The 988,142-nt window shown below is 44.2% G+C and overlaps 1 protein-coding gene across 1 annotated transcript; it reads right to left on the bottom strand.

The window, feature by feature from the left end:
* Positions 1–174,032: 174,032 nt before the first annotated feature.
* Positions 174,033–698,821, bottom strand: LOC147706983 (cytochrome P450 2K4-like). Its single transcript, XM_086926211.1, has 9 exons — positions 698,539–698,821; positions 666,351–666,513; positions 507,038–507,187; positions 487,069–487,229; positions 463,821–463,994; positions 361,772–361,913; positions 318,330–318,514; positions 220,915–221,056; positions 174,033–175,534 (listed from the first exon to the last, which is right to left on the bottom strand). Exons 1-9 carry the CDS (start codon positions 698,716–698,718, stop codon positions 175,353–175,355), a joined length of 1,479 nt encoding a protein of 492 aa, XP_086782337.1. The 5' UTR covers positions 698,719–698,821; the 3' UTR covers positions 174,033–175,352.
* Positions 698,822–988,142: the final 289,321 nt, after the last annotated feature.

The raw sequence follows: 988,142 nt of genomic DNA, 5'->3' as shown, positions 1-988,142 counted from the left end.
AACTGAAAGTAGTGGGTCCAGAAACACTAGGCCGGGGGACATATTATCAAGAACAGGCGATAAAATTATCGCCGCTTTATCGGCAGGAAACCACCGCTAAAGCGGCGATAATGGGCTTGATAATATGCCCTTGTGAATTCCCATAGCACCAGAACCTGGGCTGCTATGGGGATTCACAAGGGCCTAATATCAAGCCCATTATCGTCGCTTTAGCGGCAGTTTCCTGCCGATAAAGCAGTGATAATTTTATTGCCTGTTCTTGATATGCCCCCTAGTTTTACTAGGTGCAGATGCAGACCCTGTAAATCCACGGGTGGATTGATACAGTAGCTGTGGGCAGAGACACAGCCCAACCACATCTATAGCCGCCCCTTCACCAAAATGGAAGCTGATAATGATTGCCCTAGAGAAGCCACAGACGAAGATTCCTTGGCAACATGAAAGCCTCACTTACCTGAAAACCTGCCTCCTGAGAAGACTTTCAAATCACTCCAGGAAGGCTGCACAGAGCAGTCGAAAGACAGTACACAGATAAGAATGATGCAGGAATTGTGAGGATATGGACCGGCTAACGCAGTAGTTATTGTTGTGTCTTGAGCACTGTTCTGCAAAGTCCAGCATTTATGATGCTTTGCCACCTATAGAAACTGCAGGAATTTTGGTCAGGACTCTTGTTCATTTAGCACTCAGGACAATGTTTTACTCACCCCTCATGAGCACTGACAACACTGCCATTTTCAGCCGTACATGATTGCACTCATCTGGTCTTACACAGATACACTATGTTTGTGAGCTTGATGTGAAATTGAAGGTGTCTAACCCTTGCATATACAGTCCCAAAATAACAAAATGTTTATGCCACGTTGCAACCAAGCTTGCTGTGCTTCATTGCACATGGGTGAAAACGCAACTCAGAGCCATACCTAATAAGGTTGGCCTTCTTTCATCTCCCAAATTGAAATTCTAACAAGATTACTTTACACAGCACACAACCTTACACCATGATGTAGAGGCGAGTGTATGATATCAAGCATAGAATTTGCATGTGTGTTAATGTTCATAGCCCACACCAACTGTGTGGGATAATATTGAGTTTGTCAAGGTATAGGATTATTTCAATGACGATGTGTATATATGTGTATATATATATATATATATTCACAGAAAAAACCAGAGGTTTCACACCAGTTATAGTTAGGAATTAGCATTTAAAAAACCTATTAAATTCACTGAAAAAAACAGAGGTTTCACACCAGTTATAGTTAGCTGGAAATTTTACTGACATAAAACCATTGAAATTCCCACGTTATAGTTAGTCGGACTCACTATAACTTGCGCATGCAATGCACTGCTGATGACATCACATATTACATCACTCATGACATGGTCAGTGACATCACTCATGACATCACTGATGACACCATCCAGTGAATGTGTGACTTTATGAAAAATAAATATGTTTTATATATGTATTTGTAAAGGTCGATGGAACAATACATTTTTGAAAAAGTGTCTTAATGGATGTTTTTTTTTAAAAAAAAATGATTGGTTAACTGGCTTATTAAGTGTATTTTAGTGAATACATATATTAGGGAGTAATGTTTAAAAATTAAAAAATATGTATCAGTCTTTCACTTTGTGCATAAGTGGCTGCATGGGTTGGTGAGTAACTACATGTGTGTGTGTATGGGTTATTAGATGTTTTTTTAGTATCAGTATGAGTGTCTGTTTTGTTTAGTGTGGGAATTACTTACTACACTGACTCTTTTTTGTATGTATTTTAAAGACTGCATATGTGCAGGACTGCATGGTTGAATAGTGTGGATAAGTGTATGTTAGTGAGTAAATGACTGTCTCACTAGTGTTTTTAACAGTAATTACATATGTTTTAATATAGAATATGTGAATATTGATGCATATAAGTGAGTATATGTGAGAGTAAGAGATTGTAAGAGTTCCTATTTAAATAAGTATGTGTTTCGAAAAGTGATTGTTTAAGAGAATAAATATTTGTAATTTTCATTAGAAGTAAGGTGGTAGTGTGTGTATTGCTCTATATGTAAATAAATGGATGATCAATAGTTTATTTGCATGTGTGAGTATGTGTGTGAGTAACCTTTGGATGACTGTCGGTGTGTAACAGGATGTATAGGTGTATCACTTCATATGATGGGTGAGTATATGTATGAGTGACTACAGAGAACTGTTGGTGAATGAGTGGATGTGTATATAGATGGTGGAATTACTGAATTGGGTGTTGTAACTGAAATGGGTAAAATTACAGTGAAAGGAGATCTGTCACTCTGTCACAAGGATGGTGTCATCAGCGATGTCATGAGTGATGTCACTGACCATGTCATGAGTGATGTAATATGTGATGTCATCAGCAGTGCATTGCATGCGCAAGTTATAGTGAGTCCGACTAACTATAACGTGGGAATTTCAATGGTTTTATGTCAGTAAAATTTCCAGCTAACTATAACTGGTGTGAAACCTCTGGTTTTTTCAGTGAATTTAATAGGTTTTTTAAATGCTAATTCCTAACTATAACTGGTGTGAAACCTCTGTTTTTTTCTGTGAATTTCAAAGGTTTTTTAAATGCTAATTCCTAACTATAACTGGTGTGAAACCTCTGTTTTTTTCTGTGAATTTCAAAGGTTTTTTAAATGCTAATTCCTAACTATAACTGGTGTGAAACCTCTGGTTTTTTTCAGTGAATTTCAAAGTTTTTTTTAATGCTAATTTTTAACTTTTTATAGGGCTTCATACCTATGTACTTTTTAGTAAATTTCTAAGCTTATTTTTTCAAAAATGTCTATAGCTGAGAAAGGTATGTTTTTATAAAAATGAACACTATAATGTATATTATAATATTAGTTTTTGTTTTAAAATAGTTTTTTTTTTATATTTTCATCTTTGGTGCGCGCACCGTTGAATGCCCCGGTGCGCGTACCAGTGCGCGTCCCGTCTGCGCACCAACCAAAAAAAAGAAAAAAAAAAGTATGAAGCTAAAAGGAATGGGGACAGAGAGAGTGCTGTTAAGAGAAAGAGAGCTAGAGGGAAGAACACAAAGGGACTGTGTAATAGATAGTAAGACAGAGAAAAAGTGTAAGAGGAAGTAACTGAGAAAAAGAAAAAGAATAAGGGAGCAAAAGAAGAGAAAAAATAGGAAGAAGACTAAAGCAGAGGTTCTGGGAGAATGTGAATGGATGATGAAAGTAAAAGGAAGGACAGTTAAGTATGGGGAATGACAGATAGTGACGGAACCAAAGGAAAGGAACAGTGGTGACGGAGGGAATGAAAATAGCAGTGAGTGTAAGTAAGGAGGAGTGAAAGAGGGTATATATAAGTGAATAAGGGTAAGACATGGGGAGTAACAGAGAGAAAGAGGAGAGAGAGTAACAGAAGGAGTGTCACAAAGGAACTACGTGAACCAGTAAAAAAGGTAAGTGAAGGAGTGTGGATAAGCAGAGGTACTGAAAGAAGTTGAATGTGGTAGGAAGTAAACATGGAGGATAAGAATAAGTGAGGGAAGCAAAGTAAAGAAACAGGGGTGAGGTAGGGTGAGAGAAAAATAGTGAAAATAAAACAAAAGGTGATAACAGAAAACATTTTTTAAACACACTTACCATATAATTAATGAAAACTTGTATCTGTGAAAGATAAAAGAAAAAACACGTTATAATTACTTAAAAATATATAATAAAATAGAATAAACAGTTCATGAGGTTTAAAAACTCCACAAAAGTTTACTAAGAAATGAAGCAATAGTGAAGGATACAAAAACAGAAAGAAAGTAATGTAGTTTGAGAAAAAAGAAGGACAAAGAAATAGAAAGAGAACAAATTCCTAAAGGTAAGTAAGATACTAAAAGAATGTAAGATATCAAAACAAAATCAGTAAAGATAAGAAAGTAAAAGGAAAATGAGTGAAAAGGAGAGGAGTCTGAATGAAAAACTATTAATAAAAAAGAGGAATAGAAGATGACTGAGAGTGAGTGAAGTGAAGTCACAGAGTGAAGGGATGAAAGGAATGAGGTTATTATAGAACGATGGATAAAACAGGAGTGAGAGAGTAAGTACACAGAAAAAGAAAAGGACGGACTGAGTGAACTACAGTACAATGAGTGCGAAAGAAAAAAAAAAGGAGAAAAAGAAAGAGAGGGTAAGTAAACTAAAGCAGTGGTACTGAGAAAATAGGAAAAAGATAAAAAGTGGTGAAAGGAAGAGAGAAATGCAGACAGTTCCAATTAGATTGAGAAGTTGTGAATGAAGTGCATTAAAGAAACAGCGATGAAAAAAGAGTGTAAATTAGTAAAGAGAGGTAAATAAGGGTGAAAAAGGAAAATGAATGTGAGACAATGTGAACACAAAATAAATTACACAATGTAAACTACACAATAACTTCTACAATATGTTACATTATTTATTTTTGCTGTTCTCAGAATATATTGAATTTCACTTAAATTAGTGAGTTCAAAGTCTTCATCATTTAACAGCGGGGAAAAAAAACACAATCTAAAAGATTGTGTTTAAAAAAAAACATTCAAACATACATCTCATAAATGTACACACTAATCTTTGATTCACTTACTTTTCCGTGAGGCCAAATAGAAGATAGTGAAGGTCCTTTTGGTGGAAAAAAAGTCTGCTGTGCTCTATAACTTCCATTTCATCAACTTCCTATGAAAAAAGATCTAAGAACATCATACCTTACACTTTCCTCACAGCCAATTTGTGTCAGATATATCAGTATTTTTTACTTTGAGATCCACTTAAAGTATGTACATGAGATAAATAATTTAAAATATTTGATTAACTAACTAACTAACTAACTTTTAATATCTATTCCCGACTTCAAAGGCCAATTCCCTTTACTAAAACTTTGGTTTTAAAAACACTAGATAAGAATATGTAGAGTCATAAGGCAAACGTTGTTTATAAGTTAAATGAGAATCATTGCAGTAACTCCATCTTTTTTCAGATTTTAAGTAGCATGTATAATGTCCTGAGGTTGTCAAAGAACCGTCATAATAAATAATAGCTTCAGTTGTAAAGGTTCTTCCTGAAATTGGTAACGGAGAAGCCACAAAATTTTTAATAGAAGTTGTCAATTTAGTTCCATCAGGTCTACATCGTTGTAAAACTAAAATGATATACTGTCCATAACTTTGTATAAATAATGTGGACAGCATTGTACAGTTACATTGGGTACACACCATATTATGATCTGCTGCTTTAACTAGATTTTTAAATGACACTGATTTACAGTCAGGTAAAGTCAAATATATAAATCTTTCAGTGTCTATTGTAGTAGTACTTGATAAACTACAATTGTGGCAGTCATGCTGCCATTGATAAGAAAGGCTGAAAAGATTATCTACATCTACACCTTCATCTTCCAAAACACCAAACATATACATTAAAAATTCCTGACAATCCTGCTGAATGTTCTGTGAAAATTTATCTTGACCAGAACACATATCTAAAATATTTCGAATTTCTGTTACACTTTCTATTTCTGCTGTATCACTGCTACATTTCTCAAACACAGAATTCAATAAACCGCACAATCTTTTATCCCGATTTTTAACAATCTGTTCTTGTAAACTTTTAAGGAAAAAAACAACATTAACCACTACATTAGCATAGCAGTTGACACCAGAACTATTTTCAAACTGAAATCCAACATTTTCTTCACAATTCTTTTTCTTCCTGTTTTCAATTACATTTTTTTCTACTTTTTGTCTTTTTGTAACTACCTCACTGCAATTATCCTCATTTCTTCTTTTTCGGCCTACCACACGTTTTTCAAACAGAGGATATTGAGGCAAATGTGGAGCATATTCTCTTCTTAACCTATTGTATTCTTTAACACAATCTAGATCTGCACAAATTTTTGTCTCATCACACTCAATCAAGTACAATCCTGATAAAGTTCTGACTCGGGATAATGCCACATATGCCATACCCTCTTTAAACACAGATCTTCCAATGTTCACCAAAGCATTATCTACACTTAAACCTTGAGATTTATGAATTGTTACTGCATATGCCAAACATACAGGAAACTGTTTTCGGCAAACATATAAGTCTTTTACAAGTAAAAATCTAACAGAACCACAACTTATTTGTTGTACTTGTTCAATGCCATCAAATTTTATTTTTAAAAATTCAATTCCATCTCTATTTCTGTAATTCACAAAATCAACAACATAACCCATTGCTCCATTTACCAGACCTCTTTCAACATTTAAATTCCTTCTCAAAATGATACGACAATTTAAACACACATTCAGAGTCTTTTCAAAACCAGCTGTTTTAGAAATACTTTTCTCTAATTAATCCAATTTAGTTTTCTAATTTTCAGACAAAACAATTGTTGCACCCATGTGCTCTATTTTATCTATTGCTTCCAGTTTCACAATCTCTTCATTTTCTAACTCTAACATTTTGTTGTTGAAGATGGAACATTCTTGCAGAGTTGGCATCAAACATATCCCAGATTTCTTCTCAGTCATTTTTTTAAAAATATTCTCTGGAAGAATGTTTTCATTTGGATACAAATTTGAAATTAATCGATCTTGTAAAGCTTTTTTCCCAAGATCGCTTACTTTTCCAATTCTTACATCTTGTAGAATATTTTTCTAATCTTCATCCTTTGCCTGTCGCATATTTTGAAGCAGTTCAGCATATTTAAAATGTAACCATATATTAACGTTTCCAATGCTTCCAAGGGACTTCCTGGTATCTTCATGTGTGAGCATTTTAAACACTGGTTGTCCTTTTACTGGAGTCAACTGCAATACATCTCCAAAAACAATAATGTGTTTTCCTCCAAATAACACATCATACTCTGTTCTAAGAATTTCTTGCATTCTCAAATGCACAAAAGCAAGCATTAGATTTGAGACCATGCTTACTTCATCAATGATAAGAAGTTTCATTTTCTTCAAGACTCTTGAAACTTCAGAACAAGCATCTCCAGATAACTTGTTGTAATGCAATTTATTATCATGCTCAACTGGCAGCATCAGTAAACGATGTAGAGTAATCCCTTTAATATTATGTGCAGCCAAACCAGTTGGAGCAGTTACAACACAAGACAGCGGTGAATCAGTCTTTTTCTGTAGATAACTTGCAATGGCTTTAATTAGAAAACTTTTTCCTGTCCCTGCTTCTCCACTTACGTACAGTCGGACAGGGTCAAATGATGTGCATGAACACTCTTTTTTCTCATGTCTGAATCCATGTTCAATTTGCTTTGTGACTTCGTCATATATCTTTTTCTGCTCAACGTTTAGTTGCTTTACCAAATCTTCTAAGTTCACTCCATCCTCTTGAGCTTGTTCCATAGCTCTTTCCACCTCATCTATGGCAGTGGCAGCTTCATTTTGGATCATAGGTCCTCCTAGTGGATCCTGAGACAATGAAGTAGAACTCTGACTATCTTGAGAACTGTCTCTAGCTATCTCTTCAGCAATTGTGGTTTCTTGCTCCATTTCTTCATTCAGCATTTGCAGATAATTTAGAAAAATAGGACATACTATGGTATCCTTAGTTGCATTAAAAGAGTCTTCATAACAGAGAAAATCTCCAAGTAGCTCCTCTTCTGTACGCCATGGCTTAAAGAGTTGCAAAAGAGCTAAATAGTAAAATTCTCTTTTGTCTGGAGCTTCACAACTCAATTTTCGATGATTAATCAAATGGCCTTTTTTCTGCTTCACTAGACATCCTTCATAGCCAATGGCGGCATATTTTCCATTATTAATATCTTCTGTGATGTTCCTCGTATAACTGTAGTTTTGCAGAACTTCATACAAACAAGTGTTCTCAAGGTGAGTACTTCTATTTGGATAGTATGTATCCAACATATTTGTCTTCAAAATATCTGTACTGTTTGGTTCTTTTTCCGCCAAATATTCAATTTCTTGTACAGATTTCAAAACTCGGTTTCGTGTTGCAGCAAGACCTAGACTCACCCAAATGATTGTTCTTGATTTGGCATAGAGATTTGCTGATGATAACCGATCAGAACATTCATATGCTCCAATTTCTCGATGCGACAACATCTTCAGACTGAAACTGTATAATTTCTTGCTTAGACTCTTTTAATGTGAAATGTCCTCCCACATTTCCTTCAGTTCTGTCTTTTCTTTTTTGGTGATGTAAGATGTCACATATCGAGCCACAGCAATAGAGTTGTCAGCAACGAACTGAATATCCATGTTAGCATTCCACATGGACAAAATCACTGGGTTGTAATCGTTGATGTACTTAGATTCTTCATTTCTTTTCAAATTGTATGTATTTTTGGGAGATTTCCTCGTCACAGTATGTCGTAGAGATGAAATCAAATTATTTACTCTTCCCTTAGAAATCACTGGTCGTGGAAATGCAAAACGACATTTCGTGTAGTACTTTTCCTTGTTTTTAAATTTTTGACGACAGTACTTTCCACAACGATGAGATTGAAAAGGTAAAACTTGTTGCCTTAAACTGTTTTCTACAGTAGATTTTGGAACAGCACATGTTGAATACTCTTCAATGAAACTCATCACTGTTTCATCTGAATCTGATCCAAATTTAGGGGCATCTTTAATCCACAACAACATATGTATATGAGGAGCACCTCTTGCTTGATATTCCTTCCTCCAAAAGAAATCCAAAACCTCTCCAAGGGGAGGATTTTTTTTGTTGGTAATAAAAGACATCATAGCTTCAAATCTATGATTAAAATATCTACAAACATTCACTGGATCCAAAGAGCACAGTTCTCCAGGTGTTTTTAATTCTATATTTGGTATGTTTTCATTTGCCTCTCGTAGAAATTCAAGTAAGTCGTCCCATGCATACTCAGCACAGCTAAGAGTGAGGAACCATGTAGGAATTCCTAAGTTTCTTAGCATACATTTCAATTCTCCATGACGACGGAACCAATACTCATTGGTTCCACGTTGACATGCCATGAGATTGATTAACTGAGATTCCAAATACTATCTTGCAGATTAACTTTCTCCATAAAGTCCCTTGCAGAAACATTTTGCAAATGAGCTCCACTTTTTAGTATATGATTAACTGCATAAGAAAGCCCAGACAAATCACTTTCAAACAGTAGATCAAACAAATATGGAATGCATTGAGGAAACCTTGGATCTTCAGCATATAATCTTAAAGTCCGGTATTCAGCTGCAGGAATTTGAACTGGTCGATCATCATATCGTCCACCACGACCTGTTGGAAATAATTGTGGAAAACAACGAGCTTCCAAACTTTCTTCCCATACACTAATGGGACTTCCTTTTGCTGCTTTCATTTGAAAGAAGTCAATTGCATTTCCCATTACTTCTTTGGAATGCAAAGGATGAACAGTATAATGTTCATATATTTCTTCACTTCTGGACACATCAACTTTTTCAATTTGACCAACTGAACAATCACTGTCTTCTTCTGTAGCTGTTTCCTCTGCTCCAACACTTACATCTTTGTAGTACTCATTGTTTTTGACCAAATACAACGTTGCCTTTTTGACTTTTCTAACATCCACTAAATCTTGCCAGATTTTCTTACTCTTTGTCGGAAGCCCATTAACTAGAATAACTAGAGGATCCTCTTCTACTCTTTCTACACCAATTGTATCAATATTTTTCTTTACATCTAGAGGCAAATAAACAACTCTTCCCTTTAATCCTCTCTGTAAATCTGATGGAGGCAATTTCCCTGTCTTAGGCTCCATGCGTACAATAGCCTGAAAAGGATGGACACATTGAATCAAAATAGATTCATAAGTATTTAGATCGATCAATTCAGAAGGAATATCTATCAACTGAAGATTATTATGAACTGCTCTAGCAGGCATTCTATTTTCATTTAATTTTTTTAAACAATAATTACAAATACACTGATCAAAACTCAAATCAAAAGAATTTTCCACCAACAAATAACTTACAAAATCCTTCCATTCACTATTATTTTCCAATTCACTTTTTGCATATAAATCAACTAACCTAGTCTGAATCTTATAATGAGTCCGTCGACAACACACACAAGTTAAATTAGGCCTTTCACTTGAATTCACCTTAAACTTGGTAATTTCCTCGTCAAACTTTTCTATACTTGAAATCTGTCCATTATCTTCCACATTATCATCCATTACTATATCTATTTCTACACTGTCCTCTTTGTTCCCAAAATAACAAAACTCAATTTCTTCACAAATAGTCTTCACATCCACTTCAGATCCATGCAAAAGAGCACTGTTTAACTGTTTAAGCTTAAGTGCTGGACTTTTTGCATAATACAACTTTCTCACTAATTTCCTCACCTTATTATGATGCACTGCTAACATCCTAAAATGATGAAAAACACTCTGACATACTTTTCTAGAAAGACAAGCTAGTGAATGCCCATGCAAACCTGTGCTTTCTCTCACTCTGCAAGGATCTAATTCTTGCAAGATCTTCATTTTTTGTTTGAGACTTTTCTTACTATATGTACGTAAGAAATTTCGAAGCAAATCGATTGAATCCTGTCGCACACTACAAATACTACTGCACTTCCATGTGTACACTGGACCCTTAGTACGTCTCCCTAAAACTTCATCAGTTAACACCTCTTCTGCATCTCAAGATACAAGTTTCTCTTTTTCCATCACACAACCATCTTTCACCTCATATGCTCGACCACTGTTGTCAACTGCATGCACCAAATCATTTTCCTGAAAGTAACTCTCCTCATTGAAAAACGGCTCAGAACTTGAACTATGCATCCATTCACCAGAAAATACTTCACAAAATTACTCCGATTAATAATTCTTTTCCATCTACTGTTCGATTTGAAAACATCAATTGCCTTATTAAGTATCCTAATTCTATTGATAATTAAAATAAATAATTTTTTCTTAACTTCAAAAGCCTGATCAACAATCTTTTCTACACTTTCCTTTTTCTTGTAAAAAGCAGCTCTCAGTTTACTTTTCTTATCATTTTTTAGCAAATTTAAAACTACCCTATTGCGAAACATTCGCCTACGAATGTCCCAAAAAAGATTTACCCTTCTATTGCTATCCATTCTCTTCTCTCCTGCTCCAATCGAGACATTTTTTGTGGGCCTCTCCTTCCTTTTTAGATTTGTTGACTTTTTCTGAATATTCACATTAGCAATATCATTTCTTTTTCTACGACATATGTTGCGAAGAAAAGACTTAATTGGCTTACCAGAAGCTTTTCTGGTGTTTTTTGAAGTAGTTGTTGTAGAGGATTCCATAAATTCTGTTGTTGATGTTCTCCTTTTCCGTATGGTATTTTTGATAATTCTTTGCCTTGAAGGCATTTTTGCTTGCTTTTCAGAAGTTGATTTGAATCTGTTGTTCTGTAAAAAAAAAAACATGAAAGATCACTATTAGCAAACAACAAAGTAATGTCAAAAAGCAAACAATATAAACAATAAATTGCAACATATTTAAGTTTATACAATAGCAACTCAGGGCTTTATTTATAAAGGCCTTGCGCCACCAGTGCGTCACTTATTACCCATGTTTAAAGTGATGCATCAGCTGCACAAGGCAATCATAAAAATGGGCCAAATGCAAATACCAATCAATTGCACCCAAAAATCGTTTTTTGAATAACATGTAAGAAACACTGAGCAGAACCTATGTACAACCACTCAATATCAGCAAACAAAGTCAGGGCCTTATTTATGAAGGTCTTGCGCCACAAGAGTGTCCCTTATTTCCCATGTATAAAGTGATGCACCAGTTGCATAAGGCAATCATAAATAAGGGCCAAATGAAAATACCATTCATTTACACCCAAAATCGTTTTTTGAATAACATTTAAAAAACACTGCGCAGAACCTATGTACAAGCACAGAATATCACTTTTGAAACGTCACTGTTTCCCCAAATACAAATCCTCTATCTTTCAAATGTTGATATCAAGCATTATCAAAAATCCAAAAACAAATCAACAGCAAACAAAGTCAGGGCCTTATTTATGAAGGCCTTGCGCCACCAGTGCGTCACTTATTACCCATGTTTAAAGTGATGCATCAACTGCACAAGGCAATCATAAAAAAGGGCCAAATGCAAATACCAATCAATTGCACCCAAAAAATCGTTTTTTGAATAAGATGTAAGAAACACTGCGCAGAACCTATGTACAACCACTCAATATCAACAAACAAAGTCAGGGCCTTATTTATGAAGGTCTTGCGCCACAAGAGCGTCACTTATTTCCCATGTATAAAGTGATGCACCAGTTGCATAAGGCAATCATAAATAAGGGCCAAATGAAAATACCATTCATTTGCACCCAAAATCGTTTTTTGAATAACATTTAAAAAACACTGTGCAGAACCTATGTTCAAGCACAGAATATCACTTTTGAAACGTCACTGTTTCCCCAAATACAAATCCTCTATCTTTCAAATGTTGATATCAAGCATTATCAAAAATCCAAAAACAAATCAACAGCAAACAAAGTCAGGGCCTTATTTATGAAGGCCTTGCGCCACCAGTGCGTCACTTATTACCCATGTTTAAAGTGATGCATCAGCTGCACAAGGCAATCATAAAAAAGGGCCAAATGCAAATACCAATCAATTGCACCCAAAAATCGTTTTTTGAATAACATGTAAGAAACACTGCGCAGAACCTATGTACAACCACTCAATATCAGCAAACAAAGTCAGGGCCTTATTTATGAAGGTCTTGCGCCACAAGAGTGTCCCTTATTTCCCATGTATAAAGTGATGCACCAGTTGCATAAGGCAATCATAAATAAGGGCCAAATGAAAATACCATTCATTTACACCCAAAATCGTTTTTTGAATAACATTTAAAAAACACTGCGCAGAACCTATGTACAAGCACAGAATATCACTTTTGAAACGTCACTGTTTCCCCAAATACAAATCCTCTATCTTTCAAATGTTGATATCAAGCATTATCAAAAATCCAAAAACAAATCAACAGCAAACAAAGTCAGGGCCTTATTTATGAAGGCCTTGCGCCACCAGTGCGTCACTTATTACCCATGTTTAAAGTGATGCATCAACTGCACAAGGCAATCATAAAAAAGGGCCAAATGCAAATACCAATCAATTGCACCCAAAAAATCGTTTTTTGAATAAGATGTAAGAAACACTGCGCAGAACCTATGTACAACCACTCAATATCAACAAACAAAGTCAGGGCCTTATTTATGAAGGTCTTGCGCCACAAGAGCGTCACTTATTTCCCATGTATAAAGTGATGCACCAGTTGCATAAGGCAATCATAAATAAGGGCCAAATGAAAATACCATTCATTTGCACCCAAAATCGTTTTTTGAATAACATTTAAAAAACACTGTGCAGAACCTATGTTCAAGCACAGAATATCACTTTTGAAACGTCACTGTTTCCCCAAATACAAATCCTCTATCTTTCAAATGTTGATATCAAGCATTATCAAAAATCCAAAAACAAATCAACAGCAAACAAAGTCAGGGCCTTATTTATGAAGGCCTTGCGCCACCAGTGCGTCACTTATTACCCATGTTTAAAGTGATGCATCAGCTGCACAAGGCAATCATAAAAAAGGGCCAAATGCAAATACCAATCAATTGCACCCAAAAATCGTTTTTTGAATAACATGTAAGAAACACTGCGCAGAACCTATGTACAACCACTCAATATCAGCAAACAAAGTCAGGGCCTTATTTATGAAGGTCTTGCGCCACAAGAGTGTCCCTTATTTCCCATGTATAAAGTGATGCACCAGTTGCATAAGGCAATCATAAATAAGGGCCAAATGAAAATACCATTCATTTACACCCAAAATCGTTTTTTGAATAACATTTAAAAAACACTGCGCAGAACCTATGTACAAGCACAGAATATCACTTTTGAAACGTCACTGTTTCCCCAAATACAAATCCTCTATCTTTCAAATGTTGATATCAAGCATTATCAAAAATCCAAAAACAAATCAACAGCAAACAAAGTCAGGGCCTTATTTATGAAGGCCTTGCGCCACCAGTGCGTCACTTATTACCCATGTTTAAAGTGATGCATCAACTGCACAAGGCAATCATAAAAAAGGGCCAAATGCAAATACCAATCAATTGCACCCAAAAAATCGTTTTTTGAATAAGATGTAAGAAACACTGCGCAGAACCTATGTACAACCACTCAATATCAACAAACAAAGTCAGGGCCTTATTTATGAAGGTCTTGCGCCACAAGAGCGTCACTTATTTCCCATGTATAAAGTGATGCACCAGTTGCATAAGGCAATCATAAATAAGGGCCAAATGAAAATACCATTCATTTGCACCCAAAATCGTTTTTTGAATAACATTTAAAAAACACTGTGCAGAACCTATGTTCAAGCACAGAATATCACTTTTGAAACGTCACTGTTTCCCCAAATACAAATCCTCTATCTTTCAAATGTTGATATCAAGCATTATCAAAAATCCAAAAACAAATCAACAGCAAACAAAGTCAGGGTCTTATTTATGAAGGCCTTGCGCCACCAGTGCGTCACTTATTACCCATGTTTAAAGTGATGCATCAGCTGCACAAGGCAATCATAAAAAAGGGCCAAATGCAAATACCAATCAATTGCACCCAAAAAATCGTTTTTTGAATAAGATGTAAGAAACACTGCGCAGAACCTATGTACAACCACTCAATATCAACAAACAAAGTCAGGGCCTTATTTATGAAGGTCTTGCGCCACAAGAGCGTCACTTATTTCCCATGTATAAAGTGATGCACCAGTTGCATAAGGCAATCATAAATAAGGGCCAAATGAAAATACCATTCATTTGCACCCAAAATCGTTTTTTGAATAACATTTAAAAAACACTGTGCAGAACCTATGTTCAAGCACAGAATATCACTTTTGAAACGTCACTGTTTCCCCAAATACAAATCCTCTATCTTTCAAATGTTGATATCAAGCATTATCAAAAATCCAAAAACAAATCAACAGCAAACAAAGTCAGGACCTTATTTATGAAGGCCTTGCGCCACAAGAGCGTCACTTATTTCCCATATACAAAGTGATGCACCAGTAGCATAAGGCAATCATAAAAAAGGACCAAATGAAAATACCATTCATTTGCACCCAAAATCGTTTTTTGTATAACATTTTAGAAACACAACACAGGACTTATATACTAGCATACAATTTGACTTCTGAAACATAACTATCTGCTTCCAAATATTCTCCATAAAGCAAACAAGTCTCTATCTAAATTAAATAAATCATTACTTACCTTTACAAATGCTTTGGGAGATTGAAAACAGTGTCAGACACACACACCAATTTCTCTTTAGCAGAGCAAAAAGTGTGCACTCAATACACTGAGACCAAGACTGGCATAGAAAATCTCTAACTTTGTACACATATGCCTTAATTCAACCAATCAAAAGTCTTCCCTCACTATTTTCAAACCAACACCCTTCCCCCTCTCAGATCTTTCTATCTGTTACCATAGCAACTCCCTCCTAACTGAACTCTCAGGTTCAAAAGTTTATTGTACAATGTTGCAAATTAACTCAGCAAGGATGTTTGACCTCTCAATACACCAGCCTATCCAGGGTATTTTAGCTTTTAGTGACTTTTTTTTAGCCATTCAAATTGCTTCTTTCACACAACACAACCATGCACCCTAACTTTCAGTTTTCAACTATCTGAATCCACCAATCATTGGTTGGGATTCAAGAGCAGTGAAACTCCACAATAATTTTTTTGTAAACTCCTACTGTTCCAACTGCCATTTCATTCCTACACTTCATCTGACTGCACCAGAACCTTCTCACATCATGTATTCTGTATGGATTATAGGACATAGCTACATCCACTGGGCTCAAAGGTATGCAACAAGCAGAAATTATCACAACCTTGATTTATCAAATGTGGAAATCAAGTGGATTGGCCAGAGAGGATTAAATATTTGATACCATTGGTGAAAACCTTTTTGCATCTGCCAAGCCCAGACCTCTTAATAGTGCATTGTGGTGGAAATGATTTGGGCACTATGACTGGGGTTGGTCTGGAAATGCTCTTAAAGGACACCTTTCATCAATTTCATTACAAGACCGGAGGCTACATTATGCATTTATCCTTTAATAGCAACTCACACAGCCGCACTACATCACAAAGGATAAAGTTCTAGAGTCATAACAAAGGATGTATCTAGGAGATGATCTGCCTCTTTTAAAAGCGGCTCGCCAGCAGATAAGTCACTACTATTACTTGCTCCTTGTTTTTAAGCCTAGACTTGTATTTTGTTTTACTCTATATCTCTATGTCGCTTTATTTTCATTGTATTGTACTACCCTTTCAACCCAGGTACTTTTATGCCTATTTGAACCTATTTTCAGCGTTTTAAACCTGTTTTCAGCGTTTTTCTGGCAACCTCGACATGTTTTTCCTTTAACTCCGTGTCTCAGCACAGATCTTAATGGTGGTGGGTGGCGCAGGCTTCCCCCCTCCCATCCCACCCTCCCTACTAATGGACTTCCAATTTATGGTTGTCCACCCCCCTTCTTCCCTATAAAACGCGCGACCGCGCTTCCCTTCATACCGTCTTTCTGACCGTCCTTCTCTCTTTCCGCCGCCTTAAACGCGGATCTCCGCTTCATTCAGCAGAGGCGCGCCTGCGATTTCACTCCATTTCCTACCTTTTGGATTAGAGGAAAGCACGCTCGCGACACCCGCGTTGCGTGCCTTCCCTGCCAAGCCACTTTCCTTTCCTCCGGCGGCTGAGCTCGAGCACGACTGATTTAGCTTGTCAGTTGCTCTGCTTCAGCCGCCGGGGACCTACGACCACTGCGCTCGTCTCCCTGACTCATCTAGGAATATTTCTAAACACGCTTTCCTTATATACTTAATAAATACTTCCCTTCATTTCATCAATACTCTGCTGTAGCCTTAAACTTTAACTTCTCCCATTACTTCATTTTGATTATCCTGTTCACCATAATTATACCCCTTTACCTATAAAATAATTACCTTTTAATTAAAAAAAAAAAAAAAAAAAGGAGTAAAAGGGGGATTTGATTATTATCTTACCTGTTAATAGTCTTTCATCACCACACCATGTCTGACGTGGATTCTGATGACGCCACTGCTAGCTCACCTGCCCCCATTGACGATTCGCTTAAAAAATTTCTGCAACAAGAAATTAAGTCTTGCATGATGTCCTCCCTCAGAGATGTCATGCTCTCTAAAAGACCGGGTGACCCCCAGGATCTCCCCTTACACGGTAAGAGACCCAAAAAGACCAAACATTGCGAAAGCACTACAGGCCCTAGCGCCTTTCAAAACATAGGAGGTCCTAGCACCTCACTTTGGATGGGAGGCCACCGCGCCCCACTTGAACCTGATGTCCCTCGGGACACTCTTTTGACCGGTGCCCATGGCGGCACAAATGTGTACGGTGCCCCTCGCGGCACACTTTGGAATAGTGCTAATCAAACAAATAGAAATGTTGGTCTTGACTCCTCTCCCTCCTCCTTGGATGACAACTCCTCCAAAGACCCCTCAGACGAGTTCGTCTTTGACCTGGATGAGGTCCAACATGATCTCAACTCCCATTTCGATCCGGAACCTACTCCAAAGAATATTATTTTAAACCCTATTGGGGAGGAAATGTTTTCCCCCCTAAACATTTCTCACCCCAACAGCTCTAAATGGTTCCCGCAGGATCATGTTTCCAAATTTGTTGCACGCTGGTTGAGAAACCTTCTGGATAGAAACACCAGAAACACAATGAGGTCTGAATCCCCCAGACCTACCATTGATGACAGAGTCTGTCAAACTCCAAACCTAGACCCTAGCCTCATTAAATTCCTATTTAAATTAGGACGTGACCCCAGAAAAGGTTTGGAGAGGGCCCTCAAGGGCTGCCAAGACCGACTCTTAGACGTCCTAGGACCCTTGGTTAGAATCCTAGATATGGCGGAACAGTCCCACCTCTCCTCTACCCCCTTGAACGTCGACCTCGTTCGAGGTTGGAGCCAAAGGGCTATCGTCCTCCTTGGCAACGCCAATTCTAGTTTGAACATTGAGAGGAGGAGATCTATCCTGAACAAAATCAACCCCAAATTAGGTGACATGGCGGAGAAAGAACCCTCCCAGAACCCCAAAGGCCTCCTTTTCGGAGAGGACATAATCAAAGAAATTGGCAAATACGTATCCACCTTTACTGCCCTTGACAGAGCCCAGAACAACCTGAGACGGGTCTTCAACACCAACCTTTTTGGCCAGGCCGGCAGAAGGGGTCGCTCTTCCGGCCGAGGCAACCAACGACCCTACTCATCCTTCAGAGGAACAGGAAGGGGCTTCTACCCCCCTAGACAACCCTTCTTCCCCCAAAGAGGAAGAGGCCCGAGAAACCGTGGTTCAAGAGGCCGAGGCGCTCCCAACACCTCCAACTCTACAAGTAAGTACTACTCCTCCTTCTTCTATCCCTCCCATAGTAGGGGGCAGGCTAAAACAGTTTTATCATGTTTGGGATTCAATTACCCAAGACCCATGGGTTTTAGAAACCGTCATGGGCTTCAAGATAGACTTCTTACAGATTCCCCTCCAGTCACACCCACCCCACCCCTTTGTCCTCTCAGAAGATCAAGAAAAGATCGTGGAAGAAGAAATCGCTTCCATGCTCAAAAAAGACGCAATAGTGGAGGTTCCCTGGTCCGATGCAAGGTTCATAAGCACTCTGTTTCTCGTTCAAAAAAAGGACAAGGGTTGGAGACCCGTAATAAACCTTCGAGAAGTCAACAAATTCCTAGTTTATCGCCATTTCAAAATGGAGGGTATCCACCTCCTGAGGCATCTCCTTCTGGAAGGGGACTGGATGGCCAAGTTAGACCTGAAGGACGCTTACTTCACGATTCCCATGTACAAGGAACATCAACCCTTCCTTCAATTTGCTTGGAAGGAACATCTCTACCAGTTCCAAGCTCTTCCCTTCGGCCTCTCTTCTGCCCCTTGGTGCTTTACCAAGATCATGAAGTGTGTCGTTACAATTCTAAGAGAGAGGGGTATCCGCCTCATCATTTACTTGGACGATATTCTTATCATGTCCCAATCCCGTTCAGACCTCCTAAGAGACCTAGAAACCTCCATGAACCTGATAGAGAGCCTTGGGTTCATCATCAACAGAGACAAATCCATGCTCTCTCCCTGCAGAACTATAGAATTCCTCGGCTTCACTCTAGACACCATGAGATGTCTCCTCCTTCTTCCGGCCAAGAAGATTGCCAAGATCCGGAAGGAGATTAGATCTGTTCTGAAACAAGAGTCTTTAACTCTCCGCAAACTAGCCAGACTACTTGGGCTCCTTTCCTCGTCCATCCAGGCCATTTTTCCCGGCCCTCTGAACTACCGCGCACTTCAGAGAATAAAAAGGAAAGCCCTCAATTCAGGTCTGTGGTATGGGGACCTTGTCTCTCTAGATCCGGATGCAAGAACAGAGCTTTTTTGGTGGCTAGAGAACTTAGATGCCTGGAACGGCAAAGCTATCTTTGGCTCATCCCCGGATTTTGTCCTAGAATCAGACGCCAGTCTTCATGGCTGGGGTGCTCGTTTTGGAGACCAGGACACCGGTGGGGTTTGGACCCTATCGGAATCCTCCCGACACATAAATTTTCTGGAGTTGACGGCTGGCTTATACGCTCTTATGAGCTTCAAACACTCCATCCAAGGGAGGTCCGTTGTTCTGAAGATGGACAACGTCTCCGCTGTGGCCTATATCAATCGCCTTGGAGGGACGAGATCTGCGGATCTCTCCAACCTTGCCAGGAGACTTTGGATGTTCTGTCTGGAACACAAAATCTCCCTCAGGGCGGAATATCTCCCCGGGAAATCGAACATTTCAGCAGACTGGAATTCGAGATTCCTTATAGACTTCTCGGACTGGAAACTCGACGTGAACGTCATCAGTGATGTCACTGACCATGTCATGAATGATGTAATATGTGACATCATCAGCAGTGGATTGCGGGTGCGCGATATATAGTTAGTGCAACTAACTATATATGGAATTTCAATGGTTTTGTGTGAGTAAAATAAGGTTTTGTAAATGCGAATTCCTAACTATATATGGTCTATAACCTATGTTTTTTTCAGTGAATTTTCAAGGTTTTGTAAATGCTAATTCCTAACTATATATGGTCTATAACCTATGGTTTTTTCAGTGAATTTTCAAGGTTTTGTAAATGCTAATTCCAAACTATATATGGTCTATAACCTATGGTTTTTTCAGTGAATATATATATATACATACATATATAAACATATATCATCTGTATATCTATATCTATATAAATACAAACATAAATGCATGCATACATATACGTATATGCATACAGATGCATGTTATTTACATGAAAGTTGAAAAAACACTAATAAAAGCAAAGCTAAAAAGCCACCTCATTACAAACAGAATGGTTTTAACTTAAACGAGGGCGAGATCTATTGCATTTTCAATGCTTGTTTACTTTGGTTCCATCAAGAAGGCATTCAGATGTGTCACACATTTGCCATAAATTCTGAATGTTAGCACTCTAGTTGCACATTAGATCACTGTAGTAAAGCTACTGCTCACCAGGGACGTCTGCTGCTGGTATTCAAAGTGCATGTTTCAGTCTGCATGTCAGAATTTTTTTAATGAAATAGAAGAGGATTTGAGAAGTCACTCAAAATGATCCCTAATTTTTCTTTCTGAAGCACTAATCATACTTTCTATGGCAAAATTAACCCCCTCATGTTGTTCCTTTATAAATTGAGTGTTTTCAGACTTACCACTTCATTCCAATCAAGATGGCTTCTGGTGTGCCATAATTTTGTCATAAGTAAGACTGTTAGCGCTCTAGTTGTTCTTTAGAACACTCTGGGACATTCTGTCATTGGGCTATACTTGGGGTACATCTGGGTGATATTTGGGCTACATTTAGGCTCTTTTGTCTCTGGTGGCAATCTTGGGAGACTGTATGTCAGAATTTTTTAATGAAATTGAAGAGGGTTTGAGAAGTCACTCAAAATGTGCCCTAATTTTTCTTTCTGCAGCACTAATCATAATTCATATGGCAAAATATACCCCCTCATTTTGTTCCTTTTTAAATAAATGTTTTAAGAGTTACCACTTTATTCCAATCAAGATGGCTTCAGGTGTGCCATACCTTTGTAATAAGTAGGACTGTTAGCGCTCTAGTTGTTCTTTAGAACACTCTGGGACATTCTGTCATTGGGCTATACTTGGGCTACATCTGGGTGATATTTGGGCTACATTTGGGCTCTTTCGTCTCTGGTGGCCATTTTGGGAGACTGCATGTCAGAATTTTTTAATGAAATAGAAGAGGATTTGAAAATTCACTCAAAATGTGCCCTAATTTTTCGTTCTGCAGCACTAATAATACCTTCTATTGCATAATATACCCCCTCATTTTGTTCCTTTTTAAATTAAATGTTTTAAGAGTTACCACTTTATTCCCATCACGATGGCTCCAGGTGTGCTATACCTTTGTAATAAGTAGGACTGTTAGCGCTCTAGTTGTTCTTTAGAACACTCTGGGACATTCTGTCATTGGGCTATACTTGGGCTACATCTGGGTGATATTTGGGCTACATTTGGGCTCTTTTGTCTCTGGTGGCCATTTTGGGAGACTGCATGTCAGAATGTTTTAATGAAATAGAAAAGGATTTGAGAAGTCACTCAAAATGTGCCCTAATTTTTCATTCTGCAGCACTGATCATACTTTCTATGGCAAAATATACCCCCTCATGTTGTTTCTTTTTAAATTAAATGTTTTAAGAGTTACCACTTTATTCCAATCAAGATGGCTTCAGGTGTGCCATAACTTTGTAAAAGTAGGACTGTTAGCGCTCTAGTTGTTCTTTAGAACACTCTAGGAGGCTGCAGTAGAACACAAAGGAATCAACTGACAGTCTCTGTCCTTGTTGGATGTACATGTTTTACTGAGAATGTCAGACTTCATTTTCACATGACTGAGAAAGATAATGTGAATTTACAGAAAATATGCTTTCAGTTTAGCTTATAGATCCCCTTCCAAACCACTGTGGAAAATCATGAGATATTAGTTTTCTTTCAAACAATATTCATGATATCACAGCAGAAGGTTTTTTCACATGGTAAAATCACCTTAGAACCCACCACAATTCCTAAAACGAGTATGGTACCATCAACAAATGATTTATAATGTAACTAAAGTCCTAAAACCCTCTATTAACTACAATGCTTTTTAATGAGGTGCTATCATGTATATTGGTCCCAAGATGGCTGCCAACACTTCTTGGATGAAGTGCTGACAGCCAATCAGATCAGATGTGTGGTTAGGCTCCGCCCAGATATATATCTTTTTTTTAACCTAAATTACTCAAAATCCACTGGAGCACATATATTGAGACCTAGCAAAGGCACATCGGGCTAACAGTCCCTACAATTTTGCCAAGTTTCGTGCAAATCCATTCAGCCGTTCGAGCTAAAAGTGAGGCCAGGGGGGGCGTGGCTTCGAGGGCGAAGATGGCGGACGCGGCTCTGTAGAGCTCCTGCCGGCCCGATCTTTATCCGCTAACTTATCCTGGCCCTACCTCCTCTTCCCCCATCTCATCTAGTGCAGGAGTTTGCTGGAGTCCGGCGGATCCCAGTGGTGTGCTTCTTGAGCTCCGGACGCCCGCTGGCGTGACCATCGAGGGCCGTCCATCCTGGGCCTACTTGCCGCGTGGCGAGCCGGGGCCTCGATTTCTTGCCTGCCCGCTGGGGCGCCCTGAGGCCGGCCGGGCATCATCCATCTTAGCCCGCGCCGTCGGGGCAGAGTCACTGGAGCTGAGGACTGGGGCTCGTGACCGTGCACTGTGGAGTGGGGTCCTGGCACGTCGATGGTGTGGGCCAGAAGTGTACCCTGATCAACCCGCCCTGACTCTCTCGTGGGGCTGCGGCGTGTCCGGAGACGGAGGACCGGGTGGCGCCGGTCCAGCGATCCAGCGTTGAGCCCTCGCCTGGTGGTCCCGGCGCCTTGGTGGTAAAGGGGCCCCCCACTCCAGGATCTGCACCATCTCCCGGCGAAGTGGGGCAAGCTACACCCGCGTTCATCCCACCTGCTGCTTGCTTCTGTGAGGTGACCCATAGCGGATACTTTCCACCGGACTGCCCCACCGGCGGCCATGACGAGAGGCAGAGGCGGCCTCACCGCGGCCACAACGGGGCCCATCGACAAGTTCACCGGCCCAGGGAATGGTGCTAGGGCAGCCGGAGGGAGTCAGACGACAGGCCCGGACAATGCAGCGCTGCTCAGGGCCATCACACAATCCCGTGACATGTTGGACGCGAAGATCGGCGCGGTGGGCGCCGACGTGATGTTGCTGCGCCAAGACCTCCGCAATGCAGTTGCTCGCATCACAGAGACAGAATCCAGGGTCACGACGGTGGAGGGCGATGTAGATGCCCTGAAGAAGAGAGTCGCCGACCTGGAACAGACGCAGCGGGGCCTAGCACACCGGGTGGAGGACGCTGAAGGGCGGGCACGGCGAAATACCCTACGCTTTGTGGGCTTTCCGGAGGGATGCCAGAAGGGGCCTATGGACGTGTTCCTTTCCCGGTGGCTGGAGAGCTGGCTGCCCCCGGACGTCCTGTCTAGCTGTTTTGTGGTGGAACGAGCCCACCGGGCCCTGACACAGAAGCCTCCGGCGGGGGAGCGGCCTCGCCCGATCATAGCCCGGATCCTGAACTACCACGATAGAGATGTCATCCTTCGGGAGGCGAGGCTCAAGGACACCCTACTGTTCGATAATTGCAAAATTATGATCTTCCCGGACTATACAAAGTTGGTTCAACAGCAGCGGTACTCCTTTCTGGCGGCCATGGCTAGGCTCCGGGGCCTCAAACTCCAATACTCGTTGCTGTATCCGGCCCGCCTCCGTGTCATCTATAACTCGAGGACCCACTTCTTCGACACCCCGGAGGCTGTCTTTGCCTGGACTGACGAGGCGGTTCGGCTTCGCCCACATGTTCAGCCGGGGCTCCACTCCGGCTCTTCCCGCAGTTCATCTCAGGAGCGGGGCGATCAACGGGCCAAGGGGAAGCGGCACCGCAAGTCCCGATCGAGGCGGAGATCCCTGTCTTGGGACCCTCTTTTGGGGGACACACAGCCAGAGACGGATCATTCTGGCGGGGGGTTGTGACTCCTCTCCATTGTCCCTTGACATCCACATCTCTGTTGGGGCCACCTGCAGCGACGGCGGATTGCTGCACGACGGTCCGGTCCGGGTCTGGTGCAGTATTACCTGGCCTTTACAGGCTTAGCTGGGACTCCTGTGGACAAATGCATTGTATTTTGCGATGTTATTGCTGGTGCTTATTGATGGGGGGGAGGGGGGGGCACGTGTTGTGGGCTGCCTCCTCCTGTTGGGGAGGTTTTTGGGTGTGTGCTCGGTGGGTACTGAGGGGTTAAGTGGGATCCATTGGCATGCCTAGCTTCTGGTGCTCTGTTTTGTGCCTGGACTACCGTATGCCGCGACAGGTACTTCATTGTTTCTTGAGGTATTGGGGTGGGGGTGGGGGGCCTGGGATGGTTTGGTGGCGTGTTGGGGGGGTTGGCATTGTGGGGGATAGGGGTATTGGGGTACTGTTCGTTGGGGTGCACGTGATCTTTCTGACCTATGCTACTGTGGGGTTTGGGGCCTGGGCCGGGGGCCGGGGAGTGTGGGGTTGGATGAGTCGTGATAATGGCTGACGTCCCTCGCTTGGCGCCTACTGGCGCCTCTATGCATATTCTTAGCTGGAATGTCCGGGGTCTCTTGGATAAGATAAAACGGGGGGCTGTACTTCGCTGGGCCAAAAGGGATCTTGCTGATGTGCTCATGCTCCAGGAAACACACATGCTAGGTACAAGGCCCTCAGTCTCCAGCGCTTTGGCTTCCACCAGGTGTTCCATGCCGGGTTTGCCAGGGGTTCCAGGGGGGTGGCCATTCTTATCCATAGGCGCCTGGCGTACACTCACGAACGTCAATGGCTCGACCCCCAGGGGCGCTTTGTGTTTCTCCAAGGGAAGGTTGGTGCGGAGCCTGTGGTGTTTGGGTGTGTGTATGCTCCCCCCCCCCCCTGCAATGGGCCTTGGCTGAGCGTTTATTTGCTTTATGGGCTGAACTCCCTGATTCCTTGGCGGTGATTGGCGGCGATTGGAACGATGTTGTGAATGTGGCTGTGGACCGGCAGCGGAGGCCTGGGGTGGCACCTGTCCCCCCTCCTACGCGGTTGGGCGCTATGTTGGATGTGCTGGGGTGGGCAGATGTATGGAGGCATTTACATGCAGAGCGCCGCGAGTACACATACGTCTCTGCGGTTCATGGCTCCCTTTCGCGCCTAGACTATGTCTTCGTCCCGAGGGCCTACCTTGCCAGAGTGAAGGGGGCGGCAATACGGCCTCGCGGGCTCTCCGACCATTCCCCGGTGGCGGTCCAGATAGACCTGCATAGACCGCGCCAACCCTTCCGGTGGCGGATGTCCACGTGGCATCTGCAGCGACCTGACTATTCCCAGCATCTTCGTGGCGCTATTGGCAGGATAATCTCGATGTGGGGGTGGACGCGGTGACTGTCTGGGAAGCCATGAAACCGACACTGCGGGGTATTGATCTGGCTTGGTGCGCGTCGGCTCGCCGGGCTCGGCTGGAGGGCATAGCCGCGGCGGCGGAGCGGGTGGAAGACCTGGAGGCTCGCCACAGAAATGCGGCGGATGACACCACCCTGCGACAGCTCCTGCAGGCGCAGCAAACACACTCGTCGATCTTGTTAAATGAAGCTCGTCAGGCGTGGCTGGCCACCTGTAGCCGGGTATATCAGTGGGGCGACAAATCGTGTAAGATGCTCCATCGGCTCTGTCAACAAACCCTGCAGCCCCTTACGCTCCCAGGCCTCGTGGATGCTGCAGGTGTGGCTATTACGGACCCGGCCACCCTTGCTGCGAGCTTTGCGCACTATTATAGGTGTCAATATGCCTCCCGGGAAACTCTTGCCCCTGCTGCCATCGCAGACTATCTTGCATCGGTCCCCCTGGCTGCTGTGTCTGATGAGGTGCGTGATGCTCTCGATCTCCCCCTGACAGCTGAGGAACTTGGAGACGCGCTGGGTCAGTTGAATGTGGGCAAAGCACCTGGACCAAGCGGCTTCCCTATTGAATTCTATAGAAAATTCCATCTGCAGCTCGGGCCGCATTACCTGCGCGCATTGGAGATGGCGCGCGAGCAGGGCCGCCTCCCACCGGACTGGCGGCATGCCGAGATCGTTGTGTTCCAGAAGCCGGGAAGGCCCCCAGACCGTCATGACTCCTACCGGCCTATCTCCCTTATTAACTTTGAGGCCAAGCTTTTGGCCAAAGCGCTCGCGAATCGCCTACTTCCCCACGTCACTGCTCTTGTTCATCCTGATCAGGCTGGCTTTATGCCACGCCGGGCGACGCGGCACAACATACGGCGGGCACAGGCAGCGATTGATGCTATCGGTGCTTCAGAGGTTCAGGCGGCATTGTTGCTGGCCGACATTGACAGCGCCTTCGATTCAGTCAGCTGGACCTTCCTCTTCACCCTTCTGCCGCTGCTGAACCTCGGCCCGGTCTTCGTCTCATACGTTCGCTTGCTCTACACGGAGGTTACTGCCTCGGTGCGGATCTCGGGGGCGGCCTCGGCACGATTCCCGGTGACCCGGGGCACCAGTCAGGGGTGCCCGCTTTCCCCCTATCTGTTTGCGCTGGCCATGGAGCCGCTGGCTGCCAGGGTCCGCGCTGATGCGCTGTATCGGGGCTTCGTCTGGAGCGTGGACCGCACGGACCGCATCGCCTTATATGCGGACGATGTGCTGTTCTTTATGACAGACCTTCGAAATACGGGCCCTCGAGTTCTGGAGTTGATGCAGGGCTTTGGCCAAGCGTCGGGACTCTTTCTTAACCCGCGCAAGTCGACTCTTTGGGTGCTGGGCGGTGGTGTGGTGGACTTTCCATGGGCTGCGTCCCTCCGGATAGCAGTGGAGGGAGTGAAATACCTGGGAGTTTTCCTCTCTGCCTCGCCCGCGGAGGCGTGGGGCCGGAACATTCAGCCGGTCTGGGACCGGGTCCAGCTGGACATCAAAACGTGGACGCGTATGCCTCTTAACATTTACGGTCGGTCGGCTATTTTCAAAATGGTGGCCTTACCCCGTCTCCTTTGCCAGCTGCAGAATCACCCCTACTCGATTGATCCGCAGTGGTTTCGCAGTGTTGATTCGGTGGTGGGTATGGTTCTTGTGGGCTGGAGGTGCCTTCAGAGTGGCGCTCCGTACCTGCTTCCTCTCTACTTACTGCGGCGGATTGGCTACCGCGGATATGCTGTCCTACTATCAGGCCTCCCATCTCCTGGTGCTCAATGAATGGTGGTATGGGGACCGCTGTGACCCGGCCTATGCCCTGGAGCACTATCTGATGGGCGACGCCTCCCTTCACACACTGCTGTATTCGGCCAAGAGGAGACGGTTGCTCCCGCGTGTTACCCAGACAGTGTTTGCTGTCTGGCGGAGGGCCCTGCACCGCATGGGATGGTGGGGTAAACTTACGGCGGAGACTCCGCTGTGGCATAATGGCCTGCTGCCGGCGCTGGCGTCGCTGCAGGGCTTCGACGGCTGGGACGCAATAGGGGTTTCATCCTTGGGGCATGTCCTCTCCGGCACCACTCTTAAATCCTTTCAGGAACTCAGCACTGAGTTTGGCATGCCCAGGTCCCAGTTCTTTCGCTACCTCCAATTTCGCCACGCTCTTACTCCTAGCCTGGTAGGGCTGGAGCAGCTCCCGGACTTCAGTCCAATAGAGGCAAAGCTGTTTATGGGTGACTTGGGTGACAAAAAAGTCTCCCAGATCTACCGCTCCTTGGTTACACACTGCTCCCCCTCGCTCGCAACACTGAAGGCCTTATGGGAGGCCGATGTCGGCCCCTTGGACGACGATGACTGGCGCGAGGCCCTTGAATCCCCCCGGGGTACTGCCATTGCAGTCCGCCTCCGCTTTATTCAATTCAAATATCTGCATCGTGCCTATTTCACGAGGGAGCGTCTGTGGCGGGCGGGTTTGATTGCATCCCCGGAATGCCTGAGGTGTGGTTCGGAGAGAGGCACCCTCCTTCATACTGTGTGGTCTTGTGAGCGGTTGACTCGGTTTTGGGCCGGGGTTTGGGATTGCTTGTCCGAGGTGCTGGGGTGGGATCTGCCCCGTACGCCTAGGTTGGGCCTTCTGCACGTTTTAGAAAATATTGGGGGCAACATCTACAAGCGCCACCTGTTACTGCTGGGGCTGGTGGTGGCAAAGAGGGACCTGGCGCAGGCCTGGAAGAGCGAGCGAGCCCCTCCTCTCAGTGCCTGGAAGGCGGGCCTGGACTTCATCATGGGACTGGAGCAGCCTGTTTTCGAGGCTCGGGGATGTCCCCGCAAGCATTTCAAAATATGGAAACGGTGGGCGGACTATAGGGGCTTGCCCCTCGACCCTCCTATGGACATGGACGATGCATTGCCTCAAGATGTGGACCCTGCACCCTAGGCCGTTGGCCGGCTCCACCTATGTACATCTTCTCTTATGGTTGACCTACGATCACGTGCACAGGGTTAGGGTGGGATAAGGGGTGGGCGGTAGATGGGATTGGGGGGAGATTTTGGGGTAGTTGGGTGGGATTGTTTCCTTTGTTTCTTCTTTTTGGAATTTCGCTACATACGTGGGGGTTCGATGCTATGCCATTAATGTGCCTTTCATGCTCACTGTTGACAGTCTCCTCCTGATTGTGGAGGACTGTGCTTACACTTGATTGAACCTCTAATAAAAATGGTTTTCAAAAAAAAAAAGTGAGGCCAACCGCCCTATGGAAATTAACATGGGAAAAACGCGTTTTGGGATCCCCCTTTTTTCTCGGCCCCCCCTTGATGAAACCCCCCCAAATTGTCAGGGGCTGCTCAGAAACAAAATGTTCCATTTTCCTGAAAATTTCAGCCAATTCCGTCCACAAACGCCAAAGTTATTAGACATAGAATTTTCAAAAATCCCATAGAGATAAAATCCTAACTATATATACCTACTGGCGACCGCCAGTAGGTAATATATATACATATATATATATATATATATATATATATATATATATATATATATATATATATATATATATATATATATATACACAGCACAGCGCTCAATATGCAAAATAAGTCTGTGTGTCAGCTCCGTCACCTACTACAGGATGTAAATATGCTTTTACTCAAACCACTCGATGAAATTACTAAAATGAACACGCCATGCTCACATGAGGGACTTCAGGACCCACAAGGCATTGAAATAACTCCGATGAGTAAACGCCCACTGGGGGCAGCAATTGAAATAAATAAAGCCGGAAATTAAGGTCATGCAAGCCGTCATTGTTGTGGTTAAGCAGCCCATGAAGAAGGGGATGGCATCCCTGAAACGCGTTGGCAAATTGAATGACGAATGGAGCACAAAGACAGGCTGCACTTCAAATGCCTGTGGCAGAGCGATGTCGAGTACCTCTCACTGCTTTCGGGCACTTTGGGAAACAAAACATGGACACCGCGGCAACGACCGTGGAAAAGAGCACCATCATTATGGATTGAAAGCTTTGATGTTGAACTGTGCAACATCGTTTCAGCACAGCGCGCGATATGCAAACTAAGTCTGTGTGTCAGCTCCGTCACCTACTACAGGATGTAAATATGCTTTTACTCAAACCACTCGATGAAATTACTAAAATGAACACCTCATGCTCACATGAGGGACTTCAGGACCCACAAGGCATTGAAATAACTGCGATGAGTAAACGCCCACTGGGGGCAGCAATTGAAATAAATAAAGCCGAAAATTAAGGTCATGCGAGCCGTCATTGTTGTAGTTAAGCAGCCCATGAAGAAGGGGATGGCATCCCTGAAACGCGTTGGCAAATTGAATGACGAATGGAGCACAAAGACAGGCTGCACTTCAAATGGCTGTGGCAGAGCGATGTCGAGTGCCTCTTACTGCTTTTGGGCACTTTGGGAAACACAATATATATATATTTTCAATGAGGATGTGTATATATATTTATATATATACACACCTTCATTGAAATAATCCTATACCTTGACAAACTCAATATTATCCCACACAGTTGTTGTGGGCTATGAACATCAACACACATGCAATTTGTAATTATTTGAGGAAATATCAATCCATTATTCGAGTTTATTAAAGCATGGCAAATCGCCTGAGAGGGTCTCAAGTCAATGAAGTTGCTAGCTGTTTCACGGAGACAGCAGTGAAAAACATGGCAAAAGCAGGATAAAGCACTTCGAAAAAAGGGGTAGAGGAAGGCAAAAGGAGTTTTAAAAAAGACAAAAGCAGAGAAAAGTACTCAAAAAAAGGAGGAGAGGACGGAAGAAGCAGTAAAACAAGGCTAAAGCAAGAGAAATCACTCAGAAAAATTAGTGGAGAGGAAGGAAAAAGCAGTAAAATATGAGGCAAAAGCAGGAGAAAGCACTCGGAAAAACGGGGAGGAAGCATTGTGGTGCAGCAGCATGGGAGAGCTAGGCCTGAGGCCTGCTCAATGAGGTCACCATGCAGCTGCCATTAAGTAGGTCCTGGAGGAGGGAGGGGTGCTGGTAGGCGAGACTAGGCAGGTGGTGGGAAAATAGGCGGGATTGGCAAATGAGGGAAAAAACTAGGAGAAGCAGTGAAAAACAAGTAAAAGCAGGAGAAAGAACTTTGAAAGACCAGGGGAAATGAGAAAGCAGGAAAAAACTAGGCAAAGATAGGAAAAGCACTCAGAAATATGTGGAGAATGCTGCTGCCCGCATCCCACGCAGGGGGACATTGGAAGGGCAGCCTCCTTAGTGGCCACTAGTCGGAGCCCCCCCCTTTGTCCAGGGCTTCGAGGAGAGGCTCGGCGAGCCTCGCCTGCCCCTCACCGGGGTTACCATGACGCGCAGCCAGGGGAGGGCTTACCTGTGGGGGCGTGCCGGGTACTTAAGCTCTGGCCGCCCCTGGCTCTGCCTCTGTTCCTGCTCCTGTTCCGCCCGTCTGAGCGCTACACCCACCCTATCCTCGTACCCAGCGACTGGACAGGCGGCGAGGATATGTTGAATGTTTTAATGCTTTTTCTTGTGTTGCAGGCGGAGTTACAGGGCGATCTGGAGGCAGACGGGTACAGTAAGGGTACCTCTGCCTGGCACAGTAAGGGTGCCAGAGCCAAAGACCTGGAGCCGCAGGAGGTTCCGGGAAACCACAACAGCGCCCCGTTAGTCCTTCGGGCGGTTGGGGGGCCTGAACCAACCGGGGGTGTGCCATACCGCTCCGCCCTGAAAGGGGCGGGAGTATAAGATAAGGATCTACAAGGTGCTGCACTGTCCGGGCGTCGACCCACCGTGCTGGCTGGCTCATTAGGCGGGTGGGGCAGTGAGGGGTTGCCCGCCCTGGATCGCCAGTAAGATACGCAAACGTAAAAACCACAAATGCCACGAAAGGAGGAAATGCCGCAGGGAGAGGTTTCGCAAAAAGAGGCAGGGGCAAGAAATAGTAGAAACAGAAAATACCATCACCATGACTACTGATCGTGAAACCAGTAATATTGATAACATAAATGTGAATACATCCACAACTGACTTTGATAACACGGTCATTAATCTTTCTGAAGCAGACCTTTCCAAGGCAGAAATCCAACTGTTATCTTTAGGCCTTTCCTTCTGCCCAAAAAACTCTTACAACTATGTGCAAACTAGAATACACGTCTTCAAGTTTATTCGAAAGTTAAAGTTAAAAAAACACTTCAAACTTGCTAATACACAGGAAAAAGCAACCTCTATCAGCAGTTCTTTACAACCATCTTCTGTGTTTCAGGTGGCAGACATGGGGGCATTGCAAACAGCTCATGAATTAGCTTTAGAGGAAAGTTTTGCCAGCAGTTCCACTCAAGACAAATGCGACAGAATGGGGATCAGTATTAATGCATCAAGTGAAACACCATTTAAACCAAGATCAACATTCATGCCATTGATGCCGAAAGATGCTATAGATACTTTCAACGACATGATCATGGAGGACCTAAAGGAATTGCAAATTAAAACATCCAGAAAAATTAAAAGACACAAGTACATGGAGAAACAATACTTCAACTTGATGAAAAAACTAAGAAACAATTCCAATCTGATAATAAAAAAGGCCGATAAAGGAGGTAATATCGTGATCTGGCCCAAGGACCTCTATATGGAAGAAGCACATCGGCACCTTTCTGATATCTCCTGTTACAGGAAGGGCAATTTTTGTGAAATCCGTAATCTCAAGGACCGCATTCACAAAGAACTGCACCAGTGGAAGAGGGAAGGCCTCTTAACTAAGCAAGAACTTGGGTATTTGAAAATTGACAATCCGCTGACACCTACCCTGTATCTCATACCCAAAATTCATAAACTGGTTTCTCCTGTTCCAGGTCGACCGATTATTTCGGCCCAGGGAAGCCTTATGGAGTCTATGTCGAAATATGTTGATTTCTTTTTGCAGAATTTTGTTGTGGGTCTACCTTCTTACATTAAGGACACGGGGCATTTCCTTACTAAGTTGAGAGAGGTGGAATGGAGAGATGGGTATATTCTGGTGGCTCTTGACATTTGCTCCCTGTACACCAGTATAGAACACACGGATGGCCTCAATGCTGTAAAATATTATTTGAATCAACGTAACCTCAGGTTTAAAAACCATAATGACATGGTAATATCTATGATCAGGTTATGTTTAATGAACAATTATTTCTTGTTCAACAAGGATATTTACCAGCAGTTAAGAGGGGTTGCCATGGGGGCATGTTTCTCTCCCACCTACGCGTGTCTCCACGTAGGGTGGTGGGAGGAGCATGTCCTCAGGCATATCCCTGGTTATTCCAGCAATAACATCCATTACTGGAGATTTATCGACGACATTTGTCTGATTTGGAAGGGAGATGAAAGATCTGCTAAAGACTTTGTTGAAGCCATGAATGTTAATAACCTTAATCTTTCCTTCACCTGTCAGATCAGTAAAACTAATATCCAATTCTTGGATGTTGATATCTATGTCCAAAACAACGCCCTAGCCACTAGACTTCACAGAAAGAGCACGGCTGGAAATTCAATCCTGCACGCCTCCAGTGCGCATCCAAAACACCTTATAAAGAGTATCCCCTATGGGGAATTCATACGGATGCGCAGAATATGTAGCTCTGAGTCTGATCTTATCATCTGCCAGAATGAGGCCATTCAAAGATTTTTAAAACGCGGCTATCTTATTGATGATCTTTTGGTAGCTAAAGACAAGGCCAACAGCACAAATAGAGATGAATTTTTAGACAGATCTAGTGAAATTGTGAGCACAGAGGCAGAAAGTCCCCCTAGATATGACATCAATACCGTCAGTTTAATTACCACCTTCAATACTGAGGAGAGGAAGATAAGGGGCATTCTTAAAAAACATTGGCCCATACTCCACACTGACATTAATTTGTCACCACTACTGCCGACAGAACCTTCTATTATTTTCAGGAGAGGACCCTCTATGAGAGATTCTCTAGTTAGAACTAGTCCTGAAGTGAACAACAGTAAAGTGTGGGTTTCTAATAAAAAAGGCTTCCACAAGTGTATTTCATGCAGGGCATGCAAGTTCGGGGTTAACACTGTTGAATTTTTATCTCCATTCAACCCCATCCCTACACCCATCAGAGAGCTATATACCTGCCGTACAGATCATGCTGTATATGCATTAGAATGCTCATGTAAGTTGAAGTATGTGGGTAGTACTAAGTTACAGGTATTCAATAGAATATTACAGCACCTCAGGGCAATAGTCAATTCTGATGCTAATTATCCTGTTGCCCGTCATTTTGAACTTGTGCATGCCAAGAATTTGAATCATCTCACTTACTTTGTCATCGATTCCGTACCTAAAAACATCTGTGGTGGGGATCGAGAGAAGCTTTTGAGACAACTTGAGAGTAAATACATTGTACTCTTGAACACCAGAATACCCAATGGGCTGAATAGGGGGGAAGATTTACAAGTCTTCCTGTAGACCCTGATTAGAGTATACTGTCAAGAAGTCACCTGGGCAGGACACCGTTAATGCCTCCCTTTCCCCTGAATTGTGAAAATCTCACTTACTAAGTTTCTTTTCTCCAGAGTACATTGCACATTAAGACTGTGATTATCATTTTTATGTTTGTCTGAGTCTTTTTGATACAATATCTTCCCATAATGAATCTAATTGATGTTATTTAGTCACTATGGCTATAGTTGATTCACAGCATCAGCAGTAATGCTTAGCATGTTTTTTAACTGTGTTTAGTTATAAGCACCAGCGCAGGTACAACGACTTGAGAATGTGACATTGATCGGTCATTATATTTGAAATACTATAAGTATGTACATACTGCGAGTATATTACGCACTTTCAAGCACTTTAGCACTGTTTTTTGAATAACATCCTAAGGGTCTGTCTCATAAATTTGGGGACATGGTATCATGAATTTTAACATACCAAAAAACAAACTTTTTCTGCACAGGGTTTATTATTCACCTCATGTACAAACTCCAATATTAACATTGTAAAATCAATTATGGAACTTAATCATGCACTTGCACTTTATGATAATTGGTACATAGAACCAATTGCAATTTTAAGAAACGATGTTTATCAAACATGAACTCAATGAGAATGATAAATTGTCTACATCATTGTTTCAAATAAGTTCCTGTATATACTGAATATTTTTACATTTGTTTGTACTTGGTGTATATCTGTAGATTAGTATTTTCTTTATGTTTCTTACCCATGTGATCGGATGTTATCTTTGTTGAGCACAGTATATAAACACCCCCATTGGTCATTTGAAGCCATGTGATCAAGGCCGTTTTTTGACGGCCGAAACGCGTCATGCCGATGGCGAGGGAAAAATAAAGCCACTTTGATACAATCATCTGGTGTTGAGAGATCTGTACCTGAGGAACGTGTGGGGAGCCACCTTGCAGGACTTTGCTTTTATATATATATATATATATATATATATATATATATATATATATATATATATATATATATATATATATATCTATATATATATATACACAGCACAGCGCTCAATATGCAAAATAAGTCTGTTGTGTGCCAGCTCCGTCACCTACTACAGGATGTAAATATGCTTTTACTCAAACCACTCGATGAAATTACTAAAATGAACACGCCATGCTCACATGAGGGACTTCAGGACCCACAAGGCATTAAAATAACTCAGATGAGTAAACGCCCACTGGGGGCAGCAATTGAAATAAATAAAGCCGGAAATTAAGGTCATGCGAGCCGTCATTGTTGTGGTTAAGCAGCCCATGAAGAAGGGGATGGCATCCCTGAAACGCGTTGGCAAATTGAATGACGAATGGAGCACAAAGACAGGCTGCACTTCAAATGGCTGTGGCAGAGCGATGTCGAGTGCCTCTCACTGCTTTTGAGCACTTTGGGAAACACAATATATATATATTTTCAATGAGGATGTGTATATATATTTATATATATACACACCTTCATTGAAATAATCCTATACCTTGACAAACTCAATATTATCCCACACAGTTGCTGTGGGCTATGAACATCAACACACATGCAATGTGTAATTATTTGAGGAAATATCAATCCATTATTCAAGTTTATTAAAGCATGGCAAATCGCCTGAGAGGGTCTCAAGTCAATGAAGTTGCTAGCTGTTTCACGGAGACAGCAGTGAAAAACATGGCAAAAGCAGGATAAAGCACTTCGAAAAAAGGGGTAGAGGAAGGCAAAAGGAGTTTTAAAAAAGACAAAAGCAGAGAAAAGTACTCAAAAAAGGAGGAGATGACGGAAGAAGCAGTAAAACAAGGCTAAAGCAAGAGAAATCACTCAGAAAAATTAGTGGAGAGGAAGGAAAAAGCAGTAAAATATGAGGTAAAAGCAGGAGAAAGCACTCGGAAAAACGGGGAGGAAGCATTGTGGTGCAGCAGCATGGGAGAGCTAGGCCTGAGGCCTGCTCAATGAGGTCACCATGCAGCTGCCATTAAGTGGGTCCTGGAGGAGGGAGGGGTGCTGGTAGGTGAGACTAGGCAGGTGGTGGGAAAATAGGCGGGGTGGCAAATGAGGGAAAAAACTAGGAGAAGCAGTGAAAAACAAGTAAAAGCAGGAGAAAGAACTTTGAAAGACCAGGGGAAATGAGAAAGCAGGAAAAAACTAGGCAAAGATAGGAAAAGCACTCAGAAACATGTGGAGAATGCTGCTGCCCGCGTCCCACGCAGGGGGACATTGGAAGGGCAGCCTCCTTAGTGGCCACTAGTCGGTGCCCCCCCCTTTGTCCAGGGCTTCGAGGAGAGGCTCGGCGAGCCTCGCTTGCCCCTCACCGGGGTTACCATGACGCGCAGCCAGGTGAGGGCTTACCTGTGGGGGCGTACTGGGTACTTAAGCTCTGGCCGCCCCTGGCTCTGCCTCTGTTCCTGCTCCTGTTCCGCCCGCCTGAGCGCTACACCCACCCTATCCTCGTACCCAGCGACTGGACATGCGGCGCGGATATGTTGAATGTTTTAATGCTTTTTCTTGTGTTGCAGGCGGAGTTACAGGGCGATCTGGAGGCAGACGGGTACAGTAAGGGTACCTCTGCCTGGCATAGTAAGGGTGCCAGAGCCAAAGACCTGGAGCCGCAGGAGGTTCCGGGAAACCACAACAGCGCCCCGTTAGTCCTTCGGGCGGTTGGGGGGCCTGAACCAACCAGGGGTGTGCGATACCGCTCTGCCCTGAAAGGGGCGGAAGTATAAGATAAGGATCTACAAGGTGCTGCACTGTCCGGGCGTCGACCCACCGTGCTGGCTGGCTCATTAGGCGGGAGGGGCAGCGAGGGGTTGCCCGCCCTGGATCGCCAGTAAGATAACCCTCTAACGGCATACTCTTGTTGTACGAAAATAAACCTGCAGCAGTTCTTTACCCATAAACAATGTGTCTAGTGTAATCATTGTAAGGACAAAATGTGCATGATGTTGGGAATGAGCGGATGACGGTGTGGGCACTAAGGAGACGAAAGCAGGAAAAAATTAGGCAAAATCAAGAAAAGCACTCAGAATTACAGGGAGGAAGCAGGGCCGTGAAGAAGAATGAGAGAACTAGGCCTGGGGCCTGCTCAATGGGGTCACGCTGCTGCTCCCATTAAGTAAGTCCTGGGAGGAGGGATAGTTGCCGGGAGTCAGTGGGCGGGGCTAGTTGAGTAGCTGGAAAACAGGAAAGAGCAGTAAATGAGGGAGAAAACAAGGAGAAGCAGCGAAAAATGAGGGAAAAGCAGGAAAAAGCACTTGGAAAAACAAGCAGAAAGAATGGAGAAAGACGAAAAAAGGAGGCAATGTAGGAAAAGCACTCAGATAAACGGTGGAAGAAAGGAGAAAGTAAAAACAAGGCAAAAGCAGGGAAAAGGAAGGATAAAGGAGTAAAAAATTAGCAAACGCACGAAAAGCCCTCGAAAAAGAAGGGAAAGGAAGGAGAAGCAGTAAAAAATGAGGCAAAGCAGACAAAGCACTCAGAAAAAAAAGGGGGAAAGGAAGGTGAAAGCAGTATAAAACAACACATATCAGGAAAAGCACTCAGAAACACATGTGGAAAGGAAGGCAAAAGCAGTAAAAAACTAGGCAATAGCAGGAATAGCACTCAGAAAAATAGTGAAAGCAGCAACAACTAGCTAAAAGCAGGAAAAGAACTAGGAGAGACGGGGAAGTAGGGAAAAAAGTGAAAAAAGAGAGGTGAAAGCAGAGTGGTGAGGCAGAACATGAGAGCTAGGTCATAGGAGCATAGGAACACATTTGCTTTTACTCCAGTTTCTACTTCAACTAGGCTTTAGTGTTTTTAACACAAAATCCAGTATTGGCTGCTTCAATAGATTGAGTTTTGCTTCAAAACCTAGGGGTGTTAGTGCTGATGTGCCCCCAGTAGAGCCCCATTGACAATAAACAATTCTAAGTGAAGGAAAACAGCTTTTACAATGAAATAAGGGCCCCTTCTCAGTACACAGGAGTTAGAGTTGGATAGTAGATACCTTGTGCTGCTTTGCACTGGTCCAAAGCATGTGTATGTTTGTGTGTCTCCTATAGTCCAGTCAGCCAATCTCCTCCGCCCTCTTTGGCTGGTGAGGCTCAGCCCCAAGCAACTCAGTGGGGTTGGATCCTGTGTGCTCCTGCACGGATTTTATTTATAGCCAAATTATCACAAACTTTCTTTCACTGCATGTCTACTGAAGGATTCTCAAACAACTTCCATTAATGTGCGAGTGTTAGTCTGGGAGTCATGTTGGATGATCAATTAACTTTTACGGGCCAGGTCAATTATATTACAACATTTTGCTTCCATACTTTGAAGATTCCAAAAAAAGTCTTCCCATTCATCCTAAAGGATCTACAGAAAATATTAATCTTAGCCATGATATCATCAAGGATAGATTACTGTAACGCCCTCTACCTGGGAGCAAAAAATGAACTACACAGAAGCTACAGTCACTTCAAAATGCAGCAGCACGTTTACTGGCTGCCGGTACAAGAGAGGGTTCAATTCAAGTCTCCATAGATTGAATACAAAGCCCTCCATGACGTCGGCCCTGCTCACTTTACCAAATTCATCAGATGGTACATCACACAACGTAATCTTAGACCATCCTCTGCTTTCCTCGTGGACATTCCTAGGGCACAGACTGGGGGGTAAAAGCTTCTTTTATCTTGCCTGTAAATTATGGAACACGTTACCTTTTACTGACTCACAATCCTATGCACACGCATAAAATTACATTACATTCTTATTTCAGTAATTGCACATACAAAAAAGAGGAGTAGAATGTGATATTCCGTCTTTGTCTTTTAAGTCTTTACGCCAATCTAACACTTTTTTCGTTGTAAGGGGGTTACCTGGCGACTTCTTCAGGGCTACAGAAACATGATATCAAAATCAACAACATATTGTACTTATATACTTTAAAACATGGTGAAGACACATTTCACCACTGTGTTACCCCCATCTTGGAGGAGATATCCTGCTTGTGGAGAAGACCATAACTCCTACATACTGTGGAAACACATGCATTGTGTGGAATCCTGCGACACTTGCCCTATGATGTGCTACGATCTACTGATCGTCTAGTGCCCGTGAAGTCCAATCTATCAAGTAAACCTATTTGTGCAGACTACGATCTGAATCATTTTCAAGACTCATTATGCTAACATGCAGTGCTCAACTATGGTCAGACACGACCATGTGGTTAGGAAGTGATCCATCCCTTTATTGTCGAATCTTCAAACATACCTTTCATTGTGGTGCCTATGATCTGAATAACTTTCCAGACCCATCATGCTTATATGCCTTGTTTAACTATGAAATATCACAACCATGTGATTAGGAGGTGACCCCTCCCTTCATTGTCAGATCTTCTAACATACCTGTCTGGCTTGTCCAGTATTTTGGTTCTTATCTCCTAAAATATATGGAAAAGCAATTTGCAACAGACATCACCAAATAATCTCTTATGTGCTTTACGAGTCCTATCTAATTTTGGGGTAACCCAACTGTACCGTCCTGAAACCCTCAATGGTATCTCTGTCTTCTTACCTCTCTGCCGGTTGTACTTCCGACCCCGCTGATCAAGTGTTAGTATATCCACCTTTATGTCTGCCTGTGGCTTCCAATGTAGCTATTTCCTGGTAATGTAGAGCCACAACCTTATTTTTTGCTCAGCCATACCTTCTAAAAATTGTCACTGTATATCTTGTGCAGACATCGCAGTGTTGTCACAATGTTGCTATTCCCTGTTAATGCAGAGCCACAATCATTATTTATTGCTCAGTCATGCCCCCCAAAAAGCCACTGTAGATCTACGGCACCCATCATTATGTTATCTCAGTCCTAACTGAACCAATACTGCCTTTCGTTTAATCAAAATAGACGTAGTATGTATCCCATCTTCTACGTTGTTTCCTGCCCATTAAGCAAACCCTGATTGCATAATCATGCAAACGTGGTAGTCCCATCACATCTCCTAACCTCCAACCTTATCCCGCGAGCATCGTTAGATATTGTATCACTGCCTGGGGTCAAATGATTGCCAAAATAGTTTTGCTTCTGCTTACTTTACAATATATATATATTTTTTTTTCAATATAAGGAGTTAGGTCCTGGCACGTGCAGTTGGATGGACCATCATTAAATACTTATACAAAGAATTCCCAGCTGCACATTTCTTTCATGTCACACATTTAAGAACTACAAACCAATATCAATTGGAGTTTGTAAGGTATACTTTGTTCATACCTATTTTATTTCATTATTTTTTAAATGTTTCTGTATTGTTTCAACTAAGAAAAAACACTATACATACATATTTACAATTTGTACAAAACAACATATATATTCTTCAACATTAAACAATATATAGAGATAGATTTCAGGTCAGAGAGACAATTTCATCAACAGACGTCAATTATTGTGGGGTGCCCTATCTTGACACCAAGTTCATTTACTATCCATAACAGCTTAATGCAAGGGAAAAAGTAAAAAATACTCTATGCAACAAATAGCTCTATAAGACCACACATGAATTAATTAGTCTAAAGGACTTCCAAGTCAATTGCTTCTCAATGTGCCGACGCGTTTCGAACCCTCTCACGTCAATTTTTGGGTTCTCATCAGGGCTCTGTTCTTAACTTGTCTGTAGGATGTATATAAAGATAACATTGTTTTAATTAACTACGCTTCCTAATGGTGTCCCATATGGATGTACCATGTTACAACGCATACCATTACAACTACCTACCATTACAACGCGACCATTACAACGCATACCATTACAACGCATAGCGCTTAGAGGTGCTGGATAGTGGTAAGTATAATTTACTATTCCAACTCCAGTCCCCGTGGACACTAGGGAAGGTGTTGGATAGTAAATTATACTTATTCCCTATCCTAGAGCGCCCCCCAGCGCAATGCGTTGTAATGGTATGCGTTGTAAAAGTTGCGTTGTAATAGTAGGTAGTTGTAAAAGTTGCGTTGTAACAGGTGTATACCGTCCCATATCTATGCTTAGCTCTTTATGGTTATACCTGTTTTCCAGCAGCAGTCGATCCACAGATTCGCTTTCTTTTCTATGAGGGAAGGGTGTCCTTCTATTCTGATACCTACAATGAAAGTGTGAGGTATCGTCACTCTATGTAGGGGCTAGCAGGTAGGCGAAACAGATGCCAATGCATTTTCTTGGACGTACCTGCCTTTGGTGTCTCTTACACAGGCAGTCCTCTTCTTGCGTGTGCTCGCACCTTTTATTTTCTTTTTCTGGGGTTGTTTTTCTTATCCTGTAATTAACAAGTTCTTTGTTGAGTGTCTTCACAAAATTTTGCATTCCTAGCACAATTACACTGGTAAAAGCATACCTGTACATTCTTTAGCTGAGTGCTCACTAATCATTTCCTGGTTATTCAGCCTGTTTTAGGTATTCCTTACAACATTGGGCCGCCGGTTTTGCCAACATCTAAATTTGAAAACAATGCAGGATCGTTTTAAGGAAAATAATCCTATTTTTAAAAAAGCTGATTCTGTCATGTGCCCTGACCACGGTACATACCTGGCGGTGGATTCGCGGAAACCGCTGATACTTCGTGTTAATTGACGCGCAATTGTCAGCGTCTTTTTCATGGGGCCATTATCTGTAAAAAGGATATTATTTTAAGATAAAGCGGGTCTACGCTCTAAGTTTTTAGGTAAAGGGAGGCAGGTCTGGCAGCAGCTTACCTGTTTTCACAGCTTCTCAGGGCTCTCTGACTCTATCTCTGGGCGCGGCGGTCATCTTTTAGTGTCTATTTATACATACAGATTTTCTGTCAAGTGTGTCGGCCATCTTTGAACGTGGTTCTTTGTGTTAAATTTCTACCGGGAATGACCACGTTCAAAGTTGGCCTCCCTTTACCTAAAAACTTAGAGCATAGAGTTTTTCCTAATTGGTCTTACCAGAGCCTTTTTCCACCCCCTGGGGACCTCACCTTCAGTCAAGGAGAGATTTACAAGTCTGTGGATCCCAGGACCTAAGGCCCGATGTAGGTCGGTCGGTAACGGCCGAAAATCGGTATTTTTGGCCGTTACCGATCGGTAAATAGGTGATTGGTATGTAGGGGGCATTATTTTACAGAATCGGTAAAATTACCGATTCGGTAATTTTACCGATTCGGTAAAATAAAAAATCGGTAAATTTACCGAATCTGAGCCACCCATATGTAGGTGGGACTCTTCAGAGTCCCAGGAGCCTTACCGAATCGGTATTTTACCATCAAATCCAATTTGATGGTAACATACCGATTCCGGTGTGCATGCACATGTGTGCATGCACACCTATGCCATGTGACAGGCAGACCTGCCCTTAGGGCATGTATGCCTGCCACATGGCACCCGAGCCTGTTTTGGGGGTGCCAGAGGGTGTCAAAGTGACACCCCCTGCACCCTTGTGAAAATCGGTATTTACCGATCCGGTAAATACCGAATCGGTAATGCCCATTCATTCCTATGGTCCAATGTATGTCCTGCCTGATGTGTCGGACCACTATTCGCTTGTATTAGGCCCAATAAGGACAGATCCGTCAGTAAGGACTGTGCCTCTTTGCACTCCTTTAGTTCACTATGAACATTGAAGTCCCCCAAAAGTAGGAAATCGCTGTCTTTATTCACATAGGGGGCCAATGCTTCCACTAGTGAGATGGAGAAGTTGGCACAGGGCCCAGGAGGGCGATAACCAATGCCCCTTTCCGGCTACCTTTGGATGCGACGTTCATTTTGAAAATCAGTAGTTCTAGTTCTGGGGTACAGAATTCGTCTAAGATAGAGATATCTATTTCCTGTTTGTAAACAATTGCTATCCCTCCACCTGTCTTGGTGGGGCGATCTAGTCGGACTATTTTATACGAAATGGGGTTTCAGCCATGTTTCTGTTACAAAACATAGATCAGGTTCTGCAGATGAAATGAGTTCCCATACCTCAGTAGAGTGCTTTGATAGCGATCTAATGTTACAGAGCAGGTTCTTGCTCCCCAGGAATACATTAGCGCCCACCCCTATTGTTGGTATTTGATGACAACCAGCAAGATCAATGTCATCAAATTGAGTCCGAAACTGGGTCTGGCAATAGCGGTAGGAGAAAGGGCCCTCTAGACTAGTATCCGCCACCCTTATGCATCCCAACTGAGGGGTAGTACGTAATCCTAAAAGTACCTGTGAGGTGTAAATCACCCGGGTGGCGGGACGATATCCTATGCCACCAATGCAATACCTATTGATCTGTTGACTTAACAGGAAAGATCCAAGCATGATACATAAAAAAAGTTCATCCAAGGCAAGACCCTCGCCAGCCGTACATTTTTGGTGCCTGATTTCTATCTTCGAACATATTCACTTTTATGGAGCTCGGATTCCTCTAGCATGACAAGGATGCAAGTTGTAGACGAACAGGGCTCAATGAGGCCGGATACCTTCTCTGCGACAACATGCTTAAACAAATTTGCTGCTGCGGAAAAGCTTCAAGGAAGAGCAACCTGAATCTTTGGCCCAGCGGCAACACACCTTTGTCAGATGGACTTGGCGAGCTTGTCCCGGTCTTCTGTTGGTTCTCTAGGCAAAAGTACATGAAGAAGTGTTTAATATCTAGGTCTTAGGTCTAGGCAGGAGAAGTATACTCTGACACTTATCTAAGGGCCCAAGCACCTTAGGGACTACCCACTTAGGGGTCAAGACTCACTCTACTAGAAGCCGACAGCATGGTCCAGGGGAGGTCCAGTTGAACTGGTCAACTGGGCACCTTAGGAAAATGGACCTTTTGCAGCTCTTGTGCCCCTGTAGCTTAACAAGAGGTCAGCCAACTGACCATTTGTGTCCACTTCTCAGTACGGAGTGCAAGTTGCAGAATGTGCAGCTCCTATGGGTCTCCTCACAGGTCAAAGCAGCCAGTTCAGTTCTTCTGTCTTCCAAAGGTCCAGAGGTTTTCTGAAGAGGGTACTAGTGTTGCCAAATATATACCGAATGGCAGCCTTTAAGTGAGGAAGATTTCTAGCCACTCCCTAGCCAATAGGGTATAAGTTTCCAGGAGTGACCCTAACCACTTTTTCAGCAATTCCTGTGTGTTTTACTGAAAACTATACTACAAAGCGCTCTCTCTACCTAAAACCAAAATGGCAGAACTTACCAAAACAATTTCGGGGGCAGCTCCTCTCCCACTGGGATTAGTCGCTGGCTGGCTAGCAGGACACTGAGGAGGGAGGTCAATGTGTGAGCTACATCTACATGTGGGCAAGTGAAGTTAATTAAGTTCCCAGGCACAGCCCAGCTGGGTAATCCTCTCTCTGCATCCCACTTTGTCATTTGCTGGGAGCAATACACATCTCACCACAGGTGAACCATTAAGGCACATTAGGATTTGTCTGGAAAACGTCAATGTTCTAAAAGTGCAATTTTCAAAATAGTAGTAAACAATCTGACCTGGTTTTACCTGGTTTTTAATTTCTAGTAAAATGAGTCCTTGAAGAATTTGTTTGTTATTTCCAAACTGGAAGTATGCATTATAAAGTGTTATACTGTAACCCAGTACTTTTCTTTAGAAGAGCCAGCCTTTTGACAGTGAAAAACAAATGTGGAGACTTTTTTTACTGCCAGAACATGTAAAACTTAAGTACACATGCTCGCCCCCCTGCATGCTAAGCCTTTTTTGGCTATTTGGGTTGTTAACAACCAGGCCTTTGTACCTTTTCGTCCACATAAGGTACCCACACCAAATTTGTATCCTTTTCTTCCAACATTTGGAGGATTCTAAATGTGTCCAGGGTTTGTGGATTCCCCTGGAGGGGACCGAGCAACTGGTCACAATGCAGCAAATTTTTTTTTTTAAATGCTACAGAAGAAAACATCTGTTTTATTCCCTGCAAAATGTATCAACAAATGATTTGTGGTTCTAAAATCACCATCTTCTATACAGGTTTGGCATTTTACTGGGACATAGCCTATTTTTTTACATTTTTAGTGCTTCAAACTCCTTCCAGTTAAAGGTAGAAATGGCTGTAAAAAGCTATAATGGATCCCAGAAAACAATACATTTCTGAAAAGTAAACAGAATTTAGCAAGGGGTCATTTGTGTAGATCCATCAAGGTTTTACTATCGAAACTAACAATTGAAATACAAAAATATTGAAATTGAGTTGAAAAGCACATCCATTTGTGCCAAAGTATTCACCTGTTACTTCTTCTAAGTATGGCAGATTTTTTTAATTTAAATGCCATTACGTCTGCTGGACTCTCAAATTGCAGGGATATATAGAACTACTAGGTTCACCAAGAACCTGTGGTACCAGGAGCCAATAACATACCTGCGTCTTGCAATGGCTTTTCATTGGTTACGGGATTGTTGTAAATAGAAGCCTGGCGCCTGGTGTAATTTAGGTTGTTTTATTCAAGATAGATTTCAGGTCTTGTCATCAAGATGGTAATAATAAAAGACCCACCAGGAGTTACCTGCTTGTCACTCAGCCCGCCTAGTTCCAACTGCCAGTTGTCACCAGGCTAAGCCCCTGTAGCGACAGGGTAATTTTAGTCTATTTTCAGACTGGTGGTGACTATAATCTACTAGTATTTCAGTCCTAGTTGTATTTGCGTTCATTTGTAGGGCTTAACTATGCGCTTTGACAGGGTTTAGTGCCTTTTTCCGTTTTCCTGGGCCTACAGGCCCGAAAGCTAGAGAGAAGCCATTTTGTATTTCTGCCTCGACTGTCCGAAGCGCTTGCCGGGTAAAGGTAGTGTTTAGAATTCATCCTGTTGTTCGCTAGAGAGGAACCGGTCAAGACTGGCCCTTATCGAAGGAATGTGTTTGTCTCCCCGGCTCTAGACGCAATACACAGGTGGCCACTGTGGAAGGCGAAGGGAGACGGGGACTGGTACAGGAATTGGGTGGGAGTCGGCCTAATACCGAAATTTTCCATAAAGAAAGTGAGCTCTATATTATGAAGGACCAAGTAGAGAGGAGAGAGAGAGCAGCGTGTGGAGTAGACAGAAGAAGTTGGTCCAAAGGCTGGTGCATAGAGATTGATACCATCAGCTAATCGAAATCCTGAAACGAAGAGAGAGAGTGATTGAGAATCCTGTAGTGACATCATAGAGGAGTGGCAGAGACTAAGTCCAGAAGAAGGTTCGAGTATCCTGGAACCATGGCAGCGTAGATGAGGCGTAGCGGTGCAGACGTGTATTCGTGAGCCATAGAGGGAGTGGAGAACCGCAGCCTTAAGGCCCGGCGGCGCAGGGTACGCCTGAAATCCCCGAGATTCACCTGCCTTGTCAAAAACAGAGACACGGACTCTTCTTCTGGAGTAGAAGATGGTATTTATTAGCTGCAGCTAGTACAGTGGTCTTAGAAGTCATCAGTACAACGAGGTTCAAAAGAGACTGCCACTTAACTCCGTAGCGCACAGGTTTATATACGATACAATACAATGCAAAATGCAATCACACAAGAGCATGAGCTATAGGCAAACGTTATAGACAATGTTTTAAGACCAAAGCAACTCAAGTTCCCGGTTCTGTTTGTCACTCGACCCCTTAAGTAAATCACAAATGAAACCACACAATTCAATTTACAAGCAGAGAAAACACAGCTGTGTGTTGTAGAAGGACAGTCGTGAAACAAGAGAATGCATGAGACATGTAGCGAAGGACAGCAGGTAAGATAACTTAAAGGAAACAATGGTGTGAAACGACATGTAGTCCGGACGGGGATTAATCAGCTCAGACAGGAATTAGTGTACTCGGCCAGACCGCGACACTCGTTAGTAAACATAGGCGAGGAAGCCACCTGACACGCAAAGCAGAAACAACAAAAACATCACGTTCGCCGAGCTGCCTGAGTGAGGGCAACATAAAATGTCGGCGATCACAAAATGGGGTCTGAGCATGAACGAATTCGTAATTTACAGAACCTCAGCCCCTCCTTTTGCCATTACTCAGGCAAAAACAAACCAACTCATGTTAATCTGAGTCGGAATCAACACTGATGTTCATAAGATCCTCAAGCTGTTGCTGCACCATCATTCTAATATTCTCTGTCTTCTGAGTAGCAGATTGTCGAACACATAAAGGCCACAGACTGCAGGACCACACTGAACGCATAGGCAACAAGAGAATATGATGGCTAAAATTGCAACAACGAACGTTAAGATCTTCCATCCCCAAGTTGACAATATTCCCCAAACCCATCCCATAAAAGACCAATCTCCTTCATCCTGATGAATCGACTTGGATACAATGTGCAATTTGGAAATGGCTTGGTATACTGCTGGAGCGTCATCTGGAACATAAATGCAGCAACTAGATCCGATCAATCTACAAACACCTCCTGGGTCTGCCAAGATCACATCTAGCGCAATTCGATTTTGCAACGTCATAAGACGGTCAGCTTGAAGTTCTGCTGTACCTATCGCACCTGCAGTAATATTAGTAGTGGTCTCAACCACTCGAACCAGTTGCCTGATGTGTCTGCTGTTGACCATCGGGCCCCAAAAGGGAAGGAATCCTTTAAGGAAATCTCCTCCCTCTTGTTCTGCCGTGTCTTTGGCATCAAATACACCTCTGCTATGTCTAACTCTGTGATGGTCTGACAAAGCCGTATATGTAGGGAGAAGGAGAAAAGCTATATAACAATTTCCAGAAAAGTTGGAAGGTAGCCAAGTATAAGCTCGATCGTTACAAACAAAATATGTTCTCTGAGACGGAACTAACGAAGAAAATCAAGGGACGAGGAAATATATGTGTATGTACATTTCTGATTGACGTCAGCTTTCTTGCTGTTTATTTGGAGACAAAAATTACCTTGATGGGGCACAGTCCACACTGGGGAAGACTCACCCTTTCTAGTTTTGCCACCAAGAATAGAGACATAGTGGGTTACATTCCATCTATCATAAGCTCTCTTCTCATCTAATGGAATCTTAATCTTCTCTATTGTAGGAAGGTGGATATCTGACTATGGTTACCCCCAAACTTTTTGCCTGGTGTTTAGCTGGTTTTTGACTTAGTTGGCCTGGGATCCTGCTATTCAGGGCCCCAGGCTGATTGCTCTCTCCTTAAAATGGACTCCATGTACCTTAGGTGCATAACACAATTGGAATTGGTTCACCTTATAGGCCCCTGTAACAGTGTACCATAGGTACCCAGGGCATAGGTGTAGCCAAGGCCTACCAGGGGCTGCAGCATGTATTGTGCCACCCCTGGCCTGGCCTCCATATTTGGCACAACTGGCTGATCACTCAGCTGGGGTAAGTTGGTGTAATCACCTCTTACTTAGGTACAGTATGCCTGTGCCTAACCCTAAACTGGACACATGTGTTCCTATCAGCCACTCCTATGGAAGGCCTCATCAATCCTGGAGGCAGAGTGCTTGGAAATATGTGAGATGGTGCTCTAGCATGAGCTGAGCCTGTCTGCAGCTGTCGGGAACCACTCCCTAAGCCGTTCCGGGATATTGCCATACCATATACTCTTAAGTGCATTATAATCCTCGCGGTTAAATGCTATCTTTGGTTTGGCTTTATCAAAACATGTCGAGTAAGGTGTCATACGAATTGGAATACTATCCCCTCGCCAATTCTGGCGACGGGGATAGCATTCCACCCTTCTAGAGGGACACGACATGTGCGTAGCCTTAACCCCGGTTAAAGTTAAACAGAGCCTCAGCTTCACAAAATGGACGCTGCCACCACAGACACAAGTCTGGCCTCCTGCTGCTGACCGAAACTCGGCAGATGGTGGCCTGGACAAAGGGTTTCCTGCCTTGGGAGGTGCGAGCACCACCCCAGACAGGATTTTGTGTATTAGGTAGGACAGGGCTGAAAAGAATCAGACATGCCCGGGGCACACAAGGTGTCCCCGTGCATAGGCCAGCCCAAACCGGTTCTGGGGCCTTCCAGCCCCAGTCCTGGCGCGGAGCTGGACAAAGGAAAGGGGGTGTAACCGCCCCCCTTCCTGGTTCCTCCCAGAGGAGGGACCTAGTAGGTGATCCACCCCCAGTTTGGGAATAAGAGGGGGAGCAGTGCCATTGCACAGCAGATCATCCCGAAATCAACTTAAAACTAAGAAGAAGACTGGACTTCGACATTCTGCTGCACAGAAGACTGAAGAAGAATCTCCCTTGTGGCCAAGGAGTGACCACCCTGTGAACACAGGTACCAACCAGCAACTCGACGTCTGCTTTGCCGCCGCCTCCCGCCGGAGACCGAGCCCAGAGCCCGACAAGAACCAGACTCCCAGACCTCTCAGAGCCCGATCCACAGTCCCTGCGAAGAAGGGACCCGTGGAGGCACCGAGTGACGTGGGACCGGACCTCTTGGAAGACACTCGTAAAGCTGACTGCGCAGCTTCTGAGGCATCCTCGACGTTGTGCTTTGGGGATTGAGAACCCCCACCACCGAGCAGCCCTTGCACCAAAGATCAGCCCCCCAGCATCTCCACGATCTGCGTGGGGCCCTTTAGCACCGTGCCACTCGACGCGCCATCCCGGCCACTAGCCACGTGGTCAGCGGCCATCTTGGCGACGAACCCGAAGATTTAAACAGCAGGTCTGGTTGCTCCAGACCTACCCAAGCTCCTGTGAAAAGGAGCCCTCGCTCTGACCTTGCTGGTCCGAGTGAACAGCATCTTTCAACTTCTGCGTGGCTTGCATTTGCCAAGGCCTGTTTGCTCCGATCAGGTCGCCGACACCGCCAACAGCGAGAAGCCTACGTGGGACAGCTCGTGACCGACTCCTGGACGTCCTCGACCCCGGGTATCCACGTGGCTGCAGAAAGAAGCTACCCGACAACGCCTGTTTGCACCCGACATCGCCTGGTTCCACTCTGGTTCCAGGGCAGTCACTGGCTAGTGACTTTGAACACTGTCCCCTCTGCTTTCAGGTCTTCAACTCTTCTGATCCACCCTTGGATCCACCGGAACTCTTCTCATCGAGCCGCCTGCAGCATCCTCAGCTCCAAGCACCATCGACCAGCGTGACGAAACCCGACACATCTTCGACCCTGTGCACCCGCTTCCTGTGGGTGAGGTAACTCAGCTCCGCCGGTGCTCCTGCACTGGTACACATCCCAAGGGCCTGTGTTTTAAGTTTCAGCTCCGTAGGTCACTCGGAAGGTTCCTAACTTTCTAACTTTGTGCTTTTTACGCACCATAGACTTTGTATTGAGAAGTGCGTGCACTTTGAACACTGCACCCGAGTCCCGTGGGCCTTTCCCGACTTAGTTAACTCCAGTCTCGAATAGCTCCAGCGATTCCCAAGGCCCTAGGCCTCTTCACTTTCCTTTAGGTATCTCTTATACCACTTATTTAGTATATGGTTTAGGTGGCCCCTAGGGCTCATCCATATTGTGCAACTTTTGTGTATTTTAAACTGTCTTGTGATTTAACGCTTGTGCTTCTGTGCTCATAAAGAGTCCAGGGGATTTTAATAGTTAATAAATCAATATATATTTTCAATATATATCTGTGTGGTGTCCCTTTCATTTGGTATTCAAGGGGGTTGTGTATGGTATAACAGCTGGCTTCACATGCCTTTCAGAGTTTAGCCTAAGACTGCTTTGTCCACGTTACCACTAGGATAACTGGTCTACAAGGTTGAATTACAACCATCATCATAAGGGTTGCTTGGCATGGTACAAAGTGATCACTAGAATTAGTGAGCATTATATACCAGGCCAACTTCTCACATTGGTGAGCAGCGGATTGGGATCTGAGCTTGCTGTTGTTTTACCATTACAATCTTTGAGATTATCATTTGAAAGATCATACAGGTACCTGCTAGGTACATATAAAACAAGACTAGTATACATAAGTTCTACTGAACTTAGTTGTTGTAGAGCAAAGGGAGTAGCACACCCTAGCTACAACTACTAGATAGGTTTAGTAGGTAAACACCAGTGTAGGTAGATTGCAACACATCCACCCACACTAGAGCAATGTCTGGAACAGAGGGGTCCAGTGGACTTACTCATGTTGAGAGTGACCCTCCAAGGGCACCATCCCAGTTTGCTATTTTTCCCTTTAAGGAATTAAGACAGCTTTGTGTCTTAAGGGGTCTGAAGACAGGGCCTTCCCCTACTACAGACCACCTAAGAGAGCTCTTGGATCAGTCTGAGGCTCTAAAGACCTCTAAAGCAAACCCCACAGGGGATGCTGAAGGAGGCCATCCTTCAGAGGATGACACTGTAGACACCCCTGCCCCTATCATCCTGGTAGATGAGGAAGCCTCCACCACTGGAGCTCCTCAAGTAGATGTAGAGGAAGAAGAAGAGGAGGAGGAGGTGGAAAGCAGTGAGTCAGATGATGACAGAAATAGTCAGGTGCTGGTCAGTAGACTGAACCAGGCTAACTTAAGTCAACTTGGGAATGAATCAGGTAACAACCCATTCAGACCCCCAGGTGGACTTAACCAGGGCCATAGGAGGAGAAGGCATCACTCAGGTGAATCCAATACCTCCCATGTCTCTAGAGGCTCTCATGGTCACTCCAGAAAGGAGATGACTAGCCCTCAGAGAAGGGAACATGAGGCCAAGATGAGAGAGGCTGAGCTTAGGATCCAGAGGCAAGAGTTAGAGGTTGCCCTGGCCAAGGAGAAACTTGCTAGAGCAAGACAGCCTAGAGAGAGTGGATTAGGATCCACTGGTGGCAGCAATATCCAGAAGGATAAAGACAGGTCCTTTGATACAAGAAACCTGAGTAAGATTGTGCCCCCCTACAAAGCTGGGGATGATATCCACAAATGGATGACTGCACTTGAGAGAGCCTGCATGGTACAGCAGATCCCTCAGGAGCAGTGGGCAGCAATTTTGTGGCTCTCCTTTGAAGGTAGAGGCAGAGACAGACTCCTCACAGTTAGTGATGAGGATTCTAGAAACTACATGGTCCTGAAGAGTGCTCTGATTGATGGGTTGGGCTTAACCACTGAACAGTACAGGTTAATGTTCAGAGACACCCAGAAGACACAGACTCAGGACTGGTCTGAATTTGTTGAGTGTGCCACTAAGGCTCTGGAGGGCTGGTTGCTGGGAAGTAACGTTACTGACTATACAGGATTGTATAATTTAATTATGAGAGAGCAAATCTTAAGTAATTGTCAAAATCAGCTTCTACATCAGCACCTGGTTGACTCTGATCTGACCTCCCCACAAGAATTGGATAGGAGGGCAGACAAATGGGTCAGAACCAGGATCAGGCCTAAGAACCAGGGTGGTGACCAAAAGAAAGAGACTACCAAGCCTCAAGAGAAGGGTGGGGATAAAAGTAAGGAAAAGACTTCCCCAGGGCCCCAAAACTCCAAGAATGGGGGTGGGTCCCAAGACACTTCTACATCCCAGAAAAAGCCTTATTGTCATACCTGTAAACAGGTGGGGCATTACAAAACAGATAGCTGTTGTCCCAAGAATGGCAATAAGGAGAATATACCTCCAGGTAAGGCTCCAACACCTCCTGTCACTGTTAGCAGTGGTCCCCCAGGTGGTGGGAGCACCCCCAAGAATTTGGGTGGGTTTACTTTTGGAGGACAGGTGGACTCTGGCCTATCCAGGTCCCCTAACTCAGATACTCTTGTCTATGAGACTGGCATGGGGTTTGCCAATTTCACAGCTTGCCCAAACACTTTGAGCAAGTATAGACAGGAGCCCCTCATCAATGGCTTGAAAGTTGAGGCCTTCAGAGACACAGGGGCTAGCATCACCATGGTGGCTGAATGTCTAGTCCCCTCAAGGCAACTTTTACCTGATGCCAAATATCAGGTGACAAACATTGATGGCATAGAATCCAATCATCCCATGGCAGTAGTCAATCTTAGCTGGGGAGGTGTCACTGGCCCAAAGAGAGTGGCAGTGTCAGCAAACTTGCCTGTAGATTGCCTACTGGGTAATGATTTGGAAATCTCAGCCTGGGCTGAGGTTGAACAGCAAACCCATTCTAGAATGGTAAATCTCCATGGAAAGGTTAGTGGGGCTGTAATGGCTACAGCCCCAATTCAAGATGTCCTTCCTGAAAAGGTTGGGAGGGCTGAGCCAACCTCAGCCCCATCTTTAGATAACTTCCCTCCTGGAAAGAGTAGCAGGGCTGTACTAGTAACAGCCCATACCCAAACTGAGTCTCCTCCTGAAAAGGTTGGTGGGGCTGTGATGGCCACAGCCCAAACTCAAACTGATACATGGGTAGTGAAGCCTGAAATGATGGATCACTCCACCCAAACAGAGAGCATTGAGGAGGAAGAGAAATCTCCCTCCCACCAGACTTTAGGAAAGGATCAGCCTCCTCAGGGAACTGATCTTACCCCTGATGAAGGAACTGTCCCAGAGGTTGTTAGGCCTGGCCTGACAGAACCTCTGATGGCAGTGGACCCTTCTCAGGAGGGACCCAGTCTGGAGCAGGTAACCTGCCCCTCTCTACCTTGCCTTACTCAGCCCAGGGCTGCAGAGGACAAGAAGGACAGTGAGACCCAAAGGGCCCCCTGTCAAATAAAGCACCCCCATCAACAGATTAGGGGCACCGAAACTAGTAGCCCTAGTGAGGTGAAAACTTTAAAAACTCCTGAGGGATCCCCCTTAAAAGTAGTTAGGGACCTCCCCCAGATGGATATTGTTGGGCACAGCCAAACCTGGGACCAAAAGGCCCCAAACCTGACCTGTCCCTCCAGTAAGCCAAACAGAGGGACCCAGCCTCCAGCTTTAGGTAGCCAGAGGTTGACCCTGAGAGCACAGTGCAACTCAGTCAGAGAAAGAAAGGCACACATGGTGGAGAGTGATTGGAGGAAGCTGAGCCCTACAGAGGAAACTCACTTCAGTACTCCATCCCAACACCAGCCTTTGACTTTGCAAAGACACACCACAGGTAGAGATTCCCTATGGTGGAGACCCTCAGATGCCCTTAGGGTGAGGGATTGCTTAGTGGACCATGAGACAGGGGGTTACCAAGCCAGAGCTGGTACTTCCTTATATGGCCACTTAGGCAATATAGGCTTACCTGGTCAAGGATAGCCTTATCTCCTTTCGTTTGGGGGGGGGTTATGTAGGAAGGTGGATATCTGACTATGGTTACCCCCAAACTTTTTGCCTGGTGTTTAGCTGGTTTTTGACTTAGTTGGCCTGGGATCCTGCTATTCAGGGCCCCAGGCTGATTGCTCTCTCCTTAAAATGGACTCCATGTACCTTAGGTGCATAACACAATTGGAATTGGTTCACCTTATAGGCCCCTGTAACAGTGTACCATAGGTACCCAGGGCATAGGTGTAGCCAAGGCCTACCAGGGGCTGCAGCATGTATTGTGCCACCCCTGGCCTGGCCTCCATATTTGGCACAACTGGCTGATCACTCAGCTGGGGTAAGTTGGTGTAATCACCTCTTACTTAGGTACAGTATGCCTGTGCCTAACCCTAAACTGGACACATGTGTTCCTATCAGCCACTCCTATGGAAGGCCTCATCAATCCTGGAGGCAGAGTGCTTGGAAATATGTGAGATGGTGCTCTAGCATGAGCTGAGCCTGTCTGCAGCTGTCGGGAACCACTCCCTAAGCCGTTCCGGGATATTGCCATACCATATACTCTTAAGTGCATTATAATCCTCGCGGTTAAATGCTATCTTTGGTTTGGCTTTATCAAAACATGTCGAGTAAGGTGTCATACGAATTGGAATACTATCCCCTCGCCAATTCTGGCGACGGGGATAGCATTCCACCCTTCTAGAGGGACACGACATGTGCGTAGCCTTAACCCCGGTTAAAGTTAAACAGAGCCTCAGCTTCACAAAATGGACGCTGCCACCACAGACACAAGTCTGGCCTCCTGCTGCTGACCGAAACTCGGCAGATGGTGGCCTGGACAAAGGGTTTCCTGCCTTGGGAGGTGCGAGCACCACCCCAGACAGGATTTTGTGTATTAGGTAGGACAGGGCTGAAAAGAATCAGACATGCCCGGGGCACACAAGGTGTCCCCGTGCATAGGCCAGCCCAAACCGGTTCTGGGGCCTTCCAGCCCCAGTCCTGGCGCGGAGCTGGACAAAGGAAAGGGGGTGTAACCGCCCCCCTTCCTGGTTCCTCCCAGAGGAGGGACCTAGTAGGTGATCCACCCCCAGTTTGGGAATAAGAGGGGGAGCAGTGCCATTGCACAGCAGATCATCCCGAAATCAACTTAAAACTAAGAAGAAGACTGGACTTCGACATTCTGCTGCACAGAAGACTGAAGAAGAATCTCCCTTGTGGCCAAGGAGTGACCACCCTGTGAACACAGGTACCAACCAGCAACTCGACGTCTGCTTTGCCGCCGCCTCCCGCCGGAGACCGAGCCCAGAGCCCGACAAGAACCAGACTCCCAGACCTCTCAGAGCCCGATCCACAGTCCCTGCGAAGAAGGGACCCGTGGAGGCACCGAGTGACGTGGGACCGGACCTCTTGGAAGACACTCGTAAAGCTGACTGCGCAGCTTCTGAGGCATCCTCGACGTTGTGCTTTGGGGATTGAGAACCCCCACCACCGAGCAGCCCTTGCACCAAAGATCAGCCCCCCAGCATCTCCACGATCTGCGTGGGGCCCTTTTGCACCGTGCCACTCGACGCGCCATCCCGGCCACTAGCCACGTGGTCAGCGGCCATCTTGGCGACAAACCCGAAGATTTAAACAGCAGGTCTGGTTGCTCCAGACCTACCCAAGCTCCTGTGAAAAGGAGCCCTCGCTCTGACCTTGCTGGTCCGAGTGAACAGCATCTTTCAACTTCTGCGTGGCTTGCATTTGCCAAGGCCTGTTTGCTCCGATCAGGTCGCCGACACCGCCAACAGCGAGAAGCCTACGTGGGACAGCTCGTGACCGACTCCTGGACGTCCTCGACCCCGGGTATCCACGTGGCTGCAGAAAGAAGCTACCCGACAACGCCTGTTTGCACCCGACATCGCCTGGTTCCACTCTGGTTCCAGGGCAGTCACTGGCTAGTGACTTTGAACACTGTCCCCTCTGCTTTCAGGTCTTCAACTCTTCTGATCCACCCTTGGATCCACCGGAACTCTTCTCATCGAGCCGCCTGCAGCATCCTCAGCTCCAAGCACCATCGACCAGCGTGACGAAACCCGACACATCTTCGACCCTGTGCACCCGCTTCCTGTGGGTGAGGTAACTCAGCTCCGCCGGTGCTCCTGCACTGGTACACATCCCAAGGGCCTGTGTTTTAAGTTTCAGCTCCGTAGGTCACTCGGAAGGTTCCTAACTTTCTAACTTTGTGCTTTTTACGCACCATAGACTTTGTATTGAGAAGTGCGTGCACTTTGAACACTGCACCCGAGTCCCGTGGGCCTTTCCCGACTTAGTTAACTCCAGTCTCGAATAGCTCCAGCGATTCCCAAGGCCCTAGGCCTCTTCACTTTCCTTTAGGTATCTCTTATACCACTTATTTAGTATATGGTTTAGGTGGCCCCTAGGGCTCATCCATATTGTGCAACTTTTGTGTATTTTAAACTGTCTTGTGATTTAACGCTTGTGCTTCTGTGCTCATAAAGAGTCCAGGGGATTTTAATAGTTAATAAATCAATATATATTTTCAATATATATCTGTGTGGTGTCCCTTTCATTTGGTATTCAAGGGGGTTGTGTATGGTATAACAGCTGGCTTCACATGCCTTTCAGAGTTTAGCCTAAGACTGCTTTGTCCACGTTACCACTAGGATAACTGGTCTACAAGGTTGAATTACAACCATCATCATAAGGGTTGCTTGGCATGGTACAAAGTGATCACTAGAATTAGTGAGCATTATATACCAGGCCAACTTCTCACATCTATAATCTTGGCCATTACCACTATACCTTTAATCAAGGAGCTGTGACTAAAATCTACTCCATTCCCAGAAGTTCTCACAGGGCTTCTAAGTCTGTTGTGGTATGCGGCTGAAAACATTGTCAAATAGGCCCAAGCTGAACCTTCGTATGAGAAAGGAAGAACCAAATATGGCATTCCCTTTTGTGTATTATGTGGCATGAGCCCGCACACCCAACAATCAGTCATATTAATGGCCAACTGATGTTGGTGCAACAACTGAATAAAGGTATTATTCATATATTCGGCTCTCCTTATCTTTTCATGAGGGGGTAGAGTATGCATTTTGTGTGAAAAGACAGAAAGACAAGAAGGCAAAGAAGTTGTTGAATTAGCAACATTTCTTGATTGCAAAACATGGACCATCCAACCTGTGCAAGCTAATAAAATACACAAAAACATAAGAACACACAAAGTTACACCAAATCGACTACGCAATAATTTACAATACTTTGATCTCATTTCCTGCTTCCTATTTTCCCTACCTACAATTGTTGTACCATCCATCTTTATCTAAAAAAAAATGTCGCTCACGGCACTCTTCCCTAATCACTTAGCTAGTCACTTCTGTATATCCTGAGGCACTAGCCACTTACTAAAAGAACAAAATCAGGTTACAGTCTAAGTCTCCTACCGTGACCCTGCGACGGAGACAGATGGCACATCTAATACTAATATCACACTAAAAAAAAAGAAAAAGGACCCAAAAAGGAATGTCTTTACATAATAAAAAGAAGTGTTCAAGAAAAATAATTCAGTTCTCCTTGTTGGCTCTTGGTCTTAAGTTGTAGCGGGTTTTGCTCGGCATGGTCTGATCCTTGAACAATGTTTCTGGATTTGTAGTGTCTATTCGACGATGCACAGGCGCAGCAGCTTGAAGAATATCATCATCTGCTTTTTCAGACTGAGTTCCATAAATCTGAGCATCACTGAAAGGAACAAAACAAGGAACCGCTGCAGCGTCCGAAACCCTTACACCACTGCGAATCCACTGGTCGAATAGTAATGGAAGTGGCACCTTTTTACAGTGCACTCCATGCACCCAGTTACGCGTGCCAACCACTTTCACAGCCGTGCGAGTGACGAGCAAAACTTGCGTAGGCGGAGACCAGCGAGGCTCCAAATTCTTAGTCCGTTGAACATTTTTGACGCAGACCCAGTCACCGGGCAAGATGGTGTGACCTGGGTCTGTGGAGGCCTCCGGCAAAGCACTTTGTATCTGTTGGCGAATAACACCTAATTTAGTAGTCAAATCATGCAAATAGTCAATTAACAGAGGGTATGGTATGTCTGAGTATCTTTTGGGGTGGGGGACACCACAATCATTAGCTGGGCGTCCAAATACTACCTCATATGGGCTAAGTTCCATGCGAGAGTGCACAGTAGTTCTGGTTGACAAAAGAGCTAGGGGCAACGCATCAGGCCAAGCAAGACCTGTACTGGCTTGAATCTTCGCCAGCTTAAGCTTGAGTGTACCATTGTAACACTCAACCTAACCCGCTGACTGTGGATGGTTTGCCACATGGAATTTTGTTCTAAAACCAAGACCAGAACACACTTTCTGCATAATCTGGCCCACAAATTCACTTCCATTGTCACTCCAGACAATACGCGGCAAACCAAGTCTAGGAAAGAATTCCTTAATCAATACTTTAGCAGTTGACAGAGCAGTGTTATCTTTCAAGGGGTAGGCCTCTATCCAACGGGAAAAGGCACATATCACCACCAGAACATACTTGAGGTTGTTGCAGCGATCCATGTGAATGTAATCGATCTGCAACACTTCAAAGTGATATGACGGGGGAGCAAAATGACCTGCTGGGGTTGGGGTACCCTTTCCTGGGTTATGCATTAAACAAACAATGCAATGCTTAACCACATTTTCTGCACATTTCGAGATTCCTTCATTCTGCCATACCAGAGCCAAGAGCTTACATATGCCTTTTGTAGTAATGTGAGCCATAGTCATGACCAGCAACACATAAGCGTCCGGTAACAACCATCGCTGATGTTCCGACAACTCTGTCCAACAACCCGTTGAATCTAACATTCCCGTCCTTTCTTTCCACGTACTCAATTCTTTCTCATTAGCCTCTCCCTGAATCATTTTCACACTCTCAATCGTGTCTTCACACATTCCAATTTCCCTCACCCAGTTTGCACGACCTGCCACATACATTCGACTGGTGGTGTTTCTAGCTGTAGTTTTCGCTACTTCGTCTGCAAACGCATTTCTACAACCCACATCATCTGTTACTTTCTTATGTGCACTGCACTTTATGATCGCTATCTGTGCAGGTAAGGTAAGTGACTCAAAAGATCAGTCACTAACTGACCATGCTGAATCTTTGTCCCGTGGGAGGTAAAGAATCCTCTCTCCCTCCACAGCTTTCTGAAACTATGTGCAACCCCGAAAGCGTACTGACTATCTGTGTACACATTCACTCTCTTTCCCTTCGAAAGCACACACGCTCTAGTCAAAGCTATCAATTCAGCTGCTTGTGCTGAATTATGTCCAATACGTGCCGTCTCAACAATTGTGCATAAGGTGGTGACAGCATAGGCAGAAGTGGTTTCTCCATTTGGAAGCTTAAAACAAGAACCGTCCACCCATAGGATCCCGTCCGGGTCCTTGAGCAGAGTGTCCTTTAAATCAATCCTACCCTTCGTTTCTTCTTCTGTTCGAAGAAAACAATAATGCTTTTCCTGATCGTCTTTCTCATCTGGAAGTGGGAACAGTGTAGCTGGATTTAACGTGTTACATCTTTTGATATGTATATGGCTCGCTAGAAGTGTCAGCTCGTAACCAGACAAACGAGCACTCGTGAGATGCTGCGTCTTGGTTAGCAAAGTATCCACTGCATGTGGAACCATAACAATAAGTGTGTTATCCAATACTAATCCGGCAGACTGTCTAATAGAAATTGCGGCCGCTGCCGTAGCTCTGAGACAACTGGGCAAAGCTTTAGCTACTGGGTCTAATGTAGCGGAGAAATAGGCACATGGCCTCTGCTTATCTCCGAATTGCTGTGTCAAGACTGACAACGCGCAACCTTCTCTCTCGTGAACGTACAATGTAAAGGATTTACTATAATCTGGGGTACCCAACACTGGAGCAGAACACAGGGCAGTACGTAAGTCAACAAAACTTTTCTGACATTCATCCGTCCAAGGGAGCGGATGAGGCGTATCTTTCAGCGTTAGTGCCACCAATGGTTTCGCCAGAAGTGAAAAATTGGGAATCCATTGTCTACAGTAGGAAGTGATACCCAAAAAGGCACATACTTCTCTCTGTGTGGTAGGTACAGACATCTGTGAAATAGCATGAATACGTTCTGGGGTCAATCACCTTCCCTCCTTCGACAAGAGATGACCTAAATAGATCACTTCTTGTCGGACATACTGCAACTTGGAGGGCGATACTTTATGATTCAAAACAGCCAAATGATGCAACAACGCAACAGTCACATTCCTACACACATCTTCCGTATCAGCAGCCACCAGTAAATCATCCACATACTGAACAAGCGTAGCACCTGGAGGCAAAGAGAAAGTATCAAGTTGACATTTAAGAGCTTTGCTATAGATAGAGGGACTTTCACAATAGCCTGAGGAGCTCTTTTAAATCGGAAACTTCGGCCACCCAAAGAGAAACCAAAGATATCCCTACTTTCTTCAGCAAAAGGAATGCTAAAGAAAGCGTTCTTAAGGTCTATCACCGAAAACCAAGCCGCTGAATCAGGAATCATTGTCAATAAAGCTGTAATGTCCGGAACAACAGGGAACTGTGGTACCACTATTTTATTGACTTCCCTTAGGTCAATAACGAATCTATAGACAGGAGGCTGTGAAGGATCCGTCCTCTTAAGGATCGGAAGAACAGGACTGTTACAAACATTGCCTCTGGTCTCTTCGACCACACCTTTCTGAATAAAATCATCAACAATAGCCAACAATACTCTCTCTCCATCATTAGAAATACAATATTGAGGAATGCGTGGCATTCTAACATTATCTTTAACTGTGACAACATACGGTGGGATCGCAAGATGACCCACGTCATTCGGGCCCATGGCCCAAAGGCTTTCCGGGAGAGAAAGTAACTCAGGCGGAAACTAGTCCCGGGACAAATTCATGGGGGACATCAATCTCTTCCCCAACGTAAGATGCACACCAGAAGGGGAACAATACAACGTCGCATGCAGCCTTTTCAACAGTTCCAAACCCAGCAAATTCTCACCACAACCAGTTGTTAGGATAAGTGGAGCTTCCAAATCATAAGGACCAATCGAAACAGGCAAGGGGCAAGAAACCGGATTACGGACTGGAGCACCAGAAAATCCCACAAAGGTATTTATTAAGCCAGACAAAGGTGCCCCAGGGAGTTTAGAATGAATGATAGAACTTCTCATCGCACCAGTATCCAAAAGAAACGGTTCTGAAACCATTGTATTGACAGTGACATACGGACCATTTAGATCTACTGGAATCGACACAACTCCCTCACTTCGTCCATGGCTGTCCTATTCAGTCTGAAAATTGTCAGCCCTCTCTTCAACGTAGTAATCATCATTGTAATACTGCGTAGACGATACTGTCTGCTGATCAAGTGTGGCTCACTGGTTAGAGGAGGCTGACCCGGACGCTGAGATCAGACCCAGGACCATGGTTCAATTCCCGCCGCGGCAGGGTCTTGAGCCCAAAATCTCCATGGACTCGGTAATTCTCGCTTCGGTGCCTACTCGAATCACAGGTTCACACTCTGCAACTCTGGGCAATAGCTTGCTTAATCTCCACTACGGCCCACCGCGGCGGGATGCCTGGCTTTCACCTTGGGGATACCCAGTAGGGGCTATCTCACAGGGAAAAACCAGGACGGGTTCCCAATGTAAAGCGCTTTGAGACCTGGCTGTAATATTGCGCTATATAAAAACCCATCTATCCATCCATCCATCCATCCATCCATCCATCCATCAAAGTAATTCGAAGTAGATGGGGGAAAAGAACGCTGCTCCTGAGAGGACGCACCTCGTCCTCTACCTCTAGATCCTGTCTGAAAATTACCACGACCTCGGGAAGCAGACATCCCATGATTACGCTGTAATAAAACCGGACAACTATTCTTGAAATGTATTTCTTCCCTACAATATGCACATTGATTAGGACCTAATGAAGGTCGCGGCGTGAAATACTCGGGCTTCTGTAACAATCTCTGAAACTGTGGAGGCTGCTGAAACTGAGAGTTTTGCTGATGCTGATTCGAGCGAGGTGGATACGCCTGCTATAAAAGAACTTTTGTCTTCAAATCTTTATTTTTCTTCTCTTGCTTCTCCTTCTCCTCCTTATCCCTATTCTCATAATACTGTGCAGTAGCCAATATTTGAGCAGGAGAAGAGACAGCCCATGCACTTTCAGAACTCTTTAGTTTATTCGATAACTCAGGAAGCAAAATTATATACAAACTTGTCCACAAACAACCGCTGCCCACCCTCTACACTCAAATCCTGACCGCTGTGGTCTATAAACGTTTCTTCAAAGCGAGTGAAGAAATCCGAGACGCTTTCATCTTTCTTTTGCTTGCATGCGGCCAGCTTATCTCAATTTACCTGCACCGCAGGCATCATTGTCTTCATCAATTCAATTATTCTACCTGGAAGAGCCGTAATCAAATCCTTGGGTTTTGCACCACCCACCTGATTCACGTCCGCAGCTCTAATGGCAGCCCAATCACCACCCAATCCAGCCACATGATTTTCCCTACGAATCCGTGCCCAGATACCTTGCGGAACAATATTTCTTAAATAACATATCAAGGTCGGCCAAATTCATAATACAAGCGTCAACCGTTTGGGACAATTCTTTGTAATATCCAGCAGGATTTTTACGAGGGTCGGGAAGAGTTTGCTTAAGTGCCAATAATTCAGACCGTTTCCAGGGTTCGTGGACCAATATGCGCTGGAAATGAGCAGGGACAGCAGGTGGACCAAGCAGCGCTTCTCTCCATACGGGAAGAAATTCACGCATCGGATAATTCTTGCTACCTTGTTTATTAGCGGGATCAGCCTCGGAAAAGGATAGGGACAAAAACATTGTTCGAAACGCAATGAGTCTATTCACTGCCTCTTCAACGCAATGTCCTACCATAAAACCCTTATCAAAATCAGCTTGTAATTTCAGTAGTTCCCAAGGAACTATATCTAACTCCATATCTTCCCAACTTCTAAAAAGAGTTTGACACATAATGCTGAAAACCTATCTCTGCGTGGGCTCCCCCCATTGATGAAAGCAACTCATGATATCTTCAGTACTATATTCTGGTCCATGCTAAATCCATTTACGAGTGAGAGAACCCAAAACTACTTTCTCGTCCGCAAGAGGAAGTTACAACGAGATTGTCGTTTAGAGAAAGCTGGAGACATTTTTAGAGACCTAACAAAAGGAGAAAAGAAACTTGAAAAAGCATCTGCTATCCTCCTCTGTGAAATAGGAGAATCCCTTGAGAGGATGGGAGGTATTACAGATGTAGAAGGCAACGGAAACTGAAACGTAGCAGACTGAAGATTAGGAGCGGGAGAAGGTGGAGGCTGAATTACAGACTGTGAGGGCGGAGCAGAAGCAGGCAAAGAAGCATTAAGAGGCTGAGCTGGTTGCTGGACAATAGGTAATTGAGCAACCACTTGTTGAGCGACGGGATGGAGTTAACGGAGGTGCATTAGCATTCTGGACATAGGGCTGAGGTGAATTCAATAAACAAGACATTAGGGAATCTTATTCTAATTCCTTACTTTTATCTGAAGAGGAAGTAGGCAACATCGGATAGCATCTATCTATCGCCATACAATGTTGTCTCTCTAATACCTTCTTCGCATCATCTACTTTGTTGTCTTTAAACTGCTTGGCAGCCTGTAGAATTGACATATCTTCTGCTTTCTTATCCTTTTTTGCTTGTTTGATTTCTTTCTGCCGGGCTTTTCTTTTAAACAGAATCGTTTCCAAATTATCTAGTATAGCAAGATCAAAGCTACCATTCTGGGTCCATCTCAAAACTCCACTATTTTTCGTGTATCGGACCCATGTCTCGTTAAAGGTAATGGGACCAATACCATGTTTCGAATGGAGCTCATAAGTGGGAGTTTCAACTGGAGGAGTCGGACATGATTCCTCCAACTGGGAATCCCTCGTACAACCCAAACAACAAAATCTTTTGAACTTACTCAGCCCAGGCATCGTCACTTCTCTGGACTGATCACAAACAACAAGGGGTATAGATCAGTGAAACAGTACAATCGTACTTACCCCTTGGCTTCAGCTATTGCAATGCTGAATAAAAACCCCAAAACAAAACAAAACAAAGGTCTGTGGGAGAGACTAACCAAACACTTAACTAAGAATCGTTCTGCACCAGCGAAGGTCCGTCTATTGTCTCGCTCTATCAAAAATCATCAGAAGGGTCCAAGGCAGGGCGACAGTCAGGGCAGCAGTCGTCAGCAGCCGTCGGAGAGGAGTAGCCGCGCCGTCAAAGACCTTCGGTCCACTTCCGACATACAGGGGTCGATCACGTGGTGTGCTTCCTCCGGAGTTTTCTTGCGGGCTCCTCACGACCCTCGGGCTCAAGACGCCCCATGTTGGGCGCCAGTTGGAGAACCGCAGCCTTAAGGCCCGGTGGCGCAGGGTACGCCTGAAATCCCCGGGATTCACCTGCCTTGTCAAAAACAGAGACACAGACTCTTCATCTGGCGTAGAAGATGGTATTTATTAGCTGCAGCTAGTACAGTGGTCTTAGAAGTCGTCAGTACAACAAGGTTCAAAAGAGACTGCCACTTAACTCCGTGGCGCACAGGTTTATATACGATACAATACAATGCAAAATGCAATCACACAAGAGCATGAGCTATAGGCAAACGTTATGGACAATGTTTTAAGACCAAGGCAACTCAAGTTCCCGGTACTGTTTGTCACTCGACCCCTTAAGTAAATCACAAATTAATCCATACAATTCGATTTACAAGCAGAGAAAACACAGCTGCGTGTTGTAGAAGGACAGTCGTGAAACAAGAGAATGCATGAGACATGTAGCGAAGGACAGCAGATAAGATAACTTAAAGGAAACAATGGTGTGAAACGACATGTAGTCCGAACGGGGATTAATCAGCTCAGACAGGAATTAGTGTACTCGGCCAGACCCTGACACTCGTTAGTAAACATAGGCGAGGAAGCCACCTGACATGCAAAGCAGAAACTACAAAAAAATCGCGTTCGCCGAGCTGCCTGAGTGAGGCGGCGATCACAAAATGGTGGCTGAGCACGAACGAATTCGTCATTTACAGAACCTCAGGAGAGCAGAGTCCCGAGCACATTGAAGACAAAGCGAGAGAGAGAGGGATCTGCTCCGCTGCTCAAATGGAAAGACACAGGTGAGGAGTTCTGAGCTTAGTGTAGAATACATCTAACTATTCATTTTTATCCCCTTTTAGGTTATAGGTAGCGACTAACTTAATTCATGTGTCTTTTGCTCATTCTGTCATGCTTGATTGTAGAATAAAGATTCAATGATAAATATCTTTGAATGTTGTTTTTATGAATGAGATTAACCTTTCCTTTTAACCAGGTGCTGACATACAGAAGGATGGGATATGCCCTTCTGCAAAGGTAACTGATGATGAGGGGAGAGTGTGAACTTCATTTGGGAAATAACTCTTAAAGGTGAATCCCCATTAGTATCCCCATTAGTGTATATCGTCGGCTGACGTTAAAGACATCGTCGGGTGACATTAAAGATATTGTCGGGTGACGTTAAAGATAAGAGCCTTACGGGACTATAAATATAGCGTTAAAGATATCGTCGGGAGACGTTAAAGAATATAAGATGAAGTAATTATAGGATAAGATATGGAATCCATTAGGTGTTAGTGGTATATTTGACTATACAGGCTTGTAAATAGCTTCTTTTCACTTTCTCAGGTGAGTATTCTAGATATCTTGTAAATAGTGGCCTGAGAAGAGTGTTGTTACGTGACTACTGGGTTAGCCACGGTTGGTGAGCTGCCTGTCCTAAGAATCCGGTTGTTACATTTGGCATCACAAACTGTTTTCGATTGATGGGTGCGGGTATGCCTTCGTGATTCCATATGGGGGTCCGTTGGTTCTCGCCGTGAACAATTTTGCATATATTTGTTTGATTGTACAGTTTTTTGTTTGATATTATTTTTTTTTTCTTCATTTGTTCTTGTTTGTTTGTTACGATTATATGATGTTTTCGAGAAAATCGTAACCGTCTTTTCAGTTGCCTGTGGGGATTCCTGGTTGGGAGTCAACTGCTTATGAAGCGCTTGCTCATGAATGGGCTGATTCTACTGGTTTGAGTGAGAACTGGAATTCATGTTTGGAAGATGCTGAGCCAGCTCAGGTGGTTGCGTGCCTGCAGAAAGTTCCGGTAGTGAAAGACGATGATCTTCCTATATTGAGACGTAGAGGTTGGATTTTATTGAATGCGTACAGGCTTGTACATGAGAAATGTTCTCAATTACAACGAAGAGAATAAAACTTTTGAGGAACAGATTGTTCAGGTTCAAAATGATGTTACTCTTTTATGATGTCAGAATAAATAGCTTGCTGACAAGTTAGAAACGTATCAGGCTGTAGCCGAGAGGGCTGCTGTGCGCATTGCAAAATACAAGTATCGACACAGACGTGGTAGAGTTAACACCAGGAAAGTGCGTATGGTTGTTGCGAAAGCAGGGCTCGATTGGAACCCTGATGAATGGAATGGTGACATTTTGAATTTGTCTGATTTGTTTTGTTCAGCTGAAGAGAATGCTGCTCGTGCGCCTTCTCGCACTAGACATCATTGTCACTCTAAAGATCGTACTGAGATTTCTGCTCAACCGATTTATCGACGTAAATTACAGGGCAATCCTAATGCTCCCCAGGGAATTCCTCTTGACAGCTTGGAGGATTAAACTCAACAAGAATTAAGCAACATTTTGGATAGGTTCCGGCAGAAGTCGGGTGAATCCTTGCTTACTTGGATGGTTCATCTTTTTGATTTAGGTGCTTCAGGTATCTCGTTGGATAAAGGCGATGCTGTGAAATGTTGTACTTTGAGTTCTGATCCTACGGTTCAGGAATGTTTTCGTAATTACAATAGCGATGATCAGACTAATCTGTTGCAGTTAGCCGTACAAGGTTGTAATCACAAGTACCCTACTGAATCTGATTGGCCTATTAATGAGAAGCCGTGGTATACTTTGAGAGATGCTTCTCAGCGATTGAAGGAGGAGGTTATGAAGACCGCTATCTTTTTAGGTACAGCGAATAGGTTAATGGATGGTTTGCTTAATGCCTCTGTGAGGAACAGAATCATTCGTACTTCTCCTCCTGCGTACAAACAGGTGATGATGACTTTATTAATTAATCAGACTGGTAATTCTTTGTCTGAAGTGATTGAGGCTGTGCGTGAACTTGATGAGTTGGGTGAGTGGATTAAGCCTGAACGACAGTCTCGACCGGAAGGTTGCACTAATGATTTTAGATTCTCTAGACGTGACATGTTTCAAGCTCTGATAAAGGATGGTGTAAAAGCTGATGACATTCATGATTTACCAAATAATGTGTTATGGACTATATTTCGCAAGCGTGGCCTGGACAGGAAGGAAGGAGCTAGAAAGGTCCGTAAACAGGACTTTGATGTTAATCGTTCTGTTGGCAGTGGGGATGATGCTACGCCGCGTCGAGAGAGAGGCAGAGAGAGTGGGAGAGAGAGAGAGTGGAGTAGGACACGAGATGAATCGTCCCATTCCAGAAGAGAGCGAGAGAGAGACAGAGAGGAGAAAAGAGATCAGTCCGTACACAGAGATGGAAGAGAGATAGATCAATCCCCAGAGGTGAGATTGAGAGACAAAAGATCACAATCCCTTGAATGGAGATCACAATATTTTTCAAATGACAAAAATCCTCTTCTTGAAGAGAAAGGGTATGAACGAGAGGTGACATTACCTAAACGAAATGAGAGGCTTTATCCTGATTTGACTTGGGCGACAGAACACAGTAAACGAGACTAGGAAGTGGGTCAAGCTCGAGTCCAAAATTGGGCTCATAAAGATTACAGGCCTTATGTAGACGTTGGAATTTATTGGAGACATCGAAATTATACAGAGGGCCCGAGCATCGGTGGATACTGGAGCGGAGGCCACTCTAATTACTGAAAATCCCAAAAAGTTTAAAGGACAAGGCTACACGATTACTGGATTAGGTGGTAAAGAAACCCCCGCAGTACAAACTAAACTCGAATTGAGAATAGGTAGGAACCCCTGAAAAGAGTATCATGTATTGGTGGTACCTCTTGATCAATATATAATTGGAATTGAGATTTTGAAAGGTATGACATTGTATTTAGATGACGGATGTTACAAATTTGGACACACGCATTATATATCAACAAAATCTGTGAGAGTCGGACGCTTAAAAATGCCTCCGATTAAAAATTCCCCAAGCCACGAAGGTGGTTTCAATGAAACAATACCGTATTCCCGGTGGGTACGATGAGATCAGTGCTACCATTCAAGACTTGATGGATGCAGGAGTTTTAATTCCCATTACTTCGGCCTGGAACAATCCTGTTGGGCCGGTACGCAAAAGTGATAATTCTTGGCGCATGACTGTTGATTATCGAGAATTGAACAAACATACACCTTCTCTGACTGTTGCAGTCCCTGATGTTATTACTTTAATTGAAAGAATCCAGGGGCCTCATTTATGAAAAGTGACGCATCGCTGCGTGAAAACAGCGATGCGTCACTTTTCACTGCGCACTCCTTGCGACACCAATGATGCGTCATATTTAATGTATGACGCATCATGTCGCAAGGACTTAAAGATACGTCAGTATTACTAACGTATCTGTAAGTGCAAAAGTGACGCATTGCTGGAGTGTGTCACAAAAGTGACGCAACTCCAGCAATGCGTCCTTTCACATGGGGAAAGCCCCATGTGAAAGGGCTTGCGTCAGTCTTACGCCTGCTGTGAGGCAGGCGCAAGATTTTGACGCAACAGCATCCTAAAAGTGACGCAGTGAAATCTCATAGATTTCACTGCGTCATTATTACGAGGCTTTTTGCGGGGGAACGCCCCCTCTGCATACATTATACCTGACGCAGGTATAATGTGACGCAGGGGTTTAAAAAGTGACGCATCTACCTAGATGCGTCACTTTTTAAATATGGCGCAACAAGGCGCATTTTTTACGCCGCTGGTGCGTCATAAAAAGTGACGCACCGGCGGTGCAAAACTGACGCAAGGCCTCATAAATAAGGGCCCAGAAACATTCAGGTACTTGGTATGCAACCAATGACATTGCTAATGCTTTCTTTTCTATTCCCATTGCTCCTCAATGTCAAGAACAATTCAGTTTTACCTGGAGTGGTCGTCAAATGACGTTTAGAAGTCTTCCCCAAGGCTATGTACATAGTCTGACAATCTGTCACAGGATAGTAGCAGAGCATTTAGATGAGGTGATTGTAGACCCAAATATTCAGGGGTGTCATTATATAGATGATATACTAATTCAAGGTGAGACACAAGATCAGGTGCAGCTTAAACTCCAGTGCAAACGGGCTGAGCGTGCTTGGAGAAAGCAGTACCTCGAATCAGATAGAGCTCTTTTTAAACAGGTACTGGCGATCTATAAAGCCCAGATTAGATGTGCCAAGGCCAGATTCTTAGAGGAATCGTTATTGTCAGCCGCGAATAAGTCTCAGGCCCTATTCAAGATCGTCAAAGACTTGGCGCGTCCTGCCTGCATTGCAAATGATATTCCTGACTCTCAATCTTTACGTGACTCGTTGGCACAGCCTTTGAGGACAAGATTGCTACTATCCTGAACAATCGTGCTACACCGCCAGGCCCTGACTCTCAGTCCTTGCCTAATTTCACTTCGACTTCTATTACAGAGAAAGATGCTAGGCCAGTCTGGCTGAACAGTTTTCCCCTGCCGTCCTTTGAGGATTTTTGTGCACTTGCAAACGGTGTCTCTTCAGGCTCACCGTTTGATCCACTTCCACATGAATTTAGGAAACTATTCAGTGAAGAGCTTTTTCCCTCTCTTTTTTCCATCTGTTGTCAGTCCCTCAGGTCTGCACGGGTCCCGGATTGCTGGAAGCTGGCGGTTGTCTCTCCACTCCTGAAGAAGGAAACTTTGGATCCCACCTGCCCAGCAAATTATAGGCCTATTTCTTTACTTCCATTTCCAATTAAAATTCTGTAGAAATTGGCCACAAACCATCTTTCCAGCTTCTTAGAGACCAATGCTTGCTTGGACGTGGCTCAATTCGGTTTTAGACCAGCCCATGGGACGGAGTCAGCATTGGTAACGGCTTTGAATGATCTTCGGACGCGCGTTGACCAAGGTCGAGCAGCCTTTTTAGTACTGCTCGACATGTCGGCCGCGTTCTACACGGTCAGCCACACGATCTTGATCGGGAGACTGGAGGAAGTGGGGGTGTCTGGTTAGTGTCTTACCTTGGTAATAGGCACCAGGTGGTGGCACTGCCACCCTTTAAATCTAACATCCGAAGGGTTGGGCAGGGCGTGCCTCAGGAGTCGGCCATCAGCCCGTTTTTATTCAATCTTTACCTCCGTCCCCTGATCAAGTTGATAAAATCTTTCGGCATAGCAGTCACCAATTACGCTGACGACACCCAACTTATCTTCTCGTTTGATTGAAAGGAGGCTGTGTCACAAGAGATCTTTCACCGTTGCATGACTACTACGGCGGAATGGTTGAGCCAAAACTCCTTGCAATTTAACAGCTCCAAAACCGAGGTGTTGCATTGTTCAATGGATCGCACCCCTAGGCCTCTTCCACAGGATTTCTGGCCTCCTTCTTTTCAGGGCACTAGTTTACCGGCTGAATCCGTTCGGAACCTGGGGGTGAGGTTCGGTTCCAGCCTGCAGCTGGACGTGTCCGTGAATAAAACGGTGGCCATTTGTATGGCACTGCTTCGTACGCTGCGGAAGATACTACCCCTGCTCCTTGTGCAGGTCAGGCCAGAGGTAGTGCAGAGTATTATCTTAAGTAGGCTTGACTACTGTAATGCACTACTTCTGGGGGCGCCTACAACCCTGGTGGGAAAACTGCAGCGTGTACAGAACTTTGCTGCCAAATTGGCCCTTTCGCGCCGACATTCTGACTCATCTACTATGGCACTTAGGGATCTTCGCTGGTTGCCAGTCCTTCAGCGGATTGATTTCAAAGCCCTTTGTCTGGTATTTAGGGCCCTTCATGGACAGGGCCCGTCTCCACTGCAGGACTTGTTCTCCTAGTACACCCCGTCTAGATCTCTCCGCTCGGCCTCAGCTTGTTTGTTAGTAGTTCCCAAGATTCTGAGGACCCGGATGGGAGGTCGGTCCTTCAGGTTCACCGCAGCGAGACTGTGGAACTCCCTACCGTTGTGCTTGAGAAGTATGGGAGATCTCCCTTCTTTCAAGAAAGCTCTAAAAATACACCTTTTTCCTAGAACAATGTAGGCTGGGCAGTAGCTGGAAACACTGTGTATGGATTACAAAAGTCTAAAGCGCCAGGATACCCGTTGGGTGACAGCCTTTGCGCTATACAAGTACATACATACATGATATACTAATTCAAGGTGAGACACAAGATCAGGTGCGAATACAGTTAGAACGAATTGTTGCACATTTACAAAGCAAAGGCTGGGAAATTAATCCTGATAAATTGCAGGGTCCAGCGCAACATGTGAAGTTCTTGGGTATTCATTGGCATGAAGGGAATCGAGAAGTGATTCTACAAGTAAAACAGAAAATTGCAGAATTTGCAGTCAATAAAAACAGAAAAGAAGCCCGTCAACACATTTCACATTTGAGTCAGATTCTGGCTCCTTTGTACAAAGTTACACGTAAAAAGAATGCGTTGGAATGGAACAGAGCACAACAAGATGCGTTTGATTTGGCGAAAGAAGCAATTCAGCATGCTTTGGATTTGTGGCCAGTGCGTGATGGTGATGTGGATCTGAATGTATCCGTACAAGATATGTATGCAAACTGGAGCCTCTGGCAAAAGCAGGGTAAAACTAGAGTACCCCTAGGTTTTGGGACTAAAAAGTTACCTGGCGCTGGTGAGCGTTATACACCTTTTGAGAAGCAGTTGCTTGCATGCTATTGGGCTCTGGTGGATACCGAGCAATTAACATTAGGACATGATGTGATTTTGAGACCAGAAATTGCAATAATGCAGTGGGTTTTGAGTTCGCCGAAAACTCATAGAATTGGCCATGCTCAGGAGGTGAGCATTATAAAGTGGAAGTGGTATATACAAGATCGGGCTTGTGTGTGCCCAAAAGGAGTTGCAATGTTGCATGAGAAAGTGGCGCAGATGCCGATGGAAGAGAGAGAGAAAGAGTTCTCCGTACCTATAGTACAGGAATCTCCTGTTAAGTGGGGTATGCCGTTCGATGATCTGTCCGTGGAGGATAGAAAACATGTATGGTTTACGGATGGTTCAGCCAGGTACATAGGAGAAAAGAAACATTGGAAAGCAGTCTCGTATAATCCAACGAATCAGAAATTGTTGAGTACTACCGGTGAAGGTCGAAGTAGTCAGTTTACGGAATTGTATGCTGTGTACCAAGTTTTAAAACAAGAGTTGCCAGGAACATATCAAATTTTTATTCTGATTTATGGTCGACTGCGAATGGATTGGTAGTTTGGTTATCTACTTGGCAGTCTCATAATTGGATGGGTCACAATAAAACGATCTGGGGTAAAGAATTGTGGCAGGAGATTTATGAATTACTTCCTCAAAGCAATGTGACAGTTTTTCATGTTGATGCTCATATGCCTATTGACTCACTTGACAAGTTATTTAATAACATTGCAGATGAGAAATCTAAAATTTCTGAGGTAGTGGTGGACCGACAAAATTCTGATTTGGCGGGATTGGCGAAATGGGCCCACCAAAAAGCAGGACATTTTGGAGAGAAAATTACTAGCCGGTGGGCTACTGATAGAGGCATTCATATTCCTCTTGATTTGATTAAAACAGCAATACTTCAATGCCCTATATGTCAACATTCCCGACAAAGAGAGGTGCCTAGAATAGTGAAAGGGGCAGCTACATCGAGGTAAATCCCCGCACAAATTTGTCAGATCGATTATATTGGTCCTCTGCCCATGAGTAAAAATTGCCAATATGTCTGTACAGTTGTTGACACTTATAGCGGTTTTCTAATCGCTTTTCCATGCAAGAGAGCTACCCAGATAAACACCATGAAGACATTGGATTTGAGTACATTATATTATGGTACTTCACTTCAGGTGCAGTCTGACAATGCCTCGCATTTTAAAGGACGATTGGTACAAAATTATTTTGCAGAAAACAATATTGATTGGGTGTTCCACATTCCTTATTACCCGCAGGCTGCGGGTTTGATTGAAAGAATGAATGGATTATTAAAAGACCAGTTGTGCAAATTGTCAGACGGTACCCTAAAGAACTGGAGAGACCATTTATCAGATGCTTTATTGATTTTGAATAACAGACCTTATTTGCATGCAAATTCTCCTTTAATGCGTTTGTTTCCTCCCCACATTGATGTTCAACCTAATTCCATTAAAAGCACAATTTCTTATTGGGAAATCACCCCCGGAGATTTGGCTCCACATAGAGCTACCCCTGGATCCGCAGGCTTAGACCTACATTCTTTGAAAATGACCGTTCTAAAAATCAACAGTATTGTGATAATTGAAACAGGAATTGGTGTTCAAATACCAGCAGAACATGTTGGATTGATTGCCCCGAGATCTGGATTAGCTTTAAAAGGCATCCAGGTGCTTGGTGGGGTAATTGACAGTGATTATCAAAGAGAAATAAAAGTCATCCTGTTAAACAGTGGCGATTCTGAAATCATAATCCAGAAAAGTGTTCGAATCGCTCAATTGATCCTTATGCCTGTTTTCAGTGGCGCGATTCAAAAGGGCACTGCTCCAACTCTGTTAACAATACGTGGAACCGGTGGATTCGGTTCAACTGATAATCCTGGAGCTAGAGTGTGGATGCAGTCACCGAATAATCCCCCTGAATAGGCCGAAATTTTAGCAACAGGATCTGACAATATGATACTAGTGATGAGGCCAGGGCAGGAAAGCTGGGATGTAGTCCTGGCTGATAAATGTTATCTGCGAGAATGAGTAATGCTTGTTCTTTTGTTGCAGATCATTGCATGGATTGCTGCTGCCGGATGTGTCGTCGTTGGACTCCCTTTGGTCTGCTGCGTCGAGAGTCAAGAGAGAGCGAAGGACCGGACTAATGACAGAGAACGTCGTTCCGTTGCTTCGTGGGACATCACTACTAACTTTTGGACGCATCTAGCCAGGACCATTATAAATTCTACACACTTTTGTCTAGCATCTATGAGGTCTGTTAAAGACCTCCTCACAACGTGCCTTGTGGCTGTATCAATCTCAACAGCCTCCCTTCTACATTTCTTCAATGTATCTGAAGTTTATCCTACATTTATCCATTCTGATTTTTCAGCATACGATTACTGTATCTCCTATACTGTTCTGAGTGAAACGGAAACCCCATTGACTTTTCAAATTTCGACATATAATATCACGGAAAGTGATACTTGTTATAATATGACCTGCGACCCTAGATATATAGGCAAATGTGCTCAATTACGATTGGAACATTCCAACCCATTTTCCCCCCATGAAAAAATGTTATGTGTTACCAGGACTCCTGCCACGTGTACTTCAGTCCAAAATCATATGAGTTGCAAACGTCTTATAGTGACTGCAAGCCATTATTATCATGTGTTATTACCGCCTGGATGGCTATTTTCCTGTGGCAATATGTCCTGGTCCTATATTCCTACAAATATTTCTGGAGGCCCATGTGCTTTAACATGACTAAGTCTTTTGATGTTTTCTTCTGATGAAACTGCGTCATCCCGCATAGTGCGTGATGCACCTCCACTTTCAAGAGGCTGTGATTCTTTCTTGCATTTGTTTTCTAAAACTGAATATCTTAGTTTAGCCGCCTCTATTGTTGGTGTTCCCGCGTTGTCTGTATATAATGCCAAGACTATAAGCAAACTTGCTTGCTGGATGGTGAAATCCCTGAATAATACTTCTGCTATTTTAACCGAATTATTATCAGACACTCAAGGCGAGCGCCGTGCTATTTTACAGAATAGAGCTGCGCTAGATTATTTACTACTAAAACATGACCATGGCTGTTCAGATTTTGAAGGTCTATGTTGCTTTAATTTATCAGATCATTCTAAATCCATTAGATCTCATCTTAATAAGTTACATGAGCTGACACAAGAAGTTAGGGAACATTTAGATGTAGGGTGGTTTGATTGGCTTTTTAATTGGCTGCCAGATTTCCATTCTTTACGCCAGATATTAGGTGGCATTTTCTTAGCAATTAGTTTTTTAATTATTATTTGTTGCTGTATTCAGTGTATACCATCCTTTTTTTCGCATGTTCCGTCCACGAGTTATGGCTAGATCCTTTAGTATTGTTTCCTACTATTCTTCAACTGATATACGTCCTGTATGAGTTCCCCTTTTGTTTTATTTTTACCTTTCAATGTTAGTACATTTAGTCAGGAGTGGAATGTAGCGACAGGGTAATTTTAGTCTATTTTCAGACTGGTGGTGACTGTAATCTACTACCATTTCAGTCCTAGTTGCATTTGCGTTCATTTGTAGGGCTTAATTATGCGCTTTGACAGGGTTTAGTGCCTTTTTCCGTTTTCCTGGGCCTATAGGCCCGAAAGCTAGAAAGAAGCCATTTTGTATTTCTGCCTCGACTGTCCGAGGCACTTGCAGGGTAAAGGTAGTGTTGAGAATTCATCCTGTTGTTCGCTAGAGAGGAACCGGTCAAGACTGGCCCTTATCGAAGGAATGTGTTTGTCTCCCTGGCACTAGACGCAATACGCAGGTGGCCACTGTGGAAGGCGAAGGGAACTGGGGACTGGTACAAGAATTCGGTGTGAGTCGGCCTAATACCGGAATTTTCCATAGAGAAAGTGAGCTCTATATTATCAAGGAGCAAGTAAAGAGGAGAGAGAGAGCAGCGTGTGGAGTAGACAGAGGAAGTTGGTCCAAAGGCTGGTGCATAGAGATTGATACCATCTGCTAATCGAAATCCTGAAATGAAGAGAGAGAGAGTGATTGATTGAGAATCCTGTAGTGACATCATACAGGAGTGGCAGAGATTAAGTCCAGAAGAGGGTTTGGGTATCCTTGAACCATGGCAGCGTAGATGAGGCGTAGCTGTGCAGACGTGTATTCGTGAGCCATAGAGGGAGAACAGAGTCCAGAGCACATTGAAGACAAAGCGAGAGAGAGAGGGATCAGCTCCGCTGCTTAGATGGAAAGACACACGTCTAAGGTGAGGCGTTCTGAGCTTAGTGTAGAATACATCTAACTATTCATTTTTATCCCCTTTTAGGTTATAGGTAGCGACTAACTTAATTCATGTGTCTTTTGCTCATTCTGGCATGCTTGATTGTAGAATAAAGATTCAATGATAAATATCTTTGAATCTTGTTTTTATGAATTAGATTAACCTTTCCTTTTAACCAGGTGCTGACTTACAGAAGGATGGGATATGCCCTTCTGCAAAGGTAACTGATGATGAGGGGAGAGTGTGAACTTCATTCGGGAAATAACTGTTAAAGGTGAATCCCCATTAGTATCCCCATTAGTGTATATCGTCGGGTGACGTTAAAGACATCGTCGGGTGACATTAAAGATATCGTCGGGTGACGTTAAAGATAAGAGTCTTACGGGACTATAAATATAGCGTTAAAGATATCGTCGGGTGACGTTAAAGATAAGAGTCTTACGGGACTATAAATATAGCGTTAAAGATATCGTCGGGTGACGTTAAAGATAAGAGTCTTATGGGACTATAAACATAGCGTTAAAGATATCGTCGGGAGACGTTAAAGAATATAAGATGAGGTAATTATAGGATAAGATATGGAATCCATTAGGTGTTAGTGGTATCTTTGACTATACAGGCTTGTAAATAGCTTCTTTTCACTTTCTCAGGTGAGTATTCTAGATATCTTGTAAATAGTGGCCTGAGAAGAGTGTCGTTACGTGACGACTGGGTTAGCCACGGTTGGTGAGCTGCCTGTCCTAAGAATCCGGTTGTTACAGCCCCCAACACTCCATGATGTCACCAAACCGGTAAAATTACTGAATCAGTAAAAATACTGAATCTGTATTTTTTAGAAGACAGGGCTTTAAGGATTCGTTATTTACCACCAACTGTTAGTTGGTGGTGAATAACGAATACCTGTGTATATGAAAATCTGTGCATGTACACCTGTGCCATGTGGCACACATACATGCCCTAAGGGCACATGTATGTGTGCCACATGGGTGTACACACAAGCCCTAATCAGGGGTGCAAGAGGGTGTCAAAGTGACACCCTGCCACCCTTGAATTTTTCGGTATTTACCGAATAGGTAATTACCTATTTGGTAATTGGCATTCATTCATATGGGCCTACAGGGCCATAGGAATCAATGGCAAATACCGAATCGGTAAATACCGATTCTGTAAATACCGAATCCTACCGATTCGGTATTTTTTACTGAATTATTACCTACATTGGATTTACCGATTCATAAATACCGAATCGGTAAAATTCTGTATTTATGAATCGGTAAATCCAAATTACTTACATCTAGCCCTATTAACTTTGTGTGTGTCTACTAACAAGGCAGTTGGGCTCAGTAATTTGGTTTTGAATGGTGTGCTCAAAAGGTGCCTGAATGATTAAGTGAAAACATTAAAAAATTAAGTTCTAATTCAAATTGTAATGTTAATACAGTACAATCATGACATGGTTGAAAGTTTAACAAGCAGCTTCAATCTTTAAAATTTAAATGCAGTTTATCATTTGACCCATGGCATTAAGTCCAAGACAGCATGCATCTAGTCTAACACAAATTACTTGTTTAATCTGGTTCTCCATGCCCACGTTATGAATATAGAAACAGCAAACACAATCCCCTCCTTTTCATTGTGTCTTAATATTCTATACTTCCCACTAATGGGAAGTGTCCAATAGATAGATCCCATAGAGGGATAATCCATCTTTTCTGGGGGAGAGTAGACCAGAAAAATAGAAAATCAAAAATCATCCACATTTTCTTCAAGCTGCAGGCAGAAAGGGCAAAGGGATGTTAACAAGGGTTTTTTGTTCCATCTGGAAGTGAAAGAGTTCAGCTACAAAGTGCTGACTCTGAACTTTAGGTACAAGCTTTTAGCTTGAGCGAGGCATATCATGTCCAGATATAGTTTGAAAAGTTTGAAAAGAAGTATTTATGGGTCAGAAATTTCCCAATAATGCTCCCACTTTCCAAATTTGTTCTAATATAAGATCCCAATAAGCTTTTTTTAATTTTTGTGAGGATACCTTCGATGTCGAGGCAGAGGTGAGCCAGAGCTCATTCCTTTTAATGAGCTCACACAGGGTTTTTATTTTCCTAAGCCACGGAATGCGGACACCTATGTCAATGGCAATTGTCTCCACCAAAGCTTTCCTGAAGATCTCAATTTCTGGTGTCGTACAAAGACACACCCAGTACGTCAAGAGTGTTAATGGGATCACCTGGTCAATCCTCTTTAGCGCTAAGTCTAATCGGACTAGTGTGCTAGCTGGGAGGTTGAACAGCATCCTAATAAATAGTTTTTCTGTCTGAGTAGGGGCACATCAGCACATCCCCAGAGTTCTGCCCCTTATCTTGCCCCGGAAAGGGCTGTGGCAATGTATTCTTCAAGGGCAGGAGAAACTGCTCTACTGGAGGTGGGGTTGTATTTCTTTACTAGGGCCGATGTCCTTTGGAGCATGATGGTTCTAATTTTCCAGAACCGTGGGTCCCAGGACATGTTGTCAGCCTTTCTGATACCCAGGTAATCAAAACTTTTTACTTGCTCAAAGGACATCCCATCAATACTTCTGCCTCTTGAGGAGCAATGGGGTTTGTTGCCATACATTCTAACTTTGAGGGATTTATCTCTAGGCCCTTTGCAAGACAAAAGGATGACAAGCTGTCCATCAAAGCATGCAGCCCATGCGGGGTCCGGGATATAAAAAGCATGTCGTCAGCAAACACAGGGATTGGCTGTTGATGTCTGCAGACTTAAGGGCATCTTGGTTGCAATTTGTCAGCCATTCAACTGCTCCATTAATGTATGAGCTACAGAGCATGGGGGAGCACATATCCTTGCCTAGGAATTTCCACAAATTATGGGTATACTATGTGTAAAGCCCCCTCCCAATTTCCACCTGACCTAGGCATATATTTCGGAGTACAAACTTTTCAAGAATCCTTATTAATTATACGGTATGCCATGTGACTCCAATACAATCCATAGGTTTTCCCTCTGGACCTGCACAAATGCCACCTTCAGGTTCTTTATGGCAACATAAAGGTGGTCCCGCCTTAGGGTGACATATTTCCAACAGATCGCTTTGAAGCGGAACACCTGAACTAAGGTACTGACCATAGCCCTAAACCCTGCTTGACTATCTGGAAGAACATGATGATCTGTTGCCCAAATTAAAAGTCTGGTTAATATTTGTCTTGTGAAGATGAATGGCTGAAATCAATCAGACTAATGGGTCTGTAGTTGGCCGGTACATCCTTCCTCCCTTCTTATAAATAGGGACAATGATGGCTCCAGGCCAGACGGGGGGAATATCCCTGACACAGTGGATAGCATTGTCAAGGGCATGTAAATAGGGGACAACAATTTCTGGTTCAGACAAAAATCGATCACTCGTTATGCCATTGGGCCCAGTGCCTTCTCCTCTTTAGGTTTCGCCTGCACAGCACTTGCGCTGTGCTTGTAAAATCCATTGTATTTAATATGAATCTTAAAAGGGGGTACAACCCGCCCTTGCTTTTTAATGGCTTCTGTGCTTACCACTTACTTTTTCTCTGTTTCTATTGGCTGTAGCATAGTATTCTTGTTGTTCCTTGTGTGTTTCTCTCATCAGTAACCCATGGTCCAAGTACGGTTTTCATCCACTTTGGTGTAACCTCTTTTAAGGATCTCTGCGTGCTTTGTGGGAAGCCAAACTTAATGTGCACTCACCAGTCCCCCCGGGGCCAGAGCAGGGACCCACTCTAGTGCACCCATTTGTATGCAAACAGTCAGGTCTTTAACTGCTTTCAGCTCATCGTTTCTCCAACACTGGACAGCCATCAGGAGCTCCACCTCACAGGCCCACGCTTGTTTATTATTATGCGTTTCCTGCCTCAGTGAGTGCAGATACTACTGACTGTGTTCCAACTAACAAAACGCTATATCATTTGCTTTCCTATTAGAAAAAAGAAAGGAATCATGTTGTTCTTGGCACATAACTTAAACGTCTGTCTTAGTGCCCAGAGAGGACAAGCTACTACATCATGCAATAAAAGCTGTGTTATTTACTGTAAATTCCAGAGGGCTGACCTCACCACACCACAGCTGACCATGAAGGTGATATTTACCATTTAAAGTTCAATACAGAAGGCAATTAATTAATAAATATGCATAATAAATCATATATAGAGAATTAGTATAAGCTCAGTCTAATGCAGCAGAAGGTATGATATAGAGTTAAGTCTCAGAGAAAATAGTGCAAGTCCTAAGCAAGAGAAAGACTGGCAAGGGACGGTTCTCCAAGAGTCAGGGCAAACCCAACGGGTTCACCTCCAGAATAATCTCTTTTTATAAAAACAAACACAGCAAAAGTCAGGTAATCTTACTAAAATGAACTAAATGTTTCATAGGCTGAAATATTAACAATACACCAATATGCGACAATATCAAACTAAATACATAATAATACAAAGAAAAACGCTTCAGCATTAAAGACTGTAGGAGGGTGGATACCTGACTATGGTTGCCCCCAACTTTTGCCTAGTGTTTTGCTGGTTTTCCGACTTAGTTGACCTGGGACCCTGCTATTCAGGGCCCCAGGCCTACTGCTCTCTCTGTAAAATGGATTCCATGTACCTTAGGTACATATCTAATTGGTACTGGGCTACCTTATCAGACCCTGTAATTCAGGGCATAGGTGTACCCAGGGCCTACCAGGGGCTGCAGCATGTATTATGCCACCCCTGGCTGGCCATCTAAATCTGACACAACTGGCTGCACGACAGCTGGGGCAAGGTGGTGTAATCACCCTTTGCTTTAGATACAGTATACCTATATCTAACCCTAAAATGGACACATAGATTCCTATCAGTCACTCCTATGGCAGGCCTTAACAATCCTGAAGGCAGAGTGCTTGGAATCATGTGAGATGGTGCTCTGGCATGAGCTGAGCCCATTTGCAGCTTGCGGAACCAAGTCCTAATAGCTGTTCCATGATAACGCATACCATATACTCTTAAGTGCATTATAATCCTCGCGGTTATATGCCAACTCTGGTATCGCTTTATCAAAACATGTCGAGTAAGGTGTCATACGAATTGGAATACTAACCCCTCGCCAATTCTGGTGACGGGGTTAGCATTCCACCCTTCTAGAGTGACACGACATGTATGTAACTGTGAACCCCGGTTAAAGTTAACTCGAGCCTCAGCATCACAAAATGGAGGCTGCCACCACAGACACAAGTCTGACCTCCTGCTGCTGGGAGTCCTTCCAGCGAGGAGAGCTTGGACAAAGGGTTTCCTGTCAGGGGCAGTGCTAGCACCGACCCAGACAGGGTTTTGTGTACCCTAGGTAGGCAGGGCTGAATAGGAAGGTGACTGCAAGTGGCACCCCGGTGCTCACTATGCATCTGCCAGTCTGAACCGGTTCCAGGGGCACACCAGCCCCTGAGCTGGGGAAAGTCCGGCATGGGAGAGGGATGTTACCACCCCCCTTCCTGGTCCCACCCATGGGCAGGACCTAGTCCCGTACCAGCCCCTTTCTTTAGTATAAAGGTGGGAGCGGGGACCCCTTCCAAATTAGATAATTCCGAATCTTGATGACTTTCCACAAAAGAACTCTTGACCCTTTCAGAAGACTCTCCCTTGTGGCTAAGGAGTAGCCACCCTGACCCGCAGGCGCCATCCAAGCATCGCGGTTTGCTGTAAGTCTCTCCTCCGGATAAAGACTGCCCAGCTCGACGAGAACCGGCTTCCCTGGCACCTCTGACCTCTACCTGCATCATCAGCCCAGCTGAGATTCGTGGGTGCGACAAGACCTCGAGGGACCGGCCATCTTCAGAACTGCACGACGCTTGCCCAGCACGACCGCCGAGGGATCCTCGAGTGAGTGCTTTGGGGTGTGAGAAGCCCTAACCCTGAGCAGCTCCAGCACCGAAGTCCAGCCCCCCAGCATCCACGAGATCTGCGTGGGGCCCTTCTGCTCTTTGCTGCTCACCGCATTGTCTGGCTACTTGCCTGCTGGCTTGTGGTGTTCCTGACGACGAACAACGACATTTCCAATGCTGGTCTGGTTGCTCCAGACTGGCCCTGGCTCCCCTCCAACAGAGGAGCACCCCGGTCCCTCCTGGTCCACTCCAGACGCCATTTTAAGTCCACCGCGTGGGCTTGCATTTGCCAAGACTTGTTGCCCCAATCCTGGGTCCAGCGACGTCGACAGCAGATATCATCGTGGGACAGCTCGCACCTCCATCCTGGTTGCCGACAACGCCTCCTGGTCCGTGAGACTGCAGAGCCCAGCGTCACCCACTCACCTGGTCGAGGTGACTCCATCCGGTGCCATCCTGGTGCCCATCTAATCACTGGCTAGTGATTCAGAACTTGGTCCCCTCCGCTTACAGGTGTCTTCCATCTTCGATCCAGGCTTGGATCACTTCGAACTTCATCAATGGTCGCCTGCCAGCAACTTCTGCTTTCAGGCTCCATAGACTGCAACGAGGATTCCCGACGTCTTTTCAGACCTATGCATCCGCAGCCCCTGGGCTAGGTAAACTCAGCACTTCGGTGCTCCAGCATAGCTTAACTATCCAAAGGTCCAGATCCTTTTTCGTTTCAGCTCTACCTAGTCGGATTCGTCCGATAACACTAACTTTACGAAATCTAGCATCCATAGACTTTGTCCCGCATCCCGCGTGAGAGTGCACACTCTGCACCCGATCTCCCTAGGCCTCCTGCTAGTAATCTGAAGGTTCAGTAGTCAAGTCCTAGCGATCCTAAAGCCTATTAGAGTAGTACTTACCTGCTAGCAATTTTGCATTCCACTTTTAGAGTATATGGTTTTTCGTGCCCCTCGGGCATTTGTGTAAATTGTGCAACTTTCAGTATTTTCCAAAGAGCTTTGTATTGTGCTTAGCGCCCTGTCCTCATAAAGAGTCCAGGGCTGTTGTGTTCTAAATAAATATACTTTATTTTCATAACAACTTGTGTGGTGTCCTTTCACTTGGTGTTCAAGGGGTATATGTGATGGTATAACAGCTGGCTTAACACGCCCTCTAGAGTTTAGCCTAAAGACTGCTCTTGTCCATGCTACTAGGATAGCTGGTCTAACGGTTGACTTACAACCAATCATCAATAAGGGTCGTTTGGAATGATACACAGTGATCACTAGAATAGTGAGCACTACATATCAGGCCAACTTCTCACAAAGACATCCAGCTTCATGGAGGTCTGTTCAGTTACAGCTTCCAGCATACCCAGTAGAATTGTTTTGAGAAAGAAAAACGTAAGTAAATAGGTAAAGAAGGAGCTTCAGATTATTATCTTCCATACCCTTGTGTGAATGTAGGTGTTTGAGATTATTGGTGAAGTGGTAGTTTGTGATGACAGCAAAAGTTGCATGTTTTGTAACTGGTAAGACCTTTTCTTTTCTTTACCATTTCACCTCATAACTGTAAGTCAAAATATTTGTCAGTTAAAAAAATCAAGCTGGTTGTTGATTTTGTTTAATTCGATATATTGTTCAGTTACAGTTTCCAGAATGGCCGAGTTAGAAGATTTTGAGAAATAAAAACTTAATAAATGTAAGTAAGCCTGAACATAATGCTTTGGCCGGGTACAAGGCAGAAAATCTACCCCAACAGCAAAGCACTTTTAGTGGATACTAAATCCTGCAATGTCCTGCTCATAGATTTATGTACCAACACAGAAGGCTTCTGCAGGAGATCAACAACAACGTATCTGACTTTGAGAGACCAACACCAGCATCCACTTTTTTCTCTGCCCTACTTCAGAAATTATTCTAATTCAGTTCAACAAATTTGATTTTACACAATTGTGGGGTCTCATTGCTTATAATGTTTTTTAGGTCGAGCCCTGAGCCAGCGCGCAAGCGCTGCTCTGGGGTTGATCTCCTTTCTAAATGCTGCCTTCCGATTGGTTTAAAGCTTGTTAGTCCCTCCTTATGATGTTCATGTCGTAATTTGTATCCTTCCATGGCTAACGGACCCTTTACTTCGAGTGTTGCGTGGTATGTGTTATTTAGATTGTGAGCACTATTTTCTCCCCCTCCTTCCCCCCCTCCCGCAGTCCATGCCTTCTCATCCCCGCACTCCCCTTGTTCATGCCTTCTCACCCTCCTGCCCTCCCGCTGACCTGCACTCCCATTTTCAATGCAAATGTCTCACTGTCTGGGAGCAATACACAAAGATCCAACTGCCAGCTATGACTAGTAATATGACCCAGGATACAGGCTGCAGACACCAAGATGATGGATACTTACCATATCACTAGATTCAAGCTAGCCAGGCTGATGAGGGGTGATACCCGGAAAGAGATCCCAGAATGCTTTATTCCAAACAAAGGAGGACCTGGCCTGGCAATTCTGGCTGGACTATTCCCCTGAGGAGCAGGGTCAAGACTGATTTGCATATGGCTCAGTCCAAACTGTGGTGGCATAGTGAGCAAAATAACAATGGCTTAACAATGGCTTAAACCCAGATCTCTTGACTGGGGATGAGTAGTTGAAACGTTTCAGCACTCTGTCAATCATCTTGGTGTGTTTGCCCTAAGTGGTCAACAGTATGCCCAGATGTGGGTCCCTTGCTCGCTGTGCCACTACATTCAAGCCAGCCCAGCTGATGAGGGGTTATACCCCAAAACCAGTCCCAGGATGCATCTCCTCGGCACTATACTTCGGAACTGCCTCAGTTCAATGCATCCCCATGGCTGGACTTCTCATTGCATCTCTTAATCTGAACCACCGCAGCACAATGCATCCCGCATGCCGGTCTTTGCATCGCAACCTACAGCCTCCTCGGAACCACCGCTGTGTGATGCATCCTCAATGCAGGCTTACCCATAGCAAGCTCCTCGTCTACAGTATCCTTGAAGACAACACAAGACTTATTATCACAACCCAAAAGCTTCTTCTGCACCACTGGTACTATGTTCAGCCGGTATCTGGCCCATTGTTACATCACAGTTGTCCTGAACTTGTGACTTTTTCCTGGTCCGGCGCACTCAGATAACCACAGATGGCACTTTGTGCTTCTATGCACTATTTTCACTTAATTCTCTAAAATGTCCTATCTCCGGTTCTACTGATTGGACTTTTGTCATTTTGATTGCAAACAATTTATACAAATGTTTCTTAAGTAGTGTGGGATTTTTCTTGTGTTGTGTTTTCACTAAGTGCTGCATAAAGTCTGACTGCTTTTGTGCCACCTTACCAGAGGGTTAAGCACAGGTTAATCTGGGGTTTGCTTGTGTTTCACACTGAAATGGGTTGTGGATGCTGCATGAGTAGGAATTCACCCCCTCAATTAGCAACCCAATGTACAACACAGCGTGTACCATACTTAGGCTGTGGCACATTTTTATGTAGCAAACATGATGTGCAATATGGCTTAATTGTCAATTGAATTTCAGGACCAGAGACAGTGAAATGCTCAAGGGATTAAGCAGTGACCTTGCAACCTTTAGGCCTTATTCACAAAGGTAAATTTATATTTTTCTGTAAGTTTGTTTGTTTGCTATTCACAAATGTATTTTATGAGTAATATCTTTACAACTGTGAAATCTCCACTCATAAAAAGACAGGGCGGTTGTTTTACATGTCATCCTTAGGGTGGACTTCTCTAGTGGTGAAAGTGATGGGGCGTAAGACCAATGTATGAATTATAGTGTTAAGGAGCAAATCAATCAAGCCTGATTTTATGAGGAGGGCCTGGGTAGCGGTTCTCCCATGGATAAAATGTTAACACATTTGGTGTATTTTGGTGCAGTTTTCAGCACTATTTCTGTGATAAATGTACCAACAATATGGTTCTTACACTGGATTCAGACGGCCACCACCACTCTACCAAGGGTGCTGCGATACAACCAGACCTGCCAACTGTGGAACTGAGGAACTAGGTTCAACTCTGGGCATTGGCTCAAAGTAAATCAGTTAGTCTCTCCTGTGCCTAAAATAATGTATGTGACCTTGTATAATGTAATTGGCACAAATGTAAAGCTCATTATACTTTCAGGTTGCGCTTGCGCTATATAAAAACTGCGAAAAGTGGGTAAAAAAACAGCCATAATAATGAAAGAGAAATAAATATCATTTTAGTGGCTGATTTGTACAAAGTGAAACCAGAAAATATGGATAAATCATGGCTTCCCCACTTAAATTATGTAGTCTTATAGAAATATTTTATTTCACGAACACTCAATTTTCTACATTATCAAGTATTAAAGCACTTTTTAAAATGTGATTTGAGAATGCCAGCTGTATAAAAACCTATTGTGTTTGTTTTAATTTACTATAATGTTCCTCTGTGATAATATGGGCCACGTACAGGGTTTAGATGTCTGAAAACGATCACTATTGAAAAGCATTTCTCAGTGAGGTGCTATAATGTGAGGTATTAATGACAAAGCTTTCACATGCTAAAGAAATGCAGATTTTTGAATTTTGAGGAGACATCATAATATTTTATACAATGTTTGCTTTAGGATTTAAGTGCTCTGTTCACAAAGGGCACTAGAAGCCCGAGCCAGACCCTTGGCGCAGCTTAATTTGTTGGCTCATCCTTATGCCATATCTACTTCCAAATGAGTGGTTTGCTGGTGTTCCCAGCACCTCAGGATGGAGAGCTGTGGCGTTAAGGCTGCAGTAGGTGCACGTTTTTTCACAGTGCCTGCCAGTGGGTAAAAGACTGTTTGACTACATTGTGATCCTTTGTCTTTGTCTTGGCCTCTCAGTACAGCGTACACGGCAGTGATGATGGAAAGTTCTGCCAGATTTAGAAGCAACCAAGACCATGCTATTAAAAAGTGGTGGTTCATCCAGTACATACGTTTTGTGCATAGAAAGGAAGTTGCCTAATTAAATTCGAAACTTTCTTACATACTTCCGGGATAAATGAACACACTTCAAAAAATACTTAAATTCTATGTCTAGAAAGCAAGTTGTGTAATTTAATTAAGTAACTTGCTTTGTAGACACAGAACGCACATCCGGGATAAATTACTTTAAGAAGCATTCTCAGCAGTGGTGACCGGCACAGGTAAGAGTGGTGGGGTACGGCTGGGCGGGGCTCGGGAAGTCGACAGTAAACGTAGATAAAAGAATTAATCGGCGAGCACAAGGTAAGTTGTTTTATATATTTATTTTTTTAACTTTACTTATGCCATTGCCTGTCGACTTCCTCGACCCCTGTCCACCTACCCTACCACCACACCGCTCTTTCCTGTGCCAGCCGCCACTGATTCTCAGCCAGGCAGAATTTAGAATGCTTATGCTGCCAAAGGCCCGGCAAGTGCCTAATTTATTATTGAATTGAATTACTTTATTCGATATATTGCATATCATAAAAGTACATACATTCCGAACATAAAATCACTTTTAAAATAGTATATCCAATTCACAAATATAAAAGACAATAAAAGTTCTATGTACAATTTAAAAAAACCTGATGACAGGAATTAAAATGCAAAGCAATAGTATACATATGGACTTTCTATGCAGGCAAGTTCTCGGCTTTGTTTGTATTTATCGACATAGTACGTGTGAGCCAGGCACTTGATAGATACTTTGCAACTCCACATACAATGAACAGAGAGGTTGTGTCTGATGAGAGGATGCGTAGGGCGACCCTATAGTCACTAACTCCCAGCTCCCTGCATACTGGTTTTAACCATCTTGATCTAGCTCTTTGGTATGCTTTACAGGCAAACAGAAAGTGAGGTGAGGATTCAGTCACACACGAGCAGCTTGGGCAGGTAGAATGTGGAACTCGCGTTCCTTTCCAGCCCTCCGTGAACTTGTTAAGAGGGAGTGTCCCATACCTCATTTTCAGAATAAGTGATCTGTCTTTTGGAACTTGGATGAAGTCTAAGAATGGTTCAAGCTTCCTAGTGGGCTTATGCTCCAGAAATTGGGTAGTTAGTGCTCCCCATTTAGTGCTCTTCAGTTATTCGGCATGAACCCACTCCCAATAGATTTTCTTAACAGCTTGCTTGGGAGGTGGGGACTGGGAGATCCAAAATTCAGCCAATCCCAGATTCATAACCAGCTGCCTCAGTTTGTTAAGCCACTGTATCTTATTCGCACTATTCAGGATGATCAGTTCATCCAACACCAAGGCATAATTTGTCCTTCTCAGGCGCACCCAGAACAGCAAAGGGGGGAGGCGAACTATATCTGAAAGCGAGCGTTTGCCCATGTCATGAAAGAGGGGCTTCAGTGGAGTCGAGGTAGGGAGGGAAACTTAGGGGCATATTATCAAGGGGGTTTACCTCCACTTTTTTGGCTTTAAAAGCCAAGAAAGTGGAGATAAAATTATCTCCCTATTACCTAGCTGTCGCTAACACCAGTTAGCGACAGCTAGTAGGAGATAGCGACCATCTTGGGCCCCACTTTGCATGTCAGTGATATTTATCATGATATGCTAAGCGCGAATATCTCTAAAAGCTAACACTTGCCCTGAGCAGTTCTTAGCCATGTCATCCAATGGGAGGTGGATAACATGGCTAAGAGCATTAGCTCGGTAATGCATGAATATCGCTGACTTTTCAGCGATATTCATGCTTTGCGGCGATTTTTATCACATTTGCATTAAACCTTGGTAATACCAAGGTTTATTTGCGGTAAAAATCGCCGCAGCTCAGCTGTAGATTTTTGTTTCTAACCAAGCAATAGCGATAATTATCGCTATTGCTTGGTAATATGCCCCTTAGTCCCTCCAAAACTTATTCTCGGTTCTAACCAAATCAACTGTGTTCTCGCAGCAACATAATTCTGAGCCGTAAACTGCAGAGGCTAATGCCTTCCCTTCATAAACAGCAAGAGCCGGGGCTATAGACCTGCTGACGGACATTCGCTGGTTCCTCAGAATTACTCCAGATACTCTTTTAAGGTTTAGGAGCATTTTGGCGACATGAGAGTCCCATTTCATTCTGTTATTAATCCTGACTCCCAGGTAGTCAAATGCCTCCACCACCTCTAGCGGTGACCCATCAGCTTTGTTTTAGTGGTATTGATGGTCAGTCCACGTTCGTCGCAAAACAGACTAAATCTGTCCAACAATTTCTGGAGTCCCGAGGGAGTTTTGGACATCAGGAGGGTGTTGTCTGCGAAGAGGAGGCCTAATTTATAACCTTCTGCACTATTTGCTCTCCATGTATTTCTCTTCATAATCCGCACTGCTGCTGCTACTAGAGATAAAGTAAAAAGCAAGAAAAGGAGAAGAGAGTGACGTGACAGGGACAGAGAGAAAAAATAATGAAGGGGAATGAAGAGATGAAGGAAGAAAGAGGGGAAAGGAGGCCTGAACCCAAACATTACAAAAAGTCAAAACCAAATCTACAGACTTTTCTGTTGTCTGGTTGATTTTGAGCAGCACCGGACATATTACACACCAACAGTCTGTGGCTGTTCTTCTTCACGAAGTCCACCCTTTGTTGGAATGCTGTAAACAGCACATGAGGTGCAGAAACAATATCGGTTTACAGCAGGTGTCCTGGCTGCTGTTAGTCCCGCTTCCAAAGACTGCAATCCATCCCCTTCCCAACTGGTCACCCTGTGACAACTTTAGCAAGAGAGGGGTGGTCAGAGGCAGCTATAAATAACTGACAAGCAGCCTCAGGAGTACAGGCCTGAAACTGTACACATCTGCGCTGCTTCAGAATTTGATGCTCTACTGTATCATTATTGTGAGGCCCCTGGAGAACCCAAGCATTGCACATCTGGGCTGGCAGCATGTTAATATTCACTGCTACCACCAGATAACAGGCACATTCACACTAGTGCAGGCGCCTAATAAAAACTGCCTCACGTCCGTTTCGGAAAACGGACTAGCCTAGTCTAAATAGGTGAGGGCAGTGGATGCACACAATATAAATTAAACTGCATGGTAATTGCTTTGTGCAATTACCATCCATTACCTATGTAATTAGAAGGGTGTGGCCCCTCTGCCTATGCTCAGAAACCGTCGCTGGTTCTCTCCCAAACCTTTTGCCTTCTTCCTCCATTTTTGCTGATCTTGTTTTCATTGGCACTTTACCACTGCTACCCTGTTATAAAGTGCATGAGCTCACTACTTAGAACATGGTAAAATTGGCTTAAACCCAATTTGTATATTTAATTTACAAATAAGTTCCTAGTAAAGGGGTCCTATACTACCCAGAGCTTGTAAATGAAATGCTATTAGTGGGCCTGCAGCACTTGTTGTGTCACCCCCTTAAGTAGCCTGGCAAGCCTGTCTGGGGGCTGCCATTGCTGCCCATGTGCAGTTTTAAACTGCCATTTTGACCTTTTGCCAGGTTCAAACCTCCCATTTTAATACAAATAACTCACCCCTATGATATGCCCTAGACAACCCACAGTGCAAGGTGCAATGTATTTCAATAGTAGGACATGTTTTGGTATTTAAAAATTCATCTTGTATTGCTGCAAAGCCTAGCTCTCCTACAGGACCTTTTCAGGATCAGCAACTCACTTCAGCAGGGACCAGCAGGGCTCAAGCAGGTGTAGTTGCAGATCCAGGCAAGTCCAGTTGCAGGTCTAGGCAGGGTCATTTTCAGAAGGTCAGCTAGGCAGTTGCATGGGACCTGTAGCTTGTTGTGTCCCTGTAGCTAAGAACAGGAAGTCAGGCAACTGACCCTTGAAACCACTCAGGTTAGCCTGGGATGAAGGGAGAAGGTCCAGTCTTCCTTCTCAGGGAGCAAGGCAGGCCTCAAGAAGTAGGGCCGTCCTCTAGGGAACAAGGCAGGCCTCAAGCAGCAAGACCGAGCTCTTGTAGCAGCAGGACAGTTCTCTGAAGAACAATGCCGTCCTTAAGCATAAAGGCATTTCTCTAGGAAGCAAGGCAGTGCTTCCTCTGCAATGTCCACAGGTCCAGGAGTGTACTGATGAGTGGCTGGGGAGCTGCAGTACCCCGTGCCAACTTTTGAATTGGAGGAAACTTATAATCCATTCCCAGATAATGTTAGGAAAGTTCCTTCCGAAACTTCAAGAGGTCTAGGGTGGGAAAAATGCTGGTGTCAAGTTATTAAAAGTGGCATTTTAAAAATTGTAATCTAAAATTTCACATTATCAACATAGAGGGTTTTAAATTTCAATTTGTTTGAGTCCGAACATGATATTCCTGCCTACTCTCAACTAAACGTTAGCACGTATTAAATGTAATATGGTAACCCAATGTTATCCAATGGGAGAGGTAGGCCTAGCAGGATTAAAAAAGGAATTTAGGAGTTTTTTACTACTAGGACATGTAAAACCTAAACTCACACGTCCCATTCTTTAGATACAATGCACCCTGCCCTTATTAATTAATTAATAATTTACCTTCGGTGTTCATTCAATATCATTTGAGATTACAGATGAAGTTTTATGTTTTCAATTATTTATTTAAAGTCTTTAGGAGTCACACACAGGTACACCCATGTGTATTCCTCTTTCAAAGAGATCTATATTTTACATGAATCATAACCACATGCTATATACCTTGTATACTCATGCAATAAAGCTTATCCATTCCAGTTTCAGTTTATATCTGAGGGCGATGGGGCTCTCTCTCTCCCCTCCACATTTGCTCCCATCTGTTTTATGTCTGTCATGTGTCTGTGTAACAAATACTGCTAATTACCAGGTTACGGTAGATGTCATTGAAAGGGCCTAGCTACCTGACTATCACTTCAAGTAAGAGGGGGAGAATTTACAGGTCACCTTAATACCAAGTCTTTTTAGCACCTCCTTTTAATTTGCACCTCTTTACCGCGTCAAAGTTCAGCCGCCCAGCTCTCATCTGTACCTGTATCCCTTTAACAAAGGCACCTTCCATGAAAACTATCCTTAGCGTGGGCCCGATTGGGGAACTAGAAGCAGACCTGGCAAAGATGCTTAATCCAGCCCCACTTCATCTGTCTCCTTGTGAAATCTCTCTGTTTGTTTCCATCCATTCATTTAATCTCTCTCTCTCTGATCACTTTCTCTGGCTACCCACTCTCCCCCCTCCCTCTATTTTTCTCTTTCTCTTGAAGCTTTCTTCTACCTGTTGCCATTAACTGCCAGGAGCTGGAGAAAGTGGCAGATGCACCAGGAGTGACACTGGGCTTTCAAAGGTGACCTCCACAGGCTCGAGTCCACATGGGAAATGCCCGGTGGAATTAGAGGACTGTCCACCCCTGTCCCCAGCGAATGTTCTCTTGCTCTGTCCTCATCTCCAGAGAAAGATAACATCATACTCACAACAACCATGCGCCGGTCTCACTCACCCTTAACGAGCCTCTGGGGAAAGTGGAACCTGCCTGCACGCAGAGCTATCTGTAGGGCTGGGGTTGAGTCAGTCACAAAAACTCTTTACCCACAATGAGAGGGTGGGGGCGAAGTTCCAAGGGGTCCCAGTACAAGGGAGCGCCCACTGAGGCACATTCTAGCCCACGGCTTACAAAACCGGACCAGTCTCGGCTCTGCATTGCTAATGTTTTGAAAACCAGTCTTAAGTGTGCGGAAGGAGCTGAACCCCATTCTATTTGAGAGTGTGCGCTATACAAATGTAATTGTCAACAATCCTAGGCCCTTATTTATGAGGCCTTGCGTCAGTTTTGCGCCGCTGGTGCGTCACTTTTTGTGACGCACCAGCGGCGTAAAATATGCGCCTTGTTGCGCCATATTTAAAAAGTGACGCATCTAGGTAGATGCGTCACTTTTTAAACCCCTGCGCCACATTATACCTGCGTCAGGTATAATGTATGCAGAGGGGGCGTTCCCCCGCAAAAAGCCTCGTAATAGTGACGCAGTGAAATCTATGAGATTTCAATGCGTCACTTTTAGGATGCTGTTGCGTCAAAATCTTGCGCCTGCCTCACAGCAGGCGTAAGACTGACACAGGCCCTTTCACATGGGGCTTTCCCCATGTGAAAGGATGCATTGCTGGAGTTGCGTCACTTTTGTGACACACTCCAGCAATGCGTCACTTTTGCACTTACAGATTGGTCAGAAATACTGACGTATCTGTAAGTCCTTGCGACATGATGCGTCATACATTAAATATGACGCATCATTGGTGTTGCAAGGAGTGCAATTGCTGTTTTCACGCAGCGATGAGTCACTTTTCATAAATGAGGCCCCTAGAGCGCGCACCACACGTTGCAACCCGTCCGGGTTATCACCTGTTGGGCAAATACCAGGGGCCTTATTTATGAAGGCTTTGCGCCACTGGTGCGTCACTTTTTCCCATGTTAAAAGTGACGCACCGGTGGCGCAATGCCTTCATAAATAAGGCCCCAGATGTACATTGCTGGATTTCAGCGAGCCTTTTCGCGCCAAAGCTAAGCAGTAATTAATGTCAGAAGACAAGTGCAGTGAAACGGAACACACTTCAGCGGCGAGTCTTGGCAGGCCATCACTAATGTCTCTGCATGTTTTTAAGAAACGTGACCCAGAAGGCCGCAGGGTGAGTTACAGTAAGTGTCTGTCAAAATACTCCCTGTCCACCAGCCCCCCCTTGTTATATCCAATGTGGGTGGATTCCAGTTTTTCAATCACTGTCAAAAGTGCGAAGGGTTTCTTAACTTCCGTGCGGACACCAGAAGGGGAGGCAGCCGCGATTACTTGCCGCAAGATCTGTTACATTCTGTCTTCTGAGCAGGCAGAGAAATTCATTTGACAATTCACGGAAATGTAACGTGATTCTTCAGTTCACAGTACAGTACCACGTGAATGCAGATGTTTCAGTATTAATAGGGCAATAATGGCCATTTACAAAGCACAACGCACAAGCGGATTTAGATTTGTTGCCTGCACTTAATAGGTGAGACTCACTACAAAAGTCAATAGCACTAAAAAATGTCACCCCAGGAGTCATAAAGCTTGAAACTCCGTAGAACGAAGACAGGCAACAGGGAGCGTGAGGAAAAGCCCGAGAAGCTAAAGTGGTCGAGAGGTACTTTGGATCCGGCGGCGTGTTTGTAGCGGACCCAGCGGACTTCACCCACCTCTCGCCGCACCCGCTCCGCGGGTGCCGCGTCGCGCAGTTGTAAGTGGCAGCTGACGGTGAGGACTTCCAAGGCGGTTCTGGGTGAGAGGCTCGGCGGGGCTGCGAGCATGCGGGGACTCCGATAACCAGGAGTCCCTGCGAGACCGGGAAACAGCATCCGGTCCGCTCTCCCTGCTGGCCCGCCCCCCGCCCATTGCAGGTCATTAAAGACACTCTCCACCTTTCCTCCCTGGGACACCTGTTCTTCTTTTGCACAGAGGCACTTTGGATCCGGCGGCGTGTTTGTAGCGGACCCAGCGGACTTCACCCACCTCTCGCCGCACCCGCTCCGCGGGTGCCGCGTCGCGCAGTTGTAAGTGGCAGCTGACGGTGAGGACTTCCAAGGCGGTTCTGGGTGAGAGGCTCGGCGGGGCTGCGAGCATGCGGGGACTCCGATAACCATGAGTCCCAGCGAGACCGGGAAACAGCATCCGGTCCGCTCTCCCTGCTGGCCCGCCCCCCGCCCAACACACCCCCTATATCACAGTTCCAAACTCCCGCAGCACGGGACGCAGCTCGGGGCGAAGACCGGGCAAAGACAGGGCCGTTTCAGGCCGTTCCAGACCGAGTAAGACCGGACCGGGCCATCTCCCTTGGCTGTATTTGTTACGGTATCCTGTTCAATTGTGCCTCAATTACCCCTATTTACTCACTAAATGATGTCTGTGCGTGAAACCCGGAGTAGGGCCACAAAGCCTGTGAAAAAGGTTACAGGGACCCTGGATGACTTTATTACAAGGACTAGCTTATCCATTGACAATGAGATCACAAAACTTCAGCATAGAGTGTCCCTGGAGTTGGAGACAGCCAGAAGGCTGTCCACAGATATAGCATTAAGAAAAAAATCTTCATTAGGTAGCATTGCCTCTTCAAAAACTCCTGAGCGCACTACCGGCCCCATACCAATTATTACCTTGGCCGAAGTACATCCTATTCCCGAGGAAGCAGCTCCCTCTGCCAACCTCGACTTAGACCCCTCGCAGTTATCCGTCAGCGGTGTATCTGAAAACATTACGATTTCGGATCCACTGGCAGAGGACGTTGAGGGGGAGAAGGCGCTGGGGAAAGTAGCTTCTAAAAACAACCAGGGAGTCATTAAGGCAATACCCAAACAAAAGAGAAAACGAAAAAATGTGTCTGTGTACGCCAGGAAAAAGGCAAAGGTAGCCTCAAGCCAGTGATTTACAGGGGGGGCCTCACAATTAACCACTGCAACCAGTAGGCCCGACCAGACGCTTCTAACTGTACAAACCAGTAATGACAACATAGAGGCGTTAAATTCGGATTTAATGGTTGACCATCCCATTGATGAGGGCGAGAAAACTTCCATATCCATGGTTGAGCCAGAGAGGGATAGGGAAGAGTTTCTGAAACTTGTATGGGAAACTCTTAAAAAACTTCTCAGGCCGTTAGAAGTTAGGTTAACCGGTATTGAGAATCAGCTACTTGAGGTAGAAAAAAGTATTATCACCTTATCTAGTTTAAGCCTTAATGGTAGTGATGTACCTGCAACTCCCACACCGGCTCTAACCATGGCCCCTGTGTTATCCACAAATACAAATCCATCTAGCACAAAGCATCAAAAAAAGGGTGTAGTAAAAAATATAAGTACAAACCCGACAACGAGTACTGTAACAAAACCTAATGCCACACCCTTGAACCTGCCATCTGTTAACACCACTAGCAAACCTTCTTTGAAGGGTCCTGTACAAAGCAAGAAGTCACAGATAGCAAATGTTGTTGTCACTCATTCCCCTGCCCCCAAGACTCCCGTTACACAGAAGTCTTCTGCTGACATACCTCCCCCCACACACACTACTTTGGGTCTAAATAAATCCCTGGCTGATAGATCTTCTGCCAACAGAACGAACAAACTTTACCACCAAACAACCCATGCTTATGACAACTTTAAGGGAGGATATATAGATCTGCCCCCTGATGCCAGTCCCTATGTAGTTGTCCTTACTGGGGTGCCTGAATTGGAAAACCAATTTGAAGAGAACTTCTTATCCCTAAAAAATAAGGGGATCTATTGGTTAAATTCAAACAAACCTGTTCCAAACCATATGAAAAGTAGAATCCTTATGGTCCGCAGGGTACCATGGGTTGGTCCTATAGCTAAATCAATTCCGGGTGACTGTATAGTTATTTCATTCGAGGAACCCCATAGTGCCCATCAGATATGCACATGGAAATCATATGGAGACACTTCATCTATTGAAGCCAGGCTCTTATCTTTTTTCTATCCCCCACCTAGGCCCCCAAACTATGGGTCCAATTCGAATACTGCTAAACAATACTACGGTTATGCACCCAATCTGGCTAGACAGGTTGACCGAAATGTGTGGAATGGAATTCCCACTTTCAACAGGTTCAGTTGCTTAGATGCAGTGGACTGACTTGAGACCTCGCCAAATTGCATTCCTAAGTCACATGGCACCTACTGTTTACCCGGTGATGTGAATATCTACCCCAGAAGTAGAAATAGCGAGAAACCACTGAATGAGGGAGTGGGAGTTAAAAACTATTGCAAAACGTGGGATTCCCAGAATACGGAAAGTTTTGCAGTAGCGAACCCACAATGTCACGACGTGGATGAGGGTTGTCTTGGTGATGGAATTAGCATTGTAGCAGGGGTTTCGATCACCGAAGCAGAGAACCAAATTGCTGACTCACAGCTAGATAGTGTATATCTTCTGTGGGTACCAGTGCTGTCCATTGATGACTCCACCCGTCCTGGTAGTGGGTCAACCCCAAAGTTGCTTATTTTGTCATGGAATATTGCTGGAGTCAGCAAGAATATGATAGACCCAGACTGGGCTGATTATGTTGACTCCAGTGATTTCTGTCTATTGCAAGAAACATGGGTGATGGATATTCCGCATAGGATAGGATACAAAACCTTTGGTATTGAGGCGGTCCAGTCTGCCAGGGGGAGGCCGTCTGGGGGATTGATCATATGGCTCAAAGTTACATTAAAAATAAGGGTCGAAGCAATAGACACAGGAACCCCTGACATTCTGGCACTAAAACTTGTAAATTTGGATGGGGATGAATGTTACATTGTCAATGTTTATAATAGACCCCTTGGTAATTCCAAGGTTTCTCCTACTTTGGAAGCCTTGGATGCCTTCCTGAAAAGGGTGGTTGGTGATGTCCCTGTGATTCTGGGAGGTAACTTAAATTGCAACTTTGAACCGGTTCTTGGGATCACTGATGTCTTTGATGATGAAGATCAAGCACATAAAATCCCCCAGCTTAAGACTTCAAACTGCGTTAAATGCTCTACTCTGGCCGTCCAACTAACGAGGCTAACTGCAGATCATGGTCTCAGAGCATGCAACGGCCGTCTCCCATCTGACTTAACAAAACAGCCAACTTTCGCGAAGTCCAAAAGTAATTTAGACTTCATACTTGTCTCATTAAGCATTTGGCATTTCATGGTTGATTTTAAGGTGGCAAACAGGGATGAGAGTGATCACTATCCCCTTGAACTTTATATCGACGCACACATGTTTAGTTACAGCTCTGCTTCAACATCGACTGAGATTGCCAACCGTAAAATGTGTGAGCAGGTACATGTTAATAATAACAGACGTGCACTAAAATGGCCGTACATTCTAGCCAAGGGTAAGGCCTTAGCTTCGGTCTATTCACTTTTTGGGACGATGTTCGGGCCTATAGCTGGTCAACCCTTCTTACCCGACCATTATGATCATTTTGTTGAGTTACACAAGATTTTTTTCAATGAGTTAAAAACCTGTTTGTCCAAAATGCCAAAGAAAAAGCAACAAAATGTACGAGTGGGATGCCATGGCAAACTATGGTATGACCATTCATGCAGGTTGGCTAAGAGGGAGCTCCTGTTTGCTATTAAAAATAAATCAAAGGAAGATGTCAGACTTGCAAGGGAAGAGTACAAGCATGTCCAAAAAACAACAAAAAAATCATGGGAAGAGTCGATCTGGGCTGACATGCTGGTTGCTGCCAAATCTAATGACAATGTTGGCTTCTGGAGGCTGGTTGCAAACGAGGGTCACGCAGGTAGAGTTGTGAAGGACACGTTTTTAGATGAAATAACTTGGGTGACACACTTCACATCTCTTTATAAACAATATGATAGTGGTGTTGATGAGACTCCATGGCTGCCTCCACCTATTGAATGTCTTGACTTTACACTAGATGAAACAAAAAGGGCGATCAACGAACTAAAAAACAGTAAAGCTCCTGGCCCTGATAAAATACCGGGAGACTTGTATAAACACGAAATTGAAGTATGGGCTCCATATATAAATTGCTTGTTCAATGTTCTGTCTAAAAATTGTCAATTTCCTGATAGCTGGCACGCAGCAGAAGTTGTTTTAATTTTCAAAAAGGGAAATAGATCTGTACCTTCAAATTATAGACCAATTAGTTTAATGGACACCCTGCAAAAACTCTATGCCAAACATTTATTATTTCGGATAAATGATTGGCTGGAGGAAAAAACAATAATTTCCAACTTCCAAGCAGGCTTTAGGAGCAAGACCAGTACCATAGACCAGGTCTTCAGATTTTGTTGTATATATTGGAAATATGTGCACATTAGGAAAGGTCATTTGTATGTAGCTTTCGTAGATCTGAGAGCGGCATTTGACCTTGTCCCTCGCAACCTGCTCTGGAGATCCCTAAGCGAAGCCGGTCTGCCAGGGTGTATTTTGGTCCAAATAGTCGAGCTACATGCTAGGAATCATGCCAACATTAGGTGGGGTCCAAATGGTGAACTGACGCGTAACATTCCAATTGAGCGTAGTGTCCGGCAAGGATGCGTCCTGGCCCCCACCTTATTTTCTTTATTTGTCAATGATGTTCCTGATCACTTGAATGGCTGTACCAATGACTCACCTCAGCTTAATGGAGAAAGGGTGCCTGCGTTGCTCTTCGCGGATGACACCATTTTAAGGGCCTCCAGGCACTCCTAAACTCATTTAGTAGCTATTGTGTGATGAAAGGATTAGAAATAAACGTTGACAAAACCAAGTAAACCAGATAGAGGGATTTTGACTTTAAATGGTCAAACTTTAGGAACTGTGGATAACTTTTCCTATCTGGGGGTTGTACTCGACTCAAATTTAACATGGAAGGCGCCGAGACGCCTGCGGGCATTTGTTCGCGCTTAAGAAATGCCAAAAAATAAATAAATAAATAAATCGAGAAAAGTAAGGTGTCGTATGCCCATAATGTCAAACCAATCATTAGCAATCTTAATGCTAGTACAAGTAAGAGCGTGACCCCTGTGCTTGAACTTTTTAAATTTAAAATCCAATCTGCCGCCCTGTATGGGGCTGAGATATGGGGACCTTGGGCAAGGGATAGCTTCTATGGTTTGGATAATAAATTTATGAGAACAATTGTAAGGGTTCCTGCTAGTACACCATTAATCCCTCTCCAATTTGATTTGAATTTTAAAAGAACTGATTATTTTACTACCATTAGACCATTAATGTTCTGGATAAGGATATGGTCTACCCCAGAACTTTCCAAATATAGGAACGGCCTATGAGAGATATTGGACCTAGATTCTTATCACACCATTCTATGGCTTAGACATATTAAAAAATGGTTCTCGATTCTGGGCTTGTCCCAGCTTCGGGAGAATCCAGATAATTTACCACCATTCGCCAAGTCCATAGTAAAGCGAGCCTTCTGGTCCTACATGACTTATAGGCTAGTGTATGAAAATAGAACTGGGTCCTTAATCCAAGAATTTTTAATTTTTAAAGATGAACCCTCCTTTGAAATTTTCTTGGACGAAATAGAGCCGCCCGTTGCGAAGTCTCTATTTTTGAAATTTAGGTATGGGAACCTCATGCTGAACTCCAATATAGAACGTTGGTCCAAGAGAAAACTGGAATGTCCAAATGCTACAAGTGGGAAATGTTCCATGTGCTTAGATTCTTGTACGGAGAATGAGGTCCACATGTTGTTTATATGAAAAGCATATTCGAAAGCACGAAAGAGATGGCTAAAACCCATGTGCACTCTCCTAGGAACAAGATCTTGTATCACGGCATATAGGATTATAAAAACTAATACTTCCCAGTTTATTGTATTCAGTATTAGTAGGTTTCTTCACTCTGTGTATATCGTTCGCAGGAAGTTTGGTCAAATGCTTTGAGTAGTAATCTTGTATATGCTTATATTCCAGCTGCTAAATGAAATGGAGCACCTTGTGCTAAAAAGAGGATGCCGGAAATTTATCTTGTACTGTATTTTAAAAGACAGCTGTTTTTAAAGTATTTGTGTATGTACATTGTTATGACCCTCTGTTTTATGCATGTATATATGTGTGTCTTTTATTGCCAACTGGCCGAAATAAAGACTAATAATAATAATAATAATAATAAAGTTGATATATTAGACTTGCAAGGATTGAACTATATATCCTGCTAGTTACAAAAGTGTGACTGGATAATGCAATATTCTAGTGCGCAGTGTATTAGGATTTCAAGTTTCAACATGTGAACCATAGGTCATATATGTACTCTGCTGTAGATATGATAGGCCTGTCAGATATGTTATGATGATTCAAACCTGTGACCAGTTCTTTACACACACATTTTTATAGCGCTAACAGGTGCATTACCTTTCTGAGCTATCTTGCCATTTTAAAGGCTTGACTGTCGAATATACAGGCCCCTGGATAAGGCGCCGCCAGCCGCAGTCCGCTAAACTATTTAACTCCAGATCCACTTCTCCATCAGATATAGCTAGAAAGGTAGTTTGGTGATTAATGGACATAAAATGGTAAACCGCGCGCAACCTGAAGATCACGGGCTCAAATCTTGTATGGGCCTGCTGAGCCTTCGTTCTTGAATGTATGACTAAACTTAACCAATGAGTAACAACTGTAAAATACAGGTACAGTCGATTTTGTGTGTACATGTGCACACCTACAGATGTGCAGCCAAGGGAGTTAACTATTCAGCAAAACTAGCCATTGCGAGAGTAATGGACCCTTTGTCCAATAGGTTAAAGTTGAAAAAGGCCCAATAAACAGCATGCCAAACAGGCCTCTCAGATGTGGACGCTTCTGTTACACTGATTCGAAACAGCATGGGTGTTTAAAAGGTCCTGAGGCATTACAGGCCATGTAATTGTGGTGGGCGGGGTTTTAGACACATGGCAGGGGAATTTCCAGTCAGTAGGGGAGTTTTTTCACATTCTCCGAATTATTCCCATATTGTCTGCAGGTTGAGGTGTTGACACCAGTCCTCTCAAAGGCAGCAGGAGAAGTATATGTTTGGAAGCCCTTGTGAAAGGGAGCATGCTCTTTCAGCCTGTTTTTGGTTAATTTTGCCACCATAAGCAAAACAAAAGTGCATTCTTTTTTTTATTGCTGGTAATGAGCTACACGTTACAGAAGACTGGATTCCAGGGCTGATGTCCGGGTCTTGATCCTGATCCTCTGTTTCACCCTCATCCTCTTGCTCCTCTGTGGCTGCCATCAACTGGTGGACCTCAATCTAGGTCCTCAGAGCTTTCTGAAGCTCCATCCTTATGGGGACCTTCTTCATTCTTAGCCCACTTTGCTGGTAGAATTGTTTAAGCGCAACCACTGTATAGCTTTCCAGGTGGGCCCGCTCAAACTCCATTGCTTGCAGGTGTGATCTCAGATAGTCCAGTAGTAAGAGTGAGGGTAGGTTTGGAAAAACTAAAAAAAGCCAATCCAGGAAAACTGAAAAAACAAACTGGTCTAAAAGTGTTCATGTGGGGGTGGTAACGTAACACAAAATCACTTTATATCACTGACCAAATACAAGTCCTATCCTCAATGCTGAACACCAGTGTATAAAATTGGGTTGTTGGTTGACTGGGTTGTAAGCCCTTTTCAAGCAGCAACCACAATCCTCGTCAAGGTAAGGCACAAGCAAACCCCAAATTAGCCTGTGCTCACCCCCTTAGTAGCTTTGCACAGAGCAGTCACGTTTACCTCAGAGGCAATGTGTAAAGTTTTTAGGCAACAATTCAAACAGTGAAAACATACCAAAAAGGGAGCCTACAACAGATTTAGAATATAGAGTAGTGTATCAAAACAATACAAATCCAATTACTAGAACTGGAGATGTTGTATTTTAAAATTGTAAGTGAAAACAGCGCCAAAATGCACAAAGCGCTAATGGGGATGCCTGGCTGCATTGTACAAAGTTACAATTTCAAGGCCACCACAATGGATTGCCGACTGGCTTCCAGTCAAAGCAATGGGACAGGTCCAGAATACAGTGAGACTGCAGTGTGAAGTCCTGTTAAGTCATTGTCGAGGATCCCATCAATGGGGCTTTCTATGCAACTAACGGAAATAGGGATGCGACACACAGCAAAATATACGTCGGTTCCAAGGAGCTGTGAGGCTTCGATGTGTGTGGAGACATGACACAGCTTATTAAGTTGTAAGTGAGGCTGTGCCGAGCACCTCCCTCCCATCCTGCCATTGAAGGCCCATTCAGTCACACCTAGCTTCCTATTGTGCACCACTGTCTAGGAGGAATGCACAAAGCCCAACTGCCAACTGCACCCTTTCATGTGACCAGAGACAGTCTGCATGCACCAAATAGCTAAGGTAAGAAAATGGCATCTTTCTAAAAGTGGCATTTTCAGAATAACTTAGGATTTTAAATTAGGAATCCAGAGACATCAAACTTGAGCTAGTCACATATTCACATTTGGATATTACACTTATAAAATGTAATAAGGTAATTCCAATAGAATCCTATAGGATATAAAGGCTTTGCAGTAGAGAAAAAAAAAATCTTTGACTAGGACAAGTACAATTTAAAAGTACATGCTCTGCTTTTTTAAATACATTGCACCCTGACCTCTGTGCTGTCCAAGGCCTACCCTAGGGGTGACCTACATGAATTAAAAAGGAATGTTTTGGCCCTTCACAGGCAGGACTGAGACATGCCTAAAGGGGCTACTTAAGTGGGTGGCACGGTCAATGCTGCAGACCCACTAGTAGCATTTGATTTACAGGCCCTGGGCACTTACAGTACAACCTTACTAGGGACTTATAAGTAAATTAAATATGCCAATTTAGTATGAGCTAATATCACAATGTTTAGAGTAGAGAGCACATGCACTTTAGCACTAGTTAGCAGTGGTAAAGTGCTCAGAGTCCTAAGGCCAGAAAACATGAGGTTAGAAAAATGGAGGAGGAAGGCAAACATTTTGGGGAAAGACCAGCCTAAGTCTGACAGGTCTAACATGTGTCCTCCCCAGCTGAAAGAGGGGAGAACTGCCCAACCCCCTTGGGGGAGTTCTCATCACTATGACGGAAGAACCTGCATAGACCATAAGAATTTGTGTGCTCTGACCCAGGAGACGGACTACCTCAACAATTTGGGATTTTTACCTCTCATTTGCATGAGCCATATTAAGGGTCTGTGGTCTGTCTGACCTGTAAGTAAGTCCCAAGGAGGTCTGGTCTCAGCTTCATTGCCTGGACCACAGGAAAGTCCTCCCTGTCGTGCCTGCAAAAATGGAAAAAAAGGCAAAAGGTTTGGGTGTGGGGACACCCTAAAAACGAGAGGTATAAAAACAATGTATTTGCTTGTCGATTTCTTTTAATAAAATGTCAAATAAATATAGATATCTTAAAATACTAAAACATATGCAAATCATTTTTACTGTTCGTTTTAATATATTAAAGTGTATAAAAGATAAACGCAATGTAAAACAAATAATTCTATGTTAAAAATCACTGTAAAATATTCATATATATATAAATATAGTATCACCAGTTGAATTCCTGCTAGGATTGGTCCCGTTGTGGGGTGGTGCACCCCCCGACTGGAACCAAACGCCGGTAATTTCAATTCCACAAATGTTCACAATTATTATGCACACTCGGAGGTGGAGAGTTCTCATCAAAGTTTTATTTACTGCAAACCGCTACGCAGTGAATAAAACTTTGATGAGAACTCTCAACCTCCAAATATGCATCGTAATTGAGAACATTTGTGGAATATATATAAAAATATATACAAATGAAATGTATGTATACTAAAATTGTATCAGATATTAAATGTTAGTCAGTTTGCACTGATCAATCTTTGCATTATAAAAATATATTAGAATAAATTAAAATTATTGAAAAATTTGAAAATATTGTGGAAGGAAAAAAAGCCTACTTAGAGCGCAGAATCGAAGCAGCGGAAAATACGAGCAAAGAAATCTTTCGAATTGTAAAAGAGTTTATTTTCCCTTCCTCGAGTACGCCCATTCATTCTCACACTGAAGCTTGGATTAGCCAGCTCAGCGAGTTCTTTATTAATAAAATTAAATGTATGCAGGGCTCTTTTTCTGATGTGGGCTGTATTCCAGTTGCCGGTCATTTGACCACTGTGCCATCATTCCTGAAGGAGAAAGGCCCTTTTCTTTCGGTTTTCCCTCCCATTTCTCCTGCTTCCTCCCTTGACTTTCTGTCACGGCTTCAATCAGGTTCGCCGCTCGACCCTCGTCCAGCGAAGTGCCTAGGAAGAGTGGCGCCGGCTGTTAACATCTTGCTTAACCCACTGCTTAATTCTTCCTTGACAACGGGAGAGGTTCCTATGGCTTGGAAGCACGCCTTGATTCTGCCGCTGCTTGAAAAACTATCTCTTGATCCCCTTGTTCACGCCAATTACAGACCAATCTCCCTCCTTCCCTCTCTGGCTAAGGTGATTGAGAAGCATGTGCACCTCTCCATTTCCAGCTTTATTGAGAGCAATAATATCTTGCACGACTCTCAATCGGGCTTCCGTGCGAATTTTAGCACGGAGACAGCTCTTCTTGAGATCACAGATGCCATAAGAGAGACTTTGGATGGTGGGGGTAAAGCCATCTTGGTCATGTTGGATTTGTCAGCGGCTTTCGACACCGTTCCCCACGACGGTCTCCTTTTAAGACTCTGGGAGATCGGTTTTCGTGGGACGGTGTGGAAATGGTTTAAGTCTTTTCTTACCAACCGCCGACAAGTGGTCTGGGCACCCCCGTTTTCCGCCGAAATGCCGCTGCTGGAGGTTGGGGTTCCTCAAGGGTTTATTCTGAGCCCCACCCTTTTCAACATCTATATGGCCCATCTAGCGGCGGTGGCGGAATTTTTTGGTGCCCGGATCATATCCTATGCTGATGACACCCAGCTCCTTTTTACGTGCAAAAAGGGTGAGAACTTTGACGGCGGCTGGATTAAGGAATGTTGGGCGCTGTATTTGACTGGTTTCAGAGGCACAGTCTGAAGTGCAATTCCGATAAATCAGAGCTGCTTTTCTTCGGATGCCCGCCAGATCTCTGTTGGAAGACATGGTGGCCCCGCTATATGTTCCCGCCTGATGCTGCCTTGTCAAAAGCCAAAAATCTGTGTGTCTTGTGTGATGATGTTCTCTCCTCTAGACCCCAGATCTTAGGGCTGACAGGGAAAGGTTTTGGTATCCTGAAAATGTGGCGGAAATTTCTTCCACTGTTGTCTTGCAAGATAAAAAAATCACTGTCCAGGCCTTGATAGGCTCGCGTCTCGATTACGCGAACGTTCTCTTCCTTGGCCTTCCCAAATACCTGATGGCACGCCTGCAGGTTGTGCAGAATTCGGCTGCCAGAGCCATCTTTGGATTACAACGGAGAGCAGGAGCTTCAGAATTACTCAAGAGACTGCATTGGCTCCCAGTCTCAAAGAGAATCACTTTAAAGGTCATGACCCTCGCCTTTAAGGCCCTCCATTCTATTGGCCCAACATATCTTGGGAGGCGTATGACCTTCTATGCCCTTAGGAGGACTTTAAGGTCTGCTATGCTGGCTAAAGCCGCTGTCCCTACCATCAAACGTGCTCGCATCGGAGGTCGTTCTTTCCGGTACCTGGCACCTCGTTGCTGGAATGAGCTTCCTTTTTCTTTGAGAAGAGCCAACAGTCTGCTTTCCTTTAGAAAGGAACTGAAGACCTGGTTTTTCTCCCAGTAATTTTCTGGCGGCCCGTGGTGGTGTTGTGTTGTGCATTTCTCCTTTTAGTTCTCTTTGCCAAAGCGCCGGGACACTCCTTGGAGTAGCCGTGCACTATAGAAGAGACCTTTGTAACGTAACATAACATAACATAAATGAACACTTTATAGATAAAAATTATTATAAGTATTTTAACTTCAAAGCGCGAATAAAAACGAATGGTAACATTTTATGGAGGAAGAAAATTGGGGCTCCTACGCTGGTTATGAATAGAGCTCCTGGGTGGGCCAGTCCTGTGCATTTTTGTTTAAAAAGGAGTGGGGGCACGTAGACTCCCACACCTAACTTCTTTGAGCCCCAACAACCACCTCCTCCTCAGGGCTTTACTTTTAAAAAAGGGGGGCGCATGGTGGCCCCCTTCTGAGGCTGTATAAGTCCTGAGGAGGACCACCACCACCCTGGGGCTAAATAACACCTACTGGAGACCCAAGAATCCCTAGCCCTTGGAACCATCACCTTCCTGGGGCCAAATATCTTTAAAAACAATGGGAGGGGCCGCACAGCCCTCAGCTCCAGACCTGAAAAGTAAAAGAGAGGGTCAGTGCAGACCCCCTCCTGGAGCATACATGGCCCTGGGGACCACCACCCCTAAGGGCTCCTACTATGCCCTGGGGTGCCCATCACCAGGACATAACTGCTTGCTGTTACTTGGCGGGTACTGTGAGAGCTACCACCAAGAAAAACCAAGCAATCCAGTTCCAGCAGATGGGAGCAGTGAAAGTGCTCCCTCCGCTGGAAGCAGAGGTTTCAACTCTTTTCCTACCCACAAGCATGCGGGCAGCGAAAGAGATTAAACGTTTGCTCTTGCAGACAGAAAACTGCCTTTCAAGCAGCTCCATGTAAGTAACAGCAATACCGCATCCTGCAGGAGACCGGAGGCTGGCTGGCACCGCGGGGGCCTTGGGGCTTTCTTCACGGTTCCAATGCTAGATATTGGGTTCATTGGATTAGCTCCAGGGCACCCAGAAGACATGGCCGGGCCCTAGGGGTGGAGTCCCTAGGTCCAAAATCAGCCTGCGCAGCCCCCTCCCCTTTTGATTCTCTATGTCTTAAGGTCAGGCCCCAGATTATGGAGTCCCACGGCCAAAATCGGCCAGGGTAGGGGGCAACACAATCCCATCACATTTTAGCCAGGCCCCAGTGATGGGCTCCCTGGGGCCCAAATCATCCCAGGGAAAGGGCCATGTGACCCCCTCTCTTTTGGTGAGCATTTCAATGAAATTAAACCTCAACGTGAAGAACTTACAAAAAAAACATAGCAGGTACCCCAGTGGAAGCTCCACTTCAGTAAAGCACAGCCGATTCTTACTACTTGGGCTTGGTGAAAACAAAGCAAGTGTGACTCCTCTCATATTTCACGATGAAAAGCGATCTGAAATCTTTGAGATGACTGTATTGTTGATCTTTTGGATTGCAATGTTATCTGGGATGACTATGATGAGGGATTTCTTTCTCATTGTCTCCTGGTGAGAGCAGAGTGCATGATTCTCCCTTTTAAATACCCTAAGAATGCAAATGCCTAAAATGCATAGCATCACTCATACACCCACTCAAAGATATACACAGGTACTCACACTTACAGACCCAAACAGACACTCACATTTCCACTCAGAGCCACACAGGCACACACCTACCCATCCAGACACGCAAAGGCACTCACAAACCCACACAGGGTCTCACACCCCCACTAAGACACTCACACAGGTACTCACACACCTACTCACAGACCCACAGAGGGACTCACACACCCACTAACAGACCCACTCACACAGACACTCAAAGACGCACTCACAAGTATTTTTTTACTTAGAAATTTACTGCAAAAATTTAAGGTTAGAGGGATGTTATAGTTAAGAAATAGAATTCTTTTTTTTAGAAATTCACTGAAAAAACAAGGCTTACATGGATGTCATAGCTGGGAAATGGAATTACAAAAATAGAAATTTAGTGAAAAAAACAAAGGTTACAGGGATGTCATAGTTAGGAAATAGAAATGAAAAACCTTAAAAAACTCACTGAAAAAAACAAAGGTTACAAAGACGTTATAGTTAGGCTCAGATTTCACTCGTACAAAACCAGTAAATTTCAGCAGGTATAGCTAACAATAGCTTACTCCCCTGCAATGCACCACTTATGACCTTACATATTACATCACTCTTAACATAGTCAGTGCCATCACTAATAACAGCTCAAATGACATCACTGATGACAACATTCACAGAACTATTCGCATGACCACTCACATACCCAGACACAGACCTATACAGGTACATCACACAACCACTCACTCATCCATAGATCCACTCAAACCCACTTAGCCAATCTTAGAGCCACTCACACAACAACTCACTCACCCATGCAACTACTCATACAAGCAGTCACTTACATCTAACTATAACATCCTTGTGATTTTTTTGGGTGAATATATATATATATATATATATATATTTATATATTTATATATATATCTGACCTGAACAGCAAGTTCCCATCCTGGTCCATCCTCTGGTATTCTGGTTTGGAAGTCTACTATGTATTTAGAGTCCTTCTTTCTGAGCTTCAAGATTCTGTCTCCCCCTCTAAGATCATTTGTGATCTGTTTAATGACACAGTAAAACAGCCGAGATGCATCAGAGAAATGTCTGTCCTGAAAGTGTTGGGCTACTGGATACTGAGGGTCCCTGTTGGTAACGCCCCTCATGTGCTCCAGTATTCTCTTTTTGGCCATTAGAGTGGTGCTCCCTATGTACCACAATTTACAAAGGCACTCAATGATGTAGATGATAATGGCGTGTTACACATTAGGAACTGAGAAATCAGTCTACTGATTGGCCCTCGTGCTACCTCTTTGCGCATCAGACTGTTTCTGAACGCTTTACAATGGCCACATGGAAAAAAGACCTAGAGGTTATATTTGTTCCTGTATGGTGATTCCGTAATGTCACTGTGGACCAGCATGTCTCTCAGGCTACGTACCCTCCTGTAAGTATTGCGGGGTCTGTCATCAATGTTGCTGCCAATGATGTTATCGCACTTGAGTATGTTCTAGTTCTTCACCAAGATCTTCTTGACATCGCCAACTTCGCCGCTGTATGTCAAAATTCTCCCGGTGCTGTCCTAAATCTGTTTTGTCTCATTTTCTACCTTGTCAGAGAGTGTCTCCTGTCTGCTGATGCCGTCAGTTCTGCCACTAGCCTTATTAAGAACCCAGATCAGGTATCCCCTCTCCCTGAATCTATCAAGCATGATCCTGCTCTTGTGTTGGTATGCTTATTTAGTGTTATCGTTCCGGTTGGCCCTTAATAGCTCCCCAAAAAGGATGCTCCATTTGAGGGTCTCTGGGTGTCCACTGAGAGCATGTAAGAGGCTGTTGCCAGCTGTGCTCTTATGGAAAAGTTTTGTGTGAATTTAGTTCTGCTTGATCTCTATCTTGACATCCAATATGTACGCGACCACTCGCAATGAGAAACCTGACCTTCCCGCATTGAGAATCTCACCGGGAGGTTTATTTTCCACGCTCGCGATCGGCAACTTGATGTTGCTGATCGCGAACGAGGAAAAAGTCTCTCCGGGATGATGATTTTGCTCCCTCGCGGTCGCCAACTTGACGTTATGGACTGCGAGCGAGCAAAAAAGCCTGATATGCTACACATTTTTGCACTGTGCTACGTGCAATTCGCGTAGCTTGTAGTTTCACAAACTACGCACACTCCGCTAGTGTAGTGTTCCGCCCGGGGTTTGTTAGTGGTCAATATTCATGCACAGGGAGTTAACATCTAGTGTAATTAGGCGGAAATCTTTCTCCCAATCAATGTCCTGTAGTTTACCCAAAACGTCTTTAGTGTCCGTAATGTATGAGGCTAGCTTGGCAACGTGGTCCCAGAGAAATTTAGACACATGTTCCAAAACACTACCTCTTGAAGACACTATGGGGTGCCCAGTGGGACAAGGGAATCCTTGTGCATCTTAGGAAGTAAATATAAGACTGGGAGTTTGAGATGATCTTTTTAATGAAAGCAATACTCACTCTCTAGGATCCCTTTGTCCTTCCACTCACTCAATTTGTCCCAGATCGTGGTAATGCTCCAAGTGTGCTCGTCCCTGGAGATGGAGGTGTAAAACCTAGTATTGTTAAGTTGCCTCTTAGCCTCAGTTATGTACATATCATGGTATAGCAAAACTATGTTCCCACCCTTGTCTGCGGGGCGTATCACAACATCCTTGTCCTCAGCTAGAGAGATAAGGGCCTGCTTTTGCTCAAAGGTGAGGTTTGCAGGTGCCCTGTTCCTGTGTTGTGATTTACGCCAGTATTCCATGAGAGATTTGGTGACCACCTCATGGAATGTGTCGATGCTGTCATGAGGAAGAGTGGGAACCATAGCTTAAAGCTAGTACTGGCCGTCGCATCATGGATGATACGTAACTTATTTAGTACAGATGTCTCAGTGATATTAGACCCCAGCTGATTGGGCTCCTGTGGTTATGGTAATAACATGACTAGAATATCCATGTCACCAATGCCTTGATCAATCTCAATGCCCTGTGTCTTGGGTACCACTGTTTTGCCATGGCCCACTGACCTTAGTTTGTGCCATTTCTTAAGTTTAAGTTTAGGAATATATTTCTATAGATGAATTCTGGTATCAGTGTAATTAAAAAAGAAGAAGAACAGAAAGAGACACCAGACCACAGGGTTGCTACTCAATGTCACTTAAAGGGCTTTTTGATAAGTTGATAATAGTAATATTAACCATTTCAGGATAAATCAGTGTGACTTTGTAGAGGCTGTGATGCTTGTTCCCATGCACCCTGTCCTCTGCCTCTTCCGCCATCTTTGTTGGATCCGGAGTCTTTTTTTTCGGCTCCTCCTTGACTTTTTCCTCTACCCCGTCCTCTCTGTCCCCTGGGTTTTGAGGCTGGGGTGTCCCTCATTGTTTGCCTGCCCCGGTGTAGCAGCCGGTACTCGTCCCAAAAAGTCACTGTCTGGTACCCCTCTCTTTTCCCGAGGTGCTGCTTCCCGATGCCTCAGAATAGATATTGCTGGCAGTTGATTGCTCTGACTATGAGCTTCCTACTGTTGCCACCGGTGGGTCGTAAGCCGATGGGAAGTGGTCTTACTTTTTGCTGAAAGTGAGAATCCTCTCACTTTTGTAATCTCCATAGTCGCTGTGCAACTTCAGCTGTTGTGGGCTTTGATTTCATCCTCATGATTCTTGAGGCAATCCTTCATTGCCTCCATTAGTCAAATCTAATAAAATCAAAAATATATTTATTCGGTTGCAAGAACCATAAATGTTCACAAATACATTTTGCTAAAATAAATGTTTATTTCATGGTTACAGAGGCATGACTAAAAACAAACGATAAAAACAATATGGGATTCAAGCCAGTTCGAGAAGAAACATCGAGTATCCCATTCCGGCATCTCTAGTGTCACCCGTTCTATTTCATCCTTAGCAGAGGTTTTAATTAAGTCACAGAAGCTCATAGTGTTTTCTTATGGACATCGCAACTCTAATAAAATTCGAGACAGCAATGCAAATTTTTGAAGTAGACATTGACTGTAAGAAATTAAAACCATCAATATAGGTGCATGGCTGTATTTCTCCTAATATTGGGGTTACAAATGTTCCCCATGACTCTTTATAAAGAGGACAGAACAAAATAAAGTGCAATGTGCTCTGAGTTGACAAATTGTCACACCGACAAGGTGGTAAACTGTGGACCCAACCCAATTGTTTAGGGAATGCCATTAAAAAGTGCAACATGCTTAATCGGAACCTAGTTAGATTAAATCGTGTTAGAACATTATTGGTAAAAGTGAAATAAAATTTCTGTTCACCAGGGAGTAAACATAAGGGGCCTGGTGCTATCATTTGTACATGATTCAGATGAGACCCAGCATAAAATGCCTCTTTTATAACATATTTCGCATTATTATCTATACTTGAGGGATTTTCCCCAATCCTAGTTCATGTAATTTACCCTTTACAAAACAGAGCCAGGGGATGGACAGTGCACTATCTAAGTTGGCACAATCTTTGATAATGTCCCTTGAGAATGTTAAGTCCTCTGATAACCAGATAACATAGGAGCAATGGGGCTATAACAATTCGATCTTTAAGATAGGCCAACCCAAGCTCCTGGTGACAAAAGACTGTGGGGGCACTATTTGGGACCAACAACAATCTATTAGTAAATTGTTTTTCCAAAGCCTGTAGGTGACGGGTATTATGGTGGCCCCAAACCCTCGCCCCGTAGGATGCCACAGAAAGACATTTGGCTTTGTAAAGGCTAACAAGTTCTGTCACTGGTTTATGGCCTGCCTTACGGGCAAAATGAAATAATCCCTCCACCGCCGACTCGTATGTTGTACCCTAGCTGTAATGAGGTGGTCCCAATTCAGAGTATCATTAACCCCTTGAAAGCTCATGACGAGCTGAGCTCGTGATGAGCCACGGCGCTCCGGTGCTCATGACGAGCCGTGGAACGCTCGCTTGCGGGGATAATTCCCCTGCTGTGCTGAGCGTTCCGCGGGAACGGGTGTGGCCGTGACGAGCTGAGCTCGTCATGAGCACAGGAGCGCCGTGCCTCATGACGAGCTCAGCTCGTCATGAGCATGTGAGCGCTGTGCGCGCCCCCCCTTATCCCCCGCAGCGAAGGGGTTAGAAATGTTCCCTAAATATGTTAAAAAAAATGAACTTGTCAATGGTCTTACCCCTAACCTCAAATGTGCTCGTTTTCATGACTTTAGAGCCTCACACCCTAAGATAAGATTTAATAAAATTTACTTTTAAATCCAAACCATTCATAAAATCAGTAAAATCATTCAATGACTTTTGGAGGCTATTGACTGTCAATGCCATTAGAACTGAATGTTCCGCATAAGATAGCATTGAAATTGCTGTGCCTCCAATTTTTGGGAAATCAAGTTCTTTTTCCATTAAAAAGGCCTCTAGATAGTTTTTGGGAATGTCTGAGTGAAGGAACTTGCCACTTGATGCATCACAATTGAAGTCATTGAATCTTCCCAATAAGAGACACAGGTGCCAGAGAAGTTGGTGGGTTGGGGTGGGGGTGGGGGGAGAAAAACATAAAAGTTTTACTGTACTAATATTTGTCTAAGAACGGAAACATAACTCTTGTACAATTGCTGATTGCGGATCTCACACCTAGTTAACGTGGACTCAAGATCACAGTCTTCATATTGTCGCATACTACCTGACTAAGAAGCCGGCCTGTGACGGGTTGTAGGCGTGCAACTATGTACACTGTTTCTATTGTGCATGGAAAAATAAATAAATAATAAAAAAAGGCCTCTAGACAATTTGTGTACAATAAAAACAAGAATGGAGCTAAGATGCAACTCTGCCGAACACCTTCTGTGGAGATAATGGGCCCGTCTTTTCCCCCCTAAGACCATATCATATGGCAACCATTGTAGAGGTGTGGAGTCTATGCAGGAGGGATACAAGAGCTTCTTAAAAACCCATTTGCTCCATTTATGCCCACAACTTGTTATGTTAATGTTAATGTTAAAATGGGTTTTATATAGCGCTCAGCTACTCCGAGGAGTGTCCCGGCGCTTCAAAACCCAACGCAGAAAACAGGAACCGACCAAAACAAGTGATAAACCTATTGAACAAACAGCCAGGACTTTAGATCCCTCCTGAAAGCTAACAGAGTAACATTTCTTCTCAAGAGAACTGGCAAGGCGTTCCACTTGTCCTGTTAAACCGTGTCAAAATCACTGGACAAGTCCATGAATGCCAGATGGATAGAGTCCCTCCTGGCCTTCATGTACATGCCATGATGAGGGACAAGTTGAGCACTGTTCTGTGTTACCCATCCCTCGTCTAAAACCATATCACAATCTAGACACAATACCTGTGATATTTGCCCAAGTTTTAAGACGCGCGAGGATGACCCTGCCCAATACATTACCAGTAGCATCAATTAATGAAATTGGCCAATAACAGGCAGGGTCACTCCTTCTGCCTTTCTTAAATACTGGGACCACAATTGCCTCCTTCCAAGATGATGGTATGGGGCCAATCGCTACAGCTTTAAAAACATTTTTGAGAAAGGGCGCCCATAGTTTGGGGTTTCTTTTAAACAAATCCTAATGGACCCCATCATTGTGATGCGTTAAACCATCACACCTCCTGTGATTCCCCTCTTTGAAATGACCTGGTCAGATCTTTTGCCACATCTGCACAGAGCAGTTCAAAGTCGTGGACCACCAGTTCAGAAAGAGAATCCGCTTGGAGGCAACTCAAGAATTGGTTCAAATTTGTCATAACAGTTTTTGCTTCAAATTGGGTGGGTTCAACTTTATCCCAGCTTAGTCTAATTTCTTTATTTTGATTAACATCAATGGGGTGACCATCACCTTTCCCAACCCTAGTTATTATATGGAGGAGAACAGTTAAAGGGTTATGATCACTTGCTATGTTTGGTACCACCTCAAAATCACCAGCAAGCGATTGTGCTTTCTATACTACCTCCGACATAGGTAGGACACTGGGGCAAACTGTATATAATAGCACACAAACTCCACTGTCACTAAGGGACCAAATTGTGCAATTAAAATCCCCCACCCAAAGGATGTAAAAAGGCTGCCAGTTCCCCGCAATATTATTAATCTGCGCCTGTAAATACTCAATCACCTTACTGCTATTCTAGTCAAAAATATTGTAATACCAGTTTACTAGCAGTATTTTAGCTCGACGTAAGTTGGAGATGAGGATTAACTGGTACCAGGGCGAGGTCTTTACAACACGAATTTGTATGTGCCCATATTTAACTGAGAATATGGTCACAAGCCCTCCTTTTGTCCTCCCAGTCGGTGAAGGTATCGCGTGAATGGTAAAAGAACAACAACTGTGCAACGCAATATCAACCTGGTACCATGTTTCTTGAAGGCATATATCAAAGCCCCTCATATAATCCACCCAGTCCTCATTAGTTCATTTCATAGGTATTCCTGCGATATTCCATTAGATAAATTAGCATGGGAGTGACATATGCGTGGTTCACCAAGCCCCCCTTTGTTGGTTAAATGGCAGGCATGGAGAGCAGAGTTGCTGTGCCAGACTCTCCACCCCCTCCCCCACCCCACCAAGTCTGCAGTAAAGACCGCAATTTGGTCCTGGGTGGTGGTTTTGAAATTCGCTGTGTCATTACTAGGGTTGCTGATGTTTAACAGGTTGGAACCAGATAAAGCTATTGGGTGCCTATTCCCAACGCCCTCTGTAGTCCCCCTAAAATGGGTCACCGTGGGCAGGTCCTTTCAAAATCACCTAAACTGTCTTTCTGAACTGGCAGTCTATAAATGTCTGTGAGGCCAGAGGGAGCGTCAACGCGGTTAGGGTGGGTAAATGGAGGGGGCCGGGGAGGAAATATCTTTTTGGGCCTGTCATACAAGATGTTGGCTATTACAAATCCCCTGGCAACGAGGGTAGAGATAGCCCAGGGGACATGCCTTAATCAGATCTTTAGGTGAATCTCTGATGTGATTTTGACAAAAGGCACGCAGCTTGCGGTGTTAAAATTAAGTACAACACAGTCCCCTTCTAGACTTTTGGTTGTAGGACCTAAAAAACCCACCCTCCTTGCCATAATAATGTGTTCTAGCCTGTTTTTGTTTGATGGAATTTTCCTCGGGCACCAATGTACTGCCTTGTTAATAAGGCGTGAGCAGCTTTCTTGTTGCCCTGGGAGAAGGGGAGGGACACCTATTAGAATCACTGCATAAGGAGTACAATCGAGGGGTAAGTTTAAGATATTTACTACCCCCTGCCCAGCCAAACCTCCGTTCACTGGGTCCAGGTCACTTTTCAATTCTTTTGATTCTCCCCCCCCCCCCACACATACCCGGTCCTTGTCGCTCTCTCCCGTTCTGTCCCCTCCCATGGCTATCCCCGTTAACTGTTGTAGCCATCCCAGTTTCCCTTATTCTCGTTTTTTATTAACTTATCTCTAGTAACAGGCGAAATAGCCCAGTTATCAATGGTAGATAGTCCATCTGATTCTTCCAAAGTCACCAGAGGTGCACTAATAAGTTCTCTGATTACATTTTTTTTTGTGTCATGATGAAGAGTCCGTCACATTATGCTCTTTAGATGCAATATGAACCCTTTGATCATAAAGTTGCGCTAAACGCTCTTCAATACTACACAGGCAAGATAAAATGGTCTCCATAGCGTCTTTGACAACTTTACTGTTTTTTCAGACAATGTGTCCAGGTTAACGTGCAGTATTTCCTCCGCCTTTGTGGGTTCTACATGCAGTACCTAGAGGGTCTGATTGTTTCGTGCGCTTAAACTTAGGTGAGTGGCCCTTCGCTTTTGAGTCTGCCCCAGCTAATTCAGTTTGCTTTCTGTTCCCTCCTATCACACTCAGGGACCCATATTTCTTTGTAGTTAGCAGAAAAACAATTTCATCTCTCTAAGACGTGGCACATCGGTTTCCCTGGCTTAAAACAGTGATAGAGGGTCAAAAGTTGGAGTTGTGGGCTAAGGCCAGGATGTATTTCAATATCCGCCGTATGAGGGTTCTCAGTGGCGGTGGCTGGTAGGTCAGATGGGTCAGGAAGGAGCGCTAAAGATAGTCTCTTCTCTGCCAACTGTATCTCCTTGTTGAGTGCCCCCACCACTGTTTGCAGAAAACTATCTAGTGTGGAATCAGTTGTTTTGTGAGCAAGGCCAGCTTTCTGTTTCCCCATATTTGATTGAGCTTACAAATACAATGTAATTGGGATGGAACCAATTTAAGGGGACAAAAGGGGAAGAAAAACTAGTCCCTTGACACTGCTTTCACAAGGTTGAACTTGAAGGCTTGATGGCGGGATCCGATTATAAGAAACCCAGGGAACCAAGAGGATGGGCCCTGCCCAGCCTCATCTGGGCTCGGAAGGCCACAGATGTGCTTGCTCTTGGCCAGGATGTTGCCTTGGCGTGGCCTGAGCACGGCCACGCTTGTCTCGTGCTGTGGGAGCCCAAGCCTGCCTTTATGCCCCTCCGGCGCTTTGGAAATGATGTGTGCTCCTTCTGGTGCTATGGAGGGTGGGGGTATGCAGTCCGCGGCTGCCCCCATGCTGCTGAGTGCTGGCGCTGCTCCGTGAATCGGGCTCCCGCAGCACAGGAATCCAACTTGCCAGGACACAATCAAGGCAGTGTAACCACAGCAGTGTAACAAGGATTTGCGGTACCCCGGATTCTCGCTCTGTTTTCGGCACGGGCATTTGATATCGCTGCACTCTGGAGCTGGATTGCTCACCAGAGCAGAGTAACCTGTGCTCCTTTGTATATGTTGTCCTGATTGTGCCACGAGAACTGTCACTAGCAATCATTGCTCACTTTTGTACACAGCAGGAAGAACCTCTCATTCAAGATGGGGTCAGCACATCTATACCTTTATTTGCGAAGGGGCAAACTGTAATTGCATTAAGGAGTAAGAGGTGGAGAGAAGAGCAGCAGCTCTTACACTATTTGCATGAACACCAGGAATGGGGACAACGAGGGCCGACACACCTAATCAGGTTCATCCCCTAGAGGATAAGTTGAGGAAGTGGAGAAACTGAAGAAGACAGAAATCTCCAAAAGGTGGGAAGCCATATCATTACAATACTACATCGACAACAAGATGGTTCCCTGGGGATTCGAGAATTTTTACTACTCCATCCTATGACTCACCCAACCCTAAAATGCTGGAGGAATAGTCTGAAAATTCCTCTTCTATCTCCAGACGCATGCTTGAGATACTGGTTAAGTATGCTTCGATAGATTGCGATGTACTACTGGCTAAAATAAAGGTGATACAAAAAGACCTTGATGCCAGTATGGAACCTGACACCCTGAAAATACTAATGGAGGCAATGAAGGATTGCCTCAAGAATCATGCAGATGACATCAAAGCCAGCAAACAGTGGATGTTGCACAAGGACTATGGGGATAACAAAAGTGGGAGGAGTCTCACTTTCAACACAAAGTACAAAGGCAAACCATTGGCTTATGATCCACCAGTGGTAACAGTAGAAAGCTATTGACAGAGCAATCAACTGCCCGCAACATCGATTCTGAGACATTGAAAGCAGCACCTCGGGAAATGAGAGGGGCACCAGACAGGTGACTTTTTTGGACGAGTACCGCCTGCTACGCCAGGGCAGGCAAGCGACAAAGGACACCCCAGTCCCCAAACCCATGGGACATGGAGGAAAAGGCAGAAGAAAAGGTCAAAGAGTAGCCAAAAAAGAAAACTCTGGATCCAGCAATGATGGCGGAAGAGGCAGAGGACAGGGGCGCATGGGAGCAAGCACCACAGGCTCCGGAAAAGTCACACTGATGGATCCTAAAATGGTTAATAAGACTATTATCAACTTATAAAGAGACGTTTAAGTGGGATCGAAAAGCAAACCTTGTGTTTTAGTTTCTATTTATGTCCCTCTTCGTCTTTTAATTACACTGATACCAGAATTGATCTATGCAAATATATTCCTAAACTTAAACTCAAGTAGAGGCACAACCTAAGGTCAGTGGGCCATGGCAAAACAGTGGTATCCGAGAAACAGAGCAATGAGATTGATCTAGACATTGGGGACATGGATACTCTAGTCACACTATGGCAATTACAATAGGAGCCCAATCAGATGGGGTCTTATATCAGTGAGACATCTGTACTAGATGAGTTACGTATCATCCATGATGCGGTGGCCAGTACTAGCTTTAAGCCATGGTTCCCACTCTTCCTCATGACAGCATCGACACATTCCATGAGGTGGTCACCAAATATCTCATGGAATACTGGTGTTAATCACAGCACAGGAACAGGGCACCTGGTAACCTCACCTTTGAGCAAAAGCAGGCCCTTATCTCTCTAGCTGAGGACAAGGATGTTTTGATACGCCCCGCAGCAAGGGTGGGAATGTAGTTTTGCTAGACCATGATATGTACATAACTGAGGCTAAGAGTAAGTCAACGATACTAGGTTTTACACCTCCATCTCCAGGGATGAGCACACTAGGAGCATTACCACGATCTGGGACCAATTGAGCGAGTGGAAGGACAAAGGGATCCTAGAGTGGGAGTATTGTTTTCATAAAAAAGATCATCTCAAACTCCCAGTCTTATATTTACTTCCTAAGATACACAAGGATTTACTTGTCCCACTGGGCACCCCATAGTGTCTTCAAGAGTTAGTGTTTTGGAGTATGTGTCTAAATATGAGGACCACTTTTTCGGGGACTGCGTTGCCAAGCTAGCCTCATACATTAGGGACACCAAAGACTTTTTGGGTAAACTACAGGACATTGATTGGGAGGAAGATTTCCTCCTTATTACACTAGATGTTAACTCCCAGTACACGAATATTGACCACAAACAAGGATTGTAAGCATGTAGACATTTTCTACGCAAAAGACAGGTCAGATTCAGGTACCATACCATGATGATTTTGGACATGATAGAGCATTGTCTCAGTAAAAACATCTTTTTGTTTGACGGGGCCATCTAAAGACAAACTACTGGGACTGCCATTGGTTCGTGCTTCACGCCCAGCTTTGCTAATCTGTTCATCGGCCTATGGGAGGAGGAGGTCTGTGGCAGTTCAGAGCTGGCTCCGGATGTTAGGCTGGTCCTGGTGTGGCTTCGGCACATTGAGCACCTGTTTATAATCTGGAGGGGCTCGGAGAGCCTAGCTATTGATCTCATCAGGAAACTTAACACCAACAACCACAATACACTCCTGAACAGGAATATCAGCAAAACACCACAGTAGAATATTTGGATGTCAAGATAGAGTTCAGGCAGAACAGATTTCCCACAACATTTAGGTAAGAGCACAGCTTGCAGCAGCCTTTTATATGCCCTCAGTGGACACCCAGAGACCCTCAGATAGAGCATCCCTTTAGGGGAGCTACTAATCACCAAACACACTGTAACACTGAGGAAGCATACCAACACGTGCGTAGGATCATGATTGACAAATTGAGGGAGAGAGGATACCCAGTCTAGGTTCTCAATGTAGGGTTCAGCAGACAGGAGACACTCTCTGACAAGGTGGTCAATGAAACAGAACAGACTGAGGATAGCACCAGGATAATTTTGACATACAACGGAGATGCCACAATGTCAAGAACATCTGGTGAAGAACTGGAACATACTCAAGTGCGACAACATTATTGGTTGCAACATTAATGACACACACATCATTACTTACAGGAGGGGGCACAGCCTCAGGGACATGCTGGTCCACAGTAACATCACAGAATGACCAGGCAGGAATATACATAAACTCCAGGGCTTTTTTCCATGTGGCCATTGTAAAACGTTCAGAAACAGTCTGATGCACAAAGAGGTAGCACTAGGGACATCCAGTAGAGTAATTTCCCTATTCCTCACATGTTAGACCACCTTTGTCATCTACATCATTGAGTGCCCCTATAAATTGTGGTACATAGTCAGCACCACCCTAATGGCCAAGAAGAGAATACTGGAGCACATAAGGGCCGTTACCAACAGGGACCCTCGGTATCCATTAGCCCAACACTTTCAAGACAGACATTTCTCTGATGCATCTCAGCTGTCTTTCTGTGCCATCGAACAGATCATGAATGATCTCAAAAGGGGAGAACAGAATACTCAAGCTCAGGAAGAAGGAGTCTAAATACATAATAGACTTCCAAACCAGAATCCCAGGGGGGTTGAACCAGGATGAGGAACTTCTTTTCACCTCAGAGGGAAATTGTTTTTTGCCCCTGTTTCTGGTCTTCTTGTGGATGCACTAGAGATACAATTTTTCATGTTGAATGTCATTATACATATTATAGGTATCACATTGTTTTTAAGTTGTATTTTTCTTGAGATTGATATCTTTTCTTTTGTGTTTCGTTTTTACAGGAAGAAAGGAAGGGACCCATCATCAACTCACTCACTAACGAGCACGGGTTCCTTACTCTTTTCTACGTCATCACTCCTGGGATGTCGTCACATATTAGATAAACCATGGATGATTTAATTATCATTTGAGGATCTATGTGCACCATGCCTTTACCATGGTGAAACTATGCCAGGGCACATGCCCAGCTCCAGTCATGTTGCTCCACCAATCACTCCCTTCAGCCCAGGCAGTATACTATTTAGTTACACAGTATTGTACAGGCATTATGCCTTTAGTTGTATGATCCGCCTGTGTAACACTGTAATCATGTACAGGCTCTGACACAATGTCATCACTGCCCCTTTCCGCATTACCTCACAACTGGGTGTGCGACAATTTTGGTGTTACAAAACACAAGTGGAGTCTGGTGGTCATCTCAAAGGACTAGACAAATGAGAAAAGGAAAGATCAAATGCAATTACTGAGAGACACAACTTCACTGTAAAGGGTATCCCATCCACAAAAATACAGTTAGATAAATCTTGTTGTCACATAGGAAAGTGGCTTATGGATTTCCATCACCTGCCCTTCGTGGCCAGTGTCATCATCTGGAATTCCATCTTTCCTGTCTCAGCACCTCATAGGCACAGGAGGTGACTCTGTGCAGAGTGCAGTAGAGTGTCCAGATAACATGAAGCAAAAGATAACATATGCCTACCAACCTATGTACAAGGGCTAACATGAAGTGCAGTGCAAAAGAATAATGAAGTGAAAGTTCAAAAGGATATGCACTGGACTTTATGTTAGCCCTTGTACATAGGTTGGTAGGCATATGTTATCTTTTGATTCCTGTTTTCCCTATACGGAGAGAATACACAGCACTTTGAAGGATAAAGTGTTCCTAATCACGACAATAGACTTATCGAATCGTCTATGTCATCGAGACCATAGGGGTAACAAGATACCACCGTTATCAGAAGGTGATCCTATAGATACTAAAAAAGAATGATAAGGTGTTTTTAAAGAGACTAGAAAGGTGAAGACCAGTATACCCAACAAAGATGAACCAGTATATAAACAAATGGAACGAGCAGAAAAAGAAATAAATATTCTGCTCTAAGGTTAAACATCCTGAGAGATCTACAGATAGGAATATCAGAATATCCTATACATATCAGAGTGTATTGAAGATATTAGCAACAACTGATGATACTGATCTTGTTTTTAATAATTACATGAAGAAAAGTGACTGATGTTTAACAGGTTGGAACCAGATAAAGCTATTGGGTGCCTATTCCCAACGCCCTCTGTAGACCTCCTAAAATGGGGCACCGTGGGCAGGTCCTTTCAAAATCACCTAAACTGTCTTTCTGGACTGGCAGTCTATCAATGTCTGTGAGGCCAGAGGGAGTGTCAACACGGTTAGGGTGGGTAAATGGAGGGGGCCGGGGAGGAAATATCTTTTTGGGCCTGTCATACAAGATGTTGGCTATTACAAATCCCCTGGCAACGAGGGTAGAGATAGCCCAGGGGACATGCCTTAATCAGATCTTTAGGTGAATCTCTGATGTGATTTTGACAAAAGGCACGCAGCTTGCGGCGTTAAAATTAAATACAATGCAGTCCCCTTCTAGACTTTTGGTTGTAGGACCTAAAAAACCCACCCTCCTTGCCATAATAATGTGTTCTAGCCAGTTTTTGTTGGATGGAATTTTCCTCGGGCACCAATGTACAGCCTTGTTAATAAGGCGTGAGCAGCTTTCTTGTTGCCCTGGGAGAAGGGGGGGGGGGACACCTATTAGAATCACTGCATAAGGAGTACAATCGAGGGGTAAGTTTAGGATATTTTCTACCCCCTGCCCAGCCAAACCTCCGTTCACTGGGTCCAGGTCACTTTTCAATTCTCTTGATTCTCTCCCCCCCAAGCATACCCGGTCCTTGTCGCTCTCTCTCATTCTGTCCCCTCCCATGGCTATCCCTGTTAACTGTTGTAGCCATCCCATTTCCCCTTATTCTCGTTTTTTATTAACGTATCTCAAGTAACAGGCGAAATAGCCCAGTTATCAATGGTAGATAGTCCATCTGATTCTTCCAAAGTCACCAGAGGTGCACTAATAAGTTCTCTGATTACATTTTTTTTTGTTTCATGATGAAGAGTCCGTCACATTATGCTCTTTAGATGCAATATGAACCCTTTGATTATAAAGTTGCGCTAAACGCTCTTCAATACTACACAGGCAAGATAAAATGGTCTACATAGCGTCTTTGACAAGTTTACTGTTTTTTCAGACAATGTGTCCAGGTTAACATGTGCAGTATTTCCTCCGCCTTTGTGGGTTCTACATGCAGTACCTAGAGGGTCTGATTGTTTCATGCGCTTAAACTTAGGTGAGTGGCCCTTCGCTTTTGAGTCTGCCCCAGCTAATTCAGTTTGCTTTCTCTTCCCTTCTATTACACTCAGGGACCCAGATTTTTTTGTAGTTAGCTGCAAGACAATTTCATCTCTCTAAGACGTGTCACATCGGTTTCCCTGGCTTAAAACAGTGATAGAGGGCAAAAGTTGGAGTTGTGGGCTAGGGCCAGGATGTATTTCAATATCCGCCGTATGAGGGTTCTCAGTGGCGGTGGCTGGTAGGTCAGATAGGTCAGGAAGGAGCGCTAAAGATAGTCTCTTCTCTGCCAACTGTATCTCCTTGTTGAGTGCCCCCACCACTGTTTGCAGAAAACCATCTAGTGTGGAATCAGTTGTTTTGTGAGCAAGGCCAGCTTTCTGTTTCTGTAAACAACAGGGAGGGACATGAGCGGGACAATATTTAAAGGGGTCCAGTGTGCATGTCCCATCAGACACTATTCAAAGAAGTTGCACACAGTTCCCCTGGGATGTAATACAAACATGGAAAGTGATATTCCTTCCTCTCTCCAGGTGTGGTTGTTTTTCAGGGAACAAGGGCAGATGTCCCTTGTCGGAACTAGGGATGCCTCACACAATAGGTTGGTTCCACGGCTACTGTCATATCACCAGCCAATTGCCTCGTGTCATCATCGGCTTCCTGCTCCTACGTCAAGCCGGCGCTGCAATGCCTGACGGGTAGCACTGGGTGCTACACTTTTACGGAGATCTTTTGTTCCAGGCCGTTTAAATGAGTGGGTGTGAGGGGTCCCAGTTGTGAAGAAGTGAGCGTGAAGTGGGGTGTATTAAAAAAGGTTAGTATAGTCTACTCAAGTCCCTTTATTCATGTAGCTATCTACCTTAATTAAAATTGAGAGGGGTAGGGGGACTCAGCCAAACTATGGGTGGGAGACCCGTTCAACCCTCATTAGTGCTAAGGTCAACATCGTTCATGCCTTGGTGGCAATTCGTCAGGACCTAAAGATTGCTCATAAACTTGAAAAAGAGCCCAGGTTGGGCTGCGAAGAGTAGCAGATACTACCTGAAGGGTCAGAGACTGGAACAGGAAGAGTTCCTGTGGTGCAATCCGCCCTACGGTAAAATAAGAGAAAGACACAAATTAATGACTCTTCTCTAAGGGATCTCGCAATCAATCCCAAGATCCAGGTGAAAAGCGCTAGTTAACGTACACCCAGAAAGTGTTGTGCCCAAAAACGTGGAGAGAAGTGGGAGAATTATCAACAACTCGAGTGAGTTGTAATTGTGTCTCATATTTCATGTTGGGTTTCCAACAGCCATATGTTGAATCAACATTGTGATCAGATATGTTACTATTAGGAAATTATGAGGAGATTAGTGAGGACATTAATGCCGAAGGGCATACCCATTAAATGTACAGTGCGGCGACCCTTCAGGTAGTATCTGCTACTCTTCGCAGCCCAACCTGGGCTCTTTTTCCACTGAAACGCGTTGGCCAAGTCCTTGTAAAATCTCATCAAAGTGGTTCCATACTGGACAACAGATGGAACAATAATAGAGTGTGTCATGAATATGAATAGATGAAGTTGTGAATGTGGATGAGTGTGAGAGAGTGTTGTGTTTGGGTGGTTCTCGACCTGTTGATAAGGCTATTCATATATTGTTATAGAACTTATGATTTTTTGTATTGTGATTTAAGATGGAAATAACGTTATTTGAAATGAAGAAAAATCCTTTTTTTTAAACTGAGAATAATGATGCAAAAAAAAGAATTGAATGAAAAAATAATTTAAATAATAACAAAATGAGAACATAAAAAGATTGTGTTACTGTAATGTGTTTATGCCCATGATGATCAGAGGTTGTACCCTGAAAAAATAGTGTATAGGTCACGAGGGAGCTTTTATTCTACTGTATTCATTGTTTTCTCCTCTTCTCCCCGACCTAAAAGTAAACTTTAGAGGGGTTCCCAGAAACTTTACTTAGATTAAACAAGGTGTAAATTGCCACTCCTCCTTATGTCCTACCTTTGCACTTGCATTTTTCTGCTAGATTGGTGATTTTGGAATATCAGATCAGTGGGTTCAATGTCAAACAGGTTTGCCAGGCTGTTTTAAGAAATTACATCTACATCATTTATCATGGACCCTAATTCTTCCACATTTAATGAGCATATTTGCAAAGAAGTTTTAAAAGGCAAAAGTCTTTGTTTGGTTGTCAATATTTTCATGAAGAGGGTGGTTAAGACTGTTGGTAGCCACGACCAATCAAGGTTAATGTTACTTTGCCATTTCTACCCCTCCATAAGGCTGGGATGTGGGAATACCTTTCTGTGATCAGTAAAATAGCAGCTGTTGTTTTCAATATTCTCACACATTACAGTAAGTCCATTTCCATGTTTCTCCCCCTGGACTCAATGACATAGAGAGAACGCTGATAAGAAGTAGATAAAATCCATGTAACACTAAGGGCCCGATTCACAAATGTAAGCTTAGACCAAAAATTTAAGTTTACACCAGAAGTCAAAGTTTAAACCTAAAGTCTAACTTTAATATTAGTAAAGCTAGACATTTGGTATACATTTAGACCAAAATTCTAACTTAGACCAAAAGTCTAATTTTACTACTAGTAAAGTTAGACTTTTGGTCTACGTTTAGACCAAAAGTCTAACTTTAGTAGTAGTAAAGTTAGACTTTTGGTCTAAGTTAGACTTTTGGTCTAAACTTAGACTAAAAGTCTAACTTTAGTAGTAGTAAAGTTAGACTTAAGACTTTGTGTTTAGTTTAACTTTGTGTATCAGGCCCTAAAACTCTGTATGAGTTTGTGTCAAGGGCTAGATGCTGAGAATATCTGTTAAGTCTTCTTACTAATTGTTCAAGGAAAGGGTGACTCATCCAAGTTAAAACGGTGTCAGCTTGCTCTAAATAGTACAAGAGAAGGGTCTCAAGTGGCTTCTGAAGAGGGTCCTAGTTAAGAGGGAAAAACCACAAAAGGTAAAAAAACATCTTGGCGTTTTAGTAGCCCTTGATTTGAAGATGAAGATGAATGCAGAAGTCATAAGCAAGGCACCAAACACCTCTTAACATAATGAAAGAGGAATTGCCATGCTAGAATATTCAGAAGAAGATCCAGTAGAAGTTCCTTCTGCAAGATGCACAATTCAGGGCTAAATACTGAAACACAAGTGCAACACTTTACTTTATCTTGGATTCAGAACCTCAAAGACAATAATGTAGGCAGACTGCCATCTTGGAGAGGGCGGTGTACAAGGCTTGTCCAGATCATATTCCTAAAATCCACAGTGTCAATTTAGCACAAGAAGAAGAAGCCCAAATGTAACATCCTTTGACCAGCTCTTAACTCCATCATACCACCACCACCCACTCACCCAAGGCAGCGTGTGAAACACCCCTTCAGGTGAGCATGAATACACCAGTGCAGTCTAAGTGGCAAGTATGTTTAACCATGCTCTGAGTGCACTGTGTTCAGCAACATGCTTCCTGACTGTCCGAGGAGCTCAGTATCCTGCCATGAACACTTGCAATCTCTGATAAGCTCTCAGCATAGAGAGAACAGGTTCCTGCTGCTCATGTCATTTCTTCCGGTCACCACACTCTTCTACCTGGTGCCTGTACCTACAATTACTCCTAGTACCAATAATCACAAGAGGCACACTCTAGGCCCTTAAAACACTGCTTACCTTATTGAGAAGAACACTTACAGCAGAATGTTGGTCGGTCGGTTACCAGTACCACAGTTATAAATGAGGGCCTGATATGGCACAGACTACAGATAGTCCATCTGAGCCCATATCATGCGTCAGCACTGCAAAAAACAAAGACTCACTCAGTTCGACTTGGTGGTCTATCAACCCAAGTACTACCATAGCATTGTGCAAACCAATAAGTCAACTGAACACCCACATGGTGTTGGGTTATTGTTTTATTTTATTTCATGATATAAGTGGACTTTGGGCTGGGCACTTGGAACATGGAGATCAATCTTATACCATACCCCATCGTTTACCCTCATTTCTTCATTGTCAACCGGGCTCATGTTCCTCACAGGTTCGACTGACCACTGACACTCCTGGGTTCTGGCTCTCCACTACCATGTCAGAGGGACTGATCTAATAAGTCCCTCTGTACCTGATATCATTGTGTTCAGTGGGTCTCCTGAAGGGCCACGTCGTACATCTCCAAAAAAAAAGGGTGGACAGGTGTCATCACACAGTTACACTGTTGAAAATTGGCTATTAGCTACAGTAAGTCCCATATAGTCTGCTACACCTAATTGAAAACCGTAGCCATCCCCCAAGCTCTGCCATTACACTGCGTAAGGCTCTGCTGATGTCAACAAATTTAAAATTGTTCAAATACCATCTTTGCAAGCCCCAAATTGGTGCTTATGTGTACCATAGTGAAAGATGTAAATTTAATCCATGACATTTGAAGGTAAAGCAAAAAGATTGATCCTCTTAAATTTGACAGGGGAAGCCGTCTTCAAACTAAAACACACCTTAGCAGAGGCTGGACTGCCATTCACATACAACACAGACGTTTTTGCCCTCAACATTGACTTGGCACCAATCATCAACTTTGATTGCAAATGTTTTGTGCTACAACAAGCAAAGCAAGCCTCAGAAGAGCATGTTTACAATGTCCCTGTAAGCCTAAATTGTCTGGCATGCACATGTTTTATATATTTATTTATTTTGAGGGTTTTATATAGTGCGAACAAGGCTCTTAAGAGTATCAGAGGGCTTTACAAGTCAAAAGTAAGAAGAAAACAAGAAATAGGTGAAACAGCCATACATACCTTATACATGTACAAATCAGCTATCTTGAAAGACAAAATGACAGCTGATGAGCATAGAGACATAGATAGGTATAATATACAGACAAACTAGCAAAAGTTCACATGAATTGAGCTATGAGGATCGCTTTCACTTCTGTTTTGAAGGAGGCAGAGGACGGGTTTGTTCTTGTTTCAGCTGGCAAAGCGTTCCAAATCCTAGGAGCCATACCTGAGAATGGAAAGGGGCGACCACTCGGTCCCCCCGAACGTATGGCTGGGTGCCCGGATCCCCCCGGGAAACCATTTTGGGCGGAGGGCGTGTCTCGGCTGGTATGCCCGAAGCGGCGTAGCCGGGGCGCGCCTTTTCCCGCCCAAGAGGGGGTTGTCCTAGACACCTACACCGTTGGTCACGCCCCGTAGGCGTACCAGAGGAGGGTACACGCCCTCCCGAAGAGGAATAAAAGGAGCAACAATCCGGAGAAGCATCCTCTTGTTCCTGTGCTTGGAAGCTGCACCCTCTCGTTGCACGTGAGCCCTAGACGGAACAAGGAGCAATTTTGAGAACTTGTAATGTTTGTGTTTCTCTTTCAGGAGCCTTCTCTCCCAGTATCTGCGGACCTCTGGAGCTAGGACCTCGTCGAGCAACTAAGCAGCAAGGGTCTAGTCTCGGACGACGATGCCTGGCAAGAAGGTCAGAAAGAAGCCAGGAATGGAGCAGATGCTCCGCATGCTGGTGAAGGACGTGGCGAACATGAAAAAGAAAATGGCGGCAATGGATAATAAGGGCAGACCGAAGAAGGTTATCGGACCAGCATTGCCGGGAGTAGTACCTGCAGGGAGAGGTAAAAGGGCCAGGAATAGGGCGACAGGGGGGGAGTCTCCAGTTCCCGAGTCACCCCCGGTAAGCCCAGTTAGGCCAGTCGAGGCCCCGGTACCTGTACCGATCCCGGATGCGGGTCAGCCAATTCCGGTAGTAGTTACGCCCACTAGCGAGGAGGAAATGCCTCCGGAGTTGGCCGCCCAGTTGGCCGCATGGCTTGGTAAGAATACCGAGGGTGCAGCAGCGCCCGGAGACACGGCCAAAGAGGCTAGGTTGTTAATAAAGCAGTTGCGGCAATCGCGAGATGCCGCGAAGGCGAATGTCCCTTTTGTTCCCCCACAGATTCCCTCGGAAGAATCATCGGCGAGCGGTGGAAAGTTGGCAGGACCGGCTGTGGAGTCTGGTAAGCAGCCATTGCCAATGGCAAATGGGGGGTCTTTGCCCTCAAGAAGGGAGAATGTAGTTCAGCATATTCCTCTAGCCACGAAAGAGATGATTTGGGCTGATAAATATGTCAATATGTTTTCGCTCTTGACTGATCACCACGAGATTGAGTATGTTAAGGCCCAGAAAGATTTGTTGCATCCGAGTGTATGGCGCGCAAAAATGGCGGGCTTCAGGGTGGATGAAACGATTTCGAATTGGGCCAAGGCCTTTGGGATGTTTACTGCTATTATGGGTGAGCGTAAACCAGAGATTATGACTGAATTAGCCTGTTATCAGACTCGTATAATGGATTTCTATGAAACATATGAGGGCGATCTATGGAGGGGTTACGATAGTAAGTTTCGTAAGACCAAGGAGCACGATTCGTCTCTGACGTGGGACTGTCTCGACTCCGTCTCTTGGCAGAAGCAGCTCTTGCCGGGCACGACGAAGTCGTCCTCGCTCGGCGAGTATGGGTCGGCGCCTTCCCACCATCAATCGGCGGCGCCCTTTCGATCAAACCCCCCAGGTGATCACCAACCCAGGAGTAGTGGGAATGGAGGTAGAAAGGGGGTTTGTTGGAATTTTAACAGAGGCAAGTGCACGAGGCCACAAGGGTCATGCAAGTTCAGGCATGAGTGTGCAGGGTGCGGACATTCTTCACACCCGGAGAGTTCGTGCAGAGCCAAGAATGGGGATACCGGGGGTAGAGGAGGTACCAAACAGGTCTAATACCGGCCGAGGGGTACCACTACCTACCCCCGTAGATATCATGGCGATGATCCCCTGGCTAAACGAATACCCTGATCATGTCTCCGCTGGGGTGTTGCGAGACGGCTTTTCATATGGCTTCCGCATCCTGGTGGGGGATTTTCGGGGGGACTCAATGTGCAGAAATCAACTGTCCGTTCAGCAGCACCCGATGGTGGTGGAAAACAAGATTGCGAAGGAAGTTGTCTTGGGCCGGGTTGCCGGCCAATATAGGCACCCGCCTGTCCCTAATTTCATTTTTTCACCGTTGGGAGTAGTCCCCAAGAAGGACCCAGGTGAGTTTAGGTTAATTCATAACTTGTCGGCTCCTAGGGGTCGTTCGGTGAACGATGCGATTGATCCTGGAGTCTGTTCGGTGCGGTACGCATCCTTTGATGAGGCCGTCGCCATGTTGAATCGCCTGGGGCCCGGAGCGCTGATGGCTAAATCAGATATCGAGTCAGCATTCAGGTTGCTCCCGGTACATACTCAAGATCAGCGCCTGTTAGGTTTTGTGTTTCAAGGACGCTATTACATGGACAGATGTATGCCTATGGGCTGCTCCATCTCTTGTGCTTATTTTGAAAAGTTCAGCTGTTTCTTGCAATGGGCGTTCACAAAGGCTACGGGCTATACACAGGTTATGCACCACCTAGATGATTTTTTGTTCTTGGGACCCGCCGGCGACACGAAATGTGCGCACGCTTTACTGGAATTTTGCAATCTCATGAGACGGTTTGGGGTGCCATTGGCACCGGGGAAAACGGTGGGGCCATCTACTTCACTCGAGTTTCTTGGAATTGAGCTCGATTCAGTGGAGGGATGCTTCCGTTTGCCCAGGGACAAGGTAATGAAATTCAGGGCCTCGCTGGAATTGTGCATTAGCAAAGAGAAGGTAACTCTCCATCAGTTGCAGCCCGCCCCTTTTCCCGCTCTATTGCACAAGCCATGGTCGGTCTCAAAGAAGGACACCATCGCACGAGATTGTCTGCAGAGGTTCGCCAGGATATGCGCATATGGTTGGCATTTCTGGCGGATTTCAACGGTCGAGTGGTATGGAACAAACCACCAGCATCCTCGGAAGAGCTGGGTTTGTGGACCGACTCGGCAGGGAGCGTGGGATTTGGCGCCATCTTTGGTAATCGATGGTCGGCGCAAACATGGCCGACGTGGTGGCACACCAGTGGGCTAACAGGTAACATTGGGTTTCTTGAATTGTTCCCCATTTTGGTGGCCCTGAAGGCATGGCCGGACAATTTCCGTGATCGCTCAGTGGTATTTTGGTCCGATAACATGACCGTTGTTGAATGCATAAATAACCAGGCAGCACGCTGCAAGTTGATTTTGAGGTTGCTAAAAGAAATTGTCCTACTGTGCATGAGACTGAACGTTCAATTTAGGGCGAGGCATGTGCCGGGTGTATTGAACCAGGCGGCTGATGCACTCTCTCGTTCCCACATGCAGGCCTTCAGGGGTTATCTACCTTCTGCGGATCTAGTGGCGGCACCGTTTCCCGAAGCACTATGGCTAATCGGTGCCCCGGATTACAGGACCTCGTGGGAGCCAGCCTAGCCCCCAGGACATGGAAGGCATACGAGGTAGCGTTTCGTTCCTACTGTGCATTTTTGGGTCCAACAGGAGGGGAGAAATGGGGACAGGAGGAGTATGTATTGAAATTTCTGGTAGCACTTAGAGATTTGTTAAGGTTAGCCAATAAACGTGACTGCAGTAAAATGTATAAAGGAAAAATTGTACATGATATGAAACTGTTATTTTAATGTTTTAATTTTGTTTCATATTTTAATAAATACGGCCGGGAGGGTGACTCCCTCCCGCCTTCCAAAAGTTCAGAACTGTGTCCGTCTTCCCATCCTTGGGATTGTGTTGGGAGGGGGTGATAGGCATCCCGGCCATATGAACGTATATAGTTTTTTTTCTTAGAAAATTGTTGTGGCTTTAGAAGAAGTGTCTTGGCACTCCTGGAGGCTCTGCTGCCAGCAGAGAGCTCCCGTTTCTGAGCTAGGTAGTGCGGGAATTGTGGTGAAGGGCCTTGTGAATCATACAAGCGATTTTAAGATGAATTCTAGCTTCAAATGGTAGCCAATTGAGGGCTCGGAGCTCAAGGGATATGTGAGAGTTTCTCTTTGAACCTGTGAGGAGTATCGCAGCTTAGTTGATAGAGGCTCTTAGTGGAGCTGTCGATGACCTTGGAAGGCCGCTTAGGGTTACCGTCCCATATCCACCCTAAGTATTACTATGGCTTGAACTGCTGGTTTGAAATCGAAAGCTGGCAGTAAGGCTTTCAGTTTTCTCAGGGTCTTCAGGTGGAAGTTGGCTCCTTTTGTGGAAGCGCTGATATGCTTCTGAATGATGAGGTAGATAAGATTCAGACTCCAATCATCCAAGGTTACTTATCTTTCCGGCTGAGAAGCTTTATTCTCAGAAATCCAGGAGTCTCACTCTTGAAACATTCTCACACTAAGCCTTTGTCTAGAACTGTTCAACACTAGACGCTCTCACACTAAAATAGTACGCCAAGACACCCGGGTAAATATTTAACCTGTACACTGAATCTCTGTCTAACCAACCCATCTGTCCTTCAAGATGTTTGCTTGCCGTCATAGAGGTGGCACCTACTATCACTCCAAAGGGTGCCCAGCACATGGGCTAAAGTATTCAGCATGATGAAAGATGAATCACCACATATAAGATTATAGTTTTGCAACTCAGATGGTCTGAGCTGTTATTATACGCAGTCACTGCCAGATATAGTACACCAGGAGGAGGATGAAAAGTTGAAGGAAGGCGTTGTACAAACAGTGGATGTTATGAATGTGTGAAACCCACTGAAGAAACTAGCAACTTTGTTTGTTGCAAATCTGAGAACACAATATGCACATCAATCAATCTGATGTCAAAAATACATAATATCCTACTTAACCAACATATATCTATTCGTACACCTTTTGCTATTCTGCAGGTTATTTACTACTGATATTGCTTGCATCCAATTTTCCTGTTTGAGGTCTTGGAAGCGAAGTACCATTTTCGGTGACTTTTTGGAATTGTTCAGGGAATCATGCTGCCTGAACTGTGACTACATCTTACAGCCACTAGCATTGGTGTCTTGAATTTTACTTGTGTTCTAAAGAGAAACGGAATTAATGTGACTAGAAGAAGCCAGCATTATCAAAAATGCCCAATGTCACCTAAAACGTACTGTCAATGATATGGTTGCCAAAAACAAATGAGCCTTCTGGCTATCAAAAATGGACTTCGACTTGGGGTATTAGAAATGACTCATTGGCTTCAAGGTTTTCAGACTTAAATAATGTTGAACTTTGGCCCCTGGTACTGAGGTTTTTCGCACTTGTTTTAGAGAGGCCATTTCCTGGCTGAATAGGGGCACCAATGTCAGCAAAAACATTTGGTCCATGGTAAAGCCACCGAAGAACAGACTGAGGCCTCATTCTAAAGTGTGAATTTGTTAAATACTAATTAGACCTTTTCACTTAACACTTTTTAGCAGTTGCATTAGTACCAGTCCCCTCCAAAACACAAGGTATCAAATCTGCAGCTCCAAAGACCTCCATAATATAAGAAAGTAGTTTAATGACCTTCCATATTGAGTTTAGTCAGAGCCTATATCATGGATCTCATTCATTCTCTCACCAAACTACTTCCAATGCTTCTGAAATCAGCATAAACCCAGGAGTTGATGAGTGAGCACCAACATCCTCAGCCCAAATTTAACACAGAAAACAAGACTACAGAAGAAACAGAGAAATATCAACCTGGTGGTAGAAAGGTCAAGACTGTTACCAACATTACTGTTTAACATTGAAGTAGCTGTCAGACTAAAGACCACCTTCAGTTGGTAACTTAAGCAATCCCATATTGCCTCTTGGCATAGTGGATACCTATCATATTTTGACATTGTTGCATCATGTCGGAGACAAATTATCAGTAATCTCTGGTGAACTGCTTGACTGGCAAATGTCTTCGAATCTTATCAGCTGCCACCAACTGTTTTCTCCAGTTAGCTCTTGATGTTGACCGGGGAAAGTAAAAAAAACACAAATCCACATAGAGGAATAAAGTCTTGTTCCCCCAACTAAATGGTACTGCGTATTTTACGAAAATACGCTGGATGCAAGCAAGAACAGATTTTGGTTGCCTTTTGATTAGGATTTTCTCCATAACGTACATATGCTTTTGAAGGAGGAATGAATCAATGGAGTGATTTGTAGAGCATTAACAGCTACCCTAGGGGCAGCCCGGCTCTAGCCAATAAACGGTTAAGAAGCCCATTTCACAGTTATTGAGGTGATGCAAATAACAAAGTGCTCAGTAGTATCCAAAACAAGTTTTGCTTTGTGATGGAGCAAGGTGAAAGCTTGTTCTAGGCTGCTACTATTGAGGAGGAAAAACATCTTCCTCCCTTACTTTACACATTGAGTGAAGGAATTCAAACTAACAGGTCCTTCCTTAATCTGAGTCTGATTAGAGTGTGAGGCTGGAGCCTCTCACTGAGGTATTTTGGGCCAATACAATAGTAAGCTCGGTGAACCATCCCTAGTGTTTTAAAGTGGACGCGCGTATGAAATGGAAGCCACCGCAGCAGTCTAGGATAATGAGAAATGGAACAGTGACAAGAAAATCTGAGAACCAGCTGGGATGCCACTTTTTTTACGTCACCTGCAGCCGATTAAACTGAATTTTAGGGATACTATTATACTCTAATCTGATTGTAATTAATGCAAACACTACTATTTATAAGTCCAAGAATGTTTTAATGACCTTAAAATTAAGAAATACAGGCCTGTTAGAGCAAAAACTTGGTGAACAAAGGAAAGCTCATTGTCAAATGTAATTCCAAGGTTTCTTGCATTTACTGCTTTGCGAAGAGAGGACAGCACAAATCATTGTCAGGAAAATTATTACTGGGTTCTAAGACAAGGCTCTCAGTCTCAGGCTATGATACATCAATTCAATAATTTAAGTAGACATAGTTTGAAAGAAGCTACGGGGTACTCCCAGATTGGTCAATCAAAAGGATAGCCTGTGTGTCATAAGCATTGGACACTACCTGGATTCCAAAATATTCTATTAATGTCACAAGGGGGGTACTTAGGCAATAAATAAGGTAGGCTCAGTGATTACCTTTGGGGCACAACAAGTTTGATCCTTTTATTTCCTTATGAGAAATTGACCATAGTTACTGTTTGTTGCCCATCGGTTAGAGAGCACTGGAGCCCTTTAAGAGCCAAGCCACAGTTGGTCATTTCTGACATGATCTTACAAGTCTGAAACAGCCTCACTAGACAACGCTTGCCTTAAAGATAATAAGGAAAAATCATTTCAAACAGTATACCTAAAAACAGATAACACTATAGATGAAATCCACGTGCCAGCTTGGTGGTCTGGTAACCCTCTTAGGTTTGAGATCTGGATATGTTCATTTTGGTACTTTAACCTCTTCCTTTTGGCAACCTTGATTTGAAGAAATGTTCATTGCTCTTAAAAATCTGTCCACTGCCCGTTCCTGACCATTGTCTGATTCCTCCACATTTAGGCCTGCTCTTTTAATCTTCAGTGGCCCAGTATTCTTTCCAACATGTCGCAGGCCATACCTGTCATTATTTTTTTCATAGTACTCAGGTACATTATATAATAACGATTCCCTAACTCCATGCACAATTAAGTTATTTTACAACAAGGATGGTGGCAATTCAGCACACAGTTGAAATACTTTTAAGGAGACAGAGGGACAGTCCTTGTAGACGACAGGTCGTACAATATGCCCTTACCATTTTGTGAAAAGATATTTTACCAATTATATAATTTCCCTGAGCCATCCTATTGGTCCTTGTGACCATTGCATTAACTTTGGGCAATATAGTGTTTTAGGTGTTGGACTCCCAATACTTCTCGTCGTATATCAATTGAACCCCATTATCAGTTACCAGAACTTCAGGTGCCCTTTTCATCATGGATGTGTAGAGAGCCCTTTCACTGTTCTTGTGATGTTTTGGTTCACTTCTCACATCACCACCCACTTGGTATACCAGTCCAGTAAAAGAAAGACATACATTCTATCCATCAACATTCATGAGCAGGATTCACAATCTTATCTTGAAGACATCCGGGGACCGACTTTGTTTTGATTGTGCAGTCTCATATTAACGAGACTTCATTATTGCTAACTTCAAAACTCTTTAAAGTCCTCCTCATTCGAACCTTTCTTTTGACAGCTATTTCTAGCCATCTCTCTAAACTTTGCACATATATGGTTCTTTTTGTTACAGTCCTCCAAGGATTATATGCTGCCCATTCCATAATGTCAACATTGGTTAGTTTGTGGCACACATAATCTGAATACTAGAGAGAAAGCTGACAGATGTTTGCACTAATGTTAAGCAGTGGAGCATTTCGAATTGCAAGATGAGTAGTTTTCCAACTCAATTTTGTGTCAGGCTTGTAGACGAATAGCACAAATAAAGTATTATAATTCAGCAGGATCACCAAGTAGAAGAGGAACAAAGTAATCTCATAAAAGCTCGCTTCATAGCTCTTGAGCCTGATTGACCTGTGTTAGGCAGTCACTTCAGTAGGGATGATCTTGTAGCTACTTTATGCTCAGCTTTCCACCTCCTCGTCACCAGACAAATAACTCCAGAGTCCAAGAATAGGTTCAGGTAAGGAGGTTGTTAGTCAGAAGGAAACAACACCATTACATCCTCACCGGATGAGCCTTGGGTCGGAGATTCCATAGGTGAGAGCGGACAATTGTAACATACTATTGTAAAACAACATTACAGTACACCCCTCGAAAGCATCTGATCCAATGGGACCATGAGATGCTGCCCCACCGCAGAGTGGTCATTTAAAAAAGCAATTCTGACCATGTCTTGCTGAGTCGACTGGAGAGGTGGCATCTTTAAAGAGGTGGACGAGAAGTCTGTTGTCATATATTTTTAATTATCATGAAGGGAAAACAGATTGCTAAAGTCTAAATGTGCATTATGCAGCATTACAATCAGATCTGAAAACACACAGAAACATAAAATGACATAATCACAATTGATAAAATAAAGCACTGGCATAAACAAGAGCATGAGTAGGAAAAGAAAGGATAAAGTGCCAAAGCTTCAAAACTAAATGTACAGCAGAGATCAATCAATCAAATAAAGGTTTCAAATCTTTAATAAAATACGAACATTGTTGAAGCAAGTTTAACAGAGGGAAGTAGAGGGGGGGGGGGGTCAGAGTTGTCCAGAGCCTGGTTGAGGCAAGTGAAAAACGCTCGACTAGCTTTGCAAGGTTTTTTTGAGTGGGAATATCCAGTTGGGCAGTGAGTACCCTATGGTTAATACACAGCCCACTGGATGGGACCACCTGTCACTGAACCTCCACTGCCACTCCTAATCCTTTAAGGCATACCCTCTCCAGTCCCCAAACTGGTCAACTTTCATGCATCTACAATTTGCTGACACAACTTCCCTGACTCTACCAGCAAAGCCACTTTCCTGGATGGCTGGAAACATGCCACAGTGCTCTCTCTCCTAAACAGTCCATCAACGAGCCCTAAAACACTAGCCAAGTACGGGCCCATTTCCCTGCTACCCTTCACAGTGAAAGCCTTGGAGACAGTCTCTCTCAGTCTCATGCAGTGCAGCACTCCCACACCCCACTAATCCAGCATCATTCACAGCCTCAGAATTAAAGTTATATCCTACACAAATGACTCCCAACTCTTCCTCTTCCTCTCTGACAAAACATTGAACACACAAACCATCCTCTTTGCCTGCATACCCATAAAGTGTGACATTCTACACTACACCCATCATTCCCTGAGCATTCAAGTTCATCAATTCAATGTCCAACTGGAGTTATATTTAAAGTCTTCTTCATCACACCTGCCAGTCTTCAGTTCTAGCCAACTCGTTTTTTGTCACAAGCCAAATTCTTAGCGCCATTAGATTTCTCAAATGTTACTAATTTATCACAGTCCCACTGTTGTTATCATGTCACAAATCAAGATAGTGGCACTCAGTTTATATACATGTATAGTTTATGCTAATCCAGATCTCTGGCTGAGTATGGCTGTGTGTCTGTCAATTGCTCAGTCAGTGATGCTCTACTTTTAATTGCAGAGGGTATTTAAATGTAAGTGTGGTTGGACATTTGATTGGTAAACTGTAGTGCTGCTCAAAGAACTTAAGTCGTGGATCACTGACATAATATCGACTACAAAAATATAGGCATTTAAAATATCGACTACAAAATATCGACTACAAAAATATCGAAGTCCTATCTACAAACAGGTAAGTACAAAAATATCGAATCAAAAATATCGTTTAAAAATATGTACTTTATAAAAATATCGAATTTATGAAAATTAACGTAAAATTAAATAAATATTAAAAATAACTAAGAATTATTAAATAATTAATTTAAGTTATAAACAAATAATACAATTTGATTTGTTAAAACATATATATATATATTAACATATTATTATTCAAAAATATACAATATTATTACCGTAGCATAGCAAGAAAATACTATTCCCACTCCAATAAGTGCAACAGTAGGGAAAGCGTTGGATAGCGTAGGGGTAAAAATTACTATTCCCACTCCAAAGAGTGCAACAGTAGGGAAAGCGTTGGATAGCCTAGGGGTAAAAATTACTATTCCCACTCCAGCGAGTGCAACAGTAGGGAAAGCGTTGGGTAGCGTAGGGGTAAAAATTACTATTTCCACTCCAAAGAGTGCCAAAGTATGGAAAGCGTTTGATAGCGTAGGGGTAAAAATTACTATTCCCACTCCAGTGAGTGCATCAGTAGGGAAAGCATTGGATAGCGTAGGGGTTAAAATTACTATTCCCACTCCAAAGAGTGCAACAGTAGGGAAAGCGTTGGATAGCGTAGGGGTAAAAATTACTATTCCCACCCCAGTGGGTGCAACAGTAGGGAAAGCGTTGGATAGCGTAGGGGTAAAAGTTACTATTCCCACTCCAGTGAGTGCAACAGTAGGGAAAGCGTTGGATAGCGTAGAGGTAAAAATTACTATTCCCACTTCAGTGGGTGCAACAGTAGGGAAAGCGTTGGATAGCATAGGGGTAAAAATTACTATTCCCACTCCAGTGAGTGCAACAGTAGGGAAAGCGTTGGATAGCGTAGGGGTAAAAATTACTATTCCCACTCCAAAGAGTGCAACAGTAGGGAAAGCATTGGATAGCGTAGGGGTTAAATTTACTATTCCCACTCCAAAGAGTGCAACAGTAGGGAAAGCGTTGGATAGCGTAGGGGTAAAAATTACTATTTCCACTCCAGAGTGCAACAGTAGGGAAAGTAAATACTTCATATATTATTTAATAAAAATTTAATTAATATCTATAAAAAATTAATTAAAAGTAATTACCAATTTAATATAATATAATAATTATTCAATTAAAATTACAAATTAAATTTAAATATTACAATTAGTTACCGATTAATACAAATTAATTACAAATTAACAATTAATTAATTAACAATTAAAAATCATTTAACAATTAATTCAAATGAAATACAATTAAATAAATTGAATTGTTTAATTAACTATAAATAAATTACTTCCCACCCTATTCCCTTATAAACCCACAACCCACCACAGTAAATAAATTAGTAAAATTAACATAATTAGCATTTAATCAATTAAATAAAATTAATTGGCAATTAAAATGTAAATAATTACCCATAAAACATTAATGAACAATTAATTCTAAATAAATACCAGTAAATAACTTTACATATTTAATTAATTATAAATCAATTACTTCCCACCCAATTCTCCTATAAACCCACAACCCGCTACAGAAAATAAATTAGTGAAATTAACATTAAGCAATTAATCAATAAATTAAAATTAATTACCAATTAAAACTTAATTACGTACCAAATATAAATTAACAATTAATTGAAAATGAATACCAATAAACAATTTTACATATTTAATTAATTATAATTAAATTACTTCCCACCCAATTCCCCTATAAATCCACAACCCGCTACAGAAAATAAATTAGTAAAATAACATAATTAGCAATTAATCAATTAATTAAAATTAATTGCCAATTAAAATGTAATTAATTACAAAACATAATTTAACAATTAAAAATGAACACCAATAAACAATTTTAAATATTTAATTAATTATAATTAAATTACTTCCCACCCTATTCCCCTATAAACCCACAACCCGCTACAGAATAAATTACGCAAAAATTAAAAAAAACTAATTCATTAATTAAAATAAATCTATATTACTATTATAAAGAGAGAAGTGTGTCCTTTGAGCCAGGTAAACTCAAAAACTTCACCACCAATCCAAACACCCAATACATATTTGAAAACGTCAGGGCAAGCAGATGGACATAGGCTATATTAAAAAAACAAGTATACGTTATTTAAAACATTTAATATAAAAAAAAGTAGTCCCTTGGAAGGAGCGCCGGCCGCGACATGCGTGCTGACATCAGGAGCGCGGGGAGGAGCGGCGTACACTCTAGCGGTCTCTTTCTTACTTCAGCAATAGTGGCTACAGAACAGTTTAAAGAATTCCTTTTTCCCTCGGGTAGCCTGTTCCAGGGTCCTTGTATGCACCTTAAATAGGCTCATGAAGGTAGGCGTGCACGATTGCAATTAATCTATGCTCAGTGGGTGTGTCAATAACAGGCATTTCTTTACAGAACAAGGTTTTTTAGGATTGTGAACTTTGAACACGAGCGTGTGATTTGCAGGGTAATGACGTCCCCGACCCATATTTCAAGTCCAAACAGACGTCACCACAGGAGCATGCTGATTGCCCATTGTCGATGTTTGTTAGCCATGCAGACCTGAGGAAAGAGACCCATCTCTGTTCCTCAGACGGCCCCCTGAATGGAGGGTTAATTAGACAGGGCATTTCCCAGAGCAAGGGGTGTTACCCTGAGAAAGAGGCATTGTCTCAGATGTCATGAAAGACGCTTTTCCCATATGGAGGCGCATCGCTGTGGGGTGATGACGGCGCGCGGGGATTTCCCAGTGAAGGGTAAATTCCTGAAAAAGGGGCTTTGTGCAGAATATCACAGATTAGCTAAGGCATGCCGAGACTCTTTTTTTTCACAACAGCAACCGGCAGCCAGACATCTCCATGCCAGGCCTGAGTGAGTTTGTTCACTTTGATTGCTCGAAAATCCAGGACAGGAGAACAGCGTCCTTGGTGCAATGAATAATAATAATACAAATTGGTATTTGTAAAGTGCCTACATCTTACCCCTCAATGGTTTCAAGGCGCTGGGAACTGTGGGGGAGATTACGTGAGCTTGGCAACCGAAAAGCATAAGCAGCCTTAACGTCAGGGCGGGCGGGGGCCCAGAAGCAGCCTTTTGCTCCCGGACAACGTTGGGACGGGCTGCTAGTTATACCATAAATACACACTTTACACATACAATAACATAAAAAACACTTTAAAAAATTCGATATTATTAAAAATACGATAATTTTAATAACCTAAATTATATACTTCGATATTTTAACTATCTATATTTTTAACATTCGATATTATAATTCTTACCTCAAAAACGATATTTTTTATGTCTATATTCTGTCCATTAGATATTTTGTCCATTCTATATTTTAAATTCGATATTATGTCCATTCGATATTTTTTACTCGATATTTTGACTGTTTACCGTTGTGGATAGCATGTACCAACTGTCGTTAAATAATGAGGATGAGTGTTTCTGTGCATTCCTAGTCACCATCTTTTTTTAGACTGTTTTTATTGGGCTTTTCATATAAGAATGAATACAGTGTTACAAGACCTTTATAATATTCAGAAACAATATACAACCACATCACAGAGAATTGCAAAGCAAGAACATGTGCACTGGGCAAGGGAGTAAGCGAGGCAGCCGCCTTGGCATCTCAGTGATGGGGAACAGGTAAAGAGGCACTGTGTGTCTGCCTAACAGCCTTTCTGATGAACTGGGAGGTTAGCCCTGAACCGAGGGAGGGAGGGAGGGAGGGAGGGAGTGATTCAGACCAAGAGGTAGGTTAGACAATATCTACCAAGGGCACTGAGCACTGAGGCAGATCCAGGGCTGGGCTCCTGCTGTTGTGCAGATGGAAGTCGGAGCTGGGCTGGGGATTGGGCCCAACATGCAAAGCTGCCTAGCTGGCAGGCTGAGCGACAGTAGGACGGCAGTAGATCAAGGAAGCCTCCAAGGGCACCACTGGTCCCAATCAGAGGTATTTAAAGTGTATAGCGGGTACTGACCCTTAGTCTCCTGGAGAAAGGGGGTCATAAAACACAGAAGGTAGTGAGAGGGCTTGTGTGCATGCAACTGTTGGCTCTATCAGGTTCGTGAGGGGACGACTTCATTGTGGGTTCTTGTAGCCAGCAAGAGGGCCACCCAGGCGAAGCGTGCATGCACCCTATATTGCCTCTAATGGTTAATACTGAGGATGCAGCCCTCCCATGTTTCGAGGTCAGTGAGCTTGGTGTCCTGTATAAATGCATCATACACAGAGAGCCAATAAGAAGGAAGGGCGGGGCAGGACCACAACATATGCTGCAGATAAACTGATGCTGAAAGGCAACGTGGGCAGCGTAGATATGCAGTGAGGAAGTAACGGTTACATTGCTAAGTTGTAAGATATGCCCGGGCAGGATATAGAACTGATTATGTTTGAAACAGACATTTCTAGATATTCATTGGGGAAATTCCAGAGCGTGTTCCCATTCGAGGTCATGCAATACCTGGCTGATATGGTCCTCCTATTTGCCCCTCAAGATGATAAGTGGAATCCCAGTGTACTCCTGCAGGGGCCTATAGATTCACCTTAATAGGTGGCGTTGTTCCCCCATGTGTAGAAGAGGAGTCTGTTTAATGCTTGCGGTTCCTCATTGCATGTAGGCCAGAGGACGCTTCACATATGGCACAGCTGCCTGTGTGTGAAAATTCACTCTCGGGGTATAGTGTGGTCAGAAATAAGGTGGTCAAAGGTGAGTAGGTGGCCTTCTGTAAAGAGGTCGCCGACTGTGGTCAACAATTGCTTGTGCCAGCTTCACATGTCAAAAGCTGAGTAGGAAGCTGTGTATTTTAACTGTGGCATAATTTTTGATGAGGAATTCATTTTTTAACTGCCACTTTGTTAACTGACACACATGCACCCTTACCACATTTAGGGCTTAGTGGTCCCTGGCCCACTGCGGTCTTTGTGGGCCGTTTGAGTGGAGGGACATAGCTCCTACCCTTTGCTTGCGTCACTTCCGGAGGGGCATAGGCATAAAAAGCAGATGACTTGCTGAACGCGACGAGATAACATCGCGTAGCAGAGTACGGAAGCTGTGTATTTGAACTGAGGCATAATTTTTGATGAGGAATTCAATTTTTAACTGGCACTTTGTTTATTGACATGCACGCACCCTTACCGCATTTAGGGCTTAGTGGTCTTGGTCCACTGCTGTCTTTGTGGGCCGTTTGAGTGGAGGGACATAGCTCCTCCCCTTTGCTTGCATCACTTTCGCAGGGCATAGGCATAAAAAACAGATGATTTGCCGGCCGTGCACGGACCGGGCCAGGTAAGCCAGAAATAATATGCTACTCCAGAGATACCCTTATGAGTCTTAAACCTTTGAAGCGGGAGGCAACCTGCCCATGAGCTCTGCCTAGTATTCAATCCAAGACGGGTGCAGGCCCCTGCCTAAAATGTTTGTCACCTTTACCTCATATTACCTCTCACTATAGTAAATTACTGCCATCAGATGGCTTGCTAAACCATATGCCGCTAGACAACACGACAGGGCCGGTAGATAGGGGGGACCTGCAAAACCCTATCCGCCCGATAATTTGTTAGAGTCAGCACCCGAATTATGGAGAAAGGGTGGCCTAAGCTGTGGCCTGCTTAATGTTAGATCACTTCCCAGACACTCAAACTAGATACAGTTATTGATAGAGACTAACAACCTTGATGCTCTGTTTCCCACAGAAACATGGACTGCAGCAGGGATGGAGCTAGAGCTGGAACCAGCTTGCCCGGTGGGATATAATGTCCAGCACAAACCTAGATCTAGGGGAGGTAGAACTGGAATCATCTTCAAGGAAGAGCTGAATATAATCACGCTGGACATAGATGTAGTCTCCTGTGCGGAGTTTCTAGGTTTCTCGATTAAGGATGAGACAGGTCATTCCTTATCGGACATGATCTGCTATAGACCACCGGGGATAATTAATGCACACCAACAACAGGAACTGATCGATGTAATTAATAACATGGCACTTACACACACTAGATTATTAGTCCTAGGGGATTTTCATTTGTGGGCCAACGGAAGAATGGATACAGCTTTTTATAACATCACTCAGTCCTGTGCTAATTTGAGCCTGAAGCAATGGGTGACTGAACCGACACACAGAGAAGGTCAGATCTTAAATCGGATCTTTGCAGAGGAATACCTTATTGTAATGGGGAAAATCCTGACGGTGGTGTGGACGGATCACCACCTAATCACTTTTAGTGTCCCAAGCCTGAATAAAATGAGCCCTGTGGATAGACAAGTCAGGACTTTCCTTGGCCAAGACTGGAAAGGGCTTCTGAGAAAGGCAAAAGCGGGTGGCTCCCTGTTTCATACAGAGGCTCTGTTAAACCCTGAGAAAAAGGTCACAGAGAATTACACCACCTTCAGTGAACATTTAACTAGGAAACTTGACCAGCTTGCTCCCCATAAAGTCATTAGGAAAAGAGGAAGTCCGTCAGCACCATGGTACACAGAGAACTTGAGGAATCTCAAGCTCTCCTGTAAAATGGCTGAAAGACAGTGGAGGAGGGAACATCTGGAAAAAGATAGAATAAGCTGGAGGCTCACAATAATAAAATATAAAAAAAGAGGTAATCATTGCCAAAGCAGAGCACTTTGAATCTACCATACTAAAAAGTTCCAATAAATCTAGGGACATCTTCAGGATAGTGAGAGGCATGACCCATCCTGACTGCACTAACAGCAAAATCAAACCTTCCCAGGCGTTGCGTGATGTGTTGGCACTCTTCTTCTAAGATAAAATAAATAAAATAGTGGAAAGAATGGAAGATATACCTCCACCCACCCGGCCAGATCAGAAAAAAGGGGCAAGAAGTTTAAACGAAGAAGGTGCTGCCGAGTTGGACGCACCTGGGGTTTCCCTGGATAATTTTCCGATTCCCTCAGAAGAGGAGTTTATTCGAGTGGCCCTAGGAATCTCCTATGGTTCACCATTGGATCCTCTGCCCCACAAGCTAATGAAGGAACTTGGGTCAGAGATATTTCCCCATCCTACGACGGCTATGCTGTCAGTCCCTTAACACAGGCACTGTGCCGCCCAATTGGAGGGAGGCTGTTATTACACCACTCCTGAAAAAACCCACCCTTGATCCATGTTGTCACAAGAACTACCAACCAATTCCCCTCCTGCCCTACCCGATCAAGATTGTGGAATGTTTGGTCAGTAGGACACTGGCCCTCTTTTTGGAGATAAACAACATACTGGAGGAGGAACAGTTTGGGTTCAGACCGGGTCATGGGACAGAATCAGCCTTGGTGGTGGTGCTGGGCAGCCTTCGAATGCGGGCGGACAGGGGTCAGTCTGCAATTTTAATCTTACCAGAACTGTCTGCCGCTTTTGATATGGTGAACCATGACATTTTTCTTTCAAGGCTGGAAACCTCTGGGGTGAAAGGGGTAGCGCTTAGTTGGTTGCAATCCTATCTGTCTCATAGATGGCAGGCAGTGGCACTCCCTTCGTACCAAATAAATAATTCAGAATTTGTGAAAGTCTTACATGGGGTACCGCAGGGATCATCTATCAGTCCCATTTTGTTTAATGTTTATATGCAACCCTTGCTGGGAATTATTAAAGCTCATAACATTAGCGTGATTAACTACGCTGATGACACGCAGCTTTTGATATCCCTGGATGGTGCTCAGGCTTCACTGGATAGCGTTCATGCTTGTATGCGTGAAATGGCGAAATGTTTGAAGGAAAATTTGCTTCAATTTAACAGTAGGAAAACGGAGATCCTACAGTCTAAGGTGGGGGTGATCACCCGAAGTCTGCCAGCAGACTTCTGGCCTCTAACATCAGATGGCACATTGACACCGGGGGGCTCTTTTGGAATGCTTCGCACCGCCGTTTTTGGCCGCCATATTGGGTTGGGCATCGAGGGGGTGAGCATTCCAAGGCGCCATCTTGGGTGAGGGGCCAGCGGCTTGCCCTCACAGGAATCTCGTGCTCGAAGGAGGAGCCTACTTAAGCAGGTACTCTTCAACCAGCCAGGTAGACTTACTGACTGGCTGCGCGCTGCGTGACCTGTTACTGTTTTCCTGTTTTGGCTTGATTTTAAACTTTTAAAAATACAACTAGCATTTAGAAACATCGCGCTGCGCGAGTACAGGACGCAGGTGCCTTAGCTTCTCAGTTTCATTGGGGAACATTAGGCAGAGCTTACCTGCACTCTAATTGTTTTGCACCCGCATTTTGCGGTACAGAGGGACATCGGGAGGCTCTTTTGGAACGCTTCGCGCCGCCGTTTTTGGCCACCATATTGGGTTGGGCATCGAGGGGGTGAGCATTCCTAGGTGCCATCTTGGGTGAGGGGCCAGCGGCTTGCCCTCACAAGACTCTCGCGCTCGAAGGAGGAGCCTACTTAAGCAGGTACTCTTCCACCAGCCAGGTAGACTTACTTACTGGCTGCACGCTGCGTGACCCACTACTGCTTTCCTGTTTTGGCTTGATTTTAAACTTTTAAAAATACAACTTGCATTTAGAAACATCGCGCTGCGCGAGTACAGGACGCAGGTGCCTTAGCTTCGTAGTTTCATTGGGGAACATTAGGCAGAGCTTACCTGCACTCTAATTGTTTTGCACTCGCATTTTGCGGGACAGAGGGACATCGGGGGCTCTTTTGGAACTCTTCGCGCCGCCGTTTTTGGCCGCCATATTGGGTTGGGCATCGAGGTGGTGAGCATTCCTAGGCGCCATCTTGGGTGAAGGGCCAGCGGCTTGCCCTCACAGGACTCTCGCGATCTACCGTACTTAAGATGGACGCCGCCCAAGCGCGCAGCATTGGCGCGCAGCGGGCACGTCGTAGGTGCGCCAGAGGTACGCCAGAGGTAAGCCTGTTTGCGGCCGTTGGCGCACAGGTCGCGCCGGGCACCGGGACTGCTGCCTCTCGTACCTACCATCGCTCTGTCTATTCTAGTCTAGAACTCAGGCAGCTCAGGCCGGACCAATCGCTTCGTGGACAGCAGGACATTGCTGTCCGCAGGTCGGAGGTGCTTGCCTGCGGTCTACTTAACGTGTGGTCCCTTTGTAAGCATCATACTGAGATAGTCTTTCTTATCGAGTCTCTTGGGCTGGACATGCTCTTTCTTACGGAGACATGAACGCGGACAGATAGTAATGTAGAACTGGGATTGGCATGCCCATCGGGCTAACAATTAGGCACACTCCTCACCTGAAGAATAGAGGTGGAGGAATAGGTTTTATTTTTAGGGAGACCTTAGCCCTCACTCAGTTGGAGAATAAGGAGGTGCAGGGTTTTGAATTGATAGGCTTCTCCTTTAAAGCACAGAAAGGAGTACTACAATCTGGGGTGCTTTGTTACAGACCTCCGGGTAAAGCAGTATCTACTCTGTCTGAACTGATCAATCTCATTTATGATCTCTCTAACTCTCATACTAGGTTATTAATCTTGGGAGATTTTAATCTGTGGCCAAATGGCCCTCTACATACTGCCTATAGTGATCTATGCCAGGCCTGCAGCAATATTCAGCTGCAACAGCTGGTACTTTCCACAACTCATCTGAGGGGCCATATTTTGGACTTAGTCTTTGCGGATACCATGCAGGTGTCGATGAAGGACATAATCCCCCAGTGTTGGACGGACCATGCACTGGTCTCCTTTTCTCTTTATCTTTCGGTGGACTCTTCAAATGTTACAGGGTCGAAGCCTACCAAAGTGGGCAGACCATGGTCTAAACTTTTAAAAACCCTGGCTCTGCCTATTTTACTTCCTGGCGAGTACTTGTTGGGGGCTAACGCGGAAGAAAGCTTTGCCAGTCTGTGTCAGCAAATCTCGAACTCTCTGGACAAGGTGGCTCCTTTCCGTAGGTCAAGAGATAGACAGAGACAAGCCAAGCATTGGTATTCGAACGATCTCCGGCAGTTGAAGCAGCGATGCAAGCGGGCTGAAAGGGCCTGGAGGAAGCATTATTTAGACTCAGCAAAAACCACCTTTAAGCTCGCTTTGACAGAATATAAAACACAGATTAAGTGTGCGAAGGCTATCTATCTTGAGGAAACACTGAATCAAGCGACTAACAAGTCACAGACTTTGTTTAGGATTGTTAGTGACCTCTCCCGGCCTGCATGTGCCACAAATAACATCCTGGCCTCTCAGGCTTTATGCGACTCTTTAGCAGTCGCTTTTGAAGACAAGATAGCTACCATCTTGAGCGGTCTTACCATGTCTGACTCTCAGCCCTTGGTGCCCCTAGCTGTTCCATCTATTCAGGGTGACCCGGAAGACCTACCTGACTGACCTCGGCTGAGCTGCTTCTCTGTCCCGCATTTCGATGATTTTTGTAGACTGGCACAGGCTGTGTCCTCGGGCTCCCCTATGGACCCCCTCCCTCATAAGTTCTGGAAACTTTTCCATGGGGAACTCTTTCGCCCAGTGTATTCCATCTGTCTCCAGTCCATTGAAACCGCTATGGTTCCCGAGTGCTGGAAGTTAGCAGTGGTGTCCCCCATTCAGAAGAAGCCCACATTAGTCCCCACTTGCCCGGCGAACTACAGGCCTATTTAACTGCTCCCTTTCCCGATTAAAATCATGGGGAAGTTGGTTACCCAGTCTCTGTCCAAATACCTGGAAGATAACATTTGTCTGGACGTGGCCCAGTTCGGTTTCCGGCCAACGCATGGCACAGAGTCGGCACTGGTGGTCGTGTTGGACAAACTTCATTCGCGAGTCAACACCGGTCGAGCAGCCTTTCTAGTGCTGCTCGACATGTCGGCCGCGTTCGACACGGTCAGCCACTCAACTCTCATCAGGAAACTGGAGGAGGCTGGAGTAACGGGGCTATCACAGGACTGGCTAGTCTCGTACCTTCACAATAGGCAGCAGGTGGTGGCATTGCCGCCTTTTAGATCAGGTGTGCAGAAGGTAGGGCAGGGGGTACCCCAGGGCTCAGCCATCAGCCCAATACTATTCAACCCGTATCTCTGCCCCCTAATTCAATTGATAAGTTCCTTTGGTATCTCAGTATTTAATTATGCAGACAATACTCAATTTTCTCTCTTCCACCGCTGCATGACAGCTACAGCGGACTGGCTGTGTTCCAACTCACTCCAGTTTAATAGGTCTAAAACGGAGGTGCTGTACTGCTCCAATGACAGTGTCCCACGTTCCCTGCCAGAAGATTTCTGGCCCTCCTCCTTCTCGGGCAGTGACGGCAGCAGAGTCTGTCCTCAATTTGGGGGTTATGTTTTGCCCAAATTTACAACTGGACGCCTTCGCCAATAAGACCATTGCGACATGTATGATGTTGCTTCGTATGTCACTCAAAGTCCTTCCAATGCTCCCAGCACAGGCTAGACCTGAAGTCGTGCGGGGGAATATTTTAAGCAGGTTGGACTATTGCTACTGAAAGTGGAGTGTGAGTTTTAACGTCCTGAGGCGGAAAGCCGGGACCTTTATTGCAGCTATTTTGCACATTGCACGAGCGCTTTTTAACTTTGCTAAATCGTTTTTACCTGTTTAAAATTGTTTGCTGATTAATAGTGAGACAATCCTGTGTGCCCAAATTAGCGTTGCCACTTACTGCCTCTCACCAGGATGTGCCCCTGATCTTCCTCAGTGCAGCCGAGTAAGCGCTGCCGGGGTCCCCGCCATCTTGGGTGAGGGCAGGAGCAGGGCGAGCAGGCCACCCTCCCGCCCCTCGCCAGTATAAAAGACCCAGCACACATTCCCTCAGCGATTGCTACTGAAAGTGGAGTGTGAGTTTTAACGTCCTGAGGCGGAAAGCCGGGACCTTTATTGCAGCTATTTTGCACATTGCACGAGCGCTTTTTAACTTTGCTAAATCATTTTTACCTGTTTAAAATTGTTTGCTGATTAATAGTGAGACAATCCAGTGTGCCCAAATTAGCGTTGCCACTTACTGCCTCTCACCAGGATGTGCCCCTGATCTTCCTCAGTGCAGGCGAGTAAGCGCTGCCGGGGTCCCCGCCATCTTGGGTGAGGGCAGGAGCAGGGCGAGCAGGCGAGTGCTCAGCCCCTCCCACCCTCCCGCCCCTCGCCAGTACAAAAGATCCAGCGCACATTCCCTCAGCGATTGCTACTGAAAGTGGAGTGTGAGTTTTAACGTCCTGAGGCGGAAAGCCGGGACCTTTATTGCAGCTATTTTGCACATTGCACGAGCGCTTTTTAACTTTGCTAAATCGTTTTTACCTGTTTAAAATTGTTTGCTGATTAATAGTGAGACAATCCTGTGTGCCCAAATTAGCGTTGCCACTTACTGCCTCTCACCAGGATGTGCCCCTGATCTTCCTCAGTGCAGCCGAGTAAGCGCTGCCGGGGTCCCCGCCATCTTGGGTGAGGGCAGGAGAAGGGCGAGCAGGCGAGTGCTCAGCCCCTCCCACCCTCCCGCCCCTCGCCAGTACAAAATGGAGCCACCACGCCGGAAGCGCAGCGGACGGGCACAGCGGGCGCGCCTAAGGCAAGCCCGTCTGCGCCCGTCCGCGACAGGCCGGGACCCGGGGCCATAATCCCTGCCCCTCCCTCCAGCCATCCAGGGCCTCTGAGCAAATGCCCCATCACCTACTCAGGAAGCGAGCTAAGAAAACTCAACACCGCTTACCGTCAGAACCAAGCATCATGTGCACAACTGGAACCCTTAAGCACCTCGGTACCAGTTAGCTGCAGGAACTGCCACTGGCTGAGCAACCCCTGGCACTGCCCCACCAATCTCGCTTCCCAAGAAGTAACTCTAAAATGTATCTATCTTAACGCAAGGTCCCTCCCCAAACATGCAATCGAGGTATGGGACATTCTAGAAAATGATCAACCAGACCTAGCCTTCATCACGGAGACTTGGTTAGATACCCATAATACCCCGGATATTGCCACGGCCCTCCCAGACAATTACAAAATTCTCAACTTGAATAGGAGGAAAAAGAAGGGGGTGGGGTAGCACTGCTGTTTAAAGAGGCACTTACTTGTAGACAAGAAGTGATCACTCAGGTCAATACCCACGAAGTTATGGCTTTTTCCTTATCCACTAACACCACCATCCTATTTGGGGGAGCTGTCATCTACAACCCTCCGGGCTGCACCTCAGAATTCAATACTCATCTCCTGGCACAAGTTATGCCAATCTGCCTTCAGAACAAAAATATATTACTCCTAGGGGATTTTAATATCCATTATGAGGATAGTAATAACCCCCTCACTAAACAACTAACTGAAAATATGGAGATACTACAGCTGTCTCAGAGAATTAGGCAACCAACCCACCGGGCCGGACATACCCTCGACCTGATTTTCTCCAATATTAACCCATCACAGGGATAAGACCATTACCGTGGACGGACCACTCAATGGTTGAATTTGATATTCACCTACCGGTCAAGAACGTTAGGCCCTCTTATCAGACAGAAACCCACAAAAGAAGTTATGCAAACTTCAGGGTTGAAACTTTTAGGAAACCTTTTGTACATCCCCCTACCGGAGAAATAAGTGTTGATGAAGCAACAGATAGACTTCAGGACCACATCGCAACAGCTCTTGAGCACTGCACTCGAAAGTGTCGATATTCCAAATCCAGGCGCACCATGTCAGAAAAGTGGTACAGCCAGGAACTGAAGTCACTAAAAAGGAAATGCACCATGCTCGAACACAAATGGAGGTTAACAAGATCCCAAGAGACTAGGTCAAATTACAAAAAAGAACTGTCGCAATATACCAAAGCCATTAGGAAGGCGAAAAGGGACTACTTTTCTAACAGAATTATAATGAATAAAGACTCCTCTAAAGAGCTCTTTAAAATAGTTAATGAGCTTTGTAGCCCGCCCAGTTTATTATCTAATTTGATTCCCTCGCAAATCAGTTGCGACAATATGAACAACTTCTTTTGTGAAAAGATAGACACGATCTATTCTTCCTTCCCCAATCCCGAGACGGGCTTCCCGGAGGACCCCGAACCACACACCCCCCTTGCCCACTGTTCTAGCTTCGGCCCATTCTCTGAAGAGGAAGTGGGCAAAGCAATGCTCGAAATTAAATCTGGCTCCCCCCTGGACCGGTGCCCCCACCATATCTTCCGGCAACTCATTCCTTTTATTTGCCCGGCTGTTACTCTAGTGCTGAACCACTCACTAGAAACGGCAGAATTTCCATCCAACTGGAAGAACGCCACAGTCACCCCTCTTCTAAAAAAAGCAGGTCTTGATATCAACAACCCGGCCAACTATAGACCCATTTCCCAACTCCCCTATTTGTCGAAAGTCTTAGAGAAACTGGTCAACAGGCAACTGGTCAGTTTTCTCGAAACTAATAACCTCCTAGACATCACTCAAACAGGCTTTAGGGCCAACAACAGTACAGAAACAACTCTCCTGGCCGTGCTTGACAACATCAGAATGCATGTGGACCAGGGGAAAACAGTTGCCCTAATCCTGTTGGACCTCTCGGCGGCATTCGACACTGTCCCACACAATCTGCTCCTGGAAACCCTAGCATCCAAGGGCATTAAGGACAGAGCTCTGGGATGACTGCGGTCTTTCCTATCGGAAAGATCACAATCGGTGCACTTGGGCAAGTTCTCATCTCCTCGCCGGGTGATCAAATACGGGGTCCCGCAGGGGGCCTCGCTAAGCCCCACCCTGTTCAACATTTTCGTGTCTTCCCTTAATGGAATTTGCAGAAAATGGTGGGTTGAAATCTGCTCCTACGCTGATGATACCCAACTCACTGTAATCCTGGACGAGGAGGATAACCCCAAGGACAGGCTTCTAAACTGTCTCTCTGATTTGGCTGATTGGATGCACAAGCACTACCTTAACCTAAATGCAGACAAATCAGAGATACTACTGTTCGGAGGCCACACTCAACTATGGAATGACACCTGGTGGCCTGAAGCCCTGGGTATCCCTCCTGCCCTGACACCTACTGCAAGGAACCTTGGAATAACTATTGACACCTCCCTCTCCATGAAAACTCACGTAGCCACTATATGCGGCAAAGGCTTTGCAACCCTGAAAATGCTTAAAGAGTCTTTCCATGGATTCCAATAGAATGCAGACGGATCCTAGTCCAGTCTCTCTTGATGAGTAGGCTGGACTATGGAAACTCCCTGTTCGTTGGCATGGCAGAGTACTTATTCACTAAACTCCAATTGGTGCAGAATGCAGCAGCCAAGGCCATTTGCATGAAAAGAGAATATGACTCGGCCTCTAACTGTCTGCGTGATCTACACTGGCTGCCAATGAAGCAAAGAGCAACTTTTAAAATGTTATGTATCACTCACAGAGCGCTGCACAAGACAGGCCCTCTCATACTGAGAAACAGGATCCACTTCTACACTCCCACCAGAAATCTCCGCTCACAAATCTCGGCTCAAGCGAGCATCCCCCGGGTTAGGAGAGCCAGGATGGGTGAACGAGCCTTCTCCCATGTCGCTGCAAGGAAGTGGAACGAACTGCCTGTGGCCCTCCGACGCACAGAATGCCACCTGGCATTTAGGAAGCAACTAAAAACCTTTCTTTTCCCCCACTCCGACTAAACTCTACGATGCCCACTGCACCCGCACTATAGCAATCTCAACGCCGTGATATCCCCTTGGGATGAGTGTTAGCGCTCTACAAGAAACCTAAATAAATAAATAAATAAATAAGTAATGCACTGCTTCTGGGAGCACCTAAAACCTTGGTTGGTAAGCTTCAGCGTATACAAAACATGGCAGCCAAGTTGGCTCTCTCGCGTCCGCGCACTGCCTCCTCCATTTCAGCGCTGCTTGATCTCCATTGGCTGCCTGTCCAGCAACTGATTCTTTTCAATGCATCATGTTTGGTTTTTAAAGCTTTGCATGGACAGGGACCTGTTCTGCTGCAGAATTATTTTCCTGGTATGTTACTCCTCGAACCTTGCGCTCTTCTTCTGCATGCCTGGTAACGGTTCCCAGGTTTCAGAGGTCAAGAATGGGAGGTCGCTCTTTTAGCTTTTCCGCTGCTAGGCTCTGGAATTCTCTTCCACTTCCATTGAGGAGCCAAGGCGTATTTCCATCTTTTAAGAGAAATTTGAAAAAGCACTTATTTCCAAGAGTAGTGTGATCTCTGTGAGTGTGTGCCAGCTATGTTTCGCCAAAGCGCCAGGATACCCTTTTGGTGATAGTGTTGCGCTATATAAGATTGCAATACATACATACATACATACACCAGTGAACAGGATGTGCAATCTGGGGGTCAGTTTTAATGAGAATCTAAATCCAGAGACCCCTGTTTATAAACTGGTGGAAAGTTGCTTTACTTTAATTCAAGGTCTTTGGAAGGTGCTGCCTCTGCTATCGGTACAGGCAAGAACAACGGTAGTCAGGAGTATCATACTTAGCCGCCTGGACTACTGTAATGCCTTGCTTCTGGAATCCCCGGGTAACCTACTTGCCAGATTGCAGAGTATCCAGGCAGCAGCAGCTAAGTTAGCACTCTCCCGAACTCGTTGGTCATCAAAAACACAAGCCCTGCGGAGCTACACTGGCTCCCAGTAGCTCAAAGGATCTTGTTCAAGTCACTGTGCATTGTGTTTAGAGCACTTCATGGACAGGGTCCTAAGCCGCTCCAAGGCTAGTTTCAGTGGTAGGAGCATACCCGGTCCCTTTGCTCCTCTTCCACCAATCTTGTCAGAATCCCCAGGGTAAGGAAAGCAACCCTGGGAGGAAGAGCCTTTAGCGTGGCAGAAGCCCACCTTTGGAATGGACTCCCCCTAGAAATCTGGAGAATACAAAGTGTGCTGCTGTTCTGCAAAAACAACAAGACCTGGCTGTTTCCTAGGGTATAATCTCCAGGGTTATCAGTGGACTTCTCTTGATGGTATGTCTTTTTTCTTCTCACAGCTGACAGTCTCTTTTCCTGTTTATCTCTTAGCGCCAGGATGCCTGCAGGTTTACAGTGCGCTCTACAAATACCTAATAATAATAATAATAATAATAACCAGGAAACCATGGGAGGCCCTGCAAGGGCTGTGCGGGAGCATACGGTGGGACATGGCGTGTTAGATAAGAGGCCATGGCCAAACACCAGTGGGCAATCATGACTTGCGATGACCATGTGGACTGGGGCGTGATTGTGGATGGCCATAGGGGACCGGATCCATTGCATGTCTCCCCCATGTTTTGAGCTCTAACCACTGGTAGACCTACTACAACTGTGCTGCCAGGTAGTAAGCTTCAAACTATGGGGCTTAGTGCCCTCCTCTGCCCACTGGTAGCTGCAGGTGAGTTCTCACATCAAAGTATCCAAATCCCAGAAAAACAGCCTCGAGGAGTAAGGCAAATGTTCACAAAATAATAAACGAGCCTTTGTAAAATGATCATTTTGGACAGGGTTATTTTCCCAGTCGTATCTAAAGGTAGGGGCTTCCAGAACTGCACCTGAGATTTCAGGGCAGGGAGGGCTTTTATCGGCTGCCCATATACATGTCAACTGGGGAGTGGTAAAAGTGAACGCCAAGATAGTGACCTCCTTCCATGTCAGAAGGGTGCCTCCGAGTTGCACTTCGTGGGGCGATGCATCTTGGCTGAGTGGATACATGCAGGATTTGGCCTAGTTGACCTGGAGGCCCGCTGCCTGGGCAATCGTGTGAAGCGTGCTATGTAGGTGGGAGAGGTCTGTGTGGACATCACAGAGGTATAAAAGCAGGTTTTATAGGTGTATAGAGACACCACATGGGTCACATCGCCTAAGGGGAGCCTCCAAGCCCCCCCCCAGCGAGGCAGGATGACTAGGGTCTTTGTAGCAATTGCAAATAGGAGAGGAGAAATGGGGCAGCTCTGCCTAGTGCCCCTGCCCATGGAAAAGGCTGCTGAGACACGCAGACCCAGGTAGATTCAAGAGTTTGGGTTAGTGTATAGCAATTTAGTGTGACCCAAGATGTGGTTACCCTCCACCATCCAGGCCAACACTTGGAAGAGATAATCCCAGGTAAGGGTGTCAAATGCTTTTTTTCAGATCCAGTATTAGACAGGCTGCATGTGGGAACCTCTGGGGGTAAGGTCCATGATGTGGTCCAGGCGGTGGATGTTCTTATAGTCTGTGCTAAGGATGGAGATTCACCTATAAAGGAGAGATGCAAGGGGTATCTATCGGGCTTCAGAAGGGACATCAGGGGAGACTCCCCAAAAGATCGGGGGTAGAGCCCTCAGTTGGAGGGCTTTGTTAAACCTTTCCGCCAGTCGGAGTGAAAGGCCTGTAACAAAGGTGCTGCAATATTCAATTGGCAACCAGTTGAGGACCGGGGATTTGTTCCTAGCCAGGTTCCGGATGTCCTACTAATTCTTTGGTGGCAGTGGGGATGCAAAGGAGAGTGCGACCACCAGAAAAGTGCTGATTATATTTACATTCGAGGGAGGAGGTGCCTCGTATACAGAGGAGTAAAATGCGTGAAATGCATTCAGGATATCACACTGTGCGATGTCAGTGGGTGAGGATATTGCTAGGATTGGACCTAGACGAGTGTCCTGTATAGCCAGACATGCAAGAAGGCGACCAGACACATTTCCCTCCTGATGTATTTTTGCCACATAGGTGTTAAAGTTGAAGCAGCAGAGCTGCTTAAGAAGACGAGCGTGATGAGCCTTGGCCTCAGCCAGCTCAGGACCTCCAAAGGAGTCATGGATCACAGCTCAAACTAGGAATACATTTTTCTGCCTCCTGGAATTCCCCCTTGCACTCTTTGGATTCCTGCCACCTCTTGCAGAGACGCCCCCACAACTACCTAAAAAGTGTCATATTCTTGTACCCTAGTCGATGCTGTAGCTTGATTCTCTGTGAAATGCTGTTGGATATGCAATTTCTGAGACTCACAGACTCTGTGTCTTCTAGGTAGTCCCAGAGAAGACACCACATGGGTGCAGGAGGGACCAGGGTGTTCCACGCCATATCAACTAAATGTGTACCTTGGTCAGAGATAACGCCCCCTAGATAGTCTGTTTGTTTGTCCGTGTCTAGAGCTGTCCTACATCATAAAATACTATCAAGGAAAATGTACAGGTTGTGTGGTGCAGAATGGAATGAATAGTTGCGGAATTGGGGGGTCTAATGTTCTCTAGGCATCCGCACGCTTCTACAGATGGACTCATCCTGAGAAGCCCCCAACTGTGTATGCCAACAACCAAAGAAAAGGCCAGTACTGCTAATTATTTTTAATAATTCTAATTCAAAAGATGTGCAGACCAACCATCAGATCATCATTAAGCTCATTACTAGCTTTTATTTAAAAATCCCACATTTTTAAGGATTTATCTTCAAGCAAAAATAATTTTTCAATGTGGACAATACACAGACACTGTACAAAAACATATAATAAACAGAACTAAATAAATTGTACTTCTAGTCAACAATTCTCACCATTCTCACCATTCTCACCACACCACTTACTCTACATCCATACCATTCACATTCTTCAAGAAATACTACACAAACATACTTCTAAGTCTAATACCAAACAATATTGCTAGTAATTACAAATCTTTTTTAGAAAAAGTATCCTATACAATTTTTTACAAGTTTCTAAATGTGATGTACCAGTCTCATTAAATGGATCCAATACATATTGAACGAAAACAGCATTCCTATCCAATATTAATACTACTATGGAATCAGTTGCAACCGAAAGTACATTCACGGTCCTAGGTGACCTGAACTTTCATCTGGACCAAGGTCATCTAACAGATACTGCTACTCTAATTTCCGACATGGAAACGCTGGGACTAAAACAATGGGTTACTTCCCGCACCCATTCGGCCGGCCATACCTTGGATGCCATATTTTCGAAGGTCTACAAATAACCAATATCCTACCCATGCCGTGGACAGACCATCACGGAATTCTGGCTAAACTTACCTTTAACACCCTTCCTAATAAAAAATCTACCTCAACATCTCAAAAACATTTTAAAGACTGGAAAAATATCAATCAGGACGACCTTCGATCAAATCTGGACCGTACCAGCCCAATGTTGTCTACCAAACCCAATTCTGCTCTACTTCAATTTCAGACCTGGTTGGGCCATGCTACGAATCAACTAGCTCCTACTAAAGTATTATCTAGAAACAGAGCTAAACCCACTGCCCCATGGTACACCGAGGAACTAAGGCTACAAAAACAAAGTAACCGGAACAAGGAAAGGCACTGGAGGAAAACCTACGACACAGCTAGCAAAATGAGCTATAAGGAATCATTGGCACTCTATAAAACTATGATTACAAAGGCGAAAAAAGCATTTTATTCCGATTAAATCCAAAAAGCTAAAAATTTAAGTAGACGACTGTACCAAATTACCAAATCATTGTCAGGCAATACCCCGGATCTCACTCCCCCCCCCTTCACAAGCACTATGTGACTCTCTAGCCTCCTTTTTCTTCACCAAAGTTGATGACATTTATCAAGCCTTCTCGGCCAAATCACCCCCAAGGAAAGCTAATTCCCCCACGCCACCTCCAGCAAACACGTTTTCCAGCTTTCAACCAGTCACAACCGACCACATAAGAAAGATTGTGTCAACAATCAAAACAGGATCGGCCCTGGACCCTTGTCCTTTTTCAGTCCTCCCGCCTGTAATGGAGTCGATTATTCCAGTAATCACTCAAGTCTGTAACTCCATCCTACTCTCAGGCACATATCCAGACCCGTTAAAAAAAACCTATTAAAACCCCTGTTCAAAAAACCTTCCCTCGACAAAAACGAATTGAAAAACTACAGGCCCATTGCGAGTCTCCCATTCGTAGCTAAAGTAATTGAAAAAGCTATGAATACTCAGATATCCGATTACATTGAAAAACATCACCTTTTGGATGACACGCAATTTGGGTTTCGGAAATACCACAGGACTGAAACAGCCTTAATTAAGGCCGCTGACGATATCAGGACAATCAGGGATCAGCGGGGGAGAGCGATCCTGGTAATGCTGGATCTATCCGCGGCCTTCGACACGGTGGACTACACCATTCTGGTCGACCGTGTCGAGGAGCTAGGTATCTGTCACTCTGCTAGAGACCTACTTGCCTCTTTTCTGGCCAGAAGAACGCAGGCGGTCACCCTAGGACCTTTTCAATCGGCACCACTTTCATCACCATGTGGAGTTCCCCAAGGCTCATCCCTTAGTCCGACACTATTTAACATCTATGTGTCGGACCTTGCTAACACCATCAAAGCACACGGGATGAGCCTAACCTCCTATGCTGACGATACCCAGCTGGTATTAGCCATTAAAGGCAACAGAGATCAAGTGGCAGAAAAATTCAAAAAGGGATTGCTAGCTATAGGAGAATGGATGGCCACTAATTGTCTGAAATTGAACTCAGAAAAAACTGAGGTAGTCATCTTTGGACCTCTTCTCCCAGCCTGGCCATCATGCTGGTGGCCAGAAGCTTTTGGCACCCCCCCCCCCAAGCCCGACAGCTAAAGTCAGGAATTTGAGAATAATTTTCGATGAAGGTCTAAACTTCATGGACCATGCTAATAAAACAGTATCCACTGCCCATCTTAAACTGAAGATGATTAGGAAGATCCGCCCCTTTCTCCCGGAGTCAGCCATCAAAACTTTGGTCAGCTCCTTAGTAATGTCATCTCTGGATTACTGCAATGGCCTTTTCCTTAATGCACAATTCAGAGTCATAAGCAAACTACAATCTATTCAGAACGCGGCAGCACGTCTGCTCTCAGGAAAAACAAAACATGAGCCTATATCAAAAACTATAAAGGAATACCACTGGCTCACTATCCGTAACAGAATACACTTTAAGTCCTTATGTATAGTCTACAAGGCACTTAAAAATCAAGGACCACACTTTCTGAAAGAGCAGCTGCAACTGTAAAAACCAAGTAGATTGTTACGATCAGCTACCCTCAACCAACTAGTTATCCCACGCGCTAAAACAGTGTCTTGGGGCGATCGTCGCTTCTTAGTAGCAGCCCCGAAACTGTGGAACACTCTTCCCCAAAACATTAGGTTGAGTCCTTCCCTCCTTCACTTCCAGAAACTTCTAAAAACATGGCTGTTTAATCAATGATTCCCCGTCACTCTCACCATCTTCCTTTTTCACAAGTAACTGTTTTTTTCAGCGCCGAGACGCCTGAGGGTATTTGTCACGCTTAACACCTTGGCTGCTACTTGAATTTTTCCCCTGTGCTGGACATTCCAGAACAGGGTGTGGTCGTGACGGAACCATTCCGTCATCAGCACAGCTCAGCCGTGACTGATGACGGAATGGTTCCGTCACCAGAATCGAAGGGGTTAAGAAATGTCAAAAATAAATAAATAAATAAATATCTAATGTACATACAATTTACAAAAAGCAAATGTTTGGTAATTCCAGGGCCTACTCGTTCTCCCCTTTGTTTTTGGGGTTCTCATCAGGACCAATCCTCACTGCAAGAAAACGAAAAACAACAATAAAGCCAGCCTTAATGCCTGACTTTAACACCGCACCACCAGTCTTCACATCAACACCAGCTTACCTCAATTATATGTACCCAAACATCTAGGCCCAGATGTAGGTAAATCTAGTTTACCGACTCTAGAATACCGAATTTTACTTATTCAGTATTCTAGATTCGGTAAATCAGATGTAGGTAAAAATTCGGTAATTTTTACCGAATCTGTATGATTCGGCAATTACAGAATCGGTATTTACCGATTCGGTAATTGCCATTGATTCCTATGGGCGGCCCATAGGAATCAATGTCAATTACTGAATTGGTAAATACCGATTCGGTAAAATTACCGATTTTGCAAGGGTGACAGGGTGTCACTTTGACACCCTGTTGTACCCCTGGTTTTGCCTTGTGTGCCATGTGAGACACATACATGCCCTTAGGGCATGTCTGTGTGCCACATGGCACAGGTGTACACGCACAGATGTGCATGTACACTGGAATTTGTTATTTACCATGTAATAGTATTACATGGTAAATAACGAATCGGTAATGGCCTGTGGCACTGTTTTCAGTGCCACCTACATCTGTATTTACCAATTCGGTATTTTACAGAATCGGTAAATTTACTGATTCTGTAAATTAAGCCTACCTACATGTCAGATCCCAAATACCGGTCGGTAACGGCCAAAATCGGCCGTTACCGACCGGTAATTGGCGACCTACATCGGGCCCCTGGTCCCTCCAATAGTTCATTGGGGAATGGTGAATCTATTCCACAACACAGAAAAGAGAGAAACAAACAAAATAACCATCCCATCTTTGGAGCTATACATCAAAGAATTCTGCATGCTGGACCAATATAATGGGACTTCCTTGTAGGTTATTTAGAAAAAAGTATTATTGTTCTGTGGTAGTCATAGTCCACCGACGATAGTGTAGAGTCCACAGTGTCCTATGCCAAAAATCTGTGCAAAAAATCAATCAATGGCTGCTTTTAGACAAATTTGTTATCAAGAGTGTGGTAAATAAATCAGGAGAACTTCCGTATATTAATTTTGAAAGTTTATTCCATAAGTAAAACTCCACCCAGTCACGGAGCGTCCGGTCAGTGGCAAGCCAACGGTTACAATGGCAAACCGTAGACCAGGCGTCCATGCACGGGAGACAGGACATTCATACAATAACATGTTTATGCAGGTTTAAGCACGAGAAGTGGCTCGCGTAAATCACGAGCTGAGACCGGTCATACGCCGCGTGAAACATCACGTGGTGTATGACACACAACTATACATTACACCACCTTCCCCCTTATACAGCGAACAATAAATAAAATAAAATAACATTCAGAATCTTACAAATTCATTATACCTTTCAGGTGCTTTGATACGTCTGCCAAAAGAAGAAAAAGTTTGGTTAATGGCAGTATTCTGAGGGCTTACAAAATCCCTGATGGAAAGCTGGTCACATTTAGGGACAGAAGGAAAGGAGTTACTAGGTACATGAGGAACACTTAGCCAAAAACTCCAGTCCAGATTATCAGAACTACCCCCACGGACTTTACCTTTGATAATTTCAGCTTGGTGATCTGTTACTTTTACTAATTGGCGTTTATTCCACCAACCCTTCTTGCCAAGGAAAGCGGCTCCCTTGCTAACTTTCATTACTTGAACGGGTGCAAAAAATTTTGAACGACCTTTAGGCACTCTTCCAGGATTCTTAATCAACACCCATTCACCTACCAGAATATCCACAAAATTACTACCGTCGAAATGTAACTTCATTTAATTTTGCTTCTCTTGAACAGCCTTCTTAACAGAATGAAAATCATTACTTTTCCTAACAACACCCTTTTGCAACCAAGAAGGAAACAAAACAGAACGATTCTCTCTCCCTCTCAAAAGAGAAAAAGGAGACACTCCTGTTACACAATGAGGGGACGTATTATAGTGCCAGACCTTTTGATTAACAAACTCCCCTACCTTGTAGCCACAAGACACAGCAGTCTGTATACCTTCTTTAATTACCTTATTGCCCCTCTCTACAAGACCGTTTGAAGATGGAGAATATGCCACCTTCAGTTGCTTGATGTCCAATTCCTTCAAAAACTTACACATTTTATCAGACACAAAAGGTGTCCCATTATCCGTGACGATAGACTTTGGGGACCCTTCTAAATCAAAAACTTTCTTGAGGAAAGTTATGGTAGAATCTGAGTCTGCTGATTTAACAAAATCAAAATACATCCATTTAGAGAAATAATCGACTAATAGGATTACATACTTATTTTCCTGTTGTAGAATGGAATATGGACCTGAAAAACTATCCCAACTTTTTCCCAGGAAGAGTCAAGAAACTCAGTGGGATGTAAAGGTACTTTTAAAGTACGCCAATGCTTGTCAGACAAAAAACATTCAGGGCAAGAATCAATCAAATTCTTGACCTGAATATCCATAGACGGCCACCAATAATGTTGTTTAATTCGCATAGTTGTCTTAGTCACTCCTAAATGACCTTGATGAGCCTTATTAGTAATGGATTCTCTCAGTTTAAAAGGAGGAATACATTTCTCCCCTCTCCGAACTATGCCGTTCTCGACAGAAAGTTCCTCCGCAACTTGAGCAAAACTACGTAGATCCCCACTCAAACCCCTAGGTTCAGGCCAACAATGAGTAGTAAATTCCACAACTTTCAACAAGACGTTGTCAAGTGCTGTGGCTTCCTTCCAATCACTTTCTGAAATAACGTCACTAATCTCATTTACAGCATCCACTAGAGTAACACACTCCGCATCTTCCACTAGGAAATCTTCTTCATCATATTTAATCATAGCCATCCTGGACAGACAATCAGCCCGAAAATTCTTACCTCCCACAATATGTTTAACTGTAAAGTTAAACTCTTGTAACTTTGAAACTAGTCTCATAAGTCGTGCTGACATGGAAGCAGAGTTGGACTTGTTAAAGATATAAATTAGGGGGTGTGGTCGGTAACCAACTCAAATCTCCTCCCCTAAATATACATTTTGAATTTGTGAACCGCCCAGGCACAAGCTAGAGCTTCTCTCTCAATTGTACTATACCTTTGTTCAAAATCTTTAAGAGCTCTAGAAGCAAACGCAACTGTTTGCTCCTGCCCATTGACTTTTTGAGTGAGAACCGCCCCTAGTCCAGACATACTCGCGTCTACTGTGATAACAGACACAGCGTCTTCGCTAAAAACATGTATGGCCTTTGCTGAAATAATCATTTTCTTGACTTCACAAAAAACTTTATCTAACTCATCGGTCCAAATAAAGTTGGACCCTTTCCTTAAAAGAAATCTCAAGGGCTCACTCAACTAGTTGTGAATATGATTGCACAAACCTAGCATAATATTCCGCTAAGCCGAGAAAGGATCGCAAAGCGTCTTTATCCGAAGGGGGTTCCGCATCCTCAATGGCCCTGATAACTGAGAATTTGGAAGTAATACCTTGGTCTGAGACAGTATGACCCAAGTAACCAATTTTGTTCACCGCAAATTTGCATTTATCGCTGCGAACTGTCATGTTTCTGGACATCAAAATTGACAGAACATTTCTAAGAATTTTATTATGCTCATCTAAAGTTTTGGCAAAGATCAAAATATCATCAAGATATGCTTGTACACCTGCTATACCCTGAAATAACACATCCATCAACTTCTGGAAAACACTACCTGCAGACGCTAAACCAAAAGGAAGGCGTAGGAATTTGAAAGCCCCAAAGGGAGTGATAAAGTATGTAAGTTCTTGGGATTCCTTGGACAATGAAACTTGATGGTACGCTGACCTAAGATCGATCAGCAAAAACGATTTTGCTTCCCCAATGTTTGCCAGAAGTTCATGGATCCTCGGGAGTGGATGACAGTCGACGATAATATTTTTATTTAAGGAGCGTAGGTCCGCACATAGCCTTAACTCTCCTGTTTTTTTTCGAGCAACTACAATTGGTGCGATCCATTGTGAGGAATTAACAGGTGTAATAATACCTTGTTTGCATAGATCATTTAACATATCCTTTAATTCAGATCTAACACTCAATGGAACCGCTCTAACTTTATGTGCTACAGGCTGAGCTCCGGGTATTCATTTCATTTTGTGTTCGAATCCTTTCACGCTCCCAACCATTTCCTTAGAAACAGGTTTAAATTCTGACACAATGTCCTGAACATTCACATTAGGACTTTCTACAATAGCAATAGGAAGATCATTTGAAACAGTTTTGAACTTACGTAAATCCCCTACTTTGATGGGATTATCGTCCCCTAGAACTAAATAAAGTCCCATCCTGGCCAGATCTTTCTAACCCACAATGTTTTTACCTTTTTCGGCTACATAGATCTTAGTAACTGTTTCCCTCCTAAGGCACTGGACCAATCCTTCAAAATAACCCAACATGTTAATATCTTTCTCATCAAATGTTCTTGGATTAACATCAGACTCAATTAGTTCAACTCTTCTGTCCCATTTCTCATAAAAAGTTAAATCTCTGAGAATTGTAAATGGCGAACCCGAATCTGCCATGACTTGTAAATGTACATTATCAATAATAGCGGCACATATAGGCCCTTTAATAGAGTCCACATCACCATTGAAATCTAAAGTAATGACAATGTTTTTGAAAGAATTTGAACAAGAATCTATATCAATAGAATTTACATTAGGAGGTTTCTTTGCAAATCTACAAACACCTTGAAAATGGCCAATTTTCTTACAAATAGAGCAACGTTTCTTGAGTGCTGGACAGTTTGGAGCATTTCCTATGTGGTCTTTTGAACCGCATCTGTAACAGAAAAAATTATTTTGCTTCTGAAAAGGTTTATAATTGGATTGAATTTTGTTTTTAGGATTAATTTAACAAACAGCCCCTTCTTGATCAGAATCAGAGTAATCCAGAACATTAATACCTTGTTTGGCTGGTTCCATAACAACCTTACTAGTCAAAGTAGAGCGCTCAATACTTAGAGCAAGATCAATGACTTCAGTCAAGGATGGATTTTTACATCCAAGGATCCTTTGTTTGATTTTTCTAGAGACGCAGTTGAACACAAATTGGTCTCTTATAAAATTGTCAGGTGAAGGTTCAGAATTACATGTGATAGATAGCAAGCACTCTAAGAGCAGCGATGTATTCCTCTACCTTTTCTATTTCCTTGTGTTTCCTGGAGTAAAAATTGTGACGTCAAGCATGATATTAGGTTCATCACAAAATTGCTTTTTAAGTCTAGCAACGGCTTCAATATATACGTTCCAAGGATTATCTCCGCTTCCGTCTTGAGAAATAGGAGGAGCTATAGGAACAATACTTTTAAAAATCTTCTTACCGGCCTGACCCAAACAACCAAAAAGGATAGCAAATTTTCTTTGTGAAGATTAGTCAGCAGCATCAATAGCAATCAAATGATTCTCGAATAAACCAAACCACTCCGACCACATAATGTCAGGACTACCTGGTTTACTCAAGAAAGGTGGTGGTTGAGTGATTTGATGCCATTGACTATTAGCCATAGTTAATAATTAAAGAGAACCAGATAATAGAAATCATTAAAAATGCATTAGTTCCAGAAAATATATTAAATACATATAAACAATATGTATATACATTAATATATATTAAGGACTTGTAATCACAAAAAGTGAATATAATGCAAATACTGTTGAATATGTAAATTTGATCCCAAGCGTTCTAAAATAAAAGAACTGTAATCATATTCCTAATAAATGAGTAAATAATCCAAAATGTTATATAAATATAAAGACTTGAAATAGCGCGCGTATCGCTGAAACAACAAATAGACATCAAAGTTCAAATGTAATAGAGTGTGCGTATCGCTGAAGTGACACGCAGTAGTAGAAACACAAATTTAATAGAGCGTGCGTATCGCTGAAGTGACACGCAGTAAAAAGAACATAGATTTAATGGAGCGTGCGTATCGCTGAAGCAACACACAAAAATAAATAAACAGTTTAAACAAAGCGTGTGTATCGCTGAAGCCAAGAAAGAGCGTGCATATTGCTGTGACGATACGCGGTAATAAATGAGTAAATCAGGTAAGCGTGTGAGTCTAATGAAAGGAGGGCATTCAAGTCTTTAAATAAACGTGGCATAAACATGTGTATCGTTGCAGATACGCTACACGAAGGACAAATACATTTAGTCAACAGTACCTTGAGCTGGAGAAACGTCGACTTTTTCGTTTTTCTTCGCACTAAACCTTGAAGAGTGTGAATGGTAAAACGGAAATCCAATAGTAATGAGTGTTTCACCCAGATGATTGAAACTGTCCAATAGGGGAGGCTCGTTCTAGGAAGAAAGAAAGATTAACCAATAAAGTGAAAGAACGCCTCTTAAATCTTCAATAACCTATTGGGGTTGGTGTCTTGCCGAAGGTCTTGTTCCGAATAAACAGGAAATACTTGACGAAGAAGCCGATGCTGGTATCGAAGGAAATCCAGAATTGTAGAAGTAAGATGAAATTCAAATATTTTGCGTTGGAAATGGTGGAGTTTGTTCCCCAATCGTCGCCAAATGTGGTAAATGAATCAGGAGAACTTCTGTATATTAATTTGGAAAGTGTATTCCATAAGTAAAACTCCACCCAGTCACGGAGTATCCGGTCAGTGGCAAGCCAACGGTTACAATGGCAAACCGTAGACCAGGCGTCCATGCACGGGAGACAGGACATTCATACAATAACATGTTTATGCAGGTTTAAGCACGAGAAGTGGCTCGCGTAAATCACGAGCTGAGACCGGTCATACGCCGCGTGAAACATCATGCGGTGTATGACACACAACTATACATTACAAAGAGGAGTGAATAGACTCTTATCCCTGCTCTAATATGGGGAGGGTCCTTACCTTTAGCGCCGTAGTTTCTAACCGGACTGATTTTTTTAGCTTGGTTAATTCGCATGTCACATCCATGAATGCTGTAGAAAACAGGGAAGCTATTAGTGCCTCAGTCATATAGCATCATCATGGGTTCATTGCAAGAAAGCGGCATGGTATAGTAACGGCATATGCCGAGTTCCTCAACTTGCGGTCTCGCGAATCTCCTTACTTCCGGGCAATCATCCCAAACAATGGCTGCGCTTACTGCAGCCCATGTTTCCGTACTTGAGGCTGGCCGCTCGTGCATTCAAGTCTGGGACTCGTAGTTTCTCCGCAATTTTGCCGTGTATCACCATCGCACCTCAGGCAGGGTGGTCCTTACGCTTGAGTCTGGGGTTTGTGGTTTCTCAATTGTTTAAAGGTCTAAAGCATACCACCACCACCAGCTACAATATGCCATATCTTTATTTGCACAATAGATAAGCCAATCTATAAGTTCATACTTGTTTTACAGGGTGTTACCTGAAGATTGGTGTCACTTATTACCGAAAGGACATAAAATGGGGAGTTACAACTTGTATAATTCCGAAAATGTATTCAGTCTTGACACTGTTGTGTCAAATTTGACAATCAATAGGGCTTCTTTTTTTGATAATTTCTGTTCTTGGTCTCCCCCACGGGGGTCTCTTTCAACTTTTGAAATTATTGTCCAGCGGAGATCTCCTTCCGTGTGCGATTCTTTCACCCAATGATTCACTAGTGGTGCTGTTTCAACATTTTTTCTGATTCAGGATTTATGTTGACAGATCCTCTGTCGTATTTCCTGGTTAGTTTTTCCAATGTATAGCAGCCCACAGGGGCATGTTATACCATATACTACACATTTTGTTTTACAATTGGAGAATGTTTCATGCTTCCAGTGTATGACTCTATGGGACTTCCACTGACCCTTCCACTGTTGTGTCACAGCAGGCACATGTGCCACATTTATGGTGACCCATAACAGGTGCCAGTCCCATTAGTTGTCTCAATGTGGGTTTTGGTTTCTTTTTAACTGCTGTTCTAACAATGTAGTTTGATATACTGATCTCTTTCGTGAAAGCAAAAAGAGGACCTGCCGCAAAATCCTTGTCCAGTTTTTTAAGGAGGTGCCAATTTTGGATGATCACTTTTTTTAGCTTATTAGAATCTGGACAGAAGGTAGTCACAAATACTTGATGCTGCATCAGTGGCTTTTTCCTTCTTTCCAGGAGAGTCTCTCTAGGGGTTCACCAGGCACGTTTCATAGCTGCCGTAACCAATTTTCTTGCTTACCCTCGATCTCTCAGTTTGCTTACCAAGTTATTGGCGTGTAATACATATTCATCTTTATAGGAACAATTGCGGGGGATTCCCATGACCTGTCCATATGGCAGATTTTCTCTTAGACTCCAGGGATGGTTGCTGAAGAATAAGAGTGCTTTATTTCTGTCTGTTGGTTTTAAAAAAGGGTGGTTACCAAGCCCTCTGCATCCGCATAGACCTCTACATCTAGGAAGGCTATTCTATGGCCTAAATGAGATATACTGAACTGTATATCTACCGTCCTGGAATTAAGCCAATTGTAAAAATAAATACGTTGCTCTTGTCCTCCCGTCCATATCATGAAAATGTCGTCAATGAAACGAAGCCAGGTGTAACATACTCTGAAAATGGGTTGTTATTGTGTATGAAAGTATCTTTGTACATTGACATGAAGAGCACCGCTAGCTCTGGGGCAAAAAGGCAACCCATTGCCACATCTTTTGTCTGGTAACTGTGTATGTGGCAGGTAGCGGGGATGCGGATAATGGAAGCGGTCTAGCCACATATCTAGTATTTAATCATAGTCCCCGCCTAGTACCCACAGTGTTTGGGTCTGAGCACTTATGTCCCTGAGAGTGCAGCCCAATAGACCCCCTGATCAGTGTTTGGGGTGAATAAGCTTCCTCTGAGTATACAGGAGCCATCAAATTGTCCGTTGACCAGCACATAGCACCCCTCCCTATCTATATCGGTGTCTAGCACATGGAATGGGACACAAGGCCGTGTCCAAATTATTGTGCCGTGAGCGAATGCAGAATAGATGATGGCAAATATGGACTCTCTCTATCACTTTTGCAGACACTGCAGTCACACAACCATGGGGGAGTTTCTTGATGGAATATGATGTGCGCAGTCTGCTGTTTCAGGTAGGAGAAGACAGGGTTGCATTTTCTAGCCATGTGCATGTCACTTACATTCAGGGTAAGGAACTTTCTCCTAACAGAGGGGACCATTGCATTGGAAGTCGAGTGTGTTTGGTGTCGACTGTGGGCACGCCTCAACGAGCCCTCCCAGTTCCAAAGGTGTAACAGCTCATCTTCTGTGTACCATATTTCGTGTGTCTACCTGGTCTAGTCGTTGGGGTATGAAATGTGTGAACATAGGGTTAGAGGAAAAACACATGTGGGGCCTGCTGACAACAGCAGCAAATCCAAACTGAGTAGGGTGTTGAACCATATGACGAAGTGAGGTCGCTTGGAAGCGATGATAAGTAGTGTATCAGTCTAGTGTAGCCCTGAATGTCAATATCTTATTTGACCAGTTCCCAGCCTAGGCATGGCGTGGATGCCATACTAAACCCTGCACACCACAATTTTTCCTGATTAAGGTCCTGGAGCGGGGCCCGCCTCCGCGGTATTGTAAGGCAGAGTACAATGCGGTAAAATGCGTCTGCGCCCCAGGGGTACACCCCAGTTTCTGGACTATAGCAGGCCATCTGTCATTTGCAGCATCACCAGTGGCTGAGTTTGCGAGCCTCACCCGAAAGCCCTCCATCATAGTGGAATCATCCTTTGACAAGAAAATGTGTGGGCCGTTCACCCCCTCTATTCACCAATGTCACTGCTGCCTGTAAGGGGTCTGCCAGGCCTGTTTCTCTTTCACTGCCTTTTCAGCAAGAGGCAGGGGGAACTCCCTGTGACTGTCGCAGGTCTTTGTGATGGCTGTTAGCTCTTCCCATGCATCCATGATATCAGTGAAAAAGAGGGATTTTCCTTCTATCAATAATGTGAGGTGGGCTGGAAACAACAGAATGTATTTGATGCCTAGCTGTTGGATCCACTTCAATACTGACATGAAGTCCGGGAACAACATGACAGTGGTTTTGTCAAGCTTTAGCCATCTAGCTAGTCTGGCAGCTTTCAGGATAGCATCTCAGTCCCTGAAGTGGAGGAGTTTGGGCAGCATCGGGCATGACAGCACCACCGGGAACAGGCTGACCTACCGGCACCATGTGGACCCTTTCCAGTGAGAAACATGGCATGAGGTCAGAGGCAAAGACAAAAGACTTAAACCAGGGCCCTTTATCCCTTGCGGCAATCCCAGAATTCGGATGTTTCTTCTGCAAGAGCACCCCTTGCCATCTTCCGCCCACCCCTCAAGCTCCCTCACTATGTCCTGATGGTCCTGAATAGAAATTGGATTGGCCATAGAATGCAATTGCTGTTTGGCCAGCACATTTGTCCCCTTTGTGACTCTGTCTGTAAGCTTGCAGTGATCATCACAGAGGAAACCTAGTTCCGCCACTAAGGAGCCAAGCTTGTTCTCCATGGAGATCCCAGAAGTTTCGATGGCCACAAGTACCATGTCTGACTTATTGTCCATGGGTGCTGAGGAGTGCTGCGAGGCAATGGGTATGGGGGTTTGAGGTACTAATGTTGATGGATCAGTCACTGGGGGGCCCTGGGAAGCTGCGGCTGGTCTCAGTTCATCCATCCCAGGAGGAACAGTAGCTCCAACTGTGGCAAAAGGAAAGTAGACTTGCGAGTGTCAGGGACGCTGTGTTGGGGAAAGGTAGGATTATAACCTAGCTCTGCCACCACAAGTCCCACAGTCCCAACAATCCATAGTCGGCGTGTCCCCTAGTGACCATGTCCTTTAGTGGCAGTGCAGTGCGGCAGGGAGGTGGATATCAGCTCTAAGGGACGTCTAGTGTCATTTCCTAGTGAGCCCTGGCAGTAGAGACTGAGCACAGATCGCGACTCCTTCCAAGGACTCTCAATCTCCGCTGGTCGTTTCCAATCCCAGGAGGCTCGCAGAAGAGAAACCCTAGGCACCAGTCCTCGCACCAAAGCTGATGACCAGCTCCTCACCCCAGTCAGGATCCCTGTCGGCCCCTGTCGGGCAAGTGCGCCCTCCACAGTATCAGTGGAGTGCTAGTGAAGAAGAGATTTCAGGCCCCACCCAGACAATTCAAGCGCAGAGGTGCCAAAGGCAATGCTTGAACTCGCAGAACAGGTAAGCAGTGGGCCCCAGGAGTCTGTGGAAGTGGGATGGACAATGGGGGTCTCCTCCCCCTGAGGCAGTCACCCTGGGCCCTCAACCTGGTCTTGTATGAGTAGTGCAGGGCAACTACCTGCCAAACTGAGAGTCTTAACTGTGCTCCTACCTGCCCCGGCTCCCTGGCAGGAATTCTGCCTGTCAGAAGCCTACGTTGCAAGCGGTGGGCCTGGCACATCAGGCCTCCCCTGCTGTCTCCTTGCCCCCCCCAAGCTCTGTACCACTTTGCATTGGGTGGGTTTGAGTGGGGGGTAATGTAGTGGGCCTGCTTCATCTCCGTGTTTATTGCTCTCCCTATCCTGTGGCCAGCACCCACCATGGGTGCCGAACCAACAGGCCTTGAGTGGCCTAGTGCCCTGCAGTGTCCAGCTGCCCACACCTGCGGTGGGGTCCATTACCCCTTGCCGGTTCTGCTGCTCCATTGTCAGCCCTCTCTACCCCCAGGGTCACAGGCCCAGGGTCATGGGGTAGGTGAAAAAAAATCCCAACGGTGCCTCTGATCACCTCCCCCTGCCAAGGAGTGTCAGGCACTGGCAAGCCAGGCAGTCCTGCGCTCATTCTCTCCAGACCAGGAACCTCAGCGTAGGCCACAACAGCGCTGGCCCCAGCAATATCAGGAGTGCTCCACAAATGGTGCTGGGGGACAGGTGTTTAGCATCCTGCCATCAAGGGTGCCGCCACCACACAGCCTCCGCCGTCAATGCCAGACTCCTTCATTTAATTGAGGCGGATGGTAAGGCTGAAGGTGTGGAACTCTAACAAAGAGCCACAGCCATGTTGGTTTGCTAAGCCCCTTAGCCACCATCTTTAAACCATTTTACACCTGCATGTCTGAAGCTGTCAGATGCTCGAAAAGCAACTGCCTCAAGCTCAACACAGAGAAGCTGGAAGTAGTCATATTGGGTAAAGATACCCTGCTCCGGGACTCCACCTTGTGCCCTGTTGATCTCAGACCCAGACCCACCCAACTACCAATGAGAAGAACCGTGGAATAATATCCGATGGCCAGCTTGCATTGACAGGCCAAGCGAATACAGTCTCCGCCTCCTATTTCCAACACACATTCTAGATGCTCATGAAGATTTTCAACTTGCTTCCCTTCAACACTCATAGAACCATCACCGGAGGCTCTCATCCCCAGCAAGTTAAACTACGGTAACACACTCTCCATAGAAATCATGTACAACCGACCAAAAGAATCCAGCCTGGAATTCAGCTGCCAAACTCACACTCAGACTTCCCCCACACCTACATCACCATGCACCTCAAAGATGTCCACTGGCTCTGCATCCACAAAAAGGCACTCTTTAAACTCCTCATACATACATACAAATCCCAGCACAACATCGGCCCCACCTACCTCAACAATCATATCAACTTTCACATACATACTTGAAACCTCATCCCTCGCATATTCTGAACCAGATCCATCAACCGGGCCTTTTCCTACTTCTCTTCCAAAGCCTGGAATGACCTACCCCCGCACATCAAAATCACCTCTTCAGTTCTTGAATTTCGCAAGAAACTGAAGACATAACTCTTCCTGTAGTCTCTGCACCAGATTTAGCCTGGTCACTCCTGCTTTTCAGCACCAGGATACCCTTCTGGGTGTGCCGTGTGATCTACAAATTCCAATAACCCATTCAACTCTTCTTGATAGTGAACTAGTCTTGTCAAAATGAAAGCAGCAAAATAGCAGGAATTTATTCAGTCAGATGTGTGGGAACATTTTATGAAAACCCATGAAAATATCAACCTTGGTCTGATGAACATCTTATCTCTTCTGGCCACCATCCCACGCATCTACAAGACCAGAACGGGTGGAATGTCCTTCTCCTACTTCACAGCCAAGATCTGGAACGACCTCCCCCTTCACCTCCGGCAAATCTCTACATCGCTCCAATTCAGGAAGGACCTCAAGACATGGGTCTTCAGATGACCCCAGCACCCAATGGAGCGCACCCCCAACCCCCTCCCCAAAGCGCCTTGAGACCCTGGTTGGTGGGTAGCTGCACTTTACAAACCCCTGATTGATTAGTACTCCTGACAAATGTATTTAAAATTATACCATTTAGTGTCACCCACATGTTGCACTGAACTGAAGTTGTCGAAACTTTGAAACACACATTTATTATTCTTAGGTTCCCATTGTGTTCAATTATGTTGACCCTAATTATGAGTCGTTCAGAAAGAAATTCCCGTGTGGAATTCAGCTGTGCCTGATCATGACTGACCCAGTGTTTCATTACACGTTATTCTGGTTTTTGCAACACCAGATATGATTTTACAAACCTGAACTAATGGCTAGTAAAGTTGCTTTAGGTTTTAGGCTACAACAGCAGTCAGTCCTTGTTCCTCTGCCCTGACTAACGTCATACGGCAAGGAGGGAGCATGCAATGTTTCTCAGTCATGATACTTCTTCCTTTTCCCCTCCTACTCACCCTTTCCACCTACTTCGCCTATGACCTACCTGAGAAGGTACATGTGTGTGTTAAACCCCATGGGAGACATAATAACTTTTGGAATATCATCAGATCTGCGGAGCTGTTCACCATTCATATGAGTGCAACTTGTAATTGTTAGAATTCCATGCTGAGATTCTTTCAGATAAAGGTATTTGGTGCAATGGTGTTTGATTGAAATTCATGAGTCAAACCCCTTCTAAATTGACATTGTAAAATCGAGTAGGAGTAGCTCACCTCTATCTAAATGTACTTCCAAAAATCAGAATGTTATGGGAATAAAAGCCATGCCTTTTAACTGGAAACATGCACTGTTGAGCTTCCCGTATGTACTGTAGACTTTTGCGACAAATGTCAGGTGTTGTATCACCAGATCAGTCCTCAAATGTCTCTACGGACCTGTCAATCTCAGTATTTAAAAGCATGACTAAAATCCTACCATATATTGAAAAGTAATGACTGCAAACAAATGACAAAAGGTACATAAAACTCTCCCAAAATGAAACATTTCTTCTGATTGTACGTAGGTGGGTTCTGCTTAGGAACGTGCGATTGCACAAATCATATGAGGCATTGGTGGGGTAGTGAATCCCTCTGCTGGATTGAGGTCCACATCCGTTACCCCAGGAGGAAGGCGGAAGGTGAACTTCTGCAGCAGGCTTGTGAAGAAGATGAAGAGCTCCATCCTAGCAAGATTCTCACCAGCACAGACCCGCCGACCTGGGGAAAAACAAATTACTATCATGTATATGTGTTAAACCAGCAATTCAGCTATAGTAAATACATTCAAAGTATGTATATAAGTGAAAAGCAGTGCTTAATTTGAGCCAGCGGTTGCATGTGGGGCCCACACACACTCATTTTTGGGGACGGGAACTTATTTTTCCTCATTACACTTTGACACAGAGCAAGACAGAGAAAAATGCACTGAGGGGAAAGATTGAGGTTGGGAAAGAAGGAAAAAAGCATAACAGCAGAAGAGAGTAGAGATGAAAAAAGAACCTATAAAGTGACATAAAGGGGCAGGGATTATCTGGTGGTGTATTATAGAGGCATCAGGTTGAATCAATAATACCTAGCCATAATACTTAGTCAGGGTAGATTCACATAGTTTTCACGTGCCCCTTGTGTCACTCAAGGCGACGTTGGGCAACTTAAAAAATTACTTGTGATTTACAAAGCCATTCAAGGTCTGATTTGCATGGATTTCTATAGAAATAATGCAATGCAGCAGCTTGTGTTGCATTACATTTCTTGGTGTTAGGCATGCCATGGGTGGAGCATGGGCGTTCTCATGCATTCATCCTTGGCTTTGATGCAACTGCTTGTAAAGCTGTAATTGCATGAAACTGGTATGCTCACTTCAGAGAAATGTGACAAATAAAAAAATAAATCTTTTTTTCCCCTCGTTATTTTCTCTTTTTATGCCTGATGCAGGAAAATATTTTTTTGTACAGGAAGGAACTCCTTCTTGCCCAAAATCAATCCTGCCCGTAATGCAGGCACCGTTGCACCTTGTGCGCAGTTTTAGGTGTGCCAGTGCAGGGAGTGAGCCAAAGAGCAGCATATCTTGGTCGTGTTAAGCTCTATCCGATTCATGCTATGCTGTGCAGCAACTTGCCTTGCTGCACCACGCTGCGTGAATTCTTAATAAATCTTCCCCTTAACCATTTTACAAGTTAGGCACTGGTGAAATGCAGTTTTGTTTCGTTGGATTTAACAGACTTTCTCAGTTAACTGCCCTGTGCTCAGACACTAAGGTCTTTTTTATCGAATGTTGGCGCTGCTCGACGCCAAAGTGAAAGGGCAAGAATGCACTGTATTTATGTAATACTGTGCATTCCCATCCTCTCTAACAGGGAAGCTGCCAATTTGGCTGCCTAGCGCCAACCATGGTGCAAGGGTGCCTGTGTTGTCAGCATGATTGTTTTTGAGCATCAAGGGGCACCTTCCTGCACAACACCAATTCTATGAGGCATTTCCTCTTTCTATGAGTGCTGCATCCTGCTGCACACATAGAAAGTGGAAATAATGAGGAGAAATAAAGAAATTTCCATCATTATGTCTCATCTCGGGAGGCGTAAGGATTTGGCACTTATGGGTTTACATGCGCTTGTAAATATGGGGCAGTGTGAAAATCCATGGGTGTTGCATGGAAAAACCCACCGCAGTGCCCATGAAACAACTCCAGAGCGCAGAGTAAGGCAACCAGGGGCGGCTCCTCCGCTATAGCGGAGAAGCATCGCCCCACTGCGTTTACGCAGTGCACTGCAAAGTAAAGGAAACCTACAATGATAATAACGTTGAGTCATTAGCAATTTAGGTTTCCATTGTGGGTTGCTGCTCTGCTCTTGGGGCAAGGGAGGAGAGGTTTACCACCCCTAAGTGCACAATTACTATTTGGTTGGCCCTCTTGGACTGCCCAAACCAGTCATGCGAACTTTCCATGTTCTCCATGCAGGCTGCTTTACAGCCTATATGGAGAATATGACCAGGCTCCCATTCCTTTCAGCGTCGAACCAGGACACTCAAAACCAATTGCGTTGTAATTGGTCAGGGAAGCTTGGGTGCAGACCAATCACAACACTGCCTTGCAGCATTGTGATTGGTCAGGGGAGCCTGGCTATGCTTCCTATGCCTCAGTCCAATGAGGAGAGCAGGAGCAGAGATGCGGGACCCAGAGCTCAAGGTAAGTGTTTGTTTTATTATTATTTTTTTCACATTGCTTACTGTTTCCCAAACCCCTCCCCCTCACCCGCACCCGCCCACCACCTGCAAATGTTATGTTATGTTAAGGGGAGTTTTGTAGAGCGCTCAGCTACTCGAGTGTCCCGGCGCTATCAGACCTGTAAGGCAGAAACCAAAAATCGCAGAAGGCTATTGTCCAAACAACCATGAGCCTCATTATGATTGAGGTGAATCCGCATACTCCGGGCCCGGAGGAAGCCACCGCCGGCCCGGAGTATGCGGATTCACCACAGCGGACACACAAATGACCCCCAGCCAGATTAGGATGGCTGGGGGGTCATTTTTACGTCCGCCGCTTTTCCGCTCTAACATGGCTGGCGGTGTCTATCAGACACCGCCAGCCATATTACGATTTGAATTTTGTAAAGCCTTTCCGTGGCGGCAATGCCACCACGAAACGGCATACAGACTTTTCTTTGAGGGCCCGTTGCGGGCCCCCCGGGTGAAGGGGGGGTGGGGGTGCACATGGGGGGTACCTAAGGTACCCCCCTGCATTTGCATGCACAAAGCGGCAGGCACCGCGCAGTGCCTGCCGCTTTGTACATGCAAATGCACTGATTGCATTTTTAACATTGCAGCGGTCGCTGCTTCAAGCTGCACCTGCCGCAATGTTAAACATACAGGATGTGACCGCCTGAGTGGCGGTCACATCCTAATTTGTACGGAGGGACCGCCGCTGCCCCTGCGGACGGTCCCTCCTCCTCTGGGGTGGCGGTTGGATGCAGGTCCGTCCGCCATCCTAATAGGGCCCCATGTTTTAAGCTCCCTCCTAAAAGAGAGCAGGTTGTCTAGCTTCCGGAGGGATAATAAAAATTTGTTCCACAATTGGGGTGCCAGACGTTTATAAGAGCGACCCCCAATGCGAGCTTGTTTAATTGCCGTAACAGTGGCCAACGCTAGAGAGGTGGATCGAAGGGATCTGGAAGGATGGTAGAAGCAAATTATTTTCCTTAAATAGAAGGAGCCAGTGCCAAGGAGTGTTTAAAATGCCATGGTGAGAGTTTTGAAAAGAATGCGTTTGCGCACTGGCAGCCAATGGAGCGAGTTTAAGAGAGCAGAAGTCTTGGACCTACGACTGAGGCCAAAGATTGCTCGTGCGGCCAAGTTTTGGACAGTTTGTAGACGGATGAGGAGATACTCAGGGAGGCCCAGATAGAGTACATTGGCATAATCCACTCGTAAACCAATCAAGGCCTGTACTGTGATCCTCCTATGGGCATGAGACAGAAAGGGAAGAAATTTCCTCAGAGTTTTTAAAAGGCAGAAACATTGTCCCACTAGACCGAGAATCTGCGGTTTTATAGTCAGCCCATTGTCAACTTTCACACCCAGGTTTTTTGCCATAGGGGTAGCAGCTGATGGAGCAAACATATCAGCAGGCCACTAGGATTTCCAGTGGGCTTCAGGGAGGCAACCAAAAAAGGGAACCTCTGATTTGTCAGAGTTACATTTTAATTGATTTAATTGGAACCAGGAGAAGACGGCCTCAAGGCAGCTCTTGATGTTGTCGCCGTTGAAGTCGGTATTCTTCTTACAGGTAAAAAGAAGCTGCGTGCCGTCGGCATAAGATACAATCTGGGCTCCATACAGTTCAGCCAATGCCGCCAAGGGGGACATGTATATGTTAAAGAGAGTAGGGCTCAGGATAGATCCCTGAGGAACTCCTAACCCCAACGGTGGAACTGGGGCTTAAAATGGAGGGGCCCAGATTGCTTGTTGGCGGTCAGATAGAAAAGACACGAACCAATTAAAAACCGTCCCTCTCAAACCAATCTCCTGGAGTCTTAAAAGAAGATGGTTGTGAGGGACGGTATCAAAGGCCACTGACAAGTCAAGCAGCACCAACATCGCCTTCCCTCCGTTGTCCAAAACCTCCTTAATAGATTCAGTGACCTCCAACAGCGCTGTTTCCATGCTCACATTAGAGCAGAACCCGGACTGGGTGTGATGGAGGATTTCATGAGCCTCCAGAAAATTAGAGAGGGAGGAATGGACATGCTTTTCCACTACCTTCGCAAAGGCCGAAATTAATAAAATGGGTCTATAGTTGGCATGGGTGAGGGGGTCAAGGTTGTTTTTTTTTAATAGTGGGAGGATATGAGCCTTTTTCCAGGAGCTAGGAACAATACCAGTACTGAGAGAGTGATTAAGCACCGGATTAATTATAGGGTTAATGACATGCGCTAACTTGGCAAGGAGCTTTGCAGGGCAAGGATCCGACGGAGACCCAGATTTTAATTTAGATAGAAATTCCAGTGAGACTTGTGGGGTAAGGGTGGGGAAAATTTGTGAACAAATAGCGCTCGGAAATCGAGGAAGGGGTGTGGAAGATGGAGCTAGGATCACTGACTGGGCATGCCAGCATAAATGAAGCCTGGATGTTTTTAATTATACTAGCAAAGAAATTGGCCATTTGTTTAATCCAAAGTTCAGGAGAGAATTTGGATATTGACGTTGAAGGGGACGTAAATTCCCTGACTATGGTAAAAATTTCCTTGCTAGTGTTAGCCGCTGCTTCGATTCGTTTAGCAAATTAGGCTTTTTTCTCCAGGATGATATCTTTGTGGTAGATTTTAATGCACTCCTTATAGGCCTCCTTGAGTGGCACATCATAATTTCTGCGCCTCGATCTCTCAGCTTTCTTGCAGATCCGCCTACTTTCATGTAGCGCCGGAGTGAACCAAGGGGCCGAAGCACAAATAATGCCGGTAGCCACTGAAGGCGATTTCCGCTGCCCTGCCGTACTCCATATCTATGAGGCCATTCAAAGCCACACGCAATAGCTTTTTGTGGCCTTATAGATAATAATAATAATAATAATTCCTTTATTGCATGATTAATTAAAACCTTCGCAAAGTAGTAAAACATGAATTCACAGAATATAGCTTCACCATTAAATAATGCTAAAAGATTACAAAATATGTTGTAATTCTTTAAAATTGCAGGGGAATAAAAACTGATAGGCAAAGTAGTTCTTCATAGTTAGTAAAATAGTTCGTCATAAGGCTTGTTCTCGTGGATGGAAGCACCCCGTAAAGTGATGTTTATGGAAAGTACAAAGTTCAATGAACGCGAAGCCGGCACATGAAGACTGCGGACAGCCTAGCACCTGCAAATCATGCCGGTAGTCACTGAAGGCGATTTCTGATGCCCTGCCGTACTCCATATCTATGAGGCCATTCAAAGCCACGCGCAAATGCTTTTTGTGGCCTCATAGATATGAATTTGTAATCTGCGCCGCTGGAGCGTCACGAAAAGAGATGCTTTGGTGGCGCAGGGGGCTTGTAAATAAGCCCCTACAGGCACGATTTATATTATTTTGCCAGATGAGTAATCTCCTTTGGCCAGGCAGAGAACTTCTTGTCTGCCAGACCAAGATTACTCTGCCTGCCAAATTTAAAAATGACTGCCAATGCTGTTTACAGTTTGGTGTACAACTCCATCAACATGCCCCAAACTAGGTTTTCTTTTTGAAAATTGAAAAGAAAATGTTCCTCTCACTGTGGGACTCCTCTCCCATGGCAAGGGGAGCATTTAGCAGTTTTTACTGCCTCATCCCTCCAGGATTTTCTTGACTGTGATAAGCAGTGAAAACGAACTTCTAATTCCACCCATTTAACTTAGATGGGCTTATTTGGAGGTCTGCTTCCAATGACCATAACGCCTCAAGGCCATTGAAGGGGTTTAATCACTGCAGGGATGAAATAGTATCCTCCATGATTTACCCTAAGATCTGCCCACTCTAAATTTAGCGGGTGGATCATTATCTTGGTGGAATGTTTGCTCCGTTGCGACCAAGTATATACCGCTAAGATATAAACAGGGCCCTAAAAAACTGTAGCTTTCTGAAAAGTTTTTGGGAAAAAATTGAACCCTTCTTAATATGAAACATTTACAACATACCTAAGCTGGGCAGAAAATCCATGCAAGGATGGCCAACAAAAAAAGATGGACTATTCATTTTAGTTCTTACTTGCCTATTTCAACCTGCCGGTTCAATAGGGCACCGGATAGAAATTCTACATCCTGGGGACCCATATAGGTCCCTGAAGAACATGGGAGTCTCACCAGTCCGCCTACAAACACCAACTGGTACAAGACTAGTAAAAAACTAGTCATTCGATAGGTAATGATTCCCCTTGAGCTACCAGCTTTTTTATTATTTGTTTCATTGTCATATCATAGATTCAGAAGCATTTATGTAATAAATACTCTACATACCATCAGTTAAACGTTACATGAGCAGGTAGCATTTTTGAATGGAATCATACAGAGAAGGTTCTGAACTTGATGGCGATGCATATTTAACAAAAACATAACATTACAAACAATCATTTTTGACACATACATATTTAAGTGTCGGATATATTGTAGAAGTACAGTGAGTATCTGGTTAAATCAGTTGACTTCTTGTAATATGGTTCAGAAAAGGGGGTGGTGATGAACCGAGTGTCTGAATTAAGCAGACCACTCTTACCCAGTCCAAAGATCAGGGCTTGATCCATCACCATTATTTAGCTCACTGCACCATCCCAGCTCAGAACCTGGCTATATGCAAATCAGTCTGTCCCTGGCCCAGTGCATCATGGGAACAGGGCAGACTAAACTACCAAGCCAATTCTTCACCAGAAAGGAGACAAGCTTCCAGGGACCAGTTTCTGGCATTTCAGCCGTCGTTGGCCCGGCTTGCTTGAATCCTGATGGTGCAGTGAGCAAGGGACTCATGTCTGAGTATACCCTGCCACACCTATAGTGGCCAAAAACGATTCAGAAAAGGGGGTGGTGATGAACAGAGTGTCTGAATTAAGCAGACCACTCTTACCCAGTCCAAAGATCAGGGCTTGATCCATCACCGTTATTTAGCTCACTGCACCATCCCAGCTCAGAACCTGGCTAAATGCAAATCAGTCTGTCCCTGGCCCAGTGCATCATGGGAACAGGGCAGACTAAACTACAAATCCAATTCTTCACCAGAAAGGAGACACGCTTCCGGGGACCGGTTTCTGGCATTTCAGCCGTCGTCGGCCCGGCTTGCTTGAATCCTGATGGTGCAGTGAGCAAGGGACTCATGTCTGAGTATACCCTGCCACACCTATAGTGGCCAAAAATGATTCAGAAAAGGGGGTGGTCCCCGGAAGCTTGTTTCCTTCCCAGTATAAGAATTGGCTTGGTAGTTTGGTCTGCCATGTTCCCATGATGCACTGGGCCAGGGACAGACTAATTTGCATGTAGCCAGGTTCTGAGCTGGGATGATGCAGTGAGCTAAAAAACGGTGATGGATCAAGCCCTGATCTGTTGACTGGGTATGAGTGTTCTGTTTAATTCAGATACTCTGTCCATCACCACCCCCTTTTCTGAATCGTTTTGTCCACCATAAGCGTGGAAGGGTATACTCAGATGTGAGTCCCTTGCTCATTGCACCATCAGGATTCAAGCAAGCCGGGCCGAAGACAGCTGTAATGCCAGAAACCGGTCCCCGGAAGCTTGTTTCCTTCCCAGTATAAGAATTGGCTTGGTAGTTTGGTCTGCCATGTTCCCATGATGCACTGGGCCAGGGACAGACTAATTTGCATGTAGCCAGGTTCTGAGCTGGGATGGGGCAGTGAGCTAAAAAACAGTGATGGATCAAGTCTTGATCTGTTGACTGGGTATGAGTGTTCTGTTTAATTCAGATACTCTGTCCATCACCACCCCCTTTTCTGAATCATTTTGCCCACCATAAGCGTGTAAGGGTATACTCAGATGTGAGTTCCTTGCTCATTGCACCATCAGGATTCAAGCAAGCCGGGCCGAAGACGGCTGTAATGCCAGAAACCGGTCCCCGGAAGCTTGTTTCCTTCCCAGTATAAGAATTGGCTTGGTAGTTTGGTCTGCCATGTTCCCATGATGCACTGGGCCAGGGACAGACTAATTTGCATGTAGTCAGGTTCTGAGCTGGGATGGTGGAGTGAGCTAAAAAACGGTAATGGATCAAGCCCTGATCTGTTGACTGGGTATGAGTGTTCTGTTTATTTCAGATACTCTGTCCATCACCACCCCCTTTTCTGGATCGTTTTGTCCACCATAAGCGTGGAAGGGTATACTCAGATGTGAGTCCCTTGCTGATTGCACCATCAGGATTCAAGCAAGCTGGGCCGAAGACGGCTGTAATGCCAGAAACGGACCCCGGAAGCTTGTTTCCTTCCCAGTATAAGAATTGGCTTGGTAGTTTGGTCTGCCATGTTCCCATGATGCACTGGGCCAGGGACAGACTAATTTGCATGTAGCCAGGTTCTGAGCTGGGATGGTGCAGTGAGCTAAAAAACGGTGATGGATCAAGCCCTGATCTGTTGACTGGGTATGAGTGTTCTGTTTAATTCAGATACTCTGCCCATCACCACCCCCTTTTTCTGAATCGTTTTGTCCACCATAAGTGTGGAAGGGTATACTCAGATGTGAGTCCCTTGCTCATTGCACCATCAGGATTCAAGCAAGCCGGGCCGAAGACAGCTGTAATGCCAGAAACCGGTCCCCGGAAGCTTGTTTCCTTCCCAGTATAAGAATTGGCTTGGTAGTTTGGTCTGCCATGTTCCCATGATGCACTGGGCCAGGGACAGACTAATTTGCATGTAGCCAGGTTCTGAGCTGGGATGGGGCAGTGAGCTAAAAAACAGTGATGGATCAAGTCTTGATCTGTTGACTGGGTATGAGTGTTCTGTTTAATTCAGATACTCTGTCCATCACCACCCCCTTTTCTGAATCATTTTGCCCACCATAAGCGTGTAAGGGTATACTCAGATGTGAGTTCCTTGCTCATTGCACCATCAGGATTCAAGCAAGCCGGGCCGAAGACGGCTGTAATGCCAGAAACCGGTCCCCGGAAGCTTGTTTCCTTCCCAGTATAAGAATTGGCTTGGTAGTTTGGTCTGCCATGTTCCCATGATGCACTGGGCCAGGGACAGACTAATTTGCATGTAGTCAGGTTCTGAGCTGGGATGGTGCAGTGAGCTAAAAAACGGTAATGGATCAAGCCCTGATCTGTTGACTGGGTATGATTGTTCTGTTTATTTCAGATACTCTGTCCATCACCACCCCCTTTTCTGGATCGTTTTGTCCACCATAAGCGTGGAAGGGTATACTCAGATGTGAGTCCCTTGCTGATTGCACCATCAGGATTCAAGCAAGCTGGGCCGAAGACGGCTGTAATGCCAGAAACCGGACCCCGGAAGCTTGTTTCCTTCCCAGTGTTGACTGGGTATGAGTGTTCTGTTTAATTCAGATACTCTGTCCATCACCACCCCCTTTTCTGAATCGTTTTGTCCACCATAAGCGTGGAAGGGTATACTCAGATGTGAGTCTCTTGCTAATGGCACCATCAGGATTCAAGCAAGCCGGGCCGAAGACGGCTTTAATGCCAGAAAGCGGTCCCCGGAAGCTTGTTTCCTTCACAGTATAAGAATTGGCTTGGTAGTTTGGTCTACCATGTTCCCATGATGCACTGGGCCAGGGACAGACTAATTTGCATGTAGCCAGGTTCTGAGCTGGGATGGTGCAGTGAGCTAAAAAACGGTGATGGATCAAGCCCTGATCTGTTGACTGGGTATGAGTGTTCTGTTTAATTCAGATACTCTGTCCATCACCACCCCCTTTTCTGAATCGTTTTGTCCACCACAAGCGTGGAAGGGTATACTCAGATGTGAGTCCCTTGCTCATTGCACCATCAGGATTCAAGCAAGCCGGGCCGAAGACGGCTGTAATGCCAGAAACCGGTCCCCGGAAGCTTGGGTCCTTCCCAGTATAAGAATTGGCTTGGTAGTTTGGTCTTCCATGTTCCCATGATGCACTGGGCCAGGGACAGACTAATTTGCATGTAGCCAGGTTCTGAGCTGGGATGGTGCAGTGAGCTAAAAAACGGTGATAGATCAAGCCCTGATCTGTTGACTGGGTATGAGTGTTCTGTTTAATTCAGATACTCTGTCCATCACCACCCCCTTTTCCGAATCTTCTTGTAATATGGAGCATTACTGGAAAGCAATCTTGGACTGAGAGACAGAGCACATTTTAACAGGGACGTGTACAGGTTTCTCAACAAGGAGACAGACTGAAATCACAATGCTGCACATGGAGATTTGATTTGACCAGAGTGTTGATGTTAGCTGATTATAAGCTATGAGATTTGATGTTTCCAGTAAGGGTTGAATTTCCTTGAAGTGGGAGGAGTCAAATCAAATCAAATCAAAAAGTCTTTTATTCGATTAATCATTTTGATAATCATAAAAAGTACACGAATTGTTTAAAACACATCATCATAAGTACAAGGCGCATTATTGTTATTACAATACATTATTACAGTACAAATTAAAATAAATGTATAAATAAGAAAGAGATACATTGGGGTTCGCAAAACGTGATTAATACAGATATACAGATGTTCAAGTAGGCAACAGTTCTATAGCTTTGCGAGTTGATAGGCTTAATTTCAAAAACATAGCTAAGTTTTTTGCCACATATTGAGTATCAAGCTGTTGTAGCGCTAGAAACGCCGGGCGACAGGTCCTCAACCCCATCTGGCGCAGCACTGGTAAAACCCAGCGCCTACGTATTTCAGTATAATAGTGGCAAAACAATACTGTATGCATGGTTGATTGCGAGGATACTTTATCACAAGGACATTTCCCCAAATCGTGAGTCCAGGTTGACATTTTTGGGAAGGAAACCAAACGAAAAAACAAATTAAATCGGAACCTGGTTAATAAATACTTTTCGTGATTAGTTATGTAATATGTGAGGTAAGGCTGTATGCCTAGTGACACTTGAACCATCAGAATATGTGCATTAGATTGTTTAGAAACTTCACCAGACAAGCGCAGTTCCCTTAGATGACTGAGACATTGGTTTTTCAAGGATTTTCTGCTTATCCCACTGATAGATGATGGCTCGATAATATACTCAGTGAGATCCAGATCTTTCAGGAAGTTAACCACATACGCCAGCCACGGGATGTTTTTCCAGGCTGACAACTCTAAACATTCAGAGATCAGGGCACGCGTAAGATGACATTGTGGTTTGGACCAAACACGATGCCACAAGAGTATAGGTTGGCATTTGATGTAATCTACCAAATAGTCAATCCCGAGCTCGATATGGCATCCATAAGTGGGGGCACTCTGTGGGAGGGCAAGCAGATATTTTGTAAAGACATTTTGGACTTTTTGCAGTTCCGTAACATTAGCATAACCCCATACCCCAGCTCCATATGTGGCGATACTCTGACATTTGGCTTGGAAGATCTTAAGCAACGCTGATGGAGTTGGTTTACCCAGTTTTCTGGAAAATGAAACAAGGGCAGAGGTAGCTCGTTGAAAGAGCAATTTTCTAATTACCAATGCCCTTTTCCATGTCAGGTGGTCGTCTATTAAGATACCCAAGTAGGGGTATTCCCTCACACGTTCCAGTTTGGTGAGCTCGATACAGAGATGTTTAGAACTTTTTACCTTGGGCCCGGAGTGCATGACAAAGGTCTTGGTCTTGTTCACCTTTAGCCCAAGCGAAAGCATGTAGGTACAATATTTATCCAGCTGTTTCTGGAGCTGTACTAGGGTCCTAGCAAAAATTACGGAGTCGTCAGCGTAAAGTAACGCTGGAATAGGGCGATGTTTAATGGTAGGTAGATCCTGACTCCCTTCTAGCATGGCTTCTTCCAAACCGTTAGTGTATAAGTTAAACAGGAAGGGAGCCAGGACACAGCCCTGCCGTACTCCACGAGTTACTGGAAAGGAGGATGTTAACTCTCCACCCCTACCATATCTTACGCAAGCCGAAGCATCTGTGTAAAGCTCGCGCAAAAATTTGATGAGGGGAGGATCAACACCCAACTCCTCCAGAATGGACCACAGCTTGACGTGGATTACGCAGTCAAACGCCGCACTAAGGTTGACATAGACCATAAATAGGTTGCCCCGTTTTACTCCCACATATTTCCCAATAAGAAGGGTGAGATTCAGGGCCTGTTCGACAGTACCCAGCCCCTCCCGGAATCCATATTGGAGGTCAGTAAAGATGTTCTTTTCTGCCGCCCAATCCTGTAAACGTTCCAGAATTAGGCGACCCGCGACCTTACCCAGTGAGTCCAGGAGGGAAATGGGTCTGTAGCAGGCAGGGTTGTTTCTTTCACCCTTCTTAAAAATTGGAAGGAGTATCGAGGAAGACCAAGAATCCGGGAGGCCGGTGTTTAAGACTGCGGCCATCAGCTGCGTGATGGCTGGGGACCATAGTTCCAAATTCCATATAAATATGTCGAGCGGTGCGCCATCCGGGCCCGGAGCTTTACCTGTTTTAGAGGAAGAAAGTGCACTTATAACCTCTCCGAGGGTAAAGTGAAGGTCAATTGGATAGACCCTTTTTTTTGGGGAGTCGGTTATTGAGGTGGATTGTGCAGCGTGTTCCGGGGGTTGATCACTAAAGATCTTGGAAAAGTGAGACACCCACTCGTCGGCAGTCACGGCCACATCCAGGTGTTGGTGTGAGCTAGCCTCAAGCAGGAATGGGGATTTGACAATCTGCCAGAACTGAATGCTGTCCTTACTCTGGCAACTCTCATGAAGTTGGGCCCACAGTTTATTTTTATGATCTTTTTTGCAGCTCATTTGAGCCTGCTTGTATTCTGTTCTTAATTTAGCTACAGTATCTTTGTCTCTTTTTGGGTTGTGAAGCTCTTTTTTTAAAGCGGTTAAGGCTTTCCGACAGGCCGTGTTGAACCATCGAGGCTCAGAGTGATTACCTGGATTGGGCTTTCGGGTTAATACCTTCTGGATGGTATTGAGGATTTCTCCAAAGCTAGTAATAATTTGCTCATGGGAGGAGTCCTCATCGAGACAGGTGGAAATCCAGGGGAGAGCCTTAGCTATGACCTTACTTGAGGTAACTGATGGATCAACACTTGACCATTTCACAGAGTAACCGTTTGTTCTATCCATAGTCAGTGCTTTTTGGGTCAGCAAACTCTTCTTCGGTATATTGGAAGCAGTCGTGGGTAACTTGATCTTAATGCTGTTAGGGAAATGATCGCCGGCAATTTCTGAGCCTGTAGTAAATTGGTGAAGCATACCCATTACAGGATAAGAACATAGTATAAAATCAATGGTGCTACGACAACCCCTGCCATGAAAGGTAGGTCTAAATTCCACAGGTGGGTTTACGAGTTCATTAGCGAACATCACTTCTAGGGACATTAGGCTATCATTAAGAGAGTCTCCTACAAGGGTGTGGGTAAAGTGAGTCAACGGGGAATCGTGTTCATCTAAAAGGCCACAGACAGTTTTCTTATAGTTAGGGCACAGTTGTACATTAAAATCCCCTCCCCATATTACATTGCTCATAGCTGATGGATACTTAACACGTTGTTCAGTTATATACAAAGAAATATCAGACACAGTCTTTGCACATTCTGCTGGTGTTAGATTGTTGTAAAAGTTTATAAGAGTATAAAGTGTACCATTTTTAAAAGTGAGCAAAATAATTTGATAATTTGGTGTGGTACGTAAAGTTATAGTTTTCTTTGCTGCTAAAGTGTTAGAAATATAAACCACAAGGCCCCCCATGGGTCTACCATGTGTTGTAGGACTGGCAGGAGAGTGAAGTGTTATGTAGCCTTGTATATGCAGTGGATTAATTGTCCAGGTCTCTTGCAGGCAAATTATCTGATGCGTAATAACAAAGTCTAACCAAGGTGCCAGTACAATCTTGGATCGGAGACCTGCAACGTTCCAGAATAATATTGAAACTGGCTGAAACGACGGGGTTTCAGTACCGTACGCTGGGCATCCTATATGCGAAGGAGTCTTAATAATTGCACGAGGATCGAAGTTAGGAGAGAGGGATGGGATGTCACCTTGCGTGTTACATATGGTAGCGGGACTAGGCTGAATATCAGCACTTTGACAGAGGTTTATATCATCTGTGGCAATTATAGCTATTGTGCTTAGTGGTGACTTTATTTGAGTCGATGGACTTGGGAGTTGATAAGAACTTACAGGCAACAAGGATAGAGGGCTGGAGGGGGATATATTCCTGTCTTCCAGGACGGTGGAGGGTGGTGGTCAGTCCACCATTTCTAGGCAGTCAAACCTATTATAAGTGGGGACGCCCCCCCAATCTAGATATGGCATGTTATCTCTACCTCCTTGTCCTGCCCAGTTTGACCAGTCCGAGTTACTATTCCAGGTGCCTACCTGGGTCCAGTTCCACTCGGGGCTTGGTTGCACGGGTTTAGCTGGAGGATAGAAAAAGGCTAGTCTTTTGGTGCCGATTCCCTCAGGGGATGTTTGGGGACCCCATGAGGAGATCAACTCAACAGTTTGGGGATCCTCAAAGTTTATAATTATGCAATCTCCTGGGATCGTTTTTCGCTCCCTCCCTATCCACGGGACTCTGCGTACCGAGACAATTCTATTATTAGAATATGGAGGAAGTGGGCGATTCAGTGACAACCAGTGGATTATTTTGTTTTTTTAGGGACCATCCCGGTTCTTCAGAATTGGTGCGCAAAACTGGGACCCCGGTCATAATGATAATGAACGGGGTCGCTTCTGGGGGAAGATGAACAGGCCGGGCTCCGTTACGTCTTATGTTATAAGGGGCGTTTTTTGAAGCTGGGGTTTTTGTCGAGGTTTTTGCCGGGGTTGTTGTGGTTATTGTGGCGGGTTGGCCCTTTGTTGCAGAAGGAGCAGGACGAGAGGAGATGGCAGTGTTTTTGGCTGCGATATTAGTTGGTATTTGCTGCGCTGGTTTGCTAAGTGTTTTGGTGGAATTCTGGTGAACCACCGCTGTAGTGGTCACCACTTTCTGTGGTTTGGGTGTTTGCAGGGAGTTAGTTTTACCTGCATTTTTAGGTTTTAAGTTTTGGGGTTGTGGCACTGGGAGTGAGGGTGTGGGGATTATGGTCAAACTTTTCTGAACATTTAAGTCATTTGTTAATGAGGCTAGAGATTTTAAAATTTTCGAAAGTATTAGCTCAATGGGTTTCAGGTGTAACTTGATTAAAGCCTCTATGGACACCAAAGAGTAGGTCTCATGTGTACTGGAAGTCAGTCCACTATGTAAGTTGCCACTTGGGATATGATTAAGTGTGTCTGACGAAAGATTTATTATTCCTGGCGCTGTGGTAAGCGTTGGCTGTTGAAGCAAAGTTGGGTAGGATGGGGATAAAGCTGAAGGGAGGGGGTGATCTGTGGGGGGTATCAGGGGATCCTGTTGTATGATGACGTTATTGTGGGGGGTTTTTTTTGCTCCCTTTTTCCCCTTCCTCTTTTTCGGTATAGCTCCCTCCCTCTGACCCCTTACATTTAAGGAGGGAGAAGAAGGAGAATCCTCCTCTGGAGGGATAGTAAAGAGAAGTGGAGTTCTCTCGAGTGACGAGGGAGTATGTGGTGCAGAAGAGGGTGAAATGTGAGTAGTGGAGAGATCGATGGATACTGATAAATCCACTATTCCAGGGACCGTATGAGTCTCCAGTTGTAAATCAGTGGCTACAGAGCGTTGTGGAGTTTTGGCTGCTGCCAGTAGTCCCAGGGAGGAGCGTCTGGCTGCGGCCAAATCCTGGGAGACTCTCCTTTCAAGTAAAAGAACACCTTGATTTATGGCATCGTTTGCTTTAGCAATAAATTGATCTATAGGCCCTTTGACCTGGGCAGCATGGGTAGGCTTGGTGTTTCTGGTAAGCCTAGGTGACATAATACGAAATTAATAAGTATAGCGCTAAGTTAATTAACCAGGAAGTCGGGGTTTACAATAAAGTACAACAATAACAGCACAGAGGATACGCTATCAAGGAGGTGGCCCAGTCCAGTCTTACCCGGTCTTGAACGGGTTTAAACGGGCACGCCCTTGGCCCGGGCTTCGCCTCGCGCTTCTCCACGCGCGCGTCCCGCGTTGCGTGGAATGCGGCTAACTTTATGGGGAGGTATAAGGGGCGTTACCGCCGGGGGAAGAGGCGCCAGGTGGTCGAAGCAAGGGCTTCTGGGCCTCGCAGTCCCCCGGTGCAGGCAGCCAATGAGAGTGTGGTCAAGCGCTCGCTGGGAGCTGTTGGACACTCCGGCGATCACGGAGGAGCTCCCACCAGCAGCGCGACCTCCAGTGGGGCTTGCAAACAATTGGGCGTGGGTCCGCTGTAGCTCGTCCTTTGTTCAGCGCTTGGAAAGTTCTGTGAGTGGCACCCGCGGAGCGGGTGTCACGAAAGGTAAATAGGCGGCGGCTAATGGTGGGCGTTACCGCCGGGGGAAGAGGCGCCAGGTGGTCGAAGCAAGGGCTTCTGGGCCTCGCAGTCCCCCGGTGCAGGCAGCCGATGAGAGTGTGGTCAAGCGCTCGCTGGGAGCTGTTGGACACTCCGGCGATCACGGAGGAGCTCCCACCAGCAGCGCGACCTCCAGTGGGGCTTGCAAACAATTGGGCGTGGGTCCGCTGTAGCTCGTCCTTTGTTCAGCGCTTGGAAAGTTCTGTGAGTGGCACCCGCGGAGCGGGTGTCACGAAAGGTAAATAGGCGGCGGCTAATGGTGGGCGTTACCGCCGGGGGAAGAGGCGCCAGGTGGTCGAAGCAAGGGCTTCTGGGCCTCGCAGTCCCCCGGTGCAGGCAGCCAATGAGAGTGTGGTCAAGCGCTCGCTGGGAGCTGTTGGACACTCCGGCGATCACGGAGGAGCTCCCACCAGCAGCGCGACCTCCAGTGGGGCTTGCAAACAATTGGGCGTGGGTCCGCTGTAGCTCGTCCTTTGTTCAGCGCTTGGAAAGTTCTGTGAGTGGCACCCGCGGAGCGGGTGTCACGAAAGGTAAATAGGTGGCGGCTAATGGTGGGCGTTACCGCCGGGGGAAGAGGCGCCAGGTGGTCGAAGCAAGGGCTTCTGGGCCTCGCAGTCCCCCGGTGCAGGCAGCCGATGAGAGTGTGGTCAAGCGCTCGCTGGGAGCTGTTGGACACTCCGGCGATCACGGAGGAGCTCCCACCAGCAGCGCGACCTCCAGTGGGGCTTGCAAACAATTGGGCGTGGGTCCGCTGTAGCTCGTCCTTTGTTCAGCGCTTGGAAAGTTCTGTGAGTGGCACCCGCGGAGCGGGTGTCACGAAAGGTAAATAGGCGGCGGCTAATGGTGGGCGTTACCGCCGGGGGAAGAGGCGCCAGGTGGTCGAAGCAAGGGCTTCTGGGCCTCGCAGTCCCCCGGTGCAGGCAGCCAATGAGAGTGTGGTCAAGCGCTCGCTGGGAGCTGTTGGACACTCCGGCGATCACGGAGGAGCTCCCACCAGCAGCGCGACCTCCAGTGGGGCTTGCAAACAATTGGGCGTGGGTCCGCTGTAGCTCGTCCTTTGTTCAGCGCTTGGAAAGTTCTGTGAGTGGGAGGAGTCATGTATGGCTTTGGAAATGTACATCACCAACATCACCAGCTTGGAATGTGCACTGTTCTGACATTAAGAAGTGATGCCTCATTCCAATAGTCTACGGTCTGGACAGAGTATAAAGTACCTTGCAACAGAGTTTAGGATATTGCCAAATGGAGGAATTGAGTAATGGGGAACATGCCCCAGAAAACTGTTTCAGTAGTCAAGTATGGGCAGGACAGGCAAAAATATTAGACTCGCTGCTGTTTTACGTTTTGGAAAAAAAAATCTCAATATCCTACCAACATCTTTGCTCAAGACAGTGGTCCATCCCCACATTATTGCTAGATTGGACTATGCCAACTTACTTTACTTAGGTCTTGCTCAGTACCATGTCAGGAATCTTCAGGTTGTCCATAATGGCACTGCCAGGCTAATTTTAAGTATTCCTCAACAGCAGCCTATATAACCACATCTTAAATCTCTCCAGTAGCTACCTGTGCATAGAATATTTAAATTCAAAAGTGTAATCTTGATGCATCACACATTCTGCAGGAAGGGACGTAAATGCCTGATGGACAGGTTTACTCATTATTGTCCAAACAGATATTTAAGATCTGCTAACGTACTTCTGTGAAAAATCCCTATGATTTGGGATGTCAGGAAAAGGGAGCCACTCCTTTGCTTGCTTTGTCTACTAAAATATGGAATGAACTTCCTTTCACCTTACATTCCATTTCTAAGGATCACTGTTTTTAAAAACAACATAAAATATGGATTTTTGAGATCTGCCTACCCATTCTTTATGTGCAGCCTCTATTTACTCAGCACCGACATGACCTTTTCTGTAGCTGTTCCACCGTTCAAAACCTTCCTTCCAGGCCTGTCTCTGCCTGGACCGTGCCCAGCACCAGGAACCCTGGATCTCCCATCACCCGCAGCTACTCCGCCCTAACTCACAGCCTTGGTACACAGATGGGGCAACAACTGCTGCTGCACCATTCGACCCTCAAAGGTAGGACCTTTTGCTTGCCGCCATTGTCTCTTCTCCTGCAACACCAGAGGAACCAGCATTTCTGGAGACACCTCAAATACGACTGCATCCACCACACTAACCGAGACCACCACAACAAAAACCCATTGCATTTTACACAATGCACAATCCCTCCGAAAACACACCACGGAGATCTGGAATACAATCTCATTCTTCACCACAGACGTCATCATCCTCACAGAGACCTGGATGAACTCCACCCCTGCGCCAGACATTATTGATACCCTTGAAGGCTACTAGACCAACACAAAGGGACAGAACTAACAAACACGGAGGTGGAATCGCCATCATCTACAAGGACACGATCCACTGCATGATCGCTTCAGATGACTGGAACCAGATAATGGAGCATCTCAATTTCCAAATCCACACAGACAGAAGAAGCACCATCAAAGGCACTCTCACCTACAGACCATCAGGACCACGCCCTGGCTTCTGCAAAGCCATCCCTGCATTCATCGTCTGGATCATCATAGATTCCAAGCATGACATTTTCCATGAGGATCTTCCACCTTGATGACCCCAGCAACACCAATACAACCAACCACCTGGAAAGCATGAGCAACATCATCCTCAAGCAACTGTCACCATCCCTACCCACATCGCAGGACACATGCTCAACCCCATTTTTATGTCCAGCGACAGAGTCAAGTAAACCATGTCTCACAGCTCTCCTGTACCGACCATTAGAGCTTCCACTTCACCCTCTCAGGACCTACCAACACTGGCACCATGGTCCCCAGCTAGATGCAAAGAAACAGGAAAGTTCTCAGAAGACCAGTGTAACAAGGTTCCCTCCTCCCAGGTACAACATTCAACCCAGAACAGGCTGCGAAAAACTTCTCCCAATGGGTCACTGAATGCACCAACACACTCCCTCCCACCAAGCCAGCCAAATCCAAAGAACCTGCCAGAAGGCCCAACTGGTTCACCACTGAACTGAACTTGCACAACTAGAAAGGAAGGGGCGCACCAGCAAAGGAAGAGGAGAATATATCACCTTCAAGACAGCACTCAACCAGTACCACCAGCTCCTGAAAGAAACGTGGAAGATCACCTTTGCAGACTGCATACAAGCCAGCACACACCACAGCAAGAAACTCATTGCCATCGGGAAGGAGTTCTCCAACCCCCCAGCTGCAGGAAACATCACCCTCTTCCAAGAACTGTGTGGCATCCTGGAGGACTTCTTCACTAAGATCTCAGCCATCTTTGACAAATTCAAACCCTAACCCACCACCTCTTACAGCATTAGCCTGTTCACACACATGAACACAAGCCCCAAACACCTGCTCACCCTTTGGGACCCTCTCACACCTCAAGCCACAATCTCCATCATGAACTCCGGGCACTCGGGATCACCCACAGACCCCTGTCCTCACCATGTCTTCATTCTTGGGAGCAAGACAATTGGCAGCTAGCCATCAATTCGGCCTTCTTCCCTGAGGAATGGAAACATGCTGAAATGAGGCACCTCTTGAAAAATCCATCCACCGACAGAGCAGAACTGAAGAACTACTGGCCCATCTCCCTGCTCCCCTTTCCAACAAAGGTTCTTGAGAAGGCAATTCACCAAATACCTGGACCACAACAACCTCATGGATCCCTCTCAGTCTCAGATTCAGAGTCAACCACGGCACTCAGACAGCCATGATTGCAGCCACCGATGACAGCAAGGCCTTCCTGGACCCTGGCAAACCTGCAGCCGTCATCCTCCTGGACCTGTCAGCTGCCTATGAAACCATCTCCCATAACATCTTGATCAATAGACTCCACCACAAACGAATCCCGGGAGACGTCCTCAAATAAATCACGTCATACCTAACCGGAAGTACCCAGAAAACCAGTCTCCCACGTTCACCTCAGAACCTAAGAAGATAATCTGCGGCATCCCCCAAGGATCATCCCTCAGCCCATTCCTCTTCAACACATGCATGACCCCCCTGGCCAGCACCGTCAGATCACACGGATCCAACTTCATCTCCTATGCTGATAACACCCAGCTCATCCTCTCGCTGTTAGAAGACCCCTCCACTGCCAGAGCAAACAACCACAGACATATGATCAAGTCACCGACTGGATGAAGGACAACTGTCTCAAGCTCAACATGGACAAGAAGGAAGTCCTCATCCTTGGGAACCACACCTCTCCATGGAGCCATGTATGGTGTCTTGCTGAACTCAGCCCATCCCCAAGCCCATTCAGACTACGCCAGCAAAATCAGCATAATCTTCGACAGCAGATATCTATATAGAAACAGTTAAAGGCATTCTCATCTGCCTGCTTCCATACCCTATGCATTCTCTGCAGCAAGATCTTCAGGCAGCTCCCAGTCAGCACCAGAAGGTCCATAACGCAGGCCCTCTTCACCAGCAGGCTGGACTACGGGAACACACTCTATGTAGGTATCACTGCATGCCTCCTGAAGAGACTACAGAAAATACAAAACTCAGAAGCTAGACTCGTCCTCGACCTCCCTATATGAACCCACATCACACCCCACCTCAAGAAGCTACACTGGCTCCAGATCCAGAAAGATGCTAGTTCAAGATCTTTACCCACGCATTCAAAGTAACCCTGGGCGTAGGACTACGCCTCGCTCATGTAGTTTGCCCAACTACACGCTACGCGAATTGCACGTAGCACCGTGCAAAAACAAATAGCGTAGCAGGCATTTTTCCCTTGCTCGCGGTCCTCAACGTCAAGTTGGCGACCGCGAGCGAGCAAAATGACATCCCAGCTAGACTTTTTCCTCGTTTGCGATCAGCAACATCAAGTTGCTGATTGCGAGCGTGGAAAATAAACCTCCCGGCAAGATTCTCAATGCGGTGAGGTCAGGTTTCTCATTGCCAGTGGTCGCGTATGCTCGTGACCGCTCATGATGAGAAACTACCAGTCCGCATTGAGAAAACTGCCACTCGAGTACAAATCTACTCGAGCAGCAGAAAACGACCGCTTGCACTGTGCAAGATGCCGTGTGCAATGTTGCACAGTGCGGACATGCATCCGGCACTGTGCAATCAGTGCGAACAGCATTTTCCCTACCACACTACGCAGTTAGCGCAGCTCCGCGTAGCTTGCGTAGTGCGAAGTGCACTTTGCGAAGCTACTCGTAGCGCGACTACGCAAACTACGCCTAGGGTTAATCAACAAATGCATGACTTTCCACTAACTGACCAGACACCTACGATTCGCCTCCCTCTTCCTTGTAGACACCCCTTGGCAGCCAAAGCTTGGAACGACCTTCCCCTGCACCGCAGGACCACATAATCGCTGCAGCAATTCAGGAAAGGACTCAAGACATGGCTGTTTAACTGAACAGACAACCATGAAGCAGTTAGCAATTCCAGCACCTTGAAACGCTAACGGGTGACTTGCTGTGCTTTACAAATCCTTGATTCAATCATTCATTCAGAATCCACTTTGGTGAATGGATATTTCTTCTGCTCATGGTCTACATTTGCTCTTGCTGTGTATCCTACAGGGACGGTGATACCCTTAGCAACCAGGGCCTATTTGATGTCCATTAGAAACCGTTTCTTGACCATTGTGTTGGGATTAAGGTCTGGGAAAAATAACAACCTTTTTCCTAATTTTTCTTTGGACAGCCGCCTGTAGAGCCTACTGCCTCCACTACGAGGAACCATGAAACAACCTTACAGTGGCCTTAGTTATTTCTCTGGGGTTCCTCAGATTTGGTATGAGTTGAAAGGCTTCAAGTGATACTGCTGCTTTGACCTCTGGTTGAGACCACAGGAGGTCTATCATCCCCTACTTCTTAGTTAGCGACTCTTTAAGCCTAGGTGAGTGCGGAATCCCACTTTGCTGTGTAGCTTCTATCTTTCTCCCTATAGTATCCAATGTTTATGTTTTGTTTTGCAGACCACCTGTAGCAGTTCTGGCAATGTGTTTGCACTTTTTAAGATCCTTCATCAAATTGTGATTCTTGGTTTCACCATTTGCCTTTCCATCCTTTGCACTGCAGAAACAGTGAAAACACTACAGTACAGGCTCCCTAGCTTGGCCACACGGCTGATTCAAAAGCGCCTGCCAGTTCTTCATGTTGGCATGAATTGAATTGATAAATTGGAGGAGCAGTTGACTTTTTTATATGGTCTGTGATTAGGGGCCTTGTACTTCTTTCCAGGCAGATTATTATACGAGAGGCTGCACCATGGGTTCAAATCTAATTTAAACCTTTTCCCTTCCCTAAAGAGTTTACTAGGCCCCAACCCTTGATCGGCATCCTGAGGTGCTAGAAAGATCATTGTGTGGAGAACTGACACTCTTATTATAGTTACTACACAGGAATACAGTGAACTGTACAATGTTTGCACTGTGGCGTGTGGGATTGTTTAAAACAACTGCAAAGTTTCCCTCTGGAGATTGTGTTCAAAACGCTCCAAAAAAGTCAGTGCAGTGCCTTTCTGCACCAAACTGCTAGCTATGACATTTTGTGACTGACAATACAGCCCATGATAAGAGCACCTCTATTGCCAAAAGAGCCTGAGAGCACTTCTTTCGTATCCCAACTGGATAGCTGATTATAATAGGCACATGGAAGGGCTGATAAAACTAATCAGTTGCTTCTAACATACGATGTAACCCTTAAATACAATTCTGGATGCAAGAAGTTGGCTGTCCACATGATCCATTTTGCAGCACACAATGCTTATGTTGTCTATCGTCAGGCTACCATTTGAAGACTGATATCCTTCCTTGACTTTTAGTTGGATATTATCATAATTTCGCTGCTGGAGAAGCAGCATCCTCCACTTTCTCTGTAGTGGAGTATGTTGCAAGGTTAAAGGAGAAACACTATGTTGACCTGAATATATCTTTCCATTCCGCAAAAAAAAATCCCGCATACCATCACTCCGCATTTTTAAGTCCGCAAAAACCATTACTCCTCAAGCCATAATTCCGCAAATTTTCACAACCCATATGACTTCACTCCGCGTGCAATTATAACGCAAATGCATGTGTGGTGAAGTCATATACATTGTAAAAGTACTTTATCTTTAAAAATATATATGTAAATATTTATATATATATATATATATATTACCTACTGGCGGTCGCCAGTAGGTATATATAGTTAGGATTTTTTCTCTATGGGATTTTTGAAAATTCTATGTCTAATAACTTTGGCGTTTGTGGACTGAATCGGCTGAAATTTTCAGGAAAATGGAACATTTTGTTTCTGAGCAGCTCCTGACAATTTGGGGGGGTTTCATGAAGGGGGGGCCGAGAAAAAAGGGGGGTCCCAAAACGCGTTTTTCCCATGTTAATTTCCATAGGGCGGTTGGCCTCACTTTTAGCTCGAACGGCTGAATGGATTTGCACGAAACTTGGCAAAATTGTAGGGACTGTTAGCCCGATGTGCCTTTGCTAGGTCTCAATATATGTGCTCCAGTGGATTTTGAGTAATTTAGGTTCAAAAAAAGATATATATCTGGGCGGAGCCTAACCACACATCTGATCTGATTGGCTGTCAGCACTTCATCCAAGAAGTGTTGGCAGCCATCTTGGGACCAATATACATGATAGCACCTCATTAAAAAGCATTGTAGTTAATAGAGGGTTTTAGGACTTTAGTTACATTATAAATCATTTGTTGATGGTACCATACTCGTTTTAGGAATTGTGGTGGGTTCTAAGGTGATTTTACCATGTGAAAAAACCTTCTGCTGTGATATCATGAATATTGTTTGAAAGAAAACTAATATCTCATGATTTTCCCACAGTGGTTTGGAAAGGGATCTATAAGCTAAACTGAAAGCATATTTTCTGTAAATTCACATTATCTTTCTCAGTCATGTGAAAATTAAGTCTGACATTCTCAGTAAAACATGTACATCCAACAAGGACAGAGACTGTCAGTTGATTCCTTTGTGTTCTACTGCAGCCTCCTAGAGTGTTCTAAAGAACAACTAGAGCGCTAACAGTCCTACTTATTACAAAGGTATGGCACACCTGAAGCCATCTTGATTGGAATAAAGTGGTAACTCTTAAAACATTTAATTTAAAAAGAAACAACATGAGGGGGTATATTTTGCCATAGAAAGTATGATTAGTGCTGCAGAATGAAAAATTAGGGCACATTTTGAGTGACTTCTCAAATCCTTTTCTATTTCATTAAAACATTCTGACATGCAGTCTCCCAAAATGGCCACCAGAGACAAAAGAGCCCAAATGTAGCCCAAATATCACCCAGATGTAGCCCAAGTATAGCCCAATGACAGAATGTCCCAGAGTGTTCTAAAGAACAACTAGAGCGCTAACAGTCCTACTTATTACAAAGGTATAGCACACCTGGAGCCATCGTGATGGGAATAAAGTGGTAACTCTTAAAACATTTAATTTAAAAAGGAACAAAATGAGGGGGTATATTATGCAATAGAAGGTATTATTAGTGCTGCAGAAAGAAAAATTAGGGCACATTTTGAGTGACTTTTCAAATCCTCTTCTATTTCATTAACAAATTCTGACATGCAGTCTCCCAAAATGGCCACCAGAGACAAAAGAGCCCAAATGTAGCCCAAATATCACCCAGATGTAGCCCAAGTATAGCCCAATGACAGAATGTCTCAGAGTGTTCTAAAGAACAACTAGAGCGCTAACAGTCCTACTTATTACAAAGGTATGGCGCACCTGAAGCCATCTTGATTGGAATAAAGTGGTAACTCTTAAAACATTTAATTTAAAAAGGAACAAAATGAGGGGGTATATTTTGCCATATGAATTATGATTAGTGCTGCAGAAAGAAAAATTAGGGCACATTTTGAGTGACTTCTCAAACCCTCTTCAATTTCATTAAAAAATTCTGACATACAGTCTCCCAAGATGGCCACCAGAGACAAAAGAGCCTAAATGTAGCCCAAATATCACCCAGATGTACCCCAAGTATAGCCCAATGACAGAATGTCCCAGAGTGTTCTAAAGAACAACTAGAGCGCTAACAGTCTTACTTATGACAAAAGTATGGCACACCAGAAGCCATCTTGATTGGAATGAAGTGGTAAGTCTGAAAACACTCAATTTAAAAAGGAACAGCATGAGGGGGTTAATTTTGCCATAGAAAGTATGATTAGTGCTTCAGAAAGAAAAATTAGGGATCATTTTGAGTGACTTCTCAAATCTTCTTCTATTTCATTAAAAAAATTCTGACATGCAGACTGAAACATGCACTTTAAATACCAGCAGCAGACGTCCCTGGTGAGCAGTAGGTTTACTACAGTGATCTAATGTGCAACTAGAGTGCTAACATTCAGAATTTATGGCAAATGTGTGACACATCTGAATGCCTTCTTGATGGAACCAAAGTAAACAAGCATTGAAAATGCAATAGATCTCGCCCTCGTTTAAGTTAAAGCCATTCTGTTTGTAATGAGATGGCTTTTTAGCTTTGCTTTTATTAGTGTTTTTCAACTTTCATGTAAATAACATGCATCTGTATGCATATAAGTATATGTATGCATGCATTTATGTTTGTATTTATATAGATATACAGATGATATATGTTTATATATGTATGTATATATATATATATTCACTGAAAAAACCATAGGCTATAGACCATATATAGTTAGGAATTAGCATTTACAAAACCTTGAAAATTCACTGAAAAAACCATAGGTTATAGACCATATATAGTTAGGAATTAGCATTTACAAAACCTTGAAAATTCACTGAAAAAAACATAGGTTATAGACCATATATAGTTAGGAATTCGCATTTACAAAACCTTATTTTACTCACACAAAACCATTGAAATTCCATATATAGTTAGTTGCACTAACTATATATCGCGCACCCACAATCCACTGCTGATGATGTCACATATTACATCATTCATGACATGGTCAGTGACATCACTGATGACATCACTGATGACATCTCAAATGACATCACTGATGACATCACTGATGACAACATCCAGTGACTGTATGTTTCTGTAAAGTTAAAATATGTCTTACATATTGAAGAATGAGTGGATGTATAAGTGTCTGGATGAAGGATTTAGTAGGTGCATGACTGACTGTATGAGTGAGTGATTAAATGTGTCTCACTGAGTGCATGGGTTAGTGACTAAACTGTCTTAATTTGTGCATCATTATGTCTGTTGTTCTGTAAACTGTTGCATGTGTTGATAAGTAGCTATATGAGTAACTATATGGGTTATTGATTGGTTGCCCAAGTATTTGTATGGGAGACTGAGTGTGTGTTTGGGTGGCTGGGAGGTGTATGACTGTGCATAGATGTGTGAGCAGTTGATTCACTAGATGTATGGTTTCAAAAGTGCATGTGGAAACAGCTGTATGGGCGGTTGACTGTGTGCATGAGTGTATTGGTGAGTGAATGGATATCTCAGTGCTACATGTCAAAGTAAGTACATATGTAAAACACAGTACATGTGAGAGTTGACATATATAAATAACTGTGCATAAGAGCCAGTGAATGTGTGAGTGGCTGTATGGATCATTGTGAACTTGTATCAGGGATTGTATAAGAGAGTAAATATGTGTTAGTATATGTTTGAATAAGTAAAGTTTGTATAACTGTATAGTTGAGGAAATGGAGGTGTGATTGATTCTTTGCATGACTGACTAGGTGTGTGAGTAACTCCATGGATGAGTGACAGTCTGTGAGTGTCTGTTTACACTGATTGTATCTAAGGTTATATTAGAGTCTGAAGAGGTTCATCGTATTATCACATGAATGATATTATCAGTGATGTGATCAGTAATGTCAAATGAGATGTCATCAGTGATGTCATCAGTGATGTCATTTGAGATGTCATCAGTGATGTCATTTGAGATGTCATCAGTGATGTCATCAGTGATGTCACTGACCATGTCATGAATGATGTAATATGTGACATCATCAGCAGTGGATTGTGGGTGCGCGATATATAGTTAGTGCAACTAACTATATATGGAATTTCAATGGTTTTGTGTGAGTAAAATAAGGTTTTGTAAATGCGAATTCCTAACTATATATGGTCTATAACCTATGGTTTTTTCAGTGAATATATATATATATATATATATATATATATATATATATATATATATATATATATATATATATATATATATATATATATATATATAAACCCTAAAAACAAATTCCACCCTAGTCCCTTTAAATACCCCAGCACCCTTAAACACTAACCCATCCTGACCCTAAAAATACCCCTGTACCCCAAAACCCAAAACAACCCCTGAACCCTAAAAAAACCCTGTACCCCAAAACCCAAACATACCCCTGAACCCTAAAATTACCCCTGTTCCCCAAAACACAAAACAACCCCTGAACCCTAAAAATAACCCTGTACCCCAAAACCCAAAAAAACCCTTAACCTCAAAAATACCCCTGTACCCCAAAACCCAAAACAATCCCTGAACCCTAAAAATACCCCTGTACCCCAAAACCCAAACCTACCCCTGAACCCTAAAAATACCCCTGTACCCCAAAACCCAAAACAACCCCTGAACCCTAAAAATACCCCTGTGCCCAAAACCCAAAACAACCCCTGAACCCTAAAAATACCCCTGTACCCCAAAACCCAAAACAACCCCTGAACCCCAAAAAAAACCCTGTACCCCAAAACCCAAAACAATCCCTGAACCCTAAAAATACCCATGTACCCCAAAACCCAAACCTACCCCTGAACCCTAAAAATAACCCTGTACCCCAAAACCCAAACCTACCCCTAAACCCTAAAAATACCCCTGTACCCCAAAACCCAAAACAACCCCTGAACTCTAAAAATACCCCTGTACCCCAAAAACCAAACCTACCCCTGAACCCTAAAAATACCCATGTACTCCAAAACCCAAAACAACCCCTGAACCCTAAAAATACCCCTGTGCCCCAAAACCCAAAACAACCTCTGAACCCTAAAAATACCCCTTTACCCCAAAACCCAAAACAACCTCTGAACCCTAAAAATACCCCTTTACCCCAAAACCCAAAACAACCCCTGAACCCTAAAAATACCCCTGTGCCCCAAAACCCAAAACAACCTCTGAACCCTAATAATACCCCTGTACCCCAAAACCCAAAACAACCCCTGAACTCTAAAAATACCCCTGTGCCCCAAAACCCAAAACAACCTCTGAACCCTAAAAATACCCCTGTACCCCAAAACCCAAAACAACCCCTGAACCCTAAAAATACCCCTGTACCCCAAAACCCAAAACAACCCCTGAACCCTAAAAATACCCCTGTACCCCAAAACCCAAAACAACCCCTGAACCCTAAAAATACCCCTGTACCCCAAAACGCAAACCTACCCCTGAACCCTAAAAATACCCCTGTACCCCAAAACGCAAACCTACCCCTGAACCCTAAAAATACCCCTGTACCCCTTAACCCTTAAATACCCCTGCACCCCATAACCGAAACCCACCCTTAAAATACCCCTGAACCCAAAAAACCCTATAAACTTACCTTACAACTTACCTTAAAACATATACTTTTACCAAACATGCTTTTACAATGAATTTCCTCATAAAAGCATGCGAGATAAAAGCATATAATATATAAAGGCATGCGGAATGAAAAAATGCGGAGTAAAGGTACCTGCGTACTAATGGTATGAGGAGTGAAAGTATGCAGAGTAAAAAATGCGGAGTGACGGTATTTTACCGTTGACCTTATTTCCACAACAAGGAAGCGCCAACCATATTGAAGATGCAGAGGAAGGAGGTAGGAGACGCTCTACTAGACCTTAGCAGAGCACGCAGAGTTTCACAATGCGTAATTCTGCAGAGTAACTGAAAAACTCCTCCAAATTCCGTGGAGTTCTGTGAGCGGCAGCGGTAGAAGTGGGCGGGGACGGAAGGGCACGGCGTGCCCCTACTTCTGAAAATTATTTCAGTCCGTTCCCCTACTTCTTTCTTTTAAAAAAGCATCCCGGGACGGACGGCAAGAATAGTCCTACTTAAACCGATAACTTTTTTTTTTCAGCTTCCAGGGGCTGCTCGCACTTCTCTGTTGAACTCCAGAGGATGCAGCAGCCCCTCCCTGAGCTAGCACAGACTGCGGGCGGGCCCATTGTCATTCCATTGAGGCTGATTGAGGCTGACTATCCCCTTTGGAATGACAATGCGCCCGCCTGCTGCCTGCCGTTAGCATATGCCAGTGAGATCTGCATGAGGTGTCTCTGGTATCTGGGTGTTCTTGAAAAACATGAAAAGGGGAGTTCCCACAAATTGAAAGGGGCCAATTAGGCTCCCATATTCAAACAAAACAAAACAAGCCCACAGAACAGTTAATAATTTTTCAGCAGATTATTTATATTGTTTTATTAGTTTTATTTATATTCTCATAAGCAATGTATATCAAAAATAAATAGTACAGATCAAAACATACTTCATTAAGTTATCTCATTAGTGTATAAAATTTCATATTTTTTGAGAAAACATTCATCAAACTCACATCATCAGCCCAAGAACACGACGACAAATGGAAGAGGGCACACAAATCATTCACTCATTCTACCAGACATAGATTCAATATCCAACCACTACACACGTACATATTCAGACAGTAACAACATTCACTCAGGTGTACAAAGAAAGCACCAATCTGGGTGCTCTCCCCCCCTCCTCCCCCCTTGCCCTGCCCTGCTCCTGCCTTCTGCTTCTGCTGCCTGCCCGGCCGGCCCGCTTGCACCTACCGACCTCTGAAGCTTAGCTGCTGGCCAGGCCCAGTCCTCAGGTCAGGTGAGTCTGCAAGCCTAGGAGGCTGGAGTAGTGGTCAGATGTGTCGGTGGCTGGCTCTGTGGGTTCAGGCGCTTGGACTGCTCTGTGCCCACCCGGCCCTGGCGCAGTCCGGGGACCCGGAAGCTCTCTCTAGGTCAGCTTGTCTCTGTTTATAGTAACTTCTGCTTAAGCCATCTTCCCCCTTTGCGCTCTCTCTGTCTGTCACTCTGTCTATAGAATCTGCTATTCGTCCTCTCTGTCACGCACCCTCTCGCAGACTTCCTGTCTGTCTCTGCAATTATTGGGCGATTTTAGCTGCTGCCTCTGTCTCTTTTACCACAGGCCACTAGACTAAGTGATTCCACGACCATGGTGTTTTCCGCTTAATTATCTGTTTGCCCCACTTGTCACATGACGCACAATATGCTTCATAATTAGCACTTTTCAAAGAAAAATGTTTCTACATCAAAAGGATGAAAACGCTTGGTAGGATTGACTGCTCATCTTTCAACTGTGAATCCCTCCATACAAGTGCTGAGCTGCTACAAATAAAGCGCACCCTTTGCTCACTTAGTATTACTGCCTTGAAAAGGATAATGCTGTAAATAATACTGCCATAGAATATGCAGGCTGTGGCCAAGTTTGGTCTTCTTTAGCCACATAATTGTAAGTGTCCCTGTTCATAGACAACTAAACTACACTCTTGGTGGCCATCGGCCCTGGGCACAGCACCCATACCCACAGACCACGCACGCAACCTGGGCTTCATCCTTGACTCCTCCCTCTCGATGACCAGACAAGTTAACGCCGTCTCATCCTCTTGCCTCAACTTACTCCGTATGCTCAAAAAAATCTTCCGTTGGATCCCCACCGAAACAAGAAAGACGGTCACCCACGCACTGGTCACTAGCCGACTGGACTATGGAAACACCCTCGACGCCGGAACCACAGCCAAATTACAGAAAAAACTCCAACGCATCCAAAACGCATCTGCCAGACTCATATTGGACATCCCTCGCCAAGCTCACATTACCGGCCACCTAAAAGACCTCCACTGGCTTCCCGTCAACAAGAGAATAACGTTCCGTCTCCTCACCCACGCTCACAAGGCCCTCTACAAACTAGGACCTGAATGCCTCAACACACGACTGTCCTTCTACTCACCCGCCAACTAAGATCCTCCAATCAAGCGCTTGCAGCAGTTCCGCGCATCCACAGATCCACCATGGGAGGAAGATCTTTCTCCTACCTGGCGGCCAAGACCTGGAACTCTCTCCCCACTCACCTCCGCCTCACACAGAACCACATTCCCTTCAGAAAGGAACTTAAAACCTGGTTATTCGATAAATAACGCACCCCCTCCCACAAGCGCCTTGAGACTCTATGGGTGAGTAGTGCGCTATACAAATTTCTGAACTTGAACTTGAACTTGAACTTATTTCTTGAATCGTTTTTTGGACTCTGTCTTTTTCTTTCCATCGGTCGTTCTCTCCGTCTCCTTCTTCCCTCTCCACATCTCTTTCTTTCATTGTTTAATTATCTCAGTCATTCTGTTTGAGTTTCTTTATTATCCCATAGTGCTCTCCCCCGCTCCGCCCCTGTAGCTTTAGAACTCCTGTTATTCCCTCTCTCTTTTCTTTTCTCTCTCTCCTGTTTCTCTCTCGCACTGCCCCTCTCTATGGCTACCTCTTAATCTTCATTTAACTCGACCTATGTATGTGTGCTTCCGCCCCCAGCCGTCTCGTGTCCCTCTTATGAATAGATGAATGATGAAGGGTGGAAGGAACTTGCACTCGTATAGCGCTGCTCTTGGAACTGAATAGTTTTTAGCTGCTTTATGGCTTGGAGAAGTATCAACATCTTCACTGTCTCTCACTGTGAGTCAATTGAGCTCCCTTTGGTTAAAAGTGCATACAATCGTCAACCACTACCCCAGACTTTTGCTGGTGGTAATTGCATTGGTGAAAATGCCCAAAAGTGATCGACAGCCGCAACAGTAATCCAGCTCTCCTTTGTTTTATCCCACTTCGAATGTCTAAACCTGAAGTTAAAGTCCTGCGCAAACACAGTAACAGAGAGTGTGCTACAGGGGTGTACCTCTGGAGTTCGCACAGAAGTCATCAGAGGGGACTGCTCTCTAGGGCTTCTGAGCTCTTTGTTGACTTTTATCGGGATCCCTTTGTTTTCTCACTGCAACATTTCTGAAATAGAGTTCACTTTTGTGATAAATTATTCTCGAACTTTAAGAAGGTGCTCAGCTTGCTTTTACCATAGTCATATAATTGTTGTACCCACGAGACAATAGATATCTCCTGAGTAGCGCCAGTGGATGCCCGAGTGTGAGTGTGCCATAAGAGCTGTGTAAAACCGAGTTGTACCAGTGCAAGTCTGGTGAGTTCTCCATTAGAGTTGTGTAAATATGAAGTGCTCCGGACAGTGCACGGCTCTGTCAGTGGGCCATAGGGTCTGTGCAATCTAGAGATGCCCCAGTGTAAATCTCTGTGAGTGTGCCATACGATCCGTGCAAACTGGGGATGCTCCATAGTAAATCTCTGTGAGTCTGCCATACGATCTGTGCAAACTGGGGATGCTCCATAGTAAATCTCAGTGAGTCTGCCATACGAGCCGTGCAAACCGGGGATGCTCCATAGTAAATCTCTGTGAGTCTGCCATACGATCTGTGCAAACGTGGGATGCTCCATAGTGAATCTCTATGAGTCTGCCATACGATCCGTGCAAACTGGAGATGCTCCATAGTAAATCTCTATGAGTCTGCCATACGATCCGTGCAAACTGGGGATGCTCCATAGTAAATCTCTATGAGTCTGCCATACGATCTGTGCAAACTGGGGATGCTCCATAGTAAATCTCTGTGAGTCTGCCATACGATCCGTGCAAACTGGGGATGCTCCATAGTAAATCTCTATGAGTCTGCCATACGATCTGTGCAAACTGGGGATGCTCCATAGTAAATCTCTGTGAGTCGGCCATACGATCCGTGCAAACTGGGGATGCTCCATAGTAAATTGTGAGTCGGCCATACAATCTGTGCAATCTGGGGATGTTCCAGAGTAAATCTCTGTGAGTCTGCCACAGAGTCAGTGCAGTCTGGAGATGCCCCAGTGACAATCTCTGTGAGTCTGTCACAGGGTCAGTGCAGTCTAGAGATGCCCCAGTGTAAATCTCTGTGAGTCTGCCATACGATCCGTGCAAATTGGGGATGCTCCAGGATAAGTGTTTGTGCTATGAGATCTGTGTAAATCTGAGGCGCCACAGTGCAAGTCGGCAAGAGCATGCCATAATACCCATGTAGATCAGAGTTTTACCAGTGCAAACCTTGGTGAGTTCTCCATGGAATGCGTGTACATTTGAGGTGCTCTCTTGCAAGTCTCTGCGAGTGTGCCATACCATCTCTGTCATTTCGAAAAGCTCCACTTCAAGCCCCCGGGGTGTGCCACAGTGCTTAATTTGTAATAGAATAAGTGCCCATGCCCAAAACTTTGCTCTGAACCCCGCGGTCGGTGCAATTAAATATCAGCGTACTGAATGCCAAGGATGCGTGGTCTTGAAACAGCTTCAGGCCTCTTTATTCTGCTGCCAGACACTAACTGTCCCTTTATCTCATCCTTACACACTCCTGCTTTCTCCCTTTATGGTGGTTTTTTCGTCATTCTCTTCCTCTGTCTTTCTGCTTTGCTCGTTTTTCAGTCTCTTGCTCTTTGGTGCCCAAAAATAAGTGCTGGTGCTCCCCACCGGCAACCACCGGCTCAAATTAAGCACTAGTATGCCATAAGATTTGTGTAAATCTGAAGTGCTGCGTTGCAAGTCTATGTGAGTGTGCCATAAGACTCGTGTACACCAGAGGTACTCCGGCCCGAGCCCCTGTGAGTGTGCGGGGAAGTTTGGGAAATCTAAGATGCTCCAGAACAAGCCGATGTGAGTGTGCCATGACACCAGTGTACATCGAAGGGGCTACAGTGTAAGCCTCTGTGAGTGCACGTGTCATAAAACTCGCGCATGTGTTATCTTCTGCTAGCCAGGCATTGATATCAGTCAATGTTGTTTGTTTATAAGGTCGCTACACGCATGTTCTCTGGGACATGGCCATTGGAATCTTACTGGGGGTCCTGGAAAACCTTAGGACCTCTCTTGCTCAGACGCATCATTGCTGACGAGACGCAGGCAAGCATGTGATTCATGCCGTCCTAGATACTTCTGATAACTGACGCTCTTGAAATGTTTTCTTGTAACTGATGTAATTTGTAACTGATGTAATTTTGTGGAACCTTATGTAAAGCGCTCTGATACCTCTGGGTCTAGCCAGCACTATATAAAACTCAAAATAATAAAAATAAATAAATTCCTAGTTAGTGATTACAGAGCTTTCCCCAAGCAGAGTACTGTGGGGAACTTGCCACCTTGTGTAATTTGTCAATGTTGTACACAGAGTGAACTGGGCAGGAGCAGTGATGGGAAAGAAGAGGTGACTGGGCAGGAGAGGTGACTGGGCAGGAGAGTTGACTGGGCCGGAGAGTTGACTGGGCCGGAGAGTCGACTGGGCCGGAGAGTCGACTGGGCCGGAGAGGCAACTGGGCCGGAGAGGCGACTGGGCAGGAGAGGCGACTGGGCCGGAGAGGCGACTGGGCAGGAGAGGCGACTGGGCAGGAGAGGCGACTGGGCAGGGGAGGCGACTGGGCAGGGGAGGCGACTGGGCAGGGGAGGCGACTTGGCAGGGGAGGCGACTGGGCAGGGGAGGCGACTGGGCAGGGGAGGCGACTGGGCAGGGGAGGCGACTTGGCAGGGGAGGCGACTGGGCAGGGGAGGCGACTGGGCAGGGGAGGCGACTGGGCAGGAGAGGCGACGGGTCAGGAGCAGTGGCAGGACAGGAGAGGCGACAGAAAAGGAGCGGTGAACGGGCAGGAGCAGTGAGCGGACGGGAGCAGTGAGCGGACGGGAGCAGTGAACGAGCAGTGAACAAGCAGGAGCAGTGAACGGGGCAGGGGAAGTGACGGGGCAGGGGAAGTGACTGGGCAGGGGAAGTGACTGGGCAGGAGAAAGTGACAGGGCAGGAGAAGTGACTTGCCTATTTATTTATATACTATTGCATCTACTGATGTGTCTGCAAAGCATACCTGTTGCCCCAAATTTTTGTCCTGAATTGTGACCCCTTGTCCTGAACTCTTACACTCACCATCCTGAATTTGCAACCATGCCAGTTGGCCACCCTAGTCTGGAGTGCCCACAACCTCCTCCCCCTTCCCTTCTATCTACAGGCACACAAACTAGTTTATTTTAACAAACTGACTACACTGAACTGAGTACCTGTGCGCCCTAAACTGGAAACACATTGAATAACACAAGAGACTTGGGATTAGACAGTGCCACCAAATCTGGGACTAGTAGAAAGGCCATGAAGAGGCAGAACACACGGCTTCTATTCTAAAGAGCTGGGTGATCCTCTGCCTTGACAAAGCACCGTCTAGGTCACGCTGCTTCCAATCCACTTATAGCAAGCGTGTCTCTGAACCAGCAAGAGGAGAGCTTAACCTCTGGCACAACACAGGAACCTCTGCCTCAGTAAGGGTTCGGCTGGAGTTTCCCCGGCCTGGACCTAAACCCATCTCTGCACAATACAACTTCTCTTCAACTCAAAGTCACAGGACTGCAGATGCCATGAATGCATTCTGCCTTTACTTCTGTTCTGTTCGGCATGGCCCTAAAAAATTTACAAAATTGGCTAGAAGTTAAAAAACATTATATTGCTTGTTAGAAAGATTATGCTAAAGGTGCAAACTTTAAAACATCTGCCAAAAGATTATGCATAGTTAAGCACAGGCAGGATCAAGACTAATTTGCATATGTTGCACGCTTTACATAAACCTGCATTCTCTATGAGTGTTTGCTTTTTCCTGAATTAAACCTAAAATAAACATGTTTATCATTTGTTTGAATTAAATAACGTTATAAGCTGTAACTGGTCAGTGAAATACTAAACGTACTAAAAATTGGAATGTTTTGCTATTTCTAGCCACCCCCCCAACTCCGCCCACTGATCCAATCTTCGGTTATTCCCGCCCCCTGATTCTCCACCCACAGTTCCCCTACTTTTTTTCCCCACTTCGACCACTGGTGAGCGGAGAAATTGCCTAATGCTATCGGCAGTTGTTAACACGGGGTGAGAATCTTCAGGGTGTGGCTCTAAAAATCCTGGACAGACTGCCTGCAGCATGAGGGGGGAATAATAAATTGCAAAGACAAAGTACACGTTGCCGGTGAATGATCTCAAGTGAAACTGCACTCCAAGGCGTCCGGCGCCACACTGGACTCCACGGGGCCCCCTCCTGCCTCGATAGGTCGACAGGTTCAAGGGAGGAAGAGATGTATTTTCTCAAGCCTGGAGATGTCAGGGCTGATTTTCTTGTCACGAAAGGGGGACAAAAATAAAACGAAACCCATTTCTTGCATAGTTGGATCCTCAGCCAGGATAGGTGAAGCTCCCAGATGCATAAAATCTGCATCCAGACAGAGTTGGCAAGGAGGGGTCGAGCCTCCCATGTGCCTTGGGAGGGCGCAGTGGAGTCCACTCTCCACGCTTGATGAACACCTGTGTGCAGCTGGGCTAGCACGGGGAGGGTCAGATTGCCATGGCTGAGAGCAGTGAACAACTGCCAGGGCAGGCATGAGGGGACAGGCTGAGAACAGTGCCCATTCCGGAGAGGCACAGAGCACTTTCATGAAAACTGGCTGCTGTAGCTGCACAGCGTCTACACAGAACAGACACTTAACACGTGTATGCAGACTGGAGACAGAGTGCACAGAGGTTGGTCTCAGAATGCGTGTGAATACGCTGTGACTGTGAGCAGGTCCAATGCAGAGAGCAGGACGGGTCTGGAGCACCTGCTTGCAGGATGGGCATTATTTTGATGTAGAACAGATAGTGGGGGCACCTGGGTGCAGGCAGAGAGTGGTGTTCACATAAGACTAACACAGAGTGGCTGAGAGAGTTTCCTATCTGCACAGGTCCTGTTTGCAGGCTGGGTGCAGTGTACATACAGAAAGGCACAGAAGATGAGGGTCTGCATAGATGAGCAGACTTGCTGCAGGCTGGATGAAATCTCCACGCAGTATTCAGTACATAGGATGATAGGACAGGCACACACAAGCTACTGTACTGGAAGGTTAACTCACAGGAACAATGTGTGTAGTCTGGGTGCTGTGCAAGGGCAGAGAACACTCTGATGCCCTGTCTACCTTTGTGAAGGTGAGGCAAAGTATAGTAGCTCCCTACCTCACTCCCCAACACTTACCCGCTTGACGGCACAGCCAGGCATCCACTTTTCTGTTGTTGTCCTAACTTGCCATGGTCCGGATCTTCAAGGGTCAGTCTACCCGGACACCACACAATGAGCAAGAAGTTCAGAACCCAAAGTGCCAGCACACTGCCTGAATCGTTGGCTTATCAGGTGCTGCTGGGGTTTACCTCATATGGTGGCAGACGGTCTACTCTGTGCATCTTGGTCACAGGTTGCAGGTTCAGGCCCACCTACACAGTGTGTGCATGCTCTCTTCTACAGCAGGGTGTGGTTTCTTAAATTACAAGCTCCTTCATTGGGCTAAAGTTCTACTGAGGCTGTGTGACCCACTCTTGACCACATCCTGCACTGTTGTTGCCGGCTGCAGTGTCCTACTTTTTTCTGTTCCCTGGTTGTCTCTGGCTTTATGCCTCTAGACTGCTCAATGGTAGATTTGCTGTAAAGTTTTGCTTCCTGCTGTGTGACACAGTCTTAAAGGTCACATCCATCAAGTGTGTGCTTGTATCCTCCCAGTGTGTTATCATGTCTTTGAATCTAGCTTTCCTTGAGTTGCCTCTTAACTCTCTGCAGGTAACAGAGACACCGTATCATTCTCAGCAAGACTGAGTGGAGAGATTGCACAGTAGTTTAATTACTGGCACACTTTTCTGGTTGCTTCATTTCAATGCTGTTTCTTTCCATTCAATATCCATGTCTCACTTTTGGCTGTTGTATGACATTTTCTTTTTCCTATAGGCGTTGTGTTGGTAGTCCTTGGCGTGGTTGACTTCATGGCATCTGAGACCCCAGGCTTCCTGGGTCTTACTGTAGCTTCTCAGTAGCCTTGTTCATAAATGTCTCTCTTAGTTCTCTTTTTAGGTCTAATCTAAGGCATTGCTTTAGCAATGCTTTGGCCAAGATATTAAGTGGATTCTCAGAAATGCTCCCAAAGACGGATTGCCTACAGTGCATTTGTGTGGGCTCGTGCACATCGCACACCATTTGCAGCATCTGAGCCTCTCCCCACACTCATGCTGGTTTGCTTGCAGGCAGCATCAGACTTCAAACACTTCAAAGGAATCCGCTCAGGCGCTCCTACTAACATAAATTAACAAGTCATTGTCACAAAGCTTCACAGGAAAGGCCAGCGAAGCCATATGGACAGCAGGCAGTCACAGCACATCTCCCCCACTACTCTTTTCCTACCATTTGTTTGTCGCTTTCCAGCCGCTCGACTGGCTTACAAGAAAATCAAGATTCCCAAGTGAACTGCATTCTTATTTATTATTTAAAAAAAAAAAGATATATAGAAACATATCTTGGAAATCGCAATGGGAATAATTTGAGTTTTAGTAACCTTTGAGCTCGTAATACCAAACGATAATTTTACTCTCAATAGTGCTAGAAGTAACACATCCTTTCTTCTCCCATTCGGTTACGCTTCCTGTCCTCTTCTGTTTCATTGTTGCCTTCCCCATAACTCTGCCCTCTTTTTTCTCCCGAGTTTTCTGTTGAATCTCCTCCAACCATCCTATCTCTTTCTCGTATTCTTCCCCTCTACCTATTCATATTACTTCTCTCCTTCTTTTCCCCCTCCTTATTCTGTTCTCTATCTTCATCTCAATTCATTCTCCCTTCTTTGCCCTCTCTTCTCTTTCAACCCGTCCATTTTGTCCTGCCTCTTCATTCTGCCCCAACACCCCTATTCTGTACACTGTTCTCCTACAACTACATCCCGGAACTAGGTGCAACCAAACACCAACAAAACCTCATACACAAGGGCATGTCAAGGTCTGCCTCGGGGAAGTTTCACCTGATGTGTATGTCTGAGAGCATGTACATATTGTTTCTGTGTGTCTGCGAGCCTTCACCAGTGTATGTGTATTTGAATGTCTGTATGCGTGACACTACTTTAGTCCACACACACTGCGCCCTCACACTACTTTAGGACACACACACTGCGACCTCAAACTACTTTAGGCCACACGCCCTGTTCTCTCACACTACTTTAGGCCACACACACTGCGCCCTCACACTACTTTAGGCCACACACACTGCGCCCTCAAACATCGCACCCTCACACACTGCACCCTCACACACTGCACCCTCATACTCTGCACCCTCACACTCTGCACCCTAACACACTCTGCACCCTCACACACACTGCACCCTCACAAACTCTGCACCCTCACACACTCTGCACCCTTTAACTCTCTGCACCCTCGCACACTGCACCCTAACACACTCTGCACCCTCACACACAATTACACTCTACTGAATACAACATACACTCCACACAATACCACTCAGTTCCATATAATTATATGCTACATAATTACACTGCACTCAATGCAAGATACACTCCAAACAATACCACTCAGTGCCACATAATTACAGGCCACATAATTATACTCTACTGAATATAATATACACTCCATACAATACCACTCAGTTCCATATAATTATATGCTACATAATTACACTGCACTCAATGCAAGATACACTCCAAACAATACCACTCAGTGCCACATAATTACACGCCACATAATTACACTCTAATGAATACACGCAAACAGAAATTCTCCCTCTTTTAAGTAAGTTGCATCAGTAACCCTGCTAGTTCATGAATGAAAGAAAGGGAAATGCGTAAAACATGATACAGTATAGCTTTTCCTATGTTACAGAGATTAATGAAATTGTAACGTAGAAGATGGATAATACCCAAAGATAAGAAGAGGGACTATTCGGAACACTGGCAATAAAAGTAAGAAGGCCACTTAAACCAGATAGAGAGATATATGGTACATGAGCGACCAACACTTTAGAGATAGTTAAAAACCCTCAGCATAATAAGATATTAACTGTTTTTATTTAAATTTTAGAAAGAAGCACAATACTTCATACCTAAAAGTCTGTCCTGAAGAAGGTGCCATAAAGATCTCAACGCAGCGAAACGCTTCGACATAAGGACTACTTGATGTAACATACATTGCATGAATTTTATACAACATATGCCAAAAAGTTTGGTTTTTATCTTGAGTTTATGTTTTTTGAGCAACAATAAGAATAGGATCTATTTTGTATTAGAATAGGGAATGCTCAAATATATATGTATGATATGATATATCCTGTCGTGAATTTTATATGAATGTTTTTAACAAATGAAAATAAAATGTTGAGAGAAAGAAAACTATTCTAGTGTGGTGTAACAATAAGTACCTATATAACTTGTCTGTCTAGCCAGTAGTATAATACATTATAAGTAGACCAGTAGGTCACAAAGTCTTAATACAACACAGAAAGGAATCTTGTTTTTGTTATTAAATACTCTAATGAATACAACATACACTCCAGACAATACCACTCAGTTCCACATAATTATATGCTACATATTTACACTGCGTTCAACGCAACATACACTCCAAATACCACTCAGTGCCACGCCACATAATTAAACAGCACTGAGTGCGACATACACTCCAAATACCACTCAGTGCCACATAATTACACACCACATTATTACACTGCACTCAATGCAACATACACTCCAAATACCACTCAGTGCCACATAATTTCACTGCACTCAATGCAACATTCACTCCAAATACCACTCAGTGCCACATAATTACCCGCCACATAATTACACTGCGCTCAACGCAACATACACTCCAAATACCACTCAGTGCCACATATTTACACGCCACATAATTACACTGCACTCAATGCAACATACACTCCAAACAATACCACTCAGTGCCACATAATTACATGCCACACAATTACACTACTGAATACAACATACACTCCTCATAATACCACTCGGTGCCACATAATTATAAGCTAAATAATTACACTGCGCTCAACGCAACATACACTCCAAATACCATTCAGTGCCACATAATTACACGCCACATAATTACACTGCACTCAATGCATCATACACTCCAAATACCACTCAGTGCCACATAATTATATGCTGCAGATTTACACTGCGCACAACGCAACATACACTCCAAATACCACTCAGTGCCACATAAATACACGCTACATAATTACACTGCACTCAACGCAAAATACACTCCAAATACCACTCAGTGCCACGCCACATAATTACACAGCACTGAGTGTGACATACACTCCAAATACCACTCAGTGCCTCATAATTACACACCACATTATTACACTGCACTCAATGCAACATACACTCCAAATACCACTCAGTGCCACATAATTACCTGCCACATAATTACACTGCGCTCAATGCAACATACATTCCAAATACCACTCAGTGACACATAATTACACACCACATAATTACACTGCACTCAATGCAACATATACTCCAAACAATACCACCCAGTGCCACATAATTATATGCTAAATTATGACACTGCGCTCAACGCAACATACACTCCAAATACCATTCAGTGTCACATAATTACACGCCACATAATTACACTGCACTCAATGCAACATACACTCCAAATACTACTCAGTGCCACATAATTATATGCTGCATATTTACACTGCGCACAACGCAACATACACTCCAAATACCACTCAGTGCCACATAAGTACAGGCCACATAATTACACTGCACTCAATGCAACATAAACACCAAATACCATTCAGTGCCACATAATTACACACCACATAATTACACTGCACTCAATGCAACATAAACTCCAAATACCATTCAGTGCCACATAATTACACACCGCATAATTACACTGCACTCAATGCAACATACACTCCAAGTACCACTCAGTGCCACATAGTTACATGCCACATAATTACACTGAACTCAATGCAACATACACTCCAAATACCACTCAGTGCCACATAATTACACTCCACATAATTGCACTGCACTCAATGCAACATACACTCCAAATACCACTCAGTGCCACATTGTTACATGCCTCAAAATTACACTGCCCTCAATGCAACATACACTCCAAATACCACTCAGTGCCACATAGTTACACTCCACATAATTATACTGCACTCAATGCAATATACACTCCAAAAACCACTCAGTGCCACATAATTACATGCCACACAATTACACTCTACTGAATACAACATACACTCCACACAATACCACTCAGTTCTACATAATTATATGCTACATAAGTACACTGCGCTCAACGCAACATACACTCCAAATACCACTCAGTGCCACATAACTACACTGCACTCAATGCAACATACACTCCAAATACAACTCAGTGCCACATAAGTATATTCTACACATTTTCACTGCGCTCTACAGAACATACTCTCCAAATACCACTCAGTGCCTTATAATTACACGCCACATAATTACACTGCACTCAATGGAACATACACTCCAAATACCACTCAATGCCACATAGTTACACGCCACATAATTACACTCTATCTATCTATCGTATCACCAGAGCATCACTCAACACGACCACAGCATCACTCAGGGGCACCACAACATCACTATGCGCTACCACAGCATCACTGAACGCCACAGCATCACTCATCGCCACCACAACATCACTCAGCGCCACCACTGCATCAATCTGTGCAACCATTCAACAACAACTGGTTCAAATATGTTCTCTCAATGTTTCAAGCTTTATTACAAATGACACAAAAAGATGTTAATATTTCACTTCTGTTCGTCGATTTTCATCACAATAAAATACACTGAACATAATCTTCACAAAAGTTCTTTACAAACGTTTAAGCTATTGCTATTATAAATTACAATAACCTTTAATTAAGTATTTATTATTTAAAACAATTAAAAGCAATTGTTATTTGTAATATCAATACATCTAAGTCATGTAAATACAACACATATTGCATTACAAATGCTGTAGGTGTCACATTTGCGAAAGTTAAAAGTATTGTCTTTGTAAATGACAAAGCTATTAATTTCTCTATTTTCAAAACCAACACATAAATATAAAATTTGTAATTTACATTACCAATAACTCAAACTTTCCTAATGCGAGACCTGTTGCATTGAAAATGCTTGTTGAATTTGTTCCTGTCCTGCAGTCAGCTTCATCCTTTTCTGCTTCTACACAAGATGAGTGGTGGTTGCTCAGTGGAGTCCCTGTCTTTATGGTTCTTGTTACCACTAAGTGAGTGTCATTTGTGTTCCCTTACCTCATGTGAGTTTCCTTCCCCCTTCTCTCTGCTGAGTCACTTGACAATTGTTCTTTTGGGTGTTGGCTTCCTGCCAGTATACGTGTTCACTTTGTTCTTGTTGTCAATATAATCTATTAGGTGCTTGTTACCAGCTTGGGCTTCCTTACATTGTGTTCACAACTCTCAGCTTCTCCTTGTCCCCTTCCTGTTATCCTTTGGACTTTGTAAGTTTGCAGTTCTGTTCTGGACATCCTACCAGACTTGTTTCGTACATCCCATGCTCCCTTTCCACTGAATAGGCTGCTTCTGGCTAGACCTGAGAGTTCTAGATCTACTCAGTTTTGTGGTTTGCTGAATTCAGCTGATGAAAAGGTCCATCCTTATGTTTCCTTAGGTTTTGGTGATCTTCAGTTTTTCCTGACTTATTCTACTATAGCAGGCAAATCTGTCTGTTCTCTTGGGTTCTTAGGCTTTTCCTCAGATTTTCCTATTTATTTTTTGTCCTGTCATGCTCTCTGATGGTATCCAACTATTGTGTCTTCTTGCAAGACAAGGAGGCTCTCCCTTTGTGTTGCTGATTATAGTGTCAGTTTTCTCAATGTCTAAATATGGTGTAACACTTTAAAGGTGTATGGTAAATACATTAGTGTCATGTGCTGGGAATTCCATTGTTTTGAAGTACTGCTTCATTCACCTGATGGTTTACTTTCCTTTGTTTCCGATGTTCCCATGGTCCTAAGGTTATTCAAGTGGTGGCGGGGGGGAGGTGGGGGGAGTTTTAGAGTTTTGGTGGTGCATTCTAAGATGTGATGGTCTTTGTTCCCACTTCTTGAAGAACAATCTATGGTCCCTGTCTGCTCTTGATTGCTAGGTTAATTTGGTGCAAACTCTTTCTTAGCTCTGTTGGGTGATATGATGGTTGGTCAGCTGAGTCCTTCTTAGGTCTTCCATGTCTCACTAGCTTGGCTATCTTAGTTTCTCCCACCCGGACTCCTTGTATTTTCTTCTGGGTTCATCTACTTGTCTTCTTCTATTGTGTATTGTTTGATGGATATTTGTCAGAGACTTCATTTTATTCCTTGTCTACTTTTGCTCTCATTTTGGTAGTTTCTACCTCTGCCCCTCAGTTGGATGTCCTTGAGACTCTTCTTTGATGTGTCCCTTTTTTTGCTTCATTGTGGGTATGTTTATAGTTAGTACTAGCATAGAAAGTAATGTGTTTTGCCTTCCTTTTCTGCCTCCTTACGCATGGGATGCCTGTTGATGGTCCAGATTGGGTTTGCCTGGTCTTATCCTGCGTTCCCAGGCTTATTCATCTGTATGGCTCCTTTCGATTTGTTCTGACTGGATTTGTCTGTCTTATTGTTCTATGCCTGTGGGTGTTTCTGAGTTAGTTCCTGTCTGTGACATTTGTCCTGGTCAGGTTCTTTACCCCTGATATAATAGGTTGTTCCTCTCATGCACTCAAGCCTGTCTAACTCCGAATAACAAATTTAAATTATGGATCAGTAATACTGCATCTACACATTCTAGAAATTGTGGCCTTTCTGGTTATAGTGTAGCATTACTCATTTGTCAAATTAGCGCCAATAATTTCATACTTCTAGCACATAATCTCTATTAATTAGCACCACCTTGCCCAAGATATTGAATGATTAGTTTCTTTTAGTTGTATCCCTGAAATCATACTGTAAATTCCTTTCACATCATGTCATTCTCTGGTTGAATATTTCCCCACGAAATATTAAATGAAGTGTGACATACTTTATTAAAAATTTTCGCACAGTTGAACATTGATCACCAGTAAATTTACTCGTTTTACCTGCTGAGAAAGGAAGAAATGCATCTTTCTTCAAAAATCTTCCTTCTGAATCAAGGAAATGCTCTGGATAAAATTGTTTGGGTTTTTCAAAGTGATCCTCATCTTGCAAGACAGATGCCAGGAGAGGAGTAACAAGAGTTCCCTAGGAAGGATATGTTTAAACTGGTTAACCACTGAACAAAATATAACAAATGGACAAGTGATTCTATTAGACAGTAAACATAGCATGTTTGCATTCTGGATAGTCAGCATTTCCACGTGAAGCAATCGTGTTTGTGACATGATTACTAATCGTGTATTGTGTCTAATTAGAGGTGTCCTGCAAGTACAGTGTCAGCGGCTCCCAGAAGTCTCTGGGTGTGGACGCTATTGGTATTTCTTCAGCATACGCCTCCAGGGTCGACTTACAGTATGTCATATCAGTAATCCATTCTTTAAGCCTGGGCGGTCGCTTGCTGCCCCATCTGATCGCTATTCTACGTTTTGCAAGGAGCAGTGCTACTGCCAGAAACTTCCTACATCTAGCCTCCTTAAGTTTCTTGATTCCCAATAGACACGTCTGTGGTATATTCGGAATATGCTCCCCAAGCATGGTTTGTAATGCTCCCGTTACCGCATGCCAGTAGGTCTGTAGACTTGGGCAGGACCACACCATATGCAGATAGTCCGCCCCGGGGGCACTGCAGCGGTGACAGAAATTGTTATCTCTGATTCCCAGCCTGTGTAATTTCGCAGGCGTGTAGTACACCTGATGTATACATTTGAAATGAATTATGTGTAGATTGTAGTTAGAGGTAAGGAGTGCAAGCTGCGTGCAGCTATATTGCCAGTCTTGGTCATCAATTGGTGTGCCTAATGACCTCTCCCACCTACTCTTAGGCGTCGTAATCTCCGTGGCTTGTTCACGTTGTGCTGTGGTATAGAGTCTTGTTACCAAATGTGTGCGTGACGGGGCCATCAGCAGCATTGCAGCGTCGCCAGCTGATCAGGTTCATTAAGGAACGAAGTGTAAAGCGACTTTACGGCCACTCGAAAGCACAAATATGCAAACATTTTCATCGGGGTTTGGTCTGCACACAAGGTGGGGTCTGACCATTGGAGAAATGTGTTATGTGGGAATGCCTGACCCATAGTGCTGAGGCCCATTTCCTCCAGCAACGCCTTCATATTTGGTTCTTGTGTCATTGAAAGGTAGGGGTGTCGAGCTGTTGGTAGGGCCAGTGTGTATACTGGTATCTTATTCGCTCTTTGCACCAGTGCATGCCACGCCCTCGAGGTGTTTTTTGCAGTGTTAATCGTGTCCTTAGGTACATAAGATATGGGTTCTGCCAGCAGCGTCATAAGCGGCTTCGGGGAGATACCGTAATGCTCTACCGCTACGTGTGGTATACATGCATGTGAGCGCGTCCAATAGTGTGCGTGTTGTGCTTGTGCGCAGATATAATACATTTGTAAGTCAGGTGCTTCAAATCCCTCCATGTGGTACGGTTTGGTGAGAACCTTCCAACTCAATCTGGCTTGTTTACCGGCCCATGTCAGTATCTGGAGCACAGAGCGCACTTTGTCAAAGAAGGCGCTTGTCAGCCATATGGGGACATTCCAGAACAAATATAAAAACTTAGGTAGTATGATAATCTTCTGAAGGGCTACTCTGTAAGCCATGGAAAGAGGCAATTTTATCCATCTCTCTACTTGTTCTTCCAGTTTGGTAATTGCCGTCCCATAGTTTCTTTCTTAGGACTGTCTCTGGGTCTCTGTGGATCCATATCCCCAGATATTTGACTGGGTCAGTGCTCCACTTTAAGGGGAAGTCTAGTTCTGGCTCCTCAGTAGTGGTAGTCAGAGGAATTACCACCGATTTGTCCCAGTTATTTCTGTGACCGGCATATTGTTCATAGTGTACATATTCTCTCATAAGCGGGTTTAGGTGTCTATCCGGGTGTGTAGTATAGAGTACCTTGTCATCTGCATATTATGAAATGCTAATTGGTCTAAGAGTGAATTGCAGGGCTGTGTCAGGGTGTTTTTGTCGAATTTTGCAGGCCAATGGTTCAAGTGTCTGAGCAAAGACCATGGGTGACAAAGGACACCCCTGTCTCGTGCCCCTGTTAATTAAGATGGGATCGGACGCTAAGCCATTAACGCGTACTCATGCTTTTGGTGTATTGTATAGGGGGAAAATCCACTTCAGGAGGGGTTCCAGGAACCCCATTTCGCGTAATGTTACAAACATGAACTTCCCCTCCTCAGAGGGAAAAGATTGTGCGCAGGTTTTGAGCAGTAGATCGTGTTGGCATAAAGCCAGCTTGATCTGGCAGTACAATATTACAGAGTAGGGGGAGGTAGATCTCTCCGTGAGGCTCCGACCGATTGATACAACGACCGAGAGCTGAAGGGAGACTCACATGAGGGGTTCTTCCGGCCGTTTTTAACTTGACCTTACAGCTGGTAGGAGACACAGTGGCTGACTAAGGTCCTTGTGAATGGTGTGTCCAACTTTGATGCAGTGGCGAAAAATATTTTGGCTCTGAAGAAATTGCCTAAAAAGTTCCAGGCAATGAAACATGTTGGCTTATGCTAAAGGTATGCATGTTTAGCAGCCAGCCTAGCTTTTTAATTAGATAGGTTGCACGCAATGAAAGAATAAAAGTGCGAGTAGCCTGTACACCTATTGATCTTATTCTACACTATTTAAATATTCCTTTTCACTATTTTCACCCTCTACACTGCACTTATTGTTCTGTTGGTCACATTTCCTTTTTGGCTTAATGACCGCCAATGATGATAACAGGGCTTATCTGGTGAGTACCTATCAGGTATCCCGATGGTGGTTTGCCCGTGAGGGGTCATTTTGCCTATGCACATTTTTTTCACTCACAGTGTGAATGATATTGGACGTATTGTAACTTTACGTACACGCTAGCATTTCTGTGCATTCACACGGACTGTCATAATTGGGATGGAGATTTTGTTTTACTAAATGGGCAAATGACCGTGATACGCTCTACCCCAAACATATAAAAAATAGGGGGTGAAAATTGCAAAATTGCAACACGCTGTACACGTCTGAACTCAAATTCAGCTGCCTTAAAGAACCGGGACTTGTTGTGCTAATAACGCGGTGGCATAAAGCCAGCTTGATCTAGCAGTACTAAATTACAGCATTTTTGTGCATTCACACGGACTGTCATAATTGGGATGGAGATTTTGTTTTACTAAATGGGCAAATGACCGTGATACGCTCTACCCCAAACATATAAAAAATAGGGGGTGAAAATTGCAAAATTGCAACACGCTGTACACGTCTGAACTCAAATTCAGCTGCCTTAAAGAACCGGGACTTGTTGTGCTAATAACGCGGTGGCATAAAGCCAGCTTGATCTAGCAGTACTAAATTACAGCATTTTTGTGCATTCACACGGACTGTCATAATTGGGATGGAGATTTTGTTTTACTAAATGGGCAAATGACCGTGATACGCTCTACCCCAAACATATAAAAAATAGGGGGCGAAAATTGCAAAATTGCAACACGCTGTACACGTCCGAACTCAAATTCAGCTGCCTTAAAGAACCGGGACTTGTTGTGCTAATAACGCGTTGGCATAAAGCCAGCTTGATCTAGCAGTACTAAATTACAGAGTAGGGGGTGTATTCTATTTGCAATTATTTTAGCTAAGATCTTTGCATCTATATTGATCAGCGATAGAGGCCTATATGAATCGCATTTCAGGGGGTCTTTTCCTGGCTTTGGGACCGCTAATAATAAGGCCTCTTTATATGCTTCTTCAAGCATTTCGGCAAAGTGAGGTATTAGTAAATCCCGATATTCCTTATAGAATTCTCCAGGAAGGCCGTCTAGGCCTGGGGCTCTATTATTGGGTAGTGAGTTAAAGGCCTCTACCAATTCGTCTTTGGAAATTGGGAGACAGAAATGTTTTTGATGTGTGTCAGATAGTCATGCTAGTCCTATGTCATATAAGTATTGCCAAATATCTGGATCGGGACGCACATCTTGGGCAGTATACAGTTGTGTGTAGAAGTCAGTAAAGCTATTTAATATGGACGGCGTATCGTATATAGACTCATTCGACCCTGACCTCAATTCGGTTATCTGCGATGTTGTTTGTGCTGGCTTAATTTTGAAAGACAGTGCTCTCCCTGGCCTCCCTTGCCATAATTTCGCACTACATGTGTTCTAGTTTCCTTACCTAGTGAATTACCCCCATGTCGTAATTTGACAATGGCCGAGTTAGCGCTTAGCTGTGCTACACGTTTTTCCCCTTAACTTGACTATACTTGGAGACGCCATTTTGTAAATCGTGGCGGCCATTTTAGAGAATGAGCGGCCTCGTGGTCAGCATGCCCTTTAGTCCGTTGTCCGTGCAACTGACCACTCGACTCTGCCCAGCAACAGGCTATTTTTAGCCACGGTCAAGCCTGCACATGCGCAGTTCCAACTGACCAGTCACCCCTTAGGAATGTGCCGCCAAACTGACCAGTGGGGTTGTAACCCCTCCCATGAGTTGGCTGTGCTCCAAAAATGACCATATATGTACATAATCTCTGTAACCTTGTACCACCTATCTTTTTATTGCTTGTACACTGTATAAAAGAGGGAATCACACCAACGTTCGGTGTGATACTTCTTGCATTACCGAAGGGTGCTGTAGGAATGTACCACCACCCCATGGGGTCTTAATAAACTTGTTCTTTGTACTTTTCAGTTTCCGTGCCAACAGTTCTTTCAGAGTAAGTGGGTTATCTACGGAGCATGTAGGCCTTGGGAACCCGATACTACAAATTGGCGACCACGAAGGGACTCATCGGCGACTCGGATGCCCGAAGGAGAGGTCGTGACGAAGGTTTGGAAACTCGCCATGGACGCGTACGCTGCCACCGAGTGACCCGAGTCTTGGCACCCACAGTGTTTCTTCCCTTCCTTCCGATCTGACCTTCCAGGTGGCGCCGGTCTCCGACTGAGTTCTTGATCGTCTGCGTTGCTGGATAAGTGCCGTTTGGCTGATTCGATTAAAGACCTTGGCAGTTGGAATCTGGACCTTTGAGATTTGGGTAAGATTTGTGATCGGTAAGGTAGTCTGCGGACGCTTACTGAAGTTCTATGATTTGTGATCGGTAAGGTAGTCCTCGGACGCTTGCCGAAGTTCTATGATTTGTGTCTATGATTTGAGTTAGCTAACATTTGTGACTTTGTGACTTTTGTGATCTTTGAATTATATGTGTAGTGCACTTCACATAGGCAGGCATGAAGAGATGTTTCTCTAATTTTGCTTTTTTCCTCTGAGCGGCACATTTGTGTGAAGTACTGTAAGTGCCAGTTCATACGGTATCACGCTTTCGTGGTACTTTTCGAACATGCCTGTTTTAAGCACACTCCGAGGGATGTGCTGTCTTGGAAATGGTACCTCAATTAGGTTAGTGGAATCACAGCCGGCTCCTCCAGAAGGAACTCCAAACCGTGAGATGTATATCAAATTCGGCCTTCCCCCTATAATGTACAGCAAATTATGGCATAAATATACAAAATCAGATCCTGAATTGCAATGGCCACTACATGGGTCGTTCGATTTACGAAAGGTTCAATTTGTGGAGCAGTGTTTGTTTCAACGTAGGTCTAGACAGAATATGTTTGATTGTGTACGAATGTGGGAGAAAGCGGTGCGTGAACGTATGAAACGTGAAATTGCCTTGGCGGACAAAGAGCAGCGCAAGGCTGCTCGAGATAAGGCTTTACAGCTTGAGGAAAAGGAAGCGCAGGAGAAGAAAGAAAGGGAGGAACGGGAACGTAATTTGCAAACGGCCGGTCAATTTCCTATTCGTCGTCCGCTTTATCCTGTCCTTAATAATGAAATTGATGATTTTTCGTTACTAGATCGCTCTCCGCCTCCGTATGTCCACCCTACGGCTCCGTTCGAGGATTCTGGTGATGAAGGTCAGGATAAGTCGGATGGAAAGGACAATTTGAGTGTCAGGTTATCTGCGGAAAGAGCCGCAGACTTGCGTGGTCTTGCTAGAAAATTAAATTTGGATCATGTAACTGTAGCAACGATTTTAGCTGAAAGGAAAATGTGGTCAGATCGAGAATTAATGTGTTTCATAAATACTTTAGCGCATGAAGTTGTTGCTCGCTTTCGTAAATATTCGGACACTTTAGAACCCAAAGCTGTGTCAGTTTATTGTGAGAACTTGGATAAAGGTTTATTTGCTCTTTCAGATACTGACGACCTTTTCACACGACTACTTCATCTGCGGGATGAGGCGACCAGATTGCGGGATGAAAAGAGAAATGCTACAGGGTCCGTGCCGGGGTCGACGGAGGAAATCAAAGAGTGTTCTCTTCGGGGTTCAGATAAGAGTACCAAAATGCATGTTATGCCTATGCGTGAAGCTGCGCCTTTGTATGTTCCTCCAAAGGGAGAGGGTACAGATGACGATAAAATGTCGAAGGATGCGAAGGGGTACTTTATATATAATTGGGTATATACGCCTTGGAATAGAGCAGATGTTATGGCATTAAAGAATTCCCTGCCCGATCTTCGTAAAAATCCAGCTGCGTTCTATGAAGGGGTTGAGGGGGCCATTTCTTCTTGTGTTATGACCCTTGTTGACATAGATCTCTTTTTTGGGTTAATTCTTCCCCCTGATATGTGGAGGTTGATCCGTAAAACTAATGATCAAACGATTTTTGGGGCTGCGTGGAAGGACTTAGAGCAGGCTGACTTACAAAGGGAACCTGCATGTAAACCGTGTGCCTTGCTTCTAGATCTCCCGACGGCTATTTTGACTAAATTAAAAACTCTGGTACCTCCTAAAAAGATCGATTGGACTATGTTGGCTTCATGTAAACAGAAGCCGGATGAATCGGTATCTGATTTCTTTACACGCTTTGAAGAAGCTTTTCATGATTATAGTGGACAATCATTAACGGACGATACGGGTAGGCATCTGTTTGTCGATAAGTATGTGGCTAATCTCCTACCGGAGATTGCGAAACGATTGAAAGCAAGTGAAAGTTCCTGGACCACGGCGACCCCTGCGTCTTTGTTAACTATGGCTCAGTACTATGAACGGCAGGAATTGGAGGCTAAAGAAAGTGTTGATAAGAAAGCGAAGGAATTGAAAACGAAGGTGATGTTGGCACAGGTTCGTGGAAAGCAATCTAGAGGGAATGATAGAGGCAGGCGAGGAGGGGGTAATGCGTCGTATGGGCGTACGGATATAGCGGAGGATCAATGTGCTTATTGTAAGGAGTTTGGGCATTGGGCTGATGATTGTCCGGTACTTCGTGAGCAGCGTAGTCAGCGTGGCCGTGGAGGTGGACGGTCGAGGGGAAGTTATTCGGGGGCGAGAGGCAGCGGAGGTGATCGTAGTAGGTTTGAAGAGAGGGGCCGTGGCCAGGATGAGCGTAACACTTTTGATAGACGGAACCAGTATCAGATATCGGAGGGTGAGAATGTGGAACATCAGGATTATGTACATGCATAGGATTGCCTAGGATGGGGTACGGAATCAGTTGAAGTGCCAGTAGATCAGAGTGGTCCATATGTATCAGCGGGCATCTTGGGTTCTACTGATCAGTTTCTAGTCGACACAGTAGCTACTCGTAGCGCTTTGTCTAAAAACTTGGTTCCGAGGGCTCCCCTGTCTGGCGATATGATAACATGTATAGGGTTTGATGGCACACCCACTCCTAGCCCATTATCGAAGCCTCTTGCACTTTGTCTTGATAAATTTTTCAGTTTTGGCCAATTTTTGTTGTCGCCTTATACCCCAGATAATATTTTGGGCATTGATTTGCTCAAATATTTTCGAGCGACGATACGTTGTGCTCCGGAGGGAGTGCGAGTTATTTTGAATGATAACTATCCAGATTCAGACAGATTTTTTACTATACAAGATTGTGAAGCATTAGCCTCTCTCCCTCACACGTTGTGGGCGACCTCAGATACGGATGTGGGACAGATGCTTATTCCACCTATTCGCATTACTGTAAAGGAGGGAGTACTTTTACCTTGTGTACCACAGTATAAGATCTCCAGGGAAAGTGAAATTGCCCTGACACACATTGTTCAAGATTTGATCATTGCAGGGGTAGTGGAGGAAGTCCCCTATAATGTTTGCAATAGGCCTATTCTCCCGATCCTTAAGAAAGATACTGACGACAAAGTCTATCGGTTTATTATTGATTTGAGAGAAATTAACAAAATTGTCATCCCCAATACCCGGTGGTGTCTGATATCACGACATTGCTTACATTGGTCCCCCCAACGGCGACGACCTTTAGTGTTATCGACCTGAAAAATGCGTTCTTTTCCATTCCCATCCATCCTGATAGCAGATACTTATTTGGCTTTACGTTAAATAATAAATCGTGTAGATTTGGTCGTGTTCCTCAAGGTTACACTGAGAGTCCGAGTATCTACAGCCAGGCCCTAAAGAGACAGCTTGATTCTTTTCAATTGCAGTCTGGAGTTGCCCTTATCCAGTATGTTGACGATCTTTTGTTAGCTGCTGACACGTATGCTCAATGCGAGGAGAGTACGCTTGCTTTACTTTCTTTTCTGGCTCAAAACAATCACAAGGTTTCGAAGAAAAAGCTCCAATACTGTAGACCCAAGGTGACCTACCTCGGTCATCTTTTGTGTAAGGAGGGGCGTGCATTAACATCAGATCGAATTCAGGCGATTCTAGATACACCAGTCCCCCGCACACAGAGAGATGTACGTGCCTTTATAGGATTAACGTCCTTTTGCAGACAGTGGATCATGGGGTTTTTGCATATTATCAAACCTTTGTTAGCGTTGCTGTCCAAAACTACACCAATGCCCCTTGAATGGACAGAGGAATGTCAAAATGCTTTCGAACAATTGAGACAGGCTCTTTGCTCTGCCCCCGTGTTAGGTACACCAGACTATTCAAAGATTTTTACATTATACGTGCACGAGAAAGATGGGTGCGCGTTATCAGTGTTAGCGCAAGTACACGGGGATAAGCAGAGGCCATGCGCATACTTCTCAGCCATCCTCGATCCTGTAGCACGAGGGTTACCTGGGTGTTTCCGAGCAGTTGCAGCAACAGCAGTAGCTATACGGCAGAGTGAGGGAATAGTGTTATCGCACAAATTGTTGGTGTTAGTTCCCCATGCAGTTGATGCCCTGTTGAATCAGACGAAAACCCAGTATCTCACGAGTGCACGTTTGACAGGATATGAGCTTACACTTCTGGCGCCACATATCACACTGAAAAGATGCGCTACCCTGAACCCTGCCACTTTATTGCCCTATCCGGTTGATGAGGGTCAGGAAGAAAAACACCATGATTGTGTTTTCCTTACCGAGGAACAGACAAAGGGTCGTGTTGACCTACAGGATATGCCACTTCCAGATGTGGACGGGGAGCTGTGGGTTGAAGGATCGTGTTTGAGGCTGCCAGATGGTACGACTTCCGCAGCATATGCGATCACGACACTTAGAACAGTGGTAGAAACAGCACGAATACCACAAAAGTCAGCTCAAGCAGCAGAGCTAATAGCTTTGACGAGAGCCTGCGAATTGAGTGCTGGCCTATGTGTGAACATATACACAGACAGCCGGTACGCCTTCGGAGTAGCACATGACTTCGGGCTACTCCGGAGAGAACGTGGGTTTTTAACTTCTCATGGAGTACACATTATGCACGGAGAATTGGTGCGTGATCTCCTAAACGCGTTGCTTTGCCCGAAGAAAGTAGCGATCATTAAATGCAGTGCCCATAAAAAGATCACTGATAAAGTGGGTCAAGGAAATGCTTTTGCAGATAGCATAGCAAGACAAACAGCTATGTCCCGAACTGACTCCCCCATGTATGTAACAAAAGCACAAGCTGAGCGATGGTACGATGCTAGAGCGGAGATATTAGATATCCAAAGATCAGCGACTGAAGCAGAACTTGCGGCATGGGCAGCAGATGGGGTGCTAGATGACGAGGGTTGTTGGAGAAGCAAAGACATGGAGAAATGGAAATTGCCTGCAGCTTACTTGCAAGCGATGGTTCAGATGACTCACGGACTAGCACATGTGGGAGCTCTTGCGATCACTCGATTGTTATCACGAGTCTGGGAGCATCCCGAGATTGCCAATACAGCCAAGAGAGTAGTGCAGACCTGTCTGATATGTTTACAGCACAATCCTGCTAAAGGGACCCATACTCCGAAAGGAGGGTTCGTTCCACCTTCCGCACCATTTGAGGTACTCCAAATGGATTACATCCAGCTTGAGCGCTGCAATAACCTTAAGTATGTCCTAGTGGTGGTGTGCGCTTTTAGCAAATGGGTTGAGGCCTTCCCCATGAAAGACAATACAGCTTTGACAACAGCTAAGGTGTTGCTCAAGGAGTACTTCCCTCGATTTGGAGTTTGCAAATTTTTGTGGAGCGATAATGGGCCTCATTTTTTGGGGAAAATTGTGGAGTATGTGCTGAAGGGGTTGGGGATTCAGCAGAAGTTTCATGCTGTGTTCCACCCTCAGTCAGCAGGTCTTGTTGAGCGGTACAATGCCACGTTGAAACTAAAACTGGCTAAGATTGTAGCATCTACGTCATTAAAGTGGCCGGATGCTTTACCGTTAGCATTGCTCTCTCTTAGATCAGTGCCCCACTCTCGAACAGGCCTCACACCGTATGAAGTGGTGTTTGGAAGGCCTATGAATATCTGGGGAGTGCCTAAGCCGCGATTGATACATGATGTGCCTTGTATAATGATGAATGACTATTTGGCACGATTAACAAATGATTTGCTTTCTATTCATCCACAGGTTCGAGAAGCGCTCCCTGACAACTCGACTGGAGAGGCTCACAATCTTCGACCTGGCGATTTTGTCATGGTCAGATCGTTTGAGAGGGCAAACAGCTTGGAACCGAGGTGGCGTGGCCCCGAGCAGGTACTCTTGGCTACTCGAACAGCTGTACGAGTGACCAACAGAAAGCAGTGGATACACTCAACTCACTGCCGGCGTGTCTCTCCGGACCTGGTGAATCCTGCTGTGCTGACTGACTACAAGGAGATTCTGGAAAAAGAAAAGAGCCCAGCTGTGACATCGGCCGAAGTCGAGGGAGCCTTCCCGGACCACACTGCTTCTGGAAAACAGCGCTACGATCTGCGGCCACGATAAGGAGAAGATTTTTTTTGGTTTTCGAGACTGGTTGGTTACCGCTCTGGGGTTTGTGAAACGGAAACCGGGAATCTCAAGGGGGGGGATCAGTTCTGCCAAGAGTAGCGACACCCGTCTTGACCCCGGAGAAGAAAACAACGGCTACCTCGGAGCTCAGCGCCGTATTTTTCCTTTTTAGGTATACATATATATATATATGTACATTTGAGACTTTGTGAACTTTTGAACTATTTGAGACATTAAGAACTCTTTGAACTATGGCGTCTTCTGCATCACGAGATAAAAGAATACTTGGTGCCATCCTTTTTGCCTTGACCATTGTGGTGATAGCAGTGATAGCTTGGGTAGTTGAACTCGTGGTGCCTGCACGTGAACATTTGCTGCCGACTACCCCGGCTCCATCTGAACATTTTCACTTCACCTTGCCCTACCATGAAGAACGGCACCGGCAGACCTATTTGAACAATAGCTTTATTCAGATTCTACATCATACGCATAACATGACAAATACTTCCAATTGTTGGGTGTGTGGGATGTTGCCTGGTCATCAGAAGAGAGGGGGCACTCCACTTATTCCGCTTCCGTTTTCACATAATGGGTCTTGCAATGCCTGGTACACTCTGCTATTCACTTTGCGATGGCCAACGAAAGGGGGGGTGTTTTTTCGTTTGAATAAAATTTGCTATCACGACCGGGATGGGTACCCACGAGCTGAGGGTACTCGATTTGAATGGGAAGAATACCGCCCCGACAATGCATCTGCATCCCGTATTTATAGCAACCAAAGAAACATCAATGTATCCAGTTCGCATGTTATTAATGTTATTGCAACTAAAGCTGATTTGTGCATACATAATAAAGGTACAATCTCGGTTGGGAAAAGTGAATGCAATACTACACTTACATTTGACAGCCCGAATGGCATATCGTTTGTGGCATCTCGTAATACTTACTTTATTTGTGGAACTAAGGGCTATCATCAGCTTCCATTGGTTAGGCACTTGCTATGTATCCTTTGTATTGCCCCCTGTATTCATTGCCCCACCAATGTATCATAATGACTATGTGCTTTATCATGATTTTGTGTTAAATCGTGTTAAACGTACTGTTGTTCTGGACGATATCGACCAGACGGATACCGCACTGCAGCAATATGTGGACTTTAATTTGGGACTGTTCTCCTTTGTGGGGGCTGCTTTGAATAGTAGGAAAATACGACGATTGACCCGTGTTGTCGAGGCTGTAGCCAACGATACTGCTATTGCATTAGGAAATATTACCGAAGAACTTCAGATTTCTAGGATTGTTACGCTTCAGAACGGAATGGTTCTAGATGTGGTTCTAGCTGATCGGGGGGGGGGGCATGTAGAATCATCGGAAGTAGCTGCTGTGTATACGTACCTGATAATTCACCATCCGTTTATGATGCCATTTCTAAATTGCACAAAATTGCAGCTGAAATACACCCGGACAATGGAACTTGGACTCTTTCAGGGTGGTTCTGGTCAATGCTTACCACTTGGGGTTGGAAACTGCTAACGATTTTATGTATCATTGTTGGGATACTATTCCTTGTATGTTTATGTATACAATGTGGCCCTGCATTATGTTCTATGTGTTTATCGGCTTGTATACCATCAAGACGAGCTCTTGCTCACAACAAAATGATGCTTCATAAAGAAGTAGCTCAAATAATGTTAATCGATATTGAAGATGAACATCCCGATTATGTCCACTATGAGGTAGCTTCAGCTAAACGCTAAAAGGGTCGTCTGTCGTAATTTGACAATGGCCGAGTTAGCGCTTAGCTGTGCTACACGTTTTTCCCCTTACCTTGACTATACTTGGAGACGCCATTTTGTAAATCGTGGCGGCCATTTTAGAGAATGAGCGGCCTCGTGGTCAGCATGCCCTTTAGTCCGTTGTCCGTGCAACTGACCACTCGACTCTGCCCAGCAACAGGCTATTTTTAGCCACGGTCAAGCCCGCACATGCGCAGTTCCAACTGACCAGTCACCCCTTAGGAATGTGCCGCTAAACTGACCAGTGGGGTTGTAACCCCTCCCATGAGTTGGCTGTGCTCCAAAAATGACCATATATGTACATAATCTCTGTAACCTTGTACCGCCTATCTTTTTATTGCTTGTACACTGTATAAAAGAGGGAATCACACCAACGTTCGGTGTGATACTTCTTCCATTACCGAAGGGTGCTGTAGGAATGTACCACCACCACATGGGGTCTTAATAAACTTGTTCTTTGTACTTTTCAGTTTCCGTGCCAACAGTTCTTTCAGAGTAAGTGGGTTATCTACGGAGCATGTAGGCCTTGGGAACCCGATACTACACCCAGGCGTTAGAATGGATCCGGAGTATTTTTCCGTAAGCAGTACCCCTGTGCGACGAAAGGTGGCATCGATTGGCTCTGCATTCGTCGTTCGTCGTTCGTGGTCACCAGGATGACGTTGTGGCTGCTACTTAGACACAGCCAGCACAGATCCAGAGAGAGCTGTACCTCAAGTAACTTTTTGGCTGACTTTTTTTATCAACTTTTGTCTGCACCATTTTGAGTCCTCGACTCCTGGTGCGCATAGGGATGCCCGGTTTCAAGGCTTTCGGCTCCTGCCAACGTTTGATGTTGTTGACGGATCCGCACTGCGTGTGCCTGTTTTGCCTGGAACAGGACCAGGACTCCAAGTCGTGATCCGACTGCTTGACCATGAATCCAAAGTCTTTGCTGGAGCGGTCCCAAAAGCTTCTCAAGGCCCAGCAGTCGGCTCCGTGCCGTTCAACTTTCCGTTCGCGCAGGAGGTCGAGGGACCGGTCGTGGAGCCACCACTCTTTGCGGTCCTCAGGTAAGTTGAAGCACAAGAAGAAGTCGCAGCATTGTCGCTCTTTGACTTCTCCCAGTCCGTCGGCTGACGCAATGAGGGTTGCGGGTAGTACTCCTCCCGCTGCTCCGTGTGCGGAACCTGTAGGGTCGACTCTGAGTTCCCTCCTTTTCCGCGACTCATAGCGACCCCTGCCCAGGTTTGGAGCTTTTGTCCGTCGGCTGACGCAATGAGGGTTGCGGGTAGTACTCCTCCCACTGCTCCGTGTGCGGAACCTGTAGGGTCGACTCTGAGTTCCCTCCTTTTCCGCGACTCATAGCGACCCCTGCCCAGGTTTGGAGCTTCTACGAAGCGATGCATGCCATCTTTGGGCAGCCCGACTATGCCGACGAGCCATCGGGCCCTGCGGACTCAGCTGGGGGCGCTGGGCCTTCAATGCCAGCAGCTTCAGCTCCAGCACTGCAGGGTCCCCTTGGATCCAGGCCTGGATCTGGATCGGTGCTGGTCCCCTCATAATACCTCCAACAGTGCCGATTCCACTGAAACCTCGTCCGCAGCCGACGCTGGTTGTGTTGACTCCGGCCTCCACCCCGACGTAGACATGAAGCTGGACCAACGTCGACCGACACCAGTTTCGGCGCCAATGGGTACTTTTGTGCCCCTGCTCTACCCTGGTTCGTTCAGGCCAGATTGGCAACCAAAGGAAGGTGAGGAGGACTGGGAGAGGTCTGGAGACCCTTTGACTGACCATTTGGATTACGGCCCGGACTGGAAAGAGAAGCTAGGGGAAGCCAATGGTCTGGATACCTCTTCAGACCTTGGCAAAGTGTCTCCTCCTACTGTGGCTATGGATGAGGGAGCGTCTTACACAGTGGTGTTCCGCAGGGCAGCTGAGTCTCTCAACCTCGAGCTACCTCCGGTGGCAGTCGGGACTAATCTTCTGGCAGAGGTGCTTCAACCAGCAGTGAGCTCTTCGGAGCCCCTGCTACTGTTTAATGAAGCCCTAACCTACATCCCTTTGAGCACCTGGTCCAGGCCCAATACAGTGGCTACTGTGGATAGGATGACTGACCGATGCCACAACCTGGCCCCGGGTGACCCCACTTTCCTCTCCCAACACCCCACCCCTGAGAGCTTGGTGAACCAAGTCTCAACTTCCAAAGGTGCATTCCCTAACACACCACCTGATAGGGGATCCAAAAAAGCTGGACCACCTTGGGAAGAAGCTATTTTCTTTCTCCAGCTTGGGACTTTAGTCGGTAAACAATCTGGGGCCGATTCACAGAACTAACTTTAGACAAAATCCTAAACTTACTACTTTTGGTATTCAAAGAAGGCATTTAGTAGTAGTAAAGTTAGGATTTTGTCTTAAGTTTGACTTAAGACAAACTTAAGACAGACGTAAATCAGACTTAAGACAATATTAAGACAGACTTAAGACAAACTTAAGATAAACTTAAGACAGACTTAAGACAGACTTAAGGCAAACTTAAGACAAAATCCTAACTTAAGCCTGTCTTAAGTCTGTCTTAATTTTGTCTTAAGTCTGTCTTAAGTCTGTCTTAAGTCTGTCCTAAGTCTGTCTTAAGTAAAACTTAAGTCAAACTTAAGACAAAATGCTAACTTTAATACTACTAAATGCCTTCTGTGTACACCAAAAATAGTAAGTTTAGGATTTTGTCTTAAGTTAGTTCTGTGAATCGGGCCCGCATGTCTGTTGGGCCATTACATCCCCTCTGTGTGGGATACGGCAGCGCAGGTGCTTCCCCAGAGCCTGGAGGAGGCCCAGGCAGTGCTCTCCTGCGCAGTTGCAGAGGGTGGAGACTCAGCCAAGTTTACCATCCGTTGTGGGCTGGACACCGCTGACTCATTAGGCAGCATGATTTCACCCTCTATAGCCCTATGACACTACACTGGTCTGAGGGCATCTGGCTTTTCCAGGAATGTCCAAGCTACCCTTATGGACATGCCCTTTGATGGCCGTCGCCTTTTTGGTGACAAGGCAGACAACGCGCTAGCACACTTCAAGGACTCTTGGGCTATGGCCAAGTCCCTGGGCCTCTCCACCCGTTCTGCGCAGTCTGCTTTTCACCCCTTTCATGGCTACAGAAGGAGTACACCACGTTCCGCCCAGAGCCACAGGCCAGCGCAAGCTGTTCAGCCCCAGCACGGCTGGGGATGTGGAACCCACTGTCGTGGGTCTGGGGGGCAGCGAACGGGCAAGTCCACCACCACCCCCTCTGCAGGAGCCTCCAAACCCTCCTTGTCCGACCGTTCAGGTCCACCAATCGCCAGTGGGCAGCAGGGTTTGCCATCACCTCCCCCACTGGCACACCATTGCGTCAGACAGGTGGGTTTTGCAAATAGTCCAAAGGGGCTACTCTTTCCCCTTCTATACTAACCCCCAGCCATGCCACCTCAGTACCATCACATGTCGGAGGATCATCTGGCCCTTCTACAACAGACAGTTATGGCTCTCTTGGCCAAGGGAGCCATCAAGCGCGTTCCTGCCCAGAAGTAGGTCGTGGTTGCTATTCCCACTACTTTCTGGTACCCAAGAAGGACAAAGGCCTGTGTCCTGTCATGGACATCAGGGACGCCAATCGCTTCCTCCGGAAGGAGAAGTTGAAAATGTTGACACTAGCTCAGGTCCTTTCTGCCCTCGACCCTGGAGATTGGATGGTAGTGTTGGACATGTAGGATGCCTATTTTCACATCCCATTCCTGCCAGCCCCCTGGCGCTACTTGTGGTTCACGGTAGGCCACAAGCACTTTCAGTTTACTGTGATCCCCTTTGATCTTACCCAGCTCATATGCGCAGATCAGGAGTTCCAGTCTTCCCCTATTTCAACGCCTGGCTGTTGAAGTGGGCTTGCCCCAGGCTGTCTTCTCCCATCTCCAGACTATGGTGGATCTCCTGCATTCGCTGTGGTCTTCTATCAACTTGCCGAAGTCACACCTGATTCCCTCTCAGAAGCTCCTCTTCATTGGATCGGTCTGGACATGATGCAGTTTCGAGTCTATCCTCCTGAGCAGCGAGTCCAGGATATTTGGGCTATGATTCCGAACTTTCAGCCACTATCCTGGGTTTCGGTCAGGGTGACCCTGCGGCTACTGGGCCTGATGGCCTCCTGCTTCCTGCTGTTGGATCATGCCAGATGGCATTTGCGGGCTCTGCAGTGGGACCTGAAGTTCCAGTGGGCACTTACAGTGGGAACATGTCCGATTGCATCCAGATTTCGGAGGCCATTGCACGCCAATTGCAGTGGTGGCTAACAAACCGGGATTGGGTCAACAGCAGATCCCTCTCCCTTCCCCAACCAGAGTTCACAATGGTGATCGATTCATTACTTCTCGGATGGGTCGGCCACATGGGGGAGGCGGACATCAGAGGCTCCTGGTCTCCGGCGGAGTTCGGGCTCCACATCAACCTTCTGGAGCTTCACATGATTCGTCTTGCACTCAAAGGGTTCCTTCCCTTTGTCCGAGGAAGAGTAGTGCAGGGTTTCACGGACAACATGTGGTACAGTAACAAACAGGGCGGAGTGGGGTTGTGCACCCTATATCAAGAGGCTCTCTGTCTCTGGACATAGCTGGAACATCAGGACATATCCCTGGTGGTTCAACACCTGGCAGGTTTTCTGAACGCCAGGGCGGACAAACTCAGTCGCAGGTGCATGATGGATCACAAATGGTGTTTTCACTAGGAGGTGGCGCAAGGTCTCTTTCAGCAGTGGGGAGAGCCTTGGTTAGATCTATTTGCCACCGAAGAGAATGAGCAATGTCAGCAGTTCTGCGCGTTAGAATTTCCAAGGCGGCCCTCGCTAGGCGACGCTTTTCATCACAAGTGGAGTTGCGGTCTTCTATACGCCTTTCCACCTATACCACTTCAGCCCAGAGTGCTGAAGAATATCACGCGTAACCGGGCCCAAGTCATCATTGTGGCTCCGGATTGGGCACGAAGAGTTTGGTATTCTAAGCTGCTACACATGGCCGTTGATCCGCCGATCCGACTGCCTCTTCTGGAGGATTTTCTGTTGCAGCAGCAGGGGACAGTCTTCAACCCGAACCCTTTCCAGTCTCCAACTCCTTGAGTGGAGATTGAGCCGTTCCTCCTTTCTTTGACCCAGCAGGGCTCCGCTCTGGGAACTCTAAAGGGCTACCTCTCCGCCATTTCAGCCTTCCTTAGGCTTCCTGATCAGCCTTCTCTTTTCAAGGCCCCTGTTGTAAATCACTTTCGTAAGGGTATTACTCATCTTTTTCTTCCTGTTCCCTTCATATTGCCCCGTTGGACTTGAAAATAGTTCTAACCAATCTTATGTGCACTCCCTTTGAGCCGCTACATAACTGTCCTCTTAGCCTTCTGACCTTTCTTCAAAACCTCCTTTTCTGGCTGTTCATCCGGACAAGGTTGTCCTTCAAACTCGTCCATCTTTTCTTCCCAAAGTGGTTACTTCTTTCCACATTGGTCAGATCATCACTTTGCCCACCTTCTTTCCACCTCCACATCATTCTAAGGAGGAAAAGAGGCAGGGCCGGACTGGCCGTATAGGGCACCGGGCAATCCCCCGGTAGGCTTCAAGGGGTGGGGGCCGGTAACAGGTTGGACCCTGGTCGTGACTGACCCGAGTCACTTCAGTAACAGCACAACTAATACACTAGTCTTGTGTAAATCTTCATAATTAAGGCTATGCTGCCAGTGCTGCACCGCAGGGCGCGCACGCACTGGCCGTGTCCGATATCAGCTATTTGTGATGAATAATTTATTAAATAAATGCACCTGCTGCTGCAGATCCATGCAGCGCGCAGATGTCTCCACCCGGTGCCCGGCCCCTGCGTATGCGCGCGCAAGCCGAGGTCTAGTTCACCCCTTAGGGAGGGGTCTGGATGATGATCATGCGCATTGTGCCGGGCTCATGCAAAGTGCGAGTGATGTGAGGCAAGGTCAAGGAGGCAGGCTTCTCGGGAGCACACAGCCAGCGAGAGACGACTGAGAAAAAGAGCGAGGCACACAATTGTATTCTTTTTAGCCCCCCTATCTGCAGGTGAGTCTAGTCAGGACCGTCCACTCTTTTAAATTGCATGCTGACTGTTGTAATCCCTGATTCATGGGGCGGGGCACTTTCTAGGCTGGGGAGCTTCGCCAGGACTGGGCCGGATTCAAAATTAAAAGCAAAAGGCCTGGGCTCTGATGGATTCATCAGATCGCCAACTTGGCACAATCTTCCCCGGGCACAGGGCATCTGACTGCTTTTGTGGTGTTTTGTAGCATTACTGCTTTAAAATCAATCGTTTTTATTGAGCAGTATGCTATCACGTAACACAGCTTGGCTGCCTACTTCCACCGGCTGGCAGAGCACAGTCCAGCAATATTTGAACACAGCCTTAGGACCTACAGCCCGGGGGGCGACCCGGCGAGGACATATGAAAAGCCAGGAGGAACAGCCATGACCTTTAGTGTTCACTGCATTTTAGAGAGAAAAAAAAAACAGTGAAACAAGAACACAAACCCCCCACCTTATTCCCGCCCCCACCACCACCCCCTCCCGCCTCCCTCCTCCGCATCAGCCCCACTAATACCCTAATGCACACTAAGTCCCTCCTTACTCACAGTACGCTCCAGACCTTTCAATCCTATTTTACTGTACCCTGGGGGACCAGCAGGATAAGGTGCAAGATTTGCAAATACTTGGGATATGTGACCTCGCGCAAATCACGAGATAGAAGGTGTATAAATGGTTCCCACAGCTCTGCATACACCTCACCCTTGCCATCCACACACAGCCAAAGCCGCTCCATAGCCAACAAATGCCACAGCCGTTGAATCATATCCCTCGGGTAGGGGGAAGCAGGGGATCGCCATTGTGTAAGTATAACTAAGTGCGTTGCGAGCAAGGCTAGAGCTATCTGCCTGCCCCATCTAGAATGCAAAGGGAATGCTTTGGGATGTGGGAGCCCTAGGAGCACATGCTCTGGAGCCCTGGGGAATGTGATGTGAAAGGCCTCATCTATATCATAAAGAACCGCCTTCCAGTAACGCTCTAGCTTCGGGCAGTGCCAGAGCAAATGCGTCAAAGTGCCTGGCGCACCACAGACCCGCCAGCAAAGACCTGAGCATTTCGGATCCCAAGAGTGAATCCGCGCCGGGGTATGGTACCAGTATGACACTATTTTGTAGGCTGACTCAGCACCTGCAACATTGGCCACAGTATGCTGCGCGCGATAAAACACTTTTCCGCAATCTTTACTTGACAGCAGGCGGTCCAGCTCCATCTCCCACCGAACCTGCGCTTTGGTACACGGTGCCTTAGGGCGCGCAACAATCAGAGCATATAGGTCAGATATAAGTTTGCCGTCATCTTTTTTACATATCACCCAACGTTCCAGGGCCGTCAGGGTGCGGGACATATCACCCATGTTGGGAGGTTGCATGACCCAATGTGCTACCTGCGAGTAGGGGAAGGCATCAGATTCTGAGAGGGCAAAGTGGTCCGGGCGCAGTGAAGAAAACTAGATCAAACCAACTAGGTCAAAGAGGTGGCCTACCCTCTTGCAGCCCACCTCCCTCCAGCGCTGGAAGACCGGTGATGAGCAGCCCGGGGGAATTCCGGGTTATCGACAATGGGTGTCATAGGTGACGGAAAAGTGGTCCTGCCCTTACGCCTTGCCAGTTGATCTCACGCCTTCATCGTCGGTGATGTCACCGGCGACGAATATAAGCCCCACGCTCTGTGTTTGCGAGGGAGCCACAATTCACGCCAAATATTGCGGCCCGCCACCGCCTGATTCATGAATAGCCAGTGTTTCCTGGAGAGGTGTCTGTTCCATTCAAGACTAAAGCGCAGACAAGCCGCCTGATAGTACGCAACAAGAGAGGGAAAGCCCAGGCCACCGTTGGCCCAAGGAACCGTGATCCACGAGGATGCAAGCCGTGGACGTTTGTGGTTCCACAGAATCTTAGTAAGCAGCCCCTGAAGCTTCTGTAGGGTACCTGGTGGAGGACTCAAGGGCAACATTTGGAAGAGGTAAAGAATGCGCAGAATGATCGTCATTTTGACTGCTGCCAGGCGACCAAACCAGGCGAGCTGCAAGCGGGACCAGTCACATTGCGATTTGGTTGTTTGTTGATGTCGGAACCCACTGGAAGGCAAAGTCCTTCTGGAGGTCTTGCACGTCAGCAGCTGGAACCGAGACGTTAAGGACCTGGGACTGGGAAAAATTGACCTTAAAGCCGGCTATGCCTCCAAAGTCACGCAGTTCCCTCGACAAGTGTCGCAAGGAGGTGTGTGGGCAGGTAGGCGAGAGGATCACGTTGTCGGCATATAAGCTTATCTTGTGCACATCAGTGCCAAAACATACCCCCTGTATGGCCGCGTTATCCCGGACCCGCTGAGCAAAGGGCTCCATATAGAGCGCAAAGAGCAAAGGCAACAAGGGGCACCCCCTGTCGCGTCCCACATGTGATGGGGAAAGGGGCAGATCTGCAACCATTGACCGAACCGCTGCTCGTGGGGCGGCGTAGAGGCAGCGCACCCAGTTCACAAAGTTGTCCCCCAGCCCGAAAGCCTTCAGGACCGCGAACAAGTATGACCAGACAACTCGGTCGAACTCCTTCTCAGCATCTATTGATAAGAACAGGGCCTGCTTGCGAGAACGGTGCACTGAGTCCACGAGGTGCAAAAGCCTCTTCGTGTTCTCCCCCCCTGTCGCGTCGGGATAAACCCGACCTGATCCGGCTCAATAATGCCATCCATGAATGGGCTGAAGCGTGCAGCTAGGATGCCAGCGAACAGCTTCATGTTGATGTTGAGGAGTGAGATGGGGCGATATGAGCTACACTCCATGGGGTCCTTCCCTGCCTTGGGGATAACCGTGATCACCGCCTCCGACATAGAAGGTGTTACTTCTCCCATTTCCCGGAAGGAGTTAAGGAGGCGAGTTAAAAAGGGCGCTAACTCCCTACAAATTTTTTTTTAGAAAATGGCCGAGAAGCCGTCCGGTCCTGGGGACTTGGCCAGTTTCAACCGCGAAATCGCGGAAATGACTTCCTCTATGCGTTCTTCAGCATCGAGTGCTGTTGCCGATGTCTGTGCGAGGGGCGTTACTCCGCATGATGCCAGATATGCCTTCAGTCGTTCCGGGTCTGATGGCTCCTAGCAATATAGCATGTGTTAGAACCGCCGGAAGGAGTCCGCGATACGGGCCTCAGCAGTCTACTCTACTGCGTCTGTGTCACAAATGGCCTGGACAGCAGCCTGCTGCGTGCGAGCCCGCAGCCTGTGCACCAGCATCCGACCCCCTTTGTCCCCACTGAGATAGAACTTGTGGCGCAAGAGGGCGTACTCCGCCCAGTCGAGGTCACGATGTTTAAGCATGCGTCCCTTCATTTCCAACTCCCTCCAGAAGCGTGGGGCCCCGTCCGCTTATGGATCCCTCCAGGCCTCCCACTTCCCTCTCCAATTATTCGCGCTCTCCCTGCGTAGTCTAGCCAGTGACGCAGAAACCGCAATAAAGTCCCCCGAGCTACTAATTTGAGGGCTTCCCACACCGACCCCAGCGACATACCATCTTTGTCGTTCTCCGCGAAGTATTGAGTTATCGTGGTTCGTATGCGGTCAACTACCGATTCCGAATTGAGGAGGGAATCCCGGAGGCGCCACCCTGATGATGACGGCCGTTGCTCGTTACAGGCGACCCATACAGAATAAGGGCATGGTCGGACAAGGAGCGCGGGGAGATCTCTGCAACAGAGAGATGGGGCATGAGAGATGTAGTGTCAAGGAATTGGTCTAAGGGCACATAGGTTTTGTGAGCTGCGCAGGAATAGGTGTAATTCCGTTCCAGGGGGTGATTAGCACGCCATACATCATTGAGCCCCCCTCCTCCTGTAGCCACTGCTTCCCTCCCTGGGAGATGGCCCCCGCAGCTGACCTATCTAGCTCTGGGTCCATAACCACATTCAGATCTCCCCCCACTAACACACATACATCTGGGGAAGCTAAAACCTCCGCAAGCGCCGACTTCAGAAAGGGTTTCTGTTGGACATTTGGAGCATACATAGAGCCCACCGTGTAGATCCCCATTGAATCCTGACCGGCAAGAAGCGCCCCTTAATATCAACGACGTGGGACAGGACCTTACAGTGAGCTTTGGCACTGATCAGTATAGCCACCCCCTTTTTTTTTGCAGCGTAAGAGGACCAAACCTGTATTGGGAAACGCCTATCTCTCATCCTCTTAGTATTCTTGGAGAGGAGGTGCGTTTCCTGTAATAAACACACATCCCCTTCTGCACCCTCCAACAAGGATAAAATGGCGGTACGCTTAACCGGGCTGTTGAGGCCCAGCACATTCAGGCTAACAATCTTCAAATCTTTCCCCATAGTTATTCCACAGGGCTAAAAGCATTATACATGGCTCTTGAGGTCTCACCCGCATTGGACTGCTCGGGACCCTCCATAGACAACAAACTCGCAGCCTGCTGCACAGAATTGTTGAGTCCCCTAACCTTGGGACTCATCTCTTTCAAAGACCTGGACATTTGTCGGGGTTCATGGCAACGCGCAAACCTACAGTACTATATCCAAAACAGCATTGCAGGACAAGCACATTACAAGCCTCCAAATAATCCCCGCCCGATGCCATTCACGTGGAGGAAGGACAATCAATCAACAGCATACTCACAACACCCTGGAACTGATGCTGAGCCCCCCCACCCCACTGCCCCTCCCCCACAAAATAGAAATCCCTTAAGAACACAAACACGAACAATGTGTCCGTACACCCCAACAAGACAAGGAGAAAAGGTGAACGATAGTCCGTTGAACAGGCCCTAAGAGCAGGGGAACATGGCACTAGCCCCCCCCCCATTACCCAGGTACTGATGCAGGACATCCCACATAGTAAGGACATTGAGACATTACCCATCTGGATCCTGTGGACAGTCTCCTCCGGCATCAGTTATCGGCCTGCAGGGGCCAAGCAAAAGACTCAGTCCTCAAATGTCCGCTGGGGCCTCTGTCACCTGAGCCACAGAAGCCACTGCCGCTCCTCTTTCTCGCAGGCTTACTGACAGATCAGGTCTTGTTGTTGTCACCAGTTTTCCGACCTTCTGCCACTCCGAGGAATGGCGCAGTTGTCGGGTAGGAGAATTGCCAGTGTCAGTCGGGGTAGCTGGTCGATCCAGCCCCAAGATTTCCCGGGCCCCATCCAGCGACCGAACCTTGATCAGCTTGGTCTTTCACTTAAAAATAAGTCTGAATGGGTGCCCCCACGAGTAGGCAACCCATTGCTCCCTCAGAAAGTTAGTGACAGGTCAGAAATCATGCTCCTCTAGCGTGGCAACCCGCTCGCCCACTGCATCCACATCCCACCGCACCTCTTTCAGATCCGACGCAAGCTGGGAGCGCAGTTCCATTATGTCCTCCGTTATCGCCGCAAATAGTTCCATCATGAAAGCTTCAGTGGCTGGGGCCTCGCTGTCGTGGCACAGCTCAGTCTACTGACCCCTCTCGTGCAAAATTTCAAGGTTATGTGCAACCCAGAACCTTGCGTTTTCATCCCCGGTGCCTGTCGAGAGCATGTTTGTGTGTGCAGTGGATGCATAGTATATGTGTGACAATAGGACTGTATGTTGTAGTACATCTGAGTACTGGGGCCAGTGGGATTCATTTTGAGTGGCTTTGGTTTGACACTTCACAACATGGAGGATGAGTCTCCTTGATGGTGGAAGTGTATTGCTGCATTCCCACAGCTCGAGGGTAAAGACCCAAACACTAAAAGGAGGAACATGAAGAGAGGGAACCCTTTAGAAATTCTGAGGGCTTTGTTACCCAGGGACTACTGATCAGTTCTTCCTGAGTACTCTGGGATGAGGGGTTGGATTCCAGTTTCTGTTGGTCAAGGTGAGGAAGTATCTAGATACAGCCTGCCCTTTTGTTTTTTCTCTGGTTGATGCTTCAAGAAGGCTTGAGGCAGCCAGGTGCAAAGAACTCACACTTCATTGTATCCATGTTTGGGTGACTCCTGCTTGGAGCCAGCTTCATTACTATCTGTTATAAGATACATCACTTTGAACATATTGTGTGTCTGGAAAGCAGCCTGGAAATGTCATATAAAAGAGAACCTACACTAACCAGCCCTGAACCCTTAAACAGTGGGTGCTTAGAGAGTGGATCCATATCCCATGTCTGAAAACGTGTACAAAGGTGGGATCCATACCTCCCCACTTGGTTCTAGTCCTAAATTCGTCTTGGCCAAGAAATGGTGTGCTCTGAGAGTACTCAAAGAGCTGTGTGTAGCCAGGGCTGATGTATGTGTAAAGAAGTTCAAGGGTAAGTTGAAGGTGAAGGTAAAATAAGTATTTATTGTAGAATAGGATCCCTTCCACAGGATAGCTGTCACCAGTAGAAAGGTCCAGGCTTAACTGCCTACATACTCTAAACCAAACAATGTCAGAACCTGTACAGAGCATTCTAATGCATGTGGCAACCTGGCAACAAGCTGCATTAGCAGGATGCCACCGTATGCTTGACAGCCAGTCTCCCAGAGAGGCATGGGCATGAACTGAAGTCTGAACTTTCTGCTGAAAGAGAGAATCATCTGCTGAATCATCTAGATACCTGCCTGCTGCAGAGAGGGTCCAGCAGTGTAGCTGCCCCTACAGGAAGAGAGACTCTCCAGGAGGACAATGTTTTGAACAGGACCTTCATTTTTGTGATAGTTTCTTGCAAAATGGTCATAAATCAAAATATATTAACAATAAAGAATAATTAACGGCAATTAAATAGTTCAAATTGAACATATGATCTACATTATTGACGTAGTGAGGTCATAGTATTGTTCTTTCAATAAAATTCTGTTTTCCTCTCTGTGATTTTTCAATACATTTCTAGTTGCGCTATACGTTAGGGAAATAATTAAATGTAGACAATTTGAAGGAGACATACTTTAGGTTCCCAGTGCTGTTCTGTATTATGATGAACTATATCCTCTTCCAACCATCCACAATATTTCATGTAATACAAAGAAAAAGTAATAATGTTCCCCAGGTCCATCATGTATGCAAAATAGGGTTTTGTCTGTGTTGTGTTATTATACAAAATTATGTTGGTCTGATAGAACTTCAGTGATGTATATTAGTGTAGGTTCCGTGACATCACTTCCTGGAAACATTCCGAATCAAATGTTGTCTGAAGGTCAAAGGGTGCTTGAAATCCCTCCTGCTACCATCAGCATTTTTGTGGATCAACGTCTATTTGAACAGGGCTGCAGCTGCTGCCTCCAGCAAAGGAGCAGCAAAATAAGGTTGAAATTTCCATCCTGTGCATACTGTACAGCCTGAACTGCAATGCAATGAAGAGTAGGTGAACGCAGGGCTTAGCCTGCATAAGGGGATAGGGACTAATGAGTGCAGGCAAGACTACCACACCACCTAAGACTTTTTAACCAAGGGTTGAAAAAAACATTGAAGCAAGGTCCTCTACTAATGAGTGAGACTGTTTTGAGAGATCATCATGCATCCATAATCCTTGTCTATTCCATATGGCATTGGGGAGCTGTAGAGAAAGACACTCAACCGTAGCTGGGAGAAGAGGGGTGCTAGTAAGAAGGAGGGTGTTGTTACTCTTCACTGGTAATTGGAACTAAGTAGACTGTGTATTTTTCTCTCATCACATAATGTAGCATTTAGTGTCCAGATGTTGAGTTCTGAGCTCTTGCCCACACCCACACACTACCTTCTGGAGGTGCCAGTGGCTGCTCACCCTAGCGCGCTAACCTGAAGAGTCAAGTGCGAAGAGGATTGCACTTGGCCCTTGTTGTAGAGCCACAGTAGGATGGCCGCAGGATACCAGTGACAAATTACCCCTGACTGGAGGCCTGCAGCCCTTGTATGCCCTATAACCTATCCCCCACCTCTGCACAGGATCTGACTGGGTTTAAGTCCTAAGGATTATGTTGGTGCTTACATTGCACCTGTAGGCTTTTACAATGGTTAATACAATTATTCAATGCTTAACGTTGTTGATGCAATGGCGAATTGATGTAATGCTTTACACAGCCCTTAGACACCATTGCCCCACTTAAATTTAGCAAAGATAAAACAAAGAATCTTGCCTTGCCCTGGTACTCTGAATCCCTTAAAATGAAAAAAACTGCCTGCAGAAAGCTTGAGTGAAAGTGGAAGATTTCTAAATCCTCAGAGGACAAACTCATCTACAAATCTGCTTTAGGAATATATCATAAAAGCATTAAAATGGGCAGATAGACTCATAGTCGAAAGAATAAATAATGCAGGTAATTCGTCGAAAGAGCTCTTCAAGATCCTAAAGGAATTTACAAATCCTGTTACATGTTCCTTTATTATTCCTACATCTCAGGCGTTCTGTGATGATCTTGCAGCTCATTTTGAACTTGAAGTCAATACAATCTAACAATCCTTTCCAAAAAATGTAGAACTGGGAAGGCAATTTCCATTTAAAACCTCAGCTACTTCCCTTCCTACGACTCTTGAAACGTTTGATCTTGTTACTTCTGAGCAAGTGCAGGTCCTGCTCAACAGGATCCAGTCTGGATCCCCAGAGGATCCTGCTCTCCCTCAAATTATTGGCTACTTTGGTCCCAGTACTTCTTGCCCTATCACAGATTTTTGCAACCTCTCTCTAAATTTGGAGACTCTTCCAAAGAAATGGAAATTTGCACAAGTCAAACCAATTTTCTCAAAATCTACAGCTGACCCTGCAGATTTGGTCAATTACAGGCCTATATCCTTGCTCCCCTTTCTTGGAAAGGTCACAGAGACCTTAGTTAATCAACACCTGTTTTCCTTTTTAGAAACCCATTCACTATTAGACCCTTCCTAGTCTGGCTTCCGTGCATCTTGGAGCACGGAGACAGCTCTGGTGGAAGTTACTGATACAATCCAGCTTGCTTTAGACCAGGATCTATCAGCAGCTTTTAATACAATTTCTCATGCAAACCTTATTCACAGATTGGAGGAGATTGGTGTACGAGGCAAAACAAAGGAACAGTTGGAAAACTCCCTGTCGGCACGGGCACATGCAGTACAGTTGGATCGCTACATATCCAGAAACAGCCATAAAGAAAAAGTTTCCACAAGGATCCATCTTATGTTCCTCCCATTTTAAAGTGTATGTGGCCCCTCTGGTGAAGGTTATTAGGTCATGTGGCTTTGATGTCATCTCATATGCTGATGACATGCAACTTGTCATCCTCATGGAGGTCTAATCTGGAATCTACTAAACTCAAATTTAGGGACTGCATTATTAAGACTGCCTCCTGGATGACAACTAATTTCCTTCAGTTGAACTCCAGTAAAACCAACATTTTGCTTTTGGGAAAGCTCTTGCAGTCTGACCCAGAGATTGGTGGCTGTCAGAATTAGGACTTATTCCAACCCCTATAAAATCATCAAAAATATAGGTGTTCCTATTGATGATAACCTTTCCATAAAAGAGCAAGTCAATTCAATCTCTGGTACATGCTTTGGTCTGATGTGCATGCTCAGGAAAGCCTTTCAATGGATTCCGTACAGACCAGAAAGACTCTTGTCTGGTCACTGACAGTGAGTCTATATATTATCAAAGAGATGTTGTTTTACTCTCTCAAATGGAACTGCATACCTGGTTGATAATATTGATAGTGAGTCACCTGGACTACGGAAATTCCCTAATGGTCTCAATGAACAGAGTCTTTTCTTCCAAACTTCAAGTTGTTCAATACACAGCAGCCTGCCTGATCTGCAACCTTCCTCCTCTCTCTCCATCTGCACCCATTTTATAATCCCTACAATCTTTACAGGTCTTCAATTTTTATTAGAGCATGGAAAAATGTATGGTAATCTCATAGGAGAGCACCATCTGGTTTTCTGTTTACTATGTGGGAATTAGATTCTCTCAAGGTGATTCAACACCAATATTTTTCGATTATGAGAAGCTGTGTGTGGTTCATTGTTTAATGGTGTCTGAGTCCAGCAATATCGGGATACCCTCAATGCACACAACCGAATTGTAGAGTATATTGTAGAATGTGCCTAGGTTTTAAAATGTTATAAGTAGTAATTTTCAACATTTTAATAAATACCTAATGGCCCAATTGATATGTGACCTCTCAAACAAACCTTTGTTCTTCAACTTTGCATTCTGGGAGTTGCAGGTTTGTATTTCTCATTGAAATTATGGGCCCAGAAATGCCAGTAGGCAAAGTACTGATGGCATTTCAGTTTATGCCAATATCATCCTTGCGAATGGACACCATATTGGGCGTTGATGGCACAATTACAATTGCAAATCGTAGGTGTGAAGACTTGGATGGGTATTATACCTGCAAAATTGAGCTGATTCCACAATTATTTGCATTGGGTACGTTTTCAGAGTTTAATGGGGGGGGCACAAGTTTAACCCCCGGAATTCCCTTTAGTAGTGGTTGCTCACTGCGCTTGCCTGCTACACACCATGTGGGGGCTGGTCTCACTTTTACTTTGTTCTCTCTGATTCACTACTTGTGTCTATTTTTGGTGCTTTCTGAAAGAATGTCTATAGGTACATATGTCTTGGTGAGTAACCTGGTGCTCTATAAGGTCGTCACCTACTATTTACTGTGCTTTGAAAGTTGATACAATTGAATATGTAATGAAAATTGTGCTGTAAAATTCACCATTTTGGAATGTCGTTTTCCAAACTTTTCTGGGGGTTAGAACCCCCCCAAACCGCCCTAGTAGCGGTTGGGCTCGCTCGCTGCGCTTGCTCCCTACGCGCCGGATGGGGGCTGGTCTGGCAAAATGTGCCAGGGCTGCTTTCAGTTCCCAGTCCGGCCCTAAAAAGAGGCTCCACCGCCTGAATCCAAAACGTGTGCTTTCCTTTTACTTGGATCGCACAAAACAATTCCAGGTGGATGACCAACTCTTTGTTGGCTAAGTGGGCACTAAAAAAGGTTGTGCTGTACACAAGCGGACCATCTCTCGATTGGCCATTTTGTATATTAAAGCTTGCAATTCTTTGGAAAAGAAGGAGCCTCCTGTGGGGCACTTGGCCATTCCACCAGGGTGACAGCAGTACCACTGCTTTGGGACGGGGAGTCACCCTCAATGACATCTGTCAGGCAGCGACGTGGGCATCTCTGCACACATTCATGAAGCACTACTGCCTGGGCAGTCAAGTTCGGAGAGACAGCTTTTTTTGGCCGGTCTAGTCTCCAGGACTTTCTGGTGTGAAGTTGGTTCGTGGAACCTCCTCCGGGGTTGGTATTGCTAGGTATCTCTTTACAAGGTCAGGAATCTATAACTAATTGTCTCTTTCAGATGAACAAGTTACTTCCTTTCAGTAACGATATATCTGTAAGAGACATAGATTAGTAAGAGATTCCTTACTACCCCACCCATCCTCCCTGTTCTGCGAACTGACGTTAGGGTTAAGGATTTCCTTTCAGGACCCTATTTTTACACACCAGTGGTCAGTGTCTTGCATGGCTCTGCCCTTTTGGTGTTGAAAGTCTGTACAGAACTGACGTCAGTGTACGAGGACGGCATCTAAGTAGCAGCAGCAACATCATCCTGGTGACCTCGACGCCGACGACAAACACAGATCCGACCGATGCCACCTTTCGACGCACAGGGGTACTGTTGATGAAACAATTCTCCGGATCAAGTCTGACACCCAGGGGTAATTCAAAAGGTAAGGAATCTATAACTAATCTATGTCTCTGACAGATATATCATTACTGAAGGTAAGTAACTTGTTATTTAGTTTGACATTTAGGGATTAACATTAATATATAAAGTGATGGAACAGAGGATGTGATTTTGTCAGTTTGGTGACGCCCCAAGCATGCTTGTGATAGGTTCTGTCGTACCAGGCAACCTCATATACATTTTTGATAACTTTAGTGGATAATGACTTTATGCAAATATACTTTGTGCTGCCTAAGAGTAAACTGAACTAGTTTTTTTCATACTCCAGAGACTGCAGGTCTGATTCACAGAGGTAAACTTGCAGTTTTGTTTTAAGTTTAAAGTTTTTTTTTGTATTCACAAACTGCACTACGTTAATAGTAACTTTATGATGATGGATAACTCTGCACATGAAAAGATAAAACAGGCCTACGTTTTCATGCACAGAGTTCTCTGCGCCAACAAAGCAAACACAAGGAGATTAGGGATGGATCGCTGAAACCTTTCAGACATTCACCCCCAGTCACAGATCTGAGTTGAATCCATCATCATTCTTTAGCTCACTTCACCTCCCCAGTTCAGACCCAGCCATATACAATTCAGTCTTGACCCAATTCCTCATGAGAATAGTCCAGCTCAAACTGCCAAGCCAGGTCTTCCCTGGATCGGAAAAAAGCCTCCTAGGACCGGTTTTGGGGGTAAACATACCACAACAGTAAAGCACCTTCGGAAGTCCTGCAATGTCCTGCTCATAGTTTTAAGCACTAACACTGAAATCTTCTACAGGTGATCAATGACGACATATCTGACTTTAAGAAAGCAACACGAGCATCAGCTTTTTGCAGTGCCCTATTACAGAAAATATTCCTATTCAGTTCCACTAATCTGATTTTACTCATTTGTTGCCTCTATGCTTATTACATTTTTCCAAATTGTTTTGGGCTTTTATTGTGCTGAGTATGAGTGTAAAAGTTTTTGGAAGTGGATTACCTCAACAGGCATTTTTCTTGGGATCTGTCTGCTGCCAGTAGAATTTGACTGTACAATAATCACTCTGCTGCATTATAACACAGAATGATGTATTCTTGAAGATGCAGGAAGATGCATTTGGCTGATGGAGTAATTAGGCTCTGTAGTGCAGTTCCATATTCATGATATAGTCCTCCAGGGCTTGATTCATAAAGGCCACTTACAGTTTTGAGTAATTTACTTTTGAGTAAGTTTACTTTCTTTTTGGCTATTCATAAAATCAACATGAAAATTGAATGCAAAAGTGTAACTTAAATATCCCCACGAAATTGAAGCACGTGAGGACTATACACTTCTGTGTAATTTACACTTTTGAATAATTTTTCTTCCTTTTGGTTATTAACAAAATCTAGATTTAAAATATATTTTTAGAGTATATTTAGACTGATTTTGTGCTCCCACTACATTCTTTGCAAAAGCAGCAAATCTGAGCCAGTAGGACTTTGTGGAGAAGGTGTCTGGCCTCTTGGAGCCCACTTGGTCTACAGTCTGCAGCTTTTCTCCGCTGGAAGAACCCGAGCTCCAAAAAAGTCCAAACCTAGAAATATTCACACACTTAGGCATAAAATATATGCGGCCAGTGAGGGAGGTCTCTGGGGTAGAAGTTCAAATTTCTCCTGCTCTGACCTTTCCCGTCCACTACTTCAGGGAGACCTCATTCAGCGGTTATTCAACCACGTAGAGAACTCTTCAGACACAGCCTGCTGTCTTGCCCCACTGAGGATTTTTGACTTCCATCTTAGAGTCCGAAGGTAAAACTTCACTGGGACAAACCTGGTCTCTGTATCCTACCTGTGCTCCACCATGTTCAGCCTTAACGTTTGAGTTTGATCCAGTCTAGTACAACCAGATGACCGTAATTGGCGCTTAAAATCTACTCTATTTTTCTAAATTAGTTTGGAATTTTCTTGTGCTGTGTTTTCACTTTATTGCTCTTTGCGTACTGCATAAATAATTCACATGATGCCTAAGCCTAACTGCTTTTGTGCCAAACTATAAGAGGGTGGAGCACAGGTTTATTTAGGGACTTGTGTGGTTCCCCCTTACAAGGACAGTGATTAATATTTGAGGTGGGTTCCCACCCTCCTTTAAGTACTACTTCAGTTTTCTACAATACCCGTCTGGCTGCAGCATTTTCTGTGCATGTCTGTTTTCTGAAGCTGACGAGCATTTGATGAGCATACTCAGTAAGCTGCTTCCTCTTGTATTATCATATGTGAAAATGAGTACTGGTCAAACATGCTCAGAGTTTAGTCACATTTCCCTAAGCTGCTCAGCTTTTACTGGCATGCCTTTAGAGTCATACATCAACTTGTCATGTGTACCTGGGTTTATATGGCTGAATATGAGTTTACTAAGGTCCAAACAGTAAGGCGTGTTCTTCAGTAAGGTCAGAAATTTCTCTGACCTTCCATATTTATATAGGTAGCATGCACATTTTAAGAATGGGAAGTATTTTGTAGTGAGGCTGGTTAGGCCCCACTATGCAATACTCTCACAATACCCAAAATAGGTCCTTTGGATTCATTCTAATAAATTGGAACGGAAGAGAATATCTCTACCTGGCTACTTGCAGCATGTAATATACAAGTCCCGCTTACTAAACTCAAATGTGCACGCCAAGCTGACGCTCAGATATGGTTTTCCTTGGAGCTAAAAAAGAAAAAACTAGCTCTCCGCCAAAAAGAAAGGAGATGGAGAGTCAGCTACTCCCTCGAACAAAAAACTCAGTACGCTAAGGCTCGGAAAGAGTATAAAAATGCGATAACAGCAGCCAAGGCTGTCCACTTCTCTGCCAGAATCCAGAGATCCCAAAACAGTCCGAAGGAAATCTTCATGATACTTAATGATCTTTGTAATGATGAGAGAATTCTTCTCAAATAGACCCTTACTCAAAATTTATGCAACTCCTTGAATGAATATTTCTTGGATAAAATCTTTAGCATTAAAGCCAGCATTTCCTCTTCCAGGCACATGGAGCCTTCCGACAGTATGAAAATCAATAAAGTCACCATGACCGCTTTCCTGCTATCTGTCCACGCACCTTTTTAGACCTACTGGCCCGAGTTAAATCAGGTTCCCCTAGAGACTGCTGCGCCCCTTACATTCTAACGGACATCATTTTTGCCCTACTACACACCGTACTGCTCTTTTTAAACGATTCCCTCATGCAGGCCAGGGTCCTGAACGCATTCAAGAATGCAATTCTGGTCCCTCTCCTAAAGAAACCAGGAGCCGACCTCCTGAATCTATCAAACTATTGCCCCATCTCCTTACTCCCCTTCCTGGCCAAGATATTAGAGGCCCATGTTGCCAGGTGTCTATCCAACTTCATTGAACACTCCGAACACCTGGATCCTCACCAAGCAGGCTTCCGAACCGCCCACTTTACTGAGACTGTAATCCTCGCGGTTCTAGATGCCTTATGAGCCAATGCAGATAAGGTCATTCCTCAGGCCTTGGTGGTCCTAGAATTGTTGGCCGCTTTTAACACGGTCAACCATAAAATTCTGTTCGACCGTGTCAGACAGGCTGGCATACAAGGCTCAGCTCTCAAGCGGATTAAGTCCTTTCTTGAGGGTCGCACACAAGCAGTACGCCTTGCCCCTTTTACTGCCCCCAAGATCGCCATCACGTGTGGGGTCCCACAAGGATCTTCATTGTCCCCCCACCTGTTTAATATCTACCTCCTGCCCTTGATTCACTCTCTAAGGAACAGGAAGGTAACCAATTTTAACTAGGCTGATGACCTTCAGCTTGTCTTCACCATCGACAATTCCTCTGACTCAATCCAGGATTTTCAAGATACCATTCTCTATATCCAGAGATGGATGGACCTTAACCATCGCAAACTTAACCCGGGCGAGACCAAACTAGTCCTGCCCGGAAAACGCCAGATCTTCTGGGGCCCACACTATTGGCCGACTGAACTGGGATCTCCCCTATCCCGTCCCCTTCTGTAAAAAGCCTAGGAATTACCATAAATGTTGATCTCTCACTCAGAGGCCAACTAGGAGCTGTGGTGCCCTCATGCTTTTTCCAGTTACGCAAAATTAGGAAGAATGCCCACCTGCTTACCCACACCGCTCTCCTACAGGTAGTGATCGCCTTGGTACTTTCTCGTCTCAATTTTTCAAACTCTATCTACCTCGACCTTTCACTGTGCCAAACTCATACTGATATTCCGAATTCCTAAACACACTCAAAATCTATCTTGGCTACACAACGTATTGATACACTTGTACACTTAACACAATCAGGGATTGATTCTTGCTACCAAACATACTGAAAGCTTTGATGAGGCTAAGAAAAAATTGAAGCCAATATATGCTGAAGAAAACGCATGCTTAAAATAACAGAAAATATTACAAAATAATTAAACACAATCAAGACATTGATTGCATGGTTAAACTTACAGTAGCACAAAATACCGTGGGTTAATTAACATAAACATGTTTAAAACATTTGCTGTAAGATCAAGGCCTCTACAGTAAGTGAATAAAATCAGGATATTTGCATTTTGAAAGTGAAAATCAAAACACCTCTAGTCTGAGCCTACAAAATATTATACATTACTGCACACAGCAATCTGTAACACAAAGTAGAAAGTGAACTTTGAACAAAAATTGCAGAGTGCTTTTCAAAAGACAAGTGAACAAATTAATGAAAATATATCACAAAACCACATTTACGGAAAATGGTTCATTCAATATGAAGAATTCTGTGGGGATTAGAATGTGCTGGTCAAATTAATGCAGCAGTACATTGCTGCTTAGAGTTCAGAAACATTTGACTATGACCAATGTAAGGTGTTAATAGGCAAATGCAAAACATGGCACCACTAGAAGTAATTCATTAAGAAGCGCATAGAAGTGTGTTTGACTTGGCCTGTTCCTCGGGGTCATCCCCAAACATTTTGCCTTCCCCCACCTGTTCTATGAACCCATCTGTGTTGGCCTTTAGGACTCTCTGCACTTTACTACTGCTAATCAGTGCTAAAGTGCTTGTGAAATGGGCACATTTAATTTATTTGTAAATCCCTAGTAAAGTGGTACTGCATGTATATCCAGGGCCTGTTAATTAAATGCTACTAGTGGTCCTTCAGTATTGATGGTGACACCCACTTAAGTAGCCCTTCAAACATGTCACAGGTGTGCCATTGCAGCCTATGTGTGCAGTTTAAAATTGCCTGTTCGACCTGGAAAAATAAACTGTTTGCCTGGTCCAAACTTTCCTTTTTAATACAATTAAGTCACCCTTAGGGAAGGCCCTAAACAGTCGAGAGGCCAGGGTGCAGTGTATTTAAACATCTGGACATGTACTTTTAACTTTCAAGTCCTGTTAGTGAAATATTCTTCTATTCATTTTTTCACTACTGGACGGCCTGTCTCTCCTACAGGAGAAAATTGGGTTAACTTATTAATTGTAATAGTGACTACTTTCAGTTGGGAGCAGTTAGTAGTTTTGAGTTTGGTGTCTTAAGAATTATTTTAAAAAAAGTTTATTGTGTTGTTAATTAAAACCATTACAATTAACAAACACATATACAGAATTTGCACACATTTTTGCAATTTAACACCATACCAATATATATAATAGACACATGAATTTGCTTGGAAAACAAGCCTATGTAGCTCTCGACCTTATAGCAATAAAGAGAACCATAGGTCCACCTGTGTCTAATAAATACAAAGTGCAACGTGCAATAAAACCTACTTTTATCCACCAATAAAAAGCACATAGTCGAATGTTCACTTTTAAAAAATAGTATGTTTAGGGGTTGCAAAAAAGTGGAAATAACCAACAAGTTTGGAAGGCTCATTGATTCAGACAAAATGCAATGTATAGTATCAGAGAAGTAGCAGTACATTTTTATTGGTAAACCTCTCGATTTTTTTAAGCCAAGCTGGCGATTGAGTCACAATTAGTCATTAAGAAAAGTATCTGCAAATAAAAAAGTACAAAATGCCATATAAGAGGAGATGGTGACAACGCCTGGGAAGTGCTTGAAAAGGGGCTTATATTGAGCAACGCTAAGGGCGGAGTTAAAGTAACTGTGAGCTTTGACCACAAAGGGTGTGTGCAGTGACCCAGTACTCATGCCCACAGCAAGCTCCTAGCTGGCAATTTACATCAGTGAGTGCTAGAAATGGGCGCCTCTAGTTGGCAGGTTGTTTCCCAGTCCAAGGAGGGACCTTTCTTCCTTGTCAGGATAAGGTGGACACACTACTGAAATAACCCCTGCTCACCCTTGGTAGCTTGGCACAAGCAGTCAGGCTTTTCTCAGAGGCAGAGTGCAAAGCATTTTCACATAACCAACAGTAATACAGTGAAAACACTACAATGGGACACCACACCAGTTTTAGAAAAAAAACAATATTTTATCTGTGCAAACAAGGCCACAAATGATAAAAATCCACCAAACAGTTCTCAGAAATATCAATAATTAAAAATAGACTTAAAATACAATTTCTGGAGTCAATAGCTCCATCCGGGACTATCACAGCGTTGTTAACAACAAATCCAAACAATTCTGCCTGACCGTAGTTTCGTAGGTTAGCTACAGTATCGGTAAGACTGCAAAACAGTACCTATAGAAATGTAGGGCATCGGCAACCTCTTGTTGAGCCACGAAGAGCCGGCATCACCAGACGTCGGTACTGGAGGTCAGTACCGGAGTCGTCAGGCCCTTGGAAGTCACATGCACTGCAGATCAAACTCTGTGAGTTTGACATCAGGAACTCCAGCGTCAACAGGCGTCGGGGCTGTGGTGTGAAGTACAGCGGTGCGGCTTGCGGTGCCCTCATGCAGCAGTGAAGGCAGCAGCTCAATGATCCTCATCCATTGGCATTGGTGGGACCGGGGCTGTGGTGCGAAGTGATGCGGTGCTCCTCGCTATGCTAGCAGATCACGGTTCAAGTAGAGTCTTCATTGTTGATGAAGTGCTGTCGTCAGTAGACCCAAGGCTGCGGTGTGAAATGGTGCAATGCATTGTGCAGGGCCCACAGGTCACGGTGCAGGCAGTGTTGTCAGTTGACGGTCAGGAGTCGATGGCACTGGAATCGGTGGGCCAAGGCTGCAGTGTGGTAAGTGGCGGTGTGTTGAGTAAACTACAAGCGGAGCCCTTGAACCACAGTACAAGCAACACCGTTAATGTCAGCTTGGAGCAGCAGTATCGGTGAGACCAGGGCTGTGGTGCGAAGTGCGGTGGTGCCCTCTGCAGTGCCTTCAGGTCACAAAGCCGGCAGCGGTGTCATTGATGGCATCAGGTTAACTTTTTCCTCTGTGGCAGCTGAAACATCCAGTTAAAGAAGCCAGTACCCAATAGATGTCGAAGTCTTTGATTTCCCTGAAGCTACCAAAAGGAGGCAAGCACTACATCAAGCCCTTGGAGATACTTTGGATGCAGAAAGAACAGTCTAGTCTTTTCCCTGCCTAAGGCAGAAGAAGCAACTGCAGCCCAATCTAGCAAAGCACATAGCAAAGGGGCAGTACTCCTCCTAGCAGCTCTTCCAGTTCTTCTTCCTCGCAGGCTCCTTAGTCCAGCAGTAATCTAAAGTTATGGGGTCAGGGACCCAATATTTATATCACATTTTCCTTTGTTCTCTTGTGGCAAAAGTCTCTCAGGTAAGTCCTGGCAGGAGGGAGAGACAGTATTGTGCAAGGTAAACGGGGCCTATTCAGGTGCAAGGGAAATCTCCTCCCACCACTCTAAATTCAGACCAGGTCTATTCAGGTGCTAGTGAAACTGCTCCCACTACCCTAAATGCAGCCCAGGACTATTCAGTCCAGCTCTGAATCATTCAGGAGAGGCAGGACACACCTCGCCGCCCCCGCCCCCGGTGACTGTCTGAAGTGAATGCATATCCCCAACCCTTGTCACTCCAAAGCCAGACAGTCAATCTACAACCCAGCAAAGGAACATAGGATGACTAATCAAGAAAATATCCACTTTCTATAAGTGGTATTTTCGAACACACAACATACAAATCATCTTTACTAAAAGATGCATTTTTACATTCTGAGTTCAGGCATACTAAACTCCATTTCTCTCTCTTGCACAAATGGGAATTTATACTTGTAAGATGTTATACTGTTTCTCCCACTATATCCTATAGGACAGATAGCCATTTAAAAACAAATTATTCTGTTTTTCACTATCAGGACATGGTACACACACCAGTACATGAACTACCTTTCACATACACTGACCCTGCCCATGGGGTACCTTGGGCCTATCATAGGGGTGACTTACATGTACGTAAAGGGAAGGTCAAGGCCTGACAAGTGGGTGTACTTGCCAAGGTGACATGGCAGTAAAAACTGTGAGCAGACACTGTAGTGGCAGGTCTGAGATACCTTGACTGGGCTACTTCTGTGGGTGGCACAATCAGTGGTGCAGGCACAGTAGTAACATTTGATTTACAGGCCCTGGCACACTCAGTGCACCTTACTAGGTGACTTACCCATAAATCAAACATGCCAATCATGGAAACATCAATCCCTAACATAATCTACCTGGAGAACATATGCTCTTTAGCACCGAATATCAGTGGTAAAGTTCCCAGAGTCCTAAAACCAACATAAACAGGGTAAAAAACAGGAGGCCAAAAACACAAAAAGTCTGTTGGTAAACCAGATGAAAAATCTAAGTCTAACACAACACCCTTCCAGCCTAAAGCCAGGATAAACTAATCAAACCCTTGATGGACTTCCCTGCCTGGGGCGATAGAACATAGACCTGGCCTACAACAGCGGGGGAATGTTCTGATTCTACGCCTTGCTGAACCAAGTTGAATCCTTCTGTCCATACTCTCAGGACCCTCTAAGCTTACCCCAGGGGACCCCTTTTCCTCACCAATAGCAAATAGAGCTAAGTGCAAAGTGAAGTGATTAAAATAACAACAGAATTACAGTAAGCAATAAACACAGGAGTAAATAGATTAAAAAAATAGGCATCACTGCAGCCGATGACCAGAAATTCATGAATTAAAACGGATAAAAAATAAGCAGTGTTAAGATAAAGAGTGTGCACAGCACTATCTTAGCCTGTTTGGTGCATCAGACAGCTTAGAGCTGTCCATACACACAGTGGGCTTGTGCATAGGATGGCTCAAAGCTGTCCTCTTAGCCACCCATGGGGGAAGCACTGGTGCTTCCCCCGTGGGCCGCCACTAGTAACCCCTCCACAAGGGATGGCAGCAGAAGTGCTTCCACTGCCACCCCGACTCCACGGCACCTGATGACATCAGTGAGAAAAGCACACCGACGTAATTAGAAGTTGCCGTGGATGGGCTGTACATTCAAGCTCGCATCACAGAAGGAGGTATGTTTCTCCTACTGGGAGGATCGGGAATGGCAAAGAGGCTTTGGTGAAAGGAAAGAGTTTTTCCTTTCCTCAATGTCTTTTACAGTGCATTGCAATTGTGTGTGACTGTGTAGCCGTGATCGTGCAACAAGAATTCCCACTAGGCCACCAGGGAATTTTTTAGAGGTTGTTTACCTGTTTTGCAGAGTGGCCCCTTGGGCAACCACTTTAGAGGCATATGTTTTAGCTATTTCTGCCACACTTAGGGGCAGATCAGTCATATTGTTAGGCCAAGCTGCCACCAAGGGGGCAGAAGCCACTAGCCACCAGGGGGTAATTGATTTTATCATGTTGGGGTATCACTTGGGCAAGGGTCGCTCCCCTCTAGTAGGGGGCATATATTGTGGCTATTTCTGCACCCCTTGGGGGCAGATCGGCCATATTTTTAGGCTGAATCAACTTGCAACAAGGGATTTATTTATTTGGTTATGTTGAGGAATGGCCCCTTGGGCAAGGTCCATCAATAGAAGGAACCGCTTCCCCTTCCCAAGGAAATAATATTGCAAAGCTTCCACCGCCCACTTGGTGACATATCGTGTTTCCCCTAAAAGAAGAGGGCGCTAGAGGGTGCATAGCGGGATGGCTGCCTAATATGACAGCTCCGCCGGACGGATCTCAGCCAAGTGCGGTTTCTATCGTTTAGCGGACGGCAAATCAAGCAGAAAGGACAGGAATGGCTGTTGGAAGATCGCGGGCACCAACGGTGTGAAAAGCGGTGGGTGCGGTGTCTGGGAAACGGCTAAAGTGATAAAGGACTTGTGGCGAGCATGGCGGTGACCCGCCTCTAAAATGGCACCTGCGAAGCAGCAGCGGCACAGTTCTTTCATCCAGGTACGGCGGCGCTCCTAACGGGAGAGTGCGGTTCACCGCTTTAACTTTGCACCGGGACAACACCAGACCTCGATAAAGGGCCGGGAAAGCAAAGAGTGCCGCATACATAGCGGGGTGAGACGGCGACTCTGCTATTAGATACATTGCTATTGATGACCTAAAATGGCGGCCACCATGACATACAGCGGGACACCGCGCTAACGCAGATGGGCAAAGTCTGCTGCTGCTGACAGAATACATGGCAAAAACACTGACTGGGGCGCAAGGCGGCGAATATGACACAGCGGGCACTGTCGACATTTACTAGCTTGGGTATTTGGTGGGAATTGTGCACTCATTAACTCACTAGGCGCATATGTACAGGAGCGCATGTAGCTGCCGTCTGAGGAAGTGTACTCTTGCTGCGAAAGGAGGCTGGGGCACTAAACTAATGTGGAGACTGAGAGGTGACCGACGGCTGGCAGAAGGCAATGCTAAATACAGTGAGAGGCTGTGACATGAGAAACACACCAACACCAAAGCTGTTTCACTCCAGATAGTGGACATCTGCTTTGCAAAGGATGGAATGTGCTAATTAACACAACGTGAGGAAACTGTAATGCCGACCGTGATATGAGTGGCTGGTTGGGGCAGAGTTAACTGGTAAGAGCTGCGCATTTAAACAAGTGGAGACAGTAAGCAAACTGCGGATTATTTACTCTGCACTCGCAATCTATGTTGGCGCATGGGCAGTCGCTGCGGCCAAAGCGGTTAGGTTTGAGTTGTCAGCACTTCGGAGCCTAGTGACAATCGTCATTTTGCACGACCAACAAACCACAGTATAGAGTGGCACAGACGGTCCATACACAGAGAGGGCTGCTCTTGTGCGGCTGGGCAAATAACAATTCCGCCTACTGGGCAATCACTATACCGAGGTGCAGTGGACAGAACTGTGACACGAGGCACACAAATACTGATTGACGATGGAAAAGCCAGACAAACAGCAGTCTTTTGAATTGCAAAGAACGAATCGTGGTGGCACATCTCACTCAGATACGGAGGCGGATGGGGGAGACGGCCACGACTATCAGCATGGAAGCAATTCTGAAGGCCATACAAACCAACCTGCATGATATAAATGGCAGACTGGACCATCTTACAAGTAGAGTGGACAGTATGATGGCAAAAATAGACAAACAGGGGGGAAGGTTAGATGCGGCTGAAACTCGCATTTCGGCAGTTGAAGACAAAGCGCACACCAGTACTGGCAGATGTACGAATATGGGAAGGGTACTGGAAGTGTTCAGAGCCAAGGCAGAGGATTTGGAGGCAAGGTCGGGACGGAACAATGTGAGCATAGCAGGCGTGCCAGAAACAACCAACACAGGTCGCATGGAAACCTATGTGGAAGAGATGTGTCGGACATTATTTGGTGATGATCACCTGTCACCGATATTTATAATCGAGCGGGCACATAGGTCGCTGGCACCCAAACCTCCCCCGGGGCAACCCCCAGACCGATCGTGGCTCGGGTTTTGAATTACCGCAACCGTGATAATAAACTGTGGATGGCTCGAGAGAAAAAACAAATCACGTATCAGGGGAATCGGTTGGCATTCTATCCAGATTACACCATGGCAGCACAACAGGCCCGAAAAGAGTTCGCTAATGTCAAAGAGAAATTGCGGAATCTACAGATCGAGTATGCCATGTTTTACCCGGCACGCCTCCGGGTCGTCTGGGAGGGTAAACCAACGATTTTTCCCAAACCCAAAGCGGTTCACGATTTCCTCAAGAAGATCACGAGTAAAACCAAAGAGAAACAACGCGCTTCTCCACAACATGACTCTGACTGATAGAGGGTACGACATGGATAAGGAAGATCTGCTACATGTCGTGAAGTTGGGTAAGCTATTGGGACCTTACTGCAGTGTTTGAATCCAACGGACCACGTTAGCTGCACAGTTGAGACACTTTGGTTGGTAAGTGCACAACACTGTGGAACTGTGAAATGTTGAGATGTAGGGAAGTGAGAGCCATTATATAGACTCGGATTACAGTGACAGTCATGTGGATGGATGCTTCGTTGGGACAGTGATGGCGCCCTGGCGATCTAACTACGGTGGCCCTGGTGCCGAGCAAACACTGTAGATGTTAACATGGCTGCTGCTCACGGTTAGATGATGCATAGTGACGGTCATGGACGTTGGTGACTGCCAGCTTGGCCACAACTAAATGCTTGTGCTACTGTACACTACAAGGTCACACACTACTAATGGCTCCTTGTAGGGCAACTGATCTTATCAAATGTGTGGGAATTGATTGATTGGTAAATGTTTAAATGACGTACTGCTTGTTAAGATGCCATTTATAACATGGATGATGCTAAAGTTCTTTCTTATGATGTTCGGCATAAATCATTATGGTCCGGCCACATCCATTTAATTGGATGGCGTAATGTGCCCTAGACGGACCTTCATGTGGGTGATCCCCATAATGTTTCTGATGTTTAAAACTGTTTCTAATGGGGTTTGGCTTTGGCAAAATTGGGTTGCAGAAGTGGGAGGGGGTGAATGTGTTGGGGGTTAGTTAAGATCATGGGAATTGATCACTTGAGACGCATTGCTGAAATCCACTGGAGTTGCATTGGTGGGAGTGGGACTCGTGCATTGCAATGTTTTCTATTGACAGCGAGAGGGATAATGTTAGCCATGATGTCACAGGGTAAATTGACAATAACAACTGATGGCTAAATCACAGGATATCGCAAGAAGGACACATTTAAATTTGATAAAGTGGAACATACAGGGGTTTGCAAATCCCAAGAAGGTTAGGCAGGTCTTTGCATGCTTTGATAGGTGGCAGACAGATATTGCGCTACTACAGGAAACTCACATAGATCCCGCCACACAGTGTAAAATAGGCAACCGCTGAGCTGAGGCTATATATCACTCCACGTTCTCTTCATACTCATGGGGGTCACTATATTGGTGAAAAAAGGTGTTGGCTTCTGGAAGGATAATCTGGTGGTGGATGATTGGGGTAGATATCTTGTTTTAACAGGGAAACTCAGAGGGCAGAAGCTCACCACTATAAATACATATGGTCCCAATACAGACGCACCGGATTTCTACCAAGAGGTGTGGCAACATTTGCATGAAGCGCATGACCATACATTGATTTTGGGGTGGGGGGGGTCATGAACCTCATATTACATGACATGTTCGACAGGTCAGGGCCAACTGTGGAGCCGCATAGAAAAGCAAGAATCAAAATACAGGACATTATGACTGATCTGACGCTGCATGACATATGGAGGGTGAAACATCCGGGATCTAGGGAGGCAACTCACTCATCTGCTGTATTTGGCAGCTGGGCTCGTATTGATTATTGGCTGGGCTCGAACAACACTTTGCTATGGACTGAGAAAATAAAATACATGCCTAAAACCTTCTCAGATCACAATCCTATAATACTGTCTCTCCAAATACCACACTACATGCCTCCCCCGTACAGATGGAGATTCAACACTAAAGCCCTCACCGACTCAGTATATGTGGACACCATCGCCAAGGCAATAACTGACTATTTTCGCACAAACACACCATCCACACAAGATCCATCTTTGCTCTGGGAGGCCTTCAAAGCTACCCTGAGAGGAGTATGCATTAGCACGACTGCTGGGATACTCAAAGATATCCGCACACAGATGACACTTTGCGAAGCGAAGTTGCACTCACTTGAACGCCAATATGAGAGAAGGCTAGATCAGGCCATTTTGGTGGAATTGCGACAGGTTTTATTGAAACACCAAATTTTTGCTGAGGACTAACTTAAATATGTTAATAAACGTCCCAGGGCTAGAGCTTTTGGGGAGGGAGGCAGAGCTGGGAGAGTGTTGGCAGCTAAAATATGTGAGGGCCGCAAATCTCCAACTGTGATACAAATTCGGAATGAGGTTGGTAGTATAAGTGCAGACACTCAGGCAATACTGAAGGGATTTGTAAATGCATATGGCACACTTTACCGGACGCAACCCACTGGAACATCTTAGGAATTCATGGAATATTTAGAAGACGTGGCCATAGTGTGGCTCTCTTATGCACAGAGGGAGCATCTAGCCCAACCTGTCACGGGGGAGGAAGTCACGGAGATTATAAAACTCGTTACCCAATGGTAAAGCAGCAGGCCCATACAGGTTTACAGGATGTTCTATAAAAAGTATGTGGATCTCATTGCCCCACACTTAGTTGAGATGTATGGAGATGCTTTTGCGAAATCAGAATTATCACCCACTTTAAGGGAAGCAATGCTGATAGCTCTACTGAAACCTGCTAAGGACTCGGAATTATGCGATTCCCACAGGCCCCTGTCTTTAATAAACGTTGATTCCAAAATTTTAGCTAAATTGCTGGCATATAGGTTACAGCCCCTTATGACTAATCTGGTCCTACTGATCAGTCCGGGTTAATACCGACTAGGGCTACCACACACAATACGAGGACGCTTTTCGCACTCTCCCACTACCTGATACCCACATCCAAGGCAGTAGCGGTCATGCTTGATGCCGCTAAGGCATTCAATTCCATTGCATGGCCTTATTAAATCACAATATTAAAAAGGATGTTTATACAATGGGTACAATTACTGCATACACGCCCCATAGCATGCATCCAATTTAACGGTTATATCTCGGACCCGATCAACATAGAACGAGGCACAAGACAAGGATGTCTACTATCCCCTTTAATATTCGCCCTTGCCATGGAACCGCTGGCTTGCAAAAATCATCATAATCACTCAGCTTTGCAATTCCCCAATAGACCGTTACACTTCTCGCTATATGTGGATGATATGCTACTTTACGCGCGAGACCCCGAACAACATTTAGATCCTCTCCTCCATGAGTATATTAAGTTTGGAAGACACTCTGGGCTCCAGATCAATTGGTCAAAATCCTCCATTTTGCCACTGACGGACACCACGTTGCCTCATAATACTGAATTCCCTCTGGAATGGTAGAAAGATCCCATAAGGTACTTAGGGGTATGGTTTCATAGAGACCCCAAAATTGTTATAAGGACAAATTATGGAAAGGCATTGTCATCTTTAGATGACAAAATTACTCAGTGGATACAGTTACCACTCTCACTTGCAGATTGGATCGCCATTGTTAAGATGGTGGTACTCCCTAAGGTCCTCTATCTTTTTAACAACATCCCGATATAACCCCCAACTGAGGTGTTCAAACGAATTACAACGATGGTACTCAGGTTGATATGGGCGGGCAAACAGGCCCGGGTAGAGCTGCGTACATTAACCTTGCCGTACACTAAAGGAGGAATGTGTGTACCGGACTTTTTCTCTATTATCTTTGTGCTCAGGCGCAATACGCCACATACTGGTATCATCCGATCCCCTACCTGACGCACGCAGCAGTGGAGGGTGACGCCTTACCCATTCCCTTATCCTCTGTCATCACACATAATCGTCCCCCTCTACATGCACAAGACTTTAACACAATTGACACCATCATTAAGGCATGGAAAAAATTGGGTCAACTGGAGACAAATTACCATTATATGCCCCCGTGCCACCATTAAGTCACCACCCTGAGATTTCTGTCACAAATGAAGAAGTGGGGATGAACCTGTTACACCAAGTAGGGATAGACACCATGGGCGACCTCTATTGCAATGGGGTGTTTATGAAGGCACAGGACCTGTTGTAGATTACAAACCACACACTACTCTTCCAATTCACATATCACAGGTTGCAAGGGGCAATTAGGAAACTCTACACCGGCTTCCCTGCTGAACCACCTCAATTAGATACCCTACAACTAATCATATCTTCTACAAACATCACACATTTAGTGTCAAGATTATACACGACAGCACAGAATGAGATGTGAACAACCACTGATAGAGCACATGAAAGTTGGAATGCAGTCCTTGACAGTCCACTCACGGAGGATGATTGGAGCAGAACTTGTGCAGTGACCCCAATGCTAACCCCTAATGTCAATCTCAGAATTCTGCATTTTAAGTATCTACATTATTATTATTATTATTATTATTATTATTATTATTATTATTATTATTAATCGGGTTTTATAAAGCGCAAAACAACCCGGAGGCCTCGTAGCGCTGAGTAAAGTCATACTATTGCAAGGGGAAGAAAGTTAAACGAACAGATAGGTTTTCAGATCCTTCCGAAATTTTAAAAGGCTGGGTTCACTACGAAGGAGAGTGGGCGGAGAGTTCCATTCCTTTGCGGCATTCCAGGAGAAGGAACGCCCACCCCATCTGGTGCGTCGGATCTTATTGACAGTAGCCAGGAAAGCAGTACTAGATCGCAGCGATCTGTGAGGAAGGTAGGGTTTTCCACATGGCTTTGTGCATGATACACAGGGAATTGAACAACACTCTTGCCTTGATAGGAAGCCAGTGCAGTTTCCTCAAGGCCATGGTACCTGATTGTCTCTTGTTGAGGCCTAGTAAAAGGCGGGCTGCAGCATTTTGTGTCACCTGCAGTTTCCTTATTGTGGAGGTGGGAGCCCCTAAATATAGGGAGTTCCCATAGTCCAAACGGGACAGAATAATGGCTTGCACCATTATTCTGCGGGCTTCGAAGGGGAGAAGTGGTAGCACCTTTCTCAGCATACGCATGAGCCCAAAGCATGTGGCGGACCGAGTAGTGGCTTGTTGCAGGAAGCTGAGATTAGTGTCCAGCCAGATGCCTAGGGGATTTATATGGGATTTTGGTAGGGGCGGGGGGCCCATACACGAGGGCCAGTCTGACAAAGGACTAGGGATGGCTGAGTTGCCTAGCATCATGAGCTCTGTTTTCTCGCCATTTAGTTTTAAATGCGAGGTGGCCATCCACTGAGCGACCGCTACCAGACAGTTGCTTAGATTTGAAGGGGAAGAGTCCGACTGGTTCATAGATACAACTAATTGTGTATCATCGGCGTAAGTCACTATGTCAAGGCCGAATGAGTGCACTATATCAGCTAGAGGCTGCATATAAATATTAAAAAGAGTAGGGCTCAAAGCAGAGCCCTGGGGCACACCTTGATCCAAGGGCCAGATTTTTGAATGGGTGGTGCCCTCAACAACCTCAAAGGAGCGGTACTCCAAAAAAGACTGGAGCCAGTGCATGGCCTTCCCAGACATTCCCATTTGATAGAGGCGGTGTAGGAGAATGCTGGTGTTGACAGTGTCGAAGGCGGCACTAAGGTCGAGCAGCATGATTGCTGTGGTGCCGCCTTGATCCATTTGTTTCCTGGCCAGCTCAGTTACCGCCAAAAGAGCCGCCTCAGTTCCCAATTTGGGGCGGAAACCAGCTTGGGAATCATGGAGGAGATGGTGGTTTTCTAAGAATTGGGTGATGGACGTGTTGATGTGTTTTTCTAAAAGTTTGCTGACCCACGGAAGGAGAGAGATAGGTCGGTAGTTAGCCATGTTCTCCGGGTCCAAGGTAGGCTTTTTCAGTAGAGCCTTAACTTGGGCATATTTCCAAGCAGTGGGCACTGAGCCTGTAGTGATCGAAGCGTTCAACATATTAAGAATAACAGGTTTGATAGTATCCTCAATAGTTACTAGCTGGTGGGGGGGGGGGGGCAGGGTCCGTAGGAGATCCAGATTTAATTTTCAACATGAGGGCTCCAAGTGAGTTCTCATCCAGCAGTGGAAACTCATCTAATTTTGGAGTCATGGTGTTTGGTGAGGTGGTTTCTGTATCCTGGAATAGATTAGGTGGGTTAAAAGCAAAAGCAATTTTCTGTATTTTACTATGAAAGTATTCAGCTTGACTATCACAGCGAGCCTGAGCTTTGCTAGGGTCAGTGGGAGTCGGAGGGGTATCAATCAGGAATTTAGCTATCTGAAAGATTTCTCTGGATGAGTTGGAGGCGGTTATAATTTTTTCCTCGAAATACGGGGTTTTAGTGCATCTGATTTCTGTTTTGTATTTTTTGATGGCTTCAAGATGAATGGTTTTGTCTATATTACTACGGGAGACCCTCCAATTCCTTTCAAGTTTTCTACACACCCTTTTTAATTCTTTCAGTTGACGTATTACACACCTCTGAAGTTCTATAAATATGGGCTTTGTGCTGAAGCGAATTGCAGACGCTGTGGAGCTGATAGGGCAGATTTTATACATATAGCAGGGGGTTGTTTGAAAATACAAACCTATTGGGTAGAGGTAACCTTGCTACTGTCAGAAATGGTAGAGACTGGTATTATTTGCAATGTCCGAACCTGTTTGTTGGGTATATTGGAGAATGTACGGGCTACGAAACGCAAATTCTGTCTGATTGCCCTGCTGTAGGCCAAAAGAAGGATCTCCTTATGTTGGGAGAGCAAACTTGCCCTTACCCGGAAGAACTGGATATGTGACCTGGCCTACTGTCGCGATACCTTGCTTACGTATGAAGAGGAGCTACCTGCGCGCTCCCGCCCTAAAGATTATTGGCAATATCTCACAAGTTACTTGAATGCCCACCTCTCTAATTAATGGCATGAGCCACGCACATTATACTCTCTCAAAAATTGATGTATAATGAAATGAATGAGTCTCAATTGTATTATATTGCGCAAAATGGATTGATGAATGCAGTAGTGTAAAGGTCCGTATGATTTACTGTGTTATTTTTTTTCTGTTTGAAAAAGCAATAAAACATTTTAAAGTGTTTTCCTTGGCGAAAGCTTTCTACTTAGAAACAAGATGGGACGCAGTTCACCGTTTTCATCAGGTTGGGACAGGAGGGCCCCAAGCCCCATTCCCGAAGCGTCAATCTGAAGAACTAATGTTTTGGTGTGGTCAGGACAAGTAAGAATCGGGGCTTTGCATAGCATGGACTTTAGTAGGGCGAAACTATGTTCCTGTTGTTGAGACCATTGGAAGGCCTTCCCTGTTGTGGTTTTAGTAAGGATGTCAGTAAGGGAGGAGGCTATGTCAGAGAAACCAGGTATAAATCTCCGTAATACCCACTAACCCCAGGAAGGAACGGACATCTTTTCTATTGGTTGGAGGGGGAATGTGGGTGATGGTCTCAAGTTTGCTCATTTGTGCAATCGTGATATCATATCCGCGGTATTGGATATGATCTGTTCCAAGTGTTGTTTTTTGGGGGTTAACAGTGAGGCCGGCCCTTCTCAGGGTGTCTAGAACCTCCCGCAAGTGTATAAGGTGGGTTTCACAGTCAGGACTGTGGATGACAATATCATCCAGATAGGCCAGGGCGTAAGTATGGTGTTCTTTTAGAAGAACGTCCATTAACCCTTTCCCTGCTGCGCACATTTCCCTGCTGTGCTGGGGGCGGGGGGCGCGCAATAGCGCCCCCATGCTTATGACGAGCTCAGCTCATCATGCAGTACAGTGCTCCTGTGCTCATGACGAGCTGAGCTCGTCACGGCCACACCCGTTTCTTTAGAACGCTCAGCACAACAGGGAATTAGCCCAGAGTGCGAGCTTTCTAAAGGCCATGATGAGCTCAGCTCGTCATGAGCACAGGAGCACTGTAGCTCATGACGAGCTGAGCTCGTCATGAGCATGCAAGGGGTTAACCTCTGAAATGTGGCCAGTGCTCCATGAAGGCCGAAGGGAAGGACTTTAAAATGGTAAAGGCCCAATGGAGTTGAGAAGGCTGTCTTTTCTTTGTCTTCTTTGGCGAGGGTATTTGCGAATATCCCTTTGTGAGATCGAGTGTAGACATAACCCTGGCTCGATCAGTTCATCGTCACCTGGCATAGGGTAAGCGTCGAACTTGGACCTGGCGTTTAGTCTGTGGAAGTCTATACAGAATCGTATGCTCCCGTCCAGTTTGGGAACAAGAACTACTGGGGAAGACCAGGGGCTATGTGAGGGCTTGAGGGTGTGCGCAGACTGTCGCTTGGCTGGTTGTGTATCTGAACTGGCGCTCGGCTGGTGGTGTGTGAGCTGTCCTTTGGATGACAGTGTGTGTGTAGTGACTTGATGCATGTCACTACACACACTTTGCCAGCCAAACCCCATCCACACACTCAATCAGCTGCCAGCCGGTGCGATTGCTGTATCAGTCATGTGGGTGTATGAAAGTGATGGGCCCTTGAATGGCGCTGTCTGTTGATGTGAGTGTTGCAATGTGCTGGGCCTGTGGCTGGTGGTGTGAATGGTTTTGTGTGTGTCATGCATGAACAGTGTGTGAATGGCTTGTAAAGCACTTTGTGCCTTGTAACAGCTTTACTGCTTACGAACTGCGAGTTTTTGGTTTAGTTTTTTTAACTTTCAACTATTAACTGTGTATTTCATTCTTGTGAAATTTCTTGTTATTGAAATTTACATTTTGAACCTTTCACTCACCCTTGTGCCAATTCCAACCAGCATATGTGTGCAACTGAGGAATCGATGGTTATACAGTTAGATTTGTCTTTTCCATCTTTCTCTGTCAGGGTGTAGATTATCAGTAGGGAAAATCTACCAACTTTAGATATTTTTGTACAACGTGAGTTTTTTTAAGGCACAGTTTGAGTTTGTAGAGGATCCTGAGGAAACAAATCCTGGAATGAGCCATGTAAGTCACCTCATCCTGGACTCCCTCAGTGTATCTAGTTTGCAAAAATGTGCTGCTTTAGTGGGTTTCCAGAGGTGCCCTCTGAGATAGGGCTCAAAATCCACAGCTACCCACATTGCAAAAAACAAATTTTTTTGGGGTGGGAAAATGCAACATGGCTGCGTTGCATTTGGCACCTGTTTGTGTCATGGTCACTTGGTCCAACCACACAAGTGAAGAAACATTTTTATAAGGAGACCTGGGAGTATGCTAGGTGGTAGGAAATGTGTGGCTGCCTTCAGAATCCCGGACTTTTCCTCACAGCAATGCAAGGAACATTTGATTTTTGCAAAGTTTGAGCTTTGCAGGGGATTCCTAGTACAAAAACCTGGTGAGAGCCACACAAGTCACCCCACGCTGGGATACCCCACACTTCTAATTTCCCAAAATGTGCGGGTTTGGTAGCTTTCCCAAGGTGCCCGCTGAGCTGAGGGTCCAAAATACACAGCTACCCACATTGCGTACAACACATTGTTTTCCAGTGGAAATGAGTGATGTGCCATGTTGCACTTGGCGCCCATTGGTGTTGTGGAAACTTGACCCACCCACACCGGTGAGTTATCATTTTTAGTGGGATACCGGGGGGAGCACAGGGTAGTAGGACATTTGTGGCTGCCTGCAGTTTACAGGACTTTTGCTCACAGAAATGCAGTTAATATGTGTTTGTTTGGCAAACTTTGAGTTTTAAAGGTGATTCTGAGTGAAAAAAACCTAGTGAGAACCAAGCAAGTAACCCCACCTTGGACTCCCCTGAGTGTCTAATTTTTAAAAATGTGCTGGTTTGGTGGCTTTCCTTATAAGCCGACTGAGCTGGTGCCGAAAATCCACAGCAAGTCACCTTGTAAAAAAACATGCATTCTGCTCTGTGAAATATAATGTCTCCTCAGCCACATTTGGCCTGTTTTGTGTTGTAGGCGCAAGGCCCAGCCACGCAAGTGGGGGACTATTTTTATAAAGAGATATGTGGGAATACAGAATTGTAGAACATTTGCTAATACCAATTGAAAACCACTACATCTGTGCCTTTCAAATGTAAGCAAATGTATAATACAGAAGACATTTTACAAAATGCTGTCTGAAACACATGCCTGTAAGGGTCCCCATAAATTCTGAGATGTATAACCCACAACTGCTCCTAAACTCAGTATCTGTAGTACATTTCAGAAATACAGAGTTTTCCTTCATAAACTTTTTCCATTCTTTATAATTTACCATATGCATTGCAGTTTAGTCAGTACTCAATGAATAACCATTGTAAGGTGCCGTCCGGTTCTTGGCTCTGGGTACCTTGGGTTCTTTGTGGAACATACAAGCCTTATATAACCCTGCAACCAGAAGGGCACAGTGGATGTAATATTATATTGCTTTAGAAAATGTTCCATAGTAAGTAACCCTGGCCGGTGAACACTGCTCCGGTCATGGAGTTTAAGGAGGTTTCTGCACTCCGCGGAGCACACAGAATTCCCCAAAAATTTCAATGTTTTCTTTCAACTGTTATTTTTATAGGAAAACCTTGAAGGATCTACACAAATTACCTCTTTCAGAATTCAGAAGTCTGTCTACTTTCCAGAAATATATAGGGTTCCGGGATCCACCATGGGTTTCACACCTGTTTCCATAACTCACTGGAAAGAGTTGAAAGCACAAAAAATGGGAAAATTAGCTATCTCCCTGTAAAATTGCAAAACTGTGTTGAAAAATTTCGTTTTCCGATTCAAGCCTGCCTGTTCCTAGTAGTTGGGAACATGGTAATTTTAGCACCACAACACCATTGTTGATGCCCTTTGCAGAAAAAAAAAACAGACGCTTGCTTCTGAAGCACCTTTTTCCCATTTGCTGTAATTTGGCTAATTTCTCTGTGCCCACTAGGGGAATCCACAAGCCCATGGTACCTTCAGAATCCCCAAGATGATGGGAAAAAAGGATGCAAATTGGGTGTGGAAGAGTTATGTAGACACAAAAGGTATGGATGCCTAAGCGCAAACTGTCTCAAATCGCCCAAAAAAAAGGCTTAGCACAGGGTGGGAAAAGACCTAGCAGCGAAGGGGTGAAAAAATCCAGCTATTCTCAGAATGTATGCACCTTTATGGGGACGACACCAGTGGGCAGTCCAATAATGTGCTCAGGCTGATACTGTCAAAACCCCCTAATGCGCCCTCTTTGTAGTGGTCCTAGCACGCAGGGCTAATTTTGCTTTTGCCCGATGGTGCTTTTATGGTGCACTATGATATAACTGATGTTCCATCAGAATGTGCCCTCTAGCTCTCTCATTGCAGATGTTTCCCCTAGCACCCTCATGACTTATACGCTACAGCATCCCTCATAGCTAATTTTCTCCCAGGTCCCTCATGATGGATAATTCCCTAGGACTTGTAATTCCACTGCATGTGTATTCCTGCATGCATTCCCTAAATCTTGTGAATCAATGGATTAACTGCTCTGGATTTTCCTGGGGCCTTGGCGTAGTTTTCCATTAAATCGCTGCAAGCTTTCCCCAGAGTCCTAGGAGTCAATGGCAAGCCTTACTCTCACTGTTACTGGGGTCTTGGTGATGTTTTCCAGTATGAAGTTCGAACGAAAATGATACATTTGTTTCCTATTATTTTGGTTCTGATCAAAAAGTTGCCCATAGAGCGAGAAAATAAAAGACACACAATTGATGGACAGTTGCCCATGCCCATTCTGTAAGGTCAAAGACAGTATACTAACATGTGTTTTCCCCAAGGTTCAAGTACCTTCCAGAGGGCCATGTTCCTCCCATGCTGCACATGAGCTAGCTACAACCATTGAGCCTCCGGCAGGGTATATAAATCCTGCCCAAACCTGAATCATGGCTTGACCTCTCTCCCTGCATGCATGCTTCACCCTACCCATTTAACTGAAGAATCCTACAGGAACAATTAAATGGTCCAGTCTCCTTCAAGTCCATGCTAATCAGTAGTTCCTGTGGCACTAACTTCCTCAATGTCTTCCACCTCGCTCCCTTTTGCACAGCTACTCCAGATCCCCCTCATCTCCCTGGGTCAAAGCTTCGAAATCTTGTTCGAACATCAGACAATTTGAAAAACTAAGCTGTTGGAAAGTGTATTATTAGTAGTGATAAGTAGTGACCTATCACTAGTAATAAGGCCACAAACACAATGAAGGGGTCAGTCAAGGTCTCAATAAATTATTCCCTTGCTCAACTCTTGGTATCTGGCAACTAGCTGGCAGGTGTAATTTAGGAGACAGGTGTATAAAGCATTTAAAAACACCATTACATTAAATGAGTAAGACACAACACACAAAATATTCTAACTTAATTTTATAAAAATAGGTTATATTTTTATGAACAAATAGACACAATAACAACAAAAATCCAATGTAGGGACCTGGATATATGAATTTTTGAAGAGTAAACACTTTCCATTACTTGAGAAATGATAGCCTCAAATTGGGACTTCAGGACATGCTTGAACAGGACATAGTCAAAGTTTGAGGCTGACTGCGATGAGCTCTGGTTGGAAACAATAAGAGGGAGGCCGTGGTCCAAATTTTGCCTTACCACTCAGATGTTTTTCTGGAGCTTTTTCTATCGACATCGAGCGAGGCTCCTCTTCAGGCCGGATTCGTATCAACATCTTCAGCTTGGTTTTCTGCAAGGCCCATTGAAATCCTGGAAGTATTGAGCTCCAGAACGTTCAGCAGGATGAACCTGAAATCCAGACTGTGTTGCGATTGAAGGTCACCAGCTTGATTCTCAACATCAAGTTAGTCTCCTTGTGGTGCTCCATGGGTCTAGAATCTCTGAGATGGTCCATGGAGTTTTGGGACTACAGTTCCCACAATGCACCTGGACAAATTCTTAAAAATTAATTGGACGCAGTTCAGGATGGGACTTGTTGGTGGAGATGATGCAGGTAGCTCAGTTAACATATAGCTTGCTAGGAGTCCACTCTTAATGTTTCTTGAAGCAAGGGAAAGTCCTTAGGGCTGTGGTCCCAGAATGTTCAGCAGATGCAGTCCTTCAAAGTGCAGACCTTTGGTGTGCAGATCAGGTATCCAGCAGAACAGTTCTCCTTTTTCTTGTAGTTTCACGCAGGAAACCTAAGTTGCTTAGCAACTCTTCCATTTTTATGCAGTGTTCCTGGGTGTCAAGCAGGGGGCACCCCAGACCAATGGGAAGCAGTGTGCCACCCAGGTGTATGACTACTTCCTCCAAAGTGTGGCATATTCTTGAACCCGAAAGCACCATTCTTCCAAACTCTAAAATGGACAAAGTCGCTCCTTGGCGGTTAGATCAGGCTAGGCCAACCCACTGTAGTGGCTAAGATTCCCTAAAATTCCCCTTCTATTCCCTGATCTTTTTCAGGAGCTCCAGTGGGGCTGGGGTTGCAAAGTCGCAAAGTGTCTTTCTCCCTTTGAAGACCAGTTTGACCACTCTACCACCCTTCTTTCCTGTAGCTTCTGCAGCTGCTGTTCTCCTGCCACAGGAAATTAATTGTCTCTCTAAGCCTAGACGTAGTTTGCGAATACCTGTAACTACGCGAAGTGCACTTCGCACTACGCGAGCTACGCGTAGCTACGCGAACTGTGTAGTGCACTGTGAAAAATGCTGTTCGCACTGATTGCACAGTGCCAGATACTTGTCTGCACTGTGCAATCAGTGCAAACTGCATCTTGCACAGTGCAAGCGGTTATTTTCTGCCGCTCGAGTACATTTCTACTCGAGCTGCAGCTTTCTCAATGCGGACTGGTAGTGTCTCATCGCGAGCGGTCACGAGCATACGCGACCCCGACCACTCGCAATGAGAAACCTGATCTCCCCGCGTTGAGAATCTCGCCAGGAGGTTTATTTTCCACGCTTGCGATCGGCAACTTGTTTGCACTGTGCTACATGCAATTTGCGTAGTGCGAAGTAGTGCAAACTACGCGAATGTAGTGTAGTGCTTTGCCCAGAGTTACTCTCTATCAGGCTACTTCATACCTCATTATGACAGCTTGGCCCAGTCTGGCAAAATCTAGCCAAACAGGAGAGGGCAGCTGGAAGGCTGGATTTTGGCTTATAGAAAATAAAGTGAAATAATTTATTTTCTGTAAAAGTTATAAATCTAACAGTGGCAAGTTATTGGATTTATGATAACTAACATCTTGATACCTTGAATGATCATTATCTGGCTCCTGTTAATATTTATACTTAAACAAAATACTCCAATGTTAGCCTATGGAGCATATTTTATACAATGGGGAAATATTAAAATGGCAGTTTTTCCCTCACCTGGGCCTATAAAACATCTTTGCTATTGTCCCTGCTTATAGTTACAAAACACCCTGCCCCAAGGGCACCTGGGGAGACCTTACCAGTGACGTATATGTAACAATAAGGTAGATCACTACTTTGGAAGTTCATTTAATTCCAAAGTTGAATTTGCATAAAATTACAATTCAAAAGCAGCCTGCAATGCAGGGCTGTTTTTTAAAATAACAGCAGGCAACACAGTAGTATACACTGTACTGCAGAAAATCTCCTGGGTCTTTAAACCTCCATTCCAAGTTATATATTAGGGACTAATAGGTAGTTTGAATCCCCCTTGCCTTATTATATACTAGGGACTTATCAGTTGCAATGTTCCCTAATTAGCATGTATTTTTAATCAGAGCACAGGCCCTGGGTCTGGTTGGCAGAGCCCAGGGCACAACCAGAGTCAGAAAACCAGCATCTAAAGATCAAAATGAAGGTAAACATTAGAGGGACACTGCAAACAGGTCCTCAGTTCTCACATAGGCTAAGTACTTGATATCAGGTTAGTGCGCAATAAAACTCCTAAAGTAGTAAAACCCGACCACGTATCCACGTCTTCAAAGACTTTTCCTTCATGTCCTCTCTCAAACTTAGCCAGCAAAATATTCAAAGAAATGTTATTGGGGTTTAGGGAGTCCATTATTGCCTGCCAGCATGAGTGAATGTCCAGTTTGTTCCATTCCCGCTAGGAGTGATGTTTGTTCCTCAAGTAAAAGTGGGCAGCTGTAGATAATATGTTGGAAAGTTTAATTTTGCATGTGATTGATTCCAAGAGCCTACGCTATCAAGCTAAATGTTTTAGGAACGGCCATTCGCCAAATCTAAGAGTCATGAATATTGCTTTTTTGTACTTTGAGTATGTGCAAGACACTTAGGGTAAAGATAGTGTTTGTTGATAGGAATTAATTTGTGCTTGCGCTTTGCTAAAAACATCCATGTCAGCCTGATGTGAGAGGAAGCGCACACACTTTTTAATACATTGCTTATAGGCGTGTTGAATCATGTGGAAAGCCCAGAGCTCTTCTGAGCATTCAAGATACTGAGGCAGTCCTCAAAATATAGTAGGTGGGAGTGCCTTGGGCCTCAAGATTGATTTTGAGCTCACAATATAGCCTCTAGGCATTCTCTCCTGGCGAATCGAAGACTGTGGCATAGATTTAAGAATGCTCCTGCTCTAGACACCCGCAGATCGACGAGGCCAAATTCCAGCTGAATCTAGGCAGATGGCAAAAGGAGAACTTACATGTCTTTGTGATTATCTTATTCAAGAGTTTGCGGTCCCTCCGCAGCAGATTTTTGCTGTCATAAGATGGAATGATGTTTGCCCTTGTCCACTCAGGAGAGGGAGAAGGCTTGCCCTCCACAGCAAACATGATCATTTTGAGATCGATCGACGTCTGAAGGGTCAAAGCTTTGATTTAGACTGCCTTCATGTGCTTGACAAAGGTACACTCGGCATCATTGGTGACCCCAAGGTATGTATATGACTGTTCATTAGTAAGCTTATTGTCATTAAAATGCCAGCATCCCCCCTTGTTAATTTTCTTGCTCAGTGTTACGATTTCCTTAGAATGACCTCCAAGCACTTTGCAATAGAATAGGAGTGCAGCATGTTTAACACACGCCACTACCCTACTCTTAAGTGGCTGAACCGAGCTAAATCATCAGCATAAAGCAAATTACTGATGTACTCACCTCCTAACTTAGTGGAATGACTACTGTCAAGAGCACTGGACAAGTCGGCGATGAACAGGCTGAAGAGCAGAGGGGCTAACATGCACTGCTTTTTTACCCCCTGCGAAGTGGCAATTTTTCTAAAGACACAGGATCCGTCACCTAATTCAATGCAAACCCATGTGTTGGTGTACTACTGATTAATAATTTTGATTGACTACCCCAGTTTTTTAACTTTGTCCAGGGCCCCCCCCCCTTGGAACTCAGTCAAACAATGCCTTGAAATCGACAAAACAGCAGTGCAGCGAGGTTTTGTGGGATGATTGCCTTTTCTAATCGCATGGATATAGCTAGCTGGTTTGTCAAGGTGCCAGATTTTTCAATGAACTCAGTTGGGTTCTTCGGGATAAGCCCCTTCGCCTCCACCAATTGTTGCAGGTTTTTCAGCAATAAGCTGGCAACACATTTTGCTTCATTCTCCAGGAGCACTACCAGTCTATAATTGCTTGGGTTGGACTTGGAACCAAGTTTGAAAATGAGTTGGAAGATGGCCCCACGATAGGACTCTGGAATAACTGAGCTCCTTAAGCAGTAGGTAAAAAGCAGAGTGAGCTTACGTGCCCCTCCAAAAATATTCTGTTTAAACAGGGCCTTGGGGAGGCCATGGGACCTGGGGACCCTCTCTGATCTGGCCTTCAATCGAACCTGCTGCAGCTGGCTAGTCAGAGATGATGAGTCTGCAGTGGTGAGGTCTAAGCATTCATGATCTCAAAAGGTGGTTGCGGTAGCAGCCATGATTGTGCTAATGGGGCAATGCTCACATCCTTGCTGGAAGGCATGGCTATTCTGGCTATCAAAGTCAGTTGACATAAAGGGCCTAAAAAGAAATGATAACCAGTCCGGTTCAGAGATGCTTGCACAGCCAGTTCTGCCAGATCCATTTACTTTTTGATGTACTAGGGTTCAACATTTCCTCTAGATTATTTTTAAACTTTGATATAAAAGAGCCTTCCAAAAGTGATCTGCACATCTTGCCTCCTCTGCCCAGGCAGCTTGCTTGTAACTGTTTTGTGTCTGCTTGTATGCTGTTGCTAACTCATTGTGCCAGGGTTTTAATGAGCTACTCTCTCAGTTTACAGCTTTCTTTAAGCTTGGGATCGTAGCCGTAAGGGGAAAGAGCTTGATGTGGCTCCAGGAGGAGACCGAGGCACTAGTTTTTTATGGAGATTTTGCAAGAAGCAAGGTTAGAAGATTGGTCCACTCAGCATTTGGTGGGAAGTTTCCAATGGTGACCCCTCTACATTTGCCCATGATTTATTTTGCCATGAGTGTCATCTCTTCATTTGAGTCATCTAAGATTATCAGTGAACATTCCCTTACTGGTAGTGCAGGAGGAGGCATGTCGGGGCAGGTTAGTATTGATTCTGAAGACATGAGGGCTATGATCACTCGCAGAGCGAGGGCAATACAATAGCCTTCCACTAACATGTTCACGTTACATATGGAATAATCAAGATAAGACTGTGATTTTCCTTCTGATCTTGTCCAATTGTGTGGAACTTCCTGGTGAAGCCTTACTTTTAGGACTTTAGAACCTAGATTATTAAGATGCAAGACCAAGGCTCCCAACGGTCTTCGCGGTTAACCTTTGGGCCTGGTTTGTTCTGTGATGTTCCAAGTGCCTTCAAGACAGGTCTTGGCGTTTCCTACAATTATCAAACAGTGTGGAGAAGGAAGGTCCCTGTGCAAACCTCAAAGAGCCGATATTAGCTTGTTTAATTTGGGCCTTTTTTCCCTTTAGCTTCGGTTGATGTCATTTTAATTAGAAGGAGAAAGTGGAGAGATCTCAAATTGTAGAGTTTGATCACTTCTAACAAATCTTTTTGCATAGTGATAGGTTCAATATTTACCTGAAGCTTTATGGCAATGTAGATTGACATGCCATCTTTAGTCTGTTATTTCTATGCTCTTTAGAAGCTGGTTTGCTATACTCAATAAAACCGGTAATGAAGTGACCGATAATAGACCATCTTTTCTGCAGGCCAATGATTTCAAACTTGATCCAAAAGGCTAGGAGGTCAGTGAACCGCTGTTTCTGTGCTATACCACATATGTTCCAAGAGCATAAGGAAAGGGATAACGACTCAGTGGGGCATGAGAGAACACGTTCTTGAATCAATTGGAGCACCTGCTGTTTACAGCGGCAGTCAGCCAGTTGCCAGCCCTTAAAGGGTCATGTGGCTCCCTCCCCCGTTTACTGAAAGCTGAGAGAGTGTGGCCCAATGAATGTTTTAACACAGAATTAGTTTCTTGATTAGGTTCAGCTGGTTTAGGCTGATGTTTTGTGAGAACTGCAGGATAATCATTTTTCTTAAAGGTGGTAAGCCTGATGTCCCAGGAATTGAACAAGTCTTCTCTAGATAATATCTTTTGCATGTGTGCTGCAGAAGTAAGTGTCACCAGCGTGTGTTCAGAAATGTGTGTACCCCTTGGGCGAGATTGCATGAAGCATTGCTCCGGGATGGCCTTCATTAACCTTAAGATGTTTCCTCTGTTTCAAGATATCATGGGGACCTCCTTTTCAGCTCACTCACACTTGTAACAACTTCAACGCTCAAGTAGGAACAGGTAGGAATGTTGAGTTTGGTGTCTTAAAAATTGTAATTTAAAGCCCGCTTTAACGGTAAAGTCGGATTTTAAGCAACAATTCTTAAAATGACACTTATAGAAAGTTACCCAATCGCAAAGGAGGAACTCTGTTTTTTTTGGACATGTTCAGCATACGTGCTCAAACTTAGTAAAGATACCGAAAGTATGCACTTCCTAATTGAGAGACAAGGGAAACTAGGGGAACCGGTTTTACATGGTTGAAGGATACACCTGACGTTTTACTTCTTATTACATAAATTCAACACACTAATGACATCAACCAGTTGGTTACCCTTGATGTGGAGGCCCTCCATACCAACATCATCCAGAGAGCCACCTTGGGTGTGATAGAGGAGGTTTTCAACATACCCAACTGGGATTCTTCCACCCCAAGCAGTTTTGTCTTTGAATGAGCAACACTTGCACTCACTGAAAACTTTTCTGGGGCCAACTTTGCCACCAAACCCAGGGAACGTCTCTCATGTTTGGTTTTGCCTTTGCACTGTGTTATGTTAGCATGAGCTTATTAGAAGTTTAAATGCCATTTTCCTTTTCTGCAGCCTCTGCACACGGCACATTTTGTTATTAAAGGTTTTTGCTTAGTAGAATATTTTGCTTCACACAAGAATAATGTTTGCTTATAATATCAGCCTTGCTTGGTAAGCTATGTCTATACAGTGAGTACCGAGGCCTTCAAGGTTATTTCAACACAACGCTTGTTGTTCGGTTTGATCAGCGCACAGTCTAGACATAATACATATACAGCTGCGGCCAACTCTGGGTTTTAGGCGCGATTAATAATGCACTGCACAGAGCATGAATTACACACTTGATAAATATTTGCATGCAGAGAGTTTGTGGAGGAGAGGATGTGATCCATTTCTGCTGAGACAAAAGGTATGGGCCCGCCCTTCTAAACCCAAAGAGACCTTCTGTAGATATAATATAATATACTATCAAGGGAGGGTAAACTGAGGTTCTATTTAGACCTTTTCCCTTTAGCATTTTAACATGCTTTTGCCCTTTGTAGTTTATGGAATAGTAATTATGCTGCTAACCTTGTTCCTTATAATATATTTACTTGCATTAGCTAAGATACTGCGCTTGAGAACGCTGCATTAGAAATAAATATTTAAAACTTGCAAGTGTCATCATTTACTCCTCGTTCTGGACTGATATATTAGTATAACGAAAGAGTGTTCATGTGTTCCACGTTACCTGAGGTGTTCTAAATCCATGTTCTGGGTTGTCTAAACATTGGAGGTCTGTAAGAACCAATGAGACACTGATTGCTAGTCTGGTAGGGGATTTTGGATACTAAGGTGAGTTTTGGCACACACTAATTCACTAAGGTTCTAAGTCTCTATGCACAGTTCTGTGTAGGAGCAGAATCCCTGCTACATGGCGCCCAATCGTTGGTGGTCTTATTACATGACACTTGAGAAGTACTTGTATCGGGCCTTAACACCATTCACTATTGTTTCCGGAAGACAGTGGTGTCGGACAAACCTACCTATTCTTACATAGGTCTTTTCAAGGTTGATTCTTTCAAAACGGTTTCCTTGAATTACTACCCAGTTGTGCTATATAGTTTTCATTTTATCTTTTCGTTTCTGTGTCACTATGGCCACGGTGGACATTCCATAACATAGTCCCATTGCGGTGCGCAATCACTTGCAGACTTATAATGTCCCCGTGGATGGCATGGCTGTGATCATGGTAGTGAGTGCGGAGGTAGCTTACCCATACTAAATTTTGTATTTGTGGGTGACCTTCCCGGCTGTGAACGCAAATACTGCTGTGTTCAATACATACACTCCCACGGCTGTGCCGCAGGAATATGCTCCTTATAGGACACAGGAGGTTCCGATTAACGCTTGGCAGCACCAAGTTTGGTTTAATGGCGCCCTACCCCACTCCTTGACAGCACAGAGATTAGGTCCTTTGTGCATTCCAGGCGCTACATGGCCTGTTTTGGCTGGATTTACACTGCATCCTCGACATGGAGCGGTTGCCGTTGCTGATTTGTGGCTGTAATTAATGTAATTAGGTCGTTAGTGCAATACATCTCCCGGGGGGGCCCCAGGTGGCGCAGCGCTTCCAGCCGGACAGGACAGAATGAAACTTAGTCCTGTAATGGTCAACGCTGTGATGGGCAAGCGCCCCCAGAATAGGGATGATTTTCCTTTCTGGCTAACACGACTCCTGGTGAAAAACGCAGGATTCTGACAATTAGCATGCCTAAAGACTTGATCCCAGAAGCTGGTGACTTTGAGTCCTGGGGTAAGATCTTTGCGGCAATGTATACGAGGTGCTTCGGCACACCTCCAATGACTGTCCTTCCGACGGTCGTTAAGCGTGTTCAAGATGAGCATGGACCTGAGCAGCGGTTGAATTGGGTATGCGCCTCTGCGGCAGTTTTGACGTAGTTTCCGATCTCTTTCTTGCGAATGTCAAGGGAGATGCTGTGAGCTTTCAGGTGTCTAATGCTACCCGATTCCGATAAACCCCGTCAGTTACCGAGAATTATTGTGGCGGCTTATAAGACCGTGGACCGCAATAGTTTGGGAGTCTAGCCATTTTTCACTAAAGAGAAAAAGCAACCCCAAGGGCCGAAGTCAGAGACTGACGAACAGCCCAAGGCTAAAAAGCTAAATTGGCCAAAAAACAAAAACAGGGGGGAGTGGCCAGGATAGCGGCCTGACCAGACGTGTTCCGCGCGGCTCCCCAGCCCTGAACCCCGTATTGCCCTTCCAATAGCCTGCAACTCCCTCACAACGTGGGCTCCGCGACCCACTGAGCGGTGCTCCCCGGCGCTGTCCCTTTGGCTCGCCTGTGATCGCTGAAATGCCCGCCGGAGCCGCTATCGGCGCACCGCGAGGGCCCCGCTTGGGAGAAACGATGTAATGGCGGCCGCACGCTATCAGCGGCTGGGCTGGCTCTGGTGATGACGGCGCCCTGCGGGGTGACAGCTGTGTGTGGCGGACTGAGATCACCGCGGCTGGGACCCTATACAGGCAGTCGGGACCCGGCATGACTGGTGCAGCACCGGGGACCCGAGCCGGCGGCGTCCTGGAGAGGCCCGGCGGGCCGTCACGAAACTCAAGGCCCCGGCTTCGGACCTGGTCCGTGTGGAGTGGTGGAGCCTAGCAGCAGCATTTCAACCCAGTGGAGGCTCGTCACAGGGGATCTCACAGCGGGCACCCACTTGGGCATGTGGATGCTCACTCCCACTACTCGCCGGCAACTGGGAGCCTGAAACTAGGGAGCTGGGGCACGCAAAGGCAACGCGGACTGTCGCGAAAATTGAGACCCGGGCTCCCAACCTGGGAAGGCCTGACCGCCGGCAGGAAGGTGGCAGCTTGCAGGGGCGCTGAGAAACGACGCCTGGCAAGAAGAGACACAGACCACCTGACAGGCCTCACATCCCAAAGGCTGAACCCAGGACCGACAGGTGAGAAGGGGCACGGTGGGAGTGGAGGTGCCCAGCTACTTGCCACGCATCGAGACAACCGGGTGCAACTGGGGGACTACCGAGTGTGAGCTCAGAGGCTGCCCCATAGTGCGGGGACCCCTTCGGGTGGTGTACCTCTTGCTGGACCAGCCTGGTCACTGCCGAGTTGCCTGACCCACGGGAACCGCCCCTTCATCACGCCCCACCCAACTGAGGACACTGACCTGTCCTGCCCTTCAGGGACCAGAGACGGTGGCGAAATGGCTAATACAGGGCGCAGGGGGGGGCCGTACTATAACCAACATGTTAGTCAAGGGCGCCACGAAGGGGGAGAAGACCCAGACACCCCCCTCACCAGCGGCACCAACCAGCACCCTAGGGCAGGAGAGCGGAGGGGGCCCTATCACTAAGGCCTTCCTAGAGTCGCTATTCAACACTCTGTGAGACGATTTCCAGGCCTTGAAACAGGAGCTAGCCGGGGAGCAACGCAAACTGCGCCGAGATGCGGATGGCTTGGGAGAGAGGGGGGCTGCGGTGGAGGAAGCGGACCAGGCTCGCAGCGAGGAGGTAGAACTTTTACAGCAAGAGGTCCTCCGCCTCCAGGAGCATCAGGTGGACCTCCAGGCACACACGGAGGATCTTGAAAACTGCTCCCGGAGGAATAATATACGCGTCCGGGGAGTGCCGTTGAAAGCTGAGGGGAATAGCGTCACTTCCTATCTGCAGGAACTATTCAGGGAGATTCTTGGTGAATCTGCTGACTTTGACATTCGCATTGACCGCACGCACAGGGTCGGCCTGGCACGGCGTGCACCTGCCCCTCCGCCGGACATCCTGCCATATCTCCCTGACTTCCCCTTAAAGGAGCGGATCCTGAAGGAGGCCCGTCAGAAACAGCCTCTCCACTTCCAGGGCCACCCTGTGGCCTTGTTTTAGGACCTTTCAGCCAATACACTTCAGAAGAGGAGGTCTTTCCGGCTGGCCACAACATTTTTGTGGGACAACGGGGTGCCCTACTCCTGGGGTCACCCATTTCGATTAGTGTTTAAATGGAAATGGGCCCTACACCAAATGCATTCGCTCCGAGACACTTGTTCCCTGCTGGGCATCGACCTTGCGGAGGATGAGCCACCGGGAGAGGATTCGCCGTGACAATCACAGGAGGGATCTACACAGCACCCGCGGGGCGGATGGCAGCAAGTGCGACGACGACGCCCTCCCAAAGCGAACCTTAAACTTGATACGACGACCATGGCCCAAGAACAGGCGGCGGCCATTCAAGAGGTGGTCAGAGACACGTCAAGCCCACACTGAGACGCTGACTACGAGGGATTTGCCTTCACCGCATTGAATTTGCAGGGTTGGGGGGATGGGCGGGGGGGCCAACGGGGCTGCCACTGCCACATACTCTCCCACATTGAGACTCCACAGGTTTTGGACTACCTTCTGATAGACCTGAGACTATGGTTTGCACTCGGGGATTCCTAGTTGGGGTTCGGGAGGGGGGACGAGGGGTAGGTGGGTTGCAGGTTGAGGTTAGGGGGGTCTGGCAGGGTTGGAGTTCAAGAGGGGGGGCAGCGGGGTGGCAGGGGGGCCTTCAGTTTGGGTTGGGTTTGGGACAAGGAGGGGTGGGGCTGGGGGAAGGGTCAAGGGTGGGAACCAGTTTTCCGGGGGTGTTCAATGTGCAAACTCGCTTGCTCTATATACACCAATTGCGTCGCAGGTTTATCAATCTCACATAGCACCTTTCATCCCTTTCCTTTGAGATGACAGACTCTGTCTTGAAAATACTAACCCTTAATGTGAAAGGCCTGAATAACCCTGTTAAACTGAGGGCAGTGCTCTCTTATTAGGAAAATTCAGGGGCTGAGATTTGTTTACTCCAAGAAACCCACTTACTTGCGAAGGATTGGCACAGGATGCGGTCCTGCGCTTTCCCCCACCAATTCTTCTCTATCAGATAAAAAAGCGGGGGTGGCTATCTTGGTGTCTGGGCGCTTCCAGGGCCGGATTGGTGATAAGATGGGTGAGATCAAGGGTAGACTCCTGACACGTAGCTACCTGATCGGGAGCCAGCAGCTGACAATCAGTTCCCTATACAATCCGAACACAGGCCAGGAACCTTTTCTGGAAACTGCCATCTCAGAGTCATTCAGATCCCCGAAACTCTTTTGCTTTTAGGGGGGACCTCAACCTGGTGATGGACACTAATGCGGATAGATCGGGGTACAGGTATGGGGACACGGGTACTCTCTCCATTGCAGGCAAGTCCTGGCTACACAAATGGGGGTTGGTGAACTTATGGAGGGCCAAACACCTAGGGGCGTCACAATTCACGTTTACTCACATGTACGCCACACTTATGCCAGACTAGATCACTTTCTCGGGTCCTCTGACTTGTTCGCCCAGTTGGCTGACGCTTGCATTGTGCCAGCAGCTCTTTCCGACCACGATGCAGTCTAACTTACACTCCAGATCGCCAAGATTAGGCGTCCTCCCTGGAAATGGCGGTTACGCGAAACTCTCTTGCAACGTCCGGAGGTCACTAAGCAGCTCCGCAAATGCATTACTGACTATCTGACCATTAATGATACGCCCGAGACCTCGGCTTCAGCCTTATGGGGTGCCCTGAAGTCGGTGGCCGCGGCGAGCTCATCGTGATAGCAGTGGCAGAAACTAAGGTTCGTACACCAAAACGGGCCGATCTAACAGCCCAAGTCTCCGAACTCGAAAGGGTTCACAGCCACACCAGGGCGCCGCGAGTCTGGAAACAATTAAAAGATGCCAAAGCCCAATTGGCCAGCTTGGACATGGATAGGGCAGAGTTCGCCGCACTGCGCCTCCGCCATACTTATTATGTGGGAGGAAACAAGACGGGCAGCCTACTCACTAGCGTGTTGAGAGCGAAAACCCAGCGCTCAAAAATTCAAGGCCTGAAAGACGGAAAGGGCGATGAGATCAAGGAGGAGACACAGATCGCGGAGGCATTCCGAGACTTCTACGCCTCTCTGTACCAAGCTGATGCTGTCCCGGGTGCGGACATTGATATATATTTGGAAAGTGTGGCAACCACGGCGCTTTCCTCAGCGAGCGTGGAAGCCCTGGAGGCCCCCATACGACTAGACAAGGTGGTAGCGGCTATATCCTGCCTCTGGCCCCTCAAGTCTCCAGGCCCAGACGGTTACTCCGCCGGTTTTCTATAAAACCTTTAGCCCGTTATTGGTTCCAGTTCTTACTCGGCTCTTCAACTCTTTCTGTCGTCCGGGCTATATCCCTCCAGACATGTTGGAGGTCGAGATAGTGGTGCTACCTAAGCCCGGCAAAGACCCTACACATTGCTCGGCATTTCGCCCTATCTCCCTCCTCAATTTGGACCTGAAGCTCTTTACAGGCGTGCTGGCTGCACGCCTCGGGCCGTACCTGCCTGGGGTTCTCGAACCTGATCAGTCAGGCTTCGTCCCAAGCCGTCAATGTAGCGATAACACCAAACGGATCCTCCACTTGGTGGACAAGACCCATTTCCAACAATCAGATTCGGCTCTGCTGGCCATTGATGCTGAGAAAGCATTTGACCACATTGACTGGTCTATCCTGCAAAGGCCCTTGGCCCACTTTGGTATAGGAGATCGCTTTCAATCTTGGATTGCGAGCTGTTACCACCGCCCCCAAGCACGGGTTCTCCTGGGTAACTTGCACTCAAGCCCCTTCGAGATTCAATGTGGCACGAGGCAGGGGTGCCCTCTTTCACCCCTTTTGTTTGCTCTGTATGTGGAGCCATTGGCGCAAAAGTTCCGTGATAATCCAGACATACAGGGCATCACTTTCGGCGGAGAGCCTCACACGATTGACCTCTACGCTGACGACAATATAGGTGCTCTTGATTGCCCAGAGAGCTCGATCCCCGCATTTCTGGGAGAGGTGGAATCCTTTGGTGCTGTGTCCGGTTTTAAGGTAAACAGGGGAAAGTCGCTCATACTGCCATTGGGTGGCAATGCCCGTTTCTCTGAGGACATGCCGGTGTATGGAGGGGGCCTGCAGACGAGATCTCAGATTCCGTACATGGGTATCACCCTCACCTCCTCCACGGATTCAACAGTCGCCCTGAATTATGAAAATCTAATATCCCAGATCCGCTCAGATTTGGCACGGTAGTCCAAACAGCCTCTCTCCCTACTGGAGCGTGTTGCAGCGGTGAAGATGTCAGCTCTGCCCAAGATTTTATATGTTTTCCAAACTATTTCGGTATTACCCCCGGCTGGCGTCATTGCCACCCTGCAAGGTGCCTTTCAGCATTTCATTTGGGGGGGGGGGGAACGCCTGCGCTTGCACAGGCAACTAGCCTACAGGGGCATGGATGAGGGGGGTCTTGGGAACCCCAATCTTCAGCAATACTTTCAAGCAAGACAGCTCAGCTACCTCGTCGAGTGGCATAGGACGGAGTCTGAAAAGAGATGGCTGTTCTAGGATAGGGTGATGTCTCAGACGTCCCTCTGGAAGATTCCATTACTCCGCCGACGCGACAGGCCACGGTACCTCAAGAGATCACATATCACCCGCACTATCCTGCACGTCTGGGATACAGTCGCAATCAGGAAAGGCCTTAGGATCTTCCCCTCCCCGCTCACTCCCCTTTTCGATAACCAAGAGTTCCCACCAGGCACTGTCCCACACGCTTTCTCACAATGGTGTGGCAGCAGCTGCAGGTCGGCTGGGCATCTCTTAGTTGGCAGACGAATGACGGATTTTGAACGCTGGCTAATGACAAAAGATAAACGCCTCATCTCGGAACTCTATCAGCTGCTAACACCCCCACTCGTGAGAGGTCGCACGGCAGGACAGAAACGCTGGGAGGCAGAGCTAGAGAGGTCGTTGAGGGACCGGGAATGGCGCTACATATACTATAGCCAGTGTCTAACCCAGGGTGGTGTGGAGTGCAAATAAACGATGGATTTAGGCCCAGATCCTTGTACTGGGGTGAATGTATGACATTGTTCTACATTCTGTCCATCAACTGTGTTTTTTGTAATTTTCACCCCGAGTGTGCTGGGTATACTCAGACGTGAGTCACAGGCTCTCCACACCACTGGAGTCAAGCTATCCAGGCTGATGAAGGCTGATAGCCAGAAACCGGTCCTTGGATGCTTGATTCCGGTCTGGGAAAGACATGGCTTGGTAGTTCGGACTGGACTGTTCCCATGAGGCACAGGGTCAGAGCTGATTTGCATATAGCCAGTGTCTAACCCAGGGTGGTGTGGAGTGCAAAAAAACGATGGATTTAGGCCCAGATCCTTGTACTGGGGTGAATGTATGACATTGTTCTACATTCTGTCCATCAACTGTGTTTTTTGCAATTTTCACCCAGAGTGTGCTGGGTATACTCAGACGTGAGTCCCAGGCTCTCCACACCACTGGAGTCAAGATATCCAGGCTAATGAAGGCTGATAGCCAGAAACCGGTCCTTGGATGCTTGATTCCGGTCTGGGAAAGACATGGCTTGGTAGTTCGGACTGGACTGTTCCCATGAGGCACAGGGTCAGAGCTGATTTGCATATAGCCAGTGTCTAACCCAGGGTGGTGTGGAGTGCAAAAAAATGATGGATTTAGGCCCAGATCCTTGTACTGGGGTGAATGTATGACATTGTTCTACATTCTGTCCATCAACTGTGTTTTTTACATATACTATAGAGCTTCCCACACAACGTGCAATACTGACGGTAGAGAAGCGGCGGTGAAACTAGCTATCTATGTTCGGCTCAACAAAGGGAACCCGACTTGGAGCGTGCTTTTCTGGAGGGGCTGCGGGGAGCGGGGTACACTGACTCACCTCCTCTGGGATTGCCGAGAGGTCAGGGACTACTGGAAAGCGGTATTAGATGACATAGACATAGACAGCACATTCGACACTGAAATCCCGAGGTTTCCTGCCTACACTCTCCCAATGCGATCTCCTTCCCCCTGAAATCCGTGCGCGGGCGTCAAATGGGGATTGCCATGCAAGCCGCATCCCAACACATTCTGTCAATTTGGGGCACAACCACTAGGCCCACTCGCACAGGATGGCTAAACAAAATCTGGTTTACACTGGGAATGGAGCGCATCCAGGCCACACTTATTCAGTCAGCTGATACGTTCCGCAAGATGTGGTTAAAATTACTGTCCCTTCTTTCGAAGGAATTTAATCAAATGACCTGCCCTAGATAGGTCCGATTATTGCGCCTTACAGAGATTCGAACTGACCCTCACCTATCTCTTGAAGGGACAAGGTGAACGAGCTGTGGAGGCCTTGATGTTCGCTCTATTAGTTTGGCACACTGGTTGGGGGGGGGGGAGGCTGGAGTGGGGAGTGGGTTTTTGGTTTGTGTTCTTAAGATTGCATTCTCCTACCAGGCTTCATACATATGTCTTCTGCCTCATACTCATGGCTCGGTCCATGTATCCCGATTACCTATTACATTATGGAGAAGACATGCTTGTCTGTCTTGTACGCTACTTATATGTGGAACCCTCCTTTTGCAATGTATTGCATGTGCTTTTTCTAGAAGCCAATAAAACAAATTTGAATTAAAAAAACAAAAACAGGGTAAACAACAACAGCAGAAACAGGAGTCTTGTCCTGCATCTCCAGTGCCTGCGCCTACAGAACGTGTTTACGACTTGCGCGATCGCGCGACGATAAAATCACCTGATCGTTTTCAGGTTTCTGAACAACGCTTTCCTCGTTCTTTTCAGGACTCATCGGCCTCATCGACTGGTGGTGGTGGAGGCGGCAGAGGTCGGGATGGCCAGCAGGGACACGACCAGCCCCGCCGAAAGACAGTAAAGGCAAGCAGGACGATTCAACACCGAAAAGACCCCAGTTTCAGAAAAAGAAAGTTGCTGCTTTAACAGCGAGATATGCCACAGATAATGAGAACGCAGCATCGGAATCAGACATGGGCTCTGACCTTGCTGGACAGCGCGGCGGAAAATTACCATAGTGTGAGAGGCCCTGCGTCCGCTACTGAAGGTGACAGCGACTAACCAATATGTTGTTGTGGAGACAGCTGATACTAGAGTAACTGCCCCTGATAGACTTTATTACGTATTCCTTTTAATTAAAGGTGACATACAGCGTAACATCAGTGGGGTATTTTGGGAGAATCTTACGACTACCTATAACATTTTGTTAGCGGAGGCTGACAGTCCCCCACCTTTTGTGCTCACAGCTCCGAGAGGGGAGGAGCTAATCCTCCCTAGTTTTGCGCACACAGTCTCGAAAGAGCATGCGCTGAATTTTGCAGAAGAGTGGGCTAAGGCTCTTGCGCCGACTCTGTACCATACACAGTGTGGTTGGGATAAATTTTCCCCACACAACGAGATTCCTTTGCGGTCTATGCCACAGCCTCAACCTCAATATCCCATCCGACGTAAAGCTAAGGCTTCCGTTGCAGAAATCCTTGAACAATTGGAATATAAAGGTGTGATTGAAACTTGTGTGTCACCAATGAATAACCCTCTTTTTACTGTGACCAAGCCTGATGGCTCGTACCGTTTGGTATTGGATTACCGGCATTTGAACTTGCATTGCCGTACCTGTGCAGTACAGAATACTCACGGCTCTGCTCTTGTGGATGGTCTTGTGCGTAAATGGTTTAAAACCACGCTTGTCATATCCAACATTTTTTTGCCCACAATTTGGACGGACTGAGTTCCCAGTGGACCAGTTTTACCTGTGGCGGCAAACAATGGCAGTATAAACGATTACCTACGGGCTATAAGAATAGCCCTGGTGTGTTTGCTGCCCGTATTGTCTCTCTTAGAGAGGATAGACACGGATGCATGTTCGTATGTGGATGACATTTATCTCACAGACGACGAGCTTTGGGCGCATCAGTGTCGCGTTGACCGCATAATTTGTAACTTTGCAGAGTACACAGTGTTGTTCCTGGGCTATGAGCTCAACAATGAAGGTCGAGAATTGGCTCTTCACTTCTTGGAGAAATGCGCACAACTGCGTGCTCCTACAACACTGAAAAAATTACAGTCCTTGCTGGGATTTTAGAATTTCGGGCGTACATATATTCCCGAATATGCCCAGCGTATCAAACCTTTGTATGCTTTGATACAACCTACTTTTACCAAATCTTGATGGGTGCCAGAACATTCAGCTATTCTGAATTCTTTGCATGCTGATCGTTTAGAATCTAAGTTCTTACTGACTCGTGACAACTACACCAACCTGTTGATAAGAATCATCCCTGGGGCGGTGGGTTTTACGTACCTTACTTTTAACGAAGGAGACACAGTACCTATTGCTTACAAGTCACACTTGTACACTTCTGCTGAAATGCGGTTTTCCTCTGTGGAAAAAGTTTTGACAGCAGTGCAAATGGCGATTCTTAAGGAACGTGCACTGTCGCAGGGAAAACGCATGTTGGTTGTTACCCCGTTTCCTGCATTGGAGGCAGTGACGAAAACCAGTGAACCAAATTCTAAAGCTTTGCACCCACAGTGGATACAATGGGCAGCATCATTGACATCTCCGATGTCACGTTTATTTTTGATGCCTCCTTACAGTCGCAGGAGTTTTTGCAGTATGAATTTGTTCATCCTGCCCCTTTGGCTATGCAGCCTCTGGAGGACTTCCATTGCATCATATACACTGATGGTTCAGCGCAGGTTGCGCATGGGTCTAAACACGCATACGTTTCCGCTTGCGCTATTGTGGTAGGTGCCATGGTGAATGATGAGTTCAAGTCAAGAGTCGTGCACACGCAGACTCTAGGGGACTGCACCGCACAATTGGCAGAGCTTCATTCTCTGATGCTTGCATTGGAGTACGCTGATCCTAGTGTGACTACTCTTATTGTGAGTGATTCTTACTACTGTGTCCAGTCTTACAATGAAAACCTGTTCTTTTGGATTCAGAATGATTTTGGTGATTCCAAGGGTAGCACAATAAAACATAAAATGATCTGGGTCCAAGTGGCTGAGCTTAAAGAACAGTTGCCCCTCGTGTTTGTGATTCATACTCTCGGTCATCAGCGCATAGGAGTCCGCGCTGTTGGCAATTCGCTTGCTATTGAGGCAGCAAAATCAGCGGTATCGACATATTTGATTGCAGCAGTTACACGTTCCAAAAGTAAGATTGATGATGATATCTTGGCAGCTGTTACTGCGACTGAGAAGGGAGGTAAATATCCATAAGGATTCCCTTCGAAGTATTCATACCACTTAAGTCCTGATAAAGTTCCTTAAGTGAAAATACCTGATGTTGGTGAGAGGTTAATTCCCAATGCGGCCCGCAGGCCTACACTGATTACCGCAGCCCATGAAGGTGTTGAGTCTGCGCATGCGGGCGCTTCAGCTACTGTAGCTCAGTTACAACAACGTTTCTGGTAGCGGGGGCTGTACAAACAGACGCGTGAATATGTCCTTCAATGTGACATTTGCCAGAAGATTAAGCCTTCAACTGCTGCGCGTCCGCCCCAGACACCGTGGTACATATCTGATAAACCCCTTGGGTGTGTTTATTTAGATCACTGCGGTCCTTTTTCTTCAAGGACTGCGTATAAGTACATCTTAGTAGCAGTTGATTCATGCACACACTTTGTGTGGGTGTGGCCACACCGCAGCGCTGATTCACGGACTGTCATAAGAGACTTGCGTGTCTTTGTAGGGATTTTTGCCTGTGGTACCTTCCATTCGGATCAGTGTCCGGCTTTCGTCTCTAAGGCGTATAAGGATGCCATGACTTCGTTGGGGGTCCTAGTCAAGTTTTGTCTCCATACAGACCTGAGGGTAATAGTGTTGTGGAACGGATGAACCGAGGTTTAAAGCAGTCTTTGATGGCTCGAGTTATAGGCACTGGCAGGAACTGGCTGGCCCACCTCAATAGCGTGCAGCGTGCTCTTAATAATCTCCCTAGAAGGTCTCTGGGTGGGCGGACCCCATACGAGATGCTCTTTGGTATCAAGATGTATGTCCCGGACCTTGACGGTCTAGACTCGGTGGCTCTAGCTCCTTCCTTTGACGTAGATGAACATTGCAATGTTTTACAGGATCTACAAAAGACAAGAGACAGTCTTGCAAAGGAACATTTGCCCTCCACCTCGGATGATGCGTTGCAGATCCCAGTAGTTGGCTGGCTACCCCAAGTTAGAGAACTGGTTCGTGAAAAGATCAAAAACAGGAAAGAATTTGGTCCCTCTTATCGAGCTCTGGTTCCAGTGCTTGGAGTGAAGGTCACAAGAACAGTCATTTTACCACCACTTCCAGGTCGTAAGGAGGACAGGTATATCTCCCTTGACAATGTCAAGATACACAGAGTGGCCGATTCTTTTTAGTATGACACCGGCGGTCTCATGTCCTTCGATTTTGAGAAATTCTATTTTGGCCCCGGTTTCCAATCCTGTGCCTGATGTTGCTCTCAAAATGCCTGCTATTTCCAGTCCTTTATTGAGTATACTGCCTGTTACTCAACATGATGAAACTGACTATACTTATCCAACTAACTTATTGATGCCTGATTTGCAAACTCGCTTAGCTACAGAATCCAGATTTTCATTTGACACTGTTTCCCACACATCAAAAAAGCCTTCAAAGATTTCTATTCTAGCAAGACTGTTTAAAAAACATTTTTTGATTCCCCCTTGGTATTATATTTGGATGGTGCTTTTTTCAATTTACCTTTTAATGTCAATTGGTTTTGTGTTTTATTTTTTCCGTCTCATCAATGGACACTATGTCGAGGACAGAACATGCATTCGACATATCAATGGAACATTAGCTCCCCATTCCTCATCACACATATTGAAGAGAGACTTGGCTTTAGTTAATATCACTGCTTGACCTATCTTAGATGGGATTGTATGGGATGCTGTTCGATTTCAAATCCATGGGCCCACTGAGGTTATAAATGTCCCAAATGTGCTTAGAGGGTCTATGGGGGATGTAGTTAAACAAAATATACGTTCTGATGATTGGGATGTTCAGGCCGTAGAATCATTGTTTTCTGATTTGAAATAATATGCTGCCTTTGATGCTGAAGATTTGTACTTGGAGTCTGCTAATTACGGTAATTTGTATTGTTATCAACATTTTGGCAATCACTACCTGCATAAAGCTAATACCAGGAGGATCACTGTAAATTACACCCAGTGGGAACACTATCCAGCTCCTATATAAGGCAGTTCTGCTTCCTTTTTGAAAAGGTTCACTTACTTTACAGATTTGAATCAGTCTAATCCCAATGCATTTTATTTATTTTAAAATGACTGAAAAGTCCACATCCAAAGATAGACTTACCGATTCTAAATTTTTGTATTCAAAGTCCTTTCTAGACCAGTTGGCTGTTGGAGGCTACGAGTTGTGGAAGGATACCATTGACCTTAAATCAGTCTGGGGTTCTAAAAGCTGGCAAGTGCAAGGCACTGAGGCTTTGCACCATGCATGCCTCATCCCGAACCAAATGTTGTTTTTGAATTCTACAATTTCTCAGACAACATGCTTTGGATTGGCTACTCCTAAAAGATTAAATGCTCCTTCTTTTCCTGATTTAGAGGAACATTCAGGTTGGAGTAATACTACTGAATTTTCCTTGAGAGAGTTACAGACTCTGTTATTGAATTCCTCCTTTAACATATCCAGTTTGGATCTCGAAGGCTGGTTGCTCCGGCACAGAAGTGCTGACTCATGCCAGCATCATTTGCTCATGGCATTCCACAGGTCAGGGTAGATCCCCGTTTTGAAAGTGGCCATTCAGTGACTACCTATTCTGTAGGTAAATTATGTCAGAACTGGCTCAGACATTCTACCTTGGCGTCAGATAAACTGCATTTATCTAAACTGACTGACGATGTTGATCTGAATGATTTTATGAAAGGCACAGCAAAAGGTTGATCTAAAAGATGGATATATGCTGTTTATAACGAATTCTGGAAAACATCCCAGATTGAGGCGGTTACCCGCCTTAGAGCTATAGATCAAGCTAATTTAGAAAAAGTGCTAGCAGTTGTAGATAACAGCATTAACACGCTCTCTTCCCGCATTTACACATTAGATAATATTGTGTCATCTGTTGCAGATATTGTGCAAGATGAAGTGTCTGTTTTGTACCATGGTCAAAATCAATTGCGTTCCATTATGCAGTTTGCATGGATATTGCAGACCCTTAAGGCCGGAATAGTACTTGGGCAATACATGAATACATCATCTTTGTTTGCCCCGTTTAATTTGACTGACAAGCAGCGCTTACTGTCGATGAAATATGCTTCTTTTTCCATGTTACACATTGAAAGGTTGGAGCCTTTACCGTTTCCTGTGGCAGAGGCCAATACTGCAACGTGGCTTATTCACGGTTTAATAACTCTCCCGTTTCCTTTGTTTGAGTTTAAACTGTATGAAGTACTTTGCCATTGGTAGATACAAACCTCTTGGAAGTTCTTATATCCATGAAGCTTGGTCGCTTCCTTTTACATATAGATGCCTTAGGGAGGGAAAAGAAGTATATTTGAATGGTGAAGAATGCACTGAAATGCCGGATCATTCATTAATGTGTAGACATATCCAATTACACTGCTCTTGTAATCAAAACCAGCTGAATTTAGCCTGTATTTTGAAAGGTACCTCCGTGCCTGCAATCGTTCCCACATTCACATTACTAGCAAATGGGAGTTATTTACTTTTAAACAATGAAGATTGCTGTGGCTTATTGAAAGGGATTGCTTATGTAGTTACCGTCAGTGAGCGTGCTGATTGCTGCAAGAATGTAATGTATCCACCCCGCATGGGAAACTGGATGTTTCCATCTGGCCTACGATTCCGACCTTGAAAGCAGAGTTCAATAAGATGAGTCGCATAAGAGCTCTATTGTCCCAAAAAGAAGTTGCCCTCACATCTGCTCGTGAAACATTTGTCCTTCACGTGGCTAACACTTGCACAGAGGTACATGCCTTATTAAATACTGATTTGCCCTTGCATTTCGGTGAATTAATTCACACAATCTTCAATGCGTCCTCTACATCGGCGCTGGCTCACTTTTTTAAAGTTGTAAGCAGTGGCTTGGTGACTTCTTTCCAAACGCATTTCGGGGTCGTTCTAGCTTTCTTCCATTCTATTTTTTCCAGCCTCTTTGGTGGATTTCCCTTGCTACTGGCTCTTGCTGCTGGCATGCTATTGCTGTTTTGTTTGTTTCAAAATGGATGCACTTCCTGTGTTACAAGGCGAGCTGTCTCGGCTAGGGCTGCATCGGGCCCGGATGCTTGAGTACTATGGGGCGCTGCCTCTTGCTACATTGAGGTCAGTTTATGGATTATCGTTTCGATTTTCCTACTTTACATGCGTCCAGCCTGTCTTCCATTGCCTAAGTTGCGACTTCGAATGGGCCCTGGATTTGTGTCTCTGCAATACGGTGTCTCCCGATGCGGATTATAATCAACTTATGAGCCCCTTAGTTGCTCATTAATTGCTTTGTTCTGATGGAGGGATTATGGCCTTTGCAGCGATGCATGGAATACTGGGTCGTTGGAATGTATTCGCAGCGGCGCAAGATTTCTTGGCTCGCAGCTTCCTCGAAAACTCACCGAGTTATCCTCTAATGGTGCAAGAGGCTCTGGTAATTGATGAGCATGTATGTTCTTTCCTTTTGTTAAATTGGAAGGCCGACTTATTTTTGGATGATAACAGTGACTTCCTGTTGGAGGCTGTTAATGCATATTTTCCATATTCATTATTAGGATGAACTCTGCAGTCTCGCTTTCTTGACCGACACTTTTCATTGGGTAATTGGATATTTTTGTCGCACAATTTGTTTGAGTCCTAACCTATTGACTTTATCAATGTCCAAAGGCTAGATCTTTTTCCCTTCGCAATTATGTTTATTTATCTCAGCTCTTGAGGTACCAAATTGGAGACTTGTGTTCGAACTATCAATCTTGAACTCTGCATTCCTACATTTGCCCCTTTTTACTTGTCCTATCCATGCTCGGATCAAAGGGAGGGTGTCATGTGGTTTGGTTTTACCTTTGCACTGTGTTATGTTAGCATGAGCTTATTAGAAGTTTAAACGCCAATTTCCTTTTCTGCAGCCTCTGCACACGGCACATATTGTTATTAAAGCTTTTCGCCTAGTAGAATATTTTGCTTCACACAAGAATAATATGTTTGCTTATAATATCAGCCTTGCTTGGTAAGCTATGTCTGTACTGTGAGTGCCGAGGCCTTCAAGGTTATTTCAACACAGCGGTTTGATCAGGGCACAGTCTAGAGATAATACATATACAGCTGCGGCCAACTCTGGGTTTTAGGCGCAATTAAAAATGCACTGCACAGAGCATGAATTACACACTTGGTGAATATTCGCATGCAGAGAGTTGGTGCAGGAGATGATGTGATCCATTTCTGCTGAGACAAAAGGTATGGGCCCGCCCTTCTAAACCCAAAGGGCCCGATTCACAGAACTAACTTAAGACAAAATCCTAAACTTACTACTTTTGGTATTCACAGAAGTTAGGATTCTGTCTTAAGTTTGTCTTAAGACAGACTTAAGACAGACTTAAGACAAAATCCTAACTTAAGTCTGTCTTAAGTCTGTCTTAAGACAAACTTAAGACAAAATCCTAACTTCTGTGAATACCAAAAGTAGTAAGTTTAGGATTTTGTCTTAAGTTAGTTCTGTGAATCGGGCCCATAGAGACCTTCTGTAGATATAATATAATATACTAGCAAGGGAGGGTAAACTGAGGTTCTATTTAGACCTTTTCCCTTTAGCATTTTAACATGCTTTTGCCCTTTGTATTTTATGGAATAGTAACTATGCTGCTAACCTTGTTCCTTATATTATGTTTGCTTGTATTAGCTAAGATGCTGTGCTTGAGAACACTGCATTAGAAATAAATATTTTAAACTTGCATGTGTCATCATTTACTCCTCGTTCTGGACTGATATGTTAGTATAACGAAAGAGTGTTCATGTGTTCCACGTTACCTGAGGTGTTCTAATTCCATGTTCTGGGTTTTCTAAACATTGGGGGTATGTAAGAACCAATGAGACACTGATTGCTAGGCTGGTAGTGGATTTTGGATCCTAAGGTGAGTTTTGGCACACCCTGATTTACTGAGGTTCTAAGTCTCTATGCACAGTTCTGTGTAGGAGCAGAATCCCTGCTACACTTCCATGGGTAGTACTTTTGCCCCTAGTATAGACGGTTTATACATGGTAGCTTTTGGGGAGAGTTTGATCTTCAATGCCTTGAACCCCTACCGCACTAATCTTCTCCTTCTCCTATGGAAGCGGTTTATTGATTGTAATTATTTGGTCAGGAGACTTGAGGACCTGCTAAGAATTATGCAACATGGATTAACCCCTACCTGAGGTTCACCAGTTCCAAATCTCACTCGGAGATCCCTTTCCTTGACCTCACATCAAACTCAAAGATGGAAACCTAAGCACAACTATCTGCAGAAAACCTACAGACCACAATAGCCTGTTGTTGTTTAGTAGCCATTATCCACAAGCATTAAAGGAGAACCCGCCTTTTGGTCAATTTTTGAGGCTGCAAAGAAATTGTAGCAGCTTAGAAGAAGATAAAACTGAGGCAAATCTGCTGGCTAACAATTTGAGAAGATTTGAACACTGTTAGAACTGGGGGTCTACAGTTGGCAGAGGTAGGTACCACTGTCCAAATAGGGACCCTTGCTTCTAGTCAGTGTAAGAAGAATGCACTCTTTAGATAACTCCTGCTCACCCCCTTGGTAGCCTGTGCTAAGCACTTGTACCAACACTCACAGTAACACAGTGAAAACACCACAAACTGACTCCACAACATTTTAGAAAAATAAAGGTATTTAATCTAAACTACACAAGATCAAAATGACAAAAATCCAACATACGCAGTTCAAGAATATGGTTTCAAAAGGGTTCTCAAGGTTGCATTAAAATAATCCACAGTTGCGTCACGTTTTAGCCAACAGTACCTTTAGTTGCGGCAAAAGTTCCATGTGAGAGCTGCAGCGTTCAAAAGCAAGCGATGCGTCACTCCTGAGACCTTGGGGAGGCAATGCGACAACCCCCTGGACGTAGCGGCTGTGTAGTGGTGACTCCCGTCTGTATGGGGAGGGATGCGATACCTTGCGTGGATTCCGGTGAGCAGGTTTCGCAGAAAGTGGTTCGCAAAAGGTACGGTCTGACGATCTTCGGACGTCGACGATCTCAGGTGCGTCGGCAGTGCTTGGCGCAGCGTCGATCTTCTCCTCTCGCGGCCCCTTGATGCAATGGCTCTGCAACGACTCTTGCAGAGACGTGATGCGGTCCACAAGCAAGCGGTGCGACGATCTCACCCAGCGACGACAGGCTCTGCGACGAGGTTGGCAGCAATGGTACTTTTCCCGCACCGGACTGGTGCTTTCCGCAAGCGAAGGATGCGATGACTCTGGCAGTGGCAACAGGCGCTCCGACGATCTCGGCCTTTCTAGCTGCGGGAATTTCCTTGCTCTGACGGGGATGCGCTCCGCAAGCGAGCGATGCCATAAACTTTGCAAAAAAGTTCTTTAAATCTTGGTTTCTAGAATCCTAACACAGGTACAACTTCCAGAAGCACCACAACTGGCCCAAGCATTCTAGGAAGGACAGAACTCTCTCAGCAGAGTTCAGGGAATCTGGGGGTGAAGTCCTTTTGTTCCTGGGACTTCTTAACAGGGAGTCAGCTCTTCTTCAGGCCCTTGAAGATTCCTTCAAGCAAAGGGACACAGAACAAAGCAAAGTCCTTCCCCTCTCATTGGCAGCAAAGCAACTGCAGGTCGGTCCAGCAAAGCAACAGAAACTCTTCCTTCTTCAGTCTTCCAGCTTTCTCCTTGGCAGAGGTTCCTTCTTGATTCCAGGATGATCTAATTTTCTGTAGTCAGGGGTTCTATACTTATACCCCTAAAAGTCTTTGTTCCCTTTGTACAGGAGGGCTCTAAGTCAGGTCTGAACCAGTTCTGGGTGTTCCTTAAGCACTTTGTTTTCCTGGCTTCTCCTTTCCTTTCAGAGAGAGGGGCAGGGTCGTCAGCCGCCCAGCAGGAGGTGGAGCCAGCATTGTGAAAGGCAGGCACAGCCCCATTCAGGCACAGGTGCTATCCCCTCCCACCACTCAAGATGCAGATGCAATCATTTAGCCTAGGGCTGACTCAGCCAGCCTCCTGGGGGCTCCCCAGCCCCTGTCACTCTCAAACCAGACAGTCAATTCACAAACAGGCCAAGGCACACAGAAAGCTCAGACAAAAGAACATCCACTTTCTAAAAGTGCTGTTCTCAAACACAGGATTTTAAAACAACCTTTCCAAAAAGATGTGTTATTAAATCCAGAGTTCAGGGATACCAGACTTTTATGTCCTACCATGCTCCTATGGGAAGAAATGCTGGTAGCCACTGTAGCCAGCATTTCCCATGATAGTCTATGGGCAAGGTAGCCTTACAATAGTGAAAAACGAAAATGGCTGTCATTCACTACCAGAGCATGTCACCTGCAATAGTACATGCTCTACCGTTCACATACACTACACCCTGCCCAAGGGGGTACCTTGGGCCTTCCATAGGGGTGGACATTGTGTACAGAAAGGGAATGGTTAGGCCTGGTTAGTGGGGACACTGAACTGGCAAGTCTTAACTTTATGACATCAAAAACACCAAGTGATCAGTCCTATCATTTGGTCGTTCACACTGGGCCCGATTTGCGACAGTCATTGTTCCATACTGTTGTTTGCGCTGTTCCTAATTTTTAATTAGGGGATGTGCCTGGTTTCTATTAAAGTATTTGTTTAGACATATCACCCTATTTTAGATTCACCACATTCTTTTGCGTTGCACTGTATTTTCACCACCCTTTATGAGCCATTATAATCAGACCAACAATTGGTAGTTCCAATTTTGACTGTAGATTGTACCCAGTACTCACTATGACTGTGTGGCATGAGGTCTATATGATCGAAGGACCTGCCTGGTCACAGTTTGAACGACCAAATGATAGGACTGATCAATTGTTTTTTTTTATGGTTATTCACAAATAATATGTGTACTGGATCAGTTTATTCTAATTGAGTCTATGATATCACTACTCTTTTGTGTCTCACACATTTGTTTTTCTCTTCTCTATATATATGGCGACTGTAGCACCAACTGACATAAAGTTATGACTTGCCAGTTCAGCCAGCTAGTTGCTTGGCCCATAGACCTCCTAGGTTCTTGATTGTTATTCATGTGATGGTACTGGGGAAGTAACCAGTAGTAGGTCTTTAATATTCTATTCCCTTTGACCCCATTCTCTTGGTTTGTTTTTTGATTAGTGGGGACACTGCCAAGGAGGACATGACAGTTCACAGACTGCACACAGGCACTGCAGTGGCAGGCCTGAGACACAATTTTAGGGCCACTCATGTGGGTGGCACAATAAGTGCTGCAGGCCCACTAGTAGCATTTGTATCACCAGCCCTGACACACTCAGTGCACTTTACTAGGGACTTCTTGGTGATACAAATATGCCAATCATGGATAACCAATTACAATAACAATTTACACAGGCAGCACAGGCAGCAGTGGCAAAGTGCCCAAAGCATCTAAACCAGCAAAAAAGAAATCCAGCACAGCGTCAAAAATACAGGAGGCAGAGGCAAAAAAACAGGGGAAACCACGCCAAAGATGCCAGGTCTAACAAATACCCACAATGCAACATTGCACTCCCCAAAAAAGAGCTAGGAATAATAACTGCGAGGCTCTACTTGAACTTAAAGAGAAAGAAAAAACAGACACTCTCACATGTGTAACCACCTATACACCTGATTCCAATAGAATCAGGAACTGATCAAAAACATTGGGGTATATTGAAAACAGGATCCCTGGAGCTTGACATTCCCAGATTTGCTAATACATATGAGACCTAAGCCACAGAAAGTGACTTCCCTACGGCAATTGTGGGACTTGCCGTCAGTTCAAGGCCCTTTCCCTTGCGGGACCTGCACAATATGTGCATTTACCGACGTGACTAACACAATAATTTTCTCAGACTCCTTCACACACTGACACGAACTGCAATACATCCAATTGTATCTATATGATTACCTGCCCTTGTGACCTCCGGTATATAGGTATGATCACCAGACCTTTGAAAATGCGTCTCACAGAACACCGCAGTAATTTCCAGTGTCATAAACTTCACAGGAAAATGTGTACACATTTTAACCTACTACAGCATTCACCTGACTCCCTACGATGGGTAATACTAGAGGTACATCCAAAGATTAGTAAGGGGGCCCTTTTGTTAAAAGTACAGAGATGGGTCTACAATCTGTCCACCAATACACAAGGGTTGAATGCGGAAATTCCTTGGAGTACACTTAACACTTGACACTCCCATAAGCCAATAATGCAGAATCCCCATTCACTTTACAACATGCACACTAACATCTTAGCATGTATGAGCGAGGGTTAGATAACCCCTCAACCATGGAAATCACCATGACTCCTTTTGACACTTTAGAGGTCTATCACATACCAAGTGGGCTCTGTTATGATCATACAGTAACCGACAGGAATCATCTTGGAGTCCTGGAAAATTTTACCTTAACCTCACCATGACTACCTATGACACCTTGAGGGTTAATCACATACCGAGTGCACTCTTTCATTATCATTTTACCTAACCTCTTTAAATATGGAAAAAAACACAAGCTTTCCCCGAGCACTCAGATATCAGTAATGCAATGTCTTTATTAAATCCTTCTTCACGAAGGGATGACTTCAGTTGGTACAGTTAGGTACATATTTTCTTCCAAAATGATTTTATTTCAAAAGTTCCAACTTTCAGTCCAAAGAAAAGCAGCCAACGCGTGTTTCGTCGTGCATAAATCTAGCAAACTTGACTTCTCAGGGCTCTTTTAATGTCTGGTCACTTGGCATATCCTCACAAAGTCACTCAACACAGGCAAAACTAAACTCCTTGAACGCAAAAATATCCTGTTGCAGTAATATCAGCTGATGTGTGTCCTTCTATCTCACTTCCACTCTCTCTATCTCACAGAGAGCCTCCAAATTCCAAATTATTCCTTCATCTTCAAAGTATAATCAGTATCCTCCCATCAATCCACAAATATTTGGTACACCCTCGTCAGCACTCGATCTCCTACAGTAACAGTTGCGCGCCGCTCTCAATGAATTTAAGTGTATTGCTCCACAACCCAGAGCGTGTCAAAAGTAGACTCGCGAGTACGTGATCACATGTCCTTAGCACAGCATATAGATACTGAAGCCAGCATGCCTCTTTAAATATGGCTTGGCTAATGGATTGCACTTTCTATTAATTTAATATAGGGCAACACGTGAGTCATCGCCACTAGACTTAGTTGGAGCATAATAACAACTTCACACCACTCCAATATGGCGGTTCCTATGATCAGGATTTCAGGTAATTCAAGGTAGCCCCCACTGTATACCTGTTTACCTCGTATGACTTTAGCGGTCTGGTGTGGACTGCGAGTCAACCGGGAGTTTCCCACCAATTCACTTCCAGTATTTAAACAGGACCACAATCCTTCCCAGTACCTTCTGATCCCAGCAGAACTGGGTTGGTCAAAGAGCCTGTTGCTGGTTCAGCAAACTTGAGTACCTTGTGTCTGATAATGCTGTGCTTCTCGGGGTACACTTTGCTCAGAGCCTTTGCAATTCTCATTAATGTTGGGGTTTTCTTAGTTACTCTGCAACACGCAAGCTCATCTGAAGTTAGTTTGGTTTTCATTATGCACAGTTTACCAAAACAACAAGAGCTTTTGTACATCTAGCGAGGACACATTATCTATGAAGTTGTTGTACCACACCAACCAACCTTTGGTACCAGCGCCACAGACCAAATGTTTCTAGACTATTGTAACCTGACATGTGGCATTTACACAAATATCTGTCCGGACAGGACCCACACAACTTTTAGCAAACAAACTTCACACTCAGAACATGCCTATTTGACCACCATATGATTTGGGAGAGTCAGTTTACTTAACATATATTTACGGCTGCCGCTTGTTTACTATTGATAGTGTTAAACAACTCCCTCACTGCTCCATATACCTAATTACTTACCTACAACATCTTACGTGCTGTGCTCTAATCTCCTTTTCTTTTAACCTACAGCCCACACAGTACATAGGGAGATTCCTTGTGTGATACCTGCCGGATATTGATGAAGTAAAATAAGAAACCTGACTAGGGTGAGTTAATCATTTCTTTCTGCAACCATGTTGGTGTTCCACCTTACATGCCTGTTTAATTTTCATGATAAAAGGGCTGTGAAAGTCACGCAGACGGCACTCACATTGTGTATGTTTTTAGCCTTCACCACTGTGTGTTGTGATCTTGTCACACAGGGAACACAATAGTTTTGTTTATACTGAAGTCTTAGATCTTAATATTTGGTTTTATTCCTTCACTGGTTGGTCATGTTCAATCAGGTACTACACAGAGTATGTGCTTGGCTGGTTTAAAGAGGTAGTTTACACCATATAATCACCCGTGTGTAGTTAGATTTGATTTTATAAGGTCCAGATAAATTGCCACAAGATTGATCACTTATGCACCCACTCACAGATCCAATCACAGACTCATGTATCCATTCACATACCCACTCTGACATTCATACGCCCATTCACATACCCACTCAGACACTCATATAACCAGTCAAAGACTTATATACCCACTCACAAACTCACTTGAAGACTCATGCGCCAACTCATATACCCACTCAGAGACTCATGCACACACTTACAGACCCACGGAGATCTCATTCAGCCAGTCACAGATCCACTCAAAGACGTATGCACCCTCTCAAATGTCTACTGAAAGACTCATGCACTAACTTGATAACACACACAAAAACGCATGCAACCAGGCATATACCCACTGAGAGACTCATGCACCCACTCACAGACCCACTATGAGACTTATGCACCCAGTTTCAGACCTACTCAGGCACTCATGCACCTACTGAGAGAGTTACTCTGAGAATTATACACCCAGTCAGAAACCCTGTGAAAGACTCATACACCCACTCACTGACCCACTCAAACAGGTATGCATCCAGTCATAGATCTAATAACAAACTCATATATCCACTGACATACCCAATCAGTCATACACCCATTCAAATTCCAATTCAGATACTCATACATCCACTCACATTCCCACTCAGACACTCTTACACCTTGCCAGAGACTCACTGAGAAACGTATCTACATACTCACATATGCACTCACAGACTCATACGCTCACCCACAGACCCACTCAAAAACTTGTGCCCACTCACATACCCAAAGGCTCATACATCCACTCACATACCAACTCAGACACTCATACAACCACTTACTTACCAACTCAGACGCTGTTGCACCCACTCATAGACTTAGTAAGAGACATACGTGCCTACACATATACCCACTAAAAGACTTTTAAACCCAGTGGGAGACTCACTCAGAGACTCATGTGCCCATTTACATGCCCACAGAGAGACGCATGCACCCACCCGTATATCCATACAGAGACTCATGCACTCACTCGTATACCTATTCAGACAGTTATGCACCTACACACATATTCACTCAAAGACTTACGCACCCAGTTAAAGACATACTCTGACTATTACAGCCACTCACAGACCCACTCAAACACCCATTCACACACCCTCTCACAGACTTATGCACCCGCTGACAGACCCAGTTAGACTCATATACTCACTTACAGACCCACTCAGACACTTGTGCACTTAAGTCATAGATCCAGCCACACAATCAAGTACTCACTGACATACTGACTATGACACTCTTGTACCCACTCACAAACTAACTCAAAGACTCATGAGTCTACTCACAGACCCACTCAGACCTGCCACTCAAGCACAGACTTATATACCACCTCACAGACCCGCCACTCAGACACTTATGCACCCACTCATATAACCCAGTGAATCACTAATACACACTGTTATAAAGATATTGAGAGACTGGTAAATGTTTTTATATAGTTAGATAATGATGTATCTAGTGTACTGTTCAAATTAATTATATAGTCATACATTTTGAATGTGGTGGTAAATATTGAATTCCTTTTTTTTGCATTTTTGTAATGTAATTGCGATTGGCGCAGGTAACAACATCATTGAGACTGCTGGTGTCATTGCAAACACGAGAAATAGGCCATAAAGATGGTTTTCATAGAAACTCACTAGAAAAATATTACTTTAATCAGTACAGTAACAAACCAAGAGTGTGTAAAAAACTGTATTATGTGTTAATATATGTGTTGTACACTTTATAAAAAAGGAGTGACCATTGCAGTTACTGATGTGATGGTGATGCCCTGATTAACTGCACAAACAGAGTATAGGTTTTAAAGTGTTTTTTAAAGAAACTTACTACAAAAACAGCCAACTACCCCTCCTATTACCTCCAGTACGTCCCACACAGCGCGATTGCTGAGAGGTCAAGCCCCTTTTCTCCACCACTCTGCAAACCTGCTCCTGGTGCAGTACAAGTTGGGGGATAAAGTCCACTTTACTCTTGAGGGCCAAGAAGTCCTCCTGGTACCTCCTGTAAGTATTATACAGCGGTATCCCTGAGGGCTAGTAGGAGGCCCGCACCCATTCTCCTCCACTCTGTAAACACAACTAGTACTTAAAAAATCACTGTAAAAAAACAAAGGTTGCAGGGACGTTATAGTTAGGAATTAACATTTAAAAACATTAGAAATTCACTGAAAAAATTAAATTTCACCGGGACATTTTAGTTAGGAAATGGAATAAAAAAACTGAAATTCCCTGAAACATCCTCAGGTTACAGGGACGTTATATCGTTAGGCTCAGGTTTCACTCATGAAAAACAATGAAATTCAGCATTTATATTTAGCTGAGTTAACTATAACTCATGCCCTCGCAATGCACTTCTTATGATGTCATCACTTTACATCACTTAGTACATGGTCAGTGACATCCCAGATGACATCTCAAATGGCATCCACAGAACCATTCACACACCCACTCACACACACATGTAGAAGGGGGAAAAATGAGAACAAATCAACATTTATCTCTGTGTTACACCTCACCTTGGAAGATGTAGCATTTTGACGCATTCCTAGGTTTATTAGTCATAGCAAATCTTGGAATGCACCAAAGACCATGGGTGGATGTGTAAGAATACCCACTGCCCACCCATGGAATGCCATGACTTGCCCTGCCTTGTATTACTCCAGATTTACTAAGCCACTCAGAGCCACGCTGTCGTAATTTGACAATGGCCGGGTTAGCGCTTAGCTTTGCTACACGCTATTTCCCTTAACTTGGCCTTATTCGAAAACGCCATTTTGTATGCTACGGCGGCCATTTTAGGGAATGAGCGTCCTCGTGGTCAGCATGCCTTTTAGTCCTTTGTCCGTGATGCTGACCACTCGAGTTTGCCCAGCAACAGGCTATTTTTAGTAACGGTCAAGCCTGTGCATGCGCAGTTCCAACTGACCAGTCACCCCTCAGGAATGTTCCGCCAAAACTGACCAGTGGAGTTGTAACCCCTCCCATGAGTTGGCTGTGCTCCAAAAATGACCATATATGTACCTAAACTCTGTAACCTTGTACCGTGTTAACTTTTTATTACCTGTAAATTGTATAAAAGAAGGAATCACGCCAACGTTCGGTGTGATACTTCTTGCATTGCCGAAGGGTGCTGTAGGAATGTACCACCACCCCATGGGGTCTTAATAAACTTGTCTTTTGTACTTTTCACTTTCCGTGCCAACAGTTCTTTTGGTGTAAGTGGGTATTTCTGCGGAGCATGTAGGCCTTGGGAACCCAGTACCACAAATTGGCGACCACGAAGGGACTCATCGGCGACTCGAAAGCCCGAAGGAGAGGTCGTGACGAAGGATTGGAAACTCGCCATGGACGCGTACGCTGCCACTGAGTGACCCGAGTCTTGGCACCCACAGTGTTTTCTTCCCTTCCTTCTGATCTGACCTTCCAGGTGGCGCCGGTCTCCGACTGAGATCCTGATCGTCTGCGTTGCTGTACAGTGCCCGTTTGGCTGATTCGATTAAAGACCTTGGCAGTTGGAATCTGGATATTTGAGATTGGGTAAGATTTGTGATCGGTAAGGTAGTCTACGGACGCTTACTGAAGTTCTATGATTGTGACTATGATTTGAGTTAGCTAACATTTTGACTTTGTGAACTTTGACTATATATGTGTAGTGCACTCCACATAGGCAGGCATGTAGAGATGTTTCTCTAATTTTGTTTGTACTCTGAGCGGCACATTTGTGTGAAGTACTGTAAGTGCCATTTTTTATGGTATCACGCTTTCGTGGTACTTTTTGAACATGCCTGTTTTAAGCACACTCCGAGGGATGTGCTGTTTTGGAAATGGTACCACAATTAGGTTAGTGGAATCTCAGCCGGCTCCTCCAGAGGGAACTCCCAATCGTGAGATGTATGTGAAATTCGGCCTTCACCCTATACTGTACAGTAAATTATGGCATAAATACACTAAAACCGATCCTGAGTTGCAATGGCCACTACATGGGTCGTTTGATTTGCGAAAGGTTCAGTTTGTGGAGCAATGTTTGTTTCAGCGCAGGTCTAGACAGGATATGTTTGATTGTGTGCGAATGTGGGAGAAAGCGGTGCGTGAACGTATGAAACGTGAAGTTGCCTTGGCGGACAAAGAGCAGCGCAAGGCTGCTCGAGATAAAGCTTTACAGCTTGAGGAAAAGGAGGCGCAGGAAAAGAAAGAGAGGAAGGCACGGGAACGTAATCTGCAAACGACCGGTCATTTTCCTATTCGACGACCGCTTTATCCTGTCCTTAATAATGAAATTGATGATTTTTCGTTATTAGATCAATCTCCGCCTCCGTATGTTCAGCCTACGGCTCCGACTGAAGATTCTGGTGATGAAGAACAGGATAAGTCGGATAAGACGGATAAGTCAAGTGTCAGGTTATCCGCGGAGAGAGCCGCGGATTTGCGTAGTTTTGCTAGAAAATTAAATTTGAATCATATAGCTGTGTCGGAAGTTATAGCTGAAAGGAGTAAGTGGACAGAACGAGAATTGATGTGTTTTTTGAATACTTTTGCAGATGAAGTTATTACTCGATTTCGTAAATATTCAGAGACCCTAGAACCTAAGGTTGTGTCAGTCCATCGTGAGAATTTGGATAAAGGTTTATTTGTTCTTGTAGATGTCGATGATCTTTTCACGCGACTGCTCCAGCTACGGGATGAGGCGTCCAAATTGCGGGAAGAATGGAAAAAAGATAAGGAGCCCGTGCCGGGGTCGACGGAGCAGTCCAAGGAGTGTTCTCTCCGGGGTTCAGATAAGAATTCTAAAGTGCATGTTATGCCTATGCGTGAAGCAGCACCTTTGTATGTTCCCCCTAAAGGGGCCGGTACGGATGAGGATAAAACATCGGCAAATGCAAAGGGGTATTTTATATATAATTAGGTGTATACGCCTTGGAATAGAGCAGATGTTATGGCACTAAAAAACGCTTTACCTGATCTTCGTAAAAATCCAGCCGCATTCTATGAGGGGGTGGAAGGGGCCATTTCCTCTTGTGTTATGACTCTTGTTGATATAGATCTCTTCTTTGGGTTAATTCTTCCGCCTGATATGTGGAGGTCGATTCGTAAAACTAATGATCAAACGACGTTTGGGGCAACTTGGAAGGAGATAAGCCAGGCTGACTTAGACAGGGAACCTGCATGTAAACCATGTGATTTAATTTTAGATCTTCCATGCGGCTATTTTGAACAAACTAAAAACACTTGTTCCTCCTAAAAAGATCGATTGGACTATGTTAGCTTCGTGCAAACAAAAACCAGATGAATCGGTATCAGATTTCTTTACACGTTTTGAGGAAGCGTTTCATGACTACAGTGATCAATCGTTAACAGATGATACGGGTAGGCATCTGTTTGTTGATAAGTATGTGGCTAATCTCCTACCGGAGATTGCAAAGCGGTTAAAAACGAGTGAAAGTTCCTGGACCACGGCGACCCCTGCGTCTTTGTTAACAATGGCTCAGTATTACGAGCGGCAGGAACTAGAGGCTAAAGAAAGTGTAGATAAGAAAACGAAGGAATTGAAAACAAAGGTGATGTTGGCGCAGGTTCGCGGTGCGCAATCTAGAGGAAATGATAGAGGCAGGCGAGGAGGGGGTAATGCGTCGTACGGTCGTACTGACATTGCTAAGGACCAATGTGCATATTGTAAAGAGTTTGGGCATTGGGCTGAAGATTGTCCGGTACTTCGTGAGAAACGTAGTCAGCGTGGTCGAGGAGGTGGAAGGTCGAGGAATAATTATTCAGGAGCGAGAAGTGGCGGAAGTGATCGTGGTAGGTTTGAAACGAGGGGCCGTGGTCAGGATGAACGAAATACTTTTGATTGACGAAATCAGTGTCAGATATCGGAGGGTGAGAATGTGGAGCATCAGGATTATGTGCATGCATAGGACTGCGTAGGATGGGGTACGGAATCAGTTGAAGTGCCAGTAGATCAAAGAGGTCCATATGTATCAGCGGGCATTTTGGGTTCTACTGATCAGTTTTTAGTTGACACAGGAGCTACTTGTAGTGCTTTGTCCAAAAACTTGGTTCCAAGGGCTCCCCTGTCTGGCGAAACGATAACATGTATAGGGTTTGATGGCACACCCTCTCCTAGCCCATTATCACAACCTCTTGCACTTTGCATTGACAAATTTTTCAGCTTTTGTCCATTTTTGTTGTCACCTCACACTCCAGATAACATTATGGGCATTGATTTGCTCAAATACTTTCGAGCAACGGTACGCTGCGCTCCTGAAGGAGTGCGGGTTATTTTGAATGACAATTACCCAGATTCAGACAGATTTTGGACAATGAAGGAAATTGAAGCATTAGCCACTCTCCGGCACACGTTGTGGGCGACCTCAGATACGGATGTGGGACAGATGCTTATTCCACCTATTAGAATTACTGTCAAGGAGGGAGTACTTTTGCCACGTGTACCACAGTATAAGATCTCAAGGGAAGGTGAAATTGCCCTGACGCATATTGTTCAGGATTTGATCGTTGCAGGAGTAGTGGAGGAAGTTCCTTACAATGTCTGTAATAGCCCTATTCTCCTGATCCTTAAGAAAGACACTGACGACAAAGTCTATCGATTTATTATTGATTTGAGAGAAATTAACAAAATTGTCATCCCTCAATACCCGGTGGTGTCTGATATCACGATTGCTTACATTGGTCTCTCCAACAGCGACGACCTTTTCTGTCATTGATCTTAAAAATGCATTCTTTTCCATTCCCATCCACCCCGACAGCAGATACTTATTTGGCTTCACGTTAAATAATAAATCGTATAGATTTTGTCGTGTTCCCCAAGGTTATACAGAAAGTCCTAGCATCTATAGCCAGGCCTTGAAAAGACAGCTTGACACTTTTGAATTGCAATCTGGAGTAGCCCTTATACAGTATGTTGATGACCTCTTGTTGGCTGCAGACACTTATGCACAATGTGAGGAGAGTACACTTGCTTTGCTTTCCTTTTTGGCTCAAAACAATCATAAAGTCTCTAAGAAAAAGCTTCAATATTGTAGACCCAAGGTGACCTACCTCGGTCATCTTTTGTCTAAGGAGGGGCGTGCATTAGCATCAGATCGAATTCAGGCGATTTTAGGCACACCAGTCCCCCGTACTCAGAGAGATGTACGCGCCTTCATAGGACTAAGGTCCTTTTGTAGACAGTGGATTATGGGGTTTTCGCACATTATCAAACCTTTGTTAGCGTTACTGTCCAAAACTACACCAATGCCCCTTGAATGGACAGATGAATGTCAGAATGCTTTTGAACAATTGAGGCAGGCCCTTTGCTCTGCACCCGTGTTTGGTACACCAGATTACACAAAGATTTTCACATTGTACGTGCACGAGAAAGATGGGTGCGCGTTATCAGTGTTAGTACAGGCACACGGGGACAAGCAGAGGCCATGCGCGTACTTCTCAGCCATTCTTGATCCTGTAGCACGAGGGTTACCTGGGTGCTTCCGAGCAGTTGCAGCAACAGCAGTAGCTATACGACAGAGTGAGGGAATAGTTTTATCGCACAAACTGTTGGTGCTAGTTCCCCATGCAGTAGATGCCCTGTTAAATCAAACGAAAACACAGTATCTCACGAGCGCACGTTTAACGGGATATGAGCTCACACTTCTGGCGCCACATATCACACTGAAAAGATGCGCTACCCTGAACCCTGCCACTTTATTGCCTTATCCGGCCGAAGAGGGCCAGGAGGAAAAACATCATGATTGCGTCTTCCTGACTGAGGAACAAACAAAGGGTCGTGTCGACTTACAGGATATGCCACTCCCAGATGTGGATGGGGAACTGTGGGTTGATGGATCGTGTTTAAGGCTGTCAGATGGCGCGACTTCTGCAGCATATGCGATCACGACACTTAAGACAGTGGTAGAAACAGCACGAATACCTCAGAAATCGGCTCAAACAGCGGAGCTGATAGCCTTGACAAGAGCCTGCGAACTGAGTGCTGGCCTATGTGTGAACATCTACACAGACAGCCGGTACGCCTTCGGAGTAGCACATGACTTCTGATTACTCTGGAGAGAGCGTGGGTTTTTGACCTCTCATGGAGTACACATTATGCACGGAGAACTAGTGCGTGATCTCCTAAACGCGTTGCTTTGCCCAAAGAAAGTAGCGATAATTAAATGCAGTGCACATAAAAAAGTTGTGGTGTTTGGAAGGCCTATGAACATATGGGGAGTTCTTAAGCCGCGATTGTTACATGATGTGCCTTGTATAATGATGAGCGATTATTTGGCACGATTAACAAATGATTTGCTTTCTATTCACCAATAGGTTCGAGAAGCGCTCCCTGACAATTCCATTGGAGAGGCTCATAATCTCTGTCCTGGAGATTACGTGATGATAAAGTCGTTTGAGAGAGCGAACAGCTTGGAACTGAGGTGGCGTGGCCCCGAGCAAGTCCTCTTGGCGACTCGAACGGCTGTGCGAGTGACCAACAGAAAGCGGTGGGTGCATTCAACTCACTGCCGTCGCGTCTCTCCGGACCTGGTGAATCCTACTGTGTTGTCCGACTACAAAGAGATCTTGGACAAAGAAAAGAGCCCATCTGTGACATCGGCCGAATCGGAGGGAGCCTTCCCGGACCACACTGTTTCTGGACGACAGCGCTACGACCTGCGGCCAAGATAGGAAGAAGATTTTTTTGTGCGAGACTGGTTGGTTACCGCTCTAGGGTTTGTGAAACGGAAGCCGGGAATCTCAAGGGGGGGGATCAGTTCTGCCAAAGAGTAGCGACACCTGTCTTGACCCCGGAGAAGAAAACAACGGCTACCTCGGAGCTCAGCACTAACGTTTTTATTTTTTGTAGTTGTGAACTTTTGAACTATGGCGTCTTCTGCATCACGAGACAAGAGAATTCTTGGTGCCATCTTGTTTGTACTGACAATTGTGGTGGTAGCAGTGATAGCCTGGGTAGTAGAACTTGTGGTGCCTGTACGAGAACATTTGCTGCCGGCTACCCCGGCTCCATCTGAACATTTTCATTTCACCTTACCCTATCATGAAGAACGGCACCGACAGACTTACTTGAACAATAGCTTCATTCAAATTTTGCATCATACTCATAATATGACGAACACTTCTAACTGTTGGGTGTGTGGGATGTTGCCTGGGCATCAGAAGAAAGGGGGCACACCGCTCATCCCACTCCTGTTTTCCCATAATGGTTCCTGCAATGCCTGGTATACTCTTCTATTCACTCTACGATGGCCAACAAAAGGGGGGGTGCTTTTCCGTTTAAACAAGATATGCTATCATGATCGGGACGGCTATCCACAAGCTGAGGGTACTCGATTTGAATGGGAAGAGTACCGCCCTGACAACGTGTCTGCACCCCGAATTTACAGCAATCAACGAAACATTAATATGTCTAGCTCCCATGTCATCAATGTTATAGATACTAAGGCTGATCTCTGTATACGTAATAAAGGTACACTCCCAGTTGGAAAAAGTGAATGTAACACCACACTTACATTTGATAGTCCGAATGGCATATCATTTGTGGCATCCCGAAATACATACTTCATTTGTGGTAATAAAGGCTATCATCAGCTCCCGTTAGGATGGCTAGGTACATGCTATATCTCTTTTGTATTGCCCCCTGTATTCATTGCCCCACCAATGTACCATAATGATTATGTCTCATACCATGATTTTGTGTTAAATAGAGTTAGACGTGCTGTGGTCTTGGATGATATTGACCAGACCGATACTGCCTTACAACAATATGTAGATTTTAATTTGGGATTGTTTTCCTTTGTGGGGGCTGCTTTGAATAGTCGGAAAATACGACGACTGACCCGTGTTGTTGAGGCTGTAGCTAATGATGCTGCTTTCGCATTGGGGAATATAACGGAAGAACTTCAAATATCCAGAATTGTTACACTTCAGAACCGAATGGTTCTTGATGTGGTTCTAGCTGATCGAGGGGGGGCATGTAGAATTATCGGAAGTAGCTGTTGTGTTTACGTGCCTGATAACTCGCCATCTGTATATGATGCAATTTCCAAACTCCACAAAATCGCTGCTGAAATACACCCGGACAATGGTACATGGACCCTTTCAGGGTGGTTCTGGTCAATGCGTAGTACTTGGGGCTGGAAGCTACTGACGATTTTATGTATCATAGTTGGGATACTATTCTTTGTGTGTTTATGTATACAATGTGGCCCTGCTTTATGTTCTATGTGTTTATCAGCTTGTATTCCATCGAGACGAGCTCTTGCCCAAAAGGAATTGATGCTTCATAAAGAAGTAGCTCAAATAATGTCAATAGATATCGAAGATGAGTATCCCGACTACCTCCACTATGAGGTAGCTTCAGCTAAACGCTAAAAGGGTCGTCTGTCGTAATCTGACAATGGCAGGGTTAGCGCTTAGCTTTGCTACACGCTATTTCCCTTAACTTGGCCTTATTCGAAAATGCCATCTTGTATGCTACGGCGGCCATTTTAGGGAATGAGCGTCCTCGTGGTCAGCATGCCCTTTAGTCCTTTGTCCGTGCTGCTGACCACTCGAGTTTGCCCAGCAACAGGCTATTTTTAGTAACGGTCAAGCCTGTGCATGCGCAGTTCCAACTGACCAGTCACCCCTCAGGAATGTTCCGCCAAAACTGACCAGTGGAGTTGTAACCCCTCCCATGAGTTGGCTGTGCTCCAAAAATGACCATATGTGTACCTAAACTCTGTAACCTTGTACCGCCTACCTTTTTATTACCTGTAAATTGTATAAAAGAAGGAATCACACCAACGTTCGGTGTGATACTTCTTGCATTGCCGAAGGGTGCTGTAGGAATGTACCACCACCCCATGGGGTCTTAATAAACTTGTCTTTTGTACTTTTCAGTTTCCGTGCCAACAGTTCTTTTGGTGTAAGTGGGTATTTCTGCGGAGCATGTAGGCCTTGGGAACCCAGTACCACAACGCAAGGTGGCTTTGCGTGGCTTAGTAAATCTCACTCATGCCCTTGTGTTTCCTTGCACCATCTTAAACCACCTTGCACTGCCTTGCGTGATGCAGTGGCAGCGCAAGGGCTTTGTAAATTGGGGTCCAATTCTGATAGACAAAAATAGGCAAAACAACAACCGGAAAACATGTGTAAGAGCTATATATGTTTACCTACAATATTATAAATAACACCACAAACTAACTCTGGGCTATAAGGCATAGAAAATTACCGGTCCACAAAGCACTTCTGCACCACAAAAGGGGTAGCACTGTATAAATCCACTCAATAATACGATACATACTTTTGGAATAAAGTATCCCTTAAAGATGACATCAGATGCGGTCTCATGAGGCAAGCCCATGGGCAGGATATTGGCAAACCTCTGAATTTCATGGATGACTGCATTTGTGTAAGGCATAGTCTTTCGATGCTCATATTTTGCCTGTGCGGATCCCAAAACTCTTTCAATCTCTTCTTGAACTTTTTCTGAAACAAGAAATTAAAAACATGTAATGACATGATTACACTTCAGAAAATAGTTTTCACAAAGTTGTCGAGATTCATATCACAAAATATAGCATTTAAAGCAGAGTTGAACACTGGTTAGTTAAATCATGCTGCATTACATAAAACAACTGAATGTTGCCTAATATGCAGTGAATAGTGTCACAAGTATGACCGTCAAATCAAATCATTTAATTTAAATCTCTCAAGTCCACACACATTGTAATGGAAAATTGGGTTTGCTCACTACATGGAAATGTTGCTTCCTCGTCACATTCAGAGAAGCATTTTTGATGACATGAAATGCAGGGCATACATCTCTTTTCCGTTTACGAGTGAGATAAAATCCTCTAGATGTTCTCATACTGACACTCAGAGTCATTGACTACCAGACTTGTATGTGCCTCTGTTCCAGGTGTTAAATCAATGCACAATCCCCCTTCATTCACTATCTTAAAATTAACATACCTTTCCTTTTCATACATAAAAACCCTGTAATGCATTGATGATTTAACAGAATCATGGGCCCGATGTAGGTAAATCTCATTTACCGACTCTAGAATATCGAATTTTACCGATTCGGTATTCTAGATTCGGTAAATGAGATGTAGGAAATAATTCGGTAATTTTTACCGAATCGGTATGATCCGTTAATTACCGAATCGATATTTACCGATTCGGTAATTGCCATTGATTCCTATGGGCCTTGAGGCCCATAGGAATCAATGTCAATTACCGAATCGGTAAATACCGATTCGGTAAAATTAACAAATTGGCAAGGGGGACAGGGTGTCACTTTGACACCCTGTTGCACCCCTGATTCTGGCTTGTGTGCCATGTGGCACACATACATGCCCTAAGGGCACAGGTGTACATGCACAGATGTGCATGTACACAGGAATTCGTTATTTACCACCAAATATTATTTCGTGGTAAATAACGAATTCTTAAAGGCCAGTGGCACTGTTTTTAGTGCCACCTACATCTAGATTTACTGATTCAGTAACTTTACCAATTCAGTGTTTTAACGAATCGGTAAATTTACCGAATCAGTAAATTTACCGATTCTGTAAATTTTAGGCCCCCTACATATCAAAAACCAAATACTGGTCGGTAACGACCGAAATCGGCCGATACCGACCGATATTTGGTGTCCTACATCTGGCCCCATGTTTTTAAATGTCCTGAAGGGCAAACAGGAAATGCTTAGGGGAGGGGCTGCTGTATTGTTTAGGCAGATGAGCTGGCACATATGTCAGAGAATGGAAACCAGTTGTCAAACCAATTTTCCAGGGCTGTATATCCCCATTGCTAGCCACACCTCTGCGTTGGGAATTCTAAAAGAGGGGTTATACCATATTGGAATTGTGCAGAATGGAGCCTTCTGGGATAGCTAGATGCAACACTTCCCCGTAATAGTCATAAGGAAAGAAGGTACCTGGTAGCCCATTAGCTAGTGACCGCAACCTCAGCTGTGGGCATTTTCTGGGAATATAGAGGGCACCCAATGCACCCAAACTCAGATCTCATTGGACTGGAGAAGACAACTGAAGAAGGACTTCCCTGCTGCACCAAGGGCCTGGCAAAGGGGGAGTGCACTGATGTGGACTGCATCTGCTGCACCTGTTGGCAAACAAAGGAAATGGAATGCGCCTACTGACTCCTGCTCATGAATAAGTCAATTCCCGAGCCCAGCCTAAGCAAGAGAATAAGTTGGCTGCCCTCCTGTTCATGGGGCAGGGCCACAAGAGCTAAAGAAGCCTCTTGGGGCAAGTTGGTAGCCCAGGTAACCGTATCCCCACTTGTCAATGAAATGCAGCACCAGGGATCAGGGAATCTGCTGGACAAAGGAGAGTCATTAGAGTTCAGCTTCATTGACCCAGTAATTGAAGACAAGTTACTGCCAAAAGAAGGGAACTACTGAAACTGCAGTACTGGGCGACTGGTAGCCAAGCCCAAGAGGACTTTGAAGGACGTCGACCCTTGTGGTCAGGATCACCTCACCAAGCCTGTGGACTGAGAAGTACCCCAAGGAAGACCCAGGCAGCATCTTCAGGTTCCTTGAGCATCTTCAGCATCCTGTTTCCTTGGCATCAGCACCACTCCATAGAAGTAACTGTTTCTGTGGACCTTGCTTGCCACTTGCTGTGTTTCATTCTCTGGCTCCTGCCAGATTTGGTACCTTTTAGTAACTCTAAGTAACCACAATAATACTTATCCAAGTACTTATGGAAAATGTTTATAAGAATCAATTCATTGAATTTACCAAAACTTGTATGTGGTTAAGTAAAAAGTGTTAATTTACTATAGCTGCAAATTTTGAATCTCTGAAACCCTCTGGGGTATCTTTTGTTTCATTTTAGAGTCAAAAATTAAATTAAAATCTGAACTATTTTTATAAACTGGTGTCATATCTCTTGAGTGTCTCAGTCATTTCACCTTTATGTTATGTTATATGTTATGTTATATGCTGTTTTGTAACGCGGACAACTACTACTGGAGTATCCTGGCGCGGTATACCGCTGGGGAACCCGTCCTGGCTTTCCCTGTGGGATGGTCCCTACTGGGAGACCCCCAAGGTGGAGCCAGGCATCCCCGGCGTTGATGGGGCCGTTGTGGAGAATAGGCAAGCGAATGCCCAGAGTTGCCAAGTGGGACCCCTGGTTAGAGTAGGCACCGAGGCAGGAATTATTGAGTCCGCTGACCCTGGTCCACGACCCTGCCGCGTCAGGAATTGAACCCTGGTCCCGGGCCGACTCCTGCTTCAGGGTCTGCCGCCTCTAACCAGTGAGCACCACCACTCCACTTTAATTGTTTTGGTAATATTTAAATGCTTTACACTTGTTCCTTTGAGTAAGCCCGACAGCTCAGAGCCACAGCTACCCAGGGTTGAGCTAAAGGTTTAACAAACCTACTGGTCTGTTGGAAGGTGGATTATTAGTAGTGGTAAGTGGGCACCTACCACTAGCAACACGTCTACTAACACAATATAAGGCCCAGGCAATGTCTCAATATACTATTCCCTTGCTCAACACTTGATAGCTGGCAGCGAACAAACAGGTTTAACTTAGGAGACAGTTGTGTTAGACATTTAAAAACAATAATAAATGATATAAGTAGGACACAACACACAACAAAATTAGGAAATATGTTTATCATTCAAATGACACCAAAATGACAAACGTTTATCATTCAAATGACACCAAAATGACAAACCTCCAATGTAGCGAGCCGGAGATATGAATTTTTAAAGAATAAACACTTTCTAGTGCTTTGTTCACACTTGACTGGGACAAAGTCCAAATTTGAGGGCGACCAAAATGGAACCCTTGTCAGACACACTTTTTCTGGAGGATTTTCCCTCAACATCGAGCGCGCCTCTCCAGCAGGCTGGATTTGCAGTGGCTTTGTCGACTTGGTTTAGCGGGAGCCCTTGGTCGCCTCCTGAAGTCTTGAGCTCTGGAGTCTTCAGCAGGATGAACCTGAAATCCACTCCGGGTCATGGTTTGACGTAGTCAGATTGTCTCAGCTCAATTTCGACGTCGGGTCGGTGACCCTACGGAGCTTTTTCCAAAAGTTGCTCCAAACTTCTGGAACTTCCTACTGAAGTTCCTCTTGAAGGTTCAAAGTGTCCACAACACAAATACAAGTTTCCAAAATCTCTTAGTTGATCCACAGAAGTTGGGAATACAGTTCCTACAGTGCACCTGGCCAAAACCTTTAAAGATCAGCTGAAAGTGGTCAGCAGGTTATTCTTGCTGGAGATGATGCAGGTGGAGCTCTGTTAACCTGTCGCTTTCAGAGAGTCCACTCCTTCTCTTTTTGAAGCAAGGCAAATCCTTCGGGATGTAGTTCCTTGGTGTGCAGCAGGTGCAGTCATTCAGAGTCCGGTCCTCTTGGTGCTGGCCAGGGATCCAGCAGGGCAGTACTTTTTCTTTGTGTAGTTTCAGGCAGCAGATCTGAGTTGCTATGCAGCTCCTCCATATTTATCCACTGTTCTGTGGGTACAAGCAGGGGTGGTCCCCTTGACAAATGGGGCGCAAGGTGCCACCCAAAATTATGACAGCTTCCTCCAAAGTGTGGCATATTCTTGTCCCACAAATCACTGTATTTTAAAATTCAAGATGGAGAAACTTTCTCCTTTGGGTTTAGGTCTGGCTAAGCCAACCTACTGGTGTAGATCATTTCCCTAAACATGCCCCTTCCAGACCTCCTTCAAATTAAATTCCTGGGACTCCCATCTGGCTGGGGGTTACAAGACTGTCCTGCTTTCTTTGAAGACCAGTGTGTTAACCCACCCCCCTATGTAGAACCCATCTTTTATATGTCAAATGCTTGAAGCTTCAGGCCCTGTTATGTTGACATGAGAACCAACATATAGATGCTTGTACTTTTCCATTCTATTTAGATAAAGATGCTGTTGTAACACAAGGCTTGCTTAAGAAACATACGAGAACAGAGGAGGATGCTAGCTTAGCCGCAAGTATTTCAACATGTCACATTTAGAAATATTTATTGTACATGCTATGATATTGCAATCATTTTGGTGGAAAAGTACCAAGCCTAATACAGTGCATTACAGTGGATAGCCCCAAAACTGATATGTAACTCAGACACATGTTCAGCAATAATATAGTTTGTACCATAAATGATATAACACAGTCTAGGACCTTGTTGATTGGACAGATACGCACTGCCTAACTTGTGTTATGTGTATTATGATGATGGTCCCTATGTGGTTTGCGACAATAAAAACTGTCAAGGGCATCACCTCTTCGGACACTCAGTGGCTATGCTGACTGTCTCCGTGCTGCACGTATTTGCATTATCTGTTGGTCTCCAATAAATTCTGTTTACCTTATGTGCTGACAGAGAGTTGCATCTCTGGTATTATTTCCTTATTTCTTCTCAGCTTCCACATTTGGTGTGAGAATGCAGCCCCAGGATCACTGACTTCACCGGCCATCAGGAGTTTGTTAAAGTGCAACTACTCACCTGTAAGGGTCTCAAGGCGCTAGGGGTGAGGGGGGGGGGGTGCAGGTTCCATTCCATCACGGAGGGTTTCGGGAACGCGTAGATACCTGAACGCTGCACGCCGGATTCACAGGGTCGCGGTGGCTTAACAGTGCTAAATTACTTCACAGAATGCCTTCTTTTGCGACAAATGATCACCATTGATAAATAGACTGAAATAACACAGGAGTTAACTCTCTACGCGGACTACAGTATCCTGAGACCCTCTCCTTGATTTTATACAATAGGAGCATCTCCTCAGAACCCACACCGTAACGGAAACAACTCGTTCATTCCGCTTCCTACACAGAATCTGGTATCTAAGATATCAAGATGAAGTTTTGAGGGTCACCTAGCACATCTGACTTGGCATTATGGATGCGGTGCAACTCAAGTGACTCTACCTTCCAATTCTTAAAGAGAACTCGTTTTAATGATAGCTGACCTATCACCTTGCCAATTTCCCTTTTGTCTGATCCCCTGCTATCTGCACAATTTGATGTACAAGGTCCTGATGAAGGTGGCTTGTCCACCGAAACGCGCGTAGACCCGCCACAAGGGCCAACAACTACACCTTGGTGCCCTTGGATCACATTAGCGTAGTCATCTTGCTAATTGGAATCCAGTTCCTTTTTCATCTTTGTATGTGGTGTGAATGTAGAATGACTGTTAGCACGTGAGCGAGCTGCTGTGTATGATTGTTTTTCAGGGGAACTACTAATTTGTTACTGATTTTAGAACTGTTTTGTGTTCTTTATTAATTTTTTCAAATAATCCATGTACTACCTATGAATTTAAAAGAAAGAAGATTCTTTGATCAATAATAAAATTCATATGAATTTATATTCATATAAAAATAAAAAAGAATACATAAATAAATATATATTTTTTGAATGAACTTTGTTTGCACTTTATCTCCTTCTGTCACTATTTTTTTGATTATTTAGAGATGTACACACATTATTGAATGATACGGCCACTGTAGGAACACCCTTCTAGCTTTGGGGGTCTGTAGAAGAGCCAGGTTTTGAGGTTTCTTGCGAAGATGGGGAGCGATGTTGTCTGTCTGAGGTGGAGCGGAAGGGCGTTCCATGCTTTGGCCGCGAGGAAGAAGAAGGAGCGGCCTCCCGATCTGGTTTTCCTGGTGCGGGGACCTCGGCGTAGGAGAGCTGGGCTGATCATAGGGTCCTTTGGGGTGCGTGGAATTTGAGCCGGCTGTTCAGGTATGCTGGTCCGGTGCCGTGGAGGGCCTTGTGTGCGTGGGTGAGCATCTTAAGGTGATTCTCGCCTCGACGGGGAGCCAGTGGAGAGTGCGCAGGTGCTGGGAGATTTGGAAGTGTTTTGGCAGGTTGAGGACCGGTCTTGCGGCGGCGTTCTGGATGTTCTGTAGCTTGTGGATGAGGTTTTTGTTTATTCCGGCGTAGAGTGCGTTGCCGTAGTCGAGTCTCCTGGTGACCAGGGAGTGAGTGACTGTCTTTCGGTGTTCGAGGGGGATCCATTTGAAGGTCTTACGAAGGAGGCGGAGGGTGTGGAAGCAGGAAGATGAGACAGAGTTGATCTGGCGGTCCATTTTGAGCTCGGAGTCCAGGATGATTCCCAGGTTGCGTGCATGGTCTGTGGGAGTTGGCGGGTTTCCGAGGACGGTGGGCCACCAGGTGTTGCTCCAGGCGTCGGGGTTTGGGCCCATGATGAGTACTTCTGTTTTGTTGGTATTTAGTTGTAGGCAGCTGTTTTTCATCCATTTGGCGACGGCTTCCATGCCTTCTCGAAAGTTGCGTCTGGCGGTGTTGGGCTCGTTGGATAGGGAGAGGATGAGCTGGGTGTTGTCTGCGTATGACACGATGTTGAGTCCGTAGGTTCTGACGATGGGGGCAAGTGGAGCCATGTAGATGTTGAAGAGTGTCGGGCTGAGGGAGGAGCCCTGGGGGACTCCGCAGGTGGTAGGTGTGGGGTCTGAGAGGAAAGGGGGGAGTCTGACCCGTTGCGTCCTGCCGGAGAGGAAGGAGCAGATCCAGTCGAGGGCCTTGTCCTGGATTCCTGCGTCGTAAATGTAAATGTAAATGTACAGGAATTTATATAGCGCAAATCACCGAGCAGTTTCTAAGCACTTGCTTAGGGAACCCGTCCTGGTATTCCCCTGTGAGATAACCCCGGCAGGGTATCCACAAGGTGAAAGCCAGGCATCCCGCCGCGAGGGGCCGTTGTGGAGATTAAGCATGCTATTGCCCAGAGTGTAAAGTAGAGCAGGAGGCAGTAGTATCTCATAAGATTTATTGAGATAAAGCATAAACAGGTGGAGCCAGGAAGCACAGCTCACATCAGCAGAGGGAAGCTTCAACTGAAGCTACATGGAACAAGAATGCAAGAAACAGTAATAAACATTCCACATGGTGGCACGCTCTAACGCGAGCCTTAAAGCAACATGCATTTAATAAAAGAAAGCACAACATAACACATCCCCCCCGTCACATAAAGGCGAAAAGGAACAACGAGGGAAGGCAAGGGAACGAGGGAAAGAAGGAAGGGATAAGGAGGGAAATAATGAATTAATACAATGAATTACTTCACATAATCCTTAAGCCAACAAGGCAACACTCGTGTTCTATTCGAAACCTTAACTGTAGGTAGTGTGGGTGCAGGAACAGCATCATTACTAACATTAGGAGAAGTAGCAATAGGAAGGGACGGTACGTCAACATGTACATGACCGGTATCAACTGAGTTAGATGTCTGACAATCAACCCCATCCCCCTCCCTTAATTGAGGAGAAGAACCATTAGGTGCAAGTTGTGACTGCAGATTGCTGCCTTGGAAGTAATCCTCAACCCAATCGAAATCAGATGGTTTGTCACCTACAACATCCTCCGCCTCATGGTTTTGACAAATATCCAAAGCCACATCTTTCAGGTTCCAAACCTTCCCGTCACTCAACCTGACTGAGTTCCTAAGAACTTCCAGAACCTGTTTGGGCGAATCAAATTTGTTCTCCCCCTTAGAAACCCTGTATGGTTTCTTAATCCTGACCCAATCACCAGTTTTTATAATGATGTTTTTCACACCATGGCGCTGATCATAGTAGGCCTTACTCTTGTCATGTACCAATTCTAAACTTTTCTTGACTTCAATAGGTGACCACTGTTGTACGTTGTCCTTGAAAACCCAACCAGGGTTGAACTTACACCTAGGTAATCTACCCCGCATCATCACAAAAGGGGAAAATCCTGTGCAGTTATTTAAGGTTACCTTGTAAGACCATACAGCTTTTTGTATTTCCAGTTTCCAATCTAAACCTTTGTAATTTGCAGCTTGCAAAATCCCTTTAATGACTCTATTGAAACGCTCAACAGTTCCATTCCCACTGGGATTGTATAAGGAGGTCGTTTTGTGTGTGATACCACATTTTGTGAAATAGTTTTGGGCAACTTTGGACAAGAACTGTACACCATTGTCCGTTAGGATATTAACAGGTAGACCTTCCACAATAAAAATTTTATCCAAAAATTTTAACACGGTCTGGGTATCCACACTGTCCACAAACTTAACTACGGGCCACTTGGTAAATAGATCAATGGCAACCAGCCCGTATTCCTTTTGGTCACCTACAGGGCCAAAAATATCAACTGCGATGGTTTCCCAAGGCATGTTAGGAATGAGTCCCTCACTCATAGCTGGTCTAAGAGTCCTCAAGGACTTGTCCGCAGAATTACAAACAGAGCAACCTCTGACAAAGGTTTCCACCTCACTGTCAACTTTGGGCCACCAAAACACTTTTTTAACCGCTAGCTTAGTCCTTACAATACCGAAATGTCCCTCGTGACACAACTCCAAAACTTTTTTCCTCAGCCCAGAAGGTGGAACAATCCTGTCCCCCCTCATCAGAACCTCCTTATCCAAAGACAATTCAGAACGTATCTCCCAAAATGGTTTCACAGTGCTCGACAAAAATCTCTCTTTCGGCCAGCCGTGACAAATAAACTTTGAAACTTCCACTAAGTCCTTGTCCACCCTGTGTTCTCCTAACCAATCCTCCCTGCTGATGGCTGGAAACCCAGAATCATGAATGAATGCTATACCGACGTTTCCCCAAGGATCATCAACGCACTCTTCCAAAGGGGAAGGGAGTCTAGACAAACAATCAGCAACCACATTGTCTTTACCAGGTACATATGTGATCATGTAAATGTATTCCTTCATCCGCATAGAGATCCTTGCCAGCCTGGCAGAAGCAGTAGCTGTGCCCTCAGTGGATAAAATGTGGACCAACGGTTTATGATCAGTCCTAATGTGAACCATTTTCCCCCAAACAAATGCACGAAAATGTTCTAAAGCCCAAGCGCAAGCCAAGGCTTCTCTTTCTATAATCGGGTACCTGCTCTCAGCAGGTGACAGAGCTCTGGATGCAAACAAAATTATTTTGTCTTTACCCTTCTCATCAATCTGTGATAAGACTGCGCCCAGACCCTTGTCACTTGCATCCGTTGTAAGATAACAATCTAGATTAGGGTCAAAGCTAGACAAGGCATTTACTTTTTGTAAATCTCGCTTAATTTCCACAAACTCATTCTCACACTCTTTTGACCATTCAAATTTTACATTTTTCTTCAATAGGGATCTGATGTTGTGTACCTTTGAGGCAAAACCTTTGATGAATTTGGCACAATATTCAGCCATCCCCAAAAAGGATTTGATTCCTTCTTTGGAATCAGGTGCAGGTGAGTTGACAATACATTCTATTAGTGAAGTTTTTGGTCTGACGCCCTCCTCACTAATTATATGACCTAGATACGAGACATTTCTTTCTCCAAATTTGCACTTAGACAGTTCAACAGTCAAACCAGCAGAACTAAGTGTGGTGAAAACTTCCCACAGCTTGGTGTCATGATCCTCTTTATCATTGCCAGCAATTAGAATATCATCTTGAAAGAAACTAATTCCATTCATGTCACCAAACAATCTGTGCATTAGGCGTTGGAAAACAGCCGCAGCTGATGCAAGGCCGAATGGCATCCTTATAAATTGAAAGCAGCCAAATGGTGTGATAAAAGCTGTTAGGTGCCTAGACTCAGGATCTAAAACTACCTGGTGGTATGCAGCGGAAAGGTCCACTGTGGAAAACCAAGTCGCTCCCCTTAAGGAAGAAACCATTTCATTTATTTTGGGCAAAGGAAAACGTTCGATCACAATATTTTGATTTAAATGGCGTAAATCAATACACAAACGGATTTTTCCGTTGGGTTTCCTCGCTACGACTATTGGACTAATCCACTCTGAAGAGTCTACCTCCTCGATGACACCTTTGGCTAAAAGACCCTGAATTTCCTTCTTGACTTCCTCCCTTATCAAAAGAGGAATAGGCCTAACTTTATGCACTTTAGGCTGTGCATTGTGTTTGAGCATAATTTTATGCTCAAAACCCCTGAGTTTGCCTAACTGACCACTTACAACACTGGTGAATTTATGCTTTAAAATATCTTCCAATTTGCTGCCCTCATCCACAACTAGCACTTTCTCTTTACTATTCGGATCTAAAATGATATGGAGACTTTTCTGGTCATACCACCCCAGAACAGAAGGGCCTTTCGTTGCAATGTATAATTTGCCTCTGGCCACTCTGCCTTTAAATATAAAGGTTAGCCATCTGAACCCTAAAAGTTCAATTTTACCACCAGTATAACTTACAGGACTAACATCTGAGGCATTTAATTTATCCCCTATTTTCTGTGTAAAATTCTTTTTCCATATCTCCTCGTTGATAATCGTATATGGGGACCCCGAGTCTGCGTATACCTTAACTTTAACGCCTCCAAATGAGACTTCACAAATAGGTTTGCCCACCATTGCTTCATCCGTAAGGTTTAACATATAATTTCCTTCTTCAGTAATATTCAACATGTAATTCCCTCTTATATTCTTAACACAACCACTTTCATCATCACTGCTACCATCAACGCATTCCTCCTCATTCCAAATACATTTGACATTAGTACGCCTACGGCACATTTTGCTGAAATGGCCCATGAGACCACAAATACCACATTTTTTTCGTAAGGCAGGACATGACTTGTAGTAAGCCATATGTTCTTTGCTACCACAACGATAACATTTTTTGTCCTCTAACTTGTTGTCTACTCCTTGGTTCTTGTAAGGTTGACTAAATCCTTTGTTATAAGATTGCTTGTTCTGATATTTTGGTGTTCCTTGGATTTTGAAGACAGCTGATGACGCTTTGTCAGAATCTTTAACAGTGTCTTTAATCACGGTAGCACACCTTCCCGACATCTCTGATTTCCTCATTATTGCGAGTACATCATCGAGAGGTGCATCGCCATTAACCCAAAGGCGATCTTGAATAGGAGAATTGTCATTGTGCATTACCAGCTGATCTCGAATAAGTTCGTCGTGTAAATCACCAAATTTGCAATCAATAGCCAGTTTTTTGAGATCATCCACCCACTCATCTACTACTTCATCCTTTTTCTGTTTCCTTTGGAAGAATTTGTGTCTCACAACACCTATACACACTTTAGGTGCGAAGTATCTATCCATATCAGCAATGGCATTATCAAATTCACTTGAATCAGCATCTGCTAACTTTTGCATACGTGAATATGTTTTTAATCCTTTAGGACCTAGCGAATGCAGGAGTATTCTTTTCTTTTGCTCTGGTTTCATTTTAGCGTTTTCATCAATAGCACAAATGTAATTATTAAAATACTCCTTCCACTCCACCCACTTCATGTCTGGTTGTGAACCAGTAGCCCAAAAAGGTTGTGGGGGACTAATGACAAAGCTTTGTTGAGCCATCACTATTTCAGGAATATCTTCGCTGTGGAGTTGATCCCCAGAATTCATATATGTCTATAAACAATGTCAGGATTTAGTGCAGTAATCCCTTTTTAACACAACAGTTAGTTGATTAATAATTAGTAAGTGCCCCGACAGTCTCACCTGTTTATCTTTATCCTCCTTGGTAGACAGAAATGTAATAAAAAAAAATGAGCCAAAGATTAGCGCTGGTTAAATGAGCGCTGGTTCGATAAAGTTCGTTTTCTTTTTTTTTTTTAAATTTGTCTCGATGACTGAGCCTCTGTAATAGAGTCTTCCGCGATCTTTTTTCCGACCAATCCAAAATGGCCGCCACGCAGGGTCACGCAACGTGACCTAGCGCAATTGCGTCATCACGCGATTACTCAACGTGCGTGAATGACGAAAGGCATAGCGTGTTGGTCGCGCGTAGTAGATGGTGCTTGGAACCCGGCTACACGATTGAAAGATGCCGGCATGCGCGACCAACCGGAGCCTGCAAGTTAGTAACTCTCCTCAAGGTAAAGTAAAATATACGAACCAAATCTCGAATCTCTTCTGTTGATATGTAGGTGGCTCAGGTGATAGTAGAACAAAATTACATCCTTTGCAAGGCAATTCTGTTTCTTTTTTTCTCCTTTGTAATGATGAAAAGCGTAAGAAAAAAAAAATTAAATCCGAGGTTTGAAGTTGCAGGGTGTCGATCCCGATCGTCGCCAATTGTAAAGTAGAGCAGGAGGCAGTAGTATCTCATAAGATTTATTGAGATAAAGCATAAACAGGTGGAGCCAGGAAGGACAGCTCACATCAGCAGAGGGAAGCTTCAACTGAAGCTACATGGAACAAGAATGCAAGAAACAGTAATAAACATTCCACATGGTGGCACGCTCTAACGCGAGCCTTAAAGCAACATGCATTTAATAAAAGAAAGCACAACATAACACAGAGTCGCAGAGTGTGAACCCGTGAATCGAGTAGGCACCGGAGCGAGAATTGTCGAGTCCATGGACATTTTAGGACTCAAGACCTCGCCGAGCCGGGAATTGAACCCTGGTCTCGGGCTGACCTCTGCTTCCAGGTCTGCCTCCTCTAACCAGTGAGCCACACTTCTCCACTAGACTAGTAGAGTCTGCGTATTAGGGTGCGGTGGGAGACTGTGTCGAACGCCACTGATAGGTCTAGGAGGATGAGGGCTACTGCCATAAGGGAGCTGGAACTCAGCTTTATTCGGAGTTCCGAGGCCTGAGGTTGGATGACTCTTGATCTTTGTCTCTTCTCTCTCCCTCCACTCCGTGGCTGAGGAACTCTGCCTGACATGAGTTGGTTTGTGTCATATCTCTGGCGCCTGCTTTATCTCCCTCTCAGCACATGTGTATCGAAGCTCTTTCTCCCAACTATCTCCCTCTGTTTTGCGCTCCTCATGCCAGTGCGTTTGTGTCCCGGACAAATATTTGTCTCTTGCATTCCCAATTACATGGCTAGCACATCAGCAATTCTGATCACTTTCTTCTGCCTCCTCTTTGTGGCTTTAATAATATAAATCTCGGTCTGTCATCATTCTGTTTAAGACTGTGTCTCTGTTTAAAGTTGGCACTTGCTTCGTGGTGCTGACAGTGGCTTGCTTCCTGCTCCGTTCATGGTATTTGACCTCTGGCACTGCTTCCGAACTCGGCAAATTTCTTTAATGTGCATTTTCTGACCTCCATTTCAGTTTCTGGCCCAAAAACTCACCCCGCCAGGACGGTGACAGCAACCAGTCGCACTTTCCCTGCACACAGTGACTCCCTGGTGCTAAGAAGCACTTGGCTAACGCTGTACCGAGTAGGGCGAACTTCTGCACTTTCTTGTCTTGCCTGCAGAGAGTCCCCGGCCTATGGGGGTGGAGGAAATTTACAGCTACTTCCCAGTGACTGGAGCTCTTGTCGGTAGGCATTGCCAGAATCAGCACCCATCAATTAGTTTTGTTGGGGGATCTCCATTCTCCGGGTTGGGTTGTAGCAGGTAGCCCCTCGTCTTAAAGTTGCAGCAGTTTTTGCTCTCCAGGCACAGGTGATAGCGGTGTAGGCTCCCCAAGGATTGCACACAGTTGTTGGGCGGACACAAATTCGCGGGAGTGGTACCCCTCCTTTATTTGCAACAGGTTTTCACTGATTTATAAGTATCCATGTACTCAGGTTTTCGGTGCAACTACCTCACCTCAGCACCGCTGGCCACCGGTACCCAGTGGGGCGCGCCTCTTGCTGGGCACCAAAGGTGGTCTCCAGATGTGCCTAGGGGTCCATCTAGGCACAACAGTGAGGTAGTATCAGTTGTGTTCTTTTCTATCATTTTGGGTTTCATTGCATTTTTGATTGTGTTATTGTGATGTGCCTCTCCCATATTGCGGTCAAATACTGTTAGGGTTGCACCTACCATTCCTATTGTTGTAGGGTGTTCTCTGTAATTGTCAGGCTATCATTTAATTGGATATTGTAGACACTACACAACTGACATTAATACTCTGCTACTTCTCTCACAATGAATTGAACAACCCTTTATTATTATTGCTGCCCTAATAAAAAGCCTCTTAATATTCCCACCCATCCACAATGGACAAGCTGGCTTACCTATTCAAATTTGCCTTATACTGTATGTTCCCTCCCATTTGTGTGCTATTTTTTATGTCCCTTGAAGTACCAATAATATTGTTCCTATTTCCCCTATTATTATTCGGGGATTAGCATGGTCACACCGCACTAATTCACATCACATCTCATAATACAGTGCTGCAGCACAGTGTTGCCAAATATTGCTTCTATGTTTTATGTGTTTGCATTAACTGCATGAAGAGTTCACCACGTCTGCTCTGTTTATCTGGATGCCTGAATCCTCATGGCACAGTCCAAAGGGTCTTCAATTCCGTCTAGCCGCACCTCCTGCCCTTTTGGGAATACTTGGAGATTGCAAGGAGGCGGAATTACTACTCTTTCTTTAAAATACTTTCTTGTTGTCTTAATTTCTGTCTGTATGCTACCAGCACCCAGGAAATTCTCTTTCCCTTCGCATTTGTGAATGCTTTGGTGAACTAGTACTGATCAAACTGTCTTTTGATTGATGAATGGCTTCCTCTGCTGCTGCATAAGGTGGAGGCTGGCTGAAAGCACTTGATAACGTTTGTTCACTCATTGTGTTGTCTGTTTGCATTATCGAGCAACGCCCCACCCTCCCTGTGTCTGGTATATCTGAACTGCTGTTGCAAAGTAACAAGGGTTAGTGCTTGCACTTCACACCACCACACAATGGGCAATCATCTGAGTATAAACAATTTAAATAGCAGCCATCCAGCCCCGCCAAAAGACTCCCCAGCACGCCATGTGGCCCTACACCAAGGACTAGGGGGCATATTACCAAGCAATAGCGATAATTATCGCTATTGCTTGGTTAGAGACAAAAAGTTACCGCTGAGCTGCGGCGATTTTTACCGCAAATAAACCTTGGTATTACCAAGGTTTATCGCAAATGCGGTAAAAATCGCCGCAATGCATGAATATCGCTGAAAAGTCAGCGATATTCATGCATTACCGAGCTAATGCTCTTAGCCATGTTATCCACCTCCCATTGGATAACATGGCTAAGAACTGCTCAGGGCAGGTGTTAGCTTTTGGAGATATTCGCGCTTAGCTCGAATATCTCCAAAAGTTGGTAATAGGAGATAGCGATGTTAGAGACTGTTTTCAGTCGCTAACATCTTGGCACGCCCACTTTGGATGTCATTAGTGATACATATCACTGACATGCAAAGTGGGGCCCAAGATGGTCGCTATCTCCTACAAGCTGTCGCTAACTGGTGTTAGCAACAGCTAGGTAATAGGGAGATAATTTTTTCTCTTGGCTTTTAAAGCCAAAAAAGCGGAGATAAACCCCCTTGATAATATGCCCCTAGGTTCCATACTCTTTATATCTAAATGGTATGACCTGAAAGGGAAGAGACCTGACTTCCAATTTCCATGTCACAGGACCTACAACATGAATAAATTGCTGTATTTGAGATAAATGTTAAAGTTGAAAGGGAAAATGATAAGGCCGGCAGAGAGGGAATAATTTTATCAGTGGGACTTGGTTCTACGTGATATGCGTGCAACAAGTAACGTAAAAAGTAAGGTCCACAAGGAATTGTTAGACGTTAAGAATAAGCTGTTGAATGAGGCGGCGAAGAAACAGATAAGTGAAAAATGGAGAAAGACGCAACTAGATGTAGTGGGTGTGTTTCCATGCATTCCAGTTGAAAGTGAAAAGGGTGAGAAAAAGGACAGGGAGGGAGAAGGAGTTTCTTTCCTCAAAGACCTATTGATGGGGAGAATGCAATGACAACCTCCCATGTCAAAAACAGATGCAACTGTCTCACCCTCCGCTTCCCCGCAACAACACACTGAGCTATCTGAGGCACAGCAAGCAGCTTGCATAGCTCTCATACACAAGCTGTTGAACAAAGCTGTTACGAAAATAGACTTGGACACAGTCCAAGATATCACCTTCCTAGACCTAATGAGGCCGGAAGCTGTACATGCAGCTTCAAAATACAGTGATAAATAATTTAATAGGGAAAGGGAGGAATTCCAGGAAAAGAAGTAGATGAAAAATAACAGGAAGTAGTGAAACATTTGAAAGAAAAAGTACAGGAAGACAAAGTAGACTGGAACAACATAACACATACAAAGCAGGAAAAAGAGGAGACTGTGAACTCATATTTTGTCTGCCTCCTGCAAGTCTATCAGCAGAACATCAGGCTAATAAATCCAATGGGAGATGCTATGCCAGCATTTGTAACAAACTTTGTTCAAGGACTGAGGCCACATATTAACACACAGATACAAATATAATTTGTTTGCTGACAACAGGAACCAGTTGAAAAGGTATTGTCAGCAGCCAGATACTACGCTGACAACCAGCACAATGTACAAAAAATGGAGGCAGGCAAAATGAAGAAGGAGAAAGTAAGACTGCTGGTAGCCCAAGAGAGATTTTAAACAAACCAGCAAGGAAGAGCAAAGGGTGGGGAGAGGAAAGGGTGCAGGCAGATAACAAAACAGTACGTCTGTTTCCCTACCACCACTAGGAACAGCATGCTTCTACTGTAAAGACCCCAAACACTGGAAGGCAGACTGCCCAATATTAAAAAATAAAAATAGGGAAACTAGGCCAACACAGAATAGAGGACAGAGCCAACAACAATACTAATATAACACCCAGCATACAGACTACAGCAATAATGATCAGCAAGGGTATGCACCAAATGACATGCCTCCACCTCCGCCCCCGCAACAGCATAGAAGGAACATGGATGAGTGGATGGGAAAGGACGAGTGAATGCAAGAGAACTATGCTTTCCCACCACTACCTCAAGGCACATTCTAGGGATGCCTTAGAGTGGAAGACTGCCTAATAGCTCCAGCAATAGCCATGGGCCAATCTGGCTCATATGTTGAGGGAACAGTTTTGGGCAAACCTGTACCATTCTTAATATACAAAGGAGCTCAAAGATCAATGCTAAAGGTATCTCAGATGTCCGAGGTACCACTTTTGGGAACACAAGAAACAGTAGTCGGAATGACAGGACAACCAATTGATGAATATCTCACACAAACACTAAAACTAGTAGTAGGCACCATTGCTGTCAACCATCAGTTCATCCTTAACAGGTTCTGTCCCGTGAATCTACTGGGAAGGGACCTGCTCTGTAAATTACAATGCATCATATACTGCCCACCATCAGGGGTTTTCCTAGAAACCAGACCAAGCGGTTTGATGCTGCAGGCCTTTATGACATGCACCGAACCTGTCATACCTCCAGAACTGCAAGATTGCGTGCAACCTCAGGTCTGGACTCGGAATGCCAATGACGTAAGACAGGTGTTACACTACCCACCAGTGCAGATCAAACTACAGCCAGGAGTCCCCCTCCCAAGAGTGCCACAGTACAAGAAGCAAGGGGAGGAAGGCATAGCACCAGTCATAAAAGACCTCCTAAGGCAGGAAAATATAAAGGAGATACACTCTCGCCAATGCAACACACCAATATTCCATGTTAAAAAGGCTTCTAAGGGCCCGGACTGGACCCCTGTATATCGTATTACCCAAGACCTAAGAGAACCAAAAAAAACAGGGGTACCTTTCTTTCCAGTGGTCCCAAACCGAGCAACAATATTGCCCAATATCCCAGTAACAGAAACACACTTCACAGTGCTGGATCATAGCTCAGCCTTCTTTACCATTCCCCTGCACCCCGACAGCCAGGACCTCTTTGCTTTCTCCTTCAGGTCCAAGTGATTTTCTTGGTGTTGTGTCCCTCAAGGGTATACAGAGCCCCCCTCCATCTTCACGAATGCATTGAAGAAGGTTCCACACCTATTCAGTATATAGATGATTTGCTACTGGCCTCACCTTCAAGGGACCCTTGTGCAAAGAACACTGTTACACACCTGCACCATATAGCACTCAAGGGTGATAAGGTCTCCCTGAAGAAATTAGACTTTTTCCTCCCCGCTGTGAAATACCTGGGCCAGCATCTGACAAAAGCATGTCTCACCAGGTATGAGCTGATACTATTAGCAGCACACATTGTAATCAAACGATGTACCACCTTAAATACAGCATGCCTTTTGCCAACAGAGCATGACCTAGATGATTTGGCATCAGATGATGCATTCCACGAATGTGCACTGGCTATAGACAGGCATACAAGGGTGTGCCCTGACCCAAAAGACACATCCCTGCCAGAGGCCCAAGGAGATTTGTTTGAAGATGGGTCATGTCTCAGGGACAACAGAGGGACATTGCAGGCCTCCTATGCTGTGGGCACAGCCAACACGGTGCTGGAAGGGGGAAGGCTGTCAGGTACCAAAAGCGCACAAGCGGGTGAATTCCTGGCACTGACGAGGGCATGCACATTGGCTAAAGGAAAAAGACCAAACATAAACACAGACAGACAATATGCCTTTGGAGTCTTCCATGACTTCGGCCATCTATGGGCAATGAGGGGATTCCTCACATCAACAGGCCAACAAATACAACACGCAGAATTGATGAGTGACCTTCTCCAAACACTGTTACTGCCATCAAAAGTAGCTATAATAAAAACACAGACTTAATGAGAAGATTATGGGTCGAAAGGCAACACATTTATCGATGGTGAAGCAAAGAGGATAGTGCTAACAGGCTGCCAGTTAGCAATGGTGCAAATGATTAGCAAGAACAAGGACAGTGATGTTAACAATGACTCGCTACATTCTGACCCTATGCATATTCAGGAATTGGGTTAAAGGAGGGTGTGTGCAAACAAAGGAAAGATTATGGACAGATCTGAATGCAAAAATATGCTTACCTTCATCAATTCTCTCCTCTATGGCACACTTCTTTCATGGTCCCTCACATGTGGGCCGAGACGGCATGATCAGAGTGTTTTAAAATAGTTGGTACAACTGCAAATTCCTTTAAATAGTAGAGATACTTTGTAGACAATGCACTGTTGTGCGCAATATAACACTGGGAAAGGATATACCAACTGCACCAGGCCACTTTCCGCCACCCAGCGGACCCTTTGAAAGCCTCCAACTGGACTTCATTGACATGCCCCCCACCAAGAAGTATATACACTTTTTGGTAATTGTGTGCATGTTTAGCAAATGGACTGAGGCTTATCCAACAAAGAACTATGATGCACACACTATTGCTAAATGCCTTTTGAAAGAACTTATACAGCACTTTGGAACTCCAGCACTTCTGAGCTCAGACAATGGGCAAGCGTTCATTTCCCATGTGTTAGGGGGAATATGTAAGAGGCTGGGGGTCACACAAAAACTGCAACTGCACTACACCTATCACCCACCAGAAGTTGGTGCTGTGGAGAGGAAGAATGGGGTGTTTAAAAAACAAAATTGGCACATTTCAACATTTGTGCATCAACTGTACTTTTATGGTTGGAAGCACTGCCACTAGCTCTGTTGGCAATGAGAAGGACACTAGATAGGGCGACAAAGCTAAGCCCTCAAAAGATTCTGTTTGGCCGCCCAATGAACATTGCAGGCCATATGTCTACTGCTCAACTATCAATAGCAGATGAATAATTTTGTGCTATTGTAAAAAATGAACAGAGACATTACGTTATCTTCATCACCAGGTCCCTCAGGCTCTTCCAGCAGCAGCAACTCTGCTGTTCATGACCTGCACCCAGATGACTGGGTCTGTGTCAAAGCTCACACCAAATGACACTACCTCCAGCCATAGTGAAATGGCCCTTTCCAGGTCCTCCTGATAACAGCAATAGCCATAAAGTATGAGGGGCTGACATCCTGAATCCAAAGCTCCCACACCAAGAAAGAAAGTTCTATAACTTGCTTTTCTGTTCTAGTTATGATACATTCAACAATGGCAAGTTGTGGGGTTTATCATTATCAATCTTTTATGTATTTGAAATATTGTTTTTAGCTCGCTCCTGTAATAGGGAACAACAACACTGATAGTTATTCCCTCACCAGGGCACATAAAACATCTTTTAAAAAGGCCCAGCTTATTTTTACATGGCACTCTACCCTGGGGGCACCTATGGTAGATCTTATTTTAAAAACACACAGTGCCCTCATTCTGCCATTTGCAGAGAGGCCTAATTTTCAAATTGCAGTGTATCCACGAGTTTAGAGAATATACAAAATCATATAAATTAGTCACCACTCACATTGAAAGAATCCCATTGTTTACAAGATCTTAGGGGTGACATATTTAAAAATAAGGTAGTATAATACTTTGGAAGAACCTTTAAAGTTTGAATTTGCATATCATTTCAATATAAAGGCAGCTTGCAAAGCAGGACTGACCTTTAAAATGCCAGCATTTCACACTTAAGTGCATTACATCTGCTGGGCCTCTAAACCTACATGCCCTACCATATACTAGGCACACACAGGTAGATTGTCAGTATTAATTGTAATTACACCAAATTACCATATACCTTTTAATCAGAACTAGTGCCACCCGACCACATCCACTATGGTCAGACCACTTTACAAACAGGCATACTGCTTGGCCTTCGCTCTGCTGTGTTGCCTTCACAAAAGACAAACCCTCAAGTCATCAGAACCTCCAGTGCAGCTTGGTCACCTGTACATGCCTTAGACATGCATGGCTTGCAACCAGATGCCCGTACAAGGACCATCATGTGTCACACCATAACTGAAAAGGGATTTCATTCACCCTTGGATCCGATAGGGACTCTGAGGCCAGGGTTCTCATAGCCCAAGTGGGGTATCAGGTAAGGGGTTATGAGAGTCCTTCACTGAGCATTCACCTGGGGCCCGGTCAGAGCTTCTGAAACTTGACAAGTAAGGGAGAACTCCACAGGGCTTTGGGAGCAGTTCCGAGGCCCTTTGCAACACAGCTGGCCGGTGAAAGGAGCTAAGGGCTCGGGCTTCCAGTTCTGAGCTTCTGAACCCAGTCAATTAGAATACAGTGCTGGCTAAGCCACCCCCAAGTATCCCACCCTGAAAGGGAATATCAGCCTTGCGTCCCTTCCCGCTCTCTGAGGAGCAAGGCTCATTGGGAAGACCCATCGGACATGGCTGGAAGACAGACTCTGGATGCTGCAACCCCAGATCCTGCCAGACCAGGCCCTGACAGCACCTGGGGAGAAAAACCGGAGGGCATTGGTAGCCCTAATACCTTATCACTAATAATCTGGAAAAAGCGTTGTATGGTTCCTACTAATTCAAAAAGACTGCTAGCTTGGACAAAATACTCATCAAAATGATGGGGATTTAGTCCACTTTTGCCATCAGATTAAGTTGGCCCGATTCTTGGCTAGCTCACAGTAAGCCATCTGACGCTGCGATGATTAGTTGAAGAAAGTAGAAGGAAACAGAGCATTGTAACCAGCGTTACAAAAATGGTGAAGAAGGTGAAAAATTCAACGATTAGTTATTGCAGTGATTATGAGAATAATTGTACTCCTACCTTGTTCTTCCTAGCCTAGAGAGCATAGGCTGAATCCGGTTTATGACAGAGACTTTGGAATGGTCTAACTTCCCAGTTACCTTTGTGCGTGTTTCATCTGTAAGCCAGGCTATTGTAGAACAGGCCGCTGCCCACCTCAGGATAGTGTTGAATTTCAGCTGGGCTGGAAAACAGGCTTGGGGTGACCACGACAATCCATAAAAATGCTCCTTTGCTCAGAGGCTCAGAGCAGTTTATATAATGAAAAGTGGACCCATGCGCACTGTGCCTGAGTTCAGATCCTGCTGTCATTGTTGATTCTACAATTCAGAGCTGTCTCTGAATAGAAAACAATATCCTAGGGCAATTTGCACAGTGTACTTGCTCCTTGGACATAATGTAAGATGATATAATAATGTACCTTTGAAGAAATGTATCTGTAAGCAAAACATAAGCCCAGGGCCTGAGTCTTTTATGCTAGGTCCCACTGGGGACTCAACCTGGGGTCTGTTCAGAGCTTCTGAACCTAGACCTCCCCTGGCCTTCAGGACCAGGTCCCAGGCACTTTGCATCACAGTGGGCTGGTGAAAAGTACCCAGGGCCAAAGTTTTCCACCTCCGACCTTACTGAACTCAATCAATTTGAATACAGTGCTGGCAAAACCGCCCCCCCCCTCCCCCACAGGCAGCTCGCCCGGCACAGGGGTATCCACTTTGCACTCTGAGGGCTCTCCAAGAAGTAGGGCTCCTAGGGAAGGGCCCTCGAAGAGTGCTGGAAGGCAGACACATTCTCAGGCCCCTGAGACCCCAGGTCCAGACAGCTCAGGCCCTCGCAGCACCTGGGAAGAAATACTGGAGGGCAATGGGATCCCTCATTCATTGTCTCTAATAATCTGTAGTAAGGCTACATAACTTGTCACTAATAATCTAGAGGAAGGCTACCAGGGAGGTGAGGCAGAGTAGAAGAGTCCCTTGTGGCTCTTGCTTCTGGCTCCAAGTGCTTGCCACCTGCTGGCCCGACGCACTCCGGATGAAGTGCCGGGTGGGAAGTGTGATTGGGGCGGTACACCTGTCAAACAATAACACAGGAAGTGTGATTGGGGCGGTACACCTGTCAAACAATAACACAGGTGTCCTAAGGCAAGCCCAAGGGAGGACAGGAATCTAACATGAAGCAGAAGGGAAAAGGCTTGCTTGACTCCACTTTTCAGTTTGTATATGGATTGTGAAAGCAGGACCTCACTATCTTTCTGTTCTTTGGGTTTTTAAGCAGGATGTGTCAGAAAAGATTCCACAGGGATAACTAGCTTCATAGCAACATCACTTTCTGATACTTCAATGTCGGCTCTTCCTATCATTGTGAAGCATAATTAACCAAGTGTTAACCCACTGTTAGGGAACTTACGCTGGGTTTAGACCATTGTGAGAAGGGTTAGTTTTACCTTACTGATGATGTGTTGTAGCAGTAGTAATCTTGCTCTGTACGAGACAAACCACAGGTTTAGACATTTGGTGTATGAGCTTGGCGGAGGAGCTAATGCGGCAAAGCTACCATCTGTGAGATTACACTGAATGCCTCTAAGCCAGAATCCCCCCAAAACTGTAACAAAACAGCAGTGCTGTAGAGCCTTGGTTGGCCTGAAATAGGTGGCCTCTGGGCCAGTGCATCGACTCTATCACTGTAAGAAAGGAGTGTGGATGGAAGGGGACCGCCTACATCACTCTTAGTGCATTGCAAGTTCATGGGGCACCTGGTGCTCAACTTTTTGTAAAGGACATGATTGTGTGTCAGAGTTTCATAAGCAACAGAGCAGCTATCTTACTGCAATCTATTGAAAGTCATCTGAGTCAAACTTTTGTCTCTGTGGGCACCTGTACCCCCCTGGGGTCCCGCTGCGGTAAGAGGAACATCATGTGGGCACTTGAGAGGCTGACCCCCCACAAGAATTGCAATATGGGGACATACTCCTCCCACTCTGCACCGCCGAGTGCAGCAAGGCGAGCACAATCCCTCATGGGTCAGCAAGGTGACCAGTTGGCCAGAGAGGGCACCAGAAGAGCCGCCTGGAGGCAGGAAGCCTGTTGATGGCTCTAGGAAGGAACCTTCTGACTGCTGGTCTTTTCATCAGCTACTGCCTGGGCACTCTGGTCACCAGAATGTACTGAACCAGTGACTGACCTACCAAATCACTGGACAGTGATTGGCTGTAGGAAAGTGCAGCTTTTTGCATGGTTGCCCCCACTTTTTGCCTAACGTTGATGTACTTTGATGGTGTATGCCCTGGGTTCCTGCCAACCAGGCACCCAGGGCCTACGTTCTTTCCCTAAAACTGTACTAATGCAAAGCCTAATTGGCAACTCTCTGGCTAGATGTAAGTCCCTTATTAATGGTACTCTAGGTACCAAGGGCACAGTGACCAGGGGAAGGCATCTAAGGGCTGCAGCACTTATTGTACCACTGTGGAAAATTAATACGGTTTGGTAAACATTATCTGCGTCATCTTGCCCTTTTCCCCAGAATGCCACACTTTTTGTCGTGCACACCCGCCATTTTAGGTGCCTTGGTCAGAACCACACTCTGCACGCCGCTGACCCCTAGCACGGCTCTTCACCCTCACAAGCACACCCCCTGCATGCTGCCAGCCCCCGCTCTCACATGCCTTGGGTCATAAACCCCTCTTCCACGCAGCTCTGCCTCGAAACCCCATCCTGTTCCCAGCGCGACACTTCCCTCCATCCCTTTCATGGTCCCGGATCCATTGATAACACCCCTCTTTCCTTTGTGCCCGTTTGTCTTACTCGTTCCCAAGCCGCCACCTGGCCCTGCGGGTACTGTCATTGCCCCCTTCCTCCTGTACAGTAGGAAACACCCCCCCCCATCAAAGGATCCTTGAGCTAATCAAAGCCCCCACCCCATGAGATCCGATCAACCTCACACATTCCGTGAATCGGCGGAATGTCCAGCTGCGCGATAATCATCATCCGTTGTGACCGGGGTGGGGACTTCAACTGTAAATGTGTGTGGGAACGGGCCTGAAGCGGGGATTCCGAGGATGTCTTTCCGTACATCAAAGGGTTGACAGAGATGTGTTTTATGCAATAAAGTAATAAACCTGTGTATAAGAGGCCAGGCCTCCGAGATGCAGTTAAAGCACCTCGTGACGATACTTGCTGTCCGAACTGATGTGTTTCTCCTCCGGAGAGAATAAACTTCTGTTTCCTGCCTTCCAGTCTCCAGCACCTGCCTCTTTGTTTGGTAAACTTAAGTGGGTATAGAGGCGGCTAACGCCGGGCAACTTCGGAAAAGGTCTTCTGCCTGTACCTTTTTCAACAATTGGCGTCCCAAACGTGGGGCCCATCAGCGACACGTGGATCCAGTGGGAGAGGTCCTGACGACAGAGTGAACGACTGCAACGATCGGGAGAGCTCCTGCCCAATAGACCCTCGTCTGGCAGCCGATCATCCGAACTTCACTGGTTCCGAACAGACCTCTCTCGAGTGATCTACGGTCCTGACTGGGAACCATCAGGAGTGCCGCGAGGAATACGAAGAAAAGAGGATGATCGGGCGCTGGATTTGGAAGACAAAAAACTGACCATGCGGTCCGGGTAAGGTCGTGTAAACACGACAAATTGCGAAATGATTGTTTGATTGTTTGGAAAATACTAGTATTACTCTTTGTTGATTTGTTTGGAGGTTCGCTGTCTGCAAACGGAAAAACAACCGGCTCTCTCTTTGCAAGCAGTGAAGGATAGGTAACGCAGCCGTCGTGCCTATCTTTCTCCCCCACTGATTGATTGTTTGAACTCGAACTACGGTTCGTGGATTTTTTCGGGAGATTTCCCTCTCCTACACTGATTAATTGATTGAACCCGAACTACTGTTCGCGGATTGTTTTCTGGAGATTCTCTGTCTGCAAACAGGAAAGAACAGATTCCCTCTTTGCAGATAGTGAAAGGGTAGGTGACGCAGACCTTTGCGGGCCTACTTATTCTCCCCACTGATTGTTTGATTGACCGAACATTGACTGTTTGATATTGGTTCTTGAGGTATTCACTGCGTGCAAACAACGTAGAATAGAAATATTCTGTCTAGTCTTTGCACGCAGTGATAAGATAGGTAGTGCTGACTTTTGACCCCATTGTGATCCGTCATGTCTATCTTCTCCTCACTGATTGGTAGCTGGTTCAACCCGGACCGTTTATTAGAGGTGGACCATCTAGCTCCGCTGGAAGGCACCCCTAATAAAGACATGTTCACAAAATATGGATTAGTTACCATAGCTTATAGTAAGCTATGGCACAAGTATACCAAAGAAAATCAAGAGAAACAGTGGCCACTGATAGGATCCTTCGACCTTGACAAAATAGAAACGTTAGAAATAGCCCTTTGTAGTAGTAAGACAACGCCTATTATGCTCGACAGTCTCGGTATGTGGCGCAAAGAAGCAATGCTACGAAAAGAAAGAGACAAAGTCAGAGTAGGTAAAGAAACGCGACAGACAACCTTCCAAGCATCTGAAAGGCTAAAGGAAGGGATAGCGGCGACACGGTTCCAAGGAGTAAACACAGGAAGGGAACGGTGTAAAGGGATGTACCGACAGGACAACCCCAAGACACGACGACCCGAACGTAATCCTCCGACATTACGCGCAGGACGAACAGACTTAGGACAAAATCAATGTGCTTTTTGTAAATATTCTGGGCACTGGAAAGCCCAATGCCCGACTCTACTGAACATGGGTAAGAGCAGGGAGCCGACAGAGATAACAGGCCGGCAGAAAGGGAAAAAGCGTGAGACAAAGATGAATCAGACTGACACAGACAGGCCGGATAGAACCACCACGTTTGATTACGCCCGATGGCACAGATTTCGCCACACCGATTTCAGCGACATGTTTGAGTTCTCATAGATCGAACAGCGCTAAGACGGGAAACCCAGTCAAGCTCTAGGTTACCCGGTGACGAACCCCGTACTACCGCTACTATTCCCGAACACAAAAGCCACCCTTTCGGATAACATACAGAAACAACACACAGAGTAGTTTCGGACAGATTAGTACACATTCCATTAATGAACTCAAACTTTGAGCGCAATGGGACTGATTACTCTCTGCTGCCCCCACTCTGTGGACAAAAGCAATTACAGGCCTGCATAGACAACCCCCGTTCAGGAAAACTGTTCTTGTGGACACCCCACCCCCCCATTACCCAGGCATAAATACCTACCCCCACTGCAGTGAGGTTTTCGTAGTAAAAAGATTCAAGGAAGCCAAGTCTCTGTCAATATAAGTTAAGATTTAATTCCAGTAAAGTAAAACCATACTAATAGGAGCAATACAATACATATTACACCCACTCCGGAAGTTCCCAAAATGCAACAGGTCACCGGTCACGCCCATCCGGAAGGTGAAACACTCAGCACGTGTGGGGCGGGGTCCTGCCGACAGCCAGCAATCACGGAGGTCGCCAGTGGGATGTCCAGAAGGCACCATGGGCCCAGCATGTCCCATCCTCTTCTCCCATATGGTCTAGCGGTTAGGATTCCTGGTTTTCACCGCCGCGGTCCGGGCCATGAGTAGGGAGGGGGCGGATGCAGATGACCCCCTCCCTCGTATCTTCTGGTCCGGCCATCACGAATACCTCCGCTGAAAATTGGCGCAGGGTGTGCTGGGAGAGGGAGGTGACGCGAACGAGCCTCCCTCGCCTCCCCAGGTGGAGGTTTCCCAGCCCCGGCCCGGCGCAGAAATCCTCCAGCCGGGCGACGACCCTACTTGCGCAGCACAGAACATGGAATGGCTGGCCACCCTACTTGCGCAGCACCGGACACAGAATGGCCCGCAACCGTACTTGCGCAGCACAAGACATATGATGGCCCTCAAGTGTACTGGTGGAGGCACCACAGCTGCACCCTAGCGCCCCAAGCCGAATGTCCTGCTCCTACAGCACAGTTCCGTTTTTTTTCGCCCTAAGAAGTCTATGTAACTAGGACGCTTGCCCCCCTGGGCACGAGTCCCCACCTCCGACAGCATCTCCACGACCTTGAAGATTCTACAAGAGTCCCAGGAGCCCTCGGCTCCTACAGGCTTCCGGTGGGGAACAACTGCTTTGATCACTAACGACGTAGCCACAAGATGGTGGTGCTCTCGTGTCAGCGCCAGCTTCAGTCTGAACCATCCAGAAAGATTGTGGGCTAACAAATTCGAGCAAGTTCCGGCTGAACCTCAACGTGACCAGGTAGGGGAAATTTTGCTTCCCTCCCCACCCCCTTTTTTTTGATTGATGGTCCACATTGCCTGCCCCTTCTGTTAGCACAAGTCGTTTTGAACTACCGAAAGGAACTCTGGTCCAACCGCCGGTTGTTGGAGACATTTTGTCCCTGATGCTGCTTCAGGACTAACCCGGCCTCGCCCAAAATGGCGCCGGTGTCAACAGGAACTCACGAACACCTCGTGGTGTTTTTAGCTAATAAGACTTGATGTTCTGAAATATGTATATGATCCTTTGTACACTTGACGAAAAAGAGGGAGGGTTCACTTGGCGAACATGTAAAAAGATCCCGTTAAAATGTTGGTTTCAATGTACGATTTATTATGATATTATTGTAACTGATACATAACGTCGCTTATGACACACGCCCACGGTATGCATCTAGGAAATTTGATTGCAACTAGTCTAACTATGCTTCCAATTATGAAACGAATGCCCCCTGATCCCTCAACTATTGATAGACGTTTTATTCTCCTGCAAAATGACAAAACAAACCCTTTTAAAATGTTTTATTAATGCTGCAAAATAGGCCCATACTGTACGTGCTTCAATCAACGCCGTGTCCGGCCAAATACGATTGCACTCTCATATTTTACATGCTGATCAAATCGTGTTAATAAAGGTTTTTCAAACTATGAACAGGTATCGCATACTTTTGTAAATGTGGGATCAGCGGGAAGGTTTTTCTGTGCGACCTGTTTTGTTCTCTTTTTAAGGTTATTAGAAGATGGTTGCTCAGCCCCGGATTAATGATCGAATCTAAGGCACGTTACGTTGCCTCCAAATGTGCGACTGACCCAGGAACAAACGCATGAAGAAGGACCTCGACTTCTGAGAACGGGTAAAGTGACACGGTGTAAATGATAAAATGTTATAAAGGCATGGTACTCACAGGTACTAAGGAATAGGGTTGGCCGAAGAGCCGATATGCCTTAGGACATCACCGCATGGGGAATGATTTAAGGATCCCGATAGCTGGATACATCTACAAACTAGATACCTCGCACTAAGCGCCTCTGATTTTTAACGTTTCCCTACACATGACCTATAAATGCCACACTCGGACCGTCTCCCTCATGAACAACCTATCGCTTGCCACCCTTACCACACTGCCCGCGCCCCTGGCTTCAGAAACCAAGACCCTAGGGATTATATCCCGGGGGGGGGATAAGACGAGTATGTGGTAAGTAAAGAATTTTTCGTGCCCGTACATTTGGTATGCTTGAATGTTGTCCCCCCTCCCTTCCCCTCTTTTTCCTCCCACTACAGGTTACATTGGAATCACGACTGGGGTATAGTGAAGATCCGAAGCCACGCCATGTCTGATACATGAAGCAGACGAACGCGGCAAGGTGGCACCTAAAGACACCCACACACACTGCTCTTGTAACGAAAGAGCCAATCATTGTATGATATGATGAGACGCGATCACCCCTAACCCGTGTTGCGTGAATGAGCACAGACCACGTATGTCTGAAACTGAGAAAATGTTTTCTATGCGACTGAAGCATTGACTTAACTAGGCAAAAGACTGAGAGTGCGAGGAGTGCGACACAATGGTGCCCTTTTACTCAATGCATGTCTCTTTGTCAAACTGCATGCTTTCTAAATCCTAACCCAGACCCGTAATGTCTCATGTCGTGCAATGCGCCGAATAGCCTATCTTAGTACACGACCACTCTCCATGTCTCACGTGTACTGTTTAGCCTATTGTTGCATCTCTCTCTCTCTCTCTCTCTCTCTCTCTCTCTCTCTCCCTCTCTCTCTCTCTCTCTCTCTCTCTCTCTCTCTCTCTCACTCCTCCACACTCTCACTCTTCCTAACGACTGGCACCTAATTGGCGAACCACCATCCCCGGTGCACCACCCAATTGGCTCCAAATACCGCAAGTATTTGCACAAATTTGTCTTAATAAAATCACATTGATGCCATGTTACTACCTCTCCTTTCTGCTAAATATTGATAAAAACTAGATTGGCCAGAAGAGAAAGGACAGGTAAAGACGACTGAGGTTCCCTAATCTGACCCGTAATCAGGGAACTACATGCCAGTGGCTTCTATGATAAAATGCCTCAGGTAACGCGACCTTCCCCGTCCCGAATTGTCTCAATGCCCAAGCAGTAAAAGTGATCGAAGCATCCCCGTCTTCCCAGAACGCCCCCAGTTTTATATCAGCTGCCCCGAACGAGAGTTTGAAAAATGTGGCTCACCCCTGGTTGTAAGAGATGGGTCGACTTATGGCTGACCCAGGCCAGCCGTTGTTCCTAGAAATGATTCGTTGATGGACAAGCTACAAAGTTTAGAATTTGAGAAATGTCCCTGAACGCTTACCAACTGAACTGTAGCCTCCTGCTAGATAACGCCCTTGCGACTCGAAGCAAGACGATAGCACCTCACCCCAGTTTGCTATGTTCCTAGTTGTTTTCCATAAGACCCCGGTCACCCCAAGGATGAGTTGAATAGTTATCGCAAGCCCCCCATTTTTTTTGAAGTAGCCAGGTTGTAAGAGACTATGTAGAAATTAGAATGATGTTTGCGAAGTTAAGATTAGATCTAAATGAAGAAATTGTTGCAGTAAGCCCTGTTGAAAGTAAAATGTTTAGCTGAAAGATAAGATGCATTGTTATAATGGAAAATTGTTTAGCCTATGTTCATTCCTCAGAAAGATACCCATCAGACCATGGTGATAGCACGTTGCACTTTTTCGTAAAATACAAAGCCCTGAAGAACGTTATAGCTTTGTAAGACTCGTACTAGAAAAGTAAGTCTCTGCCAGAAGAACTAATGTGACTGTAATAAACAAATGCAATGAATAGGTATCAGACCTCGTACCACGACAATGAATGTAATACCAACAAACGCCAAAGAAAATAAGATACGAAGGAAAGTTGTAGGGAATCCAGCAAACCTATCAACAATTATTTATACGTTGGTCGTAAACCCCCGTGTAACGGATGTTTCCCCAGTTGCTTGGAGTTGGGAGAGAAATAGACTTATGTGATTACCTTCCTATGCCAATTCTCTAAAGACTGTCTTTTCAAACTCATTTAAGGGTACCACCGTCGGAGGAGAGAGAGAGACCGGATGTGGGAGCACGCGGCCTGACTGCTGATCGTGGAACATCTGCGACTTTGACCAAGGCGGGACCGCAACAGTAAGGAGTCGCAGGATGAGGCATTGTTTCCGACCAAATGAAAGGAAAGGGCTGACCTGATGCCCCTGTTCGATGATCAACAAATGCCGAAAGTCCCCGCCCTCTGAGCCCGATCATGGGCCCACCTACCTGAAATTTTTCGTCCCCCTGGCCTGTCCCCGATCTGGCCCTGCTCCATCCCCTCTTCCTCCGACCTACCCTAAGGACCGCTCACACACCCTCTTCTTCCACCTGAACTCTTTGACAATCGACTCGAGAAAGAAAAACTGCAATCAGATAGAATAGGGTTTTTGTTGCGAACTCAAATGAAACTTGGGTGCCCTGTCTAAGGTACCCGTGAAAGAATAGTTAGGACACAGGGCGAAAAAAAAGGACCTTTTTGACCAGAAAAACAAAGAAAAGGTCATGCCCTGCAACACAGGACCTGGAATAGAGCTGGACGCATAGCTCCACCGCCGGTGCTCAACAGTACCAACAGAAGACGACAGAGAATGCTGAGAACTCACTAATAATGGTCCACGACAATAAGACACTGGGAAAAGCAACACCCCTCCTCTTCGAACAATGACACCCCTGATTATCGTTTTTACTACGTCTCATTTCTCTCCCAGCTACCATTGTATTGATTATGCTCCAACCAAGTACAAAATGAACTTACATATGTAATAACCTATCAGTTCATATTCCGAATGACTATAAGCATCTAATGAAATGTACCCAACGCTCTCACTGCAGAATCCTTTCTGTCCGATATTGCATTACTATGTTTTTCCTGCAACAAGCTTAACGATGGGCCCGCCTCCTAAGATGAAAGATTTTAAATGTAATGTTTATGCACAGCTCCTGCACCTGGGTTCCTACTTCTTTACTTACGACTGCCACAGTAGACATGGATAGGAAATAGGCCAGCAATATGTCTTGTGAATGTTAAAGGGAGGACTGTGGAAAATTAATACGGTTAGGTAAACATTATCTGCGTCATCTTGCCCTTTTCCCCCGAATGCCACACTTTTTGTCGTGCACACCCGCCATTTTAGGTGCCTTGGTCAGAACCACACTCTGCACGCCGCTGACCCCTAGCACGGCTCTTCACCCTCACAAGCACACCCCCCGCATGCTGCCAGCCCCCGCTCTCACATGCCTTGGGTCATAAACCCCTCTTCCACGCAGCTCTGCCTCGAAACCCCATCCTGTTCCCAGCGTGACACTTCCCTCCATCCCTTTCATGGTCCCGGATCCCTTGATAACACCCCTCTTTCCTTTGTGCCCGTTTGTCTTACTCGTTCCCAAGCCGCCACCTGGCCCTGCGGGTACTGTCATTGCCCCCTTCCTCCTGTACAGTAGGAAACACCCCCCCCCATCAAAGGATCCTTGAGCTAATCAAAGCCCCCACCCCATGAGATCCGATCAACCTCACACATTCCGTGAATCGGCGGAATGTCCAGCTGCGCGATAATCATCATCCGTTGTGACCGGGGTGGGGACTTCAACTGTAAATGTGTGTGGGAACGGGCCTGAAGCGGGGATTCCGAGGATGTCTTTCCGTACATCAAAGGGTTGACAGAGATGTGTTTTATGCAATAAAGTAATAAACCTGTGTATAAGAAGCCAGGCCTCCGAGATGCAGTTAGAGCACCTCGTGACGATACTTGCTGTCCAAACTGATGTGTTTCTCCTCCGGAGAGAATAAACTTCTGTTTCCTGCCTTCCAGTCTCCAGCGCCTGCCTCTTTGTTTGGTAAACTTAAGTGGGTATAGAGGCGGCTAACGTCGGGCAACTTCGGAAAAGGTCTTCTGCCTGTACCTTTTTCAACACCACTCTTAGATGCCCTGTACCTTTACACACACACTGCCATTACAGGCTGCGTGTTTTGGTGCAGAACAAAGTGAAGAGTCGTCATGACACACATCCCTGTGTGCCATGCCTTCAGTCCACAGCCCTAGAATAGGTAGCCAACCCTATATCTGGGTGCACTATACCAGTGGTGAGGGTATAGACACATGAGCCCTGTACCCCTACAGGTGTCTAGGTCGATTCTTAAACATTGTAAGTGCAGTAATGCTAAAAAGAGTATATGGTATGGGAGTTTGTCATTATGAACTCTAGAGCTCCAGAATGGCCTTACTGAAAACTGGGAATTTTGCTATCAAACTTCCCAGCACATTGAACCCACACTGATGCGAAAGTGGGATTTACTGAAAAATGCACTCAGAGGGCACCTTAGAGATGCCCCCTGAAAAGCAACCTGACTCTAGTGTCCTGGCTTAGTGACTGCCACCACCAGATATGTTTCCGGACCCCTGGGTCGACAGTCTGCTACTCTCAGGGTCCTAAAACAAAGCACATCCTGGTTTGAGATGCCAAGCCTCCTCCCCCAGGATGGGCAGGGTCCTCAAAGGGAAAGCTTCAAAGGCCTCTATGAGCTACCCCAGCAATTTTATGGTCTCAGCAACTGTTCCCTACCAGTTCTGGCCCTCACTTTAGGCAGCAGAATCAGCGGAAAAATTAAACGCTAGGAAGAGAGGTGTGACCACCTTTGCCAACCCCACCCCTTAGTTGGGGGTGGCGAGGTGAAGCCCACCTGCCCTCTTGCAGATGGGGGACCCAGGCAACCAGAGTGAGGCTTATGCCCTCTCCTACTAGAGAGTGGCATAATAGGGGATGTACCCAAGGAAAAGACTCATTGATACCGAATGTACCTACCTGTAACACCCGTAAATGTAGTATTTAGGGGCAACCTAGAACCTTGCCTACTCAGACCAGAGCTGAAAAGAAGAAGCAAGAGGAAGAAGGACCAAACAGCTGTCAGGAGAGAAAAAGAGGACACCAACTGACTTGGCCCCAGCCCTACCAGCCTGTCCAGTCCTCAGACTCTTCTAACAGAACCTCAGTGTGTCTTGCAGCCAGTAGTCCACGAAAACACAAAGAACCTGCCCTGCCTTTGTAACTAAATGGGACTTTGTCCCCCATGAGCACCAAACTTGCTCAAAAGTTACCGACTCTGACTCAGGCCGATTTCGTGATTCTCCACCACTCCACTACCGGTGCCCCAAGCCTGAGCATGAGTGACACAATACCCTAAGGAAGTCCCCCCAGCAATCCTTGGTTGGATCCTAGGGACTCCTGAACCTCTAACAGCTCCTGAACTAAATCTGCAGCCAACAAATGGAAGGTCCCCTCCACAACGACAGAAGGCAAGGCCCTGACCGGCTCCATAACCAAAATGGTCCAGAGAGACCAACCCGACTGTCCGTCTGCTACCGGTCACAAGACAACAAGTCCTAAAGACCCCATTCATCTCATCAGCCACTGACCGACTCGAGGGATCCTCGACGGAATCATACACCCGGCCGCCTCTGAGCCGCTGGTGGTGCAGTTCTTGTGTTGGGCATTGGGCCCTATCCTGCTGACCTTGACCCCAGGAGCATTCATTTCCCAATCCGGTGGCCTGTTTGCCGCAGTCCCCAAGCCCATGACCGTGCTTCGCCCATGGGCTAACATGTTGTTCCTGCACTCTGCTCCAGGCCGCCTCTGTGTTGCTGGCGGTTCGACTCAAGTGCCCAATTGAACAAATCCTACCCACGGACCTGTAAATCCAGTATTGCCTTCTAAGGACTAAATGTTGCTTGTAAGTATGCTGTAAACCTGTACTGAGCTTGCAAAAAGCCTTATCTCCTTTTTCTTGCCTCAGGAAATGCACCAGCCTAGTATCCAGGAGTGGGTGGAATTTGCATAGTCACGCTAAGCAAAGCTCCGCGAAATGATAACAAATCTCCACTAGCATGCAAAAGTTCTGTGAAAACGCAGAATTGCTTGTTCTACCCATTTGTGATGCTTTTTTCCTGTTCGCGAATGCTGTTTGCGTGCTCAGGGAGAAATATCTTGCAAACACGCATTTTGAAAGCGCAAACAAGCCAAAAATTCCGCGAAGCCGCGGCTCGCGGAATTTTTGGCAATTCCACGTTCTCTGTAGAAATCAAAATTACCCAAATCTCGAAAGTTCCGTGAGCGGAACGGAGTTTACCGCCCAGGCCTGCAAGTAGCTAGAGATACCTGGCTGCGTAAGAGAAGTAATTGAAAAGTAACTATGACTATTTGCTAATACAAAGTAAATTATTATGTAACTGATTAATTGCATTCAAACTGTATTTAAACTGCATATACTATTGAAGTATGTTTATACTTAGCTGTACCAGGCCTGGCTTGGTTATAGAAAATAAATCTCACGAAATAGTATTTTTATTCAGAACAAATTGTCACACTTCAGTCATTGAGTGTGTGAAAACATTTCTTGCCTGAAGTGTGTACAATAAGGCCTAGATGTATCAAACCTTTTGCGATTCGTTAAGGCCGAAATTCGCAGAATTTCGGCCTTAAGGAATCGCAAACGGACATTTAGCATCTTTTGGGATGTATCAGAAATTAGCAAAATAAGGAATCGCAAAAAATTGCGATTCCTTATTTTGCATATGCATTTAAGGAATTGCACTTTTGCGATTCCTTAAATGGCATGTATGGAACTTTTTAAAATTGCGAATTCGGGTTAAGGAATCGCATATTAACACCAATTTGAAGTTCGTGTTAATTTGCGAAATCCTTTTAAAAAACAAAATATGACTATTTTGAAGGTGGCATGTGACACACATACATGCCCATAGGGCATATATGTGTGCCCTATGCACACACATGTAAGTTTCAGGGGTGCAGCAGGGTGTCCATGAGACACCCCTGCACCCTTGAAATAATTCTCAAATTGCGATTAGCAAATTGCGAATTCGCAATTTGAGAATTACTGCACAATCATTCCTATGGGCCTCCTGGCCCATAGGAATGCATGGGGAATTATTCCTTATTTGCGAATTCGCAAAATGTGAATTCGCAAATAAAGAAAAATAAGGAATCGCAAAAAAAATGCAATTTTTTACATACATTCCATTTTGCGAATTCTAAATAGCGATTCGCAAAAAATCGCTATTTAAGATTCGCAAAATGGAATCTTGATACATCTAGGCCTAAATGCTTAGTACTACCCTCTGATAAGGCCATACTGTTCGCCCACACTACCACAGATACATAGTAAGGTACTATCCACTTTAACCTCTGCCTACCTTTGAGGATCCACTGCACTCTGCTTCCTACATTTGCCAACTAGATGACCTGCAGGCGGGCTGGAGCAGCTAACTTTGACTTGTGCCTTCCCCAAGGTTCTATAGGCCCCACTTTTGGGGGGCTTAACATTCAGGGAAAAATGGCCCTACCGGCAGGCTCAAGGGGAGAGGTGGGTTGACTGGGGTCTTAACACTCCTTAGCTCCCCAGGGTTAGGCACCAGGAAGGTGGAAGGCACCAACCTAGGGCATCTGTACCCGATTGACTAGGGTGAGAGTTCCTCCCCAGGGCATGGTGGCTGCAGGCTAGGGAGGACCCTTTTTACCTTCCAGGCTGTGGAGCCGAGACAGGATCCAATGTGAAGGTCCAGTCTGATTCCAGTGCAGGGCGACGTCTGGGGCATCTGCAGGCTGAACAGCTTTCGTAATCCCTGTGGAGAGACTAGCAAAGCCATGGCTTTCTCCTGAGAGGCCTGGTACCCACAGGATAGGACTCCAGGAAGGGCAAACTTCCCTACTTGAGCCTGGGTGACATCAGACTGGGGAGCAGTATGAGGCTCCTGCAGGCTGAAAGGCACATGTGATTCCCCATAAGAGGCGGATAAAGCCATAGTTTTGCCTGGTAGGCCCTGTGCCTGTAGGCCAGGGTAACAGGCATCGGGCAGGGGCACCTTCCCCATCTGGGCCAGGTGGGTGTTGGACCGGTCAGGAGTCTGAGGCTCCTGAGGGCCGAACTGCTCCGGTAAACCCACATGAGAAGCAGTTGAAGCAACTGCTTTTGCCTGGGAGGCCTTTTCTCAACAGGACAGGGCTCCAGAGACCCGGCAGGGCCATCTTCCCTACCCAGGCCAGGGCGGCGCTGGACCACGGAAAAGTCTTGGGCTTCTGCGAGCTGAACAGCTCCTGTATTCCCCCATGAGAGACGGGCGAAGCCACAGTTTTGGCCTGGGGGGCCCAGTCCCTGTACGTCAGGGCTCCAAGTATAGAGCTGGAGAGGAGTCTGGGGCTCCTGTTGGCTGAGCAGCTCCCATATTCCCCAATTGGAGGCCTTGTCCTTGCAGGACAGTGGAGTCCAACCTGGAAAGGTTTGCCATGTTTCATGATGTCCACAAGTTAGCTTGCTAACTTTATGTGGGCAACTATTCAACCAGTTTCATTCTCAAGTCCGATACAGCCAATGGCAAGTATGGGTGTCCCAACTCAGTGAACCACATCACCAGACTAGTCTTCCTCATTTGAATTACGCCCAGGATCAATTCACATGTCAACCTGAGGAACAGATTTACTACTGCCGTTGATAAGAAAACATTTCTGATAATATCCAGAATATGAATGAACTGGTTTGTAAAAAGTAATTTTTCTTGACTATTTATCATCTCTTTAGTCTTCTAATTCCTAATTTTCCATACATCCAAGAAAAAGCCTTCAGAATCATTATTTCTTGTTAGTTTTATCTGTGCTTGCGCATTGCCACCTATCTATTTGACCCAGTTTGAAAACGTACATCAAGGAACACAGATAGGGCAAAACTTTGGACCCAGGTAGTCAGAGGTAAAGCTCCATCAACAGGTTTTCTTGGTTCAGCTAATCCAAACTGTAGTTTTCAGCTTCTTCATTCAAAGTGTAAATACACTTAAGCACTACAGAAAGAAAACCAACATCGCTTTTGGTATTCCTAAATAAATTACAATGCCTAGATGAGTCCTTACCTATTTTGGATACCTTGTGGGACATAACTACCTGTCAGAAGATTCTAGATTAAGTTAGACTGCAGTCTTCCTTGCTATGAAGGCATTTGAAGACCTTAAAAGGAAATTTGTCCTTCATAACTCACAATTGAAATGTTACATTCTGGTAAGACGAGCCATCATTGCTTGCAGTAGCACTTTTCACCCTAAGTGCGATGGGTATGCCCAGACGAGGGTCCCTTGCTCATTGTGCCACTGGATTCAGGCTAGCCTGGCTGATTAATGGTGTTACCCTGAGACCTGTCCCAGGATGCTTGTTTCTGGTCCAGGGAGGACAGTTTGGGCTGGACTGTTCCCAGGACGATAAGGATCCAGACTTTGTTGCCGCAGCCCATATCTCATTGATGCATGCTGTATGTGTTGATGGTGAGGGGGAGGAGCAAAATGTGAATGTCAGTTGAAGAAAAAGACCTATGGATAAAGAGGGCTGCTTCAAAGACAGTCTATGTATGCATGTATATACATATTCACCAAAAAACAAAGGTTACACATGGATGATGTCATGATTGATATCATTTGAGATGTCATCAGTGTTGTCAATGGCCATGTAATATCTGAGGTCATAAGTAGTGCATTGCAGAGGCGTAAGTTATAGTTAGCTCAGGTAACGATAACGGCAGAATTTCACTGGTTTTGTACATGTGAAATCTGACCCTAACTATAACCTACCTGTAACCTTTGTTTCTTTTCCAGTGAATTTTTATGGTTTTTTAACTTGTAATCACGTTTGCACAGGGGTAAAGAAAGGGGGCTGGGCCTCAAGCCACGTCTTAGGAATCACGCTGTGTAGGACTTACAGAAGGTACCAGAAGGGCTTCTTGGCCCCCAAGGTCCCTCAGAAGTAAAGTGGACTTCATCCCTGAATCAATAGTGCACCACGAGCCACGTTTGCGGAGCAGTGGAGAAAGAGGATGTGTCCTCTGAACATCTCTTACCAATCCTACTGTGTGGGACTTACTGGAAGTAATATGAGCGGTATTTGGCCCCCAAGGACATCCTGATGAGTCATCGTAGGAGGCTATGCTCTCTTTCTCCACCACTCTTGGCTACTGATGGTGCTTGGGGGCCAAATACCTCTCCGGTTACCTCCAGTGTTTTTGTCAAAAGGTTTTTTGGTGTCAAAGGTGAGTCCCAAGATGTCTGTCAACACTTCCTGGTTGAAGTGTTGGCAGCCAATCAGAGCAGTGCATTTCCCTGCACGAGATCTCTTTGTTCGTGAGGACTTCGCAACCAGATATATCTCAATAATTGTAAACTTAAATTTCTCAAAAACTACTGAACAGATCTACACAAAATAAGCAAAAAGCACTTCATTTAACCAATATATATCTCCCTGCCAAATTTAGTACAAGTCCGTTCAGGAGTTTGGACTGTAGGAGTGGCTAAAGGTTCCTATGGGAACATTACATACGCACCCTTATTCTCGGTCCCCAAACTTTGGATGACAACCAGAACCTACCTTGACACTTTTTGGGGAAAATTTCATGAAGATTGGTCGAACAATGCCAAAGTTAGTAGCCAAGTCAAACTATGCTTTTCCTATTAAAACTAGGTCCTAAATATAACTAAATACTGGTGACCACCAGCAGGTAATATGTATATTTTTATTTTGAATTTATTTTCATTTTGTGAACCACCTGAAACTCCCTAGAGCTGTCTCTCTGTCAGATCTAAAAAAGGTTGTCTTCTATATAGAACGTGTCTGGAACACAAAGGACTGATTGTGGCAAGTGTTAGCATTGAGTGTGCTTATCATTTGCTCTAGGTACAATGATAACATATTGTTAAACTTAAAGAATATTTTTAAACATTAATATAGTATTTATTTTAAATGGTGTACCCTTATATTATGTGCTAAAACTTTGTAAAATCAATAAACTCCACTATTCCGAAGGTGTGTAAGCCCCTGATTATTCACCTGCTGTCACTGACATTTCCTGTCACTGTACAGAACTGTACATGTGATGCTTTCCTTGGATTCCCACCAGTTGATTAGTTTCTTTTCTGACAGGACACCCAAGTGCACAATGTTGAGGAATATGACATCCAACATCAGCTATTAGTGACTGTTTTGAAACTTAAAAGCAAAATGTGCCTAAGAATGTTGCATCATAAGGTAATTCCTTTAATAAATAAAAGCTGCTGAAAGGTGAAGACCTCTACGTTTGGAAAAAGTGGAATGTTTTTGCTCTTGCCTATAAATAAAGAAAAAAAAAAGGAAAAATTGGGGCTTTTGCAATGTGACTGTGTTACTGGAACCAAGGTATATCTGACAGTGGAGCCCTCACTAGTATGTAACAGGTCTTGGATTGTTTGTGTTCCGCTTCAGGAGGGACCTGGTATGGCAGTTCTGACTGTACTCTTCCTAGTGGAGCAAAGCCAATATAGATTTGTATATGTCTGGGTCCACAATGAAGTGGCATCATGGGCAAAAAACAATAGACTGGAATGCACCCCGAGCAATTGCCAGTCCCTGAAATTAATTCAAGCATTTCATCCATCACCGTGTTCTTGTTGCAGCCTCATTAGTCTCACTATCTCCCAGACATTGTGCCCAGGCCCCATTAACCAGTAGATCTTTCTGGAATCAAGAAGGCCTTTGTCGTACACAGAGGATAGTCTGCTGTCCGTTCTCCAGTATGTTTTTGCCTGAGAAATGTCAGCAATCAACATCTCTTGTCTAGTGTTTCACTCCTGACCTCCAGTAGCCTGTCCAAGTCCTGGGCTTTCAAAATGGTGTCCACAGGCATTCACGTTATGTACCATACATAGGCACACATACATCCAGGCATGCACACACAAGTATTGTATGCTGTCTGGTGCTACACACAATCACTATGTAGGCCAAGGTTGATTTAAGGACATAGCTGCGAAATTATACGTGAGTAGGTCTGTAGGCACCACATCTGTGCCACGAGCAAAAATGGCCCTTTCACACTACTTATCACTATGAATCACAAAACAGGTATGCTGCTACCACTGCTCTCATGCCTCTGAACTTTTTGCAAGAGCAGTAGTCCTCTGCTTTAGGAGGGTAGTGCTTGGTGCGCCTCACCCAGTCTAAAATGACTGCATTAGTGTGAGACAAACCCGGCTTGGCTCAGCCATTGCTATTTATCATAGGAGTTCCTCCAATTAGCCATGAATGTATTCCTAGCACGATGCTGTAACATAATGTCTATGGGCCCAATTCACAAAAGTCATCTGGGACAAAATCCTAACTTTATGACTTTCTGTATTCACAAAAGGCATTTAGCATAGTAAAGTTAGGATTCCTAACTTTACTACTCCTAAATACCTTTAGTGAATACCGAAAGTCGTAAAGTTAGGATTTTGTCTCAGATTACTTTTATGAATCAGGCCCTATGCCAGCCATATAGACACTCAGAAAAAACTGTGAACTCCGTGAGTGGAGTTCACTACCCAGGCCTAATATAGACTTGCACCTATTCATAATCAGTAGTGAAATTAACATTATGTTTTTTTCTTCTTAGAAGCAGACGAGAGCCGTGTATCAATGCAGGATTGTATGTATTCTCCCTCACGTTTTAGACATAACTCTTTGCTAGACCTGGAGCCGATGGGGTTTACTGAAAACTGAATTGTTTACTCATTGCCATTCTAACTCCAACAATCAATATGTCTTTTTGACAAAGCCAGGTACAGGGCATTGTTGTAAATGTTGGAAAGAAGAAGGTTTTTAGACCAGTTAAATGGGTGCACTGCCAGTTCATACGCATACAGTTCTAAGTAATATGAATTTCCCAGGTGCTGATCGGCGAGTGGACAAACCTAAACCACTCCTGTGAGTAGAGAACTACTACTATCAAGTAAATGGTTTGCCGAAGCACTCTGTTGAGTAAAGACGATTGTTCAATGACAATATACAAGCAAATTCAAGAACACCAATTTGACAGAAGTGACCAAAGTTCCACAAGATGAGTAAATCTTGGAGTCTTTAATGAAGATTACAGCCAGCCGACACGTGTTTCATCGCCTTCGCGATTCCTCAGGGCTAGATGGCCGTGTCAACATCGGAAGGTCGCTTAGCTGGTGATAATTCCGACCCAGCTGGGCCTTCGACTAGTAGCACTGGTTCGAGTGCGTCCAGCAGCGGTGGATGTCTTTATTTATCAATCTAGAGATCATATAAGTGTAAGCGGGGCTCGGAAACCACTCGATATATTTCACCAAATTTTGGAACTTCCGTTATCGAAAAGAATGCGATTTAACTTCTTATGCGGGGAAACCGGATGCGGTTCCAAATTGAATGTATACCAAGCCGTGTACGGCTTCTCCGACAGTATCAGGTGAGTGCACCTCTTCCGGGCCCGGTTCTGTGTTTGGACCTGTGTTTGGACAAACACAGAACCGGGCCCGGAAGAGGTGCACTCGCCTGATACTGTCGGAGAAGCCGTACACGGCTTGGTATACATTCAATTTGGAACCGCATCCTGTTTCCCCGCATAAGAAGTTAAATCGCATTCTTTTCGATAACGGAAGTTCCAAAATTTGGTGAAATATATCGAGTGGTTTCCGAGCCCCGCTTACACTTATATGATCTCTAGATTGATAAATAAAGACATCCACCGCTGCTGGACGCACTCGAACCAGTGCTACTAGTCGAAGGCCCGGCTGGGTCGGAATTATCACCAGCTAAGCGACCTTCCGATGTTGACACGGCCATCTAGCCCTGAGGAATCGCGAAGGCGATGAAACACGTGTCGGCTGGCTGTAATCTTCATTAAAGACTCCAAGATTTACTCATCTTGTGGAACTTTGGTCACTTCTGTCAAATTGGTGTTCTTGAATTTGCTTGTATATTGTCATTGAACAATCGTCTTTACTCAACAGAGTGCTTCGGCAAACCATTTACTTGTTGTAAATGTTATTTGCCTCTCTGATTAACCTCCCATCAACCTCCTCAGAGCCACACATTTGGATTTTGTGGTTCTGTCGCTCTGCATTGTAGTGTGGATGGGAAATCACAAACCCTTAGAGTCTATGCTATTTACACCTGCTAGACCCAAAAATCGAAGAGGAGAATGCTAGGTGGTACCCCAAGCCCACCCATCGAGACATGTGACCAGGACTTAAAATACTTTTTGAAAGGGTTGAGTAAGTACACATTCAAGATTGATACGTTGTATTCTTCACATTCAAGATTAAAATATCCTATTCCTTACTTTGAACATCTGGGTATTTCATCATTAGCAAAAAACCCCAACGGAGTGTTGTAGAAGTCGTTTCCATCCCAGCAGAAAAGAGGTTCCGTACAACTGCTAAAAGGTTATTGTTATGGAAATATGTATCCGGATTAGATTTTTCCTATGAAAAAAAGGTATTTGTCATTTTATTTGATATATCATTCCTTCTTTGCATAGCAAAGGAATTGCCTGTTCTGTACATTAAATCATCATCCCTTCACAATGCAGGAGACACTGTATTCAAATTGATAAGACATTCACAACATATACTATTTAGCATATCGTTTTGGTCTCTAAATTAAATATATACATTTTGCCGACATTTTATTCAGACCAACAATTCAAAATATTTCAACTGACCATGATGTGAACCCTTCTTGACATGGGTTTATATTTGCAAAGTTATTCCTCTAGTATTTCCAGACCACCTCTAGCCATAATGAACATGTTACAAGTTGCCTAGTCTCCCCATGGCTCTCTTAGTATGTATGGTACTCATATGGTGCAGAAGAGAGGCCTCCTTCTCCAATGGGAAGGGATGATATCAGCCATTGCTATTTGTCATAGGAGTTCCTCCAATTAGCCATGAATGTATTCCTAGCATGAGCCACTGAAAATACTTCCACAATAAGACATTAAGGGCCTGCTTCTGATGAGGGTGGGACCGACAGCCCCTCGGTGGCGGTCCCACCACATTGTAATACAGATTTCCGCCTGCCACATTAGGATGGCGGGCTGTTGTTTGGTGGTCAGGGAGACCAACCGCCACAGTTCTGACAGGCTCCAGGAGCCCATCGGTCCGTCAGAGGGACTTGTATCCCTACAACAGTGGGGGCACCTGCTCAGGCACCACGTAGGGATTACAATGTTCATTTGCGCCGGCCGTTTCAAGGCGGTTCACCCGACATGAAAAGGTTGGTGGAAAGGGACTTTGGGGGCTGTAGTGGGCCCCCCTTTTCCCCCTGGCCTTCCAATATGGGCCCTGGTGGGCATCTATGGTGCCCCCTACATATCCCTGCACCATGTGGCAGGAACCACATGGTGCCTGCAACATACCGCAGGAATATGTAAAAAGTGTATTTTTTTGTACTATGGCGTGTGCTGCAGCCCACAGCACATGCCACAATACAAAATATACACTTGACGACCGCCCTTCAAGGCGTGTGAAGTGTAGATTAATAATAAATATTGATCCAGGAAGAAGGAATGTTGATTAAGTAAGCTTGATGATTTATTGTAGAAGTAAAGAGGCATAAATACTGGAGCACGTCTGCATCAAGTGAAGACCAACAACTGAATGCCGTAAGTCAAGTTAACATTCAATACTTTAAGCAACATCACGAGCGATGCACTTTTGAAGAGAAACATTCTCTTCAAAAGTGCACGCCATAGAACCTATTTACATCATAAGGTGTAATCCACATAAAAGAAGTACTACATAACTTACTTATACTTTACATCTTCTCCCTTTCTTACATAAATGAAAAGAAGACAATTAACAAAAGTTAAAACAAGCTTAAGACAAATAATAGTCTTTAAAACGTGAGGGAAAGGAACAATCCCTATGATTCCTAGAAGAGAGAGTTAAAGAAGCATTAGAGGTGCTAGGTGCAATATGAGAATCATTGATAGATTCAATATCCTGACCATAACTATCACTAGATGTGCAGATATCTTGGGAATCAGAAGTGCACACGTTTTGAGAACTAAAGAAAGAACTATCATCTGAGGAAGTACCTAGAGGAAAATAAGAGCAAGAAGAAACATCATCAACATGTTTAGTTGTACAAATCTTTTTTGCTTGTTCAGGGGTAAGCTTAACAATAACCTGTTTACTCCACCACCCTTTCTTTTCGAGAAAAAGAGACCCTTTTGAAACTTTTAAAATTTGAGTGGGTAATGAAAATTTTGACGTGCCTTTTTTTACTTTATCATGAAATTTAACCATAACCCAATCTTGTTTTGAGGAAATAACTTTTGAATCAAAATTCTTTTTTTGGATAGATTGTTGGAATGAAACATTTTTCTTAATAACATCCCTATCATAACAAGCTAAACAAAGACTGTCCTTATTTTTAAGAGCTTTTATCCAAGATGGGCAAATGTTCCCATTTGGATTGCGTTTCTTTAATAACCTAAAAGGAGAAATACCCGTGGTACAATGAGGAGTGACCAAATAAGACCACAGTTTTCTTCTTAGAAATTCCAAAGGCAGTCTGTATCCCTTCTTTAATACATTTGTTCATCCTTTCTACCAAACCATTTGAGGAAGGCGAATAAAGAGCCACCCTCAAATGTTTAATATCATGAAATTTTAGAAATTTGAGAAATTTTATCACTCACAATTTCTCTAGGTGGACCTTCTGCAAGAAATATTTTTTTTTAAAACTGAATAAATGTCAAAGAATTTGGGTTTTCGCAAAAATCAAATTCACACCATTTAGAATGGTAATCAATTAATGAAATGATTAACGTTTGAAATATGGTAAAACACCAAAAGGTCCTGAAAAGTCAATAGCTACTTTATGCCAAGCTTCCCCTGGCAAAGGAACTGTATGTAAAGGCAATTGAGGAACTTTCCAATGTTTATCAGATACGAGGCATGTGGTACAATGATCAATCCATAAAGCAACATCTCTATCAAGCCCCGGGCCACCAGAAATGATCCTTTATTTTTCTTGAAGTACCACCAATTCCCCAATGTCCCTGATGAGCTGATTCCAAATTTTTTTGTCTTATGTCATAGGGAGAAACACATAAATCACCTCTAAAAATAACATCATTAATGATAGAAAGTTCTTCTGAAATTTGTGAATAAACCTTTAAAGAGGCAGGTAGAGCACGAATCTTTGGCCAACCTGAAACAATTAAATTTTTTCCAACAACCAAAACTGTGTCCTGAGAATAGCTTCTGAGCCAATCAGTTTCAGAAATTGAAAAAGGTGATAAAACGAGCTCCTCAATTGAAGCTACTACACACTCTATTTCGTCTTCATCAGATTTCCCATCATCATCATTCTCAAAACTTAGTCTTGAGAGAGCATCTGCTCTTAAATTATTATCTCCTGAAATATGTTTAATTGTAAAGTTATATTCATGAAGCCTTGACAAAATCCTAACCAATCTTGCAGAAGCCTTTCCTGTTCCGTTACCATTAAGAAGATGTAAAAGTGGTTTGTGGTCACTAAGAAGTGTAAAATGTGATCCCCAAATATACATTTTTAATTTTTCTATAGCCCAGGAACAGGCAAGAACCTCTCTCTTGATAGTGCTGTAGTTTGATTCAGCACTACTAAGAGATTTTGATGCAAAACCCACGGTATATTCTTTGCATCCATTCTTTTGACAAAGTTCTGCCCCCAAGCCTCACTAACTTGCATCTACTGAAATTATTCATTTTAAATTTTGGTTAAAAGAGGACAACGCTGGTGCTTCTACAATAACTTTCTTCACTAGAATAAAAGCACAGTTGGCTTCATCAGACAATATGAATATTATCTCTTTTTTAAAAAACATATGAAGAGGCTGAACAATTTGTGAGTAATTTTGTATAAATCGAGCATAATACTCTGCTAAACCTAAGAATGATTTTAGTGCATCCTTATCTTTGGGAACAGGAACATTATAAATAGCTTTTGTTAAACAAACTTTAGGTTTAATTCCTTCTACAGAAATGCTATGTCCAAGATAATCCAACTCTTTCACCATAAATTCGCATTTCTTTTCGCCAAGAGTTATACCAACTTCTTTAAACCACGATAATACCTTTTCTAAGGTATTTAAATGTTCAGACTTATCCTTTGAATTTATCAGAACATCATCTTGATAAGCCTGCACATTTCCAATGTCATTTAATATCGTATCCATGAACTTTTGGAATACACTGGCAGCTGATGCCAACCAAAAGGAAGCCGTAGATACTTAAACGCCCCAAATGGAGTTATAAATGTAGTAAGCTCAGATGATGACTTTGTGAGAGGAATCTGATGATACGCACTTCTGAGATCAAGAAGTGAAAACAACTTCGACTCAGAAATACCTGTAAAAGCAACTCTTGTATTTTGGGCAATGGATGACAGTCCACAATTATATTTTGGTTTAAAGAATGTAAGTCCGCACACAAGCGGATACTTGAGTCCTTTTTTTTAACCACGACTATGGGACTGACCCAGAGTGATGAATTAGTGGGCACAATGATGCCCTCAGATACCAAATTATCTAAGACTTTTTTAATTCATCCCTCTCATTCAGTGGTACATTTCTTAACTTGTGGACAATAGGGATTGCATTATGTTTTAATCTAATCAAATGTTCACATTTTTTATATGTCCTACAGATTCATTGAAAACCTCAGGAAATTCAGTGGTCAAATCATGAATTTCTTTGTTTCCATCGTCATTTATCTAAAAAATTGTAGTGTCATTTATCTGTACTGGTGTATTTGAACCTGGTACTAAATTTAATCCCATTTTGGCAAGATCTTGCCATCCAACGATGCACTTTCCATCTTTGACCACATAAACCTTTGTGAAGGTACACCTACCTAAATATGAAATAATGGTCATAAAATACCCCAACATATCAATGTCTTTTCCTCCAAATGCTTTTGGAACAATATATAAAGGTAAAAATTGTATTTTCTCGCACCAATGTGTATTAAATAAAATATCAGAAATTATGGTTACTGGAGCCCCAAAGTCAGCCATCATATCTAAATTAAAGTGATCAACATATACATCACGTGTTGGATCCTTAACACTAGTAATGTCTGTTGATGTCTCCACTAAATCAATAGACAATATTTTCTTATTTGAATTTTCAACAGTATTAATGTGAACATCATGTAAGCTCGATTCAAGAGATGAAATACCAACATCAGAAATATCAACATTGTCATTTTCAAGTGTCGAAAGCATGTTAACTTGAATTGTTTTTCTATTTCTAGCAACCATATTGAAATGACAAAATCTGTTGCAAAATGTACATTTTTTACCCAAAGCTGGACAAATTGGACTATGGCTGAGGTGAGTCTTAGAGCCACATCTAAAACAAAATGCATTAGACTTTTTCTGAAAAGGTTTCACTGGTTTGTTCTTTGTTAATAAGGCATTAACTTGTATCTCATTATCAGTACGTGATAAGTTCCCATCAGAAATGCATCTGGAAGAAACTATAGACCTTTCCACGCTTTTTGCCATATCTATGACTTCGCTTAGTGATGGATCTCAACAACTAAGTATTCTCTCTTGGATCTTCTTGTGGAAACATTTGTAAACAAATTGGTCTCGTAAAACAGAATCCAAATATGGACCAAAATTGCATTCTATTGCTAAATTTCTTAGCGCAGAAAAAACTCAACAGACTCATGTTGCTCTTGCCTTCTTTTCATGAAAGTAAAGCCTTCCATCATAACACTAGGTTCTTCTAAAAAAATGTTGTTCAGTTTTAAAACTGCACCAGTAAACTCATTCCATCCTTCTCCATTACCAGGTGGAGTTTGTAAAATTGGCAAGTTATTAAAAATGTCCCTTCCTGCAGATCCTAAATGACTGTACAAAATTTCAAGTTTCCTTTTGGGAGAATAATCATCTGCCCCAATTGCTACCAAATAGTTTTCAAAATGTTTAAACCATAACTTCCACCCCTCTTTTGGATTCCCTGGTGTAGGCAGGAAATTATCCAAATAAACAATTTGTTGATTTGTAGCCATATTTAAATTATAATTATTGCTTGCAAGCTGAAATATCTCACCTCCTTTTACTTATGAAGTCTAGTGTTGTTTTCTTTAAATGTTATCTCCTTTTCTGTTCTTTTCTTTTTAAATATTCTTTAATATATATATATACTAGCAGCCCGTCCCAAAGTTGTCCGGGTATGAATTGCTGCCGGCCAGTAGTATATTGTTTTGAAGGATTTCCTTTTGATAGGATTTCTTATCTGTGACAGGCCTGTGAAACGCTCCGATTCACAGTGCACTGCTGATGGACTTAAGAGTGCGCGTTCAGTAGTGTGTAAACTCGAGCTTCCCTACTTTATTTTTCCTTGCAATATATAGCCCGAACTCGACAACATGGCACGAGCACAATTTACATTACAGAAGAACACATTCATTTGTGGTAGGTACGGGGAGACAAAGCGATTTGCCTGGAATCACAGGATGTTGAGCTGATGCCGAGATTCGAACGTAGCTCCCCAGCTCTAAAGTTCGCAATTCTAGAACTTGTGGCGGGAGCTGTGCCTAAAAGTGTATGTCAGTGCTGGCCATCAATGAGAGAGACCTTTGCATTTTTGAAATGGGTGGTGACAAAATATGAGTATGTGCTGGAGATGTCGGCCACCGTGCCACCAATGTACTTACCGGGGGTGGGTAAACACCCATTATTCCGCAACTTTCTTTCCGCATACCATCACTCCACATACTTTCATTACGAAAGTACCATGACTCCGCAATGCCATTATAACGCATGGCATTACATTTTATATGCTTTTACCATGCATACATTTTCAACGAAATTCGTTGTAAATGCATGAATGGTAAAAGCATGTTTTTTTGTTAATGTTTGGATAAGGCAAGTATGGGTATAGGGGTATATGTTTTGGGGTACTGGGGTATATGTTTTGGGGTGTTTGGGTATTTTAAGGGTTCAGATATAGTTTTGGGTTATGGGGTAAAGGGGTAGTTTTAGGGTTAAGGGATAGCTATGGGTTTTGGGGTACAGGGGTATTTTTAGGGTTCAAGGGTAGGTTTGGCTTTTGGGGCACAGGGGTATTTTAAGGGTTCAGGGCTAGGTTTGGGTTTTGGGGTACAGGGGTATTTTTATGCTTCAGGGCTAGGTGTGGCTTTTGGGGTACAGGGGTAGTTTAGAATTCAGGGGTAAGTTTGGCTTTTGGGATACAGGGTTATTTTTAAGGATCGGGGCTAGGTTTGGGTTTTGGGGTACAGGGGTATTTTTAGGTTTCAGGGGTAGGTTTGGGTTTTGGGGTACGGGGGTATTTTAAGAGTTCAGGGCTAGATTTGGATTTTGGGGTACAGGGGTATTTTAGGGTTCAGGGGTAGGTTTGGGTTTTGGGGTTCAGGGGTATTTTTAGGGTGCAGGGCTAGGTTTCGGTTTTGGGCTACAGGGGTATTTTCAGGGTTCAGGGGTAGGTTTGGGTTTTGAGGTACAGGGGTATTTATAGGGTTCAGGGCTAGGTTTGGGTTTTGGGGTACAGGGGTATTTTTAGGGTTTAGGGATAGGTTTGGGTTTTGGGGTATATGGCATATGTATAGGATTAAGATGGGTAAGTGTTTAAGGGTGTTGGAGTAAGGGTGGGTTATGATTATGGGGTGCAGAGGTATTTAAAGGGAGCAGGGTGGGATTCGTTTTTGGGGTGTAAAGGGTAATAAAATAAAAAAATAAATACAAATACTATAAATAATGCAATTTAAAAGAATAAATGTTTAAATTAAATACAAAATGTGTATATATATATATATATATATATATATATATATATATATATATATATATATATATATATATATATATATTCACTGAAAAAACCATAGGTTTCACACCAGTTATAGTTAGGAATTAGTATTTAAAAAACCTATTAAATTCACTGAAAAAACCATAGGTTTCACACCAGTTATAGTTAGCTGGAAATTTTACTGATATAAAACCATTGAAATTCCCACGTTATAGTTAGATGGACTCACTATAACTTGCGCGTGCAATGCACTGCTGATGACGTCACATATTACATCACTCATGACATGGTCAGTGACATCACTCATGACATCACTGATGACATCATCCTTGAGACAGAGTGACAGACCTCCTTTCAGTGTAATGTAACCCATGAAACACATATTCAAAAATAGAAATTAACATTTTCAAAAAATGGAGATACACATAAAAGTTACAACAACCAATTCAATAATTCCACCATCTATATACACATCCACTCATTCACCAACAGTTCTATATAGTCACTCATACATATACTCACTCATCATATGTAGTGATACACCTATGCATCCTGTTACACACCAACAGTCATCCAAAAGTTACTCTCACACATACTCACCCATGCAAGTAAACTATTGAACATCCATTTATTTGCATATACATCTAAACACACACTACCACCTTACTTCTAAGGAAACTTACACATACTTACTCTCTTAAACAATCACTTATAGAAACACATACTTATTTAAACAGGAACTCTTACAATCTCTTACTCTCACATATACTCACTTATATACATCAATATTCACATATACTAGATTAAAACATATGTAGTTACTGATAAAGACACTAGTGAGACAGTCATTCACGCAGTAACACACACATATACACACTCATCCACCCATACAGTCCTGCACATATGCTGTCTTCAAAACACATACAAAGAGAGAGTCAGTCATTCATGCATCTATGTGATAAGTAATACCCCCACCAAACCATACAAACACTTATACTGATACTAAAAAAAATCTAATAACCAATATACCTACACATGTAGCTACTCACCAACCCATGCAGCCACTTATAAACAAAGTGAAACACTAATACATATATTTAAATATTTAAACATTACTCACTAATATATGTATTCACTAACATACACTTAATAACCAGTTAACCAATCAATTTTTTTTTAAAAACCATCCATTTAGACACCTATTTAAACATTTATTCTTCCATCAACTTTTACATATACATATATAAAATATATTTATTTTTCAGAAAGACACACATTCACTGGATGGTGTCATCAGTGATGTCATGAGTGATGTCACTGACCATGTCATGAGTGATGTAATATGTGACGTCATCAGCAGTGCATTGCACGCGCAAGTTATAGTGAGTCCATCTAACTATAACGTGGGAATTTCAATGGTTTTATATCAGTAAAATTTCCAGCTAACTATAACTGGTGTGAAACCTATGGTTTTTTCAGTGAATTTAATAGGTTTTTTAAATGCTAATTCCTAACTATAACTGGTGTGAAACCTATGGTTTTTTCAGTGAATTTCATAGGTTTTCTAAATGCTAATTCCTTTGTATATCGAGTTTCTAACCTTTTTTTTTTTTTACAATTTGCTGTTTTTTTTAAAGTATTCGTTTTTTTTATATAATTTTTTTCTTTTGCGCTCTGGGTGCGCGCTCCGGGAAGCTTTCAGCTAAGCTCTCCGGTAAGCTTTTCCGTGAGCTCATCTGAAAGCGCACCCAGAGCGCAACTGTCGTTCATGAAAAAAAATATGAATGAAAAGTTAATAATAATGCAAAACATTTCGTACCATACAAATAAAATTAGTTTTTTTTAATAAGGAAAATGATTATGCATTTCTGTAAAAGTTTGATGACGTCACTTCGGCGCGCAACGTAAGTGCCCTCAGAAGCGCCTACGTTCGCGGCGCGTAAACGCACGCAAAAGCTCCTACGATCGCGCCACGTTTGCGCCCCGGAAGCGCCTACGATTGCGCTGCGTAAACGCACCGGAAGTGCTCCGGAGCGCGCAGCGTAAACGCGTCGGGTCATGTGACCCTAAAATAACACTTTTCATTGGTTGCTAACAGTTTTTTTTTACAATGAATGAAATCCCCACCCATTTCCTTCACTTCTTCTTTCACTTTTGTGACTGAAAGACCTGCCTTTTTGCTCTTGCATATTTCTTGGATAATCATGGCTGCCAGACCATCCAGCAGTGAAGATGAGCCTGAATTCATTGATGAAGAGCCTCCTCAGCCGAAGGTCAAAGAGCATTTCATCTGGAAATTTTTTAAGTTTCCAGCAGACCAGAAAAAGGTGAATGCACCAAAAGTGGAGTGCAGGATCTGCAAACAGGTCCTGTCACGGGGTAACCCCCAAAAAAAGTACTCTTTTGGCAACTTTACCATGATTCGCCATGTGGAGAGGAGGCACCCCCAGATTTTTGCCCGGGAAAGTGTCAGGGCTCTGGCACAAGAGGTTCCCAGAGATGGGGCCTCTACATCAACCGGAGGAGCAACTTCTTCTGGGAGAGAGCAATCGCAGGAGCAGGTGGCAAACATACAACCTGCATTTAACCATGGGGTCGTCAAATGCAGATACTGCAATCAACTCCTCACCTATGGGGAGCAAAGTGTCCTGCTCATGGTTCGAGCATTGGAGAACCATCGCTGCCCTTCCTACCCCTAATTTTTTTGTTTTCTTTTTGCTCCTGTTGAGCAGTTTCCATTCCCTGTTTTTGTTCCTGTTCAGTTAAAAGAAGAAAACCAAAAGTTCTTTTCAGAACTACCTCCAATTCTCATCAAAGAGCTATATTCCTAAAAAAATGAAGAGTAAGTGAAATATAGTGCATTGATAATTGAAAGGAGAATGAGTAAGAAAGAACAGAAAGGTATGAGAGGTGAAAGGAAGTGAAGTAGGAGGAATGAAAGAAGGTGAGTGTTAGAAAAGAAAGTTATGACACAGTGAATAAACTGGAGGCCTCATTTCTGAAAAGTGACGCATCGCTACGTGAAAACAGCAATGCGTCACTTTTGTGGACGCACTCCTTATGACATTCCAGATATGTCATATTTAATATATGACTAATCAATTCGCAAGGAGTTACAGATATGTCATTATTTCTGACGTATCTGTAAACACAAAAGTAACGCATTGCTGGAGTGCGTCACAAAAGTGACGCAACTCCAGTAATGTGTCCTTTCACATGGAAAAAGCACCATGTGAAAGGTTTGCTGTGAAGCAGGCGCAAGATTTTGACGCAACAGCATCCTAAAAGTGACGCACTGCGTCATTATTACCAAGCTTTTTGCAGGGGAACACCCCCTCTGCATGCATTATTCCTGACGCTATTTTTAAAAAGTGACGCATCTAGGTACATGGGTCACTTTTTAAAACTCTGCGCCACATTATATCTGCATCAGGTATAATGTATGCAGAGGGGGCAATCCCTCGCAAAAAGCTTGGTAATAACGACGTACTGAAATCTATGAGATTTCTCTGCGTCACTTTTAGGATGCTGTTGCGTCAAAATCTTGCGCCTGCCTCGCGTCACTTTCATGTTTACAGATATGTCAGAAATACTGACGTATCTGTAACTCCTTGCAACATGATTCGTCATACATTAAATATGACACATCTGGAATGTCATAAGGAGTGCGCACAGAAAAGTGACGCATCACACCAGCAGTGTAATAAAATGTGCCTCGTTGCACTATATTTAAAGGACGCAACAGCATCCTAAAAGTGACGCAGTGAAATCTCAAACATTTCACTGCGTCGCTATTACAAAGCTTTTTGCGGGGGAACACCCCTCTGCATGCATTATACCTCACGCAGATATAATGTGGCGCTTGATTTTAAAAAGTGACCCATCTACCTAGATACGTCACTTTTTAAATATAACGCAACGGGGCACATTTTTTTACACCACTGGTGCGATGCGTCACTTTTCTGTGCGCACTCCTTATGACATTCCAAGTAACGCATTGCTGGAGTGCGTCACAAAAGTGACGCAACTCCAGTAATGTGTCCTTTCACATGGAAAAAGCACCATGTGAAAGGTCTTGCGTCAGTCTAACACCTGCTGTAAAGCAGGCGCAAGATTTTGACGCAACAGCATCCTAAAAGTGACGCAGTGAAATCTCAAAGATTTCACTGCGTCGCTATTACAAAGCTTTTTGCGGGAGAACACCCCCTCTGCATGCATTATACCTGACGCTATTTTTAAAAAGTGACGCATCTAGGTACATGGGTCACTTTTTAAAACTCTGCGCCACATTATATCTGCGTCAGGTATAATGTATGCAGAGGGGGCATTCCCCCGCAAAAAGCTTGGTGATAACGACGTACTGAAATCTATGAGATTTCTCTGCGTCACTTTTAGGATGCTGTTGCGTCAAAATCTTGCGCCTGCCTCGCGTCACTTTTATGTTTACAGATATGTCAGAAATACTGATGTATCTGTAACTCCTTGCAACATGATTCGTCATACATTAAATATGACACATCTGGAATGTCATAAGGAGTGCGCACAGAAAAGTGACGCATCGCACCAGCAGTGTAAAAAAATGTGCCTCGTTGCACTATATTTAAAAAGTGACGCATCTAGATAGATGCGTCACTTTTTAAATATTGCGTAACAATGCGCATTTTTTTACACCGCTGGTGCGTCACAAAAATGGACGCACAGGAGGCGCAAAACTGGCAGCGCAAGGCCTTCATAAATATGGTCCTGGATTTTCCCCGTGCTTCGCCGGTGCGCGTACCATCCGCTTCCCCCGCGCAAAACGAAAAAAAAAAAAAAAAATTGAATGCCCCGCAGGACCCTATTTTAGCCCCTACATCAAACCTAGGGGGTCAGAGGGGGTCTACTCTTCCCCCTTATGGTCATTTGCCCCCTTTTTTTTCAAACCCCTTGTGTCTCGATTTTACCGAGACACAAGATGGCGGCAGCTCCAGACTGTTTAGAATGTTTACAGACACCCAAGAGCCAATCAGCTTCCTGCGCGCAAGTCGCGTGTCGCGCCTGGAGCGCACTCCGGTGCGCGCACCGGAGAGCGCCTATAGACATATATATTTTTTTGAACCTAAATTACTCAAAATCCACTGCAGCACATATCTTGAGACATAGCAAAGGCACATCGGGCTACCAGTCCCTTCAATTTTGCCAAGTTTGCTGGAAATCCATTCAGCCGTTCGGGCTAAAAGTGAAATCGACCGCCTATGGAAATTTACATGGGGAAAACGCGTTTTGGGACCCCCCTTTTATCTCGGCCCCCGCTTGACGTATCCCCCCCAAACTTTCAAGGAAGGACCGGAGCTCGACGAGGCCATTTTCAGGAAATTTTCAGGCAGATTCGTCAACCGGTGCCAAAGTTATTCCAAATAGAATTTTGAGATTTAACATTGAAAAAAATCCTAACTATAACTACCTACTGGCGACCGCCAGTAGGTAATGTATATATATAAATACACATATATACAAACATATATTTGAGGTTTTAATAATGTACTTTTACAATGTATATGACTTTACCACACATGCATTTGCGTTGTAATGGCATTTGCGACAAAGTCATATGCGTTGTAAAAGTTTTAGAAATGATGTCTTTGCGTAGTTATAGTCCAGCGTTATAAAAATTGCGGAGTGATGGTATGCAGGATGTTGGCTTGTGGAATATCATCACATATTCCCAGGGGATGGATAGTCCCTTTCTTGCTATTTCGGTGGGGCCGGGCCTTGTGTCCGGATGTGCGTGGCGTGAGGCCTGTGCGCAACAGAGGTGGAAAATCTTCAGTGTGCGCTTCAGGCGTCACCGTAAGGTAAGGCGAGATTACATTTCCTGCACAATGGCCCCTGTTTGCACTCCTTTTGACCCTTGAGAATAGCGCCATGCCTGACCTCCATACAGTAAAGCAGGTACACGTCACTGGGAGCGCGGGGCAAGCTCACCCGGAGCTGGAATGTACAGAACCTGGGAAGAAAAAACTATGAAATATTGGGCACAACGCTCGCTTTTTTTCCGTAATCCCGCACCCCGCACACACCCACGCCCCCAGCACATGCCCACAGCACACAATATGAGACATGGCATGAAGGGCAGAACGTACCACACGCCCCCAGCGCTTGTCATGCCTCCAGCACACACCCACAGCACAACGCAGACACGCCCACAAGGGACTACTTTGCTGGCATAGTTCTTTTACCTTTTAAATGTATATGGTGGGTGTTGTGAATAAAAGCTGCAAACTCATGTAGTTTCTTGAAGCTCCTTTATTCAAGTAAGATGGTAACAAGATAAACTGGAGAAAACTCCACCAGGAGCAGGATGGTTGCTGCACAGCCCACTCTCTTCAACTGTCATTCTCCAAACACACCAGGCACACTAACATTCTACTCACTCTGTCATCCATGTCATCCAGCATTCAACATTCCATGCAGACATCACATTCATACTGGCTGAGCAGCTAACAAGGAGATGACCCAAGGTACAACATATCCCCTTTCCTTCAATAGGAATAAAACACAATATTATACTACATAGCAATTTAAAAATAGCAAAAGATAAAACTTGCAATATATTTGGAAAATAAGACCAGAATACCAAAGATAAGAGAAAGGAAGGCTGAGTGAAAGATAAGCAGCAAGGAAAGAGTGCAAAAGAGAAAATGAGCAAATATAGCAAGACACATCCCCTTCCCTTGGGAACGTTATAAAAATACAGAGATGGTAAAATGCAATAATACCAAAATGTGTATATAAAAATCAAGTGCAGAGTAGGCATAGCACAATAAAAGTGAGTACAGATAGATAAAAAGGCAAAGCTGATGCTAAGCTCAACGATTCCGTAAGGTGAAAACAGTGAAAAGGGTGTGCGCACACCCCGCACTGAAAGCTAGACCGAGTGTATGGAGGCCAGCTCTTATACACAACAACCCTACAGAAGAAAAATAAAGTCTAAACTTAAAACACCAGCAATTACAAGATGCAACCGATCAGGAGCTAATCTTGCTAAAATTTGGACCTCTAAATTTGTATCACGTAAGTAAAACAATTACTTACTTAAATTGTTGTACAAATCATTAAAAGTAACACAGACTTACTTGAATTCCTGTATAAATCATTGAAACATTACAGTCTTACTTAAATAGCTGTAATAAATATTGTAGTATAGCAGTCTTACTAAATTGCTGCATGAATCACTTTACGTATAACAGACTTAAATAAATTGATGCTTAAATCATTTTAAGATAACAATCCTACTCAAATAGCTGTATATCACTATAAATAAATCAGAATTAATACTAATATTTAAAAAACAGAGTTACCAAAATTGCTGCTTATATCTCTATAGATAAATGAGTTATACTTAAACTGCTGTATAAATTATCTAGACTGCTGTATAAATTATCGCTATAGTATAGTCTAATTTAAACTGCTGCAAGAATAGAAGGCTGTCCGACTGAATCTCGTGAACCGGTAAGTAGCGCGTGTTCACTGCAAATTTTAAATTGTCACACAGCAGTTTACATTTGTTTGCCAAGCCTTCATACAGTATTGAATTCCGCTTGCTAAACCTCATTCCAGTTCCAAAACAAAATGTGTGAACTCACCCCCAGTTGCTCCAATGTGACAAGTCCGACATGAGGCTGTCCAAGCACAATGTCTCTGCGTAGTGTTAAACTGCTACAGTGCCAAACGGCCTCAAAACACACAATTTGTTACTTGCGCTGTGTGCTGCTCACTCTCCCTTTGTTATTAAACACTGCACTGTCACTCGAAGTCAGTAAATAACTCACAACTCTGTCCTCACTCACCGCCGATTTCCTCAACAACAATACTTCACAAGAGTGAGACCCAAGAATGCCCGTTTCTTGTAACTGTCATCATCAATTCAGTTAATGTCAATGTCACAACACACAGGGACATCAAGGGGCTCTGGTGCTAGTCAGCTTTCACTGTATCCGAGCAACTTTCACTATATTCAAGCAAAACACAGACCATCTTCTCTTACGCTTATTAGCAGGAAGCTTTGGTGTAACAGCTTATAGATTGTCTTCTTCTTAACAGTACTTCTTTCAATAATTTAGAGGTCAAACATCGCTCAGCTTACAACAGCAGTAATTATTCTGTGGGTTTGTGACCTTGAGCTTGATCTGGCACTTATTTAGAGTTTAGGGCGACCGATTTCGGGGTCACTGGTGGGGTTTCATAGTGCCAGGTAGCTTAAACAAAAGTTTATAATTTTAAAGTATTTTTACCTTAAATCAATTCTTTTTCCTTACATTTTCTTTCCTCATTGTAAGTTGCTTGTTGAGAATACTTACTCCTTGTAAGTACCTTGGTTTACTTGTAGGTAGTTTCTTGCACGCTCTAAGTTCTTCAATCGTCGCCAAAATGTTGTGAATAAAAGCTGCGTAGTCATGTAGTTTCTTGAAGCTCCTTTATTCAAGTAAGATGGTAACAAGATAAACTGGAGAAAACTCCACCGGGAGCAGGATGGTTGTTGCTCAGCCCACTCTCTTCAACTGTCATTCCCCACACACACCAGGCACACTAACATTCTACTCACTCTGTCATCCAGCATTCAACATTCCACGCAGACATCACATTCATACTGGCTGAGCAGCTAACAAGGAGATTACCCAAGGTACAACAGTGGGCGTCTGCATAGCCTATGTTCTTCTGCTGCAACTGCCCTTTCCAACGCTGTATTGGGTGTTGTGATTGGTGCTGTGGTTCCTGAGATTACCCGCCTCAAAGGTTTGGGCTCTCTCTTTATTATATTAGTACTAGCAACCCATCCCGACGTTGTCCGGGAGCAATTATGTTTCAGGTCCCCCGCCCGCCCCGACGTTGTCCGTGGGTCCCCCGGAGCCTTCCTCCATATATCGCAGTATTATACCTCTATGTTTACTTTGTACGCTTTTGTAACCTGCACACATAACTTTTTCCTCCTGTAATGCACCATTTGGCTCACTTTTTTAATGCTCCGTTTTCTACCTCTTGCTACCTGCACACGTCACTTTTACCTCCTATACCTCTATGTTTTCTTTTTACGCTTTTGTAACCTGAACATGTAACTTTTTCCTCCTGTAATGCACCGTTTGGCTCACTTTTGTAATGCTCAGTTTGCTTCCTCTTGCTCACGATGTACGCTTTTGTAACCTGCACACGTAACTTTTTCCTTCTGTAATGCACCGTTTGGCTCACTTTTGTAATGCTCCGTTTGCTTCCTCTTGCTCACGATTTTCATTTTTCCGCCAGTCACCGCACCTAAATAAATAAATAAATAACTTACCTCATCCGCCGCTCACCGCTCCTCCCCGCCTGTCCGCCGCTCCTCAGCGCCTGTCCGCCGCTCCTCACCACCTGTCCGCCGCTCCTCCCCACGCCATATCCGCCGTTCCTCCTCCTGCTCCTGGAACCCGCTCCTCCCCTTGCTCCTCACGTCGGGTACGCACGTGGCGCCCGGCGCTTCTTCCAAGGGACTACTTTTTTTTCGGTACATTTTTTAAATAACGTATATTTATTGCGTTTATATAGCCTATGTCCATCTCCACACCCTGACGATTACAACGATGTATCGGGTGTGTGGATTGGCGCGCTGTGGTTCCCGAGTTTACCTGCCTCAAAGGTTCAAAGTTCTTCCTTTATAATAGTAGTATAGATAGATATCCTTCATATAACTCCTTAATGAAATGATCCAATATTTTTTCTTCCTGCCCGACGATCCAAAACCCTTCTTTTTTGCTTTTAAACATCGATTTTCGTGTCCGTTGCCATGTTTGCAAATCCAAGATGGCTGCCAGGGCGTGTAGGAGCGTGATGACGTTGGCTTGTCTCGTCACAGTGACGTTTGTTGTTCGCGTCATGAGTGACTTTGTGTAAGCCCAATCATCCGTCTCAAAACCAAGGAAATGCTTGAAAAATTCACAAAGAGGCTGTCTTTTGCCTCAGAGCGTCTGGTTTTCCTTCGGCGATGCAGGAGAGATCAATCCAGAGTTTCACACGTCTTCTCTTTCAAATTTCGAAATTACAGATGCGCAATTTTGGGTAAAAATGCCACTTTTTCCCTTGTCGCCAAATGTGAAGTGTAGATTAAAAATAAATAATGATCCAGGAAGAAAGAATGTTGATTAAGTAAGCTTGATGATTTATTGTAGAAGTAAAGAGGCATAAATACTGGAGCATGTCTGCATCAAGTGAAGACCAACAGCTGAATGCCGTAAGTCCAGTTAACATTCAATACTCTAAGCAACATCACGAGCGATGCACTTTTGAAGAGAAACATTCTCTTCAAAAGTGCGCGCCATAGAACCTGTTTACATCCTAAGGTGGAATCAGCATAAAAGAAGTACTACATAACTTACTTATACTCTACAAGGCGGTCGCATTTTAATTGCCATTGCGGGACCGCTGACAGCTAGTCGGGCGGTCCCATTTCCCACACGATGGCAGTTGGATGAAAGTCTGACTGCCATCGTGAGCAGGCCCCAAGGAACAGATTTACAAACCTGTCAAGCAATGCAGCACAATGCTCAAGGTTGTGCTCCGTTGTGTGACAGGAAGAGAGCAGGAAAGTACCATTTCTTTTTTTTATACGTATATATTTTTAACAAGATTGCACATGAAAGGTTTACATAAATGTTACATTCCATCTTTCATGCTACATCACAACTCTGAGCTACCCATATATGAACAGAATATGCTCATAGAGCAAATAGCAATGTTTGTGAAGCAATTCAACTCGCATTTTGGGTACAAAGATTTTACATCTAGTATACTTAACAGTAACAAGACTACAGCTTCTTATATAAGAAGTGCTGAAAAAATAAAAAGGAAGAAGGGTACGGGTGTAGAACAGAAAGAAAGGGCGTAGGGTGGAGGCAGTGGTCAGTCCCGGCATAATCCTATGCAAACAACAGAGATTATTCTGGGGCTTGGGCTTCAGGTAGTCATAGCAGAAACATTATATAATGGCAGACCTATTCCAGTCTGGGCTTTGGGGTTGTCTATGTATATACAGGAGATGAGCATATGTATCGTCTAGACTTTGCGTGCATGTAGGACTATCTGGTGTCCCAACTTGCGCTTAGCGCGAATATCTCCAAAAGTTGGTAATAGGGGATAGCGATGTTAGCGACTGTTTCCAGTTGCTAACATCTTGGCACGCCCACTTTGCATGTCAATAGTGATAAATATCACTGACATGCAAAGTGGGGCCCAAGATGGTCGCTATCGCCTACTAGCTGTCGCTAACTGGTGTTAGCGACAGCTAGATAATAGGGAAATAATTTTATCTCCGCTTTCTTGGCTTTTAAAGCCAAAAAAAGCGGAGATAAACCCCCTTGATAATATGCCCCACAGTCCTTTTCTGTGTGAGACTATCATACGTTTAGTGCTGGAAGGGTACCAGTACAAAATACTATGCTTAGACAAACTTTACAAGTTTTCCCACTTTGAATGGGTGCTTGTACAATGTAGCACGCATGCAAAGTAGAGAAACATTAGTAAAAATATTGAAAGCATTTCTCCTTTTTAATGCCTGCTTTCAAGCGGCTTTATGTTATGGCACAAAACCCTGCCTACTATTGTTAGTCGATAGAGTTTTGTGTGAAAAAACATGGATGGTTGCACAGAAACACCCATGGAGCGCCACCTTGAAGCAGAGGAACGCAAAGCATCCCACTGCTCTATTTTGCATTACTGTTTCTTACAAACCAACACAAATACTAATTTGTGTTAATTTGTAAATCCCCCAAAAGGATTTTGTGTCGGGTCTGCATTAAAAACGTAACGCAAACCCAACATAAAACCCCATTGTAAATCTGGACCAACTTATCTACCCCTTGCTGTAATATTAAATAAGCTCCAGGTTTGAGGCACAAATTCTGAGCACCTTTTGATCTGTACAGCTATGAGAGCAGAACCAAACCTGGTTATGGTCACTAATAGTTGGGACCGGATCCTCGTTACTACATTTAGATTTGGCATTACTTGATGTTATTTATGTTTTCTCTTGGGCAGTTTGATCGGCTGTTGACTGGTCCATGTGAAAAGTCCTATATACCCAAAGCCTATTTGCACTTTACCTTCTTTTATACATTTTGTGCTGTATATACAAAACGATTTTTCATTCCTATCTTGAGAAGCATTAGTTTTGTTACCTGCAGGCCTGCGTTTGTATTTCTCCAGAATCTTAGCTCACCTCTTGTTAGGTTTTAAATCCGCCTTTTGTCACAGGAAACAGTTGCCGTTTTAATGCCATTGAATTACTACTATGTATTATATGTTTTATATATATTTAATGTATGTGCTATTTATTGATTTATGCTTCCTCTACTCAGTTTGTATGTATTGTTCGCTTTTTTTGTTGTTTTTAAATGATTGAATAAACCTATTACTACTGTACCTGTGAACATCACTTGTCACAGCGAGGAAAGAAGAGGTAATGAATAGGAAGACAAAGACTCCTTTTGAAATGTTTGCCCTTTACAGACTAAAGCAAATCTACTTAAGAAAGTAATGTTAGTAGCTATGGTGTTGGGAGGCGCCGATTTCATGATGGTGCAACCGGTGTCACCGCACTGGGAGTCGATCTACTGGGCAATGTATTTTGAACTGCCTTATAGTGTGCTGCAGAGTTCCTTGTGTGTCCAGCAATTTCGAGGCATTAATAAAAACCTCAAGATAAATCTAGTGATTTATGTAACTTGCTGGACAGCATAGGAGTTTTATCTAGTTGCAGTTTCGATCTGCCATAAAATAGTGCAGCGGGATAATATATATATGTGTGTTGCAAAGCATGTGTACCGTGCAAATCACATAATTGTATTTTATTGGATAGGTCAGCGAGTTTCTGTTTTTGTCACAGAGATCATTTTGTTTCTTACAGTTTAAGTTTCAAACCTAATACAGCACAGTGAGCTATGAACTCGTGTCAAAGATCTGCTCATCTCCCTCCCGCCGCCGCAGCTCACCTTCGCGGCCGCAGTGCGGAAGGGGACAACAACCCCCAGGCTCCTTTGCGGCAGAAACCGCTACCGACATTTCCGTGCCTGGAGTCGATTTAAACCCAGGACAGCCCCGGTGGAGCGGGCGCTCCTTTGACACTCGTGGGGGCATCTAATACCGACCTTGTTGCCTGCCTCTGCCTCTGCTCGTCTCCCTCCCACCGCCGAAGCTCACCTCCGCCGCTGCAGAGGGGGACTACAACCCCCAGGCTCCTTTGCGGCAGAAGCCGCCACCGACATTTCCGCGCCTGGAGGCGATTTAAACACAGGACAGCCCCGGTGGAGCGGGGGCTCCTTTGACACTCTTGGGGGCATCTAATACCGACCTTGTTGCCTGCCTCTGCTGCTGCTCGTCTCCCTCCCGCCACCGCAGCTCACCTTCGCGGCCGCAGTGCGGAGGGGGACTACAACCCCCAGGCTCCTTTGCGGCAGAAGCCGTCACCGACATTTCTGTGCCTGGAGGCGATTTAAACCCAGTACAGCCCCCGCATCGCGGGATCGCGTGCGGGTCGCGCCGGCCTAAGCCCGGGCAACGGGCGGGCCATCTGTGGCCATCCGGGGCCAGATGAGGCCGGGCTGGGCCGCCCCCCTTACATCTATTGTGTGGAATAGAACTTAAGCTCATTTAAGTGAGCCGGAAAGTTATTAATCACTTTTTAAATGTGTCTGTGTTATTGTGGTAGTAACTTTTTATCTAGGTACTCATAAAGTACCCGTATTTGGTTCGGTTTGGCAGAAATTCTCGTACTGTATTGTTATGTTGTTATCATCACTGTTGTATTGGTACTGGCATTTTAGATAATTTCACATTGGAGACCCAGTAATGGCGCTCAACGTAGGAAAGGGGAGGAAAGTTGTGCCAAGTACCATTGGAGGAACTGTTACTGGCACTTTAGATCAGTTTATCACAAGGGCTGCAGTAGTCTTGGAACGTGAAATTGCGTTAACAGAAAAAAGACTATCATTAGAGCCAATATTTTTCAAAGGATCCTCATTGGCCACCATTAGGAAAGCTGTAACACCGGAGCGGCCATCTGCCCAACAAACCTGAGGATGATAACTGGTTGGATACTACCACAGAGTCAGCTGAATCTGGTGGATCGTTGTTTGCTTTTCAGCTGATTCTACTAGGGGTACTATAGCAACTTTAGGAAGTAAGAATGGAGAGATGAGTACCACTAATATCCCTAGCACTTCGATTGAGCAAAGATCTAAAAAGGATGCAAATAAATACACACACGAAGAGTGGGAAAAGAAAGCGGGGGGGGAGACGCTCAAAAGGGTAGATGCCCAAAAGTCAGTAAAACTATCAATCTAGGGGGGGGATATGACCAAACCAGCCCAATCTGTAGCCAAAATGTGACACCTCGCTGCCTAATAGAGATCAAGGTAAACAGAAATTTGAGTTGCCACAGTGCCCGCCATTGGTAACTCAAATCCCTGATGGCCTATTGGGACACATAGAACATCTAATGAAGTCACTGATGTTACCCCTATTAGAAAGGATAAAACTAATCAATGAAAGTTTGGGGAAACTAGAAACAATTGTAATGGCCAACTCAACATATTGGAAAAAGTGGTGGGCGCCATATTGGATTCTGATCGTATAGTACAAGAAAGAATAACTTCAGAATTTAACGGTACTCAAATAGTTAGCCCATTAGATAAACAATCGAGACCTAATGGGCAGCTAAACACACTGATTGAGGGGGAATTACAGAGGCAAAAAAGATAAAACCAATAAGTAGTGAGGGAGTAGAAGGCACTGGGAGGGATGGTAGAAAGGATTTGGCAACTTCAAAACTAGCTGGGGAGGTAACTATAAAAGGAAAAGAGGCATTAGATCCAGAAGGAGGGAAAAAGAAGCATCCTTGTATCGATCTACCCCCAGATTCTGCCCCGTACACAGTAATACTGACAGGGGTACCTTAGATCCAACATGATAAACTGTAATCCCATAGGCAATTGAAAAACAAAGTTATCTTTTGGCTCAATAGTAATAGATCACTACCGGATTACACAAACGCAGAAATTCTACATGTCAGAATGGTGAGCTGGTTGGGTCGTAGACGTAAGGAACGGAAAGGGGATTGTATAATTGTGAACTTTAGGGACCCTATGGTGGTAAGGTATATATGTGATGGGGAAGAATATAGAGGGGAGGGTGGGATCTAAACCTTTGATCTGAGCTATTTTTATCCCCGCTCTGTGTTTGGTACCTCTCTTTTCTCGTTAAATAGGATAGATATTCCACATAGACGCTCAAATTTTGTACCTAGGCAAGAGTTCTCTCTACCTCTGTTTAACCGTTTTGAGACACTTCATGGGTTGGAGGGAGTTGACTGACTGGGATGCAGTAATAAGGGTATGATTTTGGATCTTCACATTGCGCATGAAAGTATAAATCAGGATAAGGTATCAAATAGAGGCGATAACAGAAGGGCGGACCCAGGAACACGGACAGAGGCTTTTGACATAGAGTGCGCTGGAGAAACACATCAAAACCGTGTTACGAAGATGGAGGACACGCCGGCCCGCAGCTACTTTAAAACTAAGTGATTCGCATGTACTGGAAGGCATAGTCTCAAATTTTTCGGAAAAGACAGAAGTTTTAGACAGGGGAGATAGATGTTTCTGTGGCAATAACCTACACAAAAAGTTTCGGAGAAAACCACAATCTCATCCTGTGATGGCATTCAATACGACCCTTCAATAATAGCTACATCAATATATTGGGGGGAGTTACACTGGAATCCTTCTGACTTATGATATACAGAAAAGAACAGGGTTTAACTGCTGAAATCTTCCCCAATGGGTAGGATTAGTAATTTTTGGTTCTAATGTCCCCTGGGTATATGAGTTCGCTTATCTGGAAGAGGTCCTGAGGAAGGTGGTCTTGCGCCGCCGAAACGCGCATCGACCAAGCGTGAAGTCTCCTACTGTGTTTTGAGACTTACCGATTGGCAGGGTGTCTCTGCCAATTTGGATCCAGTTCCCTTTTTTCAGATGTTGTTGTTATGAGTGTGGTGAGGGTATGAATGTGTGAGTATGTTGTGACAGACTGCTAGTTACCAGGGGTATAACTATTTTGGCAAATTGACTGTTTTGTATATAGCTATGTATTATGTATATATTTATGTGTCTTCTTCTTTTTTGAATGAAATATCAATGTATTTGGACACTTGAGACTTATACATCTATTATGAAACTGTCCATGAATCAAATACCAAAAAACCTTTTTAAAAAAAAGAAATTTTCCATTTTGAGCAAGTATGAGAAAAGATTATTATTAAAAGAAATGATAATTTGGAAACAATGTATAAAACTTTATACTTTTTTAAGAAAGTTAAGAAGACTGCAGTGTATTTGTCACCCATTTCAAGTTGAATATTGGATATATATCTGTACTGAAATATTGTGGCCATTGAAGGAAAATTGTTCTTTTTGCTGTGTTTCTTCATTCCCCTCCTTTCCCTGGCCGTATTTACTTTTGAGGGGGTCCCATTAAATTTGCTACAGAGTGCGCTGGAACCACAGTTCATAAAAATATTAATTTAACCATCAAAGCAGAAGATAAACTGGGCACTCCTGAACCCACTGTGAGGGAGGAAGTTGCAACTAATGTGAGAATTTGGTCAATTATGTTCTGGAATATTGCAGGACTGAAAGCGAAATATTCAAATCCCACATGGTTGCATGAGATCAAAGACTACAATATTGTAAGTCTACAAGAGACCTGGGTGGTAGAAGCCACGCATCTGTGTGGAATTAAGACCTTTCACTCACCAGCAATTCCCTCTTCCCATGGTAGGGCTAAAGGAGGCCAGTGTACCTATGTGTCCAATCTGTTAAAGTGTTGCAAGATTGAGATGGTTGTGAACAATCAGTTCTATCACCTAATTAGAATTGTGATCGAACGAGACCTACATCTGGTCGTGGTAAATTTTTATAACAACGTTCTGGTGGCTGCTATGGAACAAACCTTCATAAGCTTGGGCAAAGATATTAAAAGTCAGATGGAAGGGAGAGCGAAAACAGTTTGCGTAATCTGGGGTGGGGATTTTAACTGTTCCCTATGTAAATATGGGGAAAAGGGTACCTGTGGCCTAAATCTAGATAGGGTGACTAGCCTAAGCCATTTTGAGGATACTGGCTGTGGGAATCACCTAAATGAGATCATTTTTAATTGGGATTTGGACTTCGCAAACAGAATTGGTAAGAGCGAGGTCCCTTTCCGACCAACGTTTAACGGGAGAGGTGTAAATTCCACCATAGACTTTATATTGATATCATCCAGATATGGTGGGGAGGTGCAAGCTTTCAAAACTCTTGATAATCCCCTGAGCGACCACTTCCCCCTAAGACTAGAGATTGCACAACTAGGGAAAAATTTCCCCAAAACTAACCCTCCAAATAAGGAAGTTCGGGATATAGTTCTTAGTCGGCCGAACGGCTATGCCCTCAAATGGAGCCAAATAGTACCTGAAGACCTTTTGAATAAGGTGATTAAAGAGTGTAATTTTAAGATTAAAGCATGTCTGGAGGACAATGCGGTTGATTCGGTTATCGTGTCTAATTTTAAAACCATAGCTGAAAATATTAAGAATGCCCTACGGGTAGAGACAAAAAAACCTACGGTTAACCACTCAAGTTGGTTTGACTCAGTTTGCACTAAGTCTTGTACCAAGTTAAAGCTCACCTTGAATGCTCCTACTAGAGATATGAACCTTGAAGGAAAGTTAAGAAAGGAGTGTGAGGAAAACCTTAAGTTAAGGAAAGACACTATAAAAAAGGAAGCATGGGATACATTTTGCAAAGCATCACTGAATAAGGATTCGGCCGCCTATTGGAAAGTGGTAAATGCTCCCCTTTTTATTGACAAAACAAAGGCTAGGGCCGAGATAGCTATTTCCGAAACTGAATGGGTTGAACATTATAAAGAACTCTATAGTGCTAAAATCAATCATGATCAAACTGTTACTGATGGCACAAAGAGGTCTGAGGTAGCACAGAGCAGGGCCAAGCTGGAACTTGGTATTGAAATGAGTGAAGTAGTTAGGAGCTTAAGAGAAAGTGCTGGAGGTAAAGCTCCAGGCCTGATGGCGTTCCAGTTGACTTCTATAAAAGCAACATGGATCTCTGGGGCCCTCTGCTTACCCAACTTTTTAATGCTTATTGTTCCATTTTTAAAAAGGGCGACAGAGCGAGTTGCTATTGTTATCGCCCTATCTCGCTTTTGGACACTACCATTAAAATTCTGGGTAGGGTCATTTTAAATAGATTACAACTATGGGCTGACGAACGGTCGATAATAAGTGACCTGCAATATGGTTTTAGAAAGGGTCTAGGAACAATCGACCAATGCCTTAATTTGCACATTTAATTAGAAAAGTATACAAAAGTAAAGGGTGGCAGAATGTTTTTAACATTCGTTGACTTAACGTCAGCTTTTGACTGTGTCACCCACTCTAAGTTATGGTTGGTCCTCGGAACCTAGAAGTAGAGATAGGCATAATTAATTTTCTCAGGGAACTCTATATGGGGTCAACAGCGCGGGTGAGATATGGAAAGAGTGGAGAATGTACTGATCCATTCACCATATCAAGAGGAGTGCGGCAAGGCTGCGTCCTTGCCCCATTTTTGTTCACAATTTATATTAATGGTCTTGAAAAAAATTTGTTAGAGGAGTGCAGGGACCTGTCACTTGTTGGGAGTAGGCCTGTCTCTGCGCTCCTATATGCTGATGATGCCGTTTTAATGGCCAGGAGACCACTGGCCATGCAAACGGTGGTTAACTCTTTTACAGCTTTTATGACCAACCTAGATTTAAAAATCAACTGCACAAAGACCTTTAGTATGACATACGGCTGTGGGCGACATAAAAAGGCCAAATCAATATTTGTTGGCCCCAAACAACTTGAACAGACCCCCCACGTTCCCATATCTTGGAGTTCTGTTTGATGAAATAGGCCGGTGGAATCACGCAATACAATCCAGGAGATTGTTGTTCTGCAAATCTAGCACAGCTTTGAAAACATTTAGCAGAACGATGGGCAAACAACCGATTAGGGAACTTTTAACTGTACATAGAGCTACTTGCATGGCAGTTGCTATATATGGTGCCAGGGTGGGGGGCTATGTAAATATAAAGACATTACAAGTAATAGAGAATAACTTTTTAAAATACCTATTAGCAGTACCGGATAGTGTCTCAACTTATGTTAGTCATGCTGAGCTAGGAGTACCGTAAATTGAAGATATTATTAAGATTGCCCCTGTACTCATGTGGCACAGAATTTTGTCAGCTGAGGAATGCGCGTTTAACTGCTGTGTTTTAATGGATGCTATGAACCTAGAGAATGCTGGTAGGGTGCCATGGTTAACCTATGTAAGAATGTTTTTTACTAAAATAGGGCATAGGGAATAATATGACGTCCCCACAAGTGTGTGTGACATGTCTAGGAAATCCCTTAAAGATGTTTGCATGAGGCACTTGTGCGACCTTAGAATTAATACAGAAATGGTAAAGGAAACTGTGGTCGCCTATCAACTGATTATGTCTTCTGACTACATGCAACCATATATTAAGTTAAAAATGAGCGACTTTAAAAGGTTTTCATTGACGTGCTTTAGACTAAATCTGTTACATCGATCTCTTAGTTTCCCTGCTATGAATAATTGGACTAAACAATTAATCAAATGCCCCTGTGATGATTCTTCAGAGCACTCAGACATTCATATCCTTTTTCTGTAGATTTTATACTATCCCAAGGAAAAAATTGATTGTGCCCCTTTTGAAAATCATGGAATGTACCCAATATCGCCCTGCATTTTTAGATCTGCAAAAATTGGATAATATTTTAACCATTGCACATTTGTCTGCATATTTCAAATCTGTTTTTAGATTTCGGAAGACAATTATTTAGATTAATTTATAATCTATGTATGAATATATGGTATCATGATGAATTTTATATATGTACTTTTATGGGTTTTTTATCTTTGATAACCGAATAAAGTTAAACTTGACTTGACCTGACAACTCTGACCCCCCAAGAATCGTGGTAACAGTTCTAGAACCCTTTTACTCAGTCACATGTGCTCTCTCTGCGACATATACAAGGAATACACAGAAGGGCTTTTTCAATATTTATTGAACCATCGTGATTCTTGTATAGAATCTATGTGCTGCAATTATCAATAGACAGAAGCAGATAAAAGTGATTAGCATTATAAGGACAGTGACCAATATAAATTGTTCCTCCATCGTGCTAAAACAAGGTATATATATATATATATACATATATATATATATATATATATATATATATATATATATATATATATATATATATATATATATATATATATATATATATATATATATATATATATATATATACGCATATAAGAACAGTATAGTGTACTCCTACTAAGCATTCCCTAACCTAGTTTTCTAGGGTGGGTGTGTGCTCTGCCAAGGATCCTATACTGGACTATCCAGCCCCCATGATCTGAACGGGAAAGTATGTAGGTCCCTGTCTTGATCACAGGTTGGACATTCCTTCCTGCAGAGGGATTAGCACGCAGCTGGGTTGAGGTTGAGGTTTCAGCTTGTAGTGACCTTGCAAAGACAGCAAGTACTCCTCTGCCCCAACCTGGAAATGTTTGTTTCTCCAGTATTGGATCTTTCATAGATTTACATGCTTGAATCACCCCCGTCGTCATACTGGGAGTCCCGTGGTATACATATAAAAGCATTAGAGTAAAGTACTATAGGCTACCATGCAATGAAGAGTTACTGCAATAGCTTATCCTTTTTCTGTTGAAAAAAAGAACCAAACTTAAGCAGCAGTCAATCAGGCGACGACATACTATAGAACAATTCCAAGAGAGGCTGGGTTCCTCAGATTTTCTACAGCACCTCGTGTGAAAGGAAATCTCCCTGAGCTCTGCTCAGTTTTCTCTGGTTTATCCAGATTTCTAGTCAGTATGTCGGAATTTTCACAGAAAGGTCTCTTCAGGTCATGTGGATCATGCGGTAAGAAGAGGCTGCATGCTGAGGATCCACCTAAGAGCAGCATCTACTACCTTTTCTCTCAAAATAAGGTAAAAGACTGTAGAATTTGTAGAACCTTTTCTACAAAAACCCTCAAGGATAGAGAGTGTAAATTATTGATTTGGCTTCAGATACTTAAATCTAAATCTGACGTCTTCTCTGAGGATGAGGATAGCTCTACCTCAGAGCTTCTAAGGAAACACGAGAGAGAGACGTCTTGAATCTCCTGAGGTTTCCATAAAAAAGACTTCAAAAAGTTCTCGTCAGGAAGATCCAGGCACCTCAAGAAAAGCTTCCATTTCCTACTGAGGAAAAAAGCCACAAGAAGGAAAAACACTCTTCTATTCACTCAATGAAAATTTCAGACTCGAAAAAGTTTGGTTCACTGACACCGTTTAATTCTTGATCACCGTCAACGCAAAAATCACCTTCTAGACAAGTTTCTCCTACCTCGTCGTCGAAAAAATCTACATCATCGACGACGGATTCGACGATGATCCTGCCAACGACACTTCCAGTGACAATGATGGCTACACCGCCGCCAACCTTATCGTCAATTGCGCCTCTGATGACGACGACTACTACAACATTTTTGCTGGCGTCCTAGTCGGCGACTGTGTTCTGTCGATCGACGACCTCGTCTAAGACCGCATCGATGACAATATCGCCTTTGGTGCTGACAACGACTTCATCTGCTCCTGTCATACCCTCGTCAACGACACAGACTCAGCTACCGTCGACGAAGCTGACAGCGCTTTACCCCATGCCTGGTCATAAGCTCCCATCCACCTTATAGCTTACGCCTTGGTACTCATCGACGATGTTCTCGACGACGCCACCATTGACGAGGCATTTTTTTCAAAATCCAGCAATAGTTTCGCATTTACCACCTTCAACCTTTTTAGAGGAGTCTGCTTATGATGGTATGTTTGGACCTGCTGATAATCCTTCTCTATTGCATGTAAATATCAAGAGGAAGATGACAACGAATATGAGGGATACTAAAAGATTCAGTATATGAAACCAGTTAATGAACCTACAGTCCACCTTCCTGTTACTTTGGTACAAAACCTTCAGGATTTATTAAATGACTATCCCACACGCTTTCCTGCAGCGGCTTTTCCTCCACCTTCTCAGCCACCACTGCCTGACACTTCTCCCCAAAGTACCTTTTTACCTTTGTCTGCGTCCTCTTTTATGGGAGATACTGTTTTGCCGAAACATCATCAGGATACTTTTGATGAAGGAGAATCTGAAGACAATTAACCTCAAAAAGATGGGTAGGGGACGTGGCCAAGATGGCGGTGAGATAGGACACATTCTCCTGTCTCTCCCGCAGGCCGTCCGCTGAAGCGCTGGCCCTGGCCCGCCTAGCACCGTTACACGAGCAGGGCAGGAAGGGACCGGTCGCATAATTATCCTTAGCAACCTGGGATGTCTCAAGAGGGCGATTTTAGTGCACGATTTGGCAGAGGAGTGTGGTGTGGCTGCACCAGATCATTGTGGCCAGGGATTCAGCCCGCAGGGCCTGGCGCTACGGACGCCGCTCCGCCTTGGACGAGAATGGGGTGATAGGAGCAGGCTGCTGCGGATCGCCTGTGCTCCCCCTTACAGCATGCGTTGGCACATTGCTGGGGAGAGCTCCTCCCTTGATGCCTCGGCAGCGCGTCCCTGAGAAGACAGGCCCTCCATCTTGCCTCGAGGGCCGGCAGAGCGCTAGCCACGCAGAGGACAGAGCGGCCTGATCTCGGCACTCAGAGACTGTGGCCAGCTGCCGGGGACACTTGGTCCTCATGAGGAGGAGAGCTCCGATCCACTCAAGTAAACGACATACGGGAGACCCAGGGGGCAACGAGGAGGCTCCCCACACGGCCCCATATTGCCAACACAGCGGGGGAGGGTGGCAGAGATCACACCTGGAAGCGGGGAATGCAGGCCCTTACATCGGACCCAACTGCTCCACTATCCGACAGCAGGCCTCAAGGAAGCCCGTTCTAGAGACAACGCTTGAGTCTGGTAGGGAGGCGCCTCATTCCGGAGTGCACTGGTGGCGGGTACCTGTGAACTGAGTGCAGTTGCCTTTAGAGGTGGCTGCCAAGGGTGGGGCCTTGTGAGCCACGGATGCGGCTCAGCTCGGTCCAGGTGCAGTTTGTGGTTCGCTGTGTGGCCCTCCGCTCTGCCCTGGTCCTGGCTGGAAAGCCCCACAGCGAGTGATACTAGGGGCCCAAGAGGACACTGACCGACTCCCATGGGGCAACCTCCAGGCCTGGAACTTGTTAGAGGACAGGACACACAACAACACCACCTATGACGCCTAACAGCGCCCCCCACGGAGCCGTACCAGAGCGGGTGTCACACTACTCCACCATGGACACATAATGCAATCCCGGGCAGTGGTGGTTTGGGAGCCACAGGGACAGTCTGAGTGCACCCCCTCCACAGGTAACAAAGGACAAGGCCTGCTCCTGCCAGATCAAGGGGGGATGAGTGAGTGGCTCCTCTACTTGTTCTACATCCCTACACCATATATCAGACGCCAGTGCTAGAGTCGAGGGCCATCGTCACTGAAGCACGAGGCACTGCCCGGTTGGTCAGGCTGTACATTGTCACTCAGATATTGAAGCAATCTACGGGCCGCCCAGGCATCTACACACCCAGAGTACTCCCAGACCAGCGCCAATTGGTGCAGGTTTCTCACGGTGCAGCAGCATGTCAATTATTCGGGGAAAAAAGACAAAACCCTTAAGGAACTTTTCTCCCTCGCCCAAAGTTGGGCGGCAGTAGAATCTTTAGTGTCGGAGGACGCAGCCCTCACACAAAATTGGCGCGTCTACGGAGGAACCAGTGACCCAGGCTTTTCTGGAGTCCCTCTCTTCCGCCCTGCAAGATGATCTCCATACTCTCAAGTGGGATTTCACCGCAAAAATACAGGATGTCCCCAAGGACATGGATAGCATTGGGGAGCGTGTCGTAGCACTGGAAGAAAAGAGTCACAATAGAGATTCTGAGTTAGCTGCCCTACAACAAGAGGTCATCCGCATCCATGACCAGCAAGTGGATCTACAGTCGCACCTGGAGGATCTGGAGAACCGCTCCCAGCACCATAACGTTAGAATCCGAGGGATTAAAAACAACCCAGAGGCTGGCAGGATCTTCACATACGTGAAATAACTTTTCAACCACATGCTGGGCAGCCCCCTGAACACAAAGCTCAAAATAGATAGAGCACACAAGGTGGGCCCTCGGTGGGCCCTCCCCACCACGCTCCCCATCAGATATCCTAGCTTGCATCCAAGACGTCCACACCAAGGAGGAGATCCTTTGCAAGGCTAGAGCGCTGCACCCGATCACATTTAGGGAGCAGAACCCTGTTCTATATCAAGACCTGCCCGCACTTATGCACCAGTAATGCAAGACCTTCTAGCCCATCACCTCGGTCCTCCGTCAACACAAAATTGTATATTCTTGGGATCATCCATTTCGCCTCATCTTCCGCCATGACGGCAAACTTTACCAGCTTCGCTCCTTGTTGGAGGCAAGTCAGCTGTTAGGCATAGATATTCTGGATGACAGCTATGGTAGTGATAACCCGGAGCCGGGATCTGGAGAGTCCCAACCCAGATGGAGGCGACAGAGGCGACAACGCCGTCCCAACCGGCAGGGCCCTGAAGAAATCAGGAAAGAGCAACAAGCCACGTTGGATGCCCTGCCAGAAGTACTTGCCAGGTGGCGGGCCTCGTGAGCAACGCCTGGGTAACTCATTTGCTATCCTGTAGACTACATTCCAGGCGGTTGGTGGAGGAGGCTGGGAGTCACCCTTGGACACAACATTACCCCTGTGAACATTGACTTCTGGTCTTCCAGGGAAGACGGACTGCATTCCGGACTACAGGCCGTTTAGGCACTGTTGTGCCCTGATTTTGAGGGACTTTCTTCTTTTTCTTTTCTTTCTTTATGCTTGGGATACCTCTCCAAAGCCACCTGTGCTTTGCAACACCAGTACAAACTCACTGTGCACACCCTACTGAGCCCACTAGACGCTACACTCCTTTCTTAAAGGACGGGCTGCAGTTCAGACCACAGACACTCTTAGGCACCTGCTGGGACATGCTTTTGAGGGACCTCTTTCTTATTCCCTTTCTTCCTTTTTTCTCTGGGATCCCTGTCCACTGCTACCCAAGTATTGCGATATCGATGTAGATGCAGCAGACGCACATTGACGATGCCTAGCAGACACTCTATTCAGTTCTCTCCTCCGCTTGGTGCGCTTCTTGCGTGGCCTGGGCTTGCAAGGCCCGGGCTTTAGATGCCACCTAACACTCTCACGCTAAATATGAGGGGGCGCAACAATCCAATCAAATGCCGGGCGATCGTATATCTAGAAAGTACTGGCGCTGCCGTCTGCCTCTTACAAGAGACACATCTGCTCCCCAAAGATTGTCATTAAGTCCTGTTCTTTCCCCAATAAACTCTTCTCCTCAGAGCCCTCAAAGACAGCAGGGGTAGAAATACTGTTTTCCCAGACATTTAGAGGGAAGGTGTTACAAAGGGAGGCCGAAATCAAGGACAGACTGCTCACTTGTAAACTCGCGCTGGGTGATCACACGCTAGACATAGGGACTATATATGCACTCAATGAAGGTCAGGAACGCTTCTTGCATGGTGTCCTGGGCGAAACCACAGCCACATCCGATTATAGAATTTTACTGGGGGGCGACCTTAACCTAGTCTTAGACAACAATCTAGATAGGTCGGCGCAGCGCACAGGTCAGGTGGGCGCTCTCTCCCGGGCCAGGCTTACCAGGCTGGACAACCTGAGCCTAATGGATCTATGGAGATGCCGCCACCCCCAACTTAGGAAATATTCTTATTATTCTCACACTTACAAAACTTATTCCCAACTTGATTATTTATTAGGCAATAGAGCGCTTTGAGACAACGCAACATGGGTAGGAATTACAGCAGCAGCGCTGTCTGATCATGCACCAGTAATAGCTACTTTGATACTGCCCCCGACCCAACAACCCTCCAGGCAATGGTGCCTACGGGACACTCTCCTTCAACACGAGGATGTAGTTGGCCAGATACAACGCACACTTGATGATTACTTAGCCCATAAGGACAACCCAGACACATAGGTGTCGATGCGGTGGGAAGTCCTGAAAACGGTCATTAGGGGCGAAATAATGGCTATCTCCTCCGCAGACAATGCGGAGCGCAAGCTTAAGAGAGAGGAACTGACTCAAAAAGTATGCAAATTGGAGCAAATGCACCAACGCACTGGGCCCCCCCGCATCTGGCGCCAACCGATCGCGCAGCCCGCACAACTGGCCGCCATCGACCGCAACAAAGCGGAATACGCCCTGCAGCGCCTGCGTCATTCCTTTTATGTGTGGGGGACAAACCTTACGCTGAGATCACATATTCTTGGTTTGACGGGCACTTGCTTTGTTATTCTGAAGATGCTCCGGAAGTTCTTACCTCTGCTTACAGAAGAGCATAGAAAGATCACTGTGCAAGCCTTAATAGGCTCCAGACTGGACTATGCCAACGTCCTATATTTAGGGCTTCCGGACTATCTTGTTCAGCGACTGCAGGTTGTGCAGAACTCTGCGGCTCGCGCCATCTTCGGCCTCCATAGGCGAGCTAGAGCATCCGGGTTGGTGCAGTTGCTTCACTGGCTGCCCATCCGGAAGCGGATTATGTTTAAAGCTCTGACTCTGGCTCATAAAGCACTTATTGGCTCGGGAGCAAGGTACCTACAGCGAAGGCTCGTCTTTTATCGCCCGGTTCGATCTCTTCGGTCGGAATCTCTGTTCTTGGCCGTGGTCCCTCGAGTGAGGAAGGCCCGCACCGGGGGTCGCTCCTTTGGTCTTAGGGCCCCTCAGTTGTGGAACACCTTACCTCTGGCCTTGCGGCGTACTCCCAATCTGCTCCTGTTTAGGAAGAGCCTCAAGACCTGGCTTTTTAACCTTTAGGACGTTTTTCTTTCCCTTATCTGTCTCTGTTTTATGGTGTTATGTTTTTTTCACACTGAGCTGCCTATATTAAGCGCCGGGACACTCTCACTGAGTAGCCGTGTGCTATAGAAATAAAATTATAACATAACATAACATAACAAATGTGGGCATCTGCATTTGCTAGCACATAAACCTAGAGAGGTTGGACAGCACCAGGGAGTGCAAGAGATTAAGGATCATCACAGGTCAGTGCTTACGGATGATGCAACCATCACCGAGACATTCCGACACTTTTACGCTGGGCTGTATGATGATCAACATTTGGCGGCAGAGGACATTGATGCATACTTGACACAGGCCCATCTCCCTGCACTGACCCCAGCTCAGGCCGAACACATAGCAACGGAGATGCGTCCAGAGGAAGTCATAGCGGCCATATCCCGACTTAAACTTGCTAAATCCCCCGGCCCGATGGCTACATGGCAAAACGATTCTGCTCTACACTGGTCCTCTTACTTACTAGGCCCTTTAACTCTTTTGCGATGCCAGGGGCGAGCCCCCCATTAATGCTGGAGGCTTCAATCATAGTCATCCCTAAAGCAGGGAAGGATAAGACTAGCTGTGGGTCCTATAGACCTATTTCCTTACTAAATTTCGACCTGAAGCTGTACACCAGGATCCTGGCAGCTCAACTGTCACCCTATATGCCAGGGCTGATAGACCCGGATCAGGCTGGGTTCATCCCCCAGCAGCAGACCAGCGACAACACTTAGAGGGTGCTGCACTTCATAGAGGAGGCATCATGCATCCCAGGGGATTATATGCTCATCACTATCGATGCCGAAAAGTCATTCGACTGTGTCCATTGGCCATATCTAGAACAAGTACTGATCCGCATCGGCCTGGGCACAAAGATGAGGATGCATATTCTAAACTGCTATCGCTCTCCACTCCATTCCCCATCCATAGGGTCACGTGGCAGGGGTGCCTGTTGCCCCTGCTCTTTGCCCCATATATGAAACCGATGGCACAGAGAGTCCGGGACCACGCACACATCACAGGTATCCACTTTGGGAGTAACGTACATACTATAAGTCTTTATGCAGATTATGTACGTGTCACTTTATCAGACCCGGTGACTGCGTGGGTGCTTTCCTGGGGAGGTGGATTCCTTTGCAGGGGCCTCCGGGTTCAAAGTTAATAAAACAAAATCCACTGCCTTGAATCTCTCACTCTCGCCTCAGACTCTGACATCACTTCAGAGCCGCAACCCTATACAATAGTCTGACTGGACGGTCCCGTACTTGGGAATGCATTTGGCCCCTACGTTACAGGCTACGATGACTGTCCACGACACTAAATTACACACCCAAATTTGCACAGATTTACAGCGCTGGAAACATTACCCTATCTCTTGGTTAGGATGTATCGTGGGCATTAAAATGACAGTACTCCCTAAAATCCTTTATTTATTTCAGAAACTCCCTCTACAGCCTCCCAACGGATGGCTGAGCCTTGTACAATCATACCACTTTCTTTTGATTTGGCAGGGTCGCAAACTGAGACTGAAGAGAGTCTTCTGCACATTACCACCCGATGAAGGGTGCCTTGGGATCCCAGATATCACGCTCTATTACAAAGCTGGAAAACTATGGTATCTGGTTGAGTGGAGCCACACTGAATCAGAGAAGCATTGGCTCTTCCAGCACCGTGCTGTAGCAGGCACTTCTCTTATGAAGATCCCCTTCCTTAAGAAGCCACAGAGACCACCCAACCTTTACGCCTTATAAGCCACACACCCTATATTATCTACATGGGACCAGACATGCAGGAGACATGACATGACGACCTTCCCCTGCCCTCTCACACCACTCCTTGACAACCCCGACTTTAGCCCTGGAGCGGACGAGATGTCCTTCCTCCTATGGAGAGCTGCAGTAGTCCGCACATTGGGTCAATTAGTTGATGCCGAAAGCATCATTCCTTTTGCGCATCTACGAGTGGATTATGACCTCCCAGAATCAGAAAGTTTACATTATTTGTGGCTGTGACACTGGGCCCAGCATCCGGATGTTAAACATCACGCGCAAAGCCACCTTACCCCCTATGACAGTTGGCTTATTACTCGACCCTCAGATAAGAAACTGATCTCGGACCTATACAAAATGCTTCTCTGATGACACACGCATACATACCACGCTGGTCTTGAGCGCTGGGAGAGGGATCTCGGCCAAGATCTCAACACTAAAGAGTGGGAGGGAGCATGCTATAGGGCGCTCACACCACGAGCCACACGGGTCTCACTGAAACCTTAACCAAACTAATGTATTACTGGTATTACACACCTGAACGCCTTCATTGCGGTGACCCCACACATACCCCAGATTGTTGGAGGGGATGTATGAAGGGGGGAACATTAGTCCATCTACCCTGGGAGAGCAAGCACATACAAGACTATTGGTCTCAAGTCTTGGACAAAGTTGACAAACACATGGACACAGAACTCCCTAGGTACCCCATCTATGTTCGTCTGGATGTCCCGAACCCAATTACGTATCCATTGAAGTCTTATTGAGGGCAACAGATAGCGATGGCACTGGGCATGGCCACTTTAAAGCATACTAATTTATTGGAGGTCCACCTGGATCACCATACACACAGGATGGCTCCAGCGGATGGTGGCACATGTTGGTGATGGAGAAGATTTTGCTCACTTTGGCAGGGAAGGGTTTGACATTTAGCAAGCTTTGGCAGCCATTCCTGACACTCTTAGCACAAGAGTTACGGGAGTTAACATACCCCAGACACCTTTGCCTCCTACGGCTGGCCCCTCTGGACAGGACTACTGAGCAGGTCAGACTTTAATAGTGCCACTGCACGTCAACCCATTGATAATTAATCTATAGGGGGTGGGGGCTCTTTACTTTTTTCCTTTCCTTTTCCTTTTCTTCTTTCTCATCGGAGTGGGGGGTGGGTTTGCTTTACTATGCCACTATAAAAACAAATTGCACATTCTGAGTTCTGTGTAACTCAAATGTGGTGCTTGATTTCCATGCAGCTGATAGCTGTACTGGCCGTTGTGTAATAAATAAAAAGACTTAAACCTAAAGAGATGGGCAAACTGGAGATGAATGGGAGGACTAGGTCATATCGATGCCTGCGTCTCCTTCTCCGCAAATTGATCAGTCTCATCCAGAGGACATCGGCAGCTTTCACGCCTTAATAGAAAGAGCAGCGTCACATTTCTAGCTGTCTTTAACGATCATGCAATCAGACTTCTTTCTCTACAATGTCAAATCTGTTAAATCTATACCCATTGTCGATCCCATCTGGGAAGAAGGTGCAAAAATAATGAGGACACCTGCCACAGTTATCCCTGTCTTAGCTGGCAAGTAGAAGGGCGAAAAATTTTAAGATAGGTTTGAGATTCGGTAGGATCCCAAAACATGTGGCTGCAGTTTTCTTGGGTGGGGGTGATAAGACTGAGGGAGGAATCTATCCAGACCCCAAGGTTTTTTACTTCTGATTTTGGGTCGGGAAAGTTTCCTAGAGTCTTGGGCCACCATTTCTCTCCCATGCAGAAGCATTTTGCCCCACTATTAAAACCTCCATCTTACTGGCAATTAGCTGTAAGTAATTTGAGGTCATCCAGTTAGCCACAGCCGTTAGGCCACTCTTAAACTTAGAGGCGCTCAAAGCGGAGTCATCAGTCAGAGCCACCACTATCTGAGTGTGGTCAGCGTATGAGACCATTGAAAGCTCCCTCCGCTTGGCGACCCCAGCCAGTGGCTGTACGTAAAGATTGAATAACGTAGGGCTAAGTGCCGAGCCCTGGGGGACTCCCTGCTCAATAGATCATTCCTTAGACAGAAACGGGGGAGTGGAGACCCGAAAGGATCTTCCAGTTAGAAAAGCCCTGAACCATTCAAAAGCGAGTCCTCCGACACCGGCCGCCTCCAGTTGATGCAGCAAAACCGCATGCGAAACCGTGTCAAAGGCAGCACTCAGATCCAACAGAATCAGTGCCGCCGTATGACCCGAATCCAAAATGGTCCGAAGGTGTTCCGTCATGCTCAGAAGTGCCATCTCGGTGCTATGACCGGCTCGGAAGCCATGCTGTGAGGCATCCAAAATGTTATTTGAGCAGAGAAAGCCAGTAAGAGTGTTGTTGACATGGGATTCTGCCACCTTGGCCGGCCAAGGGAGCAGGGAAATAGGCCTGAAATTCTCAGGCTTGGTAGGGTCCAGCGTGGGTTTTTTGATGATGGGGGATACCCAACCCTGTTTCCAGCTTGCCGGTATCACAGCTGATTCAAAGGAAGAATTGATGATCTGGCGGAGGGGGTTGAGCACAGCGCGGTTGCCTCTCTAAATTGGGCAGGTTTTAAGGGGTACGCGGGAGAGCCAGACTTGATTTTCCCACATAGTCTAATCAATTCGTCCAGGGAAATTTCAGGAATTACCGTGAGTTTGTTGATCGACTCAGGGGGGATGGATAAAGGTGCAGATAAAAAGGATCCATAAATCGGCCGCACTTTGTCTACAAAGATGAAGGCCAATTCTTCACAGTTCGTTTCAGAGACAGTCACCGCTGTCAATGCTTTTTTGGCACTGAGATCCTTCAGAGTTTTAAAAATAGATTTTGAGGGATTCGGGCTAAGCCTTATCTTCTTGGCATAGTAAGCAGCTCGTGTCTTACATATTGTTCTGTGATTTTTTTTTTGTGCGCCAATGTATTGTCCTTCTATTTCCGGATCATACGATTTCCTCCATTTCCTCCATACGATTTGCGTTCGATTTTTTTATAGGTTTTCCTTAGGGTAGTTAGAGACTCATTTCATTTCATGAAGCTTTATTCGATTCATATTATACAAATGACCATAAAAGCATACAGGCAAAAACATATAATTAGGTGACGATATACAGATAAAAACGAGATACAAAATTTAAAATATCATACTTTTCCTGGAATGAATGGATTTAAATAGATAAGTAGCAATAAAAAAACATTTATCAGGGGAATTCACATGATAAATCAACTTCATTGCCTCCTCAACATTATAGATACCATTTTTTATAAACATTGGTTTCAGGTAGGCCACCCTACGTTTCATGAATAGGGTGCAGATTAACATAAAGTGCAGTGTGCTTTGTTTTGAATGTCCATCACATGGACAAGGGCCAACAGGGTGCTTCTTAAGATGAGGAAAAGCCACCAAATGTTCAGCAAGTCCAAATTTGAGTCTCGTAAGAACAAACCTGTGGGCTGGTCTAGTTACCTGGCTCAAGTATAGTTGAAAGCCTTCATAGTCGATGTATTTGTTATAGAGGTTAAGTGTGGTCAGGTGGCCATTGGTAACTAAACACTTTTGGGCTCTATACAACATAAATTTGTTTTTCATCTCCTGCTTAGAGAGATCTCCTGCAGCATAGGGGTCCACTGTTATATTAAGACCATAAATTGTCTGAAAACTGTCTACGATGTACTTTAGCCAGGGGATCTTAGAATAATTAACCAGGTTAAGGCAATCCGTAATAACGTGTTGGTTAAAGGCTGTCTCTTCCTTTTGCCAAATGGAGCGCTAAATCATTAAAGGCCTTAATGATATAAGATCACATAAATAGGCGGCCCCCACTTCCCTATGGATTAGATCGGTTGGAGCAGAGGTGGGTAGACAAAGGAGTTTTTTAAGAAAGATATTTTCTTCCATTTGCAGACAGTCTACATTAGAATATCCCCACAGGCCGGCCCCTTATCATGCAATCGAGACACTCCTTGCCTGGTAAATCTGCATCATGTCACCGATTCGTCTATCGCCGATTTTAGAGGCGAATCTAAATATTCCATAGGCGCTTTTTGCCATCTTAGACCTTACATTTACAAGATCCTGGGACCAACTACCATCCCTTGAAAAAGTAACCCCCAAAAAGCAATTTTTTTTTAACTTGCTGCACTTTCACCCCTACTATAAAAAATGCATGATTTTTATAAGCCCTGGCCCCACACATCATTGTATGGGTTTTGCTCTCATTAATTAATAATTTTCTATCTTTTATAAAAACAGAGAACCGGTCCATCAGACGCTGGAGACCTATAGGGGTCCTTGACAATAACACAGCGTCGTCTGCGTAGAGCAGTACCGGCAGTTCTGACCCTTTTACCTGAGGCGCATAAGCTCTGACTGTTTTTAAAATTGAATCAACGGCATTTACAAAAAGAGTAAAAAGCAGGGGGACGAGGACACAACCCTGTCTTATTCCACGCTTTACATAAAAATTAGGGGTACACTCCCCGCTTACCCCGTAGCGCACGCAGGCTTGCATCTTTTCATAGAGTCGGGCTAAAAAGAAAACGATTTCTTCAGGTGCACCAAGTTCGAGCAGGGTTGGCCATAAAATTGAGTGGTTGACCAGATCAAATGCACTGCTCAGGTCAGCGAAGCAAAGATATAAAGTGCCACGCTTGGGCTTGGTGTATTTGCCAATTAGGAAATCTAGATTTAAGCATTGATCTAATGTACCACGCCCCTTCCTAAAACCATACTGTGAGCTGGCCAGGATCCCCTTCTCATCAGCCCACTCTTCCAACCTGAACAACAACACTCTGCTCATGATTTTCATTGATGAGTCGAGTAAGCTGATCGGGCGGTAATTACATGCTGCTGACTTGTCCCCCTTTTTGTGGATAGGGATAATAATAGAGTCACCCCATGTTGGTGGAATCATGGTAGTCACCACTGCATTAAGAACTAAAGTAAGTATAGGGCCCCATAACAGTGGGAGAGCCTTGTGGACGTCAATTGGGACCCCGTCTGGTCCCTGGGCCTTTCCCCCCTTACTGGCCTTAAACTGCTTTCCACCTCAGCTAGAGTAATGTCTAATGGAACTATAGGCCATAATCTTTGTTTCACACCATTATGACCGGCAGTTTGAAATATGGCTGAAAAGTGGATGACCCAGGCCTCACTACTAACATGGGACGCACGATGTGGGGCTTTAGCGTCCATAAGAGAGGGGGAGTTTACTGTTGCCGAAAAAAGGCAACAGCCGGAAGCATCCGCTGCCTGCGCTAAGTTGTCCCAAGCTTCTTGCTGCAGCTCCCTCTTCCTTTTGGAAAGAGCCAATTTGTAATCACATCTTAAAAGTATCACTTTGTTCTTGTCCCTGGGCCTAAGAGCTAACGCCTGCTTTAGTTGAGAAAGGAGGACTGTGTATGCATGATCGAACCATCCCTTTTTATGGACGTTTTCCCTTTTCTGGTCCCTGTAAATATGGTATCTATAGTCTTATTAATATTAATACAATTCTCTAAAATAAATGCCGAGACACTCCCTGGTGTCACGATACCATTAATATCTACCATAGATTTAGATATAATTATGCTCATTACCTTCTCAGATTTTTCCCCTTTCCACCATAACCATGTGCCATTTAATCGGTGTGGTTCAACGTTAACTATGATTCTGGACGTCCGCAGGGTACTAAGGGCCCCATTAGGATGGCGGGCGGATTGCCTCCGCCAGGGTAGCGGTGGCCACCGCCACCCTGGCGGAGGCAATCCGCCCGCCATCCTTCCCTGCATTCCCCCCCGCCATATTACGATGGCGGAGGGGACCGCAGCGGTCGGAAACACCGCCCGCCTGTTTTCCGCCCCGGTCGCCTAGCGGCCGGGGCGGAAAGCCTGTAACATGGTGGCGGTGTCTTGTAGACACCGCCCGCCATATTACTATGTGCATTACACAGTGCATTTCCGTGGCGGCAATGCCGCCACGGAAAGGCATGCGGAGACTCCCTGCGGGGGCCCCTTGCGGGCCCCCTGGGAGTCCGTGGCTTGGGGGTGCACATGGGGGGTACCTATGGTACCCCCCCGCATGTCAGAGTGCAACATGGCAGGCACCGCGCGGTGCCTGTCGTGTTGCGCGTTGCCAAGCAAAACGTGCACTTTTACCATTGCGGCGGGCGGAGATTCCTGCTCCGCCCGCCGCAATGGTAGACATACAGGATGCACCCGCCTGTGTGGCGGGCGCATCCTAATACATATGTCGGGACCCCCGCACTGTTAGCGGGCGGTCCTCTTCTCCGTTAGGGTGGCGGGCGGGCAAAGCCCGCCCGCCATCCTAATGGACCCCTTTCCAAATCTCAGTTTTCATTAGGATACAGTTGTGGTCACTTAGGGTGGATTCCTCAATTACCGGGGTCACACAGTATGACACAATATTTGATGAGACCATATCATGGTCAATGTGGGAATTAGTATTCCTGCCTGTATAGGTAGGAATTGTTTGGCCACGGGCATCTTTCGCAGGCTGTAGGAGCTCTAAATCATAAGTTGACATTATATTATTTATTGCCTCACCACACACGTTATGTGGGAAATGGGGGGTGTTATCACCCCTGGTATTTAGTACCCCACATGCCCAGGAAAATGACATTGGGCAGATCGGAGAGTTAAAATCACCTACCCAGATGAAATCAAAGGTAGTTATAGCCTCTGCTATCAGCTTCGCTATGGCAATTTCTAATTCGACTATGACTTTGTGCCGTGTATTGTCAAATATATTATTATAAAATTTGACTAAAAGCACCTCATGGCCTTCCTTCTCATGTATCCATAAGATTTGAGTATGTGTTCCTACAGTTAAATGTCTAACTACAGTCAGCATTAAATCTAAAGATAGTAAAATAAGCAATCCACCCTTTGCTCTACCGTGCAGCAAACTTACTGCTTCTAGATGATAGCAAACACACGCATCATAACTGGGTTTTGCGGAACACCAGGTTTCTTGGAGACACAGGATGTAATTTGATCTAATGAAATCGGCCCACCCCAGAATTCTTTCTTTGGAGGCCCAGCCAGCTATATTCCAGCTAACAATTGATATTCCCCACATATTGCCACAATCGGGCTGGTCTTGAGCAGTGTAACAATTAATATCATCCCCACTATACTCTCCCACAACTATGCCAGCATTTAGCTTATCTACATCTACGGTTCCTCGGTCGTTTAACATCCTCTCTTTTGTAAAAATAGTTTTAGGCCCTCTATCATAATCAAATTTGAATCGGCCATCAGGTTTTGCTCCAAATCTATATGTTTTTCGCTTAGTTCGTTCACCTGGCTATTTGGAGTCACACACAGGGGAGACCCACAAGCCCGGGTATGTCAATCATTAAAATCCAGGGAACTTAGGGCTTGATATCTGTTTTGCGTAACCGTGTCAAATGCGGCAGTCATATTCAACAGGATCAGTGCCGCCGTATGACCCGAATCCAAAATGGTCCGAAGGTGTTCCGTCATGCTCAGAAGTGCCCTCTCGGTGCTATGACCGGCTCGGAAGCCATGCTGTGAGGCATCCAAAATGTTATTTGAGCAGAGAAAGCCAGTCAGATGTTGCATGGACTTGTCATTGGTTTAATGTAGGTTGACTGGCACCTCTCAGAAAGTAACACAGTATATTTGGTACAGGTCGATTTTACGGTGATAAAAGGTCAAGGGAACCACTATTCTTCTTAAAGTCGGCTATTGCCTCAAAATACCCAAGCCTGTTTCAAGCTTGCCGGTATCACAGCTGATTCAAAGGAAGAATTGATTATCTGGCGGAGGGGGTTAAGCACAAGCGCGGTTGCCTCTCTAAATTGGGCAGGTTTTAAGGGGTACGCAGGAGAGCCAGGCTTGATTGTCCTACATAGCCTAATAAATTCGTCCCGGGAAATTTCAGGAATCACCGTGAGTTTGTTGATCAACTCAGGACTAGAAGGGATGGATAAAGGTGCAGATAAAAAGGATCCATAGATTGCCCGCACTTTGTCTACAAAGAAGTAGGCCAATTCTTCACAGTGGGTTTCAGAGACAGTCACCGCTGTCGATGCTTTTTTGGCACTGAGATCCTTCAGAATTTAAAAAATAGATTTTGAGGGAATTGGGCTAAGCCTGATCTTCTTGGCATAGTAAGCAGCTCGTGTCTTACATATTTTTCTGTGATAGTTTTTTTGTGCGGCAATGTATTGTCCTTCTATTTCCGGATCATACGATTTCCTTTATTTGCGTTCAATTTTTTTACAGGTTTTCCTTAGGGTAGTTAGAGACTCATTATACCATGGGTTGGATTCTTGGGAACGGCCTTTGATTCAGCTGGCCAGGATCAAAGAGTCCAGAGCCCAGGTTAGCCAGGTACAAAACAGCTCATACTCCAACTCTGTATTATCAAAGGATTCAGGAGGGTCTACTCTGAGCAGGGCGTAAAAGTTGTCAAGGCATAGTTTACGCCAAGGAGGCTTGTATACAGATTGTCTATTGACCATATCTGGTGAATTTATTAAAGGCAGGGACATGCCGACCAGCATATAATCGGACCACGGGACCAGAATAGGGGCATCCACTACTATTGTATGTGTACTTGTGTTTGTGCCTCAGTCATTTTATAAGAATACCACTAATAACTGGAATGATGATAGTGCTGCAAACAGAGTGAATACTCAATTTATAAGTGCTTACGTATTGGTGAAGTGAATGGATAAGTAGATACTGGTAGATAAGTGATTAAAGAAGTGCATGGGATAGACTGGACGATTCCTACACTACATAAGTACTAATTGGGTATTTAGAAGACTGTATCAATAATATCTAGCTAGTTAGAGATCTGTTTGAATAGTGCACAGAATAATAAAGCTGTACTAGTTATTCTGATTGGGCTATTCATTAGATACTTGACTAGTAACTAGAATAATTTCAGAGCTGCAAATACAGTATGGGCCGGATGTAGGTCGGTTGGTAACGTCAGAAAATCGGTATTTTCGGCCGTTACCGACCGAGATTCACAAAATGGTATGTAGGGCCACATATTTTACAGATTCGGTAAATTTACCGATCGGTAAATTTACCGAATCTGTAAAATACCGAATCGGTATTTTTACCGATTCGGTAACAATGAGATGTAGGTGGGACTCTTCTGAGTCCCACAAGCCTTGCAGAATCGGTATTTTACCATGAAGTCCAACTTCATGGTAAAATACCGATTCCAGTGTGCATGCACATGTGTGCATGCACACCTGTGCCATATGACAGGCAGACCTGCCCTATGCCTGCCACATGGCCCCCGAATCTTTTTTGGGGGTGCTAGAGGGTGTCAAAGTGACACCCCCTGCACCCTTGTCAAAATCTGTATTTACCGAATCGGTAAATACCGACCGGTAATGCCCCATTCATTCCTATGGGCTTCAAAGCCCATAGGAATGAATGGGGCATTACCGGTCGGTATTTACCGAATCGGTAAATACAGATATTTACCGATTCGGTAAAAGGAACATCTGGATGTTCCTACATATCCACCCCTAAGATTTACCGATTTTCAATTACTGAATCGGTAGAATTCGGTAATTAAAATTCGGTAAATCTATTTTACCTACATCTGGGCCCAAATGTTGAATTTAGAAGTGCTTAGGTATTGGTAAAGTGATATGATACATAGATAGTGCTGGATGGGAGATTGTGAAAAAACATGGCACAGACAGAGGGATTTCAACATTGCATAGGTATTAACTGGGTATTTAAAAACGTGTATTAATAGTATGTAGCTTGTTGCAGGTCTGCATGCATAGTATATAAAGAAATTCACATGTACTAGGGTTAGAGGCTAGGCCAATCCTTAAGTATATGACTAATAACTAGAATAATTTCAGTACTGCAAAGAGAGTGCAAGCCTAACTCATTCTTCAAGTGCAAAAACAGTGACTGGGTTCTCATACTGCTAGTAGTTGAAATCAAGATAAGTTTATAAGCACTAATGTGTCAGCAGAGAGATTAAATAGGCACATGCTTCTTTCGGGATGATTGTAGGAGTGGACACAGACTCGCAGTGTGATTCCAGACAGGCTAGACAATTCCCTGGACTTTACCAGGAGAGACTCAGTAGTCTAGAAGGGGTTAAGGAACCACATACGTTCTACACATTTGACTATACCACTGCTTGTCTGAATGCTTGACTCCATCATCATATTCTTTATTCGGCATTTCAATAACACCATAAAAGTACAATATTAAAAGAATACAAACATTTTTTTTTTAAAGGAACAGGAACATCCACTGTAATACATCCCACTTAATTTATCATGTCATATATAAAAACAATGATTTCTCTCCACCCTTCCAACAGAAGTGTTATGGTGTCACTCCACCCATTCCTACAGTAGCCCTCAAATTAACTGAGGTTCTTAAAAAATGTGTCATACAGTATAAAGTCAGGGGATCTCTAGCCACTTTTAAAAATACAAGTGCTTCTTTCACAAATCTAAGGTTGGCCTTTTTAAACAAATGTACAAAAAAGCGACGCATGGGCAATTGATAAAATGGGCATAATAATACAAAATGAAGGGTATCCTGCGGAGACCGTTGATCACAGCCGCAGGGACCCTTTGACTCAACTGACTTAGTGAAACCCGTAGGCTCAGCTGATAAATGATGAAAAAGGTTGAGCCTAAAATGTGTTAATAAAAATCTGTCATGGTGATTATATACAAGGGCAAGGTAAGGCTCCAACCCGCTGCAAGACCTCACTACAGCGTATGCCTGAACTGACTGTTTATTTCTCACTTCCACTTCCCGTACTATAGCTTTGTGTTTAAGGAGCGTCTCATTTACTCTAGCTTGGTCCTGTTTAGTAATACATCGTGGATTTAAAAAAAGATTTACACAAACAATACTCTCAAGGCCCTCCTTCACATATTTCAGCTAGGGGATAGGCATTCCTTTCTCCCTTCCCATACAGTCTATAATTATCTGCTGAGTCAAATTGGCTTCCTGATTGACCCATATCTTTAACCAGGCGCAAAGGGCATGTTCCTCACTCTATCATCCAGGTGCTTACAGCATAATTCCTTGTGTACGATGTAGGATGATAAACATTGGGGGACTTTAAGGAGCCTCCTCAGGTATCTGTTTTCCTCTACCTGTAATTTAGAAATATCCGCCATCCCCCACAGTTCTGCCCCATATGCAACTTTAGCATAAGTGATCGAGTTATACATAATCAGCATTTGCTCAGGTGACCATCGTCCCCATCTACAGCCACAGTTCATTACAGCTCCTGAGCTTGATACTAGCTTATTACAACGTTTCTCGATCAACTGTTTAAAACTTAAATTCCTATCAAATAAAATGCCCAAATATGTCAAGTCAAGTCAAGTAAAGAAATTTATACAGCGCACTACATACCCAGAGGGTCTCAAGGCGCTTGAGGAGGGGGGTGGGGTTTATTTATCAAATATCCAGGTTTTAAGCTGTTTTCTGAAGGCTAGGTGGTTTTGGGTACGGCGGAAGTGGATGGGAAGGGAATTCCAGGTTTTGGCCGCTAGGTAGGAGAAGGATCTTCCCCCCATGGTGGCTTTGTGGATGCGCGGAACAGCGGCGAGGGCTTGGTTGGACGAGCGCAGTTGGCGGGTGGGGGTGTAGAAGGAAAGGCGCGTGTTGAGGCAGTCAGGTCCAAGTTCGTAGAGGGCTTTGTGTGCGTGGGTGAGGAGACGGAACGTAATCCTTTTGTTGACAGGGAGCCAGTGAAGGTCTTTCAGGTGACCAGAGATGTGGTCAGTGCGGGGGATGTCTAGTATGAGTCTGGCTGAGGCGTTTTGAATGCGTTGGAGTTTTTTCAGCAGTATTGCGGTGGTGCCGGCGTAAAGGGTGTTTCCGTAGTCCAGACGGCTTGTAACCAGTGCGTGTGTGACCGTTTTCCTTGTTTCGGTGGGGATCCAGCGAAATGTTTTTTTGAGCATGCGTAAGATGTTGAAGCATGATGATGAGACGGCGTTGATTTGTCTGGTCATTGAAAGAGTGGAATCCAGGATGATGCCCAGGTTTCGTGCATGGTCCGTCGGTATGGGTGCTTTTCCTAGGGCCTTTGGCCACCAAGAGTCGTCCCAGGTGGAAGGGGATGCACCTAAGATGAGGACTTTCGTTTTGTCCGAGTTCAGTTTCAGACGGCTGTGCTTCATCCACTCGGTTACTTCTTTCATCCCTTCATGAAGGTTGGTTTTGGCGGTGGTTGGGTCTTTGGTGAGTGAGAGGATCAACTGAGTGTCATCAGCGTAGGAGATGATGTTGGGGTGTGTGTTGACGTGCGATGGTTGCGAGGGGGCTCATGTAGACATTGAAGAGGGTAGGGCTGAGAGAAGATCCTTGTGGAACGCTGCAAATGACTTCGGTGGCCTCTGATTTAAAAGGGGGGAGGCGGACTCTCTGAGTTCTTCCAGCGAGGAACGAGATGATCCAGTCCAATGCTTTTCCTTGAATTCCGATGTTGCTGAGGCGTTGTATTAGGGTACTATGACTGACTGTGTCGAAGGCTGCGGAGAGGTCGAGGAGCATGAGGGCGACTGTGTCTCAGTTGTCCAGTAGTGTTCGGATGTCATCTGTTGCTGCGATGAGGCGGTCTCAGTGCTGTGTTTGGCTCGGAAGCCGGACTGTGAGGAGTCGAGTGATTTGTTGGTTTCGAGGAAGGTGGCGAGCTGATTGTTAACAGCTTTCTCAATGACTTTGGCAGGGAAAGGGAGGAGCGAGATGGGGCGGTAATTTTTGAGTTCGGTGGGGTCGGCTGTGGGTTTCTTCAGAAGGGCGCTGAGTTCGGCGTGTTTCCATTTTTCTGGGAATGTGCCGGAGTTGAGGGAGCAGTTGATGACGTCTCGGAGATGGGGTGCGATAATGGAGTCTGCTTTGTTGAAGATGTGATGGGGGCAAGGGTCTGTGGGGGATCCAGAGTGGATGGAGTTCATTAGGCGAATGGTGTCTTCTGTGGTGATTGGGTTCCAGTTGAGAAGGTTGTTCGGAGGGGGTGCAGGTTCGGGGGTGAGAGGGGTTGACTGGTTTATGAGTTGGTTGTCAAAGCTGTTATGAATGTCGGCGATTTTTGTCATGGAAGAAAGAGGCGAGGCAGTCGCAGAGGACTTGAGAGGGGGTGATGTCGTTGGAGCTGGCGATGGGGTTGGTGAATTCTTTGATAATGTTGAAAAGTTCATTGCTGTTGCGAGCGTTGTTGTCTAGTCGGTCTTTGAGTGCTAATTTCTTGGCTGTCCGGATTAGTTGGTGGTGTTTGCGGGTGGCGTTTTTGAAGGCGGCTTGGGTGATAGTGTTTGGGTCTTTTTTCCAAGTTTTTTCAAGGGAGCGGCAGAGTTTCTTGGATTTCTTGAGGTCATCATTAAACCATGGGGCGTTCTTGCTTCCTTGCTTGAATTGATGTTTTTTCAAGGGTGCTAGTTTGTCGGCGGTTTGGGTTAACCAATGTGTGAGGTTGATGGCGGCTTGGTTAGGGTTCGTCGAATAGGCAGGGGGTTTTTGAAGAAGTGATGTGGAGATCTGGTTGATTGAGATTTTGTTCCAATTTCTTCGTAGAGTTGGTTGAGGGTGGTTGTGAATCGTGGTCTTGTTGTAAATGAAGTGGATGCAGCTGTGGTCCGTCCAGTGGAGGGTTGTGGAGTGAGTGGAGATATGCTTGCTGGAGGTGAAGATGGGGTCGAGTGTGTGTCCTGCGTAGTGGGTGGGGGTGTTAACAAGTTGTTTGAATCCGAGATTAGCGAGATTGTCCAGGAGGGTGGTAGTGTTCCTGTTGTTGCTCTTTTCCAGATGGAAATTGAGGTCTCTCAGTAGAATGTATTCTTCTGAGGGGAGGGCGTGTATGGGTGATGAAGTCAGTGATGTCTTCGCTGAATTGTGTACAAGGTCCTGGGGGTCTGAAGAGGAGGGTGCCTCTGAGTGTGGTCTTGGGGTCAGTGTGGATCTGGAAGTGGAGGTGTTCGGCGATAGCGAGGTTGTCTTCTGAGCTGGTTGAGACGCGGATGGTGTTCTTATGGACGATGGCGATGCCTCCTCCTGTTTGCTTGGTGCGGTCCTTACGGATGATCTTGTAGCCGTCCGGGATGGCTATGGCGATGTCTGGAGCAGATGAGGCATTCATCCAGGTTTCTGTTAGGAAGGCGACGTCCGGGGAAAAGGTGTCGAGTAGGTTCCAGAGGTCGATGGCGTGTTTGTGAACCGAGCGGGTGTTGACAAGAATGCATTTAAGGTGGTTGGTGTTGGATCTCTGTTTGGTGTTAGTGGATTTGGTGTGGCTCTCGAGGGAGTCGTACTTGCAGGAGTGGCAGGTGAAGGGTCAATGGGTGTGTCCCGGGGCGGCCTGGGCACAGTTAGGGAGTCGGCCGGGGTTAAGTGTTAGGAGGGTGGATGGGTCGTATGTAATGCGGGAGGGGTGGGTGATGCGGGGACCAAGGGGTCCAGGCGCGGACGGGAGTAGACGGGCTTACCTTTGGCGCACCTTCGGCGCGGCCGGAGCGCGTGGACGCTGCGCATTGGGACATCAGTCATATATGGATAGTGGAGGGGGCAGAGCGAGGGGGGGGCAGCTGGGAGGCGGGAGGTGGGCTGTAGGTGCTGGTTAGGCACAACAAACAAAATGGTGGGGGGATCGAAGTTCAGCCTGGGCGAGGTTGGGGCGCAGGGAGGACAGACGCTGAGGGCAGTGGCACCGGCGCAACTCTGAATAAGAAAAGTGAGTAGTACAGTCAATCAACAGTGCAAGCTGAGTGCTAGCTGATAATAAATGAAAAAATGACGAGGTGCACGTTTACCCAATCGGAATTACACACACAATGCAATTTTTTAAACACACAATGCGCAGGTATACAAAGCAGCAGCAGTGGCAGGCAAGGCAATGGCAGGCAGGCGTATAGCGCTACGATACCAGTAACAGTCTCTGCAAAGCGCTGTGGCAGTCGGGCAGGGTGCAAGGGGAGCGGCTGCTTCCTACGTGGTAGGAGAGAAATATGAAAAGGTCTGTACCTTTGCCAAGCTTGCTGAGCCTATTCTGTAGTTAAAAAATTTCCAGTGTGTTTTGGACCCACCTCCATAACATATGATTTAGTCAGATTAGCAGACAAATCTAAACTGTTCATAAACTCTACAAACCCCTCTATCAGACGCTACAGTCCGAATGGTTTACAAGCCAACAGGAGCGAGTCGTCCGCGTAGAGCAGGACGGGGACTGATCTGCTTCCAATTCTTGGTGAATCCACTTTTAAATTCATTAAAAAACTTTCTAGGCCATTAATATAAATGGAGAACAGGAAGGGTGCCAACATGCATCTTGCTTGACCCCACTAGTACATTCAAAAGACTCGGTTTCCCCTCCCTCCAGGTTGTCTCTCACTTTTACAGTTGTGTTTTGGTGAAGGGCGCTCAAGATATTAATAAAACCAACATCAACCCCTAAGCTAGACATTATAGCCCACAGCTTTACCCTATTCACACAATCAAAAGCTGCTGCCAGATCCATAAAAGCAAGATATATTTTTTCATTACTAGCTACTATGTATTTTGTGACCAATAGATATAAATTTAAACATTGGTTGGTAGTGGATCTGCCAGCCCGGAAACCATACTGGACATCTGTGAGGATATGGTTTTCTTCTTCCCAGCTCATAAGACGGTTCAGATAGCCCTACCCATTACTTTAGCTGTCTATCAAAGAGATGGGCCTATAACATTGGGGGCTATCCCTACTGCCCTTCTTAAATATAGGCACTATTGTTGCCGTCGACCATAATCGGGGTAGGCCGGAAACCGTAGCGGCATTTATAACTCTAGTTAATACCGGTCCCCATAGTTCCACATTACTTAAAAAGAGGTACGGCGGGATCCCGTCTGGGCCTGGGGCTTTATTTCGGGCGAGGCCCTTAATACCCCCTCAATACCCCCCTCAATCTCTTTTAATGTAAATACTGGCACGACTCCCTGCTGACCTCCTGCCCCCCTGTCATCGGGGTCCCTCTATTATATAGGCCACTGAAGTAATCCACCCACTGTTCAGGGAGCACATTTGATGCTATCTGGGGGCAGTTTCCATCTTGGAAACAGGGTATGTTAATTAATGAACAAAAAGTGGAAAGATCTCTTCTTTCTGCTGGTCCTCTTAAATCTTCCCACGTATGGATTTGGAGGGCTTTCTTCCAACGCCATACTTCCTGTTTATACTGTAGTCCACAGTGAATGACCCTTAGACCATGTCTGGGCTTATGTTTGAGGGCTGCTCTGAGATTCCTTTTGGCTAAGGAACACCCTACGTCAAATCAATTGGACTTAGTTGTTATCTTTCCTTTCCCTGTCGTATGCATAAGGCTATCTACTAGCCGTCCTATCTCTTCAAATGCCTCGACCAGGGGGGGGACATTAATCTATAAAATTAAAACACACCTCTAGGTGCTGTTTCCCCTCTACCAATAATGATTTGTAAAAACTATCTCCATCCAATTTAGCCCATTTTAGGCGTCGTCCCTGGTCCGTGACCGTCTCCCTAACATCTCCTATTCTCATCCTTATTTCACTGCTAACCAGTGACGCTGCCACTATCACTGTTAGAGGATTATGGTCACTAAAATCACTACAGTCAATAATAAATCCTGGAATTCGCTGTTTTAGCAGGTGAGAAACAGTTGCAAAATCAATATAGGAACAGTGTCCTCTTCCTTTAAAAGTAGGGTTAACCTCTCTACTAGATTTAAAGGATAACAGGTCCATTGAATGTTCCATGTCAAAATTTTTCATCATCCTACTTATTTTACCCCCTTCTACTGTATGGTCAAGATGGGCTCCCTCCTCTATACTACAAGAGCTCCAATTTTCCATGAAAGGCATCAGCTGTGGGCACAAGTGACAATTAAAATCCCCTGCTATTAAAAACATTGGAGCCGTAGCGTCTGTCATCCTCTCTCTCTCTGTATCCCTAATCTTTCTTCCAGCTCCTCCACTCTGCATCCTCCCGCATTATTGAAATTAACTATAATTAAGTTAAGATCCTTAGTTTTTTACTGCACCAATAACATACAGTCTGACTTCCAATTAAGATCCTTCCAGGTCCCTTCCAGACTCAGATAGACCCACAAAAGGAGGCCCCCCTTAGCTCTACTTGACATTGATCTAACAGCTGGGACTCCAAACACTTTATACCCGACCAGATAAAAATTAGTCGGTTCGACTTCCCAGGTTTCTTGGGCACAAATTACATTAAATTTATTTACATATTCCAACCACTCGATAATTTGAAATTTGGCTGAAAGCCCCGCCCCGTTCCAGGACAGTAATTCTAAAGTATTCTATTGGCTCCTAGATAAATATCCTGTGGCCAAAGGGGGCCCATTAACTATATTAATGTTAGTGGCTCTCGATCGTGGTGGGGTAACACGTGCCTCCTGTGCCTTATTTGGGAATACACCCTTAATTATCTCTTCACCTTGTTTTCTCAACTGTGGATCACTTTCCTTGGCTGTTACAACCCTGGGTAGTCAGTCTACTTCGCTGAGGTGTGAACCCCAGCTCAGTGGTGCATATTTGTTATATAGCAAAAGGGGACAACCTTCCTTCCTTTGGGCTTTCCAGCTCTCATATGTTTGTAGCCCCTTGATATGATAAGCAGAATTGTCATTGCTTGACTCATTCTCCAAGTGCATAAACAGTGACTGGGTTCTCAACAGTGATGTCATTTGGGATGTCATCAGTGATGTCATGAGTGATGTCTCTGACCATGCCATGAGTGATGTAATATGTGACGCATCAGCAGTGCATTGCGGGCGCGCCAGTTATAGTTAGCTGAACTAACTATAAGGTGGGAATTTCAATGGTTTTGTACGAGTGAAATGTCCAGCTAACGATAACGCCCCTGAAACCTATGTTTTTTTCTGTGAATTTCTAAGGTTTTTTAAATGCGAATTCCTATCTATTACTTGCCTGAAACCTATGTTTTTTTCATTGATTTTCAAAGGTTTTTTTGAATGCTAGTTTCTAAATATGCCTACGGAGGAAGGACATGTGAAGAAAGAAGAAAAAACATAGAGAAAGCAGCAAAACAAATGCAAAAAGAAGCAACAGAATTCCTCAAAGACGAAGAAAAGTGCAGGAAGAAGCAAGACGTGCAGAAATAACAAAAACAGAGGAACAGAAAGAAGCCTTGTTGCAAAATCATCCTGTACCCTCAACTTTTTCAGACGGGTACTGATGGTAACTGAGTCCGATTACCCAGTCCTAGAGTAAGTGCTATGTTAAAAGACACTTAGAATACAGTGAAAACACCTACATACACTAGGGAACATTATGCGTTGGGGTCCCCCTGTGATTAGCATGACCTCCTCTGTAAGCCCCTAGTATATAATAGGGCAGGGGGATTAAAACTACCTCTTAAAACGTGCAACGGGGCGCGTTTGCACACTGGTGAAGGGGGTGGCCTGAGATGACATGTGGGCAAACACAACCTGCGGACGTTTTAAGTTAGGGGATAAAGTTCCCTTGAATCCTGAGCGTTCCTGGGGGCCAACTAACCCACCAGGTATGTCCAGTAAGTGCCACAGTCTTGCATTGCAGAGAGGTTTAAAATGGGGCATGGCCTCGGACCACCTCTCTGCAATGCAGCTCTGTGGTGCTTACTGTAGGTACAGGGTGGACTAGATGGACCTAGGGACTCTCAGGATTAAACAGGTCTTAATTCCCCAATTTAAAATGCGCCAAAGGGCATGTTTACACACGTCACATCAGTCCCCGTCCCCTCCCTTTACCACTGTGTAAACAGGCCCTGTGGCCATTTTATTTTGGAAGATTAAGTTCCCTTGAATCCTGAGGGTCCCTAGGGTCCCTCTAGCCCACTAGGTACCTCCAGTAAACACCACAGAGCTGCGTTGCAGAGATGTGTAGAAAGGGGCACGGCCTAGACCATCTCTCTGCAACGCAGCGCAGTGGCACTTACTAGAAGCACCTGGTGGGCTAGTTAGCCCCCAGGTGCCCTTAAGATTGAAGGGGAATTATTTCCCCAACTTAAAATGCACCACAGGGCGTGTTTGCACACGTTACCTCAGGCCCCGTCTCCTCCCTTCACCACTATGTAAACACGCTCTGTGGCCATTTTAAATTAGGAGATTAAGTCCCCTTACTGGAAGCAGCTGGTGGGCTAGTTGGCCCCCAGGGGCTCTCAAGATTGAAGGGGAATTATTTGCCCAACTTAAAATGTGCCACAAGGCATGTTTGCACACGTCACCTCAGGCCCCGTCCCCTCCCTTGACCACTGTGTAAACAGGCCCCATGGCTGTTTTAATTTGGGAGATTAAGTCCCCTTGAATCCTGAGGGTCCCTAGGGTCGAACTAGCCCACCAAGTACCTCCAGTAAGCGCCACAGAGCTGCGTAGCAGAGAGGTATAAAAAGTGGCACGGCCAGGACCACCTCTCTGCAACGCAGCACAGTGGTGCTTACTGGAAGCACCTGGTGGGCTAGTTGGCCTCCACGGGTCCTCAGGATTGAAGGGGAATTATTTCCCCAACTTAAAACACACCACAGGGCGTGTTTGCACACGTCACCTCAGGCCCCGTCCCCTCCCATTACCACTGTGTAAACGAGCCCTGTGGCAGTTTTAAGTTGGGAAATTCAGTCCCATTGAATCCTGAGGGTCCCTAGGGTCAAACTAGCCCACTAGGTACCTCCAGTAAGCGCCACAGAGCTGCATGCAGATAGGTGTAAAAAGGGGCGTGGCCTCTGAACACCTCTCTTCAACGCAGCTCCCTGGCGCATACTGGAGGTACCTGGTGTGCTAGTTGGCCCCCAGGGACCCTCGGGATTCAAGGAGAATTAATTTCTTCACTTTCAACTCGGGGGGCGCGTTTGCACAATGGTGAAGGAAGGGGGCGGGGCCTGAGGTGACAAGTCTGCAAACACACCCTGGGGCCCGTGGAAAAAAGGTCCTAACTATAACTACCTACTGGCGGCCGCCAGTAGGTAATATATATGGCATCACAGAATCTCCACACAAGAAACAAAGCTGCGCACTCTGGCTCAATTACTTCAATTTCATTTATTTTGATTCCTGGGGAACAAAAAGACTAACACGCACATTCTGGCACCCTGACAAAGGCCTGGGTGTCGAAACACGTGTGTTAGTAATAATAAATAAATTACATTGAAGTAATTTAGCCCAAATGCGCAGCTTTGTTTTTTTGTGTGGAGACACCAAGTATTTTCGTTTGACCGCCTACACAAGCTGCTGCACCCACACCGTCGACAGCTGGCCATAGAACCTATGTTTGATTGTTCTAGAACAGCCTTATTCTATAGAATTGACTCCAGTGGACTCTTTAGGAAATTAGTGGCCAGGTGTATTATTGGACTGGCCGCAAAAACATGTTGAAAATTGCAACTAGTATTTTTGTGATCAGTGTGGAATTTTGTGAACTGATCCATGTACTAACACGTCTGTTTGTGAAATTCTGAATCAAAGTGGGTGGGAGTGGAATCCATAATGTAGGTCTCAAATTGCTACTCCAATTGGACACAACAACAAGGATTGTAGCCAGCAAGGGTCAGCAATCCACCATATTAGTGATTGTGTCAAAATAAAGAAAAAGCACCCTGTTTTTCTTTAAGAAAATGGAACTGTTTTCTCTGAGAGTAGGCATTTGTCCTGTGGACCACTGCCTACTCTTCCGGGAATTGTTTTCAACATTTACAAACGGTAGGGGGTCCGTAAGCGCCCCACTTTCTATTAAAAGGGGGTTATTACCCCAACTTAAAGGTCAATAATTCTTCAGTGCTTTGTGACCGCAATTGCTTTCATAAGCCACTGATGAATTGCATACTACCGTATTTTAGACATTATTCAGTCCTTGGCGCCTGCCTCATTAAACGCTGTGATTAACTTGTGGGCATTTTACTGTGGGTGCATACTATCAAAAACTCCTTTTGAAATATTTTAAACTGTGCTGGCTCTTGTGCATATTTTTTTTAATACCACTTGTATTGTTTTATGTGCTACGTATAGCAGGGAAGAAGGAAGGGATGGGCTGCTTACTTGAACTGTGCTTGCTCTTGTTCAAACCAGGGGTACTCTCGCCCTGGTCAACCACAGCTTGTGCCAATTGATCGGAGGGCGCTGCGAAGTATCCCCCGGCATTTCCGTCCTATCCCGGAACTTCAACTTCCGGCACAGTGTGTAGCGCAGCTGGAGCGTTCTAGTCTTGCCAGCGCACACACTATATCTGCGCATGCTCAAGCGGGCATGCAGAGGATGCGCAACTGGCGCGCCAAAGGCAAGCCCGTCTGCGCCCATCCACTCCTGGCAGGTGCCTAGGACAAGGACACCTGGTTCTTCTAACCGATATAGTGTGGTGTCTTCTTTGGAGTAATTGATTGCACTTAGAGGCCTAGTAGACACTGACTGCATTCTTTAGCGGTTGATGATGGGTGAGGAGACTGCAGGGACTGTGGCTTTAGGTTTACACCAGTAATGGAAGTCATAGTAAGTGGAGTAGCAGGAAGAGTCGTAGATACCCCTCCACTCTGCCTCTCCCTGAATTGTAGATCTTTAAGTAAACATTGTGTAGAAATATTTGACTTACTAACGGATCAAAAAACAGTTGGGCTATTTTCGGTCAAGACTTGGCTGAATAACCTATCTGCCCCTGTAATACTGGATGCTATACCTGAAGTTATGTTATCCGTCGGGTGGATAGATCCAGTAAGAGGGGTGGTGACCTTGCCGTCATTATTAAGAAAGAATTTCAGCTATAAGTGTCGAAATTGCCAATGGCAAGTTGTGAAGCAGCTTTTTTAAATCTAAGTATTACTGGTGTCAGATCCATTGTAGGGTTTCTCATTTATAGAACCCCTGGTCCACCCAGCACTGTCATTAATGAACTCTTGGAAACCCTGCCCCCCTACATCATACGCTACTCAAACTTCCTGCTTTTGGGTGATTTAAACTTGCATTTAAAATAAAGTAAGTAAAGTAAAGAATCTACAGAGCTGACTCAAGGACTTTTGGTGCTTTTGGTGCTGTGTTTGAACCAATTGATCCACACTCCTACGCACAATAGAGGCCACATGCTGGACAATGTTTTTACTAAGCTTTGCTTCCTATCCCTATATGTTGGTCCGACCATTGTATTCTTCCTTTTAGGATTAGGCAACCTATAGAGCTCCTTTTTGAGAAGGGCAAGGTGTCCGCACTCAGAATGGTGCGGAAATGGGGAACCCTAACCCAGGACACTTTTGAGGAGAAACTGCTCTCTAGTACCCCTGATCTAGGGTCCGAAATGGAGATAGCAGCGGTTTTAGTCTCCTTCTGGATCAAGGATGCTGTGGAATCCCCGATTATCCTGACACCAGGTAAAAGCACATGCATGACTGCATCTGCAAAATGTTTTCCAGAAATATTAGCATAGCTGAAAACGGGTTGCAAACGCCTTGAACACCAGTGGAGAAAGAGCTACCTGGAGGAAAATAGGCTGCTCTACCTATCGGCATTAAAGCACTATCATTTACAGACCAGGAGAGTATGTAGGAAATTTTATACGGAGCAGAATGAGTTGGCAAAAAATTCCAGTAAGAGTATCTTTCAGGTAGTTAAGCAATTATCCTCTTTAGAACGTGTGACGGCAACACTTCCTGAATCGACAGATCACTGCAATAAGGTGGCGAGTTTCTTTTTGGGTAAGATAGATAAGATCTATACCACCTTTACAGAAAGTAGTAGGAATTTTGTTCCGATCTCTGCCACAGTTGATCACGGTATCAAGGATAGGTTTGTTTTTCTCCCTCCTGTGGAAAGTGAGATCTTGCAATTGATGGATGTGGTCAAATCAGGGACCTGTCTGGACCCCATCCCCCCTAAATGTTTGCGATTAGGGAAGGAGGCTATTGCTCCAGCTCTCACCACATTACTGAATATGTCCTTTAACTTGGGGCAGGTACCCTGCAACTGGAAACACGCTATGGTAGTTCCTTTGCGGAAGAAACCTTCCTTAGACCCTGCCCTTCCAGAAAATCTGAGACCTATCTTCCTGTTCCCCTTCGTTGCAAAAATTGCGCTGAAACATCTTAACCATCAACTGTATAGGTTCATCGAAGATAGCCGGGTTCTTCTTGACACTCAATCTGGCTTTAGGCCATTTCACAGTATGGAATCGGCCCTACTCTTGGCTGCTGAAGCGTTGAGAACTGCAGCCGATGAAGGTGGGACCGCTGCAATGATCCTTCTTGATCTGAGTGCAGCGTTTGACATGGTCTCTCCACGGAGTGGTTGAATCATTTCTTGCAGAACAGAAAATTACAGGTCATACAACATCCTTTTACGTCTAGAGTCTGCCCTCTGTCACAGGGGGTACCGCAGGGTTTGGCTCTTAGCCCGACCCTATTCAATGTCTGTTTGCGCCCCCCTGAAAAATATTGTATTAAGGCATGGGGTAAAACTAGTGTCATATGCTGATGACACTCAGTTGATCGTTACTCTGGAGCAAAATGAATCTGGAATGGCATCTGATTTTAAGAGCTGTTTGGGTGCGCTTGCTGAGTGGATAAAACACAGTTGTCTTCAGTTGAATGCGGGTAAGACCGAGGTGTTGGTAATTGGTAAACAGCCCTCACTTTGGTCGCAGTTATGGTGGTCGGAGGAATTGGGACCCATTCCAGTCACGAAAGCTAAGGTAAAAAATTTGGGAGTGTGTTTCAACGACAATCTGTCCTTTTCTGAGCAGATATCTGCGGTAGCTGGAGCCTGTTTTGGCATTCTTAAAATGCTATGTAAATTTTTTGACTTTCTTCCTATGGATGCTAAACGAACCATTGTACAGGCACTTGTTTCTTCACGGCTTGATTATTATAACCTTCTGTATTTAGGGGAGACCACCAGGAATTTGAATATGATGCAGAAAGTTCAGAATGGAGCAGCTCAGCTGATTCTGAATATTCCCAGGCCGGCATCAGTGGGGGTAGCCTTGATGAAACTCCATTGGCTCCCCATACAAACCCGAGTGACTTTTAAGGCCCTATGCTTTGGGATCATAGGATCGTCCATCAAAAGGGGACGAGATTTTTGCTTCCTCTTATGACTGCGTATCAACCCGCTTGTAACCTGAGATCGTTGGGCACAGTCAAAGTGACTGTGCCCAGGGTATGTAATGCCCAAGCTGGAGGAAGATCCTTTGGCCTCCTGGCGGCTACGGCATGGAATGATCTGCCTATGGACCTACGGTTGTGTTCTTCGGAGACCTTGTTTGGGAAAAAATTGAAAACCTGGTTGTTTCAACACTCGTATAAAGAACTAAAGTAGTGCCCCTTGACGGTTAGAAGTCTGGGGCCTTGCTAAGGCTGCTAACCTGGGCAGGTGCTAGGGATTGTGGTGTTCTAGCGCAGGGACACTCTGGTTTGGAGTAACCGGGCACTTTATAAGCTAAATAATAATAATTATAATACTAATTTGGTATTTGGAAGGGACGGCCATAGTACCCCCATTCCATATACCAAATTGTTATCCAGTCTCAATCCCATTTTATGAGTGGGTAAAAATGTACTGGTCCCTGGAATGGGAGTCATAATTTTGAAAATTATTTTTTATAGTTGGAAACTCCGATTTAGAGTGATTATGGCTGAAAACATTGAAAGTATCTTGTCCATATTTATACCAGAATAGGATTTCTTTAAATAAATAACATCTGTAAATGCCATTATCTGTCTAACCTGCTGATAAAATTGAGGTCATGCCAGTTAGTGACTTGAATATTGTGATTTTTTCTTTCAAAACCAATTGAAACTCAAACAAGGTCAAGATAATGCTGGGTTCATGTAACAAGACAACCTCCTTGATATAGTCCATCCAATAACTAAGATGCTATGGAGCCAAAGGTGCCCAGTTGGGTAGATATTCTGATCAATCAATCCAGGGGTTGTTAATTGTGCTACTCACACATGAGGGTCTTATGGCACTGAGGGGCAGGGCGTTCGCAGGTCTATTAGCCAAAGAGCCATGTCTTGAGAGCCATCCTGAGGGGTTCAGGGTCTGATGTCAACCGGGTGCTCTTTCTAGGTTTTGGCCGCAGTGTGAGAGAAGGATCTTCCTCCTCCTCTGGCTCTGCAGATGCGTGGGGTTTCAGCCAGTGCGAGGTTGGAAGATCGGAGGTTTCTTTTGGGTGTTGTGTAGGCATTTGTAGGCGTGGGTGGGGATTTTGAAGGTGACCCTTTTCTCCACGGGGAGCCAGTGGAGTCTTCGTAGGTGTTGGCTAATGTGTTTGTGCTGGGGGATGCCGAGGATGAGTCTGGCGGCGGTGTTCTTTTTCATATGGAGTTTTCGGAGTAGGTACTTGTTTATGCTGGCGAAGGGAGCATTTCAATAGTCCAGTCTACTGATGATGAGTGCATGGAACACTGTCTTCCTTGACTCCTTGACTCCAGGGGGATCCATTTGAAGGTCTTGCGGAGAATGCAGAAGGTGTTGAAGCAGCTGGAGATGATGGCGTTGATCTGTCGGTTCATGGACAGGGATAAGTTGAGTACGATGCTGAGGTTTTTGGCATGGTCCGAGGGGATCGGTGGGCTTCCGAGGGCAGTCGGACATCAGGTGTTGTCCCATGCTGAAGGGGTGGTTCCAAGGATGCGGATTTCTGTATTCTCGGCATTGAGCTTAAGGCAGCTGTTCGCCATCCAGGCTAGGACCTCCTGCATTCCTTTCTGGTAGTTGAGTCTGGGGGTGTCGTGGTCTTTGGTGAGGTAGAGGATGAGCTGGGTATCATCAGTGTAAGAGACGATGTTCAGGCTGTGTTGTCGGACGATGGCGGTGAGGGGGGCCATATAGGTGTTGAAAAGGGTCTTGCTCAGTGATGATCCCTGTGGGACTCTGCAGGTGATTTCAGTGGGATTGGAGAGGAAGGGGGCAGAGTGATTCTTTGGCTTCTTCTGGTGAGGAAGCCAGTGTTGTAAATGCCCACATTCTAAACACATGCAAGATACATCACACTACCCCATGGGCCACCAACCAAAGCCGCACGGCGAGGTTGTTGCACAGATATCGGGTTAGGATCATGCTGCTGGTGGTTCTTACTGGTGTTGTGAAATCATTGATGATAGCAAAAATGTCTTTGTTGTTGTTGGAGCTGTTGTCAATGTGCTCCGTTAGGGCCTTCCTTTTGGTCTCCTGGATTTGTTGATTGTAGGATATCTGGACAAAATGTAATGCTTCCTTCTCTGGTTTATCCTGGCTCTCTTTCATTTTTCTTCCAGCTGTTTGCATTGCTGTTTGGTAATTGTTAGTTCTTTTATATACTAGATGTTTTTGCTACTTGCCATCCTTTATGAGGGGCAAGGTGGTTGTTGCAGGCAGTGATCCAGTTCTTACAGTTATTGATATTGCATGGTTGGTGGCCTGAGTGTTCTGGTTGGTTTTTGTGAAGGGCAGAGCTCAATCCACCTCTGATACCTTCTTCCAGTGGTGGCAGTCAGGGCCAGTTGTGTTAGTTCTTCTGTGGTGGAGAATGTTGATTGAGAAGCTGATGATGACATAGATGGTCCAGATGACTGGAGTGGGTGTGTTGATCATAATACAGTTGAGTGAGGTGAAAACGGGGTTGAGTATTTGTCTGGTGAGGTGGATGGTGGCTGATTCTTGTTGGGCAAGTCTGACATTTTGAGGTGAAAGTTAAGGTCTTTCAGAAAGATATAGGTGCTGGAGTTGATGGCTAATGGGTCGATGACGTCCAAGATGTAGCTGGTGAAGTTGGCTCAGGGTTCTGGGGGCCAGTAGACCCGAGTTCCATTTATGTTGGATCTGGCTGTGATTTGTAGTTTAAAGTGTTCATTGTAGCCAGTTCCAGTTTCTGGGTTGATGCTGCAGTTGATGTTGTCCTTGAAAATGATGGTGATTCCTCTCTGGGTCTCTGTTAGTGGTTCAGCCTGGCAATCTTGTAGCTGATGTGGCATGTTTGCTGAGTGAGCGAGTGCTAAGGAGCATTTAATGATATTGAGCACCATTCATTTGGTTTGGTTTTCTCAAAAGCAAAATATTGATTTGGGAATTTGTGCAAAAAACTAAAAAATGGCAAGCAGACCAGAAAAAGAAACATGACACCCAGTTGGCATTCTGATCTGCTGAAAGTTTATTGGCAGAAGTGAGAGATGCACAGGACCCCTGCAAGGTTTGCAGTTTGATATGCTTAATGTCCACATTTTTATTTTTCAACCATTTTTTTTAATTTGCCCCTCAACTGCTTTCCTGGGTCAATAGAGGTGTAGAGGCACTCTACTAGCCATTTCCAGATTCATTTCATGTTTTAATTGCAGCTCAGCTGCTCAGAATTCAGACAGGATCTCTTTCCACATACACAAAGAAGTTTCTGAGCCCGAGGATGGAGACGTCAAAGCCAAGACATTGCTCTGCATATGTGAACACCAAAGTGTAGCCTGCTTTTTAATGCACTCGGGTTATCTAATAGTTTGCAAAAATGTGAGGAGATAATAAACTCACGGGTTCTTCTAATTGTGCAGGTACTCAAACAGAACTTTATATAGCATTGCATATTAGGCAGAAAGGCAATATGGTGCACACCTGTCCTTGTCCCTTTGTTTTCTAAGAACTATGGCTCATGTTTACGAGTCAGCGCAGTAGTGGTGGTGGTCCACTGTTCGGCCAATAAGACTTTGTAAGTCACTTTGGTGGTGAACCGCCGGCTGCTCCAGTGGTGCAGGAGTGCCACAACGAATTATGCTGAGCAGAGATAGGCACAATCCCACTCAGCATATTTTGCCATGAAGAGGCTGGTGATGAAAGAACAATGTGGGTCCCACAGGGCCCACATTTGCCCCCAACATGTGGATAGGTTTGGGGGGCACAACATTTGCCCCCTGTCTGTATTCCCCCCAGTTCCAGTGTCACCGTCCATGCTGTGCTGGAACTTTTTGGCTGTTCCCATTGCTGTGCCTGTTTTCATGGCACCGCCATGGGAAAGCAAAAGGACAGCCGGCAGTATTATGAGTTGTACTTTTACAACTCGTAATACGCCTGTTGTTCCATGTGAGGTTTTGGAGCAGCGGAGCTGGCGCCTCTGGGTCAAACGCATAATTGGGCCCTTTATTTCTAGATTGAATGCAATAATAAATGACAGGGAACTCAAAGTCATGGTTTTTAATTATCAATTCAAGACTAAAATTATAAATCAGTAAAAACGTTCTTTGCACCTCTAGATTGGGTGGAATATCTGGATTTTCAAGTCACATATTCATATACATTGGAATACCAATATGTCCTCACCATTGAAAAATCTTTAGTTTTGGTAGTATATTTTGAATACTTGTTATATGTTTCCTTTTTGGTTTACCTGAAGCTCCTTGGTGCTTTCCCAAACTATGAAAAACATGGATCACAGCTTCTTCATTGCCAGATATTAGGAGTGTCTATACACTGACTACATTTTATCCAAGGCTCACCACCATTTAATTTTGCAATCTAAAATGTTAAACTTCTGTGTCTGTACTGCTTCGAGGTGAACTCACATTTTTATGTTCTTCCTATTATCTAGGCCAAGATCTTCAATTTATGAAGTAAGGAATCCAAATTACTCTATTGTGTTTCCTATTTTCACTTCAGCAATTAGTTAGGCTGCTGGGCCTTTTAGTATCAATTTGAGCAATATTAGTATGCCAGTTACACTGTCGGACTCCATGATTGCTAACAAGCCATTATGAAGGGGGACTTGTTTACTTCGAGAATATTCCTTTAGACCTAGAGGCCTTTAAATGTCACAGCCATTTACGCTTCAATTCCCATTCCTGCCAGCTACCTACCAGCCTGACAAGATGGAGGGTAAGATGTGACTGGTTTTCAACTAAAGAATGTGCTCTAGAAAAGAGCACCATCAGCACCCTTGGTACATACATTGTTAACAGTGGTTTGAAGGTTCTTTTGCAAGGTTTAATGAAACTCGAGGCATTTATTAAATTCTTCTTCATATGGAAAACCGGAGGAAAATAATCTATTTTGGAGGAATTACGTTTAAAACCTCAGAAGAACTAGTAAAATATCCCTGCTTCTCACTAAACTTCATACTCTCTTTCTAGCTTTTTTTACAATCCAGTGTGTCCTCTGGCTCTTTTTCGGACGCTCTTATTTGCCTCATCCCTAAAGAGGGCAAGGATACGCAACTCTGCAAAAATTATCCACCCATTTCTCTGGTCAATATTGACTATAAGATTTTCTCCAAAGCTCTAGCCTTACGTTTGGAATCCCAATTACCTCACTTACTGGGGATGGAATATTCTGGTTTCGTTAAGGGTAGATTATTAACAGATAATACTTGGCTATTTTTTGATATTCTTTCTAAGTCTTCTCATTCTTCTCACTCTTTAGCAGCTATTGCTCTGGTTGCTGAGAAATCATTTGACAGAGTGGAATGGCCATACCTTTTCCGTACACTAGATTGGTTTGGTTTTGGCCCTAAAATTTCTACTTTGATCTCTATTCTATATTCAAATCCAAGGGCGGCTGTATCGGCAAATGGTGGTACTTCATCCTATTTTCCATTGGGTAGAGGTGTTCGCCAGGGATGTCCACTACCCCCTTTCCTTTTCAATCTTGCTTTAGAACCTTTCTTGATACGTCTTCATCAAAATGATAATATTCATGTCTTCTACTTTCAACACACTAGGGTCAAGATGGCGGCTTACGCTGATGATGTTCTATTATTTCTCTCACAACCCCAATTTTCTCTTCCCAATTTCTTGGAAGAAGTTGATTCCTTTACATATGTATCTGGCTACAAATTGAATAAAGATAAGTGTGAAATATTACCACTCACCAAATATACTTTTCAGGCTGACTTTACGACCTCAGGTTTTACATGGAATTCCAATTACATTAAATACCTGGGTCTCCACTTTACCTTCTCCTTTTCAGGTACAATTACCCGATGTATAGAAAACTGCATACAAAGACTATCTACCTTAACTGCGAAGTGGCATCCTTTATACTTGTCTTGGTGGGGCCGCCTGGACACCAACAAAATGATGCTCTCTCATATAGTTCTTTACACGATTTCCAAAATTCCGCTTTCTATTCCTCTCAAACACTTTAAAAAATGTAATTCTATTTTATCTGCCTTTTTATGGGGTCATAAGAAATTGCAGATGTCCATTTCGAAATTGATTCGTCCAAAGACAGAAGGTTGGGTGAATTATCCCAATTTTCCTCTCTATCATAAATCCTTCTTATTAAATCAAGCATCCAAGTGGTTATCTGAAACCCCTATAGATTATCCTCTTTGGGCAACGCTCGAACAGTCATTTCTCTCCCCTTTCTCATTTTCTGAATATCTTTCCTTCTCTCTGAAACCACAATCTATTTCCACTCCCATTGTTAAACACACTTCCAAAATTCTTCCACCAACTCTCTCGCCCTACTTTCTTGATCGACCCATTTGGCATAACGTTTCTAGTGGGCCACTAGATTTTTTTTTTTTTTATTTTATTTTTTTTTAGGTTTTTATAGAGCGCGTAGTCACCCTCGAGTATCCCAGCGCTGAAACCTCGTACTCCTAAGGGGGGGGGCAAGGGAAGCTTCAAGTAAATCAGGGGAAAAGGAGGGTTTTGCGGGACTTCCTAAATCTTAGGAGGTTAGGTTCCGCTCTGAGGTTCGGGGGAAGAGCGTTCCATTTTCTGGCCGTATTTACCGAAAATCTGCGACCGCCAAAGCGGGTTTTCTTCACCCTAGGGACAACGATGAGGTTTCCCTGTTCAGACCGGAGCGCTCTCGGTGGTCTGTATGGGGTGATCCAAGTGCTCAGAATGGGGGGACCAGCGTTGTGCAGGGCCTTGTGGGCCAGACAGAGGGCCTTGAATGCGACTCTTTCCCTCACGGGGAGCCAGTGGAGTTTTCTCAACGCCGGTTTGGCCGATGTTCTTGATGGGGTGTTTGTGAGCAGGCGAGCTGCGGCATTTTGGGTTTTTTGTAAAATCTGGAAGGTGGCTTCCGGCGCTCCGAGGTAAATAGCGTTGCTGTAATCTAGCCTTGCTAGCACTAGACCTTGAATTAGCAGGAGACGAGACTGGAATGGTAGTAGGGGAAGCACCTTTCTGCATGATCTAAGAAGCCCATAGCAGATGCCGGCTGTTTTCCTAGCCTGAGTCCTAAAGGTGAGATCTGTCTCCAGCCACACTCCTAGACTCTTAACCTCTGTTTTAGGGGAGGGGGGGTCACCCATACAGGCGGGCCAGATAATAGGGGGGAGACTCGAGGTTTTGTGGCCGAGGAGCAGGATCTCTGTTTTTGACCCGTTGAGCTTTAGGTCAGAGTCGCTCATCCATTGATGGACGGTGGAGAGGCAGTCTCGCAGGTTGGAGGGCTTTAGCTTGGGGTGTGAGAGGGTCACCACCAGCTGAGTGTCGTCAGCGTAGCTGACGATCGTGACTCCGAATGGGGCGACCAGCTCCTCCAGTGGGGCCATATACACGTTGAAAAGCGTGGGGCTCAGTGAGGAGCCCTGAGGCACTCCACACCGGAGGGGGATTGAGGGGGAGCGGCTTTCTCCTTCCCAAACTTGGAAGGAGCGTTGGGAGAGGAAGGATGTGAGCCATCTCAGCGCACTGTCTTGTACGCCTGTGTTGTCTAGGCGCTGGGCTAGGACTTGATGGTTGACAGTGTCGAATGCCGCGCTGAGGTCCAGGAGGACCACTGCCACTGATCCTCCTGTGTCAATGATTTCCCTCGCTTTTTCTACGGCCGCCAGGAGGGCGGTGTCTGTGCCCTGACCTGGTCTGAAGCCTGTTTGGGAGTTTTTTAAGAGAAGGTTTGCCTCCAAAAAGTGGGACAGTTTTTTATTTGCAAGCTTCTCCGCAACCTTCCCTATCCAGAGGAGGAGCGAGATGGGTCTATAGTTGGACAAGTCCGTGGGGTCTAGCGACGGCTTCTTCAGTAGACCTTTGACCACGGCCTCCTTCCAGCTTTGTGGGACTTCTCCTTGGGCAAACGAGGTGTTAATGAGGGCCGTGAGTCTAGCTGTAATGGTCCGAGCGATGTTTTTTGTGAACCGTACGGGCACTGAGTCGCTGGGAGCGCCACTTTTCGTGGCTGCTAGAGTGGTTGCCACTTCTTCTTCCGTGAATGGTCCAAATGAAGCTAAACGAGGGGGTTCGGATGTGTCCGTGGGATTTCTTGACGTGAAGGCACGATCCTTGGCTGTTCCAGGGGTGGCCTGATTGGTGGAAGGTAGGGAGGAAAGGATTTTCTTAATTTTATTATCAAAGAAATTAGCCAAGTTGACGCATTTCTCCTCGGCTGCTTTGGGATCCAAGGATATCTGCGGGGGGGCTGGGACATGGAGGAGCTCTTTAAGGATGGAAAAAGTCTCTTTGGCAGAGCACGAGGAATTCTTTATTTTTTCCTAAAAGAAGGAGCTTTTTGCGCTGTGGAGGGCTTGTTTGTATGCCTTCATGGCTGTTTGATAGGCGTTTTTGTTCGTCGCCGATTTATTTTTTCTCCAAGTCCGCTCCGTCTTTTTGCACTCCTTCCTGAGGATGTTCAGGGGCGGAGTGTACCAAGGAGCATGGTTAATCCTTTTAGATGGTGCTACTGAGCTATTGAGTGACAGAAATCCAACAGAATCAGTATTGCACCTAGTGGTGAGCCAGGAGCTAGGAGCCATAGCGAGAGGCAAGCCGTTTTGAGCCCAAGCCGGAGTAGGAGCAGGAGTAGGGGGCAGCAGAGACGGAGGCTCAGGAGGCTCAGGATTTCGAAAGCCGGCCGATTGAAAAACGCCCACGGTCCAGACTCCCAACGGCCAGCAAGAGCAGAGGGAGAGCAGAAGGAGCAGGAAACAGGAGACGACGAGGCGGCGAGGCGAACACCCGGCGTGATCAGTGCGGGCAGATGAGTCAGCTCGTGGTCCCTGCCCACAGCCGGCCGTGTCTGCACTGCCTCTCTCCTGCCTTTCTCCTCCTCACCCCATCTTCGTGGCGCTTGTGACCTGACACCTGGTATGCCTCCCGCTGAGCCTTAGGGGAGGTTCTGGTAGGCCCTGGGAGGCTCTAGGAGTGTGAATGCGAGGGGTAGCTCAGCAGCAGTCACCAGAGAGCTGTGCTCCTACCTACCCTGCCTGCACCTGTGCCCCCGTGCACCCTGCCCTTCACAAACCCCTGCCTTATTAACCCCAACTACCCTCTGACTCCGCAGTTCTTAGCAAACCGGCGGTTTTTGAGAGGCAGAAAGCTAACCAGCACTGAGGAGAACGGAGGGGGGCATGGAAAAAAAAAATAGGGAGCATCAATAGAGAGGGAACAGCGGGCTAACCAAACATTCAACAGCAGGCAAAAAAACAAACCACCTAAAAGTCCGAAAGCCCACCACTTATCTCCCCCAATAAGGGTATCACAACCTCGCCGTTTTGCCACTGAGAAGCATATGAGAATTAAAAAAAAGTATATAGAGGCATAAAGAAGTACAATGAATCATAAAAGTGTAGAAAGAACAACGCAAAACTTGCAATGAGGTCAGGCAAACCCAGGGGACCAACAGATGACGTCCCGGTCAAACGGCGCAGGGTCAACAAGAGGAAACTTAATACAGATACAGACATAGACACACATACTGTGCTGTTAGAACAAGGAGAGACCCTGCTATTAGACCAGACGCCAGACATGACGGAAAAAATCGCCTCAAGCACCAGCAAAATGGACAGAAATAACACTCAACCCAAAAGTTACTCAATTTTCTCATTTCTGAAGGAACCTGGCTCCTACCTAAGCTCCTCAAACAGCAATCTTAAGGGACTGCCCTCCCCAATGGAATTAGAAGGGAGTCTGCAAAGCAATCGTTCTGAAGCCGCTGCATACAAGGAAGGCAGCAAAGTGTGGAATCCTGACACACCAAAGGAACGTAGCGTACAACCAGATAGCCCCAAAGAAAGCAACGGCAGAGAAGACGACATAATGATCACAGACAATACCAAAAAAAGGGGTCATCCCCTGGAGCCCAATATTGTAATCCACGTAACCTCGCAGCACCAACCCACTGCAAGAGGGGCCAAGAACAGCTGCGAGGAGATAAACACCATGAGCAAAATAGATCCACTAGGAGCTATTGAGAAAAAAAAAAACAACCATGCAAGATTCGGAGACCCCAAAGGAGATGGATTCAACAAATAAAATAGAACCCAACGTAGGGAAAAATACTAGCATCGTGAGGACGGCCCAGACTCAGGCCTTACATCGGGAACACGACACCAACCTGATGATCCAGCAAAGCCAAAAACATGCCCATACGGGGTGGGGCAGTGAGATAGAATGAACGACGGAAGGTGAGGAAACTGAAGTCACCAAAGACATGGAAAAAATTGCCATTACTGTACCAGCCCATCTGGGGTGGGCGAGTGAGGCAAGTGAGGCAGAAAAAACACAGGGAAAGGAGCATATTGAAGTAATTAAACACACTGGAAAAACCAGTACAATCAACACAACTCAGGCTCTAACCCTACCGGTATCCTCGAATACTGAAGAGAACTCCCAGCTATCAACAGAAGAGTGGGAGAGACTGGTAGCATCATACTCACCAGCTGCCTTACAGCCCGACCACAACACAACAGAGAGCAAGCAAGACCATGAGAAGGATCCACCAATCGTCAATTTCCCAAAAAGCGCTGAAGTTCAATGGTCTTCCTTGCTAAACACACTTCAACTATCCATAAAGGCAATGCAGTACCACTCGGAAAAATGGACATCCAACTATACCTCTTAAACTTCTTGGCCATACATGTAGCCAAGATTGACAACAAGCTGGCAGACATGAACAGTAGGATAAAGAGGGTGCAAGCAGAAACCAAAATAGAACAGTCGAGTTGTGCATGCCATTCAATATTGGACAAACTTATCGCCATCCCTCAAATCCTGGGGGCATCCTGGCGGACCTAAAACAGAAAACGGAAAACACCACCCCAATGAAACATAAACAGATAACGGAGCTAACAACCCGAGGCAACCCAGGAACCAGAAAAGAGGGCGACAATCAACACCTCACACGCCCCAGAGAACACCTGGCTACCCCAAACTTACAGAATCTTTTGACTACACCAACTAGTCAAAGAGGTGTACCTGAGCTAACAGGGGCAGTAGCCCACAAATCGATTTACGACATCTACGCGGATGCCCTAGGGAAAACTTCAAGGCCGCCTCCCGTTAATCAAAGGAGTGTAGACCTGGCACAAAAAAACCACACTCTTGACACCTGCAAAGGTCAGAACCTGACAGAGCGATAACTACTCACAATGATTCCATAAAAAAGGAAAGCAAGGAAGAAGCGAGGGCAGAAAACAAAAGACGACGAAAACAACAAAGGAAAGGAAGAAAAAAGACCACCAACACAAAAACATTCTTCCACAGTTCAATCACGCTCCCCGACATAGCAGCAATAGAAGCAGCAGTAGAAGCATCAGAAGAAGAAACAGCAGAGATCCCGTCTAAGATCAAAAAAACACCACCGGCCATGAATATGGACAAACCAACACAAAGTGAAAAACCCGCCAAACTAAAATCAAGGAGGGGTAGACAGAAGCAAGGGCTCACCCTTGAAACAAGACTCGAGAGCATCATCCAATATGACACACTGGGAAAATCTGGGGGAGGACCAAAAATCCTGGGAAAATCTGGGGGAATACCCAAAACCCGACAAAAGTCACAACAGCCCACAGCTTGAATTGGCCATAAAAGACCACAATAAAGGGGTGACCGGGCGAGCGGTAATTGATAGCAGCATCATACTGTTCATTTCAGACTACAAGTCAAGAGGGAGAGGAGATACCCTCAACAGAGTAAGCATCCTAATCCTACTATCAACCATCAGCAGTCTGGCAGACATCACTACCAAAGATCTTGCGGCAGTGGAATTCATCCACAGTAACCATCTGTCAGACTTGGAGGTCACTAAAACAACATGGGCCAGGAATGAAACAGCGACTAGAATCATGGAATTAGAACCTCATTTTCTATCCTGGGGGATACGCCTAAAAAGATTGGGAAAAAACGGGTATCCAGACCCCCAATGCCTGGCATACAAAGAGAGACAAGCACACAAGGCAACTAGTAAGCCACTTCAAGGAAAAACAGAAAGTGTATTAATGGGGGCCGGAAGCCTATCAGTATCAAGGATGACCGTTCTGACCAAAGGGCTGGAGCAAGGCCTAACTGAGCAAGAAGATTGGAACTGGATAGCGAGGACAATTAACACAAGGGCCCCAAAGTTCTGACAAAATGCACATCAAATCACTGAACAAGATAACGTCGCAAATCAACAACTAAGAATATGTTCTTGGAACATAAACGGCCTAGCAAACAAAAAAGACGACGTTCAGCTATTCTCCTACTTCCAAAAATTTGACATAATAGCCCTACAGGAGACCTGGCTAGAACAAGCACATCATATTCAAAGCTCGAAACATACCATCTCCCAGCAACAAGAAACGCAAAATACGGTCACCCAAAAGGTGGCCTAGCAATATACACTGCTTTAAAGAGCTACAACGAATCTAAGTACACAAACGCAAAACAGACAGGCAACAATTGCACCCTCACAATAGAACTAGAAGTGAGGGGAAAAGACCTAAACCAAAAACTAAGGCTGATGAATGTATACCTCCACCCCCGGGGAAAAAAAACAGGACTGAACCTCCTGGTGGAAGAGATCTCCGAAAAACTGACAGAGACCGCAATTCCAAATCTAGTAGTAAAAGGGGACTTCAATATGTTCCTAGGAGGGCCCCAAACAAGGGACACAACTCTAGAAGAGCTGTTTCTGGCGTGGGACATTCCTCAACCAGCAATAAGCAAATGGGGCAACCAAAACCGGCTGGCAAGGGCTAGCATAAAGGATCTTGAACATCACAACCGGACAGCATTAAACGGTCGTGCTAACCAGGCCAGAGACAAACCTGGGATGTTCACTGTAGGTGGCAAAGAAAAGAATTAAATGCAACACGGCAAACTTGGAAGGCTTCATAATCGACGCAAAAAGCAGGTGGGAAGAGTGCATCGCAAATAAGTTTGAGTACATAAACGCTTGGGAACAATTCACGAGGAGCCTGGGACAGGCTCACACAAGGAAACCCAAGATCCATCGTCAAAGTTGAAAAAGCCGAGAAAAGATGACTGATCCAGCTGGCAACTGCGAAAAGCCCCTAAATCAAAACATCAAGTTAAAACGCCTCAAACGCAATATTAACAAAATACTGCGGACACTACATCGCGACAGACCGGACGCCGCAGCACAATCGCAATTGCAAAACTTAAAACAGAACAAAAACAGAATAATCTGGCAGGAAAAAAGGAAAGCAGAGGACGACCTCTGGGTGAGACTCCTACACGACGTTAACGGCACCAACACAAGCAGAAGATTCTGGAAAACAGTCAACTCTCTCCAGAACCCCAGGACTCCAACCATCGACTTTTACGTAACCGAGGAAGCCTGGGCCAATCACCTCCAGGAACACTTCAACACAGCACTACAGTTTGCAACAACCAGTCGACTGAATAAGTTTAATAAAAACTAGGGGTGGGCGGCCAGCTACGCTCCGTGCACGGAGTGTGCGTAGTGCCGCCTACTCCGCATTTTGCATAGCGGGCGTAGCCAGGCGGCACTACGCACGCTCCGCAGACGGAGCGTAGCTGGCCGCCACCCGCCTCCCTCCCGCCCTCCCTAAATACTTTAAATTAAACGTTTAAATTAATTAAAAGGCACTTACTTTGCCCGCCGCTGCCCGCCGCGTCCCCGGGGCTCGCTATCTTCTTTGCTGCCGTCTTGTTTACTAATGCGCATGCGCGGGCGGCCGCGCATGCGCATTTCTCACGAGAAAATGCGCATGCGCGGCCGCCCGCGCATGCGCATTAGTAAACAAGACGGCAGCAAAGAAAATAGCGAGCCCCGGGGACGCGGCGGGCAGCGGCGGGCAAGGTAAGTGCCTTTTTAATTATTTTATACTTATAATTTAACATATTTAGGGAGGGCGGGAGGGAGGCCTGTGGTGCGTAGTGGGGCTACGCGGAGTGCGGAGGTGGGCGTAGTTTCCCGACCACTTCACGTAGCTCCACGAAGCCCCACTACGCCCACTACGCCCAGGGCTAATAAAAACCCAGCAGTGACAACAAAACCGGTCAGTACCTCATTTGACCCAACTGAAAAACAAATAAAAAGCAGGATCGCCAAGGGGAAAGTGGAGGGGGCGCCAGGCCCCAAAGGGATTCCCCCCATACTGTATAAACAAAACCCGGATTACTGGGCAGCGGCCCTATTACCACTCTTGAAACAGATAACAGATACTGCAACAATCCCAGCGTCATGGAAAGGCTCAATAATTGCACCTATATACAAGAAGAGCAATGTCAGACCTTGCACAGCAGCTGGACGACACTAACTCCCATGCTCCAAGCATAGGCGGACTCACCCTATCCAATTTAATGTATGCTGATGACATCACCCTAATCAGCAGAAAACCGATAGGGTTACAACATCTGATCAGCACCACGTTTAAGTTCTCGACAGAAAACAGCCTAAGCATTAACCTCTCAAAAACTAAAATAATGAGGATAAACGCAAAAATATCGTTTGCAGAGTTCCACTGGCATATGGGAGGGTCCACATTGGAAACAGTAGAGGAGTACAGGTACGTGGGAGTAACTTTTGATAGAAAGGGCTCTTTTTTCCCACAAAAGGAAGCAATAAAATGGAGGGGTATCAGCATAGGGATCGCACTAAGGAGCCTCAAAACAAAAGCAGTCGGTCGAAGCTTTACCCCCTTGCTTCAAGTGATTCAGGCAAATTAACATCAGCTTTAACCTACGGAAGCGAATGCCTCAGAGGAAGGGACGCCCAGCAACTGAACAACACAATAGCGAAGGCCATGAGAATTATTTTCAGCCTGCCCAACTATACATCACAGGCACAAATAAGGCTGGAATTTGGCCTGAGAAATCAAACGCTGGAGCGAATGGGTGCCTACGCCAAAAGTTGGCATAAGATCCAGGGAGGAAATGCCACAAACCTAAATCACCATCTATGGAATGAGATGGAAAGAAAGAGCAATAGTCCAGCCGCGAAATACCTCAAGCACTCAATAAATTCCCTGTGCCTACAAGAAGCCTAGAAGCACAGCGGAACTCACAACACATTTAAACATCTAGTGATCAAATCTGTCAGATCATTGTCGTTAATCAAAGATAAAGCAAGTCTAGCAACCCAGGCGCATGGCTGGACGGTAATCCAAAGCTACACAAGCAGCCGCAGCCAAAGCTTTCTAGGAGTCTGGTTCACTAGGCGTACAAAGGAGAAGTTCCTACGCTTACCGCTGGGCCTACTTCCAGCACAAAGTCATCTCCCACCATGGAAAAGGCCCAAAGAAACAATCAATTGCCGAGTATGTGGGAACACAAAAGAAGACATCCTGCATCTGATATGCACTTGTAAAGGCCTGGACACAGAGCGTAGACTCCATCTTAAACAGCATTTGAACCAGCTGGGTATAAAAACACGTTGGCAGGCGATAATAGCTTGCTTCGATGGAAAGAACATACAACTAGCAAGCCATGTCGTCAAATTCTTGGAGGAGGCAGAAAAAAAACAAGAGCGACAGAGGGCTGAAACAGGATGAGGCTCACTTAAGAAGCAATTCCCAAATGGTCCCTGAAAAGGGATCAAACACGATTCGGGCAACATACTGACTCCTGGTGAGCCTCTAACACACAATAAAACAGTAGGGCTCCCAAGAAGAACTAACAAACTCTATAGTAAAAAATTACACATTATGTACGCTTGTAACATTTATCACAGTTTGGTTCCTATCTAGGATTCTTACAAGCTACTCACTCTCCTTTTTAACTCAACGCTCAGCCCGAAAGAAGCATATATATTATTGTACTATCCACAATTTTTATATGAAGTTATTCTTATTTTATCTCTTTTTATAACAGTTGTATTTAACTAACGTTTTCTTTTTAATTGCCATTATTTGCAATGGTTGTAATTAACTGTGCAATAAAGATTTACTTACTTACTATATTTTAATAAACAATAAACCCATTTTTTGGAAATCTTGGAGACAGGGGGCCTAATTTGGGTAAATCACTAGTATGAACATGATGCGCTTATTCCTTTCTCACAAGCTGCAATTTCTTTTGCCTTACCATACACTTTCCATTCTAAATACTCCATCTTAACATGTGCAATTCACTCTGCTTACATGCAACATATAAATTCTCCTAAAGATCCTTGCCCTGAGCCTACACATATCATAGCTCTTCGGCCTCTCTTATCTCGTGGTACTAGAGCTTCTACAATCTATAAACTTTTAAATGGCCCATCAGTTCCGAGAGCTAAATCTAAGACAGAGACTCTGTGGGAGAGGGATTTGGCAGTGTCCTGGTCTGTAGACTTCTGGGATAAGATATAGCTCAAACTGCGAAAATCATCTAGGGCTGCAAACAATACTCAGACACTTTTTTTCATTTACAACAGACTTTTACTTTCTCCGGTTGTTCTTAGTAAAAGACATTCTGGAGTCTGAGAGGCTTGTTGGACTTGCTCCTCACCACATTCAGACTTATTTCACTTGCTTTTTAATTGCGACCCCGTCCGGCAGTTTTGGGATCAGATTTGGTCCCAAATTAATTCTATGTTTTCTTCTAGTCACCCTTTTTCTATTTTCCATATTTTTTTAGGCAGTTTATCTCCTATTTGGGATGGTTTTGACTCTAACACAAAGATAATTGATCTTTTATTAGCAGTAGCCTTCCAACAGATAACTAAAAACTGGAAGGACTTTACCAAATTATCGTATCAGGAATGGTGGTACGCTGTCTGTTACAATCATAGACTAGACACAACATAGAATACAATATCTTTAGGCAAGATAGATTGGATGGGAGGGGTGGGGGTGTGGCAGTCGTGGTGAATAAACCCGTCGCATGCTCTATTATTCCGATGGATGTCATCACAGGTTCTGAATCCCTCGCCTTCTCTATAGCATTGGCGCCTCAACAATCCTTTAAAGGACTGTTAGTCTATAGGCCCCCTGGTGCGGCCGGATCCTTCTTTGACAAGCTCCAGTCGGCAATGTCAGCGTTGGTGCTGAGAGTGGAGCACTGTGTATTGGCCGGGGATTTTAATTTCCATATGGATGAGGGATCGGACCCGGATATGATCAAATTGATTGACATCACCGCTCCCCTTGGCCTTGTCCCCTACCTCTCTGGACCAACACATGATAAAGGTCATACCTTGGATCAGGTCTTTTCCACGTCCCCCATAGAGGTGACGGCACTTTTGCCGGTGCTCTGGTCAGATCATCGGGGGGCCAATTTCTATGTGCCGGGCACAAAGAAACCATCGAGCACTGTGACCTGGATAGGGATCTAGAGTCTCTGCAGACGTGGCTGACGGATAGGCTGAACGATCTAGCCCCTGTGATGGCCCCCCGATCAACATGTAAACGGGTGTCTGCCCCTTGGTTCACTGAAGCGCTGTCGGTCTCTCGAAGGCAGTGCAAGGTGGCTGAAAGGGCTTGGTGCTCACAGTATGATTCCGCTGCCAGGCTTGTCTATAGGACAACGGTTAAAGCTTACCACCGGGATATCCTCCTGGAGAAAAAAGGCTATTTTGCTAGGAGTGTTGAGGCTGCGTCTAATTCCTGTAAGGAGATTTTCAGAATTATCAGGGAATTTACGGCCCCACGATCTAATTCAGCTCAGGCCGCCCCTTCCGAGTCATGGGTTTCTGCCCTTGCCAACTTTTTTACTACTAAGATAAAGTTGATTCAGGACTCTTTTTCCTTGAGGGTGGTTGAAGTTTCTCCCAGCCTCGAGGATGGGCCAGCTCCATCGGCCCCTTCGGGTCCAGTTTTGGCAGACTTTCCGTCATTTTCAGTCGCCTCGTCATTGGCTCCTATGACCAATCTTAAATCTGGGTCGCCTCTTGACCCATGCCCGGCCAAATTTCTGGCGAAAATGGCGGCAGTCATAAATTCGCTGGCAAACCCACTTCTGAATCTCTCCTTGAGTTGGGGGGTGGTCCCGCAGGCTTGGAAGCAGGCGATGGTCATTCCCCTCCTCAAGAAGCCTGGCCTCGACCCTGAGGCTATGGCCAACTACAGGCCCATCTCTCTCCTCCCTGCAATAGTTAAGATCCTGGAGAAGCATGTGCATATCGTGCTTTCCAATTTTTTGGAATCACACAATTTGCTACACTCTTCTTAATCTGGTTTCCGCCCCAATTTAAGCACCGAGACAGCGCTTTGGGAGGTGTCCGAAGCCATCAAAGAGGCACTGGATTTGGGAGGCAAAGCTATGCTTGTCATGCTTGATTTGTCGGCGGCCTTCGACACCGTCCCCCATGAGGGTCTCCTCGCCAGACTTCATGAGATCGGTCTGAGGGGGACGGTGCTCAGCTGGTTCAGATCTTTTTTGGCTGGCCGTCGACAAACGGTCTGGGCCTCACCCAGCTCTGCCGTGATGCCGCCTTTGGGAGTCGGAGTCCCACAGGGCTCCGTGTTGGGCCCAACTCTCTTCAACATCTTTATGACCCCTCTGGTGGCATTGGTGGAGTCCTTTGGGGCCCAGATCGTATCCTATGCTGACGATACCCAGCTCCTCTTTACGTGCGGGAAAGGAGAAGATTTTGACAGAGAGAGTATCCGTGAGTGCCTTGGGGCTGTTTTTAAATGGTTCCAGCTTAATAGCTTCAAGTGCAACTCAGATAAATCTGAGGTACTCTTCTTCAGCTGCCCTTCAGACCCAGACTGGCATGAATGGTGGCCTGCTAATATGTTTCCTCCAGCGCGCTCGACCCAGCTGGCAAAGAATTTGGAATTCAAGATTGACAATGGGCTGATGCTAAGATCCCAAATTCTTGCTCTCACAGGAACTTGTTTTGGCCATCTCAGGATGCTCCGGAAGTTTCTCCCTCTGCTCTCAGAAGATCATAGGAAGACTACGGTGCAGGCCTTAATTAGTTCAAGATTGGACAATTCCAATGTATTATACCTTGGCCTGCCAGAGTATCTCCTGCAACGTCTGCAGGTGGTCCAGAACACGGCCGCGCGGGCCATTTTTGGCCTTCACAGGCGAGCCAAAGTCTCTGGCATTCTGCAGTCACTCCACTGGCTGCCTATCCGGAAGCGGATAGTGTTTAAGGCCTTGACCCTGGCTCACAAGGCTCTTTATGCCTCGGGAGCTAAATATCTCCAAAAGAGGCTTGCCTTTTACCATCCGGCCCGATCTCTGAGATCTGAATCATTGTTCCTTGCTGTGGTTCCTCGAGTAAAAAAGGCCCGCATTGGAGGCCGCTCTTTTAGGTTGCAGGCACCACAGCTTTGGAATACTTTGCCCTTGGCATTACGCAGCACATCTAATTTACTGACTTTTAGGAAGGGCCTCGAAACATGGCTCTTTGCCCTTTAGTGCGCTCCTTTTTCTATTGCTGGGTCTGTTTTTATTCTTACTGCTCTGTTTTTATCTCATTGTGTTGTGTTTGTCTGTTTTTGGCTGTCAATAAAAGCGCCGGGACACTCTACTGGAGAAGCCGTGCGCTATAAAAGACCAATTTAACATAACATAACATAACATAACATATGTTTATCCCCCGCACCTGGCACTGAAACGTCTAGACCTGTCACGCTCTTCATTGATGCAAGTGCTAAACGCTCTCTGTCCCAGACTCCTTTGCAGCAAGAGGTCGCCAAACTTCCATGACTTCCTTTATTGTTCTTATTCTTCAATTCAAATTTAGTGTATTTGTCTTTCTTTTTATATATCCTGCAAAATAACTTAGGGGCATATTATCAAGGGGGTTTATCTCCGCTTTTTTGGCTTTAAAAGCCAAGAAAGCAGAGATAAAATTATCTCCCTATTACCTAGCTGTCGCTAACACCAGTTAGCAACAGCTAGTAGGAGATAGCGACCATCGGTACACAGTCAAAATATCAAATCTTTAATTTCGACTTACACTTATATCGAGTTGCTAATATCGAAGGGACAGAATATCGATGTCCAGAATATCGATGGCCAGAATATCGACCCTAAGGTAAGTAATATCGAAATTACTTATATCGATAGCATATATATCGATGTAAGTAATTTCGATTTACTAATATGTGTTAGAAATTTTAGTTAAGTATTTAAATTAATTGTTATAATATGTGTTTAATATATTTTTATAAATAAAAAATATATAAAAGAAAATAATATGTTTTACTACCAGAGCGGGTTGTGGGTTTTTAGGGGAATAGGGAGGGAAGTAATTTATTTGTAATTAAATAATTATTTTTTAATGATTAATTTATTTTGCAATTAAATATTAATTGGCAATGATTTTAATTGATTAATTGATTAATTAATTAATAATGTATGTATATTTTTAAGTAAATTATATGTTATACTACTGGAGCGGGTTGTGGGTTTATAGGGGAATAGGGTGGGAAGTAATTTATTTGTAATTAAATAATTATTTTTTAATGATAAATTTATTTTGCAATTAAATATTAATTGGCAATGAATTATTTTAATTGATGAATTGATTAATTAATTGATAATTTATGTATATTTTAAGTAAATTATTTGTTTTACTACTGTAGCGGGTTGTGGGTTTATAGGGGAATAGGGTGGGAAGTAATTTATTTGTAATTAAATAATTATTTTTTAATGTTTAATTTATTTTGCAATTAAATATTAATTGGCAATGAATTATTTTAATTGATTAATTGAATAATTAATTGATAATTTATGTATATTTTTAACTAAATTATATGTTCTACTACTGGAGTGGGTTGTGGGTTTATAGGGGAATAGGGTGGGAAGTAATTTAATTGTAATATTAATTAATTTTGGGTAAAGGAGTATTTTTAGGGTTCAGGGTCAGTTTTCAGTTTTTGGGTAAAGGGGTATTTTTAGGGTTCAGGGTCAGTTTTCAGTTTTTGGGTAAAGGGGTATTTTTAGGGTTCAGGGTCAGTTTTCAGTTGTTGGGTAAAGGGGTATTTTTAGGGTTCAGGTCAGTTTTCAGTTTTTGGGTAAAGGGATATTTTTAGGGTTCAGGGTCAGTTTTCAGTTCTTGGGTAAAGGGGTATTTTTTGGATTCAGGGGCAGTTTTCAGTTTTTGGGTAAATGGGTATTTTTAGGGTTCAGGGCCAGTTTTCAGTTTTTGGGTAAAGGGGTATTTTTAGGGTTCAGGGTCAGTTTTCAGTTTTTGGTGAAAGGGGTATTTTTAGGGTTCAGGGTCAGTTTTCAGTTCTTGGGTAAAGGGGTATTTTTTGGGTTCAGGGTCAGTTTTCAGTTTTTGGGTAAAGGGGTATTTTTAGGGTTCAGGGTCAATTTTGGGTTTTTGGGTAAAGGGGTATTTTTAGGGTTCAGGGTCAGTTTTCAGTTCTTGGGTAAAGGGATATTTTTTGGATTCAGGGTCAGGTTTCCCTACTGTTGCACCCACTGGAGTGGGAATAGTAATTATTGTTAAGTAAGTATATACTATATATGATTTGTAAATATTTTTTTTTTATTAAATATGTTTTTTTTTTTACCATTATTAAATATATTTAAATATGTTTAAGTAATTTATAAGTATTATTTACAGTATCTTTTATGTTATTTTAAACCCAAAAAAAAACGATATATTTGACAACGATATTTTTAACATCGATATTATTTTTTCTATATTTTGGTACTTACCATGTTGTACATAGGGCGTCAATATTTTTGCAATCGATATAATTACGCCGATATTTGTGTAGGTCGAAATTCTGTCTGTTGAAATTCTGTCATAGATCCGCGACCATCTTGGGCCCCACTTTGCATGTCAGTGATATTTATCACTAATGACATGCAAAGTGGGCGTACCAATATGTTAGCGACTGGAAACAGTCGCTAACCTCGCTATCTCCTATTACCAACATTTGGAGATATCTCCAAAAGCTAACACCTGCCCTGAGCAGTTCTTAGCCATGTCATCCAATGGGAGGTGGATAACATGGCTAAGAGCATTAGCTTGGTAATGCATGAATATTGCTGACTTTTCAGCGATATTCATGCATTGCGGACGATTTTTATCGCATTTGCAAAAAACCTTGGTAATACCAAGGTTTATCTGCGATAAAAATCGCCGCAGCTCAGCGGTAAATGTTTGTCTGTAACCAAGCAATAGCGATAATTATCGCTATTGCTTGGTAATATGCCCCTTAGTTTTTAGACATTACTGTTGTTTATGGCTTCTTTTTCTTTTGTTCCTCTGAAATGCCAAAACGGATGTCTTTTTCATATTTTTTATATAATTATTACTTCCAATTGTTATACTGTATGATTTTTTTTTACTTTTCATTGCTGTTGTATCTTATATACTATTATGTTACTTTTTATCAATAAACTTACTTTGAAACTGAAAAAGAGCATGTCTCTAACAAAAGGTAAACAAGCTTCCAGTTTACACAAACTAGCACATTGGTAAAAACATTGTGAACGCCATGAATTATGAAGTGTATGTTTGCATTTACAGGGTTTATTCGATTTTCAGTACGTGCCACTATCAGGTATGATGGTATTTTGATCGATATCTTGTAGTGAGATTTCTAATCATTAGATGATTTGTTTATTGTTTTGCACTTATTTCAAAGGCAGAAAGCGCGGAATTCAGCTGTTTTCATTCAGAGTTATCAGCACTAGAATCAGCATATGATTACCATTGGTAGATTAAGATGGATGTATTTTTGCAGATATTGGTCTCTACGAGTCGAGCCCACGGAGGCATTTGATTTGTACTGGATATTGTTGGTGAGTATTCATGTTTTCGTTTGCCCCTCAAACACAGGGGTTTCACGTTTTTTCACCTTTTTTGATTTAGTAGAGTTCACTTGGTGTTGGTCACATCACTAGGCTTAGTTCATCGAACCCAGGTATTGATCAATATATAAAAAATGGTGACTGTTTTCTGCCGTTTAATGTGCTGAAGAATAACATGTTCTGTAAAAATAAAATGTTCTAATATTTTTTACAGTACCCCCGAAGAAGGGAGTTATTCCCGAAATGCATTGGAATTTGCAACAGCAACAATATTGTTTCAAAAAAGGATAATTGATATATGTTTGTGTACATTGACATGTGTTTCGATGTTTAGCTGACATGTTAATGTGTTTGGTAATGAATTGAACCGAAAGGTTAAAAAAAGAGGACTGTGAAAGCAGTTTGTACATGTTTTATGTTTAAAAAAGTGTTTAAATCATTAAAAATTACAACAGAGCTAACTTTAGAAGAACTAGTAAAATGTTTGGGAGTTTACAATATCTCCTTCCAGTAAGAGTATATTCTGGGCATACAGAACACATTAGTAGACAGCGACTCGAGGAACTAACTAGATTAGGCTGAGAGGCAATATCATCCTTTTTTTATTCCCGTCTTACAGCTGTTCAGAAAACAGTTAAAGACCTGGGCCCTTATTTATGAGGCCTTACGTCAGTTTTGCACCGCCGGTGCATCACTTTTTGTGACGCACCAGCGGCGTAAAATATGCGCCTTGTTGCGCCATATTTAAAAAGTGACGCATCTCGGTAGATGCATCACTTTTTAAACCCCTGCACCACATTACGCAGTGAAATCTATGAGATTTCCATGCGTCACTTTTAGGATGCTGTTGCGTCAAAATCTTGCGCCTGCCTCACAGCAGGCGTAGGACTGACGCAAGCCCTTTCACATGGGGCTTTCCCCATGTGAAAGGACGCATTGCTGGAGTTGCGTCACTTTTGTGACACACTCCAGCAATACGTCACTTTTGCGCTTGAAGATACGTCAGAAATACTGACGTATCTGTAAGTCCTTGCGACATGATGCGTCATACATTAAATATGACGCATCATTGGTGTCGCAAGGAGTGCACAGTGAAAAGTGACGCATCGCTGTTTTCACGCAGCGATGCGTCACTTTTCATAAATGAGGCCCCTGGTTCTTTTCTCAATAGGTCATTAGCTAGGCCTGAGAGAGGCCCCCAGGCCGCAATTCTCCTGGGTTTTGACCCATACAACGCTAAGACATCTTCGGGTATTGCACGCTCTATAAAATTACTTAATTCAATCATTCATTATTGAAAAGTATTTCTTCATTGAACCTCTTGAACTATCTGCACAATTTCTACGTTTGCAGTTACTTCATTTCATCAACTGAAGCATGAATCCAGAGACTCTGTCCGTGCTGAAAAATGGTCAGAGGGAGTGCATTCTGTGTTTCATCCTTTTGTGATGATCACCAAATTACTGGCCCAAGCCACAAGTCACTGGGAGCATCTCGTCAAAAATTTGACATTTTGCTAAGCTTAAGTGCAGTTAACACTTTTCTGAAATTGTCAGTGGATTATTCTGTTATTTTTTTCCTTGATACTCCCATCTGTGAAAAATCGCCAAGTGGAATACTGCAATTTGGGAATCATTCCCTCATGCCACAGTTTCGGTATTTGCAGGAAGTCTGCCGGTCTCATTCAGGATTCATGGGCACCAGGAAAGAGTCCTAAGTAGACCGGAACCAGGCTGGGATTGCTTGGGCTCCTGTTTCAAGAGGTCTTGGCCTGGCAGTTCGAGCTGGATTGTTCTTATCTGAGTAGAACCAAAATGATGCGCTCATGGCAAGTTTCTGTTTAGAGTGGTAAAGTGGCTGAACAAAGAGGCACTGGGTTGAGGCACGAACGAATGCCAGGGTCTGAGATTAATTCAGGCATAACATGACATCCATCACCTTGGTGTTGACACCCTTACGGGCCTGGTATGCCCAGGTTTGGGTCCAGTGCTCATTCTGACCAAGTATTCAAGCTGTGTATCACTGCACTGTCAGTCAGTTCTTGCTGGACTGTCTAGAGTTGCTTACTGGGTGAAAAATGATGGTCTGGAATTTTGCCCTGTTGGGTTGAATGGATCCCGCCTTCCACCTTTGTTTTGCACTTGTTAAGTGTGTGGAGCTTTGTTCTCTAATGCTTTTTGGTCAGGAATTGTAACGAAATGATGCCACGCAAAATGTAGTGAATGTTTGTTAGTATTCTGTAAACTCACAGAATCAAGCTACAAAGTGTCACCCTCCCCTGTGCATTAGAGACACTTTACATCTTGCGAACACCCCGGCGGACAAATTCCAGCCCCTCGGCGTACGAAACTCGGACTCAGCCCATTAATAATTTGCAACTAAATAATTAATGAAATACAGACATTGGAAACTTCTTCATTGCAATGTATTACGCAGATTGCTCTGGTTATGTCCAACTTTATAGGAACTGATAGAAAGTGACAATGGTAAGCTGCGAGAAAACATGTGCCAAACTATGTACAGGGAGTACACGCCCATCGAAGATTCATTGATAAAGCAAAAGTGGAATTGAGGAGGAGAAATCTTCAATATATGATGATATTCCCTGTTAAATTGAAAGCCCTTTCGGAAAGGGAATCTATGTTCTCCCCCCCCTAGACTAGAGACACACACGTGAGAAGGTTGCTGGAGGAGGAGAGCCATTGCATGGTGACAGGTTGACCCCACACAACACACACCCACAAGAGGGACTACTAAGCGTTGTTATAAGTTATATAGTAGTTCATAAGTAATTGGGGCAAGGGGGACAGACACCTCAGCCATGGGGGGGGGGGTGGGTAGTTCAAAACCCACCACATGAGGCAGTGGGAGGGGGGATTTGTAGGGGGAAGTGGTACCATCGCATATGGAGGAGGTTTATGGATGAAGGACTGACCTCATCTCAGGACACACACTCAAGCCACTGATCATGGCACACAGGAGAGAGACACACACAAGGGGGGGGGGGGTGAGCCCCTGAGTCTTTCCATCCTATCCTGGAATGTTAACATGAATGGGTTGGGTAATAAGGCAAAGAGGTAGATGGTTTGGACATTTGTGCATAAACACAACCCAGATATACGCCTCTTACAGGAAACTCATTTGAGGAGTAATAATTATGCATTCCTAGGTCAAGGCAAGTATTATTACACAGATGGGCACTCAGGGTATACAATTGACTCCAGAGGGACAGAATATTGGAATGGAATGGAATGGAATGGAAAGACGATTTATAAAGCGCGATAGTTACCCGGAGGCGTCCTAGCGCTAGCAGATAGCATAAGCTATGAGGGTAGACCGCCTTCCTAATCCGGATGTGAGAAGAGCAGAGTTATTAAGTGCCTATGGAAAATCAACAAATTCGATTCCGTGCGTAAATAGAGAGGCAGGGAGTTCCACAGCCTGGGTGCATTGTACGAGAAGGCACGGCCTCCACATCTGGACTTTTTGATCTTAGGCACCATCAACGGGGACTGCGTCGATGATCTGAGTTGCCTTGCGGGAAGCTATGGAGTCGACAGGGAACGATTGATAGATGGACCCGTTCCCCAGAATGCTCGGTGGATGGTACATAGAGCCTTAAATTCAATTCTTCGTCTGACTGGTAGCCAGTGGAGACTCTTCATACCCGCTTTGATCGAAGTACGACAGGGAATTTGAAGCAGTGTGCGAGCTGCGCAGTTCTGCACTGTCAAAGAAATATCTGCCCCAGGTTCTCACTTAGCTGTGGATAGATATGGAGCAGTGCTATGCAGCTGCCTTAGGGGTCTGGAATAGGAAACAGGTCCTGATTGTCTTTTGGTATGTCACACTGGGACTAAAACATTACACCTAGATTGTATGGGGAAATGGCTGATACATGTACAAATGTTAATTTACACAGTGATAATGAAATGTATTTATATATAAGAGTCTCTTAAATCAATTTAAAAAAAAATAAATAAAAAAAAGACAAAATAGTCTAATAAAAATTTTTCATGTTTGAATAATATTTCAAGGATCTTTCTTTGGCATCTTCTTACTAATTATTAGGATATATCCAATGTTGAAAGAAATATAGGCCCTTCTAGAGGTTCTGTCTACTTTTTGCTTGGGGAAATGGCTGACGCAGACCCCGGAAGCAATATTGTTGATAGGCGTGGACCTTACTCTAACTATGTGCTTAGACTTGGACAGAGAGATCCTGTTGGGGACCGCAGACAGGGTGGACTATACTTTGAGAAGCTTTGCAGTGGTGATGGGTCCATATGATATACGGGAGTGGAACACCCAAACACTACATAATTGTCGCACGTGTCCTCCTTTATGCAAGCCTGATTGAACTATTCCTGGTGCCATTAATGCAGGGCACACATATAGATGCACTACCTTTCTGCCAAGGGGGATTTTTGATCGTTAACCCCTGTCTACTAGACTGACTGACTGACTGAATTATTTTTAGAGTGCTCTTATGCCGAGGCGTCTTGGCACTGTAGGACGAAGGAAAGAAGAGATAGGTTAGGGCATCACAAAAAGCCAGGTCTTCAAGGCCTTTCTGAACTTAGCTATGCTCTTTTCTGAGCGGCGTGGGGTTGGCAAGCTGTTCCATAGCTTGGGGGCTTGATGGGAAAAGGATCTGCCGCAGGATCGAGCTCTCTTTATTCTAGGGATTTGTTTTAGATCATTGGAGCTAGATCTGAGTGTTCGCTCCAGGCTCCAGCACATATCGGGGCCGGGGGAGAAGGTTGGAGAGCTGCTTGGAAGTGTTTCCGTAAAGAGATTTATGCACCAAGCACATGGCCTTGAATTGGATTCTGCGCCTAACCAGTTGGGTGTCATCAGCATATGACACTAGGTGCAGGTCGTGGGATTTTATCAGTGCAGCAAGGGGGGTGACATAAAGGTTAAAAAGAGTGGGTGAAAGGGCCAAACCCTGGGGGACGCCACATGGGAGATGGAACTCATCGGATTGAAGGCCGCCCCAGTGGATTTGGTGGATGCGGGCCTCTAGGAAGGACTTAAGCAGGGCTAGAGCGGTATCCGTGATGCCCAGCATCCCCATGGTTAACGGTGTCAAACGCCACTGTTAGATCCAAAAGGATTAAAACGGCTCTTCCCCCTTCATCCATGGTTCTTCGGATGTCTTCGGTAGCTATGATCAGAGCGGATTCGGTGGAATGATCTGCCCTAAAGCCGTGTTGTGTGGGGTCCAGGAGATGATTATTCTCTAGATGTTTAGTGAGCTCCTGATTCATAGCACCCTCCAATATTTTGGCTGGGAGGGGCAGGCAGGATATTGGGTGGTAGTGTTTAGTTTCCATGGGATCTAAAGTCTCCTTTTTGAGAATGGGCCTAGTACATGCCTACCTCCAGCTGCTGGGGAATAGTCCAGAACTTATGACAATGTTAAGGAGCAGGGTAAGGACCAAACTGATTGTTTCCGGGACCATGTGTAATATGTAAGGGGGGCAGGGATCCATTGGATATCCTGATTTAGTTAAAGCAGGGAGGCAACCTGGGTGTCACTCATCGGCGAAAATTGCGAAAGTTCAGGGACATAGAAAGGCTGGTCTGTTGTGTGAGGGATGTGAGGTATCTCCCCGCTGACGGGTAAAGAACGGAGGTCGTCATAAACTGCCTAGACTTTATGCTGAAAGAATTGCGCTATATTTTTCACAAAGTCCTGATCAGGCGTAAAGATTGTATCCCTGGGGCTTTTGGGTAAGTGGGTAATCGCCTTGAACAGTTCTTTAGAAGAGTTTGTGGATTCGTGGATTTTCTTTGTGTAGAAGGTCATCTTAGCGTGTTATATCGTAAGCTTGTATTCATGTTAAACTGCTGTATCCTCCTTTCTAGTCTGAGGACTATAGTCGGCGCGCCATAGTCTTTCATATCGCCAGTTTAATCAGTTTGACCTCTGGGGTATACCACTGTGCAGTGGCTGAGCGTATCCTAGGTTTTTTAATTTCTTCTGGAGCTTGCTCATCCATCGCCTGGGTAGGCCAGGTGTGATGTTTATGAGTTCGGCTATTGCTATCGCAGCTTTCGAAGGATGGCAGTTCTCTTTTGAGTGCGCTCGTCAGCGGAGCGGCTTCAAGTTTCTTCCACGGGCGGGTTTTATTAGGGAGTGAGAGATCTTTCCTCCTGATGTTCATCAGACTTATTTTGAGGTTGAAGTAGATAACAGCATGGTCTGACCAAGGGACCAGGGCGATAGAGGTGATCTTTATGTGATTATTGTTAGTGAAAATTGCGTCCAGGGTATGACCTGCTGTATAGGTAGGTCGTGCCACTAGTTGGTTCAGCCCATAACTGCGGAAGTTCTCTATTAGAATGGAGGTTTCAGCAGAGGTATTTTCCTCTTAATGGAAATTAAAATCTCCTAATGCAGTGAATGTTGGTTGGTCTAACGTGGATTCCAAAAAAGTCAGTAGGGCTTAGTGAAAGGACCTCTAGGCCCCGGGTGTCTGTAGAGCAGGAGATCCGTGAATATTATTTGATTATTTCGTTTGACCGTGAAGGATATGGCCTCCGCTTCCAGTCCTGGTTGAGGGAGAATATTTATTTTAAAAAGTGAGCAGTGGATAATTGCTATCCCTCTGCCTATAGTTCCCTGCCTGTCAGCATGTACTACTGAGTAGTCTGTAGGTACTGCTGTATTCCAGTCTGGCCCTGATGTGTCTGTGGCCCATGTGAAAAAAGCTAGGTCTACCTCATTATCTGTAATGAGAGCTTCTATTTCATGTTTGTGTTTTGGCATCAACCTAACGTTTAGGAGAATGTTTTTTAAGGTCTTAGTGTTGTGGTTTTGTGGGTTGTTCGCAGCCGAACATTGGGTAAGGGGCCGACTTGCCATAGTCCCCGGATTCAACTTGTTGAGTGAAGAGCCTGATAGCCTTCCATGCAGCAGGACATCACATCCCGAGCATTTACGGGATTCCAGCCTGCCGTTGTCGCGGAATAGTACTGTGTGTGGGCAAGCGCTATGTCTTAGGCATAGTACTAGGCAGACCATTTCCACAAAACTGATAGGCCACCACTGCGTTCCGCAGAAGAGAGGTCCCCTGGTGTCATAGAGGGTGTGGTGGCGCTACCGCATAGGCCTCTATCCCCTGAAGTGATAATAACAAATAGGCAGCTCATTTCTCATAGTGTTATGTCAGGGGAGGGTGGCCTTACTGAAAAGAATATTGCTATGCTCAATGAAGGCAACAATGGTTTGTCCATATCAAAGGGCCAAAGGGATGATTGTAGTTCTATTGGGACAAGAAAAAGAAAATGCAAAGCCAGCCAAGCAAAAAAATTAAAAAAAAACAATAATCCATCATCACCAGCCCCAGCCACTAGGGGCCCCCGGGCGGCAATTGTGCCTTTGGACATACATCCCCTATTAGAATCTATGAAATCTTTACTAATCAATATCCTGGAGGAAAAACTGGCCCCTATTGTGTCTAAATTAAACGATAAAGAGCAAAGCCTTGTAGCTCATATGAAAATCTTGCCATTACCTGATATCGCTGAGAATATTAACATTGACCTAACCAGCTCAGATCCCACTGTAAGCTCCCAACATCGCAGAGTAGGTCAGGGGAACTCAACCCTCCCCAAACTTACCCAGAAACCTGGTCAGTAACATCATACAGGGAAGGTGGTGGGTGGTTCTAAGGAGGGTCCGGCCAGGGCTAGGTCTCCTTCAGCTTCACAACAGGCCCAGGTTCCTCGGCGTTTGGGAGACAATGCTGGTGGTGCTGCGGGCATCCACTCTGCCGTCTCTCCAAACTGTACATTTATCAACTTACCCTCCCAATCAACACCTTTGGTGGTCATTTTAGGGAACATTCCACCTCTCCCCTGAGGTACTAATGAAGCATTTAGCCAGCTTAAGAATAAGGTCACACACTGGCTCTCCAGTAACACTTCTGTAGGCCCGGCGGTAGACCGAAAGATCTTAATGGTCCGCCGCGTGAGCTGGGTGGGTAATGCCAGAAAAACAGGGGCGGGGGACTGCATTATTGTAAATTTAAATGATTGAATGATTGTTGAAAGAATATTTAGAGAGTCTCGTTTTGGTCAGTCCCATAGGGGTTCTAACATACAGATTCTTCCTCTGGGCTTTTTTTACAATCCTATCTCGCAGTGATAATCATCTTGGCCACTACCATCGACATGGCCAGAGTGAGAATAGTGTGAGCTCCCACATATTCCCACACATTCCAAGATATTCCACCTTAGAGGCGTGCCCCTTCTCGCCAATTCCCCATGGACCAAATAGATTTGTTGCCCTCTCAAGATTAGAAGATTGCGATTGACTGAGTCCAAGCCCTGATTCGACTGTCGTAACTTCGGACTCTCAGTTAATTGCACTCCCTTTACATCGTAGGCAGCCCTCCCCAATGGTGTGTATCCCCGTGCTACCAGAGGTCCAACTGAATGTCTCCTTGGGGGATCCCTCAGAGAAAGTACCTCATACCATCATTTCCTGGAACATCGCAGGACTGGCGGGGAAGTTCCTTGACCTTAAGTGGCTCCTGTTTATTAAGCAATTCCCGGTGATTTGCTTGCAGGAGACTTGGATGGTGGAATGTAACTTATTCTTAGAGGGCTACAAAGCTTTTTTTGTCCCCGCACTGCCCTTGTCAAGGTGCAGAGCCAAGGGCCAATTGGTTATCTACACAGCCTTAGCTCTGAAATGCAGAATAAAGGAAATTTGCTCCCCCCACCTAGATCTCCAAGCTATCGTTTTAAAGCAAGGAAATGCAAGCCTCTGTTTGATTAACTTTTACAAGGCAGTACATGCTGTGGGGTCCTGTAAGATCACCTTACTGGGTGAATTTGTTAAACAGCATTGTATTTTTCCCCTACTGCCTTATGTTATCTGGTGATTTTAACTTACGACCGTGTGGAGACCCCGGCATTAACCTGTATGGGAGAATTGGGCTGTGCAAAGATGGGGGGGCCTTCATTTTGAGCACTCACTGCAGGGAGACGCACTTAATAATTTACTAAATGAACTAGACTTGATTTCAGCCATGTCAATGGTAGACGATTCTAGAAAACAGCTTGTTCCCTCTTTTAAAGGCCATAATGGGGGCTCTTTTATAGACCATGTTCTTATTTCTGCTGGCCTACAATCCTCTCTTTTGGAGTTTATAATTAGAAGCAGCATCTTTAGCGACCACAATCCTGTATGTGTATGCCTCGGTGAAGATTTATTAAATCACTAGGGGAAGAAGGTAGCGCACGGCGTGTTGAAACTCACGGATGGTAGGCGTCGACTTAAGTGGTCCCAGGTGAATCCCGTAGCCTTTTATGACAACATTCAGGAATCTTGTGCTATTAATTTAGCAGTATATGTGTCCTCCGATTCTTCTCCTGGGAATGTACTCAAGGCCTTTGAGGCCATTGCCACTGATGCAGCGGACTTTCAGAATTATTTCTGAATAGTTCGTGACAAATGAAACTCCCATGATTTTTATTTTTATTAATGAGTTTTGCATGATTTGCACGTTTACTGACTCAACCTAGAATAGTATACACCATCACCAACACGCAGGTTCAATCATTTGTGCTCTTGACATGTTCGTTATTTTGCTCTGAATAATACATTTACTTTGTCTCTTGTCTTGTTATTTATTAACTGCGGCTGTTTTCAAAATAATAGCATGTGCATTCTTTTAAATGTGCTTTTGTTTATGTTTTGTCGTCTCATGTGTCTGTGTTTGTTTATTTGTTTATATGCAAAACTAGGTAACATAGCTAATGGGTTAATTTTAGCAAAGGGGGTGGGTAACAGAATAATTATCATTTTTTGAATTAATTATTGTCTTGTGTTTCCTTGCATACTAGACTCACGCTCACGCTAAAAGGCCTGTGGCCTACTTCTAAAATGGATGCTCGAAAAGTCTTACTGAAGTGGGCCTTGCACAGCTATGCTGGAATGTGAAAATGTTTTTCTACATTAATTCTTGGAGAAAGGCTTGCAAACAAAGGCTGTGTGGAAGCTTAAGACATTTGGTTCAGATTGCTTCATGGTCAAGGTCGCACTTGACGTTCGGCAGCGGAAAAGCTTGAGCGGACGAAGGAAATGATATTGGTATTTGTCAAATGTAACTTTCCTCGGAAGCTGCTGGTGACATTAAATAATGGACAATGCCGCTCTTGAAAGTTCGTGACTCTGGCTATGCGAGAGTCGGATGACCGCATCAGAAGACATTCATTGACCAATGAAATCTTGTTCTGCTCGAATATTTGTATTCTTTTAGTTAGTTATAGATAGGAAAATACTATAAGAATTGCCCCCCTGCTAAGAGCACTGTTAGTTCGTTCCTGTGCTCCAGAGACGCTGCCAGAGTTCCCTTTCACGTAAGACTTAGAGACTTTACTTTTCTTTACAGGTTTTCTTTACTTAATTTAGGGAAATAGGGAATTAGGCTATGGAGAAATAAATAAGACTTAGGGCCAGATGTAGGTAGTAAAATACCGGTCGGTAACGGCCGATTTCGGCCGTTACCGACCGGTATTTGGCTTTTGAGATGTAGGTGGGTCAGAATTTACAGAATCGGTATATTTACCGATTCGGTAAATTTACCACTTCGGTATTTTACCGAATCGGTAAATATACCGATTCTGTAAATCCATATGTAGGTGGCACAGTTTGCAGTGCCACAGGCCCTTAGGATGTCTTATTTTACCACCCAATCCTATTGGGTGGTAAAATACCGAATTCCAGTGTACATGCACATCTGTGCATGTACACCTATGCCATGTGACACACAGACATGCCCTTAGGGCATGTATGTGTGCCACATGGCACACAAGCCTGCATTTGGGGTGCTACAGGGTGTCAAAGTGACACCCCGTTCCCCTGCCAGGTTTCTGTATTTACCTATTCTGTAAATACCGAATCTGTATTTCACATTGATTCCTATGGGCTTCAAGGCCCATAGGAATCAATGGGAAATACAGATTCGGTATTTACAGAATAGGTAAATACCGACTCCTACAGAATCGGTAATTTTTTACCTACATCTGCCTCCTTCCAATTTACCGACTCTTAAATACCGATTCGGTATGAGTCGGTATTTAAGAGTCGGTAAATCGGAATTACCTACATCTGGCCCTAAGTGTTTGAGCATTTAATTCATGCTGATTTTGGTTCGAACTTGCTATGACTGTTGTGCCTTTAATGATTTAATTTGCTAAAAATAAAAGCTAATAAAAGATTTTATGCATTTGCCTTAAATAAACTTAATAAAATAGATTTGAAATGACGAGCTGGACTTGTTTATTTCCTTGAGTTACCATTAGTTAATCTATTGCCTACTTAATGTGACTTAATTAAAGTGTTTGCTATGTTTGATTAATTAGGTCATAAGATTCAGTTGGTCATAATTCATGTCTCAGCCGAGAAATGGGCCTAGTGAAAATTATATAAATAATGGTGAGTATTATGGTGTAGAGTTTGAGCATATGAGACTGAATTTCTTTAGACCCGCTGGATCACAACCAAGGCGGGAACTCTGTTGTCTATCCGCTCACAAAAACCTTCGCCTAGAGACCCTTAGTGGTTTGATAGTCTATGTTTGAGAGCGGCGAGAGAGCTAAAGGTAGTTCTGAGGTCCATCCCCAGAGATCAATCTCGGATCAGGCTTCTCCGCCTTAATTACAAAAGGGCCTTGGGAACTAGGAAATCCGAAATAAAGGATGCCACATGGAAGGAGCTCCTTGACCCAGATACTTTAGGTAATAGCTTGAAATTTTGGGGAATAATTAACAAACCCCTACTCGAGAGGGAAGGGGCGGAAGTCATAGGCATGAATATCACAGAAGAGGATCCGTATTTAAGTGCACCACAACCAAGTTATACCCCAAGTTGGGAGGAAGTAATGAAACCCTGCCCTGTTCACGTTGTGTGAGGTCGAGAAAGGCATCTCTGGCCTGACCTGTAACAAGGCTCCAGGCCCGGATGGCTTGCCCCAGTCCTTTTTAAATCAAACCAGTCCCTTTGGACCCCAGTCCTCACAGCTGTGCTCAATGCAGCGGTGGTGTAAGGTTGCCCAGAGTCATGGGGTACCTCCACGATCGTCCCAGTCTTCAAGAAGGGAGACTGTAACAGCAATAGTTGCTATAGACCGATCTCCCTTATTGATTCTGTTGTCAAGGTAGTGGGGGGAGTAGTATTGAACAGACTGTCCTCCTGGGCTGAAGAAAACAGAGTTATCTCTGACATCCAATATGGGTTTCGCCCGGGTCACTCTACCTTGGCACAATGCCTCAACCTGTATATGATTCTCGGGAAGTATACCGACCCCCGTAAGGGTGCCATCTACATGGTGTTCATGGACCTTTCCTCCGCATTTGACTGTGTAAATCGGGGGAAACTGTGGCAGTCCATGGGCGCCATGGGGGTGGATGTCACTCTGGTTAACTTCCTTCTAGACCTGCTTTGTTTTGGCTGAAAATTTGGAGGAATCAAGCGGCGTCCCTGGCCCGTGATATCATTAAGGACTGCTTGAAATGTGACCGGGCCACCCAGATACCATGGCTTGCGGCGGTGGAAAAAAGTCTACGGAGTAACTGTGACGAAGTAATTTTTAGAGTCAGTTGCTTTCTTAAATCTGTAGCCCGCTCTAGAGCATCACTGAAATTGCCTTGAAAAGTTTTGTACTGTGAATTGCTGATTTGCACATCGCATTTTTGCACAAATTACTGCATCTTTGCACACATCATTATAGAATTGCTTTCTGTAGAGTCGCCAATCGTAGTTCTTTTTAAATATGAGTTCGTTCAAGAGTGTCATTGAATCTGCCCTGAAAAGTTTTTGTAAGGTGAATTGCTGTTTTTGCACATTGCTTTATTTTGCACAAAAAATTGCGTCCTGCACACATTATAGAATTTTCTTCTGCAGAGTCGCCGACTGCAACTCTTTTTTATGAACTCAAAACTCGATACCTCTAATTTTGAAGTTATTTGTACATACAGCCCATGATGAATTTGCTGCTTTTATCACAGGATTTTAAATGTAAGTGCACTGGACTAGGTCTCTTGTATGATATTCTATGATGTTGAGATTTTATGTACTTTTATGGATGTTGAATCCGAATAAAGATCTTTTGACTTGACTTGAACTTCCTGAGGTTTCTACACAGGGACACTAGGGTGAACATCAGATTCTCCCAGGATCTCGGAGTATGAAGGGATTTTACTGTTGATCGGGGAGTAAGGCAAGGATGCATCCTAGCGCCCTTCCTTTTCAATCTATATATCAATGAGCTTGACAAGTCTCTGACTTAAACTGGGGTGGATTTCCCATATGTAGGGCGTAGGGGCCTTCCCGTCCTGCTTTATGCGGACAACGCGGTCCTTCTGGCTCGAACCGCAAGAGGCCTGCAATCTCTATTGAATGCCTTCCGCAGCTTTATGGCTGACCGCAATCTAGCCATAAACAACTCTAAATCCTACATATTACAGGTTGGGACCCGCCCAAAGCGAAATTATCCTTTTATGGTAAATAATGAAAAAGTGCCCATTACCACAACCTTCTCCTACTTGGGAGTCCTATTTGATGACCATCGAAATTGGGGCGCTCTTGTTGAGAGTAAAAGAGGGGAGATTATACGTGCGAATGCCGCTATCTTCAGTTTTGCGAGCAAAATGGGCAAACGCCCAATTGCAGCAATGCTGAAGTTATATCAGGCAAAAAGCGTTGAAATTGGCAGTTATGGCAGTGAGCTATGGGGTTATGTAGCAGCCAAGGGCATCCAGGTGGCGGAGAAAACCTTTCTAAAACAGCTATTGGGAGTACCCAAAGGAACTTCAAATTGAATCACTCATGAAGAAACCCGGCTCCCATTTATTGGTGACACTTTAGCTATGCGCCCTTTGCTCTTTTGGCTTAAGTGTTGGTTAAACAAAGATCTTACCCTTAATCACCAGCTGCTTAAAGAGTCCCTGTTCTTGGATAATATGCTTAACATCCCCTGGCTAAAATATTTAAAAACCTGCTTTAACGATCTGGGGCGCCCGGACCTTTTTTTAAGTGTTGACACGATCACCGTTGGGGATGTGGCTTATGTTAAAAAGACATTTTCTCTACGGCAAAAATGTGATAGAGATGGGGCAGAATTTGTAAAACCCAGCGTACGTAAATTTATGCTACTTAAAACTGTTCCAGTGCTGGAACCATATCTTACATGGCCCCTCTCTCCCTAAGAGCGGTTCTTACGAACCAGTTTCAGGTTTGATTTTTACCACCTCCTACTTGCTACTCCAAAGGGAAGCCATAGAGGCCAGGTGCTCTCTCCCTGTGGCTGCGATGCCTTATCTCCACAGGATCTGACGCACTTTATGTTTTTTCGCCACTACTATGATGTCCTCCGGAGGTTCTTTTTGAAATCTTTATTAAAAAAGAGATGCATTTTACCCAGGCCCGCCCAGCCCTTTGCTTTTTGCAAATGCTGAGAGCAGAAAGTACTCTGCATTGAGACTGATAGAAAACGTTCCGAATTAATGGATCCCCGTATTGTGGCTATTGTGTCAATTACATTTTACTTTAGAGCTTGTACATACTACATGGCCAAAAGTTTTTAACATGTTTACGTTAATATGAATTATTTATAATATTTGTCTATGATTAATGTACATGTTTTTTAACCACCGCCCCTTTAATTGTTGTAACATCGCTTTTATGGTTTTCTATTTGTAAAACGGAATAAAGTATTTTTTAATTTAATTGAACCGACTAGCGCTAGCATGAGATGAATATAAGTAATGGATGGAAAAGGGGACACAGAAATTACTTTGGACCTCACAGAACAGACTCTATGAGGTGGGGAACAAGAGCAAGAAACCTCTTGCTTGGCTGTCCCACTGAGAATTGGGTCAAAGACGGGGGCGACAGATCAGGGACAAAACTGAAATGATGGTGCATACAGCCCCTGAGATAGCAATTGCCTTTGTGTACTATCTGGCAGCGCTCTACTGCCTTTGGCAGTATGGCACAGTTAGATCTACATGGCTTCATAAGGGATATCCCTACACAGAGGCTAGCGAAGGAAGAGAGTGATTTACTAGACCGCAAAATAAAAGTGGCTGAAATTGGGAATGCCATGAGGCAGCTGCAGAATTGTAACACTCTGGACTGAACAGCTTTTCTGTGGAGTTATTCAAATGCTTGAAGAGGGTGCTTACTCGCCAATGGAGTGGAAAACCCAAAAGGAATAAATTTGCCCACTGCAATAGACTATGTCTGGTTTCCAATATTTGGGTATTTTCATCACTATAGCCCCAAAATACTTTATACACAGAAACCTGGGAGACTCCTCACTCAATGAAAGATTGTCCTTCTCCAGCCATCACTATTGCTTTTCCTGGAATGTGAGTACCCCACCACCAAATACCCCACAGACGCTTGGTCACAAGTCTCAGCTTCACTGAGCGCTAGTCAATGTCAGATCCCTCTGCAAGCATGGCACTTAAATCTGGGAAAACATAACCACCCTCACCCGATGTCATGTTCGTAACTGAAACCTGGCTCTCCTTTGCGTCAGCACCAGACATAGTCACTGCAAAACCCACCGGATGCAAGATGATCGACTGAGACTGGCCAGTCAGAAATGGCAGGGACATGACCATCATTCACAAGGACTCCCACGACTGCACCACTTCTGACAATGTCACAACATCTATTTTGGAACACCTAAACTTCTCGATCAAACCAGACGCCAAGACCACCATCTGAGGAACCCTCACCTACAGGCCTTCTGACCCCACCCCCAGCATTTGCAGGTCCATCCCAGACATCTTGCCCCCCCCCTGGCCATAGACTCCAACCACCACATCTTCCGGGGGAACTTGAACTTCCACCTAGAAGACCCTGAAGACTCCAACTCCACTACACTTCTCCAAAACATGAGCATTGTCGGGCTCTCTCACCTGTTTACCACCCCCCCCACACACACAGAGCAGGATGCACCTTAGACCTAATTTTTTCGGCCAACGACAAAGTCAAATTCTCCAACACCATCGAGCTGACCTGGATGGACCACAGCCTTGTACACATCACCATCTATAACCCGCAAGATGCCCCGACTAGACCACTGACCCACCTACGCACAACTGGAGCAAGGTCACAGAATCCCTATGGATCACTGCCCTAAAAAAGCAAGACTCATCCCTTCGTACATCGCCAAACTCAATGTCCAAAACTTCACCAACTGGATCTCCTCAGCCACCGACACCATCTCCCCCCTGAAGAATACCACTAACAAAAGACCCACCAAACAGGCAGATGGGTAACCCCAGAGCTACTGATTCTCAAGTGACATTGCAAGAAAGTAGAGAGACAATGGTGATCTGACAGACCCCCATCAACTTCGAGCCCTGCAGATCCACCCTCAACAACTACCACTACTGCCTCAGAGAGACCCAGAAGGATGCCCTTAACACCTGCATTGAGGTGAGGACCAATTTCCCCAATAAACTTTACGGTATTGTCAGGGAATTCTCGTGCTCCACCACCGCTGAGAACATGATATGCCCCTCCCAAGCCCTCTGCAACACTCTAGCTAACTACTTTCACCACAAAATCTCAGCCATCAACAGCAACTTCGACCCCCAAGCCACCAACCTCAACCGCCTCGGGACCCAAACTAAAGCTTCCCTCCCCCGCCAGTCCACCGACTGGAAGCAGCTCTCCACCAAAGACACCATTTGCATCATGAATTCCAGACACTCTGGATCTTCCAAGGACCCCTGCCTCCACCACATCTACAAACTAGGAAGAGATGCAGTTGCATGCCTCTTTGCAGACCTCCTGAACACCTCCATCACAACAGCCTAGAAGCAGGCCCAAGTCAAGCCCCTCCTGAAGAAACCCTCAGCCAACCCTAACAAACTCAAAAAACTCTGCCCAATCTTGCTTCTCCCCTTCCCAGTAAAGATTTTGGAAAAGACCATCAACCCCCAACACTCTGACTACCTTGAAGGAAACAACCGCTTGACCTCTCTCATTCTGGCTTCTGACCCAACCACAGCGCTGTGACCACCCTGATCGCAGCAATCAATGACATCAGATGCTTACTTGACTTTGGTGGAACTGCAGCCTCCATTCTCCTTCAACCTATCATCAGCCTTTGGCACAATCTCCTACTGCACCCTAGTCACCAGACTCCACCTTAATTGTAGGAACTCAGGCTCTGAACTGTTGTCCTTATGGTCTACTTGAGCCTGTCGGAGGCAACAGTCTTTCCCCCCACCCAAATCGCTCTGACCGCCAATATCATAATCCCACGGTCAGACTGATACATTGGATGTTGGGCAGTTGGTAGAAGGTCAAGTGTTTGTTGATGTAGGCGGATACAGACTTGGGCAGGGCTTTTGTAGGTGAGTGTGAGGAGCTTGAAGAGGCACCTTTCCTGGATGGGTAGCCAGTCAAGATCTCTGAGGTGATGGGTGATAATGGATCTTCTAGAGAGGTTAAGGATGAGTCTTGCCGCAGACCTCTTGATGATCTGAAGGCCGCTCAGGAGTTGTTTGGTGGTTCCAGCGTAGAGTGCATTGCTGTTGTCGAATTGGCTGGGGATGAGGGGCATGCGTGACTGCCGTCCTGGATGTGACGCAGATTCATCTGAAGATTTTGCAGCGCATATGGAGGGTGAGGAAGCAGGTGGAGGAGACATGGTTGATCTGTTGCTTCATGGTCAGATGGAATTCCAGGATGATTCCAAGGTTGTGTGCATGGTCAGTGGGGGTGGGTGAGGGGCTGAGTGTAGCGGGCCACCATGTGTCATCCCATGGGGAGGGCTTCTTCCTAAATATGATGACCTCTATCTTGTCAGAGATGAGTTAGAGGCAGTTGGTCTTCATCCAGGTGGCAATGTCGTTCATGGTATTTTGAAAGTTGGATCTTCTGGTGTCAACATCTTCTGATGCTTAGGATGAGCTGGGTGTCGTCAGTGTAGGAGAATAGAAGAGTCCGTAGGTGTGGGCGATGTGTGTCAGTGGCGTCATGTAGGTGTTGAAGAGGGTGGGGCTGAGGGAGGATCATTTGACAATGTCACATATGATGTAGATAGACTCTCTGGGTTCAGCCAGAAAGGAAAGAGGAGATGCAGTTGAGTGTATTACCCTGGATTTCATTTTCCATGGAGAAATTCATACCGTAGTGGAGATCTCCGTCTATGTGTGAAAAGTTACTAATAGTAACTTTACAGTTGTAAATTCACTCTTAGATGTCTTCAAGTCCTCAACAGATGAGGTGTAGACATGTTGGTTTCCATTTAAGTGTAATTCTACCCTCAGAAATGGAGGATAGCACAAAGGTGTCAATTTACACTTAGGTGCAGGACTGCATTTACATATATGTACATTTATGTGTGTGAATATATATTTCTGAATGGGTGCCAATTAGTACAAAAGAAGAGAACAGAACAATTAATGTACCGTAAAAAAGGAAGAGCATCAATAGCAGTGCAGTGCAGACATTGGCATAGATGTGGTACTTCAAAATCTCAGAGACTAATATTAAGAGCAGTGTTTCGGTAGCCAAAAGAAAATAAAGGTGGGCAGAGAAAAGAAGTAGAAACCACAAGCGTCTTAGGCAAAGACAGAAACCAGATAATACAACAGAACACAGTGATATGAATGTTCCCCATGGCTCATCATCGAAAGAAAGAAAAGGGAGTGGGGGAAACAAGGAGCTACTTTGTACCATAAAAGGAAACTGGTGAGTTTTGTAGCATTTCTGAAACAGAAAAGGCTCTTTAAATCGATATTAGCACCTACATTCCTACCCCATAACTTTTATCACATAATGCAATTAGTAACATCTTTTAAAGGCTAGACATATGTGGAAAAATGCAAAAGATGTATGAGTTGCGGTACCTCTTCCTGTTTGACTAGAAAGGCATCAATGTAACTTCTCTTGTCATTTGCATCTAATTGTCCAATGTGTTTGACAAATGTACTTCTAATGAAGGACAAGAGTTCCTCAACATTCTTTAAAATGGTTTTGTGACTTCCAGGTAAGAATCCAATGCAAGGGAATGCATTATATAACTAGAGAAAAAAATAAAAGAAAAGAAAATAGAAAAAACATGAAAATCAGTTACATACAAATATATACATACAGGAACTATCAATAATAAAACCCTTACAGATTTAAATCCCAAAATATTTCCATCAATTAACACGTACTGAATAACATCTTTAAAGTTTTTTACTTGAAGGTACAAGCTTGCCACATACGCATGACATTCAGTTATATCAAGAAAGGGTGTTACAATTATTATATTCTTTAAAATGTGATGTGGTCATTGACCTGGAAGAGGAAGTAAAGTAAAGGTTAATTACACTATGCACCAATTAAAATCATTGCAAAAAACACAGTTGATGGACAGAATGCAGAACAATGTCTTACATTCACCCCAGTACAAAGATCTGGGCCTAAATCCATAGTTTTTTTGCACTCCACACCACCCTAGGTCAGACACTGGCTATATGCAAATCAGCCTTGACCCTGTGCCTCATGGGAACAGTCCAGCCCGAACTACCAAGCCATGTCTTTCCTAGACCGGAATCAAGCATCCAAGGACCTGTTTCTGGCTATCAGCCTTCTTCAGCCTGGATAGCTTGACTCCAGTGATGTGGAGTGCCTAGGACTCACGTCTGAGCATACCCAGCCCACTCGGGGTGAAAATTTCAAAAAACACAATTCATGGAGAGAATGCAGAACAATGTCTTACATTCACCCCAGTACAACGATCTGGGCCTAAATCCATGGTTTTTTTGCACTCCACACCACCCTAGGTCAGACACTGGCTATATGCAAATCAGCCTTGACCCTGTGCCTCGTGGGAACAGTCCAGCCCGAACTACCAAGCCATGTCTTTCCTAGACCGGAATCAAGCATCCAAGGACCAGTTTCTGGCTATCAGCCTTCTTCAGCCTGGATAGCTTGACTCCAGTGATGTGGAGAGCCTGGGACTCATGTCTGAGCATACCCAGCCCACTCGGGGTGAAAATTGCAAAAAACACAGTTTCATATTTCCCTATACTAATTCAGCATTAATCCTTTTTGAGTTCCAGAGTAGCGTTCGACTCACCGAAAAGCACATTGATGCCTCGTCAGGGCTAGTAACCTCTATATAGAAGCAAATTACATTTGCAATTACAATTTGAGCACCAAATCTCACATCATTAACGCTCTCCATATTGCTTTCCAACCTGCACAGAGAGTCTTTAATTGACAAGCGTGAGAGGCCAGCAGATGTTTCTCAGCCCAAAACCAATATCTGTGTCAGGAGTGTGACCTGGTTGCAAATTAGTTTGAACAAGAGATGGGTTACATACGCTGACGGAGATAATCCAAATGTCCTGTCTACTGCCTAGTGATCAATTTTTGAGGTACTTCCGAATGTGCCTTATCCCATTGGACCAGTGTGTGATCATTGATCTTATCCCAAAGTAACACCCTGTTGCTCATAATATGAGGCTCTGTTTTTTCTACTACAGTGTAAATTACCAAATTCCAATCAACCTCTTCAATAGTTCTTGTCTTTCCAAATCCTGCAAGAAGTCTGAATAGTTGGCTGAAAAGTTTGTCCTCTGAGGGTTTGGGAGATACAGATCCTATAATCAGTGTTTTACAAAACCATGTCTGCCTTCTGAGTCTGTCCATTGTTTAATTATGTTTTGAGGGAGGTTCATATGGATAAATATAGCCACCTCACATTTTCTGGGTATCCCACCACCAGTGTCTGGCTCTGGGCCCTCCGTAGTAGTACAACAGCTAATTAGCACTCTACCCACTCAGTAGCTGTGCCGTTTTTCAGCATCTCTGCGGTTATGTGCTTCTTGGATTAAGCATTCTTATTCAAATATTGCAGAACTTTTTTTTATTGAATGTAGTTGGTCATGTGTTGTGTTTTGTTTTAGCATTATGACAAGAAAGTTGAGGGAAGTGTTCTAGAGCATGGCAGCTCCCAGGCTCTAGAACATCAACAGTGTTTGGACAGTCGGCCGTTATTCTCCATCTCAGTCAGTCTCATTAAATTTACCCGAAAAGATTTTCTCGCCTCTGCCCTCGTTCTTTTAATTGGCTACACACAAATGCCTGACTGTGAGGAGGGCCACCTGGAGTTGGCAAATATTCACCATTCTTCACGAACGTTCAGCTTCAGGTTGCTGAAGGCTTCAAGAAAGTTAACCCTCAACATCACAGTTTAAGCACCTGTCAGTAAGATCCTTTGAAATATTTCTGAGAAATTAGATGTGCAGAGCTTGAGCACCTAGCATTGTCATTTTATCATGGGAATTGCCTAGCACTGTCATGCAGGATCATAAGGAACCTCACTTCGTGCATAGGCTGAAGCCACAAGAACTGCTCACCATGCTCCAAGACTACATTGTGAAAAACATTAGCAACTGTTGCTAGGGGCCCTTCTCTGCTGCCAGGAGCTTTCACCACTCACAGAGGCTAGATTGTAATGTTTTGCTTAGCTATAGTCTAAAAGGAAGAGAAGGTTTCAGATGTGCAGCTAGCGCTAAAGTGTGCTTCTGTGCATCTACATTGCAGTGTTTTTCTTTTAGTGGGTGCTCCATTTAAGCACCTGGGGCCCGATGTAGGTGGCCTTTACCGGTCGGTAATGGCCGATTTCGGCCGTTACCGACCGGTAAATAGGTCAATGAGATGTAGGGGGACCTTGTTTACCGATTCGGTATATTTACCGAATCGGTAAAGTTACCGAATCTGTAAAATACCGAATCGGTATTCATACCGATTCGGTATTTTACATATGTAGGTGGGACTCTTCTGAGTCCCAGAGGCCTTACAGAATCGGTATTTTACCATGAAATAAAACCTCATGGTAAAATACCGATTCCTGTGTGCATGCACATGTAAGCATGCACACCTATGCCATGTGACAGGCAGACCTGCCCTTAGGGCATGTATGCCTGCCACATGGCACCCACGCCTGTATTGGGGGTGCCAGAGGGTGTCAAAGTGACACCCCCTGCACCCTTGATGGATTCGGTATTTACCGATTTGGTAAATACCGAATCGGTAATGCCCATTGATTCCTATGGGCTTTAAAGCCCATAGGAAGCAATGGGCATTACCGATTCGGTATTTACCGAATCGGTAAATACCGATTTTTACCGAATTGGTAATCAAAACATCTGGGGCCCGATGTAGGTAAACTCCAATTTACCACTTCTTAAATACCGAATCATACCGATTCGGTATTTAAGAAGTGGTAAATTGGAGGGGGGGAGATGTGGGTATTTCAGAATCGGTAAATACCGAATCTGTAAGATTCGGTATTTACCGATTCTGTAAATACCGAATCGGTATCCCCCATTGATTCCTATGGGCCTTGAAGCCCATAGGAATCAATGTGCATTACCGAATCGGTATTTACCGATTCGGTAATTACCGATTTCTGCAAGGGTGCAGGGGGTGTCACTTTGACACCCTCTAGCACCCCCAATACTGGCTTGTGTGCCATGTGGCACACAGACATGCCCTAAGGGCATGTCTGTCTGTCACATGGCATAGGTGTGCATGCACACATGTGCATGCACACCTGGATTCGGTATTTTAACACCCAATTGGATTGGGTGTTAAAATACCGAATCTGAAGGGCCTGTGGGACTGAAAGTAGTCCCACCTACATCCCGAATTTTAAAACTCGGTAAACTTACCGATTCGGTATTTTTCAAATTCGGTAATTTTACCGAATTGGTAAAATACCGATTCGGACAAAAAAAGGTCCCCTACATCTCAAAAGGCCAAATACCGGTCGGAAACGGCCGAATTCGGCCGTTTCCGGCCGGTATTGGCCACCTACATCGGGCCCCTGGATTACCTACATTTCCCCCCCTCCAATTTACCACGTCTTAAATACCGAATCGGTATGATTCGGTATTTAAGAAGTGGTAAAGTGGAGTTCACCTACATCGGGCCCCTAGTTACTCAGTGGCATGCACACTGCAATATACTGTGTCAGTCTACTCAGAATATTTTTTTCCGTGACTAGCACACTAGGTGGCAACTCTGTGTGTCAGATGAAAATGTGCAACTGAACCTAAAACATATATAAATGTAAACTAAAATAATGTGCATTAGCACAATTGACATTTAATGAATGACATGGCACAGTCTGCATTTTTTCCTAACATTTCTTTGTAACACAGGCCTCAAAGGGGAATATAATTAGCATTCAGTTTGGTCTCAGTCAAGGAGAGTTTTGTGGCAACAATGTATTTTCTGAAAAGCACTGGGAAGCCTACAGTATCCCCGGAAGACTGGAAGGAGGATTTTGAACTTTTGTCCAGGCCATAAGAGGTAACATTTTTATGACAGCTGGTTAAAACACTGGTTGGGGGCGGAGGGGAGGCTAATATTGAAACACCACCCTGCATTATCGTCTGAAGTTGAGGAAAAGTAGAGGAGAAAAAAGAAAGTAATTAATTTGAAGTTGCAATGTGGAAATCAGATGACATTTTTTTTTTGGGGGGGGGGTGGAAATGAAGTGGTGGAGAGGTTTACCTTTCTGAAAAGAAGTGAATTTCCTGGAGAATCGGTCGAAAGTTATGGAGCCAGTATGAGGTTGCTTCCTGCAACTTGTAACTAGAAGTGTTTCCAGGATGAAATGTTAAGGGCTCAATTGATTTTGAAAGTTAATAACCAGAAAGTGCAAGAGAAACTGTTGAACACAGACGGACTAACTCTTCAAAGAGTCGAAGTCTGTAGAAGAATTTGAGGCAGTCATAAAAGAAACACCCACATCATGAAAAGAAGAGGATAGTGGCATCAAGAGAATTGGAAATATTCTGATGTATTATAAGTGTGGGTTAAAGGGTGCATGTAGCAACCAATGACGCCATTGGACATTTTGTAAGGATGTGTAATGGAAAGATTGGGGGTGTGAGGAAAAACACATCCTTAGTAAGACTGATAGAATGAGTTGATAATGATGAGGAATGCCAGCATGTACTTTTAGAAAGTCAACAGATAGGTAGCATTGTTGAAGACAATCCATTCTGCACTGTCAAAATAGATGGTGTCGATGTGAGAATGATGCTGTACTTTTTGAGCCAGGTATACTCTAAGTGGAGAAAATACCTAAGCATACTTCCTAATCATATGTTTAAGAGTTCACATGTGAGGTCGGTGGGCTATGGTAACATGCCCATCGAATTAGTGGGTTTCATTGAAGCTAAATTGAAGTTTCAACATATGGTCGTGACATCAAATGTGTACTTGTTCATGCTTGTTGGGTTGGCCTCAACAAAGGGATTTGAGAATCAATTTTGATCTGAATCATCCTGAGGTTTTTAATTATCATATGGGAACTCTCACAAGTTTCATGCATAAGATTGTGCTGAGGAAAAGTGTGACTCCAAAAGCCAACAAACCTTGTGCTGTACTATTGGTGATGAGGCAACCTTTATAACAAGAACTGCAAAGATAACGCAAGAATGAGATAATCAAAGATTATCCTTCACTGTGGACCCCACGGGCTTCCACTGAGGCCCCCTTTCTCCGCTTGCTTTCCCAACTCACTCTTTACCCCTTTCAGACTTGGTTGCGTGCCTGGATGATATATCTCTCCAGCTGCACCTTCTCACCACTGAACTACATGACTTAAAAGGCCTCTGAAACGATACTTTCCTTGAGATCCGCTCCTTCCTCACCTCTGCCAATCTACCCAGAGCCTCCCCTTGTGTTAGTGAACGCATAGGCCAGTTTGTAGCCCCTCCGTCACACACACCATTTCCTTAATTAACGCACCCTCCCTGCCCAGAAGATTCGAGACCTATCTGGTGTCCAATTATCTCATTGACCTTCTTAACTCTTACTCTACTAGGTCCAACTCCAACATGATCCCGTAAGACAAATACAAACCATCCATTCTAACCTGTACAGAAAACCTCCCCACAGTCTTAGAGGCATCAATGAAGACAACCTCACAAGAGTGATTGTCATCTAGACTCCTTCCCCCACAAATCCTTCATGACTTAAATGTCTCTTACTCAATTGCAGGTCAGCCAGTAAACACGCCTCCAATATCTTCAACCTCATACTACACAATGATTTAGACATTATCATCCTCACTGAAACTTGGCTAAAACCGGCCTCCACTCCTAGCCTAGACCTCCTAGTACCGCCTATTCATGACATAATTAGGCTAGACAAGGCTCGGAACTTGGGGTTTGCCTAGCCTGTAATCATAGGAACACACTCTCGATTTATCACTTGGAGTCATCTTCCCCCTCCTCCTGTGAATACCTTTGTCTTAAGATCTCAAGTAATAACCTGCCGGTTTGCAAACTTCACACTTTTTATCACCCCCCGGGTGACAATCTCCCCTTCATCGTGCAACTAATGTAAGTCATCACTGGCAATGTCGACTCAGCCTTGTCCCAAACCTTGCTTGGTGATTTCAACCTTCACTGGTCTAACCCCACTGACCACACAGTAACTTGCCTTAAAGCATTTTTGAAGGATCAAGAACTGATTCAGCACTGTGACCAACTAACACATAATAAAGGGGAAATTCTAGACCTCATTATCTCAAAGTGGCAGACCATCACATTGGATACCATTACCCCTTGTGATTTGTCTGACCACTACTGCATCCACTTTTATATTAACAGGGTGGTGACATTGAGGAAGGCTTAGCCAACAAACTCAAAGATCTAGAAAAGGGACCTCAGCTCAATAAACTCAATTGAACTAGAAGCCCACTGTAAATCTGCTCTATCTTCCCAAGCTGACCTGGTTGAGGTTCAGTTACTCACTGACGCCTTCCACTTCCCCATCTCCAACATCATGGATGACATTGCACCACTCCAACAAAATAATGGCTCAACAAAAATATCCAAACCATGGTACAACAACAATTTAAACACGGCACACCGTAACCTTAGGGCAGCCGAACGTTCCTGGAGATCCAAATCCTCCCTGGAAGAATTAAAACTCCTTAGAGATATTAGGAGCATATACAAGAAACAAATCAAGAGCGGTAAGGCAGACTACTTCAGACATCAACTTGAACAAGCTGCAAACCGCCCCAATAAACTTTTCTAATCGGTCAAACAGCAATCAGTTGTAGGTCCATACCTGTCTGACGCTTGAGGCAGTCCACCCGCTTGTGATGATCTTGCTGCTTTCTTCACTGAAAAATCAAAAGCCATCCCCATTGACCTCGCCTCTAAGAAGGCTCTACTGCCATCCTCGGGTCCGCACTTCCCCTTGACCTCTTAGAAAAACACAAACCTATCAGCCTGAACTCTAAGAACAACGCGTTATGGAGCACCTTTACCCCATTTAGTGAAAAAGACGTCAACATGATTCTTCAGAACATCAACCCATCTAACAACTTCAATGACCCATTGCCCCCGGCCATCTTCAAAGAAATCAAGAATGTATTCATCCCCACCTGGACAAGGATTGTAAACACTTCTCTGTCAAAAGGAACAATCCCAGGCTGCCTAAAAGCAGCTCAGGTGTCACCTATACTAAAAAATATTAACGCAGACAAAACTGAGCTCAATAATTTACAAACTATCTCCAACATCCCCACCCTAGCCAAACTATTGGAAAAATGTGTACAATCCCAACTCTTTGCCCAAATAGAGAATTTCCAACTCCTTGACCAGCATCAAAACAGCTTTCAGAAGGGGTACAGTACCAAATCGGCTGTCAAAAACGTTATTAATGACATTTTAAAAATGCTTGACCAAAATGATTCCTGCTTCTTTTCCTCCTTGACTTGTCCCCCACATTCAACACAGTTAATCATGACAACCTCCTATCCATTCTGAAGAACAGGATAGGTTTCTCGGGTTGGGTGGTACAATGGTTCTCATCCTTCCTCCAACACACATCACAAAGAGTCAAGGCAACCCACTCCTTTACCCAGCCCTCTCCAGTACTCATGTGTGTCCCCCAAGGGTCCACCCTATCTCCTATCCTCTTCAACCTTTTCCTGGAACCACTAGCTAATTCACTAAATTCCATGAACATTCTCTTCCATATGTATGCAGACGACACACAACTTTATCTGAAAATCTCATCCCTGGATAACATCATCCTGTTCAACACTACCCTAACGTCTACTCAAAATTGGCTAACTGAGAACCATCTCTAACTTAAAATCTCCAAAACTAAATTCCTTCTAATCTCTCCTCCGAATCATATCCCCAAGCTAGACCTTTGGTTGATTCACCTCACTGCTTTCAACTGCACCCCTCTCATCATAGACTTAGCCAAATCTCTCGGTATCACACTGGACAAGCTCCTGAATATGACAAATCATATCAGAAATGTGTTTTTATGGGAGCTAATCACTTGATGAGGACACTTAGAAATATCAAACCATTCCTTCCACAAAAAGATTTCAAGCAGGGGGTTCAAGCACTGGTCTTGCTGAGGCTAGACTACGGCAAGCTACACTCTGTGGTCTTCCCAAATACACCATGGCTCCACTAAGGGCATCACTGAACGCTGCCGCCAGACTTGTCACAAGGACCAAACGAAATGAGCACATATCCCCAGTCCTAAAATTTCTCAAATGGTTGCCCTACAAAGCTTGAATTCAGTTAAAGATTGCCGTTCTGGCACACAAAGCCCTGCATCTCAAAACTCCCAGGTACCTAGGGCAAAAGCTTACATTATCCTGTGGTGGGAGAGTCTCAAGAAGTGCAGACACTGTCCTCCTGAAACCACTCATCCATAGAAAAAAGAGAACTTTTCACTGAGCTTTCTCAGGATCTGCCCCAAAAATATGGAATTCTCTTCCACCGGATGTATGCAGAATCTCTTCATCGGCTGCTTTCAAATTGGAAGCCAAAATATTCCTAATGAACAAACTCTTACCATAATTGGGTCTCGGTTTCTCCTGCTCGAATTCATTCATCCTACAACCATTGTACCATCATTTGATGCTGCTCTCCTTTACTGCTTTGTGTGCCCCCTTCCTAGCCCGCTATATCCCTGTTCATTGTATTACTCTCCTTGATTTGATTGTCTGAGAACTATGTGATTATTCCTGTTGTGTATTCTTACTTGATGTCAATATTGAATTTATGTCCAACCTTCCATTCTTTTGTAAAGTGCTCTGATATCCTTCTGGATCATGTTCGCACTATAGAAAACTTTATAAATAAAATAAAGAATTTGGATAATCGGAGTGGCTAGCTCCAGTGGTGATTGCTAAAAAGGGCAATGGTGTCATCAGGCTGTGTGTCGACTTAAGGGATTTAAATGCAGAAATCTGGGTGGACAACATGCTCTCCCCAACTTAAGAGAAATGTTGACCACCATTTAGGGAGAGAAAGTGTTCTCCACTGTGAATCTTTCCAATGCCTTGCTGCACCCTAAATCTAGACCGTTAACATCTTTGGCAATGTCTGAGGGAGTATATGGATATTTACATATGCCTTTGGGTTTAACCTTGGCATATGCGGTGTTCCAAAGGCCTATTCACCGTTTGTTAAAAAATACACAAATGGACATATTTCCAGGAGGAAAAATGAAATAAAACATGACAAAACATTGAAAAGTGTGTTGAGAATCTTTCAAGAGATTAGATTAACAATAAAGAAAGAGAAATGCAAGTTTAAAGCAGAAGGACTGGAGTTTCTAGGGCACTGGATCAGTAGTGATGGATTAGCTCCTAAATTGATACTAGCTTTTGTAATGGAGGGAGCCCCTTCTCCATTGTGTAAAGACCAGCTAAGATCATTCTTGTGGTTGGATGAGTATTATTCTCATTTTGTGCCCATGTATGCAGACAAAATCAATCATATGCGCAAGTTCATGGTTAAGAACAAGAAGTTTGTTTGGTGTTAGAATTGTGAGAATGAATTCAAAGAGCTGAAATCAAACATTGCAGAGGTACCAGAACATAAACATTTTGACAAAAACGTTCTGATAATAGTAAAGGCTGATGCCAGCCTAGAAGGATTAGGTGCTGTGCTACTTCAGGAGAGTAACAATGTGGATGTCACAATTGCCTATGCCTCTAGACCATTAAAAGATTCAGAAACAAATTACTTCACCAAAGAGAGTAAAACATTGGCTCTGCAATGGGTATTAAACTATTTTAGGACTTATATGCGGGGAACCAGATTTACAGGAAGGACTGACCATCATCCCCTAGTGGAAGTTTTCTCAGCAAATAGTGGAAGGAGAACTTCTCCCAGGATGGCACGGTGGACTATGAGTATGTTAGAGTGCAACTTTCACATGGAATATGTTCCAGAAAAGGAAAATTTATGAGCCAATTTTTTGTCCCAGATGTCCTTGGGTAAAGTAGCGAGTTCTGTAATTGAGGAAGATGATAAGATGATGATGAGTGTGAAGTATCTCATGAGGAATGGTTGGAGGCCATCAAAAAGGACAGTGTGTTTCTTGAAGTAGAAAGTATTTTTGTAAAGAATGGCTGATTAAAGGAGGTGCTTCACTGGACACACCAACAACAAATAACAGTAAGTCAAAAGAAAAAGTGTCTCTCAAGTATGTATCTGTGTATGGACCTAGGTGAAAAACTAGCCAGTGGAACATCAACCAAAAGGTGCGAGTTCCCATCAGTCAACTCACAAGACCGGCCTTCATCATTTGGGGACCGTCACGTTTAGTAGATGGAGTATCCACAATAGATCGGCAGATTTTATAAGCCTAATCTATATTAAATGTGTCAGCAGGACAGCGTGTCTGTGGAAGACTGAGTAGCAGTGCATACAAAGAAGAAAGAATTAGTGAATAAGTGAATAGTAAAGCAAAAGAGGTTTAAGATTGGGTAGTGATAGGGGAAAAAAAAACGTTTATTCTGTACCCCTTCAGTCCCAAAGTATAAAAAACAGTGCAATAGTAGTATAAAAAAATAACTACTAGAAAGTATCTTAGGTCGACATGTTTCTGCAGACTACTGGAGCCAGGTGGTCTCCTGCTGCTTCTTCAGGACCATTATTTGCTACTGCTAATAAAAAGAGTTAATATCACCTTATACGTGATCAGTTACCATCTTCCTGGCTTTGTGGCAGGAAGGAATAGCCCAACCTCACCTGGCTTCAACTCAGGTACATGGAGCACCGCTCTCTCCGTCGGTACCCCGGGCGTCCCTCTGGGTTGTCTTCTCCCCGAGCATAGCGGGCCTGTATGTTCACCAACTGGAGAAAACTAAAATTCTGAATGAGAGAAATCCTTACAGACACCATATACTGGAATGGAAACGCTACATAGATGACGTTTTTTTTAATCTGGCAGGGTACGGAAGAAGAAGCAAATTCCTTTTTGACATGGCTAAATACGCAAGACCCCTTCCTGAATTTCACGAGTTCTATGAGCAGGACCAGCCTAGTGTTCCTAGATTTGAACATATATGCAGACTCAGGAAAACTTATCACAACAACCCATTTCAAGGAGACAGCCCGCAACTGCCTAATAAAATATGACAGCTTTCATCCTCGCCACCTCAGACAGAACCTCCCCTTTGGTCAATTCTTGCGACTACGAAGGAATTGTAGCCACAAAGAGGATTACATGATCCAAGCAGAAGACTTGAGCAAAAAGCTGAGATGCAAGAAATATCCCAACAAACTAATAAAAGAAGCTAAAAAACGGGCTGGAAATAACAACAGAGATGCCCTGTTGGAACCGAAAGAGAAATCAGAATCAGAAAATACCAGACCAATCTGCATCACAACATTTAATCAAGTATCAGACACAGTGGCCAAGATAATCAAGAAACATTGGCCTGTGGTCAACAGTGGTGGACTTACAATACCCACCCCTATGTTCAGCCACCGCCGGGGAAAGAACTTGAAAGATTTCCTGGTCCACACTCGCCCAACACTCACAAACCCCACAGTAAGAACTCAACCACTACCAAGTGGACACTTTCCCTGCAATAATTGCAGTGTCTGTCATTTAACATCAGTAACGAAAACTGTAATTTTCAACAACAACACGAAATGGGAACTAAGAGGTTTTTCCAATTGTAACACCTGTGGAGTGGTATACCTGATAACATGCACCTGCAATTTACACTATGTAGGTATGACCACCAGGAAGGTCAGTACCCGCATAGTGGAACATAGGAGCAATAGTCGGTGCAAACGAGCTACTACCCGGATGACGAACCACTTCATCGAGCAGAACCACACACCCAATGATTTGACATGGGTAGTGTTAGAAACTGTAAAAAACAAAGACAACCTGGATCGGATTCTGCATGAACGTGAGCAAAGATGGGTGTTCAGATTACACACAGACACCCTTGGGTTGAATGATGAAATTCCATGGGAGTGCATTCAGAGACTAAAGTGGTCCCCGATATACAAAATCATACCATTCAGAAACTGTGGGTATCCGTTTATAATCTTATCAGATCATTCACAAACACCATCGGGCTGTATGATGACATTATAAAAAATGGTTATGAGTACATCTAACCAAGTTGCTATTAATGAACCAAGTGCACCAAGTACACCAAACCAAGTTACTATTAATGAACCAAGTGCACCAATAACCATGTCTCTATTAATCCAACTTTTTCACTCATCAAAGTATTGAAATAATTAACGTTTCTTCTTTTTTCAAAAAATGTTCTAAATAACACACAAAAGAAGTAAATCATTGGGACACCCATGTAAAAACTTTTTATCTGCAAATCTCTATGTAAAACGGCATCTGCGAGGGATTTTGCAAACACACTCGTCCCGCCACATTAACATCCTCCCAATATGGCCGCTACACACCAGACGGTCTAGCCTTTAGTATTCCGAACCCGGAAGCGCGGTGACATCAAATACACCGTTTTGCCCGATTACCGTCAATATGCGGTCGGGTGAGGATCGAGCAGGTAATACCGAGCGGTTTCGCCGATAAGGAAGTAAGTACAGCAATACGGAGCATCAAGGGATAAAACTGCTATATCGATCGTAAAGAGGGTTTAGACTCTTCATTGAAAATGCGTCTTTTCTGATGAAACGCGACTTTAACTATTGCTTTAAAAACCCTACAGCAATGTTACCACGAGGTGATCCCGCCCTCGCCTGAGACCACGAAGTGCAATTAGGCACCAATACATGTAAATATGCCCTTTGCCATGACAAAACCGTGTGTGTATATATATATTGTGTGTCATGTCTATCGTCACATCAAGTCCTGTGTTATTTATATGTGTGAATTCACAAAACCACGTTTTTTCACATTGTTCTTTTATCTTTGCACTGGATTTGAAAGCCTGCAAGCACCAATAAGGTGCATAAGGCACACTCACGCCCTAGACAATGTGAGCTGCATGTGTGATCCCCCTGCTCTTTAGGGGGGATGTTTGCCACTAATCAAGTGTCATTCTCTTTTACAGATACGCCATTAAGATACAAATCGTATGTATGAAAACGCATGTTTTAAATTAACAGCGCAAAGAAAAAATATCAAATCAATCCTATTTATTTAAATATAGGAGTGGTATATACAGGGCTGGACCCTGTATGGTCCTGATGAAAAGCTTGGGGAGCTTGAAACATGTTGACCACAAAACACTGATCTAGCCCAATTCAAGGTTAGATAACAGTGTTACCCCATTTTAATATACCAAACTAGGAGCAGAATAAATTGTTGAGGCCCACTAGCACGGTATTTTTAATCACAAAGCCACTCCACCACCACAACACTTTACACCACACATAGCTTTTGTGGAGAAGTGTGGCTCAGGGGTTAGAGGCGGCAGACCCGGAATCTGAGATCGGTCCTGGACCAGGGTTCAATTCCCCGCCCCGGCGGGTCTTGGGCTAAAAATTCCACGGACTCGATAATTCTCGTCCTGGTGCCTCCTCGACTCACGGGTTCACACTCTGCGACTCTGGGCAATAGCTTGCTTAATCTCCACAACGGCCCCTCGCGGCGGAATGCCTGACTTTCACCCTGTGGACACCCTGTCGGGGCTTCTCACAGGGGAATACCAGGACGGGTTCCCTAGGCAAGCGCCAGGATGCCCTTTGTGGTGACAGGTTGCGCTATATAAGTATACCTACATTTACATTTACATAGCTTTTAACAAATACAGTGCTCCTGCGTAGTCCGCTAGTCGCAGCACATCCCTTTTCGTAGAGAACTGGGATGGCCCCAATGATGAAGCATGTCACTGTGGGGAAACCCCGGTGAGTGAGGGGACTCTAGAAAGAAATTTTTCTTTCTCTTTATGGCAGATACTGACAGAATTACGCAGTAACCATACATACAAACTAGGTCTCTGGACCCATTACTGTGGGTTCCTGACTTTTTGAGGTGTATATCTACCCAGGGCTTAATTTGTGCGGTGCTTTCCATTGCTGAGCACCAGCACCTATTTCTCAGGTCCAGCCAACACTGTACACAGGCCATTAAAACGCCACAGCCTCGGAGTGAGGCTTGGGTAGCCACTCATACAGATTTGCTGCATGCTGCCAGTGTGCTTGTTTTGGCTCGCATCAGTGCCTGGTCTTCAAGGTGGGAGAAGGGTGGGTATGCTGGGTCATGCGCAGTATAAACTGCATGCACAATGAACTGGGAGCATAATTTCAGTGGTGCCAGCCAGCAGTCTGCGCTTTCCAGGGTAGCCGAAGCTGAAAGGTTAGGTGAGTTGAGAATGCGTTATTTTCCACACAACTGTTATCCTACAGGTAACAGAGTGACAGAAAAGGGATTGGCTGTGGTACATCATTGATACATTCCTGCACAATGGCACCTGTAGCAAACTGCCCAGTAACTGCCTGCCTCAGTAGCACAGACAAGGTCTTGCAGCATAACAAAATACAGGAAGGAGCTTAGGGTGGTCCGAAAGTGAAAACTTTTCTTCCTGACAGTTAGTGAATTAGTACCTAGATTATGAACTATTGATGGCATTTTAATAAGCATTAGAGCGAAACCTGGTTTCACTGAGATTTGTCTGATACTGAGAAAGCTTTATTTTAAATAAATCATGATATGCAGGAAGTGTGCGAACAGTATCCTGCATGTTACTGAGTGATTAATAAAGCATTCTGTTGAGAAGGGCAGTGTAATGAGGCGTGTACATGCAAAGGATTGGCTGACGCGGACAGGTCGCATACAGCTTCTGGAGCTTCAATGACACAGAACGCACAGGCTTGTGGGGAAAGTGTTTGTATACTCATACTCGCTCCTACTTGTCCCACTACCGTCTTGACCCTATCACACCCTTCCTCTCCCTTCTGCAATGGGCACTGTTGCAGCCACAAGTGCCATGAAGAACACCTTCCATCCCTGCCACTGTGACTATGCCACACCCTTACCTCAGACTGTGCCTGTCTCTCCACAGTGCCTTTCTCACCTATATATCACTGCCCCTCTGCTTTCAGTCCCCTTCCCCTCCGTATCTCTCACTTACTCCTGGTACAGTGCCCCTTGCCTTCCACACTCGCTCTCACAGCATCCCTCCCCACCATTGCTTTATATTAAAGCCTGCACTGGGCCCTGAGTATCCATACTTTAAGTGTACACATGTGAGACCACTTGGACCTGGAGAAAAATATCATTGATTGTGTCTATTGAGATTTTCTACCATGCACAATCGATGCACTGGCACCACTGTGCACAGGCCATTAAAACGCTCCAGCCTGGGAGCAAGGCTTTATGGAGCTCCACTTCACATTTGGTGCATGCTGTTAGTGTGCTTTATTTGGCTCGCTTCAGTGCCTGGTCTTCAGGGTGGGGGAAGAGCGGGTGTTCTGTGTCATGCGCAATATAAACAGCAAGCACGATGAACTGGTAGCATAATTTCAGCGGCGCCACCTAGCAGTCTGCGCTTTCCAGTGTAGCTGAAGCTGAAGGTTAGGTGAGTTGTGCATGTGCTATTTTACACACAACTGTTATCCTACAGGTAACAGAGTGACAGAATAGTGCTTGGCCGTGGGACACCATTGATATATTCCTGCTCAGCGGCACCCGCAGGAAACAGCCTGCAGCCCAGTAACTGCCTTCCGGAGTCCAGACAAGGCCTTGCAGCATAATAACAAAATACGGGAAGCAGCTGAGGGTAGCCTGAAAGTGAAAACGATCATTCCTGCCAGTCAGTGTATTAGTACCTTGCACTTACCTGTCCCAATACCATCTCGTCCCTATCACTACCGCCCTCTCCGTTCTGCAATGGGCACCCTTTCAGCCACTTGCGCCCTGCCGTCTCTGCCACTGTGACTGTGCCACACCGCTACTTTCGACAGTGCCCCGCTCTCCACAGTGGCCTTCTCCCACTATCACAGTGTCGCTCTCTCCACAGTGCCTTTCTTACCTATATCTCACTGACCCTATACTAGCAGTCCACTTCCCCTCCGTATCACAATACCCCTCCCTGCCACAGCACTAGCTCACTCCTAGTACAGTGCCCCTTGGCTCCCTCCCTCGCTCTCACAGCACCCCTCCCCACCATCGCTTTGAATTAAAGCCTGCACTGGGCTCTGAGTATCCATACTTTAAGAGTTTCCACTTGAGACCGCAAAGCTCTTCTCAGTCTTGGCCACCCAAACCAGGAGGCTTTCCCTATTTCCACCAACCAGAGAGTGGATACATGTGGAATTTTCTCAGCTTCAACCTAAAGAGAAGAATAGCATTGATTCAAAACGTGCTATCAGAGGGGCGAGGCTATGTTGGGCACTCTGTACCTTCTCCCACCCCCATGATCCTGCTGGGATCTATTGCCCCACACAATCTCCTCACCACCAAAGACCCATGTCCCGTAAACCCCTTACCAACATTACATCTTGTGTAACCTTGTTTTGGATTCCACACCAAGTGTTATCCCGTTTTCCCAATCAGCTGGTCCAGCTAATCAGGCTCTGTCCTGCTGTTAAGCCCTCCCCTGTACAGACCCCGTTGCTTCCTGTTTGTCATCATTGCCCTGACAACAATTTGACACACCCTAATCCTTTTTTTCTACCGTGCCACTTCCTGTTTGCCAGTGTTACCTCGGTAACATCGTGACACGCCCCCAACCCCGCCTCCCCCACTGACTCGACCCCGCCTCCGGCCCTCGGCTTCTTGATTTAGATTGAAGCTTCGAACCTGCTCAGTTAGCTCCAGCATTAACTGCTAGCAGTCCACAACTAGAAGAGCCCTAATTGCCTTCCGCCGCCCTGATTCACACAGGTACGCCCAGAACACGCACACCCCGTGCGATCTCCTTACGATGCAACTTAATGGTCTCTCACGCCACCGACTTTCTCTTACCCCCGCTACTTTTCCTTCCTCATAGGCGCCGTACGTCCCGCCCGCTGATTCAATCGACGATCAGGAAATACAACTGAACCTTAGACGCTTCCTTCCTTCCACCCGGCACCCTTAACTAAACCCCGCTCTTTTCTCTCCCCTTTGCCTCCCTGCAGCCCTCGACTCTTGAGCGACCGCATGGACCTCAGCCACCCATGCTTCCCCGCCTGGGTGTCACTGTAAGTTTCCTTATCCCCTGCGCCCCTTCACTGCCGCCTGCCTTTATTAATATCTTCACCCCTTCACGACTCATTACTTGTCTTGCTCCAGCCACTCAGCCACTCACGGCTTATTCTATCACAATGTCTCCCAATTGCCTAATAGTAACTCTTGGTATTGGTGCACATCCTAGTCACCCCCAATTAACCCCCCCCTCCCCCATCACGTCACATCCATACCCAGTCATTTACTGCACCAGTTCCTATCCATGCCTCACTAACACTGATCGATCATCATCCACAGACACCCCCTTCACCCGTCCACCCCACCCCTTCCCCACGCCTCCGTCCCCGGTCCTCTTCTCATTTGCCCTTCTTTCCCCCACAGCACTGACTCCATCGACAACTCTGTCCTGATGACGATCCCGACTAACGGGGATCGAAACGCCGTCGACTCTACAGCATAAACTATATGACGCATATCACGCTTTGTGCTCCTGCTTAAATTTATGCATTCTTGTCTAAGTGATTACAACTTGTTCTTGTGGAGCCATTATTGATGTACAAACTTGGGTTTATGCGCCGATCACGCTGTTCACTTTAGCACTTGCACATTCACAATCACCAACTGTATATAGCACCACGCACCAAGTGCCACTGGGTTGTCACATGATCTGTTCTGTACAGTGCTGTTTAACTGTATTGCCATGTGAAAGACCTCTCCCTGTGTCTATTGGTGACTAATACTGCCTTTTTTTCAAAAAATTCCAGTGACTCCTTGTTCATTATTTTTGTAATGCAAACTGCATACATTGTTTAAATTGCCCTTACATGATACCTGTTGGGAATTGTTTTTGTTTACACCGTAAACCCCTGCAGCATACTTACAGACTTATCTCCCTGATGGATGGAGATCAGAGTTTTCTCTAGCTGTAGTTTTGACTGTAGCACAGATGGGTAATGTAGAACATGTACTATGCAGATGACAGAACTGTATTTATGTGAATAGCTCAGTGGGTTTCTGCATTTTGTCACGACATCCTTTTGTTACTCACTGATCATAAATTCTGTTTTCTATTGCAGGGTCATAAATTGAAATCTTGGTGTGGCCACTCATTCTTTCATGTTTAGATACAATTAGTGCAATTGAGCTGGATTACAACATCTCTAATTTGGCATCAAGGCCCCCCCTCTAGTGAATATGTGCTTAACAAACATACATGGGGTGTTTCTCCCTCTATCCCTTCATTTCTTCCTTTCACATTCTTTTCTTATGTACCCCTTCTTTTACCTATTACGTATTCCTTTCCTTACTCCAGTGCTTCTCTTCCTGTCTGCATTTGTTGCTGCCTTCTTCAATGTATTCCTACCTTCTTTCTTTCCTTTAAACAGCACAGTACAATCACATTTTCTTTCATTTGCAAAGCTGCCTCAAGTACTCAAATGGAATTTTCTAAGGCTGCATTTTGAGATTTACACACATTCTCTAATTTGAGTTCAATTTTAAGTTGTTGTTAAAAGCTTTCTAAATGTTATATTATGTTATGATTTGTATTGCGCACTAATCACCCAGGAGCGTATCCGGGGGCTTGGGCAGGTGTGTAAGTGTGAGGTGTCTGAGGTGCTTTTGGGAAGAGCTTCTTGTGGAACAGAAGAAGTGAGGAGGTGGCTCTGATGTGTTAAGGCTTGTGGGTGTAGGTGGAGCCAATAAGGAAGTGGGTCGAGCCACTGTAGGAAGTGGGAGGAGCTGGGGGAATGGGTGTGGCCTCTTTAAAAACTGTGAGCAACTGCACATCATATTTTACAAATTAAGCACTGACTAATAGATTATTTTTAAAGATGGCCTAAAGCGAAGTTTACTAGGGAGGTCACTTTGTAGATGGTAATTGATTTTCTGAAGCAGTTGTTCATGAGAGTAGTAGTGCCAGAGATGATGGTATCAGATAATGGTGTCCAATTTATTTCGGAAGACATGAAAGATTTTCTTAAAGACTAAGAGGTGAAGCATATTCGATCATCTGTGTACTACCCTAAAAGCAATAGTGGAACAGGACACTGAAAGAGGGTTTGCAGTTGGCATTGGCTGGAAGGGAAGATTGGAGAGTGGCAAAAAGGAAGTTGTGGTCCTACCATACCACACAACACTGCCTGATGGGGAAATCTCCTTTTAAGGTGATGAGAGGTTGAAAGGCCAGGGCACTAATGTCCAAAGGAGTAGAGCAAGGTTGTATTTGAGAGTGAAACCAGAAAGGAAGGTGATTATGTGATTGGTGATTGGGTCCATGTGTAGGGGGGGGGGGGGCTTAGTGAGAAAGGAGAATCTAGTCAGGCAAGGAAGGTGAATAAATACATACTTTTACTGAGTGATGGAAACATACGGAATCAGAACAAAACAGTGAAAACTCCATTGATGATGGAAGTGAAAGACCAGAGTAAATTGTATGATGAATCCAAGAGAGAAGTGTGTGACAGAAACAAGTCCAGAGTTCTAGGGAATCCGTATGAAATCAAAGCTCGGAGGAGGTTTGATTAATTTCAGATGTAATTTGTGAAATATATATGTGAGTGCTTAATTATATGAAATACGTTTCTTCTGCATTTAATTTTATATTTTCTAACTTATTGATGTTACCTGCATTGTTTTTATGCATTGAGATTATGTTTTACAATATTTTAACATATTGCTTCATCCTTAATATGTGGTCAAGAAAGTGTTTGGAATTACTTTGTTACATAATTATTTATTGTTGTTTTTATTTGTGATTGTGAAAGGAGGGAGATGGGTTGCGTTTTGTCTTAGCATTATGACGGGAACGTTGAAGGAAGTGGACATGTGTGGACAGTTGGCTGTTAGCCTCGCTCTTGGTAAGTTCTTTAGATATATAATGATCCTTTTCTCATTTGCTTCTTCCTGCGCATCAATGAAATCATCAAATTATTCTATCCAGGTGGTTTATCTGTTGCCAATATTCAGCTTTTTCGCAGTATCGAAGGGAGACAGTGGTTTTAGGAATGCAGCAGCATCAGAACCTCTGTAAGTTTCAGCTGTTGAGAGCGAAACTCGCTTTGGCAGCATTGACTGCCCACTTGGATTGACACCTTCGTGAATCACTAGCCATGTGCTAACATTTGGGTCGTTTCGCACGCTTCCTGGTTGTGAGGCACTTTCTTCTCCTTTGGCGCTGAGTAGCGGCTTTGTTTCTTGCACAGGGTCTTCACCACTCTTACCTCTTTGTATTGTACCTGGTTTATCTGTGTTTATCTGCTTCTACTCGCAGCATTCCTTTGCACTTGCCTGTTGCTGTTCATTGCACTTTCCATACCTTGTTATCATTGCCTTTAGTGTTTCTTTGTCTTTTAACAGATCCCTGCTCCGCAATCTCCAGGCCATATGGAATACCTCAGCCAGACTCGTCCTCAGCATCCTCTGACATAAACACATCACCCCCACCTGCGAGACCTCAACTGCCCACGTTGAGAAGAGGGTAACTTTAAAGATACTCACCCAAGCATACAAATGCCTCCACAACATCGGATCCCAATATCTCAACAAAAGAATCACCTTCCATGCACCCAAGAGAAACCTCCGATCCGCTGACCTCGCTCTCGTTGAAGCCCCATACATCTACAGAGCCAGAACAGATGGAAGAGCCTTCTCCTACATCGCAGAAAAGACCTGGAATGAGCTTCAGATCAACATCAGACACACACTCACTCTGCAAATCTTCAGAAAAACCCTCAAGATCTGGCTCTTTGACTGACCAGCACTGCCCCCCTGTGCCTTGAGACTCAGGTGAGTAGCACGCTTCACAATTCCCTGATTGATTGATTGATTTGTGTTAGAAAAGTTAGCACTTTTAGCACTTCCTTATACTCTGCGATCACTGCCTTTGGTGCTTTAATGTACCTGCTTGTTGCTGCCTTTAGCTTTGTCGTACTGTATGAATGATAACTCTGTGTTTGGCTGTGGCACAACATCTCTTGCTTCAACTTTACCAGCAAATTTCTTGCAGACGACAAACAAACTTTCTGCAAGACCTTCATTTTCTAAACAAGACTTGCACTGGCTGGAGTGGTGATTTCACTCCACACGCACATCTACTGAGCCACAGGTGACATGAACAAGTAGTTTGTTGGACCATTTCAAACTCCCATGGAGAGCACTCTCGTTTCTTCAGGTTGCGGGGTTTGCGTAATCCCCTATTTCGATACCAGTTGTAGAGTCCTCCCCACCCCAGATACATGTAAATGATCATACCACAGATGGAACACAATATTACACACCTTTATTCTTCAGAGCGAAACCGTTAACTGCCCGTACTACTTCATGAAGTTGCTTAACCACACCTAATCACTTGTGTCGCTATTCTACAGAGTCCGTAAGGGACCAAAGGGTCTAGCTATCTCTAACACACATGACAGTACCCCTATTTTAAAGGCACAACTGGATATAAGTACTGGGTCTCTGACCCCACCAAATCGAATACTTCTGGACTTGTAAAGAACCTCTGTCAGAAGAACTGCTGTCCTGTTACTAGGACTGCCACTCTTCTGCACTGCTGTTAGCGACAAATAGATTTTTTTGCTGAGCTGAGTTGTGCTGACCTGCTGCCTGCTGCCTGCTGACTGCTGTTCTGTGACCCCATTGAGCAAGAGCTGGACTCCGCCTTGATCCCAGAGTGACCTCCAAGGGCTTGTTGGCTTGCCTTCTGTTGCTTGAGACTCAGGCATCTCAAAGTTTAATCACCTGCTCCTGTGCCTGGACCTTTGGAAGTGGAATCAGGTGCTTGTGCCAGTAAAATCCACAATTTCTCCCGCCAGTGTGTAGGAAAACTAGCGCATCAACTCAGTTGCAGGATCAGAATCGACACATTGCAGTTGAAACTGTTGCACCGCCTTAATGAACTGATGTATCAGAACCATATATTGCTGCAGCTGCAGTGTGGGAAGATCAGTGCACCCCCTCCACTGTGTGAAGAAACTCAGCACATTGTGTATGGAACTAATGTCTCTCAGGTCACTGCTGCATCTCCGCAACTGAACTAATGTCTCTCAGGTCACTGCTGCATCTCCGCAACTGTGTGAAGAAAATCAACCTATCACTTCAACTGCGGGATCGACACCGATGCTTCACTCTGCTGCACCCCGCATCTCACTATTACGACCAGTATCAAGGCACTGGGTTCAGCAGGCCTGCGTGGCTCCTTAAGCTGGCCCGCGCTCCATCCCGTCAGTCTGAACACTTGACTTTGCCCAGGTCCAGGTCTAGCAGATAATCCCCATAGGCGCCTATTGCTTCTAAGTGCTATTTTTATTTTATTTTTAGAAAATTGATATCCCAACTTATACTCATTGGATGACTTTTTGTCCTTTGGGTCTTTTTTTATTTTTAAAATTCATACCTATTTTTCTAACCTGGGGTGGAGACTTTTTGTAGTGTTTTCATTATGTTACTATGTGTTATATTACCCAAACACTTTACACATTGCCCCTTAAGTTAGGTCTGCTTGCTCAGTGCCAAGCTACCAGAGGATGAGCACAGGATAAATTATTGTGTATGACTGACTTACCCGGACTAGGATTGCTGTTTCTGCTTGGGCAGGGTGCATAACTCAACCTACCTACCCAATTTCTAACAAAGCCATTGAGAGGTGGAGACATGACAAAAACAGCATGGTAAGAAGTTCCAAATTACCGCAACCATTGGTGATCCAAGAAGTCTAATATTTTCATTGACCAAACTCAGTAGTCGCAGGAATGTTGGGTCTTGATAGTCGTAGCGGTGGCCAAGCAAGATAGCCACAATGATATTCGCAATAGATGCATTCATAATCACAGTATTTTCAAGTGGTTGTCCTGTAGAGAAAAACACAAGCTCAGTGATAAATCATTTGAGGTAAAATGTGCATTTTTTATTCTTCCATGGTGAATTTATTGACAAAAAAACCCAATAGTTATGCAGACAGAAGATAACAAAGTTTATACCTGAGACCTAAATGCAAGATATTAGCAATGATAAGTATGTCAATCATGCTACAATGACATCAAAAACAAAGTTGAGCAAGAGGAAATTATTTAAGAGCGGTAGATACAACCTCACATTGTAGCTGAACATAAAAAATGCTCTACAGTCTCCAGTCGCCTTTATCGAATGACCATAAATGCCCTAAGGGGATTTGCAAAAATATTACTAGACTCTTTAGTTATCTAAATCCACATTGGGATTCATATGATGAAGAAAATTCAAATACATAGGATGGTATAGAATACAACTCGATGCCAAGGCTATAGTTTTTCATTGAAGGAACATATTAGGAAGATTATGATCATTTTCCTATTTCTATTAGGTGTCAGGTTGATGTTGCCTATGGTTAACACAATTTCGCTTTGAAGGAAAAAAAAACACATTATAGCATCATCATAAAAAAGATAGGTACCATTTGTCAATTTCTTTGAAGAAAAGGTGAAAGAGGTTGGGTTCTGAAATGCCACCCAATCCAATCTTCAGATGCACTATTCTGTAGCTTGGAAAGCTACTGGTGTGTGGGTGTCCTTTAGGAAAATCACTCACATAGCCAAATCTAATGCAACACACACATTTTCCTAATCTATTTTCTGCCCTGTAGCTAAATACATCAGTTGTTGACTCTGGGCATGGTAGGTTCCAAACCGCTCTAAACATGCCAGGTCAGCGTGCTATTAAAATTCAAGAACTGTTTATCAAGACATTAACAATTTTGCTCTTTGACAAATCTTTTTTTTTTTAGCAAAAGTATTGGAGAGCTGCGTAGTTGATGATGACCTCTTCAATGACATACAATCCAGATTCTGATCTGGATTCAGTAGAGAAACCAATACATTTCAATTTGTTGATGATACCCTTAACATTCTGGGTGACATTGACTCTCCTCAACTTATTGTCCTTGACCTACCAGGGGCCTTTAATACCTTAAACCATGAAGGAGTGAATGGGAATAAATGTTATGATTGGCTAGCCTCTTATCTATACAACCATTACAAGAAATTAAAGTTGAATACCACTCTATGTACCCCTAGTCAGGAGGTTGTGTTCAGTCTACAACTCTTTTCCGTAACTGGATGGAGCAGTTTGTCTCTCTTTGTGTTATCTTTATGATGATGATACTTACCAGTATCTAATGATTTCTTTTATGTGTGCATCGTCTGACTTCATCAGATACTTTAAGACATTCTGCCTTGCATGTCCGCTTATCAACTTAAAGGGAACCCCTTCAAAATCTGAACTAATTCTAATTTGTTGTCCTTTAAATTAGGCATGATTCAGCGAATATTTAGGAGTGTAAAATGTCTTGCTCTACAAATGTTGTGCTTACATAAACTTTATGGATAGGGATTAAAAATATCAACTCAATATTCACTGAGAAGTAATATCTTAATACACAAAGCTTACTTCAAACTGGTGGTGAGAGTCCTGTCCTTTTGAGACATTTCTATGAAACTGGATAGGTGACAGGTATACCAAATATTCACCTAACTGCCTTAAAAAAGCATACCAGGTGCAACCGCATCAGTTCATGAGTAGGTCCACGGGATTTTTTATTTAAGAGGTATTATGTGTAATTTGCTAAATTTTCTAAGAGGAAAATTAAAATCATGTGATTGTGGTATTTAAAAAATATATATATATCTTGATTGGCATTTTCAGTTAGAAATTCAACAATGTTTACATGAGCAACATATTGCGCCACCGTTCTTCGTCCAGTCCTAATTCAGTTTATGAACTGCACATTGTATATGGCTACTTCAAGTCCACCCAATTTAAATGAGCAATAGTAAAGAGTAGCCAACAACTTATTTGGCCGATTCGCTGTCTAACTCTGGTGATATATATATGTCTCCTATTGCTCTACATGTATACTGACCCTTCAGGAGTCGCTGGGGTTGCAATTTGAATACAATATCCATCGTATTGTGTAATATTCAAACCAACATAGCATTGAAAAACAAGTTAGTAACAAAGGCATCCAGGGGGTCTAAATTCAGTGTACTTTTTTAGGATCTACGTTGTCTTAGTGAGAGAGTGGGTATCTACTTCTTAACCAACGTACGTGATCAATACAGGGAGGGGCACGGTGGACCCCTATGTCCATTGTTAAACTCCAAGAGCGCTTTCTCCGGCCCAACAATCAGGGGAGCGCCACTGCTTGAGCCACTTATTGTGTGTTGCATACACTCTCATCCACATTCCCCTCATACATGTAGGACTTCTGTCCATAGTCCTGCCAGGGGGCGGCGGCGCAGACTACTTGCACTTTCTCAGAACAGTGCTCTCTCCTCAGCCCTTGCCCACACCTCAACATCTCTCCCCCGTGCCGCTTCTAAAGGGCCGACCCTCGCTATCCACTTAAGCACTATTTGCTTCTGGTCCAGGACCAGTGCAAGATCTATGAATCTGGTGCCCACTTTCTTAGCTTTGGGCCTAGGGAATAGTCGCAGTAGCCCAACCTCTGCTGTGCACTGTGGGGAGCGAGCCAAGGTCCTGTCGTGTTTATTATTGAGGCCCAAAAGCTTTGCAATCTCGGGCAGGATCACATCATGTGCTTGAAACCCACACATTTTTACACTTGCTTGCTTATTCCAGGGCTTGAAATTACATGTTTTACTCTGTTTTTGTTTCACTTTAAGCCCTTTCTATTGGTCTGGACTGTGTTTGCTATTTTTTTATGTTTTTATTTTTATGGAGACACTTCTTCACAGCCTTTTTATAATACCCTTTGTGCATGAACAGGCTTTCTTAAGGCTAGTCCTAAAACTTGCGCCTGCGTTTTCAATTTATTTTAAAAGGAAGGGTGTTTCTACTCACAAGAGTGCTGGCATATCCCCTTCCTCAGTCATATCTGCTGTAGTTGTTCAAACTGCTGCCAGCAAAGTACCACCTAAAAGACTCAAAAAAGACTCGCCATCACCCTCTAAATCTCCACCTAATGCTTCTCTAGAGTTGCTTTGAGAGGAAATAAGAGTTTTGCGCACATTAATGGAAAAAAACAATGTTAAAATACAAAACATTTCAAAGAGATGGAATCTTATGAAGGAGCATATTTCTATTGTGGAGAGTTAAATGTGTGATACCACATCTAAGGTCATCCTCCTTCAGGAGCAATTTACTAGACTATAGAGACAGGTTGACGATTTGGAATATCGCAACAGTACAAACAACCTTTGCATTTATGGATAGCCTGAAGACAAGGAGGGTACTAACCCTAGATCTTTTTTTAAAACTTTCCAACAGCAGCATTTAAATCTTCCTGAAGTTTCATCTCTTAACATCCAGCGAGCTCACAGACTTGGACATTCTTCTAAATTTCTGACCACATCCAGGAAACTTTGAGGAGTCATCTTGTATTTTCTAGAGGACACAGGTCATTTCCGCTGCCAGACAACCTAAACGTGTCTCCTGGTCTGGGCATGATTTATTCCTTTCTCAGGGCTATGCCAAGGTTAATGTAGATCGTTGAAAAGAGTTTTTAAGTATTTGACCGATGCTTTGCTCCCTTTGAGCCTGATGAACTTTTTCACCCATGTCTCTTCAAGGACACTTACGATAATAAAACTACTACCTATGAACATCCATCTCGCTTGAAGGAATTTCTCGCTGGCCAAGACTTTTACTGCATCATCTTATTTGTTCAAATTATACTATATTGTGTTGTCTTTTTGCTTCTCTATGCTTCTTATGCATTGATATTTTATGTGATATATGCAGCCATGTCATATTGATGTGTTTTCATTGTTAACGTATGGTTTTGAATTATGTTGTAGGGGCCGAAGCGTTCTTGGTTACTATCAACTGCTTCCTACTAATTATAACCTTTTCTTCCTTACAGGAGTTATCCCATCTTGTTTCTTGTTCTTCTTTCCTGTCATGTGTATTATTGCCCTTCGTGTACCTCTCCATCCTCTGCCGTTCCATCTTTTCCTGTGGTCCCCCCACCCTCGTCAACAGTTTCTGTAAGTATGTATTTTTTTATTCTTCTGATCTTCTTTTTCATTATTTCTTCTTCCTATACTCCAACCTATTTTTTTCTCTTTCTTATCTTCTTTAACTCACTTGTTTTTACTTCACTTTTTTCATACTGTGTACTTTCTCCTTGGACAGGTACCTCAATTTTCTTGCCTTTATTTTATTTCTCATTTCTAAATAATTTTGTGATGCCTCTTGATTTTTTCAAGGTTATATCTGATTGTGTTCAGTGCACTGCTTCTTTTTAATGTTCCATACAGTAGTTTCTTGGAATTTCAGGGGATGGAATTCACCTTTCAAGCATCATCAAGTTTTATCATATTTGCCAAACCTTAATGCCAACATTGCTATTTTACACGAAACACACCTTAAAGGACAGGACTGCATAAAAATATGCAAGGCTTGGGTGGGGAAAGTTTTTTTCTCACTCAATTGAGATGATAGATGTTTTTTACTTACATTATCTACCAACAATGTTCCTACAGTTGTATTTAATGTGTATGGCCCTACTGTTCCTGATTGTCAGTTTTGGTCGACTAATAACCAGAAACTATTGCAGCATTCAGATGATAATCTATTACGATCAGGCGACCGTAATCATTTTGTTGATCCCATTGTAGATAGACACTCTTCAGCTCACTATATTCCCAGCAAATCACAAAAAAACATTTGTACATGCTATTGGAAAACATCACTTGATAGATGCCTGGTGACTTTGCAATCCCTCCTTGAGGGAATACATTTATTTTTCTCTAGTGCATCCTACCTAATCTAGGATAATTCATGTTTTTCTCTCCCATCATCTTACTCAATTTTTACATAGTACAGATATAGGTACCATTTTAATTTCTGACAATACTCCAATGTCAATTTAATGAGACCTTTTATCTACGTGCAACTCTGCTAAACGGTAGAGATTCAATAACTCATCACTCATGGATACTGATTTTATTTCCTCCTTCACTTCATTTTTTCATGAATGCTTTCATTTTAATCTTTATGATACTATTTCCTTCTGTTCCATTTGGGATGCTTTTAAGGCTTCAGATCGATATTTTATTATAAATTTTGTCTCAAAAAAGGAAAGCATCTCATGCACACTCCAAACCATTACTTCAGAACATCAAACACCTTGAACATATTTACTACACTTCTCATACACAGAGGGCCTTGCAACAACTTATTGCAGCTAAATTATCTTTTAACAAAGTATCCACGGAGTCCGCCTCATCTTATCTCTCTAAGTCTAGTACCAAGTATTATGGAGTTCAAAATAAATTTGGCAAGTTGCTAGCAAATTATGTTAAAATTTAACAAAACAAACTATTTTTTAATCCATTACAGCTGATATTGGTCATACTTAATCCATCGACTCACTATTTTAGGATAATTCCATTCCTTTCATGCCAATTTACATACACCTGAACATTCACCTTTGGATCAAAACATTATACAATATCTTTTCTCTAGTCACAAACCAGATTTTGGTAAGATAGATTTTTATTCTCTAGAAAAAGAACTGTCGCTTTCAAAACTGCATCTTGCTATGCTTTCCCTCCACAAAGATAAAGTTCCTTGACCCCACGGTTTTACTGCAGAATTTTACATTCATTATTCTCATATTCTTTTACTCAAATGACTTACTTTAATTCAATCTTTCTCTGATTCTGTCATGTCTTCTGGTTACTTTCTCAAAGTACTTATCTGTCTTATCCCGAAAGATGGTAAAGATTTGCATTACTGCTAAAATTACAGACCCATTTCTTTGGTCAATAAGGTTATTAAAGCCCTGCCAAGGCACTGGCCAGTAGACTACAATCTCTTTTGCCCAATCTTCTAGGGTAGGACAATCAGGGTTTGTTTCAGGTAGATACCTTTCAGACAACACCCGTTTGTTCCTTGATATTATATCTAAGTCTGTTGATCTTCCTGAAGCCTTGGTAGCCATTGCTTTAGATGCTGGAAAAGCTTTTGACAGGGTTAATTGGTCATTTTTATTTCATGCTCTCTGTTGGTTTGATTTTGGGCCTAAAATCATTAATTTGGTCTCCCTCTTATACTCGTCACCACAAGCTGCCATTTGTGCTAATAGTCTTGCTTCTTAATTATTTCCTTTGGGTAGGGAAGTTAGGCAGGGATGGCCTCAATCTCTATATCTCTTTAATTTGGCACTTTAACCTTTTTTTGTTCAGATTTTGACAAAAGCCTCTTATCAACTGGTTCTCCTACAATGCACAATATATCAAACTAGCTGCATGTACAGATATTTTTTTATTTATGTCAAAACATCTTTCCTCCCTCCTTGTTTTTTCATCAGAGATTGTATCTTATATTCTGGTTTTTGGCAAATAATTAAATACTAATAAATGTGAAAACTTACCCTTGAATAAATTCACTTTTAAACGTGACTTGTCTTCCAACTTTAAATGGAGACCTATTCAAATTAAATATGTGGGTTTTCAATTAATTCCTTCTCTTACTACTTTTATCTCTCTTAGATGTGCGAATTCATAAGATCGTTTCCTTAACTTCTAGATGGCACCCTTTACACTTATCGTGGTGAGGCAGGTTAGATACAATTAAGATGATGTTAGTCCCTAATATTTTATTTTATTTACTACTTCTAGTATTCTGTTACATATCCAGTTTAAATCCTATAAAACAATTTATTCTATTCTATCCTCTTTTCTTTGGAATAACAAACAATCTCATATGTCCTCTTCTAAATTGAAGAATCCTAAAGCAGAAGGAGGTGTACATTTTGTGTTTTTTTTAACTACCATAAAGCATTTCCTTTGAAGCAATCTGTTTATTGGATTTCATCTCCTTCTTCATTTGCTCCATTTTGGGTAGACTTAGAATGAGAGTTTCTCTTTGCATTTCCATTTCTTGAAGTCATCAAATTTATATGCCTGCCTTGGAAGATATGTATCCCGATTTCTCGATATACATGTAAGCTATTGATCTAAGTTATTCCAAGTCACCCTACAATCTTGGGAACTTTTTTGGAGTCTTCAATCATTTTACACAACTTGGGGCCAGATGTAGTTGGCCAAATACAGAACGGTAACACAGAAACGCTTAAATAATGAATCACAGAATAAGAAATCGTTAAAACTCGCAAATACAGTTTTAAGGATCGCCAATACAGATTGGGCTAATACCGATCTTTCAATTTTTCGGTATTTAGGAGTCGCAAATTACCACTGACTCAAAGCAGGTGGTAAACAGGTGCACTGCATTTAAACAGCTCCAAAATACAACAGTGTGAACACAATGGTGGCCCTCTATGTTATTGCAAGGCGGTTTTGTATGCAAGCAGCAGGACTGAGGATCTGGAGATGGGAGGAATGCCTGTACAGACTGCGTGTTACATTGTTCTAACTGACTGAGGCTGTAAACCATGAGAGGTACAGGCTTAACCCCCAAACCATCCTAGACCTGATACGGGAGCTGCACCCACTCCTGTCGCATCAGACACCAAGGGCTCACGCTATACCAACACATGTTTAGGTGCTTTGTAGCCTGCACCTACTTGCATCAGGTAGTTACCAGGGGGTGAGTTGCCTGTCCCGGTTTTTCAACACTCTCCTGGATGCCATGATGCAAAGAATGCATCACTACATACCTTTCCCAAGCACACAGGCAGAACTGCCGAAAACGATGGATTTTTATCAAAAGGCACAGTTCCCAGTTGTTATAGGGTGCATTGATGGGACACACATACCAATCTGCCCGCCTGCAGCTACAGAGTACATACATCGGACCCGATAATCTACACATTCTATCTGTGTGCAGGGAATTTGCTATGCGGACCACATCATTACCGACATTGTAGCCAAATTTCCAGGGAGCACCCATGACTCCCACATATTCAGGAACAGTGGGATCTGCACGTCTGGCTGGGGGCGAATTCAGAGAAGGATACCTGCTAGGTAAATCAATGTGACACACCCTGATGTATAACTTGGATGAATGTGTTGGTGACTGTTATTAATGACACTTCCTTCCTCACTCAGGTGATAGCGCATATGCCGTGTGGGCATTTATCCTGACTCCATATCTCAACCCATCTACCCCAAGTGAGAGAAGATACAATGTAGAACATAGATCTACGCGCAATGTTGTGGAGCACACATTTGGTCTCTTAAAAAGCAGGTTCCGCTGCTTCCACAAAAGTGGAGGTGCACGTCAGTACTGCCCCATTGTCTGCTGTAAAATAATAGTAACATGTGCCATGCTGCATAACCTTGCCACAAAGAAAGGAACAGCAGTGGAACTAACTGACTCTCAGGACAAGGGTAAGGATTGTTCACAGCTAGAGCACAGCACAGCAGGTGTGGCAGCAGCCCCAGATGAGAGACATAGACGGGCTGATATCACACACAACTATTTCTGAGACACAGTAAGGAGTAAGGAGACACAGCCAGTAACTGTAATTGAGTGACGGTGTTTTATTAACCTTAACTCAGGCAATAGCATAGCACACCCCCACAACATGAAGGCCTCAACATGCCATGCCAATATTCTATGGACATTCCAGGTGATGGCTGTCATTATTTCCTGCGCCCACGCGGAGCACTGCCACGTTCCCTGGGCACACTGTCCTCACTGGCGGTCTGTCCTGTGCCTCATGGACCCAGGTATCGGGGGTGTGATGCTGCTGCAGCTAGTTGCCTCCTCACTATCCCCCCCATTACCTGCACCTGGTCACTGTGACCAGCCCCTTGCCACGTCACGGCTGCAGTGGTCCATCTCCTCCTTCATAGCCACCGAGTGCCTGCAGAACACAGAGGTGGCAGTGGAGAGGTGGTTCACCGCCTTAGTGTAGTCATGCCCTCAGCCACAGTATTGTTCATGCTTTTTATGCCCTCCTTAATTTCCAGAATGTGTCTGAACATGTGGACCATCTGCCGTTGCACTGATCTAATTGCTTTACCTTGCAGGCGCTGTACCTTGACAAGATTCCCCTCGAGACAGGCGAATACGCTTGAATCCTCGCCCTGTGCAACAGGACTGGCTGCCCTTGCTCTGCGGCGTCTAAAAACCCGTGTGGGCGCGCTCAGTTGGGGACTGTATGCCTGCACTGTTGTCATCCTCTGCCAGCGTGGAATGTTGGCCTCCTATGCTGTCCTCCTCTGACACCTCCATCTACTGGAGTCTATCCACTGTATGCCTCCTGGCTCTCGGTGGTGGTGGCGGTGGTGACGGTGGTGGTGATGGTGCTGGTGGTGGTGGTGGTGTGTGTTCTGCAGGTGACAATACCTCCTCCTCCTGTGTGTTATGCCTCGCCTGGGTGCCTTTCCTGTGTCCCCTTCAGCAGCCTTGCACGATGGCTCGCCCGTGGAGACAGAATGTACATTTGCTCACTTGTCTGGCAGCATTTGCGTAATAATACATTTCATGACTACCAATCAAACTGACTGTCCTCTGCTTGCTAATTGCTGATGTGTGTCACATATCTTTGGGTTCAGTGGACTGACTGGTAGGATATGTGTTACTTCTGACTACATCTCCCATAATGCATTGCTGGTTTCTAGGATAGCATGTACTGGAGTGGGAATCATACTGCCTCATTGGGGATTGTGGATTGGGGTTAGGAAGTGGGGGGGCACAGCATTCTGTGCGTGCATCTTACCTTGCCTGTTGCCAGCTCTGGCTGAGCTGTCTGAATTTCCAACCCAACTCACGCTCTCCGGCTGGAGGGTAGACTCCACCAAAAGATCCAGGGCAGTTGGTACAGACACTGTAGGTCTCCCACCACCTGTCTGCTTGGCTTGCTTAAGTTTATCAGCCAACCTGGTTACGCCAATGGCATTTATCCCCTCCTGGATAACCAGCCATATCTGCCTCTTCTGTGATTCAGGGACATGGAGGGAAATTTTGACAAAAAGCTTATCATGGTCGTTTATCACCTCCTCTATCAGCACTTCCAGCTCCCTCTCACTGAATGTGTGTTTCACTTTGTGCTCTCCTGCCTCCTTTTCCCTCTCCTGGCTGTCCATTTATGGTCTGAGGTGTCAGCAAGAACTTAGAAATGCTTCTCCTGTGTTGTTTGCTGTGCTCCCTGCCTCTCCAACAGCTTCAGGATCAGTGCAGATGCATGGGTGTGTCCACTTCCTGGTTGTGAGGACATCAGGAAGCACAGGATTGGCTGATTCCCCAATTTGCAATTTTTCAAAATGCTGGATTCGCTAATTACCGAATCGGTATTAAGGAATTGGTGATACCGATTTGGTAACGCTGATTAGGTAAATTATTTTGCGATTTTTACCAAATCGCTAAATTTTACAGTTTTTTACTTTTAATTTTTTATCTACATCTGAAATACAGAGTTCTTAATTACGAATTGGTAACATTTGCTATTAAGAACTCAGTATTTCAGTTTTACCTACATCTGGCACTAAATATTATACCTATCTGCTGGCCTTCTTGGCAAACTAAAGGCTACTTTGAGTCAAACAATTGTATAATAATGATTCTTTGATTTCATCCTCAGAAGCTTCCACAATGTTTAGTTCATTGTCTACTTCTTGTCATAAATTTCTTCTCTTATGATATATCATATCGCATTCATACACTTTTATTCCGTTGCCTGCCCTCAATGATCAACCATCCTCCATTAACCAACCTTTTAAATACAAATCCAAAAGCCTCCTCTATCTATTAACTCCTTTAGCATACAATTAGGGATGGTCCTAAATCCCCAATAGAACTTTCTTGGGAAAATGACCTTCAAGTTACCTTGCCTCTCTCTACATAGAAACCGATTTGGATCAAGATCAGGCAATTGTCTCATGCAGCTAATACTACACAATTTTTTGTTTATATTAGACTTTTTACAACTCCTGCTCCTTTTCATAGGATTCATCCAGATACTCTGGACACATCCTGGACATGCTCTGCACAACATGCTGACGGTAAACATTTAATCTTTTCCTGTCCCTATGTCTCCACTTTCTGGCACCAAGTTTGGGTGAAATGAATTTCCTATGTTATGTTATGTTATGCGTTCTTATTTGGCGCACAGATGCTCCAGCTAAGGAGCGTCCTGGCGCCCGACAAGGCAGCTGCACAACACAACTAAACAATAAACAACATAAGTATACAACTAAGGGAATAAAAACGTTTTCACCGCGCGACGAAAGGAAAGTAAATCGCTCATAGCGCGAATTGCCGGCGGTAAGGAGTTCCACAGAGCAGCTGCACGCACTCGAAATGAGCGTCCACCGGCCCTACTTCGCTTGAAGCGCGGCACAACGGCCAGTTCGAGGTCTGCCGATCTTAAGGGTCGCGCTGGGATGTAATTGGCCAGGAGGGCCGTAAGGATCGTTGCCGGGGACCCCTTCAAGATTTTATAGGCGACGCAGAGGACCTTAAACTGGATCCGCTGGGCCACCGGAAGCCAATGCAGTGACCGTAGGGTGCTGGAGGTAGGACAGAATCTTGGGAGGCCTACCACTGCTCTCGCTGCGGCGTTCTGAATCCTCTGTAAGCGCCCGATCTCTGCCACATTCAAACCGGCAAGCAAGGAACTCGCATAATCCAGCCTGGAGATGACAGTAGCTTGGATCATGAGTTGCCTGGTAGGGGCATCGAAGAACTTTAGCACAGGACGGAGCCCACGCAAGATGCCGAAGCAGCAGGCAGCCGTGCGTTTGGTGTGGCATACAAACGTAAGGGAAGGGTCCAGCCAGACCCCGAGGTTCTTAAGCTCGGCGACTGGGATGGGAGCAGGACCCAACTCCCCTGGCCACCATCTCTCTCCCCACAGTTCCGGCTGTCTGCCAAAGACCATGACCTCGGTCTTACTAGCGTTTAGCTGAAGACAATTGGATGTCATCCAGCTGGCGACCGCCCGCAGTCCTTGTTGAAACCTGGGGGCGTCGACTTCGGCATCCCCGCTGATCGTGACCGCCAGCTGGGTGTCATCGGCATATGACACCATGGTCATACCCCATTGTTTGACAACCTCAGCTAGCGGCCTTACGTAAAGATTAAACAACGTAGGGCTCAGCGAGGAGCCTTGGGGGACGCCCAGGTTTAACGGATGGAATTTGGACTGATAAGGCGGGACGGTCACGCTAAAGGCCCGGTTGGTTAAGAACGACCGGAACCACTCGAGGGCGGTGCCGGTGACACCAGCCTCCTCTAGGCGCAGCAGAAGGATAGGGTGCGAGACGGTGTCAAAGGTTTGAATACTCCTTACTCTATTTTAAATGTTTTCTTAAAAAGCGTTGCTACTGTGCGGGCTAGTGTTTCAATTAATTTGCAAATAATTGACCTTTTGTTGGCAGTTTTCTTTCAACAAATCACAAAACATTGTAAATTATCTAAGCAGTTGTCATCAAAACCATGGTGGTACACAGTCTGCTACAATCATAGATTGGATACTGAATGTACAGTTGATCTACTGAAAACCTGGACCCCGGCACATTTAAAACTTTTTTTAAAACACTTGACTCCAAGGATCAGCTATGATCTCGATTTTCAGCACTGCAAAAAACTACAATGTTATAAGTTATATGCTGAGTCAATCGAATTCAAACAAAGACAACAATATCTTTCCTACTCTCTGACACACGGTGCCAGGCGTTGTATGATTTTACTTCGGTTTGGGATCCTTCCTCTCAAATCTTTTACCTGTACATGGACAAATAACAATAATGCCACTGGCTTTTGTGACCTCTGCAAAGGAGGAGTTCAAGACCTGACGCATATTTTGTTTGTTTGTCCTAACGCTACTGTAGTTGCCGCCAGAAAGCGATTTTTAAAACCAGTTCAAACAAAGTGTAACTCTACAAATGTACAGAGTCTGATTGCAATTTTTAAATTCCCTCCCAATGAATTTGAATGCTATAATTTGTTTACATTTTTTAAAACTTTTTGAAATTTGTATTAGGAGAAGCGTTCATAAATTATCTGACAATTAAATGTAATCCTATTGTTTTATTATTTTATTTGTTTTTCTCAGTAGAGAACTAAATCATATAAATAAATACATCTGAATTTGAATTTGGATACTGCCCATATGTATCCTATATCTCTTATTTTGAAATGGCAAGAACTCTGGACACCAATTACTCAGTTTTTAGATGACTATGCCAAAAGATTTTCTACTCTCTCACATCTAACCCTCTGATTCCATTTTATCTTGCAATGTATTTCTTATCTAACCATTACTGTTTAATTTATATTTTTATATTTTTATGCTTTTTGTGCAAAATTAGTTCATTTGTACTTAAATCCTCCTCCTTTATTCCTCCCCCTTAACTCTACTTTTATTGATCACCCTCTTTGGTTTAAATTTTCCAATAATGTATTCATATCTATTTCAATGAATGTATCCCATTCATAATTTCAATAAACCTCTCTTTAAACTTCAGAAATAACAAAATGCAGAAATATCGGAAAAAAATATCATGATACAAATAATTGCGATGCAGAAATATTGTTGTCAAGAATATCGATTTTCAGGTAAGTAATATCGTTTTCAAGGACACCTTCTTGCACAAAAACAATCCTGAGAGGTATATTTTTCTTTTTGTGTGCGCTTCACAATGCACCACACATAGAAAGAGGCTAACATAAGGCGAATTAGATATATCCCTCCCCCCATTAACCTCACCTGGGGAGGTGTAAGTTTTTGGTGCATTTACAGTTGTACCACTTCTGGTAAATCTGAGAATGTGTCAAAATCCATGAATGCTGCATGGAAAGACCCATGCAATGCTCATGGAAACATCTCCAGGGTGCAGAGTAACACAAGGCATACTTTTGCGTGACATGGTGCATGCCGCACGGTCCATGGAGGTGCAGAAGGTGCTCCGTATCACGGTCGCGTGTGCTGCGGCCCTTTTCCTTGGCCGCAGCACAAGCCACCATGATAAGGAGCACTTTCTGAATGTCAGCACGGCATTCACATTGTAACACAGCAGTTGGACCATTGCCTGCTTGTGGGGTTGTCTTCTGACTGCGCAATAGCAGGTGGCAGTCCAACTGACAGCCATCTAAATCTTTGACCTTAATGAATTTGCTTGGTGTATGCCACCTCCACTCGATCGTGGTCAGGCTATCTAGGTCCCGGTCAACTACAAACAGTGACTTCTGATTGATGTTTTACTTATTCTTGGCGCTTTTTGCCCCAAAACATTTAAAACTGCATATTTCTGGATGCCCTTTTTGGATTTAAGTTATTTTGTACGCAATTTTCTTTTGAAATTGTTCTCTAATTTTAGAAATTGGTTGTCAGACTTGTCATTGTATTTTATTTTGACCTTTTCATTGTGTTGGTACTAAAAAATGCTTGAAAGCCTTTTCCCTGAGTTAAGCCTGTCTGCTCTGTGCCATAGCTACCATGGGTTGAACCCAGGTTTACTTATTGAACTTGTGTTGTGGTTTTGACAGGATTTTGGACATAATACTTGGGAAGGATTCACATTTTCCCTAACTAATAACCAGTTTCTTACAAAACTGTATACAGAAGCAGGAAGGATTACTTATATCTGTTCAAAGGTGCTTTTACCACCGCAGTACAAAAACAGATTTGTGGCTGTCTAGCATTGTGTGACTAGAATGTTTGTGCATATTTTGTGGGTAGCATTTTGTTGCGGAGAGGAAGGGTTTTAGTGTATTTGTGCTGTTGTCTTTTGTGCTGCACTATTGCATTGGGTTATTGTTGTGCTGTACTCTAGTTGTTCTAATTTCTGTTTTGTGTGTTTTGTAGTTTTGTTATGTTTTTGTTCTTGGAATTTTGCTTTGTGTTGTATTATTGTGCTACCTTCTGCTGTTTATTTTACAGATGTCAGGAAAATGTGCTACATTTCCAGTCTAACGCAGCACTTTAAACACAAATTTAACAATTTTCTAAGATGATAAAATACTACAGCTCAAGGTCTTCAACAATTTAAGACACTGGTCCGTTCACCATTGCGGCAGAAACTCGTCATAAATTAGCACTTTCAGTGCTCACTTTACAGGGTACGTGCCAAGCAGTGAAAGGAGTCCAACATTAGATGTCAAACCACTCCTGACTTTTGATCACTTTTTTAAAACTTGAAAATACTCATGATGAAGTTTTAAATTAGGTCAAATAGTGCACATCTTGGCAAATTGCCAGGGAAACAACATTCCTCAGCAGTATCCCATCATGTTATATGTGGTGCGAACATGGAGATTTCTGTGGTTTTCTACATTTAAACAAGAAACAACTCGTTTTTGAATTGTGTTTGTTATTTATATGGAAATGTATATATGGTGTAAAGTTCCTCCTGTTTACATTATATGGATATTGCGAGTCACCAAGGAGTTCATTAGTCATCTAAAGGAGCAAGGCCAAAGGCAGATTTCTGTTATAAGCATGATGCCTTTCAAGAGTTCTTAATGACAAAGCCAGTGTTAATATACTATTCTACTTGACTTCTTTTTCATCTCTAGGTTTTATGGAACTTCATGGGCTTTTTCATATTTTTTTATGTGAACAATGTGGATGTATGATGGTGGGTGGAGTTGGCATATTAATCCAGAATGAGAGAAATATGCTGGTAAGGGTGTTGGTGTGTATGATGATGGTAGTGTTGGCACATAATGGTAGACTTGTATACCTATGTTGTTGTTTATGTTGATGCATAATTATGCAAGTGTCGGTCTATGATGCAACTTCTGTGAAATTTGGGTGTGTTGATATAGGATTCTGTTTGTGGAGGTGTACAATATTGGGTGTTTTGATGTATTGTGTTGTTTCGGTTGACGTCCAATGATTGGTGTATTGATTGTGGTATGATGGAGGGTGTGCTAGAATGGGATGGCTGGTGTGCTGGTATACATGTTAGAATATGTCAGAGGGTCTGCCTTCTGCTCACTTACTGTTCCTTTATGTCTCCTGCCTGCTCTATTTGTGCACTGCTAACCCATAAAGTCGCAATATGTGCCCTCATACCACCTGCAACCCATGTGAACATACTCCCGAAGCACTTCTGTGTGCCGCTCTGATCCACATCATCTCTTCTATTTTCCCCTCATCACCTTGCATGTACTCTTTGTGACTCCACCAACATTCACCCCTTATGTGTGTACCCCTCCTCCTTGAAGCCCTTATATGCAGCTGTGCCACACCCCTAAAGAATCTCAGTGCTCCTGCATTACCCTGCAACCCTTTTGTGTGCTCCACTTGCTTTGTAGCTCACCTCTGTGCTACCACCCTTCATATGCCACCTTGCCTTATCCTGCAACCAATCAATGTGCTCTCCACCTTCTATGCCACTATGGGTGCCCAATCTCACCTTGATGTGCCACCAGTCCACTGCAGTCCCTCTGCATAGTCCACCTTTATGTGCCAACATGCCTCTTAAAAGCCTTTGAAGTTAACCTACCCACCCTGCAGCCACTCATTTTCATCCCCAGTCTGCAACATTTGCAGAGCCAATGGATCCGGCTTGTAAATTAAAATTACATTTAGATTGATTGGATTTCGTATTTAAGGAAAAATATCTACCAATGTTCACAAACAGAGAAATATGGTCTTTAAAACACTATGTTATGGATTCAAGCTGTGGCAAAGTTAGGCAGGTAATCCATATAGAAGGTAAACTTTGTCATAGCTAAAATCTTTACATACTTATTAGATTTGGGGGTCTCTAATTGGCACAGGTATGTACTTGTGACAGATAGGGACCCTTGCCTCTAGTCAGGATAAGGGGATTACACTCCTAAAATAACCCCTGCTCACCCCCTTGGTAGCATGGCACGAGCAGACAGGCTTATCTCAGAGTCAGTGTGTAAAGCATTTGTGACTTCATACAGTAACCCAGTGACAACACTACAGATGGAAAACACACAATTTTTTTTCATATCAAAAATAAGTATACTTTATATAGATTTACCACAAGACCATAAACAACAAAAATACACAATACTGTTACTTTAGGATGGTAGTTTTAGCTTAGTTTAGTTCAGTTCTTAAGATGCAACACTTTGTACCTTATGGTGCTTCGCCCTTCCACGACATGCAGTGTCGCAGCAGGGAAATGCGGCAAAGTTCAGGTGCAAAGAAATAAATACGTGAAGATCTTCCAGATGTGACACGCTCCTTCGGGGATGCGAGAAGTTCTAGGTTCGATGCCTGGACTGCAGCAGCGACACCCTTGTTCAGAAGTGCGATGGCAACAGCTCCAACTGTGACACTCTTCTCCCACGATGCTTGAAGCTTCTGCACAATGCGACAACTACAGCGGTGACATCCTTGTTTAGAAATACGACGGCTGCTGCTCCGACGGTCGGCGAGCTTCGCGGGCAAGCGAGGCACTTCCCTCGATGCGGGGCAATGCAACAGTTCCAGCGGCGACACCCTTGTTCAGAAGTGCGACGGCAGGCACAATGATGGCAACACACTTCTACCTTGTTGTGAGACGCTTCTCTCGATGCTGTGCAGTGCGACAACTCCAGCGGTGAAACCCTTGTTTAGAAGTGCGACAGCAGGCATCCGCGACACGCTTCCTCTTTGTTGCGGCACGCTTCTCTGGATGCGGTGCAGTGCGACAACTCCTGCAGCAACACCCTTGTTCAGAAGTGCGACTGTAGCAGCAGTGATGGTGACACGCTTCGATCTCGTTGCTTCGCGCTTCCAGCTCCTTGCAACATGCAGTTCTTCAGAAGGCCCAAAAAAGCAGCAGGCACTTCCACAGGAACTCTGGGGAGCTGGGGGTTGAAGTCTGTTGTCCCTGAGACTTCAGCAGGAGGCAAGCTCTTTTCCAAGCCCTGCGAGGTCCTTCACAAGTTGAAAGCAAAGTTCCTTTCTCCTTCTTTTGGCAGTAAGGCAACCACTACAGGCCAATCCCCCAAACAGCACTTCAGCTTGGGAATAGTCTCTCCTCAGTTTCTTCATGTTCCTCTCCTCAGTAAAGGTTTCTTCTTGTAGTCCAAAGTGATCTAATTTCTTGGGATCAGGGTCCCAATATTTATACCCCAAAATGTTTTGTTCTCTGAGTGGAGAGGGGCCTTTGCCCAGTCCAAACCACTTCTGAAGCACTTTGTTCACCAGACTTCTCCTCTCCTTTCACAGTGCAGGGCAGAAACATCAAATGCCCGACAGGAGGTAGAGCCAGCATTGTGGAAGGCAAGTACAGTCCTGGAGCACTTTGTTCACAGGATTCCTTCTCTTCTTTCAGTGTGCAGGGCAGAGACATCAGCCGCTCCTCAGGAGGTGGAGCTAGCATTGTGGAAGGCCGGCACAGCCCTAGTCAAAGTTCAGGTGCAACTCCTCCTTCCCATCTAGATGCAGATCGCTCTATTTACCACTGGGCTGACTCATCCTGTCTCTTAGAATTCCCTAGCCCTGTCACTCACAAAACCAGACAAAGGAATACACAACCTAGCAGAGGTAGGCTTGAAAGGTTAGGCAAGCAAATACCTACTTTCTAAAAGTGGTATTTTCAAACACAGAATGTTAAAACCAACTTCACTAAAAGATGTATTCTATCATTCTGAGTTCAGGCATACTAAACTCTAATTTCTACCATTTTCTCTGAGTCAGTTAGGATTATAAAATGTAATAATTCTAACAGCCCATTCTGGCCTATGGAGAAACAGGTAGCCTTGCAATAGTGAAAAACTAAAATGGCTGTAATTCACTATTAGGACATGCCACACACATCAGGGCTTGTCCTACCTTATACTTACAATGCACCCTGCCCATGGGCCTACCATAGGGGTGTCTGATATGAAGAAAAGGGAAGGTTTAGGGACATGCAAGTGGGTGCACATGCCCAGTCAGCATGACAGTACTAGACTGCACGCAGGCTTTGCAATGGCAGACCTCAGACACATTTTACCAGGCTACTTCTGTGGGTGGCACAACCAGTGCTGCAAGCCCACCATTTGGATTTACACGCCCTGGGCACACCCAGTGCACTAGAGTAGGGTCTGACAAGTAAGCCAAATAGCCAAACATGAAATCGCTAATCAATACATTAATTTACAGTAGTGAGCACTTGTACTCTGGCACTGGACAGCAGTGGCACAGTGTCCAAAGCATCTAACACCAGCAAATATACATGAGGCAACAGCAAAAAAAGGTAGGGAGATCCACGCCAATGGTGCAGGGTCTAACAATACTTTATTAAATACCATATTTTTCAGACTCAGATGTAATGCAATTTAGCAAAGCTACTGTGCTGCCCCAGCTGGCATATCAAAGACCCTCATAGGCAATATGTTAATTCAATGGTTGTCTGCTGCTTGAGGAAGGGGTTGGGACAGGAATGTCAATAGCCATTACCAAGCATTTACCTGTTGATTCATTGGGGAGGGGTATACTCTTTTGTCTCTGCCGCTCAGGAAGAGCTACATTTGGATCAAAAAGGCAGGTCTTGGTGTTAGGAGATTACCTCAGACAGATGATTTCCTTAATACTGGATTGGGATGACATGTTTAATCATACAAATCATACCCAAAATGAACACACGCCAGAAGAGAAAGTGAGCTGTTTCCTTCAGTACAATTTAGGAACAGTGTTGATGTGGCCCCACTAGGTTGGATGAGTACCCTACCAATGATGAAAATGCTCTTATCCCCCTACACAGACTCAGGTTTTGTGACTCAGGACCACTGGGTTCATGTAATGTCTATTCAGGCTAATTTGCTAATATTAGCAGGAAAAAATGTTTACCTTTGAAGGAATCAAAATGATGTATCAAGAAACTGCATTCTTCAATAACTCTGTCTTCTATAGTTGACTTTCCCATGCCAAAGTCTCTTAATGTTGTTATTGTAAACCTTCTCATCACCTTCCAGTTCTCTCCGTGAGATAGAATAAGACCTAAGTAATGAGATAAAAAATATAAAGGACATTTTATTGGTGAATGGATCTCTTATATATGTGACTTATTACAGGAAATATCCGACAGTCAGCAGCATATAGTGAAAACACCATATGTGGTTCTCTTTAAATTATGATGTTGGTACATATTTATTTAGCATACCGTTGCTACAAGAGTATCATATTACTGATAATGCTGCAGGCCCAATACAGAAGCACTTATGTTTTGGAAGGAAATTGAAATAGTAGGACATTTTCGTAATATATGATGTGTTCAAATATAGAACATTCCAACCAATATTTGGTAGGGTAAAAAAAAAAAAAAAATATATATATATATATATATATATATATATATAAAACTACCTACTGGCGGACGCCAGTAGGTAGTTGTATTTAGAAGTATTTTCAATGCAAAATCTCAACATTCTATTGTGAATAACTTTGGCGCCGGTTGAAATTGTGCGACTAAAGTTTCTCCTCTTGGGGAAGGTTTGTGGATGTAAATTACGGCTTTGTCCAGCCGTGGAGCAACGCATCTCTGCAAGAGCGCCAGACCTGCCCGCAACGGACGACCTCTGACAACCAGCGTGAAGCTATCAGGGCAGCGGCTGCCACCAGACACTGGAGCCTGGTTAGGGTCCCCATCGCGCATTAAAAAGGCGTGTGAGGAACTCACGGAGAATCAGGTCAAAAACACAGACATCCAGCCTACGAATACCAGGGAACCTAGCGAATGAAATGTAACGCCCAATTAGGGTTTTTTGGGGCAAATGTGGTTGTCACCAGCAAGGACGATGAGCTTTATGCTCTGTTCACCATAGGAGATGGTCTTACCACAAAAAATACATGTACTTCGGAAATCCCCAAACCGTGGTTGTATGCAAGGGATCGTCTTTCTTGTCTCTGGTCCCGATGGAGTGGGTTGCTTTCTTTTGGAGGTGGTGCTTGAAGATTGGGGAGGGTTACTGGCCAGTTCCCTCATCTCTGCAGCAGAATAGTTGTTCGGATGCTTGCGCTGCATGTGTCTAATCATGGTATTATTACCAAAAGAATATTTTTTGTTCGGGTTTCCCCTTGAAAGTTCCATGCCACAGATTATGCAAGTCACCTTGGCCGCATTGACTTTCTTCTTGCCCTCTGGGATAGAAAAAACTCCCATACAATGTGTGGCCTTGGCTTGTATGGGGTATTGTCTTCTTGCAGCCATCTTCTCCCCTCCTCCTCCTCCTCTTCCTCCTCCTCCTCTTCTTGACCACCAATGTAATGTTGTGGTGGTCCTCTTGGTGGTGGTGGTGGTGCAGATGCTCCAGCTGCTGCTGCTACTGTAGCCATTTTAAAGTACAAAATATTTCTCTAAGTTGTTCTAACAGGTCTTCCTCAGTCAAAGGACAAAGTCAGAATAAGGAAAAAAGGTGGGGTCTTTCATCATTTGAAAAAAAACTGTCCTGAACCAATGAAAAGTGTTATTTTCAGGTCACATGACCCGGGCTTTCATCTTTTAGAAACCAAAACTGTTCTGCACCAATAAGAAGTGTTATTTTCAGGTCACATGACCCGACGCACTTAAGCGACGTGCCCCCGGAGGCGCGCTCGGGTCGCGTCGCGTAAGCGCGTCGGATGTTTACGTTGCGTGATCGTATTCGCTCGAGTGCTTCCGGGTACGCTTACGCCATATATATATTCTCTGAAAAAACCATAGGTTTCACACTCGTTATAGTTAGGAATTAGCATTTAAAAAACCTTTGAAATTCACTGAAAAAAACATAGGTTTCACACCAGTTATAGTTAGCTGAGCATTTTACTCACACAAAACCATTGAAATTCCCACGTTATAGTTAGTTGGACTCACTATAACTCGCGCGCCCGCAATCCACTGCTGATGATGTCACATATTACATCATTCATGACATGGTCAGTGACATTACTGATGACATCACTGATGACATCTCAAATGACATCACTGATGACATCACTGATGCCATCTTAAATGACATCAGTGAATTTCAAAGGTTTTTTAAATGCTAATTCCTAACTATAACGATTGTGAAACCTATGGTTTTTTCTCAGTGATTTTCTATGGTTATTTAAAAGCAAATTCCTAACTATAACATGTGTGAAACCTATGTTTTTTTTTCTGTGAATTTCAAAGGTTTTTTAAAAGCTTTTTTCCTAACTATAACGTGTGTGAAACCTAGGGTTTTTTCAGTGAATTTGTAAATTTTTAAAATGCTAATTCGTAACTTTAACGAGTTTGAAAACTACAATTTTAAGTAAAATATTGTTTTTTAATGATGGGTAATTATTATATCTATTATTTTTTTGTAATTATTTCCTAATTCTATATTTGCTCAAAACGATTTTTTACATGTTTGTCATATATATGTTTTTTTTATTATTTGTGCACCGGTGCGCTCACGGTACGCGTACCAGGGCGTGCGCCAGTACGCGCAGCAAGAGCGCCCTATCGCGATCGGAAAAAAAAGAATAATTTTTGTATTAAAAGTAAATAATAATATATAAAAGTACTATTCATAATATTTAAGAACTGTATTTGAACTTTAAACGCATTCCCGAAAAACGAGCAAAATGTCACTGCTACGCGCCGCGTAAGCGCCCCCGGAAGCGCTTCAGGAAGCGCACACGAACGTGCCGCGTAAGCGGCCCGGAAGCACTCCGGGGCATGTAGCATAAGCGCGTCAAGCCATGTGACCTTAAAATAACACTTTTCATTGGTTCAGAACATTTTTTTCCAAATATTGAGAACCCCACCCATTTCTCTCACTTTTGCTTTGTACTTGGAGGGAGCAAGAGGTGTTCTACAGCAATATCTGAAAGAGAGTCAACCAGCAGTGATTCTAATGGTTTTTTGCCTGAGGACCCTCCTCACCACAAAACAAAGGACCACTTCATTTGGAAATTTTTTGACATCCCTGAAGGAAAAAAAAGGTTAATGCTGCTAAGGTAACCTGCAAGATATGTGACACTACTTTATCCAGAGGCAATCCTAATAGGAAATATAGCTTTGGAAATGCCACCTTAATTAGGCATGTCCAGAGAATATACCCAAATAACTTTGCCAGGGAGAGTGTCAGAGACCTGGCAGAGAATGCACAAAGAGATGGCGGCAGCACCTCAACCGGTGGAGCAACAGCTCCGGGAACACCACGTGGAAGAATGATCCCTAATGTGCAGCCGGTCTTTGCAGGCATACAATTTCTATGCGTGGACTGTAATGAACTGCTCTGCTATGGGGAGCAGAGCGTTGAACTCATTGTTATGAAGAGACAGGAACACCGCTGCCCTCCCCGTCCCTAATTTTTCATCTGTTTTTTTGCTCATGTTGAGCAGTTTTTGAATCCCTGGTTTTGTTTTTCCCCTGAAACAAATACAAAAAAATATAAAATCGTTATAAAAAAGTATAAAAAAAATATTTTAAAAAAGAAGGAAAAAAAAGTTCTTTTCAGAACTACCTCCAATTCTCAAAAAAGAGCTGTATTCTTTACATGTTTTACAATTCTGTTTTCTTAGTGGTGCGCTCAAGGTGTGCGTACCGGAGCCCGCACCTGGGAATGCACCCAGCGCTTACCCCGCGAAAATTTCAAACCCCTTCAGGGTCCTTCTAGGCCCCCCTCAGAAAACCTAGAGGGTCAGGGGGTGTCTACTCTGCCCCCTTTTAATTATATCCCCCTTTCTTTTTTCACCTCTTGTGTCTCGATTCTACCAAGACACAAGATGGCGGACTCTCCGGACTGTTTAGAATGTTGACAGACACCCGATAGCCAATCAGCTTCCGGCTCGCGCACTCCCGTAGCGCGCCAGGTGTGATCCCCGGTACGCTTACCTGTAAGCACTCAAAGCGCGCATATAGATATATATGTGTTTTTGAAGGTAATTTACAAAAAAAACACTGGAGCAATTTTCAGCAAATATAGCAAAGGCACAGCTGCGTACCAGTCCCTACAATTTTGCCAAGTTTGGCGTAATTACATTCAGCGGTTCGGGATGTAGACTTGTCAGACCGTCCTATGGAAATTAACATGGGGAAAACACGTTTTGGGACCCCCCCTTTTTTCTCAGCCCCCACTTCACGAATCCCCCCAAAACTTCCAGGGAAGGAGCAGAGCTGAGGTGGCCAAAATTTTGGAAAATTACACGCACATTCCTCAACCGGCGCCAGAGTTATTCCCAGTAGAATATTGTGGATTTCCTATGGTAGCCAATCCTAACTATAACTACCTACTGGCGACCGCCAATAGGCAATATATATATGTATGTATATATTTTGCGGACATTGAGGCAGGACGTCAGGGAGGGTTACCTTTCCACGGAGTTACCGCAAGCAAAAGTCCTTTAACCAATGCGCCCGTGCTTCATCAAGTGCTGTCTTTTCATTCCTTGGATTTGTTTGGAGTTGTTGAGCACAGTGTTGCGCGGCGTTCTTCGAGCCGCTGACAGCACCCGCCCCTGAGTGCACAGGATTTTCGAAGGGAAAGGAGCGTTGAACTGAGTGTCTCCTGTGCACCGCCTCTACGCCAGCAGGAAGGTCTATTGCTGAACGGCCAACGCCCACCGCGGCCAGTACGAGCGGATTCCTGGAGGACGCCGGCTCACCCTGGTTTCTCATCCGGAGTCTATCGGAACATCGTGGCGGGTAAGCGGACCGTCATTTGACTAAATTCTCCTACATATCTCATTGGGATTACATAACGAGGCAGCGGACATTGAGGCAGGACGTCAGGGAGGGTTACCTTTCCACGGAGTTACCGCAAGCAAAAGCCCTTTAACCAATGCGCCCGTGCTTCATCAAGTAAAGGGTGCAATTGAAACCGGTACAATGTTTTCAGAGACTGAACGCCGCACGGCGGCAAAAGATATATTTGTGGGTTAGCTTGTAGTTAATAAACTACTTTGTGGAAAAGGTACCTCCCGAGTGCTGTCTTTTCATTCCTTGGATTTGTTAGGAGTTGTTGAGCGCAGTGTTCCGCTGCGTTCTTCGAGCCGCTGACAGCACCCGCCCCTGAGTGCACAGGATTTTCGAAGGGAAAGGAGCGTTGAACTGAGTGTCTCCTGTGCACCGCCTCTACGCCAGCAGGAAGGTCTATTGCTGAACGGCCAACGCCCATCGCGGCCAGTACGAGCGGATTCCTGGAGGACGCCGGCTCACCCTGGTTTGTCATCCGGAGTCTATCGGAACATCGTGGCGGGTAAGGGGACCGTTGTTCGACTAAATTCTCCTGCATATCTCGTTGGGATTACATAACGAGGCAGCGGACATTGACGCAGGACGTCAGGGAGGGTTACCTTTCCACGGAGTTACCGCAAGCAAAAGCCCTTTAACCAATGCGCCCGTGCTTCATCAAGTAAAGGGTGCAATTGAAACCGGTACAATGTTTTCAGAGACTGAATGCCGCACGGCGGCAAAAGATATATTTGTGGGTTAGCTTGTAGTTAATAAACTACTTCGTGGAAAAGGTACCTCCCGAGTGCTGTCTTTTCATTCCTTGGATTTGTTTGGAGTTGTTGAGCGCAGTGTTCCGCGGCGTTCTTCGAGCCGCTGACAGCACCCGCCCCTGAGTGCACAGGATTTTCGAAGGGAAAGGAGCGTTGAACTGAGTGTCTCCTGTGCACCGCCTCTACGCCAGCAGGAAGGTCTATTGCTGAACGGCCAACGCCCACCGTGGCCAGTACGAGCGGATTCCTGGAGGATGCCGGCTCACCCTGGTTTCTCATCCGGAGTCTATCGGAACATCGTGGCGGGTAAGCGGACCGTCGTTTGACTAAATTCTCCTGCATATCTCGTTGGGATTACATAACGAGGCAGCGGACATTGAGGCAGGACGTCAGGGAGGGTTACCTTTCCACGGAGTTACCGCAAGCAAAAGCCCTTTAACTAATGCGCCCGTGCTTCATCAAGTAAAGGGTGCAATTGAAACCGGTACAAAGTTTTCAGAGACTGAACGCCGCACGGCGGCAAAAGATATATTTGTGGGTTAGCTTGTAGTTAATAAACTACTATGTGGAAAAGGTACCTCCCGAGTGCTGTCTTTTCATTTCTTGGATTTGTTTGGAGTTGTTGAGCGCAATATATATATATATATATATATATATATATATATATATATATATATATATATATATATATATATATATATATATATATATATATATATATATATTCACTGAAAAAAACATAGGTTTAACACCAGTTATAGTTAGCTGGAAAGTTTACTGACATAAAACCATTGAAATTCCCACGTTATAGTTAGTTGGACTCACTATAACTTGCGCGTGCAATGCACTGCTGATGACGTCACATATTACATCACTCATGACATGGTCAGTGACATCACTCATAGTTATAGTGAGTCCAACTAACTATAACGTGGGAATTTCAATGGTTTTATGTCAGTAAAATTTCCAGCTAACGATAACTGGTGTTAAACCTATGGTTTTTTCAGTGAATTTATTAGGTTTTTTAAATGCTAATTCCTAACTATAACTGGTGTGAAACCTATGGTTTTTTCAGTGAATTTCAAAGGTTTTTTAAATGCTAATTCCTAACTATAAGTCTCAGTTTATAAGTAAGACTGTTAGCGCTCTAGTTGTTCTTTAGAACACTCTGGGACATTCTGTCATTGGGCTATATTTGGGCTACATCTGGTTGATATTTGGGCTACATTTGTTTTTTTTGTCTCTGGTGGCCATCTTTGGGCTACATTGGGCCTAATTGGGCTACATTGGGCTACATTTGGGCTCTAACATATATATAGCCCAATGTAGCCCAATATATATTTTTTCAAAGTTAATTTTCGTAAAAACCACTTGAGCATATATCTTGAGACATAGCAAAGGCACATCGGGCTACCAGTCCCTACAATTTTGCCAAATTTTTTTTTGAATATTGTTTTCTTTTTTTTTTTTTTTCTTCCCTTTTAGCGCTCCCAGTGTGCGCCCCGGTGAGCGCCCCGGAAAGCGTAATTATGTGAAGTGCCCCGGGGCGCGCACCGGGGAGCGTCCCGTAAGCGCCAATATCGCGAACGAAAACATGATCGTGACGTATCGTGTAGCTGCGTCCGTGTGATACGCACGGGGGAAGTGCACCCGGAAGCACTGGAGCGAATACGATCGCGCAACGTAGGCGCCTGACGCGCTTACGCGACGCGCCCCGGGGCGCGTAGCGTAAGCGCATCGGATCATGTGACCTGAAAATAAAACTTTTCATTGGTTCATAACAGTTTTGGTTTCATAATGATGAAGCCCCTTGTCATGTGACCTGAAAATAACACTTTTCATTGGTTCAATACATTTTTTTTTAAAAGGATGAAAGACCCCACCTTTTTTCCTTATTCTGACTTTGTCCTTTGACTTAGGAAGACCTGTTTGTACCTCTCTGTACCTTTATGATCTTTATAATGGCTTCAGTAGCAGCAGCAGCTGGTGCATCTGCATGACCACCACCACCACAACCACCAAGAGGACCACCACAAGATATCATTGGTGGTCAACAAGAGGATGAAGAGGAGGAGGAGGAGGCGGAAGAGGGGAGGAGAAGATGGCTTGAAGAACAAAATACCCCATACCAGCCAAGACCACACATTATATGGGAGTTTTTTTCGATTCCACAGGGGAAGAAAAAAGTAAATGCAGCCAAGGTGACTTGCCTAATCTGTGGCATGGAACTTTCTAGGGGGAACCCTAATAAAAAATATTCATTTGGAAACAACACGATGATTCGCCACATGCAGCGCAAGCATCCAATAAACTATTCTGCTGCAGAGATAAGGGAACTGGCCAGTAACCCTCCCCAATCCACAAGCACCACCTCAAAAAGAAAGCAACCCACTCTGTTGGCACCAGAGGAAAGTTAGACGATGCCTTGCATTCAGTCACGATTTGCAGATTTCCGAATTATCTGTAAATATTGTGGGAAGACCATCTCCCACGGAGAACAGAGCGTAAAGCTCATCATCCTTGCTGGGGACAACCACAAATGCCCCAATAAACCCTAATTATTTCTTTTCTTTTTTTTCTTGCTCCAGCAGAGCCATTTTCAATTCCCTGTTTTTTCGTTTCTCCCCATGAAAAATACAAAAAAAATATAAAAGTGTTCAGAAAACCCCAAATAAGTTTAAAATGTTCAAAAAACAATAAAAAACATAGAAAACAACAAAAAGAAGAAAAAAAACTGTTCTTTTTAGAACTACTTCCAATTTCTAAAAAAAGGCTACATTTTTTAAAAACTCTATTATTCATTTTTCCCCAAGGGACGCTCCCCGGTCCGCTCCCCGGTGCGCGTACCGGGCGCTCCCCCCGAGCAAATCAAAAAAAAAATTCTTTTTTGCCCCGCTGGGCCCTTTTATGGCCCCCACATCAAACCTAGGGGGTGAGGGGGGGTCTATCCCTGCCCCCTTATGGTCATTTCCCCCTTTGATTTTTCCACCTCTTATGTCTCGATTTTACCGAGACACAAGATGGCGGCCGCTCCGGACTGTTTCGAATGTTTACAGACACCCGAGAGCCAATCAGCTTTCTGTGCGCAAGCCACGTGGCGCGCCCGGAGCGCTCCCCGGTGCGCTTACCGGATCGCTGCCATAGATATATATATTTTTTTGAACCTAAATTAATCAAAAACCACTGGAGCACATATCTTGAGACATAGCAAAGGCACATCGGGCTACCAGTCCCTACAATTTTGCCAAGTTTGATGCAAATCCATTCAGCCGTTCGGGCTAAAAGTGAGTTCGACCGCCCTATGGAAATTAACATGGGTAAAACACGTTTTACGACCCCCCTTTTATCTTGGCCCCCACTTGACAAATTCCCCCGAAACTTTCAATGAAGGACCGGAGCTCCGCGAGGCAAATTTGAGGAAGTTTTCAGGCAGATTCGTCAACCGGCGCCAAAGTTATTCCAAATAGAATTTTGAGATTTTGCATTGAACAAAATCCTAACTATAACTACCTACTGGCGACCGCCAGTAGGTAATATATATATATATATATATATATATATATATATATATATATATATATATATATATATATATATATATATATATATATATATATATATATATATATATATATATATATATATATATATATATATATATATATATATATATATATATAATCTCCTTAAGCAGAGAAGAAAGATTGAAGATATTTACTACGGCGTGGTCCAGCCGTGGGAGCAGCGCACAGTCAGCCAGAGCGCCAACATTTCCCTGCAAAGGACTACATTTGACACACCGTGAATGCGGTACATAAGGGAAGTGGCTGCCACTGGAGACCAGCTCCAGCATGACTCCTGCCGGGACCTGAAGAGGGGTTCAAGCGGGGCACTGAGAGAGTGAATTGCAGGGTAGAACTACAAGGACCAGCATGCCCACCAGAGGGAAAGAAAAAAACGCTAATAAAGCACTAACCAATTGAACAAGCTGGCTTTGTTGAAAACTCCGTGCAAATGAAAAGCGGCAAACCTTTGAAAAAGTCGATGTTCGACGAAACGCGTCAGGACTGCCCAACCTGCTGTAATAAATAAAGACATTCAGCCCAGTGAAGTGCGACTCCGCTTTCCTTAAGCAGAGAAGGAAGATTGAAGAAATCTATATATATATACACATTACCTACTGGCGGTAGCCAGTAGGTATATATAGTTAGGGCGGGTTCCCATAGGAAATCCCCAACATTCTATTGGGAATAACTTTGGCCCTGGTTGATGAATCTTCACAAATTTCTCAAAGAAGATGGCTCGCTCCGCTCCTTCCCTGAAAATTTGGGGGGGATTCGTCAAGTAGGGGCTGAGAAAAATGGGGGGTCCCAAAACGTGTTTTCCCCATGTTAATTTCCATAGGACCTTTAGACTCAGCTACAGCTTGAACCGCTGAAGGGAATTACACCAAACTTGTCAAAATGGTAGTGTCTGGTATGCAGATCACGCTTTTGGTAAAATAGTGTAAATCCCTCCAGTGGTTCCTGAGAAAATTAGAAGAGAAATCAATTATATATCTATAAGCGCGCACGCGTGCGCTCACCCCCGCGAATTTTCGGAATTTTTTTGGGGGGGGGGCTTGGGGGGCTTCTGCCTTATATTTTCTTGTGTTTTATTTTAATTTCGAGGGTGCTCACCCCTCGTTTTACTGCCGAGATCACCACCGCGGCCCGAGCCGCCTTAAAATGGCCGCCGCCACCGCCTGGTTGTAGGCGGGGCCGGGAGGACGTGGTTTCCGCTTCCCCCTGCCTGGGGGAAGCCTTTGATGTCCGGACCGGTCTCCCGTGCCAAGGAGGAGACCGGTTAATGATGCGGGCTGGTGCAGTACTTGTGCGGGGCTCCCGTGTGCTGAGGAGCCCCCGCCTGCACCATTACTGATTACCGCTAGAAGAGCAGAGCGGAGCAGAGATACGGAGCTTTTCAGTGCTACTGCCAGGGCGAGGTTTTGCTACTAAAAGCAAAACTGCAGCAAGGCACGTACAGTGGAATTGTAGAGCATGACACGCACAGAGACATTCATTTTGGAAAATGCAACAAAACGGAAATAGTGTCACCTGCCCATGCCTTCACCTCTCCTAAACCCCTCCTCTTCCAACCCTGCCCTTTCACCCCCGTACCTGTCTGTCCCATGCCACTCGCTTCCCTTAACCTCTTTCTACGCACGTTTTTCTGTTCGCACTTCTCCCTGCTTTACCCTATTTTTTAAGCACCTGTCACTGTCCATGCCGTTCCGTGTCTGAACCTCTTCTCCTATCCCTGCTACTATTTCCCCATGCCTGCACCTCTCCCAGCCTCCACTCCTCCCTGCTTGTACCTCTTCCTCGTACGTCTACTTGCCTACACCTCTCTCTCCGCCCATTATGCTTCCTGCTGGCACCTCTCTCTCTACCTGTATTTCTAACTGCCTATACCTCCCCTCCTTATATCTCTCCTGCGTCATACCTCTCCAGGCTCATACCTTTCCCTGCCTATACCTCTCCCAGCTCATACCTCTCCTGCGTCATACCTCTCCATGCCCAAACCTTTCCCTGGCCACGTATTTCCCACCGCACACTGAAGCTGCCTCTCTCTCAAGCCGTAAGTCCCCCGACCCGCCCTCTCCCTAAATATCACTTTCCCTGCACCCTCTCCCTGCTCATACATTTTCCAGCATGCACCCTGCACGCACCTTTCCCTACTCACGCCTCTTCCTCTCCACGCTCTCTCAGTCTGCATCTTTCCGTGCCTGTAACTCACCCTGTCCGCATCTCGCCCAACCTGCACTGATCCGTGTCTTCCTGGCTGTGCCACTCTCTGCCCGACCTTTTTCTTGCTCACAGCTTTCCCTTCACCATCTGCACTATTTAGGCCCCTTATCACACAAAAGGCAAGGCAGACCTACTGAGTTTGCCAGTGTTCTCATTAAAATTCCAAGCACTGAATATAGCCTACATGGGAAATGTGATTAGAGCACTGGCAATATCTGATCAAGTGGGTACATTCCGGAGCTCCCACTAGTCACCTGCACATAAACCAAGATTTACATCGGCACAGGGATAAAAAAACCAAAAAAAAGATTTGGACCGTGCTGGGGTAGGCAACAGGAAGTTCTCACCCTGCATCAATGGAATGCGGACTCTCCGACAAATGCATCACTCTGTTGAAAAGTAAACTGGTGAATAAGCTGGTGGTGGAGCACAGAGTCAGTATGAGCAGGGGGTCCGGGAGCTGACGTCGAGCACAAGCTGTGGGGCAAGATACTGTAAGACCGGTAAAGACTACAACAGAAAGTCATAGGAGGGAAAGGAGACTGCTGGACTCCTTCAGAAAGAATGATAGGGAACAGATGGGTCACATGAAAGCCCTAATGTGGAATAGCGCTTATTATTAGGTAACAAGCTTTACCGGAAGAAATTATAAGGCTCCTGTGGAGGATCAAGTTAGAGCAGAGTGTGTGATATGGAAATAGTATCTAACCTAGTATCGTGCTGTTCTGAATCATAATATGAACTTTACTGGATCCGTGTATATGTTGTGAGTATGTGCTTATGATTTTGATAATACACATTCTGTTTCTCTTTCTAGGGAGTATGCTGACCAGTACAATCAATGCTTAAGTGATCTCCCACTCCACTTACTGGATATATATATATATATATATATATTCACTGAAAAAACCATAGGTTATACACTATATATAGTTAGGAATTAGCCTTTAAAAAACCAATGAAATTCACTGAAAAAACCATAGGTTATACATTATATATAGTTAGGAATTAGCCTTTAAAAAACCAATGAAACACACCTACTCAGTCCTGTAAAGAATCAATCACACTTTGATTTCTTGATCTATACAGTTAAACACAGAACAGCTTACATTTTCACAGATATACAAACACATACTTACTCACTTATACAATCAAATCCTTCATCCATACTCTTATACATCCTCTCATTCTTCAATATGTAAAACATATTTAAACTTTACAAAACACACAGACACTGGATGATGTCATCAGTGATGTCATCAGTGATGTCACTGACCATGTCATGAATGATGTAATATGTGACATCATCAGCATTGGATTGCGGATGCGCGAAATATATAGTTAGTGGACCTAACTATATGTCGAATTTCATTGGTTTTATATCAATAAAATGTCCAGCTAACTATATAGGAGGAATTTCAATGTTTTTTTATATGTTAATTCCTAACTATATAAGGCCTAAAACCTATGGTTTTTTTAGTGAATATATATATATATATATAAATATATATATAAATATATATATATATTTATATATATATATATATATATATATATATATATATATATATATATATATATATATATATATATATATATATATATATATATATATATATATATATATATACAAACACAGCATTCTCCTGTTCCGGAGCCCCCGACCCTTCAGGGTGGCCTCATTAGATGATGGACACGGAGCAGTCCATCCAAACACCAGCCAGTGTGAAAAAAGAGAGATGAGGCCCATTACTGGCAATGACGCTTTTATTCAGTATCAGCAGCACAACATCCTTCCTGTTACCTAACGTTTCAGCCTCACTGGCCTTGCTCACAGGTGGAAGGTTGAATAATTAACTCGCCAGGTGCGCTTGTGCATGCTTTTAGAGAGTTCTTAGGTCACGTGGCTGCATATTAAAATACAAATCCCATAGTGCACTGCCAAATGTCACAGAAATTACGATCTAGCAGTCCTTGTTATTTCAGAGTTTAAAAACTTGGAAGTTCTTACTTTCGTGGCAGTAGCACTGATGTTGGAGTGGAATCCTTTGCTAGGAACAGCCAGGTGAGTTGGTATCACTTGCAGATTTCTTATATTTTTTCTTCCTTTATTTTTTCAATGATCTGAACGAAGCCCCATTGCTCCAGCACGATCAGAAATGGATTGTACTCCATTCCGAATCCCTTCCAACACGCGCTCTGTTTTTCGCCACAGTGGCATTCCTAAATAGGCTGGGCGCGTGAGTGGGTCATGCTCCTCCATAAGATCCAAACACAGCATTCTCCTGTTCCGGAGCCCCTGACCCTTCAGGGTGGCCTCATTAGATGATGGACATGGAGCAGTCCATCCAAACACCAGCAAGTGTGAAAAAAGAGAGATGAGGCCCATTACCGGCAATGAAGCTTTTATTCAGTATCAGCAGCACAACGTCCTTCCTGTTACCTAACGTTTCAGCCTCACTGACCTTGCTCACAGGTGGAAGGTTGAATGATTAACTCGCCAGGTGCACTTGTGCATGCTTTTAGAGAGTTCTTAGGTCACGTGGCTGCATATTAAAATACAAATCCCATAGTGCACTGCCAAATGTCACAGAAAGTACGATCTAGCAGTCCTTGTTATTTCATAGTTTTTAAACTTGGAAGTTCTTACTTTCGTGGCAGTAGCACTGATGTTGGAGTGGAATCCTTTGCTAGGAACAGCCAGGTGAGTTGGTATCACTTGCAGATTTATTATATATTAGAAGGAGAGAACTCTGGGTAGTTCCCAAGTTTAGGTGGAAGGCAGCTTCTGTATAGAGCACCATCAACACCAGCGACACTCTAAATGTGCTCTCCTTAAATGTCTGCTTTCTGCTCTCTGAAGAGCTGTAATGACAGCGAAACACGTGTCAGGGGTTGCTTTTATTCATTTTAGGTTGGCTTGGATGGTATTTTACCAAATCAATATGTAGGTGGCACTTCACAGAGTGCCACAGGCCCTTTAGGATTCAGTATTTACCACCCAATCCTATTGGGTGGTAAAATACCGATTTCAGGTGTACATGCACATCTGTGCATGTACACCTATGCCATGTGACACACAGACATGCCCTTAGGGCATGTATGTGTGCCACATGGCACACAAGCCAGCACTTGGGGTGCTACAGGGTGTCAAAGTGACACCCCGTTCCCCCTGCCAGGATTCGGTATTTACCGATTCGGTAAATACCGAATCGGTATTTCCCTTTGATTCCTATGGGCTTCAAAGCCCATAGGAATCAATTGGAAATACCGATTCGGTATTTACCGAATCGGTGAATACCGAATCTTACAGATTCGGTAATTCTGTTTTAAAAATTACCTACATCTGCCTCCTTCTAATTTACCGATTCATAAATACCGAATCGGTAAAATTCGGTATTTATGAGTCGGTAAATTAGATTTACCTACATCTGGGCCTATGTTTTTCACGCATCGCCCCACAACGGTTCAGAAATGAGGGAGGAGGGGTGGACTACTAAGACCAGCGTGCCTCATTCATCGAGCCGACTACGGCACCCACCAGGGGGTGAAAACTCCACTCAGTCATCAGTGACGCCCACCGGGGGGTTTAAACATGCACAGATGAGTCATCAAGAACTGCACGCCTCTCCACCCTGCCGATGCGACTAGCCTCCTTTGAGAAAGGTCTGTGATCAGACCGAAATGCATTAGGAACAGAACGGCTAGAACACTGCAACTGCAATAAAAGACTTTCAAACTCACCTTAAGGAGTGCGGCTTATTCCTCTTTCTCCGAGAGAGCCTTGCTGTCATTTGTAGCGGCGTGGTCCTGCCGCAAAGCACGCACCGCCAACCAAAAGAGCTCCCACTACTGCCCGCCATCGGACCAAACTTTTGTTTTCTGCTAGAGCAATTAGGGCAGGGGACGCCACCTTGGACCGGACCTTGGTTTTGACCCTCATCACCTCAAAAATAGGTAGTATGAGGCGAAGGCAAAAAGCAGGAATTAACTATGTTTTTCAAGCATCGCCCCCCAACGGGGCAGACATGAGGGAGGGGGGCGGACTACTAAGACCAGCGTACCTCATTCATCGAGCCGACTACGGCACCCACCAGGGGGCGAAAACTCCACTCGGTCATCAGTGACGCCCACCGGGGGGTTTAAACACGCACAGATGAGTCATCAAGAACTGCAAGCCTCTCCACCCTGCCGATGCGACTTGCCTCCTTTGAGAAAGGTCTGTGATCAGACTGAAATGCATTAGGAACAGAACGGCTAGAACACTGCAACTGAAATAAAAGACTTTCAAACTCATCTTAAGGAGTGCGGCTTATTCTTCTTTCTCAGAGAGAGCCTTGCTGATATATATATATATATATATATATACATATATATATATATATATATATATATCCGCAAATACCTCGCAGCAGCAACGCTTCCCCTGGCGAAACACGAGGCAAGGACCATCTTTTTCAGCATTCTTTTTATTCAGCCATTAGACAGATTGTCATAACGCGTTTCGGCCGTCCCAGCGGCCTTGGCCACATGGCATTACAGATTGCTTTAGCCCTTTTTAAAGTGATATCGTGCAGTCACATGTCTCAATGATGGACATAAACAAAATACTACATGTATAAATACATATATTCCCACATTGCTATTAGCAGTTACTGACTGTATACATACATAAAACAATCCTGCATTATTCATTTAGATAAATAGTAACATATCTCTATACTCTTCGGGAGAAAAGTTTGAATTTTTAGACATTCAGATAACAGCATGAATGCTGATTCCTCTCACAAAGAAGTGCACATATGATTGTTTCAACCTTGTCCATCTTACATAACTATAGTGCAAAAATTGGTGCTCACCAACGTGTATTAAATCATAATCAAAAATAATAATAATCTCCATTATTTCATAATAATAGAAAAAGATCCAAAAAGAAAATTTATAATCCAAATTTATCTAAAAGGACCATGCATAGGAGATGATTCAGTATTAGATATTTTTTCCCAGCCACTAAATATTAGATTAATGGTGTAATACCAATAAGTATAATTTAGCTTATGTTTAGTATTCTCAGCTTTATCTACATTATTGCACATACTATTTGCCACAAGAAATAGCTTCAAGTATAAAGTGACTTCGTGTCAATTAGTGCAATAAGATTAAAGTGACTGGTGCATAGAGATTAAAGTGGAAGAAATTCATATATACAAGGAGGGGAAAATTTCATAGTATTCAGCAAGAAATTATGATCATTTGATTCAAGACTAGAAAAAACCATACAGTACCAATGAAGCAGACAAAAATATCAACACCATAAAACCAATCTATAAAAAAGGGAATCGGTGACATGACTAAAATCAGCTATCATAAAAAACACTAGGATAAAATTACCCCAATATTTAAAAGACGGCTAAAATCAATCATCTCATATATATACATCACAATTATTTATAGATATTACACAATATATCACAGTATAAATGCATAATGTGCAAATAGTGAAATGTATAATCCAACTCCTCTTATACTATGGTTAAGGTGCTATTTGACATTTGTCTACAATCCATCAATCATGCAAGATGTATGTATTTGCAGATCATAAATATGTGTGGAGGTCCTCTGTAGTGTTGAGGCCCCCAGGTCACTTGGAATTGAACTCAAGAATATATTTGGTTTTCAGCCTACGCATACATGCCTCTCTGTCGCCCCCTCTTTTTGTTAGCGGGATTGATTCTATGGCAAAATATTTGAGACACTGAGGTCTACTATTGTGACATGCCTCAAAGTGTCTAGCCACCGGGTAACTTTGATCATTATTAACGAAGGCGCGGAGGTGCTGTAAAATACGTTTATGAATTTGTAGTTTGCTGCTGCCAATATATCTGATATATTATATATTCCTATATATATACACAATACTCTGTTCTGCAGGTTAGATGTTGTTTTATCTCCCTGGTGATTCTGGGAATTACTGTGGTGTATTTCTTGGTATTAACACCATGTTGACAAGCCTTGCATGCTAGGCATTTATAGAAACCCCTACTGGTAGGCCACCACGGTTCTTTACCAAGATGTTCCTCACTGTTTTTTGAGAGAATAAAGCCCATGCTCAAACCTTTACGATAAGTTATTAATGGGTTTGGGGGCATCAAGTCTCCAATTGTTGGATCATCTTTGACAAAGTGCCAGTTTCTTCTGACTATACTCCTAATTTCTTTTTCCTGCTTGGAATATGTCAATATTAATCTGACATCAGTGGCATTGCTACCTTGCAGTATGTTAGGTTTCTCTTTGTAAATTAACAAATCACCTCTGTTTTTAAGCCGTGATTTCCTCATGGCAGTATTCAATATCTTGGCACTGTAAACCCTATCCACCAATCTCAAAAAGCTTTCTTGTTGCTTAATGATCATGTCATCAGTGTTGCTACAGATGCGGCGGATGCGTAGCATCTCACCGTAGGGTATAGATTTGATTAAATGTTGTGGATGGGCACTCGTTGCATGTAAAAGAGTGTTACCTGCCGTCGGTTTCCTAAAAAGGGTACTGGTAAGAATATTATTGGATATTAAAACCTGTATATCTAAGAATGTCACCGATTCCCTGCTCACATTAGAGGTAAAATGCAAATTAAAATCATTCTCATTGATGTCATTAATGAAATTTAAAATACTCTCTTCAGAACCATGCCATACAATAAATAAATCATCAATAAAACGAAACCAACAAGTTATATTAGAAGTGCAGTTTTCCTCAAATTTGCGTTTAAGGACCAGTTCCTCCCACCACCCCATAAACAGGCACGCGTAACTGGGGGAGAAACTGGCCCCCATTGCTACACCCTGGACTTGTTTGTACATTTGACCATTGAACATGAAGAAGTTATTGTTAGGGCAGAATGTCAACATTTCCAAAAGCATCTTAGTATGATGGGCCAATTCCATTGGCTTGAGGCTCAGATAGTACTCTCACACACGCAGGCCATCCCTATGCTTTATACATGTATATAATGAACTGACATCCAATGTTACCAATAGCAGATCTGGTGTCCACACCACCTCCTCAAATTTTCGCAGAAAGTCACTAGAATCCTGTACATACGATTTTAAGGATTTCATATGTGGCTGCAAAAAGTAGTCAATGTACCTTGAGACGTTTTCCAGCGGACCACCACATGGTGTCATCAGTGATGTCATGAGTGATGTCACTGACCATGTCATGAGTGATGTAATATGTGACGTCATCAGCAGTGCATTGCAGGCGCGCAAGTTATAGTGAGTCCAACTAACTATAACGTGGGAATTTCAATGGTTTTATGTCAGTAAAATTTCCAGCTAACTATAACTGGTGTCAGACCTATGGTTTTTTCAGTAAATTTAATAGGTTTTTTAAATGCTAATTCCTAACTATAACTGGTGTGAAACCAATGTTTTTTTCAGTGAATTTCATAGGTTTTTTAAATGCTAATTCCTAACTATATAAGGCCTGAAACCTATGTTTCTTTCAGTGAATTCCAAAGGTTTTTTTAATGCTAATTCCTATATATATATAAGACCTGAAAGCCCACCAGGAATCTCCAGTATGCGCCAGGGGACTGCATTGCAGAGAGGTGTAATGAAGCCACGCCCCTTTTTACACCTCTCTGCAACGCAGCCCCCGTGTATGTTTGAAGAGGGGGAAATAATTCCCCTTGCATACTGGGGGCCCCTGGGGGCCAACTAGCCCACCTGGAACCTCCAGCATGCACCAGGGGGCTGCATTGCAGAGGTGTAATGAGGCTATGCCCCTTGTTACACCTCTCTGCAACGCAGCCCCCTGCAGCGTTTGCAGAGGGGGAACTAATTCCCCTTGCATACTGGGGGTCCCTGTGGGCCAACTAGCCCACCAGGAGCCTCCAGTATGCGCCAGGGGGCTGCATTGCAGAGAGGTGTAATGAGGCCACACCCTTTTTTACACCTCTCTGCAACGCAGCCCCCGTGCATGCTTGAAGAGGAGGAACTAATTCCCCTTGCATACTAGGGGTCCCTGGGGGCCAACTAGCCCACCTGGAACCTCCAGTATGCGCCAGGGGGCTGCATTGCAGAGAGGTGTAATGAGGCTATGCCCCTTTTTACACCTCTCTGCAACGCAGGTCACTGGCGCGTTTTCAGAGGGGGAACTAATTCCCCTTGCATACTGGGGGTCCCTGGGTCATATCTGCCCAAACACCGATATTCCGAACGATTGAAAGTGACTTTTCTTGAGAAACATTTGGATTTGGATTATCATGTCCTATACTTTGGAATTTTTGAAAGACTGACTTTTGAGGATGCTATAAATTACTCAAGTCTGCCCGAATTGTGTGGGTAAAATTGATGCCTAGTCACTTTGAATAAGAATGTACTTACGTCTCGTCTAACATTTGGAAGAAATATCTAGTTATATGACAACAGGATACCGACATAACTTGAAGGAAATAAGAACGCCCTGAAGAAGTTCTGTTGTACAGAACGAAACGTTACGGCTGGCTGTGGTACATAAACTTAAGGAAAATAAAAGCATTTGAATATACACCAAGATTCAGCGCTTCAATAAGGACTAAGTGATATGATTTGATTGGACTTATTGTGCAAGTGGTGCTGTGCCAAACTTTGGAATATTCTCCACTACTCTACTACTTACTCTCTCCTACTCCACTACTCTCAAATACTCACTCTCTACTACTCATCCTCTACTACTCTCTACTACTCTCTCTACTACTCACTCCCTACTACTCACTATCTACTACTCTCTACTACTCACTCTCTACTACTCTCTCTCTACTACTCACTCTTTACTACTCACTCTCTACTACTCTCTACTACTCACTCTCTACTTCTCACTCTCTACTACTCTCTACTACTACCTCTCTACTACTCTCTATATACTACTCATTCTCTACTACTCACTCTCTACTACTCTCTACTACTCACTCTCTATTACTCTCTCTCTACTAGTCTCTACTACTCACTCTACTATTCACGCTCTACTACTCTCTACTATTCTCTTTCTCTGCTACTCACTCTCTACTACTCACTCTCTACTACTCACTCTCTACTACTCACTCTTTACTACTCTCTACTACTCACTCCCTACTGCTCTCTACTACTCACTCTACTACTTACTCTCTACTACTCTCTACTACTCACTCTCTACTACTCACTCTCTACTACTCTCTACTACTCACTCTACTACTCTCTACTACTCACTCTCTGCTACTCTCTCTTCTGCTCTCTACTACTCTCTACTACTCACTCTCTATTCCTCACTCTCTACTCTCTACCTCTCTACCTCTCTCTACTTCTCTCTCTACTAGTCTCTACCTCTCTACCGCTACCTCTCTACCTCTACCTCTCTACCTCTACACCTCTACCTCTCTACCTCTCTCTACACGCACACATATACACATATATATATGCATATATATGTATATGCATTTATATATATGTATGTGTATATATATATATATATATATATATATATATATATATATATATATATATATATATATATATATATAACATATATAATATGTATATCTATATAAATACAAATATAAATGCATGCATACATATACATATATGCATACAGATGCATGTTATTTACACAAAAGTTTAAAAAACACTAATAAAAGCAAAGCTAAAAAGCCACCTCATTACAAAGAGAATGGCTTTAACTTAAACGAGGGCGAGATCTATTGCATTTTCATTGCTTGTTTACTTTGGTTCCATCAAGAAGGCATTCAGATGTGTCACACATTTGCCATTATTCTGAATGTTAGCACTCTAGTTGCTCATTAGATCACTGTAGTAAAGCTACTGCTCACCAGGGAAGTCTGCTGCTGGTATTCAAAGTGCATGTTTCAGTCTGCATGTCAGAATTTGTTTAATGAAATAGAAGAGGATTTGAGAAGTCACTCAAAATGATCCCTAATTTTTCTATCTGAAGCACTAATCATACTTTCTATGGCAAAATGAACCCCCTCATTTTGTTCCTTTTTAAATTAAATGTTTTCAGACTTACCACTTCATTCCAATCAAGATGGCTTCTGGTGTGCCATACTTTTGTCATAAGTAAGACTGTTAGCGCTCTAGTTGTTCTTTAGAACACTCTGGGACATTCTGTCATTGGGCTATACTTGGGCTACACCTGGGTGACATTTGGGCTACATTTAGGCTCTTTTGTCTCTGGTGGCCATCTTGGGAGACTGTATGTCAGACTTTTTTTAATGAAATAGAAGAGGATTTGAGAAGTCACTCAAAATGTGCCCTAATTTTTCTTTCTGCAGCACTAATAATACTTTCTATGGCATAATATACCCCCTCATTTTGTTCCTTTTTAAATTAAATGTTTTAAGAGGTACCACTTTATTCCCATCACAATGGCTTCAGGTGTGCTATACCTTTGTAATAAATAGGACTGTTAGCGCTCTAGTTGTTCTTTAGAACACTCTAGGAGGCTGCAGTAGAACACAAAGGCATCAACTGACAGTCTCTGTCCTTGTTGGATGTACATGTTTTACTGAGAATGTCAGACTTCATTCTCACATGACTGAGAAAGATAATGTGAATTTACAGAAAATATGCTTTCAGTTTAGCTTATAGATCCCCTTCCAAACCACTGTGGGAAAATCATGAGATATTAGTTTTCTTTCAAACATGATTCATGATATCACAGCAGAAGGCTTTTTCACATGGTAAAATCACCTTAGAACACACCACAATTCCTAAAATGAGTATGGTACCATCAACAGATGATTTATAATGTAACTAAAGTCCTAAAACCCTCTATTAACAACAATGTTTTTTAATGAGGTGCTATCATGTATATTGGTCCCAAGATGGCTGCCAACACTTCTTGGATGAAGTGCTGACAGCCAATCAGATCAGATGTGTGGTTAGGCTCCGCCCAGATATATATATTTTTTTTAACCTAAATTGCTCAAAATCCACTGGAGCACATATCTTGAGACAGAGCAAAGGCACATTGGGCTACCAGTCCCTACAATTTTGCCAAGTTTTGTGGAAATCCATTCAGCCGTTCGGGCTAAAATTGAGTCCAACCGCCCTATGGAAATTAACATGGGGAAAACACGTTTTGGGACCCCCCTTTTATCTCGGCCCCCGCTTGACGAATCCCCCCCAAATCAGGCTGTGAATCACAAATCAACTTTTACGCCCCTGCCCCCCCAACACCACCAGTACTGAACGTGCAAAAAATCTGCGATGATGCACGGCCATCCTGACAACCAACACCTACTCTGAAATGTGTGCTCTACTTTACCGTGAGTACGCCTGAGAAGGTTGCTTTGGCACATGGTGGACCCTCTTACACACGCACCGGTGGTGGAAGGTGAGCATAGAGACTTCTTTTTACAGCAGCAGGCAGTAACCTCTGGCCCGTGGGAGTGGATAGTGTGCAGCAGTCTGGGTGCACAAGAGCGCACAGACACCTCCAAGCAGTTGGAGTGGATGGGGTGCACCAGCCTCATTGTGCATTGGCGAAACTGAGAATTATGCTTGTGCAGTTGTATGTACTCTGCAATTACTAATTCTATACAATCTTTCAGATCACTAAAGTTGAGGGCTGCACTATCTCCCTGCACGTGGTTGGAGACACACCAGTGGCACAAAGGTGAGCTGAGATTTTCTCCAGTGTCAACGCTCCCTCTCCATCTCTTCCTTTCTCTCTCTCACACTTTCTCTCTTTCTCTGTCTCATTCTTTCTTTCTCTCTTCCTCTCTCTCACTCTTTATGTCTCTTCCTTCCTCTATCTTAGATAGTTTCTCTCTTTATCTCTCTCTCTCCTCCTGTCTCTCACACTGTTTCTCTCTTCTTCCTCTCTCTCACTCTTTCTCTCTTTGTCTGGCTTCCTCTCTCTCACTCTTTCTCTCTTACTCTCTCACTCTTTCTCTCTCTCTCACTCACTCTTTCTCTCTCTCTCTTCCTCTCTCTCACTCTTTCACCCTCTCTTCTTCTCTTACACTGATTCTCTTTCTCTCTTCCTCGTATCTCACTCTTCCTCCCTCTTTCTCTGTCTTCCTCTCTCTCACACTGTTTCTCTCTTCCTTGTAGATGACTCATTCTCTCTGTTAAAACGAAGTATGATGCGCTGTCATGTCTTGTAGTTACAAGTAGTAGATTTATTCTTCTAGTTACATCACAGGTTCTTAGTTACAGGAAGATGTTCTGATCTATGAAAGCGCCCCACCAGGAGCAGCCCCCTCGCTGCTCAGCCCATCCACACCAACTGATTCTCCCTTCCAATACAAACACACTCAACATTCTATCTGACCTCATCACAGGCTGAGCAGCAAGAGAGAGAACCTCTGTAGGGAGATTGCATTGAGTAAAAGGTACATTACAACACATCTCCCCCTTTATAGTGATGGAAAACATTTCAAAAGTGTCAAGGTAATAAAACACACGTTTTAGCAAAGGAGGATGGATTAACAACAAAATGATACATCACTCCCCCCTTGCTATGATGATCACAACAATCAAATGCATGGAAGTATTGAATCATACAAATGAGAGTAAAAAAAGATGCATGAAAAAACTAAGATCACCGCACACATCTTCCCTTTATAATGATCATAAACAACAAGAATTCAAATCGAATTAAAACATTCTTAAAAACTAATGAATACTATCCACATAACACACGCCCCAAACTGCGGGTTCAATAAAGTCACACTTCACATGGTAGCCAATGTGCCACAAACTAAGGCACAAAACTATGGCAGAGCAGGGATCTACAACCCTCAGCTGCAGAAATCCTAGTCACCAGACTGAGCACCCATTGCGCCACAACTAAGGCACAAGACTGCAGCAAAACAGGGATCTAAAAACCTCAATTGGGCAAACCAATGGCAGGACAGGTCTACCTCAAAGAAGAGAAATCATACTTCACCCATCCCAAGACAGTGCATTTATAGTCCCAACACTCTAGAAACTGATATGGGTATATTTAAACCCAAAGTAAGTCTTGGATATCCTTTAACCAAAAACACACTCAAAATATTCCATAGGTAACTATAAACTCAAAACAATCAGATTATGAGTATCTAAAACCCAAGGCAAACATATTGTTTTTTTTTAAACCCAAGACAAACATATTTTGGGTATCTCTAAACCCAAGGCAAACATATTATGGGTTTCTTTAGACCCAAGGCAAACATATTATGGGTTTCTTTAACCCAAGGCAAACATATTTTGGCTATCTCTAAACCCAAGGCAAACATAATATTGGTTTCTTTAGACCCAAGGCAAACATATTTTGGGTATCTCTAAACCCATGACACTCTCGTAACAAACTATGGGTATCCTCAAACCCATGACAATCCAGGGTATCCTTGAAAAGCTAGCACAGATGGGCACAGCCATGACACTCACACAACATATGACAATCCAGGGTACCACACCGTCATGACAAAAGGGTAAACAATAAAAGTATAACTAACCCTTAAAATCAATACAAAACATACTCAGGGCTATACACATCACCTCTCCCCAAGCAACAAGAAACTATCACAAAAGCCAGTGTAGTATAAATAACAAATTACACTATACGTTCAAATAGCAATAAACAAGAATACAGAGAAAGTTGTAAACCCCAAGAGCAATGTGTAGACTATTCTTGACTTTTCTCGCAGTGTAATGCTAAAAACTGGATTATTGGCTAAATAAGTCTTCTGCCATACTGTCTGGTAAAATTCCTTTGCTGTAAGCACATCCCCCCCACATGTTAGAAACACCCGAGTAAAATTACACCCCTTAAGTTATAAAAAAATGTTGGAAATAACGGCAAATGGTATGAGAATCTTATAACACATTATGAAATTCCTTTTAGTGAGCGATTTCGCACTTGATCCTTCATCCCTCAGGAATATGCTTGATGTAGGAAAAAAAATTCAATTGAAACACACAAACGTCATATTTCATCTTGGCAGTAGATGGCAGTACAACACTGGGCAGAAAATGGGCAAAATTCATGACGACAGCTATGAACATTTTCATGCTGAGACCCACAGCTGTAAAATTGTATAAACAAAACCTTCCGATGAAATCTTGCACACATGAGATGCTAAACAAAATCCTCTTAAGAGCGCTACAAACTTGTTTTGAAATGCAGCTGATCTGTGTAATTATTTCCTTCTCAGAGCCACTCCGATGTGAAGAGAAACGATGCAAGCTTTCCGTGTAGACAGTCCTTAAAAACACTCACACGCAGCGTTGAAACTTGAGAACTGATGACGTTATGACGCTGACTAATCACCGAATCCCTCTGCAGGATTCCAGTGCGTCATCAGTCAGAACAGGCAGCCCAGGCGTGAAGAGCTCCTGCTTTAACGAACTTCCACGGAGGGAATGTGCCGAGTTGATCCCCACCAAGACCCACACGAAAGTAAGACTCCTCGCGCTAGTGAAGACTCTTGCCTCATGTTTAAATTTTAAAAATGACAGTTGAAAAGTCCCCGAAGACATCGGGTCTAAGACTGCATACTGCTTACTCAAAGCAAAAGAAAGCGTCCTCCTAGTCATCCAACTGCACAGTCTTGGCACAGTCCCAAGTCCCGTCACACCAAGACTGTTAGGCAGAGAGCAATCACTGGTGGTACTGAACCAGGTCATCAGGACAGTGACACCTCTTCGAAGACAGTATTTAAACAGGCCGCAGGACATATAGGCAGCATGGAAAAGTCAGGAACTTCTGTTTGTCTAGTTACACTTATGGGGAACACTCACCAAAGTTCAGCAGGCACTGGCACGTCCACGATGGGGCTGACCGGTCTATGGTCACTGGTGGGCCATGTGGACTGCCAGCTTGCTGCTTTTAAATGCGCTTCTTCAGTTTCTTATGTACAAGTCCATTCAAGGTAGTTCACGTAGGTTCTTCAGATCGTTGCCAGTGTTAAAACGAAGTATGATGCGCAGTCATGTCTTGTAGTTACAAGTAGTAGATTTATTCTTCTAGTTACATCACAGGTTCTTAGTTACAGGAAGATGTTCTGATCTATCAAAGCGCCCCACCAGGAGCAGCCTCCTCGCTGCTCAGCCCATCCACACCAACTGATTCTCCCTTCCAATACAAACACACTCAACATTGTATCTGACCTCATCACAGGCTGAGCAGCATGAGAGAGAATCTCTGTAGGGAGAGTGCATTGAGTAAAAGGTACATTACAACACACTCTCTGTCTTCCTCTCTCTCACACTGTTTCTCTTTCTTTCTTCCTTGTCTCTTACTCTTTCTCTCTCTTAGATTATCTCTCTTTATCTATCTTCATCTCTCTCTCACTCTTTCTATCTTTCTCTGTCTTCCTCTATCTCACTTTCTCTCTTCCTCTCGCTCTCTCTCTGTCTCTCACTCTTTCTCTCTGTCTATCTCCTGTGCTGGACGCATGACGCACCATCTTATCTTTCTTTTTGTCTTGCAGGCTAAGAATCACAAATGAACCAGCAATGACACGCCACAGCTGTACATAGTTTTATTTCTTGTTGTTTTGTTTAAATAATATGTTTTATATGTAAATCTATACATGACTAAAATTCTTTTTTGTCCAACGGCACAGGGACACTTCCAGGCCCAAAAAGTTTGTTGGGGGTATGCTAGTAATGTGGGAAGTGGGTGCGTCACCTGCTAATGTGGGGAGACGCAAAATGAAAGAGGTATTTCTCACAAAAAGAGCTCTGGTACGTTTTCAGAAATGCCGCAGACAAATGCCAGCCGACGGACTAAATCACAAAATGGTCACATAGTGTGACTTATAAACAGTTCGCACCCAGGCTCACCGTGGGACAACTGTGGCCCGTGGGCTCAACTTGCAGAGGATGAATTACGGGCCATCCGCTCCCAAAAGGAACAGCAGCGTAGTAGCTCGCAGATGTAGAGGCATAGCAGCGTACTAGCTCGAAAAGATAGAGAACTGCAAGCCGATGGACTGGCTTCTAAAGGCATACCTGTGAGGTGGTGATATTGGGCACAGGGAGCATGAAAGGGTTATCTTCCTACTAGTGTCCTAGCGTGAAAGTCGTGCTGCCTGGCACTCACCTGTTTCTCCTTTATTGTTAATAAATCTTAAACCTTCACTGCGTGCAATTCACCACTACACAAAGCTCAGCTATATTAAATTGCCCCCAGAAACTTTCTTTTATATTTTCACTTGACGTGAGGCACAAGATGGCTGTTAATAGTTCCTGGCTTAAAGTGTTAGCAGCCAATCAGAGGACACTTCCTGCCTTGAAGAGTTAGCAGCCAATCTGAGGCAAGCTTGTGCTTGGGAGTTAGGCATCAACCAAATATATATATATATTTTTCCCTATAATATCTCGAAAACTACTGAACGGATTTACACCATTTCTATAAAACTGCACTTTCTGGACCAAGACCGTTCTCCCTGCCAAATTTGGCGTAATTATGTTCAGCAGTTTGAACTGTAGCTTTGTCTAAAGTTTCCTAAGGAAAATCCATTGAGAAAACATGTTTTGATACCCCCCCTTTTTCTCATTCCCCCCTCGACAAATCACACCTAAACTTTCAAGATAGGAGCTGATCAAGAATCATCAAATGACGCCAAAGTTATAAGCAGATGGAGGGCTCCAGGAGGAGGGCAGCACAACCTCCCTCCCAACATAAGTGAAGCCCTAAGACTGCAGGAACCCCAGCGGGCCCCGGTAGCCCAAGTGAGCAAAAAGCTATTATTTTTCAAGAAATGCCCCCGGGACCAAGCCCATCCCCGGGTCTCATTAAAATAAAACACAGGAACCTGCAAACCCAGCGCGTATTGGCCTGATTTAAAAAAATGTGGGGGCCGTGGGGGTCCTTCTGGGACCCCCTGAGCAGGCCTAGGGGGTCAGGGTGTTTCTACACTGCCCACTTCTCTTGTTTTATACCTTTGTTTCTCTGTTTTCTAGCAACTTGTTTCTACCGAGGTTTGGAGTGCTGGCAGCCAATCACAGTGAAGCTCTGCCCAGATATTTGAACTTATTTTTCTAATGTCTCAGCAACTATTGAACAGATTTACACAATTTAAAAAAAGGTCACTTTCTGAACCAATCTCTACCTTTCTGCCAAAGTTGGGATAATTCTGTTCAGCAGCTCGGGCTGTACCTCGTCGCAAAATTTCGTATGGTAATTAATATGGCAAAATGCGTTTTGGGATCCCTTTTTTTCTCAACCCCTGCTTGACAAAACACCCCCAAACATTCAGGATAGAAGCTGACCTGGATAGACTTCTTTCTGGAAGAACTTCGCAAAGTTTTGTCAAATGTAGCCAAAGTTATTAGCAGATCAATAAATGTTGTTCCTTAGGAATAGGAAACTAGGTTGTAACTTTAACTACCTAGTGGCAACGAGTGTAGGTAATATATATATATATATTATGTGGCTGAAATCTATGTTTTTTTTCAGTGAATTTCTAAGGTTTTTTAAATGCTAATTCCTAACTATATCGTAGCTGAAACCTATGTTTTTTTCAGTGAATTTTAAAGGTTTTGTAAATGATAATTTTTAAATGTATTAATTGTTATATTTTTTATACTAATTTACTACATTGTTTTAAAGTATTTATTTTTAGATATTTTATTTCTTAAATTACATTATATATTTTTAATATAAATTGAACACATTTTTTTTTTCAAATATTGAAATTGTAATATTTTTATTTTTATTTTATATTTTTTTAATTTATATATATTTTATATAGCAGGTAATGATACCCTATGAAAGGAAATTCAAGTTACTGGTAAGTACAGTTAAATTTACTTTTCAGGAACAGTAGTGAGCTGAAAGATGCAGCACTGTCTTCTCTCCAGATAACAGGTGAGTAAATAGGAATTCGTAGTTCGGCTAAATTTAGAGGAATTTTTTAAAGTTCCAAAATTCCACACTTAGAAGAATTTCCAAGTGAAACCAGTCAGTGTTAGCCTATGGAAGGAAATTCAAGTTACTTTAACTACGATTAGAATTACTTTTCAGGATCTGTAGTGGGCTGAAAGATACAGCACTGAGGACTCTCCTGACAACAGGTGATTAAATCGGAATTCGTAGTTCGGCTGATTTTTCAGGAATTTTTTAAAGTTCCGAAACTCCACACTTAGAAAAATTTCCAAGTGAAACCAGTATATGTTAGCCTCTGGAAGGAAATTCAAGTTACTGTAACTACGATTAGAATTACTTTTCGGGATCAGTAGTGGGCTGAAAGATGCAGCACTGAGATCTCTCCTGATAATAAGTGTGGGCAAAATTTGCGAATTTGCGGTCCGCAAATTCATGCGAAATTGCAAAAAAAGTCAGCGAGTTCGCGAATTTTCCCGCGAACTTGCGGATTTTTGTGCCATTTGCACAAATATATGACCACGTGTGCCTGTATCTTTGCCAGCGTGCCAAAAGATGCCGAGGTCCCTTGAGTGAGCTGGCCATTATAGTGGGGACGGGCGGGAAGACGTTTCATACTGCTAGTGTGTGGTGGATGGGGCCAAACGGGTGGGGCTTCTATGCAAGTTCACATGCATCTTGTTTATAAAGGGTCATAGACAGAGCAGAGCACCAGATGAGGAGAAAGCAGCCTCCTGGTCACAGGAGCTACACGGGGATGACGCTCGGGAAACTCATGGATGCAAAAATAAGTTTGGCACAGGACCCCAGAATCCTTCAGATGTCCAAGATAGCTCTGCTGCGCGTGTTGGTACAAAGCCATTCTGATCCTGCTTAGTGAGTTCAGGCGTATGCAGCTGCTGCTGCTGGACAATGTCCCATCTCATACTAAACTGCCCCGTACAGACACATGCTGGTGCTGGGCAGTAGGGTGCAGTGGCATGCGGGTGTTCCACGCCTGGTACATGCGCATACCGGTGCCAAGGGGGACACGTTTTTATTGGTGCAATGTAGCAAGTTATGACTTTTCATTTTGATTGTACCAGATAGTGGTACCACCTACACGGATCAGGAGCATCCAGGCACCAGACTTCATGGTGCAAGAGCATAATGGTGCTGTGCGGTACAGGTATATATGTACTGGGGGCAGGGGGACACTTAGCACAATGTGACAGAGGGCTCCCAGGTAATTGAGCACAAATGATTTTCACACTGAGAGGGCTCCGGGGAAGTTCAGCAGCACAGGGGCTCAGACCCACTGGGCCCCAGGGCAGTTCAGTAGCACTTGGGATCACAACCCCTGGGCAGCTCAGCAGCGCAGGGGCTCACACCCACAGGGCTCCTGGGCATTTTAGCAGTGCCACCCTCTGGTTCATCACTGCTACCCTCTGGTTCATCACTGCCACCCTCTGGTTCACCACTGCCACCCTCTGGTTCATCACTGTCACCCTCTGGTTCATCACTGCCACCCTCTGTTTCATCACAGCACCCTCTGGTTCACCACTGCCACCCTCTGGTTCATCACTGCCACCCTCTGGTTCATCACTATCACCCTCTGGTTCATCACTGCCACCCTCTGGTTCACCACTGCCACCCTCTGGTTCATCACTGCCACCCTCTGGTTCACCACTGCCACCCTCTGGTTCATCACTCTCACCCTCTGGTTCATCACAGCACCCTCTGGTTCACCTGTGCCACCCTCTGGTTCATCACTGCCACCCTCTGGTTCACCACTGCCATCCTCTGGTTCATCACAGCACCATCTGGTTCACCACTGCCACCCTCTAGTTCATCACTGCCACCCTCTGGTTCATCACAGCTCCCTCTGGTTCACCGCTACCACCCTCTGGTTCATCACTGCCACCCTCTGGTTTACCACTGCCACCCTCTGGTTCACCACTGGCACCCTCTGGTTCATCACTACCACCCTCTAGTTCATCACTGCCACCCTCTAATTCACCACTGCCATCCTCTGGATCATCACTGTCACCCTCTGGTTCATCACTGTCACCCTCTGGTTCACCCCTGCCACCCTCTGATTCATCACTGACACCCTCTGGTTCATCACTGCCACCCTCTGGTTCATCACAGCACCCTCTGTTTCATTGCTGACACCCTCTGGTTTATCACAGCACCCTCTGCTTCACCACTGCCACCCTCTGCTTCACAACTGCCACCCTCTGGTTCATCACAGCACCCTCTGGTTCACCACTGCCACCCTCTGGTTCACCACTGCCACCCACTGGTTCATCACTACCATCTCTAGTTCATCACTGCCGCCCTCTGGTTCACCAATGCCACCTTCTGGTTTACCACTGTCACCCTCTGGTTCATCACTGTCACCCTCTAGTTCACCACTGCCACCCTCTGGTTCATCACTGTCACCCTCTGGTTCATCACAGCACCCTCTGGTTACCCCGTGCCACCCTCTGGTTCACCACTGCCACCCTCTGGTTCATCACTGCCACCCACTGGTTCATCACAGCTCCCTCTGGTTCACCACTACCATCCTCTGGTTCATCACTGCCACCCTCTGGTTCACCACTGTCACCCTCTGGTTCACCAATGCCACCCTCTGGTTCACCACTGCCACCCTCTGGTTCATTACTACCACCCTCTAGTTCATCACTGCCACCCTCTAATTCACCACTGCCATCCTCTGGATCATCACTGTCACCCTCTGGTTCTTCACTGCCACCCTCTGGTTCACCACTGCCACCCTCTGGTTCACCACTGCCACCCTCTGGTTCATCACTGCCACCCTCTGGTTCACCACTGCCACCCTCTGGCTCACCACTGCCACCCTCTGGTTCATCAGATCACCCTCTGGTTCACCACTGCACTCTCTGGTTCATCACTGACACCCTCTGGTTCATCACTGACACCCTCCGGTTCACCCCTGACACCCTCTGGTTCATCACTGACACCCTCTGGTTCATCACTGCCACCCTCTGGTTCACCACTGCCACCCTCTGCTTCACCACTGCCACCCTCTGGTTCATCACAGCACCCTCTGGTTCACCACTGCCACCCTCTGGTTCACCACTGCCACCCTCTGGTTCACCACTGCCACCCACTGGGTTATCACTACCACCCTCTAGTTCATCACTGCCGCCCTCTGGTTCACCACTGCCACAGTCTGGTTCACCACTGTCACCCTCTGGTTCATCACTGCCACCCTCTGGTTCGCCACTGCCACCCTCTGGTTCATCGCTGCCACCCTCTGGTTCATCACAGCAACCTCTGGTTCACCACTGCCACCCTCTGGTTCACCACTGCCACCAACTGGTTCATCACTACCACCCTCTAGTTCATCACTGCCACCCTCTGGTTCACCACTTCCATCCCCTGGTTCACCACTGCCACCCTCTGAATCATCAGAGCACCCTTTGGTTCACCACTGCACCCTCTGGTTCACCCCTACCACCCTCTGGTTCATCACTGCCACCCTCTGGTTCATCACTGCCACCCTCTGGTTCATCACAGCACCCTCTGGTTAATCACTGACACCCTCTGGTTCATCACAGCACCCTCTGGTTCACCACTGCCACCCTCTGCTTCACCACTGCCACCCTCTGGTTCATCACAGCACCCTCGGTTCACAACTGGACCTTCTGGTTCATCACAGCACCCTCTGGTTCACCACTGTAGATTATGGGGAGAAAGCACACCTGCCCAGCCTCAACCGGGGGCTGGTTAATGTGTTACTGAATTTGAGCTTCAAGTCCGGCACCTGCTTCCTTATCTGTAAGTGCTTCCTGTTGTAGTTTCATTTTTGTGACAGCCTGGAGCATTGTGCCAAACTTGTAACTATTCTCTGACCCTGCTTCGAGGGTCAGAGCAGGGTCAGAGAATAGTTGCAAGTAGGCAACAACTCTGGAGGCGCCGCTCAGGAAGCACTTACAGGGTTACAGCAGATGCCCAAGTTGAAGTTAATTTCTTTGTAACCATTTTGTAAATGGTTACAAAGAAATTAGCTTCAACTTGGGCATCTGCTTTAACATTGTAAGTGCTTCATGTACTTCAGTTTTTGAAAATCCGTCCCGAACGTGATTTCACGGATTTTTCTGCAATTTCGCGAGATACGCGGACCGCAAAATTGCTGAAAATCTGCAAATTCCGCGAACGGAACGGATTTTAGGCCCATGCTTACCTGATAACAGGTGAGTAAATCGGAATTCAAAGTTCAGCTGATTTTTGAAGAATTTTTCAAAGTTCCAAAACTGCAAACAGAAAAATTTCCAAGTGAAATCAGTCAATGTTAGCCTATGAAAGGAGATTCAAGTTAATTTAACTACAATTAGAATTACTTTTCAGGATCAGTAGTGGGCTGAAAGATGCAGCACTGAGGTCTCTCCTGATAACAGGTGAGTAAATCAGAATTCGTATTTCGGCTGATTTTAGAGGAATTTTTTCAACTTCCAAAACTCCACACTTGGAAAAATTTCCAAGTGAAACCAGTCAATGTTTGCCTAGGGAAGGAAATTCAAGTTACTGTAAGTATGGTTAGAATTACTTTTCAAGATCAGTAGTGGGCTGAAAGATGCAGCACTGAGATCTCTCCTGATAACAGGTGAGTAAATTGGAATTCATAGTTCGGCTAATTTTTTATGAATTTTTTAAAGTTCCAAAACTCCACACTTAGAAGAATTTCCAAGTGAAACCAGTCAATGTTAGCCTATGGAAGGACATTCAAGTTACTGTAACTACGATTAGAATTACTTTTCAGGATCAGTAGTGGAATGAAAGATGCAGCACTGAGGTCTCTCCTGATAACAGGTGAGTAAATCGGAATTCGTAGTTCGGCTGATTTTAGAGGATTTTTTTAAAGTTTCAAAACTGCACACAGAAAAATTTCCAAGTGAAATCAGTCAATGTTAGCCTATGGAAGGAGATTCAAGTTAATTTAACTACAATTAGAATTACTTTTCAGGATCAGTAGTGGGCTGAAAGATGCTGCACTGAGGTCTCTCCTGATAACAGGTGAGTAAATCGGAATTCGTAGTTTGGCTGATTTTAGAGAAATATTTTGCTCAATAGTGAAGGAAGAGGGTGGGCCTGAGGTGACATGTGTGCAAATACGCCCTGTGGCGTGTTTTAGGTTGGCAAATTAATTCCTCTGAAATCCTGAGGTCCCCTGTGAGCCAACTAGCCCACCAGGTACTTCCAGTATGCGCCAGGGAGCTGCATTGCAGAGAGGTGTTCAGAGTTCACACCCCCTTTTACAACAGTTTGCAACGCAGCTCCGTTGCACTTACTAGAGTTACCTGTTGGGCTACTTGGCCCCTAGGGGACCTCTGGATTGAAGAGTAATTAATTCCCCAACGTAAAACACGCCACAGGGCATGTTTGCACACATATCACTTCAAGCCCCCCCTACCTTCACCACTGTGCAAACACGCCCGTAACACGTTCTAAGTTGGGGGATTAGGTTCCCATGCATACTGGGGGTCCATGGGGGCCAACTGGCCCACCAGGAACCTCCAGTATGCGCCAGGGGCCTGCGTTGCAGAGAGGTGTGGTCTCATTTGATCAGCGGCGTTGTTCCGGGTGTGTGGAAAGAGGCGAGGGTGGTTCCGCTTCTCAAAAAACCGGGCCTTGATCTTGACCTTCATGCTAACTATCGCCCGATCTCTCTCCTACCTGCTTTTGCCAAAATCGTTGAGAAGCATGTCCATAAGGTCCTCTATGCCTTTCTTGAGTCACATAGCCTGCTGCATGCCACCCAGTCTGGCTTCCGTTCCAACTTTAGCACTGAAACGGCGCTTCTCGAAGTCAGTGAGGTTATCAAGGATGTGCTGGATTCTGGGGGTAGGGCCATGTTGGTCATGCTTGATCTGTCGGCGGCCTTCGACACTGTCCCTCATGAAGTTCTTCTCCGCAGACTGTATGAGATTGGCCTGCGTGGGACGGTGTTGAGGTGGTTTCAATCTTACCTGTCTGGTCGCCGGCAGGTGGTCTGGGCCCCCCCTACTCTGCCAAAGTGCCGCCGCTGGAGGTTGGAGTACCCCAGGGCTCCGTGTTGAGCCCCACACTCTTTAATATCTTTCTGACCCCTTTGGTGGAGCTGGCTGAGTCCTTTGGGGCCCAGATAATATCATACGCTGACGACACCCAGCTCCTTTTCACGTGTGCAAAGGGGGCTGAGTTCGATGGAGAGAGTATCCGTGGCTGCCTGGGAGCGGTATTTGAATGGTTTCAGGGTAATAGTCTTAAGTGTAACCCTGGAAAATCTGAGGTGCTCTTTTTTGGGTGCCAATCTGACCCGAATTGGCAGGAATGGTGGCCGCATGACATGTTTCCACCGGCATCCTCCTCCACCGTGGCGAAGAATCTGGGGGTCAAAATTGATAACGGCCTGACGATGAAAGCCCAAGTTTTTGGCCTTGTGGGTGTTTGCTTTGGCCTGCTTAGGATGCTTCGGAGGTTTCTCCCTCTGCTCTCATTTGACCATCGCAAAATTACCGTCCATGCCCTCATTGGCTCGAGGCTGGACTACTCCAATATTCTCTACCTGGGTTTGCGTGACTACCTGCTGCAGCGTCTTCAGGTTGCCCAGAACTCGGCGGCCCGCGCCATTTATGGTCTTCCCCGCCGTTCCAGTGCCTCTGACCTTTTATCCACCTTGCACTGGCTCCCTGTCAGAAAGCGCATTGCCTTTAAGATGCTTACTTTGGCCCACAAGGCACTTTATTCTACGGGAGCACCTATATTCGGAAAAGGCCAGCCTTTTACAAACCTACTAGGGCTCTGAGATCAGAAACTCTCTCTCTTGGGGTGGTGCCAGTGGTGAAGAAAGCCCGGACTTGTGGACGCTCCTTCAAACGGCTTGCACCTCAGCTCTGGAACACTCTCCCTTTATCACTTCGCAGCACTGCCAATTTGCTTGCTTTTAGAAAGGGACTTAAAACCTGGTTGTTCTGTCCTTAGTTTTCAGTTTTCTTCCTGCCGGTCCTATTTCCTGTTCTGTTATGTGTTAGCTGCTGACCTGTTGGTCTGAAAGCGCCGGGACACTCCTTTGGAGTAGCTGAGCGCTATACAAAACCCCCCTATAACATAACATAACATAACATAACAGGTGTAAAAAGGGGGGTGGCCTCATTACACCTCACTGCAACACAGCCCCTTGGCACGTTTGCAGAGGGGGAACTAATTCCCCTTGCATACTGGGGTCCCTGGGGACCAACTAGCCCACCAGGAACCTCCAGTATGGGCCAGGGGGCTGCGTTGCAGAGAGGTGTAATGAGGCCATGCCCCTTTTTACACCTCTCTGCAATGCAGCCCCCTGGCGCGTTTGCAGAGGGGGAACTAATTCCCCTTGTATACTGGGGGTCCCTGGGGGCTAACTAGCCCACCAGGAAACTCCAGTATGCACCAGGGGGCTGCGTTGCAGAGAGGTGCAATGAGGCCACGCCCCTTTTTACACCTCTCTGCAATGCAGCCCCCTGGCGCGTTTGCAGAGGAAGAACTAATTCCCCATGTATACTGGGGGTCCCTGGTGCCAACTAGCCCACCAGCATTGCTTTTCCACAAGGGGAGCTGCTGACCTATTGGGCTCCCGCCCTGCCATTGCAAACACCAGTGTCCTGGGGGTAGGCACCCTGGGACACTGCAGGAGCCGGCCCAGGGGGATTGCAGTCTCCAGGGCCATCAAGGGCGCCAGGAGGGGGGCCATGCGGCCCCCTCCCACCTGGTAAAAGCCCCAGGGGGTGTTGGTCCCCAGGTGTGGGGGGCCCTCATGGACCCCCCAGTTTAAATATTAGTGCCCCTGGATCGTGGCGGTCCCCGGGGCGTGTGGGAGGGGCTTGAGCTCCCCACATAGGTTTGTGTTCCATTTATTAAAAAACGAAGCCCCGGGGGTGGTGGTCTGCAGGGCTGCGGGCCGCCGTGAGTCCCCCGCATACTTAATAATAAAGCCCTAGGGGGTGGCTGTCCCCGGGGGCCTTAGAGGCCCCCTATCATTCATAAGCAAGCCCCAGGGGGTGGCAGTTCTCAGGGCTGCGGGGGGCCATGTGCCCCCCACTATCATATGTACTTTTCCCCAGGGGGGTGGCGGTCCCTGGGGCAGTGTGGGTGGATTGGGGCCCCCTCACTTTTTTTCATAAAGCCCCTAGGATTTGGTCCCCCTGGGGGCTACTTAGAAAAAAAATCAGCTGAACTAACTATAACTGCTGAATTGCTGGTTTTGTACGATTGAAATGTCCAACTAACTATAACGTCCCTGAAACCTATGGTTTTTTCAGTAAATTTCCTACGTTTCTTAAATGCTACTTTCTAATTATAACCCTCCTAAAACCTTTGGTTTTTTTCAGTGAATTTCAAAGGTTTTTGAAATGCTAATTTCTAAGTATAATGTCACTGAAACCATTGGTTTTTTCTTTGATTTTGAAAGATTTTTTTTGTGACATTTTGTAACTGTTATATTTTTTAAAAAAATTTGCTACATTTTTAATTGTTGTAAAAATATTATAATGTTTTTGTTTTTTTAATATTTTTTCGGGGGCAAAAAAGTGGAGTTGCTTACCCTTCATGTACCTATCTTTCTAAGTGCACGGATTCAAGCTGCCATATTGGTAAATTTGTGTTTGGTATGCGACGGGTGCTCAGTGTCCACCCCGTGGAACATCACGTAAATATGCGGTTTCTCAGGGTGCGCGACTCCCGTAAAATGTTTATATTTTAAAAGTATAAGTATATAGCTTTAATATGTGTATTAAAGGAAGAGATTATCTAAACTAAATATAAAAATCAGATATTTCTAATTGGAATAAAGCTAAATTATTGTTGCATGAACCCCACGTGATTTAAAAAGAAAGCATTTTATTGGTTTACAAGGTTTTGTGTCTTAAATGTGAAGGACCCCCTCCCTTTTTTCATTCCTTCATCTTCATCCTAGAAGACACACCTGTTGTGTTTGTTAGCTAGTGAGGGGGGTTGACAGTCCACAATAAAAATAATATTTATAATGTTGAAGTACTATAGTAAGATGTTCAAGAGTAAGATTGAAAAGTAGTAGTAGTAGTTGAGCTTATATAGCGCACAGCTACCCGCAGTGGGTGTCCCGGCGCTTGCTTAGGGAACCCGTCCTGATATTCCCCTGTGTGATAGCCCCAGCGGGTATCCACAAGGTGAAAGTCAGGCATCCCGCCGCGAGGGGCCGTTGTGGAGATTAAGCAAGCTATTGCCCAGAGTCGCAGAGTGTGAACCAGTGAGTCGAGAAGGCACCGGAGCGAGAATTATCGAGTCCGTGGAATTTTTAGCCCAAGACCCGCCGAGGCGGGGAATTGAACCCTGGTCCAGGACCGATGTCAGCTTCCGGGTCTGCCGCCTCTAACCCCTGACCCACACTTCTCCACTGAGTCACTAAGTACTGACTTATATTTTCTCTGGGTACACTACAACATGGTAAAGAAATAAAAATAATACAAAACATTGTGTACCACATTTACAAACCTTTTGCAACATTTTCCCATGCAAACCTACCACCCTACAAAATTAAGTGTGGGCCTCAATGACACCCCTCAAACCACGGAAACAATCACCCCACAGAGATTTCTATATTATATATATTGTATATTGTATATTGTATGTATATGTATATATATTGTATGAGAGGGGCTGCATGCCCTCTGCCTGGTGCCCTGGAGTCCACCACGCCCAGACCCGGTTCCTGCAGTGTCCTGGGGGAAGCAGCCATTACAACGTGGTCATAACCACGCGTGATTGTCACCCCAAAGCCATTAGCACGCATATGGCTTTACCACACATGCTTATGCAACTAGTATGCCTTTACCACACATGATAAAGGCATAATCTTAATAATGTCTTTGTGTTGACAAACACGCGTTGTAATGGCTCTGGCTTACGTCCTTCAAATCAGTTTTTAGGTATACGTGTGACCAAGTCATAAGATCGGAGGCCAAGCACAAACACTGTGGTATCTGTGCCAGGAAATCTCATCGATCTTAGAGAAGATAAGCGGAGAGTAAAATGAAAGTAACAGGTATAATAATAATAACCGAGAAAAACTACTAAAATGGCGGTGGTGGAATATGTAATCAACGTTTGGCGCCTCAACACTACATTTAAAAAAAATACAGATACAATATGTTTATTAATATATTACAAAAGTACATGGCCCGGAAGAAGAAAGCGGCAAATTTAATACCTGAAATGAGGAGAGGTTTCCTTGGCGAACTTGAAGAAAAAGCAAAAAACGTGGGCTTGGAAATGAGGCTGCGCATGCTTATAGAGTACAACTGGTGCACAAAAAAAACAGAAAGTTTTACATACTTTCATAGAAATATAGCTCTTTTTCTGACCAGTAAAGTTAGTTCTCAAAAAGAACTTGTTTTTTTTTTTTAGCCCCAATGCCCCCACGATCCCAGACGGCTCCCCGCGTCCTTCGAAAGCCGGCATTGCTTTATCAGAGACAGCAGCTTATATGCTGCTCTCTCTTTTGAAAAACAATCTGCTTCCTTGAAAGAGAGAACAGTTTAACTTGTCTCTTATTCAAATAGGAAAGCGGTTTGCTGTGGTAAAGTGGGAGCGGCGACGATACTGCCCTACCATACCAAACAGCAGTGTCCCAGAAGTACGCACCCCGAGACATTGCAAGAACCGACCCTGGGAAATGGTGGACCCCAGGGCTACACAGGGTTTCAGGAAGGGGGCAGCGCGACCCCCTCCCAACATTAAAAAACCCCGGGGAGTGCAGGTACCCGCGGCTGGAAGGTCATTTTATATATTACTGCCCCAGGAAGGTGGTGGTCCCCGCGACTTGTACGGGGAGAGAGAGAGCGCGAGCTGAAAACACACTTTAAAAATATATATATATTTTTTAAAAAGCTTTGTCGGGGAGACGGTCCCCGAGACTGAGGGGAAGAGGACCGTAACCCCCCATACTTCAAAATAAAACCACAGAGGGGTGGCGTTCCTCGGTGCTCGGGGCACCGTACAAGCCCCCCACTATGAAAAACATTTCCCCAGAATTTGCCCCCCCCGGGACCTAATGAATAAAACGGACTTCTATTTTTTATTTCTCTTTTCCACCGTATACGTATACCATACGCGTACCTCCCAATTTTTTATTTAAAAAAAAATAAAAATTGAGCCTAAAGATCCATGTACGACCCCCTGAGCAAGCCTAGAGTGTCCGGATGTTTCTACCCTGCCCCCTTTCCTTATTTCTCAACTTTGTTTTACTGTTTTCTTGTGAGTCGCTTCTTGCGACGAACAAGATGGCTGCCAACACTTCCTGGTTTGGAGTGTTGACGCACAGTTGACAGCTAATCAGCATGCAACTAGTGCTCGTAATTGTACGGATTTCCGTACGCGTGCTGTACTTCGTCTCTAGATATTGCTATGATTTACATTTTCTCAGGAACTGCTGAACGGATTTACACCATTTAACAAAAAACACAATCTGCGACCTGAACTCTACCTCTCTGCCAATTTTGGTGTAATTCCGTTCAGCCGTTCGGGCTGTAGCCCTGGCTAAAGGTCCCTATGGAAATTTGCATAGGGAAAACACATTTTGGGACCCCCTTTTTTCTCGGCCTCCACTTGACCAATCACCCCCAAACTTTCAGGTAAAGAGCGGAGCAGAGCAGGCCATTTTCTTGGAAAAATTCGCGAAGATTCGTATACCGGCACCAAAGTTATTCCAAATAGAATGTTGTGGATTTCCTATTAAAAGTAGGTCCTAACTATAACTACCTACTGGCGACCGCTAGTAGGTAATATATATATCATGTGATCAAGGCTATCTCTAGCCGAAACGCGTCATGGCGGACTGGTGCTGGGCTACAAACTAAAATAAAAACATTTGCACCAAACTACGGGTCTTGCTGGTTCCTGTGTCTACTAATCGGCTGAATTGCTGTGTGTTGCCTAAGGAGCGCCACGTACCTCATATGTATATATACATATATATATATATATATATATATATATATATATATATATATATATATATATATATATATATATATATATATATATATATATATATATATACATATATTTATTCTAAACACACCCTACTAGTCTCTTTATGAGGCTAGAGATCAAAACACATAAGTTAAACCTAATAGCACACGGTAAATTAGTACAATATACGTTAAGCCCTAGGGGCATACCAAACCATATATTAAGAAAGTGGTATAAGAACCACGACTTGACTGGACACAAGGCCTAGAGCCTGTAGAATCACTGGGACCACAAGGAACCACCCAAGGTAGTGACACAGGGGACTCACAGGCGACGCGTGCAGTGTGAGAACACAGCCGCAAGTCACTGTTAGCTTTAATGGAGAAAGTCGTGGTTGGAAATTTAAAGATAAAGGACACTTAGGAGAAGACTTTGAGCAAACCCCTTTAGACATAAGGGGTCCTAGGGCCAACACCCATGGGTGAACCAGAGTGCTCGAGTTACTTCACAGAGGGAAGCCGGGTGCATAGGTGTCTTTTGGTGTCGGGAATCGTCGTTGATTTCAATGGCGAACTAGTGCAAAGAGGTACTGCCGTCAAAGAGAAAAGTGTCCGGGGTGATCCAAGCCTGGATCGGAGATGAGAAGAACCTGAAAGCAGAGGGGACAGAATCTGAGTCACTTGCCAGTGGCCAGGGGGCACGATAGACAAATACCCACCGATGTTGGGTGCTTAAGGTGCGAGGAGGGGAAGCTTGACTAGGAGGTGTCGTCGATGACCAGGAGCTGAATTCAAGCTGTCCCACAAATGATATCGAGTGCTGCGGTGTCAGTGCCCAGATTGGACCCAATAAGCCTTGGCAACAACAACCCATGCAGGAAGACAAAAAATGCTTTGATGTGAACCAGAAGGGTCAGAGGGACTCACCACACAATGGGGAGTCAGGGCACGTCTGGAGCAGCCAGGAAAGCCCAAGGAAAATCAGAGTTGCCTTCACATGGAATCACCAGTTCACAGACCAGAGATCGCAAAGGGGCCTTGAGCAGAAACACACAGTGCTTGCTCACAGAACACTTGTGAAGTGTAGACCAGAAATATTTGGAGCAAAATGGTGCTTGGGGCTTGGGCTACAAGTAACCCTAAGCACAGCCTCAAAGAACGTTGAGAAGGTGATGCACTTGCAAATGTGCATGGTGTCCAGCAGTTCCGGTTTCACGTCACTCATGAGGGAAGTCGGTTTCAGCTTTGCTGGGTACTCGGTTGGCCTATGAGAAGTCTGGAAATCTACCTCCTGGCCTGCAAATAATTCAGAGTACGGCAGTAACTTCGGAGATGCAGACTGGCAAATGCTTTGTTGGTGGCTACCAAGCAGGGGAGTAACTCCTTTACTCCAAGGGAGATTCTTCAGTCATCTAGTCGTATACATCGTTGAAGTTCCAGGATATCTGTATCAGAGTTTTGTCCAGGTGTAATCTAAAGTCCTGTAGTCAGGGGTTCCTTTCTTATATCAAGGAAGGGGTTGGACATACTCTGGGGACCCACCTATGGGAGGGTTTGGAAAGAGGGGTGGCTACACCCATTTCCTTTGTCCAATTTCACACCAGAGCAGAGACGGGTAGCCCCTGCAACCGGTTTGAACTGGGCTATGCACAGGGACACCAAATGTGCCTCCAGTGTAGACTTCAAAGCACTCTCAGAGTGCTTCCACTCAGACCCAATCCACTAAAGCCTGTCTGGGAGGTGGTTTCACCTCCCGGTGACAGGAAAACTATTGTCCAGGCCTCCCCTGCCGGAGTTTCCTCCAGCAGCAGGAGGCCAGCCTTGTGTCTGTGGCTGCAGCATCCATTTTGTGATGCCAGGGCTCTTTTAAACCGGCAACGGGTATACCAGTGTACACATGTCCCTCCCTCTAGAAGGGTGGAATTCTACCCTCACCTCCAGAACTGGCGGGGCTAGGATTCCAAAGTGTTTGACACAAAACAAAACATGTTTAAGTGCAGCCATTCCAAAGTTAGCATTTACCGTGAGGTTATAATGCACTTAAGAATATATGGTCTGGCTGCATCACAGAACAGCCCCAGAGAATAGGTTCTGAAGGCTGCAGAGGGGGCCTCCTCATGCATGGGTACTCTCTCACACAAAACCAAGTACCCTGCCTTCAGGATTGATAAGCCCTGCCATAGAGGTGACTGATAGGTTTATATGTGTAGTGATTTAGGGTAGATATAGGTATCCTATATATAAGTAGGGGGTGCATACACCACCTTACCCATGCTCCAGCAGCAGTCCTGTGGTGTCATTTGGAAGGCTTCCACGGGGTGGCACAATTGGTACCTATGCCCTTAGTACCTTGTGTACCATATACTAGGGACTCACAAGGGTACCCCAGTAACCAAACTGGAGTTTACCGATAGTACATGGAATCAATTTAGAGAGGAAGTAGCTAGGCTTGGGGTCCTGGATAACAGGGCCCCAGCCAGACTAAAGTTGAAAAACTGTAAAACATCAGCAAAAAGTGGGGGTAACAATAAGAGCAGATCCTACTCTCCTACACAGGGTGATTGCATGAGTACATGAGTACTGACTGGATGATTAGAGTACTGCAAGGAGAGTGCATTTCTTATAAACAAATGTAATTGATATAATCATATAAAGTACTTGAGAAAGTTTTCTGCATAATAGTTTTTAAAGGACAAAATAGTTGATAAAGCTAGTTTTGTATTATCTATTAGTGAAAATGATAAATTGAAGTGTTTATATTTTTCTGCAAGGTACAGCAACATAATAAAATGTATTATGGATAAAAATCAGAAGAACATTGAAGTCACTTTTGACATTTCTAACACTCTGATAGAGTACTTAAATGTACCTTTTGTGGACAGCAGCAATGAGGAACAACCTATTGGTGCAAGAGATATACTCTGTGAATTTTGGATGAAGGTTTGGGCAATGACTTCATTGAAGCATTAGATGATATTAAGTTTAATGTCACTTGTTTCGAAGTTGAAGAAGAAGCTAATGAAATTCCTGATGAAATCATGCTAGATGTTCTATTACATTATGTAATGTGACAAGAATAAATTTATGATTAAAAATTAAAAATTATTTGAGAGAGTCTTCTTGTACAATTGTAATCTTTGAGCTAGTAGCCAAGTTATTGTGGTATAAACTGAGTCTTACAGCATACAGTCCAAGATATTTGTGTTTTATAGTTTTTATTTCCAGGTGTATATCCTTTGACTTTTAGCAAATTCTCTGTGATTGTTGATTTTGTATTGTACAGAGCTATTTAACAGAATGTCTTTTTGTATGCACTGTGGTAAAAAATGAAGCTATTTAAAATTCAGTAGGCACTCTTTTTGCAGTACTTTAATCAATCAATTAGTGCCCAAGTACTCATGCAGTGACCCAGGCCTTAACACATAGTCTGCTACAACCCCTCTCCAATTCACATGCAGTCCTCTAACCACCTACCACTTGTTTTTCACACTTTTAATTCCCCAGTCAGTATCTGAACACTGCAGCGAACATCCTGTCACTCCTGTTGCTCTCCTTTAGTTCATTTTACATCAGTATTGATTTCAGAAAATTGTGGCAGAATAATTTGCTTAGTTGATGTGTTTAAAAATATGGGAATATATGTTCTCATGAAGTGAGTCAGGCTTTAGGACATGTAGTGCTAGATTTTATTGTTAGGTGTATTTCATTGTATTTCATTGTCACATGCATGATATCATCAGGGATGTCATCAGTGATGTTATTTGAGATATCATCAGTGATATCATCAGTGATGTCCCTGACCATGTCATGAATGATGTAATATGTGACATCATCAGCAGTGGATTGCGGGCGCGCGAGTTATAGTGAGTACAACTAACTATAACAGGGGAATTTCAATGGTTGTGTATGAGTAAAATGTCCAGCTAACTATAACTGGTGTGCAACCTACGTTTTTTTCAGTGAATTTGCAAGGTTTTTTAAATGCTAATTCCTAACTATAAAGTGTGTGAAACCTATGTTTTTTTCAGTGAATATATATATATATATATATATGCATGTCCTGCAAGGCTTGTAAACATGGGGTTAATACGAGATCTTACTCCTCGCCTTTTTTTGAGAAGAAAATTTCCATTTCCAAATACTTAACCTGTAAAACTGAATATGCCATATACGTATTAGAATGCCCCTGCGCACTCAGATATGTTGGGAGTACTAAACTTCCAGTACACAAGAGGATACTCCAACATATGAGGGCCATTACCAACTGCGACGAGGCATATCCTGTCGCCAGGCATTTTAATGACTGCCACAAGAGATTTGAAGCTGTTACAGTTTTATGTAATTGGTGCAGTCATGCCCCTGAGAAGAGGGGGCAATAGAAAGAGAATACTCCGCAAATTAGAAACCCACTATATATTGAATCTGGATAGTAAACACCCGACAGGTCTCAATGCGATAGAGGATTTCTACACATGCCTGTAAAATTCAGATATTCACAGAGGTTGGCCTTTGTATTATGGTATTTGGCATAAAAGCAGGAAATATAGGTCTAAGTTGCATGTCTGGTTTTATAATTTTATAATGAAATTGATCTTATCACTAGTTTTAATATGCAGATGGTATTGGATTATTAATACAATATTGCATATGTTGCACATTTTTGTTTGTATATTTGCACGGGTTCAATTGCACTTTAAGAAATTAGCACAATTTGCACTTTACTATGAACAGTCTCATCTAGCTATCCATTAGGGCAGATAATTGACAAAAATAGTAGCAGTCGTTGTCTATGAAGATTAATTAATGGACTGACTATTTAGTGAAGTAAAGAAAAGAGTTTTTTTCTTACAGTAATTGTATTTTACAATTATGTCGAGTTATAACCAATACAGGCATGTAGTATTGCATGTTAACAGATTAAATAGTTTTAAAATGCTATTTTAGCGGCAATTTCGAATTTTATCTATCCTGTTTTTACCTATGCTTATTATTTATCATTTGTAAACAGGCGATACATTTTATTACATTATTTGGTTTTTAAAAAAATGTAAAACGACTAGGTACTAAGATTGACTTTTATGTCTATGATGACGATTGCCATGGTGAATGTGCACTGCCGCTTTAAATAGGTTGACATCACTCCATAGCGTGTCATGTGATCAAGGGCCAAGGAGGCTTGAAACGCGTCATGGCGGAGGTGCGGGTATTTTGCTTAATAAAAAAATAGCACTTGGAGAGTTTGGGTCCGCTGTCGTCCTTTTATGGCTCAAGGTATCGACTTTCTGCTCCATATATATATATATATATATATATATATATATATATATATATATATATATATATAAACCCAGATTGGTTCCGCTCTCCTCTTGTTTTTCAGCGCTGCTGGCAAGTGCGTCGCTTCACGCGGTAGAACCAAACCGCAATATGTCCAAGCTGCGTTTGTCCCCAGGACCTCCCGGTTTCCAAACAAAAGAAGCCGCCACTCCAGTCAATATGTTTTTCAGAAATCCATAGTTTTATTTTTCGAACCTCTGCAGCATATTATCACAGCGAAAACCAACGCGTTTCGTGAGCTCCCAACTCACTTGATCACGGTTGTTACAAACACTGTTTGCTGAGAATAATTTAAAAGGGAGTCCCTCCCCCCCCATCGGTCACATGATTTCGACCATGTGTTCCTGTGACACTATGGCCTTCTGGGATTCGTAGTTTAGACATTCCAAAATGTAATTTCATGTTATTTTCACAAGAAAAACTTTTTCAAACCCTTTCCCCCTGTTTGACTGTTTTTTGTAAATCATTTTTCTGTTATATACATTCTCAATTCCTTCTGTATAGGAAAATTGAAATAAAATTCAAAATGAAATTAAAAGCCCTCAAGTGGGCTGACTCAGTCATGTAGATACATTGCTTATCATTTGCATATGGCATTTTTTGCAAATTCAATGTTTCCCTACTATGCATCGTTTGAGTCTTTTCTACATTCATTTTCAAAAATCTGACAAATAATCATTGGAGTCATTTTGTTTATCTCATAGGTCCCGGTCTATTTTATTTAGACCTTTTGAAGCCCTCTGGTGGGCTGGCATTGCATGGGGTGTTGAATTATGTCATTAAATATCCCAGAGATTTTTTATATGATGGTTTGTAACGTGGGGTTATGGAGGGAAAATAGTTTATATGGAGTACATTCAGAGAAGGCTTTCATTATTTTAAATATGTACATAAAGTTCTTCGGACTGGTTCAGGCCAAAAGGGGTCATTGTTCGAAAGTTCAAGATATGGCGTGATTCCTTTTGGCGCAACAATTTTTCTCGATGTCCCCCCCGTTCTGTTGGGGGCAATGTTTCCAGTCCTAGAAATTTCAGATGTCGCCAGTTGCCATTGTGATTTGTCTCCATGTGTTTGGCCACAGCATTACCTCTGTCCTTGTTTGTTGTGGCCCTTGTATGTTCTAAGATACGCTTTTTAAGTTCACAAATAGTGCTTCCTATATAGCGTAGCTTACACGGACATTCAATTAGATAGACTGTGTATTGGCTTTTGCAAGTGATTAGTTCTTTGATCTTCCAAATTTTTCCATTGGCCATTTCAATTTGTTTCGTTGGTTTCGCTATCTCGCAAACTTTGCAATTGTAACATTTGTTGAATCCAACTGTTTTCAGCCAAGGTGTTTTTTTGCGGTTCATGAAATGGCTATGGATCAATTGGTCCTTCAAATTTTTGGTTCTGCGGTATGTAACCACTGGGTGATCGCCCATTTTCTTGCCAATTGTCGGATCCAGTTTTAGTAATTTCCAATTTTTTCTTAGGATCTGGATTACTTTTTTTTTTTTTTTTTTTTTTTTTTTTTTTTTTTTTGCTTCTTTGCTATAGTCAAGTATCAGTCTTATTGGTTCTTCCATTTCTTTTTCTTTTGTTTGGGGTTTCAAACACTCTGCCCTTGGTTTCTCATTGGCTCTTTCCCAACACTTTCTCGTCAGGTTTTTTCCGTATTTCCTCTTGTGGAATCTCTCCATTGTTCTTGCACTGTGTTTCTCCCATTCTGTGTTTTCGCTACATATTCGTTTTACACGGAGAAACTCTCCGTGTAAAACGAATATGTAGCGAAAACACAGAATGGGAGAAACACAGTGCAAGAACAATGGAGAGATTCCACAAGAGGAAATACGGAAAAAACCTGACGAGAAAGTGTTGGGAAAGAGCCAATGAGAAACCAAGGGCAGAGTGTTTGAAACCCCAAACAAAAGAAAAAGAAATGGAAGAACCAATAAGACTGATACTTGACTATAGCAAAGAAGCAAAAAAAGTAATCCAGATCCTAAGAAAAAATTGGAAATTACTAAAACTGGATCCGACAATTGGCAAGAAAATGGGCGATCACCCAGTGGTTACATACCGCAGAACCAAAAATTTGAAGGACCAATTGATCCATAGCCATTTCATGAACCGCAAAAAAACACCTTGGCTGAAAACAGTTGGATTCAACAAATGTTACAATTGCAAAGTTTGCGAGATAGCGAAACCAACGAAACAAATTGAAATGGCCAATGGAAAAATTTGGAAGATCAAAGAACTAATCACTTGCAAAAGCCAATACACAGTCTATCTAATTGAATGTCCGTGTAAGCTACGCTATATAGGAAGCACTATTTGTGAACTTAAAAAGCGTATCTTAGAACATACAAGGGCCACAACAAACAAGGACAGAGGTAATGCTGTGGCCAAACACATGGAGACAAATCACAATGGCAACTGGCGACATCTGAAATTTCTAGGACTGGAAACATTGCCCCCAACAGAACGGGGGGGACATCGAGAAAAATTGTTGCGCCAAAAGGAATCACGCCATATCTTGAACTTTCGAACAATGACCCCTTTTGGCCTGAACCAGTCCGAAGAACTTTATGTACATATTTAAAATAATGAAAGCCTTCTCTGAATGTACTCCATATAAACTATTTTCCCTCCATAACCCCACGTTACAAACCATCATATAAAAAATCTCTGGGATATTTAATGACATAATTCAACACCCCATGCAATGTCAGCCCACCAGAGGGCTTCAAAAGGTCTAAATAAAATAGACCGGGACCTACGAGATAAACAAAATGACTCCAATGATTATTTGTCAGATTTTTGAAAATGAATGTAGAAAAGACTCAAACGATGCATAGTAGGGAAACATTGAATTTGCAAAAAATGCCATATGCAAATGATAAGCAATGTATCTACATGACTGAGTCAGCCCACTTGAGGGCTTTTAATTTCATTTTGAATTTTATTTCAATTTTCCTATACAGAAGGAATTGAGAATGTATATAACAGAAAAATGATTTACAAAAAACAGTCAAACAGGGGGAAAGGGTTTGAAAAAGTTTTTCTTGTGAAAATAACATGAAATTACATTTTGGAATGTCTAAACTACGAATCCCAGAAGGCCATAGTGTCACAGGAACACATGGTCGAAATCATGTGACCGATGGGGGGGGAGGGACTCCCTTTTAAATTATTCTCAGCAAACAGTGTTTGTAACAACCGTGATCAAGTGAGTTGGGAGCTCACGAAACGCGTTGGTTTTCGCTGTGATAATATGCTGCAGAGGTTCGAAAAATAAAACTATGGATTTCTGAAAAACATATTGACTGGAGTGGCGGCTTCTTTTGTTTGGAAACCGGGAGGTCCTGGGGACAAACGCAGCTTGGATATATATATATATATATATATATATATATATATCCACACAAGCAGGTTTAGCCCCGAAAGGAGTTCCACCACAAGGAAATCTGTAGTTCACAAAAATGTATTTGAAGACTTATCTGCATGAAGAAAAGATTGCATCCACTAGGGAATATCTTGGCGCACTACATTGACCAGAATGCTCTGTTGAGGGCCACGCCCACCGGGGCAGGTGATGTGCATTATTTATGTGCGTGAGAAACTTTGCTCACTTCTATCATGAATCGCCACTGAAGAAGGGAGAATGGGAATCCTGAAACGCGTTTGGCGCATTGATTTGACTGATGCCAGTGTTTGTTGTGCCGCCTGCTTGCAAGTCTTCAAATACATTTTTGTGAACCACGTATTTCCTTGTGGTGGAACTCCTTTCGGGGTTAAACCTGCTCGTTTCGATTTAAAATGGCTGTTGCCCAGCCGTGGAGTTCTATCCACTGATAAAGTGCAGGTCCGTGCAAGCGCCAAGCTGGTGTTTTAAGTTACGGAAAGGACTGAGTTGGAGCCTGTGTAGGACTGGTGCCAGCTGATGTTTACATTTGATTTCTAAAAAGCGGGGCAGGCATACCTACGGACATGGCATGAACCCACAAGGGTAATATTGTTTTTATCGACATGAAGAAAAGAGCGCACCCACTAGGGAATACCTCGGTGCACTACATTGACCAGAAGGCTCTGAAGAGGGCCACGCCCACCGGGGCAAATGATGTGCATTATTTATGTGCGTGAGAAACTTTGCTCACTTCTATCATGAATCGCCACTGAAGAAGGGAGAATGGGAATACTGAAACGCGTTTGGCGCATTGATTTGACTGATGCCAGTGTTCGTTGTGCTGCCTGCTTGCAAGTCTTCAAATAAATGTTTGTGAACCACGAATTTCCTTGTGGTGGAACTCCTTTCGGGGCTAAACCTGCTCGTGTGGATATATATACATATTCACTGAAAAAAAACATGGGTTTCAGGTAATATATAGTTAGGTATTAGCATTTAAAAAACGTGCAAATTCACTGAAAAAACATAGGTTTCAGGTCATATATAGTTATGAATTAGCATTTAAAAAACCATTGAAATTGCTCCTATATAGTTAGTTGTACTAACTATATTTCGCGCACCCGCAATCCACTGCTGATGATGTCACATATTACATCATTCATGACATGGTCAGTGACATCACTGATAATATCACTGATGGCATCTCAAATGACGTCACTGATGACATCACTGATGACATCTCAATTGACATCACTGATCACATCACTGATGATATAATTCATGTGATAATACGATGCACCTCTTCACACTCTAATATAACCTTTGATACACCCAGTGTTAAACACAGACTACCATTCTTGAAACCATTGACACACCAATACCAGTTACTACATACGCACACACTGATTGCTAGGTCTATACACACATCCATTCATTTACCCATAGAATCACTCATACATACAGTCACTCATCAATACAACACTATCATCTGCACTCAAACACCTATACAGACACTCACACTCTGCCACTCATCCATGGAGTTATTCACACATCTCGTCAGTCATGCAAAGAATCAATCACACTTTCATTTCCTCAACTATACAGTTATACACACAACACCTTACTTATTCAAACATATACTAACACATACTTACTTTGCTATACAATTACTGATACACGTACACAATGATCCATACAGCCACTCGCACAATCAGTGGCTTTTATGTATAGTCATTTATATATGCCAGCTACCCACACACACACTCAGTCTCCCATACAAATACTCGGGCAACCAATCAATAACACATATAGCCACTCATATAGCTACTGATCAACACATGCAGTAGCTTACACAACAACAGACATACTGATGCACACATTCAGACAGTTTAGTCACTAACCCATGCATTCAGTAAGACACATTTAATCACTCACTCATACATTCAGTCATGTACCTACAAAATCTTTCATCCAGACACTTATACATCCACTCATTCTTCAATATGTAAAACATATTTAAACTTTACAGAAACACACATTCACTGGATGATGTCATCAGTGATGTCATTAGTGATGTCATTTGAGATGTCATCAGTGATGTCACTGACCATGTCATGAATGATGTAATATGTGACATCATCAGCAGTGGATTGCGGGTGCGCGAAATATAGTTTGTACAACTAACTATATAGGAGCAATTTCAATTGTTTTTTAATGCTAATTCATAACTATATAAGCCCTGAAACCTATGGTTTTTTTCAGTAAATTTGCACGTTTATTTAAATGCTAATACCTAACTATATATGACCTGAAACCTATGGGTTTTTAAGTGAATTTGCAAGGTTTTTTAAATGCTAATTCTATTAGCGGATAACGTTTAAATATGTTAATATCCTTGTGGGACCACCTGAGCAGCCGTAGGGGGTCAGGGTGTTTCTACCCTGCCCCCTTTTTGCATTCTACACGTTTGTTTTTCTGCTTCTTTTGTGCCTCGGTCTACCTAGCACAAGATGAATGCCAACACTTCCTGGTTAGAAGTGTTGACAGCAAATGAGCATGCTTCTTTCCTGGGAAAGGCATGCTGATTGGCTACCACTGTCTGTCAACACTCCAAACCAGGAAGTGTGGGCAGCCATCTTGTGCCTCGGTAGAACCAAGGCACAAGAAAGCTGTGAAAGAAAGGTGCACAACACGCAAAGGGGGCAGGGTAGAAGCACCCTGACCCCCTAAGCCTGCTCAGGGGGTCCCACAAGGCCCCCCCAGGCCCCCAATTTTTTTTCTTCAGAAAATCGCGGGGGTACATGCACCGTACGCGCACAGTACGGGCACCGTACGCCTACATACGTGTACGATGCGCGCACCCCCACGATTTTCCCCAAAAAAATTAAAAAAAAATTGGGCCTGGCAGGGCCTTGTGGGACCCCCTGAGCAGGCCTAAGGGGTCAGGGGGCTTCTACCCTGCCCCTTTTTTGAGTTCTACATGTTTGTTTTTCTGCTTCCTGTGCCTCAGTCTACCGAGGCACAAGATGACTGCCAACAATTTCTGTTTTGGAGTTTTGACAGACAGTGGCAGCCAATCAGCATGCAGCTCATACTCAGGAAGGTACAGAGTACAGTGAGCTTACAGTGCACTCACAGTGTCCCACCCGTAGATATATAATTTGGGAAAATTCAATTTTCTCAACAACTACTGGAGCGATTTTCACCAAATATAAAAAAGGCACTACTGCATACCAGTCCCTACCATTTTGCAAAATTTTGGTGTAATTCCATTCACCGTTCGGGTTGTAGCCGTGTCTAAAGGTCCAATGGAAAATTGCTTTGGGCTACATTTCACATTCAATTTTTTCAAGTTCAAGTTCAGAAATTTGTATAGCGCACTACTCACCCAGAGGGTCTCAAGGCGCTTGGGTGAGGGTGGGTGCATTACTTATCGAATAGCCAGGTTTTTAGCTGCTTTCTAAAGGAGAGGTGGTTCTGTGTAAGGCGGAGGTGAGTGGGGAGAGAATTCCAGGTTTTGGCAGCTAAGTAGGAGAAAGATCTTCCTCCCATGGTGGATTATTGATGCGTGGAATTGCCGCAAGGGCTTGATTGGATGAGCGTAGTTGGCGGGTGGGTGTGTAGAAGGACAGTCGTTTGTTGAGGCATTAGGGTCCTATGTCGTAGAGGGCCTTGTGTGCGTGGGTGAGGAGACGGAACGTTACTCTCTTGTTGACGGGAAGCCAGTGGAGATCTTTCAGGTGACCGGAAATGTGGGCTTGATGGGGGATGTTGAGTATGAGTCTGGCTGAGGCGTTTTGGATGCGTTGTAGTTTTTTCTGTAGTTTGGCTGTGGTTCCGGCGTAAAGGGTGTTTCCATAATCTAGTCGGCTAGTGACTAATGCGTGGGTGACTGTTTTTCTTGTTTCGGTGGGGATCCAGCGGAAAATTTTTTGAGCATGCGTAGGATGTTGAAGCATGATGATGTAACGGCGTTGACTTGTCTGGTCATTGAGAAGGAGGAGTCTAGGATGAATCCCAGGTTCCAGGCGTGATCTGTGGGTGTGGGTGCTGTGCCCAGAGCCGGTGCCCACCAAGAGTCGTCCCTAGCTGAGGGTGGCGATCCTAAGATGAGGACTTCTGTTTTGTCAGAGTTTAGTTTTAAACGGCTGTTCTTCATCCATTTGGATACTTCTTTCATTCCTTCGTGTAGATTGGTTTTGGCGGTGTTGGGGTCTTTGGTGAGGGAGAGGATTAGCTGGGTGTCGTCAGCGTATGAGATGATGTTGAGGTCATGTTGTCGTGCGATGGTTGCGAGGGGACTCATGTACACGTTGAAGAGGGTGGGACTGAGTGATGATCCTTGTGGTAAAGATGACTTCGGTGGCCTCTGATTTGAATGGGGGGAGGCGGACTCTTTGTGTTCTTCCAGTGAGGAACGAGATGATCCAGTCTAAGGCTTTTCCTTGTATTCCTACGTTGTTGAGGCGTTGTATGAGGGTGTTGTAACAGACTGTGTCGAAGGCGGCGGAGAGGTCAAGTAGGATGAGGGCAACTGATTCTTCGTTGTCCAATAGCGTTCGGATGTCATCCGTAGCAGCGATGAGGGCGGTTTCGGTGCTGTGTTTGGCTCCAAAGCCGGACTGTGAGGGGTCGAGAGAGTTGTTGGATTCAAGGAAGGCGGCTAGCTGGCTGTTGACGGCTTTCTCGATGACTTTGGCCGGGAAGGGGAGGAGTGAGATAGGGCGGTAGTTCTTGAGTTCAGAGGGGTCCGCTGTGGGTTTCTTCAGAAGGGCGCTGAGTTTGGCATGTTTCCAGCTTTCTGGGAAGGTAGCGGAGTTGAGGGAGCAGTTGATGACATCGCGGAGATGGGGTGCGATGATGGAGTTTGCTTTGTTGAAAATGTGGTGTGGGCATGGGTCAGTTGGTGAACCTGAATGGATAGAGTTCATCAGACGGATGGTGTCTTCAGTAGAGATTGGGTTCCAGGCGCAGAGATTGTGAGAGTGCTGTTTTGGATCGGAGGTGGGTGGAGTGGGTTGTTCTTCGGATAGGTTTTCAAAGCTGTTATGAATGTCGATGATTTTGTTGTGGAAGAAAGAGGATAAGGAGTCGCAGAGGTCTTGGGAGGAAGTGATGTCGTTGGAGCCGGCGGTGGGGTTGGTAAATTCTTTGACGATATTGAATAATTCCTTGCTGTTTTGGGCGTTGTTGTCGAGTCGATCCTTGAATGCTGATTTTTTGGTGGATCTGATCTATTGGTGGTGTTTGCGGATGGCGTCCTTTAAGGTGGTCAGGTTGTTAGTGGTAGGGTTTTTTTTCCAGGTTTTCTCGAGGGTACGACATGACTTCTTGGATTTCTTAAGGTCATCGTTGAACCAGGGGGCCTTTTTGTTACCTTGTTTGATCTGATGGTTTTTCAGGGGTGCTAATTCGTCAGCGCTGTGGGTGATCCATTGTGTGAGTTTGGTGGCAGCTTGGTTTGGGTCCGATGATATGGTGGGGGGGTTTTGGTTAAGCGATGTGAAAAGTTGGTCGGTGGTGATTTTGTTCCATTTTCTTCGAGGAATAGGTTGTGGTGGGATGTGGGTCGTGGTCTTTTTGTAGCTGAAGTGAACGCATCTGTGGTCTGTCCAATGGAGAGCTGTGGTGTGGTTAAAGGAGATGTGTTTGCTGGAAGTGAAGATAGGGTCGAGCGTGTGTCCGGCGAGGTGGGTGGGGGTGTCGACGAGTTGTTTGAGTCCGAGATTGCCCAGGTTGTCCAGAAGGGTGGTGGTGTTGTTGTCATATTTCTTTTCCAGGTGGAAGTTAAGGTCTCCCAGTAGAATGTAGTTCTCGGAGGTGAGGGCATGTGGGCTGATGAAGTCAGTGATGTCTTCATTGAATTGTATGCGGGTTCCTGGTGGTCTGTAGATGAGGGTGCCTCTAAGTGTGGTCCTGGGGTCGGTGTGGAGCTGGAAGTGAAGGTGTTCGGCGGTCGCGAGGTTATCGTCGGAGTTGGTCGTGATTCGGATGTTGTTTTAGTGGACGATGGCGATGCTTCCTCCTGTTTGGTTGGTGCGTTCCTTTCCGATGATCTTGTAGTCGTCCGGGATGGCTATGGCGATGTCGGGGGCTGAGGAGGCGTTCATCCAGGTTTATGTAAGGAAGGCGACGTCCGGTAAAGTAGTGTTGAGTAGGTCCCAGAGTTCAGTGGCATGTTTGTGGATCGATCGGGTGTTCAGCAGGATACACTTCAGGTGGTTCGAGACGGAGTTTTGATTGGAGGGGGAGGAGCTGGCATGGGTGGTGATGCAGGCGAACTTGCATGAGCGGCATGTGAATGGTCCATGGGTAAGTCCTGGGGTAGCTACGTAGCATTGTGGGGAGCGTCCGGAGTTAAGTGCAAGGAGAGTAGCGGCGTCATATCTTAAGTGAGTGGGGTGGGAATTGCGAGGTCCAGGGGGTCTGGCGCTGGGCGCGGTCCAGGCGCGGACGGGCACAGACGGGCTTACCTTTGGCGCACCTTCGGGGTGCATGGGGCGCGACCGCTGCGCGTGAACGCTGCGCGCAAAAGTATCTGTCATATATGGATGGTGGAGGGGGCGGTGGCGAGGGAGGGTCAGCTGGGAGGCGGGAGCGGGGAGGAGACACGGGCCAGGAGTGGACACAACAACAACAAAATGGCTGCTTAAACAGAAAGCGATAAGGGGCACAGCCGAGGACCGGCAATGAATACAATAGCAGGCTACGGCAATTTAAATTCCCACAATGCAGCGCTAACGTGCACAAAACTAATCAGCTGGTACAATTTCTATTTTTCAATAAGCAGGCTATGTTAGTATTAATTTGGCAATGCGGTGCAGGTGGGCACTAATAGCGCTTTGCAGGCTACGATACCAGGCGCTGTGCGAATCCGCGCGGTCACAGGTCCAGCAGGGTAGCAGGCAGCAATGAGGCACATGATCAGGCAGCAAGTACGGGAGCGTGGGTGAGCGACCGCTTCGGGGCAAGCCCAGGTGGTCACAGCGCTAGGAGGGAAGGAAGGGACGAGCTTACTCTGTCTGTGGGAGGGAGGGTCAGCTGGGAGGCGGGAGCGGGGAGGAGACATGGGCCAGGAGTGGACACAACAACAACAAAATGGCTGCTTAAACAGAAAGCGAAACGGGGCACAGCCGAGGACCGGCAAAGAATACAATAGCAGGCTACGGCAATTTAAATTCCAACAATGCAGCGCTAACGTGCACAAAACTAATCAGCTGATACAATTTCTATTTTTCAATAAGCAGGCTATGTTAGTATTAATTTGGCAATGCGGCACAGGTAGGCACTAATAGTGCTTTGCAGGCTACGATACCAGGCGCTGTGCGAATGCGCGTGGTCACGGGTCCAGCAGGGTAGCAGGCAGCAATGAGGCACACGATCAGGCAGCAAGTACAGGAGCATGGATTTACACCAAACATACAAAAGGCACTGCTGCATACCAGTCCCTACCATTTTGCCAAATCTGGTGTAATTCCGTTCAGCCGTTCGAGCTGTAGCCTTGTCAGAATGTCCCTACGGAAATTAACATGGGGAAAACATGTTTTGGGAGCCCCCTTTTTTCTCGGCCCCCGCTTGACGAATCCCCCCGAAACTTTCAGGGAAGGAGCGGAGCAGAGGGAGGCAAATTTAAGGAAAATAACAGGTAGATCCCTCAATCGGCGCCAAAGTTATTCCCAATAGAATGTTCGGAATTGCCTATGGTAACTAGGTCCTAACTATATATACCTACTGGCGGTCGCCAGTAGGTATATATAGTTAGGATTTTTTCCCTATGGGATTTTTGAAAATTCTATGTCTAATAACTTTGGCGTTTGTGGACGGAATCGGCTGAAATTTTCAGGAAAATGGCACATTTTGTTTCTGAGCAGCCCTTGAAAATTTGGGGGGGTTTCGTCAAGGGGGGGCCGAGAAAAAAGGGGGGTCCCAAAACGCGTTTTTCCCATGTTAATTTCCATAGGGCCTTTGGCCTCACTTTTAGCTCGAACGGCTGAATGGATTTGCACGAAACTTGGCAAAATTGTAGGGACTGTTAGCCCGATGTGCCTTTGCTAGGTCTCAATATATGTGCTCCAGTGGATTTTGAGAAATTAACGTTCAAAACAAGATATATATCTGTAACAGCGCTCCGGGCTGCGCTCCGGTCCGCTTACTTTTCGCGAAACGGAACTTTGCGATGCGAAGCTGATTGGCTTTCCGGTGTCTGTCAAGATTCTAAACAGTCCGGTGCGGCCGCCATCTTATCTCTCGGTAGGATCGAGAGAGAAGAAGAGGTGAAAAACGAAGGGGGAATTTAATGAAAGGGGGCAAGGTAGACCCTTCTTGACCCCCTAGGAATGATGTTGGGGTTATTAAAGGGTCCCGTGGGGAAAATAAAAAAAAATTGATTTTTCACGGTAGAAGCGCTTCTCGGGCCGCGAACTGGGCCGCAAACTGGTAGCGAAACGGGAATTCGCCATTTTGTGTTTCGTTTTAATTAAATTACTAGGTATAAGGGGGTGCGGGAGACGTATCCTGATCCCTTATGTTTTCTGAGGGTGGCTGAGGAGGCTCATATATGTTGATATATGTCTTCCAGCGGCTGTGCGTGCGCCATCTTATCTCTCGGTAGGATCGAGAGAGAAGAAGAGGTGAAAAACGAAGGGGGAATTTAATGAAAGGGGGCAAGGTAGATCCCTCTTGACCCCCTAGGAATGATGTTGGGGTTATTAAAGGGTCCCGTGGGGAAAATAAAAAAAAAATGATTTTTCACGGTAGAAGTGCTTCTCGGGCCTCGAACTGGGCCGCAAACTGGTAGCGAAACGGGAATTCGCCATTTTGTGTTTCGTTTAAATTAAATTACTAGGTATAAGGGGGTGCGGGAGACGTATCCTGATCCCTTATGTTTTCTGAGGGTGGCTGAGGAGGCTCATATATGTTGATACATGTCTTCAGCGGCTGTGCGTGAGCGTTTTTTTTTTTTTTTGCTGCGTGACGTCTGTTAACGTTCGATTCGATGGAAATCAGGAAGTGTTGACCGCCAATTTGTCACTGCGATAAAATATTTTGTTATAAATGAATCCTTATTGATAAACATTGTATGCGCCATCTTGCCTTTTTTCCAATGGCACAATTTTGTCGTGCACGGCAGCCATTTTAGATGCCTTGACCAGACCCACTCTCTGCACGCCGTCGATTCTCAGCACGGCTCCCCACCCTCGCAAGCATCTCCCCCACGCACTGGTCACCCCCGCTCTCTCTTTCATGCTTGGGCCATAAACTTCCCCCCATCTGCGCTGCTCTTTCCTGAGAATCACACCCTGTGCCCGCCCGACACCTCCCTTTCACCCTATTCACTACCGCACCCTCTGACACTCCTCTTCCTCTGTGTCCGATTGTCCAGGCCGGTCCCAGGCTATCACCTAGCCCTGCGGATGTAGTTTATGGCCCCAGCTGCAGAGAATCCAGACATGCCAACCCTCCCGATTCAGGCGTGAGACTACCGATTTCAGTGCTAGTCTCCCGCCTCCCGATTCCTGCAAGCAAAAACCCGATTCCTCGGGGGTTTCAGCTGACAGGGCTTGGTATTGTGTTACGTGCTAATTCTTCCAGGAAACGTCAGAGGGCCGATGCAGGGGCTCTAGAAGGGGTGATAAACCATTTAAGCCTCATTAACAAGCGCATGGTCTTTTAAAGATATGTGAAGTACTCGGGGCGGCGGTGTGTGTGTGCCCTCTTTCAGGAGCGGGTGGGGGGGTGGCACTGCCAGCAACTTGCCAGGCCAGGCAGTGTTCAACACTTGCATCACCCTTTCTCTGCCTGCTATTGCGCTCCATGCTTCGGAAAGGTAAGAAAAAGAACGTGCATTTGAGTTTGAAATGTCCGATCCTGTAGCAGCACACTTCCAAAGCCCACACATGACAATAACCCGATTCAAGGCCCCATTCACCCGATTTTTTAAAAATATATAGTACTCCAACAAAGTAGGATTATAAAACGTTATTAACTTTATAAATATAATGAACGTAACAAAAACTGTAAATACATTTAAAAAATTTTTGGCAAAAAGAAGCAACAATGGTCAGTAGCTGTCTTTTGTGCGAATAGTCCCAAGGCAGCACAACATGCTGAGTTCTGGACGGCACCCAGGTGATGTCACCTGGGTGCCGCACTGGTTTTTGGTTTCCTACAATGCAGCTCAGAAAAACAGCGTGGGGCGTCCCGGGTGGTGCGGGGGGAGGCCTCGTCAGTAGCGGTCTGTTGTGCGAATAGTCCCAAGGAAGCAGAACGCGCTGAGATGTGGATGGCACCCAGGTGATGTCCAGTAACTTGCCGCACTGGTTTTGGCATCCTACAATGCTGCTCCGAAAAACGGCGTGGGGCGCCCGGGGGGGGGGGGGGGCGTGGGGGAGGCGGCGTGAATATGCCTCCCCAGGTGAAGGCTCGTCTGCTGTACTGGGGTGCCCCTTTACCGTTTCAGTTGCCATTCCGCCCGCTTTTGCTACACTGTGCCTCATCCTCCATTCAGCTGTTTATCGCCCGCTCTTTCGGCTACAGCGTCTCGCTCACCATGTAGTTGAGTTGCGCCCACTCTTGCGGTGCAGCGATAGGCGGCTGCCATTGGATTCTTAAAATGGCGGACGGCTCTTCGGATTTGGGCCTGGTCCACTAAAATGGCCCTGGGACACCTTGGAACTCGGACGCTTGCCTGCTAGGGCTTGGGCTCCATTCTCGAAAGCGTCCCCTCAGCCGTGAAGATTCTACAAAAGTCTTGGGGGCCCTCAACACCTGCAGGCTTCCGGTGGGGAGTGGCTGCCATGATTGCTCGCCGAATGACCACGACGGAGCCACGAGATGGTGGTGCTCTCATGCTGACGCCAGCTTCAGTCTGAAACATCCAGAAACAAGGTGGGGCTTTCATCGTTTGGGAAATTTTTTTTTCTAAACCAATGAAAAGTGTTATTTTTAGGTCATATGACCAAGCCTTCCATCATTAGGAAACCAAAAGTAAAATGAACCAATGAAAAGTTTTATAAACAAGTCACATGACCTGTTATGCGGCATAGGGCTTCAAAAAGCTTAGAAAATCCGTTGGCACGTGAGTCGGCGTCAGTAGCGGACCGATGTGCGAATAAGCCGAAGGCAGCACAACGCGCCGAGATCCGGATGGCACCGAGTTGTTGTCCAGCAAGTTGCTGCACTGGTGTGGCTATCCTACAATGCTGCGCCGAAAGTCGGCGTGGGGCGCCCCGTTGGCCTGTAAGGTCGAGTCAGTCAGTGGGGGCTGTGCGTCTCCCCCAAGATGGAGGCTCCTCGGCTGCAGTGCGTCGCCCCTTAGCGTTTCACTCGCCGTCCAACTGAGTTGCGTCCGCACTTGCGGCTACAGTAGGCCGAAGGCAGCACAGCGCGCCGAGATCCGGATGGCACCGAGGTGGTGTCCAGCAAGTTGCCGCACTGGTGTGGCCATCCTACAATGCTGCGCCGAAAGACGGCGTGTCCAGCTGAGTTCCGGTCACTCTTGCGGTACAGTGACTCGAACGCGCCGAGATCCGGATGGCACCGAGGTGGTGTCCAGCAAATTGCCGCACTGGTGTGGCCATCCTACAATGCTGTGCCGAAAGACGGCGTGTCCAGCTGAGTTCCGGTCACTCTTGCGGTACAGTGACTCGAACGCGCCGAGATCCGGATGGCACCGAGGTGGTGTCCAGCAAGTTGCTGCACTGGTGTGGCCATCCTACAATGCTGCGCCGAAAGTCGGCGTGGGGTGCCCCGTTGGCTTATGAGGTGATGTCAGTAGTGGACCGATGTGTGAATAGGTCGGAACCAGCACAAGGCGCCAAGATCCGAATGGCAAGTCCTGGATGTTGAGTGCCATAGTTGAGAGTTCTGAGCAGTGCTTGTAAGACTGTCTGAAGCTTATTTGCACCTGCTGCAGCTTCACTATTGCCCTGGTGAGGCCAAAGATCGCCCATGACATAGGCGGCCGGCTCCCGAGGTACGGCGGAACTTTTTTCCTTTTCCTTTCTGCTTCTTGTCCCACAATCCGTTTCACCTGAAGACACAACTAGGTCCCTGAATGTGTGCAGGGGGACGTTATTGATTGAATCAAAATGGCGGCTTCACACAAAGCTGACTCAAGCGTTGCTGTTGATGCTATACAGACAAAAATTGGTTTTCAGTTTGTACATTCTTCAGGATTTTTTTTTCCATCCAAGGCTGATTGAGAGTTTGTGGAAAAATGGCTTCAGATTTTCCACATATTACTCTTCAACATTCTTCCTAAATGTAACAATGTGAGACTCACTAGGAGAACGGCTGTTTATCTTTCCTTTCAAAATGCTGCCAACAATATTTTCTGAATGGAAGACACCATCTTGTAGCATAAAGGGCCGAAAGGGGTTCTGGTCTGGCCGATGGTTGGTGGAGACATTTTCACTATATCTTGCACCTGCCCGGCCTCGCCCAAAATGGCGCCGGTATAAATGGGACTCGTAACTCCTTGTTGTGTACTGGTTGAACAACCTTGATATCACGAGATATGAATGCAGTTTTGATGCTCATGGCGGGCGGGGACGAGAATTGATTGAATATTTCGACATCCCTATTGATATTAAGTTCTGATGTGTTATTGATTACTGTACTATTAAAAGTTCGAATTAACGTCACCCATGGTACTTGCCCGCAAATGTATATCTAGATGATTTTTTTGTAAGTGGCCCTGTCGTATTTTAATTACAAAATGTACGTCCACCGATTCCGCAACTGTTAGACACCTTAGTTCTTGCAACCTAATGCCCGCTCGTTACGTTCCTCTATAATGTAAAAGTCTCCTCATCATTTACGATTTCAGTTTGCTCCGTGGCCGGCCCACGTGGTTATAGGCCCGTATTTGTATACTGACATTTTCACAATAAAGGTTTTTAAAACAAAACATGGTAGTAGTATTTACATTGGTAAAGTTTTTACTTTTAGTCACTGTTTTCGAATCAGTAAAAGGCAAGTGAAATAAAGCAGTCCAATTACATGTCGGATAAAAGGTATAATACGTAGGAACGCAGTAAAGATAAATGGTCAAGGGCAGTTGTGTTTTCCACTCCTGCAACATAAAGTGATCGATAAGAATCTGATAATCAGGCGTATCGGCGACTAAGACAGCAAGCCGAGTCTCTTTTACTCAACGGCCCCGTCATGGGACGAAGAAACGCCCTTTTTCCCGAAAAAGGAATATATTTTACTTGCAGGACAGTTGTAAATTTTCCGGGAAAGTACATTAGCCTGGAATATTATAACATATATGTTTAAAAAAAAAAAAGTTCGAAATCAATAAAAAGCGTATTTTTTAGGTCATATGACCAAGCTTTTCATTATTAAAATAACAAAAGTAAAATGAACCAATAAAAAGTTTTATTAACAAGTCACATGACCTCTTATGCTTACGTTATGCGCTGCGCGCCGCGCCCCGGATCACTTCCGGGTGCGCTAACGCGGCGTGTCATATAACGCATTACGCGACAACGTAGGTCAAGAATATAGTCAAAATGTCTCCACCAACCAGCGTTCGGAACACAACCCCTTTCAGCAGTCCAAAAAGTTCTGTTAAATGACAACAGAGGGGACAGGCAACAAGAACCATCAGTCAAAGAGGGGAGGGCAAGTTCTTCTCTACCGGGTCATGTTGGGGGCGCTACCGGAACTGATCGAAATGGTAGTCTACAGTGTTTCTGGATGTTTCAGACTAAAGCTGGCGTCAGCATGAGAGCACTACCATCTCGTAGCTCCGTCGTGGCCATTCCACGAGCAAACATGGCAGCCGCTCCCCACCAGAAGCCTGCGGTAATCGGGGGCCCCCAAGACTTTTGTAGAATCTTCACGGCTGAGGGGACGCTTTCGAGAATGGGACCCAAGCCCTATCAGGGAAGCGTCCGAGTTCCAAGGTGTCCCAGGGCCATTTTAGTGGACCACGCCCAAATCTGAAGAGCCGGCCGCCATTTTGAGAGTCCTGTGGCAGTCGCTTATCGTTGCATCGCAAGAGCGGGAGCAACTCAACTACATGGTGAGCGAGACGCTGTAGTCGCAAGAGCGGGCGGTAAACAGCTGAATGGCGGAAGAGGCACAGTGTAGCAAAAGCGGGCGGAATGGCAACTAAAACGGTAAAGGGGCGCCCCACTACAGCGTGTCTTCAGGTCAAATGGATTGTGGGACAAGGTCCAGAATAGAAGAGTCATCAAAAGGCAAAAAGTTCCGCCGGACCCCGGGAGCCGGCCGCCTATGTCGGGGGCGATCTCAGGCTAAACCGGTGCTATAAGACTTGGGGAGGGGGTCGGAGCCAAGCGTCTTCTCCGAGTCCGTGCCATCACACCGCCCCTCGGGGGCCTCCGTCAAGCGGTTTAGGGAGGTACCATATCACATTGTTTTCAAATGCAGTCAGGTCCACAAACGACCCTCACTTACTTTGAGAATAGTGAAGCTGCAGTAGGTGGAAATAAGCTTCAGACAGTGTTACAAGCGCTGCTCAGAACTCTGAACTATGGCACCCAACATCCAGAACTTATGCCATTTGAGAATGGCAGTGACATTGAAGCAACTCAGGGACCAAAACCATTAACGTACTTTCACGTATGAAAATCTTACTTGGGGAGGGGGCAGGAGCGAAGCGCCCCCTCCCAGTCCGCGCCACCACACTGTATGTTGAAAATCTGAAGCCATCGTTCTACAAACTCAACCAACCTTGGATGGAAAAATCTAGAAAAATGTACAAACTGAAAACCAGTTTTGGTCTGCATAGCATCAGTAGCAACGCTTGCTATCAGAGTGCATGAGTTTCATGCTCAATCGATTGAGCTAGCCGGATCGGGCAATAAAAAGTATAAAATAGTTATGTAAATAGTTATTTAATAAAATGTTTTACCCTGTTTCTTTGCTGGTGTGTTGTATATATTTTTAATATTTGCATAGGGTTTGTCGTTATTTTGGGCTGGGTGGGTGACGGAGCCGAGCTGTCTTGCAGCCCTCATGGTGTGGAGCTCAGTTCATCTCACTATTTTCGTATTTCTCATGAAGGGTTGTTCCTAATATTTCTATTTTAGCGAGGTCAAAAAGAGATCCAATTAGTGGCCTACTGATTTTGCTCGGTTACTTTTATTTTTTTACACGATTTTTCACTATCTGCAAAGACTAAACAGAGTATTGCGACTTTGTGCTTGTTTGTAAATAGAGAATGAACCAAAGAGAATCAATTGTAAAACAGTAAAGGCTTGGATAACAATCAATCAAATGGAGAGACAAGCAGGCACGACGGATTACAACGGGGGTAAAGGCCTGCGTTAACTACTCTTCACTATCTGCAAAGAGAGAGTACTACTAAGAGAAAAGAGGGGAGGGGGGGGCAGCGTGCAAAGCACATCAGCGTGCATAAACACGAAAAAGTTTTTACCTATCACGTACTTGACATTTGACAGCTTTTGATATTTGCTATTAAAAAACCATTGAAATTCACAGAAAAAACCATAGGTTTTAGGCCATATATAGTTAGGAATTTGCATTTACAAAACCTTGAAAATTCACTGAAAAAACCATTGGTTATAGACCATATATAGTTAGGGATTAGCCTTTTCAAAACCTTATTTTACTCACACAAAACCATTGAAATTTCATATATAGTTAGTAGCACTAACTATATATCGCGCACCCGCAATCCACTGCTGATGATGTCACATATTACATCATTCATGACATGGTTAGTGACATCACTGATGACATCACTGATGACATCTCAAATGACATCACTGATGACATCTCAAATCACATCACTGATGACATCTCAAATGACATCACTAATAAAATCACTGATAACATCTCATTTGACATGACTGATCACATCACTGATGATATCATTCATGTGATAATACCATGAACCTCTTCAGACTCTAATATAACCTTAGATACAATCAGTGTAAACAGACAGTCACAGACTGTCACTCATCCATGGAGTTACTCACACACCTAGTCAGTTATGCAAAAAATCAATCACACCTCCATTTTCTCAACTATACAGTTATACACACCTTACTTATTCAAACATATTTGAACACATATTTACTCTCTTATACAATCCCTGATACAAGTTCACAATGATCCATACAGTCACTCACACATTCACTGGCTCTTATGCACAGTTATTTATATATGTCAACTCTCACATGTACTGTGTTTTACATATGTACTTACTTTGACATGTAGCACTGAGATATCCATTCACTCACTAATACACTCATGCACAGTCAACCGCCCATACAGCTGTTTCCACATGCACTTTTGAAACCATACATATAGTGAATCAACTACTCACACATCTATGTACAGAGTCACACACCTCCCAGCCACCCATACACACACACTCAGTTTCCCATACAAATACTTGGACAACCAATGAATAACCCATACAGTTACTCATATAGCTACTGATCAACATATGCAGCAGTTTGTAGAACAACAGATATAATGATGCACAAATTAAGACAGTTTAGTCACTAACCCATGCACTCAGTGAGACACATTTAATCACTCACTCATACAGTCAGTCATGCACCTACTAAATCCTTCATCCAGACACTTATACATCCACTCATTCTTCAATATGTAAGACATATTTTAACTTTACAGAAACATACAGTCACTGGATGTTGTCATCAGTGATGTCATCAGTGATGTCATTTGAGATGTCATCAGTGATGTCATCAGTGATGTCACTAACCATGTCATGAATGATGTAATATGTGACATCATCAGCAGTGGATTGCGGGTGCGCGATATATAGTTAGTGCAACTAACTATATATGAAATTTCAATGGTTTTGTGTGAGTAAAATAAGGTTTTGAAAAGGCTAATCCCTAACTATATATGGTCTATAACCAATGGTTTTTTCAGTGAATTTTCAAGGTTTTGTAAATGCAAATTCCTAACTATATATGGCCTAAAACCTATGGTTTTTTCTGTGAATATATATATATATATACATATATATATATATATGTATATATATATATATATATATATATATATATATATATATATATATATATATATATATATATATATATATATATATATATATATATATATATATATATATATATATATATATATATATATATATATATATATATATATATATATATATATATATATATTTATATCCAGCACAGAGTTTTGGCGAGAAGCTGTGATGGCCCCTTGCAGCGGCGGGCCCGGACGGGATCGCCAAACCCCACAAATTCCACCGCACACGTTCACCTTCAAAAGAACAATGTCCAGGCCAGCAATTCAGTTCAAGCTGGATTTTTAATCACATCCCTACTCGACGCGTTTCGGGAACAACTTCCCTTGCTCACGAGTACAAGTGTCTGTTTACATCCAGCATTTAAAGAAATCACGTGATCGTGGTTAACATAAACATGGTCAACAGACTACCTATTCATTATTTGTCAAGAGCTACGAAAACAAATTCATACTACTAAGTCCGCAATATGTGGCATACTGTGGCAAACCAGAATTCATGAATTTCTTAAGAGTGGTTTCTTGAAGACATTCAGACTGATACAAATTACATCATTTGTAAAATTAAATAAATGCCATCACAATAAAACATTGGTTCCTGGTCTCGAACTCACAATTCTTCTGTGTACACGTGACCTTCCTTCAGGTCTAATCAGTTGCGTTAGTGTGCTTTCAAGTTAATACAAATTACATCATTTGCAAAACCAAATGACATCACATTTTATAGTAAAACGTTGGTTCCCGATCTCGAACTCACAACTCTTTTGTATACACGCGACCTTGCTTCAGGTCTAGTCAGTTGCGCTATTGTGCTGCTCGTTTGGCATGCATGCTTCACAGCCTTCTGTCTAAACAGTCTGAGCAGGCGGGCTTAACATGCCAATTCTCGACACTGTCTGTAATTAATTCATTTGACATTCTCAATCAACTCATGTAACGCTCATACCTGGCAACATTGTTCGTGCCATATCTCAGATTCGTATAAACGCGACCTTCCATCAGGTCTGCTAAGCTGTGCTATATTGCTACCAGTTCGGCATGCGTGTTCCACAACCCAATGCCTGACCAGTCTGATCCTACAGGCCTTGTTATACTCTCATGATTTAAACATGATATTTCAATGTCAGTTCAGACAGTGTTCTTACTTGTTAAGTAATCATGTAACGCTTTACTAATTCTCGGTAGTCTAGCCCAAGTGGGCAAATGTTTGTTCCTTTCTTGTTCAAAAAGCTGCTGATACTCGGACTGCCGGCGGGTCTGGAGATATTCAGAAACCTGAAGAAACACGCAGTGCTGAAGCAGAATCCAGAAACTCCAATCCACTTGTGTTGGGGGGGATCCTGAACCGCGCCTCTGGGCAGCGCGCAACATATGAAGAAAGCGTCTCCTCTCAAAGAAAGGAGCAGGAGCCTCTGCGGGGATAAAACTCTTTATTTCAAATTGATGGCGGATGCATTTCGGCCGGTGTGGCCTCTTCAGCGGCTACGGTGGTGAAAACGGGAGTCCTCACGCTATATATATATATATATATATATATATATATATTACCTACTGGCGGTCGCCAGTAGGTAGTTATAGTTAGGATTTTTTTCAATGTTAAATCTCAAAATTCTATTTGGAATAACTTTGGCGCCGGTTGACGAATCTGCCTGAAAATTTCCTGAAAATGGCCTCGCGGGGTTCCGGTCCTTCCCTGAAAGTTTGGGGGGGATACGTTAAGCGGGGGCCGAGATAAAAGGGGGGTCCCAAAACGCGTTTTCCCCATGTTAATTTCCATAGGGCGGTCGATTTCACTTTTAGCCCGAACGGCTGAATGGATTTCCACCAAACTTGGCAAAATTGTAGGGACTGGTAGCCCGATGTGCCTTTGCTATGTCTCAAGATATGTGCTCCAGTGGATTTTGAGTAATTTAGGTTCAAAAAAATATATATATCTATAGGCGCTCTCCCGTGCGCGCACCGGAGTGCGCTCCAGGCGCGACACGCGACTTGCGCGCAGGAAGCTGATTGGCTCTCAGTTGTCTGTAAACATTCTAAACAGTCCGGAGCGGCCGCCATCTTGTGTCTCGGTAAAATCGAGACACAAGGGGTTTGAAAAAAAAAGGGGCAAATGACCATAAGGGCGAAGAGTAGACCCCCTCTGACCCCCTAGGTTTGATGTAGGGACTAAAATAGGGTCCTGCAGGGCATTAAAAAAAATTTTTTGTTTTGCGCGGGGGAAGCGCATGGTACGCGCACCGGCGAAGCACGGGGAAAATCCAGGACCATTTTTATGAAGGCCTTGCGCTGTTAGTTTTGCACTTCTTGTGCGTCAATTTTTGTGACGCACCAGCGGTGTAAAAAAATGCGCATTGTTATGCAATATTTAAAAAGTGACGCATCTATCTAGATGCGTCACTTTTTAAATATAGTGCAACGAGGTACATTTTATTACACTGCTGGTGTTATGCGTCACTTTTCTGTGCGCACTCCTTATGACATTCCAGATGTGTCATATTTAATGTATGACGAATCATGTTGCAAGGAGTTACAGATACGTCAGTATTTCTGACATATCTGTAAACATAAAAGTGATGCGAGGCAGGTGCAAGATTTTGACGCAACAGCATCCTAAAAGTGACGCAGAGAAATCTTATAGATTTCAGTACGTCGTTATTACCAAGCTTTTTGCGGGGGAATGCCCCCTTTGCATACATTATACCTGACGCAGATATAATGTGGCGCAGAGTTTTAAAAAGTGACCCATGTACCTAGTTGCGTCACTTTTTAAAAATAGCGTCAGGTATAATGCATGCAGAGGGGGTGTTCGCCCGCAAAAAGCTTTGTAATAGCGACGCAGTGAAATCTTTGAGATTTCACTGCGTCAGTTTTAGGATGCTGTTGCGTCAAAATCTTGTGCCTGCTTTACAGCAGGTGTTAGACTGAGGCAAGACCTTTCACATGCTGCTTTCCACATTTGAAAGGACACATTACTGGAGTTGCGTCACTTTTGTGACGCACTCCAGCAATGCGTTACTTGGAATGTCATAAGGAGTGCGCACAGAAAAGTGACGCATCGCACCAGTAGTGTAAAAAAATGTGCCTCGTTGCGTTATATTTAAAAAGTGAGGTATCTAGGTAGATGGGTCACTTTTTAAAATCAAGCGCCACATTATATCTGCGTGAGGTATAATGCATGCAGAGGGGGTGTTCCCCCACTAAAAGCTTTGTAATAGCGACGCAGTGAAATGTTTGAGATTTCACTGCGTCACTTTTAGGATGCTGTTGCATCCTTTAAATATAGTGCAACGAGGCACATTTTATTACACTGCTGGTGTGATGCGTCACTTTTCTGTGCACAGTCCTTATGACATTCCAGATGTGTCATATTTAATGTATGAAGAATCATGTTGCAAGGAGTTACAGATACGTCAGTATTTCTGACATATCTGTAAACATAAAAGTGATGCGAGGCCGGCGCAAGATTTTGACGCAACAGCATCCTAAAAGTGACGCAGAGAAATCTCATAGATTTCAGTACGTCGTTATTACCAAGCTTTTTGCGAGGGATTGCCCCCTCTGCATACATTATACCTGATGCAGATACAATATGGCGCAGAGTTTTAAAAAGTGACCCATGTACCTAGATGCGTCACTTTTTAAAAAATAGTGTCAGGTATAATGCATGCAGAGGGGGTGTTCCTTGCAAAAAGCTTGGTAATAATGACGCAGTGCGTCACTTTTAGGATGCAGTTGCGCCAAAATCTTGCGCCTGCTTCACAGCAAACCTTTCACATGGTGCTTTTTCCATGTGAAAGGACACATTACTGGAGTTGCGTCACTTTTGTGACGCACTCCTGCAATGCGTTACTTTTGTGTTTACAGATATGTCAGAAATACTGACATATCTGTAACTCCTTGCGAATTGATTAGTCATATATTAAATATGACATATCTGGAATGTCATAAGGAGTGCGTCCAGAAAAGTGACGCATCGCTGTTTTCACGTAGCGATGCGTCACTTTTCAGAAATGAGGCCTCCAGTTTATTCACTGTGTCATAACTTTCTTTTCTAACACTCACCTTCTTTCATTCCTCCTACTTCACTTCCTTTCACCTCTCATACCTTTCTGTTCTTTCTTACTCATTCTCCTTTCAATTATCAATGCACTATATTTCACTTACTCTTCATTTTTTAAGATTATAGCTCTTTGATGAGAATTGGAGGTAGTTCTGAAAAGAACTTTTGGTTTTCTTCTTTTAACTGAACAGGAACAAAAACAGGGAATAGAAACTGCTCAACAGGAGCAAAAAGAAAAGAAAAAAATTAGGGGTGGGAAGGGCAGTGATGGTTCTCCAATGCCCGAACCATGAGCAGGACACTTTGCTCCCCATAGGTGAGGAGTTGATTGCAGTATCTGCATCTGACGACCCCATGGTTAAATGCAGGTTGAATGTTTGCTACCTGCCCCTGCGATTGTTCTCTTCCAGAAGAAGTTGCTCCTCCTGTTGATGTAGAGGCCCCATCTCTGGGAACCTCTTGTGCCAGAGCCCTGACACTTTCCCGGGCAAAATTCTGGGGGTGCCTCCTCTCCACATGGCGAATCATGGTGAAGTTGCCAAAAGAGTATTTTTTTTGGGGGTTACCCCGTGACAGGACCTGTTTGCAGATCCTGCACTCTACTTTTGGTGCATTCACCTTCTTCTGGTCTGCTGGAAACTTAAAAAATTTCCAGATGAAATGTTCTTTGACCTTCGGCTGAGGAGGCTCTTCATCAATGAAATCATTGGAGTCATCTTCACTGCTGGATGGTCTGGCAGCCATGATGAATCCAGGAATATGGAGCAGCAAAAAAGGCAGGTCTTTCAGTCACAAAAGTGAAAGAAGAAGTGAAGGAAATGGGTGGGGATTTCATTCATTGTAAAAAAAAACTGTTAGCAACCAATGAAAAGTGTTATTTTAGGGTCACATGACCCGACGCGTTTACGCTGCGCGCTCCGGAGCACTTCCGGTGCGTTTAGGCAGCGCGATCGTAGGCGCTTCCGGGGCGCAAACGTGGCGCGATCGTAGGCGCTTTTGCGTGCGTTTAGGCGCCGCGCACGTAGGCGCTTCCGAGGGCACTTACGTTGCGCGCCGAAGTGACGTCATCAATCTTTTATAGAAATGCATAATCATTTTCCATATTAAAAAAAACAAATTTTATTTGTATGGTACGAAATGTTTTGCATTATTATTAACTTTTCATTCATATTTTTTTTTCACGAACGACAGTTGCGCTCTGGGTGCGCTTTCAGATGAGCTCTCGGAGAAGCTTACAGGAGAGCTTAGCTGAAAGCTTCCCGGAGCGCGCACCCAGAGCGCAAAAGAAAAAAATTATATAAAAAAATGAATACTTAAAAAAAAACAGCAAATTGTAAAAAAAAAAAAAGGTTAGAAACTCGATATACAAAGGAATTAGCATTTAAAAAACCTATGAAATTCACTGAAAAAACCATAGGTTTCACACCAGTTATAGTTAGGAATTAGCATTTAAAAAACCTATGAAATTCACTGAAAAAACCATAGGTTTCACACCAGTTATAGTTAGGAATTATCATTTAAAAAACCTATTAAATTCACTGAAAAAACCATAGGTTTCACACCAGTTATAGTTAGCTGGAAATTTTACTGATATAAAACCATTGAAATTTCCACGTTATAGTTAGATGGACTCACTATAACTTGCGCGTGCAATGCACTGCTGATGATGTCTTATTAAGCCAGTTAACCAATCAATTTTTAAAAACCATCCATTTAGACACTTATTTAAACATTTATTCTTCCATCAACTTTTACATATACATATATAAAATATATTTATTTTCCAGAAAGACACACATTCACTGGATGGTGTCATCAGTGATGTCATGAGTGATGTCACTGACCATGTCATGAGTGATGTAATATGTGATGTCATCAGCAGTGCATTGCACGCGCAAGTTATAGTGAGTCCATCTAACTATAACGTGGGAATTTCAATGGTTTTATATCAGTAAAATTTCCAGCTAACTATAACTGGTGTGAAACCTATGGTTTTTTCAGTGAATTTAATAGGTTTTTTAAATGCTAATTCCTAACTATAACTGGTGTGAAACCTATGGTTTTTTCAGTGAATTTCATAGGTTTTTTAAATGCTAATTCCTAACTATAACTGGTGTGAAACCTATGGTTTTTTCAGTGAATATATATATATATATATATATATATATATATATATATATATATATATATATATATATATATATATATATATATATATATATATATATATATATATATATCAAAACCCTTTCAGGCATAGAGTGACGCATAAATTATGCACCTCAAATGTCTGTTTTTCTATCAAAGTTTTTAAGCATAGGATTAGCACAGCGCTATCCACGCCGAGATAGGAAAAGAGAAAGTCCTTTGCCATTGATACAGCAAAGTCTTTAAGCATAGGACTAGTACAGTGCTGTCCTTGCGGAGCTGTAAAATGACAAAAGACATTTATCACTCCAGGCACAATATTACAGCTTTGAATTGGTAAAATACCAACTCAAGCCAACCTGAAATAAGTAAAAGCAACCCCTGACACAGTGTTTCGCTCTAATTAGAGCTCTTCAGAGAGGTATAGCTGTGTCCAGACACAAGGGAGCACCCAGTATTAAGTCAAAACAAAACCCTTTCAGGCACAGAGGGACGCATAAATTATGCAAAAAAGAAGGAGAGAACTCTGGGTAGTTCTCAAGTTTAGGTGGAAAGCAGCTCCTGTTAGAGCACTCTCAACACCAACGACACTCTAGATCTGCTCACCTCAAATGTCTGTTTTTCTATCATAGTTTTTAAGCAAAGGATTAGCACAGTGCTATCCACGCCGAGATAGAAATAGGCAAAGAATTTTGCGATTTATACAGCAAAGTCTTTAAGCATAGGACTAGTACAGTGCTGTCCTTGCCGAGCTGTAAAATGACAAAAGCCATTTATCACTCCAGGCACAATATTACAGCTTTGAATTGGTAAAATACCAACTCAAGCCAACCTGAAATTAGTAAAAGCAACCCCTGACACAGTGTTTTGCTCTAATTAGAGCTCTTCTGAGAGGTATAGCTTTGTCCATACTCAAGGGAGCACCCAGTATTAAGTAAAAACAAAACCCTTTCAGGCATAGAGTGACGCATAAATTATGCAAAAAAGAACGAGAGAACTCTGGGTAGTTCTCAAGTTTAGGTGGAAAGCAGTTCCTGTTAGAGCACTCTCAACACCAGCGACCCTCTAGATCTGCTCACCTCAAATGTCTGTTTTTCTATCAAAGTTTTTAAGCATAGGATTAGCACAGTGCTATCCATGCCGAGATAGGAAAAGAGAAAGTCTTTTGCCATTGATACAGCAAAGTCTTTAAGCATAGGACTAGTACAGTGCTGTTCCTACCAAGCTGTAAAATTACAAAAGCCATTTATCACTCCAGGCACAATATTACAGCTTTGAATTGGTAAAATACCAACTCAAGCCAACCTGAAATTTGTAAAAGCAAACCCTGACACAGTGTTTCACTCTAATTAGAGCTCTTCAGAGAGGTATAGCTTTGTCCAGACACAAGGGAGCACCCAGTATTAAGTCAAAACAAAACACTTTCAGGCATAGAGTGACGCCTAAATTATGCAAAAAAGAACGAGAGAACTCTGGGTAGTTCTCAAGTTTAGGTGGAAAGCAGCTCCTGTTGGAGCACTCTCAACACCAGCGACACTCTAGATCTGCTCACCTCAAATGTCATTTTTTCTATCAAAGTTTTTAAGCATAGTGCTATCCACGCCGAGATAGAAAAAGACAAAGTCTTTTGCCGTTTATACAGCAAAGTCTTTAAGCATAGGACTAGTACAGTGCTGTCCCTACCGAGCTGTAAAATGACAAAAGCCATTTATCACTCCAGGCACAATATTACAGCTTTGAATTGGTAAAATACCAACTCAAGCCAACCTGAAATGAGTAAAAGCAACCCCTGACACAGTGTTTCACTCTAATTAGAGCTCTTTAGAGAGGTATAGCTGTGTCCAGACACAATGGAGCACCCAGTATTAAGTCAAAACAAAACCCTTTCAGGCACAGAGGGACGCATAAATTATGCAAAAAAGAAGGAGAGAACTCTGGGTAGTTCTCAAGTTTAGGTGGAAAGCAGCTCCTGTTAGAGCACTCTCAACACCAACGACACTCTAGATCTGCTCACCTCAAATGTCTGTTTTTCTATCATAGTTTTTAAGCATAGGATTAGCACAGTGCTATCCACGCCGAGATAGAAATAGGCAAAGTCTTTTGCCATTCATACAGCAAAGTCTTTAAGCATAGGACAAGTACAGTGCTGTCCTTGCCGAGCTGTAAAATGACAAAAGCCATTTATCACTCCAGGCACAATATTACAGCTTTGAATTGGTAAAATACCAACTCAAGCCAACCTGAAATTAGAAAAAGCAACCCCTGACACATTGTTTTGCTCTAATTAGAGCTCTTCTGAGAGGTATAGCTTTGTCCATACTCAAGGGAGCACCCAGTATTAAGTAAAAACAAAACCCTTTCAGGCATAGAGTGACGCATAAATTATGCAAAAAAGAACGAGAGAACTCTGGGTAGTTCTCAAGTTTAGGTGGAAAGCAGTTCCTGTTAGAGCACTCTCAACACCAGCGACACTCTAGATCTGCTCACCTCAAATGTCTGTTTTTCTATCAAAGTTTTTAAGCATAGGATTAGCACAGTGCTATCCACGCCGAGATAGGAAAAGAGAAAGTCTTTTGCCATTGAATCAGCAAAGTCTTTAAGCATGGGACTAGTACAGTGCTGTCCCTACCGAGCTGTAAAATGACAAAAGCCATTTATCACTCCAGGCACAATATTACAGCTTTGAATTGGTAAAATACCAACTCAAGCCAACCTGAAATGAGTAAAAGCAACCCCTGACACAGTGTTTCACTCTAATTAGAGCTCTTTAGAGAGGTATAGCTGTGTCCAGACACAATGGAGCACCCAGTATTAAGTCAAAACAAAACCCTTTCAGGCACAGAGGGACGCATAAATTATGCAAAAAAGAAGGAGAGAACTCTGGGTAGTTCTCAAGTTTAGGTGGAAAGCAGCTCCTGTTAGAGCACTCTCAACACCAACGACACTCTAGATCTGCTCACCTCAAATGTCTGTTTTTCTATCATAGTTTTTAAGCATAGGATTAGCACAGTGCTATCCACGCCGAGATAGAAATAGGCAAAGAATTTTGCCATTCATACAGCAAAGTCTTTAAGCATAGGACAAGTACAGTGCTGTCCTTGCCGAGCTGTAAAATGACAAAAGCCATTTATCACTCCAGGCACAATATTACAGCTTTGAATTGGTAAAATACCAACTCAAGCCAACCTGAAATTAGAAAAAGCAACCCCTGACACAGTGTTTTGCTCTAATTAGAGCTCTTCTGAGAGGTATAGCTTTGTCCATACTCAAGGGAGCACCCAGTATTAAGTAAAAACAAAACCCTTTCAGGCATAGAGTGACGCATAAATTATGCAAAAAAGAACGAGAGAACTCTGGGTAGTTCTCAAGTTTAGGTGGAAAGCAGTTCCTGTTAGAGCACTCTCAACACCAGCGACACTCTAGATCTGCTCACCTCAAATGTCTGTTTTTCTATCAAAGTTTTTAAGCATAGGATTAGCACAGTGCTATCCACGCCGAGATAGGAAAAGAGAAAGTCTTTTGCCATTGAATCAGCAAAGTCTTTAAGCATATGACTAGTACAGTGCTGTCCCTACCGAGCTGTAAAATGACAAAAGCCATTTATCACTCCAGGCACAATATTACAGCTTTGAATTGGTAAAATACCAACTCAAGCCAACCTGAAATTTGTAAAAGCCACCCCTGACACAGTGTTTCACTCTAATTAGAGCTCTTCAGAGAAGTATAGCTTTGTCCAGACACAAGGGAGCACCCAGTATTAAGTCAAAACAAAACACTTTCAGGCATAGAGTGACGCCTAAATTATGCAAAAAAGAACAAGAGAACTCTGGGTAGTTCTCAAGTGTAGGTGGAAAGCAGCTCCTGTTGGAGCACTTCCAACACCAGCTACACTCTAGATCTGCTCACCTCAAATGTCATTTTTTCTATCAAAGTGTTTAAGCATAGTGCTATCCACGCTGAGATAGAAAAAGACAAAGTCTTTTGCCATTTATACAGCAAAGTCTTTAAGCATAGGACTAGTACAGTGCTGTCCTGGCCGAGCTGTAAAATGACAATAGCCATTTATCACCCCAGGCACAATATTATAGCTTTGAATTGGTAAAATACCAACTTAAGCCAACCTGAAATGAGTAAAAGCAACTCCTGACACAGTGTTTCGCTCAAATTAGAGCTCTTCAGAGAGGTATAGCTTTGTCCAGACACAAGGGAGCACCCAGTATTAAGTCAAAACAAAACCCTTGCAGGCATAGAGTGATGCATAAATTATGCAAAAAAAAAGGAGAGAACTCTGGGTAGTTCTCAAGTTTAGGTGGAAAGCAGCTCCTGTTAGAGCACTCTCAACACCAGCGACACTCTATATCTGCTCACCTCAAATGTCTGTTTTTCTATCAAAGTTTTTAAGCAAATGATTAGCACAGTGCTATCCACGCTGAGATAGAAAATGATAAAGTCTTTTGCCATTTATACAGCAAAGTCTTTAAGCATAGGACTAAAACAGTGCTGTCCTTGCCGAGCTGTAAAATGACAAAAGCCATTTATCACTCCAGGCACAATATTACAGCTTTGAATTGGTAAAATACCAACTCAAGCCAACCTGAAATGAGTAAACACAATACCTGACACAGTGTTTTGCTCTAATTAGAGCTCTTCTGAGAGGTATAGCTTTGTCCAGACACAAGGGAGCACCCAGTATTAAGTCAAAACAAAACCCTTTCAGGCATAGAGTGACGCATAAATTATGCAAAAAAGAAGGAGAGAACTCTGGGTAGTTCTCAAGTTTAGGTGGAAAGCAGCTCCTGTTAGAGCACTCTCAACACCAGCGACACTCTATATCTGCTCAACTAAAATGTCTGTTTTTCTATCATAGTTTTTAAGCATAGAATTAGCACAGTGCTATCCACGCCGAGATAGAAAAAGACAAAGTCTTTTGCCATTTATACAGCAAAGTCTTTAAGCATAGGACTAGTACAGTGCTGTCCTTGCGGAGCTGTAAAATGACAAAAGACATTTATCACTCCAGGCACAATATTACAGCTTTGAATTGGAAAATACCAACTCAAGCCAACCTGAAATGAGTAAAAGCAGCCACTGACACAGTGTTTCGCTCTAATTAGAGCTCTTCAGAGAGGTATAGCTTTGTCCAGAAACAAGGGAGCACCCAGTATTAAGTCAAAACAAAACCCTTTCAGGCATAGAGTGATGCATAAATTATGCAAAAAAGAAGGAGAGAACTCTGGGTAGTTCTCAAGTTTAGGTGGAAAGAAGCTCCTGTTAGAGCACTCTCAACCCCAGCGACACTCTAGATCTCCTCACCTCAAATGACTGTTTTTCTATCAAAGTTTTTAAGCATAGGATTAGCACAGTGCTATCCACGCCGAGGTAGACAAAGACAAAGTCTTTTCCCATTAATACAGCAAAGTCTTTAAGCATAGGACTAGTACAGTGCTGTCCTTGCCGAGCTGTAAAAAGACAAAAGCCATTTATCACTCCAGGCACAATATTACAGCTTTGAATTGGTAAAATACCAACTCAAGCCAACTTGAAATGAGTAAAAGCAACCCCTGACACAGTGTTTTGCTCTAATTAGTGCTCTTCAGAGAGGTATAGCTTTGTCCAGACATAAGGGAGCACCATTCAAGTCAAAACAAAACCCTTTCAGTCATAGAGTGACGCATAAATTATGCAAAAAAGAAGGAGAGAACTCTGGGTAGTTCTCAAGTTCAGGTGGAAAGCAGCTCCTGTTAGAGCACTCTCAACACCAGCGACACTCTAGATCTACTCACCTCAAATGTCTGTTTTTCTATCAAAGTTTTTAAGGATAGGATTAGCACAGTGCTATCCACGCCGAGATAGAAAACGACAAAGTCTTTTGCTACTTATACATCAAACTCTTTAAGCATAGGACTTGTACAGTGCTGTCCTTTCAATTTTCCATATGTATTTTGATCATGACTACAAACCGAAATGCTGGATGGAATTACACTAAATTTGGGTCCAGAAATAGCCCTTTTTGTTATTCGGTGTGAATCCATTAGGTTGTTTTTGAGATATTCAAGGAAAAACACATTTGTATATCTAAGAATATGGAGCTCCCACGGTGGCTTCGCGAAGTCACATGCCACCAGCAATGCTATGACCCCATTTAGCTGTCAAATATTCACATGATGGACCGAAAATTGTCTACACACATTTGTTTTTGCCACCTGCAAGATCAGTGGCCCAACCGCTGGGCTCTGTATGGCCCCTGTATAAATCCGCAATGGATTTGTGGATATTGCATGCCTTTAAAAAAAACTCAAACACCTACTTACAGACTCACACAATCAGTGACAGTCCCACACTGGGACTCACATACTCACTCACAGACCCATGCAGGTACTCCCACACCTACTCATAGAAAACCACTAGTGCTCTCAAATCTACTCACTGACCTACTCAGATACTCTCACACCCAGTCACAGACACACACAGACAATCACATATGCAGTCATAGATCCCATGCAGACCGGCAAATCCACAACACATCCACAGCAAAGTTACAAGGGGGATGCGCCAAGTGTCTCGTAGGATTCACAGATTTTTGGCAAAAAAAAACAGCCATAATGGGCTACGTAACAGGACATATTGAAAGACTTACAGAAATACTGACAATTTAGAAGTGATATAACAGACATTAAAGATGAAAGGGAGCCTGTGATTTGTTAACTAGAGCGCATAAGTAAGAGCACATGGTGAAGCTGCTTTTCTACAGGGAGAAGAGTTAATTTGCAGGAGTTCTGACTGTAGATTTGGAATGAAAACAGATGTTACCAGACATAGAAAGAAAACTAAGAGAACAGCAAAGAGCTTTTACGGGTATGTTAATTAGGTTGTAGGATATAAACGTATATTTAGATAACAATAGTGAGTGTATGTAAGATGAAAAAACATGTGTAATTGTAGACACTATACTAGAAGGGAAAATAGAAGGGTGCTTAGATGAGAAATATTAAATATAATTACAATGAGCAGGAAAGGAGAAAGATGAATTGGAATACTTAATGTATATTATCTTTATTATGTCAGTATAAATGAATGTGTTTGAAATTAGATGGGAGTGCTTGCTTATAGTTTCTAATTTAATAGTATGCAATTTGCACACACTCACACAGACAGGCAGGCACTTACAGACCCAGTTACACTCCCACAAAAGCACTTATGTACCCATCACTCATATGGCCAGACAGTGACTGCAACGTATGATCACATACACATAAAAGCATTCACACACCCACTTACTCACATGTACATCCAAATTAAAGCACTAGTTTGCCCTTAGAGCCTGGGAGGACATCCACAGAATGCAATCTGTACCACAGGAAGAGTTTTAAGAGTACTACTTCAGCACTCTGGAGAAGGGAGAATCCTAATTGTAGTTGACCTTCGAATAATGGCCCCCTAAGTGTAGTGGACGGGAGAATGAGGAAAAGGGGAAGAAAATGACTAGGCAAAGGCTCCAGAGGAGAGAGTAGATACCCCACAAAAAGAGCGTTCCCTATTGGAATCAGTACAGGAAGTAGGGTCTCCTCCCAAACAGAGTCCCCTGAGGAGCGCAAGGACAGACAGGCTGAGTCAGAACTCAGACTGTAGCTGGCCTAGCTGGCTGCAGAGGAAATAAAAGCTGAGGCTTAGAGAGCATTGGAGGAGAAAAAGGTATTGTTGGCTCATAAAGTGACTGTCAAGAAAGTGAGCTTGAAGTCCAAATAGATGTAAGAGTTCAGCAAAAAAGGTGGGAGAAAAACGAAGATGTCCAGTGGGGAAGAAGGAATTGATATACCCAGAGAATTGGTGCCTGACTGGAGGAGGGGTGCGATCTAGACAGGTTGATTCAGGCATATGTTTCAGCCCTCTGTCAAGCGAGCAGGGAAACAGACACATTGCTTTGAGATTGGGGATGCTGCATGTTAGCAGCTCCCTGGGTCTCAAATCAATTATGGCTTCCGCAGGAGGTGAGGAGCCTGCAGGGACCACAGTGCCTGCGGTCTCCAATGTTGAAAATGTGGATGCCCTGGGTGGGACCAGGATACCCACGCTACAGGCCGGGCCCCTTGGTATAGGGTCCCTGGGGCAGTAATCAGTCTGCATGACCCCCTTCCCATGTTAAAAAAAACATTTAAAAATGGTCTTACAGGAGGTAGGAGGGCTATTTGGCCCCAAGAACCTCACATATTACATCACTCATGACATGGCCCATGACATCACTGATGACATTTCAAATGAAATCACTGATGACATCATCCACTAAATCTCTGACATACCCACTCACATCCCCAAATAACCTTTCATACACCCACTCCAACTTCCATATTACCATTCTCAAACACACTTGCATCAGTATTTACACACCCACTCACTGATTCATAGGCCTACACACACATCCACTCAGTTACCCATACAGCCACTCATGCAGCAACTCATACAGTCACTCACACACTGTCAGTCACCCATAAAGCTACTCACACACGTACTCACTCACTCATTAAGTTAGTCACACAGCCACCTACTCACCTATGCAGTTATACACACAACTACTCACTTATTCATACCACATATTCACTCACCTATGCAGTCACTGACACACGCACCCAGCCATTCTCCCAATCACTCACTCACTCACTCACATAAGCAGTCATTCATATACTCCAACACTCACATATACTGCCTTTCACATATGCAGTTACTCACCCATGTACTAGACATATCCATTCACTCACCCACGCAGCCATACACATACTCAGTCAACCATATAGTTCCTCACCGACACACTCACTAACCCATGCTGCCACTGATTTATCCACTCACTCATCCATGCAGGATGTCACCCACCCACATAGACACTCATACACCCATAGAGGTACCCAGACAACAATCAATCCCCCACATAGCCACTCACATACCCACACATCAACCAATACAGCCAGACATCAACTGACATACTGACATTCACAAAACCTAGTCACTCACCCATACATTCACTGAGACACCTAATCATTCATTTATACAGTCAGATACTCACACACTGAATCATCCATGCAGGCACTCATATGACCACTGATTCACCAATACACCTTGGTATGTATATTTAACACTCACAAACATTTTTAAAACACTCACAGTCACTGGATGATGTCATTAGTGATATCAATTGAGATGTCATCAGTGATGTTACTGACCATGTAATGAGTGATGACATTTGTGAAGTCATAAGCAGTGTATGGTGGGGGTGCGAGTTATAGTTAGCCCAGCTAACTATAACTTCTGAATTTCTCTGGTTTTGTGCGAGTGAAACCTGAGCCTAACTAGAACGTCTCTGTAACCTTTGTTTTTAGGTTGAGCTTTAGCGGCAGCGTGCATGCTCTGTCAGTAGTCCAGCATTCGGAGACAAGCTTCCCTCACTCTCCGCCCATATTTTTCATTGGCTTCTGTTTTTGTCCTTCATAAATTCTGTCTTCTGATTGATAATGAGGCTTGTTAATCCCACCTTACTATGTCATGTCGTCATTTGTATCCTTCTGTGGCTATTGGCCCCTTTACTTCGAATGTTGCATGAGCTCTCTTTTCTTTCTTTGACTTCTTTCCCCCATCCCACTGTCCATGTCTTCTCTCCCCCTTCCCATTGTTCGTGTCTTCTCTCCCTCTTGCCCCCCTCCCACCTGCACTCCTGTCTGCAAAGCAATAGGTCTCACGTAAATGCGAGTCCTATTGCACTGCAAATGCTTGTTTTTGAGAGCGGAGAGTTTGGGAGAATCACGGTGCAAGTATTTTTCTTTTGCTGAATCTTCAGTGTCTGTTGCGTCACTGATTTGTGGTGTTTAGTCTGTCTCTGTGCTTTTTGTTGCTTTTCTGTTATCCGTATCTTCCTTCTTCCCATCCCGAATTCCATTAGCTCCATAAAGCCGTTCGGTAGAGGTGCGTTTTACAAATAATCAGATTGCATGATCAGATGAAAAGTGAAGGCGCCTGGACAAAGGGTAACCCTGGGTTTGTTTTTCCTGCTGGCAAGGGGGTATCTCGCAGTGAGATAGGGCACTGGCGTGATGACCTTTCTGTGCCCCACCACTTCAGTGGCTCTGGGGGTCTTGCAAGTGCCCCTCCAATACTTGCCTTACTGCCTCCTTGCGATGCAGAAGGCCCTTGGAAAGGCCGCTCTCCCCTCCGACTCCTCAGTGAGGGTGAGTGAATGGAAGCTTTGTGAGATCATGCAGTAAGTGAGCTCACTGAGAAGTGCTCCTTTGAAGCCCCCACCACTGCCAGGCCAGCTGTTGTCAAAGCACTGTGGAGGGAGCTTGGTAAATGTTCATTCACTCATTCGACCATTGTTGCCGCTTTCTTGTCCATGTTCGTCTCTTCCTCTCCACGTTGCTATTTTCTCCCTTTGCTTCTCTCTCCCCCTCATGTGACACGGGCTCCACGTTGGTCACTCTCACCATGTCCTGTGCTTCTACTCGGCCCTATTTGTTGCGTCCCCCACTGTGAGAAGTTGGCCTGGCATATGCTGTCCACTATTCTAGTGGGCACCTTGCACCAGTCCAATCGACCCCTTATTGATGGTTGGTTAAGACAACCTTTATAGAAATTCTTGGAGGAATGTAAAGCAGCTTGTTTTACAAGTCTATAATATTGTGAATGACCAAATGAAAGAACAACCACACCAAGTATCTATATGTAAAATATATGTATTTATTCTAATTCCATCCCACTAATCTCTGTATGAGGCTATAGGCAAAAGTACATCCAGTAAACTTAATAGCACACAGTAAATTAGCACAATATACGTTGAGCCCTAGGGGCATACCAAACCATATATTAAGAACATGGTATAAGAACCACGACTTGCATATACACAAGGCCTAGAGCCTGTAGAACCGCTGGTGCCACCAGGAACCACCCACGGTAGTGACACATTTGACCCACGGGGGACACATGCAGTGTGCGAACACAACCACAAATCACCATTATCTTCTATCGGGAAAGTTGCGGTTTTGAATTTAAAGATAAAGGACACTTAGAAGAGGACTTGGAGCAAACCCCTTTAGAACTAGGAGGTTCTAGAGTCAACACCCATGGGAGCACCGGAGTACTCGAGTTACCTCACCCTCGTCTTTTCGTGTCGGGTTTCGTCATCGTTTTCAATAGTGACTTGCTGCAAAGTACGCTGACGTCCAAGTGTAAAGTGTCCGGTGTGATCCAAGCCTGGATCAGAGATGTGAAGAACCTGAAAACAGATAGGACAGAGTCTGGGTCACTTACCAGTGACCTGTGGTAAGATAGTTGAATGCCCACCGATGTTGGGTGATTTCAGGTGAATGAAGTGGAGCTTGACTCTTCAGCCACGAGGACCAGGAGGTGCTGACGATGATTCGAGCTGTCCGACAAAGGATGTTGAGTTCTGCCGGGTTGGTGCCCGGATTGGACCAAACAATCCTTGGCAACAGCAACCTATGCAGAAAGCAGAGATAGGCTTCGGTGCAGACCAGCAAGGTGTGAGGGACTCACCACATGGTAGTGAGTCAGGGCACATCTGGAGCTACCAAGGAAACCCAAGGAAATGTAGAGTTACCTTTGAGGCGACCCACCAGTCAACGGACCAGGAATCGCGAAGGAACCTCAAGCAGAAATGCCAGTAGCAGGCTCACGGAACATTCATGGAGTGTAGACCCACAAACTTTGGTGCAGATGATGCTCAGGGCTTGGGCTACAAGTAACCCAACGCACAACTTCAGGAAAAATGAAGAAGTTAATGTACTTAGCAAATGTGCACGTTGTCCAGGGTTTCGGTTCCACATCACTCATGAGGGCTACAGGTCCAGCTTTGCTGGCGACTCGGGTCGGCCCTGGAGAAGTCTCGAAATCCAATTCCTGAGCTGCAGGCACATCAGAGTCCAGCGGGAGCTTCAGAAATGCAGACTGGCAATTGCTTCATTGGTGCCTGCTTGAGCAGAGGAGTCACTCTTTGACCCCAAGGGTGATCCTTCCATCCTCTAGTCTTTAGTAGAGGGTTGTGGTTCCAGGATTCAGTTTCAGAGTTTAACCAGGTGTAATATAAAGTCCTGTTGCCAGGGGTGACTTACTTATACAAAGAAAAGGGGTTAGAAATACTCTAGGGACCCACCTACGGGAGGGTTTGAAAAGAGGGGTGGCTATACCCATTTCCTTTGTCCAGTTTTGTGACAGAGCAGGGTCTGAGTGTACCTGCTGCCGGTTTGAACTGGACTATGCACAAGGACACCAAATGTGCCCCCAGTGCAGACTTTCTGGCACTTTCAGAATGCACCCACCCAGCCCCAATACACAAAAGCCTGTCTGGGAGGTGGTTACACCTCCCTGTGACTGAAAACCTATTGTTCAGGCCTTCCCTGCCGGAGTTTCATCCGGCAGCAGGAGGTCAGATGCGTGTCTGTTTCGGCAGCATCCATTTTGTGATGCTGTAGCTCCTTTAAACTGTTACCTGGCAAACCAGTGTGTACATGTCTCTCCCTCTAGAAGGGAAGGGTGGAACTCTACCCCCGCCGCCAGGACTGGTGGGGGGGGTAGGATTCCAAGGTGTTTGACACCAAACAAGACATGTTTCCATGCAGCCATTCCAAAGTTATCATTTACCCTGAGGTTATATTGCACTTAAGAGTATATGGTCTGGCTGCATCACAGAACAGCTTCAGAGAATAGGCTCGGAACACTGCAGAGGGGGCATGCTTATGCATGGGCACCCTCTCACACAAAACCAAGTTTTCTGCCTTCAGGATTGATAAGGCCTACCATAGGAGTGATTGATAGGTTTGTGTGTGTCAGTGATTAAAGGTAGCTAAAGGTAACCTGTATCTTAGTAAGGGGTGCTTGCACCACCTTACCCAGGCTGCAGTAGAAGTCCTTTGGTGTTATTTTGGAAGGATTCACAGGGGTGGCATAATACATGCTGCAGCCCCTGGTAGGCCTCTGGGGTAGCCATGCCCTGAATACATAGTGTACCATATACTAGGGTCTCACAAGTGCACCCCAGTAACTTAACTGGAGTGTACCTAAAGCAAATGCAATCCTTTTAGAGAGGAAGCAGCAAGGCTGGGGCCCTGGATAGCAGGGCCCAAGCCAGACTAAATTTGAAAAACAGTGAAACACCAGCAAAAAGTGGGGGCAACCATAGTAATCAGATCCTACTGTCCTCCCCTACCCCCTCCCTCCCCCCCACATTAAACTAACCTTGACCAGTTGAGTCTTCATGTTCTAAGTGGAAATATCTGAGGAGACCATCTGCATTGGCATGGTTACTCCCAGGTCTATGATCCACTGTATAGTCCTTCCCCTGGAGGGAAATGGACCACCTCAAATATTTGGGGTTTTAGCCATAAAGGGGCTTATGGTCAGTCTGAACAGTGAAGTGAGTGCCAAACAAGTATGGCCTCAGCTTCTTCAGAGCCCAAACCAAAGCAAAGGCCTCCCTCTCAATAGCTGACCAACAATTCTCTTTATGGGTCAGCTTTCTGCTAATAAAAGCTACTGACTGGTCCTGACCTTCATCATTCAATTGTGACAGCACAGCCCCTACTCCCAACTCAGATGCATCTGTTTGGACAATGAATTATTTGGAGTAGGTTGGACTTAGCAGAATTGGTGCAGTGCACATGATCTGCTTCAGGCCATCAAATGCATTTTGGCAGCTAACAGTCCACTGAACTTTCTTTGGCATTTTCTTTGAAGTTAAGTCATTCAGGGGTGTCACAATGGATACATAGCCCTTGACAAATCTTCTGTAGTACCCAGTCTGGCCCAAGAAAGATATGAATAAGTATGGGCGAATATTGCAGATCTGCGGCCCGCAATTCGTGCGAAATCGCAAAAAGGTCTGCAAATTCGCTGATTTTCCAGCGAAATCGCGGATTGTTTTGCGATTTCCAGATACTCAACTGGAGTATTTTCTACTGGCTAATCAGTAAGTGCTACCTCGTTGGGTAAATGTATAGTGCTTTTCCTACACTGCAGCTGCGTAAAGGGCCAGAAGATTTGTCTCCACTGACCATGTGTGCCTGTAACTTTGCCACCGGGCCAAAAGGCGCCGAGGTCCCTTGAGTGAGCTGTCCATCATAAGTGGGAAAGGGCGGAAAGACATTTGATACCGCTAGTGTGTGGTGCGGGGCTTCTATGAGTGTCTTGTGTATAAAGGGTCAGAGAGCGAGCAGGGCAGCAGGTGAGGAGAAAGCAGCCTCCTGGTCACAGGAACTACACAGGGATTGCGCTCGTGAAACTTAGGGATGCAAAGACCTCCCTCTGGTATTACAGCTAATTTTCGACAGCAGATATGGGGTTAAAGCACACTTGTCCAGCCTCGACCGTGCTCACTAATGCTTTTGGGCTGATTAAAACGTTACTGAATTTGAGCTTCCACTCGGGCACCTGCTTTATTTATATCTGTAAGTGCTTCCGGTTGAGGTTTAATTTTTGTGACAGGAGCCTCGTGCCAGAATGAATCCTGCCCTGCATAGTTATCCTTGAAGATGCCACCGTTTTGTGCAATACCTCTACTCAACTGGAGTACTTTCTACTGGCTAACCAGTAAGTACTACCTCGTTGGGTAAATGATAGTGCTTTTCCTACACTGCAGCTGCGTAAAGGGCCAGAAGATTTGTCTCCACTGACAATGTGTGCCTGAAACTTGCCACTGCGCCAAAATTCGCCGAGGTCCCTTGAGTGAGCTGTCCATCATAGTTGGGATTGGGAAAGGGTAGGAAGACGTTTGATACCGCTAGTGTCTGGTGCAGGGCTTCTATGCGTGTTCACATGCCTCTTGTGTATAAAGGGTCAGAGAGCGAGCAGGGCAGCAGGTGAGGAGAAAGTAGCCTCCTGGTCACAGGAACGGGGATTGCGCTCGGGAAACTCAGGAATTCAAAGATCTCCCTCGGGTATTACAGCTAATTTTCGATGGCAGATATGGGGTAAAAGCACATTTGCCCCACCTCGACTGTGCTCACTAAAGCTTTTGGGCTGATTAAAACGTTACTGAATTTGAGCTTCAACTCGGGCACCTGCTTTATCTATATATGTAAGTGCTTCCTGTTGAGGTAACATTTTTGGCCCACAAAAAGCACTTACAAAGTTAAGGCAGGTGCGCGAGTTGAAGGTAACTTTGTAACCATTTTAGAATGGCGCCAGCAAGCACTCTGGCAGCTATCATCTAGATATGCTGCACTATAGTCTTCCAGGCCTGTCAAGACTTTGTTCACCAACCTTTGAAAAGTGGCAGGTCATTTTTCAAACCAAAGGGCATTACCAACAATTGATAGTGCCCACTAAGGGTAAAAAATGCTGTCTTTGGCTTTGCACCATCAGCTAATCTGATCTGCCAGTAGCCAGCTGTAAGATCAAAATTGCTAAGAAATTTGGCTGAGGCCAACATCTCCATAAGCTCATCTGCTCTTTGGATGAGCATCAGTCCTAGTGACTGCATTGAGACCCCTGTAGTCAACACAAAACCTAATATCTCTCTTACCACCCTGGGTGTGAGGTTTTGGTACCAAGACCACTGGACTAACCAAAGGGCTATCTGAGGGTTCAATAACTCCCAAATTCAACAGTTTGGTAAACAGTCAGCACAGCCTTTTGGTCATGCCAGGCCTTTTGCAATTCCTGGCTTGCCTCTAGGTTTTTGGTTGCCTTTTTTATGTACTCAGCCATCCTGGAGCGGAGACCAAGTACACAGTCCCCTATGTCCTGTTTAGGAGGTTTGAGAGGTAACTCCCATCCCTCCTTCACTAAACACAAGATACCTCTTATAGAAAGCCCAAACAGAAGTTCAAAGGGCTGTAACCAACCCCCTTCTGAGGAACCTCCCTGTATGCAAATAAAAGGCAGGGTAGTAGGATGTCCCATCTCTGCCTAAGTTTTTCTGGGAGACCCTTGATCATAACCTTTAAGGTTTTGTTGAACCTTTCAACTAAACCATTGCATTGTGGGTGATAGGGTGTGGTGAATTTGTAATTCACTCCACACTTCTTCTGCATTGCAGTCAAGTAGCTGGACATAAAGTTTGCACCTGTCAGATACTAACTCATTAGGGAAACTCACTCTTGCAAACACTTGCTAAGAGGGCTCTTTCCACCATAGATGCTGTAGTGGTCCTAAGGGGAATTGCCTCTGGGTACCTAGAGGCATGGTCCACCACCACTAGGGTAAACCTGTGCCCAGATTAAGCATGGGCGAAATTTGCAAATTTGCGTTCTGCGAATTCGCACGAAATCGTATTCGCAATCCGCGAATTTGTGCAAATCTGCAGATTTTTTGTTTTTTGCGTGTTCGCGGGGTTTTTTGCATGTTCGGGGTTTTCTTGCGTGTTCATGGTGCTTTTTGCGTGTTCGCGGGCCGCTTGCATGGCGAAGTTACCCATGCGGTCGTGTATGGGCACAGCACCCTCTGGTTCACCACTGCCACTCTCTGGTTCATCACTGCCACCCTCTGGTTCACCACTGCCACCCTCTGGTTCACCCTTGCCACCCTCTGGTTCACCCCTGCCACTCTCTGGTTCACCCCTGCCACCCTCTGGTTCAGCACTGTCACCCTCTGGTTCACCACTGCCACCCTCTGGTTCATGACTGCCACCCTCTGGTTCATCACAGCACCTCTGGTTCACCACTGCCCTCCTCTGGTTTACAACTGTCACTCTCTGGTTCAGCACTGCCACCGTCTGGTTCACCCAGCCACACACTGGTTCACCCCTGCCACCCTCTGGTTCACCACTGCCACCCTCTGGTTCATCACAGCACCCTCTGGTTCACCCCTGCCACCCTCTGGTTCAGCACTGTCACCCTCCGGTTCACCACTGCCGCCCTCTGGTTCACGACTGCCACCCTCTGGTTCATCACAGCACCTCTGGTTCACCACTGCTACCATCTGGTTAACCACTGTCACCCTCTGGTTCAGCACTGCCACCCTTGGGTTCACCACTGCCACTCTCTGGTTCACCACTGCCAACCTCTGGTTCACCCATGCCACCCTCTGGTTCAACACTGACACCCTCTGGTTCACCCCTGCCACCATCTGGTTCACCCCTGCCACCCTCTGGTTCAGCACTGCCACCCTCTGGTTCACCCCTGCCACCCGCTGGTTCATCACTGTCACCCTCTGGTTCATCACTGCCACCCTCTGGTTCACCACTGCCACCCTCTACCGAGACCTTTGTGACGCAGCGGCAGCACAATAGATGCGCCATGGTGCTGGGTATTAACAACATGACGATTCTGAGAGATGCGTCACGTTGTAAAGCCCTCCGCCATCAGGAGATGTTCTGGCGCAGGGGAGGGCGTTCCTGCACAGGAACGCCTCCTAGAAGTGGCTGAGTGAAATCTACAAAATTTCACCCAGTCACTTTTAGGCCAATGCTGCGTCAAAACCCTGCGCCTGCTTGAAGCAGGCGCAAGGCTTGATGCAGCTTTGGGAAGATAGGGCCCCCCAGAGCATTGCTGGAGCTGCATCACGCTGCTTTTATGGCAAAGATGCGTGACGCATCTGTGCCGTTTTTGCCACATGGTGCACCGCATTGTAAATGTGACGCACCATGGGTGGCGGAGCTGTGGCGCACAATAACTGGCGCATCCCTGGGGATGCACCAGTTATTGTAAATCTGCCCCTATACATTTAGCCAACGAGGGAGCACTTACTGATTAGACAGTAGAAAGTACCCCAGTTGAGTAGAGGTATTGCACAAAAAGGTGGCATCTTCGTGGACAAACACGCAGAGCGGGAATCATTCTGCCCCCTGTTAGACTCGTTTGTTGTGCCCTTCTGCCCTCTGTTAGACTCGTTTTCCCCTTGTTTTTCTTCCCTTCTGCCCCTTGTTAGACTCGTTTTTTTGTGCCCTTCTGCCCTCTGTTAGACTTGTTTTTGTGCCTTTCTGCCCCGTTAGACTTGTTTTTTGTGCCCTTCTGCCCTCTGTTAGACTTGTTTTTCCCTTGTTTTTCTGCCTTTCTGTCCTCTGTTAGACTGTTTTTTTGTGCCCTTCTGCCCTCTGTTAGACTCGTTTTTCCCTTGTTTTTCTGCCCTTCTGCCCTTTGTTAGACTGCTTTTTGTGCATTTCTGCCCTCTGCATCACCACATCATCACTCAGCGCTACCCCAGCATCACTCAGCACCACCACATTATCACTCAGCACCACCACATTATCCCTCAGCACCACCACAGCACCACTCAGCACCACCACAGCATCACTCAGCACCACCACAGCATCACTCAGCACCACCACAACACCACTCAGCACCACTCAGTGCCACCACAACATCACTCAGCACCACCACAGCATCACTCAGCACTGCCACATTATCACTCAGCACCACCACAGCATCACTCAGCACCACCACAGCACCACTCAGCACCACCACAGCATCACTCAGCATCACCACATCACCACTCAGCACCACCACAGCACCACTCAGCGCCACCCCAGCATCAATCTGCACAACCATCCAACAACAACTGGATCAAATATGTTCTCTCAATGTTTCAAACTTTATTACAAATGTCACAAAAAGATGTTAATATTTCACTTCTGTTCTTGGATTTTCGTCACAATAAAATACACTGAACATATTCTTCACAAAAGTTATTTACAAAAGTTTAAGCTATTGCCATTATAAATTTAAATCACTTTTATTCAAGTATTAATTATGTAAAAAAATTAAAAGCCATTGAAATTTGTAATATCAATACAGCTAAGTTACGTAAATACAAAACGTGTTGCATTACAAATGCTATAGGTGTCACATTTGCGAAAGTTTTAACTATTGGCATTGTAAATGACAAAGCTATTAATTTAGCTATTTTCAAAACCAACACATAAATAAAAAAAATTGTCATTTACAAGACCAATAGCTCAAACTTTCCTAATGTGAAGACCTATTGCATTGCAAATGCTTGTTTTTATATCTGTCAGTGCTTCCTGTTGAGTTTTAATTTTTGTAACAGGCACCTCATTGCCTACTTGTAACTATTCTCTGACCCTGCTTCAAGGGTCAGAGCAGGGTCAGAGAATAGTTGTAAGTAGGCAACAAGGCGCCAGGAAGCACTTACAGGCTTACAGCAGCAGGTGCCGAAGTTGAAGTTAATTTTTTTGTAACCCTTTTGTAAAAGTTTACAAAAAATTAGCTTCAACTTTTGCACATGCTGCTGTAACCGTTAAGTGCTTGGCTGAAAATTCGTCCCCGCTGATTCGCGGATTTTACAGCGATTTCGCGAGATTCGTGGATCGCGAAATCGCGGAAAATCCGCAAATTCCACGAGCGGAACGAATTTTCAGCCCATGCTTAGCCCAGATGCTGTCTGAGGATCCATGGGACCAACAATGTCAATCCCTACTCTCTCAAAGGGAACCCCCACCACCGGTAGTGGTATCAGGGGGGCCTTTGTTGTACCACCTGCCTTACCACTGGCTTGACAGATGACACAAGAGAGAAAAAACTCTTTGGGATCTTCAGACATTTGGGGCCATCGAAAGTGAGGGACAATTCTGTCCCAAGTCTTGTTTTGGCACAGGTGTCCTGCTAGATGAATATCATGGGCTACTGTCAATAGGAAGCCCCTGAATTTCAAAGGTATAACCAACCTCCTGGCTGCACCAGGCTTGAGGTCTCCACTCTCTGAATACCAGAGTCCATCATCCCAATAAATCTTGTGGGTGCCACTAGCATTCCCAGCAGCCTCAGCAGCAGCCTGCTGTCTGAGGGAATCACGAGAAGGGCAGCTAAGCTGCTCCCAACTCAGATCTGCCCTTGAAGGGCCCCCTGTCTCCAATGACTCAACCTGATCAGGCTCAATCTCATCTGGGACAGTTCCTTCAGAATCACATTCATCTCCCTCAAGGAACTGATCTGTGTTCTGAGTCAGGGGGGAAGGCACTGCCTTAACCCTACTGCTCCTTTTCTTGGAAGGCACCTGATCCGTTATTTCAGAATCCAGGGCCTGTTCAGTTTTAGACATTATGGCCTGTGACCTAGTCACACCAAACACATGTGCAGAGATTCCTAACATTTCTGCATGGGTCCTGAGCTCTACTTCAGAACAAGCTGATGTTTATCTAAATCATTGCCAAGCAAGCATTCAACAGGGAGGTCTGCACTTACCACAACTTTCTTGAGGCCAGTTACCCCTCCCCAGGGGAAATTAACAACTGCCAGGGCATGGTTGTCCTGACATTGGTTTGGACCACTGGGCTCTCCCTCTGCTACTGCCCCATCCCCACTGCCTGACCCCTCGGGCTCTGAAGCCTTGCTAAGATCATCTAACAGTAGTACCTCTGTGAGGCGTTGGTTATTGGTACTTGGTAATGTTCACCAAGTATGATCTGCCCAGGGTCCACATGGTCTTGTTTCACCATTGTGACACTGGCTCTAGACTAGGCTAGGAAGTGTAAAAATCAGTCAACATGTTTCTCGCTATGGTACATTGACCCGCGATTCATCAGGACCTATATGGTGGAGTCTACAAACACTTAAGCCTATGTCAGTATCATATGCTCATTACCGGTTATGGGAATGTTGTACCTCTGTTACACTGTTCCTTGCCTAGAGTGGGGAACAAAAGAGGCTGGTTAAAGGGCATATGTGGCGTAGTGCCCGCAGTTCAAGTGGCCAAGTGCACACAACGTGACATGCTAAAAATTGAGTTGCACTAGCATGTGTGAGAGAGAACAGGTGAGTGCTCAGCACAATGAGTAGAATGAGTGACATGCTCTTGTGGGATCGCACGCTTACACTCAAAGCGAGCAGTGAGAACATAAGTACACATATATAAAAAAAGTATTAAAAACAATGTAGCAGCATTCCGGTTATTCCCAAAAGGGGGGAGGGGGGACCTCAACTCACCTAAAGGTCAAGATTTATATGCAACATCAATGCCCAGCGGGTCGTACATCAGGGATGAGGCCTCTGTGTATAAGGCTAAACATATGGGAGGTAAATTGGGGTTGAAAATAAAGAGTACATGACAAATTGTGATATCCTCCCCTCTGTGGTATGTCATAGCTCTTGTTCTGGCAGGGTGAGGGTGTGGATTAGGTAGGTGTTGTTAGGGCCTGTTGTATGTGTTGGAGACCTCCTCCCCTTATCCAAGTATTCCATCTATGAGGGGGTGGCCCCAAGCCTGGTACCCAAGTGTGTTGTACAATTTTGATAGCTTAAATTGTACTTAATGAATGGTCGTTTTCAATCGGGGTAAGCCTATTGCGTAACAGCCATTGTTAGCAGGTCCCCGGTAATTGTTAATCCGGATGCTTTCAAAAGTGCCAACCAGATCTGCCATAAACTTATAGCCCTAGTATAGGGCATCAATCTTCCTTATGGTCCGTATCTCCCCGTGCCAGCGCTTGAGCCTTACACTTCCTAGCCTAGTCTAGAGCCAGGAAACATTAATTTCCAGCGAACCCAAACTAGCTTCCACTTTTAATTAAAGCAAGGGACCGCCCGAATAAAGTTGTTTCTAGTACCCTTTGCTTCATTTTAATTCACTGTTTTGTCCACACCCGCACTTCACCCATAGGCAGTTGGATTAAAAGATCTCCGCCAAAGAGCCCCTATTTGAGGTGTGCCCATCGGGGATTGCACCACCTACCCGATGAGGAGCACTGCCTATGATGAAGCATGACACCTGCAAAGGTGTGTGAGGCAACTATATCCAACATAATGGATACCCAGTGGTAGGCCTGCACACGTCAACCACCACGTTCCTACTTCCTTCTGACCAGCACACTACCCTTACTAGGAACCGCCTTGTCCATCTTTTTTTATACATACTCTCTTAGGGCACGGACTGTGGCTGGGCCTTCCACTCCCCTTGAATGGTTATTCTGCCCGTCTGATCTAATTGGATCACCCTCCCTCGTTTTGTATGCATATCCATGCCTCCATCACAGATCAGGACAGCCTGAGTTGGAACTCTAACTAGGCCAGAATCCTTCTCAGTACCCAAGGTTAACCCTACTTCACCCTTATTCTGAGTAGCACCACTTGGAGCTGAACTAGGAGTAACAGTTGCCTTAGGGGCAGTGGTCGGTGGAGTTGCGATTTTGGACCTATTATAGTCACTAGTCCAATGGCTGTTGTTTTTACAAACATTACACCATGGTTTCTAATGACCTTTCTTGTTGGATGATTGGGAATCCCCACCATTAGAAGATTTTTTGGGGCCTTGTAAAGACTTCTGGTCTTTACCCTTCTCCCCACCCTTATTAGGAACTTGCTTCTTCTGTTCACCACCTTGGTTCTATACCTTCCGCTTCACCCTGGTTCTGACCCATTTGTCTGCCTTCTTTCCCATTTCTTGGGGAGAGGCCAGATCAGAGTCTTCCAGGTGCTGATGCAACAGCTGATTCTGACAGTTATTAAAAGTCTGCTCTCTCATAATTAAGTTGTACAATCCTGTATATTCACATACCTTACTGCCAAGCAACCAGCCCTCCAGAACCGTAGTAGCACAACCGACAAAGTCAACCCAGTCCTGAGTCTGAGCTATTTAGGCATCTCTGAACTTTATCCTGTATTGTTCAGTGGTTAGGCCAAACCCTTCAAACAGAGCACTCTTCAGGACTGTATAATAATCAGCATCCTCTTCTCTATCAGTGAGGAGTGTGTCTCTACCTTTGTCTGCAAAGGAGAGCACCAAGATAGCTCCCATTGCTCCTGGGGGATCTTTTGAACTTTGCAGGCCCTTTTCAGTGCAGACAGTTATTCATTTGTGGATGTCATCCCCACTCTGGTAGGGAGGGACAATCTTGTTTAAATTCCTATGGTTATGAGATCTTTCTCTACCACTTGGGAAGTTGCTGCCACCATGGGAATCTAGTCCCATCTTTTTTCTAGCTTTTTCAAGCTCCAGAGACTCCCTTTCTTTGGCTACTTGCTGTCTCCTTATTCTCTGTTGGGCTTCTTGAAGCCTCATCTGTCTTTTTTTTTATGTCTTCTTATATAGCGCTCGAATCACCGGGAGGCATCTCGGCGCTTGCATTGGGAACCCGTCCTGGCTTTTCCCTGTGAGATAGCCCCTACAGGGCATCCCCAAGGTGAAAGCCAGGCATCCCGCCACGGGGGGGGCGTTGTGGAGAATAAGCAAGCTAATGCCCAGAGTTGCAGAGTGTGAACTCATGATTCGAGTAGGCATCGAAGCGAGAATTATCGAGTCCGTTGACATTTTGGGCTCAAGACCCTGCCGCGTCGGGAATTGGACCCTCGTCCCCGGTCTGACCTCTGGTTCAGGGTCTGTCTGCTCTAACTAGTGAGCCACACTTTTCTCTTCTGTCCCTCCTATGAGAAGAGACAGAGATCCCTACAGATACACCAGAATGGTCAGACTCCACTGAAGGAGATCTGGGCCTTCTAGGTATACCTCCAACTCTTCCTGGGGGGATAAAGATAGGGCCACCTTGGCCTTCTTCCTCATCTCCAGTTGGAGATAGATTGTCCAGGTCAAGGTAACTGTCACCATCCTGGTCAGCATTAGAGTCTGAGTCCTGATGGTTTGGACCACTAGGCTCTCCCTCTGCTACTGCCCCATCCCCACTGCCTGACCCCTCAGGCTCTGAAGCCTTGCTAAGATCATCTAACAGTAGTAGCTCTCTGAGGCGTTGGGTATTGGCACTTTTGCCTGTCTTCAATTTCCTCATAGTACACAGAGCCCTTAACTCTATAAAAGGGATTGTGTCATACGTGGATGCCTGTAACATACTGCCATCTGACAGGGACCCACTGGTTCCTGGACTTGAAGGCATTACTAGTGAGGTATGGTGTATGCACCTACCTACTCTAGTTGTTTACCTGCTAAACTCTCTTGAGTTTTAGAAAGAGTGTGCTAAGCCCTTGACACACAACTCTTAGTTCAGTAGAACTTACTGTATTTAAGCTTGTATTATATGTACCTCTGATACCTCTAGTGGGTTTCAGTTAGTCAAACACTTGAGATTATCTGGTAAAACAATGGCAAGCTGGAATCCCACACGCTGCACACCAATGTGAGAAGTTGGCCTAGCATATGCTGTCCAGTATTCTAGTGGGCACCTTGCACCAGTTCAAACCACCCCTTATTGATGGTAGGTTAAGACAACCTTTATAGAAAGCTATCCTAGTGGTAGCTTTGGAGAACAGCCTTTAGGCTAACTCTTGGAGGAATGTAAAGCAGCATGTTTTACCAGTCTATAATCTTGTGAATGACCAAATGAAAGGATTAACACACCAGGTATATATATAGAATATATGTATTTATTCTAAACATATCCCACTAGTCTCTTTATGAGGCTTGAGGCAAAAGTACATTCAGTAAACTTAATAGCACACAGTAAATTAGCACAATATACGTTGAGCCCTAGGGTCGTACCAAACCACATATTAAGAAAGTGGTAGAAGTACCACGACATGCATAGACACAAGGCCTAGAGCCTGTGGAACCGCTGGGGCCACCAGGAATCACACAAGGTAGTGACACAGAGGACCCACGGGGACACATGCAGTGTGTGAACACAGCCGTGAATCACCATTAACTTCTATGGGGAAAGTCAAGGTAGGAATTTAAAGATAAAGGATACTTAGAAAAGGACTTGGAGCAAACCCCTTTAGAACTAGGAGGTTCCAGAGTCAATACCCACGGGAGCACCGGAGTACTCGAGTTACCTCAAACAGGGAAGCCGGGTGCATAGGTGTCTTTAGTTGTCGTCATCGTTTTCAATGGCGACCTGCTGCAAAGTGCTGCTGGCGTCCAAGTGGAAAGTGTCCGGTGTGATCCAAGCCTGGATCAAAGACGTGAAGACCCGGAAAGCAGAGGGGACAGAGTCTGGGTCACTTGCCAGTGACCAGGGGCACGATAGTCGAATGCCCACCGATGTTGGATGATTTCAGGTAAAGGAGGTGAAGCTTGACTCTTCAGCCACGAGGTACAGGAGGTGTCGACAACAACCAGGATCTGGATTCAAACTGCTCCATAAAGGATGTTGAGTGTTGGTACCCAGATTAGACCCAGCAAGCCTTAGCAACAGCAACCCATGCAGAAAGCAGAGATAGGCTTTGATGCAGACCAGCAAGGTCTGAGGGGCTCACCACATGGTGGAGAGTCAAGACACGTCTGGAACAACCAGGGAAGCCAAAGGAAAAGTAGAGTTACCTTCGATGGGACCCACCAGTCAACAGACCAGGGATCGCGAAGGAGGCTCAAGCAGAAATGCCAGAAGCAGGCTCACGGAACACACATGGAGTGTGGACCCACAATCTTCAGTGCAGATGATGCTCAGGGCTTGGGCTACAAGTATCCCAAAGCACAACTTCAGGACAGATCAGGAAGTCAATGCACTTAGCAAATGTGCATGTTGTCCAGGGTTCTGGTTCCACATCACTCATGAGGGCTGCGGGTTTCAGCTTTGCTGGAGACTCGGGTCAGCCTTAGAGAAGTCAGGAAATCTACTTCATGAGCTGCAGGCACTTTGGAGTCCAGCAGGAGCTTCAAAGATGCAGACTGGCAATTGCTCCATTGGTGCCTGCTTGAGCAGGGGAGTCACTTCTTGACCCCAAGGGAGATCCTTCCATCTTCTAGTCTTTAGTAGAGTTTCGAAGTTCCAGGATTCAGTTTTAGAGTTTCATCCCGGTGTAATGTAAAGTCCTGTCACCAGGGGTCTCTTACTTATACTAAGAAAAGGTCTTAGACATACTCTGGGGACCCACCTATGGGAGGGTTTGGAAAGAGGGGTGGCTACACCCATCTCTTTAGTCCATTTCCGTGCTAGAGCAGGGGCTGAGTGTACCCGCTACCGGATTGAACTGGACTAATCACAGGGACACCAAATGTGACCCCAGTGCAGACTTTCTGGCACCCTTAGAGTCAGAGTGCACCCACCCAGGCCCAATACACTCAAGCCTGTCTGTTAGGTGTTTACCACTCCCTGTGACAGGAAACCTATTGTCCAAACCTCCCCTGCCAGAGTTTCGTCCAGCAGCAGGTCAGACGCATGTCTGTGGCTGCAGCATCTTTTTTGTGATGCTTGGGCTCATTTAAACTATCACCGGGCAGACCAGTGTGTACATGTTTCTCCTTCTAGAAGGGTGGTATTCTACCTCCGCCACCAGGACTGGCGGAGCGGTAGGATTCCAAGGTGTTTGACACCAAACACGACATGTTTCCATGCAGCCATTCCAAAGTTAGCATTTACCACAAGGTCATAATGCACTTAAGAGTATATGGTAGGCTGCATCACAGAACAGTTCAGAAAATAGGCTCCGAACACTGCAGAGGGGTTCTAATCATGCATGGGCACCCTTGCACTTTGCCTTCAGGATTGATAAGGCCTGCCATAGGAGTTACTGATAGGTTTATATGTGCCAGTGATTAAAGGTCTATATAGGTAACCTATATCTTAGTAAGGGGTGCATGTACCACCTTACCCAGGCTGCAGTGCCAGTCTGTGGTGTCATTTGAGAAGGCTTTCCAGGGGTGGCATAATGCATGCTGCAGCCCCTGTTAGGCCTCTGGGGTACCTATGCCCTGAGGACATAGTGCATCATATTCTAGGGACTCCCGAGTCCCAAGGGTACTCCAGTAACCAACCTGGAGTGTGCCTAAAGTACATGCAATCATTTTAGAGCGGAGGCAGCTAGACTGAGGTCCTGGATAGCAGGGCCCCAGCAAGACCAAAGTCGAAAAACAGTGACACACAGGCAAAAAGTGTGGGTAACCATAGTAAAGCAGATTCTACTCTCCTACACCCATCCTCTGTTTTAATTCAGCAATCTACCCTCCCAATGCCCCCTCTGCTTTGGAGATGCTCTGCTCCATTTCTGTTTTATGTTTTAAATGTAACTCCCCTCAAATCTTCTGTTGCTACTGCTACTGTCCTTGTTAACTTTTTGAATTTTTTTTTTTGTATTTTATTTTTTCCTCTGACCGGCAGAATCTTACAGCAAATATCAGCACATATCAAGTTGTTACACAAGTTACAGTTGACGTCTAGTAATTATATTGTGGGTGATCTACAATCAAATACAGCTCACATCATGTAGTACATAGAGCAACAATAGCATAATCTATTTAGTGCTAAGCACCCCCTCAGCTATGCGTCCGGTACAATATCACAACCCCTCTGGCCGCATACCATAAATCCGTACTGCAGTCACTGCTGCTCACACTACAAACAGTCCACATTTATACAATACATCTAAGTGGCAGTGTCCAGCAAGTAGTATAATATTGATTCCCAAAAGTCCCTTGGCCGGGACGCTAGTGGTATATTTTCAGCAAATGTCTCTAGTGTCGTTTTGCAATAGGTCATGTCTGTTATCCATTCTTTAAATCGAGGTGGTCTCTTGCTGCCCCACCTTATCGTCCTTGTTTACTTTTAAAGTACCCACCCTCCACAATGTTGCTTCTTGTTACCTTTGTCATCGTGGTTATGTGGCATCGCAGAATTGCCAATACTTCATTATAGAATGCTCATACGTCTTTGTATATGTTGACATGGTGCTCCAGCTATAATGCAGACAGGCCTGCTGTGATAAAGCTCGGTAATGAAAGCCTGTGTCTGGCTAGTAGCCTGAATTACCATATAGCCCAAATAAGATATATTTTTTTAAATAAAAATTTACAATAGGAAGATAACATCCTAGAAAGTCATCCTGTATTTTAACCACATACCTCTACTTTCAGAAACATATTTTTTTTATTTCAAACAATTACAATTGTTTACTTTGTGTATGTCAAAAAGAACAAAAAACACAGGAAAGTGCCATTCAATATCGTCCCGCCGCAAAATGGCAATTTTGAACACATACACAAAATGGAAAATAATGTACAGAGACTTTTATTTTATAGAACATTTTAGCATCTGCCTACTTTATGTATAATTTATTCTCTTTCATTACGGTACCGAATCATTACTGCCTTTGGATATGGAATATAGTATGATACATTTTGGCTTGTCTCGATAAATACACGATGCACCATTTTTATACAAATACAGTATCATCATATCGTGCAGTTAGTGAAGGCATTATTTCAGTAACAATGTTTATTTTCAAGATTTTAAATATATTTTGGTTGATCTGGGGATACATTCGATTTCCAGAGTTCATTATATAGCAAAACAGCCCAACCACAGGTGCATCTGGCAGTTCACTAATGGCATATAAAATAACAGCAATTTTTTTAGCACCCAGATAATGTACTGCATGGCTAAATCCTGATAAGCTCCCAAAAGCGTGACCTATTTGCATTGCCAATGCGTGTTTCGCATGCAGCTCCCTGAATACCAAAGCAATGTGTCCGTTTCCCTTCTCGCATTACTCTCTCTAATATAGTAGGCCCAAAATGCTTTTCGGCTCAACTAATTTAATCCAAGACACAAAGCTTCAGCTCAAGTTCCCGAGTACACACTCTCTCCTTGCACAAGATTTGCTCATCTTCTCCCCTACTTACCAGATAGTTAATCACGAGAACAGGGAAGTCCTCATATTAAGAAGAACATCGCGAACTACCTGTTCCTGGGGGCATACCTGCTTCTTCAATTTACTGTAATTTTGCTTGCTCAAAAGTAAACCAAGGCAGCATTGTGTCATGATAACCTAATCTGTGACTTTTTCGAAGGTTCTGCTTTTCTGTGCAGTTCAGAGAATGTGCAAACATTTTTATTATACATATCTTAAAATTCTTTCTGATCTACGGTCTAGCAGAAGTTGCCCCACTGAAAAACACCTTTTTCATCATAATGTCACTTCTACATTTTAATATTTCTGAATACTTAGGAGCATTCGTCAATGTTCCAACTCTGTGATCTGTAGTTCCAAATTAACCAGTATAAGAATGAAACCCACCCTCACTCTGGGAACCACCCTTCCACATCATCTTGCAGACGTAGGTGTGTTCCCAGTCGACCGAAAGATCTATCTAGAGTCCTGGTCTCTTTGAGGTGGTAGCACTTCCTTATAGGTTGAAATATTTGCCCTTCCAACTCTCTCTCTCTCTCTTCTCTCCCTCACACCTTGCATGAAAATATAGATCAAACAGCTTATTATTTTAGCACGATGCAGCGTATCAATTGAGATATATCCCTCAGAGTGTCATTCTGGCACCAGAGCTTCTATTGAAATCTATATAAGAATGTTTGCTGAAAAGTGATTATGATTTTGTGTCTTTGATACCTTTTTTGTTTAAGAATGCCTTAAAATAATAGTGCCACTTCAACTACAGCGCCTACGTTTCACACAAGTGTTTCTCTGACATAACAGCCCCCCTCGGGTCAAATTACATGGGTAAGAAAAAGCTACCTTTTAACAGATGGCACACCACCTGCTTCGTCCAGACCTCTCAAGGCTGTGTGGACCTAGACTCCTGCCAGAGGCCGCCTTCGGTTCATCTCCCTCCTGCATAGCTGCGCTGCCTGAGGTAAGTCAGGGACTTATCTCATTTTTCCTTGAGTTGCTCCAGTGTAGCTGTGGCTGCAGTGGGAGGGCTCCGATAAGGTACCTCTCTGTCCACGGAGCCTGGTTCCTACAGTCTCCCATCTGCCACAACTGAACCCTTTCACAGATTTTTATTCAGTACAACTTGTGTGTAACCACTGTTAAAGGTGCTCTTGCTTTGTGGTTTCTGTATTTTTCATTCTTGTGATATGAGCACCTTGCCCTCTCTCATCAGTGGTTTATTGTATGTTTTCTCTGATTCAAGGCTGCAAGTGGATCTGACAGCAGGAGCAGTGTGGACCGACCACCGCTGCATCCATTTCACCTTTAAGAAACCAACCACGCACCACCGCACCCAACTGCTACCTCACGCTGCTGGAGTAAAGTCACCGAAGACCAGCTGATCACCTCCCTCGCCAACAACCCACCCACCGACCCCACCAACCCATATGCCGCACCCCGATACCTCAGACAGTGGATCGACGACTACGCTAACACCCTCGCCGGGCTCAAGAAAACCTCTAACAGCCACGCCAACAAGAGAGCCACCTGATTCACCGACGAGCTCCAGACTTCTAAGCGTGCATGCCGGAAACTGGAGAAGACATGGCTCCACGAACGCACACCGGACAACCATGAAGCCCACAACCACGCCACCCGCAGACACCACCATCATCAGATTAGCCAAGAGATCCTCCTTCAAAGACCGCTTGGATAACAACGCACACGATAGCAAAGAGCTCATCAGCATCGCAAAGGAACTCTCCAATCCCAGCGCCAACGCCAATGACATCCCGCCCTCACAAGAACTGTGCGACTCACTAGCCATCTTCTTCCACCGCAAGAACACTGACATCAACGACAGCTTCAACACCACGACCGCCCTGGCTACGCCAGACTCCACCTCCCCTGTGAACACCACCAGCGCCAACCGGCTGACCTCTGGTCCAACGTCAATAACGATGAGACATGAAAGGTCATGAACTCCATCCACTCAGGTTTTCCGTCTGACCCGTGCCCACACTACGTATTCAACAAAGCAGCCGCAGCCATCGCACCCCAACTACGGAAGGTCATTAACATCTACTTCAAAACAGCGACATTCCCGGAAAGCTGGAAGCACGCCGAAATCAACGCCCTCCTCAAGAAGCCCAAAGTGGAGCCCAAGGACCTCAAGAACTTCCGGCTCATCTCCCTGCTACCGTTCCTGGCAAAGGTCATCGAGAAAATCCTCAACATGCAACTGGCCCGCCACCTCGAAGACAACAACATCTTGGACCCATTCCAGTCCAGATTCAGACGAAACGACAGCACCGAGACAGCCCTCATCACCGCCACAGACGACATCAGGCGCCAACTAGACAACCGCGAAACATCAGCCCTCATCCTCCTAGACCTGTCAGCTGCCTTCAACACGGTCTGTCATTGCACTCTAAAGACACGCCTTCTAGAAGCCGGAATCCAAGAGAAGGCTCTTGACTGGATCATGTCCCACCTTTCCGGCAGAACTCAGAGCGTCCACCTCCCACCCTTCCGATCCAAAGCCACCAACATCATCTGCGGCATCCCCGCGGGCTCAGCCCGAAGCTGTTCAAAGTCTACATGGCCCGTAGCACAAGTGGCCCACCATCACGACCTCAACATCATCTCCTATGCTGATGACACCCAGCTCATCCTCTCCCTCACCAAGGACGCACAGACTGCCAAAACCAACCTCCACGAGGGAATAAAGGCCCTCATAGATTGGATGAGGAGCCGCCGTCTGAAGCTGAACTCAGACAAGACGGAGGTCCTCATCCTCGGACCCACCCCCTCACCCTGGAACGACTCCTGGTGGCAGACCACACTGGGAGCAGCACCAACACCCACCAACCATGCACTCAATCTAGGATTCATCCTCGACTCTTCCCTCTCCATGTCTAAGCAGGTCAACGTCGTCTCCTCCTCCTGCTACAACACCCTCCGCATGCTCCGCAGGATCTACAAGTGGATCCCGACCGAAACAAGAAGAACGGTGACACAGGCCCTGATCAGCAGCAGACTGGACTACGGCAACACACTCTAAGCAGGAATTCCAGCCAAACACCTACGACGACTACAACACATCCAAAACTCACCCTCTTCTCATGCCCATTGTTTCTGTTAGGCAACACTGCCATTGTGTGCAGGTCACCTTTTTGCTACCTTTCGCCTTCCATAAATAACTGTGTCTTTCTGGCCCTGCGGTTGGCACCCCATTTGTCTTTTCGGGTCATTCTATTTGCAAACATTTTTCTACTTTTCCCTCTACACACTATATTGTTTCTCTGCTAACAATATTGTTTACACTGCGTACTTCACTTCCCATGACCAGGCACTTCCTCCTCCTTCACCGCAGTGGTTTCCTGCCTTTGGTTTCCTGCCTTTTTCGGGTGTCTCTCCCTCTCCGCTCCGATGCTACGTCTTGGCTTGTGACATTTCTGTGGCTTTCTCCTGCTTGGTCTCTTTCATTTCCTTTTTTGTCATCTCACTTTCTCCTCTCTAATGTAGTAAAGTTTCTCCATTATTTTCCTTTCTTCCATCCCTAGGCCTCTCGTACATTTTTTTCTCTACAAATCCCCCCCACCTCTACTCCCTTTCGCTTCCTGTGCTCCTTTTTTACATTTGTACTATCCTGTGCATTCTTTCTCCCTTGGTTGCATTAGCAGGATTTAAATATCTAGGTCAATGTATGTTCCCATTATACCTATGTAGCATTGCCCATTGTTAATGTTCCCATTATACCTATGCAGCCTTGCCCATTGTTAAAGGCTCTCCTTTTGCTCTCTACTGCCCCCTGTCTTTCGTTGCTGGTCTTCCCTAACACCACACTAGCAGTGGAAGACACGCCAGTTATTGTTGATAGGGTCTTGCGCTTACACTTGCCTGCGATCAATAGCTCTAGAACCCCGCTACGTCATACCAACTTCATCTCTACCACACATACGTCAGCTCACCTCCTCCCTCTGCCACTCATTCTCCCACTTGTGTCCTTTAGCCAAGTGGTAGCAAGAGGGGGAAGTCCTCCTGTGCACCATGTCTCCCTGTTATGGACACTGATCTCCGGCACACCATTGAACTGGTGATCCATTTAGTGCTTGGTAGTGCGGTCACAGTTTACAATTTGAACCAAGACTGCATAATCTCACTTACGTAATATCAAAGTGAAATCCTGTCCATTGCTTGGGACGTCCTAGGGATCACTCTTACCCCATCAATCCATACTCAATTTACAGCACCGCCAGGCACTCCCCACACCTATCCACAGTCACCCCTGATACTTCTGTTCCTTACTTGGTCTGGCCTAATTATTCGCCCACCTCCTCCTCAGACCATACTACCCGCTCCACACCCCGTTACCCGTGCTTTTCCCATTTATCATTTACACCGACAGGTAATCCTCCACCGACTCTGCCTACTCCGTGGCCTCCCCAGAGGATGCCAATACTCCACATTGTAGTCTTTCAGCTTCACCCACATCTAGCTTTAGCAGCATAATATACCCAGCAGATTCACAAGACCGCTATACATCACTTTTAAGAGAACTCCTAGGGGATCACTTACAAGATTCACAACACTTGCCTGCTTTCCACGCACACTGCAATTCTGCTCCTGAATCAAAGGAATGAGCGAAGCATCAGACAACCACACAGCACCACAAATTAGTGTGTATCTGATCAATAACCATGCATTGGCCTTTCAGGGGGCCAGCCATCATCATATGTTCCAGCAACACCCCTAAGTAGTGCTGAACTCCTCAATATATTTCAAGTCTTCGGTCTAGACTATGCCCAATCACAACAATTAACGCTCACAATAGTACCCACCCTTGCTTTTCAGTTACATCCTACATCTACTCTCTCAACACATTTGCACCCCTAGTGCCCTCCTGCAAGGAGCAACACATAATTAAACACTGTAAAGAGCTCCACAAGCACACAAAAAATGTGACTCACCCTTGGCCGCTTGAAGGTACTTTTGACCGAGCAGCCCTAGAACACACCACAACATTCCTGGAAGCAAGGTATTCCGGGTTCAAATTCAAAAAACTTAAAAATACCCTAGCATTATTTTGCATTTTCAAAGAAACAGCTGAACCCACAGTAATACCCACCCCCCCACCACCAGCGTAGCATATAGGAAGGATGAACCTTGCTCTTCCCGTAGATTCAGACATAGAGCAAGCATCATCTATCAAACAGTCTGTGGGAATTTATCCTGGAAGAACTATCAATACAGACTGAGAGCCCAGATCAAATGACAAAACAGCCATAGGCCACTCTGGCATAGGCCCAGAAGACACCCTTCCTCCACACATTGACCAGTCAATGGATCACAACCAAAGCCCACCATCCCTCACTGCCCAAAACTCAACAATAGAAACCGCAATAGCAGGACTGTCCGGCCAGATAGATGCCCTATTTACAGTAGAACTCACACCGGGGCCCCAGTGTTATCGTGCACATTGAATAATGGAGAAGACCCTCTTATCATTGTCAAGAAAAGCAATAAACAATATATCTTTCTTGTTGACACAGGTGCTACTTACTCCTGTATTACGGGGGAACACTGCCCATTTCACATCAGACAGCGGACACACAGGGATTTTCTGGGCTAATATCAAGGGTTCCTTTCACAAAGCCAGGGCCAATACGGATAGGAGATAACTTGGTAGAACAAAAATGACTCTACTCATCAAACTCTCCTGTAAATCTCCTAGGGTGTGACCTCATGGCTAAATTAAATATGACCATCCATTTTTATGAAAATGGAACAATGATTTGCTCCATTGCTGGTACCCCTCTGACAAGGATGATGACACTCACTGTGGACTGCTCCTTGAAAGATCAAATAAGAGCCTGCCCAGTGGATGTACAAGCACTCTCAACTGTGGTACACATCATTGTTCCTACCAAACCTGAACTGAATGGCCCCACAGTCCAGCTCCCAAAAGAGTTCCTATTCTGCCCACAGTCCCAAAATTCTCAAAAACAGAAATTGTTTACTTAAATGAAGTACCTCTGTCAGTAACTGTGGACATTAGAACACCCACTGTTCCGCAACAAGTTGTGTCATATAGATATATATTGCAAAAACCACAGTTGATGGACAGAATGTAGAACAATGTCATACATTCACCCCAGTACAAGGATCTGGGCCTAAATCCATCATTTTTTTGCACTCCACACCACCCTGGGTTATACACTGGCTATATGCAAATCAGCTCTGACCCTGTGCCGCATGGGAACAGTCCAGTCCGAACTACCAAGCCATGTCTTTCCCAGACCGGAATCAAGCATCCAAGGACCGGTTTCTGGCTATCAGCCTTCATCAGCCTGGATAGCTTGACTCCAGTGGTGTGGAGAGCCTGGGACTCACGTCTGAGTATACCCAGCACACTCGGGGTGAAAATTGCAAAAACCACAGTTGATGGACAGAATGTAGAACAATGTCATACATTCACCCCAGTACAAGGATCTGGGCGTAAATCCATCGTTTTTTTGCACTCCACACCACCCTGGGTTAGACACTGGCTATATGCAAATCAGCTCTGACCCTGTGCCTCATGGGAACAGTCCAGTCCGAACTACCAAGCCATGTCTTTCCCAGACCGGAATCCAGCATCCAAGGACCGGTTTCTGGCTATCAGCCTTCATCAGCCTGGATAGCTTGACTCCAGTGGTGTGGAGAGCCTGGGACTCACGTCTGAGTATACCCAGCACACTCGGGGTGAAAATTGCAAAAACCACAGTTGATGGACAGAATGTAGAACAATGTCATACATTCACCCCAGTACAAGGATCTGGGTGTAAATCCATCGTTTTTTTGCACTCCACACCACCCTGGGTTAGACAATGGCTATATGCAAATCAGCTCTAACCCTGTGCCTCATGAGAACAGTCCAGTCCGAACTACTAAGCCATGTCTTTCCCAGACCGGAATCCAGCATCCAAGGACCGGTTTCTGGCTATCAGCCTTCATCAGCCTGGATAGCTTGACTCCAGTGGTGTGGAGAGCCTGGGACTCACGTCTGAGTATACCCAGCACACTCGGGGTGAAAATTGCAAAAACCACAGTTGATGGACAGAATGTAGAACAATGTCATACATTCACCCCAGTACAAGGATCTGGGCGTAAATCCATCGTTTTTTTGCACTCCACACCACCCTGGGTTAGACACTGGCTATATGCAAATCAGCTCTGACCCTGTGCCTCATGGGAACAGTCCAGTCCGAACTACCAAGCCATGTCTTTCCCAGACCGGAATCCAGCATCCAAGGACCGGTTTCTGGCTATCAGCCTTCATCAGCCTGGATAGCTTGACTCCAGTGGTGTGGAGAGCCTGGAACTCACGTCTGAGTATACCCAGCACACTCGGGGTGAAAATTGCAAAAACCACAGTTGATGGACAGAATGTAGAACAATGTCAAACATTCACCCCAGTACAAGGATCTGGGCCTAAATCCATCCTTTTTTTGCACTTCACACCACCCTGGGTTAGACACTGGCTATATGCAAATCAGCTCTGACCCTGTGCCTCATGGGAACTGTCCAGTCCGAACTACCAAGCCATGTCTTTCCCAGACCGGAATCCAGCATCCAAGGACCGGTTTCTGGCTATCAGCCTTCATCAGCCTGGATAGCTTGACTCCAGTGGTGTGGTGAGGCTGGGACTCACGTCTGAGTATACCCAGCACACTCGGGGTGAAAATTGCAAAAACCACAGTTGATGGACAGAATGTAGAACAATGTCATACATTCACCCCAGTACAAGGATCTGGGCGTAAATCCATCGTTTTTTTGCACTCCACACCACCCTGGGTTAGATACTGGCTATATGCAAATCAGCTCTGACCCTGTGCCTCATGGGAACAGTCCAGTCCGAACTAGCAAGCCATGTCTTTCCCAGACCGGAATCCAGCATCCAAGGACCGGTTTCTGGCTATCAGCCTTCATCAGCCTGGATAGCTTGACTCCAGTGGTGTGGAAAGCCTGGGACTCACGTCTGAGTATACCCAGCACATTTGGGGTGAAAATTGCAAAAACCACAGATGATGGACAGAATGTAGAACAATGTCATACATTCACCCCAGTACAAGGATCTGGGCGTAAATCCAATGTTTTTTTGCACTCCACACCACCCTGGGTTAGACACTGGCTATATGCAAATCAGCTCTGACCCTGTGCCTCATGGGGACAGTCCAGTCCGAACTACCAAGCCATGTCTTTCCCAGACCGGAATCCAGCATCCAAGGACCGGTTTCTGGCTTTCAGCCTTCATCAGCCTGGATAGCTTGACTCCAGTGGTGTGGAGAGCCTGGGACTCACGTCTGAGTATACCCAGCACATTTGGGGTGAAAATTGCAAAAACCACAGTTGATGGACAGAATGTAGAACAATGTCATACATTCACCCCAGTACAAGGATCTGGGCGTAAATCCATCGTTTTTTTGCACTCCACACCACCCTGGGTTAGACACTGGCTATATGCAAATCAGCTCTGACCCTGTGCCTCATGGGAACAGTCCAGTCCGAACTACCAAGCCATGTCTTTCCCAGACCGGAATCCAGCATCCAAGGACCGGTTTCTGGCTATCAGCCTTCATCAGCCTGGATAGCTTGACTCCAGTGGTGTGGAGAGCCTGGGACTCACGTCTGAGTATACCCAGCACACTCGGGGTGAAAATTGCAAAAACCACAGTTGATGGACAGAATGTAGAACAATGTCATACATTCACCCCAGTACAAGGATCTGGGCCTAAATCCATCGTTTTTTTGCACTCCACACCACCCTGGGTTAGACACTGGCTATATGCAAATCAGTTCTGACCCTGTGCCTCATGGGAACAGTCCAGTCCGAACTACCAAGCCATGTCTTTCCCAGACCGGAATCCAGCATCCAAGGACCGGTTTCTCGCTATCAGCCTTCATCAGCCTGGATAGCTTGATTCCAGTGGTGTGGAGAGCCTGGGACTCACGTCTGAGTATACCCAGCACACTCGGGTGAAAATTGCAAAAACCACAGTTGATGGACAGAATGTAGAACAATGTAATACATTCACGACAGTACAAGGATCTGGGCGTAAATCCATCATTTTTTGCACTCCACACCACCCAGGGTTAGACACTGGCTATATGCAAATCAGCTCTGACCCTGTGCCTCATGGGAACAGTCCAGTCCGAACTACCAAGCCATGTCTTTCCCAGACCGGAATCCAGCATCCAAGGACCGGTTTCTGGCTATCAGCCTTCATCAGCCTGGATAGCTTGACTCCAGTGGTGTGGAGAGCCTGGGACTCACGTCTGAGAAAACCCAGCACACTCGGGGTGAAAATTGCAAAAACCACAGTTGATGGACAGAATGTAGAACAATGTCATACATTCACCCCAGTACAAGGATCTGGGCCTAAATCCATCGTTTTTTTGCACTCCACACCACCCTGGGTTAGACACTGGCTATATGCAAATCAGCTCTGACCCTGTGCCTCATGGGAACAGTCCAGTCCGAACTACCAAGCCATGTCTTTCCCAGACCGGAATCCAGCATCCAAGGACCGGTTTCTGGCTATCAGCCTTCATCCGCCTGGATAGCTTGACTCCAGTGGTGTGGAGAGCCTGGGACTCACGTCTGAGTATACCCAGCACACTCGGGGTGAAAATTGCAAAACCCACAGTTGATGGACAGAATGTAGAACAATGTCATACATTCACCCCAGTACAAGGATCTGGGCCTAAATCCATCGTTTTTTTGCACTCCACACCACCCTGGGTTAGACACTGGCTATATGCAAATCAGCTCTGACCCTGTGCCTCATGGGAACAGTCCAGTCCGAACTACCAAGCCATGTCTTTCCCAGACCAGAATCAAGCATCCAAGGACCGGTTTCTGGCTATCAGCCTTCATCAGCCTGGATAGCTTGACTCCAGTGGTGTGGAGAGCCTGGGACTCACGTCTGAGTATACCCAGCACACTAGGGGTGAAAATTGCAAAAACCACAGTTGATGGACAGAATGTAGAACAATGTCATACATTCACCCCAGTACAAGGATCTGGGTGTAAATCCATCATTTTTTTGCACTCCACACCACCCAGGGTTAGACACTGGCTATATGCAAATCAGCTCTGACCCTGTGCCTCATGGGAACAGTCCAGTCCGAACTACCAAGCCATGTCTTTCCCAGACCGGAATCCAGCATCCAAGGACCGGTTTCTGGCTATCAGCCTTCATCAGCCTGGATAGCTTGACTCCAGTGGTGTGGAGAGCCTGGGACTCACGTCTGAGTATACCCAGCACACTCGGGATGAAAATTGCAAAAACCACAGTTGATGGACAGAATGTAGAACAATGTCATACATTCACCCCAGTACAAGGATCTGGGCCTAAATCCATCGTTTTTTTGCACTCCACACCACCCTGGGTTAGACACTGGCTATATGCAAATCAGCTCTGACCCTGTGCCTCATGGGAACAGTCCAGTCCGAACTACCAAGCCATGTCTTTCCCAGACCAGAATCAAGCATCCAAGGACCGGTTTCTGGCTATCAGCCTTCATCAGCCTGGATAGCTTGACTCCAGTGGTGTGGAGAGCCTGGGACTCACGTCTGAGAAAACCCAGCACACTCGGGGTGAAAATTGCAAAAACCACAGTTGATGGACAGAATGTAGAACAATGTCATACATTCACCCCAGTACAAGGATCTGGGCGTAAATCCATCGTTTTTTTGCACTCCACACCACCCTGGGTTAGACACTGGCTATATGCAAATTAGCTCTGACCCTGTGCCTCATGGGAACAGTCCAGTCCGAACTACCAAGCCATGTCTTTGCCAGACCGGAATCCAGCATCCAAGGACCGGTTTCTGGCTATCAGCCTTCATCAGCCTTGATAGCTTGACTCCAGTGGTGTGGAGAGCCTGGGACTCACGTCTGAGTATACCCAGCACACTCGGGGTGAAAATTGCAAAAACCACAGTTGATGGACAGAATGTAGAACAATGTCATACATTCACCCCAGTACAATGATCTGGGCGTAAATCCATTGTTTTTTTGCACTCCACACCACCCTGGGTTAGACACTGGCTATATGCAAATCAGCTCTGACCCTGTGCCTCATGGGAACAGTCCAGTCCGAACTACCAAGACATGTCTTTCCCAGACCGGAATCCAGCATCCAAGGACCGGTTTCTGGCTATCAGCCTTCATCAGCCTGGATAGCTTGACTCCAGTGGTGTGGAGAGCCTGGGACTCACGTCTGAGTATACCCAGCACACTCGGGATGAAAATTGCAAAAACCACAGTTGATGGACAGAATGTAGAACAATGTCATACATTCACCCAAGTACAAGGATCTGGGCCTAAATCCATCGTTTTTTTGCACTCCACACCACCCTGGGTTAGACACTGGCTATATGCAAATCAGCTCTGACCCTGTGCCTCATGGGAACTGTCCAGTCCGAACCACCAAGCCATGTCTTTCCCAGACCGGAATCCAGCATCCAAGGACCGGTTTCTGGCTATCAGCCTTCATCAGCCTGGATAGCTTGACTCCAGTGGTGTGGAGAGCCTGGGACTCACGTCTGAGTATACCCAGCACACTCGGGGTGAAAATTGCAAAAACCACAGTTGATGGACTGAATGTAGAACAATGTCATACATTCACCCTAGTACAAGGATCTGGGCCTAAATCCATCGTTTTTTGCACTCCACACCACCCTGGGTTAGACACTGGCTATATGCAAATCTGCTCTGACCCTGTGCCTCATTGGAACAGTCCAGTTGAACTACCAAGCCATGTCTTTCCCAGACCGGAATCCAGCATCCAAGGACCGGTTTCTGGCTATCAGCCTTCATCAGCCTGGATAGCTTGACTCCAGTGGTGTGGAGAGCCTAGGACTCACGTCTGAGTATACCCAGCAAACTCGGGTTGAAAATTGCAAAAACCACAGTTGATGGACAGAATGTAGAACAATGTCATACATTCACCCCAGTACAAGGATCTGGGCGTAAATCCATTGTTTTTTTGCACTCCACACCACCCTGGGTTAGACACTGGCTATATGCAAATCAGCTCTGACCCTGTGCCTCATGGGAAAAGTCCAGTCCGAACTACCAAGCCATGTCTTTCCCAGACGGAATCCAGCATCCAAGGACCGGTTTCTGGCTTTCAGCCTTCATCAGCCTGGATAGCTTGACTCCAGTGGTGTGGAGAGCCTGGGACTCACGTCTGAGTATACCCAGCACACTCGGGTGAAAATTGCAAAAACCACAGTTGATGGACAGAATGTAGAACAATGTCATACATTCACCCCAGTACAAGGATCTGGGCGTAAATCCATTGTTTTTTTGCACTCCACACCACCCTGGGTTAGACACTGGCTATATGCAAATCAGCTCTGACCCTGTGCCTCATGGGAACAGTCCAGTCCGAACTACCAAGCCATGTCTTTCCCAGACTGGAATCCAGCATCCAAGGACCGGTTTCTGGCTATCAGCCTTCATCAGCCTGGATAGCTTGACTCCAGTGGTGTGGAGAGCCTGGGACTCACGTCTGAGTATACCCAGCACACTCGGGATGAAAATTGCAAAAACCACAGTTGATGGACAGAATGTAGACCAATGTCATACATTCACCCCAGTACAAGGATCTGGGCCTAAATTTATTTATTTATTTATTTAATGGTTTTATAAAGCGCGTAGTAACTCAGTGAGCATCCCAGCGCTAACCTGCTACTCCCAGGGTATTCAGCCGTCTAATGAAATGATGTTTAAGGGAAAAGGAGAGTCTTTAGAGCTTTCCTGAACTGGAGGTAGTTCGGTTCTGTCCTGAGTCTGCGTGGTAGGTGGTTCCAATGTTTGGCCGTGTGTACCGAGAAGCGACGGCCACCGGTCTTGGCTTTTTTGACTCTGGGGACTGAGATAAAATTTTCTCCGCTGGACCGGAGATCTCTTTCCGCCTTGTAAGGGATTAAGAGTTCTTTAAGGAGAGGGGGGCCATTATTATTGAGGGTTTTGTGGGCCAGACATAGGGCCTTGAAAACGACCCTTTCTCTGACTGGGAGCCAGTGAAGGGATTTAAGAGCTGGCTTGGCCGAGGATCTTGCTGGTGTGCCCGTAAGAAGACGGGCGGCGGCGTTTTGGACTTTCTGCAGCGTGTTGAGGGTAGCTTCGGGAGCTCCAAGGTAGATGGCGTTACAGTAGTCCAATCTCACCAGAATTTGACCCTGAATGAGGAGCCTCCTTGCGATTACGGGAAGCAAGGGGAAGATCTTCCTACAGGCTCTAAGAAGACCGAAGCATGTCCCATGCCGTCTTTTTAGCCTGTGTTTTAAAGCTCATGTCCTTCTCGATCCTCACACCTAGGCTTTTGACCTCGTCCTTGGGTGTGGGAGGGTCGCCCAGGCAGCTGGGCCAGAGGTGAGGTGGCAGGGAGGGCCCCTTGTGACCCATCAGAAGTATCTCAGTCTTGGACCCGTTCAGCTTTAGCGATGAGAGATTCATCCATCGGTGGACTTCAGAAAGACAGCTATGAAGATCAGAGGGGGCGTGATGGGGTGTGATAGGGTTACAACCAACTGAGTGTCGTCGGCGTAGTTGATAATTGACACGCTGAACGAACTGACCCTCTTCTCCAGTGGGGCCATGTACACGTTGAATAACGTAGGGCTCAAGGATGAGCCCTGCGGTACTCCGCATCGGAGGGGGATGATGGATGAGTGGCTGTCGTTTTCCCAAACCTGGAAGGAACGTCCTGAAAGGAAGGATTTTAGCCACTTCAGGGCCGTGCCTTTTAATCCAATCTCTCCCAGCCGTTGGATTAGGGTGGGATGGTCTACAGTGTCGAAGGCCGCACTGAGGTCCAGGAGGATCACTGCCACTGATCCTCCCGTATCCAGGATGCTTCTGGCCTTCTCCACTGCAGCCAAGAGGGCGATGTCGGTGCCCTGTCCTGGACGGAAACCTGTCTGGGAGGCCCCTAGAAGGTTATTACTCTCTAGGAAAAGAGACAGTTGCTTATTTACCAACTTCTCCACGATCTTGCTATTTCCTGGGAGAAGGGAGCTGGGCCTGTAGTTGGAAAGGTCCTGCGGGTCTAAGGAAGGTTTTTTTAGGAGGCCTTTGACTGCTGCTGCTTTGCAGCTGGGGGGGACTGTTCCCTCCGAAAGGGAGGAGTTAATTAGGGCCGTGAGGGGGGGGATAATGATACTCGACACTTTTTTCAGGAAGCGGAGGGGTGCAGGGTCGAGAGGAGAACCACTTTTAATTGAGGCCAGAGTTGCCTCTACCTCTTCCGTTGTTACTGGGCCAAAGACATCCAGGGAGGGTTGGGGGCTAGCGGACCGAAGGGAAGGAATAGTGGGGGTGATGGTGAGGTCCGGATCTGTGTGAGCTGATTCGGGGGGGGGGGTATGGCAAGGAGTATTTTTTGAATCTTCTCGTCAAAGAAGGTGGCTAAGTTGTTGTATTTGCTTTCGGCTTCTTTGGGAGTGAGAGGTTTGAGTGGGGGGTCGGGGGCGTGGAGGAGTTCTTTAAGAACGTAATAGGTTTCATGAGCCGAGGAGACAGCATTTTTAATTCTGTTCTCGTAGAAGCCGATTTTGGTATTACGTAGCTCTTTTTTATAGGATTTTACAGCGGTACGGAATGTTTCTTTATTTCCCTCTGTTTTTTCCTTCCTCCAGAGGCGTTCATTCCTTTTACAAGCCTTACGCAAGAGGTTGAGTTCAGGGGTGTACCAGGGTGAGGGATTAACTCTCTTGGTGTGTTTCAGAGAGTGGGTTTCAGGCAGTATGGCGTCGAGCGATTGGGTGACCCAGGTGTTAAATTCCTTGTCCCCTGTTATGGTGTCTTGAGAGGGGTAGGGAGCGTTTTCCCTAAGTTTGGCTGCCCAGACGTCTGGTTCCAGTTTTTGCCATCGTCTGGTATAGGTTCTAGTTTTGGGAGGTTGAGGGGGTGGAGTTATGATTTCCCATACAAGGGGAACCAAGAAGTGGTCAGTCCAGGGAAGAGGGATATGGTCAAGGATTTTCAGGTCGGGGATGTTAGAAAAGATGGGATCCAGTAGTTGCCCTTTTTCATGAGTGGCCTGTGGATTTTTTAGATCCAGGCCCATGGAGCTGAAGTCCTGAAGCAGTTCCCTGGCCTGCTTGTCGACCGGGTCCAAGAAGTGTACATTGAGGTCTCCCAGAAGTATGTAGTTGGTGGTAGACGTACATTCAATGGAGGTCTGATCAATGATTTTGTTCGGAAAGTCTGCTAGATTGCCTGGCGGGCGGTAAACCAGCGTTCCAGACAGCGAGGTGACTAGGGAAATTTGTATAGTATAGTGGCAGCTTTCGTATCCCTTGATGTTGCCATCAGATGCTCTACAGGAGAGACTGTCTTTAAGAATTATGGCTAGTCCACCTCCCTTGCCCTCTGGTCTGTTCAGTGAGCACATAAAGTACCCGGGGGGAAGTGCTAGGACGGAGTCGGGGCCACTGCTGGGGGTGAGCCAGGTTTTCAGTAAGAAACAAAATATCTAGGCCATGGTTTGCTATTAACAGGTTCACTTCGTGCGAGTGCTTCACGAGTGACCTGCAATTAAGTAGGCCTAGGTGCAAGCCCTTGGGTACCGAGTTCTGTTCGGCGGGGTTGCAGACGCTACATCCGGTGAATTGAGTATCACCCTTCAGGATGCGTGAGCAGGAAGGATGTTTTAGGGTGTTTAAGGCTAATAAGTTCTCACGGGTGTAGGTTCGGTCATTCCTGACTAAAAAGGGCAGAGTGGCAGGGCTTAGGGCCGGCTGGGCCCGGACGGGCCCAGACGGGTTTGCCTTTGGCGCGCCTTCGGCGCGCTGACGGCGCGCCCGCTGCGCCCGTCCGCTGCACGTCCGGTGTATGCACATACTATCAAGGGGAAGCGAGGGAGGGGGGCGTGGCCTCGCGTCTCGCGGTCGATGGCGGCGAGAGTAGTGAGGGAAAGTGATTTTCACCGACAGCGCTCCAATCAGCTGTGCAGCGAGTGACTTCCAAGCAGTTTGCTAAGTGCCAAGAGCGGCGTGCTTCTAAAATGTACAGGTACAGGCTAAATCCATCGTTTTTTTGCACTCCACACCACCCTGGGTTAGACACTGGCTATATGCAAATCAGCTCTGACCCTGTGCCTCATGGGAACAGTCCAGTCCGAACTACCAAGCCATGTCTTTCCCAGACTGGAATCCAGCATCCAAGGACCGGTTTCTGGCTATCAGCCTTCATCAGCCTGGATAGCTTGACTCCAGTGGTGTGGAGAGCCTGGGACTCACGTCTGAGTATACCCAGCACACTCGGGTGAAAATTGCAAAAACCACAGTTGATGGACAGAATGTAGAACAATGTAATACATTCACGACAGTACAAGGATCTGGGCGTAAATCCATCATTTTTTTGCACTCCACACCACCCAGGGTTAGACACTGGCTATATGCAAATCAGCTCTGACCCTGTGCCTCATGGGAACAGTCCAGTCCGAACTACCAAGCCATGTCTTTCCCAGACCGGAATCCAGCATCCAAGGACCGTTTTCTGGCTATCAGCCTTCATCAGCCTGGATAGCTTGACTCCAGTGGTGTGGAGAGCCTGGGACTCACGTCTGAGAAAACCCAGCACACTCGGGGTGAAAATTGCAAAAACCACAGTTGATGGACAGAATGTAGAACAATGTAATACATTCACGACAGTACAAGGATCTGGGCGTAAATCCATCATTTTTTTGCACTCCACACCACCCAGGGTTAGACACTGGCTATATGCAAATCAGCTCTGACCCTGTGCCTCATGGGAACAGTCCAGTCCGAACTACCAAGCCATGTCTTTCCCAGACTGGAATCCAGCATCCAAGGACCGGTTTCTGGCTATCAGCCTTCATCAGCCTGGATAGCTTGACTCCAGTGGTGTGGAGAGCCTGGGACTCACGTCTGAGTATACCCAGCACACTCGGGGTGAAAATTGCAAAAACCACAGTTGATGGACAGAATGTAGAACAATGTCATACATTCACCCCAGTACAAGGATCTGGGCGTAAATCCATCATTTTTTTGCACTCCACACCACCCAGGGTTAGACACTGGCTATATGCAAATCAGCTCTGACCCTGTGCCTCATGGGAACAGTCCAGTCCGAACTACCAAGCCATGTCTTTCCCAGACCAGAATCCAGCATCCAAGGACCGGTTTCTGGCTATCAGCCTTCATCAGCCTGGATAGCTTGACTCCAGTGGTGTGGAGAGCCTGGGACTCACGTCTGAGTATACCCAGCACACTCGGGATGAAAATTGCAAAAACCACAGTTGATGGACAGAATGTAGAACAATGTCATACATTCACCCCAGTACAAGGATCTGGGCCTAAATCCATCGTTATTTTGCACTCCACACCACCCTGGGTTAGACACTGGCTATATGCAAATCAGCTCTGACCCTGTGCCTCATGGGAACAGTCCAGTCCGAACTACCAAGACATGTCTTTCCCAGACCGGAATCCAGCATCCAAGGACCGGTTTCTGGCTATCAGCCTTCATCAGCCTGGATAGCTTGACTCCAGTGGTGTGGAGAGCCTGGGACTCACGTCTGAGTATACCCAGCACACTCGGGGTGAAAATTGCAAAAACCACAGTTGATGGACTGAATGTAGAACAATGTCATACATTCACCCTAGTACAAGGATCTGGGCCTAAATCCATCGTTTTTTGCACTCCACACCACCCTGGGTTAGACACTGGCTATATGCAAATCTGCTCTGACCCTGTGCCTCATGGGAACAGTCCAGTCCGAACTACCAAGCCATGTCTTTCCCAGACCGGAATCCAGCATCCAAGGACCGGTTTCTGGCTGTCAGCCTTCATCAGCCTGGATAGCTTGATTCCAGTGGTGTGGAGAGCCTGGGACTCACGTCTGAGTATACCCAGCACACTCGGGGTGAAAATTGCAAAAACCACAGTTGATGGACAGAATGTAGAACAATGTCATACATTCACCCCAGTACACGGATCTGGGTGTAAATCCATCGTTTTTTTGCACTCCACACCACCCTGGGTTAGACACTGGCTATATGCAAATCAGCTCTGACCCTGTGCCTCATTGGAACAGTCCAGTTGAACTACCAAGCCATGTCTTTCCCAGACCGGAATCCAGCATCCAAGGACCGGTTTCTGGCTATCAGCCTTCATCAGCCTGGATAGCTTGACTCCAGTGGTGTGGAGAGCCTAGGACTCACGTCTGGGTATACCCAGCACACTCGGTTTGAAAATTGCAAAAACCACAGTTGATGGACAGAATGTAGAACAATGTCATACATTCACCCCAGTACAAGGATCTGGGCGTAAATCCATCGTTTTTTTGCACTCCACACCACCCTGGGTTAGACACTGGCTATATGCAAATCAGCTCTGACCCTGTGCCTCATGGGAAAAGTCCAGTCCGAACTACCAAGCCATGTCTTTCCCAGACCAGAATCCAGCATCCAAGGACCGGTTTCTGGCTATCAGCCTTCATCAGCCTGGATAGCTTGACTCCAGTGGTGTGGAGAGCCTGGGACTCACGTCTGAGTATACCCAGCAAACTCGGGGTGAAAATTGCAAAAACCACAGTTGATGGACAGAATGTAGAACAATGTCATACATTCACCCCAGTACAAGGATCTGGGCGTAAATCCATCGTTTTTTTGCACTCCACACCACCCTGGGTTAGACACTGGCTATATGCAAATCAGCTCTGACCCTGTGCCTCATGGGAACAGTGCAGTCCGAACTACCAAGCCATGTCTTTCCCAGACCGGAATCCAGCATCCAAGGACCGGTTTCTGGCTATCAGCCTTCATCAGCCTGGATAGCTTGACTCCAGTGGTGTGGAGAGCCTGGGACTCACGTCTGAGTATACCCAGCACACTCGGGATGAAAATTGCAAAAACCACAGTTGATGGACAGAATGTAGACCAATGTCATACATTCACCCCAGTACAAGGATCTGGGCCTAAATTTATTTATTTATTTATTTATTTATTTATTTAATGGTTTTATAAAGCGCGTAGTAACTCAGTGAGCATCCCAGCGCTAACCTGCTACTCCCAGGGTATTCAGCCGTCTAATGAAATGATGTTTAAGGGAAAAGGAGAGTCTTTAGAGCTTTCCTGAACTGGAGGTAGTTCGGTTCTGTCCTGAGTCTGCGTGGTAGGTGGTTCCAATGTTTGGCCGTGTGTACCGAGAAGCGACGGCCACCGGTCTTGGCTTTTTTGACTCTGGGGACTGAGATAAAATTTTCTCCGCTGGACCGGAGATCTCTTTCCGCCTTGTAAGGGATTAAGAGTTCTTTAAGGAGAGGGGGGCCATTATTATTGAGGGTTTTGTGGGCCAGACATAGGGCCTTGAAAATGACCCTTTCTCTGACTGGGAGCCAGTGAAGGGATTTAAGAGCTGGCTTGGCCGAGGATCTTGCTGGTGTGCCCGTAAGAAGACGGGCGGCGGCGTTTTGGACTTTCTGCAGCGTGTTGAGGGTAGCTTCGGGAGCTCCAAGGTAGATGGCGTTACAGTAGTCCAATCTCGCCAGAATTAGACCCTGAATGAGGAGCCTCCTTGCGATTACGGGAAGCAAGGGGAAGATCTTCCTACAGGCTCTAAGAAGACCGAAGCATGTCCCTGCCGTCTTTTTAGCCTGTGTTTTAAAGCTCATGTCCTTCTCGATCCACACACCTAGGCTTTTGACCTCGTCCTTGGGTGTGGGAGGGTCGCCCAGGCAGCTGGGCCAGAGGTGAGGTGGCAGGGAGGGCCCCTTGTGACCCATCAGAAGTATCTCAGTCTTGGACCCGTTCAGCTTTAGCGATGAGAGATTCATCCATCGGTGGACTTCAGAAAGAGAGCTATGAAGATCAGAGGGGGCGTGATGGGGGTGTGATAGGGTTACAACCAACTGAGTGTCGTCGGCGTAGTTGATAATTGACACGCCGAACGAACTTACCCTCTTCTCTAGCGGGGCCATGTACACGTTGAATAACGTAGGGCTCAAGGATGAGCCCTGCGGTACTCCGCATCGGAGGGTGATGATGGATGAGTGGCTGTCGTTTTCCCAAACCTGGAAGGAACGTCCTGAAAGGAAGGATTTTAGCCACTTCAGGGCCGTGCCTTTTAATCCAATCTCTCCCAGCCGTTGGATTAGGGTGGGATGGTCTACAGTGTCGAAGGCCGCACTGAGGTCCAGGGGGATCACTGCCACTGATCCTCCCGTATCCAGGATGCTTCTGGCCTTCTCCACTGCAGCCAAGAGGGCGAGGTCGGTGCCCTGTCCTGGACGGAAACCTGTCTGGGAGGCCCCTAGAAGGTTATTACTCTCTAGGAAAAGAGACAGTTGCTTATTTACCAACTTCTCCACGATCTTGCTATTTCCTGGGAGAAGGGAGATGGGCCTGTAGTTGGAAAGGTCCTGCGGGTCTAAGGAAGGTTTTTTTAGGAGGCCTTTGACTGCTGCCGCTTTGCAGCTGGGGGGGACTGTTCCCTCCGAAAGGGAGGAGTTAATTAGGGCCCTGAGGGGGGGGATAATGATACTCGACACTTTTTTCAGGAAGCGGAGGGGTGCAGGGTCGAGAGGAGAACCACTTTTAATTGAGGCCAGAGTTGCCTCTACCTCTTCCGTTGTTACTGGGCCAAAGACATCCAGGGAGGGTTGGGGGCTAGCGGACCGAAGGGAAGGAATAGTGGGGGTGATGGTGAGGTCCGGATCTGTGTGAGCTGATTCGGGGGGGGTATGGAAAGGAGTATTTTTTTAATCTTCTCGTCAAAGAAGGTGGCTAAGTTGTTGTATTTGCTTTCGGCTTCTTTGGGAGTGAGAGGTTTGAGTGGGGGGTCGGGGGCGTGGAGGAGTTCTTTAAGAACGGAATAGGTTTCATGAGCCGAGGAGGCAGCATTTTTAATTCTGTTCTCGTAGAAGCCGATTTTGGTATTGCGTAGCTCTTTTTTATAGGATGTTACAGCGGTACGGAATGTTTCTTTATTTCCCTCTGTTTTTTCCTTCCTCCAGAGGCGTTCATTCCTTTTACAAGCCTTACGCAAGAGGTTGAGTTCAAGGGTGTACCAGGGTGAGGGATTAACTCTCTTGGTGTGTTTCAGAGAGTGGGTTTTAGGCAGTATGGCGTTGAGCGATTGGGTGACCCAGGTGTTAAATTCCTTGTCCCCTGTTATGGTGTCTTGAGAGGGGTAGGGAGCGTTTTCCCTAAGTTTGGCTGCCCAGACGTCTGGTTCCAGTTTCTGCCATCGTCTGGTATAGGTTCTAGTTTTGGGAGGTTGAGGGGGTGGAGTTATGATTTCCCATACAAGGGGAACCAAGAATGGTCAGTCCAGGGAAGAGGGATATGGTCAAGGATTTTCAGGTCGGGGATGTTAGAAAAGATGGGATCCAGTAGTTGCCCTTTTTCATGAGTGGCCTGTGGATTTTTTAGATCCAGGCCCATGGAGCTGAAGTTCTGAAGCAGTTCCCTGGCCTGCTTGTCGACCGGGTCCAAGAAGTGTACATTGAGGTCTCCCAGTAGTATGTAGTTGGTGGTAGACGTACATTCAATGGAGGTCTGATCAATGATTTTGTTCAGAAAGTCTGCTAGATTGCCTGGCGGGCGGTAAACCAGCGTTCCAGACAGCGAGGTGACTGGGGAAATTTGTATAGTATAGTAGCAGCTTTCGTATCCCTTGATGTTGCCATCAGATGTTCTACAGGAGAGACTGTCTTTAAGAATTATGGCTAGTCCACCTCCCCTGCCCTCTGGTCTGTTCAGTGAGCACATAAAGTACCCGGGGGGAAGTGCTAGGACGGAGTCGGGGCCACTGCTGGGGGTGAGCCAGGTTTTCAGTAAGAAACAAAATATCTAGGCCATGGTTTGCTATTAACAGGTTCACTTCGTGCGAGTGCTTCATGAGTGACCTGCAATTAAGTAGGCCTAGGTGCAAGCCCTTGGGTACCGAGTTCTGTTCGGCGGGGTTGCAGACGCTACATCCGGTGAATTGAGTATCACCCTTCAGGATGCGTGAGCAGGAAGGATGTTTTTGGGTGTTTAAGGCTAATAAGTTCTCACGGGTGTAAGTTCGGTCGTTCCTGGCTAAAAAGGGCAGAGTGGCAGGGCCTAGGGCCGGCTGGGCCCGGACGGGCCCAGACGGGTTTGCCTTTGGCGCGCCTTCGGCGCGCTGACGGCGCGCCCGCTGCGCCCGTCCGCTGCGCGTCCGGTGTATGCACATACTATCAAGGGGAAGCGAGGGAGGGGGGCGTGGCCTCGAGTGGGCGTGGCCTCGCGTCTCGCGGTCGATGGCGGCGAGAGTAGTGAGGGAAAGTGATTTTCACCGACAGCGCTCCAATCGGCTGTGCAGCGAGTGACTTCCAAGCAGTTTGCTAAGTGCCAAGAGCGGCGTGCTTCTAAAATGTACAGGTACAGGCTAAATCCATCGTTTTTTTGCACTCCACACCACCCTGGGTTAGACACTGGCTATATGCAAATCAGCTCTGACCCTGTGCCTCATGGGAACTGTCCAGTCCGAACTACCAAGCCATGTCTTTCCCAGACCGGAATCCAGCATCCAAGGACCGGTTTCTGGCTATCAGCCTTCATCAGCCTGGATAGCTTGACTCCAGTGGTGTGGAGAGCCTGGGACTCACGTCTGAGTATACCCAGCACACTCGGGGTGAAAATTGCAAAAACCACAGTTGATGGACAGAATGTAGAACAATGTCATACATTCACCCTAGTACAAGGATCTGGGCCTAAATCCATCGTTTTTTGCACTCCACACCACCCTGGGTTAGACACTGGCTATATGCAAATCAGCTCTGACCCTGTGCCTCATGGGAACAGTCCAGTCCGAACTACCAAGCCATGTCTTTCCCAGACTGGAATCCAGCATCCAAGGACCGGTTTCTGGCTATCAGCCTTCATCAGCCTGGATAGCTTGATTCCAGTGGTGTGGAGAGCCTGGGACTCACGTCTGAGTATACCCAGCACACTCGGGGTGAAAATTGCAAAAACCACAGTTGATGGACAGAATGTAGAACAATGTCATACATTCACCCCAGTACAAGGATCTGGGCCTAAATCCATCGTTTTTTTGCTCTCCACACCACCCTGGGTTATACACTGGCTATATGCAAATCAGCTCTGACCCTGTGCCTCATGGGAACAGTCCAGTCCGAACTACCAAGCCATGTCTTTCCCAGACCGGAATCCAGCATCCAAGGACCGGTTTCTGGCTATCAGCCTTCATCAGCCTGGATAGCTTGACTCCAGTGGTGTGGAGAGCCTGGGACTCACGTCTGAGTATACCCAGCACACTCGGGTGAAAATTGCAAAAAACACAGTTGGTGGACAGAATGTAGAACAATGTCATGCATTCACCCCAGTACAAGGATCCGGGCCTAAATCCATCGTTTTTCTACACTCCACACCACCCTAGGTTAGACACTGGGACGTGGATGGCAGTTCCCTTTTGTTTCCCTGGAGCAATTTGTTATGAGATCTATTACTTGTTTATTGGCTTGCGCAAGATATAACCTAGTCACGCTCCAAAGTTCATTAGAAAATTTGGAAAGGGGAATATGTCAATATGTTTTCCTTGTTGGTAGACAATGCTGAGAAAGAGAAAGCAAAAAAGAACAAAAAGTGGGAGCACCCAAGGGAATGGTCTAGTTGGCTACAGAAAAAGAAGGTGGATGACACTGGTTTAAGTGGTTCTCTAATTACATGTCAATTATGTCTAAATGTTTCCCGGGTTTTGGTGAACAAATGGCATGTTACCAGAATAGGATTGCATGTGCGGACGATAAATATGGTGGTGTGGGATGGAAGGAATACGATAAGGATTTCAGAAGAGCAAAGGCAACTGACCCTGCACTTAATTGGGACCAAATTGATATGATTTTATGGTTGGGTCATATGAAGTATTGGACAAAAAAAAGCTCGCGGGAGCAGTCCTTCCAGTCAAACACCCCAGTTAGCTCTGGCGGGGGGGGAGATGGGTGCATGTTGGGATTTTAACACACGTTCCTGCACCAGAGCAGCAGGCCCGTGCAAGTTTAAACATGCATGTTCTTTCTGTGGCCACAAATCCCAACCTGAGTCCACATGTTTAAAAAAATCAAAGGAGAGAGGGGGAAAAAAGCAAGAATGAGGATGTATTTCTCAGCAAAGCCAGGACCCCATCATAAACAGTGCCCTGATCCCTTGGTTGAATAAGTACAGTTGCCCCAACTCAGCTAGAATATTATTGGAAGGTTTTCGGGACAGTTTCAGAATCCCTGCACCCCATTATGTCGGGGTGTCACATTGTAACTGTCTGTGAGATCCAATAGTGGGGTGCCGGCATCAAAAATAGAGAAAGCTCTGAGATTAGGTAGAGTGGCTTGCCCATTTGACATAATACCAGTGGCGGGTTTTGTGTGCTCCCCACTAGGAGTGGTTCTCAAAAAGGATCAGGGAGAGTTCTGCATGATCCACAATCTATCGCCATTCAGAGGCCAATCATAGAATGACGCCATAGATGGAGATCAGTGCACTGTCAGATATGCATCATTTTATCAAGCAATTGAAATGCTTAGGGAACTGGGGCCCGGAGCGCTCCATGCAATATCTGACATCAAATCAGCCTTCCGCCTCTTGCCGGTACACGCCCTAGATTTCCACCTTCTAGGTTTCCAGTTTTAGGGAAAATACTACATGGACAAATGCATGCCTATGGAGTGTTCTGTCTCCTGCTCATACTTTGAGAAGTTCAGTTCCTTTTTAGAGTGGGTTTTCAGGCAGGTGTCGGGCCACCAGTCAGTCCTACACTACCTGGCTGACTTCCGGTTCTTGGGAGCACCAGGCTCGCAGGAGTGTGGCTGACCACTGCAGAAATTTTGTGAGCTCGTGCATAATTATAGCATTCCTTTGCCACAAGGAAAAACAGTGGGGCTAACCACGGAAATTGAATTCCTAGGTGTAGTATTCCTTGTTAGTATAGCATTCCATGTTAGAATTGTTATTGTACATTCTCACTGTAACATTCTCTGTCTGGTTACCTGATTAGATCTTACTGGTGTTATGCTGAAGGTGGTTGTCTAAGCTGTCTCTCAGAATAAACTACATCTATCTTCACTTTGGCTACCTGGAGTAATTACCACATAAATTTGGCGACGATCGGGATCTTTGACCCAGTGTCCAGAGAAGAGCCTCGTGTTTTTAAGGACTTTTATTGAAGAAATTCTGAGAAAGTGACAGCGTTCGCCTTTACAGCTCAAATTTACCAGGTATTTTTTTTATTTCTTGTTGTGTGTAAGATTGCACCAGCGGCTGTTTATAATATCAAGTGCTTTGATTGCACCAGCGGGAGTTATATTCTATTTATTCCGCTCTATCGTTATTTTTGGATTTGTTTTAATTGGAAAACCCTTCTTGACTGCTCCTTAAGCTGCCGAGTGCTGTTGGTGTGGCGCGTTTCATTTACCGCCGCTCCGTTTGTTTTTCTGGTGATCTGTGTAATTTTTACACCAATTGACACCATTTGATCGAGTGGTTTCATCAACGCTTCACCAACGCGCGCCGCTGTTACTGTTGCTTCACTACGGCATTTTTTAAAAGACAAGGAAAACTTACCAACGCGCGCCGCGCACTGTCTTCTTGTCTTCTCAACCCCGAACGAAGAAAGGAACACTTCACGCGTCATTCTGACGCCACCACGCATTACGTTACTACGTGTGCGTTTCAGCGGCCATTTTCTTTCTTGTTACTTTACCGTTCCCATAACAACGAAACCACGATCGCATTTTTAGGCATTTAACTGGTTTTAACTCATCGTTTTTCCTCGTTTTCACTGTTAAGCATTCTATTCTCCACAAAGACCACGCTGCCTACATTTATTCAACGTCTACCAATTTTTTTTTTTTTTTTAAAGTGAAACTTGAAAAACTTTACTGTGGATGTTTTCTGCTTTTATATCCTTCACTACAGACAACGGTGACTACTTTTCTTGTTTTGGGTATATTCTCACTCATTCTAATTTTGTCATTTATGATAACTGAAGTACTTTTTGGTTTATAATGTCTAATAACATTATTTCTCCTGCACATTTCTTACCTACTGCTGGAGATCCAAAGGTAGAATGGGATCTTTGGTACCCCACATTTTTAGCTTACGTGGATGTCATTGAAGAGGATGGCTGTTCTCCTAAAAGAAAGTTAGCATTATTAAAAAACTGTTTAGGTGGTGCAGGACTCAAAGAATTAGAAAATTTACCTCCCATTGAGAATGTTGGTTCTGGTGACCTAAATGTTTTTGAAATAGTCATAAAACAACTTAGCACTAGATTTGGAAGAAAGATCAACATTGTTATGGAAAGGTTTAAATTTTATTCTAGAATACAAAAGGATGATGAATCTATAGAAAATTACGTAGCCGCTTTACGCACCTTAGCTGGATCCTGTGCTTTTGAAACTATAAATTTCGAACAGGTCCTTAGAGATCAAATTATGATGCGTACTAAAAGTAAAAAAATTCAAGAACGCCTCTGGATGGGTACTGATTCTTCTTTCAGTGCCGTTTTAAACATCGCAAAGGGCATTGAACAGTCTGAACTGTTTGTAAATGAAATCAGAAACCAGGATGTTAAAAGTAAGGTGGTTATTCCTGAAGTTTCTTTGGTAAAAAATGTCAATAATTTTAAGAAGACTTCTGTTCCTTTTAGAAAGGATTTTTCTGGAAGAGAGAATAGATTTCCTATTAGAAAAAGTCAAATTATTTGTTATAGATGTGGTGCAAATGACCACGTAGGCAATTATAGAGGATGTCCTGCGTGGAACAAAATTTGTGTCAAGTGTAAAAAATCTGGCTTTTTTAGCAAAATGTGTAAGTCTTCTCAGAAAGTAAACTTTTTATCCTATGAAGAATGTGAGGATGTTGAACAACCTTCCGAAATCAACACTTTGTTATGTGTAAGTGATTCAAAATGTGAAGGGTTTCCCTCTGACATTATCACTATTAATGGTAAAGATATTCCTATGTTAATAGATTCTTGTGCTTGGTACACTCTAATTGGCAAAAATGTTTTTGATCGTTACTGGCATTCTACTAAGTTACTACCACCTGATGTACACCCGGGTGGGTACACTGGTAAGAAGATTGATATTGAAGGTTACATGTGGGCAGACATCAAGTTCAAAGACAGGACCATTAAAGGGAAAGTTTATGTTTCTTCTAAGGGTGCATCACTATTATGTTGGCCTCATCAACATGATCTTGGCATTAAGCTTGACCCAAACGCTTCACCTCCTGTCTATGTTGTTCCTCCTGAAAATGATTTCATTATCCAATTGAAGCAAACATTTTCATCCATTTTCTCAGACAATTTGGGAACCTTCACAAACTTCAAACACCGTATTATCCTCAAAGATTCAGCTATTCCCATCCGACATAGAGTAAGGAACGTTCCTTTAGCCTACCGTGAAAAATTAAAGGGAATCTTAGCAGATCTAGTTGACAAGAAAATCATTGAACCGGTAGAATCCTCTCCATGGGTTTCGCCAGTAGTTTTGTCCCTCAAAAGTAATGGCGAACTCCGTCTATGTGTTGACCTTCGAAGTTTAAACAAGAAAATTTGGATTGATAGACACCCTTTGCCCCATATCCATGAACTCATTTCTACTTTGTCAGGAGCTACTGTTTTTTCTACTCTAGATCTAACTAGCGCATACCACCAAGTGTTGCTCCATGAAGAGTCAAAGTTTTTAACGACGTTCATTACGCCGGAAGGCATGTTTCAGTATTGCCGAATGCCTTTCGGCTTAGCCAGTGCGGCTTCGGTCTTCCAAAGACTAATGAAGACTGTCCTAGAGGGTTGTCTGGGTGCCATCGCCTTTCAAGACGATATTCTTATTTACGGGAAAAGTTATGAAGAACATGATGTCAATTTAGAAAATGTTTTAAAATGTGTCCAAGAGAAAGGTTTAACTTTAAAATTATCAAAAGGCAAATTCAGGCAAAGCAAGGTCGAATACCTTGGTCACGAAATATCCTCAGAAGGTATCAAGCCTAAGTTCAATCATATACAGAGCATTTTAAAGGCACCAGCACCGTTGAACAAGGAACAACTAGTGTCGTTCCTAGGCTTAACTGAATTTTATAGCAAATTTGTTCAAAGTTATGCTTCAAAAGTACATCCGTTAAGATCTCTGTTAAAGAAAGATGCAAAGTTTGTTTGGTGTAACGAACAACAACTTGCTTTTGATTTAATGAAGCAAGAAGTAGCAAATGCTCCCTTTCTTAAACCATTTAATCTGTGTAATGAATGCATAGTTTGTGTAGACGCAAGCAATGTAGGCTTGGGTGCTGTTTTAATCCAGAAAGACAAAGGGGATGAATATGTAGTCTCTTATGCTTCAAGGACACTGCGTGGTGCTGAATATAACTATTCGACTATAGAAAAAGAGCTCTTAGCATGCTCCTGGGCCTGTGAACATTTTAGGCAGTTTATTTGGGGAACTAGGTTCCGTTTAAGAACTGATCATAAAACCTTGATAAATATGTTGGGAGCTGGTGGTGGTAGAACTTTAACTGCACGTTTAGCCCGTCTTGCAGCAAAACTACAAGAGTTTCAGTGTATTGTAGAGTATATCCCTGGTCGTCTTAATGTACACGCCGATTGTATGTCCAGGTTACCGTTAATTAACTCTATTTGGCGGGAACATTCTGATTCTGATGTTGTGTTTAACATTGATGATGTTAATGAATGTGCCACTTCTGGTTCATCTGATGGCATATCTGAGACTGTTTGGAGAGAAGCAATGACTAATGACACATGTTTATCAGGTGTGGTGGATTACTTGCAACATGGTTGGCCTCAAGAAAGGTATCTTTCTGGTGATGTTCTCTCGTTTTTTAAAATTAAGGATGAACTTATGTTTGATCAAGGTTTCCTAATCAGAGGTGACAAGATCATTCCTCCTCTTACTTTGAGAGAAAGAATTGTCTCTATGGCGCATGAGGGCCACATGGGGATGTCCAGTACCAAAAGACGTATCCGTGAATTTTACTGGTGGCCTGGGATTGATAGGATGGTGGATAAATGGGTAAGTTCCTGTTCCCCGTGTGCCAAAAGTGACAAGACTGTCAAGCCTTTATCCACGAATGTTTCACCTATCGAATTTGTAGCCTGTCCTTGGAAAAAACTGGGCATTGACATTATTGGTCCTCTATCTCTGTCTCCCAATAAGGAGGTATTTGCTTTAGTCCTGATCGACTATTTTTCTAAATGGCCTGAACTTAAAGTTGTGGATAAGGTTGGTTCTACACAGGTTATTCAGTTTCTGGATGAAATCTTTTGTAAGGAAGGAATACCAGCTGAGATTGTATCTGACAATGGGCCACAATTCATCAGTAGAGAATTTGAATCTTTTCTTGATAGGTGTGGTATTGTGCATAAGAGAGTGTCCAATTATAACCCTCAGGCCAATGGTCAAACGGAACGCTTCAATAGGGTTATTAAGGAATCCATCCAACTGGCCTTTAAGAGTAACCTTGATTGGAGGAAATCTCTACGTGCTACGCTTTTATCTTATCGCACTTCCCCTAATTCCGTCACAGGTCTGTCTCCTTTTGAGATGCTTAGAGGTAGAAAACCCGGTTCCAAGCTTCTCCCTTGGTGGTTAAAAACCAAACTCCCGTTTAAATCTTCCTTTAATTGTGATGAGGTCAAAGATAGAGTTTTGAAATACCAAGAGAAGATGAAAAACAATTTTTTGTCCCTAAATAGCCAAAGTAGCAAAATCAAGGTTGGCGACTTTGTACGAGTCAAGTTTGGAAGGTCTGTTGGGAACAAATGGAACAAATGGTCTGATCCTTGCAAGGTGATCGAAATCTTCTCTAAAGCTATCCGTGTTGAAGGGGGTAAGGTATGGAATTTCAGGAGAGTGTCTTTATGCAAGAATCTGAGTTTGGAAGATAATAATCCTTGTCCATCTAGCTCCGTACCTGAAAATCCTGTTGTAGAAGATGCTACTTCTTATTCTGCTATGGTTGACACCTTTTTGCAGGAGAGCCCTGTTCCCACTGTTCCCACTGTTCCTGCATTTGTTTCCCTTTCTCAAACTTCCCCTGGTGTTAATGAATGTGATGTTAATAATTCCAATGTTCAGGAAACTGTTCCTGTTTCCTAAAGTTCTGCTCCCAAACAAAATGTTGTTCCTTGTACTATACAGAGGAAAAGTTCTCGCATCAAGCAAATGCCTGTAAAGTTACATGATTACTTATGCTGAACTCCTTCTTTCTCCCTGTTTCCTTTTGTTTTCGCCTTTTCTAGTTTTTTTTTTTCTTCTATTTTTTTGTGGTTTTTTTAGGGGGGAAGGTGTGTAGTATTCCTTGTTAGTATAGCATTCCATGTTAGAATTGTTATTGTACATTCTCACTGTAACATTCTCTGTCTGGTTACCTGATTAGATCTTACTGGTGTTATGCTGAAGGTGGTTGTCTAAGCTGTCTCTCAGAATAAACTACATCTATCTTCACTTTGGCTACCTGGAGTAATTACCATACTAGGGATAGAGTTGGATTCAGTGAATGGGGTGTCCCATTTGCCAAAAGGAAAAATCACAGCTTTCAGGTCCGCATTGAAGCAATGTTTAAGATAAGAGGTTATCCAACAGATAGAAGAACAGTTGAATTTTGCATTGAAGATCATCCGCATGGCGTGGCCATTCTCATGCTCCATTGCGGCTATGTCAAGTCTCAAAGAAAGTCACCCCCATACCAGGTTGTCCGCTGAGGTCAGGCAGGACATGAGTATTTGAATGGCATTCCTGCATGATTTCAATAGCAAGGTGATGTTGCTGAGCCCACCCAGAGCCAGCCCAGAGATAGGTATGATGACTGACGCCACGGGTGGTAAGGGTTTTAGCGTCATTCTAGGCTCAGCATGGGTGGCGCAACGTTGGCCAGCATGGTGGGTGGAATCTGGGCTCACCAGTAACATTTGTTTCCTGGAATTGTTTCCCATCCTAGTGGCATTATCCATCTGGCCAGTACAGCTGAGGAATCAATCTGTGATTTTTTGGCCTGACAACATGTCTGTGGAGGAATGCATCAACCACTATTCGGCAAAGTGTAAAATGATTCTGCGATTGCTGAAAGAAATAATACTGTTGTGCATGCGGTTGAACATTTTTTTGGAGGCAAAACATGTCCCGGTGTATTGAATCATTCTGCTGACGTGTTCTCACGCTTTAAGATGCAGGTGTTCTGGGCCCCCCACCCAGAAGCAGCAGACAATGCAATGCCTTTCCCAGACCAGCTTTGGCAATTTGGTATCCCTGGTTACCGGATCTTGTGGCAGCTAGCCTAGCTCCCAAGACCAGGCAGACAAATGAAGGGGCATTTGGGGCATACTGCAACTATTTGGGAGAGGGATGGCAAAAGACTTGGCATGATACTGAGACAGTGTTTTTCTTCTTGAGAGCAATGAAGTACGTGGGGCGCTCAGTGATGTCAGCAAGGTGCCATATAGCGGCAATTTCCTTTTTTGCTAAAATACAGGGAAAGGTGAGCCCACCAGCTCTTTTATAGTGCAAAAGGCATTGAAGGGGCGGCAGCACCTGCAAGGGTCCCAACCAGATGTGAGGTGCCCAATTAGTATAGACATTTTGTCTACATTGTTGGGTGCGCTGAGCCAGGTTTCCAAGTGAACTGCCCCTCTTTAAGGCAGCCCTTTCACTGGTGTTTCATGACGCTTTCTGGATTGGGTAACTGGTAGCAAAAAATAAAAAAGACTGGCACGGAGGATTGAAGCTAAGTCACGTAAGGGTGCAAGGGGAATCCTTATTCATATCCGTTCCCAAGTACAAAACTGATCAGGAGGGTAGAGGGGACAGATTGGTGTTGCAAAGGGCAGGCTTGGACCGTCTGCTGCCCCATCACCAACTTGGAGGTTTTCCTGGTGCACTGGGTGCCACCCCATTACTAATACACGAAGATGGGACTCGGCTCACTACATTTCAATTTAGGAGGGTCATGGGGGCGGCCATCATGGCAGCCAGTTTGTACCCAGTCAGTTTTGGGACTCATTTCTTCAGAATAGGGGTCACCACTGAGGCAGTGGCCAGGGGTCTACCTGGGAGCGCTGTGCAGAGGATTGGTAGGTGGTCCTCAGATTGTTACAAGCGCTATGTGTGGGTGCATATGCTCTAAAGGTGTGGTTCATGTCACTCATGGCTGTCTTTCTTTTCTGAATTGACTTGCAGTTTCCACATCCTGTCCTGCAGGAGGGAAGCTTGCAGCACTTCAACGTTTATCGCCGCTGATTGCACCCATGTACTCGCCTGGGAGCACAGAAACATGGACGTGTGGATTATTGGCTACTCATATGTAAACAGGTTGAAGAAATTTTTCCTTTTAGGCAAATATTTGCACGGAGCAAGGCAGAATGGTTTCAATATTACGTTTCACGGTCAGGGGTCTACGCTTTGGCCAACTCAGAGACATGTAATACCCTTACTAGAAAAGACTCAGATACTCCCTGCAGCAGTTATTTTTCATTTGGGGGTAATGACTTGGTGCACCTGGGTAGGAAAGGTGTAGTGGAAGCGGAGGTGGGGTGGCTGGCAAAGAGATGCCCGCTAGTTGTATTGGCCTGGTCACACATGGTTCCAAGATTTCAGTGGAGAGGTGGGGAATCTGTCTGGGCCCTGAATCATTCAGTAAAAGGGATCAACACCAGGTTTACAAGTTATTCTGATCCCCAAAGCTCCAGACAATTGTGCATGGGTGCACCGGGGGGAGCCATTTTTCCTACAGGATGACTTGCACCTCTCCAAGCGGGGGAATGACTTGTTCATTGAGAATCTACTTGCCTGGTTAGTAGGGACACGGAGCAGAACATGACCTTCTGGAGGCAAGGGGGCCAGATAGTCGGTCAACTATGCTGGCCTGTGGCGGTAAGGTCATGATTGGTGGGCATAGTTTACGTTCCTTAGCAGGCATTACTATCGGCTAATGAGAATGCCTGAGGAGGGGACAGATGGCTTCTCATCCAACTCTGGGGGCAGTTAAAGCCGGTAGACCGAAAAGGTGCGGGGGAGGGGAAGTTCAGCTCCCAGTAGGCTGTTTGGCCAACCCCGCACATGCACCCCGGCACAAGTAAGCTGGGCAGAACTGCACAGCCCCTTATGGAGACAATGTTAAAGGCCTAGGGGATGCCAGGGGTGAGGTAATCTTCCGGTGAACTGGGCCTCCTGCGCAAGGTTACTCCAGTAGGAGGTTGGGATCTAACTTTGACCTTGACCTTGGACCAGTCATAACCTTGCCATAGGATCAAACAGGGATACGCAGAAAGATAATGTTGCTGATAATTTTGCCTATGATAGGAATGGCTATGTATTAAAAACATGTTAAGGTTAGACAATGACACCCTGTACATATCAATGTAATGGACTTTCTGTATAAATGGTGTAAATATTGAGATCAATGTATTTGTTTATTGTTATGAATAAAACACGGCCGGGGTTATTCCGACAATTAATGCAAGCTAGTGTGTTGTTGACATTGTTGCCTTGGGGTAAGAGGGTGGAGAAACTGTCTGGCCTATGAGGGGCCCCAAAAGGGTTTGCTAGGATAAGGTAGGGGGACTCAGCAGTACCTTGCCATAGGAAAGTTTGGACAACTCTCCAGAAATAGTTGGGCAGAGGAGAGGATTCTAATTTTGATATCTCACTCAAGAATGCTCAAGCTTTAGAAGCAATTTGTTTGTCGTGATAGCTTAGAATTAGGCTGCACACCCAAGAATTGATACTGTTTGAAAGAAATCACAAGAAAGGGGTTGAGAGGTGGGCAGGGCACGGGGGTTATTGACATCCACTTGATTTGTCTCTCCCTTTCCTTATGATTTTTAAAGAATTACACTGTTGATACTTTGTGTTGCACAGACATTTCTGACTATTGAAGGCTTGGAAAAGGTTAACAACGTCCTCAGTTATTACATACTTGTTACAGTCGCTCGATACATTAAATACAGAACTTGCAAATTCCTTACATTGCACATAGTAGCACTGGCCCTCAGTTCCGAGGGGGCAAAAACTATCATGTTCGGGCTCACCAAATTATGTCTTCTTTCAACATTTAATCCCAATTAGTAGAATTCTCCAGAAACTTCTACTCATGTGATTGAAAAATTACTTGGTCTTTCATAAAGAGTCAGCTCTGTGATTCGACGCTCCCGATATCCAGACCCTCTACACGGCCAGTTGGGCTTGGCGCAAACTGCTGTGGCCTTTTGGTAGAGAGGTGCCACACTCTCCCCCGCCTATCGCAGATAACCAATGGTTTGCACTTGCTAGTGAATTGCTGGTCAAGCAAACACTATCCCGTCACATACACCACATGTTCAGAAATCTTTTCCCTGGTCGACACGCCATAACGCATGCAGGCAACACACGGTTTGCCAATATCTCCCCTGTGGACCACTTTGTGCTGCGCCGCCTACACAGCATTCTGAGCCCGCAAGTCCACACTTATCCCTTGTCCCCCAATGAGTTTACACCACTGACAGCCCTGATAACCAAACCAGACAGTAGGTGCATGGTATCCAAGCTATATCATGTCAGTTTGAAAATGTTGCCAACATGGGATGGGAAGCTCAGGAAGACGTGAACAAGAGTTGAAACCTCCGGTTACAAAAATAAATCTGGTATTACTGCAGCCAGCAAACAAAGCTCACATCCCTGAACCACAGACACAAACACACATTTCAAATTTGTACACCATGAATATATGACACCTTGTCCTTGGCAATACTTAACCTTTCAAGGTCCCAGCATTGTCCTAAGTGCCATACAGAGGTGGCTCATTTTGCCCACCTGACTTGGACATGCACCTGCGTGGGAGGTTTCTGAAGGGATGTTTTCTCTTTGTTTCCCAGCATGATTAAAACTACTCTGGAACCTGCCCTCTTACTGCCTTCTTGAGTATGTGCGGAATGTGCTGCAGAGGGTCCATGGATTTACAGCAATGGTGATGCTGCAGGGAAAGCGGGCGGGAGATAACCTTACACTGGGGTAGCCATTGTGCTAAAACTGCCCCAGCTTGGCTCAAAAGCATGACCCACTGTAAAACAGCAAAATATATGCTAAAATATTACCTTCCATGTCCAGACCCAACGACATCTGAGGGCCACTTAGGGACCACCTGTTGTAGCAGGACTCCCAGGATTCTGACTGGAACACACTGGTTATGACACACATTCATCTCATACCACCTTAAGGCAGTCAGCAGAGACAAGAAGAACAAACTAGAGGCAGGTCATGTCTAGAGAAGAATTAAGAATGCACTGGGCTTAGCTCGAGTCGAGAGCTCTCCTTCTGGTTTCCAAATGAAATGCTTCTCATCAGAAAATGTTTCAAGTCCTGAAATTGCACAAGAACCATTGCACTCTGAAAATGTAGCCATCGTATGGACCATCCATCTGGAATTTACAGGGCCTGAAGGCCCTGGAGCTATAGGAAAAAAATAAAACATGTCCAAACTAGTGGGAAGTCCAAAGTGCGACTCCTCCAGTGGGGCAGGCATTAGCTACATGATCATGTATATGTTTGCATCACTGAGGGCAGGGGACTCTAGTGAAAGCATTTGCTGGGGGGTTGCAATTCCTTTGTCTGGGTGCTACATGTGCATCTTCAGTTGATTGATTGATATTTTATTCGATCAATATTATGATCATGCACAAGACATCACAATGCATACAGAATGTCACCAACAAAAATACATACAAAATGTTAAAAATAAGCGCCAATAGGACAATCATAAGTGATGTTCAAAAATAGGATTGCAAGTTTATCACATAATATAAAGTTGTATCTTTAAAAATATAAAAAATAGTAAAAGTCCGTTAAAAAAGAAAAGTAGCTGTAGCATATGAATCCTGTATAATTGTTTGCCCTAGGGTCCGTATCTGAGACCTTAATGCCCATCCATATGCCCAGAGTCCTGCAAGAGAGCTTTATGTGGCAACTTTAGACCTCTTCCAAAAGGCATAGAGGAGAAATCTAGATAGAGTAAAAACTAGCCACTTTGTTGTGTCAGATCTAAATACACGAGGGTGATCTGATGGGCAAGCAACTAGCAGGAACTATCCATGTTTTCCTCAAGTTGGCACATGCAGGACAAAAAAAACATAGTGTTCAAAGTTTCTGTAGTGGAGTTACAAGACGGACACATTGAGGTTACAATGGCATTTGCTCAACTGCTTTTCAAAGCATTCAAAGGTAAAGTGCCAAATCTGAATTGTATGTAAAGTGCTCATGCTTGTGGTGGTTCAAAGTCATCCACATAGGTATCAAGGGTAAAACAACTTTTAACATTTAAAAACTAGTCGTTATAATGCCAAGAGACATAGATCAGTGCGAGAAGAGTCAATACAATTCCAGTACATTATTTTAAGCTGTGGTATCATTTTTTGGGTGATGGAATGCGGATCGTCCCACATATTCCCCAGCCCCAGTTTAAAAAAACACTCTTTGACATTTTCAAACCAAGGCTAACGCCCTGATTTCCTTTGAAGAATTAATAGTTCCTCCATAGCATCCTTTACTGGTATTTGGTGGTTACTAGTCCAGAGTCTTAGCCAGAACATGAACACCTTGACAACAGCAAAGTGGGTAATAGGCTTTAAACCAAGATTGAGGCGTAAAGCTAGTATAGGTGTACTCTTTGGGAGATTTAAGAGAGCTCTTAAGAATTTGTTTTCAGTGACCTCTAGCAGCTATGTATGCTCCAATTCCCCCAGTTCAGCCTCATAAAGAGCTGGCCCAACCCTTTAGCTCTATGTAGTTATAAAGTGGAAGAAATTGGGCGAAAAGCTGAGCATTCGACACTCTTTATAATTGCACAATCCACATGTGAGAGGGTCAACATGTTTTTCTAATTTGGGCAGTCCATGTCAGGTTATCACTAATTCTGACACCCAGGAAATCAAAAGCCTGTTCTAATGGTTGAGCGCCAAGCCTCACTTTCCCCTTGGTGGATTTATATGGATTAAAAACCATGAACTTTGTTTTTAAGCTATTGATTCAAGGGCCGAGCTTTGCAGGCTGTCGCAAATTTGGTTAACATGTTCTGAATGCCCATTGGGGTTTTAGATATGAGCAGTGTGTCGTCTGCAAATAATGGAGAGAGTATTACCTTGCCCCCCAATTTGGGCGGGTCACCTCCACAATCATACAAATCACTTATAGGCCCATTCATGTACAAGATAAACATGTTTGAGGCCAGCACACAGCCCTGCTGCACTCCCTTCAGAATTGGTATATTGTCAGTTAATCTGCCATTGGAGTTCCACCTGACTTTAGCACAGTTATTGTGATGTAATTGGATTAAAAGTTGAAGCAAGCCAGAGTGAAGTCCTAAATCCCTAAGGGCAGCCCAGAGCCTAGTATGATCTTTGGAATCGAATGCTGATTTAAGATCGACAAACATTACATAAAGATGGCCCCTCTTGAGCTTGACCTCCTCCCACCTTGTGGGGGTTCTAATCTCTGCCTGCAAAAACAATACAATGCTATTATCCTCTATCCAAGTGTGGAGATGTAATAGGATCCTTTTGCTAAAAACTTTCTGGGACACATCTATAAGGCTAATAGGCCTATAGTTTGTGTGGTCCCTTTTATCCCCTTTTTTGAATATTGGGATTATTTGGGCAGCCTTCCATTTCAGGGATATCGCCGCCGCATGTGATGGCATTATAAACTATGTGAAGCAAGGAGCCCCATATTTTGGGTTCATATTTAGAAGGATCTCACAGTAGTCTATCTAGCCCGGGGGCTTTCACAGTTTGTAGTGAGCTGATTGCATTCGTAGTTTCCATTAAGAAAAAACTGACTACCTTTTCTGCATTGGGCACTTCATTTTACATTTTTTTATTTTTATGAGTTTTATATAGCACTGGCTAGACCCAAAGGTATCAGAGCACTTTACAAGAGTATACACAGAGGTACAATAAATTACACAAAGTTACACAGTAAAAATAGAGGTTAAGGACATGAGAATACTCGAGGATGGCAAACGAAGACGCTAGGTAAGGCAACGAAAAGCAGTGGAATAACAGTGAAAGTGGCGGAAAATAGGAGAAAAGAACAATCTAAGGGGTGGGGAAGGAAGAGGGGTACAGAAAGTAAGGGGAAGGAAGGCAGATAGGGACAGGAAAGTGAGAGTGAAACAAAATGAGCGAGGGAACTGGAGATAATAACAAGACCGACAGCGAGGAGTAGGTCAGAGGCATAGGAGAGACAAGAGAAAGTTCGCCCAGCTGGGGACTGGCTGGGACAGAGAAAGAGGTCAGAGATCACTAAGATGGCGGATCAGGTACAAGGGAGTAAAAGAAGCAAGTTACAAAATGGCGGGGAGAACAAGGGTCCAAGTCAGAAAGTCAAGGGGAAAAAAAATTCCCAAAACACCAAGAGCAAATTTAGCAGAGGACAATCAGAGGGGGAAACGAGCCAGAGAGTCAGGAGGGAGGAAGGCAGTTGGCCCCAAAGTCACAACTGCTCCGTCCATGAGAAAAGGCTCGGGCAGCAGTGTCCAATCCAGTGCCCATGGGTCATGGAAGAATGGCCACAGGTGCCAAGGCAGCAGTCCGCAGAAGGGGAGGCAACAAAGTCTAAAACAAAGTCCAAAGAAAGCCGGAGGGGGCGTCTCTCTGGCACAGTCACTGAAAGATGGGCTCCGATAGCCATGGAGCGTCGCGTTGGCTTCAGGCCTCCGCTATGTCACCAAATCAACCTCGATGTCTATCAAGGAGGTGAAGCAGGGAGCAAAAATAAAAAAAACAGAGGGGGCGGGGCGCCTCTCCGACACGATCGAGGAATGTTGGGCTCCAACAGTCATGGAGAGCGGCACCGTACCTATCACCTCTGCCATGCCCCCAAATTGGTCCAGATGTCCTGCGAGGAGGCAAAACAGGCAAGCTGGCTGTAGGGAAGTATTTAACAACAAGGGGTGGTGATGGACAGAGTTTCTGAATTAAGCAGAATACTCTCACCCAGTCAAGAGATCAGGGCTAGATCCAACACCGTTTATTAGCTCACTGCACCATCCCAGCTCAGAACCTGGCTATATGCAAATTAGTCTGTTCCTGTCCCATTGCATGATGGGAACAGGGCAAACCAAACTATCAAGCCAATTCTTACACTGGGAAGGAAACAAGCTTCCGGGGAACGGTTTCTGGCATTTCAGCCGTCGTCGGTCCGGCTTGCTTGAATCCTGATGGTGCAATGAGCAAGGGCCTCACATCTGAGTATACCCTTCCACGCTTATGGTGGACAAAATATTTAACAACAAGGGGTGGTGATGGACAGAGTTTCTGAATTAAGCAGAATACTGTCACCCAGTCAAGAGATCAGGGCTAGATCCAACACCGTTTTTTAGCTCACTGCACCATCCCAGCTCAGAACCTGGCTATATGCAAATTAGTCTGTTCCTGTCCCAGTGCAGATTTGGCTTGGTAGTTTGGTCTGCCCTGTTCCCATGATGCACTGGGCCAGGGACAGACTCATTTGTATGTAGCCAGGTTCTGAGCTGGGATGGTGCAGTGAGCTAAAAAACGGTGATGGATCAAGCCCTGATCTGTTGACTGGGTAGGAGTGTTCTGCTTAATTCATATACTCTGTCCATCACCACCCCCTTTTCTGAATTGGCTGTAGGGAAGGGCAGCGTCAATCAGACCCAGAGAGAGGAGGAGGAGCCTCCGCCCTGCTCTTCAGCAGCCTTTCCGGAGAGATTAAATCCCGGGTTGGCTCCACTGCCTCACCCTCAGGCTCACAATTCTTTTCACAGTACAATGCTTGGAAATACTCTTCCCAAAGATGTAGCTGAATATAGAAATCTTTTTCACTGACCTGGTGGGTTACCCCTTTAGAGAAAAGATGCCAGAATAACCAGCAGTCCTCCTGCTAGAGGCCTCAACTAATATACACCAGTTTTCTACTTCCCAACTCCGTTTAGCCTCCACCTGTGTTCTCTTGTATAACCTTCTTTTGTTAATTATGTCAGGCCATATACATTCTTTTTCTACCACTGTTAATTTTAATCGTGCTTGTCTGCATTCCTTATTATACCATGGAGCACTGTTACATTTAATTGAAGTTGATCTTCCCTGACTACTAAAGTAGGACAAGATGTTATTTGACAGTTCTTGGTAGCTGGACATAATAGTGTCATCATTTATATCAGTATTGCTCAAGATCACTAGTGTCTGAGCCACCTCTTTGTGGATGTTAGGCAGGAGCTTACCATCAGTAACTACATTTTCCCACTTTACTCTCCTGTTGTTGTTGGTTGTGACCATAGGCGCCTTCACCAGATTTAATTGGGGCTGTAAAATAGGCAGCCCAGAAAGACTTAAGTGCAGGGCATTATGGTCGCTAGCCTCACAGTTGAGAATGATCATATCATTAACTTTTGGCCAAAGATCAAGGTCTACCATAATAAAATCCATCCTGCTTTTGACTGTCCCCCTCTTAAAGGTGTAATTTGCATTGGCATCTGAGTGTGTCAGCCCGTTAAATGCACACACCACATATGCAAGAGTAAACGACAGAACTTGCTGCCCGACGCCAGTACATCTATTGAGGGCTGTACTCTGAAGCCTTTTGACACCTCGAGCCAGTTCTTCCCCCTGGACTATTTCCTGTGAATACTCTACAGTCTCGTAGGTTGTATTAAAGTCACCAGCTGTAATAAGGTATTACTCATTTTTGGAGGTTTCAAGGAAGTTTGTAAGCATTGTCATAGTGTAAGAGGGCTTGTGGGGGCCTTTGAACCGATTAAATATGTGAATGAATCTAACATAAGTATACCCTTTAAGCAATATCAAATCAATATAAAGGATCTCCTGTGAATCTATATCTAGGTGCTTGATGTTGCAAGCCAGTGTGGTCTTAACCCAAATCAGCAACCTACCCCAGGTCTGCCAGATGTTGACTGTCTGGCTTCAAGGCTAAATGTGGTAATGCCCACCCAATGAATCTGTTCTGTTGTCCATGTTTTTTTGGAACAGATAAATATGGCCGCTGCCCACTAGTTTACCCCACTCTTGGTCATTAAGTTTAGACCGTATCCCTGCAATGTTCCAGAATGAAATATTCAACTGCGAATCATTGACAGGTCTTCCTTGTGCTGGGTGTCTTATCGGGGGCCACCTCTTAATGAGCCTTTGAAGGAAGCATTATTCTCAAAGGAGCTAACCGGGATATAGATCACTGTTCCTTTGGGACTGATATTTGTTAGATCCTCCACAACATTGCCCGCATGAGGCCTGCATTGGGCCACCATCAAAATAGCGTTACTAGGCTTTATTCAATCTGGTTTATCCGATTCTGTGAGTCCTTATTATCTATTGCTAGTTAAAAGAGGCAATTGCTCCTTTCTCATTTGGAGGTTCTGTGCTAATCAGGCGTTTGGTGAGGTGACTGGGCCACAGAGTTTAAGATGTCTATAAAAAAACAGCAGCATTATGCCTATTCCATGCTCTGTACCCCATCTAAATTGTTTCCTCCCGCTCCTCAGTAGTGTCCCTGCAAGGTCTGGGTTTCGGTAATTTACCACTATACAATCTCCGTAAGTAGTCTTATGTAGGGGGGAACCCCAGCTTACTCTTCTGACAAATAGAATGTCATCATAGCTGGAGTTTTTGTACTCTGTGTTTTGGGATAACCAGTAGCATACCTTGTTTTACAGTTGACCTGTGTTTTTTTATAAACTGCCTTGGAGCAGGGAGACATTAGTAAAACATTGCAACATATAGAAGGCATTCCTAAGGAAGATCCAGGTTTACCTCATTTAGTAGATCATTTGTATCAGCAACATCATTAGTGAAAAAAGAAAACTGTCCAAGTGGTTCAATACCATTTGCGTTGTGTATATAGAACTCTGGGTAATACACCTAAATCTAACACCAGTATGCTCCCTCCCAACTGTACGATTTATTTGCTTCGGAGCTCCGTCTTTGGACTGGTCTTTCCCCGGAACACGCCCAACATCCCCCAAGGTAAGCAGAGGGGAGGGTTATAGCTTTTGTTATAATGATTTCCCACCCTACTGTAGAGACCTGCATAACTCTGTGTCCCCCCTGGGGGCAGGGTAGTCCAAAAGTGAGGCTCTGCCTTTTCCTACCCAAGCCAAAAGACATGTGACACACTTCGAAATATTTTCCACATTAGCCTCAAGCTTGCCAACTCTATTCAGTATTGGAGAAAGATTGTTTAATAATACATTTTCAAAATGGTTTAATAAAGATTCTAAGTCTTGAAAAGGTGGGGCTCTGATGGCTGCTGAAGCAGGTTGGGGTTTTGGCGCAGTTACCGGTGCAGGACGAGTACTGTTAGTCACTTGTGGTGGTTCCTGCAACTTTTTCTTAGATCTAGTCTTTGCACCCACTGAGACCTCCAGGTGTTTCAGCTTCTTTCCTTTGACAGAAGGGCCGGATGAAGGAGAAGCTTGATATTGGGGAGGGGACTCTGCGGGGCTGGTGGTAGTTAGAATGATGTTTGTGTGCTTTCAGAATTTCCACGATAAGAGTCCACAGGCCCCCAACTGTGCACTAAATTCTGATTCAGAGCAGTATTCGAATTACCTCCTAGGGATAACCGTCAATCAACGACCAAAATGTCCTTATCTATGGCTCTAGCAGCCCTTTGCAGGAAGCAGTCAAGTGTGGAATTTTGGAGGCCCTTAGGTATCCCCTCCCTATTCCTCAGTTGCTTCCCTTTTGCCATCTTGTGGAGGAAACCATTTTTTTACTAGTGAAGAGTCGCGGCCACACAGAATAAAGAAGAAACTTACTAGGCAGGAGGAACTGTGTTAATCTTCTTGTTGCCAGATCATATTGCCTGAGAACTTACTCAAAGACAAACAAAACGAGAGGGTAGGCCCAGCCTCTTCCGGCAGCGGGCCTATTACCTGCCGTGCCTCCTGGCGCTCATTCTGCTGGGAATTAAAGTCCCCGGTGGCACAGTGGCATACAATGCAGGCAAGAGGGTTTCCCATGCTGCAGGAGCCCCAGGGAATCATTTTGCACCTCCGGGCGTGGGCCGATGACCTTCCGCCCCTGCTGGCACTCAGGCTGCTGGGAATCAAAGTCCCCGGTGGCTCAGCAGCGTACAATGCTGGAAAGAAGGCTTTCCACGCTGCAGAAGCCCCAAGGACACTTTATGCACCACTGGGTGCGGGCACGATAACCTGCTGTGCCTTCTGGCGCTCAGGCTGCTGGGAATTAAAGTCCCCTGTGGCTCGGTGGCATACAATGCAGCCAAGAAGGCCCCCTGTGCTGCTGTAGCCCCAAGGACTCTTTACACGCCTCAGAGCATGAGCTGACGACCTGCCGCACCTCCTGGCGCTCAGGCTGTTGGGAATCAAAATCCCTTGTGGTTCAGCAATGTAATATACAGGTAAGAGGTCATCCTGTACTGCGGGTGCCCCAAAGACTCTTTATGCACCTCTGGGTGCGGACCGATGACCCTCCGTGCCTCTTGGCACCCAGTCTGCTGGGAATCAATATCCCCAGTGGTTCAGTGGCTTACAATGCAGAAAAAAAGGTCTTCCTGCACTGCGGGAGCCCCAAGGACTCTTTATGCGCCTCTGGGCACGGCCTGATGACCTGCTGCGCCTCATGTGCTCATGGTGCTGGGAATCAAAATCCCCAGTGGCTCAAATTTCTGTGTGGGAAAGTACTGGATTCTGCATGGGTCCACACATTTACTACCAGCCAGCATTCCCCCAGGTCTCCTGATAAAAATTGAACCTCACTCTTGTGGGTGGGTCAAGCTCCCACAACAGGTAAGGGCACAACACGAATTGAGGAAACAACATCAATCAATGCAGGGTGGTAGGAAAGTTGAGGATCCACGCAGATTCCAGAACTTTCCCACACAGAAATATGAGAAACTTAGATTATTTTTCAGCTAAATTTGTGGTTTGATAGGGATCTGAGTAGGAATACTTTAGGGGTTCCAACCAAGCCGTACCTTACTGGACTCCTCTGGGTGTCTAGTTTTCAGAAATGTGTGGGTTTGGTAGATTTCCCAAGATGGCCGCCGAACCTGGGGCCAAAAACGCATGGGACCCTCCTTGCAAAGCCAGGTTGTTTTGTGATAGGTAATTTTGATGTCTCCTTAATGCGTTTTGGGCCCTTGCCTGTTGCAAGTACTTGACCCACCCACACAAGTGAGTGCTGAGTCTAACAGTTGGTATAGAAAAAAGATACCTCTATCAATCCAGGCCTCCTTATGTAGTGTGTTCCCTTTATATAAAATATTATGGTTATCTCATACCTTGGATTGTACAAATAAAAAATATATTTATAAAGCAAGATTTGGATACCTTCCAGGACTAATGAATGCAATGCCTTGGCTAAGAACAACCAAGTTGACACCCTGCAGACTATGCAACTAATTGGAAGAAAATATTATATATTTGGTTTGTATATGTACATCAATAAAAAAAGAAAGATTGAGGTATTTAAATAATTGTTTTATTGATAGAGGTGTTCAATCATGTAGGCAAGCCTTGGTAGTCTGTTTTAAGCCTATGGATACAATATTGAATGGAAATTTTAACAAATTGCTGATTCTTGCGAAAAAGAAATTGGAAGTCAGAGATTTGAGCATAGTAAATTTGGAAGTTACTAGTAGCTAGAGAAAAATTCTGAATAGCACATGCGTACTTGCACATAAGTAACTCATTTATATTTATAATGGTAAATTATTCCCAATCTTAAGATTTGCCTTGTTGTCTTGCAGCAATAATTAACTAAATTAGAGTATAAGATGTGATTTTTATTATTCACAGTGGATATTGCTTATTTATGGTTTAAAATGGATTTTGGATTTATAGTTATGTTTTAAAATGGCTGTGAAATGATGCTTTTCTAATTGTAATATTTTTATTATTCATGCAATAAAGTTATTTGATTTGAGTAGTATTAATTGTAACTAATATTCTTATTTTTCCATTCTGCCACAAGTACTATTAGTACTACCACATTTACAATCACCTTGGAGGAGAATTTATAGGTTCTTTGCTTCCTTGTATCTCCCATGGCCCCGGAATATGAACGTCAAGAGACTTAACTTAGTATCTCACAACAGGTTTTCAGATGCACAAATGGCGCCAAGGGTCTTCTCTTTCAGGGACCTGCTAAATAATTTGGTATCCAGTGCCATTCTGAAGCTAAGATGGTTATCCTGCTTTTTTGAGGGTCATTAGGAAATCAGTTTACAGCAGCGTACCAGCCACACCCCCGCTTTCACTATTTTACTATTTCATACCACTTTGTGTTATCCAAGACTACCACTCCCTTTGACTATCATTAATAATACTGGTACCAAAAGCCTGAAGGATTGCTTCGAGAAATAAATGCTTGCAACTGCATATGTGCTGATCTCAAGTTCGTTAGTTCAAATCCCACCTATGCCGACTTTATCTATCCCTCTAAAGTTGATAACCTGAGCCAAATAAATCGGGTAAAAGTAATTCCTGTTCTTGACTTGCTTAGGAAGCAAAAGAGTAGCATGAAATGCAAAAAGACAAGTTATTATTATCACTAGGGACACAATATTAGTCATATGATTATGCTATTAACGCTTGTAGGGCTAGGTATTGGTTCTAGTAACAATACTGTAATGTTTATTCAATCTACACTTGCTAAGCTAGCGGTTTCATGGCGCTGTACTGAGAAATCAGTAGCCACAGCAAAAAGGTCTCCAAATGTTTTCAACCTCCATAGTTACGTGGGGAGGAACATCAGAGACGTGGCTGCCGGCTGAGAGAAATCTGTGTCCTGTCTGCGCTTTACATGCTTTATTCAGCTACCAGTATTGGTAACAGAAGACTCATTACCAGTACTACAGCACGTCCTACTCCAACTGCTAGTAAAGTTCTCCGGTGCATATTATCAAATGAGTTTTCGCTAGTTTGGCTGCACATCCCGGCAATAAAGCGGCGATTTTTCTATCGCATCATTAACAACCTTGTCTCTTTGCATGGCAGCAATATATATCGCTAATGACATGCAAAGTAGGCGTTCCTAACTTTAACTCCATTGAAACAGTCGCAAACACAACTTCCCTCTATTATCTATGCCCCGAAACAATAAGAAAACACATGCTAGCCACGCTTATCACTGTAATTTAACACCTGAAAAAAACTTGACTTACCCATCTTGTCAATCGGAGGTGGATTGTTAGGTTAAGTACACACTTGCCTATTAGCAAGCTTTTCATTTGCACAGTTGATTTAACGCTGGAAATCTCACGCTATTGCTGGATTTACATGCTATTGCTGGATTACCTATTGCCTTTGCGATACGCGTTGATAATACCATGCTATCGCGGCGAGGAAATCCAGCTATAGCCGGCGCTAGAAAAAAACAGCACACTATCTGATAATTATCGCAAATCGTTGGTATAATGCCCCTGCGAGTCTGTGATAAGAAAATGTGTTACCTAAATCTCTATACATATCCCAATATCATACCAGACACAACAGATAGAAAAATAGCATAACATGCTTTTGATGGCAAAATATCTGATGGTAAATAGGTAAGGAGATATCCATGACTTAATTTTACAATTCGGGGGTTCATATCGATTACCCTACATATATGCAGGGGTAAACCCTATTTACAGGTACCTGCAGTTGACAGGTTGAACGATACTTTTTTGAAAACTGTAAAATCTGTTTTATTCTTTCTTTTAAATGAAAAATCTGTTTCCAAGTTTAAAACTGTGCAAAACTAGAAATGATCGGACAATGTGTAGAATGCCACGTTCACGTGCTGTGTCACGTGGCATTCACGTTCTATTCATTATGAGCTCCTCCTCGAGACACACCACCACAAAATGTTTCTCTTTAAAGTGGTGTTGATTCTAACATATTTGTAATATGCTGACAGGTTGCTGCTCGCAGTGGGCAAATCGATTTGCGTGAAGAAAACCTCTTTAATCTGTCATTGAGTTCTCCATCTTTCTTACCACACGTTTGTGTGCCGTACGATTTTAATTTTTGTTATCAAAAAAGTCTGAACGCTTTTCAGTTATATCAGTATGGTGCTGATGCATCTTTGGGAGCAGCAGCACTGTGGGCATGAATTGGTGTGTAAGAAAATGAAGTGACAGTAAGCGCCGGTGTGAAGTAGGCAGCAAGGGTAGTTACAGTGCTTGCTTCCGAGAGGCTTTTACACGCACAACTGCTTTCGCGCAATAACCACTCCACGCTGTTAGTTAGGGTAAAAGGCCATTTATTAGGACAGGGTTGACAACCACCTTTAAACATAACACCAATAAACAATTAACAATCTCCAACCTCATGTCTTTCATCCATTATCCACTCCCACACTCCAGTTACTCACTCCCAATTCACCCCACAACCTCTTCACTTATACCATTCATTTCCTCACATCTCTTTAAACCTCCTCCTGCATCTCCAGCCATCACATTCCTGCCTCCCGCACCCCCACCATGCACCTGTATCCCCCTCCCCGGAAGGGTGAGTATGCCCATTATGGACTCCCCACCCCTCCCAAGTATTGATAGCACCCGCTTTAAGCCGTCCTAAACTGACACGCTATTCAAAGCCAATACCTTTTCCCACTCCTGAAAACAAGTAGGGTGGTCAAAACCTTTTCCTAACCCTTTCCCTGAGGCGCTGGGGACAGAAAGAGGAAGAACTTCCTCTCCTGCCCCCTTATAAAACTTTGCCCACAACCCCATCCCTAAACCCACCCCTTATCTGCCTATCACCCTGTCCCTATCTCGCGCGAACACCCCAGGGAAAGACTGATCTGCCGACCTCACTTCCCATGGGGGCCGCGTTCCTAAGAACGTTTCCAGCACGTTATGCTTAATTATGGTGTAAAACGCAAAAAGTATGTATTTATCATTTCATGGAAGAGCTTGATAGCCTCTCACAAACACATCTCATTTATTATCAGCCCAGGATTCAAACCTAACAGAATGGCTTGTGAGGGAAGGCTGCTCTGTGAGCCATGCTGTATTGTAGTATGTACTTGAAGCCGCGCCCACACCTCGCCCATATTTGTCATTGGCTTGTATTGTATTGTAATGGCATTTATATAGCGCTTACGGCGTCAACGTGCTTTTTCGGCAAGTATCCAGCTACTCTGGAACCCATAAAGGATTTGTGTTGAATTAGTATTGGGAAATGAAATTGGCGGATCGGTTAGTCAGTTATTTGGATTCAGAAGGATAGTGGAGAGATAAAAGAGGGAAAAGGTTTGCATTTATATGGCGCTTGTTACCCGTGATGGGGTGTTGGAGCGCTTTTTTGGCGAGTAGCACACTACTCCAGAACCCATAAAGAAGTAGTGGTGAATAAGAATAGTAAAATATTAAAGTAATTTGAGTGGTGGATATGTTAGTCAGTTATTTTGATTGAGAAAGGGAGTGGAGGGATAGAAGAGGAAAAAAGGTTTGCATTTATATAGTGTTTGTTACCCCTGATGGGGTGTTGAAGAGCTTTTTGGCGAGTAGCGTGCTACTCCAGCGCACCTAAAGGATTAGTGTTGAATTAGTATAGTGAAATAAGAAAGTAATTTGAGTGGTGCATATGTTATTCAGTTGGCTGGAGAAGGGTAGTGGAGGGATAGAAGAGGGAAAAAGGTTTGCAATTATATAGTGCTTGCTTCTCCTGATGTGGTGTTAAAGAGCTTTTTCAGTGAGTAGCACGCTACTCTGGAGCCCATATGGGATTAGTGCTCAACTACTATAGGGAAATATGAAATTTGAGAAGTGGACATGTTAATCTGTTATTTTGATTGAAAAGGATAGTGAAGGGGTAGAAGAGTGAAGACTTTAGACCTTTTTTTGTGAGGTCATAGCAGTTGAGGAGGCTAGGGATGAGTAAAAAGGGATGTGGAGTGGAAGAGTCAAAGGGAAAAGTTTAGAAAGGCTTATTTTGGGTGATCGGTATAGTAAAAGAGGTGTTAGATGATGCAAGGAGGTGTAAATTAGGGGAGTGTCTAGAAATGCCTATTTTGGGGATCAATGTAGTGGAATGGGGTTTGGGATGATTGAGATATTGGATGTAGAGGATATATTGATAGAGGTATAGGATGAGAAATAGGGTAGTGCATTGGATATGCTTATTAGAGAAAGGTAATACATAAATTGATCCATAGGTACATGGAAAGTATATAGATGCATAAAGGAAGAAGGTATATGTAGATTAAAAGATATTGATAGAGGTACAGGGTGCGAAGTAGGGTAGCGCATTGAATATGCTTTTTTCAGAGAAAAGTAATAAATATATATATCCAAGTATGTGGAAGGTATTTAGATGCACAAAGGAAGTAAATACATGTAAATTAAAGATGCATTAGATGAACTATGGATTTCAATTGTTGTACTTAAAAATGTATTAAAAAAATATAATTATTCTACATGTTTATACAAAGCAATACACATATATAGGTCCATATCTATAGTAACAATAAATGCTTATATACAGAAGGATATGCTGTAGTTTTCTGAAGATAAGGTGGCTGTCCCTGGATCCTATGGTGGGGAGTAAAGAGTTCCATAGCATGGCTGCTTAAACAGAGAAGTATGTGCCATTCATGGGTTTTCTCTTGTATCTTGGGATTTTGAGGTGAGGAGCCACTCGAGAGCTGAGCTTCCTTTGTTTAATGTGTTTGGGGATTTTATTCCTGATGAAGAGTGGTCCCATTCCATGTATCGCATTGTGAGTGAAACAAAGCAGCTTTAACATGGATATTCTGGCAACCAGTAACCAATTCAGGGTTTTCAAGGCAGGGGAGAGGTGGTCTCGCAGTTTAATTTGCAAGAATAGTCTGACAGCCGAGTTATGAATCGGTTGTAGTCTCATCATGGTTGCTAACGTTAATGCTTATCCGTGGTAGAGGATATCGGCATAATCGAGTTTGGACAGAACAAGAGAGATGGTAGCTTGGGCCTTGTTTGGAAATACCAAAAGTGTTACATCAATGCATGCTCCTACAAGCGACCCTCTCCCTCATTGTTATGTAGCATCACACAGCTGTGAATGATATGAAATTGATTCTAACTCCATTTGGAACAGAGGGCTGTTGTCCTATAAAAAGGCAGTTGCACGGGTCTTTCCTGTAGCTCAGTCCTGACTAGGTTGCTGTGCTGCAGATTTTCTAGAACACAAGGGGTCATATTATCAAGGGGCTTTATCTCCGCTTTTTTGGCTTTTAAAGCCAACAAAGCGGAGATAAAATTATCTCCCTATTACCTAGCTGTCTCTAGCACCAGTTAGCGACAGCTAGTAGGAGATAGCCACCATCTTGGGCCCCACTTTTCATGTCAGTGATATTTATCACTAATGACATGCAAAGTGGGCGTGCCAAGATGTTAGCGACTGGAAACAGTCGCTAACATCGCTATCTCCTATTACCAACTTTTGGAGATATTCGTGCTAAGCGCGAATATCTCCAAAAGCTAACACCTGCCCTGAGCAGTTCTTAGCCATGTTATCCAATGGGAGGTGGATAACATGGCTAAGAGCATTAGCTCGGTAATGCATGAATATCGCTGACTTTTCAGCGATATTCATGCATTGCGGCCGATTTTTATCGCATTTGCGATAAACCTTGGTAATACCAAGGTTTATCTGCAATAAAAATCGCTGCAGCTCAGCGGTAAATGTTTGTTTCTAACCAAGCAATAGCAATAATTATCGCTATTGCTTGGTTATATGCACCTTTATTTGCAATATTTGGTGACGAGTGAAAAGTGGAGGAACACGTTTGCCAACTATGGATTGCAGCAGAGAATCAGTGTGCTCAGAAACCCATCAGTATAAATTTACTGAGTAGACCCTGACGGAGAGGAGTACGTTATGGTGCAGCATTTGCGTGGAAACCACAGTTTCGAGAGAGCTATGGAGCAGGATTTGCGGTATTTATACAAAATTTAGATTTGGTGATCCCATAAAAAAATGAACGTTCTTGGGACGCGCCCGCGCACCAACTAATTTCAGGTAAATTAAAATAGTGGGTATTTCTGAATATAATCAAAGGCTTTGTTGTGTCTATTGTAGAAAAAATATCAAATGTAAAAGACACAGAAGTTGAAACAGTAAAAAAAGCACCCATGTGTACAGTGGTAATTGCAGGTATAGAGCTAAAATTTATGACAGATTCTGCTTCACCATGGACTATAATCTTCAAACAATACTATGAGGCGAAACTTAGTGAAGTGTAATATTTCAAGGAGAGTTTACCGTCTGACATTGAGGCAGAGAGTTTTGATGGGTTTAAGATAGGCAGTGAAAGGTGTTCATGTATTAGGTTGGAGAGACCAATGGGAATTGGGTATTATTTTAAATCCTAATTCTAAAGAGCCAGTCATGTTAAATGAAAAAGTATGTCTCAAAATAGTGGCAGCTATTGGGTGTGAAGACAAATAAAGTCTAGTCATGGTAAGTTTAAGGAGGTTTTGACAGAGGAACTTGGTAAATTGAAAGATTATTCAAATGGAATCAAGCTCAAAGACAACACCATTCCTGTTAAGCAAAAACTGAGAGGGGTTCCCATCAATGTCAGAGAGGAACTAAAAGGAATGTTAAATGAATTGGTTAGCGAAGGTATCATTGAACACATTGAATCAGCTGAGCGGGTTTCTCCCATTGTTTTGGTTCGAAAACCAGATCACAAATTGAGAGTGTGTTTGGTACTTAGAGCCTTTAATGCTAGTATTGTGGTTGATTGTCACCTGTGCCGAACATTAATGAAGTAGTGTTCATGTTGGAAGGTGCAAAAAAAACTCCACACTTGATTTAGGGTCAGCTTATCGCCAGACTGATCCACAGCTCTGAGACAACTAACAATTGGTGAGTTTCTAATGTCTTTGGGGCATTCCAGTTGAAGGAGTATTTGTGTGTCATCTGCATAGTTATAGCACATGAGGTGAAATTGATTGATCAGTACCGGTGATGACTTCATGAAGATGTTGAAATGCATGGGCAAGATGATAGAGCCTTGAGGGACCCCTGTTTTTTTAAGGAGTTTGGTTTGGACGAGTAAGGTGGGGGTATGGATGATATTAATTCTGTTTCAAAGGTAGGATGCGACCCAGTCTAGAGCAGTCCCGTCTATGCTGGCTTTGTAGAGTCTTTGTTCTCTTCAGTAAAGGGTGTATGTATAACTTTTTGTGTTCTTCTCGAGATATTCTGTAGGTAAGGTATCGTTGATGGTTCTTCTTACTGGAGTGGCAACAGAGGTTGTTAGAAAAATTTTCTTGAAAGTTTGCCGTCGATATGAGTCAGAAGGGATGCCAGCAGGCCTATTGACCAGTTACATAAATTCATTGTGTGAAATGTGTTGGAAGGAACTGAGAGGCTGGGTTAGAGTATTCTTGGATTGTTGTTTTGTAAAAGGGTTAGTGCTGGTGCTTTGTCTCTGTTTTAAGTATGAGTTCAACTTGTCTGCTTTGTCTGTGTAATGATTTGTCAGTTTGTCTGGGAAATATTGCATATGAGTTGCTTCTAGGCAATTTGGTTTACAAAATTCATTGAGTATTTTATAGAATTCTTTATTTGCACATACAGCATTTTGAATTCTATCTGAATAGTACTTTTTCTCTGTTTTTTGATACCTGACTTTTATAATCTGTAAATTTTTTGTAGGTGTAGTTTTTTCTTGTTTGACCTTTGTTTTAAGACAGGCACGTTGCAGCGTTCTGATGAGTTGTTTTATGTCTCTGTATTTCTCCAAGGTGCTTGTTTTCTTTTGTTCTGTTGTGTGGTTATGATAATGAAAATGCCTTTAATTTATGTTTTGGGTTTTAAAACATAAATTAAAGGCATTGTCATTTACAATAATAATAGCTAAAACTCTCGCAAATGTGAGACCTATTGCATTGCAAATCCCTGTTTGTACTATACTCCCCAGTGTGGTGGTGTTCCCTGGGGCATCAATAAGCTCAGGAGGGAGGTGGGTCACGTGCCCCTCCTCTTTTATTACAATGCACCAGAACCTGGTCCACCGGAGGTGAATAAAAATGAAGTGCAGGAGCCCGCCTTTTGGAAAGAAAATATTTTGGCGGGATCCACGGATCCTGCCTAAAATTTTAAAACAATGAAAATCGATTCACAGAGCTGATTTGAGACAAAATCGTAAACGTACTACTTTTGGTATTCACAGAAGGCACTTATGATTTTTGGTATTCACAGAATGTACTTATGACACCTAACTTTACGTCTGCAATGGGGCTGGAATTTGAGCACCCCGACTGGACTCGCCGCACCTGGAGCGTACTCTATGCACCCAGACCATACTCTCTGGTTAGGGCCATACTCGCCGGTGTGGAGAGTATGGTCCGGTGTGGAAATTCCGGCCTGAGTGCCGACCTAAAGTTAGGAGACGTAAGTGCATTCTGTAAATACCAAAAATTGAAAGTGCCGTTTGTGAATACCAAAAGTAGTAATTTTAGGATTTTGTCTCAGATTAATTCTGTGAATCGGCCTCATAGTACTGCAGTAAACATGGTTATGTTTTGTATCAAACATGTTGGAATCATACCTCGACACTGATTCCAGTGTTAGAAGCAGGATCCCATGCATTGTGGTGCTACCTTGGGGTACTTTCCTGTACTACTAGAAACAGTCTTTCAGCATTGGACAGCAAGCTAGGACTGCTGCCGACCACAGACACAATTTGCCCTCCTGTTGCTAAGACAAGCTCAAGAAGGGAAAGGAAGAACAATAAGTTTCCTTACACAGGGAGGTGTGACCACTTCCCCGACAGGACATAGTGTATTAGGCTGGGGTGGTGGTGCTCCCCCAGAGACCACTGTATTTTGTGCTACTTACCTGATTGTAATTGAAGTATTGTGTATTTGGGTTGATATCTCTGGAAAAAGAGGACACACGGGCTCCCACACATCTTTTCAAAGAAGCTCCTGGGTGGGCAAAATCCAGGGGGTATGCGTCATCCCCCCTCCCCCAGGAAACGCCACCTCACTGGGGCTATGTCATGAATTAGTGTGTGGCAAGCTCATAGAGCCTCCCCCACAGGCTGCTACCTCCCAATTACATTTAAATAATGTGGGGGTCTTGCGGACCCCCAAATGCAGCCTCAGGGGCCACCACCTCCCCAGGACATTCATTACAATCCATGTGTGAAATGAATGCCCCCGCAGCCCCAGAGACCACCACCTCCCAAGGGCGTTTATTACAATATATGGAGGTGTTGCCCATGCCAACCCCTGTAGCCCCTGGGACTGACCCCTCCCCAGTGCAAAATATGAAATTATTGCGGGCATATGCCCCCCTGTATCCTCTTGGGCTGCAACCTCCCTGGGGCATTTTATACAATATATGTGGTGGTAGCCTTGGGCAACCCTCACAGCCCCACGGACTGCCACCCCTAGGGCTGACTCCTGCAATGTCCCAGTGTACCCACCCCCAGGACATTGTTGCTTGCTATGGCTTCTTCGGAGCATTACTTTAACCAACAAACTCTGCTTCGAGTAAGCGAGAGCATATAAAATGCTCTTGCTTACGCAAAGCAGAGCAGAATTGCTTTTGGACAGCGGGAGCTACATGTTCAGCACTTTCCTCTGTCCAAAAGCAAAGCTGGCTCCTGTAACAGGTGGGGAGTCTGCAGGGACCGAGAGGGCCTTCAGGCTCTGCTGCTGTCCCAGTGGTGAGTGGGTGCCCTGGAGGCCCCCACTTTCAAGGCGCAGGCCCCATGGGATGTGGTCCCAGAGCCCCAATTCAGCCTAGGGTGGGGGGCTGCACAGCCCCCATCTGTAACCGCTGGGCCACATGTAGATTGGGTTCCCAGGCCTGAAATCGGTCAGGCAAGGTGGGCTGCAAGACCTCCCTCCCCTAGAAATGGGGTCCAGGAGGAGGGCTACTCGGCCCCCACCTTTTACTATAACCAAAATAATTAACAGGCTGGGCCCCAGGGCATGGGTCCCCCAGGCCCTAAATCAGCCTGGGGGAGGGCGGTGCCAGTCACTGGATGATCTCATGAGTGATGTATTTTGAGATGTCATGAGTGATGTTACTGACCATGTCATAAGTAATGTATAAGCAGTGCATTGCAGGGGCACACGTTATAGTTAGCTCAGCTAATTTGACTTGTTTTGTCCTAGTGAACCTTGATCCTAATTACCTAACTTTGACATCCTTCTAACCTTTGTTTTTTTAATGAAACAAAAATGAAAAAAATAAATAATATATATATATATATATATAATATATATATATATATATATATATATATATGTATATATATATACACACACACACACACATAATATGTGTGTGTATATATATATATATCAGGTAATCCTGTCAGGATATCTGCCACGTCTTCAATCACGCGCTGCCGCCAGCAAACAGGACACTTACCCGGTATCGGTGCTTCAGACATTTATTCTCCCAAATGTCAGAGACGCGTTTTGCAGCGCAAACGCCGCTTGTTCATTCAACAAATGATTTATATTGAGGAAGCAGTTTTTAAAGTGACAGTGCACAGTATTAGTGAATCACGTGAGTTACATTCTCTATAGACATGGAAAACATACTCTTTTGGGCGTATTTACATTGCTGAATGCGTGCTATTTTCCAACTTTTAGATAATGGTTTGTATGCAATAATACACGATACACATATGCATATATATATTCATGAATTAATCCATATATATCAGTAAAATACTAAAACAATTAATATTACTTTAATAGGCTGCCTTGCGCCGAAAAGACACTTGAAATGCTCGTATTTTTTACTTTTCCGCTGCCAATTGTAAAACTGAAATAGTTTATACATATATCAAATATTGATAAGGCACGCCCTTGCAAATTAATTTTTGTACATTTGCTGTGTTATCCATTGCGTTTTTAGATGTTCTTGTAAAATACATAAACCTATATCCTGTTGGAGTTATTTTTTTGTATATCACCTTACCTAGAGAAAACTTATAAATAGTGCCTAATGTGCTAGTGAAATTAAAATTATAACCAGTATATAACATTTGGAAAATTACATGAACCTAATGGGCAATTCAATCTGTTGTAATCAATATTGCCATAATTGTTTACTACTATTAATTTCTTTCATCACTCTATCATCAATTTTTTATTTTTATGTTATTTGATACCTGATACTTGATATTTACATCATGGTTGACCAATCTAAATAATTAGCGAGTTTCCAATCTGAGATGATTTGTAGTACTGCCTTATCCTAACACTAGATACATGTTTGCCTCAAACAGTTTCGACATTGATACATCCCATCTCATTTGATAACATCAATGTCGCATATGTGCAAAGTACAATACCTAAAATTTTGTAAAATGTTCAAAAATATTTAAAAATATTTGTTAAAACATCCAAAAATATTTAAAAACACTTGTACCAAAAAAAAAAATATATATATATATATAGTTTAGTGGCGGCCATCTTATAACGGGTAAAAAATGCAATAATATTCTTAACATTCTGAAAGTGCAAGTGCTCAAAATAAATCAATTGTAAATAATAACAATTTAATCAAATTCACGGTTAAAACACATTCTTAATGGACAGGTATTTCATTTACACGATGGCAACTAATTATCTGCCATGTTCATTACTGTAATACGTTTTTTTCTCACAAAACCTCAGCAGATAACATACAGGATAAAGTAAATGTTCACAAAATTAATGAACCTGACATACGATATCAATATGTTATTCAGCCCTGCTGTGGTGACAGAATTGTGCCCTGAATGGGCTAGCAATTCATAAATATACATAAGTAAAGAACATTTAAAAAAAAAATAATATATCTCTATATATATATATATATATATATATAATACACACACACATATATCTTATTGTATTAACTTACAACTCCTAAACCCACACCCACTCTAAATCTTAAAAGTACACTTGCCACCCAAAAGCCCATAACCACCCTAATCCCTAAAAAAAATTGGGCACACAGAAAACACCTAGCCACCCTAAACCCTAAAAATACCCTTCACACTCAAAAACCCATACCCACTCTAAACCATAAAAATACCCTTGCCCCCCAAAACTTAGACCCACCCTAAACCATAAAAATACTCTTACCACCCAAAAACATTTACCCACCCTTACCCAAAAAACACCCTTGCCCTATGATTGTTCTATAGAATTGAAAAAGCTTAGTAGTATTATTTTATATGATACACTTGCCTGAGAAATACTTACACTCTCGCTCCAAAGGCATGTGTTTTAAAGACATCTTTGTGGTAAAACTACAGCGGGTAAAGACAATCATGGTAAGGATGCATGCATTGTAATGAATGCATAGTAATGTGTGGTTCTGTAAAGGTTGTTTACCGTATGACATTGGCCCTCATTGAAACCATAGAAGATGATAATGGCAAGGAGAAGATCTATGCCAGCCCCATTGTAAATGTGTTTTGCTGCTCTTGTGGTGTAGCCAAGTGTGTTCTACTTACGATGTAGAAGACAGCTCTGATGGTTGACCTTTGCATATTTGCTGTGAAGCACAGATTGGTGCTTCCCACAGTTACCTCACAATGGTGCCATTTGACAATTAATATTCTCTGTCCCATATGTCTCAACATGTTATGGAAGGAAACTGTATCTGATGGGCAATGACAAAAGACATGCTAACTTACCATTTCCTTTATCCATCTTTTGAAATATTGGGATTTTTGCTCTTTCGCCAAACTCCTCAGCATGGTTTATCAGGGCATCCTTCACTGTCTCATAACCAGCAAGAACAACAGACTTTTTCATGCCCATCTGAATGCTGAATACTGGTCCATATTTCTTCGATAACTAAATAAATGAAAAAGAAAACACTTTTAGAAACTTTTGCATTTCAAAGATGCATGGTGGTGAAAGAACCCAGGAAGCAGGTAAGTACAGGACAATACCCCACCAGGAGCCGGAACTCCTAGACCTCAGCTGTAGAAAGAAAATCCAGCTGACAGGGACAGAAAACTCACACTAAAGACATCATTCATTTATATGACTCACAACACTCTACGCCAGGCAAAAATACAAGACAAGAAAGGCTAGTAAAGAAAACAGGAAACCACACATCTTCCCTCTCATTGAGAATAAGAACATAAAAGAATACTAGGAACAGAACACATAATCGCCAAAACAAATAACACAATTTATTTGAATTATAAAACACAAATAATACTGAAACAATGAAAGCAAAATAGACTCTCATAGACCAGGTACATACCGTGCTGGAAATAAGTGGAAAACTAAACACCACAATACACAAATTCACAAAGATCAAATGGAGCATGCACGAGCTCACACACATTCGCACAGTGACCACAAATGTGCACCCACACAGGGCACACAAAAATAACCTTGTCACCAATAAAATGCTTGACCACCATGCCATGTGGAGAGTATACTCTATGCAAAGAGCACACAAAAGTACAACCCACGGTTACGTATCAATAGCCAGGCCACCGACCCTATCAGTATAAGCCGAAGCACCCGGCAGGGGTGTCCTTTACCACCTATGCATTTCGCTATCGCAATGGAACCCCTGGCCGCTAGGCTTCAGCAGCACCAAACGCATAGGGGAATAGGCTTTTCTGCTCTCTCCCTTCTTGTCTCCATGCATGCACACAAAGTGACTTTGTACGTCCGCCACCCCTAGGACAACCTTCGCCCCTTGGTCAGGTGGATCATAAGTTTTGGCGGTCTGTCTGGGATTCAAGTAAACTCAAGTAAGTTGGTCTTGTTTCCTCTTACTGATGCTACTGTCATGTTCAATCCCGCTTTTCCCATTTGTGTGGGCAGTTCGCCCAACACGTTATCTCGGCATCTGGCTGAGTTGGGATCTAGATGAACTATGGAGATCAAACTTTGGCTGTGCGGTAGATTGGTTTGAATCTAAGATTTCGATGTGGACCAGGTTTCCACTGTCTCTGGCCGGTCGGACTGCCATTGCCAAGATGGTGGTGTTGCCAGAGTTCTTCTACTTCTTCTTGAATGTCCCAATCCTTCTTACTGCCCATTTCTTCTGTAAATTACGCTCCCTGATTATCGGACTTATCTGGGTGGGTAGGCAGTCGAGTGTGCCGTATGACATTCTTACTCTCCCCATGTCCACTGGCGGTCCGGGTGCACCAGACTTTAAGATTCATGCTCTGTGCGCACAGGCCAGCTTTCTGCATTTTTGGATTCATCCTACCCCCTACCAGCCTCATGTGGTGGTCGAGACGGATATCGCCTCACCATGGCCCTTGTCTACGGCACTGTTTGTGCCGGTGGTCCGCCCTCGGGAGGAGGTGGATACAGTTGAGACGCTGCGCTGGACTTGGTCCGGACTCTGTCAACTCTTGAACCTCCACTTACTTTCCGCAAAAGCTGTGCTAATAGTGAACCACCCTGCTTTCCCCACAGTCCTGCCCTCTGGTATTTCTAAACACGCGTCACGTCTGGGATTGCGAACGGTTGCAGACCTTTACCCAGGGGATGCCTTTTATTCCCTCCCAGATTCATTCGGTCCCCTGAACACGCTACTATTTTACCAGCTGCGCTCCAATTGTCAGACTCTGCACTCCACTTTCCCCCAGCCCCCACACACCATGCCGGTCCTCAACCTTGTGTATAGATCCCCACACAAATTGGTTACTAAATTATATGCTCTTACACTCATGGTGACCTCTTTCTTCACAGACCACGTGCGCGAGGCTTGGGGGTGGATCTTAGCATTGACATAGTGCAGGCAGACTGGCTCTACTGCCGTAACCAGAGGAAGAAGTTGTCACCCAATTATCGGATTTGTCTGATACACTTTAAGTTCCTGCATAGGATATACCGTACCCCTGCTCAACTCCATAAGCTGGGACTTATACCTAACGACCCCTGTATGCACTGCGGCACGCCTGCTGTAGACTTCACGCACTTGCCATGGTTGTGCCCTAGGGTCTACGAGTACTGGCAAGGCGTGTGCTCCACTATTTCGGCGATTATTAACACCCTGATTTCCCCTGCCCCCACAGTGTGCCTTCTTAGCTTTGTGAAACTCTACCCCGATACTTCCCGCTGTCTAATCGCAATGCGGCTTGTTCTGGCACGGCGTAGGGTGGCCATGTGCTTGGGATGTGGGCCTGCCCACAAGGTTGATAGTTGGCTGGAGGACGCCTCTCGATGTCAGACCTTTTTATCGGAGTTCTGGGACTTAATGCCCTCTAAATCCCGGCCAGTTGATATTTGGGGTCCTCTGGTGTCTTAAATTCATTCCTGCCCCCCCCCAGCGGTGCCACCTCTCCCGCGCTCCCCGTCAGCTCATCGCCCGTGGCGGCCGCCGGTGATGTTTGGAGCCCGTCCTACTCCCCTCCTCACTAGGCCTCCATTACATGTTCTCACATCTACAACTAAGGAACGGTGGTGATGCCCCCCGGCGCTCGGTGGCTTGTCTTTCATTTCTGATGTCTTTGTAATATTTGTTTGTACTTCAGACTCCTGTGACTTGAAATTCTTACTAAAAGTTTTTTTTTTATTAAAAAAATTAAATAATTAATGCTCCCTCGACTGTTGAAAGTCTGGCGTGGACCCAAGATATTGTTTTGGCCCCCCACAATGGTTATGCTCTGAGCTGGGGTAAGAAAGATCCCGACGCGATGAATACAAAAATTATTTCTAAGGCAGTAGCACCTATTATTGAATACCTGAAATAGGGTACTTCGCATATGGATATACTGAATGCGTTTTCCAAAATCACGCTGGTTTTACAAAACATCCTGAGTCTTCCTCTTAAGGTGCCACTTAATAAGAACAATGGATGGTTTGATAGTTTGTGTACTAAAACGTATTCCCTCCTAAAGGCCACACTTCATAGCCCAGAAAGGGACTATGAGGATATTAGAGTGCGCAGGAAGGCCTACCGTCTTTCTAGGAAAAAATGCAAGAAAGAAATCAAAGACCAGGCATGGAACAATCTTTATGAGGCAGGGACTGTTCTTCTTTCTGGCAGGCAGTTAAGGCACCTTTTTTTGTTAATAACGAGAGTGCAAGGGTAGAGGTAGCGATTGATGAAAATGTATGGATCGACTTTTTCTCTAATGTATATGGAAATAAGGATGGTGAGATCATAACCCTAGACCATGAATTAGAACTTCCGGGAGACCAAACTGCTTTTTCACCAATTGATATCTACTTCACTCATGGTGACGTTTTGGGGCTATAAATGCGAGCAAAGGAAGCAAGACATCAGGCCCTGATGGGATTCCTGTAGACCTATATAAAACTACAACTGAACTCTGGGCTCCTTTGCTAACACGAGTCCTAGAAGCATGCTGTGCAAAGGGCTTCATTAAACCCTGGTCCGAGTCAGTCATAATACCTATTTTTAAAAAGGGGAGCGGGATAACCCTGCGTGTTACAGACGTATATCTCTTTTAGACTTGTTTATGAAAATTGCAGGAAGGGTTGTTTTAAATAAACTTCAATTGTGGGATGAAGAAAATAATATTTTGAGCCTGGTCCAATGTGGTTTCAGGGAGGGGATGGGTACTGGTTTTACATTTTTCTATAATACAGGGAAAGTACACTCAAGCTAAGGCAGGGCAACTATTTGCGGTATTTGTAGATCTCACCACCGCCTTTGATTGTGATGACCATAGAAAGCTATAGAAAATTTTAGAGGACCTAATGATAGAACCCTCACTCGTGCAATTTTTGAGGCAATTATAAATGGGGGCCTCTGCAAAGGTGAGACATGGACTTAAGGGAGAGTGCACCAAGTCTTTCTGTGTTGAGAGGGGTGTTAGGCAAGGCTGCGTCCTGACCCCGTTCCTCTTCTCATTATATATTAATGCATTGGAAGAAGAACTAGTGGCCAGTGTAAGAGATCCTCCGAAATTTAACAACAAGCAGAGTTAATGGCTAGAGCCCAGCTCGGCTTACAGAGAGCCCTTACCACCTACATTCAGTTTATGGCCAATAGGGGACTGAAACTCAATGTGAAGAAAACATTTGTTATGACATGTGGTAAGGGGAAGAACAAATGCAGAAGCTTAGCAGCTGGGAGTGGCAAAATTGAATCTACCAAAACGTTCTCCTATCTTGGAATTTTGTTTGAGGATACAGGCTCCTGGGGACCAGTGGTCAAGAGCAGGACCCTTTCGTTCAAGAGGTCAACCCCGGCAGTAATGATTTTTTTTTTTAAATTGGGTAAAAGGCCCCCGGGGATCCTTCTTCAAATTTATCAAGCAAAATGTATACGCATTGCAATTTTTGGGGTGGGGGTATGGGGTTTTTATGATGTTGCACCCATACAAGTGGTAGAAAATGCTTTTTTAAGGATTATTCTACCAGTTTCTAAGAGCACATCTGTTTTTAATTGCCACAGTGAATTGGGAATTTCTCACATCTCTGATGTTATTAAAATGCAACCTATTTTACGCTGGCAAAGAGTCTTTCACCTCTCTCAATCTAGGGCTGAACCGTGAAATTATTATGGATTCAATGGGATTGGACCAGGTTAGAAAAATTCTCTGGCTGAACTATGTTAGAAATCAACTAAATAATTTGAATCAACCAGAGTTTTGTGTTAAGCAAGATTCTATGTGTTCCATATCCAGAAAAGACCTGAAAACTTTATGCTTGATTCATTTTGAGTCGCTTAGAATTGCAGTGGAATTCAACAAAAGATCTGTGATCCAGCATCAATTGACCCTGGCCAGCAATCGCACCCAACCCTACCAACTTTGGTGTGTAGGGGGATATGATAGATACATTTTGACTAGGTTTAGGTTTGATATCTTCCACCGCTTGGTATCATTCCCAGCTATAAATGACTGGTCCAGGGTTCTTTGCCACTGCCCATGCGATAATCTTTCTTTATAAACAACAATGCACGTGATCCTTTTTGGTAAATTTTATTCTATGGAATATGAGAGATGGATTACACCCATTTTGAAGCAGGGAGCATGGGGGCATGGGAGCATGGGGGCAATTTCTGGATAACAGAGCTTATAAAAAGCAGAATTGTTGTAGAAAGTTTGTTTGAAAAGCAAGTTATTTTTATTCTTAGGAATTCTTTGTGGAAAATGTGTATGTCTGTAAAAGTCTCATTGACTGTGACAAATCCTGTATATACATTGCTAGGGGGTGGAGTCTCACACTGGTCAAAGTTGTATCCCAGTCGTTTCTGGTGCATCATAACAAATGTAGTGCAAAGCAGTCCATAACTTACATTTTTTCTTGAGGTCGCTGAGTGTTGCAGCCAGAGCTGTTAGCCATTTACACAGTGATTCATTCTTATGAAACGCTTCGGAAGGGCAATGAGTTCTTTGGGAGGAACATAACCTGCTGCGACTGGTTTAGGCAGGCGACAGGTCTAGTCTGTGCCCTGAGAGTTTAAACAAGCCAATTTTAGGTTCCTGTGTTGCAGCCACATGGCCTCCATCTGTGGCCCTGTCTCTCACATAGGCCCTGCAGCGGTCCGAGCAGGTGAGCGCGGTGGGGCAGGGCCTAGGGAAGTCGAGAGACAGATGACGGAATAGGGAAAAATAAATAAATTCGTTTTATTCCATCATGCGTCGACATCCCCCCGCCCAGCCCCATTGTCCCACTGCGCTTACCTGCACAGGCCGCTGCTGTGTAGGCCACCATCACAAGTCTCATATAGAGTATTGAGCTGGTCTCCAAGAGGCCTCCTCTGGTGCTCCCTTGCACCTTTTACAGCAGATGCCCCAGGCTACCATTTCTTTGGCACAAAGAAGATGGTGAAAGAAGCTGTCCAGCTGCAGATTATCAATAGATTCTATGGCCGCCAGGAGTGCCCTCACAAGATGTCCGCCATCTTGACCACCTAAGTAGCACTTGGGATTTTTACACACTTATGTGGTTCTTTCAAACACACCTTTGTGCAGGGCTAAAACTGCATATTTCTAAGGTTTTTCAGGTTAGCAAGGGGACAACATGTGGCTTGACCGTGCTGCCACGCATTCCTATTAGGGAAATTCGGAAAAGGGTGAAAAATGCACACTTCATTATTCTGGCTATTCACATAAACTGATGTATATTGATTTTTCGCTCAGGAATACGAACCCTGAAACTAGAAATAGAACAAAATAGTATACCCTGCTTTATGTTGCAGCCTAGTAACTGTAAATCAGCACCACCAGGCAATTCTTAGGTCAAGCCTAGAGTAAGCGTGCATGCGCTGCTCTCCGAGACTTGTTGCACTGGAGTATGCCCTGCCCACTCTCCGCCCATATTTGTCATTGGCTTGTCTCATTGTCCTTCGTAAAGGTTGGCTTCTGATTCCTAAATAGGCTTGTTAGTCCCTCCTTAGTACCGCCTTGTCTTCTTTTGTAACATTGCATGGTGACTGGCACCTTTACTTTGTTTGTTACACAGTACTTGTTATTTAGTCTTGTAAGAATTATTTTATTTATTACATTTCTCTTACTGCAGGCATGACATGCTTGGCTTACATTCAGCGCACCATGCGCGAATGCTGGAGCAATGCCATTGCCTTTTAGTTAATTATTTAATGCAGCGCCCGTGTCTCTTGTCTTCAAAGAACACCCCTCCCAACTCCCAAACAGCATCGAGCAGCAATCGCCGTGGCTTTTTTTTTTTAATAAGGCGCCCGTAAGGCTTGCCTGCAAAAAAGGCAGTGGTCCTGGAAACATTCCTTTTTTGTCTTTAAAAGGAAGAGACGGTGGAAAATGAGTATGAGGAATGCATTCCTTTTGTCGATGCCTAATCCTTTGGAGCCCTGTTAGGACCACTGTTCCTACAAGTAGTGTTAAAATGTTAATTCAAACTAGAGACTAAAGGCACACAATGAGTACTTCACTTACCTACAGAGGTCTGTCTTTGTTCTCTGGTCACTGATAAGAGATAGTATTTATTTCCCAACTCAAGAATACTCATGTTAATAACATCAGACAGAAGAATGTAACAATGTTAGTATCCTGATACCCAGCGCTTTAAGTTAGATGAAAAAACTGGGGGTGGTGAGGGAGAAATCTCTCAAAGGGGCATGGCCGATGTGATTAAGGGCGTGGCTTAAAACCCCAGCTCAAAATCTGTGCTTAGTATAGGGTGACACCCATGTGGTAGTTTGCTGCTTGATTGCTTTTGTATATAAAATACAACAAGAATCATTAAACCTACGACAAGTCAAGACTATTGGGTTTGTCAATGGTTGTTAGTTGAATAATATAAATAAGCAACTACTATTGCTCCTTAGTATATAATATTTTAAATGCTACAGTCAAAAAACTTATGAATCTGTGAAAGAAATATAGCAAGTTTCTTTGAAGTTACATCACGGGCAGTGAAGGGTGGTACTGCTGCAGTCAAGAATGTTTTAACCCTGTAGTTGATGGCAAAAATGGAGAGCCCGATAGGGACCCGTCTCAACACCTGTTTTTTAGAATTGCTGGTGCTGAGCACTGTCAAGACCGGGTCCACTTAAAACCCAGCCGATACCCTTGCATAATACTGGTTTCTGTTTCGCTAATCAAAGCATTGCTTAATTTTAGCTAGTGGTCTCCGGTGGGCACCTGCGCATAAATGTCAACACCACACTTAGGACACTCTTCCACATGGAGGCGCTTTTTGGCTAAATTACAAATGAGCACAAAAGCAGTTCTACAACATACATATAAAGCATCTGCAAAGAAATAGGTCTCGCTTTTTCATCTCGTTTGAGCTATTTTCATTATAAATGACAGTGCCTTTTTTATGTTTTGGTTTTTAAAGTGTAAATAAAAGGCATTGTCATTTACAATGCTACTATCTTAAACTCTCACAAATTTGAGACCTATTGCATTGTAAATGCTTGTTGTAACCTTGCCTCGGCGGTTTTCTGCCAAAGTCTATCTCTTCCGCTTCTGCAATGGCTTCAATATGCAGCATTAAAGGAGGTTTCCTTATACTGTTCTTCATTATAAGCTTCTGTAAAAATATCCCCAATTAAAACAAGGCAGTTTTTAAATCGAGCCCTGAGCCAGGGCGCATTCGCTGCTTTGGGGTTGATCTGTAGTAGTTGATCACGTGGGGGAAGCCCCACCCGCTCCCCGCCCAATTTTTTATTGTCTTGTGTCTTTGTCCTAAGTAAATGCTGCCTTCCGATTAGTTTCGTAGAGCACCCTGCATCGCAAAATACGATGCAGCGCACGCTACAAAATTCATTTTACTTATTTAATTATTTACTTACCTTCCATTATCTATATTCTGGTGTTTCGTACCGCCTGCCCTGCCTTTTCACCCTACGGAACTCCCTCCACGGGCTGTGGCTGCTCCAAGTGTCGGTGAATGCACCCTACATTCAGACAACTCCATCTCCATTCTCACCCTTCACTTTCACGCTCACTTTGCACTTACAGCGATCACAATGTCCTCACACTGTTCCCCATGCACTCACACCATTCACCCACTCACCCTCCACTCACAGTGATCACTCTGCACTCACAATGTCATTTAACCACACCCACTCACAAACCTACAGTTAACTAAACTCTTATTGTGTTGAACATTATTAGCCAGATATGGCCCGGGATATGTGGGCGGTGGTTGATTATGTAGTGTGTCCGATTCAAGAAATTTCTATCAGTTTGTGGGTTGGAGGGCGACATTTAAAAAAATTCAGCTGGTGGACTCAAGCTATAAAAGTTTGAAGACCTCTGCTTTAGAGTTTGGCAGGAGAAGCGCATTTCTGCATGCCACCTTGTCAGACAGCAGTAAGAGAGGCGCAGAAAGGAAAGAGGCAGTGGTTAACTAAATAGTTTAATTGCTAAGAGCCCAGACTGGGTGGAGATGGTTTACTTAACACACTGAGCAGCCGTAGGCAGTTTAAGAGACAAGACCACTGTTTCCCATGCAGTCCTAGGCGCTTTAAATGTGTCTGGGCATCTTACGTACAAGATCCTTGCATTTGTGTATTGTCTTCCTGCAGCCTCGTGGTTTAGTGGCAGGCTTCTGTTACATAACCTCTGGGAGGTTTCTGCTGCTGGGTGAGTTGTGATTGGTCTGTGAGGAGTGGTCAGTTAGAACTCTGTCGATTACAAGGGAATATTTTCAAACTTCTGTTTTCGCGGAGGCGGGCCACCAAAGGGGGCTCAAGAGCCGTCGCCATAACCCGGCGGCGAGCTCCCAGTCAGTCAGTCAGTCAGTCAAATACACTTTATTCGATTTATAAAATCATAAAAGGCATAAAAACATTTATATACACCTAAAACTTTTTGATACATTTTCAACATGTGCAATACAATGAGTCAGGAAAAAAGAATTACATAAATTACATGATTAAAGATTCATTATGTCACAAATCGTGGCGCATTATATATTTTTTTCCTAGATGCCGCCACTACGAAATTAGCCACACTAAATATGATGCGGTCACTGCTCAAAGACTGGAGGAAAACTAATGCCGGCCTCACTTGCGTAAAGCCAGCCTCCTTCAAAATAGGCAGCAGATATTTTTTTCTAATATCCGAGAAGAGCCTGCAAAACATAACAAAATGCATTGTGTCTTGGGTTAAAAAGAAAATTGGTCGCAAATGCAAGGGGTGGCTAAATCTGGTTTGACCCAGGATGGATAATTGCCCAAAACAAAATGAATCAAGTTAAATCTAAACTTAACCAATAAAAACCTATGAAATGGCTTTATAACAGACATGAGGTATTGCTCGAGTGAGGTAGAACCTAATAGCATATAATGAGATCGCACTGTGGGTTTCAACAACTCCCTTTCCTCCCGGACTAGTCTGGCCCTTTCCATAAAGTGTTTTTTAACCAGATTCAGATCCACCTTCCTAATTCTAGATGGTAATAGGAAGAGGTCCGGGCGTCCCAGATGTTCAAAGGACCTTCTCAGATTAGCCAACCAGGGCACTTTATAGGAGTGGTCTAAGGACATTACATCTGCTAAAATCGCGTGGTTAAGGGTTAGTTCCTTCTTAAGCCAACTCTTAAGCCAGATTATTAACGGTGCCAGGTTAAGCCTGTCGGTGACATAGTCCAAGCCCATCTCCGCGTGAGTCGAAAAGGTCGGAGTCGACTGGGGCACAGCCAGCAAGGAACTCAAAAACCTGTTTTCTACCCTCTGGATTATCTCTAGATGTACATAGCCCCATATGGCTGACCGATACATCGCGATTCAGATGCATTTAGCATTATAGACCTTTAGCAGGGCCTCCATTGGCCTGGCCCCCAACCTTTTTGTGAACCCCATGAGTGCCGCAGTTGATCTAGCCACAGATAAGTTCTTTGCCCTTACCTGGGGGCCCCAAGAACCCCTCTCGTGAAAGAGCACCCCCAGGTATGGGAACACTGCCACTCTGGTAACCACATCACCCTTGCATTTAAAAATGTTTGGTTTGCCCCTATTCCTATGGAATCCAACTACCATGGTGTGTGATTTGTTAGCATTCACTTTAGGTCTAGCCTATCCATAAATGCCCCAAAGGCATCAAGTAAAAGCTGCAAACCATTGCCAGTGCGGGCTATGAGGACAGCGACATCCGCGTATAGGAGAGCAGGAATCTTTGCAACTCCTATACGCGGGACGTCCCCATCCACCTCCTCCAGATAGCGACCCAGGCCATTAATATAGATGGCAAAAAGGAGGGGGGCCAAAATACAGCCCTGGCGTACTCCACGCATCGATTTAAAGCGGGTAGTACACCTTCCCTCGTTAGTGACCCGAATTTGAGAAAACAACTCTTGATGAAGGGATGCCATAAATTTAACCAATGCCCCGTCTATACCAAGTTCCGGAAGGATTGCCCACAATTTGGCCCTATTCACTAGGTCGAAGGCCGAGGAGAGGTCCATAAGGGCCAGAAATAGTGACCCCTCCTTGGCTACTGTGTACTTGGTAATCAACATGTGCAAATCGGAACACTGCTCCAGGGTGCCTCTTTTCTCCCTGAACCCATATTGGATGTTAGATAGCTCCCCACATCCCTCAATACTGTCCCTCAACTTCACCGGGAGGACTCTGCCAAATATTTTTTATTACAGAATCTAAAAGGGATATGGGTCTATAACACCCTAGGTCATCGCGCTGGCCTTTTTTAAAAACTTGGCACTATTATTGAAGTGGCCCAAGAAGTAGGGAACAGATTACCATTAGCGGCATTAAATATATTAGACAAGATTCTGGCCCAAAGCTTCGGGGAATGTTTATAAAAATCTGCTGGCACCCCATCCGGCCCTGGGGCTTTGTTTTTTGTTGACTCTAAAATTGCTAACTCCACCTCTGCTTCATAGAAGATTACTGGTCCGGCCTCAGGGACTGTTCGTGGACAGCCAGAGGCTTCAGAGTCCGAGTCACCGTATACTGCTCTAAAGTGGCTCAACCATTTGTCATTGGGGATGACGCAGTCCGTGACATTATTGTCCAGATCCGAGAAAAAAGGCTTGTTAATAATAGCTCAGAATTTGCTGCTGTTATGAAGAACATCAACTGAAAGTAGATTATCCCAAGCCGCTGCCTTTATGTTGTCCTTCCGTTGTTTAATAGCTAGCTTGTACTCTCTCCTAAACAGTGTGATGACTACCTTGTCTCTCGGATTGTGTTTTAAAGCTGACATAAGTGTTCTGTGTGCTTTTGAGCACTTAGTGTCGAACTATCGGCGGTGATAATTTGCTCCCTGACCTAGTTTCGCCGCCAGGTCTATTGAAATTTGAGTGCATATGGATTCAAATGCCCCCAATATTTCGTAATTTACCGCACTAGGGTCCTCACAGATTGCCATATAACCCTTTATTTTTGGGAGGAGGTCTGCATAAAAGATTTCCGGGACCACGTTTGTCCACTTTAACCTTCTCCCCTGATCCACAGGGCGTAGGGCTGGCCTTATCTTAACGGGGCAAAAATAGGTCCCATAGAGTCCCCCCATTTCACCTCAGTAAGACAGTATTGTGGTCACAAAATGGGGAAGCAATGGTTGCATAGGAAACAACCCAGTGTAGGATACCTGAGGTCACAAATATATAGTCTATAATAGAACCAGGGTCTGAGCCCTTATAGGTAATAAGTCTCATCTTCCCCTCCGGGGTCGTTGGTTCAAATAGATTAAAGTTAGCTAACATCTCTTCCAATGCCTCTCCGGCCTTGGTGTGCTCAAAATGGGGGGCTTCCAACCCAGGAGGGCCCATAGGGTCACCTGTGCTACACATATTATTACAGGGGTGAATATTAAAATCGCCTAATAGGACGAACTCATCATTAGTGTCTTTATCTTGACCGACTGAAAGTAAAAAGGATTCTACGGTGGCGATATGATCATCACCATTTTCCCTATTCCAGGAATTATAAAAATTAATAAAGAAGGTTTTCCAGCTGGGGGAAACCTCCCATTCCATGATAAGAAGATTTGGTGGACAGCTATTAATAATTTTTAATGCCCCCTTAAGTTTTAAAGAACAAAAGGAGAATACGGCCTCCCTTGGCTCTACCGGTGATACTAGGGACTGTCGGGACGGCAAAGCTTGTGAAACCATCCAGCCAGAACCCAGGCGAGGTGTACCCTGTTTCCTGGAGTGCTATGATGTCGTGACTGATGACAAAACTAACCCATGCATCATCTCCCCTTTTGGCTCTGACACCAGCCACGTTCCAGCTAAGAATTTTACAAGCCGCAACCTCATTGAAAATGGAGGCCCCATCCATAGGCGCAAGCCTCGTGTACAGCAGTCAATCAATCACTTCTAGGCCTGACAGAGGGGCAAAACGATTACTCAGTGCCGGCCCACACCCCACAGTGGCACTAGATACTAGATGGGAATTAGGTGTCGGAGCTACAGTGGCTGTCCTTGAGGTATAGGTGCGGCCATGCACAGTTGAACGTGCTCCTCCCAGTTCTGGGGTCAACCCCCACCTCCTTGTTGGTAGTCGTTGGTCACCATAGGTCTTTACTGAGGGGGGATAGAAATAACCCAAGGGGACAAGTCTCAGTTGGTCGCTTTCTGATATGTATGAGCCATTTCAAAACAGCCTATCCGCCAACTTGGCCCTGTCAAAATAAATTATGACACAGTTCCCCTGGACGTTCTTCCGGCGCCTTCATATCCAACCCACCCTCCTCTCAAGGATGATCCTGTTGGAGATATTAGCCCCGCTGCAAGCATCATCACACCAGAAACGGGCCCTTACCATCAGGTCTGGGACGGATTCAAGCTCTCCCTCTCTAAGTGGGGGACCCCGATGAGAATGGCAACAAGTGGGGCAGCTTCGTGGGGTAGATCCAAGTCGACCTGACTGGCCCCTACCCTCTTGTAAGTAGGTGCATTAGATTGTTCAAAGGGGCACGCGGGGATGCTGAGGGGTGGTGAGGTTACCTCCCGACCATTGTGGGAGGTGATGGAATCCCTCGACCTGACGTTAGCTTGCTCCACCTCGCTACAAAGTGAATCCAATTCCCTTGTTTTGACCCCCTCATTACCACTTTTTCCATGCCCCTCAGGCCCCACGTTATGTCCTTTTAAATGCAAGGTATGTTCGTGCAAGTCTATCAAGAAGTGAACATTTCTTTAAGAGACCCTCCAAGCAAGTGTTCAAGGTGTCCACAATGTCCTTTGCAATACCCAGAAGCAGGGGCTCTATCCGGGCAACGAAAAGACCCTCCATCTGGTCTCCCAAAGAGTCTGATGCCACAAAGGGCTCAATAGGGGCGTTTTTTGGTTTTTCCTGTTTCCGCTTTGAGGATGGGTGAGACTGCTGGGTGCTTAGAGAAACGGGAAGCGTGGTGGTGCTGTCTAAAAGTGGACCAGCGCCAGAATTTCTTGGTGGGATGGGGTTAGCAATAATCACCTTAGGTTCAAGAGGAATATGGGAAGTGTTGGCAGGGCCCTGGATGTCCTGAGTATTGGGGGTAGTGGGTTGGACAGAAAGTATCAGGCCCAGCTCCTGTTCAGCATTCGCAATCTCCTTTGTAAGTGCCCCCACAGCAGAAGAGAGATACGTCAAAATAGAGTTCGAATGTCTTGGTACCTTCGCTTTACTTCCCCCCTCCTCTACATCAATGACTTTCTTGCGCTTACCCATCTTGCGATGTCAGGGGCTGTCCGTGCCCTGCCTCCTCCTGCCTCTGACTGTCGCAGACTGTCCCGCCCTTGTCCCGGGCTTCTCCATGCGTCCCGCGTGCGTCTGCGGGACAAGGGATGCCGCTTGATTAAGTACTCCTTGTGGTGAAGGGAGGGGCTGCCTGAATGCTCGAGCACCCGCTGGTCTCTGGGGCGAGTAGTCCGACCTGCAATTCTCCCCCTGGAGCCTCCGGTGATTCGTGTCCCGCAAAGCGGTACTCGTGAACAGTATTTCACAGCTGGTGGTGGAGGGAGGGGCTGCCTGGATGCTCGAGCCCCCGCTGGCCTCTGGGGCGAGTAGTCCGACCTGCAATTCTCCCCCTCGAGCCTCCGGTGATGCGTGTCCCGCGAGGCGGGACTCACAAACGTTATTTCACAGCTGGTGGTGGAGGGAGGGGCTGCCTGGATGCTTGAGCCTCCGCTGGCCTCTGGGGCGAGTAGTCCGACCTGCAATTCTCCCCCTGGAGCCTGCGGTGATGCGTGTCCCGCGAAGCGGGACTCACGAATGGTATTTCACAGCTGGTGGGGGAGGGAGGGGCTGCCTGGATGCTCGAGCCCCCACTGGCCTCTGGGGCGAGTAGTCCGACCTTCAATTCTCCCCCTGGAGCCTCCGGTGATGCGTGTTCCGGGAAGCGGGACCCGCAAACAGTATTTCACAGCTGGTGGTGGAGGGAGGGGCTGCCTGGATGCTCGAGCCCCCGCTGGCCTCTGGGGCGAGTAGTCCGACCTACAATTCTCCCCTGCAGCCTCCGGTGATGCGTGTCCCGCGAAGCGCGACTCACGAACGGTATTTCACAGCTAGTGGTGGAGGAAGGGGCTGACTGGATGCTTGAGCCCCCGCTGGCCTCTGGGGCGAGTAGTCCGACCTGCAATTCTCCCCCTGGAGCCTCCGGTGATGCGAGCTCCCAGTTAGGCAGGGGCCGACAGTGGCAGGGGACGACAATTTGGTGCAAAAACGGGGTCGCCCCAAAGGATGCAAGGGAAGCCCCCAAAGGTGTCCGTCCCCCCTCGCATTGCGGCCAATGGGGTGGCAGGCAATGTTTAAACACCCAATGACGGGGGAGATACGAAGCGCGATCGCGGCCCAGGGGGCATATAAGCGCCGCTCCCGCAGGTATGCTCCGATCCACAAGGAGCGGGGGAGCAGCACGGCGAAAAGGAAATCTTGTCCCACCCACCGACACTTAAAGAACAGCAATGTTGCAGGGCGGAGAAAGGGAGGACGCGAGGCAAAGGGGTACGCTGAGAACGGTTGGTACGAAGGCACACCAGAGGGCGATGCGCCAGAATAGGTCGACGCAACGTCAGATGCCGCACGGCTGGGTGAGCTGGCCTCAGGACAAAGACACTAGGATGCCTCATGGCTGGGTGACATGGTTACGAAGGGAAGGGGTAGCAAGAAGAGACGGCGCTCGCAGCCTAGCCCCACCGGATGGCAGGGCACAACAAAGTCGGACAAGGTAGCGAGGCGGCCTAACTCTGGCACAATGGATATCGCCTTCCCGCACAGAGGAGGCACAAGAAAGTCCAACCTACAAAAGAACCGCCCAGAAGGGCCAAGAGACAATATCAGGGAAATGTATAATGACATAACATGCAAATGTGAAAGATATACCTGTTTCCTTGTAACCCTAATAAACTGCGGCCAACGAATGACCACCACAAGACAAGAAGTGTAGTGGCTTTCTTGGCGGGAGGGGAAGTACAAAAAGGAAAAGGTAATGGGATCACATGTGGGAGTGGGGCAGAGTGCTGGGGTTATCAGCTGTGTCGGTCCTTGTTTTCTATGCTGTCCCTTGAATTGTCTCCGCTCTTTCCTGGTAAGTGAGAACTCTATGTGAGTTGCTCATCTGTAGCCATTATGGATGTCATGGCATTTATTACACAAATATCGCTTCTTTATTCCGTCTCGTACACACAGCCTGCAGCTGTTATAAGTATACACTTGAAAACGGTCGATTCTCTGGAGACTTTGCAGCGAAGTAACAACTTGCTGAATATACACTCACAAGAAAGTTAAAAAGCGCTGTGCACATGTTGATAACTTGGCATAACATACAAGTTTGACACATACACAACAGAAATGGAGCTGGGACGAAGACCCTTCTATGGTGTTGCATCCCCCCTGTTAGTATGTAAATATGGCTCCATTCCACCGGGACACCAGTTTTCGAATCTTCTGCTGTTGTTTTAATCAGTAATTACTTTAATCTGGAGTGTTAGTGCAATTGGCTGAATGGAGTCAAAGCAATCTTCTCCTTCTCAGAATGCACCTATTTCTTAAATGAAATCCCAAGACTGGAAAACTGGAGTCCCGTTGACATGGTCATCTGGGCACCCTATATACAAATTACTTTATAGATCACAGCCTTTCAGCTTGTCTATGACAGTTCTTTACCAATCTATCGAGAATGGACGGGGAATTTGTTCACACAGAGTGAACGAACCAATAAGACACTTTAATTGACAGTATTCTTGTGGGATAAATATACGAAAGGTCAATATTACTGTAAGCTACATTTTTCACGACATTGCAAATGTTGCAGGGCTACTGTACACACCCAAGCACAGTGGATGAGACAATGTGTTTGTCTAGGATACTATACATCAATCAATAGGTGACACTATAGTGCTCCAACACATTCTGTTGCACTATCCACACTTCTTGCTTAACCAGGCTCAGTGCTATAAATGGGCCAGTACTGAGTACCTGCACTTTTGACAGGGAGAGTACCGGCACTTCTCAGAAACCAGCATACCTGCACTTCTATTTTTCCATTTCAAGCACTGACCAGGCTGTTTACCATGGCCCTGCCTTCTTCAAGTTAGTAGTCACAGTCCCTCACCACAAACCGTCACTCCTGCATCAAACTATCAATGATCGGACACCGAGACACAGACCTTTGTCCCATAAACCTGCGGCTCCTTCCTGTATCTCTGCCTCAGTTGTGGAGAAGGAGTCAGACGACTATATGGCACCACATGCCATTGTGCTGGTCTGAACAGTAAACACACCTGGTGAAGCAATAAAACATTGACTAAGTACCACCTGATGATCATAATTATCACTAATTATGTGTTTTTTATTTATTACATTTATAAAGCGCCTGACTCACCCCGAATGGGGTTTCTCCGCTCTAAGGACAGAAATAACACACAACACAAGGGGAGAGGAAGGTTAGAAGAGCTGAGTCTTGAGTTTTTTCCTGAAAGACAGGTAGTTGACTTCCTGACAAAGGTCTAATGGAAGTTGATTCCACAATTTCGGGGCCAGATAAGAGAAGGATGCGAGGAATAGTGAACAGTCTTTTACCTTCAGATCGAAGTGAGCGCATAGGGGAATATTTAACTAGTTTTTCTGTCAAATATATTGGGCCCATAGAATTAAGGCCTGTAAACACCAAGCAACACACTTTGACGTGAATTCTCTTGCTGATAAGAAGCCAATGTAGGCTGTGCAAGAGAGGAAGGGAAGGGGCACGATATGGGGCGCTAGTCACCAGGCGGGCCGCAGTATTCTTCACCACCTGCAAGCTTTGTAGGTCAGAGTCCTTAGCGGATATCAGCAAAGCATTGCTATAATCCAGTCGACTCAGGACCAGAGCGTGAATTAACGTTTTGCGTGTGCTCATCGGCAGAAAGTGGGAAATATTCCGGAGCAGACTCAGAGCATAGAAACAGTATCTTTTGACTGCTGCAATGTGACCCTCCAAGTTAAGGTCTCTGTTGACTAGCACTCCTAGGTTTTTAACCACAGTCTTTGGGGTAGGAACTACACCCAATTCTTCAGGCCTCCACCCAGGAGACCATCTCGAAATGGCATCCTTGAACAGCATGATCTCCGTTTTCCCTGTGTTTAATTGCAGAAAGTTTCTCTTCATCCAAAGGGTGATAGTTTTCATACCTTCGGAGAACACTTTCTGGACATCAGGTGTGAATTTATTGTAGGTAAAGATCAGCTGTGTATCATCTGCGTAGGAGATTGGGAGAAACCCAACCTTCCGAAGCAGAGCAGCCAATGGAGCAACGTATACATTAAACAGAGATGGGCTGAGACAGGAACCCTGTGGCACACCTTTCGTTACATGACTGAATTTGGATTGAAAAAGGCCTAGAATAATTTGGGTCCTGTCAGTGAGAAAGTCCTGTATCCAATTCAAATCCGAGTCCTGGACTCCTGTGAGACGAAGTCTGTCTACTAGGATTTGGTGAAATATGGTGTCGAACGCGGCAGACAGGTCAAGCAGTAACAAAATCACTGCCTGACCTGCATCTGGCAGCATTCTTATATCATCAGTTACCTTCACCAAGGCCAATTCAGTACTGTGCTTCGGCCGAAATCCTAATTGGGAATATTTCAAACAGTTGGAGGATTCCAAAAAGGCTGACAGATGACTATTCACGTGTCTCTCCAAACGTTTACTGTATAGGGGTAACAATGAGATGGGGCGGCAGTTATTAATAACATCAGAGTCCAGCTTCGCGTTTTTACGGATTGGCATGATTTGGGCAACTTTTCAGGCTTTAGGCAGTTTACCCTCTTTGATGGAATAGTTCAGAACAGAGCAGGCAGAGAGGTTCAGCTAATTCTTCTGCCAGCTTCTTGGCAGACTTTGCGGGAATTAAGTCAGTAGGTGAGCCTGACTTAGCAGAACTTAATAAGTGTACGGTGTCTTGGACTGTTAGCAGGGAAAATTCTTTAAGAACACCCTGTCCCTCCGACTCGGGTAGTTGGGTGATATCAACATCATCCTTATGTGTAGTAGATGAGACTATTTTGCTATAAATATCTTCTATTGTTTGGGTGAAGTAGTCCGAAACATTGTCGCAGAGAGATTGGGTAGGTTCTTCTTCCGTGTCAAGAGTTTTAGGGTTGACAAAGGTGTTAAGATTCTGAAAAAGCATTTTGGAAGAGTTACCTGATTGTTCCAACTGCATGATAATTTGGTGTTTACGCGTTAAAATTGAAAGAGGTTCTTACAACCTTTTAATGAGAAAAAGAAGTCCGCAGGATAGATCAATGAGTTTACGCTATGTGCGATGGGCAGTGAAGATCAGGCCACAAATTTGAATTGTGGCAAGGCCAACTCAGCCTACCATCTTTCTGAGGTCATTACATTGGGTAATAGTAACACCTGTTATTTACAGCGCTTAACATCCAAAAAAGGTCTGGTATGCAAACCTGGCTGCGAAATGTCACAAATTGTAGTAATCCAATCTGTGTTATCCAAGTGCACTCTTAGGTATGATGCTTACAAGAACAGTTTTTCAAACACTTTGGTTGGAGCTACGTCTGTTGCACGTCGTCAATCCGTGCCTTGAAACAACATCAACATAGAGTGAGAAGGACCACTCCTCACAAAGATGTGCGCTCTGTAGCATGAGGAACCTCTCATTCCTTCAGGTTTCAAAATTGATAGTAATCAAAAACTGATATTCCACTTTTCCGATGATTCAAATATTTATTTTCATTATTCACATGTTCATAATGTTCATCTTATAATTTTACGATTTTTTCATCATTAGTTGTTATTCCAAATCTTTCGTAAACCCAATGCATTTCGGGTCAAAATCAAAGGACCCTTCTTCAGGGGTCTGTAAAGGAAACATACAGGACCATGTTAATTACCAACATATGTTATACTTCGTAATAAATCACAGTGAACAGAAAAGTAATGAAAATCTGACCAAACAAGTTATTAGAGAATTCCTAGTGTGATAAATGTAATGCTGGAAAAGCCAAACTCATTGCATCCCTCGTACGTAGACTCAACAAACTGACATTGAAACTGATAGCGGGCTGGTAGAAAACATGGCTAAAAGATTATCGTGAAGTCCACAATTTCCCGACAGCATGCGTCACAGGTTAATCACACGCGCGCCTTTCCCATTCTGAACCCAATGCATTAACAAAGCGTTCAACTGTTTACATTCCATCTATCACTTAATTAAAGACCAGGAACAAAACGTCTCCGTGAACGACTGGGGAACCATGTTCAACGGCTTCTATGGACTTTTAGCCAATCGTAAACTAAGGCCTCATCATGTGACGCTGGTCACGTGATATGAGTATATCGGCTTCAAAATAGGAAGTGAATACGGAAATACAATTCTCACAGCTGTATCATGATTGTGGTATCAACATGATAAGCGCTGCATGAGCGGAAACAAAAAGTTAATTAGAGACATTTATCAAAAACAAAAAATATTTTCATCACAAACGCTAGTAATCAAAAAAAAGTATCTGTGGATGCATTATACTTTTTTCAAACAATTGGATTTCAAAAAGAATCAATATTCTAGTAATGTGTGTGCAAAGAGGATCCAAGGTGAAGGACAGTCCATAAGCCAATGTCATTTACAATCAATCATTAATCATTATAAGAAGCAAGTGTATTCGATCCTTTCGTTCATCCCCACCGGTTGGAGGGAATTAAGTTTCTTTATCCCCAAAAACTCTGCTTGTAATCTTTGTTTATTGTTATCCATGTCTCTCCGTTGTTTCACCACCTCGAGAATCGTACATCTCAGTTGTGAAATTTGGTGGCGTGCTTCCATCCAATGATTGGCGACAGTAAATTTTATGTTTTCAAGTCTGATATTACTTTTATGGTCAGTAATACGTACTTTTAGTTTCCTTTCTGTTTGTCCCACATACACTTTGCCACATGGGCACTTGATCGCATATATGATGTTCTTAGTATCGCATGTAGCTGAGTGTTGTAATTCAATCTGATATCCTTTCGTAGGATGCGTAAACTGGTTACCTAAAATCATGTTCCCACCGTGTACACAATTCTGACATCTGGACATTCCTTTGTATGTCCTTTTTTCTCCCTTGTTGGGAGAGTTCAAAATTTCTTTTAAATTGTGTGATCTTCTGTATGCAAAGGTGATTCTCTTACTAAATAGTCCTTTCAAATCAGGTTCTCCTGAAATTAATGCCCATTGTTGGTTAAGGATTCGTTTGATTCAAGTTGCTTCAGTGGAATACTTAAGCACACATACAGTTTTTTCTGTGTTACATGGAACCTTTGATTCAAGTAACATGCTTCTAGATTTTGCTTTCACTCTGTCTAGAGATTCCTTCAAAATAGTTTCAGGATACCCCCTTATGCGGTATTTCTGTGTCTGAATCTCCAGAGAAGTAGACAGGTCAGATTTGTGACTGGTTATGCCCTTGAGTCTGGTGAATTGGGATGTGGGAAGGTGCTTTTTAAGTGTCTCCGGATGAAAGCTTAGAAATAATAAGCACGAGTTGCGATCCGTCGGTTTTATGTGCACTTTGGTGCTCAATTTGTTGTTGCACAAGGTGATTTTGACATCAAGAAAAGATATACACGATTCTTCTATGATGTGTGTAAATTTGATTCGCTCATTGTGCGTGTTTAGCAACTCGATGTTCCGTTCCAGGTCAGTCTTATTCTCTTTCCAAATTAGGAAAATGTCATCTATATAACGTTTAAACAATGTTAAGCCATTTTTCCAAATAGGATTCTCCAAAATGTGATCACATTCGAATTTGTGCATGTAAATATTGGCATATGCTGGCGCCCACCCAAAGCCCATGGATGCTTCATTACACTGGTTAAAGAATCTCTTCCTTGCCACTCAAAGTAACTATAGAACAAAGCGAATTGCATCAATTCCATAATGAGTACTTGTTGTGGTTCCTCCATATCACTCTGTAATAGAATCCATTCCAGTGCCTTTATTCCTTCACTGTGTGGAATCGACGTATATAGGGATATTACGTCTATAGTACACAATAGGTAAGTGGCGTCCACTTCAAATTGGATGGAATCCAATAATTAAAAAAAATCCGTGGTATCTTTGATGTACGTGACACACTTTTGTACAATGGGCTGTAGAAATGTGTCTACAAATCGTCCTATCGGTTCCGAGATGGAGCCACAGGCCGAGACAATAGGTCTGAACGGAGGGTTGATGGGATCCTTATGTATTTTTGGCAACATGTACAGTTGCGGTCTTCTAGGATATTTTACCTCAAAGAATCTTTTGGTTTTATCGCTGATCCAATCCATTGCTTTTGCATGGTCAATGATTTTCTGTAGGATGGATTGATATTCATGTGTGGGGTCTTGTTCCAAAGGCAGATAAATGCTTTCATTAGCAACATGCTTATTCACACTGTTGGTGTAGAAGTCTGTGTCCATAACGATAAGGGCACCTCCCTTATCAGCTTTTTGAAATGTTAATTTCTTGTCAAGACTAAGATTTTTTAACGTGTTCCACTCTTTAGTGGATCAATCAGTTTTGGTTGGTTTAGAGAATGGAATTTTTTGAACATCCGCAAGCACTGACCTTTCAAAGGCTTCAAGGGTCTTATGAGAGATTGGAGCATAAAATGTGCTTTTTGGCTTGAAATCCTTATCCCAATTTTCATCACTACCTACTGTAGGATTGTCCTTAAAGAGATGTTTTAATTTTAAAGAGCGGAAAAATGTAAACAAAGCTATTTCCATTTCTCCCAAAGATGATCTGTAAGTTGGGACAAATGTCGTGCCCTTATTTAACAATTTCTCATGTGCAGGAGTTAGTGGAATTGAAGAAATGTTAATTATTAAGTTGTTTTCGCCAACTGGCTCCTTGTCCTTCTGGCGACTTCTTCCTCTGTTTCCTTTTCCCTTTCTAGTGCCTGTGGGGGAGCGTTTGCTGCAGGACTGGTCTCTAAAAAAGATACCTGTTTTGTCGTATTGATTTGCTGTTGTTTTTGCACCTGTTGCACCGGTTTCCTCGTTTGTGCGATCCCCGAGTCTGAAACCACGCTCTCCTGTGATGAGGTAGCAGTAGTTTTCTGTGGTTGAGATAAAGGTTGCCATTTTTTCTGATTATAAATTTCCGCCCATGTGTAAACTTCCTCAAGTTTATAATCAATAGTGTTGCGGCTGTACTTCCGTACCTTACGTTCATTAACTTCTTTGGCATACCGATCTAGTTTGGCATTAATATCTTCTAGAGTTTTATCCAGATCTGGGATCTTATTTATTTCCATTTTCAATGTTTTGATTTCCTCTTCCAATTCAATAAGTACTCTTGATAATTCTTCAACGATTAACAAAATTAAATCCAAAGAACACTTATTAAGTATCTGGTACCATTTTTCCATGAATTTTTTGTTATTCCCACAGAACATCGGTTTTAGGGCTATTCTCAACCCCCTTGGTATCCTTTGGTTTTTGTGATAGTGGATCAAGGTGGTTGCATGCAACCTTTGATTGATTTCTTTTCTACCGATATACTCCAATTGTTTTAAAAGTTGTGCAGTGGTGGTCTTTTGAGTGGTAAAAAGCCTGGTCTCCTGAATGAGTCCATAAATTTCTTTAGCAGCATCTGCTGTGTATCCAAGTGTTACTGCTTTATTACTTGTTAATTGAGCAATGTCATCTAGTTGCATTTTGACAGAGGTTCAAGCCGGGATGCGGTTGACAATTCAAAAGTAATCCAATCTGTGTTATCCCAGTGCACTCTTAGGTATGATGCTTACAAGAACAGTTTTTCAAACACAAATTGTAGTAATCACTTATGAATATGATACCACAGAGGAACTTTAAAAATACGCTATTAAAGCCCCAATGATAAATTGCTGCAAGCGTAATTTTTTTATAAAGTTGTTGACTTAGCTAAGCAGGTTAATCTGCCGTACAAATCTGTGTGCAACAGCGTGAGCGCAAAATGTGTTCTTGTGACACAGATGGATTCATCCATCCTGGTGTCCCTCAGCCATCTCTCTCCCTTCCACTCCTAACACTCTGGTGTGGCCTTGAGTAGGCCAGAGCGCTAGATATGTATGTAATATATAATGTGCACAGTTCATTTTGCTTACTTAGTAACTATTGTAATTTGTAGCTCTATGAACCTGGAAGGCTGTGGCACTAATCCCAATAAAAATCACATGTTCACTATTCCAGATCACATGAAAAAGTAACATGTATATTTTCCTTTCTCTTCTAAGCAGCAGTTGGGTTTCTCCCATGAAGACTGGATCTTTTGTGGCATTACATGGTCTCCTTCATAAGTTGGTGAGCACAATTTGTTGTTTATTTGCAGCGCCGTCCGTTTTCACTTTAGCAGCTGCGCTTGTTTATTTAATTAATTTGCTGCGCACGCCGAAAGGGAGCGTTTCTACTGACTAATATAACTAGCATTTGAAATGCAATAGGTCTTGCATTTCCGCGAGTTTTAGCTATTGACATTGCAAGTAACAATGCCTTTTATTTTTATTTACAATTAAAACATAAATAAAAGGCATAGTCATTTTCAATACCAATACCTTAAACTCACGTAAATGCAAGACCTATTGCATTGCAAATGCTTCTTAAATACGTTGTTTAGAGTTATTTCCGTTTCAGATGCGACCTCAAAAATTATATTCACCCCCTTCCACATAGTAATGCAATTGATTTATTTATTTAATGATTTCTTGTGTTAATACTGGAAGAATCATCACTTTGTTTTCTGAGTACTGTACAAAACGCTTTCTTTCTGGCAAGGCAAATTAAGTGTTGTATTTATACTGTATACCTGAGCACAAAGTACACATTATAAATGTATCTTTATAATATTCATATATATGTGTGAATATTATCCTGCACCTCAACCGTGAGCCGCTTTTATTACACAACTGTTCCAGAAATGCAAAACTAGTGCACCACGCCCTACGCCTAGTTATTGAAAAACCGGCTAAAGTAGTTTCTAGTGAAAGAAGATTAGTAAACAGAGTGTAGAGTATCGGTGTCAGGGACGAGCGAATCCTATCATGGAGGTAGAATGTTTCTATTTACATGCCAGGTTTGAGATTTTGGAGCCTAAGTTTTAGACGGGAAGGCTCAAGTCTGAGGAGAAATACCACAGTAACTAGCAACTGTACACCCCACTGCTGGCGCTATTCTTATTTCTGTGGTTTACACCGCTATCATGCCACTTCGGGGGCACTTTGCAGCTCTGGCAACGAGGAAGTTTCATGAGGAATTTTTGTCGCCCATCTCATCTCTTTCAATGGAATCCGCGTAGGACAAGCGTTTTTGCGTGCGCTGTTGGCTTAGATGGTTTGACCTTCATATGATTTGGTCCTTTTTGTTGATCCCCTATAAGACCATCTATGTTCCGCCTTATAGGTCAGACGCAAGTGATATCTACTGTGGTGTCCCCACCCAGCTTACAGAATGCAGCAATACACAAATCTGCGTGGAGGAATTCTTTTTCCTTCTCTCCATGTTTCACCATGCAGGTCTGGGTCTTCTAAATGGAACCCAGTGCCCTCCTTGTATTTACCATTCATAGGCACACATACACCCAGTTAATATATACAGAATAGTCACACTGCACAGCACTGTATCAAAGCTGCAGTGTACCACTCATAGGCACACATACATCCAGCACATGCATTCAGCATGCACGCAGTGAAGAGTCTTGCATTCAATCAATCAATCAATCAACAAAATTTGTATAGCGCGCTACTCACCCGTAGGGTCTCAAGGCGCTGAGGGGTGGTCGGGGGGGGGGGGGAGAGGGGGGGATCGCTACTGCTCGAACAGCCAGGTCTTGAGTTGTTTCCTGAAGGAAAGATGGTCCAGGGTCAGCCGTGGGTGAGTGGGGAGGGAGTTTCATGTCTTGGCTGCCAGGTAGGAGAAGGATCTTCCTCCAACTGTGGATTTGTGAATTTGTGGGATGGAGGCGAGGGCGAGGCTGGCGGATCGGAGCTGGCGGGTGGGTGTTTAGAATGTGAGGCCGCTGTTAAGGTACTTCGGGCCCGTGTCGTGGAGTGCCTTGTGTGCGTGGGTGAGGAGTCTGAACGTGATCCTCTTGCTGACGGGGAGCCAGTGCAGGTCTTTCAGGTGGGCCGAGATGTGGCTGTGGCGAGGGATGTCCAGGATGAATCGTGCTGAGGCATTCTGAATGCGCTGGAGTCTTTTCTGGAGCTTGGCTGTGGTTCCAGAGTAGAGAGTGTTCCCGTAGTCTAGCTGGCTGGTGATGAGGGCCTGGGTGACCGTCTTCCTGGTTTCGGTGGGGATCCATCGGAAGATCTTTTGGAGCATGCGCAGGGTGTTGAAGCAGGATGACGAGACAGCGTTGAATTGCTTGGTCATCGTGAGAGAGGCGTCCAGGATGAAGCCCAGGTTGCATGCGTGGTCCGTTGGCTTGGGTGCGGTGCCCAGGGCAGGGGGCCACCAGGAGTCGTCCCAGGCAGAAGGAGATGGTCCGAGGATGAGGACTTCCGTCTTGTCTGAGTTCAGTTTCAGACGGCAGATCTTCATCCATTCTGCGACGTCTTTCATTCCTTCCTGGAGTTTGGCTTTGGCTGTGGCGGGGTCGTTGGTGAGGGAGAGGATCAGCTGGGTGTCATCAGCGTAAGAGATGATGTTGAGGTTGTGTTGGTGAGCGATGGCTGTGAGAGGGCTCATGTAGACATTGAAGAGGGTGAGGCTGAGTGAGGATCCTTGCCGAACGCCGCAGATGACTTCGGTGGCCGTGGATCGGAACGGGGGGAGGCGAACTCTCTGGGTCCTTCCGGTGAGGAACGAGATGATTCACTCCAGTGCCGCTCCTTGGATTCCGATGTTGCTGAGGCGCTGTATCAGGGTGTGGTGGCATACGGTGTGGAAGGCTGCTGAGAGGTCCAGGAGGATGAGGGCAGCAGTTTCCCCGTTGTCGAGCCGGGACCTGATGTCATTGGTGGCTGCGATGAGGGCCGTCTCGGTGCTGTGGAAGCTGGACTGTGAGGGGTCTAGGGCGAAGAGTTGTCTGTTGACGGTCTTCTCGATGACTTTGGCTGGAAAGGGGAGGAGCGAGATGGGGCGGAAGTTCTTGAGGTCCGTGGGGTCCGCGGTGGGTTTCTTCAGGAGGGCGCTCAGCTCGACATGTTTCCAGCTCTCCGGGAAGGTGACGGATGCAAAGGAGCTGTTGATGATGTTCCGGAGTTGGGGTGCGATGATGGAGTTGGCTTTGTTGAAGATGTGGAGTGGGCAGGGGTCGGTAGGGGAGCCGGAGTGGATGGTGTTCATCAGGCGGGTGGTGTCTTTGGTGCTGACAGGGGTCCAGGTGTTGAGGGTGGTGGTGGGGGGCTTTGTTCAGTGGTTTGGTGCGTGGTCAGTGCACCGATGCTGTTGTGTATCTCGGCGATCTTGCGGTGAAAGAACGAGGCGAGTGAGTCGCAGAGGTCTTGCGAGGGCGTGATGTTGTTGTTGCAGGCGCTGGGGTTGGAGAGCTCTTTAACTATGCTGAAGAGTTCTTTGCTGTTGTGTGTGTTGTTGTCCAGTCGTTCTTTGAATGTTGTCTTTTTGGTGGTGCGGATCAGCTGGTGGTGTGTGCGGGTGGCGTTCTTGAGGGCTGTCATGCGTTCTGCTGTCTGCTTTCTTGAGGGAGCGGCAAGTTTTCTTGGAGTTTTTGAGGTCATTGGTAAACCACGAGGGTTTCCTGCTGCCGGGTCTGCTGGGGGGATTCTTCAGTGGTGCGAGCTCGTCGGCGCAGTTGGTGAGCCACTGTGTGAGGTTGCGGGCGGCATCGTAGGGGGCCGTAGTGTTGGAGGGCGGGTTCTGGCTGAGGGTGGTGATGAGCTGGTCGGCATTATCCCTGTACTCTTCCCAGGCAGATGGACACCCAGCGAAGATACACCATTCATGCGCAGTGCAGCACTACACACCAAACCGATGTTGGCCAAGGGTGAGCTTAGAAGACACAGGATAAAAAAGACCTGTTCACTTCTACTGATCACTACACCGTATGTTGACATCACCCTGCTCGTGCTGCTTAACTCCTGGAGACTGTGATTCACGAGAAAGGCGTATGTTATGGTTCACATGCATGATCTGTGTTTGCCTATGACAACAAAAATCAGCATTAGGGATCCAGACATCAGTACAGTTGGGCACTGGGGGTAGGGGTGCACGTCAGTCACCATGAGTATGACTTTGTCTGTCACAACACTACTTCTGCCCATAATCTTCTCACCTACTTCTTACCAGCTTCTTACCAGATGTAAGATGTAGGATAGTAGAGAACATTTTAAAACATAATCCATCCAAAACCACGATGCTGGCATCCACATTGAATGTGACCTATTCTTTGAACAGCAGTTCTCCAAAATTGTGAATACCTTTTTTTTTGGCAGACTGAACTTCACAAGAAAACCTTACCTTATGTGATACCAGTCGTTCACATCTCCATTGTACGGTGCTTAATTTGAGCCAGTGGGGGCCACTGGCACTTATTGTTCAGCTTCAGATATTTAGAAAGTGCAAGAGATTGAAAACACACTGATGGGATGGATGGAGGAAGAGAAAAACTGCAATACTGTCAAAAATGGAAAATGCAGGAACCTGCAAGAGCGAGATAGCCTGGATAGAAATAACATTCTGGACTCCACGCAACATGGTTTCCGTTCCCGGCATTCCACTAAGCCAGCTTTAATTGTGGCTACAGAAGAGATCCATAAAGTGATGGACGGGGGAGGCAGAGCTGCACTCATCCTTCTCGTTCTGACCGCAGCTTCTGATACCGTAAATCATGCGGTTTTGCTGCAGCAATTGAGGGAAGCAGGTATTGCAGATGTGGTCTGACCCTGCTTACATCATTTTTAACATAACAAGAACAACTGATTAACTGGTATGGCCTGCAGTCCCAAATCTTTCATCTTCCATGTGGAGCCCCACAGGGGTCGGCCTTGTCCTCGACACTATTTAATCTATATGTCAGACCCCTGGCACGAGTTATTAAAGAACATGGCATTATGTTGGTTTTGTTCGCTGACGACACCCAACCAGTGGTATCAGTGACACAAAGTGTGGGGCTAACAGCGGACAGGTTTCGTAACTGCCTCACAGATGTGATGGCATGGATGAAGGCAAACTTTGTAAGATTAATATAGAGAAAACCGATGTCCTAGAGTTCGGTCAACTATCATCAGTATGGAGCCAGGCCTGGCGGCCTCCTGAGGCTGGCAATTGTCCAGTCCCTGTGCCTAAGCCCAGGTACCCTGGATTTGTGCTTAACAAGGACCTCAAACTTGGCTCACAGATAAATCAAGTTTCCTCTGCTTATTTTTTCACATCAAAAGTCCTGCAGAAAATCCTGCCATTTCTTCCTTTGTCACTTAGGAAAACAGTGGTCGGAGCTCTGGTTTTGTCCAGAGTCGACTATTGCAATGCCTATATTTAGGAGTTGACAAGGGACAGATCACAAAACTGAAATCGCTTCAGAATGCAGCGGCTCGGGTTCTGCTTTGTTTTCCCAAACACCACACCACATAAGCGGTGATTAAGCAGCCACATTGGCTTCCAGTCTGTCAGAGAGTGGATTTTAAAGCCCTATGCTTATTGCACATGTCTATTTACGGAGGTGGGGCGGTGGATAATAAAACCCTATTTTCTATATACCAGCCCCAACGCTGTCTCAGGTCTGCCAACACAGGATTGGTGTGTTCCTAGAATGAAAAGAGCTAGATAGGGAGGAAAGGGGTTCTCTTACCAAGCATCCATCTTATGGAACTCCCTCCCCATGACAATTAGGTTAGAATCCAACACGGCCTTATTCCGGAAACAGATAAAGACCTGGCTCTTAAAGATCCATTAGCTGCCTTCACCATACTCACCCAGCTCCAAGATACCTCGGCAAAAGTGCCCATTTTAAGCTCTTTAGTCAGTCTGTCAGATAAAAGGACATGGGGTGTCAGGTTGTGGATTAAAGACTACCGGCATTGGTGTCCAGCACCCTGATGTTTAATTGCAGTGACTGGCAGCTTCTGGGCAGAGTTTCGAGCCCCATCACGCTTTCTTTCACAAATTAAGCACTGCGGTTGCATTAGTTCACTCTTGATTTTATTATTTTAACTCAAGGTATTCAGAAGTAGGGTTTTAGGCATGGTCAAAATGGGCTCTGGCCCAGGGCCGCAGCCTTTCAGGGAACCTCTGTTAGAGCCAGCTCTGTTCTGTAGAAAGCTGTGCCTTGATGACCATGAACAGTTCTTATACAGATTGTTTTAAAGGCTGTTTTCCTTTAATTTGTTTTTAATATGAGTGATATGACCACGCAACATCCATAAAAAATCTTGTTTTAGATCAAAGCAGGACATCACATATGGGAAATGGGAGAGGGGGGGTCACAAAGAATATTTGGAATAATATTAGTGAGTGGCTACTGCATTATAATATCGGACAGACATGTCACTAGCCATGAAGATTTGATGCAAACACATTTAAAATTTGGACTAGTATGCCTGTTCACTGGCTAAGGAGGGCCTGAAAGAGCTGCAACTAAATCATAATTTCACATCTGTTTCAAAGGGGCCCCTCAAATACATTTGTCCGACAGCCTGCACATTTCTTAAGAAGTCCCTGCTTAGATGTTCTGGAAAAGCTTCTAATAAGGCTTAAGTTGGCACAGAATGCCGCCCCTCCATCTTGTAAGTATGACCAACACCCAGTGATGTGACTATCAGCTAGATTCATCATAGTCCCATTTTGTGAGTCCTTAATAGCGATTATTAAGGAATCGCTATTAAGGACTTGCAAAACGGGATTCATGTAGGAATCGCTAATTAAATTGTGATTCCTACACATTCCTTATTTGCGATTAGCAAATTGCTAATCAATTTGCTAATCGCAAATAAGGATGTGATTTCAAGGGTGCCAGGGGTGTCCAAAGGACACCCTGTAGCACCCCTGAAATGTAATCTACATTGGTGTTGCGCACACACATGTCCAAAGGACATGTGTGTGTGTAACATGCAACTTAGAAAAATGCATTTAAATGCATTTTTCTATGTTTTCGCTATTTACCACGAGGTTTGACCTCGCGGTAAATAGCGGCCCAAAATTGCGATTTCGCAATTTTTAAATGGTTCATGAATTGCATTTAAGGAATCTCAAATAGAGATTCCTTAAATGCAATTCCTCGCAAATGTGCGAATTCTTTATTAGCGAATTTTGCATTTGGGATGATGAATCCCAAATGCAAAAATTGCACTCGCAAAGGGCCAGATTCTCAGAATTTGGCCCTTTGCGAGCGCAATTAAGCTTGATGAATCTGGCCGTATATCTTGACAATCTGCTGCATGCAAACTGCCTGTCCATCGAAAAGAGGATTCCATAGAAGTCACTGCTTATTGTTCACAGTGTTGAACATTCTTTCTGACTCGTAGATTTCAGATGCACAGGCTGCAGTGCTTTCAGACTGGCTAGACATGTTTGCTAGACATCCCCAAGATCAGGTCTGTCTCCTCCAGCCTCAGAGCTTTGTTTATAGCCTCGGCAAGAAGGTAGAGCAAACGTCCTTTAGATCTCTGCTGGCTTCATTCTATTATATTTTTTACCAGAAACTTAAAACGTGTCTTTATAAACTGTAGTAATTATTAAGTGTGTGTTAGTTTTATCTCTTCATAACTAATGCTGCGCCATCTTCTACAGTGCCATGAAACGTCAGTGTAGGTGCGCTGTATACATTGGGGCTTATTTACAAGCCCCTTGCGCCACTTTTGCGTCATTAATAACATGGGGAAAGTGACGCAAAAGTGGCGCTAGGGGCTTCTAAATCTGCCCCATTATATATGCCATATCGTAACGGTCTCATACACTTACTCTTATCTAAAGTTACACTCAGCTCGAAATAACAAAAGTAAAGCACACTCTATGCCTGTTTTTTGTATATGCAGCTACTTTTTTTTATCGGAAGCTATGCATTGCTACACCAATTAAATACATTTTCTTCCAAAGAGTGTTTACAACAATAATGCCACAAGGACGAGAAATTCTGTACCTCTAAAAAGGTCAAGTAGGGCTTCTTCATGTTCATGATGTGCAGATTTCCAATGAGTAGCAGTGGTCTTGGTCCTGGAGGAAAGTTGATGTATTTGCCGCTTTTCAAACTATTTTTAAATTTTAAAAAGCAAAATAGGGTCAAAACACATGCCAAAGCGATGGCGATGGTGAAATCCATGATGCACGAAGAAATCCCAGGGCTGTAAGAAGCAGCAGAAAGGCAGAAAGATGCAGCGGCTCAAAGTGCTGCTAGGGCAATGACGCTTTCAGAAACCTGGCATGGGGTGTCGTTGGAGTCAGGTTTCACGTGAGAACGCTCGCATACATATTAACCCTTTAAGGGAGACTCAAAGTACACTTTCTAATCCCCTTCTGTTGTTTTGACAAGGCAATGTGGTTCCCTTTTGAACGCTTTTTAGATGGGAATTGGCCCTTTGCCGAGTTGTGAAATGCACCTGTAAAACAAATTACAATGGACGGGGCCAAATTACACAGAAGAGAAAACAAACTAAGCAGATTATAAATACTTGTTGTTTGAGACAACTAAGTATACGTGTAAAATTGTGTTCTTCTATTGCAGCCAAATTACTTCATATCACGAGCCTTACTTTCAGCCACTCTTGGATTTCCAGCCAAAACATGAGGCTGAACTGTGATTTCGAACTACATGCCCTAGAATGCTTAGGGCATTTTCTGAAACATGAACAAGACCAATACCTCATATGTTGGCTGCCAGTCAGCTTTGTCAGTGCTTGTTTTGTAATGTAATGTAAAAGACATTTATAGAACGCACTGTAAACCATCGGGCATCCTGTCACTAAAGAGTGAAAAACAGTAATAAACAACTGTAAACTAAAACAGCTAGAGGTTAAATTTTAGGAAAGAGGCAAGTTTTTATTTGTTTACTAAAAGGTAGATCTTTCATCTGTCACAGCTCCAGGGGTAGCTTGTTCCAAAGTCTTGCAGCAGCAACACTAAAAGCTTGACCCCCCCAGCTCAGCTCTTCTAATCAGGGGTACTTTCATCCAGTTAGCTGAAGAAGACGGAAGGCAGCGGGGAGGGACATACCAGCAGAATTTATTCTGCAGTGGCATGGGACCCAATCCATGCAGGGCCTTAAACACAACGCAGAGGGATTTAAAATAAACTCTCTGCACCATAGGGAGCCAATAAAGCTCCGCAAGTGCCTGAGAAGAGGAGGAATGACGGGTGCGTGTCAAAGCCAACTTGGCTGCCATATTCTGAATTCTCTGCAGTCTCCCAGTTAAAAACTTGGGAGACTCTAACAATAGAGAATTACAGTAATCTAACTTGCTCAAAATCACGCATGTTTGAGCAGGGAGAAGAGGGAGAATTTTCCTCAGGACCCTAATGAGGGAAACACAGTTCCCAGCGGGTTTTATCAACGTGTGTCTCCAAGGTAAGCTTCTCATTAAATGAGACTCCCAGATTGCGAACTGACTTAGATGGTAACAGTGGGGGGTCAGCAGGAATGGGCCAGAAGTCAGCTGGAAGGGAATAAGGCACTCTCCCACCCTCAGTGCAGAGAATTTCAGTTTTATCTGCATTAAATTGCAGGGAGTTGTTTCTTAACCACTGGACCACGTTCTGCATACAGACATGGAAATTCCCCAATGGGGATGACTGTACTCCCTCCAGTGATAAGATCAACTGAGTATCATCTGCATAGTTTACCACGCCTATGCCATCAGATTTAATAATATCCACCAGGAGACGCATATATATGTTAAAAATAATGGGGCTAATTGCAGAGCCCCTGCGGCACACCATGGTGGATCTTGGTAAACTTAGACTGAAAAAGGGGGAGAGCCACGGCCTGACATCTATCAGATAGATATGATTGGAGTTATTTCAGTGCCTGACCAACTACCCGAACTCCTTCCAACCATGGTGTTTTGCAAAACTATTTTGCTGGAACAGGTGAGACCCTTTGTCAATAAATAAAACAAAAAAACGATAGCAAAAAGTGAGATTCCTTTTGGTCTCAAAAGCTCACATTGCTTTAGAAGTCAATGGCACTGAAGGAACTACTTTGTGGGCAGATGTGCTCCTTGTCAGAAAGCAGGATGCTGTCACTTTACAGTGACGTTAACCAGTGAATACTTTAGGATGAACCATGAAGTATGCACTAGTGGGTGAAGGAGAATGTGACAAATGCAACAATGGACAAAGAGGGATAGCTGAAAGCCTCTGTTAGTAAGTATATTTTAGATATAAATTTAGTAAACCCGAAAGGTATTGGTTAATGCAAGACCTATAAACAGGACTGTCTAGATGTATGGTGTTAACTAGGGGAAGCCAGAGTAGCATTTGCTATCCCTGATTTGACATTTGTGGGCTATCTTTGATAAGCAGTGTACAAGCATCTAGTCTCCAGAGTAATGCCTACCGTGCATTGAGCGACCTGTTTAGTTTCATCAGTGTCCATTTATTGTCTTCTCCTGGCTACTCAGTCATAAATAGTAGGGATAACGATTGGGAAGGAACCAACCTCTTGGTGGAACAAAATAGTGCTCAACGTCATTTTCCTCTACAAATCTTCAATAAGGGAACTCCACCCATCTGCGCCCAAGACAGCTCTTGGTGAGTCATCATAGATGTTACCTGAGAGAGATTGACCCTCAGCAGTGTATGCCTGAGATATTGCTTGATGAATCAACCTTCTCAAAATAGCTGGGGAAACTTCTTTTCCTTTTGCACAGAGTTATGAGAAATGAAAAAAAATGTATACTCACAAATGCCTTTGTGTGCTATAAATCAATCAAACGGCATTTGTAAAGCACAACACTCTCACCCCTAAAGGTATCTGGCCACTATGTCTCATTTGAAGAGCCAGGTCTTGAGTCTCTTTCAGAAGACTGCAAGCGATGGGGCTGTACGGAGCAGAAGTGGAAGGTCTTTTCAGGTCTTGGCCACGATGTAGGATAAGGAGCATCCACCACTGTGGCTGCGAAGGATGCGGGGAGTGTGTGCGAGGGTGAGTGAAGAGGAGAGCAAGTGTCTAGTGGGTTGGTGGAATTTCAGTTGAAAGTTGAGATAGATAGGTCCTAGGTTGTGAAAGTCTCTGTAGGCATGAATGAGTATCTTGGACTGGCATCTTTTCTGGATGGGGAGCCAATGGAGGTCTCTCAGGTGGAGGGCAGTGTGGGTTCATTTGTGGAGGGCCAGGATGAGTCTGGATGTAGCGTTGTGTATGGTCTGGAGTCTTCTGAGGATCTGTGTGGAGATGCCGGTGTATAGGACGTTGCCATAGTCAAGGCGGCTGTGTCAAGATCCTGGACGACAGTCTTTCTGGTGTTGGTTGGAATCCATCTGCATATTCCGAGGAGAATACAAAGTGTAGGAGGAGGCGACTGCTTTAACTTGTCGCTTCATGGTCATTTGGCTGTCAAGGATAATGTCAAGGTTGTGTGTGTGGTCAATCGGTTCTTTTGGAGGGTCTGACATCTGTCCGGGAAGGTTTCTGTGGTGATGAAGGTGTTAAGGATGCTGATGAGTAGTGTGCTGATTGGGTTCGCTGCAAGGTTTTAGAGGTGGTAGGGGCCCCGGGGTGGATGAAAGACATGATGGCTGAGGTGGTGAGGGTGGTAAGCAGTGATCAGGTGGTGATTTATTTGCTGGTATTCACGGGTTGGTTGAGGTCATCAGGGATGAGGGTGGCAGGTTGGATGTTGAAATTGTTTTAGTTGTTTTGTTGGTGATCTGGCTGTGGAAATAGTTTGAGAGGTTGTCGCAGAGTTCCTGGAAAAGTTGGATGGTTTTCTCTATGGCTGTAGGGTTGGAGAATTCTTTGACTATTTTGAAGAATTCTTTTGTGTGGTTGTCTGCGTAGTTCATGCTGGTGGTGATGGGTGCTTTCTTGGCTTCTTCGAAGTGCCACTGATGGGAAACAACCTTAGCAACGCAGATTTTACACTGTGATGCAATCAAAGCGCAGTTGTTACAGTGACCACGTTGTTACAATGCAGTGCCATTACAACACAAGTCGTTAAAACGACTTGCGCTAGATGGTGCTCTAGTCTAAGAAATAGTATGAATTACAATTCCAACACCTTCCCTACTGATGCACACACTGTAGTTGGAATATTAAATCATACTGGGCCAGATGTAGGTAAGTAACATTTACCGAATCTTAATTACCGAAAATTACCGAATTTTACCGATTCGGTAATTAAGATTCGGTAAATGTGAGGGGTTGGTATGTAGGGAATCCAGATGTTCCCTTTTACCGAATCGGTAAAATTCGGTATTTACCGATTCGGTAAATACCGAATCGGTAAAGCCTATTGATTCCTATGGGCTTCAAAGCCCATAGGAATCAATAGGCTTTACCGATTCGGTATTTACCGAATCGGTAAATACCGAATTTCACAAGGGTGCAGGGGGTGTCACTTTGACACCCCCTGGCACCCCCTAAACAGGCGTGGGTGCCATGTGGCAGGCATACCTGCCCTAAGGGCAGGTCTGCCTGTCACATGGCATAGGTGTGCATGCACAAATGTGCATGCACACCGGAATCGGTATTTTACCATGGATTTGTTTTCCATGGTAAAATACCGATTCTGTAAGCCATGTGCAGGAGGTACATTGCCTACCTACATTGCATTTTCGGTAATTTTACCGAATCGGTAAATATTACCGAATCGGTAATTATTTTACCGATTCGGTACATATTACCGAATCGGTAAATTTACCGATTCGGTAATGATACCGATTCGGTAAAATTACCGAAAATGTGCCCCTACATCTCAATCGCCCTTTACCGATCGGAAACGGCCGAAAATCGGTATTTTCGGCCGATTCCGATCGGTAAAGGGCTACCTACATCTGGCCCACTATTCCTAAGTCCAGCATGCCATCTAGTGCAAGTCCTTGTAACGACTTGCATTGTAACGGCACTGCGTTTTGATTGTATTGCGGTGTAAAATCTGCGTTGTTATGTACTATATTCGCCACTGATAGTTGCTGAGGGCTGTTTTGTGAGCTGCTTTGTCGGCAGGGTTCTGCTGGCACACCATCATTTCTCCAGTTGATGGCATTAGTTCTTTGCAGTCCTGAGTTCTGGGGTGTTCTAGCTGGCATGTTGGGGGTTCTTGTTGGATTTTGTAAGCAATGCCCTCTAACATCCAGTATAGGAGAAATAAAATTGTCAGAGTCGTTCTGAAAACAGGTGAAGTCACCTCGTGTGAGATATGAAAAGATGACAAAACCTTAGAGACAAATTTAAGATCCAATCTCAAAATAACCCTATGAGGAAAAAACTTAAGGTATGGATGAGAAATGGCTAAAGCTCCTAATTCACACAATCTCTTGGTTAAAGTTATCACAACAAGAAACAACGTTTTTGTAGATAGCCACATAAGATTTGCTTCCTCTAGCAGTTTAAAGGGAGGCTTTCTCAGACCTTGAAGTACTATGGATAAATCCTAGGATGGAAAAGTAGCATGAATTATAGTCTTTTTTTACTTAAAGCTATTCATGAACCTCATGACCAATGGAGACACCCTAGAGAGGTCACCTGAAAACAGAAAAAATGTGTAATGCCACCAACAGAGAATTCATCAGATGGAACTATTTCCTTTGAAAAACTTATCTCGAAGAAAATCCAAAATCTGAAAGGAGTCAATAGCATTAGGATTGTTAGATTTTTTCTCACATCATTAGGAAATAACCTCCAGTGTTTCTTATATGAGTCTAAGATACACTCCTTCCTTGAAAAAATGGCTTTCCAGAGCCAATTGTTTAGAGCAATCCAAATCCTCTAGATCCAACCTCTCAACAGCCAGGCCATCAGAATGAGATAACGGTACTAAGAGAGAGTTAGCTGTGGAAACTGTGACAGGAGTGGGTGGAACAGTAGGTGAGAGAATTTCTCTTTGCACGGGGCCAGTGGGAAAGAAATCCGGATGTCTTGACTAAGAAGGGGCTATTAGGATTGCTCTGATACACTCCATGCAGATCTTTTGAAAAACACTCGGCAGGAGGGGAATCAGGGGAAAGGCAGAAAATAACCCCCAAGGGCATTGGACAGACACTGCCCCCAGGCCTGGTGAGAACACTCCTAATGCAAACTTCCTGATAAATTGCATTGGTTGGGGAGAAGAACAGCTCAAATCATGTGATCCCAAACCTGAGACACAGTTGGTTAAATTGTTGGACAGGCAAGTGTTACATTACTAAGAATAGTAAGTTGCATCTGCATATTTCCATTTGTCTGGGAATGGTGCTGTGAAGACAGATGTGTTCACAATGATGATGAGTTGTGTGGTTATTGTGTTTGTTGTGAGGCTATAGAGGTGGTGGGCCAGGGGTCAGTGGATGCCCAAGAGTGGTTGGAAGACATGATGGCTGAGGTGGTGAGGGCGGTAGGCAGTGACCAGGTGGTGATAGTTTGACTGGTGTTCCCTGGTTGGTTGAGGTCGTCGGGGATGAAGGTTGGATGTTGAAATTGTTGTAGATGTTGGTGATCTTGCTATGGAAGTAGTCTGACAGGGTGTCGCAGAGTTCTTGGGAAGAGGTGGATGGTGTTCTTTATGGCTGTCTGGTTGGAAGATTCCTTGACTATTCGGAAGAGTTTTTTGTGTGGTTGGCTGCAGAGTCAATACTTGTTGTGATTGCTGCTTTCTTGGCTTCTTTGATGTGCCGGTGATAGTTGCTGAGGGCTTTTATGTGAGCAGCTCTGTCAGCAGGGTTCTTGCTGGTGTGCCATTGTTTCTCCAGTTGGTGACCGTTTAATGCCACCAACAGTGAATTTAACAGATGGACGAATCCCTTCAGAAAGTCATCTTGAAGAAACTTCAAAATCTGAAAGGAGTCAATAGCAATAGGATTTTCAGATTTTTTCTCATATAGTTTTGAAAAAACCTCCAGTATTTCTCATATGAGGCTACGATAGACTCCTTTCTTGAAGAATGGCTTTCCAGAGCCACTTGTTTAGAACATTCCAACACTCTAGACCAGACTGAGACAGTCGTACTGAGAGAAAGTTAGCTGTGAAAACTGCAAAGGAAGCAGGTTGAACAGGAGTTGACAGACTCTCTCTTTGGACCGGCCAGAAAGAAAGAAATCTGAGTGTCTTGGCTTAAAAGGGGCTATTACTATTTCTCTGACACCCCTTATTCGGAACTTTTGAAGAACCCTCAGTGGAAGGGGAATCATGGGAAAGGCCCTGGGACTGACACCACCCTCAGGCCTGGGGAGACAATCCACAGTACAAAATGTCAGATACATTGCATTTATTGGGTGGGAGAACACTTCAAAGCATGTGAACACAAGGGGTTTACCTCTGATCAAGATGGTGTTTTTTAAAGGTGCTCCAGTGAGCCGCAGTGAAAAACTCAGATTACCGTTCAGCTAATCTGCTGTGAAGGGTCTGTGCTATTGAACTGAACCTGTTGGAGTCTTTTCCTCGTTCTTCTTAGACCCTGCTGTCCCGTTAGCTGTAAAGGCCTTGTTCGAGAAGAATATCCCTAAGCTGTGGTGAACTTACCGCTCGAAGGGGGCGGCGCTGCTAATGGTCGGACATGTGGTGTAAACCCTGTGTCCAGATCCTGGCTGAGGAGTGCCTGCAGCATTGCTGGCGGGGCAGCAGTAAGGAGGCAAGCTGTGGAGACTGGAGGGTCTTGTGGTGTAACCTCTATAGCTGACTGCAATTCGGAGCCTAGTTCAATGGTGACTTACCCGTGAGGAGCAGCAGCGGGTAGGGCGGCCCTGAGAGGGGCCCCACCTGGACTTAAAAAACCGAGGGGAAAATATCCAGTTTGGCAAATTGTCGAGACCTGAGACCTGAGGCGTAAATGGACGCCACGTGGCGACCTACTCATGTGGTGAGCAGTGATCCTGCTGCCGCAGAGTGGTAGTCCCAGCCGGCAATGATCTGAGCCCCGGCAGGGGTGGGCATATGTCACTCTGAGCCATTGTATAAACAGTGATCGGCCCTTGTGAGGTGATTGTGGGAAAAAGGTGGAGAGGTGGGGACCCACTGCATATGGTATTTGACCCCTCATGCCACTCAACAGCTTATGATGTTGGCCCTGCAGCATGCAACAGTGGAATCCATCTTTACTCAATAAATGATACAACTTCGCCGGCTTGGTTGAAGAGAAGGAGTGGGGCTGGACTGTCACTCATTAGTGAAGTGGAGAGTAGATACCTGACAGGCCGCAGAGGCGTTGTTGTTCCCTCTGGTAGGCAGCAGGGAATCTGAGGACCCCCACTTACATCTTCCCTCCCCTGTCTTTTGGCCAGAATTCCCCCCAAAGGGCCACAATGGCAACTCCATTCAAGCTTAGAGTTCCAATGGCATGGAAGTGTAGTATGTCTGGAGCAAAGGATTCTGAGTAACCCATCAAACTAAGATGGATAAATATTCACAGGCCAAATCCGATGTGCCAGCCCGATTGACGAGGAGCCAAGGCAGTCGCCAACAGTGATGGAGGGTTCTTAACATTTCAAGATATCATGTCGGCGGTTCAGGGCGTTCACGTGGATCTGGAGGGTAAAATAGATGCAGTCACCTCTGAAGTTACCCTGATGCATGTTGATTTGCGAAATCTGTGTTCCCGCGTCAAACTTGCAGATCACTCAATAACCACCCCACATACTGAAACAATGACCCAAATTGCAGAAGTCCAGGCTAGTACAAAGGTGTGAGAGGTCAAAGTGGAGGACTCCAAAGGGCAATTGCCCGAAACAGTATCCGCATTTTGGAAGTCCCAGAGCAAGCAGAAGGACCATCAACAGACTTATTTGTGGAGGACCAAATAGTGAAGCACCTGCATCACTGCAGGCTTTCCAATTACTTTTTGGTGGAGTGGGCACAACGGGTCCCAGGGGGTATGAGTAGGTCTGGGGCTCCTCCACTTCCTATTGTGGAACAAACCTTCAATTATAGAGGCAGAGTCTACAAAAAGCACAGACTGCACCCCCCTTAAACTGAACAATCATAATACCACTTTATGTCTGGCTTTCACCATCCGTGTCCAGAAATTGCAGTGCTCTTTCCTTGAAGTGAAAAAACCATGCAAGCTCGCAAACTCAAGTATGCGATGGTCTTTCCAGCCAAACTGAAAGTGGAAAATAAAACTTGGTTCTTCGAGACTCCTGAGGAGGCATGGAGCTGGCTTGACAGCTGGAGGCCAGTCAACGATAAGAGATCCCAATCCTGACGACCCCAGGAGGGAGAAACATGACTTACAGAGCCAGCACCAACATCCGAATCATGATGATAGAACTAGAGAAACCTCAGGACGAAGACACCTTAGGTCTCACTTGTACGTACTGATTTGGTTGGTGCACTTCAACAAGTCTTGGTGGTCTCTTGAGCTGGGGTTGATCTCACTGAAGGCCCCCACTGTTGTGGTGAGAGTGATCTTTGAATCTAACTGCCTGGAATGATTTAGTAGGAATGACATACAACAGAGATGTAACAGTTTTTATTTCATTTGGGGGTAAAGCGATGGTTATAAGGGTTGGGGTGACAGGCACTCTGCAATGTTGGGGAGATGGGCAATTTTAAGTCCACTGTGCAGGGTGGCAGAGATGGAGGATGTATAATTAGATTTTTGTGTTTGTATGTTTTTGAAGTGAATGGTGTTGGCAGTGATGGCGGCCTCTCAAGGAAGGGGAGCTCCTCTTTGACAGGTGGATTGCCTGAGATCTCACCACATTACACAAGGACCTGCAGTCTCTAATCACTGCCTTTTGGGCTGATGCACTGGGGAAGCCCACGCACTTGTAACCCTGGCCCTGGTACTGAACCGCCCACTATACATCCCCATTATCTATCCCGTCACTGATATATCATTTTAAACTCCTCTCCTGGAACGTCAATGGTCTGGGGGACAGAATAAAATGGGGAGTAGTCCTTCAATATTTGAAATGGCATTCCACTGATGTGGTCTTCTTGCAAGAAACATAACTCCAGGGAACCAGCTATTGTGCATTAAATAGGTGGGGCTACAAGGTTCCAGAGGAGTAGACAAACCTATGCGTAACTCCTTCCCTTTCACTATAAAACATGTTACTCTCAACACTCATGGACGTTTTGTTGCACTTACAGGACATTGGGAGCGTCGAATGCTTAGTATCATCTCATTTTACATACCACAGACTTCATACTTTAGTATTTGCGGACTTGGGGTCCCTTATTCTCAGTCTCCTGGAGGGAGAACTATTGCTGGTTGGTGACTGAAATGCTGCACTTTGCGGAGACAAAGATTGTTGGCCCCCACATAGGATGGAGTCGTCAGGGAAAGCTCTGTCAGATTTTCTGTCCGCAATGGGCCTAGTGGATCTCTGGCGTAGTTTTTACCCCATAGACTGTCAGTACACATTTTAATCGGGTGCTCATGGAAATCTTTTCTGAATTGATTACATATTCACCTTGGCCCACCAACTCCCAACTTTCAACAACATACAGCATTTAGCCAGGGGCATTTCTCATCATTTCCAGGTCTATGCAAAAATTGGATGATGGTCTGGAGTTGAGTGATACATACCGACACTCAACCCCTGGTATTTTAAGGTGCCACATAAAAGGGCAAGCCTCTGGGCAACCACTGACAAATACTTTGCTGAAAATGAGGGATCAGTGGATTCGGCTGGGGGTCTGTGGGAGGCATGCAAAGCTATAATGAGAGGTGAGTGTATCTCCCTGATTGCCGGTCACAAAAAAAACAGAGATGCTGGTGTCCCTTGAGCAGGATATTCAGGAGTTACACGCTGGCCTGACCTCTGAAACTGAGGTGGAAGTGCGGTACCATCTGGCACTTAGGTGTAAGGAATACAAAGATATTGCAGAAGAAGCAGCCAGGGCCAGGCACAAAGTGACTCAACATCGCCTGTTTGAGATTGGTGATAGAGTGGATAAACTTCTGGCGTGGTTAGACAAGAAGGAGACAGTATTGAGATGGGTGTTTGAAGTCTCAGCTGGGAAAGGGGCATGAGTAAGAGGTAGACAGAGTATTCCAGATGCTTTTGTGAGCTACTATGCCACATTATACTCCCCAGCCTCAACAACAACCATAGAGTAGGTTCCCAAAGTGCTAATGGAACTCCGTGTACCCTGCCTTGCGGTGACAGAAAGGGACCTTCTTGAGAAGTACCTAACTGATAGTGAGTTCCTACAGGCCCTTTGGGCATTGAATATCTGGAAAACAATGGGACTGAATGGCCTTCCCGGTGAATTATATAAACTTACAGCTTTTTAAGGGGCATGTTCCAAGAAAGTCAGAAAAATAGGAAATTGCCGGCATATCAACATCTGGCCAAGATTGTAGTAATTCTTAAAATCGGTAAACCCTGAAGTTTTGTGTGTACTATAGACCAATCTCACTGCTCAACGCAGAGGTTAAGATCTTGGCCAGACTATTGGCTACTCGACTATCCCAGGTAATGGTTACACTGGTCCACCCAGGCCCATTAATCTTGATTCCAAATAGAAACACAGCACTTAACCTAAAAAGCTTACATGAGGTGCTGGCCCAAACCACCTCCATCCAGAAAGATGCTGTAGTGGTCTCATTCGATGCAAATATGGCTTTTGATTCCATAGAGTGACCATTATGTATGCGGTCTTGGAAAAAAAGGGTTCAGTCGAATTTTCAATCCTGGGTTCGACGTGGACCCTTTAGTGCCAGTAGCAGTGAATGTATGTACGCCGGCAGCCTAGCAGCTGCATATAGGCACAAGACAGGTATACCCCCTCTACCTGTTGATTAGGGGACTGAAATGGTCAGAAGACTGGCAGGACAGAATCTCTCTCTATGCAGATCATATCCTGCTCTTTGTGGCAAGTCTGTATATTACGATTCATAGAACACACCACATATTCGATCTTTACGGTAAATAATCAGGATACACAATCAATTGGGGCAAATCTCAAGTTTATATACTTCTAGGGCAGATTGTCCATCTTCCCAGGGCCTGTGAGGCTCAGATGACTAATGATATGGATTGAATATATCATCAACGTTTCAACACCAGGTGTATGCGCTAATGGGTATGCATCACGGCGGGACTTCGTCAGGACTGCTATAGGTATTGCAGGCAGCTAGAAAAGTCATGAATCTAAGGGACCTCCACCATGCCAGGATGGAGTCTACAATGAGGTGTCAATCAAGATTTAGAGGGGGTCTTCTTATCTCATCAAAACTTCAATAAGTAAGAAGAACAAACATCAATTAGTCCCCTCGTGTAATTTCCAAGTGGGTGGTGGCTGGAAAGAATCCTAGCACACTGCCATGTGAATTCCCCTAAGTGAATTCTGAAATATCTCTGTCAGCGGTGGCCACCACAAACAAAGGGTCGAGGGGCGGGTGGAGGGAATGCGGGAGGGGTCACGTTGTTCAAGGCGGGTTTTGTAATAATATATTCATTTTTCAAAAAGAACTTACCATACGTCCCCGGCTGCCATCTGCGCCACACCTCCTCTCCGCTTCCTGGTTCCAGCAGGCCTTGAGACAGACTCCCATCCAATCACCATGCTTCAGAGCAGTGCAGGGATTGGCATGAGTTGGCTGAAAATATGTTCTGCTCAGGTCAGGGAGTCTCTGGGGTTTCTCCAGCTGGATGCTCATTGCTGGCTCAGAGCTGGCAATGAAAATTAAAATGGTGCTAGAATATTGTTTTATTTTTCATTATCTGGCTATGAGCTAGGCAGTGGAGCGACGCTCCTCCGCCATTGTGGAGGAGCGCCTGTTGATCTCTGTGCAAAAAATGCTAACTTTTCTAACATGCAGAGGAAAGTTAGCATTTATTGCACAGAGATATTTCAGAACTCACTTTGAAGAATACACACTTCAGTGTGCTAAGATTCTTTAATATCCCTCCCAGGCAATACATGATGGAATTAATGGCCACATCAGACCTGGTTTCTTTGTTCTTTGTTAAATGGCTTATGTTAGCTGGGCTATGCAGTATGAGTATCTAATTTATATGACTGTCGTAATGTATAGGAGTGCCATTCACTCATTGCCGGAGCTGGGGATGTTTCAAACTTCTATATTGTAACAATCCTGTCCATGACTATTCCATCAGTTCTGGCCTTCCTCTTTAGTGCTTTGTGCTGCACTGAAAAGAGCTGCAAATAAGAATTTTATTACCCAATTGAATGGTTCTTAAACCCTTGCATGTTGATGATGGCCGGGAGCCGTCATGGCACACAGTGCTCGTGTGCTGATGACGGCTCCCGGCCGTCATGACCTCACCCGCGATCGGAATGTGCCGCACAGGCGCAGAATCGCGGCAGCATGCAAGGGGTTAATTGACCAACCTCAGGAGAATGGCACACTAAGTTGCCCTTTCTAGGATTCAAGCTATTGAGTTGAATATCACAGCATGTTTCAGCTGTGACCATCCAAACTCATTGAGCCACCCTGCTGACTCAGCCCCTCAAATTAGTGGGAAGACGCTATCTAAAGTGTGGTTTAAAGCTGTGGCATATGTTTTCTTTAATGTTTATTTATATTCTACTAAAAATGAGCATTCCTCAACAATTACAGTCAAGGCACCGTAATTGTGAACTCAAACCAGCCCAGCTGTATAAGAAAACTAGGCACAAAAGCAGATTGGTCTGGATTTTTTTTTAAATCGTTTCTCGGTTGACTAGTATTTGAGTGTTTGTGTAGTTGTGCAATTTGTTGATTGGGAAAATGAGTCAAAGAGTCGGTGAATGGATGTTTGAGAGTGCTTGGAAGGATGAGTGAGTGCACAAATAAAGAGGTGAGCGATACTCTTCCAAATGAAGGGATGAATATATGAGTGCACAAACTGATGAATGGAAAAGTTGATGTGCATATTTGCCAGACTCTTGTTGGTGGAAGGAGGGTATTCACTTCCATCACATCTGCTCACCCACCTGTTTATCTATTCACTCATTAGTCAGGTTATTCATCGATAACTGATATTCATCCACTCACATAACGCCTACATCCATTAACTCATTCCTCCATCCATACAAACCAAAATAACACATAACATTGTCTGTGAATTACCAAGAACCTTCAGTATGCAAAAACAAGATGCTTATCCATTGTTTGTGCACTACTCATTTCATTTCTTTATTTGATCAAGTTAAAAATGATCATAAAAGTACAAATAAATACTTCATCATAGAATTGTACAGATTTTTGTTTGTAAAAAATTACATATACTTCAACATGATTCTAGAATACAAAGATAGACGCATTAAGATCTTTAAAACAAGAGAAATCATTTCATATACATGCACATCTCTTCTTCATCCTCGTACAGGCCCATAAGAATGACGCTACTGAGTAGCAAACAAAAGGGTCAGGTAATGATTTTAAAAAGTAGAGTGCCACCCGGCACGGCTTAAAATTCCCTTTCTTAAAAATTGGTTTTAAGTAGTCATTTCTTTCATTCTTATAAAGCCTGCAGAATAAAACTAAATGCAATTCAGTTTGGGATGACAGGTTATCACAAGGGCATGCACTAAGCTCGGAGTGATTATATGTTTTTTCCGGATACCCTAGCGAAAGAGGGATCAAGTTAGTGCGGAACCTGAGTAATTTAAATCTGTATTGGGTCCTGCTTACATTCGCTAAATAAGAGAACCCCCTTCTATTAATGGTGGATTGAGGCTGTATATTCGGACAGTGTATTTCTCTTTTTGTTGTTCTCTACGCTTGTACTCAGACATTAGCAGGAACATGTTGACAACCTTCTTCTTAGAGACCTTCTTACAGGTCAATGGGTCTTTAAATAATTCATGGAGGACAATCAGCATTAGCTGTCTGGAATCCAGGCCTACTGTTCCCAGTACATCGCATACGCTCATACTGGGCTTTGGGTGGCTTTGATGCCTTCTTCAGCTTCAGACTGTGATTTAATGGCTCCCCTCTCAGATCTTGTGTTTTTTTATCCCGCACAGGAGCACCTTAGTGCTCTGATCTGATGATTTGTATATTTCCATTGCCTTCTTGAGGGAGTACATTGTGCCATTAACTTTACATTAAGGTGTTGATAAATGTCTAATAACTTAGAGCTTCATGTACAAAGAAACAATTTGGTAAAAGTGGGTGGAAATTAAGCACTAACTTTTTCCGATTTGCCTATGTAATAATAGCTCAAGTTACAAAATATAGAATCATTGTGGGTCACAATGAGAGCTACCACCTCAATATTTATGAGTTTGCTCACAAATTGCAACCAACTATGATTGGCCACAATCACTGGAATGGTGGACTGCCAGAGTGAGCAGAACTCATTCAATGTATGTGATTGCTTTTAAATAAAGCAATGTCTTTTATGGCCTGGATACCCGTCACCCCCTCCCAACACAATCCCCAAGGATGGGAAGACGGATACAGTTCTTGAGCTTTTGGAAGGCGGGAGGGAGTGACCCTCCCGGCCGTATTTATTAAAATATGAAACAAAATTAAAACGTTAAATAACAGTTTCATATCATGTACAATTTCATTTATACATTACGATGTTTATTGGCTAACCTTAACATATCTCTAATACAAAGGTTCTCCTAGCCGATTCTAATACATCCTGTAAATGCTTTTCTCAAAATTCAACTTGTACATCCTAACATTACGGGCCAACGGCAAGGTCGTAACGGGTGTCAGATCCCTAATACCAGACTCCCCCCCTTACTTGTGAGGGGCGGGTGCACAGAGGACTGTACCTCTGTGCCAACTTCCAATTTCCCTTGTCTTAACGGGGGCCCATACTTACTCGACGCCATCTTGGTGGTCATCCGAGGACTCGTGTGAGGTGTCTAGAAGGTAGCGTAGACCCCCCTCCCACCCCACACTGCTCACCACATCCGCCGTCGCGGATGTCCTGGCCCCGGGAAATTCCAAGGAGGGGACCCGTAGCCCCTCCTCCCCAGGGAGGGGTCTTGACCGCCTTCCCTTTCGGCGGTCCCATCCTTAGAAGGGTACCGCCTCCCCGTGTGAGGGGTCAATGGCCGCCTCCCCCCGGGCGCTCCCATCCATAATGGGTGGCGCCCCACCTCTAGGGATCTTCCAATTACTGCTCACCGATCATGACCTTACCGCCCGACCAAAAATAAATACGACATTGTTTTAATCTACTAAGAACGACATATACCGTTATACTAGCTTTTCAAGTATAAACATTATCTCCACATCAAACTTTATTAGAAACAACCTGAAAAAGAGACATCACACTTTATTAAAAACAACCTGCAAAAAATTAAACTCATATCATCATCAATCGACTTTATTGCAATCCCAAACGCTGTCATCAGGGGCTGGTGGGTGGGTCAAAATTGGCTCTTGTTCCGTCAAGGGCTCACGTGCAACGAGGAGGTGCAGCTTCCAAGCACAGGAACAAGAGGATGCTTCTTTGGATTGCTGCTCCATTTATTCTTCTCCGGGAGGGCGTGGACCCTCCTCCGACCGCCTACAGGGCGTGGCCAATGGTGTAGGTGTCTAGGACAGCCCCTCTTGGGCAGGAAAAGGCGCGCCCCGGCTACGCCGCTTCGGGCATACCAGCCATGACACGCCTCCCGCCCAAAAATGGCTTCCGGGGGGATCGGGGCACCCGACCATACGTTCGGGGGGACCGAGTGGTCGCCCCTTTCCATATGGCCTGAATACCCGTCACCCCCTGCCAACACAATCCCCAAGGATGGGAAGACGGATACAGTTCTTGAGCTTTTGGAAGGCGGGAGGGAGTGACCCTCCCGGCCGTATTTATTAAAATATGAAACAAAATTAAAACGTTAAATAACAGTTTCATATCATGTACAATTTCATTTATACATTACGATGTTTATTGGCTAACCTTAACATATCTCTAATACAAAGATTCTCCTAGCCGATTCTAAAACATCCTGTAAATGCATTTCTCAAAATTCAACTTGTACATCCTAACATTACGGGCCAACGGCAAGGTCGTAACCGGTGTCAGATCCCTTATACCAGACTCCCCCCTTACTTGTGAGGGGCGGGCGCACAGAGGACTGTACCTCTGTGCCAACTTCCAATTTCCCTTGTCTTAACGGGGGCCCATACTTACTCGACGCCATCTTGGTGGTCGTCCGAGGACTCGTGTGAGGTGTCTAGAAGGTAGCGTAGACCCCCCTCCCACCCCACACTGCTCACCACATCCGCCGTCGCGGATGTCCTGGCCCCGGGAAATTCCAAGGAGGGGACCCGTAGCCCCTCCTCCCCAGGGAGGGGTCTTGACCGCCTTCCCTTTCGACAGTCCCATCCTTAGAAGGGTACCGCCTCCCCGTGTGAGGGGCCAATGGCCGCCTCCCCCCGGGCGCTCCCATCCATAATGGGTGGCGCCCCACCTCTAGGGATCTTCCAATTACTGCTCACCGATCATGACCTTACCGCCACAGGCCGGATAGTTGACCGGCTATCCGGACCCCCCACAAAAGCTCCTACTAAAGGTCATGATTACGTAAACCCTTTAACCAAGCTAAGAAGTCTCCTATGAGTAAGACATTTCCCTCCCGGGACAAATAGACCCCATCCGCCAAATACATATGGTCCCCCCTGATACACCCGTGTGGAATACACTGCAATTTACCTGTACGGAACAACCTACTCAACTTGTTATTAACTTTCTTTACTGAGTGGTTCAAAGCTGGCACAGCAAGGGCCCCCCGCCACACCTTCCGAGGAATCATGTGTGACCATGCGATTGTGCACCCCGAAACCCTTCTTGCCAACCAACTTACTGTGGACAAAATTAATTCGAGAAGCACTCGTCGACCAACGGTTACCAAATCATTGCCCCCAAGATGCACTATGATTACAGATGGCGGTGACCGCGTCCGCCCTAACAGTCCCTCAAAGAAACTTTGAAACTGGTCAATACAGAGCCCGCCCCTTCCGTGGAAGGTCACCCTGTACCCGTATTCCCCAGCCACGTGAATCATGTCACCTGCTTTGAATACGTCCGCGGCTCGCCTCACGTATGAGTGGCCAACGACCCACACCACTTTTTCATCAGCCGGTGAACTTTGACCGCTGGTCCCCAGGTGTCGGGTCAACTGCACAGTCCGCCCCGCAAATCCTGCTCGCGAAACTGTAAACCAAACAGAAAACAAGAAGCGTGAGTGCAAGACATTAGCTTCACAATATGTGCAAACGCACATACCTTTTATAACAGTTCGAGGACCAACGTCCCAACCGCTTTACTTTTTCAACACTCAGACCCCTGGCTGTAGCCTCTGTAGCAGCCCCTATCCGGAAGGAATGGGTCCCAAAATCGCTCGGGTTCAAGCCCGCTGCCGCGATTGCCATTGTTAACACCCGCTGGAACTGAAACCTAGTCAGTGGGGTGGCGTCGGTGTGCCTCAGCAAGGTTCCCCCCCATGATGCCGCCCTCCGTGCTAAATACTCCTCCACGCATTTTACCGGGCACATGGGAGACCCTGGAATCCGCTGGACTACCACACTGTCCCCGATCGCTCCCTGATCGGTCTTGGATCTGGCAATTGAGACTACCATTGTCTCCCCCTTAATTTGAATGTGTTCTCGACACAGACCTCCCCCCGTATCCTGCTTCTTCCGCGCTACCAGTTCGCTTACCCGCATAGCCCCATGTAATGCTAATGCAAAAGCGGCCCGGAATAGCACCGTCTCTGACTGAGATGAACATGTCGCCGGGAGTACGGACAGTAACAGGGACAACCTTTCTAAACCTATTGGGTGCCTCTCATCCACTCTGCGACCCTCAAGGCGTTGCCACCCTCGCAGCGCCTTTTGTACCAAAAAGGACGATGTGGGGTCCTGGATGCCATGAGCCCGTGCCATAAAAGAAATGGCGGCCCGGTGCCTATTGGCTGTAGCCACTGATTTGCCTGCCTGATGTAAAGATACCAGAAATTTCAGGACATACTCCTCCTGCCCCCAGTGCTCCCCCCTAGCTGAACCCAAAAAGGACCAATAAGAACGGAACGCCCCTTCATAAGCCTTCCTTGTCCTGGGTGCTAGACTCTCTCCCACGAGGTTTTGTAATCCGGGGCACCGAGAGACCAGAGAGCTTCGGGAAATGGTGCCGCCACCGAGTCTGCTGAGGGCAGAAAACCCCGGAAGGCCTGCATATGGGAACGAGAGAGCTCATCAGCTGCCTGATTTAGTACCCCTGGCACGTGTCTTGCCCTAAAGTGGACGTTTAGTCTCATACATAGCAGGACAATTTCCTTCAGTAACACCAAAATCCATTTGCAGCGTGCTGCCTGACTATTGATACACTCAACCACGGTCATATTATCAGACCAGAACACCACAGAGCGATCACGAAACCCCTCTGGCCAGGTTTCCAAGGCCACCCGAACGGGGAACAGCTCCAGAAACCCAATGTTACTAGTGAGTCCATTATCGTGCCACCACTCAGGCCAGGTTCGTGCCGACCATTGATTGCCGAATATGGCGCCAAAACTTACACTCCCCGCCGAGTCGGTCCACAACCCCAGTTCTTCCGAGGAAACTGGTGGATCGGTCCACACAACACGACCGTTGAAATCCGCCAGAAATGCCAGCCATATGCGCATATCCTGGCGAACCTCTGTTGACAGTCTTGTGCGGTGGTGCCCTTCCCTGAGGCCCACCATGGATTGTGCGATAGAACGGGAAAAGGTGTGAGCCATCGGTATTACTCTCAGGGCGAAGTTAATCTGACCCACAGCCTGTTGTAACTGATGGAGAGTTACCTTTATTACGCCGAGACATGTTTTTAGCGAGGCCCTGAATTTCATCACCTTCTCTTCGGGCAAGCGGAAGCACCCCTCCACAGAATCGAGCTCAATTCCGAGAAACTCGAGTGTAGTAGATGGCCCTACCGTCTTACCGGGTGCCAGCGGCACGCCAAACTCCTCCATAAGGTTACAGAATTCCCTCAAGGCCTGTGCACATTCCATGTCCCCAGCTGCCCCCAGAAACAGAAAATCATCTAGATAATGCATAACATGTGTAAAGCCCGTGACTCTTGTGAACGCCCATTGCAAAAAACTACTGAATTTCTCAAAATACGCACAAGAGATGGAGCAACCCATTGGCATACATTTATCCATGTAATAGCGTCCCTGAAACATAAAACCTAGGAGACGCTGATCATCTGGGTGTACCGGGAGCAACCGGAACGCTGACTCGATATCTGATTTAGCCATCAGCGCTCCGGGCCCTAGGCGATTCAAAATGGCGACGGCCTCATCAAAGGATGCGTACCGCACCGAACAAACTCCCGGGTCAATCGCATCGTTTACCGAAAGGCCCCTAGGAGCTGACAAATTATGTATTAACCTGAACTCCCCTGGGTCCTTTTTGGGGACCACTCCCAAAGGTGAACAAACAAAATTGCCAACTGGTGGTATGTCATACGGTCCAGCAACCCGACCTCGGGCCACTTCCTTACCAATCTTTGCCTGTACCACCGCCGTGTTCTGTTGAATCGATAGTTGGTTCTTACATTGTGCTTCCCCCCGAAAATCCCCCGCCGGGATGCGGAAACCATATGAGAAACCGTCTCGCAACACCCCGGCGGAGATATGATCAGGGTATTCGTTCAGCCAAGGGATCAGTGCCATGATATCAACCGGGGTAGGTAATGGCGCCCCTCGGTCTACTTTAGACCTGTTTGGCGCCCCCTCTACCTCCTGTATCACCAGTCTTGGCTCTGCACGTACTCTCCGGGTGCGAGGACTGTCCGCACCCTGCACACTCATGCCTGAACCTGCAAGATCCCTGTGGCCTAGAACACTTGCCTCTGTTAAAGCTCCAGCAGACCCCTTTCTTACCCGAGTTGCCATTATTCGTTGTGTTCTGATCGCTGCTTGTACCCCCCCCGAAAGGGGGCCCCCAAAGAATGGCGGGAAGGCTCCACCCCGTTCCCGCCTAAAAATGGCGACTTCGCCGTGCTCGACCTCTCAATTTTCTGCCAAGAAATGGAGTCGAAACAATCCCACGTCAGGGATGAGTCGTACTCCTTGGACTTACGAAATATGCTATTGTAACAACACCATTGATTGCCCCCGTATGATTCATAAAATTCCATGATACGTGTCTGATAAACGGCTAATTCCACCACTAATTCGGGCCTACGTTCCCCCATAATTGCAGTGAACATTCCAAACGCTCTGGCCCAATTGGCGATCGTTTCATCTACTCTGAAACCCGCCATCTTTGCGCGCCATACACTAGGATGCAAAAACTCTTTCTGGTTTTTTATATGCTCAATCTCATAGTGATCGGTCAACAAGGAAAACATGTTCACATATTTATCTGCCCAAATCCTCTCTTTCACATCAATCGGGATATGTTGAACGACTTTTTCCCTCCTTGAGGCAATGGCTGCTTACCTGAACCGGTAGCTGTGACCGTTGTCGCTGCCGAACCAACGCCCGATACTGGTTGTTCCACGGGAGCCTGCGGGGAAACAAGAGGACACGGTGCCTTCGCAGCATCTTTCGATTGCCGCAACTGCTTCATTATCGACCTGGCTTCTTCAGCCGTGGCCCCCTCATTCTCTCTGCCCAACCATGCCGCCAACTGGGCAGCCAGCTCCTGAGTAGGCATGAGCGGATTTTGCGGATTGGCAATCCGCGAATTTGCGGATTTGCAAACTCGCAATCCGCAAAATCCGCGAATTCCCGCGAATTTGCGGATTTTTTTTTTTTTTGTGTTCGCCCGTGTTTCTGCCAGTTCGCGAGGGTTTTTACAATTTCGCAATTTGCGAACTTACCTGTCGGGTCGCAAGTTTTGCGAACTTGTTGTTTCTACGTGTCCAACCTGTTTGGGACACTCTTCTTCATCACTGCCACTCTCTGTCACCACTGCCACTCTCTGACTACTCATGCCACCCTCTGGCCCACCCATGCCACCCTCTGTTTCATCACCACACCCTCTGGTTGTCCAGTGTACATTATTTTTGGCAAAGCAAAGCACACCTTCCCTGCCTCAAGTGACCTGAATTAATTTGGGGCTGATTAATGTGTCACAGAATATTTTTTTAGCTGGCACCTGCTTCCTTAGTGCGCCCTGATTAGTGATCTTTTGCACTTGCTAAGTGCTTTCATTGTTGCAAAATTAGTTACAACACCTGCCCTGCCCCAACTGACAATAATGAATTAGGGGCTGATTAATGGATTTTAACTTCCAGCCTGGCTCCTGCTTGTCTCCCTTAGCTGTAATTCAGGACCTTTGTGGCATATGTGTAACTATTCTGAGGTTCAGAGCAGGGTCACATAATAGTTGCAACTGGCAACTGAACTCTGGAGGGGCCCCTCAGGAAGCACTACAGGAAATGGCTACTAATGATGTGCCTGAACTTTTGAACCTGGTAAGTAGTTACTTTCAGTTTTGCTTAGATCGTATTTCTGCAATTTCGCACTTATTCGCGGGGCGCGAACTCACGCGAACAGTGCGAGCAGTGCGAGCAAAATCCGCTGCTCGCGGATTTGCGGATTTTTCAGGAAATTCGCAAATCTCGCGGATTGCGGATTTCCCGAAAATCCGCAAAATCCGCGAGCGGAACGGATTTTCCGCCCATGCCTACTCCTGAGGCATATCTTCCTCGTTCACAGAAGTGACCACCACAGGGATTGGTTGTCCCGCGTTCGGGACCGGAACTGGGGCCTCGATCGGGGTGACCGGGTCCGCTAGAGGTGATTCGGGAACCTGGGCCTCCCCACCCGATGCCCCCTTCTTGGCCCTTCTACCTCTCCCGTTAGGGACCACTCCCGGCAATGCTGGTCCGACGACTCTCTTTGGTCCACCCGCACCGTTCATTGCCGCCATCTGCTTCTTCATGTCTGCCATGTCCTTCACCAGCATACGAAGCATCTGGTCGGTACCGACCCTCTTTCCGACCTTCTTGCCAGGCATCGTCCAAGGGTAATACCCAAGGTCCTAGGTCAGGAAGCTTTGAACTCGCTGAAAGAAGAAACACAAAATTCAATTCTCAAAATTGGCTCTTGTTCCGTCAAGGGCTCACGTGCAACGAGGAGGTTCAGCTTCCAAGCACAGGAACAAGAGGATGCTTCTTTGGATTGCTGCTCCATTTATTCTTCTCCGGGAGGGCGTGGACCCTCCTCCGACCGCCTACAGGGCGTGGCCAACGGTGTAGGTGTCTAGGACAGCCCCTCTTGGGCGGGAAAAGGCGCGCCCCGGCTACGCCGCTTCGGGCATACCAGCCGTGACACGCCTCCCGCCCAAAAATGGCTTCCCGGGGGGATCGGGGCACCCGACCATACGTTCGGGGGGACCGAGTGGTCGCCCCTTTCAATTAATGCAGTCAGTTTCCCTAAAGGAAATTAGAATGCATTTTTAAAAAATGAATAAAAGTTACAGGAATCTTTTTAGGAGTAGGATGTGGTCACATTGGCTCTTTCCTTCCTTTCCTGGGTTTAATTATATCTATGTAGTGAAGCGATCTTTTCTTCGGGAATACCAGACCCCCCCATCTTCAAGCTTTTTCTTCTATCAATAGTGAAATACTTGTCTGAAGCCTGTTTCATAGAGGTTTGCCTTTTATTTCGTGTAAATCCCAGTCAATCTGATGACTCACAAGTAAAATCTGATGACAAGCAGATTCTAACGAGAATCCACATATTTCCTATCTTCTTGTGCTTGATGGGTGCCACCTGGTTCCATGGGGAAAACATAGGGATCCCAGTCGGCCCAGGCAACAATATATTTACGCTAGCATAATCTCACTTAATTTCTGGCAGTTACATTATGACTGTTATGTGAAATGACTGCAATTACCTCATTACTCTATGCGGCATAACTGAGACTTTGATAGGTAAAATACTATTGCTGGAGCACAGGAAGAACAGGCACAAATTTAATGTGAGTGGCTGTTTTTCACGTTGCATGCAATTTTGTGCTTTTTTTTAGCAGAAAATTGGTCCTTGTGGCAAAAATGAATACAAAGGTGTACTTTGCACTAACAATAGTGCAAATTGCTCAAGCTGCATAAGTCTTTGGGCATTTTGAATAATATCCACAAAGGAAATGACGTGTTTAGTTCCCAGGTGAATTCTCCACTCTCAAAGGAAAGTATTTCCACAAGAAGGAGCTGCAGAACATGATTTTATATATTTCCTCAAATCTTAAACTAGCAATGGAAGAAGAACATTATTGAACTCGTGGGGAATGGTTTCGGCAGCCGCATAGGCCATCTATGGGAAACAACACTTACAATGCAACTTTTACAATGCACTACCTTTACAACAAAACTTTTACAACGCAACATCCATTACAACGCATACCATTACAACGCAACCATTACAGCGCATGTCACTACAACGCATACCACTACAACGCATGTCATTACACCGCAGTCATTACAACGCATACCATTACAACGCATACCTACACTATCCAACACTTACCCTACTGTTGCACCCCCTGGAGTTAGAATAGTAATTTTTACCCCTACACTATCCAATACTTACCATACATGCAATGTAATGGTATGCATTGTAATGGTATACATTGTAAATGTAGTATGCGTTGTAGTGGAATGCTTTGTAAAGGTAGTTTCAAAGAATTCGTTGTAATGGCATGCGTTGTAATGGAATGCGCTGTAATGGATGTCGCGGTGTAAAAAATGCGTTGTAAAGGTATGCGTTGTAACGACATACATCCGCCATCTATTCCTGAAGATTCATGCAGAATCTTCTGAAAAGACAATGGAACAGCTCTTCAATTCCAAAGTTTAATATTAGCCTTTATTCCATCACCAAGGGTGATGTGTAGCTTCCTCACTTGTTATTGATTAACTGCTATGAAGCCTGAAAGGTCATGCTTCCTTAATGACAGAGGAGGTTGTGTTAGCAGAGCTTGTTGATAAGAAAAATGAACGCACTTTAAGGAAGGCTTGCCCTGGGATAAGCCATAACATGAGGTTGGAGATATGTGCTGGTTACTCTTCACGATCCTTGGCAAAAGACTCTCAGACAATGTCCACAAATATTCAGACAGGTGAAAATTGCTCTCAACTACTTGTCAGAATTGAAACTCAAGTACAAAAACCAACTGTGATTATGGATGACTTCAGAACTTTGGCAATGAGATCACAGGTTGTGGTGTATTTCTCAAGCAATTTATCTTCTTAGGATGACTTTTATGGGGAAGAAACGTTTTGGAGAAAGAGCCAGAAGCTGTTCTAAACAAGTTGTTCAAGACCAAAAGCAAACACAGAAGACAAAGATAGATTTAGAAGGATTTAGGGCTTTTATCTCTGTGTCTCTCATTTTCATACTAAAATGGACTACTGATTCATTACATCAAAACCACTCCTGAATATGCAGAGAAGTATAGAATGCAAAGCCAGGTGGGGATTAAATAGTTTTTGTTCAGACTCACTAGTCCACCTCTATCACAGACATACGAAAGCTGGACATAGCCCAAAATGTTACAATGTAGACTTTTGTACAACCATCTCCAGATTTTCATTTCATCCTAATTCCTTGGGCCAGACATCATGTAAAAGGAGATGTGTTGACAAACAGAACAACTTTTCTTCCAAAGGGAGCTATTATTCCATTTCTGCCCCAGCAAAAGGGTTCTGAGTGGCACTCAACTTTGTTCCAAGTTCTAGGAGCATCAGGAGAGTACAAGATGGTAAAAGACTCACAATCGAAAAAGATGTTTATTCAATCATTCATTTCAAGAGGAACTCTTTAAAATAGGTGGTTCCCCAGATTTCAGTGAGGGATTGTTCAATCTCCAAGATGTGTAGCTTCATAGTTCAAAGTAAGCATCACACTATAATTATCTCAGATTTACAGTGGGAAATCATCATTGGTAGTATTAAGACTTGCCTTCCACAAAGAGTGCTTGCTAAGTGTTGAAACCTATTCCTCCCCTTTCCCTTACCTCCGTCTGGTTCACCTTGGTAGGTTCCTTCCCTCACCGCTCCTTTCCAGCATATGGTATGTTCTGTGAGTTCATGTTAGAATGTTGGGAATACTGTAGGACTGTGGAGAGTGTATGACCAGAATAAAGACTCTTACTTACATTCTTGGCTACTTCATCATTCATTTGTACTTTTCAACACTGGCGATGATCCTGAGCAGGGGCAGCTGGTCATCTCCCCTTTCTGTACTCTCTCCGAAGGATTTACTGGAATTGCTGCCACATCTGGACTTCTTGAGATTGGCACCTTTTGGACTTATAACGTGACAAGCAGTCTGCCTCTGCCTATCTGCATCATAAACCTAAGAGGATAATACTCCTATTTCTATCCTTGGAACATTTTGGGGTTATTGGTACTCTGCTCTGCCAACTCCTTATTCCTATTGCTTGCCTGCTCATATCGAGGGACTCTGCAAGTGTAAGACCAAAACTCCTTTCCCTCATCAGCTGTTCTCTCCGGTGGGTCTACCAGCCAATATTCTCTTCAGCAAGAGGTTTCCTGTCAGCAAGAAGACACAGGGGAAGGAGTGCATCACAGCCTCTTCTCTGGTATCAGCTGACCTATCCGGTGGAGCTTCAGCCGGAGTTCCTGTCAGCTGTGAGGGAGTTTGTTGTAAGGTAAATTTCAAAGATGACCAGAGGTAGCCAGCAGGTATATTTCAAGTAGCAGGTTCATTAGTTAGTTCAGTAGAAGTACGTTACAGGTTTCATAGAGGTCCTACCAGGAGCAGCATGGTTGCTGCTCAGTCCACTCTCTTCAACTGTCACTCTCTCCACACAAGCAGGCACACCAGCAGTCCACTCTCTCTCTCATCAGGCATTCAAACATTCCACACAGTCATCACATTCATTCTGGCTGAGCAGCTAAGGAGGGGATGCACTTGTAGGAATCAAGCTATAACACATCCCCTTCCCTTGGACAACAATAAACAACAATAATTTGCAACATTGCAACAAGAACATAAAAATTATGATACTTGCAACATTGCGCCCAATAAATATCAGATAAAGAATGAAAGTACAGTAACAGGGAAGAAAGAAAAGAATAAGTAGTGGAAAGTGACTAGAGTGAAGGGAGGGTGAAACAGTGCAAACATCTACAAGATAGCACACCCCCTTCCCTTGAAAAAAAGAATTAATGGAAATAATTGAAACTTTGCATGTAAAACATTGCGTGTAAAACATTCTAGTATAGCGTCATAAGAGTGAAGGAAGAAGAGAAACAGAATGTAAACAGAAAAATGTAATGTGAGTAAAAGGTGCAAGGCAGTAGCGTAACTCAAGGCTGGGGAAAAGGAACACCAAAAGGTATAACACCCCAACCGTGTTTCTACACACCGCACAATAGAGGAAATAGTGCAGGGCTGGAAGAGTGAAGGACAACAGGGAGATGTAAATACCCAGGTACTCACCCTCTTCTGAACGCCTCATATACTAACTGTATAGGGTAGACAACCCATTGCACAAAGGCACAAAAGTATAGGGTAAATAGCCCATCGCACAAAGGCACATAAGTATATTGCACATTACAAACTAAAGAGTGGGTACACAGTCCACTGTGCATCTCAAACACAGACCAAAATATGGGTACACTGCCCATCGCGTATTTCCAACTGCAAAGTGGGTACAGTGCCTAATGCGCATTTCAAACACAGGACAAAACATGGGTACACTGCCCATCGTGCATTTCTAAGTAAAAAGTGGGCACACTGCCCAATGCGCGTAACAAATCAAAATATGGGTACACATACACAGCCCATTTCACCACAAACTGATGTGTAAACAAAACAAAAGTAAGAAGAGAAAAACAACTCGCACTGCTGGATGAACATATGTAAAGGGTGGTGCAAGTGTAACACTAATGCTAGGCACAACAAAAAACTGTTTAGGGTGAAAACAGTGAAAAGGGTGTGCGCACTACCCACACTGAAGACTAGAACAAGTGTATGGAGACCAACTCCTATACACAACTACCCTAAAGGGAAAGATAAAACGTAGTGCCCTGAAAATGTCTAGATCGGCCAAATCAATAACGAATAAAGATCAAACTAAGGGCATACCACGTAAGCAAAACACAGAATTACAGCATGAGTAAAGTAAAGCATAGTGTAAAACACAGTATATATAACACATGACTTAAAATAAAGACTGTAGTGCACTTCCTCTTACCCACCAATTGCCAAACACATTACAGTATTATTTAAATTCTTGCATAAATCATTTCAAGCATATTAAATGGTAGTTCTTAAACAGTTAAAGATTACAATTTATGTGATAAAATAATGCAAACAAAATAGAAATAGGACAAACGCTGGTGAGCAAACTCTCTCACCCAAAGAGTGTTGAACACGTCCCACGCCGATTAGTAAATCCTTTAAATACTTAAAATGGAGACAGAAAAACTTTCACCCTTTGGCAATTGACAACAACGATGTCAATGTCTTTGTAGCACCAATTTAGCTGGTCAGTAGATTTTGAGTGAGTTTGAAAGCTCAGAATTCACGCAGACTGCAAACAACAGTCACATGCCAGGGTGCAGGGTTGATCGAGGATGCCATAAAGAAAGCACAGCACCGGAGTATTCACATAAAATGAGCACAAAGGGTTATGTAGCGTGAACGTGATCAGGAAGCTGACAGGAATGGTACACAGTCAAAATATCGAGTTGATAATATCGATTTGCCAAAATATCGAGTACTAAAAATCGAAGGTAAGTAATATCGACAACCAAAATATCGACGTTGAAAATATCGATTTATGTGTGTGTAAATAATATCGAAGACATTAATATCGAAATAGGAAATATCGAAGCTCAAAATATCGATAGTTAAAAATATCGACATTTTAAAGTTATGTTTTAAAGTATGTTAAGTAATGATATAGTAAAATGCTGTCTATATATTATTTCATTTTTAATTATTAGTGAAATAAATTATGTTAAAAGTTTAGGAGCGGGATGTAGAGTTTATAGGGGATAAGGGTGGGTAGTGTTTTAAAAATTTAGAGTGTAATAATAGAATTTTTAATTTCGAATTTTATATAAAATTCAAAAATTTCGAAATTTAAAAAAAATTCGATAATTGCGAAATTGTATAGAAAATTAATGATTTGTGTTTAATGTTTGGTAGTGTATTATTGGGTATATAGTAAAAAGTGGTGTATATATAATTTCAGTATTAAATTTTATTGAAATAAATTATTTAAACATTTTAGGAGCGGGATGTAGAGTTTATAGGGGATAAGGGTGGGTAGTGTTTTAAAAATTTAGAGTGTAAATATAGAATTTTATATTTCGAATTTTATATAAATGTGAAAAATTTCGAAATATTTAATACATTTTCGAAAATTGCGAAATTGTATAGAAAATTAATGATTTATGTTTAATGTTTGGTAGTGTTTAATTGGTTATATAGTAACATGTCGTGTATATATAATTTATGTACTACATTTTATTTACATAAATTATGTAAAATGTTTAGGAGCGGGATGTAGAGTTTATAGGGGATAAGGGTGGGTAGTGTATAAAACATTTATAGTGTTAAAAATTTAAAAATATTTTCGAATTTTTAAAAATTTTGAAAAATTTCGAAATATCTAACAAATGTTCACATTGTGCGAAATTGGAAATAAAAATAATGATTTATGTTTAATGTTTGCTAGTGTGTTTTTGGGTATATAGTGGGTATATTTATAAAAAAAAATCCGGTAATTTTAATGTAAATTAAAAAAATATATTTTTTATTTAAAATAAATTCGATTGTGAATTTTACAATATTAATTTCGTAAAATTTAAATTAAAATAACCACATTTTTTATGTTTTATATTGTTTAACTGGGTATATAGTGGATAAGTATGGATATTGTTTGAAATAGTATGTTAGTACATACGAAATATTACAAGTACATTAAATAGGGAAAGTCTGTAGCACTTATCTGAATTAAGTGTTAATTGGATTTGTAATACTACATTACATAGGTTCAGTGTCCAGCACTTACTCTAATTAAATGGTGATTGGAGTTGGAATACTAAATTATTTAGGTTTAGTGTCTAGCACTTACTCTAATTAAATGGTGATTGGAGTTGGAATAGTAAATTAAATAGGTTCTGTGTCCAGCACTTACCCTAATTAAATGGTGATTTGAGTTGGAATAGTAATTTAAATAGGTTCTGTGTCCGGCACTTACTCTAATTAAATGGTGATTGGAGTTGGAATAGTAAATAAATAGGTTCAGTGTCCAGCACCTGCACTAATTAAATGGTGATTGGAGTTGGAATAGTAAATTATTAGGGTTTAGTGTCCAGCACTTACTCTAATTAAATAGTGATTGGAGTTGGAATAGTAAATTAAATAGGGTCAGTGTCCAGCACTTACCCAAATTAAATGGTGATTGGAGTTGGAATAGTAAATTAAATAGGTTTAGTGTCCAGCACTTACCCTAATTAAATGGTGATTGGAGTTGGAATAGTAAATTAATTACGTTTAGTGTCCAGCACTTACCCTAATTAAATGGTGATTGGAGACGGAATATTAAATTAAATAGGTTCAGTGTCCAGCACCTACACTAATTAAATGGTGATTGGAGTTGGAATAGTAAATTATTAAGGTTTAGTGTCCAGCACTTACCCTAATTAAATGGTGATTGGAGTTGGAATATTAAATTAAATAGGTTCTGTGTCCAGCACTTACCCAAATTAAATGGTGATTGGAGTTAGAATAGTAAATTAAATAGGTTCTGTGTCCAGCACTTACCCTAATTAAATGGTGATTGGAGTTGGAATAGTAAATTAAATAGGTTTAGTGTCCAGCACTTACCCTAATTAAATGGTGATTGGAGTTGGAATAGTAAATTAATTAGGCTTAGTGTCCAGCACTTACCCTAATTAAATGGTGATTGGAGTTGGAATATTAAATTAAATAGGTTCTGTGTCCAGCACTTACCCAAATTAAATGGTGATTGGAGTTGGAATAGTAAATTAAATAGGTTCAGCACTTACCCTAATTAAATGGTGATTGGAGTTGGAATAGTAAATTAAATAGGTTTAGTGCCCAGCACTTACTCTAATTAAATTGTGATTGGAGTTGGAATAGTAAATTAAATAGGTTCTGTGTCCAGCACTTACCCTAATTAAATGGTGATTGGAGTTGGAATAGTAAATTAAATAGGTTCTGTGTCCAGCACTTACCCTAATTAAATGGTGATTGGAGTTGGAATAGTAAATTAATTAGGTTTAGTGTCCAGCACTTACTCTAATTAAATGGTGATTGGAGTTGGAATAGTAAATTAAATAGGTTCTGTGTCCAGCACTTACCCTAATTAAATGGTGATTGGATTTGGAATAGTAAATTAAATAGGTTCTGTGTCCAGCACTTACCCTAATTAAATGGTGATTGGAGTAGGAATAGTAAATTAAATAGGTTCTGTGTCCAGCACTTACCCTAATTGAATGGTGATTGGAGTTGGAATAGTAAATTAAATAGGTTCTGTGTCCAGCACTTACCCTAATTAAATGGTGATTGGAGTTGGAATAGTAAATTAAATAGGTTCAGTGTCCATCACCTACTCACATTAAATGTAGATGGGTGTAGGAATAGTAAGTTACATAGGTTCAGTATTTAGTATGTACTCTAATTACATCTGGTATATTGAAATATATAGAACATTACATTTATACACAATTTGAAATGAAAATAGAAATGATTTTGCAATAGCTATAAGATAAAAATTACACAGTTTATTTTTGAAAACAACTTTATTTTTTAACATCTGAAAATAAGGACAATATATATTTATTATAAAGCAATGTATAGTGTAATTAATACAAAATATAAGGACAATGTAGTTTGAAAAATAACATTTTTGAGTAGTTGTTTCGAAAAGGAATCTTTATGTACAGAGAAAAAAATGTTCTTTAACATTATGCAATGTTTGATACTATACATACATATTAAAATTATGAATTTTTAATAAAACATTAAACATTTGTTATGAAATAAATGTTTCACATATTTAAATATAATATAGTGCACTACAAATGATGATATAAAGTAATGAACATCTTTAAAGATATATTAAAATCTCAATAATATTGATCATACCATTAACATCATTTTCAGGGTATTTTTAAAGTATACAATATTTTTATGTATAATTATTATTATTAATAAATAAGTTTTAAAAATAATAATTTTCACATGTTAGTCATATTGTAAAAAGTTATACATCAAAAACAAATAGTACTTACCCAAATTAAATGGTGATTGGAGGTGGAATAGTAAATTAAATAGGTTCTGTGTCCAGCATTACCCTAATTAAATGGTGATTGGAGTTGGAATAGTAAATTAAATAGGTTTAGTGTCCAGCACTTACTCTAATTAAATGGTGATAGGAGTTGGAATAGTAAATTAAATAGGTTCTGTGTCCAGCACTTACCCTAATTAAATGGTGATTGGAGTTGGAATAGTCAATTAAATAGGTTCTGTGTCCAGCACTTACCCTAATTAAATGGTGATTGGAGTAGGAATAGTAAATTAAATAGGTTATGTGTCCAGCACTTACACTAATTAAATGGTGATTGGAGTTGGAATAGTAAATTAATTAGGTTTAGTGTCCAGCACTTACTCTAATTAAATGGCGATTGGAGTTGGAATAGTAAATTAAATAGGTTCTGTGTCCAGCACTTACCCTAATTAAATGGTGATTGGAGTTGGAATAGTAATTTAAATAGGTTCTGTGTCCAGCACTTACTCTAATTAAATGGTGATTGGAGTAGGAATAGTAAATTAAACAGGTTCAGTGTCCAGCACCTACCCTAATTAAATGGTGATTGGAGTTGGAATAGTAAATTAAATAGGTTCTGTGTCCAGCACTTACCCTAATTAAATGGTGATTGGGGTAGGAATAGTAAATTAAATAGGTTCTGTGTCCAGCACTTACTCTAATTAAATGGTGATTGGAGTTGGAATAGTAAATTAAATAGGTTTAGTGTCCAGCAATTACCCTAATTAAATGGTGATTGGAGTTCGAATAGTAAATTAAATAGGTTCTGTGTCCAGCACTTACCAAAATTAAATGGTGATTGGAGTTGGAATAGTAAATTAAATAGGTTCTGTGTCCAGCACTTACCCTAATTAAATGGTGATTGGAGTTGGAATAGTAAATTAAATAGGTTAAGTGTCCAGCAGTTACTCTAATTAAATGGTGATTGGAGTTAGAGTAGTAAATTAAATATGTTCTGTGACCAGCACTTACCCTAATTAGATGGTGATTGGAGTTGGAATAGTAAATTAAATAGGTTCTGTGTCCAGCACTTACCCTAATTAAATGGTGATTGGAGTTGGAATAGTAAATTAAATAGGTTCTGTGTCCAGCACTTACCCTAATTAAATGGTGATTGGAGTTGGAATAGTAAATTAAATAGGTTCTGTGTCCAGCACTTACCCTAATTAAATGGTGATTGGAGTTGGAATAGTAAACTAATTAGGTTTAGTGTCCAGCACTTACTCTAATTAAATGGTGATTGGAGTTGGAATAGTAAATTAAATAGGTTCTGTGTCCAGCACTTACCCTAATTAAGTGGTGATTGGATTTGGAATAGTAAATTAAATAGGTTCTGTGTCCAGCACTTACCCTAATTAAATGGTGATTGGAGTAGGAATAGTAAATTAAATAGGTTCTGTGTCCAGCACTTACTCTAATAAAATGGTGATTGGAGTTGGAATAGTAAATTAAATAGGTTCTGTGTCCAGCACTTACCCTAATTAAATGGTGATTGGAGTTGGAATAGTAAACTAAATAGGTTTAGTGTCCAGCACTTGCTCTAATTAAATGGTGATTGGAGTTAGAATAGTAAATTAAATAGGTTCTGTGTCCAGCACTTACCCTAATTAAATGGTGATTGGAGTTGGAATAGTAAATTAAATAGGTTCTGTGTCCAGCACTTACCCTAATTAAATGGTGATTGGAGTTGGAATAGTAAATTAAATAGGTTCAGTGTCCATCACCTACTCACATTAAATGTAGATGGGTGTAGGAATAGTAAATTACATAGGTTCAGTATTTAGTATGTACTCTAATTACATCTGGTATATTGAAATATATAGAACATTACATTTATAAACAATTTGAAATGAAAATAGAAATGATTTTGCAATAGCTATAAGATAAAAATTACACAGTTTATTTTTGAAAACAACTTTATTTTTTTAACATCTGAAAATAAGGACAATATATATTTATTATAAAGCAATGTATAGTGTAATTAATACAAAATATAAGGACAATGTAGTTTGAAAAATAACATTTTTGAGTAGTTGTTTCGAAAAGGAATCTTTATGTACAGAGAAAAAAATGTTCTTTAACATTATGCAATGTTTGATACTATACATACATATTCAAAATTATGAATTTTTAATAAAACATTAAACATTTGTTATGAAATAAATGTTTCACATATTTAAATATAATATAGTGCACTACAAATGATGATATAAAGTAATGAACATCTTTAAAGATATATTAAAATCTCAATAATATTGATCATACCATTAACATCATTTTCAGGGTATTTTTAAAGTATACAATATTTTTATGTATAATTATTATTATTAATAAATAAGTTTTAAAAATAATAATTTTCACATGTTAGTCATATTGTAAAAAGTTATACATCAAAAACAAATAGTACTTACCCAAATTAAATGGTGATTGGAGGTGGAATAGTAAATTAAATAGGTTCTGTGTCCAGCATTACCCTAATTAAATGGTGATTGGAGTTGGAATAGTAAATTAAATAGGTTTAGTGTCCAGCACTTACTCTAATTAAATGGTGATAGGAGTTGGAATAGTAAATTAAATAGGTTCTGTGTCCAGCACTTACCCTAATTAAATGGTGATTGGAGTTGGAATAGTCAATTAAATAGGTTCTGTGTCCAGCACTTACCCTAATTAAATGGTGATTGGAGTAGGAATAGTAAATTAAATAGGTTATGTGTCCAGCACTTACACTAATTAAATGGTGATTGGAGTTGGAATAGTAAATTAATTAGGTTTAGTGTCCAGCACTTACTCTAATTAAATGGCGATTGGAGTTGGAATAGTAAATTAAATAGGTTCTGTGTCCAGCACTTACCCTAATTAAATGGTGATTGGAGTTGGAATAGTAATTTAAATAGGTTCTGTGTCCAGCACTTACTCTAATTAAATGGTGATTGGAGTAGGAATAGTAAATTAAACAGGTTCAGTGTCCAGCACCTACCCTAATTAAATGGTGATTGGAGTTGGAATAGTAAATTAAATAGGTTCTGTGTCCAGCACTTACCCTAATTAAATGATGATTGGGGTAGGAATAGTAAATTAAATAGGTTCTGTGTCCAGCACTTACTCTAATTAAATGGTGATTGGAGTTGGAATAGTAAATTAAATAGGTTTAGTGTCCAGCAATTACCCTAATTAAATGGTGATTGGAGTTCGAATAGTAAATTAAATAGGTTCTGTGTCCAGCACTTACCAAAATTAAATGGTGATTGGAGTTGGAATAGTAAATTAAATAGGTTCTGTGTCCAGCACTTACCCTAATTAAATGGTGATTGGAGTTGGAATAGTAAATTAAATAGGTTAAGTGTCCAGCAGTTACTCTAATTAAATGGTGATTGGAGTTAGAGTAGTAAATTAAATATGTTCTGTGACCAGCACTTACCCTAATTAGATGGTGATTGGAGTTGGAATAGTAAATTAAATAGGTTCTGTGTCCAGCACTTACCCTAATTAAATGGTGATTGGAGTTGGAATAGTAAATTAAATAGGTTCTGTGTCCAGCACTTACCCTAATTAAATGGTGATTGGAGTTGGAATAGTAAATTAAATAGGTTCTGTGTCCAGCACTTACCCTAATTAAATGGTGATTGGAGTTGGAATAGTAAATTAATTAGGTTTAGTGTCCAGCACTTACTCTAATTAAATGGTGATTGGAGTTGGAATAGTAAATTAAATAGGTTCTGTGTCCAGCACTTACCCTAATTAAGTGGTGATTGGATTTGGAATAGTAAATTAAATAGGTTCTGTGTCCAGCACTTACCCTAATTAAATGGTGATTGGAGTAGGAATAGTAAATTAAATAGGTTCTGTGTCCAGCACTTACTCTAATAAAATGGTGATTGGAGTTGGAATAGTAAATTAAATAGGTTCTGTGTCCAGCACTTACCCTAATTAAATGGTGATTGGAGTTGGAATAGTAAACTAAATAGGTTTAGTGTCCAGCACTTGCTCTAATTAAATGGTGATTGGAGTTAGAATAGTAAATTAAATAGGTTCTGTGTCCAGCACTTACCCTAATTAAATGGTGATTGGAGTTGGAATAGTAAATTAAATAGGTTCTGTGTCCAGCACTTACCCTAATTAAATGGTGATTGGAGTTGGAATAGTAAATTAAATAGGTTCAGTGTCCATCACCTACTCACATTAAATGTAGATGGGTGTAGGAATAGTAAATTACATAGGTTCAGTATTTAGTATGTACTCTAATTACATCTGGTATATTGAAATATATAGAACATTACATTTATAAACAATTTGAAATGAAAATAGAAATGATTTTGCAATAGCTATAAGATAAAAATTACACAGTTTATTTTTGAAAACAACTTTATTTTTTTAACATCTGAAAATAAGGACAATATATATTTATTATAAAGCAATGTATAGTGTAATTAATACAAAATATAAGGACAATGTAGTTTGAAAAATAACATTTTTGAGTAGTTGTTTCGAAAAGGAATCTTTATGTACAGAGAAAAAAATGTTCTTTAACATTATGCAATGTTTGATACTATACATACATATTCAAAATTATGAATTTTTAATAAAACATTAAACATTTGTTATGAAATAAATGTTTCACATATTTAAATATAATATAGTGCACTACAAATGATGATATAAAGTAATGAACATCTTTAAAGATATATTAAAATCTCAATAATATTGATCATACCATTAACATCTTTTTCAGGGTATTTTTAAAGTATACAATATTTTTATGTATAATTATTATTATTAATAAATAAGTTTTAAAAATAATAATTTTCACATGTTAGTCATATTGTAAAAAAGTTATACATCAAAAACAAATAGTACATTACACGGTTTTTAATGAATTTATTTAAATAAATATTACATTAAATAATAAAATGTTTTCATATTTAATGTAATAAATATTAAAAGTATGTAAAATATACAATAATATTTTGAAAAATAACATATATATCTCAACATGTAGCAAACAATTTTTTGAAAATTATATATAATTTTGAAACATATTAAAAAAATGTATGGACATTTATAGCACTAATTTTCACAGTTAGGTATAATTTGGGTCTTTTATTTTGTAACCGCTCTCAGTCTTTTTGCGTTATTTCGGGAGAGGGAAGGTCGCGGTTGGAAGCAGGTTCACGTCTGAGCAGGTAAGACTCTATTTTTATATATTTAAACTATTTTAACTGAAAATTGAAGGTAGTCATTTGTTATTTAGGGGTTGGTGATTAAAGTATGAGTATTTAGATAGTATGGAGTGCACTCAATACGTATTTCCGTTATCGAGGCTTTGTGTCATTTGAAGTAGTTGGAGTTAGTGTTATGTAGGTGGGATTGTTTAATGTTTTTTTTCTACGTATTTTGAAACAGCTATTTCCGTTTCCGAGTAGTGATTTTTTTATTGAAGGAAGTGTGTTTCAGTTGTTAGAACTGAGATGTATACCATACTCCCTTTATTTTTCGAGTTCCCTGAAACTTTTCTCACATTTTAAAGATTATAGTCGTCATTTTCAATGGAATTTGAAGAGTCGTTTTATTTGGATGATGGATACATTTAGCACAGTTATTTGAAACATATTTAATGCATTGTTTAATTAGGTCTTTGAGATTTACACACTATATTGTTTGTAAAGGATTACTGGTTATGATGTTGTTTTTAAAGGTAAGTTATTCATTTATATTATTTTTTTTGGGTGGTAACAGTATTTAAATCAAATATATTTGATATATTGACATAATTATTTTGTCTATTTATAATTGTGATTAAAAATATATTAGACAAAATAATTAAAGATTTGTTATATTATAATATGTGTGGTATCATATTTAAGGATATTGGCTGATGTTGACCCTTTTATTTAGTTAGTCTACTTAGTTTAATGTTTTGGCTATCATTTTTAGGTATTCTAGTCCTCTTGTTGTAGGATAAAGTTGGACTTGAAGATATAGATACATTTGAGCAGTTTGTCTAGAGAGTTTTGGTTTCAGTTGTATGACAGATTGCTCCATTCGTAATTCCTGAAAACTTTGCTCTTTTTGGATAGCTGTGAGCAGTTTGTGTAATGTGGGATTTGTACGTCCAGTAGAAGAGAGGAAGGCATTGTGCCAACCTTCAACAGCGTTGTTTGTTTTAGCCTCTTGGTTCAGCGTTGGTAGATATACATTCCACCAGGGAATTAAAAATTTAGGTTGGCGTCTGTGGCCTGACCTATGTAATCTCCCTACCCAGTTGTCCTCAAAGTAATCCAAAAGTGGGGCAAGTCTTTGCTCATTTTGTGTGTAGAAAGGACTTTCAATTAATAGATTATAATGTTCTGCCACGTCAGTTATTGGTACATATGCCAGAGCAATGAGATGTTTAATTTGGTATGCAAAGGTTATATTTGTTGCATACTCAACACTAAAGGCAGATTTTTGTAAATGTCTCCAGAGACATTGATTGAAATGAAAATAACATCCTTGAATGGATGTGTGTGGGTAAGTTTTCAAAATGGAATTAATCATAGCTTGTTCGAAGTCTATGATTATTTTCAATGGGAAGTAGTCTGATGTTTGTTCTTTTATTTTTTGCAAAATGTCAGTATAAGTTGCTGCTTGTTTGTTCGGTAACAAACAGTATATGAATGGGATACAGGTATTATGATATTGCCCATGAATTGTGTACAATTGGTAGAAAGGTTTTGGGCATATTGAAAAAGTTCCATCCATCATCCAAGTAGCACTTTCTTTTAATGTTTTAATGTTGTTATTTGTGGCAAACATGATGATTCTTTTGTCTTTGCTATGATTATCATAAAAGATAAATGGTTCGTCATTATGTGTGATGGCAAGGTCAGGTGGAATAATGACTTCCTCAAAAGTTGTAGGAATTGGTATAGTGGGTCTACTTGATTTTTTTGTCCTAGCTATTGTTCTTTTAATTGAAGCAATTGATGGTAACTGACCTCTTGCTTCTCTGGGTACTTTAGGTTGTAATTCTTTCAGAATTACGCTGGTTGGTAGGTCAGATGTGCTACTTAATTCTTTTATATTCTCGAGAGTGGATCTAACCTCGATTTCAGAGATGTTTGGTGGATGGTTATGTTCAGTAGTATTAATAACACTTGTTTCCCTGGTTGTAGCACGCCCATAGCATTTATTTGAGTAATATTTAGTACATTTCCAGTTAACTTTAAGGTCTTTTTGTTTTTCCTGAGTATAAGTATAGCCCATGTAGCATAATAACAATTTTCCTTTCTCAGATGTAATAAATCTTGCATCTTCTGTCATTCTTGTGTTCTTTTATCTAGAAAAGTTATTATAAAAATATTATGAAAATGTGTAATTTTTAAATCATTTTAAATTAAGCATGTAGCATTTGTAGTTTCTTACTTACCAACAGTGAAGTTGTATTTTTAGAAAGTAGGTGTAGTTTCAGTCAGATGTTGTTGTAGTATTGGTAGGTCTGTTGAAAAAAAGTGAAGTCTGTTATAGGATTTGTTTAAATGTATATTTTGGTTAGACATTTGCTAGTCTCTAACTTTTATAATAAATAAGTTAATTTTTCGGGATTACAAAAGAGAAATTTGCTAGAAAATACTAACTGAAGTATTAACAAAGTGAACTATTATCATTGTACATTCTATTGAGCCTATAATGACTTGTTATGTTTCACTTTTGTACTTACCAAGAGTTTTTGAGTAGTTGCAGAATGTCTGTTCTTGGATGCGAATTATCTGCTTTCAGTTCTTTTGAGGTCTGTTTAGAGAAAAAGTTTTAGAAAATTACCAATGTGTTTATATGTGGGAAAAAGAATAGACAGTTTTTTATAAAGCATTGTTACTTATTTGGTGAAAAGAACCTGGGATCACACATGTATTATGAGTTAAAGCAGAAGAAACACATTAGAAAACATGATTTCAGTAAACTACTTGTCTACTTTTTTTAAGAAAAAATAAGAATTATGTAGATTCCTTTTTTATAGTTAAAGTGTCGATTATCTCGAAGTAAAAGTAGAACTTTATTTGTGTGTAGACTCTGTTTTAGGAAAAAGTACATAGAGAAACAACATTTTAGTGTTAAAATCTTGGTATATAAGTTATAGTTAACAAAACATTAGAAATTAGTACCAGAGCTATATGAATACTTACTTGTAGTATTTAGTAGTATTTTCATGCACAGAAGAATATAGATGTTGTTCCCAAAACTGGCAGTATGTGGTCACGTATAATCTTCCCTGCAGGTTGTAGGGATGATTGAGAATGGTTTATATAGGGTATGTGTAATTCGGTTTGCAATCTGATTGGTCACATATGTTCAGAAGAGTTACCATTGGTTAGTTTGAATTTTTTTTAGTAAAATAATTAACTTATATGTGACTTAATGGTTTATATAGAGGAAGAGAAAAATAGTATGTATTTAGTAAAAAACACTTGTAATAAATATTGAATTGTAATCATTTGTAAAAAGTAAAAAAAAATGTTTGTTTAAAAAGAGTGTTTATAAAAATATAGTTAGTAAGAAACCAAATAAATGTAAGTAAATGAATATGTTATTTAATAAACGTAAGATAAATTAGTGAAGTATATTAATATGTGTCTATTACTAAGAGTGTAGATGTTTTGGGGTTATATAACAAAAATAGACGTTTTTAAAGCTATCGATATTTTTAGCTAGACGAAATTAGTGCTGTCGATATTTTAGTAATCGATATTTTTGTAGAGTGCTATAAGTAGTATTGAGTGTCGATATAATGGTAGTCCATAATTATGGTAACGATATTAGTGTAGTCATCTTTTTTGTGCATCGATATTGTGTGATCGATATTTATGTAATTTTCATGTAAAGTATAGGGAGTTGATATTCTTGATATCGATGTTTGAGACTCGATGTTATTGTAGGTCGATATTTGTGAAATCGAAATTCTGTCAGTGATTCGACAGGAATAGAGATGAATCTGGATGAAGACGGGAAGCTGACAGCATTAAAGATGACACTGGATGAAGACAACAGTCAATTTAACTTTATTGGCTGGCACAGAAGAGTAAACTTGGTTGGCATACAGCACATTTTGTGTTGAAGGTTGCTGGACAGAATAAAGCTGGAGGTCGCTGGACAGAATGAAGCATGCCAAACTCAAAATGGAGGCAAACCCAGGGACGCCGCGCCGAATGGCTCCCGGCACAACCGTGAAGGCCAAGCGTAACTGACATTGGAGTCTCAGAAACCAGTAAACGTCACAGAAGATGCACTGCAGCTTCACTGGACACTGGAAAGCGGAAAGACTGCACGTGCAGTTTCATTTTAAAAGAAGCACACACAAGGTGAGCGCACGGAGTAATGATTTAAAATGAGCGGTTGAACTGCGTCATATAGAGAGGACGAGTAGGGTCCAAAATTAAATCCAAAAATAGAGCTTACCTCCATATGTCCGTAACCATACGGCTTGGGTATGCATGTGAAGTAGAGTGTTCAGCAAAAATGCCATACAGTGCAGTCCCAGGCTCATCCAAAGCACCGCTCAAACCACTTCTCACACAAAGTGCTCTTTGCGAAGTACTTCACAAAATATACATAGGCCAGTGTCTTCTGTTGATGAACATTGCCAGACTTCATGCTCTGCCCTACTGTATGTGCTAAATTAAGTTGTCTCTGAATGTCCAAATGTGTAGCTATATTCAGCTGATAACAGTGATCAATAGGCCAACCAGTCCCTGCAGTCTTCACTGATGCCAAGATCATACTATGGCAAACAGTTGCAGTTTTTGACGTATACTGGTTAGCGCTGTATTCTTTCCTTTTGAAGAATAAATCCATTTCCACAAGGAATGTGAAGCACCCTGAGTAGGCTGTCCAGATGGTGGAGGACACTGGTGGGATCTGCGAGGGCGTTCTTTTCCTTTTTTTTTAAAGTTGCTCTGCTTTGAATAGTTTCTTGTATAAATAACATTCAGTAAAGATGATGTAGGTTTCTTCACCTTCAGTAGTCTTGTGGCCAAAACATGCAGGGTTTCTTCCAGATCGTCGCCAAATGTTGTAAGGTAAATTACAAAGATGACCTGAGGTAGCCAGGAGGTATATTTTAAGTAGAAGGTTTATTGGTTAGTTCAGTAGAAGTATATTACAGGTTTCATAGAGGTCCCACCAGGAGCAGCATGGTTGCTGCTCAGCCCACTCTCTTCAACAGTCTCCACACAATCAGGCACACCAACATTCCACTCTCTCTCTCATCAGGCATTCTAACATTCCACACAGTCATCCCATTCATTCTGGCTGAGCAGCTAAGGAGGGGATGCACTTGTAGGAATGAAGATATAACAGAATTCGTTCTGAGCTTCTCGTCAGCTAGAAATGTTCCTGTCATAAACAAGAGGTTTTATCCAGTATGTGGTGCAGCCTCTTCCCCGAGAGCTGCTGATCTATGACAGAGCCCCGGCCGGAGTTCCTGTCAGCTGCCAAGGAGTTTGTCTTCCGGCGCCCCAGCCTGAGTACCTGTCCGCTGTGTGGGAGTTTGTTTTCCAGTGCACCAGCCCCTTTGCAGCCGCTCCTGAGGGCGCTGGAGTTCTTGTCAGCTGCCAAGGAGTTTGGTTTCTGGCACCCCAGCTGGAGTTCCTGTCAGCTGTGACGGAGTTTGTTTTGTCACGCACCAGCCCCTTTGCAGCCACTCCTGAGAAGAGCCTTGCCTCATTCTTCGACTTTCATCTGTGCCCCAGCCCCCTTGCAGTCACTCCCGTAGAGAGCCCTGGAATATTCATTGATGCTCTCTGGCACTCCAGCCCCCCACCTTTGTAACCTCTCCTGACAAGAGCATAGGTTTATTCATTGAAGTTCACCGGCGTTCAAGTCCAGACCTCCCCCAGAGTTCCGCCTGCATCAATGGGATTCCTACAAGCCTGTAACCTCTAAGTAAGATCTTCCATTTATTCTCCTACCAGCGCGCTGTTACCTCACCAGCTTGTTTCCCCTGACTCACTGTCAGTCATCTTCTGTGACAGCATATATCCTATTTTGTTCTTCTAAGTGCCTCATCAGTGATACGCACACCTACCTTACTTACATCTTGGTGTATCCTTTCCAACAGATATCCAAGTTTGACACCCTTTCCTAATGTGTGTTTTCCCTTGGTGATACACACACCAGCACCATAATACTGAAACTCTGGCGCAATTCTCCAAGGACATCAATTGGTCTTCAAAGTTTCTCCTTGCTCTCCTACTATGGGCATGAACACTAATTAGCCTCTTTTTACTTCCTTAATCAGGACATCCCCATCCTTACACTTTTCCTTCCTTCCCCAACCATCATTCTCTACCTTGGCGATCTTTCTTCCTCCTTTTACTTCTCTGAGCCGTGTTACTCATGTTATCTTCCTTCCTTTGGTTTTTCTTGTAGTCTCCTTTTTCTTGTGTGTACTTTGCCTTTTCAGTATGGGTACACCGGGCATCAGTCAACCACCATACTTTTCAAGTGAAAGTGGTGAACCAGAGATTCACTGGAAAGAATGGACTAAATTATTCGAGTCATATTTGATTTCCATCAGTGGAGAAAGATTCTGAGCAGTGCGCAAGCAGCATGTTCTTCTACACAATTTAGGAGTATATGGTCGCAAAGTGTATGAGATATTGCCAGAGCCGAAATTGTAGAAGAGGATGATGGCCTAGATGTGTATGAAATTACTCTTATAAAGTTAGAAAAAAATGTTAGCGATAAAATAAATGTTGTTCTGGAGCACCACAAATTTTTCAACCATGTGCAAGGGAAGAATGAATCTGTCAAGAGTTACATAGCAGTGTTAAGAGGTCTCACCCAACTGTGTGACATTGGTGAACTTAATGACTCTCTGCTAAGAGACCAATTAGTCAGATGCACAAGTAACAGTCGGACACAGGAAGAAGCGATTTCCCTAGCTCAAGCCGTTGAACACACAGCAAAATGCATGAAACGAAATACAAATAACTGAATAAGTAGTTGCCTCTGTACACGTAGACCAGTGTAATAGTAATGTTCTTAAAATAAAAAACAAAGGAAAACCCTACAACAAACCTATGAGAGAGCACCTTGGCCTAAAATGCTCCAGATGTGGAAGTAATAACCATTTGACCAACAGCCCTCACTGTTCTGTCCGTAATGTCACTTGCAAGAAGTGCAAGAGGAGAGGTCACTTAGCCAGAGTTTGAAGGGATGGAGATAATAGCCAAGTCAAAAGTGTTAACGTTGAGAGTGTACAAGACCAGAAATTTGTATTCCAAGTGAAAAGCATAAGCATTAGTACCAGACCTGAATATCCAAAATGTGAAGTATTACTTAATAACAATATTGTAGAAATGTTTGCAGGCTCTGGTTCACCCTTTACCTTGTTAAATACTGGGGATTATAAAAGATTTCTGGGAGATCAAATTGCCGAAATAACCAAACCTGACATTACTCCCGAAGGCTACACCAAAGATCCTATTTCCCTGGTAGGTATGATGGAAGCACAAATACATTTTAAAGGTAGATCCACTGTGGGTAAAGTATATCTAGTAAAAGAAGGATCAAATCTTCTAGGCTGGCAACACCACAAGGAGTTGTGCATTATACTCGACCCGAACACTAAAGATCAAGTTATTCTGGTGGATGATTCTGAGTGGGGCAAGACGCTATGTGATGAATTTCCGAGTCTTTCACTGATGAACTGGGACTTTTGAGACACTTCCAACATAAGATAAAAGTCAAACAAGGAGCAAAACCGTTGGTCCACAAAACCACCCCCAATCCCCTTCTCAGGAGACAACCTCTTAAGAAGGAGCTAGACAGGTTGTGTCAATTAGGAGTCATATAACCCATAGACCCATCCAAGTGGTTGGCACCCATAGTCATAGCCTCTAAGGCCAATGGGGAAGGCATCCGCCTCTATATTGACCTGCGCAGCCTTAATGATAATATTTGGGTAGAGAGGTTTCCCCTACCTAATATAACTGAAATGCTGAGCACCAATTTGTCAATGGCATACCATCAGGTAGAACTACACCCTGAGTCTAGACCTTTAACTGCATTTTCTCCCCCCATTGGAGCATATATGTTCATTAGGATGCCATTTGGACTTGCTTCAGCTGCCTCTGTTTTCCAAAAGATGATGCAGATAGTGCTTAGTGACATCCTGAACACTATGGGGCCCATTACCATGGCGGGCGGATCGCGGTGGACGGTAAGACCGTCCGCCGCTTTTTCGCCCCGGTCACAAGGTGACTGGGGCGGAAAAGGTATAATATGGTGGCGGTGTCTATCAGACACCGCCAGCCATATTATGATGGGCAAATTTCAATGCCTTTCCGTGGTGGCATTACCGCCACGGAAAGGCAGGTGGAGAATCCCAGAGGGGGCCCGTTGCGGGCCCCCAGGGTCTCCGGGACAGGTGGGGGGTGCACACGGGGGTACCTATGGTACCCCCACATTTCAAGGTGCAACATGGCAGGCATCGCACGGTGCCTGTCATGTTGTGCTAATTTTTACCATTACGGCGGGCGACACTTTCAGCACCGCCCGCCACAATGGTAAAAATACAGGGTGCGCTCGCCAGTGTGGCGGGCGCATCCTAGTTGCCAAGGCGGTACCGCCGCTCCTATGGTGGGTGGTCCTGTTTTGCACGGGGATGGCGGACGGGCAAAGTCTGCCCGCCATCCTAATGGGGGCATATGTGTTTCTAATATGATATATTGATTTATGGGTCAACTGCCGAAGAAAATGATACTGTTTTCAAAAGTGTGTGTAAAAGTCTATCAGATGCAGGGGTGACGGTGAAGCGTGACAAAGGCAAGATAAAAGTAGGGGAAGTAAACTATCTGGGACACACAATCTCACAAGAAGGACTTAGACAGAAACATTGCTTGATTCAAGCCGTGAGAGATTCCCCATACCCTACTAACAAAGAGGAACTCAAGTCACTTTTAGGCCTGATTAAGTCTATGGCTAAGTTTGTTCCAAAATTTTAAGAGAAATTTGATGAATTTTGTGAACTGTTGAAGAAAAAACAAGAATTCATTCTGGAGGAGAAGCCCTGTGAGATGGTAAATGAATTGAAGCAAGAAACAATTGAGTCACCGGCCCTTCGACCTTTTGACCATAATAAGAAAAGCATACTGATGACTCCAACAAAGGTTTAGGGGCAAACCTAACAAAAAAAGGCGAAGGTGGCGAGACCATCATAGCCTTCGCATCTTATTCCTTGAGTCAGGCAGAACAAAATTACACCGTAATTGAGAGAGAAGCCTTGGCATGCTATTGGGCCATTAACCATTTTAAATTCTTTCTATGGGGTATCAAGTTTACTGTCCGCACCGACCACAAACTCTTAACATTCATTTTTTCTCCAGGTGCATTGAAATTCCACCAGAATAGCCAAGTGGGTTCTGGGACTAGAGAACTACTGCTTTAGAATGAGTACTTGCCAGGACAAGAGAATGTGGTAGAAGATTACTTATTGAGGTCTCCCCTAGAATCTAACCACAAGGAAGGCCTTTTGGATTCTTCCATCCTAGCCATCCAACTAGCGTCCCTTACCATGGAAGAATGGGAAGACGGGATGAGGCAGAACACCAAAATGAGCTTGCTTAAAGAACTGATAGTTAATGGCTGGCCGGAAAGATGTAGTGAAGTTGATAAAAATATGAAAGAATATTGGGAAGTAAGACAAATTAATCATCATTGAAGACAAAGTATATCGCAACAAGAAAATAGTCCCACCTTCTAATCTCAGGAACAACAAATTAGACCTAGCCCATGAAGGACATTTAAGGAGAAACATCACAAAAAACAAAGTGAGGAGAAATGTCTTGTTCCCTAAGATGGACTCAATAGTGGAAATGAAAGTCAAAGAGTGTGTCAGCTGTGCTAGAAGTGACAAAATGAAGATCTTACAGAAAGTTCCTTTGTCTCCAGTGGAGGTACCCAAGGTACCATGGACAAAACTTGCTATGGACATAATTGGCCCTATGTAAACATTGGGGTACCAAAAGAGATTTATGTTCCTTCTGGTGGACTACACCTCACTGGGTAAAAGCCAGATTCACATCTACAACTACAACCAACAGTCTCATCATGTTTCTAAAATTTGGCTTTTCAAATTAAGGTATACCAGCTATTCTTATAACAGACAACGAGGTGCAGTTTACATCTGAAGAGATGAAGAAATTTCTAGAGGAGTTAAATATTACACATGAGAGAACTGCACTCTACTGCCCAAAAGCCAATGTCTTAGCTGAAAGAACAAACCGCATGATCAAAGAACATATACAACTGGCCATGACTAATGGCCACAATATAGATTACTCTCTCAGAGAATTAATATTGGCTTACCACACTGCACCTAATCTCATCACCGGAATTTCCCTTTTTGTGGCACTAAGGGGAAGAGATCCAGGCACTAAAATGAACCCTCTTTGACTGGAAGGTGGAAAGGAAGTGGTAAACAACCTCAAAGAAAGCCAAAGTAAAGTCCAACAAACACCAAGCCAATTACAAAAATTGTCATGTCCAGAGACATGGGGTAAAGGAACATAACCTCAAAATCAACAACTCAGTTATGGTGAAGAAACCTATCCATGTCCAGGCTGGGCAGAGCAAATTCTAGCCCTCCCAACGATTAAGAAATACAGGCAGAAATGTGGTACACCTGGAGAATGGGCAGACATGGAGTGGGGACAGACTCGTAATTGTTGATTAAGCATTATAGTTGAGCTGACTAGCTTCATTGATGTTTTCTTCTACCCTCCCTATGTAGGGAGATGTGTTGTAACCTATTCCTCCCCTTTACCTTACCTACGCCTGGTTTACATTGGTATGTTCCTTCCCTCCCCCTCCTTTCCAGCGCATGGTACGTTCTGTGAGTTTATGTTAGAATGTTGCGAATACTGTAGGACTGTGCAGAGTGGATGACCAGAATAAAGACTCTTACTTCCATTCTTGGCTGCTTCATCATTTATTTGTACTTTTCAACATTAAGGTGTTGGATCCAGGTACTGCTTTACTGCACAACAAGGACATTAGAGTGTACTTTAATTTGTATGATCTACTCCTTCAGCCTCCTCTACCTGCTCATACTGTGAGAGACTCCTAAACAGTTAGATGGGCTCTTCAATAATTTGAGTTCCTAATCAACCAGGCCAAGCCCCAGCTCTCTCTCTCTTCTTTATACTATAGAGTATATAAGGGTTTGGTTCAGAACCGATCTTGTAAAGTATTTTTATTGATCTTGAGGAGATGAAAATTGATGAAAGATCTATATCGCCTGTTACAGAAAAGGTAAGTGTAAACAAGGGAATGGCTTTGACTTCAGTGGGATACTTACATTTCTTTTTCTGAATGCCCTTCTTTTACCTATTGAAAGGAAAGACGTCTTGTCTTAACAGTTTTCCTCCTTTTTTCTTCTGGGGAAGTGACTTATTTTTATAATTACTTGGCCATGGGTGCAGGTGGGGAAAGTTGTTCCACACAGTGAACACTGCTCCACTGTGTCAGAGAAATACAAGACTCCAATGTCAGTTGCCGAAGGCATTCAAAATCACCTGCCATTAATCCATCATTTAAGGAACAAGGGTCTCTATTCTTATATGTGGATTGAAAGATTTTGACACAAGAAGCCAGCAATATTGACTGGTAAGCAGTTTTGTATGTCCATCCAGTCTTTGGTAAGATCAAGAGAAAATCAGTCTTCGGGTTAGAAGAATGTGTGTGTTAGGAGAGTAGGAAGTAGTGGCGCTCTAAGCAGTGTGATGTTGTGGCTGAGATCGGTGTGCAGTAGGCACGCGGTGCAAAGCAGGACAGGGGAACACAAACCCTTCGGGAAACACACCCCTGAACTGGTGTAGGGAGGCCTGGACCAACTGGAAGGAGAACAGATCCTGTGCACACGCACATGTGTTAAATAGTCCGAGTATGAGGACTAAGGTTTCTACTCATAAAGAGTGATTGCTTCAAAAAAGAACGTAGAATGTCAAGAATCGTATGAATAACTTTTTTTTATATAAATCATATAATGGAGAGTACAGTGAGACAGTAGCCAGCCGACACGTGTTTCGTCACACTGTGAAGGAGGTGTAACTCATCAGGGCTGTAGGGCTACATAAATGTCGATAGCGGTGGAGAAGGGACCCAGTCCGCGTGTGGATTTGAGGCAGTAAACGCCGGGAAGCGCACACGATAAGTGCATCTGGGAGCAACCGGATCCACTACCCGGATGCGGGTTGCTCCCAGACGCACTTATCGCGTGCGCTCTTTCCCCGATACAGACAGTTTACTTAATTCAGGACGCCATCGGCCCTGCAACCCTTGCCTGATTTCCCAGCAGCTCCCTGGCATTTACCGCCTTAAGCTCACCCACCTGATTTCCCAGCAGCTTCCACGCGTTTACCGCCTCAAATCCACACGCCGACGGGGTCCCTTCTCCACCGCTCTGTATTTTTCTCGATCTCGACATTTATGTAGCCCTACACCTCCTTCACGGTGTGACGAAACACGTGTTGGCTGGCTACTGTCTCACTATACTGTCCATTATATGATTTATATAAAAAAACGTTATTCATACGATTCTTGACATTCTACGTTCTTTTTTGAGCATTCAATCTTTATGAGTAGAAACCTTAGTCCTCATACTCGGACTATTTCACACACGTGCGTGTGCACAGGATCTGTTCTCCTTCGGGTTAGAAGAAGGTGATGGCATTATGGTGAGCAATTCAGGTTATTGCAGTACAGCTCAAGGTTTCTAGCATTCATAGTCTGCACAGACAGTATTGTAGCAAAGTTTTATTTAAATCAGGTTTCAAGAGATGCATTTGTTGAGAGGAACTTTGTTTCTCTCAGAACCATTCACATCCATGGGGTTTTCAATGTTCAAGTGGATCAGTTGAGCCTGATTTACCCTTGTTCACAAGACTTTATTTTCTATCCTCTAGTTTTTCAAGGTATCTGTCTCAGGTTTGGATCTTCCCAAAGTGAATCTGATTGCGAGTCGTAACAATGCACTATTGTACTCTGCTCAAGGGATCAGATGCTCTTCTGAGCCCCTGGCCAGATGCTCTGCTGTATGCCTTTACCTTGATTCCCCTTATTCCCAGACTTCTAGCAATGATTCAGTGCGAGGGAGGAGAGGCAATCATTTATCTCTGGAAGTTAACATTAAGGGCCTCCAAAACCATGGTCGTTCTCTCTCAGTTTTTATTTCAAATCAGGCTTCTAGAAGGCATTCAACAAGGAAACCTTAAAACAACAACTGGGCTTCTTTTGATCATTGGTGTCATTCAAACAACATTTCCTGAGTTAACTGTTCCCCTGAATTTTGTTTTAAAAGTTTTGCAGGAAGGGGTCAACAAGAATGTAACTTTTTCAAAGCTGAAGTTACAGTATTACACAGTTCCCATTAGAAAAGGTAGGACTGGATATTAGGACGAAAGAACTTCAGAATGCAGAGACTGAGTCAATCTACACCATCATAAACTGTTGGCCCAATTCTGAGCTAGCTTACAGCGCCTCAGCCGAACCCCTCACCTTTTTGGGGTGGCAGGTGATTTTGGCAACCTCAAACATGGCACACTGATCCCCAAGGGAAATGTGAAAACAGATCTAACCCCATTAGTGTTTACCTATGCAAGCCCATGGTAAACACAAGAAAGATACAAATGAACAGCCCGACTTAGATTTTGTCGGATCTGGTCCCACCGTCACTTTTCAGTCAGTTAATCGTTCTGACTTCTAAGCGGTCCGCCTGCTAAATTTAGATGGCGGGGAAAAAGCAGCTAAAGACACACAATTGATGGATGGAATGCAGAAAAAATCAAAACATTCACCCTCAGTCAAGAGTTCTGGGTTAAATCCATCATTCTTTTGCTCACCATGCCACCCCAGTTTAGACCTGGTCGTATGCAAATCAGTGCCTCATGGGAACGGTCCAGCCCAAACTGCCAATCCAGGGGCTTCCAGGACCCGAAACAAGCATCCTAGGACCGGTTTCGGGGTTTCACCCCTCTTCAGCCAGGATAGCTTGTTTCCAGTGGCACCGTAAGCCCAGGACCCACGTCTGGGCATACCTGGCGCACTTAGGGCGAGAAAGCAGGGAGTCAAGCTATCCTGGCTGATGAGGGCTGAAAGCCTGAAACTGGTCCTAGGATGCCTGTTTCCAGTCCAGGGAGGACCTGGTCTGGCAGTTTGGGCTGGACTGTTCCAATTTGGCGCAGGGTCAAGACTGATTGGCATATGGCTGCGTCCAAACTGGAATGGCATGGTGAGCAATAAAACTATGGATACAGGCCCAGATCTCTGTACTGGGGTGAATGTATGACATGGTTCTGCATTCTGTCCATCAATTGTTCTGTTTGCATTAGGAAAAAGCAGCTGTCAGAGGGAGTGCAGCCAATAATTCTGCCGGGCCAAATATGATTTGCCTTCCCATCAAGGTAACTGTGGTGGGTAAACCTCCAAACCTGAGTTTCTTCTTTCCACTTCCATTTCCGTCATTAAACCGATAGTCCAAGTCCTTCCTTTGCTGCTGTTACTTGATCACGAAACAAATAAACCTAGTCATCGCAGGAATCAAAGGGAAACTTTTTTTTTACTTGTATTCTTTTGAATTGTCTGTTTACTTTTGCTCTGGACCTATGCGTTTTTGAATTTCTCCTACAGGCATTTTTTTCTAAATGTGTAATGCATATGTGTGTAATGTTGTCATTTATAAGATTTAAATAAACTTACCTGCAGAAAATGTTCCCCCCAACTGTGGTGCAAACTTCCTTCATGATAATGGAAACATGCCTATAATTTGACATTAATCAAAATTCATACTTTTTTGATAAAGTTGTTTAGTTATTTTTGTGTAAACTATCACATTATGAACATATGCATTACACATTTGTTAAATAATTTAAGGTATAGCTCTGTCTCAATGATATGTCTAGATGTTAAAAGCTGTCCCGGAACGAGCAACACATGCACTAGGATATCCTGTTCCGTGTTTCTAGCCTTGGACAGAGTGTACAGATTACATGACGAGAAAGGCTTTCTATAAACAAGCAGCAGTGCCTTCTCAAAATTATATTGTGTAAACAAAACATGTAAAACTGACATTGCTAAAAATGTTAGCCTAAAACGTGTAAAATATAAAACTAAAATGGAAAACCAAAGTGGGCCCAAGAAGGCAAGATGACACCCTCCAAGGCTATGCAAAAGCCTAAGCTTTCATATAAAATTATGATAATAAATTGAAACCATATACTAAAAAAATGGTCATGTTCACAAGCCAAGCAAACAGAAGCCATCTAAAAATATGGCAATTAACATATGACATAAAAAGAATTAACATTAAAAGCTGGCTGAATTTAAATTCAAAGGACGATGTTATCCATGTTCTCTGTGTCAAAGGAATAAAAGACGTACTCCTCATCCGCAGACGATATTTCCACAATGGCCTCATTGATGAGTTCCATAGCACAAAAGTGATCAGTACCCTAAGCTGATGCCAAAGGTGTGTCATCCTGCATTGCACCCTCATTAAAAGAGCCTGGATCCAAGAATCCACAAGCTAAAACATCCAGATATAGGAGAAGAATGCTCATAGAAAATTCCTGAAGCAATGGTGGCCTCATGGAGCAACTCTGAAAATGGGTCCTCATCAGTCGCATAAGCCGATCTATGTCCATTGACTTCACCAATTGCAAAGCAAGGCAAATGTTGAGAGCACACTCAAAAGGGCAACACATACAGTAGAACAAAGGCTGCATGCAGGTAAGCAACACAGGGCTAAAGGACAGGAACCAGTCATTGTTCAATTCCAGAAGCAAAGACACTTAAAAACTGGCAGATTCATGTTTCCAGTCCAGGGAGGACCTGACTTGGCAGTTCGGTCTGGACTGTTCCCATGAGGCACAGGCTCAAGACTGATTCGCATATGGCGGGGTTAAAACTGGGGTGGCATAGTGAGAAAAAGAACTATGAATCTAACCCAGATCTATTGACTGGGTGTGAATGTTTGATTTGTTCTGCATTCTGTCCATCATCTGTGTGTCTTTTGCATCTTCACCGTAAGTGTGCAGGGTATGCCCAGACGTGGGTCCCGGACTCACTGTGCCACTGGATTCAAGCTAACCTGGCTGATATGAGGTGTTGACATCGACTGATTTTCATATGGCTGGGTCTAAACTAGGGTGGCATGGTGAGCAAACGAACAATGGATTTAACCCAGATCTTTTGAATGGGGGTGAATGTTTGATTTGCTCTGCATTCTGTCCATCATCTGTATGTCTTTTGCTTTCTTGCACCGGGTATGCCCAGACTTGGGTCACTCACTCACTGTGCCACTGGATTAAAGCTAGCCTGGCTGATGAGGGATGATGCCCAACACCGGTCCCAAGATGCTTCTTTCTGGTCCAGGATCTGGAGTGTTCCCATAAGGCACAGAGTCAAGACTGATTTGCATATGGCTAGGTCTCAACTAGGGTGGCATGGTGTACAAAAGGATAATATATTTACCTCAGATCTTTTGACTGGGGTGAATGTTTGATTCCATCCATTATCTGTGTGTATATTGCTTTCTAGACCTAAGTGCGCTGGGTATGCCCACGTGGGTCCTGGGCTCACTGTGTCACTTGATTCAAGCCAGCCTGGCTGATGAGGGGTGATATACCGAAACCGGCCCAAGGATTCTTGTTTTTGGACCAGGGAGGACCTGGCTCGGCAGTTCAGTCTGGACTGATCCCTCCCATGAGGCACAGGGGCAAGACTGATTTGCATATGGCCGGGTCTAAATTAGAATAGCATGGTGAGCAAAAGAATGATGGATTTAACCCAGATCTATTGACTTGGTGTGAATATTTGATTAGCTCTGCTTTCCGTTCATCATCTGAGTGTTTTCTGTATTCTATAATGAAGACGTCACTTTGTATAATGTCAAATGCAGACAATTCAAATTGTAAATATGAGCTTACAGCATATGCATGCTGTTGTCAACAAAAGCAATTGCTTTTTCTACATTAGCTTTAGCAATTTGTCTTAAACGTACAGTAGCTTCCCATTGTGGTAATTTTTTCCAAACTTTATTGTAGGCAGCATAAATTAATCTTTTAGAAATCGGAGACCTAGAACCTAACAAAAAAATCTTTCAACCCCATGTGATCCAAAAGGAGAGTAAGATGTTCTTTTACTGCAAAGTAGCATGTTCAAATCATTCCTGACATTACTTTCTCTAGGAATAGGTTGTAATAACCCCTGAGTGTTGGGACTAAATGTAACAAGGATCTAATGTGTATGATAAACATTGGAGCCCACTAGCAAAAAATAACCAACTGTTAGGACCAGTAAGTGTTGAATTGTCTGTACCATTTTGCAGCATACTTTTGAGCTGTTCCTCAGTGTAATTTACCAAATGTTGCCAATTATCAAAACGGCAATTGAGGGAATGCTAGGCAAATGTAGTTCTTTAATTTTGGCTAGACCCAAATATGCAGTCTGATGCATTGTCACTTTTAAGAAAATCATCTGTGTAATGTATACTCACATTCGAACTTTGGCTTGTACATGTGGCTGTAACAGGAATCAAAAATAGTTAATTCACTAATCTGCTCAGCTGAGGGTAAACAACATTTGTGTTGCTTAAAACTTGAAGAGACATTTCATGTAGGGTAGCGGGAGGAGACAGGAAACTAACCAGGAGTACTTGTGGCCTACTATGTCATTCAGGCCATGTGATATAATTTTACTTGCGTAATCGAGACTAGTTGTTTGATCACAGTTGTACCTTGAATGCTGAGAACTGTCACTGGTGCACAGTAAGATGGGCTAAACTCCTTCTTTACTGCTATCTTCTCTCAAACTAGATCCCAAACTTGAAATCCAGCCGGAAGCTGCTAGTTGCTCCTTCACTCCATCAGTGGCAGAATTCTCTGAAAGTTTATAAGAGTGCTTATCCCGGAAGTCCTTCAGTTCATGAAAGATAGCAAAATGTTCATTTATGTCAAAAGGTGTATCTGCTTCACACTTTGTCAGGACTGTCAAGATCTGGAATGTACATCTGGATGCCAAACAGGAGCTCATAGGTGGTACGTCCACCCAAATATCATCTAGGCATATTACTTAATACTCTCTGGATGCATTTCAAGTGATGGATCTAACTCCGACATGATACTAATGCTGAAGCTATTAAGGATTGCTTTAAGTCAGGTTTGCGAATCTTTAATCACAGTGTGAGTGTCAGCCGATCTTTGTCACCACACCCACAGGAATCTGGAACAAGAATCTACAGCAAGTGGAATGAATTTAAATGCACCATCCGAATTTCAGGGACTGCAATGATCAAGGTACATGCATTGAAGGGGTTTGTTGGAAACTAAGAGGGGTGCATGCGGCAGGTATGCAATGGTGAAACGCTTAATTTGTTGACAAAGGTCACAACTAAGGACATACTGTTTTCTTTGCTTGTACAGACCAAGCTACCAATAGTGCATTTGTAGAAAAACTGTGGCCGCCACACCAGCATGGGCAGGTGCTATACCATTATGAACAACTATGATTAATTACAGCCTGCGATCTTGGTTGGGAATCCCACAATCACCTACCCCAGGGTTTGGAGTAAAATAAATATTTTGGGCACTTAAGTGATAGGAATATTTTCCTGGATATTTTTAAGGTAAAGGGGTACCGTTGTGCAAAGTATTGATGGCAGCCATAATATCTCCATCTACCTGCATATGAGAAAGAGTAAGGAAACTCTGCAGTTATAAATATGCTACTCATAACTTACCTTTGTTAATATGAAATGTAGTAAAGTTATGCTTTTGGTCTAAACTGCAACCAAATTCTAACTTTACATTTGACCTTGATAAAGTAATTTTCATTTTTTGGAAATTGAATTTGCAGTCTTTTTCAGCAAATCCCAATACTATGCGATTGAATATGGATATATGTGTGATAATGACATCATCTGATATATTTTCAGTTTTCATTTTTGTTTTAGAAAATACTTGTTTTTTAAACTATACAAACGCTCAAAAAAATCAAAAACAAGAAAAAAAGTTCCTGTTGGAAATCCCTTTTACAGTTAAAAAAAGATAAAATATGTATATATGTTGGAATGAGTGTATTACTGGTGCATGGGTGCTTGAATGAGTGCATAACTGATGCATGGTGATTGAATGAGTGCAGCAGTGGTGCATAAGGGAATCTATGAGTGCACAAGTAGTGCCTGGGTAATTGGATACGTGCAAGGGTACTCTCTGGGTGACTGGGTGAGTCCTCAATAGTGCTTGGGTGAGTGCATGCATAGTGTCCAGATGATTGGATGAGTGCATTGGTAGTGCCTGGGTAATTGGATGAGTGCATTGGTAGTGCCTGAGTGAATGGACGAGTGCATGGGTACTGCGTGAGTGAATGGATTGAGTGGAACAGTAGTGCCTGGTTCATTGGATGAGTGCATGGGTAGGGCCTACGTGAATGGATGAGTGCAAAGGTAATGACTGGGTGATTGGATGTGTGCATGGGTAGTGCGTGGATGAATGAATGAGGGCATGGGTAGTGCCTGAGCCAATGGATGGGTGCATGGGTAATGGCTGTGTGAATAGATAAGTGCAAGGGTATTACCTGGGTGATTGGATGTGCACAAGGGCAGTGCCAGGGTGAATTGATGAGTGCATGGGTAGTGTTTGAGTGAATGGATGAGTGCATAGATAGTGGGTCAGTGAATGGAAGAATGCAAGGGGAGTGCCTGGTTCATTGGATAAATACATGGGTAGTGCGGAGTGAATGGATGAGTGAATATGTAGTGCCTAAGTGAATGGATGAATGCAAAGGTAGTGCCTGGGTGACTGGAAGTGTGCATGGGTAGTGCCTATGTGAATGGATGAGTTCATGTGTAGTGCCTGATTGATTGGATGATTGCAAGGTAGTGCCTGAGTAATTGGATGGATGCAAGGGTAGTGCCTGGTTGATTGGGTGAGTGCAGTGATAGTGCCTGGGTGATTGGGTGAATGCATGGATTGTGCCTAAGGGATTGGATGAGTACATAGTGCCTGGGTGTTTGGATGAGTGCATGGCTAGTGCCGCAGTGAATAAATGAGTGCAATGGTAGTGCCTGGGTGGTTGAATGAGTGCATGGATAGTGCCTGGGTAATTGGGTGAGAGCATGGATTGTGCCTCAGTGATTACATGTGTGCTGGGTACTGCCTTTGTCACGGGATGAGTGCATGGGTAGTACCTCAGTAAATGGATGGGTGCAAGTGTAGTCCCTGGGTGACTGTGTGAGTACATGGGTACTTCCTGGGTGACTGGATGAGTGCATGAGCAGTGAATGGGTGAATGGTTGCGTGTATGGCTGGTGCCTAAGTGAATAGATGAGAGCAAAGATAGGGCCTGGGTGATTGGATGAGTACATGGGTAGTGCCTGAGTGAATGGATCAGTGAAGGGTAGTGCCTGATTTATTGGATGACTGCACAGTAGAGCCTGCGTAACTGGATGAATGCAAGTGTGGTGCCTGGTTGATTGGGGAAGTGCATGGCTAGTGCCTGGGTGATTGGGTGAATGCGTGGATAGTGCCTATGGGATTGAGTGTATAGGTGGTGCTTGGGAGATTTGATGAGTGCATGGGTAGTGCCTCAGTGAATAGATGAGTGCGAGGGTAGTGCCTGGTTTGTTAAATTAGAGTATGGATAGTGCCTGGGTAGTCCTTCAATGAATGAAAGAGTACAAGGTTAGTGCCTGAGTGATTGGATGAGTGCATGGGTACTGCTTGGGTGACTGGATGAGTTCATGAGTAGTGCTTGGGTGATTGGCTAAGCACATGGGTAGTGCCTCAGTGAATGGATTTTTTTTTTGTGTCCTCATACATGCCACCAGTTAATAAATGCTCTAAATAGGCGCTCTTCAAGCCACTGACACAAACTGTCCTTCCCAACCCTCGTGTTTGTGGATAGCCATAGAAGATTGCCCAGAGGAATGGTCATTACCCGTCCAACTTCCTTTCGTGATGGTACTTGCTACTAAGGAAGGACAGGACCACAAACCTCTGGCATAATCATTGGACTGTTGATTTATTTTTCGATCCAGGCAGTCAATGCTGACAACAAATTGACAGACTTTTCACCCCCACATAAAATATCAAGTTTACTCACCGCCATGATATTTTTAAGGCAATCTGCAAACGTCGGGGGGGATACAGACTTCCATGCTTTACAGATCTCTCTTCTAGTGATAACTATTACATAAAAAATAAACTGTGACAAGTTACTGTTAAATATATAATCAGGTAACAGGCCGAAGAAAACTAATCTGGAAGTGCATTGAATTGGAACTGAAAGTACCTCCTCTAAGAACTTACACACTTGTTCCCAAAAATTACTTATGTTAGGACATTCGAAGAACATGTGAATATCATTTGCGCTCTTTAAATTGCACCTTGGACAAAAATATTGCACTTCAGAGATCCTAGAAAGTTTCGCTGGGGTCCAATACACTCTGTACATTGTGTATAGATGATTTCTTCTTAAGTTAGAAGGTTTAATTATTTTTTGAGATATAGAGAAAGAATCTATCCACAATTTCTCTAATTCCTCGGAGGTCAGAACTGAGGAAGGATCCCATAGTGTAACAATCTCTGCTTCCAAGTTATCTTTGTTATTCAATAATAGATTATACCATTGTGCCGTCTCCCCTTTCATTCCTCTAGGATTACTAAATAACTCTAAGAACGGGTTCTCATCGTTTGTATCCCAGTTTTGGCTTCCCCACCAAGCCGAAAGTTGATAAAACTTAAACCTCGTGAGCGTCCCACCAGTTAAGCCCACTAGGAATTCCCATTTTAAAACTTTCGATGCATCACATAAGTCCCCCCATCTCAAGAAACCAGCTCTTTTTAAAGGGAGAGCCAGTTGGTCCATTAAACAGTCAGGGGTACCCTGGGGAGTCCCAAATTGGGGAATATTGATGGTAATACTGGATACATAACAGCTTACAAATCTGCAACCAATAGTATAGAGCTGCCTTTAAAACTTTCAGCCTAACTTTTTTAAAAAACTTTTTGTCACCAAATTTAAACAGTTAGTAGTCGGTACCATAAGGAAGATCCTGCAGCATTGACGTAAATAATTAATTTACTCTCTTAATTTCTATGCAGGTAAGTACTTAATCAATAATAACTCAATCAGAAAGAAAGTAAACAGAGTCCGTGGTGTTAGAGTTTCTAAGGGTTTTATTCCTCATAAAGGAATCAGGATATCATGTTCTGACCACCACAGGGGTGTCAGAAGGGATAGATGAGCGCGCTGACGTTTATTGACAATACATAGCTTATATACTTGATTTACATCATAAGGTTCAATGTAAGAGGCGTAACAGTTGAGAGAAGACAAGATAACAGTATACACGTGGTACCAATACATCATCAAGAGGCGTAACCTAGGCGTGAACTAGAGGTGGGTGCTAGAAACGTCACTGATAGGTGACGCAGGTGGGTGGCACCAAGGGGTGGTGCTAACAGAATGTTGCAATGTCATCAGAGATCGGAAGCTTGGATGCGCGCGCAGCTGCATGACGTGTGACTGACGGGGTGCAGGGGACTTGACATTTACACTGACGGAAAGAGACAGAAGTCTGGCATGTCAGATCAACTTGTGCTTCTATCATATCTGATATCTGATGTTTAGGAACTATACTATCTGGGCGGAAAGGTCTCTAGGGCAGAAGCTATTCTATGCTAACTGTGGATGCGTGTATAAGCGCCTGAGTGTCTACATGTGAAGCGTGGGGGCACGGGGCCTTCCATGGAAGCATGGCAACGGAGGCTATGAATTACTTGCATTAAGACAGGTCGGCCCTTTGGCTCTGCAGCTGGAAGGGATGTTTACAGGATCTGGTAGGCAGGAATGTATTCTCGGGGAGCGGAACAGATAACCCGAAGGTTACAGTCAGTCTTGGCAGAAAGCAGGCTTGAGCTGAGCGCGAGGGGCCGCGCTGAATGTAGGACATAGTTCACGAGTACAGAGGTAGCCTGGGCAGAGCCAGGAGCCACAAAAGAGGTTCAGATGGCAGGGATTCAGGGCCTACTCTGGCTAGAGCAGGGAAAAGTGAAAAGTGTACTACAAAAAGACGTTGGCATAGCATACTTAGGAACGGACTATATAATCCATTCATGGTGCGTCTGAAAGAGGACAAGTTAACGGTGGACGCAAATGTATTTGCGTCTTCATAACTGGCACAGGAGGGAAGTTACATGCACTTTAAGCTGGTACATGGAGTCGGTGGGGTACGCGCTAGGGAACACAACATGGCCAAAATTTAATTTTCCTCATTCCCTCCTTGTTCCCTACGGACCCTTCATGAAATATCGATCCTCATGAATCGATCAGTCTGTTCTTGTAACATCATTTGTTCTTCTTTCTTTCGATTGCGTTTTGAGTGAAAACTGGAATGTTCAATACAAGAAGTGACACACAGTCCACAGATCGCTGGCCCACACTGTAGGCACAGGCAGCAACTGAATACTAGGACTAGGCCAATGCCTAGGAAGGATAGGATCTTCCATCCCCAAGCTGTTAACGTTGTCCAGAACCAACCGGACCAAGTCCAGGTGCCTGGATTCTGATGTATCTGATTTGCAATTTTATGGAGACGGGTGATAGCTTGATACACAGATGGTGCATTCTGGGGAATGAAAACACAGCAGCTTGACCCGATGACCCTACAAGCTCCACCTCTATCTGCCAAGATGACGTCAATTACAAGACGATTCTGAAGGACAACAACCCGCATAGCGGACTGTTCCTCTGTTAAGTTTCCTAGGGCGGAAGTAGTTTCATTTACTACAGCTTCAAGTGTTCTAGTTAATCTGCGTATTAATTTACTATTCTGGACAGGGCCTAAAAAGAAAAAGAATCCTTTATTAAAGTCAGTGTACTGTTCCCATGCCGTTTCTGTGTAGTCGACAAGGGGGGCATCTCTTCTGGGTCTGTTTTTTACTAAGTTGCTATTTCTATGGTAATCGGAAGGAGCTAGGAAAACTGGTGGCAGGAGGAATGCAATGTAACAGGTACCATCCCAATCTGGAGGTAGACGGATGTATGCGGTATGACCACACACAAAGTAAGAATGACTGATAGCTTTGAAGGATGATTTTCCATCATCACTGAATTCGACCACAGTAGTGCATTTACTATGCCCTAAGTGTACTGAACCTTTCTTCTTGATACATAATTCACCAGTGACTGGCAGTACTGACATAATAGGTAGAACTGGTGCGGCTTCGGATTCGACGGTAAGAATCATAAGGCTAATTGTGTAATTACCTAATCCATATACTTCATTTTCTAGATCAGTTCCTATTCTAATGGGGAGTCCCTCCTTATCCGGGTAACAGACGTCTAGCAGGACCAAGTTCAGGTTTCCCCAAACCCAACCCCCATCGAAAACAGCAATGTCAGGATCTAGAGAATTAATTATCTTAAACCATGCTCCACAGGAGCCATTGTGAGTGAACGGGTACGGAAAGAGAGGCAGTGCTCCCTTGTAATTCTGGTAGGGAGGGAGTCGGCCACATATCCAGCAATTTGTAGCATTGTTAGTTTGGTGAGAATGATGTAACATACTAATGAATGTATTGTTGCGCAGCGCGAGTCTGTAGGAAAGCTCATGAGGCGGTAATTCACTAAAAGTGTGTTCAGCAGAGACATTGTAAGCAGATTGTTCACGCTTGAAAATAGGGCAATAAATCGGTAACAGGATGCTAGCAATAATTACTAAAATACTGATAATAAGCAAAATTATTAGTGTCACTATGCAGTGACTACGAAGCGATTTGCAGTATGTTCTTTTCTTTTCCTCTCTCTCTCTAACTCGATCTAGGGGATACATGTCAGAAACTATTTAACCGATTCACCTAGGGGAGGACTTAAACAATTAAACTGTCTGACTTGCTAGATCGTAATTTCATTCGATATTGTTCTTGAGGAGTCTTTTCTCTTTTAGTTTCGGTAAAGTCTTTAGGTTCACAGTCTCTGGTGGGGGTGGGTGTGTCTTGTTCCGGTTTCAGTCCTGGGAATGTTTTGATGTGGCTTAGGTGGACCCACCCCTTTCTGCCTTCCAACTTGACTGCGGTCCTTGTAGTTAAAAGAACGGTCTTCGGAGATTTCCAGCGGGGCTCCAGCGGACTTTTTCTGTCGAAATTTCGGACTAACACAACGTCACCGGGGCGGACATCATGCTCCTTTACATCGGTGTTGTCAGGGAAGGCTGCGGCAACCTGTGAACGACATGATTGGAGTGCAGACATCAAGGAGGCAAGGTAATCTGTCAACATATTAGAATCAACATCGGTTATCTTTTTAGGAATGGGCGTCCCCCACATATTCGGTGGTCTCCCAAAGACCACCTCGTACGGAGATAGCCCTGATCTTGAATGGGCGACCATCCTCATATAGAATAGCGCCACCGGCAGGGCGACTATCCAGTCGACCCCTTTGTCCTGACATATTTTGGCAAGGCGAATCTTTAATGTCTGATTATGCCTTTCGACAAGGCCTGCTGCTTCTGGATGTCGGACACAATGGAACTTCCACTGGTATCCCAATAACAAGGAAACTTCTTTCATTAGGGCAGACGAGAACGGCTGACCGTTATCTGAGTACACGACACGAGGCAAGCCGTACCGTGGGAAAAATTCACGAACCAACTGTTTGGCAGTGGTCGGAGCAGTGTAATCTGGGACAGGATATGCTTCGGTCCAGCGGGACAGAGCACAGACAACTACGAGAACATATTTAAATCCTCGACAACGGTCCATCTGGATATAATCCATCTGGAGGACTTCAAAAGGGTGATCGGGAGGATGAAATCCACCTTGCTCTACAGGGACGCTTTTACCTGGATTGAACTGACAACAGATCATGCAAGTACGCACTTTCTGTTTTGCGGCTGCTCGTAAGTGTTTATTGTACCAGAGATTTTGCAAACTGTCTAGCATTGCTTTCTCTCCCAAATGGGCAGGACTATGTGCTGTATTTATCATGACTTGAACCATAGAGTCAGGGAGAAACCATGTAGATTTTCCCTTCGTCATCCAACCTTGATCTGTCTGGACCCCTCCTAGTTCGGTCCATTTCTTTATTTCGTCTGCAGTAGCATGTGTCTGAATGTCAATAACATCTAGTGTGGGATCCCTGACTGTCATGCAGTTTGTCGGATCTGTTGTCTTTATCGTATCAGTTGTCTGAGTGTGAGTCAGTGCTGTATGTTTTGCTGTCTTATCTGCCAGGTCGTTACCCTGGGAAACAGAATCTGTGGCTTTAGTATGAGCTTTACACTTCATGACTGATATGGCTGAAGGCAGATGTATTGCTTCTAACAGTGCTTGAATGAGGGGACCGTGCTGGATCTTCGTACCATGAGAGGTCAGGAAACCTCGTTCCTGCCAGAGCATGCCGAAGTCGTGTACGACTCCGAACGCATAACGGGAATCTGTGTATATGTTAACATTTCTGTTCTTTGCTAGAATACAGGCTTGGGTCAGGGCAATGAGCTCTGCTGCTTGAGCAGACAGTGTATCAATACGATGTGTTTCTTTAACTTCAGTTTCAGTGGTCACGGCATATGCGGCCACTAACTCTCCTGTACTTGTTCTCATGCATGAACCATCCACATAAAGTGTCAGGTCTGGATTTGTCAATGGAACATCTGTTAGATCTCGTCTGGGCTTTGTTACTGCATTAATAATCTCTATACAATCGTGTGGAGCTGGATCTGTCATAACTGTAGGTAACAATGTTGCTGGGTTCAAGATACTGCAGCGTCTGATTTCTATGTGTGGCTGGAATAATGTCAATTCGTAACCTGTCAATCGTGCTATAGTCAAGTGTTGAGTCTGGGTTCTGTTTAACAGAACCTCTACAGAATGTGGAACTTGTACTGTTAACTGATGACCTAAAACAATTGAATCGCTTTGTCTGATTGCTAACGCTGTTGCTGCTACTGACTTTAAACATGCAGGGAGTGCCTGTGCTACTGAATCCAATGTACTTGAAAAATAAGCGCAAGGCTTATGTGAACCTGCTTGATCTTGAGTGAGGACAGACAATGCTGTACCATCACGTTCTGTAACAAAAAGTGTAAACGGTTTGCTGTAACATGGTGTCGCTAAAACTGGTGCTTGGCATAAAACTTTCTTTAATTCCTCAAAGGCTTGTGTGTGTTCCTGAGTCCAAGGAAGGACAGTCGACGTCGCTGCCTCCTGTGTCGTTAACTGGATGAGTGGTTTAGCTAGAAAGGCATATTGAGGAATCCATTGTCTGCAGTACGAGGTGAGGCCTATGAAGGCCCGCACTTCCTTTTGTGACTGGGGTCGGGGCATATTTACAATTAGCTGAATGCGATCGGGAGTGAGCTGTCTCCCCACTTTGGACAGCAAGTGACCCAAGTACACAACTTGCTGAACACAGAATTGTAACTTCGAAGGAGACACCTTGTGTCCCTTGTCGGCCAGGAAATGCAAAACTATCAGAGATGCTTGTTCACATTCGGGCTCACTTCGTGCGGTGATCAGTAGATCATCGACGTACTGTAGTAAAGCTGTATTAACTGGCATTTGGATACAATCTAGTTGTCTTTTCAGTGCTTGACTATAGATGCTGGGGCTTTCTGTAAATCCTTGAGGTGCGCGGGAAAATTTGAAACTTCGTCCATTTAAACTGAATCCGAAGAGATATTGGCTCTCCGGGTCAATGGGTACACTGAAGAAGGCGTTCTTGAGATCGATTACAGTAAAGAACGTTGCTTCTGAATCAATAGCAGTTAACAGGGTAGAGATATCAGGGACCACAGGATACTGTGGTACAATGCATTTGTTCAGTTCTCGAAGATCAATCACCAGCCGGTATACTGGCGGTGCATTGCGGTCTGTACGTTTAAGAATTGGAATGATGGGTGAATTACAGATATTGGAGTCGGTCTCTACGACCACTCCTTGGGCAATAAGCTCTTCAATAATTTTCAGTAAAGCCACTACAGCATCGGGTGGTAACTTGTATTGTCTGATTCTGGGTAGAACAACTCCTGGCTTGAGTGTAACACGGTATGGTGTGATATGCATACAACCTACATCAGCGGGGCCTTTTGCCCACAAGTGATCGGGTACATTTTTCAGTCTGACATCAAAATCACGTAGAACGTAATGACCCTTGAAATCTCGTAGAAAGAGTCTGACTCCCTCCGGGGAACAACAAATTATAGCTCCTAGAGCTTTTAGCGTTTTAATGCCTAACAGATTTTCGGGACATGATTTCGTAAGTAACAAATCTGTAACTCGAGATAATGGACCCACAGCTAGTGGTACTGGTTCTGATACTTCATTTACAATAGGCTGTCCTGAAAAACCAAGGGAAACATTCTGTGAGCCTGAGAGGGGTGCCCCTGGAACTTCATTGTGACTTATAGTAGTGCGACTTGCCCCTGTGTCAATTAAAAACTTTCTGTCTTTTCCTAATACGTGACTATGTACATATGGACCTTCTTGATCTACAGGAATTTCAATAAGAGGCAAATCACTTTCCCTCCCTAGGCTGCTTCATGTATAACGCTGATAATCTGGATATGCCGACTGGGCATACTGGTACATCTGTTGTGAGACTTCTCGAGTTGCAGCAGCGGGCTGTGTCTGAGCATGTTGTGGCTGTGGTATAGCTACGGTCTGTACTGTATGGGACTGATCATGCATAGGCTGTGTATTCTGCATCGGCTGTTCGTTCTGTGAGGTCTGTTGATGACCCTGTTCATGTCTAGGCGGACGCGGTCTTTCTTTAGTTTTACCTGTCTCGATGTTATGTTTCAGGACTGGACATTCATGTACGTAGTGACCTGGCTGCTTGCAATAATTACATGTCCCTTTAACGGGAGCGGCAGAATGATTTGTCTGAGCCCCACCTTTTCTATGACCCTCGGCTGGAATTGTCTGAGCTACTAACATTTTCATTTTCGTGTCTTTCATACGTTTCTGTTCCTGTTCTTGTTCTTCCCTAATTCTATTCTGGTGATATTGTAACATTTGTAACATTTGTGATGGCGTATTTGCCTGCCAAGTACTTTCAACCTTGTACACTCTATTTTTAACCAGTGGTAGGGCGTTCTCGACTAATTTTGTTACAAAAAGGTGTGGATATGACTCGCTACTTGTTTTTAGACCACTATTGATAATGAAACATTTCTCGAATCTTGAATAAAAGTCACTAGTATCTTCATCTTGTTTCTGTTTGCAGGACGAGATTGCGTCCCAATCTTCCTTTCTAGTTGTCAATAATCTTGGCAGAACCTGTACTATTAAACCTGGTAATGCTTTAGTCAGATCCCCAAGGCCTAACCCTGGGACTCGTTTCTTTTCTTCGTCTTCTATCTCCGCCCATGCTATCTTTGACTCTCCCACTTCCCAATCCTTCTCCTTTAATTTCTCGTAAATGCCCGTGGGCAACAGTACTTTTAACATTTTCATAATATCGTCATACGTGTAATCTCCCATTAATAACATGTCTTTAAGCTCTCTGTGAAAACCTGCAGGGTCTTTATCATGGCACGGAACTAATTTCTTCATTTCTATTAGTTCTAATTTAGTCAGTGGTGTGTGGACATACACACGTTTCAGGGTCTGATCCGCACCCATAACTGGATGTACTTCGCGTAAAGGATTCTGGCTTTCAATGCCGCCACCGCATTGCATGTGGTACATTTTTCTTTCTGGAGGCGGGGCGGGAACATATTCAGAGCTCAGGAAGGTGTTATACTTACGTCGTTGTTCTAGAATTATTTGTATTAATTTGGTACTAAAACCTCTCCATCTATCCATGAGTAGTGCTTCTAATGTTTCATGTAAGGGACCTGGATCAGAATGGTGGTTTCTGAACTTGATGAGGAGGTGCTGAATCATGTATACACCTGCTATTTTCTGCTCTTCCGGGGAAAGGTTCAAGAATGTCTGCACTAACGTGTCATCATTATATATATCTGGGTTTTCGGCCCACAACACGGCGGACCGGGCTAGTTCCTGTTCATCCATAGAATTGAGTATATGATACCCTACTCGATCTCGAAGCCTTTTATCAGTTTCCTGGAACTGATGTTCAGAAGAATTCGGATTTGTTAAAGCGGAGAAAAGTACTCTCTTGCTCTCCGGACGGACACCTTTCCTAAGGTAGTTTCCCCTACCTACATACGCTATGATATCTGTAGACTTTTCTGATGTTTCATCTTCATCTTCCTCCCCGGAGGAAGTTTTATCTGTTTCTTCCTGATGTGCAGTTAATACTGCCTTTCTAATTTTCTGGGACATAGTGGCTATGCTAGTCCCCTTGTCATGTTTTGCTTCTGCTATATTTTGGCCCCACTTGTTCAATGCGTCTAATTCACTCTGATCTGTCCCGGGCCTGTCTCGTTCTCTTATCACACAATTAATGAAGAATCGTAATATCTGTTTCTGAACGTCAACTTTCTGTTTATACATGGCAGCTTTAACACTGTCGGGGTCTTTCCCTGTCTGTATGAATTTGTATAGTCTGTCGAGAGCTTCCTGCATTCCTACACAGCATAGCAAGCTATCGGTGGCAGATCTTAAGCGTAGTGATGCTAATACCATTAGATCGTCTGTTCCGGGCACTGGATCATATCTGCAGAATGACATCCTATCTTTCAATGCGTCAAGCCGGGCTGAATAAGGAGACTGGAAAGGATTCTGTGTGTCCTTTAAATGCAATCTGTGTGTCGGTGGCGGGGTCTGTAGACCCGCTGTCGCACCTCCTGAGGCGGATGCCTGGACATTATCTCTCCGCGGAGTCTGTATCTGGACTTGAATCTGTCTTTTAGTAAGATCAGGTAGTACTGGTTTCGGTAGGTCTGTCTTAAGTACGGGGGGTGGCGGAGCTGGCGGAGCGGGAGAGGTCTGTTGCGGTACCGGTGGAGCTGGATCTGGGGGCGTAGTGCCACCTCCATCCCTGTCAGTAGGCAGGGCACGAACAGGCAGATTGGTGTAAGCTGGTGCTACATCCTCTAGATATGAATTCAGGAATATGTCTTTAGTAGTTTTATGCATTACTTTAGTTGGAACTAATGGTATCGGTAAGTTTTTCGGTATCTCTGATTCAGTTTCGGATGGGCCATCTGCTGCGAGGTACATACCGTTTACAAGATTATTTCGGGCACGGTCTATTTGTTCTGTTTTTACTCGGATCCCTTCAGTAACTAATTCGTTTTCTCGCTCTTTATCTGATTCTTTAAGTCTGTCTTCTCTACGGAGTGCTTTGTCAGCACGCTTACGTGATTCCTTACGCCAGAATTCTATGGCGTCTTTCTGAGATTGCCTAGCTTTCTTTTTCCATAATGCTTCTTCTACCCTCATGATGCACTCGGCATCCCACGTTCCGGTAACAGGCCATCTGTGTCTCTCGTCTAGGTGCTTGGTGTAATCGGCCCATAAATCTAGATATAATATGGCATCTATGCCGTGCTTTTGGTACATAAAATTGCCTGGAGTGTCCCTAGGGGGGATAGGAATTTCTTCCTCTAGTAACCCTTTCCTAGTTCCGATCTGTTTTAGCTTACTGAGAAACGGCATCCTGCTTACTTATTTTACTGAACGCTAGATCCTTATTCCTTAATACTTGTTGACAGCTATATTATATGGGGGAAAAACACAATAATACACGTTTAAACAGTCCCATTCATACCACGACATTAATCACAGGAAAACATTGAAGACATAGCTAACTACCCCCTACACTGAATGTACCGCTCAACGGTACGGATACACTGCTGTAACAGTGCAGAAATTCGGAATACTTTATATACTGCTAAACAGTACAGATACACTGCCTAAAAACAGTGCAGACCGGACTTGCGTACCCAAACCCGTCTAGATACGACCCAGCAATGGTACTCACCGGGAAGCACGGAAATAGAAGGCCTCGGAAAACTCGACTGGACTCGACTCGGAACTTCGGAAAACTTCGGAAAACTTCGGAAAACTTCGGAAAACTTCGGAAAACTGGTGGGCCTCTTCACACCTCGGACCTTGCTTCTTTCGGCTGGGCTCTGGTCGGGATCCTCCGCACTCCTCACCGCCTCGTCTGGGCACTGATCGCAGTCTTCGTCACCTCCGTGTGTCAGAGGGGGATGCAGGAAATCCTGCCAGTACACGTGTTGTCCGTCTAACTGATGGCAGGGGACACGGATTGCAACGCACCTTCCGGCGCGTGAGGTGGGGGAGGGGTCCCTGTTCGGGCGCCAAAATGACGTAAATAATTAATTTACTCTCTTAATTTCTATGCAGGTAAGTACTTAATCAATAATAACTCAATCAGAAAGAAAGTAAACAGAGTCCGTGGTGTTAGAGTTTCTAAGGGTTTTATTCCTCATAAAGGAATCAGGATATCATGTTCTGACCACCACAGGGGTGTCAGAAGGGATAGATGAGCGCGCTGACGTTTATTGACAATACATAGCTTATATACTTGATTTACATCATAAGGTTCAATGTAAGAGGCGTAACAGTTGAGAGAAGACAAGATAACAGTATACACGTGGTACCAATACATCATCAAGAGGCGTAACCTAGGCGTGAACTAGAGGTGGGTGCTAGAAACGTCACTGATAGGTGACGCAGGTGGGTGGCACCAAGGGGTGGTGCTAACAGAATGTTGCAATGTCATCAGAGATCGGAAGCTTGGATGCGCGCGCAGCTGCATGACGTGTGACTGACGGGGTGCAGGGGACTTGACATTTACACTGACGGAAAGAGACAGAAGTCTGGCATGTCAGATCAACTTGTGCTTCTATCATATCTGATATCTGATGTTTAGGAACTATACTATCTGGGCGGAAAGGTCTCTAGGGCAGAAGCTATTCTATGCTAACTGTGGATGCGTGTATAAGCGCCTGAGTGTCTACATGTGAAGCGTGGGGGCACGGGGCCTTCCATGGAAGCATGGCAACGGAGGCTATGAATTACTTGCATTAAGACAGGTCGGCCCTTTGGCTCTGCAGCTGGAAGGGATGTTTACAGGATCTGGTAGGCAGGAATGTATTCTCGGGGAGCGGAACAGATAACCCGAAGGTTACAGTCAGTCTTGGCAGAAAGCAGGCTTGAGCTGAGCGCGAGGGGCCGCGCTGAATGTAGGACATAGTTCACGAGTACAGAGGTAGCCTGGGCAGAGCCAGGAGCCACAAAAGAGGTTCAGATGGCAGGGATTCAGGGCCTACTCTGGCTAGAGCAGGGAAAAGTGAAAAGTGTACTACAAAAAGACGTTGGCATAGCATACTTAGGAACGGACTATATAATCCATTCATGGTGCGTCTGAAAGAGGACAAGTTAACGGTGGACGCAAATGTATTTGCGTCTTCATAACTGGCACAGGAGGGAAGTTACATGCACTTTAAGCTGGTACATGGAGTCGGTGGGGTACGCGCTAGGGAACACAACATGGCCAAAATTTAATTTTCCTCAGCATAGCCTGGGAAAGTAAACTGTTTGAGGTAAAGTCCAATTTGTTGGCTAATATCCTAAAGTTTTTAAGCTGGAAGGCGTAACAATGAAATAATAAATCAGGGAGAGCTAAACCACCTAATTTTAATCCCCTCCTTAGCTTCTTCCAAGCTATCCTTGGGGTTTTTGTTGCCCAAATGAAAGACCCAATCCTGCCTTGCAAGTTGAGGATATCTTTTCTACTAAAAACTAAAGGAATAGAATTAAACAAAAACGTTACCTTAGGTAAGATGATCATTTTGACAAGATTAACTCTGCCGTAGATGTTTAAAGGCAGAGTATTCCACTTGGACAAAAGTTTTTTGATCTCCTTTACCACAATTTCCCAACTAGTCTTTGGAATATCGTCTAAATTCTGGGTTAAATGAATGCCTAGATATCTCATTTTACGCTTGGCTTCTGGAACAGGGAGTAAGTTGTTCCAACACATAACCTCAGTTTTGTCCTTGTTAATACTATAACCTGAAACAAAACCAAAGCTCTCCGCAAGCATAAATAATCTAGGAATTGCTTCAAGGGGGTTTGAAGTATACAGGAGGAGGTCGTCTGCATACAACGCTGTCCTGATTGATAATTCACCTATATTAAACAAAGAGATAATAGAGTCTTGCCTCAAAGAACAAACAAAGGGCTCAATATATACATCAAACAACAGTGGAGACAAGGGGAATCCTTGCCTTGTTTCTCTACAAATGTTCAGCCGTTCTGACAGCCCACCGTTAACCAGAATCTTAGCTCTTGGACCTCTGTATAAAGACTCCACACTCTTGATGTAAATCTCGGGGAAACCAAATTTCTTCATCGTTAACCATAAGTATTGCCAGTTCACTTGGTCAAAGGCTTTAGCAGCGTCAATTGCAACTATGGCAAGTTGTTTTTTATTCTGAGTTGCGTGATCTATGGCTCCGATTGCTTGAAATGTAAGTTCCTTTAATTGCCTGCCCGGAATAAATCTACGCTGGTCCGGATGTATAATAGTTTTTATCACCTTAGCCAGTCTATTTTCTAAGATACCTGAATAGATTTTTAAATCAGAGTTCAGTAAAGATATAGGCCGATATGATTCTATTCTTTCTGGGTCTTTATTCGGTTTCACAATTAATGAGATGGTTGCATCCAGCCAAGAGGACGGAATTTGCTGTCTCTGAATGAAAATTTCATTGAATAATTTCTGCATTGGAGCTAGAAGTTCATCCATGTTATCCTTGTAGATTTCTATCGGGAGCCCATCAGGACCAGCAGCTTTCTTTCTTGCCATTTTCTTCAGTTGGGATCTAATTTCCCCTTCAGTAATTTCCTTTGCCAAAGAGGATAAATCTTCATTACTCAATTGTGTTAGATTTCTCGGAATGTCCAGATTTTCTAGTTCATCAGATGAGCAATTCACTTTTTCACGATAAAGATCTTCATAGAAAGATCTGGCCTCCTCTTTGATGTCTTCGTCTTCTGACAGAACAGCACCAGTTCCTCGTTGTATTAGAGTTTTAATGTTATTTCTAGACCTCTCCGACCTGGCTTTCCAGGCTAGCAATGATCCGCATTTCTCACCATATTCAAAATTGCGCAAATTGCTTACCTCCCACTTATCTCTAAGTATTTTTTCAGACCTTAATATGTGGTTAGTTTGTAGATCTGCTAGTTCTTTTTCCAATCTTAATATCTCTGTTTGCTCATTGGAGATGGCATAAAGAAGCTGCTGTTCTTTTATTTTAATTAAACTAAGATCATTTACATCCCTTTCTTTGATTAACTTTCTGTTCAAAGCCATTTGGGAACCATATATTCCTCTTAAAAAAGATTTAAGAGCGTCCCATATGATACGATCTGGAGCTGAGTCATTATTAAATAAGAAAAACTCTGATATACTTTCCTTAATTTTAATGTTGGAGTCTTCTTTCAGCAGAATAGTCCTATCCAAGGTCCACCTATATTCTAGAGGATTTCTTTTTTGAATATTAATGCTCAACTTAACCACTGAGTGGTCCGACAACCCATTCGGAATATACGCAATAGAAAGTGTGTTTGCTAACATCGCTCTATCAAGCAGAAAATAATCTATCCTGGAGAACTGGTGGTATTTTTTGCTATAGAACGAATACTCTCTCTGGGAACCGTGTTTAACTCTCCAAACATCACATAACATATACTCCTTAATAATATTTTTCAAAATGGAGGTCGATTTCTTTGGGCAATTATATCTGGTCTTTGAGGTGCGGTCCACTTCAGGGTCTAATAACAGGTTGAAATCACCTCCTAGCACTATAGGAATGGTAAATTGTAGTAAATAACTTGCTAATTTATGAAGAAAACAAGGATTATCCTCATTTGGACCATAATAGACCCTGTATAGAAGTTTGACTGTACCTACTGATACCACTGCAGCCAACCACCTCCCTGACTGATCTGTAGCCCAATCGTGAACAACAATTCCTTTATTGGCCCAAATAATAATTGCCACCCCTCTCTTGGTGCCAGATTGTTTAGAACAGAAGATATCCTGAACCCACTTGTGCTTTATAAAAATATTTCTACATTCTTTTGCTTCCAGGTGAGTTTCTTGCAAAAAATTAACGAGGCTCCAGTGTTTTCTAAAAAATGAGATACATTAAATTGTTTCTTGTAACTCCCTAAACCATTCACATTCCAGGAGAGGATTATAGTATGTCTAGCTTGAGACATCCACAAATTTTAATTTTTGGTTGTGGCTAATGACAGAACGTAATAACCCATAATAATAATAATTAACAAAAGAAAAGTACATATTTGTGGTGCATGAGGACATTTTTAGTTGATTTTTACCCCTTCCCCTGGACAGCCCACCCTCCCACCCCCCGAGGAACCCTTCCCTCCCGATTGGCGAAAATACGCCCTAGGAGGCCCTACAATCCTGACTGCCCCACTCAAAGAGAAAAAAAAAGAATGAGTACGGGTCTCATATTCCCTGTCTACCTATTTGTTCATACATACTCCTAACTAATATATATATATATATATATATATATATTTTTTTTTCATAAGTGCTCCTCAGCCCTCAACAACACTTTATTTATTATTATTATTATTTTTTTTTTCCCTTTTCCCTTTTCACCCCACTCGCAAACATTCTCTAACCTCCCCTAGCTGTGGAAAGGACAGGATTGAAGCAGATGGAACAAATATACCATCTCTAAATTATACTATTCCGTCTGGTCCTTCATCCTATCTAAAACTGCATCCACTTCCTCTGGAAACTGGCAAGTGTACATTTTATTGTTCCACAATATTTTGAGAAGTGCTGGGAATTTCATTTGTACAGTTGCTCCCATAGAACGTAATTCTGGCATTTTGGACCCAAGCTCCCACTGCCTTTGAGCAGTCTTACCACCTATATCCAATCTGATGTGATATGGATTAGCTCGGAAATGTAAAGAAGTGCGTGATAAACATCTATTAAGAATCAGCTCTTTCACGCAATAAGTTTGGAAATATACCAGGATCTTCCTGGGAGCCTTTCGGTCTGGATGCAACCTATATGGGTCTCTATGTACCCTCTGTATTTCGGCTTCCAGATCTATATCCGGACGGTCCTTGAGGATATCTTCATGTAATAGTCTGCAGACAAATCCTTTTATATCTTCCACCTCGGCCCCTTCCGGAATTTTTAAGATCCTCAGGTTATTTGGACGGGATTGGGTTTCCAATCTCTCCAAATCCATAGCCAAAGATCGATTCTGGGCTTTTAAGGCTATTATGTCTTTAGAATTAACTTTTGAGGTCTCTGTAAGTGATGAGACTTTTCCCTCCAGTGTGCTAGTTCTAGTACTGATAACCTCAATTTTTGCCTCTAAAAGGTCGAATCTATCATGCAAACGCTGTTGATTTTTTTCAGAGATCTCGAATCTACCCAGTAAATCTCCTCTCAGAGACTGTAGTAAGGATCCAAGACTTTTGTCTGCCATATCACTGCCTCCACTAGCCCCTTCTTCCTCAGTCGGGAGAAAAGGCGAACCATTACTTCCTGTATTTAGCGCTGTTTCTGTGTCAGAAAATTGTGGTTCAATGTCCTGTTCAGTATTCTGTACCATCTCACCCGCCTGACTATTTTTGTGACTGTTATCCCTATTATAGCTAGCGGGAGACTGTACAGGTACTTCAGTTACATAGACAGCTTCAGTAGTTTCAGTAGTTGTCTCAGAAGAATTAGCTGGTTTCAAAGCCGCATATTTATTACTCACGGGAAAAATGGCTAAGAGCGGGGAAACTGTTATCATGCTCGGTTTATTAGGTTTATTTGATATGTCAGTTATGTCAGAAGTATCGCCTACAGGTTTCACCAGCCCTTGAGAATCCTTATTTATACCTCCTTCCCCTCCATTTATTTCTATAGTGTTCGTTTTGGAAGACACCGCTTGCTCCATAATCTTAAAGTACCTCTTGAGTGAGGGGGTACCTTTGAGCGGTTGCGATTGTTTTGAACCCTTAGTTTTACTCCTCTTTGCTCCCCCTTTCCTGCTTTGTTTACCAGGTGAAATTGGCTCTGGACCCTTACTTCCAGCCTCAACCAAATCAGCAGTATTTACAACTCCTTTTTTCTTAAGTTCCTGTCTAGAACGGAGCTGGTATCTATTTTTAGCTGCACTCCTTTATTCACCAATAGTTACCCCCTCCTTGGGGAGTTGTTCAAGAGCACTTGCAAGTACGAGCCCCTCCGCTGTATTCCCGTTGCTGGAGGCACTTACTGTGCCAAGGGTTGATTGCCGTGTCACAGGTATTCCCCTGTCTGTATCCATACAAACAGCAGAGTCACAGCAGGATAGAGACACAGGTAAAGGTAAGGGGAACGGTTCGTAGCATATGGACAGAGTGGACCGGTACCAGAGGGCCGCTCTCGAGCGGAGCCTGACACTGTAGCAGCTTACCTGAGGTCCAGTGCTCTCTACCGTCTGAACTGCCTGTGTTTGTGTCGCGCTGCCACCAAAACCATTCTCAGCCCGCCGAGGTCCCGCTCCTGATCCCGGTAGTAGCGCTTTACCTGTAATTCGATTCAGCTGCCCGGTATCTGGTTCCTCGGCGTACCTCTGCTCACGGACCCATTCGTGCTCTCTCATCCAGCCCGCCGTGTAGGTCCTAGTGCCTCCGGCTTCAACGCCCTTTATTCACGCTCGCGTTTCTGCAAACACTCCCAGCCCGAGAGGGAGGGGGAGAGATAAGAACGAAACTAAGTTGCCATACGTCCTAAAAGACTCAAAATACAACATTCGCACTCACCAGCACATGCAGCATCATAATCCATCCTAATCCATCGTAAATCCATACTTGAAAGGGAAAAGAGACCCATACGAACTTGTCCTAGGGCATCAGGATCAGAGCCTCGCAGCAGCCGTTAGCCTGCCGCCGCCATGTTCCTCGCTTTGCTCCTCCAAACCCTCAGTGAATGGATGAGTGCAAGAGTAGTGCCTAGGTGATTGGATGGGTGTATGGGTAGCTTCTGAGTGAATGGATGAGTGCAAGGGTAGTGACTGAGTGACTGGCTATATGCATGGGTATTCCCTAGGTGATTGAGCGACTGCATGGCTAATGCCTGGTTGATTGCATGAGTGCATGAATAGTGCCTGAGTAAATGGATGAATGCAAGAGTACCGCCTGGGTGAATTAATGAGTGCATGGGTAGTGCCTGGTTGATTATATGAGTGCATAGGTAGTGTCTGAGTACATGGATGAGTGCAAGGGTAATGCCTGAGTGATTGCATGAGTGCATGGGTAGTACCTGGATGATTAGATGAGTGTATGAATAGTGCCTGGGTGATTGGATGAGTGCATGAGTTGTGCCTGAGTGAATGAATGAGTGCAAGGGTAGTGCCTGGGTGATTGGATGAGTGCATGGATAGTGCCTGGATGATTGAATGAGCGCATGCATAGCTTTGAGGTGATTTTAGGAGTGCACGATTCGTGCATGGGTGATTGGATGAGTGCATGTATATGTCTGGGTAATTGCATGAGTGCATGGGTAGTGACTGAGTGAATGGATGAGTGCAAGGGTGGTGCCTGGGTAATTGGATGTATGTATTGGTAGTGCCTGAATAAATCCATGAGTGCATGTTCAGTGCCGAGGTGATTGAATGAATGCATGGGTAGTGCCTGGGTGATTGTATGAGTGCACGGGTAGTCCCTGAGTGAATGATGAGTGCATGATTAGTGCCTGAGTAAATGATTAAGAACATGAGTAGTGCCTGAGTGAATAGATCAGTGCAAGGATGGTACCCGAGTCATTGGATAAATGCATGAGTAGTGCCTGAGTGAATGGATGAAGGCATGGGTAGTGCCTGAGTGAACTGATCAGTGAATGATTAGTGCCTGGGTAACTGGATAACTGCAAGTGTACTGCCTTGGTGAAATAATGAGTGTAAGTGGAGTACCTGCATGAAGGAAAGACAGTAAGTGTAGTGCCTAGGTGATTCTGTATATGTATTAGTAGTGACTGAGTGAACACATTACTCTGTACATACCGCCTGGGTGATTCGATGTGTGCCTAAGTAGTGGCTGGGAGATTGAATACATGCAAATGCAATTTCAGTCCCTGAGTGACTGGATGACTGCCTCAGTAGACCTAAACTTTATTTTAACATAGAAACGTTTTTTACTGTTTTTTACTGCTTTTTACTGTTTTCAGCTTTCTTTTAAAAAAGATTTTTATTGAGGTATTTTTGAGTGGGGCACATTAATAGATCCATAAAAAAACAATTGGTCAGAGAGATTTCATAAAGGTAAACTGAGCATTGGAGTGAAAGCCTATGCATCAGTAGCAACATTGCTTTCATGTACGATATTTTCAGTTCATTATTACATTTATAAACAATTATCTGAGAAAGATTTCATAAAGGTAAAATAAGCTTTGAAGTAAAAAATAGGCCCTATACTTTATTAGCAGCATTGTTTTCATATACAACCCAACACCTCTGCCTTCCACCAATAAATTGCGGCCCATATTGTTTTCACCAATCTCTGGGCCTTTCGACCTTTTAATCATTAATTCCTTTCTCTAGATTATAAGTGGAAAGGAGCTGGGCAAACCATTGTGAAAAGACGGGGCCGCCGGGTCTAACCAGGCACTGGCAATACAGATTTTGACTACTACCATCACCGGAAACATAAAGTATGGTTGGGCACCATCTGATCCTGAGCTACTTACACCCAGTAACATTAATTCTAGAACCACATCCCCCTTCAGGCTTAGCTCTAGGAATTGTTCTATATCTTTCTTAATGGCATCTAGCCGCTGACAAGTCAAGAACATATGCACCATATCTGCCATAGTGGCTTGACAGCGGGGGCAGCTGATACCCACAGAAAACCCTCACTTTGCTATCTTGTCTGCTATCTTGTCTGGTGTTTTAAAATGTTGTGCTTGTAATTTTGATTATCAGAGTATATTGTATCCTTTACCCAATAACTGCGTATCTTTCCTGTCTTCGCGGTATTTGCCTTATATCTCGAAAAATCTAAAACTAAATCTCCAATCATGTCTACCCCTAAGGCCTTATACCATCTCATGATATTATCGTTTAAGACTATTGGTAGTTCTGGGTTCATATATAGGGGGTTATAGTCATTTATTCTCCCTATCCCCATCTTTCTTTTAATCGTCTTTCAGACCTGAACTGCTGCTAATAAAGTCTTGAACCTCACCTTCTTGTAGTTGCTGGGTTCGGTAAACCTGAAATAGAGGTTTTTGGCCTCTTTCCCTATCAGTAACTCATAGATATTTGGTACCATCCCTTGATTCCAGGGATTAAAGGGATTTCCCCCAACTAATCCACACATATATTGCAGGGCTTATGCTAGTTGATAATGTCTAAAATCTGGGACAGACAATCCTGCTCTCTCCCAAGGAAGTTCAAGTAAGTAGTCTGGTGCAGTTTTGCGGTTCCGGTAGCCTTTGTTAATAGTTTTAGACATGTGGTGATCACTGCTTGTGCGCACCTTTTTCTCACTTTGAGCGCTGACATACCACCTTGATGGTTTTTGCACTATGTGGACCTAGAGCACAGACTTCCCTGACCCTTACTCTTTTTATTATTATTCTTTTAGGGGACGTTACGGTATCACAGGTTGGCTATGGTGTTATTCTCTGCTTCTCTCCCTCTTTTGAGCTTGTTTCTTGGATGTAATCCCGAATGGTAGACACGTGACCTTTGTTGAAGTAGGAAGGTGACGGTTGTGGAGCAGGGTGCGGTGGCACGTGGAGTGTTGATCATCTACCTGCAAGGTAATGTATTGTATTATATGTATTTTAGGTTTGTTTTCCCCCTACTTTTGTCGCCCTGTCCTGAGGAGGCCTAATTCTTTGGAAGGCCAAAACGCGACCGCGTCAACACTTTCCAATTGGAGGAGTCCTGTTGTTTTCAATTTACTTGTGAAAGATACTTCACTGGACACATGTGAAGAGTGGGGTTCCACAAAGTTTTTGTTTGGAACCGGCGTGTCTGACTACCTACCAGTGTACCACCAAGATTCATTAGGAGGACACTTCTGTAGTACTGTTCCATAGGGTGAAAGATAGAAAGTACTTAACAGAGATATATATATAAATTATACCCTTCCCCCCCCTTATTTTGTCATATATTGTTTTTGTTATATGTTTTTGCTGTATAAAGTGTACATGTTGTTCTACTGTGTATAGTCGTTTTATATAGGTATGTACATAGGTAGGCTTATTTGTTGTATATAATGTATACATTTTTTGCTTGTGCTTTGTGATATATATAAAAGAAATGAAAAAAGTATAATTTGAACAGATTTCAAGAAATAAAATGTGTAATCTTATCCTCCTGTGGGTGTGATGATATTAGAAAACATTTGAATAATTTCGCAGTGGACGTTAGTCACAGGACCAATAGGAGAATATACTGTCATCTATTGTGAAAATGTGTCCATATTTGTTCCTCCTTTTGCCATTTTTTCCTTTTCTATATACTCTCCCAAGGAAGAGATATGCACTTCAGAGTCCCCCTTGTCTTCCTGTATGCCCATATAAATCTATTTACCATCCCCTCTAACTTTATGTTGATTAAGTGAGTACCCTGATATCTTCCCAAAGGCCTATGTTTCTTTCATTATTTCAACCAGTGCTGACATCGGTAGTGATGCTGTGACCCCTAAGTCATCTGCATAACCTAAAATCTTAGTTTTGAACCCATGAAAACATAAAGATTTTATCCTAGGGTTGGTATCTATCATGTGAATTAGTGGGTCGATATAAAGGGCAGCCCTTTCTGATCCTACTTTTTATCTTAAATTCCTCTGTTTGTCCTCCCACCAATACAAGTCTAGCTGTAGTCAAAGCATACATGTTATGTTAGATAGCTTTATAGAGTGCACAGCTGCCCCAGAAAAGGGGTGTCCCAGCGCTAATAGCAACAAAAAGGCAACATACAGCAGGAGAGCCTATCGTAATAGCAAGAGAGAAGTCTAAAAACCTATTGAAAAGCAAAAGTGGCAGACAGAAAGGATGTGAACAGCAAAAGGGACCCATAATGAAGTAAAGAGGTGAGTCTTGATAGCCTTGCAAAAAAACAGATAACTATCTATGCTCTGAATGTGTACAGGGAGTGGGTTCCTGGGTTTAACTGCCAGTGAGTGGAAGGAACGCCCACCAGCGCGAACCCTCCTTACCCGCAGAGCAACCGCCAGGAGATGGCCCATCGAACAAAGATGGCAGTTGGGGATTTAAGATGAGACCAGGCTGGCCAAGATGCCAGGAGAAGAAGAATTCAAGATCGTGAAAGCAATGCAGAGGGCCTTAAACTTCCCTCATCTGGCCACCGGCAGTCAATGTAGCTGGCGAATAGCACTGGCGGAGGAGCAGAATCTAGAAGAGTTCTGGCGGCTGCGTTTTGGACCCTCTGCAGTCTCATAGTCTCCGTCTTGTGAACCCCCAAGTAGAAAGAGCTGGCGTAGTCCAGTCTTGACAGAACAGAGGCCTGGACGATCACCTGCCCGATGGAGGGATCAAAAGAAACAACAGCGGTTTAAGTCCGTGTCGTATACCAAAATATGTCGCTGCCACCTTCTTAGTCTGGGTCTGGAAGTTAAAAGCCAAATCAACCCAGATGCCTACATTGATCACCACCTGTTTGGGGGCGGGTGCACAACCCAAGGTGGCAGGCCACCCATGTTCACTCCACAGCTCAAGATCTTTCCCTACCAGTAAGATCTCAAACTTGCTGGCATTGAGCTGGAGGCAGTTGGCAGTCATCCACTCCGCGACATCAGCAAGACCACTCCAAAACTTAAGAGTATCATGCAGACAGTCATTGGAGAGTGTAACTACCAACTGCGTATCATCTGCATATGATACCATTGTCAGCCTTCTGCTTTTGGCCACCGCAGCTAAAGGCCATACAGATTAAAGAGCGTTGAACTCAAAGCTGAGCCCTGCGGCACTCAATGCTTGATAGTATGAACCCTGGAGGTGAAAGGAGGGGCTGACACCTGAGAAAGTAAGTGAACAAATCCAGTGCAGGTCCCACAAAGCCAGCATCTTCCAACCTCAGCAGAAAGTTCTAGTGAGAGAGCATATCAAACGCGGCACTGAGATCAAATAGGATTATTGCCGAAGTACGTCCCTCATCCAGTGCTGCCCTCAGATGTTCAGTCACAGCTAAGAGGGAGGACTCCCAGCTGAGACCTGGACGGAAGCCACACTGGGAGTAATCAAATATATTGTTCTCTTCCAGAAAGCCTGATAAGATGGAATTTATATAGGATTCAAAGATCTTGGAGGCCCATGGCAGGAGAGAAATAGGACGGAAGTTCTCAGGTTTAGCTGTATCAAGGGTGTTTTTTTTAAATAAGGGAACCACCCTGGCCTGCTTCTAGGTCCTAGGGACAATTGCTGTAGACAGAGACATGTTAATAACTTGGCCCAGAAGTGTGGGAAGCACCGGCAACAGTCTCATAAATTGATCAGGCTTCATGGGATCAGCAGGGGATCCAGATTTAGCCTTGCTGCAAAGTGAGCACAGCGCATCCTCAGAGATCGGCGGGAAGGCGGCAAGCGTGTGGGTGGGGGGAGGTGTGCCCCCAGGGCCATGGCCCATATCCACCTGAGGAAAGATCTCATAGATGTTTCCCACCTTGTTGACAAAGAAGGTGGCGAGAGCCTCACAATGCCCATCTGATGTGATAGAGGACACAGCAGGTACCCTAGCTGTTTTGAGATCTTGAAGTATGGAAAAAATGTTTTTGGCGGGGTTGTTGCTGTTCCTTATCTCGTCTGCGAAGTAGGCTGCCCGTTCTTTCTAAACAGCCCTAGAAAGGATAGATGACTGGGCTCAGACGATTTGCCAAAACCTTAGAATATGTTTTAGTGTCTGTATTCATCAGCGTATTTGGTCGATATTAGCCTGGGTCTATGGCTGGCTTCCCCTTCTTCAGAAATACCACTATTTTGGCTTGTGCCGAGGATTCTGGGGGAGACTCCCCCGTCTGTATCTGACAAAGCAAATTTGAAAAATCTGCCCCAGAGAGGAGCAAAAAAGTTAATAAAACTCAAGTGGAACTCGGTCTGGCCCTGTGGCTTTTCCTGCTGCAAGCTCACTAAGTACTTTAAATATTTCATTGGGTAGGAAGACAGCTGCCTAGACTCCTGATCCTCCAAGGAGAATTTCTCACAACCATCAGATGCTAGATATTCATTAATTGCATTCTACCCACTATCCTCGCTATTATGCTCAGAATCATATAATTTCATATAAAACATTGCAAGTATATGTCCTTCCCGTTCACTGAACTCATAATATCTCTCCCTTCGTATCATATATTTTTCGGTAACCTTAGCGATAACTACATCACCTATTGCTGCTTTAGCTAGGGCAAGCCTGTTCAGTATACCCGATTAAACCATGCAGTAACCGTGAGTGGGGTCACACGAATAAGAACGAGCTTTGTGCAGTTGTTACCTTGTACTTTCTGCTGATCTCTCCTTTAAACAACCTAAAACCTACCCTTGCTTATCCTTTAGGTTGCTTTACTGAACAGTGAGGAAGGATCCCCCCCAATACCACGCACAGGCTCATGAGGTTATCAGACTTTAAACAATAAGTAAGCCTTCATTTAATCACTCTCTCCCTCTCTTCATCCATACCAGGGAGACAACAATTTAGATGTATGTCTGGGTGTTTTTTGTCTCTATGTCCTTTAAATGTCTTTTTTACAGGGTCTAAGAACCTCATTTTGGGTCCTGCCATTTACCCTTATTGACTAGGAAAGCATTTTTCTTCCCTAGGTTCCTGGACAGCCGACTAGTATGTTTATTATGTCTTTTTTTCACAGGTTCTCATCAACGCCAACTGGGCGCAACTGAACTTACCTATATATAAACATTGTTAGGTACATTACACATTTATTTTTGTATATAACACTTTAACATTTCATGTGAGTAAGGGGAGGATAATGTGCATATCCTTGTCCTGAAGAAGGAGTCTTTGCGCCCTGAAACATGTTGACACTTTGAAGGGGTTAATATACCCTAGTACGTATATTATCAACCTCACTCTGCACCTTTTTAATAATACCAGCCGGGGACATAATAAAGTATTTTTTTCCTACGTGCCAGGTATTTTTTAACTCACTTTTTTCACCTCACCTCACTCACACTCTCTCCCTAAAACACACACCCTCACATAGCTCACTACTAAGTGCTCCTACGTAGTCATCAGTCGTAGCACGCCGCATCCCGTAGAGGGATGCGAAGGCCCCGATGATGAAGCATGACACCAAGGGGCCTGTTGGTGTGTGAGGGGCATTTAAACAACACTGTGTGCTCCCCATCACTTTAGGGACCACTACCACTTTCTGAGTGGATTCCACTTTGTTTAATCACATTGCCAAGGGAGACTGAATCCACTTGCTCTCTCTCTCCCCCCTCCTGGTTATATTCATGTTCAGTATACCCTCCATGTTCTCTCCAGTCTCTATCACCCTGATTCATTCTTCTTCAAATACTCCTAGCTTTTGATATAGTTTAGTTAATTGCTGCCTTTGTTTTTTAGAAAGATGTAAGCTAAACATTAGTGTCTCTCCGATGCCTGATCTTCCGCCCTCCTGCTAGATCCATAATCAAGAACTCAAAGATCTCAGGATAGTTTCCCATTGGCCCATAGAGTGAGCACAAGGTGAATGAAAATGCCAAAATATGTAGCTCTGCAATAACCCTGTGCCCATATTTGTCAGCCTATTGTTTCTGACATACAATCTCTCTTCTCTGAGTTAAAATAGCAACCCCTCTAGTTCTAATGCACTGTGTGGTATATGGTATAAGATTATACCTAATTATTCTAAAAAATTTTTTTCGGAATTCACAATATATGTCTCTTGGAGGAAGACTAGAGCATTTTTAGGTCTTCTGCAACCCTGCATCATTTTCCAGGCTTGTTTAGGCCATAGATGTTTACCAAAGCTATCCTTAAGTTAGTCATGATAGTCTTTTTTTTCCTCTTCCAGGAAAGGCCGCCCCCTCCATTGAGTACCCTTTTTTTGCTCTTCCTTTCCCATGATCTGATTTCTGCTCTTATCTGGAATCTCCCTAGTGCTAGTACTAGTTGTGCCCCCTTTCCTCCCTTAACTAACGCTGGCCATGCCTCCTTCCCCCTCCCCTCTGTCCACCCTTCCCTCCCCTCACCCAATTTGTGAGACAAACAGACCTTGGAAAGTCTGGGAGATGATGCCTGTGCCCCTTCCCCCCTGCTGCACAATGCCCCCACCAATTGCCAACCCATGTGTCTGGTAACATCTAGGCAACACCTCTCTTCCTCGCCCCCTTTTATCCCTTCATCATTCATCATACAGGTGACTAATTTACTTCATGGGTCTTATTCTGTCTCTACTTCTGTATTTTTTCCAAATATTCATTTGCCTTTATTTCAGATGTGAAGACTCTCACTTTGCTGTAGTAAATTATTTTCAGGCGGGCTGGATTCAGCAGATACGCCTCTGCTCCCTGCGCCTGACAAGGTTGAGTCAGCTGCCTCAGGCACCAGCGTCTTCCATGGTCACATGGCAAAAGTCAGGTCGAGTGAAGAATGACTGTCCTTCGTATGATTGTTTGGAGTCTGGGCGTGCCTTAAGGAATACTACCTCACGCAGTAGGAAATTCCCCAAATAGACTATGATGGCTCTTGGTTGCTGCATACCCCCTGAGTTTGTCTTCCTGGGGTTCTTAAGCATAAGAGAATGGCGGTGAACCGTTTGGACTTCTATGTCTCAGTTCCACTGTTGGATTTCCGGGAAAACCCCTTTCAGCAGTTTTAGGACATAGGCTCTGATGTTTCCTCCCTCCATGCCTTCCTCTATGCCCAAGATAATTAAGTTATTATGTTTTAGCCGATTTTCATAGTCCTCCAACTTCCATTTCATGTCCGCTATTTGCCCCCCCTGAGCTTCTCTCTGATCTTGTCCTTTCGCCATTTTGTTCTCTAAAACTAGCAGTGCGCTCCTCTACTGCTGTAATCCTTTCATTAATTTCATTACAGGCTTACGCTACCTTCCTGACCTCCCCTTGTAATTTCTTTGTTGCCAGGTGAGTTTTTTTACCATCCGGTCGTGTCTCTTCCAGGTGATGCTTGATCTAGTTTTATATTAGTCTCAGGGTCGGCTCCTTAGGATCTTGACTTCAGTGCCCCCTTCCGACCTCCATAAAGGGCTCCTCATATGCCTTTTGCGTGCCAGAATTATCCCACTTAAACCAAAAACTTAATTGTTTCTTCAACCCCTCCTTCCCTTGACCCTGGGACATCTGCTCCTTTCTTCACCTGGTATTTTCTTCCTGTGGACTACCGTATCGGGCCCATTCAGCTGGCTACTGGGGTCGGAACTGGAGGCTATAGACACACTCTCCCCTTCAGCTACTGGCACACTCATATCAGAGCCGTCTGTCAAGGAGAATAACTTGTCCCCTAGGTCTAAGGATTCTTCGAGGGTCCTGAGACTTGTCACCCCCTTCATTAGCACCTTTGTCTCTAACCCTACCCCAAATGAGGGGCATGAAGCCTCTGGAATGGTCTCATTGTACTCCATGGTCTGAGGCATTTCCTCTAATTGGATGGCACTATGGCCTTGCACTACCCCTTGATCTTAAAGGCCGGGGGGTGTAGAAAAATGTTTATTCCCAGGGTTGTGTACCAATTGTTGTGGCCCGGACTCGTCCATCTTCATGTTAACATCATCAGTGGTGTTCACTTCTTTGCAATGAGTTGTGGATTGGTGCCTCGGGCCCCATCTGCCCCCTCATCTCCCCCTACCTCACTGGTAATGTTCTGTCATCTTCCAGGGGCCACCGTCGTAGGGCTGAAAAACGTAGTAATTGACTGCTGCATGGGAGAATCCATCTTTACCCCTGTCCCCTCCTTGTCTCCATTGGCATTGTTCTTGTTTGTATTAGCTTCCAGGCCCTTGCTTCCTTTGAGAGCATTCTTAGGTCCACCAGTGAGAGTAGCTTTAGGTCCCTTGGAGCATGGGGGAGGCATACCCCCATAGTCACATTTGTTACAGCAGGTTGTCCAGCATCTCCACTCTGATCATGAGCAGTGCGGGCTGTCTTGTGAGGTATGCTGATTTTGGCGCTTTTCCATGCCAGAACAACCCGGGCGGTACTGCGAGCACAGCCAGGAGCTCTGCTGTTGCTTGGGCGGAGAAAATTATCTGCTTGCGGGATGGCATCAGCGCTACCAGGACCGTCTGCAACACTGGTCTTGCTTCCTTGTCCCAGGTGAGTGTCCCATAAGCTGTGTCCCTTTCTGAAGGCAAATGTGGTGTTTTCCCGGTTTTGTTCCTCTTCGGGCATCAGCATTGAGCAGCAAGGGATTAGGAGACAGCTGTGGTCTTTTACAGAGATCCATCTTGTCCCCATGACTATTTTCAGCTTTCATACTTATTGACTTCAACAGTGCTTTGTATGGAGCAACATCATTAAAAAGTGGGGAAAACAATCAATGTATTGTAAAAAAAAGAGTGCACAGTCATCATTACAACTATGTCATACTGTTTACTGAACTCACTACAAGTTTTTTAATATTGCTTGCTGATAGTCTACTACCTTAATGAAAGCAACTGTATCTTAAAACTGTTTCTGATATTTGTATATCTGGTACAATATGTCCAACAATTATGAAACAGCCTTCATTTCTAGATAGCCTTTTGTAAACATCATCCCTATTAGGACAAATAATGTCTAAAATGTTTTTACTTTTTATCTGTAGTAATACAATGAAGTTATCCAATATTTTATGAATTCATTTAGTCTTTCATTTTTAATGGCTTGCTGTAGACAATACCCCCAATAGGCTGAATAATGTCTGACAAGCAGATACTTCACATATATGTCAACACAATCTCACAGTTTCTTATCCGAAATTATCCTTAGAACTTCAGTTCTAGAAATAGCAGTTATGAATTTGGTAACTTTTTAGGTAATCTTGATTTGAATGTCACTTGTATGTTATTGCACTCTGTCCATCCTGTTTGACATCTTGAGTATATTGTGTGGTGTCCAGAGGTTATTTAACTCCTTCAGGACTTATGATTGCTATAGTTGTAAAAGTTTTTTTTAGATGGATATATGTGCAGCTTTAAAGTTTGTTATTTCAGTTCCTAGTTCATTGCCATCAACTCTGCATCGGTATAGTATGACTGTGATATATTTTTCATACCTTTGTAGAAACAACGTTGACCTAAGTTCTGATCTGCAGTTTGGACAAGTGAAGTCTTGATGGGTGTTTGTGGTTAAATCTTCAAAGGCCCAGCTTTACAATCTGATAATGTAAAGTGAAGGAATCATTCTGAATTGATTTCAGTGCTAGACGTAAAATTACAATCTTCACAGTTATTGATCCATGTATAAGTTAAACCAAATAATTAATTGATATTCACATCTTCTTCGTCTAATAGTCCTAGCATTACCAATGGAAATTCTTGTGCATCCTGCTTAAGATTTTGAGAGAACTATTCTGATCCAGTACAGTCAGTGGTGACACAATAACAAAGCGCATGCAGTGGTGGTGTAGACTGTTGCACAACCAATCTAAGAGTTGCAATAGAGATCTTTGTTGCAATTAAGTTAGGCAGTCCCTATAATTTGAGTAACGTGGTGGTGCCTCTCAAGGTAACATAGACAACCCACTGCACAGGATGTCAGTTCAAACTAAAATCCAAAAGGATGATAGCTATAATAGGTTAAATAAACAGTTGTTGTACCTCTGCACTCAATTGTGTAGCACAGAAGCAAGTGCTTCTATGAAAAAGATAAGTCTAGCCCCAACCTCATTACAGAGTCACAACTTCACAATGATCAGAAAAGGACATATTCAAAACCATTATATAGAGAACATCCAAAGACTTAAGATATTTTTGCTGTTTTAATGTCTGGTTGGCACAAATCAAGTTAATCTGATGTCATATTGTCAATACATATCCTGTGGTACGTCATTTTTAGAGTTCACAAAATTCTGGGAAACTTTGTTGAAAGTTCTTCCATGTATAAGTCCCAAAACAAACACAACAGGCAGCCGACATGTGTTTCGTTACTCAACAGTAACTTCCTCAAGGCTGCAAACAAAAGATTACATGAATGAGCGAGGTGTGTTCTGACATCAATTAGATATTTTTAGTGGTGCCACAACATGTGAGGTCAAATCCAGACAAACCCCAACAAAAAGAGTGCGGAATGGTGATGTTCTTCTCTAACGAATGCAGTGTATGTAGGAAAATTTAGTTAATAAACCACCTGACAAACAGAACATAGATTTAATTAAAAAAATTAAGAAAGACAACAGAATAAGAAGAAAGAAAGAAGAAAAAGTTGTGAAGTGAGAAGCAAAATAAGAAAATAGAATAGAACGGGGGGAATGACCCAAGAAAAAGCTTTAGCTGATATGCAAAACTGACGAAAAAACAAGTGACATATACTCGTAGTGTGAATATACCTTAATGGCTATTTCTTGAATTAGAAGCAAGATGCGCAATAAGGGCCAATTTCCAAAGAAAATAAAGAACGGTGAACCTGCGAACCAATAAAAAGTATGTTATAGCATTAACGAAAATTCCTGATGTGATCATCCCGAAACAAAGGAATTGGTTTATTAACTTTGAAGAGAACAGGTCTCTCTATCATTAATTTCAGATAGATAATGTAGAATAGGGTTCCATGATGGAATATCGTTAACATAAATATCGTCTAAAATAAATATTGTCACTAAAATATCGGTTACATTAATATCGTCATCCTATACTTAAACAAGGAATGACACAAATATCGACATTTTTTTATCGACAACCCTAATATTGTTCACACAAATATCGACAACATAAATATCGACTACTACATTATCGACTTTATTTTAAATAACATTACCTTATACATATATATCGACTACACTAACATCGACGACCTCTCTACTTATATAAAGATATAAAAAATATCGACTTTTAATTACCAACTCGATATGCACTATTATCTTTTTTTTACTCACTTTTTTTTCTAATTTACGTGGCAACACTATTCACACATATAATTATTTATTTTTCCTATTACTTATTTAGATAAAAATAAATAATATATGTCTAAAAATGTTACATTTACTGATACTATCATACACTCCGATGGCCTAAATGTGAAACACATTGCATTATTTTCTACATATAAACTATTTACATATAAAACAAAATAACACATATAAAACTTTTTACTATGTAATTTAACAAACACATAGTGATGCAACAAACTCTTACGAAAATAACGGTTTTCTAATTCAAAAAAATGTTCTCAACCAATGAATTTGAAATTTCACTAATTGAACCAATCAAAAGCTACCATTAATTAACTCACTAATATAAAAACAATTACACACTTAACGTAATTTACCATTTTTGGCCCAAACTTGGAGAAAAACGGTTACCTTGCTGAGAGAAGAGAATACAAACCTACGACTACAACTACAAAACGTTATACTACACTTCAAGTAAGTAAAATCCCATTCCTTTTTTCATTCGATCTTAGCAAAAAGTAGATAAACTCCCTAATTTAAAAACTGTTCTTCTTTAGAGTAAAAAGAAAACATGTTAAACTTATCAACAACAACCAGAAACTTAGATGTAAAAACAGTTATAAACTACCTTATCCATTTATACTTAGATAGCTGATAAAAATTATTTAAACTTGCTAAGTAAATTTACAATTTACTTCATATGCTAATAGCTGCTATCATCCAAATACTATAAGTAACACAATGATTATTTTTTCAACAGAGTCTACAAAACTTTTTTGCCTATCTACAACTACACTACCAACATCTTCTACTACATCAAGTAAGTATAATCACTGTATATATAACAATTCTGAAAGTAAAATCTAACTCCTATTACACTAAATTATGTCTTTCAATTATTCTTTAACACTACTACAGAACTTAAAAAGGAGAAAAATCATAAAGAGAAATAAGAATAAAAGAATTACCAGTGAAGCCACATTGTAAGTATATGTTCACGCTTTTTCCTGCACTTCTACACACCTCTATAAATAGTGTTCAATGTTCATAAAAATACATATATATATTTCCACAGATCTACCTTAGACATGGCAACTGGAGCAACTTTCATTACTTCGCAAAAAGGGAAACTAATGCTGAGCTACATGGGTTACACCTACACCCAAGAAAGAATAAAAGCGAATAAGACCCATTGGAAATGTAGCAAATATTACTCAAGTGCATGCTATGGGAGAGCAACAACTGTTGATAACAATGTGGTAAATGTACGTGAGCATAACCACCCACCAAATGTAACAGAAGTAGAAGTTAGAGAAGCACTGGAAACATTGAAAGATGCTAGTACAGGATCACAAGAAACAAGCACTAGTATTTTGAAAAATGTTTTAAGCAAAGTGCCAGAACATGTGACAGGACAGCTACCTTCTATTCCCAACTTAAAAAGATTAATTGCAAAAACTAAACGTGCTTCAGATCCAACTCCACCAACCCCAGAAAGTTTTCAGGATATAAAAATATATCCTGAATATACCATTACACATAATGAGGATAAATTCTTAATGTATGACAACAACAGTCATGACAAACGAATTTTACTTTTTGCTACTAATAGTAATTTGCAAAAACTGAAATCATGTGAAACATGGATGATGGACGGGACTTTTAAAGTTTGTCCCAAACCTTTCTATCAATTTTACACCATCCATGGTGAATACCAAGATACAAATATCCCTCTAATTTATACTCTGCTGCCAAACAAAACAAATACTACCTACGTTGAACTTTTAACAACGATCAAAGAATTAACTGATAATTACTATCCTCAAAGAATTATAATTGACTTTGAAATGGCCATGATTCAAGCTATCCTTAAAATATATCCCCATACCTCAATACAAGGTTGTTATTATCACTACAACCAAAGTATATGGAGACACTTACAAAAATCTACTTTGAGCATTGAATATTCTACAAACAGTCACTTTGCTTATCAAATAAAAAAGTTAATTGCATTGGCATATGTACCAACAACAGAAGTAGCTAACTACTACAATTTATTAATTGACAGCCCTTTCTACCGCACCAATGAGAAAAAACTAACTCCCATCTTGGACTATTTTGAAGATACATGGGTTGGAAGATTACATCGTTCAGGCCACCGTAGACAACCTAAATTTCAAATTCCATGGTGGAATGTGTATGCTAGTACAATAGCACAGAAAGCAAAAACTAACAACGCAGTTGAAGGATGGCATAATGCCTTCCAATCCACTTTAGGAAGAAGTCAACCAACACTTCACAAACTAATCCAAAGCATTAAAAAAGAACAGAGCTACCAAGAACTCAGAATCGAGCAATCCCTTTCTAAAATTGGCCCTAAACTAAGTAAACAAACATTAAATATGTACGAATATCTCCAGCAAAAAACTAGAATGTACCCAAGTATAGAAGGTCTAGCATACTTAGACCTAATAGCTAAATCCATCCTTTAAATATAAATACCTAAAAAGTAAGCAAAGCATAACAAAACATCCTATATAGTTAAATTTAGTTACATTATGTCATGTAAAAATATAAATAATATATTATTATAAGACATAATAAAATTACATTTAACTAAATAGTACACTATAACACAATGCAACCGAAAAGTAAATATCACTTTTACTTACGGTTCTGCTGCTGTAGAATATATTCCACTGTGATACTTTCCACAGCTATCCATATAGTGTTTAAAAATCCCAACAAAATGCAAAAAATACAACTGTTTGATAATAGTCCCACGTCGCAATCCTCTCGAAATTGAAATCATTAAAAAGTTGATAAATAATCACGAGTAAAAAAGTAGAAAACCCGAAAAAGCAGGGAAAGTAAAAAAGTATGGACCTGCTTTAAAAAAAAAGCGTAACAATCCATCTGCTCCCCAAAACGAAGACCTGTAAATAATCGAAACAAAACGCAACCTCAAAATATGCGAAAAACACATAGCCTACACATAGCATAGAAAACATATGAAAACATCTCAAATCTTCCATTAATCCAACACTAAACGTTACTTGTGTTCGAACTACCTCACAAAGTACGTTCTACATAACGACGCTAAATAACACGTAATTCGCACATAAAGAGTAAAGTACTACACATATCGAAACGTACACACTACAACTATCACTAAAATAAACTTAAATATCTTTAAAAATAATGTAAAATAAACTTACCTTCAGCAACAAGAAGCAGCTCCCAACCGCGAGGTTCCGTTTTCTAAAATGACCCAAACAACGATGTTGATAGAGTAAAAAGTGAAGTTCCAAAAACAAAATGTCTGCATAATAAAAACTAAAATAGGACTAAATACCCTTTTGGTAAAAAATAAATTGTATTAAATAGCATAATATTTTCCATGTTTAGTAATATTTTTTTTATTGTTAAAAAACATATGAATATTGTAAAATATACATTAATATGTTCAATAGAAATATGTATTAATTGTTTATTGTATACTAAAAAATGTTTTTCATTGTTAAATAATTTTCTCAGATATTAAAAAATGTAAATTAATGTTATGTACATATCTTGATAAAAAAATGACATAAAAAATATGTGATATATGAAATTTTATTAACAATTATTACAATTTAATATACTAATTTTTGCATTATTGAAACTGTATTTATGTACAAAACTGCAATATAATTTGTTACCAAAAATAATGTTAAATGTTTTATGAAATGTTCAAAATCTTTACAGTAACAAATTAAACTATGAATAAATAAAAATAATAAAAAAAATCTTGTGTTTATTAATTTATAAACTTGTCATATATATCTAGAAATGTTATGAAAATGTTTTTTATTCATATTGTTGAAATGAATATCACAACATGACATGCATTATTCTTATTAAAAATAGTAAATAGATAATACAGGATAATAAACCATAATAATTAACTTTTCTAACTCCAATCCAACATAAGTCAGGGTAAATGTGGATAGTAAACCATTATAATTAACTATTCTAACTCCAAACATAACATAACTCAGGGAAAGTGCTGGATAGTAAACCATAATAAATTACTATTCTAACTCCAATCCAACATAAGTCAGGGAAAGTGCTGGATAGTAAACCATAATAAATTACTATTCTAACTCCAATCCAACATAACTCAGGGAGAATGCTGGATATTAAACCATAATAAATTACTATTCTAACTCCAATCCAACATAAATCAGGGAAAGTGCTGGATAGTAAACCATAATAAATTACTATTCTAACTCCAATCCAACATAACTCAGGGAGAATGCTGGATAGTAAACCATAATAAATTACTATTCTAACTCCAATCCAACATAAGTCAGGGAAAGTGCTGGATTGTAAACCATAATAAATTACTATTCTAACTCCAATCCAACATAAATCAGGGAAAGTGCTGGATAGTAAACCATAATAAATTACTATTCTAACTCCAATCCAACATAACTCAGGGAGAATGCTGGATAGTAAACCATAATAAATTACTATTCTAACTCCAATCCAACATAACTCAGGGAGAATGCTGGATATTAAACCATAATAAATTACTATTCTAACTCCAATCCAACATAAATAAGGGAAAGTGCTGGATAGTAAACCATAATAAATTACTATTCTAACTCCAATCCAACATAACTCAGGGAGAATGCTGGATTGTAAACCATAATAAATTACTATTCTAACTCCAATCCAACATAAATCAGGGAAAGTGCTGGATAGTAAACCATAATAAATTACTATTCTAACTCCAATCCAACATAACTCAGGGAGAATGCTGGATAGTAAACCATAATAAAATACTATTCTAACTCCAATCCAACATAAGTCAGGGAAAGTGCTGGATAGTAAACCATAATAAATTACTATTCTAACTCCAAACATAACATAACTCAGGGCAAGTGCTGGATAGTAAACCATAATAAATTACTATTCTAACTCCAATCCAACATAAGTCAGGGAAAGTGCTGGATAGTAAACCATAATAAATTACTATTCTAACTCCAATCCAACATAACTCAGGGAGAATTCTGGATAGTAAACCATAATAAAATACTATTCTAACTCCAATCCAACATAAGTCAGGGAAAGTGCTGGATAGTAAACCATAATAAATGACTATTCTAACTCCAATCCAACATAACTCAGGGAGAATGCTGGATATTAAACAAGAATAAATTACTATTCTAACTCCAATCCAACATAAATCAGAGAAAGTGCTGGATAGTAAACCATAATAAATTACTATTCTAACTCCAATCCAACATAACTCAGGGAGAATGCTGGATAGTAAACCATAATAAATTACTATTCTAACTCCAAACATAACATAACTCTGGGAGAATGCTAGATAGTAAACCATAATAAATTACTATTCTAACTCCAAACATAACATAACTCAGGTAAAATGCTGGATAGTAAACCATATTAATTACTATTCTAACTCCAATCCAACATAAGTCAGGGAAAGTGCTGGATAGGAAACCATAATAAAATAATATTCTAACTCCAATCCAATATAAGTCTGGGAATGTGCAGGATAGTAAACCATATAATTTTTTCTATCTAAATTATATTTTTAACCGTATTCCCCTATAATACCAAAAACTCACTTCTTCAATATTAATTTATAATTTTTTAAGAATATAAAAAAATAATTATCGTGTAAAATTGTACATTTCGATGTAAAATTTTGAATTCATGAAAATTTTATACTTTATAAATATTTTATACTATTTCTTAACACTACTTTTTTTCTTTAATACCCACCCTAATCCCCTATAATACCAAAAATTCGCTGCTAAAATTATATTTTGTAACTTAAAATTATATTTTTAAATTTAATTTCGTGAACAATTCGAAATTTGAATTTACAATTTCGCATTCTTAATTATTTTCTGAATTTTTTTTATTTTTCAAATTTTTGTACAACATAATTTTAAATTACTACCCACCCTTATCCCCTATAATACCAAAAACCCGCTCCTAAAATTTTAATTAGAAATTTTAAAATATAATTACTATTGTAATTTCGTGAACAATTCAAAATTTCAAATTAAATTTTCGAATTCTTAATTAATTTCTAATTTGTTTTTATTTTTTTATTTTTTTATAACATAATTTTAATTTACTACCCACCCTTATCCCCTATAATACCAATAACCCGCTTCTAGAACTTTTACAAATGTTTTATATAAAAATTTTTTTAACACATATTATTGCTAGTAGTAGTTTTGTTACTTTTGTAAAAACATAATACAGATTTTTTTATTAATTTTATAACACCTTATATTTTTTTGTCGATATTATAAACAACGATATTTTATTAAACGATATTCTGTTCATCGATATTTATTATTGACGATATTTTTGTCTTTCTCACAAAACGATATTTTTTCCAACGATATTTACTACTACGATATTTTTTACAATCGATATTCTAACGACGATATTAATGCTAGTCGATATTTTCCCGTCGATATTCTATCTTTATACCGTAGAATAGTATGATCCTAAAAATTAGAATAATTAATTGTGTTAATTTCAGAATCCTATTAGTAAAAAACAGATTAAGAATACAGATTAAAACTAGAAGCTTAAATGGTTGTGAGGAAATTACCTTTCACAAATGAATTTTATGTTAGAACAGGTAGTAAGCAATTAGGGAAGCAAGATGGCGGATTGAAGCCGCTGCAGCGAGGTCCTCCCATAGAGATCTCCCTCCTGTGAGGTTAATGGCACGCCAACCCAACTGATCGACCGCGAAGAACCGAGAAACGGAGAACAGAGATCAATTGACCGCTAATGGACAGGGGGTGACCGAGTGACGGAGTCTTGCTTTGATTGCTTTTGCTGACCGGGATTGTTTGGCGCTTGGCGTTTGGTGTTTGGCGTCTGTTACTCACCGCTCTACTCAGCTGAGCTCGGCTGGGCGGACTGCGGCTTGCGGATTGCGGCTGCAGCGAGGACGGAACTGAGGCACCGAGGCACCGAGACCAGGCGAGTCGAGGTGAAAGCGAGGAACGGAGAGCAGTGCGGCCGCCGGGGCTGCTCTGCGCTGTCTCTGCGGCTTTTACCAAGTCTACTACAAGTCTATTATAAAGTTCTCAAATACAAAGCTTTCCATACAGCACCACTTTCCTCTAATGAGAGCTACTTGCTAGTCATTACCAGGGGGGCTATTGGCTCTGAGATTCGAGGAGCACCATCCTGCTCCATCCAGCACTGACAAAGATTATCGGTGAGGCTTGGGCTGACGGGCTGACAACTGATTTCTACCGATATAACTAGGACTTGGCCAGATAAGAAGAACGGGTACGAAGGACTACCCTTATGGCTCTCATGGCTCCCAAAAATACAAGGCAGAATAAGGCTCTGCTGAATGGTACTCCCTTGAAGGAAGGATCAGAAGAGCCAAGGAGAGGAACGGATGAAGGGAGAGCACAGCCGCTCAGACCCATCTCACCTGCAGTGGTGGCACGCACACCTCGCTTCAGTCAAACGGAGCCCCAAGCTGGTAAGCCACAGCCTAATCTCCCCACTACTATTTTGAATGTAAAGGAGAAAGTGACTTTGTCTAAATTAAAAACTAAAACAAAAGAGGGTGATATTTCTATAGATAAGGCTAATAATAAGACCAAGAAGATCAATAACATTAGTAGCAAGGCTACTCAACAAAGGGGAACTAAATAATGACGTACCATCAGGGGGAGAGCCAGACTGTAATTCACCGGCGGAGAGTAACCTAAACAAAGGGGCATTTGCGCAATCTGCGCAATCCATTAGAGATGAACACTGACATTGATACTGATGTGCCTGATATCAATGTACTTTTACAAACCGATATGGCTCCCATAGTCACTCCACTAATTCCTCAACCTACACATGTACAACTACAAGCACAGATACTGGTGCCGCCATCAAATACAACTCTGGAAGAGAAAAGCTCCAATATCGATAATGACATGGGGAATACTGAGGTTAACTCAATGCAGGAAATCAACTCTAATGACGAGTATGAGGAATTTGTGGAAGGAAAGGAGGGAGTGGAGGAAGGAGTGGAGGAAGGGATAGGCAGAGGAACTGAGAACGCCCGAGCTCAAACAAGAAGGGAGAAATGCTCTGCTATTAAAATAAAGGGGAAAGGAAAAGTAAGAGCTAAGAAAGGGAAGACCAAAGATACAGCAACACTGCTTACAACTCTACTATCAACAGCTACAGGAGCTATAGGAGGGAACATAATCAAAGCTCAAAGCCCCTTACTTAAGTGGATGCAGGTTAAAGGGGGCCCCTTTAAAGCAGTCTATTGTACTACCAGGAAACCACTCCATAGAAGCTGACAACTCATAAGACTATACTCTTAAGACCTCTTTTAGCGAAGGGGACTTACCAAGCTTAGACCCAGCTCCAAACTCAATATCCAATTTGGCTCCCATCACTATGGTCTCCATGGACGTCACACCTGCAGGGCTTCATACACCAATTGGGTGTGCAACATCTAACCTGAGAGATAATTCCTTTATATCTACCACCCCATGCAATGAGGCAACTGCATTACCGGTCATATCAGCTATAATGGCTACACCCGTTACATCTCCCGTTACATCTCTCATTTTCTCTCCTACTCCTTCTCCAACTGAGACTTCTTCTTCATCTCTGGATCTAATCTTGAAAACATTAATGGTCCATCATGAAGAGTCTCAACAACACTTTCGCCAACTAAAGGAAGATAACTGTAAGATACATAACTGTCTACAGGAAGTCACTAACAAGCTAAGTGGAGTCACTAAAGATATAGAAGAACTATAGCAGAGGGTAGTTGACATCGAGGAAACACTGGCCACTACTACGGCCTCCACAGGAGAACATAAGGAAGACATTGAGACCTTGAAGAACAAAGTTGAGGATCTTAAAAACCGACAGAGGCGCCAGAATTTAAGAATTTTTGGAATCCCGAAGGGACTGAAGGCTCCGACGCAAGGGCCTACCTGGTCCGATTATTCCAAACGGCATTCCCGGACATTGGAGATTGGGATTGGGATTGCCAACTCCAACGGGTACATAGACTACGATCATTTCCAAAAACAAAGAGAGCAAATACCCTCGACCAATTCTGGCTTATGTCAGCAATTATTTGCAAAGACAGGCAATTTCAATTAAAGCTCGACCGAATACACCGGTGACTTGTGATAACGTAACTTTCTTTGCTAAATCAGATCTCAGTAAGTCTACTATGGACAAAAGATGGGGGCTGCGGAAACTGATAGACTCTTTCAAGTCTAGGGGGGCTACAGTATATCTTCAAGAACCCGCGCGTCTTAAAGTTATAAATGCAGGGCACACTTATTTTTTTAATGATGTTATTGAAGCAGAGCAACTTTTGGCGAAAATGGACACTTAAACCTAGGTAGTTAGCCCTACAGAAACCTAGAATCTGAAAGTTACGAATAACCACTTTGTTCTTTATTTTCACTGACTAAAAAAACACATTTCTTTTGATTTGGGATGGGTTGGGATTTCGTATACGAGTTTAATATGGAGGGGGAGATCGTGGGGAGACCTCTCTGGTCAGCTGCCCTTTCAGCGGCAGCAGAAGATAGTGGGAGGCTTCTGGGTAGGTACTTGGGGTGGGACCTCTAGAGCAGGGAGAAAAGCTCAAGGGGAGAGGGCTGAGGGGGGAAGGGTTAGGGGAAATAAGGGGGAAAGCGACAGCACAAGCACATTTATAGACCTGAATAATGATTTAAAGAATAAACGCAATGGGCACTGCTTACAGAGGTTAAAATCTAATAAATGTATCAAATAAATTGTCTAGCATGGAACGTCTCGGTCTCAACAATAGAATTAAAAGACAATTAGTCTTCGAAGAACTGAAAATGTATAACCCTCACTTTGCCCTTTTAAATGAGACCCATATTCGCTTTCAGGATCGTAAAATGATGGAACAAGGGGGATATGAACTAATTACTTGCACTTCTTGGAATGCACCAATTAGGGGTGTCACCATACTTAAGAAGAAAACTTTTAAGGTGGAGGTACTTAGAACTGCTGCAGACAAAGCCAGTAGATGGGCATTAGCACAATTTAACCTAAGGAATTCAAAATATGTACTATGTGCCTTGTACGGATCAAATATTGATGATGCGGGGGTTTTTGATCGTCTCAATATTAAACTTTTGGACTGGGAAGGGGACATATTAATGATGGGGGACTTCAATTGCGTTAGGAACTACACAAGGGACAAGACCAAGATGAGTCCATCAGAGCGTATGCATAAAACCAGGGCAGCTATTTTAGAGCTATCGGGCATTCATAATTTAAAAGACGCCTGGAGGAACCAATATCCAACACTTGCAGGATATACATACTACTCTGCCCCCCACCAAATGTGCTCCCGCATTGACATGGCATGGACAACAGATTGGGTTTTAGAGGGTAGTAAAATGGAGATCTGTCCAAAAGTAACTTCGGACCACAATCCCATCGGTTTAATATTTTATCTACTAAACCGGCTGCCAGGTTATTTTCTTTTCCAAGATATTTGTTAACAGATACTTTTTTTGTTTCCCAATTGAAGAAATATATTAAAGAATTCTTGGAATTTAACTTGGACTCAGCACACCTCATCTATGTATGGGATGCATGCAAAGCGAGCATCAGAGGGTTTGCACAGCAGTTCATTATGAGACAAAATAAAGAACGAAAAGATGAGATCTTGGAAATGACCTCTAGAATACGGTCACTGGAAGAACATTTAGCTGAGGCTATCATACAAGAGAACTTAGGGGGACGTACTTCAAAAAATAAACCTCTACTGGAACTAAAACTGACTACCCTCCGGTCTAAAACTAAAACATTTTTAAGAGAAAAAGTTAGTTCGAAACTACACAAATACAAACAGTCACAATACAAAAGCAGTGATAGAGTCGGCAAAATTCTTGCTTATAAGGTTGCTGAAGATAGGGCCAATTCTATGATTACAAATATTAAAGAGGTGGACGGGATTAGTTACAACCAACCAGAACAGATACTACAACAATTTGTAACATATTATGGCAACCTTTACACACCTGAATCTACCCCTACTGAAGAGAATATGCAAAGATATATAACCAAGAAGATTAGATAGGGAACCTGACTTAATGGAACCACTTGAAAGAAATTTTTCACTATCCGAAATACAAATGGCTATTTCTTCTCTCCCACAGGGGAAATCCGCTGGTGATGATACACTTCCAATGGAAATTTATAAATGCTGTAGCGAGGAACTGTTACCTACACTCTGCTCAGTGATTAATCAAATTGGAAACACAAGCAAAGCCCCTAACTCCTGGAAAACTGCCAAAATAATCTTTTTAAAAAAAAAGGACAAATCACCTGTGGAGTGTGGGTCTTATAGGCCCATCTCCTTGATAAACGCCGATGCTAAGGTTTATTCCAAGTTACTAGCCACGAGATTAGCCCCGTTAATGCCTAAATTAGTTAGTCAACACCAACACGGTTTTGTGATGGGCAGAGACACGACAGCACATGTTAACACTGCTATTACTGCATTTGACGTTGCCAATACTAACTCCTCCCCACTCGGTATGGTGTTATTAGATGCAGAAAAAGCTTTTGACCGAGTGGGGTGGGATTACCTCTGGGCTATATTAAGGAGGATGGGCTTTGGGAAACAGTTTCTAACCAGGATTCAAGTACTGCATGACTCACCCAATGCAAAAATAGGATATGCCAATTTAATCTCTAATAGTTTCCCGGTTTTAAGAGGCACACGTCAAGGGTGCCCCTTGTCACCCCTTTTGTTTGCTCTTTTAATGGAGCCTTTTATTAATTCAATACTGACTCAAGAATGTATTATACCATTTATTCATGGTAATAACTCCCTCAAAATTACTGCTTATGCAGACGATCTGGCAATTTATACAACTGATGTACCGAAAGCCATAGCTGGGATCATTAAGGAAGCTGATGAATTCGGCTCGGTTTTGGGATACAAACTAAATCTAAACAAAACGCAAATCATTGTTAACTATAAGCTGCCGGCCCCAGTTTTGGGGGTCTGTCATACTACGAATTACCTGGGTATTTAAATAACACCTAACTTAAAAGAAATTATGGCTCTAAACTATGATACTTTATTGAAGGAGACAACAGGCACTCTCAAAAAAGGGCATAAGGTTCCCTTAAATTTAATTGGACGAATCAACCTTATAAAAATAAACATCCTGCCTAAATTTTTGTATTTGTTTAGGTCTATCCCTCTCTTTGTTAACAACTTATTCTTTAAAAAACTGGATGGTATTCAAGGCAGCTATATCTGGGGCTACAAAAAAAATCATAGAGCTCTTTCTCTTCTCAAACTAACAGCTATTAAGGGCGGCCTCGAATTCCCCGATTTAAAATTTTACTTTTACGCTTCTTTCCTGGGTCGGATACGCAGCCTTTTTTCCTCTAGCTACCCTTATTTTTTTCACCAATTTATGCTTGGAGCAAATTCTGTACAATTTTTGCTAGAAGCAATGAACTACTTCAAACAAGTGAAGTTTAAGACCGCTAAAGATGCGGTTCATATATGGAATACCATCATGGCTATCAATAAAACTACGTTCTTTCACCCTAAGCTAAGCATGTGGAATAACCGGGGCTTACCCGAGATTTTTAGCGATCCAATAGTTAGAATATGGGCTAATCTCGGTATAAACCAACTTTCCAATTTATACGGACCATGAGGCTTTCTAATATTTGATACCTTGAGAACACTTTATAAAGTACCGGTAAATGCGCTATTCAAGTACACACAGATACGTGATTTCTTCGTGAATAGAATGAAACTAAAGGAAACTTTAGACTCAGAAATATGGACTTGCATTTACGGGGAAACAAACAATGACATAATTAGCTTGGGGTACAAATTTCTTTGTCAATCTAAACCTAATGACTGCATTAAAATTGCATGGAAATGGACCACTATTTTAGGAATGCCCATCTCCCCGCATAACATCTCCACTTTTCTCCATAACAGCAACTCTTTAACTCACTCTCCTAGCTTAAAACTTCAATCTTATAAGACTGTATGCCAGCTATACTACACGCCGCTTCACTTCTTTAAGTGGTCAGGGAACAATGCATTACCCAAACGTACAAAATGCCCAAAATGCGACCTACTAGCAGCTGATTTAGACCATATAATTTTCTCATGCCCAGCTCTGCAAACATTCTGGGACGAAATAGAAAAAGTGTTGAAACTGAATAAAATGATCTTTGGTAAACTTTCTGCCGAGATGATACTTTTGGGAATACAACCAAATACTGCTATCTATAAGGACCTAATGTTTATTCTAATTTCCTGTGCCAGATTAATAATTGCTAGGGCTTGGATCTGAGACAAACCACCACTGGTAACCGAATGGTGGCTTTTGATAAATGAGATATACAATATGGAATTTCCATCCGCAAAAATTTGAGGGATAGGCTCCTCGAAGAAAGTGGATAAAATATGGGGTATCTTGTTCCCTACTTACGAATGAACAACTTTATCTTTGCTGTATTAGATTTGTGAATAGCTCCTCCACTTTATTTTTTAAGGACCTGGACTTACTGCCTTTCTGTGCAGGATTTTAACTGTATAGCACTAATCCGACTATGTTGTTTAGTAAACCCGGCTATTAACATTAGGGTAACCTTACTTAATTGACAAATTTTTGGTTTAAAAGCTGGTTGCGAGCCTATTTGATGCAGACAAAATTGACGTATTTTTCTTTGATATACTGTAAATCCTCTTGCCTATTCGCTATTTGATTAACCCCTTCGGGGCTGATGACGAGCTGGGCTCGTCATGGAGTAGGGCGCTCGCACGCTGATGACGAGCCCAGCTCGTCATGAGCCCCACCCTCGGGGGAAGTGCCAGCGCTCCCCCCGAGTCTGCCCGATTTTCTTTTTTTCTGCGGGGATGGCAGGGGAAGACCTTCCCCTGCCTCCCCCCGCCCTCCCTGCCCGCGTCATCAATGACGTCAGCGCGCGAGGCGCGCTGACGTCACTGGAGGTTCCCTTTGTTTACCGACACAGGGAAGCCATTTGCTTCCTGCGCGTCTTCGGAGAAAGAGGTTCGTTTTGCGGCTGGGGCGGGGGGGGATCGTTTTGAAACTTGCATCGAGGGAAAGGAAAGGCTTTTCCTTTCCCTCGATGCAACTTTAGAGCATTCCTGCTGCACGATCGTGCGGTCTTGCAGCTAGAATGTTAGGGATTTAAATTTTTTTTTCCAATTTCGTTGTTCGGGGAGCGGCCCCTTGGGGAAGGGACGCTCCCCTTTTTGGGGGAAATGTAACTTTGAAGTGTTTTCGTGCGTCTTATGTGTATAAATGGCCGTTTTTTAAAAAAAAATGTTGATGGGGGTCATTTTGAAATCATCATTATAGTGCTCATTTTAATCAAGGATGCAAGTGCCTCTGTCCTTCATTACTTTTACTTTGTGTTTATCTGAAGTGGCTAAAAACACACCTGTCCTGCCTAGGCTAAGCTCACTAGTGTTTTTGGGCTGATGAATGTTTTTTTGTATTTGTGCTGCAATTCAAACACATGCTTTGTCTCCAGTGACCATGGGTGTGTTACTATGCCATCGCAGCGATGTGCGCAGGGGTCCCTTGAGTGAGCTGTCAATCATAGTGGGAAGCTCACAAATGTTTTTGGGCTGATGATTGTTTTCCTGAATTTGTGCTGCAACTCAAGCGCCATCTTTGTCTCCAGTGACCATGTGTGCGTTATTATGCAATCGCACAGATGTGCGCAGGGGTCCCTTGTGTGAGCTGTCCACCATAGTGGAAAGGTCACAAATGTTTTTGGGCTGATGAATGTGTTCCTGAACTTGTGCTGCAACTCGATCACCTGCTTTGTTTCTAGTGACCTTTGTGTGTGTTATTATGCCATTGCACCGATGTGCGCAGGGGTCCCTTGAGTGAGCTGTCCGTCATAGTGGGAAGCTCACAAATGTTTTTGGGCTGATGATTGTTCTCCTGAATTTGTGCTGCTACTCGAGCAAAGAGGCATCAGGGGAGAGGCAAGTGATTTTCCTCTCTCCTGATGTCTCTTTCCAGGGCATTTCTGCCTCACGGTCGCACACAGCATTGCGATTGTGCGGTGGAAATGCCCCCACTAGCACCAGGGATTTTATTTTAGATTGTAGGAAGTGACCCCTTTTGCAAGGGTCGCTTCCTGGTGGGTTGGATTTTTTATTTAGATTTTCTGCCCCCCCGGTGGGCAAATCAACCCGTACTTTTGTCCGTTTTGCCCTTTTTGATGGCCCATCTGTGTGGATGCGATTTTGGGGGTAAATTTGTGTGTTGTTTATTCATTTGTTATGTTGTTTGTGAAATGTAGTATTATTTTTTTTTTCTTCTTTGTTTTTGATCCAGGCATTTGCTGTTTGTATTGGTGTAGGTTGTGGTTCAGATACTGCTGGTTTTGCAGTTTGTGTAGTTGCATGTGCTTGGTAAGTAAATGTTTTTGTACTACTTTCCCTAGATGAATGTGTTTTTATGAAAAGTGTAGTTATTGCTGTTTGTGTGGCTTTGTGTTTCTTGATTGTTAACTTTTTTTTTGTATTGCTGCTTGATGTGTACTTTGTCTAATCTATACTTTTTTTTCTTTCTAGTGGGATTTCCTTTCTTTTTGCTGTGTTTTAGCAGAGTAGGTGTTGGTGAGTGTTCTTATATTTGGTTAGATTTGAATTGTTTTTAAAGTGTATTGATCTTTGTGTGAAGACTCTACCTTGTTTACTTCTTACTTTGCACAGTGTAGCTTCTTGTTCACTTCTGTGTGTAGTCTTCTTGCTTTGTAAGAATAATGGCTGCTCGCAGGATGACTGCTCAGCAGGTTGTTGGTTTGCTTTTTGAGTCTTCCTCTGAGCATGGTCCAGACACTGACTGCGATTCGGAGCATGAGGAAGCTGCAGAAGATTCAGGCAGTGAGTTTTCTCTTCGCATTGATTCATCATCATCGGATGATGATTCTTCTAGTGCTGATGAAGTGCCTGTGGTAGAGAGGGACATTGATGTGCCGGTAGAGAGGCAAGAGCCATCTGAGCGGCAGCCTAGGTCCTCAAGGTTTCCCTTTTTTTCTCGTCGGGAAGAGGCAAGTGTGGTGAAGGCTGCGCCCAAAAGGTTTCACATTGCTGTGGTTCGCCAAGGGTTATCTGGTGCTGCTAGTCTTCCTGTTGTAGAGCAGCATGAGGCATCTGGTGCTGCTAGTCTTTCTGTTGTTGTTGAGCAGCAAGTGGCATCTGGGGATGCGAGTTCTTCTGTTGATGTTGAGATGCAAGAGGCAGCTGTGGATGCTAGTGTTCCCGTTGATGTAGTGCAGCAAGAGGCATCTGGGCTGCAGGCTAGGGTGGCTCCTTCTCCCGATGTTAGTGATGACGTCTGGGTTGCCCCTGGCATGGTGCAGCCGGAATTGCCAGACTTCACTGGTGTTCCAGGGTGTAGAGTGAATACTGACAATTTTCTGCCAATTCAATTTTTTCAGTTGTTTTTTGACGATGAGTTTTTGCAAGAGATTGTGGAGCAAACTAATTTGTATGTAGAGCAGTATTTGAGGGACCACAGTGCCAGCCTTAAGCCCCATTCTAGAGCTACCCATTGGTCTCCCACATATGTTGAAGAGATGAAGAAGTTTTTGGGATTAATTTTTTTGACGGGCTTGCTAAGGAAGCCATCAATGTCTTCTTATTGGTCCACTAGTCCCTTGATGGCAAAATCTATATTTCCTGCAGTTATGACTCGTGATCGGTATATGCTTCTTCTTCGCATGATGCATTTTGTTGATAATGATTTAGCGTTGCCACGTGATCACCCTGATTGTGACCGTCTTTTTAAGATTCGGCCTGTCCTTGATCACTTTGTTGATCGTTTTCCTGAGATCTTTGCTCCTGGAAAACAAATAGCTGTGGACGAGTCTTTGGTATTGTTCAAGGGCTGCTTGGCTTTTAGGCAATACATTCCTAGTAAGAGGGCACGCTATGGAATCAAACTGTATATGCTGTGTGACAGTGAGACTGGATATGTTTATAATTTCAGGGTGTACACCGGTAAGGATTCCAGCATTAACACTTCTGCTTGTCCGTCCACTTTTGGAGTGACTGAGAAAATTGTGTGGGAACTAGATAGACGATTATTTAACAAAGGCCACCATTTATATGTAGATAACTTCTACACTAGTGTGCGTTTGTTCAAGGAATTGGTCAAAGTGGGCACTGTTGCTTGTGGCACGATGCGCAGTAACCGGAAAGGTTTCCCAATAGAACTTGTTTGCAAAAGGCTTGTGCGGGGACAATCTACTGCATTGCGATGTGGGAAGCTTCTAGCTGTGACGTTTTTAGACAGGAGAGATATGTACATGCTGACTACAATCCATGATGAAAGCACTGAAGCTCTGCCTGTTCGGGGTGAGAGTGCTGAAGTGCGTAAACCTGTGTGCATTTTACAGTACAATAAGTACATGGGTGGTGTTGACAGAGTAGATCAGATGTTGGAACCTTATGCTGCTCTTCGAAAGTCTTACATTTGGTACAAGAAGTTGGCTATCCATCTTTTCCACTTGGCATCCTTTAATGCTTTTGTTGTGTTCCAGAAATCTTGTCTTGAGTTAAAGATGCCTTTTGTTAAGTTTCAGGAGACTATAATAGGCAGCCTTGTACTAGTGGAACAGGCTGTTGTCCCAAGATTTGGAGTGGTGGAGGAAGTGGCTAGACTGAAAGATCGCCACTTTCCAGAATACATTCCTCCCACAACTGCAAAAGACAATCCCACTAAAAAATGTAGAGTCTGTTGGCGAAGAGAAGTGCGGAGGGAGTCTTGTTTGTACTGCCCTGACTGTCCTTCAAAACCTGGATTGTGAGTGCCAGCTTGTTTTAAATCGTACCACACACAAAAGAAGTTTTGGGAGTTTCATTGAGCTTGTAAGTGTACTGTCTGGTCTGTGTTCTGTAATATTTTTTAGTCTGCTTTAAGGTGTGCATTAGTGCACAGCATTTAGTTTTTGAATTTGTGTTAGCAGATTTGTAGGTTTCTTCATTTGATTTGTGGTATTTCTTAAAAAAAAGTCTAATTTCGATGGTGGTGTGTGCAGGATTGTGCTTGGATTGTCGGTGTGCGTGGACTGGCGCTTGGCTGGTGGTGTGCGTAGTCTGGTGCTTGGCTGGCATAGTGCATGGATTGGAGTTGTGCTGGGGGGTGAGTGGATTTTTGCTTAGCTGGCGGAGTGCATGGTTAGGTGCTTGGCTGGTGGTGTGAGTGGATGGCGCTTGGCTGGTGGTGTGCGTGGTCTGGTGCTTGGCTGGCATAGTGCATGGATTGGAGTTGTGCTGGGGGGGTGCGTGGATTTTTGCTTGGCTGGCGGAGTGCATGGTTAGGTGCTTGGCTGGTGGTGTGAGTGGATGGTGCTTTTCTGGTTTTGTGCAAGGATTGGTGCTTGGCTGGTGGTGTGAATGGATGGTGCTTTGGTGTTTGTGTGCAAGGTTAGGTGCTTGGCTGGCGGTGTGTGTGGACAAGTGCTTGGTTGGTGGTGTTGGTGGACTTGCGCTTGGCTGGCGGTGTGTGAGTATTTACTTTCTGATGGTCACTACACACAGTGCTAGCTGAGTGCCACTCCACCCAGTCCATCAATTTGCGTATTTGCTGTGTCTGGAATGTGGGCGTGTGAATGTGATGGGCCCTTGAATGGCGCTGTCTGTTGGTGTGAGTGTTTTGATGTAAAGGGCCTGCGGCTGGCGGTGTGAAAGTTTTGTATGTGTCACATGTTTGAAAGGTGTATGAATGGCCTGTAAAGAGGTTGGTGCCTTGTCATGGCTTTACAGCTCACGAGCTGTGAGTCAATGGTTCAGTTTCTCGTCCTTTCAATTATTAGCAGTGCATTTCATTATTTGTGAAATCGCTTGCTAATAGAATTGTATATGCTGAACCTTCACTCACCCTCGTGCTAAATCGAACCAGTGTGTGTGTTTGAGGACTTTTTTGCTGTGGTTTTTTTTATTTTTATATTTTTCACTTAGGGTGCTCTGTTTTTTTTTTAATGTTGTGATGTGTTCCTTTTGTGCCTGGTGGTGTGATTGTTTTTCTTTGTTTCAGGTATGAAAGGAGTGTGAATGGCCTGTAAAGCGGTTGGTGCCTTGACGCTGGCTTTACAGCTCATGAGCTGCAAGTCATTGGCTCAGTTTCTTTGTCCATGTAATTGACAGTGCATTTCATTTTTGGGAAATCTCTTGTTCTTTTATATACTGATCTAAATATAGTGTTTGGGGGATGCACAGCAAATTTTATAGTTGAGTTTCTTTGGTCAAATGTTGTTTTGAATGGTAGGGTGCTACAGGCAGGTGGCGTGTCCGTCCGACATACGTGTATGATAAATCTATTCAAAGTGTCACCATGTTACCTTGGTGACATCCCTGCGTTTAGTGCACACCTTCGGTGTTTAAACAATAAACCTCCATAACGTAACCAATTGTCACAATTTATTGGTCTGTAGTATTTCAATCAGTAATCCATTTCATTCATGTTTTACATTTTCAAGACACTGCTCCAATGCATTTCGGGTCTTGTGCCCTTCATCGGGGAGCCTCTGTGAACAGAGATAGAGCATATAACACTAAGGGGGAGGTTATATAACAAGGATACTTCAGCGTTCCATGCAGGTCGGGTAAGTGCTTGGAGTGAACGACTTAATCATAGTGTGTTTGGGGTCAATGTTACCGTGTGCCTCAAATTCTTATTAAGTGATGGTGTACTAAGTGAAAGGGTCGGGGTGGCTAATGGCGAAATTAACAAGGTGTTTCAAAGTGCTTAAAGTGACTAAACATGCAGATCAGTATATCGTCGTTCGCTTACGTGTTATCAGCGTATAGCGTTTCTAAAACAATAATAACGGTGATAAACGTTAGTTGGGCCACGACGGGCTAAGTTCATATTCCATTGCGCCTCTCCAGCGCCTATACGGAACATGTAAATAAAGTATCAATGCGTTACCTTAGTTGGTGTGCTCAGTGAGCTCCGGTGGGTTAGTACGGCATTCGTCTCTCCCGCGAAACACAGAACGCCAAGTCCAACGTGGCAGCACATTTCACTGAATTGAGACACAACATCTCCCAACTAAAATTTCTGATATTGGAAGTTGTTGAAAAACGTGAAGGCACTGATAACAATAAAGAACTACTCAGAAGAGAAATGACATGGATTTTTAAACTTTTATATACTGAACCATCACTTGCCCTCGTGCCAAATCCAACCAGTATGTGTGTATGTGTCTGGAATTGATGGGCTACTAGGGAAACCTACCAAAACCATACATTTTTGAAAACTAGACACCCTGGGGAATTCAGGATGGGGTGACTCCTCTGCCTACCCTCAGGTTTTGTTACCCAGGATCCCTTGCAAAGCTAGGTTTTTGACAAAAAAAACACATTTTCCTCACATTTTTGTGGTGGAAAGTTCTGGAATCTGCGTGGATCAACAAATTTCCACCCACCCAGCGTTCCCCAATGTCTCCCAAAAAAAATGGTACCTCACTTGCGTGGGTAGGCATAGTGGCTGCGACATGAAACAGCGCAAAACGCAACATGGTTGCACCTCAATTTCCCAGTGAAATTTTGCACTTTTTGGACAAAAAGACTACCTTTTGTTTTTGCACCCTAGCTCTGCCAGCACCTAGGGAAAGCTAGCAAACCTATACATTTTTAAAAAGTAGACACCCAGGGGAATTCAGGATGGGGTGACTCCTCTGCCTACCTTCAGGTTTTGTTACCCAGAATCCCTTGCAAAGCTAAGATTTTGACAAAAAAAACACATTTTCCTGACATTTCTGTGGTGGAAAGTTCTGGAATCTGCGTGAATCAACACATTTCCACCAACCCACCCAAGGGATTCTGGGTAACAAAACCTGGGGGTAGGCAGTCGAGTCACCCCATCCTGAAATTCCCTGGATGCCTACTTTTCGAAAATGTATAGGTTTGCTAGGTTTCCTTAGATGCTGGCAGAGCTAGGGCGCAAAAAAAAAAAGGTAGTCTCTTTGTCCAAAAAGCGCAAAATTTCACTGGGAAATTGAGGTGTGACCACGTTGCGTTTTGCGTTGTTTCATGTCGCAGCCACTATGCCTACCCACGCAAGTGAGGTACCATTTTTTTTGGGAGACCTCGGGGAACGCTGGGTGGGTGGAAAATTGTTGATCCACGCAGATTACAGAACTTTCCACCGTAGAAATGTGAGGAAAATGTGTTTTTTTTGTCAAAATCTTAGCTTTGCAAGGTATTCTGGGTAAAAAAACCTGGTGGTAGGCAGTCGAGTCACCCCATCCTGAATTACCCTGGGTGTCTAGTTTTCAAAAATGTATAGGTTTTCTAGGTTTCCCTAGGTGCTGGCAGAGCTAGGGCTCAAAAACAAAAGGTAGTCTCTTTGTCCAAAGAGCGCAAGATTTCACTGGGCAATTGAGGTGCGACCATGTTGCGTTTTGCGCTGTTTCATGTCGCAGCCACTATGCCTACCCACGCAAGTGAGGTACCATTTTTTTCGGGAGACCTGGCGAAACACTGGGTGGGTGGAAATTTGTTGATCCACGCAGATTTCAGAACTTTCCTCCACAGAAATGTGAGGAAAATGTGTTTTTTTTGTCAAATTCTTAGCTTTGTAAGGTATTCTGGGTAACAAAACCTGAAGGGTAGGCAGTCGAGTCACCCCATCCTGACTTTCCCTGGCTGTCTAATTTTCAAAAATGTATAGGTTTGCTAGGTTTCCCTAGGTGCCGGCAGAGCTAGGGTGCAAAAACTACAGGTAGGCACTTTGCCAAAAAAGGGTCAATTTGTAACTGCAAAATTTAGGTGTGACCACGTTGCATTTTGCGCCGTTTCCTGTCGCAGGCACAAGGCCCACCCACACAAGTGAGGTACCGTTTTTATTGGGAGAATTGGGGTACTTCAGATTTGTAAATCAACTGTTATTACCAATTGAGCTTTCATGCCTTTCTCCCTTTAAAATGAAAGACATTGTGTTTAAAAAAAATATTTTTGAAAAATGACCAATAATTCTCATGCTAGTATGAGTATTCCCAATTTTTAAAATTAGCAATTATATACTGTTTCTAAACTCTATAATTTGTACCCAATTCAAAAATACATAGGTGTCTTTCATACAGATTTTTCCATGTATACATTTTCAAAGACAAAGTGCTCTATACCCGGTAAATGAAAAAATACCATTGCAAGTTGCTGCTCAGTTTTTGGATATGGGTTCATCGGGTTCTTGGTGAAACTACAAGTCCTATATATCCCCACAACCAGGAAGGTATAACGGATGTAACGGTATATTGCTTTCCAAGAGCTGTCAAAATTAGAAAAAGTTATAGGTGAAAACGTTTAGACAAAAGGCTCAATTATTCCAATATTTAACTGTTAGTTTCTATAAAGAAACCTTCATGGATTTAGACAAATGACCCCTTTCTGAATTCAGATTTTTGTCTACTTTTCGGAAATGTACAGCATTCCAGGATCCATTATTGCTTTTAAACTCATTTCTACCATTAACTGGAAGGAGGTGGAAAGCTCTAAAAATAGCAAAAATAGGCTATGTCACAGAAAAATGCCAATACTGTGTGAAAAATGTTGGTTCTCTGACAAAAGACTGTCATTCCCTAAAAGCTGAGAAAATGGAGATTTCAGCCCCACAAACCCTTTTTTGATAACTTTTTCAGGGAAAAACCCAGAGGCTTTCATTTGCAGCCCGTTTTTCCCATTTTTCTGAAAAAAACAAAAAAATCACTATATTTTGGTTAATTTCTGGGACCCCTCCAAGGGAATTCACAAACCCTGGGCGCCTTTGGAATCCACATGATGTTGGAAGAAAAGGACACAAATTTGGCGTGGATACCTTATGTGGTAAAAAAGTTACAGGGGCCTAAGCGCGCACTACCCCAAATTGCCAAAAAAGGGCTCAGCACTGGAGGGGAAAAGGCCTAGCAGCGAAGGGGTCAAGGGCCCGATGTAGGAGGCAAATTCCGGTCGGAAATGGCCGAAATCGGCCGTTTCCGACCGGTATTTGGCACTTTGAGATGTAGGGGGCCAGTATTTACCTATTCGGTATATTTACCGAATCGGTAAATTTACAGAATCTGTAAAATACCGAATCGGTATTTTTACCGATTCGGTATCTTCCAGATGTAGGTGGGACTCTTCTGAGTCCCACAGGCCTTTCAGATTCGGTATTTTAACACCCAATCCAATTAGGTGTTAAAATACCGAATCCAGGTGTGCATGCACATGTATGCATGCACACCTATGCCATGTGACAGACAGACATGCCCTTAGGGCATGTCTGTGTGCCACATGGCACACAAGCCAGTATTGGGGGTGCTAGAGGGTGTCAAAGTGACACCCCCTGCACCCTTGCTGGAATCGGTATTTACCGATTCAGTAAATACTGAATCGGTAATGCCCATTGATTCCTATGGGCTTCAATGCCCATAGGAATCAATGGGCATTACCGATTCGGTATTTACCGAATCGGTAAATACCGATTCCTTCCGATTCGGTAATTTTTAAAATAAAATTACCTACATCTGCCCTTCTCTTTTTTACCACTTCTTAAATACCGATTCGGTATGAATCGGTATTTATGAACTGGTAAAAAAGATTTACCTACATCGGGCCCTAAATCTTTAAGGAATTGTGTGTACTATAATTTTATAATTTTTGAAAAAGCTTTATTTTTGTAATGAATGCCTGCTTGTGCTGTCAATAAAAATATATATAAAAAAAAAAGAACAGGTAGTAAGCTGGAACACGATCAGTTGACAGCCATGTAGGAGAGTGAAAGGCAATAAATCTATCTAAAAGAGCTGAATGAAAATGAAAATACAAAAAATGTCAGTATTTACTTATGGTACAATAGGAAAATAGGAACATTGTTCAGATCATATCACAATGTTCTCCAGAAGTGTATTAATTACGCGACATTAATGTTACCTCAAAAAGCGGCAGGGAAGATATTGTAATCCTCAGTGTAGGAGCTCAGTGACAGCTATGAGCCTATCTGTATGTACAAAATAAGTGGAAATAACCCTATGGGAAAAGTCTCACTCCGATGTTAATGGTAGAGAGAACATTATTGTATAAGCATTCTGTTATCTAGATACTATTGATCAATTGAAAATGAGAGTAAAAGCTAGTTGGCATATACTCACTCTATACTAGTCTCATTGTTGGCTCCCATAGGTAACATTAGACTAAAAAGAGGAGGGAAAGGCCACTTAGAACGGTTTGTTTGGATGTAAAGAACCTTGGTACGTTCCTAAGTCACATATCAAAAAGAAACAAGAAAGAACATTAGCAACCAACCAATCAATCAATCATCGCATTTATATAGCGCACTACTCACCCAGAGGGTCTCAAGGCGCTGGGGGAGGGGGGTCTGCTACTGTTCGAACAGCCAGGTCTTGAGTTGCTTCCTGAAGGCGAGGTGGTTCTGGGTCAGGCGGAGGAGGGTGGGGAGGGAGTTCCATGTCTTGGCGGCGAGGTAGGAGAAGGACCGTCCCACTGTGGTGGCTCTTTGGATGCGGGGGACGGCGGCGAGGGCGTGGCTGGTCGATCGAAGCTGGCGTTTGGGAGCGTAGAAAGTGAGGCGGCTGTTGAGGTATCCTGGGCCTTGGTTGTGTAGGGCTTTGTGTGCGTGGGTGAGGAGACGGAAGGTGATTCTCTTGTTGACCGGGAGCCAGTGCAGGTCTCTCAGGTGTCCGGGGATGTGGCTGTGACGGGGGATGTCCAGGATGAGTCGTGCTGAGGCGTTCTGGATCCGCTGGAGTCTCTTCTGGAGTTTGGCGGTGGTTCCGGCGTAGAGGGAGTTGCCGTAGTCCAGACGGCTGGTGATGAGGGCCTGGGTGACTGTCTTCCAGGTCTCGGCGGGGATCCACCGGAAGATCTCACATAGCATGCGTAGGATGTTGAAGCAATGCGAGGAGACGGCGTTGACTTGTCTGGTCATGGAGAGGGAGGAGTCCAGGATGAAGCCCAGGTTGCGTGCGTGGTCTGTTGGTTTGGGTGCGCTGCCCAGGGCGGGGGGCCACCAGGAGTCGTCCCAAGTGGCGGGTGAGGATCCCAGGATGAGGACTTCCGTCTTGTCCGAGTTCAGTTTCAGGCGGCTGTTCTTCATCCATTCGGCTACCTCTTTCATCCCTTCATGAAGGTTGGCTCTGGCGGTGGCGGGGTCGTTGGTAAGGGAGAGGATCAGCTGGGTGTCGTCGGCGTAGGAGATGATGTTGAGGTTGTGCTGGTGTGCGATGTCTGCGAGGGGGCTCATGTAGACGTTGAAGAGGGTTGGACTGAGCGAGGAGCCTTGAGGAACGCCGCAGATGACTTCGGTGGCTTCAGATCTGAACGGAGGGAGGCGGACTCTCTGTGTCCTTCCGGCGAGGAAGGAGATGATCCACTCCAGTGCCTTCTCCTGGACTCCGACGTTGCTGAGGCGTTGTACTAGGGTACGGTGGCAGACAGTGTCGAAGGCCGCGGAGTGGTCGAGGAGGATGAGGGCCGCTGTTTCTCTGTTGTCGAGCAGCGCTCAGATGTCATCGGTGGCTACGATCAGGGCGGTCTCGGTGCTGTGGTTGGCCCGGAAGCCAGACTGTGAGGGTTCGAGGGATCCGTTCGTCTCGAGGAAGGCGGCCAGCTGCTTGTTGAAGGTCTTCTCGATGACTTTTGCAGGAAACGGGAGCAGCGAGATGGGTTCTTGAGGTCGGTGGGGTCGGCCAATGGTTTCTTAAGTAGGGCGCTGAGTTCGGCGTGCTTCCAGCTCTCCGGGAAGGTAGCGGTGTCGAAGGAGTTGTTGATGATGTCCCGCAGGTGGGGTGCGATGACAGCGTTGGCCTTGTTGAAGACGTGGTGGGGGCAGGGGTCGGTCGGAGATCCGGAGTGGATGGAGTTCATCGTGCGGACTGTGTCTTCGGTGCTGATGGGAGTCCAGGCGCGGAGGGTGGTGGTGGGGGGCGGTGGTTCAGTCGTGGCGTTCGTCGGTTGAGTGCTGAAGCTGTTGTGTATGTCCGCGATCTTGTTGTGGAAGGAGGAGGCGAGGGAGTTGCAGAGGTCTTGCGAAGGGGTGATGTCGTTGTTTCCGGCGTTGGGGGTGGAGAGCTCTTTGACGATGTTGAAGAGTTCCTTGCTGTTGTGTGCGTTGTTGTCCAGTCGTTCCTTGAATGCAGTTTTCTTGGTGGCGTGGATGAGTTGGTGGTGTTTTCGGGTGGCGAGCTTGAGGGCAGTCATGTTGTCCGGTGTTGGGTCTCTGCGCCAAGTTCTCTCGAGGGCTCGGCAGTTCTTCTTGGAGCTCTTGAGTTCGTCGGTGAACCATGGGGCTTTCTTGCTACCGGGTCTGCTAGGCGGAGGTCCTCAGGGGGGCAAGTTCGTCTGCGCAGTCGCTGATTCACTTCGTGAGGTTGGTGGCAGCCTGGCTAGGGTTCGTTGTGCTGGTGGGAGGGTTCATGCTCAGGGAGGTCGCGAGTTGGTAGGCTGTGATCTTGTTCCAGCTCCTGCGTGCAACCTGTTGCTAGTGGTGGTGGATCGTGGTCCTTCCGAAGCTCAAGTGGACGCAGCTGTGGTCCGTCCAGTGGAGTCCGGTGGCGTGGCTGAAGGCGATGTCCTTGCTGGAAGAGAAGACGGGGTCAAGTGTGTGTCCGGCGTAGTGGGTGGGGGTGGTCACCAGTTGCTTGAGTCCGAGGTTAGCGAGGTTGTCCAGCAGGGTGGTGGTGTTGCGGTCGTTGTTGTTCTCCAGGTGGAAGTTGAGGTCCCCTAGGAGGATGTAGTCAGCGGAGCAGAGGGTGTGCGGGCTGATGAAGTCGGCGATGTCTTCACTGAATTGTGTGCGTTGTCCCGGGGGTCTGTAGATGAGGGTGCCTCTGAGGGTGGTCTTGGGGTTGATGTGGACCTGAAAGTGTAGGTGCTCGGCGGTTGCGAGGGTGTTGTCGGTGTGGGTCGTGATGCGGATGGTGTTCCTGTGGATGATGGCGATGCCTCCTCCGGTGTGGTTGATGCGGTCCCTTCGGATGATCTTGTAGCCGTCTGGGATGGCGATGGCGATGTCGGGCGCTGAGGAGGCGTTCATCCAGGTTTCCGTGAAGATGGCGACGTCTGGGGCTGTGGTGTCGAGTAGGTTCCAGATCTCGATGGCGTGCCTGTGGACGGAGCGGGTGTTGAGCAGGATGCATTTCAGGTGGCTGCTGCTGTTGCTCATCTTGGTCTTGGTTGGTGCTGGAGTAGTGCAGGTCCAGAAGCAGGTGAACTTGCAGGAGTTGCAGCATAAGGGTGCGTGGGTGCGTCTCGGGGTGGCTCGGTAGGAGCCCGGGACTCGGCCGGCATTGAGGGCGTTGAGGGTGGCGGCGTCGTACGTACGGCGGGCGGGCTGGGGTCTGCGGGGACTAGGGGTCCTGGCACTGGGCGCAGTCCAGGCGCAGACGGGCTTACCTTTGGCACACCTTCGGCGCGCTTAGGGCGCACCCGCTGCGCGAGCGCGCTGCACGTACGCGTGGACTCTGCCATAAAAGGCGTAGTGGGGGGGTGGAGCGAGGGAGGGGCCGCTGGGAGGCGGGAGCGGGGAGGCTAATCAGGGGCGAGCAGAGGGAAGAGGGGGCGGGCCGCAGGGGGACAGCGGCGGGGAGGAGGGAAGTGAGCGGCGGGGGGAGGAGGGGTGAGGGTAGGATCGGCGGGAAAAAACGGCGGGAAAGCGGCGGAGCGGCGAGGGGGGGGACCTGAGGGCTGACCCTAGCAGGCGGCGGGCTGTGGGCAGGGGCAGGGGTCGGGTCGGCAGTAGGGTGACCTTGCCCCCGGGGACCGTGCAATGGCAGGGTCAGGGGTCAGGCAGCAGGCAGCAGGGGGGCCAAGCACGCGGAACGTGCAAGGTTGGCCTGGGGCTGGAGGCAGGCAGCAAGGGGACCAGGCAGGTAGGCAGCGGGAGGACCTGGCAGGAGGCGGCAGGCAGAGGGAGGCCCTGGCACACGGGGACCGTGCGGCAGGAGGAGTGACCAGGAGGGTCATATATTATTAGTTTAGATTTAATGGGGTAATATATTATTAGTTTAGAAACCATGATGTATATTAAACAAGTAAAAGTAACTAGTCTGCCATCTACTAGCTTACCACATCACAGTATAGAAAGTTGGAGAACAAAGCATAAAAAATTAAGTCTATATTGAGAAAAATAAGTACAAGCGCAAATCATTTCTGACAAATTGTGCGGGTGAGTTTAGTCTGCAATATGAGCATACTTTGGCAGTCTGTAGATGGAGAATGTATGCATAGCATCATGTTTTAAGGCTATGAAAACATCCTAAAATTAAATTTCGTATGAAAGTGGGCCCAATGGTATACAACCTTTACAACAAATCTTTTACCACGCACTACCATTACAACGAAGTCATTACAACGCAAACCATTACAACGCATTGTGCTGGGGGGCGATCTAGGATAGGGAATAAGTTTAATTTACTATCCAACACCTTTCCTAGTGTCCACGGGGACTGGAGCTGGAATAGTAAATTAAACTATTCACTATCCAGCACCCCAAAGCGCTATGCGTTCAAATGGTATGCGTTGTAAAAACCGCGTTGTAATGGTATGCGTGGTAAAAGTATGCGTTGTAACGTCATACATCCGGGCCCAATACGTCTATAAAACCTGAAAATCTGAACCATGTAATATATCAGTAGGAAGTATGCAACTAGTATGCTTACCCACTAGAGGTCTTGTAAGACACAAGAGCTTAGTACGCTCCTAAATGAAAAAGAAAAGAAAATATACATATTTTGATTGTTGCTAAAAACGAGTGTCTTGTATTTTGGTTTAACCTTTGCACTGTGTTAAGGTAGCATGAGCTTGTTAGAAGTTTAAACGCCATTTTCCTTTCTGCTGCCTCTGCACACGACACATTTTGTTATTAAAGCTTTTTGCCTAGTTGGGTATTTTGCTTTACACGAGAATGACATGTTTGCTTATAATATCCATTAACCATTGTCATATTTATTTCGACATCAGTGTCATAAAAGAGTTCACATTTGACCAGAAATGTACAATGTAAAACGTAACAATAAAAATTTAAAACAATTAAAACATAATATGTTATCATGGACAATTCGGTCATTAGTATAAAAGCATAGTCATTATACATGTTCAGGAGAAATAATCCCATAAAATCCCTAACAGCTAATACTATTTAAAAGGGAGACATTTCAGGAAATCAACACAGTTATCAAGGATTACCACTTCCCCTAATATTCTCAACTTTCCTCCTTATGTTCCACATCGCTGCCAGAAAATTAGATACTGCGAAAACAATAAGGGAAGAGAGATCACTTTTAAATATTCTAAAAGCTTGGTGGCAGCGGCCAATCCCCAAGTTTCTACAAATTGGGACGATCCACTCCTTCAATTATGTTTCTTTTTTCTTTGTTTTTAAGGTGCCAAATTAAAGATTTGTGTTTGAACTATCGATCTTGAACTCTGCGTTCCTAAATTTCCCCCTTCATACTTGTCCTATCGGTGCTCGGATCAAAGGGAGGGTGTGTTCTGTTTTGGTTTCACCTTTGCACTGTGTTAAGTTAGCATAAGCTTGTTAGAAGTTTAAACGTCATTTTCCTTTCCTGCTGCCTCTGCACATGACAGATTTTTTTATTAAAGCTTTTTGCCTAGTTGGGTATGTTGCTTTACACGAGAATACCATGTTTGCTGATAATATCAGCCTTGCTTGGTAAGCTATGTCTGTACAGTGAGTGCAGAGGCCTTCAAGGTTATTTCAACACAGAGCTTGTTGTTTGGATTGATCAGTGCACAGAGTAGACATAATATGGATGCAGCTGTGGCCAACTTTGGGTTTAGGCGCGTTTTATGATGCGCTGCGTAGAGCATGAGACACACACTTGATGAATATCTGTATGCAGTGAGTTGGTGCAGGAGATTATGTGATCCATTCTTGCTGAACCAAAAGGTATGGGTCCGGCTTTCTAAACCCAAAGAGACCTTCTGTAAAAAAATATAATATACTAGCTAGGGAGGGTAAACTGAGGTTCTATTTAGACCTTTTCCTTTAGCATTTTAACATGCTTTCACCCTTTGTATTTTATGGAATAGTAACCATGCTGTTAACCTTGATCCTTATAATATGTTTGCTTGTATTAGCTAAGATACTGCGTTTGAGAACACTGCATTAGAAATAAAAATTTCAAACTCGCACGTGTCCTCATTGACTTGTTCATGTGTTCCACGTTACCTGAGGTGTTCTAAGTCCATGTTCTGGGTTGTCTAATCATTGGGGGTCGGTAAGAACCAATGAGACACTGATTGCTAGTCTGGTAAGGGATTTTGGATACTAAGGGGAGTTTTGGCACACCCTAATTCACTGAGGTTCTAAGTCTCAATGCACAGTTCTGTGTGAGAGCTGGATCCCTGTGCCATGGCGCCCAATTGTTGGTGGTCCTATTACGTGGTCCTATTATTGGTGTTGGACAAACCTACCTATACTCATATAGGTCTTTTCAAGTTTGATTCCTTCAAAACGGTTTCCTTGAATTACTACCCAGTTGTGCTACGTACTTTTTATTGTACCTTTTTCTTTCTGTGTCACTATGGTCACGGTGGCCATTCCACAACATAGTCGCATTGTGGTGCGCTATCATTTGCAGACTTATAATGTCCCCGTAGATGGAATGGCCGTGATCATGGTTGTGAGTGCGGAAGTGGCTTACCCTTACGAAATATTTTATTCGTGGGTAACCTTCCCGGCTGTGAATGCAAATACTACTGTGTTCAACACGTACACTTCCACGGCTGTGCCACAGGAATATGCTCTGTATAGGAGACAGGAGGTTCCGATTAACGCTTGGCAGCACCGAGTTTGGTTTAATGGCGCCCTACCCCACTCCTTGACAGCACCGAGATTAGGTCCTTTGTCCATTCCAGGCGCTACATGGCCCGTTTTGGCTGGATTTACACCGCATCCTCGACATGGAACGGTTGCCGTTGCTGATTTGTGGCTGTTACATACAGTTGCGATTAATGTAATTAGGTAGTTAGTGCAATACATTACCCGCAATCTCCCGGGCGGGGCCCCAGGTGGTGCGGCGCTTCCAGCGGGATGGGGCGGAATGAAGCTTAGTCCTGTGATGGTCAACACTGTGATGGGCAAGCACCCCCAGAATAAGGATGGCTTTCAATTCTGGCTTGCCGAGAAGTTTGACCAGCTGGAAGCGGTATTTCCTAACACGACTCCTGGTGAAAAACATAGGATTCTGACAATTAGCATGCCAAAAGACTTGACCCCAGAAATTGGTGACTGTGAGTCGTGGGGAAAGATCTTTGCGGCAGTATATGTGAGGTGCTTCGGCACTCCGTCCATGACTGTCCTTCCAAAGGTCATTAAACGTGTTCAATATGAGCACGGACCTAAGGCAGCGGTTGAATTGGGTATGCACCTATGCTGCTCCTTTGACGTAGTTTCCAATCTCATACTTGCGAATGTCAAGGGAGATGCAGTGAACTTTCAGGTGTCCAATGCTTTTCAGGCGGTTCCCGATGCCGACAAACCACGACAGTTACTGAGGATTATTGTGGCGGCTTATAAAACCGTGGGCCGCAATAGCGTGGATGTCAAGACATTTTCCCCCAAGGGCCGAAGTCAGAGACTGACGAACAGCCCAAGACCAAAAACAAAATTGGCCAAAAAAACAAATACAAGGGTAAACAACAACAACAGCAGAAACAGGAGTCTCGTCCTGCGTCCCGGTGCCTGTGTCTACAGAACGTATTTATGACTTGCGTGATTGCGCAATGATAAAATCACCTGATCGTTTTAAGGTTTATGAACAACGCTCTCCTCTTTCTTTTAAGGAATCATCGGCCTCATCAACCGGTGGTGGAGGAGGCGGCAGAGGTCGGGGTGGCCAGCAGGGACATGACCAGCCCCGCCCGAAAGACAGTAAAGGCAAGCAGGACGATTCAACACCGAAGAGACCCCAGTTTCAGAAAAAGAAAGTTGCTGCTTTAACAGCGAGATATGCCACAGATAGTGAGAACGCAGCTTCGGAATCAGACATGGGCTCTGACCTTGCTGGACAGCGTGGCGGAGATTACCATAGTGTGAGAGGCCCTGCGTCCGCTACTGAAGGTGACAGCGACTGAACAATATGTTGTTGTGGAGACAGCTGATACTAGAGTAGCTCCCCCTGATAGACTTTACAAATTGTCCTTTTAATTGAAGGTGACATACAGCGTACCATCAAAGAGGTACTTTGGGAAAATCTTACGACTACATATGACATTTTGTTAGCGGAGGCTGACTGGCCGCCACCTTTTGTGCTCGCAGCTCCGAGAGGGGAGGAGGTGATCCACCCTAGTTTCGCGCACACAGTCTCAAAAGAGCATGCGCTGAATTTTGCAGAAGAGTGGGCTAAGGCTCTTGTGCCGGCTCTGTACCGTACACAGTGTGGTTGGGATAAATTTTCCCCACACCATGAGATTCCTTTGCGGTCTATGCCACAGACTCAACCTCAATATCCCATCTGACGTGAAGCTAAGGCTTCCGTCGCGGAAATCCTTGAACAATTGGAATATCAGGGTGTGATTGAAACTTGTGTGTCACAGATGAATAACCCTCTTTTTACTGTCACCAAGCCTGACGGCTTGTACCGTTTAGTATTGGATTACCGGCATTTAATCTCGCATTGCTGTACCTGTGCAGTACAGAATACACACGGCTCTGCTCTTGTGGATGGTCTTGTGCGTAAGCAGTTTAAAACCACGCTTGACATATCCAATGTTTTTTTTGCCCACAATTTGGACGGACTAGGTTCCCAGTGGACTAGTTTTACCTGTGGCGGCAAACAGTGCCAGTAAAGAAGATTACTGATGGGCTATAAGAATAGTCGGGACGTGTTTGCTGCCCGTATATTCTCTCTCTTAGAGAGAATAGACACTGATGCGTGTTCGTATGTAGATGACATTTATCTCACAGACGACCAGCTTTGGGCGCATCTGTGTCGCGTTGACCGCATAATTTGTAACTTTGTGGACTTTGGTTACAAATTCAACTTTGCAAAGTCTCACATTGCAGAGTACACAGTGTTGTTCCTGGGCTGAACAAGAAAGAATTTGGTCACTCTTATCGAGCTCCGGTTCCAGTGCTTGGAGTGAAGGGCACAAGAACAGTCATTTTACCACCACTTCCAGGTCGTAAGGAGAACAGGTGTATCTCCATTGACAATGTCAAGATACACAGAGTGGCCGATTCTTCTTAGTATGACACCGGCAGTCAAATGTCCTTCGATTTTGAGAAATTCTGTTTTGGCCCCGGTTTCCAATCCTGTGCCTGATGTTGCTCCCGAGTTGCCTGCAATTTCCAGTCCTTTATTGAGGATACTGCCTGGTACTCAACATGATGAAACTGACTTTACTTATCCTACTGACTTATCAATGCCTGATTTGCAAATTCGCTCTGTTACAGAATCCAGATTTTCATTTGACATTGTTTCCCACACATCAAAAAAGCCTTCGAGGATTTCTGTTTTGGCAAGACTGTTTAAAAAACATTTTTTAATTCCCCCTTGGACTTATATTTGGATGGTGCTTTTTTCGATTTACCTATTTATGTCAATTGGTTTTGTGTTTTATTTTTTCCGTCTCGTCAATGGACATTATATCGAGGAGAGAACATGCATTCGACATATCAATGGAACTTTGGCTCCCCATTCCTCATCACACATATTGAATAGAGACTTGGCCTTTGTTAACGTCACTGCTTGGCCTGTCTTAGATGGGATTGTATGGGATGCTGTTCGATTTCAAATTCATGGGCCCACTGAGGTTATAAGTGTCCCTAATGTGCTTAGAGTGTGTATGGGGGATGTAGCTAAACAAAATATACATTCTGATGATTGGGATGTTCAGGCCATTGAATGATTGTTTTCTGATTTGAAATATTATGCTGCCTTTGATGCTGAAGATTTGTACTTGGAGTCTGCTAATTACGGTGATTTGTATTGTTATCAACATTTTGGCAATCACTACCTGCATAAAGCTAATACCTGTAGGCTCACTGTAAATTATACCCAGTGGGAACACTGTCCAGCTCCTATACAAGGCGGTTCTGCTACCTTTTTGAAAAGGTTCACTTACTTTACAGATTTGAATCAATCTAATCCCAATGCCTTTTATTTTAAAATGGTTGAAAAGTCCACATTCAAAGTTAGACTTACCGATACTAAATTATTGTATTCGAAGTCCTTTCTAGACCAGTTGGCTGTTGGGGGTTATGAGTTGTGGAACGATACAATTGACCTTAGATCAGTTTGGGGTTCTAAAAGCTGGCAAGTGCAAGGCACTGAGGCTTTGCACCGTGCATGCCTCTTCCCGAACCACATGTTATTTTTTGAATTCTACGATTTCACAGACAACATGCTTTGGATTGGCTACTCCTAAAAAATTGAATGCTCCTTCTTTTCCTGATTTAGTGGAATATTCCGGTTGGAATAATACTACTAAATTTTCCATGAGAGAGTTACAAACTCTATTGTTGAACTCCGACTTTAACATATCCAGTTTGGATCCCGAAAGCTGGTTGCTCTGGCAAAGAAGTGCTGATTCATGCCAGCATCGTTTTCTGGGTTTAGCTCATGGCTTTACACAGGTCAGGGTAGATCCCCGTTTTGAAAGTGGCCATTCTGTGACTACCTATTCTGTAGGCAAATTGTGTCAGAACTGGCTCAGATATTCTACCTTGGCGTCAGTTGAATTGCATTTATCTAAACTGACTGACGATGTTGATCTGAACAATTTTATTAGAGGCCCGGCTAAAGGTAGATCTAAAAGATGGATATATGCTGTTTATAACGAATTCTGGAAAGCTTCCCAGATTAAGGCGCCAACCCGCCTTAGAGCTAGAGATCAAGCTAATTTAGAAAAAGTGCTAGCAGTTGTAGATAACAACATTAACACACTCTCTTCTCGCTTTTACACGTTAGATAATACTGTGTCATCAGTTGTAGATATTGTCAAAATCTGTTGCGTTCCATTATGCAGTTTGCATGAACATTGCAGACCCTTAAGGCAGGTAAAGTGCTGTGGCATTACATGAGTACGTCATCCTTGTTTGCCCCTTTTAATTTGAATGAAAAGCAACTCTTACTATCGATGAAGGATGCTTCTTTTTCCATGTTACACATTGAGAGGCTATAGCCTTTACCGTTTTCTGTGGCAGAAGCCAATGATGCAACATGGCTTATTCACGGTTTAATAACTCTGCCGTTTCCTTTCTTTGAGTTTAAAAACTGTGTGAAGTACTTTGCCATTGGTAGATATGAGCCTCTTGTAAGTTCTTATCTCCATGAAGCCTGGTCGCTTCCTTTCACATATAGATGCCTTAGGGAGGGAAGAAAAGTTTATTTGAATGGTGAAGAATGCACTGAAACACCGGATCATTCCTTAATGTGTCGACATATCCAATTACATGGCTCTTGTAATCAAAATGAGCCTAATTTAGCCTGTATTTTGAAAGGTACAGCAGTGCCTGCAATTGTTCCCACATTCACATTGCTGACAAATGGGAGTTATTTACTTTTAAACAATGAGGATTGTTGTGGGTTAATAAAATGGATTGCTTATGTCGTTACAGTCAGTGAACGTGTAGTTTGTTGCAAGAATGTAAAGTATCCACCCCTCATGGGAAACTTGATGTTTCCATCTGACCTAAGATTCCGACCTTGAAAGCAGAGTTCAATAAGATGAGTCGCATAAGAGCTCTATTGTCCCAAAAAAGAAGTTTCCTTCACATCTGCTTGTGAAACATTTGTCCTTCACGTGGCTAACACCCGCACAGAGGTGCATGCCTTATTACCCACATCCGTGTGGTGCAGATTTACCACCAGTGCTGGGCCCTAACGAAAACGGGCATGGTCGTGACGGAACGGTTCCGTCATGAGCACAGCTCGACCGATGCTCATGCGGAACCGTTCCGTCATGAGCATCGAAGGGGTTAAATACTGATTTGCCTTTGCACTTCGGTGAGTTAATTCACACTATCTTCAATGGGTCCTGCACTTCAGGGCTGGCTCACATTTTTAAAGTGGTAAGCAGTGGCTTTGTGACTTCCTTCCAAAAGATTTTCGGAGTCATTCCAGCTTTCTTCCATTCTATTTTCTCCAGCCTGTTTGGTGGATTTCCCTTGCTACTGGCTCTTGCTGCTGGCGTGCTATTACTGTTTTGGTCATTTCAAAATGGATGCACATCCTGTGTTACAAGACGAGCTGTCTCGGCTAGGGCCCCTTCGCAACCGGATGCTTGAGTACTATGGTGCACTGCCTCTTGCTACACTGTGTGCAGCTTATGGATTATCATTCCGATTTTCCTACTTTACATGTGTCCAGCCAGTTTTCCATTGCCTGACTTGCGACTTCGAATGGGCCCTGGATTTGTGTCTCAGCAATACGGTGTCTCCCGATGTGGATTATAATCAACTTTGGGTCCCTTAGTTACTCATGAATTGCTTTGTTCTGATGGAGGGATTATGGCCTTTGCAGTGATGCATGGTATACTGGGTCGTTGGAATGTGTTCTCAGCGGCGCAAGATCTCTTGGCTCGCAGCTTCCTCGAGAACCCACCGAGTTGTCCTCTGATGGTGCAAGAGGCTCAGGTATTTGAAGAGCATGTATGTTCTTTCCCTTTATTGAATTGGATGGCCGATTTATTTTCGGATGATAACAGTGACTTCCTGTTGGAGGCTGTTGCTGCATATTTTGCATATTCATTATTAGGATGAACTGTATTTACAGTCTCGTTTTCTTGACCTACAACTTTCATTGGATTATTGGATTTTTTTGGACCCTCAACATTTTTGAAACCTTTGTCTATTGACTTTATCAATGTCCGGAACTGAGATTTTTTTCTGAACAATTATGTTTCTTTTTTCTTTGTTTTTAAGGTGCCAAATTAAAGACTTGTGTTTGAACTATTGATCTTGAACTCTGCGTTCCTAAATTTGCCCCTTCATACTTGTCCTATCAGTGCTCGGATCAAAGGGAGGGTGTGTTCTGTTTTGGTTTCACCTTTGCTCTGTGTTAAGTAAGCATGAGCTTGTTAGAAGTTTAAACGCCATTTTCCTTTTCTGCTGCCTCTGCACATGACAGATTTTGTTATTATAGATTTTTGCCTAGTTGGGTATTTTGCTTTACGCTATAGAATAACATGTTTGCTTATAATATCAGCCTTGCTTGGTAAGCTATGCCTCCAAGGTTACTTCAACACAGCACTTGCTGTTTGGGTTGATCAGCGCACAGAGTAGACATATTATGGATGCAGCTGTGGCCAACTTTGGGTTTCGGCGCGTTTAATAATGCACTGCATAGAGCATGAGACACACACTTGATGAATACCCGTATGCAGAGAGTTGGTGCAGGAGATGATGTGATCCATTTCTGCTGAACCAAAAGGTAGGGGCCCACCCTTCTAAACCCAAAGAGACCTTCTGTAGATATAATATAATATACTAGCTAGGGAGGGTAAACTGAGGTTCTATTAAGACCTTTTCCTTTATCATTTTAACATGCTTTCACCCTTTGTATTTTATGGCATAGTAACCATGCTGTTAACCTTGATCCTTATAATATGTTTGCTTGTATTAGCTAAGATACTGCGTTTGAGAACACTGCATTAGAAATAAACATTTCAAACTCGCACGTGTCCTCATTGACTCCTCGTTCTGGATTGATATGTTAGTAAAACGAAAGAGTGTTCATGTGTTCCACGTTACCTGAGGTGTTCTAAGTCCATGTTCTGGGTTGTCTAATCATTGGGGGTCGATAAGAACCAATGAGACACTGTTTCCTAGTCTGGTAGGGGATTTCGGATACTAAGGTGAGTTTTGGCACACCCTAATTCACTGAGGTTCTAAGTCTCTATGCACAGTTCTGTGTGAGAGCAGGATCCCTGCGATGCGAGACTGGTGACTCTTTAAAATGGAGTTATGCAGCGGGGTCTCAATTATGATAAGGAACTACATGTTTTCTTAAAAGATTAAGAAACTGCATACTGAGCCCCTCCCTTTTGGGACACTTGTGAATCTTTCATTATGAGTTTTTTTTTCAAAATATAGCTATTATTAGCTCCAACATCTCCATTTGACATCTTATTTGGAGTTATTCATTCCAAGACTCTTAACGCTTGTCATCTACTGTTTACTTTAGAATGACATATGGATCGGAGCAAAAACTAGTTGGGTACTTGGAAGGATGTTTTCTCTCAAGATGTTTAGTACTTGTCATTTAATATTCATCAATTTGCTGTTCTTTATGAATTTGTCATTGTTCAACCTTATGATATCATGTATGAAATGTTTGTTTTTGACTTTGTATTTTCTCACCATGTTTTGATAAGTATTTGAAGAGAAATAAGTTTAGTGTCGCAAACTTAATATGATGTCATCTGACTTTGTGTATTATATATGGGAATAATGAGGTCAGATTCTTATTATCATAATTTCTTTCCGAAATCTTGTCTCAACTAAAACCAAATCTTGGAATCACACTTTGATGGGTACCTAATTATCATGCATTTTCTGTTTTGCACCTTATTCTTCCTTTTCTTTCCTTGTTTTCTCACAATCTCATTCACCACTTTTGATTCCCCTTTGACCTGTTAATTCTTGTTCTCAAGGACGCTCCAATCCGTTATGTGGAGCAAACAGCTCACGCTTTTTATCGCAATAAGTATGCTACGGTCGTTGGGCACAACCGCATACTAACTATTGATAGCGGCTCCAACTTTCCCCCAATTATTAGTAATATAGTTTTGTTCATATATCAAACTTCAATGGTCATTTACAGTGTTTCCCTTTTTTTGTTTGAAATTCTCTAAAATAATTTTACATACCATGCATCCTTGAGATACAGACATATATTACCTCCCCTCACCTACTCTATCTAACTCAAGTCACATTTACCCTTCTTGAAAATGGCCGCCACCCGAACGGACCGTTTTATCCTATCCCGAGCGCTTTCTCATTGTGTGTTACATGCAATGTATCCCTTTTCTATTTCTGGGAATCATTGCCGCTTTCTATGTTGATGATTCTTTGCCATCATAAATGGCAAGTAGGACGCCAGGCGTGGTTGCCCGATAATACTTTCCACAGTTGGCAGTAATTCCGGCGAAAGGCGGCAGTTTTGAAGTAAGTTGTTTTATATTGTTTGCCATTCGGCGCTGTGACTTTCAGTCCTCGAACTTAGAATATAAATGCATAACTCCATTTTAAAGAGTCACCAGTCTCGTTAATAGCAACAATCAAAAAACTTATATTTTCTTTTCTTTTTCATTTAGGAGCATACTAATCTCTTATGGCCGGGATGCCTGTCACCCCCTCCCAACACAATCCCCAAGGATGGGAAGACGGACGCAGTTCTGAACTTTTGGAAGGCGGGAGGGAGTTACCCTCCCGGCCGTATTTATTAAAATATGAAACAAAATTAAAACATTAAAATAACAGTTTCATATCATGTACAATTTTCCTTTATTACATTTTGATGAAGACATATTCTTTGGCTAACCTTAACAAATCTCTAGTACAAAGGTTTTCCTAGCCGAGTCTAACATCCTGCAAATGCATACTTTCTAAATTAAAATTGTACATCCTAGCATTACGGGCCAACGGCAAGGTCGCAACCGGTGTCAGATCCCCACTACCAGAACTCTCCCCCTCACGGTGTGAGGGCGGCCGCGCAGGGGACTGTACCCTCTGTGCCAACTCCAATTTGCGGACACTACATGTCCCACAATGCACCAGAATGGTCCCAATAACTCCTGGATTATTTTTCTGAGACTACAGGTCCCATAATACATCAGTACCTGGCCGGCGGTCTGATTGGCTCCTTCTCCAACCATATGTGTTGAGCTTCAAGACCGGCGACGCCCAGGGACACCCATACCCCTAGGTTTGTCGTGGTGGAGCGAGCACACTGATCGGAGACTTTTTAAACAATTTGCGGTAAGCACGGGAGCGGTCATTTTTAAACTGCCATACAATGGTTTTAAGCACAGAAAGAATAACGCGGTAACAAGTTTCCCCCTCCTTTTCCTACCCCCACAGTTACTGGCCTCTGTGTGGTGAAATGAGGACTTAAAATTGGAACCCCCACTAAGGCCACCACGGACCGGTGTTTATGTAAGTGTTTTTTCTGTTAATTACCCAAACGCGATCAGCGTTCTTGCCACTGGTCACATATAAAGTACAGAAACGGTAACGCGGTAATACATTCCCCCTTCCTTACCCTTACAGAAAAATTTCCTAACTGCTCCCAGTGTGGAGAAAAGCGGCCCTGTAATCGGAACCCCCATTGAGGCCACCGCAGATCGGTGTCTAAGTAAGTGCATCTTTTCAAGCCTCAAAATGTACACGCGATCAGCGTGGTAGTGAGCGAGCAGGGTCTAAGTTGCATCTTGTTACCTTGTTTCAGAAAACATATTCACCACACGTGGCGAAGACGTGGCTTAACTTCCAGAAATATCACAGGTAAATGAGCAATAGGAGACCTTTTTTAGTAAGCAACTCCTTCCCGTGGACCTTCGAAGGTACTTACCCATCCTATTACTCTGTTGCAGCGTAGGCCACCAATGCATAGACGACACTTCCCACCTAAACAGGATTGACAGTGGGCAGGATTCACACAAGGTATGAATTTCACAAACTCACTGTTCGGAGAGTAGTGGGAAGAGGTCCTGCTAGATAGTAAATACCCTATTTTGTTTTTCATTTTAACAGTTCCCATGGACTAGATTCAGTCTGCCCTGACGAGAATTCTGCAAGTCGCTAATCAGGATTCGAAATGCGTCGGCATCCCCTTTTGTTGTGTCTGGCCAGTTGGCCATTGTTATTTGTTGCTGACACTGGCAATGCTCCTGATAAATAATTGATTAGCTCATGTTCAGGTCATGGGAGTGTAACTGTGTAGAAAGTTGTGTTTTACCTTCTCCCTGTGTTCTAAAGTGTTTGTGAAAGCACCTTTTTCATAAATGCACAAGATTGTATGGTCCATGTATTCATGTTAATGTTTTCTAATGTCTAAAATCACTGTTTTTCTATTTGTTCATCACATGTTTGGTTTATTGCACATGTATAGTAAATGTTTTGGAATTTCGCATGGCTAAGACGTGAAGTTGATAGTGGTCTTAGTTCTGATTTTCTTTTTTGCGAATTGTTTCTGCAAACTAAGTACAAAATTGAAAACATAAACTGTTTTTTGTAAACTAACAGGTTGTGGTTTACTTGTACATAAACCAGTGCGTACTTGAAACAACATGGAGGCATAGGCAAATACTTCTATTTCATATTGTGTGGCCCTGCCTACCCTCCTTCCCCTTGGGCCCAGCCACCCTTCTTCTATGAATGAAATGGCCGCACGGTGCCTATTGGCCGTTGACGCTGATCGGCCTTCTCTGTGCAGTGCTACTAGAAACTTCAGGACATAATCTTCCTGACCCCAAATGTCCCCCCCTGCCGGACCCAAAAATGCACAATAGGAACGAAACGCTCCTTCGTATGCCTTCCTTGTCCTGGGGGCTAGGCTTGCTGCCACGAGGTCTTGTAATCCGGGGCACCGAGTAGCCAGAGTGCTTCGGGAAATGGTGCCGCCGCTAGGTCCGCGGAAGGTAGATAACCCCTGAAAGCCTGCATGTGTGAACGAGAGAGTGCATCAGGCGCCTGGTTCAGTACACCTGGCACATGCTTCGCCCTGAATTGCACGTTCAGTCTCATGCAAAGTAGTACAATTTCTTTCAGTAATCTTAATATCCACTTGCAGCGAGCTGCCTGATTATTTATACATTCGACCACAGTCATGTTATCGGACCAAAACACCAAAGAGCGATCTCTGAACTCATCCGGCCATGCCTTCAGAGCCACAAAAATGGGGAACAACTCAAGAAACCCAATGTTACCTGTGAGACCGCTGGTGTGCCACCAAGTCGGCCATGTCTGCGCCGACCATCGATTACCAAAGATGGCGCCAAATCCCAGGCTCCCAGCAGAGTCGGTCGACAAACCCAGCTCGTCAGAAGACGCTGGTGGCTTGTTCCACACCACTCGACCGTTGAAGTCCGGCAGAAACGCCAACCATATGCGCATGTCCTGGCGAACCTCTGCCGACAGTCTCGTGCGGTGGTGCCCTTCCTTGAGACCAACCATGGCTTGTGCAATGGAGCGGGAAAAGGGGCGGGCCATTGGTATCACTCTTAGGGCAAAGTTAAGCTGACCTACTGCTTGTTGTAACTGATGGAGAGTAACTTTCTCTTCGTTAATGCACAGTTCCAGGGAAGCCCTGAATTTCGCTACTTTCCCCACTGGCAAACGGAAACATCCCTCCACATAATCGAGCTCAATTCCCAGAAACTCGAGTGAAGTAGATGGTCCAACCGTTTTACCTGGTGCCAATGGCACCCCGAATACCTTCATGAGAGTGCAAAATTCATGTAAGGCCTGTGCACATTTTGTGTCGCCGGGTGCCCCCAAAAACAAAAAATCATCCAGGTAATGCATAACATGGCTATGGCCAGTGGCGTTTGTAAATGCCCATTCCAGAAAACAGCTGAATTTCTCAAAATAAGCACAAGAGATGGAGCAACCCATTGGCATACATCTATCCATGTAGTAATGGCCCTGGAACACAAAGCCTAACAGACGCTGATCCCGTGGGTGTACCGGGAGCAACCGGAACGCTGACTCGATATCTGACTTCGCCATCAGCGCTCCGGGCCCCAGGCGATACAACCTGGTGACGGCATCATCGAAGGATGCGTACCGCACCGAACAAACTCGCATCGTTCACCGAAAGACCCCTCGGAGCCGACAAGTTATGCATCAGCCTAAATTCCCCCGGGTCCTTCTTGGGAACCACTCCAAGCGGGGAACAGATGAAATTAGTTACTGGCGGGTGGCTATATGGGCCAGCAACCCGGCCAAGGGCAACCTCTTTTGCAATCTTCCTCTCAACCACCGCTGGATTATGCTGAGCCGACAGTTGGTTTCTACAAAGTGGTTCCCCACGAAAATCCCCCACCGGGATGTGGAAACCATATAAGAAGCCATTCCTCAACACCCCAGCGGAGACATGATCAGGGTATTCGTTTAGCCAGGGGATCATTGCCATGATATCAACAGGGGTAGGTAGTGGTACACAATGGTCCTCCTCAGACCTGTTTGGCCCCCCTCTACCCCCCGTATCACTATTCTTGGATCTGCACGAACTCTCGGGGTGTGCAGAATTTCCGCAACTCGCACACACATATCTGAACTTACATGCCCCTTGTGGCCTTGTGCAGTTGCCCCTGTTAAAATTCCAACAGACCCCTTTCTTACTCCCATTGCCACCATTCCTTGCTTGGTGGTCGCCAGCGGGGCCCGCTCGAAAGGGCGCCGCAGGCTGTTGGCGGGAAGACCCCGACCCATTCCCCCTAGCGAGGACGACTTTGTCGCGCCCGGCAGGAGCTGCTTCTGCCAAGAGATCGAGTCGAGACAATCCCACGTCAGAGATGAATCATACTCTTTGGCCTTACGAAACTTCATATCGTAACCCATCCACTCATTGCCCTCATACGTTTCATAAAAATCCATTATTCGTGCCTGATAGCAGGCCAATTCGGGCAAAACCTCGGGCTTACGTTCCCCAATAATTGCAGTAAACATTGCAAAGGCCTTGGCCCAATTTGAGATTGTCTCATCAACCCTGAAACCCGCCATTTTGGCTCGCCATACACTTGGGTGCCACAAATCCTTCTGTGTCTTAACATACTCCATCTCGCGATGGTCAGTCAGTAGAGAAAACATATTCACATACTTATCAGCCCATATAAATTCTTTCGTGGCCAACGGTATATGTTGGACCACCTTCTCCCGTCTTGAGGGCAAAGACCCCTCCCTTGCCATTGGCAATGCTTGCTTACCCGGCTCCATTGCTGCTCCCGCTGTTTTTTCGACGCCAGCTGCCGGTCCTTCCGAGGTCACCTGTGGGGGGACAAGAGGGAGATTCGCCTTCGCGGCATCTCGCGACTGCCGCAACTGCTGTATTAGTAACTTGGCCTCTTCGGCCGTGTCTCCCGGTGCCGTAGCAACCCCTGTTTTTCTGCCAAGCCATGCGGCCAACTGAGCGGCTAATTCCGGAGGCATGTCCTCCTCGCAGGCGGGCGTAACAACAACCGGAATCGGTTGGCCCGCGTCTGGGATCGGTACCGGGGCCTCGACTGGAATGACCGGGCTCGCCGGGGGTAAATCGGGAACCGGGACCCCCCCCCCTGCCATCCTATTCCTGACCCTTTTACCCCTCCCTGCGGGGACGACTCCCGGCAATGCCGGGCCTATAACTTTCTTCGGTTTACCAGTATTGTTCATCGCTGCCATCTGCTTCTTCATGCTCGCCATATCTTTTATCAGCATGCGAAGCATCTGGTCAGTCCCGGACTTCTTTCCCGCCTTCTTGCCAGGCATTGTTGTCGGATATTCGATCCCCGTTGCTCAACACGGTCCTGGATCCGTAGGCTCGAAGTCGCTGAAAGAGAAACACAAGAATTACCAGTTCTCAAAATTGCTCCGTGTTCCGTCGAGGGCTCACGTGCAACGAGTGGGTGCAGCTTCCAAGCACAGGAACAAGAGGATGCTTCTTCGGATTCCTGCTCTCTTTATTCCTCTTCGGGAGGGCGTGTACCCTCCTCCGGTAAGCCTACTGGGCGTGGCCAACGGTGTAGGTGTCTAGGACAACCCCTCTTGGGCGGGAAAAGGCGCGCCCCGGCTACGCCGCTTCGGGCATACCAGCCGTGACACGCCCCCCGCCCAAAATGGTTTCCCGGGGGGATCCGGGCCCCCTACCATATGTTCGGGGGGACCGATTGGTCGCCCCTTTCCATTCATTGTGTCTTACAAGGCCTCTAGTGGGTAAGCATTCTGGTTGCGTACTTCCTACTCATATATTACATGGTTCAGATTTGCAGGTTTTATAGACGTATTCGGTCCACTTGCATACGAAATTAAATTTTAGGATGTTTTCATAGCCTTAAAACATGATGGTATGCATACAATTTCCATCTACAGACTGCCGAAGTATGCTCATATCGCATACTGAACTCACCCGCACAATTCGTCAGACATGATTTTCGCTTGTACTTATTTTTCTCAATATAGACTATTATTTTTTTATGCTTTGTTCTCCAACTCTCTATGCTGAGATGTGGTAAGCTAGTAGAGGCAGACTAGTTACTTTTATTTGTTTAATATACAGCATGGGTTTTTAAAACTAATAATATATTACCATATTGGTTGGTTGCTTATGTTCTTGTTTGTTTCTTTTTGATATGTGACTTAGGAACATACCAAGGTTCTTTGAATCCAAACAAACCATTCTAAGTGGCCTTTCCTTCCTCTTTTTTGTCTTATGTTACTTATGGGAGCCAACAATGAGACTAGTATAGAGTGAGTATATGCCAACTAGCTTTTACTCTCATTTTCAATTGATTAATAGTATCTAGATAACGGAATGCTTATACAATAATGTTCTCTCTATCATTCACAATGGGAGTGAAACTTTTCTCATAGGGTTATTTCCACTTATTTTGTACATACAGATAGGTTCATAGCTGTCACTGAGCGCCTACACTGAGGATTACGGTATCTTCTCTGCCGCTTTTTGAGGTAACATTAATTTCGCATAATTAATACACTTCTGGAGAACATTGTGACATGATCTGAACAATGTTCCTATTTTCCTATTGTACCATAAGTAAATACTGAATTTTTTTTATTTTCATTTTCATTGAGTCCTTTTATATAGATTTATTGCCTTTCTCTCTCCTACATGGCTGTCAACTGATCGTGTTCCAGCTTACTACCTGTTCTAACATAAAATGCATTTGTGAAAGGTAATTTCCTCACAACCATTTAAGCTTCTAGTTTTAATCTGTATTCTTAATCTGTTTTCTACTAATAGGATTCTGAAATTAACACAATTAATTATTCTAGTTTTTAGGATCATACTATTCAACATAATCTATCTGAAATTAATGATAGAGAGACCTGTTCTCTTCAAAGGTAATAAACCAATTCCTTTATTTCGGGATGATCAGATCAGGAATTTTCGTTAATGCTATAACAGACTTTTTATTGGTTTGCAGGTTCACCGTTCTTTATTTTATTTGGAAATTGGCCCTTATTGCATATCTTGCTTCTCATTCAAGAAATAGCCATTAAGGTATATTCAAACTACGAGTATATGTCACTTTTTTGCACATCAGCTAAAGCTTTTTCTTGGGTCATTCCCCCCTTTCTATTCTATTTTCTTATTTTGAATCTCACTTCACAACTCTTTCTTCTTTCTTTCTTCTTATTCCGTTGTCTTTCTTCCTTTTTTAAATTCAAGCTATGTTCTGTTTGTCAGATGGTTTATTAACTAAATATTCCTTACACTACATTCGTTAGAGGAGAACATCACCATTTGGCTCTCTTTTTCTTTTGAGTTTTGTCTGATTTGACCTCACATGTTGTGGCACCACTAAAAATGTCTAATTGATGTCAGAACACACCTCGCTCATTCATGTAATCTTTTGTTGGCAGCCTTGAGGAAGTTACCGTTGAGTAACGAAACATGTGTCAGCTGCCTGTTGTGTTTTTTTTGGGACTTATAGACGGAAGAACTTTCAACAAAGTGTCCCAGATTTTTGTGAACTCTAAAAATAACGTACCACAGGATATGTATTGACAATATGACATCGGATTAACTTGATTTGTGCCAACCAGACATTAAAACAGCAAAAATATCTTAACTCTTTAGACGTTCTCTATATAATGGTTTTGAATATGTCCTTTTCTGATCATTGTGAAGTTGTGCCTCTGTAATGATGTCGGGGCTTGACTAATCTTTTTCATAGAAGCACTTGCTTCTGTACTACACAATTGAGTGCTGAGGTACAACAACTGTTTATTTAACAGTCAGTGGTGAGTTTTATTATTTCAGTAGCAGAAGGTTTAATACTTCTGTCACTTCTTAATTCTTCAAGTAAACAACACAGTTGTTAAGACATTCTTTTATCTACGTTTTCTATGAAAGAATTTGTGAAATGAGGCAAATAGTATAGAGCATTTAGCACTACATTAGCGTAACATTTCACTCCAGATTTATTATAAAAATGATACCCTCTATTTCCTCATTGTGCTGTAGTTTTCCTTTCTTTCCTCCTTATTGTTTTTCTTTTTGTTCATCTTTCTGTTCAACTCTGATAGACTGCTTCGATATTTTCCGCTTTGGACACAGTTTTGTTTTTTGAACCACAGGTTACTGGCCTAAATGAGGAGCATATTTAATTTGTAACCGATTATACTCTGTTACACAGCTCACATCAGCACTTACTTCCCATTCCTGCAGTTTTTGACATAGACTTTTCTAAATTATCCAATTTTGAGTGCAGTTTTTCCTTTAGTAGCACTGTAACTCCTTGATTTTCCATTTCATCATTTGCTCTAATTTCATTTGTCCTTTCTTTTTCCAGTTGCAATAGGTGTTCATTGAATTTATAACACTCCTAAAGAGTTGGCATCAAGCAAACAACAGATTTTGCTTCCTTATCAAAGTTATACATTACTTCAGTAGCTGAAACATTACTTTGAAAAAAGAAATATGAGAAGGGTTTGTAATGCTGTCTTTCCTTCTTTTGTGAGGACTCCCACTCTTGTGTCTTTTAGTATATCTCCATAATGCATATCTGATGCTTGGCACATACGTTTGATTAACTCTTTGTATTGAAATTTTTCCCAAATGTTTACATTATCAATACTTCCTAGTGAATTCCTTGTTTCATTATGTAGTGGATTCTTCAATACAGGTTGTCCTTAGACTGGAGTTAGTAGTAGCAGGTCTCCAAAGACTATTAAGCCTTTTCCTTCAAAAAGTACATTGTACTCAGTTTTTAATATTTGCTGCATTCACAAATGTTTAAAAGCTAGCATTAGGTTAGACATCATGCTGACTCATCAACCATTAGTAGCTTTCATTGTTTTATATTCTGCTACTTCGTCACAACCATCACAAGATAATTTGTGTTATATTCTAATTTGTTGTCATGTTCAACAGTCAGCATTATTAATCAATGAAGGTTAACTCCTTTAACATTATGAGCATCTAAACCTGTTGGTGCAGTGACTGCAAACAAAAAATTGGAATCTGTTGTCTTCTGTTGTTAACTTGTCAGTTCTTTACCCAAGAAGCCTTTTCCAGTTCCAGCTTGACCACTTACGTACAATGGAACTGGTTTATATGTGCAACATGCACACTTTTGTTTCTCATGCAGAAATCCATGTTCTACTTTACCATTTACCTCTTCAAAAAATTTTCTGATCCACATTCAATTGCTGAATTAGTAGTTCTAGATCCACAGTTTCCTATCTTACTTGCTGCATTGCATTTTTTACTTTATTCATAGCTATTTCAGCTTCATTTTCAAATATTGACTGTCCAAGAGGATCTTGACTTCCAGGTGCTGAACTTTGACTGCTCTGAGAACTCTCTCTTGCTACCTCAGCAGCAATTGATTCTTCTTGTTCAGTTTCTTCCCTCAACATTTGAAGATACACTAGAAGCACAGAGCACTCCATGCTGTCTTTCACAGCATTGAATGAGTCTTCATAACAGTCAAAATCTCCAAGTAGCTCACTTTCAGTTTGCCATGGCTGAAATAACTTTAACAAGGCTAAATAAAAGAACTCCTGTTTGTCTGCATTTTAACAATGTAGCTTTTGATGGTTGACTAAATTTCCTTTGTTATGTCTCACCACACATCCTTCACATCCAGCCGCAGCAAAATTACCTTCAGCAATATTTTTACTGACTTTACTTCTGAAAGTATAATGTTGAAGATTTTTGTATAGACAAATCGTTTGTAGATGATGACTTTTGCTTGCATAGTATGTATCTAGCATGTTACTCTTCAGTGGCTCAAATTCTGCAAGATGTTGACTTCCAGGAAAAGATTTCAGTACTCTTTTATGAGTACTTGTATGCCCTAAACTTACCCGTAGAACTCCTCTAGATTTAGTAAACAAAGTAGCTGATCTTAACCAGTCTACACATTCATAGGAGCCTATCTCTCTGTGAGAAAGAAATTTAAAACTAAAACTGTACAATTTCTTCATAAGACTACTTTCTGCGGAAATCTCCTCCCTAATTTCCTTCATCTCGGTTTTCTCTGACTTTGTTATATATTATATAAGATGTAACGTACCGAGTAACAGCAATTAAGTTGTCTGCAACAAACTATACATCCATGTTTGAATTCCACATCTTTAGAATCACATGGTTGAAGTCACTAATGTGCTTGGAAGCCTCTGTTCTTCTTAGGTTATAGGTATTTTTCAGTGATTTTCTTTTAAATGTATGTCTGACTGCAGACAAGCAGCTGTTGACTCTTTCACTGTTAGATGACAGGTCATGGAAATCCGAAACATCTTAAAGAAAATTTCCCTTTTGCTCTGAATTTCCACAGACAGTATTTTAAGCATCTATGATTTTGCAATTGTAGAACTTGTCTTAATATGTTATTATTACTCTCCTTTGGGATGGAGCAAGTTTCTTACTGCTCAATAAAAGACAACACAGACTCATTACTGTTTGTTCAAAACTTTGGGGCATCTTTTACCCACAACTGCATGTGAATATGGGGAGCACCTTTGGCTTGGTACTCTTTATGCCAAGAGGAGGTTTTGTTTTGTTCAAGATGAAAGACATCATTGCTTGAAATCTGTGATTAAAATATCTGCAAACAGTTTCAGGAATTCTAGCAGGTCATCCCATGCATAGCCAGCTCAACTCTGTATCAGGAACCAAGTAGGTGCTCCAATGTTTTCAACATGCACTTGAGTTCACCATGAGAGTGAAACCAGAATTCATTAGTTTCCCGCTGACGTGCCATTAGGTTTAATAAATTGTGTTCCAAGTGCTCATCTTTTCCTTGAAATTTCTCCAAAAGGCTGCTTGCTGATTTATTATGAAAATTAACTCCTGTTTTTAGAATATGATTCACAGCATATCAGAGGTCAGACAAGTCACTTTCAAATAATAGGTAAAATATATATGGAATACTCTGACAAAATCTACATTCCTTCTGAAAACAGTGTACTACATCTATACTCAGCTGCCGGTATTTGCACAGGCCACTCGCCATAACTGCCACCTACTCCACTAGGAAAAAGCTGTGAGAAACACCAAGCTTCTAAACTTTTTTAACACACACTAAGTAAAGCTCCTTTTGCCTCCTTCATTTGAAATACCTCAATGGCATCACTAATAACCTCCTTAGAATACAAAGGGTGGATGCTGTAATGTTCATAAATTTCTTCTGTTCTGGACTGATCCACCTTTTCAATCGGACCTGTTGATGGAAATGTCTGACCCTCCATATGTGTGATAACTTGCAGGCTTTCCACATTTCTATAGTGAACATTGTTTTGTACCAGGAGACTGATCAGTTCCTTTGTGTAAAGCAATCCTTTATTTCAAATTCCATCAAAACACATGAGCTCCAGCCAACGCGTTTCGTTCAAAAGGTTAAACTTCGTCAGGGCACAAAATAATGGGAACTATTGAAGGTCCAAAGTCAATGTTCCCCAACTAATATGTTGACGGTGATGTACGGGATCAATCAATAATATACGTTTCGAACTTCAAAGCGAGGAAAGAGCCCTCCTGATAGTCTGCGCTTTAAGTTCACAAACCGGGCCCTTATCAAGGAGGCCCACGCAGGACTTTGAATCAACAATTGAGCCGTGACATCCCAATATCACATATTATTGATGTATCCTGTACATCACCATCAACATATTAGTTGGGGAACCATTGACTTCCGAGCTCCAATAGTTCCCATAAGTACAGTGCAAACTTTTGCCGGTTATCATTATTCTCAATTTCACTTTTTAAATATAAATCAACAGTCCGTGTTTGATTCTTGTAGTGAGTACGTCAACAATGTATACAAACATACACTGTTTTTTCAGAGCATACTGTCTGAAATTTTGTAATCTCTTCTTCAACTGATCAGTTCCTTTGTGTAAAGCAATGCTTTATTTCAAATTCCATCAAAACACATGAGCTCCAGCCAACGCGTTTCATTCAAAAGGTTAAACTTTGTCAGGGCACAAAATAATGGGAACTATCGAAGGTCCAAAGTCAATGGTCCCCAAATAATATGTTGACGGTGATGTACGGGATACATCAATAGTATACTTTTCAAACTTCGAAGCGAGGAAGGAGCCCTCCTGATAGTCTGCACTTTAAGTTCACAAACCGGGCCCTTATCAAGGAGGCGCACGCAGGACTTTGAATCACCAATTGAGCCGTGACATCCCGGATATCACATATTATTGATGTATCCTGTACATCACCATCAACATATTAGTTGGGGAACCATTGACTTCCGTGCTCCAATAGTTCCCATAAGTACAGTGCAAACTTTTGCCGGTCATCATTATTCTCAATTTCACTTTTTAAATATAAATCAACAGTCCGTGTTTGATTCTTGTAGTGAGTGCGTCAACAATGTATACAAACATACACTGTTTTTTCAGAGCATACTGTCAGAAATTTTGTAGTCTCTTCTTTAACTGATCAGTTCCTTTGTGTAAAGCAATCCTTTATTTCAAATTCCATCAAAACACATGAGCTCCAGCCAACGCGTTTCGTTCAAAAGGTTAAACTTTGTCAGGGCACAAAATAATGGGAACTATCGAAGGTCCAAAGTCAATGGTCCCCATTTAATATGTTGACGGTGATGTACGGGATAAATCAATAATATACTTTTCAAACTTCGAAGCGAGAAAGGAGCCCTCCTGATAGTCTGGGCTTTAAGTTCACAAACCGGGCCCTTATCAAGGAGGCCCAAGCAGGACATTGAATCACCAATTGAGCCATGACATCCCGGATATCACTGATCCCGGATAGTGAGTGCGTCAACAATGTATACAAACATACACTGTTTTTTCAGAGCATACTGTCTGGAATTTTGTAATCTCTTTTTCAAAACTATCAACTGTAGTACCTGTGTCCTGTTCTGCAACTCCTCGTGTTATCAACTCTTCAATTTCCCTACAGTCTTTTTCTGGACCAAAGAAACAAAACTGCACATCATCATAAACCTTTTCTACCTCTTCCACAGTACCAGGCAAAGTGCCCTATTCATTTCTCCTAACCACGTTTTCACATATTACAGCCTTCTCCTAACTAAAGTCCGCATTACTGAGTCTTGTACAGCTAGCATCCTAAAATATCCTTTGATAAACAAGCTAGTGAGTGTCACTGCAGATTAGTATGCCTTCTCAGCTTGCAAGGATCCAAACCTCGTAAAGTACTTATTTTGTGTATTACATTTCACCTTGGAAATATAAGTAGGAATTTTCCCAATATATCAACGGTTTGCAGTCTAACGCTACTACAATTCCATTTGTATACAGGGACCTGAGTACGCCTTCCTTATACCTCTTCTGCAAGAACGTCTTCTACATTTCTAGGCACCATCACCTCTTTTGCTAAAGGACTGCCATTCTTTATTACATAATTTTGTCCTCTTTCAATAGCAGGAACTAATATGTTATCTTGCAGAGAGCTTTCTTCATTAACACCACCGCTGCTAGGGAGATTTTCCTCCTGTGCTGCAGATCCTATATTTCCATTGTTCATGACGAGCTCAGCTCGTTATGAGCACACGACCAGTGTACTGCATGACGAGCTGAGCTCGTCATGAGCAGCGAAGGGGTTAAAGAAAGGCTCTGTACTAGAAGTAGGTATCCATTCTCCACTAACAACTGTATAAAAGGTACTTCTATTTACTAATATTTTCTTCTGGTTTTGTCTCATCATGCACAACACCATTTTGTCAACAGTCTTCATTCTATTTGGACTCAAAATGAAAAAAATCCTCTTCAAAGCAAACACCTTATCAACTACTCTCTTAACTCGTTCTTTCTGTTTCAGTGCATCTTCTTCAAATTTCTCAGTAGATTTACAACCATTCTACTACGAAACATCCTTGCTCTGATTTACTTAAACTGCATCTGTCTCATGGTTAAGGTGGGACCATCTTTGTTAGAATATGTTCTGACCTTGCAATAACACTTAGTTCACTCTTATTCTGTCTCATAGTCATAATGTTTTTATTCATTTTCTAATCTTTGCAGATGTCACATATATTCATAAGAAATGACTTTGTCCCTTTTGTAACTAGTGTCTGCAGAGATACTGTACTTGCTTTGTTAAAGTTTTATCTAAGTTTTTCCAGGCATTCTAACTGTGTGTAGTTATGTAGATATTGTTCTTTAAAAAAAACAAAGTATATTTTAATTTTTAACCTAGCGAAAATACCAACTACTTTACTACTGGCTTACACATAATACAAAAACTGTTTTCATTTTATATTGCAGTTGTAAATATGCAGATGTACCTAGATTTATTACTACATGCACTTACTTCAATATAACAAACACAAAGCAACACACAAAACTTTATTCATTAGTTACCTTTTAAAGTTTTAGCACCCTGTTGTACAACACAGCTGCACCACATCTCATTTCCCACAGTGACATGCCGGTGCATCACATTTTTTGGCACACCAGGGGCGTAATGTGTTGCTTCATATTTACAAGGCCACATGAAGCCACTCTGCCTGGCTTTTCATGGCCTTGTAAATATGGGCCTGTTAGAAATGGGGGTCTCTAGTTGACAATGGTTTGCACCTTTGTCCAAGTAGGGACCCTTCTTCCTAGTCAGGGTAAGGGGAATATACTTCTAAAATAACCCCTACTTGTCCCCTTGGTAGCTTGGCACAAGCAGACAAGCTCATCTCAGGAAGTGTGTAAAGCATTTGTGCACACATACAGTAATACAGTAATACAGTAAAAACACTACAAATGGACACCACACCAGATTAGAAAAAAAGTCATCTTTATCTAACCCGAACAAGATCAAAACTACAAAAATCCACAATACAGTAATCAAAATATGAGTTCAGAAAGGCAGAAACAGTTCTGTTGGTGGCTTACTGCCACGCAGAGATGGTGATGCGTCCGTTCCATACTGAAGGGGAGGTGATACAGCAGTTTCTTACTGTGTGAGGACGTGATGCGTCCGTTTCTTGCTGCAGCCCCAGCGGTCTTGCAGATGTGGTGCCCAGATGTGATGCCTAGATGTGATGCCTGAGGATCAGGAATACATCAATTCCTCCAGCCGCAGTCCTGAATTGCGTTGGTTCTTGCAGTCAGGTCTGCGTTGTAATCAATGTGGTCATATCGGAATAATTAGATTGGTGGACTTGATGCGGTGTACGCCGATTTCTCGAGCCGTGGGCAGTCAATGCTTCGGTTTCTTCGGCAATGCATCCGAAACTTGTGCAGATGTGTTGTGCCTCTCATCATTGTGTTACTTTTCTAGCTCCCAACAGTAGGAAACACCTCCAGAGAATCCAAACAGCACAGCTTGGCAGGTCCTATGAGGTGCAGCTTCCTGGCAGGGGGTGGAGACAGCAGTGTCCAAGGCAGAACAGGCCTATTCAGATGTGAAAGAAATCTCCTCCCCCTACTCTGAATGCAGCCCAGGTCTATTAAGCACAGACCGACTCATCCTGGAAAGGAAAGACACAACTTACCCCCTACATGGCTGTCTGAATAGAATGCACATGCCCAGCTCCTGTCACTCCAGAGCCAGACAGTAAATACACAAAGCTAGCAGAGGCTAACAGGATGGTTAAGCAAGAAAATACCTACTTTCTAAAAGTGGTATTTTCAAACACAGAATGTACAAATCATCCTCACTAAAAGATGCATCTTTATATTCTGAGTTTAGGCATTCTAAACTTTACCTTCCTATCTTGTCCCAATAGAAAGTTATATTTATAAGATGTTATAATTAAACTCCCTTTCAATCCTATGGGACAGATAGCCTTTCAATAGTGAAAAAATAAATTGGCAGTATTTCCCTATCAGGACATGCGCCACTCATCAGGGCATTTCCTACCTTTCACATACACTGCACCCTGCCCACAGGGGTACCTTGGGCCAACACAGAAGGTGACTCACATGTAAGAAAAGGCAAGGTTAGGGTCTGGCAAGTGGCTGCAGCTCACATAGAAAGAGGAAAATACCTCTGGTGATAGTTTTTGTACAGAAAGGTGTCCCTTCCTGCACAAAAACAATCATCTCTGCAATACAGGCATCCTTGCACCATGGTGCAAGGGTGCCTCTGTTGGCGCAGTGCAGCCTGTTGCGTGCCAGCATAGTTGAGAGCATAGAGATCCATCATATTGGTGTAAATATTATGCATCCCTGTGATTTGAAAGTAATATATCACAGCACAGCCAAATGACTTGCGGTTCCGCATTGCTTTGCTTTCTTGTAACTTTAGCTCCAAGTGTAAAAGTACATACAGTGTCTCAATGCTGTAAATCATGAGGCACACAGACGGCATGCACACACTGCCCAAAACTGTCTGGGTGAGTTCCCTTACAACTCACAACAATCATTGTGCTAGTTTGCTACCAATAATTGCTTGCCATTGAATCTTCAAGTATTTCCTCCCAAGTCGGAGCAATGCAGATTAGTATCCTCTTTTTTCGCCCGCCCCAGTGTACTGCTCAGCTGCAGCACTAGTCAGTTAACTTAAGAAACAAGCAGTGTGTCACACAGCGGCAGGCCTATATTTAAAAGTTTCAAAACCAAAAAGCAGTAGGTAAACAAAGATTTAATTTTCGTAACAAGCGCTGGTAGTGTGAAGCAAGTATGCCTTGTTTAATGGATGAGGTATGTGCCCAGAAAAGTGCAACCTCTCATTTCTTGCACTTATTTTTATGTGAAAGTATTGTAGGCTCATTTGCAAATTCCTCTGCAGATGACCAGACCTAAAATCCTAATTTCCGGGCTACTCAGGTGATAATAAATAATGATAGGATCACATGTGGACCCTGACTATGTCGAAGAGCCTGCAGAGGCAACTCTAGTCTCAGGGGGTGGATGTAGCTACCATGGGTGTTTGGCCCAGTAACCTTGAGAAGTACTGACAACAGCCACATATAAAAGGGGTTACAGTTGACGTCCTGAGAGAAAATAAGGCCAGTGTCACCATGGGGACCGATTAACTGGTGTCCTCAGAACAATACATGACTGGTGAGACCTGTACAGTCTTCAGTGCTGATATTCAGTCTAAAGTACATCCAATGGTGTTGGTGTCCTCAGAGTAGGCAAGGGTTACTGACCTCAAAAGGGTGGTGGTATCTCCTGCAATGGCTATACAGTGTTTTCTGGGCAGTGATTTGGAGTCCTCGGGATAGGCTAAGGTACAAAGAAAAACCCATCCTGCCACACTGGTTATACCTGAATGGGTGTGTGTGAAAACCAAAGCACATTGGAGAACCCAGGTTAAAAATATTGGAGCCTGAAGTCATGGCCCAATCCTTCAAAGAGAAAGGGCAGGAAGCCTTGGAAACCAGCTTTTAAACAGACCCCAGATCATGTCCCCTCTCCATAGGGAGAAGAAATGTCAACCTCAGAGGGAACTGCGCCACTGAAGCTTGGGCCTTACACGGCAAGCTCTTGGGCCCAGAGGGACCCTTTATGGAAGATCTGTACCTGGGTCAGTGGACCTGTCCCACTCTTGAAAGCCTGAGGCAGCAAGCTTCTGATCAACAAAAAGGAGATGTCAGTGGCTCTCTTAGGACCTATTGGGAGGATGAATTCTTACACTGATGCCATAGACCCCATTCCTGGTGCCACTAGGAGAGTGGTAGTGCCTAAGCGGTTTAGAGAGTGTCTCCTCACATTGGCCCATGACATCCCCCTAGCTGGGCATCTTGCCCAGACAAAGACTTGGAGTAGGTTGGTGATCCGCTTCTACTGACCTGGTATGCCCCAGAAGGTGAAGGAGTTTTGTAACCCTTGTGCCACCTATCAAGCCAGTGGCAAGACAGGTGACCACCTTAAGGCCCCTTTAATTCCACTTACAGTGGTAGGGGTTCCCTTTGAAAGGGTTGCGATGGACATTGTCAGTCCCATTGGCCCTCAAACAGCCCCAGAAATCAAATGTATACAGGTAGTAATGGATCATACTTCCAGGTATTCCAGAGTAATACTCCTGCATTGACTAGGGCCCTCCTTGGTATCTCTACTGGGGCAGGCTTTCCTAAGGAGGTGGTTCATGTCGGCTTACCTCATCTACTTTGGGGACACAATGCTGAGTGACCTACAAGTGCACTACCCCATATCATCCACACACCAAAAGGCTTGTTGAAAGGTTCAACAAGACCATGAAAGGTATGATTAGTGGACCCCCTGAAATGCTCATAAAGAGATGGGATGTCTTACAGCCATGGCTACATTTTACATACAGAGAGGTGCCATAGAAGGGAGTAGGATTTTTACCCTTTGAACTTCTGTTTCATCATCCTGTAAGGGTACCATTGTGTTTTGTGAAGGAAGAACTAGAGAGACCTCTCACAGAGACTAAGCAGGATATTGTGGAGTATGTCCTTGGCCTTCATTACAGAATGGCTGAGAACATGAAAAAAGGTCATAGAAAATCTTGGGATAAGCCAAGAGCTACTTATGCTCTCGTATAACCAAAAATGCTGCCATGGTGGAGTTCCAACCACGGCAGAAGGTATCGGTCTTAGAGCATGTGGCATCTAGGGCCCTCCACGATGATTGAACTGTGCCCTACCCTATCCTAGAAAGAAAATAGGAGGTCACCTATCTGGTCGACCTTGGCACTTGCAGGACCCTCAAGAGGTTCATCTATGTAAAGCGCCTTAAACCCTATCACGAGAGGGCTGAAGTCACCATGCTGATGGTCACAGATGAGGATCAAGAAGCTGAGAGTGAACATCTCCCTGACCACCGGTCTTTTTTATTTTATATTCTTTTTTGCATATTTTCTTAAGTACACATCGCAGAACAGGAAGCATAAACCAGACAAATGGAGAAAAGCTCCCCGACCCTCCCACAACAAAAAAGAACAGAAACACATATAGACAGCAAAAAGCAAGTTTATCAGTTATATCTAGTGTATTTCAGCCTCTCAAGTTCAAGTTCAAATTTAAAGCTTCCTGCTTCCTGCTTCCCACTTCCCACTTCCCACTTCTCTCTCCCTTACGTTTTCCCATGGCAGCTTTCCCCTCCCGTTAGATTTCTACTCTTTGATCTCATTAATCCATCTGCGCACTGGAGCCCAAATTTCTGCCGCTCTTTTCCAAGCTTGACACCCCCTCCATTTATAAATTGCCATTTCCCAGCCATGTACCACAGGAGTCAGCCTAGCCATTGATGCCCAGTTGGTGGCTCAGGGTCCAGCCAATATGTCGCCAGACAAAGACTTAGTACGGTCATGGCAATAAACAAGAGTATCAAGGTATGCCACGGCACTTCCATATCGCTCACCCCTAAGAACATCAGCTGAGAAGAGAGAGCTACCTGAAATCCCAAATGCTCTTTCAACATCCTGCCGATATCTCTTTTCAGAGTGTCGAGCGTGGGGCAGTTTGCGAACATGTGAACAAGGTTGGCTGCAAAGCAGCCATACCGAAGGCAGTGTAAACCAGCAGATCCCCCCATTTGACAATCTTAGCTGGGGTATTATATAAATTAAACAATATTTTAAAACACTGCATCTTTAGGTTATCAGCAATAAATGAAGTCTGAGCTAAATATAGTGAGTCTTCACAGTCCCCTTGCCAACGGTCCATTGGCTTAATGAAATCGTCCACCATTACATTATTTAAAGATTTGTACAAAATAGCCAATGATGGTGGAGACCAATCACGCCCACCCTAGAAAAACCACCCCTTCCTCCGCATTTTTAACCAACAAATCTCTTACTTGTAAGTACTTAAAGAATTGGCTATTTCCTATCTCGAACATGTCTTAAATTCCATAAAAGAATAATACACCCCCTCGTCCACAAGGTCCCTGATCTTCCTCAGACCCATCTCATCCCATTGATTCATATACTTATCTTTGAAGATGGCTGGGAGTAATTCAGTGTTATTTAAAGGGGTATAGCTATTCACTCGGCGTCATCCAAATTTTTTCAGGACAGCTGTCCATACTTTAAATGCACCAATCAATATTTTAAAGCTGACCGTTTTAAAATACCTAAACTTTATATGGCACAGAAAACATCGTCTAGCTTCTATATCAAGTACTCATTCGTATATAGAGATAGGAGCCCCTCTCTCTAAACTTACTCTCTCCCTTGTTAGAAGGCCTTTCATTTGCTGTAATATCGATGCTCAATAATACAATTAAAAGTTGGGAACTGCCCATACGCCCCAGTCCCTTGGAAGAGTCAAAAACTTCATAGCTCTCCGGGGGCATTTAGCAGGCCATAAGAATCTGGAAGTCATCTGATTCAAAGACTTAAACCAGAAGCTTTCTAACTTTAAGGGAATGGCCCTAAAAAATATAACATTTGGGGGAGAAATACAATTGTAATCACATTGCTTCTCCCAATCAATGCCAATTTTAAATTATTCAATTAAGCAAAATCGGTTTTAAACTTGCAAAACAATGGGCCTAAATTTAAATCAACAATTGTCGTCACAGCTGCCATGATATCCAACCCAGATACCCTGCCTTCGGTGTCATCATTATCATTTAGATGTACCGAGTTGTTGATCACAATTTGGGTTTTATTTTGATTAAGCTGATAACCTGAGCTAAGCCCAAAAGTGGTGGCTTCCCTTTTGATTTCCACAAGGGCATCCTGGGGTTGGGAGTAGCGATCGCAAGATCATCAACGTAGGCTAAAATATTTGTGTACCCCCCTTATTGTGCATAGCTAAGATCCCAAATTTTCCCCTCGATCTTCCTAATTAAAGGGTCGGCATCCCAGTTGTGTTCTCAGACTGATCGTGATTGAATGGGAAATGCCACCCATTGCCAGAGTTCTCGCTTCTGGATTCCGATACATCGTCTGTATAGGATTAATACAACTGCTTCCCAGGCCTTTCCTATCCAGTATAGCCCATGAAAAAGGCCAGGAGCCCCTATTGAAAGCTTTTTCTGCAACCAGCAGGATTAACGCCATAGGGTCTCCGGCAACCTTTGAGGCATCAAATAATGTGATAGTCCGCAAGATATGAATACACAATAGGAGCTACACCACAAATGCACATACAAATAAATAGAAACAATGTCAAAGTAACACAATTCAATATGACACTTCCTTATGAATAATAGTGTCTATACAGTCCATGCGTATTGTTTCTTCATTTATTATGTTATATTCCATTAATGAAAAACCATCAGTCAACACGCTTAATCCATTTAAACATTGGACCTCTTCAGGGCAGCTAAGATGTCAATCCCCTATACCAATGAAAAGGCGGTGCACCAATGGTCAAGGCGAACCAGTGCCAAAATATGGTATCTGTGCAGGACTGTGGAATAGCAGTCTGATCATTAGAGGGTAGATTAAGGCAAAAGTTTCAAAATGGCGACAAGTTTCTGTATGAAGACGTTGTATTCAATTGAAATGAATGAATTTGATATTAAAAACCAGATGAGAGATGCACTCCGTAGTGGAGATTATCCACTGGATAAGGTCAATCGTATTACGACCAGGGACAAAACCATGCTGGACTAGAGAAACTAATTTCTTATTTACCCTGGCCAGTCGCCTGGCTAAAATGTTGGTGTATATCTTAATATCACTATTTACCAATGTAATCGGATGATATCACCCCAGCTTGTGGATCTCTCTGCCGGTTGTTATTCTATCCTGGCTGGCATAGGTAAGTAGGCGATAAAATCGTGTCAGGTCCGGAAATGAGGACCATGCGGTGAAGCAGAGAACTGAGGCTTCATTTTGTGTGGTGTGCCTTGTTAGGTGGCAGTGTGCCTCGTGGTGTAGCCCGGTCCAGATTCAGAAAGGGGAGCCAATGACCAGATCCGTAGCTATGGAGCAGCGAGTGCGCTATACGTTTTCGACCGCCGCATTGTCTGAGACTGGAATTTTCCTTTGCCTATAAGCCCTGAAGAAGTCTTGGGGTACTTCCCCAGATGAAACACGTGTTGGCAGAGCAACTGTTCAGAATTAAAAGAAGAACAAATAAATACTCCTGATTGTTCTCATTCATTTGTAATATATTGTGTAACACCATATCACCAACCAGTCAGAAGCTTTTGATAAAAAGAAATTGCTCTGCATACACCGTTGACGTGTGCACAGGCCCATTGGTGTTATAGTGGCATATCTCCATGAGTCTGGGGCCACCCCTCCCAACTGTGCACTCAAGAACACGTCCCATAAATTTATACAGGCAGGGAGCGAACTTTTTATACAATTTCCACGGGATAGAGTCTGTTCCTATCGCTTTCCCTGATGGGACTAACTTAATTGCCACCTTGCTTCATCCTCCTTGATGGGGGCCTCTTAAAGCTCCCTCTCCTCTAACGATAACCTTTCGCCTGCCAAACCCAGTAAATATTCCTCTATGTCTTTATCTTCACAGCGGATGTGCAATGTGTACAGTTGCTGGTAAAACCCCTGAAACAAAGAACGCACAGAAGTTGGTTCGGAGATTAGGCCAAAAAAAGGATCTCTAATTTAAGCGATAGCCCCCTGAGCAATGCTCTCCCTTGAGAGCATTGCTAGTAAGTGTCCCACCCTTTCATTATTTTCATACATTTTACTGCGCCAGACCTTATATTTCCCAGTCGATTTTGTCTATTTTTGTTCCTGAGAACATCCCAGGACTGTTGGCTGCTTCGGCTTCACCACTGCTTCAGCGGGACGCTACTCTTTGGCTTTTGATTTGCCGATTGTCTCCTCCTCGTGACCTGTAGAGGGAGTAGCGTCTACATTGGCTTGCTTTACGGGCATCCTGTTCTGTTGCGTGAATTGTCCACTTCTCAAATGGCTGCCAAGAAGTTTGATTGTGGTTCAGGGAGCTAGCAGGTATGCAATCTGTCTTGTTTCGGTAATGCCTCATTGTATCCGTTGCATGCTGCGAGCTCACAATGATCAGCTTACGATTTAGATTCCCTGGTAGAGACTCATCCAGAAGTATAATCCCCAGGCAAGAATTGCATTCCAAGGTCGGAGGCTTTAAATCTGATACCGCCGTTGAATTGCGACCCAGGCTAGTCCAGTTAGTGGCGGATGCCAACTCCCCTATCCTGGCCCCACTTTTGATGGGAGGACAGGCGGGAAAATTAGAAAGATCAAGAAGTGTGCCCACATTTAGTCAGCGCCTCTCCCGAGGTGGGGCAGGTGATGTGGACGCCACTTTTCATATTCCTCTATCATTGGTTGGAGAGAATTATCCAATTAGGGTTAGGGTTGTGTCCGCTTTCCATAGGAAGTGGTCACATAGAGGGTGTAGAGATCCAAAACGGTTGATTGCCAATTGGCTACTACCTGTCGCTCCCTGTAATGCCCCTAAATTTAGGGCCTCATTTATGGGGTTTTACCGAAGGGCAGGGCCCCAGCCCTGCCTGCTGCACTGCCCTACAGTAAAAGAAAAGGGCAGGAATGTGCTATATCTAGCAGATACAGCGCATTCCTGTCCTTACCCCCTTCGCCAGTGCACAATGGGCTGCTGTGCTCCAACACAGGCACATTTGCGCCATGGTGCAGGGTGCCTGATTTGTGGGGATGAATATTTCTGTGCAGGAAGGCAAACCTTCCTGCAGAAACAATGAAAAGAGGCTTTTCCCTTTTTCTATGTGTGCTGCAGAACGCAGCACACATAGAGAAAGGAAAAATTAGGAGAAATACATAAATTTCTCTTCGTTGTGCCTCCCTTACACCTCCCCTGGGAGCGTACGTTTTTTGGCACTGCCTCAGATTTACGATTTCTCATAAATCTGGGGCAGTTTCAAAAAGCCATGGATGTTGCTGGGAACGCCCACAGCAACACCCATTACATGCCCCTTTAACGTAGAAAACTGTGTTAAATGGAGCCTTATTTACAAGGCAGCATTAAGCCCAAAAAGGTGGCTAAGTGCTGCCACATAAATATGGTAATCCATTAAAGTAATGGGGTAACCCAAAAAGGTACTGGACCTGGGTTTCTTGCGATATAGAAAAATGGTTCAAGACCTCTATATTTCATAATAGCTGAATTAATCAGTAATTTTTTGCATCAACAAAGTTCAGGATCATGTCACTCAAGATCAGCTCTATTCAAATAAATGTTTCTCATTCTTCATAACAACAAATTACGAAAAAAGGGCAACAGCAAAACAAAATATCCAACCTTGAGAAATATTTAATGTACCAAGGTCAACATGTTAATCATTGCAAGCATTGATTTGAATTATATAACAAAAGTTACCCGAATTGGAGTGTGCAGATAGAAAAGGTATAAGTAGAAAAAGTATGTGCTATTTAAGAAGGAAAGGAATTCACAGAAAAATATTGTGACATAAGATATTCATATTAATTTATTTAACAACAGACATTAGCGGCAGCAGTCTATAGAATCTGTATCTCTTGTTTTGTAGGGTCATCCATGATCCCAAGTTACCCCTCTCTTTTTTCGTCCTGAAGTAGACTCGCATGGCTCAGGCTTAAATGACCGACAGGCCGTAAAGACGAGTCGAAACGTCGACGTATTTAGTTATGAACCTGGACCAGTTTTGTTTCTGTATATCGATGTGCAGACATTTTTGACACTGATGAGTCATGAACATTTAATAGTAGCTTTAGAAAATGTGTCTCACCTTGGCCAGGTTGAACAGTACGGTCAATTGATTTATCGTCTGTTGTTTAAAATAAAGGTGGAATTTTTGCTAGCACTTACTCTGTGCGATTCACTGCATAAACCAATAGCACTCATTTTTTTAACCTCAAGAGACTTAAAGTTAGATTTGCAAGGATCTAAATATATATTCTGCTAGTTGCAAATGTGTGTCTGGAAAAACGCAGGATTCCAGTGTGCAGTGTATTAGGATTTCTAGTTTCAGCACGTGAACCTCTGGTCATACATGGCGCTCTGCTGAAGACATGTTAAGCCTGTCAGGTATGTCATGATGAATCAAACCTGTGACCAGTTGTTTTCACAGACATTTTTATAGCGCTAACATTTGCATTTGCCCTCTGAGATATCTTACTATATTTAAAGACAGGGTTGACAAATACACAGACTCCTGGATCAGGCGCCGCCAGCCTCAGTCCGCTAAACTATTTTACTCCAGGTTCACTTCTCCATCAGATATAGCTAGAAAGGTAGTTTGGTGATTAATGGACATAAAATGGTAAACTGAGGGCAACCTGAAGATCACGGGTTCAAATCTTGTATGGGCCTGCTGAGCCTTTCATTCTTGAATCTGTTACTAAACTTCACCAATGTAGTAACAACTGTAAAGTACAATTAAAGGCGCTTGTTTACATGAATGTGTACAATTACAAATGTGCAGTTAAGGGAGCTAAATATTCAGCAAAACTATCTCAAAAATAAAAATTGCGAGGATAATGGACCCTTTGCCCAATAGGTTAAAGTTGAAAAAAGAGACATAATAAAGAGCATGTCAAACAGGCCTCTCAGATGTGGACGCTTCTGTTGCACTGATTCACAGCATGAGACTTTCAAAGGTCCTGGGGCATTCCAGGCCATGTAACTGTGGTGGTGAGGTGTTTGGACACCTAACAGGGGAATTCCCAGTCAGCAGGCGAGTTTTTTCACATTCTCCGAATTTTTGTCCTATTTTCTTCAGAATGAGTTGTTGACATCAGTCCTCTCAAAGGCAGCAGGAGAAGTTTGGGAGCCCTTGTGAACGGGGGCATGCTCTTGCAGCCTGTTTTGGTTTATTTTGCCAGCATGACCAAAGCAAAAGTGTATTCTTGTATTTGATTGCAGGCAGTGAGCTACACTTTACAGCACACAGAATTTTTTCACGTATCCAGGCCATTGCCCTCCACACAACCAGAGCAGGACATTTGGTAATAATTCATGACTGTGCTTTCAGAAAAACAATTATGAGACTATGCTGTTTAACAAATGTAAATGACAGTTTTGCTGTAAAATGTAACAATTTGACGTACTTTCCAGATTTTCTTAAGGGAACAGTCACCCAAGGTCTCCCAAAGAAAGTGACGCTTTGAAGAAGGCATTCGCCTCTTCACTTTCAAAGTTCACCAGCCACCACTGGGTCCTTCCAAGTAACTTCATGATATGTGATCAAGGATCGCATGCATTTCAATGAAAATTGGGGGTTTTTGACATGCCTTTTAGATATACTTTAAACAGGCACATTAAGATCCTCCGGTCTTGCTATTGAACGTGACTTTTTTCCAAATGGTAGTGGAGAGAAAGTCCTGGGGTTGTATCTATGCTGAGCTGTTTCAGAATGTGTCTGTACATTTCCGTTTCCTATATTTAGCTATACATTAACTATAAAAATCACACTGTTGGTGCCTGGGCTGCAGACAGGCGTCCTCAGAAACACTGCAGTAATTCTATTAAGGACACAGAGGTGAGGATTACGCTTTACTTTCTTCACTTTATTAAACAGCAACCATTATTTAAAATATTAACAGTTCTTTTAAACAAGAATGTCCAATCAGATGTCTCCATGTACCCTCCATAGCCCCGTGACTCTGTTGCTGCCTCCTTTTCCTTCCTGCGAATGCAGACAGCGATTAGCACCTTTAATTTTGATTTCACCCTTTAGATTCTGAGAGGAAGTTAAACAAATATATATGAAACTTCACTGATACTTAATGTGACATCAGTTAGTGAACGTGCATCAAACACTGTAAATAACACCATGAACATCAGAGAGAAGGAAAAGTACATAATCACTCTAATGTCAAACATGTATCCCACATAAGGGCACAAAGAGGACATGAGGTTGGGTTAATCCTCGCCTATGTGTCTTTAATAGAATTTACATTTTTAATTCTGTGGCAGGACCGGAGGCAAGGGTTGCGCTGGTTTAAAGCTTATCTACAACCAGCACAACAATGTTAGGGACCGGCTTAAAATAGAACTTCTTAAGGGTGGAGTTTGACGACCAATCCGCAGCACTGGGGATATCCTCCAGGCGAGGCCCATGGGAGAACGCCTTAGTAGCTATTGCCCCTCTAACAGAGTGTGCCCCGAATCTCTTGGTGTTAATGATGCCTTCCTGCATGGCAAATCGGATCCATTGGGCCATAGTAGGAGAGGAGACCACCTTGAACGGTTTGCGTAATGCAATCAATAAGTGTTGCTCACCGCGGGGGCGGACATCCATCATCAATGCCTCATAGGAGTTTATATACTTCACCACTCACAGTTTTGGGGAATCTGGAAAAGAAGGGTGATTAACCAGGCAGGAGTTACATTTCGTACACCCTGAAATATTGAAAGCGACTCCTTCCAGGGTAAATACCCTACCCGTTTTACCCAGAGCTCTGACCTAGGAGACACATCTGCAAGATATTCAGCAGAGAAGAGTGGCTTGTTTAGCTGAGAGTTTCTCTCATGTTAGGTATCTGTGTGCTGACCAGGACAGGAATAGATTGAGGACCTTGTTAACATCCCATAGAACAGAATACATGGTTCCAGAGGAAGAGAAGGGGCGAATGCTTCTCAAGAGTTTACAAACAAATTGGTGCTTCCCTACTGGGTGGTCACCCACCTGTGAGTGGTCTGCCAAGATCGCCAATCTGAAAATGTTGATGGTGCTAAATGCCAGGCCCTCCAAAGCCAAGGCAGAGAATAATATCAGAATGTGGACAATCTCGACCCCTATAGGATCCAGGCCTCTGCTTACTGGGGCATATTATCAAGGGATTTATCTCCGCTTTTTTGGCTTTAAAAGCCAAGAAAGCAGAGATAAAATGATCTCCCTATCAGCAACAGAGTGCTAACACGCAAATTAGCATGTTAGCACCCTTTTTCTCTATGCTTCCCCTTGCATCTCTAATGAGATGCAAAGGGGGCGTTCCACAGAAAAATAATAGGAGAAATGTTGTTAAGCGACATTTCTCCTATTATCAAGGATTTCGCTAACCCTGTTAGGGATAAAAAAAGCGGCGCTAACCGCGGTTAGCACTGCTTTTTTTACACCTGGTATTTTCCTGACTTATATATAATGATTGTGTGGCACACCTACGGGTTTAGTTGTTTCTTCTGGGTAATCCTAAAGTGAAATTTTTACACTTTTTTGGGCGCCTCAGGAATGGCCCCTTCTGGCTCAGAGACTCTGGTAGAAAACAAATGTGAAGGTAGTGTGGGGGTTCCCCACACTGAATCCTGATGGGTGCACCTCGGGAGGTATAGCAAGCCTCCAATTTTTTTATAAATTATTTCAAATTCAATACCATCTACTCCTGAACACGTTTTTCTGAACGTCCCGATATTATCATGTCCCCTGATGAAGGGACTTTCGTCCCGAAATGCATAGGGATTTTTCACGTTTCTGTACTATGTTTATCATGGATGTGATATTCTTACAGTCTATATGAAAACAATATACGACTATCTGACTTCATGAACTTTTGATTAAAATCTTGGCAAAACAATCGACCTTTTGAATTTAAAATAATTTATTAATAAATTGGAGGCTTGCTATACCTCCCGAGGAGCACCCATCAGGATTCAGTGTGGGAACCCCCACACTACCTTCACATTTATTTTCCTGACTTAGCCATGATATCCTATGGAAGGTGGATATCATGGCTAAGTTTGTGAGCCCCTATCATCAAGCTAACGCCAAACTTCGAGAGATTATCGTTGGTTTTCCAGCGATAATTTCTCAATCAGCAGTTAGCGTGAGGATTTTTTTCACTTCTGAGATAAAACTTGCTAATAGCAGGTTATCTCTGCGATAATTTCCGGCGATGCTTAGCGTTAAAAAATTCGTTGCTAAGCATCGTTAGCGGTAAATATCGCTAAAAATTGGTAATATGCCCCACTATTTTTAGCTATACATCAACCATAAACATCTCAATGTTAGTGCATGGGCTACAGACAGCAGTCCTCAGAAACACTGGGCAGTATTTACCTCTTCATGTTTCTGAGTTCTGCTGTCAACAGCACATGCACTAAGTCGATAATTCTTTTGCCGTAATGATTGCACTGAGGAGAGAAAAGCCGAAACATTCAGACCTCTTCTGTGTCTATGCAGTACAAAGCTAGTGTGGCAGTCAGAGCCAACACGGATAGGCCAGCTGGTTTTACATCGAGACTACATTCTCTGGAGATATTCTTAATCTGCTTGTGGATTGCTCCCTTGTCTTTGCTGTGTCATGCCTCAGCCACTCCTGGGCCAATTTAATATTGGAGGGCTGTTAAAAAGGCCCGACAACTCTGTCTTAAAGAAGAAATGTTTTTAAATGGCCAAGGGAGATTTAAAATATGTACAAGATAATTCATTTCCTAAATAGTCTGCAGAAAGTTTCAGAACCATCCTTTAACTTTCCTTGCAGATTGTTCTAGGAACCCCTTTAAAGTTCCCGAAAAATCCAGAACTTTCCTTTAGGGTCCAATCTGGTTATATAATACTATACTGAGAGAAACAATATTGAGATTCAAAAACATTGCTCAAAGAAATATAGTCAACTTAATATCGCAACCCTATACATAAACAGTAACAACATGTAAATGTATAGGCATTTATATAGCGCACTACTTACCCGGAGGGTCCCAAGGCGCTTCGACCGCTGCGAAACCCTTCCTGGCTTCCCTGAGAGATGGTCCCTTAATGGGTATCTCCAGGGTGAGACCAGGCATCCCCAGCGGTCTGGTGGGGCCGTTAGTGAAGATGAGGCAAGCTAATGCCCAGAGTTGCCGAGTGTGATCGCTGATCAGAGTGGGCACCGAGGCGAGAGAATTATCGAGTCCACTGACCCTGGTCCAGAAACCTGCCGCGCCGGGATTCGAACCCTGGTCCCGGGCCGTCCTCTGCTCTCGGGTCTGCCGCCTCTAACAAGTGAGCCACACTTCTTCACTTATATATCAACAACAAAAATATAATTTAAAAAACGTCTAAAATACAACAGTTTGGAAAACAAATACAGAGAAATACCAAATATTGTAAGTACATTAAAACTAGATCTGATAAAAATTTAAATTACTCTGGCGAGATTAGTGTAAATTTGTAAATGTGATAAACGTAAAATTCCCAAAATTATGCCATTATTCCACTTAACGTATTTATGCCCCAGCTGTTGTTCAAATGTAATGCGGATGGTGCTAGACGATACAGAGATTTGAAATTGTGCAGAAAAACAGAACATGAGGGGTTGATGTTCGCGGTGTTTTTTTTAAATGCACCCTTGTGCTAAAAATAATGCAAAAGGCACATCTCACAGTAAAATATAGTGTAAAATGACAGATTTGCATATCACGTAATTACACATAATTTCCCATGATAACGTGCAATGAAATGACGTGAAATTCTGACAACTCTAATGAAAACTAAGGAAACATAATAATCACAAAAGTCTAAGTATTGAACCCAGGAAAATAGACATAATTAAAATATGATCAATTAAACTACAATAAATATACATGCACCGATTAAAAAGAATAAATACAATTGTTAGATCCAGCAGCCTTGGGATGGTTTCACCCAAACTTTTTTTGATTGTTATTAGGTTTTTATTGAGAACAAAAAAAAACAGACATGCCATACTTGCAATGAGGCAATTATAATATCTTGTAGTCCACTGTGTCAATATATTCAATTGTTCCCAATCACATCCATAACCCTTTTATACATTGCCATATTGTTCTTGCCTGGGACGCTATACTAAACATAAGGCATTGCAGGGGGGCCATTAGGCAGGGACCTCCTCTCAAACCAGCAACGACAAAACATAACATGCCCACAGTGCACCAGCTCTATGTTTCAGGAGTTTTTAGGTCAGTTACCAGGAGGTAATAACTCGTTATAATGTTCAGTTTGCGTACTACCGTACATCAGGTCACGAGTCCAACCCATTAGAGTGGGGATTGGGCCCCGGGACCAGCAGATCGCAACTATACACCTAGCCATAAGGAGACCCATATCTACCAGTCGTCTGATTCCTTTAGGTAAATGTTTGGAATATCCCAATAGAGCGAGCATGGGGTCCGGATCAAGTGTGGTGTACGTGATTTCCCCAAGAGTTGTGAAGACTGATTCCCAAAAAGTCGGCATCCCAGAGCATTACCATGCCAGGTGATAAAAACCTGCTGTGTCCACACCACAGCGTTCACACACCTCAGAATTACGCAACCCCGTACCAACAGAATCTCTCTGGTGTATAATATACCCTATTTAAAAATTTGAAATAAATCAACCTGTGTCGTCCGTTTAATGAAATGCGTTTCGTACTCTCACAACAATACTTCCAAGTTGTATCATCAATCACTCGGCACATGTCTGCCTGCCATGCCAGTTGAGGCTTGGTGTAGTGGTTAGCTCTATAGCCCTGTGCTATGTTATAAATCCATGAGACAATACGTACTTGCGATTCAGTCTTAATGACATAGGAGAGCGGATCCACCTCTGGTGGCTCATCTAACCCGGTGCCCAGGAGCTTCCTCAATGAATGTCTTACCCTGTGGAAGTGAAATTGTGTCAGTGAAGTAACCATCCGATCCTCTAGCCGTATGTCATCCCATGTTAGCTCTTCGTCAAACATCTCCCCTATCGTGTGGATTTTTATGGCTTTCAAGGCCCGAACCTACCCTTTGTCCCTGCATGGTGGCAACCAATGACACCACTCCAGTGGAGTTTTAGGCGAGTAGAGTATTGCACCCACTTGTAATTTCAGTAGGTTATGCCAGGCATGTGTTGTAGCATTAATGGAGACAAGTATCCCAGTCCTACGGTCATGAGGCTTGAACAGTAGCGCTGGTAAAGGAGTTGGGCCGCCACCACATTCTCAATATGGAAATGTGGAGCATCCGTGGGACCGTGCATACAGTTATGCCCATGAGCTCCCTGTGCAGCCCTAAAGTACAGTTCTAGATCTGACGCTCCAAGCCCACCCATGCTGTATGGGAGTGTGAGAATCTCCAACTTAACTCGAGCATGCATCCCAGCCCAAGCCAAACACACCATATGAGTTATCAATACCCGAAAGAAGGACCTCTGGAGGACTATCGGGATAATAGTGAATAAGAATAGAAACCGTGGCAGGACCACCATTTTCATGATCGAAATTCTACCTACTAGAGATAGGGGTAGGCGTGCCCGTTTGTCCACATCATCTTCTAGTTTGGACACACCAGTCTCATAATTTTCTTTAATGATCACTTCTGAGTCGGTATGTACTTTGATGCCTAAGTATCTAACTGGCTCCGTCGTCCAGCCTAGGGGATAGTCCGGTGTGACGTGGACCATCTCAGCGGTCAGCGGAAAAATAAGAAATTTGTTCCAGTTCAACTTGAGGTTGGACCTGGTACCAAATAGAATCACCTCCTGCAGTACAGTCGAGAGATTCAGTTCAGGGTCTCTAACATATAATAACGTATAATCTGTGTACGTGGATATAATCAAATTATATGCCGTAAGCCCCTGTGGCAATGATATTCTTGCATCGCACATGCAAGGGGCTCAGCAATTTAGGCGTACAGCAGTGGGGAGTGTGGACCCCCTTGCCTAGTACCTCTAGTGATTTGAATATGGTCTGTAACCAGGCCACCTATCTTAATTCTAGCTGTAGGGGAGTTGTAAAGCACTCCCATATTTTGCAAAAAACGCTGAGTCCCAAACCCCATTCTTGTCAGCATGTGTTTCATGAATTTCCACTCCACGGAATCAAACGTCTTCTCCATGTCGAGGAAAACAGCCACTGCCGGCGTATCCCGTCGGGTATGTTGTTTAGCCCCAAAAACGGTTCTTAGGTTATAAGTCAAGTTTCTACCCGGGACAAAGCCAGTTTATTCACGGCGTCCAACTCCATGTGGAATGCTAGTGAAGACCACTACGGCTGCTGTGGTTTTACCACCACTTCAAACTTTGATGAATTGAAAAAGTGGATTTCCTCAACTGATTGTCGTATGAAAATACCTCTACGTACCATGAAATTGTAGTGCACCCCTGTTTACACCCTTGTCCTGATGAAGACCCCGATGTAAGGCCTCAAGTACGCCTACTGCTGTAGCGTGGGGTCGAAACATCGACGGCTACCTCCCCTCTTTCTCAGTTGACACCGCCCACATTTTTTGGGATATTACATACCAGTGTCAAATAGGCGTTTTTTGATAAATAATGGGATAATTTATGATTCCTTTCTTTGGCTCAGGGATCTGAAGCCGATTTATTGTGTAAATAATTCAGGAATTTGATATATTTATTTGTCACGCATATTATCAGTCTTTATCTATTCCTTTCTTCTTCACAGCATCACGCTACCTCACTTCTTTTTCTTTTGGGGCACTGTTATTATAACTTATAAATTGCAGTACTTGCTCATTGTGATTAATTTACAGTGTGTTTACTTTATTTCTTTGTTATTGTTGCTTTAAATAAATGTGAATAATGTCTACACAGTTCACAGGGACCCTCATTTCATATACCATATAGCACCCAGGTCCTGAGTGGATATTTTTGGGTAAACTCCCCCCATTTTCTTATTCTGGTGATATCATCAGCAGCACTAGCAAGATAATCTGGTCGCTAAAACCTTTGCGTAAAATCTAGTATCCACATTAAAGAACAATAGCAGTCAATAGGAGCAGCAAGAAGTCGGGGGCTCTCCGGTTTAAGTATGGTAACTATTAGGGCATCCCGCATTGAAGGTTTCATAACGCCAGTTTCAATGATTTCCTCAAACAGAGTCTGTGAGTGTGTGATCAGTAGGTCCCTGTATTCTTTGTAAAAGGAGACAGTGATGCCATCCATCCCGGGGGCACTACTGGATTTCATCCCGGCTAGTGCTGCAGTTATTTCTTCTACTTCTAGTGTGCACATTAGGCCATTGAACAGCCAAGGCAGTTTGATATGGGTGAGGTAGCCAAAAATAACTTTGTCATCACACCCACCCTCCGACCTATAAAGAGATGCATAATATTGCTTAAATCTTTTCGCTATGTCAGATGGGTCCATTAGGGTCTCGTCTATACAAAAATTATCATGCTGTTCCTAATGGAAGAAAGAAATTGATACAGTCTGTGATGCAAATGAATTAGGGTAGGGTAGTCAGAAGGTAACCCTGGGAATCCATTTTGTTGGATTTAATGCCCTCACACACCCTTTCAGGTGTCATGCTTCATCATTTGGGCCTGCTCCTCGTTGGGTCTGCGGTGCAATACCCAACGGGCAACACCTCATAGAGGGGCTCTTTAGCAGAGATCTTTGTCCAACTGCCGTATGGATGAAGTGCAGGTATGGGGCCAGAACTAAGGGGTAGACGTGATGTAGTGGGTTAAAATAAAGCTAGTGGTACTGGGAATACTTTATTCAGAAGATCCACTGCCTTAGTTAAAAACGATTCTCCTCGCGGAGAGTAATGGAAAATAATGTTTCCAGCTCTCATCTAGAAATTATTGTAGTCCGGTCAACATGTTTCTCGCTACTGTGAAGTTTGTCTAGCGATTCTTCAGGACCAAGATGACTAATTAGCAAGTATCTAATGGTTTAAGCAACTGTCTACGCTGATACCCTGGAGTGTGGTGTATGTATGCTCGCATGGCTACCACACTAGTGGGTGGAGGGGATAACAATATTATATTACCCTTCTTCAGGTTGTGATTGTCAATACCTGTTAAAGGAAGAGGGAGAGCATATCACAAACAGATTGACAAAAGGTGCATCAGTGACTGTAATACTTGTGCGTTTTACATGCCAGTGGGAGTCAGGCGTGTCACAACACCATTGCACAAGTGTATCAGGCACTCTCAGATGTGGAAATTCAGTGAGAGTGACATGTGAGAACATAAAAACATTAGGCTAAAAATAGAATACTAATTTGGTATTCGTCACTCGCAGTTATTCAAAACTCACCTAAAGTTAAAAACAATCAGACAACAACAGTGTCCAGCGGGTAAAGCTTCAGGGAGATCTTCCACCATAAGGCTATATATAGGGAAAAATCTTAATGACCTGTATTTACACACATTGATTGGATGGTGATTACAATCTAGTGTCAGAGGTGTATTTAGCAGAAGTGTTATACATTTGGGCATTACAAAAAAATTCCTTTAGTGAACACGTATAATCAAGTGTTACAGCATGTTGAGACTGGAATGTAGATATTAACTACACTTTTTGTTCCCCTTGGTTTAAGCTGTCCAGTCGTGTGAGATTATGATAGTGTGGGGCTGGAACTTGAGTAACAGATGGTGTGAGAAGTATCAGAGGACTGTAGGGATGCCGGATGACTGGCACCCACTCTATTGCCCCAATGTGAGGGTATGCTTGTTATCAAAGTCAGGTCTTGTATGGCATTGTGCGCTGAAATTGGGGTGGGATGTTGTACTGGTATATACAATAGTAACACAAGTGTGGAATAAAAATGCAGGAGACCGCACTAATATTGTATTTAATGTGTTACACATGGTCACTGGAAGGTGACTGGGTAGTGAAAAGCTGCTAATCATCACGGTGGGTGGGGTAGATTTCTCTCTTATTTGGAGGAGTAAGCATCTCCGTGTAAATCAGGGTACCCGTATCAATCAGGATACCAAAGTATATTTACATGGGTTTCAAGATCGTGTAAACAAAAGGCAAGGGAACCACCCTTCGGTTGAGCCTGCTGTAACTTAGTCTAGTTTACCCTGAGCGATTCTTAACTGTTGGCAATAAAAGGTTTTAATCATTAGCGGTAGGTTAATTGGCCTGGAGACTCTATGGATCAGTGCCAGTGCTATTGTAAAACCTACGTTGTGTGAATTGATTTAGATCTCGTCCGATTCCGGTACGGTGAGCACCTTGCAATGGTGTGCTGCCAATAATATTAATCGCGTTTATTCGAGTCATTCAGTTTATACAGACGCTGCTAGCACGTAGCGCTTGGTCAGGACAAACCATCGTATTCTCGCTGAGGAGTGTGTCGAAGGTTTTACCGGACCAAACCAAACAGCAGTTACAAAATTATATTATAGCCACGTAGTATTCTTAACTCGGTTGATCATCGTGGTGAGGCTCAGGGGTGTATTAAAGGAAGTGTAAATCCGCTAGTGCTGAGTCTAACCCTAAATAGGATGACAGCAAAGTGCCAATGTTTGGCTCCATTCCATTTACTTGGTAATTCCTGAGCTGCGCTGTATGCACCTACCCTTCGCCGCTGGAACCGGGTGGAGGAAGTGGGAGGGGTAAGTTCCGGTTTTAAGGATTATACACCACGGACCTGATTGGTTCACTACGATGGGGGCCATTTTGTAATGTCTAAAGTGGTGAACAGTACGTAGTGTAAAGATCCAAGTATCAATTGACCTCGTGAGTTCTATTCATGAAGATTTAATGAAAGGATGGCTGGAATTCAAATATTTTATATTAAATGGACTCAGGAGTAAATTCTCCGTATTTATACCCACGAAAATATTGAAAACCAAAAATAATTATGGAGGTTGAAGAATAATATTTATTATTTATTATGGCGATCGATGTTGCCCATTAGGGTCTCCCCCTCGGCGTCATGTACTTCAGACACATTAGACTTCTCTCTCCTAGTTTTAAGCAGGGAAGCTAGAACTGACCCGGGCGATTTCCTTCTCCATATGTGTGAGCAGTCTCATAGTTGGCTAGCTACTACAGTTCGGTGTCGGCTGTCGAGTGATACTCTTCGGTGCAGTTCCTGTGTAATACCATCATCAGCTGCCATCAGCAGTTGCTGGTACAGGGTTGCTAAACTGGCCTCTACGTCTGTGAGGCACTTGCAAAGAGTACAGAGAACTCCAGTGTGCTTGGCCATAGCAATCCCACGGATATACACTTTAAACGTGTCCCATACTGTGGCAAAGGAGTCGACTGACCCCACATTCATCTCATAAAAGTCTCTATGGCCTCAGCCAGTTCTTCTTTAAAAGCAGGGTTGAGTAATGAATACGGGGGAACCTCCAAGTAAAGGGAGGTATGACTGTTTGCGGGGTGTCCAAGTCAATCTGTATTGGGGCATAGTTTGAGAGCGTGCGAACGAGTACTGCACAGTCATGGATCTGTGCAAACTAAACCCTTGAAATAAATAAGTAGTCAATTCTAGTGTGGAGGTTATGATATGCTGAATAGTGTGTGAAGCCTCCCGGCCCTGTGAGCGTGTACGCCACACATCTTATTAGTCTAGTTGGGTAATAGCCGACATTATGGACCGAGTGGAGGCAGTTGGGCGTCTAGGCGGGCCCCCTGACTTGTCTAAAGTGGGATCTAATACACAATTAAAATCACCTCCCCAGAGCAAGGGACATGTGTTATAGCTACTTGTGCTCTCTAATAACTTTGCAAAGAAGGCAGTGTTATTGAAACTAAGGCCATAAACGTTAACGATGATCAGTCTAAGCCCTCTCCCACTGCATTGCGAAACAGTAAGGCACCCCTTGGGGTCAGTCTCCAGTGCTTCCTGGCGGAGGTCAGATTTTTGATTCACCCATGTCAGTACTCCTTGTGTAGGTGATATGAGCCCCGTGGCGTGTATATTACCCCATAACCCTCTGTGCTGTAACAGAGCACTGCGTGAGGGCAAGTGTGACTCCTGTAGAAGAGCAGATTTGACCCCCGTCTAGTGATAAAGGCCAGTACTTTCCACAATTTTCTATGGTCATTGAGACCCCAGACATTCCAAGTTAACATTTTTATCTTACAAGACTGTGCATGCATCTAAAAGGTCAGGAAAAATCGAGGTGTATAGAGCAGAAGTGCCTCTGTGTAAACAGGTGCCACTTTGGGTCGAACTTTCATGTAGCATTGCATCAAGGTAATCATGTCAAAATACTTAGAAACAAACGACTTTAGTCTCTGTGTCTTTCCCTCTACCCACAGCATGCCTTCTCTAACTGAACATGCATGGATTAATCCTCCCCCACCCAACACAACATTGATAAGGTAACAGGACTAGGCTCCAGAGCCATGGAGAAATACTTCAGAACATACCCCGTGTACCATCAAAATGCTCATCAAAGTAAATCATACACAACAACGTTGTAATCAGAACAGTTCCCAACTAGTGTGCTACACGGGTAGGCGGATGTTGCCAGCCTGGTAGGTAAATGGAACCTAACTAGACTAAGAAAAGGGCACTCCAAGAGCCGTCTGCCCACTTGTCAAAATGGTGCAACCTGTAATAATACACCTGTGTCCCCCCGTACAACTCGTATCCAGCCTGGGTCATATAATCTCACGTATTATGAGCCTGAACATTCAACATTTGGTTCTGGAGCCTAACACCCCAGATAATAGTAACCCGTTAACCATGGAAACTTCAAGTCAGACATCGCTACTAGATCCCCAGTCTAAGTCATTAAGTTCTTCCAGCCACCCCCGCCAGCAACCATCTTATCTGTGTAGCAAGCGGCGTAATCAGCCGCTCCGATAGAGTAGCTCTGCAAGGAGTCCATCAGCCATTTCTTGTACCACTCCTTCAGAGCTTTTTGTGGCATCTTGGGATCCACGAAAATTTGCAATTTACCCTGCCGATTTAGGCGGAGTCTTGCTGGGTTTAACATAGCATAGTCCAGATTCTGGTCATGCAGCTGTCGCTTCAAAGGAGCAAACTGCTGGCGAGTCTCCTGCACTCTGATCGTGAAATCCGGAAATAGGGAAATAGCAGAGCCCTTGTAATGCAGAGACTGTTTTTCCTGTGCCACTCTCAACGCTGTATCTCCGTCCCTATAATTCAACAGTTTGACGATGAGAGGCATAGGGGGCACCCCAGGGGCTGGGCGAGGGCCTAGCGAGCAGTGCGCCTTCTCCACCATGAACATGGGGGAGAACGCCTCACTTCCCAGCAGTGTCACCAGGAGTTTTTCAAGGAAGAGCTCCATGTTCCCGACCTGAGTGGTCTCCGGCAGGCCCGTATTGCGGAGGTTGTTTTGACTGGACCTCACCTCTAGGTCCTCTACCTTGTCTTGCAGGACCTGTAGCACCTTTCCCATTTTTTCAGTTCCAAGTCTAGGTCTGTCTGAGCCTCTTCCACCTCCGTGGCCTTGCGTTCGGCTATATCAAGTCTCTCTACCTGTTTATCCATATGTTCAGTGATTCTGTCCATACGATAGGACAGAGAGTCCAGTTTACTTCCAAGGACCGATAGACTGTTATGCCAGCTCTTTTCCATGGCCTACAGCAGGCCACGGATACCTCCGTCTGCCAAAGGCTTGCAGTGTTCCCTGTGTATTGTCTCCATCTTCAGGTGTGTCTTCCCGCACCCTTGACTTGCGCTGATCAATGGTGAGTTTAGGCTTTTTTATCCACTCTACCCATGGTACCCGGACTTCTGAAGACTGCAGCAACTCTGCAATCATGGACAAGTTAGTTGAACACCTTTGCGAAGGTGGTGAGCACTATGGTCCTACCCACATGTTGGAGAGCTACAGCCGGCAGGATAACGACCAAGAGTCACTCAGGCAGGACCATGAGGAGCCTGAGCTCCGTAGCAATGCACTCCTACCCAGACTGTGCAATACCTGGCACAATAAACAGATAGCGCATCCCAGACTCTTCTTAGCCGTGGGGGAAGCAGGCATGACGTTAAAGCATTCTCTCAATGGGCAGTGATGAGGACTCGTCAGATTCCAAGTTATGAATTAGTCCCTAGGATCAGGACCCCACAGCATGCATCACAGCAGATTCTACCTTCACAGGGCATCGCGTGGGCAGGCATGGTAATTCAGCTTCACTCACAGGGCCCTTGCTAAGGATCTTCAAGTGAGCCCAATCGCAAGCTTGAGCACCGCACTCACATGTGCAGGCCAGCATTAGTCAGTGTGCTGCCAGCACAGGAGGGCAGGAGCGAGCAACACCGCGCTGCCATCCTGCTGGGATGAATACAATTAGGTGAGGCACAGGAGAGAGGCTAATTGTAAGTGGTGCCGGGGGTCACAAAATGGCGACGTCAGACCGCTCGTCATTTCATCAGGCCACTCCCGTACTTACAGAAAGATTGCAGCTCAGGGCAGCCACTCAAGCAACGGGGGGGTGGAGGGGGGACAGCGCGGATCGCGCGGATATGCAGGCAGCCTTTAACCTTCACCAGGAATGAGGCCAGGCCAGGCGAGATGTGCAAAGATGCATGCAAGGGTACGTCCGTCATCTCCCGGCAGCTCCGATCACTCACTGCATAGTATGCATCCCACCGCGCTGTGGCATCCCAGGGGACAATGATTAGATTCCTTGCCCAGGCTGCAACCACAAACTTCTGGGGTGAGTAGGCTCGCCAGGCTTAGCTCCGAGAGCCACAGTCACTTGTTACCAGCCAGCCGACTCTGCATCACTCCAGACTGGGGCTAATGGCCTAGGGCGGGTGTGATGCGCTCCTCTCCGTCTGCAGCACTCTGCAATGGGTGCGCTGGGACCAAATAGGCTCTGGACGTTCTCAGCTCCACCTGGGACATAGGACAGTCGAAATCTGGGCAAAATATTCAGCACCACTGCTGGATCGATGACTGATATGTGGACGGCTCCATGGAGCTATCAAGCTACGCAGCCATCTTTGGCACAGGCAAGCTCCAACTTTTAGACTGTTTTGCCTCACTTATTGTTGATTTATTTTGTTGATCTTAGGATTCTGAACACTTTTCCACTGCTAACCAGTACTAAAGTGCATGTACCTACTAACCTAAAACATGGTAATGTTGGTGAATCTACAATTGGCATACTTCATTTACTTATAAGTCCCTAGTGAAGTGCACTATATGTGCCCAAGACCTGTAAATTAAAAGAAACTAGTGAGCCCACAGCACTGATTGTGCCTCCCACTCAAGTAGACCTCTAAAACATGTCTCAGGCCTCCCTCTGTAGCGTCTGCATTTGCAGTTTGAGTGCCATGACATCTTGGCATTTAAAACCTCTTGCAGAGCCTTAAACTCCCCTTTTATTACATATAAGCCATCCGTAAGGTAGGCCCTGGGTACCCTATACTGTAGGGTGCTATGCAAGTAAAAGGCAAGACATATACCCTTGAGTTTTACATGTCCTGGTGGTGAAAGACTCCCACATTAATTTGTCACTTCTGAGAGGCCTACCCCTCTCATAGGTTAACATTGGGAATTCCTTGATCCATTTAATGTTTCATTTCTGATTGAGAAGGAGTGGAACTGTCATGTTTGGTACCTATGGACTTGTAATAATAAACCCTCTTTAATGGTAAATCCACTAGATCTAGTGCTGCTCGATAGCGAAGCATCTCTGAGTGCACAGCTCAACAATGAATCATCGCCGACAAATCCTAAGGACTGGAACCGACATATCACCTCCTTGCTCCCCTCGTCTCCCCCTCAAGGTCGATGCATTCTAAAACGGAGGTACTTTTTCAGTGGAACAAAGTTGGTACCTATATCCGACCTGTACTCCATTGTGTTCGGCCTGAACTTTTGGATTTACCCTGGTCATGCATGACCAGATAGCCCCGGTGCTGCTTTGTGCTTTTAAACACTATATTTGCAGATATGGTTTAAAAAGTCATACCTCCGGTTCCACTCCTTGGATTTTTGTTGTTTTGGCCTTGTTATGCTTATTAAATTAAGCTCTATTTTTCTAACCTAGCATGGATTATTTATGTGTGGTGTTTTCACTGTTTTACTATATTAAGTGTTGCACAAATACTTTACACAGGCTACCAAAGGGTGAGGACAGGTTAATTTATGGTGTGTATCTGACTAACCCTGAATAGGATTGTGGTCCCTACTTGGACAGGGTGCATAGGTCTGCCAACTCGACTCCAAATTTCTAACAAAAATGAATACACTTTATGTTTACAATAACAACACTAATTCGTTTTTATTATAATGGTAAAAGACTCCAAACAATCGATCAATTTAAACTTAAAAGAGTTGACAAATAGGTTTGATTGATTAATTTAAGAAGAATAATTAAAGACATGAAAACATAGCAAATATGTTTTTTTCCAAAATGCAGGTACACTCCAAACAAAAAGACAAAGGCCAAAAAACAGAAAACAAACAATAGACATATAAAAATCCAAAGTACAAGAAAAACAAACTTGAAAATATTACAACCAAAGCACAACATTTACATTTAATGTCCATTGCTTGAAAATAAATTGGAACTAATAAATACAAATAAAAACTTTTTTTTAAACCATACACCTAACATATCTCTTCCTCATATTAGGCGGGTGCAAAGAAACTGCCACCAAAAAACATTAGCAAACAGCCCTGAAATCCCAAAATTTTCAATAAACTAAAGTAAAGAGAACATGCAAAACATAAGTAAACACGTGTAGCTGCGATATTAAAATGTAAAAACAAATATTGCAAACCATATTATATTTAAATTAGTTATTAAATAGTTATTATACTTTGAAACCCACATATAATTTATTGGAAATGGCAACACACATTAAATCCAAAAAAAAGGGATGGTATTCAGTTGTACCTACCAGTAAGAAAATGCACTGTAAAGGAACCAAAAATAACTCTAATGAGTGCAATATCAGTGATACCACTAAAAGTAACATTGTAGATAGTGGTAGGGAACATAATCATCCGCCTAATATTGCAGAAATGGAAGTAAGAAATGTTCTACCGGGTGTGGAAAACCCCAGTAAAAGTCACTAGAGCTGGCTGGAACAATATTAAAAAATAAAATTACAAATGTTCCTGAAGAGACAACAGGTCATCTCCAAGGCATAGAAAACCAAAAAAGATGTATTGCCGGAACACAAATAGCATTAAGAGAAACGCTAGTACCACATACAAATATGAAGAAATAGACTGACCCCAAGACTTACTAACTACTCAAAAAGCTACCTTTTTACTATGTGACACATACAATAATAATGAATAAATTATTATATTTTAAGTGAAAACAATATAATAACATTATCACAACGTAACACATGGAGGACGGATGGATCATCTAAGTTGTTTCTCCACCATTCAGTCAAATCTATACAGTATATCACTAATATGAAAATACAAACATCCATTAGCGCATGCACTGTTACTTACCAAACACAGTACAGTTCACAATGAAATGCTAATACATCAAAAACAACAAACTAACAAATATAACCATAAAAACTATCATAGATGTTGAACATGCAAGGTTTACAACTATACTGAAAACCAACCTACATTCTACAATTCTTGGATTTGGATACTCCTATCATTTCAACCAGAAAGTAATAGCTTTTGCATTGATCCATGTATCTGAAGTCCCTAAATATTATGATATTCTAACTGAATCCCCCAAGTACCAAAAGTCTTAACAAAAAATTGCCAAAGTATCACATTCCATTGTATAATGTCTATGACAGCACGTCCTAAAAAGCGAATACAAATAAAGACTTTGAATGGCGGCCAATACCTTACAGGGCACACTTGAAAGAAGCGACCTTATGCATTACCAATTCTTTTAAATACTTAAAAAAACTAAAACTACCAGGAATTAAAACTGTAACAAACTCCCCGACCTAAATCAAGCCAAACGAATCTAAAGAAATATATCAAATCCTATCATGGAAAGTAAGACTGATCTCTAACAAAAAAGGCCTACCATATCTAGACCCAATCACATCAATAGTCAAGAAACACACTTTAAAATCAAATCATAACACTAAGCAACAACACAATGTTAACCCATTCACTGCCTGGCCTTCTCCCCCTCACCAGTGCCATGCATTACTTTGGTCATTTCAGGTAGTTTGCGCTTAGGTTTCCATAATGTTTTGTCTACATAAGGTATCCACCCCCAATTTGAAACCTTTTCTTCTAACATCTTGAGGATTATAAAGGTACCAAGCGTTTGTGGATTCCTCTGGAGGTGATCAATAGTTTGGCCAAAATAGAGCTACATTAGTTGGGAAAAATGGGATAAAGTGCTGCTGGTATCGGCAAAGAGTTTGTGGTGCTAAAATCATCATCTTTTCAGCTTTCAGGCACAGGCAGCCTTTTGTCAGCAAGTTTAGGCATTTTACTAGGACATAGCCTATTTTTCCTATTGTTGCTCTTTTAACCTCCTTCCAGTGACATTTAACATGAATACTTTTTCCGGCAGGGAATTACAATGCGGGTCTTACAACAACCGCATTGTAACAATGCATACCATTACTCCGCAAGTCTTCACAACAACTTGCGGAGGAGGGAGAAGGTGTTGGATTTAAAATCCAACACCTTCCCTACTGTTGTACATACTGGAGTTGGAATAGTAAATTATACTGTTCCAACATCCAGCACCCCCCCCTCCGCAAGTCGTTGTTATGACTTACAGGGTAGTGGTATGCGTTATTACAACATTGTTGTTGTAACAACTGTGTTGCAACTCCATATGGGGAAAAAGCATGAGGAAGAAAGAGGAATATTCCCTTCCAGTTAGTGGTAGAAATGGGTGTAAAACCAATAATGGATCTTGGAAAGCTATACATTTCTGTAAAGAAGACACAATTCAAAATTCAGCAAGGGGTCTTTTTTGGAGATTCTTCATGTTTTTCCTAACATAAACAATGTGCCACGTTGCGGCCCATTTCCAAAGTGACGCATCTAGGGAGACAAAATGGACACATCAGATTTTTACACATAAAACTGGGCTTTTGTGCCCTAGCTCAGCTGTCACCTACGGAAACCAGGCAAACTTGTAAATATTTGGAGACTGGATACCCAGGTGAATCCAGAATGCTAGAATCTCTGGCAAACCTCAAACTTTAAAAAAAAAAAATTTCCCTCACATTTCTGTTATGGATTTGTCTGGAATATGTGGGAAGCTAGAAACTTCCACCCACCGAGCATGCCCCCAAGTCTCTTGACAAAAATGATTTCATCACTTGTTTGGGTAGGGCTAGTGCTCATGACAGGATACGGACAAAAATGCAACATGGACACATCACATTTTTCCACAGAAACCTGACCCTTTTTTGCTCTGTGCTTAGCTGTGCATTTTGGGCCCTAGCACAGTCAGAACGCAGAGAAACCTAGCAAACCTGATTTTTTTTTAAACTAGACATCTAGGGTAACCTAGTCTGAAGTAACTTGTGTGGTTCTCACTAGGTTCTGTTATCCAGAGTCCCTTGCAAACCACAAAATGCATTACAAAAACACATTTTCCTCACATTTCTCTGATGGAATGTTCTGAAATCTGTGGGGAGCTACAAACTTCAACCCACCCAGCATTTCCTCAAGTCTCTTGATAAGTAGGCTACCTCACTTGTGTGGGTAGGGCTATTGCCCGTGACAGAAACCGCCCAAAATGTATCATGTACACATAATTTTTTTCAACAGAAAATAGACCCTTTTTTGCAATGTGCCTAGCTCTAGATTTTGGGTCCTAGCTCAACTGGCCCGTAGGGAAACCTAGCATTTCTGTACATTTTATTAAACTGGACACCCAGGGGAATCCAGAATGGGGTGACTTATGTGGCTCTCACCAGGTTCGATTACTCCGAATCCCTTGCACACCTCAAATGTTGTAAAATAAAAACATGTTTTCCTCACATTTCTGTGAAAAAAATGTTCTGGAATTTGTGGGGAGCCAGAAACTTCCATGCACCTAGCAGTCCCTCAAGTCTCCCGATAAAAATGGTACCTCACTTGTTTGGTTAGGAGTTGTGCCCTCAACCGGAAACCTCCCAAAACGCAATGCAAACACATCACAGAAAACTGACCCTTTTTTTGCAATGTGCCTAGCTTTGGGTTTTAGGCGCTCACTCAGCCGGAACACAGGGAAACCTAGCAAACATGTACATGTTTTAAAACAAAACATTTAGGGGAATCTAGGAAGGGGTGATTTATGTGGCTATCACCAGGTTCTGTTATCCAGAGTCCCTTGCAAACCAGAAAATTTGCACACAAAAAAAACATTTTCCTCACATTTCTATGACTGAGAGTTCTAGAATCTATGGGAAGCAACAAACTTCTACCCACACAGCACTCCTCCAAGTCTCCTGATAAAAATGGTACCTCACTTGTGTGGGTAGGCCTTGTGCCTGCAACAGGAAATGGCTCAAAATTCTACGTGGACACATTACATTTTTCCACAGAAAACTGACACTTTTTTGAATGTACCTACCTGTGGATTTTAGGCCCTAACTAGGCTGGCACCCAGGGAAACCTTGCAAATATGTACATTTTTGAAAACTAAACATCTAGGGGAATCTATGATGGGTTGACTTGTGTTGCTCTTAGCAGGTTCTGTTATTCAGAGCCCCTTGCAAACCTCAAACTTTGAAAAAATAAAAAACACCTTTTCCTCACATTTCTGTGATAGAATGTTCTGGAATCTGTAGGAAGCCACAGACATCTACTCACACAGTATTCCTCCAAGTCTCCTGATAAAAATGGTACCTCACTTGTGTGGGTAGGCCTTGTGCCTCTGACAGGTAACAGCCCAAAACCCAAAGTGGACACATCATATTTTTTCTAAAGAAAACTGACCCTTTTTTTTCAATGTGCCTAGCTTTGGATTTTGGGGCCTGGGTCTGCCGGCACCTAGGGATACCTAGCGAACCTCTACATCTTTGAAGACTAGACTCCCAGAGAAATCAAGGAGTGGGTGACTGGTGTGGTTCTCACTGGGTTCTTTTACCCAGTATCCCTTGGAAACCTCAAAGTGTTGAAAAACCCAAATTTTCCTCATATTTGTGTTTTAGAATTTTTGAAATCTGAGGGGAACCACAAACTTCAACCTACCAAGCATTTTCCCAAGTCTCCCTATAAAAACTGGTACCTCATTTGTGTGGATAGGCCTATTGCCCATGGCAGGATACGGCCCAAAACGCAACGTGTACACATTACATTTTTGACAGAAAATTGCCCCTTTTTTGCAATGTGCCTAGCTGTGGATTTTGGGCCGTAGCTCAGCTGAAACCTAGCCATCCTATAAAAAAATATAAACTAGACACCCAGGAACATTCAGGATGCTGTCACTTGTGTGGCTTTCACCAGGTTCTGTTACTCAGAATTCGTTGCAAACCTCAAAATTGTTGAAAAAAAACACATTTTCCTCACATTTCTGTGATGGAAAGTTCTCAATGGGTTCATACCCAGAATCCCTTGCAAACCTCAACGTTTTTGTTACAAAAACAAAAAGCACATTTTGCTCATATTTCTGTGATGAAAATTTCCGAATTCAGTGGGGATCCACAAACTTCCACCCCCTCAGCATTCCCCCAATTCTCTGGATAAATATGATTCCTCACTTGTGTGGGTAGGCCTAATGCCCGTAAGAGAAAACAGCCCAAAACTCAACGTGATTAGATCACATTTGTCAACAGAATATGGACCTTGTTTTGCAATGTGCCTAGCTGTGGATTTTGGGCCCTAGCTCAGCGGGCAACCAGGGAAACCTAGAAAACCTGTATGAAATCTAGACACCCAGGGACATTCAGGGTGAGGTTACTTGTGTAGCTCTCACCAGGTTCTGTTACCGAGAATAACTTGAACACCTCAAACGTTAGAAAAAAAACAAATGTTCCTCACATTTCTTGGATGTTAAGTTCTGAAATCTGTTTGGAGCCATAGACATCCATGCATGCCGCATTCCCCCAAGTCTCTTAATAAAAATGCGACCTTACTTGTGTGGGTAGGCCTAGTGTCCACAACAGAAAAGGGCCTAAACTGCATCATGGACACATCACATTTTCCACAGAAAACTGACCCTTTTTTAAACTGTGCCTAGCTGTGGATTTGGGCCCTCGCTCAGCTGGCCATAGAGAAACCTAGCAAACCTTTACAACGCGACCATTACTTCGCATCACACTTACAACATAGTCATTACATCGCAACATCCTTTACAATGCATGTCACTAAAACGCAGGCATTACAACGCATGACACTACATCGCATGGCACTACATCGCATGTCACTACAACGCAGGCATTACAATGCATAACATTACAACGCATACCATTACAACTATCCAAAACGTACCCTACTGTTGCACCCCCTGGAGTTAGAATAGTCATTTTTACCCCAACACTATCCAACACTTACCCTACTGTGGCACCCCCTGTAGCTAGAATTGTAATTCTTACCCCTATACTGTCCAATACTTCCCTTAAATGCAATGTGATGGTATGCATTGTAATGGTATGCGTTATAAAAGTATTATGTGATGTAATGGAATGCGTTGTAAAGGTAGTTTCTAAAAATGCGATGTAGTGTCATGCGATGTAATGAAGTGCGTTATAAAGGATGTTGCTATGTAAAAACTGCATTGTAAAGGCATGCGAATGTAAATGTATGCGTTGTAATGTCATATATTCCTGAAATACTTTGCACATTGCCTCTAAGTTAAGCCTAACTGCTCTGTTCCAAGCTACCAGAGGGTTAAGCACAGGTTAAAATTGGTATGACTGTGCCTCACCTTAACAAGAATTGAATTGTGGTTGCTGCTTGACCAGGGTGCACGCCCAAGCCAACCAACAACCCAATTTCTTACAATACCACATTAAATGCTGTAAACATGTACAGTTAATTCTATTTATTTAATGGAACTCAGGTCTTCGTTGATCTGTTCTGTTTTTCAAAGACAAAATGATGTTTGCTTCCCCAGAACAGCCAGAACTGCACCGACCAACTTAAATAGAAATGGAGCAAAATAACAATCTTACAACTAATAACACAGCGGTAAAATATATTGTTAAAACACAAATGCTTAATTAAAGTTATCACATGACCCTATCTCATCAGTAACACAGGTATTCCAGTTCTGTATGTCATTGTTCAAATTGCTGGAATTTATTAGGTTTTACTGAGGTGAGCTAGAATTACAACTCCCAAAAAGCATTGGGTTTTAACATAAAAATTCAGTACTGGAAGTTGTCACATGAAATGATGTATGCCTTTGGAGACACCATATTTCAGGACACATTTTCCTCCCAGAGACAATTGTTATGGAGAAGTGTAATGATTCGGTTCAACTGAGAAAGACTCGCGCTGAAACACCCAGAATGCATTGGGTTGAATGGACGCTCAAGACTGGTACACAATGTATCAGAAAACACTGTCTCATTTGTTGTGATAAATTTAGGCAACAATGTGCACGCCTTCTGTAGACACAGCCACATATGAAGAGCAGAAAAAGTGCAGAAAGATGGGTGATGTGAACAAAAGAAATTAACAAACGTAACTAAGTAATGGGGTCGCGGAGAGCAACAGAAGGAAACATTTCTTCAGTTACTATTTTACGTTAAATAACTTTGTCAACATCACATTTCCATCATCGGAACCTTAAAAGACTCTGGACTTCTAAGTAAATATCTTTCTGTTCTTCGGAGAGAAGTGTTGCCTATTCAATAAAGTTTGGGTTGTGCGATAGTTTCTCTTCCCTATTGCAGTCAGTTTCACCACCAGCTGAGAGGAAATTGAGTAATTTCCTTTTCATTGGGTCTCGCCTGAGCCAGCATATGCGCTACTCTGGCGAGACTTTTAGTAAGTGGGCTTCAAAAAGCTCGCCACATGCTTTTCGTGTGGCCTAGAGTGCGCTGTTACGCGCACAGTTACGAGCACAGGCGCCATCTGGCTTTCCTGTATCGTCATTGCTTATTAAGTGCATCGCTTGCGGTCACCCTTACAGCCCGCGATCGCGATTATTTTCACTTTCACGGCCGCGTCACTTTCACGGCTTCGCTACCAATGCTTATTTTTTCATTTCTTTCTGGGAGACTTGACTCACCTCACAAACACTGCGTCACACGCATGTGTAATTCAACAGCAGACTGGCAAGGCTGCAGAATAAAAGTGATTGCATGTTTATTTCCAGTCGGACGTTTGATTTCAGTAACACAGCTTTTATTTTATTCCCAACCCTATTCTCAGTCTGCCTTGAATTTGTGGTGGTGAGCTGGTGAGCCTCAGCAAGGCCTACCAGTGCAAGGGATTTGTCCTTCTCGGCACAGTCCTCAGACCAATAGGAAGAAGTTGGCACAGAAACTGAAATAGAAGATTTATTAAACCTCATGAGGTAGAACTACATTCAAACAACACCCTTCGGTAATGTATGAAGTAGCACACTGAATGGAAGGAGCTTGGTCCCTTTATACCCACACAGGGGCTCAAATTAAGGCTGTGCAATTACAAAATGCTGATTTTAGGTAAAATGCACCGTCAACAAGTGGGAGGAGTTAACAGTTGCTAATTCTGGTGAACACATCCTGACAGTTACAGACTAACAGCAGCTGCATGGACAGCTGCAAACTCAACTGAGCATGTGCAAAGGTGGAAGATGCTAAATATAGTTCGTTTCTAGGCAGATTACAAGAGCAGTGAACACTGAGGTAGGACAGAGCACATGGTGAGCACACAGTAGCACATGGTAAACAAAATGGCTGACAGAAATACAAAATGGATTCCACAAAACGGACAAGATTATCTCTAAATACAGGATGGCTTCTGCTAATGCTAATCTTATTGCTTCCAAATTACAACAGGACCCTTTTAGCATTAGCTGAAGACATTCGTTTATCTGGGGTAATCTAGATATGCATCCTGTACATTGATGCTCATAATCTCAGTGATCTCTTTATTTAACATTTGTTGTGCTTTCATTTCTGTAATATTTCTTTTGGCAGCTGTACAAGCAGTGATGCACATGGAGCAAAGTATAGGACCACATTGTATACAAGTACAGCATGAAAATTGTATCACCAGTAGTATACATAGAATAGTCAGTAGCTTCCAGACCCAAGTAATACAGAGGGTCCATATCCAGTTAAAAAAGTCCATGTTCTAGTCTCTGGGTGAATTTCAGCAGCAATCTTAGGCAGTTTAGAGATTGCATCATACACTGAAGGCGAGTGATCCAGAATAAAGACACACCAGCTGCTGCCAATGATGCGGCATGCACCACCTCCATCAGCCAGAATCACATCTAATACCATGCGATTCTGGAGTGCTACAATCCTCGCAACTTGCAGCTCCTTTGTAATGTTCCCAAGTGCCATAGTTGTTTGATTGGTGACAGCTTTCACAACACAAGTCAATCGCCTGATCTTTCTGCTATTCAATGCAGCACCCACAAAGAAGAACAAACCCAAACTGAAATCGACATATTAGTGCAAAATGGTCTCAGTCTGATCAACCTCATCTATATGTATTGTTCGTTTGTATCTGTTCTTGGAAATATCATTGTACAATTTTAAAACCCAGTGATATGATGGAGGGGCTAAGAACACAGGTGGTAACAAAAATGATATGTAACATAAACCCGGGACCACCCAACAGGTAATTGATAGTATCCTTTATATTCCGCACACAAAATAGGTATTATGTGAAGAAGTAAAACTGCTGTTATTAGCACCTTCAATGGTTAGAATTACTGAAAACTCACTCCTTCCTACTGGAACTTTCCCAACACTACTAATACATAAATCTGCTTTAGCTCTTGTCACAGAAATTACAAAAGGTCCAATGTTCTTAATGTTTCTCATATTTAAGACATATGGGGCCCGATGTAGGTAAATTAATTTTACCACTTCATAAATACCGAATCATACCGATTCGGTATTTAAGAAGTGGTAAAATGGAGGAAGGGGGGGTGATGTAGGTATTTCAGATTCAGTAAATACTGAATCGTTCTGATTTGGTATTTACCGATTCTGTAAATACCAAATCGGTAATGCCCATTGATTCCTACGGGCATTGAAGCCCATAGGAATCAATAGGCATTACCGAATTGGTATTTACTGATTAGGTAAATACCGAATGTTGCAAGGGTGCAGGGGGTGTCACTTTGACACCCTCTAGCACCCCGAATTCAGGCACGTGTGACATGTGGCACAGAGACATGCCCTAAGGGCATGTCTGTCTGTCACATGGCACATGTGTGCATGCACACATGTGCATGTACACCTGGATTCGGTATTTTACCACCCAATTGGATTGGGTGGTAAAATACCGATTCTGTAAAGCCTGTGGGACTCAGAAGAGTCCCACCTACATCTCCAAGTTACCGAATTGGTAAAAATACCGATTCGGTATTTTACAGATTCGGTAATTTTACCGATTCGGTACATTTACCGAATCGGTAATATAGGGCCCCTACATCGCAAATGACCATTTACCGGTCGCTAAAGGCCGAAATCGGCTGTTACCGGTCAGTAAATGGCCACCTACATCGGGCCCATGGTGTTGAAATATTGTAAGGTTGATACTCTTCCGATTCCTATTTAGTCCCTTTAGCTTGAGGATAACCATCTTTATCTTGATAGCATATGTTATTCAGACGAAAGTTAACTACACCTACTGAAGGCTTTCTAGAAGCAAACAAAAGTGCATACCAAGCTTGACATGAACCATTATGGGAAAACGGTAGAGGAATAAAAGTTGTTCCTCCTTTCTTTTGATGTGCAGGTACCATCCCACACACCCAACAGTTGGAGGTATTCGTGGCATTGTGTGTATGATGCAAAATCTGAATTAATGTAATATTTAGGTAGGATTGTCAATGCTTCTGCTCATGTTACGGAAGCAAGAAGTAGCAATGTTCCACTGGTACTGGAGTAGTGGCAATAAAAAGCTGTCGAACAGGAGCCACTTTCTCAACAAACCAGGAGATTACTGCCATAGCCACCAGAGCAACAACAAACCCCACAGCACAAAGGATTCTTTTGTTATGCATTTTAGCAACAGCGATAATTAATCTTTCTACCAACTAGTTGAAACAATCTTTGGAGCTCTTCTCCCTGGGCAGCAGTTGATTTCTTCACCACAGGCCAAGACGAGTGTCACTACACTACGCAGGACTGACCCCCCCCTTGCCACATCGGCTCTCCGTTTCACTAAGTCAGGGCAGTAGCTCAACCAGTCTTTTTCAGCACTGTAGATTCTTTCCTCGGTCTCAAGTGGTATCACGATGCTCCAGGAATCATGTGGTCCGGGAAGAATTCCGCAGATTCGTAAGGTGAGATAGCTTGACCTTTCTCCGTCTCCAGAATATCTCGATGGTTGGTCAACACAGCAGGTTCCACCAAGGCAGGCAACACACGTTTGCAGTTCAAGTTCAAGTTCAAGGATTTATATAGCGCACTACTCGCCCAGAGGGTCTCAAGGCGCTTGGGGAGGGGGTTCATAATTTATCGAATAGCCAGGTTTTGAGTTCTTTTCTGAAGGAGATGTGGTTCTGTGTTAGGCGGAGGTGAGTGGGGAGTGAGTTCCAGGTTTTGGCCGCCAAGTAGGAGAAGGATCTACCTCCCATGGTGGATCTTTGGATACGCGGAACTGCGGCGAGGCCTTGATTGGAGGATCTTAGTTGGCGGGTGGGTGTGTAGAAGGATAGTCGAGTGTTGAGGCATTCGGGCCCTAGTTCGTAGAGGGCCTTGTGCGTGTGGGTGAGGAGACGGAATGTTATTCTCTTGTTGACGGGAAGCCAGTGGAGGTCTTTCAGGTGTCTGGTAATGTGATCTTGGCGAGGGATGTCCAAAATGAGTCTTGCCGATGCGTTTTGGATGCGTTGGAGTTTTTTCTGTAATTTGGCTGTGAATCCGGCATAGAGGGTGTTTCTGTAGTCTAGTCGACTCGTGACCAGTGTGTGGGTGACGGTCTTTCTTGTCTCGGTGGGGATCCAATGAAAGATTTTTTTGAGCATACGAAGTACGTTGAAGCAGGAGGATGAGACCGCGTTGACTTGTCTGGTCATCGAGAGGGAGGAGTCTAGGATGAAGCCTAGGTTACGCGCGTAGTCTGTGGGTATGGGTGCTGAACCCAGATCCGAAGGCCACTATGAGTCGTCCCAGGCAGAGGGGGATGATCCTAGGATGAGCACTTCCGTTTTGTCGAAGTTAAGTTTTAGGCAGCTGTTTTTCATCCATACGGCTACTTCTTTCATGCCTTCGTGAAGGTTGGTTTTGGCGGTGTTGGGGTTTTTGGTGAGAGAAAGGATCAGCTGGGTGTCGTCACCGTGGGAGATGATGTTAAGGTTGTGTTGACGCGCGATGGAAGCGAGTGGACTCATGTAAACATTGAAGAGGGTGGGACTGAGTGGTACACCGCAGATGACTTTGGTGGCCTCTGATTTGAATGGGGGAAATCGGACTCTCTGAGTTCTCCCGGCAAGGAACGAAATGATCCAGTCCAAGGCTTTTCCTTTTATGCCGATGTTGCTGAGGCGTTGTATGAGGGTGCTGTGGCAGACAGTGTCGAAGGCGGCGGAGAGGTCGAGTAGAATGAGGGCCACTGTTTCTCCGTTGTCCAGTAATGTTCGGATGTCGTCTGTTGCTGCGATGAGGGCGGTTTCGGTGCTGTGTTTGGCTCGAAAGCCGGACTGCGAGGGATCGAGGGAGTTGTTGGATTCGAGGAAGGCGGCGAGTTGGCTATTGACGGCTTTCTCGATGACTTTGGCCGGGAATGGGAGGAGGGATATGGGCCGGTAGTTTTTAAGTTCAGAGGGGTCTGCTGTGGGCTTCTTCAGGAGGCCACTGACTTCGGCATGTTTCCAGCTTTTTGGGAAGGTAGCAGAGTTGAAGGAGCAGTTGATGACATCATGGAGATGGGGTGCGACGATGGAGTCTGCTTTGTTGAAGATGTGGTGAGGACATGGGTCGGTTGGGGAGCCAGTGTGGATGGAATTCACTAGGCGGATGGTGTCTTCAGTGGTGATTATGTTCCAGGCGCTGAGGTTGTTAGAGGGCGGTTTGGGTTCTGAGGGTGGTGGAGAGGATTGTTCGTTGGAACTGTTTTTGAAGCTGTTATGTATGTCGGCAATTTTGTTGTAGAAGAAGGAGGATAACAAATCGCAGAGGTCTTGGGAGGGAGTGATGTTGTTTGAGGCTGCGGTGGGGTTGATGAATTCTTTGACGATGTTAAATAGTTCCTTGCTGTTGTGGGCGTTGTTGTCGAGTCGGTTCTTGAATGCTGATTTCTTGGTGGATCGAATCAGCTGGTGGTGTTTGCGAGTGGCTGCCTTGAAGGTGGTCATGTTGTCGGTGGTTGGGTTTTTCTCCATGTTTTCTCGAGAGCGCGGCATAGCTTCTTGGATTTCTTAAGGTCATCGTTGAACCATGGGGCCTTTTTGCTGTCTTGTGTGGTGTTATGGTTTTTCATGGGTGCTAATTTGTCAGCGCTGTGAGTGATCCATTGTTTGAATTTGATGGTAGCTTGGTTTGGGTCAGATGAGAGGGCGGGTGGGTTTTGGTTGAGCGATGAGAGGAGTTGGTCGGTGGTGATTTTGTTCCATTTTCCTCGGGGAATAGGTTGTGGGGGGTTGTGGGTTGAGGTGGTTTTGTAGCTGAAGTGAACACAACTGTGGTCCGTCCAATGGAGAGCTGTGGTGCGATCGAAGGAGATGTGTTTGCTGGAGGTGAAGATTGGGTCGAGCGTGTGTCCGGCTACATGGGTGGGGGTGCCAACAAGTTGTTTGAGGCCAAGATTGGCCAGGTTGTCAAGGAGGGTGGTGGTGTTGCTGTCGTTTTTCTTTTCCAGGTGGAAGTTGATGTCTCCTAGTAGAATGTAGTTCTCGGAGGCGAGGGCATGTAGACTGATGAAGTCAGTGATGTCTTCGCTTAATTGTTTATGGGTTCCTGGAGGCCTGTAGATGAGGGTGCCTCTGAGTGTGGTCCTGGGGTCGGTGTGGATCTGGAAATGAAGGTGTTCGGCGGTTGTGAGCTTATCGTCGGAGCTGGTCGTGATTTTGATGGTGTTCTTATGAATGATGGTGATGCCTCCTCCTGTTTGGTTGGTGCGGTCTTTTCGGATGATCTTGTAATTGTCCGGGAAGGCTATGGTGATGTCGGGTGTTGATGATGCGTTCATCCATGTTTCAGTAAGGAAGGCGACGTGCGGTGATGTAGTGTCGAGTAGATCCCAGAGTTCGGTGGCATGTCTGTGGACCGAGCGGGTGTTCAACAGGATGCACTTCAGGTGGTTAGAGTCGGGGCTGTGTTTGGGGTTAGTGGATGTGGTATGGGTCTTGATGCTGGTAAATGTGCAGGAGTGGCAGGCGAAGGGACCATGGGTACGTTCCGGGGCAGCTTCGTAGCATTGAGGTTTGAGTCCGGGGTTAAGGGCTAAGAGGGTGGCGGCGTCAAACGTTATGCGGGAGGAGTGCGGTTTGTGGGGGCCAGGGGGTCTGGCGCTGGGCGCGGTCCAGGCGCGGACGGGCGTAGACGGGCTTAACTTTGGCGCACCTTCGGCGTGCAAGGGGCGCGTCCGCTGCGCGTGAACGCTGCGCGTAGGTGCATCTGACATAAGTGGATAGTAGGGGGGGGCGGAGCTTGGAAGGGGCAGCTGGGAGGCGGGAGCGGGGAGAAGACACGGGTCAAGAGTGAAGACAGAATCAAAATGGTAGTAGAGAAAGGGAAACTGGGGCACAATGTCAAGAAACAATAATGAGGCTTAAATGAAATTACAGCAATGCAGCACAACTGGGCTCTGCTATAAAAACAATAAAACGATACAGGCTTAATTTAAATCTCCGCTATGCAGCGCAACTGGGCTATAATATAATTATAAGAAAAACGATACCAAGCGCTATATAAGCGTTGAGGCACTCTCGAGTTGCAGGCGATGTCACAGGCAATGCAATTCAGCAGAGGAAGAAGGGAGGTGAGGCAGAGGAGCGTGGGGGAGCGACCGCTACGGAGCAAGTTCAGCTATGGACCCAGTTCTTCTTGTTCATCACTCGAACTGCTGTCCTTGTTGCTAGGAGCACCTGCTCTGGTCCTCGCCACCTCAGCTCCAAGTTGTTCGATCTGTCTAAGACCTTGACCATCACATGGTCGCCAGGATGGAGTTTGTGGGCCTCACCTGTAGATCTGTCAGGAAGCGCTTCTCGAACCTGTTGATGAATAGAGATCAAACTGTCGGTTAACTGTACCATATAATCATTCATCAGAACACAAGGAACATCATGTATGGGGCGTGGCTTAGGAACTCCCCAAATGTTCATTGGCCTTCCAAATACAATTTCATACGGGGTCAGGCCAGACCGTGAATATGGCACCGATCTTATGGATAACAATGCCAAGGTACTGCATCTGGCCATTTCAAAGACGTGGAAGCAAGTATTTTTGCTAATTTCAATTTCAAAGTAGCATTGTACCTCTCCACTAATCCTGCTGATTGTGGGTGGAAAACTGCTTGGAATTTCTGTTTGATCCCTAATCCTTTCAGGACATGCTCAACAACTTGCTAAATAAAATGAGGCCTGTTGTTTCTCCATAAATCTTACAAACACCATATCTAGGGTAAAAGTCCTTTAGAAGCACCTTCGCTGTGGTGAGAGTAGTATTATCCTTTGTAGGGTTTGCCTCTATCCATTTACTGAAGGCACATACCATCACTAGGACGTATTTCAGATTATTGCAGCGTTCAAGTTGGATGTAATCCATCTGCAAAACTTCAAAAGGTGCGGCAGGTGTAGCAAACCGTCCTGTAGGAGTCTGTGTCCCTTTACCAGGATTATACTGCCAAGAGATCAAACAGGACTGTACTACTCTTTCAGCTGTGCTGGCAATTTCAGGATGCTCCCAAACTTGCGTAAGCAATTTAGTTATTGCTACAGCTCCAACATGTGCCAGCCCATGTGCCATTTGAACCATAGGTTGTAGATAGGCTGCAGGTAATTTCCATTTATCCATGTCTTTGTTGCGCCAACAACCCTCATCATCTAATATTCCTTCTTTAGACCATTGCTCAAGTTCTTTCACAGAGGCAGACCTCTCTGTATATCCAATACTTCCTCTCTAGCATCATGCCAACAATACTTCCTCTCTAGCATCATGCCAATGCTCAGCTTGTGATTTCACTAAGTACATGTATGTAGTGCTTTGCAGCATCGCAGTCTCACACGGTCTGCAAGGGCATTGCCTTGTCCTATTTTGTCAATGATTTTCTTGTGCGCGCTACACTTCATAATAGCAATTCTCTTTGGGTATGTAAGTGCAGTCAAGAGATTATGCGCTAATTCTCCGTGCATTATCTGCATCCCGTGGGATGTAAGAAAGCCTCTTTCCTTCCAGAATAGGCCAAAATCATGAACCACTCCAGTTCCCCATCTACATCTGGAAGGGGCGTGTCTTGCAAATGAATGCAACCCTTTGTCTGTTCCTCAGTAAGGAATGTACAATCATGAGGCTCTTTTGATTGAGATCCAGTCACAGGATATGGCAACAAAGTAGCTGGATTGAGTGTCGCACACCTCTTCAAGGTAATATGAGTTGCTAACAGTGTCAATTCATATCCTGTCAGGCGAGCACTAGTTAAGTGATGTGTCTCAGTCTGATTCAAAAGGCCAACAACTGCATGGTAGTAGAAATTATTTATTTAGATATAACACAGATATCTTTAAAAGAGGGTTACATAATTAACATTATATACAACTTGTTAAAAATTAAAACAGCAAAACAGTCAGTAAGCCAGCCATAGTAAGAATAAGGTCTTTCACAACCTCAGCCTCCTAGGTCCGTAAAAATATTTTTTTCAAAAGAAGGATAAAAACCAGAAGCAGAAGAAGAAGTAGTACAGAAGTTAAAACCTAATATACAGGGAACTTCAATCTTTTTTCTTTACTCTCGCTGACTTGGATATCATACATCTAACAGACAAGCCAATTTTCCTAGGGGTACTACTCATATTCTTTTCAATTCATCCCCCTAGAAGTTTGGGATGTATCATAGGGTTCATTAAGTGATAAAAAAGAAAAAGAAAGAAAATAAGAGGGAGGATTTAGCAGGACCTCTTTAACTTGAAATTTCGATATGCTTGCTGGATGAACTTTGTTAGTCTTATATTTAAGTCAGTGTTTTCAGAATTCAAAGCCACCATAATGGCTTGCCTGCAAGTCCGGGCGCCCAGCCTGTTCCATTCGGCTTATAGTTTGCACCTACGTTGGAAGTTAAAGGCTAGGCAAAGACAGACTACATGTAACAATGTTTTGGCTGTTGTACCGCACCCTCCGCAAGTTAGATCTTCCGCCGTGTGTCTCCAGGGGGGTAAGTCTAGCAGAAAATGCCAGTCACCCATTCTAATAGCTATAAGGCTACGTTTTAGATACAGTGAGTATGTGCAGGAAAGATAGGCGGCGGGGAGTAGCCGACTATAGGAGTTTTGAAAAGAGTGCTTTGTCTGTAATGTGATCTCATTCTTACACATTTTTTGATGGCAATTTTAAAACGCTGTCTGACTGGGGTTTAGAGCCCATAGGTCACCTGCTGACATTTGTTGGATGTAGTCCTTGAAAAGGCGACCAAACTTTCCTCCTGGGTTTTTCTGGGAGATTTCTAGCCAGACTAGGGATTCTAATGAGTCTGGGTCAGCCTGTCTCAGCTTGTGACAGAGGTTTAGGTATGCACCAATATTGAAAACCTCGTAGTTTGGTAGCCTTATCTCCAAACTTATCTGTGCAGCCGATGCAGAAGTTGGCAACTGGAGTACCTTTTTAAAGACTTTGGTGGTATGCTGGTTTAGGGCCGTGTCCAATTTACCCTTGAATGTCTCTATCCCGTATGATAGGGTGGGGCCGGTTTTCGCTCTCAGGACTTCCAAGAGGGGCGAGAGAGTTGGACCTGAGAGATTTTTTGAAAGCTTAGTTAAACATACTGCAAAAGTTGTGGCTTTGACTGCAATCTCATGGCACTGTTTTATAAGGTTGCCCCTTGAGTCCAGGTTATTTATACGATTGACCTATCGCAAGGCTTATGTTGTTAAAGGACCACTCACCGCCAACATATCGTTTCTTCCCAAAGGGGACTACTTGAGTTTTCTTTAAATTGACTTCTAATTGATTCGATATTGTATAATGAAGCAGTGTGTCAAGAAGCCTTCGCAGCCCGACCCTGGTGAGGCTGAAGAGAACAAGGTCATCGGCATATAACAGGTTACTAAGTGCTGTGCCTCCCACCTTTGGAGGATGACTATTGGTTTCATCCAGGGTCAACAACAGATCTGCTATGAACAGGTTAAAGAGAAGGGGAACCAGCACGCATCCCTGCTTAACACCTCTCGTTGTCATAATTTTCCACGAGAGATGCGTGCCAGACCCTAACTTCACTCGGACCCAGGTGCGAGAGTGAAGTTGAATAATGGCCTGCAGTAGTTTGTCAGGGATCACCCACTTCCTAAGTTTTTCCCATAAAGCCGCCCTGGGGACCCTGTCAAATGCTGCTTTGAAATCGACAAAGCAGAATAGCACTGTCTTAGATGTTAAGAGTGCTTTGTCGATGATGGTTGACACTGCTAGAAGATTTGTCATAGTCCCTGAGTTGGCAAAAAACCCTGTTTGATTAATCGGAATCCGGTTGTGTTCCTTTGCCCATAGCTTCAGGTCCTCCAAAAGGAGGCCTGTATAGTGCTTAGCCTCAATGTCCAAAAGAGCAATGAGTCTATAGTTGTTAGGGGCAGCGCGGAATCCTGATTTATAAATTAGATGTATTATTGCACCCCGCCATGAGTCTGGGATAGTTGCGGATCTCAGGGCGTAGTTGAAAAAGTTTGTTAGGGTTCCTGACCAAAAAGCTATATCAGATTTGAAAAGGTTCTGTGGCAGGCCATTTGGGCCCGGTGCTCCGTCTGATCTTGCTTTAGTCACAGCCGACGCTACTATGTCTTGGGACATCTGAAAGTCCATATTAAGGGAGCTTGGCAGCTCAGTGGGAGCACTCCGGTTAATGCTGGCCCCGGTATCAGTCTCTCTCAGCGGACCACATCTTTTGGGTCCTAGATGTTCTGGGGACCTGAAATGGTCTGTGAGGTATGATGCCCATTCAGCCTCTTGGATATTTGCTGATCCAAAGCTTGAGGTCCTCGGGTTGGTGTGGTTAATTAGGGCCCTGAATTTTCTTGGGTTTTTGCTCTTACTCTCCCACACCAGTTTGCACCAAAATTGATTTTCATGTATGTGTTTGTCTTTGATGATCGCCAGCCTGAATGACTTTTGGGCAGCTTGATAAAGATTTAAACATTCCCAGGATATTTTGTGAGTGACCGCAGGGTGTTATTCCTGGCTTTCTTGAGTAGCTTTGACTGTAATGAAAGTTTAAAATTGTGAAACTGGGTTGTCCTTTGGGCCTGCTATTTTACTGGAAAACAATTATTCAGATTGGAGCACAGCGTCGTCCATGTTACAATGGGGGAGGCATCTTGATCATTTCCACTTTTTATACGTTCCATGCATACCTGTAGGATAGTCGGGCTGATGTCTTCGCCCCACTTGAGTCGCTGAAGATTTTCCGTATGTGTTCCCGACACTTTGGAGGTGCGGGTTTGTGCTTCACTGAATTTATGTTAAGGGATATGACCTGGGGCCTATGGTCGCTTTCAGAACGTGGAAGAATACGGAAGCTGACCAGACAATGAAGCAGGTCTGTGTTGCAAATGGTGTAGTCCAGATAGGAGTGTTTGCTACCGTTTGTCCAGGACCAATTCGGGGGGATATCCCCCGCCGACCTGCCATTCATTACCAGGTAGCCGGCGCTGTAGAGTTTCATCACACAGATCTCACCCAGACCGCAATGGGCTTGGTTGGTTGGTTTGGTTTGTGTCACGGCCTCAGTGATGGGGAGTAAGAAGGGCCCATCGGTGTCTGCTAAAGCCCCCTGAAATAAGTTGGTATTAAAATCCACCGTGACATTGCGGTCTGAGTTGGGATGTTCCGCAGATATGTCGCTCATTATTTCTGTTAGGCGTGCCAGGTCTCTTTTTTTGTATGTGTGTTGTAATTGATGTATACATTTAAAAGAAGTGGGCGCTGTTTTCGCCACAAGTTAATTTTGACCCCAAGTAGCCAGTCTTCCTCAATGCTTAACCGTGAGATTGGGCCTTTTAAATTATTTGATATGTATATTGAAAGGCCACCTTTTGCATGGCCGTAGCGGCTGTCCCTGAGTGCAGGTTTCCATAATTCAATATAGCCGATGACGGGAAATCCTTCTGTAGCCCAGGTTTCCTGTAGGGCTATTACAGCATGTTCGCATAGGAAAGAAAAAGTATCCGGGTGCTAATGTTCCAAAAACACATAAAGAAGATGGAATCAGCTTCTGGAATGGGAGCGGTAGTAGATGGAACTAATGGAGGAATTGGCATTATTTGGAGTTTATGATTATGGGAAGTTGGCTCTACTTCAGAAGGTCAATCTGAGCTTTTGGTTGACAAGTCAAGGCCATTCCCAGCCTTGACTTGTGTTGACGTTGGAAACCACAGTTGGAGAAATTTTATACAGTTCCTTGGATCCTGCCGCGTTTTTTAAGATCGAATATGGTCTAAGATAGGGCGCTGGTCTGATAATGCCAGCATTTTGCAGAGATGTCGGCTGGGTTAGTACGGAGATGGGGTAGCCTTTAGTGGAATAGGGATACACTCTAAAGCCCCAATCCCGCAGGGTGGTCTTGTGGTTCAAAAAGGCTCCTGCCCAGCGGGCCAACTTAAATGATACCAGCATTACCTCAGACGGTTGAGTGCCTCTTGGTGGGAGGAATTCAATGGATTCTATGTCCTCCGATGCCAGGCCTGCGAACCCCAGGATGCCTTCCACTAATTTTATTATGTTAGATCTATTAAGGATATCTTGCCGACCCTTTGATTTATATTCTGGTGCCAGTAAGATGTGGAAGAGTAAGGAAACATTTTTATTCTCTGTTTTGGGAACGCTTTGCGCCAACTTGTTGATTTTATTGGTAAACAGGCCTGCATCTGGTTTCTGCTCCTGTTGCCCTACACAGTTAGGAGCCTTTAATGAAAGATGACTGGTTTTAGGAATGGTTATTTTTTGGTTGTAGATTGTTTTTGTGAGATTCAATCTTGTTTTTACGGTGTCCACACAGGAAGGTGTTGTGGCCGACACTGTGTTAGGTTTTATTAATGTAACTGTGGGTCCAATTAGGCTCGGCTCGATGGTTTTGGTCATTAGATTTTCCATAGCTATTCTTTATTCTTCAATTGCTGCTCCCATAGCTGGCTCGGTTAGATCTTGGGTACCCCCTGAGGATGGCTGGGTGACGCTTGCTGGTAAATCCCCTTTTGATTTGGAGGCGCTGGGAATTGCTGGAGTTGAGGCTTTGTTATCGACTGCCTTCGCAAAGAGGGAAAAAAAATCCTGGTGTGCGGCATTTGCTTTTGCCCTTATGTTGTTTCTATGTTTGCGCTGACGTTTGCGCTCTCTCTTGCTGCGCGGTAGCGGGGGGGTTGGCAACGCTTCCGATTTGGAGGGTACCAGGGTCACTAGGCTGGCCATTGGCCTGGTCGCTGGGTTATCCATTCGGGTTGTGTGTCCGGTGGAATCCCCGGCGTTTTCAGTCGTTACTTCAGTCAGGTCAGAACCCGTTGTTGCTGGTTAGAGGTGGCCACTTTTTGGCTGATCATTTAGCTGGTGGTTCTGTTCCTCCACTTGACTTAGTGCCTTTTTGTGTGATGGACCACGGGTTAGCAGAGTCTTGGTTCGTTTTCGATGGTTTTTGCTGTTGCAAAGCGGGATTTGTGGATGAGTTACCCCCCTTCAGCGACTTGACTTCCTTTATGACACTGGATAGAAAGTCTGGTACAACAATTTTAAAAAGCATAAATTGCCAAAGGATCTCATGTAACATATGACATTTTCAGGCAGTCATGATGTTTCAACTTAGAGGCACATTAAATACTGCAATGTACTAGACAGGTGCTACATGTTCCAATATGCAGCTTTGTGTTGGCTAAAATCCCGAGATAATACAAGGTGTTGCCTATCACATTGGACTACTTGCTATCTATAAACAACTGGTGTCTCAGCGATCTACTCAAAACTCTGTTTTGATGTGTCCACTCAGCATTTCACCCTTCCATGGTAGATGAAATGAGTATTGAAACAATAAACATCTGCTGTCTGCCAATAGCGCCAGGACACCCAGTCCCCCACATCAGGGTGTGTATGTTTACCACCAAAAATACTCCTGATAAATCAATATGCTGCTGATGGTAAGACAATCTTCAACGTAGTACCTGCCATAGATTAAATATCCAGGTATTCATAACGGCATGGAATCCGACAATATTGAAGCCCTTTTGTCAGATAAGGGAACTGGTGGACATTGAAAGGAACTCTTTTTCTAAAGTTACTCTGTTTGCTCACATGGAGAAGCCGGTATTTAAAGTCAGCCCATCTTGCTTACAAAACGAACAACCATTAGAGAGGTACTTCACAGTGAAGCTCAGGTGTGACCACAGTAGTTTTACAGGAGGTGTGTTTTACATATGCCAGTAAATAAAATAGAACTCAGATGTTATTTCTGTATTTATAATTGTTGTATATAGCACTAAGTTACATAAACTCCTTTGGTGATACAGACTGGGAAAAGGATCTCATGTAACATATGACATTTTCAGGCAGTCATGATGTTTCAACTTAGAGGCACATTAAATACTGCAATGTACTAGACAGGTGCTACATTTTCCAATATGCAGCTTTGTGTTGGCTAAAATCCCGAGATAATACAAGGTGTTGCCTATCACATTGGACTACTTGCTATCTATAAACAACTGGTGTCTCAGCGATCTACTCAAAACTCTGTTTTGATGTGTCCACTCAGCATTTCACCCTTCCATGGTAGATGAAATGAGTATTGAAACAATAAACATCTGCTGTCTGCCAATAGCGCCAGGACACCCAGTCCCCCACATCAGGGTGTGTATGTTTACCACCAAAAATACTCCTGATAAATCAATATGCTGCTGATGGTAAGACAATCTTCAACGTAGTACCTGCCATAGATTAAATATCCAGGTATTCATAACGGCATGGAATCCGACAATATTGAAGCCCTTTTGCCAGATAAGGGAACTGGTGTACATGGAAAGGAACTCTTTTTCTAAAGTTACTCTGTTTGCTCACATGGAGAAGCCGGTATTTAAAGTCAGCCCATCTTGCTTACAAAACGAACAACCATTAGAGAGGTACTTCACAGTGAAGCTCAGGTGTGACCACAGTAGTTTTACAGGAGGTGTGTTTTACATATGCCAGTAAATAAAATAGAACTCAGATGTTATTTCTGTATTTATAATTGTTGTATATAGCACTAAGTTACATAAAATCCTTTGGTGATACAGACTGGGAAGGACTGGTACAAAACACATGTTAGACCTGTCATCCTTAGTGTGGTATTTCTCCTAAATTTGTGCCTTCAGACCTCCTGTTTTTGCTGACTTCGTTTTTGCTGACCATAGGACTCTGTGCAGTTTACCGCTGCTAACCAGTGTAAAGTGCTTGTGCTTTCTCGTAAAACATGGTAGATTGGCTTATACCCAATTTTCATATGTATTTTTACTTGTAATTTACTTGTAAGACCCTTGTAAAGTGGCACTACTTTTGCCCAGGGCCTGTAAATTAAATGCTAATAGGGGGCCTAAAGCACTCATTGTGGCACCTACTTAAGCAGCACTTCAAACATGCGTGTGCACAGTTTTAAACTGCCATTTCGACCTCACAAGTAAACCTTTTGTCAGGCCCAAACCTTCCTTTTTGATACATAGAAGTCACCGCCAGAGTAGACCATGGACAGCCCAGTGGCAGGGTGCAATGCGTTTACAAAGTTTTTCATGTGTTGGTAGTGAAAAACTCTTACATTTGTTATTCTTTAATGTAAGGCCTTCTTCTCCCATACAATAATCTTCGAATTAACTTATTACAGTTTATAAGTGCAATTTCCAAATTGGAACAGGTGAGCAGTTCATGTTTGATGTCTCTGGAATTGTAATGAAGAATCCTAACTTATGGTGAAGTCCGATTTTAAATTACAATTTCGAAAATGCCACTATTAGAAAGCTATTCAGAAAAGGGGGTGGTGATGAACAGAGTGTCTGAATTAAGCAGACCACTCTTACCCAGTCCAAAGATCAGGGCTTGATCCATCACCGTTATTTATCTCACTGCACCATCCCAGCTCAGAACCTGGCTATATGCAAATCAGTCTGTCCCTGGCCCAGTGCATCATGGGAACAGGGCAGACTAAACTACCAAGCCAATTCTTCACCAGAAAGGAGACTAGCTACCAGGGACCGGTTTCTGGCATTTCAGCCGTCTTCGGCCTGGCTTGCTTGAATCCTGATGGTGCAGTGAGAAAGGGACTCATGTCTGAGTATACCCTGCCACACCTATAGTAGCCAGAAACCGGTCCCCGGAAGCTTGTTTCCTTCCCAGTATAAGAATTGGCTTGGTAGTTTGGTCTGCCCTGTTCCCATGATGCACTGGGCCAGGGACAGACTAATTTGCATATAGCCAGGTTCTAAGCTGGGATGGTGCAGTGAGCTAAAAAACGGTGATGGATCAAGCCCTGATCTGTTGACTGGGTATGAGTGTTCTGTTTAACTCAGATACTCTGTCCATCACCACCCCCTTTTCAGAATCGCTTTGTCCACCATAAGCGTGGAAGGGTATACTCAGATGTGAGTCCCTTGCTCATTCCACCATCAGGATTCAAGCAAGCCGGGCCGAAGACGGCTGTAATGCCAGAAACCGGTCCCCGGAAGTTTGTTTCCTTCCCAGTATAAGAATTGGCTTGGTAGTTTGGTCTGCCCTGTTCCCATGATGCACTGGGCCAGGAACAGACTAATTTGCATATAGCCAGGTTCTGAGCTGGGATGGTGCAGTGAGCTAAAAAACGGTGATGGATCAAGCCCTGATCTGTTGACTGGGTATGAGTGTTCTGTTTAACTCAGATACTATGTCCATCACCACCCCCTTTTCAGAACTATTAGAAAGCTGTCATTTTCTTGACTTATCTCTTTAGTACCTGCAGCCTGTCTCTGTTTCATATGACTGGATGTAGCTGACAGAAGGCTTTGCGTATTCCTTCTAAACACCCGCACACAAAAGGGAGCTTAGGTGTGACTGGATGGGTCATCACTGGCAGGATGGAAGGGTGGAGCAGGGATCCAGCCCACTTACACTTGAATAGGGAATGTCCTACATTCACAGAAAGAAATGCTTACCCCCTGTGCACATCAATGGCATTCCTTTAGAAGCTTCTTCCCATTTCAAAGGCACAACTGGGTATAAATACTGGACCTCAGATACCACCACTTCAGTACATTGCTGGACCTGTGAATACTCTGCCTGGTCTGCAGCTCTGAAGGACTTTTGCCCTGCTGTGTTGACCTGCTGCCCTATTTCCTGGATGAGAAGGACTGAACCTGCATCGCTTGAACCCAGAGAGACTCCAAGTGCTAATTGGCTGGCCTCCTGATCTGAAGCCTCAGGGACACAACAGGTTTCCAAAAACCTTGCACTTGCACTTGGACTCTGCCATCCATGAGTCTACCCTGCCAAGTAGTGCCACTCCACTCCTGGACCCTTGGAAATGGGCTTAAGGTGCTCTGGCAGCCACTGAAAATTTCTTCTGCTGGCGGTGCAAACTTAAGGAGAACCGACGCATGGCCGATGCTGCGAGAATGGATTGAACCGGTCAGAAAGACCTGCATTGCAGCCCATCAGACCTGCCTCCGTGCAAAGCATCATCTGTGTTGGCCTTTGCATCTCTCATGGACAGCACCGTTGATGACAACAACAGACTTTGTATTGCAACCTCGCAGCTTTTTGGAACTAACTCATCGACATGACTCTTCGATGCTGGACTTTGATGCTGGACTTTGCACTTCAAGTCACTCCGAAAGTATTCTCAATGACGATGTAGGTCCTTGCATTGCAGCCTCTGCACATCTTGGAACCAATCAATCACTTCGCTGAGTAACGCATCTCCGACACGGGTCCCAACAATGCTCGGCAAGCCAGGATATAAGGCACTTTGTTCAGCAGGCCTAACTTGGTCCCTGTAGCTGGCACACTCTCTATCACGGTTGGACTGTACTTGTAACTTTGTCCCGGTCATGTGTGACCAGATATTCAGAATTGAAACTTTGTCCTTTTTGGAGCTATTTTCACAAAGACCTTTAAAATTCCATATCTCTGGTTCTACCTTTGCCATTTTGGTCTTTTTATATTTTTTATATAAAAAAGTTCTATTTTCCAAACTTGATGTGTAGCCCTTTATGTTTGTTGTTTTTCACTATATTACTGGTTCATGTGTTGCTCAAATACCAGAAACATCCTTTACAACGCGACCATTACATCGCATCACACTTACAACACAGTCATTACATCGCAACATCCTTTACAATGCATGTCACTACAACGCAGGCATTACAACGCATGACACTACATCGCATGACACTACATCGCATGTCACTACAACGCAGGCATTACAATGCATACCATTGCAACGCATACCATTACAACTATCCAAAACTTACCCTACTGTTGCACCCCATGGAGTTAGAATAGTAATTTTTACCCCTAAACTATCCACCACTTAACCTACTGTTGCACTCCCTGGAGTGAGAATAGTAATTTTTACCCCAACACTATCCAACACTTACCCTACTGTGGCACCCCCTGAAGCTAGAATAGTAATTCTTACCCCTATACTGTCCAATACTTACCTTAAATGCAATATAATGGTATGCGTTGTAATGGTATGCGTTGTAAAGGTATTATGTGATGTAATGGAATGCGTTGTAAAGGTAGTTTCTAAAAATGCGATGTAGTGTCATGCGATGTAATGGAGTGCGTTATAAAGGATGTTGCTATGTAAAAACTGCATTGTAAAGGCATGCGAATGTAAATGTATGCGTTGTAATGTCATACATTCCTGAAATACTTTGCACATTGCCTCTAAGTTAAGCCTAACTGCTCTGTTCCAAGCTACCAGAGGGTTAAGCGCAGGTTAGAATTGGTATGGCTGTGCCTCACCTTGAGAAAAATCGTGCTTGCTGCTTGACCAGGGTGCTCTCCCAAGCCAACCAACAACCCAATTTCTTACAATACCATATTAAATTCTGTAAACATGTACAGTTAATTCTATTTATTAAATGGAACTCGGGTCTTCGTTGATCTGTTCTGTTTTTCAAAGACAAAATGATGTTTGCTTCCCCAGAACAGCCAGAACAGCACCGACCAACTTAAATACAAATGGAGCAAAATAACAATCTTACAACTAATAACACAGAGGTAAAATATATTGTTAAAACACAAATGCTTAATTAAAGTTATCACATGACCCTATCTCATCAGTAACAAAGGTATTCCAGTTCTGTATGTCATTGTTCAAATTGCTGGAATTTAATTGGTTTTACTGAGGTGAGCTAGAATTACAACTCCCAAAAAGCATTGGGTTTTAACATAAAAATTCAGTACTGGAATTTGTCACATGAAATGATGTATGCCTTTGGAGACACCATATTTCAGGACACATTTTCCTCCCAGAGACAATTGTTATGGAGAAGTGTAATGATTCGGTTCAACACCCAGAATGCATTGGGTTGAATGGACGCTCAAGACTGGTACACAATGTATCAGAAAACATTTGTTGTGATAAATTTAGGCAACAATGTGCACGCCTTCTGTAGACACAGCCACATATGAAGAGCAGAAAAAGTGCAGAAAGATGGTTGATGTGAACAAAAGAAATTAACAAATGTAACTAAGTAATGGGGTCGCGGAGAGCAACAGAAGAAACCATTTCTTCAGTTAGTATTTTACGTTAAATAACTTTGTCAACATCACATTTCCATCATCAGAACCTTAAAAGACTCTGGACTTCTAAGTAAATATCTTTCTGTTCTTCAGAGAGAAGTGTTGCCTATTCAATAAAGTTTGGGTTGTGGGATGGTTTCTCTTCCCTATTGTAGTCAGTTTCACCACCAGCTGAGAGAAAATTGAGTAATTTCCTTTTCATTAGGTCTTGTCTGAGCCAGCATATGCGCTACTCTGGCAAGACTTTTAGTAAGTGGGCTTCAAAAAGCTCACCACACGCTTTTCGTGTGGCCTAGAGCATGCTGTTACGCACACAGTTAGAGCACAGGCGCCATCTGGCTTTCCTGTCTCATCATGGCTTATTAAGTGCATCGCTTGCGGTCACCCTTACAGCCCGCAATCGCGAATATTTTCACTTTCACGGCCGCGTCACTTTCACGGCTTCGCGACCAATGCTTTTTTTTTCATTTCTTGCAGGGAGACTTGACTCACCTCACAAACACTGCGTCACAGGCATGAGTAATTCAACAGCAGACTGGCAAGGCTGCAGAATAAAAGTGATTGCATGTTTGTTTCCAGTCGGACGTTTGATTTCAGTAACACAGATTTTATTTTATTCCCAACCCTATTCTCAGTCTGCCTTGAATTTGTGGTGGTGAGCTGGTGAGCCTCAGCAAGGCCTACTAGTGCAAAGGATTTGCCCTTCTCGGCACAGTCCTCAGACCAATAGGAAGAAGTTGGCACAGAAACTGAAATAGAAAATTTATTAAACCTCTTGAGGAAGAACTACATTCACACCACACCCTTCGGTAATGTATGAAGTAGCACACTGAATGGAAGGAGCTTGGTCCTTTTATACCCACACAGGGGCTCAAATGAAGGTGGTACAAGTACAAAAGGCTGGTTTCAGGTACATAAAAGGTCTAACAGAAAATGCATAGTCAACAAGTTGAAGGAGCTAACAGTTGCTAATTCTTGTGACACATCCTGACAGTTACAGACTAACAGCAGCTGCATGGACAGCTGCAAGCTCAAATGAGCATGTGCGAAGGTGGAAGATGCTAAATATAGTTCGTTTCTAGGCATATTACAAGAGCAGTCAACACTGAGGGAGGACAGAGCACATGGTGAGCACACAGTAGCACATGGCGAACAAAATGGCTGACAGAAATACAAAATGGATTCCACAAAATGGACAAGATAGTCTCTAAATACAGGATGGATTCTGCTAATGCTAACCTAATCCCCGCCAAATTACAGCAAAATTAGCTCATCGCATACATTACATAAATATGTTCTAAACCAGACGTGGCACAAAGGAAGGCCCGCCCACCGTGCCACAAAGGTGGAACATGTCTGTGATGTTCATTATTTAAAGCAGTCCTAACTGTGGTTACAAAAAGCTTTTAAAGATTTGTATTCTTTGTCTTTCGACCCTCCATGAGAATTTTGGTCCGACCAGTTGTCTGCTCCCTTCCTGTCGGGTGTGCCAACCCCTGACAACTGGTCTGGGATCACCATCGATGGCCAGGGAGTTTATTTGAAGAAATTGAAGAACGATAGCTCGGCTGAACGAGACAGGCAGCACTGCTGTGGAATTTTACCCGTACTGTTCCACAGTCTTGGAGTACTCAGCCATTATTTTAAGGAGGGCTGCAGTACTTTTTCGGCACTTCTCTGCTTGATTCGCGGTACTGCCCCAGGTTATTTGCCCTTGCATAACCCTGTTATTCTCCTCTCTTAAATTCCTGCTCCCATGTGAGGTCTGTTCCTGAGTTTCTTGCCTCCTTTTTGTGGGTCTACACAACCTGCTTCTTTGTTTGCTTGTTCCTTTTTTTCTAGTTTAGTTCATGTTTATAGTCATTGGCTTTAAAGGCCGTACTTCAGTAGCTCAAGGCATTGCCAAGAGACACCAAATGTCACTGATTTCACTGCTTCTCAACTTCAAGGGGGAATCTGAACTTTACTCTAATGTAGAAACTGGCAGTTTGGGTTTTCCCTGTGTTTTGTGCTGTTAATTGTAATGTTCTAAAATGCGTTTATCAGCACGATCACAGCAGCTATTCCCCGCAAGCATCACTCAGCGCAACCACAGCATCACTCAGCGCAACCACATCATCACTCAGCACCACCACAGCATCACTCAGTGCCACCACAGCATCACTAGGCGCCGGGAAACATCCTTTACAACGTAATCATTGCATCGCACTACACTTACAATGCAGTCATTATATTGCAACATTCTTTACAACGCATGTCACTACAAAACAGGCATTCCAACGCATGACACTACAATGCATGACACTAAAGCGCATGTCACTGCAATGCAGGTATTACAACACATACCATGCCAATGCACACCATTACAATGCATAGTGTCCCTACACTATCCAAAACTTACCCTACTGTTGCACCCCCTGGAGTTATAATAGTAATTTTTACCCCTACACTATCCAACACTTACCCTACTGTTGCACCCCCTGGAAATAGAATAGTAATTGTAACCCCTACACTATCCAACACTTACCCTACTATTGCACCCCCTGGAGTTAGAATAGTCATTTTTACCCCTATACTATCCAATACTTACCTTAAATGCAATGTAATGGAATGCGTTATAATGTATGCGTTGTAAAGATATAATGCGATGTAATGGAATGCGTTGTAAAGGTAGTTTCTAAAAATGCAAAGTAGTGTCATGCGATGTAATGGAGTGCATTGTAAAGGATGTTGCGATGTAAAAAACTGCATTGTAAAGGCATGTTTTGTAACTGTTTAAGTTGTAACAACATACATTTCTCAGCGCCACCACAGCATCACTCAGCACCACACAGCACTATTCAGCGCCACCACAGCATCTCTCAGGGCCACCATAGCATTACTCAGCACCACCACAGCATTACTAGGCACCACCACAGCATCACTCAGCACCACCACAGCATCACTCAGCGTCACCACAGCATCACTCAGCGCCAGCACAGCATCACTCAGGGCCACCAAAGCATCACTCAGCGCCACCACAGCATCACTCAGCACCACAACAGCATCACTCAGCACCACCACAGCATCACTCAGCACCACTACAGCATCACTCAGGGCCACAACAATATCACTCCGTGCCACCACAGCATCAGTCAGCACCACCACAGAATCACTCAGCTCCACCACAGTCTCACTCAGCACCACATCAGTATCACTCAGCATCGCCTTTGCACTAGTACACCAACACATCGTCATCACTCAGCAAGACCTGAGTATCATTCTGCATCACCTCAGCATCGTCTCCGCACCAGTCAACACCACTACCACCACTAACACCTCAGCATCACTCAGCACCACCTCAGCCTGCTCTCGGAATCTGGCATCAGTTGATTCTCCCCTAGCGTCTGTCCGCTGCTAGTGTTATAATACAGGTACTAGTTCCCAACCTTCACCCTCCGATTATTTATGCCCCCTCAAAAAAAAGCTTTAACACACAACCATTAGAATAGGCAGAAACAAGTTGCCAGCATTGCAAGAACAAAGGAAAACTGAGGATTTTTTTTCTTGTAAATAGTTTTTTTAATATGGTTGTTCAGTTGTACATAATGCCTTCTTGGTCATATATAAGGTAACGAAAATGCTTCTGACACTTTTTTATTAAAACTTTTCAGCATGCTGCACAGCAGCCACACTTCTCTACAGCACAACTTAAAGACATTGGCAAAGTCAATAGCACTGGCTAAACACTCATAAGGCCCCAAAGGCAAGACCTATTGGCTATGCCAATACTTGTTTTAAATAATGTTAAACAGTCAAACTCTCTTCTGACTAGGACATAATATAACAACACAGCGCCACCATGTGGTGAAATGTGAAAAGTGCGAACTGCTTTGATACATGGTTATGACCTCTATCTGTTCTTGCGTAAGATACATCTGCTGTTAATATTTAAAAACATGGCGATAAAACTGTGTGTCTGAGGTCAATGATCCATGCATCTCGACAAATGTTCGACTGCCCTGTTGAATTAGTTTATTCATTAAACTGTGATCTGTTTTGTTTTTAGTATCCGATTTGGAGATCTCGTGTCACTTTTCAGAACAAAAAACATTTGGATGCCATCAAATCATCATGGCATTTTTCATGCATGTTTATAATTGCTGAATGGCAATTATTAGGCACTAAATGCAGGTGGACAGGTTAGCATGTAAAATCCGCGGTTCATTTCTTGGCCTGTATTCTAGCTATCAAGCCTAAGGAAGGTGGCTTTGGATCAGGTGATTCGTTTAAACTCTAACAAACCAGAAGCCCTTGGTGGGTTATTTATTGTTCACGGAGGCATTACCTCCCTAAAGGGCACTGCTTAGACATCATAGGTCTATCTGTTCAAAGGTAATTTTCAAACTCGAAGCTTGCGATCAGCAAAATACCAATGTGCAATATACTAAAACCATTTTGTAAGTCAGAAAAGTCCTTATAACTTACAGGAACAGGGGCTTAGCTTGGGAGGGCAGGTGGCGGGGTGTTTGGGGTGTTACACCCCTCAGTAAATGTATTGTTTAACAAATAGTTGATACAGGAGCTTTTAGTTGAGTCTGGCAAGGTGACACTTGGAAAAAAACACGCACACGCACACACACACACACTCTGTTTTGAAGATCCTAAAATATGGTGTAGTGTCCTTGTAGGAATAACGACAGACACTACATGTACATACATCAGGGAGCTTTATTGATTGCTTCTTCCTTCGTCCTGGTCCCTACTCTAACTAACCCCTTTCTGTCCTCGCTCCTCCTCTTCCTCTAACCCCCTAGCTCCGCCCATGCCCAACTACTAGAATGCGCACATCATTACATCTTCCCCTTTGGTAACAAATGAAACAACCGACTTGATCAGAGTCCTTCAACCAAACAAGTCTGCTGACCGCCCGTTTAAGCTATGGAGACAACTATCCAGTTCCATGGTGTGGCTTTCTCCTGGCATGACAAGAGTCTATTTGACTACAAGAGTGCCTCTTTGAACTCGCGAAATGTCTTGTGAGATCTTCTTGTTCCCAGATTCATGGCGGTTCACAATGGGCTTCTAGGTTATCCACCCATCTTCAGTCTCAGAGGCAATCATTATTGCCCCTTGCGAGCTGACTGTGAATGACTCAGCATGATGGTGGCAGTCTGTCTTCCTTTGTGGCTCTTGTTCGATTGACGCTCGATCTCCTTCATGAGTGGATATTGTTCTGGTTCTCTTCCGAGCACCCACGTGTGATGGTGCGTCTCTTTGTCTGGTCCAGTCGAGGGTAACACTGTCCTCCTGTTCAGAGTCATGCATGCCAGACGGCACGTCAATGTCTGAACGAGTCACCCTCGTTTGGTTTGGGGACTCATTTGCGGCCTCTGGTTGATTTGCGGCCTCTGGTTGTCTCACCCACTCCCACTCGCGTTTAAGACTGATGAACCCTGTGCAGGTGACTTTTCTTCTCTCATCCGATGATGATCCGTCTCTGTCAATTTGTCTTGCCTTCCATGCAGAGTGACTGTATAGTCCTTTCTCATCCAGTGTGTAATGTCCCTTATATCTGTTTTCATTCGGTATGTCCTTTGAGTCAGCCTCGCTGACCCCATCAGGGGTGACGGTATATTCCTTATGTTGTGATATACCTGCGACTGGCATGACAAGTTGTCTTGTGGGGTGATTAAGTCTTCGGAAACATTGGTGTGAGATAGGTTGCTCTTGATGGGACGAATGTCCTTTTTTCAACTTCCAGGATCGGATGGACATGCTTTCTGAATCGGAGGAGTCTTTTGTCATTTTCCGTTGAGAACGTTCCTTTGAGAGTGTCTTGACTGGTAGAATTCTGAAATGGGTAGGCCGTGACAAGTTGCTCTTCATGTTGGAGTTATCTTTGGGACCTTTCTCCGGGTACCTTTCTCGAGGTGTCCTCAGTGTCATTTCATTGGAGAGGTTGTTTGATAACCACGTGCTTGTTTCTCGTGTTTGATCCCAGTGTATTTCATCTTTGACTTTCTCGCATGATGGTAATGACCTCCTCTCAATTTTCTCATTATCTCGGATGTCATGGATGCGTTTGTCTTCCCTTTTTCGGTGTCTGAGTGAATCATTCCGTCTTTTGCGATCTGTTTCTTCTTCCCGCTTGTTTGGTGTACTGACATCTGTGCTGCGGGTGTGATATGCTCTCCTGCTTGATACTTCCTCGGACTCGTCCCCAGAATGTGACGAGCAGTGAGGTGCTCGGGTGTGGTTGTGTCCCGAGTTCCAGTGTTGACGTGACTGGTCCATTCTTCTATAGTTTGCTTTTCTTACACCGTTGTTGGGTAGGCTGTCATCGGGTCTATTGATGCGATCTGACCCACTTAACACTTCATCCTCTTCAGAATAGTTTGTGCCATACTTTGAATGACTCCTTGAGGGTGAATAACTCCTTGAGGTCGTCTTTTGTATTGCTGACTCAGAGTATTCCATGTCCCTTTGTCTCTCCCACTGTCTATCTCTGGTCTGGTCTTATCTCTGGTCTTTCTAGTTTTGTTTGTTTCCGGAGCTTTATTCCTGTACATAAGTGATGTCTCTTTCCGGGTGTCTTGGTGTTTTGCATTCGGGTGCGATTCCAGTGAACTGTCTCTTGCTTTGACCCGCATCCCAACATCGGCCTTCCTGATCATTTTCTTTAGCGACCAATGCCCTCGAAGGATCTTGCGCTTCGTGTTAGAATTTGAATAGCCTTCAATTATCCGGAGCCGAACTGCTTCTTCATTTGTAAATGTGTTGAAATGGCAGCATTGTACAAGACTTTGCAACAGGGTGATGAAGTTTGGCAATGGTTCGCCTGGTTCCTGTCGTGCTGTGTTGAAGACGATGCGATCATGATCCACATCTGCTTGTGCCTTGAAATGGGCACGCAGCTTCTCTTGGAGTCTTTCATAGGTCTCTGCGACCCACCAGCAGGAGGAGTAGTATCAGACATTTTCTATCTCTTTGCTCACCGGTTGCTTCCAGGAAATCATCCAGTGATTCCAGCCACTGGTTCCGTTTGGGACCCAAACTCCAAGTGCCAGTCCGTGTCGCTGGGGGCGGTACTTCAATGCCGGGATTGGACCGTTGTGTTACTTCTCCCACCGCCATGAGAGAGGAGGATTCTGATCTGTTACAGTCACAGGACTGTTCACTATGCTTTCCGTCTTCTTTGCTGACTCTCTTCAGCCGAAATCCTCAGTCTGGTCATTTGCTTTGAGGTTGGTATGCTTCGCAACTATCTCAACATGCGCCAGTGAGTGAAACTTGGATTTCTTGAGTTCAGACTGGCCACCACTCAGCTATACTGTGCGTGACTCGTGACTCCTTTTCTTTAGAGTCGCATGCTAGCTGCAGGTGGTTGATGGCTCTTCCGCGATGATGCCTGACACATTTGACATCTTGTTCGTTCATGCGTCTCTTCTGGACTAGTACGGGTCTTCCAATCACTTCTTTGATGGGAGAAGTTCCTCAACATTCATCTCCTCATGCTTCTGGATCATTTATTTTCTTGACTTCTGGTATTGTCTTCTGCAGTTCTGCCCTCTTTGGGGGCCTTCTGCACGATTGCCCTCTTCTGGGTCTTCTGCACTTCTGCCCTCTTTGGGATCTTCAGCAATTCTGCCCTCTTTGGGGTCTTCTGCAGGACTGCCCTCTTCTGGGTCTTCTGCACTTCTGCCCTCTTCGGGGTCTTCAGCAATTCTGCCCTCTTCAGGGTCTTCTGCAGGACTGCACTCTTCTGTTTGTGCTCAATGTTGTCTTTATTTATCTCTTGCATTTTCTTATGTTTGTTTGATTACGTTTCTCGCATCTGCTTAGGCGCTTTTCCTCACACTTCTTACATCAGCCAGTACTTGCTTTCTTGCATCACTTGCCTTTGCATATGCTTGTTTTGTCAAGACTTGATTCTTGCCTCTTGTCTTTGACAATGCTAGTTTGGTCTTTGCCATTGCTTGTTTTGTATTTCCCAAAGCTTGTTTGCTTGGCCCTCTTGTCTTTGCTGGTGCTTGTTTATGTTTCCTTATTACACCACTTACATTTGCTTGGGCTTGTTTTCTTATTATACTACTTGCATTTGCTCGTGATTACTTGTGTCCACTTATTACTTCTATATATTTCTTGCATGTGCCTGTGCTTGTTTCTTTTCTTCACTTGCATTGGCCAATGCTCGTTGCATCACTCTTGTAGTTGCTTGTGCTTGTTTGTTTATCGTACTTTTGCCTTTGCCCGTGTTTGTCTGCTATTTCTTCCTTGCACTGACTTGTGCTTGTTTGTTTGTCATCCCTTTGCATTGATCAGTGTTTGTTAACTCGGCACTGCCTGACTCAAAGATGGCCGTATAGGCATTTGAACAGGGGTGTCTCCACAGGCCGCCTGACTCTAATATGGCGCCAGTCTTGTAGCCTCAGTCTCCACGAGATTTGAGATGATTCACACTTCCAGCCCAGAGATTCAGACGCAGATGCACTCGGCACTTACTGTCAGCCGATCCTTGGAGGCAGCAGGGCTTTGTCGATGCCTCACACGCTTCTGGGCCGTCAGCCCACACAAGTGAGGTCGGGGTAGGCTCCCGACTTCTTTTCTTTTCACGCGTGCCGTTTCTCACGCAGCGAGGGTGAGTTTTCCTTCACTTTTGGCGCGCAATGGTCGCATGCCGTTTTTCACGCATCGGGGGTGAGTCTCTGGCTTCAGCACACACCGGCGCTCTTTCCCCAGCACTTCTTCGAGGCTTCCGCAATGCCTCACACGCTCCTCAACAACCGGAGCAGCAGGGTAGGATCTGGGTAGGATCCTGATCTCTGTCTCCACAGAGCACCGCTGATCACACGTACCCGGGGTAAGCTCCAGGTGTTGGCGCCACACAGCACTTCTTTTTAAATCCTCTTCAGCGCTCGACCACGCTGATCCTGCAGAGCTCTACGTGACTGGCACTCGCGGAGCTGGGGCAATTACCACTGGCCTCAGGTCCTTGGCGGCGGCTTTGATGGGACACATGTGTCGCGACTGCGACTTTCTTTTCTTGGTGCCCAGGGGCAGGATGCTTCTTTACAGGGTTCAGGAATGCCAGGCTGCGGATCCCATCCTTGTCGCCAGCTGTAGTGTCCTAGTAGGAATAAACACCGAGACACTACATGTACATACATCAGGGAGCGTTATTGATTGCTTCTTCCTTCGTCCTGGTCCCTACTCTAACTAACCCCTTCCTGTCCTCGCTCCTCGCTCCTCCTCTTCCTCTATCCCCCTAGCTCCGCCCAGGCCCAGCTAAGAGAATGCACACATCATTACATATGGGTATTTTACAAAATACTGGGGCATATTTACAAGTCCCTATTGTCATGATAACATCATTTTTTTGATGTTGTGGTGGCGATATGGACGAGAAGTCCCTTCCTGCACATAAAAAATAGTTTTAAAAATTACGAGTTGCAACTTCTATGTGTGCTGCACAAAGCAGCACACATAGAAGTTACAAATCGCCCATTAAGATTGTTTATGTGCAGGAAGGGACACCTATATGGACATAAACAATCATTCCCCACAATGCAGGCACCCTTGTACTATGGTTCAAGTGTGCCTGCATTGGCGCTAGGCAGCTAAATTTAGTGCCAGCGCGGTGGGAAATGCAGGGCTGCACTGTATTTTTGTAAATGCAGTGCAGCCCTGTATTTCATAAGTGGCGAAAAGCCAAGAAGGCTAATGCTGTTCTCCGTCACTTCCTTGTACATAGGCACCACTGTGTGTTAAATACCCCTTCACAATCTGAAGTCCTTTCTCTTTCCACTGGCACTTAAGTCCCCCTCATACACTGTTTTTTCATATAATGATTAATTTGATATTCCAGCGTGATTGATGGAAAATCTGATTTTCACACCTTCTAAGTCTTACTGGCCAAGCCACGCCCCATACAGCAATCACAAATAGTAGCGGTGTGACAGAGGCTCCTCCTTTGTAATTTTGATATTCAACGGTATGTATCAATGGTACAGACAACCACTGTTCAGTTACTGTTAAACCCGTCCCTTCCCATCCCACAGATGAGGTGGTCACTGATTCAGAAAGACAAAGTTATACTCTTGAAATCATCTTCCCCTTTGAGAACAACATTTCGGAAAGGGTTTGACTGGAAGCTTACTCAGTGGCATACCTGTGTCACAAAGGACTTAGCGGCATATTAGCAAGAACATCGTTAAAATTATCGCAGTTTTAGCGGCAGGAAACTGCAGCAAAATAACAGAGATAATGGATTTGCTATTATACGTTATAGAATTCCTATGAAAGCCCAGGTTAGATGTCCCAAACTCTTCTCCGCTCCCCTTCTACTAGCTGATAATATGAGGTGCCTATAGCTTTCAAATTTCAGGCCTTGCTTTGTCTCTCCCACCTTTGCCACAAAATGTTGAGCCTCCTGCATGATTTGTGAATGCTAGGGCACATTTTGCTGTAAGTAAAATGCTCGTCACATGGTCATATGCCTAATCAGGTACGGAGGGACAAAAAGTACCCCTGGTATCAATACAAACAAGAACAGAACAAATGTTGTCATTCCTAATTCACTGAGGCCAGCTCTCCTATAGTAGAAGGCAGGTTGCCTCCGGTATACAAAATCTGAGTTTTGGAAAATTTCAGCTTGTATCCTGAGAAGGATCCAAACTGTGCCGCTAGATCGTTAATAGCGGGCAGTGTAGTCCCTATGTCTGTTGTAACTATAACTATATCATCCGCATAGGCTAGGGATCGATAGTCAATGTGGGCTAGATGAACAGGTTTAATATTTTCAGCAAGGTGTAAACAGTTTAAGAAAGGATCTATGTAAAAAGCTAAGAGTAATGGTGAACACGGACACCCTTGCCGGGTCCCACGGGTGATTGGGAACGAGGAAGATGTATGGCCACCCAAGCGTATGGAAGCAGTAGGGGAGTGGTAGATAGTTTTTAAAGCTGTTAAAATGCCTTGACCAAATCCCTTTCTGGTTAAAGAATCCCACATATATGCCGAAGCAACCCTGTCGAATGCTTTCTCAGCATCCAACAGGGTTATACCAATAATGGAGCTGGTTGCCTGAGCCCAATCCAGAAATGTGATTAAACGACGTATATGATCAGCTGTATCACGTGAGGGTATAAACCATGTTGAAATGTTGACACAAGCGGTGTAATAATACTGGAGAGACTACTATAGCCACTGATCCTGAAGTTACATACTTGGGAACTAAGATCTCACTCCCAGTTTCTAATATCTCTGAACTAAATATTAATCCCGCAGTGGCCAAGATCATTTCGATATTAGAAAGATTAGAACATCTCCATTTATCTTTATATGGTAGAGCCAATGTATTAAAAATGCTAATACTCCCTTCCGTAAAATTCCCATTGAATTCCCTCCTGCTTGCTTTAGAAAACTAGAGAGGGCAACTTCCAGATTTCTATTGGGATATAAACGGCAACACACAGCTCACAAAAAGATGATTCTTCCTAAAGAGCTGGGTGGGTGGAGTATCCCTTATTTCTTATTCTATTATGCAGACGCATCTCTTCAATTCATTAGTCCACTTGTATTTGGGGATAAAGCGCAAATCCCTCTGTGTAATACTCCACCTATTTACGAGCTTGCAATGGATGAAGAGATAATGGTTGATAAAGGTTGTTGAAGGTAGTCAAACCTAGCTACTTTAAGAAGACTAAATTTAAGATATTAAAAGCTGCCTATATAGTTTGGAAGTTGGTCAGGCGCCCGATGGGAATTTCAAAATTAAATATATAGACTCCATTTACTGCATCAGGTTTATTAACTTCTATCTTTTGTGACCAAGTTGTCATCAGATGAAGTACTAAAGGAATTCGATGCTTAGGTGACCTATTTAAAGAGGGACATTTGGTTCCTTTTACTGATCTACAGAATAATTTTTGTTAATCAAAAAATTACTTTTTCAAATTTCTTCAAATTCGTAGTTTTCTACAGACTGTAGGTTCAGTATCAGAATACCAAATAATTTAAATCCCTCTTGTTGAAAACATGACGAAATAGACACCAATTGGCCTATTTTATACTTATCTGATTCAAGAATTTTCAGATGATTTGGATAGTTGCCATATAAAATGGGCAACTAAGCTTGGAATACCCGAAACTATTTTTCCTGAATCCGGTATGCTGGCCAATTGAGTTCTCATCACAGGTATGATGCGTTCACAACATTTTATGGCTATACATGATTTATACTATACTCCCAGGAAGATTTCGAAATGGAGCTTGACTACAGGGACAATATGTAATAGGTGTGCCCTATTTGCTGTTGATGCGGTACATATGTTTTTTTCATGCCCAAAACTTTTTGAATTTTTTTCTCTTATTGAACAGTTTTTATTTGTAATCTTGGAACGTATGATTAGTATAACTGGTGACCTGGTATTCATCGGCTGTGGTCTGGGAACTGTGGGTCAGCCAAGACCTAAGGCCACAACATGTTTTCTCTTCATTTGTATGGCTGTAATACGGGCCTGTATTATAAGAGACTGGATCAATCCCGAGCCCCCTTCTTTTTTTAGTTGGCCTGAAAGACTGCTGTTGATGTACAATTTGAAACTTGCTATCTATAAGACTAAAGGGACTAGGAGGAGGGCTATGGGAGCAAAAATCTGGGCACCCATTACGGAATGGATTTAGGAAATGGAAATGGAAATGGTATAGATCTCATGTATGTTCTTTCTTTGTCTACCTTTTTGATGAATTTATTTATCTCGTTATGTAATATTGGAAATATCTGACTTGCATATGTTGCTTTTCCTTGCAGAAAAATAATAATAATAATTAAAAAAAAGATATCCTATATCTTCAATTTTTAGACAATTGTACTGTTTGCAGGTAGTTATCCAAATTTTTATTAGGCGTGTATTATGCTTATGTTTGAAACTAGACCTCTTACTGGATATTTATATTATGGATTGATACCGATTGATACTTTTATTGTACTTTTAAGACTGCTGATTCAAATCGAATAAAGTAACTATTGATTAATTGATTGAATTCACTAATCGTTATTGTATTACCACCTTTAAACCAAATACTTAGGGCCTGATTATGATGTCTGGGAGACCGCCACTGACAGGCTGTCGGTAGTGGTCTCCCCGCCATGAGAGACATGTCCAACTACCACGCATCCAACTGGCTCCTTGAGCCCTTCAGTGTGTTGAAAGAGCTTGTAGTCCCTACCATGCTTGCTGTGCCTGCCAGGCACTGGCATTAGGATTACAATGTCTCTTTCCACCGGCCTTTTCATGGAGGGTAACCTGCCCTGAAAAGGTTGGCAGAAAGGGAGCTTGGGGACCTGTAGCTGACTCACCTTCCCCACAGGACCTTGACTTTGGGTGTTGGGGGTACGTCTGGAACCTCCAACATATCCCAGCACCATGTGGCAGGCACCGAATGGTGCCTGCCACGTAGTTCAGGAATATGTGTGGGGTGTTTGTTTTGTACTGCAGTGGGTGCTGCAGAGCTCAGCACCCACTGTAATTCAAAATGTGAGCAATGCAACTGCCACGGTGGCAGTTGCATCCTAATTTGCCCTGTAGGACCGCATCCTTGTAGATGGGTGGTCCCAAAAACAAAATGATGGAGGACCGACTGAGGTCCATCCGCCATCGTAATTGTGCCCTTAGTGCAACCAGGTCTTATTTTCCATATGCTTTTTTTTTTACTTGCTAGTAGTAGTAGGAGTAAGGAAGGAACAATCCCACAAGAGCCAATAGCACGCCCATCACTGAAATAATTCACAATCAGTTCTATGCTACGAGCGTATTTTAAGGGAACTTATGGCATTAGAGTTTGGTGAATGGGAAACTCTCAAACACAATGGATATCCCGTCCACTGGATCACAAGTTTATTATAGCCTATGAGATATTCACTGTGGTGAATATCCTATCTTCCGAACTCTACACATGGCACTTAATCTGTTTAGACCTTATTACCAAAAAAATGTGCAAAATTACATTTGGCCATTTCTGCTCCCCTTTGAACAGACTTTAACCCTTTTTTGATAATCACAGATTGTTTCGCTGATATCTCTGGAAAGCTGCAAAACCCCAACCTTTTAGGTGTACAATTAGTAAACTCGTGATGTTTCCTGACACTTGTGTTCTCAGTTCAAGTCCATATTGTGGAGCCCCAGCACCTAAGTGCAAATGCACATTTTTCTTCTTTTTTTCTCTACTGGGAAACAATTTTTCCTGCAGAGATGTCTCTCTTTCAACCCCAACAAGTTTGGAAGTGTTTTGCCCTGTAAAGTACTTTACTTCATCCCTTTTGCAGAAGCAAATCTCCTCCCATTTTCACAGTAGAAAAGTGTTGGAGAAGTTTTTGTTCATGGTCACAAAATCACAAATGTATCGATGTTCACAAACTAAGTAGGTTAACCATGTCTTCGAACACATACTTCCCACCAAGTGTATGATATTTAAACACATGTAATTGTACTCTGTGGGGATGTACTATAAATAGATGTAAGTCGGTTACATCTACTATATATCCCTTTCTAAATACCTAGCTAGGTAAACTCCAGCCATTTTATGGCACTAAATATATATTTGGAGACAGAAATAACTGTGGGGTTATTTATGTCTTCGAACTATTTTTCTTATCTTTTCTTATCTTTTGTTCTTTATCTTTTCTTTTCAGAATATATTTTGAGGCCTGACCCAGGCCTCAAAATGGCCCCCACCCACATTGCCAGGCCCCAACGACACCCCAAAAAAGCGAAAAACATACAGAAATCACCACAATCCAATTCCATCCATGCCTTAAATCATGGGTACTCATAGTACGGCCCGCGGGCCGGTGGCGGCCCGGCAAGCATTCCGTGGCGGCCCGCGGACCATGAGACATCCTACCCGTGTTTTTAGAGTGTCTGCAAACACACTGCTTCTCTGTGGGGGCCCGCCGATTCAATCAAGCGAGGCCAGAGTGGAGCTGCAGGGGCGCTAAGAGGAGGAGAATTCAAATGCAAATGGTCTGTGAAGTGCTGTGAAGTGCTCGGGTGGGGGCTGTGTGTCTGTGCGCGCTGGGGAAGCTGTCTCAGCCCATGACAGACAGAGACAGAGAAAGGGAGGAGGGCGACCGAGGCAAATGGAGTGAGGGAAGGGTATCCTAACCACGGAGAGGCCTGATTCCTAGCTGAATTGCTCTCTCCTCCATAATACATAACAGGACATGAGACTAAAAACAGTCCTCTGCAGTGCAGCCGCAGACTCAAGACACCTCAAGACACATTAGAAAAATAAGGATGCCAAATAGAGGTGGATATCTAAAAATAATGCCACACGTATGAGCAAAACCTAAAAGTTATTTCCCCCAAAATATAATGTATTAACGTATTAGTCATCTTGCTGCAGAAGGTAGGGTTATTCATTTATTTCTACTGTCATCACCAGTCGTGCTCACACACAATCCCCACACTTCATATTTTTTTCATATCGCCTGTTAACACAGTTTTCTCTTTTCTTACTTGCATTGTTAATAAAAGGTAATCTATTCGTGGACTTCAGAGCGACGATATTAGGCCCAGTGACCCGTAGTCCACAGCACGTGTTAGCAGGGAGAGCTTAACTCACTGAGCTACACAGCTATGCAATGACAATGTGGACTGCCTTTCGAATTGTTCTCTTCATAACTACCCTAGGGAGAATGAAGGAAAGCAGCAGTAAGAGGTAAAATGTAGTCTCAACAACGTGACATAACCGAATCATATAACCAAATCATTATAATGCACACATAAAGCTATAGAATTAAGTTGGGCAGTCCAGCAATAAAGGACATTAACAGAGGAAACACCAAACCCAGTGTGTATTTGCTTTAGAAATGCTGCTTTGAGGAGAAAAACAAAACAATCACTGATGGTGGTGGGCCTTCAAGATGATCTGCTCAAACCATGCCATTCACTGTCACCAAGGATCAAGAGGTGACTATGTTATGTTCATTTAAGCTGTAGGGCACTCGAATCACCCCAGAAGTTGTATCTCAGTGCCAGAGTGAACATGGACAAGGCAGAGTTAGTATGACCTGTGAAGTGCTGTGAAGTGCTTAGGTGGGGGCTGTGTGTCTGTGCTCGCTGGGGAAGCTGGCTGGGGAAGCTGTCTCAGCCCAGTGACAAACAGGCAGGGTGAGATGACAGAGGGTGACAGAGGGAGGTACAGGGACAGAGACAGAGGGAGGGAGGGAAAGGGAGGGAAGACAGAGACAGAGGGAGAGGGAGGGAAAGGGAGACCGAGAAATGGAGACAGAAATAGGGAGGAGGGCGATCGAGGGAGATGGAGTGAGGGAGATGGAGTGAGGGAAGGGAGTGAGGGAAGGGGAGTGAGGGAGTGAGGGAAGGGGAGGGAGGGAAGGGGAGTGAGGGAGGGAAGGGAGTGAGGGGATGGGGTGAGGAAGGGGAGGGAGGGAAGTGGAGGGAGGGAAGGGGAGGGAGGGAAGGGGAGGGAGGGAAGGAGAGTGAGGGAGGGAAGGGAGTGAGGGAAGGGGAGTGAGGGAGGGAAGGGATGTGAGGGAAGGGAGTGAGGGGAGAGGGTGAGGAAGGGGAGGGAGGGAGGGGGAGGGAGTGAAGGGAGTGAGGAAAGGGGAGTGAGGGAGGGAAGGGAGTGAGGGAAGGGGAGTGAGGGAGGGAAGAGAGTGAGGGAAGGGGAGTGAGGGAGGAAAGGGAGTGAGGGAAGGTGAGGGAGGGAAGGGGAGTGAGAGAAGGGGAGTGAGGGAGGGAAGGGAGTGAGGGAAGGGGAGTGAGGGAAGGGGAGTGAGGGAAGGGGAGTGAGGGAAGGGGAGTGAGGGAGAGAAGGGGAGTGAGGGAGAGAAGGGGAGTGAGGGAGGGAAGGGGGTGAGGGAAGGGGAGGGAGTGAGGGAAGGGGAGGGAGTGAGGGAAGGGGAGAGGGAAGGGGAGTGAGGGAGGGAAGGGAGTGAGGGAAGGGGAGTGAGGGAGGGAAGTGAGTGAGGGAAGTGTAGTAAGGGAGGGAAGGGAGTGAGGGAAGGGGAGTGAGGGAGGGAAGGGAGTGAGGAAAGGGGAGTTAGGGAGAGAAGGGAGTGAGGGAAGGGGAATGAGGGAGGGAAAGGATTGAGGGAAGGGAGTGAGGGAAGAGAGTGAGGGAAGGGAGTGAGGGAACGGAGTTAGGGGAGGGGGTGAGGAAGGGGAGTGAGGAAGGGGAGTGAGGACAGGGAGTGAGGGAAGGGGAGTGAGGGAGGGAGAGAGGGGAGGGAGTGAGGGTGAGGGAAGGGGAGTGAGGGAGGGAGAGGAAATAGGGGGAAGGAGAGAGGGAGAGGGAGTGATACAGTCAGAGTGAGTGAGACAGAGGGAGACCGGGGAGGATGAGAGGGAGATAGAGGGATGGAGGGAGGGAGGCAGAGAGAGAGAGAGAGAGAGAGAGTGGGAGGGAGAGGGAGAGAGAGAGAGGTGTGTATGCCGGGTCTTGTAGCTCAGTGGACGAAGGCGTCTGCTGCAGGGACTTGTGTTCAACCTCATGGTCACAGTTTTTTTTTGTTGCTCTAGCCCCACCCCCTCCCCCTCTGACCCCGCCCCCACCAGTGCGGCCCTCGGAAGCATACCACACTGTAACTTTGGCCCCCGAGAGAAAGTTTGTGAGTACCCTTGCCCTAAATGATGTTTAAATTCAGGAGACCCCACAGAAAGACTTGTTTCATGCACCACTGAGTACCCCTGGGCATAATGGATAAAAGCAAGGCAGACTGGGTGCAGGCCTATGGCACAAAGCACACTGCCTGTCTTCAAATTGGCCCCTTGACGCCCACCCACAATACCAGGCCCTGCCTGAACCAGGCCTCAAAATTACCCCCAACCACATGGCCAGGCCCCAACAACACCCCAAAAAATCAAAAAACACACAAAAATCACCCCAATCCAATGCCATCCATGCCCTAAATGATGCCTAAATTCAAGAGACCCCACAGAAAGCCTTGATCGATGCACCAATGAGTACCCCTGGGCATAATGGATGAAAGCAAGGCAGACTGGATGCAGGCCTATGGCACAAAGCACACTGCCTAGCTTCAAAATGGCCCCTTGACCCCCACCCACATGGTCAGGCCCTGCCTGGACCAGGCCTCAAAATGCCCCCCATCCACATGACCAGGCACCAACAACACCCCAAAAAAACAAAAAACACACACAAATCACCACAATCCAATGCCATCCATGCCCTAAATGATGTTTAAATTCAAGACACCCCACAGAAAGACTTGGTCCATGCACCACTGACTACCCCTGGGCCTACTGGCTAGTGTGGCTTCACATGCACCCCAAAAGTAAAATAAATCTGCATATAACAGTGAGCTATTCAATTCCATGACCTAAATGATATTTAAGTTCAACAAAACTCACAGTTGTATCATGCACCCATGACTAACCCTGGGCCTACTGGATACTGTGCCTACCCACAATATATTTTTTTTAAAGGTTTGAAAAAGTAAAAAAATTGTAGTTGCAGCAACTGCAATGCCCCAAACAAAAAACAGGAACTTACTTGTAAAATCTCAAATCCAAAAGTAATCCAAAAGTGATCCAAACAAAAAGTCCTCAAATATAAATATCCAGCAGCAGCCACAAAAAGTAATCCTTCCAACTCCAGATCCAAATGAAAAGTGACCAGGACATGGACAAAGCACTGTGAGGAGCCTGTTGGAGAAGAACAGGAAATTGGAGACTCTGGGGCACTTCCTTCCTCCCACCCCCCCCCAAAAATGGACTCCTTGCACAAAAAAGAGCTGCCAAATTTCAATCTGAGGAGTTATTCTGATCCAAATCATCATTTTCAGAAGGTTTATGCTGCCTGCGTTACATTTCTTGTGCAGAATTGCAATTTCGCAAATTCCGCGAGCGGAACAGATTATCAGCCCATACTTACTTTTTGCCAAATTTGGTATAATTACATTCAGCAGTTCAGGCTGTAGCCGTGTCTAAAGTTTCCTTAACATGGAGAAAACACGTTTTGGGACCCCCCTTTTTTCTCAGTCCCCGCTTGGCGCATCACCTCGAAACTTTCAAGACAGGAGCTGACCGGAGCAGGCCACTAGTTTTGAAAATTGCATCGTAACTCTGCATTCACAAACTTCCCTTCCGTGGGAAAGAACAAAGCGTAAACCCGATTTTCGTGCGTTGCTGATACTTATTTCATTGCCTTCAGTCCACCACAATCATCATGACACGTTTAGGCCATACAAATATATATTTGCACTGAAAAAACCATATGTTTCAGGGACATTCTAGTTAGAAATTAGCATTTAAAAAACCTTAGAAATTCACGGAAAAAAAAAGTTTCAGGGATGTTATGGTTGTATATATATATATATATATATATATATATATATATATATATATATATATATATATATATATATATATATATATATATATATATATATATATATATATATATATTACCTACTGGCGGTCGCCAGTAGGTATATATAGTTAGGATTTTTTCTCTATGGGATTTTTGAAAATTCTATGTCTAATAACTTTGGCGTTTGTGGACGGAATTGGCTGAAATTTTCAGGAAAATGGAACATTTTGTTTCTGAGCAGCCCCTGACAATTTGGGGGGGTTTCATCAAGGGGGGGCCGAGAAAAAAGGGGGGTCCCAAAACGCGTTTTTCCCATGTTAATTTCCATAGGGCAGTTGGCCTCACTTTTAGCTCGAACGGCTGAATGGATTTGCACGAAACTTGGCAAAATTGTAGGGACTGTTAGCCCGATGTGCCTTTGCTAGGTCTCAATATATGTGCTCCAGTGGATTTTGAGTAATTTAGGTTCAAAAAAAGATATATATCTGGGCGGAGCCTAACCACACATCTGATCTGATTGGCTGTCAGCACTTCATCCAAGAAGTGTTGGCAGCCATCTTGGGACCAATATACATGATAGCACCTCATTAAAAAGCATTGTAGTTAATAGAGGGTTTTAGGACTTTAGTTACATTATAAATCATTTGTTGATGGTACCATACTCGTTTTAGGAATTGTGGTGGGTTCTAAGGTGATTTTACCATGTGAAAAAACCTTCTGCTGTGATATCATGAATATTGTTTGAAAGAAAACTAATATCTCATGATTTTCCCACAGTGGTTTGGAAGGGGATCTATAAGCTAAACTGAAAGCATATTTTCTGTAAATTCACATTATCTTTCTCAGTCATGTGAAAATGAAGTCTGACATTCTCAGTAAAACATGTACATCCAACAAGGACAGAGACTGTCAGTTGATTCCTTTGTGTTCTACTGCAGCCTCCTAGAGTGTTCTAAAGAACAACTAGAGCGCTAACAGTCCTACTTATTACAAAGGTATGGCACACCTGAAGCCATCTTGATTGGAATAAAGTGGTAACTCTTAAAACATTTAATTTAAAAAGAAACAACATGAGGGGGTATATTTTGCCATAGAAAGTATGATTAGTGCTGCAGAATGAAAAATTAGGGCACATTTTGAGTGACTTCTCAAATCCTTTTCTATTTCATTAAAACATTCTGACATGCAGTCTCCCAAAATGGCCACCAGAGACAAAAGAGCCCAAATGTAGCCCAAATATCACCCAAATGTAGCCCAAGTATAGCCCAATGACAGAATGTCCCAGAGTGTTCTAAAGAACAACAAAGCGCTAACAGTCCTACTTATTACAAAGGTATAGCACACCTGGAGCCATCGTGATGGGAATAAAGTGGTAACTCTTAAAACATTTAATTTAAAAAGGAACAAAATGAGGGGGTATATTATGCAATAGAAGGTATTATTAGTGCTGCAGAAAGAAAAATTAGGGCACATTTTGAGTGACTTTTCAAATCCTCTTCTATTTCATTAAAAAATTCTGACATGCAGTCTCCCAAAATGGCCACCAGAGACAAAAGAGCCCAAATGTAGCCCAAATATCACCCAGATGTAGCCCAAGTATAGCCCAATGACAGAATGTCCCAGAGTGTTCTAAAGAACAACTAGAGCGCTAACAGTCCTACTTATTACAAAGGTATGGCACACCTGAAGCCATCTTGATTGGAATAAAGTGGTAACTCTTAAAACATTTAATTTAAAAAGGAACAAAATGAGGGGGTATATTTTGCCATATGAATTATGATTAGTGCTGCAGAAAGAAAAATTAGGGCACATTTTGAGTGACTTCTCAAACCCTCTTCAATTTCATTAACAAATTCTGACATACAGTCTCCCAAGATGGCCACCAGAGACAAAAGAGCCTAAATGTAGCCCAAATATCACCCAGATGTACCCCAAGTATAGCCCAATGACAGAATGTCCCAGAGTGTTCTAAAGAACAACTAGAGCGCTAACAGTCTTACTTATGACAAAAGTATGGCACACCAGAAGCCATCTTGATTGGAATGAAGTGGTAAGTCTGAAAACACTCAATTTAAAAAGGAACAACATGAGGGGGTTAATTTTGCCATAGAAAGTATGATTAGTGCTTCAGAAAGAAAAATTAGGGATCATTTTGAGTGACTTCTCAAATCCTCTTCTATTTTATTAAAAAAATTCTGACATGCAGACTGAAACATGCACTTTGAATACCAGCAGCAGACGTCCCTGGTGAGCAGTAGCTTTACTACAGTGATCTAATGTGCAACTAGAGTGCTAACATTCAGAATTCATGGCAAATGTGTGACACATCTGAATGCCTTCTTGATGGAACCAAAGTAAACAAGCATTGAAAATGCAATAGATCTCGCCCTCGTTTAAGTTAAAGCCATTCTGTTTGTAATGAGGTGGCTTTTTAGCTTTGCTTTTATTAGTGTTTTTTCAACCTTCATGTAAATAACATGCATCTGTATGCATATAAGTATATGTATGCATGCATTTATGTTTGTATTTATATAGATATACAGATGATATATGTTTATATATGTATGTATATATATATATTCACTGAAAAAACCATAGGCTATAGACCATATATAGTTAGGAATTAGCATTTACAAAACCTTGAAAATTCACTGAAAAAACCATAGGTTATAGACCATATATAGTTAGGAATTAGCATTTACAAAACCTTGAAAATTCACTGAAAAAACCATAGGTTATAGACCATATATAGTTAGGAATTCGCATTTACAAAACCTTATTTTACTCACACAAAACCATTGAAATTCCATATATAGTTAGTTGCACTAACTATATATCGCGCACCCGCAATCCACTGCTGATGATGTCACATATTACATCATTCATGACATGGTCAGTGACATCACTGATGACATCACTGATGACATCTCATTTGACATTACTGATCACATCACTGATGATATCATTCATGTGATAATACGATGAACCTCTTCAGACTAATATAACCTTAGATACAATCAGTGTAAACAGACACTCACAGACTGTCACTCATCCATGGAGTTACTCACACACCTAGTCAGTCATGCAAAGAATCAATCACACCTCCATTTCCTCAACTATACAGTTATACAAACTTTACTTATTCAAACATATACTAACACATATTTACTCTCTTATACAATCCCTGATACAAGTTCACAATGATCCATACAGCCACTCACACATTCACTGGCTCTTATGCACAGTTATTTATATATGTCAACTCTCACATGTACTGTGTTTTACATATGTACTTACTTTGACATGTAGCACTGAGATATCCATTCACTCACCAATACACTCATGCACACAGTCAACCGCCCATACAGCTGTTTCCACATGCACTTTTGAAACCATACATCTAGTGAATCAACTGCTCACACATCTATGCACAGAGTCATACACCTCCCAGCCACCCACACACACACTCAGTCTCCCATACAAATACTTGGGCAACCAATCAATAACCCATATAGTTACTCATATAGCTACTTATCAACACATGCAACAGTTTACAGAACAACAGACACAATGATGCACAAATTAAGACAGTTTAGTCACTAACCCATGCACTCAGTGAGACACATTTAATCACTCACTCATACAGTCAGTCATGCACCTACTACATCCTTCATCCAGACACTTATACATCCACTCATTCTTCAATATGTAAGACATATTCTTTACAGAAACATACAGTCACTGGATGTTGTCATCAGTGATGTCATCAGTGATGTCATTTGAGATGTCATCAGTGATGTCATCAGTGATGTCACTGACCATGTCATGAATGATGTAATATGTGACATCATCAGCAGTGGATTGCGGGTGCGCGATATATAGTTAGTGCAACTAACTATATATGGAATTTCAATGGTTTTGTGTGAGTAAAATAAGGTTTTGTAAATGCGAATTCCTAACTATATATGGTCTATAACCTATGGTTTTTTCAGTGAATATATATATATATATAAATATTCACTGAAAAAACCATAGGTTTCACACCAGTTATAGTTAGGAATTAGCATTTAAAAAACCTATCAAATTCACTGAAAAAACCATAGGTTTCACACCAGTTATAGTTACCTGGAAATTTTACTGACATAAAACCATTGAAATTCCCACATTATAGTGAGTTGGACTCACTATAACTTGCGCCTGTAATGCACTGCTGATGACATCACATATTACATCACTCATGACATGGTCAGTGACATCACTCATGACATCACTGATGACACCATCCAGTGAATGTGTGTCTTTCTGAAAAATAAATATGTTTTATATATGTATATGTAAAGGTCGATGGAAGAATAAATGGTTAATTGAGTGTCTTAATGGATATAAAGAAATGATTGGTTAACTAGCTTATTAAGTTTATCATAGTGAATACATATATTAGCGAGCATTGTTTAAATATTTACATGTTTGTATCAGTGTTTCACTTTGTATATAAGTGGGTGCATAGGTTGGTGAGTAGCTACATGTGTGTTTCTATGGCTTATTAGATGTTTTTTTTAGTATCAGTATAAATGTCTGTATCATTTGGTGGGGGTGTTACTTAGCACACTGATGCATAAATGACTGACTCACTGTTTGTATGTGTTTTGAAGACAGCATATGTGCCAGACTGTATGGGTGAGTGAGTGTGTATATGTATGTGTTAGTAAGTAAATGACTGTCTCACTACTGTCTTTATCAGTAACTACATATGTTTTAATCTAGTATATGTGAGTATTGGTGTATATAAGTGAGTATATGTGAGAGTGAGAGATTGAAAGAGTTCTTGTTTTAATAAGTATGTGTTTCTATAAGTGATTGTTTAAGAGAGTAAGTATGTGTAAGTTTCCTTAGAAGTAAGGTGGTAGTGTGTGTATAGCTGTTTATGCAAATAAATGGATGTTCAATAGTTTATTTGCATGTGTGAGTATGTGTGTGAGCAACTTTTGGAAGACTGTCGCTGTGTTAATGGATGTATAGGTGTCTCACTACATATGATGAGTGAGTATATGTATGAGTGACTATATAGAAGTGTTGGTGAGTGAGTGGATGTGTATATAAATGATGGAATTACTGAATTGGTTGTTGTAACTGGTATCGGTATGTCCACTTTTTTTTAAATGTTAGTTTTTTTTTTCAAAATGTGTTTCAAGGGTTACTTTACAGTGAAAGTAGGTCAGTCTCTCTGTCACAAGGATGGTGTCATCAGTGATGTCATGAGTGATGTCACTGACCATGTCATGAGTGATGTAATATGTGATGTCTTCAGCAGTACATTACACGCGCAAGTTATAGTGAGTCCAACTAACTATAACGTGGGAATTTCAATGGTTTTATGTCAGTAAAATTTCCATGTAACTATAACTGGTGTGAAACCTGTGGTTTTTTCAGTGAATTTGATAGGTTTTTTAAATGCTAATTCCTAACTATAACTGGTGTGAAACCTATGGTTTTTTCAGTGAATTTCATAGGTTTTTTTAAATGCTAATTCCTTTCTACATCGAGTTTCTAATCTATGTTTTTTTATTACAATTTGCTGTTATGTGTAAGCATTAATTTTGAAGTTTTTTTTTTTTAAATCATTTTTTCCCGGGGCGCTCTGGGTGCGCGCTCCGGGAAGCTCTCCGGAAAGCGCACCCAGAGCGCTACTTTTGTTCGTGAAAAAAATATGAATGAAAAGTTAATAATAACGCAAAACATTTCGTACCATACAAATAAAAGCAGTTTTTTTTATAAGGAAATGAACATGATTTTGCATTTCCGTAAAACTATGAAGACATCACTTCGGCGCGCAACTTTAGCCCCCCCCGGAAGCGCCTACGTTCGCGCCACGTAAGCGCCACGGAAGCGCCTACGTTCGCGCCGCGTATGCGCCCCGGAAGCGCCTACGTTTGCGCCGCGTGTGCGCACCCGGAAGCGCTCTGGTGCGCGCTCGTCAGCGCGTCAAGTCATGTGACCTTAACATAACACTTTTCATTGGATGCTAACAGTTTTTTTTTACAAAGAATGAAATGCCCACCCATTTCCTTCACTTCTTCTTTCACTTTTGTGACTGAAAGACCTGTTTTGTGCTCCTGGATCTTTCTTGGTTTACCATGGCTGCCAGAGAATCCAGCAGTGATGAAGAACCTGATTTCATCAATGAAGAGCCTCCTACCCCAAAGGTGAAGGAACATTTTATTTAGAAATTTTTTAAAATACCACCTAACCAAAAAAAGGTGAATGCTCCAAAAGTGGAGTGCAGGATCTGCAAACAAGTCCTGTCACGGGGTTACCCCCCAAAAAAATACTCATTTGGGAACATTACGATGATCTGGCATGTGGAGAGGAGGCACCCCCAGAATTTTGCCCGGGAAAGTGTCAGGGCTCTGGCACAAGAGGTTCCCAGTGATGGGGCCTCTACATCCACTGGAGGAGCAACTACTTCTGGGAGGGGGCAATCGCAGGAGCTCATGCCAAACATTCAACCTGCTTTTAACCATGGAGTCCTGAGATGCAGATACTGCAATCAACTCCTTACCTTTGGGGAGCAAAGTATCCAGCTCAAGGTTCGAGCATTGGAAAACCATCCCTGCCCTTTCCACCCCTAATTTTTTTTGTTTTTTTTGCTCCTGTTGAGCAGTTTCCATTCCCTGTTTTTGTTCTTGTTTTGAAAAAAGAAGAAAACAAAAAGTTATTTTCAGAACTACCTCCAATTCTCATCAAAGAGCTATATTCTTAAAAAAATTAAAAAGAGTAAGTGAAATGGAGTGCATTGATAATGGAAAGGAAAATGAGTGAGAAAGAACAGAAAGGTATGAGAGGAGAAAGGAAGTGAAGTAGGGGGACTGAAAGAAGGTGAATTTTGGGAAAGAAAGTAAAGAGAAGAAGAGTGAATATAGGGAATGTTGATGTTCAAAGAAAATGTTGAAAAGGAACGGGAGTGTGGAAGGGTAAGAAAAGATGCATTGCTGGAGTTGAAGGCTGAAGGCCTCATTTATGAAGCCATGCGTCACCTTAACACCACCAGAGCGTCATATTTACAAAGTGGTGCATCTAGGTAGATGCGTCACTTTGTAAGCCCCTGCGCCACATTTTCCTACATCAGGTGTAATGTATGCAAAAGGGACGTATTGACGCAAGAAAGGGTCGTAGAGGTGACACAGTGAAATCTATGAGATATCACTGCGTCACTTTTATGACGTTGTTGCGTCCAAATCTTACACCTGTTTCACAGCAGGCCTGCAGGCCCTTTCACATGGGGTTTGGCCCCATGTGAAAGGATGCATTGCTGGAGTTGCTTATTTTTGTGACACACTCCAGCAATGCTTCACTTTTGCGCTTACAGATACGTCTGAAATACTAACGTATCTAAAAGAACTTCCAACATAATACGTCATAAATTTAATATGACGCATGAGTAGAACACTGAAGGACTCATTTATGAGGCCATGCGTCACTTTAATGACACCGATGCGTCACTTTTTGTGACGCACCAGTGCTGTAAAAAATGCACCTTATTCAGTCATATTTACAAAGTGACGCATCTAGGTAGTTACGTCACATTGTAAGGCCCTGCGCCACATTATTCCTACCTCAGGTGTAATGTATGCAAATGGGACGTATTGACGCAAGAAAGGGTCGTAGAGGTGACACAGTGAATAAACTGGGGGCCTCATTTCTGAAAAGTGACGCATCGCTGCGTGCAAACAGTGATGCGTCACTTTTCTGTGCGCACTCCTTATGACATTCCAGATGTGTCATATTTAATGTATGATGAATCATGTCAGTATTTCTGACGTATCTGTAAACACAAAAGTAACGCATTGCTGGAGTGTGTCACAAAAGTGACGCAACTCCAGTAATGCATCCTTTCACATGGGGAAAGCCCCATGTGAAAGGTCTTGCGTCAGTCTTATGCCTGCTGAGAGGCAGGCACAAGATTTTGACGCAACAGCATCCTAAAAGTGACGCAGTGAATTCTCACAGATTTCACTGCGTCACTATTACGAAGCTTTTTGCGGGGGAACGGCCCCTCTGCATACATTATACCTGACGCAGGTATAATGTGGCGCAGGGTTTTAAAAAGTGACCCATCTACCTAGATGGGTCACTTTTTGAATATAGCGCAACGAGGCGCATTTTTTACACCGCTGGTGCGTCCCAAAAAGTGACGCACAGGCGGCGCAAAACTGTCGCAAGGCCTTCATAAATGAGGCCCTGGATTTTCCCCATGCTTCGCTCCCCGGTGCGCTTCCCGGGGCGCGTACCGGGCGCTCCCCCCGCGCAAATCGAAAACAAATATTTTTTTAAAATGCCCCGCGGGACCCTATTTTAGCCCACACATCAAACCTAGGGGGTTAAGAGGCGGTCTACCCTGCCCCCTTATAGTCATTTCTCCCTTTTTTTTATATCACCTCTTGTGTCTCGATCCTACCGAGACACAAGATGGCGGCCGCTCCGGACTGTTTCGAATGTTTACAGACACCCGTGAGCCAATCAGCTTTCCGTGCGCAAGTTGCGTGCCGCGCCCGGTATGTGCCCCGGTGCGCGTACCGGGGCGCGCCTATAGATATATATATTTTTTTGAACCTAAATTACTCAAAATCCACTGGAGCACATATCTTGAGACATAGCAAAGGCACATCGGGCTACCAGTCCCTACAATTTTGCCAAGTTTGGTGGAAATCCATTCAGCCGTTCGGGCTAAAAGTGAGGTCGACCGCCCTATAGAAATTAACATGGGGAAAACGCGTTTTGGGACCCCCCTTTTATCTCGGCCCCCGCTTGACGAATCCCCTCCAAACTTTCTGGGAAGGACCGGAGCTCGAAGAGGCCATTTTGAGGAAATTTCCAGGCAGATTTGTCAACCGGGGCCAAAGTTATTCCAAATAGAATTTTGAGATTTAACATTGAAAAAAATCCTAACTATAACTACCTACTGGCGACCGCCAGTAGGTTATATATATATATATATATATATATATATATATATATATATATATATATATCACCTTCGCTTCTTCTCCTACGAGTTCGTAGATAAAGACACGGCACAGCAACAGTTGATTTTTCTCACAGTTTTATTTACACACCATGTGCAAAAGAAAGTGCATCAAATAGACGGTCTACGCGTTTCGGTCCTGCCTTCAACTGGACCATAGAGTCTCTTGGTCTAGACCTTACTTATATACGGTAATATGTGGAAGTACCCTCTACTATTTCCATGGTCATCTAGACCTCCAACCCTGCATAGTAAACGTATGGCCAGTACATACTCGTAATCCTTTTACCTGGGTGATTACAATTCACGTGAAGTACAATTTAACCCTATATCCCAAATAAAGTATTTACAATCAGATCAGGTTCCTTCTATATACAGTAAATATTCGTCAAATCATTATCTGAACACATCACAGTGAAGTACTACCGTTAAACTGTATAAGCGAAATTAAGACAATTTACGTAAGGTGCAATTTTAACTCTGTATCTTGAATAAAGTATTTACATTCAAGTTTCTTCTATATACAGTGAATAATTGTCATTCTTTAACTGTCATTTGTTCAACTAATTTCAGTGAAGTGCTCCCATTAATTTATAACGAAAACAAGACAAAAGAGGGGAGAAGGGACTTATTATAAACGTATTAACCAAAATTAATTGTTGGGCTTCTGTGTTTTAAATCACTAATAAAGGGGAATGGTAGTGGCTACTATTTAAAGTATGAAGTAAAAAGATGGTGAAAATCTATACTAGGTTAATGTATAACATATCCATTTACAAAAGGTCTGCAGCCTGATATTTACAATTATATACATTTCTAGTTCATTTATCGCCATTTTAAACCATTCTATTCCCACTTATAGTATTAGAGATGCCTGTAACTGTGAAGTACTATGTTTTAACAAGTCCTCTTACATTATTGTTCTTTTGATGTTTCTTAATTTGTTACTTCTCGTCTTGTTCATTCCGAAGTTTTTTGCTACTATGATCTGATTGAATTTCTATAATTTACTGTTTTCATGATCGTTTCGGGTATGTATTATATATATATATATATATATATATATATATATATATATATATATATTACCTACTGGCGACCGCCAGTAGGTAATATATATATTAATTATATTAGTAGGTTTCAATAGGGAAATTGCAACATTCTATTGGGAATAACTTTGGCGCCGGTTGAGGAATCTGCCTGAAAATTTCCTCAAATTTGCCTCGCCGCGCTCCGGTCCTTACCTGAAAGTTTGGGGGGGATTCGTCAAGCGGGGGCCGAGAAAAAAGGGGGGTCCCAAAACGTGTTTTCCCCATGTTAATTTTTATAGGGCGGTCGACCTCACTTTTAGCCCGAACGGCTAAATGGATTTCCACGAAACTTGGCAAAATTGTAGGGACTGGTAGCCCGATGTGCCTTTGCTATGTTTCAAGATATGTGCTCCAGTGGATTTTGAGTAATTTAGGTTAAAAAAATATATATATATCTATAGGCGTGCCCTGGTACATCCACCGGGGCGCATACCGGGCGCGCCACGCAACTTGCGCATGGAAAGCTGATTGGCTCACGGGTGTCTGTAAACATTCGAAACAGTCCGGAGCAGCCGCCATCTTGTGTCTCGGTAGGATCGAGACACAAGAGGTGGCAAAAACAAAGAGGGGAACGACCAAAATGGGGCAGGATAGACCCCCCCTGACCCCCTAGGTTTGATGTGGGGGCCATAAAAGGGCCTCATGGGGCAAAAAATATATATATATTTTTTTCGATTCGCGCAAAGGGAGCGCCTGGTATGCGCACCGGGGAGCAAACCGGGGAGCGTAACGGGGGGGAAAAGAATGACAGAGTTTTTTTAAAAATCAAGCCTTTTTTTTATAAATTGGAGGTAGTTCTGAAAAGAACTGTTTTTTTTTTCTTTTTGTTGTTTTATATTTTTAAAAAAATTTTTTGAACATTTTGTACTTTTTTTGGCTTTTATGAACTATTTTATATTTTTTTTGTTATTTTTCTGGGGAGAACCAAAAACGAAGGAATTGAAAACGGCTCAACTGGAGCAAAAAAAAAACAGGAAAAAATTATGGATTTTTGGGGCATTTGTGGTTGTCACCAGCACGGTTGATGAGCTTTATGCTTTGCTCACCATAGGTGATGGTTTTCCCACAAAAAATACAAGTGATCTTATATTTCCCAAACTGGGGTTGAATGTTTGGGACCATCTCTCTTGTCTCTGGTCCCAATGGAGTGGGTTGCTTTCTTTTTGAGGTGCTGGGTGAAGATTGGGGAGGGTTACTGGCCAGTTCGCTCACCTCTGCCGCAGCATAGTTGTTGGGATGCTTGCTCTGCATGTGGCGAATCATGGTGTTATTGCCAAATGAGTATTTTTTGTTAGGGTCCCCCCTTGAAAGTTCCATGTTACAGATTAGGCAAGTCACCTGTTTTTGGCCACTTGGGATGGAAAAAAACTCCCATACAATGTGTGGCTTTGGCCTACATGGGGTATTGTCTTCTGGCAGGAATGTCCTCCTCCCCTCCTCTTCCTCCTCCTCCCCTTCCTCTTCTTCATCTCCACCAGTGCGGTGTTGTGGTGGTCCTCTTGGTGGTGGTGGTGGTGGTGGTGGCTGAGATGCTCCTGCTGCTACTGAAGCCATTTTTCAGTCCAAAAAAGTACAGAGAGGTCTTTCAACAGGTCTTCTTCACTCAAAATACAAAGTGAGAATGAGGAAAAAAGGTGGGGGATTTTATCATTAGGAAAAAAAACAGTCCTGAACCAATGAAAAGTGTTAATTTCAGGTCACATGACCAGGGCTTTCATCATTTGGAAACCAAAACTGTCCTACACCAATAAAAAGTGTTATTTTTAGGTCATATGACCCAACGCGCTTGGAAAGGGGCGACCACTCGGTCCCCCCGAACGTATGGCGGAGTGCCTCGATCCCCCCGGGAAGCCATTTTTGGGCGGGAGGCGCGTCTCGGCTGGTATGCCCGAAGCGGCGTAGCCGGGGCGTGCTTTTTCCCGCCCTAGAGTGGGCTGGCCTAGACACCGACGTAGCCAGCCCCGCCCCAGGGGCAGGCAGGGGCGGGTTCTCGCCCGCCCTGAAGACGGATAAAAAGAGACGCAAGACCAGAAGACGTCCTCTTGTTCTTGTGCTCCGAAGCTGCACCTCCTCGCTACCCGTGAGCTCGGGACAGAACGAAGAGCCAATTTTGAGCGTTTTGATCTTTTTCTTTGTCTTCTAGATACTTCGTCGGAGAGATGCCAAAGAAAGTCGCAAAGAGAATGACGACCGACCAGATGGTGCGGGCCCTTTGCAAAGAGGTGTCCGACATAAAGAAACGGTTGGCGGAGCGAGACGGGGAGGAGGGTTCGGGCTCTCCGCCGGCTGGAGGGAGACCTAAGAGGCCGAGAAGGGTTCCAGCCGGTGGAGACGTCCCGGTTCCCTCTGCACCGCTCGAGGCGCCGACCCCAGTACCGATGGAGGGGAATCCAATCCCCGTTGTCGTCACCCCGACATGCAAGGAAGACATGCCCCCCGAGCTGGCAGCACAGCTAGCAGCTTGGTTGGGGGATAGTAGTGATGGCGCCACGGCTGCCGAGGCACAGGCGCTGATAAAAGGGCTTCGTGAGAAGAGAGATGCAGCTAAAGTGACTGCGCCGTTGGCGGGAATAGACAAGCCGCAAGCGGCTGAAGCTGCGTCCGGTGCAGGTAAGCGGCCATTGCCGATTGCAAGGGACGAGTCAGCACCCTCTCGTAGAGAGAGATTGGGACAACATGTGCCTTTAGCTATAAAGGAAAAGATCTGGGCTGGGGAGTACGTGAATATTTTCTCCTTGCTTGTTGATCATTATGAGGTGGAGCATGTTAAAAGTCAGAAGGACCTAATGCATCCGAGTGTTTGGCGCGCAAAAATGGCCGCCTTTAAGGTTAATGAGAATATTGGCAACTGGGGCAATGCGTGGGGTATTTTTACATCGATTTTGGGGGAACGTAGGCCCGAGTTGCTTCCTGAATTTCCCATTTATCAATCACGAATTATGGGTTACTCGACAGCGTATCAAGGTAACCATTGGTTTTGTTATGACAATCTGTTCAGGAAAGAAAAGGCACATAACAAGGGTTTGACTTGGGATTGTTACGATTCTGTAACATGGGATAAAATGAAAGAATCAGGAATGTTAAAAATGCCATTGGTTGGGAGCAATGTTGTAGATTACTCCCGCCAAAATGTGGGGACGCCCTTTCGACCAAGTACGAGCACCGACGATCAGTCGAGGCACACAGGCAATACAGGGAGGAAGGGTTTCTGCTTTAATTTCAACAAAGGGAAATGTACCAGACCTCCGGGATCGTGTAAATTCAAGCATGAGTGTAGTACGTGTGGGTCGTCCCATCCAGAGTCATCGTGCAGAGCCAGAACGGGTGAGAATGGGGGTAAGGGAGGCGCCAAACAGGTCTAAACCAGTCCGAGGGGCGCCTTTACCATCCCCGATTGATACCTTGGCAATGATTCCCTGGCTCAGTGAATACCCGGATCGTACTTCTGCTGGGGTGCTGCGGAACGGTTTTACACATGGTTTCCGCATCCCGGTGGGGGACTTTCAGGGTGTAGGGATTTGCAAAAATCAACTTTCCGTTTTACAACATACATCTGTGGTGCAAGAGAAAATTCAGAAAGAGGTTAGCCGGGGACGGGTCGCCGGCCCGTTTAGTGTACCCCCGGTACCGGATTTTGTTTGTTCTCCGTTAGGGGTGGTCCCCAAGAAGGACCCAGGTGAGTTTCGTTTGATCCATAATCTGTCTGCTCCATATGGCCTTTCGGTGAACGACGCAATTGATCCAGAGGTTTGTTCGGTGCGATACGCATCGTTTGATGAGGCAGTAGCCATCTTGAATCGCCTGGGGCCCGGGACGTTGATGGCGAAATCAGATATCGAGTCAGCGTTCCGGTTGCTCCCGGTACACCCAGACGATCAGCGTCTTCTGGGATTCGGGTTTCAGGGGTCATTTTACATCGATAGGTGTATGCCAATGGGATGCTCTATATCATGTGCTTATTTTGAGCAATTCAGTACTTTCCTGCAATGGGTGTTCACTAGGAAAACGGGTTTCCGAAATGTAATGCACTACCTTGACGACTTTTTGTTCCTTGGCCCCGCCGGAAATCCCGAATGTGCCCAGGCCTTAGCTGAATTCTGTGTGTTGATGGGTCATTTTGGCGTGCCATTGGCACCGGGTAAAACTATGGGTCCCACGACTTGCCTCGAGTTTTTGGGGATTGAGTTGGACTCAAGGGAGGGGTGTTTCCGTTTACCAGCTAGCAAAGTGTTGAAATTCAGGACAGCCCTCCAAGTATGTTTAAATGCATCTAAGGTTACACTGCATCAGTTGCAACAATTAGTGGGAAAGTTGAACTTTGCCTTGAGGGTGATCCCAATGGCTCGCCCCTTTTCCCGCTCAATTGCCCAATCGATGGTTGGCCTAAAGGAGGGTCATCATCGCACGAGGTTATCGGCTGAGGTCCGCCAGGACATGCGGATTTGGTTAGCATTTTTGGCGGACTTCAATGGCCGAGTCGTCTGGAACAAGCCAGCCGTGTCCTCCGAAGAGCTTGGGCTATGGACAGATTCAGCAGGAAGCATAGGTTTTGGCGCCATCTTCGGCACAAAATGGTCTGCACAAAAGTGGCCCCTATGGTGGCACGAGAAGGGGCTGACGAGTAACATTGCTTTCCTTGAACTATTTCCCATTCTGGTGGCCTTGAGAGCGTGGCCAGAGGGGTTCAGAGATCATTCTGTCGTGTTCTGGTCCGACAATATGACCGTGGTAGAATGCATCAATAGTCAGGCAGCCCGTTGTAAATTGATTTTGAGGCTGCTCAAAGAAATTGTCTTACTGTGTATGCAACTGAACGTGATATTCAGAGCAAAACATGTCCCAGGGGTGATGAATCAGGCTGCTGATGCACTGTCTCGTTTTCACATGCAGGCTTTCTCGGGTTTCCTTCCTTCAGCGGACCCAGAGCCGGCACCCTTCCCCGAAGCTCTCTGGTCTCTCGGTGCCCCGAACTTCGTCACCTCGTGGGAGAGAGTCTAGCACCCAGGACAAGGAAGGCATATGAAGGGGCGTTTCAGGCCTATTTAGCCTTTTTGGGGGCAGAGAGAGGGGGACTTTGGGGTCAGGAAGAGTGGGTAGTACTTTTTCTGATGTCCTTACGTAGGGCTGGGAAATCGGTGGCTACGGCCCAAAGGCATCGTGCCGCCATTTCCTTTGTTGCCAGGGCCCATGGCATACAGGACCCGACAGCGTCTTTTACAGTACAAAAAGCGCTGCGGGGGTGGCAACGCCTAGAGGGTCGCAGAGTTGACGTACGACGACCGATAGGTCTAGATAGGTTGTCCCAGTTACTGGCTTCACTCCCTAGCACATGCTCGTCTCCTTTCGAGACCTGTTTGTTCCGGACTGCATTTACGCTAGCATTTCACGGGGCTATGAGAGTTAGTGAGCTGGTTGCAAGGAACAAACAGGATGTGGCGGGGGGCTCGTGCAGGGAACATGTTCAGATCAGGGGCGATGCGATGATTGTCTCCTTTCTCAGGTCCAAGACCGACCAAGATGGGAGGGGGGACTGCACGATCATTCGCAGGATCCCCGGGTCATCCATGTGTCCGGTACAGTGCTTAGAAGATTACCTAGCACGAAGGGTGGCATCATGGGGGGGGACATTGTTGAGGCATGCAGACGCCACCCCGCTGACGAGGTTTCAGTTTCAGCGGGTGCTTGCAATGGCCATTGCCGCAGCGGGCTTGGACCCGGGCGAATTTGGGACCCATTCCTTTCGAATAGGGGCTGCCACCGAAGCTACAGCCAGGGGTCTTAATGTAGAACAAGTGAAACGTGTGGGGCGCTGGTCCTCCAATTGTTATAAGAGGTACGTGCGATTGCACATGTTGTGAAGCTGTAATCATGTACTCACGCTTCTTGTCTTTTGTTTGTTTTCAGTTGCGCAAGCCTACGCGGCAGGGCGGACTGTGCAGTCGACCCAACACCAGGCCAGCGGTCGCACGTCACCGGCTGTGAGGAAGGAGGTGTGGGTCGTGGGCCACTCATACGTGAGACGGGCCGCAGACGTATTCAAAGCAGGTGACATGATTCACGTACCTGGGGAATACGGGTACAGAGTGTCCTTCTACGGAAGGGGCGGTCTCTGTATTGACCAGTTTCAGGCATTCTTTGAGGGTCTGTTAGAGCGGATAAGGTCACCGCCGTCCATAATCATAGTGCATTTGGGGGGCAATGATTTGGTCACCACCGGTAGACGACTTCTCCTGGAGGCTATGCTTTCCACGGTAAGTTGGTTAGCGAGGAGAGTTCCGGGGTGCATAATCGCGTGGTCTCATATGATCCCACGAAAAGTGTGGCGGGGGGCTATCTCGATCCCTGCTTTGAATCATTCTGTTAGAAAATTGAATAACAAAGTGAGTAGGTTGTTCCGTGCCAGGACATTGCATTCGATCTCGCATAGTGGTATTAATGATGACAGTATGTATCTGGGGGATGGTGTGCATTTGTCAAGGGTGGGGAATGAGTTACTCATAGGAGACTTCTTAGCTTGGTTAAAATCGTTGAAACATGACCTTTAGGTAGGAGTTTTGTGGGGGGTCCGGATAGCCGGTCAACTATCCGGACCTGTGGCGGTAAGGTCATGATCGGTGAGCACTAATTGGTAGATCCCTATGAGTGGGCGTCACCCAACACGGATGGGAGCGCTCGGGAGAGGTGGCCATTGGCCCCTCAATGGGGAGGCGGTCCCGTCTAAGGGCGGGTCACCGGAAGTAAAGGAAAGGCGGTCAAGGCCCCTTCCTTTGTAGGAGGGGTTACAGCCCCCTCCTGGGGAATTTCCCGGGGCCAGTGTCATCTGCGACGGCAGATGCGGTAAGTTGTGTGGGGTGGGGGGAGGTCCACGATACCTTCTAGATACCACACACAAGTCTTCGAACGACCTTTAAATGGCGTCGAGTCTTAAGTGCCCCCGTCAAGTCAAGGGAAATTGTTAGTAGTTGCACTTGAGGTAAGCCTCTGTGCTGTCGCCCCTCCCAAGTGGGAGGGGTAAGTCTGGTTAGGGATCTTGACACCGGTTATGACCTTGCCGTTGGCCCTTAAACGTTAGGATGTACAATTTCAGTGTTTCTAGAGAATGTTTTTGTAGGATGCTAGTTCGGCTAGGAGAACCTCTGTATTAGAGAATATGTTAAGGTTAGCCAAACATCGCAATGTGATAATGAAATTGTACATAACATGAAACGTTTAATGTCTTAATTTTTTGTTTTAATAAATACGGCCGGGAGGGTCACTCCCTCCCACATCCAAAAACTTGAAGAACTGTTTCCGGTTTCCCTCCTTTTGGGGATTGTGTTGAGAGGGGGTGGCGGGTATCTCGGCCATATGGAAAGGGGCGACCACTCGGTCCCCCCGAACGTATGGCGGAGTGCCTCGATCCCCCCGGGAAGCCATTTTTGGGCGGGAGGCGCGTCTCGGCTGGTATGCCCGAAGCGGCGTAGCCGGGGCGTGCTTTTTCCCGCCCTAGAGTGGGCTGGCCTAGACACCGACGTAGCCAGCCCCGCCCCAGGGGCAGGCAGGGGCGGGTTCTCGCCCGCCCTGAAGACGGATAAAAAGAGACGCAAGACCAGAAGACGTCCTCTTGTTCTTGTGCTCCGAAGCTGCACCTCCTCGCTACCCGTGAGCTCGGGACAGAACGAAGAGCCAATTTTGACCCACCCACCAGCCCCTGAGGACAGCAAGTTGTTGTGCAATAAAGTGAATTTTATAAGTATGTTTTCCGTTTCGTTTACAGGCTGTGAAAGTATCAGTTTGTTGTTGATCATAATAAAGTATGGTGAATATCGTGTAAGCTGTTACGATTAAAATGATTATATGTGTTGTTGCATTTTGAGCATGTTCTTTCGGTCGTAGCGACCAATGTTTTCATAGGTTTGAGTAAGAATTGTCGTATTTATTTTGGTAGGCGGTAAGGTCATGATCGGTGAGCACTAATTGGTAGATCCCTATGAGTGGGCGTCACCCAACACGGATGGGAGCGCTCGGGAGAGGTGGCCATTGGCCCCTCAATGGGGAGGCGGTCCCGTCTAAGGGCGGGTCGCCGGAAGTAAAGGAAAGGCGGTCAAGGCCCCTTCCTTTGTAGGAGGGGTTACAGCCCCCTCCTGGGGAATTTCCCGGGGCCAGTGTCATCTGCGACGGCAGATGCGGTAAGTTGTGTGGGGTGGGGGGAGGTCCACGATACCTTCTAGATACCACACACAAGTCTTCGAACGACCTTTAAATGGCGTCGAGTCTTAAGTGCCCCCGTCAAGTCAAGGGAAATTGTTAGTAGTTGCACTTGAGGTAAGCCTCTGTGCTGTCGCCCCTCCCAAGTGGGAGGGGTAAGTCTGGTTAGGGATCTTGACACCGGTTATGACCTTGCCGTTGGCCCTTAAACGTTAGGATGTACAATTTCAGTGTTTCTAGAGAATGTTTTTGTAGGATGCTAGTTCGGCTAGGAGAACCTCTGTATTAGAGAATATGTTAAGGTTAGCCAAACATCGCAATGTGATAATGAAATTGTACATAACATGAAACGTTTAATGTCTTAATTTTTTGTTTTAATAAATACGGCCGGGAGGGTCACTCCCTCCCACATCCAAAAACTTGAAGAACTGTTTCCGGTTTCCCTCCTTTTGGGGATTGTGTTGAGAGGGGGTGGCGGGTATCTCGGCCATATACGGTACGTGACCCCGGGCGAGCGCCGGGGTGCGCCCAGGGGCACGTCGCGTGAGCGCGTCGGATGCTTACGTTGCACGATCGTATGCACTCGAGTGCTTCTGGGTGCGTTTACGCCATGCGTATCACGCGGACGGAATTATAGGATTCATTATGAAAAATATTACATTTCATAGATAAAGAAATTTGCTAGTAAAAAACCTATGAAATTCACTGAAAAAACCATAGGTTTCACACCAGTTATAGTTAGGAATTAGCATTTTAAAAACCTTTGAAATTCACTGAAAAAACCATAGGTTTCACACCAGTTATAGTTAGGAATTAGCATTTAAAAAACCTATTAAATTAACTGAAAAAAACATAGGTTTCACACCAGTTATAGTTAGCTGGAAATTTTACTGACATAAAACCATTGAAATTCCCACGTTATAGTTAGTTGGACTCACTATAACTTGCGCGCCTGCAATGCACTCCTGATGACGTCACATATTACATCACACATGACATGGTCAGTGACATCACTCATGACATCACTCATGACACCATCCAGTGAATGTGTGTCTTTCTGTAAAATAAATATGTTTCATATATGTATTTTTAAAGGTCGATGGAAGAATACAATAACAATAATTTCATTGACATGATTTTTTCCTCTGATTAATAGGGCACTTGCCATTAAGTCTGTGAGGTATCTTGTCTGTTTACGGTGATTTATCTATTTTGGTTATCATCTACATTTCTACTGGTCAATAATAGTGACAATGTTTGCTTTAATGAGAATTTGTTGAATAGCTTATTGTGTATATACAACTGTTTACGTTTGATCCTCATCTTTTACCACTCTAAGATGGCTGCCATGTAATGTTACCTTTGGTCCTTCTTTGATGTTCTTACACAACTTTATTAGTGTGGTTTGGTCTCTGACACCTCTACACGTGAACAAGCTGCAAGGCGAAACGCGTTGTGTGGATTAAACCTGTGTTTCAACTGAACCGTGTTTTTGGACTCATTTCCTATATATATATATATATATATATTACCTACTGGCGATAGCCAGTAGGTATATATAGTTAGGATTTTTTCTCTATGGAACTTTTGAAAATTCTATGTCTAATAACTTTGGCGTTTGTGGACGGAATTGGCTGAAATTTTCAGGAAAATTGCACATTTTGTTTCTGAGCAGCCCCTGAAAATGGGGGGTGTTCGGCAAGGGGGGGCCGAGAAAAAAGGGGGGTCCCAAAACGCGTTTTTCCCATTCATTTTTCCATAGGGCGGTTGGCCTCACTTTTAGCCCGAACGGCTGAATGGATTTGCACGAAACTTGGCAAAATTGTAGGGACTGTTAGCCCGATGTGCCTTTGCTAGGTCTCAATATATGTGCTCCAGTGGATTTTGAGAAATTAACGTTTAAAATAAGATATATATCTGTAACAGCGCTCCGGGCAGCGATCCGGTTCGCGTACTTTTCGCGTAACAGAACTTTGCGATGCGAAGCTGATTGGCTCTCTGGTGTCTGTCAACATTCTAAACAGTCCGGAGCGGCCGCCATCTTGTCTCTCGGTAGGATTGAGAGACAAGAGGAGGCCAAAACAAAGGGGGAAATGAAGGAAAGAGGGCAAGGTAGACCCCTTCTGACCCCCTAGGATTGATGAGGGGGATATTATAAAGCCACGTGGGGCCAAAAAAAAAAATCTGATTTTTTCGCCGTAGAGACGCGTCTTGGTACGCGAACCGGGCAGCTAACCGGGCAGCTAACCGGGAAGCTAACCGGCAGTGTAACGGGAGTCTGAGGAGAAGCTGATTGGCTGTTATCATTGTAAACAGTCTGGAGCGGCCGCCATCTTGTCTCTCTGTGGGATCGAGAGACAAGAGGTGAAAAAAAAAAAGGTGTAAATGAATGAAAGGGGTAAGGCAGACCCCTCCTGAACCCCTAGGATTGATGAGGGGGCTATTAAAGTTCCCTGCGGGGCAAAAGAAAAAAAAAATTGCGATTTTTCGCGGTAAAGGTGCTTCCTGGTACGTTAACCGGGCAGCTAACCGGCAGCGTAACGGGAGTCCGACATATTGTGTTTTTTGAACGTTTGTGATATGTACACGTGTGGATTTTGTCTAATTAAGGTTAAAAAAAAATATATATATCTTTAAGCGTGTTCTGGCGCGCTTACGTTTTGGGTTTGGTTTGCGCTGCAGAGACGATACGTCACGGTTATGTGATGCATCATGAGGCGTCTCACGGGCTACGTGATACGTCACTTAATAAAGAATATATTTTACAGCTATAGATATTAGCTTTTAAAAAACCAATGAAATTCACAGAAAAAACCATAGGTTATAGACCATATATAGTTAGGAATTTGTTTTTACAAAACCTTGAAAATTCAATGAAAAAACCATAGGTTATAAATATATATAGTTAGGGATTAGCATTTAAAAAACCTTATTTTATTTGCACAAAACCATTGAAATTCCATATATAGTTAGTTGCACTAACTATATATCGCGGACCCGCAATCCACTGCTAATGTCACATATTACATCATTCATGACATGGTCAGTGACATCACTGATGACATCACTGATGACATCTCAAATGACATCACTGATGACATCACTGATGACATCTCAAATGACATCACTGATGACATCACTGACATCTCATTTGACATTACTGATTACATCACTGATGATATCATTTATGTGATAATACATCTTCAGACTCTAATATAACCTTAGATACACTCAGTGTAAACAGGCACTCACAGACTGTCACACATCCATGGAGTTACTCACACACCTAGTCAGTCATGCAAAGAACCAATCACATCTCCATTTCCTCAACTATACAGTTATACACACCTTACTTATTCAAACATATACTAACACATATTTACTCTCTTATACAATCCTTGATACAAGTTCACAATAATTCATACAGCCACTCTCATATGGCTGAGATACCCGCCACCCCCTCTCAACACAATCCCAAAAAGGAGGGAAACCGGAAACAGTTCTTGAAGTTTTTGGAAGTGGGAGGGAGTGACCCTCCCGGCCGTATTTATTAAAACAAAAATTTAAAAACATTAAACGTTTTATGCTATGTACAATTTCATTACCACATTGCGATGTTTGGCTAACCTTAACATATTCTCTAATACAGAGGTACTCCTAGCCGAACTAGCATCCTACAAAACATTCTCTAGAAATATTGAAATTGTACATCCTAACGTTTAAGGGCCAACGGCAAGGTCATAACCGGTGTCAAGATCCCTAACCAGACTTACCCTTCCCACTTGGGAGGGGCGACAGCACGGAGGCTTACCTCAAGTGCAACTACACCAATTTCCCTTGACTTGACGGGGGCACTTAAGAACTCGACGCCATTTAAAGGTCGTACGAAGACTCGTGTGAGGTATCTAGAAGGTATCGTAGACCTCCCCCCAACCCCACACAACTTACCGCATCTGCCGTCGCAGATGTCACTGGCCCCGGGAAATTCCCCAGGAGGGGGCTGTAACCCCTCCTACACAGGAAGGGGCCTTGACCGCCTTTCCTTTACTTCCGGCGACCCATCCTTAGAAGGGACCGCCTCCCCATTGAGGGGCCAATGGCCACCTCACCCGAGCGCTCCCATCCGTGTTGGGTGACGCCCACTCATAGGGATCTTCTAATTAGTGCTCACCGATCATGACCTTACCGCCTACCAACCATAAATACGACAATGCTAATAAAACCTAAGAAAACATTGGTCACTACGACCGAAAGAGCATGTTCAAAACTCAACACTATATCTGAATCACAGTAATCGCAAAACCTACACCACATACACCATTCTTTATTATAATCAACATGATATTATCACAACCTGTAAACGAAAACGGAATATAAATCAACTTTATTACAAACAACTGGCTGTCCTCAGGGGCTGGTGGGTGGGTCAAAATTGGCTCTTCGTTCTGTCCCGAGCTCACGTGTAGCGAGGAGGTGCAGCTTCAGAGCACAAGAACAAGAGGACGTCTTCTGGTCTTGCGCCCCTTTTTATCCGTCTTCAGGGCGGGCGAAAAACCCGCCCCTGCCTGCCCCGAGGGCGTGGCTGGCTGCGTCAGTGTCTAGGCCAGCCCACTCTAGGGCGGGAAAAAGCGCGCCCCGGCTACGCCGCTTCGGGCATACCAGCCGAGACGCGTCTCCCGCCCAAAAATGTCTTCCCGGGGGGATCGAGGTACTCCGCCATACGTTCGGGGGGACCGAGTGGTCGCCCCTTTCCATATGGCTGAGATACCCGCCACCCCCTCTCAACACAATCCCAAAAAGGAGGGAAACCAGAAACAGTTCTTGAAGTTTTTGGAAGTGGGAGGGAGTGACCCTCCCGGCCGTATTTATTAAAACAAAAATTTAAAAACATTAAACGTTTTATGCTATGTACAATTTCATTACCACATTGCGATGTTTGGCTAACCTTAACATATTCTCTAATACAGAGGTTCTCCTAGCCGAACTAGCATCCTACAAAACATTCTCTAGAAATATTGAAATTGTACATCCTAACGTTTAAGGGCCAACGGCAAGGTCATAACCGGTGTCAAGATCCCTAACCAGACTTACCCTTCCCACTTGGGAGGGGCGACAGCACGGAGGCTTACCTCAAGTGCAACTACACCAATTTCCCTTGACTTGACGGGGGCACTTAAGAACTCGACGCCATTTAAAGGTCGTACGAAGACTCGTGTGAGGTATCTAGAAGGTATCGTAGACCTCCCCCCAACCCCACACAACTTACCGCATCTGCCGTCGCAGATGTCACTGGCCCCGGGAAATTCCCCAGGAGGGGGCTGTAACCCCTCCTACACAGGAAGGGGCCTTGACCGCCTTTCCTTTACTTCCGGCGACCCATCCTTAGAAGGGACCGCCTCCCCATTGAGGGGCCAATGGCCACCTCACCCGAGCGCTCCCATCCGTGTTGGGTGACGCCCACTCATAGGGATCTTCTAATTAGTGCTCACCGATCATGACCTTACCGCCACAGGTCCGGATAGTTGACCGGCTATCCGGACCCCCCACAAAACTTCTACCTAAAGGTCATGTTTTAACGTCTTTAACCATGCTAAGAAGTCTCCTATGAGTAACTCATTTCCCACCCGTGACAAATGCACCCCATCCCCCGAATACATACTGTCACCGTTAATACAACCATGCGAGATAGAATGCAATGTCTTGGATCGAAACAGCCTACTCACTTTGTTATTAAGTTTCCTAACAGAATGGTTCAAAGCGGGAATCGAAATAGCCCCCCGCCACACTTTTCGTGGGATTATATGAGACCACGCAATTATGCACCCCGGAACTCTCCTTGCCAACCAACTTACAGTGGAAAGCATTGCCTCTAGGAGAAGTCGTCTACCGGTGGTGACCAAATCATTGCCCCCTAAATGTACTATGACTATAGACGGCGGTGACCTCGTCCGCCCTAACAAACCCTCAAAGAATACCTGAAACTGGTCAATACAGAGGCCGCCTCTTCCGTAGAAGGACACCCTGTACCCGTATTCCCCAGCTACGTGAATCATGTCACCTGCTTCGAATACGTCTGCGGCACGCCTCACGTATGAGTGGCCCACGACCCACACCTCCTCTCTCACAGCCGGTGATGTCTGACCGCTGGCCTGGTGTTGGGTCGACTGCATAGTCCGCCCTGCCTCGTAGGCTTGCGCAACTGAAAACCAAACAAAAGACAAACAGCGTGAGTAAAACTATTACAGCCTCACAACATGTGCAACCGCACATATCTCTTATAACAATTGGAGGACCAACGCCCCACTCGTTTTACTTGTTCAACATCAAGACCCCTGGCTGTAGCTTCAGTGGCAGCCCCTATACGAAAGGAATGGGTCCCGAATTCACCCGGGTCTAAGCCCGCTGCGGTAATTGACATCGCGAGCACCCGCTGAAACTGAAATTTCGTCAGTGGGGTGGCGTCCGCGTGTCTCAACAATGTCCCTCCCCATGATGCCACCCTTCGTGCTAGGTAATCCTCTAAACACTGTACCGGGCACATGGAGGACCCGGGAATTCTGCGAATGATCGTGCAGTCTCCCATCCCATCTTGATCGGTCTTGGACCTGACAAAGGAGACAATCATCGCTTCACCCCTGATCTGAACGTGTTCCCGGCACAAACCCCCCGCGACATCCTGTTTGTTCCTTGCAACCAGCTCACTTATCCTCATCGCCCCGTGAAATGCCAACGTAAAAGCAGCTCGGAACAAACACGTCTCGAACCGAGACGAGCATGTGGTAGGGAGTGTGGCCAGCAACTGGGACAACCTATCCAGACCTATCGGGCGCCTTTCATCTACTTTGCGACCCTCAAGGCGTTGCCACCCACGCAGCGCCTTTTGCACCACAAACGACGCTGTCGGGTCCTGGATATTGTGGGCCCTGGCAACGAAGGAAATGGCAGCACGATGCCTCTGGGCCGTTGCCACCGACTTCCCAGCCCTACGCAAGGCCATCAGAAAATGTACTACCCATTCCTCCTGACCCCAAAGCCCTTCTCTCTCACACCCCAAAAAGGCTAAATAGGCCCGGAACGCCCCTTCATATGCCTTCCTCGTCCTTGGTGCTAGACTCTCTCCCACGAGGTGACGAAGTTCGGGGCACCGAGAGACCAGAGAGCTTCGGGGAAGGGTGCCGGCTCTGGGTCCGCTGAGGGAAGGAAACCCCAGAAAGCCTGCATTTGAAAACGAGACAGTGCGTCAGCCGCCTGATTCATCACCCCTGGGACATGTTTTGCTCTGAATATCACGTTCAGTTGCATACACAGTAAGACAATTTCTTTGAGTAACCTTAAAATCAGCTTACAACGTGCTGCCTGACTATTGATGCATTCTACAACGGTCATATTGTCAGACCAAAACACGACAGAATGATCTTTGAACCCTTTGGGCCAGGTTCTGAGGGCCACCAGGATGGGAAACAGCTCAAGGAAAGCAATATTACTCGTCAGCCCCCCTTCATGCCACCATGTGGGCCACCTTTGTGCCGACCATTTTGTGCCAAAAATGGCACCAAAGCCCATGCTTCCTGCTGAATCTGTCCATAGACCCAGCTCTTCAGACGACACGGCTGGTTTGTTCCAGACGACTCGACCATTGAAGTCCGCCAAAAATGCTAACCAAATACGCATGTCTTGGCGGACCTCGGCCGATAATCTCGTGCGATGATGACCCTCCTTCAGGCCAACCATCGCTTGTGCAATTGAACGGGAAAAGGGGCGGGCCATTGGGATCACCCTCAGGGCAAAATTCAACTTCCCCACCAATTGTTGCAATTGATTCAGCGTAACTTTAGATGCATTTATACAGACTTGCAGGGCTGCCCTGAATTTCGACACTTTGGCAGCTGGTAAACGAAAACAACCCTTACTAGAGTCCAACTCGATCCCCAGAAACTCGAGACAAGTCGTGGGACCCCCAGTTTTACCTGGTGCCAATGGCACGCCAAATTGACCCATTAACACACAAAATTCAGACAAGGCCTGGCCGCATTCGTGATTTCCTGCGGGCCCAAGGAACAGAAAGTCGTCAAGGTAATGCATTACATTTCGAAATCCCGTTTTCTTCGAGAATACCCATTGCAGAAACGTACTGAATTTCTCGAAATATGCACAGGATATAGAGCATCCCATTGGCATACACCTATCCATGTAATACGATCCCTGAAACATGAATCCCAGAAGACGCTGGTCGTCTGGGTGTACCGGGAGCAACCGGAACGCTGACTCGATATCTGATTTCGCCATCAACGTCCCAGGCCCCAGGCGATTCAAAATGGCCACTGCTTCATCAAATGATGCGTATCGCACCGAACATACCTCTGGATCAATTGCATCGTTCACGGAAAGACCATGTGGGGCTGACAGATTATGAATTAATCGAAACTCACCTGGGTCCTTTTTGGGGACCACCCCTAACGGAGAACAGACAAAATACGGAACTGGGGGTACACTATACGGGCCGTCGACCCGTCCCCTGCTAACCTCTTTCTGAATTTTTTCTCGTACTACACATGTATGCTGCAAGACGGAAAGTTGATTCTTGCACGTCCCGACACCCTGAAAGCCCCCTACCGGGATGCGGAAACCATATGTAAAACCGTTCCGCAGCACCCCAGCAGAAGTACGATCTGGGTATTCACTGAGCCAGGGAATCATTGCCAAGGTATCAATCGGGGTCGGTAAAGGCGCCCCTCGGACCATATTAGACCTGTTTGGCGCCCCCTCTACCCCCATTCTCACCCATCCTGGCTCTGCACGAGGACTCAGGATGGGATGACCCGCAGGTACTGCATTCATGTTTGAATTTACACGATCCCGGAGGCCTGGTACATTTACCCTTGTTGAAATTGAAACAGAAACCCCTTTTCCCTGTATTGCCGGCAGGTCTCGAGTAATCGTCGGTGCTCGTACCTGACCGAAAGGGCGTCCCCGCATTTTGGCGGGAGTATTCAACAACATTGTTACCTACTAACGGCATTTTTAACATTCCTGACTCTTTCATTTTATCCCATGTCAAAGAATCATAACAGTCCCACGTTAAACTCTTGTTATGCTCCTTCTCTTTCCTGAAAAGGTTATCATAACAGAACCAATGGTTACCTTGATACGCTGTCGAGTAACCCATAATTCGTGACTGGTAAATTGGAAACTCGGGAAGCAAGTCGGGCCTACGTTCCCCCAAAATGGATGTAAAAATTCCCCACGCATTGCCCCAATTGCCAATATTCTCAATTACTTTAAAGGCGGCCATTTTTGCGCGCCAAACACTCGGATGCATTAGGTCCTTCTGACTCTTAACATGCTCCATTTCATAATGATCGACAAGCAAGGAGAAAATATTCACATATTCCCCCGCCCAAATCTTTTCCTTTACTGCCAAAGGAACATGTTGCCCCAATTTCTCTCTACGAGAAGGTACTGACTCATCCCTTGCGATCGGCAATGGCCGCTTACCTGAACCGGACGCTGTTTCCGCCCCTTGTGGCTTGTTTATCACCGCAGCCAGTGCGGGCACTTTGGCTGCCTCTCTTTTTTCCCGCAACTGTTTCATCAGCGCCTGTGCCTCGGTTGCCGTGGCGCCCTCACTACTATCTCCCAACCACGCTGCTAGCTGTGCTGCCAGCTCGGGGGGCATATCCTCATTGGATGTCGGGGTGACGACAACGGGGATCGGATTCCCCTCCATCGGTACCGGGGTCGGCGCCTCGAGTGGGGCAGAGGGAACCGGGATGTCTCCCCCGGCTGGAACCCTTCTTGGCCTCTTTGGTCTCCCTCCAGCCGGTGGATGCCCCGATCCGTCCTCCCCGTCTCGCTCCGCCAGCTTCTTCTTTATGTCGGACATTTCCTTAAAGAGGACCCGAACCATCTGATCAGTCGTCATTCTTTTTGCGCCTTTCTTGGGCATCTCTCCAACGAAGTATCTAGAAGACAAAGAAAAAAGATCAAAACGCTCAAAATTGGCTCTTCGTTCTGTCCCGAGCTCACGTGTAGCGAGGAGGTGCAGCTTCAGAGCACAAGAACAAGAGGACGTCTTCTGGTCTTGCGCCCCTTTTTATCCGTCTTCAGGGCGGGCGAAAAACCCGCCCCTGCCTGCCCCGAGGGCGTGGCTGGCTGCGTCAGTGTCTAGGCCAGCCCACTCTAGGGCGGGAAAAAGCGCGCCCCGGCTACGCCGCTTCGGGCATACCAGCCGAGACGCGTCTCCCGCCCAAAAATGTCTTCCCGGGGGGATCGAGGTACTCCGCCATACGTTCGGGGGGACCGAGTGGTCGCCCCTTTCCACATTCACTGGCTCTTATGTTCAGTTATTTATATATGTCAACTCTCACATGGAGTGTGTTTTACATATGTACTTACTTTGACATGTAGCACTGAGATATCCATTCACTCACCAATATACTCATGCACACAGTCAACTGTCCATACAGCTGTTTCTACATGCACTTTTGAACCCATACATATAGTGAATCAACTACTCACACATCTATGCACAGAGTCACACACCTCCCAGCCACCCACACACACACTCAGTCTCCCATACAAATACTTTGGCAACCAAACAATAACCCATATAGTTACTCATATAGCTACTGATCAACACATGCAGCAGTTTACAGAACAACAGACATAATGATGCACAAATTAAGACAGTTTAGTCACTAACCCATGCACTCAGTGAGACACATTAAATCACTCACTCATACAGTCAGTCATGCACCTACTAAATCCTTCATCCAGACACTTATACATCCACTCATTCTTCAATATGTAAGACATATTTTAACTTTACAGAAACATACAGTCACTGGGTGTTGTCATCAGTGATGCCATCAGTGATGTCATTTGAGATGTCATCAGTGATGTCATCAGTGATGTCACTGACCATGTCATGAATGATGTAATATGTGACATCATCAGCAGTGGATTGCGGGTGCGCGATATATAGTTAGTGCAACTAACTATATATGCAAATTTCAATGGTTTTGTGCGAGTAAAATAAGGTCTTGTAAATGCTAATCCTAACTATATATGGTCTATAACCTATGGTTCTTTCAGTGAATTTTCAAGGTTTTGTAAATGCTAATTCCTAGCTATATATGGTATATAACCTATGGTTTTTTCAGTGAATATATATATATATATATAGTTGTCCTACTATGTGATAGATTCTGTTTGGCCCATGAAAAGAGGTGGGGATCGGGAGGCGAGGCTTCACCTACCCGAAACCCGGTACATTCTAGCATTAGACAGCAAGCAGCCAAATGGGTTAAATGCCAGGGCGGACCTTTACACTTGTCTTTAGCCATTGTCCCAATGTATCCGTTTAACATTCACTATTTCAGTCAGGAATATTTCCTTTTGGGTAGGTAAGACAGCAGTTGACATCAACAAAAGTGACCACTGTGCCTTTGACTAGGCTGGGTCACCCCTCCTGCTGCTCACGCCTGCCGCTGCCTCCTGCTGCCTTCCGAGCGACCCAGCCGCCGCTGAGCCGCCCGCCTGACCAGAGTTCCCGCCGCTGCATCCCAGTGGCCCCGCCCACCACCAGCCCTTTCGCCGCCCGCTCCCGCCACCCAGCTGACCTGCCCTCCCGGCCCCTTACTTATGACGCCCCCCGAGCGGACACACGCAGCGGGAGCACCGATTGAGCGCCGAAGGTGCGCCAAAGGTAAGCCCGTCTGCGCCTGTCCGCGAATGGACCGCGCCCAGCGCCCGGACCCCTGGCCCCCGCAGATGCCAGACCATCTGCCAGACCTACGACTCCACCGAACTCAACGCACTCAACACCGGTCGGATCCCGGGATACTACCGAGCCACCCCGAGACGCACCCACGGACCCTTCAGCTGCCACTCCTGCAAGTTCACCTGCATCCGGACCTGCACTACACGATCACCCACCAAGCCGAGCTCCAGCAGCGACCACCTGAAGTGCATCCTGATCAACACTCGCTCCGTCCACAGACACGCCATCGAACTCTGGAACCTCCTCTACACCACATCTCCAGACGTCGCCTTCCTCACGGAAACCTGGATGAACGCCTCCTCAGCGCCCGACATCGCCATCGCCATCCCGGACGGATACAAAATCACCCGGAGGGACTGCGGCAATCAGACCGGAGGAGGCATCACCATCATCCACAGGAACACCATCCGCACAACGACCAACACCGACGACACCCTCACAACTGCCGAACACCTGCACTTCCTGATCCACACCGACCCCAAGACCTCCCTCAGAGGCACCCTCATCAACAGACCCCCGGGACCACGCACACAATTCAGCGAAGATATCGCAGACTTCATCAGCCCGCACGCCCTCCCCTCCGCTGACTACATCCTCCTCGGGGACCTCAACTTCCACCTGGAGAACAACAACGACCGCAACACCACCACCCTGCTGGACAACCTCACCAACCTCGGTCTCAAGCAGCTGGTGACCACCCCCACCCACTACGCCGGACACACACTCAACCCCGTCTTCTCATCCAGCAAGGACATCGTCTTCAGCCACCCCACCGGACTCCACTGGATGGACCACAGCTGCATCCACTTCAGCTTCAGAAGAACCACGATCCACCATCACCAGCAACAGGTTGCACGCAGAAGCTGGAACAAGATCACTGCCGACCAGCTCGCCGCATCCCTGAGCCAGCACCCTACCACCAGCCCAGCGAACCCCAGCCAGGCCACCAACAACCTCACGAAGTGGATCAGCACCTGCGCAGACGACCTCGCCCCACTGAGGACCCCGCCTAGCAGACCCGGCAGTAAGAAAGCACCATGGTTCACGGACGAACTCAAGAGCTCTAAGAAGAACTGCCGAGCCCTCGAGAGAGCCTGGCGCAGAGACCCAACACCAGACATCATAACCACCCTCAAGCTCACCACTCGAAAACACCATCAACTGATCCATGCCACCAAGAAAACTACATTCAAGGAACGACTGGACAACAACGCACACAACAGCAAGGAACTCTCGAACATCGTTAAAGAGCTCTCCAACCCCAACGCCGGAAACAACAACATCACCCCATCGCAAGACCTCTGCAACTCTCTCGCTTCCTACTTCCACAACAAGATTGCAGACATACACAACAGCTTCAGCACAGGACCAACGCTCCCCACGACCGCACCAACGCCCCCCACCACCTCCATCCGCGCCTGGACCCCGATCACCACCGAAGACACCATCCTTATGATGAACTCCATCCACTCCGGATCTCCAACAGACCCCTGCCCTCACCACGTCTTCAACAAGGCTTACGCTGTCATCGCTCCCCACCTGCGGGACATCATCAAAACCTCCTTCGACACCGCTACCTTCCTGGAGAGCTGGAAGCACGCCGAACTCAGCGCTCTACTGAAGAAACCATCAGCGGACCCCACCGAACTCAAAAACTACTGCCCCATCTGGCTCCTCCCGTTTCCGGCCAAAGTCATCGAGAAGACCGTCAACAAGCAGCTGGCCGCCTTCCTCAAGACGAATGGATCCCTCGACCTCTCGCAGTCTGGCTTCCGGGCCAACTACAGCACCAAAACCGCCCTCATCGCAGCCACCGATGACATCCGAACCCTGTTCGACAACGAAGAAACAGAGGCCCTCATCCTCCTGGACCTCTCTGCGGCTTTTGACACTGTCTGCCACCGCACCCTAGTGCAGCGCCTCAGCAATGTCGGAATCCAGGAGAAGGCACTGGAGTGGATCATCTCCTTCCTCGCCTGAAGGACACAGAGAGTCCGCCTTCCCCCGTTCAGATCAGAAGCCACCGAAGTCATCTGCGGCGTACCACAGGGATCATCGCTCAGCCCCACCCTCTTCAACGTCTACATGAGCCCCCTCGCAGCCATCGCACGCCAACACAACCTCAACATCATCTCCTACGCTGACAACACTCAGCTGATCCTCTCCCTCACCAACGACCCCGCCACCACCAGAGCCAACCTACACGAAGGGATGACAGACGTAGCCGAGTGGATGATGACCAGCCGCCTGAAACTGAACTCAGACAAGACGGAAGTTCTCATCCTGGTCTCCTTGCCCTCCGGCTGGGATGACTCCTGGTGGCCCCCCGCCCTGGGCAGCGCACCCAAAACGACAGACCACGCATGCAACCTGGGCTTTATCCTGGACTTCTCCCTCTCCATGACCAGAGAAGTCAACGCCGTCTCCTCGTCCTGCTTCAGTATCCTGCGCATGCTACGTAAGATCTTCCGGTGGATTCCTACCGAGACCAGGAAGACGGTCATCCAGGCCCTCGTCACCAGCCGACTGGACTACGCCAACGCCCTCTACGCCGGAACCACCGCCAAGCTCCAGAAGAGACTTCAGCGGATCCAGAACGCCTCAGCAAGACTCATCCTCGACATCCCCCGACACAGCCACATCTCCGGACACCTGAGAGACCTGCACTGGCTCCCGGTCAACAAGAGAATCACCTTCCGTCTCCTCACCCACGCACACAAAGCCCTACACAACCAAGGCCCAAGATACCTCAACAGCCGCCTCAACTTCTACACTCCTACCCGCCAGCTTTGATCGACCTCGCCGCCGTCCCCCGCATCCGAAGAGCCACAGCAGGAGGAAAGTCCTTCTCCTACCTGCCCGCCAAGACTTGGAACTCCCTCCCGATCCACCTCCGCCTGACCCAAGACCACCTCGCCTTCAGGAAGCAGCTCAAGACCTGGCTTTTCGCGCAGTAGCGGACCCCCCCTCCCCAAGCGCCTTGAGACCCTCCGGGTGAGTAGCGCGCTATATAAATGTTTTTGATTGATTGATTGATTGAAGGAACACCAAGAAGGAGGATTGATAATCTAGGGTTTATATTATTAAGGTCTTTTGATTATAGCTTGTACTGTACACATTTGTGAAAGTGGAACTATTCATTTTGGCATTTTTCTAATTATGGAGATGTCCGCACTTCTTCTTTTCAATATTAAAATGTAATGAGCTACTAGAAGAGAGTTACACTAGGAGAATTGGCTCTACTCATGTTTTGCATTAGCACTAACACAGTTTTTTGTTATCATGTATTAATTTGCACATTTCTTTGTTGATCTCTTTTATGTCGGCATCTTTTTTCAGGGTGTCACATAGTTATTAGGAATTCAAACAATATTTGAGCAAAGAGTTTATTCGATAGACACATGCGGAGGACATGCGGAGGACACATTTGTAGTAGTGATTTATTTCTACTGTTCTTAGGAAAATGTGGGTTTACCGTGAGCTATATAAGCACATTTATTGCTAAATATTTGGTAAAGTCACATAAAAATCCCTATGTTCAACATGGTTTAACAGTATTTTTTCTATGTTGTTGGTACTGTGAAATTGCCCGTGCACTAGCACTTTAAATACCAGCACCAGCTCTTAGCAACTTGCCATGTGATCAAGCTTTGTGAAAGGCGAAACGCGGAATGGCAGCTGGCTTGCTGGACAAAATAAAGCACCTTGACTGAGCACTTATTCATGGGTCTGCTCCTTCGTCATTTAAAACCGGGCTGGGGCGAGGTCTGGAGTCTGTTGGCGAATTACCTTCATACATATATGAGTCATTGGGTGCTGAGACGACAACATACCAAAAATATATATATATATATATATATTTATATATATATATATATATATTCACTGAAAAAACCATAGGTTTTACACCAGTTATAGTTAGGAATTAGCATTTAAAAAACCTATTACATTCACTGAAAAAACCATAGGTTTCACACCAGTTATAGTTACCTCTAAACTTTACTGACATAAACCCATTGAAATTCCCCCGTTATAGTTAGTTGGACTCACTATAACTTGCGCGCCTGCAATGCACTGCTGATGATGTCACATATTACATCACTCATGACATGGTCAGTGACATCACTGATGACACCATCCTTGTGACAGAGTGACAGACCTCCTTTCAGTTTAATGTAACCCTTAATACACATATTCAAAAATAGAAATTAACATTTTCAAAAAAATGGAGATACCCATACCAGTTACAACAAACAATCCAGTAATTCCACCATCTATATACATATCCACTCATTCACCTTTGCAATGATCCAACACAATAGAAAGGCATCATTGCCCAGCTCTGGAAACCATCAGCATTTATTAAAAATAACGAAGTTTGAACATGCACTAAAATGCAACCCTGATGCATTTCATAATAAATATATCAGCTCCACTCCTGTTCACAGCATTCAAGAAACAGAGACCGACACGCTGGGTGAGAATTCTATATTTTAATCACAGAAGGCTCCTCATGTGTTTCGGTGGTGAAACCACCTTGCTTACATATCACGGCATCATTGCAGAGTTATTTTATAATGACATGGTAACCATATTAAATACATGGACATAAAAGAAATACTATAAAACCATTGCTTGTTAATAACACATAGAAATAATTGGAATACATGTAATTAAATAAAATTAAATTTCCAAACTTCAAGCGAAAGGCTTATGATTACACCGTGGAACAACTTGTGATGACATCACATCTATGTAAGACAAGTATGGTAAAGTCTCAATTCATCCCCACAGGGATAAAAAATCCCTAATGTATAATACTCAATATAGAGCTGCCTACTTATATGTACATGTTAGCTAGGTGTAGAAGAAATGTTAACCCCAAGTGGGTGGTTACTGGATAATTCACTATTCTTCACACCTTCTAGATACAAATCCAATATCTACACTGCAGTGAACAACCTATAATGCCATATATACACGCATAGAGTTAGATAATAGTCACCAGCAGGGGTAATGAATGTTATGTCAACATTCCAAACTGCCAGTATGTACCCAACAATCTTATTCATTGCATTCCTACACATTCAAATATAGACGACCAAAGTATCAGATACATTGGGCCCGATTCACAAAACGAACTTAAGACAAAATCCTAAACTTACTACCATTTTTGTATTCACAGCAGGTACTTACTCAATTGGTATTCATAGAAGGCACTTACTCATTTTGGTATTCACAGAAGGCATTACTCATTGATGAGTTAGTGCTGTCTGTGAATACCAAAATGAGTAATTCGTAGTAAGTTTAGGATTTTGTCTTAAGTTAGTTCTGTGAATCGGGCCCAATACGAGCAAGTACAATATACTGACATAGTGTCTAATATAAAATTGCACAAAGGAATTTTTCAAAATAAAAAAAAACAACCAAAAATAAATTCATTTGAACCATGACACTGTATCCTAGAGTAACTTTAAGGCACAGTTCTAATGGCTACTGAAGAACTGTAAGCATATTTACAGATGCACATTTAAATCTTCTCCTGAGTATAATCCGTGCAGAATATTACCTTTCAAAATTATTATATATTGGTATTCCAGTCTCCTGAGCTGTAACTTCCTGTTCCCTTCTCTGGAAATCTTCGGGGTTGCGTCTATGATATAATAGATAAACTCATTGGCATTGCCCCTATGGTGCTCATGCATATGTTTTGCAAAGCAGTCGCTCATGTCATCATTGCCTATGGCCAGAAGGTGTTGTAGTACTCTCACATGGACCATGTGGATGGTACTGCCAATGTTCAATTTTGGACATGAACACATAGAGCATATACTCACCCCTGAAATTGAAAGCCGCACGTATGGTTATCGGGATGTTTCATAAAAGTGTCTGAATAACCTTGGTGTTTCGCCCTGTGGTATTTTTGAAAACTACAACTACCACTAAGCCAATCAACTCCTGAGTTATTTTGCAAACCATTCGGCACTAATTCATTATGCATCGATTATGCCCATCTGAATGACATTAAAGTGGTTTGGGGTATGCTTTGTCCAATACCTGGGTCACTTTTAATGAGATTCCAAAGTCTAAGCAAAATGCTCCTCAGTTTCTGGTGGTAAATAGAGTATACTGTTATTAATCAAATCTGACTGGTGCCTCCAGTAAGTGGCTTCTTTTTGCCAGTGCTAAACAGTAAATCTTCTCTCTTTTAAGCATTAGCCTTCTCTTTAGCTGTGTGTAGAACTGCCACACTATACCACTCAAACTGAGTCTTTCATTTAGTTCCTCCTGTACCCCTTTAAGTGTTTCTTCATTACTGGAGTTGTGCTTGATGCAAAGATTTTCTGCACAGGGAATACTATTTTTTGTTTTGGTCGATTAAAATTACTAGCATGTCGTATGGAGTTGCCTGATGTTGTTGTAAACTATTTTAGGACACTATTGTAAATTTCCCGATTCATGCCCTTATATAGGTATAAATCACTATGTCCTTATCTACAATGATTTCTTGAAAAACTCGGCTTCAGCAGCTAGGGACTTTCTCTTGCTCGAGAACTGACTTTTCCAAGAACTCATGGAGTTTTCAAAGAACTGAGAGTCTTTAATGACGTTATTATGCCCACCTTTAAGTCAAACTCGGCAACTTCAAGGTATAAATATTCCCACACTTGCCTTAGCAAACACACGGTGGTTTGGAGCAGTTCGACTATCTACTTCCCCGACACATCCTGCTACAGCAAGTGCCAAAGGAAGCAATCCTCCAGCAGACACACTGAGAGAGACGGTGTCTTTTCTCCTGCTGAGAAATCCAGCTGCAGTGTTTTCAAGCTATACCTTGCTGGTTGTTGGGAAATCGAGTCCTGAGCCTGACCTTCTTCATTCTAAACTAAGGTACGGAGCTGATTAGACCCTAGAAATATCTTGGACAGATTCTTGGCAAAAGAATACTACATTTATGCTACGACTCACTTACTTCTTCCCTCGTACTAAGCTTAGGTTAGGTAACCAGGGTAGGCGTATTTCAGAAGCACCAATTGAGTACTTTTACCCTCTGTTATTTATGTATGTATTTATCTATGGTTTAGGAACCATCCAATGCTCTTATAGTATTATTTTATTCTACTGTATGCATTATATTTTACAACCAGTTTTACGATTGTAGCAGTTAATTTCTTATGCTTGAGAAAGAAGACTGTTCATTAAAACCTTTTTATTGAAGACACCCGTCTATCTATTTCTCTGCACCTCTGGTGAAACGAAGCATGCACAATTGACTGAGTGAAATATCTATCGATTGTTTCCACAACTCTGAAGATCAGTTTTATCTTGGAAAAACAAAGTTGTCATGTTTATGCGGTTGTCAGAAACGAATCCTTTTTGTTTATTCGAGAACATTTCTAGTGACCTCTGAGCTTGCTGGCACTCAAAATTAAGTCTAATATATTTGATAGAGACCTAGTGGACCTCAGTCCTACGTCTAATCTATAGGATATATTATTCCAATGCTCGGAGCCTATTGGGAATATAGGAACTCCACTACAATGTAGGTTTTCTAATTGTATTTGTGTGTATTTTATTGTCCTTCAAATACACTGCTAGATCTAAAAAGTGTACCTCCTCTGTACTTATGGTGCTAGTGATAAAGAGGTTCAGATCATTGGTATTTCATCTCTCTGCAAATAATATTGCAGATTTGGGTTTTCCCTTTGATAAAATAAACAGGTAATCAATTTAAAATTCCTCAGAAAATTTTTCACAGTACACTCACTTGCATATCCTCCCACCATCCCATATGCACATTTAAATAACTGGGGCGAAGCAGGTACCTAATGCTTGTAACCCTGATCTGTCTTTATGTCTGTTGCTAAAAAAGAAAGAAAGAAGTCACTGTTGAGACACCACTCAGTTATTTCAAAGAGCATCAGTGTGTGTTGATGATGGTGTATAGTTCTTGTGTCCAGATAGTGCTTCAGAGCTCTAATGCCATCAGAATGTGTGATGCTCGTATACAGTGCTGTGAAATCCAAATATATATATATATATATATATATATATATATATATATATATATATATATATATATATATATATATATATATATATATATATATATATATATATATATATATATATATATATATATATATATATATATATATATATATATATATATATTACCTACTGGCTATCGCCAGTAGGTATATATAGTTAGGATTTTTTCCCTATGGGATTTTTGAAAATTCTATAAACTGAGTTAGCAGTATATGTTCTCACGTGCTCGTGCAATCTGAGGTACGTTGGTAGCACGAAACTGCCAGTGCACCAACGTATTCTACAGCACCTGAGAGGAATAGTGAACTGTGACAAGAATTATCAAGTAGCCCGCCACTTCGATCAATTTCACAATCGAAATCTTTCCCATCTGAGCTATTTTGTAATAGATGCGGTTAGAACCAGTAAGAAAGGTGGGGACTATGAAAAACAATTAAGACAGATGGAGTCCCTGTACATAGTTCGCCTCAATACCAAGATCCCGGGAGGTTTGAACATGGGAGAAGACCTGAGCACCTTTCTGTAAATCTTGATCGTTATGTCACTTAGGTACAATCTTTGGGTCAATCTGCAAACTTGGGCCGGCGACATTTTCTGTTCATTATATAATATCTTGTTGCTGAATGATAGTGGCTTTTTTCCGTTCCCTACACACCACTGGCACCACTCAGAGCAGATTATTTCATTTCATTAACATTTCATATGTTAGTCGATGGTCGGTGGCAGGGACTATTGGCTTCAACTATGTAAGAAATGCCATTTTCCATCCTGTTTTACGAGTGGGCAATGATGAAATTTTATGCGTTAGCATATTTTAATCACTGAAACGGTTTAGTTAATGAATTTTGTTCCCTTTACCCCTTGATGTCTTCCTGTTTATTGAAGTAGGACATCTTAGCACTCCCTCACCTTTTGAAAACTTTTTATTTGTATTTTTGCTAGCGGTATATTAATACATTAATGTTAACTAGGCATGGGCAGAAAATCCGTTCCGCTCGCGGATTTTGCGGATTTTCGGGAAATCCGCAATCCGCGAGATTCGCGAATCTCCCGCAAAATCCGCAAATCCGCGAGCAGCGAATTTTGCTCGCACTGCTCGCACTGTTCGCGTGAGTTCGCGTGAGTTCGCGCCCCGCGAATAAGTGCAAAATTGCAGAAATACGATCTTAGCAAAACTGAAAGTAACTACTTACCAGGTTCATCATTAGTAGCCATTTCCTGTAGTGCTTCCTGAGGGGCCCCTCCAGAGTTCAGTTGCCAGTTGAAACTATTATGTGACCCTGCTCTGAACCTCAGAATAGTTACACATATGCCACAAAGGTCCTGAATTACAGCTAAGGGAGACAAGCAGGAGCCAGGCTGGAAGTTAAAATCCATTAATCAGCCCCTAATTCATTATTGTCAGTTGGGGCAGGGCAGGTGTTGTAACTAATTTTGCAACAATGAAAGCACTTAGCAAGTGCAAAAGATCACTAATCAGGGCGCACTAAGGAAGCAGGTGCCAGCTAAAAAAATATTCTGTGACACATTAATCAGCCCCAAATTAATTCAGGTCACTTGAGGCAGGGAAGGTGTGCTTTGCTTTGCCGAAAATAATGTACACTGGACAACCAGAGGGTGTGGTGATGAAACAGAGGGTGGCATGGGTGGGCCAGAGGGTGGCATGAGTAGTCAGAGAGTGGCAGTGGTGACAGAGAGTGGCAGTGATGAAGAAGAGTGTCCCAAACAGGCTGGACACGTAGAAACAACAAGTTCGCAAAACTTGCAACCCGACAGGTAAGTTCGCAAATTGCGAAATTGTAAAAACCCTCGCGAACTGGCAGAAACACGGGCGAACACAAAAAAAAAAATCCGCAAATTCGCGGGAATTCGCGGATTTTGCGGATTGCGAATCCGCAAATCCGCAAAATTCGCGAACGCGAGATCCGCAAAATTCGCTCATGCTTAATGTTAACTTGGTATACACCAAACGTGCCTAAGTATTGATCCTCTGTTACAATTGTAGGAACCCATCAAATAGAACGCAGCAATAGAAAACACTACTTGTCGAACACTGAGGTTATGACACACTATGGAATCTCTTATATTTTTCCAATGTTTTGGTTAGAGCAATACAACAAGTACAAACAAAGGCATAAGCAAACAAAAGTAAGGAATTGATTTTAAATGTGTGTATATATAGGAAATGCTATTATGTGACAATTAATGTATTTGTACGATTAATATGTTGCGTATTTGCACAGTTAACAATTTTTGCGTATTTGCACATGAAATATTAGCACAATAACGGCAGTTATGCACTTGCACTTTATATCAGAGAATTCCTTGTTGTTTGTCGTAAAGAGCTATTTAATGATTCCAACATAAGTGCTAATACCTCTAATCATTGTGTTAACTAAGTATTGTCATATGCAGTTTTCAACTTTGCACCATTTCAAAATGGCCGAACTAATAATAACGTATAGTGACTATGGGTTCCTGCCATAGTCCTCTTTTGGGCTCACTGAAACTGTTAAGGATTTTTTGGCGCGCTATTGCAATTAATCAATGTATTTAAATGATTTGTGTACCGCTTACCCGCTGACAGTGAGCAAGGGCGTTCACGCCCGAAACGCATCTGTTTGGCAGTGTGTTGCACCTCTGCACCTTATATGCAATAAAGGACGAAGAAATATCCTAAGTAAGTCTGGCTGTGGATTTATTCACCTGTGTCTGCGCACTGGGTTTGGTGCGAAAGGCGTCGCACGAACTTTCCGGTTGGAATATATATATATATATATATATATATATATATATATATATATATATATATATATATATATATATATATATATATATATATATATATATATATATATATTACCTACTGGCTGTCGCCAGTAGGTATATATAGTTAGGATTTTTTCCCTATGGGATTTTTGAAAATTCTATGTCTAATAACTTTGGCGTTTGTGGACGTAATCGGCTGAAATTTTCGGGAAAATGGCACATTTTGTTTCTGAGCAGCCCTTGAAAATTTGGGGGGGTTTTGTCGAGGGGGGGCCGAGAAAAAAGGGGGGTCCCAAAACGCGTTTTTCCCATGTTAATTTCCATAGGGCGGTTGGACTCACTTTTAGCTCGAACGGCTGAATGGATTTGCACGAAACTTGGCAAAATTGTAGGGACTGTTAGCCCGATGTGCCTTTGCTAGGTCTCAATGTATGTGCTCCAGTAGTTTTTGAGAAATTAACGTTTAAATCAAGATATATATCTGTAACAGCGCTCCAGGCTGCGCTCCGGTTCGCTTACTTTTCGCGAAACGGAACTTTGCGATGCGAAGCTGATTGGCTCCCCCGTGTCTGTCAACATTCTAAACAGTCCGGAGCGGCCGCCATCTTATCTCTCGGTAGGACCGAGAGAGAAGAAGAGGTGAAAAAGGAAGGGAGAATTTAATGAAAGGGGGCAAGGTATACCCCTCTTGACCCCCTAGGAATGTTGTTGGGGTTATTAAAGGGTCCCGTGGGGAAAATAAAAAAAAAATGATTTTTCACGGTAGAAGGGCTTCACGGGCCGCGCACTGGGCCGCAAACTGGTAGCGAAACGGGAATTCGCCATTTTGTGCTTCGTTTTAATTAAATTACTAGGTATAAGGGGGTGCGGGAGACGTATCCTAATCCCCTATGTTTCATGAGGGTGGCTGAGGAGGCTCATATATGTTGATACATCTCTTCCAGCGGCTGTGCGTGAGCTTTTTATTTTTTTTGCTGCGTGACGTCTGTTAACGTTCGATTCGATGGAAATCAGGAAGTGTTGACCGCCAATTTGTCACTGCGATAAAATATTTTGTTATAAATGAATCCTTATTGATAAACATTGTCTGCGCCATCTTGCCTTTTTTCCAATGCCACAATTTTGTCGTGCACGGCAGCCATTTTAGATGCCAGGCTGGTCCCAGGCTATCACCTACCCCTGCGGATGTAGTTTATGGCCCCAGCTGTAGAGAATCCAGACATGCCAACCCTCCCGATTCAGGCGTGAGACTACTGATTTCAGTGCTAGTCTCCCGCCTCCCGATTTCTGCAAGCAAAAACCCGGGGGCATATTACCAACAACTAGCAATAATTTTTGTCTCTAACTTGTTTAGAGACAAAAATTATCGCCGCACATCGGCGATTTTTATCGCAGATAAACCTTGCTATTAGCAAGGTTTATCGCAAATGCGATAAAAAACGGCCGCAATGCATGAATATCGCAGAAAAGACGGCGATATTCATGTATTATCGAGCAAATGCTCTTAGCCATGTTATCCACCTCCCATTGGATAACATGGCTAAGAACTGCTCAGGGCACTATCACTGACATGCAAAGCGGGGCCCACGATGGTCGCTATCTCCTTTTAGCTGTCACTAACTGGTGTTAGCGACAGCTTGGTAATAGGGAGATAATTTTATCTCCGCTAGCTTGGCTTTTAAAGCCAAAAAAGCGGAGATAAACCCCCTTGATAATATGCCCCATGATTCCTCAGGGGTTTCAGCTGACAGAGCTTGGTATTGTGTTACGTGGTAATTCTTCCAGGAAACGTCAGAGGGTCGATGCAGGGGTTCTAGAAGGGGTGATAAACCATTTAAGCCTCATAAACAAGCGCATGGTCTTTTAAAGATCTGTGAAGTACTCGGGGCGGCGGTGTGTGTGTGTCCTCTTTCAGGAGCGGGCGGGGGGAGGGGGGGGCACTGCCAGCAACTTCCAGGCTAGGCAGTGTTCAACACTTGCATCACCCTTTCTCTGCCTGCTATTGCGCTCCATGCTTCGGAAAGGTAAGAAAAAGAACGTGCATTTGAGTTTGAAATGTCCGATCCTGTAGCAGTACACTTGCAAAGCCCACACATGACAATAACCCGATTCAAGGCCCCATTCACCCGTTTTAAAAAATTTTTATAACACTCCAACAAAGTAAGATTATAAAACTTTATTAACTTTTAAATATAATGAACGGAACAAAAACTGTAAAAACTTTTAAACATTTTTCACCAAAAAAAGCAACAATTGTCAGAAGCTGTCTTTTGTGCGAATAGTCCCAAGGCAGCACAACGTGCTGAGTTCTGGACGGCACCCAGGTGATGTCGCCTGGGTGCCGCACTGGTTTTGGTATTCTACAATGCTGCTCCGAAAATTGGCGTGGGGCGTCCCGGGTGGTGCGGGGGGAGGCCTCGTCAGTAGCGGTCTGTTGTGCGAATAGTCCCAAGGCAGCAGAACGCGCTGAGATGTTGATGGCACCCAGGTGATGTCGCACTGGTTTTGGTATCCTACAATGCTGCTCCGAAAATTGGCGTGGAGCGGCCCGGGGGGGGGGGCGTGGGGGAGGCGGCGTGAACGGGCCTCCCCAGGTGGCGGCCATCCAGCTGAGTTGCGCCCGCTCTTGCGGCTACAGCGTCTCGCTCACCATGTTGTTGAGTTGCTTCCACTCTTGCAGTGCAGCGATAGGCGGCTGCCACATGACTCTTAAAATGGCGGACGGCTCTTCGGTTTTGGGCCTGGTCCACTGAAATGGCCCTGGGACACCTTGGAACTCGGACGCTTGCCTGCTAGGGCTTGGGCTCCATTCTCGAAAAGCGTCCCCTCAGCTGTGAAGATTCTACAAAAGTCTTGGGGGCCCCCGACTCCCGCAGGCTTCCGGTGGGGAGCGGCTGCCATGATTGCTCGCGGAATGACCACGACGGAGCTACGAGATGGTGGTGCTCTCATGTCCACCCTAAGCGTGGAAGGGTATTCTCAGATGTGAGACCCTTGCTCATTGCACCATCAGGATTCAAGCAAACCGGGCCGAAGACGGCTGTAATGCCAGAAACCGGTCCCCGGGAGCTTGTTTCCTTCCCAGTGTAAGAATTGGCTTTTGTAGTTTGGTTTGCCCTGTTCCCATCATGCACTGGGACAGGAACAGACTAATTTGCATACAGCCAGGTTCTGAAACTGGGATGGTGCAGTGAGCTAAAAAACGGTGTTGGATCTAGCCCTGATCTCTTGACTGGGTGAGAGCTTTCTGCTTAATTCAGAGACTCTGTCCCTCACCACCCCTTGTTGTAAATATTTTTGTCCACCCTAAGCGTGGAAGGGTATTCTCAGATGTGAGACCCTTGCTCATTGCACCATCAGGATTCAAGCAAACCGGGCCGAAGACGGCTGTAATGCCAGAAACCGGTCCCCGGGAGCTTGTTTCCTTCCCAGTGTAAGAATTGGCTTTTGTAGTTTGGTTTGCCCTGTTCCCATCATGCACTGGGACAGGAACAGACTAATTTGCATACAGCCAGGTTCTGAAACTGGGATGGTGCAGTGAGCTAAAAAACGGTGTTGGATCTAGCCCTGATCTCTTGACTGGGTGAGAGCTTTCTGCTTAATTCAGAGACTCTGTCCCTCACCACCCCTTGTTGTAAATATTTTTGTCCACCCTAAGCGTGGAAGGGTATTCTCAGATGTGAGACCCTTGCTCATTGCACCATCAGGATTCAAGCAAACCGGGCCGAAGACGGCTGTAATGCCAGAAACCGGTCCCCGGGAGCTTGTTTCCTTCCCAGTGTAAGAATTGGCTTTTGTAGTTTGGTTTGCCCTGTTCCCATCATGCACTGGGACAGGAACAGACTAATTTGCATACAGCCAGGTTCTGAAACTGGGATGGTGCAGTGAGCTAAAAAACGGTGTTGGATCTAGCCCTGATCTCTTGACTGGGTGAGAGCTTTCTGCTTAATTCAGAGACTCTGTCCCTCACCACCCCTTGTTGTAAATATTTTTGTCCACCCTAAGCGTGGAAGGGTATTCTCAGATGTGAGACCCTTGCTCATTGCACCATCAGGATTCAAGCAAACCGGGCCGAAGACGGCTGTAATGCCAGAAACCGGTCCCCGGGAGCTTGTTTCCTTCCCAGTGTAAGAATTGGCTTTTGTAGTTTGGTTTGCCCTGTTCCCATCATGCACTGGGACAGGAACAGACTAATTTGCATACAGCCAGGTTCTGAAACTGGGATGGTGCAGTGAGCTAAAAAACGGTGTTGGATCTAGCCCTGATCTCTTGACTGGGTGAGAGCTTTCTGCTTAATTCAGAGACTCTGTCCCTCACCACCCCTTGTTGTAAATATTTTTGTCCACCCTAAGCGTGGAAGGGTATTCTCAGATGTGAGACCCTTGCTCATTGCACCATCAGGATTCAAGCAAACCGGGCCGAAGACGGCTGTAATGCCAGAAACCGGTCCCCGGGAGCTTGTTTCCTTCCCAGTGTAAGAATTGGCTTTTGTAGTTTGGTTTGCCCTGTTCCCATCATGCACTGGGACAGGAACAGACTAATTTGCATACAGCCAGGTTCTGAAACTGGGATGGTGCAGTGAGCTAAAAAACGGTGTTGGATCTAGCCCTGATCTCTTGACTGGGTGAGAGCTTTCTGCTTAATTCAGAGACTCTGTCCCTCACCACCCCTTGTTGTAAATATTTTTGTCCACCCTAAGCGTGGAAGGGTATTCTCAGATGTGAGACCCTTGCTCATTGCACCATCAGGATTCAAGCAAACCGGGCCGAAGACGGCTGTAATGCCAGAAACCGGTCCCCGGGAGCTTGTTTCCTTCCCAGTGTAAGAATTGGCTTTTGTAGTTTGGTTTGCCCTGTTCCCATCATGCACTGGGACAGGAACAGACTAATTTGCATACAGCCAGGTTCTGAAACTGGGATGGTGCAGTGAGCTAAAAAACGGTGTTGGATCTAGCCCTGATCTCTTGACTGGGTGAGAGCTTTCTGCTTAATTCAGAGACTCTGTCCCTCACCACCCCTTGTTGTAAATATTTTTGTCCACCCTAAGCGTGGAAGGGTATTCTCAGATGTGAGACCCTTGCTCATTGCACCATCAGGATTCAAGCAAACCGGGCCGAAGACGGCTGTAATGCCAGAAACCGGTCCCCGGGAGCTTGTTTCCTTCCCAGTGTAAGAATTGGCTTTTGTAGTTTGGTTTGCCCTGTTCCCATCATGCACTGGGACAGGAACAGACTAATTTGCATACAGCCAGGTTCTGAAACTGGGATGGTGCAGTGAGCTAAAAAACGGTGTTGGATCTAGCCCTGATCTCTTGACTGGGTGAGAGCTTTCTGCTTAATTCAGAGACTCTGTCCCTCACCACCCCTTGTTGTAAATATTTTTGTCCACCCTAAGCGTGGAAGGGTATTCTCAGATGTGAGACCCTTGCTCATTGCACCATCAGGATTCAAGCAAACCGGGCCGAAGACGGCTGTAATGCCAGAAACCGGTCCCCGGGAGCTTGTTTCCTTCCCAGTGTAAGAATTGGCTTTTGTAGTTTGGTTTGCCCTGTTCCCATCATGCACTGGGACAGGAACAGACTAATTTGCATACAGCCAGGTTCTGAAACTGGGATGGTGCAGTGAGCTAAAAAACGGTGTTGGATCTAGCCCTGATCTCTTGACTGGGTGAGAGCTTTCTGCTTAATTCAGAGACTCTGTCCCTCACCACCCCTTGTTGTAAATATTTTTGTCCACCCTAAGCGTGGAAGGGTATTCTCAGATGTGAGACCCTTGCTCATTGCACCATCAGGATTCAAGCAAACCGGGCCGAAGACGGCTGTAATGCCAGAAACCGGTCCCCGGGAGCTTGTTTCCTTCCCAGTGTAAGAATTGGCTTTTGTAGTTTGGTTTGCCCTGTTCCCATCATGCACTGGGACAGGAACAGACTAATTTGCATACAGCCAGGTTCTGAAACTGGGATGGTGCAGTGAGCTAAAAAACGGTGTTGGATCTAGCCCTGATCTCTTGACTGGGTGAGAGCTTTCTGCTTAATTCAGAGACTCTGTCCCTCACCACCCCTTGTTGTAAATATTTTTGTCCACCCTAAGCGTGGAAGGGTATTCTCAGATGTGAGACCCTTGCTCATTGCACCATCAGGATTCAAGCAAACCGGGCCGAAGACGGCTGTAATGCCAGAAACCGGTCCCCGGGAGCTTGTTTCCTTCCCAGTGTAAGAATTGGCTTTTGTAGTTTGGTTTGCCCTGTTCCCATCATGCACTGGGACAGGAACAGACTAATTTGCATACAGCCAGGTTCTGAAACTGGGATGGTGCAGTGAGCTAAAAAACGGTGTTGGATCTAGCCCTGATCTCTTGACTGGGTGAGAGCTTTCTGCTTAATTCAGAGACTCTGTCCCTCACCACCCCTTGTTGTAAATATTTTTGTCCACCCTAAGCGTGGAAGGGTATTCTCAGATGTGAGACCCTTGCTCATTGCACCATCAGGATTCAAGCAAACCGGGCCGAAGACGGCTGTAATGCCAGAAACCGGTCCCCGGGAGCTTGTTTCCTTCCCAGTGTAAGAATTGGCTTTTGTAGTTTGGTTTGCCCTGTTCCCATCATGCACTGGGACAGGAACAGACTAATTTGCATACAGCCAGGTTCTGAAACTGGGATGGTGCAGTGAGCTAAAAAACGGTGTTGGATCTAGCCCTGATCTCTTGACTGGGTGAGAGCTTTCTGCTTAATTCAGAGACTCTGTCCCTCACCACCCCTTGTTGTAAATATTTTTGTCCACCCTAAGCGTGGAAGGGTATTCTCAGATGTGAGACCCTTGCTCATTGCACCATCAGGATTCAAGCAAACCGGGCCGAAGACGGCTGTAATGCCAGAAACCGGTCCCCGGGAGCTTGTTTCCTTCCCAGTGTAAGAATTGGCTTTTGTAGTTTGGTTTGCCCTGTTCCCATCATGCACTGGGACAGGAACAGACTAATTTGCATACAGCCAGGTTCTGAAACTGGGATGGTGCAGTGAGCTAAAAAACGGTGTTGGATCTAGCCCTGATCTCTTGACTGGGTGAGAGCTTTCTGCTTAATTCAGAGACTCTGTCCCTCACCACCCCTTGTTGTAAATATTTTTGTCCACCCTAAGCGTGGAAGGGTATTCTCAGATGTGAGACCCTTGCTCATTGCACCATCAGGATTCAAGCAAACCGGGCCGAAGACGGCTGTAATGCCAGAAACCGGTCCCCGGGAGCTTGTTTCCTTCCCAGTGTAAGAATTGGCTTTTGTAGTTTGGTTTGCCCTGTTCCCATCATGCACTGGGACAGGAACAGACTAATTTGCATACAGCCAGGTTCTGAAACTGGGATGGTGCAGTGAGCTAAAAAACGGTGTTGGATCTAGCCCTGATCTCTTGACTGGGTGAGAGCTTTCTGCTTAATTCAGAGACTCTGTCCCTCACCACCCCTTGTTGTAAATATTTTTGTCCACCCTAAGCGTGGAAGGGTATTCTCAGATGTGAGACCCTTGCTCATTGCACCATCAGGATTCAAGCAAACCGGGCCGAAGACGGCTGTAATGCCAGAAACCGGTCCCCGGGAGCTTGTTTCCTTCCCAGTGTAAGAATTGGCTTTTGTAGTTTGGTTTGCCCTGTTCCCATCATGCACTGGGACAGGAACAGACTAATTTGCATACAGCCAGGTTCTGAAACTGGGATGGTGCAGTGAGCTAAAAAACGGTGTTGGATCTAGCCCTGATCTCTTGACTGGGTGAGAGCTTTCTGCTTAATTCAGAGACTCTGTCCCTCACCACCCCTTGTTGTAAATATTTTTGTCCACCCTAAGCGTGGAAGGGTATTCTCAGATGTGAGACCCTTGCTCATTGCACCATCAGGATTCAAGCAAACCGGGCCGAAGACGGCTGTAATGCCAGAAACCGGTCCCCGGGAGCTTGTTTCCTTCCCAGTGTAAGAATTGGCTTTTGTAGTTTGGTTTGCCCTGTTCCCATCATGCACTGGGACAGGAACAGACTAATTTGCATACAGCCAGGTTCTGAAACTGGGATGGTGCAGTGAGCTAAAAAACGGTGTTGGATCTAGCCCTGATCTCTTGACTGGGTGAGAGCTTTCTGCTTAATTCAGAGACTCTGTCCCTCACCACCCCTTGTTGTAAATACTCATGCTGACGCCAGCTTTAGTCTGAAACATCCAGAAACAAGGTGGGGCTTTCATCGTTTGGGAAAAAAAAATGTTCTAAACCAATGAAAAGTGTTATTTTTAGGTCATATGACCAAGCCTTCCATCTTTAGGAAACCAAAAGTAAAATGAACCAATGAAAAGTTTTATAAACAAGTCACATGACCTGTTATGCGGCATAGGGCTACAAAAAGCGTAGAAAATCCGTTGGCACGTGAGGCGGCGTCAGTAGCGGACCGATGTGCGAATAGGCCGAAGGCAGCACAACGCGCTGAGATCCGGATGGCACCGAGGTGGTGTCCAGCAAATTGCCGCACTGGTGTGGCCATCCTACAATGCTGCGCCGAAAGACGGCGTGTTCAGCTGAGTTCCGGTCACTCTTCCGGCACAGTGACTCGAACGCGCCGAGATCCGGATGGCACCGAGGTGGTGTCCAGCAAGTTGCCGCACTGGTGTGGCCATCCTACAATGCTGCGCCGAAAGACGGCGTGGGGTGTCCCGTTGGCTTATGAGGTGATGTCAGTAGTGGACCGATGTGTGAATAGGTCGGAACCAGCACAAGGCGCCAAGATCCGAATGGCAAGTCCTGGATGTTGAGTGCCATAGTTGAGAGTTCTGAGCAGTGCTTGGAAGACTGTCTGAAGCTTATTTGCACCTGCTGCAGCTTCACTGTTGCCCAAGGTGGTGCCCAGCAAATTGCTGCACTGGTGTGGCCATCCTACAATGCTGCGCCGAAAGACGGCGTGTTCAGCTGAGTTCCGGTCACTCTTGCGGTACAGTGACTCGAACGCGCCGAGATCCGGATGGCACCGAGGTGGTGTCCAGCAAGTTGCCGCACTGGTGTGGCCATCCTACAATGCTGCGCCGAAAGTCAGTGTGGGGTGCCCCGTTGGCTTATGAGGTGATGTCAGTAGTGGACCGATGTGTGAATAGGTCGGAACCAGCACAAGGCGCCCTGCACTGTTAAGCTTTTTTCAATGCCTGTTTTTTGTTGTTTCCCCTCCATCAAAAACAACAAAAAAATATAAAACTGTGCAAAAATACAAAAAAATGTTTAGAAAAGCAGTGCTTGTAAGACTGTCTGAAGCTCTTTTGCACCTGCTGCAGCTTCACTATTGCCCTGGTGTGGACAAAGATCGCCCATGACTTAGGCTGATTGAGAGTTTGTAGAAAAATGGCTTCAGATTTTCCACGTATTACTCTTCAACATTCTTCCTAAATGTAACAATGTGAGACTCACTAGGAGAACGGCTGTTTATCTTTCCTTTCAAAATGCTGCCAACAATATTTTCTGAATGGAAGACACCATCTTGTAGCATAAAGGGCCGAAAGGGGTTCTGGTCTGGCCGATTGTTGGTGGAGACATTTTGACTATATCTTGGACCTGCCCGGCCTCGCCCAAAATGGCGCCGGTATAAATGGGACTCGTAACTCCTTGCCCGCAAATGTATATCTAGAAGATTTTATTGTAAGTGGCCCTGTCTTATTTTAATTACAAAATGTACGTCCACCGATTCCGCAACTGTTAGACACCTTAGTTCTTGCAACCTAATGGCCCGCTCGTTACGTTCCTCTACAGTGTAAATGTCTCCTCATCATATACAATTTCAGTTTGCTCCGTGGCCGGCCCACGTGGTTATAGGCCCGTATTTGTATACTGACATTTTCACAATAAAGGTTTTTAAAACAAAACACGGTAGTAGTATTTACATTGGTAAAGTTTTTACTTTTAGTCACTGTTTTCGAATCAGTAAAAGGCAAGTGAAATAAAGCAGTCCAATTACATGACGGATGAAAGGTATAATATGTAGGAACGTAGTAAAGATAAATGGTCAAGGGCAGTTGTGTTTTCCACTCCTGCAACATAAAGTGATCGATAAGAATCTGATAATCAGGCGTATCGGCGACTAAGACAGCAGGCCGAGTCTCTTTTACTCAACGGCTCCGTCATGGAACGAAGAAACGCCCTTTTTCTCGAAAAAGGAATATATTTTACTTGCAGGACAGTTGTAAATTTTCCGGGAAAGTACATTAGCCTGGAATATTATAACATATATGTTTTAAAAAAAATAATGTTCGAAAACAATAAAAAGCGTAATTTTTAGGTCATATGACCAAGCTTTTCATCATTAAAATAACAAAAGTAAAATGAACCAATGAAAAGTTTAATTACCAAGTCACATGACCTGTTATGCTTACGTTACGCGCTGCGCGCCGCGCCCCGGATCACTTCCGGGTGCGCTAACGCGGCGTGTCATATAACCCATTACGTGACAACGTAGGTCAAGAATATAGTCAAAATGTCTCCACCAACCAGCGTTCGGAACACAACCCCTTTCAGCAGTCCAAAAAGTTCTGTTAAATGACAACAGAGGGGACAGGCAACAAGAACCATCAGTCAAAAAGGGGAGGGCAAGTTCTTCTCTTCCGGGTCATGTTGGGGCGCTACCGGAACTGATCGAATTGGTAGTCTACAGTGTTTCTGGATGTTTCAGACTAAAGCTGGCGTCAGCATGAGAGCACTACCATCTCGTAGCTCCGTCGTGGCCATTCCACGAGCAGACATGGCAGCCGCTCCCCACCAGAAGCCTGCGGGAGTCGGGGGCACCCAAGACTTTTGTAGAATCTTCACAGCTGAGGGGACGCTTTCAAGAATGGGACCCAAGCCCTATCAGGGAAGCGTCCGAGTTCCAAGGTGTCCCAGGGCCATTTTAGTGGACCAGGCCCAAAACCGAAGAGCCGGCCGCCATTTTGAGAGTCCTGTGGCAGCCGCCTATCGCTGCACCGCAAGAGCGGGAGCAACTTAACTACATGGTGAGCGAGACGCTGTAGTCGCAAGAGCGGGCGGTAAACAGCTGAATGGCGGAAGAGGCACAGTGTAGCAAAAGCGGGCGGAATGGCAACTAAAACGGTAAAGGGGCGCCCCACTACAGCGTGTCTTCAGGTCAAACGGATTGTGGGACAAAGTCCAGAATAGAAGAGTCATCAAAAGGCAAAAAGTTCCGCCGGACCCCGGGAGCCGGCCGCCTATGTCGGGGGCGATCTCAGGCTACACCAGTGCTATAAGACTTGGGGAGGGGGTCGGAGCCAAGCGTCTTCTCCGAGTCCGTGCCATCACACCGCCCCTCGGGGGCCTCCGTCAAGCGGTTTAGGGAGGTACCATATAACATTGTTTTCAAATGCAGTCAGGTCCACAAACGACCCTCACTTACTTTGAGAATAGTGAAGCTGCAGTAGGTGGAAATAAGCTTCAGACAGTCTTACAAGCACTGCTTTTGTAAACATTTTTTTATTTTTTTGTATTTTTGCACAGTTTTATATTTTTTTTTTGTTTTTGATGGAGGGGAAACAACAAAGCACAGGCATTGAAAAAGGCTCAAACTCAGAACTCTGAACTATGGCACCCAACATCCAGGACTTTCCATTCGGATCTTGGCGCCTTGTGCTGCTTCCGACCTATTCACACATCGGTCCACTACTGACATCATCTTATAAACCAACGTTATGTAAATAGTTATTTAATAAAATGTTTTACCCTGTTTCTTTGCTGGTGTGTTGTCTATATTTTTAATATTTGCATAGGGTTTGTCGTTATTTTGGGCGGGATGGGTGACGGAGCCGAGCTGTCTTGCAGCCCTCATGGTGTGGAGCTCAGTTCATCTCACTATTTTCGTATTTCTCATGAAGGGTTGTTTATAATATTTCTATTTTAGCGAGGTCAAAAAGAGATCCAATTAGTGGCCTACTGATTTTGCTCGATTACTTTTATTTTTTTACACGATTTTTCACGATCTGCAAAGACTAAACAGAGTATTGCGACTTTGTGCTTGTTTGTAAATAGAGAATGAACCAAAGAGAATCAATTGTAAAACAGTAAATGCTTGGATAATAATCAATCAAATGGAGAGACAAGCAGGCAGGACGGATTACAACGGGGGCAAAGGCCTGCGTTAACTACTCTTCACTATCTGCAAAGAGAGAGTACTACTAAGAGAAAAGAGGGGAGGGGGCAGCGTTCAAAGCACATCAGCGTGCATAAATACGAAAATGTTTTTATCTATCACGTACTTGACATTTTAAAGCTTTTCATATTTGCTATTAAAAAACCATTGAAATTCACTGAAAAAACCATAGGTTATAGTCGATATATAGTTAGGAATTTGCATTTACAAAACCTTGAAAATTCAATGAAAAAACCATAGGTTTTAGGCCATATATAGTTAGGGATTTGCATTTACAAAACCTTATTTTACTCGCATAAAACCATTGAAATTCCATATATAGTTAGATGCGCTAACTATATATCGCGCACCCGCAATCCACTGCTGATGATGTCACATATTACATCATTCATGACATGGTCAGTGACATCACTGATGACATCACTGATGACAACTCAAATGACATCACTGATGACATCTCAAATGACATCACTGATGACATCACTGATGACAACTCAAATGACATCACTGACAACATCACAGATGACATCGTTCATGTGTTAATACGATGAACCTCTACAGACTCTGATATATCCTTAGATACACTCAGTGAAAACAGACACTCACAGACTGTCACTCATCCATGGAGTTACTCATACACCTAGACAGTCATGCAAAGAATCAAACACACCTCCAATTCCTCTACTATACAGTTATACACACCTTACTTATTGAAACATATTCTAACATATATTTACTCTCTTATACAATCCTTGATACATGTTCACAATGATCCATACAGCCACTCACACATTCACTGGCTCTTATGTTCAGTTATTTATATATGTTAACTCTCACATGTACTGTGTTTTACATATGTACTTACTTTGACATGTAGCACTGAGATATCCATTCACTCACCAATACACTCATGCACACAGTCAACCGCCCATACAGCTGTTTCCACATGCACTCTTGAACTCATACACCTAGTGAATCAACTGCTTACACATCTATGCACAGAGTCACACACCTCCCAGCCACCCATACACACACACTCAGTTTCCCATACAAATACTTGGGCAACCAATCAATAACCCATATAGTTATTCATATAGCTACTGATCAACACATGCAGCAGTTTACAGAACAACAGATATAATGATGCACAAATTAATACAGTTTAATCACTAATCCATGCACTCAGTGAGACACATTTAATCACTCCCTCATACAATCAGTCATGCACCTACTAAATCCTTCATCCAGACACTTATCCATCCACTCATTCTTCAATATGTAAGACATATTTTAACTTTACAGAAACATACAGTCACTGGATGTTGTCATCAGTGATGTAATTTGAGTTGTCATCAGTGATGTCATCAGTGATGTCACTGACCATGTCATGAATGATGTAATATGTGACATCATCAGCAGTGGATTGCGGGTGCGCGATATATAGTTAGCGCATCTAACTATATATGGAATTTCAATGGTTTTATGCGAGTAAAATAAGGTTTTGTAAATGCAAATCCCTAACTATATATGGCCTAAAACCTATGGTTTTTTCATTGAATATATATATAGTTAGGATTTTTTCTCTATTGGATTTTTGGAAATTCTATGTCTAATAACTTTGGCGTTTGTGGACGGAATTGGCTGAAATTTTCAGGAAAATGGAACATTTTGTTTCTGAGCAGCCCCTGAAAAGTGGGGGGGGAGGGTTTCGTCAAGGGGGGGGCCGAGAAAAAAGGGGGTCCCAAAACGCGTTTTCCCATGTTAATTTCCACAGGGCGGTTGGCCTCACTTTTAGCTCGAACGGCTGAATGGATCTGCACGAAACTTGGCAAAATTGTAGGGACTGTTAGCCCGATGTGCCTTTGCTAGGTCTCAATATATGTGCTCCAGTGGATTTTGATAAATTAACGTTCAAAAAAAATATATATATCTGTGACAGCGCTCCGGGTAGCGCTCCGGTTCGCGTACCTGACGCGAACGGAACTTCGCGAAGCGAAGCTAATTGGCTCTCCGGAGTCTGTCAACATTCTAAACAGTCCGGAGTGGCCGCCATCTTGTCTCTCGGTAGGATCGAGAGATAAGAGGAGGCCAAAACAAAGGGGGAAATGACCATAAGGGGGCACAGTAGATCCTCCCTGACCCCCTAGGTTTGATGTGGAGGCTTTAAAAGGGCCACGCGGGACAAAAAAAAAACCCAAAAAATGTTTTTTTTGCGTGGGGTGCGCCCGGTACGCGCACTGGAAAGCAGTCCGGGGAGCGTACTATGAGGAAACAAGAATGATAGACTTTTTAAATATTGTATGTTTATTGATTGTTCGTTTTTTTTTTGTTTTTTTATTTAAGTAGCAATATGTAGGTACCATTGCAGAGTCAAAAAATTATTATACACTGTCTCCTTTGTAGATATCTTGCATGTTGTTTCAGAAGTTATTGTGGAATATGGAATTCATACCATAGTGTGTCAGGAAAGTAGAAACAATATGGAGGCAGGAGATGATAAAGAGATGTTAAATACACATTGGAGATAATATAGTTGGAGAAAGGAAGTAACTATGAGCAAAATTATTGTGTAACATAAAAAAAGTTGCACAGTATACTATAAGTCTGACTTTACATTATAATCGATTTGGTACTAGTTTATGATTTACATATAAAAAGGATTAAAGACTCGAACAATTTTTGAATATTAAATATACATTTATTTTTCTGATTCTTTTTCAAAATTTAATAGACTGTCTAACATTTGACTGTCCGAAATGTCCTCTTGTTGAGTGAAAATAACTTCCCACATTTTATCGTCCTCATAATGAAGTAACAAATCCACAGATTCTACACATTGTAGAAGTTCTTGGTCTCGTGATTCGTCCATGAATTCCAAGTCAATGCGTTCAATGATTTCCTCATTGTTCATCTCAGTAGAGATAGGGCAATGTTGGGTTTAAGTTCAGACAGGTACTTGTGAGTTTATAACAGAGAAGTTATCTATGGGCACTGTATGGTTTCAGGCGTGAAGTAGTACTATTAAAAAGTGCCTGCGAAAAAGCCTAAGAAAATTCATAATTATAACACAGAAACGTAAATCAATCCATAATTATAATAAACAAGCCTTTCTCAATGTCTAACTCTTACAGAGGGATAGTATATAACTATCTGAAAATGTTTTCCAAATTAATTTAAATTGCATAACATAGTTCTCCAGTCAAATTTATAAAATAACATCTTACCTTTTAAAAACAAGTTTAAGTTGTCAGTGAAAATGTTCTTGCAATGTACTTCCGGAATTAGTAGTCAAAATGGCTGTGTTTTTCTCTCTTTCTTTATATATATTCAGGTACATAATCAATCAAATGTCAGGTAAAAAAAGTAGAAAATAAAAGTAACATTTTAATTGGTTGTCAATTCCAACACTTCAGATGTGTTTTGTGAAGTAATTTACCTCAGAGAATTTAGAGAGGTCTACATGCTAAATGGCTAAATGGAATTCCAACCAAATTTGTGAAAATGGTAGGGATTGGTATGTAGTATGAGCTAATGTATATTTGGTGAAAGTGTCTCCAGTGATTTTTCTGTAAATTACTTTCCCACCTTTTTTAAGCGAGCGCTTCTCAGTGCGTGCCCCGGTACGCAAACCTGCAGCGTTACAGGAGTCCTCCATTTTGTGTTTCGGTAGAATTGAGATACAAGATGGAGGGTAAATAATGTTCAGAATGGGTAGAAGGGGGCACGGTAGACGTATCCTGAACCCCTAGGTTTTCTGGGGGTGGCTGAGGAGTCCCATATGTGCAAGAAAAAGATTTTTTTTTAAAATTTTTCGCGCGGTTAGCTGCCGGTACGCGAACCGGGTAGCGAACCGGGAAGCGAACATAAGTGAAAATTAGTGAAAAAAGGTACATATGAAATTTTTAAAGAGTAATTATAGTTAAGGTAGCTCTGAAAAGAGCTTTTGGGTTCTGTGTAACTTCTAGGTACTTATAAGTAGGTACCAATACACAGTCTTAAATTTTGTATGAAAACTCTGTTCCCCTCATCTGAGAAGTGCACGCCATCTCCTCTGTAGATATCTTGCATGTAGTAACACAAGTTATTGTTGTAGATGCAGCCGATTCCATGGTCTCTCATGTAAGCTGAAACAGACTTATTTACATGCTTCCTCGATTTCTCAATTTGTGGACAAAATTAATTGGACCACCTCCATTTTTGTCTTTGGCATATATTGGAATATACCAAGGCAGTTTGAGGAAAAAGTGCCATCAATTGCTCAAAGGTGTCCTTTAAGAGCATTTCCAGACCTACCCCAGTCAAAGTGCCCAAATCATTTCCTCCAAAGTGCACTCTTATGAGGTCAGGGTTTGGCAAATGCAAAAAGGTTTTCACCAATGGTATCAATTGGTGACATCTCAATCCTCTTTGCCCAATCCATTTGATTTCCACATTTTGTAAATTGAGGTTGTGTAAATTTCTGTTATCAGCATACCTGTGAGCCCAGTGGATGTAGCTATGTCCAAGAATCCAGACAGAAAACATGGCGAGAGGAGGTTCTGCTGCAGTCAGATGAAGTGTGGGAATGAAATGGCAGTTGAAACAGTGGAGTTTGTAAAGTAAAAAAACTGTGGAGTTTGAGTGCTAATGATTCATTAGAAGTGATTGGTGGATTTCCATTGCTGAAAACAGAAAGTTAGGGTGCATGGATGTGTTCTTTGAAGGATGTAATTTGAATGGTTAATAAAAAATGATTTTAGGAAACACTGCAGTGGATTAGCAGGTGTAGTGAGAGTTCAGAGTTCATTTGAAACATTGTTGTGTGAACTTGTAAACATGAGAGGTCTGTCAGGAGGTAGTTGCTATGGAAAAAGGGCAGAAAGGGCAGAGGGGGGAAGGGTGTTGATTTGAAAAAAGTGAGGGAAGAGTTTTGATTGGGTGACATGAGAGATATGTGTCATGAATATCAGCATTTCTGTGCCTTTGTTGGTTCCAGCCTCTGGAGTGCATACCTTTTGCTCTGCTTTTGTAAAATTGGTGTATTTCTGAGACTGTTTTGAAATTCAAAAAGCATTTGCTAAGGTGAGATATGGTTCCTTTACTTTAGAAAGAGACTAGTATGCTTTTTGGAGAAAATAAGGAAGCCAGCTGTGCATTTAAAATGATGTTTTGTGTCAAGTGCTTGCATTATGTTTTCCAAGAAGATTTTGCTTCTTTTACAAATTGTAATTGGTGATAATGTGAAATATTAGTACTGACAAGGTATGGTTGTACATAGGAGCTGTGCTGTGTTTTCAAATTATGACCAGAAAATCGTTTTTAAGGAAAAGGAATGCTTTTTAAATTTATGAGAATTTATTTACTTGCGATGTGACTCCTGCAATGCGTCGCTTTTGCGGAACAGATGCATGATGCATCTGTGTTGTTTTTTTCCCCATGGTGCTCCACAGTGTACATGTTAAAAGTGATGCATAAGTGGTGCAAGGGCCTTGTAAATACACCCCTATGTGTGCTTGGTCATTTTAAGTCACTTCCCCCTGGGGAAAGGGTCTTCTAAATATGACCTCATGTGTGCTTTGCAATTTTAAGTCACTTCTCTCTGGTGCAAGTTCTTTGTAAATACGCCGTTATGTGTGCTTGGCCATTTCAAGTCACTTCCCTCTGGTGCAAGGCCAGGGCCTTGTAAATACGCTCTCATGTGTGCTTGGCCATTTCAAGTTACTTCCCCCTGGTTCAAGGTCCTTGTAAATCAGTCCCCATGTGTGCTTGGCCATTTCAAGTCACTTCTCCCTGGTGCAAGGGCCTTGTAAATACGTCCCCATGTGTGTTTGGCCATTTGTAGTCACTTTCCCCGTGGTGCAAGGTCCTTGTAAATACGCCCCCATGTGTGCTTGGCAAATTTACATTTTGATTGTTTGAGTTACATAGCCATGTTAAAAGTGATGGAAAAAAAAGGTGCAAGGGCCTTAAAAAACGCTTTCATGTGTATTAGGGCATTTTAAGTCAGTTCCCCATGAATGTAGGTATATAATTATTTTACATAAAAGGTTTAAAAACGTTTTTGAAATCAATTAGGTTTCTTGATATGTACTGCTAGTGTTTCATAGGTTGTTTGGGGCATATTTACAAGGCCTTTGAGTCCCTTTGATGTTATTTTTCCCATTTTAATTTAAGACATTTCCCGGTGGTGCAAGGTCCTTGTAAATACGCCCCCATGTGTGCTTGGCTAATTTAAGTATTGATAGGGTGTGCTTCTACATAGGACCTAGACTACATCTGCACAATGAGATAACTAAGCTGAAGAAATACAGGTGATGTGATTGTTAAATGTGCAAAAATATTTGCACGTTTTTCAATTATATCACTTGTGTTTCCTAACATTATGAATCACATTGTGCAGATGAGGTTTAGGCGTGTTCAGGGAGATAGAGTAGGTCTGGCCTTTGTTCAAGAGTGCAGTGGACATGATTCACGTCATTGGTAGGCCTGTACATGTATTATCACCTCTGTACTCTTCAACAAGCCTAAATATCATCTGCAAACCTGAGTAGGCCTCACCTCAAACAAACCTCTAGATAGTCCACACCTTATCGTCATCCTGAATCAATCATTTAAAGTGTTAGGGGCAGATTTATGATGGCTGTGCGCCTCTTTTGTGCTGCTGTTGCGTCACTTTTATAATGCAGTAGTGATTTACAAGATGTACCATGTTGCAAGATAGCAGCCGCGGGCCGTGGAGGGAGTTACGGTGGGGCAGGGAGGCAGGGAGGGGGAGGGGCAGGGTGGAGGGACCTAAACACTGGCATATGGATTATTGCAGGTAAGTATACAATTTAACGTGCGTCAGGTTTCATGTGGGCGTTTTGTTGCAGGGTGGGCAGTCATTTGCATGAAAGCCCTGTAAAACTAACACAGTAAAATTAAGAAGATCTCACTGAATCATCTTTATGGCATTGCTGAATCAAATCCTTACTGTTATTGATTTACTGTTTGGTAATAGTGGTTAATAACATTTTTTATTATATTTTACCACAGATTTAACTGCAGATCATTTCGAAATTAGACAATGCCGTCTAAGGATAGAATCCGAAAGGCTACAAAACGACAAAGACAGCAGATTACTAAATGCTTGCAGCAGTCATCTACAATAAAATCTCGTCAAGTCACGAAGAAAGCTCCGGGTAAGAGAACAAGATCATTCCTTAGAAACATTTGTAGAAACAAAAGTATAACTACAGAACAAGTTTTAGTCCAGAAAAAGAGAGCCAATTTAAACGGAAAGGAAAGGACTATCAAAAATGTTACTGGTAGAGCAGGAGATAACTACTGTGCATGGCAGTAGAAGGAAAAATCAGTTTAGGGACATTCGTAGACGAATGTTCCGCAACAGGATAATTGGCAATTTGTTAAAAAATTTAAAGAAAGGTCAACAGAAAGTGGCTTTTTATAAGAGAAAGAAAAATGTAGAGAAAATTATTGATCAGGCTTTTGAAATTAAGCGAAAGTTATTTATTTTGGTAATCAATAGAATTAGGAAACTAAACAAGGTAATTTATGATTTCAAATCAAATAGTAGATGGAAGAGAGTAGTTAATCGTAGTAATTTTTGTGAAGTTTTCTCAGGAGAATGGATGCATAGTTCAAGTTGTGAGGCATTTTTCAATGAGGAGAGTTACATTCAGGACAATGAATTGGTGCATGCAGTTGACACCAGTGGTCGAGCTTATGAGGTGAAAGATGGTTGTCCTGTTGAAAAAGAAAAACTTGTGTCAACAGAGGCAGAAGAGGTGTTAGGTAATGACGTTTTAGGGAGACGTCCTAAGGGACCAGTGTATACCTGGAAGTGTAGTTCTATTTGCAGTGTGCGAAAGGATTCCATCAATTTTCTTTGTGATTTTGTACGGACATTTAATAAGAAAAGTTTAAAACAGAAAATAAAATTGTTGCAAGAATTAGATCCTTGCAGAGTGAGAGAAGTGACAGGTTTGCATGGCCATTCACTGGCTTGTCTTTCCAGGAGAGTATGCCGGAGTGTTTTTCATCATTTCAGGATGCTAGTAGTGCATCATAGTAAAGTGAGGAAATTAGTTAGAATGTTGTATTATGGTAAGAGTTCAGCAATTATGCTTAAACAATTATGCACTGCTCTTTTGCATGGTTCTGAAGTAAATGTGAAGAATATTTGTGAAGAAATTGAGTTTTGTTACTTTACAAGTAAAGAGGAGAATGTTGAAATTGACCCAGAAGAAGAAGGTAATGTGGAAACTAGTTTACAGGTTTCCAGTACAGATAATTTTCAAAAGGAAATTGCCACGTTTCAGGTGAAATCAATTGAGAGGCCTAATTTCACTTGTGTGTGTTGTCGACGCACTTATTATAGGAATCAGACTAAGTTAGTGGATTTATATGCGAAAAGTGAAAGGGAAAATAATAGTGAATGGAAGGATTTTGCAACATACTTGATGGTAGAAAATTGTTTTGATTTGGGTTTGGATCAACGTGTGTGTACTTATTGTTGTAACAAATTTAATCAAAACCGGATGCCTGTTAGAGAGGTTCATAATAATCTGGAATTGGTTGACATTCCTTCTGAATTGAAGGATTTAAATACTTATGAATCTATTTTGATTCAAAGTGTGCATCCCTTTCAGGCTATTGTAAGAATGAAGCCACAGAGAGGGAAATTGCCTCCATCAGATTTACAGAGAGGATTAAAGGGAAGAGTTGTTTATTTGCCTCTAGATTTAAAAAAAAATATTAATACAATTGGAGTAGAGAAAGTGGAAGAGGAACCTCTGGTTATCTTAGTTAATGGGTTTCCGACTAAGAGTAAGAAAATATGGCAAGATTTAGTGGATGTTAGGAAAGTCAAAAAGGCAACATTGTATTTGAAGAAAAACAATAAGTACTACAAGAATGTATATGTTGCAGAAGAGGAAGTAAGTGAAGAAGAGAATAGCGATTTGTGTGCTGGTCAAATTGAAAAAGTAGAACCCTCTAAAAATGAAGAAATATATGAACATTATAGTGTTCATCCTTTGCATTCTAAGGAAGTCATGGGGAATGCTATTGAGTTGTTTCAAATGAAAGAAGCCAAAGGGAGTCCCATTAGTGTTTGGGAGGAAAGTTTGGAAGCTCGGTTTTTCCCACAACTATTTCCAACAGGTCAAGGAGGAAGATATGATGAGCGACCTGTTTAAATTCCTGCTTCTGAATACCGGACTTTACTATTGTATGCAGAAGATCCTAGGTTTCGTCAATGCATTCCCTATTTGTTTCATCTACTGTTTGAAAGTGATCTGTCTGGTCTGTCATATGCAGTGAACCACATATTGAAAAGTGGTGTACAGATGCAAAACATCTCGGCAAGTGACTTTATGGATAAAGTCAATGTGCAAGATAGTATTTTGGATTCTCACCTGATTAATCTTATGGCGCGTCAGCGTGGTACTAATGAGTACTGGTACCGTCGTCATGGTGATTTAAAATGTATGCTGAGGAACTTAGGAACTCCCACGTGGTTCCTCACTCTCAGCTGTGCCGAGTATGGCTGGGAAGACTTACTTGAATTTCTACGAGAGGCAAATGGAAACATTGAAAATATCGAATTCAAGACACCCGGAGAACTGTGCTCTTTGGATCCAGTGAATGTATGCAGGTACTTCAATCATAGATTCGAAGCTATGATGTCTTTCATCATGAACAAGAAAAATCCACCTCTTGGAGAGGTGTTGGATTTCTTCTGGAGAAAGGAGTACCAAGCAAGAGGTGCTTCTCATATACATATGCTGCTGTGGATCAAAGATGCTCCCAAATTTGGAACAGATTCAGATGACTTAGTGATGAGTTTCATAGAACAGTATTCTACATGTGCTGTTCCAAAGACAAAGGAAGACAAAAGTCTAAGAGAACAAGTTTTACGGTTTCAAAGCCATCGTTGTGGAAAGTACTGTCGTCGTAAATTCAGAAACAAGAACAAGTACTATACAAAATGTCGTTTTGGATTTCCACGATCAGTGATATCTAAAGGAAGAGTGAACAATTTGATGTCTTCTCTGCGACATAATGTTACGAGGAAATCACCCAAAAATACATACAATTTGAAAAGGAACGAAGGGTCCAAGTATATCAACGACTACAACCCAGTGATTTTGTCCATGTGGAATGCTAACATGAATATACAGTTTGTGGCTGATAACTGTATGGCTGTGGCTCGGTATGTGACATCTTACATCACCAAAAAAGAAAAGACAGAATTGAAGGATATGTGGGAGGACATTTCCCATGAAAAGAGCCTCAGTAAGAAGTTGTACAGTTTCAGTCTGAAGATGTTGTCACATCGAGAAATCGGAGCTTACGAATGTTCTGACCGGTTGTCTTCAGCAAGTCTTTATGCCAAATCCAGGAGTATAATTTGGGCGAGTCTTGGTCTTGCTGCAACGCGTAATCGAGTTCTGAAACCTGTACGGGAAATTGAGTATTTGGCGGAAAAGGAGCCAAACAGTACAGATATTTTGAATACCAACATGTTGGATACATATTATCCAAATAGAAGCAGTCACCTTGAGAATGTTTGTCTGTATGAGGTTCTGCAAAATTACATATTCAAAAGGAACATCAAAGAAGATATTGATAAAGGAGTGTATGCTGTAATTGGAAGTGAGGGATGTCTGGTCAAGCAAAGAAAATGCCAATTGGTAAATCATCGAAAATTGAGTGGTGAATCTCCTGAAAGAAAAGAGTTTTTCTATTTAGCTCTTTTGCAACTTTTCAAGCCTTGGCGTGCAGAAGAGGAACTGCTTGGAGATTTCCTCTGTTACGAAGACTCTTTCAATGCAGCCAAAGAGACCATAGAATGTCCTGTTTTTCCCAAATATCTAGAAATGTTGAATGCGGAAATCGAGCATGAAGCAACGATTGCAGCCGAGATTGCTAGAGACAGTTCTCAGGACAGTCAGAGTTCTGTTTCATTGAGTCAGGATCCACTAGGAGGACCAGTTATCGAAAATGAAGCTGCCACTGCTATGATTGAAGTGGAAAGAGCCATGGCACATGCTCAGGAGGATGCGGTTAACTTAGAAGACTTGGAAAGCCAACTCAACGTTGAGCAGAGGAAAATATATGACGAAGTTACCAACCAAATTGATCATGGATTAAGTCATGGGAAGAAAGAGTGCTCATGTACATCGTTGAAGAATGTCCGACTGTACGTGAGTGGAGAAGCGGGAACTGGAAAAATTTTCCTCATTAAAGCAATTTCACGTTATTTGCAGAAAAGGACTGAGTCATCGCTGTCTTGTGTTGTCACCGCTCCAACTGGACTGGCAGCACATAACATTAAAGCTATTACTTTGCATCGTCTACTGATGCTGCCAGTGGAGCATGATAACACATTACAATACCACAAGTTATCTGGAGATGCTTGTTGTGAAGTTTCAAGAGTCTTGAGGGAAATTAAACTTCTTATCATTGATGAACTAAGCATGGTTTCCAATGTCATGCTTGCCTTTGTGCATTTGAGAATGCAAGAAGTTCTCAAAACAGAGTATGATGTGTTATTTGGTGGCAAACAAATCATTGTTTTCGGTGATCTTCTGCGGCTGACACCAGTGAAAGGACAACCTGTGTTCAAAATGCTCACACATGAAGATACCAGGAAGTGTCTAGGGAGTATTGGCAACGTCAATAAATGGTTAAACTTCAATTATGCTGAACTGCGTGAAAATATGCGTCAAGCGAAGGATGAAGATTATAAGAATACTTTACAAGATGTTAGAATTGGAAAAGTGACCAAGCATGGGAAAGAAGCTTTACATGCACGATTACTGTCAAATTTGTATCCAGAAGAAGACGTTGTACCTGAGAATATTTTTCGGAAAATTACTGAGAAGAAATCTGGAATATGTTTTATGCCAACTCTTGCAGAATGTGCCATCTTCAACAACAAAATGTTGCATTTAGAAAACCAAGAGATTGTGAAACTGGAAGCTATTGACAGAGTAGAGCATATGGGAGCAACAATTATTTTGTCTGAGAATTTGAAATCTAAATTGGATTCATTAGAGAAGACTATATATAAAACTGCAGGTTTAGAAAAGACTCTGAATGTGTGCTTAAATTGTCGTATAATTTCAAGAAGGAATTTACATGTTGAAAGAGGTCTGGTAAATGGATCAATGGGTAATGTTGTTGATTTTGAGAAATACAGAAATAGAGATGGAATTGAATTTGTAAAAATTAAATTTTATGGCATTGAGGAAGTACAGCTAATTGGTTGTTGCTCTGCTAGGTTTTTGCTTGTAAAAGACTTATATGTTCGCCGTAAGCAATTTCCTGTTTGCTTGGCATATGCGGTGACACTCCATAAATCGCAAGGTTTAAGTGTAGACAGTGCATTGGTGAATATTGGCAGTTCTGTGTTCAAGGAGGGTATGGCATATGTGGCATTGTCACGAGTTAGAACTTTATCAGGATTGTACTTGATTGAGTGTGATGTCACAAACATTTGTGCGGATCTAGATTGTGTTAAGGAATACAATAGGTTAAGAAAAGAGTATGCGCCACATTTGCCTCAATATCCTTTGTTTGAGAAACGTGGGGTAGGCCGGAAAGGAAGAAATGTGACCAATAGTCGGGAGGTTGTAGCAAAAAGACAAAAAGTCGATGAACCTGAAATTATAAGCAGAAAGAAAAAGGATTCTGTTGAAGATGTTGTTGGTTTTCAATTTGAAAACAGTTCTGGTGTCAACTGCTATGCTAATGTAGTGGTTAATGTTGTCTTTTCTCTAGAAACTTTAAAAGAACAGATTGTGATCAATTCGGATCGAAGTTTTTGCTGCTTGCTGAATTCTGTGTTAGAGAAATGTAGCACTGATAAAACAAAAATAGAAATTCTCTCAAAATATTCATCAAGATTGTCAAGAGTTTTTAATGTATATGCTTGATGTATTACAAGATGAAGGTGTAGATGTAGATCACCTGTTTGGCCTTTCTTATCAATGGCAGCATGACTGCGAGAACTGCGAGAACTGTAGGCTATCAAGTAGGCTATCAAGTACTAGTAGTGTAGACTCAGAAAGATTTATATATTTAACTTTGCCAGACAGTAAATCAGTGTCCTTTAATAAGCTAGTAAAATCAGCCGATCACAACATGGAGTGTAGCCAATGTAAGTCAGCAATGCTGTCCACATTATTTATACGAACATATGGCCAGTATGTCATTTTAATGTTCCAACGATGTAGGCCTGATGGAACAAAATTGACAACTTTAATTAAAAATTTTGTGGCTTCGCAGTTGTCAATATCAGGAAGGACTTTTGTAACTGCAGCAATTATATATCATGACGGTCCTTCAACAACATCAGGACATTACACAGCTTATTTAAAGTCTAGAAACGGCTGGTCATTCTGCAATGATTCTGTTTTAATTCTCAAAAAAAATTGCCTTTTGACCTTAAAAATTCTTACCTGGTGTTTTTAAAACCAAAATTTTAGGGAAAGAATCTCTGGATTTGTTCTGAGGAATTTCAAGAGGTTCTAATGGCTCCTACACTATATATCCTTGTGGATAAGTGTAGTATAGAGTCAAAAGTTAAATGTGGAAATATGGAACATGAGTGAGCAAGAAGGGTGAGATATTAATAGTACAGGATTGTGAAAGTGATCTTGAACGTTTTCTTTCTAAAAATTGTGGAGAAAGAAAATGACGGGATTTGCTTAGAAGAATTCCAAGAGTTATAAATGGCTCTTTCACGATTTGGCCTTGAGGAAATGTGCAGTAGAGAGCGAGAAGTCATTTATTGAATGTAACATATTTCTCAAAACGATGGAGGTTTTCTTTCAGAAAGTGGCGGGCTGAAAATATTAGCAGCACAACAGAGTATAAGCTGTTCATAGGATATCCTTTGACGTCATGGAAAGTAAGTTACTTCTAAGGAGTACAGATTTCTGATTGGTTATGCTATATGTTTTTTTTTAAACACAATCATTTTGATTATTTTTTTCTTCCCCGCTGTTATATGATGAATACCTTCAACTCCCTGTTTTTAGTGAAATTTGATACATTCTGAGAACAGCAAAAAGAAACCATTTAACATGTATAATTAATTCTGTATGTTTTGTATTTATGATATACATTGAGAACTGTGTAGGAGGCATGGAAAAAATGAGGCTTCTGTAAGTGTCAAGGGAGGTGAGTAATGTACATTGCTCTGTTGCATACAGTCCTCACCTTCTCCGTACTCTTGGATATGCTAGACTATATCTGCACAATGAGATACCTAAGCAAAGGAAAAACACAAGTGATGTGATTGTGGAATGAGCAAAAAAAATTGCACATTTTTCAATTACATTACCTGTGTTTCATAACATTACGAATCACATTGTGTAGATGAGATTTAGGCCTGTTCAAGGAGATAGAGGAGGTCTGACGTTTGTTCAAGAGTGCAGTGGACATGACTCACTTCGTTGGTAGGCCTGCTCATGTATTATCTCCTCTGTACTCTTCAATAACTTAAATTTCATCTGTAACTCTGAGTTGGACTCACCTGAAACAAATCTGTGGAGGCCACACCTTATCAGCATCTAGAAACAATCATTAAAAATGTTAGGGGTAGATTTATGATGGCCGTGCGCCTCTTTTGCGCCGCTGTTCCGTCACTTTTGTGATGGAACAGCAGTGCAAAAGATGCACCATGTTGCAAGATAGGCCTCACTTCATCTTCAACAAGATACCGTCAGTTTAAAATGTATATATTTAGGACTGTGTAGGGGGCATGGAGAAGTGGAGGCCTCTAACTTTATTTTTTTTGTAAAATTGGATGATTGTCAATCTTTTCCCTTGTCTTTTCTAATTTTAAAATACATGTTTTAATATTTTCCAAATGTTTGTTCTTTCTTTCACAGATTGAAAGTATAAAAATAACAAGTAACTAAGTTAACGACAATTATAAGGTAAATGTTTTGTACTCTTTTCGTTACGTGTCTATCACATTTAACTTCTATTAGTTCCACTGCTTCATTTGTTTAACCCTCAATTTTCTGCCTTTGCTACTTACTTCATTCATTTCTCTATTACTTACTTACTCTACTCCTTCCACTCCTTTTCTCAGTCCCTCTTTAAACAGTATCTCTGTGTTACTCCCTCTAACTGTCTTTCTTTTAACATTACTCTCAATTTATTTTCTCTTTTTTAAAAAAAAAAAAAAAATTTGAGTTCGCTTCCGGTTCGCGTACCGGCGCGCGAACCTAAAAGCGAACCAAAAGAAATAGAGGTTGTCAGAGTGCTAAACATTCTAGCAAATTCTTATAAAGGGGAGGTAGTTCTGAAAAGAACTTTTTTTTATTATTTTTCTGAACATTTTGTTTTTTGTATTTTTTGAACGGTTTTATATTTTTTTTGTTTTTTTGGGGGGGGGAATGAAAATGATTCGTTATGAAGGGCTCAACAGGAGCAACAAAAAAAAAGATAATTTATTTTCGGGGGCGTTTGGGACATTGATGATTATCAATAGCTAAATTGATTAAATTTATGCAACTCTCTCTGTAGCAAATGAGTTGTCCACAATGAATACAGACATGTTTTATGCTCCCAAATTTCATTTGAATATTTGGGACCATGTCGCTCGCCTCTTGTCCCATCACTGCCTCTTCATTGGTGGATGTACTGGCCACAGGTCGGGGGTTATCCACCAGATCACGTACTTGAGCAGCACTGTAGTTGATAGGGTGCCACCTTTCCATATGGCGATGCATGGTATAATTACCATAACTGTATTTTTTTCTGTTCCTCTGGACAGTTCATTTTTACAAATCAGGCAGGTAACATACCGGGCATTAACCTTTTTTTGTCCCTGGGGAAAAGAAAAAAAGTGCCATATATAATTTGGTTTGACATGGGACCTCCTTGGCTGTTCAGGTAAGTCCCTTGCTCCTCTTCCTCTTCTTCCTCCTCTTGTTGGAGGATGACCTGAGAAGGTGGTCCTCTCTTCCTAGGAGGTGGTGGTGGTGGTGGGGGTCCACCAGCTGCAGCAATCATTGAAGCCATTTGAAGCCATTTGTAAGGTAGTCAATGTAGGTCTTTCTCTCATAAAAATGAAAGTCAGAGTGAGGAAAAAAGGTGGGAATTTCATCATTTGGGAAAAAAAAATGCTCTAAACCAATGAAAAGTGTTATTTTAAGGTCATAAGACCAAGCCTTCCCTCATTAGGAAACTAAAAGTAAAATGAACCAATGAAAAGTCACAAGTCACATGACCTGTTATGCTTACGTTATGCGCTCCGCGCCGCGCCCTGGATCGCTTCCGGGGCGCTGCGCTTCGCGCCTCGGTTCGCGCTCCGGAACACTTCCGGGTGCGCTAACGCGGCGCATCATAAGACGCATTACGCGAAAACGCGATACATCGCGCTTACGCGACGTGTCACGATGTTGTTTTCTAACGCGGCAGTTGCGCAAAAAGAACGTTTACCAGTTCGCGGACCGAGTCGCGGCACCAAATTCAGGTAACGCTAAGCTACCCGGTTCGCCGACCGGGAGCGAAAGAAAAAAAAATAATAAAAAAAAATACATACAATAGAGGCCAACCTAATTAGACTAAATAATTTCTTTAAAAGGCAAATAAAAAAAAATGTTGTTTTCTTTGCGTGGGGTGCACAACACATTCACATTGAGATAGGCATGACAGGTTACAAAGGGGACAAAAGTCTGCACTACCTATCCTTCACTATCTGCAAAAACTAAACAGAGTATTGCGACTCTGTGCTTATTTGTTAATAGAGAATCACCCAAAGAGAACAAATTCCGAACAATCATAGGCTATTGGCAGTGGGCAGAGAGGCCATGACACACAAAATGGCTGTTACTTACGTGCATGATGGGCCCTAAAAGGGACTAGATGGCTTGGCCACTGTTTAGCGACTTTCACTTTACTTTCAACAGTGGCTGTGGTGAACGTAAATGAATGCCGCTTATGTATACCTAATTTTAGTCATTTTCCACAAAAAAGCTTTTGATATTTGCTATTAAAAAAACATTGAAATTCACTGAAAAAAACATAGGTTATAGACCATATATAGTTAGGAATTAGCATTTACAAAACCTTATTTTACTCACACAAAACCATTGAAATTCCATATATAGTTAGTTGCACTAACTATATATCGCGCACCCGCAATCCACTGCTGATGATGTCACATATTACATCATTCATGACACGGTCAGTGACATCACTGATGACATCACCCAGTGACTGTATGTTTCTGTAAAATTAAAATATGTCTTACATATTGAAGAATGAGTGGATGTATAAGTGTCTGGATGAAGGATTTAGTAGGTGCCTGACTGACTGTATGAGAGAGTGATTAAATGTGTCTCAATGAGTGCATGGGTTAGTGACTAAACTGTCTTAATTTGTGCATCATTATATCTGTTGTTCTGTAAACTGCTGCATGTGTTGATCAGTAGCTATATGAGTAACTATATGGGTTATTGATTGTTTGGCCAAGTATTTGTATGAGAGAGTAAGTGTGTGTGTGTGGGTGGCTGGGAGGTGTGTAACTCTGTGCATAGATGTGTGAACAGTTGATTCACTAGATATATGGGTTCAAAAGTGCATGTGGAATTAGCTGTATGGGCGGTTGACTGTGTGCATGAATGTATTGGTGAGTGAATGGATATCTCAGTGCTACATGTCAAAGTAAGTACATATGTAAAACACAGTACATGTGAGAGTTGACATATATAAATAACTGTGCATAAGAGCCAGTGAATGTGTGAGTGGCTGTATGGATCATTGTAAACTTGTATCAGGGATTGTATAAGAGAGTAAATATGTGTTAGTATATGTTTGAATAAGTAAGGTGTGTATAACTGTATAGTTGAGGAAATGGAGGTGTGATTGTGTTTTTGCATGACTGACTAGGTGTGTGAGTAACTCCTGGGATGAGAGACAGTCTGTGAGTGTCTGTTTACACTGATTGTATCTAAGGTTATATTAGAATCTGAAGAGGTTCTTTGTATTATCACATAAATGATATCATCAGTGATGTGATGAGTAATGTCAGTTGAGATGTCATCAGTGATGTCATCAGTGATGTCACTGACCATGTCATGAATGATGTAATATGTGACATCATCAGCAGTGGATTGCGGGTGCGCGATATATAGTTAGTGCAACTAACTATATATGGAATTTCAATGGTTTTGTGTGAGTAAAATAAGGTTTTGTAAATGCTAATTCCTAACTATATATGGTCTATAACCTATGGTTTTTTCAGTGAATTTTCAAGGTTTTGTAAATGCTAATTCCTAACTATAAATGGTCTATAACCTATGGTTTTTTCACTGAATATATATATATATATATATATATATATATATATATATATATATATATATATATATATATATATATATATATATATATATTCACTGAAAAAACATAGGTTTCAGCCTCGTTATAGTTAGTAATTAGCATTTAAAAAACCTTAGAAATGCACTGAAAAAAACATAGGTTTCACCCATGTTATAGTTAGCTGGAAATTTCTCTCATACAATACCATTGAAATTCCTCCATTTTAATTAGTTCAGCTATAACTCGCGCGCCCGCAATGCACTACTGATGACATCACATATTACATCACTCATGACATGGTCAGTGACATCACTCATGGCATGAAAAGTACCGCAGACTATATCTGTTTCAGTAAGGTAAACATAAGGAAAAGAAAGGATGTAAGAAGGTCTAAATTCGATTTTTATTGCTTACCAAGTAAAAAGGTTCACAGACAAATACGTAATTCAAATAGTTAAATTTAAAAAGAAGAGATTTCTCATTACATAATAAATAAAATTTCAACAAAAAAACATTCAATATACAATTTAAAACAATATTTTATATAGAATCATATTTAAAAAGTGGCTTTGTCTGTGGTTTAAGTGCCTTGGTTGTTACTTTTCATGCTATTAATCCCTGACCTAGGACTTGTAGTATCCATCCTCTCAGGGGGTCCTTGATATTTGCACATAACAGTGACATCACTCATGACATCACTGATGACATGAGTGAATTTCAAAGGTTTTTTAAATGCTAATTCCTAACTATAACGTGCCTGAAACATATGTTTTTTTCTGTGAATTTCAAAGGTTTTGTAAATAATAGTTTATAAATGTATTCAATTATTATGTCTTTCTTTTTATACTAATTTCTTATATTTTTATTTTTAAATATTTATTTTATTTTATAGATTATATTTCATACTCTTATTATAAAATACTAACAAAACTAAATTGCAAAATATTTTTGGGATTAATTATTGCTTGACTTCGCCTGCAAGCATAACACAACTCCAGCAATGCTCTCGGGCCTTATGCTCACAATGCTGTATCAATCCTTACACCTGCTTCAAGCATATGCAAGGTTTTGACGCAGCATAAGCTCAAAAGTGACTGAATTA

This window comes from Lissotriton vulgaris, chromosome 6 (assembly GCF_964263255.1).
Source record: "Lissotriton vulgaris chromosome 6, aLisVul1.2, whole genome shotgun sequence".
NCBI classification, from domain to species: Eukaryota; Metazoa; Chordata; class Amphibia; order Caudata; family Salamandridae; genus Lissotriton; species Lissotriton vulgaris.
Note: the sequence above shows the minus strand (reverse complement) of the source record. Positions and strands in the feature narration are given on the sequence as shown.

Excerpts from the sequence above, each read along its gene's own strand:
- LOC147706983 (XM_086926211.1), bottom strand. The coding sequence starts at position 698,718 with ATGGATTTCACCATCGCCATCGCTTTGGCATGTGTTTTGACCCTATTT. Across the intron at positions 318,515-361,771 it reads GAAATACCCAGATGTTCAAA|AAAAAGTTCAAGAAGAGATT; the intron begins GTAAGGAATAGG and ends TTCTTGTTTCAG. Across the intron at positions 221,057-318,329 it reads AGGGATACTTTATTCCAAAA|GGAACTCTTGTTACTCCTCT; the intron begins GTATGTATCGTA and ends TATCCTTCCTAG.